Genomic DNA, 1153433 nt, shown 5'->3' with positions numbered 1-1153433 from the left:
ACCAAAGACTCTGGAATAGATGAAAAGTGCTATTTGAGGCTGTCAGGACATGCTTTATGTATTTTCCTATACCTTGCTCCCATATAATCCTTGCCTACCATTCACTCATGCCTGTTTTCACTGAAGTGAAACATTTCCTTGTTAATTTCTTTTCCCAGCAGTCCTCCTTCCTGCAAGAAGTTGCACTCTTTAGAATGCAAGCAGATAGAGGATGGGTCAGACATTTTTGCCATTGTCAGGGAGAGAAGACTCAATATCATACCTGCACCCATTAAAATATACCCCTCGAGTGGATGGACCTAGAGTCTGTCATACAGAGTGAAGTAAGTCAGAAAGAGAAAAACAAATATGGTATGCTAACACATATATATGGAATCTAAAAAAAAAAAGGTTCTGATGAACCTAGGGGCAGGACAGAATAAAGACGCAGACGTAGAGAATGGACTTGAGGACATGAGGAGGGGGAAGGGCAAGCTGAGACGAACTGAGAAAGTAGCATGGACATATATACACTACCAAATGTAAAATAGATAGCTAGTGGGAAGCAGCTGCATCGCACGGGGAGATCAGCTCAGTGCTCTGTGACCACCTAGAGGGGTGGGATAGGGAGGGTGGGAGGGAGACGCAAGAGGGAGGAGATATGGGGATATATATATACATATAGCTGATTCACTTTGTTATACAGCAGAAACTAACACACCATTGTAAAGCAATTATACTCCAATAAAGATGTTAAAATAAATAAATAAATAAAATAAAAGGGCATGTATTATGAAAATGTTAGAATGACAAGAGGAATCTAATAAAAACCATTTTTGTTTGCTTGTTTAAAATATATATATATATATATATATATATATATATATATATATACACACACACACATCACACACATACCCCTCGAAAATTATCTGAGAAAAATAATTTGCCAGTAACAATAATCATGTGCATTTGTGTAATAATTAATAGTTTAAAAAATGCCTTCACATGTATTTCCTCAATTCAACTTCACAATAGTTGCAGTAGCAACAACAGGTTCAGCCTTTATGTGATGTCTTTCCTAGGAGCGTTCATTCAACTGATGAGCCCTCTGTGTGCAGCATTGTGGAATGCACTGGGGAACAGAGCTGTCAATACGTGGTTCCTTCTAGGAGGAGCTGAGTCTTTGGGGCAAATAGGAAATAGACAATTAAAATCAATATAAACCATCTGACACAGGTATACAGCATGCTGTGGGAACACATAAGAAGGGTCCGTGGACTTCCCTGGTGGCGCAGTGGTTAAGAATCCGCCTGCCAATGCAGGAGACAGGGGTTCGATCCCTGGTCCGGGAAGATCCCACATGCTGCGGAGCAACTAAGCCTGTGGGCCACAACTACTGAGTCTGCGAGCCACAACTACTGAAGCTCGTGTGCCTAGAGCCTGTGCTCCGCAACAAGAGAAGCCACTGCAATGAGCAGCCCGCGCACTGCAACGAAGAGTAGCCCCCTCTCACCGCCAACTAGAGAAAGCCCGTGCGCAGCAACGAAGACCCAACGCAGCCAAAATTAAAATTAATTAATTAATTTTTTTTAAAAAAGAAGGGTCCTTAGTGCAGAATATTTTTTTAAAATAAATTTATTTATTTATTTATTTATTTATTTATTTATGGCTGTGTTGGGTCTTCGTTTCTGTGTGAGGGCTTTCTCCAGTTGCGGCAAGCGGGGGCCACTCTTCATCGCGGTGCGTGGGCCTCTCACTGTCACGGCCTCTCTTGTTGTGGAGCACAGGCTCCAGACACGCAGGCTCAGGGCCTAGTTGCTCTGCGGCATGTGGGATCTTCCCAGACCAGGGCTCGAACCCGTGTCCCCTGCATTGGCAGGCGGACTCCCAACCACTGTGCCACTGGGGAAGCCCCCTTAGTGCAGAATTTTAATATTAGATAATCACTTAATCTGAAGAAATTAAACCACTTAATAATGGAATTTCTGGCATCCAAACAAGACAGTAAGGGAAGTATTGGCAGAGAGGCCTACCCAAGGACCCCCGAATCGCACAGCACTGGCTGTCTTACCTAGAAGGTATAACTATAGTACACATGTAATATGTATGTATGTATTGTATATGTAGTGATAGTATGAAACTAGAGTAGTGTAGTAGTCATAACATTAGGTATGGCTTGATATGGGCAGGCTTGATTCTTTCACAATATACCAGGGTCCATATGCTCTCCAAATGAACATAAGACTCCCAAAGCCAAGCAGTAACTTCTGAATGTAGCCATTGCTTAAAATATTTTATAATTCCCTTTTACTGGCCTTTTCTTCAGAATCTGGAGGTAATATCCCCCTCACCCCTCTTTTTCTCTTGTTTTCTAACTACAAAAGTAATACCTGTACATACTCATGGTAAACAATTCAATATTACACAAATATGCAATTAAAAAATGAAAGTCTCCCACAACCACCAACCCCCAAATACTGCTACTTTGAGGCATATCCTTCCAAGGTTTTTTAAATGTATGTGCTTACATACATATTTTAACAGGAATGGCACCATATTATACACAGTATTCAACAACTTGCTTGAGAAATAGCTCTCTTAGATATCTTTCCATGTTGGCATAGACTTAGCATTAGCCATTCACTGTATAGATGCACCATAATTTATTTAAGCTACCTTCTCTTCTACTGACAAACACTGGGCTGTTTTTATAATTTTTCAGTCTTATGAGCAATGCTATAATTGATATCTTTATAAATATTCATTTGTACACTGTTTATTTCTAGAAAGTGGAATTGATAGCATATTCTTTACAGAGCCTCAAAAAGGCAAAGATTGAACATTTAAGAATGATAAATAAGTTGTCTGAAAATACTTTTGGTCAGAATAAAACCTTACAATAAGTGAGGAGGAGAAGGAAGACTTACTGAGCAGCTGCTAACTATGTGCCAATCACAGTGATAAAAACTTGCATTATCTCATTACTCCTAGAAATTCTGAATATTTTGACACTATTATTCCCATTTCAGAGATGAGAAAGGTGCAATAGAGAGGATAAACTCTTCCAAGGTTACACAGTTAGCAAATGGCAGAGCCAGGATTGGAACTTGGGTCTCTCTGATTCTTTCTACTATACCACTGCCTCTAAGTAGTGTAAAATCACATTGCTGGTTTCTTGGTTTAAACTCCAACTGACTCTAAAGCAAATCTCAAAAACATTTTGAGCAGTTTCAGAAATGCTAAAATAAATATATACCTTCTCAAACTTATATATCAAAGACACTACTCATCTGAAATATACAAATTTTACTATGTTAATTATAAAATGTCTCATTAATTTAGTCTCCTCCCTTTTCTTACTGAATAACAGAGCTCTATATAAAAATAATGCATCCAAAATACATACATTTCTTTGTTCATAAATACTTCTGCTCTGGGTTTATGCAAATTCTATTATTTAAAATAATAGTAAGGAAGCAAGCTCGTTATGAAGTCAATTTGGCTACATGCTTCATTGTACTCTAAAGAGTCTATTCCTAGCTTATCAATTAACCACCTCTTTCCGTTTAACCTGCTTTTGAAAACCCACCAATTCTATACTATTTTAAAGGGTTTTTTTTGCTGGGACAGTTTCCTCTGGAAACAAAATACAGAAACCATGAGACAAGATGTGTGGGGAAAAAAGTGAAACCAGGAGGCCAAAAGAATAATATTCAGATACTTCTACCTCTTCTCTGAATGGTTGTGTCTCAATTGCTTCTTTTTGGAGGGTCAGCTCACCATAAGGTAATACTTATGTTTTCCAACATAATGTTTTACTCATAAATGATTTGCTCATCAGCAAATGAGTTTGACCTTTGTTCTAGAGTCTTTTCTGGCACCATTCTTCTGTACTCCCATAGCACATTCTGCATACTCCCATCACGTCACTTGTCACTGTTTCTTATCCTTCTTCCTGATTAGACTGAGAGTTTTTTGATAACAAAGACCACATTTCTGTTAACACTGTGCATAGCACCCAGCACATGTAAGTGCTCAGTAAATATCTGTTGCTTGAATGAATAGCCTCAAGGGCATTGCTTCCCCTAAACCTTCTACCTGATGCACCTTCAGTCAAAGAAGCAGACTCTCAAGGTGGCCTGAGTTAAGGATGTACAGTCACAACAGAGAATCTCAGGAAACTCAATGGCAGCTTCCCCAGATGCAGTCTCTGTTTTCACCTTTCACCAATATTAACAAAGAGCTCAGCACTTTACATTCCCCCTAAAGAGATTCATTCACAACACAGGCATTAGTGGGCAATGTTGATTTCCACAAAGATTTTGTAGCAATATTAGGGAAGGGCGGACTACTTAGCATTCCTGATCAGACACATTTATTCCCTGAGGTTCTTTCCTCCCCAGTGTGCTTCAAGCTCACAAGCTTCCTCCCTGTATCACACAGAACAATTTAGCCATTCCCCGCCTTATTTCTCCAAACTTCCATGCTCACACCTATCAGGGCCCATAGTAGACACAAGCCTTTCAAAGATGGTGGGTGAGTGTGTGTGTTAAAAATAACATTTTCCTCTTACATCAGCGTTTGCAGTTGTTAGTATTCAAATTCAATTTTCAAACAGTTTTAAGCAATCTAACATAAGCAAAAATCATGCCTCTTCCAAACAAAGCATTTTTAAAGTTGTCCTCTACCTCGCCATCCCAAGGAAGAACTAGTCGTTTCTTGTTGGTGACTTCCATCTCATGGTTCAAGTAAGGTCCTTCCTGCTTGGCCCTCAGGCTGTACTCACCCCATCACCTCTTGGTGCTTCACGGTTCCCAGTCCTTGGAGAAGGGGCTTCCTCACCCAAGGCCCTGAGGTCACCACTCCAGCTGAGGCAGAAACTTTTCTCACCTGACAGCTGGTGTCTCCCCACCCTGTGGTCTCTAGGAAATCTTCTTCTCCCTTACTAACCTTGATAATTATAATGCAACTGCAAATTTATTGATCCACTACTATGTGCCAGGAGCTGTAAGAAGCACTTTTTTGCATGTTACCTCATTTAATCTCTAGGACCACCCTATAAGTGGTTATTATAGTATTTTCATTTCACAGATAAGAAAACTTAGGTTAAGGGAAATTAAGTCATTTGTCTAAAGGTGCCGAACTCACATGGGGTTTGAATGCAACTCTGATTCTAAAGCCTATACGTCAGCTTTGTTCCCACACTCTCTAATTATGGATTCAGCGTTACCTCCTTGTGATTGGGGCAATCCAAACATCCCCTTCTCCCTTGCTCTCTTGTGTTGACCTCAGGCTACTCAGAGGCCTTAACCTTACTCTTGCCCTACAGGCCACCTATGCCGCGGTCGACTGTCTTGCTCTTAATTCAGGCTGTCCACATTCCTAACGCTAGTCTTGGAGAACAGATAATCTGCCCCAACCCAGCCCCACAGAGCTCCCAACACAAGTGACTTGAGGAAGCTAGGACCAGTTCTCAGGGAATCTGAGAACTTTGCTAGCTTTGTCACCTTAAGCACATCCTGGGGTAGAATAAATCCCCAAGGGCATCCCTAGAAGTGGCCGGCCTTCTCAGTTTTCTTTGGCTTGGAGATGACCAAGGGTTGACACCCCCTGTCCCCCACCCTGAGATCAGAATGGATTGGACATGACTTCAGGCCTTCTAGACATTCAGATCCATTTCCTTGGCATCCTGGGAGCTGGGTAAATGGCAGCTCTTGTAGCAGATGGGATGTCATCTAGATAATATTTTAAGCCTGATTTTAGAAATCTTAAAGTGACTAAAAACGATAGGAGCAATGTAAAACTAACTTTCAGCTTTCGGCAATTCTAAGAGTTGTAGACAAAGTCCAGTGGATTCGCTGAGTCCCAAGTTATTCCAGACTAGGATCATGGCAGCTGTCAATGGATAGCTAGGCCCTTTCATTCCAGGAGCCTAAATCTGAGCTAGTCACTATAAAGTCTGTTCAGTAATCTGAATTTTTATGTTTTTCTTTTAAGACAGACTTTAAACATTAAAATAAAAAATCTTCTAAATCCACCTTAGGTTGCATGCAGGTAGTTTATTTGGAGAATGTGATCAGTAACAAAACCTGTAAGGGAGTAAGGGAGGCTGGATAGGGCAGAAGGAGAGCTTGAACTTAATTCAGTCACAACAGATTTCAGCTGATCCCCTGGGGAGCTTTGAACCTGGAGTGGCTATTCCAAGCATTCCAGAACTGAGATAGAGGGTGGGCCTTCTATCCCTGCACAGACCAATCACTGGATAAGGACTACCAGAACGAAGGGCTGTGACCTGAGGTACCTCCCTTAGGCTGAAGGCAACTCCTGGGGAGGGACTCAGCTACACATCTTCAGCAGGGAACAGTCCTGGCAGCTGAGAGAATAACTACCTCGGACCTCAAGGGGGACCTGGGCAGTGCACAGTAGCACCTACTACATAATCAAACACCAAAATTAATACCAAACAAATACATCACAGCTCTGAAAGTAGCATGCAGTGAGTCCAGGGAATAGGGTACTATGAAATTTGATGGAGCCGTGCCCTGGCTGAATTCGTTAGGAAAGTTCTTGAAGCCATAACTGTCTGTGTATGATTACCTTCTGACTCTGAAATTGCCAGTTCAGTAAGCAAAAGGAGGCTGATTAAAAGTCATATGTTTTCTAAAACCCTCAGAGGCAGGGCCTCTCAGGGCCAATTCAAACGGAGAATTCTTACTACAGATTCTTCCACATTTTTTCCATTTCTGTGTATTCCCTGAGCAGGTGGCCACTACCTGCAGCTGATAATTACAGGCTTTATGTATGCTGCACTATGAAAGGAACTTGTCTGCGGTGCCAGGGCTGACGGGGAAGTATGCAGCATAGGTTTGACCCTGTAAAAGGGGGAAAATATCCTTTTATTATGGGCTACAGGGTTTTCAAGGCTGCTATCCATGGCAAATGTTCACCATGCTTAAAGGCTAAGGGCCAAGCATACAACCTTTTAAGAGCTTGTTAGCAGAAAGTCCATTCATTGAAAGCCTTGGCTGTCCCACGCAGTTGGTGGGGAATCAGAGTCATATTATGTTCCTCCCTTTGTAAAAAGGTAAAAGTTCTATCGCTTCCACCGCTGAAAACATTTAATATTGCACCTTTAATTTTCAATGATAATAATAATATTAATAATAATAATAGAGAAAATGTTGCCGTGGACTTTGTAGATAAAAATTGATATTTTGATCTTTGGTGAAACATTTTCTCTTCTGGGATGGAGCAAGGCAGCCATTTTGGCAATACCTATGAAAATGACAGCGCAGTTCTGGGCAGGAATATTGCAAAAGCTCCACTGAAATTACAAAAACAACTGAGACAAGGGATTGGCCCCAACCTGGGTAATTATGCCCTCCCCACTCTCTCCACTCCCAATTCACATCCACTGATAGCTGCCAAACAGATGTTAATTTGATGATTATGGGTATTGAACCATATTGCATCATTATATTACTATTATTAGAATTTGTATTCACTATTAATAGTCACTTAGATAATTTATAACAAGATGCTCATAATCTAAATTAAGTCACAAAGTGATAATAAGAAAAAGTGGAGTGAATGTTTTCCATTACGATAGCAATAATTTTGACCTTTCTGATTTCAAAAATGATTACTTGAGAATATGCTAAAAAATCACATATTATTTGTTCAATCATATGAATATTTTGGTATTAGAGACAAAATTGTAGAATTAGAGGTTACCCCTGAGGTTAATGGGTACAAGTCCAACATTTACAAATGAGGAAAGAGGCCCAGAGAGATGGAATTGCCCAAGGTCTTACCTTCAGAACAAGGATCCAGGCCTCCTGAATCTCTGGCAGTCTTCTTTCCACTAGAAGAAATATATGCTCTGGTTACTATTATATGTATATGTTAGTGGCAAATTTTTATTGACTAAAATAAAAGGAAGGCCTAGATGTCTTTTGACTAGACCAGATTCAGGATTGTTTCCTATGTCCCAGAGAAAACTAGATTTGATACTGTGAACCCCAACTTGATTTCAGCTGATTACTTATCAGCTTATGAAGCTTGTTGGCATATAACCACCCAGGCTGGGAGTTTCAGCATTTTGAGCTTTAATATCACTGTGCCCAGAACACTTGCAGACCTTAGAGGGTGGTATGACAGCAGTACCCAGTGAGATTTCCAAAACCCCTAATAGATACTGATACACTTGTGGATTCCAGTGTCCCATTTTGTTCAGATTCCCACATAATGGCACACATTCACAAATCGATGGCTTGGAGATATTCTCCTACAAAGAAGAGCTGAATCATTGTGTTCTGCTAAGACTAACCCTACAGGTCTGGCCCTACATACTCCAAGGTCTTAGAAGAGTGGAAAAAGCAGCTACAGAGGTCAGAAGGCAAATCACTTGTGTGAAAAAGCTCCAATCTTTATAATGTCGCCTTGCAAGTGGTATAGAGATTTTCAAAATAAAGCACCAATCTTTCTTACTTTTATTTCACCAGGCTTTTCCATGACTGCTAATTCCTAGGGATGGAAATCTATTTCCCAATTCTCTACATGTCTTGAAAATTTCAGTTTGGGTGATGGAGGTGTGCATGAAGATCAGACATCTCCTCTAGAATGACACACAGCCCTTCCTAACTAGTCCAATGCAGGATATTGATATGTGCTGATTTGTAAGCAATGTGTTTATTTCTTTAAATGAGAGTGTTGCAGATCTGTGTTGTTGGAGACAGATGCCAGGACCTACCAGCTGATGGCTGGCACAATATCAGTTGAGTTCATGTTAAGTCTGAAAAGACTGCCTTCACGTGCACCTCCTTTCTGAAAGGCTGTAGACCCTCACAAATATCCTTTCTTTTCCCTTCCCTTCTTGCTTAGAGATATTCTTCATGATGGGTCTCCATCATGGAAAAGAGGGGCCCCTGAGAGAGTTTTATGACTTGGAAGTGTGATTCACAGCCCCAGACCTTTCAGCCATACCTAAGTTGGGGATGGAGTTGGGATCTTGGCATTAGGTTTTGTGTTAGTTATCGATGCCTATTGTAACAAAGTACCACATACTAGGTGGCTTAAACAACAGAAATTAATTGTTTCACAGTTCTTGTCGGCAGGATTGGTTCCGTCTGAGGGCTGTGAGGGAGAAACTGTTCCATGGTTCTCTCCCAGCTTCTGCTGGGTTGCTGGCCATCTTTGGCTTTCCTTGGTTTGTAGGTACATCACCCCAATCTCTGCTTCCATCTTCATGTGGAGTTCTCTTTGTATGTGTCTGTCTCTGGGTCTAAATTTCCCCTTTGTAAAGCACAAAGTCATACTGGATTGGGGCCTACTCTAATAACCTCATTCTAACTTGATTATATGCAAAGCCCCTATTTTCAAATAAGGTCACATTCACAGGTACTGAGGGCCAGGACTTTAACATCTTTGGGGAGGGATACAATTCAACTCATGATAGGGCTTCTAATGTAGATCCCAGCATTGGATTGGGCAGACATAGCACTAATCTCTCCCCCACTTTCCTACCCCACTGGGTGCTTCTTCATTCTCCAGCCCTGCCTAACCATCCCCTGGTTGGGCTTTCTTTTGGAAAGCCTAGCCCTTTTGGCCTAGGATGGAGAGGAGCTTCCCTCTGTCTACTGAGGTCTTGGGCCTGTTACTCAGATTCTAGGCCTGGATTTCAGTGCTTCTAATACCCAGAATCTGCTTGGGCTTCTGTTCCCTAGGAGCGTAGACAAATTGTCTGTGCTCCTGGTCCTTTTCATCTAAATTAGTAGATGAGGCAATATTATATAAGGGTTAAGAACATAGACTCTGAAGCCAGACTCTCAGCTCTGAAACTTAGATGTGTCTCCTGGACAAGCTGCTTAAACGGTGTGTGCCTGTTTCCTTATCTATAAACCCATCACTCAAAGAGTTGTTAAGATGATAACATGAAATCATTCATGTAAAGCACTTAGAACAGTGCATGGCACATAGTAAACGTTCACAAAAGTTAGCTGCCATTATTATTAGCATTTCCCTGGCACAATGAGCTAGTCCTGATTCTTGGAGAGGCAGGCAGGGCAAGGGTGATGGGTGAACTGACAGATTGGGAACTGGGCTCCAGGGACAAGCAATGGAGGAAACAAGCCCCTGTAGGGAAAACATCTACAGTGGGGATGGGAGGAGGCCAGGACTCATCAATAAAGGAGTAGATGAGAGGGCACCAAGGGGTCAGGAATTATCTGGGCAGCACACCCTTAGAGGCAGTCAAGCAAAGAATCTGGAGAAATATTTCAGGGCCTTTTGTCTGCATCCTCCCTGGAAGCAGAATGATTTCAGAACGTGGGCAAGCTTGAGCCTCAGCAGGCACACAGGGAGGTAGACCAGTAGTACAGGTGTAGGGGTGTGTGTGTGTGTGTGTGTGTGTGTGTGTGTGTGTGTGTGTGTGTGTGTGTGTGTGGTAAGTTCTTGTCTCCAGGAAGTTCTTGGCTCCACTGCACTATTCCCTAAACTACTGCACTATACTCTAAACATACAGTCTAAGAAGACTTTGGGGACCATCCTCGCCCTCGTCCTTCAAGCCTCCCCTCTGGTTTCTCAGTGTCAAGTCCATGCCTTTCATCCAGAACAGCGGCCACCCTGGGCTGCTGCTGCCAGCAGAGGTGCTCTGCTTGCAAAATTCTCTGTTTGGTTGTCACTGTTTGGCTATTACCCCACTGCAAAGGAACAACTCAACAAATGAGTTTAAACTATTCACTTTTCAAATATTAGGTTAAGGCTATCTGAAGTTTGATCAAGATATGGTGGATAAGAAATCACTGCCCCTCCTAAAAATTTAGGTTATGATTCAAGTGCTGCTTCAAGAAGCCTTTCAGAATGTTGACTGTATGCATTATCCCAGTGCCCAGCAACCGTGGCATAACTACATTTCGTCAGTCTTTAGTGATGAAAGATGTATATGGGTGAAGCATTTGGTCATTCAAAAAAGCACCAACCTTCTTCTGACCCTGCTATTCCTTTAAGGAACCACCCTACCTCTTGCTTTCCCTCTACTCCCCAAATTGTGAAGAAGCTAGCCCATACTTGTTTCTACTGCTTCACCACCCAAATCACATTGGATTGTATAATACTTAGCTCTTTGCATCCTCACCACTCAGCTAAAATTGCTATTTGGCGGTTGTCATTGCCTTTCACATCACCAAATCCAATGGCTGCATAACAACTTTTAACCTTCCTGGATTCTCGGTAGCATCAGATACATTTAAGAATTTTCTCCTCCCAAGGCTTCCATGACCCTGAGCCACTCTGGGCTTCCTGTCTCTGTGACGGCTACTCCTCTGGATCCTTCTTTAGTTAATCTTCCTTCTTCCCCCTAAATGCAGTCATGTCCAAAATGTGTGTCTTCTTCTCCCTCCTTTACCCTCTCTTTGGCTATGTCTAGTTCATTGGATATGGAAGGGCCTCCAGACAATGAGTTGTTGGAAACAGAATATCCAAAGCTAGGTATGTTTAGCGATGGGACTTTGCAGAATCTCCCACCAGGAAATGAGAGCAGGCATTAGCCCAAGCACCAAAACAGGAGGAACCAGCTTAGCAATGAAGCACTAAGGTGCCACATTTGTATGCAAGGTAGGATAGAGGATGGGCACCAAGGTGTTTGACCACAGGATAAAGGAAGGGTTCAAAGCAGTTTGTAGGCCAGCATGCTTGAAGAAGCTTATTTCTGATGGTTGTATGTAGTATCTTTAACAGTGTTTCTGATCTCTCCACGGGGGTTAGATATCCCTCTTATACTTCACATCAAGTCCTTATCACATTGGATATGGTGTATTGTATATTTACTAGTCTATATCCACCTGTAGACTGTAAGATCTCAAGAGCAAAGACCATAGACATCATTTTTACCATTGTATTTCTAACACCAAGACCAGTGCTTGTCCCATAAAAGGGGCTAAATAAATATTTGTGGAAAAAGTGAATGAACTGAATTTTTCAATTTGGAAATCAAATAAGTGGAAATTATGGGGAAGAAATCATATGTAAACCAAGACAAAATCTGTACAAGGTACATACCATACAGTCATGTAGCACTGTTCGAGGTGGGCTGCAAATTTCACTCTGAACTTCCTAGCAGTCAAAGCAAAGGAAAAAAACTCAGTTATAAAATTTATAGTGCCTATAGAATTTAAAAAGAAAAGTTGCTCAGATGAAGCACAACCATCCCTGTGTTGGCTTAAAGGAAATGTCTCTAAGAAGTCTCATAAAGAGTTCCTGGCTGGGCTACAGACAATGTGTTCCAGGATTTCCCTGTAATAGATATAACACTAGATTCTATAGGTCTATTTTTTATAATGTCCTTCAATATAGGCTAATCATACACAGTAAATTTAAAGTAATTCTGTGACAGGGAGACCAGAATAAGTTAGCCAAGTACCCAGAATTCTGATGAACTGGTTTGATCCAAGGATAAAATTTAGAATATCTAGAATAAGGTGTATTCTGAGGAACATGATTACTCCCTGTGATATGATCTAAAACAAAGATCTCTGTGGTCAAGTACATTTGGGAAATATTGCATACTCTTATTAGACCTATCTTTTTTGGTTATTTATATACACATTAACATATACTAAGTGCTCTAAGAAGCCCTTCAGTAAAGAAATTGTAACCCAGAATTTTACCAAAATAATAATTTGATCCTTTCATCATATAATAGCTGTTTACATTTAAGGGAAATTTAAAGATGACACTTTGGGAAACAATCATCTAGGGAAACTATGTACTGTATATCTTCAGGCAACTCTATACGAATACTGTTTTTCATTAAAAAATTTTTAAATTTATTTTATTGAAGTATAGTTGATTTACAATGTTGTGTTAATTTCTGCTGTACAGCAAAAGGATTCAGTTATACATATACATATGTATTCTTTTTCATATTCTTTTCCATTATGGTTTATCACAGGATATTAAATATAGTTCCCTGTGCTATACAGTAGGACCTTGTTGTTTATCCATTCTATATATAATAGTTTGCATCTGCTAATCCCAAACTCCCAATCCATCCCTCTCCCAACCCTCCTCGCCCTCGGCAACCATGACTTTCTCTATGTCTGTGAGTCTGTTTCATAGATAAGTTCATTTGTGTAGTATTTTAGATTCCACATGTAAGTGATATCATATGGTATTTGTCTTTCCCTTTCTGACTTATTTCACTTAGTATGAAAATCTCTGGGTTAATCCATGTTGCTGCAAATGACATTAATTCATTGTTTTATATGGCTGAGTAGTATTCCATTGTATATATATACCACATCTTCTTTATCCATTCATCTGTCGATGGACATTTAGGTTGTTTCCATGTCTTGGCTATTGTGAATAGTGCTGCTGTGAACATAGGGGTGCGTGTATCATTTTGAATTAGAGTTTTCTCTGGATATATGCCCAGGAGTGGGATTGCTGGATCATATGGTAACTCTGTTTTTAGTTTTTTAAGGAACCTCCGTACTGTTCTCCATAGTGGCTCTCCACACCCCCCATAGTGTTTCTCCACACCCCCTCCAGCATTTGTTATTTGTAGATTTTTTAATGATAGCCATTCTGACTTGTGTGAGGTGATACCTCATTGTAGTTTTGATTTGCATTTCTCTAATAATTAGTGATGTTGAGCATCTTTTCATGTCCCTGTTGGCCATTTGTATGTCTTTTTTGGAGAAATGTCTATTTAGGTCTTCTGCCCATTTTCGACTGTGTGGTTTGGTTTTTTGTTATGAATATTGTTTTTATAAACAATAAAGTTTAAGTTATTAATAAGAATCTGTCCTCGACTGTTCCAAGTTACTTCCTTTAGCAAGAACTTGGAGTAAAGATATTCCGTTCTGTCAAATACAAATACACTTTTTGCTTTGACAGTGAACTGAATGGCAGGGCAGGTCATCTCAGAAAAGTTAAAGCTCCTAATCAATCTCTGTGCCCACACCCTCCCCAGGGAGGACACAGAGGCAGGACAAATATTGTCCTCGGAAACAGTCATGACTTCAGTCTATTTGAACCCAGTGATACAATCTGAATCAACTTAGTGTAAAGCAATCTGAAAAATCAAAGTTAGTGTGAACTGTAGTAATGGGATTCTTCCCAAGAACTTCTAGGTGATTGTAGAAGTGGTGAGGAACAGAATGCTATTGTTATTGAAAATAACATCTATAGATTATCTTCCCAATGGCTCTACTCTCTATAGGTTAACATGCCAATAATTCTGGCTGTTTGATTTTCTCCACTGAAACTTAAGATTTAAATCACCAGATAATAAAAAAAATCATACAATGCACATTCTATCTGGGCAGGCATGCTTCAGCCTAACAATAGTGGGTAAATGTAATTTCTGTGCCAAGAGGGAGCATAAATGAAGTTTGTGTCCTGGTATATTCCTTCTAACCAAATGAAGACTTCCCTTTGTAGTATGTCAGAAAAATATTAACTACATGAGGGACTAGAGACACTCAGAGTCCAAATCACCCAGGCTAAATGAGAGTGAGTCCTAAGAAGGAAGAAGAAGACATAAATTTTGTTTCTTTTTCTGTTACTAAAAAAGAAATCCCTAAAATATTTCCCACCCTAACTTACCAGGTTCTGTAGAATCAAGAAAGATAAAGCATCATATAAACCTATCAGATAAGTGAGCTAATATCAATTTCACCTTTCATTCTGGAGTTCATTTTATTTTTGGCAGCAAGTTTGTCTTCCTAATTATGTTTTACTTAGGTTGAAATTAATTTTAATCGGTGTTCTCTGTGAACACACTGAATAGGAAGCAGGAAAATCTTCCTGAGATTAAAAATTGACCTTGAACAATCCAAAATTCACACTCACCAGGAATGACCTCATTCATGCCATGAATTTACCTGTCTCTGATGCTTTGAGGGCTTCCAAGTCAACATCTCTCCTCCAACCTCTCTATGCAGTGAATCCCACTGACTCCTGGGCAACACAGGCCTGTGACATGTGCAACATGAGTTCATCTTCTTTCCTACCATCTGTCACCTCTGCTCCCTCCTCCCCATCATCCCAACCTCAGTGATTGGAACTACCTCCCACTCAATTGTCCAACCCAAAATCTGGAAGCCACTCCAGACTCCTTATTCTCATCACCATCTTTCTTGGGACTAAAATCCAAATTCCTTGGCACGACTTTGAAGGGCCTTCACGGTCTAGCCTAGTGTTTCTCAATGAAGGCCCTACTGGCATTGGGACAAAACAGTTTTCTTCTTTGTGCACAATGTCCTTCTTATTCCTAGTCCCACTTACTAAATGCCAGTAACAATCCCTAATAACCATAAAAAAAAAAAAAAAAAAAAAGATTTCCTAATGCTCCTTGTGGGGTAACACTGCCTTGAGCTGAGAATCACAAATCTCACCCTCCCTAACTTTCCAGCCTCATCTCTCACTATGCTTCTCCACAGATGTGGCATTTCAGCCACACAGGACGATTTGCTCTTCCCCAGAATGCTGTGCTTTCTCAAGCCAAGTCTCTGTGCCTTTGCATGCACTGTTTCCTCTGTCTATAACACCCCCCTTTCAGCCTTCTCCTTCCTAGGCCAGCTAAAATCTATACTTCAAGACCAAATCCAGGGACTTCCCTGGTGTCGCAGTGGTTAAGAATCCTCCTGCCAATGCAGGGGACACGGGTTAGAGCCCTGTTCCCAGAAGGTCCCACATGCCGCGGAGCAACTAAGCCCGTGCACCACAACTATTGAAGCCCACAACTACTGAGCCTGTGCTCTAGAGCCTGCGAGCCACAACTACTGAGCCCATGTGCCACAACTACTGAAGCCCGCACACCTAGAGCCTGTGCTCCGCAACAAGAGAAGCCACCGCAATGAGAACAAAGAGTAGCCTCCACTTGCCACAACTAGAGAAAGCCCACGTGCAGCAACAAAGACCCAACACAGCCAAAAATAAAAAAAAAGATCCAATCCAAACTCCTTTGTCCTTGTGAAGTCTCCCAGCCCCACCTCAACCAGAATGACCCCTCATCCCTGTAAACTTAGTGGTAATTACTATAAGTCTCTCTCCTTTGGACAGGTCTAGACAGACCACATCTCAAAATACCTGCCATACCTACATCCCACTTTGAGACAAACTGCCCTCCCCATAGCCCTGCCCTAGGGAGATTGGCTCTTCATAGATCCTATGATTTATCTCACAACTGATGGACCAGCAGTGGCACCTGGTCCAAGGCAGCCCACTCATACCAGTAATCCATGATATGTTCCCGTTAAAAAAGACAAACTACATAGCAGCACTATTTACAATAGGCAAGACATGGTCCAACCTAAGTGTCCATTGACAGATGAATGAATAAAGGAGATGTATACACACACACAGACACACAGACACACAGACACACAGGAATATTACTCAGCCATAAAAAAGAATGAAGTAATGTCATTTGCAGCAACATGGATGGACCTAGAGATTATCATACTAAGTGAAGTAAGTCAGACAGAGAAAGACAAATATCATATGATATTACTTACATGTGGAATTTTTAAAAAATTATACAAATGAACTTCTTTACATAGAGAAATAGACTCACAGACATAGAAAACAAACTTATGGTTACCAAAGGGGAAAGATTTGTGGGGAGCAATAAATTAGGTGTTTGGGATTAGCAGATACATGCTACTATGTATAAAATAGATAAACTAAGTCCTACTGTACAGCACAGGGAACTATATTCGATATCTTATAATAAACTATAATAGAAAAGAATATGAAAAATATATATATGTATAACTGAATCACTTTGCTGTATAGCAGAAGTTAACACAACATTGTATTGATAAGTCAACTATACTTTAATAAAAAAAAGATGAACTATGGTCATTAGATTCTCTCTCTCTCTCAAATTTATAGTAAGAAATACAAAAGAATGAGCTGTTTTGTATTGTCAGGAGCTGATATCACTGAAAAGGCACAGGGGAGAGATGACCTGAGGAAAAGGTCAGAGTAAAGTCTGTGTGGACCAAGAGAGGGATGGTGAGAACAGCAGAGTCACAGAGGTGGCATGTGGCCTGGGCTCCTCTCCACCATCAACCCACCAGTCCTGGCAGCACAGGCAATAGCATTGGGGAACCTCAAGAAGAAGCACAGAGAGAAAGCAGGGCACCAGAAGAGCTGAGCAACAAAGTGACCCCTATGGCAGAGGCCATGCGTGTCGCTGATCTGCCTCCAAAGAGCCTCACAAACCCAAATGTGATAGGTCTTTTTTTTTTCTTTTTTTTTTTTGCACCACACTGACCAAAAGGGAAAAGCAGCCCAAAGGGAAAGGCTGTTTCTTAGATCTGCCTCCACTGATCACAACCCCCATGGCCTCGGGCAAGTGTTTCTGGAGCACTTTTTCTCATCTGTATGGTGGATATTTTAGTATCTGCCCTGCCTGAGATCCTGCTCAATGATTAATTAACTCTATGACCTTGGGCAAGTCATTCGGCCTCTCCGAGCCCAGTTTTCCCAATTTTAAAACAAAGTCAATAAAACCTATTTCACAAAGAGGATACAATAATCAAAATAGATAATAAATGTAGAAAGTATCTTGTAAACTGATAACTGTCACTTATGTATGGTTATTATTATTATTTCCTTTTTCCAAGCCTTGCAAGTATCACAGAAGACATTTTATTGGTATTTATAATTATACATATAGATATAACATATTCATTGGCATTATTCTAAAATCTTACTCAATTCTACTCACTTAAATCTTAAAACCCCTTTCACACTATTTTGTAACTGAAGCTTACTTAAGTTCAGCAATCTCAATCAAATAAGGGATTGCTGTCCTTCTAAAAACCATTTATCACTTGCCTTCTAGCACCACACCTTTCTTTCTGTTCTCTAGGAATTTATTCAGAATTTGAGTACAGCAAGCATTAGGGGAACTATAAAATCTGCTGGACACATTTTGTAAACCATTTCAGAATAAAGTGTATCACCACGCTTTGGACTTAGATTCCTTGAGACCCAACCATAAAATAATAACAAAGGTTATGGTTCTGAGCAGAAATGCCATGAAGTGATGTGAATGCAAATTAATGGTTTATTGTCAGCAAGTACCTCACACCTGACATTTTGCTGTATAGTGTATAAAGAAAAACACAAGAGCATGATACAGCAGCTGTCTTAGGTTACTCACATGATCTGAGAAGCCTGCTTGCCTTCACTACGGTAGGAAACCACTTCAACGGTAAATTCCAGAGGTGTATTGTAAGAGATAGTCCTACTGAAATGTCAGGTTTCTCACATTAGTTCTGAAGTCATCAGCAGCATGAGCCCTGTTTATTTTAAGTACACCTTACTTGTTCTAAGAAATAATTTGAGGTGATAGAAATATATGTATGCCACAAGATCAAAAGTAAAATAAATAAGGAAGCAGAAGCAAAGGGATAACAAGGGTAGAAAAATAAGATGAAACTGTGAGTGAGTGATTACGTTGTTTCCAATGTCTTCAGTTTCACTGCTGTTGGGCAGAATGCAATTTTTACATGTGTATTAGGGAGATTTTTTATTATTTCTACATTATGCATACCCTCATTTAAAAAAAATAACTCTAGAATTTATCCATATTTTTTCCCTAATTTTCTTTCTAAGGTCCTAAAAGTGGACCCTAGCTGATTCTACTGTCAGTATCTGGGTCATTAGGAGTAAATATTCTTTTAAATTCTTCTGTATTTAATAAATACAGTTAATGAATTTAACACGGATAATAGTCTCAGTCACCTGAATGACATTCCCTGGTAAGGGTAGAAAAAAATGTGACCCTGTCAGCCAAACAGTTTGATTCTCCCGACAAAACTCCACAGCTCACAAATCCTGCCATGTGGGTATGGCCCTCTGCAGAGCAAACGCCTCTGTGCTGCCCACAGTGTAGCTTCCCAGGCTAACTTTCCTAACCCACCATGGCTCAAAATTGTGGCCAGGTTTAAGGCACCATAATGGCAATATCCTAGGAAGCCACTAGGTGGAAGGGATTTTTTTTCTTATTTCACAAAACCTTTGTTTTCTCAATCAAAACTATACCCCAAGTGGACAAGCGTTTTAAATTATGTCTTCATTTTTTGTCGCTGCATCTTCCAGGTAAGTTTGTTGCTGTTTTCTCTTACAAAGGGACTTATTTTAAAGGGCACATCGTCACATTCTCCCCAGTTACCTGAAAGGGCAAACGTTATATTTGAAATGAGAAGGGGTAATTATTCAGATCTGTTTCTCATGTGTTGGAGCTGTGGTCAGGAGGGTCTGTTGGGTTAAAGATCAGCAGGCAGGTGTGTATGTGTGACCTGGAGAAGGTGGCATCCTCCTGGTCATGGAACCAGGAAGCAGTATCCTAGAAACAGTGGAAAATTGCTTCAGAGTATTTATTACCAGTGTGTTCAAGAACATTGACTGATGTGAATAGTATTAAATAGCAATATGAGGACAAAGCAAGAGCAAGTAACAAAAGTAGTTATTCTTCAGTGCAGGAAAGGAGAAAAGAAAGATGTTGCCCATCTCTCGTGCCCCCTTCCCCACCAACATTAAGAACCCTGAGGCAGCAGCTAGGTTTTAGGGTAACTGTCTTGGATTGTATGATTTGGTTCAGTGTTTAACCCCCAGTCTAAGGAAGCCTCATCTAACTGGTTCAGAATACAGGCCTTTTCCCCAAAGTCCTGCTCTACATCCTTACTTTTTACATTAATGGTGGTCAACCCACCGCTTTAAAAAAAGGGGGATGAGGACGGGGAGTTAGTGGAGAGTTTATGGAGAAAGAATGGCAAGGCTGAGAAATGTTCAGATCAAAGATTTTTGCAACCTGCTGAAAGCTGTTGACACTTTCCTTAAAAATTCACAGCTTCCCAGTTTACCTGATTGAATCAGAAATGACTGGGTAGTGGACTTCTGTTATTTTTTTTTAAATTATTTATTTATTTATTTATTAACATCTTTATTGGAGTATAATTGCTTTACAATGGTGTGTTAGTTTCTGCTTGATAACACAGTGAATCAGCTATACATATACATATATCCCTATATCTCCTCCCTCTTGCGTCTCCCTCCCATCCTCCCTATCCCACCCCTCTAGGTGGTCACAAAGCACCGAGGGGATCTCCCTGTGCTATGCGGCTGCTTCCCACTAGCTATCTATTTCACATGTGGTCGTGTATATATGCCCATGTTAAGTCACGTCATAAAAATAGAGGACATACTCTTCTTTTTAACATTTGACCAGTTGAGTGCATCTAGCAGGGTACTTGAAGATCGGTTTGAGATGATTTCATAGAATAATTTAGTTTTAAAAATTAAGACAAGGTACGAGACACAAAGGGCGTATTATTATTCCCCTCTCTGGCCCCAACAAGTGTCCTGACAACTACTCCCTGACTCCCTTCCACTTCTGTAAAATAAGGGAACCATGTGCCTACCTTACACAGTACGGTGAAGTTTTATTGACTTTGGAACACTAGTAAGTAGCAGCCTGAGCTGGTTCCTTGGAGAAAGGTGGTGTTATCATTACTAAGACCCCAAAGTCCTGCAAGACCAACATGAAGGGCTGGGGTAGGAAGAAGTCCACTTCTTTCTTCAGGGAAGGCAGTAGAGAGAATTAAAATTGTGGCTGGCGTGAACAGAGTACCCTAGCCAATCCAGACAGACTTGGGGCTGAGGTTTATCCAAAAGTCTGATACTACGTAGAAAGCTGCCCCAAAGCCCTTGCTGAGTCAGAGAATCCTGAGTCCTGTTGAATTCAGGGGTGTGACAAATCAAATGAGCTCAGACACCAAGTCTAATGAGGCTCACTTTGTATGAATGTCCTTGTGGATAGCAGAAAACCATCTCCTTTCTTCTCCTTCTCCTTCCAAGTATGGGAAGTGGATTTGGCTACCCCTGACCTCAGAGGGGTACAGGGCTCCTATGTTCTCCCAGGCCGGGGGAAGGGGGGAGGGCATCCAAAAGCTGACCAAAAGCATCCAAGAGTTCACTCTAGTCAGGGCCTGCAGGCCACTGTCCTCACAAGAACATCAGCTGTTCTGGCTTACGTTCACCAAACTTTAGAGGGATACAGAAGTAGCCTAAGGCAAAATGCTTGCTCTGTAGGAGTTACAGTCCAGCTAGTGATGCGGACTATGGCAGAGACCACAATCTAGGACCATGTAAAGTTAATGCAAACAGCGCAGGCAGGCTAGTCCATACACGCAAACATGACGTGAAGTTAATCACAGGAAAGTTTCTTTGAAGGTGTGAGTCTGAGCTATGCTTTGGAGGAGAACTCAGATGGGAGCAGGGAACTTCTTGGGGCCAAAATGGACATTGCCAGCATCAAATAGAGGAAAGGGTGGGGGGGGGTGGTTCATCCTGCCATGGCACAGAGTAACTGTTTCTGGGGTGGAGTCAAAATGGGCCCTAGAAGCAAAGCTCCAGCCCTGTTGACCACAGCCATGCAAGTTCAAGGCAGAAGTGGGAAGGGTACCGAGGTCTAGGCAGAGTGAGTATCGTCCTGCATTAAGCACAAATAAGAGTTCTTGGCCTGGTGAGGAGGGAGAGACGTCTATGTCGAGGAGCAATAAAAAACGGTGGTCACTGTGAGGGTTAGAAGGCTGGCCTGGCTAGATGAATTTAGATTTAAAATGATTGACAGCAGGAAGCCCCTGGAAGTTCCTGAGAGAGAAGTGACATGATGCAAAGGGGTTCAAAGAAGCCAATTCTGAAGACTGTGTCCGGTGAATTGAAGAGGAGAGACTATGTGCGTATGGGGCTGGGCGAGGGGGACACCAGTGGCTCACAAGTGGGCCGTGTCTGTGTGATCCTAAAGCAAGTTGGCTGATGTGGGACTAAACCGCAGGATTAATCTTCCTGGTCTATCATAGTAGGCATCAACTTTTCAAGTTTTAAAAAAAAAAAGATTGATGCAGTCTATTAAGCTCTTGTCTCAAGAAACAGTTCACGATCAAACAAACAACAACAACAAAAATCACTGAAATTGTGGCCTCTCAGTGTTACCCATTATGTCAAATGAAATGTTTTTATAGGGCCCGAGCTATCCAGAGGGGATAAATGACCTCACAAAGAGATTAAATGCGTTAATTAAGACAGAGTTCTACCTTTGCTGGTGTTAGCAGTATTTTGGTCAAAAGTAGCACTATTTTAGGAATAAACCCTGAGCAGAGAATTTACAGACCCAAGAAACTGATGACTATACTCTATATATGCAATCAACCTGTCCGACACCTTGTCACTACAGGGCAGCATGCAGCTGATTGACACTCAGCGGGGTATGAAAACCACAAAAGCCAAAGATATTATGATGAGGGCCTCCAGTGCCTGTTTTTGCTTAGACTAGTGATTCTCAGCCTTGCTGGGCATCCTAATCTCCTGGGGAGCTTTTCAAAGAGGAAGGATACAAGGCTCTCACCAGAACCTGAATCTCAAAGGATGGAGCCTACATTTATCTGTATCTATATCACTTTTTTCTTAGGTTCCCTGGATACTCCAGATACTTCTCAGATACTCTAGTTGTGAGCCACTGGTTTAGATCTTGAAGCTGAAATGGTCTCACACAAAACACACAAAACACACACACACACACACACACACACTTCTGTGATAGCCAGTCAAGCTTGCCCATTTTTTCTTACAGACAGAGGTGTAAGAATATTCACAGATATTCTGGGATTATTGGGGTCTCAGCATCTCTAAATTCTTCAATCAGTCTCCAGGGTTTTCTTAAATCTGGTACTATTGCATTATAGTACTTTCCCAACTACCATGGCATTCTTAAAAAGCAGTTTTCCTAAGTGAAGATGAGCCCTCACTCACCACCCTGTGGGACAGCTGGAAACTCTTTCCCTTGCGGTCCTCATTTTAAAGCCAACCCTTCATTTGTGTTCCGTCCTCCGCCCAGCAGTATTCGCTGAGATCCACATTCCTCGTTGATCCCTCTTCCAAGAAATAAGAAGGGGGGAAGGGAATCATTTCTGGAACCCATGGGGAAGAATTAGCCTCCCAGAAACAAAGTCACAGAAGAGCCTCTGAATTCCCTGAGGTAATCTCCATTGAATCAAAACACAAAGAGGGAGGCTAATTCAATTAGCAAGTGATGCCTTGTCCTAGAATAAACTTCTTGGACTAGAAAGGGCGGGGGACCCTTAAGGACTGGTGCCCAGACTGCCAACAGGGAAAACACTGGCAATGCTTGGAGCCTGCCACCCAAGGGACAATGGCTGTTCACTTGAGAATTACTTATTGAAAAAGTAACAAAGTGTTAGGCTCTTTAGGACACAGAGTTGTGTTCACAAGATAAAGTACACTGATAAAGCATGGAAAAGGGGAAGAGATAAAAATATTCTTCAGGGAAATGGGGATCTAAAGTACAAAAGTTAAGAGCTTTTGGGGAACATTTCACGTTCTGACTTTTAAGTGAATTGAAAACACAATTCTTGAAAGAAAGGCATCTTGAGAGTTCACTCAGCGTAGAGCAGGGAGTTCGTATAAGACAATTTTGGGGGGAAGGGGAGGTTATGTATTCAATCTCCAATGTGGTGTCTTGCATGTAATAGAACCAGAGAAATGTTTACTGGATAGAACATTATTTCAGTATAGACTGAGGTCATATTTTCACTCTCTCGAATTTAAAAAAGATACTCAGAATATTAGAGCTGATGCTTTGATCTTGATATTGTCAAACATCTTATCCAGAGTCCCAGTATTACTCTATTTAGATGGGATGGGCAGCTCATGGGGGGGTCGGGTTCTGTTGCTAGGCCCTTGTTCTGTAGTGGCCCCTGAGCAGTCTTGAAGAAACCCAAGGGCTCGGGGTGCACGGTTTGGAAGCCTCCAGCCTAGCACCTCTGTTTTTATAGGTGAGGAAACTCAAATTCAAAGAGTGTGGGAGTCAGAGCCCAGCGCGCTTTCCACCACACCGAGGTGACGTCCTACTAGGAGGCGTTCCTGTCCATTTCTTTACCGTGCCCGTGAATGTTCTGTCCCGGGCCCGTGATGTGCAGTGAAAGAGCATGGGACTGGAGGTCAGACAGACCTGGGTCTGAATGCTGGCTCTACACTTATTTGCCTTGTATTCTTGGCAGATCACTTAATTTCACTGAGCTTCTGCTTCCCTTACCAAGTGGGGATAAAATGCACATTTTAGATCTTAGCAATGTGTGGAAAGTACCTGGTATGTGTCTTGGGCTCAGTATATGTTAGTGCCCTCTTTCAAGCAAGCAATCGAATATCTGAATACAGAGACAAGAGAGGTAGAGGGCACTATCAGAATAATAATAATAATAATAATAATAATGGTCCATAGCACTTACTATTTGCCACATTCCATACTTGGCACATCACATATGTTAACTCATTTAATCCTCAGAATAACCCCACGCAGGAGGTGCTGTGTTTTATCCCCATTTTACAGGGAAGGAATCGAAGGCATAGATGGGTGAAATAAGCTGTTCAAGGTCGCAAAGCTATCAAGTAGGGAAGTCGGGGTGTAAATCCCGATGACATGATTCAGAATCATGCTCTTAATCAACATACCATTACTGCACAGGATAGGAGGCAAGGGAGGACCAGAGTGGAGGGATATGGGAGGGCTTGGTTGGTTTGGGTAAGAGGACCATGAAGATCTGGCATTAAGGGGTGTGCTTACATGGACAGAGATATCTAGGAGAAGGTCTCTCAAGGTTCTAGAGCGAGAAACTGAGGTCTCTCTCCCTCTTTATATATAAAGAGGGAAAGAGGGAGAGAGATCTCTATATATACATATATATATGTAAAGTTTGGGCTATTGCATATATATATATATATATATATATATATATATATATATATATATATAGTGTGTATATATATATATATACACACACACATAGTGTATATTCATATTGCTTCAATACACATACACACACACACACACACACACCACACTTTCATGCATTATCTTATTTAATCTCCACAATAGCATCCTATGAGACAGGGCTGTTATCCAGAAGGTAAAATAACTTGCTCACAGCCATACGCTTTTTAAATCATGGTGCTAGTAAGTGAAACAGCTGGTGGGCCTTTACTGCTGCATGGGTCCCCAAACGTTTTCTCCTACACCAATTGTAAAACTACTTTTCATAACCCTTCCCTACCTTCAAAGGATTTTTACCCACCAGCACTAAAGTCATCTACAGATGTCAACGGTTATGTAATTCTTCACTTGTGGCCTTTCAGGCCTCTTTTCTAAGTTCACAAACGACATCTTAGTATTTTCCTCTGCAGCGAGAACCTCTCCTAGGGAGCCACAGCGACAACCCTCTTTAAACCTATGACCTCTGCCCTATCGTCACTCTTTCGTATAGCACCACAGTGGTTCAAATCCTCTCGGCTGTCCGTAAACAACTGCACTTGTGAGGCAGAAATGACTACTAAAAAGAGTAGTAGAGACCCCCTGTTGAGAGCTCTAATAGGCTCAGCCAGGGACGAGGGAACATTCCTATCCCATCCATATGTGTCCTCTTACGGGGTCAGCTGCATGGTAACAGGCACAATAACAGCTTCAGACAAAAGCCGGGGATGATATTGAACTCACTTTCCCAGGAGAAGCCTTTCTCAGAAGGCCACCACATTCTTGATTACGGACAGCAAGCCTAAGGGGAGTAATGGATTTGAGATTTTTTTTCCATTTTTATAACTAGTGAAAATCATTTGTATACACTCCCCCGGGGCTCTTTTTTTGTTTGGTTAAACTGGGCTTTTAATTTGGAGACGCAAAATGAGGGGATCATCATTACGCACAAAGCCTGTTCCTTTCACTGCAAAGAATATAGCAGAAAGTGTTCTTGCTATGTATTGTCTGAACAAGGCAGGCAGGCTAAAAGCCCTGTGTGTTTTTGACTTGAGTGATCAGATCCCAGCTTTCCAAAAAGTTTTTGAAAGATAAAGCAAATTTTTTGCACCCTGGTTAAAAAAGAGTATTTGTTTTACGCTTAGGATGTTAATGGTGATGACAAATAGAAACCCTGGTGACATCTCCATTTCTACGGAACACTTGAAGCAATTCCACAAGGGCATTTTCTCTGTGGATCCAGTTTTCTTTTCTGTTGCCAATGAGTGTAATTTTAGTGGTAGCGTGTCAAAGTTTATACTCTTGCTTTAAAGCATCTCTTCAACTTGAACGGCATAAGTGAAATCACCCAAGTGTATGGCCTCACTGGTAATATGGCTTTTAAAATATAAGCCCTTCTCCTTTATACCCCTTGTCATTAACTGGTAAATTACTAATTTATTTCCTATTAGAATTTATATAGTTTTCAGCAATTAAGAAGAAAGGCATAATTGCTGACAAACCCAGGGCACTATTTAAATCACTTCCTTGTTGACAACATATTTCTCTTTCCTCAAACTGAATGTCACTGAAATCTGATTTGTGCAGAACCCTTGTGGACGAGCGCGCTGCACCTGTCACCTGGGCGCTAGCATTCTGCTGAGGATCAATTTACATAACCTCATTTAATGGTTCATAAATCATACCCATTAAGCCCAGCTAACAGGAACCGAGGGTTCTAATTTATGCTGCCTTTCATAGCAGAAAATTGGGAGGCTGGAGCCTGTGGATAAAGAACCCAGGTCTTGCCTTTGATTGTTGATTGTGATGGTAAATGTATGGATGATGAGAACAGATTTTCACTTTATTGATTTCCTGCCAAAGCACAGCATGCTTTATTGTGAAAAGGCGCCTTTTGGCAGCAATGCTAAAAGTGGCAGTTGTTTAGGAGCCCTTTGCCAAGATGAGGTCTAAGACAATACAGAGTGGTAAATACGAAAATAATATCAAGCTGAAATGTTATTCTTTGAAAGAAAAAAAGAATCTCTAACCTTTTGGAAATCAGTGACCTTTTCTCCTTAGGAGCACCTCCTCCGATCACCCCCCCCCACCCCAAAGCATGTGAAGCCAAGAATAGGGACAAGATGTTTTTAAGAAATGAAAAAAAACAATGCTTTTCCTCCCCGCTCTACGTCACTTGCTGATGGAGGCTCATGCAAAATAATGCAGATGTCTAGAATCCTTCAGATAATGACATTTCAGCCAGCGCGCTCTACTGGGCCAAGTTTGCAGCCTCTGCACTCTCTCTTCTGCCATGTACTGCTTTTTGGTTGAAAACCCGGAAATACCATTTTTCTCTCTGTTTCATTTTTCCCCCTGTAGGTCAAGATATTGTATCCAACTATATATAGTTCTCTGCAAAATGCAATATATAAAAGGTCATCTTCTCACAAGTGCTTGGGCTGGATTTCAAAATAGCAAAAGTGGTCCTAAGATCATTTTCCAGATGAAAAACATCTCTTAAGTATTGCTGAGGCATACTGATTCCCTTCTCTCATCTCAGTTCTGCCCTATAATGGCCATTGTATATTCTCATTTTACCTTGTTCTCAAAATCTTTGTTAAACATGGTGATTTTTTCCCCAATAAAATGTAGTCTCTCCCCACTCCGCAGCCCCTACCCCCGACTCTCTCCTCAAGGCAGGGCTTTCTGAAACACCACTTTTATTTCAGGTTGTGGATGTTGCTGTGGAGCCTTATTTAACATGCACTACAGACACCGTGGACCCTTCCCAGCCCCATCTTTAAATTCTAAAGCTGACATGTGGAAAATCAGTTGGAGCTAGGCAAGAGAATCAAAAAGCTTGGCAATCATTCTGTCTGCTTTTCCATCCGACATGATATGTCTTCTCCTTTGTTACCGATCCTTCTTCATAAGGGAAAAATCAATGGTATCTGTGTCTTTTCTACTACCTGAGAGGGTTTGTCCACAGTCAGATACATAGTGCTACTAACAGAACGTAATTGGACATGTCGGGTGTAAGCCTATCTGGAACACATTACCTCTGCTCTCCTGGTAACAGAACTCTCCTTTCCCAGGGGAACCCATCCCATATGATGATGGGGTTAAACCTGCTCCCAGCTCTATCCAAAGGGATAGGCCCACAATGTGGGCCTGGCCACTAGGAGGATAACCGTGTCCCTTGTCCAGCAATCGGTTCAGGAATGGTCACTGGACACAATCCCAGGAGCTGTCTGGAATTGCTGTCAGAAGAGACTATCTCTGTTTTCTGGAGATATTAACCTGGTAGTGGATAGAGTGTCCAAGAAATGGAGAGAGAGCAACAGAGCTTCAAAGATGTCATTTGAGCCCCTGGATCCAGCCATGTCTGAAATTAGATGTACCTTTGGGCTTGTACCACATAACTGTGGTGTTCCAATATTGTGATGTACCATAATATTGGCCATATTTTTCAATCTAGTATAGGTACGGTGGCCAGAGAAGGTCCCATTGAAAAGATGATATTTATGTAAAGACCTGAGGGCCTGAGGGAACAAGCCATGTGTGTATCTGGGCGAAGAACATTCCAAACAGAGGGAATAAGTGTAAAGACCCTGAGGTGGCAGAAGTAGGAAACTCAGGGAGCAGGAGGAAGGGGGCCCTTGTGGCTGAAGTGGAATGAGTGTGTGGAGAGCAGGTGAGCTCAAAGCCATCATGGGGAGCTGGGTCTTGGAGAGGGTTTTAAGGCCTCTGGCTTTTACCCCGAGTCAAAGGAGGGGCCACTGGGGGTGGGGCAGCTTGAGCAGAGGAGTGACATAATTTCACTTATGGACTAGATCCGGATCACGCTAATTGCCGAGTTTTGAAAAGACTAAAGGGTCAAGAGTAGAAGGGAGGTGAGTAAGAAATAAGCTCAGCAGGTAGTCTGTGAAAGATCTAGAATGCCAAACAGTGGGTTGGGGTAGTAGTGGGTTCCTCCAAATGGGTACCCAGGATTTCTTATCATCCACAGAGGAAGTAAAGGAGGAAAGGAAATGGGGACTAGTTTCAGCCTGTGAACTATATTCACTGTTCCAGAAAGTTTAACTAAAACATTAAGCTTCTTTGCTTTTGTTTAGAAGCACATACCCTCTTCCTTATGGAAACCTTGGTTAAACCATACTGATAAGAAACTTGGCTTGACTGTCGCTGGTATCATAGGCATTTCTGGGATGCGGTTGGGATACCTGGCTCGTTTTCAGACCTATAGGCCAGGCAGGCACTGCACAGAGACCAGTTCACAAAGACATGTGATTGTGTGGCAACCACAATTATGGGTTACCTACAAACAAACAGTACTTAACTATACTTTCTTAACTTCATTCCTTTTTCACACTGTAAATTATCGATCTTGAAATATTATTGTGCAACCCTTATAACCATTGATTACTGATGAAAACTCAATATTGAAGTGGAAATTATGCTAACACTTACAAAATGCTATTTGTTTGGTACATAGGTGCTTTCAAAACATGCTTTCCATAGGCAGGGTGTATGTTGATTGCTTTCAGTTTAAAAGTAATAATGAAAGATATAGACCCTTTATTGTAATTCTTTTTGGACATGGATTGGGCACAAGTTGTAAATAATAATGTCCTATATTTTGATTTTTTTTAGTTGATATGTAGTTTTGGTATCACAGGGGAAAAAAAGAGGGAGAAAAAAGTTTTCCTGATTTTTAATTTTGAACTTTGCTATGACCTATTTCTTAGAGTCATTAATCTGGAATTATTTTTCAAGCAACTGAAATTTTCAAAGGTCATAAATATTCAACAATCAGAGATTAGTTCATATATTATGGAACATCTGTAAATGGAATATTATATAGCCATTAAAAATGATATTATAAAACATTTATTGAGTGAACAAATTTAAATTGTAAAACTATGGACATGACATGATTACATTTTTAAAAATATGTGTGTGTATGTGTATATACACATATGTGCTAAGTAAAAAACAAGAACATAGACAAAATCTTTTAAGTTATTTCAGTGTGGTGAAACATAGAGTCTGTATTCTAAAAGTGCATCTATATTTTATATAATTAGTATGCATTGTTTGCACGACTTTTACTGCTTGACACAAGAATTAAAGGATACATAAATATGGCAAAGTTACTTTTTATACCAGACATACTAACTTTGGCTTATCAGACAAGATGGGTTTTTGCAAAAGGCAGTCTGAGACCCTTCCAAGAGTTTCCTTGAACAACTCTTTCTGTTGGGTGTTTGAGGGATATCTTTTGGTCATACTGGGTCTCACATTGAACTCTTTTTCATGGAAAACCAATTAACATCATCAAGGACTGAGGTTCCAAGAAATCCAATTTGTGAAACCTGATCTAGACATTTTCAAAATTACAAATCACGGCCATCATTAAGAACTTTCTAGAAAGTGTCTTTTTCACAATGACTAATTCAAAACATTGGAGTGGGCAGGGAAGGACTGACAAAGGTGAAGGAGATGAGTAATTGTTAATGGAAATTATAAATGAGCAACTTGAGAAATAGAAACCCTTTTCTTTTTTGTTCTGATCTTATATCTTGTAAACCAATGAAGCAACATGTCAATAAAAAGATTTGGTTGCATCTGTTAGATTGAACTCTTCAAAACTTTTATTTGGGAGGACTTTTAATAATAAGAATTCACTTATATCCCATGCTTTTGGATTGGAAGAATTAATATAGTTAAAATGGCCATACTACCCTAAGCAATCTACAGGCTTAATGCAATCTCTATTATATTACCCATGACATTTTTCACAGAACTAGAACAAATAATCCTAAAAGTTATATGGAACCACAAAAGACCCAGAATTTCCAAAACAATCCTGAGGAAAAAGAACAAAGCTGGAGGCATAACCCTCCCAGACTTCAGAAAATACTACAAAGCTACAGTAATCAAAACAGTGTGATATTGGCACAAACCCAGACATATAGATCAGTTGAACAGGATAAAGTACCAGAAATAAACCCACACACCTATGCTCAATTAATCTTTGACAAAGGAGGCAAGAATATAGAAGGGAGAAAAGACAGTCTCTTCAGCAAGTGGTGTTGGGAAAGCTGGACAGCTGCACGTAAACCAATGAAGTTAGAACACTCCTTCACACCATATACCAAAATAAACTCAAAATGGCTTAAAGACTTAAATATAAGACATGACACCATAAAACTCCTAGAAGAGATCATAGGCAAAACAGTCTCTGACATAAATTGTACCAGTATTTTCTTAAGTCAGTCTCCCAAGTCAATAGAAATAAAAGCAAAAATAAACAAATGGGACCTAATCAAACTTATAAGTTTTTGCACAGCAAAGGAAATCATCTACAAAACTAAAAAGATAACCTCTGGACTGGGAGATAATATTTGCAAACGATGTGACCAACAAGGGTGTAATTTCCAAAACACACAAATAGCTCCTACAAATCTATAACAAAAAACCAAACAACCCAATCAAAAAATGGGCAGAAGACCTAAATAGACATTTCTCCAGAGAAGACATCCAGATGGCCAATAGGCACATGAAAAGATGCTCAACATCACTTTATTAGAGAAATGTAAATCAAAACTACAATGAGGAACCACCTCACACCGGTCAGAGTGGCTATCATTAAAAAGTCTACAAATAATAAATGCTGGAGAGGGTGTGGAGAAAAGGGAACACTTCTACGCTGTTGGTGGGAATGTAAATTGGTACAGCCACCATGGAGAACAGTATGGAGATTCCTTTAAGAGCTTAAAATAAAGTTACCATATGATCCAGCAATCCCACTCCTGGGCATATATCTGGAGAAGACTCTAATTCTAAAAGATACATGCACACCAATGTTCATAGCAGCACTATTTACAATAGCCAAGACACGGAAGCAACCTAAGTGTCCAAAAGGAATTGATAAAGATGTGGTGTGTGTATATATATGTATATACACACACACACACACACACACACACACATATACATACACACACACACACACACACACAATGGAATATTACTCAGCCATAAAAAATAATGAAATAATGCTATTTGCAGCAACATGGATGGACCTAGAGATTACCATACTAAGTGAAGTAAGTCAGACAAAGAAAGACAAATATGTGATATCACTTATACGTAGAATCTAAAAAAATAGTACAAATGAACTTATTTACAAAACAGAAACAAACTCACAGACACAGAAAACAAACTTACAGTTACCAAAGGGGAAGGGTGGGAGGGATAAATTAGAAGTACGGGATTAACAGATACACACTACCTTATATACAAAAGATAAACAACAAGGATTTACTGTATAGCACAGGGAACTATAGTCAGTATCTTGTAATAACCTATAATGGAAAAGAATTTTAAAAGAATATATATATACGTATATGTATAACTGAATCACTTTGCTGTACACCTGAAACTAACACAATATTGTAAATCAACTATACGTCAATAAAAATAAAATAACAATTTACTTCTCTCTCCCTTTACAATAGAAGCACATTCTTAGATTTAGACTTACTGATGACCCTCTTTATTCATGACCCTGTTCTCTTGCTATCTGCCAAATCTGGAGAGTATAGTTATGGGTTCCTCTGAGTCAAGAGGCTGAAGAAGCTTCTGTAGGCCTGAGGAGTTGAGTCGCATTTCAGGAACAATGCAGAAATAAGTTTCATGTGCTTCATCCTTACTCTCGTGGCTTTCACTGAGAGCATTAGCACTATGTTTGATATTATCAAATAAATAACATTCTATATCAGTATAGATGTTATTTCATTAATGTCGATTTTCCTTGATCATGGAAAATGTATTCTTTCTCTTTAGGGAAGGATTTTTGGTCAGCTGATCTTGTGAGAATGTAGGGATTTGAGAACACTGAGTTGTCTGTATTTCTTCTTTTAAATAAAAGTAGCCCTGATATCATTTAGCAGTTGGATTATATGAAAAATCCCAACACAGCATAGCTCTTCTATTGAAATTGGATTGATTTCTTTAGAGACCATCTGATCTCAAAAGCAGTCTGTAAAAAATCCTCTGGACCTTGAAAGAAACTAAAATTAATGGATTTTTTAAAAATCTAAGCTCTCAGTATTTTGAGCATGAAGATTCCTTCTCCCAGTAATTTGCATCTAAAAACAAAAATGAAATTGTGCATGTCTGTACATATAAAAAAACCTAGTACTCCATTCTTGTGCTGAACTTTTTGATTTCTCTATTTACTAAAGAGAATTACCATATTTTCAAACACGCTAAAGTTTGCTTTGAAATATCTCATCAACCCATAAACCCAAAGTTCTCCAGACTGCATACACTGTTTTAAAATGTGCATAGTTTTTAAAAAAGGAATTGTAATGTGCTTCCCATGTTTATGAGCAGAAACTCATTAACTCTCTCTCCAATACTGTGTTACGGTTCTCAACTGGAATACATATGTCTTTCTCTTGAAGCAACTTGAAGCCAAAACATGAAATTTTGAGATCTTTACAGTAAAGGATAATTATATTTTGGCGATGATTCAAGTTATGAAAAGATTCATTTTAGGGTTTTTTAAATTAGTGACTTTCTCTAAAAGTTTTAAAGCAATTTATTTTGAAAACATTTTGTACTTTTTAGAAATACATATATTGCACGGAGCAACATTTCCCAAATCTTGGTCTTCTGTATACCACATTCTTTGCCTTAGCTGCACATCAACTGTTCATTATTTACTTTACGGTTCGCTTTAAAAGGACGTTAAACCAAATTACATTAGTTATTGTTTTTTATCTTAAGACTCATCCTAAGAAACAATATTCATGTTTAATATATTGATCATTAATTTTTCTGATACAAAATAAAGTTATAGCCATTGAAATAAATATCTTTATGCACATACCCTCAAAGACCAGTGGTAAACATATCCCGGTTTGGGAATGTTGGCATCAAGAAGTTATTACAATATCTCTTTGATAGTTGATTGTATATGTCAACTTGACTGGGCTAAGGGATGCCCAGATTACTAGTAAAACACTATTTCTGAGTGTATCTGTGAGAGTGTTTAGGCAAAGTAAAGAAGATCTCCCTGACCAATGCAGGTAGGCGTCATCCAATCCACTGGGGACCTAAATAGAACAAAAAGGTGGAGGAAAGGTAAATTCTCTTTCTTTTCTTGAGCCGGGACAACCGTCTTCTCCTGCTCTCAGACGTTAGACATCAGAGCTCCCGGTTCTAGGCTTTCAGACTAGGACTTATACTAGCAGCCCACTGTTTCTCAGGTTTTTGGCCTCGGACTGAGTTATACCACCAGCTTTCCTGCTTCTCCAGGGTGGACAGAGATGAAGCTATGAGCAAGTCCTCTCAAGGAATATAGTTTTATATAATTTTGATTTTTGAACTATATGACTACACTGTCTGCTCAAAATGAATAAAATCCAGCCAGAGATTAAGGGAAAAATAAGAAGATTGTCCCTTTGAGGGGGATGGGGGACAGGAGGCAGGAGAACTTGCAGCTGGCACAGTATCAGTCATTTCATCGCAAGGTGAGGGAATTACCAGACAGCTATTTTGATGGACAGGATGTGGCCACTTAGGGTCTGGAGGTCAACCTCAAAATTTGATGAGACCCTATTTGGTATCTTACCAGATGCTGACCCTTGTTCCCAGCCAGGCATTTGAGACAAGAGAAGACATTTAGCACCTAGCATACAGGCTACTGATCTGCAGCCCTGGGATGCATAGACCCTGGGGCCTGGCTAAAGCAGAGCATCTGTAGCTGGGCCCAGAGAACAGTTCTATATTAAGTGGCCATGACCTGTGGCTTTCCCTGATAATTCAACAGCCCCTGGGAGACCTACTACTACTAATGTGTCTTATGTACTAATGCATTTATAGGCATAACGGGATTGGAAAATATGACTCATATATCTGTAGGTATATGTGTTATGGATACACTCAACTCTTGATTATCCACAAGTGGAATTGTCCAGCTGGCAAGGACGGGGTCAGTCAGAAGGCTGGGGCTGGGTACAGAAGATTTGGATATGCACACACAAAGGACAAAAAGTGAGTATACAGAGAAAGGAGAGAGGAAGAGGGCCAAAAACAATAGGAAGTGTTCTGCCTCTCTTTTCACTAACCTGGATATGGAGAGGTCAATCAGAGGCCATGAAATTTTAGGACTCAGAACGACATTAGAAATAAGTTAGTGGAAGTGCTTCAATTTACAAACAAGAAAACTGAATATAAAGCCTCTGGGTGGTAGGTGGAGGGAGGTGTATATATTCACACAGACATAACATGCATGTGTTATCTACACACACAAAGATACACCTTGGAATTCTTTTGTACTTCTCGGGCTTAATTTAATACAGTTTCCTTTAAAATATTATTATTAGCTCATTCTCATTGCTAAAGTGAGTCATGAACATCAGGCGTCTATGTCCATTTATTATTTTGAAGTAACCACTGTGAAAATGATTTCATTTACCTCCAGAATTTGCCCAAAAAAAAAAAAAAAATCCAATGATGACTGAAACCAGTAATGACTATTTTCTGTTTTCTTTTCCCTAAGTAATTGACCATTAATTATAATATCAATAGGCAGTGGGTAAGGAAAGCAGACCCACGTTAGGGCTATATTTCATTTGTAACTGTTTTGTATATATCATAAATCTCTAATATTGGGCTATTGTCACCCATGATGAATTATTGTAAGCATGTCAGCACATGGTGGAAGTCAAGTACATTCAAATACTACTCAGTCAGAATTGAATTTGGCATGATAGTCTCATAAAAGGGGGCTCAATTGAGAGTTTCCACTTGCCTGCTCTAAACTTGTCACTTGTAGGTGCTAAAGAGCTTGTTGTGTTGGTTTAATTAGTCAACAAATCGGTCCTTACTTGATTGCGTGGTCGTATCACATATGTTAACACTTCAGTGTTTGATGGAGATATTAACAAGTGACAAGAGTCTCTTGGTCTGTGGACTTTAAAGAAGAGAAGCTCTTCTATATTATTTCATTTGGCCCTGCCAATATTTATTAGATCATGCAGCCCGCAGGCTGCCAGTTAAAGAAAGACAACACAAACATTTTTCAGGGTTATGCTCATCTGTATCCCAAAGAAGGGTCACTGAACAATCGATGGGAGAAGAGCATAAGTAAGATAAGTGTTTTCTTCCACCGCTTACAAATTCATTATTTGATACAGTTTGCTGCAGACCTCCTTTGAGCTTTTTTCACTTAAAGGTAATTTATGACAAGAACAGAGAGGTTCTTGAAAATGCTATAGCAACTGAAGCTGAATGATACCATGCTGGTGCAAGACGCCGAGTCACCAGAGGCGGGTAAAAAGGATGTTTGCATTTGTATGAAAAACGGTATTAGTTAACATTCACCCATGGTGGATAAAATTCTCATATTAATGGTCAATAAGACATTCAAAGAAAAAGATTCAATAACCAAAATGATTATTCCAAGGAGTGGGGGAAGGAGATAAAAAGTTGGTACCCTGAAAGTTTGCAAAAGACCCGTCTATTCACTTTTTCTATAGCAGAACAAACAAAGGGCCGTACTTGCTTTGAAGGACAGGCTTCATTTGTTCTGTCACCATTCCGTTATGGCTTTTATCTGTGCACTAGCAAGAATCAGGTCTCCATGCCATGTGCAGGAATGATGTAAAGCCTATGAACCAGAGCCATCAGATAGTTCATGTTGGTTGGACATTGCTTTGAAAAAACATTTAAATAACTGTTATCAATTCAAAAATTCCCAGCAGTGACTCAACCAGTGAATATGGCAGGATGTAAAATTATGAGTGAAGGGTTTTCTGTCAAGACTCTCTACTGGGAACTTCTATAATCTAATTGATTTTTATCTTTCTTAGGAAACTGAAAACCCCCAAAATCCTTGTCTCTTTGCCTCACAGAGGATAAAAGTTGCCATTTCTCTTCTTAGAAGAGCTCACATTGATTTATTCAGTATCTAATTATGTGGTGGTCACCATCTTGTTGGTCAGAGACCAACCCTTGTCTCTTCCTTAGCTACCACCGCCAGCTGAAGCCCTGTGGGCCCGGCCTAAGTGTTCACCTACCGGTCAGCTGACAATGGTCTTGAAGTTATGGCAAAGCAAGCGGGGGGTGGGGAGGGGGGCGGGGCGGTGCACATGAAGAGTTGCAAATTCGGAGAGCATAAATAGCCATGGGTTAAGGAAGATTTAATCTAAATAATTAAAAATACTCTTCAGATAGTTATAGCATCTTCCTTCCCGAGGCCACTCCATTTTTAGCCAAGCCCTGGGACTGGAGCAGCTGCAGTGTCCATGACAAAGCCTTTTCCACTCTAAGGTCAGCGGAGAGAGCTGAAAAGGAGGAATGTACTCTTTCTTGTTTACTTTCACCTCAGCTTTTGCTTAGCCTAAGCACCAAACGAAATCACCTTTGGATGATGACGCAACTTCATAACGTCCTCATCCCATCCCCCACCACCCTAAATGCTTTTCGTTAGAGTTACAAATCAACTCCCAGAACCAGCCAATCAGGTTTTGCTGGGAAGCAGGCCTTCCATGAATGCTCGTTGATTAATTGATTGACTGACTAGAGTAAATTATGAGTGTTAGTCTACCCAATAGAAACAAAAAATAATTTGACTGAATGACAGTGTTAATAGTGAAAGGTTAAAGGGGGCAAGATGGGGTGCCCTGTGGGGTAGCACGAATTTACCTTCAGAATGTGGAAGCTTTGACAGACTATTTTCTTTTGAGGAGTAGGAGATGGGAGATGGGTTGGTTGGCTTGCAAAAGATACGGGTGCTCTCAGGGCAAGAAGTTTCCTGCCTGGACTCTGAAGAAAAGAAAAAAGAAGAAAGGCAAAGGATGCAGAGAATGAAAAGCCATTTGATGTGAGGTGAAGAGGGAGGATTAGGAGGAGGGGAGGGGGAGTAAAAGCTGTTATAAGGGAAGCAAAGGAAGGATGAAGGGAAGCAGGAACACGTGTGACTTAATTTAAGGCTCAAACTCCCAGAGCTTCCAAGTTTTCGCTACTACAACAGTGCTATAAAGAACATCCTTTGGAAAATCGTTGGGAGGACTGGAAATACAAGGACCTTCCTTCCTACTTTTTAAATTCTGTAATGTTGGAATTTCATATAATCAAAATGGACTGATTTTATAGTCAGAAAAAACTAATTCAGAAACGTAAAATGAAAAAACAATTCTTGGAGCTGTGACTATTTTCAAAGAGAAGAAAATATCAGCCTATGAGGTTTAGTGATTTAATAACAAGTTATGACTATTAAGTTTTTTTCAGTTCATTTAAGAATATTTACCTCAGCTTCCAGAAATGGTTTGATCTCCTTAAGCCTATCCACTTTCTAAAAAGTTGTAATCTTTTTTTCAGTTCTCAGAGATTGTTACTTGCCGTCCCAGTTGTATAAAACCATTTTTTCCTGTACTGGTAGAAAAACCTTATTTCAATTATTTTTCCAGTCCCGTACTTCCACAGGATGGGGAACTGTTTTTAAAAGTGAAATGGGGGCTTCCCTGGCGGCGCAGTGGTTGAGAGTCCGCCTGCCAATGCAGGGGACACGGGTTCGAGCCCTGGTCTGGGAACATCTCACGTGCCGCGGAGCAACTGGGCCCGTGAGCCACAATTACTGAGCCTGCGCGTCTGGAGCCTGTGCTCCGCAACAAGAGAGGCCGCGATAGTGAGAGGCCCGCGCACCGCGATGAAGAGTGGCCCCCGCTTGCCACAACTAGAGAAAGCCCTCGCACAGAAACGAAGACCCAACACAGCCATAAATAAATAAAATTTAAAAAATTAAAAATAAAAACAAACCCACAATTCTTTAAAAAAAAAAAAAAAAAAAGTGAAATGGGCTGACAGAAAGCAGATCCATGTTGCCTGGGGCCAGGGATGAAGGGTGGAGACCTCCTGCAAAAGGGAACCTGCGAACTTATTGAGGTGATAGAAATGTTCTATATCTTTTTGGGGGGGGGGGGCTTCGTTGCAGCGCGCAGGCTTCTCACTGCAGTGGCTTCTCTTGCTGCGGAGCACAGGCTCTAGGTGCACACGCTTCAGTAGTTGCAGCACGTGGGCTCAGTAGTTGTGGCTCGCGGGCTCTAGAGCACAGGCTCAGTAGTTGTGGTGCACGGGCTTAGTTGCTCTGCGGCATGTGGGATGTGGGATCGAACCCGTGTCCCCTGCATTGGCAGGCGGATTCTTAACCACTGCGCCACCAGGGAAGTCCCGAAATGTTCTACATCTTGATTGAGGTGGTGGTTACGTGACTGTAAACATTTGTCAAAATTCATCAAATGTACATTTTAAATGGGTAAATTTTATTGTATGTAAAACATACCTCAATAAAGCTATTTTTAAAATAGCTTTACAAATAAATTGAACTAGTACTTTTTTATGTGATCATTTACAAGAATATTCCAAATTCTTGGAAGGTTTCAGGAGGTTTCTCTTTTCAAAAGTCCTAGAACTAGTATCAAGAGACGTTTTAAGTTGAAAAGCTAAAAAGACTTTACATATTTAAATGTCATTTTAATCTACTTTAGGCTAGCATAAAAAGAAGAAATACATTTTTTAACCACAGATTCTTATTCAGTAATTCTTGTAGTTCTTTTCTCTTTTAATTTCCCTTGGGGGGAGGTATTGTCATTTTGGTATTGATATTTTGATTAAGACAAATATCCACCCATTCATTAAAAGTTTCTGTCATATAAAGGAATTCAATTTTTTTTTTGATTGGTGCTAGACTCACAGACAGACAGAAATAAGCTGCCCTTCTTCCATTTGATAGCCAGACGCTGCCAGTTGTGGCCAGGGCAGTCATGCTGTTAAATTAGGTCTAATGAAGGAGTAATTGCTTTAGATATAGTGAACCATTTCAAAGAAAACAAGGATTCTAATTGATTTGCAATTTGTTTGGCACATTGCATTGTCTGCGGCTATTGATTAGTCTTCTGGATTTCACACTGCATGTGTTTCCCTTTATTAAGGGAATAACAGGTTGCTGATTACTTTCTTTCTGGGTTTAATGTAGCGGTTAATGTCTACTTTGTTCTTGTGTCATGTCACAGGCGAGGAAGGAATAATAGGCAAGTGGGTGGCCCTTTGCTAAGCAACTTCCCTGCTGTGCTGAGCTGTGTGCTCCGAGACAGGCTGAAAAGCAGATCAAGAGAAAGGGTTAGAATAGCAGGACTCACAAGTTAGGGCCTGAGTCAGGCTAGACCCGGCTCGAAACTTGGCTTTCCCCTTCCAGTCAAAGCATGGCATGGGACGAAGCAGCTGGTGGTAGATTTGTTCTTGTATCATTTGATTATTTGTAGACAGGATATGAATCTATGCCCATCATTTTCTTTAATAGGTATGCATACTAAATGGAAGCAGAAGAAGAATATTTGAGGTTGAGTCCTTTGGGTCCATTTAACCCTTTAGAGAGTGACATTTAGTTGGCACCTGGGAAGCACTTGTTGCCGAAGTGTCGATATGATCATTAAAATGGCTCTTATGTTTATACCAACTGCAGGGGAGGGAGAAAAAGTTCTCAGGGCTGCAGTCATTTCATTGCCCTCAAAGCACAGCGGGAATTATTAGCTTACCCTGGCGTGCCCCTTTGTTTTCCTAGGGCTTTGCTCCTCCAGCAGATACTCATTTAAGGCGAATCCACTGCTTTCTGAAATGTGTTTAGCAGTGGTGCACAGAACGGGCTCTCACTTAGCGGATCTAATCTTTTCACAGCTCAGCTTGTTAATGTAGCAAACTGCCGAAAATGGGAAATGGATTCTTTAATGAGACTGGTTCCTTCGTGGCTTTATTCTCCCAGTTCAACCCTCAGGCATTCATTCGTGTCCCCCCCCACCCCGCCCCGCTGCCCCTCCAAGCCACGATCAGGCACCCCCGCTTCCCACCCAGCAAGCCACCCACTTTCCAGCACGCAGTCCCCCATCTCTAGGCCCCTCGCCTCCTCTCAACCTTCCCAGAGCCCTCAGACGGAAGCTCACAAATAACAAAGAGGTGTGGGCAGTAAAGGCTCCCTTTTCTCTGCATCGGTTACCTCTTTCCTAAGCCAGAGCCCATCTTTTCCTGAGCTCCCAAGCTCACCAACAAGGCGGTAGAGAGGAGTTGCAGTCAAAGGAGCAAATGCCCAGGGATTGCATCTAAATGTATCAAATAAACACAATTTTGCTATCCTACCCAACACATTTCTATATTTAATATTTTTATGTACTATAGTTTTTGTGCCATATTGGCTTTTATAGTGATCCTAATTACAAAGTGTTTGAAAATGGAGCCAAGAAGTGAAGGCAAACTTGGGCTCTGGTCTTAATTCTTTTTCTTTTACCATTTATAATCCCCTGGAAGACTTTGTACTTCTCCTCCAGAAATCACTCTCCCTTGAAAAAATTCTAAGCAGGTAAAATTCAGGTTAAGGGGAATATTAAAAGCAACTTGGAATTCATAACAGGGCAGTTTTCAGTTGGTAGTATGCATTTGGAAGAGAAAATGAGGAGAGTTTGGCCCATTTTGCTTTGGAGACAATGGATTTGGGAAAGTAAATTATATCTACATGAGCTCAGATCTTCCTTTAGTCCAAATTCATAACTTTTCCTTTTGTGTGTGCCCTCTGGCAGTCTGATGAAGCCTGTGGACCTCTTCTCAGAATGTCTTTAAATGCATAAAATAAAATACCCAGAATGACAAAGAAAGCCAATTATACTGAAATAAAGTTATCAAAACATTTAAAAAGCAAATTTATATATAGGCAATTTTACGATGATTTCTTGTTAATGAATTTATTACTTTAAATAATAAGATCTATGGACAAATCTGGCAGCTCCTGCAATTTTGAAGTCTTATGGAGTAATTCAATTTTGAATATCCGTAATAACCTTAATGTGTTATTAAAGACAAAAAATCCTGTGATCTTCCTTGGCGGCACAATCCCAGGTACTGATAGTCATCGTTTTGATTGCCTGCAGCCCTGAAAGGGGTTATAAACATAAAGATGTATTTTTTCCCATCCAAATTCATGGACCCCTATAGGACCCCTGCTTCCTGCAGTAGTGGCCTCCCCCAGTGCCCCATCAGGTGCCCAGCAGCCTGGCACTGCAGCCCTAGGCAGGGGAAAGAGAGGAGGAATGGGCCCAGTTGGTGGTGCCCGGATCTGACCCCACCACACATAGGACCACACTGAATTTCATGCAGCACAGATGTCCTCCATGCCTTCCTCAATTTTGGCTCCTCCCCATGGCCCATCTACAAAACTCATGTCTGTATCGGTCAAGGCCATACACCAGGGACACATGGAAAGTGGAGAGCCTGGCAAAAGCAAAACAGAACAAGCACACAAATGGTGCCTCTTTGCATTATACGAGTCTGATTATAGACAGATACGTTTATAAGACGTATTATTCAAGAAATAAAATCTGGGGATTGGTAAGCTGTGAAAGTAACAAAGTCAAGATATTACCAAGGAGAACTTAGCTCACATGTAGTTAACTAGGGTTGCCAGACTTAGCAAATGAAAATACAAATCTTACGTAGAACATACTTAGACTAAAAACTTATTTCTTGTTTATCTGAAATTCAGATTTAGCTGGTTCTGCATTTTAGCTGGAAATCCTGAATCAAGGTCTTGTCTAAGGCAAATAAATCCAAATGTAGATTATAATTAAGTGATGGGAAAGAACTTCTGCTTTTACTGGTCAAGCAATTTGAACTAAACTCAGAAGTGGCAAGTTTTGGGTGATTTGTTTTCAAATCAAAGAGGATTTTCAGGATTGAAAGGGGAGTAAAGAGAAGAGAAGGAAGGAATTCCCTGGCGGTCCAGTGGTTAGGACTTGGCCCTTTCACTGTCGGGGCCTGGGTGGGGGAACTAAGATCCCTCGAGCTGAGTGGCATGGCCAAAAAATAATTTAAAAAAAAAGAAAGAGAAGAGAAGAAGTTAAGAGGTGAGGAGGAGGAGTGAGGTGAGTAGAAGGCAGGAGGCAGTGCTGAGTTATCCTGGCTGAGAATCCAGGGCCAGTGGGCTTCTGGCAGGACCTTACTCAGTGACTTCTTCCCCTCTCTGTTCTGACTCTTCTGAAATGGATGAAGCCAACACTACTTGGGCTTGGGCTTCATCCTCATAAGGCATAAATGAACCAAAGCTCAAGAAGGTTAAGCAGCTTGCTGATAGTTGTAGAGCTGTGGCTCAAATCCAGGGCTGACACACCAAAGACCTCATGCTTGCCACCAGAGCCCACCACCTCTAGCCATTAATACCCCAGGATTTGCTTCTCCCTGCTCCTTCCATTGCCACCTCTCCTGTTTCCTACAGAGGACTGAAACTGTCAGGGCCAGTAGGTTTGTGCTGTACGTCAAAAACCATGAAAGCCCCACTCTCTGGGGGCCTTTCCATTGTCCAAGAGAGAGCAGTTAAATGAACCGGCTAGAAAGTGCACTTCCTGAGAAGGAAAAGACAAGCTCAGTCTAGTTCCTTATTAACAACAGCAATGGCAGCAACAACAAGCAGAGCCCCAGCATGACAGCATATCCCAGCCTTTCCTTTCCTCCCTGGTCATGGGAATTTAGACTTGGAGTTTTTGAATTGAGGAGGGCACATTCAGACCCCAATAGCTGTCTGGGGACCCAAGTGCTCTGAAATGACTCATCTCTCCCAGGCTGGTCCTACATCCCAGAAATGTCTGGGGTACCACATTCTAGAGGCCTGAGATAAAGAGCCTTTACACAAGAAGGTGTTATTTTATTAATTCTTTTCATGCTGCAGAGCGCAAGGGCAAAGGCAGCCACAGGCAAACTTCAGACACTCTCTCTGGAAGTCCAGACTTGCTATAAATCACCTGAGACGGTGATGCCATGTCAGCCCAGCCAGGGCCCTGCCACCCTCGCCGGGCAGCATGCCTGTGTTTAAAGCTTCTCCACTTCCCTGAGGGAAGTCTCAGCCATCAACCCCTGGAAACCCAGGATCTCACTATCCCATGCTGATATTCAGATATTTCCCCCCTTTTGTAAAGGCGTTTTCTCGTGCTTTGTCAAAGTGGTATCAATAGATTATTTATATTTTGAACTCTGCTGAGAAGAGGATTATACCAGGACATTTAATGTTAGTTAAGAAAATATAGAAATTACTCCCATGTATGAAAAGCAATGCTTTAAAATGAAAGAAAATAGTTCACTTCTCGCTGTCACAGCAGTAGCGCTGGTAAGTACTTCTAAATTGCTCCACTTTGCTATTGTCTGAGGTCCTTGATAAGCATTCTGCATTTTAAGCTTTATCTATTTCTCATCATTAAAAAGCTCATTAGTTAGTCAGCATACTGGTATTTTCTTTACAGTTCATAAATTCAGATTATAACCTTGTGGCCTATAAATGGTGCCACTCATTAGATCATCCAAAACACTAGTGTGGAGACATTTAATGGGTAAAATTTTAAATTAGATTTCTACATTTAGAAGTCTCCATAAAATACCCAGACTGCCTAAAGTTTAACGAGAAACATAAAATTAATAGCATTTTATTGTATGACACGACTCTGCTTCTCACTGAGCTATTGCAGTGATTGGGTTAGACAGCCTGCAATCAACGCTGCCCATATAGTACTTAAACTAGGACATATGGACTTAGTGCGCCCAAGCGTCAATTTTTGATGCCAAGTTCTTCTTTTCCTGATCTAACATAAGTACCATTTCCTGTTTCCACAGTGGTAAAGTTTTGCAGTGATGTCCCTTCTGATATGGCTTTATTGTGAAGTGAATGTATCTTCATTTGAACCCGGGATCCTGAACACTATTTGGACAGTCTATATACTAGAAACAGCCCACCAGTCACAGACTGACAAGCCACGGGTCAGATAAGAAACCAATGACCTCCACGACCAGGTAACCTCAAGATGTGGAGAGCCTTCCTAAGGATATGGCACAATGCTGGATATCTTGATCTGAGAGCAGTAATTGGGAGGAGGAGAAGAAAGTGGCAAAGTGTGTCGGAAAAGTGGAATCCATACACAAGACACTGTTCTGTCATCCTGGCTTCAACAAAGGAGCAAATGCAACCTTACCAAACTATGCTCTAAACGGAAGCAGAGGGAACTAAGCGCCAGTAAAAACTGGGAATGACACCAAATGAAAAAGAACCAAGAGCAAGCATTTCTGAGGGTCCCTAGAAAACACAGACACACACCCCTACCGCCTCTTCTGTGTTATTATTCTTTCCACTTGATATTTTGCCCTGGACTGAATACCGCTGATCTGAATGGACCCATTATACGTTCATACTGCCATCTTTCCCCAAGGTGACCTACCCAACTTGCAATGCCTCTCTGGGTGTTGTAACAGTGAACTATCTCCTGGTGCAGAGGGTGAGAGAATGAGGCTGAAGGATGACAGCAGGGCAGTTTGGAGGTGGGGGGCAAAGGTGGGGTTGGTTCTGGTTGCGTATCTGTGAGGCGTGGCATTACCCAGCTAAATGCTCTAGGCTGGGTCTGAAGTCTCTTATGCTGGAGAACTTTAGGAATTATGTCTCCTGTCCTGTGCTGCACTTGACAAGTAGGCACGTTAAGTAAGTTTAGCAAAAACACACCGGACTCTTTGCTCCGCTTACAAAAACTATCTAGATTGAGGAGAGTGGTCTCTTTCCTGGCTACTCAGCCCCCTGCTCCTCCATTTTCTTTGTAGTGGCTTTTAACAGTTACCCTTTCCTCAGCCCTCCCTGACCATAACGTAGCATCTGGTTCAGTAATTTTTATTCACTGAAGCCTGTCTTTGAGAATCTTCCGTGATGCCCAAGACCTGAGGTTGCATGGGCCTTTGCCCCTGAAGAAGCACATATGACTCATAGTTTTCTCAATACCAGCCTCGCCCTCTCCCTCGCCGTTCCCGCCTGCCCACCCCCCCACCTTCCGTGTCCACACCCCCCTACCTTCCGCACTCCACTCTCTCGCCCACACTGTGCACACACAGCCCCAAAACACCAGCATCAAGAGTACGATTCCGGAATTCTAGGCTCTATTCCCAACTCTACCAGGCCTGCCTCTAGGAACTTAAACTATTTTCTAACACCATGTGTCTTGGCATCTGTAAATCAAAAAGATAATGACCTAAATACTGTTTTAAGAAGCCAGAAGTGAAGAAAAAGTGCAGGTCATAGAGAATGAAGGCGGTACTCATGCTCTAAGCCAGCATACTTCCTCCATGGAAGCTACAGCTGTTCTTACGTGAGATAAAAACAATCCTCTGGTGAGATGCCTCCTTCTTAGAACACATTTTCCCTTAAATATATTGCCATCATTCTGATGACCTTGCCCCACCACTGAAAATGTCATCCCTATATCTTGACCAGCCTCTTGAGTTGAGGCAAACACCTTGAAATTTTTAGCAAAGCATTTTTATGCTTTGGCTCCAAATTTCCCTTGGTCCACTGTTTTTCAAGAGCCTTAGCTTGTGTGCTTGGCTCCCTTTATACAACAGATATGCTGTTGGGGGTGGACAGTACATTTTTTTGTGGCTGGAATCCTGTTTTAGATACATGCGAGGAGCTCACTACATCAACAAACCAATTGGATGAATTATTTTGTAAAGCAAAAAATCCAACGCATTTCTATTTTAAAGAGTAGAGTTTCTTACGACAAGGCACACCTCAATACGCGCATCTCTTCTGCTGCCTGACCAGGAACACCTGCGACTGCGTGAGGTCTCACCTTAGTTCAACTTGGTAGCAATTTGTTCTCTGGATGTTTGACTCCTGCCTGCTCAACTCTTCTGGGCAGACTCTGCTCATTCCAGTTTCCTCCCACTTAAACAAACAATATGTTGCTACGTTTTACCACCGCAAGTCCAGCCCCGGCCTCTGCCATGGCTCACCTCCCTGACCTCTCCTTCTAAGCCAGGCCTTCCTCAGCCTCTGCAGCCCGCAGGCTGTCCGAAGGCCCAATTCCCCAGGCTTATCCTCACGTCTGCAGAAGCCTTTCTGAGCCCTGACAATCGCCTCGCACCCTACACAGGGTCTCAGCACCTCTCAGGAATCCAGCTGCTGGGCTGCACCCCTCAGGCCTACAAGGCCTGTACTTGCCCAGCTCCAAGACCAAAGAAAGGGCCCAGAGTCAGCGACAGGGACATCCGGGGTTTAACGGGCAGCGGGGGCTTACATGTCAGAAGCAGGTCCTGGAGCAACACCCCACTACGTGCAGCAGGCGGCAGGCGGCAGGCAGGACACGGCGGCTGTGCTTGCTTCCTGGGGCAGGGGGAGGTTACCAGTTAGGGGGATTGACATCAGGTTGGCTCATCGGTTACCAGGGAAACCAGCAGAGTGGCACGCCCCTCACCACCCCTTGATAAGCCTAGTGGAGAGCTCTGATCTAAAGCTAGAACAATCACCAGCTGGGGCAGGGGCAAGTAGGTAGGAAGGTCAGTCAGGTGAGTAGGGTGTAGGTGAAGCAGGCACTGGTTGAGCAGGGGGGATGTACAGAGAGCAAGAGAACAGCCATCTTGGGTGGCCTGACCATACACCAGCACTTTGCCTCTCCCATCACTGCATTTTATAATTCAGGGCTGCAGTGGGTGGTGTTTCTTCATATAATTCAGAGCTTCTGTGGACAGCAATCTGTTTCACTCATTCACACGGTAAACCAGCATGCTACAGCCCAACACCGTAATAAAGCACAGTACACATGATGATAGCTCTTAGCCAGGCCAAGCCTGCACTCTAAGAGGCAGCCCTCTTACCAAGAGGCTGAAAAGGCCCTCCAAACTCAGGAGCCTGGGAGGGAGGGACAGGACAAAGCCTGGCCTACACTGGCTCTGTGCATTAGTTAAGACACCTGGCATGGAAGGGCCATACAGAGTTACTGTCTATGGAAGCCACGGACATCCACTGCCCCCAGCCCCCAATCCTCACCACTCCTCAATAGTCCAATTCCCTGACACTAAATGTGTGATGACTCACAACTGGAGAGAAACACAAACTTATCATATGTACATATTTCATTGGTGTGTGTGATAGGCAGAATAATGGCCCTCCAAAGATGTCTGTGTCCTAAGCCCTGGAACCTGTGGATATGTTACCTTACACAGCAAAAGAGATGTTGTGATTAAGTTAAGGATTTGCGATGGGGAGAGTATCCTGGATTATCCAGGTGGGCCCAATGTAATCGCATAGGTCCTTAAAATTGGAGAATCTCTCCCAGCTGTGGTCAGAGGGAGACATGACTAAGGATGGAGAGTGAGAGGAGGAAATATTGCTGGCTCTGAAGGGCCACAAGCCAAGGAGTATGGGCAGACTCTAGAAGCTGGAAAAGGCAAGGAAAGGAACGCAGCCCTGGTGACACCTTGACTTTAGCCCAGTGAGACCCATTTCAGACTTCTGACCTCCAGAGCTGTATGAAAATAAAATTGTATCGTTTATATCCTTACGTCTGTGGTGATTTGTTGGCCAGCATAGGAGACGAATACAATCTGGAATAGCAGTTTGCTAAAGTTGTTGCCACAGTTTATCTTACTTAAATGCTGTAAAAGCTTTCATCACATCTTTCCCTCCCAGAGGTTTTCTGGAAACAAATTACTCCCTTGCCATTTAACTTTTCTTTTTCTTTTTTCTTTCACACATAGGCTGAGGCTTCACCAGGCTTATTCCACTGGAAGGCTCTAGCGATATTATCCCAGCGTACAGTCCCTGACCAGAACAATCCACACAGGATGCTGCATTTTCTCCCTCAGTAAGGGGGGGGGCGGTGTGGAGGGCATTGTGTGAGGACAGTGAATGCATTAACCGAAGACACACTCCAGGGAAGAAGAATGAAAAGAAGATGTTTTGACCGGCTTGACTATGGCACTTCAGCCCTGGAGTCGTTCCCTCGAGTCTAAATTGCCGCTGACTGGGCAGTTTTCCCTGTAAAAGCTTCAGGATGACCAAGTGTGCTGCGCTGGGGGGAAGGCCCGAGGGGAGAAGACAATAGCTGTGAAAGAATCAGAGATCTTATCCCTATAACCATCCCCTCCCCAACCATGAAAAGTTAAGATAAACCACCAAATGTGGCCTCAGAAAAATGCATAGTCAAGCAGTTGTTTCGCCCCTGCCTGTTGAACATTTGGGTCGCCCAATGCAAATGTTAAAGCTGTGTTCAAACCAGAAAAAATAAAAATAATAAGCTGTCAGAATAATTACTAAGAACATGCAGGGATTATACAAAGTAAACTGCAGCCTGCAAAAAAGAGAATTGCATGTTAGCTAATTGTTAATTTTAGCAATCGCTGTGGCTAATTACCACGGCTCACATTGACTATTAGCTTGATGCCCCAGCACCTGCTTTCTCCAATGAACAGATTTCTTCATCGCTAGCACAGGAGCAAAATGTGTAATTATTGGCCATCATTGGGGCGATTTTTCAGTGATTCTTTTGTGCGATGTGAATAAAGCATAATGACATATTTTATTAGAGGGCAAATAGCTGTTTGTTAATGGAAATGATTTGAAATCCAAAAAACTAGAAGCTAGGAGCATGTTTTCGGTATCAGCGTGAATTCAAATGTATTTTTCTTTTAACTCTTTATAAAAGGAGCATAGAAATCAAATCTAAACTGAGTATAATATATTTAATGATATGTACAAACACAGCATTGATTAATTACCTCAAATGCTTTCACTGGTACACCATTTATTTTGTTTCAGTCATGTGTTAAATTTTAGTATTTCATATTTAAATTCTTATTTCTTGGTCCGAGAGTCTTGGTGAAGCTGGCCTGCGTCACACCTCATTTCCTGCAGATCTCTCTTTTTATTGGTATACGTGGCACTTTCGGAGAGCGCTCTGAAAATCCAGGCTCATTGCTTTGAGAGCTGGGCACACCAACGTCTCACTGAAGAGACAGGCATGAATTAGGTTATCAACACCCAACTGTCAGTCACAGGGTAGATTGTACATTGTAAAGAAGGTGCCCTGAGGACAAGACTGGAACTCTTTCAGGCTTGGAAACGCCCTTCTTTTCTCTTTCATGACAAAATTAATAGTTCTACTACAGAAACCTATCAAAGAATCAAAGTATTGTCCATCTTCATCTAAGGGATAGAAATGATCATATATGCGTGTGTGTGCGTGTATGTGTGCATGTGTGTGTGTGTGTGTGTGTGTGTTTCTCTACTGGAAAACAGTACTTCCATTGGCAATGATGCAACATAGCAAATAGGGTCTTTTCTTTCAACTTTGTCCCTGACAAGGTTCTCAAACCTCCGTCTATAGCCTCCATTTTCTTCTCCCCCCCCCCCCGCCCCCCCCCCCCAGTCTTTGTATTCTTATAATGGGATAATAGTTCTAAATATGGTGCTATGCAGTTGGAGTGTAAAATCCTCTGGAACTCTCAAATACAAAAAAAAAAAATCCATTTAAGAATGGATTAATGAAGAATTAATACTAACATGATCAACATATCCCTGTTGTTTTGATCCAGCTCAGGGGTAAAAAGCTGGTTTGAAGACAGTGTTTAATTCCGCCACATATTTATACCTTATTTGTGTGTCTAACTCTGAACACTCTGTGCTGAAGTCTTCCTAAACCATGACACAAGAAAAGGTGCCTCTTGTTCTCCACAGCAAAGATTAAAGGGCTGTGCTTGAGATGTGTGTTTGCTGAGCTTTCGTCACTCCATTCCACTCAGGTTGGGTTATGAAAGTTGTGTGTTTTCAAAGGTCACTGGAAGGCAAGTCCCTTCTGTCTTCTGAGTGTGGAGAACTGGCTCCTAATTGCCAGGCTTATTGTTTTATTACCACTGTTTACAAACAGGGAGAAACTCCCTTTCTTCCCACAAGCCTCCCCACTAGTTTAAGATGTAGATAAGTTCAGTATTCAGGTTCACTGTTTGACCCATTAAACTGGTATTGAGGTATAATTTGTGTGTTTTCCCAGTACCGTTGCACATAGAATGGGGTTCATTTCCACACGTTTGAATAAATTTATCCAGTTCAGTGAACCTGTTGTGAAGCTCAGCAAAACTCAGTAGGTGGCTTTAAAGTCCTGTAATTAGCCCATTACAGAAAATCTGTACTTTGGATTTTTGCACGTTGGTTAATAAGCATAACATGTTTCATATATAAATAACATTACATTAAATGATGCAATATAAAGGAATTAAAGGCCAATGGAGTTAAACAAAATACTTGAAAGAGACCTCAAATTAGCATGTTTAATTCCAACTCACTGCACAGGAAAAGCCTCTGGCTCTTACTGTACCAGTTCCCCAAGAGCTCAGGATACCGTGGGCAGTGCGCAAGGGGCCGGGCTCTCTATTTGCATGTCCTACCTGTCATCTGTCGACTTTGTGAAGCTTGGGATGGGTTTACATTTACCTCACTTCCTTTCGTTTCTGATCATGGACAAGGAGACGAGTTGAAGGGGTAGAAGGAAAAAGAAAAGAAAAAAAGACTTCAGCCCAGCTGTGACTTCCTGGGATGGGATTTGTGTGAGCACTTCCTCCATGATGAATGGGGGGTGTGGGGGGGAGAGGGCCGGCTGGCTCTTCCTTCCTCTCTGCTTGCTTTTCTCTCTCTCTCCCTCTCTCTCTCTCTCTCTCTCTCTTGCATCTGTTTGACAATCACTTCAGAATGAAGTGTTGTGCGAATGTCACGTAGACGGAATTTACCTTTAGAGTTTCAATCATTTTATCAGAAAGTTTACTGCCAAACAGCCTGTGTAATATTGCCTCACTCTGGCCTATTTGAAAAAGTTTTCCACCTTTCTATGGAATGAAGTTCTATTTCCATTTAAATACCAAATGTAGTGTAACAGTACCGTAAACCTGCTCCTATGAATTAAGAACCAGTACAACACGAAGGTGAAGTCGCTCTACAGTTATATAGAGATTATAACCGAAAAGAGTTGAACTACCACTCAGTTGAGAATGTAAGCTTCACGAAGCCAAGAACCCTGACAGTCTTATTTGCCTTTATATTCCCCTGCCCCAGCACAGTTCATTCATTCATTTATTCATCCACTGTTTATCAATCATCTTCTGCATACCAGGCAATGCAACAGGTTTTGGAGATGGTAAATAAAAAATACTCTGAAGAAAGATACTGGCTAATTGGCCAAAAATCAACCCTGCAAAATTAATTCATCAAATGGTCGATTACTGAATAACTAATTTGTCACATTTATCAAATGTAATTATCTACCAAAAACAAGTTTAACTATACAATTTACAATTTTTATAGGATGGTCTTAGTCAGTTTTTATTTGCTTTTTATAGCAGCATTTTGAAGAACTATAATTTGTCAAAAGCTATGGATAGTTTACTCTTCTTATGGATAAATTTTATATTCATGAAATATTTCATATGTTACCCAAAATTTTAGTTATTTTTCTTAGAAATATTCAGTCTGAAACAGATTTCTTTTTTTAAGTCATTTACAGTTTTGTCAACTCTTTAGCACTTAAAGGATTATTTTTGCCATTTTTCTAAGAGGAATAATGGCCTCAGTATATGATGTTGTTGCTTCATTATTTCCTATTATTATATTTCCTTATAATAATTATTACATTTCCTTCATTTTTTATTTTACCTATCTTTTTAGCATTTTTAGAATTTTTAACTAATCTTTTAAATTCTTTTTTGCAAATTTTAGTTTTATGGTAATATGTAAGTCAAATTTAAACTTTTGTCCTTCATTTAATCATGCCAACCCCTCATGAACCTTCTTACTTCCTTTATGTATCATTGAACACATTTGCCCTTTTATTTCAAATTTTTTGGTGCACTACAATCATGTAAAAGTACCTCAATTTCTCCTTGCTAGAAAATAAAAATTGAATCTTCGGCTACTTCTAATTTCTGTAATTGTCAGATATTTTCAAATTATAACCATGATTAATTAATATTCTTTTTACAATTGCTTGGTGGCATGGTGGACTTAACTTTTGTTTCTGGCAATTAAATTTTTAAATTACAGCATTATACATGGAATGAGACCGTTTCAACTGACTTAGTTTCCCCATCTTTCTGAATGCCACTTAGGATTTCTCTTTAAGCATTTTTACATTCTTTCCCCAATGCCTCAAATGGCATATCAGCCTTGATTTTATATGACTAGCAGTTAGTGTCTAAAATCCCTGTGTTTCATGTTAATTTAGTTACTCTGAATCCCTCTTTAGCAATTTCTTACTTAAGGGAATGAATGTCAGAATTAGGGTACTAATCTTTAAGTTTTGGTTACTGGTTACTAAATACCCTTTCCTGAATATTTAATATATACTCTAAAAGGCTAAACCATTCTATGATCTTTAGCTGTTAACAATCAAACTTTCCTTAAAATGCTTTATGAAGACAAAATTAAAACCAATGAACTAAACCTTCACAGAAATCATCAAAAGCTGTTAAAACATTCTCTCTAATACAATTTGCTGTATAATTTATAACAGAAAAATAATCCACTCTGTTAAACTGGTACATTGCTAAATGCAGCAGTCACTCTGAAAACTGGATTTCAGCAAATTATTTTTGCTGAAATCCAGTGACTCAGAGCTAAAAATACTAAAAAATAAAAATAAAATAACATGGCCCCTGCCCTCATGGAGCTTACAAATGAGAGAGACAGGCATGAATCAAGGAATCCCATTTCCCAGGTTAATGATAACATGAGGGCATATCCTGGGGGAACTGGCCTCATTAGGGAGGCCAGGTCTGGAAGGAGAAATCTAGGCGAAGCTGGGGGATATCGGCCTTCCCAGAAGAGAGAAAAGCATGTGCAAGGCCCAGGCCTGCCGCGTGGATACATAAAAAGGCCCCTACAACTGTCGAATGAATGAACGATCTGTTGTTCGAGACTTCAGATTCGCTGAGCCCTCCCTCAGAAGATGATCCTCCTTGAAGCTTAAGGGTCCCTTGGCCTGCCTCCTGCAGAGTGCCTGGGAGGCCTGCCCAGCTAAGACCAGCAGGGGCACAGGTGCTTCCTCTCACCCACACAGCGACAGCTTCTCTGCCCCTCACCCTACCCTCGGTCCTGTCTCAAAGTTTTCCCAGAACAAGTTTTCCTTGTTGAAGGAGAACAGGAAACTTTCTGGCAGTAGCTGAAGGCATTGTCAGCCGTCACCAGCTCTCCAAAGACAGCATTCCTGGAGAATGTTATTAGTAAGTTTCATCCTAAATAACCCCACAGAAAGTCAGCTCTCAGAGCACTTGCCTACATTTCAGACTTGTTTTCTTAGAATTTACTTCTCTGATGAGGAACACGAGAATCTCTTTGGATGTGGTCTAAAATTCAGAGCCCAGGAACTCACCCTAAACCCACAGAATCAGAATTTTAGGGGAAAGGATCTGGGCCTATTCATTTTAACAACCCCCCCCCAGGTAATTTTACATCCTAAAATTTGAGAACCACTAGTATAAATGCTGAATAAATAAAACTTGCAGAAAATATTGTGGCAGGGTTTATCAGATGGGATTTTACCTGTTTCTTTGAGTAAATGTTTGGTTTGTGTCTCACCTTCGTGTTGGAAAATTTGTATTGGATGAAGGGCATTGCTGTTCTTTCTCTCCTAACACCAAGCGGAAGGTTTCTCCAGGAGCTCTGTTCTGGGCTCCATGTATCAGCATGGATTCGCCTTGCACACACTGGGGCTTGGGGTATCTGGACCTTGGTGTATCCCAGGCTGACAGCCACAGCTCCCAGGTGGGCTAGGGGATCATCTCTTTCACACCTAAGCCCACCTCCCTGGTGTAAACCCATTTCCATGCTCAGCTGTGTGACAGCACCTTCCCTACAAGCGAAGAGAAATGTTTGTGTCTTTACTCAGCCTCCTTTCATTTCCTAACTGCGCCCCAAACTGCCCATACCATATAGAATTAGGTAGAAATGGGATTTTCAGTAAATTATTTTCGGTTGAAGGTGGGTGTTTTTGCTGGACACACAGAGAATCATTGTCTAGAGCCCCTAGAGTTTGATTTGCTCTGGGTAAGCAGTTTCCACAAAAGTGTACAAATATCCCCTGAGTTCAACGGTTCCATGGGAAGTTCACTGAGGAGAGGGGGTGAAGGAAACGGTGAAGCTGGAAAAAAGGAAGAAGAAGGATTAAGACCTCAGATTATGGATGTAAACAGACCTGAGTCCTGCTTCTGCTCTTTCCCAGCATCGCAGTATAACTGGGAAAGACATCCAACCGCTCAGCTCAGCTCCCTCCCAGTGATGTGCGGGTAATAATAGCTTCTCCCTCATGTCTGGTTGTGAGGCTCAAATGAGACAATATTTATAAAGTCCTCAGTACATCTCCTGGCACACAACCCTCAAAAAAATGTCAGCTTTTATAATTTTTTAAAATAAACTATTTCTGCTTGATAACCTGAATGGCAAATAGGCATCCAGGAAAGAGGCCAGGGTTGATTAGAGTTTATCTTTAACCAGACAAGGGGACAAAGTGAGAAATCCCATGATGTCACCCATATTGCACACAACTTTTTTGCCATAGGAGGAGGGGGACTGTTGCAATCTGGTCATTTCTCAAGGAATGAGGCACAACAGAAGCACAATGGACTTTCTGTGTGTGTACCTGAAAGTTTTTGGACTCTATGTTTGGAACTCTTTGCCATCATAATGATGGATCGATGACCAGAATCTTCTCGGTAAAATTTATTCACTGGAGATATTTATTGAACGCTCACAATGCGTAAGGCACTCGAATTGGTTCAGACTGGATCCTACTCCCAAGATGCCTACAGTTAAGCAGGGGTGATGAAATGTGTATAAACAACTGAGAGGTAGAGAGACAAATTGCTTTCATAATTCAGAAGAGGGAGAGATTCCTTCTCAGTAGGACAGCAGAGAAAGCTTCATGGAGGAGAGAGCATTCGACTTAGGCCTTGAACGAGGACAAGGAATTGGACAACCAGATTTGGGAGTGAGGAGACCCCCAAAGAGAAGGCCCACCCCCAGTAAAAGCGGGATGTAGGAGAACAGATATGGAAAACGGGGAGTCATCTGGTTTGAGTGAACTACAATGAGGCCCTCTTCGTTGAAGTTTCCCAAGGAAACTAGTTTACTTGGGAGTTTCCTTGGGAAACAGGAAGAGAAAGTTTCTTTCTTAATGTAGACACTTAAAACAGGAAGCATCCCGTACATAGGTATTCTACTCAATTTTTGAAAGAGAAAGGTTATTTCTTGGTAAATATTCCAGGTGAAAATATTGTCATTAGATTTTTATGGCAATGATATAAAACCTCCAATGATGCAGAGACTAACAGTTCAACATACAACAGATTTTCACTATTTGTGCCACCCTTTTTTTTTCTTTCTTTTTTAAATTAACTATAAAGCCCCCTGTTTACCTCTCAGGGTGTGGTGAAGATTTGTTAGTTGATCACAATGACAGGAAATAGCTTATGAAAAGAATTATCCAGCAGTGCGCTCAGCGGTCCCCCAGATCTGTCTCTTGCTTCAACAGTGTTTGGACAGAACAGACCTAGGTACGCCCCTTGCTCCAGACTCTGACCACCCTCCAACCTTTTTTCCAGTTCCAACCTTCGGAATCAGCCATCAGCTATCCTAGGCCACCGGGACCAGCCAACACTGTTTTTTGAGCTTAGCTCCTTATTACTGATCAAGCATGAGTTCCCAGATCATCAGAATTATTCCACTGATGTGGAGGCCGAAGTCAACCACCCGGTTAACATGCATCTGTGGGGCCTCCCACACCTACCTCTCTCTCCGGGCTTCTATTTCCACCGCGACGATGTGGCTCTGGAGGGCGTGGGCCATTTTTTCCACGAATTGGCCAAGGAGAAGCGCAAGGGCGCCAAGCGTCTCTTGAAAATGCAAAACCAGGGCTGCGGAGGTGCAGAAGCCACCTCAAGAGGAGTGCGGTAAAACCCAGGACGCTGTGGAAGCCGGCATTCTCAGGGCGAGGAACCTGAACCCGCCCCTTTTGGATCTGCATGCCCTGGGTTCTGTCCACGCAGAGCCCCAACTCTATGACTTCCCGGAGAGCCACTTCCTGGAAGAGCAGGTGAAACTCATCAAGAAGATGGGCGACCACGTGATCGCAGGCTGGCTGGTCCCCAGGCTGGACTGGGCGAATATCTCTTCGAAAGGCTCACCCTCACGCACGACTAGGAGCCTCCGAAGCCCAGCCGCCTTTAAGGAGCCCCTGTGGTGTCAGGGCTTCTGCCTGAAGCCCGTCTCTGCAGCCACCAGGCAGCTCTTTAACCACCCTGAGGCCCTCTCCCAAGTCTTGGACCAAATGGAAACAATTAAGGTTTTTGCAGAAAAAAAAAGAAAAATTATCCAGGTGATCACCAAGACCAGAGCATTTTTAATAACAGTTAATATGAAAACGCAGTTGACATTTCTCTCTCTCTCTGTTCTAACATACCAATATCTTTACTTACACAGTTATTTATACAACACTTGTCTGTACCACACAAAGATAGGAATGAAATTTTACCCTTAGTCCACCACATTCTCCTTCTTTGGAAAGTCTCAGGAGGAACATCTCAGGAAGGAATAATTAGAAAAATGTTATAACTCACATTCTTGGGTTTACTATGAATCATTTCAAATGGTAAAACTCTAATTGTGACTTCTTATTTGTTCCATCGGTTAAAAAAAAAATCACGAGGAGCTAAAATAGGACAGAAATCATGTATAATTCTTTCTGGGCAGGGGCTATGCAGTCTGTTAAAGTTCTTAGGCATGAGCATTGGGCAAAGGCAGTAATACAATGACCCAGCACCCTCCCTGGGGCTTGTTGTGAGGGAGTGTAGCAAACAAGCCTTGTTTGTAGAGTGACAGAGGACTGCTATCTGCTTGCTATACGAGAACATCATTTACCCAGATTAGACTAACAGTAACGAACTGGGGCTGTTTCCAACTCTGCAGTGTCGCAGGCTGGATTTAACAGATGAGCTGTGTCATTTGCTAATGAGTTGCCTTCATTAGAGCGTTTGGCAGAGGAATTTTGGGTGTCACTCGATGGTCTGAATAAAAAGTTGCATGTGCTTAGGTCTTAGGTAAAAAAATAATTAGGATAGACTGTTCTTTCATTTCGCTAAAAAATAATCCCAAAACGTAATTTTAAAGACTAAAAAACGTTCTTGAGCTAGAAAAGTTGCCTAGGAAAAAATAAAATGCTTGAAACAAGATCTTATGTAGAATACGTATAATTAGAATATGCCAGTAAAATGTGTGAAGGACGGTAATGAGAAGAAAGGACTTAAAAGTGTGGGAAGAGAACACGTAAGAGACCTGCTAAAGTAGTCACCTCTGATCAGAGAACTTTGCATGGTGGTCAGTGGGTGAAAGGAAATTTCTTCTTTGACTGTTTGAATAGTTAGCCTTTGAATGACTATATATTACCTTAAATTTTTTTAAAAAATAACTTTCGACATGTCAGTCAAGCGTTCTTAGTATCTGCAGTGTTTGCTTTATTATTATTATTATTATTCACTCTGAGCTTACCGCAAATCAATTTTTTCAAGTTGTTGGATTACAAATAAGCGAAAAAATAAATACATAAAGCCCCATGAGAAAGCAGTTGGAGTGGGGAGGGCTGAGGGAGATTAAAACAAAGCTCTTCAGTGCTCTGACTTTTACTCATTCCTTTCTTATATTCTACATTCTAAACCTCATAGAATCTCTCTGCAGGCTTCATAATTTCAGTTTTACCCAACTCATCCACCTTATAATTATGAATATCTGGACATAATTAACTGAATCACTTTGAGAGAAGAAAAAAAATACCCTAGTTAAGGCTAATTGGATGAATCATGAATGGCTGGAAGAATGCATTTCAATAAGGTGAAAAACTTTGGATAAAAATTTAATGAAGTTTCCAATTGCATTTGACCACAGAGAACATTGATAAACATTCATTCCATGCAGATTATTAAATTGTATTGATTTAGAAACTCAAAGTCGCAACACCGCCATTGCCTCCAGAGGAGACCTGATTGCACTTATATGTCACATTCATAAAAAACATGATGCACTAATTGGGAGTCTCCCGCCATCTGCACACTGCTTCCAGGCGCACATGAAATGATCAATGGGAAAGCAGGGTCAGTCCAGGCAGACTGTGAGTGAAATTAAAATAATAAAATGTCTAAACATTTAACTGCAAATAGGAAATCTTTATACCCACCCACACCCTATTCTGTAGCATAAAGCTAAGGCACAATTATTCATATACCTCAAGTAATTTGCAGGCTCCATACAAAATCTCATTTAAAATAAGAAATTGCTATTTCTGCACATTTATTCTACCAAATGCCAGCTAATTGCTGCAATGGCCATTATAAAGAATAATTTTCGCTTAGTGGAAAAAAAAAAGGAATGAAGAGAACATTTTCTGGTTTTGTTCCACTGCGAAGGCTCTATTCAGTGAATACTGAATGCACAGCGTTTCACTGCTACATTTATTATGCTGAGAGGTCAAGTATTACACAGCATCTTGTATTACGCTTTGCATGCTAAGTATTTCACTTCACAAATTGACCCTCCGGTGTACTTACTACATAATGCTTTAAAAACCCAGCTAAAACGCAGAACAATTAGCAATACTTTCACTCCCAGTTAACAATGGGAACACCAATGTAGGTGATTGCATTTACAGTGTAGCTTTCTTCACAAAACATTTTTGACACATTAAGGTACTTTGGAATTGTGCAGTACCAGTCCTCTCTTGTGAATGGCTTTCCACCATTTGCAGAGAGAAACAGTTACTGTATGTTAGCGCTTAATTGAAAAGAATTCAGCCACGGCCTATGAAGCACCAATTAGGGTGATATTATATCATAAAAAGCTGTAATATCCATTTTCAGACCTGTGCATCAGCCAATACAAAGTAGGACACAATTAAAAAGGTATACAGTTTAAACTCTTGAAACTGTTAAATTTAATTAGGAGTTCAGTATGGGGGGGAAAAAAGTGGGGGCATGGTACAGAGAAAAGGAAGTTTGATGCAGAGCTGGAGGACCCGAACACCCTAGACACCCAGGAGGACCACAGAAGATGGTCTTTCCTGTTTAAAACACCTTTCGTTTATAAGTAGAAGGTCTTTGCTTTGCCCCAGCGTCCAGTTTCTGAGGTCCGATGAATATTCATGCTGGTCATCAGGAAGTGCTGCTTTCCAGTAATTCTGGTGTCTGCCGATGCCTGCGAGGGAGAGAGGCAAAACCTGCTCTGGGCCAGGGAAGGGGGAACACGGTATCGATGGTCTCTTGCCCGCACAGATCAAACACAATTAAAAGGGAGTTAACGGCATTGCTTTTCACGAAGAAAGTCACAGGTAATTGTGAAATAAAACGGACATGGCCAGGTCGGTATAAGTGTCTTGGCAGGCTGGGCTCCAAATGTAATGTTTAAATACAGGAACCTGCATGAAATCCCACTTTGAGGTAACAGCCGGCAGGTAATTATCAGTAAAACAACATTATCAAAGTTCTCGTGCATAGCATGTTTGACTGACTGGAGTGCTTCTCCTTACAAATCCCACTAATATCCATTTCAATCTGCTTTAATATGTTCACAAGCTGGGGCTTATTCTGAATTCCACTGGGTAAATGAGGACAGCACACTGAATTTGCATACTATACATATTTCTTTCTTTTATAGAGGGTTTCCAGAGTAATTTTTAAAGGAGACTGCTAACATCCAGAACCCAAAAAAATTCCTCCCCTGTAACTAGAATGAAAATAGAAAGCAGGTCATTTATCTATTTATTCCATTTGAAGCTATACAACAGGTCTATGAAAATGGTCTTTATTATGTCTGAAAAAGAAAAAAGTTATTTTAATAATTTATCAGTGATAATGCAATTTTCTAAGGTTTCAAGGTGTTGAAATGAAAAGTAAATTTATTATTTTTTTTTAAGTTTGTGTTTGAAAAATGCAGGTGAAAAAGTCCTCATCTCTGATTTGAGAAGGTCTCTCTTCAATCCACGAAGTTACTCCAGGCCTTTTTAAAGTTCCACCTCTTTCCCGTCAAACAAATAAGCAGACCTGAAGTGACATTTTATTGATGAGATAAGTTTGGGATGATCTAAAACCAGATATTCCATGTTCCCTTCTTTCTCAACCAACTCTTCATGACCTTTAAAAAATCAGCAAACAGAAAAGAGATGTCTCATTAGAAATCCAAGGGTGCCTCCCCCTCCCAAATCCACTGTCAGTCCCAGATAATTCAGAAGACACAGTATTGGATATTGGAGCAATATCTGATACTCACCTTGGTTTCTAATGCTTTGAATTAAATTAAGACATTAATAAAATAGTGATAGGTATTGTGGAAGTCTGCAGTAAGGTTACATTAAATTGTACAAGCTAGTTTTGTTTTATTGGTTGTACATGTAACAAGAGACATATTTTTACTAGAAGATACTGCCTTTGAAAGCTGGGTCAGTCAGCAGATTCTAAGGTAGTACTAGTATGAAGATGTTTTCTCCTTTAATGAAAATGGAACCAAAATGATGAATGTGATTAACATAAGAGGAATTTTAAGGGATATGATAATGCTCAAGCAATTGCATAGCAATTATACACTGAACAATCTAGATTCTAGACCTTTCTATCCAATCCATCTTCTGTGTTAGATCCCCCTTCCTAAGTGAACAAGATGGGGAGGTTCAGTTTGTATGTTTTACTGACAATTCAGTAGTTTGTTGTATTAAGATTCGTCTGAGATGACAAGAGAGTTTTACAAATGTTTTCCTAAGTTCATTTCTGACTAATGGTATTTCTGAAATTCTCACCCTCTGAGGGGGCTGAAAGAATTAATCATCCCATGTGGTCTGGAACTGATTTGATGATGAAAATTGCTGCTGAGGTATTGAAGATCTATTTTTATTTTTTTCTTCAGGAAGAGAAGTATCTCTTCCTCCACTAATCAGTTCTATCAAAAAGATACCAAATGGTTTAGGCATCTGTACCTCACTTTTCCTTTCATTGTAGTGTTTTATCTTCTTTGTACCCAGAGTTCACTACGCCCTACTGCTCAAGAAATAATCAAATTTTCATTCACTATAAATACCCATCGATACTACAGAAGTAGTAGAAGAAGTAGAACTATACCAGTTGACTTGGAGACATCTTCCTGAGGCATTTCCCAGTGAAAGGGGTATATAATATGATCTATTTTTCAAAAAACATGGCCCCCAAAACCCATTCATGGGAATTTATATATATTATTGTGTACATACATATGCTTACACAGGATTATATGAACATAGATTAAAAATATGCAAAGATAGAAGCTAGTTTGATAACAAGGATTGTGGTACAGGTGGGGGTAGAAGGAAGAGAGATGAGGAGGGAGGAAGTCTGCAAAAGGAGACTCAAGGAAGCTGCTGAACCTGGTTGCAGCCTAGAAATTTTAATAATAATACAGGAGTCTTGCTGTAGCTACTAAGTGACTGCTTTTCTTTAATTGCAGACTTTGTTACCACTGCAAACCATTTTCAGCCTCTTGTCAACCATATTGGAAACAGAGATACCTTAAAACAATTATTTTTAAAAATTGTTAAAAAACTATTTTCCAAAATTTGAAGCTTCCATTCTTAAGTGCAGATATTTAGGTGTCTCTCAAGGTTGCCCAACACTTCAAAGTAGTGGAGATGCCAGAAAAGGAACTCATAGATTTCTGATTTCCATCACTTAGCCCTTACTATTGGCCTAAACTTCCACAGCCAAAGTGGTGAGATGGAGGGAACACATGGCTGAGACTAGTGTCAGCTCCTCAGTGCGCAGCTTAGAGACTTGAGGCCACTTTCTCCCCCTACAGCCTGGTGTACTCATGTATTCTCTAATATACGATCTCAGAGAAGCATACTCTTGTACTTAATAGCACTTCTAAAAATTTGTAGTTATATTCTTATGTGTTTGATTATTTGTTTAATTGACTGTGTCCTCCACTAAAACATAATCTCTATACAGATAGGACAATATATATTACCCCAACACCCAGCGTAGTAGCTGACACATTTCATAAAAATTTACTGATTTAATTGATGAGTGAACACATAAAATGAGGAAAGTGATCTCAAAGTACCCCCCCGACTTTTATAGTATATGATCCTCTAAACGCAAGAGACTTTGATTTTTAAAATTAGGCCATAACTCTGTCATTCTGTCCAAACGTCACCTAGTAGATTAAGTGCCTAAGTGAGCTTGGCTCTGTCCTGCATACTTGCTCTGAAAAAAAAGAAAAAATTAGACCTATTCACCATAGCCCCAATCTCTGTCGGGGTCTGCAAGATGCCATTTTATCCACAGCTTTGCATCTTAGCAGAACTACAATTCATACAAGACAGATATTTGTTGTGTGTCCTAAAAAATCGTCAACCTCCCTTGCTATTTTGTTTCTGGATCTTAAAATCCTAACAGTAATCAAAGAATTACTAGAAGGAAGGAATTCATAGAAGGAAGAGGACTTAGAATTGTCTAGTTTGGTGATTTTCAAACTACATTTTAGCAGTGGGACCCTATTTTTCAAAAAGAAATTCTCTACAGAAACTCAGTATTTCTATGTGTTAATTTATATCTATGTAAGTAGATATAAATTTTAGAATGAAGGAAGAGAGAGAGAGAGAGAAAGAAAGAGAGAGAGAGAGAAAAGAAGGAAGGAAAAGAGGAAGGAAGGGGAAAAAATGCTCTGTCCAGGTTGAAGTGAGAAAAGGAACTGCAGAGCCCTCCCCTCCAGCTTCGCCTCCACCTTCACGTTTGGGCTCCCGCTCCACGACCCTCTCTGCCCTCTCCACCTGCCCTGCTGGTCCACAGTGACCCTTAGGTACCATTAAGACCAGACATTACAAATAGTTTGAAAGTCACCAGTTTGAACGAACATCTCCTTTTAACAAATAAGGAAACTAAGACTTGATGACCAAGTCACATTCCTCTTTAGTATTCCAAATCCTTCCTTCTAAAAGTAAACCCACATATACAGTGGAGAAAAGACAGCCTCTTCACTAAATGGTGCTGGGAAAACTGGACAGCTACATGTAAAAGTATGAAATTAGAACACTCCCTAACACCATACACAAAAGTAAACTCAAAATGGATTAAAGACCTAAATGTAAGGCCAGACACTATCAAACTCTTAGAGGAAAACATAGGCAGAACACTCTATGACATAAATCACAGCAAGATCCTTTTTGACCCACCTCCTAGAGAAATGGAAATAAAAACAAAAATAAACAAATGGGACCTAATGAAACTTAAAAGCTTTTGCACAGCAAAGGAAACCATAAACAAGACCAAAAGACAACCCTCAGAATGGGAGAAAATATTTGCAAATGAAGCAACTGACAAAGGATTAATCTCCAAGATTTACAAGCAGCTCATGCAGCTCAATAACAAAAAAACAAACAAACCAATCCAAAAATGGGCAGAAGACCTACATACACATTTCTCCAAAGAAGATATACAGATTGCCAACAAACACATGAAAGAATGCTCAACATCATTAATCATTAGAGAAATGCAAATCAAAACTACAATGAGATATCATCTCACACCGGTCAGAATGGCCATCATCAAAAAATCTAGAAACAATAAATGCTGGAGAGGGTGTGGAGAAAAGGGAACACTCTTGCACTGTTGGTGGGAATGTAAATTGATATAGCCACTATGGAGAACAGTATGGAGGTTCCTTAAAAAACTAAAAATAGAACTACCATACGACCCAGCAATCCCACTACTGGGCACATACCCTGAGAAAACCATAATTCAAAAAGAGTCATGTACCAAAATGTTCATTGCAGCTCTATTTACAATAGCCAGGACATGGAAGCAACCTAAATGTCCATCATCGGATGAATGGATAAAGAAGATGTGGCACATATATACAATGGAATATTACTCAGCCATAAAAAGAAACGAAATGGAGGTATTCGTAGTGAGGTGGATGGAGTTAGAGTCTGTCATACAGAGTGAAGTAAGTCAGAAAGAGAAAAACAAATACAGTATGCTAACACATATGTATGGAATCTAAGGAAAAAAAAAAAAAAAAAAAGGTCATGAAGAACCTAGTGGCAAGACGGGAATAAAGACACGGACCTACTAGAGAATGGACTTGAGGATACGGGGAGGGGGAAGGGTAAGATGTGACAGGGTGAGAGAGTGGCATGGACATATATACACTACCAAATGTAAAATAGATAGCTAGTGGGAAGCAGCCACATAGCACAGGGAGATCAGCTCCGTGCTTTGTGACCACCTAGAGGGGTGGGATAGGGAGGGTTGGAGGGAGGGAGACGCAAGAGGGAAGAGATATGGGAACATATGTATATGTATAACTGATTCACTTTGTTATAAAGCAGAAACTAACACACCATTGTAAAGCAATTATACTCCAATAAAGATGTTAAAAAATAAATAAATAAATAAATAAAAGTAAACCCATTTTTTTGTTTCTTGTTAGTAGATTACTCTGTACGGTTTTCTCCAAGATAATTTTATATGACTCCAGATCATCATTGCTCAGCATATTCTTCCTTTACTTAAACCACCATAATTTAATTTTACTCACATAATTTTTATTTCAATGAAACAATTTTTGAAAATATAAAAACCTCATAAGCACTGCTTTCCTGTTACAAAAATATAAAATTTGTTTTAAAATAAAAAACAATATTGACCATTATAATCACAAGTCTAAATTTTTCTCATGTTTATTATGAAGATACAGAGGAGAATTAAAAGAATTAACATTGTCAAATGAAACAAAGATCTCCTTATCCAAATGGAGAGGATGTAGATATGGTTACTTAACATAAAGCAAAAGCAATGTCTACCAAAGCACAGACGTGAAGTTATTGATCTGGAATTGGCACAATGACAAACTATTCTCAAATATTCCTCTTCCCAATTAAGGTGTCTCTCTTGAACTGATTGAAAGCTGTTTGATAAGTACACTTTTTTCAAGATGGTGTGCTCAGTTGGGGGTCTTTTTATTAAACTGAAATTCCATCATTAGCTTTGACTAGCACCAGCTGCTGTATAAATTCTGCATTGATGTGGACCTCCACTGGTATTCCAAATTTTGCAGGTGAATCTCTGACTCCAAAATCCTCAGTCGTGCAGTATGAATAATTAACATCTGATAAATGCGGAATAGAAAGAGCTCTCATTAGAAGACACAGTAGTAGGTTCATAATCCCATCTCAGCTCCTCAGAACACTGAACCAAACAGGACTTTAGGTGTGGGGGAAAAAGGGCATTTCAACATCTCTCCACTTCCTAATATTTTCCTATGCCTGAGCAGAAATTAGGACACAAGATGATATGTTTTAATTTTGCTGCAAAGTTAAAGACAGAATCCAAGATTTAGCACGGTCCAACTGATGTTTACTTGAGCATTCTAATTGCAGACAAATTCCCAAGGATTTTGGGCTCATACCAGCCATAATTGTTCACCCTTCTGAATAGTTTACAGTTCATCATTACTTTAACACAGAAGAGAAACTTTTGTATTCATGAATCTAATATTATATCTATGAGATCTATGGTAATAATGCAGCACAAAAGAGTTTTACGAAAGTTCCTTGTAATGTTGAATTTTTAAAAATATCTACTTTATATACCAGGTGTGCCTAGTAAGACTTTTCCTAAAAATAGTTGGTATGTTCAGGAGATAAGTTTTAAATCATGATAAACTTGAATCCATGAAATAATAAAATACATTAAAATGAAACATGCCATCACAGTACAGTGGTTGAGAGCAGAATGTTCTGGAGTTCAATTTCTGAGCCTCAGTTTCCTCATCAATAAAATGGGAATAATATTAGTATCAGGCTCATGGGGTTACTTCAAGCACTGAGAGAGTACATGCACGGTAGTTAGCATAGCACAGTATATTCATGATTATGTGATTCATGCACAGGAAACATAATTAGTAAAATAAAGTTGAAAAAAGTTTAGATCTAATATGGATGGACAGAAGACTTACAAACAAAATAATTTTAAGTACCAATCCATAATTTGTGGGGTTTTTTGATGTCTAATTTCTTTTTTCTTTTTACTGAAATATACTTCATTTACAATATTAGTTTCAGATGTACTGCATAGGGATTCAGTATTTTTATAGATTATACTCTATTAAAAGTTATTACAAGATAACGGCTATAATTCCCTGTGCTGTACAATATATCCTTGTTGCTATAATTTGTGTTTTACTAGCTGATCATTCTGAGAGTAAACAGTAAAATAAATTGCATTACTATTATTCACCAAACACCTGCCATAACTTGTAACTCCCCCTCGGCGGATGAATATTTGGTGATAATTACCTCTTAGTTAGTCAGTGGTAAGGATGACTGCACACCCAGATAAACAAAAAAATTATTTTCAGACCATAAGTTTGTATTAGCATGAAGTCAACATGGGTGGGGGGGGAAGCTTTTCAAAGTTCTTTCTAATTTACTTCTACTATACTTGTAGCTGAAACACAGTAAAAACAGATACAGATTAGACTCAGGAAGAACAAGAAAACTAGGTAAAGGGATCACTTGATTCACAGGAAGAGGATCTGCCCAAGAATGAAGTCAGTGCCTTTCTTTTAGTGAATATTCTTCTTAACAACACCTTGGCTTCTGATGACCTCCTTCGTTGTGACTAGTCACTGGAAGCAGCAGGCAAGTCCATTCCTGGACTTGGCACAGAAGCAGTGAGACAGGTAGGGGTTTTCTCTCCCTTGGGCCTGTTCTGGGTAGACATGCGTATTAGCTTTGATGCCAGTGATACTGTGCTAATATATTTGTCCGCATGTGTCACCAGATCTCTTCAGGAGTAACTTATAGCGTTTCTCTTGTCATGGCCAGGAATGGAAGGACCAAAACAATTAAAGGAATAATAATAAGCACTCACTAAATGTTTTTTGTTGCTATTAGTGTTATTTTTATCTTCGGTGGGAATGAGGCAGACAAGGGAGGATTTGTTCCTAGAATCTAGAACGGGCTCTCTCGTGTCAGGGAGGGCGGCACTCATAGGACACGTGCAGCAGAGGGTGGTAAGAGGAGGCCCAGACCCATGAGCACAGTACCTGAAGCTGATGATGACAGACAGGCAGCAGGTGGTGTCTGGGAGGGCTGACAGCCACGGTCAGGGCCTGTGCTTTCCAAACACAACTCCAGGCTGACAGGAGAACCGGTAAGCTCTTTAAACCAGTGCCACCCATCACCCCTGCTGATAAAAGGACCTGACGCTGAGTCCTGAGGCTGGGACCTGAGGCTGGGAGACAGAAAGGTGACATGGGAAAGGTAGGTCAAGAGGGAAAGGGGAGAGGAAGTTAAAGGCCAAGCAGGTGGTGGTTACAGTACATTTCTGAGAGCAGCCACTTGGTATTATGCACTGGAAGAGAGGAGGAAGTAGGTTACAACAGAGACTTTTAGAGGGAATGAGCAGGCTACACTGCTCATGGTCCAGGTGAGCGCTGGGTGTCCCAGCCCATCCCCACTGATCTCTTCCCCCTAAGTCTATGTAATAAATGTCCTTTGGTCCTGATCCTTTAAATGTGATTGCCCTAGACACACTTGGAGGTCCATCCATGATGTAGTTTTAACAGTTTCTGTCTGATTCTGGTGAATCTTAAGAATGCCTGCCTGCATGGGTATTTCTCGCTTAGACTGTAAACTTTTAGAATGTAGGGATCAAATCTATACAATTCCCTCTGAACAGTGTGTAACACTATAGACAAATAGATGATTAATATTTTGAAGATGAAGAAGATGATGCGACTAACAAAATATAATAGATGAATGAGATTCATAAAGCCCCCTTTTTTGGTGATAGTATCAACAGGACTTGAAAAGATAGTACTTTTCAAGTACTAAAAAGATAGTCCTGTGAGAAAACAGCAGTATCACTTCCAATCCTTAATATGAAACTAGCTTTCCATTCCCCTTAAAATGTTTACTGTTGTAATCCCACTTCTAGAAGCCTAGTGTGGAGAAATAGTCAGCAATATGAACAAAGATTTGTTTGTAAACACATGAGCACCTAGATGCTAACTATAGAAAAATGGCCAAGTGAAGCTTGGTACATCTGTAAGATGGGAATATCTAGCAGTCATCAAAAATCATAGTTAATAATAATAACAGAAAAACGCTCACATTAAAATAGCAAGTGAAAAGAGTACATACAGTACGTTTTCAACTGTGTTTTTCTAAAGCATGGAAATATTGGAGAGAAATACACCAAAATGCTAAAAAAAAAAAAAAAAAAAAGTAGAGAATTCCCTGGCAGTCCAGTGGTTAGGACATGGCACTTTCACTGCCGGGACCTGGGTTTAATCTCTGGTTGGGGAACTAAGATCCCACAAGCCACCTGGCACAGCCAAAAAAAAAAGCAGGAGACTGAGAGGAGAGGAGGTGACAGCAGAGAAATGGCTTGAGGGCAAGCAGTGAGGAAACAGATACTAGGTAAAGGGAAACTAAGTTTTTTAACACCTACTCTGTGCTGATCCAGCTTTAGAGTCACATGTCTAGCCACTCAATGGACATCCCACAGCTTCTTTGAACCTCAAATTCAATATGTTCAAAGATGTACTCATCTTCCCCCAAAACTACTCTAGTTTCATGTGCTCTATGTTGGTAAACGACACCACCACCAAAGCCAGAAACATTTGAACTTTAACCAGGTCTTTCCTCTCTCCCTCACCCCCAAAGCACTCTCCCTTGCCCCCTATAGCACTACATTCAGTTGAGATCCTACCATCGCTCACCTGTATCCCCATCCCTCTGCTGCCCCACCACCATCTCTAATCTATCCTTTGGAATGCAGTCCAAGGAATCTTTCTAATATGCAAGTCTAGTTATGTCAGTCCTCCTTAAGACTTTTCCATGGATTTCTACTGTCCCTAAAATAAAGTCTAAACTTCTTAATGTGGCTTGCAAGATCCTCTTCAAGCTTCATTTTCAACACGTCCCCTTCTGCACACCACAGCCCAGCCATACTTCCTGCTCTTCCTCTACTGTAAGTGCTCTCTTTTCTCTCTGGGTGTTTGCAGTGCTTGAAACACCATCTCCTAGCTTCCTGGTTAGATCATTCCAAAGCTTTAGATCTCAGCTTATAATCGCTTCCCCAAGTTCAGGTTAACATCCTTCTTACGGGCATCCATGTATTATAAATGCTCTCAGAACTGACCTCCACTTAACCAACTCACTTGATACACATCATTTCCCCTGTAAAACATAGTGACTATAGCCCTGGCCTCACCACTGATCAAACATGGTAAACTACTCTCTAGTACACCCATCTAACTCTGCTGCCACTAGTTGAATTGAATTGTATGCCTAACAAGAGCCAGATGTGTTTGTTCCAAACTTATACCTGTTTTATTTGTTGTTATATTATTCAACAAAATATTATGTAAATTCATAAAATATGAGTACAGAAGGAAAGTTGTTTTTCTATGAAAAATAATGTAGAAAGACACAAATGTGAGATGCTAAAAAAATGCTGTCACTTTATATGTGTATGTAAAAGCTGTAAATGAGAAAAATCATAAATCTAAACAGACTCTCAGATAGATTTTCAGGTATTTAAGTTCTTTTTTTATTTTTATTTTATATTGGAGTAGAGTTGATTAACAATGTTGTCAGTTATTTAAGTTCTTGTCCCAATTTAAAGAAACTAAAACTGGAAATCAAAATATATATGTTATGGGAGTAGTTTATGCCAGGAAGCTGACCTGGGACTTCAGTTATTGGACATATACTTAAAGAAAATCCTTAGCCCTATATCAAAAGGTTGGCAAAAATAAGGTACATTTATATGCTTTTTTTAAATTGAGGTGAAATTCACATAACATACAATTAACCATTTTAAAGTATACGATTCAGTGGCATTTAGTGCATTCACAATGTTGTACAACCACCACCTCTCTCTCGTTTCAAAACTTTCTCACCACCCCAGAAAAACCCTGTACCCTTTCAGTAATCACTCCCTGATCCCCCTCTCCTGTCCCCTGGCAACCCCTAATCTGCTTAAGTTGAAATAGAACATTTAATGCACGTAGATAATAATTTTTATAATTCTCTACTTTACTGACTTGTTGGATTAATCTATTAACTATTGATCCAACTCAAGTTGGACAAATGTGCTTTCCTTACAGTTCTGTATTATTATTTATCTAGCTGCCTGTCCCCACTCCCCAGGCACTGAGTGCTTGGCAGGCAGTATCCATGTTTGAGCTGTTCTCCATGGGTCTGCAGCACCTGGCACAATGTCTGGCACAAAACGTACTCCAGATTTGTGGGGCTAATTCACATTACCAACAAGTTAAATAATTTGTCCAAGAACATATAGCTAGTAAACGGTGAGACACAATTTAAGCCTAAGTCTCTCACGGCGCACCAAGCAGAAAATGGGGCCTGTTTGGGAGGTGAATTTAGACAGCAATCATGCTAGAGTTGATACTGAGGAGGGCTTACCATGTGCCCAGTGCTGTTCTAAGCCCTTTCCAAGTATTGCATTGTCTAATCCTCCAACAACCCTACAAGATAAATAGTACCATTAGCCCAGAAATTCTGGAGTGGGAGACAGAGAGGCCTAAGCCCAATCCAAGAATCACAGAAAACTAGAGGAAGGTTGTGAGTCCAGGAGTAGTTTAGTCAAATGCCAGGAAAGGACCATCATTTTATCACTTTAGTAACAAGTTTTAGGACTGGTTTTAGGGAAGAAGAAGTTAGGTAAGATGGCTGAGATGAAGCCTTCTCTAGAGTTTGCCCTCCTACACACATATACACTCACACACACACACATACATGCACAGGTCTTGGGTTGTGTCTCACATGTGCTTGGTTAAATAATTCTTGTGGAAGATGCCACTTTTATGCTTTTTGCTCTGTTGAGTACCACTGCATCTTGCAGGTATAATCATATCTACTGTACAGTGGAGGATAGAATTAGGGATGATTGTCTCCTTTTTGCTTATCCATATTCTCTAGTTTTCTGTAACACATATATATTGGTCATGTAGTTAAAAATGAAGTAAAATTAAGCAAGGGTAAATATTCTTCAATCAGAGTTGGTACCCAGTGCCCTGATGGCTCAGTCCTCCTGAAATGTTCACCCTTCTTGAGCACAGGATGGAAGTGCTAAAAGGGAACCAGGGGACCTCTGGTCCCATCTGTTCTTTTGCTCTCTCTGCTTTATCTCTGAACAGATGGATACACTCAACACCTCATGAAAGATTCCTCTGTGCATCAAAGACTCCAACCTGTAATGTTAAATAGTAATAACAATAACAACAGCAACAACAACAATAATAATGTGCCTGAGGCTTGTACAAAATAAATAGGTTGGTTGTTGAATGAGTATTGACACAAAATAGAAGGCTTTAAACAAAATGTTTCTTAGACTGTCGCTCCGTTATCCATTTTTCAATGTGACCCCACATAAATAAATTATACTCTAAAAATCCCACTTTTCACCATATACGAAAATAAACTAAAAATGGATTAAATACATAAATGTAAGACCTGCAACCATAAAACTCCTAGAAGAGAACATAAGTGGAACACTCTTTGACATAAATCGTAGCAATATTTTTTTGGCTGTGTCTCCTCAGTCAAGGGACAGAAAAGCAAAAATAAACAAATGGGACCTAATTAAACCTAAAAGCTTTTGCACAGCAAAGGGAACCATTGACAGAACAAAAAGACAGCCTACAGAATGGGAGAAAACATTTGCAAATGATATGACTAACAAGGGGTTAATATCCAAAATACATAAACAGCTCATACAACTCAGTATTAAAAAACAAAACCCAATTAAAAAATGGGCAGAAGACCTGAATAGACATTTTTCCAAAGAAGACATACAGATGGCCAATAGGCACATGAAAAGATGCTCAACATTGCTAACTATTAGAGAAATGCAAATCAGAACAAAAATATCACCTCACACCTGTAAGAATGGCTATCATCAAAAAATCTACAGATAACAAATGTTAGAGAGGATGTGAAGAAAAGGGAACCCTCCTACACTGTTGGTGGGGATATAACTTGGTGCAGCCACTATGGAAAACAGTATGGAGGTTCCTCTAAAAACTGAAAATAGAGTTACCATATGATCCAGCAATTCTACTCCTGGATATATATCTGGAAAAAATGAAAACTCTAATTTGAAAAGATACATGCACCCCAATATTCATAGCAGCACTATTTACAATAGCCAAGATATAGAAGCAACCCAAATTCCCATCAACAGATGAATGGATAAAGAAGATGTGGTATATGTACTTGCAATAGACTATTACTCTGCCATAAAAAAAAAAAAAAATGAAATTCTGCCATTTACAACAACATGGATGGACCTAGAGAATATTATGCTTAGTGAAATAAGTTAGAGAAAAACAAATACTGTTTGATATCACATATATGTGGAATCTAAAAAATAATACAAATGAATGTATATGCAAAACAGAAACAGACTCACAGATATAGAAAACAAGCAAATGTTTACCAAAGAGAAGAGGGAAGGGGGAGGGACAGGTTAGAGGTATGGGATTAAGATATGCAAACTAGTATGTATAAAATAGATAAGCAACGAGGATATATTGTATAGCACAGGGGATTACACCTATTATCTTGTAATAACTTTTAATGGAGTATAATTTTAAGAATACTGAATCACTATGCTATACACCTGAAACTAATATATATTTTAAATCAACTATACTTCATTTTTTTAAATCCCGTTTTTTGACATGAAAGATTTTAGTAAGCTTTCTTCTAAAAGCATATGGAATTGGGTTGTTTTTTTTTTCTTTCCCAAACCATATAAGAACAATACTCTCGTGCATATAAATCCTGTGAACCGAGTAGGTATTAAAATTTGTAGGGTCTGAATTAAAATATCTCTTTAATAAATGACTTCCTGTAATGTCTCTTTATGTCTTGGCCGTCATCTTCATCATCATCATCACTACAAACATCTAGATTGGACTTGAAGTTTACAAATCATTTCTATACACAGTATCTCTCTCCATAGTTCACCATCTCTCCTTCCATTCATCCGTTTATTTAATTGCTCCCCTGCCCCCCACCCCGACCCATATCATTTAGTCTCTCAGTTGGTCTCAAATCGGTCCTGTGGCAAAGGATCTGAAAAATCCTGGTGACCTGGGAACAACGATTATGGTCACTTCATCTCTCCACTATCCCCATTTTTATTGAGAAGGAAACTGAGGTTCATGGAGGCTGAAGGACTTGCTTAGGATCTCACAGCTGGTTCAGGTACAGAGCCAGGCCCCAATCTCAAATCTGACAGCTCTGCATCTGTTGTTCTTTATTCTACCACACTGCTGTTCATTTCCTTAGTTGCTGGATTTTAATAGTGGTGGCATTTGGCTTGACCTAGAAATTTTAAAATTAAGCCTTTGAGTAGCTACCTTTACCACAAGCCCTAGAAACCAACCCAGGTGTACAAACTTAGTCTGAAAGGAACCCTCCTATCTTATTCCATATCTGCTCACCCTTTTAAATCTAGCATTAAACCTTAAGGACATGCTTTTGAAAAATCAAAATTGGCAGAGAGAGAGAGAAAGGAAAGTAGGTTTTAGTGTTTTCTCTGTATTACAACTGGTGGGAAGGCAACTATGTCTCTCTCCAATCACTAATGTTTAAAAAATTCTTTGAAAATATGCAGTATGAACAAAATGCTCTATTAGGAAGAGGCAAGGTTAGGCAATAGAGGGTGAGGGCAGTACACAGTAAGAGAACCAAGACTATGGTGCTAGACTGAAGTTCTGGATTTGGGGGTTTCAAACCTGTGAGGCATCTTGCCTCAGAGAGTAAGCACATCAGAGCTACAGTATATGTCTGTCTAAGTATGTCGCATGCAATGTTTGGGACATATTTATACTAAAAATTATTCATTGTTTACCTGAAATTAAATGTAACTGGGCATCTTGTATTTATCTAGCCACCCTACCCAGGCGCTGATCCCTAGGGCAGCCTTGGGCCAGGTGCAGAGAATGCTTGTTTGGAGACGTTCCTGAAAAGCCAAGAGCTAGAGCTGAGCTGATATGAGATGTCTGAATTAAGTCCTTGGTTGTATATATACATCTATTTTGTGTGTTTCGTCATCCTCTTGGGTCTTTTGTCTTTGATTGAAAGTCTCTATAAACTGTGCCTGAATACCGTGGCGTTAATCACAACCTCCTGAAGTATTTTCATATTGTGTGTAATAAATGCCCATATACTTAGGATTTCAAGTAAGAAATACTCACCACAATATTTAGTTAAAATTACAAAGGGAGTATAAATTAAGCATCGTTTTGTTAAAGTGTATATTGTAAGTCTTATTTAATTTCCCCATGTTCTTACATGTGTGTTTGTATAACTGTCGTGTCAAGACTTTCACTGATAAAGTATTTCAATTAGCTGCTAAAAGAAATACGTTTACGGAGTTACAACTGATGTACATTTGGGCTAAATACCTATAATCAGAGTTGTTTCTCACCTGAGTCCCTCTTACTGGTGCTATGTAACAAGTAGCCCTGATTGCTGGCAATAGCTGCTTAACGTGTTCACATTTGTGTGGTAATCGCATAAAAATGGTGAGTCACTAGTACTTTGAAAAAGAACCTGATACTAGGTTTAGGTTGAATAAGTTATATGGTCACTTTATCATATCTGGAAGCCTTGTTCCCAAGTCACCAGGATTTTTCAGATCCTTTACCACAGGACTGATTTGAGACCAGCTGAGAGACTAAATGATATGGGTCGGGGCAGAGGGCGGGGGAGCAATTAAAAAAACTGGTGAATGGAAGGTGCTGTCACCTACCTTCATGCTCACCCATCTCCATGTTTCCAGCCTTGCCACTAGCTCCCTGGGTAACCAGGGGTTATCACTTGGGTGTAGTCTTATGGACAAAAATGGCTAAAATGAGCTGAAAAGGTAGGAGCAGCAGCTGTTAGTAGTAGCAGTAGCAGTAGTAGCAGTAGCAGTAGTAGCAGTAGTAGCAGTAGTAGTAGTAGTAGTGGTAGTAGTAGCAGCAGCAGTAGTAGTGAGGAGATTCAGTGCAGAAACGTACAAGGAAGTAAAATCCCCCTCATCATCCAGCAGTCTTTTCTGTCCCTGTGTGGTTTGTGTGATGCTTATATCACTCTTCAACAATCTCCTAACACTGTCTTTTATTATTATGAAATTATCATCAACATTTTTTTTCTCACAAGCTATTTATTCTCTACCTCCTTTTTTCATAACCTCATAATCTCAGTTCATGGACGTGACCAAAGAATTCTCAAGATCTAATTCTATCCTACTATTTTTCCCCAAATCACCATAATGTGGTGTTCTGGGAAATTTAGGGAACACATCCTTGTCAAAGAAAAGTAGCATTTCTGCATAAGACCTTTATTTAAAAGTTAAAGAAGAAAATTTCCACATTGCTCAACTTCATGACTTAAGCAGGTCAACTCAAGATATGGGCAAATCATGCCTTTCCTACAAAGCCATCACGGGAAACCTGAGGTGGCCACTCTGAACCGCCTGCCCTATAGGACGTTTAAAGAATGAAATCTACTCCACATCTTACATATGTCCTGTTTATAAGAAATTTCATCTCTGAGAGCTTTGCAGAGAACCTTCCTCCTAGCTCTGCTGAAAATAATTTCAGTTAGATAGTGGGTCTAAGAATATGGTATGAAAAACTCAGTGGTCTCTATAAAGGTTTCTTTCTCTTGTTCAGTCTCCTTGTCCAGTCCCATGTAATGATCTTTATCCCAAATCAATGCAGCTAAGCACTCCCAAATACCTCAGAGAATACAGAGCTTTGAGAGGGGGGAGTTTTATCTTACAGTGTAAATTTACTTAATATAATTTTTGAATAGACAATACATTCACATCGTTCAAAAATTAAAATGACATAAAAAGGCATGCACTGAGGGACTTCCCTGGTGGCGCAGTGGTTAAGAATCCGCCTGCGAATGCGGGGCACACGGGTTCGGGCGCTGGTCCAGGAGGATCCCACATGCTGCGGAGCGGCTGGGCCCATGCGCCGCAACTGCTGAGCCTGCGCTCTGGAGCCCGCGAGCCACAACTACTGAGCCCGAGAGACGCAGTACTGAAGCCCACACGCCTAGAGCCTGTGCTCTGCAACGGGAGAGGCCACTGCAGTGAGGAGCATGCGCACCGCGGCAGAGAGTGGCCCCCGCTCGCCGCAACTGTAGAGGGCCCACGCGTGGCACCGAAGACCCAACGCAGCCAAAAATAAGTAAATAAATAAATATATTTAAAAAAAAAAAAAAAAGGCATGCATTGAGAAGCTGTGCTTCACCCTCTTTTCCCATCCACCCCACTAATCCCTGATGCCCCCTAGAGGTGAGCACTTCCATTAGTTTCTTTTGGGGTCTTACAATGTTTTTATGCATATACAAGCAAACATTAATTTTCCTATATTTCCTATCTCATTTTCCTATATTTCATATACAAAAGGCAACATATGCTATACATGTTCTGCAGCTTGCTTCTTTCATAGAGAAATATATCCTGAAGATCACTTCCTATCAATACATAGAGAGTGTTTATTAAAACCACATAAAGTGTCCTTGTCGACAGACACTCAAAATGTTCCTTAACATCACAAACAACACTGCAGTGAACAATCGGTCTATGTGTCCTTTTGTACATATACAGCTATATCTGTAGGATACATTTCCAGAAGTGGGACTTCATAGAACTTTTAGTAAATACCTCAGTCTTAACACTTATCAAAGAGTAGCCTGTACTTTAGTTTGTGCTGTCTCTTCACTATTTTATGAGCTTCTGGAAGGCATGAACTCTTTTTCATTCGTCTCTGCATCCACAGCCCCTACATAGCACCTAGCATGTTAATGCTGAATACAAACTAAACTTCCTTGTGTGACTATAACCTTGAGAAGATTAAAGTAACCCTCAACTTAAAAGGCCGAAATCTAGGGTGGAAATTAAGAGGCACTTCCAAGTTTCTATTTAAGGATAAAAATGGGACTCATAAGATACCAGGCCAAATGAAAATATTGAATAAGGAGTAGAAGTTTCAAGGATGAGGACGCCTCTTCAAATCCAGTGACTGGGACATGTCATGTAAAAGTTCTGGGTTTTTTGAACACGGAGAAGCTGAATAGTAAAATGCAGAGGAAGCCTGGAGGACTCCTACCTGATGAGGATTAGCCACGAGTGACTGAGAACAGCACTTCCTTGAAGCCTGCCCCAAGTTGGGAAAAAATGGTTAACCACACACCTGGATAAGAATCTGAGCAGATAAAGAAACTATACTCCAATAAAAATTAATTAAAAAAAAAAAAGAATCTGAGAAGAAAGAGAGCTTGTGCGAGAATGTGTGTGTGTGTGTGCGTGTCTCACATGGTCCTAATTCTCCCCCATCTCCGTTCTCATAATAGCCTGTGGGAATGACTCCTGATTCTGTTTTGCAGCCCTCACATTTGCCAGGAAGACTGCTAGCAAGTCGTGGGGAAAACTCAGACCCGGTCCTAAACTGAGGGCAGCTGTACTTCCCAGCTCGTTCCCTCACTGTCCCAGGGCTGCCCCCATCCAGCCATCGCTGCTACCCTAGCACATAGGCCACAGAAGGGTTCTCTTTCTCCACTAAGCCATCAGAAATCACCTCAGCTGCCACTGAACTATGTTAAGCCAAGCCTGAAGAGATAGAACGGCAGGCGGACGTGTCACACACAGAACTCACCTCAGCGCCTGTTGAAATACCTGCCTCTCAATAGTAAAGTAAATTGATACAACCTCTTTGATTGTATCAATAATACGACAGTATCATTCAAAAATTGTAAATGTGTTTTTACCTAGCAATTTCACTTCAAGCAATTAATTCTACAAATACATTTATAAAAGTACACAAAATACATGTTTGTTGAAGTATTATTTGAAAAAGCAAAAAGTCTTAAAAAACTCTAAATATACATCAATATGGGGATCATTATATCCATAATATCTTATTACCTGATACCCTGTGCAGCTGCTAGAAGAATGAAATAGACCCATGTATAAGGCAATATATAGCCAAAATATATTGCTAAGTGAATAAAAATAAGTTCAGAATAGTAAATATATTGTGTGATGTTATTTGAGATTTAAAAGAGGATGCACTTGCTTATGAATAAAAATGTCTGTTAAAATATATGAGAGGGAGTTCCCTAGTGGTCCAGTGGTTAGGAATCAGCGTTTTCACTCCTGGGGACGGGTTCAATCCCTGGTCGCGGAACTAAGATCCCACAAGACGCCAGTGTGGCCAAAAAAAAATTTATATATATATATATATATGGGATTGAGGGGGCTAGGGGAAAAGAAAGGAAGGTTTTTTAACTTTATATCCTGTTTGTATTGCTTTTATAATTAAAAAGTTCACTCACAGCCAATCTATTATTTCTTAGGTTTCTATGGTGTATAGATTATATGGGGTTTAGTGATTATTTTTGACACTTTGGTTATAGTGAATAACCACCACTTTAAAGATCCTCCAAAAGAGTTCGTTATGGCTGAGGGAAGAGCTATGGTTGATCTTGTGGATCACAAACTCTACTGCAACTTTATGGACATACACTCAAAACCCAACTCATGCAGAGAGGTTAATAAAATTTCCTGTGATTACAAAAATCAGTGTGTTGAGCCTTCAGACTGTTGGTGAGGTTATTGATAATTTTAATATCACTCTTGATCACCCCCAAACTTAACACTTGACACTTACCTGCACACATCTTTCAAGGAATGAATTTTAGTTTTTATATTGTATTTGCAGCAAGATTTCCCATGAAGTAGACTTTAAAAATTATGAAAAAAATTGTATCGCATTTTACAAGATCAGGGAGAAGTGAAGAAGAAAAGATGCTCCCATATTACGCAAGTGTCCTGTTGCTAAAGAATAGATTGCTCAGGGCAGACTTAAACCAAGTGGTAGATTCTGATTTTAGGTTTTCAAATCCTGATGGGCAGAGCCACTCAATCAGTTACTGTGTCTGATCCTGAAGAAAGAAAACCTGAGACAAGAAGCAAGAAAAAGAGAAAATGTCAAAGCAAGAAAAAAACATTGGCAATATAATTGGCAGTAGACCCAAATATAGGTTCCCTTGAGGCAAGGCTTTAATCAAGAAGTTTGAAAGTAGCAAAATTTCATTTGGAACATCAATTTCTGAGTCACCTACCTTTTCCAAGATTTCCTGTTGCTAAGATGATGATATCTTTGGTTACTAATCTAACCAAGTTTTCCAGTGTCAAAAGTTTTAGCAATTAGCCTTTCTCTCTGCAACACAGAAAAAAAAAAGTTGTGGGGTGTACAACATTAATTTTAATGCCTTACATGATTCCTCTTCTCTCTGGAATAGTATTTTGTGTTTGCAAATGTAAAGAAACCTACATTCTCTTGGTACTAAGATGGTAGGTCTATACTAGAAGCTAATAGACAAACATACCAAGCAAATAGACAATTCATCTTGCTGTAATTATAACCGGGTCTTGTTTATGGAAGTAATCCAAGCCTGAAATTCATAAACAATCTTAAGAGATCTTCAGAACCAAAGCATACTTTTGAGGTTAGCCCCAAAACTTTTGAGAACTTCCATTTTACGACTGAATGCTAAAGCACAATAACCACTGAGATAAGGAAAAGAGAGGTTAAAAGATCAGCAATTGAGGAAGAAATAACAGAAATTAAGAGAAAAATAAAGAAAGCAGTAAATGTATGAATAATTGTACCTTTATTTGCCTAATTTACTTATTACCAAGCAATTAGTCCTCAATTACAGAAATGAGTGTAACTGTTTAAGAAATGTTTGCTTCCACAAAGTAAATAGGTTCTAAGCATGTTTGGTAATTTTAAATATATGTTGTTGTATTTTGTGGTTTTAAGGCACTGGCCTCCAATATTTAGATCCAGGAATCTAGAAATGAATTATCTTGTCAACTGATATTAAGTCCAAATGCACATTGCCCCAATTTTTGGAATGATATGGGTGAAAGCATATTTTGGAACTCAATTAGCCAGATAACTTGCACATAAATATCCAACCAAAGTCCACAGAGTTGGGAATACCTCTCCAAATTCGTTTTGGTATACAGTGTTTTCTCCTTTGAACCACTAATCACGTTTATTATGTGCAGTTTCTATAATACAAGTCTATTTGCCCCAAAGCCTTAGCATCATAGAACCCTCTCATCAGAATATTGGTTGGGTTCCCTAGTGTGAATCACTTATCCAGTTGCTTGCCTGATTATTCATATGTTTTTGAGATTTGTGAAATGTGGCAGATAAACAGGTTTATGCTGTGTGCAGCTTGGAGGGCAGCCAATGTCTGTCTGACTATACAGTGTATTGACTCTCCTGCCTCAAATCTCTCTCCCATACAGAGAAGCTGTATTTTAAGACTCAAATCAGTGTAAAATGCAATCCAGTAATGTCACTGCGGAAAACAGCAGGTGCTCATCCACTCATTTGTGGTGATTCTTGCAGCGAAGAAAGTTAATCAATGATTCACCCAATGGACAAAGAAACGTCACAGCGAATATTTGAAAAAGTCAAATGTGGGAAAGGAACAATCTCATCTCAAAATGTGCTGTTATTTTCGAAAGGAGAACCTTCCACAAGAAAATCAGGAATTTTGTTGAAGTGCTCTGATTGTACCTGCAGTAAGCAATAGCATGTTCCCTTCTCCCTGCTTTTCCTGTTTTATTGCTTTTGTGTTGTACTTCTAAAATAAATATCAATAAATCATTGCAGTTAGATACTCTAATATAGAGAGAAATGTACTTGACTCCCTACAGTCATTACAATTGGAGGGGACTCTGATTAGGATGCTTTACTTAATTAAGTGATATCGTCTAAAGAGAGTTCTTCCCTCCATTTTCTGTTTAACAGTCTTATAAAACACCAACACAGGAAATTCATTCTGTTGTTTGCTTTCCTTATTGTAAATGGTTTCTTCTCATTCATAGTTTACAGAAGATGTTGTGTTAATGAAATGGCTAATAAGCCAAAGACTGTGGTTCAGCTACACACAGAGCCTTGTTCAAATCAGCCCAAACCACACTCGACTTGAGAACGTTTTCTCTCTCAGCCCTAGAAATGTATTTTTAAATTTATTTTTACAACATCTGTAACCTAAAATTAAGACGATCCAAAAGGAATTTTTTTTTTCTGAGAAATCGTGCTTCATCTAGTTTATGTATGGTTCAGCAGAGACCTTAAAAATCTGTTTCTTTGGGAAAATAGAGAAAAATGGGCAAAGAATAAGCAATCCTTATGCATAAGATGCTATTTGTGAGGCACTTTAATTTTACTGAAAGAAGTCATTAAATTTGGATTGCCAATACAAATATGATTATATATGTTTTCTAAATAAAATGTTATTATGTTGCAACTGAACTCATCCATTTATTGTTTGTTTACCTAATGCTCAAACACATGTTTTATTCATAGATGTCTGGGAGAAAAAAATTTTGCTTGATAATCACACCAAGCATATTTAACAAAAGCGATTCTCCTTTTATTAGTGAACAAGTTTAAGCAGAATGATTTCATTTTTTTTTCCATTTGGTTAATTCAGACTTGCAGAATCCTCGGTATACAGCTTTTGTTTCTCCCCCTGCTGCCTTTTATGCCTTTAATGTATGCATGCCTATCCACTGATGGGAAAATATCATTTCCTGCAAGTCTTCCTTTTTCCTTCTTGACTATCCTCTCAGCTGATTTCTGGTTTTGGTTAGTTAGTTTTCACTAGTTAGTTCTGTCAAATCATGTACATGACAGACAAACTGAAGCCAAGTAAATAGTTCACTATCCTGTTGGAGATTTTAAACTCTCTTTCATTAAAGTGAATTTGAATTCTAAATATATTTACTCATTCCTTTGAAGATAAATATTTTTATTTTAAAATAAATTAAAAATTGATAGAAAGTCAAGAAAGGGAAGAGTTATTAATATCTATGGAATTGTTTTCATTAACAAATAAAACATTTTAACAAATGTTTTTACATTTAGCAACTTTCCATTAAAAAGCAACATAAATGTAAACACTCTCTTAAATGAACTCAATCAGTTTACAATAGATTTTTTTTGCCTTAACACAACATGCAGCTAAAATCATTTAATGATCTTAAATTTTTAAATTCATTTGAGTCTCAAAATATAAATATGAATACTAATGAGTCACATGTAAGGGGCTTTTAATTAACTGCTAACCTATCAAAAGAACTTTAAACCATTGCTAGGAACGTGAAATTCCTGGCTTGTATAGCTTGGTCGTTTTTCAAGCAAAATAATAATAGCAGTAATAATAATCCATAATTGATAAATGAGTTAATTAATGTTATATGATTCTAAGGTTCTTGTTTCTGTTTTTAATTGCATAAAACTAGTCCTTCATAAAACCAGTCCAGCATAAAATCACTACCTGAAAACATTCTGAAGTTACATAGGTTTTCTTAACTCCCAAATTAAATCAGCTCTACCATAGAAAACCATAGAAAAACAGTAAATGTGCCCCCTGGACGTTACCCAAAATGAACTCCAGAAGTTGCTTGTAATTGCTTTTATTTTTTTTAAGGATGTTCTTTATTAAAGATTAACTTTATATTAGTTTTAAAAATCATTAGATATTAGTTATTTTCTAATCTGTAATGTAGATAATTTTTATAACCAAAAGCTTAGTTAGCCTACTTCTTATTAAACGAACTTCTTTATAGATTTCCTTTAAGCGCTTCATTTAAAAAGGTGTCTTTGTCCTGAAACTAAACATATAACATTCCTGTCCCCTAGGAAAATGTTTAAAGAATTGAATAACGGCAAGTAAAGAGATTTTATTCCATTCTCCTGCATTTGTTTACTTCTTTAAAAATAATTTTTAAAAATAAAGAACGTGGCTTTTTTCTTAAGACTTCAAGATGAATGAGAATTGCATCTAATGAAGTACCACTGAAGTTAGAGTAGCTGCTGAATCATTATCTGGCAGAAGAATGTGAGTCCCATTTTGCGCGAACCAATTATTTTTATCAAATGACTTTTCTATTTAAATTGTTTGCTTTAAAAAATAGTGATGTTAGAGATACGCAGAGTTATTTTAATATGAATTTTAGAGCATTATTACTCTAATTCCTACAAACCAAACTAACTGCAACACAGCCCATTTCAGGCTGTTATTTATTGAAACTGCTTTTCATGGAGCAGTGAACATTTGTAGCAACTGCTCCAATCCTGACAGGCAAATGGATCAGATTTTTAAAATGTTACAAATATTACTATGCATTTAATAGGCTCTATAGTCAGAAAAAAAACTTACATCCTAACATAGTCTTTTCTGTACTTGTAAGATGAGCGTTCTAAAGTATTTGCCATAAAAGCTATTTGTCTCCGTAAAGCAGTAGAAAGAGTAAATTTCCTAGAGAGAACCCAGCTAAGAGACACCCTCCTGCAATGAAGTAGATCAAATCTGTGACAAGAAGAGTACAAAGAAAAAAGTTTGGTTCTAAAGAGAAGATAGTTCTTTGAAACTATTATTTTTTTCTTTCTACAGAAATACACAATGAGTGCTCAAGAAATAAACTATTCAGCAGAAAGCTTTTTTGGGGAGCGGAGAGAGAAGAAAACATCTTGTGTGATGTGATAGGAGAAAACATAGAGATTAAAACAAAACAAACAAACAAAACCCAAAAATGGTCAAAAGCGGGCTGTATTTGTTTTCTTCTAAAGCACGTCTCCTTTCCGCAAGAGATGATTGCAGTCTGAAGGGTAAATTACTGCCGTCAGCGAGTTGTACTTTATAAATATAGGAGACCGGATCATCTACTCGTTTGGAAGACAATTCTCTTATTAATAGCACCAGTTTCAGAGCTATTTTTGCCTCTAAAAAAGGCACCTGCTAGACATTCACAAATTAACTTTTATAAGGGAGAAAAACTTATAAGCTATTGTCAAGATGTATATATTTCTGATTCAAGTTAACCATTTTTAACAAGCCGTCTTATGAATCTGTTTTGAAGCACCTCAGTGGCCCAGAGGGAGCTCTACCTTTAATGTGAGAAGACAACAAAGAATCTGTCTCACTCACACACACCCACACACACACACAATAAAATTATAAAATCAAATATAGGATGCAGGGGGCAAAGAAAAGGAAAACAAATGTTGTTCATAATGAACAAACTATGAACTTCATGGAAATATGGCAAAAGCCATATTTTTGCCCTCATAGAACAATTCCTGATGTATAAATAAATGAAACTAAAGTAAAACTTCTGAGTAGAACCAAGCATTGAATAAACTGTAGAAATATAATAGTGTTAAGTATTGTGTATTCTTTTAAGACATATATGATATAAATGTTAATGCAATTAACTTAGTTCAGTATCCTGTTAATGATGTAGTACTTCATTATTTGTAATTAATCACTCAGAATATAATGGCTCAACAGTCCAGGAAAAGCCCGGTTATCTTTCAAAAGTACAGTAATCATACCTAAATAATATAAAAACTCAAATTCATGCTTTAAGTTTTATTTTCAAAATTTGATATTTTTTTCTCATGTTCAAACACATATAAAATTACAACCAAAAAATTGTAACTAAGATTATCCCCCTAAAACACATACAGAAAAACATGTGGGGATTTTCAAAATCTTATTTTCATAACAATGACCTAAAAATAATTATTGAAAAAAGCAATTGAAATACATCATATATTTTAATGACTCAAATATTTATTTCCAGTCCTTTTTGCATCAAGGCTGTGGGAAATTTGTATTATGAAGATCAGATGGTGCACTGATGTGAGAAATGTTGCAAAGCATCCTGTTGATTGGTTCTAATTAACTGCAATGCTCTTGTATTCTCAGTTTTAGCCAGCACACACTACACAATGCCTTTTATTTTGCTTTGAATGGATTTTTACTTTCAAACAGCTGATCTCAATATCAAAAGCATTTTGGCTTTTTTTATCTCTTAAAATTTTCTTGCAATATTTTCTTTTCAATTTTAAAAGATAAGTTTGAAAATATTTCTAAAGCATAAAGTATAATCAGTTAAATTAACAGCACTCGTGTGGTCTTTCACATGTATTCTGCATGTTCTATAGTACGTGATTACATTCTCAAACCACATTTCAATTCCTCTTTAAAAGTTATACATCTGAGTGATGGTTTAAGCAGGAAATTCTGAAAAGCAATGTAGAGCATGCTGCTAATTTTTTATTTTTTTTTTGTTTTCGTAATCAGTCTACTAAATAGAACAGAACTAAAACGTGGGAGCACAAGGAATGGGAAGGATTCCAGAATTAGAAGTATTAAATAAAATTCTTTATACTCACCTTTCTCTGATGACTTAAGCTCAAGCAGCCCTGGCAGAGAGAATTCATGAATTTTCATCAACTTCACACATGTCATACATTTAAAAACATTTTGATTTGCCCTGGGACCCCTGCACGTCTCTGAAGCACAGAAACAGTGCTGTGCTGTTCTGTAGGTACAAACCCTATGAACTCCCAGAGCTCTGGAAGATATATTACTAATGTAAACAGGCCCTTAAGTGAAAAAAAAAAAGAGCATTAAATAACAGAAAGTTTCCAAAGAAATGAGGAATTTAAAATAAGGAAAGTATTATTAGAAGCAGTACATTTTCTATAATTTTAAGGGCCACGATTTTATCCATACATTAGCTTTCTGAGAATATACAATTATCTGACCTGAGAAACAAATCATTTTGAAAAGGAAAATCCACAACCTAAAAATTAGAGCTAAATTATCAACTTAACCTAGTAGACTTTGAAAGTGATTAAATAGTCATCTTTTTGTTCATATGAGGATAAAAAGTGACTCATTTGAGCAGAAAGGCCACAGTTTCAAAACGGCTACCAATATCCTGCTACTTCCAGGAGGAAGGCTAATTGTGTTAAAAGTACTGCAGTAAAAACAGAATTTTGCCCTAAATAACACATCTGGGATTATCTTCCAAACATTTCTGTCCCTCTTAAAATTGTGAAAAATCATTCAGATGAAGTAAGAAATAAACATTAGGAGAGGTTAGTAAGTGCAAACAAAGTCACAAGTCATAGAACAATACAAATAAAGTGGCATTACAAATAACTTATGCTGTGCCCCTCACTTTATGACTAAGAAAACTGAGGCCCAAAGAGGTCAAGTGACACCCCCAAGGTCTTACAAAGACTAGGAGGTAAAGCTAAACTAGAGACACAATTGGTAGCACAATTTCTACAACCCCACCCAGTCTTCCAACACAGTAACAGAAATGGCAGCTCAGGGGGATGTCAATCATACAACTAAGTAAAACAATGAGCAACGCATCCTTGACCCTAAAAGGTATACGCAGGGCATACAAAATTAACCAACGACCTTTACCCAGTGTCAATAGTCATTTTTCTTTAAAAGATGCCTCTTTGGAAGCTCTCTTTATGCCTTTATTCTTGCCAGGGTTTGAGAGTTTGTATCTATTTAGTGAAAGGTAGTTCTCTTTAGCATTCTTATACCAAGCAGGCAGGTAAAAACAACCACCATATAGTCTCACTGTTGCCAATTTGTCCCCACTTCCAATCCATTGTCCAGTCTGCTGACAACATGGTCTTTCTAAAATGCACATCTGATTATGTTTGAATTTTTTCTGTGGCTTTCCATGTGCTGCAAGATAATTCTACAGTTCTTAGTCTGGCCTTCAAGGGTCTTCAAAACATTTAGCCAGTACCACCCCTTCAGTTTTACTCCTAACCCTCTCTTTACACTTTCTGCTTCGAGAATACAAACTGGGTATGACTCCCTAAACACAGTATGCTCCTCATTGCCTCCAGACCTTTGCACATGCTGTTTCCTCCACCTGGAATGCCTGACAAACTCTGCTCTTCCTTCAAAAGTCAACACATTACTTTTTCTCCTCCTGCCAAATACACATGCTTCTTCCCATGGGATTCCGCTGCATTTTGCACAGAGCTCACATTACTCCACTCATTGCATTGAACTCTGCCTATATACATGACTGTTTCCCCAAACACATTGTTTCTGAGGTCAGAGGCACTGCTTTTTCTCCATGCCTAGTACTTTGCCTGGTGTAAGCGCTCAGTGACTGTTTACTGACTGAATGAAAAAAATCAATAAATAGACCACCATATTTTTTTCTTATCACAAAATCTTTTAAGTCTTAGGGTGATATCCCCTAGTTCTTCTATATAATGTCTAAACTGGATGCACACTGACAACAGGATATTTGTGTCAACCTCTGTTTTTGGTTTCTCTCAACTGTTTGCTCTAAGCAAATTTATAATCACCCTCTCACCGTAGAAAGTTGACTTTGGCATGAAGGTGGTGACGAAATTCCAACTCCTATCTAACTGGGAATCAAGAGGAGAATTCTTGGGTAAAGAGTGGGTCACCATTATTCCAGACATGGTATAGAACAGTTGGTAAAGAACGGTTCCTTTTGTGACTCCATTTCTTATTAGAAACACAAGTTGAAGGATAACCTGTAACCCACTAAAAATGTAAATGCTTGTTTGCATATAAACTGGAAGTAATATCAGTATCTCCGTGCCAAGTGAGTGCTTTAAAAGAGGATTTTTAGTCTGAAACAAATGGAATTTAGATTTAAGGCTCAGCTTATTTGGGGTTCTATTATGGTTTAACTCCTTCCAGTTTTCCTCATCTTGCTGAGAAAATACTGCCCACACGCAAATGTCTTCTAGGACAGCTCAGCTGAAGCGGGGGATGTCCTTGGTACATAAACACACATTTTCCTCTTGAAATAATACCCTCACAGTCATTGATGAAAGGCTCCATATTCAAAATAGGGAAGAATTTGCCAGTACAGTCTTCCCTTAACATGTATATCATCTTGAGCAGGCCCCAAATCAATGAAGAGAAGCTCTAGTAGCTGTTCGGGCCAATAAAAGGCACAGGGCATCCCAACTCTGAAGCTACTTCCAATCTTTTGATTATCTCTCCTCCAATGACATCACTCCAAGGTTCCATTTTGCCCCAAAGCTACAGTCCCTACACAAACGTGAGGGGTGCTCACTAAAGAAAGAAGTGGGGAATACAGCAATAGTAGCCATTGCACCTGCATCATGGATTCCTCTTGGCCATCAACCACCTTCCATAGAGCAGCCCTCTGCGGCATTATTATTAACAATCAACATGATTTCTAGTAGGTGAGACCACACTGGCCATTTCCGATCCCCACCCTTTAACGAATGATGGGATTTGTGACCTTCTGGTCCCCTCACCACTTCAGAAGATGGCTACCCTTTAGAATTTTAAAGGTCTTGAATGGTGGGTGTGCCATAGAAAGTTTAAATCTGGAATGTAAAAAAGAGATTAACTCTGTGGATTTTCCAAGTCATTAATTTTTAGGGTTCATTTTGTGTTACATCTAAGCTTTGGGGGTTTTTGTTTGTTTTAAACATTACAGCATTACCTAAAACAGTTTTCATGTGAATAGGCAGAGACATGTGAGTCAGATTCCCCTCTTGCTAACTGACATAGAATGGGGACACTTTTCTGTCATTCTGAGTCAAACCCACATAGAATTTTAACAATTTTTTGTTCACATTTTTTAAAAGAAAAGAAAAAGGTTAATAATACTCCTTTATCTTTACATTTGCATATATCAGAAAAAAATTACAGTCAGGGAAATAGTGAGTTTCATAAATTTATTCATTCAGCAAACTTACTAAACAACTGTTATGTGCCAGTCACTACACAGGTATTGACTAACAGCAGATATACAAAAGGAAAAAGAAATATGTTTGTTTACAGCTCTAAATTTAAGAATGGGAAATGTGACTACTGTCAAATCACAGAGGCTAGAAATCTCCTTTTGTCCACTTGCTATCTGTTTTCTTGAGAGAAAACTTCTCTGGCAGGAAGTGTTAGTCAAGATGGAAAATGTTCATCAGCATAAATTCCAACTTTTAACTTAAAAAGCAAGAAAAAAATATATCTACGTCTCCAACTTGGGTGGGACCAGTTGAAGGTTCCTCATAAACCTATAAAAAGACATAGTCTTTGGTTTTCTTGAGGGTCTGAAATGAATCCATTACATTAAAATGGCTCTTAGTAGCAAGAGCAAGTAATGATTTGCATTATAAGCGAATAAAATGGGGGATTAGGCATATCGGTACAATAAGATCTTTTTTATTCACTTTTATAGAGATTCTCTCCCTATTCCTGCTTAAATGAACTTGGAAGATTGTTCACCATTCAGTATTGTTTAAATTATAAGGCTGGTCTGTCATCTGGTTTTTAAATATTTTTCCCCTTTGGTAATGTAGATGAGTAATGTCTATCTCCGTTCTTTAAGAATACGCTAACGTAATGATAGTCTAATTTTGAAAAAAATTAGTTTTTTTAATGTCTTACATCTACAGACCACCTGACATATTAGAAATATAATATTCTTCCAAAAATACACTTTTCTAGCCATCCTGAACACTCATACTTCAGTGAAGTGTACTTTTCTTTCCTGTTCAAAAAGTGCTATAAGTCCTCTCACACAAACAAATCCCCTGGAGAAGACTTCATTAATGAAGTCAGTTTACTTCTCATGGTACCCACTAGTAAAAGTGATGGCTTTATCGTCAGTCATGATAGTTCATTCTAGATCCCAGAGCCACTTCCAATGTAAGAGCATGAGAAAAGGGCCTATCCTGCCGACAAAGGGAGCTTAGAAAGTCTTGTTTCACACTTATGATTCTTTCATGTTATATACTCCTAGATTTTACATCTTCAAGGAAAGAATGCTAATACTAGCGAGAGACGTATTTTGCTTTTGCAATGTTCTTGTATGCCAAATACCTGCTTGTTTCAGTTTAAGATAGGAAAAACTTATTTTTATGTATTTCAATTCCACATTTCCCTGAAAGTTGAGCACCTGAATCTTATCAAATTAGCACCTATTTCTCTATTAAAGCAAATGTGAAAAGCCAGAGGTTTGCTCTATGGACAGGAAGTGATAATCCTCCAAATTTCATTAAAAGCTCTTGATTTTTCCCTACTCCTATCTGATAAGGGACACTTTTCCTGATTGTTGCTCCCTGTTAGCAATGAAAATCGTATTTCTGTTTGTGGCAGTTTTCAAAACTGGAGCTGTCAGGTAATGCACTTACAGCTTACTTTCCAAAGAAACTGCTTGAGAGTTCCCGTACCTAAGTCACTTCTTATCATTCCCCTCCCTGACCTTCCTATGAGTGAAGTCCCCAGAGTAATTTATTACATATATGAAGTGAAGAATTTAGAAACAGGGCTGATTGGTGGATCTGCCTGCTGCCACTAAAGTTTTCCTGGTACCTTCTAGCTACTGCAGGCTTACAGGACTGATTCAACCCTCTCCTTGTCTCCTGGCAGCTAAATGGGAATATTGGAGAGCTGCCAGAAGGGTAGGTAGCCAACCTGCTTGCCCTTGATTGCGCCTGCCAGCTTTTTAATAACAGAAGTAGGGTCAAGTAAGTGAAATCACAAACTGAGGAGAGTATTCTGAGAGTGCAAAGGCAGTTAATGTCCTTCCTAAGCCTCAGATGGCGGGCAACCCTTGGCAGAGTAGTCTATGATTTGTGGCACCTGACCCTTCCACTGTGACTGTTATCTGTGTATTCACTAGAAACATATTTACAGAATCTCTCCATTAGCAAAGATGCCTTGTGTGTGATTACCCAATTGTCATGGTTGCACTAGGATTTTGATACAGTTCCTATTCACAAATGAAAAACTGCACTAAACTGCACACAGGACTCATTTAGAGCAGCGATCCTCAATCAATAGATCAAGACTTCTCCTGGTAGATCTCAAAGAGATTATCACAGTCTTGCTCTCCCCCTTCCTCCCCACCCCCAAGACCACATTCCCACCTCCCCTCATCCAACGGCAAGACAGAATCTCCTTTATTCCTTTGAACCCTTAAGAATTCTTAATAAAGTTAAGAACAATTAGCTATAAGAATTATCCAAAGAGATGAGCCTCTTTAAAATAGAGTCCACTGCAGAAAATGCTGGAAGAGAACACCCTTGCTTAAAGCAGCTAGCACTGCTCACATTTATATAAGTAGTGTCAGCAAAGTACTTTCTCCTCATTTAAAATGTTTTCGTTACAAAGGCAGAATTAGGTTGTAGGCTGGCTTTCCTTCCTTCCTGTGGAATCAAGTACAAAGAACATTTTAATTTTTTTTTTTTTCTGCCTGAGACAAGTGACAATGAGAGCACTTGCTATTAAAAAGTTTATTGGGAAGTTTTAAAAGTGGTATCTCCCTCTTCCCCCCGCAAATATATGGCATTGAGGTCCTCCATGCTAGAAAATTTTTGTTTACATCGTTGGCTCGCTCGCTAGTGCTAAGCAAGGTGAAGCAGTCAGTTAGGGAACCGAATCAAACTCACTGGGAGCAAATAAGTGGTTGTGAATCAAAGTAGAAAAATCCCGATAACCCGGAGTCATTGTCATGTGTCTCCCAAATGAGATGTTCTGAGGAAATAAAGTGACAAAGTCGCATTGGATAAATAAACGAAGGCGAAAAAGTCGCCACAGATCCAGATAATGCTACGAAGGTGACCTGATTTAACAGTTAGCAACCGTAGGTGACCCTTTGGGAACCGCGGCGGGGTGAAATGCCCTGAGAATCGCTGAGAGCCTGACGGCCCGGCGCGGGGACGCCCGGAGCCCCGCGCTCTGGGCCGGGGCCCGGCGAGGAGAGGCTGGAGGCCGCCCCGGGCGCTTCGGGCCTAGACGTTGGCCGCAGCCAGGCCGCGAGGCCCCACGCCCGCTGGGCCGGTAGAGGCGCGGAGGAGACCACCCTCCCTCCCCCCACGTCCTGGCGCCGAGGGGCCGCCGTGGGTCCCGGGGGCAGCTCCGGACCCACGCGGCGCTCGCAGTAACCGCGCCGCCTCGCAGTCGCCGTGCGGCCGAGCGGGCGCCTTGGAAGCGTCTGCTCCGCCGCGGGAAGCCGGACCCCCGACCCGACCAGCGCCCGCTGCACGGAGCTCACGCGGAGACCAGCCCGCCAGCCAGCGAGGGTGGGCAAGCTCCGCGCTCCAGCGGGACGGAGGAGCCCAGTCGGGGACTTGGGGACGCCGGAGTTTGGGCGCCCCTGGAAGCAGGGAGTCATCTCCAAGCGGTTCTTCGCAGGCGACCTGAATTCAGCGCCTGAGAAGATCCTCCGGGCGTTAGCGTGGCCACAGGGGAAGAAGGAAGAGTTATTTCAATGGCGGAGGGGCGGGCGGGAGGACGCGGAGGAAACCGTACCGACAAGAAATCCCCATCACCACCAAAACCGTTTCTAAGAAGTCCTGAGGTTTTACGCCTGGAGATTTCACTTTAAAAGCTGGAGAAAAAAAAAAAATATATATATATATATATATATATTCCACTGCTTTTAACTGAAGTAAACAATGTGCAACAAATCCTAACTCAAATATGATTGCAGTGAGATTAGGGTCTAATTGCTTAGAGTTCAGGTGGAATCTGCGGGCTAAATCCTACAGGGCCAATCTGAATTTCACAATCATTCTGTCATAAAGGAGAGCGATGAGAGCCCACACGCTTCCTAACAAGTCATTTTTAACAGTTACAAGCTTCGCACAAAGACCACACAGGGCGTCTAAGAGATGCAAATCTAATCCCTGGTCATTCTACAGGCCTTCAACAAAGATGTGCTAAACCCTAATAGAAAAGAAATCAGTTCTCTGTCACCAGCCCCTGGTAAAAATCTATTAGAGAATGGATAGAGCCGCATCTACAGCAGTTGCTGCAAAGGTTAAGGACAAGTACAAATAAGAGGGACCCAGTTTTGTTTTCCGTGTGAAATATCGGGAGAAGCTAACCCCAAATGAGTGACGGGATTCGATCCGTGGCTTCGCATTCATTTGAACGCTAGATAAAAACTAAACACATCCATTAAGACTTTCGAAGACTCCGTTTCTGAATGTAGGAGAGATGAAACAAATTCCCCCCAAAGTTGGACATCTTTGCCTCCGAAATTAATGAAGAATATTAACGGGGGAGGGAGGCCGAGCGCGCGGGTCCAGGAGGGAGGACCTGGGAGTCTGGAGCCGGCCTGCCTGCCTTTGCTCTGCGGTGCCTCATCCTTCCCGGAAAAAGCCCCGACGGCGGAGTCGCCGAGGGGCCGGGGACCGAGATGCGGGACGCCTCTGGCCGCTGGGGCCGAGCGGTGGGCGCCGACGGCGGGAAGGCTGGGCGGCCGCCCTCCGCCCCGACGGGCCGCCTTTCGGCCCGGGTCCCTCTCCTCGGCCTCACGGGTGGGGAGGGGAGCCCATGCCTCAATGGCGGGGAAGAGTCTCAAATGTGCCCTTCCGCGGTCACCAGCCACATGAGGTCCTCACTAACAGTGTCATGCTAGGGTATTAAAAGGGTTAATATGTTGCAGCTAAAACATATCACAGCGTGCGCGAGACCCTTAAAAAAGGAAGGGCCCCGGGGATTCAGACCCCTGGGAGAAGGCTGCAGGCAGGCTGGGCGAGGGTAGGAGGGGATGACTGGTCGGTCGTTGAAAGTTGGGGGGTGGGGATTTCCTCCCCCTCCTCCCAGGGGTAGAGACCCCGGCGGCGGGGCAAGCCCTGGCCCCCTCGCGGGCCGCGGCTCAGAGGCTGCGAGCGCCCCACAGAGCCGGGCGGGCCCGGGGAGGGCGTGGGGAGCGCGCCCGGCTCTGGGGAGGGATCTCCAGCACCGACGCGGTTCTGCCCGCAGCGCGCCCTCCAGGGTCGCGGGGAACCGGTCGCCCCCTGGGGACCCGCCTTCCACCGGAGGAAGCGGCTCAGGACCCGAAGGTGAGGGCTGCGGGGCGGGCTCGGCTCCGAGTCCCAGCGGAATCGCCCTGCCTTTTTCGCAGGCGGCTGGGACTCCCTCCACGTGGCGCCTCCTTCGAGGCCGCGCCGACCGGGACGAAAGGGGGCGCTGTCCAACAGTCAGGGTCGGCAAAGACCAATTTTTCTAAAGTCCCTTCTCCAATTGCAGAGAGGAGGGTTGGGGCACTTGTGTGAAGGAAAGGGTTTTTGTATGTTTCCACGGACGTTTCCAGAAGCCACTATTTCCTCACCGGGTGGTTCCGCCCTCTACCACCATCCTCTTCCCCCGCCCCCACCCGCCGCCATCAGGTTCCCAGGAATTCGCTCCTCCCCGGGGTAAACAGCCCGGAGCTGGCCAGGCTGGAATTTGGGAGGCGAACTCCAGTCCCTAGTCCTTCAGCTCCATAGCCCTTTAATTGGCTATGGCATAAAGTCCCTATTCTTAAGGTCTGGCAGGAGGGAAGGAAGGGGTTGCTAGATTCGCCCCTCAGCTCAAAGACGGACCACCATACACAGACATGTTTCCTCTTCAGCCGGTTCTCGGCCTGCCCAGGCCAGGCGTACGCCTTAGGTCGGGGCTGTATTCCTTCCGTCCCATCTACTGACATTAATTGAATTTCTCTGCACTGCTGCTTCTCTTTGCTTTCCTCATTTTTCTCGCTAGTCCTCTGATAGGCTGACCTTGGCGGTTCTCTGGTCTTCTTACCCCCCAACTGGCCTCCCATATGGGCCTTGCTGTCTTTCATTCTCTATGGCTTAGCGCATCCACTTTATCTCCTTTTCCTTTTAGTTCTGACATTAGGAAAATGATACCGAATTGCCTACGAAGTAATACTGCAGCTATGAGGCTGGAATTGGACAAGTAAGCAAGTAAAATGTAGGCATTGAAATGAAAAAATAGAAAACGAGGAGGATGAGGAAACAAACGAAAAGTAGATAATGAAGTCACTTCGGGCTATAAATACAAGAATATGATGCTTCTGCAGGTGATCTTTGGGTCCTAATGAGGGTCTCCCACATCAGCCTTGGGAGTCAGGGACAGAACTTCCTGAGTAAGGCAGGTTGAAGTTTCTTCCCCCAGACTAGGATTGCTGCTGAAGACGGGCCAGCAATCCTAAACCTGTGTATGCTTGGTCCCCAGGGAGGTCCACGAGGGTGGGAAGGAATCAGCACAATTCAACCCGTACTCCCAGAAATGGTTATGTAGTCACCATATCGCTATGGGGCTGTCAGGTGGCTGAAACTTCCTGCCTGGGAGCCTGCTCTGGCTCTCTGATTCTTTGCGGGACACATTCCTGTGCACCCCCTCTGACTACCCAGACGAGCCTAGGCTGGGCCCCTGCCCTCAGGTGGACGAGCTAGCTCCCCTACACCCTAGCAGATTGGGTCCTACTGGTCCAGCCTCACCCTCACCTCCTGTCAGCTGTTGGAGTTCTGTCCTCCCGCTTTGCAGAAATAGGGAGTGTGGAGGCTCCCCGTTGTAGGAGGCCTGACCTGCTCCCACCCCTTGGCTCAGGGTGGACCTGTGCCTCAGGACCACTCTTGCTTATCCACAAAATGGGTCCTAGAGAGGAAAACAAACAAACAAACTAGAGAGTTTACAGCTGGTGTGTGTATGTGTGAAGGATGTCTTTAGATCTTTGTGGTCCCTGTAATTTGACATCTGTTAAAAAGAACACCAGGGCTTTTAGGATGAGTTTTGCAGGAAACTGAGTAAGCCAGCAGGAGCTGTGCAGAATCTCCCCCACTTGCCCCCGCTCCGTCTATTGGTTCTCCTGAGATCTTCCCAGAGGCGAAAATGCTTTGCAAGGACGTCTAAAAACACAACACCTGCCTAAGAGGCACCAACTTGAGGAGGTTAATAAATTATCTCCTTTCGAAATAAAAATGGAATCGACATTAAGCACATGCTATTATTAGATTTTCAGCCTACTAGAAAGTTCGTTAGATGTTGGTATCTGGGCAGAGACGGAATCTCTCTTTTCCTTAGGAACACTCATCAGGGAAAACAGCAGCAGTTCGCTGGCTTTGTTTGATTTTATTTGTTCAAAGAAAGGTTGTGTTTTAAGATCGTTTTTAAAATCCCTTCAGATTAGAGTTTGGATCATCGTGGTGACCCAGTGAACTAATATATTCACTATATAATCTGAGGTCAAACTTCACGGGAAATTTCTACTCAGCCGCACACCAGACTTCTTGGGGAGGTTTCCAGAAGGGGCTGGGGGCCGGGTGGGCAGGCAGCGCGGAGCGGAGTTGCTCCTGTCCCCAGCTAGGAACCGGCTGGAGAGTCACCGCTGGTTTGGGGGTGGGGGGGCGAGGCTGGGTGGGAGGAGAAACTGAGGCCTCGGGCTGGGCGCCGGGGGGGGGGGGGGGTGGGGAGGCCGCAGGTGGGCGGGGGGAGGCCTCGGACCCGGGTTGGAGGGGAGGCCGAGGGGGTGGGGAGAGCTGAGGCCGCCGGCGGGAATGGGGAGGTCGCGGACAGTTGCTTCTCTTGATCCTGGAAACCAAAACTTTCTACGAGAGACCTTAAAATAGATCGAGATTTGAAGTGCCCACACTTCTAGCTGAGACCCCTGGCAACCAATATGAAACCGCGAGGCCGGGAGGGGGTCTCAGGCCTCTGGCGGTGAGGCTGGAGGCCGCGGAGCAGCCCCCTGGGCTTCGGTGGCAGCTCACCGCCCCCGCCCCGCAGACGCCCTGTGGCCCCCGCCGCACCCGCGCAGGGCTTCGCGGCTCTAACCCTCGAATTTTAGCCCCAGACAACCTCTTCTGGCGACCCTTCCTTTCAAAACAAGCTTGAATTTTTCATCAAATCTTTTATCCGTGTACTCTTCACTAAATAACTAACCAGCACCTGGGAAAAGAACTAACGTGGTTTCTCTCACCTTTCTTGCCGGCTTTTTCCCCCTCCAATCATTGAGTCTCGATTTTCTAAGCAATTAAGTTATATATTCAACAGGAATATTCGATTTAAAATACATCGGGACCGAAGGCTGATGCATAAGGTCTGAGGCTAGAAGAAAATATTTAGTGCTTGCCTGCAGATTCTGTCACCCATCATCTGCTCGGAAAGCGCTCTGAATCTTTCAGCGTGTCCAGCTTTTATGATTGCAAATGGCCCTGTTTTCAAATGGAAATAAGACTTGCAAACTGATTATGTGTATTGAATCGGAATCACTTGCTAGATCCTCTTGTTTAAAATGTATTGAAAAAAGGATGATGGCTGCAGACCTCTGTAACCAGCTCCCTCTGTTCTCAGGGAGGTCATCTATTTTGCAACTTTTTGCCATTTGAGCATGTCTAAGCGGGATAATTACGTTGCCACTGTGTTACTGGCCCAACGCAAAGACATGGTACACACGCTTCCTCCCATTCTGCCCCCCAGCCCTCCTTACTAGCGTCACCCCTAAACACCAGACACCATACACTCACTCATCCACCCTGCCCCAACGCTCTAACCCGGGAGACTCAGCTGTCACAAACAACAACAGAACCTCACACACTTTCACTGGGCACAGTTGTTCCTCTCCCCTCCCCTCTCCTCCTTTCCACTCTCCTCTCTTTCCCTCTCTCGTCTTACCAGTGAACAGAACCACAAACACACAAACCCCCAGCTTCCCCAGACACCCAACCAACAGAATCTTAGTATTTAGCCATGTCGAGAATTTTCAACAACTAATTTTGGGTTGGCGTGGCATTGTAGTTGTTAGAAAACAGTTCACACCGGAAGGTTAATGTCAACTGTTACGGATGCATGATGGTCCTTGTATGGCACCATCTTTGTCAAAGATTTTCTCTTTACCCCCCATCCTGTGCTAGATTATGGCTGTGGGTAAGCTGGCTTTTGTTAAATATTTCCAACAGCTCTCCCATTTGATTTCAACATGAAGCCAAAGTGACATGCAGACAGCTATCTGAGTTTTACCAGCTGTGTGAGTTGTAGGTATGATACACTGCAGCACTTCCAAAATTTACTACACTCTGGCGCCAGCCTCAGCAGTCCTGCCAGGGAGCAGTAACCAACATTTCGGTGACTATTGCAGGTTGGTGAGTAGTAATGTACTGGCTACAACTTCTGTTTGCCCTGGCCAGAGGCAGGGATGTATGCTCTGTGCACACCCGTGGTGCAAGAGTTGCAAGTCTATCTGAAGCACACCCACAAGGGAAGGAAGACGCCATCACTGGCCAGAACCACCGATTCCCTTAGACTCCACCCAGAAAACAGTGCCTTGCAGACCTCAAGGCACCATTGAGTGGCCAGGAGGGGAGAGAGAGGTTTAATCCTCTAGGCTTCAGAGTCTCCTCTGAAAAAGCCTGTCTGAAAAAGTCTGTTTAGAAACCTGGTGCTCTGCGGGCACCTGAAGGGACCCTAACTTGCGGTGTTCCCTCTATACACATAGCCAGATTTGTTAAACAGTTGACCTGGCCTCCTAGGTTAGAGGAGCCAGCTTAGTTCTCCTCGCGTCATTAAGGTAATTCCCAGGTTTACATCTGCGAGGCCCGCACTCAGCCTTGTGTGTGCCTGGGAGATCAGGTAAATCGGTCACGCTCAGACCAAATAAACCCTTGTTTTCCTAGAGCTTTGGACACCTTCACACAGCAACCTTGGGAGGGAGAATGCTAGGTACGGTGGAGGCCAGGCCGTTCTGGGTGATTTTCCACAGAATTGCTCCAGGACGTAGCAACTGGAAAAGGGTATCCAAGTACACTTTTCAGGCCCCGACATCTTTTGTAGAAATGACATTGTCAACAATCACCAGAAACCCTAGAAATGCAATGTTTAACACTCCACCAACAGCTTGGTGTTACTGACAGTTTCATGTAGCAATCAAAGAGAGGATTCCGGGAAATGTACAAAATGGGGGGAAAGAAGAAGGAAAGTTTGTCTTTTTCTTGTTGTCAGACTACACTCAGACCTGCCCTTTTATTTCCACTACTCTGTGAAGGCCAGAATAGGGGGACACTTGCTACAAACAAGGGGCGGCAACACTTCCATTTGTTTTTGTTAGCTGGAAACAGTGTTCATACTAACGATTACTACTAGTGGGTAATGTAGGTGCAGCACATGACAACAATTTTTGTTGTAGATTGCTTCAAGAAGTCTCATCTACAGCTGTGTGTCTCAGGCAACAAGTTCATTTTCTTTAAGGACAAATTTTAATATTTTCCCCAAACATAATTAGTTCTCTAGAGTTTCATATGAAAATAAATTAATATTCCAATTTAATGTGGGAAAAACTAAAGAAGGTTTTCATTCACTTGATTTTCTTAAGGAAAACTCAGTTTCATGTGACATCTTACTTGAGGTAGTAAATGCATTCAACTTTCTTGCATCTAACAGGTTCTGTAAGATCCCCTACTAAGAGAATCCTATATTAATTTTTTCTTTTTGAATATCTTAATAAAATAGATATATTAGATACATACGTGTATATATTTCTACAATATATACACACAGACAGGTGTCTGTATGCAACCACTTACACCTACATACAGAGTGGGCAGAATCAGATGTGAATATTGTATTGGAAAAAAGAGCCCTCTTTAACAAAGCCTGTTATTGCCTGTGATTTTTTTTTATGTTTGTTCTCATTTCAAGCAGAACATTAACGGTGATCAATTTACATTGCAGTGTCCTGCAAATAACTAAAAAAGAAAGAAAACAGGAAAGTCAATTTAAATCTCACCCTTTCCAAAACTTCGTTACAACTCAACTAATAACAAACACAATACGTGTTTAGGAAGCAGAGACAAAATGGGAAACATTATCAAATGAGGATCCTGGGGCTGTGCCTAGATTCCCTCCAAGTAGGGCATTAGGTCACTATCAGAGAGAAGTACAGCCAGCCACTTCAGCTGTGGCTTCAGATGAGGCAGAAGCTGTGCTCTCGAGATGATGAACCTGTCCCTCCTCCGTTTCTTTGAGGACCATCAAGGAAAGTTTAGAAATACAACTACATGGAGGGGAGATGGCATTCAGACCTTGGCTCTCCCCTTCAATAAAAACATTCTTTCCTCTACTCCCGTCAACACCCAATTCCTTCCGCCACTTGGATGGACAAGCTTGCCACAGAGGGTGATTGGGGGATAGGATGCTTTTTCCTGAAGCTACTGGCCGAAGAGGCACCAGGAAACTTTCTGTGCTCCCAGTTGAGGCAGAAGCCCAAACTGGGCCCCACAGAGGGTGGCCTGAAGTCACAGAACACAATTGCACAACCACAAGCACACCAGTCAGGAAGGCAGGGAGGGCCAGAGGAAGGTGGTACCCAGCATCTCCTAATAGGGAACCGATCAAGGAACCCATTCAGGCTCATCCCTCCCAATACTCAAGTCTGTTGCTTTCCATCCCTTCTAAAAGACAGCAGCATTTGAAACAAACAAACCAGCAAACCATGCCTAAGAGCCATATCATCTTAGATTCACATTTCCCAACAGGCTTTCTAGTTCTCCGCAAACAATATCCTCGATCACTTGGCTCCCCACTCCACATACACACCAATAATTGGGGGGAGGGGAGAGCGATGCCTAGAGAGACTGGGGACATTAGATCAGAATTCAAGGCAGCTTCTCACAGCTCTCTTGTTTAAAGAAAATGAATGTCTGCCTGGCTTGCTTTTAGTTCAGGAAAGGGGTCAGTCTTTATCAGCACGGTTCACACAGATCCTGGATTCCGCCCCCCCTCCCCCTTATCTTAAATTGACCCGCTTTTAAGATAAAGCCATAATAGAGAAAGCATTGACCTTACCTGGTCCCTAATGAGTTGGAAGTCAGAAAACCCCGCTCTCCTGTCCTCTTATCCCGGGTCGCCTGAGAAGAGACTCGCGCTACCTTTTGTGCGCTCGCGCCCGGAGAAAACCCCTCACCGGCGCCCAAACGCCAGCAAGCGCGCTCGGAGAGTGTGCGGCCTCTAAAGTACGAGAATTCTTCCCTGAGGTCTGAAAATCGGGGACCTCAAGGCCAGACCTAGGCCTACCCCTGCCCCAGGACGATTAAAATCCCCTGGAAGCCTCCCGAGCCAGTCTTGCCCTTAGAAAGGCCAAGCCCTAAGCAGTGGGAAGAAGAGCTGCCTCCTGCGAGGCCCTTGGACTGGAGCGCGCGGGGCCGCCCCCGCCTCCAGGAGTCAGTGCCCTGAGCGTTTCTGGCCGAGCCGGCTCCGGCCTGCCTCTGATTTCACTCGTGGGCCCCGAGCTACTTCCCACCGTGCCGGCCCGGTCCCAGATGCGGTGCCCTGGCTGGTGACGCATCCCCTGCCCCCACCCACCTCCTGGGCTTGAGGACTCCAGCTGTACCCGCTTCTGTTCCTGTTGGGGGCGGCGGCAGCCCGGGCTCCCTTCTTTCCGGCTCGGAGCATCTCTTTCCCGATCTTGTCGCCTCCCCTAAGCCCGGCCCAGTCCCTGGCCCGGCCAGCTGAGAGGGCAGCTTTCCTGCCTCTCCGACCCACAGCTCCGGGTTCCCAGGCTGGGGCGGGGGTGGAGAGCCGCTTTGGGATGCTAAACATCAAACAAGCCAAGCCTGGGGTTTCAGGCCCTGAAGCCACTAGAGCCGCTCTCCAAGGCTCTCGAGAAAGTCCTCGTGTTTACATGGCGGGGGTGGGGGTGGGGAAGAGGAGGAAGGGGGGGGGGGAATGCTGTCTGCAAAATCTCCCCCACTTCCTGAAGCCATCGGGGCCTAGGGATGAATGGGGTGCTTAGGTGGCGGCGTTCAGCTTCTCCTGGACCTCGGGGCGAACTGTGCTGCCCCCACGCGTGGAGAAGCTTCTGGCTCTTCCAGGCACTTCAGCGTCAGGGACATCACCAGAAGTCTTTCTCCACCAGAGGAGACCAGAACCTCCCCGGGCCAGAGATGCTGGAGACTTAGGGGAGGTCCACTGCTGGAGAAGGCAAAGATCACAGAGGCTGACTGGGATGTGGGGATGAAGTGTGTCTCCGTCTTTGGTCTTTCGCTGCACCCAGCGCTCACCCTTTTCCCTACCAGGACGCTTCAGATTGCCTTCCAGGGCCGCTTCCTGCAGCTACAGCGATGCGCGGCCAGGGACCGGAGCTGGTGGACCCCGTGTGATGGATGGAGAGAAGGGGCCAAGGCCCTGTTTGTCTCGGCCCCATCTGCAGACCTGGCTGAATTCACCTTTTCTCGGGACCAGTAAACAGACCTCAAAATTAAGCCAACTCTAGACGGCGGGGAGAAGAATGTATTTGGTAGAAACTCCAACCAGTGCAAGGGTGATAAGACTGAGGGTACCACAGCTCACTAAAATTGTTACTCTCCGGGGCCGGGGCTGCTCCGGGCAAGAAGGGTTGGGGGAACAGCCCCCCTGGCCATTGTCGGGCACCGCCCGCCCAGCCCCTCCCTTGAGTTGGGCACGGAGGCAGGTGGAGCGGAAGCTCCCACCCCACAGAATTCAGACCTTAACGTTAACATCTCCCCTGCCAAGCCGGGCCTGAGCTGGGTGACTTAACTACCTACACACACTGTCCCAGGACCACTGCTGCCCACTCCAATACAAGTGTTCAGACTTCCCGGGTTTTTCCTTGTTTTCCAAAACGTGAGGCCTGCTGAGACTTCCCCCAACGAGCACACTCTCTAGATCCAACCAACCGCCCTCTCGAAATCTCCGAGTCTCTTCTAGATACTGAAAACAGTATCTCAGCAGCCAGACCCGAGGGAGGAAGTCCGTCCTAGTCCCCAGTCAGGGCGCCACGGAGAAGAGCCCCAAGGAAGTCAACAGAGAGGACTGCTGGTGCCAGCATACCCCCCCTCTGCCCCCCCCTCATTTTCCTTACACATTTCTGGGGGGTGAGGGTGGAGGTCTGGGAAGAGAGAGATGGAGTCAGAATGAGCTGCAAAGAAGAGGAAGAAAAGGTGGTGACAGGCAAGAACGGAAAAAAGAAAGTTGAAATTCCAGGCGATAAATGAGTACATGCCAAATGTGAATCAATCCTCCACAATCAAACACTTTCAGGCCTAGAGAAAAGTTCTGGGAGGGGCATCTGTCCACAGCCCACCCGGCCACTTTTCCTGTAGGTTTGTCAGAAGTGACACGGAAGGGGCAAAAGCCCATCTAGGGACTACGTATTTCTCTCTGTCCACGACCACTCCTTCTTCCTCGCCTCCCCGGGGCAATTAAGACTTCCCCAACAGCTATACCTGGGTACCAAAGAGACCAAGAAATTAGAGGTAGCGAGAGAGGTCAGTTTTTTGTTTGTTTGTTTGTTTTGTTTTGTTTTTGCTGGGATGGGGGCGGGGGAGCGCGGGGAGAGGTGGAGAGTTGGAGACAGGAGAAAGATTCCTTACTACAAAGATTTAGGAGACCAGGAGCCCAGAGACGGAAACCTTGGAACAAAGCAGAAAGGCCAGCTCCCAAAGTCCTGCCAGGGGTGTCCCCAAGGCCAGCAGCCCAGTCGGACACCGCGCAAGGCCGGAGAAGCCATGAGAAGCCGTCGGCCAGCCTGTGCGGGGATAACTGTTTTAGAGCAGAAACGAAACCCCTAACAACTTCCTCGCTTTCGAAAACAGCCTCACACCGAATTCTAGTCCCAAGGAGGCTCCGCCGAGGATTCGAAATAAAGAATTAATGTTGAAATCTACAGGCATGATCCGTCTAGTAAAAATAATCGTTCATTCAGGGTTATTTAAAACGAATGTCCGAGGCCGGCTGCTTTAAAACACTGGCTCAGCTGTACAAGATCACGGTAGATACTTCTGAGGTTTAAAGAAACAGAAGCCTGGCTTTGAAAACTAGTCCTTTGGTCTCTTTTTCTTCGTTTCTCCCTTTTCCTCCTGGTGGAAGGAGTTTAGCTTTTCTACTCTCTATTGCCAAGTCCCAGGACTGCTCAAGGTTTGGTTCTACTTAATTCAGAGGCAGAACAAAACTCCCTCTTCCCGTGGGGCAAAGACTCTGGGCCCGGCCTCCTTAGCTGGTTCAGGATCCTTTGAGCCCCCAAACAATTCGAATCTCATCAGGCCAATGTTGAGCCACACCCACTACCACCAAAAAAGCCAAATCAAAACCAAACAAAAGATGGGTTTTTTTAATCAGAAAAAGAATCTTTTTAATCTGTATAATTTATTAGAAGCTTCTTAGGAACTATACTTAAGCCAGATATCTACATAAGTTACAACAGAAAAAGACTGACGCTGCAAATACCAAACTGCCAAATAATATACACAGATTTGTCAAGGCCCATAAAAAATATGATGGGCTGGGGACGGGGACTGGTTTTTTGTTTTTGTTTTTTACAACAAAATGTACAGATTACTAAAACTAAGCATTTAGTCCAACTTTTGACAGCGTTTTACAGCTACAAGTTCACATCAAACATAAAACAATTTTAACCAGGGCCGGTCTCAGCTGAGCCTGGGTGGCCAGAGGGGGCCAGGAGGGGGCATTTCCTTTGTGTCAGTGGCAAGCGGGATCTGTCGAGGAGTCTTTCCCTCTCCCCAGCCCCCGTCGCCCCTTCAAAGAAATCCTGGTATTTACAGGCAAGTCCACTTTGCTGGCACGGTGTACCCAGAGTGAAGTTTTCGATCTCTAGAGTCCAGAGGCATGTCAGCGTAGAGCCCTCTCCAAACTGCGCCCCACCCGAGCGTGGGAAACCCATCGGAATCACCCAAAAGACACCCCCAAAGCGGTTCTTGTTATGTCCTTCTCTGTTTAAGACTCCTTAAAGAATTGGATCACTTGGTTGTTTTATTTTCTTTTTTTAAAAAAAAAATCCTGCACGTTTTAGAAAAAGAAAAGAAAAGAAAAAAGAAATACGTCCAGCAGTTTGGTCGTTGTGTTTTCTCCCTCGGTCTTACCGGGACAGGTTCTTTAGAAAAGTCGAAGCGCACGGTGTAGTGGGTGGTTGGTGGTGTGTGGCGGGCAGTGGGGGAAGCGATGAGGCAGAGCGCTGGGCTAGGCCCGGCCCGGCGTCCTCTCACCAGGTCCGACCATATAGCAAGGTGGAGCAGGACATGGTGCCGTAGTCCGAGCCCGAGGAGTTCAGGTGGGACAGGCTGGAGACCTGGCCCTGCAGCGCCGCGGGGCTGGTGGCGTGGTGCGCCAGGTCCGGAGACTGGCCCGCGCTGCCCGGCTGGTGGCCCGGGTGCGCGCCGAGGCCGGGGCCGCCGCTGCCCACTGAGATAGCTGCTGCCGCCGCCTGAGCGGCCTGCGCCTGCTGCTGCGCCTGCTGCTGCGCGTGGCCTTGCAGGCTGGCGGCGCCCGGCGCAGGGGCGCCCGCCTGGCAGGGTTTGCCGTCTTTCACCAGGACCGGCACAGCCACGCGGCGCGGTGACTGCTGCTGCGCTTGCTGCTGCTGGCACCCGGCGCCCCCGCCGCCGCTATCCTGCTGCAGTTGCTGCTGTGCTGCCTTGTCCTTGGCTTGGCGCTTCATCTTGTAGCGGTGGTTCTGGAACCAGATCTTGACCTGCGTGGGTGTCAGGTGGATCATGCTGGCGAGGTGCTCGCGCTCGGGCGCGGACAGGTACTTCTGCTGTTTGAAGCGTCGCTCCAGCTCGTACACCTGCGCCTGGGAGAAGAGCACCCGGCGCTTCCGGCGCGGTGCGCTTGGTAGTGGGGCCATGTTCTTGCTCACGTCCCCCAGAGAGCCCAGGCCGCCCATGCCGCTCATGTTCATGCCGCTCGCCGGGCCCATGAAGCGGGAGACTGTAAGCGACAAACGCACAGCGTCGGCAGGGGCCGGGCCGGGCCAGACCACCTCTGCCTTCTGCGCGCTTGGCCGGCCCGGCCCCTGCCCCGACGGCGCACTCCTCACCTAGGCCGCCTCCACCCTGAGAGGCCCAGCCGCGGGGATCGCCAGCGCCTGCCCCAGGCCGTGCCGTCGAGGGGTTTACTGCAGAGCTCCCCGCCTCAACCCCGGCTACCTCCCTCAGTCTCGGTGCTTCACCCAAAAAGCAGAGTGGAGAAAGACTGCTCCTCCTGTTCCTTTCGTGCCCAGCCCACCGGATTCGTGCGGTTAGTGGGCCACGGGCAGCAAACTGGGCCCAGGCCAGGAACTGGGGTCTAGCTGTAGGCTCCAGCTTTGGGAGCTTAGGAGAGGGAGGTGTGCGCTTTCGAAAAGCTAGAGACCCCGAGACCCCAGACTCTTTGCCTCTTGGCCGCTCTCTCCTGTCAGCCCCAATGAGGGCACTTGTTCGGCCCATTTAGAACCCCCTCTGGAGCCACAAGGCCTCCCACCAGCCTAAACTGGAGAGCGGGCCAGGCCAGGGGCCTGAGCGCATCATCCCAGCAGGGCAACCTCCCTCCCGGCCAGGCCGCGCCTCTCCGCGCCCTGCTCGTCCCGGCTCTCTTAGTTAGGGGGCCACCTCCCTCCGCATTCCGAGGTCTCCCGCGCGGAGCAGAGCGGCCACTTGGCCGCATCTGGCAGACGCCAAATACCAGCTCCTGCCCTCAGGACCCCAGAGCTACCAAGTGCCTCTTCTTGGACCCCTCAGCTCAACAAGGGAAGACTCCCCAGCTCCTGCGCCCGACTCGTTGGCGCCACTGCCCGGCCGCCCACCCTGATGCCCAGCGCGCAGCCGGCAGGCGCCGCGCCTTCCCGGCGGCTCTCCCCGCGCCTCCTGCGCTCAACCCGCGGCCCTGCAGTGGGGCGGCCTCACTTACTGGCGGGGAAGCGCGGGTCCGGGTTGGCGCCGTACCATCCGGGGCCCGAGGTGCTGTTCCGCATGGTGTCCTGGTACGGCGGCAGCTCGCTCATGTTGCCCAGGTTGCCGTTGCAGTAGCCCCCCACGGCGGAGTGCGAGAGCTGGGGCACCCCCGCAGCCGTCATGTGGTAGGCGGCGGTGACGGCGCCGTGGTGCCCCACGGCGTGCTGCTGCATGGCGGCGGCCGGCGGTGCCGCCTGGCCCTGCCTGTAAGCCGCCAGCGGAGCCCCGAGGCCGCCGCCCTCCATGCCCACTTTCTTGTAGCTTTCCTCCAGGGGACTCAAGATGTCAGACACTGAGAACGGAGTCGTGTGCTTTGGACTCATCGACATGATTCGGCGGCGGCTGGAGGAGGAAGGAAGAGGAGGAAAAAAAAGGGAGAGGGGGAAGGCGAAGCCTCGCTGCTTTTTTTTTTCTCCCTTTGCCAAATATTCTGGTGTTACCTTAACGCCGATCTTGTTGGATGTACACGTAACCGAGTGGACCGAGTCCGCCTTAATTGGCTTGAGTGGAGGCTCGGGGGCTGCCTCGCGTTTGTTTTAGCCCGGCGCCAGGTTTTAGGCAGCCACCAGAGGCGGGGCGTAAGCGCTAAAGCAACAAGACAATAGAAGCCTACATCTTGCCCGAGATAATTAGCTTACATGCTGATGACAAGGTAAACACCTTTAAGTTTCACTTGTCAGGATTTTTAGGTCTCAAAGAGGGAGAGAGAGAGAGAGAGACAGAGAGAGAGACAGAGAGAGAGAGGCAGAGACGCGACCCAAAGCATTTCTTTCCCCCTCCCCCGGAACCCCTACCCCCATTTTTGTGGGGTGCGGTGGCGCGCGGGGCGGGGGAGGCGGGGGGGAGGGAAAGGAGGAGGGAACCGAGAGAGGGGAGGGCAAGAGGTGGGATGGGGAGTAGCCGAGGAGGAGGGCTGTTGGGGAGGAAGGAAGGTGAACGCCGCTTTGCAACCAACTTGCGGAGTTACAAAGTGAACCACTTTCCAGTTCGGTCGGGGTTCCCCGGGCGGGGACGGGGAGTGGGCCGAGGGGCGGGTGGGTTTTCACCTGAGCCTGCCGGGGCTGCTCCTCCCTCCCGCCGAGGCCTCCCAGCCCCGCGCCTTCCCACCGCCTCCGGACCACATCTGGCTTCGCAGCGCCGAGCCCCCGTCGCCACCAAAGGAGCTCGGGAGTCAGGGGACGAACCCTGGGGCTCCACTGTTGGTCTGCGTGTCTGTCAGTCTGTCTGCCTCTTCTGCCGCCGTCAGAAGGACACCTCTGCTCCCCGCCCCCTTTCCCCCTACCCGAGAGAGAATCCCAGCGGGCGGAGGAGGCGCTGAGCAGGGGATCGGCTGCCGCCGAGAGGCTGTCCCAGATCCCCGCGCCGCCCTCCCCCCAGCTCAGGGTCTTCCCAGAGGGCTAGGGCCCCCTGCTTCACGCCGCCCCCCCCCCCAACCCACACTCGGCTACCCTTCCCCACCCCCATCCCCTGCTAAGGCAAGGACACCACTGGCCGCCCGAGCTGACAAGCTGGGGGGATTAACGCGAAGGGCCATCGCTGAAGTTGCTACACCTCGAACAAACCTGGTGTCCCCGACCCTCGCCCAACGCCCGGACACGCGGGGTTCTGGGACTGGAGCTGACTTTCCGAGGACATCACAGCCCCAGCACCCGAGCCCAGGGTCATGCTGTTTTCCCCCCTGATGCTTCAGGGAGGGCTCGGGCAGGGAGCGTCGTGAGTGCCCGCCCGCCTGTTGCCGGGTGGAACTGAGCCTGAACCCCGGCGGGACGAGCTGGCCGGGAGGGGGCGAATCCCCGGGCGTGAGCAGCCGAGCGGGCGGGAGGCTGGGTTGAGGCCTGCCTTCTCCACCCGGAGCTCAGTCATGCAAAAGTGCACTTGCTTCCCCGGCAGTAACCAAATATCTTTGTTTAAAGTGCCGGCATAAATGGCCAGTCGCTTTGTGGCCACTCTGGATATTAGTAGATGAGGACCATTCTGCTTCAATTGGGCGCCTCTCATCCGGCTAGCAAGAAACTGCTTAGGAGGAAGTGGGTTTCCTGTCTGCGCGTTCCCAGGCTTCAAGTGTGAGCCCCGCGCCTTGAGGGTCCTTGGGCGCCTGGAGAGGAGAAACTGTGGGCTGCTCTCCCCAGCCCGGCCGGAGGCATCCGCCGCGCCGCTCCGGCCAGGCCCGGGCCTCCAGCAGAGCGGACTACGGAGCCGAGCCCTGTGCGGTGCAGATCCGGAGACCCACTCCGACTTTTCCCCTTGGATATTAAACGTTTTGTTGTTCTGTTTTCTCTTTGGCTGTTTTAGCCTCCTCTCCGCGCCGGGGGCTGGGAGGGCGGAGGGCTCTTAGGTCGGGCAGGGGCCTCCAAGACACTGCGGGGGCCGGTTAAGGAGGCTTCTCGATTTTGGTTTTGTTTTCACATTTTCCTTCCCCTCCTTGTAGAGGAGCTCCCGATGATGAACAGACTCTTTTGAACGATTTAATTCAGCAGGTTAGACGCCTTTTCCATTAATAGCAATCGTTGTAGGGAAAGTTGTTTAGTTTATTGGCTTTTTATTTCAAGATTTCAGTCCTCCCCTTGAGGAGTGCTCTGCACTCCCTCAATACAAAGCCAACTTACATACTACATTCAGTTTCCTCACCACCTATGCCCCTTAAGAGGGGAGAGAAAGCTCAGGGCACGCCCATCTCCTGCCTACCGCAAGGGCCCGTGTTTCTGGGCCCGCTTGTTGGCTTTGGGGCAGGCAAACCTGTGTATGGGCGCCGAGACGCACGCGTCGGTTGTGCTTCGAAAGACGGGCGCCAGGTCGCTCATTGCCCTTCCTTCCAAGGGACTTCTCTTGGGGGCGCTCTCAGGAAGGACTCAGACCCCCATCAACTGCGCCTTGGTCAATGCGATGCCTAAGTCCTGGAGCGAGAAGGGAAGAGGACGACGCTGGGCTCAAGTGAACGGACAAAGGACAAAAGTGAGGAGAGCGGACAAAACTGAATACAGGTCTTGTTTGCAGTTGGGCCCCCAGCCCTGGGCCTGCGTCTCATCTGGGGTCTTAATGCCGAGGCGGGATGGGTCTCCCAGTCTCCCGTCTTCTTTCTCTCTCTCCCTCTCCATTATTTTATATTATCAGTAAACGGAAGAAACACGCAGTGTAGAACGTTGTATGTCTCTCCCAGTCTCGGTGCCATTTAGAAATAGAGGTAATTCTTCACGAGGTTTTTGTAAGGTTCAAATAAAATCGGGCACATGAAAGTGCTCTGAAAGCTTTGGAAATACTTAAAGTTCGGTGCCAGCGCCCGAGATTTCTGTATTGTTATTATTAGCATACCCCTCTTCCTCGCGTTAAAGCCCTGAATCTGAGTGAAAGGAAGAGTTGGGTGAATCTTCCGCAGTCCTTGAGCCATGCCTCCTCGGCCTTGGTCCCTCGGAAGCTTTCAGCTCCGAAGCAGGCACGTGGCTGGCAGCTCCCCGCCCCCAGCCCAGGCTTGCGAACGGGACCAGGACCCGGAGCCACGCAGGCAGCTGGCAGGCGTCGGGCTGGGGCCCTGAGCAGGAGCGGGAGCTCCAAGTAGGGGGGTGGAGGGCAAGGGCTTCTGCTCCACGGCCCCTGGCCTCCGCAACCAAGACTGTGCTCCATGCTCCCCCAGCACGGCACGCGCCAGCACCTGCTCTCCTCTGGACCTCGTCTGGGCCACTGTTGCACCTTGAGGCACCTGCCTCTGCGCCTCTTCTGCTTCTGTCCCTTCACACACGCACCGCTCCGCACCTTTTCGCAGATGCGCTGCACGGCCAAGAATAAGCCCGAGGACCGAGGCGCCTTGTGGGGAAAAGGTGGCTACCCATATCTCCGGGCTGGTCCAAGCAAGGGCCTTGAGAGTCCCTCTCCTGGCCCCAACACCTCTTCCTGACCAGAGCGTCCTTTCTTCTAGCCCCCCCTCCCCACCCACCGACTCATCTTAAATGGGGCGGACCCCAGTTAAACCAGTAGCTTCTCCACGATTGCAGGGGATACTTGGGAAGCCCGAGTTCACCTTATAGAGCCCGCACATCTTCCCTTAGCCTTCAGCCAGCTCGCTCCCGGGCGAGGTGGCCCGGTGGGGCGGACGCAGAGCGAGGCCCAGCTCAGGCCTCTCAAGGAGTTTTCCCGGGCGCGGTCTCCCACACCCTCCTCAATCTCGGCCACGCTCCGCTTCGCTGGCTGCGGCTTGGCACGGAATCTAGGAGCCCGGGAGGTGCAGGCCCAGGCCGAGTCCGAGACACGCGGAGCTGCCATCAGCCTTTGCTCACCACCCTCCTGGCCAAAGGGAAATGCCCTTCCTTCCCTTCTGGACCACTTCTTTGAGAACTTAGAAGGCTCATACAGAAGGCTAATTCGGGGCTATAGCTCGGACCAGGTGGGGGATGATGAGATGGGAAAGCCTATCTTCTCCCCTCCCCCATTCTTCTAATTCCCTTTATGGTCCTTCACACTCCCTAGGGAAGGGAGCGACCTGTTTCCTGGTGGTGTTATTTTGCTCTGAGTTATTGCAATTTGTGATTCATTCAACAAATATTTATTAAGTGTGGGATCTGTGCCAGGCTCCGAGCTAGGTTTGAAAATTCAGCCTTAAATAAGATAGATGAGGCTCCTACCTACATGGAGCTTACAAGTCAACAACAAATCCCTCAAATAATATGTAGCTTGTGACAAATGTTAACTTCAGGCTTCAACCGAGATAGAGAGGGTCGTAATGAAGGTTTGTGTGTGTGTGTGTGTGTGTGTGTTTATGCACCATTTCCTGATCTTCACGCGGTCAGGGGCTGTGGGCAAGGCTCTTGAATATAAGTCAGAAGTCCCGGTTCCAGCCCCAGCTTTGCCACTTTTCAGCCATGTGGTATAGCTCTTGTGGACGCCTGAAGTCCCGGTTCCAGCCCCAGCTTTGCCACTTTTCAGCCATGTGGTATAGCTCTTGTGGACGCCTGTCACAGTCTGGAGCCACTACCCTTACGGCCAGAGTAAACTAGGGTGTTATTTTCAGCCCCCCCACCCCTTGCTCCAAGAGCTAGTCCTTGCTTTATTTATCCTCGAATCCTCCATTGCCTCAAGAAATGTTGAATTAAGGAAACAAAGTCTCTTAGCGCCTGTTTCCTGAGCTGCAAAAATGATCCTAACCTGTCCGGTGTACCTCCCAGGTTGTGCTAGGGATGTACATGAGTTTGTAAATCATAAAATTTGCTAGCACATGGAAGGGGTTATTACTTCTGGTTCTGTATCTTGGGTTTATAGAAACTGTGAATCCAGGCCTCTTACTCTGCGTGAAGCTCTCTGCCCCCTCGGCTGCTCCCGCGCCCAGGCCAGAGGCAGGCGAGTCTTCCTCAGCCAGGCGCAGACTCCAGAGCCAGGCTGAGCTGGGTTTCCGGGTGCCTTCGAGGCAACCCCGCCCAGGGAGCAGAAAGCAGGAACGCAGCTGGGCGCTGGGGGTCGCTGGTCTCCAATCCCGAGATGCAAGGAACTGAGAGAGTATCCGGAGCCCCCTCTGGAGGGCGTCTTCCTCTCCCTGAAGGATCTCACAGGAACCCCCTGTGCCCTTTTCCCAGGCACCAAAATTGAGAACCTCTCGAGAAGCGAAGCCCCAGGGAGTACAGTCTGGCAGCTTTCCGGAGGAGGATTTCGCAGACGCGGGGCGAAGAAGAGATTTGGAGATTCCTCTAACTGCTCTCCATCTCACCTTGACCATCTAGGGTCTTTGAGGGTGGCCTTTCTTTGGGGGATGCTCTCCTCAAACCGTGGCCTCTGGGCATGTCCTGAGAGCAGGACCGAGGAGGGCGATGACACTAGGACGTCCCAGCGCGGCTCCCGTGCAGCCCTCTCCCTGCACTCCACTCGGGACTCTGGGGGTTGGAATGAGAGGCGAGATTGCGCATGTGAAGGCCAGCATCCTCCAGGAAAAGAGGAGACTCCCACCCTCAGCTCTTTGGTGTCAAAGAAACGTGTCTTGTCAGGTCAAGCCCTCCAGAAGTCGATACCTGTGGTCTTGAAACCCTCCTATTTTCATGTCACACAGTTCAAGCCTAGATTCAACTCATCCCAAGTTATAGTCAGAGCCCTTACCCTCTCCACTAACTCCAGAGGCGCCCCCTGGCAGGAAGGGGTTTGGGGTACGGGGAGAATTTGGGGACTGGGTTACAGAGCAGAGAGAAGCGGCACTCAGCGCTAGCAGCAGCCTTTGAAATGGGGAAAACCGAGATTTGGTGGGTGGGAAGCGGGAGACGCGGGCCTGCAGCTGCTCGGAGACTCAGCAAGGCCGATGTGGGGCGACGCAGGAGACAGATGCGGGATCTGGAGCCTGAGCTTCACAGCGAATCGGCTTCTGTTTCTTCCCAGTTCTTGCATTACTGTTAAAATTAAGAGCCTCTAAACAGGCGAGAGAGTGGATAGTGGTGATTCCACCATACTCAGGACAGATATGGGAAGCCCCCATGCTAAGGAGCAGGGGCACCCGCGGAGGCGCTCTGGGGCGCGGGCAGCTCGAAGGAAAGTTTTGTAGCTGCTGCGGAGACCTGAGGCCTAAAAGACAGATTCGGGAAGGATCCTTGTGGCAGCACCGCTATTTCGCCCCAGGGGCCGTATGCGGCCGCATTCAGCTTTAGACCGCCGAAACCCGCTGCTCTTTCTACCTTCTGTCTCTCATCAAACCACAGCCCCAGCGGTGTGCTCCCATGGGTTTTCAGCGTTCGCGTTTCCCGCGGAGTCAGCAACAGCGCTGGGCTTTCTTCCTCTGCTCGTTTCTCCTCTCCAACCTCCCACCATTCCCCCTCCCCCAACACTTGGCCCGGGCAGTTTCAGGTAGCCGCAGCACCAACCCCAGCAGCTCTCTGGGAGATGTCTGCAGCTCTGGGTTTTCCGGGACGTGACCACGGCTAGCTTCCCCTTCGCGGCCCAGGACTCTGTCGCTGACAGCCGCAGATCGAGACTATCCGCAGCGCCCTCTTCCGGCCATCAGGAGAACTGCATCCTCAGGGCGGTCCTGGAGAAGCTTTGTTAATTAGTTCCCTGGTAGTGGTTCGTCCGCCACGAATTTGTCCATCTAACTATTCACCGTATTATCCATCCGGCCACATATCTACTTGCCAAACCCATTGCAATATAGGTTACAATGGACTCTTGGGATCACCCAGCCTCACGCACCCACTATTTGAAAGAGCCACGGAAGGTGCTGTGATACCTAAAGACCTAATTAGGCTTTGCCTTGGAATCTCGCTATGAAAGTTCTCCCTCCATGCATGACGGCAATTGTACACGTATTTGGTAGCCAGTGAAGCAGCTTGTACTTTCTGCATATCCGAAACCTGCAGAAAGCAGTGGCCCTACTTGCTCGACATGAGAAGGCTCTACTCGCTGTTGCAGCTGTAGGTGCTTAGTGCCTAGAAAATACTGGAGCAAGAATACTTCTGAGACTAGCTATACTAGGGTGGGCACCCCACAGTCTTCTAATCTCTGGCACCAACTCACCCATCCAGGCTTTCTCCCCAATTATTCTCCCCTCCTTGGACTCCTGTCAAGACTGGATCCTCTCCATCTCGTCCCATATACCTAAATTACTCTGCTTTTGTTCTTTTCCACTTCACCAGAATATCATTATTCGCATCCCCGTAATTCAGTCATACCCTTCTTTTTAAAAAGCCCAAGTGCCTCATCCAACAGCTAAACATCAGACACACAGTAGGAGCTCAACACATTTGTAGAACAAATGGACAAATCTTTACTGCACTTCTCTGTCACACTAATAAGACAATTTACCCTACTTGAATGATTTCGTAATTGTTTCATATGCATATGTATTCTCTTTTCAGCTAGATTGTAGGGTCCCTGATGCCAAACACTTAACATGTCCCTAGAAACATGTCCCCGTGTGCTGCAGCATTTGATACTGTTAATCAACTCTTTTCAAAATTCTCTCATTGGCTTCAGAATCACCACTCAGTAATGGTTCTTCTCCTCTGTCTCTGGCCATTTCTTCTCCATTGCTGGACTTTCCTCCCCAACTGTATACCCATCTCCATGGTTTCAACTGCCACTGATTGCTGATGGTTCCCAAATATGTGCCTCCAGCCAATCTCTCTCCAGAGCTTCAGACCTATGTTTCCAATTGTTTACATCCTCATGTGAATGTCCACCAAACATATCACAGTCTGAACTCATAACACTGCTGCAACTTGCTTCACCTTCTGTGTTCTTGATCTAGGTGAGCGGCATGAACATATCTGCAACCCCCCCAACCCAACTACCCCCCAAAAGCTTGTGTTAGTCTTCTTAGGCTGCCATAACAAATACCGTAGACTGAGTGGCTTAAACAACAGAAATTAATTTTCTCACAGTTCTGGAAGCTGGAAAGTCCAAGATCAAGGTCCTACAGGGTTCAGTTTCAGGGGAAGATGCTTTCTGGCTTGCACACAGTTCCTTCTCACCATGTCTTCACATGATAAAGAGAGATTTCTATTTCTTCCTCATCTCATAAGGCTACAGTCCTATTGGGTTACGGCCCACCTGTACAATCTCATTAACATATTTAACATTAATTATCTCCTAAATACCCTATCTCCAGATACAGTCACATTGAAGGTTAGGGGTTCAACATATGAATTTGGGGGAGCAAAATTCAGTCTAAAGCAGCTTCCAAGCCAGATATCTGAGTATCAGATATCTGATAAGACCAACTGGTCATAAAGCTATATCAATTCCACATCTTAGACATCTCCCAGATCCAGCCCCACTTCTTCATAACCAGTTCTTCTCTCCTTTCACTGCCTTCGTCAATGCGGTGTATCATCTATTGCCTAATCACTTAGTTCTTGTTTCTACCATTAGGCTTTCTCTAGTCTAGTCCATGATCCTGTCCACAGGACAGACTCCCACCTATCTCTTCAAACTAATTTCTCCCTGCCTTCCTACCTACCCCTTCACACTCTAGTCTCCCTAAACTTCTCACAATTTTATTCATTTTACATAGATTTATTGAAGTATAACTGACATACAATAAACTGCACATGTATTCAGCGTTAAATTAGATGTTCTGATGTATGTATACACCCATGAAACCACAATCACAATCAAGATAATAAACATGTATAACACCCCAAAAGTTTCTCATGACGCTTAGAGTAAGCCCTCTCTCTTATTCCTCTCTGTACTCATCCTGATTACTAGGTAATCAGACTAGTGGCTTTCAGTCCCTATAGATTAGTTATCATTCTCTAGAATTACACATAAATGGAATCAAACAGTATGCACTCTATTTTATCTAGCTTTTTGTACTTAGCATAATTATTTTGAGATTCATCAATGTTGTCACATGCATGTATAGGTTGGTTTATTATTATTGTTGTTGTTATCATTGCTGAATAGTACTCAATCATATGGATATACCAAATGTGCTTTATCCATTCAGCTGTGGATGAACATTTGGGTTATTTCCAGTTTGGGGCTATTACAAATAAAGATGCTATAAACATTTATGTTATACATAATGCTCTCATTTGTCTTGGGTAAATACCTCGGAGCAGAATAGCTGGGTGAGATGTTACGTGTATGGCTATCAAAGCATTCAGTCTTTTGTCTTAAGCATGACGTTAGCCATAGGCTTTATGTAGATGGCCATTTAACAGTCTGAAGGAGTTCCCTTCTATTCCTGTTTACTGGAGAGCTTATGTCAGGAATGGATGTTGGATTTTGTCCAGTGCTTTTACTGCATCTCTTGAGATATGACCACTTGATTTTTCAGTTTTGGTCTGTTAATTTGTTGAATTACATTAATTGATTTTTGAATGTTAAACCAATCTGGCCTTTCTGAGATAAACCCTACTTGGTCATCATTTGTTACCCATTTTATACATTGTTGTATTTAATTGGTTAAAGGTTACTTAAGAACTTTTGCATCTATGTTCATGAGCATGTTAATCTGTAATTTTCTTTGCTTGTAATGGCTTTGTCTATCTCTGGTATCAGAGGCTGGCTATACAGAATGAGTTGAGAAATATTCCTACCTCTTCAGTTTTCTGGAAGAGTTTGTGAAAAATTTGTATGTCTTAGGCAAATGCTTGAATGTCTGGTAGACTTTGCCAGTGAAGCCATCTGGCCTGTAGTTCCTTTGTGGAAAGATTATATATGTATATTATGAAAATAGATATTCAGATTATCTATTTCTTCCTGAGTGAGCTTTGGTAGTTTGTGTCTTTCAATGAATTTGTCCATTTCATCTAAGTTGTTGAAATAAAATTATTCATATAAGCTATTTCCTTATTATCATTTTAATACCTGTAGGGTCTAGAGTTATGTCATCACCTCTTCTGTTGTTGATATCAGCAACTTGTGTCTTCCCTCTGTCTCTCATTTTTGAGAAGTCTAGCTAGAGATTTATCAATTTTATTGATCTCTTCAAAGACTCCACTTTTGGTTTCATTGATTTTCTTGTATTGATTTTATGTTTTCCACTTCAGTGATTTCTGTTCCCATCTTTATTATTTCTTTTATTCTGCTAACAGCGTGCTTAATGTGCACTTCGTTTTCTAGTTTCTTAACATGGAAAATGAGGTCACTGATTTGAGACTATATGAGTTTCCTGTGGTTGCTGTAACAAATCACCACAAACTTGGAGGCTTAACACAGAAATCTACACTCTCACAGTTCTGGAGGCCTGAAGTCGGAAATCAAGGTGTCAGCAGGTTTGCATTCTTTCCGGGTCTCTAGGGGAGATTACGTTCCTTGCCTTTTCCAGCTTCTGACAGCTGTTGGCATTCCTTGGCTTGTGAATACATTACTCCAATCTCTGTCTCCGTTTCACATGGTCTTTCCTTCTGTGTGTGTTTCTCTTTGCCACTCTCTTATAAAGATGCTTGTGATGGCATGTACAGCCTACCTGGATAATGACAATCTCCTCATCTCAAGATCCTTAATTATATCTGCAAAGACTCTTTTTCCAAATAAGGTAACATTCACAGGTTCTCGGGACTAGGATGTGGACATATCTTTTTGAAAGTCACAATTCAGCCCACTATAGAGAACTTCTTTTCTAAATAGGCATTTAGTGCTACAAATTTTCCTTATAAGCACTGCTTTAGCTGTATCCTGTACATTTTGATAGGTTGTGTTTTCACTTTCATTTGCAAATCAGTTAAAATATTCTCTAATTTGTTTTGAATTCTTCTTTGACTCTTGGGTTACATAGATTTATGTTTTTTAATTTCTAAAAGTTTGGGGATTTCCCAGACATCTTGCTGTTATTGATTTCTCTTGTGATCTATTGTGATTCTGTTGTACTCTTGATTCTACTGTGATCAGAGTACTTACTGTACTTACTTTGTGCGACTCAAATATTTTTATTGAAACTTGTTTAATAGCTCAGAATATGGTTTCTCTTGGTAAATCTATGAGTACATTTGAAAAGAATTTTTACTCTGCTAAAGCTGAGTGGAGTGTTCTGTAAATGTCAATTAGGGCTTTCTTCATAGTGTTATTCAAGTCTTCTGTGCTCTTATTGTTATTCTGTCTACTTGTTCTATCAATTGTTAAGAGAGAGATATTGAAATCTTCAACTATAATTGTAGGTTTCTCTATTTCTTCTTACAGGTCTATCAGCTTTTGCTTCATGTATTTTGAAGCTCTGTTACTAGGTTCATAAACATTTTGGATTGTTATGTCCTCTTGAATTCAACACTTTACCCTTATGAAATGACTCCTTTTATTTCTGGTATTATTCCATGTTCTGATCTCTTCTTTTTCTGATATTAATATGGCTTTACTTTGATTAGTATTAGCATCATATGTCTATTTTCTTTCTTTTACTTTTAGCCTATTTGTGTCTTTATAGTTAATGTGGTTTCTTGTAAGCAGCATATAGTTGGGTCTTGCTTTTAGTCCAACTCTACAATTTTTGCCTTTAATTGGGATATTTAGAGCAGTTTGCATTTAATGTGATTATTGCTATTGTTAGGGCTAAATTGACCATCTTACTATTTGTATTCTATTTGAGACTGTTCCTTTGTTCCCCTTTCCCTCTTTTTTGGTCCTCTTTTGTATTAAATGAGTATTCTCTATGATTCCATTTTATCTCCTTCTTTTGGCTTATTAGCTATATTGTTTTGTTGTGTTATTTCAGTAGCTGCTTTAAGATTTAATTTAACTTATTGCAGTTTACCTTCAAATGATGTACCACTTTATGTGTAGTATAAGAACCTCACAAATGCATACTTCCAACTCTTTGCCTTCTGTCCTTTGTGCTATTGTTATCATACATTTTATTTCTAAATATATTATAACCTCCACAGTAAATGTTTATTACCTTTGTTTTACACAGTCAGTTATCTTTAAATGAGATTTAAATACTAAGGGAAAAAGACTTTTCTATTTCACACATAGTTACTATTTCCAGTGCTCTTCAGTAGATCCATATTTCCACCAGGTATTACTTTCCTTCTGCCTAAAGAATTTATTTTAAATATTTTTTTGTAGTGCAGATCTGATGGTGATAAATTCTTTCAGCTTTTGCATATCTGAAAGTGTCTTTATTTTAATCTCCATTTTCCAAAGATAGTTTCATTGGGTACAGAATTATAAGTGTTCAGTATTTTTTTTTCTTGCAATATTTTAAAGATGTTGTTCCACTGTCTTCTGGCTTACATCGTTTCCAGGGACAGCACAAAGTGAGAAGCATTGGGAGGACTTCACCTCTTCCCCAACAAACTCTAAAAATTCCCTCCAGCCCCGATATGGAAAATTTATTTTTATTACCTTGTGTAAGTACAGTTTCATGGCCCTGCCTACTATCTGCCTGAAGGCACACAAGATTGTCACCTCTCACTGTATCCTATATGAAAATTATAGAACTACCACTGATTGCTCCCAGAACAGCAGGCAGTATGTTTATAAATGGAGATATCAGAGTTAGACATTCTATAATCATTAGTTTAAGCCCTTTCTGGGATGTAATCGTCATTATCATGGTTATTCTTCTCTTGACTAAGCCTCTTATAAATTATCCATCAAGTTGCATTCATTTGGGAAAATGAGCAGGAAACTATAAGTTTTCAAAAGGTTCCCTTGTGTTTAAGTTGAAGTTGTTCATTGAAACCTTGCCCCCTTTAAAAACAAGGTATTGGGAGAATATAGATTGAATCCAACCAATCATCAGAAATGAATCTGCCTGGGTCTTTTGAGAACAAAGCTCGGGGAATACTCTTAGATAAAGGGAAAGTCCGGGACCCTCCCTTCTGACATGTCCTAGGAAATGTTCCAGGCATTTTGGCATTCATATTACAAAAGAAGGGTTCCCAATTTTTATAGATGAGGAAACCAAGATTCAGAAAGGTTAAGCAGATTGCTGAAGATTACATAGCTAGTAAGTAGTAGAGCTAAGTTTTGATTGTCAGCATGTCATATTCCAAAACACAAGAGAAGTCATAGCCTAGACAAACAGGGAGGTTTTTTTTTTTTTTTAACACCTTTATTGGAGTATAATTGCTTTACAATGGTGTGTTAGTTTCTGCTTTATAATAAAGTGAATCAGCTATACAAATATATATATATATCCCCATATCTCCTCCCTCTTGCGTCTCCCTCCCACCCTCGCTATCCCACCCCTCTGGTCACAAAGCACTGAGCTGATCTCCCTGTGTTACGTGGCTGCTTCCCACTAGCTATCTATTTTACATTTGGTAGTGTATATATGTTCATGCCACTCTCTCACTTCGTCCCAGCTTACCCTTACCCCTCCCCATGTCCTCAAGTCCATTCTCTATGTTTGCGTCTTTATTCCTGTCCTGCCCCCAAGTTCATCAGAACCTTTTTTTTTTTTTAGGTTCCATATATATGCGTTAGCATATGGTATTTGTTTTTCTCTTTCTGACTTACTTCACTCTGTATGACAGACTCTAGGTCCATCCACCTCACTACAAATACCTCCATTTCGTTTCTTTTTATGGCTGAGTAATATTCCATTGTATATATGTGCCACATCTTCTTTATCCATTCATCTGTCGATGGACATTTAGGTTGCTTCCATGTCCTGGCTATTGTAAATAGAGCTGCAATGAACATTGTGGTACATGACTCTTTTTGAATTATGGTTTTCTCAGGGTATACGCCCAGTAGTGGGATTGCTGGGTTGTATGGTAGTTCTATCTTTAGTTTTTTAAGGAACCTCCGTACTGTTCTCCATAGTGGCTGTATCAACTTACATTCCCACCAACAGTGCAAGAGGGTTCCCTTTTCTCCACACCCTCTCCAGCATTTATTGTTTGTAGACCTTTTGATGATGGCCATTCTGACCGGTGTGAGGTGATATCTCACTGTAGTGTTGATTTGCATTTCTCTAATGATTAGTGATGTTGAGCATCCTTTCATGTGTTTGTTGGCAATCTGTATATCTTCTTTGGAGAAAGGTCTATTTAGGTCTTCTGCCCATTTTTGGATTGGGTTGACAAACAAGGAGTTTTAAGAATTCTCTACGTGCTCCCCATTCACATCTTCTAATTTTGTAGTTATTTTGACAGCAGGATAGTTTGAATGTCCACTCACTGCTTAGAGAGTTTCTTTGTATTACCATTTTTGTCTAGTTCAGTAGTTCTCAAATTTTAACGCACATAAAAATTACTGTATCAAATTATATACGCAAATTTTTGTCACCATTTTATAAGATTTTCTAGGGTAATTTTGATATTATTGGATCTTTACTTTAGGCATTATCACATTTAAAACCTAACAACCGAGTACCACACTGTATTCTTTCCACTCTACTACAATGTTCTCTGATTTTTAACAAAGAGGTTCCAGTCCCTTTAGGAAACTGTAGTAACAAGGAACACATTGTGGGGAAGAGTATAGTTATCATGTTTTGCAGGACTTTACTTTCACGGTTAAAAGGAGTGTGACTAATGTACCTAAAGAGTTTAAATTCTTTTTTGCAGTGAAGATGACTTTTAAAGGATAAAGTTAAGAGCAACAGTTTATCTAAGACAGCAGCTCCCAAACTTTAGAGTATAAAAGAATCACCTTAAAAGCTTGTTTAAGTGTGTATTCTTGAATGGGAGTTCTGATTCTGGTAATGGAAAGTAGCTTATATCAGACTAAGTCTTTCTCAGACAACAGTAAACTCTGGACAGTGCACACACACACAGACACACACACACACACACAATTATTTGAAGGCTTTGGAAAATGATCAAAAACAGGCAGAAACTGAAGGGGGTTCTAGTCTTTAATGGAACCATTCACCGAGTGAGAAGCAAGTTTACCAGGCTATTTCACTGAGGGCACTACTCAGACCACACAAAGGTCAGATGGAAGATGAACAGAAAAGACTAGTGTTTTCAGCTGGAGGTATCAGAGCATGAAGTTAGAGGCTGCAAAAATATCTGAAAAATTACGTTAGGGAAATCCCAGAACAGAGGAACCCTGTAGAGGGTTTGGGGTGGAGAGAGGGAAGACCCCAAATTTGCATTTAAATGCTATTCAAATCACAATCCAACTCTCAAAATGCTTATGCACAGGAGAGATTCCAAGGAGCTCAGCAGAAAACAGTACCTGGAAGAATGTAAAAGCAGGAGAGTGTGGAGTTTGATTCTCACCAAGTTAAATGGATTCACCTCTGGCTTTCCATCAAAAGAAAGTTTGCCTTGGAAAAACAGGCAATGTCACAGGACTAAAAGATTGGCCTCCAAGGTAAGGGGCAAATATTTCAATAAATATGCCTAGTAATGTGTAAAACCAATGCTCTGCAAGTTCAAGGGGGATCAGCTAGTAATTTAACTTCCTGGTAGAACAAAAACGAGTACTCTTCAAAGAAGATTAGCAGAAGATAAAGGAATCCAGAATCCCAAGACCCTAAAATATATTATTCATAATGGCCAGATTATAATAAAAAATTGCTAGGCATGTGAAGACATAGGAGATAGTTCCCAAGGTCAAAAGAGAAAGCAGTTAATAGAAACAGAATTCTACATGACCAAAATGTTGGAATTAGCAGAAAAGTACATTTAAAGAGGTAAATATATATAATAATATATATGTATATATTCAAAGACAAATTAAAATATTATATTGATAATAGCTAAACAAAATGGGGAACTTTAAGGAAATAAATGCTATTTTATAAATCAAATGGAAATTCTGAAACTAAAGAGCTACAACATGTGAAATGGGAAAAACAGTCACTGGATGAGCTGAAGAGAAGATTGGAGACAGAAGAAGAAAGGGACAAAGAACTTGAACACAGATTGATAGAAATTATCCTATCTGAAAAGCAGAGGAAAAAAGATTTTTTAAAAAAGCAGAGCTTCAGTGACCTGTGAGACAATATCAAGTGATCAAAAAACATAAAGCACAGATTCATTTTCATGCTCTATTAGATCATTAAACAAGCAGAGGTCAATTTTCCATTTTAAAAGTATTCTATCATTCAGTGAAGATTATTATTGCTATTGGCATGATCATCAAATTTTTTACTCTTGAATAAAGATATTTCTTACCATTAGATTGGTTATAGCATTCAAGAGGTCCAATAACTCTGCCAACAGTGTGGCAAGTACCTCACCAGCATAATCAGTCCATTAATTTATGGATGCCTTGATTAAGCTTCAAAAAAAAACACACTTCTGAACAAAGTGTCTCAACAGAGTTTCTTCTACCTGCCTCACCAGCTAACCAAACACAGGTCATTATTGCTTGGCTTGACTTCTCCCTCCAGCAGAATATTTATCAGAGCTTTTGTTAAATAGCTGTATGTTCCTCTTTTTTCCAGGGGATTGGAGAGAGTGTTGTAAAAGAAAACCATATCATCTTTTTTTTCAACTTCCTTTAGTTCAATCTCATGTTTTTGAAATTTATGAAATGCTTCTTTTACTAGTTTGTCTAGATCTACTTTTTGTCTTGAAAGTCTGGCTGAAGATTTCTTTTGAGTACGATGGGTACAGCCATTAATAACTCCACAATGATCTCTCTGTTCTTCGGCTAGTTGCTCTTTTCCAATATGTCTTCAAGAAGGAAAAAGAAATTCCTCTCATACATGATCATGTCTGACAGATTGGTTGCTATGGTAAATGCCTCTTAGGTGCAATGATACCATTCAGTGTTTTTTGCAGGGTCTGCAATGCTTGGTCAGAGAACCCAGTTGAAGTTCTATTCAAAGACTCATTGATCTGATGCCTGCTTAGTCAATGTCTTCCATGCTGTTGAGGCTGCAAAACATCCAACAGAAGTCGCTTAACTTCACTAGGCATGGGTTGAGTCTTGTTTAAACTGCTGAACTTTAACATCATGGTGCATGTAGCAGTAGAAAATACCTCTCATACATTTTATAGCCAAGCTCATAGATCTTTCTTTTGTCACAGTCAGTGTGACTACATGTAAGGGTTAAAGGCCCAAGCTTTAGAAGCACAGTGTAGGCTATACCAGATCTTGGTATTCTAGTCATCATTACACCTTTTAGTGAAAAAGAGACCCATTGTTGGACCTTGAAACAGCAGCAAAGTTAACTTGACAATTCTGTAATAACGATTTGATTTATCCCACAGGGTTTAATTATCAGATCTTAGAATAGTAATACTTTTAAGAGGTTCATAAACTGAGAGGAACCTTAAGAAATTGGATGAAGAGGACAGGACTGCATCAGGTGAACTTGCAATTGCAAATTATTGATTCTAATTATAAGCATCACAAGCCAAACTTAATACTTGGCCTGGACTCGCTCTGCTCCAGTGCTTTCCAGCTCACTTTGTCCATAAGCCCGCAACCTTACCATGTGCTCAAGCTGCTGCCTTGTCATTTGGCTCTTATTTATAGTTTCTATTTGTTCATTTATTATAAGCATATTCATTTATTACAAGCATGTGTCCTTGAGTATAGCTATAATAGTTGCTTTAAAATCCTTGCCTGCTAATTTCAACATTTGGGTCATCCTAGGGCTGGTATCCACTGATTATCTTTTGTGTATGAGTCTCATTTTCTTTTTTCTTCCTAGTAATGTTGGATTTCATCCACTGTGAATGATTCATTGTAGAGGCTCTGTGGGCTTCTAACTGAGTTTTATTTTCCACTGTGGCCTCTCTCTAAGAAAAAAGCCATAAAAGTCTGAAACTCCTCCGACGATGTCCTCTTCATCCAAATGTTGACTCCCTTCTAGATTCTGCCTGCTTTTGTTACTCTCTGGGACTTTTAGGTAGTTGTTTTTATATTTTGTCTAGAATTTATACTAAGCTGTTGAACATTCGGTTAAATAGAAGCTACGTTGCCATTACAAGAAGCAGAGCCCCATTTTTTTTACTTTTGATCTATTTGTGACTTTATATAATTCTTTTTCTTGTAGACAGCATGTAGTTGGATCTTGCTTTTTTATCCAGACTGATGACTTCTGCCTTTTTATTGGGATGTTTAGACCATATCTAGCTGAAGTAATTTTTAATATGTTTGGTTTAATTTTACCATACTGCTATTAGTCTAATACCTGTTCTCTCTATTCTTTGTTCTTTTTCCCCCCTCTTTTTTCAGCCTTCTTTTGGTAGTTGAGTATGTTTTAGTATTTCATTTTAAAATCACAATTGTTTTATCTATTTTAATTCTTTAAAAAATGGTTTCCCTAGAGTTCATAACTTATAAATAAGTTATAATGCATCTTTAATTTACCATAGTTTACTTTCAAATATTACAACACGTCATACATAGTGTAAAGAACTTACAGCAACATAATTCAATTTTTTCTTTATGTTATTTCTGCTATTGTCATACATTTTACTTCCATATATTGTAAACAGTCTATTATTTAAAATATAAAATTTAAAACCAGGGAAATTATCTTTTATATATACTCATATGATTACCATTTCTGGAACTCTCTATTCTTTTGTGTAGCTCCTATTTTCCAGCTAGTATTATTTTCCTTCAATGTGAAGAACTTCCTTTAACATTTTTTTGTAGTGTAAGTCTGCTGGCAATGAGTCTGTCATTTTTTTATTGGTCTGAAAATGTTTTATTTTGCTTTCTTTTTTGAAGAATTTTTTGATATGGAATTATAGGTTGATAATCTCTTTTTAAACCATTTTATTGAGTTATAATTGTCATTACAAAAAAACTATACACATTTAATGTATATCATTTAATGAGACAATTTCTTTCCTTTCAGCATTTAAAAGATGTTATTCCATTGTCTTTTGCCTTGCATTAATTTTAATGAGAAGTCTCCTACTTGAGTGAGTTTATCTGATACATACTCTTTTTTTTCCTTTGTTTAAAAAAGGTGACCACAATTCCATCATCACACCTAATAAGACTAATACCTCCTTAGTACATCTAATACCCAGACCATATTCAGATTTCCTCAATTGTCTCAATAATTATTTCTTCAAGTACTTGTCTTATCTAATCAGAAACCAAACCAGATCCACACATTGCCTTTAAGTAATATGTCCATAATGAACTGAACCAACCCCAAAGGAAACCAAATTAGCAATATGGAGAAAATATTTGCGAAGCTTGCTAAAATTACAAAGAAAAGGATTTAGAGATGAAAATGACAAGCAAGAAGCTAGTAATATTGGAAGACAGAGCAGAGAGAGCCTACATATGGATGGTGCACTTGGAATGGAGGCAATAAAGCTATAACAATGAAAAATAATTTTAATAAGCTAAATAAAGAACTGTATCTGCAGATGGAGAGGGTAAACTGAAAATTAATGAAAATATACCAATACTCAAGCCAGGGATTCTTAACTTGACATTCTCCATGGATGAGTTTCTGATTGTTAATGAAATTTTTAAATTAGAGCAAAAAAATGTGTGATCATATTTAATCTACCACATCTTAACACTAAAAATTTTATTGGGATATATTAAGATCAGGGGTTCTTAATCTTTTTTGTAGGCCTTATATCCTTATAAGGATTTAATTAAAATTATTCATTCTCTCCCCAGGAAACTGTACATATATTTACTATTTACCAAATGCCATATGATTTTGTTACAACAGCACCCCACTTCCAGGTATCAATTTTTCTTTTAGTTAAATATTACTGTATAAGAACTGAACAAAATTTTTTAAGATTTATATGGAAACACAAAAGACCCTGAATAGCCAAAACAATCTTGAGAAAGAAGAATGGAGCTGGAGGAATCACGCTCCCTGATCTCAGACTATACTACAAACCTACAGTAATTAAAACAGAATGGTACTGGCACAAAAACAGACACATAGATCAATGGAACGGGATAGAAAGTCCAGAAATAAACCCATGCACTTATGGTCAATTAAACTACAACAAAGGAGGCAAGAATATACAATGGAGAAAAGACAGTCTCTCCAATAAGTGGTACTGGGAAAACTGGACAGCTACATGTAAACAAATGAAATTAGAACATTCTCTAACACCATATACAAAACTAAATTCAAAATGGATTAAAGATCTAAATAGTAAGACTGGATACTATAAAACTCCTAGAGGAAAACTTAGGCAAAACACTCTTTGACATAAATCACAGCAATATTTTCTTGGATCCGTCTCCTAAAGTAATGCAAACAAAAGCAAAAAGGAACAAATGGGACCTAATTAAACTTAAAAGCTTTTGCACAGCAAAGGAAACCATAAACAAAACAAAAAGACAACCTACAGAATGGGAAAAATATTTGCAAACGATGTGACCTACCAGGGATTAATTTCCCAAAATATACAAACAGCTTATACAGCTCAATATCAAAAAACCAAACAACCCAATCAAAAAATGGGCAGAAGACCTAAATAGACATTTCTCCAAGGAAGACATCCAGATGGCCAACAGGCACATGAAAAGATGCTCAACATCGTGAATTATTAGAGAAATGCAAACCAAAACTACAAGGAGGTATCACTTCATACCAACCAGAATGGCCATCATCAAAAAGTCTAGTCTACAAATAACAAATGCTGGAGAGGAGGTGGAGAAAAAGGAACCCTCTTACCCTGTTGGTGGGAATGTAAATTGGTGCAGCCACTATGGAGACAGTACGGAGGTTACTTACAAAACTAAAAATAGAACTACCATATGACCCAGCAATCCCACTCCTGGGCATATAACCAGAAAAGACAAAAACTGTAATTCAAAAGGATACATGCACCCCAATATTCATAGCAGCACTATTTACAATAGCCAAGATATGGAAGCAAATGCCCATCAACATATGAATAAATAAAGAAGATGTGATATATATATATATATATGAATATTACTCAGCCATAAAAAAGAATGAAATAATGCCATTTGCAGCAACACGAATGGACCTAGAGATTATCATACTACATGAAGTAAAGTCAGACAGAGAAAGAAAAATATCATATGATATCATTTATATGTGGAATCTAAAAAAATGATACAAAGGAACTTATTTACAAAACAGAAGTAGACTCACAGACGTAGAAAACAAACTTATAGTTACCAAAGGGTAAAGGAGGGGGAGGGATAAATTAGGGATTTGGAATTAACACATACACACTATTATATATAAAATAGATAAACAACAAGGACCTACTGTAGATCACAGGGCACTATATTCAATACCTTGTAATAACCTATAATAGAAAAGAATCTGAAAAAAAAAAAAAAATATATATATATATATATTCCAGCTTTATTGGAATGTAAAAAAAAATACTGCTGTGTAATGAAATGCCCAAAACTTAGTGGATTAAAAAAACAGCAATTAATTATTTATCATGATTTTGTGGGTTGGCTGGGAAGTTCCTTGCTGGTTTCACATGGGCTAAGTCAGTAAGAGGGCTGGCTGGACTGAAAGGGCACAAATCATCTCACTCTTATGTCACAGTTGGTTTAGATTGTTGGCTGGGGTACCTCAGTTTTCCTCTGTGGGGCCTCTCATCCTCTATTCAGGGGTGGGCAAACTGTGACCCATGGGCTAAAGCCATTCCATAGCCTGTTTCTGTAAATACCACACTTATTGGAACACAGCCACACTCATCGTATACATGTTATCTATGGCTGCTTTCACACTACAACGACAGAATTGAATAGTTACAACAGAGGCTAAATGGCCCACAAAGCCAAAAATATTTACTAAGGGGATCTTTACAGAAATCGTTTTTGGATTTCTGTTTTAGTTCACTAATCTTTAGATCATGGGTCGCCATATGGGAGGAACCTTATCCATATCTGAACTAGATGCAGATAATGAAATATTGCATCTGATGATATAGTTCTATCAAATTTTTGGAGGTCTTAGGAGGAGATAAGTGTCTTATGCATGGGGGAGGAATGTAAATAATTATGTGGCTAGAGGGTAAATATAGCCACAAATTCTTGGAAGCATCTTCCATCAAGAAGTGTAGTCTATTTCCCTACCCCTTCAATCTGGGTGTGTCTTATAATGACCAAGAGAACATGATGGAAGTGATGTTCTGTGAGTTCTGGAGCCTAGGCCTTAAGAGGGAACCCAGCCATGAAAAGAACCCAGTCTAATCTAATGGGGGAATGAGAGGCCACATGGAGGAAAACTGAGACTCCACAACTGACAGCCAAGACCAACTGCCAGACACAGGAGTAATGTCACTGTGCATCTTTCAGTCCAGCTGACCATCCAGATGAATGCAGTTGTACAACAGTGCCACATGAAACCAGCAGAGAAACTGCCTAGCTCCCCTTATAGAATCATGACAAATAATAATTGGTTGCATCTTTAAGCTACTATATTTTGGGGTGTTTTGCTAAATATAAAGTATTTGCTAAATATAAAACATAAGCAAAAATTCTAGAAGTATCTAGATAGAAGAATTAAGTTGTCTTTAAAGAAATAAAAATCATGTTATTCCCAGATATAAAATATCAGAGTGACAGCTCCACAATTTAGTGGAAAATAGTAAATGTTAAAATATAAAATGTAAAAAATTTTAAGAATGTATCTTAGAATCAATGAAATACAGCAAGTCTGTGGAAAGCAGGATCCACTCAGCTCTGAGAATATAAGAAGTAAATGTTTAAGGACTTTCTCTCTGAGGTCTTGTAATTTGAATATCAGGATATTCTTGTTGTCTAAGAGAAACATACATGCCCTTGTTAACTTAGGGACATATAAGATAAAAAATAAAAATGTATTCTTTAAGGATGATGAACAGCTTCAAAGCAGTATTGTGCATGCTGGCAAGATTTGAAGTTAAAGAAAATAAAAAAGGAAGTTTCATTGTGAATATATTCTTCCTACATGCTCTATACAGTATATAATATTCTAAAAGCTAGTGATACTTTTAAAAGATGGCAACGAAATCTAACAGTTCTAATGGTTTTAATATTTTGCTTTTCTTTTTTGGACATTTAAGAATGTTTCTGTTTTCATTTTTTAAATGCCTCCAACACATCAAACAGATTATAAGTGATAAAGTAATAGTTAATATCAAGATTAATAAAGTTAAGAAAACTTGTTTTAGTCAATATGAAAGGTTTATTTGTACACCCACTGAGTTTTTCTTAAAGGAACATTGTATTAGAGACATATAATAAAAGCTTAAGGGCTTCCCTGGTGGCGCAGTGGTTGAGAGTCTGCCTGCTAATGCAGGGGACACGGGTTCGCGCCCTGGTCTGGGAAGATCCCACATGCCGCGGAGCAACTAGACCCGTGAGCCACAACTGCTGAGCCTGCGCGTCTGGAGCCTGTGCTCCGCAACAAGAGAGGCCACGATGGTGAGAGGCCCGCGCACCGCGATGAAGAGTGGCCCCTGCTTGCCGCAACTAGAGAAAGCCCTAGCACAGAAACGAAGACCCAACATAGCAATCAATCAATAAAAATAAATCTTAAAATAAATAAATAAATAAATAAATAAATAAATAAAAGCTTAATTAACCTGATGGTTTTGAGATAAACAATTAATTTTATTATCTTCCTACTTTAATAGTATTTTATTAAGGTAATTCTTGACAGTTTATTTTTAGACAGTCTCAAACACGGTGCCATATTTTTGTTTTGAGAAATTTTGTATCATACTGGTACATAGCTCTGTGAGAACATTCCTTGTTTGAACCAGAAATATAGCCCATCAGTTATTAATAGCCTGCAAAAGTATCAAAAACTGAAAACATTATACAAAACCATAAAGGCATTGTATCAGTCAAAATAGATTATGCAGTGGTAACTAGCAACCCCCATATCTCAGGGGCTTAAAACAGCATGCCCCCCATGATCAGCAGGGGGCTCTGCTCATTGTAGTCTCTCAGGGATCCAGGCTATGAGCAGGCATGTCCCTGACATAGCCCATCTCCATGCCAGAGGACAATTAAGTACTGGGCTGAGAAGTATCACAATTCATTTCAGCTCACATTTCACAGGCCAGAACTAGACACATGACCACACCAAACCAGAAAGGGGCCAGGATGGACATTCCTAACATATTTCAAGAAGTGTGGAAATATTTGATGAACAGCATTAACGACTACAACAGACATTCTTTCCTGTAGGCTTGGGATAGAACTTCAACTGAAACACAGCTCTTATTTCATTCAGTCCCAGTTCTACTCCATCAGGGGCAGATGAATAGTAGAGACTGCGGAACCCCAACAGAGTTGCCTGGAAGACTGTAGCAAAAAGCAATTCAGATCTGTACATGGCAGACAAAACATTCAGTCACAAAGCTTACTCATCACTTTGACTCCTACTTTTCTCCTGGAATAAAAATGAGGATAAAACTTAAGGCTATAGAGGATGAGCTTTAAAGACTTTGGCCTGGATGTTAATTCACCAGATTGATTAACCAGAGACCTAGCTTTTCGATGGTAAGCAGACTCTGAAAGCTTAACACAATGAATGCATAAGACAAAGCAATGAGAGTTTCCTGGTGGTTCACTGTTTTATTTCATTGCCCTTATCCTTCTCACTTCCTTAAATTTTTTATCCTTTGCTTCTGCCATCCTGCCTCCCCAGACTCCAGAGAATTTCTCCCTCTCCCAGATATACCAGCTAAAACTCTCATTCGTGAAGCCAGAAGGAAAGTAGGTTACAGGGGATGAGGGTGGTCTGTAGAGAGAGGCACCATGACTGCTTACATGGGAGGGCAGTCAGGGCCAATAAAAGACTCCAGGTCCACTATCTGCCTGTATAGCACTTTTGTACAAATTGGAAAAAGACACTTACTTCCTCCTTCTTCCAGAATAGATGTAGCTTCATATTCAAGGTATAGAAAATTCTTGTGACTCTGCAATGGGAAAGAAAGGGTTAATAAGTCTATGAGTCAACTCTCTGTGTTCAAATAAGGTGGAATACAGTTAAGCACAGAGTTGTCTGAGTTCATTCTCAGTGGATTACTTAATCACTTTGAGCCTCAGTTTCCGTATGTGTAAAACGGGAATAATAATATCTTGGTTTGGAAAGCTGCTGTGATGATAAAATGAGATAATATGTGTGAAACTTCTTATCTTCATATCCTTCAGGCACCATGGTAAGAATTCAATAAAATGTTAGTTTTTCCTTTCTTCCTTTCCCAGAGGAGAAGCCTTAATGCTAATGCTGCAGCAGCTGGGCCCATTGTCTTTAGGAATGCAAGAGATCCTTAAGAGGGAGGAGACACCACTTAAATGACCTCCAAACCCATTCCTCCAGGCACTCTAAACCCGTTAAAGTGGTTGTTTTTCAGGGTCATCCTTGTGGGAACCATGACTCAACAAAATGTATCCAGTTGGTTTGCTATTGCCTGAAATATCTTTAACAAGAGATATTTGTTTTATGAATAGCAGGGTGAAGGTAGAAAGATGTAGAGATAGAACTACTCAATATTGGAAACAATGCCAGACTAGTCTAATGACCTTGAGCAAGTCACTTATTCTTTTCTTTTATGTAGAGTAAAAGCCACTCTTTTTGGCACACAGTTCTACAAGTTTTGACAAAGTATGTATAGTCATGTAACCACCACTACAACCAAGATGTGGTACAGTTTTGTTGTCTCAAAGACTCCCTTGTGCTGCTCTTTTGCAGTCAACCCTTGTCACCCCTGGCCTCTGGCAACAAAGGATCTGTTTTCTGTCCCTATAACTTTACCTTTTCCAGAATTCCATATAAGTGGAATCATATAATATATAGCCTTTTGAGTGTGGCTTCATTTACTTAGCATAGTGTGTTTGAAATTTATCAATTTTGTTGCATGTATCAATAGTTCCTTCTATTGTTGAGGAGCAGTCCATTGTATGGATGTATCATGATTTGTTTATTCATTCACCAGTTGAAGAGCATGTTGTTCCACGTCTGGGGGCTTTTGTTTTTGTTTTTGCAATTAGGAATAAAGCTACTAAATGCATGCAAATAGATTTTTTTGTGTATGAACATGTGTTTATTTCTCTTAGGTAAATCTCTAGGTGTGGGATTGCATGCTGAATCATATGATAGGTTTATGTTTAACCCCATAAGAAATTGCCAAGTTGTTTTCCAGAACGCCTGTACCATCTTGGATTCCCACCATCAGCATGTGAGAGTTCCATTTGCTCTGTAACCTTGCCAGCAACTCTTCAAACCTCAGTTTCTAATCTTTGCAATGGGAAGAATAAATAAAAGAATATAGTGACAATAAAAGTGAAGAGTAGTGGGACTTCCCTGGTGGCACAGCGGTTAAGAATCCACCTGCCGATGCAGGGGACAAGGGTTCGAGCCCTAGTCCAGGAAGATTCCACATGCCACAGAGCAACTAGGCCTGTGCCCCACAACTACTGAGCTTGCGCTCTAGAGCCTGCGAGCCACAACTACTGAGCCCGTGTGTCACTACTGAAGCCCGCGTGCCTACAGCCTGTGATCTGCAACAAGAGAAGCCACCACAGTGAGAAGCCCTCACACCACAACAAACAGTAGCCCCTGCTCGCCACAACTAGAGAAAGCCCACGTGCAGCAATGAAGACCCAACGCAGCCAAAAATAAATAAATAAAATAAATAAATTTATTTTAAAAAGGTGAAGAGTAGTGGTAAAATGTTTTGAAACTTATAAAAGCACTATATATGTGGAATCTAGAAAAATGGTACAGATGAACTGGTTTGCAAGGCAGAAATAGAGACACAGATGTAGAGAACAAACGTATGGACACCAAAGGGAGAAGGGGGGCGAGTGTGGGATGAATTGAGAGATTGGGATTGACATATATACAGTAATATTTATAAAATAGATAACTAATAAGAACCTGCTGTATAACACAGAGAACTCTACTTCGCTGTACAGTAGAAACTAACACAACGTTGTAAAACAACTATACCCCAATCAAAAAATAAAGCACTATACAAATATGTATAGATGTATGGTGATATTTTTAAGGTAAGTAATTGGATGAATATATACATATATGAATCAATTCCTACATAATTTTTTAATTTTAATAATTACAATCCAAAAAAAGGTTAAAAGTAGTCAGTAGAAGATAAAAATCATCTATAATTCCATCACTCAAATTCAATTATTGATAGCACCTGAGAGTAAATTTTTTAGTCTTTTATTCTTATAAATATTTTTACTTGATAGTAACTATAATTGACAAAGAATTTTATACCTTTATCTTTCCAATTTACATTAAATCATAAGCATTTCACAATGTTATTTCATGATATTAAAAACAATGACTGGGACTTCCCTGGTGGCACAGTGGTTAAGAATCTGCCTGTCAATGCAGGGGACACGGGTTCGAGTCCTGGTCCAGGAAGATCCCACATGCCGTGGAGCAACTAAGCCCGTGCGCCACAACTACTGAGCCTGTGCTCTAGAGCCCACGCGCCACAACTACTGAACCCCTTGCACCTAGAGCCCGTGCTCCGCAACAAGAGAAGCCGCCGCAATGAGAAGCCCTCACACAACAATGAAGAGTAGCCCCCGCTCGCCACAACTAGAGAAAGCCTGAGCGCAGCAACGAAGACCCGACGCAGCAAGAAATTAATTAATTAAAAAAATAAAAAATAAAAGCAATGACTGTATAATATTCTGTAAAGTAAATAAACCTCTATTTAACCACTCCTTTCTGGATATTATTTTCCCATTCCCCTCAATTTTTTACTATTATAAAAAGTGTTGTAATAATCACATCCATGCCTACAGATTTTGGGTTTTGTTTTTTATAATTTTTTTCCTTAGGATAGATTCTTAGAGGCAGGATTACTGGCTTTAAAGGATTTTTAATATTTTAGTGGATTCTAATGCATATTTATAGATTGCTTTCCAAAACGTATCAATTTACGTTTGCTCCCAATAAAGCATATTTCATCATACCTTGGCAATTGCTGGATGTTATAATTTTAAAACTTTAATAATATAAACAATTTAAATGATAGTTTTTTATTTTAATTTGTGTTTCTTTGATTATTAGTGAGGTTGGATATTGTGGTAGGCAGCCTGTAAGGTGGTCCCCAATGATCTCCACCTTCTGATAGTACTCATTCCCTTGTATAAGCTCCTCCTCACGAGAGTTGGCTGGACTTACTGACTTACTTAGTCTAATGAGAGAATATGGCAGATATGATGCGGTAGATATCTACCATAGAACAGGCTTCTTTCAGTTCAGGAAAATTAGAATCAGCCCTTTTGTAACAAAAAATATATAAATTAAAATTTTTACCAAATTTTCTTAGATAAAACTGTAAGTTTTTTAAAAGTCTGACTGCAGGGACTTCCCTGGTGGGAGAGTGGTTGAGAATCCGCCTGCCAATGCAGGGGACATGGGTTCGAGCCCTGGTCCGGGAAGATCCCACATGTCATGGAGCAACTAAGCCTGCGAGCCACAACTACTGAGCCCAAGAGCCACAACTACTGAAGCCTGAGCGCCTAGAGCCTGTGCTCTGCAACGAAGAGTGGCCCCCCGCTCAAGACCCAAAGCAGCCAAATAAATAAATAAATAAAAAGAAAATTAAAAACAAAAAAGTCTGACTGCAGAAGCTGCCTACCTTTGGTGGATTGCTCCCTTGACAAGCTGGAGAATTATTTGCTTGTGTTCTAAGTAAAAATTTAAAATAGACTGACTAACTCATAATTCAAATTATTGGAGGCCTGGTTTTAGCCATGGAAGCCTGACTACACGGTATTCATCAGACCACGAAGTTTGGTTCAGGTTCAAGGATGGGCAAGAACAGTAACTTAGACTTGGTTCAGGTTTGCTTCTACTTTAATTTACTCCTAAAGCAGTCGATAAGCATACGAAGTTTACACACGTGATAGAGACGCAAGTAGATAGATGTGACTTCCCACTGTCCCCCTCACATCTTGGTGGGGGGACGCTAAAGCGTAATGCCTCTTGTCAGCCTGCCCCCCACCCCCGCTGGAGAAACGAGGACCTTTACACCTCCAGCCACACCAGCACACTGTTTTCCACCACATAGAGTGATAGCTCAGCTACATCCTCCGTGCCTAATGTCTAGGTTCCAGGCCTTGAAGTTCTTTTTACGAGGACACTGGGAGAAATCCCCTTATTAATCCTTGTTCTTCTGTCCATCAAGTCTGTTGGGCAAATCTAGCCCTAGGCTACCCCATTCACCCTGTCCCACCCTGTCTGTCTCCCCCAGCTGACAGTGAGCAGCTTAAAGTGACCACAGATCAAGTCTTTTTCTGGACTCTCTTGGGATACTTGTACCTATTTAATGTATATGAGAGTGCTTTTTAATTAAAAAAAAAAATTCAGCAAGCACGTAGTGCTGTTGTTGTTGTTATACACAGTTATTTTAATTTATCCTACTTCTGATACCGATTTGGATAAATCTCTTCTTTGTACCTCAGCCTCTTCTGAAGGACTGGGAAAATCCGACTAGATTTTAATATTATGTGTAATTCTTAATCATTTGGAAAATAAATTGAAACCAGTCTATGAACATTACTTGTTTTGAATTTCCTGTACATGAAGGTTTATTGCAGTCGTTTCCTTTATAATCCAGTCCAATGGCACAGATTTTAATGGCCTCATCACATCCTAGATTCAGCAGAGTTAAATGTTACTGAGTTTATTTTTGCAGCCAAAAACCCTGTTAGTTTGAATGACAGCCTTTCCTCAAATCATATCCCTAAGTTCAGAAGCTCATTTCATTCACTGATCTTTTTATTTTTCTGTAACATTATTTAAATTTAACAAATTGCTGCATGTGATTTATTTTGAATTTAATTACAGAGCCAAACTGCCACATATAATTATGGATATAAGTAGCAGTCAATTCTTTACCCTGATGGCTTGAGAAAGGCTGAAAAGTGTAGCATAGTCTTTCTACATAATCTCCTATGAGGCTTCTCTCCCTGCCATTGAATCAGTGCTGACAAATAAAGTATCAGAATAGCAACTAATAAGAGGTCATGCTTTTGTGCTGAGCCCACCCCTCACTCCTCATTCATGATGATGCTAATGGGATGCTATTTAACACAGCTCAGGAAAATTCATAAAATCAGACTGCTTGGGAAGAACCTTTGATCCAACATGGACACATCGCAGCACTCCAGGGGTTAGTTTAAACTAAGTTGTAATATGACACACTTCCCTTTGTTATGGGTTAAACCTCTAATGTGCATTTTTATACTTTGGGGAAGAGACTCAGCAATTTGGAACAGAACAGGCAAATATGAAGAAAACAACTACCTCATTGATGATAAAACCAGTCTCAATTCTATACCATACAACTAGTGGCTTCCAAAATGGACAAGTAATTTTCTGGGGTTCTTTACTCCATGAAAGGTCTGATATCTTCTTAACATTAAGTATACGGAGATTTAGTTTATAGCTCTGAGACCTTGGGCAGGTTATTTAACTTCTCTGAGTCTCAGTTTCTCTTTTTGTATTTTAGAAATAGGATTATTGTGTGGATTAATTGAATGTGTGTAAAGCATTTAGCACAGTGCCTGGTGCTTAGTGATGGCCAATAACGGCAGTTGTTTATTATTAATTTACATTTAGCTTTTCTCTACTGCTTCTGCTTCACTTCAGATCCTGCAGCCAGAAAAATAATATATGTTTAGGGATTGCTTATGTAGCCAAAATTTTGATATTGGCAGCAACTTTGTCCCAGTGGCTGTGAACCCTGGGGGACTCTGGCTCTGCTGACCCTAGTACTCCCACTCAGCAGCTGTCCGAGTTCAGGCTGCTATAACCAATACACCATAGGCTAGGTGGCTTAAACAACAAGTATTCATTTCTCAGCCTCAGTTCTGGAGGCTGCAGTGTCCAACATCAAAGTGCTGACAGATCTGGTGTCCAGTGAGGTCTGCTTCCTGGTCTGCAGATAGCCATCTTAGCATCATATCCTCACATGGCAGAGAGAGAGGAAGCAAGCTCTCTTGTGACTCATCTTATAAGGGCACTAATCCCATTCATGAATGCTCCACCCTCATGACCTAATTACCTCCCAAAGGCCCCACCTCCTAGTACTATCACGTTAGGGATTAGGGTTCAACATATGAATTTAGGGAGGACACATTCAGTCCACAACAGCAGCCCTATTTTGGGACAGCTCCTTCTCTAACCCTGCCTGGGTATTTTTCATAAAACAAGTAAACTTTCATAAGAGCTTAAATAAACATTTCATACATATAGGCATATTTAAAATTTATTAGGCAAATTTGCCAATTTAAAGAAACTAGGGAAGATCTCATAAAACAAATCAAAATTTTATACTTTAATAATTGTCTCTGCTCAGATTTTTTATGTATTTACTGCATTTCTTTTAAAAGAAAATTTGAGATGTTCTTGGTTCTAAAGTAACAGGATATGTTTTAGAAGCCTACTCTAGAATGAATAAAAATAGAAAGTGAGTAATAAAAAATTAAAATTAAAATTAAAAAAAATAGAAAGTGACAAAAAGAGATGTGAAAAAGACAGGAAACTGGAATTAGATGTATATGTTCAACAGAGGATCATATCCATTGATTTTATTTTGTAAAACCACTTGAGATATAATTTTCATACCATAAATTTCTCATTGTAAATTATAACTCAATAATTTTAGAATATTTACAGAGTTGTACAGCCATCACAACAATGCAATTTAGAACATTTTCATCAGCTCAGAAAGAAACCTCCTGCCCATTAGTAGTAACACCCCGTTCCTCATCCTCATCAATCATTAATCTACTTTCTGTCCCTATAGACTTGTCTATTCTGGACATTTCATATGAATCAAACCATACAATATGTGATTGTTTGTATCTAGCTTATTTCACTTATCATAATGTTTTTGACCCTTGCCTATGTTGGAACATGTATCATTGAGTTTTTAAAAGAACAGTTTATAATTTTATTTCATTTTCAGGTGAAACTTCTGATTTTAGTCTCTGCTGAGAAATGTAAGACACAAGATACAGTTACTTATAAAAGAATAACTTATAAAATCTGCACACTAGTGCATTTCAATCAAGCCCTAGTGACTTGTATAAAAAGGAGAAATAGTTTCAAACAGACAGTAGAATTGACCATTAAAGGGTAAATAGGGTTGTTTGGCACTAACATTAGTTGAGAAAAAATACCCTGGAGAGAGGAATCAGAAAAGGTAGAGGACAGAGAATCTTTCATTGGACAGTTAAAACAGACCTTAGGGAAACAAAGTCCTCCTTGTGGGTGCTACATAGTGAAATCAATGCTGAGAGTTTCCAAGGACTCTTGAAAGAAATATGATGAATCAACAACTAATATAAGATGTAGCTACAATCTACCCAAGGAAGAATGATGGCCAAATTTGTCAAGGGGACAACCCCATGTTCCTTTAAAAAAAATAAACTTTACCTTTTAGAGCAGTTTTAGATTCACAGCAAAATTGAGGGGAAGATCCAGAGATTTCCCATATATACTCTGCCTCTACACTTAGTGCTTAGCCTTCCCCATTATCAACATCCCCCATATGAGTGGTACATTTGTTGCAAGTGATAAACCTACACTGACACATCATTAGCACCCAGAGTCCATAGCTTATATTAGGGTTCACAGTTGGTGCCCACACATTCTATGTGTTTGAACAAATTTATTATGACATATATCTACCACTATTCTATCATACACAGTAGTTTCATTGCCTCCAAATTCATCTGTACTCTGCCTATTCATCCTTACCTCCCCCCAACATCTGGCAACCACTAATCTTTTTAGTATCTCCATAGTTTTACCTTTTCCAGAAGGTCATAGAGTTGGAACCATACAGTAGGTAGCCTTTTCATATCGGCTTCTTTCACTTTGTAATATGCACTTAAGTTTTCTCCATATCTTTTCATGGCTTGATAGCTCATTTCTTTTTAACACTGAATTTTATTCCATTGTCTGGGTATACCACAGTTTATCCACTGACCTACTGAAGGACAGACATCTTGATTGCTTCCAAGTTTTGGCAATTATGAATAAAGCTGCTATCAACATCTACATGCAGGTTTTGTGTGAACATAAGTTTTCAACTCCTTTGGGTAAACTCCAAGAAGCTTGATTGCTGAATCATACGGTAAAACGATTTAATTTTGTCATGTTTTACATTTAGTACCTTTAGTTGTGCTGTTTTCCTGCTTTTGGAATGAAGTGTCCAGCATTTTTGCACTGGGCCCTGCAAATTACGTAGCTGCCCTGCCAGGAACTCACTTAAGGGGCAAGGAACTGGGCTGGTGGCTAGGAGCCACACCTTGGTTGGAAGGGAACAAAAAGCTAAATAAAGGCCAAGCTTGGAGGTCATGATGCCTAAATGATGGATGTAGGAAGCAAAACTTGTGGGAGGTGAGCTGATGTGTGGACATGAACTTACAGGAGGGTTAATATTCCTGGGAACCCAGCATCACATGGGTGGGGAGTCCTTTCTTTACTTTGAGGGTGTATTTTATTTCACTTTACTTTTTGCAACTAAAAGATAAAAAAGTTAACAAAGGTACACAAGGATAAATTATTCCCATTTTACAGATGAGGAAACTGAAAGTCACAGTTATTAAGTATGTATTTCAAGGTCAAGGTTAGAAAGTGATAAGTTTGGTCTTAATCCAAATACTGATGCCTGATTCAGTGGTATTTCTAACTGCCTCTTAGCACCATCCATTTTGTTTGCCACTGTTAATCATGATGTGTAACATTATTAGTTCCTGATAATCTTCCACTTGCCAGGTGGTTTGTCTATGATGTCATTTGATTCTCAGGCAATTTGTTCAGATGGTTGGTTTTATACACATTTTATAAAGGAAGAAACTAGAATCAGAAAAGCTAAGTAATTTACCCAAGATCACACAACCAGTAAATCTGTCTGACTCCAAAGTGCAAACTCTTTTTACTCCACACAGCTGGGCTTCAATACTGAGCTGGCTTAAAATTTGATGATTCAAAGGGAGAAGGAATCTGTTTTAAAGTCTATGATAATGTATATGAATTTTTCAGATTTTTAAGAACAAACCTCATAATTTTTTACTTACATGAATACTATTTAATATACGTTATCAAAAATTAAGTAGATAAAAACAGTAGAGACAGAAAATGGAATTTTTTTTTTTAACTCAAGGTAAAGATTTGGCATAGATCTATCACTCAACTAGCTAGTTAGCTAGTTAGCTTCTAGCTAGTTGACAGCTAATGTGCACAGAGATGGGAAAATCAATGAACAAATATACTAAACTTGGTTATTGATCAGATAATTATCATTTGTTTTATATCTTCGCCTGTCACATATCCCTGTCAGTTAAGATGGCAATTTCATGCATATACTTTACTGATTTTTCTCTACAGGGACCCAGGCTCAATATTTCACACAGTGCTGCCTATAATTAAAAGTATTAGAAATTCCTCAAGATGATAATGCTTCTTCACATTAAAGGCCTCTTCAAAGTTATGGCTCAATAATTTCACCTTTTTTTTACTATTACTGCTATAGTTTGTCATAGCTTATAAAAGAGAAGATCTTTTGTAGGACGACCAACTGTCCAGTTGCCCAGGACTAAGGGTTTCCCTGACATTCAGGACTTCCCAGTGCTAAAATCAGACAGGAGGAAATTTTAAAACAGTAAAGCGTTGCATAATTGAATATTGAATTTTTAAAATCTGGGTCTCTAAACTCATTTTTGTCCCCAATTATCCATGTTATTTAGAATAAGATAATTTAACATTTCACCTAAAAAGTGAGAATATTAGTGTCTATCTTTTATATCTTTTTTTATAAGATATAAATATATATTTTTTAAGAGAAAGAGAGGTTTCAACTAGCAACCTTATACCGAGGATTCTCCTAGCCCTGACCTCTCTCGATAAAATCTATACATTAAAAAGTGAAACACTGAAATTGGGGATTCCCAGTGATTATTGAGAATTAATAAAAATAACCCTAGACAAATTTGAAAAATTTTTGCAGGGTGTGTGATAAAGACCTAACTTCATTTTCTTCTACATGGGAGATGATTTTTGCTGGGACCATATATTAAACTACTCTTTTCTCACTGAATTGAAATGACACATTTATCATATGAACTTGGATCCATGGTTAACTTTCTAATGAGTTCTTTGCCTGTTCTAGCTATGCGCCATTATCATACTGTTTTCATTCAAGAAAGCAGGAGTCTTAGGATTGAAGCCAAGCAAAGATGGAATGTGGGAAGAGGTAAGAATGGCCAGAAAAAGGAAAGGGAGCCCTCAATTCCCTGCAGAGTGAACAGATAAGGACTGTGGTTTGGGTAATTACGGCTTTTGATGGCTAAAGACAAAAACAAGCAGTATAAGGGCAGTGGGATCAGAAAGGAACCAAATATATCAGGAAACTCCATTTTAGGGAGCACGATTTAAGAGAGGTTAAAAAGGTCAGCAACTCTCCTTTTTAATCTAATATAAGGATGCCAGGTTACCTAAACTTTATGGAGGCAGCTGTGTGTGGTTGTGTGTCAGCAAAGGGGCGGAGGGAGAATCAGCATTTCTCTCCTAGTCAAGAAAAGACTTGTCTTGACTTTAGTGCAGATTTCGGCCAAGCTGTATCATCTCTTAATTGATATAATACAACTTGAGACCATCATCCTTCCTGAAGAATGCCTCCTGGCCTGCCTAGGGACCTAGGATATTCCATTACTCATGTCAGACAACAAAAGTGTAGTGTTTTAAACCACTTTCACCGTCCTGTCAGTGTCCTGCTAAATAACATAACACTTGATATCGGTGAACTGTGAACATCAATCACTATAATAATTAGCCCCTGAATTCTACATTATTCCATCCTGTAACACCTAGAGAATCTTCATGTTACTTTAAGTGGTCGTGTTAGCATCAAAATATGTGTAGAATCCTGAAATAGCTACACCTTAGGGAAAAAAAGAAAAAGCACCCACCTTACTAATAAGTTGTGCTCTGTGTCCTGCAGATAACAGTCCCGTCCACCAGGGGTCTCTAGCTCACTGACATTATCTGAATCTAACTCTTCTTTGGGATGTACAATACTACAATACTAAACCCGTGCTGTCCAATACTATAGCCAAGAATAAATAATGAATAAATAAAATATAAAATTTAAAATTCAGCTCCTCAGTTGCACTAACAACATTTTTAGTGCTCAATATCCACACGTGGCTAGTGATTTCCATATGGGACAATACAGATAGCTAACACTGCAGAAAGTTCTAGTGGACATTACTGTACGAAATCCTGTACGTGTAATTCATCAATGTAGAAATAAAAGTTCAGGATCACACTGTTAAAAGGACAAAGAGGCAGCACCTCTCCTGACCGCCCCAACTAAGTCTTCGGTATGGTGTTTGAATCGTCCCTTTATCCAAGTGGGGTCCTGGGTGGATGATGAAACCATTCTTCATGATCACATTCAACTTACTCTCCCCACACAGCCAGCATATTCTATCTCTTTAATAATTCATAGATATCACTCCATTTTTTTCTCTTATGGAGAATATCAGGGTCAGCAAATTGTAAGAAAATCCCCACCTCTGCCCTTAACAGCTGAGGAAACAGAGTTGCTGAACTTCTCTGGGCCTGCATATGCTCCTGCATAAAATGAGTGGGGCGACCAGATGTTCTCTAAGACCTAAGACACTCAAGTGCAGCAGCATTATAATGTGTAAAACTAATCTCTGGCCCATGCAAGAGATTCCAATATGCTTAGACTGTGTGAGCAGCTTCTGCCACATGTCACAGATGAGTTTTAAAGTCACAGAATGGTGTTGCTTCAGAACCGTTTTGGTAAATAACATTAGCTAAATGCTTAGACCATTGAAAGATAACTGTTACTTTTAGTACAAATTCATTTTTCCTTTTATTTAAGATGAGACTGTGACTTTAGGATAACTGTGACCTCAAGAGATAATGCTTATTCCATTCTTTATTGTGAAAGTATCACGAGTACATCGCTAGTCAGTGAGAATACAGTATTTCAAAATAATGATGTACTTTATTCCAAGGGTCTCAATGATAGACTTAATCTAATGTTGTGGTCATTAAAGAAATAATCCTTCCTAGGTGGCTCCCTGAATTATTCCTCTCTGTAAGATGCCACTCTTTTAATAGATAAAGAGATATCACTCTTTTAATAGAAACATATACACGGGCTCTATTCTTTGTTCTATACACTCACATTTTGAACAAGTGGTTTAAAAATTTTTTTATTTTAAGGAAAAACATGAGCTTCTTTTCAGGTTTAATGCTGCCACTTCTCTCAAACTCGAGATGAAAATATGTTTGTACCTGGAGTTTCTCTTGCAGGTAGCATTCATCCTTCAGTGCGTGGGCCAAACCCTCACCCATTTGTATGTAGTTCATTGCTTATCATGTCTATAATTCACAGTGGGTTGAATATGGGGAAAATCAGTGATAAAATGGAGTTTAAGGAGAGAAAATTGTGGGCAGGAGGGAGCAGTGATTAAAATGGAAATGGTGGCCAGGAGCTTCAGTTGTTTTCTCCAGGTGCTTTGTTGCCAGAAATTAAAAAAAAAAAAAACAACAAAACTTTTCTATCAAACTCCACCTGAATTCTTTCAACTACAATGATGCAAAGAAAATACACGCTAATTATGAGCAGAAACATTATCTATTAATATGTTAATGAAGCAGGTTTGCTAACGGTGAAAGACCTGAATTTTAATAAAATTTTAAGAGCTTCTTGATTACGTGTTTGTTAGTCGATATGATCATTTAAAATTATCTCTAGGTGGCTTTACATGGAATAAAACCTACATTAGAACTGTATTCTAAACAGGCCTTAATGAAGCAGGTGAGGATACCATCTGTGACATAAACACTGTCAGCCAGAAACTCACTTCAAAAGAAATGTAAACTAGTTAACAAGAAACATGTTATCATACCTGCCAGTAACAGCTTTCAATGTAGGTAATTTATTTATGCATTTACTTGCTAATTTTTTCAAACATATTTGCTTATGAAAATAATGGTCGATTGAATTAATGCGTACTGTCTTTTAATACTGGAAGGGTTACTTTTAATTTAAAAAAAAAAAAACAATTCTAGTGTCCTGTTTTGACAACATCCCATACATAGATGAAAACTGTTTTATCCACCCAAAAACAGACATTGAGGAAAAAACGGAGTCACCCAAAATCCAAAATCAAACCAGAATCAGTACAGAAACCTCACTGATGTGTCTTTATGAATAGGAGAAATTGCGTTACCTGTTATCCAAGATGATTTTGGCATCAAAATGGCTGGTAATCCCCATCTGCCTCTCCAGAATGCAGGTGAAGGTGCTTGGCATCAATCACCACTCTGCACATTGGAAGCCTGAGGACCCTGATTAGAGGTTGGGCCTGGATTACAAGCCAGGTTTTCTGAAGAAGGCGCGCCCGAGGAGGCCGCGTGCAGCCCAAGATGCAGAGCCCCAGTTCCATTAGCCGTGGCGGAGCCGCCGAGGGCGTCTGAAGGGTGTGGGCCGTGGGCACGGTTGTATCACTGGGGGGGCTGTGGTCCGGGTGGCGGAGCCGCCGGGAGCGTCTGAAGGGTGTGGGCCGCGGGCCTGGTTGTATTGCTGGGGGACTGTGGTCTGGGGGTGGGCGGGGCCTGCGTCTTCCCACTGTGTCTGAGGCAGTGATGAAGCCATCAGTGAGGCAAGGCGAAAGTTAACCCTAGAATCCTCGGAAGGGCGGCTAAGAACCGCGTCTCAAGTGCTTGAAGCGCCCTTAACGCTGCATGCGCCAAGAATGAAGGAAAGTAAAGAGAGTAGGTGGGTGGGATGAGGAAGAGCAGAGACCTCTTACTCTCCCCTTGTCCCTCTGAGACACTCTGAAGAGAGAATGCAGCGGAGAGGTTATTACAGGAAATCACTTCCGAAGAAGCAACCCCATCTTGGAAACCGGAGGTGCTTCCTCCTGAGCAGAGTTCCTTCAATAAATGTGGCGGGGATTCAAGCACATTTCTTAATTTCCCAGGGTCTGTATTGTGATGGTGTCAATGGAACATATTTCTATGGTAGTTATTGGAAATTGATAATACTCTCCTAAGTTCTTGATAGGGTTTCTAATGAGATTTTCAAGGGTCTCTTTAAAGGTTGATAAGAAACAATTCAAGAAGGCAACTGGCCATTTCCAGGGCTTCTAATTGGGCCCTGGGTGAGTTTCTTTGAGTGCATGCTGCCCTCTAGGGGTTGAAGCACTTGGCATAGAGGAGGATTTCAGAGTTTTAAGAGCCTTATTTGTTTGAGGGAATGAAGTGCTTTCCTAGAATTTTGATAAAAAATGATTCACCCTTTTCATCCAATTGTATTTAACCTCTAGAAATATTTTATTTCACAGAAAGTATCACCTATCCTAAAGGCTATTCTAAATAAAGCAGTATTAGATTCAATATAGTACTTTCTCTTTTTTCAAGAGTCGGTATTTGCCATGATGTGGGGTACGTGGGGACAAATAGGCATTTTGAAACTATAATACTCCAATTCCTGATTAGTCAGTGCAAAAGTCTCTTAGCTTTTATAGGTGGCTCCTCTCAGTAGGGCCTTCCACATGCAGCCACATTAAACTCAGACTTCAATTTTACTGAGTTGTTAATGGCCAGAAGTCAAGAAACAGCAGAACCTCTATTTGAACCCAAGTTTTCTTATTCCAAAATCAGTGCATTTCTCATTTTGCCACCAGAAAAAATACACCTGGCTATTGCTTAACTTTTAAACAACTTGTAATTTGACACTTTTCTCTTTATGCTTCTCTGATCTTGTACAATAATCATGGCTTTCGTTTTCAATGAAAGGATTTACAGATAGGTGAGTAAATATGTGACAACCATACATTTTATCATTTGGCAATACACTCATCCAAAACCTCAGTGTTGCTAACATAGCCTAGAAAGAAAACCAAATATGAAAATTAGTATTGTGGTATAGGCCAGGGGCCAGAGAGAAAGGCAGGTCCTAGAGACTTAGGGAGTGGGCCAGAAAAACTTAAAATAACAATACAAAACAAAACTAGAGGCACAGGGTAAATGATAAGAAAAATGGTATAAAATAGTTAAACAGTAGAATTCTGACCTCCTACAGCTGGGGTGCTTCATACATCACAGGAGGACCACTCAGAGAATCACAGGCCTTTCCTGGTGGGATATGCGCTCCCTCCCTGGGGGTTGCTCCCAACTGGACACTTCTCTCCCTTTCCCCTGCCTCACCACCCCTCCCACACTAAACACCACCAACAACAAAAAGGTCAGGGTAGGCTGTAAAACCGTTCTTGCTGCTACAGATTCTGTGTTAGCGGAGGGGGAGTTTGTGGAGTGGAAAGCCACAGCACAGAGAAGGGTAATTCTCAGAGTTATAAACAGCTGCAGATGGCACTTTACACACAGTATGCCCTGTATACACACACACACACACACACACACACACGAATAAATAATAGCATCACATCATAAATTTGAAAAGGACTTTACCAATTGGTTTTCTAACCCAATTACCTAAAATGCACAAATCCTCATCTGAGCTTCCCTGCTAATCCTCTAAGTTTTAGCAGGTCCTTTTAAATTACATTCATTTAAATCTGCCTTTATCTTGAAATCCACTAGTCCTAGCTCTGGTGGTGCTGGTGGAATTCATAGCAAATATTTACTATTTTTGGAAAGATGTCAGTTACATCTTTCCAAAGTTCTGGCTCAATATACATAATAGCAAGGAAGAACCCCACCCCAGTCCCACTCTTGGTGACCACACCCTGCCCCATTCCCACCATCTATTCCTAATATATTGTACAGAGTGCATACATACCAGCGTGGTTGCTTTTCTAATGATGGTGTTGATGTTATCAGTGAATTTCACTCTTTTTTCATAACTTCTGAAAATGACTCCTTGAAGTGGAAAAAATCAACGCTGACAAGGCTCTAAACAAAAGAAATCAAACTGTGTACGGTCCTCTTCTTTCACAAAAGGAACTACTACAGAGGGAGGGGAAAAAATCTGTTAATTAATGCTTGAAGTTGCCTTAGAAAGCAGTCTGGCATAACCTTTTCTTTTTTAAAAGGAGCTTCTTTTAAACAAACTAGGTATAAATTGATCTGCTAGTGTGTGTGTGTGTGTGTGTGTGTGTGTGTGTGTGTGTGTATGTAGAGAAAGAGAGAGACTCAATTGCTCACTTTCCCTGCTGTCTAACTTAATGCTTCCTGCTACAATTGCAGCCAGCTCCTGTGGTCCAGACCTCAATCAAATGGACCACAGCTACTCAACACCTCCCCACCCCACCCTCCTCCTCATCTCTTTTTCCTTTGTAGGCATTTGAGTAACTTCTTTTTCTATAGAAAGATTTCTTTAGCCTTTGGGGATTTCTTTCTCAAATCTTTCATGAGCTTAATTATCTTTCTCTGGAAAATGTGGCTTAAGTTACAGGTTCAGAAAAATGGAGATGTAATATTCATCACCTCTCTCTAATGCTGAAATTAAAGAGGACTATCACTAAGTTTAACATTTTTATTGTTTCTTAACAATAGTGGGTTGCTTACGACTCACCTTCTTCTGTCAAGTATGGTCACCCCTGTCCTCATTTTAAACCAGCTTAAGATCACAGCACTCACTGTTACTGATGGATGGATTAACTTGTTTGGGCAAAAAGAACTAAATGACCCAGAGTGAACTTACTGAGAAGAAATTTCCCAAGAAAATGCTGTACTTCCTCTTCCCTCTTCCCCTGGAGACCAGTTTGGTTCCAATTCAGGGTAAGGAATGAAGGTTTCCGATCTCCCCAACCAGTCATCTCAGCAGAAAAAGTGTTAGAAGCCTGGGGCACTTCTCAAACCAATGTCTCAGCTCAGACCCCTCAACTGAGGAGGAGCTCAATACTTAGAGCTCCTCCTTGCCCCACCCAGGCCTGGTCCTAGAGTGCTGCTGATTCATTCATCCATATACATTTACATGGATTTTCTGAAAGACTATCATGTACCAAGCACCATACTAAGTGCTGGTACTACAGAGGTGAACACAATTTATATGGTCCCCGTCTTCATGCCAAGTGAAGAAGTAAGTAGGCAGTTATAGAAGTGTGGTCAGGGCTGTGATGGGGAAGTAGAGAGTGCCATGTGAAGACGGAGCAGGTCCCTGAAGCTGACCTATATTGGAGGACAGACAGGAAAAACCTCTCTGAGGAGGATATGCTTGAATCAAAGTTGGAAGGGTCCTCCGATGACAGAACAAGAAGGAATAAGTGTGAAGAACAAGAAAGAAGAGCTTGATGTCTTTAAAGAACTGGATGAATTAAGTATAATTGCCTATACTGTGTGTGGGGTGAGGTGAGGTGGGAGGATTTGGTGAGCGAGTATAGGGCATTAGAAGGCTGGAGTGGTTCACAGCAAGAAGTGAGACTTAATAACAGCTTATATCCCATGTTAAGAAGTTCAGGCTTGATTCCACAAGTAGTGCGTAGCCACTGCAGGGTGTTAAGCAGATGAGCAAACATGATCACACATGCAGCACATAAACATCCCTGTGAATACAGTGTGGAGAAAAAAATGTAAAGCAAGATGCAAGGAGGAGACTGCAGGAACTCAGGTGAGAGAAGACGGTGGTCCATACATTGCAATGGCTCTGCTGCCTGGCCCCTGGACCCAGGACTGGATCAGAGTCTCCGTGAATCACTATATCTCCCCTTTCTCTTTCCCTGATGAAGAAAAATCACTGTGAGGCGGGTTGGTTTGTTATTGTTGTGTATTAATAACGTTAATATTAATAACCTTTGTATTTTATGATGCTTTGATATCTTGGGGCCTTGTGGACAGAGGAAGGACAGTCCCTCCCAGGGTTAGTGAATTCCTAGAGATAGCAAGCAACTTGCCTATGAGCATGCTTTCCATATGCAAACTAACCAATCCAGTGCCCATACTCCAAGCCACCTTCCCTATCTGACTTTTACACTCTAGGAGGCAATATTCCTCTGCTCTAATCACCCCACAGCCAGGTATGGATGACTAGGGACCACCCCTATAGCCCAGAGCCCACTGAAATTATTCAAACTATGCAGCCCTATGATCAGCTGCCTACCCTGCCTTGCTCATTTCTTCCCACAAAAAAAAAAAGTAAAAAATAAAGGCCTTTTCTCATGCTTTCCCCTCACTCCTTCTGCCTCCTGACTAACCCTGGTGCTTCCCCATGTGGCCCTGTGTGGTGTGGCATGCCCCGCCTCCTTGGAAACAGTAATTAACAAACTATATTTTCAATAGCAATTGTCTCCTGTTCTGTTGTCCTCACCAAACCTGAATAAAAACAAAATCCCAGGTACATTTTAAAACAAGTTGCATTTCACCTAGGTGAGCCCATTGCTAAGAAAGTCTTAAGAATCTATGACTAATTTTCTTTAGACCTAAAGTGCTATACTTAGTTTTACTTAGTGTTCTTACATGTCACCCTACTTATGTCATCTACAGTAGTTTTGTAAGTTCTGGAGGAGAGTTAACAGTCTTTTGTGAATCTTAAATACAAGTAATATTAGATGTAGCAACCTGGAAATCATTGGAAGCCTTAATGCAAAGAGTTTCAGCAGAATGGTGCAGCAAAAGCTTATTAGATTAAGTTTACAGGAGACTGGAGGATTTCTCCTTTGGCCATGAAGAATTAGCGGCAATAGGAATTACCTTTCAACTGTAAACAACTATAAATTTGATAAAATAGATGAAACAATAGTTTTCAGACATTGGACAGTAGGCAGCATAGGACTGTGTTCACTGAGAGAAGGGAAACAAATGAGATGAGCTTCAGGATTTCCTAGCTTACCGTTTAGAGCCAGTGTCCAGCCACACTGCAGGGGAGGGGAGCCCAAAGAACCTAACACTCCTACTGAGTTGAAGAGAATAAAATCAAAGCTTGAGGATACCAAGATGGCTAGAATTTATAAGGCAAAGTACTGAAAAGAAGAGTGCTTCACAGAGAAAAAGCTCTGAAGATCATTAGAGGAGTCCTCTTGAGTCTTTGGCTGAGTACTGATTTGCACATAAATGAGAGAAAATTCCCCAAGGCTGGGAAGAGTAGCCAGAACAATTCCCAGAGATCACACAATGCTAGAAGGAGTTCTTGTCCTGAACCAAAATGGAGAGATCCCATAACACATTGGTTAGAGTTCTCAGAAGGATCATGCCTTAGTGATGGAACTAAATTAGTTCCCTCCACCAAAAAAAGGCTGTTCTGGACTCAACCTAACAAAGCTTAAAATCAAGCCTCAAAAGGATCAAAACGATCCACAAATACCTTAACCGGATGGCAGGAAAAAAATCAATAATCTTTAAAGGAATACAACAAAATCCAGTAGCAAATAAAACAAATTCACAATTCTGAATCCAATTAAAAATTACCAGGACTTCAAAGAAGCAAATAAATATGACCCATAAGCAGAATAAAAAGCAATTAATAGGGATGGAACCAAAAATGACAGAGATCATGGAATTCATAAACAAGGATTATAAATCTTACAAATATGCTCAAGGATTTCAAGAGAAATATAAACTTGATGAGGAAAGAAGGAAGATATATATATGTTTTAAAGACCCAAATAAAACTTCTAGAGATTAAAAAATATAATACTAGGAAAGATAAGTGAATTTGAAGACACTGCAAAAGAAACAAACCAACATGAAGCACAGAGAGAAAAAAAAAAAGGATATTGGAAAAAAGAGAAACACAATCTTAATGAGCTGTGGGACTAATCAAAGGATCTAATATATCTGTAACTGAAGTCCCAGGAGAGGAGACTTAGGGAAGAGAAGGGGACATAAAATATAATTGAAGAAATAAGAACCAAAAAAATCCAAATTTGTTGAAAATTATAAACCCATATAACCAAAAAAGATCAAGAAACCCCAAAAGAATAAACATATTTAAACCACTGTAGGCACATCATAATCAAATTGTTGAAATCCAGTAATAAGGAGAAAAATATTTAAAGCAGCCAAGGGAAAGAGACATTACATAAAGAGGAATAAAGATAAAGAATGACAGCAGACTTAATATCAGAAACCACACAGGCCAGAAGACAACATAACAACATCTTTAAAGTGCTGAAAGAAAAAAACCTTGAACCCAGAACCCTAGATCCAGTGAAAATATCTTCCAAACAAAAAGGTGATCTATAAGTTCAAAGTAATCCCAAACAAAATCCTAGCAGGCTTTTAAAAAAAAATACAGGTTGATAAGCTGATTCTAAAATGTACTTGAAAATGCAAATTACCTAGAATAGCCAAAACAATTTTGAGCAAACAAAAACAAAAGCAAAGTTTTAGGATTCACACTACCAGACTTCATGACTTACTATAAAACTACAGTAATCAAAAGAGTGTGGTATTGATCTAAGTATAGATATAAATCAATTGATGTTTAACAAAGGTATCAAAGTAATTCAAAAGGAAAGGATAGTCTTTAACAATGGTGCTGGGACCATTCATCTATGTAACAGTTGGGAATACAGAGTATAAGGAAACATACTGATAAAGCAACTAAACATCTAGATGGAAAAAAATGAACCTTGACGCTTACCTCTCAACAAAAACTAACTTTAAATGAATCACAGACTTAAACTTAAGGCTAAAAGTATGAAGCTTCTAGAAGAAAAGCTTCTAGAAAAAAAATCTTCATGACCTTGGGTTAATAAAGATTTCTTAGAGCAAATAAGCTTGAATCAAAAAAAAGAATCAATAGATTGGACTTCATCAAGTCTAAACTTTCATTCTTCAAAAAATATCATTAAAAAATAAAAGTGCAAGTCACTGACCGAAAGAAAACATTTGCAAAACCCACATCTGATAGAATAGAGACCTCTGTCCAGAATACATAAAGAACTCTTATAACACAACAAAAAGACAAACAACCTGGTTTATTTTTTTAAGTGGGTAAAGAATTTGAAGAGGCACTTCCCCAAAGAAGATATTTATGATGGCAAATAAGCACATGAAAAGATGTTCAACACCACGAGTCCTTAAGTGAATGCAAATAAAAGCATCATGAGATACCTCCACAACTCACTAGAATGACTAAAATGTAAAAAGACTGACAAACCTGGTGCTGTTGAACATGTGGAAAATTAGAACCCTCATTCTAGTTGTTACTGAGAATGCAAAGTGCTACAGCCCATTTGGAAAATAGTTTGGCAGTTTCTTTTACGGTTCAATATATACTTTTATATGACTCAACAATTGAATTTGTAAGTATTTTCCCAAGGGAAATGAAGACTTGTAAATGTAAAATCAAAGACTTGTTCCTGAACTACAAGGTCCTACTGTGTAGCACAGGGAACTATAGTCAATATCCTGTGATAAACCATAATGGAAAAGAATATGAAAGAGAATACATATGTGTATAACTGAATCACTTCGCTGTACAGCAGAAATTAACATAACATTGTAAATCAACTATACTTCAATAAAATATATAAAAAAAGAAGCCATTTTAAAAATGAATAGAGCCTTAAAAGGACTTGTTGATGAATGGTCATAACAGTTTTATTCATAATAGTAAAAACTTGGTAGCAAATCATATGCCCATCAACTGGTAAATTGGTAAACAAATAGTGTGATATATCAATATAGTGGACTAATACTAAGCAATTAAAAGAAAAAAAATACATAGATCAATCACAAAGTATTATGCTAATTGAATGAAGTCTTACAAAAAGGCTGCATACTTTAGGATTACATTTATATAAAATTATAGAAAAGCAAAATAATCATTACAGAAAGCTGATCAGTGGTTCCCAGAGGTTGGAGGTGAGGGTGGGGAACTGACTACAGAGAGGCAGTGAGAACACTTTTGGAGTGATGGAAATGTTCTCTATCTCAATTGTGGTGGTTGTTACATGACTGTTTACATTTGTCAAAACTTGATGTCAAATAGATAAATGTTATTGTATGCAAATTCTACCTCAATGATGATTATAACAAGAGAGAACGGAAGGAGAGAAACTGAAGATTGTGAGTCTAGGCAAGTATCCTAAGAGTTTTGCTAAAACGGATAATAGTTGGCAAGGGAAGGAGGGTCAAGAGAAAATACTTTCATTGTTAACATGGGGGAGATAGCAGTATGTTTGTATGCTGATGGGAATGATGCAGGAGAGAGAAAAAAATTGATAATGTAGAAGCAAGAGAGCAAAATCACTGGCATGATATTCTTGAGAAGATCAAAGCAGGGGCCGCTCATCTATGGTAACAGTAGGGAAGACAAGGCATAAGAGAGCACTTGCTTTCAAGGCAATGATGCCGTGGCAGACGTCTATGGATGATCTCTCTTCTGGATACTTCAATTTTCACAGTGAAGCAGGAACCTGAGCGTAAGGACGAGGGAGGAGGTGGGAAGTTGAAGAGAAACAAAATGGTATGAAACAGTCAAGGAGGATAATGGGAGGATGAATGGTCTAGAGACATCTAGCATGATGGCCTGGCAACATTAAGGGCTCATTTGAGGTTAATGGTCATAAATTCAAAGTCAGACCAGTCAATGTGGTTGTGTGTTTTTCTACAGCCATACTGTGCTGCCTGGGTACAGGTGCAGACTAGAAGGAGAGTTAGATTTAACAAGAGTTATAGTTTTGCCTCGTGTACAATGAAATGAGAGAAGGTCAAGGGGTTGAGGGTATGTTCAAAGGAATGATTATAATGATTGTTCATGGTAGGGTAAGGAGGGAAGTGAGGGCATCAAGGAACTGGGCGATAGTGAAGGGTGGTAGGACCAATGGCTTGGAATAAAAAGCCTTAAAGATGTGCATACCACTCGGTAAATGATCCATATTAGGAATTTACCCTTGAGAAATACTGAGGTAGATGCACAATGCCTGAAAGAATGTTCATTTCAGTATTATACATAACAGTAAAAATTATACTATGTGTAATACAATTATATAAATATTGAGAATTGGTTAAATAAATTATGGTCCTAAGTTAAAAACAGGTTTTGTGTGATTGTGTGTTTACCTGTCAGGTATTATGTGAGGCTATGCTGTGGATTTATCTGGAAGTTGGACTGAGAAACTTAAAATCTGACACTTCAAAGAACTGTTGTTTGTCCTTCCATTATTCTGATATCCACATAAGTGGACTTCCTGGAATAATCAGTAATAAAGTAAATGAGAATGCAATTGGTCCTTGAAGAGGTTTTTTATCACCTACAGATGAGTCATGGCAGAAGAGCCTCCACAGGAATAACCTCACACTAAGCAGTTAAACACCCTGGCCTGATGATCGTTGCTCATGGTGTCTTCAGACGCCCTCCTACCTGCCTGTAAATTTGGAAGTTGACTATTCTCCCAAATGTCACCAAGAGCATGTGGCACAGGTACTGTTCAAAGTAATGGGAACAGGCATAGTTCCTACTCTTCTGAAGACTATGGTATAAAATATACTTTATGGTATCAAATATCACATTGTGATATTTCTTCGTAAAGTTTAAAGGAATAATTAACATTGTAAGCATGTATAATATGTGGTCATAAATTAAACATTTAAGAAGAACACAAACGTAGTAGATTGTATTATTATTCAAAATATCCACCTTCCCTCCTGCCCAGTTGGTATTAAGCTTGATCATGTGACTTTGCTTTAGCCAATTAAATGCAAGAAGTGATATAGATCCTTTTCAATCAGAAGCTTTAACAGCCATGGTATGTTCTCTTTCTCCTCTGAAATGTCCTATATAGGGGATTGTTCCTTCTGCCTAGGTCTCAGGATGAAAATGAAATAGTGCAGGCTGCAGGGACATGGCACATCAATAAGAAACAAACCTTTGTAGCTTAGACACTGAGATGTTGGGCTTGTGTGTTTTGTAAACAAAACTTAGTCCTAGCTGACTGCTACGATAAACTAAAACAAATTGAACATTGGATGTATGTCTGTAGAATGGAGTAGGGACTACGTTTATGCACTGCCAACTAGCAGATGTTATTCATGCATTTAACACTCACATTAATCAAGTGCGGTAGGTGGTATTAGCTCTAGATGATGGTCTAAGGGACTGAGGTGAAAAATAATCTTACACAATTAATGTGACAACCAACATTCAGTTCTCTCTTTCCACATCAAGGATTGCTCAATTCTCAAGTCCATGTTCTTTCCACTCTATCCTACTGCACTCAGAATGAAGGAGTCCTGAGTTTGTTGCAGCTGTACATAGGATGGACCCAGGTGACTTATATTCCAATCAGTTAGGGAAAGCTTTACAGACAAGGAAGGAGTTCTGCAACTGTAACCATGTGCAGAAAGAAAAAGAGGTAGTGACTTGTAGACTAGGGCATTTCTGAGCAAAACATTAGTCTAAAAAAAGTTCTAAGGCAGGAGGACGACGGCTGGATGATGCAGCACAGCGGACTTCCCTGAGACAATAAGAGGGCTCAAAGCCTTACTGTGCAAAGAGACGTGGGATGCGAGGAGGTCTTGGTGAAGACCTCCTAGAAAAAGGATGAAGGGAAGTCTTCAATAAGTCATGAGGTTATGGGAAAGAAGAGCGCTGTTAAAGCAGCCATAGATAGCTATGTTCATAGGGGTAAGGGTCAATTTAAAGAGAATTAATTTGGATTTTTGGTAGATATTTTGGCTTTTGTCTTCTTTATATGCAATGATGTGCTGTTACCACATCTGTGCAGAATTGGGCCCCAGAGTCCCCATGGAGTCCTTAGTTGGTAAGAAGTTAGAGTTCTCACCATCCTGGGAATCCCCACACCTAGATGCCTAAGATTAGACAAGTTTCGCAGCCTCCCTCTGTTGTCTGAAAATTAGCTGGCTGAGGCATCATATAGTGGCAATGAAGGAAGAAAGTTAATGTTAAACTGCAAAAGTGCCTTTTCAGAGGGATTGGAGGCAACTAAAAATTCTAAAATCAATTGATAATTCCTCTACCTTCTAAGGCTTCACAGACATGGGTTTTGGGTAGTGGAGTTTTCAGAAGTCCATGATTTACCAGAAGCTGGTGAATTACATCTCCCCTGGAAACTGTATTGCCCTGTTTGAACTCATATCAAGTAAGAAACTAACAGCCAGCTCCTCCTGTCTATGTCCTTTTGAACCACTTCACAGTCTGGTTTTTCCCTTGTTAAAGGCAGAAATGGTATGATTCCCAGTGCATGACTCTTGGTACAGGAAACAATCTGAGGCTGCAAAGAAGAGGAAACTAAAGGATAGAGGACAATTGTTCTTTCCAAGCCAATATGATCCGGGTTCTCTTTGTGGTTGTAATTTACAGTGATACAAATGAGATGTATCCCTGCACTTTCAATAGCTCACCTCAATCTCCTATTCATCATATCAGTATTATAATCATGAGAGACCAAATGTCATATGAAAATAAGTATCCTTAAGACCATAGCTTATTTATATATTCCTGTATTTTCCATATTATTTTACAAAGAAAATATTTTTAGATTGAGAATAACGAACTATCCATCCTACCTGGGTCTGACAAGTGAGACTATAAATTAGAGGTTTTCTTTCTCATTAAAAGAACTGAACATTTCCAAACTCTGCTTCTATCCCATTTATATGTGTATTATATGCATGTATAGAATATTTACATATTTAAAGTTAAAGGGACTGTTGTGGAATCAGGTTGCTCAACTGTTAGGCATACCTGAAGAAATCTGAGCACATGTTCACTTTCCTCTCAATCAGTGACAAGTTAGGTGAAGAAGATTCTTGTAATGTTGTCTGGAAAACAAAATTCTGGGAGCTCCATTACATTCTGTTGGTTGCCTCTGCTCCCACACACCCCCAAACTGATAAAATGATTAACCTTATCTAAGATAATATTTCATCCCCAAATATGGAAAATAAGAAAATCCTACTCTATCTCTACATTTTTGACTTGAGTTAAATACAAAACGTTCCCTACAGTGAATTAGGAGCACCGTTGAACACGTGGCCAGATAAATGACTGAATCAGTCAGTGTGATTAGGCAGGAAAAACAGTTTCTCAGAAAAGCAGTCACTTTCTCAGAAAAGCAGAAACTAAACCAGGTTTCTTTTGTCTTTTCCTGGTGTTTTGTGCCTCTTGCTCTGAATTTCAATTTTGTTGTTAAAAAAAACAATGTTTCCTGTCATTTCACTGATACTTGTTTGACTGTCAGACCCTGATATGTTACAATGACTCAGGGTTTCCTCTGGTTGAGAATTTACCTCCCAAGAGGTAATTTAAACCTAAACAGATAACTTCTTTAGGAGGAAGCACTGCTTAAAACACTAGCCTTGAGCAAAGCTGGAGAAGAAGGGTATAACAGACATCTCAGGTGAGAGATTCAAGGGCCCTTTTAATGGATTGTTGGGCACTTTAGTCTCTGGTTTAATTTGCAAGCAGCCTCCACTCCTCTTCCTAGTGAATTCTGCCAAGTGTGCTGTCCAGCCCCTAGGAAAGGAGAAGGAGGGGGTAGATGGTACTGCAAGAAGAGAAAAGGGACAGTCCAAATCAGAGCTTGTAGCTGGGGAAATGCATTTGAAAACCTGCTGACTCATAAAGGACCACCCAGTCAGAATGCGAGGGGAAATTAAGCATGACCAAGGTCCCCTTACATGTTCTTTCCATAACACCCTACTCACAGAAACTATACTGAAACTATGGCAGCTTTTGAAATTACATGACCTAAATAAAGACCCAGGGATTTTTATTGGTCCATAGGTCAGAGTATTGAAGAGAATATGATCTTCTGCCTCTAAAATCTGATGTTACTTTTCTGGATAAACAACAGGAACTCTCTGCTGGACATACTTGGGAAAAATGAGAACCCCTATGCTTAAAACTGGGGGGAGGATGTGTGACTGTTTAATAGCCTAACTGATTCTTCCTGGTTAAAACACCACTCTATAGATCAGCATTGAAGGGAATACTGTTTACATCTTCAGTGAGCTTATAGACTGAGTAACACGAATGGTGGGAACACAGGAGAAAGGGGAATGTCACATACCTTTGGTTATTAGTCTGGGCAGGGGCATTGGAGGGGAGTTAGGTGCAGAATTGGACTTCTGAAAATAAATCCACTCCCACATGATGGCCTGGAGAAATGATGATGAGTGACCTGGAGGGATACAATTTCTCATGCAAATTTTGAATACTAAGTGATAGAATCATATCCATAGAAATGAGCATGCCCTGTGGTTGGGACAGTACTTCCTTAGCCTTCCAAAAGCTCTTTTGACTGTCTGTTATTCATTGTACAGATAACCTGCCTAGACTGGTTAACTGAAACACCCAGAACAGGTAAACATGGTTAACAAACAATTTAACCATGCCGAGTCCATAGTTATCCTGCCTGGGCATTCTATTCCTAAGTCCAAAACGTTTTAAAGGTAGTGAAGTGCGTATGGGTTGAAGAGGCAACAATTAATTGTGTTAATGCAAGAGAATAATAAACAACTAAACACCATTGTTAGAAGGGAAGGTATAGGTTAAGCTGAGCTCAAATAACTTCCTTCTAACCCATCAGTAGCACATTATCTAAGATTCTAAAGTGCTAAATTGGTCAGACAAGAGATGTGCTAAGATGTAAGGTCCTCTGAACAATGAGGAAAGAAAATTGAAGTGAAGATTGCTATCTCCACCCACAAGAGACTTATGTGAGATGAAGTAAAAATGTTTACAATAGAAGAAAAGAGAGAAAATATGAAGAGGATGATATTTAATAATAAAGATAACACTAGAGACATAGGAAGGAAAAAGATGACTGGGGAAAGGGCTAGGGAAACCAAAGTCATAACGTTCCCCAGGGATCTGGGCCTGGGGGTTGGGAAAGCTTAGAGGAGCTTATCAGAGTCAGCAGCAACCAAACGCTGAGTGGACAATTGGTGTCAACGAAGCGGCAGCAGATGTTTTTCTGGAAGAAGAATGGTGGAATGATAGTCACAGGAAAATATTGTGACCTGCAGACAAGAGCTGTGTTTCACTGAGAGCTGAACAAGAACGCAAACAAACAGACATAGGGGAAACACAGAGGCTGTGTCCAAAAGCTGGAGGTTTGGTAGATGGAGAGGGAGGGAGGGAGGAGAGAAGGGCAGAGAGAGACCAAGAGACACAAAGATGCTAAAAACATGTCTCTTTGCCAACAAACACATGAAAAGATGCTCAACATCACTAATCATTAGAGAAATGCAAATCAAAACTACAATGAGGTATCACCTCACACCGGTCAGAATGGCCATCATCAAAAAATCTAGAAACAATAAATGCTGGAGAGGGTGTGGAGAAAAGGGAACCCTCCCTCACTGTTGGTGGGAATGTAAATTGATACAGCCACTATGGAGAACAGTATGGAGGTTCCTTAAAAAACTAAAAATAGAACTACCGTATGACCCAGCAATCCCACTACTGGGCATATACCCTGAGAAAACCATAATTCAAAAAGAGTCATGTGCCACAATGTTCATCGCAGCTCTATTTACAGTCTCCAGTCATGCACCACAATGCTCATTGCAGCACTATTTACAGTAGCCAGGACATGGAAGCAACCTAAATGTCCATCGACAGGTGAATGGATAAAGATGTGGCACATATATACAATGGAATATTAGCCATAAAAAGGAACGAAATTGAGTTATTTGTAATGAGGTGGATGGACCTAGACTCTGCCATACAGAGTGAAGTAAGTCAGAGAAAGAAAAACAAATACCATATGCTAACACACATATATGGAATCTAAAAAAACAATACTGATGAACCTAGTGGCAGGACAGGAATAAAGACACATGTAGACAACGGACTTGAGGACACAGCGGGGGAAGGGGAAGCTGGGACAAAGTGAGAGAGTAGCATTGACATACATACACTACCAAATGTAAAATGGATGGCTAGTGGAAAGCTGTTGCATAGCACAGGGAGACCAGCTCGATGCTTTGTGAAGACCTAGAGGGGTGGGATAGGGAGGGTGGCTCAAGAGGGAGGAGATATGGGGATATATGTATACATATAGCTGATTCACTTTGCTTGTTGTACAGCAGAAACTAACACAACATTGTAAAGCAATTCTACTCCAATAAAGATATATAAAAAAAGGAAAGCTGGAGTATCTATCTATAACACTATGAACATAAAGTTAGGAAGGATTCCTAGAAATAAAGGGAAATATTTCATAAGAATAAAGGGTCAGTTTATCCAGAAGATACTTTTTTAAGATGTTTTTTTTGATGTGGACCATTTTTAAAGTTTTTATTGAATTTGTTACAATATTGCTTCTGTTTTATGTTTTGGTTTTTTGGCCCCGAGGCATGTGGGATCTTAGCTCCCCAACCAGGGATTGAACCTGCAACCCCTGCATTGGAAGGTGAAGTCTTAACCACTGGACCGCCAGGGACGTCCCCAAAAGATATTTTTAAAAAACTAATTTATATAATCCTTTAATAACATTGCTCAAAAAAAAAAACAAACATGTCTCTTACAGAAGTGTCTATAAGGTAACCAGGACTGTCAACTGGGAGAAATAAAACAAAGAATGGGAAATAATTCCCACCATGTGGTTAAAGGCATGAGATCTAGAGCTAGACTGCTTGGGTTCAGATCTTCTCTGTCACTTACTAGCTGTGTGATCCTGGACAAGTTACTTATAACCTCTCTGGCCTTCAGTTTCCTCATCTGTAAAGTGGTAACAGTAGTACCATCTTATGGGGTTGTTGTGAAGATCGAATGAGTTAATATAATTTAAAAAATTAGAATATTGCCTCATACACAGGAACATCAATAATGTTAGCAACTACTGTGATATCCCGTTATCAGTTTCTGTGAGTGGCCTTAAGCCACGTACGGTACTTTTAGCATGCTTTCCCATCCTTCCAGGCCATCCATAAGACAAGTTTATGATGGCTGGGTAGTATACGTGCTGTCGCCACATCAAGATTCCAATTGTCCACTTTAATGGCAGTTTACAGGGTGGCTTAAATGTGGGCAGCCAAGGACAATGATAACATTCTGTGAGGTTTACAACTGCTTTGCACAAGTCACTCCTACACATTGAGCCTCAGTTTCTTATCTGCAAAATGGGTGCATTATATATGCCATGCATAAGGTTTCTGCGAGATCAGCTGTGAAAGTGCCTAGGACAATGCCTGGAACACAGTAAGTTTCAATAAAAGTTTGCTGAGTGTGAATCTGCCTTGTGATATTGGTGATGGGTGACAGGTATGAAATACTCTCATCTGGGGAGGGAGATTCTAACAGTTCTCACAGCTGCTGGGAGAGGCCTTGGGTTTAGCTTCCCTCAGCAGAGCCCTGGAGGAATTGATCTTTTAGATCAGAAAGGAAATTGACATTTATTATTTCCAGCTTATCACAGGTGTGAACAGAAGATAAATGACAGCCTGATTCTCTAAAATGGATGGGTGGTGATGGCAGTACATTCATAACTCTCCCCTATGGCTTCTCCTCTCTAAAGGAAGGGGCCTAAAGGAAAAGGAGCAAAAGGAGGTGGGTAACAGTGTAGACATGAGGGATCCTGATGCTAATGCCATAAGAAATGTCTGCCCTTCTCCTGCCCAGGACACAGGCTGGATTGCTATGGCTGTGACCACCTCTCTGGGAAGCAAATAAATGGTCTTTCATATTGGTTAGACCTCTGGGTGAATCTGGTTGAGGACATGCTCTCCCAAAGAGCCTCCGGGGAAGAGTCTCTCCATAGTCCAGATCCCTTAGTCCCATGGGCCTCATATTTAATAGACTCTCCCTGCTTTGCATACCCCAAGTCCTACTTTCTCTGGAGCTCCAGGAAAGAAAAGGCCAGAAACTGACCAGGTGGTGATTTTGCACTTTCTCTCCAATAATATTCAGGTCTTTGTCACCACCAAGAGCAGAGAACGAGCTACAAATCTTTACCTTCATTCTTGGAGAAACACCCCTTCAGGAGGAAAAGAGCCAAGCACCCAGCCAGCTGACAGCAGGGACACATTCTGAGCCCGGCCTTCTTCAGAAATCTTTCCGTCCTTTTCTTTCCCATCTGCTCTGCCAGGGCTAACTGGGAAGTCCCCAGGGCAGTTTCCAATATATGTCTTACAACATCCAGGCTCCCACACCAGCAATCATTTATTAGAAAGAGGTTTTATGATACAAATTTGATAATCTCCCAGGCACACTGGCACTGTTCTAATTGAAGTTGTAAGCCCATGAAATTCAAGCCCTTTGTCTTCCTGAAGGCCACAAGGTTTAAAAAGATACTATTGTCCACCCTAACACCCACTACATTGTCACCAGGGACTGATTAAACAAGAGTCCTGAATCGGAACAGTGCGGATTTTGTCTAGGTCCTTTTCAGGCCTGACAATGCCCTTTTCAGTTCCCAAGACAAAAGGAGGTTTAAGGATCGAGATTCTTCTAAGATAACCGCATCCATATGGAAGGCAAGGTGGCCAGCAGCTGAGACCCAAACACCCCTCTCCCTTCCCCCTCTGCCCTCCTTTCTCTCTCCACCCCCCAAAATCCCAGGTGATAACACTGCCTCAGCTACCCACCCCCTACCTCCTCCTTCATTTCCTCCTGGGACCAGAAAGCTAAAGCCCAAAAAAAGACCCAATGCCTACTCCTCATAGACCTCATCGAGCCCTTACTCCCTCCCCTGGATCTGATACCCAAGACTGATCTTTTCACTCGAATCTCCCTTCAGTGGCTGGCAGAGAGGAAGGTCCTCACTTCTCTGAGAGAGTGACCACTGCACTGCATGGGAGGCCCTGCGGCTACTGATACCGAGGGGATACCCAAGCGAAGAGCAGTTACAAACCCGAAGAGTAGAACACTAGGTCCCCCACCCGGGTGTACATTGGGACCCTGGGTGAAATGAGACCGACCAGCGGATCCCACACCTATGTCAGGCCCCCAGGGCTTTCCTCCCTCCGCTGGCAGCCCTGAACTGGGTCATTCCCCGCCACCTTTTAATTTCTTCACCACGTCATCCACTCCCCATCCCACCCTGGCCGGGTGTTACACCAAGAAGAGGCAGAAAATCACAGCTGCCAAGTGAGGCACTCGCAGGCTCAGCTGGGGGTTACAAGATCCCCGCATACTCCTCGGGTCCCTGAGACCTCGCTGCCGCACTCCGGAAACGAGTGGCCAGCAGTCAGGCCTGGGCTGCTCCCCGGCGCAGCATGCTCAGCCCAGGCCCCGCTGGCGCTTCTCCGGAGAATCCTAAGGGAGAAGCTCATCACGCCCTCTCGTTATGCCCTGTCGTGGCCGACTCGGTTGACCTCTGGTGTTAGAAGCTCCAGCAGCTCCGGAAGCCTAGAGGGGGGCTCCGTCTCGCTTCGGGGGTAGAGCCACCTCCCGCTAATAGATACCCCAGAGGTGCCTCTGCTTTCCCTTCCCCCCTTCCCCCAGTATCTTCCTAAAGCCGTGTGGGGACTGCGATCTGCCCTTCGGCCCAGCTCGGGGTGGGCCTTAACTTGGCCGGTTAAGGAGTGGGCCGGCGCCCCGAACTCCGGTCGGGAAAGCACAGCTCCCACCTACGTTCCCGGCAGGCACGCAGGGGGACCCAACCCTACACATTTTATTCTCGCACCGCAAAGAGGAAAAATACTCTATTTCTTTTAAAATACGTCGCTCCCCATACAAATCGCTATTTTAAAATGTACAAATAAGGTTCAAGCAATAAAATCTAGCTCTGGGGCTGGCGGTCGAGGGAAGAGGAGAGGGGATATCTTGGCGAGAGTTCCGGGTGCGCCGGCTGACGAGGGCGGGGCAGGGAACCCCGCGTCGAAGGAGGAGGGGCCCGGGACGCGCTCCAGGTCTCCGGCTCTAGCCCTGCTCCGGCCGCAGAGCGCACCCCAAGTCCGGCGTAGCCCCAGGTGCCCGCGCCCCGCGGCTGCCTCACCAGTTCCAGGAGACCAGGGCGGGGGGCGCTAAGTGCTGGTAGGCGGGGAAGAGGCCGAACGCCGAGCCGGGACCGAAGGCGGTATAGCCTGGCAGAGGGCAGGCGGCTGCCGGGGGCGCGCCGCTCTTGTCCCGGGCGGCGGCCGTGCCCACCTCGCCGCTGCCGCCGCACGGTTGCCCGTCGCGCACCAGCACGGGCACCACCACGCGGCGCAGCAAGCCGGGCGCGGAGCGCACCTCGGCCGCCGCTGCCAAGTCGGGCGCCTCCGCGGCTCCCGGCGCGCGCGCGCGCTTCAGCTTGTAGCGATGGTTCTGGAACCAGATTTTGACCTGCGTGGGCGTGAGGCGCAGCAGGCGCGCCAGCTGCTCGCGCTCTGGCGCTGACAGGTAGCGCTGCTGCCGGAAGCGCCGCTCCAACTCCAGCGTCTGCGCCTTGGAGAACAGCACCCGCCGCTTCTTCCTCTTCTCGGCGTCCGAGCCCGGAGACGCAGGCCGAGCGGACGGCCGCTGCGACGAGTCCCGCGGGCTGGCCTCTGGGCTGCTCTCGTCCGAGGCTAGGGACGCAAAGAAGACACGGCCTGGTGAGACGCCGGCCCCTCCGCGGGCCGGCCGCCTCTCGCGTGTGGGCGCCGACCCACCCGCCCGCGGCTTTTGGGATGAGGCCATTTCCTTCCCTGGGCCCATATCTGAACACCACCTCTCCGAATTCGATAACCTTTTACACCACAACCTGGGACCGCGCCCCCCAAAAAACCCGCCCCGGGTTAAAACAAGTCGGCCCTGGTCGCTGCGCTGGCAGACGAATTCACTGCAAGCTGCCTCACCAAAACGGGCCACTTCCAGGTCGACTGCACTGCGGTTTGCCGAGGTTTGCAAAGCCCTGAATCCAGGCTCGCCAGTGCTGCCCATCCCAAACCGAGGCCGGGAGAACGTGGCCACTGTTTCAGGCACTTAAGGGCGGTGTCTTAAATATTTAAATATTCTGACCCCTAGAAACAGAATCTCAAATCCCGGGCGTTAGTGCCGGGCGCAGGGATCTGATCTCAAGATGTGCCAACTGGCATAGGGGTTTGAGGAGGACAGAGCCTCTGGGACAGACCGACGCTGAGGAAACCCAGACCCTGGGCTGGGGTTTCCTCTTCCCAGCCCCGCGAGGGCCGGAGGCTTGGCTCTGCGCTCCCCACTTCCCTCGCCTCCACCCCTGCCGCCGTCCACCGCTCACTCACAGGGGTAGTGGCCGCGCTCCGATTCCAGCCAGGTGGCGTAGGGGCCGGGGCCGGGGGCGCGTAGCTCGGGCTCCCGCCTCCGCAGGTGCTGCGCGTCCTGCTCCGGTAAGTCCAGGAGCCTGCGCACGGTGAAGCCGAGGCGTCCAGAGGTAGCCATGGCCGAGGAGGGGAAGGAGACGGGGGCAGGGCAGGCTGGGAACCGAGGGGCGGCCGGGGACGCCGCCCTTATGGGTGGGCGTGAGAGGCGCACGCCATGCACTGGCTGCCGAGATATTAGGGCATCTACCGTGGAATCCCTGTTTATATAAACAGCTCTTCCCACCCGGGCGAGGTCCGGGACTCCCGAGTGTCAAGTACCTGAATGCGTGCGGGACCAAAGCCCCGGCGAGCCCGGAAGGTGGCACCTCCGCCCCCCGCCCCGCCCCGCCCCGCCCCGTCCCCCGCCCCTCGGGCGCCCCGTTACCTCCCAGAGGCGGCAGGAAGCAGCCCTTCGCATTAGCGATTCTGTCTGATTAGCCCAAAGTGGGGACAGATAATGGGGATTGTTGCCAAAGAATAACATCTTGGGTGGCGAGCGGTGGCCACCGACCGCCGGTCCCAGCTTCCTCCTCCTCCAGGGCTGACATCGGGCCTGGCCCCGCGGGAGCGCTGGGAAGGGTGGGGGCGGCATGGGTGGGTTTATGAGCACCCAGGAATTTATTCCCTGTTTGCTTTATTCCTCGAGCTTGTTTGCTGGAGTGTTCGTTTCCCGCAATTATCCGTAAAGTGATTTACAAGACGGCGTTAAACTCTGGCGGGCTCTCTTTTTCTTTTTGGTTGGGCCCCTCCGAGGATTCAGAGGCGAGAAGTCTCAGGCGGGCACGGAGGAGTGGCTTCGCCCCGTCGGCGTCTGTGCCGAGGGTTTTGAAGGCCGCTAGGAACCTCCCACACCCCAAACGTCTCCCACAACTTCAGGGGTGCTGGGGAAGGGCTGGCAGCATCCGGGGGGCCCCAGCTCGGCGCCGGTTGCTCCAGACCAGCAAAATGGAGGCGGAATTAGGCCAGACTGTTCTCCTCCCAAGTGCTAGCCTCGTTTTCCTTCTCCCGCCAGGTGGCTGGCCTTTGCGGGGCCAGGCCCCCCTCTAGGCCCCATGGGCGGCGGCGTTTCCAAGGGCGGCCTACGAGGGAGTTGCTGCCTCCTTGGCGTCGCCAGGTCCCCTGGCGCCACTTGTGCACCTGGGTTCCGTAGCCTCAGCCTTAGGCTGGGGGCTGGACATGCAGGCCTCGGGTGACTTGGGCTCTCCGCTCCGCCAAAGCTGCCCGGCCTGGTCTGGTAAGGGACCGACTGCGGGAATTAGGACTGCGCCCGCCGGGCAGAAAAGACGGCCTGCCCGGGGTTTCCCGACATCTTCTAGTTCCCCACCCGAAGAAATGATCCGGGTAGAAGGTGCCAGGAGCCGGTCAGGGCATGGATACGTTTTGTTGGCCCGTGGCTTCGTGGTGGCCACGCCTCAGACTAGGGCTGAGAGAGCGCGCTTCCAGAGGCCTCTCCTCCTGCAGCCAGTGGTTCGGGTAGTAGGTTGTTGGATTTCGGTGAGGGCCGCGGCACTTGGGTGGCCGCCCCTGAAATCCTGGCTCCATCTGAGCTGAACTCAGACCTGCCTCCCGTGCAGTTGCTGCTGCCCCGCCCGACCCGGCGCACCCTCCCCAGCAGCCTCCCTGTCAAGCGTGCCCGAGGCGCCCGGGGCTGTGCTGCGCGCTGGGTGGTCGGGCGGAGGCAACCCCAATACAGGCCAACTGCTAGGCCGTGGACAAAGGGGAAATGGAGCTCGACGTCCCGGACCTGTTGGAAGCATTTGTTCCAGTCAAGATTTTGCATTTGTTCAGTGCGAAATAATGCGTGATTGACGCCTGCTCACAATGCGCTTTAGCGCTCCGGAATAAATCGGAGCTTGTCCTGTGTTGTCATGGTTTTCAATGGGGTTCAATGGGATTGGGAGCACGATCGACTCTGCTGGCCGTCTCTCCGCGGTCTCGGGAATAGATTTATTAGTTATGTCTTTTTAAAGAAGATTAAATTGAAACGACTTGGTTGTCCTCTCTGAGATGGGGCGGAGGAGGGAGCAGGGGGTAGATGGGGGACGGCAGAAGCCAGAAACCCGATGCCCACAGTGCCCAGCACCCAAGCTCCAGCGTCCTAGAGGTTGGGCAGGTCACAGACCGGCGCAGGGCCTCGTGGACTTCTCTCTGGATGGTGCCCGATGCCTGGCAACCTCTGCCAGCCCGTCTCCTGAGAGAGGTGGAAGGAAGGCACCGACAGAGACTGTCCTAGGCAAGTATTAGGACAGACTCCCAAATTCGAGTCTGAACTTCGAGGCTGTCTCAGGTTAGAAGGAGCTCTGGCCTGGGAGTCACTTGGCATCCCCGCTCGGTCCCTAACTAGCTCTAATCACCTCATCACTCTGAGGCTCTTTTTTTCATCTGAAACAGAAGAGAATACATTTACTAACTTCTAAGGACCCTACCAGTTTTATGATTACATCTCTCTGGAATTTTTCTAAAACCATCTTCATTGTATTAACCAGCAGAGTTTGGTCTCCCTCTTCCCTCCCCTTCTAGACCTCTCATCCCCAGGACTCTGGCTCCACACTCTCCAGAATGTTCTAGAAGAGGATGTGACTGACATCTTTAGAGTTTCCGAAGGACCCTCCACAAGAGTGGTGAGGGGTAGATAATTTTGGAAAGAGAAACAAGTCAGGAGAAGCAAAAGAAGCGTCTTTCCTGGAATGACTGACCTCTCTTAGCCTTTTAATCTATTTAACATCCTAAGCCCACACTAATGTGTAGAAATAAGTAAATGGCACTCTTCAGTTCTTCAGCATCAAATATTTGCAGAGCTCTTCAGCATCAAATATTTGCTTTTACTCTTAGTATTTGGCTACCAAAGAGGAGATACATCCCCCATCTAGCAGTTGTGCTCTAGGAAGGACCTGTGTCTGGGATTAGCTCCAAGTATTACTTCTAGCCTCACCTTCCCCAATCTGGGAACAGTGTTCCTGGGCCCCAGTCTGTGTTTTGAATGTCCCAGGGAAACTGTACCTGCTGGTTCTGGAAAGCACTGCAACTTCCCTGCTTCATCGTGGACTCTGCACTTGTCCAGTCTTCCTCTCAACTCTGCTCTGGGACTGTACCTAAATCATCTCCAAGAGCCAGAGCCTGGGGACTCCAGGAGCTATTGCATTCAAACCATGCCTTCTGAAGAAATGCAGGAAAGAAGGGGGAGAGCCAGGATTATTAGACAAAGGTGCTTTTTTTTTTTAATTGCTTCTTCACATTGAATAAGCTCAAAGACATAGGAGGAGAAAATTATTTTGATATTGAGTCAATAGAAAAAAAGGTAGTCAAGATATTAATTTTTATACACATTAGAAATATGCCTATGAATTGCCTCCAAATCACAGGTAAACCTCTGACTGGATATTCTTTCCAGGTTTTAAAATATTGTTTGGTGCTCTGGACACTTGAACTTATTTTGAAACATAGCTTGTGAATATTATTATTTAATTAGATAAGTATTTGTTTCCCTGTAATTGGATGTAGTGCATCTCAATCCCAGTAAGAGTTTTTAATCTTAAGGCATCTGTGCCATAGTGAATATATTTAAGCAGTCTGCACTAATCACCCTTTCAAAAGTAGTATCCAAGATGATCATCACTGCTGCGTGCTTGAGAATTTAAGACTAGAAAATTCTGAAATAAAACTAAAGTATCTGGATTTTTAAAACATGATTGCATCTATATCTTGCATTCCGCTTTTAAATCCTTCCATTTTGGTTAAGTGTTTCACAAAATCCTGCAAATCTATACAGTCTTGAAGAGAGGCAACATTGCAAATTCCCCTTGATAGGTGGAGGGCCCTCAACTGCCAGGACATTTTTCTTTGCCTCACAGCAACTGCTCTCCCCTTTTTATCAGTATTCTGGTTAAAATAGCAAAAGGAAAATAAAAATGCGCTTTTGACATTTCCAAGAAGAAGTGAATGATCTTCATTGGCCTTAGGATGGAAAGAAAAGGCAGCATTTAAAATCAGACCTCTTTGCCTTTCCTTCTGAAAACTACTTGCCATGAATAAGTAAACATTTCCCTTTTAATGGTTAATAATCAATTGCTTGGCGGTGGTCCAGGCCTGGCTGCAATTCTTTCTTAGTTGTACTGATGATATATATACATGGGACAGGGAACAGCAATTACTTTCAGACCGGGAATTTAGTACATCTTTGAAATGGGCTTTAGATTTTATTGTTTAATGTCAAATGACAAGATTTGAAAGATCCCACCTTAAATTCCTTAAAATATTGACTTTACATGGACTTTTTTGTTGTGCTTGATCTCTAGGAGAAAAGTTTTTCTGTCCAAATGTTTATCTAGTTGTTTAGTTATATACATGAAAAAAAAATGTAGGGGGTAAAATGGTTCAATGAATTAAAAAATAAATGTATTTAATTAAATATAGTCTCCATTTCTTAAAGAGCTAGCAAATAACTTTTTTATTTTTCTGCTAGTTTATTAGGTTATTAAATATGTCTGGTCTTTCCCATGACTTTGCATGGCATAAGAGTAGCTGTGATAGCATGGAGTGTAAATTGTCAGAATAAAAAATAATAATACACTTTGGGGAGGGTGCCAAGTCTTATTTGTCCAGAGCTGAACTTCTCATTTTTATCTAGTCTTTTCTTTTTAAAAAGGTAACAACTTATACTCCTTTGCTTGACTGATATAGTTATAATTTATATAATACAGAACCCTTACTGTGTTTAAGGGTCCAGGCCCTAAGTCACATTTAATGTCACACCCAGACACTGACAAAGTAGACTGACCCCAGGAACATATTTTCTGATACTTGCCCCAGTACCTCACAGAGGCCTGCCTGCAGGGCATGCTTATAACCAGCAGCACTTCAGTTCAAGCCAGTTGTTATTATTTTTCCTTAAATTATCCAAGCATTATAATGAGGTCTCTTTTTTAATATACCTTTACTTTGTCCGCGATTAGCTTTGGGATTTTAAAAGGGTTGCATTATTAAGATGAGATACTATTTGTCTTATTTGACAGCAATTTGAACACTAAACCAATTATTATTCTGGAGGAGTATCTGTTAATATTTGCTGAAAACAAGGACCACAGTTTCTCAGAGAGCTAAAGAATCAAATACTCCATTTTCTTATCAGTGATAATGATACATTAGTAATAAAATATCACTTTATGTTTTATACATTTGAGAATGTTTACAGTGTGCACTCACCCTTGTTATCACATCCTGAGTCAGGACAGATTACCTAGAAGAAGCAAAGCTTAAGGAGAAACTTGAAGGCAGACAGACTGTGATATCCCTAGAATTGAAGAAATTAGAGAGGAGAATGAAGAGGGCCTAAAGAGGAGAAGGAGAGTCTATTGTAATAGAAGGTGTTAGAAAAGAATGATTAAAAGGTGAAAGAGAAAGAGAGCCTGTGCTAGCTTAGAGCTATGGGTTCAATTTGATCTCATCAGCTCAAAGAGAAAAAAATGCCTGAACCAGAAAGTTCCAATCAGTAGTGGCTTATATATTCTTCCCCAAAGTCTTTATATTTCTAAAAATTAATGACAATAGCTTCCAGTGTAAGATGAATGAATCCTGAGGATGTAATGTACAACATGGAGACTATAGTTAACGGTACTGTTTTGTATATTTGAGAGTTGCTAAGAGAATAGCTCTTAAAAGTTCTTACCTCAAGAAAAAAAATCTGTAAGTGGTGATGGTTGTTAACTAAACTTATTCTGGTAGTCATTTTGCAATATATACATATACCAAATCATTATGTTATACACCTAAAACTAATACAATGTTATATGTCAATTATATATTTTTTTAAACGACAATAGATAAATGTCAGCTTTTAAAGCATTTCAAGTTTTTCCAGATTCGATTTAGTTCACTCTGAAATGTTCCTTTGGAAAAAATCTTTTTCCCTCTTCCAAGAGGAGGCAAAAGTACACAACAGGAGCATGAAATGACAACCTCACAGGAATTTCCTCATGAAAAAAGGAAAAGAGCTATATATGTTTACTGCAGTCTCTGGAAATCCCTTAGCTAGCAAAGGTGGCTGTCTTTGTATTCTTGATTAAATGGGTATTTGCACTGAAGTCACATACCACACAAAGGAAACAAAACAAAATAAAAATGTCCTTCGTGTTCTGTTTTTCAATCATTTGTGTGAAGGAGGTTCTTGGCCTTTATCACTGTCAGTGAAAAGTTCTTCACTGGAAGGAGACATTCCACTCACCCTGCTTCTTGTACACAGGGAGCTTACCATGGAAACTACCTCTGGAGCCATCAGACAAATATACAAATGACAAAGCTCAACACTGGGCATTTTAGGTTTGGCTTTATCTCAACAACAGGATATGAGGACGGGTGCTTAGAATTTCTTGAGAAATTTATTGTTCTATTTGTCTTTCTCTGAATCTTAAAACCCATAAACTGGACTTATTCAAGTTAGGAAACAACTAAGAAATGACTTTATCTAAGGGATTCTGATACTAAAATATGTATGCTGTATATTTAACATAACTATGTATAGTAAAGCTGCACTTTTTTAGATGATTACTTAATGACAGCTTGAGTATCCCCAAGATAGGAACGGCATCTTTAATATATGTTTATATTTTTTAATGGCTTATGACCTTTAATTACCTGAAAGGAAAAAATTTCTTCTCCTGAACAAGTTTTTTGTTTGGTTGTTTAACAAGATCTATCCTGAACTGTTGCTGATTTATCCCTAAAATATTACATTTTGCTTTGTAACGTGGACCTGAAGAAAGTTTTTAAAACAGTGCTTCACAAAAATTATATTGTATTTTTTTAAATTCCATCTGCTTGTCAAGTTCTCATTTAATTTAGAACCAATCCCAGGTCATTCCCTTACAGTTTTCATCAAGTCTGTTTCCAGCTTCCCTCAGTCCATGGTCCACGTGAAGCAACTGTAAAGACCATCTGTGGCTGACGGTGTGTTTCCATTGCTTGTTTTCTTTACCAGCTCTTCACATCAAACCAGGGCAGTTCACAAAAACTAGCTTGATATATATTCCTGGATGGCTAGGGCATCAGGAGCTGCACACTTTTTTTGGATATGTAATTGGAACTCAGTTCTTGCCTTAGGCAATGGAGCAGGTGTGTGTTTGGGTGGTTTGTGTTGTGAGAAAGAAATGGATGTAGAGCACAGGGAACTCTGCTCAATACTCTGTAACAACCAAATTGGGAAAAGAATTTGAAAAAGAATAGATACGTGTATATGTATAACTGAAATAACTGAACCACTTTGTCGTACAACTGAAACTAACACAACACTGTTAATCAACTGTACTCCAATATAAAATAAAAAGTTTAAAAAAATAAAGTTAACTTCGAGAAAAAAAAGACTGGATAGGACCACCGGAGGGGAAAAATAAGAAATGGATGGCTACACATTGGATTTTAGTTGCTTCTTTGGCTTTGGCTACTTTTAAAAAAAGAAAGAAGGAAAAAAAAAAAAAAAAAAACAAGCCTTTTTTCCTTAAGCAAAAGGATTGGGCTGTAAAACAAATTTAGAGGGGGGAAAATCAAAGAAATAATATGTATGCCTAAAGTTAGAATTCTATTTCTTACATATTATTAAAATGACTATTAAAAGTGATGAACTTTGTGAAACCTCAGATGCCAGAATGCAGGGGGTTATACAATACAATTGACAGGTCACCTCTGCTGAATTTAGTCCTCTGGTTTCTTCTATAGTAAAAATAAAATAGAAGCCACCCAGGTTTCAGGAATTATCATCTTAATCATTTCTTTTATAGAACCACTAGGAAAAGTACATGAATATCTCTTTTTATCATGTACACTCATTTTTCCATTATTGAGATTTTCTATTATGCAAATCCTAGAGAAGCCAAATCCTAGAGATTTTCTATTATTCCAGTCCTAGTAGGTTCCTGATTCCCCCCATCAGCTGATTGGTCACAAGAACATTCCCAAAGGGCAGGCAGCATAGAGGAGAAACTGCTAGCGTCTAAAAGTGAATCCAGATGTTTGCTGTGAATGGAGGTTGCAGTTGGGCAAAGGGAGGAGAAAGTGAGAGTGAGTGCCTGTGTCAGCTTGGTGATCACCCATCTCCAACCAGCCCTGGCTTCTACCAGCTGGAGGTTGGTAAAGGGCAGGCCAGTGGCAGGGAGTGGGTTTTATCACCTCTGGAGCAGCACACGGGGACCTGTAGAGGAGAAAGGGTGGTTTTGTTCAGATGCCAATTAAGGGACCCAAAGGCCTGCAGCATTTCAAAAGTCCTTGTAGGGAACAGAGACTGATTTCTAGGAATCCTCTGTGATTTGTTTTTTAGCAGCATCTCAGTGACTAGCAGAGTGTGATTTCATCTTGTCTAAGTTGTATTTGTTTCCAAACCGCTTAACCATGCTAATTGGGGGCACTGGACACTCTTTGCAAGTTGCATTTTTTGAAAAAGATAACTCACCCTAGCAATGAACATAGATTGAAAACCAGTTAAAAGCCAGTGAGAACAAATGGGTCTTAAATCGAGGATGGAACAAAGGGAAGGTGGGGACACATCCCCTAATGTCAACAGGGAGAAAGCCGCACGTGCATAATGGCCATGGGGGCGACCACCCAAGGGGATCCGAGTCACTTCCGGAGACAGACAGAGACCTGGAGCCAGAGGCCAGGCCAGCCACCCCGAGTCCTGCTCAGGAGGGAGCTGAGGTGGCCGGAATTGTCTTATTCCTGTTCCATGCCCCACGTTTACCCACAGCCAGTTTTCTTCCTCCAAATATAACCCAAAGGCAGGAGGTAGGCACTCCGGCAGCTGTGGTCAGCAGCCACGCTCCTGGTGATCCAGAGGCCGTTAATGAGAGCGCTAACTAGAGTCAGTTGAATCACACAAATATATAACCCCTCCCACTCCCCACCGAAAGGCTGCCCACCCAGTCAGCTTTATTATCATGCAAGGCCCTCAGGAGGCAGAAATTTTGTGAAAGCTGTAATCCACAAATATACAGTGGTCTATGTCATGAGCACCAGGCACTGAGCTAGTGCTGAGGCTGATCTGGTCAAGCAGAAGGCCTAGTGCAGGAGAAGCAACCTGATTTTTCTTTCCAACATGCACCACGTTTGGGGGTCAGAGAGACAGAACCAGACCTGGGTTTGAAGTCTGGCTCTCCCAGTAAGACCTGAGTGACCCAGGTCAAGTTTTATAATTTCTTGGAACTTCCGTTTCCTCATCGGTAAAATGGAAGTGACAATTTCTTTTGTGTGTTGTGATGACATACTTTGTGTGACGCGCCCGGCACAGTGCTTACCCACAGTTAGTAGGTGCTCAATTAATAGTGGCAGTTGTTGCTATGATGATAATATATCTTGGGGAGGTGGGATACACGTGGAGAGGCTGGGTTTTAACCTCATATAGCCAATGGGAGCAGTCCTATAAGTTTAGGATCATCAGTCACAGAACTGAAGTGAACTTTATCTAGTTCACAGAAGGAGAAACTGAGGCACAGAGAGAGACTGGGTGACTTGCCCAGTGTCTCACAGAGTCTGGCTTGGAGCCCAGATTTTCCTCATCTAGGGTTCTTTCTACTTCAGCACATCCTGCATTACTAGTCCCTGAAGTAGCTTTTCTTCTCCTAACAGTTAGGAAAAAACTGCCTATAGAAGAGATTTCCTTAAACTCAGCAGTATTACCCAGACCCTCCAGTTTCAGATTTTTGGCCTCAGGCCTACTTGCTGCTATGGCTTTCACATCTCCGCTGGAGATGCAAAGGCTCTCATTGCACTTAATGGAAGGATAGAGGCTCAGCCTCCATTGTCCTAATGTTTTCATTGCTGGATGCTTCTATAGCTGCCTCAGGTGTTTTTCCGCCAGTCTCTATGCTTCATTCTTCCCAGTGTGTGAATCCCTGAAGTAGCATTTGAGTCCTCTCAATTCAGCCAGAGCATCTTGTAGTAAAAATTCACTCTCTTCAGCACATGTGAAACACCATGTAAGAGAATCAGATGAATCAGAAACAAATGCATTTGCCGGGAGAGGACCAGAAACAGGGCAAATGTTGACTGCTTTAAGAAAGCAAAGGGAAATGCATTAAGATTTTTTAAAAGGGGATGGGCGTAGAATTCTTCTCCTACTGGGAAAATCAGAGGAGAGAATGGTGCTTCACAACAAGGCTAGGTCTCTCACGTCAGGCCCTTGGATTTCCCTGTGGGTCTGCGAGCGAACATGGTGGGAAGAAAGTTGTGCGTTGGACTCTGCAGGTCCTGCCTTCCTCATCTCTGGCTGCCTTACAGAGGTGGGACAGTCCGCACTCTACAGAGAGGAGTGAGCTAGCCCCCAGAGTCCTCAAAACCCAGGCCACCCCACCCCAAGCTGTTATGTCCTCCTGCCTTCTTTTCTTTTCTAAACTCCTTTAGCTCTTACAGTCAACACCATCTGCTTTTCCTCTTACTTGCTTTCTGAACATTTCAAATGTGCACATTTCATCTTCTTAATTTGATTGTCAGCCTCTTCAGGACAGGCACTGTACTCTGTAGTTCTTCTGTATTTTCAAAAGAAATACTTGATTTTTTTGATCGACATAAGAATACATTGCTAACTATAAGACAACTGGACTTTTTAGGTTTAAAAACATTTCATTAGAAGGAACGTGTTTCTTCTTTGCCAAAGGTGTATCTAATCAGATAATAATGTGAGTCAGGATTAACTTCCCACCCAACCAAAGTGATATAAAATCATTTCCTGCTTGAGGTATTGTGGAATGCCACAGGCCAGGGGTATGTTGAGAGAGGTCACCCTTATTTGAGAGAACTGGTAATGCTTCTGATCTCAGAACAGATTAAAAGGGATTTTACTGTTTGTATGCAAAGTTCTCTTTCCTTGGTCTGTATAAGACACAATAGATAACAGCTGATTCAAAACAGTTATACTGTAGTGTATAAATATGTAAACATGGGTAAGTATGTATTTAGACAATTTAAAAGTGTGTCTCATTTACCCAGTTATAAACAGCTGTCTGAGAGCAATTACGATTTATCATGTAAATGCTTATTTGCATAATTCAAAATATGAATATTATTTGCTCCATAAAGACTGTAAATAAAAGGCAACCTGAACTTTCTCATGCTTAGAGTTTTATGCAAAGTTTTTACCTTACAGGAGACAAAAGCATTTTGTTCAAAATGGTACTTAAGTTTATTAATTCTAGCAGGTCCAGATAATAGCTAATTTAATAAGAAAAGAGCAAGAGTTTTAAAGTAAAGGTGAGTGGCTGAGAAATAATGAGAGAAGTCACACTACTCTATTTTTACTCCTGAAAATTTGCTATTTAGGGATGATGAATTGCCTTACAACTGTTTTCACTGAACATGAATGTTTAATGGTGAATTCTTTCATGATATTTAGCATATTATTTTATGTACTACAATTTGATATACACATAATTTTTCAGTAATATATCATTATTTTTTTTAGTGTAGGATTATTTAATGAGTATGCTTCCAAGTGGACTAAAGTTCATTTCTCCTTAAAATATAACTTCTACTTTTATGAGTACAAGTAATAAAATGTGGACATCAAAACTTCTGCTCAGGTATTGCCTGATGTATTAGTTTTCTAGGGCTTCCATAACCAATAACCACAAACTCAGAGGTTTATAACAACAAAATTTTTTGTCTCCCCACTACAGTCAGAGAAAACTAATATGCAAAGTAATGTCTCTCAGCACTAAAGGATCCTAATATTATCTGAATTATCCTTCCTTTAAGAGTGATTTGTATGTTGCATGGTTTTGACATTATAGACAGTATACTATTTGAAAAACTGGGAATTCATATGTGACATATACTTTATTATTATATAGTACATTCAAGGAATATTTACTGAGTTTCCATTATGTGAAGAACAATGTGATGAGAACTCTCTTTTAACCAGATTACTCAGTTAACCAGAACATCGCATTCTTCCACTATTTTTGACAAGGAAAAGCTCATGATCTTTCCTTGATATTAAGCTTCTTTTCAAGGACCTTATTGCTATTATTGTACCACTAATTGTGGACAAATCTCCCCAGATGGATTAAATCTCTCTCTGAAACTCTCCTTCAAGTTGAGGGGTCAATCCCTGCCTCCTTTATGCACTTCTTTTCATGCTTCCAGAAAGGAAGTGTGCCAAGCACAGTGCTAAACATTTTATAAAAGGCAGCTCATTCCGATCTCATAGTCCTGGGAGTTATGTTTCATGATATTCCCATATTACAGATATCAATACTGATACTCTGATGGGGTCCAAGATCAAACAGCCGTTAAGTGACAGAACCAGGATACAAATCTGAACGTTACTGTCTCTAATGCTTGTACCTTTGCCATAGATCTTTGGAGGACGTCACAGTGTGCCTGGCTGCATGCTGTCACTTCTTTGGCTCTCTCATACTCCCAGACCTGTCCAGGAATGCTTTTTGTGCTGCTTCAGCTCTGCTGGTGTTGCCATGTTTCTACAACTCTAATAAGTGACTTCTCATTCCTAGGAGGATGCATTGCCCAAGTGGCTGGGTTAAGAACTTGGAAACTGGGGACTTCCCTGGTAATGCAGTGGTTAAGAATCCGCCTGCCAATGCAGGGGACACGGGTTCGATCCCTGGTCCGGGAAGATCCCACATGCCATGAGGCAACTAAGCCTGTGTGCCACAACTACTGCGCCTGCACTCTAGAGCCCACAAGCCACAACTACTGAGCCCGGGCACCACAACTACTGAAGCCTGCGCACCCTAGAGCCCATGCTCTGCAACAAGAGAAGCCACCGCAATGAGAAGGCCATGCACTGCAACGAAGAGTAGCCCCCGCTCGCTGCAATTAGAGAAAGCCCGTGTGCAGCAACGAAGACCCAACGCAGCCAAAAATAAATAAATAAATAAATAAAGTGGACAATAAGGTTTTTTATTTTTTTAAAAAAAGAACTTGGGGGCTTCCCTGGTGGCACAGTGGTTGAGAATCTGCCTGCTAATACAGGGGCCATGGGTTCGAGCCCTGGTCTGGGAAGATCCCACATGCCACGGAGCAACTAGGCCCATGAGCCACAACTACTGAGCCTGCGCGTCTGGAGCCTGTGCTCCGCAACAAGAGAGGCCGCGATAGTGAGAGGCCCGTGCACCGCGATGAAGAGTGGCCCCCGCTTGCCACAACTAGAGAAAGCCCTAGCACAGAAACGAAGACCCAACATAGCAATCAATCAATCAATAAATAAATCTTTAAAAAAAAAAAAAAGAACTTGGAAACTTACATTGATCAGGAGAGGGAAGAATAGATCGTCTCTTGAAAGACCCTTATCAATGGGCCCCTTGAGAAAATCAAAGCAAGAGAAATCAGGGCACCACAGCAGTTCAGGTGTGAGAAAACAAGCCCTAGAATCCAAGTACAGGCACAGAAGTTGGTTATAGACTTCCTTGAACAAGACCAAAAATTTGAATGAGATAATCAGAGCTGAGATGAAGTGGCAGGCAAGGGGCCTGTCCCACCCCAGGGGGTGTCTAATGATACTCATCCAGTAGGAAAGGACTACTGAAAATATCTCATGCTTAAATTTGCAACTATCATGGCCCCAAAGCATTACATCTTCTCTCTCTTGTTTGGGTAAGAGCAATGGAATGGTTGTCATCTCCACCTTATGTCACTACCTCTCTTCTTACGCCTGTGTCCTATCAGCCCAATTAGACAGCAAGCTTACTGAGGAAAGAGTCTTCCTCTCTTGCCATCCTTGTATTACCAACAGTAACCTCATCCAATCTCCAGTTCTTGACATTCAGAGAGGAACATGTCTGATAAACATAAATAAATGGGAAATCCAGTCATTGACAAGCTGGGTGAGTTTTAATTCTTCCAAGTTAAAAATTTTGCTTCTAAAAGGAAAGGCATGCTTTTGCTCATGCCGAATATCCCATCACTCAGTGAAAGATCCCATAGCCTTTATAATTTATGTGGTGGCTCAGCTGCCACAAAATGCTAGACGACTTGTTCAGGACTAATTACAGTGTTAGGAGAAATATGCAGAATCATTATTTAGTGCTATTTATTTGAGATTCCTGCCTTTTTGTCAGCATCTACTTTTTTTTTTTCTTTTTAGTTCTGGTTACTGAAAATCAAACCTGATAACGGAAGTCGGACCTCTCTGCTTCCAAAATCATACATACACACACAGGCTGAAAACAAATTCACTTCAATGCTTTGTTTTCTAATTGTACTTTCTATTTCCAGTCAGAAAAAATGATCAATTCACATTTCATGGTGCCTATTAGTGGTGAAAAAGTTAGGTCATAAAAGTGCACCCAGGCAGAGGAATTTCCACACTGGCATAAGCAATCAACTTCCTTGGGTCCTAAACTGCTCCTAAGTTAAACAAGAATCAAGAAATCCAGTTTGAATCACCAGCCTAGCTCAGTACTGTGTAAAAGTTATGACTTTTACCAGAAAACCAGGTATAGTAGGTCCTGCCTCTCTCTAATCACCGGTCAGTCCTGAAGTTACAGAAAGGGCCAGCTTGTACGGACCTGCTTCCTTGTGTCACCTTCAGCCATGCTTCAGTCTCATTTACCACTCGCCCTAATATGTTTCAATTATTTATTTCCTTGCTAGTTCTCATAGCAAGCCTATGGGAGACATTCGTTTTGCTATCTTATCTATAGATCACCTTCAAGGTAGGATTGTAAAACAGTTTTGATTGCTAAGTGTAGCATTCCAATTTTTTTTTAACATCTTTATTGGAGTATAATTGCTTTACAATGGTGTGTTAGTTTCTGCTATATAACAAAGTGAATCAGCTATACCTATACGTATATCCCCATATCTCCTCCCTCTTGCGTCTCCCTCCCACCCTCCCTATCCCACCCCTCTAGTTGGTGTAGCATTCCAATTTAAGGAGAATTGATCCTTTCCCACTGAGGTTTGCTAACGTATTACCACAGGCTTATTCATTCTGTTCCCTTCAACTAACAAGCACTTAGAAATGCTTACTATGTGACAAAAGCTGTGTTAATTTCTAGAAAATGACATTTGCATGTTTTACAATTTCCAGAATGTAAAATCACTATTTCCTTTTATTTGTTTGCAGTTCTAGAAGTTAAGTAGTGTTATCTCCACTTTACAGATCATTAAAAAACTGAGGTTCAGATTCTAGGGCCTTTGCAAGGGCAGGACAGTCATCCAAGGTTAAACTATGGAGAGTGCAGAAGACTACCAGATGCCTCTCCTTGGCACTGTGCTGGAGATTTAATAATAAAAAATGACCCAGTCCCTGGCTTTGAGAAGCTAAATGTTTAATATGCATGTGAGCATAGAATTTGCATATAATTTATTATCCAAACAGGACATTTTTGAGAGGAAAAAGAGGCACTGTGATAATTATGCCAGGACAACCGGTGCAAACTGGGAGTGATGGTATTCCCTTTCTCCCAGCCTGTCTGTCCAAGGAGAAAACAGTGCATCTCTGGAGACATATTTGCCCTCACAGAAGCTGGCATAGCCGAGGAGTGTGAAGGAGGGACAGACAAGAGTGAGGTGGGCAGGGAACAGTACCTAGGCTGACTTCATGTTCCAACCAGGTAGTCAGAGATGAACCCAACTTGGGAGGCAGGGCTGCCGATGGGGCAGGCAGCTGGACCGTGGCTATCTCACTGCTGCTTTATTTTAAGCTGCAAGAGAAAAGAGGGAAAGTGAGCAGAGAGTCTCTATTCTCTGGACAAAATTAGTCCATCTTGTTTCACATTCCCTTCCGGTAAAACCAAGCCACATAGTGGGTGAAAATTCGCGAAATCTTTTTCAGAAAAAAAAATTTGTCTGGGTTTTCTTTTAATACACTCCCACTCCCAGGAATTTATTCTCTAACTAAATAGTTCGATGTTATTAAAAGAATTGTTCCCACTGGGTGGATGTTAATCATTAAAAGCCCCAAAAGGCAGGAAAGATACCTTCCTTTGGTTATTGACACGAAGTTAAGTGGAAGGGGTTGTGTTATTTGAGACTGTGTGCCTAGGACTGAGACTGAATTTGTTGGTTCTCAGGTGGGAATCATGTCTCAGAGCTGGAAGGAACCCGAGGAGATTATCCATTCAGCCTCCTGCTTCCGGACAGTTAACTCCGAACACCTCCAAGGGAATTATGGCTGTCAGGGTAAAGTATGTCCTATTCAGAACGTTATAAAGGGCTTTCGTGCACTGACCCTTCTGCCAGTCCGACGTTTCCCACCACTTCCTCATCTGGACTCGGTGCTTCTGCTGTGCTGATGATGGTGGTGATGATATCTGACATCTCTGGAGCTCTAACAATGCACTGAGCAGTTTTCTTAGCACTTTACCTGCGTTATCTCAGTTGTTCTTCACAGCCCTTTGAAGCAGTTCATATTAGTAATATTTTTATAGATGAGGAATCTGAGGTACAGAGCAGTTAAGTAACTGTCCCAAGGTCACAAGTCTCCAAAGGTGACTCTACCATGTGCAGTTCGCTTCAGGACGTTCCCTCTGTGTAGACTGTTGACATCTCAGGTCTTCCGTCTGGCACCCTCTTCGCCCTTGAAGATACAGTTTAAGTGCCATGTCTTCTTAAAAGCTGCCTGTGTCTGCAGAGGCTGAGTTCCATGTGCCCGGGCTGGGCTGCACACAGCCTGTGCGGACACCTACTGCAACAGCATCCATCACTCTGTCCCCGCTGCTGGCTTCCGTGACTGTCTCCCCCTCTACACGGAGAACAAATCGAGGCTAGAAACTCGGTCTTTTACCTCTGCTCTCGAGCACATGGCCCACTGTCTGTCACTCAGTAGGCTTTCAAATACATTTAACACAGAAAAATACACAGTCAGAAAGCGGCTGACTTCCCTTTGCAGTGCCAGGGTGGGCACGTGGCTGACCCATATGGAGCGCCAACAATCTAAAGAAACAAAGTCACAGAGGGGGCTGGGAGTCCAGTTGGCAATTTTAATTTAGAACTGGCGTTTGGCAGCAGCTACTTTAGACCATGGACTAGTCAAGACTGAATTGATGAAAAAAATGAGATACATTTTTGGAAAAACACTCTAAAAAGTACTGTGAAGCCTGTTGGTAGGTGTGTCAGTTGGCATAACCTACCTGAAAAGCAATTGGATAAAATGTGTCAAGGGCCTTCAAAATGTAAATAGGTTTTGATCCACTTTTAGGAATTTTTTTCAAGGAAAGATCAGAAATATATATAGAAATATGTACGCATAGGTATTATTGCAACATTGCCTTAAAAAGTAGAAAGTTGGGATGGAACCTAGATGCCCAGGGTTAGGGGCATGGTTAAGAGCACGGTGTTACCATCAAAGGTGGACTATAGGGCTTCCCTGGTGGCGCAGTGGCTGAGAATCTGCCTGCCGATGCAGGGGACACGGGTTCGAGCCCTGGTCTGGGAAGATCCCACATGCCGCGGAGCAACTAGGCCCGTGAGCCACAATTACTGAGCCTGCGCGTCTGGAGCCTGTGCTCCGCAACAAGAGAGGCCGCGATAATGAGAGGCCCGCGCACCGCGATGAAGAGTGGCCCCCGCTTGCCACACTAGAGAAAGCCCTCGCACAGAAACGAAGACCCAACACAGCCAAAAATAAATAAATAAATAAATAAATTAAAAAAAAAAAGTAACAAATGTTCAAGTACAATTGGTGTCTTTAAAAAAAAAAAAAAAAAGGTGGACTACAAGGAGCTGCTCATATCGTGTGCAGAGAATTTGTAATGACAAGGTACAGGCTTACGATATGTTAAACAAGCAAACAAGAAATCTTAGAATACAAAACTCTGTGAACAGCATGATTTCAACAATGTAAGAAGTATATGAAAACTAGAAGGAAATATACTAAAACATTAGCAATGATTTATCTCCAATTGGTGAAATTGGGTAATTTATTTTTTCTTTATAGGTTCCTTTACTTCCCAAGTTTTACACTTCGAGCATGTATTACTTTAATATTTAGCGGGGGGGGGGGGGAAATTAGGGTTTTTTTTAAAACACTGTGTGAGACATAACATGTTTTATAAATAAAGTTGAGAGATAATATGTAATTTCTTAATTAAATGACAAATATGCCTTTATCTCTAAAATTTAAAAAATGATTGGAACTAGACAAATATCATTAAAATGGAGTTGTAATAAGTAGAAGCTGAATGGTTTCATGGGGAAAAAAAGCACTTTGGATGTCAGAAGATCTGGTTAATAGTATTTGTGTCAGAAATTGTATAACCCAGGAGAGTCATTTAACCTCTTTTTAAGTTTCTTCATTTGTAAAAATGAATTGTTTGAATCAGATGATTTCCACGTTCCCTCCTGGCTCTAAAAGGCCTATGGCCTTTATCCATTGATAGATCCACTGTTTATCTCATATGTACAAAAATCCACATTTATGGGTGATTTGACTGCACTAGATGAGGTGCTGAGTGCAAATCCATGGAAACCTCCTCTTGTCAGCAGAAAGTTGGTGACTAATTCCTGAGATTAGAGTCAGTGTGGCTGTAAGGACCAGGGAGTAAAAAGGAGGAAAACACGATAGAGAAAGAATGGTGGGAAAGGCATGGAGGTGCTGGGAGAGGCCAGATGGGTTGAGGAGGAAGATTCCTGTTTTGACAGAGTCAGCGAGGGCTGCATGGTAGGCAGTCTGCCGTCTGGGTTGATTGATCAATGGTTGAGAGGCTGCCTGACAACTCACCAAAGGAAGAACAGGGGCTGGAGAAGGGGATGACCTTTCACCCTCAGTTTCCCAGCACAAATTCCCCGGGAGACCCAGTGTCTTATCACCCTGTGGAGTTAGAAGTGAATGACTGAAAACAAAGTTCCACCCAGGAGATGGCCAGAGGGTAGGTTTTTGACTTGTGGTTAAAAACTAGTGAAAGACATGCTTTTAACCAGAAAGAAAGCAAGCATTGGCCCAAAATGTAAAAGAGGGGTAAAGAGAAAGGAGGACTACTGTGGAATTCAAAAGGCCTGTGTCCTAATCCTGGCTTTGCTGTGGTCTTGCTGGGTGGCCAGTGAGCCATTCACCCTTTCCTGCCTCACTTTCTCTCAGAAAATGGAGCCGGCAAGCCCTGTTCCCAGCATCATGGAGGGTGTTAGGAGAATCACAGATGCCAAGAGTGATGGTGCTGTGTAAATACAGTGTCCAAAGTCCTGTTTTTCTTTCTCCTTGGACCAAGTGAATCTGTCAGGGAGTAGAGAGGAAGAGACAGAGACAAAGAAACAGAGAAGAGAGGATCAGTCTCCTCTCAGCCGAAGGGACCATCGCTCTAATTGCTGCTTAAAAAACAGCAGATGTTATATAATGGAAATCCTACAACTAAATTGTGCCCCAAATTATCTAAGTTCTTCCGAGTCAAAGAGCATTGAAATTCTAGGAGAAACACTGAATACTTGGAATATTCACATGACTTGTACGTGTGGCAAATAGTAATGCTATTTATTTCCTTCTAATGTTATTTTTATCTGCAACTGTTATTAGTCACTGTTGCATTTTGTTTTGCCTATAAAGCCTTCTAGTTTAGTGCTTTAAACGTTGTTGTAGCACAGTCATATTTGATTAACACGGCCTCAAGGGTAGAGACTATGTCTTCGGCTCCCCTTGTATTTTTAGAAGGGCAAAACAGATATTCAAGTTCATGTTTCACCTGAAACCCAGTGCTTCCCTTCCCATGACCGTTACTCCCAGCATCTGCATTTAGCTGTGCCCCTTCCAGTGCAGCAAGCCTGTCTGTCACTCCTGCATGACCCAGGAGTGGGCCAAGTGAAGGTGTTGGGGTATCATTTTAGGATTAATAATGGCAGCTCATTTCTATTTATGTATTTGATTGATTCTAATCCAGAAGCTCTGAAATCACATCGATGCTGTGCCAAGTACCTCCCATGAAAGAAGACCTCTGTCAGTCACCCAGCAGAGGAGATGAGTGCCCAAGTGTTTCTGATTTTAAGGAGCCCTCTAATCCAATCACTTTCAGAGAGCCTTACTTCCTCTGAGCCCTGCATGGATTAATTCTACAAGAGCATCTTTTCCATTAAAGAAACTGATTGCAAACTTCCCTCCTAATTGTGAAAATGCTCACCTGCTCCAAGTAAACAGTTCTGGAAAGATACCTTCATTTTGCTTCAGTTAGTGGGCTGAGGAGAGTGGAGTTTCAACAGAAATTTAAGAAGTTAAAATTCAACAGCCATCCTCACTCACCGAGCAATTTGCGCCTAAGGTGAGTGCAGAAACTACAAAATGACCTTGATCCCATCAGGCACTTTTCAAGGACCTCAATTATTTGGTTTTGACAACAACAAGAACAAAAATCCCTAAGTAAGGGAGCAGTGGGAATGATGAGTGTAAGCAGCCATTGAGATGATCATTAAAAAGGAACAATTATCAAAAATTGAAAACAACCTAAATAGCCGACAATTGGAGAATTATTAATTTTAGTATATTTAATGCTGCAATGCTATGAAATGATTAAAATCATGTTTTCTGAAGAACGTCTAATGAGACGGAAAAATATTTACCACCTATGTGAGATGGAAAAAGCAGTATGCAAAATTGTATGTACAATTTTTTGAGAATCCCTAGTCCTAGAGAAAAGACTATGCCCTGCAGCAGTTCAAAAGGACAAAATGGATCTAAATTTACTAATATGGAAAGATTCCTAAAATCTGACATCACATCGTGAAAGCACATTTCAAAACAATGTAGAGCACAATCCTACTTGGGAGGGATTTTGGATTAGGAAGTTTAAAGGGGACTTTAATCTCATCCGTATCATTTGAATATCTGTAACGAGAGTACATTATTATGAAATTTAAAATCATATTTTTAAAATTTTAAATGGGGGAAGAAAATGAGAAAAAGTACTGGAAGAAAATATTCCTTAAATATTAATAGGTGGCTATCTCCAAATGGTGTGATTGTAGTTAATTGATGAAACTGAAGCCCTTGCAGGATAAATCACTCAACAACTGATCCAAGATTCAATCTTGGTTCTCTGTGACTCCAAAGTTCATGTTCTTTTCATCCCACATCACCTTTCCAGTTATGTGTCCTTAGGTGCTACTGAGTCAGGTTACTGTTAGGGGAAAAGAAGGGACGAGTAGGCCCTGGGAAATGGGGGGCTACCTTTATTCTTGAACTTTAAGGTTCCAAGTTCAGCAGTGAAAATCAGGCACCAGGCCAGTAAACCAGAGACAGCAAAAGAGATGGAAATGGCGCCACCAGCTGCTCAAAAAACCCCACAAAACCCAAAAAAACTACAGCTTCCTTGCAGCTGTGGTTCACAGCACAGTCTACTTAGGAGCTAACAGACAAGTTCCAGGATCCATCCCCAGAGATTGTGACCTAGCAGGTCCCGAGTGTGGCCCAGGAATTCTGCATTTTCCCAAGTATCCCATATGGTTCTTAGACCATTTCTTGAGAAACCCTACTGTAGAGATGTTATAGATCCAGAAAACAAATGCATGAAGTGCCACTCTCTCCATTCCCAACTTAGACCATCCTCTGAATCCTTTTTTCTTTCAGAACAGTCCCTTATGCCCATTTAAAGCTGATTCCACTGAGTTAAAATATTGGGTAGGGCACCAGGGTGAGGGGAGAGGGCAGGTGTGGCTGGGCTGAGGAGAATGGGGAGGGGGCAGTGGTTGCTCAGCGAAGAGGAGGGGCAGCAGCCACATGAATGCTATGAAGTTTACAAATCAATAAAATGCTCTAATCTCTAGATATGACCCTGTCAAACAGATGACATAATAGAGTATGACCTGTTAAATAACTCATTGTCAGAGGATTATAACGAAAATAATTACAGCAACGAAGAAGTGAGCATCCGAGCCCTGATCATCAGCTTAGCCAAGAGAAAATGCCATTAGTCCACCAGGGTCAAGAAAGGCCGCGATAATAAGGTTTCTTCCTCAAAGATTTGTCCAGATTGCTGCCGCTCCTGGAAAGCAAAACAAAAGTCCTATGTTGCCACCTAGAGTCCAAAGCCTAGAAGTATGGGCTGAGGAAATTTGAATTGATCTGGTTCTTCGGAGAAATCTCTCTGTCCATGTTTAATTACCACCAGCTTCAGACTTAGGAATGCCCATCAGTCCTTTTTTTAACAGAACTTGAATATGTGTTTGAACTCAAGCCTCCAAATGACCAAAAGATTTCAGAATGGATTTCTAGAACCTTGATTAAATGTTAGAGAGAGCATGCCTGTGAGTGTGCGAGGGTCGGGGAACAGGCTTAACTGCCACTGTCTAACTAGATGGCCTGGGAAAATCACTTTACCCCTCAGGGCCAAGTTCCTCTTAGGTAAAATAAGAGGACTGAACACACTTCACAATACTGCAAGCCTTTTAAGGCCTGAATTTCCATATTTCTTTAATAGTCTAGACTCTATTTAAACCCAGACTTCAGTCAAACCAAAAATTAGATCCTGCCACCCCCATCTCCTTTAGTAGCACTTCCGTACGCTTCAGAGACAAAGACTCCAGGAATCTGTCTGGGGATAGGCAGAGCTTTGCTCATTTTGATCTGGATTTAGCCAGCATTCTGCTCGAGAGATCAAAGAGAGCTTGGAGGTGTCTCTTAGTGTCCTGCATTGGAAGGGTCCATTGTTCTACCTGCCAGACTCATTCTCTCAGGATGAGTCCACCCTTCTACCCATCCTAAACTTCATCCAGCCAGCCATCCCTGAGCTGGGTTGTTGTGTTGTGGATAAAGAGCCGTGGGGCTGGCAGGGTCTTGGTGCTCCGGCCGGGTGTCAGACCTGAGCCTCGGAAGTGGCAGAGCTGAGTTCACAACACTGGACCACCAGAGACCTCCCGGCTCCACATAATATCAATCGGCGAGAGCTCCCCCAGAGATCTCCATCTCAACGCTAAGACCGAGCTCCACTCAACAACCAGCAAGTTTCAGTGCTGGACACTCCATGCTAAACAACTAGCAAGAAAGGAACACAACCGCACCCATTAGCAGAGAGGCTGCCTAAAATCATACTAAGTTCACAGACACCCCAAAACACACCACCGGACATGGTCCTGCCCACCAGAAAGACAAGATCCAACCTCATCCACCAGAACACAGGCACCAGTCCCCTCCACCAGGAAGCCTACACAACCAACTGAACCAACTTTACCCAATAGGGGCAGACACCAAAAACAACAAAAACTATGAACCTGCAGCCTGCGAAAAGGAGACCTCAAACACAGTAAAGTTAAGCAAAATGAGAAGACAGAGAAATAGCAGCAGATGAAGGAGCAAGGTAAAAACCCACCAGACCAAACAAATGAAGATGAAATACACAGTCTACCTGAAAAAGAATTCAGAGTAATGATAGTAAAGATGATCCAAAACCTTGGAAAAAGAATAGAGAAAATACAAGAAACGTTTAACAAGGACCTAGAAGAACTAAAGAGCAAACAAACAATGATGAACAACACAATAAATGAAATTTAAAATTCTCTAGAAGGAAACAATAGCAGAATAATGAAGGCAGAAGAATGGAAAAGTGACCTGGAAGATAAAATAGTGGAAATAATTACCACAGAGCAGAATAAAGAAAAAAGAATGAAAATAATTGAGGACAGTCTCAGAGACCTCTGGGACAACATTAAATGCACCAACATTCAAATTATAGGGGTCCCACAAGAAGAAGAGAAAAAGAAAGGGACTGAGAAAATATTTGAAGAGATTATAGTTGAAAGCTCCCCTAATATGGGAAAGGAAATAATCAAGTCCAGGAAGCACAGAGAGTCCCATAAAGGATAAATCCAAGGAAAGAAACCCACCAAGACACATATTAATCAAACTATCAAAAATTAAATACAAAGAAAAAATATTAAAAGCACCAAGGGAAAAGCAACAAATAACATACAAGGGAATCCCTATAAGGTTAACAGCTGATCTTTCAGCAGAAACTCTGCAAGGCAGAAGGGAGTTGCAGGACAAATTTAAAGTGATGAAAGGGAAAAGCCTACAACCAAGATTACTCTACCCAGCAAGGATCTCATTCAGATGCGACGGAGAAATTAAAACCTTTACAGACAAGCAAACGCTAAGAGAATTCAGCACCACCAAACCAGCTTTACAACAAATGCTAAAGTAACTTCTCTATGCAGGAAACACAAGAGAAGGAAAAGACCTACAATAGCAAACCCAAAACAGTTAAGAAAATGGTAATAGGAACATACATATTGATAATTACCTTAAATGTAAATGGATTAAATGCTCCAACCAAAAGACATAGACTGGCTGAATGGATACAAAAACAAGACCCATATATATGCGGTCTACAAGAGACCCACTTCAGACCTAGGGACACATACAGACTGAAAGTGAGGGGATGGAAATAGATATTCCATGCAAATGGAAATCAAAAGAAAGCTGGGATAGCAATTCTCATATCAGGCAAAATAGACTTTAAAATAAAGACTATTACAAGAGACAAAGAAGGACACTACATAATGATCAAGGGATGAATTCAAGAAGAAGATATAACAATTGCAAATATTTATGCACCCAACATAGGAGCACCTCAATACATAAGGCAAATGCTAACAGCCATAAAAGGGGAAATCAACAGTAACAATAATAGTAGGGGACTTTAACACCCCACTCTCACCAATGGACAGATCAACCAAAATGAAAATAAATAAGAAAACACAAGCTTTAAATGACACATTAAACAAGATGGACTTAATTGATATTTATAGGACATTCCATCCAAAAACAACAGAATACACTTTCTTCTCAAGTGCTCATGGAACATTCTCCAGGATAGATCATATCTTGGGTCACAAATCAAGCCTTGGTAAATTTAAGAAAATTGAAATTGTATCAAGTATCTTTTCTGACCACAATGCTATGAGACTAGATATCAATTACAGGAAAAAAACTGTAAAAAATACAAACACATGGAGGCTAAACAATATGGTACTAAATAACCAACAGATCACTGAAGAAATCGAAGAGGAAATCAAAAAATACCTAGAAACAAATGACAATGAAAACACGATGGCCCAAAACCTATGGGATGCAGCAAAAGCATTTCTAAGAGGGAAGTTTATAGCAATACAATCCTACCTCAAGAAACAAGAAAAACCTCAAATAAACAACCTAACCTTGCACCTAAAGCAACTGGAGAAAGAAGAACAAAAAAAACCCAAAGTTAGCAGAAGGAAAGAAATCATAAAGATCAGATCAGAAATAAAGGAAAAAGAAATGAAGGAAACAATAGCAAAGATCAATAAAACCAAAAGCTGGTTTTTTGAGAAGATAAACAAAATTGATAAACCATTAGCCAGATTCATCAAGAAAAAAAGAGAGAAGACTCAAATCAACAGAATTAGAAATGAAAAAGGAGAAGTAACAACTGACACTGCAGAAATACAAAGGATCATGAGAGAGTACTACAAGCAACTATATGCCAATAAAATGGACAACCTGGAAGAAATGGACAAATTCTCAGAAAAGAACAACCTTCCGATACTGAAGAAGGAAGAAATAGAAAATATAAACAGACCAATCACAAGCACTGAAATTGAAACTGTGATTTAAAAATCTTCCAACAAACAAAAGCCCAGGACGAGATGGATTCACAGGTGAATTCTATCAAATATTTAGAGAAGAGCTAACACCTATCCTTCTCAAACTCTTCTAAAACATAGCAGAGGGAGGAACACTTCCTCATTCTACAAGGCCATCATCACTCTGATAGCAAAACCAGACAAAGATGTCACAAAAAAAGAAAACTACAGGCCAATATCACTGATGAACATAGATGTGATAATCCTCAACAAAATACTAGCAAACAGAATCCAGCAGCACATTAAAAGGATCATACACCATGATCAAGTGGGGTTTATCCCAGGAATGCAAGGATTCATCAATGTATGCAAATCAATCAATGTGATACACCATATTAACAAATTGAAGAATAAAAACCATATGATCGTCTCAATAGATGCAGAAAAAGCTTTCAACAAAATTCAACAACGATTTATGATAAAAACCCTCCAGAAAGTAGGCATAGAGGGAACTTACCTCAACATAATAAAGGCCATATATGACAAACCCACAGCCAACATCGTTCTCAATGGTGAAAAACAAACCACTTCCACTAAGATCAGGAACAAGACAAGGTTGCCCACTCTCACCACTATTATTCAACATAGTTTTGGAAGTTTTAGCCACAGCAATCAGAGAAGAAAAAGAAATAAAAGGAATCCAAATCAGAAAAGAAGAAGTAAAACTGTCACTGTTTGCAGATGACATGACACTATACATAGAGAATCCTAAAGATGCCGCCAGAAAACTACTAGAGCTAATCAATGAATTTGGTAAAGTAGCAGGATACAAAATTAATGCACAGAAATCTCTTGTATTCCTATACACTAATGATAAAAAATCTGAAAGAGAAATTAAGGAAACACTACCATTTACCATTGCAAGAAAAAGAATAAAATATATAGGAATAAACCTACCTAACGAGACAAAAGACCTGCATGCAGAAAACTATGACACTGATGAAAGAAATTAAAGATGATACAAACAGATGGAGAGATATAGCATGTTCTTGGATTGGAAGAATCAACTTTGTGAAAATGACTATACTACCCAAAGCAATCTACAGATTCAATGCAACCCCTGTCAAACTACCAGTAGCATTTTTCACAGAACTAGAACAAAAACTTTCACAATTTGTATGGAAACACAAAAGACCCCGAATAGCCAAAGCAATCTTGAGAAAGAAAAACGGAGCCAGAGGAATCAGGCTTCCTGACTTCAGACTATACTGCAAAGCTACAGTGATCAAGACAGTATGGTACTGGCACAAAAACAGAAATATAGATCAATGGAACAGGATAGAAAGCCCAGAGATAAGCCCACGCACAAATGGTCACCTTATCTTTGATAAAAGAGGCAAGAATATACAATGGAGAAAAGAAATCCTCTTCAATAAGTGGTGTTGGGAAAACTGGACAGCTACATGTAAAAGAATGAAATTAGAACACTCCCTAACACCATACACAAAAATAAACTCAAAATGGATTAAAGACCTAAATGTAAGGCCATACTCTATAAAACTCTTAGAGGAAAACATAGGCAGAACACTCTATGACATAAATCACAGCAAGATCCTTTTTGACCTAGAGAAATGGAAATAAAAACAAAAATAAACAAATGGGAACTAATGAAACTTAAAAGCTTTTGCACAGCAAAGGGAACCATAAACAAGACAAAAAGACAACCCTCAGAATGGGAGAAAATATTTGCAAACAAAGCAACTGACCAAGGATTAATCTCCAAAATATACAAGCAGCTCATGCAGCTCAATATCAAAAAACAAACAACCCAATCCAAAAATGGGCAGAAGACCTAAATAGACATTTCCCCAAAGAAGATATACAGATTGCCAACAAACACATGAGAGGATGCTCAACATCACTAATCATTAGAGAAATGCAAATCAAAACTACAATGAGGTATCACCTCACACCAGTCAGAATGGCCATCATCAAAAGTTCTACAAACAATAAATGCTGGAGAGGGTGTGGAGAAAAGGGAACCCTTTTGCACTGCTAGTGGGAATGTAAATTGATACAGCTGCTATGGAGAACAGTATGGAGCTTTCTTAAAAAACTAAAAATAGAACTACCATATGACCCAGCAATCCCACTACTGGGCATATACCCTGAGAAAACCGTAATTCAAAGAGTCATGTACCCCAATGTTCACTGCAGCACTATTTACAATAGTTAGGACATGGAAGCAACCTAAGTGTCCATCAACAGATGAATGGATAAAGAAGATGTGGCACATATATACAATGGAATATTACTCAGCCATAAAAAGAAACAAAATTGAGTTGTTTGTAGTGAGGTGGATGGACCTAGAGCCTGGTGGATGGACCTAGAGCCTGTCATACAGAGTGAAGTAAGTCAGAAAGAGAAAACAAATACTGTATGCTAACACATATATATGGAATCTTAAAAAAGAAAATGGTTCTGAAGAACCTAGGGGCAGGACAAGAATAAAGACACAGACGTAGAGAATGGACCTGAGGACACGGGGAGAGGGAAGGATAAGCTGGCAAGAAGCGAGAGAGTGGCATTGACATATATACACTACCAAATGTAAAATACATAGCTAGTGGGAAGCAGCCTCATAGCACAGGGAGATCAGCTCCGTGCTTTGTGACCACCTAGAGGGGTAGGATAGGGAGGGTGGGAGGGAGATGCAAGAGGGAGGGGATATGGGGATATATGTATATGTATAGCTGATTTACTTTGTTATACAGCAGAAACTAATACAGCAATGTAAAGCAATTATACTCCAATAAAGATGTTAAAAAAAAATTGGCATCATATGCAAAAAATGTCAGTACCCTCCATTTTTGAATGTGACCTTCTTCATCAAGGAAACCATACCTCTACTGTCCTCTACAGCTCTGCCTGAAATCTCCATGAATTTAAGGCAAAATTCCCACCAAATGGGGGCGGGGCCTGCTTGAGATTTAGAACCTGGCAGGTCCCTACAGTCCCAAGCACTTTTTTTTCTTTTTTTTGCAACATATTATTCATTCTTTCCATTCTTGTTTCATACATCTTCTGACACAATTCAGTTCCATCCAACCGTTTATTCCAGAATTCTTTCCCAACTCTTCCTATTTATGGCTTTTGGCTGTTGGAAGTGAAACCCACATTATTTATTTGGAAGAAGGGGCCAATTTTTCAAAAGGGTTCTCCGCTCCGTTAAGTGTGTCTCCTCTGAGTAGGTTGTACCGTGGCACCAGGGAGGATTATCTGTTCTAATTTCTGGAGTCAATGCTTCTAAAAATAATCTCAGGCTCTTTTCTTGTGTCACTTCCAAGAAACCTGTGCACCAAGACCTCCACTGTGCTGACAACATGAGAATCCTGCTACCAAACTGCCAAGGAAACACAGGGCCGCTGAGTGGACAGTCTGCAGCCAAGTCAGCAGAGGACCCCCATTTTCAGTCTTGTTTGGAAGTATAATTCAGCTCTGAATCTTTCCAGAACTACAGCCAATCTTTGATCCTTGCAATCTGCTAGTTGGTGGGCTGTGCATAAAGGACAGCTTAGAGAAAAGTGGAAACAATGCCTCTTACCAGCTGTATCTTAACACCAGCAAAATCTCCATTAAAGGCAAGAACATTCCAGTTCAGTTGAGATTTTTACCCTGAGTGGGACTCCCGCTGTTGATAGAACAGGAAAGATATATTTCAAAATTTATGCCAGAAGTTGAAGTGTTGATAGTGACCTATTATAAACTCAAATACTCCATGAAGCCAGTTCTAGGAACCTAGAGGTTATTCAATGGCTCTTTCAGGGTTACTGCTGCAGAGGAGACCCAAGACTCCTCCTCACTTGATCTACAGCCTTGTTCAAAGTCTAATCCACTCCAGAGTCCAGACCTCTGCAGGGTGTGAAGTGAGGCACAGTAGGGACTCCACAAAGCTTTTTAGGCACTACTGTATCAGGAAGTGGATGAAGCATTGGAGAGAGATTTGCAGAGCTGCAAATGTTCTTCACTGTTCATAGTCGTAAAGGAATTCCCAGTGGTTAATCTTAAGGGATTATTAGTACTTGTTATAACTCTAAAGGGACTGCCCATAAATTTGGCTTTTCTAGTTACCCGTAAAGCAGCTACTGGGACAACCTAGCAACATAGCAGTTTCCATTGTTTAGCCAAGGCGCAGCATTCTTAAATCCCCCGGGAGCAGAGAATAGTAAATAACCTAGTCTGTTCAAAAGAACCTGCTCTCTGTTGCTGGCCATGTGTTCTGCTTTTAAGCTCCTGGAGTCCCACCCCGCCCCCACCAAAGACCTGCTCCCTTTGCCCTGGCATGCCCATGGGGCAGCCTTCATTATACCCACATAGACCATGATGACCGGGGAGGACCGAGTGGAGGAGTAATCAAACCACAGAGGCTCCAGAAGAGTTTCCATACACTCAGAAATAAAGGGTCAAATGAGAACCCTCTGTTTACTATATCTTCTCATTGTACATGAACTAAAAACTTGTCCCAAGTGTCAGGAAATGTAGGTTTGTAGCAGAATTGAGAAAGGAGGTAGAGATACCTTATGATGGGCATTAATGCTGCTCCCTCATTTTTCTAAGCCCCTCTTCTTCCGCATGCTCAGGAGGACTGCCCCCTTCTGACTCCCTCAAAGTAAGGGACCCTGTGACTTGCTTTGGCCAGTGAAATGTGAGAGGAAGTGAAGACTAGCATCACTTCCATGTGGAAACATTTGAGTCATGTGAAAATCCCCATGCCCCCCATCCCCTGCATGGAAGCACATGTCAATGTCACAGTGCCACAAGACCAAAGTCACCTGGCATGTTGAACCAACATACAGAGAGCAGCTGCCTAGGGAACTGACTGAACCTACAAAGGACTTTACGTGAGTGAGAATTAAACCTTTGTTGTTTCAGCCACTGATTTTTTTGGCGTTGTTTGTTACTGCAGCATATCCAGGCTCTCCTGCTGGTACATGCCTCTGTGCTACTGTAAATTCAGTCTTTTCAGTCTGCATGTCATTCTCCTTAACGAGGGAGACAGACGCAGTCAGAAGTTCATATTTCTCTCTGATCCCCATAAACATGACAACAACAAGCTATATATTTGGCCTACCCCGCCTTACTCTTTCTTGCTCTAAAACTAATTTCCTTACTCTAAACATTAATTTCCCTTTTAGCTATCTTTAGTACTTTTTGCAAGACTTGCCTCACTTGGGACATCAACTTTTCTAGCCCTGTCATTGCACATCTGTGCCACTCTCCTAAGTTGTTTGTACTTAATATTATGCCTCCCCCCTTACCGCGCCCACACACATACTTTCCATCATTGGTGCATGTTGTTTTTCAGTCTGGACTTAGTAGGGTTTCTTTGTGAACTTCCCTTTATCCTTCCACACCAGGATCATGTAAAATTGCATTTTTGAGAGTTCTCAGCAGTCTTAAGTGGCCTTCCCCTCTAGAACTTCTTGTGATGGAACTGTGTCTGTTTTGCCTTGTGCTTTAAAATCAGTTTTCCACAAGTCTAAGACCATGGTTCCCCAACTGTGTGCTGGGGTGCCCTGGACACTACAGCAAACTCACAGGCTTGCTGCAAAATATTTTCAACTTCTGAGGAAAACACAAGGATACCCAACATCTATCAGACATCGTATGAACTACTAGCTCAAGATTGTTTATAATTTCACCATTATAACGCATCAGATTCCTTTGTGGACATCATATTTTTGCAAAGTTGGATTTTCAGTGGATACTGTAATAAAAAGCAAGTACCATGAAAAAAAATAATCAATATAGAACAGGAAAGGAAGGTGGCAGTGTCCTATCTGATTCCAGAGTTTGAAAAGTTGTGCAGTGCCAAACAGGTATATGCATTTAGTATTTGTCGGTTATTTAAGAATGAAATAAAAATATTGTCTTTTCTTTCAATTAACGTGTAATATGTTTGCAAGCAGCTACTAAGTTGTTAGAACAGAAATACTTCTGAAGGTTTTGGCCCTAACCATTTCTAATGCATTAAACTGTTACGTATTTCTTTTGGCCTAAGAGCACCGTGAAAAAATTACTGAGACATCGAGGGCATCATGAACTCAGAAAATGTGGGAACCTCTGGCCTAGGAACACACATAACCATACTCAACATCTTGTTACAGCCTCGAAAAGACATGGTCCATTTTCTTCAACAAATGGTGCTGGGATAACTGGATATTCACATGAAAAAGAATGATGCTGGACCCTTACGTCACAAACATTAACTCAAAATGGATCAAAGACCTAAAATTAAGAGCTAAAACTATAAAACTCTCTGAAGAAAATGTAATGGTAAATCTTCATGACCTTAGATTTAGGAATGGTTTGTTAGATATGACACCAAAAGCACAAGCAAAAAAAAAAATAAAAGATAAGTTAGACTTTGTCAAAAATTTGTGCATTAGAGGACACTATCAAGATAGTGAAAAGACAACCCACAGAATGAGAGAGAATATTTGCAAACCATATATCTGATAAGGGTCTGGTATCCGGAATATATAAAGAGTTCCTACTACTCAGCAACAAAAAGACAAACAACCTAATTTAAAAATGGTCAGAGGACTTAATCAGACATTTCCCCCAAAATATACAAGTAGCCCACAAGCACGTGAAAAGATGCTCAATATCATTAGTCATTAGGAAAATTCAAATCAAAACCCAGTGAAATACCACTTCACACCCACAGGTTGACAATAATGAAAAACAGAAAATAACAAGTTTTGGCAAAGATATGGAGAAATTGGAACCCTCGTTCATTGCCGGTAGGCATTTAAAATATGCAGCCAGGGCTTCCCTGGTGGCGCAGTGGTTGAGAATCTGCCTGCCAATGCAGGGGACACGGGTTCGAGCCCTGGTCTGGGAAGATCCCACGTGACGCGGAGCAACTAGGCCCGTGAGCCACAACTACTGAGCCTGCGCGTCTGGAGCCTGTGCTCCACAACAAGAGAGGCCGCGATAGTGAGAGGCCCGCGCACCGCGATGAAGAGTGGCCCCCGCTTGCCACAACTAGAGAAAGCCCTCGCACAGAAACGAAGACCCAACACAGCCATAAATAAATAAAAATAAATAAATTTAAAATATGCAGCCATGGTGAAAAACAGTTAAGCAGTCCCTCAACAAGTTAAACATAGAGTTACCAAGTGATCCAATAATTGTACTCCTAGATATATATCCAAAAGAAAACAAGTATTCAAACAAATACTTGTACACAAATACTCATAGTAGTACTATTCACATAATATTCACAAAAGCCATAAACAATGCAAATGTCCATCAACTGATGAATGGATAAACAAATGTGGTATATCCATACAGGGGCATATTATTCAGACGTAGAAAGGAATGAAGTACTGATACATGATACGATGTATATGAATCTTGAAAACATCATGTTATATGAAATAAGCCAGACACAAAAGGTCACATATTGTATGATTCCATTTATAGGAAATATCCAGAATAGCTATATCTATAAAGACACAAAGCAGTCCAGTGGTTGCCAGGGGCTGAGGAAGAAGGATTAGGGAGTGACTGCTTTATGGATACAGGGTTTACTTCTGGGGTAATAAAAATTTCTTGTAACTAGATAGAGGTGATGGTTATACAATATATGAGCTTATTAATTGCCACTGAATTGTACACTTTGAAATGGCTTATGGTTAATTTTATGTTACATGAATTTTATCTTATATGGCTCAATTACATACATATATGTATATGTGTATACATATATTTAAAAGCATGGTCTTATGCCAAGGTTTCTGTAACTTCTGCTCTGTTGGTGATTCCCACTTGCTGGTAGAATTAGTTAGGGTCATTTTATCTCAGTCACTCTTCTACCTTGTAGGACAGCAGTTCTTAACCTTTAGTTCACCTTCAGGGGGTCAAAGGACGCCTCAAAACTCTATATGAAATTTGGTGTCCATGTGTGAAGGGAGAAGGTGAATGGCAATGCAGTTGCCACAGAGGTCTCAGCCAGTCCCACTGGGAGTTGTGAAGCTGGGATGGTCTTCAGGTATACCACAGGGTCCAGCAGTGCTTATAAAGGAAGTTGGGCCCAGGCTGCTTCCAGGGAGAGGACAAAATCTTCTGCCAAGAGCAATTTCGGGGGAAGGACTCAAATGTGAGCTGGGGAATGAGTGCCTTGGTCCTGAAAGAGGGATCTGAGAGCACACACCCACATCCACAACAATTGTTACAGTTGCAATAGGACATTAGCACCATCTGGGTGTGGGAGATTCCAAATGCTATTTGCTTCTCTTGCCTGGGGCTTCTTGATTCTTGATCATCACTGGGAATCTTGACTTGGATGATACTTCCTCCAGCTAAAGTTGCCTGACAACTTTCCTTTCAGCTCCCAGTTTGAGGTGCGTGTCTCTGTTGGGGTCTCCTCACCCCTCCAGGTAGCCTTCTTGGGCTGAGGCCCTCTCAAGTGACCCAGTCCAGCTCCCTTGCAGAGACTTTCCTAGCATATTCTAGAAGTGGTCTCAAAAAAATTTTTTTTTGATCTTGCTATCTAAATGTTACCAGAAGGAAAGATCAACTTTTCCAAACCAAATTCATTATCCTTGGCAGATGTGCTCTGTGTTTCGTGTGGCTTGTATCCAACAGTTCCCTACAACTGGTCAAATCATTTCACTATCTAAGAATATGATTTGCAACTAATTCATCTTGAAGTCTTTGACCAGAACCTACACTGCTTAAAATTAGCAATGCTACGTGTATTTTATTGAGATTTTTTTCAGTGCCCGTGGTGGGTGATTGCTAACATCTGCTTTGAAATTTTTGCAGACTAAAATCATTATGGCCTTACACTATAGCTTAGAACTTTGGATCTCGATTGCCTGTTCCTCAGTGCGTCAGAGCAGGCTCCGGGACTGTTTCTTAGGAGTATTTTTTACCCTGCCCATAGTTTGTCCCTCATCCCACTGCCATGCAGAGGTGGATTTCGGTTAGACTCTTTAATTTTCAAAGGATCATAACTCTACTCTTAGCCAGTGACTGTCTTTTCCTTTAATTAACAATTCAAAATATTCACCCTTCAAATTCTTGCCAGAAATTACAGTTTTGAACTCTCTGCTCTCCAACACTTATCAAAAATTTCAAAAACGATTTATGGGGGCTGGCTTGAAAAGACACACACACATTCCTTTAGATAGTTAAAATTTTTACCTTAGGATTATACCAAACCATGTGAGTCTCATGCTTTTTGTAGAGGTGTAGATCTGTGCTTTGGCCTACACTGAGGGATTTTATAAGAAACTCACTTCTGAATTTATGGGGGCTGTGGTTGAGAAACCATCCACTTCATGACTGTGCTTCCTCTGTATGAGGTCTCTTGGGTGTAAGAAAAATATGTATTTCTCCTCATGACCTAGCTCGTTGGTAGCTAGTGGAAAGTCTGAATCTTGAAGCTAAGCATATCTTCCTTTTTACATTGAATTATCAAAAATTTCAAAGCCAAATTTGTGACTCATCCCTAGCAACTACCAGCACCTTAGGATATGCATTTTCCTCACAACCTAGCTTGTTTGTAGCTGGTGGAAAGTATGAATCTTGAAACTCAGCATATCTTCCTCTTTACATTGAATTATCATAAAATTTCAAAGCCAAATTGTGTGACTCACCCATAGCAACTATCAAGATCTTCAGATATGCATTTCTTGGTATTGATATTACTATTTTTCTGCCATTTCCTTGTCATAGGCTCCTTCAATTATTTATTTTTATCCTTTTATTTGTATATAATTGCCTTAAATCCTTCATAGAACAAGGCCTGGTTATAAATAAAATGAAACAGCCATCTCAACTTCAGTTTGACCTCTTCCTTGCCCAACCACATATTTCATTTGATTTTTTTACAGCACTCTTTACCAAGCCTAATTAAATAATTAATAATAATGATAACAACTGTTGGTTGAGAAATTCTATATGCTAGATTCTTGACATGTTAATATAATAAAGGTCTCATTTAATGTTTACAGCCACCTCCCAAGGCGGGTATTATGTCCCTATTTTACAGAAAAGGAAACCAAGACTCGGGAGGTTTAAAGGATTTGCTCAAAGCTAAGATCAGTCAGTGACAGATCTAGGACTGGAATACTCCGAAGCCCCTATTCTTTTCTCTGTGCTAGTCTGCCCACTCTGTGGGATGATGCTTTACTTTTTTATGAGTCATTATTCTCTGGGTTTGAGCTGATACAATGACAGGTACCAAAAAAACAAACAAACAAAAAAACCAATGGTTCATTTCTCCAATGGGGATGGGGAAGCGAGGGTGGGTGTGATCTCTTAGCCATTTAACATTATTGTCCTGCCTAGCTAAGTCAGTGAGCAGAGCTCCACCATCATTTTCTCCACCCTTTGAAGGAGGTGGAGGCTAGAGCTTAGACCAGAGGTGGAGATGGAAGCGGAAGAAGGAAGAGACAAGAGCTAAAGAGAAATGTTTTACTGGATTTCCAACATGGGACTAAAGAAGGAAAAAGGAACTGGGGGTTGTGTTTTCATTAGCTTGTGAGACTAGCCAATTTGGCTAGATTTTAGTTGAGTAACAAGCAGAAACCTGTATTTTATTATTTTTATAAAGTTAGGTTTACTGAGAAATAGTTTATATACAATAAAGTGTACGCTTTTAAGTGTACAGTTGGATGAGCTTTGATAAATGCGTCGTCATGCAGCCACCATCATGATCAAGATGCAGAATATTTCCATCACCCCAAAAAATTTTCCTCCTGCGCCTTTGCAGTCAGTCTCTTCCTTCTGACCCCTTAACTGCTGGCAACTACATAGTACTGCCTTTTCTAGAATATCATATAAATGGAATTTTTCAGTATGTAGTCTTTTGTATCGTCTTCTTTTACTTAGCACAACGCTTCTGGAATTCATCCATGTTGCTGCATGTATCAATAGCTCATTCCTTCTTTCTGTTGAGTAGTATTCCATTGTGAATGGAAGTCACGTAAGTGGATGAGGTACCAAAACTCATTTACCCACTCACCAGTTTATGAACATTTGGTTTGTGGCTTTTATGAATAAAGCTGCTATGAACATTCGCCTGCAAGTGTTTGTGGGAAAATACCCAGGAATGGGATTGGTGGATGGTATGGTAAGTAGAAGTTTGACTGTAATAACAAACTACCAAACTGTTTTTCAAAGTGGTTATACCATTTTGCATTTACACCAGCAATGGATGAGATTTTTAATTGTACCACATTCTGTGTACACTTGCTACTGTCAATCTTTTAAATTTTAGGCATTCTAGTGGGTGTGAAGTAGTATCTTATTGTGATTTTAATTTGTTTCCCTAAACACTAGTGATGTTGAGCACCTCTTCATGTACTTATTTGCTATTCATATCTCTTCCTTTGGTAAAGTGTGTGTTAAAATCTTTTGCATTTTTTATGGGTAGTTCATCTTTTAATTATTGACTTGTAAGTGCTCTATATTTTTGGGATACAAGTCCTTCAAAAGATAAGTTTTTGAAAATACTTCCTCCTGGTTTGTAGTTTTCCTTTTCTTTAGTGGTGTCTTTTAAAAGGGGGTTTCTAATTTTAATGAAGTCATAATTTTTGCACTTAAATTTAGGGCTATCATCCATTTCAAGTTGGTTTTTGTATATGCTACAAGGTAAGGGTTGAGATTCGTTTGTGTTTTTTGCACGTGGATGCCCAGTTGTCCAGCATCATTTTCTAAAATGTCAGTCCTTTTTTCATTCAATTACCTTAGCACCTTTGTCAAAATTCAACTCACTACATACGTGTGGATCTATTTCTAACTCTCTATTGATATGTGTAACCCTTCTTACACCAATACCATCCTGTCTTTATTACCATAACTTTATATAAAGTCTTGAACTCAAATATTATGAACCCCCCATCTTTGTTCCTCTTTTTCAAAATTATTCTGGCTATTCTAGATCTTTTGCATTTCCATACAAATTTTAGAATCTGCTTTTCAATTTCTAAAAAAAGAGCAGCTTCCTGGGATTTTCACTGGGATTTGTTCAATCTGTTGATCAATTTGGGGAAGAACTGATAGCTCAACAATATTGAGAATTCCAATCCAAAAGCACAGTGTATAGGTCTATTTATATAGATCTCTGATTTTTCTCAGCAAGGTACAGGTATTGTACATAGCTTTTAAATTTATCTCTGAACATTTCATTTTCATGCTACCATAAATTGTATTTTTTACTTCAGCTTCCAATAACTCATTGATAATACAGAGAAATATAATTCATCTTTTATATTGACTTTGTGTTGTCTCAACTCACTAAACTCACATAGCAGTTCAGTAATTGTTATGATTCCTTGAGATTTTTTATGTAGATAATCATATTACTTGCTAATAAAGATAGTTTTACTTTTTCCTTTCCAAGATATATGACTCATTTACTTTTCTTGCCTTATTACTGGCTAGGACCGCCAGGATGACCTTGACTAGAAGTGGTGAGAGTAGACATCCCCACTGTGTTCCCAACCTTCAGGGTAAAGCGTTCAGTCTTTCACCATTAAGTATCATGTTAACTGCAGGCTTTTGCCGATTCCCTTTTTCAGGTTTGGATCTTTCCTTCTATTGCTAGTTTATATAAAGTTTCTATTATGCATGGATTTTGGACTTTATAAAATGCTTTTTTCCCCTGCATTGTTTCAGGTGATAATATGATTTTTCTTTTGAGCTTATTGATATGGTGAATTACGTTGAATGATTTTCAAATGTTGAAGCAATCTTGTACTTCTGTGATAAATCTCCCTTTATTGATGGTCCTGATTATTATTTTTATATATGACTGAATTTGATTTACTAGTTTTGTTAAGGATTTTACATATACGTTGATGAGGATTACTGTTCAGTAGTTTTCTTGTAATGTTCTTGTCTAGTTTAGGAATCAGGGTAATACTGGCTTAATAAAATGAGTTGGAAAGTATTTGTTCCTCTTCTATTTTCTGGAAGAGTTCGTGAAACCTGCATTTTTAAACTCGTCTGTTTCTATTCATTTTACCCCTGACCCTTTATCCTCACCTCAGGGTCTTTGTACATGATTATTTGAAGTACTTTAAAGCTGTCTTTATTGAACTAAGAAGGCAAGGATTTTCTACACACAGGAGAGGTTCAAAGGCCCTGAAAAGGCCAAGTGTGTATGTGTTCCTGTGCTTCTTCCCAAGAATTATTGTGTAACATGAGAGAAAAATAGGGAAGAGTGTTTTAAACCTCGAGGAAACTAACATAAGGCCCATGCGTCACAGCCTCACATGGACAACGGCTACTAATCAGAGGGGAAGGACATTATATCAAAATCCACTCCTTCAAGCAAGCGAGGGTGAACAATGCCAAAGCAAAAACCTTCTCTCTAAGTGTGGTTCCGTCCACTCATATTACCCTCCAGGGCCTTCTGCCTTGAAATCCAAAACCTTCCAGTGAGCCCAAACCCTTCAGGCCTAGAACAAACCTACATTTGAACATGGGTTAAACACACAGGCCAGTTCTTTGAGAATCCATGTTTTTGCTAATGTCTCATAATCTGCCAGAAGCTAGACAAGTGACAGAAAGCCATCGAAGAGGACGGAAGAAGAAAGGGCCTCGTGCAAGCCTGTGATTTTACCCTCTTTCATCTTCCAGCCTTTCTCTCCTGGTGGAGAGGGGACTCCTGGCGGGTCTGGGCCCACCCCTTCCCTCTGGCATGGTGAGTGTGGCTCCTCTCTGCACAGCAGTCTAGGTCCCAATCCTGGCCGATTTCCTCACTGCTCCCCAGGAAAGGCAGCCCTGTTCTTGGAGCTCTGGTTAGGGAAGGATAGTTGTATCAGTCAAGGTTCTTGCAGGAAACAGCTGGCACCCTCAAATGAGGATAATTGAGGGTTTAATAAGCACACTCTTGGCAAAGGTGTGGGCAGTAATGGACTAGTAATGGCAGGGCTCCGTTATTGCTCCATGTCTGAAGGGAAGAGAGGAGGACCTGTTTTCCAGAATCTGAATGGAGCAAGCTGTATGAAGAGGGTCTCCTGACAAGAGCTGCAACCCCAAGGGATGCGGGCCAGAGAATGATACCCTCACCTCAGTCTCCTACTGGTGTTCCACCAAACCCCAAGGGAAAGCAGAGAACCAGGGAGCAGGTTGCTGTGGTCCACACAGATGAGCCTCATCGGGTCCAGAGCAGGGAGGAAGAGGGTAAAGAGTGAATCCAGGGGCTTCCCTGGTGGCGCAGTGGTTGAGAATCTGCCTGCCAATGCAGGGGACACGGGTTCGAGCCCTGGTCTGGGAAGATCCCACACGCCGCAGAGCAACTAAGCCCGTGCGCCACAACTACTGAGCCTGCGCGTCTGGAGCCTGCGCCACAACTACCGAGCCTGCGCGTCTGGAGCCTGCGCTCCGCAACAAGAGAGGCCGCGATAGTGAGAGGCCCGCGCACCGCGATGAAGAGTGGTCCCCGCTTGCCGCAACTAGAGAAAGTCCTCGCACAGAAACGAAGACCCAACACAGCCAAAAGTAAATAAGTAAATAAATAAAAATTTGTTGAAAAGAGTGAATCCGGATGGACAATGAGGAGACATCCAGGGAGTATCTGTGTACCTCAGAGCCTTTCCTGTATTCTCAGCCCCTCATCACGGGGCCAACGTCCTTCTCCACGCCCTACTTGACGTCTCAGCCCTGGGAGGAAAAGCTTCCCCATCTTTGGAGCGGGAACCAGGGGCCTAGCACTGGGATCCGGCTCTTGCCACTGGGCCACCGGGTGGGGCAGACCGGAAGGGGCGAGAGCCGTGCTCGTTCCCTCCCCCAAAGAGAAGAATCAGGCCCCCGGAAAAGGCTAACTGGCTGTGAGCAAAGTTCAACCCTACTCATTCCTGTTACCGTCCTCTGGCAGCCGGGGGCACTGAAAGGAGGCAGAAGTCAGGAAAGTTCCAAGAAGCTTTTACTAAAAATAAATAGCCGCTTCTTACAAGATGCCCAGCCACTAATTAGCCACAGTACTTCTGTATGAGGAGAGGCCCTTTGGTTACAGAATATGAATTTTAAAACTACGCTTCGTCCAAAGTGGCAATTAAGGGCTTTACCCAATCCTAATAAACCTTGGTCTTCCTTTCCTAAGCGAGCTCTGCATCTTGCTGCCAGAGCAAACCCATAAGCTCATTCCTGGTTTCCTTCTTAAAACAGAGCAGAGCCATGACCGCCACAGAGCAAATGCTCTTGCACTGTTCCCTCCAGGCTCCCCGTGTCACCGGAGCAGCTACCAGGGCCCCTTCACAGTGTTGACATGGGTGCAGCCGACCCCAAGTGTCCTTCAGCCCCTGGCCTCAGCCCAGACCCGCAGGACACCTTGCGTGAAGGCCGTGCTGCCTGGTGGTGAAGGACACAGGCTTTGCAATCACTGTCATGGTGTTGGCAGGAACTGAGCAAGAACCTAGACTTTTCCTTCACGGCACTTATCAAAGTTTGTGATTTTACATATAACGGTGACAAACATTTTTATCCTGTGTGTATTCTCTGCCTCTTTCCCTCCCTCCACTCTGCCTCCTAAAGAAGATCATGGCCTTGTCCACTTGGCATACTCCTTTCTCTTCCATCTTGGGACCAGTGCAGGGAGCTGGACGTGAAGCTAGAACAGGAGACACAAGAGTGAAACGCTGGCAGGGCAGGGATGCAGTGGGTGAGAGGGGCGGTGTAGAAGCAGCAGAATTGGGGCCTGTGAAGCAAAAGCAGGTGAGGCGCTGCCAGGTGCTGGCCAGCTGCTGCCAGGCCAGAAGGGAGCCCCCTTGTGGTCAGATCTAACCCTTTCTCAAGTCAAACCAAATTTGGATTTTTGTATAAAATTTCTTGATTGTTGTAGAAGCCAAACAAGACAACCCACGGGCGGTGTGGCCCTACATGCCTGCCAGTGTGTGACTCCTGGACAAGAAGATGTCCATCAGAAAGGAGCAGGAATGAGGCGGAGGGGGTGGGGTAAAAAGCTGGTTTTAAAGGGTCCTAAATCAGGACTTGAGAGGGAATTAGGAGGAGCAGCTGCCAGTAGTGAGGAGGAATTTGAGAGTGGCTGAAATTGAGAGAGGTGATTTCAAAGATGTTTTGCTAGGCATTAAGAATGGACTCCCGCAGCCACTATGTAAAACAGCATGGAGGTTCCTCAAAAAAACTAAAAACTGAATTGACATATGATCCAACAGTCCCACTACTGGGCATATATCTGGAAAAAACTATAACTCGAAAAGATACATGCACCCTTATGTTCACAGAAGGACTATTTACAATAGCTAAGACATGCAAACAACCATGTCATGTCCATTGACAGATGAATGGATAAAGAAGATGTGGTACATAAATACGATGGAATATTACTCAGCCATGAAAAGAATGAAATAATGCCATTTGCAGCAATATGGATGGACCTAGGGATTATCATACTAAGTAAGCCAGAGAGAGAAAGACAAATACCATATGATATCACTTATATGTGGAATTTAAAATATGGCACAAATGAACTTATCTACGAAACAGAAACAGACTCACGGATATAGAGAACAGACTTGTGGTTGTCAAGGGAGAGGGATGGATTGGGAGTTTGGGATTAGCAGATGCAAACTATTATATATATGTGTAATGGAATCACTTTGCTGCATGCCAGAAACTAAGACACATTGTAAATCAACTATACTTCAGTAAAGTAAATTTAAAATAAAACTGAAACCTTGGGCTAGTCATCTAGATGAGCGTAAGTTGCCTATAAAATGGGACTCCTAATAATATCTGCTTTAAATACCTTGGAGTTGTGAATTTCAAATATGATAAAATTATTTGAATCCTTAAAAAAAAAAAGACTGGACTCCCCACTTGGATGTTACTTCGAGAGACTGAATAAAGATTTTAATTCTTTGGGGTTATTCTTTGGTTGGCAGACTGTGTTGTGTTGCGCTGACTCTACATCATGCAGGGTCACATGGCTGTAGGCCTTCCCTAAGGATAAGTCACAGCTGCATATTTGGGGCTGTGACCACCATCACACTGTGAGCCACCTGAGGGCAGGATGAGGGTCTGTTAAGCTTCTCACAGTTTGCTGAGTGAACTCCTCTCCAGGCCTTAGACGTGGTTCTTTTTTCAAGAGGTACAAATTTAGTTCAAACTCACTTTCACTTTCCCCTGGGCCAATCAGCATAATCAAATCCTGATATAATAAGCAGGCTGGGAGAAAGCTGAGCCATTCACCCATTAGCAAAGATAGAGTGGACCGCTCCTGAAGCTGCATCCTGGTTCCAGCTGGGCTGGTGTTCCAGCGACAGGAAATGGCCTGAAGGAAATATTTTGTGCCCCACTCCTTGGACCAGTGTTCTCTGTCAGCTCTCCCAGAGGTTACTCACAGAGGGTAGGCTTTACTCTCCTCCCTTTACCCTTAGGAATTGTATTAGTTATCTGTGCTGTGTAAAAAAACTACTCCAGAACTTAGTGATCTAAAGCTACAAACAGTTATCTGAGTTTCTAATTGTCAGGAATCCAGGAGCAGCTTAGCTGGGTACCTCCGACTTAAGTTCTCTCACAAGGCTGTAGTCAAGGTGTCAGCTGGGGCTGCAGCCTTCTCAATGCTCAACTTGGGGAGGATCCAATTCCAAGCTGGCTTTCCTGGCTGTTGGCCAGAAACATCACTTCCTGGCCAAGTGGGTCTCTCCATAGGGCAGCTCACAGCATGGCAGCAGGCTTCCTTCACAGCCAACCAGTGAGAGAACAAGTCTTGTGTGACCTAATCTCAGTAGTGACAGCCCATCAATTTTGCTCTATTCTATTTATTAGAAGAAATCACTAAGTTCATCCCACACTCAAGGGGAAGGGAGTCCACAGGGCTTGAATGCCAGAAAGTAGGGATCCTTTGAAGTTTTAATCCAGCCTTGTTATTCAGGGTCCACAACGGGTACAAGCAGTGATGTATTGGTCATATCCCTCAGATGTAACTCTGCTCATCTCTTTGAATAAGCTGGGAAATACGCATAATTGTCTACATCAACCAATCGTCCTAAGAAAGTCAAGCACTGATGTAGTTATGCACATGCACCATGGACATAAACCATATACAGATCCTGGGGAGAGTTGTTATACTGTAGTTTGTCGAGGAGAGTGAGCCTGAAACATAAATACAGTATATTTTTTCCACATTCTCCTGTGACCCCTGGGTTTGAGTTCTGGTTCTACCTTTTACTAGCTGTGTGACTCTGGGCAAGAAACTTCCCTGAAGCTCCATTTCTTGATCCCTAAACTGAGGGGTAATAATAGAATTCATGCCACTGGGTTTGGGGTGGGATTAAATAAAAACAATTACATATATAAAGACCTAGCACTGAGGGCTTCCCTGGTGGTGCAGTGGTTGAGAATCTGCCTGCCAATGCAGGGGACACGGGTTCGAGCCCTGGTCTGGGAAGATCCCACACGCCGCGGAGCAACTAGGCCTGTGAGCCACAACTACTGAGCCTGCGCGTCTGGAGCCTGTGCTCCGCAACAAGAGAGGCCGCGATAGTGAGAGGCCCGCGCACCGCGATGAAGGGTGGCCCCCGCTTGCCGCAACTGGAGAAAGCCCTCGCACAGAAACGAAGACCCAACACAGCCATAAATAAATAAATAAACAAATTTTTTAAAAAAAATTAAAAAGACCTAGCATTGTGCCTGGCACATTATAGTCACCAAAGAAATCATGAGGCTTATGATCATCATTATTATTCCATTACTATTCTTTAATCTAATGTATTTTGTTTCAAACTTTCTGCTCTTAAAGCCTGGCTTGACTCCTCTTAGGATTAATAAAACTAGTCAATGCTAAAAACTCATGGACAGTTTTTTACGACACCAGTATGTGTAAGTTATAATCACAGTCTTTGGATATCTGATGCTGGTAGTCAGCATCAAAATAAAGCATCTCAAAATCAGAACACGTTATTGCAGAAGTTTGCAGGAAACCAAACATTATAGATTGGGAGAAGCGGAGCTGAATCTTCACATTTCACCTCTTTGATCTCGCCCATATTTTGAATGGGTGATTTCTGGGTGAACCTCCACAGAGAAGGGAACTATGGTCTCATATCTTGTGGCTGGGGTCGAAGGCCCCAAGTGTTTCAGAAGGAAGATGGCCCACAGGCGCCCTGCTTACCGAAGTTATATTCTGGAGTTGAACAGAGTAGACTGTCTTTTACTGCTTGCCTGAGGCAATGTCAGTTGCATTCCAAAAGTTTAGAAATACATGGGTAGACACATGATCTATGAAATAACTGTTGACTTTTCCACGTACTTTGGGCAGGGGCTAAGGAAGACAAAGGCACTTTTTTCCCTTTCTCTCTCAACTTTTTTTTTTTTTTTCCTCTGAGAAGCTGCAGAATTTTGACCCACTTCACATCTGCCTCCTGCCTCTGGTTTTGAAATCTGCAGCCTGATGGCTTGTTTGCTTGTTAGCATGAAAGGCTTGCTCTGGGCCTGTGCTTGCTTGTTAGTAAAGAACCAACAAGCGTTGCAGTCCAAAGGTAATCACAGCCTGAAATCACTTCCAGATGCCAAACCCCACTCCTGATGGTGAAAGCAGACTTTACAATTGCATGGACCAGGTACTCAGTGGCTCTCACCCAATCCTGTTAGGGTTTTGAACATGCACATGTGTTCTCCTCCTCCTTTTCTTTCCCTCCCCTCGCTCCCTCTTTTCTCCTTCTCTACCATTCCTTGCTTTCCTCAGCGTGGATCAATTTTAATCTGAAGAGCAAAATCAAAGCCAGATATAACCCAGTCTCAACTCTGCCACGAGCATCTGAACTGCTGTTACCCTGGGATCTGTTAGGTGATGATAGCTCCCTGTTAGTGCTGTAGCCACCAGAGAGATGAGTGGCTCTTTCCTCCAGCCCCATCCTCGCAGGATTCTAGAAAGCCTATCCCAGGCAGAGTGCAAATATGGAGAACACTGTTCCTTGGGCAGTTGGTAAAGTTGGTACCAGAGGGATTATCCTACCTCCAGAAAAAAGATTACTGCCCATACTCAACTCAGAATTGGCACAGAAATGAGACTGGCTGACAGAGCTGGAACTCACACTGGTAGAATACGCAAGATTCAGCAGTGACTTGGGAGACTGTGATTTCGATCCTGACATGCTGAGATATATGAGAGCTTCCCACAGAGAGTTTGAGAAAAGAAAGAAGGTAGAGAAGGAGAGAGGGAGAAAGCAAGGCTAAAGGAAGAAAAGGACTTAGTACTAACAGAACATTTTTAGAGTTACGTAATTAAAGTACTGAAGTCTGAGAAAACAGAATCAAGAAGACTTTCAAAAGAGGAACTCATCATAGACATACAGTTAAGTCCCCTACATATGAACGAGTTTCATTCTGAGAGCATGTTCATAAGTCCAATTTGTTCCTAAGTCCAACAAAGTTCGCCTAGGTACCCAACTAACACAATCAGCTACCGTTCTACATTCAGGTCCTGTGCCTCAAAAACTCACAGTGCCTCCTCAAATAAAGAAAATCCCCTTGCCATTTCCTGCGTCGTGAATCTCTTCAGTTCTTCAGTTACTTCTTCTTCCTCTTGTCTCTCTTCGTCCTTTCTCTGGGCCTCCAATTCCGTCAGGTCTTTATTAGTAAGCTCCATGTTCTCATCTTTGAAAGTTCACAACTTGAAGGTTTGTATGTAGGGGACTCACTGTATTGACTTTCTCCCCTCAAAAAGTGAGTATCATTGAATCCAATTTCAAGTTCCATCTCAGTCTACCCACTGAAAGGACTTAAGAGGCAGAGTCTTACTTTCATTCACTAATTACTCTCATGCTCCAGGTAGACCTGGCCATTTATGAAAACAAGAATCTGTATGATTTGATTATATGCATGTAAATAAAACATTTGTATACAGCCAGTAGAAGAGCTTTTTTTTTTTTTTCAATCTCTTATTTTGGCTTATGTGTAGTTAGTATACTTAAGTTATTACTTCCCTTATGAATAATTCATTAAATTTTAAATGTAACACAAATGTATTTCTTCCCAGGCAAAATAGCATATAGCTCGCACTCAACCACTTATTCCCAGATGTTTATACCAACAGGGTCCAAGAACTCCATAAAACTAGGAAAATAGCACATTGAAAATATCTGGCCACAACTCATAAAAGAACGTGCATAATAAAACTGCTCCCACCGCCCCCATCCTCCCTCCAATGCAAATTTTCCAAATGTTTCAAAGTAATTTTCCAAAGGTGTAGTGGAAGTGGACCCCCCAAATCCAATATTCTCATATTACTGAGACCTGAGTTCAAGATCAAATTGAATAAGTACATGTATTCAACCCCTTTAAAAAGAATCTCTTAAAAGTGAACCCTGAAAAAATAATTTTAAATGGCTGGTGAGCAGTTTGTTTCATTGTAAGGAAAAATAAAAGGGGTGTGTGTATATAAGTGTATGCCCAAAGTGATGAATGTATTCTCCAAATGGCCAGGTTTTCACCATCTTGTTAACATCTATGCAACTGAAAGGTTAATTATATAACAAAAGAAAACCATTTGCTAATGCTATCTTTTCCTTTATTTTGTTTTGGAAATCTTAATTACTTTATATCAGTCTCTCAAGCATAATTTATGCCAGACAAATAGCAAAATACCCTAGTTCATTCATTTCTGGATTTTTGTTAGAAATAAGGGGCCTTCAACTCTTCCCTCTTGCGTCTCCCTCCCTCTCACCCTCCCTACCCCACCCCTCTAGGTGGTCACAAAGCACCGAGCTGATCTCCCCGTGCTATGAGGCTGCTTCCCACTAGCTATCTATTTTACATTTGGTAGTGTATATATGTCCATGCCACTCTTTCACTTCATCCCAGCTTACCCTCCCCCCTCCCCGTGTCCTCAAGTCCATTCTCTATGTCTGCATCTTTATTCCTGTCCTGCCCCTAGGTTCTTCAGAACCTTTTTTTTTTTTTTTTTTAGATTCCATATATATGTGTTAGCATACGGTATTTGTTTTTCTGACTTACTTCACTCTGTATGACAGACTCTAGGTCCATCCACCTCACTACAAATAACTCAATTTTGTTCCTTTTTATGGCTGAGTAATATTCCATTGTATATATGTGCCACATCTTCTTTATCCATTCATCTGTTGATGGACACATAGGTTGCTTCCATGTCCTGGCTATTGTAAATAGAGCTGCAGTGAACATTGTGGTACATGACTCTTCTTGAATTATGGTTTTCTCAGGATATATGCCCAGTAGTGGGACTGCTGGGTCATATGGTAGTTCTATTTTTAGTTTTTTAAGGAACCTCCATACTGTCCTCCATAGTGGCTGTATCAATTTACATTCCCACCAACAGTGCAAGAGGGTTCCCTTTTCTCCACACCCTCTCCAGCATCTATTGTTTGTAGATTTTTTGATGATGGCCATTCTGACTGGTGTGAGGTGATACCTCATTGTAGTTTTGATTTGCATTTCTCTAATGATTAGTGACGTTAAGCATCCTTTCATGTGTTTGTTGGCAATCTTCAACAGACATTCTTGAGCGTTAGACTACACCAGATTCTGCCACATTCTACGAATACTGTGGTGTATAAGACAGACCTGACCTTGTGCTCATAAGACTTATAGTCAAGTTTGTTAAGCAAATGACCTGCAAAATGAAATACGTAAGCCCACTTTTTGAAACCACAAATATTTACAATATTCCACCACACATACCCTTAAACACAAAAACACAGAGTCAAGAATGTTTAGTAGAAAAATAAATAGATAAGAAATTAGGAGATGAGGATTTGGTTTCAGATCTTCAAAGGTACATCACTCAAAGTCTTTGCACCCCCGTTTTTCCATCAATAGTATGGGGCTAGTACAAGTTCTATGTGCTTCAAAGGCATTCTCTTAAGTGGGTAGGTGCCCTTATTCCAAATCTGATAGATTAAAAAACTATTGCAAGATAGACTACTGGACAATTTATCTGATTTCTTTACCAAGTCAGTGGCATGAAGAAAAAAGAGAAAGGGTATCAAAAGATACTTGAGCAATACAACAACCAACTAATGTGTAAATTTTAAACAGCCACCTGTAACAGATATTTTTGAAATCATTGTGAAAATCTGAACATTGTCTGAGTTTTGGATGATACAACAGAAATATCAGTAATTTTTGTTAGGTATGATAACAGCAGTATGCGTTTATAAGAAATGTCCTACGATTTTTGGCATGTGTAAGAATGAAATGGCTTAACGCCTGGACTGCTATAAAATACTAAATACTCGAAAGGTTAATTATACAGCAAAAGAAAAGAAATTGAAGTCCTCCACAAACGTGTGTATATAGGCACATCTTACAGCCATATCTTAAAGCCAGCATTACTCATTTTTTTCCCCTCTCATCTGATACACAAAGTATATTATAAAACTCACTGAGGTGGAAACATTTTCCTAATTATTTGAGTTAATTTTGGAGTGGGGAAAGAACATAGGAAGGAACGTTTCCAAACTTATTTCTTTGCAATAAGATTTCATTAAATTCATGGATGCTAGACTCGAACTCGGTAACTGAGAAACTTGGGTGCTTCTAGCACTGCACCTGGCTTTGATATGGTTGCAAAGCTGTGCGAGGGGAGAACAAGTGGGTGGAGAGGGATAAAGGTAGTCAAATTCTTCCACAAATGTTCTTCTGACTCAGTAGATCTAAATCAGTAAGGCAATTTTTTTTAGTTTGTATATTTAAGCCAGGCGTTTGTATGTCTTTGCTTATCTAGGGCCAACTGGCTGCTGAAATAGAGTAATTTGCAATGTCTTAGACCCTCACTACTCAAAGTGTAGTCCTCTCACCAGCAATATTGGCATCACCTGGGAGCTTGTTAGAACTGCAGTACGTCTGACTCCACCTCAGACTTATTGAATCAGAATCTACATTTTACATAAAAAAAAACTCAATTAAAAAATGGGCAGAAGACCTGAATAGACTGTTTTCCAAAGAAGACATACAGATGGACAACAGGCACATGAAAAGATGCTCAACATCACTAATCATAGAGAAACGCAAATCAAAACCACAAGGAGCTATCACCTCACACCTGTCAGAATGACTATCATCAAAAGACTACAAATAACAAACGTTGACAAGGATGTGGAGAAAAGGGAACCCTCCTACGCTGTTGGTGGGAATGTAAATTGGTGTAGCCACTGTGGAAAACAGTATGGAGGTTCCTCAAAAAACAAAAAATTGGGGACTTCACTGGTGGCACAGTGGTTGAGAATCCACCTGCCAATGCAGGAGACACAGGTTCGGATCCCTGGTCTGGGAGGATCCCACATGCTGTGGAGCAACTAAGCCCGCAAGCCACAACTACTGAGCCTGCATGCCACAGCTACTGAAGCCCGCGTACCTAGAGCCTGTGCTCCACAACGAGAAGCCACTGCAAGGAGAAGCCCACGCACCCCAATGAAGAGCAGCCCCCTGCTCTCCGCAACTAGAGAAAGCCTGCGCACAGCACCAAAGACCCAACACAGACAAAAAATAAATAAAATTTTTAAAAAAAATTGAATTGACATATGATCCAGCAATCCCACTCCTGGGCATATATCTCAAGAAAGCAAAAACACTAATTTGAAAAGATACGTGCACCCCAACGTTCATAGCAGCATTATTTACAGTAGTCAAGATATGGAAGCAACCTAAATGTCCACCAACAGATGAATGGGTAAAGAAGATGTGGTACATGTACAATGGAATATTACTCAGCCATAAAAAAGAATGAAATTTTGCCATTTGCAACAACATGGATGGATCTAGAGGGTACTATGCTTAGTGGAATAAGTCAGAGAAAGACAAATAGTGTACATTATCAGTTATATGTGGAATCTAAAAAATAAAACAAATGAATGAATATAACAATACAGAAGCAGACTCACAGATATAGGGAACAAACTAGTGGTTACCAGTGGGGAGAGGGAAGTGGGAGGGGCAAGATAGGGGTAGAGGATTAAAAGGTACAAACGACTATGCATAAAATAAATAAGTCACAAGGATATAGTATACAGCACAGGGAATATAGCCAATATTTTATAACTTTAAATGGAGGATAGTCTTTAAAATTCTTGAATCACTATGTTGTATACCTGAAACTAATATAATGTTATAAATCAACAATACCTCAATTTTTTAAAAAAAGAATCTACATTTCAACAAGATCTCCAGTTGACTTATATGGTAATTAAAGTTTGAGAAGCTTTGTCTTAGAATCTAAGGCTTAGAAAGTTATCAGAAAGAAGACAAAGAACCATGTCGTTATTGTTGTGTGAAAGTAAGGAGAAATGAAACAGCTTTCAACAGAATCATTTCAAAATAGCTTTTGGTTTTGAAACAGTGACATAGCGAAAGAGTTTACCTTACATGCACAGTTTCATAAAATCATCCACCCATATTTATGGACGTAGCTGCTGTCTGTGGCCTCCCTGCGCGACGACGAACACCAAACCACTTCAGCATTCATTACTTCCACCCCAGGTGTCTTTCTTTCTTTTTAATGTCTGAAATCACGGACTCCTCTGAGAATTTAAAGGCACAAGCACCCACAGTCTCTCAAAGCCTCATCTCTTTGTAAACTTAGAATTTCCCCCAGAAGTGTTCTTAAAATATCCTGATCTTGATTTATTCAACCTTTCCAGTGATTGAAGTTGTGTTCCTTATGGATTTTTTTCTGCACTAGTGCAGCCTGAGAGCCTGTGAGTGAGAAGGGGCTGCTGTTGCCATGCACTCAGCAATGATGTCTCCACCTCAACACTGTCGCCACCTTCTCCTTCACCCACCACCTCTGGGCATTCTGTATATTGCTCCCCTCCGCCTACAGCCCCTCCCTGACCTTCCAAAGGGTGTAGCTGTGACAATCCCCAGACTTGATGCCCTGAAGGGAGGGTCCTCTCTGCACCACACCAGCTTATCAGATCTCACGTAGCCTGCTACGCTCCATTGTGCAAGCTCTACATGTTATTCTTTGTCTGGTGACATTTATTAAGTGAACCATATAGCTACCAGCTCCCTACTCTGCTTAAGGCCTTCTCCAGTTTTGTCTCTCCATATTAAAATGGGTGACGCATACTATAAGTAGGCCTAATGCCAAGAGTTCAAAACTGACTGACAACAATGCAAACCCGATCATTTGTGTTATAGGGAAAAGCACACACCCCCCTTTTAAAATACCACAAGTCTTTTGTTTTCTGTGGTCCTGGAAATCTGGAGGTTCGAATGGTAAGTATAACAGGAACATCCTAGGCGCCATAACAGCCCCATAAATATCTCCTCAGCAGAGCCGTGCATCTCCCCCTGGACTCCAAGAGCTTTCTTTGAAGTCACAGGGCAGAAGTTGTGCACGTGGAAGAGGTATGCAACTTATTATTATCATTATTCGCCATTGCTTTAGAAGCTTTTAAGTAATACTAGATTTATCACATTTTTCTTACAGCAAATTTTAGTTTCATCTAGTGTTTCTTCTGAAGCCTGAACCAATAAACTGGTTTGTCTTTGTAATTGATCTGCCACAGTAGTTCCCATATTCTTCTGCCAAGAAGCCCTTTTGGAATCCTATTAAATGGGTAACATGACATTTATGGTCTCAGAAATTAGAACACCTGGAAGGAGGCCCAGAATTTACCCGGTCTCTTGGGGGATCCTCTAGTACAAAGCAGACTGGACCTTGTTGGATGGATCTAACTCGGAGCCGGCCTTTTGCTACTGTCTTCTGAGGTCCACCCTCATCTGAAGCAGTCCCGTTAGGTTGCATTGCCTAGCATTGGACAAAGTGCGCAGTAAATAGCTCATATTCTTGATTTGATTTTGCTGAGGGCTGACATAAAGTTAGTGTGCATGTAAATAGCTTGGACCGCATTGTAGGGGAGGAGAAGGACACTTACTCAGCAGCTGAAAACCTCCATTCCTGTGTAGGTTTATACCCTTGCGCTCTATCTGTATATGACAAAGCCATCATTTCCTTCTTCTCACACACACACACACACACACACACACACCTTGTTTTCTTTATCATTACAAAAGTAAATCATGCTCATTGTTACAAAACTTAATAAAAATAAATAAGCGTTTTCCTACGACCGAATAACCACCGTTAAGTTTTAACCACACTATTGTTCCAATATTTCTCTGTATGTGTGTGCATATATGTACACACTCTTCTGTACTTTTTGGTCTACAATGTGTCTCGCATTTCTGCGCACATCTACCCATTCTATCCCCAAAGAACCCATTGAAATGATAAAAAGGTTATTTTTTAAATTTAAACCATTACAGCAATGAAAAACAAGACCAAGAGTCTTCAATTAGCCAGAAAGTTTGAAGGATTCTAATCAATAGAAAAGAAAAGGCAAATGGTAAGTGGAGGAGTTACAGTAGAGGCAATAAAAGCCCAAACTCCAGAGACAAAAGCTGACTTTTTCACGGCAGTCCCTCAGGTGATTCTAGCTCCGAATTGACAGGTTAGTCTGGGATGTTAAAGAACTGCATTTGAGACAGCTGGGATGCATGGGGCTTGCTCTCTCTCCCTCTCTAAATAGAACGGCTAATGAGACTGCTTTTTGTCTTCCAGAGGACTAGGGAATATGTCTGGAAGGGCTACTGGTGAACGAGTTGGGGGCTAAGAAAAGCAACATGATGTTGGAGATAAATCTGTACTCCCATAACAGCTCAGTAAAAGAGGCAGAGCCACCAAGGAGTAGATAACACTGAAGCCCTTCACCCTGGAGAAAAGCCCAGCTGCCCTTTGGCAATTCTCAAGGAACCGCAGCCCAACGGCAGACTCACACTCGCCTCATGGAGCTCCAGTGCCTTCAAAGTTCTCAGGGGAAACTATTTTGAACCTACTTTTCTACACTCAGCCAAGTTTCAAACGTGAAGGCTAAAGAAAGACACTTGCAGGTACGTAAGAATTCAGTACATTTAGTAATCACACAGCCAGGAAGAAAAAAATTACTTCTGAAGCAACCCAGCAAAATCTAAAACTAATTCAAGAAAGAAGAAAACATGAGATATAAGAAGCCGCAGCTACCTGATATGATCCAAGAAGGTTTACAGACGTGAAAAAGAAAATTAAAGGCAATCCTTTAGACAAGGGTGTGTAGAAGATGCTTGTTTGAGTGACAAAAATGTTCAAAACTGAGGATTACATTTTATTCTCTAGAGAGATTTGTATTCGTGTACTCATTTTACAAACGTTTCACATTGGTTTTTTTTATATCTTTATTGGAATATAATTGCTTTACAATGTTGTGTTAGTTTCTGCTGTACAACAAAGTGAATCAGCTATATGTATACATATATCCCCATATCCCCTCCATCTTGAGCCTCCCTCCCACCCTCCCTATCCCACCCCTTTGTGATAAGATCATCATAAAGCATCGAGCTGATCTCCCTGTGCTATGCGGCTGCTTCCCACTAGCTATCTATTTTACGTTTGGTGGTGTATATATGTCAATGCTACTCTCTCACTTCATCCCGGCTTCCCCTTCCTGCCCTGTGTCCTCAAGTCCATTCTCTGTGTCTGCATCTTTATTCCCGCCCTGCCACTAGGTTCATCAGTACCATTTTTTTAGATTCCAAATATCTGCATTAGCATACGGTGTTTGTTTTCCTCTTTCTTACTTCACTCTGTATGGCAGACTCTAGGTCCATCCACCTCACTACAAATAACTCAATTTCGTTCCTTTTTATGGCTGAGTAATATTCCATTGTATATATGTGCCACATCTTTATCCATTCACCTGTCGATGGACATTTAGGTTGCTTCCATGTCCTGGCTATTGTAAATAGAGCTGCAATAAACATTGTGGTACATGACTCTTTTTGAGTTATGGTTTCCTCAGGGTATCTGTCCAGTAGTGGGATTGCTGTGTCGTATGGTAGTTCTATTTTTAGTTTTTTAAGGACCCTCCATACTGTTCTCCATAGTGGCTGTATCAATTTACATTCCCACCAACAGTGCAAGAGGGTTCCCTTTTCTCCACACCCTCTCCAGCATTTATTGTTTGTAGATTTTTTGATGATGGCCATTCTGACTGGTGTGAGGTGATACCTCATTGTAGTTTTGATTTGCTTTTCTCTAATGATTAGTGATGTTGAGCATCTTTTCATGTGTTTGTTGGCAATCTGTACGTCTTCTTTGGAGAAATGTCTATTTAGGTCTTCCACCCCTTTTTGGATTGGGTTGTTTGTTTTTTCTGATATTGAGCTGCATGAGCTGCTTGTATATCTTGGAGATTAATCCTCTGTCAGTTGCTTTGTTTGCAAATATTTTCTCCCATTCTGAGGGTTGTCTTTTCATCTTGTTTATGGTTTCCTTTGCTATGCAAAAGCTTTTAAGTTTCATTAGGTTCCATTTGTTTATTTTTGTTTTTATTTCCATTACTCTAGGAGGTGGGTCAAAAAGGATGTTGCTGTGGTTTATGTCATAGAGTGTTCTGCCTATGTTTTTCATCTAAAGAGTTTTATAGTGTCTGGCCTTATACTTAGGTCTTTAATCCATTTTAAGTTTATTTTTTCACATTGGTTTTTAATTATTATAATCAACCTTTAGACAAAGGATAGAAGACTAAGTTATGGTTTAAGAATCTTGTAATCACTATAAATACTAATGCAATTTAAAAATAAGAGTTAAACAGAAGGAGAGATGAGAAGACATTCAAGTTCCAAATTCCTCACACTTTGTACCTAGAGGCCAGTGTATAATGCCTGAATCTGATAAAAATAAGAAGTATAAGAATAATTATATATTTTAAAATTACAGTGATAACTGTTTGAAGCAGAAACAGACATTGTTAGCAGGATGGAAGGACACCGGGGATTAAGGAAAGGGAGATTTTACTTTTTATTTTAAATATGCCTATACGGTGTCATTTTTTTAAAAACCAAGTGGGGCTTCCCTGGTGGCACAGTGGTTAGGAATCCGCCTAAAGCCACAGATGGGAAGGAGATCAGCCAGGGAGGATGTGTAACATTAAAAGAGGAACCTGGGGACTTCCCTGGTGGCACAATGATTAAGAATCTGCCTGCCAATGCAGGGGACACGGGTTTGAGCCCTGGTCTGGGAAGATCCCACATGCCACGGAGCAATTAAGCCTGTGCGCCACAACTACTGAGCCTGTGCTCCAGAGCCCGTGAGCCACAGCTACTGAAGCCCGCACACCTAGAGCCCGTGCTCCGCAACAAGAGAAGCCACCACAATGAGAAGCCCGCGCACCGCAACAAAGAGTAGCCCCTGCTCTCAGCAACTAGAGAAAACCCACAAAGACAGCAAAGACCCAATGCAGCCAAAAATTAAATAAATGAATAAATAAATAAATTTTTTAAAAATAAAAATAAATAAAAAACCATGTGCATGCATTACCTTTATGGTTATATATCTTGAAATCTTTCCAGGTGTAACCCAAATGTTACCAGCCTGTGGATATAACTGAGATCACATTTATATTTATGCTCAAATTGTAATGGTCCTAAGTCTCCATTTGCCCGTTTGGGAATTTAGCTCCTACTTAGTATCTCCCTATTATTTCTGGGAACTTCCAAAAGGATCCCTCTCACATGACCAGAATAAAATCTTTCAGCTCCAGTCACCACAATCCCTTTATTGTGTGCTTTCTCTCCTGTTTCTTGGCACTTGATATATTCTTGAATATCATTCTTAATGACAGTGTTTTCTTGATCTTCACAAAATCTCAGGTATTTGTCGTCTCCTATTCCAAACCTTCAAATCAAAATCAAACTTCCAACTTAGAGGAGACGTAGAGGTAAAGGAACAGGCTAAACAACTTCATGAGGAAACAGCCAAACACAACCAGCAAGTCCAACAGTTTGCAGGACCACTGGCTTAGTCTCTGTAATCAGTCTGTATTGTAGCTCTGCTGCATTCAAATTGAGGCTTAAGGGACACAGCCAGATGCTAGAGGGGTAACTGGGGATACCTCCTGTAAAGAACATTTGGAGTCACTGGGAAATTTGAATTGGATCTAGTTATTTTATGAGAGGAAAACTGAAAACACCCTAACGTGGAAAAGCAGAGATTATTGACTAAAAAAGGAAGTACACTGTGATCTCATTTAGCAAACACACACACATACACACACTCACATACATAGACAGAAAGAGATCTGGAAGAATATACACTGAAAATTAACAGTGGTTGTCTCTGGTTGGTAGGAATATGTTTTAATATTTGTTAATTGAAATATAGTTGATTTACAATATTGTGTTACTTTCAAGTGTACAGCAAAGTGATTCAGTTATATATATATATATATATATTTCAGATTATTTTCATTATAGGTTATTATTAGATATTGAATATAGTTCTCTGTGCTATACAGTAAATCGTCGTTGCTTACCTATTTTGTGTATAGTGTTTTAATTTTTTAAATGTATGTTTGTTTTCATTTTCTAATTTGCTACCATATGTACCGCTTTGTGTTGTAATAATGAGACTTGATTTTAGAAACTCTAGTCTCTATTTCCTTTGCCTAGATCTTGGATCCCTTCCTTCTCTATCAACATCTAACCCTTGAACAACAGAATGGCTCCTCCCCTCCATCAATATTTTCCCTTCTCTCCATTGACAATTTACTCTTGGAAATACAGAGGCGGTATAAATAAGTAACCTGGGTAATTAAGGCTGGTGAGTCACACCACTGGGAGTCCCGAAATTCACCCTGGTCTGGGTAGACTCAGGTGTGCACACCTTGTGTTTTTAATTTCTCAACCTCACCATGGGAGATGGACGAATATCTGAGGGTCAAGACACAGCACATTCATCCCTTGGATTATAACAACGCACCCAAGTTAAGATGGACTTTAACATCTCTGTGCTATTGCTGACAAATAGCTGATCCAAACCCTAAGGCTTCCTCTTTTGGAGAAAGTAACACTAGTTCTGAATGGCACGTGACACTTAGCAAGAGGCCCTTCTCATCTCACAATGTGAGCTGCACATGTGCACCCACACTTGAATCTGACCCCTAAGCAATTCCAACACCATGGATCTTAAGGGTATGCTTTTCTGAAACAGCTCTTTCCCAGGTATTCACAAAAGACAGAAAGAACAATGGTGTATTTATAACTCTTTGAAACCAATGAGAGTTCCACATGGGGAGAAAAAGGGGGGAAATCACAGAATTAATCAGAAACCTTTTATATTATGCACACAAATGTTTGGTCTTCTGGGAATATGTGTAAGTGAAGTCCCATAGCTGAAAGCAGCAACACATAATAAATCCTGGAAGATGTGTGCTGGGTGGTGGTGAGGCTGGGAGGGACAGAAAGGGTAAGAACGATTAAATAATTTTAAGAAAATTTAGGTCTAAGTGAAAATAGGCATTCCATACGAGAAAAATAATAGTAAGAGAAAAACACTTAATAGACAGGTTTTCCAAATCCTCACATTTAAAGAACTCCTACAGCATAGCCCTCCTCTGCAAAGGGAATGTACAATTCCAAAGAATTAAGACCGACTTGAAATACAGTTAACCATGGGATTCTTTTATAGCATCCCTTGTCTTACCATGATTCAGGTACATCCTGATTCAGGCTATTACAACTAGAACCAAAAAAGGTCTTTGATAGAACAGCTAAGCAATAGCATGGAGAGCATGATCTCCAACATCTCCATATTTTCCTCCATTCTCAACATGAGTAGTCAAATCTAGGGAACTTACAGGATAAAAAATGTCTCTCAATTCAAACCTTCCTTTTCCCACCTCTTTCTCTCAAGATAGTCTCACAGCACTGGAGCTTAGAGGATGCTTATGGGTCATTTATTTAAGCCTCAGATTTTATAGATGATCCAGAGAGGGAAAATGGCTTCCCAAAGTAACTGGTGACAAAACCCAGACCTGTATCCAGATCTCTTAAATCCCAAGTCCAGAGCTATTTACAATGAACCCCACACACTTCATGACCACTTACAGATAGGACATCTTACACTGTGCTTAATTCAGTCCTCTTTTCAGTAAAGCAATGCAAAACAAAACAAAAATGAACAAAAAAATCCCAAGAACCTCCCCCCCAAACCCTTAAGAACAGCCCGAAGACTCTGCCACAATTATCTGTAACCAACAAATACTTAAACCTGAGAATATCCTTAGATTTATGTACAGATTCCTTTTATTTTAGCCTGTCAGAATTAATCATGTCCTATACCCTCTCACATAAACATTTAGCATATTGTTTGTCTCTTCAAGATAATCAGTGCATTCTATATTATCCTAAAGGTTTGCACTCATCATTGCATTATTTCTAATTCGTTGTTTGCATGGCTATTCTTTCCATGTGTTGTAAGACCTCGAAGAACAGGCATCTGTCAAATTCATCTCTTTGCCCTCTTACACCCTGCACATAGGAGAAAGAATGAACGAATTAGATCAATGAGTAAACTCTCATCTTTTGGGTGGCTCTTCTTTCCCTTTCAAGAAGACAATCTACTGTAGTCATCAAGAAATTATGTTATACACAACTCTAATTTAGAACCTTAAGTTTTTGCCACTAAATATTTATAAAATAGGTGAGATTTAGTAGAGATTTTGCTACTACTGGCATTAAAAAATAGAGGATGTAATTACTTGTCACCTGCAAGTCTTTTCTATCTTGTGGATTGTAAAATGTTTTTTAAACCACCTGAATTTAACTTTTACTCTGCCTGGTTTCTAGCAAAGAGTAGGAGTTCAAAATGCGGAGGTAACACATTAGCTTTTTTTTATAGCCAATAAGTGATCAAACCATGATTCAAATCAGGTTGTCTGTTGCCAGAAACCACACTTCTAAAATATTTTTTCACTTCATCTTTCCTTAGGTTCCTCAGGTTCTGTGCTTATAGCATTGGGCCTAGAAGTCTACGCAGTGGTGTACCGGTCAATGTTAACAACTGGCTGTCTGTGGGGGAAAGGCCCTGTTTAGAGCAACTGCTGGTTTCTGCAGTGTCAATATTCCACCGTAGCAAATTTAAAGCTACCAATGTGATGTCACTGAACACAGAATTGGAGAGAGATAAATAGTAGTACGCCATTACATTAATGTAAGCTATGTTTACGGTATTTCTACCATATGTGCGTAGGAGACACAGATAACTGCCCAAACAGTGAGAACAGTAAAATGTAGAAATATAATTAGGAAGTAATGAATTTTAAATATTCATTACCTTGTTTTAAAATAATTTACTTAATTTTAAATTTATATAATTTGGTGGTAAATAATGGCTGAGTTTAACAACTGCCTCATTAGATTCCTACAAATGTAATAACTGTCTCTCCTAAGCCTATAGCACACAATTAGGTCTACGCCCAAAGTGCCAAAATCTGTTGTGTGTGACCTCAAACAAGTTACTTAGCTTTCCTGCATCTGAGTTTCCTCATCTATAGAATGAGGATCATAATAGCCTGTCCCTCATGGCTTTGTTCTGAGGATTTAATAATAAATGTTATGTGCTTAGCACAATGCCTGGCACAGAGGACACCCTCATTATATTCGCTTTTATGACAATCATCACCTGTGTGTCTTCTCACTGAGATAGTTACACGGCATTTAAGCAACTGTTCTGATAACTAATTCTGCACATTGGGGGAGACGGGAAAGAGGGAACAACAAACTATTTCACTCTCAGCAAAGTGAGCTAATGACGTCTTTTCCTGCTCTCCCTCAAGTCTAACGTTAATCCTCAAACATTTTAAGATGCTCCATAAAAAGCAAATGTTACTGCTTTTGGGGGCAGACAATGGAGGCGCTCATGTCTGACACATTTCTTGACCTTGGTAGGATGGAGAAGTTAAGCGAGTGTTCTAAAGTCTGGGATTTGGCATCCCTTGACAAATGAGGAACATTCCTCATCACCTCTCCTCCAGCTTCATGAGCATAAGAACTAGCAAGCCTCTAAGACCTGCTGGCCAACTGCAACACATCTAGTTTAAGGGAGATGCTGTTTGCTAAAAGTCTGAATAAAGACCAGTAGAGAGAAAGCAGCAACATGTAGCTGATGAGTAAAAAATCAGCATTTGGGGTTTGATAAGAGCTACAAGTTCATTCCACCCACACTGAACTTCCTGTCCAAACAAGTGAGTGCTGGTTGAAATTAAAAATCTGAATCATGCATCTGTACTTACACTGATGATCCCAATTAATAGCCAAATTAGTTGACTTCATTTGTCACCCAACTTTACACTTTGGCCCTTGAGTCTCAGGTGTGTCCTTTGGAGCCACATGGAATAATTCATTTATTTGTTCCTATAACAAAATTTCTTTGGCTGCCCTCTAGAGCAAGGGATTGGAGTTATCAAGTGAACAAGACAGGCATGGTCCCAATTCATGGAGTATCTACCAGGAAAGGTCTGTCAAGCTCATAGAGGATGGCTTGCTCAATCAACTTCTGGATTACCAACTGAGAAAACCTTGACTGCATTCTTTTGACAGAATAAATTCAACATCTTTTCTGTATGAGAGTCTTTCAGGTATTTGAGGACAGCTATGCCGTCCTTCCTGAGTCTTCTGGTCTCTATCAACAATCCCAGTTCCATAAGCCATTGCTAGACTTGGCTTAGGGCCTTTCCCCATTCCAGTGGCATCCCCTACACATACACTCCCGTTGTCAACCTCCCTCTTAAATATGTGGAGCCCAGAACTGAGACATGTTCCAACCCCACTGGAGCTGAACGATCACCCTTATGCTGGATACTCTATTTCTTTAGCACAAACCAAGAACATTAACATTCTAGGCTCATGTCAAGCTTGCAACTAACAATTAATATAGGCCTTGAGTTTAACTATGCTGCCATCCATGACCGTCCCTTCATACATTCATGCAATTATTTTGTATCTGAACGTAGAATTTTATACTTACCCTACATTTATTAGTCTTAGTTATGGTCAATTATTCCTATCTACATAAGGTATTTTTGTATACTGACTGTGTCTCCTTTCAAATTTCTTATCCTTTATAAGCGTCATGATTTTCCACAAATATGAGAGCAGGCCAACAGGCCTGGAGATCAGCTTTGGTGCCTTCTTGCATTCCCACAGCATTTTATGTCTAACTCCATTACAACATTATATTATTGCCTATTATATTTTGACATGTCTCTTTCCTCACTTAACTGTGAGCTCCCCAAGGACAGTGTCTTCTCTGTCTTTATATTTCCCGTACTGAGTCCAGCTCCTGACATATAGATTCAGATCCTGACATATAGAATATGCTTAAAAGAAAAACTCTTTGTTTTGAAGAATGAATGAGTGAATGATACATTCAACCAATTATATCACCAAGGTCACATTTCTCTATCTTAGCCCCAGGGCTGCCAAAAAGAACTTTGTCAAGTGCCTTATTGAAATACAAATCTATAGCTGTACCAATTCTGCTACCTTCCATTTTGGATAAAAGTCACTGTGTTTCTCTGAGCCTCAGATTCCCCACGTGTAGATTATCAAAGTTTATCAAGATTAATAAATGAAATATTATGTGTAAAAGTGCTTTACAAAACTGCAAAATGTGCAAATGTCATATGTAAGCATTCCCTCATTCTAGCAGCCTTATCAAAAAAGGAAATTATGTTTATTGACCTTGCAAGAGCTTGTGGCTTGTGGCTTCCATTTAGGGGCAGGAAGTGAGGCCTCTTAAAAGACTGGCAGGGAAAGGTTCAAAGGATGAAGCCTGGAGTCAAATTCACCACAACCCTCTGGTTCCCTGTGGAGGAGGGCTCTGAGAGAAAGCTGATGCCGCTTGTCCAAAGCCTTCCCTCTTGGCTGGTCTTAGGAGGTTGTCCAAATTCCATGTTGAAGGGTCCAGAGAAGGTCTCCTGCAGATCTTTGCTTGGGTGGGCCTGTGAAAAATCTTTAGTAAGCTATCAAAGTTTACACCATATGAATGGGGGAATGGTCCTTTGCCCTAGCAAGTAAGGAAGGGAGAAAAGCTGGGAGATGAGCAGGGAGGTGCTTCTGCCCTGCTGAGTGGACACCAGCATGTGCAGGTTTTTCTCTGTTACAAAAGGATATCGTGAGGAAACAGCTGTGTGCCACTGTTTTGGGGTATCTCTTTTTCTGTCTGGGCATTTCACTGCCTTTGATATTATTGTCTTACCTAAGCTATAAAAAAAGACCACATCGTGTTGGGTGAATCATCCAAACAAGGGGTAAGTCCTCAGCCACCTGGGTTCTGGAATTTGGAAGCTAGGTTTCAGCTTGGCTGGAGAATCCACTTGTCTTGTGGCCTCCCTCTCCTTGACTTACAAAGAGGAAAATTGTATTTGAGGACACTTGAAGATGGAAAAAAAAATTGCCTTTGCCAGGAGAAAAGAGCCAGCCCTATAGAGAATCCCAAACTGAGAGCAGCCTTTTATCAGCCAAGTGGTCCAGCTATGAGGCCTAGTCTTTCTTCTTTGTCTTTATACCCCTGGCACCTAGCACAGTGCCTGGCATATAGCAGCTGCTCAATAAATACATGTTGAATATATGTGTGCCATTCTCCATTAATGAGGACAGGTACCTGTGGCCCCTTGGCCAGAGCTTTAAAAGGGCAGCAACACCTCCCCAGGCCAATGTTAAGATGGCAAGATCATTACAGCAAGAACATGACCCACAGCAGTTCACCAGAGAGATTCAGCTCCTGGATTCCACCTTGAGATTCTCCCTTCACAGCCATCTTTGGTTGATTTTAATAAGGTGGGCTTATAGTAGCTAATTGCTAATGTGTAAAGAGAAATGACCACTGCTCTGCTGTAGTTCTGCTCAAGTGACCGGTGCTCACGAACAGAGAAGCCCACGTTTTTAAAATGAGGCAAGGATGAAGCCAGAGAAAGGAACTCAGGAATAGTGTGCCCCTGAATGGAGAGGCGAGGCGAGGCGAGGCGAGGCGAGGCGGGGCGGGGCGGGGCGGGGCGGGGCGGGAGGTAGGGAGGGGGGAATGTAATTGACGTCAGAAACCTAACTCTGAAAAATGTTCTTTCTGTATTTCTCAATGTTCTGTTCCCACCTTCTGACTTAATCTCTTTTTTAAAACGTTACTTTCAAAAATTTCTAACCGAGTTGGTAGAAATGGAAAGGAAACGCTTTCTTCCCGTGGTGGTGCAGGAGAGGCTGGGTACGTCTCCGGGGAGGGTGTGGAAGTGACCGCAGACAGGCTGGCTCTGCTCAAGTCCGCTGAGCAGAACTGGATCCCTTCCAGATGGCTGGACCCCACTGCAACCTGGAGACTGCCTTGCGGGGCCACAAACACCCCCACCTCCGGTCATCTCCTCCTACTTCTTCTTGCTGGAGTCTTGAGGACCTGGCTCTCATGCACGTGAGGAGGGTCCTATATCCCGTAGTAGCTGATACAAGGCCGTCGCGTCCCGGGAAGGCTGCAGGCTTCTGTGCCTTCCCCAGGCAGGGGCATAGGAGCCGGGGCGCCTGCGTGGGAGTGTGCAGATCATCCCCGGGAGCTAGGACCTTCCTTTCACCACTTGCGGAGGACATCCACCGACGGCTTAGTAATTGTTACCGCAGGCGTTTCTGGAGGCCTTTCGGGCCGTTATTAGGCGAAATCTCGCGGACTGGGGGCCGGGGACACTCGCGCTACCGCCAGCAGCAGCGGCGCGGGCCACCCGGGGAGCCGCACTTCCTGCGACGTTTCCTCGGGAGGTGGCGCCACAGCCCGTCGCTGCGCCGCAGCAGCAAGCCTTTCCCCAGCGGAACTCTGGCAGCGCAAACTCCAGCTGGAGCGAGTCGGTGGCCCCAGCCTGAGCCGCGGCCGGACCCCAGCAGCGCGGCTTCTCCGGCTCTCTGAGCTTTGGCGCGTGGCGATCGGAACCCCACCCCGCGGCTCTCCAAGGCACAGAGGGCGCGCAGGGGCGCGCCGCCGTGATGACCCAGGAGCCATTTGTTAGGCCACGGCTGCTCTTGGTGCCTTAGTGGGAGCGCCCAGGGGAGGACCTCGGCTGGTGACTAGGAACCAATTCCCCCACGACATACCTCTGCCGTGGGGAGCCCCAAGTCCGCTCGCGGTGGCCACCGAACAGCATAAAGAAACCCTTGTCTTTAGAGATTCGGAGCGGGCAGTTCTTAAGTCCTAAAATTTCTACGAAGTTTCCCGCTTGCGGCGCACTCAGCCGTCTGGCCCGGCCGCGACAGCCGTGCTCGAAGAGCAGAGCAGGGTTCGGGGCGCATTGCACAGGAAGGAAAGTCGCGTGTGGCCGCGATCTTTCCGCGGCCAAACTATGGGTTCCAGCAGGAGCTCGGGCCCTCTTAGCCTCGCAGATCTGGCTCAGGGCCCGGGTCCGGGATCCGAAGCTCTGGAGTCCTCGGCCCGCGGGAAGAGGACTCGCAGCCCGCGCGGTCGCATTGGGCTGGAGGTCCCCCGCCGCTGCGCCTGCGGGGCGCCGAGCCTAAGTAGGAGCGGATTCAGCGCGCTGGAGACAGTTTCCCGAGAGCCGGGAGAGGGCGATATTCACCAACCCCTTCCCCCCAGATCAACCGTGCAAAACGGGGATGGCTCGGGGTGGAGGATCTGCACGTGTCGGTAACGAAAAAGTCAGGAGCCGAGGGCCTTCCCACCCGGGGGCCTGCTAGACACAGGTCCGGGAATGGGACAAGTGCGTGCGGCCACTTTTTTCCAGGTTTCGTCTTGCCTCTCCTTCTCCTGTCACCATTCTGACAAAACTCCTGCCACTCTCTCCCAGGGTCACAATCCTCACCCTCGTCTAAAGGAGTATAGCTGTCTGAAGAGCGCATTACAGCAGAGGCTTCGTTTTGCTCAACTTTTCGTTACAGCTCTCTTTATCCAAATCGCAGACCATTATTCCTGGCTTCATTTCCACATAATAGTTGACAGCAGACAAGGAAGCACTGGTGTAGGTGAACTTGAACCTGCACCTGAGAGGTGACGCTGTTAATTAGACATTTGGAGTTCTTGGTTCGACCCTCAGGAGCGTTTCTGGGAATGTGTTTGGGGACAGTCCCGCAAGCAAGAGTCCCGGTTCAATCCTCTCCCTCCTTTGGCACAATTCAGGGTGGGACGAAATGTGAGGTCTCTTAAATCGTTAAGATTCTCTGGTCTGCTAGAGGAGTCTTAAGTCAGTTGTTACTTTGTCTTTGAGAACCATTATCCATCCCTAATCACCTATTTAATGTCTGCTCTCTGGGGTATGCAGATGTCCATAGCCTAGCATTCAAAGACATGTTTCTGGAGTAAACTATTGTCAGACACCCACCCCCCACACACACACACCCCACTGTCATTTATTTTATCGAGTCTAGTTTAAAATCTAATTTTTAGAAGTCTTATTATATATTCTTGCAAGTTTAGTCCCATACATCATTTAATCATGAATAAATAATTTCCATGTAGTCCTTGAATTGCCAACTGATGGGGGAGAACAGACTTGAGGACTTTTCAACCTTCAATAAAAGGAGGACTTTACATCTGGGGTGAGAAGGGGCTGGGGAGCTGAGCCAATGGGGCAGCCGGCCTTTACAGTGTGCAAAAGCATTCAGACACATGGAGACCCTTTCGCAATAAAACTTTATTGATGATCGTTTGAAAGTTATGGCAACTCCAAGGTTATAAAACTTGTCATAAAATACCAAGCAGTCATTAGTTTACCTGACCTCATTTCAATATAAACTTCCACAAAACATTTTATTTTGTTCTTTCCTATATGTGGGGAAAAGAAGTTGAGGCTAGATACAGTGGCCCATTACGGAGGACCCAAGATCTGCATTTTGACACTCTCTGACCTTCATCCGTGCAAATAGAGCAGTGAAATTCACATTCTGTTCTTTCCTGTAAATATTATTGTAGAAAAGATGATAATAGCAATGTTTTTGTTCAATCATCCATTTTTAGCACATATCCAGGTTCAAGTTAGAATGGAGTGTTGTTCCTCTTTGGAAGATCTTGTGAGATACCTTTAACAGTTGTTAAAGTGTATTTGCTCCCTAACCTATGCATAAGAAGCCTAAGAAGGGCAGCCCCTATGGAAAACAATATGGAGGGTCCTCGAAAAAATTAAAAATGGAACTACCATACCTCCCAGCTATTCTATGTCTGGCTATTTTCCCCCAAAAAACCCAAAAACACTATTCGAAAAGATATATGGGCCACTGTGTTCACTGCAGCATTATTCACAATAGCCAAGATATGGAAGCAACATAAATGTCCATTGATAGATTAAACAAGATGTGAGATATACATATCTCACATCTTGTTTAATCTAAAATATTCCATTATATATATATATATATATATATGCATATATATAATGGCATATTACTCAGCCATAAAAAAGAAGGAAATCTTGCCATTTGTAACAACATGGACAGACCTAGAGGGTATTATGCTAAGTCAGACAGAGAAAGACAAATACTGTATGCTTTGACTCATATGTGGAACCAAAAAAACAAAAAACCCAAATGAACAAACAAAACACAGAAACAGTCTCTTTGATACAGAGAACAAATTGGTGGTTGCCAGAGGGTGGCCAGGCGGGGGGTGGGGCAGTAGATAGGCAAAACTGGTGAAGGAGATTAAGACATGCAAAATTCCAGTCATAAAATAAATGTCACAGGGATGTAATGTACAGCATGGGGAACATAGTCAATAAAATTGTAATAACTTTCTATGGTGACAGAAGGTAACTTTACTCATCATGGTGATGAATTGGTAATGTACAAAATATTGAATCACTATGTTGTATTCCTAAAACTAATATAACATTGTAAGTTAATTAAAATTCAATTAAAAAAACAATTTGTGTCTTCTCCCAAATAGTTCTACATTGAGGGCACAGATTAGGCTGCTGTTGCTGTTTTACAAATAGCATTCTAGAGACACAAGGAGGAGTAGCTGGAGAAGAAGAAGGAAGAGGAGGATGGGGGGGTGGGGAGCGGGAGGGAAGAGAAGCAGCAAAGAGCCACACTTTATTTGGCATGTGACCTGAGGAGTGCATTGTGTGAAATAATCAATTTGTATTTAGAGTTATTGAGAGGCCAGATGAGTAATTAATCCCCCACCACAAAATCATGAGCTTAAAAAAGCGCAGCTGCCTTAATTGAGATCAGCACTTAGAATTGTGCTGCAGAAAAGAACCCAAACTGGTGTTGCAAGAAAGCTCCAGGAGATAACTAGCCCGAGCTCTGTCATCATTGTTTCTGGTACAACTGTATATGTGAACTTATACCACTGATCAGAGAAAGAACCAGCCACAAAACAGGGGGACTTCTCCTAATGCTGTATAACTAAGGTCAATCTACCAGCTTTTAGGGCAAAGAGATTTGTGAGCAAGTACAGATGGCAAAGGTTGGCCTTGTGTTAGCTGTGTGCTAATTTTCCCCAAACATGTAAAAGTCTGGATATACTTTCCACGGATTGTTTAAAATATAAGCTTCAAGATAGATCCAGGCATACGTGCATTTATGGTGGTTTAGGAATCTAATATGTAAAACGCTAACTGCTTTATGACCTCACTGAAACTCATCTTGGTAATGTTATGCTTAGTTTCCTGGTGTGCCTTAAAATATTTCAGGGATTTCATGGAATTTTAACTAGAAAAGAACATTTTAAAAATCAAAATCTTATGTAAAATGCTTTCTTCTAGAGAGTGTATCGGTAAGTGTGTGTGTGTGTGTGTGTGTGTGTTTGAGAGAGAGAAAAGTAGTATATCACAGAAAGGGAAAGAGATTGAGCTCAAGGGAAAGAGAAGTACAGGATACAATACTAATTAAAGGGCAAACTCTCCTGGTGTCCATAGCTTTCCTTAGTTGGTGAGTACGAGTTCCAGTAATTTGAGTTACCATTTCATACTCCCAGGCACAGTGATGCCATGCACCAAAAGAAAGATTCTGTTTCCCCAGTTTAGCACTGACTTCCAGGAAGGATAGGATAAAATGGGCTGTGGATCTACAAAGCGGCCGATAGGCTGAACACAATGTCTTTACTGGACTTTAGAAGCAAATAAGAGATCTAAATTCAGATCTTTGAGGTTAGGACATTTTCAAGAAGCTCATGCAGTTATAAGAGATAACTTATTCGGAGATAAGTTGGCAAATTGTTCTTATAATTGAGTTCATTAAATTTATTTGTTGAGATACACACACATACACAAATGTATTATCAATATGTGTTGTAGCAACAACAATAGCAATGACTTTAATCAATAATGTTTGTATCTCTCTGCTATTTGTATTAATCCCATTATTCATTGTGCTTTTCCTAGATACCTTAAAAGGGTGGTATAAAGGAGAAACGTATCTATCTTAACCAGCTATAAAAATATTTCACTCTTATTCTGTCTTCCTTCTCAAAATAACTATTCTTCACCCAAAAATAGGTCATTTAGACTTTCTATAGTGATGTTCACTATCTTCACATTCACACAAACGATCTCCACTCAGCTCTATTTAAGCATATTTACCAGGGAGGCTTGGTTACCAAAGAAGCATCCATTTGGACTCACCCTCCTGAGCTCTCCCTTATACCATATTCTGGGAAAGGCATGGGAATTACCCAAGTGGATTTTTAAATAGTTTTCACATCAAAAAAACTGTAAAAGGACAGCACATCATGGACACACTTCTCTTTCTTATATTCTCCTCTGTTTAGAAATGTGCAGGCCATTAGAAAACGTTCCCAAGACACTATGTGCTCCTTCAAATTTCACCCACACTTGTTTTGCTAGGTGATCTGGTTCATTAAGGCTTAGCTACATAATGAGAAGTATGTCTTCAATGGTGTGGGGGGTTTATAAATATATTTGTTTGAAGTTTTTTTTGGACAGCTGGGTGGTAGGATTGTGAAATCCCAAATTATGCCTTGAGTTCTGTACAGATGACATGTACAGACTGCATAGCTTTGTCCTCATCATTTCTGTTGACACAAGAAACTTTCCTTCGTGAGGAAAAAAAAAATGCAGCTTTTACGTAGCATCATCCAAATGTATGTTACTCATTCCTCTTATATAATTCAATGTATACCTTACCCCAAGGGTATATTTTCCCCAATGAGACTAATTTGCTCTAATAGGAATAATAATGCCTGCAAGTACCTAATACCTTTATCCCAAAAAACCCTCATGTGACTTAGCAGTTCCACGATGAAACACATAGATCATGTGCACGTGTGGCCAGAAGCTGTGGTTCATCTTACACACAACTGTACAAAGTTAACCCTCTAGTTTCTGTTTGCCTTTTTTTGTCCTCTTTGACATAGGGAGCCTTCGAGAAACAGAAAGTCTTTTTTGTTTCACGGCTAAAATAGAAAAAAGTCTGATTCCAAAGGAAAACTCATGCACACTTTTTGTTTACCCTTCACTGAAAGAGGACAATTTGGAGGAGACTCTGGAAGTCATAATTCATACATAACTTAGCAATGTCTGAAATTCCAGCACAGAACTTAAATAACACATCTTTCTACTGTATATTCTCTTGGGGAAAAATGTAGATGGATACACACATTTAGTTCTAAAATAAAAATTGAGGAAATGATGAGGAAGATACAACGTACTCACATCGGTTCCCATTTGAGGACTTCATTTTATGTCAGAGTTGGAGAAATGCAGGCCGGTTTTGAATGATAAAACTCTCTGGATTTAGTATCTGGGAGATCTGGGAGGTATGTAAACATTTAAAGCCTGTCTCTCTCTTGTTTTGAGTTGGCTTTTTGTTACCTACAAGTTGATTTGCTTTCTTTAATCTTTAAACCCATTTACCAATACATGCAGTGCAGTACTTCCACCTACCAAGCAGCCACTGAAATCTACTGGCATGAAACATTAAAACTGCAAATGGAAAATCTACCCCAGTCAAGTACAGCACTCTCCCTTTAAACACAGCAGTGGCAGTGCCTGGTTGACCTCGCTGGGGAGGCTTGTAAAAGTACCCTGTATTATACAGCCTGCGCAGCGAGGGCGATTTAATCTAACTAAAAGAATTTAAACTTTTCTATTTCCTGACTTTCAGGGGTTTACATTTTTAGCCTTATACTGTCATTTTTGAAGGTTTTTACATTGAGTAATGGGATCATTATTTCTCCCCCCACTGAAAGGGATGTATCCAAGAACAGAACTATGCATCTAGGCAGAATGCAATCCCAAAGGGAACTGTACAGGAATTGCTCAGGCAATAAAAACTGCTAAGGGAATTTGTGCTGTCAGCTCACCAGAACATCAGATTCACACCTCTGGTCCTGCAAGAAGGTGCTAGGGGGCTTTTTAAAGGTCCCCTCTTGCCGTGACCTTGGCTTTCTATCCTTCTAAGAAGTGGCTTCCAGGCCAGCCACTGTCATAGGCTCCCATCTTGATCCTGCAGAAAATGGAACCAGCCGGTTCTCTCAATCCTCTACACCCTGGGAGTCCATCAAGAATGGCAGCTGCACTGTTGTAACCTCCACATCATACATGAGACCCTGGTCCAGCATTTCTGGTGCTAATCTCCGGTTGGTGCAATCCTCTCCCCTGCCCCCTAGCCCCTGCAGACATTAAACCTAGACGCTGGATGTGATTTAGCAACAGAACCAAAATTGTAATGCCTTTATATGTAAGAACAGAAATAACACAAAATCATAGGAAGTGTGATAAAATACAATGGGTTGGTATTGTCTAAAAACGTTTTTTTATTTTCCTAAATTCTCCCCTTAAGAAGTTTCTTTCTCCTTTGTTTTTCCTATGCCCATCCTTACTAATTATAATGATTTTCGTTAAAAGCTCTACCAAAAACATTGATTTTTTATTAAGTGCACTAGCAAAATAAATCTACATAATTAAGATATGCACTTAAACATCTTTGCACACATTTAAAATGTGTGAGTAGCTTTTAAATGTGCAAATTCCTTACAGCATAAAAAAACCTTAAATTTTTTTCACATTTGCACAAAGGATATACGTGTACAATAGCACTTACTTGGGTTTTCCTGAAAAAAGAATTGGACTAATTTATATGAATTTTAAAACGTTTCATTTGAATGAAAAAGAAAGTCAACCATATAAAGGCAGTGATTTCCCCCCCCCCCTTGTCTTCTTAGAAAAAAAGAAATTGAAATTCGTTTACTCTGCAAAGATGTACCATGTTTTATCTCTCTTGGCTTAGAAAAGAGATGCTTTTGAGAGGTTAGGTTTATTTCTTTTTTACATTTCTCTTCCTTAGTCTCTATGCACTCACTGAAAACCACATTGTTACATCCCTCCTCAATTTCCCCAGAACTATTTTCCAGTCGTGTCTGCGAAGTGGTTACCCTCTGTGTTCCCACTGGCTCGGCACAAACCTTGTCTCAAATGCCACTGCGGAGGAGGTGGGAGGCCAGCTCTTTCGCTTGTCGCGGGGAGGGTAGAGTTTTTAGACTGACGGGACGCTATGCTGGCAGACGGAGGAAGAGAGAGCCGAGGAGCCTACCTGAGCCTATCCAGTGGGGAGGACAGGCACAGCCAGGAAGATTTGTGGCGTAGGACCTTGGCGCCCCACGCTGAAGATTGCTGGAATACCGGCTCTTGCTGCAATAGAGTCAGGCTCCTTCTGGCCTGCAGAGCTCTGGTAACCCTAGCAAAGACAGATCCTGGTGTGGATTGCAGTTTCTTTCCAAAACCTGAAAGCACCAGCTTGGGATTTCAAAGTCCAGGTCCTTGACTGGGAGGCGTCCCCCTAGCACACCGCCCCCCAACCTCCGCTCCGCCGTGCCCAATCCCCACTCAGTGGACAAAGACAGAGCGAATTCTGTGTGGGCCACGGCTAGAGAGCATTTCCCCAAGCTAGTAAAAATGACCCCTGCCCATAACAACCTGGCGGCTTTCTCTTCTGGTTACCACCTCTCCCAGGGTGCGCTGAAATCCCTTTATCACTATGGTTTTTTAAATGAAATGATTGATTTCTCCGCTGTACCTAAGATGTCGAAAACAGTTGAGCCGGACTCCAAGATGCACTCCAGAGCAAGGGAAACCTAACTGTAACCCAGCCTCCGGCGGGAAAGCCAGTCTAGCTACCACCTGTATTTCCGACGCACTTGGGCCCAACTAGCTGCGATCATAACGAGTTCTAATTTTATTGCATCTCGGCTCCTCCCGGTTTGTCCCCACTAGAGTGGTCTTCAAAAGAAACACCCACAGGCACACACCCGAATGAATTCCCAAGAGAGGCAATCGTGGATTTCTCTGCCTGTAGACTGATTTGAAAGCGCACGGGGAGCCAGAGGGGCACGTCCTGGCAGCCGGGGAACAAATCTCAGCGAAGAGCAGCTTCCCATTCTTCCTGGTCCTCGCGGTGCCCCTCTCCCTGCCGTTCAGCCGCGGCGTTCCAGGGGGACGCTGCGGATCCCCGCGGTCGCGGCAGCTGCCGCTTCCATACCCTGGGGTAGCCTGGGCCGGTGTGGGGTGGGGAACAGTGCACGCAGCGGAGCCTGCTTCAGGTCTCCCGCCCTCGCCCCGTCAGTCCCGGCCTCCTCGGCGGGCGCGGAGTCTGTACCCACAGTGAGGAGACATCGCGTGCGGGTCCTCTTTGCCGCAGGCTCTCAGTGCGGCCTTAGGCGGGTTTGTCTCCTCTACGCAGTGGAGGGAGGAAGGGGAATGTCCACTATACGTGCAGACACCTACGGTAAAGGGGCTTCTCTTGGGGCTTCAACGTGAGCTGTCCCTGCAGAATAGGGAAATTCGGAGAGCGACGACAATGGGGACACAGTTGGGTTCATACACAGTATGATCTCACTTAATCTAAGTGTCTGGTGTGCTCTTATTTAATCTAAGTCTCTGATTTATCTGTTGTTTGAAACGGGAAAGACAATACCTCCTTTGAATGTTTGTTGTGAACGTTTGGACGTTGGGAGCCCTCAGCGAATGGTAGGATGAGCTGGTGAAGGGTGGGCCCATCACTCCCCTTCCAGGCGCGGAGCCTTTTGCAGTTTCAGGCTTTCCTCCCAGCGCAGGAACCGTTCATAGCCCAGGGCTCTGAGTACTTCCTGGGGACCGCAAGAGGATCCAGCCCGGCATCCCGTGGAAGACGGGCTTTTGGTGAATCATGAAAAGACTGATGCTCAGGCTCGCCTTGGAGCATGGTGGGAAAAGGTACGGAGGTTTGTAACCCAGTGGAGAGTTGAGGCTGGAGGAGGAATTGGAAGGGAGAACTAAAAATTTCGGGCTATAGAAGTTCTGTGGATTTTCAATCTTTCCCAACCTCGGCAAAAATTACTATGGGAGCGCGATCAAACCTGCACCTGTAGGTGGCGCTATGACGAGGTGACTGCCGGGAGAGAGGTAGCCAGGGACTCAAAGACCGCGGGAATATTTCCGTGAATCCGACCCTAAGTATCTGCTCCCAAACCCGGGTTCCTGTTTTCGGAGAGACAGCGGAGGACAGTGCATCACGAGTCTCCGTCCTTGGGGTCAGCGTGGGGCTGGTTGGTGGAAATAGGCCGGAGAAGGCGGCAGGTTGGAAATCCTGCACCACGACGGCAGCGCGCCAGGCGGTCCCACCACCATGTCCGTTGCCCGGGTGCGAGGACTCACGGAGCTGCGCAGTACCCGAGGTGATTCGTGGGGACACTGTGCCAGCTGCAATCCGAGGGGACTGCGAAGTGAGCGAATCCCGGTTCTCGGCCTCACTGAAAACGAGGGGAACGCCGATGCTTAGCACCAAGACTCCGGCCCGCACGTTGATTCCAGCCCCTTGAAGCCTGCAGGCAACCCCAATCACGCTGCGTTCAACAGAACCTGGACCATGATGGGGGACCCGAAGGGTTTGTGTTTGCTTGAGACCCGAAACCTAGTCTTACAGGCAAGGCCTGGCTCGGCTCTCGTTTCTCTTTTCTCGGAGCCTTTAGGCCAATTGGGTCTTCAGTAGGAAGCAGCCCCACTGCCCGCACATGGACCCTGAGGGCAGGATCTTTAAGAACCCCAAAGCCTGCTTTTCCCACATGCAGCAGCAATTCTCTTGAGCCACCGCAGCTCAGGGCTGTAGAGTGACCGCGGACAGTGTCCTCCTCTCGTCACCGAGCTATGTGCCTTCCAAAAATACTTCGAACTAGGCAGGTCGAAGTCCCCCCTCCCTTTGGCTGGACGCTCGGCCTGGCGTCCCTGCAGGGCTCCTCCCTGCCCGGGTCCTCCCTGCCCCTGCCGCCAGCCGGGATCCGATCCTTGATCGCACTTGCCGTTCTGCAGCCTAGAGTTTTGCCCCTTGCCCCAAAAATGTGTTCTCTTTCATTTGTGGATTTAATAAACAAATATAACCATATCACATGGGGCACCACGCCGTCCTTCTGAAAGCAATTCCGCTGTTGAAAACTGAAAAATGGGTGTAATTTGCGTTCAGAAAGTGATGTTAGGGTCACAGCAATTTCCCGGGCCGTTATTTATTTTTACTTTAAAGTCTTTAGGGAAGATTTGCTTATATACTCGGGAACCTTCCACTGCGAGGGTACCAGTAATCCCGCATGCCTTCAAAGCGGGGGGGAGGGGGAGGGGGTGGAGAACAATTACTGAGTGACGCTAATATGGGGAAACTGAAAAGAAATGTCGATTGTTTTTATTGTAACAGAAGGAGTGTGCAAACAGCAAAACCAACCCTGGGTGATCCGAAACAGGCAGGCGGAGAATTAAAAGCGGGTTTCAGGCGGCAACAAGCCCCTCCCCTGCCCTCGGAAGGAGAAAGAGGGTGAGGAGCGCTCGCACCCCCAGGGCGGATCCCACGGCCAGCAGCGAGATTTCCGCGCTCTGGCAGGACCCCGCGAGCTGCTGCCCTCTGGGGAAAGGGTCTTGAATCGTGAGCACCACCCGCCGGAAGGCAGAGAGGACGCGGAGAGGCCTTAGAGGCTTTCGGAGAATTTTCCAGGCTCCTCTTGGGGGCCCCAGCGGCCTCTACTTGGGCTGGTGGGTCCCGCTGCGTCCGCAGCCCAGAGAAGTACAGGCTGGCAGGTCAGTGTCTGGACACTCCCTCCCTCCCCCATCACCCCCCGCCCCCCGGCCTGGCTGAGGCTGAGGGCCCGTGCGGGCTGTTTCTCCCACGCCGCCTGGCTTTTCCCTGTAGCCGCCGCCTCCGACCTCGCCCGCGGCTCCACGCGCAGAGTCCAGCCCGCAGCTCAGGGTGGACCTTCCCTCTCTTTAGGCACCGGGTGCGCCTCCGGCTGCCACGTGCGGCAGCAGACGCTGGGAGGTCCAGTGGGCAGAGGGCGGCCGCTGACCCTACCGGGCCGGGACTTAACATTGGGCCGATCCGGGTTGGAACCCGCGGCCCGGGCGTTGGCAGCGCGGTTTGGCGAGGATTGGAGAAGTCTGGCCTCTTTTTCCTCTCTACGCGGCGCGCAATCCTTCACTTACCCTGGAAGAGGCACTCCCGTGGGGGAACAGGATCGGAGGTCTTGCCTCTACCATATTCTCCCTCAGACGACTGGAAGAAGGAACTGTGCTCTGAAAACCCGTCCGGGAGCTCAGACTCTGGCTGCTTTCGATCCCCGGAACTCCCCGGGCAGGGCGAGAGGCGGCCGCCGTCGCCTGGGCCTCACCCTCGGTCCTGTCTTTTCCCGACAGAGGGGGCAAGCTGGAGGAATCTGCTCCTTAATATTCTCCTCGGCCAACCCTAAGTCTTCCTAAAAGCGACTGGAAACAGCAGGACCCCTCTCCCGCGCATACACACGCCCCTCTCTCGCTATACCAGCCCCCCGCCCCCCGTCCCGTCTGCAGTCATAGCTGACCTGCAGGACGCGGGAAGCAGGCGCCCGGCGGAGCAGCCCAGGACATCGCTCCGCGTTGGAGGGCGGAGGGCTCCCCACTCCCTGCACAGCCTGTTGCTCCCGGGTCCGACCTCGGCAGCCCCCGGGCGCCGTCTGCCGGGTGGCGCTGGGGCGGCCTCGGAAGGAGCTAGACTCCTGTTCCTTCTCCGCACCTCTGCTCAGACCCCGCTGGTGCCGGGAGGGGAGGGGGGGCGCAGGTGATCGCCCGCAGCACTGGGACCGCTGACAGATTTATGAAGACTTTACAGCATCTGGGCCCGCAGGGGCAGGGAAGGAGTCCAGCCAAAGAGGCGCAAGGCAGGCTAAAGTTCCCCAGCCGAGACCCCGAACCCGGCCGCCTCTGGGGTCCCGGGCCCCGACTCCCCTCGGGCCGGTGTACACGTCTGTCCCCGCCAGTGTCGAGCGTACGGATTCTCTCCACCTCGTGTAGCCCCCTCCTTCACACCCTCCCGCCCTGCCAGCTTCCAGTCTCCCACTGAGTAAATATTTACCCGGAGAACGGGTCGCTCCTCAGAGGAGGCCTAGACAGCGCCCTGGGAAGGGCTTTTGGCTTCTCCCCGGCCTGTGTCAGCTGCAGACCTTACTGGTTGTGTTTTGGTTTTGGTCTTAAATTTCTTTAGTCGAAATTCTTCCGATCTCTGTGTGATCTCCCGGGTTCAGAGCAGGCAGTAACCAGGGGGCGCTGACCTCAACTGACCCTTGCCTTTTCTCGGCATCCCTACGCCCATCGTCGGTCGAGGCTTACTGGCCCTTACTGTTTCTCTCTCTCTCCCTCCCCCATCCCTCTTTTCCCCCCCACCAATCCCTCTTACCCCCCTACCAATCCCTCTTCCTCCCCCTTCAGGTCACTTGTCTCTCATCGGGTCGCCAGCTCATCGGGTGTCGGGCTACCTGGCCACAGCACTCAGTGTGCGTCCTGGGAGGGTTCTGCATCAGCCCCTTCCTCTAGGGTTGGGCGCCTCTGTCTGTCCCCTGAAGCTTCGACTCCTTTTGCCCCCGGAGCCCGGGTCTCAGGTTGCTGCGGATACTCAGTGTCCCCAAACAAGATCCTTCGCCTGCTCTCGGGAATGCGCTGAGCTGAGAGTGCCAAACATCGGCCCTCGCCGGCGTAAAGAGGGCCTGCTGGGCCCTGAGGGGCGCGGAGCAGGGGATCCACTGCAGACAAGACCGCCTGCTACCACAGGTGGAAATGGAGAGGCATCAGCAAACCTGTGCGGGAAATATGAGGCAACTGAGGGAGCTGGGGGCGAACGAGAGGGAGTTGTGTGTTAGGTCCTCCTAGCCAGGGCTCCAAACAATACGAGCCTCTGGATCACTCCAGGCTGGTGCTGGTGCTAAAGCCCTCACAGAGCACATAGAAACACATCACGGCACTGGGTCTTGCCAGTCAGAAGGCAAACAGCCTTTTATCAACTTCTGCAGCCCTGCAGAGTCCGAGAAGTGATCACTGGGCACCCAACAGCTGGGCACAGAGTCCGCGCAGGGGTCACTACTCAGTGTGTGTCAGCGAGGGGGAAGGGGGGTCAGGGAGACTCTCGATCAAGATGCCCAGCACGTTCATTCCATCGCACAAGGCTCAGGCAAAATCGTATACTCCCCTCAGATACCACAGACTCAAATAAATTGCCCCAAGAAGGAGCTGCTGCTTTTAAAATCTGGGATCCACAAAGGACCTCCGAGTTGGAGAGAACCAGAGGGTGCCACACAACAGGTACTGCGGGTCAGACCGGGGTGAAATCGCTGTCAAGTCAAACTTCGAGATTTTAAACAATTGAAACAGTAACAACAACCAAAAAGGCAGATAAGTTCAAGTATTTCTAGTTGTGGGACTTTCCACAAGAACCTGATTGTAAAGAATTAAGGATGTTTGACTTCATAGTTCCTTTATCTTTCAAATCTTTCCTACCTGTAAATTTCAACTTAGAGGGCACCCCTGCCATAGAAACCTGAGGATCTGGAGATTACTGTTCGTTTCAAAAAGCGCAGCTGATCATGAGTTTTTCCTGGGCTCTTGTCACTTACTGGCCCGGATCGGGGCCCAGTCAGCTTTCCTATGTGTAAACCAGAGCCCATCCCTCGGGATTGTGGGACAATCAGCCCGAAACCTGTGTGCACAAGAAAGAGCTAAGGTATGACTGTCAAGTAGCAGTAGCAGTATCCTCGACCAGAAGCAGTACAAACTCCCAAGTTCATTAAAAATGTTCCCCATCTTGCTTTTGATTTGGATTAGCATTCTCCATAACCGGTACTCAAAATGTGAATAACTTTGACTGCCAAAAAGAATACTGTACACTTTGGATTAGACTTAGCGTGAATGAAAGTGAAAATTCAGAAGGTAGGCTGAACTGCAGGGCCTCTGGCAGCTAGTCAGAAGACGTGGGAATCACATACATGTGCAGGCTCAGTGTTCACCTTCTTGGAACCAAGTCTTTCTCATATTTAAACAAAAGCCCTTTGCAGTGGTTCACTGGTGGGAGAAAACCGGAGAACCTCGGCCGGTACCAAGGGCCCGCGGACCAGCAACACGGTTGAGCCCTGCGGCGCGCTGGCTTCCGCAGAGAGTGCCCCATGCGCTGGCAATTGGTCGACGTTGGCTGTGCGCTTGCTTTAGCCGCGTGTGGCTACGTTCCTGCTTGGAGCCTAGGCTAGGGTTTTACCCCGCGCTCCTGGATGAACTCCCTAGAGACTGGTGTGGGGCGTTAGTCACGAGGCCGGGGGAGAGGTCTCCACCTGGTGGAAACAAAGGCCTCCATCTCTGGCTTGGTCTCCCCTAATTCTCCTCGTCTCTCCGACGGGCCTACCTTCTCACACCTGGGCTCTGGCCACCTGGCGTAGGCTGGAGTGCGGTAGGACCCGCCGGTAGCAGCCATCCTCTCCTGATATCCCCTCGAGGCTTACAGGACAGGCTATTCTAAGAAGGCTCACCATCACCACCACCAAAGACGGTGGCGCTCACCTCCCACCTAGAGTTTGAAGTTAAATTCTGAGATGTCCATCCTTCCCCCAAAGAAGTATTCTCAGCCCCTTCTCCCTTCGAGTCTCTCATACTCAGAACAAACGCTTTCATTTGCTTATTCAGCATTTTTAACAGCCTGATTTTGCTGTCTGTTTGCGCTGCCCCTGGGAAGGTGTCAAACACCTCTTTTCATTGTATTTAGTCACCCAGGTGCAGAGCAAGATTGAAAGAGACAGCGGAAGGACTTTCCCGGACTGTGCTGTCGCTCAACGGACCAAACCAATCATCATGCAGCTTGCCTTCGGGCCCTCCTCTTTGAGGGCGTGTCCCTAGTGAGTGATAGACGGAGCCGCCCGGCCCCGCTCAGCCCAGCCCACGTTGCTGCTTAGATTGAAATGCAGAACTCAAGCCTCTTTCATCGGGGCACAGACTTCCTTTTACTCCTTCCTTTTGCACTCTCGCCGCCTCCTCCCGGGGAGAAGCGGAGGCACCAGCGGCCCGGGGGAGCGATACACCGGGCCACTGAGGCCACGCGAAAAGTTTCTTTCTGGGAGTGCGGAACTGGGGCCCGGTTGGTGTACTGCTCGGAGCAATGGGTGAGTGGCGGCGGGGGACGCTGTCAGAACCGGGAAGGGAGGGAGGGAACGGGCGAGGGAGGGAGGGAGGGCGCGCGAGGGCGCGCACCACTGAGCGCTCACACTCTCCTTATTGACTTTGCTCGTGTTCCTACAACTTGTAGGAACACGCTAAGGGTCAGCGACGCACAGCAGCTCAGTCTGAACGCGGGCTACTGGGTTGCTGCTGTTGATGCCATTTTCTGATTTCAAGAGTAGGGAGCGGTGGCATCAGCAAGCCCCGCGGTCCCAGTTGCGGACCAAATTTTGTTTCACATACACGCAGACACGGTGGGGAAGAAGAAGCCAACCAGAAAAAAAGACTAGACTTTGTCTAATTGCGCAGGTCCCAAGGCGGGGCGCTGGGGATCAAGGGGGAGCGGCACAAGGACTTTAGCGCCGAGCAGGCGAGAAGCAGCCGCTTGCAGGCGTCAAGACCGATTTCCCCGCCTGCTTCGGAGACTTTTGAGCACTCGGAGAGGCCCTGCGTCTCACCACTGCATTTGCCTGTAGCGGCCGCAGGCACTACCGGAATGAGGGAGGAGGGTCTGACTCGACCGCGGTGATTTGCGGCCGTCCCTCAAGGCTCAGGGACCTTACGGTTTGGTGAAAGCCCGGGTCCTTAGTCCGAGGCGGGTGTATCCGCCTTGTCCCATGACGCGCGCGGAGGCCGAGTGGCAAGCACTTGTCCCAAACTGCGGATGCGCGTCCCCGCGCGCCATGTGTTCGTTTTGCAGAGCCAGCCTTCGGGGAGGTGAACCAGCTGGGAGGAGTATTCGTGAACGGGAGGCCGCTGCCCAACGCCATCCGGCTTCGCATAGTGGAGCTGGCCCAACTGGGCATCCGACCGTGTGACATCAGCCGCCAGCTACGGGTCTCGCACGGCTGCGTCAGCAAGATCCTGGCGCGCTACAATGAGACAGGCTCGATCTTGCCAGGAGCCATTGGGGGCAGCAAGCCTCGGGTCACCACCCCCACTGTGGTGAAGCACATCCGGACCTACAAGCAGAGGGACCCCGGCATCTTCGCCTGGGAGATACGGGACCGCCTACTGGCGGACGGCGTGTGTGACAAGTACAACGTGCCCTCGGTGAGCTCTATCAGCCGCATCCTGCGCAACAAGATCGGCAACTTGGCCCAACAGGGCCATTACGACTCATACAAGCAGCACCAGCCGGCGCCGCAGCCGGCGCTGCCCTATAACCACATCTACTCGTACCCCAGCCCCATCACGGCGGCCGCGGCTAAGGTGCCCACGCCGCCCGGCGTGCCCGCCATCCCCGGCTCAGTGGCCATGCCGCGCACCTGGCCCTCCTCCCACTCCGTCACCGACATCCTGGGCATTCGTTCCATCACCGACCAAGGTAAGGGCTCGGGGACCGGATGTGTGGATGTGCAGAGCTTCCCTCCGCACCCTCTCTGGGGTCTCTGTATCTGCGGCCTCCGGGGGGGACCGCGTCTATCCCACTGCCTGAGGCTTCTTCCTTTGGGAACGTAAGGGGCCCTCGCAGGGGGTGTCCTGATCTCATTAACGTGAAATTCATGCCCTTCGTTTCCTTGCCACACGCAGTCTACTGCCTCATCTCAAACGACCAGACCCACAGCATCCCCCCATCCCCGACACATGGTTCGCATTTTCCACCCTCCCCCGCCTCGCGCGCCGCCGCAGCCTCAGACCAGCTCGCTCACTTGGAGAGCGCCGCCGGGGCCGGACTTGGGGCGCAGCCGGAGAGGCCTGAGCAGGCGTGGGGCTGCCGGCTGCAGACACTGTTGTGGGTAGTTTGTTTGGGGATCAGATGCGGCCGCGAGGAGTCGGGCACCCTGTGGAAACTGCAGTGTTCTTCTTGCATTCTGGCAATCAGACCAAATTTGCTCAGGCAGGAAGTTCAAATGTCACCTAATTGGTTTCATTCTTATGCTTCACTTCATTTTCCTCGGAAACGGAGGTCCTGAAGTTACTACTAGTAACTTGCGTGTTACAGCATTGCTCATTCTGGGACTAATTTTCTGTTTTATTTCTCTCTTTGTCCTCCCCCTCCTCCCCCCTCCTCCCCCTCCTCCCCCCTCCTCCCCCCACCCCCGACACTTTTTACCGTAACAGATTTCACTACATATATATCTTAGGAAGTGGCACCAACCACCGCTGTGATGAAGAGAAAATTCACGGCGATTCCATGCTGTCCTCTTTTCTGTTCTTTCCCGTTTTTCCCGTGCCTGCCGCTTCCCTTTAGGGTCCCCCAGTCCCCGGGAATGTGAGTGTACATCTAGTCCCTGCACGTTTTCAGTGGTGCCTTTCCTTTCTCACCCTTGACCTTGCGTGTGGTGAGTGTCTTTTCTGCTTGCTAAGAACGATTCCTCGAGCCCTTGTGTTTAATCGGGCTTCCGCAGGAGACCCGAGGTTGTTTTCTTTTACTGCGTTGTTAAAACAGGACAAAACAAAACAAAAACAGCGTTAACTTCTTCCTCGGTAGGGAGAAAAGAAAGTAAAAAATGCCCTAGACGCAAAATTTAAATAATGCATAGATAAAGAGCCTACCTTCTTAATTTCTCAGACAGAAGTTTAAAAAGAGCAGAGGAAAAATTAAATAGGAAAAGGGGAAATAGTTCCTTTAATTGTTTCCTGCCTTTCTCGGTTGCCACCACATTGGCACAATTATCTTTTTAAATAATTAAAGCATAGCCCTGATTTTTCCTCTTCTTGTTTTCTGACTGTGACTTTACAAGATCCTTCTAAGAGCCCGGTTTTGTCTTGTTCAGAGCTGGTTGGAGCTTTAGTTGAAGAGAGTTTGCCCTTGATTTATAGGATAAACTGACCTCACTGACACTTAAAGGAAGCCCCGGTTCATGGGAAAGTGTGAGATCAGCAGAAATGGGGGCGCGCAGGGGGATCTCAATTTCTTAAGATAACTTCAGGCTTGTGCCCACCGATTGCCTTTTGTCTGGGAAGGCAAGAAGAGACTGGCAGTTCTGGGCCAAAATACAGTTTCCTGGTGCAAACTGGAACACAATCTAATTCTCTGGAGAGGGGGAGGCATAGTGAAAAAAGACTGACAGAGTTGAAAAGAAAACTCTTCTTCCCTAGGGAGACTACAATCAGACCAAATGTCAGTTGAAAAAGTATTAGATTATGGAGAGGAGCAACTCTTCATTCTACGTGTTGTTGATTCTGGATGCCAGCTTTAAACAACCTGTTTTCTGACAAATCTGTGAATATAAAATGATTAGTTCTACCAATGATCCTTTCTACAAAATGATTGCCGCTTTGAAGCACTGTATCAGATGGAAGTATTTAAAATCAAGTTGTAGTAGCTTTGTCAAACTTCAGTCCTCCACCCATGGGTCCCAAAGACCAACTGCTCATAGTTTTCAAGTATCTTCTCTTTAAAATTCTACTTGCTCACTTAAAGATGCCAGTGATTCAATATGCACACCTCTAGGTATTGTGGTAATCAGTTTACGCCCGTATAATTTTCTTTGCATCTCTATTAAAAACATAAAGGATAGCTGATGGCTTTACTTCTTTTCCAAAATACTTAATTATACTTTAATTATACTAACCTTTTGATTCATTGAAAAAGAAAACCTATAACCTTACCTCTGACACTGGTGGCATTTACAGTGGTAACTGTAGTATTTATTTTTTAAGTCATATGCACATAACCTCATGTATTTAATGTGTAGAGATAGAGCATCAAGGGTAGTCTCACACAAGGTAGGCACATACGGAAGGCAGAAACCTGTGCACCTATGTTTTGCATGTATATTGTGGGCATCCTTTAGTTATTTGTTTGCAAAGGACTGTGCAGGTTTTTTGTTCCATCTGTTGACATAAGTACTAGATCTCCACAGCACAGTGAGCACTTTTCTGGATGTTTCTGAGCGCCAGCATAGGCGCGGTTAGGCCTGGGAGACCCTCTCTCCCTTTTCGGAAGGCACCGGTCTCAGAGTTTTGTCGAACCCCAGTCGACCCTGGGTCAGGATTGGGACCCTGACTTAGGAATGGGGAGAACGGCGCATCCAGTTTCACGGGTTCTTTCCCTGATTTGGGAAAACTGGGGGAAAATTCTCAGATTCCTTCCACTCTTTTCCCCGGGGGAGCGAGGACGGGAGGAGGTAATCAAAGGCCGGATGAAAAGGAAAAACGTATCTTCCCGCGGGCGTGGGGGAGAGGGCGGGGAGAGGCCTACTTCGAGGCGAGTCACCTTGGCCGGGCCCTGGGCTCCCTGCCGGAGGGGCCGTTCCCGCACCCCTGGGAGGCGGAGGGCAGGGGGCCGGCAGAGGTCGCAGCCCTCGCGCTCGCGGGTCGCGGGTTCGCAGCCGGTCTCAGGAGGGGGCGCGCGGTTAGCCCTCCAGCCTGACGCCCTCTCTCCTCCTCCCCAGGAGTGAGCGACAGCTCGCCCTACCACAGCCCCAAGGTGGAGGAGTGGAGCAGCCTGGGCCGCAGCAACTTCCCCACCGCCGCCCCGCACGCGGTGAACGGGCTGGAGAAGGGGGCCTTGGAGCAGGAAGCCAAGTACGCGCAGGTGAGGAGGCGAGGGCCCCGCCGGGTGGGCCGCGGGGGTTCGGGCGACGGAGGCCCCGGGCCCCTCTCGGAGCCTCTACCGAGGTGAGGCCCAGGTCGACTCCCCGTGGCGGCCACGAGCCCCAGGCCGGGGCGATGGGGGCGGGACGGAGGCCCGGACCCGCGAGGGCGTAGTGAGGCCTCGACCCCCGCGGCCCGGGAAGCGCCTCCGGGCCTGCTCGGCCCCTGGAGGCGCGGGGAGGTCGCGCCTGAAGCCCTTTCCGCGGCTCGCGTCGGGGTACACTTACCCGGGAAGGCGCTTCCGAGGGGCCGGGAGAGCGGCCGTGGGTTCCCAGGGGCGCGCGGGACGAGCGGTCCGCACGCCCGAGGGCGCGCCGCTGCGTCTCCTCCCGCGCGGACGGTCCGCGGCTCCCAGAGAATGGGCGCGCGTGGCTGGTCCAGCGACGGCGAGGAGAGGGCAAGCAGATAAACTGCGTAAAGTTACCATTTCCCGATTAAAGGTCACGTCGTAATCTCCCCAGGGAGGTTAGTGAGAAAACCTCAAATTATACGGACTAGCTGTGGACCGTTTAATTTTTCTTTCCCTCTCTCCCTCCCCCAACTCACCAAAAGAAAAATTAAAACACCCGTGTTTTTTGTTTTTTTTTTTTTTACTTTGAGAAAAACTAAGCAACCACCACAACAAAAGCCCAAGAGTTTTGAGTCTAAATTCATCACCACTGTGGAATCAGGAGTTCAAAGCTCTCAAAAAAGCAAACAACAACAGCAAAAACAAACCTGGACCTTAAAGCAGCGTAAGGTTTCTTTGAGCAGACCTGTGTAGGTTTGCAAATGTATTCATACCAAACTCCAATTCCAAAGCCTCAAAATACCCAGTTTTCATTTTATTATTTTGAAATCTTAAAACTTTTAATGTTTTCTTATCTGTTCAAATAAACTTTTTAAGCGCAATGGAACTTGCAACGTTTATTCAATTGGGAAAAAAAATCCTAGTCTTTATTTTCCCTAACAAACCCCATTTCCAGTTCCTCTTCCCTCCCTTATTTTGTTAAAACAGAATCCCATATAGATTAGTAGCTCTCCCATGACAAATATCACAGAAAATAGCAGCAAGGAAGGAGGGTCCCTTTCCTGAATCTCCTTCTACTGTAAAGAATGCCAAAGAGAAATTGTAAGAAAGTTTGTCACTACCTTCCACAGAAGAGCAGGTAATTCGTAAAGAAGAGGCATTATGTACAATGGCACCATTGCCACTTACTCAACTTATTAACCTTTTAGAGCCTCCATTTTTTTCATCTATAAAATAGGGAAATAATAGGGCCAACCTCAAGAGATGTGAAATTTCAATGAGATAATGCAACCATCGGGCACATAGTAGGCATTCATTAAATATTACCATGATAGAAATGGCGTTAGAGATTGACTCAAAAACAAGAAATTTTTTCTTTTGTCAGAATATACTTTGGTCAGCCAGCTCATAGTCAAAAAGTGTCAAGGTATTTTTTTACAAACAATAGAGCATCTATAAAGCACCTAGCATACAGAGTAGTAAGCATTTAATTGGTGCTCAGTAATGTTTATTAGGTCATCATTTCCTGGAATAACATTGTGAAGTACAGAGTTGAAAAAAAAGGTCTCTAATTCCCACATGTAGTTGATGAACCCAGTTGATATATAAAGCAGCGGCATAATCCAAAAATCTTTATGATTACTTTTATTTTTACTCCCTTGAATTATAGACCTAGTGTATTATCTTGTTTAGAAATGGTTAGTTAATACATACACTTCAAAATGAAACTAATCAATTTAAAATAAAAATAGAACACTGTGTCAAGTAATCTATCCTGCATATTCTGAACATTAAAAATCCATTACATTTTATACAGTGAATATCAAGTCACTTAATTATCAGATTTATAAGAGTATAACTTAAATAAGTGGCCAAATAAGTATTGTTCTAAGTGCTTGAGGACAAGTTAAAATTTTTTTGCAGAAGAAAAAGACATTTGTATCAAACTTTCATTTGGAAAGTTCTTATTGGCAATATGCTAATCTTCTGCATTGCCATGTAGCAAGATAATACAAATGATGTAAAATATCAAAACTTGAAAAATTTCTGTGCATAATCAAATCAGTAGCTACTCTATTATAATTATCAAAATAGTGCTTAATGCTGAAGGTGTGCTAAGTAGACACATACACTTAGACTGTGTCATTTTGTGAGCAGTTTTGGAATTTAGATGTTGAGTTCCTTGAGGGTAAAATTATACATTAAAACTTGCTCATAAACAAACATGCAAATGTAAGGTGTGTTGTGTGTGTATTCCATATATATATGCATTTCTCCTACAAATATTCAGAGGGTAGTTTTATTTTTTAAAGTTATTTTTCAAAATGTTATCAGCATATGTACATTTCCACAACCCTAGTGTAAACTTAGGTAAAACTTTTCTCTATTTGTATTATAAACAAAAATTGAAAGTCTTTGGCAAAAAAAAAATTCTCAAAATTTTTGCACATAATACTTTTAGTGCATTTATGGTTGTTATTAAATAGTATAGTATTATATAATCTCAATTTCATTTTAGTGTATAAAGGAGGAAATCAAGGGTTCAGGATTATAGGATTTAGAGCATAATCCTTTGTCAGAATATACCTGTAAAATTACCAGAGGGGCTGAATTGACAACTGATCATAGGTTCTATTGATTACTGTAATCTAGAGTTTCTATTTTCAGCTTAAACTGCAAAGAAAGATGCCCGATTGCTAGTAATTAGAACCTTATGCACACATCTATCTTGTTTTTAAAACATTAGTTTAGAATATTCAAACTGTACACTTTAATATTACACTGCAATTGATATTTTATAGTGCCATTCAGAAGTCCTTATTGTCTATCTTTGAGGATAGAGGAAAAAGGATATTTATTTTGGCTTTTTTTCACCCACATTTAATATTGGGCTAGAACTCTTTAATCTCATCTAACTCTGAATGACAATAATGTTCTCTGGTTCCTAATCGCTGGTCCTTTTCTGTGGAAAGTGTAAAACCTCTCTTGAATGCAACTGCATGGCAAAAAAACAAAAACAAGAACAAATACATACAGAGAAACATGAGGTTGGAATAGATCTACCCTTATACATGGTACTTAGTGAATTAATGCCTCATTCTAACAGTTTATAAACAGTTGTATAGTTCTTGAAATTTTCTTTGTATAATTGTGCATGCTTTGTCAGAAAAAAATGAATATCTGGTACTCTAATTAAAGTAATCTGAATGGTAGATTTATAATCTTTGAGTATCTTCCTTTTGGGGTAGTATACATCAACTCAGACAGCAAGTTTAATATAAAATTAGCTACAGATTGAGATCTCAGGAATGGAAACTAGTCTATAAATACTTGAATTTATGAAAAAGTTCAGAGTTAAATGAGATGCGAAAAGAGTTTAATTTGGAGACGTAAGTTAATCTGAAATTCTTATGAAACATGCATTTATACATTGTATTTGAAATAAAGATAGTATTTCAGCATCCTGAATATAATTTTCTAGTGCATTATTTAACAGATTGGCTGTCCTCGAAGACACACTGTTCTTGTGAAAATATAAATGAAGTTGCCATGGATTCTTCTTCATATCAAACAAAGTTAACTTTGTGTTAAATAATTTATAATTTTGTAGAGAATGCAATTTTAGGCAAATGCCAATAGTCTTTGAAATTCATGTTATTTATTATGAAAAGTATTCTTTGACCTGATTAACTTTTAACTATGTTTTAAAACAAAATTATTGATTATGTATTGCTAAAATGTGTCATATAATATACAAAAAAAAGCGATTTAAATTTTTTTCAAGGCTACATCAATTTTAATAACATTTTGGAAACATAAAGTTTAGAAAAACATTTTAAATAGCAGCTTTCCATTACCTAGAGACATTTAGATCTGCAATTATCCATAATTAAGATCCTTTTGGATGAATGTTGAAACCATATTTACAATCGTCATTTCATTTTGTCAGATTTATTTTACTAAGTTATTGCATAACGAATTAAGAAGGGTAGAACAGCAGTCAGAAAAATGATTTCATCAAAAAAGAGAGAGAATCTTGTTTATTTTCAGATCTGAAGCTTTTCCTTGCTTATGATATCGAGGTTGAAATTCTAGGTGAAGCACATCTCTATTTGTAGCTGAACCTACTTTATTATAAGGCCAAGGTAAACTGATTTTGTCATAAGGGAAGAACCAGGTAGAACTGATGAGTGGATGAAAGACTGTGGATAGAAGACTTGGCAGTGCTATTTGCATTTTCTTCAGGAGAAAAAATGTTGAGTAGACAACTACCAGCATCTGAAGAATAGTCTATAACATCTAATTGCCAGACAGTTGTCATACCAGTTTTTCATGGTCACAAGTGTTTGGATACTAATGCATTTCCATTTTCTCTGGGGGTGGGGGTGGGGAATAAATGGAATGACCATAAATCAAATAATGAAATAGCTAGGTTACAACTTTTATTTACCTTTTCAACAGCTTTACTCATTTTGCTTACTTAAAGTGTTATGCTTGTTCTGTGATAAAGGGTGCCCAGTTTTGTTTTTTTTTCTTGTTGTTGTTTTTTAAAAGCAAGAGCAACACATCTTTTGCTTTCAAAAGGCTGCACTAACTTAAGTATACAAATGATTATGAAACGCCTATAATGTATCGCATTTTGTGGGGATATGAGATGATTAAAGACAAGTCCCTGTCCTCAAATTGTTTACAGTCTAGCTCTCTGCCACTATAGCTTCTTGACATATTCACTTAGGAATATTTTTGAAAACTGGCAAATCTGTATTTCTAACATTTTAGAACAAATGCAATGAAAACTCATACCTTCATTCTCTCTTGGATGACCTTAACTAGACTACATTGCATCTTATGTATTTTTTCTGGACTCTTTTGTTTAATGTCAGTGGGATAAAAATCCATCTTTTTCTAAAAACATTCAGCAGAGCAAGGAACTTACTTTTTCCAGGGTATACAATTTGGTCTATTTTATTTTGTATCAGTAAATCTCGTTCTCAACATTAGGTAGAAGATAGTTTGCCTTAGGGAGGACCCTTGTACAGTTCTTTAGAGGAAAGGATTCTCAGGGCTTTCATGGAAGAGCCACATGAAAAAGGGGTTGATGGATTGAGGTTTTATTTATGGAATCTTTAGGTAAAGTCATTTTCAAAAATGAGATTTCCATTACATGCCCATTGCTGGGGTTTCATTTGGAAAATTTGTTTACTCTTCCCTGGGGATTCCATATGTTGGTCGATTTATAAATCATATTTACAATCCAATTAAATAGAGCAATTTAGCATGTTTGCTCCCACTATATTTATGGTGTACATTTGGTAGTCTCTACTCAGCCTAACTAGCTTTTCAGATTAATTACATGCCCTTCACTGAAAACATTAAACAGATTTGGGAAGTTTAAGTCATGTACTCTTTTATTGGAAAGAATAAACAAACATCAATGCTACCTGTAGTTGTTTTCCTTTGTGGTGGAAAATTTTACTCTTTCAGTGATTGCATCATAAATAACAATTACTTTACCTGGTAGAGATTTATACCTTTTACTAATGTCATGTTTCAAAATTAATAGTGAGAAAATTGATGTGTTTATTGAGTTACTAGAACGAATGAATAGTGAAGGTGGCAGGTACGCTTTAGTTAAAGCACGTTTGTTCTCTTATCTTGCTCATGCCATTTTTTAAAATTTCTAAATCTGAACTTTAAAAGTAAAAAGGGAAATTAAGACAAAACTTTTCCACCCCAAATCTAGGTCATAATTTAACCTGAGGGAAAGCTAAGAGCTATTTTTAAACTGTTTAAGTTTAAAGATTTCTTTTTTTTTTTTTTTTTAAGCAAACACTTTATTAGCCTCCCCTTGCCTTTTTCTACAAGAGGATGTCAAACCTCTCTGAGCTTCCCTTCCCAACTTTCCTTTCTGCAGTACAGAGGGGCCCACATCACTAAAATGACTCTAAATATATTGCAGATTTTAGAGAACTTTGAAATATTTCATACTAATAGGACTAATAGCATAAAAAACAAGTTTGCCTTAATAGAAAATGGACAAATCTGGAAAGAACTCTTAGTGTTTTTTACACCTGACAAACAAATGTAGTTATGGAGTAAGTAAGGCACCTGAAGGTAACAGGGGCCTAAATCCAACATTTTCCCTCCCCCCAAATCCTAGAAGCATTATCTAAAATGAGAGTCCAGTCCAGCCTGGCTTCTCAGGGAGAACATCTCTGGGCAAAAAGAAGTGGACCCATGTAAGGGATTGTGGACATTACATCAGAATGGCTGAAGAGCCCCAAATAAAGGGGTCACATCAGGGAGCAGTGGTTCCAAGGGCAAGGGTGTAAGGAAGGGAAAGGGACTACAACAAAGCAAGTATTTCAGAGAGAAATGTAATGTTGAATGATAGAAAAAATATAAAGAAAACAGAATGAGTAGGAAAAACTTAGCTGTGATGAAAAATAGAACTCACCAATACGTTTTTTTCTGCTAACTGTATTGCTAAACAATACGCTGTTTCTGTATTACACTAAATAATCTAACCTGTGTACTTGGAAACTGTTGAGCAAAGGTTTTCATTATTTTAAAAGTAATTTCAGCCTTAACATTCTTATTTTATGATTCTTGGTGCACATTGGCACAAACAGTATAAAATATTAATTAATGCTAGAATGGAAGAGGCCAAATATAGATGCAAACACCTTTCCATAACTGAATTGGAACAATCCCTTTCCAAACTAATTTCTCTTAGGTTACTGGGAAAATTCTAGATAATAATGATCAGAAATAAAATCTCTATGCAATGCTAAATTTCTTCTGCAATTTGACAGTTGTCTATCTTCATACTCATCTGTTGAGAGTCTTAAAGTGTATCTTTTTTGAGCCATTTTCTAATGAGCCATTTTCAGAAAGCAGGAAAAAGAGTTTCTTTTAGAAGTTAAGAAACAGAATTAGGATCTAAGAATGAGAATCAGGTTCTAGAAGAGGAAAGAATCTTTTACCAGAAAAGATGCTCTAGTTTGAAATTAAATTGTATCTATCTTTTAATTGTCTGGGAGAGTAGCATGATTTGCTACAGAGGATCCTGCATCAGACAGGGATGATAATTTCTTTTAACACATGGCCATGGACTTGCTGATTGGCCTAGGGTAAATGGCTAAACTCCTTAATCTATATTCTTTTGTATAAAAAGAGGATAATATTTCATTTGTATTCAACAGTGATATGCAATGGCTTCTTTGTTCAAAAACAGAGCGTCATCCTTTGTAACACATTTTAATTTCAATTGAACATCACATTGTACTCATTATAAATTATCTTGTAATTATTATAAACTCAATAGGTTAAAATGAGATACAATTTGTCAGTTCCAATTATTCGATAAAATATGTTGGATATTTCTTCGTGCTTGGGACATAGGACAGATTCAGGAAACCTCAGTTTCCTTTCCTCTTCCCCATTTCTCAAAGAACAAGCACTCTGACAAAAAGAACATGAGATGTGTCTTCTTAGAGAACCAACTACGCAAAGTTAACTCCTCTACTTTTATTCTTATCTTGTCAGAAATCCACAAGTAGTGTTAAATCACATTCATGTATATATTCTACTCCATGCATTACTCTAAATTGAGAAAATCATTTTTGAGACCCCACTGTTGCATTCTCATAGATGTGGAAGTGAAAATAATAACCAAATGAATTAAATTAGAAAACAATTTCTGTGTTGCAGTTGAATTGGAAGACGTATCCAACATATGTCTGCTTTTCTTACCTCTAAGGCTTAAATTGGTTTTATGAATAATATTTCTATTATTTACATTATAGTTTCATTAGGAAATATGGTGATATATGTTTATTTATTCACATCACTACCAGGAAACAGGATTTTCTTTATTTCTAAACAATGTAGAAATTTTTTAAAAAATTAAATTAATTAATTACTTTTTGGCTGCGTTGGGCCTTCGCTGCTGCGCGGGCTTTCTCTACTTGCGGCGAGCGGGGACTACTCTTCCTTGTGGTGCGCGGGCTTCTCCTTGCGGTGGCTTCTTTTGTTGCAGAGCACCGGCTCTAGGCTCGCAGGCTTCAGTAGTTGTGGCTCGTGGGATCTATAGCGCAGGCTCAGTAGTTGTGGCTTGTGGGCTCTAGAGCGCAGGCTCAGTAGTTGTGGCTTGTGGGCTCTAGAGCGCAGGCGCAGTAGTTGTGGCGCACGGGCTTAGTTGCTTCGCGGCATGTGGGATCTTCCCGGACCAGGGCTCGAACCTGTGTCCCCTGCGTTGGCAGGCAGATTCTTAACCACTGCGCCACCAGGGAAGCCCCAACAATGTAGAAATTCAGGGGGGAAAATGAAGTTAGTTGAAGAAGGATGCCGAGTATTCATGCCAGAATGAGGGTTAGAAATCAGGGTGTTTTTGGTGTTGTTAACAGTAACGATACCAACAATAATTTATTGGTTGCCAAGGGAACACTGGCTTCTAGGCAGACTTGCCTGCCAGCGTTGCTGCATTTTGTTTGCAAACTAACATTTTACATTTAAATTCATTTCAAGAGATTTATCCATGTGGCTTCTAAAAATTCAGATCACAGGGCCCTAAAACTTAGCAAGCAGATTTTCCAATTTCAAAACCATGCATATGCGATTCTTTTATATTCTGACAGTTTCCTTTTTGATAAAATAGCTCTGGAAAATATACCTCCAATTGTCATTAAAAAACCCTTATAGACAAACTGCCTGATTTTGCATGTCCTTTGTCCAACAAGCATTTTCAACATGATGTTTTAAAATATGGCCCACGTTTTATTTATCAAAGGTCATGCTCATTTTGAGTTTCTAAAGTGACAGCCCATACTCTGCCCTTCTTTACTGGAAATGAAAGCTATACCAACCAGGCCCTTCACAAATGCCTCAACAAAAGAGTCAAACAAAACTGAAGTATGGGGAAGGTTGACAAAGGCAGATAGAGAGCTGAATGGATTCTAAGAGTACTTAATCACAATTAATTCTTTTCTCACCCTGCATTTCCTTCCTATAATTCCAAGTAGCAAAAGCAAATACTGTGAATATTCTGGTTGTTGCCTCCTCAAAATCTTTGTGGAAAGAATATGTTTACGTAGCAAGACGGTGAATGCATTTAGAATATAAAAAGAGTCAAGTCTAAACAACAACAACAAAAAATCAGAAAGTAGGGTCAGAATATTGTTAATTACTACTCAGAACTGACATTCTGCTTCTTTCTAAGAACTCGTGAAATGTCAACCGCTCTAATGTGATTATTTTCACCTCTTCTCTTTTCCTACTCCTCTTAGGCACCAAATGGTCTCCCAGCTGTAAGCAGTTTTGTGTCAGCATCCAGCATGGCTCCTTATCCTACCCCAGCCCAAGTGTCGCCTTACATGACCTACAGCGCTGCTCCTTCTGGTTATGTTGCTGGACACGGGTGGCAACATGCCAGTGGCACCCCACTTTCCCCCCACAACTGTGACATTCCCGCGTCGCTGGCGTTCAAGGGAATGCAGGCAGCCCGAGAAGGTAGCCACTCTGTCACGGCTTCCGCACTCTGATGGGAGATTCCGTCTGCCGCAGCTTCACCCGAGTCCCCCCCCTCTCGGCACACCCTCCCCTTCTTCCCTGGTCTCGGATCCCACCCCTCTGCCCTCCAACCCTCCTGCCTCGAAAGCTGGCTTTACGGACTCACATCCTCTGTGCTGATGACACTTAAATATCTCTTACCATAACTTCTCTCTCACAGAACACCTGACATGACTGTAGGAGTTAAAAACAAAAGCAATGTTAAGGACTGAATGAGACGTTTGTGTTGGCCACACACTGTTTTAACGTAGTGAAGAAACCTGCACCCCTCAAAGGGCTTAAGGAACTTTTAAAACTAGTCTTTGGTAAAACCACACGTGTATATTTATTCTAAATCAACCTGAACTTCTGAAACGTGCAATTGTTGAGATTTTGCAAAATCAATAAAAGAAAATAGATATAGAAAAAGTTATGCTACACCCTCTAATCAAATAAGGTGACAAAATAATCCTTAATTCATCATTAGGAAACCAATCAACAATTGACTTGAGTGATCCGTTGTTTATTTTTAACAGATGGCATATTTTGTTGGAAACTATATGTATAACTTAAGCAATATCTGAATTTAGCTCCTCCTGGTGTTTTGACTTGGTTCCAAATACAATAATGTTTATACTTTCTATTAGTTTGTAAATATGGACTCTGGTGCATTTGTGTTTTCATTCCATGGGATAGGCCCCTCCCCTGCCCCCACCCCTCTCTATTTTTTTCCTTTCTTTTTGCAAAGGTGACTTTCCGGCAATGTCTTTGTCTCTGTTTGGTGGTGGGCCGCTCAGGCTCCTGGACCTGGACTTGCCCCAGATTTTGTGTGTGCAGTGAAGGCTTCGACATCTCATGAAGGACATTTTCTTCCTACAACAGAGGACTCAAAACACAGATAAAACAAGCCAGTCTCCCATTTTGTATCCCAATCAAACAACACACATGCCAAGCATATAAAGACAAGAGGGTGGAAAATATCTGAACAAGGCTCTAAAGGAAGTCACTTAGAAACTTAAGTTTAATGTGAAATGCTTTGCAAAGACACTTAAAACGAACTTTATGTTAAGAAAACCACTGTGAAACTAAATTGTACTGTTGTTATTGTTGGCTTACCTGTGTGTTCAGCAATCTCAGCCCAAAATTACGTTGTAATTTAAAGACAATGGAAAATTCTGCTCTAATGAATGTAAAAATGGCTTGCTGTGAAGTTTACATTGTTGTACAGAAGCATGTTTCACGTGTAGGTAAACTGGTGGTGGTATTAGAAATACAAATGCTATTTAATTTTTAAAAATTCCCTTTATTCATTTCTGGAGTTACAGGGCACAGTTTAACTGATGGATCTTTCTAAACCAATTTGTTTTTCACTTTAGTGTTAATCATAGAGCTGAGGGGTATGTGTGTGTGTGTGTGTGTGTGAGCATGTGATTATGTGTTGTATTTTAAAACAGTTGATTTTCTTGGGCAAAATTCTACAGTTTTAATTGCTTCTGTTTAGAAAGTTCTTCCTGCTTGGCAATATAGGCTTGAAAATACGTTTTTAAAACATTGGTACAATTCATCTATTGGAAAGTTAAGTTAATATATTGCGGGTTTTTTGGTATTAATTCTGTGCAATAACTAACAGGGCACATCACTAGATATGGATGTTGTTAAAGATGCGTTCGTTAGGTGATTTTGATTTCTTCCTGTCTGTGCTGTGCACAGCCCACATGGCAATCCCGTTCTGTCACATCGGTTTCATGGCCTCATCTAAAACTCAGATGGCTAGATTAGCTAGGTTTTCAAATCACCAGGATATAAACAGTAAGCAGATTTCTGACGCACAAGCTATGTTCGAGGAACTGCTTTTTTCAAGCAGCAGATATCTCATAGAGAGCTTTGAACTGCATTTATTTCTAAAGCAACCGAAATTCAGTGCTGCAAACAGAGGATTATAACTTCAGGAGAAGAATAAGCAGAAGCAGCAGATCAACTCTCAGGGCCGTAGTCTTCCTTTGATCTTGTAAAACTCCTATTGACATCTGGAGTTCCCAGTCTGGTGAGAAAATAATAGACTATAAACCGAATGGAACAAAATACCAGTCCAATATTTTGGTGGAGACTTTAAAACCACACTGTACAGGGACTCTCCTGCCATGCAGAAAAACTGACATAAGGTACAGAATTATTCCTTATCAGATGTTTTTAGGCGGCTATTAGGAGTCTTTAAAAAATATCAATTGTTTGTATGGAAACATAACTAAATGTTATTTTCTTTATCTAAATTAAGAAATCTCTTGTTATTATGCTATTTATATATTTTTTCCGGTTCTTGTATCTTTAAAAATCTAATATTAATAGTATCAAAGTTTTCCTTTTCTTTTTTTCCCTAGGTTTTTTCTTAGCAACAGTGAATTCACATGGAGTAAATTTAAAAAGAGAAAGCCCAAATACAATTGGCTATTTAAAGCACATTATGATTTAAAGCTGCTCTTAAAAATGAGAGAAGGAAAGTGGGATGGGATATGGGGTTGTTTGATTTTCAAAACATTATTGTTATTGGTTACTGTTGACATATTTCCTCTGATTCTTAGGGGGTAAAAGTGTTGTTTTTAACCTGGCAAATGCACTCTTCAGAGATCCTTTTCCATCCCATCCACATGGAGAGGTTAAAGGTTCAATTTCATGGCCTCTATGCAGGCAGTGCTCTCTTTCACAGAAGGCACGAGTATTACCTGAAGGATAGAATGCAGTTGGACAGCAGACACATTCTTATTTCTCTTGTTTTGTCCTACTTTTAACGACCCTCATTAAATACTGGGCTGAAATATAAATTAAAAACACGTTGGAAAGGATGTACAACCGAAGGCTGTGTATGTATATACAGTATGTCAAAAAGCCTTTATTTTTATACTTTAAATGCTCTAAATTAATAAAAAGTAATAATTACCATGTTATCTTTCATTTTTTATTTTCAAAATGTTTTAGTGACACAGCTTTATGGTAGAAATACCTTGTAGTAGTTAAGAACAGGTGCCATCTCGAACATGCAGATATTTTTGTTGCCTCTAGCTACTGAAGTAGTATCATTTCAGGATGCGGATATAAAATTAAGTTTGGTTATATCAACGCCAAGGAGATAATTTTTGGAGTGCATGTTAGTACAGGAATCTTTGGAAATGCTAAGAATGTACTTCTCCTTTGAAACATTTTCCCCTTCATAATACAGATTTTAACACTGCAGTTAGTTGACTTCACACCTGAAACTGTCACTTAAAACTAATAACCTAGAAATGTAGTTTTATTCTAAACATCATTTTTAAGAATGGCATAGGTAAGAGTTCTGAACAAAGGTATTTGATGCAAATACAGATAGCACAAACGGGCCCAAGGAGTGGTTTGAATTTGTGATTTAGCATGAAAATATTTCAGCATTAAAACTTGTTTTCAAAGGGAAAGTAGTTTAATATAATTTCATGTCTTATATTTGTCATAAAAGACTTCAAATATCATGATTTTAAAATATTAACCAACAGTGCAAATAATATAAAGTAGATTTAGGAAAATATAGCTGAGATGAGTATTATTACTAAAAGAAACCAACAAAGTCACATTTTAACATAAAATTTTAAAAGGTCATTTTAATACACTTTAGAAATATTTTCCTTGTATATGATTAAACACTATTTATGGAAGAATTTAATTCCTTATAAAAACTGTTTAAATTTTGGCTTAATTTCTTTTCACTTTTTAGCACTTCTTGACCTTTTGGGAGAAAATAATCATCAACACAATGAATTTTCCTTGTGAAGCCGTGTAAGAGGAACATAGGTCATAAAATTTATATTGCTTTTATGAAATAGATCTGATTACATGCTATTTTTCTATATTCAGTTTATATACCTCATTGCTTCATAGTAGTATTTTTCTTCTCACAGTTTTATGGATATGACCAAAACGACAGTTTCAAATTGTCTAGAGATAATTTTTGAAGTATCAAAATAGGTTTTGTTCTTCAACAAACTGTTTTACCCTCTATAATTGTATATAATTGTATAATTATAATTTTTCATTGTATCGGCTCAGCTGATCGATATTCTCTTCTTCTCATGGTGCTGTATAATGAATATCTATTATCACAAGGGGGAAAAATACTCTGTAGGCAATCACCAGTTCTCCTGAAGCCATGAATAGGTGTGTTCGTAAACCAGCAGCATCACTGCACCACCTACAAAAGAAAAGAGCTGGTTTTTATCCCAAGTCCTGTGAAATTGTGCTGTCTTTCCCACTGGGTTTCTGAATCCCTGGAGTCCCATGCAGCCTATCAGGCAGAAGCCGTTCAGAATCATCAGTTCTCAAGCTCCAATACACAGAAAACTGTGGAAAATTCTCCGAGCGAAATCAAGACCATCTTGAGTCTCTAAATACATTTTTTCCCCATGAGTTTCTGTAACTTTCATCATTTCTCATCAGATTCTTTTTCAGGCACTTTTAATTTTTAAAAGTAAGTAAATACAGACACATTTAGTCATGTAAGGGCATGTGGCTTTCCCGCGAACAGAAACCTTCAGATTTGTCATATGTAGGCAAAGGATTTATCTTTTTCAGTTTATTATTGGCATTGTTGTAGTTGCATTCAAGAAGGAAATCTCTAAGATGGTGCTTGATGGATGAGCCTGGTTTTCTCTTACAGCTTTCAAACTGGATTACAATGTGAAAAGTAGCTTCTGAGTACTTTTAAAATCTGTATTTCAAAACTTAGCTAGCTTTCAACCTCTTTTTGTTGCCTCAAATTTTTGTTGCCTTCATTCCTTTCATCTGCCTCAGATATATACGGATTGCACTTGAACATTTGGTAGTCGGGGTTGAGTGTCATAAGACCATCATTTATCTTGGAAGAGAAGAGTTATATAACTGGCTGCAAAAGGGCTTGCTATGTAATATGTCAACAGGACTATGATATGGAAAACAAGCACTGAGGCTGCTGAATACCTAGACATCGGGAGAAGCACTTGCATGTGGATGATTTTGTGTTCTGTCTGATGCAGTAAATAGCACATATCCTGTGCCCTTTAAGATATTCTCTATCCTTTCAGGTCTATGTGAACAATATTACAAAATCAAAGTGTGGACAAACAGCAGAAACTAACACAACATTGTAAAGCCCAATTTAAAAAAATGTGGACAAATATCCAGAGTACAACTTAGAGAAGACTTGGCTGCATGAACAGAAGACTGACTTCTGATGGAAAGAAACAGAACTTGATTTTGATCTTATTTTGTACACACTACCATATGCTTTTTTTTTTTTTTTAATCTACAGGCCGCACATGTTTGTGTAACCTTATACCAAAGATAATTATCTACCTGTAATTTTCATTTTTAACCCCTGAAAATACTCTAATAGCCCCCTCTCAGCTGCTGTAGCCCTCTTGGCTCTGGCAAACAAAAAGGGATGCACTACAGAGGGTTGTTAATATGTATGTAATTGCTCTGTTTACTCGTATTAACTGTTCACCATATAAGACAAGAACACGCAGAATCGGGTTAGTTTGCAGCCTAGTGATATTTGGAGTCTAAACCACAGACTTCAAGATTCTCCTTTCATGGGAGGTCCGGATCATTAGCCACATAGAGCTGCTAAGGCTGTTATAAAAATACGATGGGATGCTTCTCTAGAACGAAGGATGAAAATGCCAGGTTCACCCTTCTTTTCTTTTTTACTGTCTCTCACTCTCCCTCTTTCTCTCTCTCGAAAAAGTCTTATCCTTAACTCAAAAGTCTTACCTTTCTCTCTACACCTTTCTTTCCTTTGAGGTTGCTAGGACCGGTATGTTTGGGATGAGAGTGGAGGCCAGGTCCTTGAATGAGATTTCCAGGTATTCACAATTTTGTTTAGCCTGGACAGTCTGTTCACAAGAACCCTTTTCATTGGATTTAACACCACAGCAACTCAGGAGACCTCATGCAAAAAACACTTAAAAAGCCAACCAAACATTTGCAAGCCTCTAACAAAACTTGGGGTCAGATTATTTAAGAGTTTTGGATTAAGGTTCCAGTCAATTACCGTTTTAGCTAAACTCTCCCTGATCGCTCTCCCTTTTCAGGCCCATCCCGTCCTGAGAAAGCTGGATTAGGGCCAGTCCTATGATTTTCTCTAATACTAGGTCTACTAGCAGGTTTTTACCGTGTGGTGAAGGAAAAACACCACATTCGTGAAGAGAGAGTGGCACAAAATCACCAATATTCTTTATCATTGGGTTCGTGTTGACACACGGGCCAATGACAAAGAGAAGGCAGGTCTGAATCTCAAATGTGAAGCAAAAATCCACGCTTAAATGCCTAGAAAGGCTGGGATAGATGGATTGGGAATTGTGGAAGTGTTTTCAAAATATACGAAAGTATGAACTGTTCACCAGCTTCAATTTACAGACTGCTGTTCTATATCTCAGGTTGGCAGAAATGCTGGTTCACTGGGCTGAGATTTAAAGGTAAATGTGCATATGTGTGAGTGTGGCAGGGGAAGGGGACATCAGTGTTCAAAGGGAGGACTGGGAAAGGGAGAAAGGGGAGGAGTAGGGGACAGTTCTGGGGAGGATTTCCAGGATGTCTAAGAAGGTGAGTGTAGCCTGGTAAAATAATATGTGTGGTCTAGTGCATACTTCTGTACTTATTCACAAGCTTGCTTATAATCCAAGACTATTTGCCCAGGTGGTTGAGTCTGCAGCAGTTGCTTTCTTATCTATTTACACAGAGGCAGCTGACTCTCCCTGTGGGAATGGCAGCCGGCTTTTTGTGGGCTGGCATCCTGAGGTGAGGCCCCGAGCCAGAAGCCTCCACTATCATGCTGAGAGGAGCTGGGAAGGTGAGCGCCAGGCTGCAGCTCCTCCATTCTTGCTCCCCAGAGGCGACTGTGAGGAGAGTTGCTCTGGCTCTTCATGGACACGAGCTGTCCTCCTTTTCTCTTTCTGAAGCGAAGTTGAGGCAGGAGCAAGAATGAACTAGAAGCACCAGGGAAAGTTTTATTGGGCTGGTCCCTCACTCCGTGAAAAATCCTCCCTTTCAGCCAGAAGCGACTCAAACTCCGACTGGCTGTGCATCCTTTCCTATTGACTTAAGGTGGGCTTTGGCTTCTATCAGCCTCCAGTAAGGCCACAAATAGTACCTGATAAACAAAGGTAGGACATTTCTAATGGACGCCTTTAGTGTCTTGAATACTCCTGGACAACTTTTTATCCTTAAGGTTTCCATGTTTCACAGTGTGACAAACTTTAGTTGTGTTACAGATAGACACAAATAAGAAAAAAGAGATACAGAGAAAGAAGGAAGGAAGGATATAAGTAATGAAAACATTATTACCTGGTCCAAGCCTCATAATCTTGGGAAGCAGGCCTTTATACAAAGCTAACATGCTAGAACCGGAAGGGAAAGAGCAACATTCTTATTCTGAAAACAAAATGGAGTTGTCCCTCAGCTTTACTGAGATGCTGACCCAGCATTTACCCAAAAAAAGTCATTTGAAAAAAATTTTCAAATCCCAAAACAGACAGTATCGGGCTAAGTATTCTCTGCAGCAAATTGGATGAGAGGAAAGAATTAATTCTTTAATACCCAAGCCATGCTGATCTTGTCCCATCGCAAATAGGACTTTCATCAGCGAGATGGCTTTTGCTATCCAGACAGGCCTTACTTTCAAGACAGCTGTGTATATGGACAAAAGGACTCTTGTAATTGAGTTTAAAAGACCATAAACTCAGTCCTCACGGAAGGAAATACGATGCAGTTTAGATCAAAATAATAAAATATTACTTGCTTACTTGAGAATAAGACCTGCTGAGGAGGGATGAAGAGACAAAAATAAGACTTAAAAAAACAAAGAACCGTAGAAAAAGGCACATACTTTAAATTCTTAAAAGAGAACCACCTTCACAGAACTCTCATGTTTAATTCTCCCAGGAGAATATAATTAGGTGACATTTTGATTAGATGTATAGTCAGAAGACAATTACTCTCCTGCCCATGTGGGAACAGGGCATATTATATGCAATAGCATATTGTGCAAACTGACAAGCAAAAAGTTCACCTTGGCATTCTAGGACAAACATACAGTGTATTGAATGATCGTGGCTCATGTTTCTTGATGGCGTAAGAAGGTTTTGCCAACATCTCATTACTGTGTTATCTCACAAAGTTTCTCATCTATTCCCTAGAGCTTCTCAGACACACACCCAATTCAGGAGGGCTTAATGGCTCTCATCAAAATGGAAGTACAATATGGTTTTAGCAATGCTTTAGCCTTGCACATTTATTAAAATAAGAATGCGTTACCCTTCTTCCTGATAGACCGTGGCCATTGTTTTAAAACAGGTTCTGTACTTGATCTCTCCAGGAACTGGCTGAGGCCCTTGAATCCTACTTTTGGCAACATCAAAAGGGATGTTAATGACTGAGGCTATTGTGCCCGAGAGAAGACCAACCCCAAATTTTCTCAGAAACTCCAAGGTTGGATCCTAAAAGAAAAGAAGAATAAAATAACAGAAAGGGAAGCGGAAGCCCCTGAGTCGGTTAAACACTATAAAGCAATATGTATTTAAGCAGAGCATTGCACTCCCCGGCACCCTCCTGTTATTCCAGAGGAACACATTAGGATTTCCTAGGCTGGAACTTGTTTTCTTGACAATCCCATTGGCTATGTTTTTACACATGGTCTAAATTGCTGAAGTACACATTTCCTCACACAGGATTTATAAACACAGTTCATAAAGAAAGACTGGTATGGCATATGGGGATGATTTGTATAATTGGGCTTCACAATGTACTTAGTATTACTGTATCAAAACAGGAGAAATCCAAGCACACTATTAGCTAATTGGCCAGAATATTTTACAAATGACAGCAACTTCCACCATGAAGCCTACTAAAATGCTCATTTGTGTGTGGACCCCCAAATGTTAAATTAAATCAAGGCTACTCTCCGTCTGCTGCTATTCCCCTCCAGGTTTTTTGCATTTATTTTCACGTGTAGCTGATCCACTGTACTGAGAAGTGCTAGCTTCCTGTTATTAACAAACCAACTTGGGGAGGCTGCAAAACAGCCTGGGACATTCTGCGCATTATAAACAGTAGTAAGTCACTGGACTAATTGGCTGAAGAATTTTCAACCCATTGTTCCTGAATCTTATTTCTTCCTTCAGTGGCAAAGGAATAAAAGGGGAGAGAGATTCAGAGACAGAAGAGAGACAGGGAGAGAGACACGCACACAGAAAGGGAGGGAGAAAAAGAGAGAAAAATATTTCTTCTTTCCATTTGAATTTGGGTCCTTCACTTTGGTCTGATTTGATTTTCCACCCCTCCCTGCTCTGCTTCTGACATCAAAGTATTTAATTAGGTCTTATGTGGAAGTCACTTTCCTTTTGCCTATTTTTGTGCCTAGTGTGCTCACATTATGCTTTGTTATAATGAATTTGCTGGAAAGTTCTCATTTTGCTGTCAGCCTCAGTTCTTGCCCTGAAGAGAGGTCATCTCACAAACCGTAAGTTGCTGACGGAGACCTCCCCCATCCTTCCCCTGCCCTCTCTTTTGGTCAATACTTCAGAAGGATCTTCACAGAGGAACAATACAGGGTAGTGCCATGATGCTATTTTTATCCAGCAGGAGAAGTAAAAGGGGGAACCATTCTCTGCTTAATTAAAAAAAAAAATCAGGTCTGAGCATTGCATGCTTATAGGTTTGATGGAAGAAGAAAAATTCTGGAAGCTCTGAAATTTTCAACTGAACCAAGAGCCAGATACCATCACAGAAACTCCTATGTGGTTAAATATAAAAAGTGAGGGGTTCGGTAATAATTCTTGGATCTGGGCCATACAGGTGTCGGGTGGGTTTAAAGGGATTTAAAAACCAACAGGGTGTTTCAACAGGAGAAACAATGCAGTGATTGCAGTATGAGTGAGGTGTGTTTAAATAATCTCCCCTCCCCCCATTTTTTTCTCTTTTACAAGGAGAGAAAAATGCCTTTATGTTACCCTTCTCCATTCTGGCACAGAAGCAGAACTGGAGCTCGGGAGGATGGCAGATTCAGGGCCAGCTCTGGTTGTCTGACCTTGCACGAGTCACTGAATCCCATGGAGCCCAGTGTGTAGAAGGGATGTTTTTAACACCCACCTTAACTTTGTACTGCATGGTTTTTCTGAGAAATAAAAACAATAATAGTAGTAAAAGTGCTATGAATATTGTACAAGCCTGGCAGAAAATGGATAGTATTTTTATGTAACCTGTTTTCTAAAGTCTCAAAACACCTGTGATGAGACCCTCTCATGGTACTCCTGCGACACAGCCAAGGACAAGGGTGAAAGTGATGACTTGTATGCACAATGACCTTTTGGGAAGTTCACGGGACCCTGTCAATCACACAGCTTCTCCCACCTCCTGATGTGTTTGCTGAGGATTGGAGTTGGGGAGGGAGGAGCGGCTAAGACACTCAATGAAGGTCATTATGTTTGAGATGCTGTTGGGGACCAAATCCTAAGGTTTTCAAGCCATCATAGTGTTCACTAACACAAGCATACACTGAACCCGTGTTTTCTATACATTTCCCAGCTCAACAGTAAGATCCCACAGTAGTTCCCAAATCCAGTTGTGCATCAGAGTCACCTGGGAGCTTTACAACATATGGATGCCCAGCCCCACCTCAGACCCACCTTAGGTTCCCAGATCAGAATCACCTGGGAAAGTGCCTAAAAGTTGTTTTAAAATAAGCCCACGTACATATGGTCACCTTATCTTTGATAAAGGAGGCAAGAATATACAGTGGAGAAAAGACAGCCTCTTCAATAAGTGGTGCTGGGAAAACTGGACAGGTACATATAAAAGTATGAAATTAGAACACTCCCTAACACCATACACAAAAATAAACTCAAAATGGATTAAAAGGGCTTCCCTGGTGGCGCAGTGGTTGAGAATCTGCCTGCCAATGCAGGGGACACGGGTTCGAGCCCTGGTCTGGGAAGATCCCACATGCCGCGGAGCAAATGGGCCCGTGAGCCACAATTACTGAGCCTGCGCATCTGGAGCCTGTGCTCCACAACAAGAGAGGCCACGATAGTGAGAGGCCCGCGCACCGCGATGAAGAGTGGCCCCCACTTGCCACAACTAGAGGAAGCCCTCGCACAGAAATGAAGATCCAACACAGCCATAACTAACTAACTAACTAAATAAATAAATAAAATTAAAAAAAAAAAAGACTATTCTTAAAAAAAAAAAAAAATGGATTAAAAACCTAAATGTAAGGCCAGACACTATCAAACTCTTAGAGGAAAACATAGGCAGAACACTCTATGACATAAATCACAGCAAGATCCTTTTTGACCCAGCTCCTAGAGAAATGGAAATAAAAACAAAAATAAATGGGACCTAATGAAACTTAAAAGCTTTTGCACAGCAAAGGAAATCATAAACAAGACGAAAAGACAACCCTCAGAATGGGAGAAGATGTTTGCAAATGAAGCAACTGACAAAGGATTAATCTCCAAAATTTACAAGCAGCTCATGCAGCTCAATACCAAAAAAACAAACAACCCAATCCAAAAAGGGGTGGAAGACCTAAATAGACATTTCTCCAAAGAAGACATACAGTTTGCCAACAAACACATGAAAAGATGCTCAACATCACTAATCATTAGAGAAAAGCAAATCAAAACTACAATGAGGTATCACCTCACACCGGTCAGAATGGCCATCATCAAAAAATCTACAAATAATAAATGCTGGAGAGGGTGTGGAGAAAAGGGAACGCTCCTGCACTGTTGGTGGGAATGTAAATTGATACAGCCACTATGGGGAACAGTATGGAGGGTCCTTAAAAAACTAAAAATAGAACTACCATACGACCCAGCAATCCCACTACTGGGCGTATACCCTGAGAAAACCATAATTCAAAAAGAGTCATGTACCAAAATGTTCATTGCAGCTCTTTTTACAATAGCCAGGACATGGAAGCATCCTAAGTGTCCATCAACAGATGAATGGATAAAGAAGATGTGGCATATATATACAATGGAATATTACTCAGCTATAAAAAGAAACAAAATTGAGTTATTTGTAGTGAGGTGGATGGACTTAGAGTCTGTCATACAGAGTGAAGTAAGTCAGAAAGAGAAAAACAAATACCGTATGCTAACACATATATATGGAATCTAAGAAAAAATATAAAAAGGTCATGAACAAACTCGGGGCAGGACGGGAATAAAGACACAGACCTACTAGAGAATGGACTTGAGGATATGGGGAGGGGGAAGGGTAAGCTGTGACAAAGTGAGAGAGTGGCATGGACATATATACACTACCAAATGTAAAATAGATTGCTAGTGGGAAGCAGCCGCATAGCACAGGGAGATCAGCTCGGTGCTTTGTGACCACCTAGTGGGGTGGGATAGGGAGGGTGGGAGGGAGGGAGACGCAAGAGAGAAGAGATATGGGAACATATATGTATGTATAACTGATTCACTTTGTTATAAAGCAGAAACTAACACACCATTGTAAAGCAATTATACTCCAATAAAGATGTTAAAAAAAAAAAAAAAAAAAAAGAACTTCAGGACTTCTGACATTGCCAGGCTGAGGGCCCATGTCTGGGAATCACTGATTTTGATATTCCAGGCAGGCAAAGCAGATGGTCAATTGCTACCCCTCTGGGCATTCTAGGGAGGAGAAAAGTCTTTTGGGGATGGCCAAGAGCTACCCCTCACCACCTGGCCTCTGGGCCCCTTTCCAGCCACTTCCTCTGAGTCCATGGTCTGCTCTAGGCAGCAACCCAGACTGGGATCGGATGCGCCAAGGAGAGCCCTGCCAGCTCACCTCTGCTTTCTTTGCTGCATGTCATCAACCATCCTCGGATGAACGCAGCCCCTCAAATGCCCCTCCCCTTCGTCCCCCTCCGGCTGCTCTTTCTACTTCTCTGGCTTTAGCTCAGGTTCCCATTACTTTCACCAAGTCTTGCTTTCTTCTTGCTTCTATCATCTGTTCTTCACAGTGGCGCCAGGGATTTTTTTTTTTTTTTTTTGTAGAAACATATCTGCTTCTGGTGCCTCCCTACTCAAAGACCCTCAACCCTTTCCCACGGCACGGAGAGTGAAGCCAAAGCTCCTCATTGGCCTTTGGTTTGTTTCCCATGATATGCTTCCAACCTACCTTTCTAGCCTCAAATTCTACACCTCTACCCCCAAGCCAAACTACACTCATGCTGGTTAAATCGTAATCAGGCACATTTCTACTGAACACTTTTCTTAAGTCCACGTTTTTTTTCAAACAACTCCCACAACCTAGAATGTCATTCTCCATCATATTCACAGATAGCAGCCCCACTCTTTACGGTCCAGCTTAAATCCCACCTTGCCCAAGAGACTTCCGTGGACCCCCATCAAAATTGATTTCTCCCTCTTGGGCACTCCTGAAACACTGTCTGATCCGCGCTCATTGTCCTTGCTCTGGCTCTCTTTGTGTCTGGTTTATTTTTGTGTGTATCCATCTTCCCTGCTGGAATGTGAGCTGGCACAGAACAGGAGCATGTGTTATTCCTCTTTGTGTCACCTACTACACAGTGTGCACAGTAAGTGCTAAATAAATGTCTGCGGATTAGCCTATCACGGTAGTTTATCTTTGTAGAAACAATGAGAATCAGGCTTTGACCTTAAACACTATTTCTCAAAACTCAGTATCTTCTACCCTGTAAATGAACCCCTATTAGAACTTTACGTTTCTGTCTTTCTGCTAGGAGGTGTTAACATGGGGACATGACAAGGCATAGGACATTTGCAAAGTGGAGTATTTCCAGGCAAATGAATTGAGACTCTCAGGTCATAGAGCCAGGCCTGGGCTTGCCAGACCCCATTACTCAGGGACTCACAGAAAAAAACATGATATGGCATCCTGTGACCAGATTTTAGCAAAAGAATGCAGTGGGCACAGAGTAAAGTCTTGAAATATTACTCTTTGGGCTGGCTCTTCTTTCTTACACTTCCTGATCTTTCCCCTAGTAGGGAGAGGCATCCACTTGCCTCAGGAATGAGGATTGTTGTAGCAGGACTATAAAGAGAGAGCAAAAGGTAATATTTAGTGTTTCTGGCTTTCAAATTAGGCTCTTCAGTGTATTATATCAGTTAATCTTCACAGTCTTTGAGGTAAGAACTATTATTTTTATTCCTATTTTACAAATGAGTGAACTGAAAGCTTAGGTTTAAGAAGGGAATTTTTGTTACATCCAAGTGAACCCAAGACTTTGCCTTAGGGGACAGTTTTTCTACTGATACTCCTAAGGGTTGGTGGGTGGGCTGTTGCGGGAGGTGCCTGAGAACCTCCTGAAATTATAAGCAATGGTTCTGGGTATGTGCAGATGGGCTTTTCAAGAGAAAATATCTATAGATTTTATCAGGCTCATAGAAGCTTCAAAACAACTTCATCAAATCATTTCCCCTACCAATAAATTTATAAAGTAAAAAAAAAGGACAGTGCAGTGTTGAAAACATTGGGGCTGAAAACAGAAAGCCCTCATTTTCATGGGCGTTATCAGGCAATTCACCTTAGTGAAAAGATTTTTGCAAATATTTCCACTCTGGACTCAGGTTACTCATACCTCAACCATATCTATGAACTCAGTGGTTCTCAAAGTGTGGTCCCTGAACCACCATCATCAGTATCATGTGAGAACTTAGTAGAAATGAAGATTGGGGTTTTACCCCAGGCCTATGGAACCCAAAACTCGGGATGGAGCACAACAATCTGTCTAAACAAGTCTTCCAAATTATCCTGATGGATGCTTGTCTGAGAACCACTGCTTAACTGAAGCTTATGGTTCATCTTTTTGGATCCTTGGACTGGATAACTGATGCTCTAAAAGGATCTGGATGTGCTGGGAAGCATTTTAAAGCCTTCTTTGGTGGAAGCAGGGCTTTGTTTTTTAAGGCTGCAGAACTGAACACAATGCTATTAACTCTGTTCACCTTTTCCTACCCCAGGTCCATCCAAAGCAAGAATGCACATCTGTGAGGTTGTTGGGTCTGAGTGAAACCTATCACATAGTTTGAATGGGTCATTCTGTACTGGCAATCAGTGAATCATTCCAGCATTTCTGTCAATAACCATAATAACAAATAACAATAAAACTAATAGTAAAAGTAAAGAGAAGTAATAAAATAATGTACATGGTATGATATTTGTGCTATTTTTCATAACTTTCATTAAGAAAATTAATGGTACTGTTAATAATAGTTACTTATTGATAGACAATTTTATATGCAAAAAACATGTACAAAACCTATATATCATATAAGAACCCTATGAATTAAGTACATACAACATTTTACAGATAAGGACATGAAACTTAAAGAGTTAAGTCACTTGATCAAGATCACACTGCTTATAGGAGGTGGAGCTTGGATTTGAACTCAAGTTCTTCAGACTTCCAACCATTGTTATATTATATCCCATTCATTATGTTATATTCCTTCTCATTCACCATTCATTTGTCGTATATTCATCCAACATACATTTATTGTATGTCTACAAATGCCTGGTCCTACACTGGGTGCTAGAATTGAGTGTGAAGGTAAATGGTCCAGAGAGGGGATGGGGTGGCTTTATAATGAAGTATCATAGTACAATGTGATGAGTACTGAAATGGGGGTGTGAACAAAGTGCAGGGGTAAACATGCAGTAAAGAGAAGGGAGTTACTTCTGGACTTTCACTATCAAAGTTCAATGAGATAGTACCTAACTTCTGCCTCTTAAAAACTTAGTCACTTGTTGGGTTTTATGAACTCAACGGAAGACATCTCATTATTACAAGTCACCATGCATTAGCTGAATGGTTAGCCTTCTGGCTTGATTATCATATTACTTGGAATGTCATTTTGCCCTTTCCATTAGTTTATTTTAAAAACTGGAAAAAGATGATGATGATAATGATAAGACACGATGTGCTAGGCACTGTGCTAAGCACTTTCTGTATATTTAAGCCTCACAACATTGCTGAGGAGATGAGGTATCGGAAGCTTACAGAAACTGTCTACCTTACAAAGGAATATAATTTTATTTATTTATTTATTTATTTATTTATTTATTTATTTATAGTCTTATAAGTATAAAAGGGTTTTTTCGAATTTTATTTTATTATTTTATACAGCAGTTTCTTATTAGTTATCTATTTTATACATATTAGTGCATATATGTCAACCCCAATCTCTCACTTCATCCCACCACCACCACCACCCAACCCCATGCTTTCCCCCCTTGGTGTCCATACGTTTGTTCTCTACAACTGTGTCTCTATTTCTGCCTTGCAAACTGGTTCATCTGTGCCATTTTTCTAGATTCCACGCACATGCGTCAATATACGATATTTGTTGTTCTCTTTCTGACTTACTTCACTCTGTATGACAGTCTCTAGATCCATCCACGTCTCTACAAATGACCCAATTTAATTCCTTTTTATGGCTGAATAATATTCCATTGTATATATGTACCACATCTTCTTTATCCATTCGTCTGTCGATGGGCATTTAGGTTGCTTCCATGAACTGGCAATTGTAAACAGTGCTGCAATGAACATTGGGGTGCATGTGTCTTTTTGAATTATGGTTTTCCCTGGGTATATGCCCAGTAGTGGGGTTGCTGGGTCATATGGTAGTTCTATTTTTAGTTTTTTAAGGAACCTCCATACTGTTCTCCATAGTGGCTGTATCAATTTACATTCAGAACAACACTGCAAGAGGGTTCCCTTTTCTCCACACCCTCTCCAGAATTTGTTGTTTGTAGATTTTCTGATGATGCCCATTCTAACCAGGACAAGGTAATACCTCACTGTAGTTGTGATTTGCATTTCACTAATAATTAGTGATGTTGAGCAGCTTTTCATATGCCTCTTGGCCATCTGTGTGTCTTCTTTGGAGAAATGTCTATTTAGGTCTTCTGCCCATTTTTTGATTGGGTTGTTTTCTTAATATTGAGCTGCATGAGCTGTTTGTATATTTTGGAGATTAATCCTTTGTCCATTGATTAAATTGCAAATATTTTCTCACATTCTGAGGGTTGTCTTATTGTTTTGTTTATAGTTTCCTTTGCTGTGCAAAAGTTTTTAAGTTTCATTAGGTCCCATTTGTTCATTTTTGTTTTTATTCCCATTACTCTAGGAGGTGGGTCAAAAAAGATCTTGGTGTGATTTATGTGAAAGAGTGTTCTTCCTATGTTTTCCTCTAAGAGTTTTATAATGTCCGGTCTTACATTTAGGTCTTTAATCCATTTTGAGTTTATTTTTGTGTATGGTGTTAGGGAGTGTTCTGATTTCATTCTTTTACATGTAGCTGTCCAGTTTTCCCAGCACCACGTATTGAAGAGGCTGTCTTTTCTCCATTGTATATCCTTGCCTCCTTTGTCATAGATTAGTTGACTATAGGTGCGTGGGTTTATCTCTGGGCTTTCTATCCTGTTCCATTGATCTATATTTCTGTTTTTGTGCCAGTACCATATTGTCTTGATTACTGTAGCTTTGTAGTATAGTCTGAAGTCAGGGAGTCTGATTCCTCCAGCTCCATTTTCTCCCCTCAAGATTGCTTTGGCTATTTGGGGTCTTTTGTGTCTCCCTACAAATTTTAAGATTTTTTGTTCTAGTTCTGTAAAAAATGCCATTGGTAATTTGATAGGGGTTGCATTGAATCTGTAGATTGCTTTGGGTAGTACAGTCATTTTCACAATATTGATTCTTCCAATCCAAGAACATGGTATATCTCTCCAACTGTTTGTGTCATCTTTGATTTCTTTCGTCAGTGTCTTATAGTTTTCTGAGTACAGGTCTTTAACCTCCTTAGGTAGGTTTATTCCTAGGCATTTTATTCTTTTTGTTGCAGTGGTGAATGGGATTGTTTCCTTAATTTCTCTTTCTGATTTTTCATTGTTAGTGTATAGGAATGCAAGAGATTTCTGTGCATTAATTTTGTATCCTGCAACTTTACCAAATTCATTGATTAGTTCTAGTAGTTTTCTGGTGGCATCTTTAGGATTATTTATGTATAGTATCATGTCATCTGCAAACAGTGAGAGTTTAACTTCTTCTTTTCCAATTTGGATTCCTTTTATTTCTTTTTCTTTGACTGCAGTGGCTAGGAGTTCCAAAACTATGTTGAATAACAGTGGCGAGAGTAGACATCCTTGTCTTGTTCCTGATCTTAGAGGAAATGCTTTGATTTTCACCACTGAGAATGATGTTTGCTGTGGTTTTGTTGTACATGGCCTTTATTGTGTTGAGGTAAATTCCCTCTATGCCCACCTTCTGGAGAGTTATTTTATCATAAATTGGTATTGAATTTTGCCAAAAGCTTTTTCTGCATCTATTGAGATGATCATATGGTTTTTGTTCTTCAATTTGTTAATATGGTGTATCACATTGATTGATTTGTGTGCACTGAAGAATCCTGGCATCCCTGGGATAACTCCCACTTGATCATGGTGTATGATCCTTTTAATGTGTTGTTGGATTCTGTTTGCTAGTATTTTGTTGAGGACTTTTGCATCTATATTCATCAGTGATATTGGTCTGTAATTTTCTTTTTTTGTAGTATCTTTGTCTGGTTTTGGTATCAGGGTGATGGTGGCCTCATAGAATGAGTTTGGGAGTGTTCCTTCCTCTGCAATTTTTTGGAAGAGTTTGAGAGGATGGATGTTAGTTCTTCTCTAAATGTTTCATAGAATTCACCTGTGAAGCCATGTGGTCCTGGACTTTTGTTTGTCGGAAGATTTTTTAATCACAATTTCAATTTCATTACTTGTGATTGGTCTGTTCATATTTTTTCATGGTTCAGTCTTGGAAGGTTATACCTTTCTAAGAATTTGTCCAGTTCTTCCAGGTTGTCCATTTTGTTGGCATAGCGCTGCTTGTAGTAGTCTCTTATGATGCTTTGTATTTTTGTGGTGTCCGTTGTAGCTTCTCCTTTTTCATTTCTAATTTTGTTGATTTGAGTCCTCTTCCTCTTTTTCTTAATGAGTCTGGCTAAAGGTTTATCAATTTTGTTTATCCTCTCAAAGAACCAGCTTTTAGTTTTTTTGATCTTTGCTATTGTTTTCTTTGTTTCTATTTCATTTATTTCTGCTCTGATCTTTATGATTTCTTTCCTTCTACTAACATTGGGTTTTGTTTGTTCTTCCTTCTCTAGTTCTTTTACGTGTAAGGTTAGATTGTTCATTTGAGATTTTTCTTGTTTCTTGAGGTCGGATTTTATTGCTATAAACTTCCCTCTTAGAACTGCTTTTGCTTCATCCCATAGGTTTTGGATCATCGTGTTTTCATTGTCACTTGTTCCCTAGGTATTTTTTGATTTCCTCTTTGATTTCTTCAGTGATCTTTTGGTTATTTAGTAACGTATTGTTTAGCCTCCATGTGTTGCTGTTTTTTATGTTTTTTTCCCTGTAATGGATTTCTAATCTCATAGCATTGTGGTCGGAAAAGATGATTGATGTGATTTCAATTTTCTTAAATTTACTGAAGCTTGATTTGTGACCCAAGATATGATCTATCCTGGAGAATGTTCCATGTGCACTTGAGAAGAAAGTGTAATCTGCTCTTTTTGGATGGAATGTCCTATAAATATCAATGAAATCTATCTGGTCTATTGTGTCATGTAAAGCTTGTGTTTCCTTATTAATTTTCTGTCTGGATGATCTGTCCACTGGTGTTAGTGAGGTGTTAAACTCCCCCACTATTATTGTGTTACTGTCAATTTCCTCTTTTATAGCTGTTAGCAGTTGCCTTATGTATTGCTCCTGTGTTGGGTGCATATATATTTATAATGTTAAATCTTCTTCTTGGATTGATCCCTTGATCATTATGTAGTGTCCTTCATTGTCTCTTGTAATATTCTTTATTTTAAAGTCCATTTTATCTGTTATAAGTATTGCTACTCCAGCTTTCTTTTGATTTCCATTAGCATGGAATTTCTTTTTCCATCCTCTCACTGTCAGTCTGTTTGTGTCCCTAGGTCTGAAGTGGGTCTCTTGTAGACAGCATATGTATGGGCCTTGTTTTTGTATCCATTCAGCGAACCTGTGTCTTTTGGTTGGAGCATTTAATTCATTCACTTTTAAGGTAATTATTAGTATGTATGTTCCTATTACAATTTTCGTAATTGTTTTGGGTTTGTTTTTGTAGGTCCTTTTCTCTTCTTGTTTCCCACTTAGAGGAGTTTCTTTAGCATTTGTTGTAGAGCTGGTTTGGTGGTGCTGAATTCCCTTAGCTTTTACTTGTCTGTAAAGCTTTTGATTTCTCCATAGAATCTGAATGAGATCCTTGCTGGGTAGAGTAATCTTGGTTGTAGGTTCTTCCCTTTCATCACTTTAAATATATTGTGCTACTCCCTCCTGGCTTGTAGAGTTTCTGCTGAGAAATCAGCTGTTAACCTTATGGGAGTTCCCTTGTATGTTATTTGTCATTTTTCCCTTGTTTGTTTTAATAATTTTTCTTTGTCTTTAATTTTTGTCAATTTGATTACTATGTGTCTTGGTGTGTTTCTCTTGGGTTTATCCTGCCTGGGACTCTCTGCACTTCCTGGACTTGGGTGGCTATTTCCTTTCCCATGTTAGGGAAGTTTTCGACTATAATCTCTTCAAATATTTTCTTGGGTCTTCTCTCTCTCTTCTCCTTCTGGGACCTCTATAATGCGAATGTTCGTGTGTTTAATGTTGTCCCAGAGGTCTCTTAGGCTGTCTTCGTTTTTTTTCATTCTTTTTTCTTTATTCTGTTCTGCAGCAGTGAATTCCACCATTCTGTCTTCCAGGTCACTTATCCGTTCTCCTGCTTCAGTTATTCTGCTATTGATTCCTTCTAGTGTATTTTTCATTTCAGTTATTGTATTGTTCATCTCTGTTTGTTTGTTCTTTAATTCCTCTAGGTCTTTGTTAAACATTTCTTGCATCTTCTCGATCTTTGCCTCCATTCTTTTCCCGAGGTCCTGGCTCATCTTCACTATCATTATTCTGAATTCCTTTTCTGGAAGGTTGCCTATCTCCATTTCATTTAATTGTTTTTCTGGGGTTTTATCTTGTTCCTTCGTCTGGTATATAGCCCTCTGCCTTTTCATCTTGTCTATCTTTCTGTGAATGTGGTTTTCGTTCCACAAGCTGCAGGGCTGTAGTTCTTCTTGCTTCTGCTGTCTGCCCTCTGATGGATGAAGCTATCTAAGAGGCTTATGCAAGTTTCCTGATGGGAGACACTGGTGGTGGGTAGAGCTGGGTGTTGCTCTGGTGGGCAGAGCTCAGTAAAACTTTAATCCGCTTGTCTGCTGATAGGTGGGGCTGAGTTCCCTCCCTGTTGGTTGATTGGCCTGAGGTGACCCAGCACTGGAGGCTACAGGCTCTTTGGTGGGGCTAATGGCGGACTCCAGGAGAACTCATGCCAAGGAATACTACCCAGAACTTCTGCTGCCAGTGTCCTTGTCCCCATGGCGAGCCACAGCCACTCCCTACCTCTGCAGGAGACCCTCCAACACTAGCAGGTAGGTCTGGTTCAGTCTCCTGTGGGGTCACTGCTCCTTCCCCCAGGTCCTGATGTGCACACTACTTTGTGTGTGCCCTCTACGTGTGGAGTCTCTGTTTCCCCCAGTCCTGTTGAAGTCCTACAATCAAATCCTGCTTGGCTTCAAAGTCTGATTCTCTGGGAATCCCTCCTCCCATTGCTGGACCCCCAGGTTGGGAAGCCTGACATGGGGCTCAGAACCTTCACTCCAGTGGGTGGACGTCTGTGGTATAATTGTTCTCCAGTTTGTGAGTCACCCACCCAGTGGTTACAGGATTTGATTTTATGTGATTGCGCCCCTCCTACCGTCTTATCGCGGCTTCTCGTTTGTCTTTGGATGTGGAGTATCTTTTTTGTTGTGTTCCAGTGTCTCCCTGTCGATGACCGTTCAGCAGTTCGTTGTGATTCTGGTGCTCTCGCAAGAGGGAGTGAGCACACGACCTTCTACTCTGCCATCTTCAACCAATCTCCCCATCTTGAATCAATCTCCTATAATTTTAAATTAGCCAAAAGAGAGCCAAGATTCTATTATTTGGAAGTGAAGACACCAAAATACTGAGAAGCTCTGAGACTGTCAGATGTCACCCAGCAGAATTAGAGATATACACTTGCCTCTCAGGACTGTACTCCAATTCAACATTCAAGGAGATCACCTCTCAGTCCAAGCAAAGACTTAAATGGTAGAGAATAAAATCTTAGAATCACAAGACTGGAAGTGAACTCAGAATGTCCCCTAACCTAAAGAGTGACATCAGCAAGGTGGCAGAGTAGGAAGCCTTGGATCCTCCTTTCTCCCACAAATACAACAATTCATGGACAAATTTTCTGCATGAGAAATCTAGAAATTGGTTGAAAGTCTTCTGCACCCTGGGTGAACATTAAGAGACTTACAGAATTCTGTAGGGAGATTCAGCACAACCTCCCACCAGAGTCCCTGCCCCGAGTGTTTCACCATATAATCAGGAAGACTCCCTAGCTTCCAGCTTCTCCCAGGGTTGGGTGGGGGGAAGGAATTGGTTTGCATGTCCAACTTCTCTGGGGCTGCCCAAGGAACTGGTATCTTACTTGCCAGTCTTGGAGTTCCGATGGGTCCTGCAGAGTCTAGCCACCTGGGGGAGAACTGAGATGGAGGTATGGACTGGTAGAAGCCATATCTCTCCTCTTGCTCAGTATAGAGTGAGCAGAAAAAAATGACAGCTGCCTACTTTTCCCTGAGGAGGGAAAGAGTTGGTACAGGTCCCCAGAATCTCTAGTCAGACTGAATCATGGGTGTCTTCTCCTGCATAAGGCCAGTCCATGAAGAGTGCCTTGTCTAATGTACAGACACCAACACAGAGAGTCAAGGAAAATGAAGAATCAGGCAAAGATGTTCCAAACAAAGGAACAAGATGCAGCTCCAGAAACTGACTATAATGAAAGAGAATTACATGATTTACCTGATACAGAATTCAAAATAACTCTCGTAAAGATGCTCACTGAGGTCAAGGGAACAATGCATGAACAAAGTGAGAATTTCAATGAAGAGAATTTTAATGAAGAGATAGAAAATGTAAAAAATTACCAGACAGAAATCATGGAGCTGAAGAAATAATTGAACCAAAAAATTCACTAGAGGAATTAAGCAGCAGATTAGATCAAACAGAAGAAGGGGTCAGCATACCCAAAGACAGAGCACTGGAAATAATTCAGTCAGAGGAGCAAAAAGAAAAAGGAAGGAAAAAGAGTGAAGCTAGCCTAAGAGATTATTGGATACTACAAAGCTCCAAATAAGCATTATGGGAGTCCCATAAGGAGAAGAGAGAGAGAAATGACCAGAAAGCTTATTCAAAGAAATAATGGCTAATAACTTCCTAGATCTCAGGAAGAAAATGGACATCCAGATCCAAGAAGCCCAAGAGAAACCATGTAAGATGAACTCAAAGAAATCCACACTGAGACACATTACAATCAAATTGCCTAAAGTTAAAGAGAGGATTTTGAAAGCATCAAGAGAAAAGTGACTTGTCATACACATGGGAAACTCCAAAAATTATCAGCAAATTTTTCAGCAGAAACTTTGCAGGTTGGAAGTAAATGGGATAATATATTTAAAGTGCTGAAAGAAAAAAAAAGCTAACCAATAATACTATCCCCAGCAAAATGTTCCTTCAAAAATGAAGGCGAGATAAAGCCTTCCGAGATAAACAAAAGCTGAGGGAGTTCATTACCACTGGACCTGTGTTACAAGAAATGCTGAAAGGAGTTCTTCAACTTAAAAGGATGTTTGTTGACAGCAACATGATAGCATAAGAAAGTATGAAATTTACTGGTAAAGATAAACATATAGACAAATCAGAATACTGTATTACTGCAATGTGGTGGGTAAATCACTTTTAAATCTAGGATAAAAGTTAAAAAACAAAAATATTGAAACTATAACTAAAAAAGAGGTTAAAAGAGATACAATATGAATATATGTAAACTGTAACAACAATAACATAAAGTATGGGGGGAGAGAAGTTAATGTGTATACTTTTTGTATGCAATTAAACTTAAGTTTTTATCAGCTTAAGATAGACTGTTATAATTATAAGATATTTTATGTAAGCCCCCCTCCAACAAAAATACCTATAGAAGTTATACAAAAGAAAAAAATACAGGAATCAAAGTATATCAGTACAAAAAAAAAATCAACAAAATACAAAGGAAGACAGCAAGAGAGAAAAAAACAGAAAAAAAGATCTTCAAGCCTAACAAAGAACAATTAACAAAATGGCAAGAGTAAATTCTACCCTAATTACTTTAAGTATAAACTGACTCAATTTGCCAATCAAAAGACATACAGTGGCTGAACGAAAAAAAAGAAAAAGAAAGACCCAACTATACATTGTCTACAAGAAACTCACTTTAGATTTAAGGACATACATAGGTTGAAAGTGAAGGGATGGAAAAAGATATTCCATGCAAGTGGTAACTAAAAGAGAGCAGAGGCAGCTATACCTATTTCAGACAAAACAGACTTTAAGTCAAAAACTGTCACAAGGGACAAAGAAGGACATTATATAATGATAAAAGGGTCAATCAACCAAGGTAACAATTATATATGCTTTCAACATCAGAGCACCTAAATATACAATGCAAAGATTGACAGAACTAAAGGGAGCAATACAATCATAGGAGAATTTAATACCCTACTTTCAGTAATGAATAGAACAGCCAGACAGAACCAACAGGGATAGAGAGGACCTGAACAACACTATAGACCAAATGAACCTAAAAGACATATACAGAACAGTCCACCCCAAAGCATCAGATTACATATTCTTCTCAAGCATACATTGATTTTTCTCCGGGATAGATCACATGTTAGGTCACAAAACAAGTCTTAAGTTTAAGGTGACTGAAATCATTCCAAGTATCTTTCTAAACCACAATCGACTTAAACTAGAAATTAACAGCAGAAGGAAAATGGAAAACTTCACAAATATGTGGAAATTAAACAACACACTCTTGAATTACCATTGAGTCAACGAAGAAATAAAAAAGGAAATTAGAAAATACCTCAACATATATACACTAATATGTATAAAATGGATAACTCATAAGGACCTGCTGTATAAAAAATAAATAAGTAAATAAAAAGTAAAAAAAAAAAAGAAAATACCTCAAGTGAAAGGAAAAGAAAACACAACATACCCAAACTTATGGGATGCAGCACAAGGAGTACTAAGAGGGAGGTTCATAGTGATAAACACCTATACTAAAAAAGAAGAAAGATCTCAAATAAACAATTTAACTTTACAGCTCAAGGAGCTAGAAAAAGGAGAGCAAACTAAGCCCAAAGTTAGCAGGAGGAAGGAAATACTAAGATTAGAGCAGAAATAAATAAAATAGAGATGAGAAAAACAATGGAAAAAAAATGAAACTGAGTTGGGTTTTTAAAAAGATAAAACTGACAAACCCTTAGCAAGACTAATTAAGAAAAAAAAGAGAGAAGACTCAAATAAAATCAGAAATGAAAGAAGAGACATTATAACTGACATTATAACTGATGCCATAAAACTAAAAAGGATCATAAGGGGCTATTATGAACAATTATGTACAAACACACTGGATAATCTAGAAGAAATGGATAAATTCCTAGAAATAAACAACCTACCAAGACTAAATCACAAAGAAATAGAAAGTCTCAACAGACCTATAACTAGTATGGAGATTAAATCAACAATCAAAAACCTCCCAACAAAGGAAAGCCCAGGACCAGATAGTTTCACTGGTGAATTCTACCAAACATTTAAAGAAGAATTAACACCAATGCTTCTTAAATTCTTACAAAAAATTGAAGAGGAGAGAACACATCCAACTCGTTTTATGAGGCCAGCATTACCTTGATACCAAAGCCTGACAAAGACACCACAAGAAAAGAAAACTACAGGAAAAGATCCCTGATGAATATGGATGTAAAATTTCTCAAAAAACACTAGCATATCAAATCCAACAGCACTTTAAAAGGATCATACATTATGACGAAGTGGGATTTATCCCTGGGATAAAAGGATGGTTCGACATATGACAATCAATTAATGTGTTAGAGCACATTAAGAGAATGAAGGATAAAAAGAAAAATCACATGATTATCTCAATATTTGTAGAAAATGCATTTGACAAAATTCAACATGTTTTCATGATAAACACTCAGAAAGAAAGTACCTCAACATAATAAGGTCCATATAAGAAAAGCCCACAGCTAACATCATACTCACTGGTGAAAAACTGAAAGCTTTTTCTCGAAGATCTAACTAGCAAGTAACAAATAACTTGTCAAAGATGCCTACTCTCACCATAGTAACATAGTAACAGGAGTCCTAGTCAGAGCAATTATGCAAGAAAAAAAGAAAAGGCAACAAAGTCAGAAGAAATAGCACCTCAATACATAAGGCAAATGCTAACAGCCATAAAAGGGGAAAGCGACAGTAACACAATCATACTAGGGGACTTTAACACCCCACTTTCACCAAAGGAAAGATCTTCCAAAATGAAAATAAATAAGGAAACACAAGCTTTAAATGACACATTAAGCAAGATGGACTTAATTGATATTTATAGGACATTCCATCCAAAAACAACAGAATACACTTTCTTCTCAAGTGCTCATGGAACATTCCCCAGGATAGATCATATCTTGGGTCACAAATCAAGCCTTGGTAAATTTAAGAAAATTGAAATCATATCAAGTTTCTTTTCCGACCACAACGCTATGAGAGTAGATGTCAATTACAGGAAAAAATCTGTAAAACATGCTAACACATGGAGGCTAAACAATACATTACTTAATAACCAAGAGTTCACTGAAGAAATCAAAGAAATAAAAAAATAACTAGAAACAAATGACAATGAAAACATGATGACCCAAAACCTATGGGATGCAGCAAAGGCATTTCTAAGAGGGAAGTTTATAACAATACGATGCTACCTCACAAAACAAGAAACATCTCAAATAAACAACCTAACCTTACACCTAAAGCAATTAGAGAAAGAAGAACAAAAAAAAACCCCGAAGTTAGCAGAAGGAAAGAAATCAAAAAGGTCAGATCGGAAATAAATGAAAAAGAAATGAAGGAAACGATAGCAAAGATGAATAAAACTAAAAGCTGGTTCTTTGAGAAGATAAACAAAATTGATAAACCATTAGCCAGACTCATCAAGAAAAAAACGGAGAAGACTCAAATCAATAGAATTAGAAATGAAAAATGAGAAGTAACAACTGACACTGCAGAAATACAAAGGATCATGAGAGATTACTACAAGCAACTATATGCCAATAAAATGGACAACCTGGAAGAAATGGACACATTTTTAGAAAAGCACAACCTTCCGAGACTGAACCAGGAAGAAAGAGAAAATATAAACAGACCAATCACAAGCACTGAAGTTGAGACTCTGATTAAAAATCTTCCAACAAACAAAAGCCCAGGACCAGATGGCTTCACAGGCGAATTCTATCAAACATCTAGAGAAGAGCTAACACCTATCCTTCCCATCACCCTGATACCAAAACCAGACAAAGAGGTCACAAAGAAAGAAAACTACAGGCTAATATCACTGATGAACATAGATGCCAAAATCCTCAACAAAATACTAGCAAACAGAATCCAGCAGCACATTAAAAGGATCATACACCATGATCAAGTGGGGTTTATCCCAGGAATGCAAGGATTCTTCAATATACACAAATCAATCAATGTGATAAACCATATTAACAGATTGAAGGAGAAAAACCATATGATCATCTCAATAGATGCAGAGAAAGCTTTTGACAAAATTCAGCACCCATTTATGATAAAAACCCTTCATAAAGTAGGCATAGAGGGAACTTACCTCAACATAATAAAGGCCATATATGACAAACCCACAGCCAACATCATTCTCAATGGTGAAAAAATGCAACCATTTCCACTAAGATCAGGAACAAGACAAGGTTGTCCACTCTCACCACTATTATTCAACATAGTATTGGAAGTTTTAGCCACAGCAATCAGAGAAGAAAAAGAAATAAAAGGAATCCAAATCAGAAAAGAAGATGTAAAGGTGTCACTGTTTGCAGATGACATGATACTATACATAGAGAATCCTAAAGATGCTACCAGAAAACTACTAGAGCTAGTCAATGAATTTGGTAAAGTAGCAGGATACAAAATTAATGCACAGAGATCTCTTGCATTCCTATACACTAATGATGAAAAATCTGAAAGAGAAATTAAGGAAACACACCCATTTACCACTGCAACAAAAAGAATAAAATACCTAGGAATAAACCTACCTAAGGAGACAAAACACCTGTATGCAGAAAACTGTAAGACACTGATGAAAGAAATTAAAGATGATACAAACAGATGGAGAGATATAGCATGTTCTTGGATTGGAAGAATCAACATTGTGAAAATGACTATACTACCCAAAGCAAGCTACAGATTCAATGCAATGCCTATCAAACTACCAATGGCATTTTTCACAGAACTAGAACAAAAAAATTCACAATTTGTATAGAAACACAAAAGACCCCAAATAGCCAAAGCAATCTTAAGAAAGAAAGACAGAGCTGGAGGAATCAGGCTCCTGGACTTCAGACTATACTACAAAGCTACAGTAATCAAGACAGTATGGTAGTGGTACAAAAACAGAAATATAGATCAATGGAACAGGATAGAAAGCCCAGAGATAAACCCACGCTCATATGGTCACCTTATTTTTGATACAGGAGGCAAGAATATACAATGGAGAAAAGACAGTCTCTTCAATAAGTGGTGCTGGGAAAACTGGACAGCTACATGTAAAAGAATGAAATTAGAACACTCCCTAACACCATACACAAAAATAAACTCAAAATGGATTAAAGACCTAAACGTAAGGCTAGACACCATAAAACTCTTAGAGGAAAACAAGGCAGAACTCTCTATGACATAAATCACAGCAAGATCCTTTTTGACCCACCTCCTAGAGAAATGGAAATAAAAGCCAAAATAAACAAATGGGACCTAATGAAACTTAAAAGCTTTTGCACAGCAAAGGAAACCATAAACAAGATGAAAAGACAACCCTCAGAATGGGAGAAGATATTTGCAAATGAAGCAACTGACAAAGGATTAATCTCCAAAATATACAAGCAGCTCATGTAGCTCAGTATCAAAAAAACAAACCACCCAATCCAAAAATGGGCAGAAGACCTAAACAGACATTTCTCCAAAGAAGATATACAGATTGCCAACAAACACATGAAAGGATGCTCAACATCACTAATCATTAGAGAAATACAAATCAAAACTACAATGAGGTATCACCTCACACCGGTCAGAATGGCCATCATCAAAAAATCTACAAACAGTAAATGCTGGGGAGGGTGTGGAGAAAAGGGAACCCTTTTGCACTGTTGGTGGGAATGTAAATTGATACAGCCACTATGAAGAACAGTATGGAAGTTCCTTAAAAAACTAAAAATAGAACTATCATACGACCCAGCAATCCCACTACTGGGCATATACCCTGAGAAAAGCATAATTCAAAAAGAGTCATGTACCACAATGTTCACTGCAGCTCTATTTACAATACCTAGGACGTGGAAGCAACCTAAGTGTCCATCAACAGATGAATGGATAAAGAAGATGTGGCACATATATATAATGGAATATTACTCATCCATAAAAAGAAATGAAATTGAGTTATTTGTAGTGATTGGATGGACCTAGCGACTGTCATACAGAGTGAAGTAAGTCAGAAAGAGAAAAACAAATACCGTATGCTAACACAATATATGGAATCTAAAAAAGAAAAAAAAATGGTTCTGAAGAACCTAGGGGCAGGAGAAGAATAAAGACGCAGACGTAGAGAATGGACTTGAGGACACGGGGAGGGGGAAGGGTAAGCTGGGACGAAGTGAGAGAGTGGCATGGACTTATATATACTACCAAATGTAAAATAGATAGCTAGTGGGAAGCAGCCTCATAGCACAGGGACATCAGCTCGGTGCTTTGTGACCACCTAGAGGGGTGGGATAGGGAGGGTGGGAGGGAGATGCAAGAGGGAGGATATATGGGGATGTATGTATATGTATAGCTGATTCACTTTGTTATACAGCAGATACTAACACACCAATGTAAAGCAATTATACTTCAATAAAGATGTGAAAAAAAAACGTCAGAAGAAATAAAATTGTCCCTGTTATGTATGACATGGTCTTATATGTAGAAAAACCTAAAGACTCCATAACAAACCATTTAGAACTAATAAATTACTTTAGTAAAGCTGCAGGATACAAAATCGTCATATGAAAATCACTCGTGTTTCTACACAGTAACAGTGAACTATCTGAAAAGGAAATTAGGCAACGATCCCATTTACAATAGCACCAACAAAAATAAAAATACTTAGTAATAAACTGAACTAAGGAGGTGAAAGACTTGTATACTGAAAACCCCAAAACATTGGTGAAAAACTTTAAAAAGAGAAACAAACACAAAGACATTCCATGTTTATGTATTGGAAGACTTAGTATTGTTGAAATTTCCATACTACCCCAAATGATCTTCAGATTCAATGCAATCCTTGTAAAAATTTCAATAACATTTTTCATAGAAATTAAAAATATATATAATTCATATGGAATCACAAAAGACCACAAGTAGCCAAATCAACCCTGAGAAAGATGAATAAAGTTGGAGGCATCACACTTCTTGATTTCAAAATATATTACAAAATATATTACAAGGCTACAGTAAATAAAACAGTATGGTACTGACATCAAGCCAGACATACAGACCAATGGAACAGAACAGTAAGCCAAGAAATAAATCCAAGCATATATGGTCAATCAATCTTCAACAAAGGTACCAAAAACACACAATAGGGAAAGGACAGTCTTCAACAAATTGTGCTGGGAAAACTAGGTATCCACTTCCAAAGGAATGAAAATGAACCCTTATACCATACACAAAAATCAACTCAAAATGGATTAAAGACTTAAAATAAGACCTAAAACCATAAACCTCCTAGAAGAAAACATATGGGAAAAGTTTTATGTTATTGGTCTTAGCAGTGATTTCGTGGATATGACACCAAAAGCACAGGCAATAAAAACGAAAGTAAACATGTGGGACTATGTCAAACTAAAAAACTTCTGAACAGCAAAGGAAACAAAAGTGTAAAAAGGAAACTTATGGAGCGGGAGAAAATATTTGCAAACCATATATCGGATGTGGGGTTAATATTAAAATATATAAGGATCTCCTACAATTCAATACCAAGAAAACTAATAACTTGATTTTAAAATGGGCAAAGGACTTGAATAGACATTCTCCAAAGAAGACTTACAAACGGCCAACAGGTATATGAAAAAATGCTCAATGTCACTAATAACCTGGGAAATGTAAATCAAAACCACACAGAAATATCACTTCATATCTGTGAGGATGACTATTATTAAAAAAACCAAAAGACAAGTGTTGGCAAGGATGTGGAGAAATTGGAACCCTTGTACACTGTTGATAGGAATGCAAAATGGCGTAGGCTTTATGGGAAATAGTATAGAGGTTTCTTAAAGATTAAAAATAGAACTATTATATAGTCCAGCAATCTCACTTCTTAGTAGTTCTCCAAAAGACATGAAATCAGAATCTCAAAGTGATATTAGCACTCCTATATTCATCACACACTATTCACAACAGCCAAGATATGGAAACAACCTAAATGTACATTGACAGATGAATGGATAAGAAACGTGGTATATACATACAATGGAATACCATTCATCTTTACAAAGAAGGAAATTCTGCAATATGTAACAACATGGATGAACCTTGAGGACACATGTAAAGTGAAATAAGCCAGTCACAGAAGGATAAATACTGCATGATTGCACTTATATTGAGGTATATAAAACACTCAAATTCATAGAATCAAAGAGTGGAACAGTGGTTGCCAAGGGTTGGGGGAGGGGGAAATGAGTTACTAATCAACAGGCGTAACGTTTCAGCTAAGCAAGATGAATAAGCTCTAGAGATCTGATGTACAACACTGTACCTACGGACAACAATGATGTATTGTGCACTTAAAAATTTGTTGTGTGTAGATCTCATGTTATATGTTTTTACCACAATAAAATAAAAATTTTTTAAATTGATTGGTAAAAAAAGGTCACCCAGCCTAAGTAAAATACCTTTGATGGATCACACCTTAATTATGTAAATAGATATTAATGTTGATAAAAAATGTATTCTGTTATTAAACATTTCCAACTAACTTCCATAATTTGCTCCAACTGTCATCAATCAGGGAACTTCCTTTGTTCCTGACCCACATTCCTCATGCATATGCCTGAACTATTTTACTCCAGTTTTTTGCTCACTTGCAAGGGTAATCAACTGTCACCATTCATCATGATTTAAAAACCATTATTGCAATAATCTTTTCTTCCTCGTGCTTAAAAACCACAGTTCCTTTTAAATATTTATTTTGAGTAGTAGTGTGTATTAACTCCCTATCTACAGATGAGTTTTCTTCTTGTCCCCTAAATATTTTCTAATTTTTCTCATAAAATATGGGATTTTAAACTGGAGCTGAGTAGCTTTTAAGTGTTAGAGGCTATTACATGAATTGACCTTACTTTGCAATAGCAATACAAAGTCCAACATTCATAATTTTTAAAATTATTCAATTTTCCTGAAAACATTTTAAGGATGATGTTAGCATTTTCATTTCACAAATGAGAAAACTGAGACAGAGAGACAGGTATAATTTGTCAAAGAGGCATGGCTAACTAGTAAGTATCAGAATTGAGAATTAACATCAGATCTCTTATTAGAACTCTCCGGCTGTTTCTATCACACTGCAATCTTTGTGTGAGTGCAGAGGTAAAGAGGTGTGTTTACCAGCCCTTCTTTGGGAAGATCAATGAATTTCCCTGACAGGACATATTGTTTATAGACTCTACAACTTAACAAGAGACACTAATAAGTGATCCTAAAACACTGGTGGCAGTGATGTTCCACAACCTCTAAAAATTCAACAAAAGGCACCAAGTCCTCAGAAGCGGGAACATATGACTTAAAGTAGTTAACAATCAACACACTACATATTTGTAACTAATTTAAGCATCTAATCCAAACATTATATACAGCAGCTAAAGACTGCACCAATAATTTAAAGCGATGGCACTTAAGGAGTTAATATGCAGAGAGGCAAAATATCTTCATCAAAAGAAGCATGTGCCTCCCTTTTTACCTTCCCTGGCATGGACTCTGATGTCTTGGTTAGTGACTGGCCAGCTGGCTGCTAGCTTGATAAACAGAGAACCTTCGCCCATCTCACAGGCCTTTGTGATTAGGGTCTGGCATCTTTAAGAAGACATGCCACACAGAGGTATGCCAGAAGGAGGGGGTGAAGGAAGATGGGGAAAGCAGGATTTGTTAGCTAGTGAGAGGTAGGGGTGGTGAGGGAGACTGGCCAGGAAGCCTGCTGCTCCTCACAAGGTTAGGCTGAGCAAATTGCAGTGATGGGCTTCTCATTTAAGGGAGCTCAGCATGAATGTATACATTAAAGTCTACTCTTAGAATCTTCCTACCTCATGTCAACCCAAATCACATTTCTTTTGCTGCAATTCACTCATCCTTTAATTCCTCGTGGTACCACACCAAATCTGAGATCCTCTCTGATTTTAGCTTTGAGTCATTTTAACAGAGTTCTTAATGACCCAACTTGAAGTCAGTATATCCTGCTTCCTCAGACAACATTAAAATGAGCACACTGAGAGGACTGTTCAGGATTGTTCAGTCTCTGTTCGGGACTGGCCTTGGATGATTCTAGAGTGGATTTCATGTTCCTTGTCAAAAATTGCTAAAATGGGTTTGCCATTTGAAGAACTAAAATTATTGTTTAGAAGTGACTAAAAGAGACTGCCATAAAATGCTGCGGATAAGAAAATTAAAGACAATATGGTGGTCGTACAAGGAGTCACAAGATTTTCAGGGTATTGCAAAGTATTTCTTTGCAGAACTCTTCTTTTCAGCTCCCTCCCCCGCCCAGCGGGTAAGTAAATTGTTTGATAATGAGAATGTTATGTCCATAACAAGGGCGACTAAAAAAGAATCGAACATTTTAACAAATCAATTAATTAGTAATTAGATGATACATAAACATGTGGTCAAAACCTGTTTTAATAGGATCTATCACAGTTATTTCCATAATTTTACAAATGGTCAGTTTGGGCTATGAGCACACATCAATTCTATACTTAATCCATTCCATCCCTTTTGTAGCACGTCATCATCAATAGTTGAAGGGGTGGTCATGATGCAGTCCTTCATTTCTCAAGGCTGCAAGTAAGAGGTGATACAAGCATAAAGTTCATGATTATCCCCACGTGATGAAATTGCAGAAAACCCAGTCTAGTAATAAATGTCACCCCAAAGCCCAGAGCCTTTTAAAGGAAGGGGCTGTGCCATGTCACATTCATCTTTGTAGGTATACCGGTCCTGACATATCACAGGTGTTTAATAAATGCTGTATCTCTCCTTTATAAAGACATAATACACAAAGAACCAAGGTCTAAGAAGCAAATTGCAAAGGAGGTAAATACACACATTGGTTAAGCACCTGGTGGCAACCGCAAGGCAAATAATGCAGCTTAGCATTGCCTTCCCCACAGCTGACCATGCTTGTCATGAAAATGATGTGGTGTGCTGAAATTATAGTTGCCTCCCAGTAACTGAACAAAGAGGCAGCTTGAGGTGAGAGTGAACTGCCTTTTTGTTTTTTAAAGAAGAAATTTGCATTTTAGATATTGTTAGTTTTAGTGGATCCAAGTCAACTAGGAGTAAATTCAGCTCTCAGTGTGCACCTTTCATTTTCTCTAATCTTGGCTCTCTTTTGTTGTTTTGATCATAAACTTTGACAAAAACATTTTTTCCCCTAACGTTATGGTATCATGCTGTCTTGTTCCCCAATGATAATACCTTCTATTGGAGCTTAATTAAAAGTTAAATTGTTTCCACTTCAGAGCTATCAGAAGAATCTATTACAGTGTTTGTTTTTTCTTCATGTGAGATAATTTGGGGAAATGCTAGCTCCTCACTCCACAGAAGGTCACTAACTAAAATGAGCCGGTTTAGTTGATAAGCATTCCTTCAGGAATGTGGAGTATTCCCAAGATCCTATCCTTGTAGGGCTCTGGGCTCTGGAATGAAATCAAAGTCTTGTTAAAAGCTCAGCATCTAAATGTAGCCATTCAGAAAATAGGCATGAGAATTCCTTTCCCCTTCTAAGATATCTGTTCTTTAAAGGGTTGTGAAATATAAAATAATTTTAAAGGTCTTACCCACTTAGCTCAAATTATAAAATACATACAATGTCAAAATGGGCTAGGATTTAAGCATAACAGTTATCACTTGATTATTTCATATATGTATATATATATATACACACACCCCTCTCTATATCTATTATTTGTAAGCATCTCTCTACAAGTAAATAAATAAATATAGATAGATAGGTAGATAATATCTTCTGAGAGTCACTTATATCACTGAGTATTATCAGACAAAATGCAGGAAAGTATTAATATATTTTCTTGGGAACCCAGTAGGATTTTTCTGTTTTTGTGTACTCTATTCCTTGCCTTAATAAAGGCACTGACCCCAAGGAAAACTAACAAACCAGGATCCCAGAACAAAATCCTAAATGTTGAGAAGTCAGGACAAGGACACACTGAGATGCTTTGATGTGGGGGTCGGCAGATGATCAAGAAGAAGTCTTTGAAGCATGTTTATTTCATGAGATTCCACCTCTGGACTTCTATAAATGAACCTTTCCCATGCCCGTTTAGTTCCACTTATGTGATACGTTTGTTGGACATGCCCCTCAGTTAAATCATTTAAGGGGAATCAACTGCCTTAAACATGCCTAAAACCTTCTGGCCCAGCTACCCCCTGCAGCCTCCACTGCCTCCTGTCTCCCCCGGTTCACCGTACACCAGCTACCCTCGTTCTTTATCTTCTCCGAGGTTCCCCAAGCCTCCTTCTGCTTCTGTGCCCTCACACATCCTGTTCTCTCTGGTGTCTGCTCATCCTCTTCATCTTGGCCTGGCTAAGCCTCACCCTTGAGCTCCAGCCTAAACATCTTTTTTAAAGGAAAGCCTTTCCTATATCCCCATCATGCCCTGCTGTGGGTCTAATTAGGGCCTTTGGTTAAAACTTCCCACAGCTTCACAGTTTTCTTTCATGGCACTTATCACAATTGCCATGATTCAGTTCCCTGTGTAATGACTTGTTTATTGTCTGTCTCCTCGACTAGACTGTAAACCCCATTAAGGCAGGAGCGGTGCTGACACTTAGCGAGATGGTGCCCGACCTATGATAGATGTGCCATGAACACTTCTGGAATGAATAAATAGAAGGCACCCACTAAGAATCTAAAGCCACTTGCACTTCATTTCCATCCACTTGGGTGGTACCTGACTGGAAAGTTTTGGCCTGAAGTTTATTTAAGAAAGTGCCTGAACCCCTGTCCTGCTTCCCTCTGCCCTCCCCCATGCCCTCCTCTCCTGAAACACACACACACACACACCCCAGGGAGTCTGTGAAAACTGCCAGTGAAAGATACCACTTTTTACCACAGAATCTTGTCACATGTCCCGGAATTTTATAGATAATATATACTTGTTGTTTTACCCCAGTGGTTACCAGAAAGGAGACTTGTTCTTAATGAAACTTTAATGCTCTCGCCCTTCCTATTACCGGATGATTGGTAAGACTAATGATCAAGTAAGAGAGAATCAGAAAAATAAATGGTCATAAATTAAATCCTACTATGATCTAATTCTACTGAGATTCTTCTTTTCAAAATATAAACAGCTCTGTCTAAGTTCTCCACTGGAACCCAAAGGTGCATTTTTCATTCAGCCCAGTGCACACCTTAGGGAAGGATAGAGCTCTAAATCATGAAACTAACATATTTCCACATTTCTTCTGATAAACTGAAGTGCATCTGGCACCACCCTCAGACTTTCTACAGAATTTACAAAACAAAGATAATATTAAAAGTCAAAAGTAAAAGAAAAACATTTGCGTTTCTAAAAGGCAATCTTTTATGGATATTACCTTAGGAGAAAATAAAATGTTTGACTTAATCCTGTCTGTAGTAAAATGACCACAGGGACAGGTCTAAATGGTTTATTAAGTAAGAAGGATTGAACCTATGAAAAATTGTTCTCTCCTAGAATATTTCTAACCCACACATGTGATTTATATCATGGCAGAATTCAACACAAAAGGGCTATTGTTTTTGGCAAAATAACCTGCAAACATGCTTAATTAGGATGCAAAGTGAAAGCACAGTTTAATACTGTTGACAGCCATGAACTTTAGACATCAATTTCTACTATTATTATTTTACTTATGGAAATATAGGAAAAGCAGTAAATATGGAACTAGAAGACAAAGTTATCAAAGAGATGTAACATTTAAATCTTACCATTCTCATTTGTGTGTCAACATCACAAATAAAATGCTCTGAACACCCTACCTTGGAATGGAAATGAAAGAAATCAGTTTTGCAATCGAAGCTTACCTTCATCAATATTTGAAAAAGATGTCAGCATTTAAGTTAATCAATACCTATTTCTAGAAGGCTTTACTTTAAGAAGTGATGGCCTCTTTCTGGGGAGAAGGGATAATTCTTTATACTGACATTCCATTCCATTTACTGCAAGATGAAAATGAATGCCACCATTAAATGAATTCCATGGTCAGTTAATATTCAAAGCAAACTTTTCTATTGTAACCACTTATTCACCATTCTATAGGAATATTTAGATTCTAAAAATAAGTCTGCAAGAATATAACACAGCACCATTTTCAAACTGGTAATGCCCAGCTCTTCCAGGGTCATGTTTCATAACTGTTTGTGTCTATGGATCAGAGACTAAGGATGTGAAAAGGGAAGACCAGTTTCCAGGTCTGAATGAGGCAAAAGCAGAATCTGGCTACACTGTCTGGATATTGTAGCCAGTTCACTTATTTAAACTTTAGTAATCATTTTAAAGTGACAATTTATGTGTGACAAAAGACAAGGTAAGATATAGAGTTAAAGCATTACATGGTATAGCAGAAACAGTTCTGGCCTCTGGTTCTTTCCTTCCCCCTGCTGTATACCTTCAGATAAATTATGTCAGTAACTTTCAGCTCTGGGCCTTTACTTCTTGTTTTTCTTTCCTTATCTGAAAATGACAGTTATTGTGACAAGGATCAGGCAAAATCATGAAGTCTACAAAAATGGTTTTAATAGTACAAAATGGCACAGAAGGTCAGGATATTTCTGTGAAGCTTGAAAAATGTATCTACCAGAGATCACCAATCTGAAGAGTTAAAGTTAAAAACTTCAGGGTGGGTATCTGACCTGAGTTATCTGAACTTACTGTTTCAAGTTCTTATTTTACCTCTGTAGACATAGTCTTAGAGTTAAGTGTTAAAAAGTTAACTAGGTACTCTATTTTATAAGATTCTATTAAAATTTTCACAGATTTATTTCCTATTATAAAATTAATACATGCTTCTTGTAGAAGCTTCCAATAGCTCAGAATGCTGTAAAGAAAAAGTACTTTCCCTCCACTGCTCCTTGCTTTTTCCTGCTCTCCCCACTGCTCCACACAAACACACATGCATGGGACTCTCTATTTCCACTCCTCAGACATGATCATTATGGACAGTTTCTTGTAAAATTAAATACTTTGAAAATGGAAAACACTGGTAGACAATTTATCAATTTAAAAAATGTTAAATTAAAGAAAAATCTAGAATTATCCCATGCCAGTCAGAGTTGGTGAAATCTCAAATTCCCTTGGGACAACAGAATGACCAATTGCTGGGTGAGGGAATTGAAACAATAACCCTGTAAACAAACTGTCTGGAGTGTATGGCTAGAGCCAGCCTAGAGCAAAGATGGAAAAAAGCCTTCAAGGAACACCACCTCCTCCTCGTGGTTAACAACTTGATGACGTTCTTCAACATGTTTTAATGATTATCATATCTTCCTCTTCACAAAGGACTGATTTATTATGGTTTAAATTTAAAGAATACTGGTTTCCCAGTTTTGAATCAGGCTTAGATTACAGAACACATAAGATCAATGACTTTGTTCTAGGCAAAAAACCCCTGAAAGCAAAACCCACAACTAACCCCACAGCGTTCATTTAAGTGCAGAAGGAACCGTCCTGGGGAAAAGTTCTTCACACAGCTCTAGACGCTAACCGCTTCCACCACCCTCCTTGCCATCTCCACTCCTCCTCCCATCCCTGTCATCAGCACCTCCACACTTAACACTTCCACAGCACCTTAAATGCACAAACAACTTCACGTATTATTTACCTTAATCCTCAAAACCATTTTGTCAGGTAGAAAGGACAATCTTAGCTTTTCAATTTACAGATTAAAAAAACTGAAGCTCAGAGCAGTAAAATGATTGGCCCATGATCATTCCCCAGTTAAAGTAAGTTCGCCCGGGTATACTACTGCTGTCTAGATGTCTATCTGCATTTCGGAGCTCTCCTCTCAAGATCCCACGTGCAATCACTGATTCAACATCTGCACTTCAGAGTCCAAATGTGGTTAAACTCAGTTTTCCAGGCTCAGCCCATAATATTCTCCCCAAAACTTGTTCATTCTCAACGAATGGTACCATTATCCTTTCAGTTGTTCAAGCCCCAAACCTAGGCACCATCCCTCCCCACTACCCCTTTTATCAACATGCACGTAGACTCGATCACCACATACTATAGATTTTGCCTTCTAAACATTTCTCAAATCTGTCCACTTCCCCTTGTCTTCACCACGAACACTGCAGTCCAAGACTCCAGCATTGCACATAACAATCATTTCCATGTTACACTCTGTCTTTTGCGCACCACCCCCATTCCACCCATTCTCCACGCTGCAGCCAGAGTGATCAGGTAATTCCTCGGCTTAAAATCTTTTGTTGGCTTCCCAGGGCTCTTCAGATAAACAGAAGAATCCTTAGTGTGGCCTATAAGGGCCAATATAATTTGACCCTTGTAAGCTGGCAAGATAAAGCTCTTTCCATAATTTCAGAATACTATGATGTCTTTTAAGTAATAAATAAATATTTAAGCTTCTGTTTTTTTCATAATGCATAACATTTAAAACTTAAGTGTATTGACTAATTGTAGAATGAAGTTTGCATTCGTGGATTTTTTTAAGCATTAGTAACACGATCATATATAAATCTTATTGATCTTTCTGAAATTCTTCTTTAAATATGACCAAGTTCATATTATTGTAATAACATATGCATTAAAATACATACACAAATATATATAATAAAATATATATTATTTATATAATACTTGTAAATTATATCATTCATTTCATTGTGTGTAATTTCTATCTGCTGCAAGCCTTTGGATAGCTGGAGAAATAGAGGCATGGACATTTCTCCCATGTTGTATGAATCACTCATCTCAGAGTTTAAAAAACATCAGCTTCATGGGTGTGTGACTTGTGCAGTTGCCCAGAGCCTGCACTTAGAGGAGCCCCATGCTTGGTTTATTGCTCTACAGTTGCTGTCTTGAAATTCTTCATTTTTGAACATTTTCATTTCGCCCAGGGCTCCAAAGATTATTAATCTGTTCCTGCTAAAAACATTTTTTTAATGTATGTAGAGTTGAACTCTCTCATGTCATCCACGACCAAAGTGTTTATTTGCACTCTACTTCTGTATTTCAAGAACTCAACAGGAGAAGATCTCTGAGGACCACCAGAGTCAGAATTGTCAGTCAGTGGGGGGATCTATATATTCTGTGGTCATTCACAGATCTCAGACCAACAAAACATGAGGTTATACTCAAAAAGTAAGGTTTCTAAATAGAGTGAAGCCTGGTTAACAATTTTGGCAAGTGAGGCAATGTCAACAGATGGTTAACGGGGAACATGCCTTGGATTTAGCTGTTACCTGAGATAAGTACTGGCCTAGATTACAGGGGATAGCTGGAAAAAGGCAACTGTAACCAACATTACCTTATAGAATCAGGTGATAGCCATATTAGAAATATTTTTATTCTTTATAAAAAGTTCTTCAATACTTTTGTACTAAGCAAAATGAAGAACTGAACCCCTGTGGGAAACTGCCTGCATGTGAAAAATGTTTCCCCAGCTGGTGCTTTCAGAATTGCAATTTTGATTGCAGGCAAGCAGTATGACGGTGGGAGAAAATTCTGTGATGCTCTAGTAAAAGATGCTCATTTTAAAACACATCATGTGTTACTTTTATCTTGTCAAAGTTGAAAGGCTGCTGACATCTGTAAGTTACCATTAAAAATTATTATTATTATTTTATATCAAAAGTGAATGATCCTAGACGAGTTGATTTACTACTTATCCTAATTAACTTACGTGAATTTAAAAATTACTATCTAGGTAAAATTTAAATTTTAGGCTGATAATTTTCCCTCATTAACTCAACATTTATTTACACTATGAAAATTTCAACTTTCTTGAGAAAGTTATGCTTCTGAGATAAAAATTAAGTAATAACAGTTTCTACAAATTCCTATTAGTGATAAATGTGAAGCATTCAGGTGTAATGGTGCATTCTTCAAGAAGATGAGTTTTGGTGTCAGACTTGGGTTCAAGGCTCTGCTTTGCTCTTTATTATGTGACTCTGAGCAATTTACTTGATCTTCCTAAGCCTTTGTTTCTGAATTCAAAATAGGGATCACAACACTCAATGAACAAGGCTGATGTGGGCATCAACTTAGATAACAGACATAAGAGTTCAGCACAGTGACTTGGAAGGATAAATACTCTACAAATGCAGCTATCATCATTGATAGGATTTTTCCTCCAGTATTTTAATCTATTAAACAGTTACCTTATTGACAGGAATAATGTTTTTGACATTGTAGTAGAAGCCGAAATAAACCATGTTGAAAACTCCGTGACGTCCCAAAGTTGCTGTAAATCCTTTGTTGAGGCCCTGGAGTCCCAAGCCTTCCTTCTTAATGATGTGTCTTGCATAACTCACGGTGGATGGTTGCTGCACGAGAGAGGAGAAAGGTCATCTTCGGGGCCGTGAAACAGAATAAATTACTGTTTTAACTTCCCTTCAAGCCCAAAATTATTAGGGACTTATTTTTCCCCAAAGATGAATAATCATGAATAATCATGCCTAGATTCATGCTTTTTAAAATTAGGAAACCCCAAAAGTAAACAAAATTGCATGCATAACAACAGGCCTTAAAGGGAAGATTGTTGGCAAAGAAAAAATATCTTTGATGGAATTAGTGAAACTAATGTCATATAATAACTAACATCATTTTCAACATGTCAATAGTTGCATCCAGTTCTGGATCATCCACACTAATAGAGGGGATTAACCATATAGATAAACTAGTAATCCATACTGGTAATCCATAACTGTGCATAATCCAAAAGGAATGTATATTTGGCTCCTGAATCCAGCATATTTACCTTTCTAATTACGTTTTTCTAAAGCGAATGTTACAATTAGTCCTGATTCCATTGCCTCAATAGTTTAAACTGGCGTTAGGTTAGAAATCGGCTGTGGATAAATAGCAGTTGATTGTAGACTTCCTCAAGAAAGTGGGCAATCAGTGTGTGTAACACTTGCTGTGATAAATGATAAATCAATGGTGTTGAGAGTACTGGGTTACCTTTAATTTACTTCTTTCCAGCCCTTTGATTGATTACCCAAGGTTGAAATACCTTGACTGCTGGAATCCAGTCAGTGCTACTTTTGGAACTTGCTAAAGAAATCACTGTAGTTTGCCCTGAGTTTTATAATTCATTACAATACAATTACAAGTCACGTGGGTTTTTAAATAAGGTTGAGTGACTGTTTCCTTTTTGGAGGTACAGCACAAAGGCTCTCTCACCCTCTTAAATTTTGAATACTGAATAGTAAATAAGGGGAAACGTTCAGCATTTAATTTTTTTCCCATAAGGCAAGCACTGACATGACACTCGTTTGAAATTTCACTGGAGCAGGTTGCTGGAGTGGTCATGGCAGTCTGATGCACTTACTGACTAAAAGTGTTTTCTTATCATGTGCAGTTAAGGCTGTTTCAGCAGAACAGAACAGAACAAATCCAATCAAGGCTTTTCATCCAACTTTGTAGCTATGTAATTAACCTGATACATTTAAATAAGCTTGTTTAGAGAGTAAACCCTATAGCTTTTACTGATAAGTGTTTTAAAAACTCTAGCTACAATTCTACACTCAAATTCATCTTTTCATTTAAGAGGATTAATTACAATAAATTACATTAATCCCAAGAAAACCCTTTTTTTGTGACATGAAAAAAACACATGAGAACGTACCTTAAAACAATAAAAGACATTTCATATAGGAAAACCAAAAATTCTCAGAAGGTTAAAGTTCACTCTCTCTGCTACAAAATGGGATTTTTTTGTTTGTGTTATGGCACATTGACTATCAACCCCAGTTATTTATTTTGGTTTTCAAAAGAGACTTGAGGACAAGTTGAGCAGAAGTTCATTTCTGTTGGAAAGACTCTGAAAGTGCTGAGCAAACTCCTAGGCACTGCTCTCTTGCTGTGAGAAAGGCAGTCTAGAGGGCAGAGGCAAGGAAAGGAGGCAGCTCTCCCGGGGATGAAAGAAACTAGGCAGAAGTAAGGCTGCCTGGGTCCAGACTGACCAACACCAGTCCTCCCTGCTTCTAGCCCAAGCTTTCTCTCCATCCTCACCCACTCTGAAGCCCCGAGGGCAGGAGAGATGGGGAGGTCAGAGGCCATCTAGATTCTTCAGCAACAGAGGAACCAATGGCTTTGAATGAAAGTGCAGATTAACATGGCTTTCCCTAAATAAAACAGGTATAAAGATGTGTCTATCATTTAAAAATCTAGGGTGCTAAGTCATCAAAATTTAAAGAGAGGACTTCTATTAGATCTTTTTTTAAATTAATTTTTATTGGAGTACAGTTGATTTACAATGTCGTGTTAGTTTCCGCTGTACAGCGAAGTGCATCAGTTATACATATACATATATCCCCTCTTTTTTAGATTCTTTTCCCATATAGGTCATTACAGAGTATTGAGTAGAGTTCCCTGTGCTAACAGTAGGTTCTTATTAGTTATCTGTTTTATATATAGTAGTGTGTATACGTCAATCCAAATAACATTTACTGATGGCCTATTGCCTGATTTCTACCAGCTTGGATGTTAGGTAGGTACGAAGAAATGTAACACATGGATTTTGACTCAAGTGCCTTGTTGAGTTTGAACTCAGCTGTGAATAATTAAGCAAATCAGGGGGTAGTACAGTAGTTAGAAATAGGGGGTCAGAGCCAGACAGTCCCAAGCTTTGAATCCCAGCAATATCACTTGCTAGCTTAAGCGGGTATTTTATCCTCTGATTTATCCTCACTTTACTCATCTGTAGAATAAGGATAATAATAGAATCTTCCTCATAGGATTGTTGTTGTGATGATAAATAAGTCAATGAACTTTGCCCTATGTAAGCATTTACTATACATTAGCTGTTAGTAATAATGGCAATTATGACGATAATAAAACTAGTTATAATAGTAAAATAACAGGTAATTTCTTTGGTAGTTGAAGGCAATGACAATCAAAAGGTGGAGGCTGATTTGAGGGGGAGGAAGGACATGCATAACTAGCCTCTTCCTGCTCATTCCTTTTGGCTGTGGTTTCCTTTTCCCAGAGCCCTGGACCCTTGTGACATGATCCTTCCTACAGAAATGCATCCAGAGTGCAAGATCATAGGTCTGCTTTTTCTGGGAGCCAACCATATCCAACTCCTGGGCTAGAGATCTCCTAGGTCATCACCCCAGGGCTTTCCTCTCGGGAGCAGGAGATCCTGTAAAATGGTCTCTTCGCTACCGCTTGGTAAACATCCTCGGTAAGAACTCTTCACTTGACAGGTCTATGGACTATAGAAGCAAGGCCACCATGCGGGAGCAAAGGTTGGGAAAGGAAAAGCATGCTAACCAGGCCTCCACCTGACACAGTTTATTTATACCCTAGAGAGCATATACATGCATGTTACCAGGTACCTGGAACACAGGAAGTGCTCATCGATGTTAGTCATGATCATAGATACTATGATACTATGTACTATACTACAAGCTATTTTGTATAAAGTAAATAAGCTACAAGGATATATTGTACAACACAGGGAATATAGTCAACATTTTATACTTTACATATATCATCTTACTTAATCCTCTGAACAAGTGTGTGGGATGAGTATTATCTTTATCCCCATTTGACAGATGAGGAAACTAAAGTTAAGTTACTTGCTCAATATCACAGAGTTAGTGGAAGGTCCAGAGCTCAAACTGAGGCCCCTCAGACTCCAAGTTCATACTTTTATACTCTGCATTGTTCTGCCATCCTATCATATCTGATTGCCTCTCTCAACAACCTGTAATGTGGACAGCAGGTGCATTATCCTCATTTTACAGGTGAGGAAACCAAGGATTAAGTAATATTCCTAAGGGAAAAGTACTGGAAAATGGCTTAAGCAGAATTCTACATCTCATCCAGTGGTGCTCTCATGCTTGTTGACTCATTCTTGTTATACACATGCTGTAAGATTTTCAGAGTTTGATAATTCAACTGATACAGGTAACAGATAAATACAAATGTAGTTTTCTGGCAACTTGGGGCCTTGAGACAAAGAAAAACCTAAACTCTAATTCCTGTAAGAATTAGAAGTGACCTTTTTGCTTCATTCAGAGACATTGTATCACACACATGTAAGCAAATATGTAATTAGAAAGGCAAAACATGACTTCCACTAGGAAAATATAGAATCATTTTGACTAGATCTTTGTAAACACAAGTTTTACTAAACTTATTTGATTACTGGGCTTCCATTTCAAAACGAAATGGTGACTGATTAGCATCATCAGCCAAATGATTCCAATACTACCCAACCCAGCAGGTCACCCACAAATTCAGTTTCCTTTCAATATTTAGATCCACTCCAATTTTCATATTTAGTTACCAGCTGTGGGCCAAATTGCATTCTAACTTTCCTAGATATACCTTTCATTGATTGCACCAGAGCTGCAAGCATGGAAGAATAAGTGGGTCGGAACGTAGCTAATATTGCGATATCACACTGCTCTCCACGTTGATTTAGAAAAATCTTCAGTTCACTGGTACCTGCCGGAAGTATTTCCATTGGAAGGAACTCAAAGTCTACTTTAACTCTGATGTCAGCTATTGCCAATTGTTAATTCTGGGAACTCCATGTTCTTTTATGCATTCATTTATTCAACAAACACCTATTGAGCCCTACTAGGTGCCATGCACTGTGTTAACTATCTAGTACGGTACTTTGTTCATATTTGAGAAGCATAAAAATATTTTTGCTTTGCTTTTTATTTGGAGAGATATACTGAAAAATTTTATATCTACCCATGAGAATATTCTATAATGATTATGAAACATGAAATCGAATTTCTGTAATTGATGAAGCCACTATGGAAAACAGTATGGATGTTTCTCAAAAAACTAAAAATAGAACTACCATATGACCCAGCAATTCCACTCCTGGGCATATATCCAAAAAAAATTTAAAAGATACATGCACTCTAATGTTCATAGCAGCACTATTTATAATAGCCAAGATATGGAAGCAATCCGTGTCCATCAACAGACTAATGGATAAAGAAGATGTGGTATACAATGAGAAATCACCTCACGCCTGTCAGAATGGCTAACATCAAAAAACACCACAAATAACAAATGTTGGAGAGGATGTGGAGAAAAAGGAACACTCATAAACTGTTGGTGGGAATATAAATTGGTGCAGCCACTATGGAAAACAATATGGATGTTTCTCAAAAAACTAAAAATTGAACTACCATATGACCTAGCAATTCCACAGCTGGGTATATATCTGAGAAAAACAAAAACACTAATTCGAACAGATACATGCACCCCATGTACATAGCAGCATTACTTAGAATTGCCAAGATATGGAAGCAACCTAAGTGTCCATCAACAGATGAATGCATAAAGAAGATGTGGTGTTTATACACAATGGAATAATACTCATCCATAAAAAAGAATGAAAACTGATATCACTTATATGTGAAATCTAAAAAATAAAGCAAAATAGTGAATATAGCAAAAAAGAAACAGACTTGTACAGAGAACAATCTAGTGGTTACCAGTGGGGAGAGGGAAGGGGGGAGGGGCAAGATAGAGGTAGGGGATTAAGAAGTACAAGCTATTTTGTATAAAGTAAATAAGCTACAAGGATATATTGTACAACACAGGGAATATAGTCAACATTTTATAATAATTATAAATGGAGTATAACCTTTAAAAATTGTGAATCATTATGTTGTATACCTGTAATTTATATTGTATATCAACTATACCTCAATTAAAAAAAAAATGATGTGCTATATATACACAATGGAATATTACTCAGCCATAAAAAAGAATGACATTTTGCCATTTGCAGCAACGTGGATGGACCTAGAAATTATCATGCTTAGTGAAATAAGTCAGACAGAGAAAGACAAATACTGTATGATATGACTTGTATGTGGAATTTAAAAGATAATACAAATGCATGTGTATAACAAAACAGAAACAGATTCACAGATATAGGAAACAAACAAGTGGGTACCAGTGGGGAGAGGGAAGAGGGAGGGGTGCGTTAGGGGTATGGGATTAAGAGATACAAACTACTGTGTATAAAATACATAAGCAGCAAGGATATATTGTACAGTACAGGGAATTATAGCCATTATCTTGTAATAACTTTTAATGGAATATAAACTGTAAAAATACTAAATCTCTATGCTGCCTACCTAAAATATAATATTATAAATCAACACACTTCAATAAAAAATTCTTTTAAAAATTAAAATCCTTAAGGGGCTTAAATAAAAGCAAAGATCCATTGCCTACACAATGCTCCCAGGAACCACTCTGGGACACTGATTCCTTACTCTCTGAGAGCCCAGAATTACCAACAAATCACCGAGATGACTTATGGCAGCCTCAGCTATTTTTTCTGGAGTTCTTCCATCCAACCACTGACCATAGCTGGCTCTGATTACCTTGTGAGATCATGGACAGAGGTTTTAGGCATTGTTCCTTGGGTAAATAGCTATCAGAGCATGGCCAGTAGGCACAAGCGTGGGGTGTGTGTCAGTGGATTTCCTCCCTCTCTAAAGCGAGAGAAAAGCTCTAGGCACACCGTGTCCAAAGACAACACGCTCCACATGCATCCCTTTACTTGCTTCCCATGGCAAGGGGAACTCGGGTGCGTTTTAGAGCCAATGGAATAAGGTGTTGCACTGGATTTCATCACATAGCTGGAAAGTAAACCAATGAGACCTTTATACAGTGAAGTGAGTGTCCATATCTGGGCCTTAAGAAAAATACTGCTTTGTTAAGAGGATATCCAGTTGCTACACTTAGGTAGGAAAATACCCTTGCTCATTAGGAGATAGATCACTTAAGCTCTTCATTCCTCGAAGTCTTGAAGCATTTTCATAAATCTGAAAAGAGAAGAAAACTCTTCCTTTTATTTGAGAACAAAATGTAAGTGAAAGAAGAGGAATCGGGCTCAAAATTCCACAGTTACACATCTCTTTTAGCTTAGGTATTTCACTAATTTGTTGTTGCAGTTTATTTTACTAGGGCATGATTAGGGAGAAAAAGACATCCAAAATATAATTATATTCTTTCTAGAATTTACATTTGATGAGCAGGCCTATTTTTAAACAATCTGTGAGTGGAAGATAATTTGCTTTAAACAAACTCTTCCAGATGCTGAGCCACAAAGCTATGTCAACACCAAGCTGCTGTCCAATAACCGCCTGGAGGAACACGGGGCCTCGGGGTGACGGGACGAGACGCTGACCCTGTGCTTTGCCCCGGCACTGCTGGCAGAGCAGGAGGGAAGGTGACTCCGCTGCGGACACAGGGGTGACTACTCAGGGGGGACTGGCAACATGGAAGGAGCCTTTGCTTCTTCATGGTTCCAGAAACACTTAACGATTTTCCCTTAAACGTCTTCATTACCCACTTTTCTTTATCCCAGTGAAAACAGTGTGGTTTCTAGAAAGAGACCTCTATGTTAATGCTCAGTTCCTTAGAGCTAATAACTGCGTTAGGTTTTATTTCCCCTATCCATAACATAGAGATAGAGCCACTGACCTTATAGGGATAATGGGAGGATTAGGTATCAGGTGCGTGTGAGCACTGTAAAAGGTGGAAGGAGACAGAGCAGTTAGTTACCAGAGCGATGCGATTGCAGGGCGGTAGTGGCAGCAATCACCAATTATTTGTTCTTTACATAGCCTTGTATTACCTGATTTGTGAAAACAATTACTTTTGTAATTTACAAAAATTATATAACTTTAAAAAATCAAATAAAGGAAAAAACATGTAAGGCATCTTGCACAGTATCTGGCCTATAGTGGATGTTCTGTAAATGGTAGCTATTATCATTACTTCAAAGTCTCAATTCTGAAAGCAAAAATCTAGGGTTTCTGGCACAGCTGAGTGGAAGACTGAAGTCTATTTTCTGTAAATGATAATAGAGAGGCAACTTGGCTGCGGCCTTAGGTACTGTTGAAAGTTAACTATAGGAATGGATTCATACACATAATTCACTTTTCTGCCTACAAGAATCATAGACTGGAAAGAAATAATTTATGTACTGAACAGCTTCCAGGCAGGATTTCACATGGTAATGCAGGAAAAATTTGAACTTAACTCAATACGTCATCATGAATGTTGACATGCCCTTGAAGCTAGCTTCTCACACGTTCTGAAAACAGAGCCACACATTCACTCTCTATATAACTCAACTTCTCTCTTTCTGGAAAGAGAGGATCGCAAAGTACAGTCCTATTCACTTTGTGTTGTCTCTACATAATATGACTAAGTTTAAGCATTTGTTAATTGCCTATGGAGAAAATAATCACTAAGCTTTGTGATACTGTACATGATCTACCTGGTCTCTATTAGATTATTAAGCTCCCAGGATAGAGTGTGTAGAGCTATATTTAGTGGTGTTATCCAAAACAAGAATCAAACCCTGAAGTAATTTTTTAAAAATCCCTATCTTTAAAGATTCTACCATCGATGATACACTTGCTATCAGTTCATTGATCCTTAAGTTTTAATCATAGAGCATAGGTGGAAGACTATTCCCTTCTTGGGCTGAACATCTTTAAAGACTAAATAGAGGTGAAACAGGCTTTTGCAATTTCCTAAAGGTTTAGTTTCATATTTGGGGGTGAGAATGATTATGTTCATACGTAACATAGATAAAAATGACAGAGTAGAAGGATAACCTGTGCCCCATCCACACATCAGAGGCAAATCCTATAGACCTCAAGGGAAGGAAAACATAACCCGTTAGCCAAATAATAACTCTGAAGTAGATTTCAAAGTGGAGAGAAAAACTGGGAAACAATTCATACAAGATTTTGCTCCTGGGGAGAAATTCACTTTTCCAGGCTAGCAGAGATCATGCCAGCAAAACATCACTTGGTTTAGCATGATTGATAGGGGACTTCTCATTCTTATAAGTGTACAGAAAAAAACGATGCACCTAGTTAGAAGGGAGCAGGGTCTTACAAGGACAACAAGCTACAAAGTCACACTTTTGGCAGGACTGGGTATACACACCATCTCCAATGGAGAAATCCCTGGGCAAGCCTAGTCCTAAGCCAAAAAGACTACAAACCAGAGCAACACTTTGCTTGGGTTTAGTTTGAAGGATGGGGGGAAATTTGGATCTATCCTGATTTTATCTGAACATGTTTTTATACCCACTGAACCAAACCAGAGCATGACAAAGCTGTGATTACTTTGCTCCCCACAGAAGGTCAAGCGTATTTAAATTAGAGACCGGTTTTCTTTATTCACTGTGAATTTTAAGATGCTGGCCAAGATTCTGGTATTGGAATTGAAGGAAGTGTGGCAGGGATTATAGTCTTTGACTGATATGGTGGTAATTTTAAAAGTGGAGGCAAGACAAGTACACCTATTGAAATACTTTATACAGAAGCTGGAAGGATATAAGGGAAGTATCAATAACCAAATTAACCACAATTTCCTTTACATTTCTAGCATAGTTTAGGGCTAACTGGGAGGGAAGGCATATTTTATGGATAACATACCTCTGATTGGCTAGAAAATCAGTCGTAGACCACAGAGGGGAGAACACAGGCAGCTGGAGCCAGCCGCGTACCTGCCATTCCTGGGAAATCCTGTCAGGAATTTCAGAGGGCCCCAAGAATATAGCACACAGAGCCTCTGCTCTCAGCCAGTACTGCCCTTGGACCCCCAGCTAGAGGGGCGCCTTTCCTGGACCCCATGCTTCAGAGGGCCCCATTCTGGCCCGTTGCCAGCCATTCCCTCCCCACAGGGCCAAATGGACATCTACCTCCATTCCACAACCTCCTTCTAGACCATGCTCTGTGCACCTGGGACCATGGCAGTCCTTTTGTTCCATCTTTATCACTCTACCATCGCCTCCAAGACTTTAAGTGTGATATTAAGAGTCATATTGACTACTGTTACCCTAGGCTGTCTTCCACTACAGATAACTTCCTGGGAAATTTTCATGTTTAAAGGACCAGCAGACTCATCTCCTCAGGCTGACGAAATAGGAAAACCCACAATTACTGTGTACGAATCCATGGTGGTTCAGATCTAAGGCAGGAAGGTAGAAAGGCTGAGCCACAGACCTGTGGCCTGAGAAACTCCTACTATTGGCGGAGCAGCAAGAGTTATCTCCCTGCAAAATAAGCCTCCGGGGAAACTGCTCTGCTTTTCGTAAAGGTGTTGTCAAGCCATCTGGCCATTCTGCATGCAGCCCATCTAGTTAGTGTTTCACCACAGCTGGCAGCTGTAATTGACTGAAAAGGCTGAAAATGAGCTTCGTTCACAGCCTCCAGGTGAAGTGGCCGCGAAGACTTGATCAAGAATCCACGTTCAATTTATATGACTATTCTGGAGGAAGAATATCTTGATTGTGGTAGAACTCTTTCCAAAGCGGCTTCAAATGTTTTTAGTTTCCTCTTGAACTTCTGCTGCTATATGCAAGTTATTTATAGCAAACAGGTGCCCAACTACTATTGTTTATGATAACAGACCTGCATCTAAGTTTAAAGATCTTGTCAATAGGCACCGTAACTAGGCTGCCAGCCCTTAAGCCCTGATAAAGAATTCAGGCTGAATGGATTGCATTGGCAGTTGGGAATGACCTAAGGCGAACCATTGTTCAGTAAGCTGTTTTTGAGCCCACAACTGGGAGTCGGGTGTGACTGTTCATTGCAGCAATATCTCAAGATAGATCTGTCTCTAGTTAACCTTAAGGATGTATAAGATCAATTTGCATCTAGAAATAGTTACCATTGGTTGAGTGCCTATCATGTACCAGGCTCTGTGTTAAGACGTTTGGGTATACTATCACATTTAAATTCTCATAAAAAGCAGGTCGTAATAATAACTACTAACACTTATTAAACCACCACTACATGACAGACTGTATTGACAGCTTTATATGCATGTCTCAACTAACCCTATTACACCATTTGATGTGGCCATTACTATTATTTTTCCCTAACAAAAGAGGAAACTGGGCTATGGTCAGACTAGGAAGCAGGGGGCTGTCACAAAGTCAGTAACTTAGATGGCCCTGCGGGGCTTGTGTTTCTATCTCCTTATAGAAATACCTTGTTGTAACGTAGTTGGACTGATCACCATCATTTTACCACAGAGGGAACTGCAAGTAACTTGTTCAAGGCCATACTGTTAGGAAATGGTAAAGAGCTTGATGGGTACATCTCTCCGCAAACCCTTATGGGTTTTTGCTCCCCAAACCAATTACCTTTCTGTTCTAGACAGCTTTGTTTATATATGTTCTTCGATAATTTGCACATAAGGTTTAAACTCTTTAAGAAATTATAGAGCAGGAAAAAACGGGCGTTCCTGCTACTATAAATGAAGTACTAGAACCGGAATTACGCAAGGTTGAGTCCTAAGATGGGTCAGCAAGTCATTCCCACCTGAATTAGCTGAAAAGATTCTCCCTGAAGTGGGTTTGACCCGGCAGAGCCATTAGAACATTTCTTTTGGATTACTTACTTTTCTTTATACGGTTCTGTATTTTCTAAATGTTCTACAGTGAGCGAGTGTTACCTTCTAATGTAAATGTTCACAGATAATACTGGATACATTCTCATGTTAAACATTCAAATGCACCAAGCTCTTCCCTTAAACTCTTATCTTCCTCTCCTCCTTCCTGTCTCCTTTCCAGAGGCAGCCACAGTGAGAAGTTTGTATGAATTCCTACAGACCTGCACTGTCTTCTAAGGACATCACCATCCACATGAGGCTACCGAGCGCTTGAAATGTCCTAGTTTAAACTGGAACGTGCTTGTAAGCGTAAAATACACACTAGATTTGAATATCCAGTATGAAAAAAGAGTGTAAAATATCTCATATAATTTGTATATTGATTACATTTTGAAATGATAATATTTTGGATATACTGGGTTAAATAATATATAATTTAATTTCATGTATCTTTTTACCTTTTTACATATAGGTGGCACATGTTATATTTCTATTTTTGGACAGCACTGCTTGAGAGTCTAGACCATTTTTAGTACATCTGTACACTTATATGTACATACAGAAATATATAGTTTTTTTGGTGTCTCCTAACATAAATATGCATTATCTATACATAATTAAAACTTTATACCAGAATTAAAACTTTTTTTCTTAAAAAAGGAAGCATAATCTTTGCATGCTTTAGGCATTAAATTAATTCCTAAAACAAAAAAAATAAATAAATTCCTTTCTTCCTCCCTTTCTCTTCCTCTTCCTCTCCCCGCCACCCCCCCCCCCATAGTTCTTGACAACCTACAAAGCCTCAGAGTGAAGAAAGTAATAATTATTCTTTGCCACACAAATGCTGAAGTGAGCACACCTAACATTTTTTTAGATTAATTCAACACAGGTACAGATTAACAAAAGGGTATCCCTTGTTGGATAAAAGGACGTGCTAGTCAATAGATGAAGGCTTTGGAGTTAATGAGTCCTTGACAAAAGACAGAGGAAACAGCTGCTCTTGCCCAAAATGACTGGTAGGTATTTTTAAATGTCTAGATCTGAAATTTGCTATTCTTTTTTTTTTAAAACATCTTTATTGGAGTATAATTGCTTTACAGTGGTGTGTTAGTTTCTGCTTTATAACAAAGTGAATCAGCTATACATATACATATATCCCCATATTGCCTCCCTCTTGCATCTCCCTCCCACCCTCCCTATCCCACCCCTCTAGGTGGTCACAAACCTGATCTCCCTGTGCTACGCAGCTGCTTCCTACTAGCTAGCTATTTTACGTTTGGTAGTGTATATATGTCCATGCCACTCTCTCACTTCGTCCCAGCTTACCCTTACCCCTCCCTGTGTCCTCAAGTCCATTCTCTATGTCTGCGTCTTTATTCCTGTCCTGCCCCTAGGTTCTTCAGAACCTTTTTTTTTTTTTTTAGATTCCATATATATGTGTTAGCATACGGTATGTGTTTTTCTCTTTTTGACTTACTTCACTCTGTACGACAGTCTCTAGGTCCATCCACCTCACTAAAAATAACTCAATTTCATTTCTTTTTATGGCTGAGTAATACTCCATTGTATATATGTGCCACATCTTCTTTATCCATTCATCTGCTGATGGACACTTAGGTTGCTTCCATGTCCTGGCTACTGTAAATAGAGCTGCAATGAATATTGTGGCACATGACTCTTTTTGAATTATTTTTCAGGGTATTTTCAGGGTATACGCCCAGTAGTGGGATTGCTGGGTCATATGGTAGTTCTAATTTTAGTTTTTTGAGGAACCTCCATACTGTTCTCCATAGTGGCTTCATCAATTTACATTCCCACCAACAGCGCAAGAGGGTTCCCTTTTCTCCACACCCTCTCCAGCATTTATTGTTTGTAGATTTTTTGATGATGGCCATTCTGACTGGTGTGAGGTGATACCTCATTGTAGTTTTGATTTGCATTTCTCTAATGATTAGTGATGTTGAGCATCCTTTCATGTGTTTGTTGGCAATCTGTATGGCTTTGGAGAAATGTGTATTTAGGTCTTCTGCCCATTTTTGGATTGGGTTGTTTGTTTTTTTGATATTGAGCTGCATGAGCTGCTTGTATATTTTGGAGATTAATCCTTTGTCAGTTTGAAATTTGCTATTCTTATCAATCATGTCATTCCTTTCACTCAGATTTTTTTGTAATAGGCATAGTCCCATGACCTTATGTTGGGTGACTGACTATGCACTAACTTCTTTTCAATTTGATCAATATCGGCACCTTTGACCAATAAAGTGTCACCTCTGATCAGCTACTGAATCCTGATAGTTGCTGGAAACAAAATGCTGACGTGTGTGACCTATGTGATCCCTGTTTTATCAAGTTCTGACTAGTTGAAGTAATATGACAAATATTTTATAGGGTGCCTAATAGATTTTATTTTGTCTAAGTAAATATCTGACAACGAATCCAGTTCAGTGGACTCTGCAAAAGAAACGACCTCAAACAAGTTCCCCATCCTCCCCCACTTAAAAAAATGGCCGTATATACATAAACAATTTACACAGACCACACTCGTGTCAATGAACTAGGAGCACGTGCACATGTAGCATTCTTGTGTTGGGCTGGAAGGGTGTTTACCATGTTCTAGCAAGGCCTCAGCATGTGCAAAACATTAGCAGCTCTTACATGGCCTCAGTGTAGAACCTCCCTGAGGGCAGAGGAGAGAAAAAGCACATTAGGCATGAGCAGGGGTGCTGTGATACTTCGTTATTTTCATTCCTGTGAGTGCTTCTTGGTGCTCTGTCCCATGTGTGTTCCTCTGCTCACATGCTGTCTTGATAAAGGACTGCAGTTTGAAGGCCTGTGTATTCTTTTGCTAACACCTTGCTGCCCCGAGACAAGCTTCCCAATGGGTAAAAATGGGACACTGAATGGGGAGCCCCAAGTTTTCTTCTAGCTGGTAATTCTCCCAGCCAAATTTTCCTTGAGCAGATTCCATGGGGGCTGTCTTTAATGCTCCATATTGATAGGACATTTGAAAAGTGTTTCTTTTTATTTCTTCCTGGTCCTTGCCATCTTTTCCCATCATTCAAGGAAGAATAGAGAAAAAGCAAAACAGAAACAGAGGCTAGGGCAATACAGGAATTTTCAACCTTTTCTGAAGTGCTATATATCTCTGTAATTAAGACAATCTTTTGAAACTTAAAACAAAAAAATCTACCTTAATTAAGATTGACATCCTCTGAGTAGATACCATCTGCTGTAGCAGCCCAACCCTGTCCTCCGCAGCTCTTGGCAGGTACAGGTGAGTAGGGGCCCCCTCTCCGTTCCCACACCCCTGCTCAAGAAGCTGCCAGGGAGCTCTCAGGCAGTAGCAGCAGGCAGGAAGTGGGGTGGGAGTGAGGGGGGTCTCCACCCATTAGCAGATGCTTAAGTAGTAGGCAGGGGAACTTTTCTATGGAGAAATTCAGGTTAGCAGATACTCCAAACCAATTTATACCATGTGCTACCCAGTTGTGGAAGTAAATTCAAATGCTAAGAAAGGACCTGGACTGCCAATCCCCTTATCTTTTCCCTACCTTGGGCTTGGTACCCAAAAGAATAAAACAAGAACGGTTGGACTTGGTGGTTTAAAGGGAATTATTCGGCAACTTCAAGGAAGTGAAGGCAGCACAAACCAAGGCAAGCTGTCTTCATGGAACATCATGTACCAGTGACTAAATGTCAAGACCCATCATTGTCCAAGTGGTGACGTCTACACAGGTTTAGTAATATGCTCATTCAGATTTAACCAAAAGACAAGCTTGACAGATTATCAGAATCTTTGGGGGAGGGCAGTGTGTGGAGTCGGGAAAAGCGTGAGGTAATTTTACAAATGACTTCATAATTTTTTTTTTAAAAGCACAGCCATATTATCACCCTAGTGGTTTTTGCTATAGTCTATTCTAGTAAAATGTGAAATAGAAGTTCTGCCAAAAGTACAGAACACATTTCCAAACAAGTCATTATAGATTATATTACAACTCTAAAATAAAAATGTCTAAACATGTGTTTGTCCATTAGACTTTTTTAAAATTAATTTTTATTGGAGTATGGTTGCTTTACGGTGTCCATCAGACTTTAGTGCATTTTTGTTAACGCTTTCCTTGTGGAAGAAATTTTACTTTTTCTTATGCTACTTCCTTAACAATAAGTTACTATGGCTTTAACAAGTGGCTATGGGCTGGGTTCATAATTTGACGTTATATTCTGAAAAATAATTTTTACATTCCATCAACAACAGGAAAACATTAAATGATTACCTCTGTAAATTTGTTCCGATTGGCTTGCAAGCCAACTTTTACTACCTCAAAAGGGTTGACCACAATGGCTTCTGTTAGTCCAGATCCCAATCCAGCAATGGCAAAGGTCTAGAAAAATTAAGTCAATCAATATTTTAAAACAAGTCATCATGTGTATGGGGTTAAACATCCTATTCATTACACTATGCAGCTGAATGTTATAATGAAAATGGAGAAACTCACATAAATGCACCATATACCATTACTAAACAGCTTTAGATCTTGATTAGATGCTGACAATTCATGAAGAAGAAATTACAGAAGCCACAAACCACATCCTAACAATTCAAAATAAAATGTCAAAGCCCCATCAACAATGACTTTGTCCTTTAATGAAAAGAAAGGTTGTTTTACTTATTTAAGGTGGATACTAAAACATCTGCACATGTAACAACTAAAAGAGAGTTTGACTCATAAAAGGAGAGCTTCATTTTTGAACATGTACTTAAATACATTTATTGAGCATATAAGAAATTCAAGGAGGAGAACCACAAATAAAATGCTTATAAAAAGCTAAATTTCAGGTAACCAAGCAGTATAGCCAAAAACATTTAAATGTCTAGCCATATTCTTAGAGTCATTATTCTAGGAAATTAAGAAACAAAAAAAAAACAGTTTAAAATTAATCCTTTATCTGTCTTTTTAAACTGATAATTGCCCTATTCTTCTAGACCTAGAAGCTGAGGAATAAAAGTTGAGGTCAGAGATAAATAGGTTGTCTTGAAGGGCTCAGATAAAATCTAGAACATTTATCAAAAGGTGGCTGTGTATCAGGTTCTTATCTGTTATCTGTTAAGAACTTCTGCAGTAGGAAAGAACAACTTTCTAGAATTTTCCACTGAGTAGAATGCTTAAAGGATTTTCAGAAACTTTGTATCAAAAATAACCACAACTATTAAAACACACACACACACACACACAAATACACACAGCAGGAAAACAAAATGAAACAAAGCCTCAAACCTTCAAAACAGATGCTGGAAAAAATAATTCTTGGGTGCTGAAGCTCTAATTCCAGGGGAAGAGGTAATACTGTATACAACTAGGAGAAGAAAAAAAGTCAATGAAGAGTAAAGAAGAGAAGCTCTTATCCGGAGTCTCTAATTTCTTCAAAGTAGGAGACTAAAAGAGAAAAGGGAGAAAGGAATGTTCTATAACCTTAGAAGGGGAGGCAAGGTGGAACCAGGGCAGGATCCAGAGCCAGGAGGTCTGGGTTTAGGTTCTGGTTTTGCCACTTTATTGGCTGTGTGACCAGAGACGCCATGTACAGTAGTCTGGGCACAAAGGTGCGTGTGGAGGCTGAAATCAGCCTGCACCCTACTTGCCAAGCCAGAAAGGCATCAGTCAGGAGAAAGGGGCACCTTTTCATAATTCACACAAAAACGCCGTGTGTGTTAGCTGCAGCTCTGTGTTTAAATCACTGAGTCTTTTTAAAGAAGATGTGGTACATATATTCAATGGAATATTACTCAGACATTAAAAAGAATGAAATAATGTCATTTGCAGCAACATGGATGGACATGGAGATGATCATACTAAGTGAAGTAAGTCGGACAGAGAAAGACAAAAATCATTTGATATCACTTACACACGGAATCTTAAATAAATGATACAAATGACCTTATTTACAAAACAGAAACAGACTCACAGACTTAGAGAACGAATTTATGGTTATGCGGGGGGAAGGTTAGGGGCGGGGGATAGATTGGGAGTTTGGGATTGACATGTACACACTGCTATATTTAAAATAAAATGCCTTTCCATGAAAAAGAAAATCACTGAATCTTTTATAAGCCACTGTTTTCGCATCTGTAAAATGGAGACAACAATATCTAATCTTTGATTTAATAAGGTTATTATGAGGGTCAAAATAATGTGTGAAAGCCTTTTGTAAAGTGCTGTACAAAACCATTGTTACAGTTGCACCACGAGGAAGAATGGGAATGGATACAGATTCTAGGAGAGAGGGAATAACTAATGATGTTTTCCTTTCATGCCCCTTTATTACAATTTTAAACATATTTGTATAGGGTAACAGACAAAATATTTTATTGATTTACCTCAGACTTCCATCATGGAATCCAAAGGCAGAAAAAAAAAAAAAAAAGTGCTAGTCCCAAACTCTTCTGACTGAAAAAGCTAAAATCCAGATGTCCAGGTTTTTATTACTATATGCAATCTTCCAAGTAATTCACTTTTTTGTTCCTCTATAAAACTCAGCTACATTTGCTGTCAGAACTAGTGTTCAGCAGTCCCTTGTCAAAAGAATTGATCAGCTATCAGCAGGTCATGTTACTCAGATTGTTCTAGAGACCAGTGGTAACTGTTGGGTTCCCAGCCTCCCAGGCTTTTCATGTGAGAGCACCAGGGGACATTTAATGGCTGTTTAAGTGTCTAGCTGTATCAAAAAGAAACGGTAATAAATGAGTTCAAGAAAAGAGAAAAACTGTATACAGTTTGCATGAATTCGGTGAGAGGAGCTGAAGTAGCCAAATGCTTTTCTGCTTGAATTCTCAAGACAGAAGTGCAGTCTCTCACATGGTACCAATGCTCGACACAGGATCAGCCACGGCCCTCTGGAAACGGTATTTTACTGTCCTTTGCTAGGAAGTTTTTAATCCTCTCTTTAACAAGATGTTTTCAAAGTAAAGGGAGACAGTCAGGGAAGACACTGAGGAATTAAAAAACAATCTCAGCTAATTTCAGGACTCATGCTACCACTTCCCCTTCCATGAGAGGCTGATTCACAGCCCCCTTGTTTAAGCAGGAGGCTGGACCAGAGGTTTCTTTGTCACAAAACAAAGCGACACTATTAGGTTTCTTAATTGGATCCTTCCTAGAAAGGGAGTATGTATGATTTTTTAAATAGCAGCTACTTCTCCTTAATGAATCTTTAGAAATAAAGTAATGAAGGAGTTGAAGCTCAGAACTCTGCCCCTCTGGCTGAGTTCTAAGGTGCATTCCAGCAGGTAAACTGGTGGATTTTCCTGGAGGTTGGAAGGCACATTGCCAATTGGAGGGCCACTGCAGATTTAGTTTAGTTTTGTTTTGTTTTGCTTTGCAGGTTCGGGGGAGAAATTAGTGCATTGGCTCTCTCTGGGGCTCTCGCTGCACGCATATTGATAGAACCTATTTGGTCAATATAATTTAACTTGTTTTGTGAAAAGCAGCGGAATCACGAAGAAGGAAAGGAGTGGCATCGGCCAATGTTCAAATCACCAAAATGTCTTTCATGTAATAGTTGAGATGTGTCATTGTAAGATCACTATTCTCCCCAACTATAAAAGGCCCCTCAGCCTGCATCTGACCACAGAGTGACCTGAAGTCCTATACTTAATACAGCTTGAGCAAAAGCTGGAAAAGTGACCTGTTAGGAGATAATTTTAGGTACAGTGACTTTCACATAAATGGATATGTGCAGTATGTATGTAAACATATGCATGTTTTGGCTTCAAAAGAGTCTTTGACAAATGTACTCTTTATATTCTTGACCATATCTCATATGGGCCTTTCCACACATATCATTATTATCATAAATTCATCACTGGGAGCTATAAAATAGCCAAATTGTGAGTTATTAGGAAGATGGCTTTCAACAAGTAGCTGAACATTGAATAACTCGAATTCATATTTTAGTAGCTGAGCTTGGGGAATCAAAAGGGTTTTTGTTTCCAGATTTTGCTGTATGAAATAACACACACGCTTAAGTATAATAAATACTCTCACTTACCAATGCTGGTGACAGTGACACACAGCCTAGCAATTTCTTGTACTGCTCAAAGGTGAAAAACTGTGAAACAAAACCAAACCCAGAGATTTATAACAATTTCCTGCAACAAACCTCTTAATTGACTCAGATTTCTTTAGTAAGTCATTATATTCACCAGCATTCTAAAAAATGATAAACCATCAAACACAGTTTTTAATCCAGTCTTGGGTAGTTGCTATTGAATCTTACTTGAACATTCACATTTTCAAATGCAGCTATAATAACCTACAGAAGAGCTGATGGAATCCTTTATAGCAGTAAATGAACCATACAGCTTCCATTTACCATGACCATTTTCAGTTTCCCCAGACATCAATAGACTCCTTTTTTATGGCAGTGATTCAAAATTATAGGCATGGAGACCTGAAATCTCTGGTCTCCTATGTTTTCTCTATGGCCTGCTTGCCCAGTGAATGCCCAATTTTTTAACCCTTGTAAAAGACATCCACTTCTCAGCTTTAACTCGCATTTCTACTGCTGTGTATCTCTACTGTTCCATGGGATTTCTAAACACTCAATGATGATGGAGATGCCATGATAAACTAGGGAAGGACCCAACAAGGACATCTAGTCCATCCCCTGCCTGAAAGTAAGACTGTCTTCAACCTCAGTGAAGAAAGAGAGCTGCTTATTCCTCCCTTAAAAATCTGATGATGATGAAGATTTTGTTGGTTCCTTCAGTAGATGATGTTTAATATAATTTTCTCTGTAAATGGATTTTTAAGGAGGCAAATCTAATCAATCACTTTGTATAATATGTTCCAAATAAAGTTTTCTCCTCTCTTTCTATATTATACATTTTGGACAACGATCTGCTTGAACATGATGGTTTGCTCCTGGGGTACTCTTGTTAGGAAGCTACCAACATCACTGATAAAACACACTCTTAGGTCCTGCTGGGGTCTGATTCTCAAGACCTCAGAAATGGCCTGGGTATTTTATGGTCTTATATGTCTTCAACTCTATTACTTTATAACCCAGTACTATGGGGCAAGAAATAAATATAGACTTGAGAGCCAAATAATATTCTGTTGTTAGAAAGAGGTAGTTCCATGTAAACATGGCTCTCATGAGTCTTTGGGCAGTTCCAGAGTCATTGCATCACCAGATAGATTGATTCTCTTAAAGACTCAGGAACTATTTTTGTGCTATGTTCCTTTAGATCAACTATGGATGTAGATTTCTGTAGAACAGGAATTCATTCATTCACTCATTCAACAAATATTCCTTGGTTCTACGCACTGGGGATGCAGCAGTAAACAAAGAGAAACCCCTGCCTTCGTGGTCTAACATTCCAGTGGATGGTGATAACCCTGAAACTATCCTAGTGTTCAAATAATACCACCAGGAGCCACAACAGGTTTGATGAGAGATGCACTAGAAACGATTAAAAGGAAAAGGGTTGCGATCTTGGGTTTAAAAAAATAATTTATTTTTTCCTCCTTTTCATGGTCATCATGGTAACTATTCTTTGATAATCACCCTGCGTGGAATTTGACACAAGCAGTCCTAGGTTTGAATCCTGACTTAGCTATGGAAGCATAGCTTGACCTTTCTAACACTCAAGAACACAAAACTTCTAGAGTAGTCCTTAAATAAGAGAACTTGAGTAAGATTTCTTGACATGCCTGGCACATAGGAGACTTTCAGAAAATCTCAGTTTCCATTTCCTTTCTTCACTTTGGATACTAAAGGAACCATAGATCCCTTATTTACATCTATCATTCATGAGAGCCCGCTGTGGTCTAGGAAACATGCTAAGGCCTTTGGATGTGCTACTGCATTTAATCCATACAACATCACCAGGTAACAGGTTAGAGTACAACCATGATTCCCACTTGTAGATACTTGTCCTGCAGCTAGTGAATGGAAGGAGTGAGATTTCTCCCTAAGTCTAACTCCAAAACCGGGGTATGCTCTTAACCACTACACTGTACTGCTCACTGCTGAGCCATGATTTTTAGTGGTTTGGGAAGAGGTTCTCTGTGCTACAGTTTTCTTTCTGCTGAGGTCTTCTTGCCTTCCCTGACCCTGGAAGCTGAGTCCCTTAAGGCAGAAGATTTCAAACTTTTCTGACCACATTCTATTATTTACCATATTTACCATAATCTATTTACCCAGCACAGGTGCACATGCACATGTAGTACACACTCATATTTATAACTGAAACAAAACATTGCTGTAAAACAATGTTTAGCTCTTCACTATGCGTATTGCATTCTGTTTCTACTCTATTTCATCAAAAAATTTTCTGGTGAACCACTACATCTAGTGACCCATAAAATTGATTTCAGGACTCACAGGTCATGACCCATACTTTGGAAACACTGCTCTAAGGGGTCTATGTGGGTTCGGGAAAGTTCTGGGAGATGATGGACCTCACAGAATGCCTCACTACCTTGTTCCCTTCCAGTGTGAGGATGCATTTATTTTTCCTTCTGACTTTCTGTCATGACAAAGAATTAAGGAACAAACTGAGATCTCAGAGGAGAAGTGTGGGGACATAGACTTGACCTGTCACTCCAAGCAATTCTCACAGGCAATTCCAAGTCTACACTTTGGGGCAATTCTAGGCTTTTCATTTCCCCATCTCTAAAACTGTTTAAAAAAAACTACCACCAGCTGGTTGGTACTCATCAGCAGTCTGGCTGGAAGATTCTGGTGAATGGCTAGGATGAAGTGATTCAGGTTCCTGGGAATAAAGAAGCCTCACAGATCAGAGATAAGTTGTTAATGTATTAAATTCAAAAGTAATGAACAGGGACTCCCCTGGTGGCGCAGTGGATAAGACTCCGCGGTCCCAGTGCAGGGGGCCTGGGTTCGATCCCTGGTCCGGGAGCTAGATCCCACACGCATGCCACAACTAGGAGTTCGCATGCCACAACTGAGGAGCCCGTGAGGTGCAACTAAGGAGCCCGCCTGCTGCAACTAACACCCAGCGCAACCAAATAAATAAACAAATATTAAAGAAAAGTAGTGAATAATATATATTACATATTCTAATAAGCAAATAGTGCTTCAAACTAAAAATAAAAAATCTTGTTTTAATTTCTACCTTTGCAACCAAAGTCTAATTTACTGAATATAAAATAAAATAGTATCTCAAGAAAGGAAATATTAAAATCTTTTAAAATGGATTTGCAATAATAGTAAATAACATAATGTCATTATAGTTTGAAACCAATATTAAATAAAAATATTCATTCATTCAACAAATATTTACTGGATGCCTCCCATGTGCAAAGCTTAGAAGACATTATACTACAACTATATTCTTAAGAACTAGTAGATTAGTTGTTACTTTAATTCCTTTCTATACAGCACTACTCTTTCACTGCCTTCATGATATTTCTTAATATTTCTCATCCACAACATTAGTTAGTGCAGAGATGTGATAAAGGTACCCTATCACATAAGACATGAGGTTACACTCTAAGGATGAAATTAGGAGGGTCAACGTGTAATAATGTTACCTACCCAGAGTCATGCAAATGTGTGACTAAAGAGTTTTGAAAACATTCGTAGTCAGTCAAGGCTTTGGGAACCTTGAATATAAAATCTTGAATCCAAATTAATATGTTATATATAACCTATAAAGTGGAACCTTGAAATTGGTAGTCTGGTTGGATTTATCCCAGGAAGAGGGGCTGGACCTCAGGGACAGGCCATGTGGTCCCTGGAGAAGTGTCAAGTTGTGCTTCGGAAGGAGAGATGGGTACAGTTTGCCTGGGCGACCCAACCCTCCGGACGGCACTTTCCCCTTTGCTTTCATCCACGCTCACTAAGCAGTCTGATCACTAAGCTGACCTCCCAGATCGTCTATTCTGGGAGGCAGTTAAATTACGTGGAAAAAGTTTGATCCAGTTGGGTCTACTTTTATCAAGTGGGACCTGAGCATTGCTCAGACTAGGGCTAACTACTCTCCAATACAGAGGCAAACCCCTTCTAGGTACCCCTCTCAATACCCTGTGCATTTTTTTTTTTTTTTTGCATTACAATTTTTTTTTTAAACATCTTTATTGGAGTATAATTGCTTTACAATGGTGTGTTAGTTTCTGCTTTATAACAAAGTGAATCAGTTATACGTATACATATATCCCCATATCCCCTCCCTCTTGCGTCTCCTTCCCACCCGTCCTATCCCACACCTATAGGTGGTCACAAAGCACTGAGCTGATCTCCCTGTGCTATGTGGCTGCTTCCCACTAGCTATCTAGTTTACATTTGGTAGTATATATAAGTCCATGCCACTCTCTCACTTCATCCCAGCTTCCCCTTCCCCTTCCCTGTGTCCTCAAGTCCATTCTCTACGTCTGCATCTTTATCCCTGTCCTGCCCCTAGGTTCTTCATAACCTTTTTTTTTTTTTTTGAGATTCCATATATATGTATTAGCATACGGTATTTGTTTTTCTCTTTCTGACTTACTTCACTCTGTATGACAGACTCTAGGTCCATCTATCTCACTACAAATAACTCAATTTCGTTTCTTTTTATGGCTGAGTAATATTCCATTGTATATATGTGCCACATCTTCTTTAGCCATTCATCTGTTGATGGACACTTAGGTTGCTTCCATGTCCTGGCTATTGTAAATAGTGCTGCAGTGAACATTGTGGTACATGACTCTTTTTGAATTATGGTTTTCTCAGGGTATATGCCCAGTAGTGGGATTGTTGGGTCATATGGTAGTTCTATTTTTAGTTTTTTAAGGACCCTCCATACTGTTCCCCATAGTGGCTGTATCAATTTACATTCCCACCAACAGTGCAAGAGGGTTCCCTTTTCTCCACACCCTCTCCAGTATTTATTGTTTGTAGATTTTTTGATGATGGCCATTCTGACCGGTGTGAGGTGATACCTCACTGTAGTTTTGATTTGCATTTCTCTAATGATTAATGATGTTGAGCATTCTTTCATGTGTTTGTTGGCAATCTGTATATCTTCTTTGGAGAAATGTGTATTTAGGTCTTCTGCCCATTTTTGGATTGGGTTGTTTGTTTTTTTGATATTGAGCTGCATGAGCTGCTTGTATATTTTGGAGATTAATCCTTTGTCAGTTGCTTCATTTGCAAATATCTTCTCCGATTCTGAGGGTTGTCTTTTCATCTTGTTCATGGTTTCCTTTGCTGTGCAAAAGCTTTTAAGTTTCATTAGGTCCCATTTATTTATTTTTGTTTTTATTTCCATTTCTATAGGAGGTGGGTCAAAAAGGATCTTCCTGTGATGTATGTCATAGAGAGTTCTGCCTATGTTTTCCTCTAAGAGTTTTATACTGTCTAGCCTTACATTTAGGTCTTTAATCCATTTTGAGTTTATTTTTGTGTATGGTGTTAGGGAGTGTTCTAATTTCATTCTTTTACATGTAGCTGTCCAGTTTTCCCAGCATCACTTATTGAAGAGGCTGTCTTTTCTCCATTGTATAGTCTTGCCTCCTTTATCAAAAATAAGGTGACCATATGTGTGTGGGTTTATCTCTGGGCTTTCTATCCTGTTCCATTGATCTATATTTCTGTTTTTGTGCCAGTACCATACTGTCTTGATTACTGAAGCTTTGTAGTATAGTCTGAAGTCAGGGAGCCTGATTCCTCTAGCTCAGTTTTTCTTTCTCAAGATTGCTTTGGCTATTCGGGATCTTTTGTGTTTCCATAGAAATTGTGAAATTTTTTGTTCTAGTTCTGTGAAAAATGCCATTGGTAGTTTGATAGGGATTGCATTGAATCTGTAGATTGCTTTGGGTAGTACAGTCATTTGCACAATGTTGACTCTTCCAATCCAAGAACATGGTCTATTTCTCCATCTGCTTGTATCATCTTTAATATCTTTCATCAGTGTTATAGTTTTCTGCATGCAGGTCTTTTGTCTCCTTAGGTAGGTTTATTCCTAGATATTTTATTCTTTTTCTTGCAATGGTGAATGGGAGTGTTTCCTTAATTTCTTCTTCAGATTTTTCATCATTAGTGTATAGGAATGCAAGAGATCTCTGTGCATTAATTTTGTATCCTGCTGCTTTACCAAATTTATTGATTAGCTCTGGTAGTTTTCTGGTGGCATCTTTAGGATTATTTATGTATAGTATCATGTCATCTGCAAACAGTGACAGCTTTACTTATTCTTTTCTGATTTGGATTCCTTTTATTTCTTTTTCTTCTCTGATTGCTGTGGCTAAAACTTCCAAAACTAGGTTGAATAATAGCAGTGAGAGTGGGCAACCTTGTCTTCTTCCTGACCGTAGTGGAAATGGTTTCAGTTTTTCACCACTGAGAATGATGTTGGCTGTGGCTTTTTCATATATGGCCTTTATTATGTTGAGGTAAGTTCCCTCTATGCCTACTGTCTGGGTTTTTTTTTTATCATAAATGGGTGTTGAATTTTGTCGAAAGCTTTTTCTGCATCTATTGAGACGATCATATGGTTTTTCTCCTTCAATTTGTTAATATGGTTTATCACATTGCTTGATTTGCATATATTGAAGAATCCTTGCATTCCTGGGATAAACCCCGCTTGATCATGGTGTGTGATCCTTTTAATGTGCTGTTGGATTCTGTTTGCTAGTATTTTGTAGAGGATTTTCGCACCTATGTTCATCAGTGATATTGGCCTGTAGTTTTTTCTTTGTGACATCTTTGTCTGGTTTTGGTATCAGGGTGATGGTGGCCTCGTAGAATGAGTTTGGGAGTGTTCCCTCCTCTGCTATATTTTGGAAGAGTTTGAGAAGGATAGGTGTTAGCTCTTCTCTAAATGTTTGATAGAATTCGCCTGTGAAGCCATCTGGTCCTGGGCTTTTGTTTGTTGGAAGATTTTTAATCAGAGTCTCAATTTCAGTGCTTGGGATTGGTCTGTTTATATTTTCTATTTCTTCCTGGTTCAGTCTCGGAAGGTTGTGCTTTTCTGAGAATTTGTCCATTTCTTCCAGGTTGTCCATTTTATTGGCATATAGTTGCTTGTAGTAACCTCTCATGATCCTTTGTATTTCTGCAGTGTCAGTTGTTACTTCTCCTTTCTCGTTTCTAATTCTACTGATCTGAGTCTTCTCCATTTTTTTCTTGATGAGTCTGGCTAACGGTTTATCAATTGTGATTATCTTCTCAAAGAACCAGCTTTTAGTTTTACTGATCTTTGCTATCGTTTCCTTCATTTCTTTTTCATTTATTTCTGATCTGATATTTATGATTTCTTTCCTTCTGCTAACTTTGGGGTCTTTGTTCTTCTTTCTTTAATTGCTTTAGGTGTAATGTTAGGTTGTTTATCTGAGATGTTTCTTGTTTCTTGAGGTAGGATTGTATTGCTATAAACTTCCCTCTTAAAACTGCTTTTGCTACATCCCATAGGTTTTGGGTTGTTGTGTTTTCATTGTCATTTGTTTCTAGGTATTTTTTGATTTGCTCTTTGATTTCTTCAGTGATCTCTTGGTTATAAAGTAGTGTATTGTTTAGCCTCCATGTGTTTGTATTTTTTACACATTTTTTCCTGTAATTGAAATCTAGTTTCATAGCGTTGTGGTCAGAAAAGATACTTGATACAATTTCAATTTTTCTGAAATTTACCAAGGCTTAATTTATGACCCAAGATATGATCTATCCTGGAGAATGTTCCATGAGCACTTGAGAAGAAAGTGTATTCTGTGGTTTTTGGATGGAATGTCCTATAAATATCAATTAAGTCCATCTTGTTTAATGTATCATTTAAAGCTTGTGTTTCCGTATTTATTTTCATTTTGGATGATCTGTCCATTGGTGAAAGTGGGGTGTTAAAGTCCCCTACTATGATTGTGTTATTGTCGATTTCCCCTTTTATGGCTGTTAGCATTTGCCTTATATATTGAGGTGTTCCTATGTTGGGTGTATAAATATTTACAATTGTTATATCTTCTTCTTGAATTGATCCCTTGATCATTATGTAGTGTCCTTCTTTGTCTCTTGTAATAGTCTTTATTTTAAGGTCTATTTTGCCTGATATGAGAATTGCTATTCCAGCTTTCTTTTGATTTCCATTTGCATGGAATATCTTTTTCCATCCCCTCACTTTCAGTCTGTATGTGTCCCTAGGTCTGAAGTGGGTCTCTTGCAGACAGCATATGTATGGGTCTTGTTTCTGTATCCATTCAGCCACTCTATGTCTTTTGGTTGGAGCATTTAATCCATTTACATTTAAGGTAAATATCAATATGTATGTTTCTATTACCATTTTCTTAATTTTTGGGTTTGCTTTTGGGTTTTGGGTTTGCTATTTTGGGTTTTGGGTTTGCTATTGTAGGTCTTTTCCTTCTCTTGTGTTTCCGGCATAGAGAAGTTACTTTAGCATTTGTTGTAAAGCTGGTTTGGTGGTGCTGAATTTCTTAGCTTCTGCTTGTCTGTAAAGGTTTTAATTTCTCCATCGAATCTGAATGAGATCCTTGCTGGGTAGAGTAATCTTGGTTGTAGGTTTTTCCCTTTCATCACTTTAAACATGTCCTGCCACTCCCTTCTGCCTTGCAGAGTTTCTGCTGAAAGATCAGCTGTTAACCTTATGGGGATTCCCTTGTATGTTATTTGTTGTTTTTCCCTCGCTGCTTTTAATATTTTTCCTTTGTATTTAATTTTTGATAGTTTGATTAATATGTGTCTTGGCATGTTTCTCCTTGGATTTATCCTGTATGGGACTCTCTGCGTTTCCTGGACCTGATTAACTATTTCCTTTCCCATATTAGGGAAGTTTTCAACTGTAATCTCTTCAAATATTTTCTCAGTCCCTTTCTTTTTCTCTTCTTCTTCTGGGGCCCCTATAATTCGAATGTTGGTGCATTTAATGTTGTCCCAGAGGTCTCTGAGACTGTCCTCAATTCTTTTCATTCTTTTTTCTTTATTCTGCTCTGTGGTAATTATTTCCACTATTTTATCTTCCAGGTCACTGACCCTTTCTTCTGCCTCAGTTATTCTGCTATTGATTCCTTCTAGAGAATTTTTAATTTCATTTATTGTGTTGTTCATCATTGTTTGTTTGCTCTTTAGTTCTTCTAGGTCCTTGGTAAACGTTTCTCGTACTTTCTCCATTCTATTTCCAAGATTTTGGATCATCTTTACTATCATTACTCTGAATTCTTTTTCAGGTAGACTGCCTATTTCCTCTTCGTTTGTTTGGTCTGGTGGGTTTTTACCTTGCTCCTTCATCTGCTGTGTGTCTCTCTGTCTTCTCATTTTGCTTATCTTACTGTGTTTGGGGTCTCCTTTTCACAGGCTGCACGCTTGTAGTTCCCATTGTTTTTGGTGTCTGCCCCCAGTGGCTAAGGTTGGTTCAGTGGGTTGTGTAGGCTTTCTGGTGGTGGGGACTAGTGCCTGTGTTCTGGTGGATGAGGCTGGATCTTGTCTTTTTGGTGGGCAGGACTGTGTCCAGTGGTGTGTTTTGGGATGTCTGTGACCTTATTATTATTTTAGGCCACCTCTCTGCTAATGGGTGGGGTTGTGTTCCTGTGTTGCTAGTTGTTTGGCATAGGGTGTCCTGCACTGTAGCTTGCTGGTCGTTGAGTGGAGCTGGGTCTTAGCGTTGAGATGGAGATCTCTGGGAGAGCTTTTGCTGTTTGATATTACGTGGAGCCAGGTGGTCTCTGGTGAACCAATGTCCTGAACTCGGCTCCCCCACCTCAGAGGCACAGGCCTGACACCCGGCTGGAGCACCAAGACCCTGTCAGCCACATAGCTCAGAAGAAAAAAAGAAAGAAAGAAAGAAAAAATAAAATAAAGTCATTAAAATAAAAAATAATTATTAAAAATAAAAAAGTTAAAAAGCAATAAGAAAAGAAAGAAAGAAGAGAGCAACCAAACCAAAAAACAAATCCACCAATGATAACAAGCACTAAAAACTATACCAAAAAAAAAAAAAAAAAACACGTACAGACAGAACCCTAGGACAAATGGCAAAAGCAAAGCTATAAAGACAAAACCACACAACGAAGCATACACATACACACTCACAAAAAGACAAAAAGGAAGAAAACATATATATTGTTGCTCCCAAAGTCCACTGCCTCAGTTTTGGGATGATTCGTTGTCTATTCAGGTATTCCAGATATGCAGCGTACATCAAGTTGATTGTGGAGATTTAATCCGCTGCTCCTGAGGCTGCATGGAGAGATTTCCCTTTCTCTTCTTTATTTGCAAAGCTCCTGGGGTTCAGCTTTGGATTGGCTCCGCCTATGCGTGTAGGTCGCCTGAGGGCGTCTGTTCCTGCCCAGACAGGATGGGGTTAAGTAGCAGCTGCTTCGGGGGATCGGCTCATTCAGGCCAGGGGGAGGCAGGGGTACGGAATGCGCAGCGAGCCTGCGGTGGCAGAGGCCGGCATGACGTTGCACCAGCCTGAGGCACGCCATGCGTTCTCCCGGGGAAGTTGTCCCTGGATCACGGGACCCTGGCAGTGGCGGTCTGCACAGGCTCCCGGGAGGGGAGATGTGGATAGTGACCTGTGCTTGCACACAGGCTTCTTGGTGGCTGCAGCAGCAGCCTTAGCGTCTCATGCCCGTCTCTGGTGTCCGTGCTGATAGCCACAGCCTGCGCCCATCTCTGGAGCTCGTTTAGGCCCTGTTCTGAATCCCCTCTCCTTGCGCACCCTAAAACAATGATCTCTTGCCTCTTAGGCAAGTCTAGATTTTTCCCAGACTCCCTCCCAGCTAGCCATGGCGCACTAGCCCCCTTCAGGACGTGTTCATGCAGCCAACCCCAGTCCTCTCCCTGGGATCTGACCTCCGAAGCCTGAGCCTCAGCTCCCAGCCCCCGCCCGCCCCGGCGGGTGAGCAGACAAGCCTCTCGGGCTGGCGAGTGCTGGTCGGCACTGATCCTCTGTGCGGGAATCTCTCCGCTTTGCCCTCTGCACCCCTGTTGCTGCGCTCTCCTCTGTGGCTCCGAAGCTTTCCCCCTTGCCACTCCCCGTCTCCGCCAGTGAAGGGGCTTCCTGGTGTGTGGAAACCTTTCCTCCTTCACAGCTCCCTCCCCGAGGTGCAGGTCCCATCTCTCATCTTTTGTCTGTGTTTTTTCTTTTTTCTTTTGCCCTACCCAGGTACGTGCAGAGTTTCTTGCCTTTTGGGAAGTCTGAGGTCTTCTGCCAGCGTTCAGTAGGTGTTCTACAGGAGTTGTTCCACATGTAGATGTATTTCTGATGTATTTGCGGGGAGGAAGGTGATCTCCGCATCTTACTCTTCCGCCATCTTGAAGGTCTCTTCCACCCTGTGCGTTTTGAGGCCTCCCAGTTTGGCTGGTGGGAGCAGACACTGTTCCCAGCCCCGCATGACTGCCCAGCGCTGATCCCTCGAATCCTTCGGACGGCTGTTTCCAGGCCTTGCTAGTTTCCTCATATGTGCTCAGGTCAGCTGAATACTTGAGGCGTCCCTCTGCAGATCTTCGGTGTCTCTCTCTGTGCAGCTCTCTCCTTCTCTGGTGCTACGACCTGTGAACTCTAGGTGCCTTGCCCTCCCTGGCCTCTCAGCTCCTTCTCAACCCAGGGAGCCCACTGGTTGAGGGAGTCCACTGGATTTCTCCTGTGTGTCCCTGGAAACTCTCTCAAGCCAGTGAGCTGGGGCAATCCATAGGGCTCATCTCATTTGCTTTCCATCTCAGGTATGACTCTCCCTCCTTGTCTTATGTCCAGTGTCTTAAAAATTGTGGTTTCAAATATGTTGTTCATTTTCTGTTCTTGCTGTTTCAGGCAGGAGAGTAAATCTGGTCCCTGTGACTTCATCTTGGCTGGAAATACAGTGGTGAACAAATAGACTTCACAGTATATCAATATAATCTTTCATGAGTTTGGTTAGCATTAAGCAGTCCTTGAGAATCTGTCCATGGAATAATGGTGTTTCTGAACCTGTGACGCTCAAGACTAGATCCTGGAACCTGGCACGTTGTTCCTGCCATCCCTGAGTGAACAGCTGATCTCTTTCTGAGGTCTTCATTTCCTTTTGCTAACTACAATACTAATTCTGTCTTCATTTGTGAAAGGGGAAGTTTCATTTATTTAGCATCAGTGACTCTTATTATTTTAATGATGAATCTCATTTCAAAGAATAAAGTACAGAAAAAACAACATTATCTGTTTCTAGACATTGTCTGTTTCTATACACACACACACATAATATTCAGAGAGCATATATATGTATGTATGTGTGTGTATATATCTATGGTCTCTGAATATTTTTTCAAAGTAAACTTTGATGACATACAATGAAGCAGTTTATGATGTATGAAACTGTTGCAATCAGATGATCATTTTCCTCACAAATCCTAAGATAAAGTATCTATAAAATGAGTGTTTTCATAAATTGTGTTGAAAAACTAGTGCTATCCATCTGGCAAAGATACACTAAACTCGAAGTTATACTTAAAAAGCCAACGTACTTACCATATGTCTCAATAATTTTAAGGTAAAATCTACTTGAAACAAGATGTCTGGGACACATACACCATATCCAGTTGCCCAAAAGTTCATCTGTTAACCATTGTTCTGGCAGGGAGCATTGCTTTTTTTAAGTAGAGACTAATTCAGTTTTGTAAAGCTCAAGTTTTTTTTTCTTCCGTAAAAGACTGTTCAACATTGATAAACCTTAATCCGCTTAACGTTTAAATTGTCTCCAACACACAGTATTAAGCAAAAATATTCCATGAAAAACTAATTATAGTTTACTTTATTTATACACGTAAAACTCTGAACAAATGAATATATTATTCCATGGAGACAAAGTGACTTTCCTTTTGAACAGGAACTATGCTCTGTTTGTTTACTTGGGCAATCTTTTATCAAGTGAAGCCATTTCATAATTCAATTCAGCCCTCTTGTGTACTTTGGTGAACTTTTTCCAGATTCTCTATTGCGATTCAGATCCTCTGCTTTTTTTTTTTTTTTTTTTTTTGATTCATATCCTTATAATGAAATTTGTATTGAAGTAATCATATAAAATCACAAAAACTATGGCAATGAAGAGGATGAATTTACAGAGGAAGCATGTTTTAAAGCTTTGCTTTCTGAATTCTAGACCTGAATTAAATCCTATTAAATCACCATTTTCACAGGATGTAAAAGTTTGGTGTCTGTGTAAATATGTTGGGGTTTTTTTAATCATAATTTTTAACTCAGTCACCCTCTTAATTAACTGATATAAGTATATAAGCTGTTTTTCTTACCTTTCAGGAATGTTGGGAATACAAATTGAGTAATGTATGTGAAAAAAGCTTTATGTCATTAGCTGGAAAGGAAGTCTTTCAGTCTAAGTTTATGTTATCCCTATTATGGAAAGACAAAGCCATATTTGGTGATGTCAGTGGTGTGGGGGGAGGGGCAATGCCCGTCAGAGCCACTGGGATCAGGACTTTTGTCCGAAAGAACTTATAAAAGCGCGATCAGATTTAGTTCTTTCTCCCCGGAGGTCCTGCTAGATCTCCATGTTCTTATCCAGATACTGAACCAGCAGGTAGTACGTAAACGTCCATAGTTATATGATTAGGCAGAAGCCGCATAGCACAGGGAGATCAGCTCGGTGACCACCTAGAGGGGTGGGATAGGGAGGGTGGGAGGGAGACGCAAGAGGGAGGAGATATGGGGATATATGTGTACGTATTGCTGATTCACTTTGTTATACAGCAGAAACTAACACACCATTGTAAAGCAATTATACTCCAATAAAGATGTTTAAAAAAAAAAAAAAAGAATGGAAATCAGTGTAGTGGAAGTAATGATTTTGTGCAAACCAGAATACAGAATTTTAACAGAGGAGACCAGGGGGGGAAATGAAGTTAGCACACCTAATAAATGCGCTATATGAGAATCATACACAAAGAAATATAATGTCTTAGTGTGCTCTGTTCATAAAATGAGACTGATTTAAGGAGAAAGGCTTTTCTACCTCGCCTCTCCTCTCCTCTCCCTCTCTCTTTCTTTAATAATTATTGCTCCAAAGGCAAAGTTATGAACTGCCTTGAGAAAAAGTCCAAGCTCTTTTGTGGCTGCTGTGGTTTGATTACATGAATTTCATTCACCACTGTGCTTTTTGTATAATTTCCCCATTAGAAGGGAATGCCTTTACCTGGAAAAAAAAAAATCCACAAATCAATATAGCAATATTTGAGAGACTGACTAAGTCTAATTATGATAAAAATTGTTACAATTTAAAAAATTTAAGATTTTTAAAAATTTAAAAATTTTTAAAGTTTTAGTGTTTTATGTTTAATTTCCATTAATGTCCCATAGTTTATGGTGGGATGTGTTGATGCTGAAGCTCTTACTACAGTCTATTTTCAGTTGGTGGGAAGGCGTACAATGTTTACCTTCACTGCTCTTTTTGGTGTTTCAGCCAAGATGGGTGGCAGAATTCCCTTGTAAAAACCGAACAACCTATTGGAGAAATAAAAAGATTTATATAAGTAAGGGAATTAGGAAACAGGTGATTTTGCCATTGTTTACGGATAAAGCAACTAATCTTAAAGTATTCCCAATTATTCAATGTAGCACATCAGTCATGAAATCTTCCTTTGTTTTAATTCTAAAGTGAAGAGATTATGAATTCTACATCTATGTCTACTATGACATTCAGAAGAGGAATAAATGATACTGAGACTGGAACCCCTTAGGTAAGTTGCTAAACATAATCATGAGTTGTACCTTAAAGATAAAGTCAACCCTCCTTAATCTAAGGAATCTTGAACTTATTTTCCCAGTTGTGTGGTTGGTAGTAACCTCAAGCTGTCTACTGTCTTGCATCTCCTCCCTGTGGTCACCAAATGAGGTTAGTGCTATACCTAAGCCCCCTAGACTGAAACTTCTGAGGCTAACCAGGTGATGAGAACCTCAATTTTAGGTTTACTAACACAGGGGAACTAACAAACTCTATGGCTGTGGAACTAGGGCTCCCAGCTCTGTCCTGAATTAGTCATAATTTTTTTAACTTCCTTGATGGAGATGGAAGGAGGTCAGGGAGGGCTAATTACAGGGACATACGTTGCTGACAGAAGAAATGTCAAACTTCCCTGCTGATATGCAATCTCACAGGGCATGGGAGAGCTATTGTTGCCAATATTGAGGGACTCATGGTTACATATTCAGACATTTTTAGGAAAAAAAAAGAATGAGTGTCATATGCTTAATGATAAGTTTTATAAAAAGTCACCACTTATTTCTCATTAAAATTTAAGATTCAAAATTTTAAATTTGTCTGTCCTGGAATCTTTACATATATATATGCTATACCCTCATTTAAACCTGAAAATATTTCAACAGAAGAGAATATTCTGCATCATTTTCTGAGATAATCAGTTTCCCTGGTGAACCCGTAAGTGGCTACAGATAAAGGCAGGACTCAATGTGTTCCTATTTTAGGATATACATTTAATATCCTAGAGAAAGCTGGAGCTTCTCTGATTGACCCATCAAACATCACTCCAGCTCCCTTATTTGGGTTCTGCTTCTAGCTGAACTTCTGGAACAATAACGTTAAGAATTTATTCAGATTAACCCACTGTGCCACCCAATCCAACATGGTGATCTCTTGCTCTTCCTCGATTCACTGGCTTACACAGCACCCTTCAGTGTGGGGAGCAAAAGGCTTTTCTTACAGCTTCTAATTGTTAGTTCCTTGAGGGCTAGGTGTGCACTACAGTGCTTATCCCAGAGTGTTTGTGTGTGTGTGTGTGCGTGCATGTGTTTGTAACCAGGACCCAAATATTTGTTAAGATTATGGATTTTATGAAGAGGAAGAAAGGGATCAAATGATCCCCTGATGTGGGCTTATTTTGCCCACTATTTTCAACCTAATGAATAGTACTAGCATTTGTATATAGGAAGTAAAGCAGAATCTGCTTTGAAGAACTATGGGAATTCATGAATTCCCCCCACCTCCTTTCCATTCCAACTACTGATGCCTGAAATTCACTTGTAAAACTGAAATACTCTTGTCATTTAAATTTCATTATAAATTAATTATTATATAATTTTCAGCATGAGAGTGACTAAGCATAGGTTTGGTCTTCCTAAAAGATAAATGTGATTTTCCTGAATAGAAGTTCTATATATATAATAAAAGACATTATTAGTTCTGTTCTTCTTGGGCTGATTTTTTCACATCTGGAAGATTATGTCTGGTTATAGGGGGGAAACAAAGAAGAACATTTAAGTAAGTAAAGCTTTTAGGACAGAGTGTCCTGGTTAACAGAGGTACTTGAAATCCCATACAACGGAGAACAGATATAGGACGAACAGTTGCTCAGCCTGGAGAAGAAACAGCTTAGGGACAAACATGATGAACATGATGGATCTTTTGAAAAATGAGCATGTAGGAAAGAGATTAGACTTTTCTGTTTGTTTCCAGGTGGTAGAACTAGGACCAACAGGTTCAAGCAGCAAGGAAAGACACATTTTTGGCTCAGTGGGAGCTTAATACAAGGAAGTACTTCTAATAATCAGAACTATCTGAAGATAGAATGGACTCTCTTGAAAAGTATGAGTTCCTTTTGGTGTGTGGTCAAGCAGTCCGGATGGCCACTCATCATGGATGCCTGAAATGGACATACACAGCAATGGAAGGATTTGAGGGACCTCAAGGTTGGTTTACTCCAATCCTCAGATTTTGGTATTCTAAGAAAAAGAACAAGAAGACATGGGAAAGCACTTTTCTGAAGAGGCAGACTCTGCATTACTTTAAACTTTCGCCTAACATGGAGCACTGCTTCTCTGGAGGACAGAAGTCTTATAAGCAACACAGAAGGTCTTCATTTTAAAAATGATGAGAGAAAATATTAAAAAGAGGTGTAAGGCAGGAGGGAAGAAAGGCAGCTGGGAGAACCATAAGGATTTAATCTGAAAAGAGCTGGGAGGTCCAGAGCCCTCTGCTTCATGTTGGCGATGCTTCCTTGATGCGTCCTCTTTCTCCTCTCTCTGCTCTGCTCCTTTCATGTGCAATCATCTTCCCCTCCCCCACCAGCTCCAGCCATCCCACCATCCTGAACTCTCTAATGAGGAATGAAGAGCTTTAAAGGGAGATTCTCAAGGACCATGGGCAGCGTTTGCTGGCAAATGGGAAGCTAGAACTATGTACTTCCTTGCATTATTTTTAAAGTATATCCATGCAGTAGTGGGCAACTATGGAATAGCCAGGCTGGCACCTCTTCTGCTGAGAATTGCCCCACCCAATTTTTTTTAAACCACTGGAACCAACGTATTAGTACAATATGATACTGCTTGTAGGCAGTGGTTGACTGGGCATCTCGTCAAATGGATCCAAGTGGTATTCTGCCTCTGTGCCCCAGTTAATCTGACCCAAGCAGTGCTTTTCTCCAGGATTTTGGAATTGGAATTGAAAAGGTCAGCCTCACTCTGTGTGGTTGAAGCTCTAAGATATAAAGCTAGAATATCAACAGCTGTCATGTTTTCTGTCAATCTGTAGTGATAAGAAAGAAGGAAACCATCGTTCAGGGAAACAAAGAAGCAAGATAGAGAAGTTCTGGTACTGTGAGTGTGATCCTGCTGCCAGGATTTCTTTAAGCCTAGTTACACCTTGACCCTTCTTAAATACTGACATTTCCCTTTGCTTTTGATCCTTTGAGACACCCAGTAACATTTATAATAAATTCCTTTATTTACTTACAACCCAAAGTCCCGGATCGGGAAATTGGCCCCTACAGCCAAAGTGGCTGCTGCTGTACCTCTGTACCACGCCCTCTCCCATGAAAAGCCTTTGGTCAGGTAAGAGTGCACTTGGGCCAATCCAAAGAGTCACACCCAAAATGTGAGCAAGAATGCAAATCAAAACTACAATGAGGTACCACCTCACACCAGTCAGAATGGACATAATTTAAAAGTCTACAAATAATAAATGTTGGAGAGGGTGTGAAGAAAAGGGAACCCTCTTACACTGTTGGTGGGAATGTAAATTGGTGCAGTTATTATGGAAAACGGTATGGAGGTTCCTCAAAAAACTAAAAATAGAGTTGCCATATGATCCAGCAATCCCACTCCTGGGCGTATACCCAGACAAAGCTATAATTCGAAAAGATACATGCACCCCCTATGTTCGTAGCATCACTATTTATAATAGCCAAGGCAAGGAAACAACCTAAATGTCCATCGGCAGATGAATGGATAAAGAAGATGTGGTATATATGTACAATGGAGTACTACTCAGCTATAAAAAAGAATGAAATAATGCTATTTTCAGCTACATGTATGGACCTAGAGATTATCATACTAAGCGAAGTAAGTCAGAAAGAGAAAGACAAATACCATATATCACTCATATGTGGAATCTAAAATATGACATGAACATATCTATGAAACAGAAACAGACTCATAGGCAGAGAACGGACTTGTGGTTGCCAAGGGGGAGAGGGGGTGAGGGAGGGAAGAATTGGGAGCTTGCGATTAGCAAACTACTATATATAGGATGGATAAAAAACAAGGTGCTACTGTATAGCAAAGGGAACTATATTCAATATCCTGTGATAAACCAGAATGGAAAAGAATATGAAAACAAGTATATATTGATATATGCATAACTGAATCACTATGCTGTATGGCAGAAATTAATACAACATTGTAAATGTAAATCAACTATACTTCAAAAAAATTTTTTTTAAAATGTGAGCAAGAGAATGTGGGTAAGGCCTCAAGCTGATGACATATTTTTCTGACTTGATTAGATAATTACTGGAAGTTTTCCTAATGTAAAGTATGATATACAGATTCTAAAAAACCAAAAGGACTTGTAATGTTTTATGAAGAAGATACTTTTTTTTTTGGCTAAAGAACTGATGTTTTTACTCACATGCACTGTTCATTCTGCCAATTTTTTCTGTGTTCATGTATTTTGGCTTGAAATACAGAGCATATAGCTTACCAGGACAATAAGCAGGGAAGTTAAGAGATTTGTGACACCCATATCAACATGCTTTATCCTGCTTACTTCCCAGGACATTCAGTCGACTCCCTGAATGAATGGAAACTGAGATTCTAATGTCGACTGGAAAGACAGTAAAACCACCACAGTGGTCTTAAGTTTTGACCCACATCAAGCCAACTGGAGAACTCTTTGGAAGAGACACAAGAACCAATGCAAGACCTCCCATAAAACTGTTGTATGAACTGTATGGAAGCCCTCACATATCGTTTCTCAGATTTGTTTCTTCTAAAAGTTGTGAGTTCGATTTTAACTATCCTGTGTAGGAAAATGTTAACTTGGATGTGTATAGACTTTTGTTGACATTGTTATGAGTAAAAATAGTCACATTTGTTGAATGCTTAATATGGACTAGCCACTCTGTTAAGAATAAATATATGAAGGCATATGGACATATTTAATCTCATCTAACTCTCACAACAATCCTTTGAAGTAGCAATAATTATTTTCTTCATTTTGCAGGTGAAGCCTGTGAGCCTATCACTACCGAACAGGGGACGGCGACTCAAATCAAGTTCCACTGTCCTCACAGTCTCTTTCCTTGACCACTGAGCTGTAAGGGTATTGTAGTTTTTCTTAAAATAAAATCATTTTTACAAACACCTTTGAAAAGTCAAGTTATTTCTGTTGCAAAAATATTTTGTCATTTCTTATTTTAGGAGGAAGCAGAAGAAGCAATTAAAAATCAGGTTTCTAGTCCATTTCCCTTCAATTCTCTTTTAAAGTAATATACCACACTACCTGCATAACTGATAGATCTGGGCTGAGATGAACAGGATCATTTTCTGGGAAAACTTTTGGGCTGTTTATTAAATATTTTCTATTGGATCAGATGAGAAAAAAAAAAAAGTAGGTCCTAGGATCAAATTTTTTTCCCCATAGGATAAAGTTTTGCCCTTAAGAGAGACACCAGGATAATTCTGTCAGTGTGGGAAAAAGTCAATGCATAGTTCAGTAATATAATAAAACACAGAAATATTAATACTAAATATTAAAATAAAAACAGTTGTTATCCAAAAAGTCAGTGGGGAGCACCTTTGGCTGTTGACTTAACAGATACCCTCCTCACCCCTCCTTGTTCCTTGAGGTGCAGGTATTCAATGTCCCCTTCTCCAGTCCAGGGGGTGAAGCAGAGTTCTTCAAACCTATCATGGTGGTCCCATTCCCTTACTAGTGAGTGGGTTGAGTATGGATATACGACCCAAGCCTAGCCCACTGTACCAGCAAAGAGGGAGGGATGCATGCTGCAAGTCTTGGATTTCTAGCCTAAGGAAAAGAGCACATAGGAAGAAAAGCCCCTCTTTTACACTAGATGTTGTCCTCACTGCATGAGATCCCTGTGTACCGCGGCCAAGTGAGACATCATTGCCCACAAGCTGAGCATGGCCATCAAAGGCAAATAGGACCTGGACCTTGATGACATCACTGGGCTGCTCAATGAACCAATCCTGGCATCCTACCTCCAGATTTCTGGTTATGTGAAATTAAAAATAAACCTTTACTATTTGAGCTGCTTTCAGTTACATCTTCTGTTAACCTACAGCTAAAAGCATTCTGATACAAACAGCTTTAACACCACCATTTCTGAAAAAGTCTTAAATTGTAATTCTTAAATCATAATCATAGTGTAGATAGTTGTTAAATGTTAAGCAAAGCACTTAGAAGGAGACTGTGAAAACCATTTTGAAAATGTTTTTACATTATTTCTTTCAGGAGCCTGTCACACGTTAAAACGCTACCCCATTAGGATGATTACTTGTGAAAGAGCCCCTACCCTGCAGACGGAATGTGGAGAAGTTCACAGGCAAAAATGAGGACGGAGCTCCAGGTCTCCAAAGCCATTCGATCATGATGGTTCCCATACTGATTGAGAGTTGTTATTCAGGAATATCGGTGACAAAGTATTACAATACTGGATCACATTTGTTTTTAATTATATGATCAAAACAGGCCTTGTATTACTTATGTACATCTATAAAATGAAGATCAAAACTGCATTGCACGTGTTCTTCTCAAAGACTCAGCTCACACATAGCTTATTTGAAATACAGATTTATGCCAAACCCTGCAAAATAATTTTACCCCTCATTTCCCCCCCAACCCCCTTTTTAAAGTGTGAAGCTATTTAACATATTGGGTGGCTCCAAGGTCATACACCAACTAGTAAAAAGATGTTGATTGTACAAAGCAAGGAGATGTGGAATTTTCTTTGAGTTCCAGTTGGTGGTTCATTTACAAAGCAAGAAGAAGCCTTCCTGCTGTCTCTCATTAGTAGGGACCAATTTTAGGTTACCTTGTTTAAGGCCCAAACTTTAGACCCTCACAAGAAACCAGACAGATCCTTAACGAAATATCTTGTACCTGACAACATCTTTAGTGCATTTGGAAGGCTGAAAAAAAGTTACCTGCTTTAAGTCAACTACTGAAATCTGAAGACTTTGTGGTAAATAGTGGGTAGACAGGAGAGGGCTTAACATTCTCAAAATTTGACTCAGGTAAAGAAATCAAAAAGGAGTAGATAAATCACATGTCCCATCTGCCCCTCATTTTTTCCCTCTGAGTCACCTCCTTGTTGGTTTTGCTGTTATTTTTCTAATTTAGTATGTAGAAAATGTTCATTTGGAAGTCATTTGTACTGTAGAGCTGGACTGCTCCTACAGGCGGGCTGGGAAATTTCCGAAGTTGCTAGGCTGGTAAGCAGGGTTTTGGCCTTAGGAGTCACAACATGGAATCTTTTCTTCTTTGCAGCTCCCAAGGAGAAAGGGAAACAGTGCAGCTGCTTCACACGTGACCTTTAGAGGGAGTCATACCTGTTGTCCATCAGAAAGGTTATCATAAAACTCAACTGATAGATTCCTGAGAAATGAGTGTGAGGAAACTGTGAATAAATTATTTCCCTCTTAAGGGAGGAGAAGATCAATGGACACATCTGCTGCCTGTGGAAACCAAAGCTTTCCCTGGTTGTTGGAGATGAAGGGTTCTGGGGCCCAAACTGCTGAGATTCATAACCTGGGTCCAGCAACCATCACACACCAGGATGGAGGTGCACATCATCCAAGCCTGAAAAGGCCAATTAAAGAAATGATTTCCAAGTTGAAAAGCCATTTTCAAAGCCACCTGCAGCACACTCACATGCAGCATGAGATGGATGTTTTCACCTGGATCCCACTTCTTTGCCAAAAACCTGGCATTCAGTAAAAGTCCAGAGCAGCAATAACTCTCACCGCTGAAGCATGAAATAGGAGCGACAGGGAAAGTGACACCAGATCCCCAGTTGGGGAAACTGGAAAACATTAACATGTCTGTGTACCTAACAGAGCACAATTACTACATTTTATTTTGTTTCAACAGTCAGGACCTAAATGAACATCACCATTCAGTTCTGTTCTGGGCAATGATCCAAGCTCATCTTTGGTACAGTTGATTTTGAAGCCTTATAGTCAATCATATCTTCACAACTTGTTCTTCTTTCAGGCTTCAGGCATCCTCCTGATTTCCATTTCTTGTTTGGAAGCCTTGAGTCATCTGTTCTGGCAACATGACCAACCCAAATCAGTCATTTTCTCCAAATTACATTGAAATAGGGATCTTGCTAGTTTGTTTTCTTCCTCCTTCTTTCTTTCACATAATTTTCCCTTTAAGGATCTCCTAATACAAAGCTGATTGAAGGCATAGAATATCCTCTTTCTTCTGCTGTTGTCAAATCCAAGTTTCTTACCCACATGCTGTAGCTCTGTAATTAAAACAATGAGGGTGGCGCTCAGCCCTGGGTTATGAGTGTATGGCTCCCATTGCTCGATGGGTCCTGTATCCCAGGGCAGAATTCTGGCCTTGACACTACACCTTTAGGGCATAATTCTGATATCATTTACACTCCACAAGTCTTAGCGGCTCACAGAATCCAAATGAAAGAGTGCAGTTCCATGGCTCTATTATTTGAATTATGTAGAATCTGCAATCTGAAGTTCTCAAAATTGCATGCATCTTGGGGCCATTTTCATTTAGGCAAAGGAGAGAGGGAAAACTAGATATCCTTCAAAGGAGAGGAAAAACAGCTTACAGAGAGTGAGTGACACAGGTTCTTCTTTTAAAAGCAGTGACTGAACTTCAAGAAAGGGCAACTTAAGGAAAATTTCAGCTAAGATTCTAACATAAAACTAACAAAACTTCTCCCTGCTTCAACTCATATCAGGTCTCCAGGCACAAACGATACAGTTATTATTTTTCATTACAGAGAATTCATTGAATTGAGTTTCTGCATATGGACCTTGGATATATTTGTTACCCCAAACCCTACCACTTTCATTACATGCCGTACGGAGGAATTCTTTAAAGTTTTCCTCAACGCACTTTTTAACTGAACTTTCAGTATGCTTTTACCACCACAATTAAACTTTGTTGATGTGTCTAAAATAGACTACAACTTTGATTTTCTAAGATACAAAAAATTAGTTTAGCTGTCAGTATCATTTAGGAGGTAGGTCCATGGCTCCATTCCCTGGAAAGTTGGCAGGATGTTCAATGCACCAAACATGTTGCACAGCTCAGCCCAGGGAAGGCATTAGCGTGATATAAGAACCAGAACCCTGATGGAAAACGCTAAGGAAAGAAAAAGCAAAAGGGATATTTGAGAAGCAACTCACATGGTAAATAATATGGGTAGAATGTGGTGCTAATTGCTCCATGAATCTATAAGTGAAGAGACACATTTAGAACTGACCATGCAGAAAGTGTAGTCATTTTCAGTTACAGCAGATTACCTTGCCTATGAAGATGAACATGTTTCCATTAGGGAATAAGAATCAAGTAAGGGAAGTCTTTCACTCATGTGGATGGTAACTCTGAGGAAAAAGACTCAAAAAAAAAAAAAAAAAAGCAACCAAAACAACTCTATTTCTTGGACTGGGACTGAAAACCAGGAAAAAAGGACCTGACTGTGGAGTCAAAAAGTCCTTTGCCAGCCAGCTCCCAGCTCTCTGCTAAATAAGTCCTGCTGAAGAAATTCCTTGCTCCATTCTAGTCACCCCCATCCTTTCACCCAATCCCCTTTTTTGTACTTCCTCTGTTTCCAATTTCTGTCCTCCCCATTTGTGAAGTCATCATTCATTTATTCACTCACTTATACTTTCAGTATATTTTGTTCCAAGCACTAAGCTAAACACCTTTTTCTAGGGTCAAATGTTGATAGAGTAGTTCTGTTGTCCCCAAATCAACTAAGACCTTAATTTTCTCCAGGAAGCTTTCTCTGGGATGTAGACAAATATCTTGATACTGCACCTGCTTGCAATATTTGACCAAGATGTTGCCTTTCATGTTACACTATGTGCTTGGCACTTGGTAACACTCAGATATTATATTGACTACACTGATATTCAAATAAGAAATGTATATACTTATGCATATATGTCTATACATATGCATACATATTTATATAGTCCATATACATAGATATGACTTGGTATCCATATTAACAGTCTGAATGACTTGTATATTTTTAACTGAATAGAGTATTATTCACGTGATTACCATATTTAATCCAGATTATAAATTGCTTTTTTTTTTTTTTTTTAATACGTATTTATTTGGCTGTGCTGGGTCTTAGTTGCAGCATGCAGGATGCGGGATCTAGTTCCCTGACCAGGGATCGAACCCGGGCCCCCTGTATTGGGAGCATGGAGTCTTAACCATTGGAGTCTTAACCACTGGACCACCAGGGAAGTCCCTATAAATTGCTTGACAATGGCCACTCCTGTTCTTTATCACCACCCTCTAGCATTTAATATTCATTTGATTCTACCTGTCAGTAAAGGCAATATGATGTAGTGGAATGTGCGCTCTGGAGCAACCCTCCTTGGGTTGGAATTCTTTTTTTTTTTTTTTTTTTTTAATTTATTTATTTATGGCTGTGTTGGGTCTTCGTTTCTGTGCGAGGACTTTCTCCAGTTGTGGCGAGCGGGGGCCACTCTTCATCGCGGTGCGCGGGCCTCTCACTATCGCGGCCTCTCTTGTTGCGGAGCACAGGCTCCAGACGCGCAGGCTCAGCAATTGTGGCTCACAGGCCTAGTTGCTCCGTGGCATGTGGGATCTTCCCAGACCAGGGCTCGAACCCGTGTCCCCTGCATTGGCAGGCAGATTCTCAACCACTGCGCCACCAGGGAAGCCCCTTGGGTTGGAATTCTAGCTCAACCATGTGTTAGGTGTTTACCTAGCATGAAAAACTGTTGGCACAAAAGGTGAGCAAATTAATTCTAAAAGATTACTGCCAGAATAGAGATTTTTTTTATGCCAGCTCTCTCTACAAGTGCTTATGGAAATGAGTTAGTGCATTGTTGTAAGTTGCCTGATTTTATAGCTTGACCTAGCTGCAGGGCTGTATATGACCACTGCTGGGGCAGAAAGCCTCAGTATTCAGAGATGTCCTTTACAAATGGAACCTTACCTAAGTGTGTGACCCAGTGCCTTAGGAATTCACACCCCGTTGTGGAATTCTGCTACAACCAAGTCATACATGTTTGAGACCAAAGATGCTGTGCATTAAGTAGGCTACTCCTAAAGTATAAGTCACATTTGGAAATGTATTAACTCTTTATGACCACCAGTTGTTACAGTAGGCTCCAAATTAATTTCTTGTAGTGCCCCCTAGTGGTACCAGAGTTAAATGCAACTCAACAACTGTCCCAACCCTGCCAAAGAACAAAGCTTTGGACCAGGGCATTTTGTAGGTTACAGATTACAGTCTGATTTAGCAGACTTTCAATTCACTAAATTAGGCTCCAAATGAACAGTATTATAACAGCTTGGACTTCTACCGGAATTGAGATTACTGAGAGAAACTTGAGAAAGAAAACCATCAATCATTGTGCTTAATGCTTTACAACTATTATCTCATTCAACTTTTACATGAAATAGATTCTACTCTTTCCATTTCATAGACAAGGACAAGAGACTCCATGAAGTTAAGCAACTTTCCTACTGGTCAAACAGCTTGTAAGTGGTGTAGTTGTGATAAGAACGAAAGTCTACTTGACTCTAAAACTTCTACCCTTGAACGCCGTGCTTGACTCCTGCGTCCTCAGGGAGAGAGTCAGAGTCAGGTCACTGAGAAATGTCATTCCACCTCCTGGCTCTAGTGCTCCTTCTGTGCCTGTGTCTCCAGTACTTGGGCCCCAGGTTCTGCTTGGTTTCTGGGAGGGGCTAAAATGCTAGGTTTTGAACGGAAGAACAGCTGAGCCAGGGTTTGTAGCCCCTCTTGTCATCCAAGTCCTCTGCACCAGTTTTTTAAGCACCTGAGTTCTTAGTTAATTGATTTAAACACAAGATAAACGGGTAGTCACCGAGCTTTCTGGATTTAATAAATCAAAGTCTATCTGTACTTTATGGATTTCTGGATGTGCACAGGCTTCCAGATCACTCTGAAAAATTGTTTCCTTCATACCACATTATTATCAATGAATAATTAAGGGTTAACTGTTTTCCTAACAAACTCTTTCTTTGTAGTGTTCTAGAAAACTACAAGTTGGATAAACTACATAGAATTCAAGACATCTGAAAAACAATGCAGAAGCCAACCCTAGGGCTCAGTTTCTGGACCTCATCTATCTCTCCCTGGTGATTTCATCCAGTCATATGACTTTAATTATCGTCCTTATGCTGTTAACTGTCATCCATCTCCAGTTCACCCATCTACTCAACACCTCCACTTGGATACTTAGGAGGCATCTCATAATTAGCCTGTTCAAAAGAAACTCCTGATTCTTCCACCACAAACTTGCTCCACCCACAATATTCTCCAGATCTCTTAACGGTAAGTCCATCTTTCCAGGCACACAGGCCAGAAACTTTGAAAGCATACTTGAGTTCTGCCTTTCTAGTATTCATCTCTATTACCCTGGCCCAAGCCCTAATCGTATTGCACTTGAACCTCTGTGCTAGTCTCCTAACTAGTTTCTCTACGCTCAATTCTCAAAGCAGTGACAGAATAGTCCCGTTAAGATGAGAGGCAGATCATATCGGTCCTTTGCTCCCAACCTGCCAGTGTCCTCCCATCTCCCTCAGAACAAAACCAAAATCCCTGCAAAGGCCCCAGGCAATCTGCTTCCACACACTGCATCATACCTCCCCCCTCATCTCCTATTATGCCTTCCTTGGCTCACAGCCCTCCAGTCTACTGACCTTGTTCTCATTCTTTGGAGCAGGCACGCTCCCACCCCAGGGCCTTGACACTGAGGGCATCTTGTCTGGGATCCTCTCCGCCACTTATCCCCATTGTCTCACTCCTCACCTCCTTAAACTGCACAAACGTTACCTTCTCCGTGAGGCCTGACCTCACCTCTCTTCTACTTAAAATTGCAACGCCCTCACCTGAGTACTACCTATCCTTTCTGCCTGCTTTATTTTTCTTTATAGAACTTATCCCCTTCAAACATGTTTGTAGTTTACCTGCTTGCTTTGGTTATTGCCTGTTGCCCCCAGTAGAATGCCAGATTCATGAGGACAGGGCAGGAGTTTTTGTCCATTTTATTTACTGATGTATTCCCCTGGCTAAATATGGGAACTGACACATAAGAGGTGTTTGGTAAATACTTGTTGAATGAAAGAATAGATGCATTATATTCCCACTGATCCAGTGTGATGGTGTTGTGAATAGAAAATTGTACCTAGCATTTTGAACTATTCCAAGATCAATCTCTTACACTTTCCTACCAAATGTCAATTCTTCTTGGTTTCTTTGGAATCACCTAGACGTCACCAAAATGGCTATCAAAGAGGAAAGTTTTGGGCATTTGATCTAGTGCACATGAGTGGAATTCAAGAAACAGCAACTGAGAAAGCCTAGACTTTGTATGAGTTACTATCCCCCATCAGCTGGCAAGCCATGATAGCAAACGGCATTTTTACCCACCAAACCCACCCATCCCTTCTCCCTGCTGGCAGAACCTAATTCTAGTGTTCACACCTTTGATGCCATGTGCTCTGGAAAGGGAACTCTCTCCAGCCCTGGCGTGATGGAGTAAATCACATGGTCTTATTCTCTTGGCTCGTAATAGAATGAGACATGAGCATGCAACTTAATTCTAGCCAATAAAACTTGAGGGGGCTTTTGAGAGAGGATTTTTCCTCCTCCTAAAAAAATAGGATTCTTGTGCCTCACCTCTAGAAATTTGGATTTGGTAGGTCTGAGTGGACGTTCAGGAATTTGCATTTTTAATACCACCCCCAATTCTGATGCGGAAAGTCCAGGAACTGCATATCGAAAAATAGAAACAAAAACAAAAACAAAAAACTTCCCTATAAGGTTAATGACCTGGGGCTGCTCTTACCCAGATGTCTATCTGTTAGGAAGCAGGCCAAATACTCAGTGCCATTATCAGGTAATTCCTCCAGGAAGGTCATGAAATCATCCTCACTTTCCTCCACTTTCTAGTCTAGAATGTACTCACTTTTTGAGCCAAAGACTGCTAATTGAAGGTGTACTCCATCCTGGCCTCCAAGACCAGGAAGGTACAGGTATTCTTACCATCAGTCACTGCTAAATAGCAGGTTGCGTCCCCCCAAGACATGCTGGTTAGGGGTACTTTGTTCCTACCTCTTGGTTTCCTCTTTGGTTTATTTAGGAACAACACTGAGACGTGCAAAAATCAGATTATTATCTTACCCACATCTTTTCAGAAGAGGTTAATATTTCATTCCACCTCCCACAAGAGTAGCAGAAATCTTGGTTGGCATGAAGCATGTTTTCACTGTTTGAATATGAGAACAAAATTCAAATGAGGGTACTTTTCTTTCATTCCTAAATAGTCGTGCATTTTGCAGAACAGGTACAACAGGAAGTAGCCCCTGGTGTAAAGCAAGCAGGACCACACCTATGGCTGTTTGAGCTGAAGAATAGGAAAATGCTTTCCTTATGCTTTAGGGAGTGAACCAACAAAGAAGTCAGGCTTCTCTAGGGTTCTGCAGGGGACTGATTTTTAGAGAGGCGGTCTTGCATGGGGAGTGTGGCTACAGATTTAGCTTCTAAGATAATTACTTATTTGAAGAAAAAAGACCTCTGAATTACCCACTAATCTTGACGCTTAGACTTCCCACCAAAGCCACTAAGTGTCTGGGGCTCTTTTGTTCCAAGGAGTTCCACATCTCTTACATACAGTCTGTATTTTTAGTTACCATTTGGTTACCATTTTCAAGAACATTTACTTATTTATCAGCAAGTATTTCTTGAGCACCTACTATATACCTAGTACTAATTATCAACAGTACATTTAATTTGGTCATTGAAATAGCAAACATGCTATAATTTTGTCAAGTATCAAGTCCATAAGCTAGAGAGATCCAGCCACAGTATTCTATTAACCTGTGTAGTTTGTCCACGAGGCAGGAAAGGCACAAGTATATTTTTCTCCCATTTTTCAAGGAACACTGAGTCATGGAAAGGTTATATTTACTTATCATCTCGGGCAAAAAGTTGAGTGCTTGAAGATTAATCTGGATTCCATGTATGGAGTTTGAATATTTCTCTCTAGTAAATCTATCTATTCATTCATTCAACAAATAATTGAGTGTCTGTTACGTTCCAGTCACGGCTCTCTGGGTTAGAGATAAGGCGGTGAACAGGTCAGACACAATTCTCAGACTCACAGAGCCTGTGTCCTGTTGAGGGAGCCAGACAATGAACAGGCAAAAAACAAAAGAATAAAATGATGTCAGATCAACACCACTAATCATTAGAGAAATGCAAATCAAAACCACAGTGAGATACCACTTCACACCCATTAGGATGGCTATTATGAAAAAGGCCGGAAAATGACAAGTGTTAGGGAGGATGTGGAGTAATTGGAACTTTTATGCATTGCTGATGGGAATGTAAAATGGTGAAGCTGCAGAGAACAGTATGGTGGTTCTTCATAAAAGCTAACCATAGATTTGTCTTATGATCCAGCAATTCCACTTCTAGATATATACCCAAATGAACTGCAAGCAGAGGCGCAGCTATCTGTATACCAATGTTCACAGCGGCGTTATTTACAGTGGCCCAAATATCCATCAACAAATGAATGGATAAACGACATGTAGTATATACACACAATGGAATATAATTCAACCTTATAAAGGAAGGAAATTCTGATACATGAGACAACATGGATGAATCTTGAAGACATTATTATGCTAAGCGAAGTAAGCCAGATGCAAAAGGACAAGCATTGCTATGATTCCACTCAAATGAAGTACGTAGAATAGAAAAATTCATAAAGACAGAAAAACAAATTCACAGAGACAGAAAGTAGAGGGGAAGTTGCCCGGGGCTGGGGGAAGGGGGGAATGGGGAGTTAGTATTTAATGGGCACAGAGTTTTAGTTTTGCAAGATAAAAAGAGTTCTGGAGATGGACGGTGGTGATGGTTGCCCAACAATGTGAATGTACTTAATGTCACTGAAATGTACACTTAAATATGGTTAAAATGGTAAACTTTATATTGTGGATACTTTACCACAATAAAAAAATGATGCCAGAGAGTAAAAAGTTATAAAGAAAATAAAACAGGATAACTGGTTGCTATATGGAAAGGAAGGAGGCTACAGATTCTGATCGGTTCTCCAGGGAGGGCCTCATTGAGAAGATACCTGCTGAGCTAAGAGGGTTTGTATTTAGAAGAGGTACAATCTACTGGAAGGGGAGAGAAATTCTTAGAAATGGAGAGCTTTAGGTAAAAAATCACTACATCCTGGGAGAATCTAAGGCAGCAGTTTATAAGCTTTTGCTTTACTCTTCATGTAATCATGGAAGAAACCATGATTTCCAAGGTAGTCACTTGGGATGTTCTAAAAACTAATTTTTAAAATAGTTCCTGCGCTTTAGATTCATTCTTATCCCTATGGGGAACTTAACTCATTAGTCCTCTCTTCTGAAGTTTGAGTTCTCTCTACAATGTCCCTGCCAAGTTAGCACCCAGCTTCTGATTAGGCAATTCTAGATGCCAGGATCCTATATCCTTTCAGAGTGTCCATCTGATCCTGGGATGATTTTGCAGTTGGAAAGAGAGACCCTCCTGCTTTAAGCCCAGTTCTATTTTCGGGTGACCTTCAGCTGATTCTACTCAGGAGGTGAGATGGTTAATTTTATGTGTAACTTGACTGGGCCAGGAATAGATGGAGTAAAGTGGATTGCCCTCCATTATGTGGGCGGGCCTCATTCAATCAGTTGAAGGACTAAAGAGAACAAAAGGCTGACCCCTTCCCAAGTAAGAGAGAATTCTTCTGCTTGATGGCCTTTAAACTGAGACATCAGCTCTTCCTGGTTCCAGCCTTTGGACTCAAAGTGGGACATCAGCTCTGCAGTTTTGGACTTGCCAGCCTCTATAATCTTGTGAGCCAATTCCTTATAATAAATCTATCTATCTATCTATCTATCTATCTATCTATCTATCTATCTATCCATCTATCTATCCATCCATCCATCCATCCTATTGATTCTGTTTCTCTGGAGAACCCTGACTAACATACCAGGCCACACAAAATAAGTTTAACGCCAGTCCTCTTGAGGAACCGCAAAATATTTGAACGTGGTTATTGAGCACCCCGATATCTCTCTTCCATAAGTAAAACACTTCAGCTCTTTAGATAACAGGGTCCCTGACCTCTCATCAATCCGCCTCGGATTCCCTGGACCAAAATCCACATTTAGTGTGGGCTGATCTGGGCACAGGAGAGCAAGACTGTTACCTCCTTGTTCTACATGTTATATTCATGTGACCAAAGACCAATTGAGCTTGATTTCATCCATGCCATTCTGTTGTGTATATGTGTAACACACACACACACACATGTACAACCTGCTGCTGTAAACTTACCCCTCTTCCACTTCCTTAAGGCCATGACAGAAGGAAAGGGGGATGAGTAAGGATAAATATGTTCCAAGTACATTAAAGGGGAGGGAAATAAGATTTAACAAGAGTTGCTTGACATACATAATCTTATTTTATCTTTATTTACAGATGCAGGAAAAAAAAGACTCTTGGAGCCTAAGTAACTTATCCACATCCTCACAGTTAGGAAGTAATTAAGATGGGGTTGAAGTCCAGGGCTTTCTGATCCTGAAACCCATGGTCTGTCCACTACCCCACACCGTACAGCATGCACACTGTGGGCACTTAAAATAATCTCCAGAGTAACTTAAGGTGATGGTATGAAAATATGAGAGAAAGACAGTGCCCAAAAGAGGAAAAAGGAAGATAAGAATAATGCAAGGAAGAATTAAACTTAATAGCAAAGGTATTATTAATCCATCTCTTAGTTCTTTGTATACCTCCCTACAGAATTCAAGAATTTTCATAGAAAAATTCTTATCACCAGTAGCAGAATATGTGGCAAAGGAGGAATAATTATATGTTTTTCAGGTGAGCCAAGGGGTGAGGAAATGGAATTAAAAAATACACACTCAATAATCATGACTGTTAACTAAAACTGATATTTATGATGGAAACTATAAGTGCTGACGGAACAACAGTGTAGGAAAATAAAAGTTTTAGATTAAAATAATACAAACTCCTATCTACATTTCTAAAATAAAGAGACAAAAAGGAAATAAAATAGAGAATGTCATTTAGTCTTGACCCTTGAAAATCATAGTCCAAAACATACTCCATTTATATTAAGTAATAATGAATGGGGACAAATCTGCTATCTGACTACCTTTTAGAAAAATCTGACACTGAACAGTTTTCATCCAGCCATAGGTATGGAAGTTCCCAATTCGCTGAAGGAAGCAACAGTGTGATACCTGAGAAGAATTCAGTTACCACCCATCATGAAAAACCAAAACCGTATTCAGAAAGTGGGCATTTTGCACATAGAACAATACCATGAATCACACGTGTGCACACATAGGCACACCCACATACGTGGAGGGCTTTTCTCTCCATCTCTATCAGTGCCCTGTTGTGATGATCACTGAACGCTACGTGTCCCACTCCCACGTAGGTTGGCAACACATCTATGCTACAGAGCTACCAGTTGATGTTCCTGGTAACAGCCTCAGAGCTGTCCCTCTCTCCCTGGAGACCAAGTGGATTCCGTCTAGAGGCCTGGCTTCTCTACCAGGACAGCAAATGAGAGCCTGGGACTCAGGGCTGAAAGTGGATTTCCTGCACAGCTGAGCCAAGAGCTTCCAACCATCCAGCCAGATGTTTCTCTATATGGTCCTGGCAGCCATGGCTTGGGCCAGAGCCAGAATTCGGCCTGATTTCTACACTGAAAAGCTTTTTGGAATGCTGGGGTGGTGCCATCCCATAATAAAAGGGGTGGTCCTTCAGATTGGCACACCATTCCCATTCGCTTTGGGAGTCTCTCCAAAAGGAAGAGGTGCTGGAATAAAAGTGGGTGTGTCCACCCAATCCATGCCAGGGCCTGGGCAGAGGAGGGGAGGGCGGGGGCTGGGAAGGTGGATGAAGAAAAGTTCTGAGTGATTGGAAGTCGGTGCCAGATGGAGCTGGAAGATGGCTCTTTGCCGCCTTCCTCTGCACATGTGTGGCCACCAGGGGATTGCCTGGCTATGCACGCTGCTTCACATCTGTCAGCTAAATCAAAGATGCATAATTGAAGATGCAAATCGAGAAACATTACGTGGTTCACAAGGCTCCCCGGAGGATTTTGGATCTGTAATCCAGTGAGGAGATTTTAATGAGACATGAGCCTAGTGCTTTCATCTGTGAGAGAGGATCTCACTCCAGCTGTGCTCATGGATGTGGAAAACTTCTTTTGCAAAATACAGGCAGTCTGTCTTGATTGGTTACTGCCTGCCCATTTCTCCTGGAACCCTTTGGCCTTTCTGCCAAAGAAATGCTTCTTTTGAAGCTTGGGCAATTTCTGAACATAAGGAAGGCTCGAGAGATGCTATGTTTGAGGTTTTAGGACAAATATGTCAAGGAAGGCTCTGCTAGATAAGACCACGGACCTGGTGTAATTTCTTACACCCAAATTTAAACATTTCCAAATGTTTAATCATAAAAGTAATTCAAGGTTTGAATTTTTTACTCAAACAATACATAACTATGGAAAGTGTGAAGCAAAAGTGTAAGTAGGATTTCTTGCTCACATTCCTAGAACAGTGCTTCCCAGATGTTCTGAGGTAAAGGAATAAATTTTCCTTATCTCCAATCCTCATGGACCAGTACTTTTGTAAAATACAATAAAAATGAATTACTAGAACAATTACAAAAAAGCACCCAAAGGCATACAAAATACAAACCCATCCAAAAAAAGTTTAAGTTCAACAGATCACACACTTGGACGTAGTGAAAATATCAAATTGCTATAACATTTCTAAACACTCTCAATTTCTGTACTTATTGTGGGCCACACATTGACTACTCGTTTCCACTGGAGATTTTTAAAAAATTGCTACACATATCAAACATATGTACATACAGATACATTTTTTTAAACATAAGAGGAATCATAGTATACGTATTGGTCTATAACTTGCCTTCTGTACTTAATATATTCTTACATCTTTCACATTCGTTCTTAAAACTCCACCTCATTCTTTTCTTGTGGCTGCCAGGTATTCAACATTATGAATATACTACAGTTATTTTTAGCTAGCCTCAATATTTATGGACATGCAGATGGTATCTAGATTTTGTTTATAGTCCAAATTTGATGGCATGACCTCTAGAAATGGAGTGGTATTAATTCCATACGCCTTGTGATGCCAAAGTCACCATCAGCACTTGTTAGAACTTAGACTTTGTGAGCAAAAGCAAAATGTCTTGCAGTCCAAAGGTTCTTTTCCTTCAAACCAGCTTGTTGAGCTCTCAGAGTCACAATGGTGGTGAAATGATTGGAATAAGCATTTGTCACCACGCATGGCATAAGGCACCTCCTCCTTCAGAGGCTGCAAGACTGAAGGAGGCGGGGACGAATACTTTAGCGGACAGGCTTTGCCTTTTCCATTGAGTAGCAGAAAAGTGAATACGCAACCAGAATGCAGGCTGCCTCGGGGGTCCCGCACGCCACCGCCACTCAGCCAACGCTCAGCTCTTAACTTGGTGGCTCAGACTTTAGCAGACAGCTTGCAGGAAGGGGAGGTCTGCCTGGTGACTAATCTCAGGCTAGTGCCCAGTTCCTCTCTGGCAGTCTTTTTGCTGAATTTGGGGCTCTACATGATTACCTGCGTGAGTTTTCACATTACTGCTCAGGCTTCAAGTGGCCCGTTGAGGGAGCAGTCAGCTTTGTGTGGGTAAACCACACTCCCAGGCAGGCAGGTCTAGTCAAGATGAACCTGAGCATTTGGCTCCAGTACTCTCACTCCAGGCACAGGGCACGACCCAGGGAGGGGTGTAGTGTTTCTGATGTTTATATTCTGGATGGCTCCAACACAGCCAATTAGGTTAGGTCTCCAGGCACGTATGGAGATCCTGGAAAGGATTTTGTGTTGAAGGCAAAACTGCTCAGGCAGAAAGACGAGTTTTCCTTTCTCCTGGGTTAGCCAGGTCAAAAGGAAAAGGAGGTTCTAGGTTTGTACCATGAAGTTCATCAACTTGGGTTTGGTTAACCCAGATGGGGGAAATCCAGCAATAACTTCCCTCTGCATTTACAATCGAGAAGAAAAATAATTTTGGATACCCCGAAGGCTCACAAGACCTGAAATTCTCTTGCATGAGAACTAAACGCATACTGAGAGGCAGTGAGGGGAACTAATTCTTCGGTCTTGCTAAAACCTCAAGTGGTCCTGACGAGAGCAGCCCTGAGTGAAAGCATCCAGGCTAACAACCAAGTTTAAGTTACATGGAGAATGGATGCGTTTCACCAAAGGCTGATTCAGCTTCACTTCTGGAGCGAGCATTACCCACGTCAAAGGAGGCTGAAGAGAGGTTTGCTAACAACCCAGCGATGAGGGAGTGTTTTCATTATGAATCTCCTGCTCAGTCTGGGCTCTGACATGGCACCCTGAGTCCCAGGCATTGCCTGCACTGGGAGAGGACTCAGGGCTTGGCATTTCATCAGTGACCTGCCAGCCCCTAACACGCAGCTCCTGTAGGATTTTTTTAAAACCCTGCAAAGATCCCTTTGAATGGAAACCTGCCCCAGCAGGCCTGCTTTACACATCCCTTCAGAAATGTTTTCTTTTTCCTCTGAATATGCTCTTTTGAGTGGGCAGCCTTCCTGCTCTCAGCCTCTTTTGTATGAAAGTGAGGTTGCCATCTAAATCCAGGGAAAGTATTTTTTAAATGTGTATCTAGTTTTCTTCTCAGAAAGCCAGGAGACACTTTCTCTGTAAACATCATCTCCATTTCAAAGTTCTAAGGGGGACATTTTGCTGTGCTGACATGGAAATGCTTATTCTTGTCTTCAAACTCCCTGATTTTCCAAAACTCTCCGCAGATAGGCTCTAAATGTTTTGCGTTGCTGACATAATCCCTTGGCTACAAGTGAGCCCTCATAGCCCTCATGTTCTCTCACTGCTGTTTGCCCTAAGATGACCTCGTTTATGTCTTACAGAGGAGAAAACCACGTCCCAAAGGGGGAAAGGCCAGGATCAAAGAGTAACTCGGTTAATATGGGTAGAAAAAGATCGCCCATCTCTCCCTCACAGCATATAGATCTCACCTCCAGATAATAATGACCAAAGCAGTTACAAAAGTAAACTGCTAAGTCCCTGGGCAATTTTTTCCTTACGTTATTTCAGTAAACAATTCAGCTGACATCTTCCCGGGCATGTGTTCAATCTGGATGAGTGAGGAGAGAACCTAGCTGTTCACTGGCAGCTTACTGAGGACTTGTGCTCCTGGGATGCACCCAAGAGATGTGGACACTACAATCCAGGGGCAGCAAGGTCCGCCTCCCCTGTGATGGACACTTCGCAGTGCTCTGTCCTGCATCATCACAAGCCATGGCAGAGTCAGCCCAAGTCACATTTTACTAGGTGTGACTAAATAATTACTGTGACATTATTACCATGTTAGGGGGAAGAAAAAGACCTTGTAGATGATAATATCTGGAGAAGAAACTCTACAATTTTTTTTCTTGCATTGTCTTATGAAGGCAAGGAGAAGCTTGGTCCCAATGAAATCCTCTCAGATTTGCTGGGAGTGAAAAATTAAAATTAAACACAAAACCAAGCACATTCCCTGCCTGTTACAGGGAAGGAACTGTCAGCTCCACACCGGCACACCCACAGTTTGTCTAAGCACTCACGACTTTTCTGTGCTAAAGGGAATGGTTTAGCCAGAGATGTCTGAGAGCAAAAAGCTACTTCATTGATTTTTTTTTTAAATTTTTATTTATTTATTTTTGGCTGTGTTGGGTCTTCGTTTCTGCGCGAGGGCTTTCTCTAGTTGTGGCAAGCGGGGGCCACTCTTCATCGCGGTGCGCGGGCCTCTCACTATCGCGGCCTCTCTTGTTGCGGAGCACAGGCTCCAGACGCGCAGGCTCAGTAGTTGTGGCGCACAGCCTTAGCTGCTCCGCGGCATGTGGGATCTTCCCAGACCACGGCTCGAACCCGTGTCCCCTGCATTGGCAGGTGGACCCTCAACCACTGCGCCACCAGGGAAGCCCCTACCTCATTGATTTTTTTAACCATCTGGGAAGTTTATTGAATTTATAGATTAATTTTGGTAGAGTTGATATCTTCCCAGAATTGAGTCTTTATTTATCTAAGTCATTTTTAATTTCTCTTACTATCTTGTAGTTTTCAGTGTAGAAATCTTGCACATCTTTATTTAGTTAGTTTTTTTACTAGAAATGTAATGTTTTCTTTGATGTTATTATAAATGCCATAATTTTTAAAGCTTAATTTTCCGATTATTGCTGCTACATAGAGATACAATTGAATTTTTTAAAATAAATTTATTTATTTTATTTTTGGCTGCGTTGGGTCTTCGTTGCTGCGCACCGGCTTTCTCTAGTTGCGGCGAGCGGGGGCTGCTCTTCACTGCGGTGCGCGGGCTTCTCATGGCGGTGGCTTCTCTTGTGGAGCACGGACCCTAGAGTGCAGGCTCAGTAGTTGTGGAGCACGGACTTAGTTGCTCCGCGGCATGTGGGATCTTCCCAGACCAGGGCTCAAACCCGTGCCCCCTGTATTGGCAGGCAGATTCTCAACCACTGCACTACCAGGGAAGCCCTGAATTTTTAATATATTGATTTTATATCCAGCACTGATTTATTTCATGCTAAATTAACCTTTCATTAGGTTCATGATGTGTGATCTTATTTATAAGCCACTGGTTCAGTTGGCTAATATTTTATCTAAACCTTTTGCGTCTAATTACACCAGTTATTTAGAATAGTGTTTTAAAATTGTTAAAATATCTCTGTTTGTGGATTCATCTATTTCTCCTTTAAGGTCTGTCAATTTACGCTTTATGTATTTTGAAGCTATGTTACCAACCCATTTAAACCTTATTAATTTTTGAAAATGGTTTCACCTCCTGTCTAACTCCCTCACTGATTTCCACATCTACTAATGACATGGACTGCCAGAGTGTGTGTTGAGGAGAATACCCTTCAGGAGAATACTTGGCTCCTTCCCAAAGAGAGAGGGAAAGAGGAAGGGAGGAAAGATGATCACAAGATAAGAGAAAGAAGGGATTAAGAAAAAAAAAGAAGGAAAGAAGAGAATGGAAAGAAAGGAAAAGAAAGAAAAGGGTATCAAATGGTTTCTGCCTCATTACTTCTCATTGCTGCCAAAGTTGCTGGCAGATTCTTAGAGACTGCAAAGCCTGTTCCTTGAAAACCAACTGGATGTCTAGACCAGGCTTAAAGGCATCTCTTTAATTACAGCCACAGAGATGTTCCTCTTCCCTTTCATCTCAGGCCTTTCTGGGGCTCGGCTCTGGCCCTCGCCATTATCTCCTGAAAGGTTATACGTGCCATGTCACCATTCAGTTTGTGCATCCAAACGGAAGCCTTGAAGCATTTTTCTCTTGCTTAGGTTGGCACGGCCAGGCCGCGGGGTGTGACTTTGCTACTCTCCCTCGCCCTTTTTTTGTTCTCCTCTTGAGCACACATCACATTAGTGTCCTGCCCTGTGCCAGACATGTCCTCACGACAGCATTCACTTCAGACAGCTTCCTTGAAGGGGCAGCAACCACACGCCTCTCTCTTAAAAGATGCAGATCAGGAAAATATCTGCTACTCTCTTTATAGAGTTGGCTCATTTTAAAGCTGACCCAATCAAGTTGCAGAGCCTGCTAATGAGCATTTTAAAATGATTTGCAACAATTACTGAAAGTCAGTTAATCTGCACAAATTTTCATGGAGGATCATAAGCTGTATTTTGTAAATAAAGTAACAAACCAATAATCTTAACTGACTTCTCAGAGGTCACACAGCCAGTTGGAAAAGAGCCGGCTTAAAAGCTCAGTTTGTGAATCACTCTTCTGGTCTACTGACATTAGGATATATCTGCATAGAAGCAACTTAAGAATTAGAATGGGGTTGATCTATAGCAACAAAAAATGATACATGAAAATGCGGACTATTATATAGCATTTAGTAGTTTGATCAGATTATCAAGTCAACCACAAAGATATGCAAATTGATACATAATAATAGATCGGGATTCAAGGACATGGTGAATTCTGGTTATTAGGTGCTAATTATTCATCTTGTATAGATAATATCTGGGGTCCATTTTTAGTTTTTCTTCTTTGTATCTTTCCTGCTGCCAGATTTCTGTTTAAACTCTCACTTAAAAATGGGGTATAGACAAGAGAGGAGAAATTGTATAGCTCAAATCTGCTCACTTTTATTGTCAAAATCTTTCAAAATGTAGGTACCATAAGGGCTTATAGGTAGATTTGAATAACACGAGCTATATTTGCATGTGTAAGATGGTATCATGAGTGACCTTTAGCAAAGGCAACACCACCAATGCTAGTTAGGCCTCACAGAACGGAGGTGCTCTCTCCGCCAGTGATTGTTCGGAAGAAATCTGTTATGTATTCAGAAAACTTTGATCTCAACAGTAAAAATGATCATATCAATACCAATTCATGTTGGGGGGCTGATTACCTATCAGGCACTGAGTTAGTTATTTTATACATATTATGTCATCTAATTCTCATGATAAGAGATTAGATTTTCTTAATTCCATTTTTTCCAGCTGAGGAAACTGAGCTAACAGTGCCAGCAGCAGGGGGTGTGGGTGGGCGCAGGGTAGCCTGGGTCAGCGTGCTGCCTTTCACTGCTCCCCTGGCCCCGCCCTCAATGGAAACTGTGTTTTCATTCTGGGAAGGGCAGCTCTGAGGCTTGTCCAGAGTCACATAGATAGCAAAAATGTGAAACTACGTGTGTCACACCAGAATCACGGGGTATTTAGGAAGCTCAGACTTCCCTGAATGTTGCAAACTCATCTGAGTTTGAAAATCTAAACCATAATCAATTCTAGTGTAACATGTGGTTATCAAGCATTTAAAATCTGGAACTGGATCCTAGTTCAAATCCTAGCTCTGACACTTCGCAGCTGTGTAACCTTGACACGGATCTCTCTAAGCTTTAGTTTCTTCATCTGTAAAATGAGACATTATGCAGGTCTCTTTGAGTTGGTATGGTGATTGAGATAATGTCTGTAAAGAGCTTACACCTTTGCCTGGTGCATAGTAAGCCCTTAATAAATGTTAGTATCATTGTATCTCTGTAGCATAAAGTAGAGTTTAAGAATATGTCATTGAATTAATCCAACGTACTTAGACAATTTAGCCAAAATAAACCCATTACCTAAATTACATAGACCCTGGTAGTTATGTGAACGCCCGAGCTTATAACTTACTGTAAGGTGAACATCATGTGATAATTATCTTCGTCTAAGTTTAAAGAGCCTGCATTAAACCATGCAAAGCAAAGAGATTAGATCTTGAAATTTCAAAAAGTAACACTGTAATTTTACAAAACAAGTGAGACATGCTAATTAAATTATATTCCATGTAGGCTTCCAAACACCAAATAAAAAAATGGACATACTGATTCTAGGATGGGATTGAATTAGTACTGCAGAGGCCCAGACCTGGGTTTTTCTCTGGAAGGATTTAGGACAGAAGAGAACATTTATTTGTTTTTTCGCTCATTCATTCAGTCATTCTTTTGTTCACGTGACAAATATTTATTGAGTGTTACTAAGCTGGGCTCGGGTGGTGCTGGAAATACTGGGGTGAATCACAGGAGCTTTTCCCTTGTCCTTGTAGGGTTTATAGTCCATTGGGAGGGAGAGGATATTCTCTTATTAACAAATAACTGATTTATTAGAAAGGTGATGAATGCTTTCAATGAGAACTATACATCTCTTAGTCATTTCCCACTGGATGTGAGACCAGGAAGAAATGTGAGCTGCTTGTGCTGGATAAGAAATGCTTGCTAGACTACCTCAGGTATTTGGGTAGGAGTGGTGAGCTTGAAATAGCATATGTTCACTGTTGGGGTGTGGTCCCTGCTTGATCCAGAGTGGTACTTACATAGGAGTCAGACAGTGGAGCACATTGAGAAGATCAGAAGAAGAAGCCCCATCAGGTTCACTACAATAGACACTGAGTAGCCTCTCAGGACTAAATGCATCCCAAGGGAGGAGCCATCTAGGAACCTTCACTTGATCCAATAACAATGCCCCAGCCCTGGGTCAGTGCTGTTTTTCACTGAGATTGCTCCCCAGGTCCAGCCCCCAGTAGGAACTAGGGCTGAGTCCTGGGGACTCCTATTAAAAATGGAAACAATGGAGAAAAAAGTTAGTCCAAGAAGAGTGTTTTTCATATAAAATGTCCTTGAGACTTTAAAGCACAAGCTGCATTGCTTGGAGACCAAGGTAATAGTACCAAAAGTGGTTTTACATGCGGGCGTGTGTGCACACGCACACACACTCTTCTGGCACAGGACCCAGCATGGCTTTGATGTATCTGGAGCTCCAATAGTTGATGCAGTGGCCCAACATGAAGCACTCCACCAGCAGGGGAAGCAGTGACCAGAGCTTTCTCAGTAATTGGAGACAACACTGCTAAAGTGTTGTTTTGATGGCAGGCCCCCTAGCAGGGTCCGTGGCAAGCCATCCCACATGGCTTCACATGTTGCAGGAGCCCTTCTACACAGGGGACCTGAACCCAGAGGAAGAACACAGTGGACCACAAGATAACTGGCCAGCTTGCTCTTGAGCACATTTGAGACCCTTTGTACAGACTTCGGGAACTAGTTGAGTAGGAGAATCTGTGTCCCTTCTATTTAAATCTGGGTGGGCTCTGTGACTACTTTGACGGATAGAACATGGTAGAAGTGATGTTGGACCAATTTTGGAGCTCAGGCCTTATGCAACCAGAAGCTTCCACTTCTTGTGTTTTGAAATGGTTGCTCTTGGTGCCCTGAGCTGTCGCATCATAAGTCTGACTACCTTGAGGCTGCCACGCTCTAAGAAGAGGCCCTGGAGGATGAGACCCCACATGGAGAGAGCTAAATGCCAAGGAGCCTGAGGCACCAGACCTGTCAGTGAAGAAACCACCTTGGAAGGGATCATTTTGCTCCCACTGCCCCAGCTGACCAAGTGGACCCTTCCCAAATTCCTGACCCACAAAAGGTTGAAGTAAATACTGTGGTTGTTTTAAGCCCCAATGTTTTGGGGGTAGTTTGTTACACAGCAGAAGATGACTAGAACCTGAGGGCTGAAGGAAAAGTACAAATACCAATGATTTTGCTGTCGGATGTGAGAGAGTAGAAGCCAACTTTGTTCATCATTTTTTACTGTTTGGGGCCAGTCTGCTGTGGCCTGTCAAAACTCAAATTGTACTAGAAGAGATGAAAAATTAAAACAGGAAGAAGTTACACACTGCAGTGCCTGGGTTTTCTTCCTGCGTTTTGGTTTTTCTGGCTCCTCCTGTGTATCCTTTTCCTCTACTACACCCCAAACATACGTGTTCAAAAGGATCTGTCCTTGGACTTCTCCCTTCTCTCACTTGGATATTATTTACTCTCTTCAACTTCAACTACTTCTCTGTACAGATGGCCATACACAATACTCAATACACACTACTCAATACAGAACACTCAGCACAGAACACTCTAGTCCCAAAATCTCTTCTGGCCTACAGGTTCTTACTCGACTGCCTGCTTGATACCTCTTGGAACCTGAAACCATCTTCTTGGAACCCGAAACTCAGCCCATCCCACACAAAGCCAGTTTCTCCATCCATCTTTCCAACTTCTGTTAAAGGCCGTCAGCCTGGAGACTCTTGAATTGCCAAGTCATTCCCTTCTGAAATATCTTTTTTATGTGCCCCTCCCATTTCCCTGGACCTAGCCTCCACTCCTGCCAGAATCTAGAATTGGTTTCCCCACCTCGTTCCATCTCTCCCAACTATGATCTAAACCACTGTTTTTCTTACTGTGTGTTGAAACCCGTGGCTGAGTTATGAAAATCAATTACAACTAGTACTATTAAAAAAAATGAAACAGAAATAGAATATAATACAACAGAATAGAAAGTATCGGTATTTTGCATACAGTAGAAGTATCTCACACCATTTTTGTTTCAATTAAAAACATGTTTTAGGGGCTTCCCTGGTGGCACAGTGGTTGAGAATCTGCCTGCTAATGCAGGGGACACGGGTTTGAGCCCTGGTCTGGGAGGATCCCACGTGCCACGGAGCAACTAGGCCTGTGAGCCACAACTACTGAGCCTGCGCATCTGGAGCCTGTGCTCCGCAACAAGAGAGGCCACGATAGTGAAGAGGCCCGTGCACCGCGATGAAGAGTGGCCCCCGCTTGCCGCAACTAGAAGAAGCCCTCGCATAGAAACGAAGACCCAACGCAGCCAAAAATAAATAAATAAATAAAAGAGCCTTCCCTAAATTAAAAAAAAAAAAACAAAAAACCATGTTTTAAATATGCACGCACTAGGTTGCAATGCAAAATGTCTTTCTTATCGTGGGTTGTGATCAAAGAAAAGTGAGAAAACACTGGTCTGAACTGTATATTCCTTTCAGACTAATGTTCCTAAAGTACAGCTCTGGTCATATTGCTCTACTGCTCAAACGCCTTTGATGGCTAACTATTGCTGACCAAAGGAAGTGCCACTCTCACTCTGGGTTCCGCAACCTTCCCAACTTGGCCTAAGCCCCTTTGTAGCTTATCTCCTACTACTTGTCTTTATAAGCTCCATCCCAGAGTGGGCTGTGATCTGTTCCCTTTCTGTCCTCTGAGTCTTTGCTTCTGCTGCTCCCTTTGCCTGCCCTGGTCTCTCCGACATCTCCACATGTTGACTACATTTCAGTGGGTCCACATTTCAGTGGTGTCTGGTGGAAAGGGACAGGCCTTGGAGTCACACCAACCAGAAATTGATTCCAGGCTCTGTCACTTACTCTGTGGACAAGTTACATAATCTTGAGACCAGATTTCCTCGTCTCTAAGAGGGACCTTGTAGGATTGGCGTGAGGATTACATGAGATAAAGCACATAACGCATTCAGCACAGTGTGTAGCAGCTGGTAGGTATCTATGAATGTCTCCAACATGCCAATACTGTGTGATGATATTTATGTTTCTAATGAAATATAGCTACCACTTATATTGTTATACGTGTAAACAAATATAACAAAATATCAGGCATACTGGAGACACTCAAATATTAGTTCTTTTTTTGTTTGTTTGTTTCACTGCAAGCGTTCTTCCTAATTTTATTCTGTTTTAAATTCAGTGATTCTTGTGCTTGTTAATCTTTCAGTGGACTTAATACTCCCAGATCAGGGATTTTAAAATAAACTATCTGCTGTATCTCACAGTGCTTAGTAAAATGGCTTTTATATAAGTAGTGTTAAAAAAAAATCGAATGGAATTAGAAACAGAAATGCTACCACGCTGTATTCTAGCCAGAGAAAAGTTCTACATCTGTGGGCCCTGTATAAACGAACTGAGAGTGAATCCTGACTCCTTATTCTTATTTTGTTCTGAACTCACAGGATGGTTGCATACATATAAAACTTAAAGTCTATATCCATGAGGACCTCTTCTTAGAGTAAAAAATAGATTGTGGTATTACGTTTTGCCTTAGAGAAGGCTATGACGATCAAGTCTATAAATTCCGTGTGGTACTTTGGGAAAGTCCGTATAAAAGTAAAAACTGTGAGAATCCGAAACTAGTTTTTTAAGGAGAAAAAGGAGCCATCAAATCTTGAAAAGTTGGAGTGAGTCAAACACACCAAAGATCAAATGTGTAAATCCCAGGACTGCACTTACTCACTTCTTGTAGTGAATGCTCTTTTCCTCCTAATCCATTATGCTAATACATATGCCACATTTTATGAGGCCAAGGTGAAAACTAATCAGGCTCTATTGTAACTAAGCCTGTTTAGCTGACACATGACACCCAAAAGGATTTCTAGCCCAGCAAATCAAGCCCACTGGTATCTGCTGGGAGGTGATGAATAATGAGGTAATCACAAAGGATTGTCTCACCAGGGCACTTTGTGAGGAGGTGGCAAAACAGGCCTCAGATCTGAAGTTTTAACCCTTTTTTACTGGACATCTGGTGCTGCAAATACTGCTGTGACGAGGCTGCTGTAATCCTGACACACATCTGGGCCCACTCCGGCGGCACTGTTTCACTGAAATTTGCAGTGTGGAAAAACGTGTAGCGGCCCACAGAGCTGCACTCTAAGAATTTCCAGGATTCCAACTGACTCTTCACATTTCTGTGGCCCTGGAATCACTCACTAGCAATAGCCTTTGTTTAATGGTTTCAGTGCATTTGGGATGGGCTTGGTATTGTAAGTATCAGAGAAGGAGGGGCCCAGTAAGTTACTGACCTAGAGAGGGTGGTGGAAGTGAGCCAGCTACAGTTTGAGAACCAGCAAGAGAGATGCACCTAACATCAGTGCCAGGGGCAAAATGATCAAGGAGAGAAGCAACTGTGTCACTTTCTATTAGTGCTGACGGCCTTAAAACACGGAGAGAAAACCCAAATCAGGAAACTGACAATGACTGGGGCTTAACTCCCAATTAATTTATTTTTAATAAATTAATGGTTAAAATTATTTTAGTGTCCATCCTTTTTTTTAAGAGTAGCACTGCATGTCTCTCTTATTCTGACACTGCTTCTGACTTACCCAGGCTTTCTAGTTGTGGCTACAGCATCCTTACCACATCCCTAATCCCTCTGGCTGAGGCAATAAGACACAAATTGCTTTCAGATGACCAAAAGTTGCTTTCAGACAGACCTGGGTTTAAATCTCTCCAGATTCTATGACAATGGGAAGGTTACTTAACTGCTCTAAATCTTAGCTTCCATGTCTGTAAAACGGGATAGTAGTAGAAGCCATATTTTAGGGTTGTTTAGAAGATAAAATGGGTAATGCATGTTCAAGCCTAGCACCATGCCTGGGGACATACCCAAGAAATAGTAGCTACTATTATAATTGCTCAAGGTGATAAAAATCCATGTGCTAGATATTCTTTATACTCCTTCACACAGCAATATGATATCACTTAATGCAATGTCACCTGGTATTGTTGCAGCCAAAGATAAGGGGAACATGATGATGGGGCATTACTAAATGTCTGTGGATAAAACAGATTTATCTGGAAGTGTAATAATAGGGCTCTTCTCAAGTTTCCTTTGTCTTTGTTTTCTACCTTGGTTCTAGTTAACATTTCTATCACACTTCCAACAATTTCAAATTTTTCCTCTCTCTGGGAATTGTCAGGCAGGCATACATTCTCCCTCTCTCTTCAATATCCTCATGAATGGAAGAGCTTGTTTTTGAAGGAGTTTTCTTTTCTCATTTCTTTTTTTAAACCACTTTATTGAGGTATGATTGACATACAGAAAGCTGTACATATTTGATGAGTTTGGAGATAAGTACACACCCATGAAACCATCTCTACTATCTATGCCATAAACATATCCATCACCTCCAAAAGTTTCCTCCTGCTCTTTTTGTTTGTTATTATTATTTTTAAAGGAGTTCTCCATAGCCCTTCAAGTATTACTGTTCTTAGAAACTATATACATTTTGAAGGTCATTCATAATTTGGAAAGTTTTCATCTATCAACATTGGAAGAGTATTTTGAAATAAAATACCAGTGATTACAAAACAGAGCTAAATTTCTAAAAATCCCAAGGAGAACTACTCTCATCACATTTCCATATTATCTAAATGCTTAACAAGGATGGCAATTTACCTTTGGATGATCCATGTTTACATATTTCTTCTCCCAAAGGGTATATTAAGATTTTTAAACTTTCCTTAGTTGCTTAAAATTCTTTTTAAAATATGTAGACCCATGTTTTTCCTACAAAAATATTAATCCATAACAAAGAAACCGAACACATCTCTCAATAGGAAACCTCAAGTGGCACAGAACTACTTAAACTGCTGTGTCATCTCCATGAAGAAATGTTTACATTTCTTTAATGGAGACTTCTTACTCTTAGACTTCTTCTGGGGCCACCATTGTCTTCTACCTTACTTAGTATTGCATCCTCACAGGGCGTGGCACGGTGCCTTGTTAGAAGAATGAAAAAATCCACATTTCCTGGCAGGTCAGAGACTGGCATCTTTGAACACAGCAGCTACATGTGTTCAGAGAGCCGTCTAGGATTCATCCTCATCCAAGTTAAGGGGCTCCAGTCTAGACAGAGCTTGTCTCTAAGACTGGAACCTGAAGGATTGCCCAGCTTGGTTTATATCTGTTTCAGAAAGCATTACACTATGTATACATAGCATTTGTTGTTGATTATTTATGATTTCTGGTGATTTCTAGAAAACTTTAGACATCATGCTCTTGGTGAGGCATATAATCCCCTATTATAACAGTTTCTATGAGGAAATCAGATTTGACTTATGTCTTTTTTTACTTACGTTCCCTTTACTGGGAGTGTACGTAGATTTGGAGACTGCCTGTACTTCATTTTGCCATATGTAATTACGTTATATATATAATCAGTCTTAAAAATTTGTCGGCTATATTCTATTTCTCTTGTAACCCTCTTGACTTTCTGCATATCTGTTTTACTTAGATGTTGTTTAACTTATGCTCTGCTGTCCACCTTACACTCAAGTCTAAATTTAAAGGCCCTTCCTGGGGATCAGGTCTAAGGTGCAGGATTCTGACGCCACAGAGCAGTAACTGATATGTCAACATTCCACTATGATAAACAACAGGTGAAGATGCAGGTCTTCAAGAATAATCTCTTGTTAGCTCGAGTTTTGTTATCTGACAGCCCATCTGGTCTTCAGTCTGCTGCTAAATTTAAATCTTTAATATGCTTTTTAAAAAATTACTGCCTAAAATTTTGCTTAATTTGTAAATCTCACCATTCCTCAAGTACTGTATGAGTCCTACAAAAACAGAAAGACTATAACCAAAAGAAAAAAAAAAAAAAAAGGAAACAAAAGATACAAAAATAAATCATTGATTCAATCTTATCTTTTGCAATTGTCATTTTTGGATGATAGCCAAGGATGGATTTTTTTTTTTTGATGCAGCTTATGAATTCAAACTCCTTCCATTGTTATCAGAACAAAGATCACTTACTTTGAATGGCTCAAGATATGTAAACACAGCTGGTCTAATAGCTTGAGTGGCAATGAAACACACTGCCACAGAAGAGCTGGGTTCAGGTGTGACCCGAGAACTCAGATGCTCTTGTGCAAAAAGCCCAGAGGCCATACATACTGTGTCTTTTCCTGACTGAGAGGAAAAACCTGTGCTCTCTACAGAAGTTTCCTCCTTGCTAAACCTTAGAACCTTAGAACTAGATAGAGCCTTTTGGATTTCCCAGATAAGTAAAGTTTCAAAAAATGTTGGGGGACTTCCATAAAATTGCCAACTTCTAATCATGCTGAGTAAGAAACAAACAAAAAACCCTACCATCTACCATCTCTATCATTTTATTAAAAAGGACATTTTAACATAAAAATGTTAATAAAGAGTGGCCTTTTAAAACTGAATACATTTAAGCTTTACCAAAAAACCCTGTCTTCTTATTCTGCAGGGTGCGAGAGAACAGTTTGTTACACAGCATGGTATTTGGGCCCAGTGGCCTCGCCCCTGTCTGGTAAGTGCTGATCACTGATGCTCAGATGTCTGACTCCACAAGCACCATCAGGTGGGGCAGCACTTTCCTTAGGGCCAGGCGATGGGAGAGCTTGTCAACCCTAAGATGTCACATTCCCAGCATGTGCCACTTCAAGGCCACACTTTGGCCACAAAGCACTGCTCTCATGCTGCCTGGGCTCCTTCAGGAGCAAGTCATGCCACGGAGAGCCTTTGTGGGCAGTGAAAAGAGAACTCTTGTAGCCTGGCACTAGGCACTCATATTTCAGCTTTACCAGAAGCAAAGCAAGGGAAATTTTTTATTATTTTAAAATCTCATCTAGATCCTCCAAGCTACATGTTTGGAAATCCTTGATATTTGCAAGGGATAAATCCCGAGACACACAAAAAATCTCCAAATCTGTGAATAACGGAGATATTTGCACAGGCTCCTCATGCTTTTAAAGAATTAGTTCGGGTTTTTTTTTTTTTTGGAGACATATGTATTCCCAAAGCATATCATCTTCTGAAACCAGGCAAATGTTTTTGAAAGATTTACTCACCTTATCTTTCATAAGATGACTATTTCTCTTTTTCACTGAAACCAAGTTTTTAATCACCCCAAGAGTTACTGCCTAGGCCAGGAGTGGAGAAGAAAAACGTCTGATTGGAGAGGACTGCTGAGTGGCTGGGACGAGGCTTACTTACTAGCTCCTCAATCACCCCCAACACTAGCTTCAAAGTACATGTGATTCGAATTTGAACCTCAGCAAAACTGCCAATTAACACATCACAAACCTTCATGGTCCATTGCAAATATTCAAAACCTAGAGTGTTAAATCTGTGGATTCCAAGGGTCTCCCGCATAGTTCTCTGGCAGTTCAGTGTTATATAATTTGGGGTGAGAAACCCAGGCTGCTGTTGGAATGGTAACGATCACTAACGACATCATCTTTTGTTGCAGTTCAAAGCACAATAGAATACAAGCAAAATATATTTTGAAAAACTAACACACCAATTGCCGACATGAACTTCTCTTGTTTTCACTATGCACTGGCATGGCGGTAAATGTGTATTATGAATTAAGAAGCTGGGAGATAGCTGAACATTGTTCAGGAGGAAAAGCTGGTTAAAGGTTTCTTTAGTGCCGAGGTACTATGTTAAAGAAAAAATAGCTCACATTTACCAGCATTCTTGAGGATTTCATGTTCTTTCAAAATAAACTTAAAATACTTTGCCTGGTTGCATGCACGATGACAGATTTTGAGAAGAAAAAAAGTCACCTACCAGCCACTGGATGGCTAAACAACAGTGTGGTATGTTTATGTCTTTTCAGCTGTGAGTGATGAGTTAGCCCTCCCAGACACTCCTGTGATATAGGGCTCACCATCTAAGGTGCCCATGTCACCAAAGGCCATATCAATTCACGTTCACCTGGAAAGGCCCCTAATCGGCATATAAGTGATAAGTCAGAAATAGAATATGTGATGGAAAAAGACTCCCTGCTTGGCTCGTCCTCAGATTTCATCAGTCTCAGAGGGATTATGTTCAAAAGTTTAAAAGTCCAAGCAACATACATCTATTAAGTATTTATTCAAAATCTAGAGCTGTTTTGAATAACTTATAAAAGAAGAAAAATTAACAGTCCCTGTCCTAAAGGAGCTCCAAATCTCATTGTGTTGATAAGAAGCAGCATACTAAGAGCAAATATAATAGTGCCATTTACTGAACGCTTACCAGATGGCTGCTGCTGTGCAATTTCATTTAATTGTCATGATAATCCTATGTGGAAAGTTCTAAGTTTGTCAACAGGGTGTAGATGAGAAAACTGAGGCTTAGAGACGTTAAATGATTTACCTAATCATGTCTCTCTGACTCCAAAACACATGCTTTTAACCATTACATGATTTACACATACATACATACTTACACACACACACACACACACACACACACACACACACACACACACACACACCAGTGGGGAAAAACAGAATTGTTACAAGGTGAAGAGTCAGTGGTGTTCATCGATGGTTTATGTAATGAATAAACATGAACTATATTAAATGTCCATCTGATGGACATTGGTAGATGTCTTGGATTAATATGCCTACCTCTGCTGAGCAGGTGAGGGGAACGCCTAGATACCAGCTCAAATTCCTCCTTTCCTCTGTGGGAGACCTTCTAGGAGTCTTTCTTCATCCTCCCTTAATAACGCATGTCACTCTTTTGCCATTTATTGTAGTGATTTATGTATTTATTATAATTCTGTACTAGACTGTAAGCTCTTGAATAAAAAGGATTTGGTTGCCTTCTTAACAGGTAGCAAGTGTTTTATATATGGTAGGAACTTGACATTTGTAAATTCTAACAGTTTCATCAATTACTCAGCAGGTATAGGGAGTAGTCACCTCTATATGCTCTCGATTGCTTATATTGTTAGTTTCTACAAAGTGCTTTACCTTGCACGTTAGCAGATATTATTCCAAGTGACGTTGGAAAAATACTTTAAAAGCAAACAAAAATAAAATGTTTTTTCAGTATTCTTCTTTTCTTGAGATTACTTCAGGTAAAGCCGGTAAAAGGAAAAGAACTGATAGCTTGCTAGATAGATTTTGATAACAATATGTTCTGGATTCCAAGTTCTAAGATGAACAGAAGGATCTATATCCATCTTATTAACAAAAGTTGAGTTTTTTAAAAGCCTAGTTTTAAATGGAAAATAAAAAGGTACAGTAAGAACTCACATTATCTGTTGGTCTTTGAGGACGTTGACTAACTCTAGAAACCTTTCTTTCCTTAATAGTATAAATTTCCTCAACTATCCTGTCATCTTATTTCAACAAATTGTTGCAAATTAAAGGGAAAAGCTGATGTTTCTATTTCAGAAATCACCACCACTTAAAATATTTTCATAAAAATTTAAATAATTTAAAATTGATCCCAATGGTACTGACGTGCACTATTATTTTAATCATCTTTGCTATACTAATAAATATAACCACAGTAATCACACACTTCATTCTTATCATTCATAAGATTTTACTCCCCTCACTCAAGAGCTGCCTATGGGACATTCTGTAATTGCTCATTTCCAACTAACTGTTTGAGTAGAAATTAATTCCCATGGGACTTGTAAGAAGACGTATGTCAGCTTTAGTGAAAGGTAAACGATTGCCATTCAGGAAATCAACAGCAGAAGAGGGGAAGAGTAGCAACTCAGTGCCACATTTCAGTTTGGTTCCCAGAATACTTAGATAGATTTACTCTTAGAAGCTACACATAAGAATGATTGAAAGGAACCAGGGATGTGAAGTTTGTACAGAGCTCTGGAAAAGATCTATTCCCAGCTAATTTGTATAATTTTACAAATTGTCAAATATTTAAGGGCTTTGCAAGTCAAAAACAGTCAACTCTGGTTGTGGAAAAAGAAATATTGGTTTCAGCGTTGGGTTGCAGGGAGGGCAGAATATTTAGCTAAGCAAGGGGTTCTGCACTGCTGAAGTCGCAGCATAGACACTGAAAGCAAGGTTTGGAAGACTGGATGTGCATAAAACCCACTGAAAGAGAAAGAACTGTCTATACTCCATAATCAAGCAACCAATAAATAACTGTTTCTTGACTGTCCCCAGGCAGAGGGGTGCTCATTCTGCTTTCTCCCATTGTTTAGGGCTGGGAGTGACCTTTGTTCCAGGGGCCCACATTTAGTGAGGATTGAAGTTCTTTTACTTTGCACTCATTAATACTAGTCATCGCATTGAACAGTTCCCTCACCCCCACCCAAACGCCCTAGCCTAACATTTCCTTGACTTCCTCATTTCAAAAATTTTTTTTTACCACCACCTCATTTTAGCAACCTGTTCCCAAGGCCTGGGCATTACATCACCTGGAACTGAGATATTCTGAGACACCAAGTGCCACCAGCCCATTTTTCTATCCTTGCCCCGCCCCTCTCACTGCCTTGGTTCAGTATACCTGCCTTTCAACCTCATCCGGACTTGCTCCTTTCATCTCTCCCACTCATCCCAGTCTAATGGAACTTCTCTCGTGTTCTCCTCTTTCCTTCTTCTTGGTAGGTTCTTTTCCTTTTTGCAATCACACTCAATCTATCACTTCTTAAAAACTTCCACCAAGTGCTTTCTTTGCCCCTATCCTCAGGTTCTAGCATCACTGGAGAATATCACATGATCTGAAAATTGGTGCCACACCAAATGTATGGTGCCCCATGTCAACTGGGAACTCAATGACTCAGGAACTCTGCTATGAGTTCCTGGTCTTTTCTCTTTTCTATTCTCACAGGTGCTATTTCTAACCTTCACACCATTTTTCTCAAGTTCCCTCTTCACTATCAGCAGATAATCTTGCCTTCCATTTCACAGAGTAAATAGTGGTTATCAGGTAGGATATCTGTCAACATCCAGCTCCCCACCTTTAACTCTATTTACCTTCACACATCCTGTCTCGGAGAATTGGAGACAGCGCATCCTGTTAGAGTGTATTTCTCTACCAGCATCATCAACTCCTGCCTCCTTAGAGGTTTACATCTGGAAATTACCTCATTCTTGCATAAAACCTAGAATAAATCCCTCTCATCTTAAAAAAATGACCTCTGTAGTGGATTGAATAGTGGTCCCAAGAGGTATGTCCAAATCTTAACTCCTAGTACCTGTGAATGTGACCTTATTTGGAAATAGGGTCTTTGCAGATACACCTAACTTAAGGATCTTGAGAGGACATCATCCTGGGTTAGACTGGGTCCTAAATCCAATGATGGATGTTCTTAGAAAAGACAGAAGAGGAGAAGATGCACAGAGGAGAAAGCCATGTGAAGAGGAAGCAGAGAGTAGAGTTATGCAGCCACCAGCCAAGGACTGCCAGCAGCTGCCAGGAGCCAGGGGAGCGGCACGGAATGGATTCTCCCTCAGAGCCTCCAGAAGGAACCGACTCTGCAGATACCTTGATTTCTCTGGGGCCTTCTGGCTCCCGGAGTGTGAGAGAATAAATGTCTGTTGTTTTAAGCCATGCAGGCAGCTTATGGTAATTTTTACAGCAGCCCTAGGAAACAAATATATACTTCATTCTATAAGCCCTGCTACTTATCAACGATTTCATTACCTTTATTCCCTTCTAAGAGAAGAGTCTCTACTTATTATACTCTGTCTCTTACCCTGCCTGTGACACAGGAAGTGTGCTCCCCAAAGGCATTATCTTCCACCACCCGCATCTAATGGGAACTCCCAGTCCTTCCCTCACTGAGCTCTCTGGTGCAACCCATGCTGTTTGTGGTCCCCTCCTTCATTCTTCATAACTCACTTCTCCCAAGCCTTCCATGATACCTCCTACCCGTGGAGTACTTCCTACTTTTTGGTTGTTCCTTCAAGGTCCCTTCAGTGCACTTGCTTTTTGTCTTATATTTCAGCTTCTTCCTTGGCCCTCTTCTCACTCTCCAGAGCATTCTGACTCCATCTCCTACACATACTTCACATTTAATCTTTCTAATACGGTCAGAAGAGGATGGTGTGCAGAAAGATTCATATGCACATATCTCTCTGAGCTTCAGTTTCCTCCTTTATATTATGATGAGGCCACCAACTTGTAGGGCTGCACCCAAGACATGAAAAGTATGTAGTACAAGTGATTACTCAACATAGATTAGCTCCTTCCCCTGTCCATCTCCTTAGCTCAAGTTCATTCACTAATTCATTCACTCCAGAAATACTTACTGAGCACTACCATGAACAGGCCTGTTCTGGTACTAGACAGACAGGGTAACTTACATACTAGTGGAAGAAAAAGAAAATGAACAAATAAATACAAAGGAACATTTCAGATAGTAATGACCTCTATAAAGGATAAAAAAATATAGACTGATATATTAGAGAATGACCAGGAAGGGGGGTATTTTAGCTAGGGTGGTCAGCGAGTATCTCTGTGAAATGCTACATTTGAGCTGAATGCTGAGTGATGAGAAGCCAGCCTTGCAAAGAGCTGGGAGAAGGAACATTCTGGGTAGAAGAAACTTCAAGTACAAAGGAATAAGGTATGAATGAGCTTGGTGGGGTTGAGAAGAGGAAGGAGGCCACAGCATCTGGAGAATAGTGAGCAGGGAAAGGTCACAATCTCTCATCTGGATGATTGCAATTGCTTCTGAGAGGAGCTGTCCCTGTGAGTCTCTTCCCACTCTGAATCCTTCCTATTGTTGCCAGAGTGATCTTTTTAAAATAGTAATAATAGATAACCTTATGGAACATATCAAATGTATCAGACACTGAGTGCTTTACACATAGCGAACAATTTTTTTTTTTTTAATAAATTTATTTATTTTTTTTTTTGGTTGTGTTGGGTCTTCGTTTCTGTGCGAGGGCTTTCTCTAGTTGCGGCGAGCAGGGGCCACTCTTCATCGCGGTGCGTGGGCCTCTCACTATCGCGGCCTCTCTTATTGCGGAGCACAGGCTCCAGACGCGCAGGCTCAGTAGTTGTGGCTCACGGGCCCAGTTGCTCCGTGGCATGTGGGATCTTCCCAGACCAGGGCTCGAACCCGTGTCCCCTGCATTGGCAGGTGGATTCTCAACCACTGCACCACTAGGGAAGCCCCATAGCGAACAATTTAATCACATCACAGCAACCCTCTGAAGGTAGGTATTATTATTATCTATTTTCTCCATTTAACAGATGGGAAAATGAGACACAAAGAGATTAAGTAACTTTCATGAGTCCCATAGATAGTGAGTGATGAAGCCAGGATTTGAATCCAAGAAGTAGGGTTTGAACATAAATCTGAATGTGTCACTCTCCTGCCTTAAATCCCTCAGCGGCTCCCCAGGACTTTCAGGATTAGAGTGTGAGCTATTTCATCAACTGCCCCTGCCTCCCTCCCCAGCTTTGGTTTCCTCTGCATACACCCTGTACTCTGGATACACCAGATCACTTACTGTCCCAGAACATGCCATGTATTCTCATATGTCATGCCTTTGCATGTGGTCTTCTCTCTGCCTAGAACACTCTTTCTCCTCTTCTCACCTGGCTATTTCAACCATTTGGTCAAGACTCAGCTCAGGTGTAATCTACTCCTTCATAGTTCACCCAACTTTCCTGTGGACACAGCTATCATAACACGCATCATTAAGTTATATATCATTTCCCTGATTAGACTGGGAATGACTTAGAGGTGAACACTGTCAGATTTACATTGTTATCTCAGCACTTAACATAGTAGCAGACACACAGATGACTCTCATTAAAACACAGTTGAATGGATGAATGGGGGCAGTGAGGGATGTACCATATTTTGAGCACTTTGTGCCAGGAACTGAGCTAAGCTTTTTACGTACGTTATGGACTGAATGTTTATGTTCCCCCCCTCCACCCCATATCCATATGTTGAAGCTCTAGTCCCCAATGTGATGATATTTGAAGACAGGGCCTTTAGGTAAGTAATTAAGGCTAATGAAATCATAAGGGTGGGACCAAATCTGATGGGATTAGTGTCCTTTTAAGAGGAGGAAAGACCAGGGAGCTCTCTGTCTGCCTGTGCACAGAGGAAAGGCCATGTGAGCACACAGAGAGATGGTGGCCATCCGCAAACCAGGAAGAGAGCTCTCACAAGAAACCAACCATACTGGCACCTCGATCTTGGACTTCCAGATTCCAGAAATGTGAGAAAATTAACTTCAGTGGTTTTGTAATAGGGAAGAACCTTTTGTATTCTATTACAAGTTAATCACTAAAGGGATGTTGCCTATAAGCTTAAATTATACATAATGGCCCATCTCTGGGAGCCCTGCTTCCCAGGTAATGAGCACTAAGCTAAAATATCTTTGTTTAGCTCACAGGAAACATCCTGACCAGGCCCACCTGTGAATGACTGCAGGGAGGAAGAAATTAACACATCCCCTCTGGAGGCTGATGGGAGCCAGGAAGTGTTTGACTTTACTCCCTCCCCTTTTAGTATAAAAGGAGCCTGAATTCTAACTCAGGCAAGATGGTTCTTTAGGGCATGAGCCCACCATTTTCCTGGTTAACTGGCTTTCTGAATAAAGTCACTATTCCTGGCCCCAACAATTTGTCTCTCGATTATTGGCCTGTCGTGCAGCAAGCAGTATGAGCTTAGACTCGGTAACAATTTAAGCCACCCAATCTGTGTATTTTGTTATGGCATCCCAGGCAGACAAACACACACATACTGTTCCATTTGATGTTCACAGTCACCTGATAACATAGGTACCCCACCCTTCAGAGAGAGAAACGGAGCCTTAGAGAGAATAACATACTTTTGATCGCACACAGTCGTACAGCCACGATTTGGATTCCCTGAGCCCAACGCTAAGGAACAAGAAAAGTACAAGAGCCTTTTCATCAAGACCTTAAAAAATTAGCTTTAGGGCATACCTAAACCACCTGAGCAAGACGATGTGGGCAATGCCCAAATCTCTCCCTTAATTTCCTGTTCTGTGCTTCTCATGACCCAGAGGACATGTCCACTTTTAATGTCTCCGTTCCCCCCAGCTCAATCTGACACCCGCTCTCTCCCAAAAGTTTTCTTTGCTCTTTAATGACACCATATCTCTCTTTATCGCCCCAGTAGAAGCCCTTGGGATCACAAAGCTGATTCATTTCTGTCTTTTATCACTTCACCCCTGTTAATTGTCCCCCTACAAGTCCCATAATTTCTTCCTTCCTGATGTTCCTTCATCAGGTCCCTCCCCTCTATTCTCCCAGCACCCACATCCACTGTGGCCCACATGACCTCTCTCCTGAGTTACTGCAAAAGCCTCCAAAATGTAGCTCTGCCTTTAGCCCCACCCAGTCAAGCACTAAATTATAACTCTATTCAACTGTTCCATGTGGGGTTATGTTTAGCTTTCATTAAGACTCCAACAGCACCGAGGGCAGTGGCTGCACCCGACCATTTCCTTCATACCTCCTAACAGCAGCAGTGCTTCTAACCTTATTTTTTTTCCCCATCCTATAAGGACTATTTTGAGATTCGTCCTTGAGAAATGAAGACAATGGACTCTCCCCAGAAAAACACGTGTACACACAAAACTTGGCTGACAGCATCACACCTGTTGAGGTCTATGAACCCTAAGTTAAAAAATCCCTGCTCAATGAACATTGATCGCCAGGCTGGTCAGTCAGCACGTGTGCACTCCACTTCCTGCTCTCAACGCCGGTGAATGTAACTGAAAAGCTACTTTGTGTATGAAGGTTAGTGAGGGAAGAAGTCATTTGGCAAGGCTCAGTTAAGGTGGGGCTTGATCTGGATTTTCAGGTATGGTTAGGATTGAGTAAGCAGAGGGAAAAGGGTGTTCAAGGCAGGAGGAAAGGCATGAATAAAGGCATGATGTGGAGGACATCAAGGTGACCCACTTGAGGAGATGTTAGAGCAAGCTTGAGCAGAGCAAAGGATGTAAGAGGATAAGGTAGCGTCAAATCTGACTTGGCGCAGGGAAGGCAATGAGGAGCCTGTAGAAATTTCTGAGCAGAGGAAACGTGATGCTAGTGATGTTCAGAAAGTGGACACAGAAGAGAAGAGCGAGGGGGACAGGACGCAGAAAGGCTGGCACAAGCGGCTACGATGGTAACAGCGGGAATGGAGAGGCAGAGAAGAATCATCTCAGAAGCACAGCCAGGATTTGGCAAGGGATGGATTAAGGAATCTAGAGTTGGAAAGAGACTGGAGGATGGGAGGACCAGGGGAGCAGTGGGCAAAACCATCGGTGATATCTTCCTCACAGGATAGTGTCGGTGCACCAAACTAAAACCAGCACAGTTGTTCCCTTTACCAACTTACAGTCTAAACCAGAAACCAATGCATGGATCCAACAGGCTTCCCAGAAAACTTGCAGTCAGTTCTACCAAATTTTACTAAGTGAAATAAATACATGGGTAATGTTTCCAGGCTGTACAGCAAAATGCCCACATTGAAAACTTCTCAGAGAACCATCTCTTTTTAGCACATGGTCCTGCACGGAATGTGCTTTTAATGCAACAGCATCTCATCATTAGTCATGTTTTCATTCTCCTCCCTAAAGCATGCTCAACAACAGCAGCATTAATAATGCCCACTGGGGGCTTCCCTGGTGGCGCAGTGGTTGAGAATCTGCCTGCCAATGCAGGGGACACGGGTTCGAGCCCCGGTCTGGGAAGATCCCACATGCCGCGGAGCAACTAGGCCCGTGAGCCACAACTATTGAGCCTGCGCATCTGGAGCCTGTGCTCCGCAACGAGAGAGGCCGCGACAGTGAGAGGGCCGCGCACCGCGATGAAGAGTGGCCCCCGCTTGCCGCAACTAGAGAAAGCCCTCGCGCAGAAACGAAGACCCAACACAGTCAAAAATAAATAAATAATAATTAAGAAGTGATTCTGACTAATACATGATTCTCACAAGCCATAAAGTCATAAAAAAAAAAAAAAATGCCCACTGGCATTTCTATTGGCCTTGCAGAGCTCAGAGGGTTTCTGATCTTGGCATCATCTAAAGATGCTCTCACAGGAGACAGTCGCTTGTCACAAGCCTTTGCACAGGCACAAAAGTGTGTTTAAGCAGCAGCACTGCTCATCTGGTTTCCCCACACACATCAAAATTGCCCTCCAGCATGGGACTGAGTGAACTGATGAGGATGATTATAATTTTTGTGACTTTCTGTTTGAATTAAAAAAAAAAAATCCAAAAAAAAAAAAATTGCCCTCCAGGGCCAAGTTCTGTGTGTGTGTGTGTGTGTGTGTGTGTGTGTGTGTGTGTGTGTGTGTGATTGATAACAGTTAAAAGTAGAAATTAAGTGATTAGTTAACTTTATTGACTCTAGGATGATGCAAACGATTTCAGTGTCTAAATCATTCTCCATTGTACTCAATCATTTTAAGTAAATTGAGCATGAACTTAAATTGGGGGCAGGAGGTGGGTGGGGAGATCAATTCACCATGGCTGTGAAATAATGAGTTCTAATTGTTCAGAGAAGACCAGATTCAATAAAGACACATACAAAGCATGGTTGGAGGGGCGGGTGCAGCCTTACCATTAGAATGGAGGCTCAAGGGAGCACAGAACTAGTCCCAGACTGAGGGAGGAATTAACACAAAGCAGTAACTACCTCCTGGGTTCTGCTCTCCACCTCCCACCCCGAGAGCATTCACCAGTCAGTGAGGCACACTGCCCAAACCTGTATTGTGCTCCTGGGATGAGTAAATTAAAAAAAACTTTTTTAACTCAAAATATGAAAGAAAGTTTAAGGGCTTAGACCTTCTTTTCACCTTTTTTGGTGGAAAGTCTCCCTGCACCACCCAAAATGATTACTCAGGTTGCCAGATACTTTGTTGATGAAAGTTACTAGTCCTTAGCAGAGGAGCCCAGGCACCACAGATACGCTCTTAATGACAGATTTGAAGAATGTTTAAGTCAAGCTGTGGGGCATTTTCCAGCACAGAATTCAGGAGACAGATTTGATCTCCACGACTATTAGCACAAGAGATAGTGTTTTAAATTAGGCTTGTTATGCAAGGAAGTCAATAGTTCCCAATAGAAACGTATTACTTTCATGCAGTCTGGATGATCCACGTGCCCCCAGAACATTGGCCCTGGTTGTTCCTATTGTCTGGGTTGGAGAGTTCGTAAGAGTTAGCTCATCGGTGGCAATAGTTCTATGTGAGAGAGGTCTGGGACCTCCCCTAAGAAGAAAGCTGTCTTTTCTAGAACTGACCTCACCCTCCCCAGTCAGTTTTAGGGCCAACCATAATCTCTTTCAGGGTTTGAGCGAGCTAGACTGGGTTAGTAACCTCAGGTGTCCCCAGATAGGAGCACATCCCTTCCTTTTGGAAACAGACCTATAAGCTAAGGCCAGCCAGACAACATCTGGAGACAAGAGCAAGAGTAGCAGAATAAGGGGCTGAACTGGATGAGTTCAGCTCTGTGTCTCTCTCCTGCACAAGAACAGAAGAGAGGTGGGGATGGAAAAATCACTGAGTACTTACAGGTGTCACTTGCTATCTTACCCCAGAGCTGGCTATCTCCATTCCCATTTTATAGATAAGAAAACAGAGTTCCAGTATGTAGAATACGCTTACTATGCTATCTACGTTTGGCAGTTTGCTTTTAAAAGATGTTTTATATCGGAAGCAAAGGGGTGTGACATTGGAAAAGAAAGCTAAAATGAACTCTTGGATGTTTTGGAAGTGACCTCTATCGTTACTATTCCTTGGCCTGAGCGGCTCTCAGAAAGGGTGGTAGCCAAGGAAAGACGGTCCAACACAGTGTCTCAATGAGTTTCTGTTCCCTCATGGGATGCAAAATTGACTCAAGAATATGTGGTCAGTCCTCTTCAAGAATGGATCAGGGGAAGTCATTTAAGACCTGACCATTCCTCTCTGGCATAAAGGTGGGTGCTCAGGAATGGAGCAGAGCCAAACACATGCTCTTGGGCTGCATTGTTCTTTCCCGTGAAGTTTATTCCATTTGACAACCAAACCAAACCAAACCAAATCAACTTGCAAACAAACAAACAAAAACATGTTTGTTGGATTCATCAACACGCAGTTAATAGTCCGACATGTTCCTCTGCCTGTCATCTAGAGAGTAACCTCGCTGTGCTAGACTTTCTCCATGTGGAAAGTGGAGATGTATACATTTTCCCTCATCTACCCCAGGGATGGTGAGAGGTTTACTGAGACAATAACCATAAAGCCATTTGAGCTTCTTACCAAAAGGTGCTACTGGGAAACAATTATTATTAGCATTACCATTGTTATGTGGTTTAAAACTACAATATGAAAAGCAAGGTCTTTAGATCAGTGTGTCAGCATCCTGCATAATTTAAGTTCAATTTGAAGTTGGTTGTCTTTGCACGCTCAGGTCGCATATTAAAGCATTCTTTTGATGAAAGTACATTTAAGGGGCCAGATGTAGTCACCCTGCAAGAAGAATAATGAAGATGCAAGAACAGACATGTACAGGTAACACCTGTGCAAAATGGATGTTTGAACTCTCATTTCTTTAATGCATGTTTATATTACAAAGTCCCACCGCAGTGAAGTTGGGAGACTCTTACAAGTCTTTATTAAGTGCTTAATGTACAGATTATGTGACCTGAGAACAGCTGGAAACAGATACTGAAATTTTGCTTTGCTAAGTGAAGAATTTTGACAGAAACTAAAGATGTGGTATCACAGAACATTCATCTTGGGGACAAATGTGAGATTTCTAGTCATTTAAGACCCTGCCCATTGGTTTGATCCTCGGGAGGCACCCTGGTGTACAGGCAAGAGCATGGGCTCTGGAATCAGACGTGCCTGGATTTATTTATTAGCTGTGGGACCTCAGGCACCTTGGTTTCCACCTATAAAATGGGGACAATAAATCTACCTCAAAGATCACATATTGTAATGTGTATAAAGAACCCAGCACCACAGTAGGCACTCATTAAAGATTATTCCTGTTCCCTGCTGTTTGGCACGTTTCAAGCATCTATATTGTTCTTCAAATATAATCGATATACTGGCATGTAAAAAATACCTAGTTTTGAATACCTGAATCTAAATGCTGAGCAACCCAGAGGTGCCTTTCTTTTCTATAGATAACTCACTAAAAGAGATGTTCTGCAGTATTTCTGCAATTAGGACAGGCCCATTCAGAACAGGCTGACTAGAACAGACCCATCTGAAAAATAATCATGAGAATCGCCACTAAATGAATTCCAGGAGATTCCTAATCTGTGTCTAAATTGCCAGAGACCTCATTCTGCAGGCAGAACCTAAATTCTTAGACAGTTTAATTCCTCCAACAACGTCTGTGCAAAGTTCTTCCTCTGAGTCCTGAGATGACTCCAATTCTATTCTCTTGGAGCACAGAGGTCCTGTACAATTTTTGCTCCCTTCATCCTACTGGATGGCCCTGCACTTTAAAATGCCTTTTAAGGGCCATCTAGAAAAGGAGGAAAAAAATGTCATGAAAATGAGGGTGGGGTGGGGAAACCTTGAAAGAGTATGGCATATCGCCCTGGGCCATGCCATGGGCGTCGGTAGAGGCCCCCAGGCTTTCACAGCGATTACAGCTGTCGGAGGTGAGGCCCCTCACCTCTCTGACAATTATGAGCCCGTGGTAATAAAATAAACACACACAGCCACTGTCCTCTATAAGTTTTCTTGCTCGAGGGTTGCAGAATCAACACGGAGAGTCTTGATAATGAACGATGTCAGGGCTGGGGCTGGGGCGGTGTTCTTTAACATTTACTCAGTGGCCCTGATGAGAGGGATTCACACATAACTCCAGGCACCTTCTCTCGGTGAGGCGAAGGAGTTTTGCGTAAGTTGGCAAAAGCAGTGGGGAGGAGAGTGGCCATCAAAACAGAGTCAAGGAAATAGCCCTCCAAATACACTCTGCTGAGAATAGCCTGAGATGCCATGAATACCATGGTGGGGTGGGAGACAGTCATGGATTCTAATCCTGCCTGGGTCCTCATTTATTATAGTATTACCTCAGGACTGTCACCAATAACTTTCCTTTTCTTTACAAAGTTGCCAATGGCATTTTCCAAAAACTTTACAGAAACGATAGATAAAAACACACAGGTTTTTAAAGCATACTTAGCATGCCAGTTCTAGAATTTAATTTCTGGATATTTTCAAAAAGGACAAACTTTCTTGAAGAATCTCAAAAATTAATGGTGAAATTGACGCTAATTTAGAAAAGATGAAAAGAGCGAAAACACAGCCCACTTCATACTAAACAGAAGTCACATCATTCCAAATAACTGTATACATATAATAACAAGAAGATGCAAATGTTGTATACAAAATAATATTAAATACAAATATCATTTTCTAGAAAGTTTTTCTTCTTGAAATATATCAAGAAGTTTTAAAAAATTATTCTTTCTGTGATGCAGAAACATGTCTGCCTAACAGAGGAATAACTAAGACGGAGATCTGCTTTGGCCTCATGCTCTTTTTAACACCTAAGTTCCCTGTTTGGGTTTTTTCATGCAGGAACAAATGGTTTCTTTGACTAGTTCTTTGCAAGCATGCCTGTTTTAATCAGAATGCTTGGACAACGCATAAACTTAGCTGTATCAAATCAAGGTGAAACACCGTGCAGACACTCTGAGAGTAATTTGTTTGATGTGGACCCTAGGCAACTACAAACACTAACTTAAAGTGCATTGCTCTCTGTACTTTGAAAGGAAAAGACTAGCAGTTCTGGGGTACTCAGCCTTTATTTCTCAAGAAATGGAAGAAATAGAGCAGCCATCTTTATAGGTTTGGACGTATTTACAACATTGCTTTATTTTCTTAAAGCATAACAGCATCCATTCATCACTTGAGAGTAACAAAGCAGAAACCTGATATATGACAAATATTACGAGCTTAATGGCTGATGTCCATTACTGATGGGTCCCGCTCACTCTTTGCAGGAGATTGGCACTGAAGGATTACTGAGCAAACAGAGCGCCTGAAAAAACTTGCACTCCACAGTCTGTCATCAGGGGCCCAGATCGAGGGCATTACCTGAGAATAGCGGCTCTTATCTGGAGCTGCAAACTGCTGCCATTGCCAACAATTCTCAACAAAGAGTGGCGGTCATGGAAGGCTGAGCCACCGAGGCAGGGGCCCAGGGACACTGCCTCCCCATAGTCCACCCCCTTTATGGATCACTTGAGCCCAAGCACGGCACCACGCTTTAATTGTGGATGACCACAGCACTTGCGGACAGGCATCCCACATCTGTAGGTGTTGAAAAACAAAAAGGCTCCAAACATTCTCTTGTAACACTATAAAATATTTAGTATTTTAACTGCATCTTTAATTTCACAACCAACTAAGGAATGAGTCTGTGCATATGTTTAAAATTCTGATGGAAATCTTTGGATTCTATCAATATTGAAAGTATGTGCTTTGCTGTCATCTATCATTCTTCTCCTTTCCTAAGAGGACCTCATATTCCTGAGAACTAAACTTGTCTTACTGGTTTGGCCCTCAAGAAAAGTAAGTCACTGCTTTCTCTCCAGTTATTTTACTTACCTAGGAAAGATCAATTTTCCAACCATAAGGGTTTATGGTTTAATGGACTTGTCAAATTTATAAATTTCAGGTGAAAATAGGATTTTTGTAGATTTGATTTTACTCATTTTACTGCTCCTGCAACCAAACAAAATATCTACAGATTTCCCAGAAAAAGGTATTTACCTAATGTTTCTTTGTTGCTTTTGTATGTGTATTTTATTTCAATCATGTATTAACATTTGACTTCTTTGTTTATTTTCAATAAACTTCATTTATGAGCTGATAAGTATAATACAGGCAAACATTAACTTTATGACAGAAATAAAAAGCACTAACTTTATAAGAGAAGTTTTAAAAACTCTATAGGAAGTTGAATTATTTGGAGTTAATACTGACATTGCATTACTATGATAATCTCTCATAAATAATTAAATTCAGTGAAATGAGTAGAAGTCCTTTGAATTTCTGCTACCGGCAATCTGTTTTCCTTAAAGTATTTTATATTTTTTGGGGGGGATGGTGGTGGGGGGAGAAGGAAGCAAGTATCTTCAGGGAAGAAAGGACGAGTATTAGAGTGAAGAAAGAACATGCCATTTTGTTTTGAGAAAACCATTGGGAGTTTGATATACCTATGCTGTGCTTTTGTTTTACTAACACCTTTCCTTCCTGAAAAAATTTAATTCTTTCGATCTTCATCAAGGAAACCAGAAAACACTCACTATACCCTGCGTCTGTCATTTGGCACAAACAAATATGAGGCAGGGTCAGATAAAAATACAACATTTAAGAAAATATATAGAAAACTAAAATGCAAGCAGGAAAAAAATGTTCATCTTGTTCATATAAGAATTCATCTTCTTACCAGAGTTAGGTTTATACACATATTTTTTCTAGTAGAGAAAAGCAGTCCACCTAAATTAAAACTTGATAAAAAGAGAAAGGTAGGTACAAAGTACTGTTTAGGAGCGTTCAAGGTGAGATCCACGGCTTCATGGGGTGGCATTTAACATCTGTTGGCCCCAGGATCTAGGAGTGTTTTTGTTAAGGTTAATTTTTCTTTCTAAAGTGTGGCGGCATCTTAGGATAGAAATATATTTACAGTGATAATTCAAAGGTAATAAGTAGAATAATAATTATTAACTATCTCAAAGGAAATGTCTAATCCAAAATAAATCATCATCATCAAAGTTTCTATCTGCACAAAAATTTCAATTATTTCTAAACCTAATTTTTGAGGGTTGGTGCCATATTCTGTTTAAATCTATAAATTGTCTATATCTCTCCTCCTGCCTTTGAAGTTTTACCACATCTGCTCTTGCCAAGTAAAGTGCTGAATTTATTCTACTTTAGCTCATTAAAAAAAAAAGAACTATGGATTTAGTGTTGTGAATTCATAAAATTCTTTTGTTGATGAACCTATATTGTATACTCAAGATGGTCTCTGCTCGGCTCATATTTAAACAGATCACTAAATTATGGATTATTGAGAAACGCTGTTCTCTAAAAAAGCCTGCAACACTTTTGAGGGTGTAAAAATAAGTCCTGTGTTAGAAAAGCCACAAAATAATGGGATTTGGGAAATCTGGTTTAAGATGAAAGGTTAGTGAGCACACACAATTGCATGGTGATGACTGCCCTACATTTTGAAAAATAAACTGTTGAAAGCAGGAATTTGGGAAGGTTGGGCTATTATAAAATTACACATATAATGGCATCACAGTACTGGAAACAAGGGGATGTGTATAACCAAAATCTATATCACATCTTCCAAAGAAAGTGTTTCAGCAATAAAAGGAACATGCTATATATCAATTTTCATTTAATAATAGAGTTCAAAATTAAATGCAGCAAAAAAAAAAAAATACCACCAAAAGATGTGTCCTTCCTTTTTTAAAATTTCAAAATAAATAGCAAGAAGTTAGTGAAAATAAGCAAATGACTACAGGCTTCAAAACTACTGTTTATGCTTATAGTAGAATGGTTAATGTAATTAAACTATAGTATATTTCTAAAAGGATCCTCTCAGAATTATTTATATCTAAAACATTTTAAAGAGAAAATTATGCTAGAAGTTGCTAATTAATAAGTAAGCATCTTTTTTCAAACTGAAGTATTCCTGTGAGGCAACATTTTATAAATGCATGTATTATTTTGAATTTAACTTAAAACTACACCACTGAACCACCTTTCACGGGGAAACGTTCTGCCCTTTACAATAATATTCTTATTCATTAATTATTACTTCCTCCTTCTAAACAAAAACACTTTGCCTGCCTTTTAAAGTCTAGAAATTTCTTTGACAAATCTCAGTGAAAACCTCCAGGTTTTAGCAACTAATGCCTACGGAGAAAAACATGGCTTAATTATAGTTAGCTCCACGAGCAGCCATTTTAAGCAGAAACTGGTTTAGTTGTGTTGACAATCACATTTTAAACTGATTCTTTCCAGATGAAAAGATACTTTTTCAAACAATGTAATAAAAATGTAAACTCAGCTGTTTCACAGACATAAAAGTGATTTATATCACATGTACTGTGCTCATGGAGTTTTTCTCCTTACACAATGGGAGTTTTATTTTAAGGAAAAGTTAATAATTAACAGCTAGGAAAATCCCACAATGCAAAGAAGTCAGCTATAGGGGATTAACCACCCCCCTTTGCTCTCCCACAAAAATCAGCCAATAAACCTGGTGAGAAAACGATGTGATATTTGAAAATTGAAAAGAGTCAACATCGGGATGGTCCTTACCTTTTGGGGGTGGGGTGCAACAGTGAACAGAGGGAGACACCCAGGAGGCTTCTGGGAGCTGAAAATATTCTGTTTTTTGATCTGAGCGCTGGATATGTGGGTATCTAGCTTGTGAGAATTCACTGAAACTAGACACTTACATATACTTTCTGTATTATACTATACTTCAATGAAAAGTTTTAAAAAGAGATTGCATACTTTCTGTTTTAATGATAGTATGAAAAAAATTTAGTGTAACTAGATAAGTACTCTTTTTTTGTACTCTGAGGTATAGTTGGACCATCAACTCTTCCGCCACAAAACTGTGCTACTAGAACTAAAAATTATGCCAGTGGCTTATGTGATGCGTCCCATGCTAGCCCTAAAGAAGCAGAGAATAGGGTAATATTTTACATTTTAGGAGAGAAAAGTACGTGTGAGAGAGAAAGAGCGTGTATCGGAGGTCTCATATATGAAATCTCCACAAACACATGATCTTTTTGAAAAAACTTTAACAGAGGCTTATAAAATTCATATTTCTAGCAGAATTTTTCTATGGCTGTGAATCTGTATTCTGTACATCCAGTTTCCAATTATTCTTGTTAATGGGAGGCAGGCCACATGGGTAATTGAAAACCCACAGTCAAGAGCTGGAATATCCCCCTCCCCCATCCAACTAGGGGCCCAAGTATTACATAAATAGAAAAATTGGTCTGTGTTTGAGTTGCTAATAAACTGTGAAATGTCCAAAGTTTAGGCAACTGCAGGGCAAGTAAAGAACACCATCCAGCTGATGATCCCCTGAAAAACTCTAGAACTGGACACATTAAGTAGATACGTTTATGTAGCAAAAGCTTAATTTGCACATTTGCTCTATTGTGAATTTTGGTATTTAAGACTCTAAGGTTTAGTCCATCAGCATAAAAATATTTACTACTTCCATTTTTTTCAACGTAATATTTCTTCTCTGATTAAAAAATTAAAAACAACGTGTAGGATTGAGTTTTGGTATTGTGCATGCTGAAATAGTGCCCAGTTGCCCAACACAGCCAGGACTTCTCCGAAGGAGAAATATTCTTACCCCTATCACAGAGCCTCCTCCATCTTACACCCCACATCCTAAAGGCAGTCCTCTCTGGTTCTCTCTTCCTAAAACTCCTCTTTCATGTTCTTATTTGCTAATCCTTGTCTTCCTGTAGTGCTCTTACCCTCTGAAATGGGGTCTTATACTGGCTTGACTTTTGCGTTTTTTTTCAAATCTGAGTAAAATACAAATATCATCTTTAAACATACATGTATGTACACAAGATGTGGACGCAAATAGGCAACGTATAGGCAAAGATACTGTGGTCTGATTGCCTCTCTACACTGTGTGGGGAATGCAAAAAGAGAAGTCCCTCATAATTTAAAACCTCCTAACAGCTATTTACTGGGAGAAAATAGAGGTAGGGTGGAGGAGGGGGTGGAATGGGGATAGAAGAGGTAGGTAGGCAAATTGTTTTTGATTCTGGCAAAGTTACTAATTGGAAAATTTGAACAAATAGAACAAGTGGGGAACCTCCGGTTCTTACTTCTAAGCAACAAGGAAGCTAATACATTATTCTGTACCTCTCAGTCATCCTGAAGGAGAAGAAGCCTCTTCCCACATTGCTTTACCCTCTGCTGCCTCCTCTGCCCCGAAAGACACACACAAAAATCCCCCAGCATGATTACCTTGATGGTCTCATCCATATCATGCTAGGAGTTAAGGAGAAGGACAAGCATACGTATGTGACAAACCCAAAGTTCAGGGACCAATTGTTTTCAGAGTTACTCATGTACCCCAGGGTCAAATTCAACCCTCAAAAGGCCACGTGCAGTTTCCATAGAAATAAGTATAAACATCAAGCAGGGGAAAAGAGCCGCAGTCAGTCTCTTTCTCTGTATTGACATGTGGCCTTTATTCTCTTCTGGCTTTATCTCGTGAGTGGCAAGTTTTGGCTTGGTTTTATTTATACAATGGGGCTTCATCAACTCACACACACCTTCAAGAGAACCAGAGTAAAATACTCATGTGAAGTTCAGTAAAGAAGTAGAAAAAACTTGGCAAGAAGAGGCAAATCAAAGAAGTTCATGAAACACATTTATCTTATTGGGCTATGAAAAAAATACAGACTTGGAAAGTGAATATGATATAACCTCAAAGGCAAATAAATAGTTAATAGAGATGAAGGTGTCAATCAGCAAGCATCAAGCATCGAGGCAAATGCGTAAAGATAAAGGTCTTCAGCTAAGGATAGTGGGGATAAAATACCACGCGGCAATGATCACGTACAACCAGGGGCAGGTGCGTGGAGTGTTAACAGGGGTGTAGGACAGAGTAAGAAGTGTTTCCTAGTTAGTGATGTTCACTTTTTAATTTCTCCACAAGAATGGTTTTATTTCCTCTAAAGAAGAAAAAAATTAACCCTCACCTTTAATAAAATAATAAAATAAATTGTAATGAGTCTTTTAACAGACACACAACACCAGTATCTAATATGCTTGCTTCAGACTGAAACAGGGTTAGAAAATATGATTATGGAATGAATCAAAAATCTAACTGTAGACCTGCTTATTGATGATGTATTATAAACATACTAGTAAAATAAGAGTCTTGACCAAGTAATAAAAACTAAAGGTATGTTTATGTCAGTAGCTCAGTGCATAAAATTGACTCAGAAATCAGCAATATAAAAATCTCATAAATTTCAAATAATCTAAGTTTTACTTGCCGCATGAATTTATGCATTCACTATATTTGTTTTTACCATACACCATGCTTATATTATTGGAGGCCACTAGACCATTATGGTGAAGACTTTATTTATTACAACTTTGTGAATCAAAGGGAAAAGAGGGAATTCCCAGGTCACCCTATATGACTATAACTTATTATAATAACCTTAAAGATACAATAACAAAATAATCTATTTAAATTGCCCTTTTTGTTACGGGGGCTTTCAGGGAAACTGCTTTTTAAAAAAACAAAACTAGAACATGATTTAAAAATGCTGCTGAGTGATATACAGCTTGGAAATGATTTTAACTTTGTTATTAAGTCCTAAGGATCATAAATAAAGTGGTCAGTTTGGTCAATTTGTTACAGGCAAACCGATCCATTCTGAGCACAACTTTGCCCAGAGCAGGATTTTGTTGTGTTCCATGGTTCCTTAGGTTGATTTCTGAAGTCCAGCTTCTTGTAGTGAGAGCACAGCACACCTGCACCACAACTCTGTTTGCCTGGCAGATTCTAACAAGGGTCCAGATGTCTTCAAGAAAGTGTAAAATAAAACGCAAATCACTTAGACTTAGCATGTTGCTAGAGGTTTTTGGTTTGGGTTTTAAAGGAAGAATGGATTTACAAGTGGTTATGGTAACCTCTAGGTTTCTAATCACAGAAGCCCAAGACTGAGGAAGAATTTATTTCTAAAACTGGGGCTAGTGTGGATATAAGACTGAGTGTGGGTGTGAGAAGCATCTGTGCAGCGTGACTCACATGCCCTAATGAAGCCCATCAGTCCTTCTTGGGACGACACGTAGTAGCTGACTGTTTGCCAAGCTAAGATTCCTGTCACCAACCCAGAGGAGGAACCAAACTCACAGAATGAGTTAGAGAACCATGGCGGTACCATAAGCAGAGGCTGAAAAGTAATAGGCAGTTCATGCAGACTGACCCGGAGGGTGTGGGGAAGAGGAACAGAATTCAATACATGCAACATAGCATGTACATAACCTCCTCAGATCAAGCACAAGCTAAATGCCAAGGAGTTGTTGCAGTGCATCAGAGTCATGGGAAGTGTGACAAAGGACAACAGTGTGTCTGATCAAGGGAGGAGATGCCCTCCCTCATTTATTAAGAAAGCGAAATGTTGCACAGTGTAAATCAAAAGAAAGGCCCACAAGCCTCTAAGCCTCATGTAGATGCTCTGGAAATGAAATGAAAATTCCATAGACACCATAACTAGCAACTTACAACTTCTGCATGACAAGACATTATAACCCTTTAAAATGTAGGCAATCATCACCACCATGGAGATGAGGCAGAAAGGAATTAAGAATAAATTAAACCTATTGAGGAATAAATTATGTGTTCCACTTAGTAAATTTTACTTTTATTTATTTTTTTAAAAGATTTTTTCCCCTTTTGTTTTTAATTTATTTATTTAATTTCTGGCTGCACTGGGTGTTCGTTGCTGCGTGTGGGCTTTTCTCTACTTGCGGCAAAGGGGGGCTACACTTTGTTGCAGTGGGCGGGCTTCTCACTGTGGTGTCTTCTCTTGCTGCGGAGCATGGGCTCTAGGCACGTGGGCTTCAGTAGTTGTGGCACGCGGGCTCAGTAATTGTGGCTCACGGGCTTAGCTGCTCCGCGGCATCTGGGATCTTCCCGGACCAGAGATGGAATCCATGTCCCCTGCATTGGCAGGCAGATTCTTAACCACTGCGCCACCAGGGAAGTCCACCACTTAGTAAATTTTTAAAAATAGTAGGTTATTTTCTTTTTTTTTTAAAAAAAGGGCCAAATCTATCTTTAAACAGAGCTAAAAATTTAATACGGTTTAGTTGAGCTAAACAAACATTGGTTGAATTCCATCTCTGATTCGGGTCCCAGGGACATCAAGATAGTTCGTTAGGATCCTGACCCTTGAACACCTCATACTGCCTAGAGGTGATGTGCTAATTAGCTTTAGATGCATACTTGGTATAAGATTCCTTGAAAAAACTACGTCTCAGCTGCTGGAAGATTCTGACATTCCCAGAATCTCTTTGGTCTATTCGCATGTATGATACACAGCACACTTGCCCAAAAACCTACCCATATCTGTGGGGACATTTAGTTCCGGTGATGAAGTTGAAAACTGAGCTATTTGAATGTTCACATATCGGCCTTGTCAGGAGATAAGTAGATTTTTCAAAGGGAAAAAGCTGAAGCACTTTAATTACCCTGGGGCTCTGGACTCGCCTAGTAAACCTGGCTTCCATTTCTAGCTCTGCAGCCGCTCCTTAGCAAGCGACCTTTAACAGGCTGCCTAATTTTTCTCTCCCTTTTATTTTCCTCAATGTAAAATGGGATCAGGTGAGGGTCGGGGAGCATAGTGAAGAGAGGAGTAGTAATAGCCGACCTGAACACTGCTAGGGGAATTAGGTGAGTATAAAATCCTTCTTAATTTTCGAAGGAAAGATGTTAGGAAAAGAGATATTAATGGTAATTATAATTAACGTCAAATTAAAAAACTAAAGTCAAGCATTGTTAATCTAATAATAGTTTGATGAACTACTTTAAATAAATTATTTCCAAATGGGTAATATTTCCACTAACAGAAAGAATAAATTATTTTTAAAACATTTCAAAAAGCTCCTTTAAAATAAAGATAACACTCTAATGCTGCTGATACTCGGCTAAAGGCAAAACTGAAAACTCCTTAACAGTTTAAAACCAGTTTTGCAACAGTTTAAAAGCTATTTCTGTTCCCCTGCCCCACCTACAAGTATTAAAAATAACAAAAACAAAAAACAAAAACAAAAAAATGTAAGAGCTCTTACTATATGTAAGCTATAGGAAACAGTAGGAAAAGACAGTTTATATTATGAGCAATGTGGTTTAGATTTTGCTTTACTGTTATCTAGCAAGTTTGCATGCCTCATGTAAATTCTACAGCAAAGAATCTATGACGGTAGCTTCTTCCCTTTCAAAGTTTTACTCAATTCAAAACCCCTGTCGTAAAACATCATTTGAGGTAGCGAAGTGGAGGGGAGTGAGTAGTGGGACAAATTAAGGGAAGAGCATTAAAGAAATCAACAAAAAAGTTTTTATGTATTTGATCCCAAACCTTATTTGCAAAGTCTGAATAGGATGAAAAGGTTTTCTCTATTCAGTAGTTTCACTTAATCCTCCGTCCAAACATTTGCCCCAATAAACATTAGATTATTTTTATGTTACCTATAAAGCTGTCAGTCCTCAATAAACAGATACACTCCTGGTGGTTTTACCTTTGCTGTCAAAGAATTGTCAATATGCATACTAGCTCTTAAATTAAAACAAACACACAGGAAGAGAAATGTAAAATAGAATCACGCAGCAGAGTTTAACGGGAGGCTGTTGAAATCCTAAATAGTTGGTGGTGACTAGAAGTTCAATATACTGTGATATAAAGTAGTCAATGCGTTGTTAGCGCCTTGCTGTCTCCTTAATGGAATGCTGTGACCTCTCCTATTCAGGTAAGCCAGGTCTTACTTTAGTGTGTCTCAATTAAATTTTATGTCTGATGTGTCCATTTGTTGTAGGAAAAGAAACAAGTCCAATGAAAGGGACACTTTGAAGATTTTTATTTCCTATTGGGACAGTTTACTTCTGTCTGGAAAGTCCCTATGCAGTTTTCGTGCGTCTTTTCCCTGTGATTGAGAATGGTTTTGTAAGAGTGTTAAGAGATACGGAGGTATTGAAAATGCAAATCTATTTTCCAACTGGTCAAATCTCTACCTGTTGCTTTTGTAATACTTTTATCACAAAGGTTAATAGAGTCATGTGACTGAAATAAGAATTTTTGCTCATTACAGTCATTGCATTGCAGAATTAAGCTTTTAGAAGGCCAAAGCTGTGTCTCTTTTACATACTCTGTGTGCTGCCTAACAGAGGGCTGTGTATACATGGGCAGCCACTAAATACTATTTGCTTGGTGGGTTACAAGTGTTCCTCTAAGCTGGCAAAGAAACAGCATAAATATAGAAAAGATATAGATATCTGTTCTTAGCTTGCATAATGTTCATTGCCTATATAAAAAAACTTTGTAAACTTTAGGGAATTGGCCCTCACACCAGACAGGAATAAGGGATACTTAATAATACAATTGTCTAATATCACAAAAAAGAGTTGTTTTTAAAATTTTATTTACTTTAATTCTGTCTGAAATGAGTAGCTCTTTTTCCAAGAAAGAAAGGAAAGAAAGAAAGAAAGAAGAAAGAAAGAAAAGAAAGAAAGAAAGAAAGAAGGAGAAAGAAAGAAAGAAAGAAGAAGAAGAAAGAAAGAAGAAAGAAAGGAAGGAAGGAAGAAGGAAGGAAGGGAAGGAAGGAAGGAAGGAAGGAAGGAAGGAAGGAAGAGAAGGAAGGAAGGAAGAAAGAAGAAAGAAAGAAAGGAAAGGAAAGAAAGAAAGAAAGAAGAAAGAAGAAAGAAAGAAAGAAAGAAAGAAAGAAAGAAGAAAGAAAGAAAGAAGGGAGGAGGAGGAGGGAGGGAGGAAAGAAAGAAAGAAAGAAAGAAAGAAAGAAAGAAAGAAAGAAAGAAAGAAAGAAAGAAAGAAAGAAAGAAGGAAGGAAGGAAAGGAAGGAAGGAAGGAAGGAAGGAAAGAAAAGAAAGAAGAAAGAAAGAAAGAAAGGAAGGAAGGAAGGAAGAAGGAAAGGAAGGAAGGAAGAGAGGAAGAAAGAAAGGGAGGAAGAAAGAGGAGAGAGATAAGAAAAGATCTTTTATATTGGAGGGTCCAAAAGAAGAGATCAAAATAGGATGCAGGACACTTAGAACTGTAACCTGGATGAACAAAGAGTTTGAGGAAAAGAGAGCTGAAGGCAAATATATCGGGAGTCTTAAGGTCCTGTGAATACTCCCTTTGTTCTGTGTACTAAGTGTATGATCTTCCCTGCCAAGGCTGAAAGAAAATGGATTTTCCCAAGGAATGTCCCATCATTGGAGAAGACACCTGCCATCAAAAGCCAACATGCTCTGAGGTGGTACAGCAAAAAAGATTAAACACTTAAGACAGATGATGGGTAGAGAGAGGAGTGAAGACAGGGATGTAGAAAAGGTAAAATGTCAGCATCCTGCAAATGAGATCCACAAACATGAAAGGAGGAAATTCAGTGTCAACTTTAAACCCACAGTTTGTATCTTATGGCCCTGAGCAATTTGGAGTTTCAGGAGAAAGAAGGGACATTCTGTTCATTATCATGGTGTTTCTTATATGTCAAACATGCATAACAGAGCCCATGCCAAAATACATTAAGTAGTGCCCTGTTGTCCAGAAGGAACATCTGAAAAAATGTAAAGGTCATATTACAAAAAGAGTTTAGTGCCCTAGCAGATGTCACTATGCAATTTGGTGTCTCAATTTTCCATTTATTTTCTAAAATTTGTACCTAGCTAGTCAGCCAAGCAGAACAATCTATGTTTCTTTAAAAAAAATTATTTTTAAATAATGTAGAGGTAAAGATCTGGATCCAGATCACGTGGGTTCAAATGTCTTCAACCTATGAAACATTAGACAAGTTACACAAGCTTTTGGGCCTTGGCTGACTCATCGATAAAATGGGAAGAATGATAGTTCCTCCCTATAGGTTGTGAGAACTAACCGAGTTAGTGCATGCTAAGTTAGTCACTTAGCAAAGTGACTGGCCTCTGGTAAATTTTAATTTTTTTTTGGTTGCTTAAAATGAGTTTTTAAAAAATTTTGTGACTTCCCTCATCAAAAATATATGTATAATTATTATTATTATCATTATTATTACTCCTGTACTTATTCAATCAAGTAATTGTAATAATGAGTACCTACCACTGCACACTGGTAGGATAAAACACAGTCCCTAATATTTAAGAACTTATAAAACAGTTAACAAGTTACATGCTGACAATATAACATGTGGGTTGAAAACCCACCTACTGAATTCTTATTTTCTGTTATAGTATTTTTCAAGATTTCCATTTGTCTTTTTTTAAAAACAGATTTCAAATCTCTGGTGAAATTCTCCATCTTTTCTTTTACTTTTCTGAACATATTTATTACATCTTTAAAAGTCTCTGTCTATTAAACATAGAACTACCATATGATCCAGCAATTTCACTTCTGCATATATACCCAAAAGAATTGAAAGCAAGGATGTGGCTATGAACTTGGGTATACAAATATTTCTTCAAATCCTTGACAATAGTCAAAAGGTGAAAACAACCCAGTGTCCATTGACATATGAATGGATAAACAAAATGGGATCTGTACATACAATGGGATATTATTCAGACTTAGAAAGGAAGGAAATTCTGACACATGCTCCCATGGTCGAATCTTAAAGACTTCATGCTAAGTGAAATAAGCCAATCACACAAAAGACAAATGTGATATGAATCAAATGTATGATTCCACTTATATGAAGTACCTAGAGTAGTCACATTCATAGACACAGAGTAGAATGGTGCTTGCCAGGGCCTGGGGGGAGGGAAAAAGGAGGAGTTACTTTTTAATGGTTACAGAGTTCGATTTGGGAAAATGAAAAAATTCTAGAGATGGATAGTGGCAATGGTTTCAACACCAACGTGAATGTACTTAATGCCACTGAACTGTACACTTAAATATGGTTAAAATGGCAAATTTTATGTTATGTATATTTTACCACAGTAAAAATTAGATTAAATTTAAAAATTCCTGTCTGATAATTACAAAATTTGAGTCACTTACTGTCTCTGTTTCTCTTGCTATTTGGTTATTTGGTCTTTTTCCCCCTAAGATCCTGTAATTTTTTTATTGAATACAGGACATTGTGCATAAAAAAAAATCAAAGAGTCTCTGGATGGTGCTATCTCCCCCCAAAGAGGAATAATTTTCTCTTAGTAAACAGATGGAGTCTAGTAGATCACCTTCATCTTGCTGAGGGCTGGATTTAGGCTTTATAGGGACAATGAGTTTGTGTTTTATTCCTAAGGCATAGCCCTTATCTGAGGAGTGGACATTCTGGGTCTCAGCTGAAAACTCAGAGTGTTTACCAGAACTCTTCCACCTGGTTGGGCTTGAACGCCAAACCTTGTCTCCCCAGCATCATGGGGCTGCTGAAATCTCTGCTCATCTCTATGCTTCTCAACTTCTGGGTTTTTTTTTTTTTTTTTTTTTTTTTTTAACTAGGAAGATCATGGCACTTTTAATTTTATTTATTTATTTATTTATTTATTTATTTATTTATGGCTGTGTTGGGTCTTCGTTTCTGTGCGAGGGCTTTCTCTAGTTGCGGCAAGCGGGGGCCACTCTTCATCGCGGTGCGCGGGCCTCTCACTATCGCCGCGGCCTCTCTTATTGCGGAGCACAGGCTCCAGACGCGCAGGCTCAGTAGTTGTGGCTCACGGGCCTAGTTGCTCCGCGGCATGTGGGATCTTTCCAGACCAGGGCTCGAACCCGTGTCCCTTGCATTGGCAGGCAGATTCTCAACCACTGCGCCACCAGGGAAGCCCCTCTGGGGTTTTTTTGTTGTTGTTGTTTTCGGGGTTTTTTTTGGTTAGTCTGTTGTTTGTTTGTTTGTTATTGCTGGGTTTCTTGGAGTTTCTTCCTGCTCACAGGCAGCTTAGGAGTTGGCAAATGCCTCAAGGGGAAATTGCTTATAGATCTTTGGGTTCACTCCTCTGCAGTTTCCCTCTTCTCTGCGATTTTTGCTTCTTAGGTCCCAGCCATTTGCCAGCCCTGAACGCCAGCCTCCAACTCATCTCTCTCCTCAACTAAGACTTGATCTCATCTTCCTCTCCCAACCTTTCCTGTAAGACTTAGCAAAGCCTTTACAGAAAAAGCCAGAGTGAATGTAGAGCTCACTGAGATGGGCTTCTTTCCCTCAGGTCTTGTAGCCCCTCACAAGTTCTGCCTGGTTTGGTGGCTCTCTATTGCCTTAAAAAAGTAGTTTGTATATTTTGTCCAATGTTTATAATTGTTCTTAGCAGGAGAGCTGCTCTGATACAAGCTACTATGGTTGTTGTAACCGAAAGTCTGTTAATAATTGTCTTTTAAAATTCTAACTCTTGATTTGCCTCTCATTCTGTTTTAAACACTCTTTTGCTTTCATTTTAATTCATCTTTTTATTGACCTGAGTATTTGGTTTTTATTTGTACTGTTTTAGCTTCCTGGGCTTATTAAACCCCAGTCAGGCAGTGTCATAAGTTCAGTGGTGAAGACGGAACACATTCTAAGCAATGGGAGTAAATTGTTTGTCCTTGACTTGGGTCATCAGCCCTTCCAATTTCCCTAACTAAATCCCCCAATACCACCCAGCAACACTTGTGAATGGTGAGTCCCCTGAATCTAAAACCCACATGCCAAAATCCAACCCCCTACCTTCAGCCGCCACATGGCCATTAAAAATATTCTACTGTCTTCCCAAGGCTGTTAAAAGAGGTTACTCTGGAGATAGAGACAAATTATAATCTTTAGAATCTTGGTCTTAATGATATTACCAGAGCCATAAATTTTCCTTGGTATTTGCTTTGATTTGACCATATTTATTTTCTATATTAATGTGGCCAGAAGAGCTGAGTATAAGGAAATAGCAATCATTCAATTAAATTCAGCAAACATAAGCTGGATGATGATTATATACAAAGAACTGTGTGATATATTTTAGAAGCCCCAAAGATGATTTCATCAGAGTTCCACACATTTAAATAATTGTGAACAGTTACAAATAATTAGCTATAATATAAGGAACTAATAATGGAACTAGCTAACAATGATTGTGTGCATATTTATAGACCTACACTTAGTGCTGGCAACATAGTAAAGTAGATATTACTATCTCCATGTTACAAATAAAGAAACTGGAGTATAATGAGATTAAGTAATCTGCCTGAGGTCCCAAAACTTATATATAGGATTCGAATCCAGGTTTCTCTGACTCTGAAGGGAAATGTTACGGTAGAAGAAAAGTGCCATAAGAGAACAGATGGAGAAAACTGTTTCCATTTTGGATGATGAGAAAAAGCATCAAAGAGAAAGTAGCATATGAGCTGAGCATTTATGGATGACCAGAATATCCATAGCTGGACAAAAGGCGAAATGCCATTCTGGCTGATAAATGTGCATGAGAAAAACACAGAAAATTGTTTCAGCAGTTATAATTGGTCCACAGGGCTTGAACATAAGATGCATGTGATGACACCAGGTAAGATAAAGTGTGAAAGGAGGGCCCCAAATAAAAATCATATCAAGTGTTTCGGATTTGCTTTTGTGTATTGTGTTAGCTTTTTCCGTGTAACAAATTTCCCCAGAACTTCGTGGTAAGATTTATTATCACACACTTCCTGGGCATAGTTTAGCATGTGCCTCTGACTCAAGGTCTCTTAAGGGGTTGCAGACACACTGTCAGCTGGGCTAGAGGTCTTATCTGAAGACTTCACTGGTGAAAAATTCATTTCCAAGCTCACTCATGTTCTTGGTAGGATTCAGTCCCTTCCAGGTTGTTGTTGAACTGAGGGCCTCAGTTCCTCACTGGCTATTGGCCAGAGATACCTTTAATTTCTTGACACATGGGCTCCTCCATAGGGCAGTGACCTCAAGGCAATAGAAAAGCAAGAAACCAAAAGAGCAGGAAGAATAAGAAAGGGCTACCACGATGGAAGCCAGTTTTTTTATATGCTAGTCTCAAAGGTGACATCTCATCACTTCTGCCATATTCACTTCATTGAAAGAGAGTCAATAAGCCTAGACCATGCTCAAAAGGAGGGTATTATACAAGGACATAAATACAAGGAGGCAGGGTCATTGGGGCCATCTTAGTGATGGCCTACCACATGGATCAATGGGAAATCATCAAAGATTTCTGAATGTGCAAATGACATAACTTGGCTATCACCAGTCATCCATGCTCAAAACTAGGAAGTCATTCAAAATTTCTCCTTCTCATTCAACACCCATATCCCTTGTCACATCACTCCAAGGAGTTTAATGGTCAGCATTTTTTCTTTCTAATGGTACATAAAATAATAGCACATCTAACAATCATTAGTGTCTCAGATTCTATGGAAGAGGATAGGGGTCCCATGGTGGCTTCTGAGAGAGCAGTTTGTAAACATGGGTGTAGACAGAAGCCAGATCATGAGGATTAAGGAGTGAACAAGTGGTTAAGAAACATTCTGTAATCTAACACATATTCTATTCTACACATGAAGCCAGATCTTTAGTAACTGATATGTCTTATTGCTTAGTGGATTACATTGCAATACACTTTTAATTTAGGTTCCTTTATAAATAGTGCCAACTTCTGGGAACTTTATTTGAATTTTGAAATTCATGTTGACCTGTTCACTGAAAACTTAAAGGATACAAAATGGTAATGACAGCAGAGCATGGCCTTTTCTCTTATTGTGGTTCTTGATTCTTCTAATTTAGGAAAAGCTTTATGTAAGGAAATCAAAGAACTCATTCACTTAACACAAACTTACAAACTCTCTTTAACAGCTTCCAAAACTCATCCCACACTTTGTCTCATTTTTTGTTACTACTGAGACTGTGTCTACATTAGAATTCCTGGTACCTCCGGCTTTGTTTTCCCATGAGTTCTCTGTGGCCAGAGAAGGAGAATTATGAACATAGTGTTTATCAGCAGGAGAACTAGGCCACTGCATATGGCTGTCATCTGCTCTAGGCTTTGGTGACCGCATATTTCAACATATATTGCAATCATATGATGATTTCCACCCCATCTGACAAGTCATCCAAGGAACTTTGGTTACATGCCTTATCTCATGTTTCATGAGGTTTTCCTGGTTATTATCCAATGTTCAAGTTGAGTTAGGCAAAGGCATCGACAGGTCAAATAACTGAGTTAGTTCATGCAGTGAGCCTTAACCTTAAACTGCATCCTGTAACTTCCTTTTGGAGAGGGCTCTGTCCTAAGGATCAAGAGCCTCTACCTTGGTTTCATGAGATGATGGTGTCACACTTTAGAATATTTTTTTTTCTAATTTCATTTGCCTAAGATGCCATTAAAAAAATTAAACCTTTGTATTTGCGTGCTGATCTTAGGATCCAATCTCTTTTTTTTTTTTAATTTTTTTTTAAAATTTATTTATTTATTTATGGCTGTGTTGGGTCTTCGTTTCTGTGCGAGGGCTTTCTCTAGTTGTGGCAAGCGGGGGCCACTCTTCATCGCGGTGCACGGGCCTCTCACTATCGCGGCCTCTCTTGTTGCAGAGCACAGGCTCCAGACGTGCAGGCTCAGTAATTGTGGCTCACAGGCCTAGTTGCTCCGCGGCATGTGGGATCTTCCCAGACCAGGGCTCGAACCCGTGTCCCCTGCATTGGCAGGCAGACTCTCAACCACTGTGCCACCAGGGAAGCCCGGATCCAATCTCTTATTCTGGGAATCTCAATAGATTACTTTCTGCTGAAATTTTCTGATTTGTAGAATGTAACCAACCATACCATCTCTTCTCTACCTCTCCCAGATGCTGTTCAGCCAAGTGAGATGAGATCTGTGGCAATGCTTTGAACCCCCAATGGGAACGGTGTAAATCTGAGATGTCGCTTCTATTATTACCAATACTACTATTAAGTTATTGACAGAATGGGGAGCATGATATAGGATGCAGAAGACCCTGGATGAATGCCTGCCCCAACAAACACCAGCTATGAGGTGCTGGGCAAGGCCTTTAACATCTCTTATCAGTTTCCTGACCAGAAAACTAAAGATCATACTCCCCACCTTTCTACCTGCCAGGGTTCTTGTGAGTATCAAGTGAAGTAAGATATGTGGACACATTTCACAAAAGGGCCAAAATCGCAAACATTGATTGGAATATAATCACTATTATAAAAACAGCATCTGAACCTTCTCCTTTCTTCCAGTTTCAAACCACTTGAAAGAGCTGGAGGAGAGGTAAAGCTAGAGTCATGAGACTAGACAAAAAATTCACGGGCTGCTGATGAGAGCATTGTAACTGGGTAACTAAACAGATTCCTAAGCAGGAACTGAGTAGAAGCTTATCATAATTCACACTCATGGATGCTCCAATGGCACTTGACTCATGGGATTTACAGAGAAAACGTAGCAATCTAAACCATAAGCAATTAAATTTAGTTTAAATGCATGTATGTGTGCATATGTATGTATGTATCTTGCCAATGCTTTCAACTTCTTAACAGTGTTCTAGAATATTAAAAATCCACGTGACATTTTTCTTTCTGAGGAAAATAAAACGAGATCAAATATGCATATGGCCAGGAATAGAAGACTTCCTACCAAAAAAGATAGTATATTGGAAGATGTAATTCTACAAAGTCAGAGACACTAGCTGAAATCAATGATGAAGATAAAATATTAACTCCTTTAACCTTGTCTATGTCAAATCATCCCTAAGTTATTTTCTACAATAAGAGAATCAGACAAAGGTAGAAGAGTTTCTGGAGATTTTCTCTCTCATTCTCATCTGAAAATGTTCAGTTCAACAACCTAGAAAAAGGATTCTGGTTTTTGTAAACACATTTTTCCTCCCAAGATGACTATGCATCCAGCCCATCAGAAATCCAGAATAAGTTAAAATAAAGGCCTGGAAATATTTTCAAATGGACATCTCCCACTGAGATGTGAAATCCCCTCGCCCCCCATTAGCAGTCTATAAAAACATGAAGAATATCTGCTCAGGCTCTGAATCGAGACACCAACCTTCCCAAAAGACAACTACTTCCACCCAAACAACTGGTCCTCCCTTCCTTCTTGTCAGCACTGCTTGCTGAGAGAGGCCGTGTTTGGTCTCTTAATCAGACCTTGCTGACGGGCTGACATCACTGCAAACGTTTTCACTTACTCTCTGGCAACACTTAAATCCTTGCCAAAGGCCAGTCAGTGAAGTCAGAAAGCACTGTTAGTGCGAGGCTGGGGGAGTGGGAGTGTGACTGTCAGCTAGCAATCTGTGGTGATGACAGGAGGCAAATCTAGGAGCTGAAACCATTTTAAAGGTCACTCTGTGGGCAGAACCGAAGACCTCTAATTTAGAAAAGGAAACAGAACTCTGGGACATGGAAGCACCAGGACACTGCGATTTGAGCACTCTGAAAATTCATTATCCACCCCCTGATTGTAAAGACTACTTTACAACCCAATACAGCTTAAACCAACAACTATTTGCTTTAGCAGCAGTGTGAAATAATTTGGTAAAATAGAAATGCTAAATAATGTACTAGTGGGTTCAACTGCCTATTTTTTTAATTTATTTTTTATTGAGGTAACATTGACGTTAATGATAATTATGTAAGTGTCCTGGGTACAACATTATATTTCACTTCTGTATACACGATAGCATGCCCACCACCAAAAATTTAGTTCCCATCCGTCACCATACAGTTGATCCCCTCTACCCATTTCATCTTCCCCCCATCCCTTCCCTTCTGGTAACCACTATTCTGTTGTCTGTGTCTACATGTTTGTTTTTGTTTGGATTGGTTTGTTCATTTATTTTGTTTGTTTTTAATAGCTACTTTATTTATTTATTTATTTTTGGCTGTGTTGGGTCTTCGTTTCTGTGCGAGGGCTTTCTCCAGTTGCGGCAAGCAGGGGCCACTCTTCATCGCGGTGCGCGGGCCTTTCACTATCGCGGCCCCTCCCGTTGCGGGGCACAGGCTCCAGACGCGCAGGCTCAGTGGTTGTGGCTCACGGGCCCAGTTGCTCCTCGGCATGTGGGATCTTCCCAGACCAGGGCTCGAACCCGTGTGCCCTGCGTTAGCAGGCAGACTCTCAACCACTGCGCCACCAGGGAAGCCCTGTTTGTTTTTTATATTCCACATATGAGTGAGATCATACAGTATTTGTCTTTCTCTGTCTGACTTACTTCACTTAGCGTAATACCTTCAAGGTCCATCTGTGTTGTTGCAAATGGCAATAATTCATCTTTTTAAATGACTGAGTAGTATCCCATTGAATATATATATATATATATATATATATATATATATATATATCTCATATCTTCTTTATTTTAAAAAAATGTTCTTCTTTAGTATTTTTTTTCTCCTTACCGTTCATTTTTAAAAAATTTTCAACCTTGAATTGCTAAATAGAGTTTAAAATTCTTAGCTTTCCGTGAAAAGCTATTACATATACTTTAGGACTAAAATTTTAAGAGTACAATATACTAAAGTATTGATAAATGATTTTTAAAAGGAACACAGATCATCAGAGAATAGTAATAGTAGGCCCATGCCTAGACTGAGGTCATCTCTTTTCTGTCTTTCTAAAACTGGAGAAAGCTTGGGAGAAGACAATGGCTTCAGTCTATTGAACACCGTATTCTGGACCTGGGTCCATCACTTATAAGATTTGCCAGATGGATTTGCTATGGTTTCATTCTCCAAACTCTCACCTGCTATGTTTTTTTTTTTTTTTTTCTTGTTTTCCTTTTTTCCTAACTAAAGAGGACGTTTGTTCTGCCATTCTTAAGAAGACCAGGCAGGCCAGGGCTGAACTCCGCAGTGTGGGAGCAAGAGCAGCGGGGACTGTCTGCTTTCCTTCTCATCACCACTTAAAAACAAGGGAGCAGGGATGCAATGCACAGCATGGCGACTACAGCTAACAAGACTGTACTGTACCCTTGAAAGTTGCTAGGAGAGTAGACCTTAACGTTCTCACCGCACACAAAAGTGGTAATTACGTGAGGTGATAGGTGTGTTAACTAGCCCTACTGTGGTGATTATTTTGCAATAGATGCATGTATCACACCATTATGTTGTGTACTTTAAACTTACATAAAGTTATATGCCAATTATACCTCAATAAAGCTGGACACAGAAGAAAACAAAGCAAGGGAGCACTCCAGGGAGGTCCAGTAGGTACCAGGAAGGGCCTCTTTGGAAAAGTAAAAAGGAGAGGAGAGAAGGTACTCAAGGCACCAGGAAACTCATCACAGAAGGCACACTGCACATCTGGCACCCACCAAAGATCAAATTCATTTGGGTAAACCAAGCTTGCAAACCCAGTCAATACCCAGTGATCTATACATAATTGATTTATACTGTGGGTTATCTGCTTAGGGCTCTGGGGTACGGTCTGTAATTATTCATCTGAGTAAAAATTCTGCATTCGTTAAGTGGCAGTGAGTCCTCCACTGGATCTGTTGTCAGATAAGAGGGACAAGCCCGAGGATCCAGGGACCGGTGATGCCAAGAATCACCTGCTCCACTCCAGCTTGGCAATACTGGGTAGATGAGTGGGTTTCTGTTGGATGAGAAGTCGGGTCGAAAGGAGAGAGAAAAGGTAGCAGCAACTACTGGGCCTTGTGAAGTTGGAACTTGATTTAGGTGGTGAGGCTGCTGATTGCTCAAATAACAATTCCTGGTAGTGGGAAGAGTTATCTCCTCCACTGTCTCTTCAAATCCAATGCTTGCCCTCACTTCCATGTGAGAGTGAGAGACAGTTTCCAGACACTACTTTACTTAGGGGGGTTTTCTATAAGGGCAGGTCTCTCTATTTACAGAGGTTGCTTTAAAATCACCTGGCCCTGTTAGACTAGGTAAACCACTTTTTAAAAGGCAGACCCACCTAGACACCAAATTAAGCTAAAGATCTTGGAGTGAGTCCACCTGTAAAAAGAAAAATGTTCAAATCTTACCAAGTTGTCGATTTTTGAGTCGTAGACGCCCGCTTCATTTGTCTGTGTCACAAGCCACTCATTCCCCTTCTTAATGAAAACAAGAGGGAGTGATTATACCTCCTGGGGCTGTGCCATTTATGCCGTCTGAAAGGCACTTAAACGAGTGGCACATTATCTCACACATCTGGAGTTGACCAAATTAGCCAATTACGCTGGAGCTCATAAAACGAGGCCTTAAATGTCATTTAACTAGAAAATATTATAATCACCAAGTGGTCTGATTGTAAGATGATACTTGGGGCAGCATCAGTGGTTACAGAAAACAAATCGTGAAACAAAACACAGTTCGAATGCCCCCCAAATGCAACCACATATTTTCTACAGTAATACTTTCTGAAGAATACCATATTTCTGAAGGCACCAGCAATCAACATGTTTCTCATTTGAAACTAAGTTTAATCTGACCTCCTGTGTCCTAGTTATTTGCCTTGGGCAAACCAATGCCCAAGAATTTTCCTCATAAGAAAACTAAGGAACAAGCAGGGTGAGAGCAGACTGATGGAAAACCATGAATTCATCAGAGATATGGAGCTCTCTGCAAGAGATGGAACAATGGTTGGATTAAGCGTCTGGAGTTGTCAGAGGTTTGTGGTGCTGCCTCAGAATCGACAGGATTTGGTTGACTGACCATATACTGGTCTCGCATACTTTACTTGAAGGAAGAGATAAAAGCTGCTTCAAATTGGTATGTGATTTGAGGGTAGGAATACCAAAAGTTTTAGAACAGCTATTTAAAAATTAGAGGTTTACAGCCACTACTTCCACATTGTCTTCTTTTCATTTAATAAACAACAGAATTTGGTGTTTAATGAAAGGTGATACAGTGTAATGGAAAAACCATGGTATGTCACTAATACCTGTTTGACTTTGGGGAAGTTGCTTAACTTCTCTGATCATCCGTTACCTCACACAAAATACAGACGTACATAATGATGCTGAGCTGTGTTGAGACTAGTGCTGTGCTGAAATGATAAAGTCCCTAGCACAGTGCCTGGTACACTGAAGAAAATAAATATGAGTTTCATATCTTTCTTTACCTATGTCACCAGAATATCTTAGGTTCTGTTTAACTCTTTTTTTCCCTTCATTTCAGAAAGAATGGCCACTAGATGTTTTCAGAGAAGGAAGAGTGAGGAGGTGGGCAGTCCTGGTTTTATTTTAGCATAATTTATAATCCCCTCACCCATCTGTGAACATCTCAATCACTCTCTTTAAAGGAATGATAAGTACAAAAGAGACTAGAAGAACTCTCATGAGATACTCTGAAGCAAAAGGAAATTAGGTGTGATGCATGAACGCATGGTAAATAGAGATACCAGCTGCTATTTGCCAGGGGAGTTTACAAAATGAAGCTTACTGGTTTTGAAGGCACCTAATCACCTAGGCTAAATCTTCATGTCTTCTGGGCTCATGATTATGGTAGATGGACCTGTTAGTGTATTTTGTCAAACCAGAGAAAGATGAAGAATCATGGTGACGATGGAGGTACTCTCAACAGTGACAAATTCCTTCCCTATCAGTTTTCTGCAATGATGACCTTTTTGGTAAAAGCTAAGTAAATATGACAATTCCACATAACAGAAATCCTTACTCAGAATTTGGAAGGCCTAGTTTTAAAAACTTAAGTTAATTTCACCTCTGTAAAGCTGGGTTGAAAAACTATGTCCTTAATAACAGCACAATGTATCTATGCTTTTAAGAAGAAAAAAAACCTGAGAAGCAGTAAAGGGATTCAGACCCATGTGAATGAGCTCTTGTCTCTTAGAAATGTGAATTCTGGGCTGAGAGGTGGGGAATTGCATCTCTAAGAATGGTGAAAATACCACTTCACTTTCTTACAGTGGGGAAATGGGAGCTCTGTGCAGATTCTAAGTGTATTAACAGACTTTAATGTTTTTAAACAACAGAAAAGGACTAGCTTTCAAAACCTTTAACTTGCGGAGCTGGGGGAGTTAGATAAGAAGAACCAGGAAAGACGAGCTCTCTTAATTGTTAACTAGTCAAACTTACTAGCACTATCCTCCTTGCAGGCCACAGAGCAAACTGGCCTCTACGTACCTGAGTGAAAAACCATCTTTGAAAGCAGAGTATACTCTAAAAGCTAACTAAGAAAATCAAAAGGAACTGTTTTGCTAGGAAAAAAATTCAACACAGCATGTGTTAAAAGGTTTTTTTTTTCTTCCTTTTTTTTTTAAACTTAAGGCTATGAAATGCTCTTGCTCTGTATCAAAAATAACAGGCAGCTTTTTCTTTTGTATTTTTACAAATATTTCCATCTTTAAGACTGGAGCTTTCTGGCTTTTGCTAACAACATGTCCAGATCTAAAGGCATTACGGAAAGAATGTCAATTTGCTTTAGAAGCAATTAAACATACAGTCGAGGAAAAGGCCAATTTTACTATGCAGGGACCACACATACTGTATGTTTGTTACATTACTTGATATCAAAGCAGAAACATCAAATTCTTCCTAAAACACACTTGAAATGAAGAGTCTGGCTAAGGAACTCCCACATCCAAGTCAGAGATATCTGTTACAGTTTACAGAACTTGGCAATGCTGACACTATTGTTTTACTGGAAAGAGATAATTTATTGACTATATAATACACTATGGTTTCTTCAATTTTATATACATGTACTGGGTAAAATGAACATGATTTTGATCCCAACTGCCATAAATGCGGGCACATTATCAATGACACTTAGGTACCACATCACCAGAGGAATAGCAAGAATTTGCTCATTCTGTGTCACTAGATGACCTCAAAATATTTAATCAGCCTTCAGGATCATTATCATAGCTTCAGAGGGAGTGGTCTATAGCAAGAATTATCATCTTTCTTTTTCATTTCGCATCATCATGATGTTGGTGTGATGACTTTCATTCATTTGTTCAACATGCATTTACTAAGTATCTCTACTCAGTGCCAAACACAGGGATAGGGAAAACAGAGGGGAATGAGACGTGGCCCTCAGGGAAATGTATTCTTGAGGCGGGAGAGGGGAGACAGACAGAAAACAAGCTCAATAAATCAGGGTGGTGCACGCTATATAACAGATCTGTGCACGGGGAATGAGCCTGGAGAAGAAGCAAGGGCTGTCCTAGGAAGGGCTCTGTACACCTGATAAGGAATTTAGACTTTATACTGCAGGCCATATTTTTACATATTCCTGAAACACTCTAAAGATAAAATAATTAAAACAGTATGATACTGGCACAGAGATAGATAAATTAATGAAACAGAAAAGGAAATAGAGAAACAGAATAGAAAATTTAGCTGATATATATGTGGAAGTTTAATATACAAAAAAGCTAGCATTTCCAATTAGTGAGCAAGGAATGGATTTTTCGACCAGTGGTGTTTGGACAACTGAATAGCCATTTGAAAATAAAATTTAATTCCTATATGCCATACTGCACATTAAAAAAAGAAATCACAGATGGATTAAAGATTCAAATGTAAATGTTTATAATCTTGGGGTTAGAGGATGTCCTTCTTTTCTAATGTGCCATCAAGGTCAGATATCACAAAGGAAAAGATAGATATAATCACAAAATCACAATCTTCAAAAATCACCAACTTCTGAAAGGTGTAAGACACTATAGGTGTAAGACAACTGACAAGTTGGGGAAAATATTTGTAATTTATGTAATAGTTAAAGGATTAGTACCTATAATATATACAGAACTCCTACAAATTAATAAAAAAATCTAACCTAAGAGAAATGGGCGAGAGACACAAATAAGCAATTCATGAAAGAAACAATACCTAATGATATAAAAGTATGCTCAACCCCAGTTACAATCAAAGGAATACTATTAAGACACTTTTATTTTTCACCTATTAGATTATAAACAGGAGATGCACGTGAGTGACAGACATAACAAATAATGATTGATAATGTCCAGTGTTTGAGAGGGTGTGGAGAAGTGAGAACTCTCAAATACTAAGGATATAAAAGTCAGTACATACTTTTTGGAAGATAATTTGGCAACATCTATGACATAAAGTGTGCATATCATTTGATCTTATAAGTCCATTGCTAGCAACTTTAAAAAATAGAAATATATATATATATATACATACACACATAAATGTGAAAAAATAGTATGAGAATACATACTGTACTATTGTTTATAATAGTGAAAATATGGAAGCAACCTAATGGGCCACCAAAGGGATTAATTTAATAAACTGCAGTATGTAGATAAATAAATTACTATGCTGTTGTTAAAAAGAATCTATTGGCATGGAACGACATTAATGACATATGTTTAATTAGCAAAATAGTAGCCCCAGTATAATCTGTTAAGAGAGGTAGTGAACTACAGAGGTTAGGAGCATGGGCTTTGGGGTCAAGCTCACTGGATTTGAGTCCCAGCTTCAAGATTTACCAGATATGTGAAAATTACTAAATTTTCTGAGTCTTGGTTTCTTCATCTGTCCAACTGGAACAGATCCTAACAGAACCTACCTCAAAGAGTTATATGGAGAATTCCTAGTACATAGTAGAGGCTAAACATGTACCAGTTGTTATTATTACTGTTATCTTTTTGGTATAATTATTCTTTTCAACCAATTCTCTTATGAAAACAACTTCAAAAAGCACATCTAATATCCTCTGGAAAATTATGCTCGACAGAGGCTTTAACTGAATCTATACATCAAAGACAATTTTAGTTTATGTAACAAAAATATTCTGTTTATCTGATCACCTAATAGATAGGATGATGAACTTGACACATCAATTTTTGATAAAGATATGTTTTGACTGAATATTCATAAACCAGAATGCAAACAAGGAACACATTTGGGCGCTATATTTAAGAATCAAAATAAAGAACTATCACATTTAGATATCCCCAGTTATAAGAACTTTAAAAAGCCTCAATAGCACAAAATAAAAATTCTCCTCTAGTCATCGAACTATTATTAATAAAGGATATTATTAACATCCTTTTTGTGGTAGTTTCTATCATATACATGTTTAATTTTCAACCGTATTATCAGGGAAAACACACAGAAAAATAGGAAGACACCCTTTTAAATATTTTTCCCTACTAAGACTAGGAAAAGAAATCATTCAAAATGAGAAAACATGTTATGTAGTAATATATTAAAATGCCCACATCAACATATAAAGAACCATACATACCCTTCTGTGCGGAAAATCATTCGAAAGCTGTCTCCTAAGCTTTTGTAACTGTTTGGATCAGTTGCACATCTCTGAATCTGGAACCTAGAAACAAAATCAAACAAACAAAAAAAATCCAAGTTAAGGATTTTGCCAAATGGCTTTTCTCATTTTTCAAAGTCTTAGGAGACTCAGCCTTTTCAGATTAATCTAAAATATTCTGGGTTTTGCTACAGATTTTACTGATTTATTTGTCTTGTATAATCTTTACCTTATTTTTGTAGCCTTTAAAATTATGATATTTCTCTGTACTTTAATAGAACTGCAGAAAGAGTTTTTTTCATCTGTTTCTTAGCTAGGCAGATGCACCCTGAGGCATTTATGCTTTTTTCTTTTGCGAAAAGCACACACAGATGTCATAGATTGTTTTAATGCATAATTCAGAAATCTGAAGATGCATATGAAACAAATAAGTAGCTCTATTTCTTATCTTAATTAGTGCTCTTTGATGGTAATTTAATACAAAGTTTAAAAATACAGAGCAGCTAATATGGCCTAACTTTGATCCTGATTATGAATTTGGAATTCATTCTGGCAGACAGGAGCTTGCGTTTAGAGCAAGAATTCGGGTCGTACCGTGATACAGTTTATTATCAGTACTTCATGATGGAGCAGAGTTGGTCACTAGGGGTAGTTCAGGTTACCTGGACCTTCACAGAAGCACAGTGCTCTGCACGTAGTTTGCGCGCAATAAAAATGTATCCCATTTTGGAAAGCCAAATTCTTTTTTTTTCCTCTTCTTTTTTGGTATGATCATGCATCTCAGAACTCTAACCTTCAAAATGTGGAAGTTCCCAGTATGAGGGTCTTATGTATTTTGCATCTTACCCTGGGGTTTGTTTCTAATGAGATCTATGGCAAGTACTGTCATTTCCCTACACCCCAGTTCTCCATTTTCGGTTTTCTTTAGGCTGCCTACTCCTTGGGTTTAACCTTCTCGTCCCAATTCTAAGTTAAGCCCCTTCTTCCTTCTGTACTTCCCTCCACAGTTTTAGCAAGCCTTTTAAAATAGAAATTCTCGGAAACACCTCTAATATTGTCTACTCTAAGATGCTTTTCTCAGATTGTTAGATTTATGACATGAACATAACTTCTAATTCTGAGAATGATTTATTTTATAGTTCTAGGCCCCAGGGAATTATGCTGAAAACTAACACATATATCACAGAGAAGTGTGAATATTTTGCTTTGATTGAAGTGATTGGGCACATGAACAGAATAAGTAGACTATAAGACTGGAAAGTGAGGCTGGATTACATTTGACTTTGTAAAGTGGAGAGTTGCTGAACGTGATTGTGCAGGAGAGTAGCCGTCCTGAGATGAAGGAGTTGATTCTTCCAGTAGAGTACTTGAAACGTACAAATTCCTAATAAAATATGTATTGTCTGATTGGGTGGATTAGAATGGGAGTATGGGGGGCAGAATAATGATGAAGGCAATTATGATAGTCTGGGTGAAGATAATGATGCCAGAATATGAATGGAGGAAACAGAAATGTAGTAAAAGAGGTGAGCTTGCTGGGTGATCACTTTTCTCTTTAAATCAATGGGTTTTTTTAATGATACATTCAACATGATCCTCTCTTGATCCTCATCAACCCAGCAAGTAATATTCCACTGCCCTAGACTTACTATTGCCAGTGTTTAAAATGTCATAAATATTCATAATGTTTTTGCTTGTCAAACTTACATCTCTATTGGCATGATCATTTTTAGGAGGTTAGTGGCAAGAACTATATCCCTAAAATTTAAATTGCATGGAGCTTATCAGAAGATCATGAAGCTTTACAACTAACTCATTTAAACTGTTCTGGATCCAGAGGTGCATTTGGTGTGTGTATAACCACTGGCCTAGAAGACTCAGTAAGCAGTTCTGTCTAGAATCGAGAACATGATTTGATGGTCAGGTAGGTGGACCACGTTTGGTATTTCTGGACTACTGTATGTAGATGAGATAATCTGGGACTTGGGATACAAATGAATTAATAATGCTAAACACAAAACAGTACAATGGAATAACTACATGTAAGTTTGTACAACAAATAATTTTGGAACATAGAGAGCGATTTCCAAAATACGACTTTAATTTTAATTCAAAAAAGAATCTCCATCTCTGCATTTGCATATTTGTAACCTACATTCATTGTTGAGTATGAAAAATTTCTTATGTCTAACGTTCAAGAGAATAACTTAAAATAGTTTTATATATTATAAAAACATTACATGCTTATAGATTTTTCTCATAATAACTGTAATAATTTTCATTAAGTTCATTACCCTCTGTCAAATTCCTTTCTGGATACTTTTCTCCCAAATTACCAAGTATTTTTAAAATATTTGCCATATGAAATAAGATGCTATAGGTTTTACAAAAACCCAGGGCATTATCCCCACACTCAAGAAACACAGTAAATAAATGAGAAAAAAATTTTTACAATAAAAGGGAAAATATCCAAAATGTCAAGTAGCATCAGCACAAGTTGCCCAGGTGTTCATCAGAGGGAGCAATTACTGTTTTCTGCAGAGGATCAGGAAGGATCTCAGGAAGGAGAAGGGATTTAAGCTGGTCCTATAGGATTCAGAGAGGCAAAAAGAGTAAGCCAGGAGAAAGCATTTCAGGTGGGGAATTGAGAGAGGGAAAGATGTCCTTTTAATAGAAGTGAGAGAAAAGATCTCCCACCATGACAACCTCCCGTGTTTCGTTCAGGATGGATGTTACAGCACCCTGCTGGTGGCATTCAGCTGCTCAGGGTGGATGGAGACCTGAGCGGGTTAGAGGAGGGTGTTTATGAGATAAAGTCAATGACCAATATAGAGCGTTTGGCCTTTTCCTCAGCGGAGCATTTCAACTAACTCTGTGGCCATCTCACAGTCATGTGACCCGGTCCTAGAAGGAACTGTGAGTCATGAGAGGGACCAAAGCAAGTGAATCCTAATGGCAAGAAAATTGACCTTAGCTCCTCTTTTATTGATGGGGTTAGAGACATCAGCTTTGTCTATGATGTCTGCATGTTTCAGTAATACCAAGGTGGGTCCTCTGTCAGCTTACACAAAAATGAATACAGAGTACAATTACTTCTTTTTTTTTTTTAAAGATTTATTGATTGATTGATTGCTATGTTGGGTCTTCGTTTCTGTGCTAGGGCCTTCTCTAGCTGCGGCAAGTGGGGGCCACTCTTCATCGTGGTGCGCAGGCCTCTCACCATCGCGGCCTCTCTTGTTGCGGAGCACAGGCTCCAGACGCGCAGGCTCAGCAGCTGTGGTTCACGGGCCCAGTTGCTCCACGGCATGTGGGATCCTCCCAGACCAGGGCTCGAACCCGTGTCCCCTGCATTAGCAGGCAGACTCTCAACCACTGCGCCACCAGGGAAGCCCCCCAGTTACTTCTTAATTAACTAGTTATCTAACTTGGCTATTGGAAGTCTAGGCACTTCACTCATTAGTTGCAATTTCTTTCTTTTTTCAGAATCCAACAGATAATATTTCCAATCCACTATTCTCAGTTAATGAGTTCTTGAATAATACTTACTATGTAGTAGGTACTCCACTATTTGGGGCATTATGAAGAAATAAGATATAATCCTGCCCTTTAGAAACTTATAGTTATGTGAAGGAGATGTACAAATAGATGATTACCATATGCAAGGAATAATGTTTAGGAATAGTATTTCAGAGTATCACATGTCAGCCAATGAGTTTTACTGGCACTGAATAAACACTAGTATTACTTTTACTGGAGATGATCTTATCTATGGCTGACAGAAAATAATATCAATACTATGCAGTGACATTAGAGGGAGGAGGGAAAACGGGAAGGAGATATTTGGGCTAAATATCTGTGATTAAACTTTACCCTCCCACTTTAAAACAGGCAGCAAGGGCTTCCCTGGTGGTGCAGTGGTTGAGAGTCTGCCTGCTAGTGCAGGGGACACGGGTTCGAGCCCTGGTCTGGGAGGATCCCACATGCCGCGGAGCAGCTGGGCCCGTGAGCCACAATTGCTGAGCCTGCGCGTCTGGAGCCTGTGCTCCGCAACAAGAGAGGCCGCGATAGTGAGAGGCCCGCGCACCGCGATGAAGAGTAGCCTCCGCTTGCCACAACTAGAGAAAGCCCTCGCACAGAAACGAAGACCCAACACAGCCATAAATAAATAAATTAATTAAAAAAAAAAAAAAAGTGGGACTCCTGATATTCATCCCACTTTAAAAAAAAAAAAAAAAAACAGGCAGCAAGGACAGTCAGTGGAATCTTTGAGGAGTGTTCCATTTAGAAGCTGACTGTCTGATGAGTGATGCCGTGTTCATTACAAACAGGAGCGGCAACATCAAATAGCATCACACGAGGAGAGTCCACAAGCTGTGTTGCAGAGCAATGCAAAAGGATGGGCAGGCATGGTACATACTAATTCCTCTGTAAAGCCTCCCACCATTCCTCACTATCCTAAAGCAGCTAGAGGTCCCATTAAACAGGCTAAGGCAAGCACAGCTGTCTCTTCTACTGCACATCTCACTTACGGCATGTCTGCACTCTGCAGAGAAAGTCCATGCTGTATTTAGTTCCACTACACATGACTTATTCTGATCACAGAGTTATCAGTTCTTCTAAGGGATCTGTTTCAAGTTGATATAATTACAGTGCATTTTGGTCAGTCATGTAAAACAGCAATTTCCTTCTTCGTCTCCATTACATTTCAGCAACTTAAAAGGTTTCTCTCGAATTGAGGCTTTACATCAGCATTTTCCAAGCTGCGTTCTGTGCTAACAAATTCTCTCTATGCTCGAGGAGACAATTTTCCAGTTACGTAATAGAACTCTTTGTAAAATTACAAAGGCAAAGCCACACTACTCTAAATACAATCAAGATATCTAGAAGAAAAGATTGGACTTTCCCATTGTCCTAATAAAAGCAGTTTAGCCACATCTGGAATCTCCATCTGAGGAACTTCTTTTATTAGAATGAAAACTTGCTGCCAAATGGGCAAATTGGACAATGGAGTAATACTTAAGAAATATTCAGTGCCTAATATCAGGTCAGAAAGAAACACAGGGAAAGGAGTGTGGCTCAAACCCTACGCTCCATTGCCCAGCAGCCAGCGGTCCCATCTGCCATGGAGCCAGGGAGCCTGGTACTGCACACTCTTAAAATTGGGAGGGAACAGCCCTACCATCCACCACCCCATAAATATGAAGCAAGTTACTGCAGTTACGACAGGGCAAGGAAGAGCTGCTCAATGTTCGTGAGCAAATGTACAAGTATATTTTTAAAAGCAAAAGAATGTTCTCACTCACTAAAATATTTTTCTTTAAACTGGTCAAGAACCATTACTGCACTATTTCCTCCGACTTAATTGTGTGCTTAGTCAGTGATACCAAAGTCTGTTGTTGATTCTTAGCACTGTTAGAAATGTCACTTTAGGCATTCAGCTTGTCTGCGCACTTCCTAAGATATCATAAGAATGATACGTGTTGAGAAATACAATGACTTTATTACTGCCTTAAAAGCTGTAGAATGAGGCTGTTTGAAAATTCCTAAGTCTCACATTTATGCAATGCCTTTATTTTCCAAAGTAAATTTTACATCTATCATCTTCATCTACTGTTGGCTGATGGAGTCTATATTGGGAAGTGGAGGCTTTAGGGCACACAAACACACACACACACACACACACATGCACATATATATATGTATATATACATGTATATGTATATGTAATCTATATATTTATATGAAGGGCAGCAATTGAGTTGCAAAGAGTCAGATTGGGGTAGGGGATAAGATTTGTCCTGACGCTATATTTGCATAGCACATGCTCTGCTTTTTAGTTAGATCATATGATTATTTGCGGTGCTTTAGGGCTGAGAACTGATGGGGATTTGGGAATGGGGGCAAAAGCCATCCTAACCCATCCCTTTGGCATTGCCACCAATCTCAAGCAAAGCAGTGAGATAGGTGGGTTTTATTTCTAGCATCATCTCCAGATCATTTTCCAGTCCAAGAGTATTCTCATGCTCTCTCTTACCTTCCCCTATTCAACCCTGCTCTCAGAAAAGCATTCACACCAATCATTTATCCTTATCGTGGCTTTTAATTTGATATGCTGTCTTCCGGAACTTGTCCCCTGTTAAAGGGATTTCAGCTCTCAAGGAGGTGGCACGAAGGTCTGGTTTTGTTTAGGGTGAGGATGCAGGGGTACCTTTCCCACCAGAGACAGCCCTGAGTGGTTCTTTTTTTCCTGAGTGGAATTTTATGCCACCACAATGCACTGCTACATAAAAATTACACCTTTGTGTCAAAGGAGGTGAGGCTCTTGGGAGACTGAGACATTGACTAGGAGCCACCAGTTTCAGCTCCAGTGCTGTCACCGATAAACAGTGTAAACTGGTGAGAACTGTAATTTAACCCCTCTTTGCCTTTCTCCTCAGTGGTAAAATGGCACCACAGACATTAGAGGACACTTTGATTTTGAAGGGACGGTGACACACTGACTTAATATTTGAGTTTGTTAGCCATAACAAATGTCTCTTCTCTCGAAGAGACATTTCATTGTGTTTTGTAAAGTAAAGCTCCAAATTCCATACTTTATAAGGGTGGGAGACCATTAATAAAAATTGTACACTGTCCATAAGTGGTGATGAGCCTAACGAAACTCCCTGTAGAGATCTTTGTAAATGTGCTATGAACAAAGATTATTAGTAATTACCAGAATGTTACATGTGCTCCTTAATAAACACTTAAGAAACCCACCAATGAATCAGAGATTAATAGACTAAAGGTTTGCAATTACAGAACACATTAAAAGGATAACTGTAGGAAGATTAAATAAAGATTTTAATTCATTGTAATTAGCCTATCTTACTGAAATAAGATGTTGCTCCTACAGAGTATTTTTGCTTGCTTACTGGTTCGTTGAGCATGGGCAAAGTCACTGAACATGCAAAGACACGTTTGAGCCTTTGAAATTTAGGTGTACACGCCTATGTTACAAACTTTGGAAAAAGGCCCTAGAAAGCACATCTTTAGAAAAATTCCCATCATGTATATCTGTTTCTTTTTTTTTTTTTTTCTTGGCTGTGTTTTGGGTCTTCGTTTCTGTGCGAGGGCTTTCTCCCGTTGCGGCAAGCGGAGGCCACTCTTCATCGCGGTGCGCGGGCCTCTCCCTATCGCGGCCTCTCTTGTTGCGGAGCACGGGCTCCAGACGCGCAGGCTCAGTAGCAGTTGTGGCTCACGGGCCCAGTTGCTCCGCGGCATGTGGGATCTTCCCAGACCAGGGCTCGAACCCGTGTCCCGTGCATTGGCAGGCAGACTCTCAACCACTGAGCCACCAGGGAAGCCCTATTTGTTTCTTGTACTCTGAAAAATCACCTTATACTGAGGCTGCCTCAAGAGAAGAAATACCCCCTTCCCATGAAAGGCTAACCACTGAACTGAAGGGGGAAGGAGACTTTGCATTTGTCATCCTCGTAGAAAGACAGCATCGGATGGGGAGTTGACACTGCTGATTTGGGAGATGATTCTATCAGTTTTCTTTAGCAAGTGCTGGGGAGAAAGGTTTTCTCCTAACATTTCTCTATATCCATAGCTTTCTTGTTCTAATTTTAAGTCCCTGGTGATTGTGAATGGTAATTAAAAAAAAAAAAAAAAATCTCAGCTATGGGTATTTTGTTTTACTCCAGATTAAATATAACAAAAATCCACATAACGTTGCCTTAGCCATGATAAGCACAAGAGTCCTTTAATCATGTTGGAAGGGTGCGGTTTACAGTTCTAGATGCAGGTTTCTGTCTCAACATTTCCTGAGATACCCATCTGCGCAAGGGGCAAGGTTAAGAGTTCTGGAGACCCAACAATGAATAGACCACGAATGGAACAAACAGATGGGGGGCAGGGAAATGTTAGTAATCAATTATAAAATAAGGCAGAACACAAGTATTAAATAGAGATTCTAGGAATTTAGTTTATCTGCAATTTAAGCATTGCCTTTGCTTGTTGGGTTCACAGTCTAGGCCTGGCATCAATTAACACCCTAAAATAATGTTAACAAATCCACAAGGGTCGTGAGTTTGGCTCTGCCTCAGCAGTGATCACTGACTGAAGTTCAAAAGCTGTACTCACATATTTGGCTACTCATCAAATTATTCTGAAAATTCATGGAAAAGAAATATACTTTTCCTGATTGCTGCTCAGTCATTTCCCTAGGAGAGAGTCTCTTTGTAAAAGAAATAGGTACCTTTACCTGGCAAAAATTAAGATGCCCTTTGTCTGTTTAAAAGTCTGAATGTCTTTACTAGGAGTAGGTGGGCTGGGCTATGCTTTGGCTTAGCGTTTATGATGTTGTAAAGAAGACCAATAAATTTCTCTATGTTATGATAGAACAGTTTATAATTTGAAGAAATATGTAACCTGGAGTGCTCAGTCAGCCTAGATAATTACTACAGATAAGGTAATAACATCTTGGCAAGGCCACAAAAGCAAGGGAAATCTCCTGTGCCATGTAATTTCGAACACATTTTTGAACAGAGCCTCAAAAATATTATCTCTCTGAACTATCAGATCAACCCAGATAGCCTGATTATACTTTTGGTAATTTCCTGTGATCCTAGACACATCTAATTGCAGTCTCCTTTCACAAGCCAAGAAGATTTAAAACCTGATAGTCTGTGACTGTACGTTTTACAGTTCACACTTTTAACAGTACACTTAAATATCCTGTAAATGGTTCATCATTTTGCTAACCACAAATTTTGTTACAATAAACATTTACCTACTTGTCCCGAATAGTGTGATGAAATAGATCTAGTTTTGTACATCTTAACACAATTATAAGACATATAGTATTCCTAGTATTTAGAACCTGGGTAAAATTTGACATTGTAAAATGAATCATGATAAGAGAGTTTATGCTACCATCTGGCACAAGTTCTTCCAGTTGTTTATATTACTTAAGGGATAATAACTAAGTACACTGACAATATAATTCTACGATTTATTTTAATGACGATATGCTAGTTAACAAGTCAGAGACAAATGACCATTAGAGATAACAACCTAAATCTAATAATGTTAAACCACAAGCAATAAAACAGGTTAATTGACAGAGCTGTATGATTAAAATGTTCCAAGCATAAACTGGTCTCAATTAAACAAAAGCTTGACTAGCATGTGTTTCAGTCATTTTGCTTTGTAAAATACCAGTCACATTATAAAACTAAGCTTAATATCAGATTATAGTTCTGCCACTCTTTGAAAATACATATGTGTGTATGTATGCCTACATTTAATTAAAATTCACATTTAATGCCAACAAATGACCTTACACCCCGATACACCCATCTGCATTTTCCCAAGTACACTAACCTAGGCTGGCCATTAGAGTGGTAGATTAGCATGAATCCAACTCATACTTGGGAAATGAGGGAAGGATGGATCGCAGATTGGAAATAAAACCCATTACCAAGGTGATGAAAATAGAGAGGGCTAAATCAACTTCAGCAATCAAATATTAAAATAACCACAGTCATGACAAGTATCATAGTTTTCCCATATCCCCAAAATAATGATAGTTTTTCAAAATTTAACCCCCCTAAAAAAAAAGTTAGCTATGTTCTTTCTCTCTCTGATCCTCCCTTTCCTGCCCCCACCAACTTGGGTTCACAACTTTCCCTAACGTTCACCAATAACACCTACTATCTCATGACAGAGGACCATATGGCATCATTCTTACCTGTTGAACCTCAGCTCATTGCTCTGGATGAGACTCAAATTCTTGGTTTCTTGTCTCCGTAAAAGATTTCCAGAACAGGGGATTCAAAAGCAGTCAAATCTACCCGAATCTTACTTGCCCTGGGAACTGAGCCACTTGACAGAAATTAATTATGCACTAGAGACCATAAGCCTGGGTCCCAGTGAGGGGGAATGTCAGGCAAGATAGAGTCTCTGGAGACCTAATATATACAATCCATCTTATTTTAACTGATCAAATGTGCCTATTTTATTTAGTACTGATAAGAAAGGACGCTTTTCAATAATGTCAAAGAAAGAAAGATGAAAAGAGTGGGTGGTTTCTTTGTATTCATAAGCATAAATGCTTATTCTAGAAAGAAATTTGAAGAATGGAGATAATAAACTTGGCTATTAAGGAAGTAAACATGCTTATGCTTATCAGAGTTGAGGAAAATTTCAAGGGAAGTTTATTTTTTTATACCAAGATTGGCCTCATATGTTACCAAGATTTGGGAGAGTTATCGGATCCAAATGAGAACACAGTTTTTAAAAGCATTTCATAGGTGGACAGGACCTGAAAATGACCCCAAAATGGTAATAATCCTGCTTATTTGTAAATCACTTTTAACTTAGATTGCATATTTACATTTTTCATCTCATCTCAGGGTACCCCTTAGTTTAACAGCTCCTTCTATTTGTAGGGTTAAAATCACTTTAAAAAGAAAAAGTAGCAGCTTGGAGCTAGAAAGGCAGCAGACTGGAGGGAGTAGGTTTCCCTGAAGTCTCCCAGTTGTACTAGAAATTTGTCTCTCGAGTTCAGTGAAGGACCAGTAAAATCACTATTCTGAAGCCAAGCTTTTTCATTTGTTAAAAAGGGAATAATGTTACTTGCACATCGCCCAAAGGAACGGCAATTGTGTTCATTTAATTTGATCTCTCCCTGTCGGGGTATACGCTATGGATGGAGAGAGATCTCTGCATGGGGAAGGTGGGCAGGACATCTTTGGTAAAAGAATTTAGATGCAATGTTTTTTTGAAGAGCAAAAGACATCATGTGATTCCTTTCAGCCCTCTCATTGTAGACAGTTGGATTGATACATTCTGGACCAAAAAACCACATTTCTGTATTTACCTAGCATCTATTCTGTGGGATTTATTTCCAAGGGGTTTTTTTTTTTTTTTTCACATCTTTATTGGAGTATAAATGCTTTACAATGTTGTGTTAGTGTCTGCTGTACAACAAAGTGAATCAGCTATATGCATACATATATTCCCATATCCCCTCCCTCTTGAGCCTCCCTCCCACCCTCCCTATCCCATCCCTTTAGGTCGTCACAAAGCACCCTGTGCCATTTTACATTTGGTAGTGCATATATGTCCATGCCACTCTCTCACTTCATCCCAGCTTCCCCTCCCACCCGGCCCCCACCCCGTGCCCTCAAGCCGTTCTCTACATCTGCGTTAGTTATTCCATATTCCAAGTGTTTTAAGTGCCTACTGTGTGCCTGGGGAATATTGTCAAGGCCACCGTCTAATAACTCTGTAAATTCTTTCGCTCGCTCTCTCTTTCTCTCAACTAAATACTTTTAATGATGACTATACCATTATGTCATGAACCCACACTCAAGACAGCCCCAGTGGAAGGGTATGGTTTCATTATTATCATCAAATAACATGCTAAAAATAATTAAAAATCACTTAGAACACTGGCAACAGAAAAGATGTGTGAATTATCCCCACCCAGGAGCAGGCCTAACTTGTCCACAGAACTTGTATAGGACTCTATACTTCACTAATTAACCAAATGTTTAATAAAAGACAACTAATGTTTTTGGCTGAATTATACATGGGTACTTTGGCAGGTAACAAAGCACTTCAAGTTCAAGTCATTTAATTTTATAAAGTGCTCATCTAATTCTAACTAGCAGCTTTCACATAAATGTAACTTTGCATTTTAAAACAATTAGTTTTTTAAATAATAGCTCCCTGTTCTACAATTTAAGATAATCGGATATCTTGGTTAACCTAGGCTCCCTAAAATCTTAAAGACTAAACATGACATTTATATAAAATGACACCCAAGCGAGAAACCTATAGTAAATACATGAGTTTAAAACCCCTCCTTCAAACTTTTGCTAGGGTGAGTTCTGGTGGTCTCCAACGAAACTCCAATCACTCTCATTCATTTAATCATCATGAATTCTAAGCGTGAAGATTAGACTTAAACATTTGGAGTTTTAGTCCCTCCCTTCACAAGTAATATGTTACCATTGAGTATAAAAGAGCAAAAGTGTTCTGAAACAGTGAAATTCACAGAGAATTCAAGCCAACTAGCATTTATGGAATGCCTACTCTGTATGGGGTACTTGGGTGTGAGACTCTGCTTAACTTAGACACTGACCCTCTTACAGAAGTTTGCATTCTAATAGGAGACAAACACGTAGCATTAAAACATTAATGACAGGCAAGTCTTCCCAAATTTGTGGTATTCTTGCTTGCTTCCTTGAACAGTACACAGGGAACACGACACAGCATTTTTGAAGTGCCCGGGGGTTGGTGGGGACCTTCTGACTAGGAACTACCCTCCTGTGCTGTTACACAGTGATCTCATCAGGCCTTGCAAGGCATGGGCAGGCCAGTCCCTGCACTGATGGCCCCATAGTGCTTTTCTAGTTCTTGGTTTTCCCAACATGGTTTTGTCCGATCTTTTCGTGCTAGGCAATGAGCTATCATTTCTCGCCCATCAGTGTGTCTGCCCCTAAGCACTCTCCCTGCTTTTCTCTCCTTCTCCCATTTTTCTCTCCTGCCTTCCTCCCATGACCTTTCATTCATCACTTACACCCAGCAGTGAACTAAGGACCAGATAACCCAGCTTGGTCATGACCCTTAGTAGGGACTGGAGGGGCCAGACTATGAGTCAGGTCCATGAACATCAGAGCCTTCCCAGCACACCATGCAATTTGGCTGTCCAGAGACCGTTTCTGCATGTGTTTCGTTTCTCAGCTCTGCACTAGAGCTGAGCTTCTGAGATAAGTGGCCTCTGGCTGAGTTTGAACTTTCCTTGAAAATGGGTCGTCCTGAGAGGAGGAAGGGGCAGGCAGCCTCCAATGTCCTTTGGTATTCTCTCCCCTGGTACCGTGGTCACAGTGAGGTAGAGCACCTCAGTCAGGTACAGTCTCTCCTCCTGGTGGGAGGATGGCCCTGCTGCCATGTGCCTATCTCTCTGGGATTTCTTCACTTTGAGGGCTTAATAAGGAGTCCTATTGCTCCTGGAAGCCAAACAAGAACTAATATAACATGATGAGGATGATGAGGACACACAGCACAGCTGACCGCAGCCATAACGATCCCTTCTTCATTCTGTTCCCCTATGTATTTTGGGGATTTAGTTTCTGTTTGTTTCTTGAAATAAAATGCCCTTCTTGTTTTTTTGTGTTTGATTTCCACTTCTGCATTATGGACTAGTGGTAAGTGTCTGTTATTTAGATTCTCATAGATGCATGTTTAGTTTGAAAACTCTGAGAAAATATGGAAATTTCTTTTGAAAGATGTATGTATTTTCAGAAATCTGGCCAAATCACTGTGGCTTTCTGTTGGCTCTGGTGGTACTACATTAGCCCTTTTGGAGGAGGAAAGAAAGAAAGGAAGGAAGGGAGGCAGGGAGGGAGGGAGGGGGGGAGGAAAGAAAGAAGGAAAGGGAAGAACCACTGTAAAACACTCTACTTCCCAGTACAAATACTTTTGGAACTGCTAGGCCCACTTTTACTCATGTGTGTTAGGTCAAATTCTGGCAGAAATCGCAGGACAGCTGCAATTCCATACTTTGAAATGTCTATTAAAAGAAATCTTGATATAATTTATAGAAGAGTTGGAAGGTATTCCCTGTTTTATTCATTCCCTTGAATATAGACAACTTTTGAAATAAAGGAAGGAGAGAAATGAGTATTTTCAATGATGAAGTGAGTATACTCACAACTTTAAATATATGATGCCAAGAGAACTTTCTGCAATGAAGATTTGTTCAAATATATATATATATATATATATATATATATACACATACATATATACATATATATATATATGTATGTATATATTAATATTACTTGTGTCAGGTTGAGTTTCAGCTAACTATCATGAGAATTAAAAAGCTGTACAATTTCTGAAAGTTTTCATGTATACAGATAAACAAGTACACAATTCAAGATACCACACTTTTATATACAAATAAGATAAACAAAATTTTCTTTAAAATCCCCAGTTTAAACATTCTAGAAATTTGAAGGCATAATCAGATGCCTTTTTTTATGTTGGCTTCACTGAGGGCTTTGGTTGCTAGCACTGCCATGTGACATGTGTCATATCGGGGGGGGGTGGGGTGGTTATTACAGAGACCATGTGTGACAAGTAGGTGTAATAAGGTCTCCTGGTCTCCTGGGAACTGGGACTGGGACATGGGAATCCACCAGGGACTGTTGCGGAAGTGATTCCTTGTGAAAAGTTGATGCTGGGAGATACCTACACAGCCAGATAGTAAGTGCATCCCCAGCCCCCTGTACATCCAGGTGTAGGTCATGTGACTAGTTCTCTTCCGTGGAATCTAAGCAAAGTAATGTATGTTACTTCCAGACTGAGGTTGTTTTTCTTTGCTCTGTTTTTGCTTGTTTTTTATACATCTTTATTGGAGTACAGTTGCTTTACAATGGTGTGTTAGTTTCTGCTGCCTAACAAAGTGAATCAGCTATACGTATACATATATCCCCATATCCCCTCCCTCTAGGTGGTCACAAAGCACCGAGCTGACCTCCCTGTGCGATGCGGCTGCTTCCCACCAGCCATCTATTTTACATTTGGTAGTGTGTATCAGACTGAGGTTTTAAAGAAGTGAGTGGGGCTCCTCCATTCTCTCTCCTGTTGCTCCTGCGAGAGGTACTTTGCAAGATACCTTTATAGCAGAGACTAGCTGCATCTTACCTCAAATCTGTTATCACCTGCAAGAAGAAAGCAGAGGACTCCAAAGCTCTAGTGCGTGCAGAGCCACTAGATGGAAGGAGCCCGGATCACTAAATCACACACTGAGGAGAACCTCCTACCACCTGGTAATACTCACATTGTACTATTATATGAGTATATTTGATTGGGGGTAAACCACTGAAATTCAGGGGTTTATCTGTTACTGCAGCTAGATTTGCCTTAACTGTCCAAGGATCAACACTGTACTGTGTCTCTGTCTCTCTCCATGTCCTCTCTGTACACCAGCTCATGCTTCCTGCTCCTCCACAGCACTGAACTGGACAGAGCAACCCCAGCCCTGGTGTAATATGACACAAAACCAATGCTCACCACTTACACCTTTCTGCCACTACATGTGCCAAATACCTTTCATTTGCTCCTCCAGATCCACTCTCTACTCTTCTCCACCCTGTTTGCTGCCCCGAGAGGCGATCTGAACTGATTACATCAAAAGACTACTATGTTCTCTGCCTTCCAGTTGGATTTGGTCAATAAGAAGCCATGGCAGGTGACAAGAAGAATGGAGGAAAATGCACTGGGGATATTTATCTGTCTGGTTCCTTCCCGTGAGGCTTCCTCAGGCTTGTCTCTATCAACAGAAGTTCACTGCTCCTCTAAGGAGCCCTTTCTTTGTGACTTTCGTCTTTCAAGTTTGCTAACCTTGCCCTTCACACACACCTTTGAGGTTAGGCATAGGAGCAGCTTTACTTCCTTTTGCTGGTGGCCCCAGGATCCTGAGTTCTTCCTTGTAATTTCCTTACACCCTGCCCATACTCTTATAATGAATCCATTTATAAACCCTCCTCAAATTATCCTAATTTGAGAGTGCTTTCTGTCTCCTGTTGGTTTTCTCACTGCAAAATCACATCACAATTAAAATTCTCTAGGGAGTCAGCTATCTATCCCTGGCTCACTTAGTCACATCCAGGGAATGGAGTTATCGTGCAAACATGGATGTCAAGCCCACCCTTTCAGCAAAGCCTTTGAGTGATGGCAACTTGCAGAGCAGGAACTTGCAGGTACCTCAAAACATGTCTACCAAATAGTACACCTTCATTTCTTCCAGTAACAGCTTGCCTTCTTCTTTTCACTCCTCCTCAGCTATACGATTGCCATCACATGTTGTTGCATCACATGTTGTTGCCATCACATGTTGTTGCATGTTGTTGTTTTTCCCCTGTGGATTGCTTCACTGCTGAGATAACACATTATTGCTTTCTATAGGATAGTACACTGTGAATAGTGCATATTCCTAGTACACCATTTAGAATCTAAGTCTTTACATTTAAAAATGCACATGTTCATAAAAACTAAAAGGGAGAGACAAGTAGAAATCACCACAGAATCATGCATTGCCATGTTATTTCTTAGGGCAAAAAAAAAAAAAAAAAAAAAATCTTCATTAACAACCTGGATATGCTATGAGTATGTCATACAGAATTTGCATCCAAGGAACGAATCACAATTTTCTCTTTCACATTTTTCTGGTATCATTCACGTTCTTTTACTGCCATTAGTTCCCAGCAGAAGATGCTACACAAGCACCAAATCGAATGGGAAATTATTAATACTATTAAACCAAACATTTCATCGCTTCCATGCAGTGTGAAAAGTGCCTCACATGTGGGGCGGGGGGACAGGTAGTTTCGGTAAAGTATGTAACCTGAGGCATTATGAAAATTGTGTGAATATCCAGGTACAGAATCCATACATTCCCTTTTAAGGGCTTATTCTTCTCTAAATATTTTATCCTAGGCTACTAGTAAGGCTTTGGTGATAACGGTTGTATCCTTTTTCTTATTTCAGGAAATAGGGAACTAGAAAGCAGTCACATTCCTCCTCTGGGAGAAGACAAAATGGGAGAAAAGATGTATTTTCACTCTACTTAGTTTTAAAGTTGCATGTCTTATACAAGGCGGAAAAAGGTTAATATTGCAAGATAGTTATTTTTCCAAGTTAATATATTCTTAAGGAATATTACACCACTGCCCTTCACCGTACATATGAAAACCCACAGCATTCCCTCCTCAGTATCCTACGTCATCAATTTCACGACTTGGGATGTAAGTGAAAGCTTAGATTTACTAGAATTTCATGATGGGTTTCGAAGTGGGAGATGGTTATCTGGTTTTAAAAGTCATAGATCGATAACATGGTCGTCGGATGCCATAAGATATACTGTAGTAAGAATGCACTTTTCACTTTTTAAAATGTGGCTAATAGCAGAGTTTGAATTATACGTATGGCTCACGTTATATTTCTATTAGAAAGCTTTGGCTGAAAAGCTAAGATTTAAGGCTAAAATGCTAGTTTATCTTTTGCACACAGCGGCACCCAAATATACGTAGCAGTATCAGAGTTCGTGGGGGAACATCTCTAGTACGTACAGTAGGTATAAAATCAGGAACAAATCCTGAAGTTTAAATTCAACTCTCCTCTTACAAGCTTAGTATTACTTGTTGTACATAGCCCCTCCTTACCTCCGTTGTTTATCTAGGTTTAAAGTAAAATGAGTTTCCACCACAAGATAATTTTATCATGCCAGTTTTGAACTGATTAAAGATGCCTCTTTGGTATTTCTCGAACAATCTTTCAGGAGATGCATCAACCCTTAGAACGAAGCCACGGTGCCCATAAGGCTGGCAAAAACGTTTTCTGAGAAATCCAACCTGGAATCTACTGAATTAAATTCCAAACCAAATTAGAAACATTGAAAAGACTCTTAAATACACAATGTACTTTTCCTTCAAGCTATTTGAGCCCCAGCTGAAGATACCAGTGTAGTCTTTTCCAAGTATAAAATGTGAGAAAGACCAATACATAGATATGCTCAAGTAATTTTCATGCTGTGTCTTTGCTAGTTTGATAAAAAATTAAACAGAATCTTTTAAATTTAAGGGATTGTCAGTATAGTCTTAAAGAAAACCAAATCCCTCACTCAAAAACAGAAATAGCCAGTTTCTCAGGACAGTGTTGGAGAGAAGTTGGAGCTATTTATGGAGAGACAGTGACTTGAAAATCACCAGAGTATAGTGAAAATTAGAAGTGCTTTCTTCTTCCAAATCAACCGACTGACTCTATAAAATAATGCACTTGTCTTCATTACGAGTCATAACAATGATTTGAGATCTTCCAATTTAAATTTTATGCCTCTTTGTTTTCCCTCAGGCAGGACAAGAGACGAAAACTGGAAAGTTTGGGTCATATGGATCATGGCAGCACTGCTATGTCTGGAATTTTCTTATAAATATCCTATTGCTTTGAGGCTCACGGGCCTGGCTAAAACAGCAGGGACAATCTCATTTGCACTTTTATAGTTGTAGAGGGATTTTCAAGAGTTAAAACAATTTTCCATAATATTCTGTATTAACTTAACGGATATGAAGTTGTGATTATTACAACTTTTCATGCTTTTCTGCAGGCTGACAGTTCGGAAGTAATTTTAGAAAAACAAAGTTATACACAAATGCCAACAGGAAGGCATTCTTGGGTATTCAAAAGAATCTATCTACAACAAATTTTTACTGCCTATTTTCAGCTTTATGCCTTTTTAAGTTTTTTTTTTAATACTATAAATGACTGTTTCTACCCTTAAGAAAATCATCACTTCAAAGGAACATCTTGTGGCACTCTACAATGATGAAACAGATTTCGGAAAACAAAGCAGATGCCACCCCTTTTTGCGTGATTAAACAACAAAGAACATTTTATCAGAATCTATAAACTTTACTAAATACTCATTTACCAGAGTTTGAATAATTTTGCTTTGCCTAAAATTAGAAAAAAAATACTAATTTCACCAAAATGTAAAACTTCCATATAAGTCCATCAAAGTTAATTTTTCAGTCCATCTATAAAGTGCATAGCAAACTATACCAGCCATAAGAACACAAAGGTGAGATGCAAGGAAGTTTGAAAATCAGAGTCAGTGAGAAGGGAATTCAAAGTAAATATACAGCACTATTAAAATAAATTTTATACACACACACAGAATATAAATAAACACTTAAAGGAGATAGGTTATACAAATTGAGTTGATGGATTGGAGAAAATATGGGGTTAAATGGAGAAAACTTATTTGAAGCAGTTAACTTGTGAAGCCAGGAAGGACAGTTCTGGGGCAGTGAGCACGTGTTTTCCTGGGTAAGTGGGAAGTTAAACCAGCACAGAAAAGAGCCTGGCAGAGAGTTTTAAAAGGAGTTATGGGTACATCGGAAAGGGCTCGTAACTTTTTCCTAAGAACTAAGTTTTTGATTTTTGAAAGCTTAGGAGGAATGTTCTAGAAGTTTATGAAAAGGTACATTTAGAGTCAGAAAGAAGTAAGTACCTAAACAATAAGCTGAAATGGGAGTAAATTAGTAAATCAAAGAGCTGATTTGTGTCTACTCAGGAAAGGGCATTGGCTTCCACTGAACTTGGCTCTATGAAGGGAAAATTGTGCCAGACCAATTTAATTTCCTTCCACAGCAGAGTGATAGGCAATGTCAACCAACAGGAAGCAACAGCAAAAAAGGATGTTAAAATAGGCCAGGCACGAGAGAACCAATATCTGGAACACTAATTTGATAAGGGTTTGGCAAAGTAAGGATACACACGGGGACAGCTGTAATTCTTTTAAAAGTCCACCTTCCCTATGTAAAAATTATTTAAAATTGTGGAGGTAGATAATGAAGCAACAGTAGACTTCTAATAAATGTGCATTTCCTGGATTAAAATAGCATGTCAGATGTAGTTTCTAATTTCAGGAGACCCTCGATTTCTTTGAAATATCTAGGAATAGAGAATTCTGTGATTTCTAGGGTACACTTATCCCACGCCCTTGAGCCTTCTGGGCATTTATCTCACAACCACCTTTTAAAGTGTTAGGAGTGAAGGTATGAACTAATTTTGTAATAATGCAGTATATGGAACTATGAGCAACCTATAAATATGGTAAAAATAAGTAATCGTGTTGCATTAAAAGAAAACACAAATTAGCACAGAGGAACATTAATATTCTACACTGCAACTAGGTAAATTTCAAGGATCTCTTACATTTTGGGGGGAAAAAGATTGAATTTCAATCAGGCAAGGTTTCATTGGTTTTCCAAATCTTTGATCTTTTCATTGATTTTCCAAATCTTTGATCTTTTCATTGATTTTCCAAATCTTTGATCTTTTCATTGATTTTCCAAATCTTTGATCTTTTCTTAGGTTCTGTGATACAGTAGAAATAGAAAAGGCTTTGGAGTTATACAGACCTGTATTCAAATCCTGACTATGTCACTTACCCACTGTACAAACCTCAGCAGGGAACTTAAAACTTTCTGTTTCTTTATCTGAAAAAGTGATACCTACCTTGCCATTTGCAGTGAGGATTAAGTAAGACAATGTGTGTAAAATGCTTGGTATGTATATTTCTCAGTAAATATTGGCTCCCTTCCACCACTCCTCAGTCTTAATCTTTCCTTCCTCTCTCTCCCTAACGGTACATACACCTTGGAAAGAAAGATTCACGAAAAGGCTAAGAATAAAGCCCTGTCTTGTGAAACAGGAAAAGGGACACAGCCTTACTTCCTTTTACTCTTAAACACTTGTTAAAGGTTTCCTGACCCCACAAGGAACCATTCACACTTATTTGGCATTCTCCCGGTGTTTCCCAGTTTTTCCATGTCAAATGTCAATAAGCTGAACGAAAGTCTCCTTGTCAAGTGATTTTTATTTTTTTAATTCTTTATTCCTGTACATATTAGGGAAAACACAGAGCAAACATGAGTATGATCACCAACAAATGGTAGCTCTATTAGTGCTTAAAATATAGCCATCCCACCATGTCAGGTTTACAACTGCAACTTTGAACTGGGAAATCAGTCTCCTTGTTCTTATAGATTTGTCCAGTTTTCTCAAGTAAACAAAAAATCAACTTCCTAGCGTGCTCTATAACATCTTGATAACAATTTAGCACCTACGCAATAGAGAGTCAGGGATTATAAAATCACTTAGAATGTATTAGTTTTAGACTGAGCAGGCGTAAGCCTTTGAGGATTAATTTCATGCTGAGGGTTAAATTTCACTTTCACCATAGGCTAACCATTGCCCGGGGCTGCACAGATAATGAACCTGCCAAGGGATTAGTAAGGAAACACTTGTGTTATTATAAAGCGGGTACACTTCCCTTTCCAACCAAGTTCATCCTACATGACATTAACAAATTACTCCCTCTCTCTGTCCACATTTCAATATAATGTGAGCCAGCAAGTGACCCTGAACCAATAGGACACAAGATAAGATCTTCTCAGTGCATGAATGGCTATTACACTTGCCTGAGAGAGCTAGACCTCCTGCAGGGAAACATAAGGCATTTTATCTCCATAGGGCCCCTGACTCCCTGCAGAAGCCTTTCTTTGGTCATAAAGCCTCTAAATGGACACAATGTCATGAGGTAGGAGCCCACAAGAAAGGCACTCTCCAGAAAACACAAATGACACAATTCAATTTTGACAAACTCACAAGGACCTATTATCTTCTAAATACAAATTTAATAGGTTAGCATTTGTGAAAATACATGTTCAGAGAGATTTCTGATTTTTCAGATAAAAGCATCCTTTTCTCAACAGAGCCTTTCTTAAATAACAGGCATGGTTTGTTCATAGACATCAAATCTGTTGGCTTTTTCTTAGTCTTCATTCGCAGAGGACCATCGTCTCCTGCTGGGGGTTAGAGTGGGGCCCCCCTCCTTTGGAGTGGTCCCTGCCTCCTCTGAATAGCACTCACTATTGCCTCTCTTCAGTTGTGGTCTCCAGGTACTTGTCCTGTTTCTACTACTTGACTGTAATCTCCCTGAGGGTGGGGAGTTCATCTTAATTTACCTTTGCATCCTCTCCCTCCAGAGTCTGACCAAATATCTTCACAGAGTAGACACTCAGCTTCTTTTGGCGAAATCGAATCTAACCAGTCTCTCTACATTTGACCATATCCCGATTCCATTGTACAATGTTTGGAGAAAAGAAAATATAATGGATCTGCAGAACATGTGGTTCCTGTTATCTATGAAGTTAAAATTTAGGAGCGTTTAGCATAAATTAAGAGTGCTTTTGTTAAGAAGCTGTTCTGTTATTTAATGGACCAACTTCTGCCAAAGTGAGACTGGCTACTTCTGTAACTTGCTAATAAGCAGCAGGAGGAGAAAATGTGGAATGCTTAGGACATCCATTGGTATTTGCTACAACCCAACTTGGTTCAAACCATGAATCTTATGGGAAAGCACAATATAGTTTTCTTATGATGTATCAGTATGCCTCTGTTCACAATATTGTCTTGTGAACAGTAGATAATGTTTCTATACATTCACATTCTTATTTGCCAGCTTGAAGGCTTTAGAATTGGGCCCATAATGATCTTGTTGCATTTCATGTGTATTCTCAGACCAGTAGGGTAGGTACTTCTTAAACACAGGTGTGTTGAGGGCCAACATGGAAGCATTATATAATGGAGACGGAGGGATCTAAGCCTTGACCCTTGAGCTCTGCTGGAGTGAAACGCGGCAAGAGCCACGTTTGAGAAGGCAGCTTCTGTAGAATAGTGGAGGTGGGCGTCAGAGTAACTGCGTAAGGAAATGAGCAGGTGGCAGAGAAAAACAGATATAGACAATATTCTTCGTCAAAAAGTTTGGTAACTTAGAAAAAGAGAGAGAGGACAACAGCAAGAGGAATCAATAGGATTTTTTTTTTTAGAAGGATGGGGGAGATGAGCATATTTGTAGTTAGAGGGGAAAACCGAAGAAGCAAAAGAAAGAGGGATAAAGTAAATTCTAGAGGAGGAGTAGAATCCGGAGGAACCAATCTTAGAAAAGAGACCAGATACTTCCTCTTTAGAAATAAGAATAAAGAGAAACAACCCAGGTGAAAGGCCAAGTAGAGGAATTTAGAAGGAAATCATGTCAGATGTTCCCAGTTTCCTCTGGAGAGAGGAAGGCAAGTTCACCTGCAGAGAGTGATGGGGAATGACCGGAGGCTTATGCAGTGGGAGGGGGCCTGGAGAGGCTGCTGTGGGAATGAGATGGGGACTTAGAAAGAAACTAGTCAGAAGTGACTAGTGACTCCCCCATATAGCTAAAGCTTGCCAAGTTGCAGTAGGACCAGAAAACATGGAGCTGGGGTTACATTTGGCTGAAAAGGCCAACTATGGGCATCCAGACTGACAGCCAAGTGAAGTCAGAAGGGAATGGAAGATTAGGGGAAGAAGAAGGAGTTGAAGGGCATCCTGAACAGGATGAAGAGGAGGTGCAGCACACACAAGAGAGGAGAGCAGTGGAAGAGCAAGAAGAGGGCATATTTCAAATTTGACATTAGGGAGGTGCGTTTCCTGTCACCACCTTGCATGGAGAGCAAGGCGAGGGTTGGTGCACGAATTGTGAGGACTGAGGTTCAATGCTTGGTAGCACTGAGGTTGAGCTCTGGAGTCCTGGAAGGTGGTGGCGTCATGTCCAGGCATTTGGTAAATGACCAAAGAATGAAAGAGATGTTGAATGAGGGTCAAGAACAATGGCAGGTGAGGAACATGCCAGCCCCTTGTGTGAACTGAGAAGAGAAGCAGCGGCAGCCTCTTCTGGAGAGCTGGGAGGAGTATTAGAGAGAGTCAGGCCAAGAGGTAGAAAGAGGGGGCAAGGAGCAGCAGCCAGAGGTGGGGCAAGTTCAGGGTGACCTCGGGCTGGCCCAGCCTGGGGTCCAAGAGCATGAGGACACCCTGGCTTTGTAGTTCCTTGGTTTTCTCAGCTCCAGTGCCCTCTGTCTCCTCATGTCACTCCCGTGACCCCCCCCCCCCCATATAGCTAAAGCTTGACCTCATCACACTGGGAGACTTTCCACTACCGTGATCTCAGACATCGACTTGTTGCTGTCTTGTCCTTCTGATTTTTCCGGGGAATGAGCTCTTCAGTCCCGGGACCCAGTGCCTGTTACTATCTCCCCCACCCCATCCCTGGGCAGCAGGGCCTGCACATGGGCTCCAGGTTTGCACTAGCAACGAGCACCAGGAACCAAGTCATCACCCCAGAGTCAATGAAGGGATCAGAGGCCCAGGTGTGCCTCAGCTTTCCCCATGGAAGGTTGACAGAGGCAAGCGGTTTTATGATCATGGTCCTCAAACTAAACTGGTACCACAAACACCAAGGTTACTCATGCAGGGAATTAAGTCAGAGTCAAGAGGCGGGACTGTGGAGAAACTGAGGTGGCCAGAGATGGGCAAAGTGCTCATGGCTGCCAGGGCTCTCAATCAGCTTTCTCCTATGGGTGAGGATTTGGGCTTGCTGATGTGGAGTTCGGAAGGAAAACAGAGGGGCCCAGATGACTGTAAAGACGTCCTACCTGCTTCAGGAAGAGTGAAATAAGTGCAAATTATAAGAGAGCTGTAGTACAGCATACTGGTACCTTCTCAAACACTGGTACTGGCAGCTGCACAGCCCTATTGAGGTCTTTGGGCAGCTACGCTGGGACACGTTGCACCTGCTCTGGCTGGCCACCTAGCTTCTACCAGATCATGTAGCTTTTTCTCAATAAATCAGGACTGTAATACAGACTCACAGAGCATGACTGCATGTCTCTTCCTGACAAGCTTCAGCCTACCTGAGGTAATGCAGATGGGGTGTAAAGGACAGGACGTGACATCATAAACCTGACATCCCAGAAAGATGGCCTGGTCTTCAGAAAATCAATTTTAGAGACGGGAAAAAGTAAATTTCAGGAGGGCTGGAAGATGGGGAAAGATCATCGTCAGAAGCAATTTACATTACTTGGACTGATATTCTAGGCTACAGTGTTAGGGAGATATTATTTGACACATTAGCCAGCGTTTTTGTTCATGGTAGCGTGAAACAGTGATGCTTACCTCTAGACTTGAGTGGGAAGACTTATTCATTTGTGAGTAGTCAGTAGTTGCCAGAAGAAACACACCTTTCCCTTTTAATAAGCATTTTAATTGGCTAAGTACATTATACCCAGTACATCTACTAGTCTCTGAATGGAAACTTCAAGTTGTTACAAGGCTGGTACCTTTTTCAACATCTCACTTGCTAGGGAGTGTGCATTCTACAATCTGCCAAAAAGCATGAAGTTGAATGAGGTTCTTTAATCTACATAATTGCTACATAAAATATATTTGCTATATTTTTATTTGATGTTCCCTTTAAAGGAGTCACTGGAGTTTATCCAAGATCACTTACTTATAGTAATTTTCCATTTTCTGAAGGTTATTAAACGTTAATTAAAATGCATTTACAGTCAACCGTGAGACTCTCAGGTTTGTCTTTTCCCCTCATTCAAATTATATTGACAAATTTTACTATAAATCCCCACGGTCTTAACACATTAACTCATTTCTCAAACCAAATTCTAGAAACAGATAGCATTTGCATTTGTATGTACTAGGGGAAATTTAATAAACATTCATTGGGTATTTACTATGATGTGGGTGTTTTTCCCAGGGAACACAAAACTGGGAATGAAAACAACCAGCTTCGTTTAAATAGCAACTGGCAGGTAAATCATCCCCATCACTTAACTGGAACTGACTAAAGGGAACTAAATTAACTTTCCTATAGCTCAGTTTAGTAAAAGGCCACACTGTAAGTCTAAATTGCTCTGAAACATTAATGTGACATATCTGAAACAAATTTCCCTATCTGCTCAAATCCAGTCAAACGTTGACAATTATAACTGGGACACAAAGCTCCTAAGCAAAAGAGATTTAGAGGATCTAGCTCACTTCTGGGAGATGGTCAAAGCGGGTGAGAAATGGGCTGTGACTTGAGGGGAAAGAGATGACTCATGCCCTAACTGTCCCGCAGCACCACAGAGGTGAGCTTCCAGGAGGGAAACGGGTTCACAGAGCTAACTCCACAAGAGCATTCTTTGATAGGCTTCACTGCCACACGTCAGAGTAAAACTGAATTTACAGAGTCAAAACAAGAGTTTTTAAAGAAAAATTATTATCCAAGAAGTCACTGGGGAAAACTCAGGAGAGTCAATCCTCAGTGATTAGAGGTAAGAAACTTTTCTAATGCACAATGAAAGGAAGAGTTTATTTCAACCACAAATATATTTGTTTGTCTTTACCTTTTGAATTTCTCAAGCAAAAGAACTGTTATGCTATCCCTACTTAAAATTATCTTTTATCTACCAAATATTTCCGTGTTCTCAGCAACATTAAAAAAATAAGGTCTCCAAATGAGTAGCTTGAGCAAATTCCTTACTAGCCTCACTAACAACAACAAAAGAATCCATTTGTTTTGGACAGACTTTACCCAGATAAACTTTCTTGAAATGTATTGTCTTTCAAATGGCTTGATAGCTTTGATCTCCTTAGCTTAGGCTCTGAACAACCAAATGTTGCTATTTGAAAGTTCTTCCACTGAATATTATAAAATGAATTGTGTAACACACAAGGTATTCACAATCTTTCTAAATTTTAATAAGCTGTGACTTCCAGAAATCGTAGATGAGTAATTTTTCAATAGATCTGCAATCTGATGCACCAGAAAGAAGGAAGGAGTAACTAAGAAGACAAGCAGGACAGTATGGAAAAGAGTGAGTGGCAGCTTCGACATTAGTATTTTGGGGTTTGAATGCTAGTTCCACCACTTAGCTGTGTAACCGGGGACAGCACTTACCTGCTCTGAGTCTAAAAATAAGCGTGTTGGAGGTTGAAATGAAATTATGTCTGGCAAAGTGTTAAATGTTAATTTATATTTTAGTTTATTATTATTATAGCACAAATTAATGAGATTTCCTTTTTGTGAAGAATTAACATAGTAAGCCTTGCATTTTTTGAAGCAGATCCAAAGTATCAACACAACCTTAGTTTGCCTACTATATGGAGTACATAAGGATTTCAAAAATGGTAGTGGTCTCTCTCATGAAGACTTTACCCTTAAAAAAAAAACCACACAAAATACTGGATATATTCTAACTAGAAATACACATAGGTAAACACAAGAGCATAGTTCAGGTCTCAATTAACTCAACAGAAATACATTTGGGACTTTCAACTGTATAAGAATTACTTAATGACCTTTGTTATATCTCTTCTATCCACCCTTTACAGTTCTTCCTCAAATGTACAAAGTCTTCCAGAGTTCACAACTATCCTCTTTGGCCAAAGGCTCCACTAATCTCCCAGGCTAGGAATCTCAGAATCATCTTGTATTTTTTTCCTTTCCTCCATTCCTTGATCATCATTCTACCTCAATTTTTCTTTCAAACATCTTGCAGGTTTGTCTTTTCCTCTCCATTTTCATTGATTTCTTCACACAAGGTCTATATTAAATCACAACTGTACTCATTTATTAACTCCAGCCTCTACCTACTTTTATTTGCAGCTAGCAGTCTTCCTAAAAATACCACTTTCACTTCAATAATATCCTGCTCAAGAATCTACAATGGCTCCCTAGTGCCTAGTCCATCAGGGCCAAACACATGTCTTGGGTTCAATCACCTCCATAATCCATCCCCATTCCACCTGTCATTTTAGTTTCTGCTTTTCTCCAAACCATCCCCTCTGTCCAGTAATGAGGCCAAGGCACTGAACTCCGACTAGTCTGACCATTTCTTCTTCTGTGCTTTGCTTCTGTGTTCTTGCTTTCCCTTGAAAATTCTCTTACCAAATCTCTCATGTAAATCTTATGCGAATTCAGAAACTTTGCCTGAAGACTTTGGCTCTCTTTTCTCTGAGTTCCATTTAGATTAGCACCAAATTTTCTTCTAAGTTTTCCACACCTTTTGCCTCCTCTAATAACTGTAAGTTTCCAAGGGATTAGGTGGTATGGGAGACGTCTCCTATTTTTTACGCATACCCCCTCAGCCCAATGTCTATACTCAAACGTCTGACTCAATGAATGATACCCTAACAGATGCTGGAACACCAGGTTGCTAGCTGCCTAGCCAGTGTTCTTTCTCCTCTTCTTTCTACTAGATCTTCTGATTTTATTTGGGGCAGCAATGTGCCCAGGGGAAAGACTACATTTCTCAACCTTCTGTGCTACTTGGCAAAGTGCTGGCAGAAGTTATTAGGTAAGACTCCCAGGAAACTACTTTGAACGGGGCTGACTCAGCTGGGAAGCATGTTCTTTTTGCCTGGAAGCTGGACATATAGGTGGAGTTCTGGCAGCTATTTTGTACTATGAAGTGACTTTGCAAAAATGATGGAAGGTACAAAAAAGAGAGGAGCCATAGACAGAAGGAGCTTGGGTCCCAGATGATACTGTAGGACTACAGTCCTGATTCATTTGGGAAAGAGGGCTTCCTATTACTTACAGCTAAGTACAATTCCTAACTTATTTGGGGACAATAAAGGAGAAAGAGGCTTGGGTGTAAGGTATTCTAAAGAGAGGAGAAAATCACAATCCTTGGTATTAACAGGAAAAGAATAAAGCAGAAAAGGTTTAAAAACTGGGTAGAAAGACATGGCGTATCAAGAGGTCCACCCACATGGCACTCTGTCCCGATGCTACAGAAGTGGAAACCTGGGCTGAGGAAGGCAGCCAAAGGGGGCTAAGGGACCAATGTACCAGGGTCCATTATTCTAAGAGGGCTGACCCCGCGGTATTAAAAGGTAAGAAATTGCCAGGGGATATGTTTGGTACCATAAGGGTTGGAGCCTGGCTAATATTATACAGAACCTCGGTTAAAAATTCATATATCAAGTAAGACATTCACAATAGCTGTCAATCAGTCTGAGAATTCTAATCAGGTAGGATATTGCATGATGGAAACTCGACGGCTGACATAAGGAAGGTGAGGCTATCAAGACTTTACTGTTAACACCACTAGAAATAGTAGCAGAGACCACTCATGTTGCTAATCAGTGTGCTAATCACCTTGCTTACATAATTTTTATTTAATTATTAAAACAGTCCTATGAGGTAAATATTACATACCTCATTTATAAAACTCATCTAGATTTATCCGTTTTCAACATTTTGCCACACATTTTTTTCTCTCCCTCTCTCTCTCCATATGTGTGTGTATCAATAGATATAGACTTATGAATATTTTGCTGAATCACTTGATATTAAGCTGAAGACATCATGACACTTCACCCCTAAATACTTCACAACATATCTCCTAAGAACAAGGACATTCTCCAACGTAACCAAATGCTATCATTTCATTCACAAAATTTAGCATTTGGTACAATAATATTATCTAATAGTCAATCAACATTCAAATTTCCAAATTGTCCCAATAACATCATTTGTAGTTTGTTTGCTTGTTGCATCCAGTATCACAAATTATATTCAATTGTCATGTCTCTTTAATATTCCTTAATCTAAGAAAGTTCCCTTACCTTTTATTTGGTCTTTCAAGACATAGACCTTTTAGAATATAGACCAGCTATTTGTAAAATGTCCCATAATTTGAATTTGACCGACTGGTTCCTTACAGTTTTTTAGGTTAAACAGAATCAGTTTTGATAAAAATACAAATTAGGTGATGTTCTGTCCTTTTCATATGTCACATAAGGAGGCACACAGTGCCAGTTTGTTCCATTAGAAGTGGGCAAAGCTACAGATTTTAATGCTGTACAATACTAAAGAAGTCAGCTATTTCAAAGGCATCAAACTTATTAGGATGCTAATCCAGCATTACCCAGGTTACTAACAATTTACTCAGCATTCATTTTCTCGTCACACCTTAAGAACACATCCTTCCTAATTTACAACTCCCCTTTCATTAGAGACAGGAGTGTTTTCCTATTTCTGACAAGCGTTCTGTCAAGGAGAATTGCTCCTGCTCCAGACAACATGTGGACACAGCGTCACTCACTGTTTCCCTTCCATGTACCCTTGCTAGTAGCTGGCGACAGACGGGTACCAGCAATGTCAGCAGCACACAGGGGGAGAGCCCAGCAAACCAGATCACGTAAAACTGTGTTGCCCAGAGAAGGTGTGAGGAAGAGGCGAGCCAAATCTGAAATACGATCCCTGAGTACTCATTTTCACTTTATTTTACCTAATGAGGCAGGAGTTTAAATGCTGGCCTGATCAGAGTCAGATGGAAGCCTTAGAGGAGTGGGACCCCCACTGCCCTCCTGTCCCGACACTCTTTGTTACCTCCAAGTGAGCTGAGACCAGGCTGCGAACCATGTAAATAGAAGGTTTCCAGGTTAATGAAAAGCTTCAGCACCATTCAGAAATCTGGACAGAGGGTCATGCCGTCTCCCAATCCAGAGAAACTTCATGCAGCTCAGCAATAAAGTTTAATGAACGCTGGTCATTTTGAATCATGAGCCTGAGAGACTGGCCAAAGGCTAATAGTTTCCTTATAGAATCTCTGCTTTAGCTGGGATGCAGCAAGTACTCCAAAAACGCATGGGAAGACAGAGTCGTACATGAAAGGTAATATTCCGTATGCCCAAGTCCAAGGGGAAGTTTCTGAAAAGGGCAGCAAACATTTCTCACAAGCTGATGTTTTTATTAGGTGATGGCATGCTTTGTGCTGCATTTCATTAATTATCTGCAAAAGGAACTTTCTTTCAACGCCATGTCAGATTTGACCTACTGCAATCATGTAGCATTGTAGAAAGCCAGCCTCCAAATTAGCTACTCCATCTTTCTAGGGGCATAAGCACATAAGGCAAACTAACAATTTCACTAAAACTGACCCTAGAAAAATTCACATCTCCCAGAGAATCAAGCATGGATTCGTTTTACATTATTTTTAATATCTGTCTTAATTGCTTAGAATTGCAACACAGAAATGACTGGCTTTCTGAAAAAAAGCATGTATCATTTTCAGAGTGCAAGAAAAAGCCATACAGAAAAATGTAAAGATCAGATGCCACTTTCATGTGGATGGATGCAAACCTTATATCCTTTAGATTTATTTTAAAATACAGTAGAACTTATATTCCAGTTACCTAGTACAGGGACTTAGATATGCCATAAGTCAAATCATATTCTAAAAATGTTCTTGCTTACACACAGCAGAAGCCTAAAACGTGCCAAGCCATGTATGAGGCAGTGGGATTTTCAGGAATGCAGAGAACATTTACACGTTTGAGAGAGCCTCAAATTGAACTATTTCAAGTAAAACTTCCGTAGAAGTATATGATTCAATTGATGGCCAAATTATTGTATTTGCCTCAAACTCCTCTTTCAAGAAATAGGTCTTGCTATTAGTTTCCACCTATTCTTGCAAAACAGTTAGCCAGAATTTTAGGCATTCTCTTGCCAGGCAAGTCTGGGAATTCAATGTAAATAATGAATTTGAAGATTTATGGGGCGGGATATTGTGATCGCACACCGGCGCTTCTCCAGTTTTCCAGAGATCATAATTCCTGCCTCTGTTTATTATTCAGTTTATGGTTGGAGCATAACAGATGATTCATTTTTAATGTGATAAATGTTTGGGGGTTTGTTTGAGGGAAATAAAAGTTTATAGTTCAGCACTGGACATGGATAGTAAACTGGAGAGTAAGGCAATATATTTCTAAAACATGGTGATTAGGATATTTATTTGCTTCTTTATACCCAGGGCTCCAGTGAAGAGTGACTGATAGTGTTTACTTTTAAACCCCTAAACCTCATTGCTCTGCTTTGCAACTCAGTGAACTTTCTAGAAGGAATTTAAATTTTCTCAAAAAATCCAAACTACCACTTTCTAGTTGTGAAAGGAATTTATAATTCCTTATACATAGGCAACACTAACTAAATCTATACAAAGCAACAGAGAACAAGATGTGATCGAAATGAAGTACCCTGACCCATAAGAACGCACAGTCCATGAAAAAATAATGCTTAGAAATACACTATAGTTTCCATTCTTTGGATTATATCTATATTAAGCTAGGCTTTTGTCTAATTCATATATTCATCTACTCATCCATTCATTCAACAAAAATTTATTGAGCACATACTAGATGTCAGAAACAGTCCTAGAACTAGAGATACAGGAGTGAACAGGACAAAGTCTGTGGCCCCAATGAGTTTATAATCCAGGGAAGGAGATGAACAATAAACAAATAGGCAAATTCGCAAACAGGTCCTAATCCCTTCCACTGTTCCCAAATCCAAATGCTCAAAACATTAAAAAACCACGGTTTTCCCCTGAGTTTGTAGCAAACTCATCTGGTGGCAAAACCTCACCTGAAAAGAAGTGAGGCTATCTGTAGTTTTTCTGCCATTCGGTGTGAACAGTTATATGGTAAGCTGCAGAATTATTGTATTTGATTATGGAGTGCTGCCCCAGACCCTACCGGGGCATTTGTAGGACACATGATAAGTAAGTGCACCATATTACTTTTATAAAATACAAAAATTTCTGAGTTCCAAAACATATGTGTCCCCAAGAGTTTTTTTAAAGACAGTTTTATTGAGGTATAATTGATCTACAAAGAACTGCACATATTTAATGTATACAGCTTGATAAATTTGGACATATGTAAACCTGTGATATCATCAGCACAATCAAGGTAACAGATGTAGACAACACCTCTGAGAGTTCCCTTGTGTACCTTTGTTTTTGTTTTTGTGCTAAGAACACAACATGAGATCTACCCTCTTGAATTTTGAAATGCAAAATTGTTACCGTGTTGTTAACTACAGGCACCATGTTGTACAGCAGATCTCTGGAATTTATTCATCTAGCAAACTGAAGCTTTATTCTTATTGGACAACTCCCCACTGCCCCCACCCCCTAACCCCTGGCAACCACTACTGTAGTCTTTGATCCTGAACTTGACTATTTTAGATACCTCATATAGATGGAATCATGCAGTATTTGTTCTTCTGTGACTGGCTTATTTCCCTTAGCATAATACCCTTCAGGTCCATCCATGTTTTTGCAAATGGCAGGATTTCCTTCTTTTTCAATGCTGATGATAGTCCTCTGTATGTATATACCACCTTTTCTTTATCCATTCATCTGTTGGTAGACATTTGGGTTTATCCATTCATCTGTTGGTAGACATTTGGGTAGTTTCTGTATCTTAGCTATTGTGAATACTGCTGCAAAGAACATGGGAGTGCCCATATCTCATCAAGATCCTGATTTCAATTCTCTTGGATCTTTACTCAGAAATGCAATTGGTGGATCATATGGTAGTTCTATTTTTCATTTTTGAGGAGCCTCCATGCTGTTTTCCATAGTGGCTCCACCATTTTACATTTCCACCAACAGTGTGCAAGAGTTTTGGTTAAGGAATTTAGATCTGTATACCACAGTGTCTGGAAGTGAATGAATAGATGCGTGGATGAATGGATGAATAAGCAGATGTTTAGAAATATTTTTTTCAGGTGAATCTGATAATACAATTGAAATACTTAGGTATCAGCAGATTTATACATTTTGCAATGTCTACAACCTAAACCCAGGTTATTTGGTATTTACTGGCCCTAATTTTACTGGTTCAGTTATTACACCTACTTGGTTTGCTGAGGAGACTAAAATGAATGAGGCATAGTCTTTGTCTTCGTGAACTATAATCCAGTAAGGGAAACAGATATAAACACAGAAGAATGTCACACACTGTGATAAATGCCACAATCATCTTATTTTGCCTGGGAGGACTGGACAGGGGAGGTGACATCTAAGGAGCGTTGAAAGATGAGTAGCTGTTTTCCAGGCAGAGGTGAGAGAGGACCCTCCAGGAGGTGGATTTCTATGTTCAAAGGCTCACAGAATTCGAGAAGGATAAGGCATGTTTGAGGAAAAGGTGAGAAGGTCACTGTGGTGGTAGCAGAGGGTGCACAGGGTAGACAGCTCCAAGGTGGAAAAGACTGGAGGAAGGCCTGTCTGGGGCTTTGCAAAGGGGCATAGATGTTTTTTTTACAGGATATTGTACAGGCATGGAGGTAAGTAAAACGCTCAGCTTTTTGCTTTGTTTCATTTATTGTTTCAGGAAGATCACTCTGTGAGCAGTAGGAAGGTTAGGTTTGAATAGGGACCAATACTGGAAGGCAGGCCCTGGGGAAGAGGTGATAAAGGCTGAACCAAGGCAAGGGCAGTGAGGGCAGGAGGGTAGATGTAAGAGACATTTCCAAGGCAGACCCAAAAGGGTGCGGTGACCAATGGATGTGTGCAGGGAGGGAGAGGGAAGAGTCAGGGTGTTTAACCTGGAACACTAGTGAGAAAAACAGCATAAATTAAGATGCTCTTAAGGGCTTGCTATGCATTATCCATCAACACCCAGATGTTGTCCTTTTTATCAACCTACCTTGAAAGGTCAGTTATATTCTGTTTTACACCACTGTGGGTCCTATTCATAAGGCACAATAAGATTAAAATTTTTTTTCTTGTACTTGGGGACTTTCTAGTGGGACAAGCAGAAGAATGAGACATTAAGTATATTCTCCATACTGTCAAGGCCCAGATTCATTTCCAGTGTCATAAATCATCATAATTAACAACCTTTCAACCGAATGGATCCCAAAGCACTTTCCAAATTATGCAACTCTGGAGGTGAATTGCCTCAGCTGCCCAACAGCTGTCAGCAGCACTCTGCCCCGGGGACAGAACAAGAGAGAAGAGGCACAGTCTCCGTGGGGCTCCCCGCAGCATTTAGGTTTGTGCAACGCAATTCCCCAAAATGGAACTTGGTCCAAACAGGGTCTCATCTACGCTTAGTAGAAGCACAGCAGAAATGCATTCTTATCCGCAAATGGTCAACAGATTTCCTTTCTTACAAAAAAATACCTCTGAATGGAATCAATACCAGTCCTTTGCCTAAGAAAATCAGTTATATTATATATTTCAAATTACATTTCTTATTTTGGAAATGACTTCCTTAATAGTTGATCAGGACATGGTGGGTTCAGGTGGAACCTCATTTCTTTTTCACATATTAAAGAGATCAATAAACAACTGTGGAACTGAACTGAATCAGGCTGTTTGGAATCTCATGTGCTCAAATCCACTGTTTTTTCATCTAAGTTTGGATTTTTGAGGGGTCACTTGCAACCCAATCAAATCCTAACTTTTCATCTCTCTTCCTGTTAGCTCAGGCCCAGCTGATCATAGTAAACCCCCTAAAATATTCTCATAATTCTGTGCTTTTCCAACTAAGGAAGGCAGGGGATTTGCAAAGTTATAAAATCAACATAGTGAATACGCTTGGAGCTTCTAATTTATTCTAAGATTTGGGATAAATACCAAAATTGATATACTGTGAAGTGCAATGTAACATTAAAATAAGTTTTAAAGATAAAATGTGGGAATTTGAGTTTGCTGTGTACTACTCAGGTACATCCCTAGACAGGTCTCCTCTTATTCCTCCTCTCCCTGTCTGCCCATCTGTATGTGTTCCCCTTTCATTTGATATGGAGAGGAATTTGGGGAATAATTTTATGAGACACTGCCATAACAAGTACTTTTACTTTAAAGTATGGCTCTTCTGGATAACAGGAGGATAAATTACATTTTTGAAACGACTCCCCAGTTCAGCAAATCTGACGTTAAGGAAATAACGGTGATGAAAAGGGCTTATATGTTTCATAATAAGCAAAAACTATTACTACCAGTCTGAGAATAATTCAAAACAATCTAACTCCAGTTGACATAAATTATTTTACCAATACCATTCTAAGGAGAGAAGAAGGTGGTTCTTTTCATATCAATTCAATGAAATAAAAATTTCTGTATTGCCTATTGTGTACAAATAACTCTAAGTGATACAAAATGCAACAAAATGGAGATGAAATTTCTAAAGCTTTGGGCTATGCTAATATTTGGGAAAGTCTGTCTCTGGTGGATCTTGAAAATCAGTTACCCAGAGCTTATTTCCTGCTAAAATTCATGCCAGAACTGTAATGGATTCATTAGGATCTGTTATCACGCTCAGTTAATTTTTCAGAATCAAAGGCTTAAGCTTTTTTTTTTTTTAAATAAATTTATTTATTTATTTATTTTTGGTAGTGTTGGGTCTTCGTTGCTGTGCGTGGGCTTTCTCTAGTTGCAGCGAGCGGGGGCTACTCTTCGCTGTGGTGTGCGCCCTTCTCGTTGTGGTGGCTTCTCCTGTTGTGGAGCATGGGCTCTAGGCGTGCAGGCTTCAGTACTTGTGGCACGCAGGCTCAGTAGTTGTGGCTTGCGGACTCTAGAGCGCAGGCTCAGTAGTTGTGGCGCACGGGCTTAGTTGCTCCACGGTATGTGGGATCCTCCCGGACCAGGGCTGTCCGCTGCATTGGCAGGCAGATTCTTAACCACTGTGCCACCAGGGAAGTCCTAGACTTTTTATTTTATTTTTTAAATTTATTATTATTATTTTTTTAATTTATTTTTTTTGACTGCGTCGTTGCTGCGCGCGGGCCTTATCTAGTTGTGGTGAGTGGGGGGCTTCATGGCGGCGTGCGGGCTTCTCATTGTGGTGGCTTTTCTTGTTGCAGAGCATGGGCTCTAGAGCGCCGGGGCTTCAGTAGATGCGGCACGTGGGCTCAGTAGTTGTGGCTCATGGGCTCTAGAGCGCAGGCTCTGCAGTTGTGGCACACGGGCTTAGTTGCTCCGTGGCATGTGGGATCTTCCCAGCCCAGGGCTCGAACTCGTGTCCCCTGCATTGGCAGGCAGATTCTTAACCACTGTGCCACCAGGGAAGTCCCCTAGACTTTTTAAAAGTTCCACTTATTTTACTTCTAATTATTTGTTAATTGACCGGTTAATTAATTAATTCATCTACTCATTATTTCAAACCTTGTTTGATCTCCAGCTATGTGCCAATATCTGGGGATCAGTGGATGATGTACAGCTCCCACAGCCACTGAACTTTCAGTCTCAGGTGGATACAGGTAAGTGACCAGGTAATTGGCAATACTTTGCATATGAAGTGTGGTGATGGGGGCGTGGGGACAGTAGCAGGTGGGTACCTGACCCTAACATCTCAGGGGGAGAAGGCCTTCAAGTGGAAGTGATGTGTAAACAAAGACCTAAAGGATGAGGTGTTTATCCAGGGGAAGGGGAAGGAATGCAGTGGTGGGAGAAGAGTGTTCCAGACAGAGGAACCAGCATCGGCAGCGGCGGAGGGAAACAAGAGTGTGGTGCTTGGAGCAAGGAGTTCAGGATGGGAGAATGGCAGGAGAGGAGGAGGAAAAAGCCACAGGGGCTAGATTTGACAGCCCTGTAAGTAGGGCTGAGGAGTGTGGGCTTTATCTGAGGGTAAGCGGGATCAGAGCCCCAAAGATCAGAGCGGAGCCTGAACTTTACCTAAACAGAGTTATCCTGACTCCCTGCTTACAAAGCAAACAAGATATTCATGCAGGCTTCCAATCACACCAATTCGTGTTTGCAGAGAAGTAATGATTGCTACCAGTGACTGACTCTTTAGCAGAAATTGCACGGCATTTTACATATTTCATAGCATCTAATACAACTATTTCATTAGGTGGGTATCATGATCTCTATTTCGCAGATTAGAAAACTGGGGATCAGTTAAGTAATCGGTCAAGTCACGCTGTTAGTAAGCTGTAGTCAGGATTCAAACCCAGGCCTGTCTTGCTCTAAAACTCAAATTCTTTCCATACCTTAGCTTGCCAGCTACAAAAAGCAGTAGAAGAAGATGAAAAGAAAGGTCCCACCTGCAGTCTCTCTTAAGAAAAAGGCTCATGATTACAGAAAGCTATTTAATCAGAACTCAGATCTGACTACCTTTTTTTTTTTCAGTCTCTCAAAAATGATGTTCACCAGAGTACTTTGTAACCACCTTGGAAAATTGTCTGGTAGTTCATTGCTTTGTTATAACATATTACTTTCTACGTATTACCTGTAATTTCCAGGCATCTAATAGAGCCGTAGCACAGGGCACAAAAGCCTACTAAAGACTCTGAATGGATTTCAGCACCATTCAGTGAAAAAGGAGAGTGGGGATTTAGCATCTATTTAGGAAGCAATATTTTGGTCTTGATTATGCTCCATGGGACTCCTTCATTCACTACGAGAAATTCAGATTTAATGCATAATACAGGCAGTTCACAGGGCAGCCACAGCAGATGACAGAGAATCGTGTTTTCTACCTATTCCTTCCCTCTACTAAACATGTTAGTGGTAAAAATGGTGATTAGAGATTTTGACATTCTATAGTCCTCTTTAAATAAGAGATACAATTTAAGATTTTAAAGGATAACGTATGTTCGGTACAGGGAATTGCTTGATATCTCTATTTAAAGGAAAATATTCTAATTATGAACAAGCTCACAGATGCTGGAGTCATTATTAGTTTATTAAACGTACTCTTTACTATGCACAAAGTAAAGTATGCATGATAACCTGGGAGCCATATGCGTCACATGATTTGTTAGGGCCCAATCACACCTAACTTCAGCGGCTGAAGAAAAAGAGGTAAGCAATTAAGGGAGAGTTTGGTCAGCTTCTGTTCAACCAAGGACGGAAACCTGCACAGCTGGAGACAATTCTGAGCAAATTGATCAGAATTCCTTTACCTTAACTAGAGCCTGGCTAACAAGTTGATACCCATGAGTTTCTACAATCCAGCAGCAAGAATTTAAGAACCCAGAAAGGCAAGTCACCTCGGAATATTCAATAGCTCTAAGCCATGTCACTTCAAGGAGCTGGGACACCTGTTAGCTTGGGATAAGGCAGACTATTTTTCATGAATAATATCATTTTTTGGGTAACAACATGCTCACTCTGGGTGTCAGGAGAATTAATCAGTTGATCGTGGCTGATTATAAAATAAACTGGTAAACTAGACAAAAAATGGGGACTAGAAAAACAATGGAAATTATTACTCTCAATGGCATAATATCTGGGTATTCAAAATGCTGTGTCTCCTATTACAAAAAAGAGAGAGAGAGAGACTTACATTTTAATGTATGTTCTCCTGAGCAGCTAAGAGCCTTCTCTGAGTTGTTAATCCCCAGAACCTCACAAAGTGTTGCTTTATATATACTAACGTTTGCTTGCTCGCTTGTTTGCCAATATGATGACCACATCTGAAAACAAAGTCTTTTCCTGGGACAGATCAGCTACTTTAAGGAGGTTTCCCTAATTCCTAAATAATGAACATGGTATTCTGGAAGGATATCAAGGACATTAAACATTTGGAAGAGTTAGCGAAAACAGTTACATATTTTTTTAATAATAAAATAGTTTTACCTCCTCTCAACCTTATGATTATTTTTGCAGTTGCAGACTTTAACTCAAAGCCAAAAAGTACTGGAAACACACTTGTTGCTATCCAAATGAGCGTGCTATGGACCCTTTCCTCTACTGCATGGAGCAGGAAGAACCTACCAGGCCAAACCACCTACATACAGAACAACAGCAAAGATAAGGTCCAATCTGTTACCACTAGCCAGCAAAAGTGAACCTGGTTAGTTTGCTTTAGCGCTGAAATACTCTTCTTGGATTCTAATCTTTTCTTAAATATACAATTGCTATTTGGGAAAAAAACAAAACAATTAGACACACCTGCTTAAAGTATCCTGCGCTCTGTTCACACTTCACAGTGTATCTTAAAGTGACAGCATATTAAAATGTCAATGCAATTCCTGTGCATTACGTGGCTAAAACTGCTGAAAGTACAGTTAGAGTTCCTAGCATTACGTAACTGAACTTGACCCTTTTGGAGTGCCAAAAATTCATATATTATGTGAAATATGTAATTTTCACAAGATTATAAAAACCTAGAAAAACTGAAGTCTACCTTCACATAAATTTATAAATTCCTACTGGCTTTTTTGTTTGTGCACTTAGAGCATGGTCATAGCATTCTTTGGGAGTCTACCATCACGTGTTAGGCATAATACAGGAAATTCTGGATAAGAAAATTGTCATTCGAATATTTCCAAGACAAACACACAGCTAACCATATTCAGCTTTAAATACATATATTAAAAAACCATACAGGAAACACTCCTAAAATCTTACATGGAAACCAAATATACCAAATTTGAATATAACGAATATCATAAACATGAAATGGGATCAAATTGCTTCCATGCACTGAAAAAGGAAAATTGTAAATCTGTTAGAACATATATCCCTGGTAATAAATTGTGACATTCTTATTGTGAAAACCAGGAGTGCAGCAAAGTACTTATACTGTATGATTGTTTCAGTAGCCAAAATAAAATAAAATATTACAAAGGAATTTGGCACAAAACAACAGTTGTTCAGGGGGAAACAGTATAATTAAATTGTTCTTTTGAAAATGGTAATGATAAGATATGAATCACATATTCCAGATAAATGTTTTGGCAGGCCTCTGCTTCCATTAAAATCTCCCAAGGACAACCCCAAAACTGCAAAATCTGAGATCCAACCAAGTGAATGTTGTACTCAAGTAAAGCATTTCACAGCAGACTGTCTGAACACTTCTCAGCGTAACACTCCATACTTCAATTGATTAATCTCTTATAAACAAACAGCCCTCTCTGAAGTGCGGTGTGGCTAGGGCACACTGTTTTTTATATCTAAGCATTCATTTCTAACTTCTAGAAATCATTTCCTAATATGCCAAGCAGTGCCAGGACCAGCTTAATTCCTCACCTCCCACGACTCCTGCTCGCAGCCCAAGTCATCAGCACCCAGTTCCTAGGCAGGGCCTGCCTGCTATCTCACTCCTCCGAAGCCCTTCCTCTGCCCATGTGGACATGCAAACTAGCACTTACTCCAATAAATAACTGGTTATAACGGGGAGACGTGCTTTGACGGCTGCAGTTGCTCCAGCTTGGCTACTCCTGGTTCTGCTGGACCAGTGACAAATGCCACAGCTTTTTAATGGTCTGATCCCTGGGACTTTCATCAGCCAACACCCTATTTTTCAGAGGTCTTAGGTGTCCTCTGAGACCCTCCAACAAACACTGCTGCATTATGCATCCGGTGCTTTTGTTCCACGTGGATTAGAGAGCACAGTTCATATACTGTCTTATTTTTTCCCTCTCTTATACAAGACTGCGTAGGGTGAAATCTTTTAAACTATAGAAACGAGAAGTATATGTTTCAGTCTTCGCTTCAACTCATGTTTGACAACGGGTAGATTGATGTGGACGGTGTACATTGAAAGCAGTATTTAAAGTTGGGATGTATCATTCCTTTACTTACTCACTCACTCCCTCAGTTAGCACATATATCATATCTATATGGTACCACGCACAATGTTAGATGCTAAAAGTACAAATATAAATGTGACATGATCTCATATTTTAACAGAGGGGACTACAAAAATCTATTAATGCTATGATATGAAACATGCATATTATATATAGACACACATGCACATGGCACATGTGCCCTCATACATACACATACACACATACAGAGCTTTATTCAGTGTCAGAGAAAGGAATGGTTCATTCCAGTTGAAGATGTAGAAGAGGATTCATGGAAGTAGTTATATTTGAGTTGAGTTTTGAAAGATGACAGAATTTGCCCAAGGAGAAGCTGGGTGAGAGTAATCATTGCAAATATAAATAGTGCGTACTGTGCTTAACACAGAAAATTAAAGATGATTAACACAGAAAATTAAAGATGAGAGAAAGAAGGCTTAAGACAATATACTGTCCTCATCTGTAGCTACCTCACCATTGGTAGGTAAAGTACCAATCCAGAAAGGTCCAATGTATAGAGTCAGATTGCCTGGGTTCAAATCCTGACTCCCTTCTTTACTCATTTCTTGACCTAAGTTCCAGGTTCCTATCGGTAAAATGGGTATAATAATTCACAGGATTGTTGGAAGGATTAAAATAGACAACGTGGTAAAGAACGGTACATAGCACATAGGAAATGTTCAATAAGGTAGTTGCTAATTATTTTTATTACTATTATCACTATTATGTGTAGTTACAGGCCATGTCTGGGGAATAATAAATGATAGTCTGGTGCAGATAGTAGGTATATGGATCAGAGTCAGTAAACACAGTGGATTCTGAAAAAGGTAAGTTGGGGTCTTCCACAAAAGGCCTCATATGTCATGCTACGGAGTCTGGATTTGATCTCATCAACAAAGGGGAACGATGAATGGTCACAGAGTTCAGTAAAGCACCTGCTAAGAAACCTATAACGTACAGAAACCTGTAGTGCAGGAAGAGTAATTGGTGTCTTTTATACTTTTCTAGGGCATGAGGCTGGGGAGGTATTTTGCTGTCCTTGGAAACTACCAAGGGCAAGTGATGACAGCAGTCTGCCTGAGGTGCAGACGATAAGGAGGTGCACTGTCTGTACAGAATTTTGAAAAAATAATAAATTTTGGCTTGCTTTTTATTATCACCATGCCCTGGCAATTATGAACAATGTCAGTGATAAAATACGTTCTTCCCTGCTGGGCAAGCCACCTTCTTGGTATGCCACGGCTTGGTAGTTTGTTTTGTGAAATCTGAGGAGGATTAACAAGCACCCAGAAGTGTCCATCAGTACTTCCTGACACGTTAAGTATGGGTTAATTCAAGAGCAGGAAGTAGACCTGAGGAACAAACAGCCAAACTGAAAGTTCTAGCTAGCCAAGTAGTTGGGAAAAATTGGGGGCATCTTCCAAGGAAAAACGGTCAAAGGGGGAGGCACCATCAAGTAGACCCTGGGAGAAAGAAGTCATGTGATACCGGACGGTGGGCGACGAAGAGGAAGATACAGACACAGAGAAGGCTTCAAACAATGCGGCTTCCTCATCTGTAGCTACCGCACTGTTGATAGGTCAAGTGCCAATCCAGAAAGGTCCAGCCCTGTGGTTTTCAGGAGCACCAACATCAGCATCCTTGTCAGGAAGGCAAATTACTGGCTCCCACCCAGACCGGCTGAATCAGTAACGCTGGGGTGGGGTTAAGGCGTCTGTGTTTTAACCAGCCCTCCAGGTGACTCTGACACATACTGAAGTTTGAGAATCACTGCTCTTCCCGCCTGCCGAGCAACTCCTGAAGTGCAGTACTGCATGTTCTGGGTTATAACATTGTACGTGTTCTGATGCCTCACTGGTATTTGTCACATTTGTCACATATCGACATTTAAGCCTATCACGCATGAGACCAATGGACTCGATCCTTTGTTTAACCCAATGGCTCTCAAAGGGGGTAGAGGGTGATTTTTTTGTCCCCCAAGCGGTATTTGGCAATGTCTGAAGACATTTTTGGTTGTCAGACTGGGAGGAAGGTGCTTCCTGCATCTAGTGAGTAGAGGCTGTGGATGGTACTAAAACATTCTACTAATGCCCAGGGCACAGCCCCCTACTACAAAGAATTAACCAGCCCACAGTGTCAGAAGAGCTGAGACTGAGAAACCCAGGTTAACCTTACAAAGAAAGAAGTTTCTTTAGGATCCCTGTTACGTTGGGGGAAGGGAAAAGCAAGGTGGGGAAGTCGGCGTCCAATCTGGTGTCTTTGAACACAAATCCCCACTCGTGTGTGAGGAATGTTTACTGATTGGTGACTGACTCTGTTTATTGTTGGTCTGTAAAGGAAGTAGGAGCTTTATGACCCTAACCAGGAACTGCCGGCTTTGTTTGCTCTCCCTCTCTTGAGCTTGTCCTTCTGTATATTGTTTCTACCCTGACTTCATTCTTTGATTCCAAAGCCGTCAGGCCAGTCCTGATCTGGATCTCAGCCTTGAGTCCTGGCTGCTCAGACGTGGCTTGTAAAAAGAGAGGGGGGGATTCTGGAGACTGGCAGTTCCAGTAGTGGGTGCTGGGGGGACAACCTCACTGAATTGCTGACGCCAAGACTCCCTCCCTTCTTAAGTCAGGAGAAGCCAGTGGAAAGGGGGCCACTAGCACCATTTTGGAGAGATCTGGAGCTGGCTAGGGCTGTGCCAGACACAGGGGGTGATCCATATGTGGAAGAAGCCCTGGGTTCCCCACACCTTGGCGCACGGCTGGTACAGTAGAGGAGGGCACACAGGGCCACTTACTGAGTGAATTTGGCTAGAACCTGAACGAGGCAGGAATTGCACCTAATTGTGGGACAGAGGGGCTGGAAGGAGACAGATCTGTGGAGACTGAAAGCTGGACACTGGAAGCATGTCCCACACAAAAAATGTGGAATCAGAACAAGCATCACAAATACTTGGCTTGTTTTTTCATGTAATCTGGGGGAGGCTTGTCTGCTGTGCGGTCCAAGGAAGCTTGCCCCTGGTGCAAACAGCCATTAAATTCCTGTGAACAACTCTTGGCTTCTTTTTTCACAATGATTTTTACAGCCCTCACATTGCCACGGGGTCTTTTCACGTTTACTACTGTGTGACGACTCTATAATGCACTCCAGTAGCAAATGGGATACAGTTCTATTTTAATTTTAAAGGTAATTCTTTGTATTTAGAGTCTAAAGCGTGCTTTATCTTAGACCTGGGGTCTGAGTCTGCCTGGGTTGGGTCTCCAGATCTCTTATCATCAACTGCAGTGCAGACGGGCAGTACGAAGACTCATCGGGAGGCAGGACCCACACTGGAAGGCTCACTTCCTAAAAGACAGCTAGCGAGGCAGCGAGAGGCCCGAGGATGGAAACACCTTTCAGGCAGCTCTCTGGGAGTCTATTTAAACAGGTGACCTTGCGGAGAGAGGCTCCAGATCCCATTACCGACTTGCCGGCTGAGAGGCAGATTTGTTTTTATGAGCTCTCAAGGCACGCACTGGGGGCCAGGAGTAAATATGGAGGAAACTTGCTGAGACCTTGCTCCTTTTACACACAATGTAAAGAAAAGAAAATTATGCAAAGGCTTTTTTTGAGCACGACAGCCTACCAGTAAACAGCCAGTGAGCAAATTGGTCATCGTTCAATTAAAGTTTTAAGTTTACGTTATGCAAGGGGGATTAAAAAAAAAAAAAAAGAGTATCAGTTATTTCAGCCCTCCTGCTTCCTTCAGGGAATGGTGAAAAGAGGAAAACAGCTGCTTGTATATGAAGGAGTTTAAGGGTCAAATATCGTGCCCAGCGGTGCTGACATCTCTTAACTCTCCCCAGGAGAAGGGCAATGGCATCGCTTGCTGAGCTGGCCGGCTGCAGGCCTGAAGATGGGCCGCTGCAGCTCCCATTTTGTTTCTCATTGAGCACCTGCAGGGTCAACAACTGCAAATGAATATTGCAACTAGATTCTAAAACTTTGTTTTTATTGGCTTTTGGGGACAAAAAAATTTGTTTTCACTATTTATGAAAACACAATGTAGCCAGTAAGTTACAATGTAAATTTGTGAGTTTCAAACTTTGCATAGTCATTAGGCTAATCATTAGTCATTTGTGGTTGACAAGGAGGGTTATAATTTGACACCTGGCAAAAATCAAGCAGATTTCAGAGAATTTGGAGCTGGGAAATGAGATGGAAAAAACACCCTCTTTTTCCCTAGGAGGTCCCATGAAGTAACGTTTGCAAACCTCTTTTCTCTCCATAGAAGTGAATTGCCCATGATTCAGGGCTGTGATGTCTCTCCGTCTCTGATTGTTGGACCCCCGCCCCGCCAAGAGCCTTGTAAGCACTGGCCAAAGAATCCGCCTCAGAAGGTTCCCAGAAGTGAACCTCTGGGAATTACGAGAAAGAGATAAATAATTCCTCAACCTGATGCTTAAGCAACAAGAGACCACCAGAAAGTTTCAGTGTCAATTCTGAAAATATTTTTTGAAACATCATAGAGTCATGGGAGAAAGGAGTTTTAGAACAGCGGAGTCCTTAGTTCCTAACTTCTCCATAAAATTCCAGATTTTCTTCTGTCCACTATCTATGACCATTTTCTTTTGTGTAATGTGATCAAAATAGCGAACACTGAGTTTGTCTTTTCTGACCCCCGACCTCTCACAGGTGTTCTGGCTCATTTCCTGAGAGTTATGTTTGATTTGGGAATGCTTCCCTCTTTTCTCCTGTTCCCTTGTTACAGTTTGAAACCTGGAACACCCGCATACAAGACCCTATCTCCCTGTGCTCCCCAAAAACACTCTTAAGTGTTCTCTGAGAACTTGGCAAGCATCTGGACAGGGACAGTTTTCTCACACTCCGGGAAATCAAAATGTAAAGCAATAGTTCTTTTCCAATTCTTCAACCTGAGGATAAATTTCGAGGTCATTTCTTTTTCTTTTTTTCCTATTTAACCTAAAAGTTTCTCTGTTTTTGTACTAAAAGGAAACCAAATAAATAATCTACTTAAGTTTTCAGTATGTAACAAGGAAACAGAAATGCTAATTTGAGATTCTTTAGGACCAAGCATAGCAAAAAGCCAAAAATTATTCCAAGATTATTACTTCATAAGCAACGATTAACATTTTCTTAATAAATCTCTCCCTCTCCCTCTCCCTCTCCCTCTTCCTCCACGCCCCCTCCCCCGCCTCTGCCTCTCTCAGATTCCAGGAGAAGAGCCTAGAAAATATTACTTTTGGAAGTCATGCATTATTTTTGTTTTGAAATGGAGCTAGAGCCCTGCTTGACACTACTACTCTATTAATCCTGGTTGCTTTGAAAAAGAAAAAGCTTAAGATCCCTAGCAAATCCTGATCAAAAAGAGATTTCTATACTTTTTAATTCAATAAGAGGCAAGGCCAATCTACTGAGCAGTGCAATAGTCTCTCCCTACTCCATCTGGCATTATTCATTAGAAACAAGCAAACAAGCAAACAAAAAAACTAGCCTGATAAGTTGTGCAAGTAAAAATAACTGTGTGCACTAAAAACACTTCCTTAAGGAGTGTCCAGGCTGGCCTCAGGAAGCCCACCAGTCCTCGCATCACCCACGAGAGTGAGTCCTTCTCTTTCCACTGTAGTGGGTAGGGGTCGTCCCTGCACTGCATCGGAAAAAAGAGCCTTGAACCTTGGCAGAGAAGAATGGACAGGACTGAGAGAGACACAACTATCCTGCGTCTAGATGAAAATTTCACAGTGTCAGGAGTAGTAAAGGAGCGTCGGGTGCAGAGGTCCTGGAAAATTCACTGACACAGAGTGAATATATGAGTATCATTTCTAATTCTCTGTGGTATAAAGCTATAAACCACAAGTTGAGCACTGAAGAAAATACAACATGTGCTGTATAAAATGCCCAGGTTACGTGGCCAAAAGAAATATGTGAATTGCATAAAGTATGTGAATTGCCCTTGTGTGAAGCTTGGCTCATGACTGGAGCAAAAGACAACCTTAGTGTTTTTGTTTGTTTTATTTTTCCAAATATATAATTTTAAAACATACATGCATCAATTTTTAAACTACCTTCATTCAATAAGTACTTATCGAGCACCTACTTTGTGCCAACACTCTTCTAGACACTGCATACATACATCAGTGAACAAGAGAAAGAAGGTCCCAGCCTACATTCCAGGGGAGGTGGACAAACAGTTAATGAGTACACAAAGAAATCAACGTGACGAGATCAGAAGACTAGAGCAAAAGGATCAACAGGGTAATGAGAAAGAGAGAAGCACAAGAGGCCACTTTGGATGAGGCGGCCAGGGAAGACTCTCAGAGGAGATGACAAGTGAGCCGAGGTCTGAAGGTTGAGAAGGAGCCAGTCCTTCCAGAAGAAGGGATACCAAGCACACAGGTTCTGAGACAGGAGAAAGCTTGTTATGTTCAACAGAGAAATCCCACTGCTGGACATGTACTAAGATCACGTTATTTTTGAGCAATGAAAACGTGGCTTTGGAAACATAGAATATCAAACTGGAAGAAGACTCTGAGATCACTTAGGAGACTAGCCTTCATTTCCAGGTGAAGAATCAAGTCCCCGAGCGTTCCGTTGACTCCCATCGCTGGAGCCGACAGCATTGAACCAGAATGCTGGGCTCCTGCATTCATCTCCCTGCTTGATTAGATGTCTCTCGGAGTTAATGTGTTAATCACATTCTCGCTTGACACTTAAAGCCTGTCTACAAAGGGATCATTTCTGCTAACCTGTTCTTTTGGAAGGAAAATGGGTCAGAATTCTAACCAGTTCCCACTTCAGAACATCTGAAAAAAAATTTTTTTTTAAGTATGCTGGTTACTGGTTACTTTTCAGAATTTAAAAGGACACAAATACAGAGATAGTTTAAATTCTAAAGGCTTTTTTTTCTTGAGAATTTAACAGTACTGAATTAGATCTGATAGACATTTGCCATATGTTGTGTTTCTTCATAAAAAAGAGAAATGCATATCCCAGATAGAGTTTGATTACCAAAAATTGAGGATAGTCAGTTTAATTTTGGATTGTTTTTGCTATGAAAGTATGTAACCTATTCAGTACTTGCAAAAGTTTCACTGGAGAAAATATTATTCAATAAGCCCCAAATGGGAAAATTTTATTCTGTAGGAATTTGGCCCAGAGCACGTAGAGTTGCATCCAGAGAATATACAGCTCTATTTATCATCTTGCAAACTTCTTCATTATGTCAAAACTAAATCTCAGCTGTGCCCTGACTGCAAAGCAAAAGCAATACAGGCAATTTAAGCCATCTCAACAAGAATATTTTGAGAATTAATCGATTTTCCAGGAATGTTCAAACAACTTTTATCAATTTTGGTCAAGGTTCACAGTTATGGTATTACATTATCAGTCTTGGATTTATGTTTGTCTAAAGAAATTTATGATTTTTATTCTTGCTTCACAAAAAGGAAAAACAATCTTCTAGCATGCCCATGATAACCATAGTTTTCAGCTGTGCTACAATCCCAGCAATTCCGATTTCATTCAGCATCATTCCCACTATATGCTCAACTCAAAAGCAGCTATCCCATGGGCAGGGCCCGAGGTTCCAAGGGTCAGCTCACAGTTGTGCTTTCTCTTCTCAAGCAGCTCCTTTCTCAACACTTTTGGTTCTCTGGTGATACAGGAAGCACCCAAGTAAGTAACCTAAAGCGTTTCCTGCATGGCACATGACTTTTAAGGAATATTCCAGCTCTTTGAGACAGGCTCTTTATAAATGCAGATGAGGAACAAACACCTCTGATAAGACAATTTTATTTTCACTGGTGAAACTGCTTAGAGTTTAACTAGAAATCATTTAAAATAAAATAAGCACTATAGCCAAATAAACAGCAAACATTTTGAACTTTTACTTTACTTCTTGAATTTAGAGCTAGAGCTTATCTCAAAATAGACATGGTTATTAGTTTCAGATTCTCTCTTTCCCCCAAAACCTGTACTTAAAATAGATGATTATCTGAGAAAAGTTTATGACTGCATTAAAAAACACTTAAAAATTTCCCATTTGTTTTTTAATTCAAAATAATCCCAAATCAGTTTATTTTATTCCTATATTTTATAGGCATATTGTATTCTAATAATCCAAAATTGGAATCTAAGCCATGGTTAAGGCAAAATATCTCATTATAGGGGAACCTGTGATGGGCATTGGCTAAATGAAGTTGCTGAAATTTTTAAAGCAATTGGGATAAAACCCTGGATGGGGACGGGGTGGGGCGGGGGGAACAGAGGAAGTAGTCTTCATGCTGACACTCACTTTAGAAGTAATTCACTTTCCCATGACAAAGATAAGAAAGCCATTTAAGAATTATTTACCTTTCAGCTTAAAAAAAAAAAAGGATGTCTGGAGAAGCCCATTGGCAGGCATGAAGAGTGGACAGATGCTTCTCCTCATCCTCCAGGCTGGGCTCCCCATAGAAGGAAAAGCCTTTGCAGTTAAGCAGAAGGAAGACAGAAGTGTCAAAATAGAACATGCCTTACTTATTAGCTAAAGGAGAATCTTCTAAGCCCACTTCATTAATTGAGGAACAATAGCTACTGTACTTTAAACAAACACCAAATCTGTATTTTAAAAATTTAGACAAAAACACAAATTAAGGAGAGATGAAACATTTTACAAAGGTTCCACAATGTGAGTCATAAAAATAGTATGCTCCTCTAGGAAGTAATTTTAAAAAGAATTCCATTTACAAAAAAGAGAAAAGAAAAGAAAGGAAGAAAGAAAGAAGGAAGGAAGGGAGGAAAGAAAAAGGAAGGAAGGAAGGAAGGAAGGAAGGAAGGAAGGAAGGAAGAAAGACAAAGAAAGACAAAGAAAGACAAAGAAAGAAAGATTAGAAATATTTGAAGATTATAAAGTGAATTACAGTTGATTTAACCTAATAGAACTATGTTATTTTATGTAGGGAGAACTGGCTGGATTTTTTTTAAAAGAAAAGTTTTTTTCCTTATTAAGAAATTTGAAAAATAATTTCAGCCTATGGTAGCAAGATTATTCTGCATAAGATCTTTGGGACCAATTTTTTCTCCAGTGCCTCAGAGCAACAGGTCCTTAGATGTCCTCTCTTTCTATCTCCTCCTCATTATTATTGGCCACTGGAGAAATGATTAAAACTGTTCGGTAGCAGCAAAGGCCCACGTACATGGAGTGCTTCCTATGGATCAGGAAGATTTTGCAACCAGCCCCGCCAATGGCCTGGGTTTATGTTCAGTGGGCTGTCTACTGTGGGCCCCTCTGAGTTTTCCACAGTGTAGATACAACCCTTGTTTCCCAAAGAGGCAGAACATTGTCAAAGTAAGAATCCCAGGAGAAATATTAATGAAATCTCTTCATGGGGTTATGGTCTCTCATCCCCAAACCTTCTGTCTTTCCCCAGAAAGTCACAGGTATCTAGAATGTCATGCAGCATTCTTAACAATGCACAAAATAGGATTATTTTCTCTTGTTTTAGGGTCAAGCTTAGATTATATTAGTCTTTTTAATTAAATCACTATACAAATGTGGGACCTTTTAAAGTTTGCATGAACTCATTGGCAATGACGAATTTAATTTGTAATAAAGAACTTAGGTGGGAGCAAATGGCATTTTAAAGCACACATTTATTCACTTAACACATATTCACTGCAGCCCTACAATATGCCAAGGAGAGCATAGTTATTTGTCACCTCTGGGGCTTCTCTGGTGGCGCAGTGGTTGAGAATCTGCCTGCCAGTGCAGGGGACACGGGTCCGTGCCCTGGTCTGGGAAGATCCCACATGCCGTGGAGCAACTTGGCCCATGAGCCACAATTACTGATCCTGCGCATCTGGAGCCTGTGCTCCGCAACAAGAGAGGCCGCGATAGTGAGAGGCCCGCGCACCGCGATGAGGAGTGGCCCCCGCTTGCCACAACTAGAGAAAGCCCTTGCACAGAAACGAAGACTCAACACAGCCATAAATGGATAAGTGGATAAATTAAAAAAAAAAAAAACTATTAAAAATTGTCACCTCTACCTCTTCCAAATATATTATCCATCTTGTGTGCATTTTTATTTGATTATGTTAATAAATAAAATCTTTAATGATGACTACATGGAAAGAATGACATAATCAATGCAGAGCTGCAGTGTGCCCACCACCCAGGACTTCCTTGCTTTGGCTCAGTAAGTACAGAAAGACATTTCAATTAAATAAAACAAATCCCAGAGAAACCTGGATATGGTCATGCAACTTCAAACGCAAAGTTGAAGTTACACCAATGTTTTTTGGGATTCTGTAACCATTTTATACTATTATGAGTTGCCACTGATTGATTTAGCTAAATGACAAAGACTCAACAAAAATATAGTTTATAAAAATGTGGTTCTACTCCTTGCTTGCTTTACTTCAGTCACATTCTCTCCATGGTTAGAAACAAGCCATGACAGTGGTCTAGCCCTGGATTTCTATGACGGTGAGAAATCAGGCATAACCATGGTCTATCCCTGAATGTGATCTCAATGTTTTATACCACGGACAAATCGTTAACATATGGAAATAACCCTCTCAGCTGCTCTGTAATTTTTTCAATCCTATAGACTCTACTGCCTTGACTTTATACTCCATCCTGAACTTTTTCCACTGTTCTCTCCCCATTATAAAAGGATTTTTTTCCTTTTCTTTTCTTTTTAGAGGATCTACTGGGGAAAAAAAAAAAGTTTCGTTCCTTGTTTCCACCCTGCTGTTCTGTTGGCCCCAATGGCTGCTCCATGTCCCCTCTCCAACCTCTAAATTAAGTGTTCATTTTCAAGTTCACTGCTGTGCTCCCCTCCCCCTGTAAAGGGAGGTGTGGATGCTCCCCAGCCCCAGCTCCTCGCTCTCTGCTGGGCTCCCCACAAAGCAGCCTCTCACCATAGCCTGTCCTCAGATTTCTCTTTTTAATAAACTTTGTGGTGGGCTTATGCCTCTAAATCATTTTTACCCATCAGAGCCATTTACGTTCCCTCTGTAACAACCAACGCTCACTCCTCTCCCATCGCCTGGCACTGATTTTTTGCCCCTGTGACCTCACTCAGTATGACAGAATGTGTTTTCTCTGGCTGTAGATAATATATTCCCATATCACTCTCACAAACCACAGAATGAGCTCCGCAGGGAAACCTCTGCCCTACCACTTCCCGTCACTGCTAACAAAGCGGTTTACAGAAAAAAACCCAATGAGAACCACAGGTTAATGAGATGTTTAACACACACACAAAAAGAATTCTTTACATGAAGACCTTTTACAGAACTGCCTATGGGGTATTCAGCCATGGTTCCCAAAGGCTGACCCAGTGACCAGTCAGCCTTAAGATTCACCCAGGAGGTTGTTACACGTAAATATCCATAGGCCCCACCCCCAGAGTTTCAGATTCAGCAGGTCTGGGGTTTGGGAGCCACCGAGAGAGAGTGTGTAAATCAATCTCAACAGCTTCAGTAAAAGCCCCATAAGCACTTATATAATGACACGTGGATGCCAAATTTTCAAACCATGTGAGTCTTTAGAATTCGCACAGTGATTGACATGTTTGGAGAGAAGTATGATAAGGCTTCTCAGGGCAAGTTAAGTCCTAATGTGAGGAAGGATGAAAGCCAAGGTATGTATTGGCCTGTCCACTCACCAGCAGCCTATAACTGTGCATCTGTAAGGAGCTGTGAGGACGCTCCTCACCCCCACCTCTCCCCGCCTTCCCCAGCATCCACCAAAAAGACATGCCTCACAGCTCTTTGACAGGACAGGCTTTTAAAAGATCAGTCTTTACAGGATGGGTAATTTAGTTCATTTGCACCTGATTTATGCCCCATTCAAAAATGAAACAAAACAAAAATGATGAAAAATGACTCTGGGCCAAAGGGAATGAACACCTCAGTAATTCCGTCTTCCTGAAGCACAATGAGCCATTTCCCTTCCTGGGAATAACAGTGTGAAGGGGTTGTAAGCTAAAACCCCCTTGGACTGTGACTTTGATAAATCTGTGGGGTTTTGAATACCACTCTCTACACACCAGTACAGACCATCAAATGCATATGTAGTAGAATTCCCTCCCACCTAGGACCTTGCTTATTTGCAACTGTCAACCCATTTTAAGCAAGAGTATTTTTCTTCCTAAGGAACCACTGGACCACCTCTCTTTCCCCTTAAAGAAGTCCTTTCCCCATTGCACTCTAGGCTTGTGTTGTCTAATCCCATAACCACTAACCACATGTGGCTATTGAGCGTTTGAAATGTGACTATCAATATGTAGATGTGCTCTAAGTGTAAAATAGGCACCAGATTTCAAGGACTGAGTATGAAAAAAAAGAATGCAAAATATCTCAATAATTTTTATATTGATTAACATGTTGCTATGACAATGCTTTAGATAAATGAGCTCAAATAAGATATAGTCAAATGAGATATATTGTTAAAAGTAATTGTATAAAAAGTTTCTTTTTACTTTAAAAATTGTGGCTATTAGAAAACCTAAATTTATGTATGTGTCATGCATTGTATTTCAATTAGCCAGTGCTGTCCTAGATGAAGTCCAGCATTTTGCTTTTCATCTCAAAGCTTGTCACTCGTGCTCCCTCGGTACCTTCGATGCCGTGTGCAGGTTCATTCCACACAACTTTCATCTTGACGCGCCTACTGGAAACCCTCTCATCTCACTCTTCCCCAGTCCAGTCTCCAAAACTCCACCAAAAGCTTGAAATGTTTTTGCCCACCATCCTATCAAGTCATTTCACCCTTTTTACTTCAACAGATTCTCACTTCCCATCTCTTTCATGAAATCTTAAGTTTTTCAGTGAAGACAACACAGCTGCATATTACTCATTTTCTAGACATTCCAATTTGGCCATAGAACTCATAGGGCTATTATTTCTGATTGTTTCCCAATACTCATTTATTCATTTGTTCAACAGCATTCACTGGGCACCTCCTGGAGGCCAGGCACTGTGCTTGCCACGGGGGTTACCTAAAAACGTCAGCACACAGCCCTAAAATGATGTGTGGAATGATGTCAACAGGAACACGTAGATGAAACTGATGCTCTCCTGCCCTCAGAGCCAGAAGGACTCTCTAGTTGCAAACACCCTTCTGAGGAAGGATTTAAATGCAGTGCTCACATAACACAAGTCTTCCGGCTTGGAAAGTTGAAACCTTCTGACTCCATATTAAACACTTCCCCTGTCTCACGCTTTGTATTCTCCCTCATGTTTCCCTGACTACCTTATAAACTCCATTTGTCTTTGTAGTTCCCATTTCCTTTGCTGACACAGTATTAAACACCATGCTTTCATATAAGTATATGTACATATATAGGTATATATGTGTGTGTGTATATATAACTATATATATAACTATATATATAACTATATATATATGTAACTATATATATATATAACTATATATATATATATATATATATATATATATATATATATATATATATATATATATATATATATATAGTCATTTATTTCCTACAATAATGTAGGTACCACATTATTCCTATTTGAAGATGAGAAAAACTGAGGCACAGGGAAGTTAAGTAACTTCCCTGTAACTGATGTTACATGGATGATAAAGAAGTAGAATTTGAACCCAGGCAGCCTAACTCTAGAGCCAGGGTTCTTAAATACTAGGTAATCCTGTCTCAGAGAGAATACAAACAAACACCAAGGACCATGTAAGCTTGAAGCTGCTAAGGCCACCTGCTGCCAAGTGAGAGAAGCCATGCCAAAAATGAAGCCCATGTAGGGAAAGGAAAGCTGAAGGGAAAGGGGGAGAGACAGAGAGACAGGGAAAGAGACAGAGAGACAATATGAGAGATGTATGAGATATTACTGATTATTTAATATGAATCTCTGGAGGATATAAAGTGAGAAACTAAACTACCTTTGGTCTTCGTAGTTATACAAGTGAATAGTCTTTTGTCATTTGTAGGTATGGGTTCTTAACTGGGGGTCCAACCGTAACTGTACACAAAGTTCTTGGTGTATAAACAGAACTATAAAACAGTGTATATGCATGTCTCTGAGGAGAATCTCAAAGGAGACCTTGATTCTACCTAACTACCATGTTTACGGCATCTTAGCCAAATCTCCTCTGCAAAATCAGGTGGGGACATTTAGAACAAGGCTGTTGTCATGTGGTTAGCCTATGCTCACATTAGGTCTATCCCTGGAGCCACACTTACATGGAGGAGAATAAGCTATTTCTTATCAGTTACAACTTCTAATCATCTTTTAAAATGCAAAGTGAGTTCCTGTTGAACATGCTGAATTGAAAATGCATGCTTGTAACCTAAGTGTCCATCAATGGATGATGAATAAATAGAGAAAATGTGATATATCATATATATACAGTAGAATGCTATTCAGCCATAAAAAGAAGGAAATTTGCAACAACATGGATGGAATCTGAGGGCATTAGGCTAAGTTAAATAAATCAGGCAGAGATAGACAAATACCCGTATGATCTCGCTTATATGTGGAATCTAAAAAAAAATCAAACTCATAGATGCTGAGTACAAATTGGTAGATGCCAGGGTATGGGGATGGGGAAAATGGATGAAGATGGTCAAAAGGTACAAACTTCCAGTTATAAAATAAGTAAGTCCTGGGGATGTAATGTATGGTTAATAATACTATATTGTATATTTGAAAGATGCTAAGAGAGTAGATCTTAAAAGCTTTCATCACAAGAAAAAGAAAATTGTGGCTATGTGCTGTGATGGATGCTAACTAGACTTATTGTGGTGATCATTTTGCAATATATACAAACATTGCATCATTATGTTGTATACCTGAAACTAATATAATGTTATATGTCAATTATATCTCAATTTAAAAAAAGAAAATGCATGTTTATGTCGGCTCTTTCTCCAAATCCCACTAAAATAACAGTGTGTCAGTTCTGTTTGTTTGTCTTCAGACCATTTCTCACTCTTCCCTTGTCCTGCTCTGTTCTGTTATGCAGAGGGACAGCCCTCTGCCAGGCTGGGCCTCCCAGTCTTCCTTGGGTTCAGCATATAGGAGCACTGATCAGAGACTAATGGGTAGAGAGAAGAGAGAAACCAGAGGATTTCCCCTCTCCCTGTCTGCCTCAGGCAGGAAATCTGGCAGTGGCTGGGGTTCCTCTGAGACCAGCTACCACTTGACAGATCTACTGTGGTTCTAGCTTTCATCAGGTAGTCCTGGTGCCTGGGCTTAGGTAACACCACCACCTCCCCTCTCCCTCGAGCCGGGTGTAACAGAATCGGTAATTTAAAGAGTGCAAAAAAAATGATCAAAGAAAAATTCCTGTGAAGAAAGAATCTGGAAGTACACTTTTAGAATCTATTTTCTTTCCTTTCGCAGAGAAAAGGATTAGGCACAAATAGAACCCCAAAAGACTAGACTTATTGATTTTGTCATACTCCAGCACATGACATGTTGTGGGAAATAAGCCATTTCCATGCTCAGATTAATTCATTGTCCCATTCTTCAAGGAAAATATCCAAGGAGAGGCAAAAACAGCCCACAGAAAACTGAAGCAAGTGAGGTTTGGCCTGGTGTATCCCATGCCCCACTCTGACAATGCCTGCTACAACTTAGAATCCAATGCCCTTGGATGTCATTAAGGAAAGTAACCTGCTAAAATCACTAATGCTACATGGTTTCATGAATTATCCTTCATGGTTTACAGTTTGTCTTATTTAGAAACATGGTCATCTCCGGTACTATAATAGTGAAGATTTCAGCAATAATTTAGTCTGTCCTGTCCACTCCCTACCACCTGTGTGTTAGTGCCCAGTGATGAATGCTACCAATCTTGCATATTCTACTTCTGATTTAGCCAACTGCAAAAGTTTGGGGCTTTCAGTTTATTCTATGATTGTGAGTCTTTATTCAATACAGTTTTTATTGTTATGCAGGTCAAATACCATCTACCATCCAGTTCCCTTCTCCTTCAGGGTCCCTGGCAGGATTGTACTTTTCCCTCTCCCTTGAAGTTAGGTAAGGGTGTGTGACTAATTCTAATCAATGAATGCCCTTTTCATAAAAATATCTATATAACAAAGAAGACATAAAGCCCCAATAACCTGGCACATCCATTTTAAGAAATATCCGATTCATATCCAGTACCATGAAATGATACCGTTTTTGAAATTCATTGTGATGAGATTCCTATTAACTTGTCAGATTGTGAGCTCTCTGAGGGCAGAGCTAACCTAGAACCCACACGCACTAGATGCTCAATACATGTTGCTAAGTGAATGAATGAAGGATTGAGGGAATGAATGAGTAACCGTAATGTCAATATTGTCTTGTTTAAATCATTCTTATTTCTCCTTGCTCATTTGAACACTGCACTAATTTAGGAAATTACCATTAAATGAAAAAGACAATTTATTCCTCAGAGAGATTAACAATAATCTGGCTTTTCAAAGAAGGTTAATATGGAAACTAAGAAGGAAAGGCCAGTGAGTTTTGCTTTCTGTTTCTGAACTCTATATAAAAGATGCTCCAGGAAGTACACTCACCCTACATTTGAATATAATTTTGGATTTCCTTCTTTCTCTGTTTGGGCTTGGCGACTTGAGGCTGCTATGGACTGAATGTTTGCGGCCCCCCAAGTTCATATATTGAAGTCCTAACCCCCAATATGATGGCCTTTGTTGGTGGTGGGGTGATTAGGTTTAGGTGAGGTCATGAGGGTAGAGCCCCATGACGGGATTAGTGTTCTTTATAAGAAGAAAGAGAGACATCAGAGCTTCCTCTCTCCATCACCACATGAGGGTATAGCAAGAAGGTGACTGTCTACAAGTCAGGAAGAGGGCTCTCAACAAGAACCGAATTGACTGGCACTTGATCTTGGACTTCCCAGCCTCCAGAACTGTAATAAATGTCTGTTGCTTAAGCCACCCAGTCTATGAAATTTTGTTATAGCTTCCCAAGCTGACTAAGAAAGAAGCCAAATTCTTATCTTCTCTATCTCTATCAGAAATGTAATGTTATTTGCATGTCACAGACACCTTCCCTTGCTTTCAGCAACCAGCCTAACTAAGATTCTGTTGCCTCTGTAGGTAAATTAAGCAACATGTCCCTTCAATGACCAGCCTGACTCATCAAGTATTTCCTAATTGTGGCAGTAAGGGTTTGTTTGACCATCACTGTTGCATGGCACTTTTTGCTGTTAAGCTCCAACCTAGGTATGGTGTTGTTGCGTTTTACACAATGCAAATAAATGGAAACTTTCACTATACTTTCAGAGCTTTTAATATGAAAAAATAGAGTTCAGTAATTTAGCCATGGATTTAACTTTTAAAAAACTGCTCTAGATCATATTAAAACCCACAAGATTTTTTTTTTCTCTTGGTAAACAGATTTAATACATTGCCCTGATTTTAAGGTATTTAAGAGCAAAGGCATTTTCTAGGAAATATGGCACTTTGTATTGGCAAACAGTTGTAGGAATAAATTCTTTAAGCACCATTTAAGAAGTTTACTTGAAATTTTGGAGTTTCACATCAAAATGCTCACTATTAAATAGCAATCTGTTATATGCTATATAACATATATGTTATATGCAATGCCAAATGAAAGTCTGCTGTCATAATTCACTAGATAGAGTTTAGTTTTTACATCATTTTGATAAATTTCCCTCACTTACCAGTTTAGTCCCAAATTATACCTTGTGATTGTCATGTGAAGGCAGTAAAATATTATATACTTTCGGATGACCTCTATCCAGAAATGCTTTTCACTGCTTACATTTTATCTGTCAAATAGTATTTTATTTAAGAAGTAAATATAAATGCCATTATTGGGAGAAGCTACCAGCCTAGGACAAGTTCTAGCATTTAGTGTTCTGACAGATCTTAATTTGGATATCAGCCAAAGTCAATAAAACTTGTTCATGCAGAACCTTACCTGGTTTTCACCACATCGAGAGGGTGCATCAGGCAAATTTCTACAAGACCTGAAAGATGATAAAGAAAAGTCCAATAAACACTTATGTAAACACTGGTTCTTATTTCCTTGACCCTATTGGTTTCTCAAGTATGAATCTTCAAATTAAAAACTTGGGACTTTGGACATGACAGGTAATAGAGGCTAATAGCAAAAGACTAATGAATAACATGACTTTATTTCTATGGGAGCAAGATACATGAGTGATTACTTCTTTATAAGTGCTCTGGCACAGACGGAGATTTTAAACAGAGGAGTGATATTAACTTCTATTAATATATTCTCCCAACAATCTAATCATCTGTCCATTAACCCTCCCACTGCTCCCAATCACATTTATTAACATGCAAACACCTGAGCAGTGATGCTCCAACCCTCTCCCCTTTGGTAGATGCACCATCTCTCTCATCACAGCATGGATGTACTGGTGTCACAAGCACCTCTAAGACTGAAAGAGTCAATGCCCAACTAGAAGAAGAGCACAAATACTATCATCCAAGGAGAACAGTTTCTTTTCAGTGTTCAATTCCCTGAGCTTTTCCTTCTCTTTGGAATGTTGTCCTCCTGTGAGGATACACACACATACACTTCTTCTGAGAATCCTACTTAACCTCCAGATCTCAATTTGGGCAACTATTTTCCCAGAAATCCTGGGGAAGAGACTGTTAGTTGTCCCCTAGTATTCATCCCCTTTTCTTCCTGGTTGCTCAGAATAAATACTACATTTCCCAGCCTTCCTTGCTGCTAGGTCACATGTGACCAAGTTCTGGCCAATGGGAGGTAAGTGCAAGTGGTTTGAGCAATTTCTAGGAAGTCTTTTAAAGTTAAGGAGGCTGCTCCTCTCTTTCCTTTTCCTACTTCCTTCTGGTGGAATGTGGACCTAGGGCAGGAGAAGCCATTTTGCACAATGAAGTGATTTTGGGCATGGAGGTCACATGTAGCACAGCAACAAGACAGAAGTAGTCCCTGACATCATGGAGTTATGGTCTACCTCCAGACATTCATGTTGAAGAAAATTTTCATTTCCTTTAAACTACTGCTATTTGGGTTTTCTGCCACTTGTACCTGAACCTAATTCTGATACAGGTACCCTTTGATGTGCTCCCACAGTACCCTGGACTTGTGTTATTACACGGCACTGTAACTGTTTTCTTGTCTAAAAGCTCCACAAGGACAGAGATTCCACCTGTCTTATTCACCTTTATATCCCCATCACTTTGCACAATAGTTGGCAGTCAGCTCAATAAAAATTTGTTGAATAAATAAATTGATGCTGATTAGGGTTACTGCACATGCCACTATGTCAGCTAATTCTCTAGATGAACTGAACTGGCAGCAGTTTATTCTACATTTATTTCATTAGTTTGAACATAACACAAATAAGCAAGCAAGGACAGAGAAATACTGGCAAATATGATATGAAATAAAGCACAGGAAGTATTTGAATGCAGAACTGCAATATTGTTGATCACATATCCAGATGTTCAGCAGCTATGTAAATGTGAGAAAGTGACCAATGATTCAACACCTAATAGACTGACAAATGATTCTTGAGAGGGGTGTGCATGCAGGGTATTGTGCTCAGTGCTGGGACATAGCCTGATGCAGTATCAAGGGTGCCTGAAAGAATGAAGAATTTCAAAAGTGGGCACAGAAGTGACACACTGAGAACAACCTTACATGTAAAGGGAAAACAATGAACAGAGAACAGCAATATGCATAAAACTAAGTTTTAGGCCCAGTGATTTAGTGTTGCTATTTACAGTGTGAAATGTTGCTATTTATGTTCTGTACCAATTCTAGTCTTGCATAACAGTTTACTTTTATTGTCAAATTGTCAACTGTCTTCAAGGAACTATGCCATGGTTCTCATAAAATGAATGACAGAAAATACAAATATTTACAATTTTTAAGTAAAATTTTAATTCAGCTGTGGCCTGGGTGTGCTTTATATTTGAGATTATTCATCCTAGGACACAAGGCTGATTTCTGTAAGGTAAAGACCTTACAAAAAATTTTTAAACATATATATATATATATATATATATATATATATAGAGAGAGAGAGAGAGAGAGAGAGAGAGAGCGAGAGAGAGAGAGAGAGAGAGAGAGAGAGAGAGAGAGAGAGAGAGAGAGAGAGGGAGAGGGAGAGGGAGAGGGAGAGGGAGAGAGAATATATATATTTCACCAAGAAGCATTTTCTACAATTTTCACCTACTTTGCCAATAACCACTGGTGGAGGACTCAAGGGTATCCTTAAAGCTGGGAATAGAAAGTCACATTAAAGGCATCACACTTCACAGAATGGATGGTGGATGGGATGGTTCTTTTTTTATTTTGGAGATTTAGAATGCTTACAACATAAAGCAGAAGACCCTTTTTTTCCAAACTATCCCTTTACAACCTAAGCCACAGAAAAGAGACAATGGAAGGTACAGGACCACATTGATGGACTGACCATGGGACACACCACCCCTGCTAACTCCTAACAGAATCCTCAAGTATAGAAACCAAGAATGCTGTTGTCATTCCTGTGCCTTCCTTCCTGGTCCACCTCTGCCTTCACCCATGAACAGTGCTGCAATGGCTTCAGTAACCTTTTTAGCAATAAAATGGGGGAATGCAGAAGACAAACTAGGTGCCCAAAGGTAGACTTGAATATAGATTATTAAAGGACAATGCCAAGTGATCCTTCAGTTCAGGTCTTAATTTTGATTTTAACTATACACAATGCTATTATACATTAATCTGTTCTAAGATAAATTACTTGAGAACAGAGTCTTCTAAATTTACTCTGACTTCTTATCACTGAGTCAATTCACATTTCCTTTCTCTACAATTCCATGACATATACCAGTTATATTACATTTTACATTACCAATATTATGTTACAATTCCATTACATATATCAAGAATAGCATTTATCACACCATACTATGGCCAGTAATATACAGAAATATATAACTGTCTCTCCACACCGCTCCCCCCATCCCCATACTGGCCATTGCAATATTCATCTCCAGACACTGTAGTCTACGTGAATGGCATCTCCTGCACTTGTGAAAATGTGTAGTCAAATACAAACTATGAGTTCTTAGAGAAGAGGGAGTATTTAACTTTATCGGCCCACTGAGTAAATAATGCTAAATACATGAAATTCACTCAGGAAGGTCTCTATCTACACTCACTGTCTCTATCTACACTCACTCCCTTGGTGATCTCATTCCAACCCATGGTTTTAATTACCATCTATATGCTAACAACTTGCCAATTTACATTTCCAGCCCAGACTTCTCTTTCAAAGTCTAGACAAATATCTGATTGCCTATTTGACATCTCTGCTTGGGTATCTGACAGCCATCTCAAAATTCACATGTTTAAAACAGGACTCCTGAGTGTCTTCACCAACACCCCTACTCAAAAAACAAAACAAAACAAAATAAAACAAAAAACAAAACAAAACAAAAGCCAACCTGTTCAACCTTAGAGTCACCCTGGACTCCTCTTTCTCTCAAAATCCTCTTCCAATCTATTGGCTCTACTTCAAAATATAACCAGACTTCTACCATCTCTCACTTCCTTTACTGCCTGTGCCCTCGCCCCCTTTCTGGTTAAGTCATGGTCACCGTTTCTCAGCTGATTAACTGCAGCACCTCATTAATATGTCTCCCTTCATCCACCTTTGACTCCTTCCATCTATTCTCACCCAACAGCCCAAGTGATCCTTTATAAGATGTAAGTCATTTCATGTCATTCCTCTGGTCAGCAATGACTCCCCATCTCACTCAGAGAAAAGCCATACATAATCCGGGCCTGCATTACTTCTCTCACCAACTAACTCTCTTACTATTCTCCCCCTCACTGATTCTACTCTGGCCACAGTGGCCTCTGCTGTCTCCCAAACATGCCAGGACTATCTCAGCTTTTGGCCTTAGTGCTAGCCATTTCCTCTGCCTGGAATGTCCCTCCCCCAGCTTCTACTTGGCCAACTTCCTTCACACGGTCAACGAGTAATCTGACCAGTCTAACACAGAGGTCTGCTCCTCCCCACCCCAGCACCAAAAAAAATCCTCATGCTGCTCTGCTTTTTCCTTTTTCCATGGTACTTATCAGCTTCTAACATACTACATTATTTACTTCTTTTTTATGTTTCTTGTTTCCTGTCTCTCCCAGTAGAATATAAGCTTCACCAGGGCAGAGATCTTTGTCTGTATTGTCCACTGATATGCACTAAGTACCCAGAATATTCCTGACACCTAATAGTTGCTCAATAAATATTTGTTGAAAAAAGAAATGGAATGATATAAAATAATAAACCTGACACAATAATGGGATTCCTTTACAGTGGTATGTAGAAGATGAAGTTTTAAGAATTTAGTGTACACAAAGAGAATTCACCCAGTCATTCAAGGAATCCATGATAATGTCTAATATAGGGAGTAAGTCTACTGATGTGTTATGAGTTTGTTTGTAGAACGAATGGATTATTCCAAAGATAATTTTGTTAAGTAACATTTTACGAATCAGAGAACATCTCAACATCTCCATGAAGACACAAAGGAATAGCAGTGCAGACAGAGAATTGAGGCATTCAAGCATCCCCAAGATATCAGTTACAAGTAAGACCTATGTTTTCCTTTCATCAAACCAAAAATTTTTGCATTGTACTATAGCCCCTTCCTTGGCATTTTCAAATTAAATCTAAGACTTCCCATTTGTTCTCTGAAATTCACACTATCCTATTACCTTAACTGATTTTGTGTGACATGTTTAACTCTTTAAAACTATAACTCTTTAAAATATAAAAGAATCTTTTTATTTTTTAAAGAGAACCACAGAGGGAATAAATGGTTTCAAACCGTGTAAATCTGAAATTCAAAAATAGAACAGCTAGAGACAGAACTGATAGTTTTTCATCTACTCTACTAGTCAAGCAAATCATTACAACATCCTATTTGATAGCCTGCCCAGAAAATGTGGTAGCCCTACTGAATTACAAGCAATGTGAGACTCATAAAGGGAAATCAAATATATTATACTTTCCCCTAATAATATTTAAAGTGCACTACCTTTGCGGCACAGTAAATTAATATTATGCACACTGAATTGGCTAAATAGGCAATGTGATTTGGCAGGCTTGAAAGATGTTGTTAAATGTTATGCTTTTGGGCAAGCCACAGCCTTCCTTGAAAATTCTGAAGCAAATATTTTCATGGAAGTTTACTGTTAGCATGTATTTTTCTAAAGAAACTAACCCTAAGCAATGGCCGCTAGCATGAATGTAAAGGGAGTGCAGTAATTTTCCTGGTGCATACTTCTTGCTCTCATAGAGTTTATTATCTCATTGATTTAAGAATTTAGGAAAATACATTTCAGTTATAAACATATGCATACATTATGGTCTAGAAATCATGGTAGATAGAGCATGTACAAGGGAGGAAGAAAAGTTTAGGCAGAGTTTAAAAATAAGTGAGTTTTTAAAATCACACTTTGAATGCAGAGACAGAAAGTTTGAAAATTATTAAACTAATGAAAATCTCACTCGTAAGCAAAGTTTGTATATATTTTTTAAACTCAATTTCAGCTCAGTGTAATACACACACACACACACACACACACACACACACACACACATTTTTTTGGCCATGCCATGTGGCATGCAGGATCTTAGCTCCCCGACCAGGGATCGAACCCGTGCCCCCTGCATTGGGAGCACAGAATCTTAACCACTGGACTGCCAGGTAAGTCCCAATGTAATGTATTTTAAAATTGTTGTTTGCTATTTTAATTCAATGGACGTTATCCTTTTATTTTCCTTTTTTGTTATTAAACTTTATATTAGACCCCAAGTAAGCTCCAAGTGCACTTAGGTAAGTGGTCCAATTTTCAGATATGTTGGTCTTTTATGGAAAGTTAACTGCTATATATGGGCCTTAACACAATCAGTAATGCAATGAGAAACACCAGGGGAAAAATAAGCTGTGGATTAGGTTGGCAGATGGTAAAATACCTTTAGAAATGTATAAAATGCTTTAAAGAGAAGGAAATGTGAAGAGAGAGAAAGAGACTTATCACTTGTTTTACAGATTATATGTGTGTATAATATATATACATTCACAAAAAGTTTGCATTGCATTTTGTTTATCTAGAGTGAAGAAAATGTTCAAGCTGACCAGCATTTCAGCATTGGAAGTTTATCAAAATGCAGAAGGGCAGCTGAAGAAGGGATTAGGAATCTATGGTATGTCTGCCAAGTACCAGGACCTCTCGTTCCAACTCAACAGAAGACTTGCCCAATTCTGGGGACTTCTCTATCAACCAGAAAGAAAAAGACATTTGCTCTGCCTCAGGATTTCTTCTTTTTTTTTTTTAATTGAAATATATTTGACATATAACATTATGTAAACTTAAGGTGTCAACATGATTTAATACATTTATGTATTGTAATATGATCGCCACTGTAGCAATAATTAGCACTTCTATCACATCACATAATTATCTTTTCTTTTTAGTGGTTGGAATAATTAAATTCCAGTCTCTTCAAAAGTTTGATAACTTTTTACAGGATTGGTCTTGCTTTCTTCTTTTATTGAATTGCCTGGAAAGAAGGATCCCTCTATTTGTCACAAGACTCAGGAACAGAACTCAGCCCCTCCCTGCCCACCCCTCCAGTCCTGCGCAGAAGCTGGCTCTCACAGGCCAGACACTATGCGTCTCTTCCCAACGATGCATTCAGCGGCATCACGTTCGTAGCTTGAAATTGGCCACGCTGGGAGTATTTACACTAAGGAAAATGGCAAAGGCTACAAATCAGAGATTTTGTTTATTTGTTTGTTTTCCAGAGATCCAAATTAAACATTTACCAGCACAACGCTGCCCAAATCTAACCACAAATTCTGTTGCCTATCCTATTAGGTTCAAATAATTTTAAAAGTATAGTACATGGAGAGTTTTAAATTTCCAGTAGTTCTTTAATTCTGCTTGTCGCAAATTTCCAAAGGTGCTGTAAATTAATCTTTAGCTTATATTCTCTGTTCACGACAATTTAACAATAAGAATTATGATCCTACCCCAGAATTTTAAAGAAATCCTTAGGAACTGATACCCAAGAAAACCAACCAACCCACCAAACTACCGACCACACCTATGATTTGCTATGCTGTTGTGCAGATGCTTCTATTCTCTAGACCACGTAGAGATTTGGTAATGAGCGCAACAGTCTTCCACTTCTCAGGAAAACAGCTTCTTGCCCCTGCCCTCCTCCAAGAGCGTGAGCACCTTAAAAGAGAGGAGAGGAAATGTGGCTACGAAGCCAGCTTCGCCTTAGTCACCGGACGGAAGTCCAGAAACAGGAAGAAGGCCTTGGGCAAATAACACAGCATCTTGCTAAATGAAGAATTCAGGTTTTTAGGTCACAAGTAGCCAGTTCTTCCTTAGAAAATAAAGTCACTAGTACCAATTACCATCAAAGAAAAAGAAGGATGGAATTATAATGTTTTTCTCCCTATTCTAAATAGTACTACTTCCTGCAATCATATTGTTCATCTTGAAAGAGTTAAAAATTTAGAACTTTTAAAATATTTGCCACCATTGCCTTAATTAATATATAGCCAAGTTTTCTGCACTTAATCACACTGCTTTGCTACTTGCCGTTAGGTGATAGCTCTTAATTTTTTATTTGCCATGACCTAGAGCCATAGTTACACACATTCTTATTTCTGAACTGTTATTCCACACCAGCCTCCGTACCATGCTCCCAGGAAATCCAGCTTACTGAGTCAAGTATTCTAGGTAAATCCCAATACACCAAATGCTTTATCAAGGTCTGGCTTATGGGGAAAAAAAAGAAGAAATCCAATTCATTTTCAGCCATACAGTTTAATCACAAAGAATTACTACTAAGTATGGATTAAGCTAATCTTTATTTCCACATGAAAAACTTGCAAAAATGAAACTGCGCTTCAAGTAAAATAAGTACCAGCTGAAAAACAATATTTGGATACTAAAGTGTGAGACATTACATAAACACAACGGCAGGTAGATTTCATAACGCAAATATTTAGCTGTAATAGCATTGAATATATTACCACTCACAGAAACATTATCTAAATAATAATCAATGTTTGATTTCAGTTAATATTCTTAAATTACTAACTCACTAGAAACAATATTTGCCTCCATGGCTTCCATCCCAACGAGCACCGTGGTATGTGTCTTTGCTACTGTATAACATTAAATGTACTTAATCTCAGTTTTCTAGGTGTTGGACAAGTACATGTCCAGAAGGGTTTTCATTCACCAAATTTTTTTGAGTGCCTACTGTGTACCTAGTTATCCCAGCATATTTCTAGATGTTGGTTCTCTTCTGCTTGCTTCCGTTTTCCATTTTCTCAGAAAGCAAGGTCATCAATTGAGAGTGATGATGAGGAAGAGATGTTAGATGAGATGTTAGAGAGAGCAGAGAGAAGGTGTGAAACAGTTGTCAGTAGGACTGAGGGAGGCGATGGATCAGGGAACGTAGTATGATTAGTAGGTAGCACTGGGTCCACTTGAGGCCAGCAGTCATGAATATAGCGTCATTTTCTGTAGCCACATTCAGCTGTGTGCATGCAGGAAGAGTAGGCAGGGTAATATTTAACCAGGATGAGGTTTTGCCAAATGAATATGAGGAAGTGACAGAGGGCAACGAAAAGAATGTGTGCCAGAAAGTGATTATAATGGTTGACTACGGAAGCTAGGAAGGAGGGAAGTGAGGACAAATGGGGATGAGGACATGGTGGTAAGAGCAGAGGCTTGCTGGTCCTGTTGGAGACAGGATACTAGAGGAGAGAGCTGGAGAGAGGTGGAGGTAACATTGAGATGACTACTAAGTTCCATTTTTATTAATACATAGTAACTAAAGCTTGTTGTTTTTTTTCTCTCTTTATCTCCAGTGTCTAGCACAAGGTATGGTACATCATCTACATACTGAATGAAAGTGTTGAATGAACAAAATGTTGATCCTATTATTGAGTAATACCAGGTATGTGAAGAACAAATACACTGATGGACATTCACCATTCCCTGAACTAGATTCAGCAGATATTCTCTTTGTTTTGTTTTGATCTTCAAGGTTTCTTTGAGTTTATGGTTTGACAAATATTTAACTAAGATCCTATAATGACCAGAATGTGTACACCTTAAGCAGTTAATACACTTAATAGCCAATGTACATCATATAGAAATGTAGAAAATTTGAAACATCAACTAAAATAATTATACAAATAAATACAGGCCTCTAAAGATGGGTCAAGAACCCAAACAAAACTACTTTAAGAGATTTTGAATCTACAATATTAAGTCCTCAAAAGTAAAGGGACACATTCATATTTATATTCTGAAGCAAGTTTAGATAGTAATAAATGAAACATTGTAAATGAATTAATCATCTTTTCTAGGGAAGGCAGCCCTAACTTTTTGTCAAGCAACTTAAAACGCATCCTCACTAGAAGAATCTCTTGATGGATGAATTTTAAAACTATGACAGTCTACCCTGGAAATCTACAGGGTGCCTACAAAGTCTGAAAATACAGACAAATAAAATTTCTTCATGTGCTACTTTGATGCTCCAAGGATCAACGTCTTCATTTTTTTCCTATGCACTAAAGTAATCTAGAGGACATGTGAAACAATGGCAGAAACTAAAAGGGTACTATAATTCTGGGAACAACACCAGAGCTCCACCAAAATCCATTTTCTCTTTCTTCCATGATCCATGATATCTCAGAAAGATGGCATTTCCCAGCATCTCTTGTGTGTGACCATGTGACTAAGTTCTCACCCACGGAATGTGAGTGGCATAGAGCTTAAGACCATGAGTATGCCTCTTTACTACCCACTTTCCCCTTCCCACTAACTGGAACTTCAGCGTGGTAGTAACTCAAGTTATGCCTTACAGATGACAAAACAGTGCCCTAGGGGATGGTGGAGCAACAATTGGAAGGGACCCATGTCCCAGAGTGACTATGAGGAGCAGAGATTTCGTGATGAACTGAACTACTACCATCAGAACTGTCACATGGGGGCTTCCCTGGTGGTGCAGTGGTTAAGAATCTGCCTGCCAATGTAGGGGACACAGGTTCGAGCCCTAGTCCAGGAAGATCCCACACGCCACAGAGCAAAAAAGCCCGTGCGCCACAACTACTGAGCCTGCTCTCTAGAGCCCGCGAACCACAACTACTGAAGCCCGCACGCCTAGAGCCCGTTCTCCACAACAAGAGAAGCCACCGCAATGAGAAGCCCGCGCACTGCAACTAACAGTAGCCCCTGCTCCCCACAACTAGAGAAAGCCCACGCACAGCAACAAAGACCCAATGCAGCCAAAAATAAATAAAATAAATAAAATTATATAAAAAAATTTTTAAAAAGTACTGTCACATGAAAGAAAAATAAACTTTTTTTCTTTAAGCCACTGTATGGTTGGGTCTCTTTGATACAGCAGTTACAAATGCCAAATCAATTAGCACCATCATACAGTTGCTAGCTGTATTATGAATTCATAAATGGCACCTTTTCTGAACTAAATTCAACTTACAACCATGGAGGAGAGAGGATTCCCTTGTCTCCCAAGAAGAAGAAGAGTGACATTATGAAGTGTGCTGAGACCAGGGCTGTGAAATTACAGTGGGTTCACTCAAGCTGCACCTATGGCTTTCTCTTGCCTTGGAATGGGTTTTGGAGCACCGGTAATTGAAACTGAATTTAAGAACGTGAGATTTAAAGTTGATATGAAAGATATGGCTCAAGTTGGACCATAATACAATTATTAAAATGAGCAAAGAGTCTAAAATGTCATTGTCTAAAAAATGAAACAATACTGTTTTTTCCATTGCAGAGTTTAATTTATTCAGTATTCGTTTCACACAGCTTGAAAGATACTCCTACAAGGAGCTGTTTGTGTTTTAAAAGGGTGTTTTCCAGAATGAACACATATTCCACGCTTTCTGTTTTACCTTACCAATGAAAAGCTGGAGGAGTTGGTGTGAGAGAAACAGTGCTTTCTTATTCATGCAGGTAGTCAATTCCAACAAAAATCATTTGTCAGGGCTCTTTTGGTTGTTTCAGTCAAAATTCAACACAAATCAGCTTAAACACAAAAAGGGAATTTGTTGGCTCATAATTGAAATGATGGAATTGGCAGCGATGCTTGGCTCCAAGACCTTCTCTCCCCTTCCCTCATCTGCTTGTCTCTGCTTGTCTTTATTCACTCCTGCTACAGAGGTTTCCTAACACAGAGAGGTAAACTGCCTCTGAGAACCCCTGATTCCCATCCTGTCATCTTTCAGGTGCAAGAGGCAAGCAGGACTCTTCTCTGAGGGCTCCAACAGAAAAATCCTGGGAGGGCTTTGATAGATCTCACTTTGGTCACATGTGACTCCTTGGGCCAATCACTGTGGGAAGGAGGTTGTGGACATCTGATTGGTGGGGATTTGGGTCACATGTGTACCCCTGGATGGAAGGCTATAGAAAATAAAATTTCAGAGTTTTAAAATCTCTTTGTAACATCTTTTTCTTTGTACTTTGGAAAATAAGTCTGGATTTGGAATATTTAAACAACACTCTAGCTGCTTCCTTATCTAAATAATTAAGTTTTCATCCTAATTAACTGACTTCTTTTCCACACTGCTAACCATCCAGTGACAATGGTACTGGATTAATTAATTGCACTTCATTTCAAAAAACACTTTTCTACTAGGAGCTCTAGTTTATGGTTTGGTTATTCTATATTCCTGTGTGATGAGCAAACTTGGAAAGAAAATGAAATGTCTCAGGTTTGAAATATACATATATTGCATAAGATGTTATGTTCACTTATGGATAAGGCCCGGCTCACCTAAACTTGTCATGTATAAAGTATTTATTGTATCAGGAAAGGTGTGCAGAAACAGCATAGACATAATCGCTGCTTGAAAGGTGGCAATCCCTGCTTGCAATGGCTTCCATAATAACTCTGGAAGCCATTGCAATAGGGCATCATGGTTATTAAAACTGTACACTGCTTCCTGGGGGGGCAACAGAGGTAACTCTGCCTGCATGTTACAGTCCACAATTCAGTTTGGCATAGCATCTTGCACGAAAGTGTATCCCAAACCACTTTACAGAAGTGAAATTTCCATTCTCAAGCCAATATATGCTATACATTACAGAGCAGCTGTGTGCAAACATTGCCTCATGGAAAAAAAGAAAAAACCTAAGGCATTAGGTCATGAGATAGAAATCCAAAGAAAAACTTAGGAGGCATGGACCACTAGGGCAGGAAGGAGGGAGAAGAGGAAAGAATGATGAGGAAGGAAACAGGTTAATTTGCAAGTTTTAGAAATGGATCTGTAATAAGCTAAAGACACATCACACAATATTTTCCCCAGAAAAAGTTGAGAGTGAGACAATATTTTATATGATCCAAAGGAGTAGTAGCAGAAGTTAAATAAACATAAAAAGTAAGAAGTGAGGGCTGACAAACTTTCAAAGTAGTGGTATAATTATACAAGATTAGTAATCTCAACTAATAGGGGATAAAGGCAATACAATGACGTATTTTGAGCTAACCTGAATTATGGTAAACTATTATCTAGAAAGGTTAGGGGATGAGATGTACTGTGAAAACTAATTTCATAAGCATAAGCATTATACATAATTGTGCATTTAAAAATAAATACAGTTTTATAAAATATTACTAATACAATAATACTAAGACAAACCAAATAGAACACACACTTTTAGAATCTCACCTGGTTTTAAGAAACCATAAAATATCCATTTTTATTTTATTTTTGAGTCCTAGAGTACCAGTTAATGCGGAATTGTATTTAACAACTGACAACAAAGAGTTTGCTTTACTTAAACTGGATTCCCAATATAAAATCTTGTTTTTAAACCTAAATAACTTTTTAAGTGGAAATTATTCCCAAGAATATAGAGCGACAAAAAAATTTGACTCTTTATTTACATTTCCCATCATATAAATAACAGTAAAATATTTTTTAAAATTCAAATTCTCCACTTTAGATGTTCACTTGAAGCTTAAGTTTCTATTTTGAGTATTATCCACATAGCAAATTAATCTTCTATACACTGTGTGCATAACAAATATTATTCTAGTTCCGTAAACTCCAAGATTATCCATTTATCAAGGGGTTTATAGAACTCATTAAAAGTTATGCACTTCTTTTAAGGGGATATACTCTTGGGTACTGAAGTTTTCCACATAAAAATATGATTAATTCTGTATCTTGTGTAAGTTATTCATGTTTGGCATCTGCTCATTTTAATTTGGCAAGTATCCCATTTTACATGACTCATATAACACTATACATGAAAAGTGAAGAAATTAAATCCATAATGTATTATTTCCCCAAATGTTTAGAAATACTGGATACTCAATTGGGTTGTAAATGAATTTGGTATCACTGGCCTTTAAGGGACACTGAAGATTACATAGATTATTACTGATTTTGTCAGCTTAACAAGGGTTTTAGCAATGCCGGATATATATACATGAAAATTCCCACCAGACTAGGTACAATTAAAGTTTTTCTTTTACCTTCTTAAATGCGCAGTATTTTTTTTTTAAACCCATGCTATCTGAAAAAAAAAAAAATTACTGTGTCTTAAAAGGAGAAACAACTGTTCAGGAATTTTTGTACTATCATATATCTTAAGAATGATGACAGAATAAAGGATCCTCCCCTGCACCTTCCTCTCCCTCATATGCTCACTCTACAATGAAAAACAGTATAGCAGAGTGGTTATTGGTGTCAGATCGAGTCAGGATGATAATCTTGGTTTAGCAGTTTCCTCTCTGTGCGATGGAGGTAAAAACTGTACTGACTTTAGCACTCAGCACAATGCCTGGCATATTAAAAGCATGGGATAAATAGTGGCTACTTTTACTGTTGCTACTACTATTTGTAACTCTGAGACTTCTTAGACAACCCTAAGAAGCTTTCCAGAGTCTATAGTGATGAGGGTTCCAGCTGCACTGCTGATGTCATCCTCCCCAGTCCCAGCCTCATCTCAGAGTCCAGACATTCCAGCGGTGGTGACACTGGTGGGACTGCAAATGATTCTTCAGCCTGGGAAGGCTCTACTCTGGTGGCTGCTGTCTCAACTATACCCTTCTCTAAGGAGGGAAGAATCAGGTAGTAGAAAAAGACACACACACACACACACACAAACACACACACACACAGGGCTCTGAAAACCTCAGTTTGAGTTCTGTATGAAGTTTCACAGATCACTTATTCCAAGGATCTTAGCCTGTAGTTGGACTTTGGAACAAGGAAGGTGTCCACGAACTCCCAGAAATTATATGTCAAGTTTTGATTTTAATGTCCAATTTTATGGCAAGAGTAGTCTGTGACTTTCAACAATTTCTCCACAGATTCTGCATCCTTAAAATGATCAAGAACCGCTCATTGAGCTTCAATTTCCCCCTCTGTAAAACAGGAATAAAAATAATAGTCCTACTGGTCCCACAGAGTTGTCCTGAGGACTCCTTTAAACAGAATATGAAATCACACTGTAAGTCACCACCGTACAAGCGTTTGTTATTCCTAACTTTGCTGTCAGTATTTCTTTTATCAGTTTCTATGAACATTTCCGATTACTCAGTGTCACCCACAAGGACCTGAAAATCTTCCATCTACTTTTTGCAAGCCTGTCATAGCTTGCCCAAGCAGTAAGCATTGAAAAGAAGATTGAGGCACTACCTCCAGAAAATAGTCTATAGATGTGTTTTGTTCAGTTCTCATAGCGTTCTTTTTAAAATGAATTGGTTGTCAACATTTAGCAATCAGAAGTTTTCATATTAAAAAAATCAGATTTCCAGGCTATTTGAAAACTGAAGTATCTGGCAGCCCTGAGTCATCTTCCTGCAGCCAGCACTGAGTACAGGGACGTGTGCCACCACCCCTCTCACCCCCCACAGTTGAATCTAGTTCTCCTGTTCCTCTCCTTTGACTAACTAGACACATAAGGGTCCCTATCCTATAGATGTCAATTCTAAATCTTAACTGAGTATAATCATTCTGCTTTAAAAATATATAAGGTGCCACGTCCCCCTTTTTTGTTCTTAGAAAGTTTCAAACTGCAAATATAGAATAGTCAGCATAGACATTCAGGCAATTGAGGACAAAGTGTCTATATTTTCCATATACATTGCTTTTTCTATTAGTGAATTTTTGTCCTTTGAAAGAACGTCCTTTAACAGGAATATTGAAGGGCAAGACCCATGATGTGATTAAAAGATCCAAAAAAGAGGCATGTGACGAGATTGAGGAAAAGCCATTTTAGCCTAGGCGAAGTTCTGACCATGACTCATAATTTGACCGTGGACAAGTCAATAGGTACAGAGAAATAGGCAGACTGCTGACATATCATTTGGGAGAACTCGAAGTGAATCAGCAACTCAAAGGGCCTCCTAGTTTTATCTTCAGCAAAAATGTTACTTTCAAGGGTAAGAAAATTTTGAAATACAGGATGGTGTTTCTTTCTCTTAAATTTCATAGGTTACAAGAGATTGCATAAGACTGACTTTTCTCTGGAACTTATGAGGAGGAAGGGCCACTATAAAAACTGAACATGCACAGTGAAAAATGAAGGGTTAGGAAGTACCCAATCTTCCTTTTCAAATCAAATGTTCTCTCATGTTATTAAGGGTCCCCAAATAATGATGATATGGGTTATAATAAAGAAGAACAAATGACAACAGGAAACCCACTTAGATATGGTTAGAATGGACTCCTTTCCAAAACAGTTCTTAAGCTCTAGTTCAAGATTATTTGCTCTAAGAAACACTCTATGTTTTAAAAATTGGTGATATTGGCATTGGAATTTTAATTCAAAAGATTATATCAGTTAGCTTGACTTGTGAAAGATTTCAAGATTTATACAGTCATTACCAAAGTAAAATTTATGTTGGATCATGTACTACATAGTAGATGCTTCAGCAAAAGCAATATGGGGTAAAAGAGGCCATCCATTCCAGCAGTATAGACCACAGGAAGTTTTTTTAAACCTAATAGCAGGGGCCATTTGGGTTAGAGCAAGGTTGCACTGTAAATCTGCCATTCTTACAGGGCCAACTTTCTCAATGCATATTGAACCAATATTCCTGCTATGAAACTGTGTAAGCTAGATTCTGTGCCACTGTAGTAAAATGCTCCTCAATAAACTTGTTTTCACAAGAAGTTTGCCCACTCATGCGTCCCAAAGCTGTTGTAATCTTCATTGTTGAGGCTGATCTAACAGCAGGAACATTATTCTATTTCTTGACATGTTTAAAATTCTCTAATGAATAAAGCTAACAGCTTATGGCTGCTTCAACTGTCACTTGATTACCCCAGAGGGATCTTCTGTTCTTTTTCTTGTTCTTCCTTTTTTTTTGTCTTTAAAACGGCCTCCTAGTTTGTTTTTAACTACCTTGTGCGCAGAGGTCTGAAGGGGAAAGCAGATCAAAGATCAGCTTGCAACATAAAAAGCAGCTGTAGTTAATTAAGGGCAAATGAAGGACATCTGACCAGATTCTTTATGAGCCGCCTTGTCACACATTCAACAGTCTATAATCTCTGTGACCTTGTCCCTTGGTCCTGAACTGTCGCCAAACCTGAGAAATGGATATGTCTCAAATTATATACAAATGGAAAAAAGGGAGGAATGTTCAGGGTGTGGCTTAAGAAAGAGGAAGTGCTGTGGAAGAAGAATGCAAATGACTGAAGTTAACTGGAATATGTAGAAGTCACCTGGAGTTTCCATTGGAAAGCAGTGAGTCTTTCGCCACATTAAAAATACAACGGTTTGTTATAAAGAGGTAGTGGTAGATAATCAGATTATAAAAGGTAACATTTGAGAGGTGATAGTTATTCTGCTGATTTGAAAGAAAATGAACTAAGAATACTCTTGTGTAGTATTTATATATATATATATATATTTTTTTTTTTTAAAGGAGAGATGTGAGGTTTATACTCCAAATGGGCAATGAATATTCTCCTTTTATTATTTATTTATTTATTTTTAATTAATTAATTATTTATTTTTAAAAATTTATTTATTTATTTATTTATGGCTGTGTTGGGTCTTCATTTCTGTGCGAGGGCTTTCTCTAGTTGCGGCAAGTGGGGATCACTCTTCATCGCGGTGCGCGGGCCGCTCACTATCGCGGCCTCTCTTGTTGCAGAGCACAGGCTCCAGACGCGCAGGCTCAGTAGCTGTGGCTCACGGGCCCAGTTGCTCCGCGGCATGTGGGATCTTCCCAGACCAGGGCTCGAACCCGTGTTCCCTGCATTGGCAGGCGGATTCTCAACCACCGCGCCACAAGGGAAGCCCCAGTATTTATATTTTTAAAAAATTTACAATTGTTCTGATTTTTTTAATGTTATTAAATCTAAATCTCTCAAGTGAAACAATAACTTCTTATAATTTTAAAAGCAATGCATACTCATTCTAAATACTTGAAAAATCCCAGAGACATGGAAGAAAGAAAATGAAATTCTCCCAAAACACAGCCTCTGGGAGAATCTCGTTAAGGTTTATATTTAAATCAAGAGAAAAAATTTGAGTACTACTAACAAAAAACCCCAGTGAAGTTGCACAGTACCTGTTTGTAGATGGCCAAGATGGCTACAAAGCATGGATGATGGAGCAAAAAGTCTGGTTTTTGGCAAGTCATTAACCTCTATCAACACCAGAAAAATGGCTGTCAGGGTCTGCACTGATCTCTTAAAAGTACATCTCCAGCATGGATAAAAGAAAAGCCACTGTATAATCCCCAAAGTGATTGGATAGCTCTTAGATCTGCCTGTTAGCTTACTTGTTATAGGCCTAGAATGGCAAGCTCCATACCCTGACTTCCGCTTACTCTTGACTGAAGATTAAAGATCATAGGGAAAAAGTCTACTTCACAGGACTTTCGAAAGAAATAGGAGATCGTATCTCTGGGAATGCTTTGGAAACTGCAAAGTATTAATTAATTAATTAATTAACTATTATTAGCAGTAATTGAGGTGCTGTGGAAGACACTAAAAATGAATAAGAACTTACCTTCAAGAAGTTTTTATCAGGTACTTACAGGTACAATATATAAACAAATAAAATATTAATTAAAATTTGAAAATAGGTTCAAATTACAATGCAAGCAGTGTGCCAGATAACCATCAAATGAAATGTAAAAATTTGAGAAGGGATGATAAAGTATAGGTTTTTATTTGTTCCTAAACACACATATCAGAACTAACCAACAAAAATGAGTGTTACCCTTTTCGAAGTCATCACCTTCGCCATCCACAAGCATACTAAAAAGGTATTGCTGGGGCTTCCCTGGTGGCGCAGTGGCTAAGAATCCGCCTGCCAATGCAGGCGACCCGGGTTCGAGCCCTGGTCCAGGAAGATCCCACATGCCGCGGAGCAACTAAGCCCGTGTGCCACAACTGCTGAGCCTGCGCCCTAGAGCCTGTGCTCTGCAGCAAGAGAAGCCACTGCAATGAGAAGCCTGTGCACCGCAACGATGAGTAGCCCCTGCTCGCTGCAACTAGAGAAAGCCCTCGCGCTGCAATGAAGACCCAATGCAGCCAAAAATAAATAAATAAAATAAATAAATTTATAAAGAAAAAAAAAGGTATTGCCATTTTCGAAACATTTTTGAGATTTATGGGATTCCTTGAGCCTATGGTATATAGTTTTTAAAAACCTAAAGTGATAATTTTGAAGATAGATTCAGTTTCTGGAAAGAACCAAGCATCAGATGGAACCAAGAGTGGTGAATGCAGAGGCTAATCAGACTGGATCATACTACCTTAGATAGGAAAACAATGTGGCCACAGAATAATGAAATTAATCATTGTACATAAGACATATTATTTCTGAAGAGTATTCTCCAACAGTGGGTATCCCAAAAATATTTTGATTAAGGCAGTGCCTTAAAATAAGCTATTGGTTACAAGGGCAGTATTAAATGGAGTGAATAAATTCTGATTTCTTCTTCATTTAAAAAAGAACTGGTTACTTTATATTCATACTCTGTAATTACACAGGATTTTAGAGGAGGGAGATATGGGAAAGTTTTACAGTCTAATTTGGGTTTGATGTTACTGAAGGATAGACAAGATAGGGTTGGGAGAGCAGACAAAGAGTGGATTTCAGGGAGGTGGAATGGTGTGTAAAAATCAATGGTGGACTTTGTGTCCACCTAGAGGGGTGGGATAGGGAGGGTGGGAGGGAGACGCAAGAGGGAGGAGAAATGAGAATATATGTATATGTATAGCTGATTCACTATGTTATACAGCAGAAACTAACACACCATTGTAAAGCAATTATATTCCAATAAAGGTGTTAAAAAAAAATCAATGGTGGAGCACAGAGGATTTTTGTGGCAGTGAAACTATTCCTTACGATACTTCAATGATGGCTACATGTCCTTATACATTTGTCAAAACCCATAGATGTACACCACCTAATATAAATATGGACTTTGGATGATGATAATGTATCAGTATAGGTTCACCAATCATAACAAATACACCACCCTGGTGGGGGATGTTGATAAGTGGGAGGTGTTGTGTGTGTGCAGGGGCAGAAGGCCTATGGGAATCCTATGTATTTTCTCCTCATTTATACTCTAAAAAATAAAGTCTACTTAAGAAAATGATGGTGGGAAAGCACAAGGCATTAATGGGGAATGTGAGGAAAGAAGAATTAGAAAGCATTCCAGGAAAAGGATAAAAGACTATAAATGAGAAAAGAAGGCAAAGTTCCAGGAAACAAAAGGATTTCAGTATGCATAGTACTGTCCAACAGAACTTTCTGCAATGTTGGAAATATTTTATAATCTGGGCTGTCGAATATGGTAGCCACTAGCCTCATGTAGCTACTGAGCACATGAAATGTGGCTAGTATGACTGAAGAAATGATATTTTGTTTTTATTTGTTTTTAATTAATTTAAATCTAAATAGCCATATGTGGGTAACAGATACCATATTGAATAGTGTAGGATAGAGCATGGAGTGGTGGTCCTGTGACACAGGGATGGAGAATTATATGGAAGATATAGAGTTATATAGGAGATATACAGGAATTATATAGGAGATTGCTAGATACCAGAGTATCTTCCAGCTATGTTAAGGAGGATTAAATTTATCCTAAGGAACACGAGAAGCCAATGCAAAGATTTAAGATGGGTGGCAACTAACATGATCAATTTATTTGCTTTTTGACCTCAAGCTACACTGAAAAGAATGGATTAGGGTTGGGATGATGGTTTACCTAGGAGGCAGGGGCACCAGGGAAAAGGCTATTGGATAATCTAAGTGAGAGATGTCATGACCCAAAAGGGTAGAAATAGAGGGACTTGAGGGACCTTTGGGAGGTGGAAGAAAGGATGGATTGGAGGTTAGGAATGAGGGAGGTAGAGGAATAGATATACGAGGCTTAAGAATGGTAGATGGTGGTGCCATGGTTTGCAGACAAGTCCAGTTAGAGACACGTTGAGTGTAAGGGGCCTGCTAGGCATCCAAATGGGATGATACACATTTGGGAGGCATGTACATGCAGATGGAAGCCATGGGAGGGAATATGACCATCCAAAGTGAGTCTGAAAGTGAGAAGAAGAGGGCCTAGGACCAAACCCCAAGAATACCAATACCCTGACATGATTCTTTTGCTTTTAAGTCAGTTGCATATTCATTCCTACATATTGTAGTGAACCATATTAATCTGCACTCGTGAATCTTTTAAATAAAAACCCCAAGCTCACAGTCTCACCACCCCACAGCTCTCTCTCAACAGATGAGTAGTTGAGATTCTCTCTCCCCACAACCCCCATGTTAGGACACCTTGACATGTGAAAAGTATTATTCTAAATTCATTTTTTTTTCATTCAGGACACAATTTCAGATAAAAAAGTAAACGTTAATACAAAAAGAAAAAAATAACTGGTAACAGAGACTATATTCTTAATAGTTAAGTGTGTTTTAAAAGAAGTTAATAACACAGTCATCAAAAATAAAATCCACAAAAAACTAGTGAAATATGAATAAAATCTGGAATTTAGTTAATAGTGATGCACCAGTGTTGATTTCTTAGTTGTACTCTGGTAAAGTAAGATGTTAACTTTATGGGCAATAGGTGAGGGGTATATGGGAACTCTCTGTACTATCTTTGAAAGTTTTCTGTAAACCTAAAATTATTCCAAACTTAAAATTTTATTTAAAAAACAAAAATAAGGAACTTCCCTCGTGGCACAGTTGTTAAGACTCCACGCTTCCAATGCAGGGGGCCGGGGTTCAACCCCTGGTCAGGGAACTAGATCCCACATGCATGCCACAACTAAGAGTTCGCATGCCACAACTAAGGTGCCCACATGCCACAACTAAGAAGCCGGTGAGCCACAACTAAGAAGCCGGCGAGGCGCAACTAAGGAGCCCACCTGCTCAACTAAGACCGGGCACAACCAAGTAAATAAATAAATAATTAATTAATTATAAAAAATAAATTTAAAAAATTAAAATAAAACAAAAAAATATCCACAAGTGTTTCTCTCCCCTGTAAATTTATTATCAAACAAATGTCCAGTGCCCTTCCTACATCTGGCAAGCCATCAAATAAACCACCAACAACTAACTGCAAAACGAGGGAATATACTGATTTTTAAAAGTGGAAGCATACCAAGTTGCAACTGGGGGTGTACGCAGGAGGAGACATGCACATGCAAAGGGACGGGTGGGACCCCACCATAGCAGCCTCATTCCCGGTGTGTTCACAGCGGGCAGGGCTCTGCCTGTATGAACTCTGGGAGTGCACAAGCGCTGACAGGGTTGCCCACATGCTGAGGTGGGGCTGAAATCTGAGCCGATGAGCCATCTTCCAGCAGCTGTGCTAGCCCCAGATTTACGTGCCTCCTGTGGCTTTGTAAGCTCAGTGCCTGCCTGTGGGACATCTGAGCGGATTACTGGTGCTCCTGTGGCTGGGATGGGTCTGGCGTTAGTGGCTTTGGGCTTTGCCACACTCAGAGGCGGGGTCGGGGTCCAGGCTGATTCCGCAGTTCCAACAGCAGGTCCAGGTGCCAGGTATGGCTGTCCCAGTGCCTGACTTCAGCAGATCTGTACCAAGGAATCTGTGCTGGTGGCGCTGCGAGCACAGCACCTGAGGGACACCCAGGCTGATTGCTTGCATTCCCACGGTTGAAGAGGGGCTGGGGGCAGTGCCAACGACAGTGAGCCCACACAACGGGAGGCAGGCGACACCACAGAGTGCAACTCTGGATGGACAGCGCCTGTGGAGGAACACTCAGTGGCTCCTCTCCCAGCGGGAGCACTGCAGTCCTGCCTCCCTTACGCCGCAACTCAAGAGATAGATCTGGGGGCTTCTACTCCAACAACCGGGGAGCAGACCCTGCCCCCAACAGGGCTGTGACAGCCACAGAGCAAAGAGGAGGCCCTGCTCAACCTCTAGTGCAGGCTCTGGTCACCACAACGCCAGTAACACCCCCTATCAAGGGGATGATGGCCAGCGCACACTGAGGAAAGACATGGCAGGCATCCATACTAAAGACAGCCCTCACACCAAAAATATTAGACTCACACATGCTACACAGGGATGGTCCCACATAAAAACAGCGCTTCACGACCACAGTAGATAACTGTTTCTCCTAAATTCATAGAGTCAGAGAAATCTAAGTAAAATGAAGAAGCAGAGGAACCACTCCAAACTAAAAGATCAAGAGAATTCCCTTGAAAGAATAAGCAATGAAACAGACCTCTCCAGTCTACCAGATCCTGAGTTCAAAAAGGAGGTAATGAAAATACTGATGGAATTAAGAAAGGCTATTGAGGGCCTCCCTGATGGCACAGTGGTTAAGAATCCGCCTGCCAATGCAGGGGACACAGGTTCGAGCCCTGGTCAGGGAAGATCCCACATGCCACGGAACAACTAAGCCCATGCGCCACAACTACTGAGCCTGCGCTTTAGAGCCCACGAGCCACAACTACTGAGCGCAGGTGCCATAACTACTGAAGCCCGTGCACCTAGAGCCCAAGCTCCACAACAAGAGAGGCCACCACAATGAGAAGGCCACGCACCACAACAAAGAACAGCCCTGCTCATCGCAACTAGAGAAAGCCTGCACACAGCAATGACAACCCAACGTAGCCAAAAATAAATAAATAAATAAATTTATGGAAAAAAAAGAAAGGCTATTGATAGAAATGCAGATTACTGTAAAAAGGAACTAGAAACTACAAAGAGAAGCCAATAAAAATTAGAAAACTCATTTGCCAAGATGAAAACTGAGCTAAAGGCAATAGTTAGCGAACTGAATAATGCAGAAGAACGAATAAGTGATCTGGAAGATAGAATAATGGAAATCACCCAATCAGAACAGCAGACAGAAAGACAAATGAAAAAAATGAAAACAATATATGAGACCAAGGGGTAATATAAAGCACGCCAATCTACACATAATAGGGATCCCAGAAGGAGAAGAAAGAGAAAAGGGTATCAAAAATGTATTTAAAGAAATTATGGCTGAATACTTCCCAAACCTAAAGAAAGAAACAGATATCCAGGTACAGGAAGCACAGAGGGTTCCAAACAAGATGAACCCAAACAGACTTATACCAAGACATATTATAATTAAAATGGCAAAAGTTAAAGAGAGGATTCTAAAGGCAGCAAGAGAAAAACAAAGAATTAGTTACCAGGGAACCCCCATAAGGTTATCAGCTAATTGCTCTACAGAAACGTTGCAGGCCCGAAGTGAGTGGCAAGATATATTCAAAGCCCTAAAAGGTAAAAACCTGCAACCTAGGATACTCTACCCAGCAAGATTATCATTTAGAATAGAAAGAGACATAAAGAACTTCTCAGACAAGGAAAAACCAAAAGAACACAACAATACTAAACCTATCCTAAAAGAAATATTGAAAGGTCTTCTCTAAATAGAAAAGAAGCAAGAATCTATAGGAAAGAGAAAAACCACAACTGGAAAGTAAATCACTTAAATAAGCCAGTACACAGATAATAGTAATATAAAAATTTCTTGTGAAAGTGATAACTGCAATGAACAGCAAAAGGATAAACATGAAGATGTAAAAGAGGACATCAAAATCATAAAATGTGGGGGAGGAGAGTAAGAAAATGTAGATTTTTTTTTTTAGAATGTGTTTATGCCTATGTGACTACCAGTCTAAAGCAAGTAGATATAGTAATGGGTTAACATACTTGAAAAATAGGGTAACCACAAATCAAAAACATACAATAGATTCACAAAAACCAAAAAGAAGGGAACACAAGCACAAGACAAAAGAAAACCATCAAACCACAAAAGAAAAAACAATAAGAAAAAGTAAGGAACAAGGAAGAAATACAAAATCAACTGGAAAACAAGGTTTAAAATGGCAATAAATATCTATCAATAATTACCTTAAATGTTAATGGATTAAATGCTCTAATCAAAAGACAGAGAGTGGTAGTTAGATAATAAAACAAGAGCCTACAATATGCTAGCTAGTTAGATAATAAAACAAGAGCCTACAATATGCTACCTACAAGAGACCCACTTCAGGGTGAAGGACACAGATTAAAAGTGAGGGGATGGAAAGATATTTCATGCAAATGGAAATGACAAAAAAGCGAGGGTAGCAATACTCATATCAGACAAAATATACTTTAAAACAAAACCCATAAAGAAAGATAAGAAGGCCACTATAAAAATGAAAAAAGGATCAATACGAGATGAAGATATTATACCCGTTAACATATATGCACCCAATATAGGCGCACCTAAATACATAAAACAAATACTAACAGACATAAAGGGAGAAATTGACAGGAATACAATATTAGTAGGAGACTTTAACACCCCACTGACACCAATGAACAGATCTTCCAGACAGAAAATCAATAAGGCAACAGAGATCCTAGATGACACAATAGAACAATTAGACTTAATTGATATTTTCAGGACAGTACATCCAAAAAAACCAGAGTACACATTCTTTTCAAGTGGTTGCACAGCACTGTGAATATACTTAATGCCACTGAATTGTACACTTAAAAATAGTTAAAATGATAAATTTTATGCTATGTATATTTTACCACAATTTAAAAATAGCCCCCAAAATGTTTGATAGCTATAATGAGTATGTTAAAGCAGAAAGAAAATGGACATGGCTAAAAATAAGTAAATAAAATTAAAAAAAAGTAAAAGTGGAAGCATAATACAAACTCTCCTAGATAAATACAAACAACAATGATACCATTCCAGACAACTGTACTTTACTTTGCTTTATCAACAGTTTTTATTATGCAAATAAGAGCCTTAACAGAGGGTGCCACTTCTCCTACATAAAACTTGTAATCATGCAGGTTAGGGGACTTCCCTGGTGGTCCAGTGGTTGGGACTTTGCTTTCCAATGCTGGGGGTGCTGGTTCGATCCCTGGTCGGGGAGCTAGGATCCCACATGCCTCGAGGCCAAAAAACCAAAACATAAAACAGAAGCAATATTGTAACAAATTCAATAAAGACTTTAAAAATGGTCCACATCAAAAAAAAAAAAATCTTAAAAAAAAAATCATGCAGGGTAAAGGTATGTAAGTACTACTTTCAATTATGTAGGTGGATCAGACTGTGAAATGCTCTTATTTGGGCAAGCACAGCTAATGCCTTAACTGAGACGTTATTTATTGCACCTCAAATATTCATAAAAACTATCAAGCAATGCAAATATAAATCTAGGGACTATTAACGGGTCATTCTTATTTCAAGAACCCAACTGACACATAAATAGATCATGATAGACCCTATGTTGGGCTATTTCATTTAACAACCTCTTATTAAGCATTTACTAAGTATCAAATTACAGAGGATTTGAGCATTATGTTGAGCAGTTTGGACTACATAGGTATGAGAAAAGAAGGCATCAGAGTGTTGGGAGATGAGACATAGTGTGGTAGTGACAGGATCTCATCTATGTTTTCAAAGAGAGAACACTGGGAGCAGAATTAGTGCAGAGAGACTGGCCTCATGAGCCTCCTAAATGGAGGCTTTTACATTAACTTGGATGAGAAAAGATTAGTGCCTGAAACTGGGAAGCGGTAGTGGGGATGGAGAGAAAGGGATTAATCGGAAAGATATTTAGAAGTCAATTTGGAAATTGAGAAATAATTCCGAGGTTATTATCTGGGAGGATTGGGTAGACATTTTTGATCTCAGGAGGTGTCTCTAAAGATATTAATTATTTCTCAGCCTCTATTTGTGGTACTCCCCTAAAAAAAACCATGGAAGTGCTAAGCACTCATTAGTGGCTTATTTTGGAATTTTAGCTATTTCTTCATTGAACAGCTCTGTCAAGAAGTTAATGATCTGTAAAACTCTTAACTGAACCGAGAAGAGGTCTTTAAATTAATTTTTTAAATCTAAGATCCTTTTATTGGATTTTCTATATTCTGATTTGCTTCTCTAAATGAATTGTACCTATCTTTCAGTGTGTGTTTTCTATTCCCTGAACTGTGAGGAAAATTTCATTAGTCTTTAATATTATCAAATGGAAACTCAACCTGTTAGTTTTCTAAGTATCAACATACAATAGACATTTAAAGCTCTAGTAAAACTAAATCAGCAGCTGTCATGAAGACTCTATTCCTAAGATGATATTTCTTCGATACTACTATTCCTGCTACTACTAATAATAATGCTACTATTACTCTTACCATAACTACTACTATCATCACCATCACTACTAAAACTGGCTTACTTTAAGTGCTTTTATGTACCAGAAACTGTTCCATGTCTTTTCCGTGTATTAATTCATTAGTAAGTCAGCTTAATTAGTAAGCTGACTTACTAATATTCACAACAGCATTCTGAGGAGAGTACCGCTATTTCCCCTATTTGATTAATAAGAAGACTGAGGCACAGGGTAGAGAAATACCTTGCCCAAGGTCACATAGTTATTAAGGGGCAACCCTGTTGGAGACTATTACTTAGGTGGTCACCAATAAACTACACCTCCGGGGATCCCTGCCCTGGTGGAATGCCCTCTAGCACTGAGGCCAAGCTTGGTCACATGACTTGCTTTCAACAATGAGGCATTAGCATGTGTTAGCAAGCAAAGTCTTATAAGTTGCTTGCACATTGGTGTTTGCTCAGCTGGTACACTTCTTTTGGGGACCCAGCTGCCATGTGCTGAAAAACCCAGCCACTTGGAGGACGCTAGAGGCCCTCCAGTCCCAGCCAACAGCCTGAACCAACTGCCAGCCCTGTGAGGGAGTCATCCCAGCCGCCACAGTCCCAGCCACCATCTGACTGTAACTACATGAAAGACCCCAGTCAAGACCAGCAGAACTGCCCATGTGAATCCAACCAACCCACGGAATCGTGCGAGATAATAAAAATGGTTGTTGTTTTAAGCTACTAAAGTTTAGGGTGACTTATTATACAGAAATAGAAAAACAAAACCCAATCAAGTTTGGCTCCAAATCTGTGCTCTTAACCACTTTGCTGTCCTGAGCTGAAGTTACCTTCCTAAATAATCATTTAAAATATATAAATATATATAAATAATCACTTAAAATATATAAATATATATTTAAATATATAAAATATATATATATTATATGTAAATAACTTAATGAGTATTTATTTACTGTATACTTATCATAATTACTTATTTTAAATTTATATTTATACAATTTGTCTTTTCTGTGTGGTATACTATATTACTTATTATAAATTTCTACTGTAAATCCAAAATGTAACCTGGGAATTAAAACTAACAAACTTCCTATCCATTGCCAAGCACGTTCAGTTTAACCACAAGAACCAATCTGCAGAAAGGATTACATCTCTTTCACTAACTCTGCTAAGAATTCATAACAATAGTATTCATTCACTTACTCAATCATTCAACAAATAGTTAACATTTATTGCACAAATATTATGTGCTGGTAACCACGCTAAGCAGTCTACATACATTTGCTCCTCACAACCACAAGGCTGTCCAAGAACTGGGGATGTACCAGGAACTACGCCTGAGGTCACAGCTGGTAAGCGGCAGAGCCTGGGTCAAGGCTCAAGTCCATCTAACTTTAGAGTCCAAGCTTTTCCCTCACATGCTGCTGCACTTGATGCTGCCATACAGGCACTGTAAATTATGACAGCTAAGAATCTGACTGAAAGCATCACTGAATACCTAGTCTCATTAAAAAGCATTCAGGACTTCTCTGGCAGTCCAATGGTTAAGACTCTGTGCTTCCACTGCAGGGGGCTCACAGGTTCCATCCCTGGTTGGGGAAGATCCTGCGTGCCACGCAGCATGGCCAAGGGAAAAAAAAAAAAAGCATTCAAAGCGCCTATTCCTAGTTTTCACTTAAACTGATATAGTCTACAATTTAAGATGTCTATAGATTATCTTCAAATTAATATACAAACACAAATTAGTGTTTGATGCATAAAACTCTTTTTCATGGATAACAGTTTACCCACAGGTTAATTTGCAAAGATTTTAAGACTTTGCCTAGCTAAAGTCAGTGCTTAGATTATTAGCTCAATCTTCTACTCTTTAGGTAACTGACCAACCTGGACTACCCCAGTCTAGTTAGATGCAATCTTAACTGTCATGTAATGTATCACAGTGAATTCTAATGTTCTAGTCACCAATCTACTTCCTAATTCTCTCCCACTCATACTGGACTGAGAAGACTTTGAGAACAAGAAATATATATTTTTTAATCTATGTTGTTGCAGCATCTTTGGCAAAAGAATAAATCCTAGGGTAGAAGAAGGCCTCCCTCCAACTTTTCTCCTTCCTCTCCCAGCAGCCACCCACTTGGGCTGCCCTTCCACTGGCCAGTGGCTGAGAAAATCTGTTCATCCTACGGAGAAATAACAGTAATAACATAACTTTCAGTTATAATGAACAAAGTTATCATTATTTTAAGTCATTTTTTTTCTTTCCATTTCGAACGACTTTTAACTTACACGGTATGGGTTTAAAAATCAGAAAATGATATGAAAAGAAAGGAAAATTCCTAACACAAGGGCTACTGTATGATCCTCTGTATTATTTAGATAATTAAAATCCAAAACATATCCTGGGAAGGAAAACACTTTAAGCTAGAGGTAGAAATAGTGATGTCTGAACTGAATTTTGAAGGACAAGAATGAGTTAGTTGTATGAGTAGATGTTTACAATCCCTTCCACCATTAATGGTAGAAGAACAAGGGTTAAGAAGTCTAAGTGAAGAGATTTCTTAGTCTATGGTAAATCATATATTGTCAAAAGACCCTTTTATGGATCATTTCATTGTCATCAGAGTAAACTAATCACAGCAAATGTTAAACATTAATTTTCTTAAATACCAAGTTAAATATTTAAACATAAATGGAAAGTGCCACATGAGCATGTCTTTGATAAACATGGAAATTTGGAATCAGATAAATCAGAGTATTCTGAATTATCACAATAAAGCAAGGCTTGAGGAGTCTTCTAAGAAGGATCAAAAGACTCCAAGAAATATTAGGCTTTTACAACGTGATTATGCAGAATGTTACTAAGTTGTGTAATAACAAGTCATAATAATATGGTACAATTGCAATTATATAAGGATTCCCCTTAACAAGCAACTTTTCCAAGGCAGATCTTCTACCTATAAGCTAAATACATTAATATCGGTGGAAGGTGAACAAGAACAAATGAACATAAACATAAAAATCAGGAAGAGTTTAAGGAAATCTTCCAACTTACAATAAATATGCATTTAATTTGCTTCCAGATTCCCTTGTACCTGAGTGGTTTTAATCACCACAATGAAAATTAATAAATGATTTGTCAGTGCTTTAGGAGACAGTATAGTCTCCATCTGGTATACCCAAGGCTTGTGAAAACATTTTCCAGCACTACCCAGTGACAGAAAACATTGGTAAGGTAAGCTCTTACAGCTGAAATGCAGCAGTTGATTGCCAATGGAAGCTACAGGAAAGGATGATTAATATAAACAGGTTTTTGCCCGTGCTTCACAGCAACATTACATAAAGCAGTGCTATTTCAGGAGACTTTTATATTTTAATTTCCAAGAGTCCATAGGGTAATGGATTTTTTTTTCTTCATCTTGTTTGATCTTTGATATTTAAGACCAACTTCTGTGTTTTGTTTATTTTTTCTTTGCATTGGAAAAAGAACATAAAGTGAGTGACAACACATAATCAGGGCTAATTGGTATTTTTCAGAGAAAAAAAGAAGACACCTTTTATGATGAGCCAAATGCAAACATTTTACAAATAGGGTATCTTGCACCAAATAATCATGTCAGTTAAAAAAAGTGGTTATGTTGCATGCATGGAAGTATTTGTTAGTTTCAGATTTAATCACAGCAAGTGGTTTTAATTTATATTTCCCTAAAATTTGGCTATTACACAAAGCAAGAACTTTAAAGGACTAAATGATTGTCTTTTCCCTGAAGGAAAGAAACTGAAAGTTGATTTCAAACTGCAAGGAGTAATAGAGACAAAGCATTTTAAATAAAAATAAATAAAGGGGGGTAAGTAAACCATCCGATGGCCAGCTTGTTTCATACAAGATAATTTCGTTTCCTTTTTAAAAAAAAACTTACTATTTTTTCACTTGATAAAAAGATCAGGATGATGCAAGCTAACTATTCCTCCTTAAAATATTATCAAATATGTAGGGGTCTTCTTGTTGCACTTTTGGTAAGATCTGTGTTGTCGAAACAGGTGATGACAGCAGTACTATTTTGTGTTATTTTAGCCGTCACTAGCCTTCCTAGTATTTTTCACCACTCCCACTCGCTGGCAGTATATCATGGCACAGTTTCAACAGAATTCTACTCTGAGCTGTAAGCTAACTGGGAAATGTCAACATGTAAAGCCATGTCTAGAATTAACCTGTCTTTAACAGGGGCAAACTCCCACATACTTTCTTCTCTCTCAAAACTTAATTACAGCAGAAGTACAGCAAAAAGGAGTGGAGAGAGTTGGATGAGGAGAGGCTAGAGACAACTCTACAACCAAAAGGTAAAATAATCATGCAAAATCCACCATGAACATTTAACTATGGAACTGGAAAACAATATTGTTTGTCTTGTCAGGGAACAAACTCTTCTAATTAAGAACCACATGGCCATCTGAGTGAGAGTCGCGATCCCTCCAAAGTGAAAGGATCATGCCCTTCAGCTTATTGTGATGCATGCCACATCCCTTCCTCTGTGGAACATCTGACTCTAATTGAACAGCTATTGAGGTTCCTGCTGTGACATCCTAGAGGCATCATCACACTTTGAGGCATCAGCCTTGGCCGTGATCTGCCCCATGTCCCCTTTAATGACAAGAGGTCAACATTCTATCCCCAGCCAAGTTACGCACTATCTGATGGCTTCTCTTAGCACTGCCCCATGCCTGCTGACCTTGAAAAATGACCAGCAGCCACAGGACAAATCGGCCTAGCCCCTGAAGGTCATGGCCCCCATGTAATCTAATCAGCATCTCTAAATAATTTGTCAGAGTCAAGTTGAGAGGCATACACTGGAGGGACATTGCTGCCCACATACCTGAAACCTTTCTCAGATAAGTGGATCCATAAGGATTTATGTGGAAAGACCATGGAAACAAAAAAGAAATGTTCAAAACTTTTGGTAAGATTTGAGAAAACAAAGAAGAAAGGTGATTTTCAGATTTAAAAAAATTGATTAAAGCATTTCCTGGATTCTCAACAATATGAGAAAATTTCACTGAGAAAAGAACAGAGATCTAAAGATCTGGACTGTCTTCAATACAAGTGGCCTCTGACCATGCTAATAGCATCCTGGGGATCATAAAATGACATGAAAAAGAGCTCAGATGTTGTCTGTTGAGGAGCTCACTTCTCATTTGGGCTATTTATCCTGTGTTCCCTCAAAAATTAATTTGTTTTATACCCCACTGTCAAGGAGAATAAATATAAATATTTCTCATTCTCTCTTGTGCATATATAGTCCAGAGCTACTCATACTGTTCCAGCACAAAACAAAACAAAACACAATGTATTTCCAACCTAGTTTTGATTGAGGTTTCATTTAAATCCACTTTTTAACAACTGTGGGTAATGTGAATATGCTGGTGGGGTCTACTGAAACATCAAAAAAGATGCTATCTAATTGTAGGCCACATGGTGTAAATTGTTGATTTTGTTTCAATAGTACAGATTTAAAGTTAAATTAATTTAGAAAAAATGGACGCAGACCCTGACAGAATTATAGGAATTATTAAAGTAATTAGCTTATAACTACTGCCTTCGAACTGTTGACTTTCAGATCTGTATTATATAGATTGGATCTCTCTAAGGCCCAGACCGGCTTTTGAATTGTCTCCTGGAAGCTCCACCTAGATGTCTCAGGAGCCCCCGAATCTCCATGTGACCAGAACACATCTCTCAGCTCTCTTCCCAGCCCACCATCAACCTGCTCCTCCTTTGGCTTTTTCCACACACTCTACATGCAATAATTCAAATCAGAAACTGGACTTCATCCTAGATGCCTTTACCCCTCACTTCCAAGCAGTCTCTAAATGCTGGTATTTCTAACGCCTTGACTTCTCTCAAATCTCTTCCCCTCTCTCCGTTTCTACTATCCTTATCAAATGTCAGGCCTTCATTATTTCTTGACTGGACTTTTTTGTTTTTGTTTTTTTGGCTGCATTGGGTCTTTGTTGCTGCACGTGGGCTTTCTCTAGTTGCGGCAAGTGGGGGCTACTCTTCGTTGAGGTGCGTGGGCTTCTCATTATGGTGGCTTCTCTTGTTGCGGTGCTCAGGCTGTAGGGCATGCGGGCTTCAGCAGTTGTGGCGCGCGGGCTCAGTAGTCGTGGCTCATGGGCTCTAGAGTGCCGGCTCAGTAGTTGTGGTGCACAGGCCTAGTTGCTCTGCGGCATGTGGGATCTTCCTGGACCAGGGCTCGAACCCGTGTCCCCTGCATTGGCAGGCGGATTCTTAACCACTGTGCCACCAAGGAAGTCCCTTGACTGGACTTCAACAATATCCTCTACTATGGCTTTTTCTGCTTCAAGTTTCTCTTCACTCTTATGCATCTCTAATATTACTACTCCATTACCTCAGTGGTTACCCACGACTCACAGGACAAAGACTCACCCAAACGCCATCTCTTCGTCCAGGACTTCACCTATAACCTTCAACTCTCTTTCCTCGGTGGGCCTCCTGTTTTCTGGCCCTAGAAAAGTAACTGCAGGTCCTGTTTGACCCTGGCCCTCTGGACACCAGGGGTTGGAATGCCCTGAGTTCCTTGTCTGCCTTCTGAATGCCACTTGGGCACCTCCAAACAGAGTGAAGTCCCTTTTCCACAGTTCCATGTTTATACCTTGTTTCTTATAATTTTACACATATCTATTCCCTTTCCCACCAAACTGTGAGCTCCTCAAAAAACAGAATCCATGTGCTGTCCATATTTCTGTCTTAGCATCTATCACAATGCATGGTGCACAGGAAGAAACTTAATAATGTTGAGTAGATAAATAAATGAACCAATCAAGCACTGAAAGATGCTTCAACTCTTAGATTCAAAGCTACATAAATAAGGCAGAAAATATAGAGGCAAACTGATGGCATCTACAGTTTGAATAGTTCCTAATCAAACATTAGTGAAATATTATTTATAAGGAAGAAAATTAAGTCCCTGAGAAACATAGTGCTAATTATATAAAAATCCAGGAGGTGCCTTGCATTTGCATTATAACATTAGTAGAAAAGAGTAAAAACACTTACAGATAAAGGTAAAATTTCAGGAAATCTGAATTTTATTTTCAGTCAAATACAACCTAAGGGCAAATTAAATGTTCTCATCTGAAAAACTAAAAATGACATCATAATCCTATTACTTTTTACCATTTCATGGTTATACAGTGTTATCTGAGTCTGAGGTGTGTAGTTTAGCATCACTTTTTTTGTATGAATATCTACAGTGATCAAGGCACTAGACCTCGGGGAAGAGACAAAGACTTCTTAAGTGACTGTGATGCAGAGGTACATTCTCTAAAAAGGAATATAAAATGGAAAGCCCCATAAGTTCCTTAGCTCAGGCCAGCTTTCTTATTGCATAAGATTTACTATAAAGATTGAGCTGAAAAGTTGCAAAAAATCTTAACATCAGTATAGCAGATGTTAGACATACTTTGAGCTCCAGATGTCCACAAATAGCCTTGCTACACTGAGTCAGACCCATGGGTCACCCATCCCAGAATCACATGTCTTTATAGAGATCAAGGGATGACTGTGGGATGCCATGATTTTCCACCAAAATGCCAAACTCAACATGATAAGCAAGTTATTTCTCAAACATCCTCAGTTTCCTAAATAACTTATTGAAAAGCTATCATCCTCAAGTTGATTTAAATCCTTCCTGAAAAACAAAATTTACTACAGACTCCCGATCTGGACCTAGGGAATTGGCTGGACTTGAATCAGAACTGTTCTCAGAATTGCAGGATGAGAAAGTCCAACACAGAGGGCTTTAAAGGGATTTCACCAAGGGCAGGGAAATACTGTCCACAATAACTGTGTAAATTTAGAGCCATTTTTAGAAGTTGCCTTCAATTTAATATAAATTTCATGTTTTCTCATTGTAAATGATCAGAAACCAACACAACTGTAAATGTAGAAAAAAATGCAGAAGCTATAACTTTGTCACACATCTTTATTACCTTTAAAAATAACTAATGAAAAACATTCACACACACACACACACACAAAAATCAAATGGGGGGGGGAAAAAGAGAGAAGCTGTAAAAGGAAAAGCCCAAAAGATCCTTTTAAGTGTAAGGCACATAAATTTTTCTTTCTCTCTTTTTTTTAACAGCCCTCCTCTGTGGGAACAAAAAAAAAGGTTTTATGTGATCAGTCAGAACTTCTAGATAGTAACTAAAACAGAGAGAAACAGACACTAAAAAGAGTTAGGTCCAACCTTGGAGACCAAAACAGAGTTCATGTTCTTCCCATCGCTCCTAGAAATATTCACCTCAAAAAGATAAATAAGATAAATTTATTCTTATAACCTCAGACGCTAAAGTCCTCTCTGAATCTTCTGAAACCAAAATTCTTTACCAAATCCACTTTAGCATCAGATATAATACTTTATTTTAAACTGCTTCACAATGAGATTTAAACAGCTATTTCCATGCTGGGAATTAGGAAATTACTTATTAGGTTATATCTTCATTAGGTTTGTCCATCCATGTTTGAACATGATTTGTTTATGGAGTCATCTTTTTGGGTAAAAATTCCTAATCCATCTTTAAAAGCACTGAATTATTTCTAAGTACAGTTTAATCTTTGTATGAATACTTGCTAAGAGGTACAGCAAATTGACGTTGGTATAATATATGACTCTAGAATTAGGACCTCATAATGGCACTTCCTATGTCCAAAGCAATTTCTCTATCTCCTGAAATGAAAAAGTTTCTCCTTGATAGTCCCTTCATGGAATGGGAGAAATATATGTGTGTGTATGTGTATGTATATGTACGTATATGTATATATATCAGCCCAAAGACTTGAAATGTCCAAGGGCTGAATTTTTGGTAATTATTCAGAAGAACAGATAGTAGGAATTTTGATTGAATCAGAGATATACACTCACTTGATTTGCAATCAAAATGTTTCCTTAATAAAGACCGCAGACCACATTATTATATCACATACTTAAACACGAAGACAAATGATGGTGATGAATGACAGTAAAGATCTTGCCAATGAATTTCATTCTCTGTAAGTGAAATTACACCACCATAAAAAGCTCTTATTCTGTATAGATGTCCTGAAGATATTTTGTTTTGTCAGTTCTCCAACCTTTTCTTTTCTGATTACTCATTTCAACTCTGGAACTCAGTCAAATAAATAAAAACAAACACACAAAATGTAGCTGAAGAGGCAAGTTTTGAAGTTTTTCTGCATTGGGCAAGTAAACCAGTTAACCTTTCTTCTAGATACTGTTTTAATTTTAAGAACTTTTTCTCCTACTTACATTTATGGAAGGGCAAAATGTTCTTTAAACAATATATCTATCCTCTTACAGAGACACATGTGTGGAAAAACTATTGATTAAGGTAAAATAATTCAAGGTATCAATTACAGTCTTATTTCCATAGAAAATTTAGAATTATAAAACAGGCTCCCGTTAAAATTTTATGTTCACACACAGGTGGTAGGAATGTGATATAATTTTTTAAAATATGGATTTAAGTCAGTTTAACTATGTTTATATTTACATAATTTAAAAATCACGGCAGGTTATATATTCTTTATAATCAGGACAGCTACCCTAACAGAATCTCTAAACAAACTAATGTAAATATTATTTGAGAGGCTCCACATGCTGAGAAGGTATCATGTGTCTTAAAAAAAATTGGGCCATTCCCGAGTAGAGACTTTCCATCATACCTCCTTTAAGTGTCCCTCGAAGAAGCGTCACGAGAGAGAGAAGACAAACATGTTTTATGTAGTAATGCTACACTGAATGAAAATTTGAACATTTTTACTTCCATTTTTGCAGTCTGGGTTTCACAGATAATTATAGTAGATTAAAGTTACAAAAACAGAAAAGGAAAAGCCCTAGCAATTCCATAGATCTTATGGGAAATGTTATGGCACTTAACCAAACAGGAATTCTAAAATTAATCAAGGTTAATTCACTCATTTTTGTTCAATAAATATTGGTCACATACTACCTGTGTATTAGGAAAACAAATTACATTGATAATTACTGATTCATGATTTACAATCAATCATATGGGAAAGTGGATCTGTTTGCTTTCAACTGTTGCATAAAACAACTTATAGATTTTTAGGTCTAATGTATTCTTAAAAATTGAGTCATCCTTTAAGATTGTTTAGATACTAACAAACAAGCTAGAAATTGTAGCCCAGTAAACTTTGCCCTAGACTGACAGTGAATTGTCCTTGTTTCTATGTGAAATTCACCGAGTCATAACTGGTGAATTTGTACCATATCTGTACCATACTCAAAGGAGATAACAGTGGTACCAATGATTTTTCCATTAAAGAGGATAATATTTGATTTGTTCATTCAATGAACATACATTGAGCACTTTTTACATGCAAGGCACATACTGGGTTCTAAAGATACAAAAATGGAGTCCTTTACCCCCAGTGAAATGACAATATAATAGAAAAAATTACAGTATGTTTATGGAAATTGACAAGCTAATTCTTCTCATTAAAATGCAAAATTTACATGGAAATGCAAAAGCTAAGATTAGTTAAGTCTATCATGATAAGGCACAAAGTGAGAGGGCTTACACTACCACATATCAAGATGTATGATAAAGCTATAGTAAGATAATGTGATATTGGCATACGAATAAACAAATATATCAATGGAATAGAATTTTAAAATCCACAAGTAAATCTATGCATATAGGATCACAGGATTTATAGCTAATGCACCACTGAAGAACTATAAGGAAAGGAAGGTCTTTTCAATAAATGGTACTAGGACAACTGGATATCCATATAGGAAAAAAAAGAAATCTTGACTCATACCACATTATATACAAAAATCAAGACCAGATGGATTGTACATCTAAACATCAAAAGTAAAACAATAAAACTTTAAAGAAAAAACATAGAATATAATTTTCAGATATTTGGGATGGACAAAGATTTATTAAACAGGTTACAGAAAGTGCAATATACAAGAAAAAATAAATTAGGTTACATTAATTTTTAAAAAAGTTTCACCAAGAGAATAATTACAAGAGTGAAAAGAAAAGCCACAGGGTGGGGGAAGATATTTGCAATATGTATATCGACAAGTGACTTTTATCCTGAACATGTAAATGACTCTCACAAATCAATATGAAAAAAAGGGGTACAAGTTTTAAAGTCATTTCATATAAGTAAATATAAGAAAAAGTTCTCCAATGAATTAGCCATCATGAAAATGCAAATTAGACCCACAATGCAATATCACAATACACCCATCAGAATGGCTGAAATGAACAAACACACACACACACACATTATCAAGTGTCATTGAGAATGTGGAACAACTGAAACTCCCATACATTGCTAGACTATAAATTGGTAAAATTAGTTTGGAAAACTTACAGGATCTGCTACAGTCCACTCTTGCCACTATTATTCAACATAGTTTTGGAAGTCCTAGCCACAGCAATCAAGGAAGAAAAATAAATAAAAGGAATCCAAATTGGAAAAGAAGTAAAACTGCCAGTTTGCAGATGACATGATACTATACATAGAAAATCCTAACGATGCCACCAGAAAACGAGAGCTCATCAATGAATTTGGTAAAGTTGCAGGATATAAAATTAATACACAGAAATCTCTTGCATTCCTATACACTAACACGGAAAGATCAGAAAGAGAAAATAAGGAAACAATCCCATTTACCACTGCAACAAAAAGACTAAAATACCTAGGAATAAACCTACCTAAGGAGGCAAAAGACCCGTACTCAGAAAACTATAAGACACTGATGAAAGAAATCAAAGACGACAAACACAGATGGAGAGATATACCATGTCCTTGGACTAGAAGAATCAATATTGTGAAAATGACTATACTACCCAAAGCAATCTACAGATTGAATGCAAACCCTATCAAACTACCAATGGCATGTTTCACAGAATTAGAACAAAAAATTTTACAATTTGTATGGAAACACAAAAGACCATAAATAGCCACAGCAATGTTAAGAAAGAAAAACAGAGCTGGAGGAATCAGGCTCCTGACTTCAGACTATACTACAAAGCTACAGTAATCAAGACAGTATGGTACTGGCACAAAAACAGGAATATAGATCAGTGGAACAGGATAGAAAGCCAGAGATAAACCCACACTCATAAGGTCACCTAATCTATGACAAAGGAGGCAGGACTATACAATGGAGAAAAGACAGTTTATTCAATGTGTGGTGCTGGGAAAAGTGGACAGCTACATGTAAAAGAATGAAATTAGAATACTCCCTAACACCATACACAAGAATAAATTCAAAATGGATTGAAGATTTAAATTTAGGCCAGACACTATAAAACTCTTAGAGGAAAACATAGGCAGAACACTCTGACATAAATCACAGCAAGATCTTTTTTGACCCACCTCCTAGAATAATGAAAATAAAAACAAAAATAAATAAATGGGACCTAATTAAACTTAAAAGTTTTCGCACAACAAAGGAAACCAGAAACAAGATGAAAAGACAACCCTCAGAATGGGAGAAAATATTTGCAAATGAAGCAACTGATGAGGGATTAATTTCCAAAATATACAAACAGCTCATGGAGCTCAATATTAAAAAATCAAACAACCCAATAAAAAAAATGGGTGGAAGACCTAAATAGACATTTCTCTAAAGAAGACATACAGATGGCCAAAAAACATAGGAAAAGATGGTCAACATCACTAATTATTAGAGAAACGCAAATCAAAACTACAATGAGGTATCACCTCCTACCAGTCAGGATGCCCATCATCAAAAAAAATCTACAACCAATAAATGCTGGAGAGGGTGTGGAGAAAAGGGAACCCTACTGCACTGTTGGTGGGAATGTAAATTGTACACCCATACTGAAGAATGGTACGGAGTTTCCTTAAAAAACTAAAAATAGAACTACCATATGACCCAGCAATCCCACTACTGGGAATATACCCTGAGAAAACCATAATTCAAAAAGATACATGCACCCCAATGTTCATTGCAGCACTATTTACAATAGCCAGGACACGGAAGCAAACTAAATGTCCATCAAAAGAGGAATGGATAAAAAAGATGTGGTACATACATACAATGGAATATTACTCATCCATAAAAAGGAACAAAATAGTGCCATTTGCAGAGATGTGGATGGACCTAGAGACTGTCATACAGAGTGAAGTAAGTCAGAAAGAGAGAAACAAATGTCATATAATATTGCTTATATGTGGACTCTAGAAAAATGGTATAGATGAACTTATTCACAAAGCAGAAATAGAGACACAGATGTAGAGAACAAATGTCTGGATACCAAGGGGGGAAGGGGGGGTGGGATGAATCGGGATATTGGGATTGACATACATACACTACTATATATAAAATAGATAACTAATAAGGACCTACTGTATAGCACAGGGAACTGTACTCAGTGCTCTGTGGTGACCTAAATGGGAAGGAAATCCAAAAAAGAGGGGATATATGTATATGTATAGCTGATTTACTTTGCTGTACAGCAGAAACTAACACAATATTGTAAAGCAACTATACTCCAATAAAAATGAATAATAAAAAAAATGGCTAAAATGAATGAACACACACACACACACACACACATATACACACACACACAAACATTACCAAGTGTCATTGAGGATGTGGAACAACTGAAACTCCCATATATTACTGGACTATAAATTGGTAAAATTAGTTTGGAAAACTGACAGTTTCTGCTATAGCCAAATATGCACAAACCTTATGACACAACAGTTCCATTCTAGGAATATTTCCAACAGAAAGATATATATTCACCACAAGATATGTATAAGAATGTTCATAAATGTATCAATAGTATCTTCAAATTAGATCATTAGGAGTAAAACAAATAAATTATTTTACTGTAATACTATACTGCAGTTAAAATGAATGAACTATAGCTACATAAAACAAAATGGATAAATCTTATAAATATATTCAATTAAAGAATACAGACCCATACATACTGTATGATTCCACTTCAGTAAAGTTCAAAAGAAGGCAAAACTAATCTAGGGTGGTATTTTTCGGGAATAGTGGTTACCCTTCCTTGGGAGAAAGTAATATCTTGAAGGGGAAAAAAGGGGACTTCTTGGGTGCTGATTATGTTCTGTGATGTTAGTTTAGATAGGTGTGTTCACTTTGTGAAAATTTTGTTAGGCTGAACATTTATTGATTTGTGCACTTTTTGTATGTATGCTATACTTTAAAAGTCACTTTAAAAATTACAGTATGAAAACTTTCAATTCTGGCCATGATTTTGTCTCCCACTGTAAACATATGAACTTGCCCTCCCACCAAAAAACAACAAGAAAACTGGACAAAATACAAAGCAGCTATTTTCAGAAAATGGATAAGCAGCAGTGCAGGGCTGTTTTCCCTAAAAGAAGGGAAACAAATGAAATTATCTCTATGATCGCCTCTGCATTCTTCCTGGAAATAATTTCTAGACTGAAGTGCAGGAAGGGGCAGTCCAACAGAAGTACAGTGGTCTGTTCAATTAGGAGACATATTAGAACTCAGGAAGGCCAAGGCAGCTCTAATTTGGAAGACAAAATACCAGAGAGGAATCAGCTATGCAGAGAAGGAGCTCCAGAAATCTTCACGAGGGTGTCTTGTTTTTTTGCTAAATATAGGATGCACATGTGTATAATAAAATTCTACAAGACCAAGTGAACAACTATGAGGGAATTGGAGTTAAAATATTCTCAGAGCTCACATAGGGCTGGAAGACATTCACATGTTTTAAACAGCCAGAGTAGAGAGATACCACTGAAAAAATGGAACATTCAGTAGAGACTCCAGAAGGGTCACAACTTTGTAGCAGGGCTAGGTAAAATAAGAGATACTCTAGATCCATCCTAAACAACTTAAAAACAAGCTTTGAAAGAATCACCATGATCCAAAAGTAACTTAACTACTTGAAAGACAAACTAAAAACACTTTAAAGTGGAACAGTGAAATCCAGACATTCAACAATGTAACATTTACAATGTCCAAAGTCCCATCAAAAATAACAAAGATGCTGGAAGACATGACCCATATCCAGGAGAAAAATCAATCCACAGAAACAGACCCAGAAATGACAGAAATAATGAAATTAGCAAAGATTTTAAAGCAGCTACAACAAATATATCAAGGGTTTAAAGGAAAACTATAAATTGTGTATTTAATAAGCACAAAAAAATCTCAAGTAGAATAAAGAAGAAGAAGACCATTCAAAGCCAAACTATAATCAAATTGCTGTAAAGCAATGATAAAGAGAAAATCTTAATTTCGGCCACCAAAAAAAGATATTATGTACAGAAGAACAAAGATAAAAAATGACTGTGGAATTATTATCAGAAATTTATTAGACAAACATTTTTAAAGTAATGATAGAAAAAAGTGGACTCGGGCAGGGAATCCTGCTAGGCTCCCACATCAGGTCCCCCACCTGCAAAAGCCCCCTCCAGCCTGTGGATCCTGGGGGTGTAGGAGGGAGGCCTGGGGAGAGCAACAGAGGCAGGTGGGAGGGGTCCTCCAGGACCAGGGGAGTGGGAGAGGAGCAGAGGGTGTTTGCCCCGCCCACTTGGGCTCAGGAAGCCTGCTGGTCTCCCAGGTGGGGTCCCCCACCCTGTGAGACCAGAGGCACAAGGCACAGCTGGGCCCCTTCTGTTCCTGTTGAGCCTAAGCCCAACCCTCCACCGCCCCCCCACCAGGGCCTTTTCCAGCCTTGTGGGTCCTAAGCATAGGCCCCGCCCACTGCCCAAACCCCACCCCTGTTTAGGCCCCGCCCTCCACAGCCAAGGCCTTTGCCATCTTTTTTTTTTTTTTTTTCTTCTTCTTCTCTTTTTTACTACTGTGGTTCTGTTTTACCTTCCGGTTCTTGTTTCATCTATATTTTTATTTTTATATTTTTTCTAACATATCTGTTAGTTTCCTAATGTAATTTTATTTTTTACTCTTTGCTATTATTCTCCTTTTATTTTTTTTGGCTGCCCCACGTGGCTTGCAGGATCTTGATTCATGAGCCAGGGGGCGGGTGGAAGCTCCTGCAATGGGAGCTCTAAGTCCGAACCACTGGACTAACAGAGAACCTCACACCCCAAGGAATATTCATCAGAGTGAGGTCTCCCAGAGTTCTTCATCTTGGCACCAAGACCCAGCTCTACCCAAGAGCCTACAAACTCCAGTGTTGGAAGCCTCAGGCCAAACAACCAGTAAGACAGGACCTCAATCCCACCCATCCAAAAAAAAAAAAAAAATGAGATGGTTAAAAAAATATGTCACAGATGAAGAAGCAAGGTAAAAACCTACAAGACCAAATAAATGAAGAGGAAATAGGCAATCTACCTGAAAAAGAATTCAGAGTAATGATAGTAAAGATGATCCAGAATCTCGGAAATAGAATGGAGGCACAAATTGAGAAAATACAACAAATGTTTAACAAAGATCTGGAAGAACTAAAGAAGAAACAAACAGAGATGAAGAACAGAATAACTGAAATGAAAAATACACTAGAAGGAATCAATAACAGAATAACTGAGGCAGACGAACGAATAAGTGAGCTGGAAGACAAACTGGTGGAAATAACTGCCAAGGAGCAGAATAAAGAAAAAAGAATGAAAAATTTGAAGACAATATAAGAGGCCTCTGGGACAACACTAAACGCACCAACATTCAAATTATAGGGGTCCCAGAGGAAGAAGAGAAAAAGAAAGGGTCTGATAAAATATTTGAAGAGATTATAGTGGAAAACTTTCTAACATGGGAAAGGAAATAGTCACCCAAGTCAAGGAAATGCAGAGAGTGCCATACAGGATAAACCCTAGGAGAAACACACCAAGGTACATATAAATCAAACTAACAAACACTAAATTCAAAGAAAAAACATTAAAAGCAGCAAGGGAAAAACAAAAAATAGCATACAAAGGAATTCCCATAAGGTTATCAGCTGATTTTTCAGCAGAAACTTCAGGCCAGAAGGGAGTGGCAGGATATACTTAAAGTGATGAAAGAGAAAAACCTACAACCAAGATTACTCTACCCAGCATGGATCTCATTCAGATTCAATGGAGAAATCAAAAGCTTTATAGACAAGCAAAAGCTAAGAGAATTCAGCAGCACCAAGCCAGCTTTAAAACAAATGTTAAAGAAACTTCTCTAGGTGGGAAACACAAGAGAAGGAAAAGACCTACAAAAACAAACCCAAAACAATTAAGAAAATGGTATTAGGAACATGCATGTTGATAATAACCTTGAATGTAAATGGATTAAATGCCCCAACCAAAAGACACAGACTGGCTGAATGGATACAAAAACAAGACCCATATATATTCTGTCTACAAGAGACCCACTTCAGACCCAGGGACATATACAGACTGAAAGTTAAGGGATGGAAAAATATATTCCATGCAGATGGAAATCAAAAGAAACCTGGAGTAGCAACACTCGTATCAGATAAAATAGACTTTAATATAAAGAAAGTTACAAGAGACAAGGAAGGACACTACATAATGATCAAGGGATCAATCCAAGAAGAAGATATAACAATTATAAATGTTTATGCAACCAACATAGGAGCACCTCAATACATAAGGCAAATGCTATCAGCCATGAGAGGGGAAATTGACAGTAACACAATAAGAGTAGGGGACTTTAACACCCCACTTATACCAATGGACAGATCATCCAAACAGAAAATAAATAAGGAAACACAAGCTTTAAATGACACAATAGACCAGATAGATTTAACTGATATTTATAGAACATTCCACCTGAAAGTGTCAGCATACACTTTCTTCTAAAGTGTACATGGAACATTCTCCAGGATAGATCACATCTTGGTCCACAAATCAAGCCTCGGCAAATTTAAGAAAATTGAAATCATATCAAACATCTTTTCTGACCAAAACGCTATGAGATTGGAAATCAATTACAGGAAAAAGACTGTAAAAAACACAAATATATGGAGGCTAAACAGTGCGCTACTAAATAACCAAGAGATCACTGAAGAAATCAAAGAAGAAATTAAAAAATACATAGAAACAAATGATAACGAAAACACAATGACCCAAAACCTATGGGATGCAGCAAAAGCAGTTCTGAGAGGGAAGTTTATAGCAACTCAATCTCATCTCAAGAAACAAGAAAAATCTCAAATAAACAATCTAACCCTACACCTAATGCAACTAGAGAAAGAAGAACAAAGAAAACCCAAAGCCAGTAGAAGGAAAGAAATCATAAAGATCAGAGCGGAAATAAATGAAATAGAAATGAAGAAAACAATAGCAAAGACCAATAAAACTAAAAGCTGGTTCTTTGAGAAGATAAAAAAAATTGATAAACCCTGAGGCAGACTCATCAGAAATAAAGGGAGAGGATGCAAATCAATAAAATTAGAAATGAAAAAGGAGAAATCACAACTGACACTGCAGAAATACAAAGGATTATAAGAGACTACTACAAACAACTATATGTCAATAAAATGGACAACCACAAAGGAATGGACAAATTCTTAGAATGGTACAATTTTCCAAGACTGAACCAGGAAGAATTAGAAAATATAACCAGACCTATCACAAGTAATGAAATTGAAACTGTAATTAAAAATCTTCCAACAAACAAAAGTCCAGGACCAGATGGCTTCACAGGTGAATTCTATCAAACATTTAGAGAAGAGCTAACACCCATCCTTCTCAAACTCTTCCAAAAAATTGCATAGGGAGGAAAACTCCCAAATCCATTCTACGAAGCCACCATCACCCTGATACCAAAACCAGAAAAAGGTACCACAAAAAAAGAAAATTATAGACCAATATCACTGATGAACATAGATGCAAAAATCCTGAACAAAATACTAGCAAACAGAATCCAACAACATATTAAAAGGGTCATACACGATGATCAAGTGGGATTTACCCCAGGGATGCAAGGATTCTTCAATATACGCAAATCAATCAATGTGATACACCACATTAACAAATTAAGGAATAAAAACCATATGATCATCTCAATAGATGCAGAAAAGCTTTTGGCAAAATTCAACACCCATTTATGACAAAAGCTCTCCAGAAAATGGGCATAGAGGGAAACTACCTCAAAAAAATAAAGGCCATATATGACAAACCCACAGCAAACATCATACTCAATGGTGAAAAACTGAAAGCATTTCCTCTAAGACCAGGAACAAGACAAGGATGTCCACTCTCGCCACTCTTATTCAACATAGTGTTGGAAGTCCTAGCCACGGCAATCAGAGAAGAAAAAGAAATAAAAGGAGTACAAATTGGAAAAGAAGAAGTAAAACTGCCACTGTTTGCAGATGACATGATACTATACATAGAAAATCCTAAAGATGCCAGCAGAAAACTACTAGAACTAATCAATGAATTTGGTAAGGTTGCGGGATAAAAAATTAATGCACAGAAATCTCTTGCATTCCTGTACACTAACGATGAAAAATCAGAAAGAGAAATTAAGGAAACAATCCCATTTACCATCACAACAAAAAGAATAAAATACCTAGGAATAAACCTACCTAAGGAGATGAAAGACTTGTACTCAGAAAACTATAAGACACTGATGAAAGAAATCAAAGATGACATAAACAGATGGAGATATACACCATGTTCTTGGAGTGGAAGAATCAATATTGTGAAAATGACTATATTACCCAAAGCAATCTACAGATTCAATGCAATCCCTATCAAACTACCAATGGCATTCTTCACAGAATTAGAACAAAAAGTTTTACAATTCGTATGGAAACACAAAAGACCCCAAACAGCCAAAGCAATCTTGAGAAAGAAAAACGGAGCTGGAGGAATCAGGTCCCCGACCTCAAACTATACTACAAAGCTACAGTAATCAAGACAGTATGGTACTGGCAGAAAAACAGAAATATACATCAATGGTACAGAGTCGAAAGCCCAGAGATAAACCCACGCACGTATAGTCATCTAATTTATGACAAAGGAGGTAAGAACACACAATGGAGAAAAGACAGCCTCTTCAATAAGTGGTGCTGGGAAAACTGGACAGTTACATATAAAAGACTGAAATTACAACACTCCCTAACACCATACACAAAAATAAACTCCAAATGGATTAAAGACCTAAATGTAAGACCAGACACTATAAAACTCTTCGAGGAAAACATAGGAAAAACACTCTTTGACATAAACCACAGCAAGATCTTTTTTGACCCACCTCCTACAATAATGAAAATAAAAACAAAAATAAACAAATGGGACCTAGTGAAACTTAAAAGCTTTTGCACAGCAAAGGAAACCATAAACAAGATGAAAAGACAACCCTCAGAATGGGAGAAAATATTTGCAAATCAAACAATGGACAAAGGATTAATCTCCAAAATATGCAAACAGCTCATGGAGCTCAATATCAAAAAAACAAATAACCCAATTAAAAAATGGGCAGAAGACTTAAATAGACATTTCACCAAGGAAGACATACAGATGGCCAAGAGGCACATGAAAAGATGGTCAACATCACTAATTATTAGAGAAATGCAAATCAAAACTACAATGAGCTATTACCTCACAGTGGTCAGAATGGCCATTATCAAAAAATGTAAAAAAAATAAATGCTGGAAAGGGTATGGAGAAACGGGAACCTTTCTGCACAGCTGGTGGGAATGTAAATTGATACAACCACTATGGAGAATGGTATGGAGGTTCCTTAAAAAACTAAAAATAGAACTACCATATAACCCAGCAATCCCACTACTGGGCATATACCCTGAGAAAACCATAATTCAAAAAGAGTCATGTACCACAATGTTCATTGTAGCAGTATTTACAATAGCCAGGACATGGAAGCAACCTAAATGTCCATCAACAGATGAATGGATAAAGAAGATGTGGCACATATATACAATGGAATATTACTCAGCCATAAAAAGAAATGAAATTGATTTATTTGTAGTGAGGTGGATGGACCTAGAGTCTGTCATACGTAGGGAAGTAAGTCAAAAAGAGAAAAGCAAATACTGTACGCTAACACATATATATGGAATCTAAAAAAAAAGGTCATGAAGATCCTAGGGGCAAGACGGGAATAAAGACACAGACCTAGTAGAGAATGGACTTGAGGATATGGGGAGGGGGAAGGGTAAGCTGTGACAAAGTGAGAGAGTGGCATGGACATATATACACTACCAAACGTAAAACAGATAGCTAGTGGGAAGCAGCCACATAGCTCAGGGAGGTCAGCTCGGTGCTTTGCGATGACCTAGCAGGGTGGGATAGGGAGGGTGGGAGGGAGTCTCAAGAGGGAGGGTATATCGGGATATATGTATGCATATGGCTGATTCATTTTGTTGTACAACAGAAACTAACATAGCATTCTGAAGCAATTATACTCCGATTAAAAGTATTAAAAAAAAGAAAAAAAAGAAAAAAATGACAACCTAGCTTTCTATATCCAGAGAAAAATATCTTTAAAAAGCAAAAGTAAAATAAATATTTTTTTCCACACGAAATTTGACAGCATTCGTTGCCTGCAACTCCTTTTACTATAAGAAATATTAAAGGAAGCCCTATAGGCAGAAGGAAAATGATACCAGATGGAAATTTGGATCGCCACAAGGAAATGAAGAACATCAGAAATGATAAATGTGTGAGTAAATGTAAAATAATTTTTCTTATTTTTAAATTTATTTAAACAACAGTAGATTGCTTAAAGCAAGAAAATAATAACAATGTATTGTGGGGTTTATAACATATGCAGAAGTAAGATGCATGACAGCAATAGCACAAAGAACAGGATGCAAAAACTGGAAACATTCTGTGGTGAAGTTATTACATAATATGGAATGTGGTACAATATTAGTTTAAGGTAGACTAAATTAAAGTAAGAATACATATTGTAAACCCTTAAGCAAGCACTTAAAAATAAAGCAAATTCATAAACACAGGATATCTTTTTATTTATCTGTGTCTTGTTAATTTCTTTCATCAATGTATCGTAGTTTTCAGTGTGCAAGTCTTTCACCTTTTTTGTTAAGTTTATTCCTAAGTATTTTATTCTTTTTGATGTTATTGTAAATGGTATTGTTTTCTCAATTTCCTTTTCATATAGTTCATTGTTAATGTATAGATATGCAACTGATGTTTATATGTTGATTTTGTTTCCTGAAGCTTTGTGAATTTGTTTATTAGTTCTAACAGTTTTTTGGTGGAGTCTTTACAGTTTGCTTGTAAAAGATCATGTCAACTGCAAACAGATAGTTTACTTCTATCTTTCAGATCTGGACGGCTTTTCTGTTTCTTGACTAATTGCTCTGGCTATTACTTCCAGTACTATGTGTAATAAAAGTGACAAAGGTGAGCATCCTTTCTTGTTCCTGATTTAGAGAAAAATCCTTCAGTTTTTCACCATTTTGGCTGTGGGCTTGTCATATATTACCTTTACTATGTTGAGGGACATTCCTTCTATAGCTAATTTGTTCATCATTTTTATCAAGAAAGGTATTAAATTTTGTCAGATGCATTTTCTGCATCTATTGAAATAATTCTATGATTTTTATCCTTCATTCTGTTAATGTGATGTATCACATTTATTGATTTGTGTATCTTAAACCATTCCAGCATCCCAGGACTAAAGCCTTCTTCATCATGATGTATGATGCTTTTAATGTATTGTTGAATTTGGTTTGCTAATATTTTGGAGAGGATTTTTGCATCTATGTTCATCAGGAATATTGGCTTGTAATTTTCTTTTTTTGTACTGTCCTTATCTAGCTTTGGAATTGATGACAGAAATTAAAGAAGACACAAATAAATGGAAAGACACCCCACGTTCATGAATTGGAAGACTTAATACTGTTAAAATGTCCATACTGCTTGAAGCAATCTACAAATTCAATGCTATTCCCATCAAAATCCCAATGACATTTTTTACAGAAATAGCAAAAAAAAAATCCTGAAATTCATACGGAACAACAAAAGATCCAGTGGTCTTTAGAAAGAAGACCAAAACTGGAAGCACCACACATCATAATTTCAAAATATATTACAAAGTTATAGTCGTTAATAATTATGGTATTGGCATAAAGACAGACATACTGACCAATGGAACTGAACAGAGAGCTGAGAAATAAATTCATTCATACATGGTCAACTAAACTTCAACAAAGATGTCAAGAATACACAATGAGGAAAAGACAGTTTCTTCAACAAATAGTGTGGAAAAACTGGATATCCAAATGCAAAAGGATGAAATGGAACAATTATCTTACACCATACACAAAAATCAACTAAAAATGGATTAAAGACTTAAATAAAAGACTTGAAATTGTAAAACTCCTAAAGGAAAACAGAGTGGAAAATCTTTGTCACATTGGTGTTGGCAATGATTTCATGTATATGACACCAAAAGCACAGCAACAAAAGGCAAAAATAGTCAAGTGGGTCTATATCAAATTGAAAAGATTCTGCACAACCAAGAACCATCAACATAGTGCAAGACAACTTATAGAATGGGAGAAAATATTTGTAAACCATGTATCTGATAAGGGGTTAATTTCCAAAATATATAAGGAACTCCTACAATTCATGAGCCAAAAAAACAAATAACCCAATTTAAAAATGAGCAAAGGAGGGGACTTCCCTGGTGGTCCAGTGGTAAAGAATCTGCCTTCCAATGCAGGGGATGTGGGTGCAATCCCTGGTCGGGGAACTAAGATCCACATGCCGTGGGGCAACTAAGCCCGCACGCCACAACTAGAGAGAGAAAACCCATACACCACAACTAGAGAGAAGCCCACGTACCACAACTAGAGAGAAGCCATGTGCCACAACTAGAGAGAAGCCCACGTGCTGGAACAAAGAGCCAGTGCACTGCAACTAAGACCCGACGCAGGGAAAAATAATAAAATAAAAATGAGCAAAGGACTTTGAATAGACATTTCTCCAAAGAAGACGTGCAAATGGCCAATAGGTATATGAAAAGGTGCTCAAAATCACTAATCATGAGGGAATGCAAATCAAAACCATAATGAGATATCACTTCCCACCTGTTAGAATGGCTATTATCAAAAAAACAAAAGATAACAAGTGTTGCCGAGGTTGTAGAGAAATTGGATCCTTTATACACTGTTTGTGGGAATGTAAAATGGTGCAGCAGCTATGGAAAATGGTATGGAGTTTCCTCAAAAAATTAAAAATAGCACTACCATATGATCCAGCAATCCCACTTCTGAGTATATATCCACAAGAATTGAAATCAGGACCTCAAAGAGATTACCTGCACTTGCATATTCATTCTACCATTATTCACAATAGCCAAGATACGCAAACAACACAAATGTCCATCAACAGACAAATGAATAAAGAAAATGCAGTATATACATACAATGGGATATTATTCTGCCTTCAAAAAGAAGAAAACCTACCATTTGTGAGAACATGCATGGAACTGGAAGACATTATGCTAAGTGAAACAAGTCAGTCACAGAAGGACAAATAATGCATGATCCACTAAAATAGTCAAAGTATCTAAAATATCTAAAAAGTCTCTTTTCCTTATAGAAACAGAAAATAGATTGGTGGTTGCCAGGGAATGGGGGGAGGGGGAAGTGGGGAGTTGTTCAATGGGTATAAAGTTTCAGTTATGGTAGACATAAGTTCTAGATATGTGCTGTATAACCTAGTGCCTATAGTTAACAATGTAGTATTGTGCACTTAGAAATTTGTTCATAGTGTAGATCTCATGTTAAGTGTTCTTACTACACACACACAAGGAAACTTTTGGAGGTGTTGGATATGTTTATTACCTTGACTGTGGTGACGCTACCATGGGTGTATGTATATGTCCAAACCCATCAAATTGTATACATTAAATATGTGGTTTTGGTATATCAATTAAAACCAAATAAAGCTATAAAAAGTAAAAATGTAAAGCTAATGAGGCGATAAAGACGGTAAAATACAACAGTAAAAAATAATCCTGGGACTTCCCTGGTGGCACAGTGGTTAAGAATCCGCCTACCAATGCAAGGGACATGGGTTCGATCCCTGGTCCCAGAAGATCCCACATGCCAAGGAGCGACTAAGCCCATGTGCCACAACTACTGAGCCTGTGCTCTAGAGCCTGTGAGCCACAACTACTGAAGCCCACGTGCCTAGAGCCCGTGCTCCTCAACAATTGAGAAGCCACTGCAATGAGAAAGCCCGTGCACCCCAACGAAGAGTAGTCCCTGCTTGCCACAACTAGAGAAAACCCATATGCAGCAACGAAGACCCAATGCAGCCAAAAATAAATAAACAAATTAATTAATTAAAAAAATAATGATCTTAATGAAAGCAAGGATAGAGAGATAAGGGAACAAATTAAAGTGGAACAAAAAGAAAACAATGAGCAGAATAGTAATCTTCAACCCAACTATATCAATAATTATATTAAATGTGAAAGGTTTAAACCATTACATGGCAGATTTTATCCAGTTAGATTAAATTAAAACATAAGCCCCAATTATATGCTGTCTAGTAGATATCCACTTTAAATATAACAACACTGATAGGCTAAAAAAAACAAAAAAGATATATTGTGCAAACACTAATTATTAAAAAAAACAGAAGTGACTACGTTAATATTAGACAATGTAGACTTAAGAATAAGAATATTATCAGAATAAAGAAAGACATTTTATGATGATAAAAGGGTAAAGTCATCAAAAAACCCCACAATAATCCTAAATATGCATTCACCTAATAACAGAGCTTCAAAATACATAAAGCAATGACAGACAAAAGTGAAAAAAGAAATAGACAAATTCGCAAACGTAGTTATTAGCTGAAGACAGAAAATCAGTTAGGATAAAGAAGAGATGAATATCATCAACCAATTTGACCATACCGACATTTATAAACCCCTCCATTCAACAACTGCAGGATATAAAGTCTTTCAAGTGTATGAGAAACATTACCAAAACAGACTATTTACTGGGCCATAAAACTAGTTTCAATAAATTGGATGAAATTGAAATCAAAAAGAGTATATTTTCTGACTATGACTGAATTAAATTAAAAATCAATAATTGACAAATATCCAGAAAATCCCTAATTATTTGGAATTAACACAATTCAAAATAACTCATGTCACAAAGAAGAAATTATAACAGAAATTAGAAATATTTTTAGCTGAATGATAACAAAAACACAGTGTATCAAAACTTGCTCTTGGGGTAGGCAACAATTTTTTAGCAGGGCACAAAAAGCATTAATCATAAAAGAAAACGGAAGTAATAAATTTAAACAAAGACATTTGAGGGAGAACAGAAGAAGAAGACCCTTGGAAGAGAGAGAAGAAAGATAAGTCAGTTGCGGTAGGGAACTTCTCAGAACTATCTAAGGATACGGGTGGAATGACATTTATCTTAAGATGCCAAATAACAAAACCAAGAAGTCAGGTAAAAGAGAAAGCAGAGAGGGCAACATAGGTAATGAAACACATTAGGATTAGTACATGAAAGAGCACCTGGGTGAGGATCAGCTCGGTGGATTTAGAAGAGATCATGGCTTAGAACACTGGCTCCTACAGTAGTTTGGATATTTAACTACACTGGCACTCATATATTAAATATTTTGGAATACATTCATAATGTTTGTATGGTGCCCCATCCACAAAAAAAAAGAATTGTAAAGACTATCTGCTGTTTCCAACTAAATCTAAAGAGGGCATCGTGTATTAATTCTGTACCGCTGAAAAGTTATAATAACCAGGCCCTTGTAGAATATGTCTCATTTCTTCATTTTGGCACATTAGAGAAATTTCTAGGTTGTACTGATGCCACTAATGACTTTTTTTTTAAAGCATGAAAAATTATTGAATTCATAAAATGATATTTTAGACATTTGAATAAATCAGAATGTTTTCAATACATCTTTAGGTAACTCAATCTAGAAATAGCCTGAACCTATTCTTTATCACTTATTCTCTCTTCCAAGAGTCATCTCTATGTTTGGAGTTCTAAAGATTGAAAGGTGAAGCGACAGAGGGGCTTCTTTCTGTTTCATTTTCCTGGACAACGCTAAGGAAATTGACAGCTCTGCAGCAGGGCTAGGAAATTCCCATGGGAGTCTGTACCAACAACATGCATTTGAAATGTTTGACTGTGTCCCTATTTTATTCCATACAGATTCTGATGCTACCTCTAGCTAGATGACCAGGAAATAAGCAACTCTAGTAGTATGGAGAACCAGCCCAGTATATAGTTTGTGTGGGGAAAAACTTTACCTTTTATAGCAAATTCATTATATCCACAGTGCCCTTGCCTTATCCAAGCATGGAAATAGCAACCAAAACTGACTTGAATCCAGCTTTGTACATGTCCCCAAAAATATGAATAATGAACTCTGTGGTGTCTGAAATCACAGATGCAACAGCTAATAGCCTCAGCAGTAGACTATAAACAACTATTTGGGGGGAAAAAAAATCTTCCTATTCCCTTCACTGTGTAGAAACCAGCCTTCATTAGGAATTCTTGGGACCTAGCATACAACCTGAGGCAATGGAAGCTAGGGCCCTAAAACACTGACTCTTTAATGATACCTCAGAGGCCCAGAAGCATTAATGCTGACTTCCTAAAGCATCTAATCTTTCCCAGGGAGCGGTTTTGCCTCCTGGTATAGTTTGCCTCATTATGACAACATCGAGTTGATACCCTTATCTTTAAAACAACTCAGAATAATTCATAAGTCCTGGCAATAGTCACAGCATAAGAATTTATAATAGTCACATGTGAAAAATAAACAGGTACTCCAAAGAGGACTAATTTACTTAAGGAATAATGCCAGAAACATTAAATGTGATAGTTTTGCTTTTAAATAAAATGTGGTTAATTTGATTATTTATTTTATTTTTTGCCGGATTTCAATCAATGTTTATGGTAGGATTAAGCTTCTAAGTAGAGTGTTGTGTTTTTAAAAAAATAATGGAAGCACTTTTCCAAACTTTACCATGGTTAACTAATGGGAGGTTAATGTTGTACACTATGGATCCATGTTTATCCTCCGATGTATTTATCCACAATGCATGCATATTTAGGTCTGGGTTAGAATGAGTAGGTATGTGTATTGCAGGCTCTCATTAATCCATAACAGCTTAAATTGTGATTTTTATTTGGCATCCTACTGTGGAACCCAGTTGAGAATGCCGAACTACTCAGCTAAACATTTTCAAATCCGTGACTCTCCATCTGGTTATTCAATCAGAACAAAATCCTTGCAAAGAAAATCCTCTTCCTAAAATGTACCCCATTTTCCATTTTCCTGGCTAAGAATCATTCTGGAGAAATGTGAACAGTTTGCCCAGTTGTTCAAGGAGTTTATTTGCAGGAAAAACTAACACTATAAATATCAACAGCACTTAAATGGAAGTGAAGAAAGAACTCCCTCATCCTGCATAATGGCGGGCTTGTTAGAAATAACTACACAGAGAAAATGGAAAAGGAATTTATTATTTTGGAGCATTTTTTGAAAACTTGAAGTCACTATAAAACAATCTCATATGACTCCATTGACATATAAGGAATAGCTACATTAACATCATGATATTTTATAAAAAGTTCAAAGTAATGGTAATTTAGTACCTAACACCATGTAAGGCCTCCATAAAAAATAAAATCTGCTCTAAACAAGCAAGCATATTCTTGTAAAAGTAAACAACTCTAGCACGCAAGATGCTTGGACACAGTCGTCTATAATAAATATGTGTCAAATGAATACTGAAATATCTCACTCACAGTTCATGGGACTTTTGTTCCTATCAAAACGGTAGAGAATTAGATTCCCATCTTAAGTAGTTTTTAACAAGGGCTTTTATAGAGATACTGTATTATGTTTTAAACGTGTTTTTCATTGCTTTAGTTCATTGACTATCCCTGTCTTGGAGAAGAATGGGAAAAGTAGACATTGCAATTATTTTTTTCTTCTTAAAAGATAAGTCTGTTTCCAATTAGAGACTGTTAGATAAGAGAAGATTTGGGGGGTGTGACCAAGGAAAAATGATAGGAATTGTATGGGTTAGAATTAGAAGGCTTAGCTATAATGTTAAATAGAATAAACATCTTGTAAACACTGGATGTTGGAAAACATCTTGAGTTTCTAAATAAAAAGTGGTTCTGTAATTCTTTTACCATTAGGATAGAGAAAAAAGTATTTAAGGGGAAAGGATGAAAGTCACCTTGATTGACTTAAAAAGAATTATGACAGGAGGTTATAATACAGCTTTTCTCCAAGATGCCTACCATTAATTCTTTCCTTCCATGTATGTGCAATCATTCCTCCTTTGAAAGCTAGAATCTGTTCTACGCTCATGAATCTAGGCTGGTCTAGAACTACCATGATCAATAGAATATGACACCGTATAACTTCCCAGATTAGGTTATAAGAAGACTTGTAGCTTCCACCTGGCTTCTTGGAACACTCACTTCTGGGGGAAGCAACCACTATGTAAGAAGTCCAACTACTCTTAGAGTACCATGTCGTGAGAAAACCCAAGACAGCCACATGCAGAGGCCTCTTGAGAGAGAAATGTCCAACCAGTCCTTATAGCCTGGAATGTGAGTTAAGACGCCTTCAGATGACTATGCCCTCCCTGCATCTAGCTGCACCCCAAGTGAGAACTACCTTGCTGAGTTTATCAACCCCCCAAAACAAGAGACATATTAATACATTGCTGTCTTAAGCCATTAAGTTTTGGCAAGCTAAAGAACACCACACAAAACCACCATCAGTCAGGTTTTTCAGAATAACATTTAACATTATTCTATTGCTGAACATTAAAAAAAATACAGTGAGATTTTAGAATAATATAAAGTAGAAACCAAACTAATGTTCACCATTCTACAACTTGCTAAAATCAGAAGACTGAGAGTCATGATAAACTCTTCCCTTTCATTCAGTCCCCTCCTCTAATCACCAAGTTCTCCAGTTAACCTTGTTAATATCACTTGATTTTATGTACTCTTCCTCATCCACATTGCCATTGCCTTATATAACATTTGAACTTCTCGTTTAAATTACACAAGTAATATTCCTTCCTTCAGACCATCTAAACCCTCTTCAAACCCCTGCTCTACCATTCATAACACAACCCCATATCTATCTATCCTTCACATTACTACCCTAATAATCTTTTCACAGCAAATTCCTCTCACCTTTCTACCTAAAATCCTTCAATGGCTCTCAATAACGGTTGCAATGAATTTTAAATTCCTCAATCTAACACACGAGGGCCTTCATGATCGGGCATCCTCCTGCCTCTCAAGTCTTGTCCCCTACCATCTCGTCCCCATACGCACATCCTACCATACCAAACTTCTTGTAGCCATCTGAGGGAGTTAGGTACCTCTGCAATGATTTACCCAAATGCTCTGCATTCTGCTTATGACACCCATCCCTCTGCTTTTTAATCTAACTCCTACTTGTTCTTCAAAATTCAGCTCAAAAATCACCTCTTTTAGGAAGGTTTCCCTGAATTGATCTATCTAATTTTGACACCTCTCCTTCAGACTCCCATGGACTCATTTGCTTTTCCGCTTGTAAGTTCAGTGCACCCTGAGATAGTTTCCTGAGTCCCTTATTTAAAGTATGGGAGACTGCGATCATACCTGACACATATCAGGCCTCAATAAACATTCCTTGAGGGAATAAATGGACTATTGAAAGCCATGATATTTTCATTTACACAGTGAAAATCATAAATATTACTTCCAACTGTGAGTATAAAATCGTTTCTCTGAGGAGGGGCACGCAATTCAAACTAGAGGTAAATGAGAAGCTTCTCGGAGGTCACTGTAACAAGGATGAGGATAACTTGCCAGATAGAGTGGAGAGCAAAAGTGTCCTAGCAGAAGGAGAAGCCTTCACAAAGATGTAGAAGTAGATTAACAGAGTTCAGGAAGCATAAATAGATCAGTGTGGTGAATGCTTGTGAGGCTGGTGTGATGGGCAGAAGCCAGAAGACGGGGGTGGGGGGTGGGGGTGGGGGGTGGGGAGGTGCTCTGAGAAGGACATTATACGTTATTGTGTTGGCAAGGGGGAGCAAGTACAAGATTTAAACCAGAAGACAAACATTGGGGTTATGTGTTAGAAAGCTTAGTTGTGGAAAATTGATTCAAGGAGGGATATAGAGAGCAGAGAGGTGTGGTTAAAAGTCTAATTCAGTAATTCAGGTAAATTTAAAAGACATGGAATTAGAATTCACAAGATTTGTTAACTGTATATAAGGGAGGGGCAACTAGAAGGCTTCTCAGAATTTTGCTCTGTGTCATTTTGTGGTTGGTGATGTCAAATTAAAATAAAGTTAATTTTCAAGGATTTTTGAGAATTTAATCATGTATTTTGAACTAATTAGAGATGTTCTGTAATATGAAGCATGATGTTTTGAAAGGGAAGTTTCTGACACTAGTGTCCATTTGCTATGAAATAGTCATGAAATATAATTCTTTTGGATTATGCCATGGATTCTCTGTGTGATCCCAAAGAGTCATTAAACTTTCTGCACCTCAATCTTGCAAATTTTTCCATATAAGTAAGAAAAAAATATATGCCTCCCAGATAATTCAGTGAAACAATTTAAAAGTAAATTTGCCTGTGTGGTAATTTCTGTTTGCAAAAGGCAAAATGAAATACAATCTCAATTTCCTCCGCTATTAAAAAACTTTTTTTGAAGAGAAGGCTTAAATGATTTCAAATGGCCCTTTCAGCTCTAAGATCAATAACTCCATAAGTCAAAACACTTGGTTGGAGCTACATTCTACCCAGATCAGCGGCTGATCCTCAACAAGAACCAAGGGATTTATGGTGGAGGTAGGTTGTCCTATTTAAGCACTTCCTGCTGAGTGAAGTAGTACTTCCTTTTATTTGTCTTAATAGTCTAGCTCTTTATCGTGCTACTTTTCAATGAGGTGTTTTCATTTGTTTAACAAATATTTATTGAGTGCCTACTATGTGCCAGGCACCACATTAGTTGCTAGAGAAACAAAACTAAATGAGACATGCTCCCTTTTGTTACATTTTTAAACTGTAAACCATGTTCAAGCCAAAATCCATCATCTTATAAAGTAATATTTATCATGTACATGATCCTGCTCTAGGAACCATGCCAGGCTACCCCATTAAACTTGATGGGCCTGAGAATAGTAAAACTATACACTGTATAATGTATTTATAGTATATAGCAAGGCAACAAGGTCCCCTGAGAAGGGAAGGCAGGAAAACTGAAAAATCATCATGAGTGCACTAGGAACTCATAGAACATTCGCAAACTCCCTTACTACTTTGTGACTCCATTTCTTTACCTATAAAATGGAGATAATAAGGCCTACTTCTAATATTCCTCACAGGATATTATAAGGATTAAATAAGTAAAAGCACATTAACTACTTCAAGCCTTAAGAAAAAGCACTAAATAAATATTAGGTATTGTTGTTTGGTAGCATTACATAAAATTACATTAAAGTTAAAAGCCTACTGTAGTTATTCTAATGGAAGTTTATATCCCAAGATGAAAGCATGGTTAGTTGAATAACTAAAATCAGGACACACCCCAATCAGATCTAGTTAAAAACTAAAATTAAAACTGGAATTCGCTGCACGACTAAAAGATGGTTCCTCACATAGGACAGAACTTACAAGATGTCTAGTTTATGTCTATAAAGTTGGGAAGGTGAGCATGAGCCCCACCTGGGTTGACCACTCTTGGATTTTAAAAATGAATCTTCACCTGGTTGCAGCTTTCATAGAGAAACTCAGTTGGTGGGGATCATGCCTCCATTGAAGATTATGCTACCAGCTCTCCAGTGCCAAAACAGAGACACCTCCAAACCAGGGTATTTGATGTATGTCAACTTCAACAGCAGAATCATTTGTTAACCTTGAGAGGTTGACTGTAATGGAAATCAGTGGTCTTTGCTCAAAAACTTTACTTAGGTTTTGTTCAAAAGTTCTATTATAAAATATCCAGGCTCCAGAAGAAGACAATTTCTCATGAAATTTTTCTGGCTAATATACCCAGAGCTAAAGCAGACACTAACACCAAACAGAGAAGCTAAACTAATAAAACCTCCACCCACCTCCACATTAGACCTATCTCTAAGCTCAGTAAGAGTAATCATAAAGCTATTCAGTGCCCTCCTCAAGTCCATCCTGGGATGGAAAGCTTACTGATTAGGGAAACAACGGACTTAGCAATATCATGGTATCTCTTTCTCTTTTTGCTTCTGTGCTGTAAATAGGAGGATAAAAAAAGAGCAGAGTGGGTTTCTTTATTTTTTTTTTTTAATCTTACTCACAATTCCTCTTTTAGTTACCGAAAGAGGAAATGAATAGAAGAGATGGGTGAGGAGACATTTGGATCCTAAGATTTTAGCAGCATAAAGTTCTCTGATGCTAAGCATGGCTAAAAGATTAAAGCAAATCTTCAGATATGGCTTTTGACTACAAGCTAGCATTCAGGGAAAGTAAATAAAGGGAAAAGATTCGCTAGAAAAACATAAAACTTTAACTAGATTCTTTAAACTTCAAAATAGTGTTTTAAAATTCATATTTGTTTAAACCCAAATTGTTTTAAAAAGAGGCTTATTTGGACAACAAGTGGAAATTACATTATTATTAAGCTTTTAGGACATGAGTTAAGAACTACTGTCTAAATCTCAGGCAAAACTATGCCTTTTCTATTCATTATAATCCAGGGAACCTCACACACTTTATTTGAAAGGTGAATAAATCCCTTACAAAAGGTGAATCTCTAATAATTAAAGTATCTAAGCAAAAGCAAGCCAACAAATTCTTGAGTTCCGCAACTTTCTGAGCAACACATTCCAGAGACTTAAAATTCTTAGACTCAAATTCTCCCTTACACCAAATCTGTATCTGTTTTATCTTGGGATATAAAAAAATTAAAAATATAAAATCCCTTGGGAATTAACTCTTCATTTATATTAAAGCTATAAATCACCAGCCACCAACCACTGACTGAAATTAATGATACTAGTTCTTATGCCATTTCCACTTAACATCTAATTCTCCAGGACTTACAGGGTGAAAAGAAGGTAATAGAACTCTCTGTTTTTAGTTTACAAAATACAATTGTGAAAATTCTCACTCTTGGTCTCTAATTAGATTTTACACACACACATAGTAGAGGAGCTGAGATTTTGAAACTTTTTATATGCTTAGTGTCTTTTATTCCCAAAACTTTAAGATTTATTTATTAGTATTTATTAAGCACCTACTATGTTTTCTAGGCGCTATCTCCATCTTAGTAGCCTCGCTTTTTCACTTTTATGAGTTTCACTCCACAAGATACTTCAAACAACCTACCCAGCACTACCCCTGACAAATGAATGAATTATTTAATGAATCAATATCCAGCAGCTAAAACCTCACGGTTCCTCCCCTTTCTCCTGAGGTTCATCACCAGGACTCTCAGTAATCTGTGAGCATATTTTAAATAGGGAAATCCAGTCTAAATTCCCTATTTTGCCACTGACAGCTACAAAGAACTCTTCAGGATCCTAAAGCCTTGAGCTACTGTAGACTTTCTAGCTGTCTACACAGTATGCAGAATGCTGTTCTAGCTAAGTCCCTTAATGTTCCACAGGGATCTCCTAACAGGATAATTTAGAATCATAGTCAAATTTCTTCATTCCACATCTTTCCATTTCAACTTATCCTGGCATGGACCAAGCTGTTGACAAACAGGGGGTTGACCCAGAGCTTGACTTGAGAGGTCCCCCTATTCCCCAGCCCCAACTCTAATATGGTAACTGTTTTCAAGGGATTCTCTCACCTGGACTATGTGAAAGATGATGCCACTGTGCACACTATGATTCCTTTCTGAGAACTAAATTATTTTGTAGAAGCAAACAGGATCATACGGGAGCCACCTAGCATCTACATTCATCACGACATTTTAGTGGAATAGATGCACATTATTTCATTATCGTCATTCTTTAACAGTGATTAGATGATTTAACTCCAAGTTTTCCTCACTGCCATCTCCTTGAATATATCAGACTATAGTATATTTGATACAGAATAAAACACTGTTGGCAAAGCTAGCAAAGAAACCTGGAAGTGGGGGTGGGCACCCTTCAAGTACCATCAGGATAAATGTTGTTTGTATCTATTTTGAGATTCTGCCCCCCACCTCCCCAAAAAAGGTGATAGATTTTTCATCTCCTCCATTTTAAATTTCAGTGTCTGTAAAATAACATTTTTAAGCTTTTCTTTTAAAAGACAAATATATCTGGATCCTCTATTTTCAAAAAGGCCACCTTAGAGAGTCCTAAGAGTTTAGTGAGTCGAATTCTGCACGGTGTGGATGTCAAGAAAGAAACAGTTTGTCTCTAAATGATGTGATAGTTACTCTGGGGTAAGTTATTCCACATTTCCTTCAGCTACTGGTACTGGGTTTTTATCTGTCAGTACCATCAGTTTTGCAAACTTCAGGCCAACAATCAACAGAAGTTGAGAGAACCCCATCAGGGGAAATCAATCCTAGTCAGGCTAAAGAAATCTTTAGCACCTACATTTCTTCCAAGCTGAATCACAAACAGTCCACACCCAACATGATCCCTCTTCAAATAATTTCTTCATTTACCTGTGTGGCACTTCCTGAAAGTAAGGAATGGGCTTGACTGGATGAGCTATTATCTCATTAGGATTTGTGAAGGACCCAAACAGACTGGAATGCTTTTCAGGAGTCCCCCTCCCACATCCCGTCTCCATTTCCCATACCCTGGCCACCGTTTGTCCTGTTTGCCTTTTCTCAGTTTCTGTGTTGCTCAAGGCAGAGAGATAAGCCCTTTAAATGATTACTACCACCCTGCATTAGCTTTCAAAGCCTCTGACAATATTTCCATGTTTGGTAACTGATTTGTGATAGAAGTGTTGCCAATGTAAAGCGATAACTCAATCACACACCAGAACTTCTTAGAATAAATGGAAATCACCCAAAGGTTCTCTGGAAATCTTTTCCTAAGGATTTCACCCACAGATCTGTTCAAAGCACATGTGGAAGGCAAGATCTATTTTCATTCTTGTTTAATCGGCAGGAATACCAGGAATAGTAATAAAGGTATACATACTGGGGTTTTTTTTGGCGGGGGTCATAGTTTTAAAATTGCTTTTATTTTTTCCACTTTCTCCTTTTAGATTATCCAGAAGAAAATCATACAATTTCTCAATCTGATACCCTAGAAGAATTACAAACTTTGATTTTCATTTAGAAACATAATAAATGCTTAAATGAAGGGAGATCAAAGCATAACCCTTCCCCTCCGTCCGAGGTTCAATAATAGTGTAATTCAGGGGTCCCTAACCCCCAGGTCGCGGACTGGTACTGGTCCACAGCCTGTTAGGAACCCGGCCACACAGCAGGAGGTGAGCAGCGGGCAAGCAAACACAGCTTCATCTGCCCTCGCCATCACTCGCATTACCGCCTGAACCTCCCCCTGCCGCCCGTGGAAAATTTTCCTTCCACAAAACCGGTCCCTGATGCCAGAAAGGTTGGGGACCAATGGTGTAACTGGAGGTACAAGGACACAGCCAGAACTCTTTCTATGGTACGATGAGGACAGATAGACAGTACATTTCAGCTTGAGAGACCAAAAAAAAGGCCGGAGAGTTTACTAAATATTTGCTTCCTTCTCAGAGCACTGCTAAGTTTTTTTTGCTAGTTGATTGAATGCCTGTCGCTGAACAAAAACCTGAAGTTGCATTGTAGAAACTGCTGTGTCTGACTAAACTGGAGCGATGCTGAAGGCATGTTGTCCCACATTGCCCCACATCGTCCCACAGTGTCTGGGGGCCCTAGGAAGAACAGGGCCACCGAACACCCCCCAGAAGTGGGATTCCCACTTGGGCTAATTTGGAGTGGACAGGTGTGGAGAGTAGGAAAAAATAAAGGAAACCATGTCAACGTAATTTTGGATCATGAAGGAAACAAACAAAAAAATGACAGGATAGAGTAATGGGGCAACGAGAGGACTGACTATTATCGATAAAATACTCTATCAAATGGAAAAAGAGTTAGCCATGCCAGGAGCCAGAAGAGCAAACCAGGCAGAGAATAAAGCAAATACAAAGTCCATGAGGTAAGAAAGAATAGAAAATGCTCAAAAACTCATGGTACAGAGGTAAAAAGGTTTTTTTGTTGTTGTTTTGATGATTGAGCTTCTAATGGATAGCTAAGAAATAAACAAAAGTATATAATAAACAAGCATGGATTAACTAAATATGTTTACTTTTAAAATTAATCTATTATTTCAGACATTTTCTGGAGAGAACACTTTATTATTATTGTTGTTGTTGTTATTATTATTTTACTTATTTTTTTTCCAGGGACTAAATATGTTTGGCTTGTTTTTTCCTTTGAGAGCCCAGGAAAATACTGTGATAAGGCCTGAGCAATCTATATTTCTACTCTTGATTTAGATTATTTTCTCAAACACCCCTGTAAACATGTTGTTAAGCTATAAATACAGGGCCCACTGTTGATTTTTTTTTTTTTTTTTTTTTTTTTTTTTTTTTTTTACTTTATCTTTCTTAGAGAAGCCTTCTCCTGGCAACACCTAGAAGTTTATTTAAACTGAATGATGGATGGCAACAAATCTGGTCCCCATGGCACAGAGTGGATGGTGCCCTGGGCTTTGACCAAGACTCCACAGGAGTCTACTGATGTAGGACTCTCATTAGTCAAGTTTACTTGATGCCAGATGACACAGCTCTTCACAAGGGCAAGGCCACCTTGTTTGTACGTTGGGGCAAAGTACTGTTGGAGACTATCAGGCTCTGGACAGTGTTAGAGGAGCAGGAAGGTTGGGATCCTTGGCACCTCTGTGTCAGCCCCTTCTATTATGCATCCCACTCGGCTTTTGTCTAAATGCAGGATCAAAAAGGCTTTCTTCTGCTTGATGGATTTTTATTTTTCAAAACATAACAATAAAGGATTGCCAAACAATCAATGGGATCATTGCACAGCCAATCCAATTTAATCACCAAGATCACATCTGGTTATTTTATTCATTTTAATGACCAAACAGGATCAACCATGAAGAAATTGTGGCTCTTTAAGCAATCAGTTAATCTCATAAACTTCTAAACAAGAACCTGATGAAAAACAGTCAAGTTGGGTTGTGTGTGTGTGTGTGTGTGTGTGTGTATATGTATGGCTTATGTGATGAGTAAAACATAAATTTATTTAAATAATAAATCTATTTCTTTCATTGCATCATGGAAATAGATTAACCTGTATTACATTCAGATTTAATGCTCTTGTGCTTAGATAATAACAGATTTGTTCACTTCTTTCAGCTTGCGTTTCTGAAAAGTTTTATGTAAACCAAATTTTTGCAAATCTAATCATGCTTTAAATACATTAACAGAATTTACTACTTAAATTATGAATCTGTGTATAATCAATGAAGTTCCCTCAAACACGTCTCTTGTGTAGAGCTGGAATTTCATAGGATAGATTTTGCTTAATAGTGAATTTTGTTGCAAAATTCTGTGTTTCCCAGATAACTTGTAACAATTTTTTAGTAAATCTAAATTTGTGGTCAGACTCATTTATGGAAAAATACAAGAAAGTCATGTTTCTCTGTTTCAAAGAAGGGAGGGTGGGGATAGCTTTTTTTTTTCCTAATCCAGTAATTTGGAACCAGAGGGGGGAAATGTAAATATGAATTCTCTATCATGCATATTTCCTTCTGTGAGGGGTTTCACTGCAATATGATTGAAAAGAATATATTCACATGCATTGCTTGTTAAGACAGCATTTTTGTTAAATGATTCTGTCAAGTAAACATAACTTGTGCCCCTCTTTCTCATACCTATAATCTTCTTGTTGTCCACCTAAACCTTCCTGACATACCATCTCCAGGTTACCTGAGTTTTCTCAAATCTCCCACAACCCAGTCCCTCTCCTTTCTCTCACTTTCACAATAATCTGCCTCCTGTTGTCTTATGCGAAGAAGCCTTTTTAAGAAAATGTATTTTATATCAAATAGATCAATGGGTTCTTTGAGGGGAAAGTATTCAATATTTACATACACATGTAAATAAGTTGTATACGTACAGTTTTACTTACATTTTATTAATCTCACAAAAGGGAAAAAAACGGATTCAGAAGACATGGGGAAATTGAAAGGGTCAGCACCATTAGCAACACTTAGCTAGAATCGTAAATGAATGAACAGGAAACATGGACACTTTTAGTGACTAAGAATGTGAACTGTAAGAAATAAGGAAACCTAGTTTCTGATTATTGTGCTTCTCTTTTTTATGCTCAGCGTTCTTTTTCACTTCAGACTTTCCTAAAGAGATCTGGGTCACCCATAGCTATCCGCAGGGTACAGAAGTAGACTTTAAAAATCACCTTAGCTCTCTCTGTACATACCTACTTTCCCCCATGGTTTTATAGAAAGGGAATCTAAGAAGAAATTTTAAAATGTATACTCTAAAATGCTTATTGCAAAAGTTTCATAATTATACTTAAATTCAGCCAACTTTAAAAAACTACTATCGACAGTCTCTTTGATTGAATATGTTAAAACGTATTTTCCCACACAACTAAGCTAGTCTGGAGTTGAAAAAGAACAAAAATGCATTCAAAACCACTGACAGTTTTTTTCATTTGGTTTCTTCCAAATTTAAAATGATGAAACTGCATAGATTTCAAGTTTTTAGTAAAATTTTCTCTCAGATTAAAAAAAGAAATATACTAATCTGAGTGTAGGTTTTTTGTTTGTTTTTTTAACGGTTGAGTTATAAACCAAAACTCCTAAAAACAGGAGTTTATGGTGGAAATGACAGCATTTTAACTATAAAGGCATGAGTGGTGTCCTTTTACAGACACCTAAATCAAACACAGAAAAAAAGTGATGTGTTGTCAGGACATTCAGTGCACTTTCCTTTAATTGCCATATATAGTTAATAGCCTGACCTTTTTTTTTTTTTTTTAAGAAAATAAATTGCAAAGATGGAAGCAACGCATAATATCTTCCCATGCAACATATCAAAAACAATGAATTTAATCATTCTGTGGTCTGGGTTGAATTCAACACTGAAATCTTTTATTGAACTTCACAGCAACAAAGAATTTCAAACTTACAGATGACCATTTTGAAGTTGGAGAGAATGCTGATCATACTATGATGGTCTGATACTAAAAATGGACAAAGTACAGCATACAGTATTCCAACCAGGATTTGGGCTGATCCGAGAAACTCAAGAAAAGTACTGTGAAAGAATTACAGATATAGAATGACTGGATAGGTTATTTGATCTTGCTTCTGAGACTGAACTTAAAAACCTCTGTTTCAGATTAAACAGTCCTTCATTGCTTTCCTTTTTCTTTTCTTCTTAACACAAAATTACTTCTACAGATTAAAAGAAACAACCAGAATGGAGTAACAGAATTATGCAGGATGTAGTATACCTACATAGGTCCAGAAGGTTCCTGAAATTTTAATAAGCCAAGCTTTACTCAAAGTATTGACACTAAGTAGTATCAAACCAAACTCTGGGAGCACACAGTGGTCTTTTCTACAATGTGTGTGATCAGTAACAGCAGCGACCCTATCCCATAATATACCATAAAACAGGGGAAAGAAATCGTCTCACATTTTTAGAAATGAAACTGCCCTATTAGCCTAAATATACAGTGTAGGCAGTCAACATTTTATGGCTTTCATCATTTTCAAACATTATGTTGCACAAAATTGTACAGAGAATGTTTTGACTATATATTTGACATTTAAAAAGAATAGGAATGATGGCAACACTAGTACTGACTATAGCTTTAGCTTACATTAAGATAACTACATCAAATAAATTTGAAATTCATATAATTTTGATATATACCTTGAATTTTACAGTTCCCACCATTTAAGTAAATATGTTTACCACATTAATTTGCATTTTGTAGATAACCAACAAGGACCTACTGTATAGCACAAGGAACTATACTCAATATTTTGTAATAACCTATAAGGGAAAAGAATCTGAAAAAGAATACACATATTATGATATACATATATTTATCTACATATATAACTGAATCATTTTGCTGTACACCTGAAACTAACACAACATTGTAAGTCAACTATACTTCAATTTAAAAAAAAAGATAAAATTTTTTAAAATTTGCATTTTTGATCATATTTTCTAGGTAGAAGATCTGCAGTATATATTTAGTTATGGCATGGACTTTTTTTTGTGCTTTCTTATATAGCTTAGGATATACAAAATTAAATATACCTATGCTTTTGTTCAGAGAATAATTTTACATGCTATTATTCATCTGTAGTCAAAATATTAACTTCTAATTATTGAAAAATTCAAGGTTTTTATTTTTAAAAAATTAGTTTAAAAATAATGAAACCTGTGAGAGTAGGTGAACAATGAAGTGCTTAAATACATAATTTTAGAGCTTATTACGTACATAGAATACTATAACAAGTAAAAGACTGAGTGCAAATATGGTAGTGTTATCTTCATTTTGAAATGTATAAGAATTCTTTCAAATAAATTTAAAACATGTAATTGAATGAAGCAAAACAAATGATACATCAAATTACATATACAACACTGAAAGAGGAATAATTATATCAAGTTGAAAAACTAATTCTTGAATGACAAAACTGGTAAACATCTAATATTGTTCTTATTACTTTAGAAATACACCACCCTGCTTCAGAATTATTTATATTACACAATTGTTTAGTTTTCAATTATTTTGACGATTAGTTGTTCTTTCACAATTAATACTGAGCTTGAAGGCAAGAGTTCAGACTAAAAATAAAAGATCTTGCTGCTTGTATCGACCTACATTCATCATACTTTGAATAGTTTTTGAAAATGAAATTCTTAGCGATTAGAAGACCAATCTAATGGAACTCTTTTCGGTTAAACTTAGTCAAAATTACCAAACCAAACCAACCAAACAAAAATACACCATACATGCAAAGTCCATGTTTTTAAGGAGTCTGAAATAACCATCTGCAGAAATGAACAAAAGCAGGGAGCAGTGCTGTGCTGGCACCTAGTGGACAAGGCAGTAGAAGAGTCATTACCTTGGGTCTCAGAGTCATGCTGGGAAAAGGACACATTTTAATTATGAAAAATCTATGCTTTCTATCACACACATCTGAAAAGAAGACAAATGAAAAGTATCTTGGGTAATTCACCTTTAGTATGCAACCAAATGTTATGATTTTAATTTTCTGTAAAGACAAAAAGAAAATTTGGAGGGGTGAGGGTGGTAGAGAGGAACATGACTAGCTATGGAGAAAAATAAAACATAGTAGAGACTGTCAGACAGAGTGAAGTGAGTCAGAAAGAGAAAAACAAATATTGTATATTAACGCATATATGTGGAATCTAGAAAAATGGTACCTTTGAACAGGTTTCCAAGGCAGAAATAGAGACACAGATGTAGAGAACAAACGTATGGACACCAAGGGGAGAAAGCGGTGGGGCGGGGGGAGTGTGGTGGTGGGATGAATTGGGAGATTGGGATTGATATATATACACTAATACATATAAAATAGATAATTAATAAGGACCTGCTATATTAAAAAAAATAATAAAATTCAAAAAAATAAATTATCTAATGTAAAAAAAAAAAAGAAAAAGAAAACATAGTAAAAGCAAAACTTGTGCAATTTTCTTTTCCCTTGATAAATTCTGCCAAACCTGGTCACACTAGTCTATTCTCCGTCAAGCAAAGAATTTTTATGAAATCAACTGACGAGCTGTTTGTGAAGATCTGTCTGTACTGGGGACATACGTCACCAAACACTACTTAACACACACCTCTTAACATTAAATTTGGAATTTTCAAATGTCAGTATTACATGCAGAGGTATAGTTATTTTTCCTTCACAGCATTTTTAGGAGAAGGACAAGTTGAGCCCTGCCTCCTCTATCTTTTGGGACTGGGGACAGGTATGTTTCTGGTGGAGAGCTTCTGCCTCAGAAAGCAATGTAGTCCCCAATCCAACGAGAGCAAGTAAAGGCAGAATTACTACAACTTGCCGGGGGGAATCATACAACTAAACTTGAGTTTAGTTCCTCAAGTGCCTCTACAATCTCTTCCAATTGGGAGATTCTATGATTTCCAAAAGAAAACGTTTACTTACATTTTTCTACACTAGGAAATGGATTTTAGTTCACTGTCCCTATTAGTGTTCCAAGGACTGCATCTATCTTCTTATTTCTTGTTATTCTTGGAATGGTTGGTAATTATTTTATGATGGAGACACAGAAGGATCAAATCATACTAAAGTCAAACCAAGACTGTCTTATGGTAGGTTAGGAGTCAAGTTTTCCATAACTGCATAACTTAGGTTACTAAAATACAAGTACCCCATTATTTACTCCAAGTCTGCTTTGCTGTATCAAGCAGTTACATTGTTTTAGGAAGCTAGTTTAATTTTTAACTAATATATACATGATGAGAGAAGTTTACATACACAGTCTTTCCTATTAATAACCTTTTCCTCATTTTTAATCATGGAGAGCAACCTGTTTTCATCCTGTTGTATTAACCTGATATCTCACACCTAATCATGTGCCTAAGGCTTATCCTATCTACGTTACTGATGCTTGACTTTAAAAACTGATATTTTAGCTAATATAATTGGTTTGTTTCATGTAATGTTTTAGACATCTAGAAGTTCATTTCAGAGCACAAGGGTCACGGGTCCCCAACCCCCGGGCCGCGGACCAGTAGCGGTCCGCAGCCTGTTAGGAACCGGGCCACACAGCAGGAGGTGAGTGGCGGGCGAGCGAGCGAAGCTTCATGTGCCGCTCCCCATCACTCGCGTTACCACCTGACCCTCCCCCTGCCACCCACTGTTCGTGGAAAAACTGTCTTCCACGAAACCGGCCCCTGGTGCCAAAAAGGTTGGGGACCGCTGACGTGGAGGAACTACTCCGAGTACCACACCATTCCCAGGGCTGGTTCTGCCCTGGTGGCCACTGCTTTGCTGCAACATGAGAGAACGAGATCAACTGTCCCTTGTGACTTCGGTTCTCCTGAAATTGCAGGGAACTGTCGGACAGCCCACATTCACAGCAGCATAACTCCTTTGGCTCCATACAGCTGATATCGTACCTAACCTCAAAGCTCTGCCAGGTCAGGTCAGAATTATTTCTCAAAACTTAGAACAGGACTCGTGTCCTAGGGCACCTGACTATGCCTTCCAGTTGGCAAGTATCCTTTGGATGGCTAGGAAACCTCCTCGTGACAAGTATGATTAACTGACTGAGAAAATATACAGCAACTGACTTTTTATATGAAGTTTGATATTATCACACTAGATTTATGAGAAAAAATAAGAAATTTATGAGAGAAAAGAATTTTTTTTGCAGGTAGACAAAAGTTTATCGGCAGAGCTGCAGCGGAGTCCTCCCTCTCTCTGGGATAGCCGAGGACACAGTGCCAACAGAGTGACAGACAGACAGACCCCAAATGGACACATGGATGGTCCTAGCTCACTGGCAAGAGAAAACTCCCTGCAAAGGACACCCCAATTCCCTCTGAAATCCCAAATTCACACAAATATAACCTCTTCCTTAACCCCACTCCAATCACATCACAGAACCATGGTCTTCTGGCCATGTCTCTACTTTTTCAGGTGACCTTGCCTAAGAGTGACCAGAGGTAAAGGATTCTGCCTCCAAAAGGCCAGTTGTCAGGATCATGTCCTGAAGCCTGTCTGCATCTGGGACCTTGACCCAGCTGTGGGACAAGGACAAGATGAAAGAGCTAGAGCCTGCCATGAGTGGGAGGGAAGGACATGTGGACAAGTGGCAGAAAAAAGCGATAGCCACAGTGGGCTCAGATAGACTGTTATGGGAATTCAGAGGAAGGGACCTGCCTGCAGCTCAAGGAGGGGATCTGGGGATGATGGGATCAAAGAAGATTTCCCAAAGGAGGTGGCTAAGACATGAGACATGGTTAGGACTTGGGAAACCATCACACTGTGTACGAGGATACACCACAGATGGTGACAGGATCTCCTCTCCCCCAGAGCCAGACAACCCGAGGAGAAGGCCATCTGCTCCAGCATCAGAAGGGTGGAGGTCCCAGCAGCCAGCTTGGGCATAGGCATGAACAAGTGACTACGACTGCCCTAGTTAGTCCACAAGAAAACCACTGCACATTTGTGAAGTATTTCTAAGCCCACTGAGTTTACCCATGGCCTCAACAGCAATGATAAATTCCACCTTTCTCTCTTTCTCCCAGCCCATTCCATCTCCTGTCATTTTTTAAGTATAATGAGCATTACTTCAGAAACCAAACCAACAAAACAGAGAACCAAGACTGAGTGCCCAAAATTAGGTCCACAGCCTGCAGCTGATTATCCCATCGTAGTTCATTTTTGTTGTGTGAATCAATTCTAATTTTTGAATTGAAATATATCATGCTTTGTCATCATTTTGTCCTTTTCATAAAAGCCCTGGAATAGTTGCTAAGGACATGTCAAATCATGTTTCTTTCTCCAGGAGTGCCCTTACCAGCCAAAGTTCTCAGGACAACCAAAATCAAACCAAACAATAAACCTTCTTTCCTCTGATCCAGATTATTATTTTTAATTATTAAGGACTGACTACCTGTGAGTGTAAGAGGAGGTAATTATTCATTCTGCCTCTAAAATGTTCCCATAATCATCTCAAAACTATCGGGCAATGAGCAAAGTTATTATCTTCATTTAATGAAGAAAGTGAGACATTGAAGTTAAGAACATTGCTACAAACGGAAGTAGAAACCATGCACCCAAATGATATATCTCATTTTTAGCCTATTTAAAACAAATTTCAACCATATGACCCAGTTAATACACCTCTGGGCATTGGCCCAGAAAAACTGAAAGAAGGGAGTAGAAGAAATATTTGTACACCCATGTTCATAGCAGCACTATCCACAATAGCCAAAAGGTGGAAGCAACCCAGGTGTTCATCAAAAGATGAATGGATAAACGAAATGTAGTATATACCTACAATGGCATGTTATTCAGCCTTAAAGAGGAAGGAAATTTTGACACATGTTACAACATAGACGCACCTTGAGGACACTGTGCTAAATGAAACAAGCCAGGCACAAAAGGACAAATAATATATGATTCCACTTATATGAGGTACCTAGAGTAGTCACAGAGATAGAAAGCAGAATGGTGGTTGCCCAGGGCTGGGAGGAGGGGAAATGAAGAATAATTGTTTAATGGGTACAGAGTTTCAGTTTTGTAAGATGAGAAGAATTCTAGAGATGAATGGTGGTGATGATTGCACAACAATGCAAATATGCTTAATGCTGCTGAACTGTACACTTAAACATGGTTAAGAGGGTAAATTTTATGATATATGTATTTTATCACAATAAAGAACATACCTAATATTATTCAATAAAGAAAAAAGCTGGAAAAATCATATCTCACCGTTCAAACTCTAGGAGTTTGAACATATGAATGTAAGCAAGCTAGCAACATACTCTCTAATCCTATGATGCATCTGTGATGTGAATGATGCTCATGCTTCTGTTAGTACAAGATAAAGGCATCCGATAAATTAGTGAATACCTCAAGAATGTTGTGAATATAAAAATAATATTAGATTCAGAACAAGAAACAAGCAGAATGATGATATCAATTATGAATAATACATGAAACAAGTTTGCAAGTGCCAATTTACTTCCTTGTTTTGCATTGTACTAATATAGTAAAATGTTATTATTAAAATACAATGTTAAAAGCTTTAAACAGGGTTTGGGATCTCACAAACTATAGGTGCATTCAAGGATTAAATCCTCTTGCTTCTAAATAATTTCTGTATTTACTAGCCACTAGCCATTATCAAAGCAGGAGAAAGAAGTGTGTGTGGTTACTTTAAATGTAATTCACTGAGTTTAACCAAGCATATCATAAATAAACTCCTATTTTGTCAGCTATTAATGCCAATAAATATATAACCCCATCGGTAAATAATAGCAATAGTAATTCCAACAAAAGCTTAGTGTCTGTGTTTTTAAATCTTTCAATAACATGAACATGTGCCCCCTTAAACTTCTATTTTATACATGCATCTGCCTGCCTGATATAATCAGCATTAAGAAAAAGACCTGCTAAATACTGAGTAGGTGAAATTTTTCTTCCATAAATCATTACTACAAAAGTGTTGTCACAATTCTCAAAAGTCCAGTTAATTAAAATCCAAGTAACAGTTGGTTTTGCTCAACAACTGTCCAGCCTAGCAGTCCTATGAAAGATGGCCACCCCTATAATCTTACTAATACCTCCAGGCTGTCAGCGTGTCATGGCCTGAGCATGAAATCTAACTTGACAGATAATGGAAATGAGCTATTAACACAAACCAACCTGTGCTCAGACCACGTTTTAGTATTTTATATGTGTTTATTTGGCATAACATTACAACTTTTCTTCAGTCTGTCTTATAGGAACCCCATTCTGGAAACGATTTCTCTTTTGTAACAATTTTTTTTTTTTAATGCTGAGAAATTTCTTAAATCCGTATCCTCCGACCCCTCTTGCCCCACCCCATACGCTCAGCAAAAGTTAAAAGTTATTTAGTTTTTTACTCTTAGGCTGTTTCAACGCTGGCCTTTTGAAACAGCCCATAAGTGATAATGAAATGCATAAAGGAATGAGAGAGAGAATCCAATTACATCTACCTGCATAGCTCAGCTGCACACCAAGTAACAATAAACAGGCATTCTTAAGTCACAGCATTTCACTGGAAATGGGGCAGAACTTGTGTATTTTAACAACTTTTTACAACTAGTAACCACTACAGCATTTATTTTACTTTCTCAAAGAAAACCAGAGAAGGTTCATAGTTTAAACTAAAGGGTCTTTTCAGCCTCGAAGACAAAAAGCACTTCTGCTTAGCACCTGAGTAATAATGTGGGATGTGTACAGGTGAATTAAGAAGACTGGACTCAAAGATAGTTTGTCTTTGGCCAGTCTGAAACATATGACTCTTTTCCAGCCCTGCAATCATTTATTATCCAGCAAAGAAAGGCTGGGTTTTTGCTCCACAAACACAGTGGTGGTCCTCAGCTTATGATGATTTACCATGTCTGCTCTGAAATCCATGACACAGACTGTTCCAAAAAGGTCTCTCTCATATACAGACACACACATCTGATGATATTTCAGGTCTGATTTACTTTTATGCCACTAAAACCAGAGAGTTTTGGTCACCTGCACACATTTTCCCTCTCAAACGTGACACTCAAAACAAATTTTAGGGTGTACTTTATTTTAAACGATATATATCTGAACATATATAGCAAAAGCATCTCAGGTTTTATTGGGTTAGTAACCTGAGATTCATTTTTCCTCTTAGAAGGGACTATTTTTAAGACTTAGAAGTACTGCACCCAAAACACATTTTAGGCATTACTCTATTTTAAATGATGTGTATGTGGAAATAAATAGCAAAAGCTTCTCAGGGAATGTTGGATTAGTAACTAGATATTTATTTTTCTTCTAAGAAGGGACCATCATTACTCCAAAGTATGAATATTTTATAAGAGCACAGAAAAATATATAGTATTAATAAGAAGGAACTTTAGTGCTGATGGAAGTTTGGACACATCAGTTTAGAAATGGGTTCCTAAGTGTGCAATTGTGACTTTACATCTACATCATGCATACATTCAACTATAGACACGGCTATAAGTACTGCCTTATGTATGACATACATAGGTGTGCAGAATATGTAAGTCAAAGGCTCCAGTTTTTAAAAATTGCCACCCTAGTTAGCTGGTATAATAACACAAGTCAGAAAACAATAAATTTTTAAAGTTAGCTGGTATATAGATTTATATACTTTCCTTAGATATACATGGAAGCATGAGTTCAGATGCTAAATTAGAATATGAATGGATTCAGTTAAGCTTGTTATCCTCAGCAGGGAAGAGTTACAAATCCATCACAGATAGTTTGGCATAAGTGACAAGTCTGCACTCAAAGAAAACTGTTCCATCGTGAAAAACGAAAAAGAGGCAGGAAAAAACTAATAAGGAATCATTTAATGAAAATCTGCTGGAAGATAATGGAAGTAACTAGACATCTAGTAGTATATAATAAAATAACCAACATTGAAAAGCAGAATAAAGTTACTTTCTTTACCAAATACTGATGAAAATTTGTCTTTCTAATGCTCTGAGTCTAAAGCTGCACAACCAAATACGAGAGCCACGAGGCCTAAGTGGCAACTGAGCACGTGAAATATGGCTAGTCTGAACGGAGATGTGCTGTAGGTGTAAAATACACATCGACTTCAAAGACTCAGTATTAAAAACAGAATGTAAAATCTCATTAACATAGTTAATGGATTCCATGTTGATAGGTTAATATTTGAATTAATTATATTAAAATAATATAATCAATTTCACCAGTTTCTTTCTACTTTTTTAAAATGTGGCTACGCAAAAATTTGAACTTACATGGGTGGTTTGCAACCCTTGATCTATAGGATAAAGTTACAGAATGTGAAAACCGGCTGAGAACTTACAAATCATAGTGTTCAAACCCCCCCATTTTACAAACAAGAAAACCAAGGCTTAGATAAAGTGATGGGTTCTGGTTAAGCCCAGAATGAGCTGTAGATTCTTTCAGAGGCCAGTGTCTATCAATCCACCTTTCTTTCTATGAGAGTATCGTGAAGGAGAGATAACGATTCATCTCTCAATCAAAGGTACTCTACTTTCAGGCAGTTTCAAAACTCTTCTCTCATCTTTTGAGCTGTAATGTAAGAAACTTTGATCTTGACTTACAGTCATCTATGCAATTGTCTTCATTCTCTGCTTGACTCTGGTGGTGGACACTTACCCCAAGATGTGTCTTTTACGTACCATTAGCATTATTTGTATGTATTTCACTGAAGATTTTTAATTCATGTCATAAACTAAGATAAATTAATTAGAAGGTGAACAAGTTTGTAAACCAAACCAATTTAATATATGCTTTCAACTTGTCTTTAAAGCACAAGAAAGGCTAAGTCACCGTTCACATGAGCTCCATTTTCTATCTAAGGAATTTTCCACCCTCTCCCCCTCCCGCTCTACCATCCCTCGCTCCCTCCATGCCCCACGCCCATACAAAGCGTTTCTCCTTTCCACAATTATTTCCATATCTAAGAGATTTTTTTTAATTTATTTATTTTTGGCTGCATCGGGTCTTAGTTGCAGCATGCGGGATCTTTCCTTGTGGCGCGTGGGCTCTTCACTGTGGCGCGCAGGCTCCAGAGCATGTGGGCTCTGTAGTTGCAGCGCCCGGGTTTAGTCACCCTGCGGCATGTGGGAATCTTAGTTCCCCAACCAGGGATCGAACCCACGTCCCCTGCATTGGAAGGCGGATTCTCAACCACTGGACCAGTGGGGAAGTCCCGAGATAATTTTTTTTTTTAATCTCAGTAAAACAACTTTTATTTTTATTGTTCTTGCCATGATGCCAAGTTTAAGTTTATATATTAATGTCCATTTCTAGATTACAGTTTCCTGAGAGTCTGGGGTTGAGGTGAAATGGTAAATAGAAAACAGGATGGACTAGAGATCTCCATTTGCCTCTCCCCTCCCAACTCTGAGCCTAAGGATATTACCCTTCAGCACGGTTTGAAGCATTTTTCAAAGTGGGCAATAAACAGCAACAGGTTTCAAAAAAAAAATGGAGGGAAGGTTCTGTATCCAATATGTGGGAGGAAACCTTGGGCTAAATACAGTTAAACGGTTTCTTTTCTGAAGTACGCATCACACACTTTACTATGCTAATGTGTAATCTGACTCTCCAAGAGAGGGATATAGCTACAGAGTTCTCCAAACCTACTTAAACCATGTAAATCCTATTTTCAGAGAGCATCTTGAGAGACTAGTATCCCATATAACACATTTGGGGAAACCCTGGACCATGGAATTTACTGCAAGATACTAAAATTACATATCACCCTTAACCTTTGTATTATTGCTGAATAACTACCATTTATTTTATCAATTCATTTATCCAATAAACTTTTATTAGCTTGTTATGGATTGAATTACACACACACACACACACACACACACACACACACACACACCTGCCCCCGCCCAAATTCATATGTTGAAGCCTAACCCCCAGTGTGATTGTATTTGGAGAGAGGGCCTTTAAGGAGTAGTTAATGTTAAATGAGGTCATAGGGTGGGTCCCTAATCTGATGCAACTAATGTCCTTATAAAAAGAAGAAGAGATACCAGAGATCTTTCTCTTTCCAAAGGCCATGTGAGGACACAGCGAGGAGACAGCTGTCTACAAGGGGGGAAGAGACGTCCCACCAGAAACCAACTCTGCTGCACCTTGTTCAGGAACTTCTGGCCTCTAGAACTGTAGAAAATAAATTTCTATTGTTCAAGCCACCCAGTCTGTGGTATTTTGTTACTGCCACCTTAGCAGACTAATCATAGCTCCTATCATGTTTTAGAGGATGCACATGGTGAATAAACAGAAATAGTCCCTGGCCACTAGGAGTCTGCATTCTATTTCAAGGGCAGTGTGGGAAACATCAAGTAACCTTCTGGTGTTAGACTAGTCAATTACTTGACTTGGGGTCAGCAACAACTTGCCCCACAGCTCAACCTCCAACTTACATTCTCATTTCAAGGGATAATCAAATGATTTGTTTTGTAAATTCTTACTTGAAGGAGAAATGGGCCAATTGGACCTCTTGCCTCCCTCTCATTTTCAGGAAAAACCTGGAATCCCAAGAATCAAAGCCTGAGTCCCTTCACCCTTGTCTTAGAGTGTGGAAGGATATTCCAACCAGCCAGGAATATACATTCCATGTTCCCCACCCCACCCCCCAACAGCTCTACAGGAGCCCAAACGCTAGGCTCCATATCTTAACCCCAAGATTTCCTCTGCTATGGTGCTGAAACCACACTGTGGACACCCTCTGCCCTGAATCTACAAAAGAAAAAAGGCGGCAATCTGAAGCCAACCCCATCCACGGCAACTTACAGATGCAGCCTCCTCTATGTGTCTCAGGGACAAGGTTTTGGTAACCAAGCCACACACCATGAACTATATGCCTCTCCTTTAAAATTACACAAAAAGAGCAATAATTTGACTTCTCTCTTGCCATTATATAAAAAAACAAACAAACAAAAAACAAACCTAGTTATTACCAAGACAAATACCCTATTTTTTAAGCAATCAATAATTGTGTTCAGAAACATGGTGTAAACAATATAATAACTTAAAATAGTAATAACGTTTAAAAATATATAACTTAAGGAGTTTGGGGACTGCTGATTAGTTACATTATTTCTACTACTTTTTCCACTGCACTGTCTCTGAATCATTGCAACTCTCTGTATCTCAAATGCCAAACTCCCTACTAAGCACTGCACAGACCTTGTCAATTCCTCTAGCTGTGTCACTGGAGCAAATAAATGGGGCTTTCCTTAGCCACAGACCTGTCCATTAGACAGAGTTAATTATTTTGTCTAAATATTTGTACAAGAAATAGATATTTTTTCAAAGAATTGTTTTGCAAAAGTATGAACAAACAATTAAAATGTAGTAACATTCAAACAATTCCAGTGGTATTAAGACGATCTAGTTTAGATCTGGCTATCGCATCTTGAAAAAGTCACTTACCCTCTCTGAACCTGCTTCCTCAAACTCAAAATGAAGGGAAAAGTTTATTTGATCTCTAAAATATCCCTAAATGCCGTTATTAAATAAAAAATGATTTCTTGAAAAAAATTAACTGCAGAGCTATCTTTAAAACTCCATTCCTTTTATATTTTGCAATTCTAAATTTTAGTCAACTCATGATCCACTAAGAAAATAGGCTAGTTCTATTTAACTTTCGCCATTGCAAAACTACAGTTGAGATGTGGTTTTTATTTAAATAGCAAGAAAAAGCAAAACAATGCCAACTGTGTGCTACTATTTTTTGTCTAGAAATAGAGACAAGGCCAATCTCTTGGAAGGAATGAGTATGAGATTTGTACAAATTAATTACGTGTGTGCTTGTATAAAAACAGTTAATATATTTTTGTATATCATTGTACACACTCACATTGTTTTAAATACTCTGCCTTGTGATCGAGTAACAATTGGCAATTTAGTATCAATGCAGACAGAGTAAAATCATTCCCTTCAGTACACATTTATTGCTCTTAATCCCTGTTCTTTACTGGACATGCCCAGGACCCAGAGGAAGCGGGGCTCTGGGGCCTGGCCCTTCTGTTCGGGCATTTACTATCTGCACAAACCAGGGCTGTGGAAGTGAGACTCGTAAGCATTTGGTTGTGTCTCCAGAGTTCTGCCAGGGGTGCAGATCACAGTGAGGAAAACTCTTGACTTTTCAGATAAGTGGTAGATGTTAGGAAATCTCATTCAATTCAGTGGTTCCTTATCAATGAAGCAGATGAATTTGGAGTTTTTTATAATCATAGTGGAAGCACAAACATATCCACTTATTACAGGACTATATCTCACTGAAGCAGACACTGGTCCATGCTACAGAATTTTCTGTCTCTGATGTTGAACCAGGGTCAATTTTGTGGTAACGCATAGCTGACCACCATGAGTTCACAAAGAGGACGAGAAAAGGAACGCTTGCCAAAAAGCTTATTCACTGAGGACTTTGCCTTTTAAGAATTGTCCGTGAGGACACTTTATGCTCTTTAAAACTAATTATCTTTTCAGATTGTCTTACCCTTCAAAAAAATAATATTCCTGGATTTACTAGTTACTAACTATTGTCAGGATTTGGAAAATAGGTAAACCTAAGCAAAAGCTGACTTCAAATACTGTCTACATGGTTCTTAATTTACCAGATTTCACAGACCAGTAAATTTTTTTTTTAAATCTTGAGTAATAACAGAGTTGCCAATTTTTATTTTGCCAAGCAAGAAAATTTTTTAGATTACTATCATCTACTCTCACCATTGTTTCACAAAAGAAAGGACATTTTAATAGCACAGAAGTAGAAAGAACAGAGTCTTTAAAATGACAGTTCCTTAAATTGATTAAAATTAATTTTATGAAGATGTATTCTTTACTTTTCTTATTTCACAAACCAGCGAAGACTCTATTATGAATAGGCATGAATTAGGGAACAATATTTGGGAATCACTGATTTATACTGTAAAGCCTTTCCTTAATCCTACCCTATCAGGGTATTTTCTCTCTCCATTTCCCTTAAGAATTTGCTCATATTAGTTCTATTATAGAAGTAATCACATTGTATCATATAGTTGTTCATTTGTGTGTGTCCCACTAGATGAGGTTAAGGATTATTTTATTCATCTTCTGACTTCAATGCCTAATCTAATAAATTCTGAATATCTTTTTATGAATGAATGAATGAATAAGAGAATAAATCAGTGAAAGAATAACCAAATGAATGAATGAAATCCAGGCACACCAAAAACACTTACTCAATTCCACTGGTTAGCCTGTTTTTCCCTACTGGGAAAATAGATGGCTGAGGGATCCTGATATTTCCTACAAAGAAAGTACATCGCTAAGAGATCAGTCTTGATCTGCCATCGTGGATGTACAGTACAGTTCTATCCACGTACATAAAATCAATTCAGAGCTTCGGATTACAAAGTTTTGGGTGTTATCTAGAGATTTCACCAGCTAAGACTTTGCATTCTGGAACCCCAAAGAATGATTCACTGGTTACCCACACCCTAGGCAGGGGAGTCCTGAAATGGCTTCATTTTTGCTCATGCTTCAGGTAGTCTTGCTTCAGGTACAATGAATGCAGGGTAAACCTGAACTAAAAAAATGGGATCACAGTGGAATGAACAATTGTCTTCTTCCTTTCAGTTCTTGGCAGTCCTCCTATTGAAGCAGGAAATAGAGTGTCAGTTTTTTTTGGTGGGGGGTGGTCTATTATTTGATGTTCTTAAAGATTCCTATATTTACATATCTCTATGACTATTACTGTCTCTGTGGATACGTTTCTTAAAAAGTGGAATTCTTTTCTTAACTTTATTACTGTATTATCACATGCCAACGTTCACTAAATAAATGGTTCACTAAATAAATGTTCACTAAATAAATACTCAGTACCAGAAGTGACATCAGGATTAGAAGCAAATCATAGACCAAAGAAGTCTAGACTCAAAAGGTCCCACCATTTTCCTGATATTTGGAGTTCAAACGGACAATTCTTGGGAATTCTGTGCTATAATAATTAAGGGTAAAAACAAAACAAAACAAAAAAACAGTGATGCCTTAACATTATAACAATAAATCCTAAGAAGACAAATCCCCAAAGTATAATACAAATAAATCCCATTTTTATCCAGTCCACAAGACTATGGTCTTGGGCAAAAAAACTACACCTTCTAGAATTTGGGCTCAGTCTCCAAGTTGTCATGTTTCAGGTATTAAGAATGGGATATTCAAGAAGACTTCTCTCAAATGACTGGGTATTTACAGAACATTTAGATCTGGTTACTCATCTATCATCAAGCTGTGGCCACCCAGTGTTCTCTGAATCCTTCAGCGGTGTTGTGGAATTTGATTTTTATCATTTTGCTATTCTATCTCCACCTCTACTTATTTAGTTTTGAAGTATCAATTGCCTGCATTATGGTCCATGTCTAAACACTGCTTTTGGTTATAAGGGGTTGAATGTCAGAAAATATTTGGTTAATGATAACATGACATACTACGTATAAACTATTACTAATCAGCAATGTGCTTGAACTTTAAGATGTTTCTTAATCATCAGCTTTTGAATTTAATATAAATACAGTGGGATACTTTTGGGCTACTTTGTGTAAATGGCAGGCTGGGCTAAATAACAAAGATTGCATTAATATTTCTATTTTGTAACCCATAAGATTTACACTGTTCATAACATGAAAATAGCATAAACAGCTGGCAAAATGAAATCAGAAATCTTAAAGCATATATAAAGTCAGGGATATGGAATACCAAGGAAAAATCAAAACAGAACAAAATAGGATATAAAAATTTATAACTGGTTAGCTCCAAACTGAAAAATGTAAATCCATGCCTGCTAAAATTAATATTCAATAGATGACAAAACTAATAGAGGTAAAAACTTTTGGATAATTTTCTTTATTTGTATTGCAAGCAAATGGCTGGGAGTGTCTTTTACTGGAAGAAACTAATATTGGCACCAAGTTTTTTGGCATAAAATTTTTCTCAGCATAAGACCGCATATTTCAAATATTGTGATTTGTATTAGCTGGGAAAAGAAGGCATAAATCTATCATTTTGCAAATTATCACAATAAGAAAGAAATTTATTCAAAAATATTTATTTACTATTTATGCATTTTAACCACTCTTATGGCTAAGAAATAAAACTTATTAGATATTTAACACATGCTTAAGTGTATTCTACATACCAGGCACTGTGAAGAGAGAAAATAAATTGTGACTTGCCTGATTTTCCAGCTGTCTACTGGACATCTTCGTATGAGGTAATTTGTTTGTCAAGTAACATTCCAACTTTATTCAGCATCCACACTTTGTTAGAAATTGGGAAATCAAAGATATATATGCATATAATATGATTCTGTAGAACCAGGTTATCATACTGGTGTCCAGAAATGAACTTGGCATTCCATCCCTTCTAAACCTGCCCCATTTTTACTGACTTTACCAGTCACTCAGTTGAAACCTTGAGGCATCAGCCCCCCAAACATGTCTCTGACCCTCTGATGTGACCTCTGCCTCATGTTTCCACTCCACTGCCCCCCTGTCTCTCTCCATATTCTTTTACAGGAATTCTCTCCCTCTCATCAAACTTGCCTCCTCACCTTTGGTCTCCTTATCCTCCACCGCATTCTAGAGAACACTTTCCTAAGCACAGTGCTAATCAAGTCTGTTTCTGCTAGACTTTCAATTCTCCCTCCTGACTAGGGAAGAAGGCCTGAAATCCTTAGGTTCGCCTCTCAAGGTCCCTGGTGATCTGGCCCCATCTTCTGTTTCCATTATTCTTTGGTTAATCCACTTCTCCCTTCCTTCCCTTCCTCTGTGCCTTTATTCATTTTCCTTGTGCCTTCAATGGCTTTCCTCTACTTCATCCTGTTCTCTGGAGGTGCAAATTCTAGGCATCCTTTAAAGGCCACCTCAAATACTGTCACTTCTAGGAAGTCTTTCCAGAGCCCTCCAGCAAGAACTAATGGTCATGCTGTGGAACAACAAAGCCCGTGCACCACAACCACTGAGTCTGTGCTCTAGAGCCCACGAGCCACAACTACTAGCCCGTGGGCCACAACTACTGAGCCCACACACCGTAACTACTGAAGCCCATGACCTCTAGGGCCCGCATGCCACAACTACTGAGCCCGCATGCTGCAACTACTGAAGCCCACGTGCCTAGAGCCCGCGCTCCGCAACAAGAGAAGCTACTGCAGTGAGAAGCCTGCGCACCGCAACGGAGAGTAGCCCCCACTCGCCTCAACTAGAGAAAGCCCGTGTGCAGCAATGAAGACCCAAGGCAGCCAAAAATAAAAATAAATAAATAAATTTAATTGAAAAATCTAAAAACTTAAAGGAAAAGAACTAATGGCCATCCCTGCATCTTCACCTCCCAATGCTATCTGTAACTTTCTAAGGACATGTATCACATTCTACCTCATATTCAGGGCATTTTTGCACCTGTTTTATTTACTCTACTACTTTTTTTTTAATATAAATTTATTTATTTTCTTTTATTTATTTTTGGCTGAGTTGTGTCTTTGTTACTGTGTGTGGGCTTTCTCTAGTTGCAGCAAGCGGGGGCTACTCTTCGTTGTGGTGTGTGGGCTTCTCATTGCGGTGGCTTCCCTTGTTGCGGAGCCCTGGCTCTGAGCGGGCAGGCTTCATTAGTTGTGGCTCGCGGGCTCTAGAGCGCATCCTCAGTAGTTGTGGCGCACGGGCTTAGCTGCTCCGCCGCATGTGGGATCTTCCCAGACCAGGGCTCGAACCCGGTCCCCTGCAATGGCGGGTGGATTCTTAACCATTGCGCCACCAGGGAAGCCCTACTCTACTACTTTTTAAACCATTGAAAGTTCCTTGTCTGAGGCATTTTTGCCTCCTCCTAAAAACCTGGCACAGTGTAGCCTTTAGAAATATTTATTGAACAAAATGAATAAGTTAAAGAATGAACAAATGAGCAAACAAACTAAAAGTGACTAAAGACGGTCATGGTAAACTTAACTTGAAAGGTGTAACCATCGAGAAAAAAGAATGTACAGCATTGCTCAAGAGGTTATAATAACTAGGTATAATGGCTGACATTTATGAAAGAAATAATTTATGCTAAGTACTTGGAAAATTTTCCCAAAGGAATTATTTTTGTATAGTGATAATTTCCTACTTAGTGGTGAAAGGAGATTATCACTTGGACTGATACTAAAAGTTTTTCCTATTTTTTGTTCTAACTTTGTGTCCATCCACATGGGAAAAGGCACCATGGGGACAAGTCTATGCTGTTATTGAAATGGCTTGGTTGACTTGTTGGTCTCTTATATTTGTAGACTTCGTGATTTTATCTACAGGCATTCTCAGTAGCAATTCGCCATTAACCATGAGAATTTTAACCACAGACACATTAGAGATGACAAACCAAGATTCAAGATTTATGATAAATGTGTTAAAAACCTTCTGTGATTAATTTTTCATATTTACCCATCAAAAATTGCACCTTTGGTAATGAATACTTAGGCCTAAGATATTTTTTTAAAAAGAGTAATCCATCTTGTGGAATGATATCTGTGAAACAACTTAAGAACTGTTGCCTGTGAGGGGGTGGGACACAGAAAACAGTTTCCACAAAAAGAAAATAGTAGACACTGTTCAAATCCCAGCTTGGTCCTACCCTTTGGTGCTGGTCAATAAACCCGGTACCAGATATAAACAAAACATTCCATTCAACATTATGTCAACCTTCAGCAAAAAGGTCATCCATCACTGTACATTAATGTTCTGAGCACCTGTAAAATCCGATGTGCATTCTTTCAGGCCATTTTTTTTCAACTTTGTGTCTGTCAGAGATACCCCCCACCATATACATATTATTTATGTTGGGAGTAGCTTTCTAAATGTCACCCAAATGAATTAGTATCACGCTGAGCCTTGGAGTTAAGAGAGTTGCCATGTGCATTTATGTGTTTTCTCTCCCTGAATACTGACACATTTATATCCTTTCCCCGTCTGCTCTGGCTTTGGCAGGGATGCATAGTACAAGCAGTTTATTTTACTATGACATGGTGACAAAATAGAACTTTATTTATGTGAAGCTGGTTAAAAATGCCCTGGCCAAAAAATATGACACCAGTTAAGGAAATCTAATAAAACCTCTTGTAGAAATGGTATAAAGTATAGAGTTTTATTTGGAACTTAATGAGGTTAGTAATGCATACTGTACCTTACTGTGTCTACTAAATAACATCAGTCGCCAAACGTTTTTTTAAAGCAGCCCAATCTGTGTTAATTTAGCCAGCCACTTTTAGCTCCCTAGCATTCCCTCATTCATTCATTCATTCTTGCAACAAAGAGAATATTTATCACATACCTACTTTATGTAGCTGGAGGGGAATTATGTTATTTTTTATATACATGGAAACGCAAACCATTTTTATCAATATTTATGTGTTCCCCTAAGAGTCTCAGCAGAAGTAACTCACTAATCACAGGGATAGCCATCAAAGCTGAAAGGAAAAGCCCTGAAATTTATAAAATTTCTGTGCTAAATGCCTTATCATCTAACAATTATTTTTAGAGTGACAAAAATAGACACCTTCATTTACATATGATGTCACATGGTTTGGTCATGGACGTAAGGAGAATGTACAAATAATGCAAAAAAGTTCTTAGGTACCCCTAAGTTCATGTCTCTGTATGCATACAAACAGAAATGGAATCAGAGTTTTTCATCCAAATTTCTATTGTTTTTGAAAGGCACCACACTGAAAGGCTGGATGCATATTCAAATGATGCTATCGGGGGCTCAAAGCATTTTTGGCCCTTGTCTTGAATTTGGCCATCAGAGACGCTTTGCGGTCACCAGAGAAAGTCCATCTTATTATTTTAGAAGCCAGAACACTCTTCCATGGTCATCACCCTCTTTCTTCTTTTCTCCTCTTCTTGCTTCCTCCTCATTCCTGGGCCTGGTGCTGCTGGTGGCAGAGATCCAGAGACTCAAAGAAGGGCAGAAACCTGCTGAGGGTAGGGAGTAAGAGGTGCCTTCCTCAGTGTTCACCAGGATGCCTATGGGAAGTATTCAAAGCTGATGCAGGGCTGAACCAGGCTTACCGTGGCTGGAACCCTGAGTTCCCGTCCTGGTCCACTCACTAACATGCTACTTTAATAAGGGAACCCAACTCAATGGATTTTAATTTCCTCACTTACAAGATAAGGTGGTTGGGTGTGGGGATGGGGGTACCACAGGTAATCTCTATAGATCCTTCCTGCTTCACAGTCTTATGACCCCCTCCCAGACAACCACCAAAGATCAGAAAGCATCTTGCATCAGCCACAACTAAAATGGCATAAAACCCCCAAATCTGAGAAACCAATCACATTGCCTGAACAAAATTTAACTTTGATTAGGATTCCAAATGCAGCTGCCAGTATAAATACCAACTGAAACAGCAATATTTCTGTTGAGAAAAATGTGCCTGCTAAATTATTTCTCTTTCAATGTAATGCATTATGTCTACCTTAACAATCAGCATTAGTAGAGACTTCTGGCCAGGTCAGGAAAATGGTTTTATTATACAGAACTTGTTCTTTAATGATATTCATTTATATTCAATTTTGCTTATGTTTCATTGTTAATATATCTCTCTTTTCTGGGTAAGAGCCTAATCTTTCCACTGGAAGTGATAAAATATAATGTTGACTAACTTGAACATATATAATAACAGAGGGCATGACTGGGTTACATGTTAGCAGAGAATAAACGAAGAATGTCTTCAGAAATTACTCTTTAAAGCTCATTTTTTCACTCAGCCATTAGACCATTATCATACACATAAACAGCTACTGAGGATAATGCAACTAGGCCATTTCCAGATGTGTTTGCCCAGAACAGCCTAACTGTCAAAACACCTCCACTGTCCTACTTTGCCTAACTGCCTGTGTGCCATAGGTACAAGCAAGTAACCACACCCACCTCCCTGGGCCCTGCTGCTTAAGACAGACAACTCTCAGAAGCACAGACAACTACAGCTCTGGCAACGTTCAATTTTATATTTTGTCTCATTTAATCAGCACACACATTTATTCCACATAATGAAATATAAAATGAGTCTGAACAAAGTTTCATAATTAAGAAACCATTCAACCTTTTAGGAATCTCCAAGATTAAACTCCTTTGAAGTCTTCCTGTAGGTATGTTTCATTATGGTCCTTTATGCAATGAACACCCAGCACTAGTTCAGAAGCAAGGTTCCTGACATCAGAGATATTAAGAGTTTTTAACTGTGCCCTGTGGAAATTGGCCTTGTCACCAGGTATTAAGGCCTTACCCAGATATGGGAGACTGGCAATCTCCGCCCACATAACACTGTCAAGCTCACACATGCATGTGCATGGACACACATGCACATGCGCGTGTGCAAAGGAGCCAGAGGGAGGGGGACACTGAGTGAAGCCACTTGGTTTTCAAGAGTTTACACGGGGCTGCCACACAAATGAATCAGAACGGAGTGGAAAGAGCCAAACTCACCAAAGGATGCCTCTAGAAACAAGACTGTCTTCTGCAACCAGCTTCTTGGTAGATTTGACAACATACTGCTTCAGCCTTCTTTGTTTAAGCTTTATTGCTAGACTGTGCATATTGACTCCACAAACTCTTAGCCCTTTAGCTGCCCAGTAAATAAATGAATCTGCCATACACAAACGTGGAGTGGGGAAAACATTGTCATGTACTTTTTTTTTTTTTCATATCAACTCTTTTTTAGATTCTTTTCCCATATACGTCATTACAGAGTATCGTGTAGAGTTCCCTGTGCTATACAGTAGGTCCTTATTAGTTATCTATTTTATATATAGTAGTGTATATATGTCAATCCCAATCTCCCAATTCATCCCACCCCACCCCTTCCCTCCATGGTATCCACAAGTTTGTTCTCTACATCTGTGTCTCTATTTCTTTTTTTTTTTTTTAATTTTTATTTATTTATTTATGGCTGTGTTGGGTCTTCGTTTCTGTGCGAGGGCTTTCTCTAGTTGCGGCAAGCGGAGGCCACTCTTCATTGCGGTGTGCGGGCCTCTCACTATCGCGGCCTCTCTTGTTGGGAGCACAGGCTCCAGACGCGCAGGCTCAGTAGTTGTGGCTCACGGGCCTAGTTGCTCCGCGGCATGTGGGATCTTCCCAGACCAGGGCTCGAACCCGTGTCCCCTGCATTGGCAGGCAGATTCTCAACCACTGCGCCACCAGGGAAGCCCCTGTGTCTCTATTTCTGCTTTGCAAATAAGTTCATCTGTACCATTTTTCTAGATTCCACGTATAAGCGATATTATACGATATTTGTTTTTCTCTTTCTGACTTCACTCAGTATGACAGTCTCTAGGTCCGTCCACATCTCTGCAAATGGCACTGTTTCATTCCTTTTTATGGCTGAGTAATATTCCATTGCATGAATGTACCACATCTTCTTTATCCATTCCTCTGTTGATGGACATTTAGGTTGCTTCCATGTCCTGGCTATTGTAAATAGTTCAGCGCTGCAATGAACATTGGGGTGCATGACTCTTTTTGAATTATGGTTTTCTCAGGAGATATGCCCAGGAGTGGGATTGCTGGGTCATAAGGTAGTTCTATTTTTAGTTTTTTAAGGAACCTCCATACTGTTCTCCATAGTGGCTGTATCAATTTACATTCCCACCAACAGCGTAGGAGGGTTCTCTTTTCTCCACACCCTCTCTTTTTGGCCGTGCTATGTGGCATGTGGGATCTTAGTTCCCTGACCAGGGATCAAACCTGCACCCCCTTCAGTGGAAGCGAGAAGTCTTAACCACTGGACTGCCAGGGAAGTCCTGTCATGTGCTTCTTGTGGTTGCTTTGACTATAAGTTGAAAATGTCTTATGAGGGTGTTCAGAGTGTGTGGCATGAATTCAAGGCTCAGTTCTGCTTTCAGTGGGTGTTACTGCCACAACAAATGTGCCCCACTCTTCCAGGGCACACAGCCTGAGGGCAGCTGACTCACTGCTTCCTCCTCCAACTGCCCCACTCTCCTCCCTTTCTCCCCTCCATCAGGAATCCTATGATGGAGTGAGGGCAAGTGGAGCTGACTGGGTTTGATTGCTAGATCCCAAGCCCTTTGTATCTGATCCTACTCACTCAAACTAGGACATTCTTCTCTCTACTGTCTCTAAAAACAAATCCCAAGAAATGTCTTTAAATATTCTAATCCCCTATAATCCCCCACTGACTGCAGGTGGAGGAGGTGATGCTTCACCTGCTTTTACAACCTGACAAATAAGGTCTCCAAACCCAAGCATGCCCAGTTTTGCCCATGTTTCTAAGGGCCCTTAGAAAGGGAGGCTCTCCACAAAGCCAAAGAGATGGAGAGGAAAGGGCTCAGGCCACCAACTGACCAGAGACACCTATAGAAAAAAATGAAAGGAAGGAAGGGCAACCCAAGTTTTGGCTCATTTCCACCGTCACATCTTTGTTTGAATTTCCTAAACCTAGATTGCACAATTTAGACCACAATTCCTCTGTCTGAACCCAGTAAACAGACCAACACATGATGGATGTTCCAGTACCTATTTAGTAATAATTTAATCAGTGATCAATAAGCAATCTGAACATCTATCTTTCCCTGGAATATTAAGAGAAAAGGCAGCACACTGGAAAGATCATTGAACTCGGAGCCAAAAGAAATGGACTTGAGTCCTCCTTATGTTACTTGCTGATCATAAAATGTCCAACAGGTCACATAAGCTCTCTAGCTGTTAGGTTCTCCATCTGTCCAATTAGGGCAAGAATTCACTTCCTGTTTCTCCGCAGACTGTTCAGAGCATCAAATGAGATGAGGTGGGTGTGAAACCCATAAAAGCCTAAAGTGGAGAGCTCCACAAGTGTCTTTGTTTGTTTTTTTAATTTAGAAGGGAAAATGGGAATCTAATCATTTAATCCAAAATACATCAAGGTGTTTATACAACCATAATCTATTTTCATTGGCCAGTTTATGTCATCCCTATTTCTAGTCTTGTGAATCCTATTCCTATCTAATTCCACCTTTTTCATTTCAGTAGTTTGACCACTTAACCACACACAGACATATGTTTGTGACTGAGAAAGCTATGTGGAATTTCTAGGATACCAATAGTGAATAAGCCAGGGTTGAGAAAATTTGCTTTCACAAAACAGAACTAGATTTTCATGTTCGGGGTTTCATGTGATGAGGAGTAGAGAGAGAAGAGGATAGGTAGAGATAATATTAAACTGCTATGTTTTTCAAATCATAAACATATCAATAATTATTTCTATTCTCAAGAACGCCTTTTCCATGTAAATTTCCTACCTTACAATGCAGACTCTGTGCTGGTGTCATGCTCTTGCCATCTCTTTTCTTTTGTTCTTTTTCCTCCTTGCCCCAACCTGCCACCTCAGTCCTTTCCTTCCCTCCCTTCTCTGATCCACTCTCCCTGAATATGGCCTCACCATTATTCTCTGGTTTCTTTGCAGGCCTGTATCTTTCCAGCAAATCCCTCCTGAGTGAGAAATGTAAAGCTATGGCCTGTAGTTGTATGCACAGCCCTGCTCAGCAGCACCAAACACAGTTACAGCCAAAACAAGCAAGAAAGTTCGTGGGAACACCTATCTAAACAGCAGTGGTGATTCCGCTCTCCAAGCCACCCCAAGTATGGAGCCACTCTCATTATATGTAACTCTTGCTTTTTGCCAATAATCAGAAAAAGGAAGGTTCACACAATAGAGAACACAACAGCCTAACTGCTCAAATGGAATTCTGACAGCAATAACGCTGTCATCACTGTACTAGTTTTTAAACTAATCACAATCTGTTAAGGTGAGGAGGTTTAAGACAATGGTTCTCAAACTTTCATGTGTGGAACTGAGTGAGCTTGTAAAAACCCACCCCCTCAGAGTCTGATTCCGAAGGTTTGGGGTAAGACCTGGGAATCTATAGCTTTAGCAAGCCTTCCCCAGGCGTTCTGATAAACAACATCCAAGGGCCACACTTTGAAAAACATTGCTCTAAGGTTTTGCTGAGAAAGTGGCCACTATTATATAAGGCCTGAAAATCTTCTAAGAGGTCATGGTCCCAAGAGGGTCACTTTGGCACCAGGCCTGGTGTTTACCTCTTACTATCCTTAGCCTCAGTCTTGACCCACAAGCTCAGGGGCCATTCCTCTTCCTGCCATCCCTGCTCCATTGCTGGTGAGAAGCAGAGGGCAGCTGGTCTCTCCAGTTGACTCCCAAAGCTATAGGCTATGCAGGGGAAGAACAAAGGAAATACAGGCCCTTCCAGAGTGATGAAAAAGTGCCTTACAAATGCCCTTAGCACACAAATGCTGCATCAGAAGTGGAGAGGCACATCCCCTCTCTGGAGTTGGGGAGGTAAGAAGTAGTCCCTGAACCCCTACTCTAAACTCCTTGAGTCCACTAGATGCTGAAGCAGTTGTGAGAGCTCCCTCCAGGACAGACATGTTCCCTCCTTCCTGTATGTCTTAAGACATAATTTCCCATACAAACAAGAAAGAAGGAGAATTAGAACCCCAGACCAGCCTATGAACAATGCCACCTCTTGCAAGTATTTCAACTGCAGCTCCACAGTCCCGGTGTGAGATCTCCTCATCTTTGTCTGGATAAATGCAGCTACTTTCAAGGTGGCTCACTGCCTCCACTCTCTTCTACCACTTGTCCTTTCTCTATTCTTCTACCAAAGTTACTTTTCTCACATATAAATCGTTATTAGTGTTAATATTCTGGCTTCTATTAGGCTCCATGTTATTCCTTGGTGTAATGTTTTTAAAACACAATCAAATAGCATCAAATTTAAGTAAGTAGCTGCAATATCTGGAAAACAACTGCAAAGGGTATTAATAGTGTATGTTTCATCCAGAAAGGAATCAAGAAATTTTTCAAAAGTTGAATTAAAGGTCATAGAATGCCATGTAACCATCCAGCCTTTCTTGCCTCTAAGGATAACAGTCTCATTTAGGGGTTAGACATACAAACACAATGAAATTCACTTCTAAAAATTTATAATTTTACTGCTTTCCTTGATTCTAGAATTTGAGGTGGAGGTAGTAGATATGTAGTTTTGGTCGAGCCAGAAATTTTCTTTTTGGTAGTGTGGTAGAACTATTAATATGAATAGCAGTAATTTTAGTTTTTGGCAGAAAAGTTATTGTGAGACCTGAGTTGGCAGCCTTCAAGCTTTTATTTTATTATTCCATATTTCTTTTGAGTCATTTAAGAGGTTGAAAGAAAGTCAAAATGTTCCAGAAATATTTTCCACTTTCTTTTGGTTACAAAATAGGCCCCCCTTTTTACCAAAGGTTAGTACATATCCCCCCATAGTATATTAAAGTGGTTAAAGAAAAGATAAGTGAAAAAGCCATTAAGCTTATTCTATTTTTAAAATTTCCCCCTTTTTCCTGTTTTATTCCCCAAAGCCATGCAAAAATGCTGCTTAGATCATGTGAACAGAGGATATAAAATGGCCCTTCCCCAGATTATGGTGATCCTGAACAGCATGTTAGCAAAGAAGGTATTTATGGCTGACAGAGTAAAGGGAAAATTTATATTTGAAAATAATAGATTATTCATGCAGGGACCATAATAATAATAGCTCTATCCGCCTTCAGCACAGAGAGATACAAGACTATGCATGGGGTTGTGATCAAAATAAACAGTTGAATCAATGTGCATGACCAAGCAGGCTATTCTTGCTGGTATTCTGCACCCGCTTGGTAGAAGCCATGTTTTGACTCTTCACCAATGGAAAATGGAGCTTCTACAACCTTTAACCCTGCCTGCAAAATGAGCTGCCAAAGGTACATGCACACAAGTGCATCTACCCTCATTCCAAGCCAGGCCAGTCTTGCTCCAACTTTGCAAGCCTGCTCAAAGAGTGCCAGGAGCACCTGGTGACCTCTCATTACATGGCGAAATCCAAAAGAATCACAGATAGGACATCACTGTTTTTTGTTTGTGAAGAAAGTTGTTAACTGAAGCGGAGGGACACTCAAAAGTCTCAGTGAAAAATGGCTTTTCCTGTCTACCAGGATTGCTGCATTCACAATTCCACAATACTCTTCTCCATCTCTCCCTTGAAACCTCTTTTAGAAATTGCACTTTTGCTATATTTGCAAAGGCTACTTAGTGCTTTCATTTTCCAAGACTTCTTATGTACATATATAATTTCCTAGTCTAAATCCATGAAAAACCAAAATGAGTAAATACATTTTTAACTTAATATAGTTTTACTACCTTCTCATAAATACTAATTATCATGGACTCAAACCAAATACCAATAAAATGTTTTGAAGTATATGCATCTTAATTTATGAATCAATAGCTTGTTTATAATCAGCATATTGAGTCTAAGCCAGTACAGATGAAATGCTTGGCAATCTTTCGATGCAGCAAGTTAACCATTTTTCTCTGTATTTCTATTACTTTGTTTGCTCAGCAACCCTTTTCTGTATGGACTCTACAAAGTGGATCCCTCATGCATGTTCACAAATTCTTAATTTAATGGGGTCCACATGACCATTCTCTGGGTGACAGCCATCACAGAATGCCTCCTTCAAGTGTTAATCTCGAGGGTGGAACAGTCAAGCCCTGGAATCAGGAGCGGCTTTGTAGCCACATTAGAGACTTGGTTTGCTGCCTTTGAACAAGTTACTTATATCCATGGGAAGCAGTTTCCTCAGTTATAAAACAGGAAGAATAATCCTGGGAATAACACACTAATGTGAGTAAAGCTCTTAAAGATCCTCTCATGAGAGGTGCAGTAAAAGGACAAAGTAACATTTTTGGTACCTTGTCAACACTCAAACAATACACTTAGGTATTAAGCAAAAGTGAATATAAATATAAGTAGAATCAGTGCCTGCAGTATAATCACACAATCCCACCCAGTGTGCTCACCCAGAACTATAATTTGGTTATGCATTCCAAGAAGATAAACTATTTAACATGGACATATCTATTCTAATATCGGAATTACAGACTTGCTTGTGATGGGGAGGGTAACAATTTCCTTATATCTGTCTTATCAGTTTAGTTCTGATTTGTGTGGTTAGATGAGTTTGTTTTTTCTACCCATGTGGATGTTTCTAAGATTGAGAAAAGGCTTTTCTAAGTTAAAGGAATGGTTGTGGTTGGGATCTGACTTTGTCTTCCAGTTACCTACTTCATGTTCAGTCGGTTTTAAATGTTTGTGGTTCCTTTCAAAGGATAGGGATCAATTGGCTAGCAGATGTGCTAATTTGATTTTTTTTTTTTAAATATTTGCTAGCATTGTTTCTCTTTTGGAATCCTCAGAATTGATCAAATTGAAGGTGAAAATGCTGCCTTTTGATCCTGACCTATGGAATAGATTTATGCTTTAATCAAAGGACATCATTATTTCATATCACAATCATCATGACTTTCCACGTAAACATAATAAATTCACAATTCTACAGTTATTATCCATCTTTTCCACTCTACTAAATTTAAAATCTTAGGCTATATTCTTTTAAAAATGAATCTCCCCTCAACCAGATCAGTGAATCTTGGTTATGATTTTTGATAATTTAAGATTCAAATGTTTATTATATTTGAGGATTGTCAACAGACCTTTAAATTTCTTAATTTTTAACAAAGAACAAAGACCCCATGAGACAGTGAAATTTACAGAGAATTTTATAATCTCTAACATTCCAATGTTTGAATAATCTCACTTGGTTTTTGTATATAAATACACACACACTATATATAGACATACTTTCCAAGTAAGAACTATAGCATTCCTATTTATTCCTATCAAAAATAAAAGTAAAATATTCTGGAGCAAGTCCAATATTTTTTAGAGTACACTAGACCAGAAATATTTTCCTTCTGAGTTTATTCCCCACTCTCTTACTCTAACAGATTCTCATTAAATTATGACAAATAATTTACATATTCTTATGAAATATTGTGTTTTCATTTAATATAATATTTTCATTTAGTTTAATATAATTTATTTTAGTTAATATGATATTTTAATATGATACTTAAACATAAAAATAAATCATAGCCTCTAAGAGAGCCCTAACTGTCTGACAACAATTTGTAAACATACTTTTGGTTTGCGATAGGAACTACGTAGAACATAAGAAAGTGGATGGCTCAGAGGTATCACAGTCATGAGAAACAGCTGAATCTCCATTTTCAAGGTGACTTCTCTCTTTCCTCTGCTCTTCTGCCTCATTTGTTATCTCTAAAGAAACATTACAAGAAAGTATCCAAAAAAGGGAAGAGGGGGAGTTTCCCATCAGCACAGCGATCTATGACTTCCCAGACATTCCAACAACTCCCATTTCCACCATAGAGAATGAACCTCTAAGCAACGCGAAGGCATGTTAGAGGAAATTCCCGAGTTGATCAAAGGAACTGCTCAAGAGTCTCTTTCTACTCAACTCAGATACCTCAAAGAAGAGCCCTTGTGTGTGCTGGAGTAGATTTAGCACAGCCTGACCTAAAGTCCTCACTGATCAGTGGATCAGTGTTACAATCTTATCAATTCCTTGCTTTTCTTATAGGCATGTGACTACGTATCTGTCTACATATTATACTCACACCTTCCAGCTTACTAACATTCTTGGCCTCCAACATTCAAATTCACTGACTACTGTCATTTGCCCTGCGCAAGAATTCTTGAATTCTGCCGTTTAAACAAAAGTTAGCGAATCATGGCAGCAGAACTCTTTCTTCTAATGAGATTCTAAAATTCTAAAATGAAGGTTTCAACACAGAGCCCTTCTGGTTGGAGGACTGGGGGGACCAGACCTTTATCCCTTGCGCTCCTCCTTTCCTGACCTCTCCTTTAGAAGCTCCTGCAGGGATTTCACAGGGAGTGCAAAGCCTCTAAATCATACAGCAAGAGGAAACCTCTGTGTGAATTTTTATTTCCCTAAATACTTAACTCCTTAGCTCTGGCTAAATACAAATGTCAACAAAATGCACCTGCTGCCACCCCCAAAATCTTGTAAGGAATCTTGACTTTTTTTCCTTTTGAATATTGGGTTAATTTTTGACTGAAATCACAAGATTTATGGGTTGTAGGTCTGTATAAATCACCACTAACCAAGGGTCAGTTACATTTTTATCTTTCTTGAGTCCACAGATCTGACCCTGTAGAAGGAGGGAGAATTAAACTTTCCTCTCCTTCATGTTTGTGATTCTCTCACATTCCCACAAGTGAACACTTTCTTCTCTGGTCTTTATCTGATGTTTCCTATTTAGATGATAAGCCTCAGGAGGGCAGGGATTTTATCTATGTCAGTCATCTCCATACAACAGCAAAGGACTGTACTAAACAATAACCAGCACTTGGTAACCGTTATTTGATAGAGTCAGTAAGAGAGAATTTATTTGAAATATGTATATTCATTTGATCTGAAAATACTGGATTTCTTTAATCCATTAGTTATGAACCACCTCTCCCCATCCACAAAAAGAGGGGTTGCTATGCTTTTTACTAAGCAAGCAACTTGGCTGTGCTCTTAAAAGGTACCTCATACCATGAATGTTGTGTATCTGTTTATGCCTGTGGAAAGGATATAATGACAAGTTTCTGCTTTCCTAATGACAGAGAAATTAAATGTCACTGTATCCAGCCACAAGAAACATGCATTGAGTAGTGGGCAATGGAAGTAAAAATGATGGAGACTGGGAGCCACCATCCCTGTCCTTGAGGAACCTGAAGTTGGGGCAGGGAGGACAGGCATTGTGCAATGGTGTGTGGGGGGGGGAGGGGAGGGAGAGACAGACAGACAGACAGACCCATAGTACTTAATAACATAGAGAGTGAGAAAGACATCCATTGAATGGTCACTGAAACTCTGCGGCCAAGGAAGGGACATTGTCCTATGGACATCTTGAGCTGGGAGCTCTGACCTAAGCAAGAAGTGGGCGGCGGGGGGGGGGGGGTGGGATTCTCTCATAATCTGAGAATGGAAAGATGAGTAGCAGTTAAGAAAGCAAAGCAAGGAGGGAAAAGCATGCATAGTCGAGGGAACAGCCTGTACAATTGTGGTAGGAGTGAGCTTGGCAATTACCAGGGCCTGAGAGAAGGCCAGGGAGGAATAATTTCTTTACATGAGGTAAAGTGAAAATGCTTCTGAAGGCAAAGGAGGTCAAGCAAACGCTGAAGCCACTTCTTCTTCTGTTATTCGACCACATGCAACCTGATTCTTTTCCCTCACAGAGCTTCTCCCCTCCACGGGCAGCACAGCTAAGCCCCTTGTCTGAGAGTGGGAGGTCCTGCTGATTGACAAGCAGTCACTGGTGAGTCACAGTCAGTCATTCCTGACAAATCCAGGTTATTATTAAATGTAGTGGAGCAGTGAATTCAATGGTTAGAAACGGAACGGAGAGAGCCTGAGAAACACAGTGAGGCAGGCTTAGAGGAAAGCCACCTCTGTGGAACAGGAAGTCTTTTCTCTTTTCAGAGCATCATCCATCATGCTGGGGGAAACGGCAGGAACGTAACCTACTACTTCTTAATAGGCTTCTGCACAGAGAGTGGCTTTGAAGCAGCAGCTGCCCACAGTAAATTTCACTGACCCTTAGAGCCTTTCCCCAAGTTTTCCAACTGTTTTGTCTCCTGAGCTGCAGCTCAGTGTTGGGTCCAAGTTACAGCACCTGACAAAACTAAGGAGGCTCCGCTGAATGAGAATGGATAGCGTTCAGTGATGTTGTCCTTTCTGTGCTACCCCAGCAGTGAGACATGATGCCATTCCATCTGGCCATAAAGTGTATTCTTTCCCAGGGTGAAGAGGCCCAGCAAGGGATTTTATTTTAGGGTCTGGTACTTTACTGTACATATATCAAAGAAAATATAGGGAAATATATCCTGATCCCAAGATAATGCAACCACGGGGTCAAGTCTTCTCAATAAAGCAGGATTAATAAATCTAATAAGAACAAAGGCCTTTAGAGTTCATTCAGCCTTGATTTTTTTAAATTACGAAGTTGCAGAGACATAAAAATCAAAGGATGGCGTCAGAAAAAGTATAAAAATTAAGAAAGTATACTGGAAAATTTAGCTTTTTCCTCTTCTGAATAATTGCATAACAATCACAATTAAATTTTGGGAAACATGACATATACAAAGCAGAAACTAACTAACTAACTAAATAAATAAATATGTGGTCTTTCATGCCCAAGGTTGGTGTTCCAGGGTCCTGCTCTAGAGCTTGCGGGCTAAGCTGCTTTTCCAGGAGCCGCAATAGGTTTGTTTAGCTTTTGCTATCTTGTCTCACAATCTGGTTTCCCCTGTGGGCTATGGAAGACCTTTGTGAAATGAGGGGCTGGACCACAGTGAATCTACTCGATACTTGGGGGCCTGAAATCACACTCTAGTTTTTATTACCACCAACCAAGCTCAGTATTAGAGCCCAAAGAAGCCCTAGACACTCACTTCTGTACTTCAAATCTTCTATCCCAAGCAGGCGACAGAGGCAGATGCAAGCAGGACCGTTTTGGTGGTACAGGTTTTGAGCCGTGCTCTCACAGGGGAAATACTTCTCATGTGCTTTAGTGCCCAGCAGGGGAAGAGCAGAAAGAGGGAAGAGGCTCCAGATCCCATTGTCTCTGCACACCTTGAGCAGAGATCCAAATGAATTCCTCTAAAGTTGTCACAATTGAGCATTTACTTAATGACGCCCCCTCTAGATTCTTCTCACTCTCCTTAGTCATGAAAATGTCAGAAGGAAAAAAAAAAAAGTATAACAATAATTTTTTTATTATGAAGAGCAATTCTTAAAATATAGCTAACTATCAGTTGGGTTTGTGACCACCATCACAATAACGATTATCACAGCGACTGTCAGTTGAGCAAAGATCGTAGGCCAGGCACTTTTCATACCATCTCTCCTTGAGGCCAGGAGCCCTATGTTGTTTGAGGTCGTATGCCCAGAGTAGGTGCTCAAGAAACACTTGCTGATGGAATCGTCAATGAATGGATGAGCTTCAGAGCATAATTCACCAACATGCATGAAAGTTACTGAGTCAGAGTCATGGCATGGCATGTATATACCTTTAGGCCAACATCAAAGAAAAGGAAATAATTAATTTTCTATTTTAATTACTGGTATAATAAAACCAACTAATTATGAACTAATATGAACCTATAACTGCAGGGAATTAAGCCAATAATTACCAGTAATGACTAACAAGTAGCATTACTAATTAGCATTTTGTCTCTATAGGCTGAATCGAAAGTAAAATAACAAACCAGTTTAGGGAGAAGAAAGAACCAGATGTACACAGATCCAAAGTACAAACATTAAGTTCTAGTGATTCAAGACTGATCCCACTCCATGCCTCCATAGGTCGAGCCATGTAAAATTGCTGTTTTTGTTAAAATGCTCAAATATCAGTTTCATGTAGTTTAACCTAATATTTTCATGCAGGTATCCTTGTGCTGAACTAAAAGTAAAGGTAACAAATTACTACAGATTAGTCACATGACTAATCTTTTACTCTTCAAAGAGCTCTTAAAAGAAGTTACGTTAAAATGTCCAGCTTCTTTTACATTTATACAGTCTATATTTATACATTCATTTGTATATTCAACACTTACACATTGAATATACTCAATCAGTCCCTGCCTGTAGGGATTCAAAGACTTTTTGGCAGAGGAGATAAATATATAAGCAAATAAAGCTCTTCCAGATTTTTAAAGTTCAGGTAAATATGTAAGCTCGCCAGGCAAGGCAAACTGAAATGAACTTTCTGGGTTCCTTCAGCATTTCCTCATTAATCCAAGTGTGATAATAACAGGCTTTTGAGGGATTCTTTCCCACTTTCTTGTGCAAAGTATAAGAACTGGTTGGGAAGGGGAGGTCCTGAGTCTTGGAGTGTTGCAAAAGTAAAGAAACACTAGGTGTGAGTATTATGTTAAAAAAAAGTAACAAATAAGTGAAGATATTGGAGATTAAAATTTAATTATATACATATTATATATGTAAATATATATATATATATATATATATATATATATATATATATATATATATATATATTTCAACATATACATATTTTTCAAGTACCAAGCATGTATTAGGCTTTATGCTGGGCACCATGAAGAATACAGGAATATTTAAGGCAATGGTTGTCACCTTCATGGATCTTAAATTCTAGCCAAAAAGAAAGAAAGAAAGCAATACAATAAGCTATAACAGGAGATAGAGGCTGACAGACTAGGCAAGAGGAACAAGTAAAGTGAGATGGTCAGCAGGCTTGGGAAGCAATATGGCAGAGCCAAGGATGGCTTCCTGGAGCAGGTCTTGAAGAGTGACCAGTGTCCTTGCAGGTAGTGATTGGGGAGGGAGGTAGTAGGCAGCAGAGAGGCACTGAAGGATTTGGGGCAGAAATAAAAAACTATTAGAGCCACATTTTAGGAAGAAAAATCTGGTGGCTGTGTGTATCTTGGATTGGCAGTGGCAGGAGGCAGGGCAGCTGAGGGTGGGACATGTGTGGGGTGGTGGTAACAGCAGGGGGATGAGTTGTAAGTCGGGAACAATGGAGGAGGAGAAAAGTGGTGAGGGGTTGAATTAATTCAGTGACATAAGCGTGGAACTGAGCACATCAACGAGAGAAACACACCGGAAGCTGACTTACAGGATGTGGTGACCAGTTGAATGTGGAACAAGAAGAGGAAGCATAAGCGGGAGAAAACACCAAATCTGCTGGCTAGGATAACTGAGTGGTTCCATTACCAAACACGGGGACATGATGAGTTTATAGCATTGGAGGGACACCAATGTAACTGATGTTCAGCAGCAGATGAGAAAGGCAGATTCGAGTTCAGGAGAGAGGCAGGGCCAATTTTGGAGTTAACCTCGAGTGGAAAACTGACCAATTTCCTGATTCAGGAAAGACTACATAACTAGTAAGAGGAACGGTTTTTACCATGAGAATTAAACTGAAAGTACAACAAGTTATAACGCGTTAATATTAATCAGTTAAATTGATCCCACTGGATTGCAAAATAGTTGTAAAGATCGAAGGAAACAAAGTAAATGGAGAAATAAACTGAAAGCTCTCAGGGGAAAGGGGAAAGGAAACAGTGCAAGAGCATTCATTTAAAGGATAAAGATCAGGCCTAACTGGGGCAGGAGAAGGAAGTGTGGCAAATCGAATTTTCAAATCAAAATTTTCAAGGACAAAGTCAAATGTGGTACTAAATTAAGAAAGACGTTAGCTAAGAATGGGTAAACCTCTTTCGGAGACAGCCTTATTCCTAAGGCTACACATGAGGGGAAAAAAACAGCAACATTTGAATAAGAAGATTTGACAAATTCCAAAAGAGTTGAGTGGAAGTGAAATAAAAGAACACTGGGATGGGCTCACCAGAAATATTTGTTTGAAAGATAGAAGGAGATTTGTTTTTCCAGTGTTACGTAAACTAATCACCAGTATTTAAAGTTTACTGACTCTTGGTACTCCCAACTTCTAGAATGACTTAGACGTTAACAGACGTGCTCCTACATTGTTTCCACACAAAGTTGGTGACTGCCTTTTCTTGTTAGAATTATGACTCATACTTTCTCTTAAATATCCCCTCTACTCCTCCCTTTTTATTTGCTAATATAATTCTGAAAGAGTGGCATGTACCAAGACCTTCATTTTGACAACTCTTCTACATTTGAGAACTTGTCTTAAAAAACAGTAGGCACACATATTATTTCTTTTTTCTAATCACTTCAGGCGGCTGCCAAATACTCTAAAAGTTTATATTTCCTAAGCCTCCAAATACTTTGCTATGAAAAATTACATACCCTAAAAACTGGGCCATTTTGAAGTCTGATTTGCAAGAATATAGCAGACATTAGTAGCTGCATAAAACTTAAATTGAATGGAGCTACCATAGCCGGGCCACCTGATACACAAGAAGCAATCAACGTGCGTACATGCCTGCCATTTTTAAAAGAAATATGTATTTATTTATTTGTTTTGGCTGTGCCTGGTCTTAGTTGCGGCACATGGGCTTCTTAGTTGCAGCATGCAGACTCTTAGTTGCGGCATGCATGTGGGATCTAGTTCCCCGACCAGGGTTCAAACCCGGGACCTCTGCATTAGGAGCGCAGAGTCTTACCCACTGGACGACCAGGGAAGTCCTATGCCTGCCATTTTGAGGGGCTGGAACTCTGAGGAGAGAGTAGCAAACTGAGAATACATGGAAAGGCATGGACTCTCTCTGCAGCATGTTTCAATGTATTTCAATCTCTCTGTGAGGGTTTAATTGTATGGCTGTAGTTTTTTTCTTTTGCTAAAAACCAAAGGCAAAGATTAGAATAAATCTTTAAATGTGATAATTACTATATTATGTTAAAGTCATAAGTATGAACCTGGGGATTCTTGAGCCAGAAAGCTATAATATTTATATCAAGTAAGACCAAAAACATTTCAAGAACTATATCTGAGTATAGTTCTCCAGGGATATAAAAAAATTAATGCAGAGCTGGAATACATAAAACAAGAAATCAAGTAGTATACTAAAAGGCAATCAAACTTGGACCTACGGTGAGAAAGAAGAGATAATAATAGTGCCCAACATTTCAGCAGGGAAATGATTAAGCTGCATCTTCTGACTCCTTGACCTACTAATGATGGAACGATGATGAAGAATAAGATGATGATGACTGCCACTTTGAAAGCACTCCCTAGGCACACACTATCTCATTTAATCCTCACAACAATTCTATAAGGAAAATAATTATCTCCATTTTACAGATGAGGAAATTGAAGCTTTCTAGAACTCTTGGCAGGATATATAGACTAGGAAGAAGAAGTAAAGACATACATAAAGGTCTTGACTGATGACATCAAAGAAGAAACACCCCTACCAAAGAAAGATGCTAGAGAATGAAGAAGCACAACAGATGACTAAAGGTTATATTACAATGAAATATCCATTGAAAATCCAATATAACTAGGAAAAAATGTAAGATTTTTTTTCTTCCAACACATTAACACTCCAACTAGAAAACAAAGTTGAAGAAATTTCTTTGTATATTTGCAACGTTTGTAAAGATAATAGTTGTTCAATGGGTATAGACTTAAAGGAACACAAACATTAAAGCTTTACAAATCCAACTGTTAAAAAGGTAATTTTAAGATGGTCTTGTGAACTACCATATGACCCAGCAATCCCGCTACTGGGCATATACTCTGAGAAAACCATAATTCAAAAAGATGCATGTACCACAATGTTCATTGCAGCACTATTTACAATAGCCAGGAAACGGAAGCAACCTAAGTGTCCATCAACAGATGAATGGATAAAGAAGATGTGGCACATATATACAATGGAATATTACTCAGCCATAAAAAGGAAGAAAATTGAGTTATTTGTAATGAGGTGGTTGGACCTAGAGTCTGTCATACAGAGGGAAGTAAGTCAGAAAGAGAAAAATAAATACCATATGCTAACACACATATATGGAATCTAAAAAACCAGTACTGATGAAACTAGTGGCAGGGCAGGAATAAAGATGCAGACGTAGAGAATGGACTTGAGGACACAGCGGGGGAAGGGGAAGCTGGGACGAAGTGAGAGAGTGGCATGGACATATATACACTACCAAATGTAAAATAGATAGCTAGTGGGAAGCAGCCATATAGCACAGGGAGATCAGCTTGGTGCTTTGTGACCACCTAGAGGGGTGGGATAGGGAGGGTGGGAGGGAGACGCAAGAAGCAGGGGATATGGAGATATATGTATACATATAGCTGATTCACTTTGTTATAGAGCAGAAACTAACACGCCATTGTAAAGCAATTATACTCCAATAAAGATGTTAAAAAAAAAAAAAAAGATGGTCTTGTTTGGCTTAACAAGCACCTAGAAAAAGCTTGGTGGTTCAGCTACTTCCCAGATAACCTTGTTTAGTCCATGGCACATACATATCCAGTGTTCAAATCCTGAGGTGACCCAGACTGACAGTTCCGTCTCCTCTTTGGCAACAGGAGTAGAACCCCAACAGGTGACAAATGGGAAGAAACCTGGGAACTATGACTGATATCAGTGAGGTGATCAGGCAACAAGCACAGAAAGAAGAGTCAAAGTTCAAGACACCCTGCAGAAGTAGAGTCCCAGGAAGAAACAAACTAAAAATGAGAGTTCCAGAGAAAACATCTGTGAGCAGTGCTACTGTTGGGGGAAGCAGACCCTCAGGCAGTCCCTTACCAGGCAGCGTCAATGTAAACCAACACCTTAGCCATGGGAATTTTTGCTCCAGATCAAAAGGACAGCAGCAATGCCATCTGCTGTTTGCTTAGAAAAATGGTAAGAGCAGATGTTTCCATGTGCTGACCTGCCATCCCTTGACTAAGAGGCCACTTGAAAAATAATCATGAAATAGCACAGGAGAACATCTGCACAGTGTACAGCAGACCACCAATCATGCAGCATAGGAGAGAAGGAACGTGCAAGGAGCCCAAGAAATGATTGTAGGCAGGTCCCCAACAAGTGGTGGGGGCCCCCTTGTGTAAATGTCACACGAGAACATATAAACGTGAGATCAGTATTGGGCAAGGAGTGGTTGGAATGTCCCCAAGGGACCTGAGAAACTTCAGTGGGCAAACCCTAACCTATTTCAAGTATCTTCACGAGGCTCAAACTACACAGTTACCTCTCAGACTTCTCTCTGTTGTTGCCTATAATATCATTTGATTTTGTTTAGCCCACATTTTAGGCATCACTGAAATTAAATGACTAGCGGTTCCTTAAGAACAAGCCACGGTCTGTAGATGAAAAAAACTCAAATGCGAAGTACCTGTGAAAAGTGGGGTCAGGATATGGTGAGAGAATTTGCATCTCACCTCTCCTGCTATCCCAAGCTCCAGAAGGACCTCACCCTCAGGCTGAGGCTGATTCAAACCGGGGTTCTTGGAAATTGCCGAGTCGCTCACCAGGCACCAGGTGGGACAGCAGAGGCTCGGCTTCAGAAGGAACCAAGTTTCAATTAGGATTTGCACCTCAGGTGTGCTCCCCTTGCTTTGTTGCCACACCTGCTGCCTATGCGAGTTAATCCTCTTTTTTGAGAGCCTTGTGTGAAAAGCACTAGTCATCTCTTCCAGCCTCCCTGCTGGATACAAGGCCTTGGGCCCCATTTCCCACCAGCTAATCATCACCACAGCCTCTCACATCTTTTTCTCAGCCAGATCACATGTACTCGGGAGTAAATGTTATTCAGAATTTTTCAAAATCCTTAAGTTTTCCCTTTGTGCACATGGAGGACAAAATGTTTACATGACCTGTATTTCCTCTTAAACATGTTACACTTCTCTATTTAGGACTTTGCTTTCAAGGCACTAATTTTTTTCTACCTTCATTTAATTCTTTGTTCCATCCTCTTTCCTTAGTTTACTTTTCTGACCTACTGATCAATTGCCTAATCTGTCCTCAACAGTTTAGATTTGGGTTTTGTAATTTGGGGAGGAGGAGATTTAGCTCATTTTTAAATGAACACTTTCTCTCTTTTTCTTGATATAAATAAGGTATTTTGATTGATCAGAGAGGGAGGACTGTCTTATTTTCTTTACTTTGCAGACCCACTGGCACATAGTAAATGCTGAGTGTTTTAATAAATAAAAAATTCTCCCAAATTCTTGAGAAAACAGAATGTTTGTTGATACTTCTCCTCTCTTACAGCAAGACGGCCTTTGGAGGAAAATGTTACCACACAATAATTTTCTATATGTTCTAATGCAAGTGGGATCTTTTAATAAAGTTTGTTTTCTTAGATACTATCAATTATATAGTATAATCTATGGCAGTATTATTTATACCACACACCATTCCCAAAGAGGGAAAGAAGATATTACTTAAAAGATAAAGATATTACTTAATTTTCAAAACTGAAACAGGTTTTATCTCCTTCAAAGTCGTGGTCTTGTTAAGGCAAATGCGTATCAGGAACATTCTCTTTGCACAAGACACTTTAGGAATTCTTTTGCAAATGTCCTCAGAGCTTTTCTCTCCTTCTCCTTTTTTAATTTGCATATTCCCCTGGGTGGTCATGAAGTTTTTCTTTTGGGAATTAATTTGAATTTTGTAAATATCCAAATTTGGAGGCAACCATCAGCAATAACATGATCAAGCTGGATACTATTTGGTTAAAATCAAGGTGTGATTGTAAAGTACTATATGAGTGATTAGTTGTTTTTTTCTGCAATTCAACCCAGCTCTAAGACAAAAACTTTTCAGCAGTGGCAGAACTGCAGCAACAATTCTAAGATGACAATTGTGATGGATAATACTTATCTACATATAAATAACGGTATATACATGTATATGAATAAATACATGTAAATGTATTTATGCACAACCTAAAAGTTGAGAATTATGTTTTATTCGGCGGACAAAACTGAGGACTTAAGCCTGGAAGAGAGCTTCTCAGATCGCTCTGATGGGCTGCTCTGAAGAGGTAAGGGAGGAGCCTAGGATATGCAGGAGCTTTGCAACAAAAGCCAGGTAGTCAGAACATCAAAAGATTACTATTAATTTAAGAAAACAAGACATCTCAAGTTCATGAATTTAGTGCTTTTCTAAGTATGGGAAGCTGCAAGAGTCTGGGCTCATTGAAATCATTCCTTTGATATGCACCTTAACTATCTAGGGCCAGTATCCTGCTTTTCTCCCTCCTGAATCCCCTCCGGGTGCACAGCTGGGGGTGGCTACAGTGGCTGATGGCTTGAAGGCCACAACATCCTTTGTTTACTGATATGGCAGGAGGCTTTTTTCATCCACATAAATAAATAAATAAGTAAATTCTATTTCATGATGATAACTCATGCCTCAAAGTAGAGTATAAAATCTAATGTAATATAAAAGTATAAAATATAATACCCACATACTTTCAGTATGCTCTAGAATACTACAATTATTTGGCTTGGAAGATTGAGTTTTGCGTATTGTACATCATTTTCTATTTAGACTTAGTTATTCTCTACTAGATTGGAAGTAAATGTCCTTTCCCCAGAGAGTTAGATGATGTCAGTGCCTAAGCCATTCATCAACGTTGCTAGGATCATTGCTTTGTTAGCTAACTGATTGATCACTGCTATTAAGCAGCTATTCTTAGTCTTTAAAAGACAGTTTCCAATAAGAGGACAATATGCTGTAACCGGTTAGAAACCATGATGCTGGTACTTTCGAAACCCAAGTATTTGCCAAGTACCTGGTCCTTTGAGGTATTCAAACTAAGTAGAATATGGAGTCTTTTACCTTAGAGTTTATATTACTATTTTGGAAAACAAGTCAGCCAAAGATTTCAGTGAAAATTAATATAGAAGATTGTGAGGTAATCTAAACAACCAGCTGAGGTAGTATGTTTTAAAACTTGCTTATGTTGTCTAAAAATAATCTTTTCATTGGTTAAGTAAATAACAGATCATGGAGAAAAGGCCAAGCTCTCAAAACCCAATTGAAAAGTTTTTGTGTGTAAATTAGATACAGTGCTAACATCTTCATTTTTGATTCTCTGTACAGAGAGAGGAGAATCTTGCGCGGGACAAAGGATCTGCAGACCCATAATCCAGCAAGCTCTAAGGCCACAGAGATTCAAATAGAGAGAACAAAAATTCCTAACCTGTTGTCTGGAAGCTCTTTCTCCATTAAACAATGAGATTTCCTTTTCAAAAATAGCCCCTATAAAATCCTGGAGAGCAGAGACAGTGTATCCTCTGATTATATTCCCCCCGGACCTAGTCCAATGCTTTAACTCAACAGCATTATCTACAGGGCAACCTTAAGGTCACTGACATTTTTTTCTGGCTTGCAGGATGAGACCATCACAGAAGAAGGGGTCGTTCCTTACCTTTTATTTATTTCCTGAAGTGTAGGCTGGGCATATACGGTGACAACTACTTAAAAAAAAAACAAAAAACAAAAAACTGTTTGCTTCACTTGATACCCAATAGGCTTGTTTATTAATTGAATTCACTCTTTGCACTTTTACTTAACTGAATGATTGTTTTGGTGTCATGCAAGCAATACTCTGAGTTTTCTATTGGCCATCCCTTATAATTTTATGTCTTTTGGAGTAATATAGTCAAATATTCTGGAAAGTGCCTGTAAAACATGGAGAATGTCTGTTGCTGTCAACATTATGTGATCCTAATGCTTATAGGCAGCAGTAAAAGTTCAGCACCAACTGAATGTAGAACTGATTTTGGAATCTTCTAAACTCATCTTTAAAGAATGTATGTCATATAGGAAGATCTTTTAAAATACACCATTACAGGGACTTCCTCGGTGGTCCAGTGTTTTAGACTCCATGCTTCCACGTGTTCGATCCCTGGTCGGAAACTAAGATCCCACGTGCCACGTGACATGGCCAAAAAAAAAGAAAAAAGAAAGAAAAGAAAAAAGAAAATGTACCATCACAGAAAGTGTGACTCATTTAAGAATTTAAATTATTCATTGTGTATTATTCATAGTATCATTCTTAGTGTGAACACTCCTTAATGAATAACTTTGTAGTGTCCCAAAATAGTAAAATATTATTCAAAAATCACAACACAGTAACCTTATTTTCATTCTGTTGGGCTTGCACACATGAAACAAAGAGCAATAAATAAATAAATAAATAAATAAATAAATAAATAAATAAATAAATAAATAAATAAAATCAGCACAGAGGGAAAAAAACTAACCACACACACACAAAAAAAAGCACAGGAATACATGAATAATAGCATTCTTAACCATCAAAGATTCTAGTACGTGTTTTAGTAGATTGATATTTTTAATTGGCTAATGTAGATATACTTTACTAAATAACATCCCCCTTATTTAAGGAAACATACCCGTTTCCTTTTCTAAGCCTACATTAAAGACACTAATTTCTTTTGAATTCTTCAAAATAGGCCAAATAGGCCATTTTGGGGTGCCTACTATATACCAGGCATTGGCATAGGTGCTAATATATAGCAGTAAACAAGACAGACAAAAAAAACCCTATCCTCATAGGTTTATATTACCTCTGCCTTTCTTACCCCATGTATTTAAGGGTAATCCATTCCAAGTAACCTCAGAATAGTGAGTGGCAAAATTAATTGGATTCTGTATAATGTATTGTCTCTTCTTCATTTGCCCCATCAAGGCTATTTAAGGGACAATGTTGTAAACAAAGAACTGCAATTACTCTGGTATTATGTGAAACTGCTTATGATATTGTTTGAAAGAGACTAACGGAAAGAGTATGAAATAATGTACCCCAAAAAGGAGGGTATTGTTACATTTTAGAATTTCCTTTCCTTTCTGGGTTCTCATTGGGGCTACCCAGACATTTTAACACCTACACCAACAAGTGATGAATATGGAGTTAAAACATGGATGAATGTCCTTATATACTCAAAGAAGCCATGCTTGCCTGTACCCAATTGCAATTTGTCCAGTGGAAATGATCCCATTTACTTCCTCTACATTTCATAGTCAGCATTCTATTATAAAAAAGAACTTTCTCTTATCTCCATGTATTTATTCATTCATTTATTTATACCAGTGAGGACTCTGGCTTCCTATTCTATTCAATGTGATAGAATTCATTAGTATCATTATTTTAATGCTCATATTGTCCCAGATTTGGCCAGTGAGAGCCCCTTCAAACTGTTTTATATGTCCTTTTCACATCCCCATCATTCTTTGAGCATGTCCTTACTTTCTGATATAAGACATTCTAATCTTATCTTATACTATCCCTGCCCCAGCCCTGAAATCCACCATTTCTCCAAAGAGCCCTCTCCTTTTAGTGGAGAGTGGTGTTTAGAAACCAAGATTTAGGTATTAGGTGTGCTCTTTACTACTGAGATATCTCAGACACTCTCAAGTGGACAGAGCAACAAAATACATGCATGCACACACATATCTATATACACACTTTTTTAGATTTGTATTTATTTCTATGTCTATCAACATATATTGAAAGTCATGAGTTCACACCAATACTTGCAATTCCAATTCAATACCACAAGGTTTTACTCTGTATTCTCCCTTTTCATATTAGTAACATCCATCTTCAAAAGTAAGAAATTTTATTCCCATTATCCTCAATCCATCCACTTGTGTGCTCATTCCCTCTTATGTAGCCAATGTCCTGACCCTGCTGGGCCTCCACCCCCACTTATCTGCTTGGTTGATCCTTATAATCTCATATCTAACTGGACTTAGTCTGTGGGAATCCTAAAGGCCTACAGTGAGGTTGCTTTCCTATAAAGAGGATTTGGGTTTGCTTCTACCAGGAGCCTAAGGCACAATCAGTGTGAGATCAGGTAAACTCCCCTACAGAGAATCCTGGCTAATTCAGAAGTTTTGGGTTAGCAATCTCATATTACAGCAAGCCTCAAAGTCTCCTTATCCCACCATTTACTGCTCTCCTTTCCAATTTCAGTTCTCTGAGTGTTTGGGGGAAGAATTTTTTTGGAGGGTAGGGTACTCTTTGTTGTTTTGTTTTGTTATTGTGTTATTTGTTTTTTGTTTGCTTGGGTATTCTCTGTTTCTATTTTTTGCTTTTGCCCTTAAAGACTTCCACTGGCTTCTTGCAATACCAGGAATGCTTTGAAAGTTAGCCTTCTAATTTATCCAGATCCAGTTGTACTAAGTAGTGGAGCCCTTCAGAGTTTCTAACCAGCCATAATTTGTCTTTATGTGTCTATATGCTTATCTGGATTGATCTTTCCTATGTCACAAAACTTGGTGCCCTTGAAACACCATGGGAATCTCTGCTACAGCCTGATTACTGTTTCAAGGCAGAAAAAAAAGTGAGACCAGAGAAATTATTGGGTAACACTTCTATTTTGTTCTTATCAGAAAATAGAGATTATTTATAACAAGGTTGTGATAAGGTAAAGTCTTTTTTAAATATTAAAGATCATTAACATTACTTTGATCCATTCCCCTAATTTGACACAAGGAGAAAATGTAGCCCAAATAGAGAGGAAGGATTTCTACCAAAATAAATGGCATTTTGGTGAGTTTGCTTAGATTTGTTTGGAACTCAGGTCTCTGGTCTACTATTCTTAATTTATTTCTGTCCAATCTTTTTTTAACCAAACTCTATGATTATTTTTATAAGTATATTTTAATGTGTTTCCCAGTTATTAAAATAATACATGATCATTTTAGAAAATAATTAAATGCATACAAAGTATTTAAAAATAAACCTTATTTATAATCCTACTACCTGGAGATAACTACTGTTAACATTTTGGGGTTTTAATGCTTACATCCTTTATTTTCATAGCTGAGATCATACCATACAGTTTTGCATCTTTTTTTCACATAATAGCATTAAAATTTCCTCACCTCATTAAAATCTCTTCATAAGCATTATTTTTGATGCTACATAATATTTCATCATATGGATGTACTTAAGTATAGTGAACTATTCGCCTTCACTAAATATTTAGATTGTCCACTTTTTTCCTATTATACATAATGTTCTAAAGAACATTATTTTTATTCAATATTAGTTCACACCAATAATTATTCCCTAAAAACATATTCCTAGAAGCAGACGTTCTAGGTCAAAGGATGTGAATGTAATTAAGATTCCTGATATATACTGCCAAATTACTTTCCAAAAAGATAGTAACAATTTGTGATACAAATTATGGGTTTATGAAAGCTGGTCTTACCATGTCCTTACCATGGTTCTTCCATATGGGCTGGACCATTCTCAAGTATTCCTTTTCATTATTCTTCTAAAGTTCCAAGTTAAAGGACTCTTGAATTATGGACTAGAGCCTGGGGGATACCATGGATGGATCCATGGATCTATGTCTAGATCTCCAACTAGACATACCTGTGTAAGAATGATCATAGGAACACCTGAAAAGCCCTGTTTATGCAGAATGGACTTCTTCCCTTCTTAGTAGCAACATGGCCTTGTGGGAAGATCACAGCCTCTGGAGTTAGACATACCTGTCCCATTCTTACCACCTATTACCTGTGTAATCTTGAGTAAGAGAGGTAAAACCTCACTGAGACTTATTTTCCTTATCTGTAGAATGAACTACGGATGCCTATCTGATTACGAGGATTAACTGTAAAATTGCCTGATACGTCTTTATCCCCTAATTATGCCTCCCCATCAGATTTGAATATCTACCCTTAAGACAATTTCATGAGCCAGATAAAACAGGACATGCTTCTTACACAGGTCACAGTTAGTATCCACACATCAGTTAGTATATACACCATTCTACCATACACCTGACAGGTGAGTTCATATATTGGATGCTTATATTTTGTAATGTGGCAGCAGGAAAGCATGTGACTTTCAAAGGACTGGCCTAGGGGAAAGGGCATCTAGGATATAGAAGCCAAAATGGAACAGATGCATAAGATATTTCATCATGTTTCAATTGATCAGATCGGGTTGCTCTATCTAGGAACACAGAAGGACCTGGCGAGGAGTTAACTATTTATTGCAATCTCACCCCTAGTTGTACATCTACTTTTCTGATGCTTTTAAAAGCTTCACCCAGTCGTACTAAATTGGAACTTCTGTGAGATGGGGCCCAGGTATCTCTATTTTTTAAAGCTCCCTAGCTGATTCTGATTCACTGCCAAATTTGCGGTTTAATGAATAATGTGGTTCATAGATTCTGGAATGAAAGAACTGGAAATGGTCATCTAAACCTTTAATTAAACACCCTTTATTTATAGATTAGGAAATAAGGCCTACAGAGGTTCAATTACTTGCTAAATATCACATAGTTTGGTAATAACAGGACGAAAACCTAGAATTCTAGCACACTGCCAGAATGTCTTAAAGAAGCTTATTAGACAGAAGACAAACATCTCATAAAATGCAAAAATCAATCTTTTGAAAGCAATTACTGCCATTTGGCAAGGGGTCATTACTGCCCTCATTTTAAAATTATCATATTTCATATTGTACGTATGTGCAGGATGAAGAAATTAGATCTCAGTTCTCACCTGGATGAAGAGCCCAAAAATGCTTGCTTTGCCATTTGCTCTCCCCCGAGAAGTGAGCAACTGTTGCTGCAATGCAGAATCTTTGCTAGTTCTCCTCAGTACATTAAGTTCTCTTAACTCTTGGTTTTCAAAACTGTTTAAAAGTGCAATGGTTGAGGTGTAGATGTTGTCAGAAAGGTTCTCCATGGGCTGCCATTTCCAAAACTCTTTTAAATTTCTAAAATGTAATTATTATTATTGCCATGAACATTTGTGAAGACCCCCTCTCTTAACATATACTGTTTCTTCTTTAGATATTGGGGAAGGGGTGAATGTTGAATGTTGCTTAGGTCAGCAATAGCAGAGGTATGATGATCTTAAAGACCTTCGGTGGTAAAAGGCCTTAAACAAACCAGTTTTTAACAGTTTAATTTTGACTCTGGACAGCCTGCTAATGAACTTTTAATCACGTCTTTTATGAAGTCTTAACTACAGCTTTGTTTTAACTTTAAACAGTTTCCAGAAAAAAATATCTAACCATACAAAAATGCCTTGCTAATTTTTATTCATCTGGGGCCATGTTGGGAAGAGCTGTGTCCTAAAATATCGCTTAAAGGCCCTGAGTTCACAGCTGACACGTTCTTAACATTTACAGTGATTCTAGAGACCCTTGGTATCTAGTGCTACAGTTCCTTCTCTCAGTGTTTTTCTTGGATTGGATTTACAGCCAACTGGTTGTAATTGACCCCCTACTGGGACAAGTTAGGGTATGAGCATATGACTCTCCTTTAAAAAAAAAAAAAAAGAGCAAGAGAGAGTGACCAAGAAAAAAAATCACCATTGATATTTATCTTAAACTTCCTTCATTTCCAGCTTCTCTGGCAGCAAGTCAAGCTGCTGTCATAAAATAGAACTCTCAGTGAAAGGGGTTCTTAAAGGACACAGTACTGAACACAGAACCACATAGGAGAAAGTATAATAGAAAAGACAAGCAGTTTCTGTCCGTTAGGGCACACACAGCCCCTGAGTCTTACCACAGAAGTGGGATCTGCTACCTGAGATTCCAGGTTGGCACTTCCCCACAGGAAAATTGTTCATAAACAGTCTAAGGACACTGAAAATCTCTATCAGCTCTTCAAGAGAAGCAAAGGCCTATCAACCTACACAAGCCGTCCCCAGCCCCAAATGCACTGTTCCCAGCTCTCTGCATGGAACTGCCCCCAGCTCCCTCCATGGGACTGCCCCCAGCTCCCTCCATGGGACTGCCCCCAGCTCCCTCCATGGGACTGATCCCAGCTCCCTCCATGGAACTGATCCCAGCTCCCTCCATGGAACTAATCTGTGGATCCTCTTCCACTTACTCATTTAGTAGGCCACCTTCCCAAAGAAAGAAAAACAAATTAAGGTTTTACACACTAAATGAGAGCCAGAAATTTTTGTTCTGTTTAACCTATCACGGTTGGTTTTGAGGAAAGAGAAAAAAAGAAATAGAAAGAATTCTGTATGTGGTGCATGATATACTTACAAATTCATCCCCCAAAGAAATCTTCCCTACCATGGCCAGTATACAAACTGCAAAGTACAGATTTGCAAGAATCTAATTCTAAGACTCTAAAATCAGCCATGTCCCAGGCAGTAGGATTGGAGTTCCTATCCCCATGTGCTGGGAAACAAATCAGTGCAAATTACTCTATTCAACAGCATACAGTTTTCCCTTCAAATGGACTCTTTTAAAAAGTTAACTCCATCTGAAGCCTGTTTTATGTAAAAGTCCTAATAATGTAAATAGTCAAATGGAGCATTTTTAGTCATTAGCACTGAAAGAACATCACACACCCGCCAGCTTTACCTGGGTATGAGCAAGGAGGGCTGCTTTCTGTACAGAGCAGTTGATCACAGTGGGAGATGGGTCATCTGTCAGACAGCTGAAAAACACTGACCAGAAGTGGGAGGACTGTTAATGGGGACCACTTGACGCAATGCTTCAGCTCATCTCGCTCTGTCTCCTCAGCTTCACACCAGTTTTACACTCTGCCAGACTGAAGCAGGCAAGAGGTGGCCCTGATACAAGGCAGTAAAACTTATGAACTTGGCTGCTGGTTTAGAGAAGGGTACGTGGAAGCAACCCCTTGGCGACAGTGACTTCAAAAAGCATTTAAGCACTTTGCTCCATTATGAGAATTTTCACCCTCTAGTAATAAGAAGAAGAACCAAGAATTTTTGAGTACTTAATTGTGCCAAGGCCTTACCAGCATTACTTCATTAATTCCTCACAACACCCTAGGAGAGAGGTAATACTATTATTCCCATTTTACAGAGGAAGAAACTAAGGTTTGAAAACGTTAAGTAACATGCCCAAGATCACCCAGCCAGAAGGCCCAAATTTAAAACTGGGCCTACCTTATTCCAAAGTCCGTGCTCCTCACCACCACACAATACAAGGAAATTAATGATCTCTTCAAGCTGCTGTCTCCTAACCTGGGCTCTTCCCTCATACAGCAAAAACACTGAAGGAGAAGGATGCCCACTCAGGAGAGACAGAAAGGATCAACTGCTTTGGGGGTTGTTTCAGGTAACATCAGTGCCTAGGACTCAGCATACCTTAAGTGGGACCTATGCTTGACTTGACAAGATCCTTAAGATTTGGGCAACATATCACGTTTCTACAGAGGTAGCATAGTAGCTGGGTGTTCTATCAGTGGCTTCTCCATTTCTCATTTAGCAAGAGCTCAAGTGATTCTCTTTTTCACATAAAGCAATATGAAAACAACATTGATGATTTATTAAGTGTCTATATGTGTGAGGCCTTAGGCTGGGGGCCATGAAATGGCATCAGTAATTACATGATCCCCACAAACTTAACCACGTGTGGGTGGAACCATTTGCCCTTCCCATGGATAAAACCCCTATGTTGATGGGCTGGAGAGGTCATATCACTGCCTCAACTCCCAGGATATTAAGAATAGCTCTGTTCCTTGGTCACTTACTCTGGTAAAGGAGCCTTTTTACATCTGGTTCAAGTCCTGAGTCAGCAACCAGCTACATAAGCTCAAGGTATGCTAAGGAGAAACAATTAACCATGCAAACTAGCCCCAAATGGCTTTTCTGATTATTTGCTAGCATGCAGGTGGCTTGGAGAAGAGGACTGCAATTCTAGAATGTTAGTTTTTGTGGTATGAGAAAATCATAACTTTTTTTTCCAGGAACTTGTTTTGCCACAGATTTAAGGCAGTAATTTGTTACAGGCAAGACATTTCTAGGGGCTGCGTTATCGAAGCTAGAATCATCAAGAAATTCTATCAGAAGACACAATGTTTAAGTATAGGTCTAATTACCGCAATCATTTCTTTTTTGTTTCCTTTGCAGAGATCCACTTAATCCCATCTCTTAGTGTGGGCACAAGCTGACAGTTGCATGACAAGGAATGTTTCCCTTTGTAAAAAACCCACTTCCTTTCTATGTAGTTTTAGCCTAATTGAAATGTTTCCTATTAAGCTCAATCAAGGCAGCAATTATCTAATTACTCACTTATGCTTTTCCAGCCAAAAATTTGCCTATGCTGGTATATCAGAATGAGGGAGAACATAGTTATTATTGCTTTTACATTTTCCTGTTTGGCTTTAGACAACAATCAGAAACATTTACTTCTAGCTCACCAGAATATATCTAATTAATACTGCTATTTTCTATAAAATTGTATCACTGAAAGCTACAGCCCAGTGCCAAATGTGGCCCTGGCTACGAAATGCGCTTTAAAAGACTTGTGGTTATGCTACATGAATGGTGTCATTGGAGAAGGGTAATAAGGAAAGAGGCTAGTGAAAACAAATCACAAACATATATTCAATCATTTCAAAGTCACGAGTTTTATGGCTTTACAAAATAAAAAGTGAATCACAGATTCAATTGAGAAAATAATTTTTATAGCATCACTTTAAAGAAACATGTATCCTTCATGTCTGGATTTTCTCTTGATACAAATCCCTTAGGTCTCAAGATGATCACAACCAGTCAACAACACAGGTGGTCCACACTTTTTAGGTATAAATTAGAGATATATATCATTAAAACCAGAATTAATTTTAGAGTTAGTGACCCTCTGAGGTCATTCCTGATTAACTCCATTTTGATTGAGGTTATACCAAAGCACAACGGACAAACTGGGTATGAGAGATTGACATTTTCATTTCCAGACAATAAATTTTATCATTTTCATCATAAATATTAACTAATATGGGGCTAATACAGCTCTCTGCATGGAAAAAAATCCCTAGAAAACTTGTGTACCTTGGGGTGAATTTGTAAGGAAGGAATGGAACACTTCATCAATCCCCCAAATGTGGCCACTTGACAATCTTTCACCTAAGTTTACCGTAAACCCAGAAAATGACTACGTTCCATGAGAATAACAACAACAAAATAAGTCTACAAGGAAAGCGTTCCATTTACTGGAAGGAGATGAGAGTTTTTACATTGCACTGGGTAAAGAGAAGAGCTTCTTTTCACTTACACATAATGATGAATGAGGCATACACAATATTAGTAACCTCAGAGATAACAAGCTCTGTACAAAGAAGACAATTAACTTTCTAATAACTGATTTCTCTCAGGTATAACCTGAGTGATGACTGATTAATAAATTAAACCTGAGTGGTCAGACATTGGGGGTGGGGGAGATGTTGTTGTCCAAACCGTGGTATGTTACCTGCTTCTCATGTTGGAAAGAAGTCTAGGAAATGAAAATGCATAATATCTTAAAGGTGGTCCCAAAGATTCTTATATCCTGTTCTGTTTATTTCCTTCAGGAGAGGAGGGAAGCACAAAAGGTACAGAACAGGGGAGGAATCAATTTCTTTGGAGAAGAAGGAAAATAAAGTAATCAGATATTTCCCTTTCACTAATCCTTATTTAGGAACTTGGAAGTTTGTGAAGTATTCAATAAAATGGCTGGAAAATGGATTTTGTTCCTTCATGTGAATGTTCTCTGAAGAGGACAAGTTTCCACATTCTGTCTGCAGTTGATTCATCCCCACTGTTCTCTGTCCAACCAGCTTTACACACTCTACACAGGGGTGTAAATCCATTTTACAACAGGCAGAATGTGAGTCTGGGGTATAAGGTGAACCTAGCATCATCTGAGAACAAACACATAGACCAGCACTATCGCCCATCTGTCTAGATCTGCCTGCAGCTGACCCTGAGCAGCACCAGGTCAGTGAAGGCAGGTACACTGAACCTACCAGCACCTCTTCCATAAACCGGCCCATGGACCTCCTGCTTAGTGCCCAGTGATAAACAAAAGGAAACAAGTCATTAAACCAAGTGGTCCTTGTGTTCAACATTATTTAGCTCTTGAAATTTTCAAGTTGAGTCACCATTGCCTTTATTTCCCCTCTTACTTTGTACCAGTTCTCATATTTCTATCCTTCCTCCACTGCAATAATTCAATAGAACTAATTATGTCTTTAAAAATAGTTAAATAAGCAAATGACTGAAGTTCTCTTTCCGTTTTTCCTGATGCTGGGTCAAATGGCTACTCAAGTTTGTCTGAAATGATCCCCTCGAAGGTCTGTCCTGAGTCTTCTATTGGGTTTTTTTTTTTTTTTTTGATGTCTCATTATACTTCCCAAAGTGTGTTGAAGTGGTGCTGTTTTAGTCAACTTAAAGTCATACTGGCTAGCAAATCTTAAGATCATAGAAATTTAACACCAACTTTTACTAAAAATTAAATATCCCACAATTTCTTAATTGCAATTGTGGATTATGAATATGTTAATTCTAAGTTTTCCATTTGTCAATTATTTTTTCTATTTGTGCAATTTAAATATCTAATTGTTCTGTTATTTATTGTGCTTTTAAGGCCTATAATGTTAAGCTTTTCAGGGTTTTATAATACTAAAGGCTTTGGCAGAGAGAATATGAACAAAATCATTATTGACCCGCTATTTTTCTAAAAATGCAAATTAATCATTGGTGCCTTTAAGTCTTTGACTATAGGTCATGGGTTGCTGCTGATAAAAGAAACTATAATGCTTTTCATCAGTTTATTAGGATCTTACAAATCAAAGTTGTTAAAGACAAAGAGCACCTACTACAGAAAAGTCTAATATTAAAACCTTTTCACTTGTCATTGCCCAAGTTAAAATTAAGCCACACAGTTTAAGGCTTATAAAACATCACAACCCTGGCTACATGTTGGAATCACCTGGAAGCTTTTTAAAACCACTGATGGGTCCCAGCCCCAGTGATTCTGATTTAATTGGTATGTGCTGTGCCTGGGTATCAGGACTTGGAAACACGCCCCAGGTGATTCTAACGTTAAGTCCAAAGTTGAGAACTACTGCTTTAGAATGAAAGTGTACAAACACACACATGCACAGTTAATGAAGTTGTAATTTTTCCTTTAAGTGTCCTACCACTAGTTTGAAGTGAAAGAGCGCGTCCTCGTCATTGATTCACTCGTTTGACATCAATATCATTTACAGTGAACACTGTATAGGCCACAAAATGCCACCTCTTTCATTACCTACCTGGTCACAAAAACAAACAAAACATCCTCTTGCAAAAAAAAAAAAGAGAGAGAGAGAGAAATTTAGGAAGAAAAGCTAGTTTGGAGGGAAAAGTAGTACAGTAGGCAAAATAATGGCCCCCAAAGATGTGCCATCCTAACCCCTGAAGCCTAATATATTTCTTTACATGGCAAAAGGAATTAAATTAAGGACCTTGAGATGGAGACAGTAGCCTGGATTATCCAGGTGGGCCCAATCTAATCACAAGGATCCTTAAAATCAGAGAGAACATTTCCCGGCTGTGGTCCGAGGAAGTCCTGACTACTGAATAAAGACACAGAGAGATGCAACATTGGTGCCTTTGAAGATGGGAGAATGAGGCTAAGAGCCAGGGAAGGCAGGAGGCTTATGAAAAAGGCAGGGAAACATATTCTTCCCCAGAGCTACCAGAAAGGGATACAGCCCTGCTGACACCTTTAGTTTGGCCCAGTGCCACCCATGCTGGACTTCTGATCTACAGAACTGTAAGGTAAACATTTGTGTTGTTTTAAACCACCAAGTTGGTTGCAGTTTCGTACAAGAGCAATAGGAGACTAGCACAGATACCGATGTTGATTTTGAATCTTCAGTCATCAGGCAGAGGAAGGGGGATGAGGAATATTATGCAGAGTCAGGAGATGCACCTCGCAGACCCTGCAACTCCCGGAAGCATAAACGACCTCGGGCCCCAGCTGCTGCTCTGCACTCCACCTTGGTGTCTGTGCAGAGACCGTGTGTCCCACAGCTGCTCCCAGCTCAGTACTGAGCCAGCGGCCATGCTGAGGCAGGCGGGTTCCAGGAGACACCAAGCTCTTCTGACTGCCTATCTCGAGGCCTCATTTCATGATAGCCTTGCGGAACATTCCTTAGACTGCACTGCAGGCTAGGACACTTCCAACCACCTTCCCTTCCTCCCACCTCCACTCAGGGTCAGATCTGCAAAGAGGCCAGACAAAACTGCTCTGCCTCTCCTGCCTTCCCATTTCCTTTCACGGGAGTTTCCTCCAGGACCAAACACATAATCTGAGTACAAAACTAAAATGTGGGGCCCTCTGTTCAAAAATCATTAAGAATTTTAAGACCGGGAGAGCAGAGCGTTAAACCAATTGTTCTAAATGCAGGGCCTTGTGCAACTGCACAGGTAGCTCACCCCTAAGGCTGGCCCTGGTATCTTCCAGTAAAATCCTTGCATATATAATCCCAGTTTGGTGTCTGCTCAGAAGACGCTAAGAGGACATTCTAGTGCAATTCCCCTAAAATTAGTTCCTTTGGGCATCAAACCTGGCTACGATCAAGTGAGTGGAAGTCACAGAGTTTCACCCTGCCCTTCTAAGCCTCTGATATGGTTTTTAAATTAATTGTACGGGTTCAAGCTAGTTTTTTTTCTTAGTGTTGAGGTTTCCCTTTTCTCCAAAAAATAACATATAATGTTTAAGAAGTAGTGTGGGGTTTTGAGCCAAGCTCATTGGGGAAAAAATACGTAGTGAGAATTATAGTTGTGATTGCAACATTTTACTTGAAATAAACACCACGGCAAAATGCAGGCAGTAAAAGTCAGAAACACATTCTTTCATTTCATATTTAAAGAAAAGGAGCTGGAAACAACTAAAGGGCTACTTAGGGGAAAGGAATAAAACTCTCTCCTTCTCCCATTTGCAATTCCAAGTGTATTTTTTTTTTTTTTTTTTGAGAAAGTGTTTTCCAAACATTCAGCAATTTTAAATATCAGGGCAAAGCTCTGTGGCCTTTAGCAACTTCTCTAGGCCTCAGTGTACTAAGCAAATTGAACTCAGATATTCTTTTCAGCAATAAAATTCTTTGAATTTGTGAAAAACATCTGCTTTAGTTAAGTCTGTGAGTTTTTGTAACATTATAATATATTTTTCCTCAGTATATATTCTACCTGGAAGTGTATGCCCTTTCAGGGTTTTTTCAAAGTAATTGATTTGCTTAGTACTCCTGTCATTAGGATTTAAGGCGTTATAAGTAAGATAAACTGAAATGAAAAAATGCAGTTGATGAAATGTTTAGATGATTAGCCCAAATGCCCAGTGTTGGTTAGGGATACGCTCTGGACTGGAACCTGAGTCTCTTGACTATTCATCATATTTTCTTGTCTTTGTGAGGCTTCCTTCTCATAATTTGTCATAATGAAGAGCCAAGCTGTTAGATTTTACGTTTTTGCAATATCAATAGATGAACATTTTTCTGTTTAATATATTCCCTTAGATAGTGCACAGCTCTGACCAAGACACTGGATTCCCAAGGCAGGCTAATAATTTGGCTTCTTCAAGCTGATGTTATTTATTCACCTAACACTGTTGTGAACTAACTGTGGGGGGTTGAGGGGAGAGGAAGTGGGGGGCAGGGAGGAGGACCACCATATCCCTATTTGTACACCAAGGCCTAGATAACAGGACCCACTGAACTTGGAAGCCATATGGCAACCGTCTGTCACTATTGTTGTATACCTTTTGTGGTCCCTCACCTAAGCAACTCATTCATAGAGGTGACCACATTACTACATACAGTAATGTGTTGGTGCCCTGAATAACTAACTGCCCCTGCTCTTAATCCAGCTTTGATATTTTAAACAATTTTTCCTTCAAGTCCAGTTCATTTTTATAATTTGAGTCAACAAGTAGGGATGAAATGATGGCTCCTACGTCATAAGCCCACTGTGGAATTTGAAAACCTCTATTTCAGGTTTTACTCTTTATCCATGTCATTTGTTATCTCAGAGGTTTAGATATGGAGAGAACTCATACATCTCTTTGAGCAAAAAAATCTCAGGTAAAAGGCAAACCAGAGCCATATACAGTATTGAAAGACTTGTATTTATTGAGTTGAAGCCTACAGAAAGAATATGTCTTAAATATCAGATTTTGAGACTATTTGGTATTGCCTGGAACAAGAATACTAACAGGAACACAGGACACTTCATTTTATGTAGGGTCCATGCCAGCCACTACAAACTGTGCCAAACCTCTTTCTTCCTCATCGGGAACTAAGATGCTTTATTTGCTTATGATCCTGTCCCAAACTTGCCAAGTATATCAGAAAATTGTATAGAGACTCTAAGCACTTGGAAGAATCTTTAAGAAAGCAATATACGATATAGAGTCAACATGTTGTTCAGATCTTGGAACAGTCAACCACTGCATTTTGAGCATTATGGTAGGTAGGCCACCTACAAAGTCAGCTAAAACTGGCAAAGCCTGGTTTCCAACTTATGCCTCAAAAGTTCTTAACCTTTCTGCTGTACCAACTCGCCAACTACTCGTTGTTTCTGTCATTGCCATAGCTGGCTTCCACTCTCCCTGCCCTCATGGTCTATCACGTCCCTTGTGTCATCTCTTGGTTAATGTCTTCCTTAACATCAGAAGTTTTTGTACCTAGCATTCTTGTTCAGCTAACTTCCACTTCCTGGTCCACCAAATCTTCATCATCTTAGTTCTCTGTGCTTCACTTGATCATAATATCGAAGCCACACTAGCCAGCCTCTACCAGGTCCTCACAGATGCTCAGCATCAGATATTAATGACTTCCTACTGTATATGGTTAATAGTATAATACAGTGGTTAAAAGAAGGGCCTCTGGAGCCAGATGTCCAGGTTTCAAAGCCTGGATTCTCTACTTTCTGGCTTGGGCAAGTTACTTAACCTTTTTGTGACTCCATTTCCTCATCATCCAAATGGGGATAATAATACATTGTTGTGAGCAGGGAATAGAAGTTGTTGATTAATCACATTGGCTATGTACATCCTATTCATTCTCCTTTATACTGTTTGAATGTTTGCTCTCCTCTCCTTAATTTCCCACAGCCTGCTGCCTGTATGAGGAAATGGCATAATAGAAAACTTAAAAGCAATAAAACCAAAACAATTAGGTGAAGAAATAAAGGAGAAAACAGTGGGATAAAGAGGGAGAATGGTGTCAGGAATTACCCAGGAAGTCAACATTTTCTTAAGACTCACAGGTGAAATGACAAAGCCATGGGCTCTGTCTCTTCCAAGTGTCTTCAAACAGAAATGTGGTGACCAATACAGAGTATATGAAATGCAGACAAAATAAAGAGGTTCAAAATGAAGAGCTATTAATTCAAAAGAAGAAGGAAGCCTTGGAGTTGTTCCTACTTCTACTGATTAGTGTTTGACTTCACTAAGGGAAAAGAAGGAATGAGAGAGAAGAAACAGCCCAAATCCCGGTAGGAAAGCAGGGAGTGCCCTGAACCACAGGACAATTTGTTCTCAGAACTAGAACCAAAGCAAAGTCAGTGAAGGATTATGTTGTGGGAATCCTGATGATAAACACACTCAAGATGAAGGAAAGAGAGCACCCCTCCTCCCAATTTTGTGGGTACCATAATTGAAAACAGGATGATATAATTCTTAAAAATGGAACAATCTAGGATTCAGCTCAATATTAATTGAACCCCTGCTCTGGGCCAGGTACTGAAGATATGGTCTGTGGCCCTGCAGAGATACATACCAGAAGAGAGGCAGACTTTCTCAATGAATGACCAAAGGAGTAAAGGGGAGAAATGAGAGGAGGCTGAATTGAGGATGACTTCGTGTAGGGGGAGATAGTTTACACTTAGCTGTGGATCACAAGTACAAATTAGACCGTTGGTAAAAGAAACTTAACTTGGCAATAAAATTACTATGTAAGTTAAGAATAAATATTACTTCAGAATATGCATGAGATGGAAATTAAATGCTTGAAGACACACAAAAAGTAAGATTTAAAACTATTTTATTTAAACTTGTAGAAGGTGCTTTCATTCATGTTTTATACACTTAGAGCTACTGAGTGAAACCTAAAGCAAGCCTAGGAGAGCCTGTTATTATCACCATTTTACAAATGGGAAATCTAGGGAACAGAGAGGTTAACTGCCTGTCTAAGGTTACACAAACAAAGCCAGCCTCAACACTGGAACACATGTCTCTGGATTTCTTGCCTATGATGCTGTCGACCACTCAGCATTTTCCCAAAGTCGAGCTCTGAAACACTAGTTCTATAGAATGTGAGCAAGTTTCTATTTTATAGTAAAGTAAGTGTCGGACATGCTGAGAGAACAGTTAAATAATTTCTTACTGTGAGACTTCTCAGAGCCTTAAAAATGATCATGTACAATGTGAGCTTCCAAATAGGTGATGTAGAATGTGGCTTTTATTAAACTTATCTGATCACAGAACACTTTTCTCATGGTCTATCTCTTGGACTTAGAGTAATATGGAACACACTGAAAAATGCTGCACCAATGTGGACTGACATGAGCAAGAAGCTAGACAGGTTTTGAGTGTGAGCAGAGAAATATAAATTTGATGTAGAAGAATTATGACAAGATGATTCTGGAATAAATTATCTACTTGGAACAACTTACCATTAAGCAGAAAGGAGCTGGTGTCCCTAAACTAGACCACCACACATCCATAAATATCTAGGCAATGCTAAGTCTGGATAAGTGTGCATGTGTGTATTTCATTATGGAGAATTCAGATATAAATAATGTTAGAGACAGCAATTGGTATGAATTGTGTGACCAAAAAAAGAACCTATTTATTGCATCTGAACAGGGATGAGGAGAAAAATCCAACTGGAAGAAAGCATCATCAGACACAACAGAAAAGGTTGTGGTCCAACACCCTTTAGAAGCAGACTGAGAGCTCACCAGGGGACTGAGGCAGTAATGGCAAATTCACTTATGTATTATTTATAATACTTACATATTTATTATTATCTTCCCCTACTTGAATGAAAACTTCTAAAGAGCAGAGGTTTTTTTTTCACTTTTTTCCCACTGATCTACCCCAAGTGTCTAGAACAGTGCCTGGCAATGGCACCCAGTCAGAGATCAATAACAGTGAATAAATAAATGAATAAAAGAAACACAGTCAAATCAGACTCTCTGATCTCTCCTCCACCCACTCCCAGCACCCAGAAGAAATCTTCCTCATCTTTTCCATCTTAGTTAATGACAACTCCAGTTGACCTAGTTCCTTGGGCCAAAAATCTTGGAATTTACTTTCATTCCTCTTTCCCTCTCACCCTCCTACAATCAAATAGCAAACCAAATCAAGTCTACATTTATCTGTATCCCAATTCTGATCTCTTCTTCCCATTTCCACTACTATCACCCTAGTCTAAGCCATCATCAACTCTTGTCTGGCCTATTTTGATAGCCTCCTAATTGTTCTCCCTGTTTCCTCTAATACCCTGCTAGCATCGCTTCTCCACATAGCAGCCAGAATTGTCCTTTACAATTATAAATCAGGTTCCATTGCTCCCATGCCCAAGACCTTCCAAGGCCATGATCTAGCCCCATCTCCATCTCACTCATTGCTGTTCGAGGCTCACTGGACCCCTTGCTGTCCCTGGTTACCTCCAGCACACTCCACACTGCAAGGCCTTACACTCACTGCTTCTCCACCTGGGGATCTTCCCTCGTTTCATCCACACTCCATTCCTGCTTCCTTCAGGTCTCTCTTGGAGGCTACCTCACCCGAGAAACCTAAAAGAGCAGCCTTACCACCATGATTCCCTCCATGCTTTTATCCTTATTTTTTTCATAGCTTGCCACTCTCTGACTTTGTATGGCTATTTGTTCTCTGTCTCTGTACCCTACTAAAATGCAAGCTCCATAAAACTAGAGACTTTGTTTTGCTAAATTCTGTAGCTTCAGCACACAGAATAGTACCTGGCATATTGTAGCCCTGACAAAAATGTGCTAAATAAATTAATTGCTGATGTTTGTCAAATGCTTATTATACACTAAGACCTTTAAATGCACTATTTCATGATCCTTAAGAGTCAGTTAGGGACTTCCCTGGTGGTCCAGTGGGTAAGACTCCGTGCTCCCAATGCAGGGGGCCTGGGTTCAATTTCTGGTCAGGGAACTAGATCCCACATGCATGCCGCAACTAACAGTTCACATGCCACAACTATGAGCCCGAATGCCTCAACTAAAAGATCCCACATGCCGCAACGAAGATCTTGCGTGCCGCAACTAAGACCCGGCGCAGCCTAAATAAATAAATAAATAAAAAGAGTCAGTTAATATTATTAATTCACTTTACAGATGAAGCAATTGATGCCCAGAGAAGTTAAGTAACTTGCTCAAGGGCATACATCGAGCCAGTAAAGAAGTCAAGATTTAAACCCAAGGAGGCCAGCTCTGGCTCTGAACCTCTGTGCTCTATATTCTGCTTACATTGCTATGGTGAACATGTATCAGTCATTCCAATATTCTTATTTTCATGACAGTTCCCAGATATGTATTTTCTCTCTGCCTTTCTTCCTCTTTTTCCTCCTTTTTTCCTATTGTTCTTTCATTCTTTCTTTCATGTGCCCACATGTTAAGCACTGTGATTGGCTCTGGGGATACAAATTTAAATAAGACATGTTCCCCATTCACAAAGAGCTGCCCTATCTAGAGGGAAGGCAGACATATAAACAAATAATTCCAAGATGTGTATTTATTTTCCCTCAGAAAATAGGAATCATTTTACGCAACATATTGTTCGCTTTGCATTAAACTGCAAGAAATTTTAGTCAGTCATTGCCTAAATGTTGTAATCTGCTTATCTCAATTGCCATAAAATATGTAAAGGCCATGTTTTGTATTTTTTTCCCTTGCAAGTTGTTTCTGGTTCTTTGGAAAGTAGATTCAGTATAAATAGTAAATGACATAAAATGTTAAGTATTTCATTGTTCCTTAAACAATTACTTATTGATACTTATCATCAAGGCACAGCATTAGGCACCCTGCAGGATTAAAAATGACTATGACATGGCACCTGCTCCTCAGTGAGGTCACGGTCAGGCAGAGGGACACAGAAGAAATAACTGCAGTGCAAGACTCCAGCAGAAAGCATCACAAGGGAAGTGCAGGGTCCCATGTGTTTTCTGCAGAGAACTAGATTCTCTGGGAGGGCTGTTGAGGATTTAAATGCAGAGAGCTCAGTTCCAGGGCCTGTATTCTTAACCATGGCTCTCTACTGTGCTCACTGAGGTTGATATGGGTTTAGCACTGGTAAACATTATAAGGTAGACAATTTTCATCTCAGATATTTTAACATAAATTATCCAAACGCTTTGTCTTCTGCAGAATTCTTAAGGGCTCTGCTGACCCTATAAGCTTTCTCTGCATATAGGTCTGGTCTTCAGAATTCTACCTGGTCAGACTTTTAAAGATCTTGTTTTAAAGATCTTACATGTAAAGAAGGAGCACACATTCTTCCCTACTTCCTACTATGTAACGTTGAGAAAGCTGCTTGTCTGTACCTCATCTGTAAAGTGAGGTTAATAGAAGTATCTACAGCACAGTGATGGTACAAACATGGTAAAAAGCAAGACGAAAACTGAGAGCAGTTAGTTAGATAAAATGCAGTAATATTCAGGTAGAACTATTACAAACTGTACATAATAGCACTAGTAAATATAGTGCATATAGTGAATATAGTATATGTCTATGTACAAACATGTGTATGCATTAGAGATAAGGCTAGTCCATAATCTGCTGGTGCAGTCCTTCCATTAAGTCTACAATTCAGAAACCATGGTGTAGCAAGAAAGCTTCAGTGATTATTTGCATTTTAAAATGGTAATAAATATGATGAAAAGCTGGGAGTACCTACTAAACATTTCTATGGTTCTTAGTAATACCCCCTCATCATTATATACCCAACAGAAATGCTCATATGTTCACCAAAAGACATTTATAAGCATATTTACAATGGCACTATTTATAATCAGTAAAAACTGGAAACTACCCATATACTCATCAACATAAACTGTAGTATATTCATTCAACACTAGACAGCAGTTATAATGAACAAATCACAATGGAAGGCAACAACACGGATGAATTTCACAGATACAATGTTGAACAAAACAGCCAGATACAAAAGTAAACATGCTCTTTGAATCAAAATCAAGTTCAAAAACAGCAAAACTAATCTATGATATTAGAAGTTAGGACAATGGTTTCTTAGGGGTATAGTAACCGGAAGGCGTTACAAGGGGGTTTTTAATGTTCTCGTAACATCTGTTTCTTGCTCCTAGTCAGGTGGTCATAGGGAGTTGGTAAGAATTCATCAAATGTACTTTTCTTAAAGTATGTTATTTTTCAATAAAACACCCCCACAAAACGTTATCTTCCCCTCACTGTCCCAACACCCAGGCCACATGTTTCTTAGTTTTGTGTGTCACTCTACCAAAGACCAGACACTCTGAGAACCCACCCAATCTAAGCGTTAATAATCTTTCCCTCTGTAAGCATAATGGGAGTAGAGAGTATTCCTGCAAACCACTCTTAGAATCAATGTTTTCTTTGACTATGATTAGCTCACTGGTGCCACATGTTCTATGGGGCATTAAAACATTTTTTAAATGGCAAAATAATGCAAGAGTCATTTGATGGTAAAGTAAGTAAATAGCTTGTCTTTATTTCCCCAAAACAACCTGCAGCCGCCCACCAAATTCTATTTCGAAATGTCATCAATGCCTGGAGAAAAAACTATCGACTGACAACTATTATTTACACAAGACCCTATAAAGGGTATTAAAGATGTCAAGAGTGTTTTATCTACTAACCTGAAACCTGACCGCAGAGTCAACACATGCATTTCATGTTAGTGCTGCATTTGAGGGCACCTGGGCCAAGGTTACGTGTTAAGTCAGTGAAAATGTGTAATTCACGGGGTAACTGAAAAAGCCACTAGACAGGAAGATGGATGGACTGAACATTTTCTGTGCCACCAAATGGCTAATGATCAGGTAAACACCTCTGAGAAAAACAAGATCCAGAATTGTTCCAGCCGTTCTCTGACCACCTCTTGCCTCTGGCGTGAGCAGCCATCAGCCGGCTGAGGGCTCCTTCAGAAGAGGGACCAGCTGCTGAGCCCTGGGAGGTCACATCCTCCCTCCCTCCCTTCAGAGCCCAGTAAATAGCTCATTAGTCAGAGGCACCTGCTACGCAAAACTGGTGTCGGGCAGAGCCAGGGCTCACACCAAATCTGCTGCTTCCAAGGCCCAATTTCATAACTATTATGCTATACTGCTTCCTCATTTTAAATCACCTCCTTTTGCCCTCATTCTAGCAAGTGGAATAAGAACAGAGGCCAGGCCAAGGAATAATTATGATCCATCCCTACCCCTTCAGATCCCTGCTCTGGGTTTCAACCAGCCATTTTTTGGGAGGCAGTGCTCCATGTGACACATACTTATGTGGAATCACCAAATCCCCTAAGGATACTGCTCTCTGGAATACTACCCTCCAAGTTATTCCATCTAAGTAGCCATCCTTTATACATCTGCACCTCACGCACATGCGTGCGCACGCGCACAAACACGTCATGACAAAAAGAATTCTGGACACAGCAGAGGTCAGAGAAGCAAGTCTTCATGTTCAATCTCATTTTGACTGACTTCCACAGGAAGCTCAGGCAGCTCTTCAAAATTAACCTCTTGTTTTTGGTTCTCAGTTCCCATCTGTAGCCAACATGGTATCTTGCTTGGTTTCTCTTATTTGTACTCTAAGAACTATGTCAATATCCATCCATTATATTTTATTAAAGAGCCATGATTGGATAGTAGAATGATACACAAAAGTTTAAAAGTTTGTTACAAACTATGAAACATAATACAGCATCTGTTAAGAATTGAGTTCACTTACCTAGTGATCATACATTTTAGTTTTTAAATACGGCACTTACGGATTAGATTTGTTTTATGTATATTTTGTAATTTACTTTCCCCTATAAATCAATATACTGTATACCTTTCATATATATATATACATATATATATATCTGCATGTGATTCAAAAGTTAAGACTTTTCAAAGCTATACATACAAAATCAGTACATGTGGAATTAAAGCACATTACACACAAAATGAAAAGAACTATAGCATAAAACACGGATAGCATGTTCCTTGCCTATATAAAATAAAGTATATGGCCATTGTTTCCCTAGAGTATTTTTTCCTTTTTTTTTTTCTTAAAAAATAAAGCCCATTATCTACTTGTTGAGTAAATAACAATGCAGTTTTCTTTAAAAAAAAAAAATACTGTTAGGTAATGGTAAATGTACTGTGATCTTGGCTTTCGCCCACCAATTATTCCAAAGATATTTAATTTTTAAAAATACCATTATATGAAATACAATGTAAACTGTTTGGATTAACATGTTTATGTTTAAATAACTGAATAACATACATAGTATCGCATTTGCAAAGTGTGAGCTTTTCCCATTGTTGTCTCACTAATGATAAAGAACAGTCATTGGCCTCCTTTTCTAAATTTTTTGTAGTATTTTCAAATGTTCATGCAAACTTTCCTGTATTAGTTTTAGCATTTTATTTTGAAGTATAATATCCCTATTTTTCTCTCCTTACCGCAAATCATACCCCAATCTTAAAATATTATATATATGTAAAACAGCATGCATATTCATATATTTATTAAACAACTTGCTAAAATAAGATCCCTGTGAAAAGATTTACCAAAATTGTGCAAAAGCAGGATTGACAAGAAGGGAATCTCTAGCACAGCCTTTCAACAATTTGTTATACTGGCTGGAAAAAGAGAGCCTGCAAAATTCCATACTGTCCAAGTTTATCAACAGTTAATTTCCTAAAACACTGTGCCAGAATCTCAGAGAAATCTTAGCCAACATTATTTCCTTAATTTCCTTAATTCCTATTTTTCCCTATATTTTAATGTTTCTAAAATTGGGATTATCTTACAAAGAACATATACATTTTATGTTAGTTCTCCTTTTAAAAAAGAAAGAACTATACTAACTTGATGTCAGACATGATAAGAGATAGAGATTCAGAATCATAGAAATATAGTAAATACAGTATTACTCACCAAGGGTAACTCTAAGTTAAGTACTTTTTAATTTGCCATTTCTTCCAGTAATACTTGCTAAAGTTACAACTCACCCTACCCAAAGTGGAGCTCTCACAATCCCCTAAAACAAAGAAACAGCATAATCCTGGAACCAATCAATTTTTTTTAACATATTTTTTTTCTACAATGGCAACTAATGCCAAGTCATTTTATCACTTACCAAAGTGAAGACACCAGAGAATGATTTAGAGATTAGAAAAATAGATAATAGAGACCAAAACTTACTGAAAAATAATAAGGTTAGTTGCCAAATTGCCAGTATGAATTATCTGTTGTAGAGGGACTCTCTTATGAGATGACACGTTGTTATTCCAAGAACTGGCCATTACACTAGCTTGGCCAGACTACATGCAGTACTTCCAAGAACTACTCATGCAAAAGCCTTGGCTAAAAATTACCTCTGATGGTCTGGAACTTATTTTGGTATTAAAAGGCCAGAATTTTCAGACCACTCGCTATAACTTGCCCAAGAAATCTATTTCTCTTGGTAAGAAAGAAAAAAAAAAAAAAAAGCTCGTTCATCTATCTTGATTTTACTGGCACACTTTAAGGGAAAGATTAGCAATAGTTAATTCATTTGTATATTCATTCATCTTTTCAACCAAAGTATGATAGGCACATTTTAAAATATACCAAATTCCATTTAAAACCTCTACCATCTCAAAATTTCTGCATTTACTTCTGATTATTTTAAAGAACGTGTCTATATGATTGCTACTCAAACTCCCAACATCATTTCTCACTCAGCACGTGCAAGTAAACCATCAGGCTGAAAGGATTGTACAGATTTTCAGACTGCCCAAAGCTGATTGCTGGAAGAGACTATCAAACCAATTGCCAGGCTACTCATTGCTCCAAATAGCATTGCGTGTATTCTTTGCTCCAAAACAAGAGCTTATTCTGCTTAATTACTGAACAGAATTCTAGACACTTGCATCAACTATCTTTATCCATATTTGTGTGAAAATGTTACAGGTTAGATATATAGTCATGATGCTGCTCTGTCCTTATAGAACCTGACAAAGGAGGTTGGGATGGGGGGCAGTGGGGGAGTTTCAGCCATTGCAGTACATGTGGTGCCCCAAAGCTCACCCAGTCTCCTGCAGCAGCTGGAACCACATCAATTTAAAGACACCTCCTCTGCCATTGGTTTTTTTTTTTTTTTCATTTTGTATAATCCAAAGATATTTGTATAGAAAGGTAGCATTTGAAAAGGAGCAATCTGCTATAGTTTTACCCAAATTGGTGTTTCTAGTTTGTATAAATTAAAAATAGAAGAGTTGAAAGCAAAGCAATGGAAATCAAGCTTGAACCTTTTACATATAAACCTGATTTTTCTGTTCTGCCATTGAGTTTTAAACTATATTTTATGATGACTCACCACATCCACCCACTCTACCTGCTAGAGCAGCACCCCATAATTTTAACGAGCTGGTGTAATGTAGAGATGGCCTGACAAAGAGGTGCAGCTCAACCCCAATTAGGAGATGATGCTGGAGAAGGAAGAGAGGCTTTCATTAAATGCTAATGTTTTTATTCCCATCTTACCACTAGGTTCTTCATGACCTTTTTTTTTTTTTTTCCTTAGATTCCATATATATGTGTTATCATACTGTATTTGTTTTTCTCTTTCTGACTTACTTCACTCTGTATGACAGACTCTAACTCCATCCACCTCACTACAAATAACTCAGTTTCGTTTCTTTTTATGGCTGAGTAATATTCCATTGTATATATGTGCTACATCTTCTTTATCCATTCATCCGATGATGGACATTTAGGTTGCTTCCATGTCCTGGCTATTGTAAATAGAGCTGCAATGGTAAGACGGGAATAAAGACACAGACCTACTAGAGAATGGACCTGAGGATATGGGGAGGGGGAAGGGTAAGCTGCGACAAAGTGAGAGAGTGGCATGGACATATATACACTACCAAACGTAAAATAGATAGCTAGTGGGAAGCAGCCGCATAGCACAGGGAGATCAGCTTGGTGCTTTGTGACCACCTAGAGGGGTGGGATAGGGAGGGTGGGAGGGAGGGAGATGCAAGAGGGAAGAGATATGGGAACACATATATATGTATAACTGATTCACTTTGTTATAAAGCAGAAATTAGCACACCATTGTAAAGCAATTATACGCCAATAAAGATGTTAAAAAAATGCTAATGTTTTGTCCCTTCTTTAAAGTTTTTCCCTCAGAGTTTTATGTCTCAATTATTTTATGGTCAAGTTAAAGGACTGTTTACAACAAAAAACAATTTTATATCAAGAGGCTGCAAATATATTTTCCTCCTTCTAATACAACATCCGTGTAACCAAAGGAATCCAGCAAACAAGTTGAAATGGAAGACAATCTTAGTCCGGGAGAATAATTCTTTATAGACAGAGGTGCATGGAGATAAAATGTGTGGGAGGAACCCAGGGCCCAGGTGAAGGCATGAGTGCAGCAAGGCAAACATAAGCCTTCTCTTAGTTCTTGTCTCCCCTCCCATACCTGTTCTTGCTTCTCTCTTTCCTTTCTTAATCTCACTCCATCAGAGTCAATATATATTGATTTACCTCAATGACAGGCTTAGTGCTTTTCCTTGGAACCAACGAATAAAGAACTTAGTTTAGTTTTGTAAGGAAAATCTTAATTCAGAAAAACCTGGAGAAGAGAAGAAACAAAAGGAGGCTTCCATTTGTCCCTAAATGTTATCTTAGCATCACTGGTGACATCTCTGAATTAGTGTTGGTGTCTAAACATAATGAAAATCCTGACTCATTTGTCACCCTCTAAGCAACTTTTTCCCCCAGTAAGAGCAACAACCTAGCTATGGAATGCTCAATGAAAGTTATGGATAGATTGATGTCTTGACATTATCCTCTCAGTGGTCCTACTAGTTTAGGTGTTAATGCTTACAAGACAGGATAGGACAGGCAAAATCAAGGATAAATTCACATCATAGATAGCAGGGAGAGGCAGGGCTCAGGAAATATATCATAACTTTGTAAGCTTTAACAACTTAAGACATTTTGACATAGTGTGAAGAATATCTCTAGAGCTCAAATAATTGCCTAGTCTAGGTGAATAAGAATTAAAACTTGGTTTGAACAGAATGGTGGGGAGAAAACTCCACTTAGAGTCAGAACATCTGGTTCAAATTTTACTCTACCTGTGACTTTGGAGACACTGCTTCTCTTAGTCTTAATTTCCTTATCTGAAAATTGGGAAAACACAACTACATACAGGATAGGATTGTCGGGAGGATTTAATAAGATGAAACATGAGAAACAACAGCATAGTATTTGAAATGCAGTAGATACTCAATAAACATTTTACAAAAACAACTTTCCTTCACTGCAGCTGTGTGCTATCAATTCATAACTTAAAACCTTTTTCTGGGGGATAGGGAGAAACTTATATTCTTCCTGATATGGTCACTGCCTGGCATCTGCATTGCTTGAAATATTAGGTCTCTCTTATCTCCTTTTGTCATATGTGAAATGATTTGAGGTTCATTCATATATTTAGTGAGGACCTATTTTCTTCCTCAACAAGCTTGCAGTAAGAGAGAAATGCAAATTATTACAACCCAGGGAGTAACTGCCACAACAAGGCAGATGGTGGTCCACTGGCAGCATCGGGGAAAAGAGGAGTCCAGGAGCCTGAGGGGAGCCTGGGAGGCTTCAGCAGGAAGCAGGACTTGGACTCAGGCTTAGGTATCAGGAAAGGAATCTGCCAAGCATCCGAGAGAGTGGGGAAGTCTTCCAGACAGAACCTAAAGAAAGATATCCAAACTCTAAAATATTTTTAAATGTTTAAAATGCTCCTCTTGAAGGTGCCTGAATTCTAAATTTTCATGGGTTATGTGTCCATATTAAACCATTCATAATTGTACCCATTTTTCCCCAGTGACTCTAATTGAGATAATTTTAAAAGTAATATAGATAGTTATGTTTTTGAGATTCATGAGAACTTCTAAAGGAATAAACAGTGATGGGAATAAACTGATAAAACCACATCAAACATTCTACTTTTACATGCTTGTTATTAACTGGGAGACAACACAGCAGACCCTTGATATCTGATGTATGGAAATGCCTATAGAGGTCCTTGGTTTTCTCTCAAATCACAGTCTCATCCAGAATTACATCACCATCATCATAGCAGCTAATACTTGCATGGTTTTTATGTGCTAAATACTGCCTCAAGTACTTGACAGATAGGAACCCATTTATTCCCCCAAATGGTGAGCATCTTATACCAAAAGTCAACGGCCTTTTCAATTTTGCTAAAAAAATTCTTATTTGATGAGCAATTCTTACACTGGCTACAGCATTCCCAGAACAGATTTATAAATCATTTCTTATTTCTCTGTGGAGCATATAATAGGCTCATTTCATACACCTAAATCATGGTGAAATAAATAAACCTCATTTTTCATAGGTTTTTACCTTCTCACTTCATATCATACTCACCACTTAGCTCTTAGCTTTTTTCCTCTGGACTACTTTTCACAAATAAACCAAATCATTACTTTTCACAAGAACTACAATATAGCAATGACCAAATCGGAACAACTAAGTTGCCCTGAGAAGTTCTTGCAGAGTAGTCGGCTGGGCTTACTCTGTAACCACAGTGATTTGCTCCTACCCAGTACAAGCATTCAAGCCATGCTTCAGCAAGGTGACAAGTTAGTACCCTGTCAGGACTTTGGGACCATGCATGAAGAGTGAAATCAAGGATATTAAATCCAAAGGCCTATTATTGTGTATGATCGCTGAAGTTAGGAGATAGCATGATGTATAGACTACATAATGAGTCTACATAATGAGAACACAGCTGTAATATTTAGGAATAAAGTTTAAAAGCCGCTGCCATCACATGTCTTTTTTATGTTATCTTGCTGTGTACTTTTTACACGTAATTCACATATTTCATCGCACTTGCAATTAACCTACTAAAAGAAAACTTCAGTACTGTGACTTCTGCCTCTACCACCCTTTAAATGAGATTAGGAAATTAGAAGCTAAGTTATATGTCTGAGTAATATCATGCCCACAAATAGTATAAACTGTACATGCAGAAAGTAGTAAATAACTCTCAATTGTCACTGAAAAGTTAACCTCAGTTTCAAGGCGTTAACAGAAGTTTAATATTAATTCCTTTAGTTTTGATAAATATTAGTCAAATTCTGACTCTTATTTATTTCATGATTCCATCATTTAATACACTGTTTTTAGAACAGTGTCTGCATGTGTATGGTAGCCAAATTTCCCAATTTTAATAATAGTTATTGGGCTTAAAGGACTCAATTTTCATAATAGACCAACCACTTAGGACATTCAGTGTAAAATAACTGCTCTTGAAGTTAGGGGTCACCACAAAAAATCCACAGTGCTGGACTATGTTTAACTTGTCATTCCTACTGTTGAAATGACAAAACTGATTTGATCATAAATAGTCTCCAAAGGAGGCCAGTGTACTCTGGGGACATGCCAACTTGGTCCAACCACCATGAAACCTGCAACTCTTGAGAGCACAGTATCAGACTTCTTGGGGAGATAGTGGTAGAATGTAGGGCTTAGAGTCTAGTTAAACAACAGTTAAATTGCTTTGTAATTAAAAATATATACTCCAAGAACCCTAATAATTGGAGTAGTATTTGAAAATAATAGTTTAACAAATATGATTTTTAAAGACTTCTTGCCATTCAGAGCTGCTGTTCTATGGGTGTGAAATAAAACACCAGGCTTTATCCCACTGAAATCTGAGAGGCAAGGAGCTCATTTTAACTATTTGTATGTCTGTGTTGGCTTTACAGATAAAGATCAATTCAATGGCATTTTAGAAAATTAGTTGTGTCTAATCCCCAGTGTCCTAGTCGACATTTCCTTTATTAATAGAACAGGATACACATGGCTGTGGGCGACCTCTTGCTGGGTTTGCTATGACTGTTGTGGCAGCCTGCAAAGAACAGCTACTTTATGAAGTACACTTGGGCTACTCCAAGGGAAAAAATACTTCACCAGGCTCCTTGTTAACTTTCTCTATTCTAACCATCAAAGTTTCTTGAGCATTTGCAGATTTGTTTTCAAGTCTCTTAATATATAGGTAACTAAAACAGACATTAAAACATTGATTTCTAAAATGCCTTCCAAAACCTACCTTTAATATTTTGTTAATGTACAACTTATATACACAAAAGCATAACTGGTGATTTTTGTAAAGTATTTAACCCTCCCCCCACCAACCACTCTTCAAAATTCTCATAAGTCATCCAATGACAAACAAATAAGCAAATAGTAATTAGGTCTCCACTTCTCTCCTTTATGTTTTCCTATTACCTTCCTTCCTTCTTTTCTTCCTTCATTTTTTAACTTCTCATTTTCTTTCTCTTAAATATCTGAATTTTATTTTGCTTTTTCATTTCTAGAATCATTTCATATCTTTTTTACATAAAACCAAAAAATGGAATAGCTAATAAACATATCAAAAGATGCTCAGCAACATGGATCACAAGAAGGTAAAGTAAAATAACACTGAGATTGCATTTTCCCCTTTCAGATTGTAAAGCATAATATAAATTGACAGAGTCCAAAGTTAGGGAAGTTGGCACTCTAATACATGGTTAATGGTGCCGTTCCTTTCAAGGGTGGCAGTTTCTATCTGGATTCAAAATGTGCACACCTTTTGATCCAGAAATTCTACTTTTTGAAATCTATCCTATAGAAATACTTGTAAAATTATGTAATGATATATATAATAACGACCATATATGTAAATTTTGATGATAGTATAGCTATACTATCATGCAACTTTAAAAAATAGTAACGTAATTCTATATTAGATATGGAAAAATTCCCATAATTTGGTTTTAATAAAAAAAACCAAACAGAATATTTATAGTACAATATCTCTTTAATTTAGAAATACTTACATGTATATTACTTTCAGATCCATATATTTAGCTGTCTACTTTAAAAATCTCTATTTAGGCACACATGTCTCAAATTTAATGTCTCCAAAATTGAACTACTGATCTTTCGCCCAACACTGTCCCCTATCTTACTAAATGATACCTCTATCCACTTGTTCATTCAAGAAACCAGGGACATCTTCCTCTTTCGTATTTCCCATCTCCAATCCAGTCCTAAACACTTCAAATCTGTCTACTCCCTGCTATCTCTGTTGCCATTACCCTATACCTCCATCATACTTCCCCTGATTTTTACAATAGCCTGTATCTTATTTGTTGTCTTCTACTTTGGCAATTTTCTAATCCACTTTTTATACCCTTTTAAAAATTTTGGAGCATGTCACTCCATGCCTAAAACATTCCATGCAGTCATTCTGCACTTAGAGAAAATCTACTCTCTTTTCCTTAGCCTACACCAACTGCAATATCTCAACACTGACTACTTCTCCAGCAAATGGCACTATTATTGCAAGAGCAATAATGATATTGTCAAATAATTCCTCACTTAGGTTTCAAAAGAACTTTTAAGAAATATATAGTTGACACCTGAACAGTCAAAAATCCAAGTATCTTTACATTCAGCCCTCCATATCCATGGTTCTGCGTCCGCAAATTCAACCAACAGCAGATCACGTAGTACTGCAGTACATAATAACTGAAAATAATCCGAGTGTAAGTGGACCCACGTAGCTGAAACCCATGTTGTTCAAGGGTCAACTGTAACTATCAGTAACTACTCTGAAGATAGCAGTGGGTTCATCTCAGGATCAACCTTTTGAAAGTTATCTCTTGCCCAGACCTGTGCAATAGTCTCCTTACTGGTTTCCCTGAGATGCTTGCTCCCCTCCAATCTATTCTACATACAGCATCAAGAGAGGTAATATATTCATGACATTCTTTGCTTAAAAGCCTCCAATGCTGTAGACCGACCTGATCTAGCCCCCATTTAGCTCTCCAACCTTATCTCATGCCATCATCCCCTTGATTACTACACTTGAGGTAAGTGGCCTCTTCTCAGTTGCTCAAATACACCAATCTCTTCATCTTGGAGTTTTGTATGTGCCTCTCTGCCTGAAATATTTTTCCTTCCACATTTTATATAGCTGGCTCCTTCTTATATTTTCAGTCTCAGCTTAAATATCACTTTTTCAGAGAGTCTTTCCTTGACCAGTAAGTAGCCTACTCCTACTTTTATTTCTCATATCACCATATTCACTTCCTTTATATCACTGGGCAGAAACTGAAATTGTTTGTTTACTTGTCTGTCAGCTGTCTTCCCAACATTCTGGACATTCTGTGCAACACAGCCATGATAGAGGCATTGGTAGGGGGAGCTATGAGTCATGGAAGACCTCTTAGAATATGACATTAAGTCCTGAACTTAAGGGAATGTGCTAAGAAAGGAAATGAGGAAGGTTATTCCAGGTCAAGGGGACAATTGGTGAAGCTGGGCAAAAGCATGTAAATTCCTGAAGACTATATTTGGGGCCTAAGGAGGAAAGTGAGGAATATGGCATTGAGGCTGAAAAGATAGGTACAACCAGATGCTGAAGGACTAAGGAGCCTCTTCTTGTCCTATACACACTGGGGAGTCACAGGAAACTTAAAAGAAAGAGAGTGAAATATTAGATTTATGATTTAGATGCAGTAAAAGGAGAAAAGACTAGAGACTATCCTCTAAAAAACAAATCTATAGCCCCAACTCTCCTCATTAACAAAATTAAGATCTGTAATACAAATCTAAAACATGAGAGATGAAATAAGTATAGTTTTTAATTAAAGTTGAATATATAAGAAAAATTACATGTAAATATTTGGTATAAATTCAAATATATTTTAAAAAGTTAACTTTTTAAAAGTAATGCAGTTTGGGGAAGGTCAGCTAATTTTCCAAAGGAGCCAGTGCCAAAACTGTGCTGGATAAAAGTCAGTCAATGTAGCTAGTTTATAAGAACAGGAGCAGAGTAATTTGCCCTAATTTAAAAAGAAAAAAATTTTTGAGGATTATAATCCATGTATCACTTTGGTAAACCTTATATGGTAAGGTTGCTGGACTTACAGAAAAACAAACAATGTCAAATATTTGTACATAAATGAAAAGTCATTAAATTAAAAACAATTTAATTGGAAAGTACATGAAACATTAGTTTCCATTTAGAGATTCATCCAGTAATCTAGGGGAAAAAAACCTAGTAAATATGAAAAAAGTCAAATCACAGAGTTTAGATATGACCTGATTTGACCCCAAATTCCACTGGACATTCTGCTACAAAGTAATTAGAAATATAAAATGTACTTGTTCGATTTGTTTGTACTATGTAAAATTGATTTTTTTCTTTAATACTAAAATTTGGTCCATCTGTTGGGAGGACAGAAAATGTTCTAAATATATACAAAGAGTGGAAACGCTTCATTCCACTGGCTGTATCCTGTGGTATATGCATTTTCATCAGTATGTTTGTTTTGCAGACAAAATGAATATCAGATGGTGGTTTTGAAAAAGGGCAGACCTAACATGAGGTGATTAGTTTCAAAAACAGATTTTTATTCTTGATAAATTATTACCAAATACAATCATCTGTTGATTGAGGATATAAAACAGATTGGTCATACTACAGCCCACAGGTTAAATGAAAAACGGAAATAATAAGTTTATTTAACATGGTCTTGCATTAGGTTCCCAGCAGTGCAAATCTAAGGCAAATAATTAGATTTCCAATTTAAAGATATACATTTGTTAAGCCAGACATTTCCTGAGGTCATCTATTTCTCTGTTGGTTAGTCTCACTGCACTGGCAATGTGTTTAGGACATTTTCACTTAGAACTTTATATCGCTACACCTTCTACATTACCCTGATCAAACCCGTATTATGGTTTGATTCAGGGATAATGCAGAGAGGGTAAAGGGCTGATTGTGATGACTTCTGGCTGTAAATCAGATTCAAATACACAGTCACATAGACTTAAAGAAAATGAATGCCTTAAAAATAAATTCCAGGAGGAAAAAAAGAGAATTTACTAAGAGACCACTGGTAAACCAAACAAATCAAAACATCTTATACTAAGTAAACGGGACAACAAATACAGCACACTCAATTTCTTAAATATCCACTCTTCCTTTTCTCAGGACAACCACTTAATTTTATGGTGAAAAATAAAAAGTTAAAGACAACTGCTCTGATCAATAGTATAACCTATTTTTGCTGAGCATACTCTTCCTCCCTCCCCTTCCTCCTCCTCTATTTCTTCAGTAATTTACAGCTCTGCTGTGTAATGTCTCTCCAGGGAGCAAAGAATCCCATTACGGATGATTCCTCTGTGCAGACTTCAGCTCTGTAAATCAAAGGCTGAGCTCTCCAACAGATTTTAAATCCCTGCTTGAGTTAGGCTGGGACAACTTGCAAATTGGTGGGGCCGGAAGTAGGGGGAGGAAGGAGAGTTTGGTACCAGAATAAGAGCTTATAACACAACTTGTACTTTTGTTAATTTCTCCAGTAACTATTGTGCCTTGATATAGAACACAGGCGGTCCAGAAATACTCGGGATTGAAAAAGAATATCCAAAGGAGAATCTCTCCCCAGAACACTCTCAGGGGATTCTTACAAGCCCAACAGAGTGTATCAGAAGCATAACGTTAAGCTGGACTAATGCCTCCTTGGAGTTAAGATTTCTAAATGGAATAGAGCACCTTAAAAAGAGTGAAGTTGTATGACAAAGGTGGTGGTGGAGGATTATTTCTAAAATAAACCTCTGAGAATTAGATGGCTCACAGGGAATTTATTTTCCTATAAGCCTTCAGATGCCTTTATTACTCAAATGAAAAATCCTCTAGAAATCCATTGATGAGGTGGAAGACACTCGAGAGACTGCCATTATTTTTTGTATAGTGTAGGTCTCACTTAAAATAATGGTTAATAACTATAACAACTAGGGTGTAAAGCATAGCTAATTATATAAAAACTTACTTCATAATAAGAATACTTTACACATATTATACCAACACTGCTCACATTAGGAAACAGACTCTCGGATATTTTCATTAAAAATCCAACATGATGTGGTTTTAAACGTTCCTATTAAAAAAAATAACACTACATTCAAGTTGAACCAAGTGTCTATTGAAATAGAACAACAGTGAGAATAGGGACAAGGAAGGCAGTTCAATATTCCAAACCAAATTGTTTCTGAAGGTCAATGCCATACAAGACCCCATCACTTCAGTTTAGCAGACTCTTTTATTGTTATCAATACATAAGATAGATCTCTCCCTCTCTGCCCCACTCTCTCTCTCTCTCTCTCTCTCTGACTCTCTCATTTAATCTCTCAGCAAATGTTTTCCCAACTGGCCCTAACCAACACTTCTCCCCTTTTCTCCTCAAATTGTTTTCACTTTTTACCTTTTCCACTTGGCCGTTTCTGCGACCAGCATTCCAGCTCTACACCTTATTCCACTTACATTCCATTGTTACTTAATCTTGTCCGTCCTTCCTTTTGTATTTCTCTTATTTTGTTTTTTACTGTTTTTTCTACCACCATCATCCTAGTACCAGATCTCATCACCTCTACCCTAGATTACTACTATTTCATTCTGTCCAAACTTTTTTGCTTTGAGTTTTTATCAGATCTTCAGCTTCTGCACACATTTCCAATTAATCCTCCTAAAACGTTACTCTAATCATGAGTTAATAAAATCTGGAACCTGAGATACTTGCCTAACTTAGTTTTGTGGTGGCAGGCAACAACCTTTGATTATGCCCAATTATGCTGAAATTTAATGTCATCTGTAAAGGAATAAGAAAATAATTGGATTGGGACAAATCACTTCTAGACAAACTACTCCAAGCAAATGCTTTTGTTAGTCAACATTTCCCTCCTAGCATAAAAACAATAGCATACAATTATTAAAGCGGAAGAGGTTTTTTTTTAAGTTATTTTATTTTTATTTTTTATTTTTTGGCTGCACCACACGGTTTGTGGGATCTTAGTTCCCTGACCAGGGATTGAACCTGCACCCTCGGCAGTGAAAGTACAGAGTCCTAACCACTGGACCACCAGGGAATTCCCTGGAAGAGGTTTTAAAAGATAATGTAATGGAACCCTTGGTGTAGGCATGATTATCAACTTAAGGTAATTTCCTACAGGGTCCTTTTCCTTTTCCAGTATCACTTCTCCAGGTGACCATCCCAGCTCTCAAACCCTGCCTCTGATTGCTGTGATCACCAACAGGCTGAACACACCTCCAGCACGGTTTTGCTCCTCCGGTGAAAACCTGAGTGACATTCTATAACAATCTTTGCTTCTGTTGGCTTTCTGGAAGGGATCTCTCTGTCAATCTTTATTCCAGAAGTGTTCCAAAAGTCAACCTTTCCCTTAACATGGATTATTATCTAGGGACTTTTCTGTGCTGCCAGGAAACTTCAGACTGAACTTTTAAATGGAAGTAAAAGCCTTAGGGCACACAGTTGGGCACCCATGTGCTGCTTTAAGAATGGTGTGTTTGTTTTAAATTGGTGCTCCATCTCTAAAGTTCAAGAGGGACCTTAAAAAATCTGTTTAAAACGATCCAATTTCCCTGCACCTTTGGTCAAGAGTTCATAACTACTTCCTCTGTTAGAAGGAGCACTAACTTACCTTAACAATAGCAAAGAAATGGAAAACCAATGGATTCCCTTTTCTCCATCTATTGATTGATCAGTAAATTAACTTTCTTCTAAAACTATCTTTGCCTTTGTGCGCAAGAGCTTTAATTCTCTGCTTATTTGGCATTTACAATCTCAAATGTAAATAATGAGAATGTTCTTCCAAATACTCTGTACTCCTGCTTACACTTACTCCAAACAGTACTTCCTTGACTTGTGATCAACGATTCTCCTATGTGTGCTCTCACAGAACAGTCTCTCCCCACCTGCATCACTAACACAGCACTTACCACATCGTGGTACAATGGTGATGTGCGTTTGCTTCCTCCCTGCCAGCATAGTCTGTGAACTCCTGAGAGACAGGACCACGTTTTAGCCACCTTTGAATTTCAAAACACAGCATAGTAATTAACATATACTAGGTGCTCCGTAAATTTATTTGCTGAATTGAACTGGATTGACAAATTGTAATTCAGGCCATGTTAATTACTGGTTAAGGCCAGGCTTCCACAAACAGAGGACAGCAGTGAAATGAAGTAATTATCCAGATCACTGAGGGCAAAAAATGTGCTAATTTGGGCAAAGTAAGTAAGCAAGATTTTGCCTAACTGATCTAATCCATCATTTCATTCCAATGCTTAGCTTTGCTAAGGGAAATCTGACCTCTGTGGGGCAGTCCTGTTCTCTCCTGTGCTTTGTGTTATAACTGAGTCACCTGTTTTATATTGATGCTGAACATACCCTACACTTCTTGTGCACAGGACAAAAATAACATCCTAATCCCTGTCAATGTCTCATGGGAGTGTCATTGGTTCCAAGCAGGGTCAGTTGAGGGCAGAGTGTAGAGAGTTCCGTGAAACCCACGACTGAACCCACACTTTAAAGACCACATCCCACTAATATAGTGAGTCACTGGTACCTACCTTATATATCAAAGTTAGCAAGTTATATTAACTAATTCTACTTTTAGCACATGGATTCTCCAAATGAAGTCTGCATAATCCTCTAGACAAAAAGTAAGGTGGGTCTCTCAACACATTTAACTTTGGGGATGAAGATAAATCTTTACTGGATTTGAAGGATTGTTAGAGGAAGAAAATAATGTAGCTTTTTAAACAGACCAACAGCTTTGTTACTTATACTGTATATATTTGTTGGCATCTTTCCTTTCCCAGATAGTTTGTATTTGATCTAAGCAGGAAAAGCAAAGTTACTCAAACAACTAAGCAACAGATTGAAATTGAAACACTTTTCATCTTTTGTCATTCTGTGCCTGTAATTAATTTCCTTATGTACACATGTCTAGCTTCAGAAATGGGGAAAAAGCTTTTATGTGTTTCATGAGGAAGCATAATTTTCAGAAAACACTTTGTTTGCATTGGTAAATTTAAATCTTTCAATTTATAAGCAGTTATTTACTTTGCAAATAGCTGAAAAAAACTACACTGAAAACATAACTATATTTGACATCAACACTGTCAAACTTACAGGATTTTTTTTTTATACCCTAAAGATTTAAAAGCAGGATGAGTACTCTTTTAAATTAGTGGCAAACAAAATATTTAATGAAAACTACAATAAGACAGAACTACACTACTTTAGGCAGTATAGAGAAGTAGAAAGAACTGGATGTCAGAAAAATCCTAGTTTGAATCTCATTTTGCCAGTCGTAAACTTCACGACATTGGGCAAGTCACTGAAACTTTCTACACCTCACTTTGCTCATTTCTAAAATAGAAATAATAGTTCCACCCTTATCTAATTCTTCAGGTTGTTTTGAGAACATAAGATAACATAAATGGAAGTAATTTTAAAACTATGGAAAGCTATACAATACAAAGACATCATTTTTATTATTTTGGCATGTGGATATTGATGGTGGTGATGGTAGTAATGGCCTGACATTTGCCATCAGATGTATCGCTAGTGCTCTGGTGTTAGTTACGTAATTATCATGACAGCAAATTAATTTCGTTCAGATTCAGCCATCTGCAAGGCTGAAATATTTGTTTCAACATCGAGTGAAAACAACTTATAATAGTTTAAATAGAGAGTAATAAACAAACACACATACTATATAGCTCTGTTAGAAAAAGACTATAGTTCATGTTTCTTCAAACTGGAGTCCTTTTCTTATCTGGCTTCCTCCTCACTCTTGTAGAACAAACTTGTTAGCACATATCAGTCATATTTTATTAAATTGACTGTGAAAAGAGTAAACTTCAGATGGAGATTTGTAGCCTTCAGCTTCCTTGATTTGCTTGTTGCAAATGCAATTTCAGCAACTCCTGTACAACCTTCTTTAAAAAAATAAGAAAGAAAAGAAAAAGGAGAAAGAAAGAAAAAGAGGGAAAAAAGAAGTGAGATAAAGAGACTAGTGCATAAATTCAAACTGGTGTGGACAAAACTGGGTGGTAAATATCAGAACCTGCAGTGAAGGAAAGAAGCCCTAGATCGAGCATGCAGTCGTTGACACTTCACCATGGGAGTCAGGAGTTACCCCAGACATAATCCTCTATGTCTTAGATAACAGGAAAGCAACAGAGGATGCCAGCCCTCTTCCTAAAGACTAGACTTCCTAAATAAAGAAGCAATCTTCAACTAGCTTTTCCTCTTTGTGAAGTACTAACATCTAAGATGCAATCCATGGCTCTTTGTAAAGATTCTGTTGCACCACAGGAAATAATCTTTGTTTTTCTACATATCATCAGTTCTCAATTATTTTCAATAAGACTCTTCCCCAACACTAACTATTATGACTTGGCTAGAAAAAGGTTGAGGCATCACTGTAGTTCTCTGGGTTTTGTCAAAATGATTACCCTTTAATAAAGGTACTTATGAAGAGCCTTGACCAAGCTAGTAATCTCCCAAGGGTCTTTCTTAGCTAGCAGCAGCAAGACCTCCAAATTATTTTTTTATTAAAAAAATAAGCACCAAAAAGAGTTCCTTGTCTCCACCAACTTTAAATTCCACATATTTTTGCATTTGAAGGAATAATTGTATTAGATAATATCTATATAGCATATGCCCCTTGGCAAACTAGTGTCCAAAGTAAAACTATTTTGTGGGATATTATGGTGTCATGTGAAAAAAAAGTCTTTCATACTCAAGTAAGTTTGGGAAACACTGAATTAAACTAGGTTTAAAAGATTTTTTTCTCTGCTGGATTTCTCAGAGCTACAATATGCTATCATGTATTGTGATATTCTAAGAAGTGTTTACAAAATTTATTTGACCATGAAAGTCTTTTTCAGGGAACTCTAAAACTCTGGAATAGACATGGTTAAGAAATGCAGGTCTGTAATATGGCAGAAATATGTCAAAGAGTTCATCACAACCATCAGATAGTTGTCTTTGTGTGGTTGACTCTATTTATGCCAATCTGTGTAGCCACAGAGAACCTATTGTCTTGCCAGGTTCTGTTTATTTAAGAAGTAGATACAGATTTGCTTTGAGGGAAGGGAAAAACAGATTTAATCAGCACCAACAATTCCAAGGATTTTTTTTTTCCCCCCCAAGTGACAGCAATCTTAAGAAATAGTTTAAGCTACCTTTTCCATGAAGTCACAAGGTCCCAATACTGTTTCACCTTATTTTCACTGGGGAGCGTGGGGACAACACGTTTATGGAATTACAAACACCAAGATACAAACCACAAGATACTGGCGCATCCTCGTGTTTAGAAATTATAGGAAAACTGGTTTCACAATTTAAAAGAGGACATACTACAGCATATAAGAGATCAATTTTTAGGGGTAATGACTTAATACCTAATACATCTGAATCTAGCTCTAAGTAACTCATTTGAATTCAAATATCTTATCTCTGTGTCTCTGGAACATTCCTTTCCCTAGTTTCCAAGACAGATGAGCTATGACACAGTTACTACAGGAACTCAAATCAGATATTCATTCCTAAAGGTTTCTCTTATAGTCAGAATAATGATGACCAGTTTTGTTTTGTTTCATTTTTTTTAAAGGGCAGCGGGAAGCACCTAGATGTTATCTCTTTTCGTGAAGCTCTTCTTTCCCCCCCGAGCTGAAGTGCAGCCTCCCCACAGCACTACAGTAGCTCCGGAGCGTGTTCAGCGGCTGTGGCAGCTCAACCATGCAATTTTACAGCAGGCAGCAAACAAGGCAGAGAATTCAGGGTTAAAAACTCAAGGGAAGTTTTGTCTTCTACAGTAATGAAAGCTGACTAAAAGAGTAAATCAAATGGATCTCCTAACAAAATGAAAACAGCTGTTTGGCCTGGCTTGGTCTCTGATTTAGGTTAAGTAATTATTGCTCTAGTGTGGTTCAAGGTTGTTCTGTATTAGTGAAATAGGATATCACATGAAAATCATCCAACTTTTTAATTTACTGTAGCATCAGAAATTCCACTGTATAAAAAATTCCAGAAACGTAATCTTCTAAAAACTTTACCTATAAACCTTTTCAAATACCGATTGATTAAATCTTCCAAGACATAATTACACAATACATAATTACATTACAGTAATAACTTTCAGTATCTATGCTGAGAAAATATTTTAATATTTTAACTTTAAAACACTAAGTTTTTCAAGTTTTACTGAAGTGATATATCCCCATTCTCAAATAACTGTAAAGATCATTTTTGTATAGAGATTTTATGAAGAGTAACCAATGAATAGCTACCTCTTGAGCCCCCAAACAAGTCTATTTTAATAGTGTAAATCTTTTTAATTTTTTAATTCAACATTGGCATACCAACAGTGGTTGGGAAGAAAAACAATTATAATGAAGAATCACAGCAAAGGAAGATTCTTGAAGAGGCTTTTGGGTTTAACACTATTCAGAGTAAGACAAATTACTCAAGTCATTTCAAATTCCGTTTCTTGTTTGTGGACTTTTGCTTTTCCTTCATCTATCACCATCATCAATGCTATTCCTCTCTTATTTAAACGCTTTATTTCTGCTTCAGCTTGTCTGTGATAACAAAGGACAAATCACTGGTAGGTTGTTGGTAGTTTTTTAAATGATGCCCCAGTAATTATTTTTAAATGGTTAAAAAAATTTTAAATAGTGTCTAACACAAGACGTTAAGTTCTTGAAGAAAACAAGGACTGAAGTCTTGGCCACTATTAATTTTTAAGCCAATCTCCATTATATCACTGAATGGATACTTAAATGTATGAATAAACAATAACATAAAAATATTTTCTAATACTAACAACTATTTAAATTATTTCTTCAATAAAGTGACATCTTTAGAGCACTGAAATTCATTTAGATACATTTAATTTGGTTGCCAACAAAAAAGAGAGAGGGAAAGAGAAAAGATTGCATCAGAAAATTAATATTTTGAAGAAAATTACTTAAGTGGTGTAAAGCCCAGGCAAAAGTCTCAGATGTTCTTGTTGTAATTATTATTGCTGGACTCAAAACATGACATATTTACCTTTCCAGTGGACTAGTTTCATAACTTTCCTAAGGCTAAACAGTATTTCTTGCTAGCCCTTGCCAATTTTTCTAACTAGTGCTTGCCAGCACATCAGAACAACAGAAACAACAGAGTTACATGTGTTATTTCTCTAAAATGTTTCCACATTCTGAGCCTTCTTTGGGGTCAATATTCCTTAAATAGGAGAATATATCATGTTTGGAGTTTCCATTCAGAAAATGTGCTGTGGAACTAGATCAACAGTGTACAATTTACCTAAGGATTAGAGAGGAACTCAGTGAAAAGCAATATTTAAAAGGAAGGTTTAATTTTTCCCTTTCAGACAGTTAATGTAAATTCTACTAACTGAGATCTTCAAAAATGATAGGGCACAAGAAGCCAGTCTACATTCTTAGCTGTCTGCAATCCGAGGAGGGTAACATGGAGGAATGGTCCCACCACTTTTCATAGTCAGTGTTTTCTTTTCAAGAAACACAAACCCTGCTCTTGTTACTGCGTAAATCCTAGTGAATAGGCAAATGTCATTAACTCAAATTTATAAAGAAAATGGGGCATAGTCAGAGCTACTTAAACAGTACATCTTTAACTGCTAAGTCAAGTATAAGGTCAAACTCTATTCAGTTTTCCTTAGGCAGGTTTCCACAAGCAGTGTCAGAGCAGTACCTCCAGATAGAATCCCTATGCTGAAAAGAGAATGTCCCTCCCTGAAAATCCCTTATGTTATGCTCAAATACTTCTTTTGAGTCCCTGATCTTTCCCTAGCTCTTAGTTACTCCTGATATTCTTTTCTACTTCCTTTGCTTCTTTGATCATTCACATTTACTCTGAAGATGAGCAGGACACCACTATTCAAAGGAAATGGATTTTGCAAAGATTGGCATTCTCTAAGCTCCTCCCTTTGCCTTCTTCTTCCTTTTCCTCAGGACTCTAACAAGAGCCACTTCACAACAACCCAGAGCCTTCCAAGGCCGCAAGCCTTTCTGGGCATGCTTGTTAAAAAACTACCCTAAAGAACATGTGAGGGCTTCCCTGGTGGCGCAGTGGTTGAAAATCTGCCTGCCAATGCAGGGGACACGGGTTCGAGCCCTGGTCTGGGAAGATCCCACATGCCGCGGAGCAACTAGGCCCGTGAGCCACAACTACTGAGCCTGCGCGTCTGGAGCCTGTGCTCCCAACAAGAGAGGCCGCGATAGTGAGAGGCCCGCACACCGCGATGAAGAGTGGCCTCCGCTTGCCGCAACTAGAGAAAGCCCTCACACAGAAACGAAGACTCAACACAGCCAAAAATAAATAAATTAATTAATTAATTAAAAAAAAAAAAAGAACATATGCACTTGAATGGTGAGCAGTATTTCTTACAATCACACAGCTTACACCCTTCCAGCCAACCATTTCAAAGCATGTTTCCCACAGAGTCTTCCTTTTCCTCTTAGATTCCCTAATGAAAAAATTCCTCTTTTAAAAAATTCCTTGGTTCAAAGTAACCAAGTAGCCCCTTAGTTCAAATTATTTCATTATAGATTATTTTCATTTTAAGTTTTAAAAATTTAGAATATAAAATGGGTATAGAATATAAAATACTATTTATCACATCAACTTCGATAAAACTTTCATAGATCTTACAAAGATGTTTTGGCAACTATTCCACACTAACTTACAGGTTACCTTGAATCACAGGTATTTTTTCACTTGATTTTTGGCTGAGCTATGAGAAGATACCCCAACTTACATAGCCTGTGAATAGTGGCTACCACATCAAAAGCTAGGGCCTTTACTAGAGTAAATTCAGCCATGAATTTAATCAACTGAAATATTCTGTAGTAAAATATTCACTCCTAGTCTCAAATCATAGGATTGTTAAATTAGAAAAGACCTTAGCAGCTATTCTTTCCAAAGCCATCATTTTACATATGAAGGTATTAAGGTCCCTGAAAGATGAAGCAAATCACCCAAGGTCACATGGCTGGTGGGTGGATGAACCCAGACTAGCTCTTTCTTCTTCTCTGGGCAGGAATAGTAAAACAACACATTTTTTTTTAAAAAAAAGATTTTATCTCATACTATATTCAGAAGAAACAAAGATGGTCTCTTTAAAGAATTCCCAATTCCTAAAATTAAACATTTTAGTCCTCTACTCTTTAGCACTTCCAAAGCAGGACCAAATTCAGTCATGAGGGTTTGATCATTCCCATTCAACATTCTTATTCCTGTAATCACAGACGTTCCCCACAGTCTTGCCCTATACAGCTATCTGAATTTTATATTTGAGAAATTAAGGTACAATAGAAAATATTACATCTAAATCACAAATATTATTTTTATGTGACAAAATCTTAAACAATACACTCTGAGTTCTGAAATAAGTGCCAAGTCTGTAAGTAAAAATTAATCGATTCATTGTTTCAAAATATTCCAGGGGAAAAAAAGGTGGAAAAATAGATGAAACAAGATCGGCAAAATCACAGTTGTAATTATAATTTAATTATAATTATAACTGTTGTAAAATTACCATTGGTAATAGATATATGTGGTTGATTATACTATTCTATTCAGTGAATATTTGAAATTTTTCATAATATATTGTTTATTTAAAAAATTAATCCACATACTGCCCTTTGGGAGAACTTAAACAATTACCAAGTCCCAATGTATACCAGTGGACTGTTGTAATCAGTAAAAACGGGGGCTTCCCTGGTGGCGCAGTGGTTAAGAATCTGCCTGCCAATGCAAGGGACATGGGCTCGAGCCCTGGCCTGGGAAGATCCCACATGCCGCGGAGCAACTAAGCCCGTGCGCCACAACTACTGAGCCTGAGCTCTAGAGCCCACGAGCCACAACTACTGAGCCCACGTGCCGCAACTACTGAAGCATGTGCGCCTAGAGCCCATGCTCCGCAACAAGAGTAGCCACAACAATGAGAAGCCCTCGCACCGTAACAAAGAGTAGCCCCCACTCACTGCAACTAGAGAAAGCCTGCGCACAGCAACGAAGACCCAACACAGCCATAAATAAATAAATAAATAAAATTTTTAAGAAACAGTAAAAAGGTAAAGGAGAATAAAACCAGTGTCTTCCTCTTTTCTTTTAATTGTGTTAAAAAAAAATAACATGAAGTTAAACATCTTAACCATTTTTAAGTGACCTTTAATAGTGTTAAGTATATTGACATTGTTGAACAATGGCTGTCCAGAACTTTTTCATCTTGCAAAACTGGAACTCTATACCCACTAAACAGCAGCTCCCCATTTCCCCTTCCCTCAGCCCTTGAAAACCACTACTTTCTATTTCTATGAATTTGACTACTTTAGATATCTAGAGTAAGTGGAATCATATAGTATTTGTCTCTTTGTGACTGGCTTATTTCACTTAGCATAATGTCCTCAAGGTTCATCCATGTTATAGCATGTGACAGGATTTTCTTCCTCTTTAAAGCTGAATAATATTCCATTGTATGTATACGCTACATTTTATTTCTTGTCCATTCACCTGTTGATGGACATTTGGGTTACTTCCACCTCAAAGTCTTCATCTTAATATATTTTCTGAGGAAACTGAAATAGAATATGCTGTGAGAAAAACTCAACTAAGCAACAAGGAGAAAGAATGAATATTCAATTACTGGAACAAAGTCTAGCCACTTGATATTCATCACTCCAGGGACTATAAGAAACTGGGCACACCTGATGGAAATTACTCAGTGGGTCTATAAGAAACTAAATTTATTATTTATCTACTTTTGTTTTCTACTCCCCTCTTCTTTTGGTATTCTTTTTTGATGGAACTATTCAGGGGATGCTGATGGATAGAAATATATTTTTAGTCCCTTAGTCTAGGGATATAGCTGTTAAGAGATGTAGCTCAACTGAGAAAAAAGTACCACAAATGGATGGATGAAGACTAGGAGAGTGCCAAATTTTTCAGATTAAAACTTCTTCTGATTAATAAAAATTACATTTAAGTCCTGAATTTTTCAAAGAAAATTTGTGTTACAGGTATTCCATGGTTTATTTTGATGATGAATTTGATAAACCATTTGACGTCTAAAAGGCTGTGTTCCATTTCGCAACTTAGAAAAGTTTCCGGAATGACACTGTGATACCATGGGGGGGATAATTATTTTACTATCTATTAGAGAAAATGAACCTACCATACAGGATGTAGCTCTTCAGATGACTGTACTCCATCTGATTCCACATGGATAAAGTCCATCCAAAATCACTTGAATTTCTTGGGCACTGAAAACCCACTGCCATCTTATCTGGCGCCACTTTTGTATTTTATATGTTGCCTCTAGTTCACTTTCTCAGCTCCCACTCCAAGGGGTCATGGATCCCCTGGGCTCAATAAATTTCTGGCTTGGATTATGTGGAGTGATTAATGGTGGTGGGCCTGATACATGTTGAGGTCAGCGTGCTGAGCATCCTGTATGTCAGCGACAAATACAGCAGTGTGCATCCACTAAGTCACTTTTCCCCTTTGCAGCCGTAATTTATTCATCCCAGAGTACACTCGACCATCTGCTATTTATTTTGTTTTCTTTAAGCATTATTCCCCTCGATTGGCTAAGCCAGGGCACAGGTGAAAAGTGGTAAGAAGCAAAGGGAAGTTGCTGTTGTTGGACACAGGAGGGGTGAACTGAGCTCCCCTGGAGGAAGAGCATTCAGCACCACAGAAAAGGCCTAACTGTATTGTTGAATACTGAAATCCCTCTCTAATAAGAGCATCTGGGCCAGGCCCAATCATAACTAGCTAAGGCTAGACCCTTGGAGTGAGGAGTGTAAAGCTGGGGAATTTTAAGCATCCTTAATAGTAGCCTTGTAATAAACTGATGCACTGAATCTTTGCTAGAGTATATACAAGACTGGGCTATAAATTTTACATTTGGCTAAGTCACTCATAAAGAAACACCCACCTGATTTCAGACATGCATTTTTGGCAGTCAGGGCGCTGCCTAACTTAGCTATGGTTCTATTTTTAGCTGCTTTCTTTCTCTGCCTAAAATACAATGATTCTATCTGTACAGTTTTACAGCTATGCCCTCCTCTACTGCTTATTAAGACTGTCTCTTGGCCTGGGAGATTGCTTCTTTTTTTAAATGCCCAAAACATGGGAATAAATTTTATTTTTTATTTTATCTATAAGCTTCTGGCCCTGTGAGCTGTCTTTTATGAGAGTAACTATAATAAATAATTTATCGAAATGCATTTCAGCTTACTTGCACTCTAACAATCTCTGTTATTACAGAGTGATAAAAACATAAAAACATTTTTTCTTCAGGAAGAGTTGAAGTGTCTCTTGTCTGGGGAGGTCCAGTGTTGACTTGAGGAACTTTGGTCAAGCTGGTATTTGACCTTTGGCAGGAGGCTGCCCTGGGTCTTATATTCTCAACAAACTGGGCCCAAGACAATAGTGTGCTTTATAGCCCAGAGCCTGATCAGTGTGTTTCTCCAAGGAAGACCTCAAGCTGAAAAGCCAACATGCCTGACAAGCACCGTCAAGGTACCAAGGGCATAAGCACTAGACATTGGAAAACAAATGGAAAAGCACACACAGCTACATCTGGAATCCTAATGGGCCGCCAATGGTTCCCAGCTAAAGGAAGAATTACCCGTGTTATTTTATCATCCCTTGCGCTAACTTCGCTGTTTATGTACAGCAATAAATGATTTTTTAAAAACATATTTGGGTCATTATGTCATATACCACCAGCAAGTAAGGTTGTTTTATTGTACTTGGAGTCAAAATACACTGCTGTACCCAGATGTACGGGAAGTTTAAAATCTCTTGTCTTTCTGTATTCATTCCTCCTGGACAAATGAGTTAAGTTTTTAAAAGGGAAATTGAGAATTTTTATGGCTTCTATTCCCACATCGCCAGTAAAATTTGCACCAGTATTTTCCTACCCAGCAAAGGTGCTTGGCCAATGATAACACTAAATAGTAATGCAGAAAGCCAAACAGCTTCCAACCAACAGGAAATGCCAGAGATTTTCTTTTCTTGGAACACTTTTAGCAAGTCGAATTCTTATGCCAAGGCTGTGCTATAATCAAAAAGTAACTGCAGATCAGGAACATGGAGTGAAATCCAGAGGCTTAAGCTGACTCTTCCCATGCAATATGTGGATTTCTACCTGTCTTTCTGTTTGCTGCAGGCAGTTTTAAAATACACCTGCTCTGTTATCATACATACCCAACATTTACCAACAAGATGAAATCTTTTCTTAGTTAAAAAAAAAAAAATCCAAAATGCCTATGCTCTTTAATCAATGGATCTGGTTGGTTTCTTTTTCTACCCCTTCCCCAGACTTTCCAAAATTTTAAAGCTCAAGTCATCTAAACCTGCTCCCATTGCATTATTAATAAAGCGAACGTTTTTTTCACATGAGTAGAGAAAGTCAAAGACTTTCTACATCAAGGGAGGCAAAAGGAGAGGAAGGCTAAGAAAAGCAGATGTTCAGATATGACTAACCCACCTATCCAGATAATCAGTCCTTGTGTGTGTTTGGTTTCTGAAGCAGAGGATGCTGGCTTTCCTGTTTACTTAGCTAGTCCTGTCACTGGTTTACAGGTGGCCTGGAAAGAAGATTTAGGAAATGTTTTCTCTTTCCATAAATGAACATCAAATTATTTTACAATGTGCCCTGGTACATGCATCATGACAGGTTAGAAGCCAAAGATAATCTCAAAAGGGGAGAAAGAAGGGGGGAAGCGGGACGGGGAGCTGAGTGTTGGTTGGGGGAAGACTGTGAAGAACTTGGCTTCGGAGTTCTTGGTGAAACAAAATTATTTTAAAATTTTCAAATGTTTTGCTAACGGATAAGTCATTTTGCTCTTTAACCTGGCACACCTTCCTTTCCTAGTCCCCTTCTTTGGCAGGATTTCTAAGTTCTAACCATTCTTGCCATGTAACAGACTTGGATTTTTCAGAAGATCCCCTTCTCAGTACGCAGTACTGAGTTCCCTGAACCGTCACACCATGATCTTACTTTTGCTACTAATGATCAGTCTTTTTTTAAAAAAAGCAGTTAACTTGATTTTGAATTTTATCTGAATCCTCTACACAAGGGAAGCCTAAAATCGCCAGCATTGTTTCCATATGGAAGAAGCCATTACCTGACAATTTATCAAGCAAGGCTAGAGTTCCATCTCTTTTTTTCTCCCTTTTCATGCTACTTCATCTTTTTCTTTTGCCCCATTAGTTAACAATTTTTTTCACCAAACTTCAGAGGTGATTTTGGTGATTCCTTCCCTTCTTTCTTGCTTATGTTCAACCCTGTCCCCCTGACACATTTCTAGCTTACATTTTAGCAGTATCTGATTCTTGTCATTTTTCACATTTCAAGAGAATTTTAGCCTCTTGCTCCTACCTCTACATTCCCCCAGCCCAGAAGTCTTCACAGATCATCTTTGTCAATGCATGTCCCTCCTCCTTCAGAACGCTGCCAGGAATCATCTCTTAAACTAACCCGGTAGGGCTCTGCTCAACCAAATCACTTCAACAATCCTGTTTGCACAATGACAGAAGTCGCTTAGAAAGATGTTTCTATATTCTGCAGATGTTTATATTTTTCCTATGATTCTTCTGCTTCTGTTCTTTCATTTGCATATATCTTCTTGTCCTTATTGAAACGTAAAGCTCCTTGTAAGTACGGAATGATCTTATAACCAAATACTTCTTGTGTGTTTCTAAAGTTCTCCGCTCAGTGCTCACTGTATTATAATGGAGGAAAATCAAGAAATATGGTTACCCGACTGAACTGAAGACTGAAATTGCTTTTCTGGAGGTCGTGCTTTTTGGTCTGTGATAGCGAAGCATATCTTAAATGACCATTCACTCACTGTCCTTTGTTATCATGTAGGCTTATTAGTAACATCTTTTGGACTCAAGATTTCTGAGGTTACACAGCATATAGCCACCTTCTATTGTCGGTACAAAATTGAAGAATAATAGAGCTGGCAAAGTAATAACACCTGAAAAATGTGTCTTTTGCCTCTAGTCTCCCCTTCAGTATCTGTGAGAGTCCTCTCTCCTTTACCAACCTCAGGTATTAAGTGGCTTCTTAATTTCTAACTTCTCCAAATAAAACCAGCAAGATGTAATACTTTTTATACTTTACCTAAAATTGATTATCACAAATATGTTCACTCTTTTAAGAATTTTCAATTTTCAGCCTCATTTCCTGTTATGCAATAAAAGTATCTCCTGAGAGAGGAGTCTAGAGAACATTCAGGAAGTGAGAATGTTATAGGGGGAGAAGGGTGTAGAGCAGTCTTCTCCTTGGCCCTAAAATCTGTGCTGCATTTAATTCTGGGCTTAGTGAGAGACTAGCAGAGTATCTGCCTTTCCATTTTCCTTAATACACAGATTCCTGTGCCTCAAGACGTACAAATGCCAGCGGTCTTATGCCCTCAACCTGGCCTGGGTTTTCCAGCATCACTGCCATTCATACACCTCCCGCACCCCACCACCACAGGGACAAGGGATATGCCTTTCCCCAGCCCCCACTGTGCTTCTTCTAGAATATAATCAATAATCCCATGATCCAAAGTTTTAGTTACTTCCAATACCCCCAAACAATTGAGTATGACACTGCCTTAGAAGTAGGGAACAGTTACTAAGTAGTCATCAGGTGAGGTACCATGACAGTAAGGTGGGGGTGGGACCCATCCGCCCAAGCGCACTGTGGGGTGCCACCACCAGAGCACCATGGTTATCAGCAGACATGATCCTGCCTCTTTGTCAAGTCCCTGACTGCATATCCCAATAAAGTTTAAAGGCATGCATTAACACGTTCATTCCTCTGTCTTACTGGTGTTGCTTTTAACTAAGGTATAATTGACATGCCATAAATTGTATACATTGAAAATGTACAACTAGATAATTTTTGACACTTGTATACACCTGTGAAACTATTACCATAATTCAAGATATTAATGAATATATTCATCACCCCCAAGAGTGTCCTCATCCCCCTTTGTAATCCCTCCCTCCCATTTCTGCCTCTCTAACCACTGATCTGTTTTTTGTCACTATAGATTAATTTGCATTTTCTAGAATTTTACTTAAGTGGAACCGTATAGTATGTGCTCCTTTTTGTCTGGCTTCTTTCACTCAGCATGATTATTTGGAGATTCATCCATGTTGTCATATGTATCATTAGTATGTTTATTTTAATTGCTGAGTAGCCTTTCACTGTAAGGATATGCTTATCTGAAAGGCATTTATTGAGCCTCTTCTTTGTGGCAGGTAGTGTGCTAGACACTGGAATATACAGTCACTAAAGGCTAGGTCTCAGCCTTTAAGGATCTAATTTGGTGTCTAATATAGAGACAGACAAAAAACTTTTGATCTATGCTGCAAGGGAGGTAAATACAGGGCTTTTGAAGCCTCAGCAAAGACCCTGTAAATTAGACTTGGGGAGGAGAGGTTCAGCAAAGCCTCCTGGAGGAAGTAGTGCTTGAGGTGGGTTTTGGTGGATATGCAGAAATTTGTTACAGAGTGAGGTCAAAGAGTTACAAGTAGTTCTATATGCCTAGCATGATGGGGGCAGAGGAAGCTAGTTAGAAGGACCTTTTTATGCTGGGTAAGAAGCTTAAATTAATATCGAGATTTATTAAAGACATTTAAATAGCAATTGAATGACATAATTAAATATACTTCTTACTGTGTAGAATGAACTGGAAGAAAACAAGACCAGAGATAGGAAGACCAATTCAAGAGGGTATCAAAGTGCCCCCAGATGAGAGGGGCTAGAGGTGTAGGCTCATATGGTGGATGCAGAGACTGGAGGAAGTGGAAAGACCACAAAGAAACTGAAAGAGACAAAGGAAATAGAATTCTAAGTACTTGTTGATTGATTAAATGCATAGGGAAGAGTTAAGTAGATTCCCATATTTAAGACTTGAGCAACTAGGTAAATAGACAAGGGATTAAGAAGTGAAAGTAGGGTTTGGGAGGATGATAAAATTCAAAGGGAGAAGTCCAAAACTTAGATGGATATAAATATGGGTTTAGACTGTGCAGGAGTCTGGAGATGAAGATACATTTCCTCATATTTACAGGCTTGAAGGAGGAAGGGGATAAAGAATGAAAGAGCAAAAGGCTTAAAATGCAGCTCTTGGAAACACTGTCTTTGTGGGGAAAAAGTAGCTCATGTATCTCATATATTTATTTTTGCTCCTTAATTAGTATGGAAATTCCTAAAGGAACAGGCTTTGCCTTAAACTTTTCAGTAACTCAGTGCCTGTGACCAAGAAGGGGTTCAAAACTCACTCATTATTTGCATATTTGTAAATTGGAAATATGGTCAGTCTGGGTCTATAACTAGCTGTCTCTGAGAAATCAATCCATGTGGCATACTAAAATGCTAAAACAACTGTTTAATGGTGCCAGGGCATGAGCTATCACCACCACATAGATGTAATCTATTTCTGTTGAGTAGGAACAGAAATTGTAGTTACAGAATTTTCTGATATTTAACGAAATATGTAAAAGGATAAAGTGCTTCCAGGTTCCAATCTAGTAATGTGACTTTAGCCAAACCATGACAGTCAGGTCCAGCAGTGGGCTTACATATACAGCTAAAAAAAAATTCTGACAACACAATGAACATCGCTTTTGACATTTTTTTCACATCATGCAGTACTTAGCAGGTGACAAGTTGGATATATTTTCGCATAAATGATTAAGAATTCCAATTCTCTCAACAACACCCTCACCAAAACTGGGAAAGCCTTCCTAATCCAAATTAAATCTAAAGATTGTAAATATTATTGTATCTTTAAACTAGATCAACTCAAGGTAAATGAGTGTAAGGAGGTCAGGAAAACTTCAGTGAATCAGTCCTCATTTTTCTCACCACATCAAGTGGAGAAGCTGTGATTTAGGCAATTTCTGCTAAGGAAAGTGCTTCCCCTGTAACTTTTTTCCTCCATGATCTTTTCCCCATAATACAATAAGGAGTAACCTTTACTTGCCATAGAAAAACAGACATGTGAATTTGATACTCTGAGTTTGTTGACATGTTTTTAAAGCTGGCGAGCAAACAGAGTGCAGAATGTGAAATTTTTTTGCTTCAACTGCCACATGGCTAGCTGGAAGCCGAGCTCAGGACATAGCAAAGTGTCTATTCTGATTTCCAAGAACAGCAAAAATATTATGTTATGTTGAGGGAGAAAAATTCTTATTCTTGATATTATCAAACTTATTTCCAAAATACCCTCCAATTTCTTCTAGGTGGAAAACCTTACAAATGAAATAAAAACAACAAACTTAATTTTACCATCTCCAAAAGATGTCTAACAATTTTTAAAGGAATTTCTCAGACTCTCATTTTTCTGAAGTTTCTTTTTTGAAAGTAGAAAACAACATTGGTTTGAGTTCTAGGTACATTTCCTAACTCTTTACAGAATGATTGTTTAGATATAACTTGATTTAAGAAAAGTTATGAAGAAGATAAATCAGGAGGATATTAATTGTATTAAAAAGCATTCTTCACATTTCAAGATTTGTTAATATATTAATCTTTTCAGAGAACTTAAAAATTAATTTATAAAAGTTTTGTTCACACAGCCTTTGGGGAAACACATTTATTGTGTAATCCAAGGCATGTGTGAATTTTTTTTATAACAATGGGTCTATGATACTCAGGCTATCATTCTCTTGTTTCCCTTTACATATTCAACTTCCTCCTAACATGCCAGAACTTACCAACTCTGTACCACCAGGTTAAATACTTTTCCTGCATTCCAGACGCATAGATTAAACTCCTTATGAGACATCTCCACTTGTTTAACCCATGGAAATCCAAATCCAATGCATTTAGGACTGACAGCATCACTCCATCTTCCTGATTCCCTTCTAATTCTTTATTTCAGGTAACTGCTGAACCAGCCACCTGCAGGCCTAGCCAGGACCCCGGGGACATTCTCAAATCTTCCCCACATTTAATGACAGATTCAACTCAAGTCCATTGGTTTCCACCTTCTTAATATCACCTATATGCATTCATTTCTCTCCCTCTCCACTTCTCACCTTGGTTCAGAACAACTCCACTCCCCTTACACAAATGCACAGACAGCCATCTAGTGGGACCCTACTCTAATCCATTCCTCATATCACAGTCAATTATCTTTTAAAACTACATATCTAAGTAAATCATTCCTGCTTAAATACTTAAAGAATTTCCCAGGATAAGGCCTAACTCCTTAGCATGGCATAAACGACCATTCAAGATATACCTCTTTCCATTCCTCCCCACGTTCTAGTCTGAACTCCAAACCTACACAGCTACCTGCAGTCCCCTGTGTGCCCCCTCACTAGCACTTCATTTGTTCTGGCTAACATGAGTTTGCAACCTTCTTAAACTCTTTCCGAATTACCTTTGTTTACTTGCCTTTGACATCTCATTTCAGGATATTATCTTCCCAGGAACCTTCCCCTGACCAGTCTCCACCCCTTAACATATAGAAGACAGTGCCCCTCCTATATGTTCTGGAAGTTCCCTGTACTTACCCAGACTTAAGCACTTATCACTCTTTATTGTAACTGCTTGTTCACTTGCCTGTCTTCTCTTCTAGACTGTAAGCGTCTTGAGGGCAGGGACTATGCCTTACTTTCCACCCCTGGTGCTAAAAACAAAGTCTAGCACATAGTAGACACTGAGCAGAGAGAGGAATGAATAAAAGTATGTAAAGAAACATAAGCCGAGGACTAAAATCATCTTTCCCATTTTGTAATTAATAATATTTTAACTCTTAATGTGTTTAGGTTTCCTTTTTTTAAACCATATGCTCTTAGTTTCACAATATATAAAAAATGAAAACAAAAATACAAAATTTTACTTTGTCTTATTTATTTAAATGCAAAATTGAGCATGCTTCTTCTGAAAACGACAATTATGAAGGAAAGCTCTCTGGAAATCATTATCATAGAATTAATGAATTCTATAATGTTTCTGTAATTATTTTTTTAATCTAATACTTTCCATCATTTAAAGGAGTCTGTGAGGGCATGTACACTTGAATGAAAAGACAAACTGCTGGAGAAAAAAAACTTCACTAATATTTCAAAATTGGAAAGTGAAAAGAGTGGGTTTCATCATCGGGAACCACAAAATAATGACAGGAACTCAGTGTGAAGAAACCCCAAGACATCCAGAGGCTCAAAGTAATGAGTTTAATTCCCCAAAGTCGAAAGCAGTTTCACCCCAGGGTAACAAAAACAAGACCTCATGTTTGTTTGTTTTGGAGTCTCCATTTGGACCTGGAAGGTCAGGCTCTGAACAGAGGAGCCATTGTTCAATATCATTCATCCTGATCGTGGTCCAGCACCTGACGAGGAATTAGGAAACCTGGGTTCTCTATTTGATTCTGTGATTGACTCACCCCCAGGGTTTTTGAAGAGTCACAATTTCTCCCCTCCAGAGTATATGTGAAATAATCTTTCCCCTCTGGATGAAGGAGGAATTATAGAGATTATATTGTCTCCTAGCCCTTGGAAATATGCTAAACAAGGTTATGCTGATACTTTATTACCAATGTTTTTCATTTCAATACCTAAAAACACCAGTTAGCACCTTTCTGAGGGATTATTCTGTGCCAGGACCTGTTCTAAATTCTTTACATAAATTAATTCACTTAATTCTCACAACAACCCTATTAGTTAGGTGTACCATCATCCTCATTTTGCAAATGAGACAGCAAAATTATAAAGAAGTTGAGTAACTTACCTAAAGTCACACAGCTAGTAAGTGGCGGGGCCAGAGCTCTAATACAGGCAGCCTGGCTCTAGGGTCCTTGCTCTTCACGCCGCACCACCTCTTCTCCAAAGAAGCTGCTGGGTTTTCCCAGACCTGTTGCTATGAACAGGAAGGCTAGAGCATATCTCATCTCTTAATTGCCTGTCTAATCAGATTAACTAGGTTTTCTCTCACACAATCATAGTCTATGACATACATTGGTCTTATACTCTTTTCTCCCTACAGAAGGATTTTATTGCTTTGCAGGATGCAGGCAGCTGGGGGAGGGGGAGGGTTAAATAACTTCAAAATGGCATTTTAACTGAATTGGACTATCTCTCAATATGTATGTATTTAGAACAAAAAAGGATTTGAAAATTCTGTTAAATATTACTCCCTACAGTCATTTTAATAATAATGGCAAATCCTGAACTTTCTGTTAGAGACACTTTGCAATTAATATCAAAGTACAAACAAGATAACAGCTTGTAAAGTGAAAACTGTTGCAGATCAAGTTTCCATGAAGCAGATATTAGATGGACTTTGTAAAGTCTGTATACATTCATGATTGTGTTCTGCCTTTACTGCCCCCCACCATTAGAACTTCTACCATCAGATTGTACAGGATAGGGGATTCTTAGGTCCCAGCAGAAATGAGAAAACAACTGAAAGTGTATTGGGCTGATGAACACAGCTGCAAATGTTGAACTATTTCTGCCCCATGGAACGCCCCTGGTTCCTACTCCCCCAAGATTCCTTGGGTCTGTCTTCAGTAGGAGCCAAACAGGACAATGGTATCCGGAACATTTGGCCTTACTGTAGTTTGTTTTAAGACATTACAGTTCAAAAGCCTCTAAGTAACTACAGAGTTGCACTAATCACAAAGAAGTCTCTCATACAGGAACTATGAAATAATTTAACTAGAGTCTTCCTTCCAAGACTTCAATAACTTCTAAAAGTCACAATGAGTCAAAGGATTTGGAAAGGCATTGAGGCTAAGGAAACGCATACTGGTGGGGTTGTATTAACCTTAAACCAATCTGGAAATCGATTCATGTGAGATTAAGAAGAGCACACTGCAGGCTAAAGGAAATGAAGCCTGGGTGTCAAGTCCAGACCCTTGGAACATGTAAGACACTTTGTCTAGGTAACTGAGACATATTTTGAAGTGTACATTTTGTGCACTAACACAAGGATAACCAATACTAATCAACTGCTGTGAAACCAGAACAAAGTCAGAAGTATGGGACCAATAAGCAAAACATGACCTTAAGTGGCAATGTAGCAAAGAGCAGACCATGGTCCATTGCTGGAACTTTGCTAAGAGGCAAAAGTAGGAGGCTCTGGATCTCACCAAACCCAGATGGCAATGCAAAAATAAATGAATGAATGCTGAATAATTATTTATCAAACAGCACGATCATTCCAGAAACACAGAAAATATGTAACATAACAAGAACAATTAAATCAGTCCCAGCAGAGTTTTGAAATGGGGCAGTAAAGAAGTTCACATTGATTAAAAACCAAAATACAATCTTGTGCTTTTGACTTGCTTTGCTCTTAGAAAATAAAAGTGTTTTATTGATATCCATATGTGGTGACAGAAAGCAAAACCATTCTTGAATTTCATGCAAAGTAGATGTGGTTTTCAATGTTTCACCCACTCCATGTCAGGCTTTCAATTACCTTTATCAGGCTTATAAGGAAAAACAATAAGCATATATTAATAGCACAGAATTGTAGCTGCTGGATTTCATACCACTCCTAAAAGAAATGTATATATATATGTTTGTCCTTTCTTTGGGTAAAAAAAAAAAAGCAAATTTTAGAATTAATGTGGAACTGACCACAATCACCCAAAGAATGAAGACTTTTTTAGACAGAAAATTATTCTTTAAAAACTTCTTTCCAGGTCCATTCACAAAGTTCTTCCATTGTTTACAATGTTTGCATACCTATTCAGGCTGTTTTGAAAAATGACCACTACTTCCATTCCTTCCTCAACATAATATCTCAAAGGAAGCCAAGGAAAACCTGCAGGAAAAAATGCTGTCTCCTAAGAACTCATGAGAACAGTAACACATTCTGATTTTGCAAGATTAAGGTAGACCATAGGGAGGAGCTTCAAGATGGTGGAAGAGTAAGACGTGGAGATCACCTTCCTCCCCACAAATACATCAGAAATACATCTACATGTGGAACAACTCCTAGAGAACACCTTTTGAACCCTGGCAGAAGACCTCAGACCTTCCAAAAGGCAAAAAACTCCCCACGTACCTGGGTAGGGCAAAAGAAAAAAGAAAAAAACAGAGACAAAAGAATAGGGACGGGACCTGCACCAGTGGGAAGGAGCTGTGAAGGAGGAAAGGTTTCCACACACTAGGAAGCCCCTTCGTGGGCAGAGACCGCGGGTGGCGGAAGGGGAAGCTTCGGAGCCACGGAGGAGAGCGCAGCAACAGGGCTGCGGAGGGCAAAGTGGAGAGATTCCCGCACAGAGGATCGGTGCCGACCTGCACTCACCAGCCAGAGAGGCTTGTCTGCTCACCCGCCGGGGCGGGCGGGGGCTGGGAGCTGAGGCTCAGGCTTCGGAGGTCAGATCCCAGGGAGAGGACTGGGGTTGGTGGTGTGAACACAGCCTGAAGGGAGCTAGTGCGCCACGGCTAACAGGGAGGGAGTCCGGGAAAAGGCCTGGAACTGCCGAAGAGGCAAGAGACTTTTTCTTGCCTCTTTGTTTCCTGGTGCACGAGGAGAGGGGATTAAGAGCGCTGCTTAAAGGAGCTCCAGGGACGGGCGCAAGCTGCGACTATCAGCGCGGACCCCAGAGACGGGCGTGAGACGCTAAGGCTGCTGCTGCCGCCACCAAGAAGCCTGTGAGTGAGCACAGGTCACTATCCACACCTCCCCTCCCGGGAGCCTGTGCAGCCCGCCACTGCCAGGGTCCCGTGACCCAGAGACAACTTCCCCGGGAGAACGCATGGCGCGCCTCGGGCTGGTGCAATGTCATGCTGGACTCTGCCACCGCGGGCTCGCCCCGCCTCCTCCGTACCCCTCCCTCCCCATGGCCTGAGTGAGCCAGGGCCCCCGAAGCAGCTGCTCCTTTAACCCCGTCCTGCCTGAACGAAGAACAGACGCCCTCAGGCAACCTACACGCAGAGGCGGGTCCAAATCCAAAGCTGAACCCCAGGAGCTGTGCGAACAAAGAAGAGAAAGGGAAATCTCTCCCAGCAGCCTCAGGAGCAGCGGATTAAATCTCCACAATCAACTTGATGTACCTACATCTGTGTAATACCTGAATAGACAATGAATCATCCCAAATTCAGGAGACGGACTTTGGGAGCAACGATACATATATATTTTTTTTCCCTTTTTCTCTTTTTGAGTGGGTACGCGTATGCTTCTGTGTGTTATTTTGTATATATAGCTTTGCTTTTACCATTTGTCCTAGGGTTCTGTCAGTTTGCTTTTTTTGTTTTTTCTGGTTTCTTTTCTTTTTTTTCTTCTTTTAGTATGGTTTTCAGCGCTTGTTATCATTGGTGAATTTGTTTTTTGGTTTGGTTGTTCTGTTCTTTCTTTCTTTGTTAAATACTTAAAAATTTTTTTTAATAATTATTTTTTTTAATTTAATAACTTTTTATTTTATTTTATTTTATTTTAATTTATTTTATTTTATCTTCCTTCCTTCCTTCCTTCCTTTCTTCTTTCCTTCCTTCCTTCCTTTCTTTCTTTCTTTCCTTCTTTCCTTCTTTCTTTCTTTCTCCCTTTTATTCTGAGTGACGTGGATGACAGGCTCTTGGTGCTCCAGCCAGGCATCAGGGCTGTGCCTCTGAGGTGGGAGAGCCAAGTTCAGGACATTGGTCCACCAGAGACCTCCCAGCTCCACAAAATATCAAATGGCGAAAATCTGCCAGAGATCTCCATCTCAATGCCAAGACCCAGCTCCACTCAATGAGCAGCAAGCTACAGTGCTGGACACCCTATGCCAAACAACTAGCAAGACAGGAACACAACCGCACCCATTAGCAGAGAGGCTGCCTAAAATCATAATAAGGTCACAGACACCCCAAAACACACCACCAGACGTGGACCTGCCCAACAGAAAGAATTTCCAGCCTCATCGACCAGAACACAGGCACTAGTCCCCTCCACCAGGAAGCCTACACAACCCACTGAACCAACCTTAGCCACTGGGGGCAGACACCAAAAACAATGGGAACTACGAACCTGCAGCCTGCAAAAAGGGGACCCCAAACACAGTAAGTTAAGCAAAATAAGAAGACACTGAAACACACAGCACATTAAGGAGCAAGGTAAAAACCCACCAGACCTAACAAATGAAGAGGAAATAGGCAGTCTACCTGAAAACGAATTCAGAATAATGATAGTAAAGATGATCCAAAATCTTGGAAATAGAGTGGAGAAAATACAAGAAACGTTTAACAAGGACCTAGAAGAAATAAAGAGCAAACAATCATGAACAACACAATAAATAAAATTAAAAATTCTCTAGAAGGGATCAATAGCAGAATAACTGAGGCAGAAGAACAGAAAAGTGACCTGGAAGATAAAATAGTGGAAATAACTACTGCAGAGCAGAATAAAGAAAACACAATGAGAAGAATTGAGAACAGTCTCAGAGACCTCTGGGACAATATTAAATGCACCAAAAAAAAAAAAAAAAAAGCACCAACATTCGAATTATAGACTCCCAGAAGAAGAAGAGAAAAAGAAAGAGACTGAGAAAATATTTGAAGAGATTATATCTGAAAACTTCCCTAATATGGTAAAGTAAATAGTTAATCAAGTCCAGGAAGCACAGAGAGTCCCATGCAGGATAAATCCGAGGAGAAACATGCCAAGACACATATTAATCAAACTATCAAAAATTAAATACAAAGAAAAAATATTAAAAGCAGCAAGGGAAAAACAACAAACAACACACAAGGGAATCCCCATAAGGTTAACAGCTGATCTTTCAGCAGAAATTCTGCAAGCCAGAAGGGAGTGGCAGAACATATTTAAAGTGATGAAAGGGAAAAACCTACAACCAAGATTACTCAATCTAGCAAGGATCTCGTTCAGATTTAATGGAGAAATTAAAACCTTTACAGACAAGCAAAAGCTAAGAGAATTCAGCACAACCAAACCAGCTTTACAACAAATGCTAAAGGAACTTCTCTAGGCAGGAAACACAAGAGAAGGAAAAGATCTCCAATAACAAACCCAAAACAATTAAGAAAATGGTAATAGGAACATATATATCGATAATTACCTTAAATGTAAATGGATTAAATGCTCCAACCAAAAGACACAGACTGGCTGAATGCATACAAAAACAAGACCCATATATATGCTGTCTACAAGAGACCCACTTCAGACCTAGGGACACATACAGACTGAAATTGAGGGGATGGAAAAAGATCCCCTCCCCATGCAAATGGAAATCAAAAGAAAGCTGGAGTAGCAATTCTCATATCAGACAAAATAGACTTTAAAACAAAGACTATTACAAGAGACAAAGAAGGATACTACATAATGATCAAGGGATCAATCCAAGAAGAAGATATAACAATTGTAAATATTTATGCACCCAACATAAAAGCACCTCAATACATAAGGCAGATACTAACAGCCATAAAAGGCGAAATCAACAGTAACACAATCATACTAGGGGACGTTAACACCTCACTTTCACCAATGGACTGATCAACCAAAATGAAAATAAATAAGGAAACACAAGCTTTAAATGACACTACAGACTAGGTAGATTTAATTGATATTTACAGGACATTCCATCCGAAAGCAACAGAATACACTTTCTTCTCAAGTGCTCATGGAGCATTCTCCAGGATAGATCATATCTTGGGTCACAAATCAAGCCTTGGTAAATTTAAGAAAATTGAAATCGTATCTAGTATCTTTTCTGACCACAACGCTATGAGACTAGATATCAATTACAGTAAAAAATACAAACACATGGAGGCTAAACAATACACTACTTAATAACCAAGAGATCACTGAAGAAACCAAAGAGGAAATCAAAAAATACTTAGAGATAAATGACAATGAAAACACGACAACCCAAAACCTATGGGATGCAGCAAAAGCAGTTCTAAGAGGGAAGTTTATAACAATACATTCTTAACTTAAGAAACAAGAAACATCTCAAGTAAAGAACCTAACCTTACACCTAAAGCAATTAGAGAAAGAAGAACAAAAAAAGAAGAACAAAGAAAAGAACAAAAGAAGAACAAAAAAAAAGTTAGCAGAACTTTTAAAAAGTTAGCAAAAGAAGAACAAAAAAAAAAGTTAGCGGAAGGCAAGAAATCATAAAGATCAGATCAGAAATAAATGAAAAAGAAATGGAGGAAACAATACCAAAGATCAGTAAAACTAAAAGCTGGTTCTTTGAGAAGATAAACAAAATTGATAAACTGTTAGCCAGACTCATCAAGAAAAAAAGGGAGAAGACTGAAATCAAGAGAATTAGAAATGAAAAAGGGGAACTAACAACTGACACTGTAGAAATACAAAGGATCATGACAGATTACTACAAGCAACTATATGCCAATAAAATGGACAACCTGGAAGAAATGGACAAATTCTTAGAAAAGCACAACCTTAGGAGACTGAACCAGGAAGAAATAGAAAATATAAACAGACCAATCACAAGCACTGAAATTGAAACTGTGATTAAAAATCTTCCAAGTGGGCTTCCCTGGTGGTGCAATGGTTGAGAATCCGCCTGCCAATGCAGGGGACACAGGTTCGAGCCCTGGTCTGGGAAGATCCCACATGCCTCGGAGCAACTGGGCCCGCCACAAATATTGAGCCTACGCGTCTGGAGCCTGTGCTCGGCAACAAGAGAGGCCGCAATAGTGAGAGGCCCGCACACCGCGATGAGGAGTGGCCCCCGCTCACCACAACTAGAGAAAGCCCTCGTGCAGAAACGAAGATCCAACTCAGCCAAAAATAAATAAATTAATTAATTAATTAAAAAAAATATCTTCCAAGAAACAAAAGCCCAGGACCACATGGCTTCACAGGCAAATTCTATCAAACATTTAGAGAAGAGCTAAGACCCATCCTTCTCAAACTCTTCCAAAATATAGCAGAGGGAGGAACACTCCCAAACTCATTCTACGAGGCCACCATCACCCTGATACCAAAACCAGACAAAGATGTCACAAGAAAAGAAAACTACAGACCAATATCACTGATGAACATAGATGCAAAAATCCTCAACAAAACACTAGCAAACAGAATCCAACAGCACATTAAAAGGATCCCACACCATGATCAAGTGGGGTTTATCACAGGAATGCAAGGATTCTTCAATATATGCAAATCAATCAACCTGATACACCGTATTAACAAATTGAAGGAGAAAAACCATATGATCATCTCAATAGATACAGAGAAAGTTTTTGACAAAATTCAACACCATTTATGATAAAAACTCTCCAGAAAGTAGGCATAGAGGGAATTTACCTCAACATAATAAAGGCCATATATGACAAACCCACAGTCAACATCGTCCTCAATGGTGAAAAACTGAAACGATTTCCACTAAGATCAGGAACAAGACAAGGTTGCCCACTCTCACCACTATATTCAACATAGTTTTGGAAGTTTTAGCCACGGCAATCAGAGAAGAAAAGGAAATAAAAGGAATCCAAATTGGAAAAGAATAAGTAAAGCTGTTACTGTTTGCAGATGACATGATACTATACATAGAGAATCCTAAAGATGCCACCAGAAAACTACTAGAGCTAATCAATGAATTTCATAAAGTAGCAGGATACAAAATTAATGCACAGAAATCCCTTGTATTCCTATACACTAATGATGAAAAATCTGAAAGTGAAATTAAGAAAACACTCCCATTTACCACTGCAACAAAAACAATAAAATACCTAGGAATAAACCTACCTAAGGAGACAAAATACCTGTATGCAGAAAATTATAAGACACTGATGAAAAAAATTAAAGATGATACAAATAGATGGAGAGAAATACCACGTTCTTGGATTGGAAGAATCAACATCGTGAAAATGACTATACTACCCAAAGCAATCTACAGATTCAATGCAATCCCTATCAAGCTACCACTGACATTTTTCGCAGAACTAGAACAAAAAATTTCACAATTTGTATGGAAACACAAAAGACCCTGAATAGCCAAAGCAATCTTGAGACGAAAAACGGAGCTGGAGGAATCAGGCTCCCTGACTTCAGACTGTATTACAAAGCTACATTAATCAAGACAGTATGGTACTGGCACAAAAACAGAAACATAGATTAATGGAAGAAGATAGAAAGCCCAGAAATAAACCCACACACATATGGTCACCTTATCTTTGATAAAGAAGGCAAGAATATACAATGGAGAAAAGACAGCCTCTTCAATAAGTGGTGCTGGGAAAACTGGACAGCTACATGTAAAAGAATGAAATTAGAATACTCCCTAACACCATACACAAGAATAAACGCAAAATGGATTAAAGACCTAAATGTAAGGCCAGACACTATCAAACTCTTAGAGGAAAACATAGGCAGAACACTCTATGACATAAATCACAGCAAGATCCTTTTTGACCCACCTCCTAGAGAAATGGAAATACAAACACAAATAAACAAATGGGACCTAATGAAACTTAAAAGCTTTTGCACAGCAAAGGAAACCATAAACAAGACGAAAAGACAGCCCTCAGAATGGGAAAAAATATTTGCAAATGAAGCAACTGACAAAGGATTAATCTCCAAAATTTATAAGCAGCTCATGCAGCTCAATATCAAAAAGACAAACAACCTAATCCAAAAATGGGCAGAGGACCTAAATAGACATTTCTCCAAAGAAGATATACAGATTGCCAACAAACACATGAACGAATGCTCAACATCATTAATCATTAGAGAAATGCAAATCAAAACTACAATGCAATATCATCTCACACTGGTCAGAACGGCCATCATCAAAAAATCTACAAACTATAAATGCTGGAGAGGGTGTGGAGAAAAGGGAACCCTCATACACTGTTGGTGGGAATGTAAATTGATACAGCCACTATGGAGAACAGTATGGAGGTTCCTTTAAAAACTAAAAATAGAACTACCATATGACCCAGCAATCCCACTACTGGGCATATACCCAGAGAAAACCATATTTCAAAAAGACACATGCACCCCAATGTTCACTGCAGCACTATTTACAATAGTCAGGTCATGGAAGCAATCAGGAACTTGAATGAGAAAGTACTTGTCTAACCTCTCTGAGTCTCAGCTTCACATCTGTGAAACACAGGTTGGGCATATGTGCCTCACACTCAGAGTCCTTCAGAGGATCAAGGGAGCTAATGTATGGTGAGCACTCAAACCTTTACAGGCTTGAATCTCGGTGGGAACCTTGGGCTTAGCCACTCAGACATGCAAGCAGCGCAGCTACACCTTCTAGTTTTACCCTGGCAGCCTTGACTTCAAATACTGTATCTTGTCATAGCCTTATAAACTAGCTATTCTCAACTCTCACTCTAGGGGGGTTTGTTTTAATTTTTGTTTTTTAAAACATATGCCGCACCACTCCTCCTCCCACCCCCCAAAAAACCTTCTGAATCAGAAACTGCAGGGGTAGGGTTAAGGTAAGCTTTATTTATTTGTTTTTAATCTCCATACAGGTTATAAAGCAAGCAGAGTTAAAAACCACTAACAACTGCCAAATGTTCTTGAATTTCCAAAGTTTCGACAATAGTAACCGAATAAATCGGTCACTAAGTCTTGCAAAAAAAATAATAAATCATGAATGTAAAAAAGATCGAGAGGCATCACATCTTTCAAAGAATCCAAGAATTATTAAAATAAGAATTAAAAGGTACACACTTTAGACCAATGTTGTGCAATAGATAGGTAATGAGCCACGATTGTGAGTCATATGTGTACTTTCTAATTTTCTAGTAGCCACATTGAAAATAAATGAAATTAATTCTAATATCATATTTTATTTAACACCATATACCCCAAATACTATCATTTCAGCAAGTAATCAACATAAAAATTATTAATAAAATATTTCATTTTTTTGGTACAAAGTATTTTTTTAAATTTTTTATACAGCAGGTTCTTATTTGTTATCTATTTTATACATATTAGTGTATATATGTCAATCCCAATCTCCCAATTCACCCCACCACCATCACACCCCACCCCCATAAAGTCTTTCGAACCTGGTGTTTGCTTTACACTTAGAGCACAGCCTATTCAGATAAGCAACATTTCCAGTGCTCAAGAGCCACATGTGGCTAGTGGCTGCTGTACTGGACGACACAGCTCTAGACTGTGAAACATACGTCTGTGACTGTAAACTGATATAATTCCTTTCACAACGCATAAAAACACTACACTAGTTTTCACACCTGTATGACAGCAATGCGGACCGGCTGTCATAGGAAGTAATAAAGTCGATGACTATTTCCAGTAGCTACTGGGCAGGATTACTTTACCTATGGTGAGAAGTGTGTTCAAAATAATTTATAATATTAGTGAAAAAATATATAATAAGAAGGGTAGAAAAATAAAGTGTACCTCGAATGAAGTTTTTCAAAAATAATGTCCTTTAGAAGCATTGCTCCTCCTAGGAAATCAGACATCTTTCATGTTTACTCATGGATATATGAAGTAACTCCATGTAATTATCCGGGGATGCAGCACATAGAGTTGAGCAGTATCTACACTGCACAAAGATTCACAACAAGGAGGGCAAGTAGAAATTGAAAGCCAGCTGTCCCTCTGTTTACCAATGGCAGAGGTGCCTTGGATTCTTCTTCAATTCATCAGCCTAGAGGGGTACACTTTTTTTCTAACACAGCGAAACAGAACCATATATTCTAGTGGTTGTCCTAAGTCTTGGAAGCACTAGGAGCTTTATTAGAATTAATTCATTTGGGTAGACGTAGATGACAAATCTGGCCCATCTTCTACACCTTCCAAGCCAAAGTCATCTCTTCCTTGCTAAAACTCAATAATGCAAAGCTGAAGTGGCAACCAAGTAGTTCTGAGATCCAAGGTAGCTTCCTGTGAAAATATTAACCTGCAGCCTCTACTAGTAAGAGGCTTGAATGGCCCACTCTCTGGGCATAAAGCAAATCAGAATTTTAGTTTCCTAGCAAAAAATCAGGTTAGCCACCTACATGCCTGGTTTTCAAGTATTTTGACCTTATTTCAGACAATAACACAGAATATCTACTCTTCAGGCTTCTCCATCTAAAATAACTGCTTCCTACACCCCACTTACTATATATCAATTTAGCCTATTCCATCTTTTTCCACTGGATTTAGAACTATCTTAATTACCTTGTTCATGTATTTGTTTACCTTTTAATATTAGGGACCTCCAGTAGTATACAAGCTCTATGAGGAAAGGAACTTTTTCGTTCACTACTTCATTCCCACTCCATGAGTCTAGGCAGTCCGTAAATATTCTTTAAAATACCTTTTGAAGAAATATTCTAGGGTTCTTAATCTCAAAATGCCGGCTATCAAAGACCACCTAAGGAAAATGGGGCAGCAAAAATACTGTGTATGATGACTTGGGGGCTTGGAATAGCATGGCTGGTTCCAGAACTACAAATAGGAAATATTATTGATGAATGCAAGACAATACTAGAAATGGCCTAACATTTACAAAAGGCTTTTCCTTCAAGTTAATTCACCTACCCTGAATTCCTGGACCATGATGACCTGTGATTCAGTCAGGATAGGTATGAAACAGATGGCAAGTGAAAACTGGATAATTTAAGAAGAATTTAATAAAGGGACTATTTACAAATAGGTAGGCAGGGTTTAAGGAAACGAACAATAGGTAGTTCAGAACCCTGGGATAAGTGAAACCATTCCCACCCCGGAACCTAAAAGGACTAGGGGGGCCAGACCCTGAGAAGATAGCTGCATGGAAAGGGCTATCCACAGCTGATAGGAGCTGCAGTCTCTGTCCTGGGGACACAGCCCAACCAGGTAGCGAAGGAGATAGTGGATAAATACTCTAACCTCATTCTCGCTCTATCCTGCCTGATCTCCCACCAGGGCCTCCCATTAGCTAAATTCAACAGGAAGCCAGAGGACAAGGGAGCCCACTGAGCGGTCCAGAGGCCAGCCCTCCAGTTTCAGAGCATGTTGGAGAAGAGTGAAGAGTGGATGTGAAGGGTACCCAGGAGACCCTGTGAAATGCAACCTGAAAGGGAGATTTGTTTTATGTCACTTCATGTTTCACTATTAAGTTAAAACCATTATTTGAATTATTTAAATATAAAATTGTTGTCACTGCATCTAAAAAGTCAAGTTATATACTTAACATGTTTCCCTTAATATGATAAAAGTCTAATTCACACCATTAAAGTATAGTTCTGTTAAAGCATTTAACTGAACCAAAGAGATGTTCTTTTTTAATTTTTGAATTTTATTTTATTTATTTTTTTTACACAGCAGGTTCTTATTAGTCACCCATTTTATACACATCAGTGTATACATGTCAATCCCCATCTCCCAATTCATCACACCACCACCACCAACCCCTGCTGCTTTCCCCCCTTGGTATCCAAACATTTGTTCTCTACATCTGTGTCTCAATTTCTGTCCTGCAGACTGGTTCATCTGTACCATTTTTCTAGGTTCCACATATATGGGTTAATAAACGATATTTGTTTTTATCTTTCTGAGTTACTCCACTCTGTATGACAGTCTCTAGATCCATCCACATCTCTACAAATGACCCAATTTCGTTCCTTTTTATGGCTGAGTAATATTCCATTGTATATATGTACCACAACTTTTTATCCAGTCGTCTGTTGATGGGCATTTAGGTTGCTTCCATGACCTGACTATTGTAAATAGTGCTGCGATGAACTTTGGGGTGCATGTGTCTTTTTGAATTATGATTTTCTCTGGGTATGTGCCCAGTAGTGGGATTGCTGGGTCGTATGGTAGTTCTATTTTTAGTTTTTTAAGGAAACTCCATACTGTTCTCCATAGTGGCTGTATCAATTTACATTCCCACCAACAGTGCAAGAGGGTTCCATTTTCTCCACACCCTATCCAGCATCTGTTGTTTGTAGATTTTCTGATGATGCCCATTCTAACTAGTGTGAGGTGATACCTCATTGTAGTTTTGATTTGCATTTCTCTAATAATTAGTGATGTTGAGCAGCTTTTCATGTGCTTCTTGGTCATCTGCATGTCTTCTTTGGAGAAATGTCTATGTAGGTCTTCTGCCCATTTTTGGATTGGGTTGTTTGTTTCTTTAATATTGAGCTGCATGAGCTGTTTATATATTTTGGAGATTAATCCTTTGTCCGTTGATTCGTTTGCAAATATTTTCTCCCATTCTGAGGGTTGTCTTTTCGTCTTGTTTATGGTTTCCTTTGCTGTGCAAAAGCATTTAAGTTTCATTAGGTTCCATTTGTTTATTTTTGTTTTTATTTCCATTACTCTAGGAGGTGGATCAAAAAAGATCTTGCTGTGATTTATGTCAAAGAGTGTTCTTCCTATGTTTTCCTCTAAGAGTTTTATAATGTCCGGTCTTACATTTAGGTCTCTAATACATTTTGAGCTTATTTTTGTGTATAGTGTTAGGGAGTGTTCTAATTTCATTCTTTTACGTGTAGCTGTCCAGTTTTCCCAGCACCACTTATTGAAGAGACTGCCTTTTCTCCATTGTATATCCTTGCCTCCTTTGTCATAGATTAGTTGACTATACGTGCATGGGTTTATCTCTGGGCTTTCTATCGTGTTCCATTGATCTATATTTCTGTTTTTGTGCCAGTACCGTATTGTCTTGATGACTATAGCTTTGTAGTATAGTCTGAAGTCAGGGAGTCTGATTCTTCCAGCTCCGCTTTTTTCCCTCAAGACTACTTTGGCTATTCGGAGTCTTTTCTGTCTCCATACAAATTTTAAGGTTTTTTGTTCTAGTTCTGTAAAAAATGCCATTGGTAATTTGATAGGGATTGCATTGAATCTGTAGATTGCTTTGGGTAGTATAGTCATTTTCACAATACTGATTCTTCCAATCCAAGAACATGGTATATCTCTCCATCTGTTGGCATCATCGTTAATTTCTTTCATCAGTGTCTTATAGTTTTCTGCATACAGGTCTTTTGTATCCCTAGGTAGGTTTATTCTTGGGTATTTTATTCTTTTTGTTGCTATGGTAAATGGGCGTGTTTCCTTAATTTCTCTTTCAGATTTTTCATCATTAGTATATAGGAATGCAAGAGATTTCTGTGCATTAATTTTGTATCCTGCAACTTTACCAGATTCATTGATTAGCTCTAGTAGTTTTCTGGTGGCATCTTTAGGATTCTCTATGTATAGTATCACGTCATCTGCAAAGAGTGACACTTTTACTTCTTCTTTTCCAATTTGTATTCCTTTTATTTCATTTTCTTCTCTGATTGCCATGGCTAGGACTTCCAAAACTATGTTGAATAATGGTGGCGACAGTGGACATCCTCGTCTTGTTCCTGATCTTAGACAAAATGCTTTCAGTTTTTCACCATTGAGAATGATGTTTGCTGTGGGTTTGTTGTATTCGGTATTTATTATGTTGAAGTAGGTTCCCTCTATGCCCACTTTCTGGAGAATTTTTATCATAAATGGGTGTTGAATTTTGTCAAAAGCTTTCTCTGCATCTATTGAGATGATCATATGGTTGTTCTTCTTCAATTTGTTAATACGGTGTATCACATTGATTGATTTGCGTATATAGAAGAATCCTTGCATCCCTGGGATAAATCCCACTTGATCGTGGTGTATGATCCTTTTAATATGTTGTTGGATTCTGTATGCTAGTATTTTGTTGAGGATTTTTGCATCTATATTCATCAGAGATATTAGTCTGTAATTTTCTTTTTTTGTAGTATCTTTATCTGGTTTTGGTATCAGGGTGATGGTGGCCTCATAGAATGAGTTTGGGAGCGTTCCCTCTTCTGCAATTTTTTGGAAGAGTTTGAGAAGGATGGGTGTTAACTCTTCTCTAAATGTTTGATAGAATTCACCTGTGAAGCCATCTGGTCTTAGACTTTTGTTTGTTCGGAGATTTTTAATCACAGTTTCACTTTCATTACTTGTGATTGGTCTGTTCATATTTTCTATTTCTTCCTGGTTCAGTCTGGGAAGGTTATACCTTTCTAAGAATTTGTCCATTTCTTCCAAGTTGTCCATGTTTTTGTCATAGAGTTGTTTGTAGTAGTCTCTTAGGATGCTTTGTATTTCTGCAGTGTCTGTTGTAACTTCTCCTTTTTCATTTCTAATTTTATTGATTTGAGTCCTCTCCCTCTTGATGAATCTGGCTAATGGTTTATCAATTTTATTTATCTCCACAAAGAACCAGCTTTTAGTTTTATTGATCTTTGCTATTGTTTTGTTTCTATTTCATTTATTTCTGCTCTGATCTTTATGATTTCTTCCCTTCTGCTAACTTTGGGTTTTGTTTGTTCTTCTTTCTCTAGTTCCTTTAGGTGTAAGGTTAGATTGTTTATTTGAGATTTTTCTTGTTTCTTGAGGTAGGCTTGTATAGCTGTAAACTTCCCTCTTAGAAATGCTTTTGCTGCATCCCATAGGTTTTTGATCGTCGTGTTTTCATTGTCATTTGTCTCTAAGTATTTTTTGATTTCCTCTTTGATTTCTTCAGTGATCTCTTGGTTATTTAGTAACGTATTGTTTAGCCTCCATGTGTTTGTGTTTTTTACGTTTTTTTCCCTGTAATTCATTTCTTTTCTCATAGCGTTGTGGTCAGAAAAGATGCTTGATATGATTTCAATTTTTCTTAAATTTACTGAGGCTTGATTTGTGACCCAAGATGTGGTCTATCCTGGAGAATGCTCCGTGCGCACTTGAGAAGAAAGTGTAATCTGCTGTTTTTGGATGGAATGTCCTATAAATATCAATTAAATCTATCTGGTCTATTGGGTCATTTAAAGCTTCTGTTTCCTTATTTATTTTCTGTTTGGATGATCTGTCCATTGGTGTAAGTGAGGTGTTAAAGTCCCCCACTATGATTGTGTTACTGTCGATTTCCTCTTTTATAGCTGTTAGCAGTTGCCTTATGTATTGAGGTGCTCCTATGTTGGGTGCATATATATTTATAATTGTTATATCTTCTTCTTGGATTGATCCCTGGATCATTATGTAGTGTCCTTCCTTGTCTCTTGTAACATTCTTTATTTTAAAGTCTATCTTATCTGATATGAGTATTGCTACTCCAGCTTTCTTTTGATTTGCATTTGCATGGAATATCTTTTTCCACCCCCTCACTTTCAGTCTGTATGTGTCCCTAGGTCTGAAGTGGGTCTCTTGTAGACAGCATGTATATGGGTCTTGTTTTTGTATCCATTCAGCAAGCCTGTGTCTTTTGGTTGGAGCAGTTAATCCATTCACGTTTAAGGTAATTATCGATATGTATGTTCCTATGACCATTTTCTTAGTTGTTTTGGGTTTGTTTTTGTAGGTCCTTTTCTTCTATTGTGTTCCCCACTTAGCGAAGTTCCTTTAGCATTTGTTGTAGAGCTGGCTTGGTGGTGCTGAATTCTCTCAGCTTTTGCTTGTCTATAAAGCTTTTGATTTCTCCATCGAATCTGAATGAAATCTTTGTGCGGTACAGTAATCTTGGTGGTAGGTTCTTCCCTTTCATCACTTTAAGTGTATCATGCCACTCCCTTCTGGCTTGTAGAGTTTCTGCTGAGAAATCAGCTGTTAACCTTATGGGAGTTCCCTTGTATGTTATTTGTTGTTTTTCCCTTGCTGCTTTCAATAATTTTTCATTGTCTTTAATTTTTGCCAATTTGATTACTATGTGTCTCGGCATGTTTCTCCTTGGGTTTACCCTGTATGGGACTCTGCGCTTCCTGGACTTGGGTGGCTATTTCCTTTCCCATATTAGGGAAGTTTTCAAATATAATCTCTTCAAATATTTTCTCTGGTCCTTTCTCTCTCTCTTCTCCTTCTGGGACCCCCTATAATGCGAATGTTGTTGCGTTTAATGTTGGCCCTGGGTCTCTTAGGCTGTCTTCATTTCTTTTCAATCTTTTTTCTTTATTCTGTTCCATCGCAGTGAATTCCACCATTCTGTCTTCCAGGTCACTTATCCGTTCTTCTGCTTCACTTATTCTGCTATTGATTCCTTCCAGTGTATTTTTCATTTCAGTTATTGTATTGTTCATCTCTATTTGTTTGTTCTTTAATTCTTCTAGGTCTTTTTTAATCAGTTCTTGCAGCTTCTCGATCTTTGCCTCCATTCTTTTTCCGAGGTCCTGTATCATCTTCACCATCATTATTCTAAATTCTTTTTCTGGAAGGTTGCCGATCTCCACTTCATTTAGTTGTTTTTCTGGGGTTTTATCTTGTTCCTTCATCTGATACATAGCCCTCTGCCTTTTCATCTTGTCTATCTTTCTGTGAATGTGTTTTTTGTTCTATGGGCTACAGGATTGTAGTTCTTCTTGCTTCTGCTGTCTCCCCTCTGGTGGATGAGGCTATCTAAGAGGCTTGTTCAAGTTTCCTGATGGGGGGGGACTGGTGGTGGGTAGAGCTGGCTGTTGCTCTGGTGGGCAGAGCTCAGTAAAACTTTAATCCACTTGACTGCTGATGGGTGGGGCTGGGTTCCCTCCCTGTTGGTTGTTTGGCCTGAGGCGACCCAACACTGGAGCCTACCCAGGCTCTTTGGTGGGGCTAAAGGTGGACTCTGGGAGGGCTCACGCAGATGAGTACTTCCCAGAACTTCTGCTGCCAGTGTCCTTGTCCTCACGGTGGGACAGAGCCACCCCCCCACCTCTGCAAGAGACCCTCCAACACTAGCAGGTAGGTCTGGTTCAGTCTCCTATGGGGTCACTGCTCCTTCCCCTGGGTCCCGATGCGCACACTACTTTGTGTGTGCCCTCCAAGAGTGGAGTCTCTGTTTCCCCCAGTCCTGTCGAAGTCCTGCAATCAAATCCCACTAGCCTTCAAAGTCTGATTCTCTAGGAATTCCTCCTCCCGTTGTCGGAACCCCAGGTTGGGAAGCCTGACGTGGGGCTCAGAACCTTCACTCCAGTGGGTGGACTTCTGTGGTATAAATGTTCTCCAGTTTGTGAGTCACCCACCCAACAGTTATGGGATATGATTTTATTGTGATTGCGCCCCTGCTACCGTCCCATTGCAGCTTCTCCTTTGTCTCTGGATGTGGGGTATCTTTTTTGGTGAATTCCAGTGTCTTCCTGTCAATGACTGTTCAGCAGTTAGTTGTGATTCCGGTGTTCTCCTAAAGAGATGTGTTTTTGATCATATAACTTGATACAGAGACGGGGCTATAGAACACTGAAGAATGATACTGTGAACTTTAGGCCAATGGTTCCAAACATGACAATGCATCAGAATCACCTGAAGAGGGAGTTCCCTGGTGATCTAGTGGTTAGGATTCTGGGCTTTCACTGCTGGGGTCCGGGTGCAATCCCTGGTCCAGGAAGATTCCACATGCCACGGAGCAACTAAGCCCGTGTGCCACAACTACTGAGCCTGTGCTCTAGAGCCCACGAGCCGCAACTACTGGGCTCACACGCCTAGAGCCCGTGCTCCGCAACAAGAGAAGCCACTGCAATGAGAAGCCTGTGCACCACAACGAAGAGTAGCCCCAGCTCGCCGCAACTAGAGAAAGCCCACACGCAGCGACAGAGACCCAATGCAGCCAAAAATAAATAAATAAATAACTTCATTTTTACAAAAAAGTATGCAATGGCCACATACTCTGGCAATGTAAATACAGTACAACTATTTTTATAAATGAAGGAAATGGGGTAAAGCATGCACAAAAATAATTTTCTTAACTGTTTTCATAATCCTTTTGGTGGGACCATCCAATTTGTGGTCTTAAAATACTATTGATATTTCCCACTACAAGATACCAGGACTTCTTGGATAAATGGCTGACTCTAGGCTTAGGGAAGAAATGTAAAGCCTGAAACGTTTTGTCATACCAGATAATGAAGAAGTATCACATGCTATTAGGACCAGGTCAAAAGAATCCAGAAGTCAAATTGAGGAGGCTCATATTAGTCAAAAATAAGACAATTTGATCATCAATAAAAAAATAATAGCTTCAATGGATTGAAGCACATCAAATATATTTATCCATGAATTGATAATGATCCTTTTTTTTTTAACATCTTTATTGGAGTTCAATTGCTTTACAGTGTTGTGTTAGTTTCTGCTGTATAACAAAGTGAATCAGCTATATGCATACGTATATCCCCATATACCCTCCTTCTTGTGCCTCCCTCCCACCCTCCTTATCCCACCCCTCTAGGTGGTCACTATAGCCACTATGGAGAACAGTATGGAGGGTCCTTAAAAAACTAAAAATAGAACTACCATATGACCCAGCAATCCCACTGCTGGGCATATACCCTGAGAAAACCATAATTCAAAAAGGGTCATGTACCACAATGTTCATTGCAGCACTATTTACAACAGCCAGGACATGGAAGCAACCTAAGTATCCATCGACAGATGAATGGATAAAGAAGATGTGGCACTTATATACAATGGAATATGACTCAGTCATAAAAGAAACGAAATTGAGTTATTTGTAGTGAGGTGGATGGACCTAGAGTCTGTCATACAGAGTGAATGATCCATTTTTTAAAAAGTTAATCTTAGAATAATAAGTGTGGTAGATTAAGATGACCACAAATTCTTTGTTATTCTTCCCAGTTAGAAGTGAAATCTAATTCTCTTCCCTTGGTATGGGCTGGCTTTAGCAACTTGCCTGTGAGATAGAATGCTGTGGAAATTACATTCTGGGGCTTCAAAGTCTAGGTCAAAATAAGATTTGCATCTTTCATCTTGTCCTCTTAGAACATTCTCTGGGAGCCCTGAGTTGTCACTAATAAGACAGTTCTAGTTGACAGTCCTAGCTGAGCCTAGCCTCCCAGCCATCCTGACTATCATCAGACATGTACTCACATACACAGCACCTTGGATCTCTCAAACCCGCTCATCTACAGCTGAATACCACCAAGTGACCTTAGTTGATGCCACATGGAGCAAAAGAATCACACAGCCAAAACCTGCTCAAATTCCTGACCTACAAAATCATGTGATATAATAAAATAGCTTGTTATGCATAACTGGAACGTATTTTTACACCTGGAATGTAGAGTTCAGCAGTAGCAAAAACCTAAAATATGTAAAAACATTGGTTTTGGGATTAGGTGGTGGGAAGAAGCCAGAAGAGCTTCAAGGAGACTAGCAGTGACAGCTAAAGGGTCTGGGGAGACTGTTGGTGAGGACTTAAAGGACAGTGAGAAAAACGCTAATGGAGTTTGGAAAAGGGGGGACCCTTATATGATGGCAGAAAGTTTGACAATATTACAGCCTTCAGTAATTTGGAATACAGAAGAAAAAGGAACTAAAAGAAGAATTGTTTGGTTTTTAAGAAGAATTTAGAGGGGAAAAAAAGATCTAGGACTTTCTAAGTTTAAATAAAACTGTTTCTCATCTCTAATCTCTCCCAGCAAAATATTCTCAAGTTAGAAATGGCTTCAGGGCAAAAATCAGATCTGGAGCCTTATAAGTAAAGCATGGCCTCAGAATAAAGATGTCAGTTGTGGCTCCAAAATTCTTTGGTGAGACCTCCAAAACATTTAAGGGTATGCCTAGTACAGTCTCTAGGAATCATACAGGTATGCCTCTTAGACCCTCTCTGCTAGACAATCTGGCCTCCAGGAATCTTAAGGGTGTGCCTCATAGCACTTTTCAGCTAAATAATAGTCTTCTATTTTAAAGTCACTGTCCCACAGCACCCAGACATTCAGCTCAACATTGAGAAGGGCAAATTTTTGGAATAAAATGGGGACATTTCTTTTGTCTAATTAAGTGGATTGTAATTTGATACACAGGAAGCCCATAAATTGCTTTAAGAAAGTGTATCAGCTTCAAATAAAAGGCGCAAAGAAAATCCAAAAGAAAAAGAGGAATTTGATTCCCAAACTTCTACTAGCAGGAATCAGACTGGGAAGGTTGTTACTTTGCAAATCAAAAGGAAAAGAAAGAATGACTCAGTGTGAAAACAAAAGCCCAGAGGTCCATGCCAAGAGCCACAGAGAATCATTTCTAGGGAAAAGGATTGGGCCCTGGTCACTGAACTGGTGACATCTGCCCAGCTGGAATTCAGAATTGCCATAGACCTTCTTGGCTATGCACCTCCTGTTTTACCCCTTTGTGAATGGAAATGTATATTGTAGGTATCTTATACCTTTGCCACCATCATATGTTAGGTATATGGGGAGGGGTTAAGGGTGGGGGAAGGTTAGATAAACTTGTCTCTAATTCACAGAATGTCAGATCGAAAGGAACTATGCTACACCTGAGAAATCACACGCAAGTAACTTCATTAGCATCTGGATCTGATTTAGATAATGTCTTAGTTCAGGCTGTTATAGCAAATTACCATAGACTGGGTGGCTTAAACAACAAACATTTATTTCGTACAGTTCTGGAGGCTACGAAGTCTAAGATCAAGATGCTGGCAGATTTGGTTCTCATAAGAACCCACTTTCTGGTTTGTAGATGGCCGTCTTCTAGCTGTTTCATAACATGGCAGAGAGCAGAGAGAGAAGAAGCAAGCTCTCTAGTGCCTCTTCTTATAAGGGCACGAATCCCATTCATGAGGGCTCCACCCTCATGACCTAATTACCCCCCAAAGGCCCACATCCTAATACCATCACATTGGGGGATAGGATTTCAACCTAAGAATTTCAGAGGGAACACAAACATTCAGTCCATAACAGACAATGAGTATTAGGATTCAAAGAGACCATAATGAGATGAGAGTTTGGGGGAATTGGGAAGAAGATAACTCTCTTTTGCGCCTAGTAGAAATGTAGGAATGTAGCCTGAAGTAAATTATGTGTACCACAAACTCTTTTTTTTTTTTTTTAAGAGAGTTTTGATTGTTTATTTAGCTTTTCCATAGTACTGATTATCATGATATGACTCACTATATCTCTAATTCAATGGTATTTTCTCAAAAAAAATTATTACAAATAGATACTGAGCTTTTCATAGTTTCACCTTTCAAATAATACTTTATTACTTGACATTTATATTCTATTTTTTTTTTTCTTTTTTTTTTTTTTTTAAACATCTTTATTGAAGTATAATTGCCTTACAATGGTGTGTTAGCTTCTGCTTTATAACAAAGTGAATCAGTTATACACATACAATATGTTCCCATATCTCTTCCCTCTTGCATCTCCCTCCCTCCCACCCTCCCCATCCCACCCCTCTAGGTGGTCACAAAGCACCGAGCTGATCTCCCTGTGCTATGTGGCTGCTTCCCACTAGCTATCTATTTTACATTTGGTAGTGTATATATGATGTGACAGGGTAAGAGAGTGTCACAAACTCTTCACTGCCTCTCGCATTGAAAGGTGGCATCTCATGTCCTTCCTCTTGAATCTGGGCTCGCTTTAGTAGCTTGCTTGGTCAAAGAATGCAGTAAAGGTGACTTCTTAGGATTTCTTGACTTAGAAGCCTTAAGGCTTCCACCTTGCCCTTTTGAAACGTTTTGCTGGTAGACCTGACCTGTCATACATGGAAATCCAACTACTCTGAGATCTTTCTGCTAGAGAGGCAAAAGGTAGGCTCTCCAGATGACAGTCCTAGCTGAGCCTAGTCTTGCAAGCATCGCCATCAATGCATCAGACACAGGAATGACTGTCCAGAGCTGTAGACTGGAGACAAAGATTCCTATCTCACTCTGTTCTTTAAAAGATTAGGTAACAGGCTAAGTGAAGACACTATGAAACTTCACAAGTACTATAAATTCTATAAAGTAGAATATCCAATCTGTACATCCATAAAGTGACAAACACACATCTCCATAATCTACACATTCTCCAAGTCTATGAATGACTTGCACCCTTTTCCACCAAGTCCACACACGATGGACCTGCCACAGTTTTCTTCCTTACATTCTGGCCACCCTGCTGTGCACTGACCTCCAACTACAGACTTGGAGTCTGTAGCCAAGTCAACACTGAAAGGTAATTTATTTTTACATACAAGGGGCAAGCATTCATCCACATCCATCACACCTTTGCAAACCATCAGGCTTTTCTTTCTCACATACGAACTTCCAAAAATCTTTACCTAGACATGGTATTGATTTTAACCTCAATCCATAAAGACTAGAAACACTTCAAAATCTTCTCATTCCCCTCCGTGGAGGCATTTAAATAAATTTCCACACACTAAGAGTTGGATTTTTTAACCATATCGCAAGAGAAAGTAAAAGATCATTTAAGACAGATTTCACAAATTCATTATTTTTTTAATTGAGATTTAATGTAAATACTCCTCTAAATTGTTACCATTATATCTAAAGTAACACAGTACCATTTTCTTCCCTTTGGATTTAGAACTTTCAAATATGTATACGTGGCTACAATAACTTCTCTTTAGTCATGGGCTCCCTAACTATTTTTAGCTGTTTCAGTCTTGACATTCTTCATCCCAGCTCATTTTTTAAAAAACAATTTTGTTTCGCTTTCATCTGTGATACAATGACAGTTGGAACCTAAAGCAGTATTCCAGGTGTGTCCTGAGTTAGTTGTCCTTTATAAAGTATTTTTTTCTTCTGGCCAGTCAAGTTTATGATAAATTTAAGTTAGGAAAGTTTCAGCAAGTTCAGCTAGAAGAAGGACAAATTGTTATAAATGGAGGATATTCATACAAACTGTGCAGTTTCCTTTGATTTTTCTAGCTCCCTTTTCATATCCTCAGCCAAAAAGTTACTGGATCTGAAAATCTTGTTAAATTCTCCCAGTTAAATCAACAGACATTAGCAACAATAAGATAAAATATAATAATCCTTTAAAAATAAAAGGCTTAAGCATTGACTGATTCTAGTGAATACTTATGGACAATTAGAAGTAAACCCTATCTTACTCTCCTTTTTTCTTTCTAATGATGAATTACATTGTTGTCACTTTTTATGTAAACTTGAGTTTTCATACAAGTAAAAGCTTTCTTTTGGTAAAATATTTTATTCCTGGATTTTTAGTTCTATCTTGTTGGTGGATGCTTCCTTCAGTATTTTGAGTGCATTTTCCATTTTAACAACATATGCATATTAAGATCCAGAACATTGATATCTTAACAAATTAACATTGAAGACCCAGATACCCACACAGATTGCACAGATGAACCTTCAGCCTAACCCTCATAGTGCCTGGAATGGTTTGTATTTTTATGTTTGGCATATGGACAGCTTTCTACCCACGCAGCAATGATCATATCCATGCAATTTTGAATTTGGAATGCGTTCATGAGATCCTATAGCCAGAACTTTCCCATATTCAAAGCACAGTAGAACTACAGTCTATTCATACAAAACTTTCAAAATGTTATTAAATAATTTGAAAAATGATTAAAGCATATAAATGGCAAATTATTCTCCATACTTACTGTTCAATTAAATCTGTTGAAATCAATTCAGCAAATAAGTATTAAATGCCAGAAATTTAATGATGAAAAACACAATCCTTAGTACCTAACAAAGCCCTTATATCTTTACTACCATTAAGGTGACCCCCACTCTTTCGGTAGACTTTAAATTGGTAAAGATATAACTCATTTGACCAACTTGTGTATGCAACTGTTAAAGCAGACCTTCAGTGGCAATCTTTGTTTTATATCACTTCTGTGAAATAATATGAAATAATAAAGGCATCTCAATATTTACTTTGGGTCCAGGCATGTCAGATATGGTAATCAATCATTTTATAAAAGTTACTTTTCCTTCATGAGTTTTAATATGCTCAGCTGTAAGATGAAGGGATTGGACCAGCCAGTTTTAGGGTACTTGGATTCTGTTTGTCCGGTAAGAAGGAGCGTTACCTGGACTAGACAGATGCTCTGTGCATTGTAACAATATCTGAAATACCGATTGGATTGGGGGGACATTAGAGTTTAAAGGCCATAGCAAGATCTTTTGAGGGTCTGTCACATTTGTGGTCAAGTTTTGCTAAAGCTGATAGTTGATCTGGGAGACTGATCCTTTTCCACTCAGAGGAATGTACAGACTGGCACCAGTTGCCAGTCTGCTCCTGAGAGCCTTGCTTGGCCTTGCACTCTTGGATCAGACGAATGTACATGGTATCTGAACTGGTGGCAACTCCTTCCCTGTCCCTAAAATTCTTCCCTCAAGAAAGGTTAAATATCTCCATGAAGCCTTCCGTGACCTCTCCAGATAGGTGTCCCTCCCTCCCTGATCACTATTCTAACTTCAATGTATCTGTGGTTACGCTCATACTGTATTACCATTATTAATTATCTTCTCATATATTAAACCATCAGCTTCTTCAGGGTAAGGATCATGTCTTATTTATCTTTGTATCTGACACAAGAGCCTATCACACAGGAGATGTTCAAATAACAGTAAGAGCCAACATTTATAGAGTATTTATTAAGTGGAAGACATTTTATAAATAACAGCTTTTAACCCTAGGACAGCAACCCTATGAAGTATATACCGTTACTATCATCACTACATTACAGATGAAGAAACTGAGTCAAAAGGTTAAGTAACTTGTCCACAGCTACACACAGCTAGACAGTGACAGATATGAATATGAATCCAAAGAGTCTGGCTCCAAAGTCTGTGCTATTAACTATTATGTAGTGGTTAATTATTACATGATAGTATCTTTCTGTATGTTACTGTGATATACATTATCACTCAAATTATTCTTCCCCTCCTTCTAAGACAAGGCTTATTGTTTCTAGGCTGGGCCTCCAGATGACATATGGAAGTTACATATAGAATTATATGAAGTAGAATCACATTTTTTTTTTTTTCGGCTGCACTGCACAGCTTGTGGGATCTTAGTTCCCTGACCAGGGATTGAACCCGGGCCCTAGGCCCCTAGGCAGTGAAAGCAAAGAGTCCTAACCCCTGAACCGCCAGGGAATTCCCAGAACTGTATTTTTAAAAATAGCTACAACTCCATTTGGGATAGGTTAACTGAAACAAACGAAAAAGCAAAAAAGCAAAAAAACAAAGCACGAGGAATAGATTTTTTGGTGTTTGCCACTGGGAGAAAATGACCACAAAGGCAGAACCTGCAAGCATCATCTTCTATAATGGAAGTCTTCACAGAGTTGACAAACATAAACAGGGTCCTGTATGGATGGAACCTGACATCTTCCAATACTGCCACCCCAAGGTATAGCCATTAACTAGTCTGGGATGTCCAGGTAAGGGCACTGGCAGAGTCCCAGTCAAAACTAGAGGAGCACCAAGCAACAGTTCTGGATCCAAACTTGGGGCCAACACCTAGCAAGCTCCACTCCAGCAAGGCCTAAGGAGTGGTCACAAAGTCAGTGCTTTTAAGGGGATCGAGAAGCTAACAAGATTGAAGGATATCTTGTTAGGAAAACATTTAAAAACACTGGGATAAAAGAAAATATTTCATTTCTCTCTTAACTCCACTACATTAAAAAAATAATAATAATAACCATGAGAAAAAGAGGAAACGGTGGGAACTATGGAGAACTAATGGGAGAAACATACACCGTTCCAGGCATTAGTTGCCAAATCTTTCAATTTTTCATGGGACATCAGAAATCCAGATTTTAACGTGAAAGTTTTCAATTTTGAAAATATTAGCAACTGATTCAAATAAAACACACACACGATGCCAATAAACTCTAGATGTGGCAAAAAAAAACATAAATGCAGGTCAGACTTGGCCCTTGGCCCACCAGTTTGCAACCTTGGAATAGAGGCTCTGAGTTCCCCGACATTTAGAAAACAGGAAACATCTACATGGGCAAATATGGTTATTTGTGGTCAGAAATAAAAACAGAGAATAGAATTCAGCAAGTTAGACAAGGTGAGGAGAAGCAAAGAAATCCTGGACATGAAAGAGGGACAGAGCCCAGAAGCTAGGAAGTTCAGTGGGTTAAGACAATGGTACCAGAAATCCAAACCACAAAGAGCAACCTGAGCCAGGGGATGTTTTGCCTAATAGAGCCCCTACTTCTTGCTGTAAGCTGAAGCTGGGAGAGGGTGGTAACCATCTCTGGAACCACAGTTCACACAAGGAAGTGAATGCAGGTGGTTGGAAGAGAAGCCCTCTCCCTGCAGGTGTGCTCTGATGCTTCTGGAACAGGGACAGTCGGTTGGGATTCCAGGGAGATTCTTAGGGTAAGGGTCCCTGAACTTCCCATTCTAAACAGGAAGCACACCTCCTCAGAGACAAGAAGGTTAAGCCCTCCTGTATTTCAGAGCCTCCCTTGTCTGCCAGGGCTCCTCGAGTATTCTACAAATAAAGCACATTTCGCTATTACACCAATGAACAGCGCTGGTCCCAAGCAACAACATTCAGGCTGATTCCTCAAATGTCAGTTTGCACAATCTGCCCTCTTTCTTGTAGACCACCCAGTCTTCTTATAATGATTCTACATTGTCTCATTTATTTTCTTCATGGCAGCAGAGATCCCAATTTCCTTAGTTAAATTTCATTCCTTCCCTTATGCAACTGCTGATTTATTTGGAATTCCCTGCTCTCTATTAGTTCAGGATGATTTTTTAAATCTCTAATCAGTTGAGAAATATAGTAGAATTGATAAACTCTTACTTTTCTATTCAGAGAAAAGTGAGAAGCAAAAAAAAAAGGGGGGGGGAGAAAAAATTAAGTACAAAGAGATTAGAAGGGAAAAGAAACAAAGAAGGGAGATGCTACATATAGGTAGTTCATAGTTCGTAGTGTCCTTTTTGCTGAGTGTTTTGAAAGAAATGGACAAGAAAACAGTCTTAATGAATTTACCCTATCATTTGGTGCAGCCCATGTTATTGCATTATTGTAATGAAAAACACATCAGAATATGTCTAGACACATGACATACTCCTGGTAGAGAGTTCCCTGAACTTCAAAAAAATTGTGGTTCAATTTCCTTCTGGGAAACGCTCCAATGGCAACATTTCAGGTTCTTGAAAGGCTCTTCAGAATGACCGCCTAAGGGGAGGCCACCTCCACAAGAAGACTTAAAGCACCAGGGCACAGTAAGGGCTGGCAGAGCCTTCCATGGGAAAATGGTCCAAACACCATGGCCCCCCTGTAGAAACCCCATGTACAATAATCCACTGATAGCTCTTGCCATGTACAGAGTAGCTGTGACAGTCTAAATAAAACACTAAAAAGAACCTGTAAACAGAACAGAAGTAATGAAATACTTTGTTTTGGTGATTCTTTAATTTTAACTACATATGGATTAAACAAATCCAATTGGTATAACTTTCACCAATGTGTTGATTTAAAGCAAATTCTATAGACACTGAAAGTCAGGAAAGGAAAACAATACCACATCCCCATGGTACACTACCTATTATAGGGTAAATGATGCTACGCCTGTGTTCTCACAGAAAAGTCAGGAGAATAGGTCCTAAACGGCAGTCATCATGCTTAGACTATAATTCTGGCTGTGCCACTCCCAGACTTAAATCTCTAAATGCCTGAAGCTGAGCAAACCACATAATCTCTTCTCATATATTTGTAAAACAAAGATTATAAAACAAAACAAAAAGGACTGTCTATTCAATCCAACTCCTAGAATCTTCTGGGATGTTATCACATACAGGACAGGGAATTTGAGAGGTATGGGGATGCTCCCTGTCTATACTCAACAGGTCAAAAAGTATTTCTTGAGCAATGAATGGCCCACCAGGGTGAATACAATAGTCTTTAAGGAGTCAACAATCAAGATTGGGAAAGAGGAGTAACCCTTGTGAAATAATTAAGAAGCATGACAAAACTGAATATAATTACATGCAAAATGTTGAGAGTTCAGGTAAGTTCATAGAAGTCTGGTCAATGGGCTGGATAACAGAGAGGGTATCTAAGCAGAGGTGGAATTTCAGTTGGGCCTTGAACCCTGAGTAGATACAAAGAAAGGCATACTGGAATGGGAAAATATTTGTGCAAAGGCACAAATTGGTGAATTTGTTATGGAGGGAGGGCTAGGAGCAGCAATTACTCCTAGGATTTTGGGACACTTTGGCTCTACTGGCACTTATGGAAAGGTGACAGATGAATCAGGCTAGAAGGAGCCAAATTTTGAAGTCTTAAAAGCAGGCCTGGTGAAAGTAAAATCTTTCTCCAGAGAATTTAGTCCTCGATGCAATAGCTAACCCAAAAGAAGTTTGCCTTACCCTAAAGAGCAGCCCGTGTGTTGCTCAATACACACAACAGTCGCATACAACAATCAAGTCTCAAGACCAGAATGCAAGCCAAAGAAGACCCTTCCTGAAACCACCTCCACTTGTGCCATTAAGAGTCGCCACCTAACTTTCTAGTTCTGGAGTTGTTTGAACTATGACTTCTATCTGGATCCTCTTCCCTAGCCTGTATCTCTGAACAATTGTGAATTATAAATCCCCAAACATTCCAAATTTGCTTCTGTTCGGCTAGATAAACCAGATTGTATCCTTTCAGGACTCACAGTATTTCTACCACCATTGCTACCACCATCACCAACAACCCATTCTATGAATTAACCTGCTTGGGTCCCCTGGCCTAGTATACTAGTATACTGCACTGGTCATTCTGTCCCATAGCCTATCTCAATCCCAGGGTGACAAAAAAGTTCTTTCAACAAATAGTTATTAGACACCTACTATGTGACAGACACTATACTAAGCACTGGGAACACAAAGACAAATAAGACACACCAGTTCTCAAAGAGTACGGTCCAGAGGAAAGTTGGATCTGCTTTCATTCACTCATTTGACAAACATCTATTATGGGCCTATTATCTGCCAGCCACAATACTAGGTCCTGGGGATACAAAAATGAACAAGATATGGCACCTGCTCCCAAAGAACTCATAGTCTCTTTGGGAAAGACAGACAGGAAGGCAAACTGGAGTAAGAGAATAATCTATTGTACCTTGGGAGAGGGATTTGTTCAGGGAAGTCTTTATGAAGGAGGTGACACTTGAACTGATGAAGAAAAACACTCAATGTAGAGATTATAGCATGGGGGAATATTGCAGCTTAGGTTATTCAAACCAGTCTTCCCACTGAAAACAATATAAGATAATGCAGAAAAATACCTTAAACCCATTAAAAAGCTGACGAGTACAGAATAACCAGGTTAAAATCTAAGTGAAGCAGGAACTCAGAGAGGTGAGCAGAGCTCTGGAGTTGCTTTTGCGTCAGGACATTTGCCAATTAGGTAACTCTGAGTTTTTATTTGTAGACCTCTTGGGGTGAGGAGAAATGAAATCAAAGCTCAGGTCCTTTAAGGTGGGGAGACAAATCAAAGAAATCCCTACATTCTGCTGTTTCCCCAAATGGCTATATCCTCAAAGGAAAGGGTGAACTAGAAGTAAATGTACCCTATCCCACCCCCAACCCCAGAGGACTATAAAGAAACATGTCTTTGCTGAGCAGATTGGGGGGAAAGTCCCTGAGAAGTTGCAACCATAAGATGACCCTTGAGTAAATGTGAAGACCAAATTCACATCACTTAAAGAAAGGTACCATGAGCAAGAACCAGCAGAAACAGTAAAGTGCAGAAATAGATTTTCAAAGGCTTTAGACAGCAAATCATTGGACATATATTATAAAACAGTTATTCCTACTAGTATATTGAAAGAAATAAGGAAAATGTAGAATAAAATTTAAAAGGGAAAGGAAAATATCAAAATGCACCCTTAGAAAATTTGAAAAGAATAGATCTTTTACAATTGAAAAATAAAATTAATTTAAAATGTTTTTGTAACAATTGCAGTAAAGATTAGATCAGGCAAGAATCATCAGTGATTGCTAAATCTAGGGGGAGATTTTGATAAAAAGCAATCTATTTGGGTTTGTTGTTTTTGTCTGTTTGTTTTTGCATGCACAGCTAACTTATTTACTTGATTTTATTACCTTCTCCAGACACAGGGTTTATTTTTTAATTGACGTTAGAACACTTAACATGAGATTTACCCTCTTCATTTTTAAGTCTACAATATGATATAATTAGCTGTAGGCACAATGTTGTACAGCAGATCTCTAGAACTTATTCATCCTGCATAACTTAAATCTTATACCCACTGAACAGCAACTCCCCATTTCCCCCTCCCAGAGGGAGGATATTTGTATGATCTTAAAGTGTTACCCCACAAACTACTTATTAGTTGCAAGAGAGAGGAAAAAGTAATTATACAGTAGAGAAATCAGATAAATTAACTGATTGATCAAAATTACTATCACCACCTACAGATATGATACCCTGAGAAAGACACAGCATCACAGATGTAGTATTCTTGCCAAGAATGCATAACCTGACTCTAATCATGAGGGAACATCAGACAAACCCCAAGTTAGGAATACTCTATTTATAAAAGGTGGGCATAGGGGCTATAGTCTTCCAAAATATAAATATCATAAAAGACAAAGAAAGGCTAAGGAAATGTTCCAGGTTAAAGGAGGCTTAACAGACATGACAAGTGAATATAATACCTGACTCTAGACTGAACACTAAAGTGGAGGGGAAAAAAAGGCTATAAAAAACACTCTAGAGTCAACTGGAAAATGGAATGCAGCAGATTAGACAAAAGCCCTGTACCAATACTTTCTAATTGTTGAATTTAAATTTACCATGTAAAAATTTATTGAAATTGATAACTTTACTATAGTTACATGAAAATACCCTTATTCTTCATAAATAAACAGTGAAGTAATTGGGGTAAAGGCCCATGACGAATGTAACTTACCCACAAATGCTTCAGAAAAAAATGATTTACATATATATACATACATATATGTATAACTATATAAAAATTATTACCTATAATTTATATAATATATAAAATTATACATAAACAGAACACAAATGAATAAACAAATGGAGTAAAATCTTGATAGTAAGCATATCTGGGCAAAGAGTTTACAGATGTTCTTTGCACTGTTTTTATTCTTTCAACTTATCCATATGTTTTAAATGTTTGAAGGTTATTTCTAAATAAAAAGGTTAAAAACGAATCTCAATGAATGGATACAACTGCAATCTAGACATAGATAAGGGGAAAATTAGTACACTAGAAAGTAGGGAAAAGGAAATTTTTCAGAATGCATCATAGTGGAAAAAAATGGAACTATAAGAGAGGTTAGGATACATGGGCTAAGGAATAAGGGCAAACATATGTTTAACTGGAGTTCCAGAAAGAGAGGAGAAAAATAATGAGGCAGGAACAGGGACAAAATTGAAGAAGTAATGACTAACATTTTTTTTAGAAGTGATAAAAGCCACCAATACAAATTCATGAATCACAATGAATAAAATGAAATGCACCTAAAGGAACATCATAGTAAAACTGCATTACACCAAAAAAGTGAAAGTAGAGGAAAAAAGAACAGATTACTTCCAAAAGAGCAGCAATTTGACAGCTGACTTCACAAAAACAAAACTGAAATCCAAAAGACAGTGGAATTACAATACAACTTCAATGTGCTGAGAGAAAACCCCCAACCTAGAATTCTATATACAGCAAAAGTATCTTTATTATAAAGATGTTTTCAGGCAAATAAAGAGATTTTTTCCTCCAGCAGACCGAAGATAAAGGAATTTTAAAAGAATATACTTCAAGGAAAGTAATCTTAGAGGGCATTTGTTTGCATATAACCTATGAGTGATTTCATGCTACAACAGTTGTATAGCCCATGAGGTCTAAAACATTTGCTACCTGGTGCCTTACAGAAAAAGTTTCCAACCCTTTGGCTTGAACATGGGCAGGCACAGGAGAGGCATAGGCTCATAAGTCACTATGCTGTGGACAGAAACATACAGACAATGCAAAGTCTTCAAAGGATTTTAAGCAGGAGAAAGGTCACTCTAGCTGCCATGTGGTAAAAGGAATAAAGGAGATCAGACACTAGGAGATTTTTTTTGTGATGTTGATTAAAGTGCTTTCTCTGAGACCAGTTTCCTTGTCTATAAAGTGGGAGTGATAATTCACACAGAGTTCTTTGTGGGCCAAACAAAATAATGTATAATAAAGTGTGTCTTAAACTGTAAAAGCACTATAACAAATTAAGATATGATGATTTTACCTACAGTAGATTTTCATTAAATGAATGTGTCAGAAAGAGTTATATATGTTTTGCTCTCTCAGTTCTGGTTGCATTCTTTGATATTAATACATCTTGTATATTTGTATCACATAGCTATACTGAAATCATTTAGTACTATCAAATTTTAGATGTGATTTAACTGTGTTAATTGATTTAAACTCATTAGTCACTTGCCTGGAAAAATGCTTCCAGATGCTAATATTCAGTGTAATGTACTTGCCTCTTCAGTTACAAATGATGGTCCTCAGTTGAAAAATATATTGTATAGGCATTGACTTCTTCTTGACACCTAATAGGTATACCCCATGTAAAAGACATAAAAAGGCCATAACGAAATAGTACAGCAGAAAAAGAGCTATAAACACAGTCTTAATTTTCCCATAATCTTTGAGACTACCAAAACATTAGGAGCTAAATCAAGCAATTCAAGTCTTTAAAAAAAAACTTAAGGTACTTCTCTTATAACTTTTTATAATACTTAACTGTATGATCATATTAGTTGATCATTTTTGAGACTCAAGGATATGGTTTTCAAGAGCAACTATATTTATCCATCATCTCATAAGATAAAGTGCTGAGAGCATAACTTGGTTGTGAGTATCGGTGGCAATAATAGATTATGCCTTCATAATTTTTATATGCCTCTGTCCCTCATGCGTGTACAAATATGTGCTTATGAACACATGTGGAGATGTCCTTTTAAAACATGCCAGCAAATTGGTGAAAGAAAAAATACATTATTATCATCACTGAAGATAGAAGGTGAGAAACAGTACCACATGCATCCTAACAGAACTGCAGGCTGTTTTAATTTAAATTAGTTTCAGCCTTCTTTGTTGAAAACAGAAGTAAATCATGTAAGGAACTAATTCATACTGGGAGAGACAACAAAGAAGGCTAATAAAATTTATTTGCAAAAAAATTACTACAAAAATATTTCTACCACATTTCCAGTTTTGTTTTAAATAAAAGAATAGAGGCCCCCTTCCAGGAACATTTTAAAAGGATATAGCTTAAAGGAAATTTTCATTTCTTTTTTTATATATATGGCTGGGTCTCATTTATTATGCATTAATTGCAGACAAAACCTTGGTTCTCTGCAGAAAGAGGCCTGACACAAGCAACATGGTGGTCTATGAAACAGAAGGTTACATGATCCCTAATTCTGCCTGTATCCAACATATGCACATTATTGTTCGCTCCTCTGATAACAAAGATCAGATGCTCCTAGTGTACAAAGTACACTCTTTCACAGAGGCTTTCCACCACTAATGCCCTAGAATTCACATGCGGTTATTTTATTTACATGTCTTTGGAACCTGGATAATTTAATGTGTCCAGTTTTTCCCACATTTTTGCAGTTGTCTTACCTGCCTAATCCAACTGTAATATATATCTTCCCCATGGCCCATTCAGCATGATATTCCTTCTCTGATGGGCATACCAAGGGACATAGAAGAGTATGTCTGATCTCCTTCAAGAGTTGTGGACATACCCCAAAGTGTCATTGTTTCCCCAATCTGTTATTCATGAGCTTATCTAAACTTTTAATAAATCTGTTTATATTTTCAATCTGCACCACATCCTCGGATAATGCTTTCCACAAGTTTCTACTCATTGCAGACCTCTTTTAAGTTTCTGAGAGTGCTCTGAGTTCTAGTATACCAGAATTCAATAAATGAGAAAGCATAGCTTTCATAATTTTATAGATTTTAATCATATCCTCTATCTCAACCTTCTTCCTTTGTAAATAGAGCCCTCCTCCTTTTATGCTACACGCAGAAAAATATTTAGTGAATGAATTCACCAATTTAAGCTAATTAATCAATATAGAAGCCTACTCCTTCGCCCATGTTAGTTAACTTTCTCTGGACCCGCTCACTTTAATCATGTCTTCGTTGAGGGTTGCTGACCAGAACTGCACACCATGTTCCTGGTACAGTGCATAATGAGGTACAAAGAAAGATTGTTTATTCTAAAACAATTTATAAGCACGCCTGGAAATGATTAAGACACTTGTGGAATCACCACATACCACCACACTGGAATCAAGAAGGGCTTTGGGTGAAATGGTGTTTGTCAGTGAAGATAGGGTGCAGGGGTGAGAAGCAAGTTGCCCTTGTCAGGTTCACCTCCTCTTAATTCTGGGCTGCCTTCCTCACTGGACAAGCTGTCACATCAATTTTTCCAGGATAAGACCTCTTCACACAAGGCTCTGAAACAGCAAGAGTTTCCTTGAAAGCACAATTTTCAAATAATTTTATAAGACAAGCTAAAGTACAGTGACCATACGAAAGAGAAAGAAGAAAGATACTAGGATATTTGCCCATTTGTGCTCATATTAAGCCACATTCCAAAGTGATTACCCATTTATAAAACATCCAATAGATCTTCAAGGGCATAAATCCCCTGGAAAGCTAATTCAGAAGGTTTCTTGGCAAGCATAGAATAAAAGCAAAGATGTTTACATGGTATTGATGAAAATGAAAAAGTATGCTAAATTAATCCTACTGCAGAATATATCACTATCATTACAGTGATACAGACAACTTGTGCCCATCAGATACTATTTTTCAGAGACCTGGACAATGCCAGACAAACAGTTATAAGTTAGCAATTTCCAATTCCCTTTTTAATATAAACTCCAGGTAGACAATTCTTTTCCAATTACTTTATACGAAAGAAGATAAATGCCTGGCTCACATGCAGCCATCTTTCTATCCCCTACCCATTAAAGTCCTTATAAATGGAACAGACTCTGAGTCAGAATGCAGCTTCAGAATGTTTCTTAAGTCAGTATTTTTGGTAATCATTACAAAATTATTAATAGGTTACTAGTAATTAACTAGGTTTCTGCCTTTTTGGGTTATATTCTAGTGCCAGAGATACATTCCGGTCACTCAAGATAGAGAAATACCCAAATTATTTTTACAAACATCCTTTCAAGGTTCAGTTTTTCAAAGACTCTAAGAGTCCATCAATCATCGAATGCACCATTGTTTTATGCGGCAGCAGGAATATGCAATTATAAAATACACCTGGGTTTCAGAGATGTTAAAGTGTGGGGGGGAATGTATGTTGAAATCTGTGAAATATAGTATTTTCATTTTCATATTTTTCTCAGACCAGTCCCAAATTCTGAGAACACTCTTCATCCAGGCCCCATGCTCTGATTTCCACAGGCTGTCCTAAAGGCAGCTTCAAATTAGTGAATTTTGGGAAATTGCATCACTGTCAGCAGCCTCCCACACTCAGTCAGAAGTAGGGGACAAGCAGGGTTTTATTTGAGGTAAGGCTTCTGGTTGACTGCAAACCAAAGAGCAAGAGTCATAAGGAGAACAGTTTCTGGAAATATCACTTAAAATAAGAAGTCAGGAAACTGTCTAGCAGGCTTAAAAGAACCACTGCTTACGAAGCAGTCCTTTCAGTCACACGTGCACGTGTAGAAAGCACAGTCACCATCAGATATATTGTCTTTCAATACCAAAAATAGTAACAATAATAATAAAAAACATATACACTTATGTGACAACTTAGTCCTGGGACAAGGCATTACCCTTGAGCTTGGTTCCCAGGTTGATTCTGTACAGCCTGCCCCTGCTACCCAGGTTCTCTCCTGGCATTGCTCCTGAAGCCAACAGGATCTCTTAGTGTCCAGGTTAAATGCTCTGTTACTGTGCACTCTGGCATCAGTTCAAGATAAAGTGCTGACCTGTCTAATTTGAGCATAACCCAGGGTGGCCTCCCGGGAATACATCAATCATTGGTTGACCATGGAACTTAATCATTTCTCTAGACTTATATACTCTTGAAACACATCTGTAGTGTCCAAATCACCTCCTGCCTTTCTTCTACATAAAAAAAAAAAAAAAAAATCCCTTTGCACATCTGAGATACAAAATCCCCATAAAGCTCTAGAAAGAGGCTCAGAAATCTACTCTTCAATTCTCTTGAGAACCAGTCTCCTTATCTCCCCAGTTCACCTCTGTCCAAATCAGTCAGGCAGCATCTTACTTTAGAAAATAAGGAAAGAAGAAAGAAATATTACTCCAAATACAACTTAATACTTAATGGATCAATCTTTAATATTTTCTGTAGCATTGCCAACAATAGAACATCTCAAACGCATCAAAAAGATAAAGTGTTCTCTACAACAAAGATGGTTGTTTCTAATGACTTGGTACTCTTTTCTAGGGTTGAAATCAATGTTTTCTATATTTCCTAACATATACTTTATATCCATTATTGAATGAAATTGGACAGCTCTCCATTGTGGAATTAGAAATCAGGATCCTCAGTTACGCTAGATATTCTTCATTTGCCCCTCTACATCCTCTCTTCTCCACCTTTTACCCAGGAGGCTAATTTCTAAGGACTGCATCAACGGTACTCCCTTTTTGCCTTCTGGCATCCAGTTAGGTTCGACCAAAGGGAGGTACCTACAAGAATTCAAAGGCAAGAGGGGAGAGAGGGCTGAATATTTCTTTCCCCAGCTCTCTCCTCTCCAAACCTGGCTTAGAATTGTTTCTGTTGGTTAAGGCCACAGATCCTCTAAGGCAGCCTTCTCCTCCTGCTTCAGCTATGGCCAGGGCTGGTAATGGTTTCCCACTGTTGCCAGGCCCTGGTGCTGCACTCTCCCCTGTTGGTTCCTTAAATGTACCCAACTTTTTCAATAGTTCTTCTATTAATCTCTCTTCAGTTATGCCTTTTAAGTGTGCCATTTCCTGCTGAGACCTAATGGAGACATCAGAGTTTACAACAATACATGTTACCTAATGCTTCATGTGGCTCTGTCCTTCAGTCTAAAGTGAAGGATATCTCTTCCTCAGATACTTGCTAATAATCTCAATTTTGAAAAATTAAGAGAACTTTAACCATTCTGTTACTGTCAAATCCTGCCTGAAACATCTGATAGTCAAGAGGATGGTATATGTTAACCACTCAAGCACCCAAGTGTTATCCTTATTTTAGGCCAGATCACAAGGAAGCTATACCTCAACCATGTCTCTCTGTACACATTCTGCAGCACTGTTTTGCCTGTAAAGGATTTTGACTCTCCCATTTCCTTGGTCTGCATTAGCAATTCTTCCTATGGGCTCTCACAGCATCCTGAACTTATCTATTTGATTATCTACATTGTAGCTGTTTTTTTAATTTTACTTATCTATCTGCCCCACTTGATTACAAGCTCTGTGCGAGCACAAACTGTCTTAAACAGTTCAGTATTTACAGCTCCCAAAACTGTGCCACTAGGCACTCAATAATACTTGTTTAAAAAAAAAAAGAATGCACTGAACATTATGCTTTTGAATTTAATGGGTGATGAGACAATAACAAAGAACAATCATAGGTGGAACACATATGCATTATAAATAAACTGCTAACAAGTACTGTGGTCACTCTCTCATTGTTTTATTCACTGCTTCATTCATTTATTGTTGTATAAAATGTGTTTAGGGTCTGCTATTGGACAGCATGGTGCTAGGTCCTAGAAACACAAAGTTCTGTGAGGCACCGTCCCTACCTGACAGCAGCATTGTTAATCACATAGACCCTGTGAGGATCATGTTTTGACCATAGATGGATGCCTATGCAAATTCTTCTCAAAGGAACTGGTTTCCTTTTGCATTCCAGTAAGAACTGGGAAGACCACTCTGAAACCTTGTGCAATGTTTTTTATCAAACAGTACAGCTTTCTACCACTCCAACTTCTTGACTTAACATTCCCCTCTTCTCTGAATATTTCTCCTTTCTTTCTCTAATTTACACTTCATGAATGGTTCTTGGTTGTATTTTCCTTTGCCCTAGTTTGTATTGTAAGCTGTTTCAAACGCTTCTTGAAAAAAGTTGAAGCATAAATAACAAAACAAAACAAAAATCGCTTTATTTTTCCCCCTTAAATTTTATCTACCTTTGAAGTTTTTTTATTGATTGATCCAGCTAATTTTCCACTTAAATTAATTTTAAAAGGCCAAAATTGCATTAGTAAAGTATTAACAATAGAAAGTTCCATTAATGATTAAGTGGTTGATACATACCAAACTGTTAATAATACATGTCAAGTGAGGGGGAGGAGGTGAGGCCACCACTGGAGATTTTAGCTTTTTATATTATATAATTTTCAAAATTTTACAGGCATTTTACTTATATATACAGAGAAAACACATTGAAAAGAAACAAAATAAAGAGAACAGCCTAAATTATTTTTGTTTTCCCATGTCCATATGGTGGTCAAATGAACGTACAGATTTAAGATATATAGGGTGGTAATTTGATTATTGAGTCATATGTGACCCAGCTGAATGGGTAATAACAGACAGATGATGGTTCATGTCGTTGATAGAAACTGATTTCCCTCGTTCCATATTTTAGCAGCCAGTCAGTTCCAGAATTGGCTTAGACCCTGAAAATATCCTCAGCAGGGATGCTGTTTTGAGCCTAGGACATTCTCTAACAGCTGGAAGACATTCAGTGACTCCAAATGATGAGGGCCAGCAGGAGCGTGTGAAGATGGGCACCTGTCCTGGAACTTCCCTGATCTGGCAAACACCTTGCTCTGGCAATGAACTCTCCCCTGGGCTCTTTTAGGTATTAAGTTTTAGAAGCAAATCTGAAAAATGACAGTTCCTTTGAAATGGACTTCATATCTAGAGACCACATTGTAAGACTTTTAAAAGTTGAATAAGAGTCTGCCTTAGAGAATAGTAGAAGGGAGGAGAGTGGCATAAATAGCCTTATTTTCAAATTCCTAGCCCACCTTCTTCAGAATAATTCCAAAGATTCATAGAGTAGGTTCTCTCTATTACAGAGTAAAATAAAGTCTCCATAAAATATAAAATTAAATGTAAATTGTATGAATAATGAAATATTGGGGTTCCATGTTTGTACTCTGATAGCAGCATATCTGAGCTGTTTAACATTAAACCTCAAAGATCTAATCAACAATATATCTAAGTGACTCAGACATTGTAAGTAATTTCAGCATTGCAGCATTGTATTTGCCAGGAGATACAGTCAGTTCTTTCACCAACTGAGATATCATTTAGTCTATAACTTAAACAAGCATCGATAAAGTTTTTTACAAAAGATGCTATCAGCAAAACAAACAGAGGACTTTGTATTACTTCAAAGCTTATTTATAATGTGTTTAGAAAAAATTCAATGGAAACAGGAAAATAATGTCTTGATTTTCTAAACTTTACAACATCTGCTTTTACTTACTTTTCAGCATTCTAAAGGTCTGTGGATTTCAAGTGAATTACTTTGCTTTCCCTTCGTCTATTCCTTTACTTGACTATCTTCACACTATGTTACACACCCAGGCACAATCTATGAACCCGTGGAAATTTCTGTGGAATGAATAACAAAGGAATTTTAGAACATGTAACACAGTACATGGAAATATGCCTCAGAAGAAAGACCAGGTGTACAAGGAGCAGATCCCTCTATAAAAATACTCAAAACCTGGTATTATTCTTTCTCATACCATCCAACACTGGTTATTTACATGCCATTCATAATCTTTGCTGGATAGTATTAAAAATATTTCCTAAAGGAAAAGAAAGTACTTTTACATATGTGTGTATATTTGAGTATGTTTGTGTGTTTTGCCCAAATCTAAATGAAAGTATTAATGTAATATTCAGTTAAATATACAGGTTTTGACCAAAAAAAAAAAAGCCACTAAAATCTGCCGGGAACAACACTCTCAATGTTAATCTACTCCATCAGGCTTTGCTTTCCTTCTTCCCAAACTAAAAGAACTTAAATCCAAAGACATTTTAGAAATGTTTTCTAAATTTTTTAAAGAAAGATATTTCTCTGTACTCAGTGAGAGTTGCCCATAAAACACACTAATATCCAATTATTTTGGAGGGCGTGTAAGTCTCTCATTCCTTGACCTTTCCCTGTCCAACTAAGCATTCATTTATTTCATTTAAAAGTAGTTACTTCAGAGAAATACAACCATTCCTTCTGCTACATTTCCTGATTTCTTAAAATTTGACATTTCAGTAAATTTTGCATCAACAGGAGACCGTGGGTAAAAAAAAAAGAAAGCTGATACATTGCTCATCATACAAACACAATTTCATTCAAGACTTTCTTGGAAACCTTGTTGAGATGCCTTAAACATTTATTGGTGGCTTCTTGTGAAGCTGATTTAAAGGCTATGGGTTATTTGTGGTTAATATACAAAAGGGAAAAAAAGAAAAACAGGGAGAAATGGGCTTTATGAAGCACACTCCTGAGGTTTCACTGCTGGGTTAGCTGACATTCTTTCCTTCACTTCCCCAGTTGGGCTGACCTCAACATTCTTGGTGTCCAAGACTTCTGAAAGAATGTAAACCACATTATCTTCCCCAGGGGGGGAAAACAGAAACAAAGTTGGATGATATGTCAGGATAAGGAATAGGTCCACCATGTGTTTAAGAAGGAGGAAGAGTTCCACTACAATCTTACCAAAAATCAAATTTTTGTGGACACGGGTTTGTCCACATAAAAAAGAGAGTGGCTTTGCCAATTACTCAAAGGTCCTTTACAAGCAGTTAAAGAGCAAGTTGGGAGCCATTATTCTTGGTTTCTGCCACACACCTGTGAGATCAAGATGGGAGAGAATACAAAGAGATCCAAATCTCTAAAGGATTTTAAAAATGGAAAGATACTGCAAGTCAGCAGTGAAAAGAGGGAAAGGAAGCAAGGTCTTTCTTTGGCCATCACTGAATATTGGCAACACTGTTTTTTATGGTTGCTTTGATTATGCGCTAAATTCAAAAGTTTTAGCCATGGATAATTTGATGCTTTGGTTTTCCTTTATTCCCCATTTTTTTCATCGCATGTTTGAAAATGGTTTGTGTTCAAGAATCAATTTAACCACAACAGAAGAGACTCTGATTTGGAATTTGTATGACTTCACTTGAGGTGCAAGTAAACGGGAAATCAGTTCTGAAAAAGGAAGAAAACTCTCAGGCTTGCAAGCCTTCCTCTTTTCTTTAAAAACATTTTTAAGATGTTTTCATCTAATATTATCTTTAAATCATCACTTTGAAAAAGATCCTTTCAATGTCAGTGTTTCTCTGAGGGCTCAGTCACAGGCCCTCTGTTGTTCTCATTCCAGGCACTTTGAGTAACTGCATTGACTTGCAGAGCCTCAGTTAGCATCCATGTACTGGTCACCCTCATATTTTATCTCAGTCCAGATCTGCTGCTCTTTGGACCCGCTTATCTAACTGCCTAATGAACAACAGCCTACTTGGTATCTCATAAGCCCTCCAGCGCATCACGTTCAGAAGTGAACTGACTGCCTTTCTTTCTTCTCTAAGTTTTCCTCTGCATTCCTTGTCTTTAGTGTCTACCCAGGTAGCCCAAATAATTAATCCAAGGATCTCTTTGACTCTTCTATCTCATCCAACTAATGACCACATCCCATCAATCTGCCTCCCCAATATCACTTTAGTATCCTTTATCTCCATCTCCACCGTCATCCTAAGTCATTGTTATCTCTGACGAATTTTCCTGAAACAGCATCCTAACGGGTCTCCTTACCACTAATCTTACTCCTATCCGATTCATTTACCCTCCACACAGCCCTCGGAGTAATCCTTCTTGAAATGATCCTCATCAAACACAAATCTGATCATGACAGCCAGATGTAAAGTCCATCAATAATTTCTCATTATCCTTCCAGTCAAGTCTAAACATCTTAACTTGAAAGACTCTTACTGTCTAGCCTACGCCTACTTCTCCACTGATGAGGTTTCAGTTCCCCTTCCAGTCACACTGAGCATCTTTTACTCCGTAGAACCTGCCATGCTTTCAGTTGGAACATGCAGCTCTCACTGCCTATCCTTAACCCAAATGTCAATTTCTTAGGGACACACTTCTTTGATCTAAAATAGATTAAGGTCCCAACTGTGCTTGTAAAACACCCAAACTTCTAGTGCAATACTCATCACATACTATTTAATTGTGTGCGTGTCTCCTCCACATTACTGTACTCTCCATGAGGACAGGGACCACGTTTGTCTTATTAATTACTACTCAGCACCTGGTACTTGGGAGGTATTTAATAAATACTCTTTGAACAAATGAATGTACTTATGTATATATTTCTTTCTTTACTGGCACAACAGGCCACATGACCTGCTATATACTTATCAGTGACTGGTTCATTCACCACAGAGGAAGTGTGAGCCATCCCAGATAGAAATTAAGATTCAGGATGCGCCATAATCAAGACATCTCATAGAATTTATAGGCATCACTTGCCCCACATTTTGCCTACTTAACAGGATAGTAGCAGGGTCATCTAAGCTTAGCCAGACCCAAAGACATGCTTGCCTTTGGCTAATCCAAAAGTTGTGAGTAAAATAAACAAAGTTGTTAAATGGTTATTTACTACCTCCATTTATTCTCCTTCATCCTGTCACCTAGTTTAGAGAAAGGTGGGGGGTTATTCAAGATGCTATTAAGCTGGAGGAATATTTTACCCATCCCCAGAGTCTAATTGATAGTAACTACCAATGACACACTGAGACCCTGACCATGTTGCCAGTAAGGTGCTTTTGTGAACTTTTTCAACCTTGAGAACATGAGAAAAATCATGGGTTTATACAGGCATTACAATGATACCTAAATTAGAAGAGTTTTTTTAAGGGCCATTTTAACTCTCTCTAACCCTTGGGTATGTTTCCTCCTGATGTTAGATAAAACATCAGATATAATCTCTTACAATAGTTTAACTGACAGAAGATGCAATGTTAGTGATACAGCATGGAAAATGACACAATTGTGCCAAAGTTGGGTCAGAAGACATGATCCAAACAAAAGGCATGCCACCTGCAGTGGTCTTGCCTCACGACTAGCACTCAGTCCACTTATAATGTTCTGCTCCTTGCTGCTATCAATATGACCATCTCCAAATAAACGGTCCCTGTCTCCCAAGTGTTACATCAAACAGGAATTTCTTATTGTCTTATTTATTCTTAAGACTTACTGATAGAAGACTACATTATGAAGCCAAAATCATTACTGGCTTAACAGTTTTGTAACTCTATATTGCTTACGTGATGAAATATAGTAACAATTAAAAATTAAAACATTTTCAGTGGTCTCCTTAATTCTGCACTTCAACTACAGATGCTTCAAATTCCAGCATTGTAAATTATATAAAGTAAGATACTGTATAGAAAACTATGGAATGAATTAGATCAACTCTGGCTAAACATAAAGGCTTAGGAAGAATAATCCTATTCAATTACCATACTAGAATCTCTTCAGTATCTAAGGTTCTTAGTAATGAGCCAGGAAACTACGACAATGCAGCAACTTTTCTGGAAAGCCACATAGCAACTTTCTATATAAGTGCCCTTTCCAAAGGTAGTAGTAAAAAAGAGAATGGGTTTTATAGGGACACCTGGAGAAGAAATTTGGCCCACTTATTTCTCTTTTTTGTCTTTTTAAAGCTTCAGTCCTCAGAAATGAAAAGAGAGTGATGATACCTACCTCGCATGATGGTTCTGAGCCACGAATTAGTACATGCATATCTCCTAGCACATAAGTACCTAGCCCATAATAGGTATTCAGAAATTTTAGTTCTCTTCCTTCTTCCTTTCCCCACCCACACTCAAGTACCTATTTCGTGCTGTGGCAATCACACAGCCACTGGACAAAACAGAAACCATTCATATCTGATATGAGTAGGTCCCATTCTGTAGGCCTCTCTTTACAGTAATTTGGTCTATTATTTTTCCTATAGAAATTAGGGTTGTCATTTTTTGAAGTATTTCTTCCATGGTAGTGAATAAAGTGCATTTTGTAACTCTGTGTTTAACTCAGCAATAATTCGGCACAACAACCTAAATAAAACTAATTTTAAAGTATATAATTCTACAACTACCTCTATTTGAAGATAGTATAATAAGTTTAAAGTTCATTGTATACCCAAACACCAGGGAACTCCCAATGTAACAGTCTCATCAATTTCAAGTTTAAATCTATCCTAACTGGCTTAATACATCAAATTGTTTGCAGCTGTGAGGCAGGATTTTTCTTATGCTTATGTTTTCTTATTTTCTTATGCTTATGTTTCTTATTCTTACACTTATCAGCAGGTAAGGTAGGCTCTAAGAGTAAAAGAGGTGTAATAGGATGGAAATCATTCTTTCAGTCCACACAGTACTATTAAGTGGATTCAAAATTCATTTACTCAGTCAACAAGTATTAAAAGCCTGCTACATGCCAGGCACTGATACACTGTTCTAGGGTATACAGTTGTAGGTATATACTCCTAGAGCTGATTCACAATGCAGCACCTAAAACACGTTCATAGTTTTATCTAATGAGAATTATCTTCTTCCTAACTATAATAATAACATATGCTAAGTGCTTATCATACTGCTAGACACAACGCAAGTGCTTTATCCCATTAACTCTTCACAACACTCATATGAAGCAGGGATTATTATAATCCTTATTTTACCAGATGAAGAAAAGGGCTATGGAAAGAATATTTAACTTGCCAAGCTCACCCTGTTGGTAGCCAAGAAATCTGAAATTCAAACCAAGTCGAAAATCCCATTAACTAACAGTAGTCATGATATAATTAACAGTGGCCTCTTTCACTCTCAGCAGTGCTACGGGGCGGACCACAAGTCACATGGTAGTCCCAGCAGTAAGATACTACTTTCCCTGGCTGCCAGTCTCTCCAACCTCACATGCCCTACCACTCACCCCCCACTTCTATTCTTTAGCTACAATAATGGCCTTCTTTCAGTTCCGTAAAGATCTCACACTCATTCAAGGCCTTAACATTTCTGTTCCCCCTTCCAGGGCAGCTCTTCCTCTAGATCTCAGAATGATCTGCTCCTCCTCAGTAGCATCCCAAGTGTGGGCCGGTGGAGCACAGCACACAGGCAATTTTGAGAATTTTAAAACAATAGTAAAGCCAACTAAAAGTCAGTCTACTTTTTATTTATCACCATGCACCAGCAATTTTAAACAGTGTTAGTGATAAAATACTGCTCCCACCCAAAATATTTCGTTACTTGTCCTTTAATAAACATTGTATTCTACAGAGAAGTTAATATGGAGAACTCTCAGGTATATAGGTGGCCCCCAACAGACACAAACACAGATATTCAGCTTGCATTCATCTGAAGAGTAAATTCCCAACAGTTTCAGAATAGTCATAGTTTATTTGGGATAAACTATGTGTTACTACACAACCCCTTTGTTACTACATATTTCTTAATTTAAGCAGTAGATTTGAAATAAATTGTGGAAGTGACTGTAAAGATGAAGACATAGAACTTGACTTACTTCAATTCTGTCATCTTATTTGACTTCTTGGAATTCTGATTTGTAGTTAAGATTTTAAACATAGGGAAATTCAAGGGGGCCAGAGCAGCCAAAACAGTCTTCAAAAAGAAGAACAGTTGGAAGATCACATTTCTCAACTTAAAAACTCACTGCAAAGATACAGTAATCAAGGCAGTGTGGTACTGGCATGAAGACAGTCACATATGTCAGTGGAATACAATTGAGAGTCCAGAAATAAAGGCTCATGTTTACAATCAATTAATTTTCAACAAAATTGCCAAAACAATTCAATGGGGGAAAAAGTCTTTTCAACACATGGTGTTAGGACAACTGGATATCCACATGCAAAAGAATAAAATTGGACCCCCATCTCATATCAACTCAAAATGTACCAAAGACCCAAATGCAAGACCTGAAACTATAAGACTTTTAGAAAAAGAAATAGGTGTAAATCTTTGTGATCTTGGATTAGGCCATAGTTTTTAGATAATACCAACAGCACAAACAACAAAAGAAAAATAGAAATTGGACTGTATCAAAATTAAAAACTTTTGTACTTCAAAGGAAACCATCAAGAAAATGAAAAGATGGGACTTCCCTGATGGTCCAGTAGTTAAGAATCCGCCTTCCAATGCAGGGGACGCGGATTCCATCCCTGGTCAGTGAACTAAAATACCACACGCTAGGGGGGCAACTAAGCCTGCGTGCCACAACTACTGAGCCTGCATGCCACAACTAGAGAGTCCATGCGCCACAACTACTGAGCCCGCACACTCTGGAGCCCGTGCGCCACAACTAGAGAGCCCACACCCCACAACTACTGAGTCCGTGCGCTCTGGAGCCCACGCACCACAACTAGAGAGAAGCCCACGTGCCACAACAAAAGATCCCACGTGCCGCAACTAAGACCTGAAACAGCCAAAAAGAAAAAAGAAAATGAAAAGACAACCCATAGCACGTGAGAAAATATTCGCAAATCATAAATCTAATAAATGACATATCTAGAATATATAAAGAATTCTTACAACTAAATAATAAAAAGACAAAGCAACTAAAAATGGGCAAAGAACTGTGGAAAACAGTTCTTCTTCTACGGAGGTTTCTCAAAAAACTAAAAATATAACTACCATATGACCCAGCAATTCCACTCCTGGGTATATATCCGAAAAAAGCAAAAACACCAATTCAAAAAGATACATGCATCCCAAATGTTCACAGCAGCATTATTTACAATTGCCAAGATATGGAAGCAACCTAAGTGTCCATCAACAGATGAATGGATAAAGAAGATGTGGTACATATATACAATGGAATATTACTCAGCCATAAAAAGGAATGAAACAGTGCCATTTGTAGAGATGTGGATGGGCCTAGAGATTATCATACTAAGTGAAGTAAGTCAGAGAAAGACAAATACTATATGATATCACTTATGTGTGGAATCTAAAAAATACAACAAACTAGTGAATATAATAAAAAAGAAGCAGACTCACAGATATAGAAAACAAACTAGTGGCTACCAGTGTAGGGAGGGGGCAATATAGGAATGGGAAGTAAAAGGTACAAACTATTGGGTGTAAGATAGGCTCTAGGATGTGTTGTACAACATGAGGAATATAGTTAATATTCTGTAATAACTATAAATACAAAGTAACCTTTAAAATTATATCAAATTTTTTTTTAATAAATTTTAAAAAAATTTTAATGGGCAAAGAAAACATACACATAGCCAATAAGAAAATGAAAAGATGTTTAGCATCATTAGCCATCAGGGAAATGCAAATCAAAATCACCATAAACTACCACCTCACACCCACAAAGATGGACAGAATCAAAATTTTAGATAATAACATGCATTGGCAAGGAGTGTTGGAGAAGTTAGACCCTTCATACATTACTGCTGGGGATGTAAAATGATGCAACCACTTTGGAAAACAGACTGACGGTTCTTCAAAAGATTTAACATAGAATTGCCATATGACCTGGTAATTGCACTGCTAGGAATATACCCCCCAAAATATAAACATATGTTCAAATAAAATCTTGCACATAAATGTTCATAACAACATTATTCATAATAGAAAAACTGTAGAAACAACCCAAATGTCCACCAACTGATGAATAGATAAATAAAATATGGTATATCCATGCAACGGAATATTATTCAGCAGTAAAGAAATGAAGTACTGATAAATGCTATGACACAAATGAACATTAAAAACATGATGCAAAATAAAAGAAACAGGGCACAAATGAGAACATATTTATGATTCCATCTATATGAAATGTCCAAAACAAGCAAATCTATAGACCCAGAAAGTGGATTCGTCATTTCCTAGCACTGGGGGGAAGGATTGGTGGTATGGGGAAACAAGAGGTGATTGATAAAGAGTATGAGGTTTTTCTTTTGGGGTGATGAAAATGTTCTAAAATTGATTGTGATGATAACTGCACAACTCTATGTGTTTACTAAAAACCACTGAATTATACAATTTTAATAGGCGAATTTTACAGCCTGTGTATCTCAATAAAGCTGTTCAAAAAATAAAAGATTTAAAACAGTGAAACAGTGCAAACCGCATATGATGTATGTTATTTTTTCCCTTTTTATAAAAAAAAGACGTGATAAAAAGTACTAATCCATTACTTCCATCCCCTTTTTTGTACAGTATGTTTATTCTATTTTTAAAAATAATTTTGTTACTAGCATGATAATACATGAAGTTCAGCAACTTTTTTTCATTGCTGTATTTTTCTGGCCATTATTATCATTCTTTCACTGCATGAATATTACTAAAAACAATTTTGTCTAAAGAGGAGAGAAATGTTAAATTATTTATCCCAGGTGACAAATATACTAGAAATGCCACTGTTGCTCTGTATTATTTGTTTAGATTTTTGTTCAAAAGGAATCTCAGGGAAGCCTTCCCTAACCACTCTATTTAAAATAGAAACCACTCCATGTCCCCAAATGACATCACTTTCTATCCCCTTACTCAGCTTTACATTCTTTACAACTCTTACGATTATCTGACATTATATTACTTGTTTATTCCTGTCTCCTTTGCTAGAACGTTAGTGCCCCTCTGTCTTGCTCACTCCTGTATACTCAATCCACAGAACACATTCAATCAGTTTTGGTGAATAAATAAACACTAAAAATTTTATCTACTGCTTAAATTTCTTCAAATAAGTTTTATCTTTGTGCACACTTTCTGTTTTTTTACTTTGAGATGAAAACGCTGATTCTCACCCGTCTCCTCATCAGAGTATTTCCTATATGGACATTGTATTCTGCTAGATAATTCAGAGGTGTCAGGACAATCAAAATCTCTTTGTCTAGGAGTCTGAATGCCAAAAAAAAATTACGTACTGCATTTTATACCTTTGAATTCTCTTCAACGAGGTTTATGAGCTGTAATTCACTCAACTTTGCAATGTCGCTTTCTTAAAGTTACAAAAAAACCCATAATTTTTTAACACTTAATCACTTAGATTATCCCAGAATTCATTACTCCACTCTACTGATAAAAACCAGCCTCCTTTATTGAACCTAAATATTGCTGGACTTTGTTAAACAGACTTCAAAACACTTACTTCTGAAAACTTGACAAATTTTTATAGAAACTACTTCTTGGAGCCTAGATTTTTTTTTTTTTTTTTTTTTTTTACTGTTGTTTCTTTATCTCCTTTTCAAAATAATGGTTGGGTTTTAAAACAATGCAGAACGCTGTTATGATATGGCTCAATATTACAACTGCTTGGGTAGGCCATAGGTCAAATCCTGTCCCTCCCAAAATGCGACAACCACACGTGGTATAAACTTGACCACACTGTTAAGCCTATAACCCTTTTGTTAGTCATGTGCCAGGATACAAAAGTTAAGAAAAAAGGATATTACTATGTGCATAGGTATATTAACATTAACCTTCTAGAAAAGGTTTCTAAACATAATGAAATATTCTTTGGAATACCATTCCAAAAGTCTTTTGAATAATAAATTTGGGGAATTTAGATGTTTATGTATAGATCTTCAACTACTTAAACAAACTAAGGACTGCATTGCAGAGTGGTTAAGAGCCTTGAATCTGGAGTCAGGATGCCTATGTTCAAATCCCCAACCTACCGTTTACTAGCTGTGTGACATTGTCCAAGTTACTTATCCTCTCTATACCTCAGTTTAATAACCTTTAAAGTGAAGATAATAATAGCACCCAACTCAAGGGGCTGTGATGACTAAATGTTAACCATGTGGAGTACTTAGAACTGTGCTTGTTACATAGGAACCATCAATAAGTGCTAGCTATTGTTTTTAGGTTGAAAGGAAAAAGCACTTAAAATTAAAGTCTTAGTTACCACTTATATATCAAGTAAAAGTTTAAAACATAATTTCACACATTTTAATATAAAATTAGCAGGAAGACTTGACTTTAGCTTCAGGCTTTCCATGTAAAATTATATTTTATTTGTGCAGCTAAAGTAATGACTTTCTGAAGTGAAAACTTATGCAGAAGCCTAAAAGATGCAAGACTATTTTCTTATACTGTTGCAGCCTCCTAGGAAAAGGATCCATGGCCCTCCTGCTAAGTTTAGACTAGACGCTTTTCTTAAACAGTCACATATTTCCTCATTAAACTGTTTTTAATGGTTCTTTTGATGACTGCCAGTTTCCTTCACAATAAAAGAAGTTTTGACCTGTGAATTCATTTTTTTAATCTAGTAATAACTGTGAATACATTAACTGAACATCGTGGACCAAAAAGGCAGCCAGTTACTTGTATCTTCCATCATCTGAATGAAATACAAATGAATCAACTTCATCACTAAACTTAAAAGGCTGTCTTCATTGGCAAAGAAGTCTATTTTCTGCTAACTCAAGTTCCTTTTAGAGAATAAGGAAAGTTGAATTATCTGTGACCTGAAAACAACCAAGTTTCATTTTCCCTCTCCTTCTGTGAACACCCGTCAAGTGACCTAGTACAGTTTTACAGTAGCACTCCCCATAAAATTACTTTAAGAGCCCATTACTTAGAGAGCTGCCTGTAAATTATGACCCAGCATGGTCTTCATTTTCATAAATAGATGCTGTTTATTTTTCCTTCCTCATTCATTCTTTATTTTCCTTTCTCACTCATCTAGATATTGGGACAACGTGATGAATGCACCTACTCATCAAGCCTCCATCTTTGGCAAACAGACCTCACAGATAATCACCTCATCAACTGGTTATAACAAGTCGGAAAAAAGACAACCATGAGTGAGTCTGAAATCCTAGTGCAAACGCTCTCCAACCATGTCTGCTTTTTGTAAAAGCACATCCTTTCTCCTCAAGTGTTTAGTTTTTATAGTTATCAACCGAAAATATTTCAAACTGCACACACCAAACACCACATCACCGTTCTGTGCCTCTCCAGATAGTGTGTGAGAGGGACATCAAGCCTAGAGGAAATACAGTTCGTCTCACCAACGCATGGAAAAGATCCCCGTTTTCAGCATTTTCATGTGTACTTTCTTTGGAGTTTAAAAAGAGAAAGTGAAATACCAGTTTTAACTTTAAACGTGTCATCACAGCTTTGGGGATTTTCATATTGTAAAAGTAAAAACACAATTGGATGTATTGGTTATTCACAATCAAATGTTTAAATGTATGTATAATGCATTTTTTCTCTTGAAAATGTATCTTTAAATTCAGATGGCCTTTTGTTTTCCTAATTATTTCCTAATTATTTGCTTACATTGTTGCTAAAATATCATAATACATACAAGTTCTAATTTTAAATACCCTGGTTTGAAAATATTTCTACAGCTGTTGCTTTTGTAGGACTCACTTTTTTTTTTAAGTAGAGGAATAATGCAGTTAACGAAATAAAGATAATTAATAAACCATTTTATGTTTAAGAGCAATTCATTAACTGGGCAGCTAACTAAAGAGAGTACAAAAACCTTACTTTTAATAGTCACAGGTTCTTATTTTGAATATTTGTTCTCTCGCATACTTTTCTGTCAGGCAAAGTCTCCGAGTTGGGAATGGGCCCCTGCCAAGTCTCTGAAAATCAATTGTTCAAAAAGCTTAATTATAAGAAAGTAAACAAAGAGCGGGTTGAAGCAGTGCAGAGTTCTAATGAGTTAATGTAACAAAACTCGGCAAAGTCAACTCTCTTCAAAGCCAGCAGGGTCGGCTCTGACAGTCATCCATCAAACTGAAGGTCTCCTTAATAAATGCCAATTATAGGGCATATATGCACAAACATGGCTAGCATAGCCCTAGGATCATTTCCTTCCGAGAAAACTAGCGACCAAGAAAACACCCAAGCAGTACAAGCAACTAGCCCACCGACAGTAAGGTTTGCTCCTGATCAGAATAATAACCAGCATTATTTCTCTCTCTTTTATCAACTTTGTAAAGTTCAGAACCACACAGAATTTTGTTTGGGGTTATACAAATTCCTTCACAATTTGTATAGAAGTCTAACATAACTTTTTAAAAGCCATGACATGCCCATAATGTATACAGAGTCTCCGACTTCCGCCGAAAGCGAGGCTTTTTCCTAACTTAATCATACTCAAATTTCACCCCTTTTAAAGATCCTGATTCAAAAATGTTCACTCATTCTCCACAGTCCACAAATTTATACCATCTCTTCCTGTGGTATTTTATGTGCATAAATTAAAAAAGAATGGCCTCCAATGAGGATTAAAAGGTTGAAAAAAATCATAGGCTTTTCTAAATTTAGTTTCATTTTTTCTTATTTTAACTCTCAAAATGTGTGTTAACAAAACATATATATTTTCCTACACTCTTACAAAATAATCCATTTATGTTAACCTTATTACCCAGAGGAAATGCTGGATCGACTCAGATAGGAAGTTACATCATAGGCTTAGCATCATATCACTATGTAACCCAGCATACATGAGAAATAAATATATGAGAACTCTTGAGAAATAATGAAAATATTCCCCCACTGGTACATTAGCTCTTACTGGGAAATTCATACCATTATATGAATCCCAAGTTTCAAAAATGTTTCTCTGCTGCCTTTTTCACTATCTACCTGGCCAGGCACTGAGTCCACCATCAAACAGGTTTCTTAGAGGCATTTGATGACATCGGGGGTGGGGGGTGGGGGTACTTTCTTAGCGAGATGGCCACAGATCTTTTGTCCAGAAGCCTGAGCCCAAATTTTATACCACAGCACTACTTCTTTAATGGACATAGATGGATTTTCAAAAAGAAGGACTATATCCTCCTATGATGACAGAGATAATTAATGGAGTAAATGAAAACGTTCATGTTTGATATTTTTATGCAAATGGATTAGACTAGTCTGCATTAGCCCCAAGTTGATGTCTTATCTAATTGCCCTTTAAAGTGACATCTTCCATTACACATGCAGACCCGTGCTAAATTCATTTATTTCCATCTTGCCTGAAATTATGATGAATGGTCTGAGCTCCATTCAATTATTTAAAATGTGCAAAGAAACAGAAACAATGAAACTGGCAAAGCCCTCTACATTCTTAGGAACAATTTAGGCTAATTAGCATCAACTTCTCCCCCATTCATCATACCCCTTTAGAAATATAAACAAACTGTCAGCTCTAACCTAACAAACAGATCACTGAGCTACTTAACACAAATTATTCTTACATGAAAAGCTCCTTCTCAGGCAATATTCTCCTTTAGGGCATCTGGGAAGCTGAGCTATTAAAATTGAAGACATATGTTCTAGTCAAACTCAACTCCCAGATTGTAATGATCGCTGTTGTGACAGTTTTCAGTCAGCATACTTGCTGCTGGCAACACAGCCCCAAGCTTGAGCGAAACAAAAGTCAAATGGAATGATGCAAGCAGAGCCCTAGATGCAGAAGACACCTCCTTACCCTACCCATCACGATTTACTTAGTGGGTCTCAACTCATGATCTCCTGGGGCAGCTCAAAGTTTTGTGACATTTGGTTTGGGGGCATTAGGGAGAGGAAGATAACAAATGTGGTCTTTGACAAGACAGCAGATTTCATCATGTGTTATTGTTTATTACATCCTGTGAATGAGGCTGAAGCTGTAAGTCACGGCCTATCATTTCAGAGAAGGTGGAGAGGAGGTAGGTGGAAGAGTCCAGGTGGAGAGAAATGTAACTTGCAGATAGATTGGATATGTCTCCTCAAATGGACTACTTAGAAACTCTGAACTCTTTCCCTTTAACTAACAGGAATTAAAAATAAAGCATTTATCCCTTTACATCCTAGAATTCCGTGGTTGAATCCTTGCCTGGATATAGCACCAAGATATTTTCTTCATTTGTTTGAATGCAGTCACACATATACAGTCGATTCTCATTACTTGCAGAAGTTATATTCTATGAAGTCACTGTGAACACTGAATTAGTGAATACGAAACCCATTGCTCCTAGGGAAATAACAAGGCTGAGTTCCTGAGAGCCTCTGGTCACATCCTTTTCATCAACCAATCAGTACATAACTTTATTTTATGTGTGTCTCAGTTTAAAGACACCTTATTTTAATACACAGTTGATGTATTAATATTGAACTCACAACCAACAGCATTATAACTCAGTCCTGAACACAGCTTACCTAACAGATGTATTTTCTCATAAGGCACATCACAGCCTTCTTGCATTTAGATACACTGGACAGCACTTCAGCACTATGCTTGGGGGCCATTTTAAACAGTGAGATCACCAACAAAAGGCACGAAAATGTGAAGAACGTGGCACTAAATAGACTGTGAAAGGGACACGTGTTTACAGCACGAGAGCTGAAACAGGAAGGCAGAGCATCGTCTAATTCGACCCCAGCTGGGAACGTGGGCTTCAGATGACTCAAATTTTTCACCACTCTGCACATGTCTGCAAATGACCGTGAAAGCACCACGAGTACTGATTTTGAGGTTCCAAATAAATTTTAGCAAGTAGACAAATTCACAAATACTAAATCTGCAAATAATGAGGATCAACTGTGTATACATTCATACATTTTTTTCTCCCTTCAGATTTCTCACTGAAGGTCTCAGAGTTTTTTCTCTCCGTAAACTAGGGTCATAGCCTAAAAGTCAAGCAAAGCCTTCATGAGCTAACTGATAAAGTAGGTGGCCACAGAATTCCTAATAACATGGTAAGCTACAAAGTCCTTCAAATATGCTCTGTTCTTTAGCATCCTAGGAACATGAACATTGATGACACCTATAACTACTGCAGTAATAGTGCCAACCCACACCCAGCTCACCTTACACAGTACTCTGTACTGTGCCCCTACCTTATTGTAGCACTTGAATTATTGTTATTTGCTGTAGTGGACAGTTTTTGTTACTAGCATCCATCTCTCTCCTCCCCCTACCTACCTAGGTCTCAGATTTTCCACTCATGCTGTTTAAATGGAGTTGTCTCTAGGACTAGGCTACTGGCCTTTAAGTCAATTAGGGCATCCATCCCCTTGGCCACACCGATTCATTTAGGAACAAGTACATGACTCAGTCTGGGTTAATGACACACAAGGAGATATTGGCTGAGTTCATCTGGGAAAAACAGTTCCTCTCTGTAAGGGCCATGGTGGGAACCGGCCTCAGGATGAAGCAGGCACTATGGAAAGCAGAGCAGAGAAATGCAAAGAATCTGGGTCCTTGGTGATAGTGCTGTGCTTCTGGAAAAAAGTCTCACATTTATCCCAATCTATTTTGTAATATTTCAATTCAATAACTAATAAATACTAATAAATATCCTTCATGGTTTAAGGCAACTTGGGTGAGATTCTGTTTTTCCTGTACCCAAGAGAATCCTGATATATTTACATGCTAGTTTTTACTCTCCTGCTCCTAACATACACACACACACACACACACAGAAACATTAATTACCTGATTTATCTTTTATTCATCTTTTTATATACGCTTTACTTCCTGGCATCATGACTGACAATAGCAGCAATTGATAAATATGTAAAATTTAATTAGTAGAATGGAGAATACCTTCTGTGATGTAATCATAACAGTAAGCCAAGTTAACCACACAATGGTTAACCAAAATGGCTGCTATCACATTGCTGCCCACCCGTGAGAACAAAGTTCTTCTTATGCTTACTTTAAACATAAAGTGATTCATTTTACATTACATACATCTGTCCGACAGAAGGCTAAAATCTTAATATAACTGATCAAGAATCATTTTTTTACTTTCAAGTAAAATTACAAAGAAAACATGATCATATCTCCAGCACACCCCTCCAAGTAGGACAACTTCGGAATACATTTTCTTCAGTATCACTAATGTCAGATTCTGTGCATTGGGATAAAATGAATAGGGCTGAGTGTTACCCAAGTCTCGTTCATGAATGTAAAGCAATATGCTAACTTTTTTAAAGTTTCTGTCCACCTTTTCTTTCTCCATGGGTGGTTTAAAAAGCCACGGTTATTTGTGGATGCAAAACTGTGCGTATAATAAATTGCAACTGCAATTGACTAACTTCAGAACGACTGACAAGTGACTAATTACTCCCACAGGTAGCCAACTGCTTTGGCAATTAGCCCATTGTGGGCAAAACTCATTGCATGTAAGAAAGAGGCTTCCTTTTCAAAATATCCACACCTCCTTTTTGGAGGATGAATGGAGGGGAGCGGACTTGCAGGAAAAAAAGGGGGGCGGAGGATGAAGTGATAAGGGATAAATGGAAAAATTAATGGTTTCTTCAACAACAACAAAAACCCATTTAATCTGAATTTTTCTCCCAAGATGTTGAAATTCTACCCAACCACCCCCCACCAAAATAAACTCAGTAATAATCTTAAAGAGAAATCAGGACATCTAGCTAAACATTTAAAATAATTCTAAGGCCATCTGCCGTGAACAAGTATTTCTTCTTCAGTTTACTATATGTCTCAAAAATGTTTGAGTGATACTCTAGCAATTTTGGAGACTGTTACAGCCCATTCTTCATAGAATATATCAGATAGCATAAAAAAATTTGGGTCTAAATGTACATTTTTCTCAGTTATATATCTATGATTATACTATTTCATTAGCTTCCTACTAAAATGTCTCTAAGTCCTAGATAGCATTCCTACATCACAGCAATGTAGTCGAGAATGGAATTTAGATTTTAAAGATTTCTTTCCTAAAAGATTTCAATCAAGAATTAGCTATTTAAAATGTTCATACTACCCAAAGCAATCTACAGATTCAATGCAATCCCTATTAAAATTCCAATATCATTCTTTACAAAACTAGAAAAATCAATCTTAAAATTCATATGTTACCACAAAAGACCCTGACTAGCTAAAGTAATCTTGAGCAAGAAAAAGCTGGAGGCACTGTTCTTCTGCCTGATTTCAAAGTATACTACAAAAGGTATAGTAATCAAAACAGTATGCTACCAGCATAAAAACAGATATGTACATCAATGGAACAGAATAGAGAGCCTAGAAATAAATCTACACATTTATAATTACGTGATATTTGACAAAGGTGCCAAGAACAGGCAAAAAGGAAAGGACAGTCTCTTCCATAAATGGTGTTAAGAAAACAGGATACCCATATGCAAAAGAATGAAATTGGACCCTGATCTCATACCATGTACAAAAATCAATTCAAAATGGATTAAAGATTTAAATGTAAGACCTGAAACTGTAAAACTACTAGAAGAAAATATAGGAAAAAGCTTCTTGACATTGGTCTGGGCAATGATTTTTTGGATATGAAAACCTAAGCACAGGCAACAAAAGCAAAAATAAAAAATGGTACTGCATCAAACTAAAAGGCTTTGCATAGCAAAGGAAACAATCAACAGAGTGAAAAAACAACTTCCAGAATGGAAGAAAATATCTGCAAACTATCTGATAAGGGATTAATATCCAAAATATACTAGGAACTCAAGTAACTCAATAACAAGAAAACAACCCAATTTTAAAAATGGGCAGAGCAGAAGCAAGAAGAACTACAATGCTGCAGCCTGTGGAACAAAAACCACATTCACAGAAAGATAGACAAGATGAAAAGGCAGAGGGCTATGTACCAGATGGAGGAACAAGATAAAACCCCAGAAAAACAACTAAATGAAGTGGAGATCGGCAACCTTCCAGAAAAAGAATTCAGAATAATGATAGTGAAGATGATCCAGGACCTCAAAAAAGAATGGAGCCAAAGATCGAAAAGATGCAAGAAATGTTTAACAAAGACCCATAAGAATTAAAGAACAAACAAACAGAGATAAACAATACAATAACTGACATGAAAACTACACTACAAGGAATCAATAGCAGAATAACTGAGGCAGAAGAACGGATACATGACCTGGAACACAGAATGGTGGAATTCACTGCTCCAGAACAGAATAAAGAAAAAAGAATGAAAAGAAACGAAGACAGCCTAAGAGACCGGTGGGACAACATTAAACGCAACAACATTCGCATTATAGGGGTCCCAGAAGGAGAAGAGAGAGAGAAAGGACCAGAGAAAATATTTGAAGAGATTATATTTGAAAACTTCCCTAATATGGGAAAGGAAATAGCCACCCAAGTCCAGGAAGTGCAGCAAGTCCCATACAGGGTAAATCCAAGGAGGAACACGCCGAGACACATAGTAATCAAATTGGCAAAAAATAAAGACAATGAAAAATTTCTGAAAGCAGCAAGGGAAAAACAACAAATAACATACAAGGGAACTCCCATAAGATTAATAGCTGATTTCTCAGCAGAAACTCTACAAGCCAGAAGGGAGTGGCATGATACACTTAAAGTGATGAAAGGGAAGAAACTACAACCAAGATTACTCTACCCCGCAAAGATCTCATTCAGATTCGATGGAGAAATCAAAAGCTTTACAGACAAGCAAAAGCTAAGAGAATTCAGCACCACCAAACCAGCTCTACAACAAATGCTAAAGGAACTTCGCTAAGTGGGGAACACAAGAGAAGAAAAGGACCTACAAAAACAAACCCAAAACAACTAAGAAAATGGTCATAGGAACATACATATCGATAATTACCTTAAACGTGAATGGATTAACTGCTCCAACCAAAAGACACAGGCTTGCTGAATGGATACAAAAACAAGACCCATATACATGCTGTCTACAAGAGACCCACTTCAGACCTAGGGACACATACAGACTGAAAGTGAGCAGATGGAAAAAGATATTCCATGCAAATGCAAATCAAAAGAAAGCTGGAGTAGCAATACTCATATCAGATAAGATAGACTTTAAAATAAAGAATGTTACAAGAGACAAGGAAGGACACTACATAATGATCAAGGGATCAATCCAAGAAGAAGATATAACAATTGTAAATATATACGCACCCAACATAGGAGCACCTCAATACATAAGGCAACTGCTAACAGCTATAAAAGAGGAAATCGACAGTAACACAATAATAGTGGGGGATTTTAACACCTCACTTACACCAATGGACAGATCACTCAAAAAGAAAATTAAAAAGGAAACCCAAGCTTTAAATGACCCAATAGACCAGATAGATTTAATTGATATTTATAGGACATTCCATCCAAAAACAGCAGATTACACTTTCTTCTCAAGTGCGCACGGAACATTCTCCAGGATAGATCACATCTTGGGTCACAAATCAAGCCTCAGTAAATTTAAGAAAATTGAAATCATATCAAGCATCTTTTCTGACCACAACGCTATGAGATTAGAAATGAATTACAGGGAAAAAAATGTAAAAAACACAAACACATGGAGGCTAAACAATACGTTACTAAATAACCAAGAGATCACTGAAGAAATCAAAAAGGAAATCAAAAAATACTTAGAGACAAATGACAATGAAAACACGATGATCTAAAATCTATGGGATGCAGCAAAAGCAGTTCTAAGAGGGAAGTTTATAGCTATACAAGCCTACCTCAAGAAACAAGAAAAATCTCAAATAAACAATCTAACCTTACACTTAAAGGAACTAGAGAAAGAAGAACAAGCAAGACCCAAAGTTAGCAGAAGGGAAGAAATCATAAAGATCAGAGCAGAAATAAATGAAATAGAAACAAAGAAAACAATAGCAAAAATCAGTAAAACTAAAAGCTGGTTATTTGAGAAGATAAACAAAATTGATAAACCATTAGCCAGACTCATCAAGAAAAAGAGGGAGAGGACTCAAATCAATAAAATCAGAAATGAAAAAGGAGAAGTTACAACAGACAATGCAGAAATACAAAGCATCCTAAGAGACTACTACAAGCAACTCTATGCCAATAAAATGGACAACCTGGAAGAAATGGACAAATTCTTAGAAAGGTATAACCTTCCAAGACTGAACCAGGAAGAAATAGAAAATATGAACAGACCAATCACACGTAATGAAATTGAAACTGTGATTAAAAATCTTCCAACAAACAAAAGTCCAGGACCAGATGGCTTCACAGGTGAATTCTATCAAACATTTAGAGAAGAGCTAACATCCATCCTTCTCAAACTCTTCCAAAAAATTGCAGAGGACGAAACACTCCCAAACTCATTCTATGAGGCCACCATCACCCTGATACCAAAACCAGACAAAGATACTACAAAAAAATAAGATTACAGACCAATATCACTGATGAATATAGATGCAAAAATCCTCAACAAAATACTAGCAAACAGAATCCAACAACACATTAAAAGGATCATACACCATGATCAAGTGGGATTTATCCCAGGGATGCAAGGATTCTTCAATATATGCAAATCAATCAATGTGATACACCATATTAACAAATTGAAGAATAAAAACCATATGATCATCTCAATAGATGCAGAAAAAGCTTTTGACAAAATTCAACACCTATTTATGATAAAAACACTCCAGAAAGTGGGCATAGAGGGAACCTACCTCAGCATAATAAATGCCATATACGACAAAACCCCAGCAAACATCATTCTCAATGGTAAAAAACTGAAAGCATTTCCTCTAAGATCAGGAACAAGACAAGGATGTCCACTCTCACCACTATTATTCAACTTAGTTTTGGAAGTCCTAGCCACGGCAATCAGAGAAGAAAAAGAAATAAAAGGAATACAAATTGGAAAAGAAGAAGTAAAAGTGTCACTCTTTGCAGATGACATGATACTATACATAGAGAATCCTAAAAATGCCACCAGAAAACTACTAGAGCTAATCAATGAATTTGGTAAAGTTGCAGGATACAAAATTAATGCACAGAGATCTCCTGCATTCCTATACACTAATGATGAAAAATCTGAAAGAGAAGTTAAGTAACACTCCCATTTACCATTGCAACAAAAAGAATAAAATACCTAGGAATAAACCTACCTAGGGAGACAAAAGACCTGTATGCAGAAAACTGTAAGATACTGATGAAAGAAATTAAAGATGATACCAACAGATGGAGAGATATACCATGTTCTTGGATTGGAAGCATCAATATTGTGAAAATGACTATACTACCCAAAGCAATATACAGATTCAATGCAATCCCTATCAAATTACCAATGGCATTTTTCATGGAACTAGAACAAAAAAATCTTAAAATTTGTATGGAGACACAAAAGACCCCAAATAGCCAAAGCAGTCTTGAGGGGAAAAAACAGAGCTGGAGCAATCAGACTCCCTGATTTCAGACTATACTACAAAGCTACAGTAATCAAGAGAATATGGTACTGGCACAAAAACAGCAACATAGATCAATGGAACAAGATAGAAAGCCCAGAGATAAACCCACACACCTATGGTCAACTAATCTATGACAAAGGAGGCAAGGATATACAATGGAGAAAAGACAGTCTCTTCAATAAGTGGTGCTGGGAAAACTGGACAGCTACATGTAAAAGAATGAAATTAGAATACTCCCTAACACCATACACAAAAATAAACTCAAAATGGATTAGAGACCTAAATGTAAGACCAGACATTATAAAACTCTTAGAGGAAAACATAGGAAGGACACTCTTTGACATAAATCACAGCAAGATCTTTTTTGATCCACCTCCTAGAGTAATGGAAATAAAAACAAAAGTAAACAAATGGGACCTAATGAAACTTCAAAGCTTTTGCACAGCAAAGGAAACCATAAATAAGATGAAAAGACAACCCTCAGAATGGGAGAAAATATTTGCAAACGAATCAATGGACAAAGGATTAATCTCCAAAATATATAAACAGCTCATGCAGCTCAATATTAAGGAAACAAACAACCCAATCCAAAAACGGGCAGAAGACCTAAATAGACATTTCTCCAAAAAAGACATACAGATGGCCAAGAAGCACATGAAAAGATGCTCAACATCACTAATTATTAGAGAAATGCAAATCAAAACTACAATGAGGTATCACCTCACACCAGTTAGAATGGGCATCATCAGAAAATCTACAAACAGCAAATGCTGGAGAGCATGTGGAGAAAAGGGAACCCTCTTGCACTGTTGGTGGGAATGTAATTTGATACAGCCACTATGGAGAACAGTATGGAGGTTCCTTAAAAAACTAAAAATAGAATTACCATATGACCCAGCAATCCCACTACTGGGCATATACCCAGAGAAAACCATAATTCAAAAAGACACATGCACCCCAATGTTCATTGCAGCACTATTTACAATAGCCAGGTCATGGAAGCAACCTAAATGCCCATCGACAGACGAACGGATAAAGAAGATGTGGTACATATATACAATGGAATATTACTCAGCCATAAAAACGAACGAAATTGGGTCATTTGTTGAGACGTGGATGGATCTAGAGACTGTCATACAGAGTGAAGTAAGTCAGAAAGAGAAAAACCAATATCGTATATTAACACATGTATGTGCAACCTATAAAAATGGTACAGATGAACCGGTTTGCAGGGCAGAAGTTGAGACACAGATGTAGAGAACAAACGTATGGACACCAAGGGGGGAAAGCCGTGGGGGGGTGGGGGGGTGATGAATCGGGCGATTGGGATTGACATGTATACACTGATGTGTATAAAATTGATGACTAATAAGAACCTACTGTATAAAAAGTAAATAAAGTAAAATTCAAAAATTAAAAAAAAAAAAATGGGCAAAGAACCTGAATAGACATTTCTCAAAAGAAGATATACAGGTATATGAAAAGATGCTCAACATCATGAGTCATCAGAGGAGTGCAAATCAAAACCACAAAGAGATATCACTTCACACCTGTTAGAATGGCTATTATGAAAAAAACAAAAGATAACAAGTGTTGGTGAGGTTGTAGAGAAGCTATAACCCTTGTACACTGTTGGTGGGAATGCAAAATGATGCTGCTATGGAAAACAGTATGGTGGTTCCTCAAAAAATTAAAAACAGAACTACCATATGGTCCAGCAATCCCACTACTGGGTATATATCCAAAGGAAAGGTAATCAGCATCTTGAAGAGATATTTGCACACCCATGTTCACTGCAGCATTATTCAAATAGCCAAGAAAAGGAAACAATCTAAGCATCCATCAATGGATGACTGGATAAAGAAAATGTTATATATATATATATATATATATGTATATATATACATATATACATATATATATATATATACATATATATATATATATATGTATATATATATATATATATATATGGTTGGCCAAAAAGTTCCTTTGGTTTTTAAGTAAAAATAAAATACACATTTTTCTTGTTCACCAAGAACTTTATTGAACAACATATTCATCCTTTTGTTCCATTATCTTCTGCCATTTTTCAGGCAACTTCATAATTCCATCTTCCCAAAACTTTTTATCTTTTTGAGCAAAGAACTGTTCCAGGTGCCTTTTACAGTCTTCCAGGGAATGGAAATTTTTTCCATTAAGAGAATTTTGTAAGGACTGAAATAAATGGAAATACGAAGGTGCAATGTCTGGTGAATACGGCAAATGAATCAGAACTTCCCAGCCAAGCTGTAACAGTTTTTTTGCCTGGTCATCAAAGAAACATGTGATCTTGCTTTATCCTGATGGAAGATTATGTGTTTTCTGTTGACTAATTCCGGATGCTTTTCGTCAAGTGCTGCTTTCAGTTGGTCTAACTGGGAGCAGTATTTGTTGGAATTAACCGTTTGGTTTTCCAGAAGTAGCTCATAATAGACGACTCCCTTCCAATCCCACCATATACACAACATCACCTTCTTTTGATGAAGACCGGCCTTTGGTGTGGTTGGTGGTGGTTCATTTCGCTTGCCCCACAATCTCTTCTGTTCCACATTATTGTACAGTATCCACTTTTCATCGCCTATCACAATTTGTTTTAAAAACGGAACGTTTTCGTTATGTTTAAGTAGAGAATCGCATGCGGAAATATGGTCAAGAAGGTTTTTTTTTGCTTAACTTAGGTGGAACCCAAATATCAAAGCAATTAACATAACCAAGCTGGTGCAAATGATTTTCAATGCTTGATTTGGATATTTTGTGTATGTCGGCTATCTCCCACGTGGTATAACGTTGATTGTTCTCATCTAATGTCTCGATTTGATCACTATCAACTTCAACTGGTCTACCCGACTGTGGAGCAACGTCCAGCGAGAAATCTCCAGCACGAAACTTTGCAAACCACTTTTGACACGTTCGATCAGTCACAGCACCTTCTCCATACACTGCACAAATCTTTTTTTGCGTTTCAGTTGTGTTTTTACCTTTCTTGAAATAATAAAGCACAGTATGCTGAAAATGTTGCTTTTTTTTCCATCTTCAATATTAAAATGGCTACACAAAAATTCACCAATTTTGATAAGTTTTTTTTTTTTAATGCACGCTGATATATGACAGCTGTCACAATACAATCTAACAAAATTGTTTCGAATGAAGTTAAAGACAACTAAGTGCTACCAGAGCCATCTTATAGAAAAAAACCAAACGAACCTTTTGGCCAACCCTATGTGTGTGTGTGTATATATATATATATGTATATATATATATACATATATATATATGTATATATATATACACACACACATATATATATATATATATGCAATGGGATAATATTCAGCCTTAAAAAAAGAAGAAATCTTGTCATTTGTGACAACATGTATGAACCTGGAGGACATTATACTAAGTGAAATAAGCCAGATTCAGAAAGACAAATACTGCATATTCTCACTTATAGGTGGAATCTAAAAAAGTCCAACTCTTAGAAGTAGAGTAGAATGGTGGTTTCCAGGGACTGCAGGGTGGGGGAAATGGGGAAATGTTGTTCAAAAAGTACAAAGCTTCAGATATACAAGATAAAGAAGTTTGGGAGTTCCAATGTACAACATGGTGACTACAGTTAACAATATTGTACTGTATACTTGAAATGTGCTAACAGAGTAGATCTCAATCGTTCTCACCCACAAAAAAGGAAACTATGTGAGGTGATGGATGTGGTCATTAGCTTGACTGCAGTAACCATTCACATATACCAAAACATTACATCGTATATCTTAAATACATACGATTTTTGTCTATTATACTTCAGTAAAGCTGGAAGAAGAAAATAATTAGGCATTTTTTTCTAAAGATATAAGTAGCCACCCTGTGATCAGTCTCTCCGTTCACCAGAGGTGGGTCTTGGGGAGGACAAGATGAGTAGCACTGCAACAATCAAACAAAACCAGGCACTTTACATGCCAGACCTGGAAAAAGCTGGACTATCCAGCTAAAATGATCCCAGTTAGTATGGAAAAGATGAAAACCTTTGACAATGCCCAGTGAGGATTGGGAGAAATAAGCACTGTACTGAGGACAAAATACACTGTACTGAAAACAAAAACTAGAAGGAAATGGTAGCATCTATCAGAATGTAAAAACCCAATTTGTTTGATTCATAAATTCTTTTTTTAGGGAATTATTCCACAGATAAACAAGTTTATACACACACATACATACTTGCTGAAACATTCACACATACCCACAAATACACACAAACATTCATACATACACACAGATATACATACCTACACACATGCATCTAGATGAATATACCACATTGCAGGATGCTTATGGTAGCATGGCTGGTAATAGCAAAAAAAAAAAAAAAAAAAGGTGGAAACAAGTTAAATGTCATTAGTGGTGACTGGTTGAGTAAACTATGGACTATGGTACATAAATACAATAAAGTAGAAAACTAGTATCCAGTTTTTTAAAAACGGAAATAGCTCTACATATGGTAATACAAAATATATGTCCAAAATAACATGTAAGCTCTGTAAGAGCAGGAATTTTGCCTGTTTTGACCTCTGCTATATCACCAAGGTCTAGAACAGTGTTTGGCACATATGCACTCCATAAATATTGTTGAATTGAAATAACTATGTTATTCAGTAAAAACATATGGAAGAAAGGGCATGAATAAAAAAGATATCTATAAACAACACCTTAATTGGCATCACAAATGAGGCGCATATGAATGTTTGCCTCTGATACCCTAAAAGAACACCGTATCTCTTATATAGTATTCCACCCAAGAATGTATAGCCAGTAGCTAACCATGAAGAAACATCAGACAAACCCAAAACGAAAATCTATTAAATTCTTCAAAAATGTCAATGTTATAGATAAAAAAGAACAGCTGAAGAATTATTCCAGATTGACAGGGACTCATGAGATATAACAACTAAGTGCAATGCAAGATCCTAAACTAGACCTGATGCTGATGGGGGAAAAACACTATAATATATATTGTTGGATCAATCTGATAGAAGTATTGTATCAATGACAAATTTATTGAAGTTGATGACTGTATTATGCTTATGACTATCCTAATTCTTAGGAAATACACACTGAAATATTTAGGGGTTACTACAGACTGAACGATTATGTCCCCCCAAAATTCACATGTTGAATCCTAATGCCTGATATGATGGTATTTAGAGGTGGGCCTCTGGGAGATGATTAGGTCATGAGGATGGAGCTCTCATGAATGGGATTAGTGCCCTTACAAAAGAGACCAGAGGACTCCCTCACCCCTTCTGCTCTGTGAGGACAGAGCGAGAAGACAGACAGCCATTTGAGAACCAGGAATCAGGCCCTCACCAGACATTGAATCAGCAGATGCCTTGATTTTGTACTTCCCAGCTCCAGAGTTGTGAGAAATAAATTTCTGTTATTTATAAGCCATCCAGTGTACAGTATTCTTTTATAACAGCCCAATGGACTAAGACAGAAATTAAAGGGCCACAGTGTTAACTATCTACTCTCAACTGGTTCAGACAAAAATAATATCAATGGATGGATGGATGGATGGATGGATAGATAGGTAGATAGATATATAGACAGACAGAGAGGCAGCTATAAAGAATAAATGATAAAGCAACTGGGCCAAAATGTCAACAGCACTGAATCTGGATAAAAGTTTCTTTCTATCATTCTTGCAACTTTTTTGCAAGTTTGAGCTTTTCTCCAAATAAAAACTTTTTAAAAAGACACACACAGTTTCTGAAGGTAAATACTAAAAAATGTTTACAGTATTTACCTCTAGGAAATGAAAATATAGGGCTTGGTGGGGGGCAGAGGGGATAGGATCATTGAGAGGGAGGAGGACTCAGTTTTCATTTAATATCCTTCTCTACTGTCATAATGTAATATGAACATATGCTACCTTTGTCAAAAGGATGCCTCATTAATTTAAAGCAGCAGTGTGGAGTCGTAGAAAGTGTGTGGCCTCTGGAGCTAGACAGATCTTGGCTGAAATTTCCTCAGTGCCCACTTTACCTAGGGTGTGGCCTTGATGAAGTCAAGTAATTTTCTTGAGTGTGAAATTCCTTAGATGACCTTGTTTCTTGTTGCAGCTCTGTCACGAACTCATTGGGGAGTGTTAGGCAGGTCATTTCACCTACTTGGGCCTCAAGTCTCTTGTCTATAAAAGGAGAGAACAACCATATTTCTTTTCAAGTCCATTTCTGCTACAAAGGAGGTTTGGTTTTCCAGGATATTACAGTTAACCCCCGCTTTTCAAAAGTTCTCTATACTCGTCTTCACTGTCATCAAAGACCTACGTTAGTACCTGTTTTCGGTAACTGATAGAAATCCGAAGATTTTTGCTTTTAGGCAAAAAAGGTGAAAAGCGAAAATAGTGTTCATCATTTGTTTTTCAGGGAGTGTAACAGCACTCCCAGGCGGCGAGAATGGCGGCAAGAATGTCACCGCCAAGCTCCTTCCCGGGAAACTACACTCAGCATCTCAGCATCAAGCCACCACAGCTTTGAACTGTTGTGTCTGTGAGCATCTGAGCCTTATCTCAATTTTTTGTGTGCATCCGTTAGCAAGATGTGTCCTAAGATAACTGCTTCTTTCACTTCACACCACTTATGAAAGGTTTCATAGGAACTCTCTGCTTTTGGGTGCCTGGGGAATCCTCTCTCTTCTTTTACAGGAAGAGCTCTGAATTTTACCATTCACAAGAAGAAAAAATGATCTACCACTTTCTGGGCCGATGGCTATTACCTAAACTCCTAATAGGACTTAGAATGTTTTTCAAGCCTTTGGAGTTGAGGCCACACAGATTTGTAATCATTTGGACTTCACCAAAGTTGGGGCCGAGGGTCCTTCTCCTCTTGACCTTCCCCAGGGAGCATCTCTCAGCCTTTGCTCTGTGAGTCCACCTAAAACCCTCCTGAGGCAAACAACAGAGTTCCTAACCCAGGAGGGGCTCTGTTCTTGCATCTCTTTCTCGTTAACGTTGAAACCCATGCATTGCTGAAAGGAAATTTAATCAATATGCTTCTGAGTAATTTACACTTAACACATCAAAATATTCTGATGTAACAGTCATTTGTTGTCCCAAGAATCCTCTCGAGTCTTTTTAAGGCCTTTTATTCTTAGCAGTCTCCATTTAGCAGTCATAAATGGAATCTGAACTCCAGAAGGACAGTGTTTTATCTTTACTATTCTGCACTTATTTGGTAGACCTTGCCAGGCTTCATTTTCCTCCCCTTAGGTAAGAAAGTCTTTGTTCTAAGATGCTTTTCACATTCTTTTAGTTACATAATTGGGGTGTTAATAATTAGTATTTGCTGGGCATCAACAATGACAGGCTCTATACTAGGAACTCTATATCTTCTTTAACCTTCGTGTTGAGGTAAGCATATTTTTTCTTACTTTTCCAGATTCAGAATTCTAAACTCTGAAAGACTAATTTGCGTAAAGCCATATAGTTGGTAAGAACCTAGGTGTGACTAACTCCAAATGCTGCATTGCACTCCTTCTTAATTAATTTAAAAAACGAACAACAGGTGGTGCTCCAACTTCCATAGCTGGAGGCTCTGCTGGCAGGCCCTCTCACCCCTGTCTCCCTGGCGATCTTTATTCCTCCCAGTTCAAATGTCACTTCCTCCCTGAAGGTTTCATTCTTCTTCGCTGTCTTATACATCCCTCTTTGTCATCCCACACCGTAATCTAATCATATTTTTCATGTCCATTTTCCTTTCAGACTATGAGCTTCTTGAGTTCAGGATCATGTGTTATTCATCTTTGTCTTCCCAGGGCCCAACCCAGAGCAGATACTTCATAGATGTCCGTCAAATTCGATGTATCTCTTACTTAAGACTGAGGTGGAAATGGCATCCGTTGAGTCATTATTCATTCTAGGCACTGGAGATATGGCCAGTTAAGACAAGCAGATGACCTCCTCCGCCCGACACCACTCAGGTTGGGAGCTTACTTCTCCACCCCCTATTGACTGTATCCAGATATACCCTGTGGAGCACCATCAGTAGAGTAGAGCTGTACAATGGAGACAGTATAATACAGTGGTCAAGCGAATGGACTCCGGAGTCAGCACACCTGACTTTGGGCAGTTTACGTAACTTCAGTTTCCACATTAATGAAATGAGGAAAATAACCTACCAGGTTGGGTGGCTGCAGAACACAATTTATATTGTAGACATTATATGTAAGCTTAGAATACTGCCTAAAACATAGAGTTCAATAAATATTAGCTATTACTATCCTTCCCTGGGTCATCCAGCTCATTTCTTCCTCTTTCACTGTTAGCCAACTTAATGAGCCATTACAAATTAAGAAATTAAATAAAAAGATCTAACATGATTATTTCACAAAGAACCCTCGCGGAAGGCCTTTATCATGTACTGCGAAGTAATGTATTAATCTTATCTAAAAATGCCTACACCAAACAGGTGTGAGGATTTTTATACAAAGCACAATTATTAACTGACCAGACATTCTCTCACTTGTACAATTTCTCCCAACACAGATATACCTCCTGTTTTCCACCTCTAAAACTTCCACTACTTAAACTCTACATTTCTCTGTTTATTTTTCTTCATTCTTACTTCCTCTAACTCTGCTTGTCTGACCCTGTGTGAACACACAAACGCTGATGTGGTCAAGGTCATAAACTCATTCCTTTTGTAAATCAGATTGTTCCCTTTTTGATGGCTATAGAATCTACCCTGAATATTAGCCAATGTTACTGATGAAAATCATTTATCACAAGAGACGCCAGTGGGTAAAGATACCACCCTATGCTTTAAAAACCTCAACTATCTATTAAAATGTAATAACTAGGTACATGAAAACTACTCACATGCAAAGACATTCATTACAATGTTATCATATTTTTAATTGTTAAAAATTTGAAAAAAGTAAATGTTCAATAATAGAAGAATGGTCTAACAAACTTTATAGTCATGCAATGGATTTTAAATTATGATTTGCCAAGGGGATTCCCTGGCGGTCCAGTGGTTAGGACTTGGAGCTTTCACTGCTGTGGCCTGGGTTCAATTCCTGGTGGGGGAACTAAGATCCTTCAAGCTGTGCGGCGTGGCAAAAAAAAAAAAAAAAAAAAAAAAAAAAGGTTTGCCAAGATTTTTAAGTGACATTACAATATAAGAATAACTTTAAAAAGCAGAATACAGAAATTCAGTTAATTATGTTAAATTACACATTTAAATATGTTTATACAAATACCCATATATGTATAGAAAAAACAAAAGAAAGACAATGCACTAAAATGTTAACAGTGGTTTTATTTGGGTAATGAGATGAACTATGGGTGATTTTATTTTCTTCTTTATCATTAATAGTTCCAGTTTTGACTTTTATAGACTGTGTTAAATGTCTTATGTGAGTTCCCTCACATTTCAGTCTCTTCATCGGTAAGAAGAGGACAACGAGAATATGTTTCACAAATATTATAATGCAGCAGATGAGATAACAGACATAAAAATAATTGACAAATTTTAAAAGTAATGATTAAATATTAAATTATTGGACAACAATATAACTTTATTATATGTATGAATTACAGCAGTTAGGACTGGAAATTTTACTTTCTTTAAAAAATGTTTTAAAAAATGTAATGTATGGGACTTCCCTAGCGGTCCAGTGGTTAAGACTCCACGTTTCCACTTCAGTGGGCACGGGTTCGATCCCTGGTCGGGAAACTAAGATCTTGCATGCCGTGCCGTGCAGTCAAAAAAAAAAAAAAAAAAAAAAAAGTAATGTATGTGCAGCTCTTTTTTCTGGGACTTTGTCCAGCTACCTAGGATTTCCTGTTCCTTTACCTCCCCTAGCTATGGCATTGTTATCACTGGGAAGGCAGAGAAAATATTAAGAAGGGTGGTAGTTTAAGGGAGGAGATAGAAAAGGGATCAAATAAAAAATTCAGAACTGGATGCCACCATTTTTCCCAAATAATGGAGAATAAAGCCAAATTTTGAAGCACAGGAAAGAGTTAGATTTGGACTCACTCATGCACCAAATAAAACAGATAGTGAATATCTCAGTGTTGTGGACATCAAATCAGTGATGGCTTTAGTCAGAGGTGGTCTGACTGAAAAGGTGCAAGCCTAAAGGGTTAAAGGAAAATGAGGTGTCCAATCCTGAATCCAAAACAGAAGCCCACCAGGTCCTGGGGGGCTGGAGGTGTGGGTCTTTCTCCTCAGGGCCAAATCACCACAATGCAAAACTGCAGGGGAAATGCCTTTCTGTGCATTTCCTATCTTAAACTGTGCTTTTTAATTTTATTTTCAATTTTAAGAAAGAAAGAGGAGAGTCAGTGTGGGGATAAATCAAGGCTATCCATTCCAAAAGGGAAAAAAAAACAGATATCCTGAGTTAGTAAAACGAAGAAACCAAGTGATCTCAACTATAACAGATTACTTAGCTTAAAGAAAGACATAAAGGTCTATTAGTAGAATAGAATAGAATTAATAGAATTCTATTAGCAAAATTCAAGAAATGGTAGATTATTATTAAATCTCATTTCATTACAAATCCAAAATGCTCCAAGATGAGAATTAGCTTGCTAATGCTGTCTTACCATGTACATGTTAATAGTGCTACATACTAACACAATAGTAAGATCGTGTCCCTTGAAAACCTTAGTATAGACATTAGTAATTTCAGGTATAGATATTCAAAGTACACGAAAAGTAGACAATATTCCAAGAATTTATTCAGAAAATGTGCTCTGGGCTAAAAAGAATGTTCTTAGCTAAAGAGCTTCTAACTTTTCCTTTAAAAAGTAGTTATCAGGGTCAATATTCAAATTTTTATTTATCAAGTACATAGTGCTTACTAAGTGCTAGTCACTATGCCAAGAATTTTACTCATTCAAGCCATATAACATCCCTATAATGTGAGTATTATTATTATTATCACCCCCATTTCATTGAGAAACTGAAGTACAGAAAGGTTAAGGTGCTCGAGGTTGCCCAGAGCCCACAGCTAATAAGTGAAGTTCAAACCCAGCCATTCCCTCTCATAATATATTATATTTATTTGTACATACTTAGCAAGAACAGAGGGGAAGTCTGAGAACCATTGAGAAATGGAAATATGTAAGAATCAGTTGTGGATCCTAGTAAAAGTGACAATAGGTCTCAGTTTCCCTGAGACAGTCCAAGATCATAACTATTGTCCCAATAATTATTAATAGTATCCCTTTCACTCTCAATACTGTCCAAGTTTGGGCAATAAATTACAGGGTCAACCTTTTAGAAAAGCCCTATTCTGCTACCATGGGCAAGGCTCTTAAGCTTTGTTACCCATAATTTCCCTATCTGTAAAATGGGAATGCTAATGTTTGCTCTCTTTCTACCTCCCAAGATGATATTATTGTGGCATTATAAAGAAGAGTATAAATGTAAGATATTTTGCAATGTTACAAATGTCAGAGAGCTGCATAGGAAGCTTCTGTAACTGCTGATCTCCCATCATGCACAACGCATGAAGGTGGATGCTTTACGTTTGTTAGCGGACTCATTGCCCTTGAGTATATAATCCTATCTATCTATCTATCTATCTATCTATCTATTTATTTATTTATTTATGGCTGTGTTGGGTCTCCGTTTCTGTGCGAGGGCTTTCTCTAGTTGCGGCAAACGGGGGCCACTCTTCATCGCGGTGCGCGGGCCTCTCACTATCGCGGCCTCTCTTGTTGCAGAGCACAGGCTCCAGACGCGCAGGCTCAGTAATTGTGGCTCACAGGCCTAGTTGCTCCACGGCATGTGGGATCTTCCCAGACCAGGGCTCGAACCCGTGTCCCCTAGCATTGGCAGGCAGATTCTCAACCACTGCGCCACCCGGGAAGCCCCTATAATGCCTTTTTTATTCTTACAAAACAAACATTTGTGATAGAAACCTTAGTGTCAGGATAGAGTACAAACAAACAAATCATTAAGTCACTCTTAACCATTATTACTGAACCAGAAACTATGTCAAGAAACTTGAAAAGGAAGCTTTGCTAATTTCATTATATAATATCCACTTTATGGTTGGCTTATTATTTCCATATAGGCAAGAAAAATGAGCAGAATGAAAAGAATAAACTGTTTTGTTATTTAAAAATACAGTTTAAAAGGCTAGTACTGCTAAGTAATTCATCAGAAAGAAAAGCTATAGTTTTTTAAAAAAGAAAAAGTATAATGAGACCTTGCTGCTATAGAAATGAGTTGAAATTCAGGAAAATAACGTACATATTAGGAATTAAAAGGTGTGAGTTCTATCATGGGGTGTAACTGTGTGTGTGTGTATGTGTGTGAGTGAGAGAGAAGAGAGAGAGAGAGAGGGACTATTCCTTTGTGTTCTGGCTTTTTGGTATGGAAATTCACAAATACAGGGAGAAGAAGATCATCTAAAATGGATAAAGGTATTATATCCTTTTTATCTTTTTGTATCTCTCCTCAGCTTTCAAGTTTTTGTTCCCTGATTTCTATCCATTCACTTCGCCACACTCTACTTTCTGACATATTGGCCATTATATCACAGTCTATCACTTCCTTTGCTCCTCTTTGATTTACTATCTCACCAAATGCACTCATCTCTTTGAAAATAAGGGAAGAAATCTAAGTATATTCCTTGCATTTTTTTCTTACATTTTGTCCTACTTTGCAAAAGCAGAGCTTAGGTTAAAGTTTCCTTACCTATAAATTAAGAAGTTTCATTCAGTTGATCACCATGAAATTCACAGCTTTGTAGATCACATTATATTGTGTGAGTTGGGGGGGGGCTTTTAATAAATGCTTCAAACTGAGACAAGGATACAATAATTCACACCATCATAATTTCTATCTTCCTTTGGGAAGAAAAATTGCCCTAACAACTGACTCTGCTTCAATTAAGCGATAAATCTCTGGTCAAATAAAAGAAGAAAGGATCAAGGAAGGAAAGGTAGGAAAGAAGGAAAGGAGGAAGGAAGAGAGGATAAGAAAGAGGGAAGGAGGGAAGGAAAAAACCTTTTGGTACATAAAAACGTGTCAGATTTGTGGCATTCCCTTAATTTTTTGCTCCAGTGAAATCTGATCTGTTAGTCATTAGAATGTGAAATACGAAGCCAAGATACATAAATGCAATTTCGGCTTTTTGAAAAATCGTTTTGTTTTTACCTGTCATAAAGAGTGGTTGTGAAAGTAAACGATGTCATGCAGTCAGGAGACTCATATGCTAGCCTTAGCTCTACTTCTAACTAACTGCCCAAGAGCAAGCAAGTCACTTGGTTTTCATAGGCCTGGATTCTGTCATGGTTCCTGAGGCATTTCTCAGAATGGGAAATAACGGTAGGGATTATACCTTCAGTGCTTCACAACTTTTTTCACATTGCAAAACTGCCATATAGTTGACTAATTCTTTTTTACAGATAATCTGAGGTCTTTATGAAAGAAAATAAAAACAGAAATTTAATAAATAATATTTTGCCAGTTAGATTTCTCACAGAGATGTGAAAATTATTAACATTGCATGTCTAAAACCAGAACAGCTTAAACATATATAATGAAACTAATACAATATTATTAAAATGTTTTGAGTATTCTTTATAACATCATAGTATTCCAAGAACCAGCGCTTCTGACTTTAAGTTGACCCATGCTTTCCATGAAGAACATTTTCATACTTGTGAAAAACAATGTATAATTGCTATAAAACAATGGTTTATGAACACTACTTCAGACTTTCTAACGATGCTCTAGGGTAACCATAAGCTCATTTCCTCTGAACTTCTATTACTTCTGTTTTACGTTAAGAGTTTGTATTGGTTTGCAAAGGCATTTGTTAGCCAGAAAACTAGTCCCTAGAGAACTTGCTTCATTATTAAATGCAAAATAAGATAGTAAATAGCAGGATGAAGGCAACTTTCACATTTACCAAAATCACCTAATAGGCTTACAGAGGACAGGTGAGTATCATTCAATTCTGAAGTATTAAATAAGCACATCCATTTGAAATATGGCATACACAGGCCCTTCTAAGCATGAAGGAATCTTCAACTTTTATTTCTCAGAACCGAAAACACAGGATATACAGACTTAATTTTTTATGATAAAGATACAAGGAAGGTACCTGATGCAAACACAGGATGTACAGACTTAATTTTTTATGATAAAGATACAAGGAAGGTACCTGATGCTTCGGTTGAAGAATGCAGAAGAGAAGGTGATGGGGTCACTTGTTTCTCTTTAGGCCAGTCCCTGGGCTGGGCCTGGGTCATCCCCACCCACAAAACCTCCCCAGCACCATGATTCAGTTATGTAAGGGACCCCACCATACTGCACTCAATAATTGTCAGTTAAAGCCATGGCAATGAAAATATTTCATTCCCAAACTATTTATCAATAATAACAATGGATAATATAATACTCACAATGGAGGAACAACCTGTTTGAATCAATACTTATCATACATGTTATTTGGTTTTTAAGAGACTATAAACTATTGGAAGAACTTGGTTTCCTATTTTATGCCAAACCTCACTAGATAATCCCAAAAAAGATAACTACTCATTTTTTGAACAACAATGCTAAATCACTGATATAAGGATGCTTGGGAACCAGTGCATGCACAGTGTAGCGGGAAGATATCCAGCCCAGGGGTAAGGAGATACAAATTCTGGACCAGGCTCTGCCTTTGAAATCTTTGAAAAATTACTTCTCTCTAGATCTCAGTGTTTTCAACTATAAATTAAGGAAGTTGAGTTCAATGGAAGGATTCTAAACTTTTGTTAAAATAAGAACCCCTTTTTTTTTCAACAAAATTTACTAATGAACCCAACCTGTTAAAATGATAAGAGTGAACCTGCTCTGGTTGAAAAGAGGGCAGGAAACCAGAGTTTCACCAATCACGCTCCTGTCAAAGGAGAGTCAAATTATGTTTAAGGTATAGGTTGCCTCCTGTGCATTTGCTCTTTTACATAATAATTCTATGTCAACCATCCCTTACAGAAACAACTAATTATAATGTTATTCAAAGATGAAATCCAAACTAAAAACAAAGTTAAGTCTGTTGGGGCTTCCCTGGTGGCGCAGTGGTTAAGAATCCACCTGCCAATGCAGGGGACACAGGTTCGTGCCCTGGTCCGGGAAGATCCCACATGCCGCGGAGCAACTAAGCCCGTGCACCATGACTACAGAGCCTGCGCTCTAGAGCCCACGAGCCACAACTACTAAGCCCTCGTGCCACAACTACTGAGGCCCGTGTGCCTACAGCCCATGCTCTGCAACAAGAGAAGCTACTGCAGTGAGAAGCCCACGCACCTCAACGAAGATCCAATGTAGCCAAAAATAAATAAATAAAACAAATAAAAACAAAACAAAGCAAAAAAAGTTAAGTCTGTTATTATGAGGCAGTTTGAGAATTTGCAGATAGCAAATTCCTACTACTTTGCACTCAGGGAAGATTTTTCTAATGGAGAACTAGTACATATGTTGGATGAGCTGAAAGTTTGAAACAAACTTGAAAACAAATAGTGAGATGGAAAAATAAATCCATTCATTCATTCATTTAACAAATATTATTTGGGTACCAACAATGAGCTGGGCAATATTCTAATAGTGGAGATACAGCTGTGAACAAAACAGACAAAAATTCCTGCCTTCCTAAGGCTTATAGTCTTATTTCATTTCCTTCATTTTCTTTCTTTCTCTTTCCCTTTCTTTCTTTCTTTTTCTCTCGTTCTTTCTTTCCTTCCTTCTTTCTTTCTTTCTTTCTTCCTCTTTTCCTCCTTTCTCTCTCTCACTTTCGCTCTTTCATTTCTTTCTTTTTCTACCTACTTCCTACAGGGCACAGGCCACTGATGAACACTAGCTATTTATGCTGAATATTAGCATTGTCATTACTACAGTATAAAATAAGGGAAAGGAAGCAATAAGCAAAGAAGAATAAGAATAAAGAGGGAGAAAGAAGAGTAAAGGGAAGAGAAATAAAGAAAATCAGGAATTTGAATTAGAGAAGATCACAACTGTTAGAGACCATTCTGGCAGAGACCACTTCAATACTCATTCTACTCTTCTTTCCTTTTGGTAATAGAAAACCCCACCATTACCACTTACTTTTAGCTGAACACATAATTGCCTATTCCCAACTACACTTCCCAGAGTCCTTTGCAGCTAGGAGTGGCCATATGACTAAGTTCCAGCCAATGGGATGTTAAAGAAAGTGATGTAAGCAATTTCAGGTCATATCTTTATTAAGGAAGTTGCTTCTCCTCCTTACTTATGACCACACCACCACCAGTTCAGGCTGGGATGAGGACATAGTGCTGGTAACCCAGCTTTTACTATGCAGAAGGGGATCATACTCTAGGGAAATCAGGGAAAAATTGAAGTAACCTATATTCCTTGACCTTACGGAACAGAAACTCCTGTATGCCTTCTTCCTTTTTTGAGTCTCTGTATTTTAAGATCTCTTTATTACGGCATCTTAGATTATATTCTAATTAACATAAGTTCCTTCTACCTTATTATGATTAACAAATGGAAACAAAAATATAGGGATAGATGCAAAGAGACAACACCCAACAAGCGGCTCTGCCTCGACGTTATGAGGGCTAAAATCACCAGGGAGTCTTAACTTAGCTCAGTTCCTACAGTGTCAAGTCACACTAAGAAAGCTTCATAAAGTGACTCTGAGGGTTTCCATAGACACTTCAGCTAGGTTCAGATTTCAACAGACCAAAAGAAATTTCAGCAGGAGGCTGAAATCATTCACCATGCTCCTATGTTCACTATGGCTGTCTACTAGTTTCCTATTACATGGAGCTTAAAAATACACCTTTTTTTCCCTATCACACAAACATCTCTACCTTTCCATTTTGTTTTGAGGGATGGATTTGGGGTGGAACTGACTAAATATTTCTAGTCTCTTAATTCTTTAATTTCATTCCTCGTGACAATAAAATAGAGAATGATAGTGTACACAAACTGGGCAAATACAGACACAGCACCAAGAATATATGCAGGCACAAAACCAATTATACGTTATTTTATCACTGACATTGACTTCTTTCCTCAGAGCCTTTTCTTTAGTTACTTGGAGAATACCATATATAATTATTGAAACTTTTGCTTTGAAATAATAATGCTAAACTTCTCTCTTCCAGTCAATATATTTTATACCTGCTTGAATATTTGCTACTAAGATATATGAAAGCTATTTTTGAGTCCAACATGAGAAGGTATTTATGTATTTTTTAATAATCCAGGTAATTAAGCATTAAAAGTGGTAGAGAAAAATAGGTTGAGCATGGTGATGTAATAAAAATGTTTAGCATGTCTTGACATTCCATTTTTCCTCAGACTCTTTATTGTTTGCTTTTCCTCCTATGTACGATAATAAAACATAGAGTTACAATCAACGTGTGATGACAAATGGTCTCAGGGTTGGGTTTGCATTCCTCTAAATATATTGGCATTTGTAAGCGGGAAAAGATAGATGTAATCAACCACCCTCAGACAAAAGTAGGATGACTGTTCTGGCAAAATGCTCAAACCACATTAAGCCCTAATTTGAAATGATGTTTAAAAGAAAGCAATGCAACTAGGACCAATTTATTTGTACAGCAACTAAAAACTGAACTCACTAGACATATTTAAGAGATGGAAACAATTAAATGTATTTGTTTTCTAAACAGACCAAGTATATTAGAAGGTTAAAAAAATCCAATTTTACTTGACACTATTATTTGTTGCTGCGCAATACTTAAATCATTTTCTTTAATGGCCCTCTGAGGTTCTTCTAATAAAACGTGCTATTTTTAAGAGTGAGTAAACAATCTGTTTAATTTCACATTATCAATATATCGCAGAGCTTCATTCTAATTAGCAGCACATGGAAGGAAGCAGATGTGAGGAAGTGTGGGACAACTTAAACAGAATGTCATTTTATTGGGGGGGGGGTTATTGCTGGTTTTCACTTTTGTTTTTCAGAAAAGCTGAATCTTGATGCTTTCTCCTTTATATTCAAATCAAGTTTCTATGGTATTCTGGTAAAATTATGTCAAGTGAGTTCTTTTGGGTACATATCTAGACACAATAGGCACTTCAGCTGAAGATAACAATTGTTCTGGCTCCAAAGCGATTGAAAGAATGACGTTTCTATCCAGAATAATATCCTGCTCCAAATGCGGGATGGCCAGATACCAGCATATCATCAAGCCTTTGGCTAATATATGTGCCCTGACCACTCAATCAAGGAGTTTCTTTAAGAACAAATATCCTAGACTCTCTGGCGTCTTCTCCCTTGGGCTATATCCTGACAAGCCTGGCTAAGAGAGGTGGCTCTTTACACACCATAATGAAGCACACGTCGGGGAGGGCAGCACTGCCAAGGCCCCACTGAAGTTTGGCAGGAACTGATGCTACAGAGTATTGAAAACAGGACAGGGCCATTTTTAGTTCTCCTCCTCTGCATCACTAGTTTATAGAAGAGTCTGATGAACATTTGAATGAATAAACATCAAGAGGATTTTTTTAATAAGGATCACACATCACTAGCAAAAGAATATAAGGCCTGCCCCTGCGTGGAAGACACAGGAAGGACTGATGGGAAAGGGAGAACACGCACCAATTTCTTCACCGCATTACTACATAACTCCAAAGTACTGAAAGGCTCTCCTCAGGGCTTCTTCACTTTATGTAGAAACACTAACAATTCTAGCGCACAGCATTTTCCTAGCACTTGTTCCTCCTAGAAGTCCATCTAGGATTAGGAGAGTGTATTTAACTTTGACATTGTACCTATTCAGGTTGCTGAGAAAAGTTAAGGGGATTCTGCTGATAACAGCATTCAGCCTCAAATATATTTAAAAGGTTAAAATGCTGGTGAGACAACTAAAGCATGACTGAAACATCATGTCCAGTGAGTTGCTTCATTCTATACCAGCGTAAGATATCATATCTAGCAAGTGTAAAGCACATTCTAATTAAGCTAAAAACCAATGAATGCTTCAGATACAGTGATTGTAACTATTCAGCACTTCAACTAAAATATTTAACTATTTCAAGTGTTTCTTCTACTTAACAACTACATTAAGAATTAAAATATAAAGGGAATTCCCTGGTGGTCCAGTAGTTAGGACTCCGTGCTCTCACTGCTGAGGGCCCGGGTTCAATCCCTGGTCACGGAACTAAGATCCCACAAGCCATGCAGCGTGGCCAAAAAAATAAAATAAAATACAAAAACACATGTAGCATAAATACATTTTAAAGAAATTCACATCATAGACTTATTTATTTAAAATAGAACTTGTCCAGAAAAACAATCCTACTCTAACACGAAGGCTAAGAAAGTTCAAAATGATTTTTTAAAGGATGAGCTGTGCTTTTAAAAACAAAGTTGAAATTACTGAGCAAGGATAGTCATAAAATTTAAATCAGCCAGAATATAGTAAGTGAACACATGTTATGCATAAGACACTGTGTTTCAAGCATCATGGCACACAATATACAATCTCTCACTTCTATCCACCTCACAGGATGGGCTTGGTACTGAATGTATATACCTTTGTCCCACCCAAAGTAACGAATATGTAAGTAGGCTACTCTTAATTGGAGTTCTGAGAGTAGTATAAATTTTCTTACCAGGCCTGTGCATTCGCCGTGTGTGCATCTTACAACACACAAGACACACTGGTACCAAAGGCATATGTTACATCCTCTAACTTCAGCATTACATTTTAAGTCCTTAGACACGCTATTGGAAGCCTTTACTAAGCAGACCTTTCCAAACTAACCAGAACATATCCTTTTAATAAAAAATAATAGCTATGTTCTCATTTTCAAAGTTTGCGATTAAAACCTACAGTGAAAGAATCCAGCTGAGAAGAAATTTCCTTTTGGTTCAAAAAAATAATAATGTCATTAAATTTATCGGAACAATATGAAATGAAGATGTTGTTGTTGGGTCCTTCACTTATAATGGAAACCAAATAGGCTTGCTGTCTTAGTTAAATCCATAAATTATTCGTCACGTAACATTTCAACAATAATTTTAAACATATAAAAATTAAGGCACAAAAGAAAATCCCACTATCAATGATAATCAAACTAAACAATTACACATCTTTTTGCATGTGGTTTAATTGCCCAGATTTCAAAGAAACCCACATAATCTCACGTGTTAAAATATTGCTTTTACATATTTTAAGCATGGTAGGACAGCTTTTCAAAATATAACTTGTAGTATTGGGTGCCATTCCAACTGCTGTTTCATATCGTTTGACATGGCAGCTTAGTTTGCTAATCTTGGCTTACACTTTTAAAAACAACTTATTACAACTGTACATGGTAGCATTCTATCTTTCTCAAAGTTTATAACCTAAAAATGCACTGTTAAATTGCTTTTGGTATTGACAAAGGGCACTGTTACGCATTTTATTTTTCAACATAGAGCTAAAAGGTATATGAATCATCCTTTTGAAACTTGGAATGCAGGCAAAACAGTGGATGTGAATGGAGAATAAGTAAATAATTCCTCTCATCATCTAAACTTTTTTTCAGGGCCTCAGCCCTGGAAAGAAGTCATTTTCTTAGCAGCAGCCTACTGCCCTAAAGAAAAGAAAAATTTATTCGCAGAGAGCAGCTTATTTACTATAAGATGTGGCTCAGCAAAGGTTTTGTGTTTTGGAAATGTAAAGTTAATTCTTCCTGTCAAAGCCTTAGGAAAACAGGCACATTGTCAACATATTTTTGCACTTAAGAGCTGGCCCTCATTGTATTTCGGAAGAGGGTTATTTCTATGTGTCCCATAAATCGGCGTTCTTAGATGTGCAGAAATGAGAATAAGTAATTTGATAGTATCTTTGTATGACAGATCTAATATAACATATATTAGAGTACTCTTTCATTCTCCATATGGAATTACAAAGCGGAGTGAGGGTAGAAAATGAAATCCCAAGAGATGAAACTGAATTTAGCTAAAGTGATACTTCTTATGAAGAATTTTAAACTCCTTCAGATAGTGTCAAGTGAGAGCCAAGGCTCAATACTGCCATCTCCTTCTTAAATGCTGAAATACAAGGAGCAATCTTAGGATAAAAATACAGGATAACAAAGCAAAAGGAAGTAGCTACTGGACACATAAAATTCACCAAACACATAATTTTTATGTTTGTCATTTTGGAGGAAAGGTTCAATTACTAAATATAGTATATATGCTTTACTAAATTAACAAATATTTTTAACTACAAAATGACTAATTTTTTTGTGGATTCCCCCCTCCCAAAAAGGCAATATATACAGTTAATTTATTCATCCTATTATTGATGACAATACAACTTATTTTTCTTATTTTGAAGATAAGGATCGAGACAACTACTAATGAGTCAATGAAGCCAGCCTCAAATTTAGGCAGAGTAATTCACTGAACTATATTTTAGGGCTTTTCTACTTATTCTTTGACTCTAATAGTCTCCTTTCCTAGAAAATGATATCTGAAAATCCATCATTAGGATGCTTTTTTTTAACTTAAAGATTTGAGCTCTATTAAAATGCAAAGAGCTCACTGAGAGGTACATTTGTAATGTATTATCAAGTACGTAGCTCTTATTGTGCATGATCCCACAGGGTGACAGTAAGTTCCTGGACAGTGCCAGTTGATACCTCTTGTCCTAGAATAATTATTAAAAACTCTGCTTTATCAATCTTGATAAATTATATGATTTTCCTAGTCTTAGGTCCTTCTTGAGGGCAGGATTTATCAGAAGAGAGGAGGCCACTGTGGCAAATGGGGGGCCACTACCAAAGTGAGTGGGTGGAGAGTAAGTAGAATGGGAAGGTTCAGGGTAAGAGGGCTTCTCGGGGAATTATTTAGGTATTACACTTATAGGACTTAAGAGGCAAAATCCACGTACTATGAAACGCAACACATTCTTAATTAACAATAGCAAAGAATTATTTAGCTAAAATAAATGTTAAAGCACCTGTTTGTTTTATCACTAACTTCTTGAGCAATTTATCTTTTCCAAAAGAATAAAAATGCTAATTTAGAATCTCTCACTCCTAAACTGAATAGATTACTTATGACTGCAGCCATGTCTCAGATCCAAAGCAAAGAGGAATACAACAGAATCAGCCTGAGAGAATCAGCGGCTCGGAGGAGGCACAGTTCCATCACATGTACTCCTACCCTGTTTAGCGAAACACCTTTTCTCCCCCTGGTATATTAGATCTATGAAAGACGTCTAGAAGGAACAAGGTAAATTTACCGTCTTGTTAGCTGTTAGACAGGCTACTCATTGACAAAACACCTCTGCTGCCCTGGCTGACACACCAAAAGCCCACATCCTTAAAGGTGGGGTTCAAGCTCAAGAAGGGCCATTGACCCAAGGAGGAAAAAGATGTGCTCATTCTTACAGAAGTAGTCATAAAGGACCAGTGCTCTAATAACATGAGTGGTAGAAGGAGATTCAGTGTTCAGACTTTAGAAATAGAAAGTAGAAAATAAGGGGAATTCCCTGGCGGTCCAGTGGTTAGGACCCTGCACTTTCACTGCTGAGGGCGTGGGTCCAGTCCCTGGTTGGGGAACTAAGATCCCGCAAGCTGCACGGTGTGGCCAAAAAAAAGAAAAAATTAGAAAGTAGAAAATAAGATAGAAACATTTTTGTGAACCTACCCAATGAAGAACACACTTCATATAAGCTATAAGAACTATATTAAAATTTAACTACAAAAATATAATAGACGTTTTTACACCTTGTAAATTTAATCACTCAAAACTTCAAGAAAGTTGTTCTTTAAGTAAACTGACTATGAAATGAATCAGAATTAAGAGACTTTTCCCCTTCCTCTAATAACTTCTAAGTTTTATATAAAAGTTAGTGGAGCAAACTATCTCCTCATCCACCACCTCCAAGTTCAATCGATCTGTGTTTTAAACAATTGGGCTTTAGACTTTTTTTTGGTTGCACTGGGTCTTAGTTGCAGCAGGCATGCTCCTTAGTTGCGGCTCGCAGGCTCCTTAGTTGTGGCATGCAAACTCTTAGTTGCGGCATGCATGTGGGATCTAGTTCCCTGACCAGGGATCGAACCCGGGCCCCCTGCATTGGGAGCACGGAGTCTTTAACCACTGTGCCACCAGAGAAGTCCCAGGCTTTAGACCTTTTGATAAGAGGCATATATTTTACATGCATTTAATGAAAGAAAATGTCTTGAAAAGTTATTATAAAATGTGTTACAGAAAGTAAAAATGACAAATGTTTTTAAATGACCAAAAAGGATTTCATGTTCATCAATACTGCCTTCAGTTCTCTGAGAATGCAATGCCAATTTTAAGTCCTCTCTGACTTTCATCCAGAGTCAGAAACAAAGGCCACCAAGCATAGCTGCCAACTCTGTACTGCAGAGGACGTAGGTGAGGCCACTGATGCAGCACAAGGAAAACCATCACTGACCACTTCACCTTGGTCCGTTGAATAAAAAGATGCTGCACACTACAGTAGGTCTGCCATCCTTCAAGTTTCATTACCAGGCATGTTGGCTCAATTTGGGGGATAAAAAAAAATTGTCAAGGAAAAGACCTGGGATGTTTTTTCTAAGGTCCTCTTCTTGGCGTTAATAAGTGGCAGCATTTCCAGCAGGCCCAGCAACGAGAGAACACTATGCAGAAGTTTTCCATGTATTTTATATAAGTAGAAAAAATATATTCGACACCTTGAAGAGTGAAAATGTCCTAATTGGTATAAGCACTACCAGTCTCATCCTTTTATTATTTCCTCTTATAAGGGGAAAATTGAGAGAGCTGTCGTGGGTGTTACAGAGCTGAGGTCACTCGTTAAAGGAGGTCAGGACAGTCTGAAGCTAATAAAAGGGGCAAATAAACATTTTTTTGCAAAAAGTATCGTGGCCAAGGTCTTTTAACCTTGGTGACTTCAGTAAACACCCCAAGGGAATAGCAGGTGGCCACGCACCCTTTAAAAGTAATTTTCAAACTTTTTCAGAACTCCAGACCACTTGTGCTGAGCAAAAAGTTTAATAACCCCGCTTGCTCTTAGATAAAGCTCAAGAAAATTATTGAAGACTGACCTCGATTTTCATGATATCCTTACTGGAGTGATCATGTCTTCAGTTATTGGTCCTTTCTTTTGGCTGATTACATGATGGGGCATGACTCTGACCTTGAGGTAAGTTGTGTGAATGTGAGCTCAATTAATTCAATGTTCTTAATCTCACTGACATTTTGGGTGGGAATAAAATGGCATATAAATGCAAATGAGGGGAGGGAAGTGTAAAAAAGAGTGAGAGGCACATAATAATTTAGCAGTATATGGATACAAGCACGCAATCTGTTTTAACTAAAAAAGTGCTGACTTCATTAAACATCATGAGTGGGGAATTCATGCTGGAGAAGCTGACACCCTTCCTTATACCCCATCTCCTCGCATGCTCCAATCTTTCTCTCTTTCAAAAACTAGCTCGAAAGTCATGTCCTTTATCATGTTCCCTAATGCCCAGAGACAGCAGTAAACTCTTCTGATCTCTACTGACAATAGTCTCTCTATCCCCCTTGTCATGCTCTATTATGTTAACATTTTTCTGTCTTTTTTTCTCCCATTTTATTGAGATACAGTTGACAGGTAACACTGTATTAGTTTAAGGTGTACAACATAATGACTTGATATATGTATATATCATGAAATGATTGCCACAATAAGTTTAGTTAACAACCATCACCTCATAGTAAGCATTTTTTTTTCTCATGATGAGAACTTTTTTTTCCTTGTGAGAACATTTTTCTTTCTTGAGGAACTTAACCATCTTGGTTATCTCCAGGACAACTAGGATGATGCCTTGCCGTAACAGGTCTTCAAACTCCTTCCTAGCATTTCTGAGAATGTCTCTTGTGACAAGGAATAATTATTTTTTTCTTGTTGAATTCCTCTAATTGTTTACAAGCCCTTCCTTATGTTAAACCACTTTGTAACTCTTACCCATAAATCCAAATTATACATTCTAGAGTCATGCAGAAGCCTAATCTAACTTTCATAGTATAATCCTTCATTATGTTTTATTTTCTGGACTAAACACCCCCTCCCCCAAAAGAAATGACTTCTAGACCCTTCATCATCTTCGTCATCCATTTAAATATATCTTCCATTTCATCAATATCCTTAAAATCTTCCCATCAGAAATAAGCCAAAAGGATATATACGAGAAAATTAATATGAGGACAAATGTATGAAATAAAATACTATAGAAGCACAACGGAAGAAACAATCATCTGAGAAGTCATCAATTAATAATCAGTAAAACAATTGAATAAGACTAAACCAAGGTCAGAGAATCCTATAGCACCCCCTCAAACACCTATCTGTGAGTCACTGTTTTCCAAAGTGTATAGCAAATAGTAAACAAATAACAGTTAACATTACTTGAGCATATAGCATGTAGATGGCATTGTCCATGCACTTTTTATGTATTAGGTCATTTCATCCTCACAATAATCCTCTAAGGTAGATAAATGCACCCAGGCTGAGTGAGCCAGCTTTGGACAAATTGCCCTTCCAATTCCTCACTTTCAATCATCAACAACTAAGTGAAAACAAGCACATATAACAAACAAGATAAGAGTGTTCAGGTGTACAGAAAGTAAAGAATGTGATTTTCCTTGTTATGGAGCAATTTTTAAAAACTAAAAGAAAAACAAAACAAAACAAACTCTGCGAATCAACATGCCACTTAATTCTGTTGCCCCACCAGACACTCCCTCTGACTAGGCTTTCAAATTTTCCTATTTAATACAATGATGTGTTTTTAAAATAGTGAAAAACTGGAAAGAACACGTAGTCAACAACAGGGAATTGATTAAATACATCGTGGAATACCTACATTAAAAAGTAGTGTTTACACTCACAAAATGACAGAAATATTCTTATAATGTAATTAAAAATATGAAACTTTATAAAATGAATCATGAGGATCCTATATATACGTTTATAAACACATAAAGACCAGAAAGAAATATATCAAAATAACCATGATTATCACTGGGTGGGAGAGTTATTAGTGATTTTCACTTTCTTCATTATGCTTTTCTATATTTTCCAAATTCCCCAAATTAAGTTGTGTTGGTTTTAAAAGAGAGAAAATAATAATATCCTCTTAAAGGTACTTCCTTCTCATTTTATTTTTCCTTCAGGGGCACTGATTTAGGACCTTGAATAATAACAGAATTTTCAATTTCTTATCACCTTTGCCCAAGGACATCTGTCAACAACCCTGTAAATAAAGTATCCAGTTTAAAGACAGCAGACCTGCGATTAATACCTAGGGTTACATCATAGGGCATATACAACACTAAGCAGATTTTCCCAATATATTATTGTTACCTGTAGCAAAGATAAAAATCGATTCCTGAGCATATGGCCATGTTATAATGATTCTTTTCTTAAGCTGGAGGGTTTGAATTCCAAGGCTACAATTATCAGTAAGACCTCTTTTGGTTATAGATGTCACTTATATGCAAATATAGGGTAAACTGTGAATGGGACCTGGATAGATGGCCACCCAACAGAAAGAGCTCTGCACTAGGTAAAAGTCAGGACACCAAGCCTCTTGTCCTGGTTATGCTACTAAAAAGCTGTGTGACCTTGGACAAATCACAACTTCTTTAAGTGTCAGTTTCCACATGTGTAAAATTGGGGAATTAGACAATTTACTTGCTCAAGGAAGGACCCTGCTAAAAAGAGGGCTGCAAATGCCTAAACACTGGAGAGTCACATACGGAATGGGGTGATACTTAGGTCAATGTAAACAGCTATGAGAAGATTCTCCAGGGGTCCAGAATCTATAATCTACAAGCCCCTGGTCTGCCACTCGTTAGCTGTATGATTTTCTGAAAATCATATGATCTCTTTTGGCCACTATAAAACAAAGGTGAGTGGACTAGATGATCTCTAAGTTCCATTCTACCTCTGAAAGCTATCATTTGGATTTCAAATATGCACCTAGAGAGGACAAAGGGAAACAAGGTAAGAAAGGATTGAAAGTCTCTAACTTCCTTGTTTCTACACTGGGTTAGATTTTCTTTAATTCTGTTATTTGGTGAAAGAATAAGTGGGAGTAACATACATTCTAGTTGATGGTAAGAGAGCAATTATTTTAAAAAACAAAACATAACAATTATGATTAGATTAAGAGGCAGAAAATCAGTTACCCAAATGCTAACTTATTACTTCACATATAATAATTAGCTTCAGAAGGCAGGACGATCTAGCACTTTTTCACGACTAGAAAGTACTTTATAAATATCTACCTTATGAGTTACAATTACTATTGTTCTATTTGAGTGAAGATAGACTAGAAACAGGCAGTCTTCAATGGAGGATTTAGTGTTTAGAAATCCCTTTCCTTTCTGTTTCAAAAGACTCCAAAGTCTTTGGACCCATTAAATATCCATTATGTGCTTATGGCCTAGCACAGTGAGAAGAAGTCAACTGGGATATACAGTATTTCAGTTACTTTGAAGGCTGTCCAAATATTGCAGCAAGATCTCATTGTATCGAGTAAGTGTCAAAAGGAACGCAAGGTACCTAACAATTCAAAAGAAATATTCTTTCTTCATATAAATAAGGAGCAATTACATTTTCCAACCTATAATCTGACAAATGATATCATAATTTTCAACAAAATGGATAATATATAAAGATGTGGTCCTAAGTCTTTCATCGCATCTCTTTTTATCCAACACACAACTTAGGTTAAAAATACTATCTATATTTTTATTTTAATCATAAGTCAGGGCATTGCTCCACTATGGACTGGCTGATGGCTTTCTTCCCTACACACCTGCTATGTGTATACTACAATCAGGAGTTATACAGCTTTGTCATCAATAAGGACTGAACTGAGCACTAGCTGTGCTGACTGTCACAGAACTGTTAGTTCACTAACACTGGCTCAACAAGACACCATTACAAAAGCATCAGCCAAAGTTTGGCAGCACTGGTGCTTTACTGGAACCACTGAAATGGAATTTGACCAGTATCAATGCCCTTATCATTGTATACCTAAATTAAGGAAGGAAAACTCATTTGTAGAATTTATTTAATACTACATATAGTATTTATCCTTCACTTCCTATTTGTGATGCCAGATTACTACTGTAAATGTACATTTCACATACAAGTTATTGAGACTACAAAAAAGAATGTTTAGCAAGGAAGAATGTACATGTGTATAATTTTATGTTTTTGGCAAAATTATTCGACACATGTAATGAAACATAAAAAATAAGAGGCTATTTGTCACCACGCTGATTTCCATAAACTCAACATGATAGTTCAATTACAGCAAAAAGTTTACAGGAACATGTACGTCTGATTCAATTTAACAAGCATGTACAAAGTGGCTGCTAGATTCAGGGCACAAAGGGACATTCAAGATGTGTTCATCACCTCCCTACCTTCAAGGAGCTTACAAGGACATTTTAGTCTCCCTTATAAAGAAAGTCCTAGAAAACCAATGGTTCTTTTTTTTCTTTAATAGAGTCCCCAGGAAGAGGTTTTTCTGGAAGTTAATGAATTATATTTTTGCTACAGGCCTGTGCTTGGGAAGATGCAACTGATATGACTTGAAAGAAAATAGCAGGGTCTACTGGAAATTCCTGAAACACATGTTTCTACAATACTAATATTAAAGAGATACTGCTTGCCCACCCTTGTTCTGAAAACACCAGGTTCCACTAAGGTAAAACTGAAAAGGAAAACAAGAGAGTGAGGACTTCCCTGGTGGTCCAGTGGTTAAGACTCTGGGCTTCCACTGCAGGGGTTGTGGGTTCGATCCCTAGTCAGGGAACTAAGATCCCAAATGTTGTGCAGCAGAGCCAAAAAATAATAATAATAATAAATTTAAAAATTAAAAAAAAGAAAACAAGAGAGTGATGGGGTAGCACTTTTATAATAATACAGCCCTGGGTTAGGCAGGATTAATAATAACTACCATTTATTAAGTGCCAACCAAGTCCCAAGCACATTGCAAACATTATCCTATTAACCTTGCAAAGTGGGCATTTTTACCTTTGTTTTACAAATGGGGAAACTGAGGCTCAAAGGGCTTAGGAAATTTGCCTGAGGTCACACAGCTAGGAGTAGCAGAACCAGGATTCTAAGCCAGGAATGTCTCACTCCAAACACCAGGAATTTCCACTCATCAGCTGCCTCTACAGAGAGATACCTGTATAGATACCTACATGGATACCTACCATTTGGCCAAAACAAATTTCTTTGACTTGAACTTTAATTAAATGATGCACATGAGGTATCACCTCACACCAGTCAGAATGGCCATCATCAAAAAAATCTACAAACAATAAATGCTGGAGAGGGTGTGGAGAAAAGGGAACCCTCTTGCACTGTTCGTGGGAATGTAAATTGATACAGCCACTATGGAGAACAGTATGCGGGTTCCTTAAAAATCTAAAAATAGAACTACCATACAACCCAGCAATCCCACTACAGGGCATATACCCTGAGAAAACCATAATTCAAAAAGAGTCATGTACCACAATGTTCATTGCAGCTCTGTTTACAATAGCCAGGACATGGAAGCAACCTAAGTGTCCATTGACAGATGAATGGATAAAGAAGATGGGGCACATATATACAATGGAATATTAGTCAGCCATAAAAGGAAACGAAATTGAGTTATTTGTAGTGAGGTGGATGGACCTAGAGTCTGTCATACAGAGTGAAGTCAGAAAGAGAAAAAAAAATACTGTATGCTAACACATATATATGGAATCTAAAAAATGAAAATGGTTCTGATGAACCTAGAGGCAGGACAGGAATAAAGACGCAGATGTAGAGAATGGACTTGAGGACATGGGGAGGGGGAAGGGTAAGCTGGGATGAAGTGAGAGAGTGGCATGGACATATATACACTACCAAATGTAAAACCGATAGCTAGTGGGAAGCAGCCACATACCACAGGGAGATCAGCTTTGTGACCACCTAGAGGGGTGGGATAGGGAGGGTGGGAGGGAGACGCAAGAGGGAGGGGATATGGGGATATATGTATACGTATAGCTGATTCACTTCGTTATAAAGCAGAAACTAACACACCATTGTATAGCAATTATACCCCAATAAAGATGTTAAAAAAAAAATACTACACAATGCATTTCCAGCACCCTCTCAGTTTTGACCCCCTCTGCAGCTAGATCTTTAAATTCTAGTGCTTTTCTGCCTTTTTTTCTCTCAATGAAGAAAGCCTGAAAGAGGGTGTGGCAATTACTAACTTGGCACGGAGTCAGAATGGGTCACAAATTGTTCTTTTTTACTTGTATAAACCTAAAATCCAGTATCTTCATTGATCAAATGCAAAGTAAAGTTTCAAGAGCAAAAAGGCCAGTTCTCTAGCTGCTACACTCAATCGTCTTGTCTGAAATAATACACACTGGCATATGGAAAACTCAAAACTAGAGACCTGGTTAGGAAGTGGACTAAAACCAACATAATTTCTTATTCCAGTTTTAAATGGTGGTGGAATTATTCTGGTAAAGATGGGACAGATTGACACTTGGTAAAGGCAATGACAAGCTGTCAAAAAAGAGACTGTTAAAATTTTTAAGGACTAGGAGAAACCAAATATTTTGCTATCAATCAAAAAGCTATGAGAATATGACTCTAAGATAAGGGACCTATGAATTCAAAAAGCAAACTTACCAAGAAAAAATTATGTTACAATCTATACTTAACAGTCGGAAGCTAGTTTTCTTGTCTGTTGCGTGCTAAACACAGCCATTCCTGTAAAAACAGAAATGCCCATTCCACATCTCCTTATTTTCATGTGAACAGGCATTCATCTTTAAGAAATGCCCACACTACAATGGTTCAAAAACATTATGTTATTTGAGCCAAGGAATGCCTAGCGCTATCAGCAACCACGAGAAGCTAGGAGAGAGAGGCTAGATTCTCCCTCACTGCCTGCAGAGGAACCAACCCTGCTGACACATTGATTTTGGACTTCTAGCCTCCAGAACTATAAGACAGTTAAGTATCTGTTATTTTAAGCCCAATAACATTATATTGTTTAGGAAGAATTTTATCTCTTAAAGTGAAGCATAAATTAGATTGAATTATGTTATTCTGATGTATTAACACAAAAGAATCTCCCCACTTCAATGTAAATACACAGGTCAATACGGTCCATTCTTTTACATTTTAAACATTATTTCTTGGTTTGCACAAACCCATAATCTAAATGGTGCTGTCCAATACAGTAGCTACTAGCCATATATAACCATTTAAACATAAATTAATTATAATTAAATAAAATTAAAAATTAATTTCTTCAATCCCACTGGCCACATTTCAAGTGCTCAACAGTCACCTGTGGCTAGTAGCTACTGTATTGGACAGCACAGATATAGAACATTTCCTCAATGCAGAAAGATCTACTTGAACGTGCCGGTCAAGAAGGACGCGATAGAGAGCAGAGAACCCACTGCTACAGCCACTGCTTCTATTTCAAGAAACTTCCGGCTTCTGATCCAACACTGATTTCACAGCACTCATACAACGACAGCTATACCCCACAGTCCCATAAATATCACCTTCTTGGATTTACATCCTAGAGAAACCCAACAACTGGCACTTTATTATGCACAGTGGCAGGTCAACATCTAGTTTGCAGATGCTATTGTCCTGATCTTTCTGTTGGCAAGAGTTATCTGTGCAGTTCCACTTGTCTGGATTAGAACACAGTTGGGTGAGAAAATGGAAAACATGATGCTCCCCCTTCAGCAATGACCCAGACCCTCCCAGTGTTCCTTTCAGGATTGTTCCTAAGTGACTATCACGTACATTTACACCAGCAACAATCCTGTACTTTTCAAAAACCATAATAAGCCCTCAAGATAATAAAAGGATTGATCTTGGATAGAGGAAAGCTGTGCATTTCCCCAGGTCCCATATTCTATCATTGAGATAGGAACACTGTACTAAATACATTTTACAGGGCTTCCCTGGTGGCGCAGTGGTTGAGAGTCTGCCTGCTAATGCAGGGGATACGGGTTCGAGCCCTGGTCTGGGAAGATCCCACATGCCGCGGAGCAGCTGGGCCCGTGAGCCACAATTACTGAGCCTGCGCGTCTGGAGCCTGTGCTCCGCAACAAGAGAGGCCGCGATAGTGAGAGGCCCGCGCACCGCGATGAAGAGTGGCCCCCGCTTGCCACAACTAGAGAAAGCCCTCGCACAGAAACGAAGACCCAACACAACCATAAATAAATAAATAAACAAATACTTTAAAAAAAAATTTAAAAAAAAAATACATTTTACATAAGAGTGCTCAAAACAGTCCACTCAGAAGGCAGACAATCAATATTCCATAGTGTACTCACATGTAGCTTTCAAAATAAGTTTACAGTCTTTTCTAATTATATTATACAGTTTCAAAGTTCTTATAAATATAATTAAGGAATCTATATTTATTTCTTGCCTGAATTAAAGTCTCCAAATACAGTTGAAAATTATCTCAATAATTTTTCTCAAGACCAGTGTCTTTGGCATTATCCAAAACTTTTAAAAGTCTTTTTTTAAAACAAGGACTCAATAACCACAGTGTCCTATTAGAATGACAAAGAATAAAAATAAAGCTGAGTCCTGCTATTAAAGCAGCCTAGATCCATTTTGTAACAGATTGTCCCCACTAAGAGAAAGCCATGGCTGGTGTGAGTCCGCAGAGATATCATGATATAGATCCTGAGATAGCAGCAAGACGTTTGCTCTGCATTAACGTGTAAACTGGATCTATCTTCCGATTATTTTTAACTTTTCTACTTACAACAAGCATATGCAGTATGTTATGTTGCTTAAAGCACACATCTAGAGAAAAATAATAAAGTGCATTACTACAACTACAAATATGATAGGAACTATGACCTAAGCAAAAATTTAAGAAAAACCTTTTTTTTAAATTCACAGCAGCTCATGTGCACGGCACGGCTCTTTTGAAAAGCACGGGTCCTGAAAGAGACTTATAGCCAAAGAAGATTTGGTGGTTTCTCATTAAGCCCCTGGCAGTGAGTATTTCAGAAAATTAAGTAGTTTATGGAGCACATACTCTTGAGACATTCCCTCACTTGATTAGATGAGGCAACAATACAATGTGGATGTGAATTCTAAACAGATGGGGAAAATAATCATAGAAAAAAAGCTGCTGGCTTTGGCCAGACTGTAAAAAGGTTCTCCTAGTGGGCAAGCAAAATACACCTCATTGAGAAAGAAGTCTGAGGGGATCTAGCCACTAAAAAGGAAAAGCCAAAGTTAAATGCCCTACCATTGCTGGGGAGGAAGAAGGTAATAATTGGAGGGAGGAGTAAAGGGAGCTTCTAGGTTGCTGGTAATATTCTATTTCTTGACTAGGGTGGTGGCTACACAAGTTTGTACACTTTGAATGATTCATCAAGCTCTATAGTTAAAATTTGTATATTTTTATGTGTGTTACACAAAATTTTTTTTAAATATAAAGAAGTTAAAACATGCCCCCTCCTCAACAGAGAGTCATTACAGACTAACCTCAGAATCTTTGTGGGTTTCTAAGAAAGCAGTAACAAAAGGAATTTGTTTAATGTAACACTAGGGCATGTCATTGAGTCAGACACATGTTGTGATGACATTTCATCTTATGAGGTCCCTTTGTGAACATTCCGGTGTGGCATCAGTCCAAGCTCATTGGTGCATACTCAACAAGATGTTTCATGTTTGACTGTTTGGTACTAACCAATGCAGTTGTCAGCCAGCAGATATATGCAGAAGACCTCATAATAGATGCATAGCACTGCCTACACTGGTAAGAGAAGTATTATGCCCACAGTGAAATAAAAATGACTGACCTTTTTTTCCCGTAAGTAACATATCAGCAAGTTGCTGATTCACACTAAGATTTTAAGTATTAAAGGGAGAATGACTAATCATTTAGATTAATCAAAGATCTCCAAGAATATTTAACTAGTTTAGAGCAATGATCTTAACCTTGGCTGCTTAATGGAATCACCTGGGGAATTTTTAAGAGCACTGACGCTTCAGTTCCACCTCCAGAGATTCTGATTTAATTAGTCTTGGGAGTGACCTGGCCATGGGTTTGGTTTTGTTTTATTTTAACTCTCCAGATGATTCTAATGTGAAGCCAAGGATGAAAACTACTGCTTAGGCTGGGACTTAGGTTGACAGCCTACTGCAAAGCCATTTCAGGTAAGAGTAACATCACCTAGAGAAACATGAGAATGAGTAGGAAGGTCCTATGATTAGGAACAGCTAGCACGCTTAACCAGAGGCAAAGGTTCATATTGAAAGATCAGGTTAGATCAGTGGTTCACAAAGTCTCAGGCAGTTTCCACCCTAGGGTAACAAAAAACAAGAATTCATTTTTGTTTCTTTTGGTCTCCATTTAGGCTTAGGAAGACCAGCATCATTCATCCTGGTCATAGCTATCTGTATCTATGATCTGTGATTTCTGAGGAGGAAAATCACAATTTTAGTCCAGAATAGCCCTTATATTCTCTTCCCCACCTTGAATGATGGAGATATTATATTGCTAGTGAAGTACTTTGAAACATGCTAAGGGTACTTAGGACAATACTGTACTACCAATGTTTTTAGGTTCAACACATAAATATAATTGAGTCAGGCACATTACTTGCATTAACTCATGTAACCTTCACAGCAACCCTATGAGACTGATAAGTTTTATTAATCCCAAAATGCAAAAACTGAACCATGGTGAAGTAGAACTTGACAAGGTCACCTGTTAATAAATGGAGAAGCTGGGATTCAAAGCCAGACAATCTGATTGTCTTCCATTCCACTATACTCACAGGTAAGTTGGGAGAGAACAGCATGGGTAGGAGGTACAAATTTAAAGGTGGAAATTTTAAACACCAGGGCACAGAATTTTAACTTGCTGGTGACAGATGCACATGGGGCGAAATGTAGAAGAAAGGTTTTTCAGGCAACTATTTTTGGACGGATTGGAAGAGCATTTGACACTACTTTTTTTTTTTTTTTTTTTTTTTGGCTGCGTTGGGTCTTTGTAGCTGTGCGTGGGCTTTCTCTAGTTGCAGTGAGCGGGGGCTACTCTTTGTTGCAGTGAGCAGGCTTCTCATTGCGGTGGCTTCTCTTGTTGCAGAGCACCGGCTCTAGGCACGCGGGCTCAGTAGTGTGGCTCGCGGGCTCTAGAGTGCAGGCTCAGTACTTGTGGCGCACGGGCTTACTTGCTCCGCGGCACGTGGGATCTTTCCGGACCAGGGCTCGAACCCGTGTCCCCTGCATTGGCAGGCGGATTCTTAACCACTGCACCACCAGGGAAGTCCCTTGACACTATTGACTTCCTTGAAAAGGTCTTTAGCTTTCAGGGCACTCTTTTCTGGTTCTCTATCCATCTCTCAGGTGATTCATTTTTTAGACTCGTTTAATGCAGCTGCTGCCTCTTCTCCTCTCCTCGTCTACTTTGATTTCTGAATGTACTGCTCTTCTGCCCTTCTGGCTTCTCTAGTAACTGTGATTCTTAATAGGGCTGCAGAGGGTGTGGAGAGGGGAATGTTTAAGTATCTCAGGTACAGATGTACTTTTTAATCACCTCGGGTGGTCCTGATACACATACCCTTTCCCAACATACACACAATGTAAGAATCACTAATAAATATGCTGATGACTCTCAAAACTTCATAGACAGCCCATCTATTTTCCAACCACCTACTGAATAATTCAAACCTCACATACATAAAACATAGCTCACTATTGCTGAGTTCCTCTTCTGATACTCCCTATCATGCTCAACGGCATCAGACATCAGCTTCACCCAGTCTATAACCGTGAGGCTTTTTCTCACTCGACTTCCCATTCCAATCCACCACTAAGTCCATTTGATTCTTCAAGCTTCCATGCCACTGCAACTGATACATCCTCTGCCTAGAACGTCCTTGTTCACTCAGAAAACTCCTACTCACCTTTCAATACCCAACACAATTATTTACTTCGTCAGTAAAGTTGTTCCTGGCTCCCTCTTTTGGGTCTCACAGTACAGGTGGATTCCTCCAGGCCCAGGACCCACCTTATTCCGTGTTGTCTTCTCATGTCCAAGCTTAGCACCTGGCACCAGGCAGATACTCAATACACTCAATGTTTATTAAACTAAGACCCGAGAAATTTGACCCAGGAAGCTAAATAATTATTGAGGTCATCTAGCCAAGAAACTATAAGAAACCAAAACAATGGTGGTCAAAATAGAGAGAAGGAGGTAGGCCAGAGAGATGAGCGACAGTTTTGATGAGGGGTACACAAAGCAGAATAAAGATCAAAATAATGCGCAATGTTTTTGCGCTTAGGAGATTTGAAGATTGATGTTTCATAGGTAGTACTAGAAAAATTAAAAGATGAAATAAACTTTATTCCCTGTGATGGGTTTCACACCAAATCCAACTTTAATTTATGTGAAAAGTATGTGAAAAAATGTTCAAGTTTTAAAATTTTCAAATTTCAGTCCTAGAATTAAGAGGGCCCTTAGGTAAAATAATTTTCCTGAGGTCCTCTATGGCAGAATTATTACTATAAATCAAGCATCCTGACATTCAGAACTTCTTCCACTGTAGTACACTGACTCTTTAGATTAGTCTTTATGTTCTGAGCTTGAAAACTGAATAGTCAAGAAAAAATATCTAAGTACAGGGAGTTACCAAATAATTCCCTTGAAAGGGAGATTCATAATCAAGTTTTATATTATGGAAGAGACATATTTCTCTTCCATAATTCCTGCCCTTTTGTCCCTTGGCAAATTTACTCAACATCATTTTTATTGGATCTCCTCTATCCCAGTTGAAAGTCTTCTCCAAGTTTGAATCTTATAGCACCCTCTTCACTGATCCAAAAAGTATACTTAACTCTTTCTGCACATAATTTAATAATTTAGTTTAATAGGTAAAATAGTAATGTTTTATGCTTTTCAGTGAGAGCTCTGGAACCAGACCATCTGGGTTTGCATTCCAGTGCTGCCACTTACAACATGAGCAAGTGTTACTTAACTTTCTCTCTTCCTGTTTCCTTATTTGTAAAATGAAGTTTTTGACAGATCCCACAAAACCTGGTTCTGCTCTAGTCTCAGAACAGTACCTGGCACGTAGTAAGTGCTCACTAAATGTTAGGCACTATGATAATAACCATTGTTATATCATTTATATAGTTGTGATAGTTCAATGACTAGTCCATCTTGAATAGCTGTATTGATATTATCTGCCGTAGCTTAAAAAGTCCTTGGTTGTTCAGGGGAAGTAGAAGGATGTATATCTAACCAAAGGTTTTGAATGATACCTAGCACAGAACCAAATTCTAGTACAACTAACTTAGAAACAGACCTTCAAACAAACCTAGGGAGACACTGCAATCTCCTGACTATATTCTAGTAGTCATCTTTTACATGCTATGTTTTCCACTGTCTTTGAGATGACCCATCCTCAAGTATTAACTGTAATGGTCTTATCAAATTATGAGTTTATCTCACCTTGAAATCTCATCAAAAATAAACAAACATGGATTTGAATACCTTTTCATGCCTATGTATACTATATAGGAAGAAACAGAAAGTGAATATTTATTTATCTAGAATTCAAATGTATGAATCCAGGAAACATATTTTTGCCTCTCCTACTATTATCTAAAGATACATATATCCTTCCTCAATGTTCATAGCAGCATATTTACAATAGCCAAGACATGGAAGCAACCCAAGTGCCCATCAACAGATGAATGGATAAAGATGTATATATATATATATATATATATATATATATATATATATATGTACCAAAATGGAATATTACTCAACCATAAAAAAGAATGAAATAATGCTATTTGCAGCAACATGGATGCACCTAGAGATTATCATACTAAGTGAAGACAGGGAAAGACAAATATCATATGATATCACTTATATGTAGAATCTAAAAAAAAATGATACAAAGGAACTTATTTACAAAACAGAAATACACTCACAGACATAGAAAACAAACTTATGATTACCAAGGGTAGGGGATAAATTGGGAATTTGGGATTAACAGATACACACTACTACATATAAAATAGACAAACAACAAGGACCTACTGTATAGCACAGGAGACTATATTCAATATCTTGTAATAACCTATAATGGAAAAGAATTTTTTAAAAAGCATCTATATATGTATAACTGAATCACTTTGCTATACACCTGAAACATTGTAAATCAACTATATTTCAATAAAAAATAATTTTAAAAAAATTAATTACTTAATTTAATTAAAAAATAAAGATATGGATATTCTTATATACCAGAGACATTGTTACAGTTAAGTTCATTTAAAAATATTTCAGTGATTCAGAAATCACACTCCTAGGTATTTAACCCAAATGAGTTGAAAACTTATATCCACAGAAATCTGCACACAAATATTTACAGCAGCTTTGGGACTTCCCTGGTGGTCTAGTGGTTAAGACTCCACGCTCCCAATGCAGGGGGCATGGGTTCCATCCCTGGTTGGGGAACTAAGATCCCGCATGCCACACAGCAGAGCCAAAAAATAAATAAATAAATAAAACAATGGCTATGTACATCAACCATATTTTAATAAAAAATAAAAATAAAAATATTTACAGCAGCTTTATTCATAATTGTTAAAACTTGAAAGCAACCAAGATGTCCTTCAATAGGTAAAGTGACAAATTGTAGTACTGAATACATCCCATACGATGGAATGGTATCCAGCCATGAAAAGACATGGGAAACCTTAAATGTATATTGCTTAGTGAAAGAAGTCAGTCTGAAAAGTCTACATACTGTATGATTCCAACTACATGACATTCTGGAAAAGGAAAAACTATAGAGACAGTAAAAAGGTCATGGTTGTCAGGTGCTGCGGTGGAACACAAGGGATTTTAGGGCAGTGAAACTATCTGTATAATTCTGTAATGGTGGATACATGACATTATGCATTTGGCAAAAATCAGTAGGGCATGAATTTTTAAATACCAGTATTAAAATGTTACATTTATGTTTAAGTATTACTATACATTCATCTGTATCATTTACATTTCTTTCCAAAATTAAACTTTGCCCATAGACAAAAAAAATCCCAATTTTAGTTTCTTGTTACAAGCATAGATATCAGCTGATTTTCTTTAAAACGTTCTTACTATTTACGTCAAGTGTGTGAAGAAATTAGGCTGAAATATAAGTAAATAAGAAAACCTCTTTTTTTTTTTTTAAATGACCCAATTTTTTAAATTTTTTTATTTATTTTTTTAAAGGAACTCCTTTATTTTATTTATTTATTTATTTATTTATGGCTGTGTTGGGTCTTCGTTTCTGTGCAAGGGCTTTCTCTAGTTGTGGCAAGCGGGGGCCACTCTTCATCGTGGTGCGCGGGCCTCTCACTATCGCGGCCTCTCTTGTTGCGGAGCACAGGCTCCAGACGCGCAGGCTCAGTAGTTGTGGCTCACGGGCCCAGTTGCTCCGCAGCACGTGGGATCTTCCCAGACCAGGGCTCGAACCCGTGTCCCCTGCATTGGCAGGCAGATTCTCAACCACTGCGCCACCAGGGAAGCCCAGAAAACCTCTTTTAATGGCTCTCAAATGCATCTTCATCTGAGATGCCAGCTGCCTGATTCTTATACATCACTACATTACAGAATCACAAATAAAGCCAAAAAGAATGGGATGATGTGATATAAGCCAACACTACCATGTAGTCTGCCTTATCTAGGAAGTGGCAATTATATCTGCTCTTCTCAAAAGCAAAGGATACATCATTAAAGGGTCCACAGGCATTGACCCTTCTTTAAAACTTATAGTCTACTACCATTTAGCATGTCTGTATGCAAATGAATTCGTTGTACAAGTATTCATTAACTACTGACACTCAATAGAATATGTAGAAAACAATTCAAGTACGATAAAGATGGATCCTCCATTATTTTTCCATTGACATGATTCATCAATGTCAATATAATAGTCTTTTATTTTTAAGTGCTTTTACTTATGTTGCTTGCATTCCTAGATTCTTCTTGCTTTCATTTTGCCCAAAAACTTGTTTCTTAAAATAGTTTGCACAGGGACTTCCCTGGTGGTCCAGTGGTTAAGAATCTGCCTGCCAATGCAGGGGACACGGGTTCAAGCCCTGGTCAGGGAAGATCCCACATGCCATGGAGCAACTAAGCCCGTGCGCCACAACTACTGAGCTGGCATGCCACAACTACTGAAGCCCTCATGCCTGGAGCCCGTGCTCCGCAACAAGAGAAGCCACCTCAATGAGAAGCCCGCGCACCACAACGAAGAGTAGCCCCCACTCACCACAACTAGAGAAAGCCCGTGCACAGCAACAAAGACTCAACACAGCCATAAATAAATAAGTAAATAAATAAATAAATAAATAAGTGTATAAAATAGTTTGCACATATTCCACTTGCTCTCTCTCGAGTGATTGTCAACCATTTAGGGAATTAACAGCCACTCTGTTATAGTGACAACAGAACCAGATGTAATATCCGCCCCCCCCAAAAAAGCATTTATTCCCCATGTGATTTTTAAAAAGCTACTGAAGAAACATGATCTCAATGACAGAAAACTGAGACAAGCATAAAAACAATAGAAGAGATAAAGAAAAAGAAAAAGAAACAAACAATAGTTCTCCTAGAAGTTTCAACTCATGAACTACCTCAAGTAAATTATGTACTTTGGCATTCAAAGGAGTCATATTCAAAATTCATATGATTAGACCTTTAAATCTTATTTAACTGTATGTAAAATAATTTCCAAAATAAATAATTCTTAATGACTGTTTAAAATTTGAGGGGAAATGTAAAGGTTTTCACTGCAGACCATGTTTTTTAAATCATAATTTCCACAGCAATGTGATTTCCAGGATAACATGCTAGCTGCTGATGAAAATGACAATATGCTTATACCTAAACAGCTCTGCCTTAAACATATTTGTCACATACATTAATTTATTGTCTTTCAACAATATCTCTTATCTTTTACCTATTTCACTCTACTCAATAGTCTATACGTTTCTAATAGCTCCCTCTGCTAATTTCTCTTCATTGAAATGTTAAATATTGTTTATGAGTTCCTTCAAAACCTTCCCAAAATACTAGCTACATATTATAGGTATATTGATTTTCATAAGTATTCAATATAATTTTGATTTTGAAAGAGGAAAAACTATTTTAAATGTTTATATAATATTCTACAAAACAGTCTTCAACTGAATTTTTTTGGTAAACTATTGTTGCAGTCTTTTACCAATGTTCCTTGGTTCAGTATAAATGATATGGTAAATTTGCATTCAAATTCATGGAACTTTTCAAATCTGTTTCCCATTTAGCTGACCAGCCAAAAACAGTATTTTCATTTGTAAACAGCTGTTTCATAATCAGCTCTTTTGTACTATGTGGAATTCCATAAAAGATAGAAAATTTTATTTAAAATACAGGAACTGCATTAATCCATTGCAAATCATTGATTAGTTTTTGTATACTACCACACAGTTTAACTTATAAGGAAAGATTTTAAGGAAAATTTAATCTTGTGTCCAAATATAACATTACTTTAAACATGAGGTCATCTAAACATCTGTCTCCAATATATCACTGGGGATTTAAATCAAAAGTCTGCTAAACATGTACAATCATTTTGAAAATAAATAACAGGACAAATTTTGTCTTGATTATGATTATCATGCATTTTAAAAGGAAACATTTATTCTAATAAGAAAAGTCTGAACTAATTTAAACTTTATTGACATTAAGTTAAAATAGTTTCTTACAAGAGTAAGAGGTGTATTTCATTTATTTGCTGTTTAACAATACTTATATTTTAGCTTTTCAACATTATACACTATTCCTTTATCTCTTCATGTATTTTCAACTGCAAAATATTCAAGGAAAATTTTCAAGACAAAATGTTTCCACTCAGTAACTGAAAAACTAACAATATTCTTCTGAACTTTTCTTCCTTTAGGGCAACTATGAATCCTCCACAAGGACTAAAATAGTTCTATCCATTTAATTGACTCATGCTTTATGCCTTAAAATAAAATGAACATGGCTAATTACAAAAGACAGTTAAGGCAATAATTTCCCTTCAAGACTTTATAATTAGCAAAAAATTGATGTATTTTAAAGAAAGTTTAATTAAAACAAACTCTATACCTTACTGCAGAATTTGTTTCTAGTAAGTAAGAGTATTTTAATTCAGCAACAGGATTACTTCAAAAACCAGCTAAATACTTGAGATAAATTAGCATTAAAAATAAACCAAAATGCTTCATCTTCAAAACAGTTTCTGCCAAAACTAAAATGAACGTTAGGAGTCGAAAAGCTGGAGAAGGCAAATTAAAGCATCACTGAATAATACATTCTTAGAAAAACACTGTAACATTCCCTAATGTAGCAGAAATCACCAGAAAATTCAGGCACAAGGGATATAAGGGATATTAATGTCCAGGCTGATCTTGCATCTAATAGGCTGTGACAAAATCTAACTGTAGAAGGTGGTAGTTATGGATTTTAGAACTCCCACAATTCTTTTCTTCTTCCTGCCTACGGCTCAGAAGAACTGATAGCTTTGGCCATGGTAATTTCAGGTCATGTATTCTGCCTTGATAGCTACAGGCTAAGAACTTTAAAATGCATTTGTGACACTGTGTATGGAACTCCTTAAAAGCAAGAAGTGTGTCTTACTCATCTTGGATGCCCACTGCCTAGAGCTGCATAAGACACATACCTACAGCTTGATAATGCTTGGTCAATGCATGAATTAGTTAATGAAAGGAACATCTAAAAAACCAAGAATTTGTACCCTGGTTCAATTGAAACAGCCTACTAATAAACTGCCTTAGTTTTCCCACCTATAAAATGAGGATGATTCTTAACCTGCACCCTCACTGAAGTATTGTGAAAACTGAACGAGAACATACATAAAAAAGTATCCCAGAAACTAACAGTAGTAAACAAGTGTAATTATTATGATGATTCTCAACAATATATGTAGGTTAAAACTGTATACACAGAGAAACAGATACTGAATGTGAGACAAAGCATTTATTAAAAGACATTCTTTTGAAGAAGGTTAAAATTAAGATAATTTGTTTACCAAAATAACGTGATATGTCAAAATAAAGAGAAATTCACTTTGGAAGTACAGTTTAAAAACTGGGGGCTAAGAAATCCCTTGGGAAAATTTGTCTTGTATCATTTTGTTTAACTTTATAAGATGTTGAAAACTTATTAATGTCTTTTGAATTACCAGGAAAAAATTCAGCCTTCTTATATAGTTAATACAAATGAGTTTATCCTGGATATCAGCCTTCCCATTCCAAAAGGTTTGATACTATAATAGATGCCTAAAGATGTTGATTCAGCATAAGCAATGATGAAAGTATGATTCTTCTATTGCCAGTGGTTTTCCCCCAAATTTAAACACAGATATGACCTAAGTGGGAATTTATACTGATCTTTGTGTTAAAATAGCACAGATTTATCTTTATGATCATTGCTGTCAGTTAATTCCATTTTTAAAAAAACACTGAAATATAAAAATAATTTTGCTTTACTATAGTCTCCATTTGTATAACTTTCTCACATTCAAACTTTGGGTTCCTACATATTTTATAAGTTTCCATTTCTTTCTTTGTAGATTTGCTCTACTATGATGTTGATAATAAGTGGCTCCTTGAAAAATCACTTAATTTGGCTTTTCCCTATTCAGTTACAAAATATGCAAAGCACTATGTGTCACTTTTTTTTTCTAGATCATACTGATTTTTATTTTTCAAAATATCCACATAAGCAAGATTTTCATACATATTCGTCTGAGTGCTTTAATATGACACAGTCTCCACCTTCAGGGACAGTATTTCTCAATTTTGGCTGCACACTAGAATCAGCTGAAGCAATTTTTAAAATGCTAAGTCCTGGACCCAACCCCCAAAGATGCTAATTTAGTCGATCTTGGGTGTGGCCCTGGCATCAGAGATTTTAAAGTTACGCAGGTGACTCTAATGTGCACTCAAGGCTGAGAATCACTGCTTTGGAATTTTATAGTCTTGTAGGGGAGATTACTAATAACAGCAACAAACACCAAATTATGGGGTGCTTCCTTGTGCCAAGTAGCAGGCGAAGGCTTTATGTGCATTATCTCATTTAACTCACAACAACCTTATGGGGAAAGATTCTGTTATTAATTCCTACTTTATGAATAAGGACATGAAGATTAAAAAGATTAAGAAGCTCTCCCAAGGTTCTACCACTGTTAATTGGCTGAGAGAGGACTCAGAGACAGGTCTCTCCAACTCCAAGTCCAGAGAGGGAACTACCCTCATGGTAGAAACCACACCATAAACCAGATCTTTTAAAGGGGCAAGTCAGAGTGCTAGTGAATAGAAATAATCCAAGAATTACCTGCAGGGATATAAAAACACTAAACTTAACAAGATATTGAAAATGTCCATTTTTCTCCTTAGCCTGATGGTCAGAATAAATTACAAACTTTCTCAAAATTGTAGTATTTGAGGCAAAAACAAACAAACAAACAAACAAACAAACAAAAACACTCCCAGCCAGTGTCCTGATCTAGCTGCATATCTCTCAGTTGTCATGGACACAGGAAGGAACAATGAAATCATTATTTGACTATTATTTTTCAGTTGCTAGTCAGCATATGATTCCGTCTGTAAACTGCATCTCTGCATTCCCTACAGATCAGGGGAGCTGTCCCTCCTGGTAGTGACAGAATAACCACAAACAAAACAATCCTTCTCAGGGGAAAGCCATCTTTATCTGTCAGTATTAGTCAGTTGAGAAACAGAGCTGAAGGCAGCTGAAAAAACAGTTTGACTATTTTAAGTTTACAGGTGGCCTTATAATGGAAAGTTTTACACATTGAAATTCCTTTTTCAAGTTAAAAAAGTTTGGATAAAAAGGGACAAAATTTGGCAGTACTTTTATGCAATTCTTCTAACCAGCTTGCGAAAGCAAAATATCAAATTTTAGTGAGGCTTGGTGAACTAAGCACCGGCCTTTTGGCAAATGGACTCAGTTAACTGTTACCACCCTTTCTATGCTGCACATTCCTCATAGTTAAAATCGGATCAGCCACATGTACCTGTTATCACAGGGCCTGGTATATATAAGAAATATTTTCTGAATGAATTCATGAACATTGGGGAGAACTAATTCAAAAAATATTTTTGAAAAGCAGACTGTATACACAGTAAATAATAATAATGTCAGTGTGTAAATAATAGAACAACTGCTTAAAGCCCAGCTAGAAAGTATTTTGATGTGCATGTTCATTTGCGTGTGTGTGCGTGTGTGTGTGTGTGTGTGTGTGTGTGTGTGTGTTGTTTTTTGGAAGAAACCAGGTTGAAAAGAGAAGGCATTTGACTGATAATTTCATAACCATTAGTATCAAGGATCAGATACTTGGGGTTCCATGAAAGGCACCTTCTATGCTTTCTCCAACATTGGGGTGACAAAGCAGATGGGGTGGGTTTATTTTATAGGTGGTTCAAAACCTTTTTCCTGCTTGGCCTACCGTTAAGTTAAATGTTTTCAGGGTGAAAGGCGCAGTTTGGAGACTATCCCATGGAACAAAATACAATTAATTAAATATATCAATTTAGCTACTAGAATAAAATTTTCCTAAAATAAAATCAGGGTTTTAAAAAAGTCAGATTAAGCCACTATTGATGAGAGTCAAAAAACATGGGGGGCTTTGGTGGGAAGCCCTGGACAGGCCCTGAATGAGAGCACTGAACCTTGGAGTTGAGTGATTGGAAAAAGATACAGAAACTAATGAGAAGAGGACAGACAGTTAATTACAAACTTGGGTAATAATTTTGCCTGGGAAAAAGACTAACAGAACCTAGTTAACCTATAAATCAGTAGCTCTTGATCAGGTGGTCTCTTTATCTCTGGGTGGGATATGGAAATAACTACATTAAAGACAAGGTCTTTATTACTTGTCTTGATTAATGATGCTTGATAAAATTTACTCCAAACGTTACTATACAATTTTAAGATACTAAAAGTTATTACGAATGATAAATATAATAGAATAACTACAAAAATATAAATTCCCTTCTCCTTTAAAAAAGTAAGCCTTGGGATAAGGGCATACCCCGAGTTATTTGACAGGGTGACCACTGGGCTGTGAATTGAGAATCACTCCTCTAGGCTCACTGTGGAATACTGGAAAGAAGATTTCCAGAAGCAACCTAATGACTCCATTTGGGGAATAAAAAGACCACTTCATCTGATGAAAAATAGGATTATATTAATGATATCCAGGTTTGAGAACAAAAACAAGACTCTACCACCCCAAATCAGTCGAGTAAAGCAAAAATAAGATTAGGTTTCAAAAAGGTAAACAGAAAATAGAGTTTACATTATAAATTGTACAACAGAATTACAGTTACCTTATATTCATATAATGTGTCACTCATCTATGAAGATTTTCTAAAATGCTTGGAATATGCCTAAATACTTCTATGTGTTCCCTCTCCATCAGTAACAACTACACTTACTAGGCACATTTATAAGCACTTTATACATATCAACCCATCTGACCCTTCCAACAGCCTTATGAAGCAGATTGCAATGTCTCCATATTTTATGGAGGAAGCACAGACATGTTAAACTGCCTGCCCATGGTAACACATCTAGCGAGTATCTGAGTTGGGATCTAATGCCAGGTGGTAAAGCATCAGAATCCCCACAGGACACCACCTCCTGGTACTACCTCTACTCTCTTTGTAAGGTAAAGTTCACTATCAAAACATGGATGCCTCTTGACGGTATGTCCTATTTTCTTCTTTGTTGATCTCAGTTGTACCTGTTTCACTGCTTAGCTCCCAAGGTGTACTCAAAAGTTTGCCATCTGTGTAACTATCTTTGGAAAACTATGTAATTCCAAAACAAAGATCCAATAACAAAAGTGAGGTAGATCAATGTTTCCATATATATATATATATATATATATATATATATATATATATATATTTCATACACAGACACACACACACATACACACACACACACACACACACACACAATGAATGTGTTAAATAACTCTTTGGGATACCAGAGTAGAAACTTAATAGACCAGAAGAGAAAATAAAGATTAGGTTGCTCTGACCCCACTAAAGAAGTCCCCTGTCATGTAACTACATGCATCTCTCTGTGTCTGCAATGATGGTGGGGGTGACTTGGCAGTTCTTGAGGGAACATGGGACAAGCAGAAAGACTGACCGGAAGAAAACACAACTAAAACACAGGGCTTTGAGTTTGAGAAAATAAACCAACCTCCAAATAGTAAACAACTCAACAATCAGTCTATACTTGTTATAATCATTCCTGAGAAACCAGGTATTGGGAAGAAACAGGTCTACACCCACGCACAGTCAAGATCCAGACACACATCCATTCGCAGAATCAATGGGACTTAACGGTACTTAGGATTAAAACCCCTCCAAGATTGACTCCTACTTAGAACAATCATGGCAGGAAAACTAAGCCTCTTTGGATTTTCTTTTTCTTCCTTTGCAGCTGTTAGGAATAAAAATGGAATAGTGCAACTTAAGCAGTGCGTGGTTCCTGGGGTAATGTCTCACTTTGGTGGCAGGAGAGCAGCAATGATTCTCCTCAGCATCAATGACATGTACTGGGCCTGGCGGGAACTGAACCAACTCCTTCAGGTCATTTAGGAAGCAATATATGCTCTAGTGTCTTGATGAAAGGTTTAGAATTTTTCAAATTAATTAACATTCAAAATTGAAAACCAAAATAAATGTGACATTCATTCATTCAGTCATCTATTCATTCAACAAATGTTTATTGAGTACCTATCCTGTACCAGATTTTGTTTTAGGCCCTGGGGATATAGCAGGATACCAAACAGTCCAAGATTCTTATCCTCAGGGAGCTTATTGTCTACTGAGAGAAATAAGAACATGTTTTAGCATCTGTCATTGTTCTACATCAAGCTTATTTAACGATTAGTATTATGAATTCTTACATTTAAATAAACATGTCAATGTTACAGATCAATAAAATATAAAAACTAGGATTTTTCTTTTAATTTAATATATGGCTATTTTTCCAGCTATGCAATGTTAATAAAATATATATTAAAAGTATGACTTCCCTCACGTTCATTCAAATGCAAGAATACATAAGTTCATATAGACTGCACAAATCATAACAAAGAATGCAGACATTTTCCAATGCAGAAATAATTAATTTCCTAACAACGTATACATACTAATGACCACCACAACCCTCATTTTCTCCAACCTTGATGCTTCCTATGTTACAGTTCTTTGGTTTGTACTTCCCCTTTGGTCCTCCTCTGCTGTCTGACTATTCAAAATCCATCCATCCATCCACTTATTCATTGCACAAATATATCCAGAAACAACTGAAGTGAGAACTTCTAGAACCCATTTGCCCTTGTTCCTTAAGACCAGAGTTTCTCAGAGGTTGAAAGAGACCTAAGATCTTCCGGGTTTTTTTTTGAGACTCTCAATTTCCTCTATTAAAAAGTAAAGAAATGCAACTAACAGAGTTATTAACATGTAGCTTATTTTAAACGCCTAAATTTCACATAGTAATGCTTTTAAAACACACAGTTGCAATGACAAAAGCAATGACTTTATGTCTAGCTTTATTTGAAACAAATGCCAAAAGTTTAAATTTACAAGGTCCTCTGTGAATGTGAAGCCGCATTCAAAGGGCCCTCCTTATCCTGCTGGCACCCTTTCCCTCTTGGTTGCTGGCACATTTCCGTCTCATTGCTAAGGAGATGCCACCAGGCTATCTCCACATATAAATGTCTCACTCTCACTCCCCATTGCTTACAGCCCTTGAACCCTCCAGGGAAGCTAACCTCAGAAGGGCACAGGATCCTATACTTGGTCTTAAGAGTCCTAAATGTCCTGGGAGTTCAGGGCTCCTATTAGTTATATTTCACACTCACTACAGGTTAAAAAAAAGATTTTTGCGTCTCACCTACAAATTTCATAACATTGTTCTAGAAGGAAATGCACCCTGATTGCAAAAAACTTAACCTAAAACAACAAATTTTTGGAACATGACCTACAAATTTAAGGTATTACATGAAACTCTATATTTTCTCAAACATGATAACTGCATTCCTCTTTTTTTCTTATATATTTGTCTTATATGTTCTTCCATACATGGTAACTGTCTTTTTTTTAAATTTTAACTTGCCCACAAAAAAACTTGCCATCCATTTATAACTTATGTAAATAATGGAAAGTAACAGACTTCCTTTTTGAGTTTACAATATAAAATATTTCTGTGTATAGCTGCACATAAGCAGCAACTGTACATCTTACATTGAGTAGATGTCAAATATCCCATTATAGAAAGCAAATCATACTGTTTAGCATAGGACCATTTTCATTTAGACACCTTTGATCAAAAAATAAAAGTCTTATTTTCAGTGCTATTCTGAGAAACTATCACTCCTACAAGGAACATTGCCTCACCACTGGCAAAACAAGGTGCTATGAAAAAATTCAAAGTACTTGGCTTCTAAACTAAAAGGTCTTTTCTCTACCTCTGCCACACTGAGGGCTGGTTAGGCAGGGGCACAAAAGCAAAATAGGTCTCAGCAGAACTGTATTACTTTGCAGCAAATGCAATTTAAATAAAAATAGATTTACTGAGTGGCTACTACATTCTAAGCACTGTGCTGGGCCTAGAGATACAAAATAAATAAGACTTGGTCTCCACCTAAAAGGGGCTCACTCTTCGCAAGATTTAAAAAACAAGAGATAGATCCAGTGTAATCTTTTAAATTAATCACAAAAATTTTTTTTAAAAACTAAAGTAATTGTGAAAAGCATCCATGTAGAGTGAAATATAATACTACGTAATATATAAACATACCAATAAAAACATTAAAAATACAGATACTACTGGATAATGGCTATTTAAATACCCAATGCTGAATGGAAGGATGATACATTTTTAAACCACAGAATATATAAATCCAGCAAGGGTCACTAGACTTCATCACCGCTGCCTCTTTTTTTTTTTTTTTTTTTTTTTTTAAATAATTTAGGTACCAGTATCTCTACTTTTCTTTCTTTTCTTTCCTTTCTTTGCTTCTCTGTTGGCCTTCTAATCTCCAGCATATGTGTTCTTGAAAGAATAGAAGGTACAGGCCAAGGCAGATCTTCATGAAAACATGAAGGATACAAAAAAGTCTTATCATTTCTTGATGCATTATCAGGCAAACACGAGACTATGTTGCACTGTAAAGGAAAGTTGCTGATATGCCTTACAATTTTGATATCATCACATTTCTTTTTTTTTTTTTTTAATTATTTATTTATTTATTTATTTTATTTTTGGCTGTGTTGGGTCTTCATTTCTGTGTGAGGGCTCTCTCCAGTTGCAGCAAGCGGGGGCCACTCTTCATCGCGGTGCGCGGGCCTCTCACTATCATGGCCTCTCTTGTTGCGGAGCACAGGCTCCAGATGCGCAGGCTCAGCAGTTGTGGCTCACGGGCCCAGTTGCTCCGCGGCATGTGGGATCCTCCCAGACCAGGGCTCGAACGTGTCCCCTGCATCGGCAGGCAGACTCCCAACCACTGCGCCACCAGGGAGGCCCCCACATTTCTACTTTCAACTTAAAAGAATATAAAATAAACATGTTTAGTGCAATGAAAACTGCTCGATCAAAAAAAATCGCTAGAGTCTTTGGTACTTCTTATATTAAGTACTTTAAATATTCATCTTCTTTATGTTTTTCCTAAAATTTCATAACTGTATACATTTCTCATTAAAAAATAATTTGTTTAATTTAGTAATCATTTTAGAAATAGCTTAAAAGACATGGGAAAGTTATACTGCCATCTCGTGGTTAAAGTTTCATTTACAGCAAAAAGGACTTACTGGTATTTCCCATTAACTCCACAACACACTGTATACTACTAACCTAAAGAAAGATAATTTCCTGTTTGGAATTTATGTTTAAGAAAAATATAGGGGCTTCCCTGGTGGCGCAGTGGTTAAGAATCCGCCTGCCAATGCAGGGGACACGGGTTAGAGCCCTGGTCCAGGAAGATCCCACATGCTGCAGAGCAGCTAAACCCATGTGCCGTAACTACTGAGCCTGTGCTCTAGAGTCTGCAAGCCGTGCCTAGAGCCTGTGCTTCGCAACAAGAGAAGTCACCGCAATGAGAAGCCCGTGCACCGCAACAAAGAGTAACCCCCGCTCACAACTAGAGAAAGCCCGCACACAGCAACGAAGAACCAGTGCAGCCAAAAATAAATAAATAAAAATTTTAAATAAAAAAAAAGAAAACTATATTCTTCATACATCTCTCCCTTTCTTATGTTAAATCCCACTAGATTAAAACAAGAAACGGCATTTTGAGTGGCAGCCTCAGATAGATAAATAAAAAGAACTATGCATTTGGCACTCTAGATCCTGCTCACAGAAGCTTATCATTTACTTTTAGTGTAACACACACTCTAACCCTGAGAATTTAGAGAAACAAAATTATGGAATCTAGGAGTTCTGTTTTCACAAGGTAATCTCCAAGACCTGCAAGCAACTAATATGACATTTATGTTAAGCTTATCAACAATTGTTATTTGATCTAGGACCCTAAATTCAAAAGCACCACATTATGGCAATAGATGGAAGCACTACTTTCTTCCACCCCTCTTATATATAGCAACCTACTTTTCCATATATAGCTAAGAACTATAATTAAATGGAAAAATTAATTCTGAAAGTACAGTCCTCTACATTTTTCAAGTGTGTAATCCTCTATAATCTATGTAAGGCACCTGTTCCAAATGTTTTACAATGGTGGAATCTAATTAAAAGTCAAGACACTTCTACATCTGTCATCAGAAAGCTTTTCCCTTTTTTTTTTTTTTTTTGAGCAAATCACCAAAATTAGGAAGACAGCACCATCTATAGGTCTGCCCAAGTACAGAATGAAGTTCTTAGCTGTTACTGCCCACTGTGATACAGTAGCTAACCAAATGTACTACCCTAGAAGAAAGTTCCAGAATAACCCTGTTCATTATTAAATCTCTCCAAAGCATTTTACTCTATCTCTACAACCTTTCTCCAAAATAATGATTGTAATAATAACAACAACAGCCACAGGAACGAGAACTAAAACCAAAGTTTCACATAATTGCATTATTCTGATTTGGGTAGACTTGATGATTCATAAATATAGGTCACTTTTCAAGAAATATTAGGACATTGGCGTGTCTTCTCTCTCACATACACACACAATGTAAAACTTTTTGGTCACAATTCTATTTTAGGTGTCATTCAATCCTATTGAAATATATATTTCATTATTCTTTCTCCAAAGTTATATCTTCTCCCTACAATAGTCCATTCTAGTTTTTACAGACATTCAACTAAATTCACCCTTGCATCTAACCTAAAGCTACCAGACTCATACAAGTTAAAAGGCTCAAGACAAATCAATTTTTTATGCAACTTAAATGTCCTCCTTTGTCACAGATTAGCTTGTCCAGTCAGCTCAGTGAGTCATTCCAGTGCCTTACCTAATTGTATAAGGGTTCGATGAACAATCACCTGAGGACTGAGGCTCAGCTTGTTCATAATCAATTGCCTGTAGGGGCTGGCAGAAAAGATGTAGCCCTGTAGATGCTGACAGAGCCCCCTGCTGGGTAATATGGAGAATTTCATACCAGTGCTGTGGCTGGCACTTAAAAGATCTGGCAAAAACAAGAAATGGCCAGTTGCACCAAGGGTAGACCCTGTTTGTTCATCAGTACTCAAGTTCCCAGAGCAGCTACAATATTTAACCCAACCAGAAAAAAAAGAGGTCTTACAAAGGCAGTATTCTGTATGGGGGCTGCTAACCTGATATATCATTCTGCATACTATTATACAAGGCAAGGTGGGGTAGTGGGTAAGAGTAAAGCTTTGAAAGTAAAGAAAACAGAGTTTGAGCCCATGCTGTCACTGACCTTGAGCAAGTTACTTAATTTCTCTAAGCTTCACTTTCCTCATCCTCAAGAAATTACAAATTAATATTGACGATTTAAGCAAAGTAAGGTGTTTACACATAGTAGTCATTCAATAAGTGTTAGCACTTAAGATTTATCTTATCATTTCCTGTTGTCTTATTGTAATTATTGACTAAATAATTAGGTAGGATCCACCCAACCCAAACAAACACCCAGAGAAGTTCATTTGCAACTTCTTAAGATAACAAAAAGAATGAATGAGAAAAACTGAACTCAAAATAAGGATGAGCACAGCTATGTAACAAAGAGAAAATGGTATCTGAGGATCTAATATCAGTTTCAAAATTTACCTCCGAAATATTTTTTAAAATCATTAGAACCCACATGACTCTTGATTTCCACATAATTTTTACTGTATAATTTAGAAATTCAAGTCTTCGGGGCACAGAAAAGTTGGAAATATAGATCGGGGAGTTACCTGCACGTGGATAATACTGATGCCAGAGATCACAGAGATAGCAGAGTGGGTATGGGTAGAGAACTTGGAACCCTGCAGAACATCAATTTTTAAGGAAAGGGAAAGAAGAAGAACCAGCAAACAAGACAGTAAAAGAGTGATCACACATGGAGAAGGGGGTGAAAATCAACAGCAGAGACAACTTTAAAAATTGGTTACAGATGTGAAATTCCACCAAGATTAGGTAAAATTAGGAATGAAAACCAGCAGTTAACAGTTTCAGCAAAAAGGTAAAGGCAGATATGCTAATTAGAGTAGGTTGAAAACTGAGTGAGGAACTTTTCACAAAGGTTGACAATGAAAGGAAGAGAAACACAGGACCATAGCTTGAGATACAGACTGTGAATCTGAGAAACACAATATGAAGAGAAAAATAAAATGAAGTGCCTGTTGTGGGTTGAATTGTATCCCCCACAGAATATATGTACAAGTCCTAATCCCTGGTACCTGAGAATGTGACCTTATTTGGAAATAGGGTCTTTGCAAACATAATCAAGTTAAGATGAGGTCATACCAGACTGGAGTGGGCCCTAATCCAATGAGCAGTGTTCTTATAAGAAGAGGGAAATTTGGATACAGACACAGAGGCAAATACGGAGAGAAAGCCATGTGATAACAGCCAAAGAACACAAGGATTGTGGGCAACTGCCAGAAGCTAGGTGAGAGGCATACAACAGATTCGGAAGGAACCAGCCCTGCCCACACTTTGATTTCAGACTTCTAACCTCCAGAACTGTGAGACAATGAATTCCTGTTGTTTTATGCCACCCAGTTTGTGGTACATTGTTCAGACAGCCCTAACAAACTAATAAACAGGGACTGCCAATAACATTCAAAAGATACAGACCTACTAGAATATTTACAAGGTGACAGAACTACCATATGACCCAGCAATCCCACTCCTGGGCATATACCCAGAGAAAGCCATCATTCAAAAAGATACACACACCACAATGTTCATTGTAGCACTATTTATAACAGCCAGGACATGGAAGCAACCTAAATGTCCATCAACAGAGGAATGGATAAAGAAGATGTGGTACATATATACAATGGAATATTACTCAGCCATAAAAAGGAGCAAAACTGGGTCATTTGTAGAGACGTGGATGGACCTAGAGACTGTAATACAGACTGAGGTAAGTCAGAAAGAGAAAAACAAATTATCATACATTAATGCATATATGTGGAATCTAGAAAAATAGTATAGATGATCTTATATGCAAAGCAGAAATAGACACACAGATGTAGAGAACAAACATCTGGATACCAAGGGGGAAAGGTGGGGGTGGGATGAATTGGGAGACTGGGATTGATATATATATACACTATTGATACTATATATAAAATAGATCACTAAAAAAAAAAAAAATAGATCACTAATGAGAACTTACTGTATAGCACAGGGAACTCTACTCAGTGCTCTGTGGTGACTAAATGGGAAGGAAATCCAAAAAAGAGGGGATATATGTATACGTATAGCTGATTCACTTTGCTGTACAGTAGAAACTAACACAACATTGTAAAGGAACTGTACTCCAATAAAAATTTTTTTTAAAAAATAATATTTACAAGGTGTATAAACCATGATCGCATCAAAGTATGGAAATAAATGACACAAACATAATAATTTAAAAGGAAAAGAAAATTGGTAAGAAAAATGAGTTAAAATCTGGAACAATTATAAAGAATCCTGTAGAAGTCCCTTAACCTGGTTTCATTCATTGTCATTTTAAGATACCACATAAGTAAATCATGAAGATGTTTAAAAATAATTGGTGCATCTCTTTTCAGTTTGGGGTCCTGGAACGAAAGATGATACATAAATTTTAAAAGTGATCATGGGCCTCTCACTCAGAAGGTGGCAGAGATTACAGACTTGAATGTTTTCACGTCATTTCTTAAATGATTACAATAGAATAAAATATTGTTGAAGGAAAATATTGTTGCAAGTATCAGTTGTCTGATGACTAGAACCCCAGAGTACTTTTCTTTCTTCAGAGTAGGACCCTAAGAATAATATTCTGTGGGTTGGGCTTCTGATATTTGTTCATGAATACAGTCAACAAACATTTCTGAGCACCTATTGTGCTATACCTAAAACACCAGATTCTCAATGGTCTGAGATGTTGTAGTCAAGACCGTGGTGGGGCACAGGGCCAGAGAGTAGGGAAGTAAGGAAGGGCTGGTTTAACAAGGTGTTCCTAAAATGTGTAAACATTGTTTTATGTTCTTATATCAGTTGACTCATGTGCCCACATACTATACTTACACTTTTAAAACATGTTTCAGTGAAGGACAGTAAAATAAATCCTTTGACATGTCCTTATGTAATTCATATTTTATTTGTTCTTAAATTCATATTTTTGAGAACTAGATTTTCTTTGAGAGAGACAAGACTATATTTCAATTAAAACAGATCCTTTAAAAGTATTTCATAATTAATTTGATCAATAGAGTTGCTTCCTCCTATGGGGGTTGAAATAAGGGGAATTTTTCCTCCCTAATTACCCAGATGATGGGTTCCAGCCTCCCTTTGATGTGTCATAAAGGCTCACCCGTTTCACTACAACCTGCTATTTATTATCAAACAAATGCAGTTTGCCAAATCCTGAATTTCCAAAGGTGCCATTTATCCAAATCACGTGTGTGTCCCCTTTGCAGGCATTCTGAAAAAGAATTTTCCTTGATCAAAATTTTAACCTTGATTACCCCCTGGTGCATCAGCCTTTTATTACCAAGTCCAAATTAAAATCCAGAGAACTACTAGCATACATTCTGCCTATTAATGCATTTCTTTTAACTGTATTTTAACTATTTTGGGTTAGAGTAAGAAAAGGTAGAAATCTTGTGAAAATGAAGTGACATAAGATATATAAGATCAGGAGTTTAGAAAATAAGATTTAAAATTATCCTATACCTTTTTAGTGACCTTTTTAGGTTGAAAGCCTTGGACTCTCTCCCATCAATATAATGTACATTTTACATATACTCTCAATAGTTAATCTCCCAGGAGCCTATCCATTAATCCCAGGTTTTCCTCCTCCAGAAAGTCTTTCATTTCACTTTCTCATTTGATCCCTTGAAGATGATTAATGAGATAAACTATACAAAGTAATTGAACTGCGTTGAGTGCAAAACTAGAAAACTTATTTTCAGGATACTTTGACTAAACAATTTGACTAAGACATCTCCAGCCAGATGGACAAAATAAAAACAGTGATTGAAGATGTGGTAGTGTGTTTGCCTACAAGATACGGGGGATTAGGATGGGGCTGGAGAGGAAGAAACAACGGCCTGGAAATTTTGGGAAATAAATCAGTGTCCTGCCAGCATGGTGATCATGTATAAGACAGATGGAGAAGAAATGCCCTAAGAAGAACTCTGAGTGGGACTTGCAGACGTCAAGGAATATGAGTGTAAGATTTTGGGAGGCAGGAGGAGGAGGGTCCTAGCAATGCCACTGTGGAGAAAATTCAGCGTGGACAGGGCCTAGGTGTGCCCTCGGGAGGGAGCCTGACAGGCCTGGGCAAAAGCAGGGTCTCTCAGGGGGTCAAGGGGACTTCATCAGAGACCCAGGGAGATTTCTGAAGTTGAGTGCCAGAGCCCTATGAGAACTTGGGGAGAATACCCATTTGTGCGGGCCTAAGAGGCTCCTACATGACATGGGAAATAAGAACCCCATGAGCTTTGGAAACACATGGAAGAGCCCAAATTGGTCATTAGGGAGAATGGGAGGGTCTGAGGTGGAGCTATGCTCCTGGCTAAAGGAAGAGATGTGCATAAAAGGGAAACCTCCCAGAGCCGGAGCCCCACTGAGAGCAGACAACAGAATGATGTGGGACCTGGGGGATGCTGAGGCCCAGGGATCTTGGGAGCTCTAGCAAGCTTGGGGGAATTCTGTCAGTGTTGCTGTCAGGTTTGCTGCCAATCCATTTAGTGTCTTTTCAAGAAGTAGAAAAAGGTTTCCCTTCTCCCCAAGGTGGACTCATCTCTGCTCTAGGATACATAGATTATGAATCAGTGCATGGACTAGATTTCAGGTCCCACTTGCTCAAGCGGCCAGAGCCCTTTTTCAGTCCACAATCTACCCAACTGTGCATAGAGGCCCTAAATGGATTGAGAATTTCCTTTTCACTAAATGCAAATCTTGTGCCCACACATGGAATTATTTGGAGAGAGCAAGATACTATTATGCAAAAAGACCGTAAGGATTGTATTTGTAGATAAAAGTTATTTTAAGGGATGTAAACTAATAAAAGATAGAGAGATGATAAAGGATAGTAGACTTGATCTCTCCAACTTCTAAAACTATCTGCTAATGGGAATCATATTTTCCTAGTCCCTTTTGTAGCCTGTTCCTACAGAAATGATTGCATGCTTGTGCAACCACAGGCAAGTTAATTAGGCCCTCTGGGTATCAGTTTCTTCATCCTGGAGGTGTGGTTAGGATTTAAAATGTTGATACATGTAAAGCTTAGAACTGGGTATGGCACTTAGTATTTACTCCATAAATGTTAGTTATTTTTATTACTTGTATCATTCAATGTTAATGAGAATGTTAAAGCTGGTATGTCTGTAGAGGCGATCTGGGAGCATTTATGCAGAAAATGGTTTTCAAGTCAGGCCTTGAAAATGGGCATGGTTTCAAAAGGTAGAGAAAATTACGGGAAGACAGTCTAGGCATTGGGAATAAAGGTGGAAAGGCACAGGCAACATTCGAGTATAGTGAGCAGATCTATTGAGCAGAAACCGAATGGAATGTATGGCAGAGAACAGGAAAATAAGCCTGAAAGCTAAATTGAGGGCACGCAGTTAAGGAGTACAGAATTCATTCTTCTCTCTCTGGTCAGCAATGAAAGCCAAGAAAGATTTAACTTGCAACCTTCTGCAATCTGGCTCCCACTCTATGGAATCTCTTTTCTCAAAGGTCTTCTAATTCAGTGCTTCTAAAACTTTAAAGTACAAACCAGTGACTTGGGGACCTTCCTAAAATGCAGGTTCTGATATGGTAGGTCTGGAGTAAGCTTAGCCTGAGATCCTATATTCTTAACAAGCTTCCAGGCGCTACCATGCCCCTCCCTGCTGCTCATCCATGGACCAATTTTGAGTACTAATCCAATGGCCTCTTCTCCATCTCATCCTTACCCCCTCTGCAGTATTAGGCCTTGTTGATCTTCTTGATGCTCTCATCATTGGCTTCTACTCACTCACCTGAATTTTATGCTATTACTTGAAGCTGAGAATGCAGACTAGGAGCCTGCTCTATAAAACTCCAGTACATATTGTCTTGTCTTGAGCACAGCTTTCATCATATAAAACAAAGTTGCCATTGATAACAGTATCTATATATAATAGCTGTAGCTACAAACTCAAGGTCAGTCTTTAGATGTGTATTGTCCAAGCAACTATCAGTGCATCATTTGGTCTCTTAAATGCAAATATTACAAACCATCTTTTAACAAAAGACACATATATCGTTATAAAAGACACCAACTGCCCATCTCATGAAGTGTTTAAGCTTCTTTGGAAAATAATCTCCCCTGAGATCCTCACCCCTCCCTGTGGGCACTGGCTACAACTGATTGGTGCAGAGGTGGGCCCCTGACCAATACTGGGTTATTTTGAGTCCTTCCCCAGCATTTTACACTGGGACTGAAAAAAAAAAGCAAGTCAGTCTCTTGCTTTCTTTACAGAAGTCAAGAGCATGTAAGCTCAGGAGCTATTAGGGACAACATTCTGACACATGGACTGAAGAGAAGAAAACAGCAGTCATCTGTGAGAAATAAAACTGATGAAGATACCAGGAAGGAACAGGGAAACAGCTCTAAAGTTTGGCACCCTGACATCCTTGCTCATCTCCACATAGACCATGTAGGCAAGGCTTGACCACAGTCTGACCTGAGTCTTAGCAGAATGCCCTGTGATTTCTTCTAACATAAGGGAAGATGAACAGCCTGGTGAGGAGCTGTTGGGAGGCGTTTCTCCCGTTACCTTGTGGAAGACTGACACAAGGCCATTTCTCATCCATCTCCCTAGTTTCAGTTCAGCACAAGACTTTCCACCTCATTCCCACTTAGGGTAAAGCTGCAGACTTCAGCGTAAGTCTATAAAACTGCTCGGCTGTGGTTCTGAGGCGGCTCCTCAACGACAGGGTGACCCATCACTCATACCATCTGTTATCTGGCCTCTTCAGTTCAGTGTTGTCTATAGACCAAGGGGCACAGGGAACTGACACCACGATGACTTGCTTTTGCTGTCTGTGTAAGCAATTAACCGTCTGAATCCATTTGGTCATGTTTACTCCTCAGTGGGCAAATCTACGGAGGTATGAAAAGCCATCCTAATGGCTACAGAAGTATTACTTGGGACCCAATCATTAGCCACCACCTTGCTGCCTTGGAAATGCTTAACCATTTGGCCAAGGGAAGAAGTAAGAAATGGCAAGAGTTCACTTCCCAAGATCCCCTCAGTGCTCCAGCTCCTGATTATAGTCAGTTCTCAGGAATGCATTTCAGACTTTGAATTCCATGAGATACCCTAGTATTTCTCCAGTAAACCTCTCCAGCTTCTTTTTTTTTTACCCTTAAGAAAGCTAGAATGTATTTTTTTTATTACTTTTTATTGGAGTATAGTTGCTTTACAATGTTGTGTTAGCTTCTACTGTACAGTCATAGAAAGTATTTCTAACCTTTACCATCAAAAGATCATATAATACATACACACACTGGTGTTGCATTTGATGACAATATCAGTAATCAGAACTTCAGTGTTAGCAAGCAAATGTATTTTCTGTTTTTATTAAAATTCTGCCTCTCATATATTAATTTCTTTTTGGCCCTTGACGTAGTATATATAACATGATTAGCCTGCCTTATAAAAGTCCAATAAATATAAAGTTTTATGAAAATGTTATTGGCCAAGTGGGAAAAAAAATGACTCTTTTTCACTATGATGAAAGTATAAATTACTCTCATCATTTATCAATTGTAATTTCATAGTACTAAATACGTAAGTCAACTATGCTATGTTTAATTTATCTTATAAATGTACTAATTTTCATTCATATTAGTTATACAATTGTAAGAACATGATGGAATAACACATTATATTTATGCCAAATATGTATCATCCAACAAAACAGCGTAAGTAGGATTAGAGTTTGATCTACTTTTAACATCCCTTGAGTTTAGCTGTGTCTAATACCCAGAATAATCATCCAAGCCAATATACAGATACTTATGAATCACTAGTCATAGGTTAGGATGTTCACCAATTAGCTTCATTTCCCTACTGGGCCAGCTGAGTTTTATTTGATCAGGGTCATGGACTCTGAATCAAGCCAAGTCAGGGACAGCTGGCAGAGTCTTGGACATTGTGGAAATTTGACCAAAATGGTGTATAAATTGTTGCAAATTCATCATCACTACTGGGAAACAACTAAAAAAGTAGAAAGTGGGGTCACTGACATCATAACAACAAATAGACATAGCACAATTACATATAAGAAATGAACGCCTTGATTGCCGTATTCATGAGATGTCATCTTTAGGAAAGTGTAGAGATTGTTAAGTGATATATCTGGCTGCTTGTGGTACTCCTAGATGCAAGGAGTTTGTGACATGATGATAACTAGTCATAATTTGTCCAAATTTGTTTGAAAATAAAATTTACTAGTCAAAGTTAAACATTAGACATCTAGTCATCTTAATATGATTTACTAGTGTTACCATAATAATTTATTAAGAGAATAGTTACATTTATAAAAATGTTTTATGCTGATGAGTGAACTATATTATTTTATATATTCGTAATAAAAAATGCATCACAGTATGTAAGACTAAATTTTCAATCAACTCATAATTTATATTTTAAAACATCTTTAAAATACGTTCACATAACATGATCCCGCGGGTAACTTTCTCTAGCCACTTAGTCATTATTTCCATGATTAGTTATAACAGGTTTCTTCCTAAAGGTTTTTTCCCCCACAGCGTAACTCTCCATAAATTAATGTGAACCTATCATATCAAAGGTGTTTACATGTGTTAATATATTCATTTAATTTTAATATGCTTATTAAGGCACGAATAGCTGCAAGCAAGCTAGCATAGCATGCAATAAGAAAACCTGTGGAGTCCTGAGGTACATACTTTAACGAGGGAGGTAGGAATTACATAAGATCTGAGTTAGCCCGGGAAAAAAGAGGCTACAACTGATAGCACAACTAAGTCTGACGCCAACTGGATCATTTCAAATAAAATAGCCAGCCAGGCAAAAAGGCCTCCTCCAAGTCGCAGGCCTTGGGGCTGCTTGCCTTGCTCTACAAGCTAGGAACACAGAAGGTGGGGAACCCGAGAGCGGCCAGCGCGGGCGCCGCGGCGACTTGACCTGGGACACACGCCGCCCGCCGCCCGCTCCCGGCCTCCTTTGCTCGCGCGCTCCGCGGGCTCGGGCTCGGCAGGTTCTGCCCCGGGAGCGCGAAAGGCAGAGGAAAAAGGCAAAACTTCGGTGGGGAGACTTGTCTGAGAAACGTTTTCGGAACACGAGAAGGGAAAAACGACTAGCCCCCGGCGGGGCGGCCTTACCAGCGGAACCACCGGCCAGGATCTGCCGAGAAGCCTCGTTCACGAAGCCGACAGCGGGCTTGGCCGACATCTTCGCAAGCCAGACGACCACTGCTTGGGCTGAGATGCGTGGGCGAGCTCGCCAGCCTGAATGCCGGCCTGCAGAGCCCCTCCTGAGCTAGAGTGCCGGGGCTGGGTTAGTCCTTGGGCCGAGTGGCTCCCTGTGGGGCGGCAATCCGGCGACTGCTCGGAGGCGGCGGGCGGTTTGGGCCACAGACTCGCCGCGTGATCTCCGGCGGGTCGGGACCTGCCTGTTGCGCTGCTTCAGGTGCTCCCTCTCGACCCCGCTTTGCTCCCTGGGCTCCGGGAGGGACCCTGAAGGAGAAAAGACACGCAGATGCGATTGGGTTGGTCGACCGCCGCAGATCGGTTTGGTCTCCTAGATTGGCGCCCACGGGTTTCCCTATCAGGAGCCTTCTGCAGAGTTTGTCCAGCTGGCCGCTCTGCCTCTGATAACGCAAGTAAAAAAGTGATCCTGGCCTAGAACTCCAGCGGCAGGGCCCAGGCGACCCTTGCCCTCTGGAAAGCCAGAGCACAGTGCAGTTCTAAAGAAGGGTCAGGTGAATAAATTCCTTGCAGTTAGTTGTCCCGAAATTGTGGGCTATAGCAACTAAGTCAAAATAAATCCAATTTACAGGTATCTTACAATTGAGCTACTGTATATAGTACTTTTCTAAGAAATGGTTTTGGCTTAAGGGAATATATCTCGTACCTCATCAACTTGAGTTTTATTTACTGAAAGACCAAAAAAAAGAAGGCCTTATTACAAATAAGTCTCTTCTATCTATACCCCATGTCCGTGGGCATCAGCGTAATGTGTGCATTTGTAAGAAAAGTAAATTCATGTTCCAGTCCTGACCTACTGAATCAGAATCTCCGGATATAGGGCTCAGAAACCTGTGTTTTAATAAGTTCTCCAGTGATTGTTATGAATGTTAGAGTTTGCGAACCACTGACCCAAATAATCAAGGAACATTAAGTAACTACCAATATATTCTTCTCTGTAAAACGTTTAATTATTCATACTAGCCCTTTAGGATAGTTAGCAAAACAAAAATACTAGTTTATACTATTTTTAAACCACAAGTTGCAAAAACTCTGTAGGAGAGACACAAGATTCTCAAATTTTAGAAAAATACCTGCCACACCCCTAACAGGCAGGAAATGATAGGAGTAAAACGGAGAATGAGACGCTTTGGAACCCTTATTGTCACATTATTTCTTAAACACGGTACTTAATACTAAACATATTCAGTTTGAACTATATAAACTTGCCATTTTTGAAGGCCATTGAATATCAGCAATATGTAATAAGGTTCAACTTAATATATATGATTTCCAATTAAATGTACAAAATACAGTAATTGGTTTTATACTTTGTTTTAATTTCTTAGGCTGAGCTATTAAAAGCTGGTAATGATAATCTGACTGGCCAAATTATTTAAAGTGAGGAATTCGAGAGACTTGCTACTTATGTGATCAGATACGCAAAAACAAATTTTCTCATATTTGATTAAAATTACTAAGTTTGAAATGTTTACCAAGAAATAGTTTTAAGAAACTTTTGCTATTTAGATATAGTAAAAGCTTTTGAGCTATGTTTCAGTCTTTTACTAATTAAATATGAGGTCTTGAGTACAATATAAAATCACTTATTCATTCAAAAAATACTGAGAACCTATTATATACTAAGCATTAAAATCAGAATTTCAGAGCTCATAGAAAATGTTTCCCTAATTTTCCATTGAAGAATCTAAGTTTCCCAAGATCACACCATAAGTTAATGGTATAGCCAGGATTCCCTCTTCTAATAGCCGTGGGATTATAGATTTAAATATTAACCACAGGCCAAACTACATTCAGTCACACTGAAACCTAAAATAATTAAATGCTACCAAAATTAATTTCATTTACTCATATGTAAGTAGAGAATTTTTTAAAGTTAAAGAAATTTGTTGGATTATTAAATACTATTAAACCCCAAGGCACACACTGAACCAAATTCTACATTCATTCATTGAGAGTTTACTGAGTGTCAGCATTATGAGCTGGCAATGTAACAGTTAAAATCCTCCCTTGGAGCATATAATCTAATGGAAGAGATCATACTATGTTGCAATGTAAGTAAATTTTTGCCTTCCCTAGATTATTTCAGGAAATACAATAATACTCCCAGGTCAAGATTTAAAGACAGACTTTTGACATCATCCATTATTTCCATGAATATCTTTTTTTTTCATAAATATCTTAATCTCTGAATATTTTATCCTGAGGAGGTAGGTGCAAGTTTGTGGTCTCACTAAGACCTCAATCTCTCAGGATCCCTACAGATTCAGTCAGAAGACTCTCCCAGACATCTTTCCAAATACCCTGTTAGAAAATTGCTACCTCTTTTTAACCTCTCTGCACTAGAACAGATATCTTTGAGTAAAAAAAGCAAGGCCTGATATTACAGGTAGTCTAGTCCTACACCTCCAGATTAGCTGAGGAGATAGGGCCTAGGTATAAGAACATTCTGGAGCTTGGGAGTCAGCCAGTGTCGATCCACAGTCAACAAGTACACACTGCGCTAAGAGCTCTGATTATGGGGCATAGCTCTTATCTGCAGCCAAATTTGCCCATGGCCAGTATTGGAATGCTGGGAGGTTTAGCACTGGGAAAAGTAAAATTTACTTGACCTACTAGTTCAGATTCCTTAGACACAATCCATCACATTACTCTTTCTATTATTATTTTACGTAATGCTTTAATATTTGCTGTAATATTAGAGCAAAACTGCTAAAGTATCAAGCTTATATTTTTTAATTATTGATTTACTGTATTTAGCTGATCTTGGTTGAGAACTACATAATTAAATTATTGATTTATCAGTTTGCAAAGTGACTAGAAACTAAACCTTTGGGAACCTTAAAATACTTACTGAACTTACGTATCTGACAATTTCTTTAATATCTTTTTGGAATAAAGTTTTTGTATTGGGCCATTGGATCAGCTACTGTTCAAGACCAAAATATTAGTGACTTAAACAAGATAGAACTTTATTTCCCCCTCATGTAATGACACAATTGTAAGCCACAAATAAAGCTCCGGCCAGCAGAGAGGAAGGAAGGTAAGAAGGGCAAAGAAAGCCCTGGAAATTACATAAATCTCATTGGTTAGAACTTGGCCACTAGGGCTAAACCTAGGTACAAGGGAGGTTGAGAAAGGTAGTATTTTGCCGGGTGACAATGTGTCCATAAAAAATATATATACCATTATGGAAAAAGGGAAAAACATATTGGGAAACAACTAGCAGTGTCAACCACAGTTTGGGAAAAGGTTTCCGAACAAAGAACTATACTTTAAAATTATAGTATTTGCTCATTTTGAAAGATTTTGTTTTCCTCAAGTCTAAAGTTTATCTTCATCAGTTTCTAACTGGAAAATGCTGTATAATCCCATGGTACTCAATGTACTATAACTGCGAGTCACATTTTAAAGTACCATTCCCTGAAAGATACATAGCCATTGTAGGCTAGAGACTCTCTTCTTTAGATGTCAAAACACACTCTCTAGGGTTTCCCTGGTGGCGCAGTGGTTAAGAATCTGCCTGCCAATTCAGGGGACATGGGTTTGAGCCCTGGTCCAGGAAGATTCCACATGCCACGGAGCAACTAATCCCGTGCGCCACAACTACTGAGCCTGTGCTCTAGAGCCTGCGAGCCACAACTACTGAGCCCACGTGCCACAACTACTGAAGCCCGCGTGCCTAGAGCCCATGCTTCGCAACAAGAGAAGCCACCGCAATGAGAAGGCCATGCACCGCATCGAAGAGGGGCCCCCACTCACCACAACTAGAGAAAGCCCGCGCACAGCAATGAAGACCCAACACAGCCAAAAATAAATAAATACAATTTTTTTAAAAAGATTATTCACTAAAACATTAAAAAAAAAAACACTCTCTATATACACACGGACACACAAATGCAGAATTTAGCATACATGGAGCCCATCCATGGAATACGGTGGGAAGTTGGGAAGAGTAGTCTGTGGATACCAGATTAAGAAATCTTGACCAATAGAAGAGATTATAACTCTTGAACTATTCAAAAGACCTATTATTCTAGAATATTCTTATGCAGAAGTATTAGAAGTATTAAAGAAATGCTGTTTGCAAATGAAAGACTCTTATGTGCTTTAAAATCTGCGGGTCTGAGTATCACTGCTCTAAACTCTCAATGATTTATAACTTACAGATACCAAGGCATCATATTATTTAGGACAGATCTTAGGTTCTGATGCATTAGATTATTCTATCACCTAACAGAGCACTTCTAAGTTCCAAGGGACTTTAACTGGGCAGTATGGACAAAATAATTACTTGAGAAGCTTTTTTCAATATATTATTGTGATATAAGAACAACACTTAGAGGCCATTTATATTACAGAGTTCTGTTATTTGAGATGTAACTGTGAATCTAGGAGTTAAGGCCTCTGAGCTGTCAACATGCAGAAATCCATGCACTTTCCTCCTAGGAGCTTCCCAGGTTCACTCAGAACTAATTTTAGACCCAATTCTAAAAAGGTTGATAGGGTGGATATCTAATATCTTGGTTCACAGCAGATTAGAAAAAACAAACTAAGAGAATAGGGCAGGGACCTTCCTGGCAGCAAAGTGGTTAAGACTCCGTGCTCCCAATGCAAGGGGCCCGGGTTCGATCCCCAGTCAGGGAGTTAGATCCCACATGCATGCCACAACTAAGAGTTTGCATGCCACAACTAAGGAGCCCACCTGCCACAACTAAGGAGCATACCTGCCACAACTAAGAAGCACACCTGCCACAACCAAGACCCGGTGCAACCAAATAAATAAAGTAAATAAATATTTTTAAAAAGAGAGAATAGGGCAGAGGGAAATCGAGAGATTATAGAAAAGTGAAGAGCAATCTGCAACCTTCAGGCCATATTCAGCCTGCCTTGCAAATGTAATAATTACAATATTCATGTAATGCTTACTTATGCAAGGCACTGGGCTAAGAATTTCATTACCCATTATCTCATTCATAATATCATAGAGATATTCTTATCTTACAAATGAGGAAATTCTGGCACAGAGGTGAAGTAACTTTTGCCTGAAGTCACACTGAATATTTGAGATATTATTTGAACCTAAGTATATATAATTTAGGAGGCCTATTTCTGAATCACTAGCTATATTGTTTTTATGGTCTAATTTTTATTTCAGCTTTTCTAGCCATACAGAAAAGATGTACAATTATTCAGAGTAAATAGCTTGTGGTAAAGTCAAAGGACTTTCATAAACAGTGACTTGATAATATGTATCAGGAACTTTATACATCTGAAGTTAGAAAAGCACTAACTTCAGTGCCATAAATTTTATTATGTGTAAATAGTGTGAATTTTCTATTTATCAAGTCAGGGTTTCTTGACAACAGCACCATTGACATTGTGGGCCAGATAATTCTTTGTTATAGGAGGGTGTCCTGTGCAATGCCAGATATTTAGCAGCATCCCTAGTCTCTACCCACTAGCTGCCAGTAGCAACTCCTTCCCCATTTGTGACAACCAAAAATGTCTCCAGACATAGCCAGATGTCCCCTGCAGGGGAAAAATGCCCTTAGTTGAGAAGCACTGGTTTAAGTAAAAGAGCTAATATAATAGTGAAGCCTATTTTAACTTTCGACAATCATGGAATGACAGATCTGGAAGAGACTTTAATCGATTTCTTATTTGACAGTTCAGGAGATTGAGATGTGAAGAGATTGAGGAGCTTGGCTAAATTACCAAACTATTTAGGGGAAGAGTTGGGTGGGAAAGCCTGACATTTCCTGACTTCAGAACTGATAATCCAGGCATTGATGTCTGGGATATTTCCCATAAATTGAATTGAAAATTGTGGTTACAGTAGCCAGAGTGATCCTTTTAAAGCATGTTTCAGATATTACTCACCTGTTCTAAGCCATCCAGTGGTTTCCTGTCATCCTTAGAATAGAATCCAATGTCTTAGCCATAGCCCAAAAGATCCTATGTAATTTGGCTTAGGGCTACCTCCTCAGACTCTTTTCCTAATCCTTTTCTCTTTCACCCTGCTCTTGTCACACTGATTTTGGGGGGCATTCCTTTGAACATTCCCAAGCACGCTCCCCCTCTTTGCATTTTGCTTTTCCTTATGCCAGGAAGGTCCTTTTCCTAGACATTCCCATGACTTGCTTCTTCACATCTTTCAGGCCATCGACACAAATATTACTTTGACAGGCAGGCTTTACCTGTGTAAAATTGTACTTCTCCTTAATCTTTTCACACTTTATCTAGACTGATTTATTTTTCTTCATTACAATTTTCAACACCTAGATATATTCTGTATTTTTTTGTTTATTCTTAGTCTTTTCCTCCTTCTGAATGTAAAGTCCATGAAAAAGTGACTGTAATACTGCCTGGCACATAGTAGGCATGTAATAAATATTAATTCAGTGTATGAATCATAGTCATGCCAGAAGAACACCTCATACCCTTTAAGTCATCACTCCTCATTTACCCCTTCCCCAGCTTCTGGCAACCACTGATATACTTTCTGTCTCTATGGATTGGCCTATTCTGAATGTTTCATATAAAAGGAATCATACAATATGTAACCATTCATGTCTGACTTCTTTCACTTAGCACCATATTTTAGAAATGCATCCAAGTTGTAGGATGTATCAGTACTCCATTCCTTTTTATGACCGAATAATATTCCATTGTATGTTGCATATTTTGTTTATCCATTCATTTGTTGATAGACATTTGGATTGTTTCCACCTTTAGGCTATTATGAATAATGCTGCTATAAACATTTGTGTACAAGTCTCATTTCTCTTAGGTATATACATAGGAGTGGAATTACTGGAACTACCAACTGTTTTCCACAGTGGCTTTACCATTATACACTTCCACAGCAATTTACAAAGCTTCCTGTGCCTCTGCATTCCTCCCCAAACTTGTTATTTTCCATTTAAAAAAAAATTATAGCCATCATTGTTGGTTTGAGGATGTGAAGTGGTATCACATTGTGGCTTTGATTTGCATTTCCTCAATGACCAATGAAGTTAGCCATCTTTTTCATGTGCTTGTTGGCCATTTGTATATCTTCTTTAGAAAAATGTCTACTAAAGCCCATTCATTGCTCATTTTTTAATTGGGTTGTTTTTTCTTTTTGCTATTGAGCTGTAAGAGTTCTTTGTACATTCTGGATATTAAACTTTATCAGATATCTGATTTGCAAATGTTTCTTCCATTCTTTATTTTCTTGATAATGTCCTTTGATGCACAAGTTTTTAATTTTCATGAAATCCAAAAGCTGAATAGTCTATTCTTTCCCCACTGAATGGCCCTGGGACCCTTGTCGAAAATCAGTTGGCCATAGATACTTGGGTTTCTTTCTGGGCTCTCTATTCTTTCCATTGGTCAATATGTCTATCCTTATGCCTGTACCTATTTTGATTAATATAGTTTTGAAAACTTTGAAATCAGAACACGTAAGTTCTCCAGCTTTTTCTTTTTCAATATTGTCTTGACTATTTGGGGGCCCTTGCAATTCCATATGAACTTGAGCATCAGCTTGTTGATTTATGTAAGAAAGGCCATTGGAATTTTGATAGGGATTGGACTGAAGCTGCAGGTCACTTTGGACAGTAGTACCATCTTAACAATATTAAGTCTTCTAATCTATGAATTTGGACTGCCTTTCCATTTAATTATCTTTAATTTCTTTCAACACTGCTTTGTAGTTTTTAGTATACAAACCTTTCACTTCCTTGGTTAAATTTATTACTAGGTATTTTATTATTTTGGATGCTGTAGTAAGTGAATTTTTAAAAATTTCCTTTTGGATAATTCATTGCTGGTATATGGAAACACAACTGATTTTTGTATATTGATATTGTAACCTGCAACTCTGCTGAATTCATGTATTAATTTTTTGGTGGATTCTTCATGATTTTTTCTACATAGAATCATTTCCTTTGCAAATAGGGATAGTTTTACTTCTCTTCCAGTTTGGAGGCCTTTTATTTCTTTCTTGAATAATTGCTCTCTCTAGGACTTCCAGTACGATACTGAATAGCAGTGATGAAATTAGGTGTTCTTGTCTTGTTCCTGACATTAAATATGATGTTACCTGTGGATTTTTCATAAATGCTTTTTATCATGTCAAGGAAGTTTCCTTCTATTCCTATTTTGCTGAGTGTTTTAACATGAAAGGAGGTTGAATTTTGTCAAATGATTTTTCTACATCTATTGAGATAATCATGTAGGTATTTTTCTTTTGTTACATTAATATGATGCACTACATGGATTGATTCTATTATGTCAAAACACCTTTTTATTCCTCAAAAGTGGGATAAATCTCACTTGTTCATGGAGTGTAATCATTTTAATGTGCTTTTGAATTTGGTTTGCTAGTATATTTGCATTGTAAGGGGTATTGGTCTGTAGTTTTCTTGTGATATCTTTTTCTAGCTTTGGTAGCAGGGAAATGCTTGTCTCATAGAATGTATTAGGAAGTATTTCCTCCTCTCTATTTTTTGAAAAAGTTTGAGTAGAATCAGTGTTAATTCTTTAAATGTTTGGTAGAATTCATCTGTGAAGCCATCTGGTCTTGAACTTGTTTTTATTGGAATGGTTTTAATTACTGATTCAATCTCTTTACTTGTAGGTCTGTTGAGATTTTCTATTCTAGAGTAAGTTTTGGTAATGTGTGTATTTTGAGGAATGTGTCCATTTCATCTAAATTATTTAATTTGTTGGCATACAACTGTACATAATATTCTCTTATAATTCTTTTAACTTCTGTAAGGCCAGTAGTAATGTCCCCACTTTCATTTCTCATTCTAATAACATCTTCTTTTTTCTTAGTCAATGTTGCTAAAGTTTTGAAAATTTTAAAACATTTTTGAAGAACAAACTTTTGGTTTAGCTAATTTTATTTTTTCCCCTATTCTCTATTTCATTCATCTCAGCTGTAATCTTATTTCTTTCCTTCTGCTGTTTTCTCCATTTTCTAATTCCTTAAAGTGTAAAGTTAAACTATTGATTTGAGATGTCTTCTTTTTTAACATAGTCATCTACAGCTATGAATTTCCCTCTGAGCACTGCTTTTGTTGCATCCCATAACCTTGGTATGTTGTGTTTTCATTTTCGTGTTTCTCAAGTTATTGATATGGGTTGAATTGTGTCCTCTAAAAAAGATGAATTGAAGTCCTAATCCCCAGTACCTCAGCATATGACCTATTTGGAAATAGGGTATTTACAGAGTAATCAAATTAAAATGAGGTCATTAGGGTGACCCTAGTCCAATATGATGTATCCTTATAAAAAGAGGAAATTTAGACACAGGTAGACATGCACAGAGGGAAGACTATGTGAAGAGACGTGGAAAATGCCACTTAATTACAGCTGTCTGTAGTATGTTTTGAATTCAGGAAGTGTGAGGCCTCCACTTTGTTCTTCTTTCTCAAGATTGCTTCAGCTATTCAGAGGGTTTTGTGGCTCCATATGAATTTTAGGATTTTTTTCTACTTTTGTACAAAATGCCATTGGGATTTTGATAGGGATTGCACTGAATCTGTAGATCACTTTGGGTAGTATGGACATTTTAAAAATATTGTCTTCCAATTTACAAGCATGAATGTCTTTCCATTTATTTGTACCTTCTTTGATTTCTTTTAGAAATATTTTATAGTTCTCAGTGTACAAGTCTTTCACTTCCTTAGTTAAGTTTATTGCTAATTATTTTATCCTTTTTCATGCTATAGTGAGTGCAAGCATTTTCTTAATTTCCTTTTCAGGTTGGTCATTGTTAGTGTATAGAAACATAACTGATTTCTGTGCATTGATTTTTATATCCTAAAACCTTGCTGAAATTGTTTATTAGCTGTAGTAGCTTCATTGTGGAACCTTTAGGATTTTCAAAGTATAAAATAATATCATCTGCAAAGAGAGCTAATTTTACTTCTTTATTTCCAATTTGGATGTCTTTTATTAGTTTTTCTTGCCTGATTGATCTGACTAGGAATCCCTGTTTTATGTTGAATAGTAATGGTGAGAGTTGGCATCCTTGCCTTGTTCCTGATCTTAGGGGAAAAGCTTTCAGACTTTCACCACTGAGCATGTTTGCTATAGGCTTTTTATTATGTTGAGATAGTTTCCTTCTATTCTTAGTTTTGTTGAGTATTTTTTTTTTAATTTTTAAAAAGTACTAATTAATTAAATAATTAATTTTGGCTGCGCTGGGTCTTAGTTGTGGCATGTGGGATCTTTGTTACAGCATGTGGGATCTTTAGTTGCGGCATGCGGACTTCTTAGCGGCAGCACGTGGGCTTCTTTGTTGGGGCATGCAGGCTTCTTAGTTGCAACATGCGGAATTCTTAGTTGCGGCATGTGGACTCTTAGTTGTGGCGTGCATGTGGGATCTAGTTCCCTGACCAGGGATCAAACCTGGGCCCCCTGCATTGGGAGCATGGAGTCTTACCCCCTGGAACACGGGGAAAGTCCGTTTCATGTAATCATGAAAGAGTGTTGAGTTTTGTCAAATTCTTTCTGTTTCAATTGAGATGGTTATGTGGTTTTTGTCCTTTGTTTTGTTAATGTAGTATATTATATTGATTGATTTCTGTATGTTGAAAAATCCTTGCATTCCAGGTAAAAATCCCACTTGGTGATGGTAGATAATCATTTTAATGTGCTGTTGGATTCAATTTGGGAGTATTCTGTTGAGGATTTTTTCATCATTGTTCATCAGGGATGTTGGTCTGTAGTTTTCTCTTTTTGTGTCTTTGTCTGGTTTTGGTATCAAAGTATGCTGGCCTCGTAGGATGAGTTTGAAAGTGTGCTTTCCTCTTCAATTCTTTGGAAGTCTGAGCAGGATTGGTGTTAATTCTTAAATGTTTAGTAGAATTCTCCAGTGAAGCCATCTGGTCCAGAACTTTTCTTTGTTGGGAGGTTTTTGATTACTGCTTCAATCTTCTTACTAGTTATAGGTCTGTTCAGATTTTTTATTTCTTATTAATTCAATCTTGGTAGGTTGTGTGTTTCTAGGAATTTATCAACTTCTTCTAGGTTATACATTTTGTTGGCATATAATTGTTTATAGTTGTTGCTTGTGGTCCTTTTTAATTCTGTGACATCAATGATAATGTCTCCTATTTCATTTCTAATTTAATTATGAGTCTTTTTTTTTTTCTTAGTCTATGTAAGGGCTGATCAATTTTGTTGATCTTTAAAAAAATCAACTTTGGCTTCGCTGATTTTTTAAATTGTTTTTCTATTCTATTTCATTTATCTCTGCTCTAATCTTTATTATTTCTGCCCTTCTTTTAATTTTGGGCTGCCTTTGGTCTCCTTTTCCTAGCTCCTTGAGGTCTAAAGTTAGGTTGTTGACTTGAGATCTTTTTTTTTTAATGTAAGCATTTACTACTATAAACTTCCCAATTAGTATTCCTTTTGCTTCATCCCCTAGTTTTGGTATATTGTAGTTTTATTTTGTCTCCAGATAGTTGCTAAATTCTCTTGTGATTTCTTCTTTGACCTACTGGTTATTTAATAGTGAGTTATTTAATTCCCATATATTTGTGGATTTTCCTGTTTTCCTTGTTGTTGATTTCTAGTTTCATTTCACTGTGATTGGAGAAGGTACTTTATATTATTTCAAACTTCTTAAATTTGTTAAGACTTGTTTTCTGGCCTAATGTATGTTGGAAATGTTCCATGTGTGCTTAAGAATGTGTATTCTGCTACTGTTGGGTGTAGTGTTGTTTATGTCTGTTAGGTTGAACTGGTCTATAGTGTGGTTCAAGTTTTCTGTTTTGCTGTTCTACCTCTAATTGAAAGTTGGGTATTAAAGTCTCCTATTATTATATTGTAATCTATTTCTCCCTTCAGTTCTGTCAATGTTTGCTTCATATATTTAGGAGTTCTAATATTAGGTGCACGTATATTTATAAATTGTTACATCTTGCTGGTGAATTGACACTTTCATCATTATATAATGTCCATCTTTGTCTCTTGTGACAGTTTCTATCTTAAAGTCTATTTTATCTGGGACTTCCCTGGTGGCACAGTGGTTAAGAATTTGCCTGCCAATGCAGGGGACATGGGTTTGAGCCCTGGTCCCAGAAGATCCCACATGCTGTGGAGCAACTAAGCCCATGTGCAACAACTACTGAGCCTGTGCTCTAGAGCCCGCGAGCCACAACTACTGAAGCCTGTGTGCCTAGAGCCTGTGCTCCACAACAAGAGAAGCCACCACAATGAGAAGCCTGCACACCGAAATGAAGAGTAGCCCCCACTTGCCGCAACTAGAGAAAGCCCACATGCAGCAATGAAGACCCAACACAGCCAAAAATTTTAAAAATAAAAATAAATTAAAAGTCTATTTTATCTGATTCAAGTATGGCCATTCCTGCTCTCTGCAAGTTCTGATTGTATGGAATATCTTTTTTCTTCCTTTCACTTTTAACCTGTGTTTCCTTAGATCTAAAGGGAGTCTCTTGTAGGCAACACATAGTTGATCTTGTTTCCTCATCCATTTAGCCAATGTACGTATTTGAATTGGGGTGTTTAATACATTTACATTTAAAGTAATTACTAATAGGGAAGGACTTCCTATTGTCGTTTTTTTTTTTAAAGATTTAATTTTATTTTTATTTTTTTGTCTGTGTTGAGTCTTTGTTGCTTTGCGCGGGCTTTCTCTAGTTGTGGTGAGTGGGGGCTACTCTTCCTTGTGGTGCACAGGCTTCTCATTGCAGTGGCTTCTCTTGTTGCGGAGCATGGGCTCTAGGCATGTGGGCTTCAGTAGTTGCGGCACACAGGCTCAGTAGTTGTGGCTCACGGGCTCTAGAGCGCAGGCTCCGTAGTTGTGACTCATTGGCTTAGTTGCTCCACAGCATGGGGGATCTTCCTGGACCCATGTCCCTTGCATTGGCAGGTGGATTCTTATCCACTGCACCACCAGGGAAGTCCCACCATTTTCTTAATTGCTTTTTGTATGCCTTGTAGTTTTTTTCCTATCCCTTCATTTATTCTTATCATTTTTAAATCTCATTGATTTTTTTTTATAGTGACATGTTTTGATTCCCTTCTCCTACCCCATTATGCATATTCTATGTATTTTCCTTGTGGTTACCATTGCAATTACCTAAAACATCTTAAAGTTGTAACAATCTACTTTAACCTGATAAAAAATTAATTTCAATTGCATATAAAAACTCTATTCCTTTACATCTCTGTCCCACCCTGTATGTTGACACACACAAAAGAAGATGACTTCTTTTTATGTTGCATATCCATTAACACAGATCTGTAATTACTTCTCATGCTTTCATGTTTTAAATTCTATACCACATTTAAAAGTGATTGATGTGGAGAAAAGGGAACACTCTTGCACTGTTGGTGGGAATGTAAATTGATACAGCCACTATGGAGAACAGTATGGAGGTTCCTTAAAAAACTACAAATAGAACTACCATACAACCCAGCAATCCCACTACTGGGCATATACCCTGAGAAAACCATAATTCAAAAAGAGTCATGTACCAAAATGTTCATTGCAGCTCTATTTACAATAGCCAGGACATGGAAGCAACCTAAGTGTCCATCATCGGATGAATGGATAAAGAAGATGCGGCACATATATACAATGGAATATTACTCAGCCATAAAAAGAAATGAAATGGAGTTATTTGTAGTGAGGTGGATGGAGTTAGAGTCTGTCATACAGAGTGAAGTAAGTCAGAAAGAGAAAAACAAATACCGTATGCTAACACATATATATGGAATCTATGGGAAAAAAAAAGGTCATGAAGAACCTAGTAGCAAGATGGGAATAAAGACACAGACCTACTAGAGAATGGACTTGAGGATATGGGGAGGGGGAGGGGTAAGATGTGACAGGGTGAGAGAGTGGCATGGACATATATACACTACCAAATGTAAAACAGATAGCTAGTGGGAAGCAGCCACATAGCACAGAGAGATCAGCTCTGTGCTCTGTGACCACCTAGAGGGGTGGGATAGGGAGGGTGGGAGGGAGGGAGACTCAAGAGGGAAGAGATATGGGAACATATGTATATGTATAACTGATTCACTTTGTTATAAAGCAGAAACTAACACACCATTGTAAAGCAATTATACTCCAATAAAGATGTTTAAAAAAAAAAAAGTGATTGATGCCTCTACATTACAATACTGTAGGATTCTATATTTGTCTATAAATTTACCTTTACCAGGGAGTTTTATATTTTCATACGGTTTTGTGTTGCTGTTTATCATTCTTTCACTTCAACTTGAATGGTTTCCTTCAGCATTTCTTGTAGGGCAGGACTAGTGGTGATGAACTCCTTCAGATTTTATTTATCTGGCAAAGTCTTTTTCTCCTCTGTTATTCAAAGACATTTTTGCAGAATATAGTATTCTTGATTGGCAGTTTTTTCTTTTTCCTTCAGTACTTTGAATTCGTCATTCCACTCCCTTCTAGCCTGAAAAGTTTCAGCTTAGAAATCTGCTTATATTCTAATAGAAGCTCCTTTGTACAGGACAAGTTGTTTTTCTCTTGCCATTTTCAAGATTCACTCTTTGTCTCTGATTTTTGATAGTTTGATTATAATGTATGTCAGTGCAGGTCTTTACATTTATCTAGTTGGAGTTTTTGAGCCTCCTGAACTTGTATGTCCATTTCTCTCAGATTTGGTGAGTCTGCAGTCATTATTTCTTCAAATAGGCTCTCTGTCCTCTCTTTTTCTTCTCCTTCTGGGACTCCCATTATGCTTATGTTATTCTACATGTTGGTGTCCCACAAGTCCCTTAGCCTCTCTTCATTTCTCTTCATTCTTTTTTCTTCTTGTTCCTCTGCCTAAGTGATTTTGAAAGCCCTGTGTTCGATTTCACTGATTCTTCTCTCTCTGGTGAAGAATTCAGTTTCAGAATTTGTTTGTGTCTTCTCCATAGTTTCTACCTCTTTGTTAATGTTCTCATTTGTTAATGTATTGTTTTCCTGACTTCATCAATTATTGATCTGTGCTCTCTTTTAATTCACTGAGCATCCATATGGTGGTTATTTTGAATTCTTTGGTAACTCATATATCTCCATTTCTTTAGGGTAGGTATCAAATTTAATTTTTCTTTCAATGGGTCACGTTTCCCTGTTTCTTTGTATGGCTTGTCATCCTCTGTTGGGACTTCAGCATTTGAAAAATCAGCCACCTCTCCCAGTTTTTGTGGTCTGGTTTCATACAGGGAGGACTTTCTACAATCAATCCAGCTAGAGATCCTGGAGACCTCTTAAAGCCTTATCTGGAGATGTGACCACTTTGGGCTTGTGCGTGTAATCTAATAATTGAAGAGGTTTGCCAGTTTCTACTCAGGATCTCCCTCTGGCACCTGTCTGCAATACTGTGGCCTCTGTGGTGCAGTAGTAAGCTGTAGTACTGGACTTCCACCTAGCTTCTGTCTGTAGTATGGTGGACTCTGGGGCATATTGATTGCTTTTGTTCTCAGCAGCCCCAAACTGGCCACCCATTCTTGTCAATACTTAGATTCAGGCAAGATAGAAACCAGTCACTCAGGCACTTTCTTGAAAATTCAGATCACTGGACATGTGTTCTACTCCTTTCTCTCCTCAGGGAGAAGATGGGAGTTGAGGGCTTCCTCCCAATCATGTTATATTGGGGGTGGATCACTTGCAAGTGAGTGCCACAAAATTTCCCACTAGGCATTGGTGCAGTTGGTTTCACATTAACCTTGGGTGCAGGACCCACTTAACTGGTCTCTGGATTTCTCACAAAGACAATTGGCCCATGTATTATTGTTAAGTTTGTGTCTCCATGGGAGAAGGAGGGTATGGGGTTGCATATTCTGCCATTTTCTTAATGTCACTCCTGATTTTAATCCTTTTAAATGAATTTGTATTTATGATATAGATTATGGTTTGTCTTGGAATATTTTATGCAGACCTGAAAAGAAAGTGTATCCTGCTGTTTTTTTTTTTTTAATTATTTTATTTATTTATCTATTTTTGGCTGTGTTGGGTCTTCGTTTCTGTGCGAGGGCTTTCTCCAGTTGCGGCGAGCAGGGGCCACTCTTCATCGCGGTGCGCGGGCCTCTAACTATCGCGGCCTCTCTTGTTGCGGACGGAGCACAGGCTCCAGACGCGCAGGCTCAGTAGTTGTGACTCACGGGCTCAGCTGCTCCGCGGCATGTGGGATCCTCCCAGACCAGGGCTCGAACCCGTGTCCCCTGCATTGGCAGGCAGACTCTCAACCACCGCGCCACCAGGGAAGCCCCGTATCCTGCTGTTAATCGGTGTTCTATAAACGTCAATTAGGTAAGTTGGTTAATAGAGTTGTGGTTGATAGTGTTGTTCAAGTCTTATATACACTTACTGATTTTCTGTCCGCTTGTTCTATCAATTTTTGAGAGATGAGTGTGAAATCTCTGACTATAATTTTATATTAATTGTGAATTTCTCTCTGCGGTGCTAGCACATTTTGCTTTATTTATTTTGAAGTTCTGTTATTAGGTACATAAGAAAGGGAATGGTGGAAGATAAATAGATGCTGATATCAGGAGAGGATTAAGCTCAGAATTGCAAATTAAAACAAGATACCCTTTACAATAAAAATCTATCTATCTATCTAACTAATCTTATAGTTTCTGTTTCTCTAGAGAACCCTGACTAATACACATGACATTCTCAGCTACTTGTGTGCATAGTTTTTATTCATTATTTCATTTCCACAACTGATTGGTGTGGCTGGCACATTGTGGGAGGCTGATGATATTTGTGAACTTGACAGTATTCATGATCTGACATTCTTTTGCTCTCTGTAATGAAAAAGAGGTTCATGTTCTTTACCCTCTCATACTTATCCAACTTATAGGAGGGATAAGGACATAGACAACATCTTTGATAATTAGCTTGAGAAGAGAAGAAAAGCTCTAACTGGTGCCTTTCATTCCTTGTAGACTGGCAACTGTTAGCAGGATAGAGAATGAAAAATGTACATATGAGTGATGGTGGTGGTGGAAGGCGGTTGAGAAAAAATTAGCTCTTGTGGTATGAAAAGTTCAGGAAAAGGACATTAAGGAGTAACCTCAGGTAAGTTGGAGTAAGGACTAAGGAGAAAAGGCATAATGTTTGAACTCACTGAATAAAAACAACGGAAGAAAAAACATGTTACTAAAAGGAAAGAAAATATGGATTTTCTCCTTACCCTGGAGACTTCTGGCATCCAGATAATGAGTTTTAAAAAACCAGGGTTAATGTACCTTTACCCCCCCCAAAAATAGTATATGCATGTACTCTAAATTTAACCTATAAATTCATTATTTGACTTTTCTCAGTGTTGTGCTCACTATCCCCCCCTTATTTGTTATTCCTTAGCTAGAAAAAGCAACTTTCCCTCCTTTCTCTTACATAAATTTGAGTTGGCCTTAAACACTTTCACAAATCATTTTTCCTGATTAGGGTACCCTTGCCATCTACTCTGACAAACTATATCACTCCTCTTTTGCCTCATATATTTTTATGGTACTTTTTGTCCATAAATATCTGATTCAGACCTTGACTGAAGTAAAGAAAAATGCATTTCAAAGCTGAATCTATAAACAAAAAACCTCTTCAGAGCACTGTGCATTCATTACAATAACCAAGAGTTTGTGAATATTATAACCTATTTTCTTCCAACTAATTTACATCCAGTGTTTTCATGTTTTCTTTTTTTTTCACTCCTCTTTTTTACTAAAGTGTAGGTTCCTTTCATTAACTTTAACCACTAACTTGGGAAACTGTCAACACTTCATATTATGCCTGTTCTTTGGGAATGTGTAAGAAATCATCATTATTGCTTATTATGCAAACCCAGAGAGTCCCTGGCACACAGTATGTGCTCAATAACTATGTGGTGTCTTAAGGAGTTAACGTGACATTCGTAAAAGAAATACTGATCTGTAGTGCAAGAAAACCACATGTGAATTACTGTCAGCTGTAGTCCTTTCTTGTTTCAACAGGGAGGTACACGAATTGAGGACTTAATTTTTTAATTCTGGAAGGCTCAACATTTTGTCTTAAAGAATCCATATACTGAACGTTAAGTATCCATATCTCTTAAGTACTTAAATCAAAAGTTAACCATCTCCAAGTTTTAGTCTGAAGCATTCTTTGTCTAGGAGCTAGGTATTGCTTTTTGCTTATCCAACTGGAGCCCAACTGCGGCCTTTTTCATTCAACCATCCCTTCCCAGCACGGCCCTCTTCTCTCCCTGGGGTCCCATCCCCACTGTCCCTCTCACCCCAAAACACACACAAACAAAACCGGAAACCACAATTCCGCCTGCTCCTGTGGAGACTCGACAACGCTCAAGTTGAGGCCACAAGACACGTTTTTAAGCACGCAGTTTCCCTCCTCTAACCACATTAGGTTTTGTCCGGGGAATATTTTACTCTCACAGAATGCGTCCGTCGTCTCAGACCTGACAACCGTAGCGCCCTGCGGAGCAGCCGAGGGGAGACTACTAACACCGCCGTCTTACTTCCCGAAACTCCAGCGAAGACTTCCCAAGCTCGCTCCGTTGCCCGGAGGCCCCGCCCCCGCCCCCGCCCCCGCCCCCGCCCCACGTCCCTAGTGGTGCGGCACGCGCATGCCCGGTGTGCGCCGCCTGCCCCCGCCCGGCGCCCGCTCAGCCTCTCCTCCCCTTGGGCCCCCCTCGCGCGGCTGGCGGCTGGCTCGCTCCCCGGTCGCGGCCCGTGGGGACGTTCGCAGGCGAGCGCACCTCCCCGCGCGGAAGAGCCCCGGTCTGGGAGGCCCCGAGTGAGCGTCGATTGGTTGACGTGGTGCCTGCGCGTCGGGCCTGAGAAAGTCTGGGCGAGCGCGCAGAGTTGGCTCCTGGGGCGGTGCGGGGCGCATCTCAGGTAAACGGGTAGGGTGGGAGGTTTGGGCGACCGGAGAAAAGGAGGAGTGGGTTGAGGCCAGACGTGGAATTTCCGGCCGTAGCCTCCTTGGAGAAGGGGCCGCGCAGAAACTGCACCCGGTGAAGGTTGGCCCCGTGCGGCCGGGAGTGATGGGGCTCCCTCGATGGTCAGCGTCGTGGGGTCCTCCGGTCTTCTTTCTGGGCATGATTTCGGCATCTTCCCCTGTTTCCTATTACAAGAGTTCTGCAGCTGAGCATATATTCAAGAGTGTAGGTTTTTGTTTGTTTGCTTTTCCCTTAAGAGGCAGTGAATTGGAGGGTTCAGGTCCTGGCTCAACCTATGATTGACTCTGTGCCCTTGAGAGTCACTCATTCGTTTTGTATTTCAGGTCTCACACTTGAAAGTTTCGGCAAAGAATGTGTGCTTCTTTAGGCACGCTGAGCCATGCTGTACAAAGGTACTGTTAGAATTTTGGGGGGTTCACAATGTCTCTGGGCCCACATTTCGCTGACTGGAAGGTGACACCACCCGACAGTTATTTGTGAAGTACTTTAAGCTGCATGGATGAAAGGAACTGGATACACACAAGATAACAGCATTATTAGACAGGATGTTGTAGAAAGAAAAAACTTTCCACAAGAACAGGCTTTTTGAAAAGCTCCTTTGAACATTTTATGCAGATTAAATCACAGTGGTAGTAGACAAAGGTGAGCCAAAACAAAGGGCCAAACAAAACAACATTTTAAGGAGGTTTTTTTTTTTTTTCTTCCTTCCCCAGATAACTTTCACAATAACAAGTTACTGGCTTTTCAAAGTTTCTCCTTGGGATCTAGTGTGGAACTAACCTAAAATGACGGTTACATAAACGTGGGTATCCGTGCAATAGTATACCAAGAGAATTAATTAAAACAAAGCTGCTTTCTATATAAGGTAACAGGAATTAAGATATCTCACTGGGGAGAGGTAATGATGGCAAATCTGAAAAGTGAACGAGAGATGTACACAATTTTCCTTCAAAGGCATAGAGTTTGTAGATATGATATGTTTCTAGTGTGTTAATTATTAAAGCGTAATAGACACACAGAAAAGTGCATGAATCATAAGTGTACACAGCTCATTGAATTTTCACAAAGTGTGCATATCCAAGAAAAAACATTACTTGCATCCTAAAAGCCCCACTTTGTGTCCCCTTTCCAAAGATAACCGTTATCTCAATTTCTGACATCAATGAATTTACTTATTATTGACTTTATATAACTAGAATCATACAGTTTATAGTCCTTTGTGTCTCACTTTTGCTCAATATTATATTCATGAGATTTATACAAGTTATGTAGCAGTATTCCATCCATTTTTGGGGTATTACCAGTAGGGCTGCTCTGAACATTTTTTGTAAGTACTTTGGTGGACATATGTATACATTTCTGTTGGATGTATACCTACTGGTGAAATGGCTATATTATAGGATATGCAAATATGTATTTCTGGTATACACTACCAAAAAGTTGTTCAAATTAGTTGTCAGTTAACACTCCTGTTATCAGTGTTTGAGAATTTTGGCTCCTGCACATGTTTGCAACATTTAGCATTGTCCTTTTCATTTTACCCATTCTGGTGGGTAGTGATATCACATTGGGGTTTTTCCCTAATTCCCGTAAGGACTAATGATATTTAACACCTCTTCATATGTCTACGTATTGGCCATTTGGATATCTCCATTGGCAGGGGTTATCAAATTTTCTGTAAAGGGCTGGATACTTAATATAGGCAGTCTTGCTTTGAAGAGTTTCAGTTAAAGCAGTCCTAGCTAGGACTGCCTGTATTTTGGGCTTTGCAGGCCATATACAGTCTCTGTTGTATTTTCTTTCTTCCTTCTTTCCTTTTTTTTTTTTTTTTTTGCCTGCCTGTTTGCTTGCTTCCCTGCTTACCTTCCCTCCTTTCCTCCCTCCCTCCCTTTCTGTTTTCTTTAACTTCCTTCCTTCCTTCCTTCATTTCATCCTTTGCTAACCACTATTATGTTGAAAAATGACTGTTCATGAATGACCATTTGATCTTCTGCTCATTGTTGGTGACATCATTAGATGGGGCTATATTGGAAAAGTATAAATACATAATAGTACTAAGTAATGTGTGCTGTAGTGTTTTGGTGTTAAATTTCAAATCTCTAAACATACTTCCTTTGCTTTTTACCAGTTTTACCTTGAGACTAATTAGAGACCTCTTTGAGACTTCTCTAAATTGTTCTTATTGCTCCTGCTATCTCCCATCCCTTTAAAGCTGACAAACAAAAAAGAGGTTAAGAAGCAAGAAAAGAAAGGAAATACAACCCTTTGTTGATTTGCATAAAAGGCTAAGAAAGAGATGAATATGCAGGCAGTTGTCGACACTGAGTAAAAGTATAAAAAAGCATACCTACTTTTTGCAATACTTTGAGATGGATATTGTCTTTTGAGCAGTTCCATCATGGGATGGCTTGGTTGAAATTTATATCTACCCAATTGAGTATGCTCATAATATAGGAGTAACAGTTAATGGCTTGGGCCATGAAACTGAACTGCGGTACCCCTGCCCAAGTTGGAGGTGCTCTCTTCCTTAAATGCCCCATTGGGCTGTCCAGTTCATCTTCTCTTACTTTTGGTCCCTGCCTTTCACTCAGCACCAAAAGTATCAAAAAAACTTTTGAAAATATGTTAACATTTTTAGCTAACACTTTCTTTTTTTTTAGATGGCTTATAGAAGTGAATTTAGGTATATACTTAGATATATGCTAATACTAATGAGAGGCTTGGGGCAGTCTCCATCAATGTGATGTTTTCTTTGATATGGATGATCTTGCTTGATTGTTACGCAGACACAGATTTAAGATAACCACTGGGCCCCAGTTTCCACCACCAACCCACTAGTGTCCTTTCTTATATAGAAATTTTGGATCCAGTTATGCATTGATTTATGTGTGTGTTTATATACACACACATATTTTGACTAATACAAATACCTTTCTGCTTTATGATTGCCACACACAACAGTTGTACTTATATGCAATGTTTTCACTGCACTTCTTGCACCAGAGTTGGAGTCATTACAAATTATTATGGCTGGTAAAGGGTTTATACTGGTGGAGGGGATTCTCTGACAAGTGAAAACCGCCTCCCACCCCTACCTGATATAGGAGCAAATAGGGTATTTATGTAGTAGAAATGTGTAATGATACTAGATCCCAACTGATGCTTCTGTGTTCATAAGGATATATCTGTCAGTTCAGTTGTTGTCATTAGCTTCCTCGAGTACCTGCTCCCATGGACGTTGCCTTCATTGCGTGCATTGCCATTGTTGACTTCTGGGACTGTCCACTTTCCAGGATTCCAGTGGGGACAAACCTTGCCCTTTTTGGTTGCAGTTTCTATTTTTAGATACTTCATTTAGGTTATACTTAATCTTGTTTACTTTGTTTAAGGTGACTATATTTCTCTGCTATGATCTATTATCTGTTGCTTTCATACTTGCCTTCCAGCAAATACCCTTATTACTAATATGTCCAGATACCTGGGACTGGGGATGGGCAAAGTATAGTTCAGTTTCATCTCACATGCCACCTACAGAGATAGCTTTAGGGTTTGATGAGAGAAAAAGAGATCTTGCACAACATTATCCAATTCTGGCTGCTCTTGTTAGTACTATTATTCTCTCTTCCTTTGAATTTATTGGATTTTGAGACTGTTATAAAGAAAGGATAGTGTTGTTTTAGGGTATTAATTGCGAAAGGAATACATTACAGTGCAAAGCGCACTGAGCATAAGAGCAGAATGAGTGCGGTTTACTACCTGTCTGTGTTAACCCTTCCTGCAACTCAGCTCTGTTTTGTAAAATGAGGCATTTTGACCAAGTAACTCTAATCCTTGGTAATCCTTTCCAAAAGACACAGTAGAGAAATACAGGATTTAGAATTTAAGTAACCCTTGAGGTCATTTAGGCTGCCCTCTCAGTTTTTTTCAGTGAAAATATTAAGATCTTGAGAGATTGTGTATAGTCCCATAGTTACTAGGATCCAGTTCTCCTAACTTTTTATTCCAGTTGCTTTTTCCATTATGCTGCTTATGATAGGCGGCCTTCTAAGATAACCCTGTATCTGTGTAGTCACAGTCTTGTGTAATCCCTTTCCCTTGACTGTAGACTAGACCTTGTAATAGAATATGGCGAAAGTGGTGGGATGTCACTTACGAGATTAGATTATAAAATACTATAATTTCCTTTTTTCTGGCGCACTCTTGCTTGCTCACTTTGATGAAGCCAACTGCCATATCATGAGTTGACCTATAGATAGCCTCACCCATCAAGGAATTGAGGGGAGCCTTTGGCCAGTAGCCTGTGCAGACTAACAACGCCCTAGGAACTGAATCCTGCCAACAACCACTGACGGAAGTTGGGAGATAGTGTCTGAGTTAAGCTTTGAGATGACTGTCGCCCTGGCTGACACTGTGGCCGCAACCTTGTGAGAGACTCTGAACTGAGAACCTAACTGAGCAACACCCAATTCCTCAGAAAGTGTGAGAAAACAAATGTGCATTGTTTTAAGCTGCTAAGTTTTGGGGTGGTTTATTAGGTAGCAATAGCTAACCAATAAAGTGCTCTTACTAATTTCAGAAAACTTTTAGTAAAAGGAAAAATTCTCCTTGAAGTTTTTTATAAACATAGCTTCATTGTATTTTTAACATCTTAAGCATATTTGAGGATATTATTTTTACCTTTGTGCAAAGAAAAATATTAACCATTTAACTATTCTATGTTTGTTTTAACTTAATTGCTAGGTATTTGTTTTTCTCAAAAATGGCAACATAAAGAGATGATTACTTTGAAGGTTGGTTTCGTTTGGCGTTTCATTAAATTGGGTAATCATGGGACAAACTTACCATAGAACTGCTTTTGGCAATTGGTACAAGCACCTCTGATTCAGATATTGTCTGTATTGAAGGTCTTTTTAATTTAGATTTTATACTGCTTGGGATGTAGATAGCCAGGTAGCCTGCTCTTATTTATCTGCAGTTTTGCATTAGGGTGATTTGAGTATGTATAAATATTATTTTGAGAATTGCCTTTAGTGTCCCTTGATTTATAAGTTTTGAAAGCTACTAGAGTACAACAGGGATGATTTTACTGGAACCCTTAATCCTGAATCTTGTTTTATTTTTCTGTTGGAGCTTACCAGCTTCTCATCTTCATAGTTTTATCTTGAGGTTTTTGCTACTGTGGAACAAGTTTTGAAAAACTGAAAAAATAAATAAATGAGTATATAAATAAATAATATAGATCAGTTAACTTTTAAATATCTTTATTGTGAAATTCAATACATGTAAAAAAGAAGTATATAAATATATGTGGACAGTTCAATGAATAAATAAAAATTTAATACCCATGTAACTACCATCAGGTATTTTCAATTGAATAATCATTGAAATGAGTTTTGTATCTGGCTTTTTAAAAAATGTTGTATGAGTATGACTCTGTGTGTGTGTGTATGTGTGATGTAACTTCTGCAATTGATGGGTACAGTGCTTTATATGTGACTAGTAGGTGAAGTTTGTTAATGCTGTTGTTAAAATCTTCTCTTTCCTTACTGGTTGTGTGTGTGTGTGTGTGTGTGTGTGTGTGTGTGTCTGTGTACGTGTGCACACCTGTGCTTGATTGTCAGTTACTGACAATTTACTATGTGTTAAATCTCGCTGTGTAATTTTGGATTCTATTTCTCCCTAGGAGTTTTCTGTCAATTTTTGATTTATTTATTTTGAAGTCATGTTATTGGAAGCGTAGTCAACTTTCTAATTAGTCTATCTTCCTATGAATTGAACCTTTGTTCCATGAAGAAGTGTTCCTTTTTATCTCTAGTAATGCTGTTTGTTTTAATGTCTAATCTGATTTTTTAAAAACTATTTTGAAATAATTTTAGACTTCCTGAAAAGTTGCAAAAATAGTACAGAGAGTTCCTGTAAACCTTTCACCCTGCTTCTAATGTTAACACAATGTATAATCATAGTACAATTATCAAAACCAAGAAATTAATATTGGTACAATACTAGTCACTATATATTTTATCACTAGTTTTCCCGTTGCAGTAGTGTTCTTTTTCTGTTCTAGGACTCAATCCAGATCCCACATTGTATTTAGTTGTCATGTTTCCTGAGTCTTCTCCAATCTGTGACCTCTTTCTGATTTTGGTATAGCTGTATCAGCCTTCTTTTGATTAATGTGTACATAGAATTGGATTTTTAAAAATCCAGTGGGACATCCTTATCTTAAAATTGGAGCATTTGGTAGTTGGATCATTTCATCCATTCATATTTTATATTATTCCATTTTTTACCCTCTGTTATTTCAGAAATTATACATGCTTTGTAATTCTTTTAGTGGCTATTGTAGAAACTGTAGAATCCTGGAATGAATGCTTTCAGACCTTTCTTTATGCATTTCCTTATGTGTATATATGTATCCAAACACACGGTTTTGGTTTGCTTGCTTTTTTATTTTCTTAATGTAACAGTGGTCATACTGTATTATTTTACAACTATCTCTTTTCTTTTATTAAGAAAATAATAAATGCATAACCATTATACACTCTTTCAAGCAACATAAATAAATAAAAAGTTGACAGCAAAACATTGCCCCAAATTCTATCACCCCAACAAAAATAACCTTCATTAAAAACCAGGTGTACAGCATTCTATATTTCTTTTCCTAAGAGTACTCAATTTAAAAAAATAAAAAAGCCTAGCCATAGGCACATGTTTGTGAAATTTCACAGCACCAAGAATAAAAAAAAAAAAGAAAGAAATCGGAAGGTTTCCAGAGAGAAAACCTAAAAAGAAAAAAGAATTGAATATATCAGCGTCAGTCTTCTTGACCAGAAGTATGGCTAGTTAACAATCAGTGAAGTATGGGAGTTAGAACAAAGATGTTTTCACACCTGAAAAGCCTCAGAAGTTGTGCTCTAGCAAAATAAAGAAGTGAAAGAAAGACCTGGATTGTAGGAAATAGTAAATTCAACCCAGGAAAACAGTGAAATGGTGTCCCAGGAAGGACAGCTATATAGCAGGCCTAGAGAGCAGATGGTCCAGATTTGAGAGAAGCCTCCTCAGGAAGGAGGTTTCCAAGAAAGAAAGGATTAAGAGATCTTATATCCTCTGGGGCTGGAGTTTTCTCTGTGGAAGGTTTTTAAAACTATGAATTCAATTTCTTTAATAGATGTAGGGCTATTCTGGTTATCTATTCTTACTGAGTTAGCTTTGGTAGATTGTATCTTTCAAGGAATTTGTCAAATTTATAGGTGTGAAGTTATTTGTAATATTCCCTTTTTATCTTTTTAATGTCTATGGGATTGTTTTAATATCCTCCTCTTCTTCCTGATATTGGCAATATATGTCATCTTTATTTTTATCTTGATCAGTCTGGCCAAGAGGGTATCAATTTCATTGCTCTTTTCAAAGAACCAGCTTTTGGTTTCACTGATTTTTCTATGTTGATTTCACATTTTGAGTTTCATTGATATTTGCTCATTACCATTTCCATCCTTCTGTTTACTCTGAGTTTAATTTTCTCTTAATTTTGCATTTTTTTAAAGGCGGAAGCTTAAGTACTAATGAGAGGCTGTCCTCCCCCCCCCTTTTTAAAAATTTTTATGGGAGTACAGTTGATTTACAATGTTGTATTAGTTTTAGGCTTACAGCAAAGTAAATCAGTTATACATATACATATATTCACTCTTTTTTTTTAGATTCTTTTCCCATATAGTCCATTACAGAGTATTGAGTAGAGTTCCCTGTGCTATACAGCAGGTTCTTATTAGTTATCAATTTTATATATAGTAGTGTGTATATGTCAGTTCCAATCTCCCAGTTTATCCCTACCCCCACTTATCCCCCCATAACCATAAGTTTGTTTTCTACATCCATGACTCTGCTTCTGTTTTGTAAGTAAGTTCATTTGTACTTTTTTTTAAAAAAATATTCATTTATTTATTTATTTGGCTGCACCAGGTCTTAGTTGCAGCACGTGGGATCTTCGTCGCTGCATGCAGTTTCTTCAGTTGCGGCACGTGGGATCTTTAGTTGCATGGCATGCGAGATCTTTTTAGTTGTGGCATGGGAACTCTTAGTTGTGGCACGTGGGATCTAGTTCCCTGCCCAGGGATCAAACCTGGGCCCCCTGCCTTGGAAGCGTGGAGTCTTAGCCACTGGACCACCAGGGAAGTCCCTGTACCCTTTTTTTTTTGGATTCCACATGTAAGCGATATCATATGATACTTGTCTTTCTGTGTCTGACTTACTTCACTCAGTATGATAATCTCTAGGTCCATCCATGTTGCTGCAAATGGCATTATTTTGTTCTTTTTTTATGGCTGAGTAATATTCCATTGTATATACGCACTACATCTTCTTTATCCATTCCTCTGTTAATGGACATTTAGGTTGCTTCCATGTCCTGGATGTTGTAAATAGTGCTGCAGTGAACAGTGGGGTACATGCATCTTTTTGAATTACGGTTTTCTCCGCGTATACGCCTAGGAGTGGGATTGCTGGGTCATATGATGGTTCTATTTTTAGTTTTTTAAGGAACCTACATACTGTTCTCCATAGTGGCTGCACCAATTTACATTCCCACCAACATTTGCAAATGAAGCAACTGACAAGGGATTAATCTCCAAAATATACAAACAACTCATGCAGCTCAATATCAAAAAAAACAAATAACCCAATCAGAAAATGGGCAGAAGATCTAAATAGACATTTCTTCACAGAAGACATATATATGGGCAAAAAGCACATGAAAAGATGCTCAACATCACTAAGTATTAGAGAAATGCAAATGAAAACTACAGTGAGGTATCACGTCACACTGGTCAGAATGGCCATCATCAAAAAATCTATAAACAATAAATGCTGAAGAGGATGTGGAGAGAAGGGAACCCTCCTCTCTTTTTCAATACATGTGTTTAATACTATAAATTCCTTCTAAGCACTGATCTAGCCATATCCCACAAATTTTCGTTATGTTGTGTTTCCATTTTTATACAGTTTGAAATATTTAAAAATTTCCCTTTACTCTTCCTTTTGAACCATGTGTTATTTAGAAGTGTTTGGGGATTCTTGAGATACCTTTTTGTTAATGATTTCTAGTTTATTTTGTGGTAAGATAACATCATTTGTATGATTTCAATTCTTATCCGTGTGTTGAGGTCTTTTTTTATGGACCAGAATAGGGTCTTTTTTGGTAAATGTGCCATGTGTACTTGAAAAGATTGTGTATTCTCCTATGCTGGGTAGAGCTGTCTATAAATATCAAATAGGTCAAGTTGGTTGATAAGGCTGAGTCCTCTCTATCTTTGCTGATTTTCTGAGTACTTATTCTCTTAATTACTAAGAGAGGTATGGTGAAGTTTCCAGCTGTAATCACAGATTTGTCTGTTGTTCCTTTCATCAATTTTCGCCTCTTGTATTTTGACATTTTGTTGTGAAGTGCTTACATATTTAGGATTATTTATGTCTTGTAAGTGACTTAAACCCTTCAATGTCCTTAGTCTTGGTAATGTTTCGTGTTTCACTTTGTCTAGTATTAATATAGCCACTTCGCTTTCTTTTGATTAGTATTTGCTTGTTTTTTTCACTGTGCTCTATGATCCTAAATAATATATAGTTAGGAAAGGGTAATTTGTAGGATATTTTCATTTTGTGTTGACAGGATTCAGAACATGCTACCCCAAAATATAATACCTTGGCATATTGAATATTTTAAAGCTGAAGGATTTTGAGAAATGGCAGGTGCAGGAAGGACTCTCAGACCTCCCCTTTCCTCACTGAAGCAGGTCATAAGACCCTCATGTGAGAGGTGCCCTCCCTCTATCTGGAGGAAAGGAACATCCTTATCTTCAAAGATGGAGGATACCAAAAGGAATCTGAACGAACAGGCCTTGCTAAGTTTTCCCCAGTTTACTACCCTTGCCTGATATCCTTTTGTCTTATAACATTTTTCCATGACTTTCCACTCTTCATCATAAATCTAGTGTAAAAATGCTCCGGCCTGCTTTCTTCACATCTTCATTTCCTTTTGAAGGCTCCCATGTCATGTAAAACTTGTATTAAATAAACTTGTCTGCTTTTCTCTTGTTAATCTGTCTTTGTCAGTTTACTATTCAGGCCCAGCCAGGGATCCCAAGAGGATCAAGGAAAAGTTTCTCACCCCTACAGTGTGCATTTTGTTATTTATGTATTTATTTTAAATAATGTTTTGATTTTAGGAAGTAATGTCTTACCAAGTATGACCTAAAAGCATGTCATTTTATGTTAAGGTACAAGGATATAAGTGTTCATAACATAATTAGAAAAAAATTTTGCATTATTGCTCTACTTCTTGGGTGGAATTTGAATGGTAATTTCTTACAGATACTATTTGTATTTGGGTGTTGAAATGCTCTTTTGCATTGTCTCATATACATAAAACCTAAAGTTTTTTAAAATATTTAAATTCATTTTTTTAAATGACATTTTCTGAAGTGTGGCAGACCTCTTCTTTAAGCAGCATGTCTTGAAACTAATTAGTAGTTTAATACTCTTATTGTCTTTTAAATTTAATGTAAATTGAAGCTATTTCCTTAATTTATGTCAAACAGCTTGTTACCAGCATGGAAGCTGCAGATATTGTGTGATACAGCTTAAGATCTCCCAAAGTAGAACATTTTATTCAGTGGCATGAGCTGGCACAGTGGGCAAGATTATTCTAATTCATTTGGGTAGGTGAACTGTAACTTAGGAAGTTCATATACAAAAACTCATTGTCTGAGTTTCCTTGTGATTCTTCACTGGTTAAGAAACTCAGCTTAGGATTTCAGTGGCTTAGTTTCTATTGCCTTTATTTCTTGCAGGTGATTAATTTTCATTTTAGTTTAAATTAAAAACTTCATACCCATCTTTAAAATGCCTATATTTTTGTTTGTTAGCCATTTTAGAAGTAAAATCTCATTTAAAATATTTTGTCACATGATTAATAGCTGGTTCTGGAAGCTTTTGGTCTACATGTAAATATACCTTAAAAATTAGAGAAATTAATTATTTTCTTCACTGAAGTTTTTTGGAATCATTTTTCTTCTAAAACATGCTCTTAATTTTAGGAATTACTTTATGAAAAACAGAAGACTGTATTATTTGCCTGTCAGTGGATAAAAATTAAGACTACTCTTTAACATTGCCACATTTAATATTAATGAGATTTTTAAGAGCTGCCAAAATGATGTTCCTTCTAGTGATATTCATAACAGGAAGCAATGATATTGCCATCCAATGGAATATTAAACAACCATTGAAGTGGTCTGAAGAAAAATGCTTATGATATAATACTGTGAAAAAAGTCAAGTATGTGTAGACATTGGTTGCACATATATAAATATGTAAAACAAAAGTGGCAAAGAAAACACACTAAGATTTTAAGAGTATGTCATATTTTGGTGGTGAATGTAAGCAATGATCTTTTTTTCTTTCTCCCTACTTTTGTTTTAGTGTATTCTGGATTATTTTCTATGGGATATGGTCATTTGGGCACTGCCTAGAATTTCTGTCTCTAATTTTTTTTTCTATCAGTGATTTCTACCAAATCAAGAATCCAGCATCATGTGACATTACTATTGGATTTGCTCTGAGTTCTAATGATTATAGTTGATTGTAACGAGTGTATTTGTTTTAAGAATATAATGATTTTTAAGCCCTTTGAAATTTTCTAAATGAGTTGTGAAAATTTTTAAAAGTAAGTAATTATTTTAGAAAAGTAAGTAATTATTTAATTATTTTTAAAAGTAAGTAAGTATTTAGAAGTAAGTAATTATTTAGTAATTATTTAGAAGTAATTATTTATTCCCTTCTCTAGCTTTTGTCCGGACTTTTTTTTTTTTTTAGCTGATTTTTGTGTGTTGTCGATATTCTCTTTATTTTATTTTACTTTATTTTTTTAATTAAAAAAAATTTTTTTTTGGCCATGCGGTGTGTCTTGTGGGCTTTTAGTTCCCTGATGGGGGATGGAACCTGGGCCCTTGGAAGTGAGAGTGCAGAGTCCTAACCACTGGACCGCCAGGGAATTTCCTGGACTTTTTTTTTATTTTGTCCATATTGTGTCTTCTGTGCTGAATTTCGACTGTTTTCAGTTTCTCCTCAATTTACAAGAAACATTGTCCGAATGTTTTGAGAGTTCATAAGGCTTTGACTGCTCCAGCCCCTTCGCTTCAGGCCTTGTTGAGGACCTTGGCTTGCTGTGAACATACCTGCTGCTTATAGAGATTCTTGTGGCTCTCAGATACCGCTTTGCTCCCTGTTGTTCCCCTCTCCTCTTTCCTGCACAGATGTTGGATATCATGCAGGTCTTATAGTTGTTGGTGTTGTATTTTTGTGTTTACCTAGTTTTGTGGTTGATATTTTGTTTATGGGTTTGTTTTTGCTATCCTGGTCTCTCTGTCTGTTTTTATGGAGATATTTGGGGAGATTCAAAAATTATGCAGCTTCTACCATGGTCTTCCCAGAATGTTCTTGGCTTTTGCACAAAGTTAAATTTATTCAATTTAAACAGTTGTCTTTTTTGAAGATATATTCTGCTAAAATGTTCTTTATTTTATAAAATAATAGCCTAGCAACAATTTTTGTTTTGGAAATTTTACTAGTTTGTGAAATCTAAAATTTTTAGTGACCACTTATTTCCTCAGTTCCCTAGAACAGAAAAAATAAATGACTTGCCAAAGGCTACAACATTACTAAGTGGTAGCATCAGTGTCTAAATATTCATTTTATGACTCCGCAATAATCAGCCCTAAACTAGTTACAGGAAGTGACTGAGTGAAAGTGAACTCTGTTTAGAAAGTGTTTTATCCTTCAGCTAATATGTGGCTATGCTGAGTTAGGATTCTCTTCTGAATAGTATGAGAAATAAGTCCTCTAGGGAGAGTGGAGATACGCCTTTTGGCAGGCTCCTGATCATCAAGAACACAATATCCAGTTGATTCATGACTGTGATCCCTCTTTTATTTTAAATTTGTTCTGTAAGAGAGGCTAAAAATATCTCTGAACATAGGTGCTATGAGAGCTGGAAAACTCACAAGACATATGTATTAGTTTCCTATTGCTGCTGCAACAGCTGTAACAAATCACCACAAATCTCGTGGCTTAAAACAACACAAATTTATTATCTTACAGTTCTGGAGGTTAGAAATCTGAAATGATTCCCACTGTGCTAAAATGATGTTAGTAGTACTGTGCTCCTTTGTAGACTCTATAAGGGAGGTTCTCTTTTCTTGTCTTTTCCTGCTTTAGAGGCAGTCTGCTTTTCAACTTTATGGTACATTTCCCCAAGGAGGTGATCAGTTAACATTTTATAGTCTGTTCATGTTTTTGGTTCTTTGAACTTATTTAGTACAGTTGATTTCATTTAACCATCACAGAGCCACTGTCTACTATGTCTCCCCATATCTGGGGTTTGGAAATGGAGCTGAACAGGTATATCCAAGGTCTAAAAAAATGAAATGTGTGTGAGAGGGAGAGTGAGTGAGTGAGTGTGTTTTCAGAAGAGGGGATGGGGTGAGCTTGCAGTTAAAGAGTTTCAGGTACCATAGAATCACTGTTGACATTTGTTGGTACCTAATACAACACAAGTTTATTTCTCACCCATACAGAGTTTGGCTTAGAGATCGAGGTTCCTTCTGTATTGTGAGGCCACCATCTCAAATGTGGTTTTTAAGGTTGTTGCAGGAGGGGAAGAGAAGGCTAGAGGATCTCATAGAATATCTTTAAGGATGATTTCTGAAATTGGCTTATATCTCTTCTGCCTACACTGCTTTGGCTACAACTCAGTTACACGACCCAAATGTAAAGAAGGCTAGGAAGGGACTTCCCTGGTGGCACAGTGGTTAAGAATCTGCCTGCCAATGCAGGGGACACGGGTTCAATCCCTGGTCCAGGAACATCCCACATGCTGCGGAGGAACTAAGTCCGTGCGCCGCAACTACTGAGTCCGCGCATCCTGGAGCCCGTGATCCACCACAAGAGAAGCCACTGCAATGAGAAGCCCGTGCACCACAACGAAGAGTAGCCCCCGCTCGCTGCGATTAGAGAAAGCCCACGCGCGGCAATGAAGACCCAACGGAGCGAAGAATAAATAAATAAATTTAAAAAAAAAGAAGGCTAAGAAATGCAGTTTTCCTGTACATTCAGGAACAGGAATTGCTATGGTTTATAATCCAATCAGTCTGGGGTTTGCAAGGGGAGAAGATAAAAAATTAAATGATGGTTAGATCTTGTTATGAATTGAATGTTTATGTCTCCTCCAGATTCATATGTTGAAACCTTTGGTGTGCCAGGTGGGGACTTAGGAGGTAATTAGGATTCAATAGGTCATGAGGGCAGAACCCTCATGAATGGGATTAGTGCCCTTACAAGAGTCACTAGAGAGACTTCCGTGGTGGTCCAGTGGTTAGGAATTTGCCTTCCAGCACAGGCGACATGGGTTTGATCCCTGGTTGGGGGACTAAGATTCCACATTCTGCAGGGCAGCCAAGCCCACCTGCCACAACTACTGAGCCCACGTGCTCTAGAGCCCCTATGCCACAGCTAGAGAGCCTGTGTGCCACAACTACTGAGTCTGAACGCTCTGGAGCCCACGCGCCGCAATGAAGACCCCGCACACGTACTGCAACTAAGACGCAACACAGCCAAATGAATAATTAATTAATTAAAAAAAATGTTTCAGCTTATATCTTCCAAATGAGCTGACATTAAGAAAAAAATTTTTTTTCATTAAAAAAAAAAGAGTCACTAGAGAGTTTGCTTCCCAGCTCTGCTCTCTGCCATGTGAGAGTACAATGAGAAATTGGTAGTCTGCAACCCAAAAGAGGACTCTCACCATAACCTGACCATGCTGGCACTCTTATCTCAGACTTCCAGCCTCTAGAACTGTGAGAAGTAAATTTCTGTTGTTTGTGAGCCATCCAGTCTGTGGTATTTTTGTTAGAGCAGCCCAAATGGACTAAGACAGATCTCATCTCTTTTCCTGACCCAGTAGGATTTTTGCACTGCCTTATTACCCCATGGCACTTGCAGCTTGGGTTATTGCTCCTGATTTCTGTGTTGGTGGGACAGACAAGAATTGTTCTAATGCAACATGGGGGAGGTTAGAGCCAGGCAAATTTTTCTCTCACGTCTTCTTTCTGCATCATCAGTGTCTGCTATTCACCCAAGGCTATAGTCCTCCTCTTCCCCAGTCCTCTTTCAAAGCAGCTGACACATGGATTTCTTGAAGTTGTTGGTTGGTTCCTCAGGTCCATGATTCCCTCTCACTTTTCAAGTTTTTCAAGGTTGATTTTGGGGGAGAGCCAGCAATCTTTATAGTTTGCTGTCTTGACCCTTCCTAGTTTCTGAATAACTGGAAGCCTTCCTAATTTCTGAATAAAACATCCTTAGGAGGGACTTCCCTCGTGGCGCAGTGGTTAAGAATCCACCTGCCAATGCAGGGGACACGGGTTCGAGCCCTGGTCCAGGAAGATCCCACATGCCACGGAGCAACTAAGCCCGTGCGCCACAACTACTGAGCCTGTGCGCCACAACTACTGAGCCTGCACACTAGAGCCCACGAGCCACAACTACTGAAGCCCACGCACCTAGAGCCTGTGTTCCACAACAAGAGAAGACACCGCAATGAGAAGCCTGCACATCGCAACGAAGAGTAGCCCCTGCTCGCCGCAACTAGAGAAAGCCCATGCACAGCAACGCAGCCAAAAATAAATAAATTTATAAAAAATCATCCTTAGGAAAAAACTCCAACCTTGTCTTAACTGGAAACAGTTTCATTTTTTGTCCTTATAAATAGAGTAAACAATTTATTCCTTGCATCTAGGCAAGAGGGTAATTTTGATAAACCAGTAACTTTTCCTATGGAAAAGTTTGTCAGATGATAGTGACCAAGGATAGCAGAAAACTTTGTGTTGGGTTATTTGTGGATATGATTCTTGTTTTAGCAAGTGGATTTTCCTTCTTCCAACTGTTGATACTATCCTTGCCCACCGCCTCAGGTCAGGTTGAAGATCTGAAATAATAATTTAAAAGCGCGTTTATCAAAGCAAGTACATTGCTTCAAATTTTTAGTCTCTTTTGATAGCCAAAAGGTAGAAAAATTTAAAACAATTTGATTTGATAAAATAAGCACCCTGACCAATAAAGAAAAGTTATAAGGTTGAAAATGTTAAAGTTCCCCAAAATAAGCCAACAGTCTCATAAAAAGTCTTTATGTTGGATTGTTCATTTAAAATATATGTACTCGGGCTTCCCTGGTGGCGCGGTGGTTGAGAGTCTGCCTGCCAATGCAGGGGACATGGGTTCGAGCCCTGGTCTGGGAGGATCCCACGTGCCGTGGAGCAGCTAGGCCCGTGAGCCACCATTACTGAGCCTGCGCGTCTGGAGCTTGTGCTCCGCAACAAGAGAGGCTGCGATGGTGAGAGGCCCGTGCACCGCGATGAAGAGAGTGGCCCCCGCTTGCCGCAGCTGGAGAAAGCCCTCGCACAGGGATGAGGACCCAACACAGCCATAAATAAATAAATAAATAAATAAATAAATAAATAAATAAAATTAAAATATATGTACTCTTCTGCTAGGTGCTGTGCTCAATAGGCACCAGAGATATGAATTAGTGTAGTATTAAATCCTTAGACATTATTAAAAGATTAAGGTTTGCTAACCCTATTATTCATATGAATTAACATCACAGAGTAGTGGACTAAGCAACAATTTTAATTAAATTGACAACATAAAGAGAAATACACTTAAATTTTATAATGAGTTTATACAGAGATGTGGAAATGAGTATTAGATTTGTAATTACTACTGGTTGTATACCTCTTCATGCCTGGTGCCTGATTTTAATCAGCTTTTATATTAAGTTAAATTTATATACATTGCATCATGATTCAGAAATAATTGAGTTTGATTTGAGTTTAGTTACATTAATGATTAGAATGTTTTTATAGTTTTAAAATATGTGTATTTAAAGTAGTTATTAAAGGGGGAATTTTTCATAGTCTTTAAAGGCTGCTATAACATTTAAGTTTTGCATCAAAATTTTAAAAATATAAAAATTTTTTATTATGTTATTTAATAGTGGCGAAAGGTCAAAAAAGTGTTTAGAAACCTTGCTTGTGTTTTGTCCATATCTCCCTAGCTGTTTGTTATTATGACCTTAGGAACTTTGAAGAACATTTTACATTAGTATTTGCCTACAGAATATTACTCCATACTTGTATGCTTGTATAGTGACTTTTGTCACAATACACTTTTTTTTTTTTTTACAAGAGATAAATAGACTGACACCAACAATACACTTTTGTGTATCTTATTCTCTTCTTTAAAGGAACAGTGAGTTCTAAGTTTTTCCTTTGCAAAATCAATTGTTACTGTTCTTTTTTCCTACAGAAAAGTTCATTTGAAGATATTGAGGAAATCCCAAATATTCATAAATATCACTGATCAAATGCAAAATGTTGGCTAGAATATTGATTAGGAAAAAACTTGTAATTACTTGTTATGAGTGAAAGATGGGCTTTTTAAAAGTCAGTTTTGTTAGGTTTGCTGTGAAAGTAGTTAAAAGGACTGAAACAGAGGTGCTGGAAATGTTTGTCTATTTTTCCACTAGGTGGCGACGTATACTTGTTATTTCTCTAGCAAACAAGGCCATTTATCTGATGAGGTAATACTAAGGTTAAACTTCAGTAACCCGTATATTAATAGAAGTAAATAATAAATAATAAATAACTAAAGGTAAAATATAACTTTATTCCTTATATATAAAAATGTTATTTGCCAGTCGTCTGTGGGGAATGGGTAATTTTGATTTTTTTGGTAGGATTGCTAATTCCGATGGTCTCTTAACAGCCAAAAATATTTTAAAAATTCAGTATACAGTTGAAATTATCTTAAATGGCTTCCACTTAATGATCTTCCAGAATAACTAAAGTTCTGCATTTCCTTTGGTATAAACATACCGACTGATGCCTGTGGTATGCTTAATGTTCAGGCTAGTATTGATCTCTTGTAGATGTTTCTGCTCCTACTAGTTCAGTTGATTTATTTACATACCAAGAAGGACTCGAGTTTGTCCCCAAACCTGTTTATACCAGTTGTATCTGTCATATAATTTAAATCAATCTAGATGAGCTAATGGAAATATCTTTATAAAAAGTGTTCTTCCTGTGAAAGCTAAGGTGATGTTTAGCAACAGTCAGGTGAATGGCTAAAAAAATTTACTATCAAAGTAGGTGTGAGAAAGCTGTGGAAAAAACCTAGATTATGCACTTGTTTATGAGGCAGAAAAATGCTTGGAATTCTGTAAATTCTGTACAAAAGGTGCTTTTATTTAACAGAGTGATTACACATGTACAAGTTTCACATTTTGATGCTTATAACTGAGAGATAACTCTCCACAAAATTTTTCTTGAAGATGCTGAATGTCCTGGATGAAAGTTATTTAAAGTTAAAGCATTTACTTAAGTGCTTAGTAATTTAAAGTTTGTTTCTCTCTTAATATTACTTTCTTTCTATAGTTCATATGCTTGTTTTAACTGATTATTATTTAGAGGAAATCTAAATAAAAATTATTAGTAGAAAACAAAATGTATTTAGATAGAAGAAAATTAATACTTTATCAAAGGCTCCAGAAAGATAGTTTAGCAAATAACATAGCCTTTTTCAGTCTTCTTGCTGAGTAAATGTAATGATTTTTATCTTTTTATGATTCCAGATTTTATGATTTGTTGCTGAATTGTTTTTTTAGCCAAAAGTTTGAATTTTGGTCCTTAGGTTCTCTGGCCTCTTCATGTTTAACTAGCAAGGACTTGTCTTCCTCCACATATACAAGGCGGGCAATTTCTGTTCAGTAGTGAGTTAGTTCCTCTCTAATAGGAGTTTCTCTTTCCCACTATAATCCTCTGAGAGCAATTTCATTACTAAGAAAAGGTAGAAGATTTTTTGACTAGGAGTCAGAAGGCCTAGGTTTTAGTCCTAGAATTTAGGCCCTAGAACAATAAATATTTGCTCAGTACAGAAATGAATGAGTAGCTTTGCTCCATATTAGTTGTGAGACTCTAACCTGGTCAATTAACTTCTCTTAGAACCTTATCTATAAAATGTGATTTTATTAATTCAACACACACTTCTTCAGTGTTATGAGTGAGGCACAACAATGAGAAATATAAGCCTCCTTTCAATCAGATTGCTTAATTGAGAGGAACACGTAAGTAAGTAATATGCACTTTGACAAGTGCTTTGATGAAGTTAAGTATAGATAGAACTGGACAGAGGCAAGTGGATAGCCCCTTTAAACCTGTAGATATTGTTTGGACATTTACTTAGTGGGGGTAAGGAAAACTGATTTTATTATCTTGAAATCATTATACAGAACAGTAAAACATTAACTTTCACTAGTTGAAGAAAACATTTCTGAAAAAGATTTTGCAAAATAATTTTCAGTGTTCTGTAGCTCTTCTTTTCACTTCTGAACCAACAGTTTCTTGGGAAGCATATTTATGAGTTTCAAAATTGGATAAGGTAGGCCACCAGAAAAAGTGCCATTTGAATTTTAACTCAGTACAACTGCATATATAGTAGGTATTGTCAAGGAATGTTGTAAAATTTCCAGATAAGAGTGACATACAGAAACCTTAGTTAACTGCCATCATACTTCTAATTCATTCCAATGAGGTTTTAGTGGCCTTCATAGCCATTCACTCTGCCCTTGAATCCTAACTGGCTTGCCTGCATTCAGTTTGAACAGAATTGGCACTTCATAATTTTAAGTTTTCCCGTCCATGACTATAGTAAATATCTCCATTTATTTAGGTTTCCTTTATATCTCTCAATAAAGTTGTATTATTTTCTCCCTTGGGGTTTTGCATTGTTGTAATGGCAAGGACCTTAAGTAGACGTTGAAAGAAGTGTGAATAGCCAAGATTCTTGATTTGTTCCATAATCAAGGGAACAATTTTTAATGTTTCACCATTCTTAGAGGATTTTTTTCTTGCTTGTTGTTTAAGACACCTGTTATCAGATTATTATATTTTTAGAATGCAAAGAGTTTTTTTTAAAGAAATGCGTGTTGAATTTTACCAGATGCTTCATCTATAGATGTTTATCTATCCTTTGATGTTAGTAATGAATGCATTAATTTCTTTTCAAATATTGAATAAATCTATAATGAGATAAACACAACTTAGTCACAGTACATGATTGCTTTTCCTATATTGTTGGTTTCTGCTTACTAATATTTTGTTTATAATTTTTACATCTGTGTTCATTAATGAGGTTTGCCTCTTTCTTATACTATTCTTATATGGGTTTGGTATCAAGATTTCTGCTGTCCTTGTAAGATTTTGCTGTCTTTTACTTGCTGATAATTTTAAAGTAAGATTGGAATAATTCCACATAAGATTGGAATAATAATAATTTCTGAAATATGTTACTTCCCAGGAATATTTTCCACTTCTGATTAATTTCTTTGAAAATTATAGGATTAGTCAGGTGTTTTATATCTACTGAGTCAGTTTTGGAAATTATTTTTTTCTAGGTATTTGCTGCGTCTAAATTTTCAAATATGTTGCCATAAAGATGTTAATAATATTCTTCTTTTTTTTGAAGCATAGTTGATTTACAATGTTGTGTTATACATATATATTATTAATCCTGATATTGATTATTTTTGTATTTTCTCCTTTCTTCTTGATCAGTTTTACAAGAGTTGTCAAGTTTTTTACTCTCTTCAAAGAACCAACTTTTGGCTTTGTTAATTCTCTCAGTGATATGTTTATTTCCTATTTAATTTCTGCTCTTAATTCTTTCCTTCTAATGTCTTTGAGCTTATTTTGCTTTAGTGCTAATTCCTTTTGATAGATTCTTAGCTCAAACTCATTAATTTTCAGTCTCCTTTCCTAATATATGTATTTTAAGATATAAAGTTGCCTCCAAGTAGTACTTAAGTTGTATCTCACAAGTTTTGCTTTGTGGAATTTGTTATTGTAGGGTTCAAAATATTTTATAAATGTAATCATGATTTTTTCATTGACTTATTTATTAATTTCTGAACATATGGGAACTTTATTGATTTCTGAATATGTGAGAATTTAAATTTCTAAACGTAGGATTTTCTTTTTGTTATCTGTATCTAACCTTATATTGTGATTAGAGAAGATGCTCTATCAAGTTTTTTTTCTTGTACTTTTTTTTTTTAATATTTATTTTTATCTATTTATTTATTTAGGCTGCACCAGGTCTTAGTTGCGGCACGTGGGATTTTTAGTTGTGGCATGTGGACTTCTTAGCTGTGGCTTGTGAACTCTTAGTTGTGGCATGCATGTGGGATCTAGTTCCCCGACCAGGGTTAGAACCCGGGCCCCTTGTGTTGGGAGCATGGAGTCTTACCCACTGGACCACCAGGGAAGTCCCTCTATCAAGCTTTAGTTCTTTGAAATTTGATTCTCCTTGCTCCCAGAATATGGTCAGTATTATATGTACTTAACAAGAGTGTGTATTATGGATGTTGGATAGAGCATTAATTTATGTTCAGATTTGTTAGGTCAAGTTCGTTAGTGACATTTGTAAATCTTCCATATTCTTACTGAGTTTTTGGTCTTGTTCCATCATTGTGGATTTATCCACTTTCTCCTGAAAGTTCTGTTAGTTTCTGTGTTACATATGTAGAGGCTATGTTATTAGGCTTGTATACATTTAGAATTTTTATTTCCTTGCAAATTGAAACTTACTATGAAGGGACCCTCTTTCTGCCTTAAAGTCTATTTTGCCTCATAGCAGCTTAAGGTCTTTTGCTTAATATTCATATGGTGTATCTTTTTACATCATTTTGTTGTTGTTGTTGTTGAACTTTTCTGATCCCTTTCATTTTGGGTGAGTCTGTTGTGAACATGAAGATAGATTATAAAAAATCAAGTTTGACAATTTCTATTTAACTTTACATTTTAAATTATTATGTAATGACTTCTTTTTCATTCGGTGTCTGTTCCTATGAATTTTTTTTATTGTGATAAAGTGTAGGGATTCCCTGGCGGTCCAGTGGTTAGGATTCGGCGCTTTCACTGCCGAGGCCCCGGGTTCAATCCCTGGTCAGGGAACTAAGATCCCACAAGACGTGCGACCAAAAAAAAAGTGTGCATAACATAAAGTTTTATCATTTTAACCATTTTTAAGTGGACAGTATAGTGGCATGGACTGCATTCACAGTGTGCCCCATTACCACTATCCATCTCTATAACTTTTTCCTTGTTCCAAACAGGACCTTTATACTCACTAAACAGTAACTCGTTATTTTTCCATCCCCCAGCCCCCGGTAATCACTGTTCTACTTTCTTTCTCTATGAATTTGAATATTCTAGGTATCTTGTATAAGTGGAACCATACAGTATTTGTCCTTTTGTGTCTGGCTTATTTCACTTAGCATAATATTTTCAAGATTCAACCGTGTTATAGCCTGTATCAGGATTTCATTCCTTTTTAAGACTGAATAATATTCTCTTGTATCTATGTTATAGTCTAGGAGTTTTGATCTTATTGTGTTTTACATTTAAGTCTGTGATCTGTTTTGAGTTAATTTTTGTGAAAGATATACAGTCTAGACTCATTTTTTGCATGTGGATGTCCAGTTGTTCCAGTACCACTTGTTGAAAAGACTGTTCTCTCTCCATTGAATTGTCTTTACTCCTTTGTCAGAGATCAGTTGACTCTGTTTATGTGGGTCTATTTCTGGGCCCATTTCCATTGATTTGTTTGTCTCTGCTTTCATTAATACCACACTGTCTTGATTACAGTAGCTTTTATTGAGTCTTGAAATTGTGTAGTGTCAATATTCTGACTTTGTTCTTCTCCTTCAGTATTGTGTTGGCTCTTCTGGATCTTTTGTCTCTAAATTTTAGAATTAGTTTATTAGTATCAACAACAAAACTTGCTCAGGTTTTGATTGGAATCACATTGAATCTATAGATCAAGTTGGGAAGAACTGATATCTTGACAATATTGAGTCTTCCTTTCCACGTACATGTAATATCTATCCATTTATTTAGATCTGTGATTTTTTTTTAACCACAGTTTTGTAGTTTTCCTCATATAGATCTTATCCATATTTTGTTAGATTTATGCCTAATTTCAAATACAGTTGTTCATTGCTGGTGTATTTGGTCTTATGTTTCTTCTAAAAATTTTATAGATTTACTGCTTTTTTTTTTTTTTGGCCATGCCGTGAGGCATGTGGGATCTTAGCTCCCTGACCAGGGATCGAACCCTCTCCCCCTGTGTTGGGAGCACAGAGTCTTAACCACCGGATCACCAGGGAAATCCCTACTGCTTTCATTTAGATCTATGACCCATTTTAATTAATCTCTGCAAATGATGTAAAGTTTAGTTTATTTTTTTTTTTTTCTTTTAAACATCTGGGCATTCCAACATTGCTTGTTGAAAATTAGCCTTTCTTGAATTGTTTCTGCACCTTTGGTAGGTAGAGATCAAGTGGTCATGTTTATTTAGGTTTATCTCTGGACTCCCTAGTTTGTTCCTTTGATTTAGGCACCTTTCTCTTTGCTGGTACCATGCTATCATCATTATTTTAGCTTTATAGTAAATCTTAAAGTTGGGTAGTGTGCTTTTTCTAGCTTTGTTCTTTCTCTTAAAAATTGTTTTAGCAATTCTCATTCCTTTGAGTTTTCATTTAATTTTTAGAATCACTTGGTATCTATAAAATATCCTACTGTGATTTTGATTGGTATTGCATGAAATGTATTGATTACTTTGGGGAAGAATTGGTATCTTTACTATGTTGAATCTTCTTTCATGATCGTGATATGCCTCACCATTTATTTAGACCTTGATTTCTTTCATTAGTGTTTGTTTTCAGCACATAGATTCTGTATTACCTAAATTTCTTTTAGCTATTATATATGGTATTATTTCTTTAATTTCATTTTCAAATTGTTCCTTGCTTGTGTACAAAAATATGATTGACTCTTGTGTGTTGACCTTGTATCCTGCAATCTTGTAAAACTCATGTATTCTAAGAGTGTGTGTGTATGTGTGTGTGTAGATTTCCTGGGATTTTCTTCGTGGATAATCATGTTGTCTACAACTCTGGTTAAGACTTCTAGTACTCTGATGAATAAGAGAGGTGAGAGTGAACATCCTTGCTTTGTTTCTGAGCTTGGGGGGAAAGTTCCAGTCTCTCACCATTAAGTATGATGTTAGCTTTAGGATTTTTGTAGATGCCATTTGTTAAGTGGAGAAAGTTTCTTTTATTCATAGTTTGCTGAGCGTTTTCCTATATTTTAGGATGTACTTTTTCTGCATCTTTTCATATGACCATGTTTTTTATTGTTTAGACTATTACTGTGGTGGATTACATTGATTGATTTTTCAATATTGGACTAACTTGAAAAGTCCTTATTTCGCTTTTGTTTTTGAAACATGTTTTTCCAACTGTAGAATTCTAGATCCACAGTTTTTTCCTTCAGTATTTTAAAGACGTTGCTCCACTGTCTTCTGCTTTGCATTGTTTTTGGCAAGAAATCTGATGTCATCTTTATCTTTGTTTCTCAGTATGTAACATGTCCTTTTTTCTCTGGCTGCTTTTTAATGTTTTGTCCCTCACACTGGTTTTGAACAGTTTAATTATCATGTGCTATCATGTAGTTTTCTTCTGGTTTTTGCTGCTTGGAGTTTCTTGAACTTCCTGGATCTGTGGGTTTATAGTTTTCGTATACCTTGGGTACTGTTTCTTTGCATGTCAGAAAATTCTGTTTTATTCTTTTAAAGGTTGGTATTCTTGTTGGTTTTCCCTTGGAGGCAGTTATGTTGTTTAAACACAAATTACAAACTCTGAATTTCAACATTGCATTAGCTGCTATTTGTGTTTAGTTCTCAATCTTTCACATGCTGCTTTTTTTCTTTTAGCCTCATTCTCTGGTGTGCCACTATAGTTTGGTGGTCCGCCAAGGATTTAGGTAGCACTTATCAGATTTGGAGGCTTACAATTTTTGTATTTTCCTTGTTTCTGAGGATCGTTCCCTTAATTTTCCACTGTTCTCCTTATCTTGGGCTTTGTTCCCTAATACCTCAGGCCTCAGCTCTCTGTTGCCCTTGCTGCCTGTTGTTTGGGGAATACACTCAGCAAAAGTTTAAGGAATAAAACAACAGAGTCTTTCAAGGGTAGACTTCTTCTGTCATGTTTTTGTTTTTGTTTTTTTGGTGGACATGCTGCGTTTTTCCCTGAGCATGCCCCGTTTTGTGGTCCATCAGAGATCTGAGCAGAGTTTATACTGAGATTTTGGTTTTTACTGTCTGATTCTCTTGTAACCAGACTTACCCTTAGATTTCCAGGTGGTCTTCTAGTCCTGATCTCTGTCCTCTGCCATCTTAAGCCAGCTGTGGTCATTGTTCTGTTGAGGTAGTTGTGAGGATTGGGGAATTTTCTTTCTTTCTTCCTTTCTTTTAATTTATTTATTTTTGGCTGCGTTGGGTCTTCGTTGCTGTGCACGGGCTTTCTCTAGTTGCAGCGAGCAGGGGCTACTCTTTGTTGCGGTGCGTGGGCTTCTCATTGCAGTGGCTTCTCTTGTTGCGGAGCACGGGCTCTAGGCGTTCAGGCTTCAGTAGTTGTGGCACATGGGCTCAGTAGTTGGGTCATGGGCTCCAGAGCATAGACTCAGTAGTTGTGGCACACGGGCTTAGTTGCTGTGCGGCACGTGAGATTTTCCCGGACCAGGGCTTGAACCCCTGTCCGCTGCATGGACAGGCAGATTCTTAACCACTACACCACCAGGGAAGCCCCTGGGGAATTTTCTTGGACAAATAAGCCATAAACTCATAAATCTTACTTCTTGAAGTTCCAGTTTTTCAAGAAGAAATTCTTGTCAGTCTTTTTTCTGCTTTGGGATGCTTTCCATTGGCTTAATTTTGTCTAAATTTTGTAATTATTCTGTAAGAAGGTTCATTCAACCACTTTACCCTGTCGCCATTACTGGAAGTTACCACACGTTAAATTTTACATTCCAGTTGTTACATTGTATTTATAGAAGTTTCATTTATTTCCTTTTAATATATGTTAGTTCAGTTTTTATCACTTCATGTTCTCTGCAGATATTTTAAGTCTGTTCTTATTTCCTTAAACACAGTATGAATGGTTTTATTATTTATATCTGATAACAGCCCCAAAGGCTGAATTACTTGTGACTTGCACAACTTCTTTTTTTTTTTTTCTTTTGGTTCTTTATTTTAGTGCATTATTTCTTTGTGTGCTTGGATACTTTTGACTGTGTGATACTCATTATATTTTAAAAGTTCTGTTTTTTTTGTTTTTGTTTTTCTGTGGTACTTCTTGGATGACTGGTATAAAGATTTATTTTCTTGAGAGAAACTTTGCTTTTTTGTGCCAGGTGCCAAAGGGCCCTACCACTCTGCATCCATTGGAAACTAAATTCAAGTTTGACATTTTTTGGATCACCCAGTTGATGTGAATTTGAGTTGCAGACCTTTGAGAGAACTGGCTTGTGGTGAAAATTTCTTGAAGACCTCTTTTTCCTGCTCTGGACAATACCATGGAAGATTTCGCTGCAGTCCTATAAGTGTGGGTGTGATGGGTGGAGTTTATTTCTTTGGTGTCTGTACACTCTCCTTCTTTGGTACCTTCATAACCTTTGGGGCCACATCTGTATAAGAGGAATGTTCTAGTAGACTGTACCTTGGGACACGTTCTGGGATTTATCTTCCTTTATAGATCCTCAGAAGACCAGGAAATCCAGCAGCTCAATTAGTTATGTTTGGCTAATAGTCTTAGGCTAAATCAGATTCTGTGTTTAGCTTCTTTCATAGATTAGATTTCCTCTGAAACAAACTTCGAGATTTTTTTGGAGGAATACTGTCAGGAACAACATCTGTGAGGAATGAGAGAAGCAGGAGTGGGCAGAGGGAGAAAGTTGAACTACAGTCAATTGCAAGAAAGACTTTAGTTGATCCTTCAGATGGCCCTTTAGAGATATCTCATCTTGAGGCAAGAGGCTCGCTTTTGTACCCCCAGATAGACCCCCAGACTGCACACAGGCTACTCTGATGGAGGAGGCATGGTGCTGGGCGAGGTGGCTCTCTCTGTCTGAGGGCTGTTCCTGGTAAGTCTTAGCTGAAAGCTATCAGTAGCTACACTCTTAGCAGCTGCGGGAGTTGTATCCTTGGTACTGAAAGAGATCTGGGTTTTGTACCACAGCATCTACTGTAGTTTGCCCTCTGAGTTCTTGCTTTAGCTATTTGTTGGCCTAATAATTTCTTACTATATTTTTCAGATCGTAGGTCACTTTATTTATTACAGTTTATCCAATATTTTTGTTGTTTTCAGGAAGGTTGGTCCAAATAACCTGGTTTGTTGTATTGAGAATAACTCAAATTAACTTTTTACTTAAGGTAGAACTTTTGGGACTTCCCTGGCAGTGCAGTGGTTAAGACTTCACCTTCCAATGCAGGGGCTGTGGGTTCGATCCCTAGTCAGGGAGCTAAGATCCCACATGCCTCGTGGCCAAAAAACCAAAACATAAAACAGAAGTAATATTGTAACAAATTCAATAAAGACTTAAAAAAAATGGTCCACATCAAAAAAATCTTTAAAAAAAAATTCAAAAAATAAAAGGCATGAAAAAAAAAATAGAACTCTTTTTTTCCTCAGTTTTGCTCTATTATATTGTAAACCACATTTTCCAGCTTTATTGATATATAGTTAACTAATAAGAATTGTATATATTTATGTTGTACAATGTGGTGATTTAATATACATATATATTGTGAAATAAGGTAGAACTTCTTAATAGATACCACTTTACCACTGACCATTAATTCTTCGACTTAAACTTTTTGTTCTGTGTTTCTCCTAACGGTCAACCATTAACTTGTGAAATTATTCTGAAAAATATTAATTAATTTAGAAAGAAACCCAGTAATGTAGTTTTTGTAAAAGGATAAGTTATTAAGAAATTCTCAAAGAAGTACATTTTTTAAATAGAAAATTAGCAATATTTTACTTTAGATTATCTCTCTTCATATGAAAATGATATAAACTAGATCATTGTCATAAGGAATTGGAAGGAATTTAGCATGTTTAAAGTAAGGGAAAACTCACAATCAGAGCATTGTAGATAAGTTCTTGTTTATAATAACTGATAGTCTGTCAGATATAGCCACTGTCAGTCATTAAATTCTCTAAGCTGTGTATTTTCATTCAAGATTGTACCTTTTCTTGTTAAGCAACCAAGAACCCAATAGCTTGTCTCTCTAACATGTAGTTATACCACCAGTTACAGTGTGTAATTTTTTAAACCTTTCCTCTCTTTAGCAATATTGCTCTCAATTCAATTTCCCCCCACTTGGGCCTCTGAGATTTCATGTGGGATAGGATGGAGGCAAAGGTATCAGCAGATATTTTTCTTTTCCATAGAACTTCAAGCACCTGAGAAAATTTCACTTCATCTTTTGCAATTAATAATTGTAATATTTTGATTATGCATTAACATTTATGTACCACTGTACATAGCATCTTGTTTTGTGTTATGAAGTGTATCAAGTATTCAGAAAAGCATAGAGAATAATAGATGTGTATTGAGCTACCCAGATTTGTCACATTTTCAATGTTTTGCATTTTACCTTACTGTCAATCTCATTTTTCTATGTTAACCACTGTTAAAAGTAGCTGGGTATTTTACCAGACTAATTTCTATGTTTTCATTTGTACAAACACACATACAGATGTCAGTATATGTATATAGTTTTTAGTTTAAAAAAAAATAAATGCAGTCACGTTATGCATATTTTTCTGATATTTCTTTCATTTTTCATTATATTGTAGATATCTTTTTGTGTCAGTACATGTTGATCTACATCATTTAGTGAATGACTTTTAAAATCTGTTTTACATTAGTACATTACCTTTTATATAGTAAGCACTCAGAAAATATGAGCCATGATTGTGCTGTTATTATTATAATGATATGCTCTGGTTGTTCCAAACTTTATTTAGCCACTTACTTATAGAGTGACCTTTAGATAGTTTCTAGCATTCTGGTCTAATCTTTGCCTTTTCTTTTAGGATATTTCTTATAGGGTAACTTTTTTTCAGTCACAGGTCTCTTGATTTTTAGATTATTAGTAGATGAAGGACCCTTTGAAATAATAATTTGATAAATAAAGTCATTTAATTAATGTCTCTGTCTTCAGAGTCAACAGATTTATTTTCTCTGGGATCTTTTAACTTTTCTAGGAGGATTACAGTATGGACAACCTTCCTTATTTCCGTATTTACTGGGAGCCACATTTTTTTTAGTAACTGAGTCAAGTCTTTAATCAGGAGTTGGCAAATTATGGCCCATCGGAAAAACTTGCCTGCTGTCTGTTTTTGTAAATAAAATTTTGCTGGAACACAGCCATGCACATTTATTATGCGTTGTTTGTGGCTACTTTATTGCTATAGTGGCATAGTTGCAACAGAGACCACGTAGCCCATAAAGCCTACAACATTCACTCTCTCAGTCTTTTATTTTTTTTTGAATTTTATTTATTTTTTTATACAGCAGGTTCTTATTAGTTATCCATTTTATACATATTAGTGTATATATGTCAATCCCAATCTCTCTCACTCTTTGTAGAAAAAGTTTGCTGACCACTGCTTTAGATCAGTATTAGACGTTGGCCAATAGCTGATACAGTACTCAGAATACTGAACTTAAGAGTTCTAATGTACCTTTGACTTTGTTTCTTTGACTGTGGAGGAAATTGCTTTATCTTCCTAAACCCTAAGTTTCTTCCTCTGTGAGATGGAATATCACTAAATGATTTTTTGAGGTCCTTTCCAGCTCTGAGGTTCTGAGAAACTTCGTAACATAAAGTTTTTAAAAGGCATTTGGAATAAATATAGATAAATATAGATCAATCAATCTATCAATCTATCTCTATATAATATAGACATAGAATAGGTATGAAATAAATGTGCAAATGGACCAGAAAATGGAGGAGATACATAGATTTTTTTTCCTAGGGTTTAATAAATATAGCAATCTTTATTGTGCAAATATAATCCCATCGTGAAAATGTATTAAATAGTGAATTTTCTGATACTGGGAGGACCTGTGTTCCATTGTGTTAAATGGAAAGAGTAATAAAGTGTTATGAGCCCATCCCCAAACCCTAACCAGAAAATTTCTATGTATCACTGAAACACTCTTCCACATCTATATAATCATATATAGATGTTATCATGGTATGACATTTAAAATACTTATACCTAATTATATAATTCATAATGAACTCATTAGTGGATATGTAATAATTGGTATATAATTACGCTTTCCTTGTACAATGTACCTAACGTGTAGCTTTTGTAATACATCATGAATGCAGTTAATACTGAGAAAATAAGTAAAACAGTTAAAAGAAAAAGTTACTTACTGATTAGAGATTTATATTTCAGCTAATAAATTCCATCCATCATGGTTTATAAGAAGTTTTGGTTAAGGTCATAACCACCTCAGGCATTTCTTAGGAGGGAGGAACCCAGTCATGTATCAGCTTAGCTCCTTCATTCCGTCTACTACCTGTCCCTTATCAGTATCTCCTTGCCACGTATTTCTCAGTCATCTTTTCAAAATTTGCTTTGAAAATATGCAATCTTTTATATAAAAGGGGAAACATACTAATATCCTGTTATTGCCAGGAGAGCCATCCAATGGAAAATGAGAATTTCTTCTGCAAGATGTATTAATCGCAGCTGTATCCCTTCACAAGTCTTTTAAATATACTCTTGCCATTTTGACTGTTCTTTTTCCTCCTCCATCAACAGATACTTGTACCTTTTTATATTTGTTGATGGAGGCATTTACTTGCATGTGTAATTTTTCTGAAGTCAAATTCCCTTTTTTTTTTCTTTAGTCCATTTTCCATAAGTATCATATCAAATGAGGACCTTAAATCAGTCTCCTCAATTTTTTTTTTATCCTGGAGCTCAAATAAGTTTGATTTTCATTTAATTCTGTTAATGAACCTATAATCTCATTGTTACATCATACTGCCATGGCAGAAAGATTAAAATCTCATGGCCGATATAAAACTGCCAGATTCCATGGTGATTAAAATATTCAATAGTTCTTCCTGGGTAAGCGTATAAGCCTCCTCTAGTGTAGCTGAGTTGTATACTGTTTCACTGGCTTAATGAGGCATCAGATTCACTCATGTATAGCTTCATCTTTCTAAACTGACTGCTAGTCTTGACCAGTCTTCTGGAATAAAGCACCCTCTAGTGTCCCTATTTGAGGTAACAAGTATATTTTATCCTGATGAAGTGCTTCTCGGAACACCTTTTTGGGCTTGGTTCAGTAATCCAAGTTTATCCCTAAGGCTCCCCAGTGGCCTCTTGATTGTTGGGGCCAGTGTTGATAGAGCCACCATAAAACCTGTTGGCGTTGAGTACTTGCGGCCTGAGGGTGATTTAAATATAATGTACACACCCAAATATATTTTGTGCCCCAAGAAATTGTCAATTAGGGGTATTTCACTTTCACGTAAAGTTTAGTCTTTGTAAACCACAAGGTTTAATACAGTAGCCCTTTACTGAATTCCAGGGGTAAATCTATGAGTGATAAGTAGCCATCATGTTGTATCAGATTCATTCTTTTAGAGACCACTTTAATCCTGTGAATGCTATTTCATTTGTATTCATGCCTTTTATAACCAAAGGGACAAAGCAGCAGGCTTTTCACACAGTGACTAAGCTGCAGCAGTACTTTTGCCCTCATATACCCCAGTAATTTTCTTAAGAGGGAGTGATCTTGATTGGTGGCAATACAATACACCAATTGTCTGCTACCTATTATGATTCATCCCACCTGATTGAAAGGTAGAATTTTTATTAAGCACTGCAAAGGAACCAATGTGATAAATATAACCAACAAAAATGACTTAAATGATGATTCTAATTTATTCCCATTTAAGTGAGTCATTAAGGGGATTTTCTTTGGTATCCTTTCTCCAAATCACTTGAGGTAGTTGTCGTAAGTCAGCATTAGTTTAGTTCTTCTAGAGATAATGGGTTAACTGCTTTTTCCCAGCCTCAGTCATTCTTATTTTCTTGCTCTGAAAAGTTCTTGTGGAAAAAGAATAATAACATTCTTCCTTGTGTCATAGCCCATTTCTCTGCTCCCTTACTATTAGCCACTATTTATTTTGGTTTCCATTTATTATTCATTTTAACCTCTACTTTTCCTCCTCTGGTGCAATGCTCTGATTTGGCCACACTGCCTGTCCACATGGTAGGCAGTTACAGCAGCCTTGCCAGAACCTCTGCTTTTGTTTCTTCCTAAGAAAATTTTGTACAATTTGACAAGTAAAGAATTAAAGGACTGTCTCCTGCTTAGTAATGAAGCAGCACTTACAGTTAATCTTAATTTAGCTACATGGAGTGAAGTCAAAAGTTCCTTTAGGAATATGTGCGGCCAGATTGTATGTTATGGATAATGTGTCCTGTGCAGCAGTATCTTCCTCTGCTGGCACTGCTATCCTGATCTTGGCGCAGCTGGGTCTACAAGATGAAAGAAAAATTTGTGAGGTGGGAAAGATAGAAAATTGTGAATTGCATTACCACCATCCCCTTAACTGCCACTTTAGTTGCTAGAAACCTTTCTGGTGGGGTCCCCTCTTACTTCTTCTCATATTTAATTTTTTAACTCAGTGGCCCAGTTGAGTTAGCCAGCCCTCAATGCCCTATCTCCTATCGTTTTAAGTAACAAATGTTTTAATTGCCCGTTCCAATTTTGAGATCATTACTTTGAGAGTGGTAAGGAATGTGTTATGTCCATGTACTATTTTGTTTCTTTGCCTAATTTTGTACATAGGTAACAATCAGAGGAAACATATTCAGGTGGTTCAAATTAATAAGCAGTTTTCTGTTCCAGACCTTTAATTGAATCTTGGTGGTTTAATACTTTTAGTAAAGTGTAAGCAAATTCTAGAATAAAATAAGTGTCAATTCCAGTCACTACTCGTTTATAGGTCTCTGCAGTACTGGTAGAGCTCTAGTATGGTCCACTTACTGCATTCTTAAAGCACAAGTTCCTCAACATTTTTTTATGATGCCCCTAGTGTCTTAGTGATATTTTCATGGTGCTTTTAAGCTGCCTTCTTCTTGTTCCACATTGATTTGTGCACGATACTTGCTTTTTATCCCAGCAATGCAAAGATATGAAATCATTGAAAGAATGTAGTGAGATTTAATGTTCTAACAATGAACCTCCTTGAACTAGTAGTTCATGTGGTGTTCAGAAGATGTTGCTCTTTCCTTTGAAAATTTAAAATATACATGGAACCCCACTATGTTTGCTACAGTGTTTTGGGATACCTTGGCACAGTTTGGGAATAATAGGTCTTAGACCATTTTTTCTTTTTTCTTAGACCATTTTTAACCCATTAACATTGACTTTGTGTATGGGCATATTATAATTAGAGGACTGTTTATTAATCATAGATAGCATCCATTCTACTTTGTATGTGTATATGTTAAAATATACATAACATAAAATTTAACATTTTAACCATTTTTGAGTAGACATTTCAGTGGCACTAAGTATATTCACAATGTTGTGTAACCATTGCCATTACCCATTTCCAGAGCTTTCATCATCCCAAATAGAAAGAAACTCTGTACCCATTAAACAATAACTCCCCATTCTCTCCTCCTCCAACCCCTGATAACCTCTATTCTACTTTTTGTCTCTATGAATTTGCCTATTTCAGGTACTTTATATAAGTGGAATCATAAAGTATTTGTTCTTTGGTGTTTGGCTTATTTTACATAGCATAATGCCTTCCAGGTTCATCCATATTGTAGCATGTGTCAGAATTTTCTTCTTTTTAAGGTTGAAAATTACTCCATTGTATGTATATGCCACATTTTGTTTATTCATTCATCTGTTAATAGGCACTTGGGTTGTTTCCATCTTTTGGCTATTATAAATAATGCTGCTATGAACATTCACTTACAAGTATTTGAGTCCCTGATGTCAATTCTTTGGGGTATATACCTAGCAGTGGGGTTGCTGAACCATGGGTAATTCTATGTTTAACTTTTTGAGGAGCCGCCAAACTGTTTTCTGTAGCAGCTGCATCATTTCTACATTTCTACCAACAGTGCACAAGGGTTCCATTTCCCCCACATCCTTGCCAACTTTGGTATTTTCAGTTGTTTGATACCAGCCATCCTATTGGGTGCGAAGTGGTTTTGATTTGGATTTTCCTAATGGCTAGTGATGTCGAGCATCTTCTCATGTATTTGTTGGCCATTTGTTTATCTTCTTTGAAGAAATACCTGTTCGAATTCTTTGTCCTATTTTTTTTTAACTATTGAAGGCTGTAGTAGTTTGTTCTGAGACTTTTCCAAATTATTTTTGCAGACTCTTCCTCATTGTGTGTGATCACTGAAGTCTCTGTTCCTTTAGTTCATGCTACCTAATATATTTACAGAGACTTCCTTGAATGCCAACTCTTCCAGTATTTGCAGATTACCCCTGTGGTTAAGCACTCCTTCAACCCTTAACTAGGCTTGCTCTGAGCCTAGGGATCAGCCTGAGGTAAAAGCTTAAGGTCTTCTCAGGTCTTTTCTGAGCATGCAGTTGACTCTTTTAATTCTCCCATATGCTTAGCTACTTTTATGTGTGTTAATTTTCCAGATTCTCACCCTAGCTTCTCTTCCAGGCCTTAGATGGTCTAGTGTCTGTCTCCATTTTTCTTGCCCTGGGTATCTGTGGGTCTGTAGTTTTCTTGCAGCTTTTCCAAGCACTGACTGCCTTTTTACCCACCTAATTTCCAAATTAGGTGGCAGTCCTTCAGATACCCCCCAGACAGGTTAGAAAAGACTTGCACAATAATTTCCATATCAAGTCTTCTCTATTCCCTCTGGTAGAAGGAGGAAACTGGGAACTGGGCTGCTGTTGCTTCAGGAACAAGACCATCATTGTATTGCATTGCATCATTGCATTGGTGGGGGAACAGTGAGGGGAAACACCGCAAAACTCTCCTACCACTTTAAAGGTGGCTTTTTCTTGATTTGGTGTTTGCTTGGCTGCTATTAACTTTGACTGTTTTCCAGAGCTCCAACAAAATTGGCTTCGGCTGTTTCTGCTTCTTTTTTTTTTTTTTAATTGCTCTGCAGTAATGAGAGCTTGGCGCTTTCTAGCCTGCCATTTTGCTGACATTCCTCTTATGGACTTTTTTTTTTTTTGGCCGCGTGGTACGGCCTTCAGGATCCTAGTTCCCTGACCAGGGATTGAACCTGCACCCTCTGTTTTGGGAGCTTGGAGTCCCAACCTCTGGACCGCTAGGGAAGTCCCCTCCTATTGACTTATAATACAGTTTTATTCAGTGCAGAGGAAATATCTTGTCATTTGTTCTCTCTTTGTATTGCTGTGTGACCCAATGCTTGCTCATTTCATGAACTTGGGAGTCTAGTTCTAGAGTCTAACTAGGGCATTTGCCTCAGCATTCCAACCCCACCCCCCAGAACCAGCATTTTAATTTTTTTAAATAAATGTTCACAGGGACTTCTATAGCTGGACACTTCTTAAGGGATTGTTTTTTTATTTCCCAATCATCCAAGGCCTTTTTGCCAGACAGCACTGGAGTGACCCAAGATTTTGTGAATATCTAGGTCTTTCCCCAAAGGTCCATTGTGGAGATTTACCTTTCCTGCCTTCCACCATGGTTTTACTGCCTGTAAGCCATATATGACTGATTTTCAAAAATATCACAACTCTTAAATAGGCAGTGGTATGCTGGTAAATGATAAAGTATAAGCTCTCTGGCAAAAAAAAAAACAAAACAAAGAAAGAAAGAAAAGAAAAAAAGCTCTTATTTGTCACATTTGTTGTTTTTTGTGGTGTGCATACTCACACTGTGGCCGATTTCAAGCTTAAAACATGGCACCACTGATCTTGAAGTTGGCAAAAGATACAAATGCCTCTTGGCAGGCTGGCTTTAGCACTCCATTACAATTAGGGAACTCCCATTGCTATAACAAATGAAATGTTTTGCTTTGGCTGAGAATCATAGGGTTCACATCGTACAGCAATTCACACTGGGAGGTCCTGAGAGGGTATTTCTATTAGTGGCTTCAAAGGTGGTGAATGGGCCTGTGTGTGTATGCAATGAACTCCTCCTGAACTTACCCCTGCAGAACACCTCTTGCATGTGACATTTCTGTGTTATCAGTGAGCTCTCCCGAGCAGCCTTCTCCTTATTTGAGTGATTCTTTGTCATCATCCAGCACATGATGGGTGTTTTTTACCTCAGGATTATTTGATGACCTTCAATGATAGGTGCTGTCTCTACTAATACCCAATAACAAGTTAGCTGTAGTCTAAAGGGCTATATTGAACACATGAGGAAGCTTTCAAAACTCTACTCATCTCCTGAAATCTACTGAGGTGTAATAATCGATTTCTGCCCAAGGCTCTTGCCTTCCTTCTTGTGTCAGCATTGAAGATATTCTAAAATAATTTGAGCATTGAGATCATAATGTCCTAGACTAAAGGACCTAGAGGCACTGCCTGGGAGACAATGCTTTGTAAATCTTTTATTGGTTATTTTGGCTTAGGGCCCTATTCAAATTCAGATTTCTTTGTCTTGATTTTATTAATAGGCTTAGCAGCATCCTTAGGTGGAAGACGTGGCTTTGCCAAAACTCAAATAGTCCCACTAGTCTGGGCTGTCTGTCTAGGGAGAGGTCATAAGGGATACTAAATTATTTTTCAAAGATTAAGGATGTCTTTGATGTTTCTGGCACACATCATTCTCCAGAGTTTCCTAGATTGGACCAGGGCTTGAGTTTTAGTTAGGTTTTTTCAGCCAGAATTTATATCATATGAATAAGAATGCAAGAATTTTTGTTGTTTCACATCTTTTCCACCAGTTTGCCTTGTCAGAACTTTTAGTTGTAGCCACACTGGTATATGTGTAATGTGTCTTTAATTATACTTCTCTGATGACCAATGATTCTGGGGATCCTCTTACATGTTTATTAGCCTTTTTTTTTAACTCTTTTGTCAAATGGAAATTTATTTTCCAATTTAAAAAAAGTTGTGTTGTCTTTCTTATATAGATTTGTAGGAGCTTTTTAAAATATTTTTGAATATGAGTCTTTTATCAGTTAAACATGTTGCAAATATCTTCTTCCAGCCTCTTGCTTGCCTTTTCATTCTCATAATGGCATTTTTTTTATAAACATAAAATCTTAATTTTAATAAAGTCCAATTTGTCAATCTTTTATAGTTAGTGTTTAATGTATCCCTTTTAAGAAATCTTTGTCCATCCCAAGGTCAATAAGATATTCTTCCTTAGTTTTCTTCTAGAAGCTTGATGGCTTTAGGTTCTACTTTTAGATCTATCATCTAGCTCAGATTAAGTTTTCAGTATGCTATGAAGTAGGAATGGAGAGTAATTTTTTTTTTATGGATATCCAGTTGATGCTGCATCATTTATTGAAAAGACCAACTTTTCCTCACTGCAGTGGATCATTCACCATAAATCAAGTGTGTATGCATGTGTGTGTGAGGGTCTGTTTGTGAACTCTTTATTCCATTGGTCTATTTCTATATCCTTGCATGAGTACCACACTGTCTTAATTACTTGGCTTTGTAGAAATTAAGGCATATGGACTGTGAACAAAGAAGTAAAAATGTCTTTCTTAGCAAAGGACATGATTCTATATGTAGAAAATCCTAAAGCCTCTAAAATAAAATGAGCAGAACTTATAAGTGAATTTAGTGAGGTTTTAAGATTCAAAGTTCATATAAAAAAATCAATTGTATTTCTATGTTTAGCTGAGAACGTTGAAAAAAACAAAACAATTACATTTACAGTAGCATTATAAAACATTAAATACTTGGAATAACCTGTATAAAGTATGTGCAAGACCTTTACACTGAAAACTATGAAACATTGAGAGAAATTAAAGAAGACAAGATAAGAGGTGTACCATGTTCATAGATTGGATGGTTAAGCTTTTAATTCTTTCTTAATTCATCTATCGCCATCAAAATTCCAGCATGCTTTTTAAAAAGAAATTTACTAATACAAGCTCATGCCAGTATTTATGTGGAAGTGCTCAGGGCCTAGAATGTAATATTTTAAAAGTATAATAAAGTTGTAGGACTTATACTACCTAATTTCAAGACTTACTGCAAAGCTCATGTAATGAAGACAGATTGGTATTATTGAAAGGGTAGACCTGGAACACAATAAGAGCCCAAACATGAGACCCACACATATATAGTCAACTCATCTTCAGTATGGGTGCCAAGGTAACTCAATGGAGAAAAGATAATCTTTTCACCAAATGGTGCTGGAATAACTGTATATCTGTTTGGGGGGAAAGAAATGAACATTGACCCTTGCCTCATAACCATATACAAAATTTGAAATGAAACATTGATCTAAATGTGAAGCCTAAAACTGCAAAACCTGTGGGAGAAAACATAAAAGAAAATTGCTGTGACCTTGGGATTGGTAAATATTTCTTAGAACACAAAAAAATATTAAGCTCAAAAGAAAAAAGTAGTGGTAAATTGCACTTCATTAAAATAAAAATATTTCCTCAAATGACACCATTGAGTAATTGAACAGGCAGACCACAGACTGGGAGAAAATATTTACAATACATATATCTGACAGAGGACTTGTTTTCAGAACATATAAAGAACTCTAACCACTTACTAATAGGACAAGCAACTCAAAAAAAAAAAAAAAAAGGCAAAAGAGTTGAGCAGACACTTCACACGAGAAAATCTGTGAATGGCCAATAAGCATTTGAAAATGCATATTATCATTAAGCAGGTTATGCAAATTAAAATCATGAGATACAACTGCATACACAAGAAAATGACTAAAATTAAAAAGAATGAAATAAATCATGGAGATGTAATGTACAGCATGGTCACGAGTTAGTGATACTGTGTTGCATAATTGAAAGTTGCTTAAGAGAATAGATCTTAGAAGTTCCCATCACAAGAAAAAAATTTTTTGTTAACTATGTATGGTGACGGTTGTTAACTAGACTTATTATGGTGATGATTTTGCAATATATACAAATACTGAATCATATTGTACACCTGAAACTAATGTCATATGTCAATTATATAAATATAAAAAACCTGATAAAGCAAAATATATTGTGTTTTGTCTGTTCTAGGTTGTAATATTACAATCTGTAATATTGTAATATTAGCTACAGTGATTAATAAAAGCTACAATGAATAATAAAAATATATATGTATATATATGTGTGTATATGTATCTATCTATCTATTTTGTGGAGCATCTGGAACTCACACATGGCTGGTAGATGTGTAAAATGGTGCAACTACTTGAAGCAATTTGGCAGTTTCTTATAAAGTTAATATGACCCAGCAATTCCACTCTGGATATTTATCCAAGAGAATCGAAAACATATGTCTGCAAAAAGGCTTGTATCAGCACATTCATTACTGTTTTATTCATAATAGCAAACAACTAGGAACAAACAAATATTCATTAACAGGTGAATGGATAAACAAACTGCAGTATCTTTAAACAATACAACAGAATATTACTGAGCAATAAAAAGGAACAGTCTACTGTTTTATACAACAACATACATGAATCTCATAAACTTTATTCTCAATGAAAAAATTCAGATACAGGAGAGTATTGTCAGGGCTCAGCTGAGCTGGAGAGAGCTGATGAGCCAGGTGTCAGTTGCAGATTAAAACAATAAGCCAAAATGAAATTAATAGTCAAAGCTTTAATCACTTACTGTGATAGCATAAGCAAGAGGCTAAACCAGAGAAAGCACTACCTCCCTGCTGTTCCATTTTTCCCCAGTGGATGTGTGGATGCACCCAGTTGAGGGTCAGGTGTTAGTACTTCTTTTTTGGCCAAGCCGTGCAGCATGTGGGATCTTAGTTCCTGACCAGGTATCGAACCCTCACCCCCTGCGGTGGAAGCTTGGAGTCTTAACCACTAGACCACCAGGGAAGCCTGAGGGGCAGGTGAATCAGCACAAACATGGGGGTCATCTCACTACTTGGGGAACCCCTAACAAAAAGTTGCTGCATTATTATGGACCTAGGTTGGGGGAAGTGCAGGGAGGAGGGAGAGAGAAAAGGACTAGGAATGGGAAAGTGCTGTTTACTGACTCAAAGTTTAGATAAGTGTCCTTCCCCCCCCCACCCCCCCTTAAGGAGGTCTGCTTCTGAGGGAGGCTCTTATCTAGAGAGACCTCTGAATGGCTAGGAATGCAGATACACGTAAGAGTTGGCCAGCGGGGGTGGGGGGCCTGAGTCTTTGACTGCAACTCACTTTAGAGACTGCAAATACATTGGTTGTGCAAAGTCTGATGTGGGAAGGGCAGCTTCTTCCTGTGACACCTGCCAGGTAAAGCTTTTGTAATTGCTTAAGGTTGAGTTTGAAAAATCACACACAGGAAGGAGCTGGACTACTCAAGTGTTCATTGTTTGAGCCCATTTATACAGAACTCTAGAAGTAGCATAAAATTTATATAGTAAAGGAACACATATTAATGGTTGTCTAAGATTGGGAAGTGGGTTAGATTCATTGCAAAGGGGCATGAGCAACATTTTTAAAAAATTTATTTAATTTATTTATTTTTGGCTGCATTGGGTCTTCGTTGCCGTGCACAGGCTTTCTCTAGTTGCAGTGAGCTGGGGCTACTCTTCGTTGCAGTGCGCAGGCTTCTCATTGAGGTGGCTTCTCTTGTTGCGTGCAGAGCATGGGCTCTAGTCGCGCGGGCTTCAGTAGTTGTGGCTCGCGGGCTCTAGAACACAGGCTCAGTGGTTGTGGTGCACGGGCTTAGTTGCTCTGCGGCATGTGGGATCTTCCCGGACCAGGGCTCGTACCCATGTCCCCTGCATTGGCAGGCGGATTCTTAACCACTGCGTCACCAGGGAAGCCCAATGAGCAACTTTTTAATGGTTTTTTTTTTTTATATTAAACCATTGTAGACAATTGTCAAAACTTATCAAGTGTACACTTGAAATGGATGCATTTTTACATGATGTAAATTTTATCTTGAAGTTGATTTTTAAAGTAAAGAAAATAAAGTTTTAGTTGAATCCTAAGTGTAGTGGTGAAAATACTAATGTGCTTACTGCCACTCAAAATTTTCAACTATATATTATGAACAGGACTGTAGTGTAAATATAAAAAGTGAAACTGTATGGGTTCGGTCAGGTTAGGTGGATTTTATGTATGATTTTATCCAAGCAGCTGAAAAGAAAGTGATAGTTGAAAGAGTCATGATTACTATCTAAATTACTATCTAAAATAAGTAGAATAGCTGGGTCATACGGTAGTTCTATTTGTAATTTTTTGAGGAATCTCCGTACTGTTTTCCATAGTGGCTGCACCAATTTACAGTCCCACCAGCAGTATTATGAGGGTTCCCTTTTCTCCACATCTTCTCCAACATTTTGTTATTTCTTGTCTTTTCAATAATAACCCTTCTAACAGGTGTGAGATAATATCTCGTTTTGGTTTTAATTTGCATTTCCCTCATGAATATTGATTTCTAACATCTTTTCTCTTTATTTTCCCATCTGTATGTCTTCTCTGGAAAATGTCTACTCAGATCCTCTGCCCACTTTTTAAATCAGGTTGTTTGTTTTGTTGTTGTTGTATTTATATATTTTGGATACTAACCCTTTACTGTATATATAATTTACAAATATCTTCTTCCATTCAGTAGGTTGCCTTTTCATTTTGATTATGGTTTTCTTTGCTGTGCAGAAGCTTTTTAGTTTGATGTAGTCCCATTTATTTATTTTTGCTTTTGTTTCCCTTTGCCTTTGGGGTTAGATCCACCAAAACATTGCCGCAGGCCAATGTCAGTAAGATTACTGCCTATGTTTTCTATTAAGAATTTTATGATTTCAGGTCTTACATTCAAGTCTAATTCCTTTTGAGTTAATATTTGTATATGGTGTAAGGTAGTGCTCTAGTCTTATTCTTTTACATGTGGCTGTCCAGTTTCCCCAAACTACTGATTTAGGAGACTGTCCTTTCTCCATTGTATGTTCTTTGCTCCTTTGTTGTAGATTAATTTTCCATATATGTATGGCTTTATTTCTGGGCTCTCAGTTGCTTTCCATTCATCTGTGTACTGTTTTTGCACCCAAACCATACTGTTGGTTACTTTGTAGTATACAGATGATCCTTGGACAACATGGGTTTGAACTGAGTGTGTCCATTATACACAGAGTTTTTTCAATAAAAATATACTACAGTACTACAGTATCCACAGTTGGTTGAATCTGAAGATGCAGACCCTTGGATATGGAGGACCGACTGTAAGGTTATATGTTATTTTTAGCTACATGGGGGGTCAGTACTCCTAACCCCTGAGTTGTTCAAGGATTAACTGTAGTTTGAAGTCAGAGAGTGTGATACCTACAGTTTTGTTCTTCTTCCTCAAGATTGTTTTGGCTATTCAGGATCTTTTGTGGTTCCATACAAATTTTAGAATTATATGTTCAAGTTCTGTTAAATATGTCATTGGAATTTTGATAGGGATTGCTTGAATCTGTAGATTGCTTTGGGAAGTATGGACATTTAAGCAATATTAATTCTTCCAGTCCATCAGTACAGAATATCTTTCCATTTTTTTGTGTCTTCTTCAATTTCTTTCATCAATATCTTATAGTTTTTAGTGTACAGGTTTTCATCTCCTTGGTTAAATTTATTTCTAGGTATTTTAGGCTTTTTGATGCAGTTGTAAATGAGATTTTTTTTTTTAATTTGCCTTCTCTGATAGTTTATTATTAGTGTATAGAAATTCCACAGATTTCTGTATATTGATTTTGTATCCTGCAGCTTTACTGTATTCATTTATTAGTTCTAATCATTTTGGGTTTGTTTTTTTTTTTTGGTGGAATCTTTATGAATTTCTCTATATAGTATCACGTCATCTGCAAATAGTGACAGTTTTACTTCTTTCTTTCTGATTTGGATGCGCTTTATTTCTTTTTCTTGCCTGTTTGCTGTGGGTAGGTATGTTCAATACTCTGTTGAATGAAAGTGGTGAGAGTGAGCATCCTTGTCTTGTTCCTGATCTTAGAGGAAAAGCTTTCAGTTTTTAACCATTCAGCTGTGGGTTTGTCATATATAGCCTTTATTATGTTAAGGTATGTTCCCTCTATACCCACTTTGTTGAGAATTTTTATCATAAATAGATGTTGAATTTTGTCAAATACATTTTCTGCATCCATTGAGATAATCATGATTTTTATTTTTCATTTTTTAAAATGTGATGTATCATGTAGATTGATTTGCAGATGTAGAATCATCCTTGATTCCCTGGAATAAATCCCACTTGATTGTAGTGTATGATCATTTTAATGTATTGTTGGATTCAGTTTGGTAGTATTTTGTTGAGAATTTTTGCACTGATGATCATCAAGGAAGTTAGCCTCTTATTTTTTCTTTTTGTGGTGTCCTTGTCTGGTTTTGGTATCAGGGTAATGCTGGTTTCATAAAATGTGTTTGGAAGATTTCCCTCTTCAGATGGAAGAGCTTGAAAAGGTTAAGTATTAAATCTTCTTTGAATGTTTTGTAGAATTTGCCAGTGAAGCCATCTGGTTTTGGGCTTTTGTTTTTTGGGAGATTTTTGATTATGGTTTCAATCTCCTTACTAGTAATTGGTCTATTCAGATTTTCTGTTTCTTCATGATTCAGTCTTGGAAGATTATATGTTTCTAAGAATTTATCCATTTCTTCTAAGCTGTCCAATTTATTGGTGTATAATTGTTCACAGTAGTCTCTTATGATTCTTTGTATTTCTGCATTCTTTTATGTTGGGGCTGTGACTGCTGGTATGGAGTGTTGGTGGTTGGAGCTGGCTTCAGGGCCTCATGGTGGCTGCTGCAGTGAGCTGATGGGTGCAGTTGTCACCCTTCTGGCTGTGAGTCCCAGCAGAGACAGGGGTGGGCAAGGCTCTCAACAGGGTGTGCTCTCTGGTGCTAACAAGCTAGAGGGAGAATTTCAAAATGGCACCCACCAGCCCCAGCATCTGCAAGGTAGCCTGAGATCACAAAAATGATTCTCATCAGTATCTCAGACTCCAGGGAGTGTCCCAACTGTTCCTGCCTCACCAGCAGACGTTTCAAGATTAGTGGGTGGAACCCCTTTACCTTCATTCCATGTGCTTTTCAACCAGGTGTTTTCATGTTGGTTTTTGGGTGGTATGAGTCTGTGCTCAAGCCCTTTAGAGCAGGTTTTCCTTTTCCTGCAGTTCTATAGTTTTCCTGGGCATATTCTGCATTGGTTTTCAAAGCCAGCTGTTGGGGGCTTCTCTCTCTTGTGCAGGATCTAGTGGTTGGGGTGCCTGATGTGGAGCTTGAATCCTCCCCTCCCAGGGGAAATAACCATACCTTTGTAGTCTTCCCTGTCCGTGGATTGCTGAAGCTGGGGTGTGTTTTTTCGCTTGGGGAGACCACCTCTGCCTCTCCTACCTGCCTCAAGGTTGTCCTTTTACCCTTTGTCGTGGAGACTCTGTTCATCCAGTTTTTAGCTGCCTTTCAGGGAGAGTTATTCCGCATGTATTTGTAGCTTTGTTGTGGTCATAGGAGGAAGTGAGTTTAGGATTTTCCTATGTCACCATCTTGAATCAGATCTCCTGAAATATTTCTGTATAGCATGCTTATATGCCAGCTTCTTGATCCTCCTTACCCTAGTTTTATCGTAATTAATGGACTTACTGCTTTCAAAGGTGGGGAGGATATCAGTCACATTATAGCAGGGGTCCCCAACCCCCAGGCCCCAGACCGGTACCAGTCCTTGGCCTGTTAGGAACTGGGCCGCACAGCAGGAGGTGAGTGGCAGGCAAGCGAGTGAGCGAAGCTTCATCTGTCACTCCCCATCGCTCGCATTACTGCCTGAACCATACACCTCCCCCAGTCCATGGAAAAATCATCTTTCACGAAACCAGTCACTGGTGCCAAAAAGGTTGGGGACCGCTGCATTATAGGACAGAAGAAATAAAAAACAAAAAAAAGCAAAAAAGAACCCCCAAAAACAACAACTCTAAGTATTTCGAGCAAAAGGTCCTTTATATAGGGAATTAACAGCTTACAAAATTATTCCAAGTGCTGGAACAGAAGTCAGGGACTATCTCTAGACCATGGTTCAGGGTTGTGATATTGTTGCAATCTAGAGGTCAGAAAGCTGTTGTTGCTGCTGACACCACAGGTGGCTGTCTTATCTAGGAGGCTCATGCTGGACATTAGACTGCAGAGTCTCTGCCACCAGAAACAATCATAGCTGCCTGACCTTACATGCTGAAAGCAGACAGATGACCTTTGCTTTACTTTCTCCTTCCATATCTTGCTAGAGAACATCTGCTTGGTAGAACTTTTTTTTTTTATGTTCAGACCATGAGCTACAAAGAGACTGGGAAGTATAATTTTTAGCTGTTAACCTCTTCCAAATAGAAAGGAAGAGTGAAAGTTGGGAGAGCTGATCCTGGTATCTAAGACAAGGATATAGGTCTCTTCGATACCTCTGCCCCAGTACACATGTTCACTTTCTGTTATAATATAGTTATATTATAATTTTGTATAGAAAAATATATAGCATTTACATTATTATGGTCATGTAGATGCTATTCACAACTAATACATGTAGTATATTTTGATTATTTTCCCTTCCCCCTCCCCTGCATAGTTTTTTGCTATTTTATTTACTTGTTGCTTGGTTTTCTGTGTATTTATTATTGATTCAACCCCAAACTCTCTTATCATTTATTTGAATCTCTTCTCAAACACCTATTTCTTGAACAAATTGCTCCTGGAGTTTTCTTAATGCTGTCAACTTTGAATGGTTTTTCTGTATGTCTGGTGTATAGCTATTATCCTGTGATTTTTCTCACCATGACCTTGGGTGTTATTTTCACCTCTTTCATACTTTACTCCCACGTTTTGGTGGAGCACATTCTCTACTAGCTTCCTGAGAAAGAATGTAGATGTGGGTCCAGGTGATTTTTTTTTTTTTGAGTCCTATTTTTATTTCTGCGTATATAAAGAAAAACTTTGTAGAACATTGCTAATACATATTTTTCCTATGCTCCAAGAGCTGTAATATGATCTTAGCTTGTGAGAACTAAGACCGCAGACTGTACTATATGCTCTCAGCCTTTAAGTATGGCTTTGCATTCTGCCATTTATTTTGATTTTTGGCAAACAGTTTTGACCAAATTGGTGACAAGAGATGTGCAAGTGATAATGCTGGACTATAAAAAATGAGGAAATAGTATCACACTGGCTATTAACATGCAGTTATATTGGTGACTGCTTGTGCCTTGATGGAAAGGTTGAGGAAACAGAGGATAAAGATCAACAGGGTTAGCATTTTCAAACATCTCTTGGTATTATGAAGGGTATTATATGCCTCACTGTGGTTTGTAGCTAACAAAACAATGTAGATGTGCAGTAGCTTCAGGAAATTTGAAGAAAATGAAAGATCATTGCCAGAATGTGTTGCTGGGACTGCATCTCCATGAGAATTATGTGATGTTAATACTGTATAACTCTGATTCAGTTACTCTTTTCCAGGGACGCATTTTCTGTCCTAATTAGGGTACATATAATTATTTTGCTTTTCCTTTCTTTTTATGGTTCTCCCCTTCTCTAACCCTTATTAGGCATATGTTGGAGCATCTTATTTTATCTTCCATGTTGCTTAACTACTTTTTCATATTTTTAAACTCTATTATTCTGTGCATGATTCTGAGGAATTTCTTCCCTTCTGCCTCCAAATCATTAATTCTGTGCTCTACTGTTTTCTAGTTTTTACTTCATCTATAGAGTTTCAACCTCGGTTAACATTTCTTATTTCTAAACGATTTCTACTTGGTTCATTTTTATATCGATCTATGCTTCTGTAAAAACTGCCTGCTCTTATTTAATGGGTTGTGTTGATTTATCAATCTGGCAATTTAAAATTATACCTATTTTGAAGATTGATTTCAGGTTGCCTAGTTTTCTCTAGTTATTCAAGTATGAGTCTCCACCTCTCTCTTTTGTATGCCTGTACTACTTTTCCTTATGTTAAATTCTTTCATATATGTTATAGTTTTTTGTGGCTATGAGTTTATTTTCAAAAGAAATTATCTTATAAACGAATCTAGCTCATGACCTACTTCTCCCTCTCTTTTTTTTTCCTTCCCCCCCACTTTTAAATTTCTGGCTGTACTATATGATCTCAGGTTGCTAACCAGTTTTACATTAATTGATTGGCTTAAGTACAAGTTTGGATTCCTTGCCCCACCATGGCAAAGGCTTTTGGTTTTGATCTTAGGTAGTTAACTTTTCCACCTAATTTGGTGGGTGCCTTGTGTCTGGCTCACATATTGAGCAGGTGGTTGGAAAAAGGGGAAAGTCTGCATAGTTGAACCCTAACCTTTAAGCCTATTTGGTCTCAATCTTCTCGTGGACTACTTGGCTTCAAGTCCTACTCTCTGTTATGGTTTGATTTTGACATGTGGATGTTTCTTGTTCTTCCTTTTGAGCTTATCTATGTTTTTAAAAATATTTTAGTCAGTATTTCAAAGTTTGCAGTGGTAGTTCTTAGGAGGCATTTCAGCAAATGCTTAATTATTTCAACTGGAATGGGATTTGAATTTGCAGTTCCTCAAAATGAAGAGATAAAAATGAAAATGAATGTGGGACCTGACCTATGACAAACTATCATTTCACCTTAGTGAAAGATTACAGACATACTTATTTCTTTCACTGATACGAAGAGTTATTTATTAAAATAATTTTTTTTTTAAAGGTTAGGCTTTTTTTTTTTTTTTAAATGGGAATTATTTATTTATTTATGGCCGTGTTGGGTCTTCGTTTCTGTGCGAGGGCTTTCTCTAGTTGCGGCAAGTGGGGGCCACTCTTCATCGCGGTGCGCGGGCCTCTCACTATCGCGGCCTCTCTTGTTGCGGAGCACAGGCTCCAGACACGCAGGCTCAGTAGTTGTGGCTCACGGGCCTAGTTGCTCCGCGGCATGTGGGATCTTCCCAGACCAGGGCTCGAACCCTTGTCCCCTGCATTGGCAGGCAGACTCTCAACCACTGCGCCACCAGGGAAGCCCTTAAAATAATTTTTAAACGTTGTGAAGAAGTATAAAATTTACCTAAATTTGTTGGTCCAAGCAAGTATAGACTTACCTATTAAATGGTGAAAGGTGTTGAAATTTTGAGACATGGTAGTATAGTCATTGTCACTATTTCTGCTTATGATTCTTCTAAATCACCATCTTTGTTAGCTAAAAGGTAATTATTGTGCATATACAAAGAACTATGACTGTTCTACAAATGAAAAACATATCTAGCAATGGAAATACATGTCTTTTAAGATGAAATTAGGGAATATTTCAGATTCATATAGTTATGGCTCCAACAAATGATAAATTTGGTTACTTACATTGCAAGTCTAGCAGTAACTAACTAGGATGTTGCTTCAGGGTTCAGCAGATGGCCTCTAAGTGGCTTGGTGAAGAGAATGTTTGCTAAAGGTGACAGAGTATACCTATTCAGTTTCCCATATGCACTAGGTCATTGGTAACATAAGGTCTTACTTTCAGGAAATTGTTAAATTTAAGGTCAGGGAGTAATTCCAAAGCATTTTAATAAATAAAGTACATATCCCTCAGCGGATAATATTCTCTTTTCGGTTCCTACATACTAAGATGAAATTTTTAGGTTTTTCTCTAAATGACATGCAGTATAGAATCCGTGTGAGGTGTGTGTGTATATATTCGTGGAAGATGTGCAATATTTGTTGCGTGATATGTTGTGCGTATATATGTATCAGACATGAGACTGATGAGATTTTGATAACATTCTATTATAAAATGGTATACTCATTGCTAGTTCTGTGAAAGTAAATGATAGTGTATATACTCTTTTATTTTATAATATGTATTTTAAACTATTTATTATGGAAAATTGCAAACAGAGAAGAGTAGAGAAACAGAATAATGAACCCCTGTGTACTCATAACCCAGCTTCAACAATTATCCTTCATAGTTCATGATAGTTAATCTTGTTTCATTTACACACCATATTCTGCCTGCCCTGTGAATCCTGCTCTCCTCCCTCCCCCAATCTCTACCCACAACTCCTACCCCAGGATAATATCTTTTATTAGTTATTATTAGTTAGTGTTACTTCCACCAGAAGCCTTATAATGCTTTACTGCTCTTTTATAATAGTTTTAATATTTATGACTAGCTAAGTTTCAGTTTTTGGTTTCTCTTTATTTTCTACGCAGTTTATGAAAGGTTTTCTTATACAGTTAGTAGTGTAAAATGTCAGGTTATTCATACAGCCATTTTGCAGTAATCATGAATATAGTATAAATCAACACATCGTAGAGATGGAATTTCTTAAATAAAATTCTTATTTTTTAAAATGAAAGAGCATTATCTTTTGGAAAATGTCTTAAAAAATTAACAGCACACATTGCTTAATTTAGTACTTTGGAACACTGTACAGTTGTATTGCTATTAATTTTGTAAGTAATATTTTTAACTCAGTTGATTTGCCATCTTGAGACTTTTTAAAAAATAACTTTCCTGAAACAGAGTTTTAGTGAACATATACTTCTAGATCCTAAGAAACTCTTTATGGTGTGGTGAACAAAAGAGCTAGTATAATACTTATAATTTATAGTTGACATTATCTTATAATTTTAAATGCAGAAAGAATAAAATTGTTTATTGAAGGAAATTTCTCTATCTGGTTGGCTTCTTACATTTTTCCTTTTCATATTGTATTTTATTCTGCATTAACTATGGATTACCTACTTTAGGATCATATTCGTATTACATACTTTTCACTAACAAAAACATTTATTAAGAATGACTTAAGAAGTTACATGAGCTTTAGTAGGTCGTCAGATAAATGAAGCTGATGGCTGTGACTTTCTTGATATTGAACAAGAAATTAGAGCTGCAAGCATAACATTTGTTGTACTTTCTTTAAAGATTTTGTTTCTAGTAATTGTATTTTGCAACCTAGAAGTTGCCTTTAACATTACAATTTAAAAAGTGAAATGCATAGTTTGCATACAGCACACTGTCCATTGGGAATGATTAGGTACTGTAATTTTAGCAAATTGCATAGGTAAACATTATATTTATTATACAATGTATGAATTGCTATTAAGTATTCAAAATGCAAACTAACACAACATTGTAAATCAACTATACTTCAATAAAAAAGGAAAAGAATTAATACAAAAAAAGTATTCAAAATGCAAACTAACACAACATTGTAAATCAACTATACTTCAATAAAAAGAGAAAAGAATTAATACTAAAAAAAGTATTCAAAATGCAAAAGTATAACTTGTTATTAGAGTATGTTGATGTTATTTGTTAATGTCCATGTTACTACTTATTATTTAACTATATAAACTATAGAGAATTATTAAACAGTTTTTTGATAAAGTCTGTTAGTAAGCATTATGAAATATGATGAATTAATTAAGAACTTATATGATTATCTTTAGTTTAGAAAGACGTTTTTCTGACAACTGTTCTTTTATTTGATTTCAAGTGGCTGCTCATACCAGTTGTCATTACAGATCGATTTAAGTTACTCTTAATACTTTTTTACCGTTGATTTGCCAAGAACTTCAGTTGGTTGTGTGGAAATGTAAGCCTTTGTGTGAAGGAGTGTGTCCTTGCATCAGAACTTGGCAATCACATGAATCTTAAGCAAACAGGCTGTTTGTTCCGTAGAGAAACTATTCTATAAGATGACTTTGTTTTTATATTCTGTTCTGTGCTAGATTAAGTGATTTAGTTTAGTTTGGCCTAGGGCAAAACGTTTCAGGATATTTTAGAAAATCCTGTATCCCATTAACCCTCTGAAAATAACGCTAGTTTTAAAGTTTTGCTTTCTAAAATCTTATCAGTAGGCCATGCAATACCAGATTCATTCTCAAAGTGTCATTTGTAACTGGCACTGAAAGCTATTGCAGTGTTCCGTCTGGTATATGCAGTGTTCCAGGTTTTGAAAATCTGAAAGCCATATATTTTAAACACTAAATATTTATTTCCTCTTAATTTGATGCCCTTCCATGATTTTAAATGAGGGGAAGTAGTTCGTTTCTTTTGATAGTAATTCTATTATAAACTTTTAAACGTTAGAATCCCGAACACTAAGGCTATTATAATAGTCCCTAATTGAACAAAGCAGTGTGATTGTTTTAAGAAATATATGCTAATGCTCAGGAAACTCATTCATTTTAAACTTTTCTGTTCTAAAAAATTTCTGCCATATATTAGTTAAATTAGAACTTTTCACTCTACATAAACCAAGCAAGCAAGCAAACAGCCATAACAAAGTATAATTATAAAAGTTAATTAGGCAATAATTATTTTTTCAAAGTTTCAAGGGAGTCATAAAGATTACTTTCTTTCTATTCATTTTGAATCTCTTAGATGTAATGTGGCTTCCTTCAGAGTTTCTTGTTAAATTCCAAGGTTATTAATAAATATTTGATCATTAAGTTAAAAATAATACATGTACTTGGTAAAAAAAATCAAATTATACAGATAGATAGATATAAAATGAAACAGAAATACTTCTTTCCCTCAGTCTCTCAGTTACCCTACCTCAACTCTTAGGCCCTTTCTTCAGAGTAACCACTGGTAATAGTTTTCTATGTATATCCTATTCAAGCATGTATATTTACATATGTAAGTGTAATTTTACATTTTTTTCTGTCTTTAATTTATCCATGTTCTGTACCTGTATTGTTTTAGCTAAAGATTATTTTGGGTAGGAAATTTATTTGTCTTACCTATTTATTTTATATTTAACTCCTAGAACAGTTGACTGACACATAATATATAGGTGCTTAACAAATACTTGTTGAGAGAATCTTCCACATCTGTCTATCCACCTGTGTGCCCATCAAATACATACTGAGTACTTACTGTATGCCAAACACCCTTCTAAGGACACAGATGAAAGAGAAAAGCAAGGGCTGTGTCTGAATGTAATTTCCTTATACATAGTTGGCTGATACATATCAAAAACAATGAAATAAAACCTAAACAAATGGGTTTCATGAAGGTAGTAGCACAGGTAATGTGATGAGAGTGAGAGAGGAGTTTCTACTTCAGATAGGATGGCCAGGCAATACCTTTTTGAAGAGGTGAATTTTGAGCAAGGCCTAAATGATAAGAAAAAATGGTTTCGAGATCTAGAGAAGAGAATTCTAGGCAGAGGGAATAGTTAAGTATAAAGGTTCTGAGGCAAGAATAAGCCTGGTGAGTTCAAGAACAGAAAAGTTCAGTATGACTAAAGCATGAGTATTTTCTCATACAAATAAATACTGCTTCAGTGTGTATCTTTGTACATACAAATATGTTCTACATATTTTTAAAAGACTTTTAGTAGTGGAGGGGTCAAATAGTATATGCATTTAAAATTTTGATAGCTATTGCATGGGGCTACTTTTATCCTTTCTCCCTAAACCTTTTCTTGCTTTTCCAGGCTGTGGGGAACTTGGGTTGTCTGGAGCTTGGTAGGGAGTGGGCTGTGATGTGAAAGGAATTCTTTTTGGGAGAGAATGTGCCAGGAACTGTGGCTATTTGAGAGACTTTTGTCTCATAAGATGAAAATCCAGCAGTAGAAAATATGCATATGTTGTATATGTTGAGTTATATGTTAAAATATCTGGCTCTCAGAAATACAGTGCTCTCCTTTGGCCATTTAATGAAACCATTCCAGTGCAGAAATTATCAACATTTCTCAATCTAGAAAATCCAAAATTTGGCATGGTTATAGTTTGATATAATTGGAGTTACATATAGTTGGATATGAGGCAGTATTATAAATGATGCCTAGTTTGACACTTTGGATTCACATTACACAAATTTGTGATTAACTAAGGAGGCATTATGAAAAAAAACACCATTAAACAAAGTCAGCCGATCACCTTGCCCATGTGTGGCTTTTGTGGAGGAAGGTAGAAGGGTATCTCCTATTTAAAATAAGTTTTAAAAAATCCTGGGTGTTGTTACATTGGGGAATGAAATTCCTTCTTTAAATGCCTTTCTATCAAAGAAGCATTGTTTAATTTTGAAGGATAAATGTCAGAATTACTTATAATTTTTTAGGCAGATTAGAAATTTTAGACTAGTCAAAGAACAAATTTTGTTTCATCAAGTATTTTACTGCTGAGTAAACAAGGAGAGTCAAGTCCCGTTTGAGAGCATAGAGATGTTTGTTTAATCTTTTTCAATCGCTGTTTTTCGATAGGGTGAAAGTAGGAAATTTAGGTAGATATATTCAGTTTCCAGTATATTTAGAGAGAGAAGGGGGTATGTGGTTTCCCTGGCTATTCATTTCTCCTGTTTTCACTTCTTCTGAGAACTAAAAACAACTTGGAGGAGTGAGGTCAGGAATCTGTGATGGAGAAGATTTTAGTTTAACAGATGCTGATATGGTATGTTCTGTCTGTTATAGTAAAGATTTTATTTTTCTTTTTTAACATGGGTAATTTTTTCTAACTTAAAAACGAAGTTTAGTTAGATTTTATTTTGCTGCTTGAACCTGGTGACATTAATAATGATAAAGCAATTAACATATTTTGTCTGTGATATAATGATTTAGCACTTTAAGAAGCCTAGTTTATCTGATGTCTACTATAAAAATCATCCCACTGGTTTTAATGTGAATATATAATTTTTGATTGAAAAGTTCTTGATATCAAATCTTTAAGGTGAGTGTAAAGAAAGGAATCCGTATTTTAATAGTCTTAATCCTTTGTCCTATAATGAGTAGATGTGTAAAATATGTTGATGTTTACAAAAATCTTCTAGTCCTATTACAATATATAGATGTGTAAGTTGTAATTATTTGAATCATTAGAACATCTAATTTTTGCTTGACAATATGCAAATGTGCCATTAAATCTGTTTTTTAAGATTTTTCCAGTTTAATGTCTGAATCCAAATTCATAAAGAGTTGGAAAAATGAGATGTCTGAGCTATAGGATTCACAGGGATTTCATATGAAGCCTATTTAATCAGGATAACACTGTTATTAATATTCATAATGTCAGCTGGAACACAAATGACAGACTTCGGGGCCTAAAAATTTTACTTGGTGAATTTATTAAAAGTAGCTTAAAAAATTAATGGAATTTAAGTAAAGTTGGTGAATATGAAAATCTTGTGTTAGCAGAAAAAAATCTCTATTAGAACTTTCTTTAAGACCATTTTGCATTGATGTCTTTTGACAGATTTCATTGGTACTTAAAGAAGAAAGATGCATGAATGGTCATTTAAGAGGATTTAAACACATTGGCACATTAATTTTTACATGAATAATAAGTACTTTCCAAAAGCAATTAACTTACAGTGTACAAGATATGAATTGAAAAATAAGACTATGACATCAAGGGCAAAGCAAATGTGCTGTACATTTTAAACTTAGTGGCAAGACTGTTTAATATTTTGGTTTATTTTATTTTTATAGCTTGCATAGGCCGTGACTTAGAATATGGTTATTTTAATGAATTTAAAAGCATAATAGAAAGGAGTAATGTTCCTTCCCCCCACCAAAAAATATTGGTATGTTAAACATTATCCTCTGCAAGTATCTTTTGTATTTATTGGAGAATTAAACATTTGTTGTGCTACTGGTAATATTTGAGAATATGTTCAATTCTGCAGAAAGTTAAAGGGATGATTCTGAATAGGTTTAGTGCTACAAATACATAAGTGTTAATACAGACTTACTGATTATAGCATAACTCAAATGTATAATAAATACGTTTCTGAAAGTTTGTATAAGTTTAGTTAATAAGCATCGAGTAGTGTTGAAGTAAATTTGTTTTGAATGTTAGCCTAAGAAAGTAAAAAGTGGGGAATGGCTTAAGTGAAACTGTGGTGTGTTTTATTTTGTGTACTACCTGCTCCTCTTTATGTTTTAGAATGTGCTTGTAATGATATTATACCTGTGCTCTAGTTTTTATTTTTGTTATAGGAGTTCCTTAAAAACAATTCGTTTTAGACCATTTTGTATAGTTACAATAATACCGAGTATTTTGTTTTACATTCATCAGAGATTATTTTTCTTACAAATTTTAGTACTTACAAAAGCATAGCTTAGTTATTATCTCTAACATGCCAGTTCGGGTTTACCAGTGAAAGAATATAGGTATTGGTCTTGCAGTATAAGAGGGTACTAGAAGTTTCACTTGCAGTCAGTGTTATATATGAATGATTTAGTTTCATTAGATTTATAAGAATTGCCTGGTATGTTTTGGGACTCATATTCAGAACTTGAATGGAAAAAGCATTAATTACTAGGGTGTGTAGAAATTATCACAGTAAGCCATAAATTAACATTTTTTGTATAAGGAATGAAATCAAATTGATAAATTGATTTATTGTTTTGTTTGTTTGTTTTTTTAGTGTCTTTTTAAAAGTTAGGTTTTCGGTTGGGGGGACGTGTTTTGTTTTTGGCTCTGAAATATTCACTTATATGCCCAGGAGAGGGCAGCATTTTACTATATCAGTCTCATAAAAGAATTAGCCCTGCTTAGACTGTCAATGTTTCTTGTAATTACTCCCAGTATATTTGTTGCTTGCTTATGAATTAACTTGCATTTATGGAACTAAATCATTCCAATCATTTAATTACACCTGAGGAGATGAACTATAATTGCTTGCTTCCAACTAGGATCTGATATGGCTTGAGCAGTATTAATTTGGTGTTTACTTTTCTGAGTGCTAAAAGCATTAAAATGATTGTGCAATGGGATTACATTTTACTAATTGCTGGCATTCATTAGCTGGGTAAATGATGAGGAAGAGTGACTATATATTGAAGAGGGATAAAATTATGGTTTTAAGTAGTATATTACTAAGCACATTAAGACCTGTAAGACATGTTTTAAAATACTCCAGAGGTTATTAAAGGCTGTATTTTCTACATGTCTTGCTATATGAATCTCTTATTAAAAGACCGCAATTATTATTAACCTTTTTGGGCAATATGGAGGGAAGTGGCTTCATTGACTGGAACATATTTCTTTGATATTAATAACTTCCTATATTTTCAACTAATCCAAAAGTAAATGAGGAACTTAGAAAAAGATTGCCAACTCCAGATCAACATATTTAGAGAAAATTGGAAAGGAGAAGCTTACTACAGCTTTATTTGAGGACTTTTTAAAGAACGCAGAGTTCTAGCTGTGAGGTAAATCTAATTTTATTCTCCTTAAAAGCATGCAAAAAAAAAAACCCAAAACAAACTTGCATAGCTTTTATCATTTTTATTATGAAAACAAATGCAAGAGAGAAATACCAGTAATTCCACAAGTTAATGATAATCTTTTAAAAAATTAGAATAGCATTTAAAATTACTTTTACAAGTATGAAACGTTTTATATGAAAATATACATTCAAATCAAATTTGAAATTTGACAAATAGAGTAAATTTTTAATTTTTTTTTAATTGTTGAAATTGTAGTTGGAAAGACTTAAGTTAAATAAATTAAATGGTTCCCTAACCAAAGGAGCAAGAATGTCTAGAAGCTTAACCTGAACTGTATTTACTAAAATATAGGTGTGAATGAAAGAACTTTTTTCTGAGAAAAAAGATTTAATTTCATGTGTTGAAATACACAGTTAATTGTCCTATTATAAATGTTTTAGAAAACCATTTATCCTGTAAATTCTCTGTTAAACAAAGGTAAGGTTTAGGTGTTCTGATATATTGTTTTAAGTTTATTTATCTAGAATTGGCTTTATTTTAGCTTCAAATCTTGGCGCAGAAACCAGAGACATTGCCAGAGCAAACAGGAACGGGAGTACAGATGGACGACTGGTCAAAAGGTAAAGACTTTTAAGGTATTAATACCAAACCCCAGGTGTTGTGCTAGTTTAAGGCACTGAATGAAGTGTGTTTGTTCTAACCAATACATTAGACAGAGGCAGACAAGCGCAAGTGCACACGCATGCACACACACATGCAAGGAAGGAGGCACACACAAAGAGACCCACATTCTGCAAAAGGGACACAAAGACACATGGAGAAAGAGACATGCACACACAGAGAAAGGGACACACACAGAGCAAGAGATATTGAGAGAAAAAAGGAAAGCAGACACACAGGGAGAGAGAAACACACACAAAGTGATGGAGGAGATTGAGAGAACGAATGGTAGAGAAATGAATACAGAGAGGTATACTCAGAGAAAGAAACACAAACAGAGAAAGGAGACACAGACACAGGAGGGAGATACTAAACTCATTGAGAAAGACACAGACACATATACAGAGGCACACACACAGAGAAAGACACACATGCATAGATACACACAAAAAGAGACACACATACTGAGACTCACAGAGAGGGAGAGATACCAGAGTGAGAGAAACATGGTGAGAAGGAGACAGAGACATACAGTGAGTGAGAGAGAGAGAGGGAGGGAGAGGGAGAGGGAGTTGGGGAAGAGACACACTGAGATAGAGGGGCACAGGTGTACATGCAGACACACTCAGAAAGAGACACAAAGTTAAAGAGACATGGAAGATACACACATATACAGAGAGAGACAAACATATATGGAGAGGGAGACACATATACACAGAGAAACAGACCAAGACACATACAGGCACAGAGACACATGTAGAGACACATGCACACCAAAAGACACACCCACAAAGAAACGGAGTCAGAGGAGGACTCACCCTGGAGAGTCAGGGCCACAGAGACTTACAGAGATGTGCAGAGGGAGGCAGAAAAAGGTACTTTGAAACAGAGACAGAGACATGAAAACAGAGTCAGAGACAACGAGAGAAACAGAGAAAAGGATGCACACAGATATGCACAGGCAGAGGGAGAGAACAGTCAGACAGAAATACAGTTTGAAAGACAGGCAGACTGAGAGATGGCCTGAAAAAGGGAGAAATGGTGGATGGGTGGATGGAGGGATGGATGCATGTATGGGTACATAGGTAGGTAAGTAGAGCACATCTATCTATGTATAGAGCAAGGTAGAGAGAGGGCCATAAAGACAGAGGTTTAAAAAATGTTAGGTTTTTAATTGAAGTCTTTTACACTAAATCTAGATACAGTTGCAAATCTGAAATCCTTGGAAAACAAATCATTCTGAATATAGTATTACATATAACTGAAGACTTCGGCCTTTATGTTCATCGTTTTTATTTCCTCTAAATTAAAAAAAAAATAGAATTATTACCAAAACATTGCACACATCTCTTTTGATTCCCCCTCCTTCAACAGGGCTCTTTCTTTACCATTTATCAACCACACTGTTACCTTTTTCAGAAGGTTAAAGGCCATTTTGGGGAACTGTTCTATCATCATTAAACTAAATCAGTTAATAGCTACACAGTCTTTTGAGGAATAGAAAGATGCTGTACTGAGTATACCTTTTTTGATTTCTGCGTTTGTTTTTGATTTCTACGCTGTTATAAATTTTCTTGTCGTTTATGCCGACCATTAGCAACATTTCTCCTCTTATTTGTGATTCTAGGCTACTTGTTATGAGTTTAGAATCCAGGTAACTGATTGCATTGTGTATAAAGGAATAGCAAGTAATACCTGAGTAACGTAGTTAAAGGTTTTTAATGCAAAGTTAATAGCTTTAGTGAATGGATTTTGGGGCCCTTAATTTTAGTCTACTCTTTATATTCAAGTTTGTGATAAGGATGTATTGGTGTGAAGCCGAAAACTGATTTGTTGTAGTTGTTTTTACTCATTTATGCAAATAAGCAAGCAAACACTCTTCTTTTGAAGAACTCAGAGCAGTTCTTACTCAATATATGTACAAAATAAGAAAAGAGGAAGTAAATAATGATGCCCCTGTTGCTTATGTTTCCTATTCAGAGGCCGCATTGCTATGAAAGCCATGTCGTTCACATTATAGACAAAAGGATCTTTAAGGAGCCAAAGGAATTATTTTTAATATATCTAAAGAATAGGGGCTATAGAGGAAATACTTCTCATAAATGTAAAATAACCAGGAAAGATGTTAAGGAACGGAGCTGCTGAGGCTGCTCTAAGCTGTCCTAGCTGCTGTAGGACACTTATGGAAAGGAAGATTTTAGGGCTAAAGACAGATGCATAAATAGTTTGCAGGAGGCACAGACGTGACTGAAACATCATTAAGAAAATTTGCATTTTTACAGACATTTTTTGGACATTGGAAATAGGAATAAGACATTCCTTTATATAAAGGGCCTATTAATGAAACATTATTAACGAATAAAGTTAAACAGGTAAATGTAGTATCTTTTAGTTTTGTGGTAAGTGATATGTTTAAACAGTAAAATCTCACATGGTTATTTCTTTGATATCAGGGTTCATGGGATTTTTCATAAAGCACAGATTACTTCAAAGCTCTATCTTACAAATATTCATAGGCTGTTCTTGTAAATAGTTATTTTTATTTAAAGTTATCTTATTTTTTTAAGGAAATGGAGCTAATTAAAAACTTTTATTACACTTTGCATCATCTTAGAAGTTTTATTATAAGGAGTGCTGAAATGGTTATTCTTTTCCTAGCTTTATTTTAGAAACATTGCTGAAATATTTGATGTCAAAGAGTATGAGGTAAATAATGTTAACAGGTAAAACGATTACATTTTTCTCAGTTTTTGTCATTATTCTCAGTTTAGAAAATGTAAAGCTGAGGTTGGTAGGTAGGATGAGTGAAGACATCTACAAACTGTCTAGGTTTCTTTAGGTAGTTAAAAAAAAATCCTGAATGAATGAAATTTTAGGTTGATGAAAGCAATAGGTGAGTGAGTAAACACGTGTTGTCAAGCAAGCATTGGTAACATCTGGCTTCTTAAGAAGTAAATGATGTTTTGTCCTTTCATGAGAGCTTTCTGTTTTTCAGCATTCTTTTTTTTCCCCTGCTTTTTAAGAAAAAAAATGAAATGGCACAAAGGACATATGCAAAGTTAACCCTCAGAAAGAGTCAGTTATTATATGATTGTTTAGCCTTTTTTAGCATTTACTTATTATTTACTTAACTATGTAAGAAAAAACTCATGGGGGTCAGAAACCTCTTACGAGTAATTATTTGGAATAGTATGATAAATTTCTGGATAGCTCTTAAATTTTGGTGATTTTTATTAAATTAGCAGAAACATGGTTTAATTGTTTTATAGTACACAACAGTCCATTGGAAATAGTTTAAGTATTATTTATGAATAAACATGTCTGCCATAAGTATACATACCTACAATAATATAGGTAAAAATGAGGTCTGAATGCCAGTTAAATTTAGAATATTGTGAAACTTATTTAAATTTAAAACCTTTAGGGGTCAGTGTTCCCTAAGAAAGGTTAAAGAAGGTTACTGTGCCTACCCAAATTAAACATTGTTTGCTATGTTTTAAATATTTCTTACCAATTGAGGGTAAGAAATGGTAGGAATCATACAGCTTGAAGAAGCTTTAGACAAAAACCTTTCAATTTTATGAGTTTCTTTAATATTATTGTTAGGTTTATTATTTTAGGAAATTATATTTAATGTGTGTTTTATACACAGAGTAGTTATTTTCACTTATGTATTATCTCAATTTAGATATGAATCATATGTTTTTAAACTATTTTAAGCTTAAAAAGTGAGCATGATTCTAAATCATCAACTCATTTGAAACTTGAGAGATGAAAAACCTTCTAGAACTGCTTATGTCAATAGATTTCTTACATGTTGCAGTTTATTGGAGGCTAGCAAATATTTTTAAAAATCTTGCTGATTTAAGTAAAAAGCAACTGTTTTTATTTCTAAAGAGGATATGATTTTGTTTCCATGATTTTTATGGTTTTTCTATCAAACAAAATAAGTAACTAGAACTAAAACGTAGCAAAAGGTAACTTACAAGTGGTTTGTTAGTTTCTTCTTGAGTCAGAATACTATTTATTTTTGCTTGGCATTTGGAACCTGTGTGCCACCATCAACCTCTTTTATTATTGGTTCATTTATCTTTCTCTCTTTTCACAAAGTATGTGTTCTTTTTACTTTTTGCCCATATATTGTTCTGTAATTGAATTACATCTAAAACTATTGCATGATTTGCAAGCATTTTATAAGAGTAGACATACATAGAAACACCATGGGAAAACAACTAGAATGCTTTTAAATGTCTTTGATCATTATGACAAAAATTATGGAATCTCATATCATCTTCATAAACTATTTTATTTTAAAGCAGACAGGAAGGAAATGGCAACTTGCATAGAATGGACATCCATTTCTATCAGCGAGATAGCTGGTAGAAAAAAAATGATTCCCTAGACATTATGATTAGACCCTCCTTGAAATTCAAGGTTTTGAAAATATCTACATAATTAGTCATTCTGTATTGAATTATAGGATTTGAATTGTATTTAATAATTGGCTTGCTAGTAAGTAATGGTATATTTTCCCTGAATGAGTAACACAATTTTATTTTGTTTGTTAATTTTATTTTTATTTGTTTAAATTTAAAGGAAAATTGCACTGGAGAACTAATGCATTTAATAATTCCAGTGAAATGTTATAGTAGAAAGAATATAGGTTTTGGAACTAGATAGACCTGGGTTTTAATTTTTCAATCTTCTATTTACTACCTACCTGGACTTGGGTGGAAGTTTTGTAGTTATTTTTAAGCCATGGTTTTCTTGTGTGTGGAATAGGGAGATACTTCCTTTAGGAGCATTTTGAAGATTAGAGATTGTGTATGTAGAAGCCCTACTACAATACCTGAAACAGGAAACGAGTTTATTTAATATGGGTTTCACATACCAGAGTAGTTATTTTCAATAGTGTGGTGGTGATAATGGTTTTTATAGATGTTTATAAAAAAATAGATTGTTGAAGTATTTTACATGGCCTAGATAAGTGGTGGTTGTTGTCATTGTTATTCCATCCAGCTGTGAAAGGTAGATCTACAAAAAAGTTTCAAAATTATTAAGAAACATAAATACTAGTATTTGAAACGGTTATTATTAGTTTTATAGGAAGTTTATTTTCTTCAGATATAATGTCCTCAATATCAGAAACTTGATTTCTTTTAAGTAGCATAGTTTGTATTTACTATATTTATATTTTGTAGAATAGAATGTAAAATCAGTTAATATTCATTTAGTGTAAAATCTAATTTTGTCTGTATTGAAATCCCAATTGCAATAAAAATCTTCAGACTAGTGATATCACACAATGTGCCTTTTCCTTTTGGCAAGTGTGAATTTAAGAATACATTTTTAATTTTCATTTTGCCATAGAAGGGTTAAAAAAAGAGCATATCGAGGTCTGCTTAAATTTACTATTTCTCTCCATAGGACCTAACTTAATAGAGTACTGGTAGTTTCTTACACATGACCATCCAGAATATTTGAGAGAGTAGTTTTAGGACTACTGGCAGTGAGCCAACAAGGATTGATTCATTTCCAGAGGAAATGCTAAGGCTATCCTTAAAAGCATGATGGAGGTTATACTGTTTTAGAAAAAATTAATTTCTTTTTTTAAAAATAAGTTTACAAAATAAATGAGATTCTGGGTGTCTGTTTTTTAAGCTTGATATGAATGATTCTGTCCTGACTCTTGGCCTCATTAAGAAAATGTAATGGAAAACCAAAAAATTTTTATAAGGGCAACTTAGTTTTCTAGCTGGTTATGAAGTTTGTTAAAAACTGTGTTTTGAGACTCGTCATTTCTGATATGAGTAATTCACATTTATGAATTTATGCCATAAATATTTTTTACTTTTATATTTTGGCAGTTTTTTAAAAAGACTTTATTTTGTAGAGCAGTTTTAGGTTCACGGCAAAATTGAACATGAAGTACACAGTTCCCATTATACCCCTACTTCATAACCCCACACAAGCACAGCTTCCCCCACTGTCAGCATCCCTCACTGGAGTGGTACCTTTGCTACAGTCGATGAACCTGCCCATAAATTCTTAATAAGGGAGAAGTTTGGGAGATAATAGGAGTCTTTCTTTATTTCTTTTTTTGTTTGTTTTTACTAAATTTAGCGTGTTTTAGGTAGGTCAGTTCAGGCTACTCTTCACATGGAATTCTTACTACACCTTTGGTCCTTCATTTTATAAAAATGACAATTACTAAGAAGAATAAGCATGAAAAATGGTAAATTTCTTTTTTTAATAGGACTGCTTCTCCATTGCTATGCTATATGATCCTCTCTTTGTACAGCTTGTGACTATTTCTTTGGTTTAAGGAAACTGAATTCTACTTTTAATAAGCTCTTTTAAATTTGTTTGTGGCCATGAAAATATAAATATATTTTTTTGAAATAGAAAAGTTACTTGAATTTTTCAAAAGTTTTTTGCTTTGTTGTAAGTTCTCCATTCTTAAGTTTCTGAGCTCTTTGATAAAAGTCCTCATCCATTTCTGGTTATGGCCCTTTCATGCCAGAGCACTTCCTGGACCACATAGTTACGACACAAATCTCAATATAATATTATTGAATCTTAAATTTTCTAGAAATTCAAATTTCAGTGTATCATATTTAAGATGATTATTATGGTCTCCATAGTAGCTGCATTTGTCACCTTTAGCGTAATTACTGTAAAGTCCTGAGTGTGCATTGGCATTTTGTTGATTTTGTAGATCTGAATCAGTATACAGTGGTGTATAGACTGAATTTATGACCATTTACACAGTTGATTCAGGCTGTCTGGCTGTTTGTAGAATAGGACTGATGTGACTACATTTACTCACTATTTTTGGTTATAAATAAATCTGGTAGTTAAAAATTTGGGGTTTTAGTACATGTATGTAAGTGTGTTTTAATCAAAACAACCTATCGTGTAAGACATTATTATATTTTGGGAAGAAGTTTCGGATACAGATTTTCTTTGTGTTTTGCCTTTTCTGTTTTTTGTTTTTTCTTGGGGAATGAAAAACAAATTTAGAACAAATCAGGCTATAAAATTTTGAAATTGGTTACATAGATTATTTCATAGTCTGAATGAATGATTGAATTAAAAATATTCTAATCTGTAGCTTTTGGGTAAAAGTGATAATTTTTGTCAAATGGAATAATTGTGCTGACAAGATGTAAGGTAAAAGTAATTGTTTTAGAAAATTCTATTTGGACTTTATTTTTTGGGTGATTTTTGTCTTCACATATTGAAACTTTTTGGTACTTTAAAATCAGGGTGCTAGTGTATGAAAAGTTAAAAGTGATCAGTTCACAATGATAAAATTATACTTGTATAGTTACTGAATATGTTAGTTTTTGCTAATTAAATATTTTTTAAATTAAAAATCATATCCTTTTTAATAGTTTCACTGGCTGTACTTAAGGTAATTTGATGTACTCTAAAACATAGTAACATTCTTTGATTTTGAGCATTTTAATATAGAAATATAATCAAAGTTAAGCACAAAATACCTTATTTCCTTCCTTAATTAATATCCTGTTTTTTAAAGTTTTACCCCTTCTGTTCAGAATTTTCAGGTTAATGTTGATCCCTAACAGATTAGGATGGGTAGGGTTTATTTAGCCTTAGTTTCCTTGAACCAGCAACACACATTGGAGGAAATATGATAGGAAAAGCAGGACAAATACATTGTCCTGAAGGATTCAGGCTTGTATATAAATTCTAACATTTGGAATATGGAATGTATAATATTCTGTATCCTTTCCACAGATTAAAATAAGTGTAGAGAATTTACAATTTGAAAAAATTCCCATTTTAAGTAGATTAGATGAATTCTGAATCTTCATCAAGAAACCAAATGTTGCAGAATTTGGAGTCACTGAAACCTTTTATTCAATTGCTTTTAAGAGTTCAAAGTTAAAAAAAAATAATGATTTCAGTTCAGCAAATCTGATTTTTTCCTTTCAGAAACCTTGATTGCCTATATTTTATAATCAACCAGTATATTTTAACACCAGGATAGTGCTGCATTAGCCCAGGTAAGAAGAGCAAAGACAAAACAAAAATTTTCATTAAAAAGGAAGTCCTTGATCTCCTGAGAATGCAGTAGAGACTAGCATCAGAGGCTTCCTCTGCATTTTTAATAGGCCATTGGTCTGTAATAGGTTCTATATTGGTCTTTCATTACCTTTTTCTTTTTTAAAGATCTCTGCCTCTCCCCAGAGTCACTTGAAACGAAAACATTATAATTTTTTCTTTTTTTTTTTACTTAGGCTTTTTTTGTCTCAGGTTTTCAATGCTGCTTTTAAAAGTTAAAAAATGCTACTAACAAGGAGCTGATGATGCTATGGTGCAACTAACAAGGCACTAGTATAATAGTCACAGCTGATTAATAAAATGAGAGTCCCTTCCTTTTCCTTTTGTTCCCTCCCCCCAAAACAAATGGTGAATTTGAATAAAACATACATCATTTACATAGAAAGTTATGTAATGATGCCATGTAGACTATAATGATTTCCTAAAACCTTGTATTTAAAGTAACCTGAATTACAATGAGAGATAAACAGAATATTTACCCATCCCTTATGAGCTGCTGCTGATATGTAAATTTATTCTTCTACTTTGCACAAATATACTTTTGAGCTACTGCTTAAACACTTTGAGGTCCTTAGTCAAACAGTTTTAATGATGCCTCCAATATTATGAAAGTGTGACATTTGATGAATGTCTCATATAGTTTTGATATCTAGGCACATGTCAACAAAAAAAAATTGAACATTGGTTTGTCATGCAACACCTAGATAATTTATAATTTTACTGTTTATATCCATCTTGACATTTTTTATCTGCCAAAGGCAGGTTTCATTTGGAATCTTAATCTGAGATTTATTTGGTGGATCTGGAAATCATAGCTAGGGTTCCCACAGGAAATGGTCCATCTACCAACAGATTAAATGGCAGTCCTGCAGTTGTTAGGGGAGCTCTGCATTTAACACACATGCATACTCATTCAGTCAGCACTGGGGAGAAAAATTAAAGTAGTAACCCAGGTTTAGGAACAATGTAGCTAAAAAGTCCCATATTTGCTGAATGACAAAGGGTTATATAGCAGCATTTCATTTTATTATTCGTGCTTGAATTTCTTGTTTGCTCTGTTGAGTCTGCTGACGAATACTAATAAACGCCTGCAACAATCCAGACGAGAGATGCCTGGCAACAAAGCTATGCGGTGGACCTCCCTGATCTTCTCCAGTTCACAACCTGACCTTTTGAAAAATTGGCTGGGCTAAGCTGCAGAATTTGGGTGTAATGGTTATTGTTAACTCCAGCTTTAGGATTTATTAATTTGTGTGATCAAGACTTACCTATACTTCAAAGTTTCAAAAGACCAAATACAATCATCCATCCATTAGAACTAACATTGTGTTTCAGTGATTTCCACTTGGTATCTGACTGGTGATTCTTCTGTTTTGTTTTCCAAATCTAAAAATGTTCTTAAATAAAATGAAAGGCACATATAAAGAAATAGGTTTTTTTCTCTCTTTACAATTGTTATTGGAAAAGTTACCTTCCATAAATGGTTTATGGAATTGTTGAATTCATAGATAATTAGTATGTGTTCATACTTAGTAAACAAAAAATATATAATTATGAAACCTGTTTTACTTGCAGTGGTAGAAATTTAAGACTTGCCTAGTTGATTCATATTTTTAATTACTTTATATAAATTATTCTTATAACAGGAAAATTGAAAAGGTTAGAAATATATAGTAAGTAGCCAAATAGTTCATATCACTGGGGAAAAAAGAGAATAAAGAGTACTGTTGTGCTAGTTAATCTAATTTTAGGATAGTTTTCACAATCATTTTAGCTTAAATGATATTTGCAATGGTTTAAATAGGGTGAAAGAATTTTTACAAAGCTTTAATTTATGCAATATGTTCATAAGTTAGGCAGTGTAAGGTTTAGGCAATTACACTATTATACTGTGTTCATGGCCTTCATTTGATGAAAGACGTTAAAATTTAGAAGCTGAAACGTTACAATAGAACAGTTCTTGCACAGAAGTGTGTTGAATGAATATTGATGTGTTCATGACTATTTCAGACTTGAAACAAACAAAAACTTATAAAAATTTGGTGTAGTACCACCACTTTAGTTTTTTAATAATAAAACAAATAACAAAATTTCAGTAAAGTGATTTCTATGACTAGTCAGTGGATAATTTGTAACATGGTACACTAAGCCTTTGAATTGTCTTAATCACAGATGAAATAACCTTACCAGTTCTTTTTGACATGTTTATTTAGAGATACAACCATGTATGGGAATGTAAAGGGTATAGTTTATTTTGAATTCATGTCCAAATGAATAAATTATTGACATTCACAGGTTTCATGATTTTCCAGGTTAACAAACCTTTATCAAGCCTTATTTCAAAATCTTATAGCTATATCCAGGCTCTCCCCCATCACATGTTTTTGACTTTCCTTCAGTATATATAATACACCTTATCAGAATCACATAAAACTCTGTATCTGTGCTTTTCAACGTAACAGCCAATGGCTATATGTAGTTTTGGATGCTTGAAATGTGAGCAATGAGAATACAGAACAATGAAAATGAAAGTTATAGTACTTTGTTTCTTCTTCTTATGGCTGGTCAAGCCGAAAAATAAATTGAAAACCCCCTGAGAGAGTATACAGTATCCAGGTAACAAGTTTGCATATTTTAAGCCAAGGATCCAAAAGTTACCTAATTTCTTGTGACTCCTAAATTAGAATCTCTGTAGGATAAGTATCTGTGGTCTACTAGCTATGATACTGATCATATCTAATATCATGTGCCAATATGGGTAGTGTTCAAATTATGTTACAGAAACACGTTATTTAAATTTCTTATTTTCCTGCCATGGGATTGAGTTTACAGAAATATACTCTTAATTTTCTTTCTGTGAGATTGAATTTTCTTTCAGGATCTTTCTTTAGATTAGTGTCAGGATTTCTGAATTTTGAAGTTCTGTTACTTTTGTAATATATTAGTTTTATAATCTTATACAAACTTTATTAAACCATTATGTACTAACTACAAGTTTTAACCTTAAGTATTTTCTCTTTTTTGTATGTTTTTCATTGAACGAAGTAACATTTTATTTATTTTCCATGTTCATGTCTTCTGCTATTTTAATAAGAAAACTTTTTCTTACTATATTTTATTTATTCTTATTACATTTTAGTAAGAAAATCTTTTACTTTTAGCTAAGTAGATTCTTGCAAATAATAATAGCTAACATTTATTGAGTGTGCATTCTGTACTGACACTTTTCCAAGAGATTATACAATTTAAATAATTTAATGCTCATAATAACCTTTTGAGGTAGGTGCTTTTATTATGTGCTTTTTACTGATACGGAAATTGATGAGAGGTTTAGTAATTTGGTAAAGGTCATACAGCTGTGTGGTAGAGCCAGAATTCAAACTCTGCAGTCAGTCTTCAGAGCCCATGCACTGTGGTTCTGCTTGGAAACTCTAAATACACCAGTATTCTACTTGGAAGGTCTAAACTTTGCTCTTGTACTCACTCATATTAAGTGGAACCACTATGATATGGCAAAAGTTTCTGATGTCCTTCTTTTATGTTTGGGGATAGAAAAACCCATATATGCATCTATGTGGAAAACTAACCGCCACACACACATAAAGGAAGCAAATAGTCGGAAATATTTAGTAAAGGGAATAAAGAATATTTATACACACATACAGATAGATAATCTACGTGTAACTCAGTTAAGGAATTGGTTAGGAGCAACTAGCTGATACTGTGTTGAAACTAATGTTTGCTTAGAAAAATTCTTAACCATTGAAAAAAAGACATTTGTTTAAAATATGGGACTACTATAGTACTTCCATCATGAAATCAAATTTACACTTATTTAATAGCAAAAAGTATCATATCATTTTGGTGTTTTTACATAATGTAGTGATAGACAATATACAAAAGAAGCAATAAACGTGAGGTTTTTGTTCTTTTTCTATTTATAAAATCAGATGCTACGATATAAGTAATAACCTTTCCAAAAAAAGAAAAGATAGAGTGTAAAGAAGTGGTGACCAATTATGTTAGCAAGTGTCAGAGAGCACATTAACAAATTGCTTCCTTTATGGTTCGTTTTAAATACAAGTACCCCTGAGTAGCACCTGCATCTGAAGGAGAGAGATCCATTTATTCGAATGTACCTGCCTATAGCACCTCCATTCCTCTTTCTCTTTTCTGCCACTGAGCTCTCAGGTACCGGAGATGTTGCTATTCTGAGTAACCCCTGTAGGATCCCTAGAGACAATTCTAGCTCAACCACTCTGAAGAAACAGCTCTGTAAACAGTATTGACCCCCCAGGGGACCATCAAATCCATTTACACAGATACCAGTTGTCACAAACTATTTACAAAGCCAGACAGAACAAAATTCCCCAGCCTCTAAGAATCCCTATTTGATTCTAGCCACCTCCTCACTTCTATATAGTAGTTGTGAAGTAACAGTTATTTTTGGCCATGATTTATGATTTCTTGGGTAGCATCAATTTAACTGAGTATATTCAATTAATTCAATTCAATCAATTTAACTGACATTAATGTATAATTGTCTGGAGAATTGAACTCAAAAGGGATCCTAAAGTTTTCTTTACTAGGTTAGGAAATAGTATAATGCTGTTAATTTTCTAGACTAAGGAACTGAGAATTTAGTAGCAACGCTAACATTGGGATAGTTGACAATAGTAATACCTCCAGGAGTAAAGGGAGAATTTGTTAGATCATGAAAATGATCCATTGGAAACAGTATGAAAGTCACTAGGGAGATACAGGGTCTTCAAAGCATATAATACAGCTGGCCTAGGCACATGTATTAAGTATTAGGATTCTAAAAAGTCTTTACTAAATTTACCCACTTTGCCCAGATGAATAAACTGTCTCTAACAATAGCAGTAGGTGGCATTTGAGGAATAGTGAGTAATAATCTTCCATAACATCATTTTCAAATGGTCACAGGATAGGTTTACATGGCAGTGATAGCATTAAATAATAATAGCAAAAATCGGGGAATATATTTGGTTTGAAGTGGTTAAAATTCTTATGTCCAAATAGTGCAGTGTGCCTGCAGAAGAGCAAATAAATAAAGGGATTGATAGTTGTCATAAAAAATTTCCTGTTATTTGAGAAAAGAAAGTTTGATTTCATAGACTTATGAATTATGAAGAAGAGATTAATAACTTATTCTATAAGTTCCTATGGAGAAATGAATTTAAATAGTATTAATTCTGTTAGTCATAATGATGGAACAATTAACAATGACATTGATTCAACACTGAAGCAAATTACTAAAGAAAGTTATAGAGTTTCCATTTCAAACCATATGAGAGAGATAGAGAGCAATCAATAGAATAGTTTTAGTTTAAACTTTCATCTGCCTAGAGATGAATTTGAATCAGAAGTGAATTGTTCTTTAAAACATCTATCTTATCTTTCTATTCGAATAGTGTATGAAACAGACCTATAACTTCACTTTTTGTTGCATTTTATTGGTATATTTCTAATGCAATTTTCTTTCAAGTGATGGGGTAATACAGCATCTCAACTAAAGCTTTTAGTGGCATCATCCTGTTATCACTTGATAGAAGTCCTTCTTCTGGGGCTGGAGAGTTTAGGAAAAATAATTGAAGACTGAGTTAGAGTAACTAAATACTATCGTATTCTCTGAATTTAAATTGAGCTGTGAATAAGATAAAGAAAATTTGGTAAAATGAAGTATGATACAGCAGTATCTTAAAATTTGACTTGAAAAGTCGAAGTGTATCATGCCAGCAACTTACTCTCAAATGTTTCAGAAAAAATTATGTATGTGTAGGTAGACAGACATAGAATAAATAATAAAGCAAGCGTGGTAAAATGTTAACATTGAGGAATCTGGATGAAGGGTGTATAGTAATTCATTGTACTATTTTTGCAACTTTTTTATAAGACTGGAATTATTTCAAAGTAAACAGGTAGAAAGAAATGACTGTTAACTAACATCAGTTAGCTTTCTCATCTGGCTCTGTCTTCTTTAGCATGTTTATGCAGTCAGTGAAGTCTTTTGCATTTGTCTTTCATTTCTCCTCTCCATTTCTTGCCATTTTTCTGAATGACTTCAGTTTCTTGAAAGATGGCACTCCCTGTACCCTGATACCTTGACTTCCTCCTCTCCAAGTACCTTCATCATCAGTCTATTTAATCAACACATTCCCAGATCTACCACATCTTGGAATTTGTCTTTACAGTGTTACTCATTTTACAAGTTTTCACTCAACTATAGCACCTTGTCCTTTCAGAACAACAAATGTCTTTGTGTTTTTCCTAAAGCTATTTCTTCTCTTCCGTACTCATTCTTCCTGTTCTCTTATTCTTATAGTCTGTCAACTTTCTCTTTACTTCACCAAGCTCAAACTCTTTGACAGTCCATTACTTTGCATATTTCTGCTTGTCCTGTTTTGGAACAAATGCCTTTGTGAAATCTTCTCCGAGTCTTCCAGTAGAGCATCAGGATGTCTAGCATGTTTTTTTTTGTGGTCTCTGTAGCCCTAGCATACTCCTTAGTACATTGTATTCAAATTACTAGATCAGTTTGTCTTCCTTCTCTTACTGTAGAGTCCTTGAGGGAAGAATCTGTTTCTTACCCATCTTTGTTTTCCCAGTACTTATCACATGATATATCACACTGCAGCATTTCCATGGATTATTATTAAATTAATGAATAAATAAATAAATTGAGGGCATCAAACTTTCTATACAAATGATCAAATTCTGATATCGGGTAATGCAATATGGCAGAGTAGAAAAGTATTGAGAGCATTCAGAGGATTTAAGCAATATTTGCTAAAACAGTTGGTCCAAAAAAAAAAAAAGACCGGAAGGAAAATTTTATAAATCAGCTCTGTTTACTCTAAAGTAAAATTAAATTCTCAGTGGAAGAGTATGGATAGTTGTAGAGCAGGTTCCAAATATCTGGTGAACAGTTTCAGTTAGGAATCTAAAAGCTTTTGCTACAGAGCAAGGATAGAAACATCCAGAACAGAGCCAAATCATACAGTATGAATTCTTCAAAAATATTAAACATTTAAAATTAAAATCCAGAAGTGTGTTAGAGCTTGATGAGTTTATTTTGATAATACTTCAGGGGGTTATAATTAGTAGGATCCAGGAGGGATCAGTAAAGAGCCCTGTTATTGAGAAGGTTCCATGTCTGCTCTCAGTTTGGAGAATATAGTACAGTCACAGGTTAAAAGGCAGTGATTTACCAGGAGTTCAGGGATCATGAAATTTGACATTAGGTAAGCTGAAGTGAGAAAGAGAGCTATAAATCTAGTAACCAAATAGCAATATAGATATCAGGGATGGGGTAAAGTAAGCACTCACAGGTTAGAAATAAAAAACTGAAAGAAGAGAGATGCTGCACTAGACCCAGAAATACAGAGGTGAAAACATGGGACAAGTTGCAGATAATGGTAAGTTTGGTCTCAAAAACAGGTCACAGAGTCAAGACTTAAGATTCTGAAGCAATTGATAAGGTGTTGTCATGGGGAACTAGGGGCTTTTTCTAGCTGGCAATGCTCCTTGGCTTATCCTTTTACCTTCTGAAGAATCTTTGTACCTCATAAACTGGAGAATAGCATAGAGCCTAATAGTTACCTTCTGATATGCCCCTGGAGACAATTTTTGTTATTTTGATACTGTTTTCCATAACTATTTATAATTTTCTTTCTTTGAATTGCCTATAAAGTTATATGTTAGTGTTAAAAAAGCATGGCCTGTTAATGATAGTGGTATTCCTTAGTGTCCATTTATAAAATTTTATAATACCTCATTCAGATTTGGGGGTACTAATACCAGCCTATTCTAGAAAAGTAGCATGATGAACATCTAAAGCAAATTAAGTGTTTTGAAATGTCAAGAACCAACAAATAATCTTCAGATACCATACTTGTTAAAGTTTAAAACAAAATATAATGAAATTTCATAGATATATCACAGTATGTAATTATGATAGCACTTTCTCCCAGTTTATTCCCACAAACACGGGGAAATAGAGAGTAATTGACCGAAAACGAATGGTTTCTGATCTAGCATTCAGCCACCAATAAGATAATATCCAGGACTTGGAGTTTATGACTGGCTCTACCTAATTTCAGCATATATGTAAGCAAAGAATTTCTTCTTAAAGAATGAGTACCTTATTTATGTTTCCCATTTGTTTTTATTCTAAAACTACTCTTCTTCTGCCTCAAAGGGATTTTAAGTTCGGCAAGTTAAAGAAGGCATCATCAACAAGTAGGTGAGATTCACCTGCTTTTAAAAGTTGAAGAATTATTTCTGTTGGAAATAATAAAGTCCTAGTTACAATCAGTATTTGTGCCTGTTGATCTGATTTACTGGTTAAAAGAGTTTGTTTGTGCACTTGCTTGTGTGTCATTTTCTCCCCAGAATTTCACTATAACATCAGATATACACTCTTCCTTTGAAATAGCTATTATTTACTAGTTACAGCTTAAAATAACTAATATTTATGAGATAGCCAGGCATTACAAAATATTCTCTAATGTATAATACATATCTGATAAAATGGAAGTTAAAAATAATTCTCCTTGTATTATTTCCATTTTTATATGATGATGATTACAAAAATAATAGCTAACATTGATTGATGTGCCAAACACTAGGCCAGGCACTTTGCATTCATTAATTCTTAATTCAGTTAATCCTTAGAACAACTCAAGTAAGTACTATTATGTGTCCATTTTGCAAACCAGAATCTGAGGTATGGAAGGGTAAAGTAATTTCCCCAAAGTTATGTGCTTGGCAAAGCCAGAATTTTAACTCAGGCCAATACCCAAATTCCATGCACATTATCATTTCACTGTAATCAGTTAACTTATTGCATCCTATTTTTCAAAATCTAGGAAAGAAAAGTTAATGTAGAAAATAATAACCTCTAAGTCAGTGGTTCCCACCCTTGATTGTATACTGGAATCATGTGATCACTCCCAGAGATTTTTGATTTAATTAGTAGAAGATGTGGCCTGAGCTTGAGGATTTTTAAAAAATCCTCAGCTGATGTGCACTTAAGGTTGTAAACCACTGTCCTAAATGCCCACTGACTGTGGAAATGGAAATATTTGTGGCAAAATCACTCTGTACATGTTTATCTGATAACAATAGGAGTAAGGTTAGTAAGTGCATGTTTAAAGCTGTGAGAGCTCTTATTTCCACAAAAATATTCATTTGATTGATTTAACATGTAATGATGGTGTTTCATATCTCATGTTTTTGTTTTGTTTTAAATGCAGACGTAACCCATGGTTATCTTGAACAAGAGACCACGGGGAGAAATAAAACTACACAGCTAGATGAGCAACTGCCTGTGAATTCTAAGGGAAGCATGCATCAGAAATCCAATGAATTAGTTAATGAAGCTACTTATGAGGGCATAGAATTGCCAGAGCAGAGATCAAGGAATTTTCAAGTCATCAGTCCTCATCTAGGTGATGAGACAGCTTACTGCACTACAGAAAAGTCCAAGTGAGTGCTAGCAGCCTTAGATTTAGAAAGTAAGAATTGGGAGAACTCTTCCTTCCTTCCTCCCTCTCTCTGTCCCTCCCTTTCTTCTTTTTGATGTGGCCTAAATTTGACATATCATTAACTTATTAGAATTTGAGGAATCTAATACTAGAGTTTTCTACTATTTTCATTACATTGATATAATGTATCTAAATCACTGAGTGAAAAAGCACAAGGTGAGTTTGAATGAAGGTCATGAGGTTTTATATTTTTTTGTTGAATATTATTTTAAGTGACCTTTCATTAAGGATCTGGAAATAGCTATTAAGTTGATATTAAATGGGATATTATTCATCAGAGCCATAACCTGGCAGCTCCAAGACAAAATAAGCCCAAAGATATGATTTGATTTTGGTCAGCACTCTTCTTCATTTAAATGAATTTGAATGCTTTTAGAAGGGTTGTCTACTCTCCCATTTACCTTCCTTATTATTTTGCATTCTGTAGTTTCTACCCATTCACTTTATGTAGCTACCTATTTCATGAAGGGATTTGAATTTTGACACCTGTGACTTTTACCTATGGGAGAAAAGCACTTTGATAATTAGTCATATACTATGAAAATACTGCTAAATTTAAAGATTCTCAAACTAATATAATTTATAATTATATTGAAATATAAATATTATGTTTTCAGTCCAGACAAAAATCATTATTTTATGGAATGCTTTTTAACGGAGTTTTACATAGGAATAGCTATTTCTATTTACTTAAAAATTATGAAATAGCTATATTAATGAATATTAATATATAATGAAGTAGATATATTAATATGTTCCACTTTCTTCGCAATCAGTTATATTCTTATCAAAGTGCAGTTTGGAGTACATTTTTGGGGAGTAGGGATGAATGAAGAGGTGATAAACTTTATAACCACATGGGAAAAGTAAATAATAGAGATTAGGCTAAAGTCATCTCTTTTCCCTTCCCTTCCTTTATAGTACTTGCTAACAAGTTAATATTGTTCTCAAATAGCATACACATTGTACAAATTTTTTTTTGCTTAAATGTTACAGGAATAGGTTTTCATTTTTAATGTTACGAATTTAATAATGAAAATATGATATTCTGTCAATTATAATGAAAGAATATTTATTGTTCCCATTTTCAGAAAAGTAAGAAATGTATCTAGAGTCCTGACAAGAAGTACAAATTGAATTAATATTCGCAAGCCCTTAAAAACTGCGATCTTTAAGTATACTGAACCATGAATCTCTAGACATTACTAAATGCTTTTCACAGATTTAGCTCTCCCTGTGAAATTGATATATTAGCACTGCTGTGATATATTGTATATTAGCACCTCTGTGAAATTGCAGTGTTTAGTCTTTTTCATCCATAGTATTTTCTTAACAGTGCATAACAAGAAAAAATTTAAACTAAGTAACTTTACATACTTACTGTTAAAATTAAATGTTTCCCCCATTTGAAGTGTAAAATGTATAGATCCTATATAGTTGAAATTATATGTATATTGTTTTAATAGTTTTCTTTATTACAGCATTATGGAACATAGAAATAATGATTTACATTACAAATGTATGATTCCTTGTCAAGTTACTTCAGACTTAAATGAAGAGGAGACAATAGCATTGCTTCTCAAAGAACTGGACATTCTCAAAGCAAGCAATAAAAAGGTACAATATAGAAAGTCTGATGATTGTACAGTATACTTTTAGCTGTTGACCTTCTAAGTTTGCTTTGTCACTCATCATAATTCAGTTTTATTGTGTACTTTAATCCTTTAACAGTAGCTTTATGCTGTTGCCATACCATGCCATTCACAGTGTGATTGAGTTGAGACATGAGCTGTGAAAAGCAATTTCTTTGGTTTCCTGCCTCGGTGGCTTGCAATATCACTTCCTTTTTCATAGATGTGTGGTACCTAAAAAATTCAAATTTTACTTCATTGATTTCATGTTACTTTCTTAACTTTTTTTTCTTTTTTTTAGTAGTATCTGTGCCCTGTATTTCACCTCAATAATATATGTAAACTTTAAATTAGCAAGGCTTGGAAATCTTGTCATTTACCTTGTGTTATCTTATACTGCTACATTTTGTCCAATCCAATTTGTCATGTCATGTTTTATCTTTTCTGACTCTTTTTCTAGTTACATTCCTTTGAGCTTTAAATAATATTATTAAATAATGTTCACTTTCTATGCTTGCCTTCTTTTTCTTTTTTTTAACCTCTACATACTTTTCTGATTCTAATATTCTAGTTGTTTGACCTAATCAAACTGAAGCATGATGTTAAGAATGTTGATCATGTCTGACGGAAAACAGCACAAATGACATAAACGGAGGGAGAAATTAAAAAGAAAACATTTGGAGGGGTCCTGTATGAAAGCCTGAGATATTTTCTGTATTTTCATTTACCAGCTGTTTATTACATGCCAATTATGAGCCAGGTGCCAATGCCAATTTAAATGGAATATGATGGCATAGCATTCTCAAAGGGAGATTTGTATCAAATATTAAGATTATTATCTTAATTAATTTTGTTTCAAAATATTAGAATTACTAAGAAGCTATAATTTGTGCTACCCATTATTTTATTATGATAGTCCCTTCCAAGTCTTTTGCTTTAAGACAAAAGAATGGATCAGATTGCTTTTTGCTGCAGTAGTTATTTTTAATAATAATGTTGTTCCTTCTTTAATTTCATTTGCCTATACACACACATAAATTAAGTGTATATTAAAATGTTTTTATAATTTCTATGTCATTTCAGGTAATTATTATTTTATAAAATATCTCAAAACCTTAAATTTTTTTTTCCCCTGGAGCTATGTATTCAGTAAGTTAATACAGTTATTCTATAAGGGTCTAGAGAAAAGCAAAAATTATCTTCGGGATTAAGTATATTTGTGCAAGAAATTTATTAGTAAGAATCTATGTTTTTTTCAATGTGTTTTAGCTTCAAGAAAAACTGACTAAAGAAGATAAAGAACAGAGAAAACTAAAGCTTAAACTGGAACTCCAAGAAAAAGCAACAGAAGCTCAAATTGCTGAAAAAACAGCAGGTATAGTAGATCAGTATTAACATATGGCATTCAAAGTCATACATAAGGTTATTATCTGATGTGCTTGGTGAATAGTAGCATACTAGCTTATTTGTCAAAGGAGGGAAAGCTCTGTCTTCCTTCTTTTTTTTTTTTGGCTGCTTAGAAAATAGGTGGCTTTAACATCCTGGTACTGGTATTAGTGAGAGCTTTACCTGTATTCATACTGATTTGGGCATTAAATGCATTGTTAACACCATGTCAATCCAATCACAAAAAGGTTGTTTGTTTTGTTGGAAGGGCCTGAACAAACAAGGGGAAATAATGATTACCAGTGCCTCTACCTTTCAACCAGCAGTTCACATACCACTTATTGTTTTAGCTTGTTGAGAGGAAATACTTCCCCTTTGTATGAAGATAGTCATATATTCATTGCCAGTGAAAACCTACATTTGATTCAAAAATCTGTTTTGTGCTGTTAATTAATTTTCATCTGATGACGTGGGTGATGATGAAGATAATGTTTGCCCTGAAAAGATCTTTCCCTGAAGATAATGTTTTCTGGTAAAAGGTTGCCAGAGTTTAAGATTATAAATGAATGCCTGAAATATGTTTTGGAGTCTATCTTCATTCACAGGTCATGGCAAGGAGAAAATTTTTAAAATGTATCTGTGATGTGTTATAGATATGATCAGGTGATTCTCAGTTGTCTCTGATGGACTCTGTCTCTCTCTCTCTCTCTACATTTTATATATTATCCCTGTGACTCTCTTCCTCACACTGTTTTAGTGTGTTAAGAAAAGAGACATTTCATAGAATAGTAGAAATTAGCACTCAGAGGCATTTTATAGATCCCTTATTTTAACATTTTTATATCAATTGGAATGCTTTTAAAAAGTAATTATATTTTGTGATTAGTTTGAAGTTATAATCATACTTTATAAATCACTTAACCTGGGACTTCGCTGGTGGCACAGTGGTTAAAAATCCGTCTGCCAACGCAGAGGACACTGGTTCAAGCCCTGGTCCAGGAGGATCCCACATGCCTCGGAGCAACTAAGCCCGTGCACCACAACTACTGAGCCTGCGCTCTAGAGCCTGCGAGCCACAACTACTGAGCCCGCGAGCCACAACTACTGAAGCCCGCGTGTCACAACCACTGAAGCCTGTGCTCCTCAACAAGAGAAGCCACTGCAATGAGAAGCCCATGCACACCAATGAAGAGTAGCCCCCACTCGCCACAACCAGAGAAAGCCCACATGCAGCAAGGAAGACCCAAAGCAGCCATACATACATAAAAAATTAAAAAAAAAAATAAACCACTTAACCTGGTTGCATATGAAAGAATTCTGGTGTTTTAGGTCAGAGACATGATTAACAGATACTGTCTGTCTTCAAAATATTACCGTGCAAAGTAGAACATCACCATGAAAATATAACTAAGATGATCATAAATAAATACTCCAGCCAAATACCAGATGGTTGTTTTTCTATTATGTTAAACAACTATGAAATTTTTGTTTCTTTTTTAGTGGGGAAATATGAGAGTAATATATTTTAAGGAAAATTAACAGTATGTTAAAAATGAATAATTCAAATATAAATTTAGAACAATTTAGAAGTTTCTTGGCTTTTTATAATCAAATATGTATACTAATTGCTGGAATGGTATTACAAGAAATACATTTGTTTTAAGGTGTTTGCATTATAATTTAACTTTGTATGTGTCTTAACAGATGTAATTTAATAAGATTTAGGCCATTGTGATTTATTGTAAATCATGAATTCATATATCTGGGTAGCTCATTTATCTCTTGGAGGAGAAAATTCATTAAGCATTAATATTTACTCTTTAAACTTTTGTGTAATATAGCTAATCATATACTTTACATATTTATTTATTAGTATGTATTTAAGGGTTCCCTATTACTAAACGGTATGAATCACACATGCATAAAATGGAAAGAATTTGATTGCTTTATAATTCTTGTTAACATCAAATTCTTCTCATTAATGACAAAATACTATTTTAATAAATGTTGAATGTTTGAAAGATGCTGAGGATATTTTTATAGCTTCCTAAGTTGATGAAAATAGCAGTGCTATATAGTTTCTCTGGAGCTAAGCAATCCTAAAGAAACATGTCCAACCATTTAGTTATAAAAATGACTCAAGGACTTCCCTGGTGGTGCAGTGGTTAAGAATCCACCTGCCAATGCAGGGGACACGGGTTCGAGTCCTGGTCCGGGAAGATCCTACATGCCGCGGAGCAACTAGGCCCATGAGCCACAACTACTGAGCCTGCGCTCTAGAGCTCGTGAGCCACAACTACTGAGCCCATGTGCCACAGCTACTGAAGCCCGCATGCCTAGAGCCTGTGCTTCACAACAAGAGAAGCCACCACAGTGAGAAGCCTGCACACCGCAATGAAGAGTAGCCCCCACTTGCCGCAGCTAGAGAAAGCGTGTGCACAGCAACAAAGACTCAATGCAGCCAAAAATAAATAAATTTTAAAAAAAGAAAAAAATGACTCAAAATTTAAATCCCCTAAGGTTTTTAAAGTATAAATTTTCAAAATGTATCTTTACTTTTTAATGTTTTAGTTCTATCTTATTAAAAACTTTAAGATAATTTAATTTTAACCTTAGAGAGAATTATTATTATAATATGTCAAAAGAAAAAAACTGAATTGTTTAAGAAATCCATTGGTTTGAAACTACAGGAAATTTATCAACTGACTCTTGGTAACTCTTGAACTTTTTCATATTTTCTCATTATACATGAATTTTTTAAAAGTTTATCTTAAAAAAGAAAGCTAATCTTGAAAAAGCTTATCTCCTACGTGATCAATAGTAAGTGTAATCAAAAAGCTAAACACAATAACAAAAAAAAGTATGTTACTACCCTCATAGAAAGAGGAACATTATGGTACTATGAGTACATGTGATAAATGTTTTATTTAGTCATATGAAAGAACAGAGAATCCACACAAGCGTGGATATTTGTTTCTATCACTGCTCATTTTTATATTCAAAATAAAAATGTATTTGCTAAAGTATATTACAAATGTGCATACACGTAAAAATAGTATAGTATACTTAAGCAGAATATAAAATGTTTTAAAAGCCAAAATATTCCACATTAAAAGAAATACATGCTAAAATATCTCAGCATTGGAAATTGCAAATAGGATACAAAAATGTATGTCTATAGGTTTTTCAAATGTTAATTAAAATATGAGGTATTCTAAGGAAATAACCATTTTCTTTGAGTATATTAAATGTAAAGATTTATATATATATTTATAAGAATATTCATATCAGTATTAGTTATGATAGCAATAGAATTAGAATCAATCGAATAATAAGGCAATGGTTAAATAAATTCAGGTACCTTTATGGTATGAGACATTGTGCAGTAATTAAAAAGCGTTTTTAAAGAATATTTAATGATATGAAAAAAATTTTATGAATTAAAGTTAAGTGAAAGAAGTAGGGGGAAGCTGTATTTATAATTTCTGTTAAAACTATATACACATGTATATAATATAAAATGAGAGTCAAATTTTGATAGTGTTAATGGATGTATAAATGCTTCAATTAACAGGATTTTTTCTGCCTTTTCAGGTTTTCTGCAGTGATTTAGTATTAGAAAAAGTAATGTTACTTTTAAAAGATGTGATTTTTTAAAGTTACTTGCTCTCTAATCTTAAAATAATTCCTGTGATAGGTTCAACACGTAAAGATTACATAAACCAACGTCATGTGAAATCCATGTGATGGCTTTGATCAGATCTTGCCATTTTACCTGTGCCATTTTTCTTGTCCTTCAGATTTCTCCCTTTTTTACTTTTATGTCTTTGTTACGTAACTTATGTATATGTTAGTCCAACTTGTCTCCCCAGCTGATTGTATAATTTATAAGAATAAGAATCTTGTATAATCAAAACCACATAAAACAAAATGTTCCCAGTACTTTGTGAGACAGGTTGAAGCAATGGGAAGACTATAAGCCTTCGAATCAGATGGACTAAGGTTCAAGTCACAGTCTTGACACTTAATACCGACCATGTGCCTTTGGGTAAGTTATTTATTAGCCTCTCCAGGTTTACTTCCTCCCATGAAAGATGTAAATATTAACTAATTTACCAGATTATTTTAAGGATTAGAGACAATGTATAGAAGCACCTAGGATATAACTGGTACTCAGTGAATTATAGCTAATATTAATATTTGATTATTTTTATCTTTATGAAATTCTTAAATCTTTGATAATGTCAGAAGTCATGAAAACATTTTTGTTCTGTTTAGCTTTTAATTTAAATTCATAGTTCACTGTGAATAGATTTTAAAAGGGAAATAAACAGAAAAGTGAAACAAAAAAGTTTGAAACGAAGGATTGGATGATGAGAAAAATTACCATTGAGATATATATATTTATTAGCATTTATTACATTTTACTTAAATGTGAATCTGAAATAAAAGAAATGGGATGCACAGAATTTGGGTTTTAATCTAATATATACCTATGATAAACCTTCATGTACACTGTTACAATAGCATTTCCTTTGCTTCCCTGTTAGTTTTACATAATGTGAATACTATCATTATAATGTGATCTCATGAGAGTTGGAAACTCCGTTGTGACCTACATCATGATAAAATCTCAAATGGTTGACCTTTTTACCTTCCCCTACTTTTTTGACATCACCGTCATCATCATCACCACCATTGATACTGTTTTTATTAGGTGCTTAATAGGGACTATGCTAACTTCTTTAAAAATTAAAGAAATATTTATTGAGGGGTTTTTATGTACTAGGCACTGTGCTAGGCACTGAATATGCATCAGCAAATAAAACAGATTTGGTATTTCGAACATGTCTTTTTGTTTGCAGTCACTTCTCATTCATAATACACCATTGTAGTAGATAGTGGTTAAATGCTTAGACTTTGGATTCAGAACTTTGTTCTAATCTTTCTAGTGCTTATCATGTGTAAGTGACAGGCTCACTAAGATTTGGTTAAAACCTACCTTATAGTTTGGTGACGTTTAAGTGAGATAATGTTTGTGAAGTGCTTAACCCATTAGAAAGCACTCAATAAATGGTAATTATGATTATAAGGTGATGATGTCACCATCGTGTTTTCTCAAGACTTCTTGATCTAATAGGGGGCATATCAAAGTGTAACTAAAATAACTATCTCATAGCTACTTATATATGGTTTTGTTTCACAAAGAATTGATATGTATTCCTTGTTAAAAATATATTTTATTTACTTCATCTTATCCACACAGGTTTTAGTTTTCCTTGGCTTTCAGAATTAACCTTATTTAGAAAGTTTGAAAATATGAAAAAAAATTTTACATCTCTACAAAAAAGAAAATAAAGGAATTTGATAAGTAGGTCTTATTATGTTTTAACTCATTAAATTATATATGTGGATAATATGATTTGTAAATTGACATGTATGACCTTCAAATACTAGGGGATGTTTTAGAGAAGCACAACTGAAACATTGTCTCTGTCCTTTAGGTAAATGTCTTTTCTCATCTAAATAAAGTGATTAAACCATAAATACTTCAAAAATTCTTTTATTTAAATTAAGTTTGACAGTGAGAGATAGTATTGTATGACCTGATCGGAATCCATTTAATTTAATCACTCTTACGTGAGTGACGTGGTTATAACTTTTAAAAATAATTTGTTTAATTAAGCCTTTCATTTTTCTGAAACAGTCTCAGTGGGCATTGTCTAGTGTTTAATGTCTCTTAATTTTTATTAATCTATTGCATTTACAGTATACAGATGTGTAAATTTTTACACGAGTATTTATTTAAATAGTTTTTATGTTATTTTGTGATATTTAAAATATTTATATTTCTTCAAAAGCCTTATATTTCTATTTCTTAAATGCTCACTTTAGAGTCTCTGCTCTATATGTTAGTTATTTTTCTTTCTTGCATGTCATCCATTAAAGATTAGCTGTGGAAGCTTGGAGCATGGAGAGATTATGAATGACAGAACAACTCCTGTAGAATAATAATCAGATTTTGGTATTTAATGCTGTTTGACTTTTGCAGACACATTTCTTATTAACCTTTGGTACAAAGAGAAATCCACGTTCCTGATATCTCATGGAGAAGATGAATTTGAGATCCTCTTCCAATTAAACTGAAATAAGGCCAATATTGGGTTTTAGTCAGAAGAACTCCTTAGTTCTTTAAGTCTTATATTTATATAAATCAATCAATCAATCAATCTATCTATCTATTTATCTTAGTTACATTTTACATATAATTCAGTGGTTACATAATTTGCTTAGTTAGCATACTGTACTGACTCTGCAAGCGTTTAATCTGCTTTTTCTCTTTAAACATAGATTCTTCCCTGGGCACCCATATTTAGACTGACTTGTAAATAAAAGAAAATATTGTTAAGCCCTTCTTATTACAGATAATGTTCTTTTATGTTTGGTAGAGACGAGATGAGTTTAATGTTATTATCCAAAGCATCAGAACGTAGAATCCCTGAAACGTATAACTTAAGTTTTTCTATTCAGGTTAACATGTAAATGTTAAAAGTATAGGTATGTAATCTACCGTTATAGCAAATATATTAAGACATCCCAACTAATTAACATGGAAAAATAAAAATTGTTTGTAATAGAAAATGTTTACATTGTTCTCTTGTAAAAAAAAATTACCTGTTACCATATATCATATCTCAAATGATGCTGACCATATAATGATTAAAAAGAACAAGAGTCAGTTAGTTCTATATATCAGAAGAACAGAAAATAGCATAATACTTGCTTTCAAGAAATAATGCACAGTGGAATCCCATTTTTCTGTATATAAATGGGCATTAATAAAATATGTTAGTCTTTAACACTTAAATGGTGTAACAGTATTAATATAATGGAGTATTACATGTATCTATCTATATATATATTTTTTTAGTTTGGAAGGAAAAAGGACTTCAAGAATATAGCTAGTCATTTCAGATAAAAACAAAAAGTCCCATCTCTGTGAAATACAGCAGTTAGAAATATTGATAGGTAGAATGCTGATTATATTATTATCTTTGGCTGTAGAATCCTATGAGTATGAAAATTATAATGAGTGCCAGGTCAAATAATGCTTACAGGTAGAGTATGGCCAATTTTGTAACATGAGATCACATTATAATGATAGTATTCACATTATGTAAAAACTAACAGGGAAGCAAAGGAAATGCTGTTGTAACAGTCTACATGAAGGTTTATCATAGATATATATTAGATTAAAACCCAAATTCTGTGCATCCCATTTCTTTTATTTCAGATTCACATTTAAGTAAAATGTAATAAATGCTAATAAATATATATATCTCAATGGTAATTTTTCTCATCATCCAATCCTTCGTTTCAAACTTTTTTGTTTCACTTTTCTGTTTATTTCCCTTTTAAAATCTATTCACAGTGAACTATGAATTTAAATTAAAAGCTAAACAGAACAAAAATGTTTTCATGACTTCTGACATTATCAAAAATTTAAGAATTTCATAAAAATAATCAAATATTAATATTAGCTACAATTCACTGAGTACCAGTTATATCCTAGGTGCTTCTATACATTGTCTCTAATCCTTAAAATAATCTGGTAAATTAGTTAATATTTACATCTTACATGGGAGGAAGTAAACCTGGAGAGGCTAATAAGTAACTTGCCCAAAGGCACATGGTCGGTATTAAGTGTCAAGACTGTGACTTGAACCTTAGTCCATCTGATTCCAAGGCTTATAGTCTTCCCATTGCTTCAGTCTGTCTCACAGAGGAAAAGAGAGAAACCATCATACATAACAATAACCAATTCTAAAGAGGAAATGATCTTGGAAAAAGGTTAGGTAGCAGTTATATTTCACAGAATTTTCATGTTGGTATCTGTTAAAATTTAAAGTAGAAACTCTGTGCAGAAAATAAGTTAAATACCCCTTAATAGTATATTTCAAAAGTGCCTAAAATTATTGATATTGATTTTAATACTTCAGGGATGAGCTTATATCTTTTATATTAAAAATTATAGCTCTAAATCAATGAATTTGGTAAAGTAGCAGGATACAAAATAAATGCACAGAAATCTCTTGCATTCCTATACACTAATGATGAAAAATTTGAAAGAGAAATTAAGGAAACACTCCCATTTACTACTGCAACAAAAAGAATAGAATACCTAGAAATAAATCTACCTAAGGAGACAAAAGACCTGTATGCAGAAAACTATAAGACATGATGAAAGGAATTAAAGATTATACAAACAGGTAGAGAGATATACCATGTTCTTGGATGGGAAGAATCAACATTGTGAAAATGACTCTACTACCCAAAGCAATCTGCAGATTCAGTGCAATCCCCATCAAACTACCAATGGCATTTTTCACAGAACTAGAACAAAAAATTTCACAATTTGTATGGAAACACAAAAGACCCCGAATAGCCAAAGCAGTGTTGAGAAAGAAAAATGGAGCTGGAGGAATCAGGCTCCCGGACTTCAGACTATACTACAAAGCTACAGTAATCAAGACTGCATGGTACTGGCACAAAAACAGAAATATAGATCAATAGAACAGGATAGAAAGCCAGAGATAAACCCACGCACATATGGTCACCTTATCTTTGATAAAGGAGGCAAGAATATACAGTGGAGAAAAGACAGCCTCTTCAATAAGTGGTGCTGGGAAAACTGGACAGCTACATGTAAAAGAATGAAATTAGAACACTCCCTAACACCATACACAAAAATAAATGCAAAATGAATTAAAGACCTCAATGTAAGGCCAGACACTATAAAACTCTTAGAGGAAAACATAGGCAGAACACTCTATGACATAAATCACAGCACCTTTTTGACCCACCTTCTAGAGAAATGGAAATAAAAACAAAAATAAATGGGACCTAATGAAACTTAAAGCTTTTGCACAGCAAAGGAAAACATAAGACGAAAAGAAAGACAGCCCTCAGAATGGGAAAAAATATTTGCAAATGAAGCAACTGACAAAGGATTAATCTCCAAAATTTACAAGCAACTCATGCAGCTCAATATCAAAAAAACAAACAACCCAATCCAAAAATGGGCAGAAGACCTAAATAGACATTTCTCCAAAGAAGATATACAGATTGCCAACAAACACATGAAAGGATGCTCAACATCACTAATCATTAGAGAAATGCAAATCAAAACTACAATGAGGTATCACCTCACACCGGTCAGAATGGCCATCATCAAAAAATCTACAAACAGTAAATGCTGGAGAGGTTGTGGAGAAAAGGGAACCCATGGGAATGTAATGGGAATGTAAATTGATACAGCCACTATGGAGAACAGTGTGGAGGTTCCTTAAAAAACTAAAAATAGAACTACCATACGACCCAACAATCCCACTATGGGGCATATACCCTGAGAAAACCATGATTCTAAAAGAGTCATGTACTACAGTGTTCATTGCAGCACTATTTACAATAGCCAGGACATGGAAGCAACCTAAGTGTCCATCAACAGATGAATGGATAAGGAAGATGTGGCACATATATACAATAGAATATTACTCAGCCATGAAAGGAAAGGAAATTGAGTTATTTGTAGTGAGGTGGATGGACCTAGAGTCTGTCATACGGAGTGAAGTAAGTCAGAAAGAGAAAAACAAATACCGTATGCTAACACGTATATATGGAATCTAAAAAAAAAAAGAATGGTTCTGAAGAACCTAGGGGAAGGAGAGGAATAAAGACGGAGATGTAGAGAATGGACCTGAGGACACAGGGAGGGGGAAGGGTAAGCTGGGACGAAGTGAGAGAGTGGCATGGACTTATATATACTACCAAATGTAAAATAGATAGCTAGTGGGAAGCAGCTACATAGCACAGGGAGATCAGCTCGGTGCTTTGTGACCACCTAGAGGGGTGGGATAGGGAGGGTGGAAGGGAGACACAAGAGGGAGGGGTATGGGGATATATGTGTACATATACCTGATTCACTTTGTTATACAGCAGAAAGTAACACAACGTTGTAAAGCAATTATATACTCCAATAAACATGTAAAAAAATTATAGCTCTAATATCATATAATTAAAGGTATGAATGTAAAAAGAACATTTTTAGAAAGTGTTCTTATATAGTCTTTTGAGTTATCTGTACTCAATACATATATATAATGATTGCGAGTTTTGCCAAAAAGAGTTACTGTTTTATATTTTTGCTACTTAAAGTCACAATTTTGTATAATTTTCTAATCAAGCTTTAGCAGTTTATATACTCTTGGTAAGTATAAATTTATAGCAGCTTTACAGAGGAAAATTTTAAAACATATGTAAAGAGCTTAAAAAACTTTTTTAATGTAATAATCATACTTCTAGGAATTTTCCTTAGTAATTACCTGTGTATATACATAAAGATTTGTGTACAGAGATGTTCGTTACAGTGTTGTTTATATAGTGAAAAATTGGAAACAGTGTAAAATCTGATTTTAGGAGCATCTTAGTTCAATCAAATATGTCATGTCCAAATGATTAAATTCTATTCTATTTTATGATTTTGAATAATACTGAAGAATATGAGAACATATCCTGTTTATTTTAATTATACACAGAAAGTTACAAAACTATGCAAAACATTTCTGTCCCCACATTTTTACGAGCCTGTATTTTTAATCAGAAAAGGTTATTTACAGAATAGTCATGTAAAATGGTGAACATTCAAATCCAGTTTTAGAAATACAATATTCTGGCTTGTAAAAGAAGTTCTGACGAAATAAGTTGAATCCAGCAATGTAATGCCAAGAGTAGAACCATCAAACTACTTGGAATAGGTTGGTTAATTCTCTACTGGTGTGTGGCATTTATGATCTGTGTTTAAATTTATAATAAGCAATTTATGCCAACAAAGAGAAATTAGAAATTTTAAGGAAATTAAGACATAGCATAATGTTTGTGGTTCTGGAATATATATGGGTGGTTTTGTAAAACACTAAATGTTATGTTTGCAAGGAATTCATTTCACATCATGTAAAGCAATAATAGTAAATGCTCAGACAATCTGAAATTCTTTTATATATAATAAAGTCTTTTACCGAACTATTATCTATATTTGTTGCTTAGAATTTTGGAAGCTGAATTGTAATCAGTGATTATTTTACATGTTTCAAATTCAAATCCTAATGATTTCTTCTTCCCTCTCCTTAGTTCAGCCTTTTCTGTTTACATAACTACCTTGAAGATGTTAAATGGATTCTTTTTCCTGGGAAATGTCTGTCCTCCAAATTATGTTATTTAGAGAATCATGATTCAGTGTTTAAACTAGAATGTTTTCCAATATACTGTCTCACTGCTACTGTATTTTAAAAGTAGTTTGAGAAGTGTAGAATATGGGCTTGTCAATAGACTTGGGTTCTACTAAGGAAATATGTACTCTGTCTTGATTCAATAAACTCATACTTAGTATGGTTCAGCTTCTTCATATTTACTTTTGCCTATATTAGAAAACAATTAGCTTACTAAACAAATTTGAGTATTTGTGGGTGGGGGGTGGGGGTGATCCTCTCTGAATCTTTCTCATTTGACTAAGAATTATAGGATATTTGATAACCGTGTTTAAAAATGGAGATATCCAAATATTATTGTAAACACCCAATGATTTGTTCTACCTACAATACAAGTATTTTACTGGGTTGGCTTACATAGTAGCTAATAATATTTGTTAATGTAATTTAACTGCTGTGAACCTTTACTGAACAAATATTGAAATTTATTCAAGTCAAAGAAAGAGAATCTCTAATGACTTTTGTTAAAGCTTCTATTTAATAGTTAAGGAGAAAAGTTTGTATGACATACGAGATGCAATTAACAGTAGATTTTACATTTAATAAAAAGAAAGAAGCATATGTATTTGCTTTATTCATTCCATCATAATTTGCATTAGAGCTGTGGGTGTTTAATGAGCAAATTCCAACTAAAATGCTATATTGATTTTCTAGTGAACTTTGTAATAGTCATCTACCTTGGAAAAGCTCAGTGTTTACAATTAAGTTTTCTTTACTAAAAATATTTGAGAGTTGCACATTGATTCTTTAGAAGTACTGAATTCTAGAAAAGGAATCAGGTTTTTCGTAATCAACAAATTTCACATATAACCTAATAGGTGTTAAAAATTATCATTTTGTAATACCTTACTTTTGGAAAACTTTTCTTAGCATTTATAAAATATATAATCAGATTTTTTTGTGTGTGTGTTTTATGGCATTTTAAAATTTAACCTTAGAATACTCCTTTAAATACACACATTGTTTATATATTTAAAGTTGATACAGCATTATAGAGGGAAAAATGTTTTCTCTTCATCACACAGGACCAAATATACCCTTGATGTAAAGCATTTGTCTTTAAGCATAGAGTTAACAAGACTTATTAAAGCCCTTGATATTAACAGCTTTACCTTTTCAATCAAGTGTTATTGTATATAAAGTAGAACACAGCTTACATTAAATGTCACTTTATAAAGATCTCATCACACTATACAGAAGTGATAGGAAGCCTGTCGGCATTTAAAGTTTAGTAAATAGTGTTTTAACCTTTCAATATGCCAGAATATTACAGGGCAATGTAACATACGTGTTAATCTGTACCTAGGTGACTGTTTAGCATCATTTTGTGCATCCTATCTGACCCACAAATTAGAAGTATTTTATAATGTAAAAATATCTTAGAATATCATATTTTGTACAGACCTGTATCATTATACTGTAGCGTTCTGAATGTGTTCTGAATAATATCTCCTTCAGTTCCCATTTGTAGTTTTTGCATGCCAATGAAAAAGGTAAAAATGAAAAAAGCAAGAAATGTTGAAATGGCTATAGATATAAATGGTCCAAATTAATCAAAATCACATTTTTAATATGTCTGGAAATGAAGCCAAATTGTGAGTCTGTGGATTGAGGGTGATGATGGTATTGGTGGCATGGAATTGACGTTTGTTGAGAATCTACTTTATTTGACTAAGAGCTTTTATATATCATCTCATTTAATTTCCCCTAATAACCGTAACTGATGGTATTCTGTGCATTTTATACACCTGAACGGTGACTAACATAATTTAAGTATAAAAAAAACAAGTTGCCTAACTTTACTGTGACAACACCTTGGATCTGAATTAAAGCCCATATTCTTCATAATACATCATGTTGTTTTCTCTAAGCTGTTATGAATATCCTTCCTAGGAGATTGTATACAACTAGAAGGGGAAAATAAAATTCATTACTGTGTACTACATTATGGGCAGAAATTTCTTTCAAAACAGCATGATGAATTGATACATAGAAGCAGAATAATGTGGCACAGACAACCACATAGGAGTAATGATACAGCCTTAAAAAATATATGAAAATTGTACTGGAAACTACTGGATCTTCCAAAAGCTGTGTTCATAGCAAGAATTCCTTAACTTTATCTAAACTGTTGATTAAAAGCATTTGGTTTTATACATGAGGATATCCAGTTGTTCTAGCACAATTTGTTATATAGTTTGTTTAACCATTCATCTGTTACTAAAAATTTGGGGTGTTTTCTGGGTTTTGGCTATTATAAATAAAGATGCTATGAATATTTGTATTGAAGTCTTTGTATTTAGACATATGCTTTAATTTCTATGCTTTAATTTCTCTTGGATAAATACTTATGAGTGGAATAGCTGAATCTTGTGGTGGGTGTATGTTTACTTTTTTAAGAAACTGACATAATGTGATTATACTATCTTATATTCCACCAGCAGTGTATGAAAGTTCCAGGTTGTTTTACATCCTTGCCAACATCTTTAATCAGCTTTTCATATAAGTCATTGTAATAGGTTTGTATAGTTAACCCTTGAACAAAACTGATTTAAACTCCGCAAGTCCACTTATATGCACATTTTTTTTTCAATAAATACATACTACTGTACTACATGATCCACGGTTCTGCATCTGTGGATACAGAGGACCAACTGTAAAGTTATACACGGATTTTTGACTGCAGGAGGTGGGGGGTGGGGTCCACCTCTAACCCCGGTGTTGTTCAAGGGTCAGCTGTGTGTGGTGGCTATCTCATAGTTTTAATTTGCATTTCTGTAATGAGTAAAGCTGTTGAACACCTTTTCTTGTGCTTATTACCATCAATATATCTACTTTGAAAAAAGTGTTCAAGTTTTTTGCCCAATTTTTAATTGGGTTTTTTGTTTCCTTGTTATTGAGCTTTGAGAGTTTTTAAAATTATGTTCTAGATACAAGTCTTTTTGTCAGATATATGCTTTGCAATTATTTTCTTCCAGTCTGTGGCTTGTCTTTTCATTTTCTTAGCATCTTTTGAAGAGTGGAAATTTTTAATTGAATTAAATTGAAGTCCTACTTACCAATTTTTAAAAATTGGTTTATGCTTTGCTATTATTATAGTTAGGAAACTTTGCCTACCTAAAGTCAAAGAGGTTTTCCTCCAGAACTTTCATAATTTTAGGTTTTGCATTTGGGACTGTGATTTATTTTGTGGAATGCAAGGTTGGTTTACCATTTAAAAATCTATCAATATTACCAAAATAACACACCAAGAAAAGAAAAACAATCTGATCATCTTAAGGCCACACTCTGCTTTTATGTTTCAGCTCTTATACTGTAAATAAGTGTCCTTTTTGTAGCTTATTTAGTGCTACATTTATTGCATTTTTGTACCTTCTATTGGTGATTTCACTGTTTAAAACAGCTCCATGCTGAAATGCAATCTAATGTTCCTGAAACACGGAAGGCTGTGTTGTGTGTTATGGATAAACTTTGTTCAAGCATGAGTTATTGTACTGTTGGCCAGGAGTTCAGTGCTAATAAATCAACAATATATATTAACTAAGGTGTTTTTAAAAAGTAACATACATGAAACAAGGTTATGTATTAGTTGACAAAATGTTGATCAATTTTAGCTGATTAAATTTTCTCTTTATGGGTCCTAATTTTGCTGCTTGATTGCATGCCTCGTAATTGGATACCAGACATGATGAACTTTACCATTTTGGGAGCTGGTATTTTTGTATTCTTATAAAATATTTTTGAGCTTTGTTCTGAGATATAGTTAGGTTTCTTGGAAACAGGTCACTACTTCTGGGTCATGCTTTAAAGATAGGTAGGTTATTACCAGAGCAGTGTTTAGCCTAGGGTTAATTAATCCCCACTACTGAAGCAAGACCCTTCTGTGTATTCTATGTAGTAGTTCATGAATCAGGAGTTTTTCCAATCTGGCTAGTGGGAACACGTACTGTTTTTGGTTTTGTGGAGCTCAGGGCACTGATGCCTCTAAAGCTTTCAGGTGGCTCTTTCCCCTGCATGGGTAGTTTACTCACATGTGTGTGCTCAGTCCTCAGCTGATTTCTTGAGGAATACCCTCTGCGTGTCTCCAAAGCTTTCTCTCTTTGCGGCTGTTTTTTCCTCTGATAGTCTGTCTTGTGAATTCTAGCTGCTTTGGTTTCCCTAGGCTCTTCTCTCTTCAAATTGTGGAGTCTGCTGGCCTCCTCCTGGATTCTTCCTTTCCTGTGCCATATCCAGAAAACTCTTTCAATGTATTAAGCTGGGCCAGTCGTAGGGCTCAACTCTTGTTTTCCTCTCTCAGGTCACTGTCTTTGTTTCCTTATCATCTTGAAAGCTGTCATCCCATGCACGTTTTGCCATTAAAAAAAATTGTTTTAAGTGGGAATACAAATTTGGATCCTGTTAACCTGTCTTGACCAGAAGGACAAGGCTGTGTTGCTTAAAATTTAATCCTAACATATACTCTCAAAGATTTTATCATATATGCTAACTTTTTTCCTATTATTCACTTAATGTTTTTCTTTTAAAATCTCATCTTTTTAACTAGATAAATATATATTTTAATGGAATTTTTTTTAGTTTTAACGTCTGTACCCAAAAAGTGCACAAATAACTGCAGTTTTATGAATCTCAGAAAGCGAACACACGTATAACCAGCACCCAGATGTAAAAAAACCAAATATTTCCAATAGAATATCACCAGATATCACGAAAAGTTCCTCATCCTCCCTTCTAGTACTGCCTCCAAAAGTTAGTAACCATTATCCTAAGTTTAATAGCCAGGCCATTCTTTTTTGTTTTTGAACTTTAAATAAATGAAATAATGGAGAATTACCCTTTTTTGGCATCTACCTCAACAATATGGGTAATTTAAAGAAATTTGAATTTTAACTGGACATTAAATTAAATGCCACTCAGAGAAATTATAAGTCTGATGTGCTAGTTATGGTTTTCTAATATACATTAAAGTGACATAACTATTAAAAAATGTGTTTCACATCCTATATTTTGTGAAATACTGTCCTAAAGGGAATATGGTGGTAGATGATGCTGGAAGGTAGGCTAGAGCTAGACTCCAGTTTTCCTTGAATGCTGGGCTAAGACTTTTTTTTTTTGCCTTGGAATCTATGTGGCAGCAGTAAGGAGAAGAGTAGCCTGTTTACCCCAGAGTTTCATGGAGATTACCTTTTGGTAGGTTGAGGGATGCCTTAGTGAAGTCACCTGTCCTGTTTTTCTCTCCTCTGAAATTTGGTACATACATAACTTTTTGTTACGAATTGAATCTATTTTCTTTCTCTTTTGTGCTGCCGTTGTCTTACTTCAGGGTTTCATTGTTTTTTATGTGGACTTTTATAATAATCTAATATTGGGTTAAGGGGCATGTACAGTCCAACCTGCAACTTTTGGAAGTTGATGCAGGTGATCCCTGCATCTTCCACACACTGAATGCTCATCTCTAGGAGTTTCCTTCTGAAACACAGATCTGTTCAAATTGTTTCTATTCTAGAAGTTGATATTTATTTCTAGGTAGCTTAAAGTTTCAGGGAGAGGGTTATTCTTGTGGGTTATTGATGTGAACTCTTGCTTGAACTACTCCTATAGTCTCCCTACTGGAATTTGCTTCCATGTTTGCCCCACCTATGAACGACTTCTCACCTGGAAGCCAGAATTCCTTTTTAAACGTAAATGTGATGCTGTCATTTCCTTGCTCAGAAACCGCCATTGGCTACCATCATATTTAGATGAGATCTTAATTCCTTGCTGTGACTTACAGTGTGATCTCCCAAAACTCTCACCCTCTCTACCTGTGCTCCAGCCGTATTGCTGTTATATCTCTAATGCTTCTAGGACCTTTGTCCCGGTTTTTCTTCAGCTTAGTCTACTTTCAAATATGAATATGGTTACTCTTCCTATATTTGAATGTGCTGAAATGTCACTTATTTAAAAAGGTCTTTTCTGATCACCCTTTCTAAAATAGTCTGCCCCATTCCCCATCTACCAAATCACTCTCTTTTCTCTGATACAGCTGTATTTTCCTTCAAACTATCTACATACCTACCTACCTACCTAATTTTTGGCCTGTTTTTCTCTCTACTGTCTGTTTCCCTGTAGTAGAATGTATACTCTAGGATGACAAGGACTTCTTAGACTGCTATATTCATATTCCTTAAAACTGGATTGATGACTGCCACAGGAGCTTGATAAATATTTGATGAATTAATTAATTTATTCATCTTCCCTCAGGCTTAGCTTCTTAGAAGTAGTTTTGACTTTTGCTTTGCCATTGCATGTTCCATTTTATACTGTATTATGGAAGAGATACAGTTACTTTTTTCTCAGGGTTTTTTTTCTTTTCCACTACTTATAACTTAAGTAGTATAAAAGTAACTATCTTGATTAACAGTATATTAATCTATGACAAATCTTAGCAGAAACCCAGTGTTTTATGACCTAAAAGAACATTTCAAATGTCTTTCCTAAGTTTATTTTGTGGTTTGACAGTATAAATAAATTTGGTTCAGTGATCCAAGTATTTGAGCCCCTTTCTGTCTAAAATTGCAGTGATATTTTAAAAGTTATATAAGATTCCAAGTAGAAATTAAGTTTGAGAAATGACAATTTCAGATAACATAAAAGCTCCCTATATAGTGCTGCAGAAGTTTACATGATGTCATTTGTATTATAATCGATATAAATGGTGCCCCCGGAGATGTTCAGTACTAAACCAACACAACTCTGCCCCCATTTACTCTCCCCTTCCTCTCCTTCCGTCATCTTACTGAGGTAACTACTGTCCTGAATTTGGTGTTTATCATTTCCATGTTTATTTTAATATTTTTTACTAATTGTGTCTATCCGCGAATAATAGATTTGCTTTATTTTGCAACTTGCTATTTTTGTCAAATTTTCATTTTTGAGATTTGTCCATTTGTCCATAGTTAATGCATTTAAATGCTGCATAGTATTCCATTTTTAATGTATAGTAATTTATTTATTCCTGCTCCAGTTATTGGACAATTGGGTTATTTGTAAGTTTTTGCTATTATATAATGCTGAAATAAACATTTTTATACATTTTTCCTAAGCATTTTTATACATGTTTCCTTGTGCACATGTGCCAGAATTTCTCTAGGCTTCATGCCAAAGAGGAGATTTGCCAGGTTATGGACTAGGCACAACTTCAGCATTGCCAAATTACTCATCAGATGGTTGTCGAAACATATACACCTATCTGCAGTATATTTGAGTGTTTCCTTTATTTCACAAGCTCAATATTTTTTACTATTTGACCTTTTAATTTTTGCTTTTATGGGTATGAAATAGTATCTCAATTTTGCAGTAGCTTAAAAAGATAATGTTTTCTCAAGTAAACTAATTGCTGCTAACTCAGTTGAATAAAATAATTTTTTTTGCTTTTTATTTTTGCTAAAAGTATGCACTTTTCCTTTATTTTCGCTAATTAATTATGAATTATATATTTTGGTAGCTCTGGTTGAAGAGGTGTATTTTGCACAGAGAGAACGTGATGAAGCTATTATGTCTCGACTGCAGTTAGCCAATGAGGAGAGAGATGAAGCAATTGCACGAGCCAAGCACATGGAAATGTCTCTAAAACTGTATGTACACATTTAAAACTACATATGACATTAGGAGCATTTATAAAGTACATGAATTATGTGGTGGTTACATGTTTAAAAATGTTACTGATGCTTATATGTTACAGTGGTAAATTCCATATCCCCACAGTCTTTTTCTAAAACTTTTGGCACGCTAGTAGTTTTCAGCCCCCCCCCCAAAAAAAAGAAAGAAAAAAGAAAAGAAAGAAAGAAATGCACAACACTCTTAGTACAGTTACTTTCTTTATTTCTTCATAGTTCTGTTGTTGATATCCTTACTCTACCTTCCTATGTGACTCCTCTTTTCTTCCCTCTCCTTATTATCACCTCCTTGATTTATTTCAGCTCTCTGGGTTCTTTTACTGCTCTCTGCTTACTATGCTCATTCCTATTCTCCACTACTTTTTACATCTTTTAGCTGTGGGTCCTAAACTGAGACCTGACGCCTGAAATAAGGTAGAGCCTGAGAATCTACATTTTTAGCAAGCGAACCAGGTGATTCTGGTTCTGGTATGTATTAAGATATATTAATTCCCTAAAGAACTGTCTAAATTTAAGAGACGGAAAAACATTAAGGTGTTGGAATCTCATCAATATTTTTTGTGCAGTGTTTTAGTTAAGCAATATTATTTGACTGTCAGCTATGAAATAAATAACAGTTTTAAACTCCTTTTTTTCTTTTTCTTTATGAATTCTACTTCTAAAAAATTTGTAAAAGCTGTATTGGATTCTATAGCCAAAGTGCCCCCCTTGTTTAACCTCTATTTTATATTTAGAAGAGTTGAGTAATCATTACTCGAACTTTTATCATACATGGCATTTTTACACCTGAGTTCTTTATTGTGGGGAGTTCCTGGGTAACCAAATTGCGTTTTCAAATAGTTTTTTAAGGAAGGGTTTATAAATACTTTATTCTCTACTTTAACATACTCCAGACTGGCTGTTTGTTATCCTTATATTCAAATTGGTTATGAATAAAATTCTTGGCTCAAGTATTTTTTCATTCTAAACACTGTAAAAATGTTAATGACTTTTCTGACATTGAGTTTGGCTGAAAAGAAGTCTGAGGTCAATCATATTGCTTTTTTCCTCACTTATAGGTAGTTTAATTTTTTCTGCCTGGGTACTTGAATGATTCTTTCTTTATTCTTGAAGTAGAACAACTTAATCAGGATGTTCATGTTGATCTGTAATAATATTTTTAGAATCACAGCATGCCTCTCTAAAGACTATTTGATTCTTCCTTTATTTCAGGGAAATTTTACATTTGTTTTTTAGGTTTTCCATTTTAGAGACTTCAGTTGTTTTTATAGGGAACTTTTATCCTTATCTATTATCTCTTCAATAATTATTTTAATTGCTGTCTTTGTCTCTGCATTCACTGTGATTCTCTTAAGCCTTTCCTTTAGTTAGTAATTCCAATTGTTACTGTCCCATTCCCAGTTCTTTCTAGTTCATTTATTAAATATTTTGTTTGTTTATTTATTCTCAATGTTCCCTTAAGTTTTCTTTTCTTTCTTTTTTTAATTATATAAGTTTCAGGTCTGTCCTTAAGTTTTCAATTTTCCTATTCATCTACTCTTTTGTTTTGGCATCTTCTCTTTGAACTTCTTTTATTGAATTCATATTCTTCTTATGTTTTTCTAGAATGCCAACCACAATAGGACAATTTTTTTCTTTCTCTTGGTTTATGTTTTATATTATGATCTTTATCTCATTTGCATGATATTTTGTCATGTGTTTGTGGTGAATTCATAGTTGACATGTCATTTCTCTTCATCTTGCTCATGCTTAAATTGTCAAGAAATTTTCTTTGTTCTGATACAGTGCAAGTGAATTTTCCTTGATAAACATTTCATATTATTTGAAACCTATTTGCCTTCTCCTCTGATTCTTGGCTAGGTAGTGCTTCTGGGCCACTTTTCTTCATTGCTGTAAGACAGTGGGGTAGGAGTAGTGGTTGGGAAGACCTCCTTGGGGCTAGATACCGATTTTGTTTGAAGTTCTGTCCTCTGCTTGTAGGACTTTGTTTGGTGTCTTGCACTGCTCTGACGGCTCACTCTGTCTCGTCTTGTGGATATCCTGATTCCATGGAGTATTTCTTTTGGGCTTTTATTTGTTCCACCAGTGTAGTAAAAAAAAAAACGGCCAGCCCTGATGATTCTTGCTTCCTCTGTAAAGATTCTTCAGTAATGCAGGAAGATTTTCTTTACTTTTCTCTGGTCTGTCTACTCAACTCATTGGTCTCTCAGGTTATTTCCAAGCTGTGTGGTATTAGTGAAAAATTTCCAGGATTTGGTGAGGTCACTGTCTTTTCTCAATACCTATTTTCATGTGTAAAAAGAGAAGTTAGTTGAACCTGTTCAAAATCATTTTTCCACTCTTCACCTTATCCCTACTTTTAAAAATTACTACATGATGTCCTGCTTCCTTTGCTGTTTGATTAATTTTTATCTTCCATTCAAGTGGTGTGTGATGGGATACATAGATTTCTGTTTTCAGATTTCACTCCACCATCTTTACTTGGCCTTTTTTTTTCAATAAACTTTTTATTTTAGAATACTTTCAGATTTACAGAAAAGTTGTGAAGACAGTACAGAGTTCCTATAACCCTCACCCAGTTTCCCTTATTGCTAACATCTTACATTACTATGGTACATATGTCACCATATGGAGAAATCAACATTGTTATACAACTATTTACTAAAGGCCACACTTTATTCAGATTTCACTACTTTTCCCTGATGTCCTTTTTATTTTCCAAGATCCTATCCAGGATTCCATAGACATTTAGTTACTATGTCTCCGTTGCCTACTCTGCTCTGTGACATTTTCTCAGACTTTCCTTGTTTTTGATGAGAGTTCTGGAATATTGGTCAGGTATTTTATAGAATGTTTCTCAATTTCAGTTTTTCTGAAGTTTTTCTCATGATTAGACTGGTTTTATGGGACAGAGAGTACAGGGGTGAAATGCCATTTTCATCACATCATTTCAAGGTTGTCCTCTATCAATATGACTTTACAGCCAGTGATGTTAATCTTGGTCACCTGGAAAAGGTAGTACTTGCCATGTTTCTCTTCTGTAAAGTTACCCACATTCCTCTTTCATACTCTACTCTTTGAAGCAAATCACTAAAGTGCAGCCCATACTCAGTGATGGGGCTGGGGAGTATGGGCTAGGAGGTTAATTGAGTTCTAGCTTCCTCAGCAGAGAATATCTATATAAATTATTTGTAATTCTTAAGTACAGGACATTTGTATCCCTCATTTTTTTATTTAGTTATATCTGTATGGACTCATTGATATTCATTTAATACTTTGAATTATAATCTAATACTATGTTATTTTGTTGCTTGGAGTATTCCAGCTTTTTTTTTTTTGAAAACATCTTTGTTGGAGTATAATTGCTTTACAATGGTGTGTTAGTTTCTCCTTTACAACAAAGCGAATCAGCTGTATATATACATATATCCCCATATCTCCTCCCTCTTGCGTCTCTCTCCCACCCTCCCTATCCCACCCCTCTAGGTCGTCACAAAGCACTGAGCTGATCTCCCTGTGCTATGTGGCTGCTTCCCACTAGCTATCTATTTTACATTTGGTAGTGTATATATGTCCATGCCACTCTCTCATTTCGTCCCAGCTTACCCTTCCCCCTCCCTGTGTCCTCGAGTCCATTCTCTACATCTGCATCTTTATTCCTGTTCTGCCCCTAGGTTCTTCAGAACCATTTTTTTTTTTAAGATTCCATATATGTGTTAGCATACGGTATTTGTTTTTCTCTTTCTGACTTACTTCACTCTGTATGACAGACTCTAGGTCCATCCACCTCACTACAAATAACTCAATTTCGTTTCTTTTTATGGCTGAGTAATATTCCATTGTATATATGTGCCGCATCTTCTTTATCCATTCATCTGTTGATGGACACTTAGGTTGCTTCCATGTCCTGGCTATTGTAAATAGAGCTGCAATGAACATTTTGGTACATGACTCTTTTTGAATTATGGTTTTCTCAGGGTATATGCCCAGTAGTGGGATTGCTGGGTCGTATGGTAGTTCTATTTTTAGTTTTTTAAGGAACCTCCATACTGTTCTCCATAGTGGCTGTATCAATTTACATTCCCACCAATAGTGCAAGAGGGTTCCCTTTTCTCCAAACCCTCTCCAGCATTTATTGTTTGTAGATTTTTGGATGATGGCCATCCTGACCGGTGTGAGATGATATCTCATTGTAGTTTTGATTTGCATTTCTCTAATGATTAATGATGTTGAGCATTCTTTCATGTGTTTGTTGCCAATCTGTATATCTTCTTTGGAGAAATGTCAAGTTAGGTCTTTTTCCCATTTTTGGATTGGGTGGTTTGTTTTTTTGATATTGAGCTGCATGAGTTGCTTGTATGTTTTGGAGATTACTCCTTTGTCAGTTGCTTCATTTGCAAATATTTTCTCCCATTCTGAGGGTTGTCTTTTCATCTTGTTTATGGTTTCCTTTGCTGTGCAAAAGCTTTTAAGTTTCATTAGGTCCCATTTGTTTATTTTTGTTTTTATTTCCATTTCCCTAGGAGGTGGATCAAAAAGGATCTTGCTGTGATTTATGTCATAGAGTGTTCTGCCTATGTTTTCCTCTAAGAGTTTGATGGTGTCTGGCCTTACATTTAGGTCTTTAATCCATGTAAATTGATACAACCACTATGGAGAACAGTATGGAGGTTCATTTTGAGTTTATTTTTGTGTATGGTGTTAGGGAGTGTTCTAATTTCATTCTTTTACATGTAGCTGTCCAGTTTTCCCAGCACCACTTATTGAAGAGGCTGTCTTTTCTCCACTGTATATTCTTGCCTCCTTTATCAAAGATAAGGTGACCATATGTGCGTGGGTTTATCTCTGGCTTTCTATCCTGTTCCATTGATCTGTATTTCTGTTTTTGTGCCAGTACCATACTGTCTTGATTACTGTAGCTTTGTAGTATAGTCTGAAGTCAGGGGGCCTGATTCCTCCAGCTCTGTTTTTCTTTCTCAAGATTGCTTTGGCTATTTGGGGTCTTTTGTGTTTCCATACAAATTGTGAAATTTTTTGTTCTAGTTCTGTGAAAAATGCCATTGATAGTTTGATAGGGATTGCATTGAATCTGTAGGTTGCTTTGGGTAGTATAGTCATTTTCACCTTGTTGATTCTTCCAATCCAAGAACATGGTATATCTCTCCATCTGTTCGTATCATCTTTAATTCCTTTCATCATGTCTTATAGTTTTCTGCATACAGGTCTTTTGTCTCCTTAGGTGGGTTTATTCCTAGGTATTTTATTCTTTTTGTTGCAGTGATAAATGGGAGTGTTTCCTTAATTTCTCTTTCAGATTTTTCATCATTAGTGTATAGCAATGCAAGAGATTTCTGTGCATTAATTTTGTATCCTGCTACTTTACCAAATTCATTGATTAGCTCTAGTAGTTTTCTGGTAGCATCTTTAGGATTCTCTATGTATAGTATCATCTCATCTGCAAACAGTGACAGCTTTACTTCTTCTTTTCTGATTTGGATTCCATTTATTTCTTTTTCTTCTCTGATTGCTGTGGTTAAAACTTCCAAAACTATGTTGAATAATAGTCACGAGAGTGGACAACCTTGTCTTGTTCCTGATCTTAGAAGAAATGGTTTCAGTTTTTCACCATTGAGAACGATGTTGGCTGTGGGTTTGTCATACATGGCCTTTATTATGTTGAGGTAAGTTCCCTCTATGCCTACTGTCTGGGGTTTTTTTTTATCATAAATGGGTGTTGAATTTTGTCGAAAGCTTTCTCTGAATCTATTGAGATGATCATATGGTTTTTCTCCTTCAGTTTGTTAATATGGTGTATCACATTGATTGATTTGCATATATTGAAGAATCCTTGCATTTATGGGATAAACCCCACTTGATCATGGTGTATGATCCTTTTAATGTGCTGTTGGATTCTGTTTGCTAGTATTTTGTTGAATATTTTTGCATCTGTGTTTATCAGTGATATTGGCCTATAGTTTTCTTTCTTTGTGACATCTTTGTCTGGTTTTGGTATCAGGGTGATGGTGGCCTCATAGAATGTGTTTGGGAGTGTTCCTTTCTCTGCTATATTTTGGAAGAGTTTGAGAAGGCAAGGTGTTAACTCTTCTCTAAATGATTGATAGAATTTGCCTGTGAAGCCATCTGGTCCTGAGATTTTGTTGGTTGGAAGATTTTAATCACAGTCTCAATTTCAGTGCTTGTGATTGGTCTGTTTATATTTTCTCTTTCTTCCTGGTTCAGTCTTGGAAGGTTGTGCTTTTCTAAGAATATGTCCATTTCTTCCAGGTTGTCCATTTTATTGGCATATAGTTACTTGTAATAATCTCTCATGATCGTTTGTATTTCTGCAGTGTCAGTTGTTACTTCTCCTTTTTCATTTCTAATTCTGATTTGAGTCTTTTCCCTTTTTTTCTTGATGAGTCTGGCTAATGGTTTATCAGTTTTGTTTATCTTCTCAAAGTACCAGCTTTTAGTTTTATTGATCTTTGCTATTGTTTAGTATTCCAACTTTGACCATTGGAAACTCTTTCAGGTGGCTCCTACATCCCTTTGACATGTTCCCATCCTTTTGATTTTTTTTAACACTTTCTTACTTACTGGCACTGCAACCTGCTCCAGGATCATGTTTTGTAGGGATATGCCCACCCCACCAGCAATGAATCAAGAGTTCTTGTTGCTTACCATCCTTGCCAGCATTTGGAATTGTTATTCTTTTTTTGCTTTTTTTCTTATTTTGAACATTAGCCATTCTCTAATGACAGATGATATTGAGCGCCTTTTTATATGTTTATTTACCATCTGTATATCTTCTTCGGTAAAACGTCTGTTCAGATATTTGACGAGTTTTTTAAGTTGGGTTGTTTGTTTCCTTTTTGTTAATTTTAAGTGTTCGTTATACATTCTGGATGTAAGTCATTTTTCAGGTATGTGGTTTTCAAGTATTTTCTTCCTGTCCATGTTTTGTATTTTTCTTCTCTTAACAGTGTGCTTAGCAGGATATAAGTTTTAAATTTTGATAAAATCCAGTTTATTGATTGTTTTTTCTTTCATGTTTTGTACTTTTGGTATTGAATCTAAAACTCATTGTCATTTGTAAGGTTGCACCAATTTTTCTCCTATGTTTTCTTGTATAAGTTATAAATTTCGTGTTTTACATTTAGGTCTACAATCTATCTTGAGTTGATTTTTGTGTAAAGTGATACATGGTACCAGTAAATGGTCTTTTTTTTTTTTTTGCATGTGGACATTTATTTATTCCAGTACCATTTGTTGAAAATGGTATCATTTCTCCACTAATTTCCTTTGCACCTTTGCCAAAAGTCATTTGACTATTCATGTGTGTTAATTTCAGGACTTTATTGTCTGTCCATTGATCTGTGTGTCTATCCCTTTGTCAATACCACACATTCTTGATTACTAAATCTTTATGTTACGTCTTGAAATCGGATAATGTCATCCCTCTAAACTTTGCTCTTTTATTGTAGAATTATTTTGACTATTCTAATTATTTTGACTATTCTATTTGCCTTTCCATATACCTTTCAGAATCAGTTTGTTTTTATCTACAAAAACAGTTGCTGGGACCAAATGTTTTAAAACATACTCTTCAAAATAGATACCTTTTTTTCAGTAATGCAGCTATTAATAACTTTAGAACTTTTCTTTAGGGATTTGCAAGTACTATTACCTTCAATTTGTCAACTGCTGCACAGTACTATACTTAACATGTAATTTATGACCATAATTCTTTTATGTAGATTGATCACCAATTGTATTCATAAAATTTGCTTCTAAATAGTTTTTACTGTTTTTAGAAATAAAATTCACCCCCAAAAGATAACAAATCAGTTTTTTATACAATGTCACAACTCATTGAGTGATATTCAGGCTTTATAGGTGAAAAAACTTAGAGTGGTTGACTCCCTGCCCAAAGAGTCATAGTCAGTCACTTACACATTGTAGGACTTACCTACCTCAGAGCTATACAGGCATCTCAACCTTAGCATATCCAAAATGGAATTATTAATTTTATTTTTAAAACCTGATCCTCCTTAATTCCCTGTACCTATCAGTAGCACAACCACCTGCCCATGTATCCAAACAAAAACTTCTTCCTCAGAACTCCTATTAAATTGGTCTCTTAGTTGTGTTCATTCTATCTCTTTAAGTGATGGATCTAAATTGAGCCTATCCTTCTTCCCTAAACTTTTAAAACTTCCATTGTCTGTTTACTTTAATCTGTACATATGTTTTGTTATAGTTTTTATTACAGTACATGAAAATTAGGGTTCCTTGAGGCAGAGCCTTTTTCATTTTGTTCTTGGTAGCATTCCTATTGAGGGAGGAATGGGGAATGGAGAAAAGGAAAACAGTCCCATCCCAAGACTTATCTTTTAGTTAATTAGTCCATTCAATAAATATTTATTGAATATTTATTATGTGTCAAGTACAGTGCTAGTTGCTGGGAACACAGCATTATGGTCTCAATTTAGTTAAGAAGATCAGCATTAAGTAAATATGAATAATTACATAAATACTTAAAATAGTATCAAGTGATATGAAGAATTATTGGTTCCTAAGAAAAGTTTATAGACAATTGTATTACAGTCTAGGAGTTCAGGTGAGGGGATCAGGAAAAATCATGCATAAGAAACAAGAACAACAACAACAACAAATAGCATGTCAGTACAGTTTTAAATGGCACTGTGGAGGTTCTTTTCTACTCAGTTGAAGTCTATAGGCTCTGAACTTCAATAGTGCATTTTAGACTAAATCTTTGTTAAGATAGAACCAATTTATAACTGAGCTTTGCTCGACTGAAAGGCATATTTAGAGGCATTGAGCATAAGATGAAATTGTATAAATTATTTCACATCTTTTTGTTTTAATTCCTTACTTCTTGCTTCCTATAATCTGGAAATTCCTTCCTTCTTTTTTCTCTCATCATCTTTTCCACTTCCGATCTACTTTGCATCTTTCTGTATAATGTTTGTCTTGCCTTATTATTCTCCCGCTTCTCTGCTTTCCCTTACCTCTTGAATTTTTAATGCTTTTTTCTTTGTCTCTTTTGCTTTTATCCAAAACTAGGAAAAAGTAAAAAGGATTCAGGTTAAAATGACTTACATATGCATGCCAATATAGACATGTTTGCATATGTACATTCCAACTTTTGAGACCATGGTATCTATTTTTCAATCCATTATTGTTGGTGTATTTTTTATATTAAAGGTGGCACTGTGTAAGAAAGGAGACTTAGAGAAAAAAAAAACAATTTAGAATTTTTTGATAAGCTGATCACTAGTTCTTTTTATCATTTGGGGGGTCAAAGTTTTGCTTCTTCCCATTGAACAAGGTAAAGGACTATAGGTTCAGAAAGAAAAGATGTGATATTGACTGATTTAGGAATAAATCAAGAAATGTGACATTTCATGCATGAGTCTTTTCACTTAGAGTGCAAGGTTGTCAGTCAGAATTTGCATGGTATAGGAAATCAATTGAAACTTGAACCTATGATCATTTACTTCAGCAATATTCTTACTGATTATCATGACTGTCTAGTTAGACTGTTGTAGGCATAATTTAAAGATTACGAAAGGTTGAAATTCTTTTGTTTAATTGTAAACTTCATATTAATGATACATAATGTGTAGTTTGTTGGCTGTATGTCATATAATACCAACTATTACTTTGTCTTTATTAAGCTGGTAAAACTTTATGTGTTGTACATGCTGCTTGTAAACCTTAAACCTAAAAAGTCATTTTACATAGAAAATTATGTGTCTTATATAACTGTTTCAAATTGCTTCCTTTTTCTTACAGGTAAGTTGTTTGTCTAATTTTTGTTTTCTTAAGTGATACAGTAAGTAATGTCCTTATTGTAGGACTGAATTTAATTTTCTGGAAGCCACTATTGTTGGTTTTTTATCTTTAACTAGATATTGAATGACCCACCTCAGAAAAATGTGTCAAATATACTGAATTGGCATTACATTGTATTAACATCAAAGATCTGATCTCATTTTTCAATACTCTGTATCAGGGATCAGCAAAGTAAGGACCTATGGTACAAATCCTGCCTTCCACTTGTTTTGTAAATAAAGTTTTATTTGAATACAGCCATACCTGTTCATTTACATATTGCCTATGAATGATTTTCTTCTTCAAAGGCAGAATTTAGTAGCTGCAACAGAGAACATATGGTAAAGCCTAAAATATTATCTGACCCTTTACAAAAAATGTTTGCTCGTCCCTACTCTATATAATCTAGTTGAGACTAAATTACTATGTAGTTGATCTTTGATATCTGTGACAAATACTTCCTGAAACTTTTAAAGAAATGCAAATTTGAACACAACCATAACTGTTCATTTACATATTGTCTATGAATGAGTTTGCACTACAAAGGCAGACTTTAGTAGGTACAAGAGTTTTTCTTTTTAATTATTTTATTTATCTTATTTTTGGCTGCATTGGGTCCTCGTTGCTGCACGCAGGCTTTCTCTAGTTGTGGCGAGCAAGCAGGGGCTACTCTTTGTTGCGGTGCGCGGGCTTCTCATTGCGGTGGCTTCTCTTGTTGCAGAGCACAGGCTCTAGGCACGTGGGCTTCAGTAGTTGTGGCACGCAGGCTCAGTAGTTGTGGCTCATGGGCTCTAGAGCACAGGCTCAGTAGTTGTGGCACACGGGCTTAGTTGCTCTGCGGCATGTGGGATCTTCCTGGACCAGGGCTTGAACCCGTGTCCCTTGCATGGATTCTTAACCACTGTGCCACCAGGGAAGTCCCTCATTTTTTTTAAAGAGGCATTTTTATTATTTTTATAAAATTTTTATTGGAGTATAGTTGATTTACAATGCTGTGTTAGTTGCAGGTGTACAGCAAATAAGAACCTGCTGTATAATAAAAGGTTTTAAGTTTTATTTTCCTCTTAGTGACCATTTATCACTATATTTATATCAATTATAAAGGCTAATAATAAAGCAAAATAGAGATTCACATGCCAAGTGGTTGACTTGGCTCACTCATGCCCTGCATGTCATACCTGAACACACTCACTCACCAAAACATGATTCGGATTCATTTATCAGAAAATGATAAATCACTATATATCATGTACTTTTAAGGGCAATCACATAAGTTATTTATAGTCAGAATGCTAAATTTATGTGCCGAGGATCTAGTATATAACATCTGATAAGAAAATTTGATTTTAATTTTTTTTAAATTTTGGTTGTTAGCAGGGAATTTAATATTAGACTAAATACAGTTATCTTAACCATTTCCTATTGAAAGCTGTTAATTTAAAACATTTAAACTCTTCATTTGCTTTTCCTTAAAGTAACAGTTCTTCATTTTGCATTGCCTGAAAAAAACATATAAATATTGCATAGGAATTTCATGTACTTTTTGTTATGTTGATTATTTGGAATATATGAATTACTTAACCTACCTACACTGTTATTTTCTTTTTGATCATATGTAACTCTTTGAAACAAAAAAAGGGAGTTGCATAATATTGAAAACTAATTTTTTTTTAAGTTCCCAGTAATCTGTGAATCTAAATGCTTAATTTCCGTGTCTTTGTACATTTTAAATGATCAAGTTTAATAAATTGTGAAGTTTATAAAAATTGAGACTTCTTTGGAAACTGCCATTAATTGACTCTTAGTTTGATTTCATCTAAAAAGAACAACATTAAGGTAAATATTCCTTACCACATATGGCTTCCCTAAAAATCATATTTAGCCAACCAATAACTGATGGTTAAATGCCGCTCATGTTCTTCACATACTTTTACATGATCATAAATAAGTGTAAGAATTTTATCTTATACTTTTCCACTTTGTTTTTTAATTGAATAAAAAGGAAGTGATTATCCTCATAGTTTTTGTAGACTAAGCTTTTATGAAACAGGATATTTGAAAACTGTTGATTTATTTTGGGAGAAAAAGATAAGAGTACATATTTGCCCTTATTGGAATGTGAATCCAAGGGGACATTAGTAGTTTGAGATAAACATTAAATATATATAATTCAAAATTACTACACCTACCTGTTGACTTACACCATTTAAATATGGGTAGAAATAGTTTTTTTGATATGTGTTCATATTTTTTCCTGTGCAAATGCAATGTTCTGAAATCTATACTTTCTCTCCATGATTATAGCAGTTTGATTGAACTGTGGAGTTTGGAGCAATTTTGTAACAAATTTATTAAGTGTCTTTTGTAATCTTTTCCTAGTGTTCTTTTTTTGTGGTAAATGTTAAATCACAGGAGCACAGAAATGGAGGGGGAAAACTTGAAACACGAATTTGGATATCTAAGCTTTTAAGTACAATTTTTAAATAATTGAAATCATTTCTAAAATCTCCATCATTTCACTGGTACCCATTACAGGTTTTCATTTAATCTACCCAATTTAATGACTGCCTTAATTATATTATATACATTTTCTAAATATGTCATTTAGAACTTCTTTCTTTACTTTAACTGCATTTCTTCAATTTACCAACATCAACAAACATTTCAGTAAACGCTATGACTCTTAAAAGACAAAAAGTCCATTTATGAAGGGAACGAGTTTACTTTTTTTGCCTTTAAATTGAATAATTCTATGTTATGCAAAAAAGAAAATAACAGTCATTTAAAAATGTGGCCAATTTTGGTCAGCCTTTCTATATAGCGTATTTGTTTCAACAAATAGGTAGCACCAGGAGATTTTCAGGTCAAATTTAGTGGTAGTTATTTGTCATTGCTTTTGAGGGAACATAGTTAAACTTTGTAATAAAAATACTTGCCTTGTTTTATTTGTGATAATGCCCAAAAAGGAGAGGAAATACAGTTTCTGGTAAGAATTGAAAGTCTAGAAATAAATATAATGATGAGAATGAGTACTTCTATCACTGGGGAACTTTCTTCATCTAAGCACATATGAACAATTGATCCTTGTAGTCATATATAGCAGTAAACATTAATAACTTAACAGTCTGAAGTCAGTGCAGAAGATATGGAGCATTATTGAAAGATGGAGTCGAGCAGGTGGCACTTTAATATGTTCAATGTCATGGTTGACTCTAAAGACTAGTCGAATGAAATTACTTGAGGTTCTAAAGATTTAAAAAGCGAACTCATTTTGCTGCACTAAGGAAATGCTACTGATCAGGCTTTCTGTGTCCCTTTTTTCTAGGCTAGAAAATATTAACCCTGAAGAAAATGACATGGTAAGCCATTCTCTGAGGAGATTTCTTGATGTCAGTCTTATATCTTAGAGGCTTAAGTTCAATTGAGTGGGTTTCAAGAACTAAGATGTGGGAAAAAGAAGAATTGACACACTAATAATGTACATCTTTGCTGCAATATGAAAATTCAATAACTTCACTCAGTCAATTTACAATTCACATGTGCCTATTAATTAAAACCCTATATTAAATAAAATATATTAAAACTTCATGTCTGACTAACATATAATGGTGTTGGTAGACATTACAGGAATTACTGAACAGAATAAACAATGCAGACACAGGGATAGCTATTCAGAAGAATGGAGCTATAATTGTGGATAGAATCTACAAGACCAAGGAATGTAAAAAGAGAATAACTGCAGAAGAAATGAATGCAGTGATTGAAGAACGGGATGCTGCTTTGTCTCAGGTAACTGCATATACAATATCTGTGAAAAGCATACACTTACCATTTTCCCCTCTTTCTTTACATTAAAAAATGACTTCTCCCCACATATTCTTAATTCGAATTAGTTTTTAGCTTATAATTAATACCACAGTGATTAGCTATATTAAAATAATCACATATTTTGTTATATCATTCTTCAAGTATATGCATTCTAATAAAGCTGTTAGCTTCTTATAAAATTTTAGTTATATTCTTTAAAGTAATCACTTTTATATGAGACTTCATACTTGAGTCACAGTTTTGTGAGGGCTGACATTGTCTTTATTACTGTTTTATTCCCAGTGCCTAATTCAGTACCTTTTAGTAAACATTGATAAAGGAATCAAATTATTAGGGTATTCCTTTCTGAACATTACTTACACCTTCCTGCTCTAACTGCAACCTGATTACCGCCCTGAGGATACCGCTTCCACTGCAGTCCTCTCAAATCTGAATATATTCCCTCGCCCAGCAGTTGGACCACTGGGCTTGGAGGCTTGTTCCTCATTAGTGTTTTTAGATCATTGTTCCTTTTTTCTCTCTAAACACCTCCAGCTTTGAGGCCCATGCATCAGATTGTATCACCCATTACACACTCCTGTTGCAGTCGTGTACACACTCCCATGTTGCTTCCCTCATTTCTTAAAGATTTTAGGATCTACTTCACTGTCTCGTTCTTCAGCCTACTCCTGTCACAGTTCTTGGTGATTTAAATATCTATGTAGGTGATACTTTCAATATCCCTCTCATCTCTTTGAATCTCTCTCCTCCAATAATCCACGTACGCTATACTCTTTCTGCCATCCACCCTATGGTCATACCCTGTTCTTGGTCATTATCAGTCTCAATTTCAAGCATCCTGCTTGATGACCACCATTTGTTATCTTTCCAGCTCACTCTAGAACTCTAACTCTAGCAAATTGTCAACTCTCCTGGCACCTGATTATATTGATCTTACCACCTCTTTTCCTATCCCTTAATCCCCTCATGTCCTCACTTCCCTCTTTATCTAGTTTGGATTCCATGGCTCACCATAATTATCACCAACTTGCATGTAATATAACCTCAGTTGTTTTGGCCCTCTCTTCCTTTATCCTGCTCACCTAGCAAAACCTAAGTTTTATAAATTTAACTTTCTGCCTGTTCTACACCTTTACAGCTTTATATGGCAGGAGACTATCACACAAATTTGCTGACTGAACTTACCTCGAGTTCATGACCACCATCTTCAGGTAGACCCTTGGTGTTGCCTGGCAGCCTTCCACTCACTCTCCGCCTCTGGAAGACTATTTTATCTTTCTCCTTTCTCCTCAAGCATCCAACGTCTGCTTCCCAATAGAAAAAAGAATTTCTGCTTGTCCCCACCATTTCATTCACCAGCCTACCTGCATTTGCACCCATATACTCTGCCTTTTCTACTTTCTTTTTTACATGCTTCTGTTTAAGGACAACTTCTCTGTTTCACCATAGTTTACATCTTTTCTTGCCTGCTTAAGGTTATCACTTAACCAATTGTCCCTTTTCTCTCCTACTTCATAAAATGTTTCCTTATTAGTTCATTTCTATCACTGTGTGAAATTCTTTACTATATCCCATGGAGGCTGGGTGAAAGTTTTGGTAAGTCTTGGTCTGCTTGTGGTTCAGCCCTGTACTTTTGCTTCCCACACTGAGAGCAGAGTATTCACTAGGGATCTACTCCTGGAGCATCCTCTATTCTAGTGTTTTGTCTCTTTAGCATTGTAAGACTATGGGAAACTCCATTATTCTTTTCACAGGGCTTAAGGCTTAGCTTTTTAACTTTAAGCCCTATACAGTTTTGAGAGTTAGCAAATGATTTGAGATGGAACCAAGTCTCAAATCTCCAATTTTGTCACTTCAGCCCTGCATAACTGCCAGAAGCTTAGATGATTTCTCTGTTCTCCAGCAGGAGCCCTCTGTATAGTCAAAGCCGGATTTCTCAGCCTCTTGCCCATTCTCCAAAGCTTTAAAATTCAGGGGGAAAACAGTGACTTCAGATCTTCAAATCACCTGTCTCCAGTTAACCCCTCTTCAGAATCCTAGCTGCTCAAGTTATTGTTGCAGCAGCAACCTTCTGATGTCTTAAACAGATATTTTTAAAAAATTTAATCTGGCTTTCCTTGTTCTTGGCTGGAGAATTGTTATGCCACAAATGATTCTATTCTATCTCAATGTGGAAATCTGACATTTATCTTCAGATTAAAATTGGGAAAAGTTCAATTTAAACTTTTAAAGTGAGCAGCTGTTTTTAGCATTTTGTGCCCTACCAAGTGTATTCAATCTTGGATCATTCAATATATTGTTGAAGAGATAGCCAAAACTATTTTTATGTGCTTGAAACAATTATAAACTCAAACATTTGATTTTTTAGAAATCATCTATTTTGTTAAGTTAACTAAAACACCCATGTACATAGAGAACTTACCACTTTCTTCCTTTATCCCTGCTATATTCCAAGTATTTATTACAAGGCCTTTGCTTTCGTGTTTTGGATATATTTTGTATACCAACCCCCCTGGCCCTTTTGGCAAAAGTCCACATCCCAACCTCCATTCCCATGCCTAACTTATTCAGTGCTCAGAGGCTAGGCCCTTCACCTACTGCATCAGGTACCAGCTGAGTTCCAATAACTGAAAATCTCTATAATATTATCCTACCGACTACAAGTATCAGTGAGGCCCAAAGCCTCCTGTTACCAGGCTCTGACCATCTATGCATGTACTTGGAAATCGAAGCTAGCCTAGAACTAGCCTAATTTAGCCAGAACCCCAAGGAATAGTATGATAATTATGTGAAAACTTGACTGGACCACAGGGTGTCCAGATATTTGGTAAAACGTTATTTCGGGGTGTTTCTGTATGAGATTAACATCTGAATCTTACATCATTGGCTCTCCTGGTTCTCAGGCCTTCGGACTCAAGCCGGAACTATACCATTTTCTTATGATTAGAGTGAGATTTTGAGTTTTTGGAAAGAATACCACAGAAGTTTCACCTTAATTAGCACTATTTTCTCTTTCCTCAGGCTAAGCATCTCAGCATCCTTCAACCCCTTCCCTGAGTTTCCTTTTTTTTGTTGTCTTCTAGTTGTTAATTTTCCCTTCTTGGTCTATCAAGGCTGAATGATTGATCATAAATTTCTATTACCTGAACACCATGCAGAGAATCTTAACTCACCACTATTTTCTGGAAATAAGTCACTCCAAATATCTAAATTCAATATTAACCCTTTTAATTTGTACACTTTTCTTAATTGTGTTTGTTGCTGAAAATACTTTTAAAACATTTATGTGCCTCTTTTAACCAGAATATAATTAGCACATCTTTTTTTGATAGTTAATTCATTTTTGTCAAATGCTATAATGAAAACTATAGATCCTGAGCTCTTTCAGGTCCAGAGTTGACAAATACAAAAAGCAGGGAGGACCAAGGGGTAATCATTAGGTTAATTAAAGAAATTCAGCTAAACATTTCACTAGTCAGGTTTCTCCTTCTCTATAGCCCCAAGCTATACCATGCACTAAGCCCCAACAAAATGAAAGATAAACCAAATAAGAGGAAGACATGAATCCAGTCCAATAATACAATGAAGAAAATTCTAGGAAGACAGCTGAACAATGTACAAAACGTACAGTTTTTTAAAGCTAATTTAAGTATCATCTCTCAATAAAGTCTCTCACATGAAGCAATATTTATAGATATCTTCTTTGTGCCCACATTTTACTTTACATCTTATTATAGTACTTGTCACACTGCAGTACAGTTAATTGACTTTATGCCTGTCTTCCCACCTAGCATGAAGGTAGGAACTGTTCTTTATCTGTGTCTATTAGTCCTTAGGACAGTGTAGGCACAAAATATAGGCTTGTTGAATTAATGAACTGATGAGCTTAGCTGTTTTAGATCTATTTCAAGATACATTGAACTAAAAGAAGTTAGTGAAATATTATTCATTCATCCACATTTTATTGAGGACCTGTTATATGTCTGTGTTGGGGAATTCAGCAATGATCCAAATATAGAAGGCTCTTACTCTTATGGAACTTACATTTTAGTATGGAAATATAGATAGTGAACAAATAAATGAATAAAGTATTTTCAGTTAAGGATGTAATGAAAATAAAAGGGTAATGGAGAGTGACTGCAATTGGTAGGAGGATTGTCACTTTAAATAGGGTGATCAAGGCAGTCCTTTTGTTTAATTGTTGAATTTTGGTGAATAGTTGAATTGAGACTTGAAAGAGGAGAAGGATCCAGCCATGCAAAATCTGTGAAGAGAATCAGAAAAGAATACATCAGCAATGCTCTGTGAGAGGGAACAAGCTTAGTGTGTTTAAGGCACTGATGTAAATACTCCAAGCTTAAATATGGTTGAAGTGCAGTGAGCAAGGAAGATAGCAGCAAGTGATGAGGTAGAAGAGATAGGCAGCAGACAAATTTGTAAGGTCTTGTATGCCATGGTAAGGGCTAAAAATTATGTATAAATGCAGAAGATATTGAGGGAGAAAGGCTGTTGAAATAGTCCAAGTCAAAGATGAAACTGATGGTAGCTCAGTGGGGCAATTGTAGATTTAGAGAAGTAGACAGATTTGGGAAATATTTCAATAGTATAGTGAGTAGACCTTGAAGACAGATTGGTTTGGGGCATAAGGGAGCTGGAAGAATTAGGCTGAGTCTATTTTGGGCTTGAACAGTGTATAGATATTCACTTCCATTTTTGTGATGGGCAAGTTTTGGGGGGAAGATCAACATATTTTGGAAGGGAATTTACATTTTGTCTGGATGTAGTATATTTGAGATGATTCTTAAAAATCCATATGGAAGTATTGAGCAGGCACTTGGCTATTGCAGTCATCAGCATATAGATAGTTAAAGCTGTGGGTCTAGATCAAACCAGGGAAAGATAATTGAGAAAGAAAGGGCTTAGGATCAAGCCCTGTGGTCTGTCAATAATTTAGCAGTTGGCCAAAGTAGAAGGAGCACACAGGGGAGACTAGAAATGATAGCAAATGAGGTAGAAGGAAACTGAAGAGAGTATGGTGTCAGAAAAGGCAAGAAAAGGAAGTGTTTGCAAAAGATGAGAATGATTAGTTCCCTTGACTGGTGTTGAGAGGTCAAGCAAGGTGAAGATGGAATGGTTACTTTTAGATTTGATCACATGGGAGATGTTGAGAGCCTTGACAAGAGTTTTGTCCAGGACAGAGGCCACATTGGAGTAGTTAGAGGACAGAATGGAAGGTGAGGAACTGAACCGAGTGAATGTATACAACTTTTATCCCCCTGTAATGGAGATAGAGAAATTGGCAATAGATGGAGAGGGGACTTATGGTTAGGGTTAGGGTGAGTCGTTGGTGAGTTTTTCTTTCTTTTTTAATGGGAGATTCTAAGACATGATGTTGTTGTGTTGATGGAAGTGAACCAGAAAAGAAGGAAAGGTGATTTTAAGGGAGAGAAGAGAGTATTGCAGTAGCAAAGTCCTGGAGTACATAAGTAAATTGAGAGGGGATGTGATCTAGAACATAAGTGGAAGAGTTGTCTTTTGCTAGGGACAGTGAAACTATGTTCGTTGTTAACAGAGGAATACCAAGAACTTGGATGGATACATATGTTGGCAAGTTGATAAATTTAGGAAGTGGGGTGGCCATCCTTTTCTTAATGAAAATGTTAGGTTTATTTAGTTTCCCAGTGTGATAGGTCAGTGGATGGTGGTGGAGATTTATAAAGAGGCAATGGTTTTAAATATAGTCAGCCCTCCGTATCTGTAGGTTTTGAATCCATAGATGCGGAAATCCCGAATATGGAGGGCCAACTGTATACCAATTGAAAAAAATCCACGTGGACCTGTGTAATTCAAACTGGTGTTTTTCAAGGGTCAACTGTATTCATTGTACTATGTCATTTTATATAAGGGACTTGAGCATTTGTGGGGTTTGGTATACACAGGAACTCCTGGAACCAATCCCCCCTGAATAACCCCAGGATGCCTGTAGTTGTCTTGGTTTGTGTGTAAATGAACATAAAAATAACAAATCTCTTCAAGTAAACACGGAGTCTTGGCCAGTGATGTAACCATCAAAGGTAACCTTAGCAGAGGAAAACATAACCAAGTTTCTAAATCTCTCCATTGTTAGTGTTGCCTTCACTTTGTATCCTTTGTAGTTCACATAGTAGCTAGCACCTAATAGATGCAAAATAATGATTTGTTAAGTTATTAGAAGTTTGACAAAAAACTCATACTTGAAAAGAAAATAAATCATAACATTTAGAGTTTCATTTTTCAAGAAAAGTAGGAAACGTGTTCAACATTCTTTATTATAGTGACTCTAAATTTTATTAATTTTTTCCCCTGTCAGTTTGTTAATTTGCTTTCCTGTCTATCATACAGTTATTTGCCTGTGCATTTTTTTCCAGTCCGTCTTGCTGAATTATATTGTTGCTATTTGATCTATTCTGGTAACTTTTCTTTCTTCTTATTATAAAATTTTTACAACTTTTTGCAACTATAGATAACTTTGGAAAAGTACAGATAAGAAGGGAAAACAATCATATACAGATCCTTTGTCTTTTTTTCAATGCATATTATATCATATATACTACTTGATAACCTGATTTTTCACTTTGATTTTATATTTTGTCAGATATTCTTGTATATTTATAAATGGATATATTGAGATTTAGTGAACTTATGTGCTATTTGGGAGGGTGTTTATGTTTTTTTCTTTTCTTTTGGTAGTGGGAACGTTTTTGTAGCTAAATTTTTATGTACATCCATGTTTATTTCCTTAGGGAGAATTCCTAGAAGTGGAAATACTAGATCAAAGAATATAAACATTTTAAATAAGTATATATTTTTGAATTGCTTCCTAGAAAAATTGTACATAGAAATGTTATTTGAGATTTCATTCAAGGGGACTTTAGAGGAATAAAATGCTAAGGAATTTAGACTTTATTTTATAGGCAGTGGGGTCCCCTGAGATTTTTTAGTTTTCTGGTAATATAGAAAGTATATTCTTGAAGAAGATTTCTGGGCGGCACTGCATAAAGTGAATTGAGCAATACACGTCCAAGGCTGAAGAAATAGTTGAGATCCTATTGTAATAATGCAGGCAAGAGGAAATGCGGGTCTAAACAGGAAAAATGATAGAGGAATAGATATGAATAGCTAAACTTGTACTTAAAAAAAACAATTTAATGGATGTATAACTTACAGTAAGGAATGCATACCTTAAGTGAAAAATTTGATGAACTTTGACCAATGTATATAGTCTTGTAAGCAGCACCCAGAAGCAGCACTCCAGAGGAACTCCTTCATGTCTCTTCCTAGTCAGGATTCCTTTCCAAGGGTAGTCACTACTCTTACTTACTTACCATAGGTCATTTTGCTTGTTTCTAAACTTCATATAAAAGGAATTGTGCTATGTACTCTTTTCGTGTCTGATTTCATTCATCCAGTGTTATTTATGCCAGTATGTTGATGTGTACTGTTACAGTTATCAGTGGTTTATCTTTTTCACTGTGGTGTTATGTTCTATTGTATGAAAATAACAGGTGTTAGAAATGTAGGTTGTTTCTATTTTTGATTTATTATGAATGAAGTACTATGGGTGTTCTTTACATGTCTTTTGGTGGGCATAAGCATTCACTACTTTTGCTGCATATACAGGTATACACACAGGAGAAGAATAGCTGTCACAGATTTATTAGCTTTAGTAGGTAGTGCCAAACATTTTCCTGAAGTTGTTATACCAGTTTACACCAGCAATGTAAGAGCGTCTCTAGTTGTGAGAGTTAACACTTGGTATCATTATTTATTTTAATTTCCGTCATTTTGATGGAGATATAGTTGTATTTCATTAGGCTTTAATTTGCATTTCCTTAATCACTAATGATGTTGAGCACCTCTTCATATATTTCTTGGCCATTTTGATATCCTTTGTGAAATGTCTGTTAGGCTTTTGCCTAATATTAAATTTGTTTTTTTCTTATTGATTTATATAATTTGGATACAAATGCTTATATAGCTTGGGACTTGCATTTGTATTCTCTTAGTTACAACGCTGGTGAAGACTAATTTTGTCATCAAAAGTTCTTAATTTTAATGAGGTAAATTTTATAATTTTTTTTCTCCTTATAGTTAATGCGTTTTGTGTTCTGTTTTAGAAACCCTTGCTTTCCCAGAGTGATGAACACATTCTGCTGTGCTTTCTTCTAGAAGCTTAATTATTTTAGCTTTCACATTTAGGTCTTCATCAGTTCCAAATTAATTTTTATATGGTCAAGGTACATCATTTTCTTCCTATGGATATCCAGTTGACTGGACCCACTATCATGTATTAAAAAGATCATCTCCTTTCCTCCTGCCTCCAGTGAATTGTAATATATCAGGTGGCTGTATATGTATGGGTCTGTTTCTGGATTCTTGGTCCTTTGTTCAGCTTATCATTTTCCCTTAAAAAAAAAATCTGCTAGTATTTTTATGGGAATTGCACGCACTCTAAAGATCAGTTAGAGGAAGATTGGCCTTTTAGGAATATTGAGTCCAAACCATTGATATTTTCATGAAAACTATTAATTTTTCTTTGTATACTGCTTTAGCTGCATGCCACAAGTTTTTGATATGTTGTATTTCATTATTATATACCTTAAAATATTTGTTATTTTCTGCATGTGATTTCTTCTTTAATCCATGAAGCATTTAGAAGTGTGTTGCTTAATACTTAAACATTAGGAGATTTGACGTTACCTTTCTGTCATTGAGTTAGAATTTAATTCCATGGTGGCGAGAAAACAAACTATATTATTTCAGTCCTTAGAAATTTGTTGATACTTTTCTATGACCCCAAGACAGGCTTTATTTGTTAGATGAGCTGTGTGCTCTAAAATATTGTGTATTCTTCAGTTGCCGAATATCGTGTTCTTCTCTATATGTCATTTACGCCAAGTAGATTAATCATTTTTTTCAGTTCTGTATTCATAGATTTATTCTTGCTTGATGTATCTGTTTCTGAGAGAGGTGTTTAAAGTATCAAATGATTATGATGAATTTTTCTCCCTTTAATTCTGTTAACTTTTGTCTTAATTTATTTTGAAGCCATGTTCTTAGGTTCTTAAATCTTTAGGATTACTGTATCTTCCTATTCAGTAGACTGATTTATCATTATGAAATGTCCATTTTTATCTTTTTTATAATACTTCTTGCCTTAAAGTCTACTTAAGTATCTGAATGTCATATCCTTTTCCTTACTTTCAACCTTTTACCTCCAACATTTTCTTTTTTTTTTTTTTTTTTTTTTGTCGAATGAATGAAAGCATGAGCCCATCCGTAGGTTTTCTTTCTTTTTTTTTTTTAACATCTTTATTGGAGTATAATTGCTTTACAATGGTGTGTTAGTTTCTGCTTTATAACAGACTGAATCAGTTATACATATACATATGTTCCCATATCTCTTCCCTCTTGCATCTCCCTCCCTCGCACCCTCCCTATCCCACCCCTCTAGGTGGTCCCAAAGCACCGAGCTGATCTCCCTGTGCTATGCGGTTGCTTCCCACTAGCTATCTATTTTACGTTTGGTAGTGTATATATGTCCATGCCACTCTCTCACTTTGTCACAGCTTACCCTTCCCCCTCCCCATATCCTCAAGTCCATTCTCTAGTAGGTCTGTGTCTTTATTCCCGTCTTGCCACTAGGTTCTTCATGACCTTTTTTGTTTTTTTTTCCTTAGATTCCATATATATGTGTTAGCATACTGTATTTGTTTTTCTCTTTCTGACTTACTTCACTCTGTATGACAGATTCTGACTCTAACCACCTCACTACAAATAACTCAATTTCGTTTCTTTTTATGGCTGAGTAATATTCCATTGTATATATGTGCCACATCATCGTTATCCGTTCATCTCTCGATGGACACTTAGGTTGCTTCCATGTCCTGGCTATTGTAAATAGAGCTGCAATGAACATTTTGGTACATGACTCTTTTTGAAGTATGGTTTTCTCAGGGTATATGCCCAGTAGTGGGATTGCTGGGTCGTATGGTAGTTCTATTTTTAGTTTTTTAAGGAACCTCCATACTGTTCTCCATAGTGGCTGTATCAATTTACATTCCCACCAACACTGCAAGAGGGTTCCGTTTTCTCCACACCCTCTCCAGCATTTATTGTTTGTAGATTTTTTGATGATGGCCATTCTGACTGGTGTGAGGTGATATCTCATTGTAGTTTTAATTTGCATTTCTCTAATGATTAATGATGTTGAGCATTCTTTCATGTGTTTGTTGGCAATCTGTATATCTTCTTTGAAGAAATGTCTATTTAGGTCTTCTGCCCATTTTTGGATTGGGTTGTTTGTTTTTTTGTTATTGAGCTGCATGAGCTGCTTGTAAATTTTGGAGATTAACCCTTTGTCAGTTGCTTCGTTTGCAAATATTTTCTCCCATTCTGAGGGTTGTCTTTTGGTCTTGTTTATGGTTTCCTTTGCTGTGCAAAAGCTTTTAAGTTTCATTAGGTCCCATTTGTTTATCCATTTCTCTAGGAGATGGGTCAAAAAGAATCTTGCTGTTATTTATGTCATAGAGTGTTCTGCCTATGTTTCCCTCTAAGAGTTTGATAGTGTCTGGCCTTACATTTAGGTCTTTAATCCATTTTGAGTTTATTTTTGTGTATGGTGTTAGGGAGTGTTCTAATTTCATTCTTTTATATGTAGCTGTCCAATTTTCCCAGCACCACTTATTGAAGAGGCTGTGTTTTCTCCACTGTATATGCTTGCCTCCTTTATCAAAGATAAGGTGACCATATGTGCGTGAGTTTATCTCTGGGCTTTCTATCCTGTTCCATTGATCTATATTTCTGTTTTTGTGCCAGTACCATACTGTCTTGATTACTGTAGCTTTGTAGTATAGTCTGAAGTCAGGGAGCCTGATTCCTCCAGCTCCATTTTTCGTTCTCAAGATTGCTTTGGCTATTCGGGGTCTTTTGTGTTTCCATACAAATTCTGAAATTTTTTGTTCTAGTTATGTGAAAAATGCCAGTGGTGGTTTGATAGGGATTGCACTGAATCTGTAGATTGCTTTGGGTAGTATAGTCATTTTCACAATGTTGATTCTTCCAATCCAAGAACATGGTATATCTCTCCATCTATTTGTATCATCTTTAATTTCTTTCATCAGTGTCTGATAATTTTCTGCATACAGGTCTTTTGTCTCCTTAGGTAGGTTAATTCCTAGATATTTTATTCTTTTTCTTGCAATGGTGAATGGGAGTGTTTTCTTAATTTCACTTTCAGATTTTTCATCATTAGTGTATAGGAATGCAAGAGATCTCTGTGCGTTAATTTTGTATCCTGCTACTTTACCAAATTCATTGAGTAGCTCTAGTAGTTTTCTGGTAGCATCTTTAGGATTCTCTATGTATAGTATGTCATCTGCAAACAGTGACAGCTTTACTTCTTCTTTTCCAATTTGGATTACTTTTATTTATTTTTCTTCTCTGATTGCTGTGGCTAAAACTTCCAAAACTATGTTGAATAATAGTGGTGAGAGTGGGCAACCTTGTCTTGTTCCTGATCTTAGTGGAAATGGTTTCAGTTTTTCTCCATTGAGGATGATGTTGGCTGTGGGTTTGTCATATATGGCCTTTATTATGTTGAGGAAAGTTCCGTCTATGCCTACTTTCTGCAGGGCTTTTATCATAAATGGGTGTTGAATTTTTTCGAAAGTTTTCTCTGCATCTATTGAGATGATCATATGGTTTTTCTCCTTCAGTTTGTTAATATGGTGTATCACGTTGATTCATTTGTGTATATTGAAGAATCCTTGCATTCCTGGAGTAAACCCCACTTGATCATGGTGTATGATCCTTTTAATGTGCTGTTGGATTCTGTTTGCTAGTATTTTGTTGAGGATTTTTGCATCTATGTTCATCAGTGATATTGGCCTATAGTTTTCTTTCTTTGTGACATCTTTGTCTGGTTTTGGTATCAGGGTGATGGTGGCCTCGTAGAATGAGTTGGGGAGTGTTCCTCCCTCTGCAATATTTTGGAAGAGTTTGAGAAGGATAGGTGTTAGCTCTTCTCTAAATGTTTGATAGAATTCGCCTGTGAAGCCATCTGGTCCTGGGCTTTTGTTTGTTGGAAGATTTTTAATCACAGTCTCAATTTCAGTTCTTGTGATTGGTCTGTCTAAATATTCTATTTCTTCCTGGTTCAGCCTCAGAAGGTTGTGCATTTCTAAGAATTTGTTCATTTCTTCCAGGTTGTTCATTTTATTGGCATAGAGTTGCTTGTAGTAATCTCTCATGATCCTTTGTATTTCTGCAGTGTCAGTTGTTACTTCTCCTTTTTCATTTCTAATTCTATTGATTTGAGTCTTCTCCCTTTTTTTCTTGGTGAGTCTGGCTAATGGTTTATCAATTTTGTTTATCTTCTCAAAGAACCAGCTTTTAGTTTTATTGATCTTTGCTATCGTTTCCTTCATTTCTTTTTGATTTATTTCTGATCTGATCTTTATGATTTCTTTCCTCCTGCTAACTTTGGGGGTTTTTTGTTCTTCTTTCTCTAATTGCTTTAGGTGCAAGGTTAGGTTGTTTATTTGAGATGTTTCCTGTTTCTTAAGGTAGGATTGTGTTGCTATAAACTTCCCTCTTAGAACTGCTTTTGCTGCATCCCATAGGTTTTGGGTTGTCGTGTCTCCATTGTCATTTGTTTCTAGGTATTTTTTGATTTCCCCTTTGATCTCTTCAGTGATCACTTTGTTATTAATTAGTGTATTGTTTAGCCTCCATGTGTTTGTATTTTTAACAAATCTTTTCCTGTAACTGATATCTAGTCTCATAGCGTTGTGGTCGGAAAAGATACTTGATATGATTTCAATTTTCTTAAATTTACCAAGGCTTGATTTGTGACCCAAGATATGATCTATCCTGGAGAGTGTTCCATGAGCACTTGAGAAAAATGTGTATTCTGTTGTTTTTGGGTGGAATGTCCTATAAATATCAATTAAGTCCATCTTGTTTAATGTACCATTTAAAGCTTGTGTTTCCTTATTTATTTTCATTTTGGATGATCTGTCCATTGGTGAAAGTGGGGTGTTAAAGTCCCCTACTATGATTGTGTTACTGTCGTTTTCTCCTTTTATGGCTGTTAGTATTTGCCTTATGTATTGAGGTGCTCCTATGTTGGGTTCATAAATATTTACAGTTGTTATATCTTCTTCTTGGATCGATCCCTTGATCATTATGTAGTGTCCTTCTTTGTCTCTTGTAATAGTCTTTATTTTAAAGTCTGTTTTGTCTGATATGAGAATTGCTACTCCAGCTTTCTTTTGATTTCCATTTGCATGGAATATCTTTTTCCATCCCCTCACTTTCAGTCTGTATGTGTCTCTAGGTCTGAAGTGGGTCTCTTGTAGACAGCATATATATGGGTCTTGTTTTTGTATCCATTCAGCCAGTCTGTGTCTTTTGGTGGGAGCATTTAATCCATTTACATTTAAGGTAATTATCGATATGTATGTTCCTATTCCCATTTTCTTAAATGTTTTGGGTTTGTTATTGTAGGTGTTTTCCTTCTCTTGTGTTTCTTGCCTAGAGAAGTTCCTTTAGCATTTGTTGTAAAGCTGGTTTTGTGGTGCTGAACTCTCTCAGCTTTTGCTTGTCTGTAAAGGTTTTAATTTCTCCATCAAATCTGAATGAGATCCTTGCTGGGTAGAGTAATCTTGGTTGTAGGTTTTTCTCCTTCATCACTTTCAATATGTCCTGCCACTCCCTTCTGGCTTGCAGAGTTTCTGCTGAAAGATCAGCTGTTAACCTTATGGGGATTCCCTTGTGTGTTATTTGTTGGTTTTCCCTTGCTGTTTTTTATATGTTTTCTTTATATTTAATTTTTGATAGTTTGATTAATATGTGTCTTGGCGTGTTTCTCCTTCGATTTATCCTGTATGGGACTCTCTGTGCTTCCAGGACTTGATTAACTATTTCCTTTCCCATATTAGGGAAGTTTTCAACTATAATCTCTTCAAATATTTTCTCAGTCCCTTTCTTTTTCTCTTGTTCTTCCTGGACCCCTATAATTCGAATGTTGGTGCATTTAATGTTGTCCCAGAGGTCTCTGAGACTGTCCTCAGTTCTTTTCATTCTTTTTTCTTTATTCTGCTCTGCAGTAGTCATTTCCACTATTTTATCTTCCAGGTCACTTATCAGTTCTTCTGCCTCAGTTATTCTGCTATTGATCCCTTCTAGAGTATTTTTAATTTCATTTATTGTGTTGTTCATCGTTGCTTGGTTCCTCTTTAGTTCTTGTAGGTTCTTGTTAAATGTTTCTTGCATTTTGTCTATTTCCAAGATTTTGGATCATCTTTACTATCATTATTCTGAATTCTTTTTCAGGTAGACTGCCTATTTCCTCTTCATTTGTTAGGTCTGGTGTGTTTTAACCTTGCTCTTTCATTTTCTGTGTGTTTTTCTGTCTTCTCATTTTGCTTATCTTACTGTGTTTGGGGTCTCCTTTTCACACCTGCAGGTTCGTAGTTCCCGTTGTTTTTGGTGTCTGTCTCCAGTGACTAAGGTTGGTTCAGTGGGTTGTGTAGGCTTCCTGGTGGAGGGGGCTAGTGCCTGTTTTCTGGTGGATGATTCTGGATCTTGTCTTTCTGTTGGGCAGGTCCACGTCTGGTGGTATGTTTTGGGGTGTCTGTGGCCTTATTATGGTTTTAGGCAGCCTCTCTGCTAATGTATGGGGCTGTGTTCCTGTCTTGCTAGTTGTTTGGCATAGGGTGTCCAGCACTGTAGCTTGCTGGTCGTTGAGAGAAGCTGGGTCTTGGTGTTGAGATGGAGATCTCTGGGAGATTTTCGCCGTTTGGTGTTACATGGAGCTGGGAGGTCTCTTGTGGACCAGTGTCCTGAAGTTGGCTCTGCCACCTCAGAGGCACAGCCCTGATGCCTGGCTGGAGCACCAAGAGCCTTTCATCCATACGGCTCAGAATAAAAGGGAGAAAAAATAGAAAGAAAGAAAGAGGATAAAATAAAATAAAGTTATTAAAAAAAATAATTATTAAGAAAAAAAAATTTTTTAAGTAAAAAAAAAAAAACAAAAAAAATCGGATGGACATAACCCTAGGACAAATGGTGAAAGCAAAGCTATACAGACAAAATCTCACACAGAAGCATACACATACACACTCACAAAAAGAGAAAAAGAGGAAAAAATAATATATCTTGCTCCCAAAGTCCACCTCCTTAATTTGGGATGATTTGTTGTTTATTCAGGTATTCCACAGATGCAGGGTACATCAGGTTGATTGTGGAGCTTTAATCTGCTGCTTCTGAGGCTGCTGGGAGAGATTTCCCTTTCTCTTCTTTGTTCGCACAGCTCCCGGGGTTCAGCTTTGGATTTGGCCCTGCCTCTGCTTGTAGGTCGCCTGAGGGCGTCTGTTCTTCGCTCAGACAGGACGTCCCCCGACATTTTCTTATGAAATATTTTCGACATATGGCAGAGTTGTAAGAATTTTACAGTGAATATCTATGTACTTACCACCCGGAATCTATTGTTAATACTTTGCTAAGCCTGATTTATTGCATTATCTCTGTGTTATCCATCCTTTCCTCTATCCGTCAGTTTATCTCACTCACTAAATGCATTTCAGTTAATGCAGGCATCAGTACTTTGGCCTCTGAATTCTTCAGCATAGCATGTAATTAGTTATCACCCCAGAATTTTCCCTCATGATCTTTCCAGTTAATCCATGCCCCTACCATTCCCCAATAGCAATCACTAATCTGATATTTTTACATCATTTATTAGTTTTACTTTTTCTGAAAAGTTATATGCTTGAGATCTCAATATACCTAAGATGATCACATTCATTTGTGTCTTATATTCTTGTGCAGGTAAGAAATATGTATTTTTCTAATCTTGCATCTTGCTGTTAAGGACTGATTTTTTTTTCCTTAAGATTTTCTTCATCTTTTTGAAGTAGGTGTAGGATTTCTGTTATTCTTTTTCTGTGCTAATTCCTGTGGGTCATTCTGTTAGAATGATGACTATGCATTTCAGCATATCAATCCTAAAGATCTACGTATAGTTTTGCCATCTTAAGATATCAAAATCTGAAATTATTTCTGTAAAAATTAGTCTTCACCAGCACTGTAACTAATACTTTAAAAAATATAATAGACTGTATTAAGTACACAATACCATTTTCTTTGATATATTGTTATTCGGTGTAATAGTAAACCCATCCTTATTTTCCAGAAGAAGCAGTGTTGGGTAAGATTGCAAGGAGTGTGAATTTAAACCATGAACTGTTTGATAATTAGTAGAAGTCTCTAAGTATTGAGGAGCCTGTATTATAAACTTTTTGGTGTGAAAGCCATCTTTATTCTAAAGACTGTGAAGTTTTTTGTATAAGTTATAAATTTATCATTTTTAAATTCCCAAATTTTGTAGTAGTATTCTTGGAAAACTACTTGATAGTTTCATAAACTGCCATTTGGACACAAAAATTCAAATTGCTGTGGTTTTGTTTCGTCAGTACTTCTCTGATTTCATAAGGAAAGATTTCAGTTAATATCTTGGTGGATTGTATTTCTGCTAAATTTTATCTTCAAAAACACAATTACATGCAACCAAATATCTAGTAAAATTATTTGACTTGCTTACACAAGTATTGCAGGAGGAACATAAAGATATCTGAATATATCATTCACCACAAAATATATGTCTTTAGTGCAAAGTATCAGGACACTTTAAAATAAAACTTGTATTCTCAACATCAAGGCCTCCACTCTTTTGAAAATGACTCTGTGGCTGTGCTTGTACATTTGCCTAAAGGTTTGTTTGATTAATTGCTACTTGACTCATCTATCATAGTACTAAGCTCTGGGATCACAAAAGATCAGATTCCCAAACCACCTCCTAGAATTAATTTAAATATCTAATGTCGATACTTTGCAATGATTCAGGGGGTAATGGTTTTCATTGTTACTAATAGCCTGTTTCAGTATTAGAAACCCTTGAAATAAATTCCAAATTTATATATTAACTCATTGTTAATATTATTTAACCTTTGTGGTAAAAAAATTATAATAATGTTATTAGTAGGTGAAAATATATAATAAAATATACTTTTAAATTATAATTTATCTGGAAACTTTTTCAATAAATATATCTATAAATCATAAATACATTTCTAGATCTTCATGAGTGTTATTTTGCTTTACTGATCATTGGAAATTGAGAGTTTTTCGCTATTAGTATGTTTACTTTTTATTTACAGTTTTTATTTCAGATAAAATTTACACACAAATGAAATACATAAATATTAAATCACCAATTTGACAAGTTTTGACAAATACACCCACACAACCACATCCCTATAAAGATATAGAACATTTCCGTATCCCAAGAACGTCCCCTCATTTATTTCCCTTCCCTACCAATCACGCCTGCCCCACCCAAACAGCTTTTCTGTTTTTAACCACAGATTTATTTTGCTTATTCTAGAACTTCATTCAAGTGGATTATACAGTGACAGCAAAATATTTATGATTTTCATCCATGTTGCTCTTTGTATCAGTAGTTCTTTCCTTTTTGTTGATAAGTAGTATTCCATTGTGTATAAACTTACATTTCTTATTCATTTTCCTGTTGATGGAACAGGAAACTTGAATTTGTCCAGTTTTCGTCCCTTATGACTAAGGCTACTATGAGAATTCTTGTACAAGTCTTTTTGTGGACGTAAGTTTTCATTCTCTTGGTTAAAAACCTGAAAGTGGAATTGCTGGGTCGCAAATTGTTCACTGAAGTTGTTGTATCATTTTACAGTCTCAGCAGCAATTTATGGAAGTTCTGATTGATCCATATACTCACCAACAATTGTCAGTATTTTTAATTATAATTATTTTATTCGGTGTCTAGTAATATATATATCATTGTGGTTCTAATTCACATCTCCCAATGACTAATAATGTTGAACACTTTTTTATGTGCTTATCGATCATTTATATATCTTCCTTTTTGAACATCCGTTCAAGTCTTTTGCCTATCTTTTAATAGAGTGATTTGACTTTTTATTGATTTGTAGGTGTTCTTTGTATATTCTAGATAGAGTCAGTTGTCAGATATATGTAGTAAAAATATTTTCTCCTAGTCTTTTCTTGTTTATTCATTTTCTTAATTTTATATTCTGATGGACAGAGGTTTTCAATTTTGATGAAGTCTGATATATCAGTATTTTAATGTACCTTGTCTAAGAAGTGTTTCCTCACCCCAAGATCACAAAGGTATTGTCTGTGTTTTCCTCTACAAGCTTTATTGTTTTAGTTTTTACTTTTAATCAGTGATTTACTTAGAGTTAACTGTTGTGTATAGTATAAGATTCAGGATCATTTTCTGAACAAGTTAATATTCAGTTGTTCCAGCACTACTTGTTGAAAAGGTGGTTTTTTACCCCATTGAATGGCTTTGGTGTCATTTTTTTGAAAATTAAGTGACCATATATATCTATTTATGGACCTACTATTCTATCTTAATGATCTATTTTTCTATGCTTATGCCAATGCCACACTGCATTGATTGCTGTAAATTTTGATGTTAGGCATTGAAAGTCCTCCAACTTTGTTCTTTTTTAAGGTTGTTTTTGTTATTATAGATTCTTTGTATTTTCCTACAGATATTAAAATCATATTTTCAATTTCTATAAAAAGCCTGGTGGGATTATGATTAGATTGTGTTGAATCAGTAGATCATTGGAGTGGAGGGGGATTGACATCTTAACAGTTTTCAGTTTGTTTTTTTTTAAATCCATGGTATTTCTCACAATCTTCTTGATATTAATAATGCACCACATGGTTTAAATTTAAGAATCTTAAAACAGTAAAATTTCACTTGCCTTCATCCTTTTGATATATTGACATTTATTTTTATATTTATTTTGATTCAAATAATAAATTGTCTTTAAAGAAATTATGAGAATTAAAAATATACTCTTCTATGTTTATCCATCATTGATTTTAGATACTCTCTGTTTCTTCATGTTGGAATGAATTTTCCTTTTTTGTTATTTTCCCTAACTTGAATAACATCTTTTAGCCCTTCCTTCTCTCTCCCTCCCTCCCTCCCTCCTTCCTTCGTTCCTTCCTTCCTTTTTCCTTTCTCTCTCTCTCTCTTTCTCTTCTCTAATATACATGTGCTCTTGTTTAGTTCAGTTCTCATTTATCTGCATGTATCTTTATTTAACCCTCATTTTTTAAGGACATAGTCACTAGATATAGATGGATATAATACATAAGATGGCTATGAGATGCCCCAAGGGGTCTCCTGTATTCTAGATATATTCCTTCTTACCTCCATTGTATAGTAGCAACTCTGTTTCCCCTGGGTAGTCAGGATTAGTTACCCCAGCCAGTACATTAACCTTCTTCCTTACATATTGATTCAGAGGCATGAGGAGCCCTAAGTGACCAGGTAACAGTTTCAACTTCCAGTTTAATGGAATTTTTGTTATGTCACTAGGTGGAAGTTTTTCTCCCTTTGGAACTAAGACCTCTGGATTAACAGAATCTCAGTTTGCAGAGATGGGAAGCAAAAATCTTGCTATTGGATCACTATGGGTAATAATGAATGAAGCCACTCCCATTTCAACCCCTTGATTCCTGGACCTGTGAATATTGGCTGTGGGTGAAAAAGTACTATATATTGGATTCTGGTTTAGAGCATATACAGTGTCATGGAGAACCTTGTCCTAGCCCCACCAGGTGTTGCCACATATCTGGCACTATAATCAAGTCTTCAAAAATCCATTCCACTGTTTTATCAAGCTAGGTGCATCAGGATGATGTGGAACTTGGTAAGATCAGTGTTCATGAGCATGAGCATATTGCGACACTTCATGTGCTATGAAGTGAGTTCCTTGATCAGAACAATGCTGTGTGGAATCTCATGGTGATATGTAAGGCATTCTGTAAGTCCATGGATGGCTGTTTTTGCATAAGGATTGCATTCAGGGAAGCAAATCCATATCCGGACAAAGTGTTTATTCCAGTAAGAACAGTAAAGAGCAGTTTTGGTAAGAAGGTAGGAGAATGAAAGTTTGTGATCCAAGAGAAGAGTTTCAGAGTTAAGGATTAAAGAGGACTAAGGAGAGGATATGGCTGGGGTTATTGTTTGAAGGTAATTTTATTGGAATAAATGAGTCAAGAAATTGTGAGGCTAGAGTGTTGTATGGGTGATTCTTGCTTTTTTGTCTAGAATATTGACAAGAAAACAAATGTTTTAATGTGGGAAAGTAACCTTTGTTGTCAAATCACAGTGGTACAGATGAGAAGCAAGTCATCCAAATCAGTGCTTCTCAAACTGTCTGTGGTGAAAACCAGCTTAAAAAAAACGTTTTTCCAATGCGTTATGGACCACTACTTTTATAACAAAATAAAAATGACTTATCAAAAAATGAAATGAAGAAATATATAGACATGCAAGATTCAAGCAAACATTCTTTTAATGAGTTCAAAGCCATAAAGTTTGCTCTGTGAAATTCCTATAAAATGTTTAATTGCTTCTTCTGAATTTTAGCACTAGCTTCATGGCAGTATCAGTTTCGGACCACTACTAGCCCGTGGGCCACACATTATGAATGGATAACAGAAATTTCAAAAGTGAAAAGGTTGTTTAATGAAGGATTAGTGGACTGGAAATGACAGTTGAGAACCAGGAAAAAATACATGTCCTTTTTTTCTGCCTCTGAAGTAACAGTATATGAAAGAAGAGTACGCTGTACTAGAGAGGGTGTAGATGAAAGTGTCACTGGAAGTGAGGTGGTTTTTTATTGAGCTGAGGAAATAAAGGGATTAAGCTTAAGAATGTATGGAAGTATCTTGGCAATGAAAAAGTACTTCCAAAGTCCATAATGCCAAAAGTACAAGGAGGGTAGGTAAGAGAAAGAGCTAAGCCAGAAGCGAATTCAAGTTTTAGTTGACTTTAGGGAGCTGAATATAATGTAGACTTATTTTTCACTGAGATTGCTCTTAAGTTAGTCACTGCTAAATAGTTTGGATGATGTTCCTGGCTTTGCATATGCATATTAATAAAACAGTTTCAAGAACATTTAAACATTTTTTTTAAATAGGTGAAATGGGGTATTCCCTGGTGGTCCAGTGGTTAGGACCCTGTGCTTCCACTGCACGGGGCATGGGTTTGATCCCTGGTTGGGGAACTAATATCCTGCAAGCCACATGGCGTGGCCAAATAAATAAATAAAAATAGGTGAAATGATTGACTCCATTGAAAAACTAGGAAGTGTCCTGAGAATTGTCCCAAGTTTCCAAAGCATTTCTTATAGTAGTCACTAAATCAGTCCACAAGTATTTACTGGTTTCCTATGTAGAACACTAGTTATATTTACATATTCAAAGATAATTAGTCTTATCTCTCAAAGAGAGTAACTTTTATATAATTTTCAACTTGTTGATACTTTTCTTTATCACACAATTTTTTAGTTTTTATCCTGTTGTAATCTTAGAAGTTGGAGTGGCTTCTGTTAGGATTTAACAACGTTTGGACAACACACATTATAAAAGAAGAAAATTAAGAATGAGCACTTAAGTAATTGACAGCTCTATTGAGATTACAACATTTATAATAGCAAACAAACAAAGTTTTCAAACCAAGAGGAGGAGGCATCTGTGATTCCACGAATACAATAACTGAAAAAAGAGCTTAATAAACTATTAAACTGTGGCTATCATCCGGTGCATACTAATACTATTTCCTGAACTCTGCCTTGTGTTTTACAATAGTATAAGAAGCATCTCTATTATTTTGTGCAATAACTGCCAACTTAGCATTTAGGTTATACTGTTGTTTGTTTGTGGATTTGGAGAAAATCCATTGAAGTTAACTTAAGAACCAATTCATTACAATGGTATTATTTACTGAATTTTGTTTTCCTGACCATTAGCTACCTACAAGGTTCAGTATTACAAGGTTATAACTGTACAAAAAGGATCACAGTACCATATCCTAGTCGTGGCATTAGCCAGAGAAGTAAAGTCATCATGTTAGAAATAAATGCCTTTGCAGCACTGAAGAGATTATAGAAATTGAATAAGCTAGATTAGATCTTTTATGTAGTAATTTTATAGTTATCTTTATTTTAATTATTTCAGTTATAAAATATTGTTATACTATTCATTACTTCTGGTTATTCCTATTAAACTAGAAATGCAGTACTTTTCTGATATAATTCATAACAAAACAAAAATTCAAAGCAGTTCTAGAGTTTTTATTATTGAAATTGAAGTGTTATTAACTTTGAATTGTAACTTTTTTAAATTAATTAAATTATTTATTTATTGGCTGCGTTGGGTCTTCGTTGCTGTGTGTGGGCTTTCTCTAGTTGCAGCGAGCGGGGGCTACTCTTTGTTGCAGTGAGCAGGCTTCTAATTATGGTGGCTTCTCTTGTTGCGGAGCACGGGCTCTAGGCACGCGGGCTTCAGTAGTTGTGGCTGGTGAGCTCTGTAGTTGTGGCTCATGGGCTCCAGAACGCAGGCTCAGTAGTTGTGGCGCAGGGGCTGAGCTGCTCCACGGCATGTGGGATCTTCCTGGACCAGGGCTCGAACCCGTGTCCCCTGCATTGGCAGGTGGATTCTTAACCACTGCGCCACCAGGGAAGTCCCTGTAACTTTTAATTTAATGACTAGAATTCTAATCTCAAATCTATTTAAGATTTTAGGTGATCATCCTAAAACATTTGGAAAGTACAAACCAACTTTTCTTAAATTTTATATAAACACATTTCTAATTCAATTTTAATGTATTAAGTAATTATGGATCCATATAATTAATAATTATTGACATAATTAACAATTCATACATTAGATGTGAGATATAATAGCCTCGGTGTTAGATTGCCATTTTCTTTTTATTAGACCTGAAGGCTACCCCAGCAGATTGAGATCCTGAGAAGCTGTGGGTATGGTGGGAGGGGTGCCTCTTCCCAGCACAGCAGATACTACTGAAATCAAGGGACTCTGTGGCTTTTATTTTTCTCCCTTCTTCATTTTTTGGGCAACATGTTTAGATTACTCCCTTGGATTTATCAGCCTACTCTTCCCTTTTTTAACTTCCAGAACAATGTGCCATAATACACAGCCAGTTAGAATACACAGCCAGAGAATTAGGATGCTGGGCAAGAGAGCTCAGAGAGGGGTAGGTTGAATGGACAAATGATAAGTTAGTTTTGGCTTACTTTTTTATTCAGGGAAGTATTACTTGCATTTTTAATCTCTTAGTTTCTTATGTTATTAACAGCTCAAATGTTGGTAATCATTTCTAGATATGTTCTAATTAAAATCCAGAAAAGGTAATTTCATAACTCTCCACTTCAGTAATCACATTTGGTAGGTCAGCAGTGTCTAGTTATTAGAAGCTAAGTAAATACTATTACTAATTTACTTTTAGTTTACTCATAATTCAGTAATTATTATCATTTACATATTATTGCAAAACCTGGGGGGAAATTTCTACTAAGGAAATGTTTAGGAATTTATGTACATAATTTCATTTTCTGTTGACTATTATAGAAAATAACCAGTTTTACAGATATTAGGAAAAGATATATTGAAAGTTATAGGAAATTGGAAGGGAAGAGTTTCATTGGGTGTTAAGTCAGTTTGAAATAAATGAAAACTTATCATTCCAGTCTATACTGCAGGAACCTTTTCCTTATTAGGGAAAAATTGCTTTTGGTCCCTTGAAAAGCAATAGAGACTTCTTGTCATGTCAGAGTAATTATTACCAATCTTGTGTTCCCTCAAAAAACAATTATAATATTGGAAAAAAATGTGTGAACAACAGGCTGCTCGGGAATGCACAGAGACGAGCTCAATGATTTCCCTGTATTGTGCCTGGGAGTTACTCTTGCTGACTCAGGAAGGTAGAACTCAGGCAGAGCAGTGGTCTTGCTGCACTAAAAAAGAAGAAATTTAAGTCCAGGTATTTGAAATAGCTGAAACTTGCAGGAGATGTTATTAGATCAGAGGAAACTACGCCCATATGTTTGGAGGGAGGCTAGAGTGGAAACACCAGGTATCTGTGTGTTTATTCACCTTCAGTCCTGGTCCAAGACTTCTGCAGTGCATGCACAGGGCTTGCACACAAGTGGTTTAAAAGCACTGCCAGAGTACTGTGAGTTAAAAGAAGTAAGTCCATTGCTGAGAACCTTGGTCATTCAATTGATTCTTCCTTGAGTTAAGGACCAAGCCTGAATGCAATGCTGTTTAATAGAACATTCTACAATAATGGAAATGTCTCTGCATTGTTCAGTTTGGTAGCCATGGACTACATTTGGTTCTTGAGCACTTTAAATGTGGCTAGTGCAAAAGAATAATTTATTTTAAATTTTATTTAGTTTTAATTCATGTATACTTAAATCTTATTAGCCACATGTGCCTTCTAGCTACCATATCAGACAGAGCAGCTCTAGGTTAAGAGTCACGCCCTAGGATTAAGTTCAAAACTGGAATAGACCTCAAATAAATTATAAAAATAAATTTGATGGGTGCAAAGGAATCCAGCAATAACTTAACTCTTTGCTAGAGGAAAAATCCACATTCTTCAAATAAAGACAATATAATCTAGGTACCTTACAATGAACCACCTGCAATGACCAGCATATAATTAAAAATACTAGAAGCAGATAAATGTGACCCACAGTCCAGAGAAAATATAGTCAACAGAAACAAGTCTTGACATACCTCAATATGTCAGAAATTGCAGAAACGTACTTTGAAGAAGTTATTCTAAGTTCCTTGAAAGATTTAAAGGAAAGGTGATCCCAATGAGTGAACTGATGGTAATATCAGCAAGGAAATGAGACTCTAGAAAGAGCTTAATTGTAAAGCTAAAATTGTAACACCTGATATGAAAACTTCAGTGGACAAGCTTAATAACAGTTTAGAGACCATACAATGAAAGATTAGTGAACTTGAAGACAGATCTCTAGAATTTATCCAACCTGAAGAAAAGAGGAAAAAATGAAAATAAAAGAATACAACCTCAGTGATCTATGGAACAATATCAAGCAGTCTAACAATGTTTAACCTCCAAATATTTAGGGATATTCTAGATATCTTATTCTTGTTAATTTCTCATTTAGTTCCCTTGTGAGCAGAAATATACTCTGTGATTTCAGTCTTTTCAAATTTATTGTGATATATTTTAAGGTCCAGCATATAGTCTTTTTTTACTATTCCTTTGAGAAGAATGTGTATTCTGCATTTGTTGATTGTTTTATAAATTTCACTTAGGTCAAAGTGAATGAAAAGTCAAGCCTTCTGCAGTGTTAATGATTTTGTCTAGATTGTTTAGCAGTTACAGAGAGAACCAATTATGATTGCTGAATAGTATAAAAGAATGAAATTAGAGCACTCATGCTATCTGATTTCAAGACTTGCTCTAAAACTACAATAGTCAAGACTGTGCTTTGTGCATACACAAATCAGTGGAACAGTGTAGAGAGCCCAGAAACAGATCTCGTATATAGTCCCTTAATTTTTTTTTACATTTTAATAGCTTTATTGAGATTTACTTGCTATTCACACATTTAAAGTCACAATTCAGCATTTTTACTGTATTCACAGAGTTGTACATTCTCACAATTTTAGGATATTTTTATCAGCCCAAAAGAAACTCTATACCCATTATTAGTCATTCCCATTCATTCCACCAAAACAGCCCTCCACCAGCCCTAGGCAACCGTAATCTAGTGTCTGTCTACATAGATTTACCTATTCTAGACATTTTATGTAATGGAATCATACAGTATGTGGTCTTTTGTGACTAACTTCTTTCACTTTGTATAATGCACTTAAAGTTCATCCATGTGGTAGCATGTATTAGTACTTTTATTGCTAAATTAATCCTTTTTAAATTGCCAAGTAATAATATGGATATACCACATTTTGTTATTCATTTGTCAGTTGATGGGCATTCATTTCTGCTTTGTGTTTATTACAAGTAATTCTACTCCGAACATACATTTAAGGTTTTTGTGTGGACCTATATTTTCATTTCTCTTGGGTGTATATCTGAAAGTGGAATTTCTGGGTCATATGGCAACTCTATATTTAACATTTTGATGATTGTATTTGTCTTTTTGTGACTGGCTTATTTCACTTACTTAGCATGGTGTCCTCCATATTGTAGAATGTGTCAGAATTCCTTTATTTTGAAGGCTGAATAATATTCTGTTTTATGTATATACCACATTATATTTATCTGTTCATCCATCAATGGATACTTGGGTTGCCTCTGCCTTTTGGCTATTGTGAATAATGCTGCTGTGAACATGGTGTACAAATATATCTTGAGGCCCTGCTTTCAATTCTTCTGAGTATACACCCAGAAGTGGAACTGCTAGATCATACGGTAATTCTATTTTTACTTTTTTAAGAAACTGTCATACTGTTATCCATAGTGGCTGCATCATTTTACATTCCCGTCAACAGTGCACAAGGCTTCCAATTTCCATATACTTACTGACACTTGTTGTTTTCTGGGGTTTTTTGTTTTATAATAGCCATCCTAATAGGTGTAGGGTAGTATATTATGTGGTTTTGATTTGTATTTCCATAATGATTAGCAAGGGTGAACATCTTTTCATATGTTTTTTGGCCATTTTTGTATCTTCTTTGGAGAAATGTCTATTCAAGTTCTTTGCCCACTTTTTAATCAGGTTTGGTGTTTTTGTTTTTGAGTTATAGGAGTTATTTATATATTCTAGATAGTAAACCTTTATCAGGTATGTGATTTACAGATATTTTCACCTGTTCCATGGGAGGCATTTTTCAGTCTGTTGATTGTGTTCTTTGATGCACAAAAGTTCTTAATTTTGATGTCCAATTTATCTGTTTTGTCTTTTGTTGCCTGTGCTTTTGGTGTCATATCCAGGAAGTCATTGACAAACCCAGTATCCTGAACTTTTTCCCTTATGTTTTCTTCTAGGAGTTGTATAGCTTTACCTCTTACATTTATTTAGGTCTTTGATCCATTTTGAGTTAATTTTGTATATGGTGTAAAGTAGAGGTCCAGCTTCATTATTCTACATGTGTATATCCCGTTTTCTCAGCACCATTTCTTGAAAAGACTGTCTTTTCCTCCATTGGATGGTCTTGGTAACCTTGGGAAAAAAGTTTTCACCATATATACAAGGGTTTATTTCAAGGCTTTCTATTCTAATCCATTGGCCTACATGTCTGTCTTTATGCCAATGCCACACTCTTTTGATTACTGTGGCTTTGTAATAAGTTTTGAAATCAGGAAGTGTGAAGCCTCCATGTTATTGTTATGTTTTCTTGGTGGAGTAACCATTTTATCATATATTGTCCTTATTTGTCTTTTGTATCAGGTTTTGACAAAGTCTGTTCTGCTCGATGTTAATAAAGCCACCCCTGCTCTCTATTGGCTACTATTTGCATGGAATATCTTTTTCAACCCATGCATGTCTTTAGATCTAAAGTTAGTCTCTTGTAGACAGCATATAGTTGGATTCTGGCTTTTTAATCCATTCTGTCAATCTTTGTCTTTTGGTTGAGGAATTTAGTCTAGTTACATTTCAAGTAATAACTGATAGAAAAGGACTTACTATTGCCATTTTATTCATTGTTTTTGGTACATCTTATAGCTTCTTTGTCTCTCATTTCAGCCCTTACTGCCTTCCTTTGTTTTCAGTTGATTTTTTATAGTGATGTGCTTTGATTCCCTTCTGATTTCCTTTTGTGTATATTCTGTAAATATTTTCTTTGTGGTTACACATAAAATATCCTAAAAGTTATAACAATATGTTTTAAACTGATAACTTTAATCACATAAAAAACTAAACTCCTTTAGAGCTCTATTCCCCCACTTTATGTTATTGTTGTCACAGATTACATCTTTATATATTATGTACTCATTAACATAGATTTCTAAGTATCCTATGTTTTTGTCTTTAAATCCTATAAAAGAATAAAAAGTGGGGTGACAAACCAAAATTACAGTAATAAAGATTTTTTATATTTGTGTACTTACCTTTACTGGATAACTTTTATATTTTCATATGGCTTTTAGCTATTCTGTACTGTCCTTTCATTTGAACTCTAAGGACTCTCTTTAGCATTTTTTGTTAGAGCAGATTTAATGTTAATGAACTTTCTCAGGTTTTGTTTATCTGAGAATGTCTTAATTTTGCCCTCATTTTTGAAGGATGTTTTTGCCAGATATGAAATCCTCATTTGACAGGGTTGTTTGTTTGTTTGTTTCATTCAGCAATTTAAATATATCATCCCACTACCTTCTAGCCTGCAAAGTGTCTCCTGAGAAATCAATTGATATTTTATTGAGGATTCCTTGTATATGAACAGTTGCATTTCTCTTGCTGCTTCCAAGATTATCTGTCTTTGACTTTCAACAGTTTGATTATAATGTATCTTGGTACAAGTCTCTATATTTATCCTACTTGGAGTTAGTTGAGTTTTGTGTATTTTTATATCCTGTGTTTCCTCAAGTTTGGGAAGTTTTCAGCCACTATTTCTTTAAATAAGCTCTCTATCCCCTTTCTCTCTCTCTTCACTTTCTTTGAATTTCATAATGTGTATATTAGTCCACTTGATAGAACCATAAGTCCCTCAGGCTCTGTTTACTTTTCTTTATTATTTTTTCTTTTTTCCTCAGACACTATAATTTCAAATTATCTTTGTTCAGGTTTACTGATTCTTTTTGCTTGTTTGAGTCTGCTGTTGAACCACCCTAGTGAATTTTTCAATTCAGGTATTGTGTTTTCCAGCCCCAAATATCTGTTAGGTTCTTTTTAAAAATAATTCTTTTATTTTGTTTATATCCTCATTTTGTTCATGTGTTGTTTTCCTGATACTGTTTAGTTTTCTGTTCATGTTCTCCTTTAGCTCATTGATCATACTTAAGACAGTGGTTTAAACTCTTTGTCCAGTAAGTTTGAGACCTGTGTTTCTTTAAGATTGGTTTCTGTGGATTTATTTTGTTCTTTCAGATAGTCTGTGATTCCCTGTTTCTTTGTATACCTTCTGATTTTTTTGTTGAAAATTGGGCATTTGAAATAATACCCACATCTCGCATTCTCTGTAGACTGGCTCTGTGCAGAAGACTTTCACTAATCAGCCTGCTCTGATGACTGAAGGTCCTCTTGAGCCTTTTCTGGAGATGTATCTTCCCTGGGCCCATGTATGCACTTTTATTCCAATTCTTCTGTATACTTGTCTGCTTTTAAATGTTTTATTTCTCTTAGAGTCTCACACTTGCTTCTTCACAAAGCCTTTGGTATGTATTGTAGTCCTCTGCTAATAATCTCTTGACTCCAGACAGCACGGCTCTACAGTTCCCCCATAGCTCTCAATCACTGCGGCATTCACTACAGCTTTTGGCAACCTCCAACCTAATATGCAAACCATGCCATCGTTCCCATAAGTACTTCAGTTCAGGAAAGACAGAAACAAGTGCCTGGGGCAGCCCCTAGACAGACCAGTATGTTGGAAACAAGTGCCTCTCTTTTGTTCCATCCAAAGGAGGAACTGAAAATTGGGCAGCCTCCTCCCAGCTGACATCACTATGGTGTGCCATGGAGACAGTCCAGGAGGAGCAAGTAAGAATGCTGCATATTTTCCTACCAATTTGAAGAGTGTCAAATTGGTTGGGGGTTTATTTGGTTGCTGCTGATCCTTAATTGTTTTCTAGAATTCCCACAAAGCTTTAGTCCATATGCTATTTACTTTTTTTTCCATTGGGGAGCTAGGGCCTGGAGCTTGTTTGTCCACCATCTTGCAGGTGTCATTCTCCTCATTGTGGTTTTGATTTACATTTCCCTAATGGCTAATGATGCTGACTGCCTTTTGTGCTTATTGGCCATTTGTTTATGTACTTTAGAGAAATGTCTGTTCTGGTCCTTTGCCCATTGTTTGGTTATGTTGTTCTTTTTATTATTGAGTAGTAAGAGTCCTTTATATGTTGTAGATACAAGGTTGTTTTTTTTAAATCAGATGTATCATTTATGAAATATTTTTCCCTTTCTGTGGGTAATCTTTTCACTTCTTAATGATGTCATATGCAACACAAAAGTTTTTCAGTGTGATGAAGTCCCATTTATCTTTTTTCTTTTGTCACTTGAAGGCTTAGAAAGTTATGCTGAAGCCAACGTCACTAAGATTTACTCCTGTGTTTTCCTAAGATTTTTATGGTTTTATTTCTTACATTTAGATCTGTTATCAAATTTAAGTTAATTTTTCTGTATGTCCTAAGAAAGTTGTCTAACTTCATTCTTTTGCTTGTGATACTCTTGATTTTTGACCAAGACATCAGGTCAGTCCATTGGAGAAAGGTATGTATTTACAACAAATACTGGTGGAACAGCTGGGTGTCAGTATAGAATTAAAAGGAAACTTGACTCTTCCCTCACACCATACTCAAAAATAAAGTCAAGGTGGATTATAGACCTAAACAAGAAAGCTTAAACCAAACCTTAAAGATGTTGTAAGAAACCATGGGTAAATATCTTTATTACCTTGAGGTAGGCAAGGATTTCAGAAAGGACGGAAATAGCTCCAACCATAACAAAAAATTTGACTTTAACAAAATTAAAACTAATGCTTGTCAAAAGCCAACTTTAAGAACATGAAAAGGTAAGCCATAACCTAGGAGAAAATATTTGCAATTCATGTATCTGACACAGGACTTGCATTAAGTATATTTAAATAATTCCCACAAATTGATAATAAAAAGAAACAACCCAAGAAAAAAATTGGCCAAAGACTGGAAAAAAAACTTCACAAATGTCCAATGAACACATGAAAAGATTACTATAACTTGTGAACAGGGAAACACAAATTTAAATGTGATACCATATCACATGCACTGTGGCATCTGAAATTAAAAAGACCAACAACAGCAAATGTTGGCGAGGATGTGCAGCAACTGAAACTCTGATCCATTGCTAATGGGAATGTAAAATGGTACAACCGGATTTGAAAACTGCTTGACAGTTTCTTATACACTTGAGCAATATCTACTTCATGACCTAGCAATTCCATTTTTAGGTATTTACCCAAGGAAAATGAAAACATATACATGCTGTAGGAATTTTAGAACAATGTTTATAGGAGCTCTTTCATAATATCCAAATACCAAAAACAACTCAACTGTCATTTCTTTAGTGGGAATATGGACAAATCATGGTATATTCATACAGTAGAATATTATTTTGCCTGAAAAGAATGAACCACTCATGCACAGAAAAACATAGATGAATCTCAAATACATATGTTGATTGAAAGAAGTCAAAGGATTACAACTTAAAGGTTTCATTGTTTTTTTTTGAAGTTAAAGAACAAGTGAAATAATTCACGAAATTACAAATCAGAACAATGGTAGCCTATGGCTATGAGGGCAGATTGGAAGCACCAAGTCCTTTCTGATGTGATGGAAATATTATATATCATCATCAAAACATTTTGCATATTTCTGTATTTAAAAATTAGTTATTTTTATTTAAGTATAATGTTTTCAGATTTCTATATTCTTATGCTGCATTTATGCTTATTAATACAGTATATGATAGCCTAAATATTGTCTAGTGGCACATGCCTATAATTTTACAAGGAAATTAATATGAAAAAATAAGATTTCTTTAAACAAAATTCACATCATTTATTTATTAAGCATGCATTATATAGCTTCAGTGAACTATGTGCTGGATTTGTCCCTGGGTTTGTAGGTGGATGTGACCAAGAATGCTAAGCAGGTGGTTGCAGATGGGAACATAAAGGAAGGGCAGTGAGTCCATAGAGGCAAGGAGGGAATGGTATTCCTCAGGAGGGCTTCCCAGTGGAAAGATGGGGTCTGGTGCTGTGTGGGTAAATCATATATATATAAAAACTTGTGCAAAGGCATGAAAGTTGAAAGGAATGTTCATATTTTGGGGACTGGATAATTTATCATGTCTGAACTAGACCAAGTGTGTAATTAAGGAGGAATGAGAAAATATGAAATGGGTGTGGCTCATGAAACGCCACTGTCATTCTCCAAAACTTAATTTTAATTCTGTAAGCAGTGGGAGAACCAATAAAGGATATCAAGATAGGGTAGGTAGAAGTTAGTGTGATCAGAGTTGTATTTTAGAAATAGCTTTCTAGAGTATTTATTAGCTCTGAGATGCAACCTGAAAACACGTGCACATACACATACACATACACATTCTTTTTTAAAATTCCCCTGATGATATTGTTTTGCAGCCAGCTTTGAGAACTACCAAAATAGAGGGTAGTTTGGAAGGGCTTCAGACTGAAGCCATGACACTTGCCAGTTAATGAGAAACTTAGAGGCTGAATGAAAGGTATGACATAGGGGATAGAGAATAAAGCATGTTGAAGGAATAGGACTTACTCCAACTTTAGGATAAAGATAGGAGGAAGCTTAAAATGATTTTCAAGTTTAGCAAGGATGATTGGGTAAATGCCATTTATAAGCAGGGAATACAGTAATGCAGTAAATACATATTTAATATCACCTGTGTTTTAGGTACCTTGCTATGGGCTCTACCTTCTTGGAGTTTGCAGTTTATATGAAGGAAAAATAGATATTTTGGACATTTTCATGTGAAGACCTGATGATATCAGGTCTATTTGTATATGCATACATAAATATACATATAAATATATGTATGTATAATTATGTATAAATGTATGTGTGTTTTTGTATATGCATATATATTTGTTAACATACTAATATAGGGGTGAAAATGTGTGTGTGTATATATATGTATGCATATATATGTATGTAGCTTTTATAAAGGCCTTCATTTCAAAGAAAATACTTCCATTAATAAAATAATAGCAATTTTTTGTTTTATATTCCTAAAAAGAACATTATGATTTCAGATACTATGTTAGCCATAGAATGTGCAATTAAAAGGTGCGAAATAATTGCCAAGGTGGTTTTTATTAATTTAGCTTAGACTTGGTTAGGTCTGAATGAACTGACTTAAATGTAGTAATCCTGTATACTGGCTAGTTCATATTCCACTCTGATCTATGTTATGTACTTCCTTATATCAGATTTATGTACTACTTTAAAAATTAACTATCTCTGAATGCTCAAAGTTCAAATTTTAAAATGTCATCATCAACTTTTTCTGTAGCTCTAGCTATTTCCATTGCTTTTACTATTTTCCTATGTGTGTTCATTATAAATGTTGTTGATAAACAATTATTCTGCCTGAATTTGAATCCTACTTATTAGTTGCATGACTTTAAAGAAGGTATGTATTACTCTCTGCTTCTGCTTCCTTCTCTGCCAAACAGGATAATATCTAATTCATAGGGTCCACATGAAGATTGACTGATTTAATACATGTAAAGTTCTTAGAACAGGGCCTGGCACATACTAATTTCTCACTAAGAGTCGATTGACTATCATTAATCACATGTGTTAACCTTTATTTTGAAACAGAGATGTAAACCATGATTTTTTAAATGAACAGCTTTTTTATGAATACTAATGTAATAATCTTAAACAGTATTACAAAAATGGTATTTTAATAGCATAGCATACTAAACAAATACCTGCATACATGTTGACACCTTTTTAAATAATTGTCATGTTTACTAATAATACTTTTACTATGTGATTTAAAATGTTTCTTTAATCTTTTTTGAACAATTTAATTGTTTAAAATGAATATTAATTACTGTCTTTGTTATTAAATCCTTAGTTATTTACTTTCATATGGTGTTTTCAAAATGGTATATGTAAACATAATTAAGATATCATATATATAAATATGTAGAAGCGTTTTATTTTCTGGCATGTTGCCTGGTAAGTGGTGGTATAATATTGCCTAGTGCATGCTCGATGAGTGTTTACTAAATAATTTATGTTTTGTCTGTGTGTACATGTGCATGCACACTCACACGTGTATCAGCTGTAGCATATGTGTTTTCAGAGACTCATTCACATAATTATTGTTTTTCTTTTTTAATCTTTGGTTTTTTTAAACCTCAGTATTGTATAAATTATTCATTTAACCAAGTTGTTGATACTTTGCCAGGGCTTTGAAGAAACAAGTTACCATTTTGAATTTGGAAGCTCTTTATTCCAAGTTATTGTAATGTGAGAAAAACATTCTATTTATTTTTTTAAAATCTAAAATCAAGTGATTTTTTAAAATTCTTCTAAACGAAAGGGAAAAAAACTTACTTATATAATCCTAAGTGCTTCCAACCGTCTGCAGTTCAAAGTACATAATTTACATTGACACCAAAGTTTAGTTTCTGTTTTGACTGGAAGAGTCTGGTGTTATTTTTTGTCTGCAAAGGAAAGAGTTGTATAGCATCCAAGTGGGAAGATGTTTGATTGTAACGCAGTCAACATGATTTGTGACTGAAAGGAGATTGTACAGGAGGAGAAACAACAGCTGTTAAAAACCTAGACAATATTAGAGAGAACTTTTTGTTAAAACTTTTTTTTTTTTTGGCCACCCTGTGTGGCTTGTGGGATCTTAATTCCCCAACCAGGGTTTGAACCCAGGCCCTCAGCACTGAAAGTGCAGAGTCCTAACTACTGGACCACCAGGGAATTCCCTCTTTTTGTTAAAAACTTAAGGCATGTTAATCTTTCAGGAAGTAAACATAAAGTAAAACAGAATCATAACAATATATTTTCTGCTTGATAAAATTCTTCAGAATTCACAATAATGAGTAAAAGGAAATTACTGATGAAAACAGATCTTATAGCAAATATGGGTCAAATCCTTTAATAAAAATTTGCCATTAAATTTTGATATATTTTATGTGTTTAGCTCACTCGTACTGTAGAATTAGTTTTGTTTGTTTGCAGAGGCAAATTTAATTCTTTTCTTCTTATTAGTGATCTTACAGAGCACAGAATCATGAACCTATGTGATGTTTTCACCCTGCTACAACAACTATCCATTTTTTTTATCTATATGCCCCACTCATTTACTCCTCATTATTATCTTGCAGGGAATCCCAGACATAATGTCCTTTTTATCTATAACTTTTATTGTGTATCTCTTAAAGATGTGGACAGTTGTTTAAAACATAACTACAGTACCATTATCATACCAAAAATATTAACAGTTCTTTAATACTGTGAAATATCCAATGAGTTTTCAAATTCCAATGATCTCATAAACATCCTAACGTTTTCTCTTTGTTTTGAACCTGTATCTAAATAAGAATCACACATTGCAAATGATTGAATTGATTCTTAAGCCTTTTTAAAATTTATAGATTCCCTTCTGTCTCTTTTTTCCCTTGGAATTTATTTTTTTAAACAAAGTATGTCAATTGTAGCACTTCCCAGTTTATTCATTGCATCTCTGTAGTATCATTTAACATGTTCCTCTCTTCTGTCTTTTGTAAGTATGGTGATTTGATCTAGAGGCTTGATCAGATGTAGATTAGTTTTTATTAGCAAGACTATTTTACATGTGGTTTGTGTTGTTTCATCTGGAAACATATGTCAGTTTGTGAAAAAACTATATTGTTAACAGATCTCAGTGCCTAGATCTCTTAGTATATTAATCTAATGTTCAGATTGTCTTGTCTTTAGCTAGTGGGGGAGTTTTTCAGTTTAGTTCATGAGTTCTTTCTGAGTTTCTTTGGTATTTCCTTAGTTTTGATAGTTAATACAAAACTTCCGCCAAGAACATATGTTCTTGGATCACATTGTACATTTCTTGTCCTAGACTTGTAGTCAACAATATATCCACGAAGTTCTTTATTTTTAGTAAGAAATGGTACTTGGAACCCACAGTGTGGGTGCTAAGGGTACTCATTGCTCCTGGGTCTCCTATTGTTTCTAGGCTTTTTCAATGGACAAACTAAACACACACACACACATTTTTTAAAGGTAAAACTTTGTATCTTCATATTTATACTTCCAACTCAAGTTCTGAACTAAAGTGTTCTTAGTTAACTTGTTTTTTATCTGTATGTTTTGTCTTTTATGGTGGGAATCCTAGTTCTCAAGGACACTGACACTATACAGGTAGAATTTACTTAAATTCAATTTGAGTATTAAAAATTTTTAAGTATAAAAAATATGAAAAATAAAACCTCCTAGGTCTTAATTCACACATTAGAACTTTTAAGAACATTAATGTTTGGCAGAATATGAACACAGAAGATATTGTGTTATTATTAATTGTGTCAGTTTAAAACGAAGCCATCTGAAACTATAGAATAAATTATATATTACTTAATTTAGGGACATTCTTCTTCCATAGCATTTGTCTTGTTTCTTTTCATTCATTAAATTATGGAAAATCATTTAACATCTGAAAGTGTGGCACTTTGGGACACTTTGCCACGTTGAGTGGTCCCTGGGCCTTATCTTCTGTCCCTCTTGTACTGCATGGCCATGGAAATTGAGCCCAACTATGCAATGTAGATAAATGTCCTCATCACAAAAATAGCTTTATTAAGCTATATTTATCTCTTGGTTACAGTATTTCATATAAAAATTGGCCCGCGAGTACCCTCCCCCCCATATTTTCAGAAGGAATGAAAGAGAAATCTGTGAAGATTAAGAATTAAGAGGAAACCAAAAAAAAAAAAAGGAAACCTAAAGAGTTACAAACATATCAGTTAACTAGGAATATAAGACCAGAAATAGATCCCAAGGGCTAGGAACTTGGATTTTATTGCCCTTAAAAGGAATGATGATGGGACCACTTGAGGTGGGAACTGAATGGAGACCCTTGCATGTATATCCAGAACCATAGAAAGAACAACTCTTTAGTATAAGGGAATCTAGGAAAAATAGACAACTTACTGGTTTAGGAAAGGGACAAGGAAATTTGTCTTTGGTCATGACTGAGCAAAGGGGGACAATTATACTGAGAAATCAAAGGGCTGGACACTAAATATAATAACCATCATGGTGAGGATTCACAAACTAAGACATTAGCATAAAAACCTGTCCTAGGGACTTCCCTGGTGGTTAAGAACCCACCTGCCAATGCAGGGGACATGGGTTCAAGCCCCAGTTTGGGAAAATCCCACATGCTGCAAAGCAACTAAGCCCGTGCGCCACAACTACTGAGCTTGCACTCTAGAGCCCATGAGCCACAACTACTGAGCCTGTGAGCCACAACTACTGAAGCCCACACACCTAGAGCCCGTGCTCCACAACAAGAGAAGTCACTGCAGTGAGAAGCCTGTGCACCGCAATGAAGAGTAGCCCCCACTCGCTGCAACTAGAGTGTGTGCCCGCGCACAGCAACGAAGACCCAATGCAGCCAAAAATAAATAAATAAATAAATAAAATTTTTTACAAAAAAACCCCAAAACCTGTCTTAGATGAATGAAAACTTTGGATCACCCCCACAAGAAGCAAATGCAAAACCAGTCTGGGCAATTCTTCCACACACAGGTTAATATAAAACTTCTACCAAAACAGGATTCTCCACATAAGAAAACAGTCCACTGTGAGACACAATTAAAAGAGACCATCAACAATTTGAGATAATAGGAAAATATGAAAGAGTATAAAATATGTGTATTTAAACAGAGAAATCATTAAGTAATACATATAAAAAAGAGCCCTGTGAAAAAAAGATGGACAGAATTGAAAAAGAATACAAGGAAATATCTAGAAGTGAAAACACTAGTCATTGAAATTAAAAGGTAAGTGAACAGAGGAAGAGATAGACACGGCTGAAGATAGAATCAGGAATCTCAGTTGATTAATGATAGATACTCAGAATTCACACACATACTGAGAGATTTAAAATATGAAATAGAGATTAAAAGATACAAAAGGAGGGACTTCCCTGGTGGCGCAGTGGTTAAGAATCCGCCTGCCAATGCAGGGGACGTGGGTTCAAGCCCTGGTCTGGGAAGATCCCACATGCCACGGAGCAACTAAGCCCGTGCGCCAGAACTACTGAGCCTGCACTCTAGAGCCTGAGCCATAACTACTGAAGTCCGCGCACCCAGAGCCCTGCTCTGCAACAAGAGAAGCCACTGCAATGAGAAGCCTGCATACTACAACAAAGGGTAGCCCCCGCTCACCGCAACTAGAGAAAGCCCGTGCACAGCAACAAAGACCCAACACAGCCAAAAATAAATATAAAAAAAAATAAAAAAGAGATGAAAGGAAGATGAGTAAATCTAATACATGACCTATAAGAGTTTCAAAATGTGAACTAGGTAACATATCGAAATATAATAGCTGTGAGTTTTCCAGGTTTGGAAGCATAGAAAGTATCCAGAAGATTAAAATAAATCCACCTCTTGACATATTGTAGAATTGAAGAACTCCAAAGTTAAACTACAGAAGATTTTAAAGCAACCATTGAGAAAAGACAAACCTATAGAAGAATGGTTATCAGACTAATAGTGACTTCACATTAGCAGCAATAGATGCCAGACTGCAATGGAACAGTATCTTCAAAGTGCTGAAGATGCAACTTTTGTCATAACTGTTATATCCAGTAAAGAGTGTCACGAGAACAAAATAATCACATTTTTAGGCAGAATGTCTCACTGAGAGATCTTTTAAAAGCTGTGCCTCTGAAAAGAGGAACTTGAACCCAGAAGGAAAGCTAAGATGGTTTGATAGGGGACTTCTACCAATTCTTATAAGAATAGATAATTTTATATAAACTGTTTCCAAAAATAAAACACTTTTTGTGAGACTAATCCAACCTTGATAACAAAACTGGAAAGGATAGCACAAAAAAGGAAAAATACAGGTCAGTCTTACTTAGGAACATACCAGCAATCTGATATGTAAAATACTTGTAAACCAAATTAAGGTATCTATTTTTCCTACACATATACACATATTCAAATGGATGTAACCAGTGATATCTAACAAAATTCATCTAAATGATTATATGATAGAAGCATTCCTTTTAAAGTCAGGAACAAGAAGAGAAGAATGACCACCACTTAAAGGGAATTTGGGGAGCTACATCTTCTAAAATACATCCAAAGTCTGACTGCTGCTGTCTACCTCCACTGCTCCCTACCATCCTAGTCTGAGCCATCTCATCTCTCTTCTGGACTCAGTAACCTCTCAGCTAGATTTCCTGCTTCTGCCCTGGTCTTCCTGTAGTCTATTCCTAACATAGCAGGAAGAGTGAACCTATATTAATATGAGGCAAATCATGGTGCTTCTTTATTCCAAACCCTCCAGCAACTTTCCCACTCAGAGTAAAAGCCGTGGTCTGTAAGATCTCAAGGCTCTTCTCACCTCTTCTCCCAGTATTCTTCCCTTGCTTACTTCATTCCTGCTATTCTTCCCCCTGTTAATACTCAAGCATACCAGACAAGCTTCCACTTCAGAGCCTTTCACTTATTGTTCCTTTTGCTTGAACCACTGCTTCCAAAGAGCTGAAGACTTACTGCTTTGTCTTCGCAGTGTCTTTATTCAAATATTGTTTACTCAACTTAAAATTTCTCGTATTTAAAGTTACAAAAGATTTCCGTACCTACTCTTTTGGTACTCCATATGTTTCTAATCTGTTTTTCTCCATAACATTTTCACCTTCTATCATATTATGTATTTCATTTATTTATTTTATTGTCTCTTTTCCCATCTAGAATATGAGTTCCATGGGGACAGAGATTTTTATCTATTTTGTTAAATGCTGTATCCACCACCACTTATAATTATGCCTAGCACAGAGTAAGTGCTTACCAAATATTGGTTGAATGAAAATGCACTTCAAAATAGGGGTTCCTTGAGGGAGAAAACGATGGCAATGAGATTGGGTGAAGGAAAAATTTGTGATGAAGTTCTAATATTTTATATTTTAGAAATCTGAAAGAATTACAGCAAATTTATTTTCATTTAGTAAATACCTAGTGATCAGTACAACAGTTTCTGTTGTATTATTCCCTGTCTTTTTTTAATATTTAAATGACAATTAAATTTTAAAATTTTAAATATAAAGATGTATAGAGACTAAATTGGTGACAATGTCAAGAAAATTTGAGATGTAAATTAAAGGATAGGATCTTTATCTACTTTACAAATATTATGTAAAATCATAAAGTGACAATAATTAATAGATTGTAGCACTTGGTAATGAAAAAACAGTTCTATCTCTTTGCTTCAGAATAAATTTCAGGGACTTCCCTGGTTGTCCAGCACATGCATGCTGCAACTAAGAGCCTGCAGGCTGCAACTAAAGATCCCACGTGCTGCAACTAAGACACAGCACAGCCAAATAAATATTCAAAATAAATTTCAAGGTTAAAGAGTTTGGTTAAAAAAACAAACTAGGAAAAATTATACAGAATATGCAATTTCGGGAATATGTATAAGTCACAAACATGTATTTGACAAGAGCATTTGTGTATGGTTTTATTCAGTTCAAAGTTATTGTTGGCTTGCCACAGCTTGATTCCCAGGTCAGTGTTAAATTTAAACTTCATGAAGAAATGAAAATAAATTCAACATTTATTTCTTGAGCAAGAGTGAGTGAATTTTTCTGTGTGTATCATGTAGAAAGAAAGAAGTTTCTATCTTTGGATCATTTCTGATTTACTTGGAAACACAAAAAAATAGGTGGTCAGACAACTCGTGACCATGCTTTCTCACTTGACCCCTGATATTTCTATCTTCAGTCTTTCTCTCCTATATTCTTCCTCTTTCTCCTCTTTCAGCTTATAAAATTATGTATGCAAAATAAGCCCAACTTAGATGTCATCTGCTCCATGAAACATTTTTTTACTCCCACAGCCAAAATTATCTACCCCACCTTTGTAACCTTATAGGTCATATTTAGTCATTCTAGATACTTAGTATGTAATCGTTTGTATTAAAATTAATTGAAAATGTAGATGATGATTCTAATTGAGAATATGTCTAGTAGATTGTAATGCTTCTATGTCTTATTCATTTTCATGCCTCATGATTTGTGTCTTCACTAAACACATTTGTATTTTGATTGCATTTGTGACCAGGTACTTTAATTGTTACAAACTAAAATGGGACAAATACAAATATGTAAATCATGTGTCCCCTCCAAATAAAGTCCAAATGATGTCATCGCACAAAGGTTTTAGGCACATAATTTTAAAAAATGTCATTGGTATGTAAACATCACTACGTATATAATTTAAGTGAATATCGGGAGTTTGATAAGACTTTTTCTTTTAAAAGAATTTGTGTATTACTCAAGGTTGGGAAATACTGATACAGATTGCAGAGTAATATTGAGGTCAGAGGCAGAAATCATCATTAGAGTACTAAAAAATGCCAGTTTGGATTATGACTGCATCTTGATTTTGTATCATAATAATGATTTTTAATTCATTATGACAGTTAACCATTTGTCAGGTAATGTAGAAGTAACTTTGTCTAGATCTTGAATCAGTATGTGTACTTACTTATCGGTTGTTAAATATCCTAATTTAAAAATAGATAAATTAAGGAGTGATTTTTTAATATTTTACTGAACAATAGATATAGTACTTTATTCCTTTGCCAATAACCCTTGTATCTTCATATGGTCCTGATATGCAGCATATCAGTTTATATTCTGTACAATTATTGTGTAAAATGTTTGCTATATTTATATTAAGATTTTGTTTTCAAATGGCATGACATTTCAATGATTTTTTTGAACATAGATGCTTCTATTAGCCCATTTATGCTTTTGTTAATAATTTCTTTTTTACTTACATTTTTATATATTACCAGTAGGTCAAAATGTCATATCACGTCTTTGTTATCCCTTGTTTTACTTAAAAGTAAGGTTTAGTCAAAATAGGAATTAAAAACACTTGTTTCCTTAGTTGTTTCCTAGTCATGTAGCACTCTGGCTGTTATTTTTTTCTCTACTCAACTGTTTCTTTAGATATTTCTAAAAATCTGAAAAATCTCATATATATTTTTATTTTTAAAAATTAATAAGTCATCACAAATATCATATTGTAGTTTATTTAGAACCTATTGTGATTTTTAGAAGTATACTTTTATTCAGCCAGCAGATACATAGTGAAAGCCATTTGGCTAATGAAGAAAATAATTTTAAATATAGTTTGATCTTAATTTTATAAGAAATAAGTATTTTTCTAATTTATATGGTAGTATTTAGATTAATAAAAGTCAAACTGAAAATTACAATTGAATTTGCCAGAGTACTATAAACTATATTATTTTGTTCATATTCAGCATTACTTTTAACTTACTATTCTTATTGCAAAGGATACTCTGTCTTTTAGAGAATACAATGGTATTATTTACATTAATTCATGTGGGTTGTTGAAAAAAATGCTATAACTCCTTTACTTAATGGGATTCTTCCCCTGTGGCAGTGCAAACGGCTAGAGCAGGAGGTTCATCATCTGAAAGAGCAGAACCAGACTTCAGCAAACAACGTGAGACATCTGACTGCTGAAAACAATCAAGAACGTGCTCTGAAGGTAAATCTCCATTCCTTCTTGCAGGCAAATTAAGGTTGTAAGCCCTTGGTGCCAGCTTTCTGTGCTGCATATATCAGTTGTGTACATTTCAGCAGAAGTGAGCTGTGGTGTTTGCCAACAACCCGTTCTTTAAACACAGATACAGCACCCTTCTGTTATGGTATTATTTTATTTCGTGTATGTGTACATGAAAACAACATATTTTCTGAGTTTCAAGTGGTGGTATAATAATAACTTCAGGTATATGTTCATTCTGTTTCTGATTTCAAAATATGTTGTTACCTTTTGTAGTTAATAAAAAGTGGCCACCCTGAAAGAAAAAAAATTAAATAATGGGCTTTTTCTTTGCATCCATATTTATTACAATAATTTTCTAAATGACTTGTAATATTAGTAACGCACAGAACTGACACTCCTTGAAAGGTATGTGAATATGTTTGGGAATTGAAAGAGTACTTAAAATGTTACTTACATCAAAAAAAGAGGAAGAAAATATATTCTACTAGAACTTGTAACAAGTAAAGAGTACGTATCATGACAAAAGTTCTGTTTCATTTTAATATAGATCCTGTAATCATGAAAAAGGACATTATTTCAATTCTACTAATTATCTTTTTTTCTTAAGATACTTTTCATTCTCTTCTTTTGTCTTTGCCCCAGTTCCTAGCATAGTGCCTGTGACATAGTAGGGGTCCCTGCCCTCAAGGTGCTTACGTTCTCATTAAGGGGTTAAAAATAAAACATAACATATCCACAGGAAACATAAAAGATTCGTCATTGTTGTTATTGTACAGTTAAAAAAAGATGTGCTATCAAGAGGATTGTATTGTACTTTGTTGTCTTAAATTCGTTTTTTGCTGCAGATTATGAAAAAATATGTCATTAGCAGGGTAAATCATTAAGCCAGAATCATCTACCGATATTGAGAAAAATGGTGACATTTTGATGTGGAAATAATTTTAACCTGTTTATAAAGTGTGAGATATGGTTTAAGTCAGATTTTTCTACAAAATGTATTTAGCTTCATTTTGAAATTCTCAGTGGTGGGTGTGTAATAACTTTGCTATTATTCTTTAATGCACTTTCTCTTTATTTCTCTTGAATTTATATATAGACCAGAACAATAAATGGGAAAGAAAAGAATTGCTGTGATTATTTTTCAGTTACCCTGAGGAATTTACTGTTATATGAGTAAAATTAAGTATATAATTATTTAGATGTATATTTGAAAATCAAAAGTAATGTAATCTTTTAAAGACAGCTTCCATTATGAGTGCTAATTTATTACCAGCATTAGGGGACAGATATTATGTGCTCTATATGTTATGGCTATTACTATTTAAAATAGAACCTAAAATAAAAATTCTAGGTTAAGTTACATAATAATTGCATAGTCTTTATTCTGGCATTTTTGGTTGTGTATTTATGTTAAATTGAATTAAGTGGCAGCTGCTATTTATGAAGAGAAAAAGATGCATATTTCTAAGAGATTATTAAAATTAGAAGGCAAACTGTAGACCAAAAGAAACCTGGAAGTTCAAAACAAAATAAAAATAAACCTCCGTAAAATAGAAATCTCTATAAACTGTAGACTATATAATTTAATATATAAACAAAGCTACATTTTTATTCCTGACAAATACACTACGTTAAAATATTTCTAGTTGCTCATCTTTTTGTGCAAAAGTCTCAGATTTTTCTGTTCTTTTAATCCTTCATAACTTCATTGATCAACTAAACCAACTTAAATTTTTTGTAGAATAAGAAGTCATTTTTAAAAACTCTCATCAATTCAGTCTTTTTAAAGCTCCTGTGTTGGATCATTTTTTAGTTATTTTGTGCCATAATTCCTCATGGAGAAACCTTAAGTTTATTATAAAAATTAGGTCATTTATAATATATCTGCTTTATTCTGAATCATTTTCTAAAAATTATTCTTACCTTTCAGGGACTTTATTCTTTTTTTTTGGGGGGGGGGGACTTTATTCTTTATTTAGTTCTTTTATTATTGCACTTCTTGCCTTTAAGTTGCCGTATAAGATATGGATAATAATAAGTTTACTACCAAGCTATTTGGTGAACAAACTGTCTCCTTTCTGAGCAGTATGCTTATCTCTTACAATGCATTTATTAGTGTCATTTTTTAATTTGTTAACTGATTTAATATTTATTTAGTATTAGATGAGTTTTAGAAAGAATACTTAAAGAGAGTCACTGTCTCTAGGAGCTTTCAGTCTGCCAATAATATTTCTAGTATTTTAACATAAGTAGTACTATTATTAGTATCAGTAATAAAAGTAATATAAATAAATAAATAAATTTGAATAGAATGAGAGCTGAAAATTTTATATTTTATTTCATTGTATTATGCCATAATTCCTAAAGGAAACAGTCCTAGATATAGGTTTGGAAAAAAATCTAAGCTAATGATCATACATTGCATAGAACTTTCCAAAGTGATGACTATTGCAAATACATGATTATCATACGTGGATATACTTTTAAGTAATCTAGTGCTATTTGAATAATAATGTCTTTGTTTATTCTAATAACCAAGAAATTCTTTCTAAATTAATTTTTATGATAGAGCATAAAATTAGACTTTTGGTGATCACTTATATGCATTATTTTTGAAGTAGCATGGAATATATACTAGATAAATTTGCTAGCATGACACTTTCCCTACTTTTATAATATTTGCAATTTTCTCTAATAATAAATAGAACACAGTGGTACATATAGGATGAGGGGCTGAATTTATACTGATACTAATCTATACCCTGAGAGTTATTTAAATTAAAAAGACAGACTATTTTCTCTTTTAAAATAAATTTTATCCACTTATATTAAGAAATTTGTTTCTTGGTGAACACAATTTTGAACATTTAATGATTTTAAAGTAAATGTAGAATAGCCATAAATATGCAGGCATTAGATTTAATAAGAAATGTCATATCAAGTGCCTTTCTTTCCTCTTTTATTTTATTTATTTACCTTCCTTATCACACATCTTTAACCTCCTACAATTGGCCTTCAACACTGTAATTCCATTGAAAGACATACTTTCTTAAATTATAGGTGACCTCTGGTGGTTAAACCTTTAAGACTTAATATTTCATATCCTCCTCAATAACCCAGTCAGCCTAAGAGGAACACATTTCAATCTTGTTGGCCCCTGCCTTTATGAAATTCTTTCTTGTAGTTCTTTATTTCTATATCCTCATCATTTTTCTTTTCTTTGGTCGTTATTCTTTAGCTGGTGCCTCTTTTTCTACCAATTCCTAAGGTATAAATGTTCCCCTGGGTTATGTGATTATTCCCTTAATTTTTCTTTCTGAAAAAACCCTCAAACTTTATTATTTTAGAGCAGTTTTAGCTTCACGGCAAAATCGAGCAAACTACAGAGCTCCCTCATATTCCGTGCCCCATACATCCACATGCCTTTAGCATCCAGTGCAAGAGTTGTACATTTGTTACAATACGTGAATCTACATCAGTGTAACCCAAAGTCCATAGTTTACATTAGGGCTCACTCTTAGTGTTGTACATTCTGTGGGTTTTGAGAAATATAAATGACAAGTATGTACCATTATAGTATCATACAGAAGAGTTTCACCTAAAAATCCTTTGTGTTCCACCTATTTATCCCTCCTTCCCCCCAACATGTACCAGCCATTGATCTTTTTACTGTGTCCATAGTTTTGCCTTTTCCAGAATGTCATGTAGTAGTTCTTTTCAGATTGGTTTCTTTCACTTAGTAATATGCATTTAAAGTTCATCCATATCTTCTGATGGCTTTATACTTCATTCTTTTTAGCATTGAATAATATTCCATTGTCTGAATGTACCACAGTTTATTTATTCACCCCCCTAATGAAGGACCTCTTGGTTGCTTCCAAATTTTGGCAATTATGAATAAAGCTGCTGTAAGCATCCACATGCAGGTTTTTCTGTGGACATAAGTTTTTCAACTCATTGGGGTAAATACCAAGAACTATGATTGCTGAATCGTATGGTAAGAGTATGTTTAGTTTGGTGAGGAATCACCAAACTGTCTTCCAAAATGGCTATGCCATTTTGCCTTCCCACCAGTAATGAATGACAGTTTCTGTTACTCCGTATTCTTGCCAGCATTTGGTGTTTTCTTTATTGTAGGGTTGTCTCTTCTAATTTCATCCGTTCCTATGACATCATCTATCATTTATATCCTAACAGATGCTTTGTCTGCCTTTCCACTTGGATATCTTAGTGACTCCTTAACCTCAATAAACTTAAAACCAAATCCCTAATTCGACTTCCTAAGCCCTCTCTTCAACCTAGGAAGAAGTCAGGACCTGAGCCAAACACTATTGACTGTATAACTTAACATTTATTCTTAGTTATAGTCTCCTTTGTTTACCTTGACAGCTTTATTGAAGCTGGAAAAGTTAAACACTTTCTGAGCCTTTCTTTTTGCCAATGAGACATAAGAGGAATTCTGCAGCAGGGGTGGGAGAAGAAGGAGGGGTGTCTCTGGATAAGTTTTTGTTTTCCTGACATGACAGATGCAGCCCGCACTGTTTCTTCCCTTCTTATTACCTTGAACACTTACTTGCTGCCTGGAACAGCAGCAGCAATTTTATAGCTATGAAGCAAACATCAAGATAAGCTGGCCTTTAACACCATTGAGCCCTTTAGCCAGTGAGCCACTTTGAGAACTTTAAGCAACTATACCCTGACTTATTTTTCTGGTGACATAATGCCCTATATTTTAAATTATTCTCAACAGTTTTCTATTTACTTCCAAATTGATCAGTTAACATCTATTAATTAATGGCACTACCATACTCCTAGACATGTAGGCTAATATAATTGACATAATCTTCATATCCTTTCAAGCTTTCACCTACTACAAAGTGATAGAGCATCCAGTCCTGTCAATTCTGCAACAGTGATTTGTCTCCTTTGTATTATCATACCTCTACCCTACGTCAAGTTCATGATCTAGATGGTAATAGTACCCTCCTAACTAACTTTTTTGTCCTCAGTTTCTCACCTTTGTAATCAGTTGTCACACTTCCATTAGCTGTCATTCTAAAACACAGGTGACACTTTTCTACCCCAAAACCTTTACTAAGTCTAACATTTTCATCAGTGTAAGAAAACAGAGCTATCGTAAATAACTTTCCTGATAAGAACAATAAAAAGGAAGGCTATTATTTTAAGAATACTTTACATTATTGAGACGATAAGGAATCTGAAAAGGCCACTAAAATAAAGTAGAAATAGAAAAAAAAATAAAAACATGGGAAATAAGTGACTGCATGAAGCCATCTTGCATCTTATATTTGTTGTCTCTTTTCCTGATGGGAATAAATGCTCCATGAGGTCAGGGATTTTTGTTTACTTCATATACCTCTGTATCTACTGATGGTATTAAAAATACTTGACAGGCAATAAGTCACAAATATGACCAATCATAACAGATGCCAAATGTTAACAATTTGTATAGCTATATCTTTGTGTACCGGCTGAAACTAGCTATAGATGTATCTCCTGCAAATACCTATAGCAGCCATTGAATAAATATCTGTTGAGTGAATTAATACCACATGTACAATTTAGTATCCTGCTTTCCCTGCTTAGCACTTCATAAGTATTATCCAGTACATTTATTCTATAAATATCACCTTAATATATTACATAATTGCAATCCACAAATGTACCATGATTTTCTTAAATCTTCCCTTAATGTTAAATATTTAGGTTGCTCGCAATTTTGCACTCTTATAAACACTGCTGTGAAAAATATTTTCGTGTAAATATTTAATCACATTTAGCAAACAAAAATTTTATTATTTTTCAAATTTTTATTTTTGATAAAGCACATGTTTTTGAAAATGAATGATTACATAAGGGTTTTAATAAAAACATTGTAATCAGCATCCTCATCTTACCTCTCCTGGTTTCTGCTCCAGAAAAGAAATCACTTTCAACTCTTAGCAGTTTATTCTGTATCTATACTATATTTCTAAATGAAAAGCTTATACTATTTCTTGATATTTCCTTTTTAGTTATTATTAATTGACTTTCTACTATGAAGATAAGGATTTACCTTTCTCATCTTTTTGTTAGATCAGTGTTTAGTATTTACATTATTATTATAATATTCATAGATGACTATATAGTGAAGTACCAGTGTATGTTGGTTTATTGTGCTTTGCTTAATTGCACTTTGCAGATATTATATTTTTTTTACAAATTGAAGATTGTGGCAACCCTGTGTTGTCAGATGATGGTAGCATTTTTTAGCAATAAAGTATTTTTAAATTAAAATCTGTACATTTTTTAGACATAATGCTATTGCACACCTAGTAGACTAGTAGACAGTATAGTATAAACATAAACTAGTAGACAGTATAGTATAAACATAACTTTTATATGCCCTGGGAAACCAAAAAATTCATGTGACTCGCTTTATTGCGATATTCATTTTATTGCAGTGGTCTGGAACCGAACCCACATTATCTCTGATGTATGCTTATATTACTCAGCAATAAAAAGGAACAGTTTATTGATACATACAACGACTTGGATGGGTCTCAAGGGCATTATGCTAAATGAGAAAAGCCAATCTCTAACGGTTCTGTTCATATGATTCTACTTATATAACAGTCTCAAAGTAACAAAATCATTGTGATAGAGAACAGATTAGTGGTTTCTAGGAGTTAGGTTGCGGAGCATGCTATGATTCTTAAAGGGTAACAGGGAGTTTCTTTGTAGTGATAACAGTTATAATTTTATAATATTAAAGCGTCATAGAATTATACCAGAAAGTAATGGAGGGAGGATGTAAAGACAGATGAAATCCATATAAGGTTTATATCCGAGTTAAGAGAATTGTTCCAGTGTCAATTTCCTGGCTTTGATAATATGCTGTGGTACATATATGATATCATTGGGAGAAGTTAGATGACGTCTACACAGGAACTCTTCTTACTCTGCAAGTTTTCGTGGGTCTTGAATTATTTCAAAATAATACATTGCTTAAAAATTTACATATTCATCATAGCCAGTGAAAACAGTGCTAAGATATATAAAGGAGTTTTTAATAATATTCCCTCTCCCCTCTCATAGTTTCTAGACCTGCCAAATTAATCTTGACTAGGAATTATAACAGATACTCTATTTTACCTGACTTTTACCTAATTTTAGTGAGAATGGATTCTACGTTACACCCATTAGTTTTGACACTTACCATGGGATTTTATATTTTCCTTCATAATTTAGAGTCTCAGTTGGATAGTTCCAGTATATGGATCATCTCTGAGTCTGGTTTTGTGATTGCTTTGTTTTTTGACTGTTTGTTGTTTGTTTGTTTTGCTTTTGCTTTTCACGTGTCTCATAATTTTTTTTTTGAATGCTGGACCCTGTGGATAGAACAATACTTCTTCCATCAGGCCAGTAGTATGAGTATTGAGTTGATCCACTCAGGAGTTGATATGGATTTGGGTTTTGTTATTGCTGTGGTCACTGTTAGTGCATCCTAAGTTTCAAGCTGCTCTTGGAATGGGTTGCTGTTGCCTTATGCTCAGGATGGAAGCTCAGGTACTGGAGGATTTTTTTCAATGTTCATACTCCACCATTTTGTTTTTAGTTGATCCTGTATACTTACACCTGGAGGGTATCTCACTGTACACTCTTGCCCTTCTCCCAGCATTGGAATGCTGATTTGTATCATCTGGTGTTGGGGGACTGAGGGTTTTCTGCTTCAATCTTATGCAGTCCCTTTGTGCTTGGACTTTGGGGTGGGGCTTCCTCAGGATTCCTTTCCATGGCAGACAAACTCTGACCTGTATCTGAGGCAGGTATTGTATGAGAGACTTTCATTCCCCTCTCTCAGTGTAGAAGCTATCTAATGGTATTGGTATAGGATCCTGTGACCAGGTCTATTTCCTGCCACTCACCCAGGGATAGAAAGTGTTCTTTCTTCTACCATTCCCAAGCAGGATTTTTTTTTTTTCTGTGTCCTGAGGGTTACTGCCCCTCTATTAGCTGTATAGGGCTTTTGTTCTGTTCACAGAAGGAACTGGGACTGGGGTGGGGGGGGTGGTTTGCTCCTTTCTATAGCAGCAGCCAGTTCCCTCCCCCATATCCCCTCCAAGTGTCTATCACTGTAGGAAGGTATCTCTGGTTTTCTACCCTATCTTTGATATTTCTCATGAGCACCTGGTGGAGATCTGTGGGGAAAATCTACCAGTAGGTGCAAATCCCCTTTTGTCAGGAATTTCTGAAGGTTCTGTGTGTTGGCTGACCCTTCTTCTCATGTTCTCTTCTAGGTGAACTAGTCTGTGTACCCCATTTGCCTTGGATGCTTGTCCCTCCTTGAAATTAAGACTGGTTGTCTTCTGAGCTTAGCTGTCTAATGAGCTCAAGAAAAGTTATGACTTTGTGCCTTATTCAGCTTTTCTTATTGTCAATGTGGAATGACAGCTTGTTCCAGCTTTCTGAGACCTAGGCATAAACATTACATCTACTGTTGGATTTTGATACTGTTTCGTCATATTTAAGTAGTTTCTTTCTAGAATTTTTAAAAAGTTTTTATTAGTAGATGTAACACATTTTATTGAGTTCTTGATGTTGAACAATTCCTTGAATAAATTTTGGATTTGTTTTGTCACTGTTTTCCTGAGAATTTTAAAACTTGTAATAGTCTGCCTTCATACAGTACTTACTGAGTGCCAGGAACTGTTACTAATGCTTTACATATAGTATTTAAGTAGTATTTAGACCTCAAAGTGACTCTTTGAGATAGTTGGTACAACTATTTATAATTTTGTAGGGTAAGAAACTGAGCAACATGTGTTCACTAATGTGACCAATGTTATGAGTAATAGTTACTGGTGGACCTCAGATCTGAACCAAGGCAACTGATCTCCAAAGTTCACAATCTCAAATATAAATGAAAATTACCTAGAGAGGTTTTTTTTCTACTGTATCAGGTTTGGTTTTGTTTTACCAAAGTATTTCTCTAATTGTTAGTAAGTTTGAATTTTTTTCATGTGTTCAAGGGATTGTGTGTGTGAATATAAATAGATGTATTTGTTCATGTTTTTTCCCCATTTTTTCTGTTGGTTTTTGTTTGCTTTCTCTTGGTCTTTTGTCCATCAGTGGTTTTGTTTTTTGCATTTTACAGCTTTGTTGATAAATGTTTCATATACCATAAAATTCACTTATCTACTGTTTACAATTCAGTGTTTTTTGGTATATTCACATATTTGTTCAGCCATCACCGCAGTCTAATTTTAGAACATTTTCAACACTCACCTAAAACATCCTGTACACATTAGCTCTCATTCCCCATTCCTGCTAACATCCTTCCCCTAGTCCCAGGCAACCGCTAAACTACTTTCTGTCTCTGTAGATTTGCCTTTCTGGATATTTTGTGTAAATGAAATCATGGAATATGTGATCCTTTGTGACAGGCTTCTTTCACTGAGCATAATATTTTCAAGGTTTATTCATGTTATAGCATGTATCAGTACCTCATTCCTTTTTGGTTAATACATAATATTCATTGTATAGATATACTGTATTCTGTTTATCAGTTCATTAGCTGATGGACGTTTAGGTTGAACATTTAGATGTTTGACAAATTTTTAGTGAATTTTTAGATACTGTGTAAGGTAGGAGTCCAAATACTTTCTTTACATGTGGATATCCAGTTTTCTCTGCACCATTTGTTGAAAGACTATTTTCCCCCCACGGAATTGTCTTGATACCTTCTCAAAAGTCAGTTGGTCATAAATATGAGGGTTTAGCTCTGCTCTCAGTTCTGTTCCATTGATCTAGTATATCTTTCTGTATGCTGGTACCACACTATTGATCACTGTAGCTTTGTAGTAGGCATGTCATCATGACCCGAGTCCTCCAACTTTGTTCTGGCTTGTTTTGGCTGTGTCCGTCTTTTTTTTTTTTTTTTTAATGAAAGCTTATTTATTTATTTATTTATTTATTTTTGGCTGTGTTGGGTCTTCGTTTCTGTGCGAGGGCTTTCTCTAGTTGCGGCGAGCGGGGGCCACTCTTCATCGCGGTGCACGGGCCTCTCACTGTTGCGGCCTCTCTTGTTGCGGAGCACAAGCTCCAGACGCGCAGGCTCAGTAGTTGTGGCTCACGGGCCTAGTTGCTCCGCGGCATTTGGGATCTTCCCAGACCAGGGCTCGAACCTGTGTCCCCTGCATTGGCAGACAGATTCTCAACCATTGTGCCACCAGGGAAGCCCGGCTGTATCCATTTTGATGTTAATGTTACTAGCTTAGTGAATGACCAAAATTTCTGCCTTCAGCTGTGGTCTTGACAAGTTTAAAATTGCATTAGAATGGGGACTCTCTGGCTGTCCAGTGGTTAAGACTCTGCGCTTCCAATGCAGGGGGTGCGGGTTCAGTCCCTCGTTGGGGAACTAAGATCCCACATGCCGAGGGGAGTGGCCAAAAAAAAAAGTTAAAAAAAATTGCATTAGAATGATCTTGCCTTAAGTATTAAATAGAATCAATTTTTAAAACCATGTATTCTTGGTGTCTTTTTATAACAGAGAATATTTAATTGCCTTTTCAATTGTTTCAATATATTTATCTAGTTTTTCTGTTTCTTAAGTCAGTTTTGTTGGTCTGTATGTTTTGCTAGGAAACACCCTATTCCCTTTAACTTACCAGATTTGGTATGATAGAATTATAGATAATTTTCTTAATTTTTGAATCTCTTCTATTTCTCTGTATTCACTGTCTCGTCTGTATTGTGGCATATATTTGCTTTCTCTTTCTCTTCTTCTCTCTCTCTTTTTTCTTATAAAGTCTTTCCTGGGCTTTATGCATTTTATTTTCTTTTAATTAGTTCTTGGTTTTATTTACCCTTTCAACTTGTTAAATTTTCCATTTCTGTTTACCTTTTCAATCTTTTTATTCTCTTTTTTGTTCTAATTTTTACAAGTTAATTAGCTTACCTCAGTCTTTTTTTTTTTTTTTTTAAGTAAAATTATAAGGCTACACATTTTACTCTTGACTATAATTCCAACTTTGTCTTATAGTTTTGGGAGGGATCAAATGTTCACTTTTTTTCACTAGTTTGTTCTGTTTTGATTTTTTTGGTTGATCCAGGGTAATTTAGAGAATATAATTTAAATTCCTATGTTTTAAAACATATTAATGTTTTATTTCTCACCATGTAAATAGTCCACTTTGAAAGGTATCATCGACTTAATAAATAAAATACAGTCTCTGTTCACAGAGCATGAGGTTCAATATATATTCAGTTGAACTCAATTTAAGCTTCCACTGTAATTGCATTTTTATAATTTTCTCATATTGCTAGGAATTTCTTGCTTTATACATCTGTCTGCTCTATTCTTTGTTATCTAGTGTTTATGACTACTATATCTTCTTAGGCTATACATGTACATTCCGTCATTATATAATATTCCTCTTCAGACTGCTTACAGCTTCATACCTTTAAGTCTTCTATTTCTGATATATGTATTAGCACTACTCTCTTGGTTCATTCAGACTGCTATAACAAAATATCACAGGCTAAGTACCTTGTAAGTAGCAGAAATTTATTTCTTACAATTTTGGAGGCTGGGACGTCCAAGATCGAGGCAGCAGTATGATAATGATCTGGCTAGGGCCCTCTCCCTTTTTAATAGCCGGCACCTTCTTGCTGTGTCCTCATGTGGCAGAAGGGGCAAGGGATCACTGTGGGGTGTCTTTTAAAAGAACATCAGTACCATGAAGCCTCCATGCTCATGACCTAAGCACCTCCCAAACCAAAGCTCGTACTTCCTAATACCATCATCTTTGGGGGTTAGGATTTCAACATAGAAATTTTGGAGTGATGAAAAAATTCAGACGATAGCAACTGCTTTTTCTTTCTTTTTTTTTCTTTGTTTTGTTTTGTTTTTACATTTACCTAGTATAATGGTGCTGTTCAGCAGTAATTTTGCTACTCAGAGTTTATTCATCCTTCACCCGATTTTTATAACCCTTGTTCTCCTGTAAGACACAGACTTTCCCTCATTCTCAGATGTGGTTTTGTTGGAGGTGATATACCTCTGTGGCCTCAGGTCTGACAAATCAGAATGTCAGATTCCCTTGGCCACAGCAGTGGCTCCAGAAACAGGCACCTGTACCACTTGAAGCCAATGATTCCAGGCCTTTTTTCTCTATATTGTTATGGATTTAATTTAAACAAAAATGGAGTAACTTACCAAATATGTCATAAAGATCTTTCTCTGTATGTAAATACAAATCTGCATCATCCATTTGTTGGCTCTGTAGATCCCTGTGCTTGATACATAGCATGTAATTTTCTGTCTTCTATTTAGAATATTTTGATTCCAACTGTTCAATATCATAAGCAAAACTTTGAAAAATAGTCTTGCATGTACATCTTTGTCTTAGAGCATAAGTGACCATACAGTGAGAAGTATAGGGGCAGGAAATTACTTGAGAAGGGAGAGGATGATACCAGATCTTGTGCAGGTTGCAGTTCAAATCACTGAAGTGTTTGAGAGTATTCAGAGGTCAGATTTACAAGAAAAGAAATAAATGAAACAATAGTGAATTCCAACATTTCTCTATTGGTGCACAAAAATAAGTGGTTCACAAAGGAGACTAAGAAGGAATAGTCAGAACGATAAAAGGAATACAAAGAGATTGTGTTATCATAGATTCAGAATAGAATAAAGTTCTGTGACAGGGGTAGTTCACAGTGTCAAATGCTACAGAGAAGTCAAATAAAATCACAAGTGTCCCATTTGATCTGACAGTTAGGAAGGCAGTGGTAGCTTTGTAGTTGCAGTTTCAGTTCAGTGGTTCCGGTGGTAGCCTTGAATCTAGTAAATTGTATAGTTAATGAAAAGTTTAAAAGTGGGAGAAAGGTAGATTATTTTTTAGGAGCTTTTCTGTGAAGTAAAAGTGTAAGGGTTAGAGTGTAATGTGAATGGGACCTGGAGGAAGATTTTAAGATGGAGAGAATAATAGCTAACATATCCTTAACCATTCTCCTTTTATAAGAAAGCTGATGTGTGCCTCTCTAGCCCAAAGCTAGCTAGTTATGACCTGTTTAGCCTGGTTCAAAAAGATTGGTAGGTCAGATGATAATTTAATAATTTGGAATTGGGAAACTGAGAGAGAACAGGACAGTGAGCTTTGAATGCTGAACCAAACGATCCCAAGGTAGGCTTAGGGCCAGGTAGACTGCTGTAGGCCGTGGGTACTCTGAAGTTATGAATCAGCCAATTGGAAAAGTTGGGGCCAATATATTAAAAAACACAAAATTCTGAACAAGGGAGATGGAGAGAAATTATATCCTGGTTCCTAATAGCATTCTGTTCCCATGGCAGGCTTTGTTTTCCACATGATAATTTTTTCCTTTCTTTATAAAAAGCAAGACTCTCAGCTAGACCAGGTTTATAGTCTTTGCATACCAAATGGGGAATTGCTGTGACAGCATTCATTATAGGCTCTCTGAAATGAACAATTGCATGAAAGGGTGGCTCTGTGGATTACTGCACCAGGTATAGCCAAATCATCGAAGCCTGTGTAAGTTCATCAAGTACACCAAGATACAATAAAAATGATGAGGTTCAGATGAAACAACTGTGAACTATTACCTCTTACATAAAAGGAATACTGAATTACATGTGGGAAACTTCTGTGGAGATTATCAGTGGCAAACCCCAAACGTAATACTTGTGAATACTTACATTTAATTGCTCCTAACATTGGTTACTAATGTTTTTTTAATTTCGACTTTCATAGTACTATTTTAGGAATTTAGATATTATTTTGATAAATAATGATAGAAATATAACATTACATTGCATGCTTCCCTCCTGTTTTATATGTTTTGTAATATGCTAAAAAATTAATCAAAATGACTACTTGAATGAAGACATACACCTTCAGTAGGAGACAGTTTTAGGCACACCAGGCAGATTCACCATTATGTGAGCTGACTTTAGATAGATCCTGAAATTTTTCTCCCGTCTTTGTATCATCTGGTCTTTGGACCTAGTATTTCCTCTGACTGAAATGCCCTGCATCATCTATTGCCTTACTTCCTTTGTCCAGATAATATCTACTCATCCTGTCTTCAGTTTGGCCAGAGTCCTCTTGTCTCTGGCCAAACTGGAGAGGGATTTGTGTTAGAATGAAATTGTTTTAATAACAAAATAAGTACTGATCTGAAAAGAAATGTAATACGTGAGAAACTCTCAGTGCTCCCAGGACTTCTTCCCAAGTCTTTCCTAAGTCTGCCCACATCAGCAGTCCTACCTTCCCCTTGTCTTCTGCTCTCACCTCATTATCTCCTCTCTTTTCTTCCTGACCTATTGGTCTTTGGTATTATGGTGGCCAAGAAGGTGTAAAAGAGCAGAGTCCATGATGCATTGTTGGAAATAGTACCCTGGGAACCTTTAAAGACAATAAAGGTCCACTCTATTGGTTGTTAGGTAATGAGTATAGGTTAATGGTTCTTAACAGAGGCATATATCAGAATCATGAAAAGAATGTTTACAAAATAATAAATCTGGGCCTGACCTAAAGCATACTGAATTGGAATATATTGCACTGAATTTGGAAACTTACTGGCGTAGACTTGGTGTTTGGACATAAAATAGGGACAAAATATTTCCCCAGCCTTCTTTAGGCCGATGGAATTTTTGTTTCTGAAAATAATAACATTTGTTTTCTACCAATTGTGCTTTTTAATTTTAGTTTTGTTTAATTTTCTAATTGATTTCTGGATTGGGCTGATATCAGTATTTTTGTGGCATCATCAGTTTTATGTCTTTTATAAAGTTCTTTGTTGGTATTTTAGGGATAAGCTGGATGAGGCTACACAGAGATTGCTGGCCAAATGAAAATTTTCTCTTTCATTTTTAGCATTTCCAGCAACCAAATTCTACACAAGGTTGTACCTCATAGTGATTTGGAATAAATGACATATTAAATTCTCTTATGAATTCCAGTGTAGTAATACTGAAAAGTGTAGTGCGAAGTCCAGATGGTTTTTTAAAATACTATGAAATTTAATTTGATGGATTTTTTAATATTACATGTTCTTTCTAAAGTAAAATATATATTTTTTAAAAACTTTAGATTATCGAATACAATTAATTTACTTTGGCTACTAAGTAAAAATATTTCTGATTTCAGACATGATGATAGAAAGCAGTTAAGTCCTTCATTAGAGATTACATAAAATTCTCAATAAAAGTAACTATATTTAACAGTGTAGTTTTCTGTACCAAGCAAATCCTTATTATAGTAGCATTTTTGACTTGAGTGGTTTTTAGACACATAGTTTTTAGTAATGCATCTACAGAGCTTTGGCATATTTAATTTATTTAGAAAACTAACATTTGACATTAATTGACATAGCTATAGTATGTCTTCTGTATCAAAATGACTCCATTCTGTTGTTCAGTGTTGGTTAGTTTTTCTGTTATGTTGATGCATTAAAGCAGATATTAAATTTTATCATTAATTCAGTGCCTGGTCTCTCATCAAATCCCCTTAATTACAAATTGACTCCAAGGATTAGACAGCATGGATTTTAATTTTAACTGAAACAAAAAAGGCATCTTGAAAAATCACTCTTGCCTAGTGACTCGTAGACACATTTTAAAAGATCCTATAATTTATTGCTTAGTATTTAAAGTTCAATACAATACAAAATATACCACCAACATTTTTATTATCTTATATTCATATTAAATACGTGTTTTAAAATATATTTTATAGTCTTGAAAAAACTCTTGAGTATTTTCAGATAAATAGCAGCCTCAGGAGTTTTGATAACTTGTAACCCTTTCTTTAGAAAACGTTAACTTTGAATCTTGCACAACCATAATTGTATCTGAATGACATTTATATTTTCTTGTATTTCTGCTTCCTTAATAATTTCACAAAATCATACAGTGTGATTTTATATAGCCCATAGAAGTCTTCCCAGTATAATCCAATATTCTATTTCCAGTACTGTATTATTTGCAGTTTATGACTATTTCATTAAATCTTCATTTCCTTTTGATACTTGCTATATTAAGTCCAGAATCATTTTTGTGCGTTTTACTCTGAAGATATATGAACTTTTCTGTCATTTCTAAAAGTGCCAGTTTTTAAAATTAAATTTTTTTACATAATTATTCATTTTAAATAGTAGAACGACTATTCATTTTTTACTAGAATAAGAGGATGATGAACTTAAGTCATGATCACTGATCAAAAAGTGTATATGTCCCCTGTATTTTTGTTGCATTATATGGTGATCAGCTATTAACTCTGAGTTGCCTCTTAAAAAATTCACTTATTCTTCTTAAAAGTTTCTGGAATCTAACTTGTGTTAGTAGTCACTTATGTTGACTTTTATCTAGATCCATAAGTTTTCAAGTAATCACTTTACTTTAGAAAGACCAAGAAATAATTACTAATAAACTCTAAGTATTCTAAGGTAAATCATTTGTTTTTTTTAATAAATTCTGTTGTCAATTACCTTTACCTTTTGAGAGGTTGTAAAATATAAGTAATAATGTTCTTTCCAGTTAAGTGGATATTGTATATCTTATATTTTTGTAAATTGATTTTTAAATAGTATTCCATTGTGGGTTTTTGTGCTGTTGCTGTTAAGCTGGATTTTTATATGCTAAAAGGTAGCATCCAAATGAGCTCAGCTCATCATGGAAAAAATAAATTGCCTAGAAACAGATTGTTTACGTAATATTAGATGGTAATATAAACCAACAAAAGCAGGAAATTAACTTCTAAGGCTGACACACTGCCCTTTCCTTGCTCCTTTGTGCTTGTAGGTATCATGTATGTGTAGTGATACCAAAGTACACTGGACTTAGTTCAGAACTGTCAAACATAATTCTAAATTTCTTTACTTTGTTGGTTTATGTCACAACTTAATATTATTATTTTGTCCCTTAATGCTGTATAATGTCCTTCACATGTGAGATGAAGCAATGCATGCGTGAATCGGAACAAGATGGAAAAGTTTGCTTTCTCTCACTTACAGTTGATTGCCTCTGATTAGCCAATATCGTGCAGCTCTGATGTAGTTCTTTAAATTTTGAAAAAGGTAATACAAGAAAAAATTATAACATATCTGAGGAAATTTTTGAAAAATCTAGGTACTGATTAAAAACGTTATTCACTCTTAATTTTTATTCCTGTTGATTACTTTTTATTTTATCATTTTCTTGTCATCTTGAAAGGCAAGTATCTCTCTTTACAAAAAAACTTCGGGCAATGAGAAACTACTAGTGTTTTATTATGAATACTCAAATACACAAGTATGATTTCACAGAGCAGTTATAATATGAATTGCAGAAAGGAATTATATGTGGAATTCTGAGGGTAGGGCTAAACCTCTCAAAATATCCCCCAAGATTTATTTGGACTGATAGAAACTTGGCCATTCTTTTAACAGCACCTGTTTCTTGATGATTACGGTAAAATGTGAATAATTGATTCACTTGGTTTTTATATTCAGTAGTTACGTAAGAGCTCATCAACTGTTAATGAGTGTTATCTTTGCTTTGGGGGGCTCTTTTATAGTATTATGGGGGGACTTTGTATACTAAATGATATTTCAGTATTAGAAAATTGATTCCTTTTATGAATATGAGTTCCATGTCTGTAGCAGTTTGGAAATTATTTTGCTTTCTCTTTTTCTCTGTAAACAATTTCTACCCCTATTTAGGTATTCATTAGAACAGTTTTCTAAAAGAGAATTACATATTTTCAAGCTTTGAATTTTTCTTAATCTAAATCTTTCCTTGCATTGTAACCAAAGGTACTTGACTGCTTTTTTTAAAAAAAATTCTTATTTATTTCTCATTTGTATGTTAAACCTTATAGAAGATCAGATACTTTCTGTAAAAATTATACAACAGAGCAAACTATCTAAGTGGGGTCAAACAAAAGATTTTGCTCTCAGAAACTAAAGTGCTATAAAATATGGTGGTAGAGGGGTGTGTAAAGTTGGGGGTGGTAGTAATTCTTTACAAAATTCTGCTTTTGTTTTATGCAAGTAGTGTTTAATTGGCTAGATTTAAAAGTAGTGAAAAAATGATCTATTTGCTAGAGGTTTGCAAAACAGTACTTTAAGCTCTTACTTGTTTTGAGGTGTTGAAAGGTGAAACATTTGACATTTTCTTTTCGGGCATTGCTTTAAAAAACAGAGGGCGGGAAAGAGGCGTTGCCACATCAGAGTTAAGGGTGTTTGTGGTTGTCCGTGACAGCAGCTCTAGTTTTAAAACACCTGTGTTTACTTTCCAGCTTTTCAGAGTCTGCCTGAAAGTGGCCTAAGAATGGCACAGGCCTTCATGATGGCTGGGGTTTTTTATAATACAGAGAAAGAATTAAACTTTATACTTCAGTTTTCTGTTGCAAGCATTTAATTAGTTTATACATTTTATCTCTTCATATACTTACATGTGTACATCAGATAATGCATTATTTACATAATCTATAGATTATAATATATAATTATTTTTATAGATATGTTTTGCTTTTTGTTCACTGATTGGAAAAAGGCTGGTGAAAAACTCTTCAGTATATTGTACAGATGTATTTTCATTCACAATATAAAGATGTTACTGAAAAAAATGAAAATGAAAATTCAATACCTTTTCAGAGAGAAATGAATGTAGTCTAACATGTATTACATTATTTTGTTAATTTATTATCTTTAGTGGTTTGGATATAGGTTGATGTTTCAACTTGCCTATCATTGCTTCACTGGTCATTGTTTCCAATTTAGGGACATGCGCTTTTTAAATAATTATTTTGGACATTTCTTATTATTTTATAATATTCAAATGATACCTACATATTGTATAAACTTTATTATTCTCAAAGTTGAGGTATTCTTACCTATGACAGTTTAGTTTAACGAAGTTTAGTTTTTACTGATTTATTTGTTTCAGTATTTTTTTGTTTTCAGACCTCGTAATTATAGACTGAAGCCAGATGTCATATACTCTGTGATGCATTCCTGTAATATTCAAATTCTTGATTATAATAACAAGACATTTCCATGAGATTACAGTTAATGTCAAGCCTCCTTGGTGTATAAAAGAAATAATTCTATCTTTTGGTAAGAGATAGGTGTTCTTTATTTCTCCATATAACTAGTTTTTAACATTTTATGTATTTAAACCCTTTTGAGAAGCAAATGCCGGTTTTGAAGCTTTTCCCTTAAAAAACACACATGCACAGAAATTTGTTTATAGTTTCAAGGAGTTTATTACCCTCCCAACCCCATCCATGTGCCCCAGGATAAGAACCCTATTCTAGGTCTTATTTTCTTTAGATAGTTGTTAATTCTTTAGATAGTTGTATAGACAGTTGTTAACCTAGTATATCAGAGAATCACCAAGTCAAATAAAGTATTAAGTGCTTAGTACAAATCACCATGTTAGGAATTGAAAAACATAAAGCAGACACTGATTTTACCAGCTTTAAATATAAATAGTATTTTAACAATATACTTCAAATCCTATGATGGCTACACATTGTCAGTGTCCTAATCTCAGCACCTCAGGGGATTTGAAATAAAAATGATAATTACCTCATTTTTCTAGACAGAAGCAATTGACAATATACCTATTATATTATTGAAAGATAAAGGCAATTAATATTATTACATAAAAGCTGCAAAAAAGATGATATTCTACTTCAAAAATGGAATCATTTTGGTGTAGGCATCCATCTAGGTGGATAATGCTCAGCTACAGACAGTATCTTAAAGGAATTATGTGTAATAATAATGTGTATCACCTGAAAGATAATGAAAACTTGAGGAAAATAACTGATAATTAAGTTGTTAAAATATGAAAGAATTCAGAAAAAGACAATTTAAAATGTTTGAAACAGAGGAAAAGCAGCAAAATTAAGTGGCATAAGTTATATGACAAATAACTAAAATATTTTAATAAGGATTTATAATAATACTTTATTGTATATGATTTAACTTGAATCAGAAAAACTATCTTGGGCAAATGAAACTGCTGAGAAAAAGAATAATTTTATTTAAAATCTTCCATTTTTTTCTTTTCTGTGACTACTAATGAGGAAGTAAAAGGGAGAAAAGATTCTCTTAGTGCAGTGAGTACATTTGTTCCAGAAACTGTCAAATTGCTTAACTTAACTCTTGAAACTTGATACAGGATTTCCATTGGGTGTGCCAATTTTGTCCTGGTGGCAGCTCTTGTTAGATAGTAGTACATATCTCTGACGTAAGTTTCAGCATAATTCATGTGTAGTCACTTTTTGTGTTCTATAAGATTTATAATTCTTTAATAAAAATTTAATGTGTGTATCTGTCTCAAGCACACTTTCAACTTCCCTAGTTGTAAGACCATAATTCTCTATACATACACAGCATTTTCCTGAGTCTTGAGCCATTAGTCCTATGTTTGGAATGTATTTATTATAAAGCATTGGGTGTTTTAAAATTCATATTTCTCTAAAACTAATATTTTCCCATATAACTTTAAGGGGAAATAGGAAAATGTTAAGATCCAAAAAATATTCTAAAAATTAAATGAGACAAGATAAAATAATTGAAACAAGAGAGAAAGCCAAAGATATGGCTTGTAACTATGCAAATGTATGATAATGTAACTTGCAGAATTACATATTATTTCATGTCCAATTTTGAAGTAAGCATGAACGGAAAAAATACTAAATCAGTGATCAGGAAAATCATTAAGTAACAACTCTGAAACAATGTAACACCTTAAGAAACTTTGTTGGACTCTCTTCTTAGGATTAAAAATAAAACGAGTTAATCAGCATTATTGGAGAACCATGTTTTTTATTTAAAAGAAAGCTGAGTCATTAAGCACCTTAGGTCCTTTAATTCAACCAATACTGACTATCTTTCAAAAATATATTAATATATTTGCTTACCATAGTAAATTTTGTAAACCTAATATAATTGCATCAGATATGGTTTGCTTGTTTCAAGGATCAGAAAATCACACCCAAAATTTCTTTTAAAAAAAAAATGCTTATTTTTCACATAACCGAAAGACCAAGGATAAGGCTAACTTCCAGAGATTACTTTTTGTTCAGTTGTTAACTGTAATTTTAGTCAACTTTATTGAGGTATCATTTAAATACAATAAATTGCATCCATCGTAGGGGTATACAGTTCAGTAATTTTGACAGATATGTGTCCGTCATAATAAAGATACAGAGCATTTCAGTCAACCATCCCTCCACCCCTGGCCCCAGTAATCCCTGATCTGCTTTTTGTCACTATAAATTCATTTGCATTTTCTAGAAGGTTATATTAATAGAATCATATAATATGTACTCTTTTGTATCTGGCTTCTTTCAGCATGGTGATTTTGAGATTCATCCATGTTGCGTGTATCAGTAGTTCATTCCTTTTTTCAGCTTCAGGAAAGTCTTGCTCTCTGAAGTTTTATTCCATCTCTGGATTTTGTTTGTTTTCCTCTGTATACTAGCTTAATTTTCAGGTTATATGGAGCTAGAAACTTCAGCCTTTATGCTTCCCAGTTGAAGTCTAAAAGGAAAAAGCAAATTATCAAAAACAGAAATCCTAGAATTGGGGCTAGTTAACTTGGCTTGGACTAATAGGGATCATGTGCTTATTTACTTATCTCTGAAATGATTGTTGTGGCCAAAGGAATGAAATATACTGACTGCCTTAGGACAGTACAGGTCTATCCCTAAAGCTAGATTGTGAGTGGGGAAGGAGGGTGTGATGGTTAATTTTATGTGTCAGTTTGCCCAGGTATTTAGCTAAGCATTATTTCTGGATATGTCTCCAGATAAGATTAACATATGAATTGTTGAACTCAGTAAAGCAGATTGCCCTCCCCAATGTGGGCGAGCATGATCCAATCCATTGAGGGCCTGAATAGAACAAAAGGCAGAAGAAGGGAGAATTTGTTCCTTCTCTGCCTGACTGTTTGAGCTGGGACATCAGTCTTCTCCTACACTTGAACTAGGATTTGCATTATCAGCTACCATAGTTCTTAGGCCTTCAGACTCAGGCTGGGACTTACAACATTGACTCCCCTGTTCCTCAGGCCTTCAGACCCAGACTGAACTACACCATAAGTTTTCCTGGGTGTCCAACTTGCAGATGGCAGATCATGGGACTTCTTAGAACCCTATTAGTTCAGTTTTTCTGGAGAATCCTGACTAATACAGATGGGTTTCCAAAAGAAATTTGAAATATTATTTTGCCAGAAGAACTAAGAAAGAATGAAGCATAATAAAACAAACCAAAGACAGATTTCTACTTTAATAACATGACTAAAAATTTATGCAGGCATGTAGTAAAACTGCATTTAGTTTCTATTCCTTACCTTTTCAACTCTTAAAGAAAAGACGATAAGCACAAATTTAACATGCATATGTGTATATACATTCATATATTTATGCATACTCATTCATACATATTGTGGCTAATCACATGGTCTACATGGAATAGATCTGTGTTTTTTAAGTTGGATTCCTTGACAGTCTGGAAATCTACGTCTTTATTCTTTTTTCCATCAATTTTTATGGTATATATTCTATGTTGTGTCTTCTGGCCCTTGATTTTTTATTCTTGAGAATCATTTATTCATGAAAATTCAGTGTGTTTTCAAATAAAAGGCTTTAGCTTCTGCTTCTGGGTGGGATCAAGTGGTTTACAACATTCCAGCACTCCTTTCAAGAACAACTGAGAAAAGTAATTTATTTAAAGGGATCAGAGAGCTGTTGGGGGCAATGAGAACAAAATTGCCCCAGACAGTGGTAGCAAAAAATCTGAAAGGAGAACTGATTTCTTTAGTCACTTTTACCCTGTAGGCATTTGCTGATTATCTGTACGTAGAAATCTGAAAATTCCAGCCTTATACTCATGGAGCGTCACTGCTAGGACACAGAAAAACCAGCAGATTTTTGGTGGTGATGTTGAGGGAAGGGGAATTCAAGTGCACATTTAGTAGTGCCTTCAGGACATCTGAGGCTGTACAGGTTAGGAGATTAAAAACATAAACAGAAAGTCTCTGAGAATCAGGATGGACTTCACAGCTGTTTTATGAGAACCAGAGGCTACAGACTGGCATTTACAACTGCACAGTTCTTGTTTGAATTAATGTGATCACCTCCTACTCCATCTGCCTGGCATAAGTAAGGCTGAACCTCCAGAATAAATAATGTCTGAAATCTCTACCATTATTTTACAAGCAATGACAGGCATTCAGTTGAAAATTACTAGGCACAAAAAAAGATAAGACTACATGACCAAAACTAGGAGAAATGCACATTATATAAAACACCTCAAAGTTGACCCAGATATTAGATGGAGTTAGATGGACAAGGACTTAATAATAACAATGCAATCCCTATGAAATTACCAATGGCATTTTTCACAGAATTAGAACAAAACATTTTACAGTATATATGGAAACACTAAAGCCCACAGATAGCCAAAGCAATCTTGAGAAAGAAAAATGGAGCTGGAGGAATCTGACTCCCTGACCTTAGACTATACTACAAAGCTACAGTCATCAAAACAGTATGGTACTGGCACAAAAACAGAAATATAGATCAATGGAACAGATAGAAAGTCTGGTGATAAACCCACGCCCCTATGGTCACCGAATCTATGACAAAGGAGACAAAAATATACAATGGAGAGTGCTCGCTTTGGCAGCACATATACTAAAATTGGAATGATACAGAGAAGATTAGCATGGGCCCTGCGCAAGGATGACACACAAATTCATGAAACGTTCCATATTTTTTTGTGTTGTCCCACATATTTTGATTACTCACTTACATGTTTCAGGTGGGCCAGGAGATAGCAGTCAGACCTGGTATTGTTTCCAAAGATAGTGAAGGAAAACTCATGTGTAAACCAATCTTTTCCAAAATTGTATCACTTTTTGTGGAACACAGTGATCTTCAGTATGCTGCTCCAGGGGGTCTTATTGGAGTTGGAACAAAAATTGACCCCACTTTGTGCCGGGCTGACAGAATGATGGGGCAGGTGCTTGGTGCAGTTGGAGCTTTACCTGAGATCTTCACAGAATTGGAAATTTCCTATTTCCTACTTAGACGACTTCTTGGTGCATGCACAGAAGGAGACAAAAAAGCAGCAAAGGTGCAAAAGCTGTCTAAGAATGAAGTGCTTATGGTGAACATAGGATCCCTTTCAACAAGAGGAAGAACTAGTGCAGTCAAGGCTGATTTGGGTAAAATAGTTCTTACTAATCCTGTGTGCACAGAAGTAGGAGAAAAAATAGCCCTTAGCTGAAGAGTTGAGAAACACTGGCATTTAATTGTTGGGGTCAGATAAGAAGAGGAGTAACATCAAGCCAACAGTAGATGATGACTGAAGATTATCAGTTAAATAATACATTTGGATGAAGTTAGAATTTCTCTTAACAACCTAGGGGTATAATTTCAGAGCAATACTGGGGATACAGTTCATTACATTAGTAGAAATGTAAAGTTGTTTTCATTTTCTTCTGATGAAAATTACCCTCTACTACTAAAGTAAATAATAGGGTCTATAATAAATGTCAGAATTGGCAGACTGATGGATTTAATCCACATTTTAGCAGTAATTGATCATTAAACAGTGTTACATTTGTGCATCAATTCAGGCTTGAAATGAAACTACTGTTACAACCAGCCTTTGCTATAGCATACATACCACTGACCCTGTTTGAAATAAAAATTTTCTCTTATTAAAAAATAAATAATATATATATATATATATATATATAATATATATACACACACACAATGGAGAAAAGACAGTCTCTTCGACAACTGGTACTGGGAAAACTGGACAGCTACATGTAAAAGAATGAAATTAGAACATTCCCTAACACCATACACAAAAATAAACTCAAAATGGATTAAAGACCTAAGTGTAAGGCTGGATATTATAAAACTCTTAGAGGAAAACATAGACAGAACACTCTGACATAAATCACAGCAAAATCTTTTTCAGTCCGTCTCCCAGAGTAAAGGAAATAAAAACAAAAGTAAACAAATAGAACCTAAGTAAACTTAAAACCTTTTGCACAGCAAAGGAAGCCATAAACAAAATGAAAAGAAAACCCTCGAATGGGAGAAAATATTTGCAAATGAAGCAACTGACGAGGGATTAATCTCCAAAATGTACAAACAGCTCATGCAGCTCAGTATCAAAAAACAACCCAATTAAAAAAATGGGCAGAAGATCTAAATAGACAGTTTTCCAAAGAAGACATACAGATGGCTAAAAAGCACATGAAAAGATGCTCAACATCCCTAATTATTAGAGAAATGCACATCAAAACTACAATTAGGTATCACTTCACACCAGTCAGAATGGTCATCATCAAAAAAACCTACAAACAATAACTGCTGGAGAGGGTGTGGAGAAAAGGAACCCTTCTGCACTATTGGTGGGAATGTAAATTGGTGCGGCCACTATGGAGAACAGTATGGAGTTTCCTTAAAAAACTAAAAATAGAGCTACCATATGATCCAGCAATCCCACTCCTGGGCATATATCTGGAGAAAACCATAATTCGAAAAGATACATGCACCCCAATGTTCATTGCAGCACTAGTTACAATAGCCAGGACATGGGAGCATCCTAAATGTCCATCAACAGAAGAATGGATAAAGAAGATGTGGTACATATATACAATGGAATATTACTCAGCCATAACAAAGAATGAAATAATGGCACATGCAGCAACATGGATGGACCTTAGAGATTGTCATACTGAGTGAAGTTAAGTCAGACAGAGAAAGACAAATGTCATATGATATTGCTTATATGTGGAATCTAAAAAAGGTATAAATGAACTTACCTACAAAACAGAAATAGAGTTACAGGTGTAGAAAACAAACTTATGGTTACCAGGGGATAAGGGGGGGAGGGATAAATTGGAAAAAGAAATAATAGCTATGATTAAAATATTCAAAAAGATAGAGAAAATGAAAGAGAAAGCAGATAAACAGATTATTTCACCAGAAAATTGGAACCTCTATAAAAGGATCAATTGGAAATTCTAGAACTGAAGAATACAATATCTGAAATTGCAAACTTATTAGATTGGTTTAGGGGCAGAAGCCAAGATTAGTAAACTAAATAACAGAGTCACAGTAAATTTTTTAATTGAAGCACAGAGATACAAAGAAATTTGGGTGAGAAAAAAATGTATCTGAGAAGACAGGTGAAATTTAAATAGCCCAGTATATGTGTAATTGGAGTCAGTGAAGGAGATGAGGAAAACAGTGGCACAGAAGCAATAGTTGAAGAGATAACAACCAAGATTTTCCCAAAACTGATGGAATACTTTCAAACCACAAATTCATGAAGTTCTAAGAATTTCCAGCAGGATAAATAAATGAAAACCACACATAGACACAGCATAGTAAAAGTTATGAACTTCAGAGAGAAGGAGGAAAATCTTAAAAGCAGACTAAGGAAAATGGTTTGTTCAAAGAACAATAATAAGACTGACTGCTGCCTTCTCAGTAGAAATAATAGAAACCAGAAGAGAGTAGAATGACATAATTAAAGCTCTGGGAAAAGTTCCCAATGTAGAATTCTATGCCCAGTTTAATATCCTTCAAAGTGAAAGGACAAAAACTTAGAGAATTAGTCACTTGCTTGTCTGCATTGAAAGAAATAGTAAATGGAGTTCTTCAGGCAAATGGAAAACAATTCCAAACATAAACAGAGAAATGTAGGAAGGAATGAAGAGCAACCAAAAGGATAAGTGTACTGAGAAACATTAAAATATTGACTTAATGTAGCCTATTCAAAAACAACAACAATAATGCCTTCTGAGGTTTAAAATGTATTTATAACTAAAATGCATGGCAAAAGTAACCCTAACGCCAGCAAGCATGTAATGTACTCAAAATGTCTAAGCATCACTGATAAAAGTAACTGTTCATATTAGTTAAAATTCAGGAAAACAAGTTACAAAAGTTAGAATCTCTAAGATAACCATGAAAAAGGATGTTAAACAATGCATGCTTAGGAACAACAATGAAATCAAAGCAGAAATTTAAAAATACCTTGAGACAAATGAAAATGAAAACACAACCATACAAAATCTATGTGATGCAACAAAAGCAGTTCTTAGAGGGAAGTTCACAGCAATACAGGCCTTCCTTAAAAAGAAGAAAAATCTCAAATAAACAACCTAAGCTACCACTTAAAAGAATTAGAAAAAGAAGAACAAACAAAACCTAAAGTCAGCTGAAGGAAGGAAATAATAAAGATCAGAGAGGAAACAATGTATACTTAGGAACTACTAAAGGAGGTTGGTGGTATAATAGAATATATTGAATGATCCAAAAGATGATGATAAAGGAGAGAAAAGGAATGCAAAAAATGGATCAGATGGAAACCAAGATTAAAATTGTAAACATAATTGTAATAAGGGTAGTTTGCTAAATGAAAAGGACAAATATTCTAATTAAAAAGCAGAGATTGTCAGACTATGTAATAAAACAAAACCCAGCTGTGTACTGCTTATAAGAAATACACCTTAAATTATAATGGTACAAAAAGCTGAAAGTCAAGAGTGACAAAAGAAACATTATGCAGGTATTAAAATAAAGCTGAGGTATTTATATTCATAGCAAACAAAGTGGACTTTAAGAAGCATTATATTAGAAATAAAGGATATCTAACATTGATAAATATAAAGAAAATATAACAATTCTAAATCTATATACACCCAGTAGTAGTTTCAGAATATATAAAGTGAAAATTGATGGAACTGAAAGGAGAAATAGACAGATTTACAATCATGTGGTAGATTTTAACACATCTTTCTCAGTAATTGATAGAACAAACAAATCAAAATCAGAAAGGATATAGAAGATTTCAACAATGTAGTTAACCACCTGATACACACACACACACACACACACACACACACACACACACACACACACACACACACACACACACACACACAGTGGGGGCAGGGGGAGTTAGAGAGAGAGAGAACTTTGCAACTCAAACAGACCATAGAGGGAAAGTGATATACTTAAAATGTATTTATTAGAAAAGCAAAAAGGCCGAAAGCAAATATTCTAAGATTCTACCTCAGGAAGCTAGAATAAGAACAGCTGAATGGCAATGAACCTGGCAGACAAGAACTTATGGGAAGAGCATTTGGGGGTGGGGGAGTTGATAAAATAAACATTCTGAGACAGGAATATACATGATATAGTGAGTAAATAGGAAGAAATTCAAAATGACTGGAACACAGTGAGTGAGGGGGGAATAGATATATAAAATTAGATCTGAAAGTTAAGCTGGATCTCTTTTTTGCAGATGATCATGATCTTATACATAGAAAACCCTAAGGAGTCCACCAGAACACCATTAGAGCTAATAAGTCAACAGAGTAACAAAATTCCAAGTCAACATACAAATATCAGTTCCATTTTTATATACTAACCATGAGCAATCTCAAAAGGAAATTATGAAAATAATTCCATTTATAATAGCATCAAAAAGAATAAAATACCTAGCATTTAACTTAACCAAGGAGAGGAAAGACTTGTACAATGAAAGCTACAAAAGAAATTTGATGAAAGACATTAAAGAAGACATATATAAATGGAAACACATCCCATGTTCATGGATTAGAAAACTTAATATTGTTAAAGAATACTACCCAGAACAATCTACAGAGTCGATGAAAAATCCCTATCAAAATCCCAATAACATTTGTTGCAGAAATAGAAAAACCCATCCTAAAATTCATATGGAATCTCAAGGGAACCAAATAGTCAAAACAATCTTGAAAAAGAACAAAGTACTCAAAATTCCTGATTTCAAAACTTACTACAGAGCTGTAGTAATCAAAACACTGTGTTACTGGCACAAAGACAGACATATAGACCAATAGAGTAGAATAAAAGAGCCCAGAAATAAACCTTCATGTATATATATAACCAAATGAATTTGGACACCGGTGCCAAGACCATTCAGTGGGGAAAGGACAGTATTTTCAATAAATGATTCTGGGAAAACTGGATATCCACACCCAAAAGAATGAAGTTGGACCCTTACCTAACATCACATATAAAAATTAACTCAAAGTGGACCAAAGACCTAAATATAACAGCTAAAATCATAAAATTTTTAGAAGAAAACATAGGGCAAAGGCTTCATGTCATTGAATTTGGCAGTGATTTCTTGGATATGAATCTAAAAAACATAGGTACCAAAGAAAAAATTGATAAGTTGGATTTCATTAAAATTTTATTTAATTGTTCATCAAAAGACAATACCAACAGAGTAAAAAGACTGCATAGAATGGGAGAAAATATTTGCAAATCATATATCGATGATTAATAAGGAATTAATATCCAGAATATATAGAGAACTTCTAAAACTCAACAGCAAAAAACCAAAACAACCCAATTAAAAAAAGGGCAAGGACTTGAATAGCCATTTCTCCAAAGAAGGTATACAAATAACCAATAAGCACATGAAAAGATACTCAGCATCACTAATCATTAGGTAAATGCAAGTCAAAACTACAATGATACACTCCCTCACACTCATTAGGATGGCTACTATCAAAAAAAAAAAAAGACAAAATAATAAGCATTGGTGAGGATGTGGAGAAAGTGGAACCCTTGTGCACTGTTAGTGAGAATGTAAAATGGTTCAATCGCTGTGGAAAACAGTATGGTATTCCTCAAAAAATCAGAAGTAAAACTACCATATGATCCAGCAATTCCACTTCAGGGTATGTAGCCAAAATAATTGAAAGCAGGGTCTCAAGAGATATTTTTATACCCATGTTCATAGAAGCATTATTCAAAATAGGTAAAATGTGGAAGCAGCCCAAGTGTCCATGGATAAGCAAAATGTGGTGAATACATGCAATTGAATATTATTCACCCCTAAAAAGGAAGGAAATTCTGACACATGCTACAACATGAATGAACCTTGAGGACATTATGGTAAATGAAATAAGCCAGTCACAAAAAGACAAATACTTTATGATTCCACTTAGATGAGATACTTAGAGTAGTCAAAATCATAACAAAGTAGAATGGTGGTTGCCAGGGGCTTGGGGGTGGAGGGAAATAGAGAGTTATTATTTAACGGGCATAGAGTTTCAGTTTTACATAATGTAAAAAATTATGGCTATGGATGGTGGTGATGATTGCAGAACATTATGAATATGTTTAATACCACTGAACTGGACACTTAAAAATAGTTAAGACGATAAATTTTGTTATGTGTATTTTACCACATTTTTAAAATTTGGGGGAATAAAAGGTAAGCTGGAACTTTATTATGTTTTTAAAGTGACTTTTACATTGATAAGACTTTGGATTTTATGATAAGTATGTATCAGTGGTGTTTAATAGCAAATGAGAGACATAATTTAAGGTTTAAGAAGATCATGCTGGCTACTGCTATGTGTAATAGAGTTTGTAAAGGGTAGGAATAGAAGCAGGGAGAACCATTAGGAGACTATTATATTAGCTTAGATGAAAGATGATAGTGGCTTAGATTAGGGTGTTAGGAAGTAGAAAGAGTAGATGGGTTCAAGACAACGGCTGAAAGTACTTTTATGTTTGCATTCTGTGTTTGGATATCATAGTGATGGTGATTGTGTTCATTGGTGGGGGGTGCTTGGGGGAGTAACTTAAAGGAAAGAGAAGATTCAAGGATCAGTGTTCTGATTTTAGGCTGGGCGAACGGTAGTATTGCAATTGAGGTAGGAAAGATGAGAAGAGATAGGGTAGAACTCAAAGTTTTCGACGGGCTATGTTAGTTTTCACTTTAGTCACTTTGAATATACCATGGTAGCAGTTAGGTACAGACATTTGGGGTTCTCAGAGAGGAAGCCAGGACGGGGGATGTAAATTTTTAGAATCGTCTATATACATGGTTAATAGGCCATGGGTCTAGATTAGAGTATTAAGGGAAGAATACAGATAGAGAAGAGGAACAAGATGAAGCCCTGTGTCATTCTAACATATTTGAGGTGAAGGAGAGGAGAGAAAAGGAACAGCAAAGGAGAGTAGGAAGACACAGGAGAGTGGAGTAGCTAGGAAATCAAGGAAATTTTCAAGTCAGAGAGGGATATGGTCAACTCTTTCAATTGCTGTATAGTCCATCTAGTGAAATGAAGAAAAATACTTTTTGCTGGATTTGACTGTGTGGAGACTTATATGGTGACCTCAGTAGGAGCATTTTCAGTGGAACAATGGGTATAAATGCTCTGGGGGAGTAAGCTGAAGAGAAAATGTGTAATGAGAAAGTAAAGATAATGTAAACAAGTATCAGTTTGCTGTATAACTACAGAGATGGAGTGGTAGTTAAAGGGAGACCTGTGTCAAAGGAGGATACATCTGAAATATAGAAAAAAAAAATACAGTGTAGGAAGGATATGTATTCATACACGTAAACAGTTTGAATATTGTTTTCACCTTAACTTTTCATATTTTGATGGAAGCAAACCTCAGTTTGTGAGGTTGAATGAATGAATGAATGAAAAGTGAGAAAGTAGAGATAATATCTTGGGCTATTTTTCATCCTCTCACTTTAACACATAAGGTACATATCCTTAGCTCTGCCCACAGTAAGCTTATGTCAGATCATAAGAAATTCTTTCTTAACTCTTTAGGCCTCAGAGGACTAAGGTCTCACCCCCATTTCTCCAGTAAAATAGAGCTGCGGATTACTAACCTCATTCACCTTTATTTCCCCCAGAGATGCATTGCCAAAAGAAAAATGTACAATCTCATTTTCTTCACCTTTTTCCTTTCTTTAATTGTTTATTATCTATAACAACTTAATAGTAAAAATCATTGGAAGTGGATTAAGATGGACCTGCCTCATGCCAAAATCTGCAGTAATGGTTGGACCTTGACTATAATTCTTTGTGATAAGTTAAGGAGTTTGATGTTGGTTGTGTTCCATTAATTTGTGATTTAAGAAAGGACTTTTTAGGTATCCAGGATGTCCTAGTGCTTTGTCCAACATTATTGTTAGAAATACATTTAAAATCTACATGAAGGGGACTTCCCTGGAGGTCCAGTGGTTAAGACTTCGGCTTCCAATTCAGGGGGTGCGGGTTTGATCCCTGGTCGGGGAGCTAATATCCCTCATGCCTCGGGCCAAAAAACCAAAAATATAAAACAGAAGCAATATTGTAACAAAATCAATAAAGACTTTAAAAAAAACATAAAACAGAAGCTGTACTGTATCAAATTCAATAAAGACTTTAAAAATGGTCCACATCAAAAAAAATCTTTAAAAAATATAATAAAATCTACATAAAAATATGTTTAGTTAATTATAGAATTTTGCGAATGTTTGGAAACTTGGAATCTTAGAATTTTTTACCTGAATATCTTGCATCAAATAGATCAAATACAATGTGATAAATCGATATTTTGTTCCCAGTTTCCAAAACTGCAAGTAACGTAGTGAGGGAATGTTAATAAGTGTGTTGAAAAGCAGTCTTCCCCAGAAAATAAGTTTGCATACTTGTTAAACAAGATTAAACACATTTCTTTGTGAGATTTCTCAAAGTCTTTAATATTCTAATGTTCTTTGTGCATTTCTAAAAGAGATTTAAAGTACAGCAGGGACACTTATAAGACCAAGGGACCCTTTGTTCCCTTAGCACAAGTTAACATCGGTTGCGAGTTTCCTGTCACTCAGTTTGGGAAATTGTGGCATAAGCGAGGTTCAAATGTGGTCTGAATTATAGATACATCACAAATTTGTCACCATTATGTTATTGCGGTGACATCAAAGTATATACAGTACAATTTCTTCATTCTTAATCCTAAACTGCTATAAAAAATAATTACCCAGTTGAGCCAGTTGCTGTGATTGTGGCTTTATCTTCAACCTTAATTTTGTCCTAAGTGCCCCTTAGCGATTCTTTTAGCATGATCTCTGCAACAACCGTTTCTAACTTCCACTATTCTTTTAGAGGTCTTAATTCCGGTGCTCTTCCTCTTTCTCCCTGAGAGGATAAACTTGTATCTTACTTCACAGAGAAAATGGGTCTAGTAAGTATGATCTCTCAACCTCATCCTTATTTGCTTTCCTAATGTCTCAGAGGAGGTGACATCCCTCCTTCTATTCAGAGCTATTCCATCTGCTGTGCTCTCAATCCTGTGTTCTCTTGTTATAACAGTTGTTTCCAAATGATAGTCTGTGGATCAGCTGTGTATCAAAATTACCTGTAGAGTTTTTAAAAAATACAGATTCTAAAGCCCTCCCTCAGAGGATCTGATTCAGTAGGTCTGTGATAGGCCCTGAAAATCTGTTTTTAAAAAGTTCTCCAGGTGATTCTCATATGTAACCGGTTGCGGGGACCATTGATGGATGGAATTTTGATCTATTAGCTATATTTTTAGTACTTTTGGTGGGACAAATGTTTTTCATTTTTATGAATTCCAGTTAATCAATTATTTTATCTATGGACTGTGTTTTTGGCATCATCCTAAGAACTCTTTGCCTAATCCTAGGTCATAAAGATATTCTTCTACATTTTCTTCTAGAAGTTACATAGTTTTACATTTTACACTTAGACTTATCCATTTTGAGTTAACTTTTGTGTAACATGTGGCAGGTTGAAGTCTTTTTTTTTTCTTTTTTTCTTTTTTTTTGCATATGGATGTTTAATTGTTCCAACACCATTTGTTAAAGGACTCGACTCTCTCTGTTGAATTGCTTTGCACCTTTATCAAAAAAACAATTAACCGTATTTGTGTGGCTTCACTTCCAGACTAGCCAATCTGTTCTGTTGATCTGTCTGTCTGTCCCTTCACCAATACCAGACTGTCTTGATTTCTGTGGCTTTATAGGAGGTCTTAAAATTAAATAGTGTGATTACTCCAACTTTATTCTTCTTTTCAAAATTATTTTAGCTATTCTACTTTCCTTACCTTGTGTAAATTTTTAAATCAGCTTGTCTACATCTACAAGGAATCCTGCTGAGATTTTGCTAGGAATTGACCTATAGATTGATTCAAGTAGAATTGACATCTTTACTATTTTGAATCTTACAGTCCATGAACACGATATGTGTCTCCATTTATGTCTTCTTTGATTTCTTTAATAGCAGTTGTCTTTTTGAGCATACAGACCTTGTACAAGCTTTGTTAGATTTACACTTAAGTATTTATTATCAATATTGTAAATAATATTGTTTTTAATTTTGTGTTTCCAGTTGTATATTGCCAGTATACAGAAATACAAATGATTTTCGTTTGTTTATCTTGTTTCCTGCAGCCTTGATGAACTCACTTATTAGTTCTAGGTTTTTTGGGTTTTGGGGTGTTTTTTAAGATTCCTTGGGATTTTCAACACTGGCCATCATTTGTCTATAAATAGGGACTTTTTAATTTCTTCCTTTCACATGTGTATGTCTCTTCTTTCCTCTTCTTTCCTCTTCTTTCCTTGTTGCACTGACTGGAACTCCCAGCACTGTGTTGAATAAGAGTGGTTAGAGTGGACTTCATTGCCTTGTTCCCAATCTTGGGGAAAAGCATTCAGTCTTTCATCTTTAAGTACGTTGTTAGCTATAATTTTTTGTAGATACTCTTTATCACAACAAAGACGTTCTATAGAGTTTTTATCATGAATGGATGTTGAATTTTCTCAAAGGCTTTCTCAGCATCAGTTGAACACAGAAGTAGTTTGAACTCATGAATTCAAAATTGGACTCCAAATAAGTTACAGTTTACTACAGAAATTGAGAAAGCCCTGTTTAACTTGTCTGCCTGTAGTGGGTAGAATTGTGTCCTCCTAAAAAATCCTTAAGTTCTAATCCCTAGTACCTATTAATGTGACCTTATTTGGAAATCAAATCTTTGCAAATGTAATCAAGTTAAAATGAGGTTATACTGCATGAAGGTGGACCCTAATCTAATGACTGATGTCCTTATAAGAGGAAAATTTGGACACAGACTCAGAAGACACTGGAAAGAAAACCATATGATGACAGAGGCAGAGATTGGAGTGATGTGTACACAAGCCAAGGGATGCTAAGGATTGCTGGCCACCACCAGAAGCCAGGAAAAAGGCAGAAAACAGATTCTCTCTCATAGTGTCTGGAAGAAAGCAATCCTACTGACACCTTGCTGGCCTCAGAACTGTGAGAGAATAATTCTTGTGGTTTTAACCCACCCAATCTCTGGTAATTTGTTCCAGTAGTCCTAGGAAACTAATATAATGCTGCTTCCTGGTGACTTTGAGTTCCAAAACGGTTTTATTCCAAAAACTGGTCTTCTTTGTTTGTTTTTTGGTCGTATAAGTATTTTTCACAACCTACACATAACATTAAACAACTCAGGTGGTCCACTCTTCCTTCTTTAGGCTCCTTATAGCTTTTTCAGTGATCACCAAACAGTTTTAGAGAAAAGCATATAAATATCCTCATTGTGTTTCCAAATCATAGAAGGACATTCTTTTTGTCCTGTACTTTGAAAATATGATTTTATTACAGGCCAGCCTTTTAATATCTTTTCTATGGCCAGCAACAATGATAGCCATCATAGGCACATATCTAAGGAGGCTGTCTACCTCCATTTCTATAAAGTAAAGAATCTCATTAAATAATTTTGCGTGTTTTGAGAGAATCAAAAGTGAACAAAAACTTTCGTTATAAAAGCCTCAGTATCACGGGTAAACAGATCATACCCCTGTGTTAGAAGTATTGCATACAAGGTGTGCGGGACATTTGACAGGTAAGATCTTTTCATTTTATTTGGGAAGAAGTTTATAGACTGAAAAGAAACTGCCGAAATTTGCATTTACACTGTCTGCCTAATATCCAGATAAATGAGAAAAGTCTAGTTTATATTTGGACAAGATATCAACAATCTTTTGTTTTATGTTTTCTACGGTTTAAAACCCTCATAGAAATCAAGAAGACAATTTGAAACTCGATTTGTCAAATGAAAATACCTAATAAGTAGGGGGGATGATTTTTGTTGCTCTGACTTGGCACATCACTTGACATGGTATAGAAAGCGTGATTGCCATTAAGTGCTGGCAAAGTCAGCACTACACTGTAAGGGGCCAGCACAACTCATCAAAATCCCTTTTTGTTTATCCGTAGTTGCAGCCTCTGAGCCAAAATAGGTAATTTTACTCAGTTTCATAGAACAGTCAAGGAAACAAAACAATAATTTGTGTCTGTTTTGTGTAGTATGCCCAGGCTAATGCAGCCTGATGTAATTTATTATTATTGGTGTGATTTGGAGAGACCAAAAAAACCAAAAAAACCCTTTTGATTGATTTAGAAACACTTGCCTGTCTCACCCCAGACTTGGGAGATTGTTTCCATATGTTCTTTCACATCTCGCTCTCCAGCGTGTCCAACCCCAAATTCTCTCTGCATATCTTACAGTATGTTCTGTTTTGATTGTTTATCTGCCTAATCTACGTGTACATGTGTCCTCTCGTTTAGCCTTCATTTTTGGTGATGTCTTGGTCATGCCGGCATTGGGATTGTCATTCTCATTTTCATTATCTGAACTCTTAGAAAGCATGTTCATAATATTCACTGTGTTAAGCATTAAACTAGCACTATCTTGATACAAAGCACAACAATTACTGCACAGAGGAAGTCAGAGATGAACTGTTAACATTGACAGTGTACTTTTGTTGAACTTAAGTTGCATCACTAGGAGTGATGCAATGATGAATGATCCATGATTGTGAACCACAAATCATGGTTGCTAAATTAGTGGCCAGAGGAAAAAGCAGCAACTGCAGAGGAAAAGGCAGATAATTTTGCTGTGTCCGTCAGATACTAAAACCAGTATTGCTTTCAGCCCTATTTTTTGGACTACCATATGAGTTTGTACTCCCCGCTGCCAGACTTCTGCACCCATTGCCAAAGATCAGAACTTTTTACATCCCATGGAGGGGTTTCCCAAAATGGTTGGTCAGCCTATGGAGAACTCTGATGTCAGAGAGTAGACTCTTGAAAGTGAAGCAAAGGAGGTTGTACTTGGTATGATAGAAATAAGGCAGTTCTGATGATTTTTTTCCTGGAGGAATGATAAAATGTGTGACTTGATAATACCAGAGTTGGAGGAAAGTAATCTCACAGGTTTTAATAGAGTTAACTAGGGCAGGTGTAGGAAGGTAGGAAAGACTGGCTTGGAGGCTGTTGGAGTATTTAATGAATGAAGTGCATAAGTTCAAATTACTGGGACTGGAGGTCATTGATAAGGATAGGACAAAGTTCAATGAACCCTGCAGGATCAATACTAACTCCCTATGGAGTCAATATTATGATCCAAAAGGAGGACTATTTGCCATTTGTACAAAAGGAAAACAAATACAACTTTTAAAAGTTTGAATGAATGATAGGAAAAGAAGTGGTGGAATAAAAGTTGTTTTTGCCCTGAATACCAGAGCTCCAGTAGGCCCTCTTGTCTTGGAAAGAAGCTATCTCTGTCCAGTTAATGATCATGCCCTAAGAGAAACTTGCCAATCTGCCTAATGAAGAAACTACTTACTAAATCTTGCTCATCACCACTCTTCCAAATACACTGCTGTAGTTTTCAAATGTGCTGAGGGAACCCATTTGGGCTGATATGAATAGGCTTGAGAGTCCACATGTAGTTCAGAGAATTTGATTGCTGCATGGAGAAAGACCATATTCTACCACACAGTTGGCTCCAATTGAAGCCGTTTTAGTACAAGAAGAAAACTTAAAAATTAAAACAAGACTTCTTATGAAGGGTCAGATATTTTGAGGGAGTGATCAAAATAGACCAGCATTAAAAAAAAGATATCATAGGAGATTTGAACAACAGAATGATCAGGGACAAAAATCTAGTGATCTGGAAGAACAAAGGTAAAAAACAAAGAATTAGAGTGAAATGCTAGACAAAGAAAACTTAGTGTGTGGAAAACAGGAGTAACTCTAGAAGTGAAAGGAGTAGATGTAAGGGAAACCATATTCAAAGAAATAATAGATGAAAATTCACTTGAACCAAAGAAAAACTCAAGTTATCAAAATGAAAGTACATCGCAAGGACTGGGTAGAATAAATTTTTTACTCATATGTAAATTTATTTACATATGTTAAATGTATAGATATATCTGGCTAAAATATCTGTACTCTGTTGGTGAAGAGAAAATGTTTCCTTTCCAGCATAGGAATAATGGTTTGTAAAGGAAAGAGCATCATACTTGTATTAAATTTCTCACCTGCAAAACTGATAGTAGTACAGTGCAACTATATTAATAAATCTTACAGGGAAATACTGCAATCTAAGAATCCTATATCTATCCAAAATATCATTTATACAAGTGGGCAAAGCAAAGACTTTTGTTTTTTAACAAGTAAGTCTAAGAAAGTTCCTATTTATCCTTACTTGAAGAAGTATTATAGCCTAAAGAAAAGTAAAACAGATCTCAAAAGAAGGAAAGATAATGTATAAGAACCAGTGGTAGCCAATATGCCTTAAAATTTATAGATAAATTTAAGCAGTGATAAGATGATTTTAATTGTGATATGCGTTGAGAAAGGATTCTCAAAATATGTTATATACAACAGGAAAAATCCAAAATATGGCATGGACTACAGTTTTAAACTATTTCAAGTAAACTGTAGGAGTGGTAAGTGAGGATAGAAGAGGTTTTAAAAAACCTTATTTTTACTTTTAAGGTTTTACCTTTATTTATGAGGTGTATCAATTATGAGGTGATGTAAAACTGGAATTAGTATGTGGAATATGAAATTCAGTAAAGCCAAATTGATTATTTCAGTTAAGAGGATAAAGTTTTCTATTCATGGGGATATACATGGTAGGTCAACCTAAATTAAATAAACCGTATCTTTATATGATATGATTTACATTTATAAAAATTTACTTTTTGAACAATAAGTAGACAAGGATATCTTTGTTTTTTTTCAACATTTATATTCACTGAAAATATAATAAGATCTTATATACTACATGCTGGAAATGCTAAAAGGAAAAGAAATTTGCCATCTATTGGGTAGATAAATGTACAAAAAATGCAAATGTAATTAGATGAATGCTATAATAGATATATACACAAGGTGAAGTGAAGCATAGGAAAAAGAACAGGGTTTTTTTTGTTTTTTTGGTTTTTTTTTAATTTTATTTATTTATTTTTGGCTGTGTTGGGTCTTCGTTTCTGTGCGAGGGCTTTCTCTAGTTGCAGCAAGCGGGGACCACTCTTCATCGCGGTGCACGGGCCTCTCACTATCGTGGCCTCTCTTGTTGCGGAGCACAGGCTCCAGACACGCAGGCTCAGTAGTTGTGGCTCACGGGCCTAGTTGCTCCGTGGCATATGGGATCTTCCCAGACCAGGACTTGAACCCTTGTCCCCTGCATTGGCAGGCAGATTCTCAACCACTGCACCACCAGGGAAGCCCCAAAGAACAGTTTTTGTGGGGAGATTTGAAAGAATGCAGAGCAAGTTAATGAGTGTGCCAGTGAGCAAGGTGGGAAAGGCATGCTGAACAGTGGAAATGTATGTTATGGATGAGAAAATGCAGATGTGTATCCCAGGTTATTAAATCATACAGTAAAATTCTTAAATTGAAATGCATTGAAATTGGCATGAAAATAAGATATCTGAAGCACCCCCTGTTGAAATTAGCTGTGAATACTTGAGTACTGTTCTGAGTTATCCCTAGGTATTTTTAAATTTCAAAAAAAGCAGCATTTAGAGGAATTGTGTGCAGCAATCAGATATTCACTACATATCGCCATTCTTTTTTTTTGTGGAAGAGAGCGGATATATTATTTCCTGGCTTATTTTTAAACAGCAGTGAGTTTAGGAGTAGGTTTCACTTCTGCCTTCCCTGTGTTTAGGTCACCTAGGATATAATGAGAGGACGGCCCTCTTGCTTCAGTAGTAGCTATGGCTGCCTTGGATGGTAACTACAACCTGTACCTTCACAGAGAAGAGAAAGCATGATCAGCTGCTGTGTCACGTGTGTACTTTTCCAGTATTCCTGCATAGTGCAGAGGGAAAGGAGGACTGCTCCAGTGTCAGGGTAGATGTTTGCTCTTAACAGTACTATGTGAGAAATTAGGTCTTGTATTAGAACTGAGAAATCACAGAATAAATTCTACAGCCTAATAAAGGTGTCCAGACATTAAAACCAACAGTTTGCTCCTCTATTTGCACATTTTGCTAGCTTCTATATATCAGGAGCTTCCTTATGAATTATATAGTTTTAAATATTACAAATTTTCATGGGAAATTGGTTTCATAGAAATGGGCCATCTTTCTCTTTTTTTGTAATGTCCTTATCTCTCTTGTTTGTAATTATATAATTATATAAATATTGAAAGTCCTGTAATTACATGGAATGTGGCAAGCTTCTGATTTTTCATATTGGAAAGCCAGAGTGCCCAAGTGGCAACCTAAATAATATTTCTATAGAAAGTTTGCCTTTGTTCATTATTTTTTTTATTACAGCCTCTTTTGGTGAAATGATTTATTTACATGTTTTTTAAAGTTTCTGTCCCTATTAATTGTCCTGATGCCTAACTGAGGGCGTTCAGAACTGATAATCAGTAGCTTTTGTATTTAACTCTGGAAGAACAAGCTGCTTATGATGACCCAACAGAGACATGAGGAAGGTTTGTGAAAGGGGTGTATTCATCCAGCTCTAATCCTTGTTTTCAGAAAGACAGTGTCTTTAAGTGTTCTCTAATTAGTGAATAGATATGGTTGTAAATTCTTGTAGATACCTTTTTTGTAGGATAGAGATGGATGCCTGGCTTGTTTAAAATCTTTGTTTTACATTTCTGTTAAGTGAAATTTTAATATGAACATTTGACAATAGAAAATAGGAAAAGTAATTTTTATACATATAATTATTCCTATTTTATTAGTCTGCTCCATTGTGATGTTTCTTTTTTAACATCATCATAATTAGAAACTTGAATATTGTATAAGATGATGTCTACAAAATAAAAATAAGGTTTTATGTTTTGTTTTCCTGCTTGCTTGTTTGCTTTGCTGATCTCTTTGTGTACATAAAATAATGTTTACTTCTATGAAGTAAATTCTTTTTGGGTTTGGTAAAATTGCTTCTACCAGTCACTGAGGAAATGTAAACTAGGGAACAAGACACTGATATTTAGTCCTACCAAGAGGAAATATATTGCTTCAGTGAACTGAATATAAAACATGATCAGTGAAAACACCTGGAAATCAAAAAGAACAGATTTTAGTTATGCTTCTCTTTTTCAAAGAACTTAATGCTTAGCTATTATTGTTAGTACTAGAGAAGTAAGTTGGCAGTGACATTTGAAATATGATAAATAAAAGCCTACCGAATGTCTGCTTCTACTCTTAGCACTTGTCTGATTTCCTTCTCCAGAAATTGCATAATGGAAACTACCATAGGGTTAATGCGAGTCAAATACACAACCTTACTTGTTGTAATAAATGTATTCTCTATTACTGTGTAATGATAAAGCCATAGTTATTGAAACTACCAAAGTTATTGAAACAGTGGGATAGGAGCTTTTTGCCTTTATCACCTGTATTATTAATTGGAGATAATTACTGCAGAGCAGCTGGCTGTTGGTTTTAGGGAGCATCAATTGTTCTTCCCACCCAACTGTTGGCTAATAAGGATAGTCAACACATCTGTTTCAACAGCTGGTAATTAACAAAAGCCTAATTGCTGCAACTCTTTTAACATCCAATCTGTGAAAAAGAAGGGATGTAGAAGAATATTATTTACTTTGTGCTTTGCGCTCTCTGAAACCAGTTTCTCTTTTTTCTCTCTCCCTCCACTTTCTTTCCCTTACTTTGAACACCACTGCCTTTGTATGAAGCATTGAATGGCAAGAGAACACAATATGGTAATCCAGAGCTTAACTTTTTCAGATCTTTGTTGGTGTTTCTTATTGCAACATTTCTTTGCTAACTTGCAAGATAAAATGGATCAAAAGCATTTTGAGTAGTTCCATACAACAGTTAAAATCCGCAGCAGTGTGCCCTAGGCTGTGTTGCTGTTGTCTGCAGCATCCAAAAGGAAACAGGGAATTCTCTTTTTTTATGCTTTTCACATGCTTAAACACAACTCCCAAATAATTCCACATTCATATACAGAATTTTCGTTTAAATTAATGTTTATATTGATTAACACAAATGAAGTCAGGTTTAGCAGTTTCTCTTCCTTTGTTTTGTCATCTCTTAAAAACTTCAGTTGCTTTGTTTAATGCCTCTATGTCAACTTAAAGTATTCAAGAAAACTTTTAATTTGTATGTGAAATCTTGCTTCCTCTGTTTTTCTTTAAAATGTGTCTTGGTCTTTTTTAAAACTTCGTCTTTAATTCAGATAACTTCAGTTATTTCTAGTTGATTTTTAAGATGACTAGGAAATTTACTGGCTTAGTGTTAGAAACCAGAGTAAAATGGTTTCACAAATGAGAGACTTATAAATTAACATTTCTTTCCTTTGAAATTTCTTAGTACTCTTATTTAATTATGAACTATTTCAGTAAAAATATCTTTCATATAACCTTGGTTATAAAGCTTTATATTTATGTTTTATATAATTGTAATTTTTGCTAGTTACATATTAATGTTTACCTATTTAAAAATTTCCATGTAGAATGTAACTTATTAAGATGTTGTTTTCCTTTGTATAAGAATATGTTTTTCCAGTTATCATGGCTGATTTTTCAGTAGCCTTTTCCATAGTCTTACATTTTCTTTATAGCCTATATATATAAAAACTTTACAGTGAATGATATTTTTATTAATTAGAGATTACATGATCATACTGATTTTCCTTTTAATGCATTCATAAAATTTTAGATTAATGTTAAGGTTAATCTGATAGACAGTGATTACGGTACTCATTTAATATGAGTATTAGAAAATTCCTTAGCAAAAATGTTACTCAAGTTCACTTGATTAAACTCGCTTCACTAACTTTTCAGTTGGCAATATTTCTACGCAGGCAGTTCTTTAATTGTTGTTAGGTATGTTGAAAGGTATGGAAGAAATTCTACCCAAGTGCTTGCCATGGACTGAATTGCAGATTGCATAATTTCAAAATTTCTTGCTGGCAGGACAAGTTTAAGTTTAGTTCAGCAGGTGTTCAGGTGGTGAAGTGTATTATAGATGTAGTGAAAAACATACACGATCCTGAACAAATAAACAAAATACTGCTGACTAAAATTCTAACTAAATAGAAGAGCACCGGCCTATAGAGAAATGTTTACAACTCCTGTAAAGGAGGGGAATATTGTCATTTTGGGAAATGTTTGCATCTTGAGTTTAAATAAGAATTTAATTTTCTCTGTGTGCTCATGTTCTTAGGTAGTACCAGAGAGAGCAAGCTTGGTGAAAGGAATGTATCATGCCATGAGAAAGGAGAATGGACTTTTGGGGGGAACTCACATTCCAGCTGATGCTTTAAGTGTTTTCTTGCATATAATTTTTTTTTCCAGAGGAAATAACCTCAAGAACAAGTGGTGTGATAGACAGAAAATCAATAATTTTATGGATATTCTCTGAAGACTATGAATACTGCATGATTAACTTGTTTTCTAGACATTAAAAGAAACAAATCTCATTAAATGATGGATAGATTATTAGTGAAGCCAGTGAGATGGTCAGTGGTTTTGTACATATCGGTATAAATGACTTTCAAAGGTATAGTCAAGAAGTCCTGGGAGCCAGACATCTAATGGGATCTAACTAGCAACAAATTTAAGATCAAGGTAGTATCTTCTGAGATAGAGTTCATTCAGTGGAAAAGATAGAGCCTCCACAGTCTGAATTAATGGACAAAGAAATGGTTCAAATTAAATATGTTAAATTACTTATGGCTTAAAAATTGAATGATATCATACACTAAAAATAAAAGCACAAAAATAAGACTTTAAAATAAATGACAGTGAACAGAAAAAGAGCTACAAATTGGAGTAAACTATGTTACCTTTAGAGTCATCACAATAGGATATAACAGCTTGTTAAAAGTTGGAGAAGAGGTCGGCAAAGTAGTTAATGCACAGACTCAGGATTGTTTATTTAATGGATAGTTAAGAGTTCTGTACTCAAATTCTGGTTCTGACACTAACTGTTATTTATAACCTTAAAACCTGAGAGGTTTAAGTAAATAATTTCCGAAGAAGTGGTTCTCCCACCACAAGGAATTTTTTTTCCTGAAGGATTCACGTTGTTAAAGGTAGTTAATGGGGAATGTTTCAATTTCTACTTTTCAACATTTTATCAATTAAATAATTACTTATATATACTTTTCCCCTTTAAAATAAGCAAGACTATGATAACTCCTAAGTATTTGTTAAATTAGAATATGTGGCAGTTATTGGAAATCAGACATCTAACAAGCTTATGATACAGTTTATCACTAAACTGAACCATGCTAGCTGCTGTAGTGATTCTGACCATTAAACTGTTTTAAATAGTTTTCATTCTTATATTATATTGTATTTATTGTAGAACAAAGAGGCTATTGTTTAAAGACAGGAAGCAAAAGAAATACTAATCATGTCACACTAGTTAATACAGAGCTTAAAAGTTATGATATTGAAAATATTGTTAGGGTGACTGTGTTCAAAATTTTACTTTACATTTCATATATTTGGATTTTAGACTGGATAGCCACACAGTGGGTTGTTCTCAGAGAAGGGCTTGCAAGTGGCAATCTGAAACCTTCTCTTGTATCTTTTCTATTGAAAAGCAATTCAGGAAAATTATTAAACTATTAAAATAATTAAATCCAGTTAATGTACCAAATGTGAGAATTCCAAACATTAAATTATAAAAACAGTTTGGTCTACTTTTGATTGCATAATATGTGTTAAATTTCAATATAGGCTTTTCCTTCCTGAAGTGTGGCAAAAACATACTGTGGCGACTGTTCTGCTGCTGACCTGCCAGGTCCTGGGCAAAATCTAATTCATGCATTGCTAGACTCACAAAAACTAGACGAAAGCTTCCAAAGATTTTACTTCACCAAAAAATTGGGAGTTGAACCAGAAACATCCCCCTCTCCAATGGTAAGCAAACAAGTGTACCCCAGCTACACCAGGGGCAAACATCTATAGAAGTACTTTGATCTTCACTTGGGATCCCAATCTGAGCCAGAAACTGCAGCATTAATCCAGACTCCTTGAACTTTATCTAGGAATTGTCCCTACTGACTCCCTGATGAAACAGACACAAGTTCTCCTGAGAGAAAGGCATCGCCAATTTAGTCCAGCACAATTCCCATAAATTATTATCTGGAAAATGTGAATGCACAACAAAGGTCAATCAAGCACATGAGAAAGAAAACCATTATAAATGGTAGTCAACAGACACAACAAACCCAAAAAGAGAACACACTAACACAATAAAGTCATCTGTAGAATATAGAATAGCTATGTACGAAATGCTTCAATGAATATTTAAATAAATAGATTATGAATCACAACTATGTGAATAAGCCACAGTGTATTCTAGGAAACACCAGGCAAATCTGAAAAAGAATCACATACAATTTCCAAAAAAAGAAAAAAACATGAAAATAACACATTTTCAGACAACTAAAAATTGAGTTAGTCATTTTCAGCTTTGTATTAAAGAAACTTTCTTTAAATAGAAGGAGCATGATTCCATAAGGCAGGGGTCCCCAACCCCTGGGCCATGGACTGGTACCAGTCCACAGCCTGTTAGGAACCAGGCCTCACAGCAGGAGGTGAGCAGTGGGCGAGCAAGCAAAGCTTCATCTGCTGCTCCCCATCACTCGCATTACCGCTTGAACCATTCCCCCCACCCCCCAGTCCTTGGAAAAATTGTCTTCCACGAAACCAATCCCTGGTGCCAAAAAGGTTGAGGACGGCTGCCATAAGGAACCTTCCAACCAGGAAGGAATGAAACACAAAAAAAGTGACAAGTATAAATGCACATTGACTCAAGAAAATAATATTAATAATGTCCTTTGGGGTTCAAACCTAAATAAGATGAATTATAATACATTTAAAGAACAGTAACAAATAAATTGGGAGGAAAGTAAATAGAGTTAAAGGATTTTAGGTCCTCTCATTGTCCAGGAGTATTAATATTAGATTTATGATAAGTCAACTTGAGTCTTGTAATTTCTGGGATAACCGTTAAAAGAATGTGAAGGAAGTATTAGGTTCAAATAAAGAAGAGAAATGTGATAATAAAAGAACCCAAAATATAACAAGAAAAGGTAATTTTAAAACAAAAAAGTAGCAGAACTGGCAGGGCAAATAGAAAGCACAAAATAAGAATGTATACTTAAGCCCAAATCTAGAGGTAATTACATTAAATGTAAAATGATCAAATGTCCCAGTTAAAAGACAAAGATTTTTAGACTGGAAAAAAATACAGGCAAACCTCATTTTATTGCACCTTGCTTTATTGCGCTTCACAGATACTGAGTTTTTTACAAATTGGAGGTTTGTGGCAACACTTTGTCAAGCAAGTCTATCAGCGCCATTTTTCCAACAGCATTTGTTCACTGTGTGTCACATTTTAATAATTCTCACTATTTCAGACTTTTTCATTATATTTGTTATGGTTATCTGTGATCAGGGATCTCTGATGTTACTATTGCAAAAGGATTACGACTCACTGAAGGCTCAGATGATGGTTAGCATTTTTTAGCAATAAAGTATTTTCTAATTAAGGTATGCACATTTTTTTAGACATAATGCTGTTGCATACTTAATGGACTACAGTATAGTATAAACATAACATTTATATGCACTGGGAAACCAGAAAATTAATGTCACTTTGTTTATTGCAATATTCACTTTATTGTGGTGGTCTGGAACCGAACTCGCAATATCTCTGAGGTCTGCCTTTATGCTGTTTACAGTAGTCACGTCTAAACCTAGGCATGTAAAGAAGATTGACGTTAACAGGATATAAAAAAGATATGCCATGCAAACACAAATAAAAAGAATGCTGTTGAAACTTTATTAGTATCAGGGAAAATAGAATTTAAAGCTGCAAGGTTTTTAAATTCATTTATTTTGCTTTATATACAATAGGTGAAATCATGGCTCACTGACAAGATGGTTTCCTGTCACAATGCAGTGTTACCATGCAAGCTCGTGGTTGCCATACAACCACTATTAACTCCTTTTTTTCCTTCCTATCATTATGTGCCCTGGCAAACCTGTTCTAGAACAGTGTGAATTACAGGTATTTTGTTTCATCGCCCCGAGAAACATGTTCACCTAGACAAATCAAACATTTCCTTTCTTCATTTCCCCATGTATCTGACATCATTAACCAAAAGCTTATAAAGACCAACAGATATTCAGCAGGCTCTGTGTAAACCTGTAGTCTCTGGTACTCTAGATACATAGTCGGCAGACTATGGCCTCTGGACCGGCTGCCTGTTTTTATAAATAAAGTTTTTTTGGAATACAGCCATGCTTGTTCATTTACATATTGTCTATGGCTGCTTTCACTTTACAACAATAATTGAGTAGTTACAACAGAATCTTTATGGCTCACAAGTCTAAAATATTTACTATCATCATAGTCCTTAACAACCATGCTTTAGACGACCACATGGCTTGAACTTACACTTTAAACCCAATTCCTTCTCACCTTATTGACCTGTTACTTGATACAATGCTCTTCCTTACTGACATAAGTTATTTCCACAATAATTTCACATCAAAGTTTCAATTGTGTCTATTGTACAGCTTATATATTTGTTCACTTTGATCTGGCTATATAGTATGGTAAGTTATCTCATTTTATCATTGTATAATCATCCTGAGACATGATGATTATCACCCCCATTTTATCAAAGAGAAAATTGAGGTTCAGTGGCCCTAACCTGTTCAGTTATTCATAGAATAATTCAAAGAACTAATTGCTGGAAGTCAAACCCAAGTTTGTTCTTAATCACTGTGCTGTGCTCTCTTTCTTGCATACTTCTCTCTACCCTCCTTTTCTCTTGTTTCATGGTTTCTGCTCACTGCTCATAGGCCAATGTCTGCCTATGAATGTTTTTATTTCTGTTTCCATTTCTTTCCTCTCTCATGTCAGATGATAGATCACTAGACAGTGCATATATGACTGCTTTTAAGTCTAGAACCTGATCATCCTTGGTCTGAGAGACATGACATGAGGACAAAACATAACAACCTCTGAGGAATAACCTTTGAAGAGCAATACACTGTAGTGATATACTGTGGTGGACAATCCCAGTCTTCCTATGAAGGGGAAATGTAATTGAAATCAGTAATTTGTATCTTTCTGATATAGTAGCTTCTAATTTTTTTAGATATTCTTTTGTAGTGTTTCTTTACTAGGTTCTTAACATGCTTCTGAGGTTCAAAAGTCAAATACTAGAATGGCTATAGTCATATTGTTTGAGCAATTGTGTAATTAGACAAATTGTTTGAAAACATCTAATAAGGTATCTTACAGATGTGTTTAATAATGGAGCACAGTCTATATATACTTGTGGTTACTCTGTAAAACACTTCTATTAAAACAATTAACACACATGTTAATTACATGTCAATAATAAGCAATATTTTCCAGATAGTTGTATTCTAGTTCCAACTTTCCTTCTAACCAGCTATGAAACCTTGAACAATTTCCAAATGTTTCCCTAAACGTGTTGTATTAGCAAAAGTTTCCTCACCTAAAAAAAGTAGGGGACTGTATTACCTCTGAGATCCTTTTCAGGTCTAACATTATTTGATTCCATGATTTAATTTGTGCTATATGTTTCTTTATTTAGCAGATATCACACATAAGATCAGATGCCTATGGACTTATATATACTACCAAATGTAAAATACATAGCTAGTGGGAAGCAGTTGCGTAGCACTGAGAGATCAGCTGGGTGCTTTGTGACCACCTAGAGGGGTGGGTTAGGGAGGGGTGGGAGGGAGACGCAAGAGGGATGGGATATGGGGATATATGTATATGTATAGCTGATTCACTTTGTTATAAAGCAGAAACTAACACACCATTGTAAAGCAATTATACTCCAGTAAAGATGTTAAAAAAAAAAAAGATCAAATGCCTCTGTTCTCTGATAAAAACAGATTTCTGTTAATGGTCTTGCAGGTTCCAAAGGAAGGCTTAACTGTATCAGACTATTACTATTAAAAACACATTCAAAAACAAACATAACAAGATTTTAAAGTAAGATAAAAGTGGTTTCTCCACAATATCCATAACAAATAGTGTTCAGTGATGTGAATAGTGTAGTCTTTTCTTTGTCATTCCACATTACTAGGTAAAATTCTAAGGAAACGATGTAGTTCATTTCCAATCCAGTAGTAAACGATGTAGTTCATTTCTAATCCAGTAGTAGTATGAATGGTTGTCCTATTTAGATGGCATTGCTGAAGATAGATATAGTTTAGGAATAATGAGATACTTAATTAAAAGGTTAACCTAACATTAGTTAACCAACATTTTTTTTCAGTCATTTAAGGTAAATAAGTTCTGGAGAAGTGATAATGTACAGCATAGTAACAATACTGAATCATATATTTGAAAGTTACTACTTGAGTAAATCATAAAACTTTTCATCAGAAGAAAAAAAATTTGTAATCATGTGAGGTGGCGGATGTTAACTAAACTTATTGTGGTATTTATTTTGCAATATGTATATACACCAAATCATTATGTTGTACACCTAAAATTAATACAATGTTGTATGTCAATTATATCTTAATAAAACTGGAAATAAAAAAAGAGAAAAGGTACAACACACACACATACACACACACATCCCAGAATGCTGTATATTGAAGTATAAGGGAGAAATATGTATTTTGGACCAAATAAGCTTGAATATGTATTTGAGTTCTGTCAGTCACTAGCTCTGTTATATTTACAAGTTGCTTAATGTTCATGAACCTCAGTTTTATCACCTGTAAAATAGGGATACTAGGAGCTATCTCATAGATTGATTGTGAGGATAGACTATAGTAATGGATTTCAAGTACTTGGTACAATGTCCAACCCATAGAAGGCATTCAACAAATGGCATTGCTATTGTATTGATAGTTAACCACAAATGCTTTTTGTTTTGTTTTGTTTTTTATAAATTTATTTATTTATTTTTGGCTGTGTTGGGTCTTCGTTGCTGCACGCGGGCTTTCTCTAGTTGTGGCAAGCGGGGGCTTCTCTTATTGTGGAGCACAGGCTTTAGGCACACGGGGTTCAGTAGTTGTGGCACGCGGCAGGCTCAGTAGTTGTGGCTCATGGGCTCTAGAGCGCAGACTCAGTAGTTGTGGCGCACGGGCTTAGTTGCTCCACGGCATGTGGGATCTTCCCGGACCAGGGCTCAAACCCGTGTCCCCTGCATTGGCAGGCAGATTCTTAACCACTGCACCACCACGGAAGCCCTTGTTTTGTTTTTTATTGAAGTATAGTTGATTTACAGTGTTGTGTTAATTTCTGCTGTACAGCAAAATGATTCAGTTATACATATGTATATATACATTCTTTTTTATATTCTTTTCCATTATGATTTATCACAGGACTTTGAAAATAGTTCCCTGTGCTATACAGTAAGACCTTGTTATTTATCTATTGCATATATAATAGTTTGCATCTGCTCACCCCAAACTCCCACTCCATCCCTCCGCCACCCACCTCCCCCTTGGTAACCACAAGTCTGTTTTCTATGTCTATGAGTCTGTTTCTGTTTCACAGATAAGTTCATTTGTGGCATATTTTAGATTCCACATGTAAATGATATCATATGGTATTTGTCTTTCTCTTTCTGAGTTACTTCACTTAGTATGATAAGCTCTAGTTCCATCCATGATGCTAAAATGGCATTATTTCATTCTTTTTTATGACTGAGTAGTATTCCATTGTGTATATGTATCTTCTTTACCCATTCATCTGTCAGTGGACATTTAGGTTGTTTCCATGTCTTGGCTATTGTGAATAGTGCTACTATGAACATAGGGGTGCGTGTATCTTTTTGAATTATAGTTTTGTCTGGGTATATGCCCAGGAGTGTAATTAGTGGATCATATGGCAACTCTATTTTTAGTTTTTAGAGGAACCTCATATTATTGTCCATAGTGGCTGCACCAGCGTACATTCCCACCAACAGTCTAGAAGGATTCCCTTTTTTCCACACCCTCTCCAGCATTTGTTATTTGTAGACTTTTTAATGATGGACATTCTGACTGTTGTGAGGTGGTATCTCATTGTAGTTTTGATTTGCATTTCTCTAATAATTAGCAATGTTGAGCATCTTTTCATGTGCCTGTTGGCCATCTGTATGTCTTCTTTGGAGAAATGCATATTTAGTTTTTCTGCCCATTTTTCGACTGGATTGTTCTTTTTTGTTCCTGAGTTGTATGAACTGTTTGTATATTTTGGAAATTAATCCCTTGTCGGCTGCATCATTTGCAAATATTTTCTCCCATTCCGTAGGTTGTCTTTTCATTTTGTTTATGGTTTCCCTTGCTGAAGCACAGATGTTTTTAAGTTTTATCAATTTAGGCAGCACATTTGGCAGTTTCTTTATAATGTATATAACTTAATAGAATACATAACTTTTAAAGTATATAAACACACACACTTATCATGGGACCCAGCAATTCCAGTCCTTGGTGTTTATGTAAGTAAGAGAAATGAAAGCGTATTTCCACAAAATGATCAATATGCAGATGTTTATTGCAGATTTATTAAAACTGCCAAAAGGTGGAAACAATCCAAATATTCATCAACTGGTGAATGAATATGCACATTGTTGTACATCCATGCCATGGAATATTGCTCAGTGATATAAAGGAATGAACTACGGATACATGTAATAATATGAATGAATGTTAAAAGCGTTAAGTAAAAGAAGCCAAATTCAAAAGGCTGCCTACTATATGATATTTATATGGCGTTCTAGAAAACGGAAACCTATAAGGGTGAAAATCACATCAGTGGTTGCCAGGGGCTGCATGTAAAGGAAGGACATTGACTGCAGTGTTGCATGAAGGAACATTTTGGGGTAGTGAAAATATTCTGTACCTTGACTGTGATTGTTATTATATGACTCTATACATTTTTCAAAATTTACACAACTGTACATCAAAAATGGGTGAATTTTTACTTTGTCTAAGTTATAACTGAATAAGCCTGCCTAAAAAATTCATCCATGTGTATACTTACATATGTGATGCATGTTTTGATTCAATAAAATTTTTGCCTAAAAATTCAAGTTTAAAAAGTGCTATACTTGTGTAAAATGTTTAGCATACAGTTGTCCATACAGTCGCCCCTCGTTATCTGGAGGGCATTGGTTCTAGGACCCCCACAGATACCAAAATCTGTGGATGTTTAGGTCCCTTAGTCGGCCATCAAGTAACTGTGGATGTGGAACCCACAGATACTGAGGGCTAACAGTATATAGAAATTCTGACTCACTGTAGGCTTTGCTCAAAAATATATTTTTAAGTATGTTTATCCAAAATTTCAAGGTAGAATATAAATATAAAGATTCCAAATAGTAAGTAAAAAGGGGAATATAGATATTTTAATCCAGTATAAGTAGAGGAAAAAAGAAACAAAGGAAAAGGATGCCAAATATGAAAAACATGTAAAAATAAGTCCAAATATATCTATAATCCCAATGTACTGCACATGTTCACAACGTGTGACGGTACTATAATCAGAATAGATAAACATATTAATACAAATAAGAGTCAAAAGCATAATACTATCCAAAAAAGCAATTGTCTGCGAATGTGTAGAGTATCATTTATATAAAGTTTAGAAATGTGTAAACAATCACATATATTTTCTGTAAGTACATAACTACATAGTAAACGTATAAAATATTCTTGAAAATGATGAACCCAAAATCATGGAAGTGTTTCACTTTGGGGGTTGGAGGGAAGGAAGGGAATGCAGCTAGCGAGTGCAACATATGGGTTGGGGTGGAGGATTTCTTTTTTAATAGGAAGCAAAATAACAAAAATTCTTTTAAATTTAAAACAAGGTTTTTAACAGTGTGTAAAGAGTACCATCAATATTGTAAATAGATGTATTTAGTTGCAAATATACATATATGCTTGTATGTGTATAGGCTATTTCTGGAAGGATATACAACAAACAGGTAACTGGAAATCTCGGAAGGAGATTTGTAGTACTGAAGATTGGGGGTGGGAGATTTACAAGTAATTACCAGAAATATGGGAAATATGATGACAGAGAAACAGGAAAAGTATGTTGTTTGCTAATTTTTTGTTTTTGAGATGAAATATATTTTTGACTTGTAATGTGATGGAATTATATGATATTAGTAATGGAAGTAGGAAATGCAGTAGACGTAAGTGGCACATTTAAGTTAGTTAAATTTTCTTACATTGCATATACCATAAATCCAACTCAAACTAGCCTAAGCCAAAAAAAAAAAAAAAAAATTTATGTACCCAGGAAGTCCAAGAAATGGATCTAGATCTGTCTGGTGTACCGGGATCCAGGATACAAATGACCTCATCAAGATTCAGTTTTCTTCTGGGCCTAGTGGGATAGACTACTCTGTTTGAACGATCTAGATCAGATATACCTGAGGTAGTGGGGAAGGAAGTTCATCCTAGCCACCAAGACTGAACAGGATCACTGTGGCAAAGTTGACCAGGTAAGCGTATATCTGATAAAGTAGCGGAAGGAGCTTGTAACGCCAGAAAGTTTATAATAACTTTGAACATAGTCACCAGGGCCTAGATACAAGATTAGGCATTTGGAATTAATAAATTAAGTGGATTGCTATGAAGCAACACCAAATCTTCGTAGCCAACTAAATATAGGAAGAGAAGTGAAATATTCATTATTACCAAAGCACGGGAATTTAAGTACAGTTCTCACGATCTCATTTTCATTGCAGAAATTTCTTAGGCAGAATCTTTGTTATGACTTTTTCCTGCTAGAACACTGTTGGTTTTGTTTCTTGGTTTGGGTTTTTGGGGGGGTTTTGGTTTGCTTTTTGCAGAAGCACCAGGTACAAAATCTTCAAAATAATCATCTAAGGTATTTAACATTGTCACATATTTATTTAGCAAATTCTCAGTTACCTGTCAAATATTTGATATTTCTTAAATTGCATGCAACAGGATGTCTGATGTTTTGTAAGTTGAATGTGATATATCCTTTTTTGGGCAATTCTTTTTGGTTTGTTATTAGTCACATTGAGTATCTGGTCTTCCAAGTTACCATTTCAATCACATATTATAGTATACTCAAAACTGGCAAAGCTGTTAATTATTGGCGTCAAGAACCAGCTTTACATGCTTTTTTAATAATTTTTGAGAATGTTTCATCTATAATTCTAGAATGTGACATGTTGAAGCAAGCACTCAAACATCTTAAATTTAATTAAAAAGTAACTCTTTGTTAGAATTTGCTAGCCCAGATAGAGAACTAATTAATTAATTTAGTGCCTAATTTTATATACAAAGATCTAAACTGCTACATGCTTTTATAATTCTGCATTATTAAAATAGAAAAGTGGCATTGTCTAATGTTCATTTATATTACACTCATTAATTTTCCTATGATCAGATTTCATAATTTGTCTTGTGACTTCATTCTTATGCAAGAAAATAATTTCAGTGAAGTCATATGATTTCAGCAAAGTTAGTGAATTTCTACCTCCAACTTTTGATTACTTTTTAATTATTACAGTTAGTGTAGTTTGTGAGGTATGTGATACCAGTTTGCTTTGTGTTATCTATCAAACACCATTTAAAGTGAAAGATAGCCTTTTCATGGAAATTAAACTTTGAATAAACAAAACTGAAATCTGACTTACCAGTACCATACTTTAAAAGTTGGGTTGATAACTCTTTTTGACTATGCCTGAAATTCAGTGGGAATGATGGTTGGAAGGTAGCAATTCTTTTAAAATTACTAGTTTGAACCCTATTGAAAAACTGATTAAGACTCTTTAAAATTTGAGTATTATAGGCAGAGATGAACAATAACATCCCTTGAATAAAATATTTCTAACATTCAAGATTGCTGCCATTCTCCCTTTAGAGATTTTCTTTTTTTCTGCAGAAAAGGAATTGAAGAGGTTAAATCATATCTCTAAGAATCAGGTTGTAGTCTTGTGTATTTTTTTTCATGTTAAATATCAAAGATGGCTTAACATATTTAGAATTTTCTGAGTTTCTATTAATAAAGTTAAAAGAAAATCTAGCAATCAGGCAGTGGAGCCACATAAAATTTATATGTGAAACACCCACTGTGCTTATCTCTAGATAATGCTCTGAACCCACGTTCCACTTTCTGAATTCTGTGTATAAAGTTAAACATTGCAGAAAGGCATATATCTGATGATACAGATGAATAAGGTTGAAGTTTAGTAATGAGCAAAGTTGGTAAATTTAATATGTTCATGTCTTTAGTATTTCTGTTATTAATATAATTGGATTATTTTGTGGGAAATTATGAACCACCACTAAAAATATGATAGGTTTTAAACTCCCAGAAATTAAAGACTTCTATTCATACTATAGTACTGTATTTTAATGTACCAAACCAATATTAAATTTCTTAAAATATTAATTAATTGCAGGCAAAGTTGTTAGCTATGCAACAAGCCAGAGAAACTGCAGTTCAACAATACAAAAAACTGGAAGAAGAAATCCAGACACTTCGAGTTTACTACAGGTAAAATTCTTTTTATCCTAGGCATAAATAAATGTTAGTTTGGGAAATGTTTCTACCTAATTTTATAGTGGTGAATGAGGAAATACCTCAATGAAATTAAACATTATTCACTTAAGACATTTGTGTAGTTTCAAAATGATTCAGGCATAAAATATTAATTATTGTACCTTTTTTCCTTCCTGCGTTTGGTAAAGTATAAGTTTAGACTCCCATTATAAAATGGGAATTATAAAATTTACATAACTCTTAACTAGTTGTCTAAATGGCACCTGCTTAGCTCTTGAATAATGTGCTCATCTAAATGGCACCTCTAAAATGATGGTGTACATTTTTTAAATAGTACATGAAAAGCAGTAATAATAGCCTTTCACCTATCATAGTGTGAGAAGTTTCTAAAGGAAGGCCACTAAAGGATTTTTAAGACTTATTTAATTTATGCTCCAAGAGTAGTTGTGAAATTAATTCAGTAGATCACACTGGCATTTTTTAATGAAAAGAAATAGAATAGAAAATGTCAGAGTGCAGAAAGGGTGAATATTGTTTTGTGATATTTTTGTTTCAGTTTTGTGTTGTGTGAGAGAGAAATAAGATTGTGTCCTGGGCTATATTTAAAATATATATTCTCACAGTGGATCATAGTTTAAAAAAAAAAAAAAGGTTTGAAAAGTGAGGTACAATGCCCTGCATATTTTTTAATACTCACAAAGATTTTAAAAACCTCGTCTGAAATGTAAGAATTCACTAACTGGAGCTGTAGGTTATTGAAAGATTTTTTTAAAATTTGATCCCCCTCTTAAAATATAAGTGCATAAAATGTAATTAAATCAAAATCAGTTTTACTAAAATAAAATACATGTGCCATTGTTAATACATTATTAATATATTAATAAGTAAATAACTAGATCTAACAGCAAGTCTATTAAAAACTGTAATTTCAAAGTAGTGATGACTGTAAATGGTATTTTGAGGATAACTGCAAACACTGAAATGGGACATGAAAATACCAGTGGTTTCTATGGCGCAAACTCTCAAGAGCCACTAATAATACTACTACAGTTTGTTGCCTGTGTTCATAATTGTAGGAAGTACTGTATTTACATGAGAGTGAAAAATAAAGATGAAAATTTTTCCCCACCCTCATGTGAAGAACCCATGTTTTGGAGCAATGTTATTGACATATACAGTAATTGGTTATTGTCATGGGTTAAATTGGGTCCCTCAAAAAAATATATTGAAGTCTTAACCCCTAGTACCTCAGAATGTGATCTTATTTGGAAATAGGGTCTTTACAAAGCTAATCAGGTTAAAATGAGGTCATTAGCATGGGCTTTAACCCAGTATGACTGAAGTTTTTATAGAAAGTAGAAATTTGGACACAGAGCCACAAGCATGAGGGAAGACTATATGAAGACCCAGGGTAAAGACAGCCTTGTGCCTGGAGTGATGCATCTACAAGCACATGAATACCAAGGATTGGCAGCAAACACCAAAAGCTAGAAGAGGCATGGAAGGATTCTCCCTTACAGCTGTCAAAGAGGACACAACCCAGCAGAAACCTTTATTTTGGACTTGTAGCCTCCGAAACTGTGAGACAATAAATTTCTGTTGTTTTAAGCCCCATAGTTTTGGGTACTTTGTCACAGCAGCCCTAGGAAACTAATATGGTTATCGAATACCAAGTATGTTTGTTTGATGACTGCCTGTGGGGAATCATTTGCTTGCAGCTAGAATCAGTAGGCACATAGGTAAGCAGAACCCTGATAGCCGTTGAAGACATCCCATCCATTTTTTTTTTTAAGAGAGTAAATGTAACAGTCTTTCCTCTGTGTTTTACACCAGTGAATTCTCAACTGTAACTGTGCATTAGAATCACTTGAGGAGCCTCTAAAAAATCCTGATCCCCATCCCACCCCAGGCCAATTACTTCAGAATCTCTTGGGGTAAGACTCAGCTATCAGTGTGTTTCAGGCTCCTTAGAAATTCCCATGTGCAGCCAAGTTTGAAGGCTGCCATTTTACATTCACACTTCAGTTAGCTGCATTAAATTAGGGTTGCTTCTTGGTAGTATAATAGAAGCATTTATTAAACCCTTTATTAAGACTTATGAATAATGTGTGATTTGTGCCCAGACCTTGGATATTGCACTGTGGTATGTAGTAGTTTCACCCCATTGATAGGGAGAGTTTTTATGGAAACCTCTCCTGCCGTCCTTGTGAGATAGGACAGCAGGTACTCCGTTGTTAAAGTGACAGTGTCTGAGAATGCTGAGAGCAATGCGATAACCTTGCAAGAATTGACATTACTTACTGAAAAACAAACCTTGATAACAATTCTTGATGCTCCTCTTTGCTGAATTGCGGAAGATTATTGAAAGATTTTTGAAAATTATGAAGCTTAAACAGTTATCTTTCAAAGACTTTTTTTAAAACTACATGAATCTAACAGAGCTAAATAACCTCTTCTAAATAAAGAGTTAACAATTATTGGCTCAAAGATAAGCTTCACAAGGACCCCTCTCACTGCTACTTTTTAAAAAAAAATCTGCTAATGATGTCGTTAAGCTACAGGGATTTGCAGTTGACAGCCCTGCCTTGCGTGACCTTATATAAATGAACCTCTCCAAGACCATTTCTTTTTTGTAAAATGAGAATTATAGTACCTATCTTACAGAGTTATTTTAAGTATATACAGCTCTTAGCACAGTATTTGGCTTGTTGTTAGTGCTCAACTAATGTTAAGATAAACTTATTTTTACAACAAGAAGTCAGTGAGGTAAGAGTAGAATCAAAAACTATGATATCACTGAAGCCAAGGATGGAGATTTTTTTTTTTTTTAAAGTCAGATGTTTCTGAATGGTTAAGTAAGATGAGGGCAAAAAGTATCCTTTTTTGTTTGAAATTAGGTGGTCATTAGTGACCTCTACAAGAGTAGTTTTAATAGAATATTAGGTATAGAAGCCAGTTTTTTGTAAGTTCAAGAGTGATTTGAGGGAAAGAAGCATAGCAATTTGGACTATAAAGTGATCCTTGAATAAACTTGAATAAGGAAGATGTTAATGATAGTTGAGAAGAAAGGAATGTGGGTTAAGGATTTTGTTTTTTGATTTTGAAAAATGGCAGACACTTGAGCATGTTCATGGCTCATAGGAAGGAGCCAACAGAGAGAACAGAATTCCCCCAAATTTAGAAAGAGATGCAGTTGAGAATCTGCAGAAGGGTTTGCCTTGAACAGGAAGATGGTCACCTTGTGCTTATAGACAGGAGCGAAGGAGATAAGAATAGCTGTGGATGTTAATAAATTTTAGCTCACAGTTAATAGTTCCTTTTTTTTTTAAGGTATAGAGAGCATTCTGTGAGGATATACAGAAATTTATTTTAAATGGAACAGGAGTAAGATCCCTGGGATGTAGAATCCTAGGAAGGGAGAGACAATTACCCAAAACAACAAAGCTTAAATTTCCTGGAATCTCAGATTCTGCTTTAAGTGAAAGTAAACAATATTTCTTACACACCTGAATAGATGGTGGTTACAAATCCATACGTGAAACACAACAAATTCATAGAGATATTACCTTTGTTTCTTCAAAGTTTCCTCTGTTATAGAGGACAAGGGAAAAGTTCCATATTTATTGTGAAGAAAAGCAAGACTAATTCTGTAATTTTCATGTGCGTTTGCATGTTTGTATGTATGTCATCATAGATAACGGATTTTTTAAATAAAGTTTAAGAAAAAATACACTTTCAGTTATTCAAATCAGTTTTACATGCAAATATATATGTACATATACATACATACGTGTATTTTGTCATGTCAAAGAAAGTTGTTCATCAATGATTAAGAAAAAATACACTGAGAAAAATCTAGGAATAGGACAGTAAGCTAGAGCCAGGAGTAAGTCAGCTTGCATGTATACCATGAAACAGGGAAAGAATAAGCCTTAAGAATAAGTCTGGCTTTCAGACTTTCCAGCAGCCAAAGCAGAAGAGGATATGTGATCAGTTATTAGTGTTAGGAGCAGATTAAAATATGCTGATGACTTTTATTCTATTTTATTTTATTTGCCTTTACTTCTATCAATTAGTGATACTGACCTTATTCTTTTTAAATTTTTTTCCAAAAATCATTTTCTTTTGCTGGGTTATGCTAAGAGCTACTGTTATTATAAGCATTCCATTTCCCTGAATGGAAATAAGGAATATGGAAGTATATATTGATATTACGAGGTTTCTCTATTCTGTTTGTTTCCTTTGAGTTTTAGAAGACTTTGAATACTAAGAAAAGGAAATGTTGGCCTTTTGTGTCCTTTGGCACACTTAGAGACAGAGGCAAGTGAGGTGAATGGGTAGGGATACTAAACTTACCATTATAACTGATGGCTCTTTCACATTAAAGCAGAAAGGATAGCAGGAGAGGAATAGCAATGTGAAGCTTTAAAATAAATTTTACGTATTACTAAAATCTTAGTACCTCCTTTGTGCCGAATGCTGAATTCATTTGCAACAGCTTCATTAGTCTAAACAGTTTCATCAGGGAAGAATCTTAAACTTTTAAGAGTTAGATTTGTATTTAGTAATGATCTTTTCCTGTTCTTTAAACCTGTAGTGCTGCATTCCTAAGCTCAGGAGGCATAATAATAACAAACTCTTTTCTAATCGAGAGAAAGCCTAAGTTTCAATGTTTGCTGATTTTATAGTGCTTCCTTATATTTCCTTTTGCTTACAGAAAGTATAAATTCAACTGTGTAGATAAGAATTAGATCCTGTTGTTTGGTGCCAGTAGACTAGGATTTAATATATTTGTAATAGTAGCAGATTATGTTTTAAATTTTTTTTATGTTTTGTGTAATTCCAAGTGAGAAGTTGTGATGCCTTTCAGAACATGGTAAATTTCGCATTCTAGACCAAAAATATTGAATAGTGTGCTTCATATTTTAAGGTGATACGTTTCCTATAATTGTAATAGTATTTTTTAAAATAATTAAATAGAATAGTTAAGTGTTTGGCATAGTGAATACAGGACTAAAAATAAATCCTACTTACTGGGTTCATGATATACTACATTTCAGAGTCACAGAAGCCATAAAGATAGAAGCCATGTAAAATATACTCAAAAAGAGGATGAAGTGCTTATTTTCTACATTCTTTTTATAAATTTTATTTAGTGTGGGTCTTTTTTACTTCTTATGTCCATTTTTTTGTCTGTATATATGTTATCCTTAGCAATCAGAAATATTACTGACTGTCACTAGGAACTGGTTGGGTTTGTTTTTGTGTGTGTGACGGTGATAGTTTTTCATTCAACTATGTGTTCTTTTAGTCAGAACTACGCATCAATAAGACAATCAGCAGTGATGATAGCATGCAACTCTAGCCATGAAGCAACATTTTTCTCAATGCAAATCCCTCATCAAGAGGGGTTGAACACTCGATCCTGACCTCTTAGTTCTATGTTCTAATCAGTTGTGCTAACTGGACTGCCCAAAGACATAAACATTTTGTCATATATATATTTTCTATAGGGACTATCGTGGAGCTGTGTCAAGGTACCATGCTGTCAAAGCAGTAATAAAAAGAACAAAAGAGTACCTGAATTCTTCCATCTTTCCCATTGATCAGATTTTTTTTTAATGTAGGCAAGCTGCAAGCTTTCTAGGTTTCAATTTCTTTAACTTGGACTTGAGGCTTTCTCTGGTTCTAACATTCTGTGAAATTTATAACCCTTTTATATGAGGCAGATTAAGTTTTTTGTTTAGTGATGTTTAGAATCAAGAACTATCTTCTTATACCAATGAGTTGCACCTGTATGTCAGTTACTTCACCTGTGAACAAATAATATCTGAGCTGCTTATTATGAAAATCAGGGATATGATTTAGTTGAATGTTTTTTGAAAACTGTAAAGTACTGTGCAAAGGAAATATATTAATAGTATCATTGATCAAAATACTCTAAAAGTTTTTGCTTTATTGACATATAAGACAACAATTAAATTACTACAGAGGCTATTTCTAACAAAATATTTTATGTCTTCTATGACTTTGTATCCAGAAGGACATTTTTTTTTGCATTACTGAGTTTCACTATTTTCTATGCCTTATTTTAACAGTAAGTTATAAGAATAAGACTAAAATTCAACATGTATAGCTCTCAAGTGCTCTTTTTTATTGTATAAAATGACCCAGCTTTCTCTTTTAAAAACATTTAACAAAATATTTTGCCATTTAATCATTGTGGTTAGCAAAAGGTCCAAAGTTAGAATGGGCTTGCCAATTATAGATCCTGGAGTTTGCCATCTATTGACATTATTTTTATCAGCTTGAGAAAAATTTAGTTTTATATTTTGTTAAACAAAAAAGTAAAGTGTTTCCCTTGTTCTTGGCACTATTATTATAGTTCCACAGATGCCTGTTGCCTTCTACATAGGTAATCTTTGATTTGTTCCTTTTTACAAATTTAATTAGTAACCAAATTTTGCTAGATTTTTCCTTGCAATGTCTCCTTCTTTTGCAAAGTTCCTGCCTTAGACCAGACTTGTATATTTTCATGCCCAGGCTTTTCTAGCTACTTCATCTACTTGTCTCCATTCCTTACTCCTCTTAAGATGCCTGAAACGTTATTTTCAACCTCTCAATCGGCCATCAACAGTATTTAGTAATACCACATTACCTATACAATAAATTCCAAACTCTTTAACCTAACACTCATGAACCCTAGATATTGCCGCTACCTCTTTTTTTTTTTTTTTTTTTTTGTGCCACCTCTTTTTCTGATTTAGTATTCCACTAATCATCTTTTTACCTTCTGGTTTCATTCATATCTGTGTCACTGATGCTAGTACACTGCCTTACACATAGTAGGCACTCAACAAATATTCGTTATACTAAATCAACTATTACTTGCACTCTCAAAATGAGTTGTTCGCTCTTTCATAGACACACACCGCCCCCCCCCCCCCAAATTTCCCACTTCAGTGCTTTCTTTTATGTCACCTTATTCCCCCTGGAATACTCCATCTCTAACCTATCAGATTCTTATTGAGCCTTTAGAACACAATAAGTACTAACTATTCTGGTAATCTTTTTCTGATCTTCTCAACCAGAAGTGATCTCATTCTACCTAAAATTAACTACCATAATTATTCACAGTGCTCTCTCACAATACATACCTCATGCTTACCTATGTAATAGTTGTTTGAGTATTTCTCTTCATTTCCCTGCTAGGGCTTCTATTCTTTATATATAATAGGCCTTCAGTAAATATTTGCCAAACAAGTGAATAAATAATCAAATTTAACACTAGATTGAAAGTTTCTTCAGATTAAAAGTTTCTTCTGCAGAGTGGTAGTCTATAATACACATAATAAGAACAATGATGAGTAAATGATTGGAGATAACATGGACTTACTTCGCCATTTCAGTTAGTCAGTTGCAGGGGTGTGGGGCAAGATGAGGTCTCCATATGATAAAGAAAGTATCATCTGCCAACAAAGTTTTTTTTTTTCAGGCCAACAGTGTTCAGATTTGAAAATCATTATCAGAAGCATTTGTTTGGATTTTACCTTTCTTGAAATTTAGGATTAAAAAAAAAGCTTAGGAAACAGTATCATTATCCCATGTTCATTTGCAATATTGTTTCTTATAGTGGAAAAAAAAAACACTGGAAGATCTGCCCACTGTGGGGACCCTTAGCATGGCATGTGTATTAGGGTTCTCCAGAGAAACAGAACCAATAGACTGTGTATATACAGGGAGAGAGATTTAGTTTAAGGAATTGGCTCATACATTTGTGAGGGCTGGTAAGTCTAAAATCTGCAGGACAAGCCAGCAGGCTGGAGAACCAGGAAAGAGCTGATGTTGCAGTTGGGAGTTCCAAGATGCAGAATTCCTTCTTCCTCGGGAGATCTCAGTCTTTCTCTTAAAGCCTTCAACTGATTGGATGAGGCCCATCCATATTATGGACAGTAATCTGCTTTCCTCAAAGCCTACTGATCTAAATATTAATCATATCTAAAAAATACATTTGCAGCCACATCTAGACTGGTGTTTGAACAAACATGTAGACACCATAGCCTAGCCATGTTGACACATAAAATTAACCATCACACCTGTGTATTTCAGCAATTAGCTGAGGCTTCGTAGAAGCTACCTTCTCTAAAAGGGGCATGCATTTACCATTTTACCACATTTTCCATCCTGCCTACTCCATGCATTTAACATCAACTGCCTTAATCATATAAGCATTTACATTTGTGACCCCCTGATGTATGTTGTGTTCTTATTTAATTATAAAAGAAGTATTTGTACACATATAACTATGCACTGGCCCCTGGCTACCTCTCTAACCTCATTTCTTAACATGTGTCTACTCTTGCTTCACTCCAGCCACACCAGCTCCCTTATTATCTCAAACATTCTAAGAATGCTCCCATCACAGGGCCTTGACTTTTTTTTCTCTGCTTGGAGTGATCTACCTCCCACCCACCTCCCCAGTGTCACAAGTCATCTTCTCACTTTGCTCCACTTTCTGCTTAAATGTCCCTGACCACACTGTCTAAAATAACCTACCTCCTCACTGCATCACTCTATTTGTTACTCTCCTTTATTTTTCTTAATAATGGAAATTAATAATTCATTAATAATGGAAATAAGCCTACACGACACTATACTGTATTTGTGGATTGTCCTCAAGAAATTAAATTCTGCAAGGACCAGGATTTTGTTTATTTACCTTTGCATCTTATACCTGAATCCGTGCTTGGTGCATCCTTAATGGTCAATAAAATTTTTTCTGATATATCAGAAACTCAACAGCAGGTGTTCTGGGAAGTGGAACTATGTCTAGAAGTTAGGTTTATTATATGTGTGGTGAATGAGAGGAGAGGAAATTTTAACTTGCGTTCATAAACCTAATCAAGTGTTTGAATTTTTTATGTGTATACATTACTTTTATATAAAAATGAGTTTGCAAGTTTTAATGCCTTTATTCATAATAACCTGCACAAATTAAATTTGATGCCTAGAAGAAAATAAGCTTCTATGAAAAATAGGTCTGTAATGTCTACATATGTGTGTGTATAATATATTTATATCAGTGAAGTCCATCTCTTTAATATACTTTATTAGTGTTGTGCTTTACAACACAATCAGATATATAAGGGAATGATAATCCAAAGTAGATTCACTTACCTTATGAAATAGATGCCTATAAGTGATAACCTCATTTATGTTTTAAGTTTGACGAATATTTTAAACTACTTTTCAAAGTACTTTACATTTCAGAAATTCAAGCACTTTAAAAAATAAAATGTTAAGAAAAATATTAGAAACTTTAAAAGAAGTGTTAATCATAACATTCTTCTGCCACTTGGTAGAAGTGGGGGCCCATGACAGGTTAGTGAGGAAAAGGGTGCCTTTTTAAAAACTTCAATCCCTACTGGACTGAATGTCAATATTATGACATAGTATGAAAACAAAACAAAACAAAACAAAACTTCAATCCTATGAACATTAGTTATGGCCAGAAGTGACAATGAAAGGAGAAAATTCCTTCATATTTCAAGAGACTTCACTCAGTACAATTAGATTTATTTAGCATGTTTGCATTATAAATGTTTTCTCTTTCTGCATATGATGTATATACATTATTAAATGTATTAAAGTTTTATTGAATCTAAACTAGTTTAAAATATTTAAAATAAATGGAAATAATAGCTAATAATAAAGACCTTTGTTCAGAAACATTGATTCATTAATTGCAAAAAAAAAATAAATATCAAAGTTAACTTACAGACCAAGATACAATAAACTGAAATCTTTGAGCTACTCTTGATTTTTATAAACTTTCTAATGCCACTGCTGTCATAAAGAGCTTAGTAAATATTGACTGAGGATGATAATGATGATCCAGCAATATTTTTAAGACTGGGTGGCACTGGCAGTACGGTCAGATATCCGGGACTTAACATTGTCTTTTTGCCGTGGGGCCCTTCCACCTGGGCCTCTCCCAAAAGGACAAATGTTTACCTGCAGTTGAGCATTTAAATGTGTAAATATTCCAGTCTCAATTATCTGTGAAGTAGTTAGAGTCTTCACTCTTTAAATCATGAAGTAGTTGTTCTCTGAAGTTTAAGGTGATGTTCCAAAAGTTTGCAAAGGTCAAAAAAGACTTAATTGAATGTTTTTCGTGTATTTCCAAACAAAAATGTGTTTTATGAACTCAGGTCAATATTAAAATATTTTTTCCCCGTGCTATTTCAGACCTCAGGTATTTATGAAACTTCAGAATTTATTAGGGTTTAATTTACTGTTTTCTTTAGTTAAGTTTTAAATGTTGTTATGCAGTATATCTTGTTCCCGTTGGGTTTTTTAAGGGTTTTGTGATTGTCAGTATTCTACTATTGTAGTTCCAGTATTTCCCCAAATAACTGGTTCAGATTAGATCAGAAATAAACAATATTCTGTTATTTCATGAAACAATGAAGAAATTCAAAAGCCTAGGTATTTTTTTAGTTTAGTTTTATTAGACTTTACTGAGCTGATAAATATTTTAATTTGCTTTAATCCGTAGAAAGTTTAGTTGTCTTGTCAAGCTTGGTTAACTGATCTGAACTGTAAAACATAAAAATTTTCTAAAACATCAATTATATGAAAAGATGTGAGAATTGAGATTTTGATCTGGAAAGTTGGACACACTGTTGGCTCATAACTGAGATGTATACGTTTTCTAACTCTAGTTTGGTTTCATTTGTTCTTTGTTTATTTGTTTCGTTTTGTTGTATATGATTCAAAATTGAAATAATCACTCATCCACTTATTGTACTCTGTCACCTGAAAACTTCTATCACCTGAAAACTAAGTGAAACCAAGAAGTCAAGTGTTATTCTCTGACTTGATTTTTAATAGATATTTGTTTTTGGTTTATAATTAGTAACATGATTAAAAGGTGACATAAACAGACTTAAGTTATAATTTATATAAAGAAAACTTCACTTATTTCTAAATCTGACTTAATTGGGTCTTTATCTTTTTATTAGTAAAAATTTTTGTTTTGCAGTCATTCTGTTGGTACAACATAGTGTTTTAATTCCTAGCTAACGCTGTAGTAAGACAGATGGTGTAGATTCTGACTTCCTAGCTGAGGTGACCTTTGATAGGTAATTAACCTCTCTAAGCCTCAATTTCCTGACCTGTAAAGTTGGAATTGTACTAATATCTGCATCATATTATTTTTGAGAAAAATCAAATGAAATAATGTGTGTCAAATGATTTGTACCGTACTGGAGTACAGATTTAGGTATTTAATAAGTGTGAACCATTGTTGTTATAATACCTATGCTGAGTTTATACTGATCTATCATTCGCTTTTCTTTGAGATTCTATTAATGCATTTCAAATGTTTTTAGTGTTTTTGGCTCAAAATACAATATTGTGACTGCAATACAGAATTGTTTGATTTTTCTTTGGGAACAAGTTCTCACTGGAATTAGAGGGTTAATATTTTTCTTGTTACGGGACACTTAGAAAAATATTTAGGCAAAGTGATGTGCTTCAACTTAGATTTGGCCCTTTTTGATTAACAGTTTATTTTCAGGTGTTGTTTTTCACACAGGAAAATTTTAATGTTCAGAAATCTATTGAGAATTAGAAATTTAATAATTCTTCAATTTTTTCTACTCTATGAAAAATATATTTTTCATAGAGTACACATTCAAAATATACCATGTTTTTTGTTTTAAAGTCTACCCCAGAAAATAATAAGGATGTAATTTTAAAGTTATGTTCCTTATTCTTTCTATCTTGTATCTTGTAGTTCAGTACAAACATTATCTTCTTCAACATCCTTGTGAGGTATTATCCCTTTTCACAGATGAGGAAACTGAAACACAGAGCTATAAACTAACATGCTCTAGGTCACATCAGGGCCAGTAACAGAAGTATAAATATTACCGAACCTGTCTTATACTTGGGCCTTTTACTCTATCTGCTAGACAGCTTCCCCGACCCCTGCCTCTCTCATAAATAATGCTAAGGCAAAACTGGTACTTCAGCATTATTTTCCTGATTTGGATATGCTTGATATGTTTATCACATAAAACACACCTCTGAGACCATGTTAAAGACATATTAAAATGATAAAAGAAACTGACCTGCTTTGGAGTTCAACAGTCTTTGTCTGTGTTCAGCCAAACTATATGAATTACAACCGCAGTCAGTGTCTGAATTTATAGACTACCTCTGAATTTTTTTTTAAGAACCTTTAAGCTCTAGCATTGTATCATATGTCAGACAACAAAGGTAAATACTATGCTTGAAAGTAATTTTATCCCCACAATCATTTATTTTTATTTGTATGTTGTGGTATTGTTATTTTATCAGTGCCCTAGCACAATCACTAACATAACATTAACTATGTTTAGAACTAATCATTAACCAAATAGCCATTTTCAGTACTATACGAATTTATTAAGAGCCTACTCTATGCAAAGAATTGTATAGTCTTTTATAGAAAATAGAGTAACAAAGGGTAAGGTGCAATTATTACCCTCAAATAAATTATAATTAAGTAGAAAGAAAGAAAAAGTATGCTCAAAATGAGCATATAAGATTATATGCTGTTAAATAAAATAATTTGGCATTGCCATAGAAAGTTACAGAAGGGAGAAATTATTGCAGACTGAAATAAACAGAGTTTTATGGAATGCTTGGGAATTGAGGTATGAACAAACAGGATTCTGAAAGAAAGAGAGGAGGAGGAAGAAGGGCATTCTAGCCTAGAACAATAAAAGCAAAAATGAAGAAGTTGTAATGAACATACTGTGTTACACTATGGAATTGAGAGAAAGTTGCAGAAATTTGAATGCTAACGTGCATCCAGTTGTTGGTTTGTTTGTTTGTTTGTTTTTTAGCATTTTAAAATTTATTCTTCTACCTTTTCCTAGGCATGTATATACACATAAAATACATAAATTTGGTATTTCACATACATGGGATTTTACTATATACTTTTCCCTGCAACTTGCTTGCATTCAGTTTTGATTCTGTATTCCCTAGGGAAACAGAGCCTTGGGAATCTGGAACTTTTTCTTAAAAACATTAAAAATAAAATTTATACTCAAAAGAAATATACTTTCTAATTTACATAAAGTTTAAAGCATTTTGAAAGCTTAAATGAATTTTTAAATTTTGAATATATATAAAGAAGAAAGAATGAATTTCACATGTTCCCATCACTTGCCTCCAGAACTATCAACTCCTGGTCAGCCTGGTTCCATCCACACCTTCGTGCACATGCGCACACTCTCTGGCATTATTTTAAAGTAAATCTCATATACCATTTAATTTCATCTATAAATATTACAGTATGTATCTCTAGAAAATAACTATAATCCATCAAAACACTTAGAAACAATTTAACAGTAATTTCTTAATATCCTCAAATATCCACAGTTCAAACTTTCAGTTGTCTCATTATGTTGTAATGTCTTATTAATTTATTTGTTTTAATGATTTAAATAAGGTCTACACATTGCAGTTGGTTGATACATGTTTTTTAATCTGTATGTTTCCACTACACCTTTATTTTTTTTGTTACAATTTATATGTTGAAAAACTGGTTTCTTTGTTCTGTAGAGTTTCCACAGTGAGAATTTTGCTAATTGCATCTTCATCTCATGAGTTAGTTAGCATTGAATGAACTTTTCAAGTTACCATTTTTTATACTTATAATATGTGTGTATGTATGTGTGTGTGTGTATACATATATATAGAGAGAGAGAATGTCTAATTTTTTAGAACATACATCATTCACTTCAGTCTTCACCTGTTCCTTTTTATAGGCTATTATATGATATTCATCAATAATTTTGTGAAATTAGAAACAGATTGTAAGTCAACCTATGAAAGAAAAAAGCAATAAGTGCATGCTATCTATTTTGTGCAAAGAAAGTATTTTATAACGTTTTAGTCATCCAAGCAAAGTTTATTTATAATATTTATAGTAGAAAATGCAAAATTACAAAAATAGAAGTGAGCTTTAGTTCCACTACTATTTTCATGATATTTTGGAATGTATAATTCTAAACTTTTTTCCTGTGACTAGCTATACAGTACTTTTTTTTCAAAAGTATTTTACTTAATAATTCTATGCCAGTTTCTTATACTATGTATTATACTATTAACTCCTGCATTATCTACTACTTCTCTCATTGTTCTTGATCTGTATATTAACACTAATTCTTAGCTTCTTTCATATTCCTCACAGCTGGTAAAAGGTAAAAACTAAAATAAATATACTATGCCTATTTAAAATTTGACCCACTATGAACTGAAACTAGAGTTTGGTATCACATAAAAGAGGTGTATTGGCACCCATTCAGAAGACTATCATATGAATTTTTGTATAATATGGAATCATGGAACTGTCATAAAATAGTCTCTGAGATGAACCTTAAATAGAAATACAGTGAATTCATTTCAAGCATGGGACTATACTGATAGAAAGAAGATCCTCCAGGTTTACCCAGTCACAGAGCTATGTCTCATAATAAACTAACTCAAAATACAGCAGAGTTTTCTTTTAATATTTATTTATTTATTTTCCTTATTTTTTTTGGCTGCATCGGGTCTTAGTTGCAGCTCACGGGATCTTTGTTGAGGCATGCGGCATCTTTTCATTACGGTGCACGGTCTGCTCGGGTTTCTCTCCAGTTCCGGCACACGGGCTTCTCTCTAGTTGTGGCGTGCGGGTTTTCTCTCTCTCGTTGTGGCCTGCGGGCTCCAGGGCGTGTGGGCTATGTAGTTTGCGGCACGCGGGCTCTCTCTTTGAGGCGCGTGAGCTCAGTAGTTGTGGCACGCGGACTTGGTTGCCCCGAGGCATGTGGGATCTTAGTTCCCCAACCAGGGATCCAACCCGCGTCTCCTGCATTGGAAGGCGGATTCTTTAGCACTGGACCACCAGGGAAGTCCCCCAGCAAAGTTCTAATTATCATTAAAGTTAACATTTATAGCCATCAGAATGGCTATAATTTTTTTTAATGGAAAATAACAAATATTGGCAAGGATGCAGAAAAACCAGAACTCTCATACTTTGCTGGTAGGAATGTAAAATGGTGCATCCATTGTAGAAAACAGTTTGGTGGTTGCTTAAGAAGTTAAACATAGAATTAGCATACTGCCCAGCATTCCTGGGTATATACCCAAAAGAATTGAAAACAGATACTCAAACAAAAGCTTGTGCATGAATGTTCATAACAGATTTGTTCACAATAGCCAAAAGGTGGAAAAAACTGCAATGTCCATCAACTAATGAATAGATAAACAGTGTGTGGTATATACATACAATGGAATATTGTTCAGCCATAAAAAGGAATGGCATGCAGATACATGCTACAAGGTGAATGAACATGCTAAGTGAAAAAAGCCACATACAAAGGTACATACTGCATGACTTTTTAGACATGGATTATCCAGAATCAGCAAATTCATGGAGACAGAAAGCAGATTAGTGGTTTCTAGGGCCTGGAGATAGTGAGGAATGGAAAGTAACTGCTTAATGAATACAGGATTTCCTTTGGGGATGATGAAGGTGTTCTGGAACTAAATAGTGATAGTGATTGTACAACATCGTGAATATACTAAATGTCACTAATAGTATATTTCATATGTGTTTATTCTAAGAAAAACCCAAACACTAGCAGACTGAACCCAGCAACATATAAAAAGAATTATTTACCATGGACCAAGCAAAGTTGGTTTAACACCTGAAAATCAATAAGTGGAATACACTTTATTATTTTGCTAGGGCTGCCATAACAAAATACCTTAGGCTAGGTAGCTTAAACAATGAAAATTTGTTTTCACACAGTTTTGGAGACTAGAAGTTTAAGATCAAGGTGTCAGAGGTCTGATTCCTCCTGCGGTCTCTCTCCTTGACTTGCAGGTGGCCACCTCGCTGCGCTCTCACATGACCCTTCCTCTGTGTGCACACATCCCTGATGTCTATCTCTGTATGCCCTGATCCCTTTTTATAAGGTCGCCAGTCAGGTTGTATTAGAGCCCACCCGAACGCCCTCATCTTAACTACCTCATTAAAAGCCCTGTATCCCCAAACAGGCACATGCGGAGGCACCCGGAGTTACGTGGGAGTTAGGGCTTAAGCCTATGAATCTGGAGGGGATACAGTTCAGTCATAACACTCCAAAATATACATCCTTCTCACGTTCAAAACACATTCATCCCCATTCCAACAGCCCAAAAGTCTTAACCCATTACAACATCACTCTAAGTCCCAAATCTCATCTAAATTAGTTGTGGGCAAAACTTGAGGTATGATTCATCCTGAGGCAAAATTCCTTTCCAGCTGTGAAACCAGACAAGTTATCTGCTTCCAAAATCCAGTGGCGGGACAAACATAGGGTTAGACATTTCCATTCCAAAGGGAGAAATCAGGAAGAAGAAAGGGGGTCACAGTTCCCAGTCAAGTCCAAAACCTATCGGGGCGGAATCCATTAGACTTTAAGGCTCTAGAATAATCTTTGACTCAGTGCTCTATTCTCCAGGCCCAGTGAGGTAGCAGCCCCACCTCCAGGCCCACTAGGTTGGCAGTGTCACCACTTCACCCTTGGTGGGAGCCTGGCCCCGTAAAACTAAGGAGGAGACAGCCTCTCCCCCTGGACCTGTAGTGGGAGTGGCAGCCCTATTTTTTTTTAAATTTAATTTAATTTATTTATTTAATACAACAGGTTCTTATTAGTTATCTGTTTTATACATATTAGTGTATATATGTCAATCCCAATCTCCCAATTCATCACACCACCACCACCACCCCACCACTTTTCCCCACTTGGTGTCCATACGTTTGTTCTCTACATCTGTGTCTCTATTTCTGCCCTGCAAACTGGTTCATCTGTACCATTTTTCTAGATTCCACACATATGCGTTAATATACGATATTTGTTTTTCTCTTTCTGACTTACTTCACTCTGTATGACAGTCTCTAGGTCCATCCACGTCTCTACAAATGACCCAAGTTCGTTACTTTTTAAGGCTGAGTAATATTCCATTGTATATATGTACCACATCTTCTTTATCCATTCGTCTGTCGATGGGCATTTAGGTTGCTTTCATGACCTGGCTATTGTAAATAGTGCTGCAGTGAACACTGGGGTGCATGTGTCTTCTTGAATTATGGTTTTCTCTGGGTATATGCCCAGTAGTGGGATTGCTGGGTCATATGGTAATTCTGTTTTTAGAGTGGCAGCCCTCCTGATATCTGAACCACCTCTAGGGTTGTTCTTCTCTTTCTTGAAGGATGACACATGTTGTGCAGCAAGATGGATATCTCTATTGTCTCATCTTACAGAATCTCAGAAGTCCAACAGCCTTCCTTCATTTTGTCCTGTCTCTGTCCCCTTTAGTCCAGACTGGCAGTGTTTCTCCTGATATAATCCCATGTCTATTCCTAGCTTCTGCTGAGATGGCTGATTAGATCCATGAGTCACACCTGCAATCACTTTATGTCCTGTCTTAGTGTTCTCTCCAGGACACACTTTCTCAGTTTTAGCAGTATGGATAGGCTGAGAGTTTTCCAAATCTTCAAGTTCTGGTTCCTCTTTACTTAACAATTACTTCAACTGATCTTTCTCCTCTTACATTTTATCCTAAGCAGTGAGGGGAAACCAGGCCACACCTTCAGTATTAGAAATCTCTTCAATTAAATATGCAAGTTCATCACTTACAATTTCTACTTTCCACAACACTAGAACACAATTCGACCAAGTTGTTTGCCACTTTAAAACAAGGATCAACTTTCTTCCAGTTTCTAAAGACATGTTCTTCGAATCCATCTGAGACCTCACCAGAATCACCTTTTAACATCCGTATTTTCTCCAACAGTCTCTTCAAGGCAATATAGGCTTTTTCTAACATGCATCTCAAAACTCTTTCAGCCTCCACCTTTTATCCAGTTCCAAAACCATGTCCACATTTTTAGGTATTTGTTATATATATAACTCCACTCCTGGTACCAAGATCTATATTAGTTAGAGTTCTCCAGAGAAAAATAACCAATAGGGTGTGTACATATATAGAGAGATTTAGTTTAAGGAATCAGCTCATGTGATTATGTGATTATGGAGGCTGACAAATCCAAAATCTTAAGGGTAGCCCGGCAGTCTGGAGACCGAGGGAAGAACTGATATTGCAGTTCAAGTACAAAGACCATCAGGCTGAAGAACCAGGGAAGGGCCATGGTAGCAGTTTGGTTCCAAGGGTAATCGACTGCTAGAATTCCTTATTGCTTATGGGAGGTCAGTCTTTGTTCTAGTAAGACCTTCAACTGATTGTGTGAGGCCCACCCACATTATTGAGGGCAATCTGCTTTCCTCAAAGTTCACCAATTTAAATGTTAATCTCATTCAAAAACCACCCTTACAGAAACATCTAGGATGTCCAGTCAACTATTTGAGCACTGTGGCCCAGCCAAGTTGACATATAAAGTTAACCATCATATCCGCATACATATCGCATATGCATTAATATAAAAGTAAACATAAACAAAATAAAATAAAGAACAAACCCACGGGCTTCCCTGGTGGCGCAGTGGTTGAGAATCTGCCTGCCAATGCAGGGGACACGGGTTCGAGCCCTGGTCTGGGAAGATCCCACGTGCCACGGAGCAACTGGGCCCGTGAGCCACAATTACTGAGCCTGCGCGTCTGGAGCCTGTGCTCCGCAACAAGAGAGGTCGCGATAGTGAGAGGCCCGCGCACCGCGATGAAGAGTGGTCCCCACTTGCCACAACTAGAGAAAGCCCTCGCACAGAGACGAAGACCCAACAGAAAGAAAGAAAGAAAGAAAGAAAGAAAGAAAGAAAGAAAGAAAGAAAGAACAAACCCACATGATCACCAGTAGATGCAGAAAAAGCATTTGACAATATCCAACAACCTTTCATGATTAAAAAAACAAACAAAAATAACCAACAGAATAGGAATAGAAAGGAATATTCTCAATCTGAAAAAGGGCATCTCTGAAAAACCCACAGGTAACATCATACTTGATGATGAAAGGGTGGGTGTTTTCTCCCTAAGATCACAAATGAGACAAAGATGTCCACCCTCACCACTGCTACTTAACATTGTGCTGTATGTTGTAGCAAGGGCAGTTAGGCAAGAAAATGTAATAAAAGGCTTCCAGATTGGAAAAGAAGAAGTAAAACTATCTCTCTTCACAGATTACATGATCATATTTTTGGAAATCCTATGAAATTCATTAAAAACTAAGTTTTGTAAGGTTGCAGAATACAAAATCAATATGCAGAAATGAGTTGTATTTCTATACATTTGCAATGAGCAATCCAAAAATGAAATCAAGTAAACAACATTTATAATAACATCAAAAAGAGTAAAATACTTAGGAATACATTTCATACACTTTGAAAACTATAAAACATTGTTAAAAGAAATTAAAGAATATAAATGGAAAACATCCCATGTGCATGGATTAGAAGACTATATTGTTAAGATGGCAACACTCCCCAAATTGATTTACAGATTCAACATAATTCCTGTCAGAATCCCGTCTTATTTGTAGAGATTGCATATGGGATGGCAAGGGACCCAGGACAGCAAAAACTGTCTTGAAAAATAAAAAAATAAGCAGACTCACACTTCCTGTTTTTAAAACTTACCACAAAGCAATGGTAATTAAAACAGTGTGGTGCTAGCATAAGGATAGATATCTAGATAAATTCAATAGAGTTGAGAGTCTAGAAGTAAACCCATACTTGACATAGGAAGAAATGAAAACTGAACAGCCCTATGTCTATTAAAGACATTGCATTCATAGTTTAAAACATTTTACAAAAAAATACTACGGCGAAGTGTTTTAGTGGTGAATTTTGTCAACCATTTAAGGAAAACAATAAGCAATCTTAACATAAAGTCTCAGAAAATAGAAGAGATGGGAATACATCCCAACTTAGTTGATTATGCCAATTTTACGTTAGTGTAAAAACCAGGTGAAAGCATTGCAAAAAACCAAAACCACAGGCCAAATCCTCAACAAAAATTAGGAACTCAAATCCAACAGTATATAAAAAGGACACTACATTGTGACCAGGTGGCAATGCAAGTTTGATTTAACATTTAAAAATGAATGTAATTCACCATGTTAACGACATAAAGAAAAAACAGTTATCTCAATGGATATAGGAAAAGCATGTGATAAAATTCAAAACCCATTCAGTTGCTCAATCTGACTGATAAAGAACATCTAGGGGAAAACTTACAGCTAACGTATTTAATGATATAAGACTCAGTGCTTTCTATGTAAGATCAGGAACAAGACAGGGAAGTTCACTCACCACTTCAATATAACTTCCCATAGGAAGTCATAATCATTGGAAACTTTTTCTTTTTAATTTTTATTTATTTATTTATTTATTTAGTTTTGGCTGCGTTGTTATCTTCATTGCTGCACCTGGGCTTTCTCCAGTTGTGGTGAGCGGGGGCTACTCTTCGTTGCGGTGCGCGGGCTTCTCATTGTGGTGGCTTCTCTTGTTGCGGAGCACGGGCTCTAGGCATGCGGGCTTCAGTAGTTGCACCACGCAGACTCAGTAGTTGTGGCTCACGGGCTCTAGAGTGCAAGCTCAGTAGTTGTGGCTCACGGGCTTAGTTGCTCCATGGCACGTGGGATCTTCCTGGACCAGGGCTTGAACCCGTGTCCCCTGCATTGGCAGGTGGATTCTTAACCACTGTGCCACCGGGGAAGCCCATAATCATTGGAAATTGAAAAGAAATAAAGCTGCCTTTATTCATAGACAATATGATTGTATACATAGAAAATCCTAAGGAATCTTCAAAAAAGCTACTGGAATAAGTGAAGTCAGGTCAGTATAACCAAGAATCAATCGTATTTTCATCTATTAGCAATGGACTGTTAGAAAATGAAGTTAAATTTGTAGTTTCTTTTACGATCACATTCAAAATTATGAAAAATTTAAGGATGAATCTAACACTGTGCCCTGAAAACTGCAGAATGCAGAAAGTAATTATGGAAGACCTAAGTACAATAAATGGAGAAATACACAGTGTTCATAAATGGGAAGACTTTTCTAAGTCTTCAGGATTGCTAAGATATTCATTCTCTCCAAATTCATCTGCAGATTTAACACTATCCTAATAAAAAGTATACCACTATTATAGGTATTGACAAACTAATTCCAAAATATATATGAAAATGCAATTGATTTAGAATTGCCAAAGCAATTTTATGTAACAAACCATTGAAGGAATTATACTACCTGATTGAAAGATATATTCTGTAAAGTCACAGATATGAAGACACTGGTACTGGTGAAAGGATAGAAGTACCATGTAGATCATTGGAATAGAATAGAGTCCCACACATATATGGTCTATTTATTTTCAGTGGTGAAGACAAGACAGTTTACAGGAAAAGGAAAGTCTATTCAACAAATAGTGATAGTGCAACTGGATAACTATATGTAAAAAATTAACATTAACCCTCACATCATTCACAAAAATTACCTTGATGGGGACTTTGTCTTGTTTGAATTTTTATTCCAGCATCTAATATACTGTCTGTCTGATAGTAGGTGCTAAATAATTATTTGTGTAATAAATAAATGATTAGACTAGTTCTCTTGGTGTCTAGCTCTACTCTCAGAGATGATTATCACACTTTTAGAAAGATACACAAACTTTATGTTTTAGCTTCAATAAGATATAACCTAATTAGACAGATTCTAGTTCCCTCATTTCACTGAGTCAATCTGGGTAACTTTACAATCATAGCTTCCAGATACACGCACCTGGCTCTGAAGTGCTTAATAGTTTTACAGATATTTCTTTGTGTCATTGCATGTGTATTTTATTAGAAGTGGCAAGCATAAGAACATGTTAAACTTAGATAGAGTAACAAGAAGCAGAACAATGATATGTGCCTGTGGATAATTCAGTACAGTTTGTTGATGCTGCTGATTTGCATTTTACTCCCGCTGGCAGCTAGAGTCAACATGACATATTCATTTACCCTAATATTTCATCCCAGCGAGCTCCCTTTTAAAAAAAAAATATAGATACAATGTGACATTATTTTGCTCAAAGAAGTTAAAGGATATTGGTACCTATCTTTTCAATGTATGGGTAGATAGTCAGTGATTAATGTTGACAGATGAACCAGAGAGGTAAGATGACTTGACCATTGACACGGAAGAGCAAGATCGCAGGTAAAGTTCAGGACTCCTGATGGCTGATTTGATAAAACAATCCTTAAAGGAGTAGGCTGTATTAAAGAATACCTCCCTCATCACTTGGCTGCGAACTGGGTATGCTCTTAAATTAAAAAGAAAACAAAAAAATAGTCTGAGCCACAGAAAATTAAATACTTCAAAGCTGTGTTTCAGGATACTGGTTCAATCACTCACCAGAGAGAAAACCCCAGTTAGGTTCTAATAGTCCTTTATAATTCTTCAAGACTGGCAAATCTTCCTTTTAAAGGGGACAGCCTCTCTACTATAGCAAGAGCAGCAATAACCAGTGTGAGCTGATGTAGGACAGAAGTATCATTGCAGAAGGCAGCTCATATTCTGAAACAAGGATGTGAATCAAGGTGTCCTATATATGCTGCTTTGTTTGAAACTAGTCTAAGTTCTAGCGTTGAAGTAGTTTATTTATAAACTGCCCACAGTGTTGCTAGCAGGAAGTTATTTTTGTTTGGTATTATTGATGTTGATATTATTATAAATGAGTTCTAATACATAGCAAAATTCTTTTTGATTAAACTATATTGACCATTTTTTCCTAAAAGATTGTTTGATTTGCCAATAAATAATAACCAGAAAAATCATTAGCAGTTTTCAGTCTTATTAGTTCATTTTATTCCTTACATGTTAAATAGTCTTAAAATCTTTACAAGGAAATTAATTTTGTTTGCTATGCTGTTGCCTTTTAAAATCAGTGGGGTGGGGTTAATCAGGAGTTCAAGGGGTGGAAAACTTCTTAAAGGGATCTTAGAGAACTGAAAGTCTTCTTTTACACTGTTAATTATACTAAAAGAACCAAAAGATCTCAGATTTCAAAATCAGTATGCTGCTGACTCTTTCATGTGTATGAAGATCACTTGTAGTTTTTGCATTTGTCAATATTTATTAATTAATATATACTATGTTCAAATTCCATGACAGACATGTTCCTTTAGGTATTCCTCAAGGTATTTATTTTTACATATTTATTTTCTAACTCATATATGACTCCACAGACATTCTCAAAGACTACCTTAAAATAAATCTGGTTTATGCCAGCAAAGAAGGGAATAGCAGTGAGATCACATTCTTTTTTTTGTCACCTGAGGAGTATTTTTCTCATTTCATATATTGGTACTTGATCAGACACGCTGAAATTTTTGCCATGTCAAAGTCATTTCTAAGAATCAATAGCTCTATTTCATTTTCTTTTAATCTCCCTGTTAATGGGTTCTGTCACTGATATTATCAGTTTTAAAAATGGAAGAAATCTTTGTCAGAGATGATCCACAAACAATTGTTAAAATATTAAAATAAGGCAAACATTCACTCAGATTGTATTTTAAATAATTATGTTTATCAGTATAATCACTGACAAAATGTAGACTTCTAGAAAACATTGAAATAGATCTGTAAAGAACTCTTATTGTCCCAGTTGTCCTAAAAAAGTGTTCAACAAGTTGAATGAAGGTGAAGAATTTGAATTTTATTTTCTTTTCTCCACCTGTCCTTCAGTGGAATTAGTAATGAAATTCTTTATTGCTTTATATACAGATGATGTTAAGATTTAAAATTTTTTCCTATTTGAAAAACAGAAAGCAATGTTATTAACTATGCTGGCCATGTGGTGTTCAAGAATTATAGTTCCTTTCCTTTGGGTTGAATTTGTCAGTCCCTGTGCCAAAGAAGAATGTTCTTTGGATCAAGACAAAAGGATTCTTTAAACTCCATCATGTACTTAAAATCATACCATATTTTGTGTCTTTTTCTTCCTTGAGCCATGACTTTCTCTTTACAGTTGTTTCATCTTGTCTGAAATTTCTAATTACCTTTCTTTTTCTTGGATCTTGTGCTTTATTATTTCAGCTTTTTTCCATCTTGTCACTCTTACTTTCTGTTTTCTGTAGTTCCCTTTTTCAGCAGAGCCCTCCATCCTCCTGCTGTAATTGGACCTGTTGGTTGCTCTCTAGGCTGCTTCACAGCTGTCATCCTAGGAATTCTCTTCACTTCTCTAATGGGTTGGTTTCTCTGTTTCTAGGATTCCATGTCTGCTTTCTTGCTTTATTTCCTGTTCAAGTAACTTTCGAACAAAGGGTAGATGGTTAAGTTCTCTGAATATAGAAGTTAAATTTGAAAATTACATCCCTTCAAAACTTTCAAGATATTACTCTTCTCTTTTTCTATTTCCAGTAACTGATTCCATAATGATTCAAATCAGTCTCCCTTTGTAGACTTTTTTTCATGAAAGATATTAATTTTTTTTTCACCTTGATGTTATGAAATCTCATAGGGAGGGTCTGAGAGTGGATCGTCTTTCATTTATCGTGCTCCGTACTTATAGATGTTTTCAATTGGAAGAGTCTTGTCTTTCATCCCTGAGAAATGCTCCTGAAGATTATTTGAGAGTTTCCTCTCCTCTTTTTGCTTCTTTCTTTCTTAGGTCTCTTTCTGGTTTCCTAATTACCAGATGTTGTACTTTCTGGACTGATTCATATTTTTCTTTTTTTTTTTTCTGATACATGGTTTAGAAATTTCCTCAACTTTTTTTCAACTTTTTTTTTTTTTTGTCAATGGGTTGAAAACATTTATTTGTATAAATAATGCAGTCTACTTCCTCATTGTTGCTTTTAAGTAGCTTTCCATTTCCAAGAATAAAAATAAGTTGTTTGTAGATACAAAATTTCTACCACAGCTATTGGTTAAAAGGAGTTTTTCTGGGAAATATTCTCCCATTTAGCAAATTGCATAAAAGTTCACACATTCATTTTTTTTAAGTGTGGTAAAATATATATAACAAAGTATACCATTTTAACCATTTTTAACTGTGCAGTTCATTGGCATTATGCATTCACATTGTGCAGTCACGTCCTTCTACTTGCTTTTAATTTAGTCAATGAAATTTTTATTCTCTAAAAATGCCTTCTTATGTCTTTCATAGCATCCTGATCTTTTTTTTTTTTATCAGATGCGTATGTTTGATTTATTTATTTATTTTTATTTTTGACTGTGTTGGGTCTTCGTTTCTGTGCAAGGGCTTTCTCTAGTTGTGGCAAGCGGGGGCCACTCTTCATCGCGATGCGCGGGCCTCTCACTGTCGCGGCCTCTCTTGTTGCGGAGCACAGGCTCCAGACGCGCAGGCTCAGTAGTTGTGGCTCACGGGCCTAGTTGCTCCGCGGCATGTGGGATCTTCCCAGACCAGGGCTCGAACCCGTGTCCCCGGCATTGGCAGGCAGATTCTCAACCACTGCGCCACCAGGGAAGCCCCGCATCCTGATCTTTTATACTCAACATATTGTCTTCTCATATCTCTCCTGTCTATATTAATTTTTTTCCTATTTTTGTCATCTAAACTGTTTTTTGAGGGATCAGGTTTTCTGTTTATTTACATTGTTTTATTCTTCTTCATCCGGTGGCTCTCATCATATGTCTTTTCATAGGTAAAAAAAGGCTTAGTATCTGATGTGGACTTCATTAGCTATTGTGTAAGTAGAGATTTTTTAAAATAATTTTAATTCCTAAATTAAAGATAAATTAAATATGGTAAGGCTTCTTTGGTTTAGAAAAGATTGTATGTCATAAGTTTTCCATATCCTCATCATGGGCAACACAACACATCACCTGCCTTTTTGTACAAGTCTGTCATTCTTGTACAGTGAACTTTGTTGTGTAGACTCTGACTTTTGTATATGGAAATGTAGTTAATTATCTCCCTGATAGTCATAAATTGTTTAATGAAAGAAAAATACATATATATGTTAGAAAAAGCGTTAACGCCCAATAGATTTTAAACACAAAGCATGACTTAGTTCAGGCAAAAGATTATTTTTAAGGGGGAAACTGTATGAAATAAGTGTTCTGCTGAGTTTTATTTGTCAAAGCATATCAAACAAATCATTTTAATCTTAAAGTTCTTTTGTCTGTTCTCTTTGCCTAGCACTTGACCACTAAGGACTTGAGATGAAAAGAAAGAGATATGGCTACTCAGTAATCTATCTTTTCAGTGCAGTTGAAATAACAAAGTATGAAATCTGGAATTCAGCCAAGTGTTAGTTATGAATATCTTAAAATGATGTTTAAAATGTAGATTTGCATTCATTATAATTTAATATAGTAGAAAAGCATTAATTAGAGAAATAGTCTCGTGAATATGAACGACAAATGAAAACTTGATTAAAGGTGGCCATATCAAACATTCTTCTCTTGAATTATCTTGCCAGATTCTGAGTAATGCTTTGATTTGGTGTGTGAACCTTTTGTATGTAACAATTTTTAGAGCAAGTTACTACAGTTCTTTCTGGATAATATAGGTCATGAGAAGTTCATTTGTAGGTGGGGCAGCTGTACTACTTTGGGGGACTGTCCTAATAGATCCATTTCATTAATTGTCATGAATTTTTTATTAACAAAACCAGTACATCAGGTTTAGCCAGCTAAAAACTGCTCTCGTAGTTGTTATCTTTATTGTCAGAAAGAATATTATGAAAATAGGGAATTACTGCACATGCTTTAACTCTTGATTAAACAGAGGAATGGCACTCTCCATGAACAATAATTTAGGGGCATATTATCAAGTTGACATACAGTGTTTCAGTTGTGCAACTCCCATTAATTTTAAAGTCCTGTGCTTTAATTTCAATGTCTTCCAGTTAGGAGTAATGCCATATCTGTCTGTTAGGATCTCTGAGTTAATGGGATTAATGTCAAGTAGCAGGATGTTCATTCTTTCTTCCTTAAGCTTTATTCCTTAGGTATTTTTGGTGAAATGGACTTCTAAGGAATTGCATTTCAGAAACCAGGCAGTGGTATTAAAAAGCTGCAGTAATGGATTGGAAAATGAAAGATGTTAGCATGTACATTTTGCTTACCAATGGAAGAAATTTCCTTCAATTCCCATCTGATAATCTTTATTATTAGGTCATACATAGAACATTAAAACTGATTTTTTTAATTTAAAAAAATTTCAGAAAATTTCTTAGATGTATGATAGGCAATTATATATTATTATTCTTTGTGTCTTCCACATCAAGGTCATAAGCACTTTTTATTTCCTACCTCTTGTGAGATAATTAATATCATGAATTACTATCTTTATAAAAATGGTTTAAAAAGTGAAACAAGGAGAGGCTCGGTAGTTTTCTTTGGATCCCATAACTAATCTTTGATATCCTACATAAAAGAACTTAGAATGTGTACTTGCACTCGTTTTACTTGATTAAACATTGGTCTTATAAAATACTAAGGCTGAAAGAGTCCTGAGAAAATCATATTTTAAAAAACAAAAATGACATAATTTTTGGAAGAATATATATTGTGATTGGAACCCTACTCAGCCATTTACTAGCTTGGGTAAATTACTTAGCCTCTTTAGCCTCCAGTTTCTCATTTTAAATGGAAATAATAACTACCTTTCAGCATTATTGTACAAATTAGGTATAACGTACGTAAAATGCCCAAATGAGTGCCTAAAACACTGAAAGCACTCAGTAAAACAATAGGCATCATTTTCATTTTTATCTGCAGATTTGGAATCAGTCCTAGAAAAGTTAAACAGGATCAGCCAAGGTATCGTGGCTTGTTAGTGACAAGGATAAAGTTTAGAACCAAGGTATTCTAACTAAATCCAGTGTTCTTTGCATATGCAGTGTTACCTCTTAATTATTGAAATTGTCTAGGGTCTTTAGTCAGAATTATTCCACTGGTGAATACTGATGTTACTCAATAGTATCATCACTTTCTTTTCCTTTCCCCAAAATTCAAGGTTTGAATGTCTGTCATTTAGGCCAGAATCCCAGATTTTTTTTCATGTATGTGTGATTTGAAGAATTCTGTTATTTTTAAAGAGATGCTTTCAAACACTGTTATAATCAAGAGAGTTTTTTCAACAGCCAGTTATCAGAATCTGGAAAATGTTTCTAGTTAGCTATGACCTAGAATAAATAACATAAGATATTTCCACACTAGGTCATACAGTTGCCCCAGTATAAATACCTGCTGATCCAAGGCACCTTGTGTTTTGTCTGCTGGCTCTTCATGACTCCATGCTCTCTGACCAGAACAATGGTCATAGCCCCAGGTCTCACTCCTACTGGATTATAGGCTTCAGGGTGCTTCCCAGGTTTGGCCTTCTACAGGGCCAGTTTTCTTTGCCAACCTTGATGTGGATCTTCCACTCCTCACTTCCCATGCCGTCTAGGTAGTCTACCACAGAGGTGTAGTGATGGTGTTAGCTAATACTTACATAGAGATTTACTTTTGGCAGAGTTCTTTCATAATCATAATCTAAGTTGATCCTCATAATAACTGTGTGAAGTAAGCAAATTGTCTGTCTTAAAATTGAGGAATCTAAAATTCAGTTAAGTAATTTGCCCAAAAGCATACATTGTAAATGGAAGAGCCCAGGGCCTTTGACCACAAACCCCATGCTCTTTTCACCTCTTAATCACTGCTTTTGATCCTGTTGCTGGCAAAGGATAACAAAAGTGTCGCAAGATAATAACAGAATGAAAATGTAAAGTACTCTGTTGTGATACGAAAGCTAGCGGAAGAAGCATCTATATATGAATCTGTGAGAAATAAAGTATTGGCAGTGTTAACTAGGGAATAAGTCTTAAATTTCTCTTATTTCTCTCAATACTGAGCACGTAGGAGGTAGCTGATAAATATTTTTTATTATTATTTCACTTAGAATATCAGAAAAAAAGACACTGTCTCTCCTGGAAAAAAAAGTCTATTATTTTTATTATAACTGTCTCTCAGCAATTTTTTTCATTGTTTGTGATAATAATTATTTTAGAAATCTTTTCCCTGGACTGCCTCTACTTATTCCTCTGATTTTAACCCCCACCTGTATGCTAATGATTCCCAAATGCAGATACACAGCCCAGACTTTTCTCTTTAGCTTCAGTCTATGTATGAAAACTATCTGCTGGACATTTCCAGATGATACTTCATGGGCATCCCAACTCAGAATGTCTGAAACTGAAGGCAGCAACTTTATTTAAAAAACTGCTCTTCCTTCTAAATGCCTGAGTCAACAAATTCATCTATTTCCCTTCTTAAATACTTCTTGAATCTGTTTTCTCTCTTCAATCATGGTTACCAATACCCTATTCAGACCCTCATTATACCTCACTTGAACTACTGGCATAGCCCCCTAAATAATTTCTCTGCAGCCAGTTTTGCTGTCTTCGGGTCCATTCCCCACTCGTGGCTGCCATTTCCCTCCTTAAAGCCTTTCAGTAATAGTCCTCCATTCCCACAGGATAATGTCATAGTTTTCAGGGCTCCTCAGGATCTCCCCCATGACTGCCTCTTCAGGGTCATCTTTGCCCTCTTGCTGCCGTCTAGTTGAGACCCCACCCACAACAGACTGCTTACAGTTGCCCACATGCTGTTCTTTTTCTCACCAGTGTGCTTTGTTCTTTTTTAAGTTTTTATTGGAGTATAGTTGATTCACCAGTAGGCTTTTGCTTACTTTTTTTTTTGTTTAAGAATTGTTCTCTTCTAAATAACCTACTAACATCCTCACCTCCCATTCACCAGCCAAATTAGGTCTGCTTCTGCTCTGTTTGTAGTATAATTATCTGTCTTCTCAACTGCACTTTTAATTTCTTAAGGGCAGACATACTCTTATTCAGTTTGTAACACTTGGGCTAGTAGTGTATTTGGTATGTTATAGACACTCAGATATTTTTGAAACGGGTACACTTTTAGAAATGTCTTATTCTTGAAAACTACATGTTTTTAAGTTTTAAAATTTATTTCATTGTGTTGTGAGTGATCCCTTTAATAGCTCAAATTTGGTAAATTCATGTTTACCAAATCAGATTTAATCCATATATATGTAATTTTCTCGTTAAAATAATCATTTGTTATTGTATTCTGTTTTGCAATATGTTTCAATAAGTTACAAAAAAAAGTAATATATGCTGACAATATTATTGCAGAAGCCCTGTCTCATGTAGATGAAAATATAGGTTTCTTCTATATTATATTAATATTGGTAGCTCTTTATTTATGAATTTACCATACCCATAGCAGGAACAAACTGAATAAAATAAATAAACTAAAGTCTAGCTTTCAGTCCTTTACCCATCCAAATCAGTCTTTTTTATATTTTTTCCTAGTTGAATCTACCTTTCAATTAGCAGATATTTTCTTGAGTAGTGAACAAGGTCAGATACATATTCCCCAAGTGAAGAACAAATTATAGTTGGGCCCATGTTTATATTTGTATTACAGATAAGTTCTATACATACCCACAATAGGAACTTATTAAATGAAAAACAAGCATGTTGCAGCTACGAATTTTTCAGATAAAGGAAATACAACCTTGCTTATTGAAAGGAGCCTAACATTCTTTGTTACAATAAGCTCAGCAGCAGTACATCTTGTCCTAATCCACTATTTCAATCCAAAGCTAGCTAAATATTGGACTGTAAGGACAGTAGAAATTTCCCTGCTATATCATTTAACTGTCAGTTTGTTGGATTGGTTGGTTTGTTTGTTTTGATGATTTACTTCTAAGAGACCTAGAAGTTATATTTGTCTCTCCTCAAAGTAAACCTCTTATGGGCAGTGATTACCAGAATATAGATGGATGTTGAATACTACAAAATCTAGTATTAATGATTTCAGACCTTTTCTTATTATCAAAATATTTCCGTTCATTCTAATGTTTTTTCTTATAAGAATATCAAATCTTTTGGAAAATAAGCATGGATATATGAAAACTCACTTTACAGGCTACCTTCAAGGAACTGTTTTTACAATTGAATTGTTCTTTAAAATTGTAACTAATATTCTTTTTGGTGTTTGCATAATATTCAAATATACCTTTACTATTAAAAAGGACATATTATAGCAAGATATACTTTGTTGACAGAAAATCTATTCCAGAGATACATATAATATAAAAAGAGGACTTACCATGAAAATATATACAAGATTTGAAATAAAGCATTAGTTTTAAAAACCAAAGAACTGGTATCTGGGAGTCTTGATGTAGAGGATAGAGTGGAAAACAGGTGAGAGATGAGAGCCTCTCAGACTAGGGCTGTATGTTAGGTCTCCAGGGAGGGACCTCACCTGCCAGGTGGGTCTTTGCTAAATAAAGCCAAGTAAACTTCATTCTCAAAAATTTCAGAAGAGTAGGGATCTTGGTCTGTTTCATTCATTACTCTATCCATAATGCCTAGAGCTATGTCTAGCACAAAGTAGATGTTCTGTAAATATTTGTTGAATGAATGAGCGATGACAGTAAATGAGCATATCCTCAACCAGACCAAAGAGTTGCCACACATTGACCTTACAGCAATCAGAGCATCAGTTATCCTGTCTCTTAGTTTCAGAAGATACTTGGAAGTAAGAGAACACTCTCTTTCCCTCTTAAAGTAATCTCCTCTCCCTCCCCTACTTTACAAAGATCTGAAAGTTTCTATTTAGGACTAGACATATTTGCAAGTCTATAATGAGTTAAGTATTTTCAGCAAAGCTTTTCTCGTACCACCATGCTGATACGCATGACCTTCTTTAGCTACAACATCCTTTATATACCTTTGTTTGATTGAGCAACTCCTATTCCTTTTTCAAACCTCAGATTAGACATCATGTCGTCTAAGAAGCTCCTGCCTACCTCTCAGTCAATCTGGGCTAGGTGGCCCTACTATGTACTGCCATAGCTTCTTCTATTTGTCTTTTGCAACTTCCCAAACCAGACAGTTTCTGAAGAAACATATTAGAACTAAACCACCTATGGCATCACACCCCATATTATGTGGTTTCAGAAGTTAGCTGGCTGGTAAAGTGTAGTTGATGTGATTTGTCATACATTATAATATGTAATTGTATATCAGAGACAGCAAAAAAAATTGTTTTAAATTTCCAGTTGAGGTACCCATCTATTTAGCAGCAGTACCCCAATTTACATTTTTTCATTTACATGAGTAATTGGTTACCTGTGCAACATGAGTTAATGACCCCCATATTTTAAATTTATTCCGGTGAGGTTTTTGTGACCATTTAAAATTGAGGCCCCAGACATGTACCTGCTGGCCTGCCCCTAGTTCTGGTCTGACCTGGGTCCCTGGCCAAATTTTGAGAAGTAGGGAAATACCATTATATCACATAAAATATCAGATATCAAAATGAATATAGACATGTCTTCAAGAGACATAAACCAGAAATACTTATTTAAAAACATACATATTCTATGCCATCTTTCTAAACTTTAATATACAGAGGTCAGCAATGTACAAAATGAAACTCCTTTTAAAGTTGGAGTATGGTACCTTGCTCTCTCAAAGCACCATATTATTAAATAACTCTTAGAAAGAATTTTAGGAAAAATTGAGAAACCTTGCCTTCATAGCAATTGGCCCATCAGTAATATCTTAAAAATTCATATGTCACTGATAGTAGACGGCTATTTCTCTTCTATACACTAGCCATGTCAGGCAAAAAAATGTATAAACATTCCTTTCAGACCACCACAAAGTAAATAAACAGATCATGCAAGGATTGTGAAATCCAGTGTTTCCACCTCAGATCTGGCACATTTGTAATATTTTTCCATTCTGAGAACTTAAACTTTTTACTTTCACACTTTTTTCTTTATTTTCAATAAAGAAAACCCTTTTGATGTAGGATGCATCATAAAGGGCCATTAATTCAGTACAATGCTTTGAGTCACCCATTCTTATTTGATATTTAGGAGAATAATTTTGTGACCTTCTAGATTTAGGCTATTAAAATTCATACTTCATAAGGCAGTATTGAGTAGTCAATTTAGTGTTAAATTTTTAGACTGATGGGCATGCCAGAATAAAAAATGTGTTAACTTCCTTTAAAATCTATAAGAATTAAGTAAGTGAAAAAAATTTTAAATCAGCCTAATTTCTAGAAAGGTTCTAAACAGTTATCAAGTATTCTAATAAAACTTAAGTCTGAAGAGATTTCTTCCATATTTAAAAAATAAAACTGCCATTTTTTCCTGCCCAGCCAGGAGTTAGAGTAAGTGAAACAAGAGGGCCTAAAATTCAGTAATTAAAAAGGTAAAGATGTAAAACCCAACATTTACTGTTTTGAATAAAAAGCAAAAATCCAGACGTCTTCTGATCTTTACAGAGCACGTAGCAACTCTGTAGCAACAGAAACTTTATAACATTTCCTGATGACAGCGGCTGTACAATGGATTTTGAATAAGTCTGGTGTAGTGTTTAGTACAGTGAAAGGGGCTGGGTTGTTTTATGCTTTGAGTTGGCATTTTACCAAGGAGAGAAGTTTGTTGGTGGTTTGTTTTCCCCTCTTATGTTTAAGTGACAGAGTACTGATTAAAATGAGCATTTTTTCATGTTTATTCTTACTTGGTCTTTTTCTGAGCAAGATACTCAGTAAAATGAAAGCCAGATGCTTTTACACCTACACACTATATTGCTGAGCAAATCATTTATGGAAGGGAAAGCAAGATAAAGTTGCTTTTAAGAGTCCTTTAACATATCAGTTGATAACTAGCAAAACACCTCTACTGCCATTAAATATTTACCAAGACTCGGCTTTGGGCAGGGGGGCAGTTTGGCGTAACAAATTTGACTCTGTGCAATGCCATTGATTAGCTATCAGAAGGACATAGTTAATAAATAACTTTAGGTATTACAGAGCACTCTACATTCTTGTCAAATATTTTCTCTGAAGATGACCTAAAAAAAGTCAGTTACAACCAGCGTTCACCCCAGCAATGATTGCACAAGCACAACTATGAAAGAAATAAAGGCCAAGCAGATCAGTTGAGCAGTAAGTACTTAGGCAATCTTTCCTAGCGACTGTTGTCATTGCTGCTGGACTTTAGAACTGAACATGTTTACATTTAATTAGAAAGGACACACAGTTTACAGCACAGTAGCTATCAATATCAGATCAGAATTGATTTCCGCTTTCTCCCCAGTGATTGCTTCCTTCAACCTAATTTAAAAAGGCATATAACCAAAATGACTCACATAAATTTTAAAGCAAAGTAAACAATATTTCCTGGAGACCAAAACAAAAGTAAATGACATTCATCCTGATTATTAGCTGCATTTTTTTGAAAGAATTCTGATGCCTGTAAATGTGATATAAGGCATGTTTTAGTGTTATCAGACTGCTGATAAACCAAGTATTCCCTTCTGAAGAAACCTGAATGAATGCTTCACTGAGTTCTTTAGCTCTCAAAGAAACAATAACCTTACTTTTATCTTCATAATCCCTAAAACATGTAGATAAAGTAGTCTGATAGAAGTTTGGACTGATTTTATTCATGTCTTCAATTTTCACATATTATACAGAGCAACTGCTAAAAAATATAGCAAAATAATTAACAGATTGATTTCCTTTTAAATAAGATGTATATAGCACATGTGTAATTTCCTAAAAAGTAAGGAATCATTCTGGTGTGTGTGAGTAACATTTCTCTACAATTACCATAGCCAAAATCATCAACAAAATTCTGATAAAAGATAATTTCTTATAACTCTATTCACTATAAAGAGACCTGCTTTAAATTTCACAAGCTAGCATTTGTTGATTACACTAAATTATGGTAAAAATGATTTTTTTAAAAATTAATTAATTATTTATTTATTTGGCTGTGTCGGGTCTTAGTTGCGGCATGCTGGATCTTCATTGCCGCATGCAGGATCTTCTTGTGGCTTGCGGGATCTTTAGTTGATCCATGTGGGATCTTTAGTTGCAGCATACAGGATCTTTCAGTTGCGGCATGTGGGATCTAGTTCCCTGACCAGGGAGCAAACCCGGGCCCCCTGCCTTGGGAGCACGGAGTCTTAGCCACTGGACCATCAGGGAAGTCCCTACAAATGATTTTTAAATCAGAGATATAAAGGAAAATAGGAGAGGTGTAGAGGTTACCCCCAGGAGGATTGTGTTACAGCTCTCCTTCTTCCTTCTCTATGCATCTGCCATGCAATCCCATATCTAGAATGGAAGGCTATCAAGATGTAAGGAAGTACAGAATGATTCAGATTAGAAGCAGGCCTTAAGTAACATTAATTAATCAATTTACAAATATTAAGCAGTTCTTCCAGGCACTAAAGATAGAGTAGTGAGCAAAACCTCTATAAGATCAGACATTTTTATCTGCTTTGGTTACTGTTGTATCCTCAAGCATTTAATTTGTACTTGGTGCTATATATGTCTAGTTGCTCAGTAAATATTTATTGAATGAATGACTCCTTTCAAGTATTATTTCACTACAAGCAAATGTTCATTCATCCACCAGGGGGGAGTCCAGTAGCACTTGTTTCTAGTATTCCAGGAAAACTGCTGAAATCCACAATGGTGCCATAGTAATGAGAGTCAATGTAAAATCTCCTTCCAGAAGAGAATAATTCATCGGAGTTATTTTTGCTTACTTTTCTTTCTTTCATTTTCTCTTTAAATCTTAGGCTTTTTATTACTCTTAGTGTTCACAAAGCAATCAACCTGGAAGCCACATCAGTTAACTACAGACCAGTACTACATATCCATAGTTTATATTCTGCAGGGCACATAACCAATCACAGAGATTCTAGTCAACCATTAAAACATTAAAAAAATTAAGAACCACATGAAGCAAGCCTATGGAACCAGTAATTAATTAATCAGTTCCACAAATATTTATTAAATCCTTTTCTGGGCACTAGAGATAAAATGGTGAAAAAAAAAATCGCTTAACATCTATCCAGTTGGAAGGTCAGAGTACTATAGGAACACATGAGAGGATCACCTAATCTGGACAACAGGTCAGATTTCTTAGAGAAACTCATATCCATGCTGAGATCTAAAGGATGAGTAGGGGCTAGTTAAGTAAAAGAGGATAAGGTCAGTGTTCTAGGGGACATGAAATTTGTTCATCCTGGCTTGAGTATAGAGGTAAATAGGTGAATAAAGAGAAATGAGCTGGATAGAGAGGCATGAAGAGCTTTGTAAAGGATGCTTAAGGAATTTGGACTTTATCCTCAGAGCAGTGGGGAGTCATTGAAGAGTTTTAATCCAGGTAGTCGTACATTCATATTTGTGCTTTAGAAAACTCACTCAAGGCAAAGAGCAATTGAAGACTATTGAAGAAATCCACTTAAGAAAATAGTAGCAGGCACTCTAAATTATGATAATGGTAATGGAGCTGAAAAGAATACTAGAAAGATGCAAGGGATTGATTAGATTGATCAATCAAAAGGATTGATTAGATTTTTAGGTGAGAAATGGATGTCAAGGATGATGCATAGGTTTTGAGCGTGAACACTGAGTAGAAAGTGATGCCCAGTGAGAAGGGAGGGAAAGAAAGGGCTGATTAGTAGAAGGATATAAAATGAGATCATGAGTTTCGTTTTAGACATACTGAGTTGTAGATATTTGCAGGATGGTCAAGTGAAGATGTCTACTAGGTAGTTGTGTAGATCTGGTGCTCAGGATAGAAATCTGATCTGGAGAGAAAGACTTCCAAGTTAGGAGTCATTAGTGAAATAAATGATAGAGTGAAGCCATGGGACTGGGTTGAAATCAAGGGAGAGTGGCCAGAATGAGAAGACACCAACAGTTAAGGGATGGGTAAAGGAAAACAAGCCTCCAAAGGAGATTAAGAAGCATCAAGAAATACTTTTGATGAAGCAGAAAACCAGAAGTGTATTTTCATAGAAAACAGGGAAAGAGGCATTTCCAGAAGGATTTGGCTTCTGATAGGTCCTATAACATAAAGATTGAAAAATGTCTTTTATGCTGAGCAACAAGATCTTTTTTGGAGCCGTTGTGGACAGAGCAGATGGCAGAGGCTTGAATAGAATTTGAGGTGAAGACAACAAGCACAGACAGTTTGATTCTAAATGAGATGATCCCAAACTAGGTCCAAGAGAAATCCCATCTTTTAGACCAGACTAGCATACCTTTGAACTTAGTCAGAATCCCTGGCAGAAAACAAAACAAAACAAAACAAAAAATCTTCATAAGTGGAATATCTGACCCAAGAAAATAAATAAAAGGTGAGTTCTAGAATTTTATTTCCTAGATTTAAGCCTCAGTATATAGTTCCATGCTCTCTTGAAATTCCACTCAGAGAAGGAGCAAGGTACATCTTAGTGGTTAGAGGCTGTTTGTCGTATAAGATGATGAAGAGACACAAAACACCCCCTGGCCAGAGCAGAGCAATTGTTTTAAAAGGCAAATCTTGTTCCCCTCTCTTTAAAATCCTTTAGCAGCTTCTCATTTGCCTTAAGAAAAAGACCAAATTCCTGTTTGGTCCTCATGTTCCAAAAAGGCCCTCTATGATCTAGACCCAACCACTTGTTCACTGATACGAACACTGGTTGTAACTGGGCTTCGTTGAGCTCATCAGCCATCCTTTCTCTTATTATAAGGCCTTGGCACATGTTCTTCCCTGTGCCTGAAATGCTTCCTTCACCTCTCTTCTAGTTAATACCTACTCTTACCTTTAAATTTCAACTCAAATGTCACATCCCTTCCTTTATAGCACTTAAAACAATTTGAAATGTGTGTTTAGTCACTACTCTAGCTCTAGCTCTAGCAAAGTGCCCAGAACACAGTAGTCATTCATTTACATGAGGAAGGGAAGCAGGGCCTGACGTGTCACCATGCCGCCACCCAATTCCAAGTAAAACAAAGCACATGCTTCCAGTATGCATACCGACTGAACCCTCTTCAACAATTCAATTAACGAAATAACTGTACAGCAACAGCTGTGTATCAAGCACTGTGCGTTTGTAATGGTCTCATAAAATGAATTTATTTAAACCTCATAGCTGAGATCAGCATCAGTGCTTATCCTAAGCTTTATATAATGTGAAATAAAACTATATATCTAATAGTACTTTATTTACTTTTCCTAAGTGAGTCACTTAGGATCACTAATAAAATTGAAAAATATTTACCCTATGTAAGAACAGTTGGTTAGGGCTTCTCTGGTGGCGCAGTGGTTAAGAATCCACCTGCCAATGCAGGGGACACGGGTTTGAGCCCTGGTCCGGGAAGATCCCACGTGTCACGGAGCAACTAAGCCTGTGCGGCACAACTACTGAGCCCGCGGGCCTAGAGCCCGTGCTCCGCAACAAGAGAAGCCTGCGCACCGCAATGAAGAGTAGCCCCTGCTCGCTGCAACTAGAGAAAGCCCACACACAGCAACAAAGACCCAATGCAGCCAAAAATAAAATAAATAAATAAAAAATAAATTTAAAAAAACAAACAGTTGGTTATTTGAGGTTTTTACATTTTTAGTAAAATCATTTATTCATGCAGATGGTATGGGACATAGTTTTCAGTAGTTGAGCAAACTTCTCAGCCATCTGCTAAGAAATTGGCTAATGAGAGTGTGTGCCAAGCTCCTCAAAAATCTTTTTGTCTAGAACTGACCCTTATGCGGGTGACACTCTTCCTTTGTGTGACTGTTCTTAGATGGAGTACCCATTTCAGTAGAATTAGGATGACAAATTATGATATCTGGCATTTAACTAGGCCTCAGCATTGTGAGCTCACTTATACCTAGAGGTGACTGAGTCCAGTCTTCTACATTGTGCAGGGATTTCTTCTACACTATTTCCAACAGCTTGTTATCTAGTGTCTACATAAATATGACACCTGATCACACGTAGGGTTTACCCTACCTGATAAGCCCTCCTGTGGAGATGCTTCAATTTATAACTTATAACAGACATAGCTAAATTCAGGTGTGATTAGGTCTGATTTGGCTATTATGCCATGGCTGGCTATGCTTGCCCTCTTTTCTATCTGATGTCACTTTTGATTCCTACTGGACTTATGGTTAGTCAGCCTTCATTACTACTGTGTGTGTGTGTGTGTGTGTGTGTGTATGTGTGTGTGTCTTGGGAGGGTGAGATTTAATAGACTTTATTTATTAGAACAGTTTAGATTTACAGTAAAATTGAGATAATACAGAGTTCTCATATACCTCCTCCCACACGTAGTTTCCCCATTATTAATATCTTGTGTTGGCGTGGCACATTTGTTACAGTTAGTGAAACCATATTGATACATTATCATTACCTAAAGTCCATAGTTTACATTAAGGCTCACTCCTTGTGTTGTACCATTCTGTGGGTTTTGAAAAATGCAAAACATCATGTACTCACTGTTACAGTTTCATATAGAATAGTGTCACAGCACTTAAAAAACAACCATGTGCTTTTGCCTTTTTATCCGCCTCTGCCTCCCCCTGAACCTTTGGCAACTACTGACCTTTCTACTGTGTCTGTAGTTTCGCCTTTTCCACAGTGTCATATAGTTGGAATCATGCAGTATATAGCCTTCCAGACTGGCTTCTTTCAGTAAGTAATATGCGTTTAAGTTTTCTCCATGTGTTTTCACAGCTTGATAGCTCATTTTTTTATCAGTAAATGATATCCCATTGTATGGATGTACCACGGTTTGTTTATATATTTGCCTATTGAAAGGTATCTTGGTTGCTTCGAGTTTGGGGAAATTATGAATAAAGCTGCTATAAACACTCACGTTCAAGTTGTTGCGTAGACATAGGTTTTCATTACTATTGGGTAAACACTTAGGAGCACGATCAGTGTATCATATGGTAAGATTATGTGTAGCTTTGTAAGAAACTGCCAAACTGTCTTTCAAAGTACTTGTACTGTTTTGCATTCCCACTACCAATAAACAAGAGTTCCTGTTGCTCCACATCCTCACCAGAATTTCGTGTTACTACTTTTCTGGATTTAGCTATTCCAATAGGTATAGTGGTATCTCATTGTTTTAATTTGCAATTCCCTGGTAGCATATGATGTTGAGCCTCTTTTTGTATGTTTATATGCCATCTGTATTTCTTCTTTGGTGATATATCTGCTTCTTTTGTCTATTTTTTAATTGAGGTTTATTTTCTTATTGTTGCATTTTAAGAGTTCTTTGTATATTTTGCATACTAGTCCTTTATCAGATATGTATTTTTCAAAGATTTTCTTCAGTCTGTGGATTGTCTTTTCATTCTTTTAACAGTGTGTCTTGCAGCATATGTTTTTAATTTTAATAAGGTCTAACATCTGTTTTTTTCATGGGTTATGAAAAATCCATGGTGTTGGTGTTGTATCTAAAAACTCATTATTAAACCCAAGATCACCTCAGTTTTCTCTGATGTTATCTTCTAGATGTTATATAGTTTTTCATTTTACTCCTTACGCCTATAACACATTTTTAGTTACTTTTTGTGAAAGGTGTAAATTTTCGGTCTAGATTATTTTCTTTTCTTGTATGGATGTCCATTTGTTCCAGCACAGTTTGTTAAAGAAAAGGCTATTCCTTGTCCATTGAATTGCCTATGCTCTTTTGTCGAGATCAGTTGACCATTGTTGTATGGATCTATTTCAAGGCTCTCTATTCTCTTCCATTGATCTGTTTGTCTCTTCTTTTGCCAGTGTAATGCTGTCTTGATTGCTATAGCTTTAAGTCCTGAAATTGGATGGTGTCAGTCTTCTGTTTGTTCTCCCTCAATATTTGTTGTCCCTCAATATTGAGTTGGCTGTCCTGGATCTTTTGCCTAGCCATATGAACTTTAGAATCAGTTTGTCAATATGTACAAAATAATTTTCTGGGCTTTTGATTGGAATTGCATTGAATCTATAGAACAAGTTAGGAAGAATTGACATCTTAACAATATTGAGTCTTTTTATTCATGCACATGGAATATCTCTCCATTTATTTAGTCCTTTGATATCTTTCATCTGAGTTTTCCTCATATAGATCCTATACATATTTTGTTAGATTTATATCTAAATATTTCGTTTGGGAGAGTGGTAATATAAGTGGTATTATGTTTTAATTTTAAATTGGAATTGTTCACTGCTGCAACATAAGAAAGCAATTGACTTTATATTAACCTTACATCCTGCAGCCTTGTTATACTGACTAATTAGTTCCAGGAGTTTTGTTGTTTTGTTTTCGTTGAGTCTTTGAGATTTTCTACATAGACAATCATGTTATCTGTGAATGAAGACAGTTTTATTTTTTCCTTCTTAATCTGTATACATTTTATTTCATTTTCTTGTCTTATTACATTAGCTAGGACATCCAGTACTGTGTTGAACAGAAGTGGTGTGAGGAGATATCCTTGTCTTGGCCCTGATTTTTGGGAGAAAGCATCTAATTTCTCACCATTAAGTATGATGTTAGGTGTAGGGTTTTTTTTGTAGATGTTCTATATCAAGTTAAGAAATTTCTTCTCTCTTCCTAGTTAGCTGAGAGTTTTTATCATGAATGGATATTAGATTTGCCAGTGCTTCTTCTGCATTTATTGGTATGATCAGATGATTTGTCTTCTTTAGATTGTTTTGTAATGGACTACATTAATTGATTTTCTAATGTTTTATACCGAGAAGAAATCCTACTGGATAGGAGTGCATAATTCTTTATGTACTTTTTTGGGTTTGATTTGCTAATGTTTTGTTGAGGATTTTTACGTCTATATACATGAGAGATAATATTCTATAGGTTTTCTTTTCTAATAATTTCTTTATCTGGTTTTGGTATTAGGGTAATGCTGGACTCATAGATTGAATTAGGAAATATTTCCTCTGTTTCTACTTTCTGGAAGAGATTTTAAAGAATTGGTATCAAAAAAAAAAAAGAATTGGTATCATTTCTTCCTTAAATGTTTGATTAACTCCTGTGGGCCTCATGCTTTCTTTTTTGGAATGCATTGACTATTGATTCAATTTATTTAATAGATAAAGGCTTATTCAGATTGTCTGTTTCTCCTGTGTGAATTTTGGTAGTTTGTATCTTGCAAGGAATTTGGTCCATTTTATCTATCTAAGTTATTAAATTTGTGGACATAGAGTTGTTAATAACATTACTTTATTATCCTGTTAATGTCCCTGGGATCAGTAGTGATGACCTCTCTTTCATTTCTGATATTAGTAATTTTTATCTTCTTTCTTTTTTCTTGGTTAGCCTGGCTATAGGTTTATTGATTTTATTAATTGTAATAGGCCAAAAATGGTCCCCCCAAAAGACACCCACATTAAATCACTGGAACCTTTGTTACCTTATGTGGTAAGGAGATGTAACAAATCTCCTAACACTTGGGAACTAAACAGCACATTTCTAAATAATCCACGAGTCAACGAAGAATTCCCAAGGGAAATTAAAAAATATATATGGACGTGAATGAAAATAAAAGTACAGCATAGCAAAATTTCTGGGACATAGCTAAGGCAGTGCTGAGAAGGAAATTTTTAGCACTAAATACATACATTAGGAAAATTGGAAGTGTATCAAATCAACAATCTAAGGTCCTACCTCAAGAATCTGGAAAAAGAACAAAAAAATAAATGCAAAGCAAGCAGAAGGAAGAAAATATTAAAAATAAGAACAGAAAGAAGCACATAAGAGCAGAGAGAAAACACATTATGAATATCAGGAATGATAGGATATCACTATAGACTTTGTAGCGATAAAAACAATAAGAGATTACTATGAACAACTCTACATGCATAAAAATGGCAATTTAGAAGTAATAGACCATTTCCTCAAAAAAACTCTTATTCCATTATTGATACATGCAATAACCTGAATGAATCCCCAGAGAACTATGCTGAGAGACAACAGAAAATCCCCAAACCTTTCCATTTGTATAACCCTCTTGAAATCACATTATAGAAATAGGAAACAGATTAGTGGTTCTTAGGGTTTAAGGAGGGGATGGAGTGGTAAGGAAGTAGGGAAATATGAGGCATCTTCGTGGTGATATAACTGTTTTGTATGTTGACTGTATCAATGTCAATATCTTGGCGGTGCTATTATACTATAACTTTACAAAATGTTACTTTTGGGAGAAAGTGGTAAAGGACATGAGGGATCTTTCTGTATTATTTCTTACAACTGCATGTGAATTTGTAATGATCTCAAAACAAAAATGTTAATTTTTAAATATTCCTCAAAAATGGAATGGAATGGAGTGTGGATGAGGGAAGCAGTGGAGAATATGAGGCTGCACATAAAGATAAGGAGAAAAGGAAGGGAAATAAAACTGATGTGACTCTTCTATAATACTAGAGCCCACTTGTTTGAATGGAGCATTTAAGCAATAATGTTCAGTAAATACTTTTTGTCTGCCTCTTATAGAGAAGCCACTGTGCTAGGCCCTAGAAGGAAATAAAGAAGAGTAAAAAATGGCCCCTTCCTTCAATAGCATTAGACTAAAGTAGGGAAGATAAAATGAGTATAAAGTAGCTATAAAGGATAGTAGAAAGTGATGAATATAATACAAGGGGTATGGAAAGGGTATGGAGCTTAGAGGAAGTAGTGTCTCCTTGGGCAGGATATGGGAGTGTGACTTCATGACGGTTTGGCAGTTCATCTGGATCTTGAAGTGTAGTGATCGGGCGCTTAGAGGGATAGGGAAAGAGCATTCCAAGTGGAGGCAACAGTGTGAGCAATAATCCCAGAGTGAAAAGTGTGAGGGCATTTTTAAAGAACAGTTTATATTTCCATTTGGCTAGAATAAAAGTTTTTGATAGAATAGTTAAGAAAAAGTCTGAAAAGAAAACTAGAACAGAATTCTGGAGCACCTTGAATGTCAGACTAAAACTTGGGACATAAACCTAGAATTCTATATCCAGTGAAATTGTCCTCCAGAAGTGAAGGAGAAATAAAGACTTTCTTAGACAAACAAAGACTGAGGGAATTTGTCACCAGTACACCTGCCTTGAAAGAAATGTTAAAAAAAGTTCTTCTGAGAAAAGGCAATCACAGTAAGGCGGAAACTCAGATCAAATTAATTCATGCAATAAACCAGGAAATAAAAACAGACACTGTCCTTTCAGGAAATGTATACTGAGGACAACATAGCACATACTTCTGCTTTCCATACTCGCTTTGTCTTTATTTATTTTTATTCAGTGAAACAAGCCAAACCTGCCTCTTTTTTTTTTTTTTCGGAATGATTTAATAATATTATCAGTAAGTGATAAAGGTTAGGAAAACTAGTTTAGTTCTCCCAATTCATGAAAAACCTGTAGCAACAGGCAGTTGTTTTTCATCAAACTACTTATAAAATATCTAAATAGTGTATGAGATCTTACACAGAATTAATTAGAAATAAATTATTTCTTAAAAGATTATACAATGTATGAATGCCTTTTTTTTTTAAATTTATTTATTTATTTTATTTATGGCTGTGTTGGGTCTTCGTTTCTGTGCGAGGGCTTTCTCTAGTTGTGGCAAGCGGGGGCCGCTCTTCATCGCGGTGCACGGGCCTCTCACTTTCGTGGCCTCTCCCGCTATGGAGCACAGGCTCAAGACGTGCAGGCTCAGTAATTGTGGCTCACGGGCCCAGCTGCTCTGCGGCACGTGGGATCCTCCCAGACCAGGGCTCGAACCCGTGTCCCCTGCATTAGCAGGCATACTCTCAACCACTGCACCACCAGGGAAGCCCTGAATGCCTGTTTTTTGCCAGATATTGTGCTAGATATTTTCACATAGGTAGATCACCTTATTTTGTTCTCATGTGAACTCAGTGAGATTTTTCTCATTGTTTTAGAGTTGAGGAAATTAACACTTAAAGGTATAAAGTATTTTTCCCAAGGTCAGACAGAGTGAACAGCAAGGCTGAAATTTGAATCTACTTCTTCAAGGTCCAAATCTGACATCTTTTCATTTACCAGATTTAGCATTCTTGACGTATTAGACTAGATAATTCTTTGTTGTGAGGGTCTGTCCTCTGCAGTGTAGGATGTTTAGCAACATCTCTGGCCTCTATTCACTAAATGCTAGTAGCATCCCCCCCCCTCCAGTTGTAACAGTGAAAAATGTCTCCAGATGTTACAAGATGTCCCTGAGGGACAAAATTACTCCTAGTTAAGAACTGTTGGCCTGGGACTTCCCTGGTGACACAGTGGTTAAGAATCCGCCTGCCAATGCAGGGGACATGGGTTCAAGCCCTGGTCTGGGAAGATCCCACATGCAACTAAGCCCGTGCACCACAACTACTGATCCTGCACTGTAGAGCCCGCAAGCCACAACTGCTGAGCCCGCGCGCCACAGCTACTGAAGCCCACGTGCCTAAAGCCCGTGCTCTGCAACAAGAGAAGCCACCACAATGAGAAGCCCGCGCACCACAACGAAGAGTAGCCCCCGCTCACCACAACTAAAGAAAGCCCACACACAGCAACGAAAACCCAACGCAGCCAAAAATTAATTAATTAATTAATTAATTATTTTTTAAAAAGAACTATTTGCCTATACTGTGATATCTCATCTCTAAATTTTTAATCCAAGAATACTTATTCAATTAAAATAAACAGTATATATAGATCACATGAATGCTTGAGCAATTACTGTAAATAAATGAAGCATAAACAGAAGTGTAAGTGCATATTGTGGGATGGTGAATAAAGTGATCTCATAAAAGGACTTAAACAGTTGATCACAGAAACAAGAAGCCAACAAAAGTAGCATCAAAACTTGGTATAGATGGAAAAGTAGTAGTTTGCAAGAATAAGATGCATCCATGTGTGATGTTACAGTTGAGAGAGAGTTCAACAAGCAGGTAAACACAAGTTGAGGGGACCATAAATATCTACAAGCAAAATGTAAAAGTGGGTCATAAACCTGAAAATTCCAAGATACTTTCGGCTGAGGCAGTACAGAGAGTTAGAGATCAGGAAAATAGTCAGGATCACAGTCATGAGGGAACAGACCAGGAGACACTGAAATGAAGACAGAAACCACTACAGAAAGGAATCTATTACATGCTACTTAATGGTCTAATACCCATTGAATGGCATCTCCTACCTTGGCCTGCTGTTGGACTCAATGTGGTGAGCAGCCGAAGAGATAATGTATAGTCACAGTTGATGTGGATTCGAATTATGATTATATGAAAGATTACTAAGTAAAAATATTTTTAAAGTCTCACTTTCTATACTAAATTAGAAAAATTAATTCACTAAGAATTATATAATTTCAAAACTGGAAGAGTTAATTGAATTTTTTATATTACTTCATTATCTTCATGATAAATAGGGATGATTACCATCCAATGTTAATATTGTGTGAGCCACACTATTTCTGAGAGTGATTGAATAGCTTATCTGTTGTTTTATAATTTATTCTTACTATAACTTAAAATATTTTCCCATACAATGTCATTTAAGTGCCATTAAATTGTAATGCCACTGCTATACAAAAAATTGCATCTGAAAATCAATGCATCTCAATCAACTTTGCACAGAGGTTAAATGTGATATGACTCTGAAGAAAGCTGAACAATGTGGCCCTCTTGTCAATTTAGGGAAGAGCTTTCTGAGGGAAAATGCAGCACTAAAACAAAAATACACTTCAGTTGTTATAGATTTATACATGCTGGGAATATATCCTCTCTACTTCACTTTTATTCCTATAAGAAGATTTCCCTAAATTATATACATTTTGATTTATTAAATTTATGAATGCATTCTTCCCATAAATAAAATTGCCCTATGTAATTTAATATGTTGGAATTGGGAAGTAAATCACATGATGAAACTGAAAAAAACTACAAAGTATTGTAAGTTCTAAGAAGGAAAAGAGGTTCTATGAGACAGAATAACAAGGAGGGAACATCAAAGTTTAGACTGAAGAGACATAAAAGGTTTATCTGAGAAAGTAGTATTTATGCTGAGACCTAGTGAATGAGTAGGAGTTGGTCACATAGAAGCATGGAGGGAAAGGCATTTCAAAGAAATGCTTCAAGTAGGAAAAGCTTACTGTACCTGAGAAATGGAATGTCTGCTAAAAGGTGGTAGGTAGAGAGGCCAGATGATAGAGGGCTTTGTAGCCCATGGCAAGTAGGGGAGGATTCCAGCCCAGGAAGGAGTCTATGATGTGTGTCCAGGTTCTGGCTCTGCTAGGGTAGGGGTATGAGATTAATTAAATTACTTACCTCTTTGTTTCAGTTTCTTCATTAGTAAAAAAGTAATATTAATAGGACTCCCTTCCTAAGTTGTTGTGAGGTTTAGTGAGTTAAAATATGTAATTTATTATCTTCAGAGATTTATTCTGAGTTTGATGAGGTGCTATTGCAGGATTTTGAGTGACATTATCTGGTTTATCTTTTTAAGAGATCACTCCAGCTACTGCTTCAGTTTGAGAAAGACTTGATGGGGATTTAAAGGTTTCCAAAGTATTTTGAATGAGTAGTAGCTTTTTGAGCTTGAGAATAAAGGGTCCCAGTTACAGGTCCATCTGAGAGAAAAATTAAAATCAGGTAGTATAAATTTGCCCAAAAAAGGAAAAGACTAAATGGTAGAAAACTAGTAAATGATGAATGATTAGGGGATTAAATGGGGATAATATTGATTTTAATAATGGTGTGATTTTAAAAATTGAGTCATTGATTCTTAATATTTAATTGGTTAAAATATACTAGATAGTGCTTTAGGTATCATAAACAAATGCAGAATTCCCAAGCTATGCTGATCTACTTCAAGTTTTAAATGAAGAGCATAGGACTTCCCTGGTGGCACAGTGGTTAAGAATCCGCCTGCCAACACAGGGGACACGGGTTCAAGCCCTGGTCCAGAAGATCCCACCTGCCACAGAGCAACTAAGCCCATGCACCACAACCGCTGAGCCTGCGCTCTGGAGCCCACGAGCCACAACTACTGAGCCCATGTGCCACAACTACTGAAGCTCACACGCTGCAATGAAGAGTAGCCCCTGCTCACCGCAGCTAGAGAAAGCCCACGTGCAGCAACAAAGACCCAACGCAGCCAAAAATAAATAAATAAAAATCCCTTTTTAAATAAATAAATAATAAATGAGGAGCATATATGTAAGATTAAAATATAAAGAATAGGGCAAGCTATGATTTTTTTTAACTGGACACAAAAAAGCACTGCCGTTAATGGAATAATAATAAATTAGATTTCATTAAAGTTAAGAGCTTACATTCATCAAAAGACAACATTAAGAGAATGAAATGTCACTGCACCCCCATTAAAATGGCTGAAGTTAAGAGGACTCGCAATCCCACTCTACGGGTGCATATAGAGCAACTGGAACTCCGTTGCTGATGGGAGTATAAATTGGTATGACCACTTTGGGAAACTTTGCAGTATCTACTAAATCTGAACATATATACACCCTATGGAGGAATTCTGCTCCAGAAATGAGTACTTATGTCAGTTATATCTCAATAAAGCTGGGGAAAAAAACCAAAAACAAGCCAAAAAGAAATGGGTACTTAGGTCCATCAAAAGACATATACAGGAAGTATTCATAGCAGCAACAGTGGAATGGTTAAATAAGGTGCTATGTATTTATGTAATGGAATACTTCATAGAATAAAAAACAATGAACTACATACAACAACAGGATGAATCTCAGAAACGTTATGTTAAGCAAAATATTAAGTCAGACAAGTTCAAAAACAGGCAGTGTTAATCTAGATAGAGGTTGGACTAGTGATTACCTTTGGAAAGGGGATCAACTGGGAGGACCGGAGTGTTCTGCGTTTGTTCTGTATTTTATTCTTTACATTTTGTCAAGCTGAATACTTTGGATTTGTGCAAATTATGTAATTTAAAATGTAATTGGGGACTTCCCTGGCGGTCCAGTGGTTAAGACTCTGGGCTTCCAATGTGGCGGGGCACAGGTTCAATCCCTGGTTGGGGAGCTAAGTTCCCACATGCTGTGTGGCACAGCCAAAAAACTAAAGAAAAAAAAAATGAAATTGATATTTAAAGGTAAAGAGCATAGACTTTTTAAAGGTTTTTTTGTTTTGTTTGTTTTTAGTTTCTTTCTTTCTTGGGTGTTTCGAGTAAACAAAGAGAGTAGATTGAAAGAAATTGGAAGTTGGAAGAATGCAGAAAGTATGAGAGAACAGAGAAAGAATTAGGAAAATGAGCAAGAGACAGGAGTCTTTAAGCATATAGATTGGTAGAAAGAACCAAGAAGAATGAAATAAGGGTTAGATACATAACAAGGTGAAAACCATGAAGGAAGATACTTCCTCTGCACTCTGCAAAGCTGGCACTATACACCATTCTTATTTCGTATACAGTAATCACTTGACCACAGTTTTGCAGCATCTCTCTTCTTAGGGACTAAATTGAATTCTGACATGATTTCTTTTGGTATGCTAACTATCCCTGTCTCAAGTCCATCTTATTTCTGTGTGACACCTTCTCCAAAGTGAGCACCCCACAGAGGCTTATAGGCTATTTAAGCAAAAAGAAGAAATTTATAATTAGTTTGAAAAGTTTTAGGTAAAGTACCAGACTAGATATTCAGCCAGAGTTAAAGTTCCCTGACTAGCTTTCTGCAGCTTTAAGAATTATATTACTTTCTTTCAACATTATCAATCTGTATTATATAGTTAGGGTGTTTTACTTCAAGTCTCCCATCGACATTTCTTTTGTATGCATATACTGAAATGATCTTATTTAATAAAAAAAGAACATCTCCTGTGTGGATTTTAAATTTCCCGTTATTAAATATTTATATTTTCAAAATGTCTTTATTTAATTGAGTGAGGTGCTTGGTGCCATTTCAAAATAACCTCAGGTGGTAGGTGTAATGACATATCAAAGATCTGACCTTTAGCATTTTAAGATTCTATTTGTCTGCATTTTCTTCTGCATTAATTTAGTCTTAATTTATATGCTGTTTCTCTGTATGACTTAATGAGTGGATGTATTTGGCATAAGATTCATTAACAAAAAGAAAATATATCTGAATACGTATTATTTCTGTGCAGGTTGACTTGTGATTTTAACTTCATTTATATCTCAATTGTGACAAGTAGAAAATGCTGTGTATAAGGCTGATCAGTATTTGTACAAATCTCATTCATTCTCATTACGTGTTAGCCGAATAGACCCTGGATCTCCTAAACTGATGCCCACTCTCTTACTTCTCACTTCTTTGCAGTCAGCTTATTATATTCTTTTATTTACCTAGAGATACTTTATTCTCCAATTCTTTGCTATTCCTTTTAAAGAGAATTGAATGTAATATTTACACTGATATAATTAAATTAACATCCTGCAGCATCTTTTTGTATGCTTTGGTAGCAAAGATAATCATTTGTCTGGGTAGCTTTCAGCCTAGAAGCAGAGAAATGGATAATTATCAAGTATAATATTGTGATATAAAAATTATTTTTATTTACCCATTTAAGTTGTCTTTATTGATTTTTAGAAATGGGTATTTCTAACTGGAGATTTTTGTTAAATAGATTATTGGTCAGTCAGCCTACATATTTATGTTTAAATTATTTATTTTTATATTTTCTCAGTTTACACAAATCTTTATCCCAAGAAGAAAATCTGAAGGATCAGTTTAACCATACCCTTAGTACCTATGAAGAAGCTTTAAAAAATAGAGAGAACATTGTTTCCATCACTCAACAACAAAATGACGAACTAGCTACCCAACTGCAGCAAGCTCTGACAGATCGAGCAAACATGGAATTAGAGCTTCAGCACACCATAGAAGCCTCCCGAGCAGCCAATGACAAAGTTCAGAAGTAAGTAAAATGATCTTCCATTATTTCAAAAGCATGAAACAAAACAGAACAAAAGCACATTCTTTTGGCAACTAAATAATATATTATTATTTATGCTGTTAATAGTTTAAGACAAAAGTGGATTGAGCCAAATGAACTTTTTTAGATGGCCTGTCATATCTATATTTGGGGTCAAAAAGTCATTTACTTGGGAATCATGGTTACTATTTAGGGCAAACCATTTTTATTGAATAATTGATCTTCAGGAGTTCATGGAGGCCATACGATTAAAATCAGTTCATAGGGCTTCCCTGGTGGCGCAGTGGTTGAGAATCTGCCTGCCAATGCAGGGGACACGGGTTCGAGCTCTGGTCTGGGAAGATACCCCATGCCGCGGAGCGACTGGGCCCGTGAGCCACAATTACTGAGCCTGCGCGTCTGGAGCCCGTGCTCCGCAACAAGAGAGGCCGCGATAGTGAGAGGCCCGCGCACCGCGATGAAGAATGGCCCCCACTTGCCGCAACTGGAGAAAGCCCTCGCACAGAAACGAAGACCTAACACAGCCATAAATAAATATATAAATAAATAAAATATTTTTTAAAATACTTTAAAAAAAAAAATCAGTTCATAGGTAATAGGTAATTAGCAAGGGGAAGAGATGGTCAAGTTACCAACTGTACTCATTTAGCTTCACAATAATCCTACTTGAGCTGAAATCATCTATGACCTTGCAATCTGAGACCTCTAGGCACATAGAATCCAGTACAGTGAAATTAATTTTCTGTTTTGTTCTTCTGAAGTATTCAATACAGCTTTTCACAGTACATGATTATATTTATTTTCAGTAATCTTTGCATTTTTATTATAATTTAAATAAAGCTGCATAATCAGTCAGTCCTTAATGATAGATAGCAAAATATTAACAAATAACTTATCAGACAAGGAAGTCACTTGTTAATTTATGGGACTTGAACACTGTAGCAGAATTTTCTAAAGCAGCTTTAATGTAATAGAACTTGTCATTTTAACTGAGCCCTTTTTTATGCATTAACAGCATTACATCATTCACACACCTAATTGAATTCAATTTCTAAGACATACCTTCTTCCTTAACAATTTTTTTTTTCAGTTTTACAGTATGAAAAAGTAGTGCTAACTTCAAGGTTTCTTACTTCTCACTACTTTTTGTTTGAAAATAAGTCATCTCAAACATTTCCTCAACGTCCCTGAAATTATATCTTGATTACTAGCCCAAGATCAGGTAAATATGTAGTCAAGACTGTTTTAAAACAGATTAGGAATTAATCTTTACAGTATATGTACCTTGAAACTTATGAGTTATGGTGTTATATTTTTATAGGTTTAAAGATTAAGTTTATATTCAGTCAGAAACTGTATCTGATTATTCACAAAGTATATTAACATTCTAAGAACCCCAAGATAGATATTTAGGTGGATCTCATTTCATTGTAAATTACAAATCAGTAACTTTTGACAGTCAAGATCGGATTTAGCTCTATTTGCTTAAAGGATACAAATACTTAAAAATTTCAAAGTTTTCTTTACCTATAATCCTTTAAATTTCTATACATAAGTAAAATTCCCTAAAACAGTGTTTCCCAGAGAGCAATTAGATTTCTAAAAAAATTTGGAAATGTTGTCAACTTTTATTTTTTAGATCTCATCAGCTATTGTTATTATTTTTAAAAGAAATAACTTTGTACCCCAAGAAGTAGAAATAACATTTCTCAGATAACGCTTTAAATTAAATAAGTTTAACCTTTTGAAAAACTAACTATATTGTCCTTATTCTTCACGTTTAACAACAGACAAATCAAGACTTTTTAATGGAAATGGCACCAATCCATGGACAGAGTTTAAGTGCAACAATTATGTCATTTACAAGAGTTAAATGTTAAATTTTAATTTAAATGTTAAATCTTTTATTCTGATTTCTAGCAATCAGACCTAGATGAAATATTATCAGGCTTTCCGTTTCATATTTAATCCACTATATATCATCTTTAATTGCCCTCAAGTGTGCAGTGTATCTTCATTACCGTTAATGTGGGCATCAGCCTATTTTGTTGGATATAAGATGATAACCTTTCAGGAAGCCAACGTATAAGACTTTGTTAGATATTAGCAGGTATTAGTATTCTGTTAGGTATTAGTATTCTCCATATAATCTGAAATCACTATTACTAGCAATTATTTTTGAAGGTCCTTTGAAAATATGTCAGTATTCCAGGCAATAATTAAAATTTAAATTAAAAAGGTCCACATTTCCCCTTTTCCCTTCACAACCAAATTCCTTAAATAACTGATCTGTATTCACTACCTCTAGTTTTTCAATTCCCATTTGCTCTTCTACTACTCAATACACTATGGCTAGCTCTTATACTAAATTGTTCTTCTTAAGATTACCAGTAATTTCCTAATTATTGAATACAATGGCCCATTCCTAATTATACTTTATCATAAAATTTATATATGAGCATGGTAAAATAAGTAAAGATGCTCATATATCTTCAACATGGTAATTTAAAAGCTCAGGCTCTGGATTCAGAATGCATAGGTATGTGAACTAGGACATTTTAAAACACTGCGTTGATGTGGGCAATAGTATGTGGACAATAATACACCTACTTCATAATGTTGTAAGAATTAGATGAGATAATACGTGTGATGCTTTTAGAACAATGCGTGTTGCATAGTCCCTCCTTCTCTTGTCATTTCACTCATACTGCACTATCTCATTCTTCAGAAGGGCACTACCTTTTCAGGACTAATGCATTTATATACGTTGGCCTCTCTCCTTGGAGCCTTTTGCCCTTTTCCCTCATGAGAAACATATTCGTCCTATGAGATTCAGTGCAGCATAAAAGATAGAGACAAGCTTTGTGGTCAAGTCAGACAGACCTGTGTTTGAGTCCCTGTTTTCCCACCTATTACCTGTGAGATTTAGGGCAAACTGCTTAACTCCTGGAAGCAAAAGTTTTTCAGTTAAAAAATTTGGACAGTTATATTGGCTTCACAGGGAGAGTTGATGTGACTTTCCTAGTCCTCAGCAGTTTCAGAACTGTCCTTGTTCCCTCACTGTTTCTTATCATTCACGTTCACTTTGCCGTCAGTCCCTGTTGTTTGCTACCTAAGTATCTCCTGATTCCCTCCACCTCTTCCCTTGTTAATTGCATTAATTCAGGCCTTAATCATTCCTCATGACTATTGAAATAATCATTCCTCTAGACTATTGAAATAATCATAAAATTAGTTTACCTGCCTCTAGCTCTCTCAAGTTTATCTTCCTCACCACCACCAGAGTTAATTTTTCTAAAACAGAAATCAGGTTATATTATTTCCCCATTTGAAATCTTTCAGGAGCCCTTCAACCCCTACAAGTTAAAGTTTAAACAACTTAGCATGATATAGGAGGCCTATCACTGGCCTTCTGCCATTGTTCTAGTGGCATCTCCTCACATGCCCCCTACCACAGTATCTCTGCACATGCTATTTCTTCTTCTTAAAACGTATTTCCTCCCTTTTAGTACCTGGCCAGATTTTTGTTATTCCTTAAATTCTAGTCTAAATGTTACCCCTATGATGCTTCTTTATTTTTTCATTCTTTAATTCTTTTGTAATACTTAGTCCATACCTTTATTAGAGGTCTCAGTCATCTAGATGTTATAATTGCTTTGTATATCTACTCTAATCCCTGTAAAATCACTGATCATCGAGCTTTTCCAAGCCATAGAGAGTGTTCTATTCCTCTTTGTACCCCCGTTGCCTCCAAATACTTGCACAGATGCCTGCTGTAAAGTGGGTGCTCTATAAATGCTTATGAACATATGAACTAGAACAATTTAGTAGTTTAATAGAATGACAGAATAAAATAAAAGCAGATCAGGTCAGGAATACACAGGAAAACTTCAGGTGTGCTCTAGGCCCTAGATAAAGTTTTTTATCCCAGCCAAGTACCTAGAGCCCACAAGTTTCATAGAAGAGTATGGCACTGGCATCACCACTCCTTCCACTCTCCTCAGAGTTGGGATCTCTTACTTGCTAGTGATCAGCTTTTAACCCTTGTTCTAACCACCAACTTCCATCAAGTTTAATTACATTTAAAAGACCTGAAATCTTCAGTAATAGGACAGAGAGATCATATACTATTTCTAATAATTGTAGAATTTTAAATTTATATTTTATTTCTTTGAGAGTCTAACATTTTTCTTGAATTTTTTAACCTATAGGAGTATACTTAGAAAGGAAAGTTGTACAGAATTACCATCCATAAACAAGCCAGTGTTTATAGCAGATAGTCACTTATAAAGTAAAATGTGGTAAATGCCAGACCTCACTGCCCCAAAATAGCTTCTTGGCCCAGGTATCATAAAGCCTAAAATTTCACCAATGGAAATCCATTCCTTCATATTAAGCATTACTCTCCTTATGTACATCTCTTTAAAAAATGTGTATGTTTGTGGAAGAAGAGCACATAGTGATGTAGCTTTTTACATGACTCTTTTGCCAATCCTGGATGCACTTGGTTTCAGAGAGTTATGTGGAGGCTAGAGAGCAGGTTAAGAGCACGAGAACTTTGTGAGAAAAACTTCTTTTAATAGTTTTGCCCAGACCATCCATAATCCTCATTTATTAAAGAGAAAGCTGACACACCAATCCACTAAATGATGTTTTTTATCATAAGAGGTTATGAAATCTGATTCTTTGTACTATACTTTTCCATCTGTCTTTCCATCTACAGATACACTTCTTCTGGCCTAGAGCAAGTTTCCCAAAGGAATTTTTAAATGTATTTTACTAAATTTAACATGTTTAAGCTATACATAGTTACTTAAAATGAAAGTGTTTACAACCAGACATATATGGTTAGAAGACCTCTCAAAGATCTAGGTTTTACAATGAAATAACTTTTATCACATATCATCTTAACTGTGGGCCAGATTTACACTGATACTATTCAAGTTTCCTCATAAAATATAACTATATAATAAATAGATTGGACTTTACAAAAAATTGTAAACTTTTAACAAATTTTCAAGAAAAAAAATTCATCAACTATTTAGAATTTTCTTTCTATGCTTTAAAAAAAAATCAGTTACTTAACATTTGCACGTATTCTAATTTTTAATTGCATAATTAAAATTTCAAAGATCAGCATAAAACACTTCCTTTTGAAATATAGGGCATCCTGTGTCTTTTGAGTGGTATTGACAGAAAGAAAAGAAAAGAAAAGAACATGTAAAGCTAATAAAAAGTCTTTCCTGCCTGTTGGCCAAATACTGATTTCTATGAAGAAGTTGAGGTTACAAAGAAATCGTGAATTCTCAGCCTGGTTTCCCTGCTGATGAGTGAAAACTGTCTGTAGTTCTCTTCGAGGTGTCAGGGGAGTCGCCATAGTGTCACACAAGGGTTCTTAGTGTAGAGCAAACATACTTTCCACAAACTCAGCTGCTTAATCTGTTTGCAGGTTGAATTATAAAACAGGGTAGACGACTCTGGGTGCTGGGAAGGGGAACAGAGCATTTCCACAGTTTCTTGACTTAAAAAAAAAAAAGCCTGCTATTCTTTTTTTTTTTTTTTTAAAGCCTACATTTTTCATCAAAAGACTTTACTAAACTTTGTAGTTTTGTTGCTATTTCCAGAATCTGATATTAACCATAATGGTTAATAATTAGTAAAATAATTGTGCTAAAATAGTTTTACATAGTTTAATATGAAAAGCATCAGTGAATTTTGTATATAATTACATTATGTTTTCATTAAAATTGTTCTGCTTCTTGCCAACTTTATCTTGATATTTTTCCTCTAAATTCTTGGTTGGACTACAAGTTGCAGAGCAGTGCTAGATGTATCTGAACACTTTGTAAATACTTGTTGATTGAATCAAGGAATGCATTTCATAAATTCTCAGCGCAAGGTTTAAATCAATATTTAATACAATGTTGAAAGTTGACTTGGATTTATTAGTATTATTAGTAAATGAGAGGATTTAAAATTTTTCTGGACATTTCTTCAATCTTTTTTATGTTTGAGATTCAAAAAGCTCTGTGAAATATGATACATACCTCAGCAAATAATAAATCAAATAGTTAATTTATTTGTGCTAGTTTATGTACAGTTGAACACCCTAGTCAGCTTTGGAAGGCACCTTCTAAGTCTAGATCTAATTAGATACAGCTTTATTGTCATTTATATATGGAAGATGGACTCAGATTCCTCCTAAACAATTGTCGTAAAACATAAAGCATCTAGCATGCTTAATTTTTATTCTTGAACACGATATGTTTTTTAAGAATTTAATGTTCTGGGTGTTTAATCATAACACATGTTTTTAAATTAAATACATATTTAACTTATGAAATACAAGTCTTGTTGTACTCTATCAAACAAGTATGTATTTTATAAAAAATTTAATTCCATTATATATTTGTATAGTGGATCACCTTTCTTATCCATTGAGTACATAAAGTAGGTTTTCTTAGAGCTGCTTTTATTATATACAGAGATACCTACCATGTTTGATAGGTGATATAATTATATTCATTTCTTTATAAAAACTAAAGAATTGAGGCTTATACCTTGATCTTCAAGGAATGTCTCACTTTGACATGAAAAAGAAACATAGTTTTAATTGTCTAGCTCATTTCTTTCTACCAGGGAAGAATTAATGTGGGATTATTAAAATTGAGAAGTTCCAATGAAGTGGAAAGTGAAGGATCCAGGCCAAAGAAGAAAAGGGATTCTTTAAACCTAAGTATCTGCACTGTCCCTGATTAGTTCCCTTTTATAGTTAATTTTATGGAGTGAATCATAAAAAGCATGAAAGTAGGGACTAAAAAGTTAAATTACAACATGGCTTCTTACATTTGATTTGCTTCTTCATTTCAGAATCTTTCTTCCAATAGGTGATCTAGAGTTGGGCTAGTACACATTTCAGCCTACTAAGATAGATAAAACATGTTTCAGATGATCACTATGGAGAGGAATGAGGGAAAAAGAACAAAAGGGTTAAATAAGAGAGAGAGTCATACAGTTTTCGTTTAAGACTAAATAAAATGCAGGAATTTTTGTTGTTTTTCATTAATCCCAGTGTTACAGTAATTGAAAGTCAGAGATAAGAATTCCTATTATTTTAGGGAAATTATAGGACCCACTTAACAATGATCAAGTACACTTTAACTGAAACTTGACAGGCTGAAAAAAATACGACAGGAGTTCTTATACTGCAGAGGCATTCTAATGTGATTTTCACACATGTATATGAAATGTAAGTTCCTTAGAGTGGTCATATGCTCTAACCAGTACCCTTTTCCTTGCTTCTGTTCTTAGCTCCAGTTAAAAGCCTTCTTAACTGTTTAAACCTTGCTTCCAGGGTACTTCTGTGAAGATAGGAGAACCATCTTACCTGAGAATAGTTTTAGAATTGATAAAAATAAGATATATAAAGTGATTTGAACTTCCTAGGAAAGGTAACAATAACACTAACCACTAGTGTACTTTAGAATACTTCTGTTGTAGTAAAGGAAAAAAGGAAGCTATTGTAGAAATTAGATTTTTAGACGTTTTCATCATCCCTGCCTGGATGTTGCTCAACCTCATCGATAACTCACTGGGAACATCCTCTTCTGCTTTCTCTATTCTTAAACACACAGATGAGTGGATATAATGTATCTATCTGTTGATATAGAAAATGTCTGCATATTTATATAAATCAGGGTCTGAGTTTTTTTTAATAAATTGTCAGTATTCTCATCTAAAATCTGATGTACACTTCCTTACTAGGTATAGGTTTTATTCCCAAAATATAATTGAAAAATCTAAATTGAACCCAAGAGCAAGTAGAAATATAAATTTTACTTGGATTCTAAGACTCCATGTTTGATTATTTCTCCCCATTATTCCATGTTTGACTGTATCCCCCCACTAAGGGATTTTTCCCAAGTGCACATTTGGCCCTCTAAGTATAGAATGAAAGAATCTTGTTTATTTCAGGGTAACTCTGTCTGATAGTGAAATCATAAACAATGTCCACACATAAACTTCATTCTTGATCATTTACATTTAAAGAGAAAAAAATCATTCTGTAGCAATATGATTGATTAAATCCATTCATATATAGCTTAAATCCATCTTCTTTCTTTCTTATATTGTTATATATTCCTGAACAACTCAACAGAAACAGTTTTTTTCCTTCAGTTCTTAACCTAAGTATAAAGAAAAGAATAGTTTTGCTACTACAGATTATTACTTCATCAGGTGTTTCTATAGAAAGACTAACTAAAAGTGAAAACTAAAAATAGTAAATAGTATTTTGGAACTCTCTGAACTTAAGTAATTTTAATTTTTTAAATTGCTCTGGCATTTATAGCATACAAACGAATAGTTCTTGGGACATCATGATCATTTGACTTTTTCCTTCACATACAACAGTATCCTAAAAGCATAATGAAAGCATATGTTCTTTCTCTTTATGTTACCACTTGACAAGCTACATAATGGTAAAAATAACATATAAACATATTTAAAATCTTGAAACATCTTCTTCCTTAATTTAAACTAATCTGCCTTCTGAACTATGTGTATTTCACATCAGTCTTCCAAGAAGTTCTCTACTACTGACTATAGGGCCTAATCTTTCCCAGAATGATGGGAGTAGCACAGTTCAAGAACAAGAATGAATCTCTGTATAATCACACCACAATGTGAGGTGACCCTAAGACAGAGAACTGACCAGATACACATATGGGTTTTAAGAAGACTTTCTGATGCTCTTTTTAACACAGCTGTGAGAAGAATGTGGCTAAGGCCCAATAGTCATTCTTGAGTAGAGCTGGCAAAGGAAACCATGAGGAGAAGAGAATTTAACACATGGGTGTAAGAGAGTACGGCTTCATTGATGCGATCTGAGGGGAATGCCTAATGACTGAAAGAATCAAACTTGGCAATGAAAACACAAAGCTCTTTTCATCAATTCAAACGCAGACTCTAAAGCTGCAGATGGTCACCTCCAGCCTTGTCTATTCAGTGTGAGGTTTTATAAAATGGCACTTTGGTGAATACTAATAGATCAAAACAATGATTTAATAACGTAAAGATGTGGTGTTCATTTTTAAATGAGTATACAGGTCAGTGTCTCAGAAAAGGATAAAAAGAGTACCTTTTATATGTGGGTCTAAAGTCTTTTCGTTATTTTTCAACTTCAAAAATAAATGACAAGCCTACAGATTGTGTTTTATGGAAAGCAGTTTACATTATGAAAAAGAGACCAAAATCAGAGTTTATATTTACACTCATTGATTTCACAGCTTTTGTTTGAGGACTCTCAATTTATAACATCTGTTAATGTTTTCGTGAAGCTCACTTGATAGGACAAATATATGTTGCCATTCTCAAAGATGAATCAATCTAATTAAAAATTTAGGCCAAAATATTTTATACTTGGAATAGAATTTTTGTCTTGCCTTTTTAGAAAATGCAAAGACACATTGTTTAGTACAAAGGAAGCCTTTGAGCTTCAATGCAGTCTTGAAATTACATTTTTGGTACTTTGCATTTGATTTTCTAAGATTTTATAAATTCATACTAATTGTATATATATTCAAAAGTAATTCATTATATTCAACTTGTTATTTATGCTTACATAACTGAATCTTACTTTAAATTAAAATATGGGGCATTTTTCCAGAATAAATTTTATTATTAGACTTGGATAGCACTTTATAGTTTGTAAAATTCTTGAGCTAAACCCAAATAAATTAAACTTTATTTTCCAAAATAAGCTTAAAATATGAACATGACTTATTAATAGCTTTCATATTTCTACTATATGTGAAGTAAGTATAATGAATGTCTGTATTCCTAATACTTTAATAAGTGACACAAACATATAATAAAATACTAGAATTGATAGTTAAAAAGGAGGCAACTTAGTATCTAATAGAAATACCAGTAAACTAACAGACCCTTGCCTGTCATTAACTGGGTGTGTACAAGTTATTAAATTGTGTTTCTTCTCAGTTTCCTCATCTAGAAGATGGAGCTGATAGACTTGCCCTATCTACTTCAAAGCATGGCTGTGCAGATCAAACAAGATGCAAGTGCATAAAAGTGCTTTGAAAAATATAATACACTCTATAAATGCAAGCCATTGACTGAAGAATATCTTCTACTTGTAATATACACTTTAGAGAAAAAGTTATAATTACCTCTTTGGAACCAGAAATAGTAAGTTAGAAAAATAATATTTTAGCCTCAGAGACATAATGTAAATGTCATGTAACTTTGGAAAAAGTGATTCTCCACATAGATCTTGGAAACTGGAAGTAAAGAGGATTCTGTGCATTCTCACACATTACTAGTGAGAATGCAAAATGGTAGAAACCCCTATGGAGGAGAATTTGATGGTATCTAACAAAATTACATTTATCCTTTGACTAAAGAAAATCACTTTTAGGAATCCCTCCTGAATATATACCTCCTGAATATGAAACAATGTAAGAATTACAGTATTACTTTTCATAGCAAACAGGAACAACCCAAATAGCAGAGTAGCTGAATAAACTATGGCAAATATTCACGTAGCGTGATATGATGCAACTGTAAAAAAAAAAAAAAAACAGTAAGGAAGATGTCTGTAAACTAATACTGATTGACATATTGCTAACTGAAAAAAAATCCAGGACATATCGCTAACTGAAAAAAATCAAGTATTTATAATATGCTATCTTTTATGTGAGAAATAAGAATAAAAGGAACAGGAAGGATAAACCAGAAACTAATGAAAATAGTTACCTTTGGAGATAGATGGGAAAGAGATGCAGGCATAGGATGGGAATGCAACTTTTCTAACTGCCTTTTTGTATAGTTTTGACTTTTGAACCATGTATATGTTTTAAATATTCAGAAATTAAAATCAAATGAAAAAGATAAAAAAAGCAAACTCTGAAAGTGAATACAAATAGAAGTCAATGTACCTAACTATATGAGATTGGTTAGATTCTTATAGAGAGAAAATAATTAACTCAAATATCTTTTGACTGTCAGACTGAATATACATCACTAGTGGCATATATTCTAAGAACAAAAAGAAATGCAAAGTAATCTTAAACTTTGCTAAGTATATTCATACTTAGTTGTACTACTGATTATTAAAATTTTGAAACTATTTTCTATATATTGTTGGATTGAGGAAATATGTAAATAAATATTATTAGGAGCCAAGATTTTCACTGTAAAATAGATGGCATTAGAAAAAAGTAACTGTAATATTCAATTTGAATTGAAACTATCAATATGAATTCATGCTTTTAAAAATGTATATTTTTCCTTAGCTCTATTCATTGAAAAGGCCTTAGAAGGAAGGGATACACCTAACACCCAGATTTTAGTTTCTGAATACATTTCCTATTAAAGGGTACCAAAGCTCCTAGGTTTGGAGCATGGAAACTACAGTGAGTCTAGATTATCATTTTGTGCCAGAAAGCAAGAAAGTACTCAGAGACTAATAGAGTCATGTAGAAAGGGCACAGGAGCAGCTTGACAACGTTCCCATAGACCAAATTTGGGATAATGTATGCTTCAAAAGAAGAACTGTATTTGACTATAGAATCCTTAATTGTTACATCTAGGGTTTATAAAGATCCTTTAAAAAAAAAAAGATGGAAGATGGAAAGGAAGAATCTCTTTTGTAAAGGAGAACGGCAGTTAACAAGTACAGATAGAATAATAGAATTAGAAAATCACCACCTTGTAACCCCCACTGTAATTAATTCAAGCAAAGACCATTCATCAGCCATGTAATGAGTTAAAAGAAGCTACTTTGGCACTAAAGTCAGTCAGTCTAGTTTGGGGAAACTTGCTTAGCATATACCAGAGAGTTCAGAGCTTAAAAATCAGAGAGGGCTTAGACATGGGGATTTAAGATGTCAGGTGCCTTCAAACAATATTTAGGGATTTATTATTAAAATTTACTTTAGAAATTTTTCTTACTCAAATATTCTGTGCTTATGTAAATGATAGAAGATAGACCTAAATCATTCAACCTTTTATCAAAATTCATCTTTTAAAGAAACTCACTATAATGTAAAGAAGTTTTGCCTTAGAGATTTTATCAATATTAGACTAGGGTACTGATCCTTTATTTAAATTTTGATATTTTGTTTATCATGGAGTTTTTGTGTTAATTTTGATTTTTTTTTGAATATTGCATTTAAATATTTATCCTGATAATGAGATTTTTTACACCTCTTTAAATTGTTCGTCTGAATTGAGCGCCCCATTCACCTACCCTAGATGTAGCGCTGAATACTCTATAGAATATGAAAAAGACACTCTAAGAGGGCACTTCTAGTTTACCCTCATTCAAAAGTAAGAACAACTTACTGAGTTACCCTAGTGTGTATGATTTATACTGAATGGTGTTTCATGTTCAGAAATGTTAGTCATATAATGGAGCTGAACAACTGTGGTTCTTCCCATCCTATGGAAATTGACCAGGTTTTTAATTATATACTGTCCAGAAAATCTACCACTGTCTGAATTTCTGTTTCTTACTTTATGGTCATTACCTGCACCAGTTTTATCAATTGTTGCTTTGTCTTTATTTCAATCATCTGAGTAGCTGGGTTATTGTATTTATCTACAGTAGGATCGTGATTGTATTCTAGACCCTAAGTGTTGATTTCAGTTTGAAAATATATGATATTTATGAATCAAAGATAAATCAGATAGAGAAAATTACTGTGATGATTCCAGCTTAATAAGTTGAATATTACTTTTACTTTGTAGGCCCCTGGCTTAGTCTCAAGTTTGAAGGTTCATTGATATATTATCTCTACTAGTCTCCCAAAGGATGTTGCCAGTCTTTTGAATTAAACTTGAATAAGGTTGATTTGTATTCCCTGTTAATCAAAATTTGAAATGTTGACATTAGAAAATTTCATTCAGTGCTAATTATATATGACTTTTATGAAAGTTAGGAAGAAAAGAATCCTACATTTTAAAGTTTAGTATCAGCCTAAAGCCCTATGAAAACAATAGTGAGTAGCTTAATAAGCCATCTTAATAAGATACCTTAATAAAACTAACCAGTTATTCTAGCTTGCTGCATTTCACTTGGCAGTATAAAAATCAGTGACTTACTTCCTCCATCATTAATTGAAACTTTTCTGGGTTTAAAATGATCAAAAACCTCAGCAATGTTATAGCAACGTTTCCTAACCTTTCTTGACTCTTAATTCCCTTTAATAGTAATACATATTCTCTAGGCAGAGTTTTAAGTATCCTTCTTGCATTGTTGTAAGATAAAGAAGTTAATTTGCATTGATTGTTTTATAAGTTTTATTTTAAGTACAGTCTTTAGTATTCATATGTAACATCATATGATGTTTGAAATACATATAAGGTAGTATTAATAGATTAAAATTTAGTAATGTATTATGGCATTAAATAACTGCTTATGAGATGATATTGGGAATTCTTAACACTTTACTTTTAAAATGAAATAGTAGTGGTTTTTTAGCCTACATTTGCTAGAATATTTCCACGAATAGCACATTATGAGTGTTTTTGGTGCTTACTCCAATGTATGTAAAACTAAATTTAATATTATTATTATTCCAGTGTTTTCTCTCTCTAACTTTGTTTTTTAAGTAACGGCTACTAAATAAGTAATATGAGTAGTCTGATAGAATGAACACAACATAGAGATCTGGTGAAGAGAATCTTGAGGTGAATTTATGGATTTATTTTGATGCTCCTCATTTGTAATTGAAATTCAGTCTACTTTCTGCTTCCTCTGAGTATTTCAGTGGTCCATTAGAGGTAGAAATTAAACAATTTACAGCTAAAAAGAAAAAAAAGATGCTCAAAACAACGTGTTGACCAGCTATGTTCAGCTATATGATAAATCAACTGAGGGATTGAGTCATGAACGTTCTATGCTGATCTTTGCTGAACCTTCATTTTGCTCATTCATGTGCACTCAGAAGACCTCAAACTAGTCCATTTTAAAAGGCTATATAAATTAATTTAATTAAAGGCAAAAATGTTTAATAATAATTTTTGCTTTGGCTTCAAAAATAGAACTCAGAACACTACTCATTAGCAACATTATCACCTTCAGCTACATGATCTGTGAATTTTTAAAGTGCAAAATTTTTTTAAATGATCCTTTAGAGAATTTCATTACAAGTTTTACACACCCACTTTACTCTTTCATCAATTTAAACACATTTTTATATTGTTTAAAAAAATTTATTTCCTCAAAAGCATATTTTAAAATAATTTCATCATTTATTAAGCAGCCCCCCCAACAAGTACATATTAAAGTTGAATAAGTTATCTGAATTAGTTAAATTAGGATATAAGTTATTGAAAGGAATCATTTGCTGGAAAACGTATGTATTACAGCATATTAGATAAATGTTAATGGTTTTTAGAAGCAACCTAAGTGTCCATCGACAGATGAATGGATAAAGAGGTGGATAGATAAAGAGGTGGATGGACCTAGAGTCTGTCATACAGAGTGAAGTAAGTCAGAAAGAGAAAAACAAATACCATATGCTAACACATATATATGGAATCTAAAAAAAACAATGTTTCTCATGAACCTAGGGGCAGGACAGGAATAAAGACGCAGGCGTAGAGAATGGACATGAAGACACAGGGAGGGGGAAGGGTAAGCTGGGACGAAGTGAGAGAGTAGCATTGGCATATACACACAACCAAATGTAAAATAGATAGCTAGTGGGAAGCAGCTGCATCGCACGGGGACATCAGCTCGGTACTTTGTGACCACCTAGAGGAGTAGGATAAGGAGGGTGGGAGGGAGACGCAAGATGGAGGGTATATGGGTATATACGTATGCATATAGCTGATTCACTTCGTTATACAGCAGAAACTAACACAACGTTGTAAAGCAATTATACTCCAATAAAGACGTTAAATAAATAAACAAATAAATGTTAATGGTTTCTTTACATATCTTCAAATAAAAAAACATTTTTTAAAAAAGGAAATTTAATAGTTCATTATAGAATAATTGACTATAGGCTTTAAGATGCTTATTAAATATTCCTTTCATTATGAGCAAAGTGTACAACTCTAAGGCCTGATTTTCTTTGTTAGGGGACTTACTAAATATTAGTCTTTACTAGTCCAGTTTTATGTATTTATCATTTATGCCAACACTCTGATTTTGCTCTAAAGTATTCTACAACTTGCTATTATATGATACTAGCCCCAGAGCTAACTTTTTCGGTCTACTGAGTATGCTTAGTATATTCTATAACTAATAAATCAATAAAATCTTGTAATGTACAAAATCCTATCTCTATGAAGCAATAATAAGCAAACTATAAGTGAATGCATGAGTCCAAAAAAGGTATGTTTTGATTATATTGACTCTGAGAACATTTGACTTTAACGGTATGCATCATGTATTGTGTGGTATAAATTGGTTGTAGTACTGTTCATAACTTTTGAATAGTAGATCCAATGAATACTAAAACAATAAAAATATTTATATCATGGGAATACATTTTAAGTAATTATTCTGAAGAGCTACATGTTAGTGGTATCTTTGAGCAAATTAATAAATCATATTTCTTGCTTAGGGAGTGAAACTGGAACCTGCTAATAAAATTTTTATCTTTAGTCATTGAATTTTATATTGGTTTCATACATTTTCTATATCATATTATAATAGCAGTAAAAATGCATTAAAAACTTTCAAATACATTTAAGTAACAATTTAACACAATAAACTCTACATTGATTAAGTAAATGTGTTTAGAAGGTAATAAAATGAGTGCATCAAAGAAGTTCCTTTACAATCATGTTGTCTTGCTCATTTTAAAATAATTCCTGCTTAATGTAACGTTTCATTACTTGTTAAAATTTTGCCAAGTCTTAACTAGCTAACCTATCTGGCTGCCTAATTCTTTAATGAAACTGTACTTTCATGATAAAACATAGCTTTGATACTCTTTTCCTGATAGATTTTGTCACTTTCAGAAATAGCCGTTTTGACAACTAGAAAGTGGTTGTTTGTATTTATAATTGGTTGATGTATATATCCTAATTAGTTATTGTAAAGTGAAAAAGTAAGTATAAATCATTACAGTTGGGTTGATTGAGGAAGTAAATAGCCATGCCAATATAAATATTAGAATTTTTTCAGATCTCAAAAATGAATGTATTTCATTCTAAATAAAAAAGGTGAAAGAGAAAGTTTCTTAATGGATGACAGTCCATAATTTAAATATTTTACCAATTATAATAAGCAGGATCTTGAACAATTGTATTCATGACTTTATCCAACAAATATTTTTAAAACATGTGCAGTGTCAGGCACAGGTGAACAAAATCAAACTCTACCTTGATTTCATGAAGCAAACCTTCGTTCAGGAGAGATAAGTATTAAATATTCATACAAATAAGTATGTAACTACAATTTGTCCTTAACATAATGAGGGAAAATTCTCTACAAACTGTAAGAGAATATAACAGATCGAATTCAGATTTGTGTTAAAGGGATGAGGTTTTTACTAAGCTGTGGCCAGAAGTATAAATAGGAATCAGCCAGGGGAAAAACACCTTTCATGTGGAAACCACAGCAAAGAACTTGGCACATGGGAGAAACTGAAGGAAGATCTTTGTGGCCAGAGGGCAGCTTGGAACAGAAAAGGAGGATGGAGTAGTATGCAGAGTCAGATCTTGAAGAACATTGTAACCCTTGTCAAGGTTTTTGTCTGTTAGTTTCCTTTTTTTAGCTTAAGCAGTGGAAGTCGTTGATAGATTTTAATGAGGGTACATGTTCTGATTTGCATTTTTAAAAGATTAACCCTGAATGCTCTGTGGAGGATAGATTGGAATGAGATAAGAATAGAAGTAGAGAGACTCACCAGGAAGGAATAGCAGTCGTGAGAAATTGTGATGACTTGGACCAGGGGAGTATCATTGGAGATAGAGAGGAGTGGGACTTGAGATGTACATGGATGGCATCCAAGCAGTAAACTGCCTGGATAAGATGCGGGGTGTTAAGGGAAGCTCCCAAATTTTTGTCTTGAGCAACCTGATAGATGGAAATACCATTTATTGAGACTGAGAAAACTAGAGGAAGAACAGATGTGAAATGGAAGGACATTTTTAACGAGTTTAATTTGAGTAGTACGCAAGACTTCCAAATAGCTATCCTTCTTGGTGTCTTAGTTTCTCAAGAAAGGGGCTTACATTTATAACAGATAAACATTCAGAATTGTTAACAGGTCCTTTAAGAAAATACTTGAGATTTATGTCACATATTTAAAGTGATCACTTATATTTAGAGCTTAAAATTCTAATGAAAAGAGGATAACCTGCAGTTCTCTTGCATGGTAACTTTACCATTAGGCTATATGAGGAGGCCAGATAACATACTGTGATATGATTGATGTCTACAATGCCAGGCGTAACCTATGAACACTATTTAGTTAGTATATTTTTCCATCTAATAGAACAGAACATTTTTATACAAAAGTTTTCATTGAACCATCTTGCCAAGAATCAGCTTAGGTTTTAAAACTATGTCATTCATACATATGTGTCAATATTTTGTGACAGAATTCATCCTTGTTGTATATATTTCCTGCTAATATTGAACTTGTATCATATTAAAAGATATAATGAATACATATCATACAAAAGATATAATGAATGCATCTTAACCATCTAAGTATATAATTTGAAACCATAATTTAGTTATATTTTGTTTCAGGACAAAAAATATACTTTTGAGGTTTATATTAGCCTACTTATCTTCTGCTCTATAACAAATTACTCCAAAACTTCATAGCTTAGAACTCTTACTATTTCACAGTTTCTTTGGATAAGGGATCTCAGCTTAGCTGGGTCCTCTGGCTCCACGTGTCTCACAAGCCTGCAGTAATCTCAAGACCTGACTAGGAAGGATCTATTTTCTAGATGTCTCACATGGTTGTTGTCAGGATTCAGTTCTCACAAGCTGTTAGAGCAAAGCTACTCAGTTCTTCTCACACTCAAGGCCTCAGGCCTTCTTTGGTTCCGTGCTATGTGGGTCTCTCCATGTAGCATCTCACAACATGGCAGGTGGCTTTACTGGAATGCAGGCAAGAAGGAGAGAGAGAGAGAAAGCTAGCAGAATGGAAGTCACAGCCTTTTGTTGCCTAATCACAGAAGTGACATTCCATCATTTATGCCACGTTCTGTTCATTAGAAGCAAGTCCCTGGGTCCAGTCCACACCGATGGGGAGAGGATTACACAATGGTGTGAATACCAGAAGGCAGGCATCATTGAGAGCTATGTCAGAAGCTGCCTCCCACAAAGTTTTCAGAAGGTTAAGTTACCTTTATTGGGCCTTGGGTAGCTAAAAATTGGTGGTCTGTAAGACATTCAGTTGATCATATTGCTTCAAGAGCAGTGATAGTTGTAAAATGCACAACCGCAATCTGACCTTAGGAAACCATCGCAATCCTCTGAAAATCTACAAGATCCTATCTAGAAACCAAAGGTCATGGCAAGGTCAAAACTTCTACAGAAACCAACACCTGAGCCAAAATTTAAGTATTGGGTTAGCCAAAATATTCGTTCGGTTTTTCCCATAAGATGGCTTAGTTGTCTTTAACGTATTTCAAAACAGTTTTGTTAGATTGTATTGTGACAGCCGTCATATCAGCGTGCATTTAAAAAAAAATTTATCAAAATTGGTGGATTTTTGTGTAGCCACTTTAATATTGAAGACTCAAGAAAAAAAGCAACATTTTCAGCATATTATGCTTTATTATTTCCAGAAAGGTAAAAACACAAATGAAATGCAAAAAAAGATTTGTGCAGTATATGGAGAAGGTGCTGTGACTGATAGAATGTGTCAAAACTGGTTTGTGAAGTTTTGTGCTGGAGATTTCTCGCTGGACGATGCTCCACGGTTGGGTAGACCAGTTGAAGTTGACAGCGATCAAATCGAGACATTGAGAAAAATCAATATATCACGCAGGAGATAGCCAACATACTCAAAATATCCAAATCAAGCATTGAAAATCATTTGCACCGGCTTGGTTATGTTCATCACTTTGACGTTTGGGTTCCACATAAGTTAAGCGAAAAACACATTGATCATATTTCCGCGTGCGATTCTCTATTTAAACGTAACAAAAATGTTCCGTCAGAAAGAGAAAAACAAATATCGTATATTAACGCATATATATGCAATCTAGAAAACTGGTACTGATGATCCTATTTGCAGGGCAGGAAAAGAGACGCAGACGTAGAGAACGGATTTGTGGACACAGTGGTGGGGGGGACGGGGAGGGTGGGACGAACTGAGAGAGTAGCATTGACATATATACACTACCATGTGTAAAATAGCTAGCTAGTGGGAAGCTGCTATATAGCATAAGGAGCTCAGCTCGGTGCTCTATGATGACCTAGAGGGGTGGGATGGGGGGAGGCTTAAGAGGGAGGGGATATATGTATACATAGAGCTGATTCACTTTGTTCTACAGCAGAAACTAACAAAACATTGTAAAGCAATTATACTCCAATAAAAAATTTTAAAAATAGAAAAAATAAAACAAATTGTGTCGGGTGATGAGAAGTGGATACTGTACAATAATGTGGAACGGAAGAGATCGTGGGGCAAGCGAAATGAACCACCACCAAACACACCAAAGGCCGGTCTTCATCCAAAGAAGGTGATGTTGTGTCTGTGGTGGGATTGGAAGGGAGTCCTCTATTATGAGCTCCTTCCAGAAAACCAAACAGTTAATTCCAGCAAGTACTGCTCCCAATTAGACCAACTTAAAGCAGCCCTCGACAAAAAGCGTCCGGAAGTAGTCAACAGAAAACGCATAATCTTCCATCACATTACCGCAAGACTGCATGTTTCTTTAATGACCAGGCAAAAACTGTTACAGCTTGGCTGGGAAGTTCTGATTCATCCGCTGTATTCACCGGACATTGCACCTTTGGATTTCCATTAATTTCTGTCTTTACAAAATTCTCTTAATGGAAAAAATTTCAGTTCCCTGGAAGACTGTGAAATGCACCTGGAACAGTTCTTTTCTCCAAAAGATAAAAAGTTTTGGGAAGATGGAATTATGAAGTTGCCTGAAAAATGACTGAAGGTAGTGGAACAAAAGGGTGAATATGTTGTTCAATAATGTTCTTGGTGAACATGAAAAATGTGTCTTTTATTTTTACTTTAAAACCGAAGGAACTTTTTGGCCAACCCAATACCAGGAATCATGCATATTCAGAAACTAATAGATCACGAACAGGGTAGCCAGCAGCATCTGTCTCTGGTGCTGTCAGTTCCTACTTATAAATTTCAATTTTAAAATTCAAAGTGCCACTAGCTAGTGTAAGAAACAAGGAGGGGGAGGGGTCAGATTTTTGCCTCTTTCAAATAACGATGAATGCAGAGAATCTGAGTCAAGATTTAGGCCAGTCCTACTAGTAAAAATGAGAAAAATAAAATAACGGGGGTGGGGGAGTGCTCATCTGTGGTGAAGGTAGGAAACCAGTCCGTATTATTTGAATATATGCTGAAGTGTAGCAGGGTTATTGGTATTTCAGATCTGTTCATTGTTGATATTGATGCTATTAATGATTATACGCAGTTTTTAAAAAATCAGTAGCAATGGAAATTCAGCAAAAATTTGTTACCAAATATAAGTTTTTAAACACTGAAGCGTATTTTAAAAGGGCAAATAATTATAATCATTAACATGAAAGATTACCAAAAAATAAGTTGAAATAATAATAAACATGATTATTGTTACAATAGAAATGTCAGTGAATGGACAGCTGCTAAAATATTTTTGTAAAATAAGATGAAAAAGAGCTTTAAATAATGATAAGATAAAAGTTGAATGAGAGTAGTGCCTGCCCATTTCCAAATACCTTGAACTATGTGAAGGTACTTAGAAAATTCTTTGAAACTTATTTCTTCTGCTCTTCAATTCAATTATTATTTTAACCAAGTATGTATTATTCACCAAGCATTGAAGTAGGCACGGGGGATCACTGGTAGATAAAATTAAAGATAGCAGCATTTGCCATCACTGAGCTTACAGTCTAGCAAATGATACTGACAAGTAAACAGCAATTATAAAGAGGAAGTGTGTGTTACTATGGGAACACTTAAAGAGGATACCTGCATCAGACTTGGATCAGTCAGGGGAGGTTTCATAGTTGTGAAAAGCATATATGTTTCATTAATTCTGTGGGTTATGTTGCCAGTAGTCTTGGTTACCTGTTACAGCATGCCATAGAAAAAAGGTCTAAGATTCAAGCCCTCCCAAATTTTGATTTTTAAAATATTGCATATGCTATTAGCATATGTACAATATTCACCTACTAAAGAAATAACAACACAGAATCTAATCAGATCTACATCCTTCATTTAAAGCCCTAAGGACTGTGTTTCAGAATTTAGAATTTTTCAGATTTTGTAAAGGTAATATGATGTATATTCTCTTTATTAGTTAACATCTTCATTTGTTGTGGAGAAGCACAGTGACATATATGAATTACCACCCTAGATCAGGTTTTGCTGTTACATGAGTTTGCAACAAACTTATAAAAATACTTTTGGTTTTTCAGAACTTTTTCAGTTTTGAAATTGTACATTAAAGGATTATGAATAGAGCCTCCTTTTCCATAAAAAGGTAATTGGAACCTGATAAATTAACAAAAGGATATCCAATGAAGACTTTGCATTATTTTTGTGCCTATAATATCAATCATTGAAATTTAAAGGAAAGATCTCACTCATTCCTCTGTGATGGTATATTGACTATCTCTCGATGATTGGGAGAATCAGTGGGAAAAAGTAGAGAATATTCCTAATGGCTTCTTTACCACTAGTATTTCTAAGAGATTATGGAATAGCAAAAGTTGTTTAAGTTTTAGGGATATAAGAATCACAAAAGTGTGATAAATATTTTTAAATAGAAATTTTAATAACTTTATTAAATGTTAGCTTCTCCAGGCTAATATTTATGTCAGGCCTCTGGTCAGGGTAGTTGTATATATGCTGCTTTATAGTATCAGATAATGTAGTAACTTAATGGACTAGGCTGAATTTATTGAGAGAGATTTGTCACAGTGGAAGCTTTTTTTATTTCAACATTTTCCCAAAACTTTATTCCATTGTTGTTAAATTTTTTTTTTCTGGAATCTTACAAGTCAATTAAGTTTTATGTTTACTGAGATGCATAACCACCTATTAGTTGCATTAAATAAAAAGAAAAAGTCAAGCGCCACACCTAAAGGATTTTTTTTGAAAGAGGGATCTGTGGTTTTCTCTGGAAATGATGTCCTTTTATTACAGGCTCCAGCTAGCTTTTGAGGGATGGGCCACTGAAAGAGAGGAGAAACTAGAAATAATTCATATTACTTTAGAGCATCAAGTTCTCATTAGAGCCCATATGTAAGTTGTTTTGACCTTCTCCCTAAAAACCTCTCCTCACAGTTCTGTGAATATGATCCCTGTTTTAAGCAAAGCATTTTGCCTACTCATGAATAAGAATGTATACTGATGTGTCCAAGAAAGATAAAGGCGAGTGTGTGTATCTTAATAGTGCTAAAAAAATTAACTTTGAAATTTCAGTCTCTAAAATATTATCAACTTCCTTACAGATTTTCAAAAATATAAGCATTAATTGCTAATTCCCAGCCAATACAAAACATTGTGAAATAATACTTTGAATCTTAAAACATATTACCGTATACCTATATCTTTTGTAGACTAGAGTGCACGTTCTGTGCGAAAAGAATTTGGGTTTGTTTATTTGGGTTTTTTAAATTTGCTGTTACAAACTATGCTACAAGTGAACAGCCTTCCTTAAGCATAGTTTTGTGTAGTCCTTTCACTAGATCTATAGGATAAATTTCTAGAAATGAAAAATTTAAGGTTAAAAAAAGTATGTGTCTAATTCTAAGTATTGCCAAATTGTTCTGTTAAAAAGTTGTATCAACCAACAATAATCTGCGAGAATGCTTATTCCCTAAGCTTCATCACTATTTAGTATTATCAAAGTTTTTAACCTTCCAATCTGAAAGATGAAAAATTATATCTCGTTTTAATATGTATTCCCTTAATTATGAATAAAGTTAAGCAATTTTTAATATTTATTGCAGTATATTTTTCTTTTTATGTGAACTGCCTGTTCATGACCTTTTCCCATTTTTGTATTGGACTGTTAATCAATTTTTGTTGATTTGAAAGAACTCTTTGGATAGTAAATAAATTAGCTTTTTATTATATGTACAGTGAACATTTTTTTTGTTTAAAACTTTTTTTTTTCAACAGAGACTTTTTCTGTTACAGTGTCAGGTTTATTTGTTAAGTTGCTTATTTGAGGGTTTTTTTTATTGTTACTTATGATTATCTGTATAGAAAAAGCATTAGAACTATTTATAAACTTGATTTTTGTGTACCTTTTTTCTTTTAAAGAAAGGGTTGTTTTCATCAGTAGTCCAGTAGGTAATAGTTTTTTTTACCTTAATACTAATGCAGGTTGGTTTATCTTAGCAAATAAGCTATTTAGTCATAGTTCTTCAGCTATAAATCTCCTCTTCCAAAGCAAATATCCTGCAAGGATAAAACAAACAGGATCAAAACACAATGAGAGGTTTGAGCTCTTAGTTGCTGGATTGGCCTCATTTGGGTGTGGGAGATTAAAGGAAAGTACCTGAGGTAGCCTTCACTATATAAGAAGTCTCTTTCAGTTCAAATAATGTTTTTAAATATTGTAAAAACTTAACTGGAAAATCATACGGCCTTGATTTATGATGTTAAAAAAACAATGAAATAAATAGTTCTGCCATCTTTGTGTACCTTATGACCCCTTCATTTATTTTTCTGGGAAATTTCTAGCTAGCAAGAAGTAAAATTTTTAAACCTGCAAAATATACATACTGAATAAAAATACTTTATAGCCTCGGGTAACTTTTAAGCCTCATGCTCTCTGGCAACCTTATTGGATCCCCAAACCTGTGGAGAGTTCAACAAAAAATAAGTGAGAATGGGAATAGAAAGAGGTTGCATTTTTTTTTCTTTTAAATGACCTCTTGTTCACTTTAGTAGTTAAGTACATGTGTTCATCTTTATCAAGAGAAATATTAAATAATATTGTTTTGATAGGCCAAACATTTTTAAAATGCTTTTTAACCACTATATATATATATATATGCAAATTACTAAAGCAATATACACTAATTTTAGAAAATTTTTAAAATATTGCTAAGCAACTTGACATTTAAAAAAAATGTTTTCATATAGTACATACAGTTTTATAACCTGATTCACTTGATATGTTATGAATAACTTTCTATATCATTATACATAATGTTTTACTAAATAAATGGCTTTAAATCTATTGTATGATATACCATAATTTATTTAATTCATTTATTGTTACTAGTTGTTTTAAAGTACTGCTGCAATGAACATTCTTGCATCTAAATATTTGCACATATCTGCAATTACTGCAGGGGACACAAATTCCTAGAAGTGGAATCGTTGAGTTAAAAAGTATTTAGAATTGTTAGAAAAGGTTTCTATTAATTAGGAATACAGTTAGGCCATTTGTAGAGATGCCATTGAAGAACAGCAGATTTAAATCTCTTCAGCCATATGGAAAGGAGAAATATGGTGCTGGGTTTTTTAATAGTAGATAGATAATACTTCATCTTGCCCTGTAATTATAAAACACATTATCATAAATACTTTCTATTATAATAATGACCTAAATTGTTAAAAAGTTGTATCACTATATAAGGATATATAGTGACAGCTAGAATTTTAGATGTACTTCTTATGGTACAAGGACTGAGACTCTTTTTATTCAAAATGTCTATACTTTGTTAATATGGCTTCTTTGCAGCCTTCAAAGACACTGGCATGTAATAGAGCAGAATGATGTGAAGCTGAAAAAGGCAGAGTGTGATTCCCATCAAAGAGCCGTCCTACAGTAGTTCAGATTGAGAGAGAAAGTTTAGACAGGAGTTAATAGCTTGCTTTGACAATAGTAAGTTATCCTTTGTTCTCAGTAAGCATGTCAAAATAGTGGACCAGCACTTCTGACAGGTTCATATGAATGATTTAAGTCGTTGAGTGTATGTACATAGCATTAGAAGCACGCTGCCTGTGGAAACTTTTTGGCAAAAAGGTAACGATTATGAGTAAGATTAATTCTTGCAACTTGTTCCTTTACAGCTGGCAATACCTTTTCTCCTGGCCATTTCATTGTAGGCATTAATGCAAAAAGTTTCTTGTGTTTCTTGTTAGTCTGACTACTATATGGAATTTAAAATATTTTATCTCTTGGAAAGATATGGGATTTTAGTGAGCAATATGGAACAGTAATGGGGAGGAATCAATGAATTTGGATTTTATTTTCATCTGTGTTACCGTTATTACAAGATACAGAGAAAGACACCTCACCAAAAAATTGTTTTACGTATGTAGCACTCAAATTGGTGGACTAAGTGAAAAGTATGCTATAGAGCTCTTGCTCACAAGACATTTAGATCATTGGTACTTAGTTGTTTCCAAATACTGCTGCAGTGAACATACTTGTAGCTAGATGTTTAGGGAGGGCACAGATTCCTAGAAGTGGGATTGTTAGAGTGTCTGCCATCTTGCATCTGTATGTAATGCTGGTAACATATTTATATATGTATTGCCCTTTTTAATTATTTAACAAAATGGTACTGAATAGCTTGTTAATTGTTCAGTGCAGGTAATACAGAGAAAAGGAAGGCCTCAAGGAAACTGACCTTGGCCCTGTAGAGTGGGTGGGATACAAATTAGCACAGAGGAAAGAAGAAAGGATAAGAGAGGAGAGAAAGAGCATAAATGAAGCAGAGGTACACGTGTGAGTATAATATATGAGAGGAGACTGTACAGAGGTCAGCCTGGCAGGAGCAGAGGTTCCTGTGGGATGACATCAGGTAGGCGAGGCTAGGCTGAATTACTGAGAGCCTTCAAAAGTATGCAGAGGCATTTAGATTTCATGTGATAGGAAATAAGAAGCCATTGTAGAGTTTTGAAAGTAGCAAAGGTTACATGATGGAAATAGCATTTTAGGAACATCAGTCCCACTTAGTATTGTGGAAGATTAATTGAAGCAGGTTGGTGTTAGAGATAAGAATACCAGCTAAGAAGAAATCAATAATATAGTCTAATAATATAGAGAACTGGTGTGCTGGTATAGGCTGGTAGCAGTGAGAATGGGAGGAAGGAATTCATAGCAGAAACACTATAGAGAAAAACAATATAATTTGGTGACTAAAGAGATGTGAAGGGTAAAGAAGTAGTCGGTATTTTAAGATTTTCTGCCTAAGAGATAGGAACAACACAGTGCCATTAATAGAATGTCTTTAGTTCAGTGCTAAGAACTAATTTCATTTTCTTTTTGTGTAACTCTAACTTATAAACTTATGAGAAAAAATATTAAGTTGAGTTTGAGAACAGTACTCTCAGATGGCAGATATAAAACTCATCAAAATTGGCTTCCGGAAACTGAAGAGCAAAAGAAGGGAAGGGCTTCTAAGGATTCTTCTCTGGGAATAATAGAAATACCCATGAGAATGTCTTTAGAATGATAGCAGTTTAGATTATATAACCCCTTTTTCCACATAATTAAACTCTTTCTGTGGAGTTCAGTGCTAAAAGTCAGAATGTCCAAAGTTATTCTGGATCATAAAGATTGTTCTTAAGAGCTGTATCTGAAGCCATTCAAAGATAGGCCAAATGTCAAGGCTGTGGTTTGAGGTGTCATTCTTCAAAAGGCAATATGTAACTCCTCTAGTGGGCAAGCAGCAGATCAGTTCCTGAGGCGAGAGCATTGGGAAGAATTGTCTGAACGAGGCTGGTGGGTGAATATTTAAAAGTCCAGATATATGCTGCTTTCTGCTGCATATATTTTTATAATTATTTTAATAATTATAAAATTATTAAATTTTTAAAATTTTAAAATTATAAAATTTTTATAATTATTTTGTTTAAAAAGACACATGATGATGACAGGCTACTAGCAAAGATTTATAGCAATTATTCATTAATACCACCTAGATTATTTACTCAAAAGAAGGAGTTCTACCAAATTTAGGTAGCAAAACACATACCAGAAGATGTAAACACTACCATATTACCCAAACCTAGTCTAAGGAAAAGTAACAAATTATAATTTTCATGCATGATGCCTTATAGAATATGAGAAAAACCTTTAGGATTTTATCAATTTTATCAGAAGGCAGGTTTGAGGCCCAGCTCTTCACATCCAGATGGAAATAGCTATACCAATTAAGATAAGAGAATAGGTTTTATTGGCCTTACAGATTTCCCTCTAATACTCTGTAAATCATAATCATTATAAATATATGAGGCCTTATTTATTATTACTTGTGGCAAATTTAAGGTAGTTTCTAGAATATAAAAACCTATATGTATTGTTAACACTACAAATACTGTAAGTCTAAAGGAAATCATGTAAAAAATCCATCTCAGTGAATAAGTTACTCACTGTAAGTAAATTTGAACATAAGTACAATTCACATTTCAGATCTTTGTAGCTCAGTCCCTGTTGCAATTTACTACTGTCCTGTCAGCTCAAAAAAGTTAGTGTCCCTACGTCACTAACTTACCACCAGTGAATAATCTAGACACCGAGAATAAAGCCCATTTCATCCTTAATACTAACACTTAAAGAAAGATACATGTGATTTAATTTCAAGTCTTCTGTGGTGCTTGAAAAGTATTAACTGTGAAGTGAATTGATATTAAAGAATGCAAATTACATTTACAAGGACATATAAAAATAAGAAATCAGGAGGAAATGAAACAGTCGGAAATGCTCTCCTTGAAGGCATCCAGAATCCTGTATCAATAAATTACCCAAAAAATGTGTGTATGTTTGGAATAGATGCTCTTTTGAGATAGATGAAAATATAAACCTCTTTCATTCTTTTACATGTATAGTATAGATCTTTATAAATATTTTCCTTTAATATGTTCTGATGGCAATTCTAATTAAATAATGTATGTTTTATGACCAGTATGCATCATAAACTTTTCAGAGAAATCTGCCTTTTCATGGTTATCTTACTTAGCTAAATTTTGATATTTTAGAATGATTGATTTCTCTTGTTCGTATTAAAAATTTGACTATATATAAAGTATCTAAGATCGATAACATATAATTTTAAACTGACAGAAAGAAGCAGTGACTGCCTAGCCATCTAATGATATCATGAATGAGATTAAACTTCAAACTTTTGTTTACTGTATCCTTATCTTGAAACCATGGATCAGTTTCTTCATAGGAAAAAGGAACTTTTAGGAGAATGTAATTGAACAGTTCTTGAAACAATATTTAAGAAGAAAATGACTTATTACCCTTAATTTTTAACAAAATACACTCTAAAAATAGTGAAACTGTGATATTTTAAATAGAAGAGTGATATAATCAATAGTCTTTCAGTCTAAAAGAAATAAAGGTCTTCTATGTGCCTTAAGATATAATTTATGCAAATTGTAGTTCATAGGACTATCCTAGAAGCTGCAGAGCAGGGGCAAAACACAAAAACCAGAATAAGAAAAAGAGAACTTGGGACTTCCCTGGTGGTCCAGTGGCTAAGACTCCACACTCCCAATGCAGGGGGCCAGGGTTCGATCCCTAGTGAGGGAACTAGATCCCACATGCCACAACTAAAGATGCGCATGCCACAACAAGGATCCTGTGAGCTGCAACTAAGAACCCGTGCAGCCAAATAAATAAATATTTTTTTCAAAAAAAGGAAAAAGGAACTTTCCCAAATCTGTGTCCTTTTTAAAAAATACCACTAACATACCACTGTTTCAATTCTTAGAAATCAAGAGTTTTTAATGGAATAGTTAAAAATGGTATACCTTATTTTCAATTTGTTTTTCCTACATTGCCATGTGACTGCTTGTTTTTGACTCTGAGGCTTCTCCCATAGAAGATGCATAAGATGCATAGAAGGTGCATCCATGGCAATTTTATTCCTTTGTATGCTTCATTTTTTTCTCCTGATAAGATACAAAATCAAAAAGAAGGGCTGAAAATGCTGGTTTTCAGAATTAGTAATTTATTGTTATCACATTGACAAAATTCCTCCTGATACGAAAAGGATAACCTTAACTTAGTTCTCACTAAGAATGAAATTTCATTTAACATCTTTCCCACCAAGCCTCCAAACTCCCTGCATTTAAAGTGGGAGAAATCTATTCTTTTCAAATAACTGTTTTATCATTTAATGTGCTTCTGCAGAGACCCTTGACATGTGCATGTGTGTGTAATATTTGTTCACAAACAAATAAACAATGTCCTATTGATTTTTGAGAGCCTATTCTGCTAGTTACAAGAATACAGTTATGAAGAAAATATATATTGTCCCTGCCCTCATGGAGCTTCATGAGCTTGTTACTCGTGTTGAGTTTTCTTGGGAATCTTACATACGGCTTAAATATCCTCAGACAGACAAAGTTAAAGAGCCCAATAAAATTGTCACTTGATCTTAATTCATCCTATTATCTCAATCACTTTATGATGTTAAGTTAGGGACTTAAGCAAAATAACTCCATTATCTTCTGTAAGTACTTTCCTAATAGTATCACCCACTGCACTAGTACTGCCATAGACAATTGGAATCCAGCAGACTATCTGGACATCTAATTTACTAACAAAGTCTTAAGTAAGCCCTGGATAAAATTATACCAAAGTTATTAAATTAAAGTCCAAAACTTGAAGTAGAATTACTCTAGAGATCCTATAAAGAAGGAAATACAGCTTTAATTCTTCTCCATGTTCTAATTTTTAAGCAGGGTGAAATAAAAGTAAAGAATGCCAAGTTTTACATGTTTTGATTGTTCTATTTCTAACTTTTATGTTTACTAGTCATCTAAATTGACACTAATTGGTACTATGACTGATTGGTGAGACTAATTTTTCAAGGTTACTTAGAAGATAGCAAATGTTAGTCTATGTTTACAATATAGGTAACTTTTCATTGCCTTGTCTGCCTTAGATATTAGTGACATTGAATAAGGAATGTCATATATCTAATCTAAGCACTATTGAATATACATGTATTAAGTTTTTTCTATATTCTATTTAATCTCAAAGATAAATCCAAGTTTATTGCTTAATTTCAAGGTGGGAAGCAATTTCCTAGTGTTAATATAAATCTAAAAGTGAAGCTAAACAAAGTATAGTAAATTAAATGACCCAAAATTGTGATGTGTGAGGACAACTTATTCCCACTTTCTCATTATCTTCCTGTGATACACCCTCTTGTCCACAATATGTAAAACCTTAGGACTATTTGCAAAAGGTATAACCTGAGCTCACTATATCATAACTTGCTATAGCTGAAAATTCCTTTCATGGCACATCTTTACAGAGGATTTTGTATTTATAAAAAGACTTCATATAACATACACCTACAGTAGACACATTAAAAACGTTTTAGAACACAACTGTTTAAAAGGTGCCATTCACAAAATAAATACTCAAGAAATATTTCTGAATGAATGAATGATAGTACTTGGTATAATAGCATATCTGAAGAGCTAAATTAATCTATATGATTTCCTTGTATTTTTTATTCTAATAACAAAATATGTTTTATATAGCAAAAAGATTTTGGGGAAAGGATCGAATTAGGTTTGATTAAATTGAAAATTATGGTAGAAATCAACAAACTAATTAGTAAATGTTTAGTAACAATGCTTTAAAACTAAATATTGATTGCAAGTACCAAATTTTTTGTTTTTCTTTCTTTTTTCAAAATAAATGGAGATCCAGCAAAAAGCACCCAGTTGACAACAAATAGGGACAATCTTACATGTTGACGGAGATGAGAGTCACATCCTAGGTGTTGTTTAAGAGATAATGCAAATTCCAAAATGTATCCTTTTTAACACTTATCAATTGATACCTGAAATTCCTCCATTAGAGATTCACAGATTTGGGTTAAAGCTTTGTTTTATAGTAAAATGTAGGTATACTTGGTAGCCTTTTTTTTTCAGTTACATAACATTTAGGATCAATATAGCCACAATTTTTTTGTGGCTGTTCCTGTCAAATGGTAGAATCTATTCCCCCACCCTTTGAATCTGGGGTGGCCTGTGACTCCCTTTGACCAATAAAATAAACTAAGTGATGTTGACTTCTGAACAAGGCCTCAAGGGTATTGCCCGTGTTCCCCTCTTGCTAACTCATGCTCACCATGTAAATAAGTCTGGACTAGTCTACTTGGGAATGAGATCCATAAGAAGAGAGAGTCCTAGCCAGAAGTCAGCACCAACTGTCAGGCATATGAACACCCAGCTCCAGTTGCCTGTAGCTGCATGAGTGCTTCAAGGCAAGGCCAGCAGAACTGCCCAGCTGCACCAAGCCCAAACTAACATGATTAAATAAAATAGCTGTTGCTTTAAGCCACCAAGTTTTGGGTGGTTTATTACACAGCAATAAATAACTGATACAGAAATATTAATTGTATATGTCCAAAATAGGAGAGACTTGGCTTGGCTTGGTAGGCAAAGCAGGCCAGTGGGTAGATTCATTTGCACCAAAGCTCAGTGTAAGCCAGTAGTGAAACATGGCAGCATCAAAATAGAAGTAAAAGTCCAGATCAAGAGAGATATCAGTCCCACTTTCCTTTCTAATGATTAGACTGGATTATTATTAGATCAGGCTTAATATTTTTAAAAACACTAGACATGCTGGAGAACCTGCACAAAGAATAATCAATATGGTTAGCAGTCTATTAACTTTAATGTGAAAAACGATTGACAGCTCTGGAAGTATTAACCTTGAAAAAAATAACACAGTAAGGACATGGCAATTCTCTTAACATTTTGACAACACCTCATACAGGGAATCAAATAAGGTAATGATTTAAAGGGTAGGTCTAGGTAGTAAGTAGAAGATCCAAGGAGGCCAATTTCCTATTAATATAAGAAAAATGTTGACCGCGTTATTATTATTCAGTTCACCATTCTAACCACTTTCTACCAATTATTGTTTCCACTTTCTTCACCATGACTTTTCAACCCACTCTCCCATCTACTTCTACATTCAACTTTTCACTTACAAATTCTTTCTCCATTCTCTTTCAAATGTGAATAATCTTTCTTCCTTTTCTTCTCCATTTTATTCTGTCTTCTATTGATATTCCCTTATTTCTTACCCATACTTTTGTGCACGTGTGTTCATAGTTATGTGGTCGTGTCTTTACATATGTATAAATATGTGTATATATGTACATTTTTTGTGCATCTCTGTGTATCTTAGTCTGTATCTTTCAGTTACATAGTGTACCTAAAACTGAAAAGGAACTTTTTATTTCATTGGTTACAAGTTATGCATGGAAGAGTGGGTACACTCTATCGATTATTTATCCTCATTCTTGCAGCTGTGTGCTTCCTTCTTCCCCATCTTTTCTTTCTTTTTTTTTAAAGATTTTTGCGTCGGGTCTTAGTTGCGGCATGCGGGATCTTCGTTGAGGCATGCAGGATCTTTCATTGCGGCGTGCGGGCTCCTCTGTAGTTGTGGTGTGCAGGCTCCAGGGTGCGTGGGCTCTGTAGTTGTGGTGCACGGGTTCCAGAGTGCATGGGCTCTGTAGTTTGCGGCACGCTGACTCTAATTGAGGCGCACAGCTCAGTAGTTGTGGCATGCGGGCTTAGTTGCCCCGTGGCATGTGGGATCTTAGTTCCCTGACCAGGGATCGAACCCACGTCCCCTGCATTATAAGGCAGATTCTTTACCACTGGACCACAAGGGAAGTCCCCTTCCCCATCTTTTCTTCCTTCTCTATAATCCTCTGATCTCGGCTCTTTTCATTTTGCCTCTGGAACCTTCTTTCCATTGTTACTACCTTGCATCTTTCCACAACTTCTGCACTGAATATTTCACACATACATTCTACCTGAAATTTGCATTTACCAAGGGCATTTCTTTCCTAGCAGCCCACTGGACACTGGTCTTTCCCCCATACCCTATGTACTAGGAAGGAGAGTTCTGTGGTTCCCCTTTGCTACTTTCATACCTTCTGCATCCACGTAAAAATCCTCCCTTCTTTGAGGTTTATACCACCCAGCTTTATTATCACTCTCTCTCTCTCCTCTTCAGTGATATCTACTGATCTCCTGATTAGTGCCATTCCTTTAATGTGGGTTTCAGGCACCTGATTCAGTGTCTTCCTCTCTATCCCAACTTCTGTGTTCATGCTAAGAAACTTCAATGTCAATGGCCCATCAATCCCACTAACATTCCTTTTACATGTCCCAGATCATCTCCCTTTCTTGTCCCATTAAACCTTCACCATTCTCCTCCAGCCTTTTTCTTTACCCTGTGCTTTCAGCGGAGAACTCTGCCTCTTAACTCCTTGGGGAAAATTGAATCTAGCAATGGTGAGTTCTGTCAGTTAAATTCCTCCACACCTACAAAGTTATCCACAGCTGTATTCCTTCCACCTCTTTCCCTTTAATCTCCAAGGAAAAGTTGTCCAGTCATATTTTGAATGATATTGCTGCAAGTTCTGCTTATGATTCCATCCTCTGAGATCCTGCTTAAAAGGTATCGTCTTCCTCCCTTTTACTTTAGTGTCTTCCTGCAGTCTTCTCTTCCATCCTCTGAGATCCTGCTTAAAAGGTATCGTCTTCCTCCCTTTTACTTTAGTGTCTTCCTGCAGTCTTCTCTTCCATCCTCTGAGATCCTGCTTAAAAGGTATCGTCTTCCTCCCTTTTACTTTAGCGTCTTCCTGCAGTCTTCTCTTCCATAGTCCATAAACATATTCACATGCCATCCATTTCTTTAAAAACTTCCTCAGCCATATATTCCCCTGTAACTATAATCCTCTTTACTTTCTAGCCAAGCTTTTATACTTTCTAACCAAGCTGATACTTAGTCTTCACTTTTTCACATTCCATTCAGGCTTCATCCCACTTCTATTGTGCCATTAAAGCTGCACGGAAAAGGTTGTCATTTCCTAATTGCCAAATCTTATGGTCATTTTTCACCTTGATCTTGTTTAAGTATTTAACCCTGTTGATCACTCCTTTCTTGAAATTCTCTACTCTGAATTCTGTGACAGCACCTACTCTTGATTTACCTTTTGCTTCCCTGACTGTTTTCTCAGATTCTTTTGTCAGTCTCTTTACTTTAAGTATTTGTTTTCATTTTGGTTCTATCCTCTTCTCACCTCCCTTCTCCTTTCCTGTGTCTCTCTCTAGGCATTTCCATCTACTCCCATGCCTTCAGTTACAACCTAGAGCAAGACCTAGTCATGACCAACCTCTCCAGCCTTATTTCCCATCATCCTCCACCCCCTACTTCATGATCCTGAGAAACCATACAACTGGTAGGACTTGACACACATCATGCTTTTCATACCTCAGTGCCTGTACATATATTATTTCCTTTATCTGAAATGCCCATCCTGCCCCGTCTCTGTTCCCACCCTTCTTGAGGTGACTGTTTCCTTCTTATCCTTCAAAACTTAACTCAGGCATCATCAGAAAGCCTTTACAGGCCCTTCTTCTTTTTCCCTGCCCAAGCTAGGTTCTGTATAGTACCCATGCTTATCCTTTTAGTACAGCATTTACCAGTAACTTATTGCAGTTACCATATAAAGATCTGCTTCCCCACCTTACTGCTCCTTATCAAGAATCATGTTCTAGTCTTTGAATAATCAATGCCTAGAACAGTACCTCATTTATAAGAATTACTGAACAAATGCTTATTGACTGAACTTAAATCTATATCATAAACTTTTTTAAGTATGCAGTTTTGTGACCTTAAGTACATGCACATTTTTGTGCTCACTAGAAGCTATCTGGATTCCATACCTATAGGCCAACTTGCCTCCATTCCCATCCCTACATTCTTGCCAGTGTGATCTTTCTAAAAGGTAAATGATGTTACTAGATGAGTTAAAACCCTTTTATTGCTTCCCACTGTCTACATTAGTGGTTTCATCACAAAGTTTTCACAGGTCCAAGCTGCAGTGAGAGAAAAAAAATCAATGGACCAAGGTTTTCTAAATTTTTTCAACTTAAAGTTTGGGTAGTTAATGAATGGCAACATTAATCAAAATAAGAAATACTGAAATATGCATGGAAGGTAAAATAAGCTTTGTTTTAGATATGCTCATTATCATATGCCTGTGGAATAAGCAAAAGGAGATATCTTGAAGGCAGTTGGATATTTGAGTCTGAAACTCAGAGGAGAGTTTTGGGTTAATGGTCTGTATTTGGGAGCCATAAGCATTTAAGTGGAATCAAGGGAACAAATAACAACTTTTGAGGAAAGTATGAAAAGTGTTATGAAAAGGTGATAAAACAACATCTAAGAGACCAGCAGAGGAAGAACAGCCATAATAGTAAAAGAAGAAACTACATTTAAATGTTTTTTGCGCCCTGCTGCCATGATTAAAAGAGGGCAAGATCTTTGATACTAATGACCAACCCAAAGGGCAGCGTTTCTAGTGGCTTTTCTGTCTCCTCTATTGGAAGGATGATTTTTATCCATGTCTCTTGGATTTCCCTGGTTCTTTCTCCTAGAAAAATGAAATTCAGAAGCCAAATATGTTTGATCAGGCAATCTCATTGTCTAAATAGTAGAAATGGAATGTTTTTTTCTAGGGAGGAAATTGTCCAGCCAACAAGAATTCTCCTCTCACATTGACAGATACAAAAATTGCTCTCAAAAATGGAATCTATAGTGAGATTTTTCAATTGAGGATAAGGAATTTGTCCTGTTTTCACTTCTTTCTCTCACTTTGGAAAAAATATTATCTAGTCCGTAAGAGTAGTCCAACCCCATAAAAAAATCAGAAATAAACCTTAAAAGTCACAGTACTTTTGGAAGCAATGTAACACATCAGAGAGATCAGGGATGTGGTAATTACACCTTGCAATGTATTCCAACTCCAAAACTCAATAGCAGTATGGCTGTGACCAAATTACCTTCTATATGCTTTGGTTTGTCATCTGATGATAACATCTACTCCATGGAGTTGTAATGAAAATTAAATATGTGCATAAATTACTTCTTATAGTTCCTGGCACATAGTCAGTATTCATTATGTATTACTTGCCTTTTAAAATGTATCACAATATTCATTAAGATTGAAAAATGAAAGTAAACCAATTCAGAAAATTGGTAAATAACTTATGGTTCATCTACTTGATGGAAAACTATGTATTTCGTTGTAGTACATACATCTTACATAGACACAAAGAAAATATAAAAGTGATGTTAACTGAAAAAACTAGGATTTCTCTCTAAAATGTAGCTGCAAATGTATTTTTAAGTTTACAAAAAGATTTGTTATAGAAAATAATAGATTGTAACTATTATTTCCTACTTACGTACAGTGTCATCAATTTACTTTCTTATAATGTGTTACTAAACTAGCAGATGAAATACACCAGTAAATACTTACCCAGTTTGGGTTGGCTTCGTGAACACAGCCTGAAGGGGGCTACTATGCCACAGCTAGCCGGGAGAGAGTCCGGGAAAAAGTCTGGAACTACCTAAGAGGCAAGAGACCATTGTTTCGGGGTGTGCGAGGAGAGTGGATTCAGAGCACTGCCTAAACAAGCTTGAGAGACAGGCAGGAGCCGCAGCTATCAGTGCGTACCCCAGAGACAGGCATGAGACGCTAAGGCAGCTGCTGCAGCCACCAAGAAGCCTGTGTGCAAGCACAGGTCACTATCCACACCTCCCCTCCCGGGATACTGTGCGGCCCGCCACTGCCAGGGTCCCGTGATCCAGGGACAACTTCCCCGGGAGAACGCATGGCACGCCTCAGGCTGCTGCAACGTCACGCTGGCCTCTGCCACCGCAGGCTCGCCCCGCATTCTGTACCCCTCCCTCCCCCCGGCCTGAGTGAGCCAGAGCCCCCGAAGCAGCTGCTTCTTTAACCCCATCCTGTCTGAGGGACGAACAGACACCTTCAGGCGACCTACACGTAGAGACGGGGCCAAATCCAAAGCTGAACCCCAGGAGCTGTGCAAACACAGACGAGAAAGGGAAATCTCTCCCAGCAGCCTCAGGAGCAGCGGATTAAATCTCCACAATCAACCTGATGTACCCTGCGTCTCTGGAATACCTGAAAGGACAACAAATCATCCCAAAATTGACACAGTGGACTTTGTGTGATTTTGTCTGTATAGTTAGGCTTTTACCATTTATCCTAGGGTTCTGTCTGTACGTTTTTGGTTTTTTTGTGGGGTTTTTTTTGTATAGTTTTTTAGCAGTTGTTATCATTGGTGGATTTGTTTTTTGGTTTAGTTGCTCTCTTCTTTCTTTCTTTTTTATTTATTGCTTTTCATTTTTTTAAAATTCTTAATAATTTTTTATTTTTTATTTTAATAACTGTTTTACTTTATTGTTTTCTTTCCTTCTTTCTTTTTTTCTCCCTTTTCTTCTAAGCTGTGTGGCTGACAGGGTCTTGTTGCTCCGGCCAGGTGTCAGGCCTGTCCCTCTGATATAGGAGAGCCAAGGTGAGGACAATGGTCCACCAGAGACCTCTCAGCTCCACATAATATCAAACGACAAAAGCTCTCCCAGAGATCTCCATCTCAACGCTAAGACCCAGCTCCACTCAACTACCAGCAAGCTACAGTGCTGGACACCCTAGGCCAAACAACTAGCAAGACAGGAACACAACCCCACCCATTAGCAGAGAGGCTGCCTAATATCATAATAAGCTCACAGACACCCCAAAACACACCACCAGACATGGTCCTGCCCACCAGAAAGACAAGATCCAGCCTGATCCACCAGAACACAGGCACCAGTCCCCTCCACCAGGAAGCCTACACAACCCACTGAACCAACCTTAGCCACTGGGGGCAGACACCAAAAACAAAGGGGACTACGAACCTGCAGCCTGTGAAAAGGAGACCCCAAACAACAGTAAGTTAAGCAAAATGAGAAAACAGAGAAACACACAGCAGATGAAGGAGCAAGGTAAAAACCCACCAGACCAAACAAATGAGGAAATAGGCAATCTACCTGAAAAATAATTCAGAGTAATGATAGTAAAGATGATCCAAAATCTTGGAAACAGAATGGAGAAAATACAAGAAACGTTTAACAAGGACCTAGAAGAACTAAAGAGCAAACAAACAATGATGAACAACACAATAAATGAAATGAAAGATTCTCTAGAAGGAATCATTAGCAGAATAGCTGAGGCAGAGGAACAGATAAGTGACCTGGAAAATAAAATACTGGGTATAACTACCGCAGAGCAGAATAAAGAAAAAAAGAATGAAAAGAATTGAGGACAGTCTGAGAGACCTCTGAGACAACATTAAATGTGCCAACATTCGAATTATAGGGGTCCCAGAAGAAGAAGAGAAAAAGAAAGGGACTGAGAAAATATTTGAAAAGATTGTAGTTGAAAACTTCCCTAATATGGGAAAGGAAATAGTTAATCAAGTCCAGGAAGTGCAGACAGTCCCATACAAGATAAATCCAAGCAAAAACATGCCAAGACACATATTAACCAAGCTATCAAAAATTATATGCAAAGAAAAGATATTCAAAGCAACAAGGGAAAATCAACAAATACCATACAAGGGAATCCCCATAAGGTTAACAGTTGATCTTTCAGAAGAAACTCTGCAAGCCAGAAGGGAGTGGCAGGACATATTTAAAGTGATGAAAGGGGAAAACCTACAACCAAGATTGCTCTACCCAGCAAGGATCTCATTCAGATTCGACAGAGAAATCAAAACCTTTACAGACAAGCAAAAGCTAAGAGAATTCAGCACCACCAAACCAGTTTTACAACAAATGCTAAAGGAACTTCTCTAGGCAGGAAACACCAGAGAAGGAAAAGACCTACAATAACAAACCCAAAACAATTAAGAAAATAGTAATACGAACATACATATCGATAACTACCTTAAATGTAAATGGATTAAATGCTCCAACCAAAAGACATAGACTGGCTGAATGGATACAAAAACAAGACCCGTATATATACTGTCTACAAGAGACCCACTTCAGACCTAGGGACACATACAGACTGAAAGTGAGGGGATGGAAAACGATATTCCATGCAAGTGGAAATCAAAAGAAAGCTGGAGTAGCAATTCTCATATCAGACAAAATAGACTTTAAAATAAAGACTATTACAAGAGACAAAGAAGGACACTACATATTGATCAAGGGATCAATCCAAGAAGAAGATATAACAATTGTAAATATTTATGCACCCAACATAGGAGCACCTCAATACATAAGGCAAATGGTAACAACCACAAAAGAAAAATCGACAGTAGCACAATCATAGTAGGGGACTTTAACACCCCACTTTCACCAATGGACAGATCATCCAAAATGAAAATAAATAAGGAAACACAAACTTTAAATGATACATTAAACAAGATGGACTTAATTGATATTTATTGGACATTCCATCCAAAAACAACAGAATACAGTTTCTTCTCAAGTGCTCATGAAACATTCTCCAGGATAGATCATATCTTGGGTCAGAAATCAAGCCTTGGTAAATTTAAGAAAATTGAAATCATATCAAGTATCTTTTCTGACCACAACGCTATGAGACTAGATATCAATTACAGGAAAAAATCTGTAGAAAATACAAACACATGGAGGCTAAACAATACACTACTAAATAACCAAGAGATCACTGAAGAAATCCAAGAGATAATCAAAAAATACCTAGAAACAATGACAATGAAAACACGACGACCCAAAACCTATGAGATGCAGCAAAAGCAGTTCTAAGAGGGAAGTTTATAGCAATACAATCCTACCTCAAGAAACAAGAAACATCTCAAATAAACAACTTAACCTTACACCTAAAGCAATTAGAGAAAGAAGAACAAAAAAACTCCAAAGTTAGCAGAAGGAAAGAAATCATAAAGATCAGATCAGAAATAAATGAAAAAGAAATTATGGAAACAGTAGCAAAGATCAATAAAACTAAAAGCTGGTTCTTTGAGAAGATAAACAAAATTGATAAACCATTAGCCAGACTCAACAAGAACAAAAAGGGAGAAGACTCAAATCAATAGAATTAGAAATGAAAAAGGAGAAGTAACAACTGATACTGCAGAAATACAAAGGATCATGAGAGATTACTACAATCAACTATATGCCAATAAAATGGACAACCTGGAAGAAATGAACAAATTCTTAGAAAAACACAACCTTCCAAGGCTGAACCAGGAAGAAATAGAAAATTTAGACAGACCAATCACAAGAACTGAAATTGAGACTGTGATTAAAAATCTTCCAACAAACAAAAGCCCAGGACCAGATGGCTTCACAGGCGAATTCTATCAAACATTTAGAGAAGAGCTAACACCTATCCTTCTCAAACTCTTCCAAAATATAGCAGAGGGTGGAACACTCCCAAATTCATTCTACGAAGCCACCATCACCCTGATTCCAAAACCAGACAAAGATGTCACAAAGAAAGAAAACTTCAGGCCAATATCAATGGTGAACATAGATGCAAAAATCTTCAACAAAATACCAGCAAACAGAATCCAGCAGCACATTAAAAGGATCATACACCATGATCAAGTGGGGTTTATCCCAGGAATGCAAGGATTCTTCAGTATACGCAAATCAATCAATGTGATACACCATATTAACAAACTGAAGGATAAAAACCATATGATAATCTCAATAGACACAGAAAAAGCTTTTGACAATATTCAACACCCATTTATGATAAAAATCCACCAGAAAGTGGGCATAGAGGGAACTTACCTCAACACATAATAAAGGCCATATATGACAAACCCACAGCCAACATCGTTCTTAATGGTGAAAAATCGAAACCATTTCCTCTAAGATCAAGAACAAGACAAGGTTGTCCACTCTCACCACTATTATTCAACATAGTTTTGGAAGTTTTAACCACAGCAATCAGAGAAGAAAAAGAAATAAAAGGAATCCAAATTGGAACAGAAGCAGTAAAACTGTCACTGTTTGCAGATGACATGATACTCTTCATGGAGAATTCTAAAGATGCTACCAGAAAACTACTAGAGCTAATCAATGAATTTGGTAAAGTAGCAGGATACAAAATTAATGCACAGAAATCTCTTGCATTCCCATACACCAATGATGAAAAATCTGAAAGAGAAATTAAGGAAACAGTCCCATCTACCATTGCAACAAAAAGAATAAAATACCTAGGAATAAACCTACGTAAGGAGACAGAAGACCTGTATGCAGAAAACTATAAGACACTGATGAAAAAAATGAAAGATGATACAAACAGATGGAGAGATATAGCATGTTCTTGGATTGGAAGAATCAACATTGTAAAAATGACTCTACTACCCAAAGCAATCTACAGATTCAATGCAATCCCTATCAAACTACCAGTGGCATTTTTCACAGAACTAGAACAAAAAATTTCACAATTTGTATGGAAACACAAAAGACCCCGAATAGCCAAAGCAATCTTGAGAAAGAAAAATGGAGCTGGAGCAATCAGGCTCCCAGACTTCAGACTATACTACAAAGCTACAGTAATCAAGACAGTATGGCACTGGCACAAAAACAGAAATATAGATCGATGGAACAGGATAGAAAGCCCAGAGAGAAACCCATGCACATATGGTCACCTTATCTTTGATAAAAGAGTGAAGAATATACAGTGGAGAAAAGACAGCCTCTTCAATAAGTGGTGCTGGGAAAACTGGACAGCTACATGTAAAAGAATGAAATTAGAACACTCCCTAACACCATACACAAAAATAAACTCAAAATGGATTAAAGACCTAAATGGAAGGCCAGACACTATAAAACTCTTAAAGGAAAACATAGGCAGAACACTCTGTGACATAAATCACAGCAAGATCCTTTTTGACCCACCTCCTAGAGAAATGGAAATAAAAACAAAAATAAACAAATGGGACCTAATGAAGCTTAAAAGCTTTTGCACAGCAAAGGAAAACATAAACAAGACGAAAAGACAACCCTCAGAATGGGAGAAAATATTTGCAAATGAAGCAACTGACAAAGGATTAATCTCCAAGATTTACAAGCAGCTCATGCAGCTCAATATCAAAAAAACAAACAACCCAATCCAAAAACGGGCAGAAGACCTAAATAGACATTTCTCCAAAGAAGATATACAGATTGCCAACAAACACATGAAAGTGTGCTCAACATCACTAATCATTTAGGAAATGCAAATCAAAACTACAATGAGGTATCACCTCACACGAGTCAGAATGGCCATCATCAAAAAATCTACAAACAATAAATGCTGGAGGGGATGTGGAGAAAAGGGAACCCTCTTGTACTGTTGGTGGGAATGTAAATTGATACAGCCACTACAGAGAACAGTGTGGAGGTTCCTTAAAAAACTAAAAATAGACCTACCATATGACCCAGCAATCCCACTACTGGGCATATACCCTGAGAAAACCATAATTCAAAAAGAGTCATTTACCACAGTGTTCATTGCAGCTCTATTTACAGTAGCCAAGACATGGAAGCAACCTAAGTGTCCATCGACAGAGGAATGGATAAAGAAGATGTGGCCAGTGTATACAATGGAATATTACTCAGCTATAAAAAGAAATGAAATTGAGTTATTTGTAGTGAGGTGGATGGACCTAGAGTCTTTCATACAGAGTGAAGTAAGTTAGAAAGAGAAAAACAAATACCATATGCTAACACATATATATGGAATCTAAAGGAAAAAAATGGTTCTGAAGAACCTAGGGGCAGGACAGGAATAAAGACTCAGACGTAGAGAATGGACTTGAGGACATGGGGAGGGGGAAGGGTAAGCTGGGACGAAGTGAGAGAGTGGCATGGACATATATACACTACCAAACGTAAAATAGATAGCAAGTGGGTAGCAGCCACATAGCACAGGGAGATCAGCTCGGTGCTTTGTGACCACCTAGAGGGATGGGATAGAGAGGGTGGGAGGGAGACGTAACAGGGAGGGGATATGGAGATATATGTTTATGTATAACTCATTCACTTTGTTCTAAAGCAGAAAGTAACACACCATTTTAAAGCAATTATACTGTAATAAAGGTGTTAAATAAAAACCCAATTTGACTTAAGTAGTAACTTGAGGAAACAGTTTAATGAAGCTATTAAGACAAATAATACATTAACCTATAAACTGAAATCTGTAGCTTTCTAGTAGCCAAAACTCTAGTGGAAGTAGCTTTGCAATAGGAACAAGGAAACCAGGCCATATTTGTTAACTGTCTTATCTTACGACGTTGTATGAGGGTTTCCTTGTCTGTGCTTCAGTTTCGTCATTTAAAATAGAGAAATTCTAATCTTAGATCTAACCCTTTTCCTATTCATGACGTTTGTGGGAAGCTATTGCTGAGTAACATGTAAAGCCATTGGGGCCTATTTTATTAAACTACGTAATTTTTTAAAGGATGTTATTGATTTGGACAGTAAAGAATAGCCTGCAGGCAAATCCTGCAAGGTGGTTCGACAGACAGACACACCTACCTTCCTGTCAGCACAGTCCATGTTTGGCAGGTGTAGTCCATTCCTTACAGGAAAGAATAGGTGCTTCATTGTGTTTCCAAAGTCAGTAAGCTTTTACAAAACTAAGCAATTGACATTTTTCTCATTTCTGAGATCAAATTTTCATAAATCATTCAACCTGAATAAACTGAGAATGTGGTTGATCTAGTAATTGTTGAAATATAGTAAATACATTGCAAAATGTGATATTTAAGTATTTCCTCCTAACCTCTTACCTTAGCAAGATGTATTAAGAGTTCTAAATGGAGAGATATCCTACTGTATGGAAAAGAAACTAAAGTAAAATGAGTCCATCTGTAAAGGAGAAGGCAAAAGAAGCACAAAACACGTTCATCTCAGTAATTTGGCATTCTGTTGAATCAGAATTCATAGTGATAATAACTGTGCAGAGTAGAGCTTACTTTTACATTATGAGGAAGTTTTTTTAATAGTAGTGCAAATGATATTTTGGGGAGGGATATATTTAACCAACTTGAAAGTAATATTTTCTAACTTTTTACAGCACATCCTGAGAAATTCTATTAGTGGCATAACAAGGTTTCTACTGGGAGTCATTTGTTAACAGTTAATTCAAGTTATTATCATATTTTACAGTACAGTTAGAATTTCATAGTGACATTTTTCTTCCCCCTCCTCCACAATTCAACTTAGTGAAACTTTGTCCTAAAGGATTTATGTAATCCTATGAATCATAGTATTCAGTGTATAAAATAGCACTAGTTTTTATCACTAGGGAAAGTCCAACTAATACTTATCTGTGAATACAGTGAATTGTCCAGTAAATCTTCTAGTTCGTATTTGCATCACTAGCTTAAAGCTGGTTTAATGGTTGTATGTTACTTGTGTAAAATTTACATTTGAGAAATTTGTAGTAATAAATTTAAGCAAGATTTGCCTTTTTACTCTAAGATCATTACTACGTTTCTCAAAGCAAAGATATTTTTATGCACTGAATTATTTGTTTCATATTCCTGTTTTCTATTAACGGAAGTCTTGATATATGCAGAATCATCCAATAAACTTGAGCTGTTTTCAGTGTTGCATGCATCCAATTAGTCCATCTAAAACAGTGTGTATGACGCTAAGAATACCCTCATTCCTTTAGTGTCTAGCTCTGTGCTGTGTTTATTTGCAAAGGACCCTCATGCATGGGTCCATATAAATGAGGCAAGCTGGAGCAGACTAGACTGTGTCACTCACCAGTCTTTGAGGAGGGAGCTTTGTGTATATGAAAACTGCTGGGTGTGATTTTCACTTATAAAGAAGATTTCTGTGTGTGTGACACCAAGCAGGATTTTTGGTTGAGGTTTTATGCTTACGGTAAAGAAAATAATAAGGAAAAAAAAAATTAATGATCTGATTCCATCATCTTTTGTCAAGCAAAACTCTCACTCATTCAATGAATGGGATTTCCCTCCCATAGAGTAGTCTAAGAACCTACCGAATGACTTCTGAATTTTTGACTCTATTTTCAGTATAATTGGTGAGTTTTTAATCAACTGAAAAATCACTTATCTTTGACTCAGAAGCATATGTAGTCATTGCTAGCCTATTTATATTACTCAGGAATAGAAACTTTTAAAATGTAGTACAGAAAGTCTGGTTTTGTTAGCATCAAATCATTTTTATACATTTAAGTTATATTCATACCATTGAGATATCAAGTTTTTCCAACCTAGCCACCTAATACCTGGCTTTAAACAGAAGAAATTTAATGCATAACAGTTGTACAGTATACCAATATGTTACTTAGTTAGCTAGGTAACAGATCTAAGGCTGATAGTATTTATGTATTGAAATATGTACTCTTGGTGAAAATCAGTTTGAAACTGCTCTACGTTTAATATGCCATCTTGTCATTGCATAGTAATGACTTCATTCATAACCGTAATGCAAGTAGGTAAATGTATTAAAATGAGTATCTTAGATTTTTCATGTAGCATCTAATGCTGACATAATCTGAAGATCTGGGTTAAAGTTTGTGTTTTTGCTGTTTTTTTAACCTCAAATGCTTGGCACTCTGCACCCGTGCCTCTCACTTACAGTAATGCTTTGTTTCTTAACATGACTACCAAGAGTGCTTGGTCACAGGCAAATACTGTTCTTTTTCAGCCAAAACATTCCTGACAATAATTGCACTTTTTATAATCATTTTTTTCCCTCCTGCCCCCCCTGCCCCCAACTTAGGTTGGAAAGGCTGGTGGACGTCCTGAGGAAGAAGGTTGGAACAGGGACCATGAGGACAGTGATCTGACTGAGAAAAAAACGACAGTCTGGGGAAGCAATCACATCTGGTGACCAGGCTGCTTCATTCAACACTGTGTAAACACTAAAGCCTTAACTTAGCAAACAGTTGTTAGAAGTGGGACACTCCAACCACATTCCAAGCTGAGATAAAATCAAATCACAAATGTTTAACCACTTTGCTGCTGACTTGAGTTATTTATCCAAATGTATTAACTACAGACTTTTACCAATGGGTAGCTATAAAGTTGCAGCTTATTTTGTAACTATTTTATATCTCACTGTATTTAATATAAAGATTTTTGCTGAAAGACCATTATAGAAACATGGTAAAGTTGGTCAGGATCATATCTTCACATATGGCCCTTTCTGAATCAAAATACGGCAAAGTAAATATTGCCTAAACCTTAATCCACTGTGTTAGGTCAAAACTTCAAATACATACATTTTTCAATGTAGAGTTTATTTCTTAACCAATGAGAGAAGCACATACATAAGAGTATATAGTCCTCCTTCAATGCATGCATGTAATCTTTGTTAGTTTTAAAGAATATTAAGTATAGATACCAAGAATCAAATGTGTAATTTGCCTTAATAAGAGTTTGGTATATTAAAATTACATTAATCAAAGGCATGATTTTTCTTTCACTACAAATAATGCACACTGTTTTCAATAAAAAGAGGGTATTGTTAATGTGTACTTAGAAATTCATGGTGTCAATATTTTTTTAATGTTGGGTCTGAATAATGATCTAAACTCTATTTAAGCTGTAGAAATTGCCAAGTCTGTCTAATAGGCTGGGATACTTTTGGCTTGAAAATTAGCATGTGCCAGCATGATGCTAAAAGGCAAGAGCCCATCAAACATATTAAGTATTCTTTTTTATTATCTTTATTTAGATTATCATTTGAATTTTTATAATGGAGGAGGGGAATCTAATATATAATATAGAATAAAATTATAATTAAAAATATAAAGACTTGGGGAAAAAAGTAAACCTGCGATTTGGTTCAGGATACCTACTTTTTTTTAATTTAAGAGATAATTTAAAATAATTACATCATGGCAGTCACTTCTAATCATATGAAATTTTGAATAAAACTAAGATTCATGTATTTGGCTATAGGAAAAAAAATTTATTTTTAGATTGAATAGATGAGAAGCTGATAGAAAATAAATATGAACGCAGCAGGATGAAATTGACAAGTAGAGATGGAATTAGTGAAAATTTTGTAGGCAAGTGAAAAATTTTCTAAGTCCATACAATTTTTTAATTTATCTTTGAGATTGAACTAAATCTACCATTGCCTGTTTTCAGGACAAGTACAGAATAATTTATTAACACCATTGGAGATTATGCCTTTGAACTTTTTTTACTCTATGATAAAGGTGCTTTACCATAGGGTAACAAAAGAATCATGATGCAAACAAGCTCTATTTCTTTCATATTAAATCCATTGAATTAACTGATAGACTCATCCCACTGAGTTCAAATTTAGAATTTACTCATGTTGCCTACTTAAAAAATTTTTTTTAACTATGAGAATTAGAAAATAAGGAACGATAGGGGTTAAAAATAAACTAACTGGATTTACTCTACAGTCCTAAAGAGAATTATAGCCTCTCACAAACCAGTGACTATATAACTATACAAATTTGGAATAATTTGGTCATGCATGTAGTCTTCTCTCTGAGCTCTAACTGAAACATGTAACAGCTCCCTATGTGAAGGAAGAGCACCTTTCAAGTCATGCGGGTAAGTAAAGAGAAACAGTTCTTGTCACAAAATAGTCCATTCCTGAATCCTCTTCAAATAAATCACAAGTAAACTTGAATTTTCAGTTTATTCCTGAAGAACAGACAAACCTTTATTGAGTTATTTCGCTTGAGGTTTTATAAAACACAAAGTGTAGAATAAAGACATTTTACAATTTCCAAACATCTCTTTTTGTAACTATACAATCAGATTAGCACAACTAGTTCCTATAATCAATATCCAGAACTGTTATAGAATTTGATATTATAACGTTAAATTTACAAAACAATTCTAACATCTACTATTGCTCAGTGTAGGTAAACTCCCCCAATTACCACATCCCCTTGAAAATGAGTTGTCTACAAAATTACAAATGCTTCAAGTAGTCTTTTTTTGGGGGGGCGGGGAGGGTTGTATGAAGGAATAAGCTTACCCACTGAAGATCAGTTCTTTACATATTCAATTATAATGCAACATCTGAAGTATTCCACCACTGCCCAGAGAGGTTGTTTGAGTTTACTTTAAACATCAAGTCTAATTCCTATAGTAACATGAGAATTTACTTTCCCTTGTAAAAAATAAGTAGTTCAGAGGAAAAGCAGAAAAGATCATATAAACGTGTAGCACTTGATGATTTACAAAGTCCTTTCCCAGCTGTATTTTTATTTGATCCTATCAACAATCATATAATAATAACAATATATTATATATGTCAACCACGTAATAATGATAATGATGATAGTAATTTTAGTAGTAGTAGTAGTACATTTTGCAAGCAAGGAAACACTCTCAGCGGGGCTAGGAATTTGCCAAGGACTGGCTAGGACTTAAAGCTGAGGTCTTAAGACTAAACTCCATGCAACCGTAGGTCTCCAGACCTTTCATAAAAAAAAAATTAAAAATCAAAGATTTTAACTCCTGCAATTTATTTTATTATTGTACCATTTCTTTTATACATATATGTGTGAATTTTCTACACATTTCTTTCAATGAAGTACTATAATATGAGCTGCATATGCAAATAGCATCACATTGTTACTACCTCCCTATAGTGTTATAGTGGCAGCCTTAGCCTTAGCCTTCACTAATTAGGATATTGTGACAATTCATTGTTGATAAAAAATAGCCTGAGTTGCTTATAAGCAAAGCCTAAGCAGTTATAGCGAAGTTATTAGTTGATTATTAATATGTGAGAAAGTTTCATTCTACGTTTATAAATAAGCCATTATGTTAAAATTATTTAAAATATTTTTCTTTTTTCAGTGAGAAAGTTGATCCTTTGTATATTTCCGTATTCAAATAAACTGATGAATCTTCTTATCAGGTCACTTACCAATAGAATTAGTTTATTGCACAAAAAGAGTTAGAATATTAAAAATTTATAGTTTTAATATTGAATAAAGTTGCATCAAAAACCATTTTGTAGATAGTGTATTTTTAAAGATAATTATTGAAGTGTCTGTCTTTAAATACTCATGACTAGTGAGGCATTATAATGATAAAATAGCCATGGCCTATACATTTGTCTTCTGGCATAAGGTTTGTATAGAACCCCAATTTTTCACAAGACATTATTGTGTTGTTGATAACTACTATTTTCAGCTAACCTGTCTATCTATTCGTATTGAGTTATATATAGATATATAAATACACAGACACCTACACACACAAATACATTTGTCTTTCTAAAAAATTGATTTATAAGTCAATTGTTAGGCTTCAGTGATTTCAGCATTTTGTTCATCTTTTATTACAAATGCATGTGGTTTCTGAGGCTTTTAAATAAATACATGAAATGGCTGAAAGATTGATATTGCTCGTGCTTAGCTAAATATGTCATCTCTAGAAACGATGTGGTTTATTTTGGCACTGTTTTAAAAACTCAAATATTTTAAACATTTGTTAAGTTGGAGCTTGCACATTTGAACTAGTAGCATACGTTCCAGAATAGCATCTCAAGTTACCAAATTTTTTGTAATCCTTGTACTAGAATAACTTTTTTTTGGAAAGGTTTTCTTTTCTTTTTTATTATGTACTTTAAGTTAAATTTATAAAGGTTGAAGTTATTTTTAATGTAGGATTTCATAAATAGAATTGGACAATGATAAATGTATATTTTTAAGAATCATTAAAATATTGTGTCCTATTGATATTTCTTTGCAGAAATCTTAATATACTTAATACACTTATTTTTAATGTTTATTGTATATTGTTTTCTAATGTATATTGTTTTCTAAATATAGTTTTGGAGAATGCTTGTACTTTGGAAGCCACCAGTTTCTTGACTATCAGATTTATTAACAAAGGTGCATTTTAATGCACAAACTCAGATATCTGAAATATATATTTACTTTTTAGTCATATAAACTCTCTACTGCAAATCCTACACATTTCAATGCAGTTATTATACATTTAATCAAACTTATAAGTGTTCAGTCCTGAAGACACTGTACTAAATATGCCTATAAAATATACTGCAGTAAGGAAACAGATTAAGTTCACTGTCAAACTGTGTCTGACTTTCCTGACAAGTTTAATGAAGATAAAATTCATTATGAACAAATATATTAGGTACCTTACTACTTGCAGGAGTAAAATATTAAAGAGAAATAGTATTTTTGGTAAACATGGTTAAAAAGAACCTAAGAAGGGAAATCAAATTCTCTTAATTAAAAAATAGTAGACTGATTCAAATCTACTACAAGGCACCTCTACTAATTTTGGAATTTGTATGTGGAATTTTGCTGTAACCAATAGCTGAAATCTAAAAACATTGCTACTGTTGTGTTTGATTATTCAATCAAGATAAGGTAAATATAAACAGACTATGTAACACTCTATCACCTGTAGTGAACTTAGAATTTAAAGCTTAAGGTACATGGCTAAAAGAGGACCAGGGTGGGGTGGACAGTAGGAATTGTTGGGGTAAAGTTTCTATAAACTGTCATATTACTGTGTAAAAAAATTGTCTCACCATGTATGGCCTTTGGGATATTGTCATACATTTTACTTCTACATAGGTATACAATAATAATTTTGTTATTGTGTTTGCTTTAAACAATCAACTATTTTTCAAGGTGATTTAAAAAGTGAGAACAACCTTATTTTATATTTACCCACGTATTTACCATTTCTGGTGCTCTTCTTTATGTAGATCCAAGTTTCCACCTGTTACCATTTTCTTTCTTCCTGAAGTATTTATCTTTTATACAATGCAGGGCTGTAAGTAATGAATTCTTTCAGCTTTTGTATGTTTGAAAATCTCTCTCTCTCTCTTTTTTTTTTTTTTTTTTTTTTTGGTGCCTTCATTTTGTGAAAAAGAAAAGTTTTTTGCTGGCTATAGAATTCTAGGTTAACTTTTTGAAAAATATTTTCAGATGTTGCTCTACTGTTTCTGGCTTGCTTTGTTCCTGCTGTCGTTTTTATTTTTGTTCTCTATACATATATCCTTTGGCTGCTTTAAGGGTTTTCCCTTTATCACTTGTTTTAGCCAATTTGATTGTGATGTGTTATAAATTTCTGCATGCTTCTGTGCTTAGGTTTTGTTGAACTTCCTGAACTGTGGGTTTATAATCTTTATCAATTTTTTTAAATTTTGGCTATTATTTTTTTCAATATTTTTTGTCCTCAGACTCTTTCCTCTTTCCTCTTTAATGGAACTGCTATTTAATATATATTAGGCCACTTGAGATTGTGCTACAGCTCATTCATTCTTTGTTCATTTTGGGGAAGGTCTCTTTTTCCTCTGGGTGTTTTATTTTGGATAGTTTCTATTGTTTCGTCTTTAAATTTACCAGACTTTTCTTTTGCAGTGTCTAATGTGCTCTTGTTAATCCCATCCAGAGCCTTTTTCTTCACAGACATATTTTTCGCCTCTAAAAGTGAAAATTGGGGCCTTTTAATGTCTTTCATCTCTCTCCTTAATTTGTTCGTGCTTTACCTTATCTCCTGGAATATAAAAAATACAGTCATAAGAACAGTTTTAATGTCCTTGTCTGTTAATTCTGTTATCTGTTCTATTTCTAAGTCTGTTTCTATTGATTTCTTTATCATGAATTACATTTTTTTAGTTGAAGTATAGTTGATTTATAATATTATATTAGTTTCAGGTGTACAACATAGTGGTTCAATATTTTATAGATCATACTCCATTTAAAGTTATTACAAAATAATGACTGTTTCCCTGTGCTGTGCAATCATGACTTGTACTTTTCTGCTTTGTATGCCTGATAACTGTTTTTGGATGCCAGTCATTGTGAATTTTAATTCGTTGGGTGTTAGATATTTTTGCTTCTCATTGAAAACTTTCAGACTTTCTTCAGGGATGCAGTTACATTATTTGGAAACAGTTTTGAGACACAGAGAAAGAAAGAGAGAGACAGAGACGCAGAGAGAGGGAGAGACACACACACACACACAGAGAAAGACACAGAGAGAGACAGACGAGAGAGAGAGGTTCAGTAGGTGGGACCAGAGCGCCTTTAGTCTAGGGCTGATTCCCCCCCACAGCTCAGGCAGTCGCCCTCTGAATACCTGATGCCCTGTGCAGTAGGAGTTTTCTCTGCTCTGACTGGTCATAACCATGTGTGAGTTTTGGTCATTGTTCTGCCTGCGCCTTTCTGGCGGTTCTTACCTTAGCCTTGGCAGTTTACTTACACACGTATGCTTGTCCATACTCAGAGGAAGACTCAAGGAATGCTCTGTAGCTCTCCAGAGCCCACTCGCTCTCTCACTCTCTCTCTGTGCAGCAATTTTTGTTCCAGAATTCCCCCCTCCGATACTCTTGATTGCAAATTCTAACCACCTTGGCCTCCCCAAGTTCTCAACTCTTACGTTCTCGACTCAGGGAAGCTGCCGGGCTCTGTTTTGTTCCCCCTCCTATACTCTGCTCTGTAAACTTGCCGTATGATAAACTGGGGTAATCTTAGGACTCCATTTCTTTCCTTTCTCTCTGGGATCACTGTCCTGTGCTGCCTGTTGTCCAAAGTACAAAAACATTGATTCAGGTATTCCCACTGTTGTTTTTGTTGTTGTTGTTGCTTTGGTTTTGGTGGGTCTTTTTCTTTTTTTGTTTTGTTTTGGGGTTTTGGTTTTGGTTTTGGTTTTTGTTTGTTCGGTTGCTTGGTTGGTTTTTTAAGGTGGGGAGGGTAAATGTGGTCCGTGTTATTCCATCATGGCCAAAAGTGTAACTTCTCCTATAACTCTTTTAAAATGTCATCTTCTTAATGTCTAGCTTCCCTCTCCCCTGTTGAGAAGTCAGCTGTCAGTCTTAATGTTCTTCTCCTGAAAGTAAAATCTCTGTTTTCTCTGATTGCTTTTTAGATCTTTTTCGTGGTTGGGTTTTGGGGGTTGTTTTGTTTTGTTTCGTTTTGTTTGGCAGTTTTATTTTGTGCCTAGATGTGATGTTCTTTGCTTGAGTTCATAGACCTATTAAATCTCTGACTTCATATTGTTTGTCAGTTTTAGAAAAGCTTTGCTCAGTATCTTTTTCCCCCTCCTTCTATGACTCCAATTATATATATTTTATATTTTTTTTCACTGTGTTCCCGCATATCTCTTCTGTATTTTCCATTTTTTTCTCTATGTGCATTAGTTTTGAATTTTCAAAATTACCTGTCTTTTATTTCACTAATCCTGTCTTCTGCTGTTAAAGCCATCTATTCAATTCTTAATTGCAGATTTTGTATTTTTTAATTCTACAGTCTCCTCTTGATGTTTTTGGTACATTTCAATTCTCTGGTGAAATACTCATCTTTCTAAATATATTGTCTCCCCTTTGCTTATAACTATAAGAAACTATAGTAACTTAGTTACTGTAAAATAGTACTTAAAAATCCATGTCTGCCAACTCCAACATCTGAATCACCCATGGGTCTTTCTCTATTGTCTGTTTTGTTTCTAGGTGTCTAGATGCGTGGTCCTGTCTCTTGGCATGCCTCTCAATTGTTGATTTAATGTAAGACATCCTGATCCTCCAGGTGATTTTGTTTTCCACCAGAGAGGGCTTAGCCTTTCCTCTATTGGAAAGATTGAGTGGAAGCTAATCACCTTAATCCAGTCAGGTATGCTGAGTTGAAGCGGGGTTGCAGTTTGAGGCTGTTTTCTTTGGTTTGCCTCTTTTGCTATGGGGTAGCTCACTAGGCTTTCAACAGTGAAGGTAATATCTTCACTCCAGTCCTTTTAGATATTCTCATCTGAGCTTTTTTAACCTCCCACTTACGACAGCCCAGAACTTGCCAAATACTTTGAAGGGGAAACTAGGCATGTGTTTCAGGCCCCTTTGGTTCTCCCGGTCTGTCGCTCCAGCCCTGAAAGATTGCCAAAAGCTCTGCTGGTTTCCCTGTCCCTAGCAGCAGTCTTCTGCCAGGACGAACCCAGAGCCAGCAAATGCCTTCAGGGGAAGAGCGGCTGCAGACCATCAGTTTACCTCTCAGTTCTCTCTTCTCTGGAATCTTAGTTCCTCTAGTTTTCTTTGTTTCAGCCCCTCTCTGATACTTTTAAACAAATATGTTATGTATTTTGTCCAGCTTTACTAGTTGTTCCTTGGCAGGAGAGTTGGTCTGCCATGAACGACTCTGTTCTGTCTGGAAGCAGAATTCCAGTGAGTTTTTAATTTCTGTTATTGTATTTTTCATTTCAGGAAGTTATATTTTGTTCATTCCCAAATCCATTTGATCATTTTTGTTGTCTCGTTTCTATCTCATATTTTCAACCCCTTTTTAATTTTCCTATATGTTTTAAATGTGCTTATTCTATACTTCTGATTATTTTAAAATCTCAAGTATTTACTGCTCCAGTTTTGAGATTATTTCTGCTAGCTACATTTATCTTGCCTTGTTTCTTTAGATGTTTACTGATTCATGAATGTGAGCTTATATGTCTTAGGATTAGTCTCTGTGGGTCTTTTCAGTCCTGAGTTGAAGGTGGGTTCCTTCATAGAGGCTTTGCATTTGCTTCTGCCTGGGAACATGTACAGGCCTTAGCACACTTTAAAATCTTAATTTGAATTTTATTGGGCCACTTAAATAATAATCTGGGATGAAAATCCACATGAGGGCTAGCTTGTGTTTATAAAATTCATAAGGGGAGTATTTTTTTCTATCCTCCATTCATAGTCTAAGATTTCTCTTCGTGGGTGGGCCCTGGACTTTATCCCCTATCCCCTACTCTATTAGGAGGCCATGAACACCAAAGCTCAACTTCACCTCTATCATAAGTCAAATGCCCTCAAGGTAAAAACTGCCCTTCATGCTTCACATACCATTAAGGGTTCCCAGTTTAACTTAGGTTTTGGCCTCTGAGTATTCCTTAGCAACTTGCCAACATCATGATGCATTTGAGGAGATGTTTGTAATTTTCTGTCCAACATTTTTAGTTGCTCACTGTGGGAGGTTCCAGGTCCATCATAGTAGGAAACTCCAGTCAGGGCTGAATGTTACTAAATTTACACACACACACAGAGGTATAATTATACTACTAATAAAATGTTCTGAATTTAGTATCACTTGTATACATGATTAAAATGAGTAGGTAATAAATTTACCTTCCAAGATCCGTAATTGCAGCTGTTTGTCCCCAACAGTAACTACAAGCAGTTTTTCATTAGAGAAAAGAAAATGATTGAATAATCCAAATTAGCCTGGGCAAGAAAACTAACAGCTGCCTAAAATGAAATGTTTGAGTTATGAGCCATGTGCCACTTTGGTTTATCTGCAGCCAAAAAGGTTCAGAATCCTTATTCAATTAACCATGTTGCTTGGGAGGGCCTGGTTGCCCTGAATAAGAGCTGCCTGGTGATGAGTAAGAGGTATCCGTGACACACAAGTTCAGACCTTGCAACTCTGTTTTTGTTGTTTGAACTTTCTTCTCTGTTGTAGCTAGGGATCCAGCATGGAATTTAAACACTTGTGTGGTAACTCCATTCCTTCAGCCATTGTGTTGTTAAGCTCTAGCTAACGAACTTTTAACACTGGTTCCGTGTAAGGTAAGGCTTAGAAAACAGCAGCAATCAACATTTCTGGCTTTATAAATAAAACCATATGTCTTTCGGAAAGTAAGATGCTCCTGCCTGTCTATTCCAACTGATCCCCTCAATAGTAGCGTTCATAACATGTATGAAAAATAAAGAAACAAACCAAGGTAGCACCTAAGAAAGCTTAAATTAAGAAGTGGCTTTTATTTCAAAAACTCACACCTACTGTAACAGAAACTTCAAAATGTATACTTGTTTTAAAACTTAGGAGCTTTGCATAAAATAGAGAAACCAAAATTACGTAATATTTGAAAAGGTAAGAGCTGCCAAATGCACCAGTCAAATATACTTTGTCTCATGTGGACTTTTCTTCCATGCCAACAGTTTTTGTTGCTTAGGGAGATCCTCCTGATAATGTCACAAAGAATGTTTCTCAAACCCATATAGATTATGTACACACTGGCTTTTTAAAGACAAGTTAGATTTTAAATCTCTAAGCTTCGTTTTGCTTCTGAACATACTGTTTTGAAACAAAAACCAGGTGACTAAAAGAGAGGAGACTGAATTTTTTTCCCCAACTTATAAACAAGTCCTGAAGATAATTCTGGAGGAGAAAATTCAAATATAGTTTGAACAGCGATATAATAATTTGACATAAAATGTCTCAGTGTTATTGCTTTGAAGAATTACTCTTTACTTGAATGTGTACACTGATTACTAATGTCTTACATCATAGTCTTACCACTTTACAAAATTAGATTTGCTTTTTGCATCTTATTTTCTTAAATTATGGTCATACTATGAAGAGTAATTATATACTTTTATTTAGGTGACATAGAGGAACGTGAACATGTAATCTCGTTTGTCAAATAAGAAAAACTTGAAATCAGTTTCCTTTCAATTAAGACCTCAATCATGTCATATAATCACTTTATTTCTTCTTTTATAAAAATTGCAACAACTTTTTCAAGAATTATAGCTACCTTGTGGACTGTAAGTTTAAATATTGCAGATATTATTGTCTTCAAGTTGCAATAAGACAAACAGTGACTTTATCATTTCTAGAATCAAAGAATGAAGAGTGCCTGTGTGCAAGTTTTCTGGGCCCATTTTGGAATTTTCTAAAAGAACCAATTGCCCGAATCATACATCGAGGTTCTGATATGTTAGTTTGTTTTTCTGTGGATGGCAAGAATATTAATAAAAGTGACTCATTCGTACTAATACCTTAGACCCTACGCTACTCCCCATTTCAGTTCCTACTCTATACTTTTATTATTTAATTCATTTGCCATTTTTAATCCTCTACTCTGTCATATTCACTTCATGAGTTTAAATCCAATTCATCCTTCAAGAACACTTTTATACCACCTCCTAACATGAAGCTTTCCCTAATTCCCCACCTCCACCCCACCACCAAGTAGAAGTTAATCTCTGCTCTGTATGATTTATAGCCCTTCCTTCATCTCTGTTAGGGCAGTTATTAAGTTCCCTGTTGTTTCATTATTCCTGTACTATCTCCCATTAGCATGCAGCTTCTGGAGGTCAGAAATTCAGTCTTGTTCATATTTCTTTGCATAGGTAAATAATGAATAATCATTCTTGTTAATGATGAAACCTAAATTTTCAAACTATATTTTTGTTTTATAAACATCTGTGTAATCTGTCTTTCTAAAAAATATATGACACTGAAAGATTAAGATTTGAGTATCCTTTTTTAAAATAATGGTATTAAAATATACTATTAGGTCAAATTATCTAGCACCTGGCACATTACCAGGTGAAACACTGAGTTTACCTGAAGACTTTAACTTTTAATTGTAATCAATTTAAAGTGAAGAGTTTTGGGGTTGGGGGGAGGGGGTAATATGTTTGATTTGATTAGGTTTGGTTATTTTTTGTTTTTCTTTTTTTAGGTTTGTTTTTTTTTAATCAGAATTTCTTGTGTTTCTGTTAAATTTTGGTCCCATACAGTCCATAGTTTGAAATTTCACTCCATGATGAAGTGAAGATGTGGTTTTGTTGTCTTGGAAAGTTTACACAAAATTTCCAGACCACAAGAGAGGTCATTTAAATCTTTATTGAACAACAGTAATAACTAAATTGCTTTCTGGAACCAAGTATGTCAAAATTCAAAGAAAGGGAGAAGGCAAGCAATGTATAAACCAGTGGGCATGTTTGGATGCTTTCTGATAATGCTACAATCCACTTTAAATCATGATTTCAAATTCAGTAATTCCTTATTTCCTAAAAGTAACTAAAGTCTTCTGAATTCCGATTATTTTGATGAACTTTCTTGAGATTTTATTTTCTGGTTCTTTATTATTCTTTCAATACCTAAGCCCTATTCTAAGATATTTGAGAGCCAAAATAAATTGTTCATGAACATTACCCACCAAGCTACAGCTCCAAAAATTAATATTTAGTTACTAATTTTATTTTATCTGTATTTTAGTCTCCACCAATTTTCATCATGCACCTTGTTGAAGGAAGATTCTAAAGCTTAAAAATGACTACCATTCTTCAATAAATAGGTCAGTAATATCAAAGGCTTTTTGAAACACTTAAGCATAGAATAGTCACTGCACTTTACTTGTGTGACCATGACATTAACACACTGAAAACCTTTAAGTTCCCTAAAGAAGACTTTCTTCTTATACATCATTCCTAGCTGTGTCTAATCAAATTATGTTTTTCAAGATAGTATGTCCTTCTCTGAAATTATTTCTAGTATGTGCCTCACACACAAAGTTAACTATCTTGGTTATAATTGACTGCCAGCAGAAAGACTCACTTTTGATAACAGTATTTTGTTAGCAATTTTCTGGGACATACATCTTCTTTCCTCATCAAGAAATAGTAAACCCAAACTACCAACATTGTTTCCCATGTCGAAAGATTAAAATCATCTTAATGAACAGTGCTCAAATGCTGGCACATGGCCAAATGAATAATCTTTGTCTTAAAGTAGCAAAAAGTGTAAGACACTACCTACGTTAAGACTTGATTTTCTTGAAATTCATCAGACAATAAGTGAAAATGCTATAGATTTTTAGCTTTCGTCTTGAACATCTGAAGTTCTCTTAGCTAGTAATTTTTTACTTAGATTTATATCTTTAATCCTAGGATCTCCCATCTCTTTGAAACCAGTTAATTAAAACAGATAATCACCTTATAGAACTTTCACATTAGGGTAAAATGAGAAAAAAAGGAATTGAGTAACTTTCATATACGACATAAGCAGGCATTTTCAGAGCTAGAAGTACAAATGTGCGTCCATTCCTAAGCTCCTGCTTCCCCGTTTCTGTTAAGAGCTGAAACTTGTGCCACCATGGTTAATGTTTTGACAGATTTTATCATAAACCTTGCTGTTGTAAATTTGCCTTGAGCCAAAATTTAACATGTTGTAAGCTCAGAAACAGTTTTTGCTGTTAGTCACGAGAAACGGAAATAAATCAATTATGCTCTTTTGAATGACAGGAGTAGAGAGTTTAACTCTTTAAAAGTTACACATGACTTGAAATTTGAGAGAAATTCTCATTTTTTATGTTCACGACCTCTCAATTGTCAATAAAACATACATAAACACTTTTTGTGACTCTCACAAGGGAGAATATGCCAAAGGAAATAATGTGGTTTTAATATGCTCACTAAATTTCATCACCAAAATATAATCCCTAATTTTTTCAAATGAAAACGTCCTTTGCCTTATTATATGGAGTCAAAAATTTAAGCCCTCAACATGTGATTGATTCAAAACCTATGAAGTAGCTACTTTGTTTCCAAATAATTTATCAGAATGCACTTCAGTTAGACCCTGTCTTATGGTGTCTGTCATCTATAACTACTTAGAGTATTTTATTAAACTTTAACTCCCAATCATTGCTATTCCTAACAGCCTGCAGATCTAGATATTTTTTCTCTCTAAAACATCTTCAATGACCATGACCATTAATAGTTACTCATAAATGCATTTGTACACAGGCTAAATCATAGCACATCGGTGAAGAAAAAAAAAGAGTTGTAACCCAGTCTTTACCCTAGAATAAATCAAATCAACAAATATTTATTGAATGTCTACTATGTGCAAATAGCCCTGGACTGGTCAGCTTTTAAAAAGCCATCCAACTTTTCACATTGACAAATCAAAGCATTATTATTTTCAAGTATTGCAGAAGCTGCTTCCATGTCCTTTAGGTGACAAAGCCTCTGAGGACCCTGCAATTACTTAGGATAAAGAAAGACAAGGAAGAGAAAGCTAATTCACAGACTGAAAAGAGAAGAACGAATAACCTAAAATATCACCAGCAGATTGCGTCATATGTGTGTGTGTATATGTGTGTGTGTGTGAGCTTATGTGTATAAGCATATATTATATATGTGTGTATATTTATATACACATATACACACAAAGAGAAGAATGAGTGAATTTGAAAAGAATAGTCTTTGTTAAGGTGACATAAGAATTGACATTTATATTTGAGTCCAGAGCTTTGCTTTAAAAATAGGCTTAATGTCTTAAAAAGGAACGAAATTGGGTCACTTGTAGAGACGTGGATGGACCTGGTGACTGTCATACAGAGTGAAGTAAGTCAGAAAGAGAAAAACAAGTATCGTATATTAACGCATATATGTGAAATCTAGAAAAATGGTACAGATGAACCGGTTTGCAAGGCAGAAATAGAGACACAGATGTAGAGAACAAACGTATGGATACCAAAGGAGGGGGATGGGGTGGGATGAATTGGGAGATTGGGATTGACATTTATACACTAATATGTATAAAATGGATAACTAATAAGGACCTGTATAAAAAAATAAAATAAATTTTTTAAAAAATAGGCTTAATGATATTTTGGCCAGTGTTAAGTTCTGTGGTACTAAGAAACCAAGTATATCATAGTATAACAGAAAGATTACTCAACTTGGCCCCCAGATTCTAAAAACTAGCTTTCCCTAAAGTCTGTTAGGAGATGTCTTCATCAATCAACAGATTTATAATAGAAGAAGTGACTTCTACAATGTTACTATAAAAAATTATGATAGAAGCCTAAATAAGTTAATTTTATCATAAATAAGAGAAGCTACTTAAAAGCGCATTTTAAAGATTCTAATTTTTATTAGGAACTAAATAAATCCACCAGTAAGAGACAAAACTTGTACACTTTATTATACTACATTATATATTATACTCTTTTATACTATATATTATACTATATTTTATGCTACAATGGTCTATGTATTTCATTTTACTAATCTGTAAAAGATAAAATAATACACTATCTACCCACATCAAATAATTAAATGTGTTTCCTTAGTGAAGTATAAAAGGGAGGCTGTCAATAGTTTGCAGTTTTACCAAATAGAATTAATCCTGGTTACTTTGCATAGAAGGTATATATATATATGACTGATGATATTGTCATTGACAGTCTCACGGGTGATGTCTAGTGTCAATTTTAAGTATTTGTTTAGGAGAAGTAATTTTTTATCAATTTTTGCCTCCTATTGGTAGGCTAAGTTTAATTTCTAATGAAAATCAAAGCAGATTCTTTTAAGCAGCAGCTTTTATCTTTCCTAAAATGTCTGAAATTAATTTCTCAATTTTTCTGTGGGAAAAAAACTGGTATAGCTCTATTATTCAAAGTTTATGCTTCTATTATGAAATTGTTGCTTATTAAGATCACTTTGAAGCAAAGATATCTTTTCATATATCTTTTTAATTATTTGATACTTTTTCATCTGGTTGTAATTTATTTTCAAAGTATACCCTAATTGCTCTGTAGTAAATTTTGGATTTCTTCTCAGTTTGTGTATAGCCTTTCTCTTCTTGATAAAACTATACTATTGGCCTTCGTAAATATAGCAGGCACTTTCACTGTGTGACTACATTGGTTTGGTTTCTTTTATTCATTTTCTTGGTATATTGTAAAAAATGTCTTTAGATATATTTTAAATAAAATTTCACTTGGACAATCCAGACATAATGCGTAAGTTCATGGAGAAATATTCTCTTTAGAGTTGTTTCTGATTTTCATTTCACCTTTCCCCCTCCTTTGGCCAGAATTCCCAACACTAAGACCCTCTTACCTAGGACCTAGCCTGGATTCACCTGCCCCCTTGTGGTATTCCTCTCTGAATAGTTCATTGATTTCTGAAATTTGGATTTGGTATTACACCGCCTGAGAAGATAGACCTCTTTACTCTTGTCTAGCAGTCTAAGACCAGAAAATTTTTCTTCTGTTAGTCACTGGCTAACATAAAAAGATGAAAGGAGTTTATATTTTTAGTTTAATTTAGAGTACAAGAAGGAAATTGAGCACTATAAAGAAATTAGTAGCTTGGAATAAATGATAAGAATTTTGTCTAGAATCGATATTAGTGACCTGCAGATTAATAAACTAAAGAGATGTTTCCAAGATTCTCATAAAGCAATTTAAAATCAAAATTTTTCTATGTCAGTGTCTCCGTTTTTAGTGAGTGGGAGAGGAAAATGTTACTCTATTTTATTTAAATTTTAAATAGATTTCCTAAACCTCTCATCAAGGATGAATTCACAAATATACAAAATAAATTAAATGTTGTATACTATATGATCAGATATTTTGGTACGTTTGACACAAATAGATTTTTTGTCTCTCTCTGACAAAAGGAATTTTTTTCACATGCCGCAGGACTAATTTTTACATCTTCAATCTTCAACTGAAGTCAATATTGAAGTCACATGGAAAAAGGATGATACAGTCAATGAGTGAATTACCTAGACACAAATTTGGAGACATTTTGCAAGAATAAGGACATAAGAATTAGGCATCTAGTTAATAAAGAATAATGTGCAGATAAAAGAAAGGGGAAGAGGAAAGAAAAGCACTATTTACAAAAGTAATTTGTCTTTCTTAGAAGGAAGAAATAGATTAATAAATTATTGTTAATAAGACCCCAAGTAATTTTTAAAGACATTTTTCTATCTGTTAACTGTAAATATTTCTAGTAGAAAGAGTTGTCTCTATGCTGTTCCGCCTCCTACACCTATTCTTCACCAAAGGCTGGTTTGATTGAATAATAGTGGTCCTCTAGGCATTTTTAACATTATGTCACCTCACTTGAGATCTAGAAGAAGAAAAAGTATGCAGGCTTTAATAAAGTTGTAGTCCAACTTCCAAATTTCTAGTATTTAACGCTCCTTTGCAGCTTCTCTTACATTTGTAACAGTTGACCTACTAACAGGTTCCCAGAAACCCAGGTTCAAATTTTGGCAGGCTTACCTCACCTCTTTGTCCTTCCAAAGTACATAAATGCTAAACTGTGTTCACAGTGAGGAAGGGAGAGTCATTCTAATGAGACTTTTAAAATCAAGACCCTTTCTGCTCCCTACCAAGTTACTGCCATTCTCTCGAAAGGAATAAAGTTCTCAGTGTGCTCTTGGCATAATTTCTTCAGCCTGGATTAAACACAGGTGACTGAGAGTCTACCTTATCTCCACGGGGCATTAGTCACTCTATAAAAGTTAAATTTATTATGAAATGCTTTGTTTGTGTTAACATATATCTTCTCTGGGAAGTTGGAAACAAAGGCATGTCCTTTAAGACTCCATATGGGGAAAACACATCCTCCTGTGGAATTTAACCTTAATTTGAACCAAGATCTGTGAAAGAAAAGCACTTTAGTGTATTGTTCCCTTGCTCCACCCCTCTATTCCCTTATCTAAATGGGGTTACTGTTGCTTCGTGTTTTTTAACTCTTCCCATTCCAAATCTTGCTTTCCTGAGTTTAAAATAATCTCAGAAGAGAAATATATCAAAATAATTGTGGCAAACAACTATGCCTTGCTTTTAAGTATGAGTGGTTTAATTCTGATATCTTTAAAATTAAATAAATATATAGCCAGTTTATACTTACATATCTTATTGTTCATTACCTTGTTTTAACAAATGGTACATTGTAAAGAATATATTATTTCCTGAAAATCTTTTCTAAGATTCATTTACTAGCAAACATTGTCATGTATGCATAGTTTATGCCTTATTAGAAGTAAAGAATCATTAGAAGAAAAGTTTACATTAGGAATGATGAGATGTATTTGAAAGACTAATTTTGACCTCTGTTTTCCTTCAGTCTGTTTGCATAATCTTGCAGTGCTTTCAATGTATCTAAATCCATAGACGCTCCAAGGCTTCTTTTTAAAAGTAAAAGCAAAATTTCCATGGCTGCTTCCCGCCCTCATAACAGACCGGTTGTTTATAAGCAGCAGAGAGTATTTCCCAAAATCTTTTAAGTTTACATTTTTTAAAATTCTGCTTTTATGAATACTTGAAGTTTCTTTTTTTTTAATTTTTATTTTTTAACATCTTTATTGGAGTATAATTGCTTTACAATGGTGTGTTAGTTTCTGCTTTATGACAAAGTGAATCAGCTATACATATACATATATCCCCATATCTCCTCCTTCTTGCGTCTCCCTCCCACCTTCCCTATCCCACCCCTCTAGGTGGTCACAAAGCACTGAGCTGATCTCTCCGTGCTATGTGGCTGCTTCCCACTAGCTATCTATTTTACATTTGTTAGTATATATAGTACTTGAAGTTTCTTTAATAGCATCTACCAACAAACGTAATTATTCAAATGATTTTCCTTCATTATCTTTTATAACATTAAGAAAAAAATAAATTTGAGTATAAGCTTAGATATTAATTTTAAAAATATGAACATGATATTTAACTTGACTAGTACTCAATTCTTCTACTCAAAATAACTATCTTCAGCATTATTAAATTGAAAATTTCGTAGCAAAATAAAAAATTCACAGCAAAATATTTATAGATTCCTACAGTCACATATTTCCTTATTACATAGTATATTTTATTTAAACTATTATATTAAAATTAGTTTGATAAAGATGTTTTTTAAAAAACTATGGAGTACATGCGTAGTACATTTAGGACGTTAGGACATTTATCACAAGAAATATCAAATCAGGGCATCATTGTTCCCCACTTCAGCCCTGCCTACATTTATTGGTTCCACCCGAATCAACCCTCGTATCACATTTATTGAAGCTTAGTTTCTACCACATGTTAGCACTTGATTATATACTATGTTGTTATTTAAATTCATAATATGTATTGTTTTTCATGGAAATTATAAGCTCACAATAATAATGAGTTGACAAATGGAACATTTTAATTTACTTCTTAGACTCAAATCCTTGTTTCTCTTGGAATTTGCACTGCATTAGACACTGGTTTGATACAAACTTTCTTAAAAGATAACAGCCCTATACATCTGTTGCCCCCAGATTTTTCCAAGAATGGCTTTGGGTGACTGTATCCATGGCTTGTATAGATGTCTGTATAGCATATCATTTATTCATGGTCCTACCATAAGATATCTGTAAGAAGATCTTTCACAGGAGTAAAATTGTCAAAATGATAGATGAACAAGATAATGGGAGAAGTGGTAATAATTAAGTATAAGACTGAAAAGGCAGATGTTAACCAGAAACAAGGAAAAGAATGAAAAGTGTGGACTTCGTAGATGATGGTGAGAAGCACTTTGGCAAAAACAAAATAAAGGAGCAGGACTTCCCTGGTGGCTCAGTGGTTAAGAATCCGCCTGCCAGTGCAGGGGACATGGATTCGACCCCTGCTCCGGGAAGATCCCACATGCCCCGAAGCAACTAAGCCCGTGCGCCACAACTACTGAGCCTGTGCTCTAGAGCCCGCAAGCCGCACCTACTGAGCCCACGTGCCACAACTACTGAAGCCCACACACCTAGAGCCCATGCTCCACAACAAGAGAAGCCACCGCAATGAGAAGCCCGCGCACTGAAACGCCCCCACTCACCGCAACTAGAGAAAGCCCGCACGCAGCAACAAAGACCCAATGCAGCCAAAAATAAATAAATTAAATAAATAAATAAAGGAGCAAAAGGGAGAGAAAGAACCAAAGATAATTCCAAACCGCCACATGAATGAATTTGGTGAATCCCAAAGTATTTGCAAAACTGGATAAAAGAGGTTGTGTGTGTGTGTGTGTGTGTGTGTGTGTGTGTGTGTGTTTATAACAATGTAGACAAGAGTGGTCTTCACCTATTAAATTTTAAAGATGTCAGGATGTGGCAAAACAAAATAATAAAATACTGAGCATCTTTACTGACCATGAGCTCTATTACTAGACAAATTCGTGTCAGATGAAATTAGAAATAATAAATAATGAGTTTGTTCATGAAATGTATTATTGTATTAATTCTTATTTTATCTGTGAATCTCCAGCACCAACTAGAACATACTGACCATAGGAGACACTTAAAAACATTTAGCGTAAATTAAAATTGTCCTTACCAATGAAATCACAATAGAGTCACAAGAATTACAGATGATGTACTGTGGCAATGGGTAAGGGCTAGGGGACAAGAGAATCAATTGTAAAGCATCTAAGCCCTATTAATATATTAGTCATTTAAGGTCATACAAATAATTTACAGTACAAGTGAAGGTGAAAGTAGTGTTCTCAGGGGATATTTTTCTATTCTGGTTATATTTGGAAGTCCTCAGGACAGTTTCCATTCTGATTATATTTTGGAAATCTTCAGTATTTCTCTAAAAGTATATCTTGATGAGAGGATTGAAAGAGATAACAGAGGGGGTATTTGTTTCTATCAGTAATTCAGACAACACCATCCCAAGTGCTGGGGATACAAAGTTGAATAAGACACAATTTCTATCCTCATGGAAATCACAGTCCAGAGGGAATGACAGAACTGTAAATAATGTAATGTAGTATCATAGGTACCATAATAGAGGTAGGCTCAGAGTGCTTTAGCAGAACAGAAGAAAGTGTATCTTGCCCTGTCTATGAGATTAAGGAAGGCTTCCCAGAGGAGATGGTGTTGGAGCTAAGTGCCATTGGGATTGGCAATTAAGGAGGCCATGATGACTTTAATGAGAGCAATTTCTACTGTAATGAGAGACAAAATCCAAATTGCAGTGAACGAAGGTGAATGAAAACTGTAGAAATAGACACAGTGAATATAGACTACTTTTGCCTGGAAATTACCTTCTAACTCTTCTTGCTTGCTGCCTCTGAAAAGATTTAATAAGGAATTTCACATTGCATAGCACAATTAAGTGCAATGATAGTAATGGATTTCTTTTTCTGTGTTAGTAAATAAATTGCATTCCACTTGTACAAGCTCAAGAGCATAAGTCCTTCCAGCAAGAGCCTTAGCACTGAAGGAGGGTCATATCTACACCCTTGTATTATGAATGTCTTTGATCCCTAATTCTATTCCTTTTTCTATTCAGGAATTCCACAGTCTCAATTGCAAAGTGTAACCTGATGAAACTTTCTATTTCTTTCCTCTCTTCCAACTTTCTTATAATTTCTCTTCGTACCTCTAACCACATATCCTCAAGTGATTCAAATATTTTATTGTCCATACATTATCTTTCTAATGCTAAATATTACCTACTGAATAAACTCCAAAGTTTTTAGAGAATTCAAAGCCCTGCAGACTTTTGTTCCAGCCTACTTTCTCAGCTTTATCTTCCTGTAGCTTCCTCTTTCAGGCTTCAACTTCACCTTCCCCTCTATGCACTCTGATCTTTCTGCCTTCCATTTCCTGAGACTGTTACTTCCTCCTGGAACTACCATCTCCCTGAAATCTTATATCTAAATCCTATCTGACACTTAGGTCTTAGTTGTCATATTCCCTATAAAAGCCTTTCTTAATTTTCCCACATACAGATTTTCTTCTCAACTCTTAGTATTTATATGTGCCTCTCTGTGCCTTTCATTCATTCATTTATTCTTTCATTCAACAAAACTTTACTGAGCACCTACTATGTGCCAGGAACTGAAACTGCCATTTTCTACATTTTTTCCCATGGTTGAATAACCATGAGTTTTATCTCATCACTCCTATCAGACTGTACATTCTTTGAGGTCAAGAAATATCTGATATAGCTCTATAACTATCTATTACAGTGTTTTACACATAGTAATTGTTCTACAAAAATATATTGACCATATTAATGAATAAATTAATCTCAAATGGAGATTCATCCCCTGAAATTCAATTAGACAAAGATAGCACCCAAATCTTTTATCCTCCCTGCCATGAAATTCCATCCTACTCTCTGGAAGAACACAATTTGTCACTTCCTCAGCTTAACCACCTTAAAATAGCATTTTTTAAAAATGGTATTTGATTTCCTTGTACTTATTCTCTTACACTCTTCCTTGTCTTCAGCTCCATCCATTCCACTGAAAGAGTCCACAAGTTATAGTATTAATCAAATCCTTCCACTTACCTCCATCACTACCTCATTTAGCTGGTGACCATACTACAGCTTCCTTCTTAAAAGGATCACTCAACATCAGTCACTTCCTTCTTTCAATCCACCCTACATGACTTAGCTTTGAATGTAAACTCAGATTATATGCCTTTTCATATCTTTCCTTTTTTCTTTCTGTAGACATTATAAAACTATTTAATACTAACACACTTCCATTTCTTCCCTAATCTTCCATCTTCTTGCTATTTGCCAACAATCTTTGGCTTAAAATGTCCTTCACCTCTGGAACATTCTAACTCTTTGCTTCCATCAGCAAAGTTTACTATCACTCCAGCTATCTGAAACCCAGCTTAAAATTCGTTTTCAAGGGAATTTTTGGATTAACCTAGATTCATGTATCACTGTACTTATTTTCTATATATTGTTCAACTACTATATTACTTTGAATCAGTTATGTATTTATCTAATTCAAACAGTGTAAATTCCAATATGAACCCTGTACACTGATCTGAATTTTACGTGTGAAAGTTTGCTCTTCATGATGATGTTAATCTGTGGTTTTCTGCCCTTTAGGTAAAACAAACATACTAGATTAAATAGTACCAAGATATTCAACTCTTCTAGAATTACAATATATAACGACATGATCTTTATTGACTAATCAACCAAAATTTACAGAAAAATAAATGCTACCATAATATGACCTCAAATATACATCAATCCATTAATTATGAGTAAGAGAATGAATCTGAGGCTTGAACACAAGGTAATTAAGAGGATCTCATAAGAATCACCAACTCTTGATTGTTCGTTAAGTACCAGGGTTTAGAATAAGGAAACGTGTTCTGCTTCTGGCTGTAACAGAGTTGATAGAATGAGATTAATTCACTCACTGAGAATAACTATAAAACTTGGACAAAATGCAAAGTAAAACAAAACAAAATCTGAAGGCACTGGAGAACAACCAGTGCGGCCAGGACCTGAGGGGCCAGGATCCTGGAGAGAAGGAAAATACACTGAGGTGAGTCCTGCATTCCCAGCTGTGTTTTTCCCTTGAAGCCTTTGCCTATGCAAGGTTTGGGGCATAGAAGTATAACAAAAGCAGCATTCTTGAGTTTGTGGCAGTTTGGCTGGGCTGGAGAATCAAAAATGGAGTTTAGAACTAAATTAAGCAGCTATGCTATGAGGGGCCAAGATCAGGAGACGAGAACTATAGACAGTTGAGACCAACATACTATGTACAATTTTTCCCTTAAGGCATTTTCTGATTTTTAAGAGGCTAAATTCAGGACAAGACACAGAGAAACCAAGTAAAAAACACTTACTAAGAAGATAAAAAGCTAAGAAGAGAATTAGTCAGTCCCATGATGCTGAGGAGACAATAAATGGAGTGCAAGCCTCACCAAAGAGGAGAGACTCAGCTTTTGACTTAGATCCTGGGAAAGCTATGCCATAGGAGTAAGGATAGATTGTAAATAGACCAGCTTCAACTATATCAAGGTGATCTTCCCAAACTAACTCACACCTAAGCTGTCCCCGCCAACACAAGGTGGAATTTGGAGGAAGAGGAACTTGCCTGTGCTCTAGGCCACGAATCCCCAACTCCCAGGCCGCAGACCACTACCAGTCCGTGGCCTGTTAGGAACTGGGCCACACAGCAGGGGGTGAGCAGTGGGCGAGCGAGCAAAGCTTCATCTGCCGCCCCCCATCGCTTGCATTTACCGCCTGAACCATGCCCCCTCCCCGTCCGTAGAAAAATTGTCTTCCACGAAACCGGCCCCTGGTGCAATAAAGGTTAGGGACCGCTGCTCTAGACCCTGCACTGAATAGGCAGAGACTGTCTGCTACTGGAAGAGGTGCATAGGCCCTGCCTGAGAAACCCCTCCCCTACCCAACCATGAGCCTTGCATCTAGTAACTGGCAACAGCCGTGTACTGGTGGGGGGAACAGAAACATGGAAGTAGACTCCCTCTATGTTGCAGGCATAGATAACCTGCTGTAGTCTGAAGGCGGAGCAGGGAAACAGAAAACAAACAAAACCCTCCAGTTCTCCAGGCCTCACACCAAACACAACATAGTGGAAGTCCAGCTCACCACTGGACGAATTTCAAATCTGTGGTATGTTAAAGGTAACTATAGCAGCCACAAGACCCAACTCACCTCAAATGCTAACTAAAGTCACTCAAATCCCCATTAGTGAATGGGGTATTCCCATCTGGGGCATTTACCTCAGTTTCTACTGTTCTTTTATATACAATATCTGGCATTTAATTTTTAAAAAATACAAGACACACTAAAAAGAAAGAAGAGCCATGTGAAAAAATAAAATAGTCAATAGAACCAGACCCAGTGATGACCCAGCTGTTGAAATTATCAGACTTAAAAAAGAGGAAAAATAAGAATAAAAACACATATTAATTTCAAAATGGTAATAATAAGAATGAGGACTTCTCAGATAAACAGAATCCAAAATAAAATGAAGTAGTATCTTTAAAGTGCTGAAAGTAAAAAAACAAACAAACAAAAAACCCTATAACCTAGAATTAAAAACTTGGCAATAAAATCAGAGACTATCACAAGCAGAACTCCAATAAAAGAAATCCTAAAGGGAGTTGATTAGGCAAATGGAAAGGGATCACAGATGGAATCACAGTAATATTGGAAAGAATGAGAGCACCTGGAAAGGTAAATGTGTGAGAAAATAAATGAATGCTAACTATTTAAGAAAAAATAGAACACATGTAATAAAAGCTTATTTTGTTCAAAAGAAACAAATCTATTGTAATTGAAAGTCTAATGATCATAGCTAAATAAATAAAGCACAGATTGAGAGACGTGTTTACCCAAGTGGTCATCTAGTCTACCCTTGAATGTTCAATATTGAGATGCTCACTGTTTCCTGAGGTTGCCTACTCTGTAGCCGTGCTACAGATGTCTTTATATTGAGTTATAATCTGTAATTCTCTCAAATTTCTACCTCTGGCCCTAATTTTGCCCTCTAGAATCATATGCAATAAATATTTTAATTTCTTTCACATATGCTTGAAATAACTAAATTATCCTCCAATGTAACAGAAATGTTTTATTCTGTGGCCAAACAGCCTCAATCTAAACCATCCTTCACAAGGCTGGTCCAGTTCTCATCTAATCCAGAATCTTTTAAATGCACCTCACTTTTTAAATATTTCTCAAAGAATAGATCTGGAATAGATCTAGAATGATCCTGCGGTGACCAGGGCATTCTTGCCCTCCCTATTCCATGTGTGCACCAATGGCATTTATCTTTTGTAAGTTGTGTGTCGGGGGGAATCATGCTATTTATTCATATGTAATTCCTGATTCTACCTCTGAAAACTCTAGCCTCAAGAGGTAGGACTTATTTGTGTTCACTGAAGGCTATTGCTCAGGAATATTAAGCTAGAAATGGTATACAGTCAAAAATTGGCCAAGAGATTCTGAAGGCTATTTCAGCAGGTAGTGGACAGTAGTAGGAAATAAAATTGTGACCTTTAGGATGTTAAGGAATAAAAGGTTGGCGGAATGGGGGGTATCGATAGAGCATATTAATTAATTACAGATGTATAGGCCATAAGAGGGATGCGTCAAAGACTATGACTTCTCAAGCCTGAGTGACAAAGAGAATGAGAGAAATAAGGACATCAGGAGGCATGCCTTGTTACTGAGAGAAATGTGTTGCTGTCATTTAAACTTATTAAATATTCATGGAAATATCTTGTAGACAGGTGTAGAAATAAGATGGGAGCTTTCGTTGGGGACAGAGATGGACTTTTAGAATGGTACAGGGATATACTTATAGTTGAACAAGTTGGGTTTATTGCTTGTTGCAAATAAGGGAGACCACACATCATAAGGGACTGTGTGGCATTTCAGTAAGAGGGTGTTAGGACTTATTATAGTATGGGGGCTTGTGCTATTTGGTTTGAGGGAGGGCTCAAGAAAGTGGGACTTCTAATAGGATGCTGTCAGGATGTGGGGATAATACTATGCTTGAGTATCTTAAGAAATCTTATCTAGAAGGAGTTAAGAGTAAAACAAAGCCAAAGCTGTACTTTATAAAGAAGCAACAGTTACTAATCCTAGCTCAGATGGGGGGAGTGTTTGCTATTTTTGTGGTTTGCAGTGCCTTTTTTATATCTGTGCTTAGAAAAAATTACAAAGTAGTCTTCTTTTTGTCTCACTTTTCTATAGTTATAAAGTGGCTTTGTCTCCTATTGGTGTTCAATAAAGTTGTTTATGTTTTTTAATTAAATAATCTATTTATTTGTTTATTTTTGGCTGCGTTGCTTCCCCGTTGCTGCGCAGGCTTTCTCTAGTCGCGGCGAGCGGCGGCCACTCTTCGCTGCCGTGCGCGGGCCTCTCATCCTAGTGGCTTCTCATGTTGCGGAGCATGGGCTCTAGGGGCGGGGGCTTCAGTAGTTGTGGTGCACGGGCTTAGTTGCTCCGCGGCATGTGGGATCCTCCTGAGCCAGGGCTCGAACCTGTGTTTCCCTCACTGGCAGGCGGATTCTTAACCACTGCACCACCAGGAAAGCCCCTAAAGTTGTCTATGTTTGACAGAACACCTGGGCCTAACTGTGAATGCTGGACCAAATTGTAAGGATAGCCTAGCCTAGCTGGAAGTGTCAAGCCAGTTTCCAAATGTGAGGGGCTGTTTTTCTTTCTCAGGCTAACATACTAGCCTTGGGGAACTATAGTGAAGGTTGGAGTTTTCTTCTTTTTCAGTGAACTTAGAAATAAGATCATCTGCCAGGCTTTAGGAGAAAGGGAGATGAAAAAGCTTGGAGAAGGTTTGAGTCATCTGCTAAGACATTGTTTAGTGAATCAACAAAAGATGCTGTTTTCAATTGTCATCCACTTTACTAAAGAAAATGCAACTGTTGCTGTGTATCGTGAACTTATGGAGGATTTAGAAGTGAAAGCCCTTTTATTACCTAAAAAAGAAAACAGGATGGGTTGGCATCTTTTTATACAAGAGTGGTGCAGCAAACCTCTTTCTCGGGATACCCATACAAGATTAAGTATTATTTGATACGAATAATTTGTAACTTTTATTTTTGGCTTTTGGACTGTATCTCCCAAGGCGGGAAAAAATGTTGCTGTTTTCAAAAGCTAAAGAGAACATCAACCAGAGACAATAGTCATCCAGAAGGATGAATTCCATAGTATCTAGAGCAAAGAAAATCAACATTTTCACTTACACTCATAAAAATGGACCCCCCCCCCCACCAGCACTCCCACTTGAATTCTCTGTTTATGTGTGTCTAAATAACTAGATGCTTTGCTCATCCCCAGTACTAGGTGTGATTGAGAGATGACTTACTCAGGGGCAGTGGCAGCAGCAGCATTTTCTGTGCTCACAGGAGCCCATGCTCTCGTGAGCATCAAAAGGAGATGAAGCCTGATTAACCATTTTGAAATCTATCGGATGAGGAGAAGTCCTTACAAAACAACTTTTATACGCTTTAATTAAAAACGTGTTCCGGCAGCTCAGAGCTGAATGGGCTTCAGGGGGAGCAGGGCTGAGCCCGTTGCTATGGCGACACAAAATCTTTTCATGCCTGGCCCTTCCTCATCACACTCTCTCTAGCTCTCTCCAGCCATTAATTTGCCTCCATCCCATCTCTCAGTCCCTCAGTCTCTTGCTCTGTGAGTCTACATAAGATCCAGTACATTGCTTTTTCTGCTATGGTACTTCTCCCTCCCTCCCTTTCCCTCATCTTTTCATCCTTTACGTTTCCCTGACAATCTCTATTTTCTTGTTTCTCTTGAAAACAAGTTTACCTCCTGAGTTGAAAACACTAAGAAAAAAAAAAATTTTGTTTTGGTCATAGCATGTTAATCATTGTTTATTACCCCTCATGATAAATCCATTTTCAGGAGACTTAAGTGTAGTTAAGAAAGATCTTTCACTATGTTCTACATTTTTTATTTTTCAGGTTGAACACTGGCTACTATATGGTGCTTTCTGTTGCTGAAGATAAGGCTAAAAGAAAAAGGGCTATGTTTTACTCTGTTAATTTGTGCTTATTATTAATATATCAGGTTGTTTCACAAACCACATCATCTGGCAACAACTGTAAGTGAATGTGAGACTTTAAATATGTCCTGAAAAAAAAAAAAAAAGTCCTGAAAAAATGCAGACCTCACTTTATTTAAGAAGGCTCTTTGAATATTTTTAAGGTTATACCAAATACAGAGACAAATAAAACCCAACACCGTAACTTGTTACACCACATGAAACAGGAATTGGGTAGAACTTGTGCATCTCAGAACCCAACAGCCAACTTGGGAGAAGCTGATACCTTTGCAACCTTGCATTCAATGCATTTATATAGATAATAATATTATTACACAACTTCTTACTGTTACTCTTTGAGTCATCACAGGCCTTACAACCTTTCATTTTTATTAAAATTCCAATTTTCCCTTTCACCTCTTCTATTTTATAAGATGAGATAGGTGAGTGGAATGCAGTGGAAATCACTTCTCTTTTCTCATTTTTTCTCCATACTTAACTCTCAATCTGTTCTTACTGTGATTATACTTCCAAAGTGAATTATTTGTCAAATTCAATAAACATTTCCTTTCTAATTGCCTGACTCAGTAGAGATGTTGTAACTTAAGAGACGGGTATAGCCTGGAGTGTTAATCCTTGGCAAAGCATGGCCCAGTGGTCACTGTACAAAAAGTGGGTGAATCCTTCAGAGCCTTGGAAACCCAGAGTCCAGTTTCGAGTCTGAGACTCCAAATCATAATGCAGCTTTGAAGGTTCAGGCTTCTGCATCTCTGAAAGTGAAATTTAAAGCTTTAACTTCTCTTTAGAAGTTTAATAATGAACTTCCTCAGTCTCTTATACTATATAAAACTCTGACATAATATATTCCTGGTAGGTCACATGTAAATCTGTGGGCCACAAATTAACAAATACCCTAAACCCTCTTTAGCCTGAGAAACAGTATTTCTTCTAAATGAACCAACCTCCAGATGGTTTCTTGACTCTGTTCTTATAATGTAGGAACTCAACACGTACTGATAAGCTGAAGTTCTTTGGCTTCTTACAATAGTCATACTTAAAAGGTGAAGAAGCTAAGCTGTATGATGTAGCATTTAGGTGGCATCTCACAAGTGGGCCAAGTCCCCTGTTTATAATGCTGGTATCATTCAAAGGAATTGTTGAGGTTTAACTTTATTTTTTCCCCTTTCAGTATTAAGAATAGAAAGTCAAATGCTCATACTTGTTACAGGTGTTTTCCCACCTGGGACACTTTATTTGGATCAATCTTAGGTGAGAACTAAAGAAAGTAAATGTGTATAGATTGGTTAAATAAATAGTTAGAGACACAGGCATCCAGGTATCTGAAACAGGTTTAAGACTGAATAAAAATGGATCCTCAAAGAAGCATTTTTAAAATTGTACCTAAATATCAGAGAAAATATTCTGTTGGCAAGATGTCTTGCACTGTGAATATAGTGCTTCTCCATTACATTGATAAACTCAAGAAGTGGGAGTCCTTCTATTCTTGACATTTAAATCTGTTCTGGACCTGACTTGTGAAAACTCTGAGGGGAGGAATCTCACAGGTAAGTGGAGTAGAAAACATAATAAATCGGTCTTTTCCATTACCATATTCTATAGTCCCAGGCAGTGAATCTCAAGGCTAAAATATGCTTTGGGGTTACACTTTAGATAACATTAAATTCTCATTTCTACTGAAATGCTTTACATTTCCTTCCCTCCTAATTTTGTTTCATAGTTGAAGACAGCTACATGAAAATCATGGTATCTTTTGTTTAGTAATTCATCCATCCTATGGTACCCTGCTCACCTGAAGTCACATAATCCTTTATGTGTGCTCTGACACTAGACAAATTGTTTATGTGATAAGCCACAGGACTGTCCTGTAGCTTCTGTGGTCTGACAGATATACGTCAGAATTAAAGCTTTTTTGGTGGTTGTTTTGAACATATTGTTACTCACAGAATGGTTCTTACACTGAGTCCAGAATGTGGTTACTCTGAAGTCCTCAAAATGTTGGAAAAATTAATCCCCAAATAGCTATACCTATATATAATTTATTCTGGTCGTACACGTTATGTTAAACTCTTATTCAAATTGTTAATCTGTAAAATCCAAGTCACTGACATCTTTACCCCGTATAAATGGCTTTCTCTTCCCAGTATTTCTAAACATGTGATAATGAATAAACAAAGGAAACACAGCAGTCTCCCAGGTGTGGAATAGTATGTCATATTGAGGACAAAGATTAAACCTCCACTTGATGTTACAAAAGAGATTTTATAAAAGGTGACTTAAGTAACACCACACTGTAAATGTATAGGTCACCAAGATTCAGACCTATTCTTTAATAAGTTAATAAAATGTGGGGTAAGGGTGAAGGAGAGAAGTCACTCATTCCTTGACAATCTGTAATACATATTTGGAGTTTGATAACTCATCTAAAGATTAGCATTACCCATAGACCTCTTTATTAGAGATTTAGAGTATCTGCAAGTAAATGTTTTATATACTTTTTGATGTAAATGAAAACCATAAAGTCTTCACAAAAGTAAATACATGTTTTAATGTAAGTTATATTCAGGATGCTGTTCTATAAGACAAAAAGAAGAGAAAAAAAGAAAAGAAAAGGGATGGAAAAAGAACTGAAGTCTTCTCTTCAACATTACCTATCACAATGGACTTTTCTCCTCCACCTCCACCAGGTACCTAGGCCTAGAAATTGGAGGGAGTGGTCAGAGTTCCACGGGCTAAATTTGTAAAGTTTTCACCACTTAATGCTGAAGGGGATTAAATAACTAAATTCCTGTATCTCCTGATGAGAATAATGCCTAGCTGAAAGTCTTAAATCTGAAATGCTTTTCTTGGTTTGCCCCAAGTCAAAAGATCACTTAATGTATTGCTTTCATGCTTTGGGGATAGTCATAGGGACAGAAAGATCTTAGGTATGCTCCTCTAAATCAGCGTATCTAATTGTGTGTGTGCATACACACATATGTATGCTGGCATATATAGCTATCTACCTATCTATATTATCTCCTACAGTATATGTGGGCTGGCTCTAATTCCCTGAAGAGAAAGGTGAAGAGTCAATTGCTTCAAGATTGGGATAGTCATGACTAATTGGCGAGGGACGACTAATCCTAACCCAGTTACTACCATAGAGCATCTTATGTATTCTTGCAAAAATAAACAAACATATTTTAAATTCTGTTTATTATTATACTTTATCTGACTGAAAACTGCAATACATACTGTCCTCAGTGATGAGTGAGGGGGGAAATAGGATTGTGTAGGAAGTATGCCTAGTAATGAAATGACTTAAAGTCGAATTTTAGACAGTAAACCATAGAGAAGTCTTCATGATTCTTAGGGAAGTTCGCTCACACGCACACCTGAAATCGAGGCACCTAATAGTGCCCGTTTTAGCCCCTGTTTTCACCTGCGTACACTCAGGACAGCAGGGGCTGGAGGAGGCTGAAAGGGCAAGGATGGCAGTGGAACTCGGGAGGAGGCGCTCGCGTGGATGTCGGGGTCCGGGACAGTGTCCACCAGGCCGCAAGCGAAGGAACGGCGCCTCATGCCCGGGGCTCGGACCCAGCGTCTGGGTACCGGACGTGGTGTCCCGCCGTCCGGGCTCAGGCTCCCGGCGCTGTTCCGCCATCAGTGCGGGTAGCTGGTGTGAAAGCCAGTGGGGAGAGCCTGAGCGGAGGGGGCTCCAGGGCAGGGGCGATTTAAAGCCCGGTTTATCAGTGCTGGGTTGCGAGTAAAGCTGGCTCCCAGCCGAGGGCGCCGGGGTTGGGCGGCGCGGCCAGGATGTTGGAAGCCCTTCGCGCTCAGCCAGGGGCGTCCTTTCTGGCCGAAGCGCCCGGGCGCCAGGGACTGCTTCACAGCTGGAGGCCGGGAGGGAAGCGAGTAAACACCCAGCCGGAGGGGCCGCCCTCGGGGAATGGTTGCAAGGGAGACACGAAAAATAAATCAAGCCAGAGAGCCGCCCCGCCCCCTCCCCGCGCTGCCTCCGCGGGCGGCGCCACAGGTCCTGCAGCTTCCCGGCGGGCCCGCGCCCCCGCGCGTAGGGGGTGTAGCATCTCCGCCGGGCCCGCCGCGACTGCGCCTACGAGCGGATCCCAGGAGCGCTCCTCGCCTGCCCGCCCCGCCCGACCGGGCCCCTCGGGCGGGATAGAGCTCTGCTTTGCTCTTTTCGTTGGCCAAGCACAATTGTGTTATTGGAGATAATGAATTCAATCCCCATCAAAGGGCATTAGGCTCGCCCGGGCCCTGGAGTTGCTGATGCCTTTTTTTTTTTAAACCAGGAATGAAAGGCTGAGGAGGAAAAAAAAAAATTCTCTAGGGGAGCCTTTCCCCTGATCGCCGCTTTTGAAGTGAAGGGGCCCGGGCATTGTTGTTCACCTCGCGGCCCATACGGCTGAAGAAAGCCTGGGCTTTTGATGGGCTGAGAACCGCCTTTGCAATGAGCACCACGTCGGGCCGCGCGGCCTGCGGACAGCATATGTCTCGGGGCGCCCGGGCACCGTCTGGCGGGCGGGGCCGCAGGCCTGGCGGAGAGGGGGCTCGGCCGTGCGAGCTGTGAGGCTGGGACCCGAGACCAGGCCCGCGCCAAGAGGTAGCGTCCTCTGGGGCCCCAGGCCTCCGGCCCCGGGGTCGTGGTTCCTCGTGCCCACTTTGTGGCGTAGCGCAGGAGTTCCAGCCGTGGTTAATCAGTTAAGGCTCCGAGTGGGAGACCAGACAGCCCTTTAGAGGTGAGGCCGGGGAAGGCAGGGCTCTCGCTGAGCGCAGCGGGCCGGGGAGGTTGGAAGTCTTTAGTCGCTGTGACCCAGCATCTAAGGTGGCTGGCTTATCTAGAGCTTGATGAGTCTGCGAAGGTGTACACCTCGGAGAGGGGCACCCGTGCGACACGCAGTTAGAACTTTTCACCTGTGGCTCGAGGACACCGCGCAGCGCGACCCGGCTCAGGGCAGGGGGGTGGGGCGGAGGACGGGGCGGGGAAGCGGACACTCGGCAGCCGGCGCACGGCCGCTCGGCCAGCGGGGCAGGTTCTCTGGAGTCCGTGGCGTCCGGGCCTCGCAGTTCCGAACGCAGGACAGCACATTAGCATCAGATCACCCTTTCTAAATACTTGGTGCAGGCATTTAAGTTTGCTTACAGCGCCCTCAACGTAAACTTTCCCCACCTGGATTCGCAACCCGCGCACCCCTCCCCCTCCTGCCCACCAGCCCGCCCGCCTGCCCGCCTCTGAGCACGTTGGCCCAAGGGTCAGCAGCTAGAGCCGTTCGGTTCCCTTCTCTCCCTTCCGTGTCTCCAACCCCCTCCACTCCTCCTCAAAGGATCTGGGTTATCCGCCCCATTAGTATGTTAGACAGGCATAACACAAAGGAAGCGCGTGTCAGCAGAAGGCAGTGTGATTCCAGGAAGAGGAGAGGAAACCTGGCCGGTGCCCTGCGCTGCAATACGGCTCATTGCAGTCTAAGCTTGTGAATCAGCCTCCACCTAGGAAAAAAGCGGTGGAGAACGAGGCAGGAGGTGGCCCTCGGAGCCGGAGGCGTTCGTAGCTGGGCTATGGGACTGAAGCACTAGGCTCCCAGATGGGACCCAGAACTACGGAAACGTTCCAGAAACACCCCGGTCACCGGAATCGCGCAAAGAAAATCAGTTCTGCAGGAGTGCAGCGCTAGGCGGGAGCCTCCTTCCTCCCTCGTGCATAATGGGTCCTTAAAATTAAATATATAAACGAAACAAACCCCCACGAAGCCCCTTACATTCTTCTCATTAAATTGCTTGTTTTAAAATAACTCCGTGTGTGTGTGTGTGTGTGTGAGAGTGAGAGAGAGAGAGAGAGAGAGAGAGAGAGAGAGAGAGAGAGAAAACTGACCTGAGACATGATTAGACAAGCGTAGGAGTAACCGAAATTTTATGGGAGAGGGGGGAAAGACACTAAGGTTTCCAGTTGAAAACATTGTTCCCTAATTCCAGGCAATGCTTTGGGGGAGGAGTATTTCCAGGTTGTTTTTCTTAGTTTCAGGAATTAAAAAAGAAAGAAAAGAAAAAGGCCCTGATGTGTAATCTTGAAGAGGAGTAGAGGAAAGAAGTAGAAAGTCAACCCAAGGCACCCTCACACTGAGTGGCGCTGGCCCGGGTCTGAACTTGATCTGGATGTGACTTGATTAGCATCCCACTTGAATTTTGAAGTCTTCAAGCATTTATTCCATTCAAGCCCTTTCCTTCCCGGATTTTGAGAGAGAATATTCTGCTTTTATACTCTAAGTTGACTAGGACATAGAGAACCCCAAAATATCAGGAAGTGGCATCTAGAAGGAGGGATGCTCCTCACTTTCCAGGGCTGCAGAGGGGAGCTCACGCTCATCATGAGCTCTGCTCTTACACTGCGCAGTCGCAGCTAACAATTGGAGAAATGAGGAAGTTAGAAAAAGAAAGGTAGCAAGTGAGGATTTCCCCTTTCTTAGATTAAAAAATATATGTATAAGTAGGAAAATGCATGCATTTTACAAGTTAAAGTTGAACTGAATGGGTATTTTCCAGCCCCAAATTGCTTACTAGTATGATGGCTGGAGAAGAAAAAAAAGGTGAGGGCTGCAGTCTGAGCTGTCCAAAGTTCAATGAAACGAGCTAGACTAGGAGCTAAAAAGAGAAACACCAATGGAAACATTATGGCCTCAAACTTTACTATTTGAAGAAAAAGTCAGAATATTTAATCTGTTATTAAATGTTATTTGGATACAGTAAATTGGATCATTGGTAGAAAATAAAACTTGAATAAATGGCTTCTTTTAAAAAACCTTATATCTTCCCAAATGGATTGTATTTTTAATTAGTAAGATTGTAAAACCTTCCAAGTTACTTCATTTAATTACATTTTTACTCTCATGAGTTTCTGCAGATGCCAATGAGTCTTTCAGTTCAGGAACATCTTATTTCTAAATTTCAGCATAATTTAATTTCCTATTTAGCCCAGGGTAGCTTAAAAATAATCACCTTTTTGCACGTAATTACCTTGAAGTAATTAGACATTATCTTAACTCCATTTAGTTGCAAACACATTTTGCTACAATTCAAATAAGCAATTAACATTTAATTTTTGAAAGTAAAACATTTTTACAAATTTATTAAACATCCATTACATAATTTAAGCAATTTTATCTTTTCAATGAGCTTTTCCTCTTGACATATTGAGGTATCACATTAAAATACATTATAGCTAAATGTTCTGCAATATTGCTGCTAAATCAACAGAAGACCAATTGATCTTGAGGAAAGGTTAATTAATTTGGGCTACAGGTCTCCTACATTGGCCTCCACTGAAAGGAATTTGTATCGATCACAGAAGTTTTCTGGAAAGAGATGTAATAAGCATTTTCGTGGAATTGAGATCAATTTTTTAAAGTGACAAAACAACAAAGTTTTAAAATTTTATCACTCCAGGAATTCTTTTCCGCTATGGCTTATTCAAATCTGTTAGACTCCTGAGTAAAATAATGTTTTTTATACTTTCAGTGAAATCAGTCGGGTATCTAGCTTTCAGAAAATGAAAACAGAAGTTGAGAACTTTAATAGGATTTTGTTTGTTTAATCCCTCCTCCCATAATAATTTTCACCAGTTTATTCTACAATGCGGGGATCACCAAGGGACAATGGAAATTAAATTTTATCTTTGGTTTAAACACTGTATTAGCTATCGTGTAGGAAACACTGAGCTGCTTTCTACTTGGGAACACTTCTAAGTTGTGTAGTTTCTGAGCAGAACTGGTGAGCTTTTCTTCTTCCCTAAATTTAGTTGCCTTTTTTTTTATCCATTACAAAAAATGTTTCAGGCTGGGACAAGGTGAAGGTAACATCTGAAGTTCTCCTCCCCCGCACTATACTCACTCTCAAAACATTTTTCTTGTTTTCTAAAAATGTTTGCTCGGTGGCGTAGTCAGTGGATCGGAGGGCCTCCGGAGCTTTGCACTTGGGTCTAAAAGAAGGTTTTCCCTTCTCCCTCCCTCCCTCCCCTCTGGAGACCCCTCCCCCACCTCGGGCGAAATTCCTAAATAAAGCGAGTCCGGTGGACCGCAGCTGAGGGATCAGCATCCCCTTTCCGGCCCTCTTCTGCAGGAGCCTCCGAGGTGAAGACATATAGACGCTCCAGGACGAAAAGGGAGGTGGGAGGGGGTCGCGGGAAGGCGGCGCGCTCCAGGAGGGTCCCAGCACTCCCTCGAAACCACAGATGTTTTCCTCCTGGCCCTGGGGCGCGGCGCCCTGGCCCCGGGCGTTCCGGCGTTTGTGTGTCCGGGTTTCCGAGGAAGGGATTACGCAGCGGGAGCGGCCGCGGCAGCGCGGACGTTGGAGCCGCAGGAGTGGTAACGAGGCCCCTGGCCTTCTTTGTTGACTTTTAGGTCTCGGGCTCAACAGAAGATTTATTCGCTAGGAGGGGAAAATGCCCAAACAATGAAGAACTAACTGCACTTGTCACCTCGAGATGCTTGCGGTCCTTTTCTCTGCCCTCCTTACCCGGCAACCGGCTGCCCCGACCCCAGCCCGCGCGCTCCCTAACGCACGGGGCGCAGATGGCATCGCCCAGAGGTGGCTTGAGGGAGCGGTCAGAAAATCGCGTGAGAAGCCCACGAGGCGAGCCCCGCTCCCCGCCACCCACAGGGCTAGCTCCCCAGGCAGGTCTCCAAAGTGGCCTCGGCCGTAAACCCGCGGCGCCTCGGCCGCCGCAAACCCTGAAAAAGTCTCCGCCAAGTAAGAGCAAGAGCTAATAGGCCGACTTCAGCCTGGTGGGTGAATGCAAGACACTGATACTATTAACATGTTAAAGAGAGGGAAGGGAACAAAGTTTGACGACTTAGGTTCAGTGGGGCCGGGTGAAATTCCGAGGCCCAAGCTCACGCCTTTATATTACTTTTGGAATTCGAATTTGCCAACGTTTGCCCGTTGTATAAATATAAATAACTATTGGGATTGGAAGCTTTTTCCTCTCTTTGAGACTTTAACGTCCTTCCGAGAGGCCTCTGAATTAGATTGTGAAATTACTCAAACCAGTAATTTCCATCTCCTCCTTTCATTAGCTGAAGTGAGAGCGGGGGTTGGATCTCTGGATTTTTCTCAAGTGCTACATGGCACCCCTTCTCTCATCTGGGGAGGCAATTACGCGATAATTAAGGGACTCACACAGCTCTTTTTATCTTGTCCGCGGTAAGGAGTGGGGCGATCAAAGTAAAGGCTGTCCAAGTTCAAGCCCTGGCGAGGATGGAGTTCATACACAAGGGCTCAGGCAGGCCAGCCTCTGCTTGGGCTGGTGTTGTTATTGTTGATGTCAATCCGAACGAGGCTTACAAAGAAATAGGTGGACTGGAAAGTGAGCCTACTATCAAAGGAGATTAATGATTTTGTGATCTCAACCAACTGTAGGGGTGTGAAGCTGCATTTAAAGGCTTCTTAGAAGGCAAACAAATCATCAGTTTTAAGCTCTCAGGAAAAAAATTAGAAACAATATTTAAAAAAAATATCTTCACAAAATACAAAATAGCAGCAACCCCGAAATGTCCCGGTGGCACAAAGCTTCCCCTGCAGGAATGAATTAACTCATGCCTCCCCGGGCCCCCTCTAAAGCTACCATGATGGTTAAATTTTGCTGCTCTTTTAATAAAAAGAGGGTTCCGGATCCTCTGTGGTAGACAACTTAATTTTATCAGCTACATCTGATATTTTATTCTTACTAGAATACTTTTCAGATAAAGGAAAATGATACATTGGGGAAGGGGGGAAGGTAGTTAAAATAATAATATTTGAGTTTATTGTGGAAAGGCTCAAAGGAAACACAGAAGGCTGAAGACCTTGTCAAAAATTGAAGTAAACATTACTGGGAGTAAAGAATCTTAAAAATCTCAAGTCTTAGGATATTAAATCAGTTTATCTACCTTTTTATTTATCAACTTTTATTGAATCTCCTTAATTGCTTTTTACTAGCTAGATGTTCATATAATAAATATAAACAAAACAAATTTTTTAGATTATTTTCCTTTTTGTCGTTTATATTCAGTGCCTGGACTTTGAAAAATATCATATTCAGAGTATCCATTTTGGATTTAATTAAGGAAAATAACAGAAATCCTCTTTTTGTTAACATTTGGTTTATTTAAAGTCCTTTACTGCAAATGATCAAGAACATATTCCACGGCTTAAAATTTATCATTTTCATTATTTAAATCAAAATATTGTAATTACAATCACATTGATAAAAATTAACATTTTAATTTGTAATTTTAACCATCATTTAAAGCAATTTCAGCTGTAAAGAAAAAAAGAATAAACCATGCAATAAATTAACATTGAGAAAGCGTAGAGGAATAATAATGAAACCCGTCTGGCTATACTAACACCATGTCCAACTGTGAAAAGTGCATTAACACTGAATGAAACAAGCACACGATGGCAATAATTAAAATGACCACAATCAACTGGGTTTTGGAATCTTGAACCAAATTTTGAAATACATCTCCCTATAACTTATCTCTCCTCCAACATTGTAATATTCCCTTTTTTTTTTCTGGAAAAAATATCCTTTAAATGGTATGGATACATAGAAGCTAATTTTACACGTTATGTGACCTCAGAATGATAAAACCATGGCCCTCTGCAAAGCAAGGAACAGAGTTATTGAGGAGGGCAATTCTCGAGGAATTGATTCCCAGGGCTATATATGGGTGGAGAGGAGGGGAGGAGGGTGCCTTTGTAACTTCTTGGTCAGGCAACTCTTTCAAGAGCATGTATATCTCCTACCTATCACCTCTATATGTTATGTAAATATATGGAAGATGTACATAGCTGAGCATGTGCATAAGTTCATATATGATATATATGCATTTCATTTTAAGACATCTGCTATCTGAATGTATCCGAAATGTAAGCTGAAAAACAAGTGGCTCTGATGTTTATAATCTGTTTATGTTTTGCTGCATAATGGCAGCATTGTCCTTCAATACTTTTAACAGCCCTAGTGTCTACTTGTTTTCCACCCTTTCAGTTCTTATGGTTAAGAGTATTGCCATAGACCTGTAAACTCCTGTGTGTGTGTATGTGGGGATGGGGGTTAGGTGAGGAGGGGAAAAAAAAGCACAAACAAATATTTTACAAGCTTGACCATCTTTCTTTTTTTTAAATAAATCCTGCACAGACTAGAACACGTCTGCAGGTGGAAGAGGAAAGAAAGGGAGAGGGACAAGGAAGTAGGAGGATTTTATATATATACATTTGTGGATCATTAAACTTTGCAGGAAAAATTTTTGTTGGTTTGGGGTTGGTTTTTTTTGTAGTAATATACACAAAGCGTTCGGAACAACAGTAACAAAGTAACAGTCTTTTGTACTGGGGGAAAGATTGTGCACAAAAAAATAAAATAAAAATAGTTGGGATTTTACTATGCTGCTGTCGGCTTGGTATGTGTGGTTTTGTTTGCTGTTGATTTCTCTCTTTCTCTCTCTCTCCTGCTACCAGCATGGCCATGCCAGACAAACCCCCAGTCCCAGGGAGCTAGGAAGTGTTTAGAACGGGTCTGGAATACACACCTTGGTAGTAGGCTGGCTCCAGGGCTGAGGGCTCAATGGGGCTCCTCGTGGCCACCGAGGCGCTGCCGAGGGGTAGGCTGGCGGGCAGTGCGGTGCCATAGGGCGAGTACTGTAGCGCCTGCTCGTATGACTTGAAGTCCAGCTTGTGCTGCTGCTCCGAGGAGGACATGAGGTTGTTGATAGAGAAAGGGTGGTTGAAGGAGTAGTGAGGGTCCCCTTTCAGGTGCAGCTGGGACTCGTGGGGTGCCAGGCCATGCGCCGGGTGGGAGGGGGGCACAGACACCAGGGCCCCAGGCCCGGAGCTGATCGGAGGTGCAGCCGAGGAGGCCGGAGTCTTCAACTCCGAGGCGCCCCCTGTCGCCGCCGCCCCGCTGTGGTCCAGAGTCTGGGGGCTGGCAGCGGGCCCGGGGGCCGGCGCGCCCTCTAGCTGGCCGGCCTTACTGTGCACGCCCCGATGAAGGGGCGAGTCGGCGCTGGGGTTGGCAGCGCTCGAGGGGTCCTTACGGCTCTCAGGGCCGCCCTTGGCGCCGCCGCCGCTCCCGCCCCCGGTCCCTGGCTGCTTCTCGCACTTGAAGCGCTTCTGGCGGCGCAAGTAACAGCCGTTCTCGAACATGTTGCCGGAGTCCGGGTGCAGCGTCCAGTAGGAACCCTTGCCCGGCTTGTCCGGGGAGCGGGCCACTTTGACGAAGCAGTCGTTGAAGGAGAGCGAGTGGCGGATGGAGTTCTGCCAGCGCTGCTGGTTCTGCCGGTAATAGGGGAAGAGGTCCATGATCCACTGATAGATCTCGCTCAGTGTGAGCATCTTGCTGGGCGCCTGCTGGATAGCCATGGTGATGAGGGAAATGTACGAGTAGGGCGGCTTGGCGTGTGGGTAGCTGCGCTTGAAAGTTTTGGCGTCTCCGCCGCCGCCAGCCCGGCTGCGGCCCAAATTGGACGGCGCGTACGCCATGGGGCTCATGCACGGGTTCATGGCAGCCGCGTAGGGGCCCAGGCCGTTCATGGAGGCCGCGGGCTGCCCGCCCATGGCCCCCATGCCGCCCGGGCTCAGCGTCGTCCCCATGGCCGTCACGCCCGCCGTCATGGTATTCATGGCGCCCGCAGAGCCGCCCGGCATGCCAGCCACCGCCCCGGGGCTCAGGCCGGCGCCAAGGCCCGGGTTTGCGTAGGACATGTTGAACGAAGCCGGGGTCATGTTGCCGCTCGTGGTCATGGTGTTCATGGTCATGTACGTGTTCATGGAATTCATGGTGCCCAGGCCCGAGTTCATGTTGCTGACCGGGACCGAGGAGTAGGCCTGGAGCGGAGACAGCGTGAAGAGGCCCCGAAGGGCGGAGTTAGTAGTGGGCGCAGGCGGCCTACCGGCCGGGGCAAATCCGAAAACAAGAGGAGAGCATTTCTGCAAAGCATAGGACTCCCCACCAGGGGCAAACCGTCGGGCGCCCTCCCCAGAACCCGCAAAGAATTGTCTTGCACGGCAGGGGAAAAATCCTGTCTCCGCAGGCATGAAAGACAAGAGCTCACAGAAAATATGTCCCCAGGAAGATGTGTAATCGCCTTACACGCCAGGCTCGGGGGCCGGCTTCTAGGGCCCCGACGTCGCCTCTATCCATGCCAGGCGGTATCCCAGTTTCCACCCCAGCACGGCCTCGGCAAAGCGCCCTTTTGGTTAAAAGGAGTTAAAACTCCGAAAACAGAATTAATCTCTGATCCTTTGCTTATTCACTCCACCTTAAGGGTACGGTGTGTATGGCGGTGCAGCCCCGCCCCCGCGCCCAGGAGGGCAAGAGCACCAGCTCGGCACCCATCTCACCTAAGCCTGCCAGGCCCGGCTGACCACGTAGCGGCCTGGGCTGCGCGGGGTGGCCGTTAATTAAACTCTCCCCGATAGAGCAAATCATCCCTGGCCATATGACCAAACATTTCCAAACAACTGGCTTTACCGTTTTAGCAGTTTTCACCAAATGGTGACTTTTTGTTGTTTATTATATTTAGAAGTAGTGTTTTCCATCTACTTGTAGCAATTGAAATTTTAAAAGGAAAAAAAAAAAAGGGAAAAAACCCTCAGAAGTTAAGTAACTTTTGGAAAAAAATTAAGAATAGATCTATAATAGGAGAAAGGGTAGGGAAGGGTGCATAATAATATCAATGCACTACATACATTTAACTTTAACATGACTTTACAGCCATTCATAAACTTGCACTAATTTCACTACCTATTTCCAGGCCCCTAAGGCTTGAAAATTTTGGTGACACAGTTTGTAGAAATAATCATATTTTTTCCACATTCTGATATTTTGCCGCTGATAATCTCAAAACCTGGCTTTTCAAACTATATACGAATAGTTTCAAATACTTTACAATTCCAAAATCAAAGTCTGCTTATTTTCTCTTAATGCTATTCTACTTCCTAATTCCCAGTTTTAACCTGTAAAGAAGCTCTTTTCATAGAGAATTTAATTGACTAGTGACTGGAGATGACTGTATCTGAATTAAACCTGAGGAAGAGTTCTGAGCTCTTTCTTAAATCATCAGTAGGAGAAAACCCTTATCAATAGCAATCTGAGAATGCACTAGATATGTTAAAAAATATAGAGTACAGAAATATAAAAACTACTTCTCTGTTGATTTAATAAAAATAATGATATCCTTAAATTTATTTTCATCAGAAAATATGACTTTATTTGAAAACATAAAAGGTGAAAAAACCGATTTAACCATGAAACAGATATACCATGAAAATATTTCCTGATTTTATATTTTTCTGTCCATGTCTTAAAGTAATTTTTACTTTTCTTTTCCTCTTCCCAAGATTATCCAAGACAGTTTCAGTAAACGTTTTCAATAATGGTAAACTATTGAAGGGTAATCGCCAGCTATTTCCAGACAAATACTTTTAGTAGGTGGTGGTCCTGCCTGTACCTGGTTTTCCTCGCAATCCCTTTGTGCACATTGTAAAATAAACCACATGAACGTGCCACCAAGGGGACAATGAAGAGAAACAGGTTCTCCGCCCGCCCGGAGTGCTGGAGGAAAAGTCAGCTCGCACTAGCGCCACCCAGCGGTTATAGAGAGGAAGGAGCACACTTCTCCCCAAACGGCTTTTGAAGAAGTTTTACAAAATTTCGGAATCATTTCATTATTAAGACGCTCAACTTAGCGGCTGCGCGCTTTCATCAGAAGACATCTGAGAATTCAACTGCGGAAGGAAGAGGCCGCCCTGCGGGCGAATTCTGGCTTTTTCAAAGTTGCTTCAAACTCGTGCTGGCGCCCGCCCGCCAACCCGCGCTCGGGACCCGGGTCCGGGCTCTGGCTCCCGCTCTCGGCAGGGAAGAGGCAACTGCGTCTCAGAGCGCGTGTTTTCAAAGCCAGAGTTTCCTAAAACCGTCTCGCCCTCTCTGAGCGCCGATCGCCGGGATCCAGTTCCCCGGCGGGGCTGCGGATCCGGCTCGCAGGCCCGGCCCAGGCCCGGCCTGGGCTAAACCCGGTGGGTAGGCACCGGTGGCACGGAGGAGGCGCCCCCAGTCCGCCAGCCCCCCCGCCCTGCCGGGGGCCCGCCTCGCCCGGCCTCCCCCAGTACGGGCTCCAGGAACCCCCCGCCTGCTGCCCGCCTCTCACCTCCTGTGTGTCGGCGTAGTAGCTGTTCCAGTCGCTGCTCTCGTGCCCTTCCATCTTCACAGCCCCTAACATCCTGGAGCCACCCTGCTCGATGCAACCATCCAGCCCTGTGCGAAGCGACTGGCAGCCGCGCGGGGCGGGGGGCGGGGAGCGGAGTAGCTGCAGTCAACTGAGCGCCCGCGCCGGCCCAACGCCACCCTAGCGAGGAGGAAGCCAGGCGCTGCGGGGCGCGGCGTGCGCGGCGGCGGCGGCGGCAACAGGGCGGGAGGGGGCAGGCGGCGGCCGCGGAGCGCGGCGCCCGGGAGCGCCTCCGCGGGAAGTGAGCGGGCGGCCTCTGCGAGATGAGTGCAGTTGAGCTGATGTGGATCTTACGTCGCTCGAGTGCCCACCTCCTCGTCCTCTCCCCATTTGTCCGCCGCACAAAGACGCTCGCACCTACAAAGCCCGAGGTGCACCTGCGAGGCGGCCGCCCGCCAGTCCAGCCGCCGCGCCTCCCGCCCAGCCACGCCGCCGCGGCGCGCGCCCCCTGCGCCCCCTCCCGCCGAGCCCCCTCCCCCAAACCCGACCCTCACTTTGTTTGCCAAGCGGCGTAATTGGTTTAAGCCGAGAGGCTGGGGGAAGAAGGAAATGGGGTGGTGGGTGTGTGTGTGTGTGTGACCCCCCTTTGGAAGAGGAAAAAAGAAAAATAGGCGGGGCCGGGCGGTCTAGCGAGGGTTCTGGATGAGAACGTCGCAGCCGGAGAAGGGCTGGGGGCGGTGGCGTTGGAGGCCGGGCTCGCGGGGAAGTGCGGCTACATGACCCCAGGGTCTCCCCAGGGGGACCAACGGCCCTCCGGAGGCCCTTGCGGCGGCCCCGTCCCGCGCCCCTCCTGCCTCCTACTCTTCTGCCAGCTTCCAGCCCCCGCCCTTCTGATTCCTGACCTAAAGTTCAACCGCAGGAGACTGGAAAATACAGACTCCCTCCACCACTCCCACTCCCCCGCCCCCGCCCCGGTCTACAGGCTTGATAAAGGAAAAAGCCCCACTTTTGCCCCGTCACTAGAAACTCGGCCATCTGAGCCAAGCTGAGTGACGTTAGGCCGATCCGGGCTCCTGGCTAGCAGAGTGGAGACGCTGCCACGAAACCCGTACCTGCGGCTAACAGCAGGTGAGTCACAGCACCGTTTTATATCTTTATGACATAACTTTTTTTTTTTTTTCCGCCTCGGTCCGCTGTACTCCCCCTTGTCATCTGTAGCCATCATAAAGAGGAAGAAACTGAGAACAGATGTCTGTGTGATAGGGCAGGCGGACCCGAGTCGGGCCGTCCTCCCTCTGCCCAGCTCCTCCTCCCGCCCCCCTTCCGCAGCCTCGGGGACTAAGCTGGAGGCGACAGTCTGGTTTCTGATAGGGAAAGGTCAGGGGGAGGGGACATCTCCCTAAATACGCACTGGGAGAGTCTGGGCACGGGAATGCATCTGCTGGGCTAGAGAGGTGCCAGGCCGAAGCCAGCGGTGGTGACGGCGGTGCTTGGTCCCATCGCTGATCTGGAGTGGCCAGGCTGGGACCCCCGGTGTTCTCTTGGTTTCTAATCAGTCCTGGACATCGGTGGGAAGTGCTCCTCCAAGCAAAGCCTCTTGGCTCCTATGAGGCTCTGGGTAGTGGATTGCCCACAAGTCCTGGGGAGGATCAACTAAAGTGACTGGGTGATAAGCACTGAGTTGGTGAGAGGTTGCACCATGGTGCGTGTGTGAGTTTCTGAGTGTGTGTGTGTGTGTGTGTGACCATGTATGTGTTGTACTTTCCGAGAACCACTAGGTTTCTTTAAGTAGCAATAAAGTCTTTCTAAAAGGACTAAGAATCCGCAAAATATTCTTGTTTGGCAAAGTTTTAAACTGTTATTAATCTCATTTTAAGAAATGTGTTTTAACTTGTCTTCCAAACAGATACCTTCCCCCTCCCCCAGCTTTGTTCTTTTAAATCTTTCTTCCTTGAAATCTGGCAAGAGAATCACGTTAAATCCTTGAACCAAACAAATCTCTTAAATCAGCAGGGGAGCACGAGAGGGTGAAGATGTGCAGTTAAGGAAATAAAAAAGATAAAAGCGTTGGATTCAATTCCTTTTTTTTTTTTAAACAAAAAAAGTGGGGGGGGGGGAGAAACGTCACACTGTAAGAAAAGAAATGAGGGTGAAATTAAATCCACCTGGAACTCAGTAGAGCAGGAGCCCTCCCCAACTGCAGCCTGTCCCTGTGACTGCAAGTCAGTCCTATCAGTTTGTGTAAATGTATCTGCACATGTGTGGGTCTGCACATATTTCTCAGGGCGACAGTCAGAAACTAATTCTTTTGTGCAAAGTTCCCATCAGCAGCATGACCTCAGTCTCATTTGTAAAGTACACGGATGCTGAGGCTCCTCAGCCTGATGGGGGGAGGGGGGACTTTCAGTGCTAATGAGCTTCCTTGTTCCTCCCCGCGGTGATTCTCCAACGCCCTCTTGGCTCTTCAACCATATCGAGCATGACTAGGGTATTTTCTATGGGTAATAACAACTTAGTAATAGCTTTTATGGTGCACAAAAAGCCGGTGCTTTAAGGGAAAAACAAACCAAACAAAACGCTGTAACCGTAAAGCGGGTCAATTAGAAACTCAAACATTCTTCCTTTCAGCCCACATCTCAAACCTATTAGCCCTCATCTTAAAAACAAAAACTCAGCTTAAGGGGGAACAAGCGCCCACTTTTCATAGGGGATGGCCAAAGCGAAGTTTCTCTAGGGCTTCTTCACAGCCCAAGATCGGTGGTGAAGAGTGGCCTCTGCCAGCTTTAGAGCCTTGATCCAGCTTGGGGGTTCCCGGGTCCGCGGCCCGAGGAATGCCCGCGATCACAGCGCCTCCTGTCGTGGGAAGGGAATGCTGAATCCTCCCGAAGGCGCCCCCCGGGAGCGCCCGCAGGCGAGATTGAAATCCCGCACGCCTCCCTCAGCCAGAGAGTTTTGGTTCATAGAGCTGACTGCCCGAGGCCAAGAAGAAGGAAAGGTGGCAGCTCGGTGAGCTCCTAGCCTCTCTCCATCTCAGTGGCGGTATTCCAAGACACCTAACAAGTTTAGAAGGTGAAGTTCTAGTGTACCCAGATGTCTGTCAGTCCTTTCCCCGAGGTTTAAAAAAGAAGCATCAGAGCCATGCTGGGTCTTTGATTTGGAAAATAAACAACAAATAAATAAATAAATAAATAAATAAGTAAAACAAAGCTGCTGCCTCTGGGTTGCTGACCAGTACACAGCCAGGTGACGTGCCTGGCTGCTGCAGCCATTTCCAACATTTTCTCCCAAATAGGCCCTGTCTTTACTCGTTGCAGAAGACTGCTGCGCTTTCCGGGGAACCAGACCTTCCTTCAGCATCGGGGAGGCTGGGGGTGGGGGGGACTCGAGGCAAGGGAGCCCCGAGGGCAGCCACGTGGCGGCTCCTGGGGCGTCCCGGGCCAAACTCACCTGGGCCAGGGCGAATAGCGCGAGCCTGGAGTGGCCCAGGTAGTGGGGAGGGCAGGCTCCTTAGATGAAGGGAGTCGGGGCAGTCATGACGATGAGGTGCGCGGGTACTCCAGGTGACTGAGGAAGGAGGAAGGGGCCCCGCCCTTCGCGGAAGCTGCGCCTCCTAAGCCCTTGGGGTCCGCTCCCCGCGCAGTAAGGCCAAGGGAGCCGGCGGCACGTGGACCACCCGCCAAACTCGGCCATCTCTGCTTCGCTTTCCCAGCATAACGTGGCTGGGAGCCCGTTCCGCAGATCTTCACCGGGGCAGGGAGAAGCAGAGGGTGACGACTTCGAGAGAAGGAAGCAAAGGCCGGGGGCTCGCGCCTCGGGCCCAGCTGGCTGCCTTTGGCGGCACTAGGTCCTACCTGTTCAGCGGGACCGTTTAGCCGGGTGGGCAGAGAGCAGGGCCGGGGCGGCGGGGTCGAAAAGTCTGTCCCCTTTCCCCTCCAACCCTCCCCCCGACGAGTCTCAGCCAGATCGCGGCCGCGGCCGTGGGCCCAGCCGCGCTCGCTGCAGAGTGGTTCCTGCTGCTCCGCAGGCTCCCACCCGCCACCCGGATACGAAGCTTAAATCCTCCACCCCTCGGGGAGAATCAGACGCAGAGAAACTAAGACCTGTCGTCTTTCACGCGGTTCAAAGTCGCCCGGGACCGGGACCCGGGTCGGTTTAGCACTGAGGAAGGCCTGGGACGCTGCAAGCAACTGTTTGCTCTTGCTTGTGCCTGGCCTTCGAGTACAGAGGTGTGTGCCGGAGCTGGGAAAGGGCCGGGGCGCCGCGAGAGGGCGGACCCCCGCGCCTGCGGTCAGCCTCGCGCCCACAACGGCCCGAGGCGCGGCCTTCGAGTCCGGCCGCTGCCCGGACCAGTGCGAGGTGCAGAAGGGCAGAAGAGAAGCACCGAGCTCCTGTTAGGTGGCTGCCTCTCTTTTCTTCTCCTTTACTTTTGTTTCTTTCCGTCCTTCCTCTGCCCTTCCTTCTATCATTAAGTCATTAATTAAGACATTAATTCACAATTCACAAGACGTCCGACCCTCAGTAGGTAGGGGCCACGGGACCGCCTTAACCTGTCTTGTCTGTTACGTGCGGGGAAGTCTAAGTTTTCCGGCCGCAGCCCTGGCCGGTGTTTCTGTGTGTGGATCAACACATGCACATCTAGGGCTTTCACTTTACTGGAAAAAATTTAATGTAACATTTGAATCCCAATTCTTTACCACTGGGTGTGTCCCTTCCCCTACCGCTCCTGGAACCGCTGTCGCGTTTCTGAGCGATCCGAGGCGCGGGCCTGGCTCGCCCGCAGCCGGATGCCGGAGCCGGAGCTACTTCCCACCCCGCCTCGCCCGCGGGCGACAAAACCGTCTCTCTGGCCGTGAGAGCCAGCATCTCCTTGCCAAAAGCAACTCTCATTTTCATGTATTCAAACGAGAAATGTTGGGAAGGGCGACTTGCCCTCCTGAGCAATCACTAGCCTTGGGAGGTAGAAGTGTCTCGTCGGTCCTCGCAGAGAGCGGGAGCCTCTCTCCCTGGAGGGTAGCGGACAAAGCGCCCCCCGCCCAGGCCTGGTCCCCACGGCCGTCGCGCGTCTTCAGGCAGCTGTTTCTCCGAGTTACCACCGACGACTGCTTTATTCACATCGGTCAGCGCCAGCTGGGGGAAGTGCCCCAGTCCCAACTAGTCTCCCCTCACTCCTGCACGCCCCTGGAGTGCTATCTCTGCTTAGTGGTGCCCACACTTTTCCTCTGGCTACTTGAAAACCTCTAGGGACGGGGTCTTGGGGGAGGAGCTGGAAATGCGCGCTTCAGAGTTGAAAAATTCAAGGGAAACGTGACAAACTTTTAGGTCTGAGAGCAGAAAAGGACTAGAGTGGATGAGTCCCTACTGTGTGCCACCGACGGGGCGGGTGGGTGGGGGACTTTGAGATCCCGACGTTTTCCCCGTATGCTGCTCTGGCTGTGCAAGAGCTAAGAGGCTGGAAGCCTGGGCATTGGTGTTTCAGAACCTCGACTCCGCCAAATGCGCAGAAGCTCACGCTAGTAGGGAGCAGTGATGGAAACCGAGGGTCGAGGCTGTTAGCTTAAACCTCAATCCTTCCCTAACAGTCGACGAATGTTTAACTTCTCAGTCCCTGAACCGCCCCCTTCCCCATCCACCCGTCTCCCCCGCGCCCCACCACACGTAGACCCAGGAGCTTTCCCACGGCCCTTCAGTCTGCCCTGGTGGTTTAACTTGGGCTATTCAAATGTGATTACCCTCAAATTTACATAGTTCTATTTAACACATGCTTTTGTAACAATTATATAAATCATCCTACACATGGGGGGAAAAGGGTAAAAATGCATTATAGCCAGGCTTTTCCCATTGTATTGGCTTCCTGATCTCTCTCCTAATTTTAAAATTGTGCTTTTGGATTGGCATGGCATGACTAGAGGGAGGTTACATTCATTATTTGAAATTAAAATTCGATTGGAGGACACTATTGAGTGGCTGCTTTGGGACTTCCAGCAAGCTATTCCAGAGCTAACATCAGAGGATAGTTTTGTTTTAAAAATAGGGCATCTGTTTGAAGCCGCTTGATTTTCCTTGTCCTAAGGGTCACAGAGCAAAACCGGTACTTAGCTCACATTGCAGTGAGTTTGATTCTAAAGAGAAACACTAGGAAGAGGCCTCCTTGGCAGCATTCCCTTTTGCTAGGATACTAGCAAAATTTGTAGGAACTCTCACCACTTTCTGAATGCTGCCATCCTGGTTGCCTACTGTAAATGGATCAAAGTAAGGAAACGCAGCTGCCAACACTGGGCATTACCTGTGGCAAGTCCGGTGCAGCCTCCCTGGGTCTGTGGTGAGGACTTTGCAGACCTCCCCAACCAACTGAGGTCTGCCCTCCTTAGGTCCACACCCTGCTCTAAATTCCTGCCGGGCTCTTATCACTCCTCGACAGCAAATTCCATTTGTGTCTTTTCATTCTTTTCTCTCCCCCACTGGATTAGAAGCTCTCTGAGGGTGGGGACCACAGTTGTCTGCATGGCCAGAGCAGAGCCTGGAGCATAGTAGACTTCTACGAAGATTTGTTGACTCAATCACTGAACTAACTGCCCCAATCCAGAGACTAGCCAGGTTGGTGTCAGACGGGAAAGGATGCTAGAGCCTAGAAACTGTATCCACTGACTCCAAAGTCTCCAAGTGAGAGCACCCCAGGGACGCATCTCAGTCTGGTGGGCCTGTGAAATGAATGGACTAATGGACAGTAGAATGAACAAATGGATGGACAGATATTTCTGGCAGAATGGCCAGGGTCTCAGAGCCCTGGAATCCTCGGGCTTCCAGGCCCTCTGGGCATGGCTCTTTCCCTGGCAGTAATGCTTAATTGAAACCAAAATCATCGTGGTGACATGATCAAATGGGAAATGCCCCCACCTCACCTGTACCTGTCCTTTGGCAGAATCAGTGGTCGCGCTTGCCCATCTAGGGCCGTCAACGTGTGACCCAAGGCAAATATTTTACTTTCCCTTCTGTGAAAAGGCAGCAGCGCACCTTTCAATAAAGATATCGATTAAAAGTTAAAGAACCCCATCAACTTTCCATCAGGCAAAATGTTTCACTCGGAGCTGTAAAGGAAACCTCCGTGTTTAAATAATATGTTTAAATTGTCCAAGAAATGAAGCCGATCCCACGCAGTGAGAAGAAAAAGGCTTGCAGCAGATTTGCTAGTCCGGGGATGTGCTCCCGGGCTTCCAGCGGGAGGCGCGCTGAGTTCCCGCCCTGGCTCTGGGGGGCGCCTGGGGGGCGGGGCGCGAACAGGGCTGGGCTGCGCAGGGAGAGTCACAGATGTGATCCTCCCGGGTGCCAGACGCTCAGCGCGCCACGGAGGTGGCAGCGCGCTCGAAATTATCAGGCTTTTACCTTAATTGTCTTCCTGTTTTTAGGATCTAAAGCATTTTAGTCTACACACCTTCCCAGTGGGATGTAATGATTTTCTTAAAGGACCACCAAACCTCTCAGAACCTGCCATGTTGTTACAAGGTATTAACTGGAGACCCGTCGTGTCAACTTTTCCTCCTGAAGTTTTATTTAACATGAAACCATGCGTGGGAGTCCTTGAGAGAGCATGCATGTCTGCCTCTTCCTCTGGACTGCTGTCGCTCGGGAAGCCACCTGGCAGCGCGATACCCCCCAGCCGCATCTGGTGTCCTTGATGTGCAGTTCCCCTACGCCCCACCCGCACCGGCGTTGTGAGCTCAGCCGAGGCTCGGATGCCGCCCGGGAAGCTGAGCGGCAAACTCCCTGCTTTCAGACCACGCTTTCTTCCCGGGGCAGCTACTCACGGGGACCCCGGTCCCGCGGCCCGGGAGAGGGGCTTGGCACTTGGATGGAGCGCGACCCACCTTGGAGGCTTAGGCTTCTAACAGATCTGCTGGTGGTTTGTTTTCTTTCAAATGCTTTCGATGATGCAGTCGGAGGGGTGGATCCCACTCTCCTCACCCCACTGGCCTCCTTCTGCCAAAATACCTTCCATTGTGAATGGCTACTCTCCTCTGACCTCCTCATGACCCTCCCCTCACGTCCCCGCCAAGAGAAGTGGTTTCAATAAATACAGCACAGCGCTCGGGTTGAAGGTTTACACTGGGGCGGAAGCTTCTAAAACTCCTTCAGGTGCGGGAATGGGAATAAACCAAGGCATTGTCCCAAGAGATGGGAGAGGGAGGAAGCCTGGACCAGAGAGGATAGGAGGAGATACAGACAGGATGTTGAAAGGGGTGGAGGGGCGTGGTCAGGAGTTTGGCTACCCTCCAACCGACCCTGAGTTTGCTGGGGAACCCAGACAGATACTTCGGGCCTCAGTTCCCTCCTTTTATAAATGAGGAGCCTGGACTTGATGCCTGGGTTCCAGCAGCCGTCACTTGTAGGAACAAAGCCTGGAGTGGCTGCTGCAACAGTCAGGTCTGAAGACCCTACCCAGGGGAACCAGGACCTGTGTGAACCTAGGAAGGAAACCATTCTGGTGATGGAGGGTGAGGAGGTATGACTCATCTTCCGGAGTGGTGAAGCATCTCTCTGCAAGGGGCAAAGACTCTGGGACAACAGGTAGCAGAAGATTTTCCTCCTGTTTGCTCTAGTTTTGTGGTCTATGTTTCTCCGTTAATTTTGGGCAAAACCCTTTCCCTTTTCCATTTCCCAGCATCTCCAAAGACAGCAAGCAGCAGCAGCAAAAGTAGAGGCTGTGTTTCAGTTTCTAAGACCAGGCAAAGCCTCCTCAGCTAGGAAGCAGCTGCAGCGCTCTGCACACTCCCTTGTGCAGGGCTGGCACCTCTGAGGCTTAGTCTCTCATTACACAAGCTCCAACCTGGCTTGTTCATGCCATCGACAAGGACAATAGGGTTTATGTTTAAGATCACAGATTTGGAATCAGATCTGGATTCCAATCTGTACTCTGCAGGAGACTTGCTCTCTCTGAGCCTCCGTTTTTTCAACTATAAAATGGGCACATTAGTACCTACATCGCACCAGTTGAGTGCAGAGTGTAAGTACAATAAATGGTAACAAAAGTAAAGCGCCTTCACAGAACTCTAGGAACCTGGGCGGTGCTGGATGCTGGAACACGTAGTGGCAGGTAAAGTGAACCTGCATTCTAGGCGCCTTCGGCCCTCCCTTTTTACCAGTCTTTTCCAGGTGGTCACAAGCCAGGCTCCTGGAAATCATGGTCTCTCCCGGATACAGCTGGCAGGGAGGAGGAAGAACCCGCGTGGCTATTGAGCACAGGGCCGCAAGCCCAGCCACGTCTCGGCGTCCATCGCGACCCTGCCTAGAATCTCCTCCCAAACTCCCTGAGCCGCGGGGCCGCCCTCTGGGGAGCCGGCAATGGCAGATGAAGGTCCGGAGGCTGCATCAGGCACACCTTAAGGACTTTCTGGCGGGAGGAGGTTCAAGGGGCGAAGAGATGAGGGATCTCGTGCCTCCGGACCCCTAGGACATGCAAAACCTGCCCAGGGCAGCCAGACAAATTGTCTTCCCCCCCACCCTCCCGTGAGAGGAGGGAGGTCCAGCTCCAGAAGCCCTTCTTTTCTTCTCCCCCTCCCCACCGTCGACGGGGCACAGGCACACTAGGTGGACCTAAACCATTGCCCTGGCTCCGGTGACCTCAGGCAAGACCTGGGGCCTGGATCCAGGAAGCATCCCTGTGGGAGAGGTGAAGGGAGTGAGTCTGGGCTTCTGGGAGGCTATTCCAGCTATTCCACCCTCAGCACCTGAACTTGGGGAGCACTGAGTTGAGAAAGCAGGACCCTTGATTCGCCCAAACACTTTTTTTGTTTCTCCCTGGGATCACCCTCTCCACTTCCACTGTCCCTGTCATGGACTGGGTTAGAAGAAACCACTTAGGACTCATTTGGAGAAGTATCACTTAAGACATTTTCTAAAGTCCTCAAAACCTGAGACAATACTACTGCAAGGAAACTTTAGTTCCTGTCTTTTATCATTATTTGGTATAGATTCCCTTATAAAAAAGTTTCTTTCTGGTAGTCTAAGTCCTATTGAAATGAAGCAAGCATGCTGGACTTAGGTCTGACCCTTCAAATATTGAAGACCCTAAACAGTACTTTGCATGTGCAAGAAAGCTTAGTGGGGCACTGAGGTGTAATCAAGACAAATAATTATAGTATATGAAAAGACCAAGCCACAAAAGGACTTTGCCAGATACATATAGATTCATCTGATGAGGTGAAAATTCACGAGTTGATTAACCCTTCCTACTGAGGAGGCTTGGAAGAGCTAAAGTTTTGGGGTGAATCCCTGGAGCTCATATGAATAACAGCCCACATATTTCAGACAGAGCTTGGATGGGCTAAGAAGGTCCTGTGTACAAGGTTCTAGTAAGTGTTTGAATTCTGCTTCACTTAGTAATAAGAACCAGGCAGATAAAATAAAATATTTCCTTCACTGGAGGACAGAAAAACAACACATCTTCAAAGCTTATTAATTTTCCTTGGATTGGTATTGGGGGAGGTGCATTCAGGGGAAGTGGGCTGGTACACAGAAGTCTCAGGCAGCAAGGGATCCCTAGCTAAATGCAGCTTCTGTTTTTACAGCTTACTTAGGGAGAGTTGTTAGTTTTTCTAAGCATAAACCAAGCATTGGTTCTCTAAGCTCAGTGTTTAGGCTACAAAGCATATCCAACAGTCTTATATGCTTACCTTTAGAAAAAAATGGTCTGACCCCAAACTCAGCAAAATCTCTAGTGCATTACCATACTTGGAGAACACCTAAGCAAAGCCCTTTGGAAGTGTAAAGTGTAACTGGAATGTCAAATACCATCCACTACCTCCAAGAAAAATAAATCCTTAGTTCTCAGCCAGGTACACCTGCTTTGGACCAGGCTTATTAGTGTTATTTGTATCTTTTCTTTTCAAGTGGATAGTCTTACTCACGGACCTTTCTTTCTGTTCTGTGCTTGCTATTTTTATCTTACCTTAAAAACCCTGAGATCAGGCCTGGCGCCAGACTTCTGAGACACCCCAGGGAAGGGTGATGGCTAGCTTCCCAGGGGTCCATTCCTGAACTCCGTAAGCTCAGGTGTTAGAGTCAAATCAGAGTTCAGGGTCAGGAGGGAAGCCTGGCATATGTTAATTAGGTCACCACGGGGAAAGTAGGTGAGCAGGCTGGGGTGAGCAATGCCAGGGAGGACCCTAAGGCAGGGGAAGCTGTCTCAGTTCATTAGTTTCTGTGGATTAAAGCAGTACAGGCAACTTTGGGTAGTAGACTTTGCTAGTTATTCTGTTATTCCTCTGAGCTCCCTCCTCTGTTCTGTCCTCTGCCCCAGAGGCCAATCTCTATGGGGGCACATTACCCAGTTTTCCTTGCCATGGGACTTCCAGTTGGATTTGGCCAACGTGGGGTTAATGATGCAGGCATGGAGAATGGGAGGACAGAACAGTAGGAGTACTTACTCCTCCTGCTTTCTCCCTGCATCAGTGTGGCTTTGTCCTTAACTGCCTCTGTGTCTATAGCTCCTGTCAGGCAGCTCCTCTTCCCAGTTTCAGCTCTCACCGGGCTCTGCTAACACCTCTTTTTTTAACCCCTTTTCCCCGTCAGATCAAGGGTGGTAATACCTTCCTGCTGTTGCTAGACCTTGAATGTTAGTTCCCTTTAACCCCGCCTATACCCTGTAAACAGTTCTTTCCATTCTCTGTGTGTATCCCCCCAAACCCCTGCCTTTTGAGCATGCCATCTGTCCCCTGTGGGGATCTAACTGATGAGGAGAGGAATGGAAGTCAAATATGATGTCTTTAACTCTTTCCATTGTGATCTTCATATAACTCACCAAAAGGCTCTACTCTTTCCTTGTCACCATGGTGGGGTGCAGTTGTGAAAGCTCCAGGGTTTCTGTGCTGGTTGCTTTCTGCAGGCAAGGCTGCCTTTGGGTCTAGCAGGGGGGCAAACTCTGAGTATATTTGTTTTATATTCGCCGTGTTAATTTGCTAATTTGCGTTTGATATCATTGTGAAAGTAATTGATGTTAAAACCAAATATTGATAGTATCCAACCTGTTGTTTTTTTTGAGCTCAGTTCTCCCTGCACCTGTGCTCTGGCAACAACTTGGTCTTGACTAATGCTAAGTCAGTGATATTATTTAGGTGTGTCTATCAATGAGCACTCTCCATGTCCCAGGCTCTGTGCTAGACACTAAGGAGACTCAATTTAAGACAAGAGTTTTGCCTTCTAATGATTGAAATGATTCTTCAGTGTCATTATTGTTAACTTTTGCATATCTCTATTATTTGGAAAAGTTAATAAAAGTGAACTTTCTGGATCAAAAGACATAAGTGTTTAAGACTTCTGAGACATTTTGCTACACAACACCTAGCAAAACAGCAACAGAAATCCTCACCCCTACGCATGTACCCCGTAACTTTGTAGTGTGGCAAAAATTACATATGATTGTTTTAATTTGCATTTCAGAGATTACTACTGAAGTTGAATATTTTTATATTTCTATTGGTCCTATATGTTTCTTCTTTTGGGATCTCTGTTCACACCTTCTTTAGCCAATTTAAAGTTTTGAGTGCTTATCTATTTATCATTTAAAGAATATTAATCCCATGTCTGCCATAAATACTGTGAGTTTTTCACCAGGTTTTCATTTACACTATAATTTTGCTTATTCTTAAATGCATGGATTTTGAAGAACACATCCATCGATATTTTTATTTATAGTTTCTGCCTTTTGTAGTTCAATGCTTACAAGTCTTTTCTACACCTGCCACTCTTGCATATAACAAAATCTTTTATCCAGTTGGAATTTATTATATGAAGTGAAGGTATAACCTTAATCATTTATTTTCCAAAAAGTTAGACCTTGGGGCAGGCCCTAATTGTGAGGGGCCCTGAATTCTCTTTGGAAAATTTTGTTTGGAATTTGTTCCGTGAGGATACGTTGGAGGTACAGAAGCTGAATATTACACTGGACCTTCCTTTACTTGCTATGTAGTGAACCAATAGGGGGCTCCAAAACTAGATGACAAGAGGTTGGGTAGGTGGCAGTTTGAGAGTGACAAGAACTAGATGAAATCAGTGTTCCAGTGATTGATGAGTAATTTTATGTTGCTCTTTGAGTTTAAGTTCTCTCTCTTTATGATGGCACCAGAAGTACTAACATTTTCATACGAAGGCATTACAATATCAACAATGAATCTGAAATGCTTTTAGATTAATAACTAACTGTATTCCTCCTTTCTCTCTCTTGCCCCTCTTCCCTTTCCTTCCTTCTGCGTTCCTTCCTTCCCTGCCTCCCTTCCTTTCTTTCCTCCTTTCTTTCTTTCCTCCTTTCTTTCTTCCTTCCTTCCTTCCTCCCTCCCTCCCTTCCTTCCTTTCCTCCCTCCCTCCCTTCCTTCCTTTCCTCCTTTCTTTCTTTCCTCCTTTCTTCCTTGCTTCCTTCCTCCCTCCCTCCCTCCCCCTTCTTTCCTTCCTCCCTCCCTCCATCCTTTCTCCTTCTTTCTTTCTTCCTTCCTTCCTTCCTTCCTTCCTTCCTTCCTTCCTTCCTTCCTCCCTCCCTCCCTCCCTCCCTCCCTCCCTCCCTCTCTCTCTCTCTCTCTCTCTTTCTTTCTTTCTTTCTTTCTTTCTTTCTTTCTTTCTTTCTTTCTTTCTTTCTTTCTTTCTTTCTTTCTTTCTTCCTTTCTTTTCATTTTTGGTGAAAGCAGACCTAGAATAGAGTTCCTAGTACAGGATTGATTACTAGCTAGGGGACCCAAGGTAAATCCTTAATCTCTTTGAACATTAGTACCTTATCTATAAAATGAAGCTAATAGTATCTAGCTTATGGATTGTATTATCCTATGATATGGATATCTGAATACTTAAGCACTGTGGTTGATTATTAAAAGCACTAATGAACAATATTTATTTACCATTTAAATTGTTTCCTGATCATATGCTATACATATTTCAAGGTTACATTAATTTTTGAATTTTTCCAGTTTAGGAACATGTCCTATATGTTATTTTTTTGCAGCATCCAGGATGATACCAAGAACAATCAGTCACTTCCTAAACACTTGGTTATTTGCTTATTATTTTAATTGGCACAGAAAAGTAATTTTCTTATTGTCTGAAGGGGTTACTCCCATGCTTAGAATGAAGCTGCCCTCATGGAACACCCACAGGGTGTGAGATGTGATGTGGGAGGCAGGGCCTCCTCTGTAGGATGCTTCTCATTTTGTGGGCATTCAGCAACAATTTTTGAACGCATGATGTGAGGGGGTAAAGCAACAAACCTACGAGGTAAGAGTATTATCTTCATTTTACAGACGAGGTTACAGAAACCCAGAGAGGGAAGCCACTTGCCCAAGTGGCAAAGCTGGTCATCCCTACCTAGCTTTGTATGCCTATAGAGCAGGAGCTTCCCTCAGGGAGGCCTAAGGATGCCTGAGTGCATCCACCGCCACAGCTGGGCTGCTCTGAGTGCCAGCACCAGGGAATTGTACACAGGATTCTTTTATCTTGAACTTCTGGGAAGCATATTGCCCCCTTCCAGCGTCTGGAGTCCTGTGGAGGACTTCCAGAAGGTTTTATTTGCCACTTTCTTGATCTCGTTTATTAGCTGCTTGGGTATTTGGAGAAAGACAGTTTAGTAGAGAGTAGAGGAATGTAAAATAAACATTTGAGGGCCTGCTGAGTGCCAGGCACTGAGCAAAGCACTATCATCTATATGATTTCATCTAGTGGTTTTTCTTTTTCTTTTTGCCTTTTTAAACGATGATGAGATATAACACAGGAAAATGAGCAAGACAGAGAATCCTTTATCTAAAGAAAAAACTCAAACGGCCATCACCAACGTTAAAAACTAGAACAGTGTTAGCAACTCAAGACTCCGCCTATACTGTCCACCCACTCACCATCACCTTCTCCCCTCCTGAGCTGACTACTATCTTGAGTCTTACAGTTATTACTTTCTTGCGTTTATTTGTACTCCATCAGCTGAGCATGCATCCATAAGCACTATAGTTTTTGCTGGCTTGGGTTTTAAGCTTCATTTGAATGGAATGGTACAGTAAGTACTCCTTTGGGTATGGCTTCTTAGTTCAACGTAACATTTTTTAGAGATTCATCTTTGTTGTTCCCCACGGAGAAAGTTTCTTCATCTCCTTCAAGTATAGTATTGCATTTAAGAATATACCACAATTAATTTACGCATCCTACTTTTGATGGATATTTGGGTTTTTACCAGTTTTTAGCTATTATGAATGAAACTGCTGTGAATATTGGTGTACATGTTTCTTGGTACACATGTGCATGCATTTCTATTGGGAGTGAAATTGCTGGGTCATAGAGTTTGTGGATATCCAACTTTAATAGATAATGCCAATTTTTGCTAATGCCAAGTTTTGCTCCTTATAACCTTTCTTATCTTGGACATCAAAAACTCTGAATATGGTTGAACCCCGTATTTTAATAGAAACTCTGCAGAAGTCTGAATATCATGCCTTTGATTTTAAGATTATGTTTAAGAGTTGGGCTCTAGGTGGAGAGCATGGCAACCCCTGCCCCCCAGATGTACCCTTAACTGGCATGTAGTGTAGACATACAGCTTAAAAATATTTTAAAAAATAATAAGAAAAAAGAAAAGAAAAGAATACTTCTATTCTTGTAGTCCAGTATTCATTTAAACGTAGAAAGAACCACAAGAGTGCCAAGAAAGCAGCTGGGTTAAGCTGGGCAAAAGCAGCGATCTAGGAGACTACTCCAGGAGACTCTTTGGAACCAGCGTCTACACCGCCCGGGGAGGTGAGGCCTCTCAACTGTTTGGGCTCAGACTCCAAGGCGGTCCTGGAGCTGGTTCTGCGAGGCAGAAACGCGCGAGTGGTAGCCCACAGCGCGGATGAATCCGCGAGGGCCAAGACCCGGGGCGAGGGCCGGCGCGTAGGTGCGCGCGCGGCTTGTTGCTGGGCGACGGCGCGCGTTCTTCCTTCCCCGAGAGCTGGTGCGAGCCCACCCGGCAGCTCAGCCCGGGAAAGTCCGGTTGGATACTGGGCCGGGCGGTGGTCCTGACAACCTCCCCGCCACCTGAATGGGAGCAGAGGCGCCCCGGGAGGCGGGTGAGAGGAGGACGCGCCCTGGGGCGCAGGTAACTTCGTCTGGGAGGCTGTGGGAAGGAGTGGCTGCGATATTTGGGCGGAGAAGTTGTCTCCTCTGTTCCGCCCGTCTAATCTCCACGAAAATCAGGGCGGAAAATAGGGCTGAGGTTGGAGAAGGGATTGGGGCTGGGAGCAAGGGTTGAGGAGGAGCTGAGAGGAGTGAAAATCTGGTGGGAGGGAATAATGGGTAGATTGTGATGACTGGGCTGTAGGGAAAAGAATGAGTAAGGAAGGCAAAAAAGGAGGAGGAATCGGAGGGGCGGTGGGGAGGGCGAAAGGTCACAGGGGAGGGAATTTAATTATCCAACTCCCTGACCTTTTCTGCTATCCCTTGACAGGGGGCTGGTTGTTTTGGACAAACCTTAAACACCGTTAGGTGACCTCCCCCACTGAGGTCAGCGTGTCTAATTTCGGAATAGGGAGCTGTTTCCTGAGTGTGGTCCTAAAACTCTTCGGTAGGCAGTGGGACACTCTAGGCTTAATTCAAGAATTATTTGGTATCGAAGGCCACAGATCCACAATCAATCTACTGGGGACTACCACTGCAAGGATCTAAAGAAGTTCAATAATTCTTTTTTATTGTTAACATTCAAATATAAAAGTTTAACATTTTTTTCCCTATTTACAACTTTATAGAGGTATAATTTGTATTCAATAAGCTGTAAAGAATCTATGGCTTGTATGATGTTCAGGTGTACAATTTGATGAGTTTTGACAGATGTGTACACTTTTGAAACAATTACTGCAATCAAAATAACAGAACCTTTTTCATTCTTCTATTGCTTTTGCTGTCCACCCCTGCTCTCACCGTCTCTTACTGCCCCCAACCAACTACTGATCTGTTGTGTAACACCATAGAATTGGTTGCATTTTCTGTAAGTTTATATAAATGGAAGCATCCAATATATACTCTTTTGTGTCTGGGTTTCTTTACGCAGCATAATGATTTGCCAGGACCTTTGCCTTGATTACTGAATAAACTGTGAGTTTTGAAATTGGGTAGTGTAAGTCTTCTACTTTTTCTTTTTAAAAATCACTTTAGCTGTTTTAAGACCTTTGAATTTGTGTATACAGTTTATAATCAGCTTGTAATTTCTAGAAAAAAGCCTGCTGTGCTGTGATTTTGATTGGGAATGCACGGAATCTATAGATCTGTTTGGGGAGAATTGCCATTTTAACAATATTGAGTCTTCCAGTTTATGAACATGGTTCCTAAATTTATGTAGATCTTTAATTTCTTTTAGCAATGTTTTGTAATTTTCAGTGTAGAGATTTTAGACATCTTTATTAGATTAATTCTTAAGTACTTTATTTTCAGGGGGGGCATTATTTTCCAATTGTTTGATGCTAGTATATAAAAATACAATTGGTTTTGTATGTTAACCTTGTATTGTACAACTTAGATAATTCACTCATTAGCACTAGTAATTGTTTTGTAGATTGCTTGAGATTTTTAACCTAAAAATCATGTCAGCTGCAAATAGGGACAGTTTTACTTTTTCCTTTTCAGTCTTAATTCCTTTTATTTCTTTTCCCTGTCATATTTCAATGGCTAGGACCTCTAATACAATGTTGAATAGATGTGATAAGAGTCGAAGCATTTTTGCTAGTTTTCAGTTTTAGGGGGAAAGCAAAAATAAAATGTTAGCTGCAGGTTTTTTGTAAATTCTCTTAATCAGATTGAGGATATTCCCTATGATTCATAGTTTTCCCAGAGTTACTTATTTATTTTTATCACAGAGGGTGTTGGATTTTTTCATGTGATTTTCCACTATCTATTGAAATGATCATATTTTTTTTCCTCCTACACTTTGTTAATGTTGTGAATTATATTGATTTTTAAATGTTAAATCAATTTTTTAACTCTGGGATAAACTCTATGATCAGGATATATTATTCTTTTCAAAAATACATTTTTGGATTTATTTGATATTTTATTAAAAGTTTTTGCATCTATGTTTATGAGGGATATTGGTACATAATTTTCCTTTTTTTAAAGAATGTCTTTGTCAGATTTGGTATTAGGGTTATGCAAATCTCAAAAAATGAGTTCCTTCCTCCTCTATTTTCTGAAAATATTTGTGTAAGATTGATGTTATTTGTTTCTTGAGTGTTTGAGAGAACTATCTGGTCCTGGAGATATCTTTGTGGTAAGATTTTTGGCGATGACTACATTGATTAGTATAGAACTATTAAGATTTTAAGTTTCTTTTTTTTTTTTGTTTTGTTTCTTATTTTAATTTTGGTAAGTTGCAGTTTTCAGAGATTTGCCCACTTCACCTAAATTATTGGATTTGGCATAAAGTTATCATAGTCTCTTATTATCCTTTACTATCTTTAGGATCTGTTGTGAAATCCTTTTTTCATTGCTGATATTGGTGATTTTTTTTCTCTTTTATCTTGAATTTTTGAATTAGCTAGGGGTTATAAAAATTTTATTGATTTTTTTTTTAAAGAACTAGCTCTTGGCTTTGTTAATTTTCTCAATTATTTTTTCTGTTTTCTATTTGATTGATATATGTCCTTATACTTATATCCTTCTATTTACTTTGGGTATACTTTACTCCTCTTTTTCTAGATTCTTAAGGTGGAAACTTAGGTTATTGATTTTAGACCTTTTTTTCTTTCTGATTTAAGCATTTAAGCTGTACTTTTCCTTCTAATCAGTGCTTTAGCTGTACCCCAGACATTCTGATATATTGTATTTTTACTATTATTAAGTCTAAAATATTTTCTAAGATTCAATAATTTTTTGTATTCCATTTTATTATCTATTAACTTTTTGTTACATCTTTTTGGACTACTTTAAAAAATTGTTTCTCAGGGAATTCCCTGGCAGTCCAGTGGTTAGGACCCAGTGCTTTCACTGTGGTGGCCTGGGTTCAGTCCCTGGTCAGGGAACTAAGATCCCACAAGCCACAAGAAAATTTTTTTCTCTAGGAATTACAATATATATCCTTAACATTTCATGGTCTAGAGTTAATATTGATCTAGTTCACATAAAATGCAGAAATCTTAACAACCATAGTTCCCTTACCCACCCCCATCCCAGTCTCTTTAGTTGTCATATGCATTACATCTATCTATACAAACATCACATGAGACAATGTTGTCATATGTATACCAACACCCCATGAGACAATGTTCATACAATTTTAAAAAACATGATAAAAGATGGTTTTTTAAATGTACCCAGATATTTGCCATTTCTGATCTTCTTCATTCATTCCTGAAAAATTTGATTTTCCACTCCTTTAATTTCCCTTCAGCCTGAAAAACTTTCTTTAGCATTTCTTGTAGTTTTAGTCTGCTGGTGAGTAATTCTCTTAGTTTTCCTGTATCTGAGTGTGTCTTCATTTTGCCTTCATGTTTTAAAGAATATGCTTGCTAGATATCTAATTCTGGGTTGGCAGTTTTTTTGTCTTTTAGTATGTTACAAATCTTGTTTCACTGTCCTTTTGTCTCAGGGATGTTTGGTGGGAAGTCCATGGTCATTTGAATTATTTCCCTATAATTAATGTGTTGTTTTTCTGTTTCCTTCAGTATTTTACCTTTGTTTTTGGTTTCCAGCAGCTTACATGGATTTTGTTTACCCAGTTTGGAATAAAAGCTTCTTTATTCCAAGCTTCTTGAATCTATAAATTTATGTATTTCTCCAAATTTGGGATATTCTCAGACATCATTTCTTCAAATATTCTTTCCACTCCATTCTGCCCTCTCCTTTTGGGATACCGATAATCCATATGTTAGAGCTTTTGATATTTTCTCACAAGGCTCTGAGGACTTTTTTTTTTTCTTAAAACTTTTTTTCTCTCTTTTAAATATTGGATACTTTCTGTTAATTTATCTTCCAGTTTACAGACTCTTTTCTCTGACATCTCCACTCCATTAGTAAAATTTTTATTGACAATATTATATTTTTTCAGATATAAAATTTCTATTTCTTTATTTCTCTGCTAAGATTTTCTCTTTTTTATCCTCTTTAACATGTTTTCCTTAACTTCATTGAGCATAGTTAAGCTATGAGCTGCCTTAAAGTCCTTGTTTAATAATTTCAACATCTGGGTCATCTTTGGACTGGCATCTGTTAATCTCTGCTCTTGACATTGGGTCACATTTTCCTGAATCTCTTTATACCAAGTATTTTTTGATTATATCCTGGACATTGTGAATGTTTGACTGTGTAAACTCTGGGTTCTGTTATATCCCTCTGAAGAATGTTTACTTTTTTCATTTAGCAGGCAGTTCACCAGGTTAGACTCGCTGTAAGCTCCATCTCATTCTCTGTGGTTGGAGGTTAAGTTCAGCTAAATCTCAGTCCAGCTCTTTAGGCCTTTGCTTCTATTTTCTATATCATTTTTAGCCAGCACAATATAAGTGTTAGGTACTATTATTGACCTTTGAGTTTGTCCCATATATGTAATGTTCAGAGGTCAGTCTAGACTTGTGTGGGGTTTAGGCACAGAATTGGGGGATTAACTTCTCTGACTCTCTCTCCTCTGGGATTTCTCTCTCACTCCTTAGTGGTGGTTGTTGCCTGGGCTCTTTTCTCTAATTCTTCTGGCCAGAATGAGGAAGAGCTTTCTATCAAAGTCTTTGCCGCCTGCATTATGCCATCCTTCAGTATGGAAGGCATTTAGGGAAAAGCCACAATAAGCCTGGAAACTCACTTTCAGGTCAGTGTTTCTATAAGTTTTAACTCTTCTCCACAACCTGCCTGCTTTTGTTTACTTCTAAGAATCCTCAGGTAGTTATTTTTTATATTTTGTCTGGAGTTTATAAATTATTGTTAATGTGGGATTGGTCTGTAAGATGTAGATGTGAAACTCCAACAAAGTGTTTTTGAAATTGAGAGCATGCAACATTTAACATGCCAAAAGCATGATGAAAATAATTAAGAAAAAACCTCTCCTTTCATTTTCCTATTTTGGCTATTTAAGCAATTAGATGAAGGAAGTCCAAGAAGGAAAGATAAAACATGGGGAGAAGAAAAAGGCAGGGAGAGCATTTTGCTGTTCTATTACCTATTAGATATTTATGTATGCATGTATTTTGTATGTATATATATGTATTCACAGGGTATGGACATACTCTAGTTACTGGTTATAAAGAGTTAAATAAGTTATGTTTTTATAGTCATTGAAATTTCTGTGGGCTTCTGAATAGTTAAGAAAAAAATCTTTTCTGAGCTTAAAAACAGCTTTTCTCTTTTATTTTATTTTTTTGTTTGTTTTTTAAATTTATTTATTTTATTTGTTTATTTTTATTTTTGGCTGCGTTGGGTCTTTGTTGCAGCGTGTGGGCTTTTCTCTAGTTGTGGAGAGTGGGGACTACTCTTCATTGAGCTGCACAGGCTTCTCATTGCGGTGGCTTCTCTTGTTGTGGAGCATGGGCTCTAGGCACATGGGCTTCAGTAGTTGTGGCACATGGGCTCAGTAGTTGTGGCTCACGGGCTCTAGAGCACTGGCTCAGTAGTTGTGGCTCACCAGCTTAGTTGCTCTGTGGCATGTGGGATCTTCCTGGACGAGGGCTTGAACCCGAGTCCCCTGCATTGGCAGGCGGATTCTTAACCACTGTGCCACCAGGGAAGCCCAGATTTTCTCTATTTTCTATATCATTTTTAACCAGCACAATATGTGTTAATTACTATTATTGATATTATTAGGATTAAAGACAGCAAAACACGTATTATAGAAACTGTGGGATAATAGAAGAAATTGCTATTATCCTGTGTCTTAGCAAAATCATTAAAATATTTGTATATTTCCTTTTAGACTTTTTCATAAATTATAATCAGTGTGCAAACAGATCTCATCTCTACCATTGATGTTACAAAAACAAATATGGTTTTCAGAATATTTTTATCTTCCTTGCAATGCTGAAGATTTTACTAGATGAGATAGGCTGTCTTTGGACATTTCTTCTGGAACTTTGGTGCTGTGTGTTGGGAGCTGATGTTGGTGTGAAATTTAGCAAGTGAATTGAGATATCTGGCTATGGACTCAAGAGAACCTAAATCTTGTCCTTAATGGGTCACTCTTCCCACCGAAGTGCCTGTATATAGGTGACTATATATAGGAAGAGGTCAAGGACAACTAATTTGAATAACCAGCTGGGGCTTTGGCTCAGTTCCCAATGCAGTACTCTGATGGGCTAGGCCCTGTGTGATGTGTTCATGTGGCTTGGAACCAAGTCATCTGGTAGTCTGCTTTATTTATTTCTCCTTTAGTTAGAGTCTAGAGCAGAGTTCTGTACCTTCTGTTCTAACAGGAGGAACAACCACACCTGCAAGAACCAGAGAGCAACCTGTCTCAGAGTCTAGAGAATTCACACAGGTAGCCCTCCCTGGACCTTTAGCTGTTTTGGGCCGAGAGCTTCCTTTTTCTGTCTGACCAGACTTGGTGGGCGAGGAGAGAAGGCTGGCTCTTGGCCTTTCTGACTACCTCACTGCTCAGGCATTGAACCTCCTGGTAGAGGAGGAAGGAAAAGGCAGAGAGTTCCAATAGTTGGGAAGGAAGAGGAGAGTGAAATTACTGCCCAGGTTGCAAAGATTTCAAGCACATTCTGTCCCATTTCAAAGTGCAGGGTAAACAGTCAACCTAGATTGTGAGCAGCAGGTGTGACCCTGTATGTAGATTAGTACTTCCTCCTTTTGGGACAGCTACATTATTTTTCCTTGAGTATCTCCAAACCAGAACTAGTCTCTTTCTTTTAATAAATTGCTAGCAAAAAAAAAAAAAAAAAGAGAACATGTTATTTTCCCATGAGATTGGATGTTTAAAAATCATTTTATACATTTTGTAGTGTTAAGGTGTGGCTAGGGGTGATAAAGGCACTGGCTTTGATGGATTGGCCCATTTAACAATGGGATACCACCTACCTTGAAAACACAATAGAAGTTCCATTTCCTATTGGTTCATTTTTACATATAAAGAACAACTTTCCTATGAAGAACTCAAGGGAATATACTGAGAAATGTTAAACAATGACCTACTTGTTAAACTTCAATAACAAACCAAGGGCCTGAGAGAAGTTGGAAAGGAATACAAAGCAGGAACTAAGAAACAAAAGGGAAGTGCAGTTGAGAGAGTCAAATCAGATTCCCATCAGGTACTAATGTGTTTCTGGTCTGTACTCTGTTCCAGTTACTACCTTTCAGTCTTCTGTAGGAAGAAATGCAGATGGTGTCAGTATGAGCATATTACCACCTGTGCAAACAATAAACAGCCAAAACACTATGAGGGGGATTTTACAGCATTTTTTAAATAAGGAAACTTCCTTAAGGGCTTTAGAAGTCATTTCTAATGTTCATATTCTATGGCTTGGAAAAGAGGCAACAGATTATTATTTTCAGTTTTTAATAAGAAATCTTGTTATGGATAGTATTAAATTGTCCAAGGTCTAGTCAGTGGTAGAGCTGGGTGGAGAAAGAAAGCCTACTGATTCCCAGATGAGAGCTCTGTCATATAGCAGGGTCTTGAATTGGAGAACCAAAAATGGCTATTTTAGTGATTAAAAGCAATATGACTTTATTTAGAGGCTAAATAGGATGTTTTCTTCATATTGCTCTCACTACATGATAAACGAAGAAATCTAATTGTAAAAATAACTCTCTTATGAGGTGATATAAAAGAAATTCAACCAAGAAATGTGGACAGGTGATAAGCAAAGAAATGCAAAGGAACATAAGAAAATATTTCTTTCCATATTTGTTTTAACCCATTGTATTTTGGCATAAAATGCAGTAATCCCCCTCACCACCCACCCCTACCCCCACCATAGTCAACCAATTGCCTCAGCACAATCTATTGATTAATTCTTCTTTTATCACCAATTTAATGCTGTTATTATAATATAACCCATATTATTCTTAATTCTTTTGCTCATTCAGTTTACATGTGGATTCTATCGGCAGTGTTTCAATTTTAATTCTTATATCCATATGAGTTTTAATTATCTTGCTGGACAAGTGCTCCCTCATTTCTCTTTTTCAAAATTTTGGCTAATCTACCCTGTTTATTATTTCAAATGAATCCAGAATCACTTTTCAAATTTCAAAATATCATTTTTCAGTTTTGATTATGATGGCATTAAACCAGTACAGTATTTTGGGAAGACCTGATAAAATTGAAATATTTGGTCTTCTTACCAAGGAACATTAACTGCCTATTTAGTAGAGTCTTTCTTTTATGTCTTCAGTAAAATTAAAAAATTTATTCATGCAGTTTCAGCACATTTCTTGTTATGTTTATTCCTAGATATTTACTCCTTTAAATAAATTATACATGGAATTTTACCATTATGCTTTTGGTGTAAAGGAAGTTATTGGGGGTTTTTTTGTATTAATTTAAAAAATTGAAATGCCTTGCAGACCTCTATTATAATTCTAAACAGTTCTTTAGTTCTTATGTTTTCTAGGTAGATAATCACATTTGCAAATAATGATGATATTCCAGAGGTATTTCTGCTTTATTATTTTATTTTATTTTCAAAGAACCTTGGCCTTGGGTTTTCTAAGAAATAAGTAAATTAGTTTTTCTAATTCATTACTTTCTGCTTTTATTTTCATTGTTTTACCCTTATTTCTTGACACTCTTCTCTCCTTGGGTTCTGTGGAACTCTCTTCTCATTTTCCCAGCTCTGTGATTGCTCTAGCTCCTCCTACCTCCCACCTGTGACTGTCGGAAGACTCTGTCATTAGCCATTCTCTATTTGTATTTCTTGTTATCCTGGCTTTTGGTATTGATCCCAGAGCCTTCAAGATATCAAAATTCACTTGTAATCATAGATAGCTGGCTCTGCTGAGTAGCATAAGTTTTTCTTTTATATTGTGATAATACACATAAACATAAAATTTACCATCTTAACAGTTTTTAAGCATAAAGTTCAGTGACTAGCAACAGCTTTCTTATGTACTTGGTTATGACCAAGACTCCATCAAAACGATTCAAAGTTGCTATTTTTATTTATTCCTAGTCATTGGCCAGATCCTATCAGTTTTACCTTATATAGTATTTTCACTCGGCTCTGTTACCAAACCCAGGCCTTAGGCCTTGCAGACTCATACTTGCCCTCTCTCTATTCTTTCTCCCACTTAACATTAGTATCCCCCAAGCCCCAGAACCTATCAAGCCACTTCTCTGTTAAAAGTTTTTGAATGGTTTCCAGTAGCCCACAGAAAAAGTACAAACACTTGGCACTCAAGGCCTCCTGATCTCACTACAGCCTACCTTGTGGCTGATCACCTCTCTCCCTTCATACACTGTGCTTTACTTCTTGTCAAACATTGAGGCAAGTGGGCAGGGTAAGAAATGGAGACACCTGGGACCAGCTGGAGACGTAAAGGGAAATTGCTACCCTGCCACAAGAGTAGGGATTTGGCTCTTGAATTGCCAGAGCCTTCATTTTTTTTTTCCAGAGAAACTGCAAATCTGCATTTTTATACGAAAATCTCTCAATTTAAAATTGTTAGCTATGAATTAATATTTTTGAAAAACCCTGAGCAATTGAAAAACATGTTTGCAGGTAGGATCCAGGCCACATTTGGCCTCTGTTCTCTCTTCTTGGCAGGGTTACTTTAGATTTTCTATGCCTATGTGGAGTGTGGTCTCTCTTGCCTGGAATTGGGGCACTACATTATAGTCTAAAGAAACATTGAAGTAAAGCCAGTAGGGGTTTCGGAAACTCTCACTGTGAAAATGTTACTGATTTAAA

General features: G+C 38.4%; 6 protein-coding genes, 1 non-coding gene and 1 pseudogene across 12 annotated transcripts; 4 read left to right on the top strand and 4 right to left on the bottom strand.

Moving 5' to 3' along the window:
• Window positions 1-105490: 105490 nt before the first annotated feature.
• On the bottom strand, window positions 105491-108342 carry NKX2-1 (NK2 homeobox 1). Its single transcript, XM_068533375.1, has 3 exons — window positions 108266-108342; window positions 107176-107561; window positions 105491-106218 (listed from the first exon to the last, which is right to left on the bottom strand). Exons 1-3 carry the CDS (start codon window positions 108340-108342, stop codon window positions 105491-105493), a joined length of 1191 nt encoding a protein of 396 aa, XP_068389476.1.
• Window positions 108343-165325: 56983 nt separating this feature from the next.
• Window positions 165326-166711, bottom strand: NKX2-8 (NK2 homeobox 8). The gene is made up of 2 exons (XM_068533266.1): window positions 166555-166711; window positions 165326-165882 (listed from the first exon to the last, which is right to left on the bottom strand). The coding sequence occupies exons 1-2, from the start codon at window positions 166709-166711 to the stop codon at window positions 165326-165328; spliced, it is 714 nt and encodes a 237-aa protein (XP_068389367.1).
• A 79540-nt stretch (window positions 166712-246251) lies between these two features.
• On the top strand, window positions 246252-260803 carry PAX9 (paired box 9). Its single transcript, XM_068533152.1, has 4 exons — window positions 246252-246361; window positions 247117-247743; window positions 250760-250902; window positions 260259-260803. The coding sequence occupies exons 1-4, from the start codon at window positions 246358-246360 to the stop codon at window positions 260511-260513; spliced, it is 1029 nt and encodes a 342-aa protein (XP_068389253.1). The 5' UTR covers window positions 246252-246357; the 3' UTR covers window positions 260514-260803.
• A 3673-nt stretch (window positions 260804-264476) lies between these two features.
• Window positions 264477-778851, bottom strand: SLC25A21 (solute carrier family 25 member 21). 2 transcript variants are annotated; one of them, XM_068533042.1, is made up of 11 exons: window positions 778782-778851; window positions 760183-760536; window positions 471680-471728; window positions 412969-413052; window positions 336081-336147; window positions 321762-321821; window positions 317993-318100; window positions 302462-302626; window positions 268834-269015; window positions 267865-267917; window positions 264477-264733 (listed from the first exon to the last, which is right to left on the bottom strand). In XM_068533042.1, the coding sequence occupies exons 2-11, from the start codon at window positions 760250-760252 to the stop codon at window positions 264672-264674; spliced, it is 900 nt and encodes a 299-aa protein (XP_068389143.1). In that variant the 5' UTR covers window positions 760253-760536; window positions 778782-778851; the 3' UTR covers window positions 264477-264671. The 2 variants fall into 2 exon arrangements, with proteins under 2 accessions (XP_068389143.1, XP_068389067.1); XM_068532966.1 differs by lacking the exon at window positions 778782-778851 and having other exon boundaries at window positions 760183-760667.
• Window positions 778852-778953: 102 nt separating this feature from the next.
• Window positions 778954-1096580, top strand: MIPOL1 (mirror-image polydactyly 1). Of its 5 annotated transcripts, XM_068532830.1 has the most exons (13): window positions 779133-779160; window positions 779549-779617; window positions 836102-836180; window positions 853590-853821; window positions 855362-855497; window positions 856781-856886; window positions 875705-875834; window positions 889060-889093; window positions 889353-889523; window positions 931902-932009; window positions 987643-987737; window positions 1038275-1038505; window positions 1084280-1085348. In XM_068532830.1, the coding sequence occupies exons 3-13, from the start codon at window positions 836162-836164 to the stop codon at window positions 1084344-1084346; spliced, it is 1329 nt and encodes a 442-aa protein (XP_068388931.1). In that variant the 5' UTR covers window positions 779133-779160; window positions 779549-779617; window positions 836102-836161; the 3' UTR covers window positions 1084347-1085348. The 5 variants fall into 5 exon arrangements, with proteins under 5 accessions (XP_068388748.1, XP_068388709.1, XP_068388794.1 ...); XM_068532647.1 differs by lacking the exons at window positions 779549-779617; window positions 1084280-1085348 and adding an exon at window positions 1096521-1096580 and having other exon boundaries at window positions 778954-779160; XM_068532608.1 differs by lacking the exon at window positions 779549-779617 and having other exon boundaries at window positions 778954-779160; window positions 1084280-1085347.
• On the top strand, window positions 955721-955827 carry LOC137754286 (U6 spliceosomal RNA). Its single transcript, XR_011071800.1, has one exon. It is a non-coding gene; the product is annotated as a U6 spliceosomal RNA (small nuclear RNA).
• Window positions 955863-956421, top strand: LOC137763359 (eukaryotic translation initiation factor 2 subunit 3 pseudogene; annotated as a pseudogene).
• A 27010-nt stretch (window positions 1096581-1123590) lies between the features above and the next one.
• FOXA1 (forkhead box A1) lies at window positions 1123591-1127670 on the bottom strand. Its single transcript, XM_068532559.1, has 2 exons — window positions 1127599-1127670; window positions 1123591-1125277 (listed from the first exon to the last, which is right to left on the bottom strand). The coding sequence occupies exons 1-2, from the start codon at window positions 1127668-1127670 to the stop codon at window positions 1123949-1123951; spliced, it is 1401 nt and encodes a 466-aa protein (XP_068388660.1). The 3' UTR covers window positions 1123591-1123948.
• Between the last annotated feature and the right edge of the window lie 25763 nt (window positions 1127671-1153433).

This window comes from Eschrichtius robustus, chromosome 1 (assembly GCF_028021215.1).
Source record: "Eschrichtius robustus isolate mEscRob2 chromosome 1, mEscRob2.pri, whole genome shotgun sequence".
Classification (NCBI taxonomy): domain Eukaryota; kingdom Metazoa; phylum Chordata; class Mammalia; order Artiodactyla; family Eschrichtiidae; genus Eschrichtius; species Eschrichtius robustus.
This window is presented reverse-complemented; position numbering and strand designations above follow the sequence as displayed.

Coding starts and splice junctions, on each gene's coding strand:
- NKX2-1 (XM_068533375.1), bottom strand. CDS start 108,342: ATGTGGTCCGGAGGCGGTGGGAAGGCGCGGGGCTGGGAGGCCTCGGCG. Junction 107,562..108,265: donor AGCAGCCCCGGCAGGCTCAG/GTGAAAACCCAC, acceptor TTCCTCCTCCAG/CCGCCGCCGAATCATGTCGA. Junction 106,219..107,175: donor GGACCCGCGCTTCCCCGCCA/GTAAGTGAGGCC, acceptor TGTCGCTTACAG/TCTCCCGCTTCATGGGCCCG.
- NKX2-8 (XM_068533266.1), bottom strand. CDS start 166,711: ATGGCTACCTCTGGACGCCTCGGCTTCACCGTGCGCAGGCTCCTGGAC. Junction 165,883..166,554: donor GGAGCGCGGCCACTACCCCT/GTGAGTGAGCGG, acceptor TTGCGTCCCTAG/CCTCGGACGAGAGCAGCCCA.
- PAX9 (XM_068533152.1), top strand. Junction 247,744..250,759: donor TCGTTCCATCACCGACCAAG/GTAAGGGCTCGG, acceptor CCTCCTCCCCAG/GAGTGAGCGACAGCTCGCCC. Junction 250,903..260,258: donor AGGAAGCCAAGTACGCGCAG/GTGAGGAGGCGA, acceptor TACTCCTCTTAG/GCACCAAATGGTCTCCCAGC.
- SLC25A21 (XM_068533042.1), bottom strand. CDS start 760,252: ATGTCGGCCAAGCCCGCTGTCGGCTTCGTGAACGAGGCTTCTCGGCAG. Junction 321,822..336,080: donor CACCAAAAAGAGCAGTGAAG/GTAAACATTGTA, acceptor TTTGTTTCACAG/TTTTTCACCTTTGAGCAGTA. Junction 264,734..267,864: donor GATTATGAGGCTTGGACCAG/GTAATAATGTTT, acceptor TTTCTTTTGTAG/GTGGTGCAGTGATGCTGCTG.
- MIPOL1 (XM_068532830.1), top strand. Junction 889,524..931,901: donor GGGATGCTGCTTTGTCTCAG/GTAACTGCATAT, acceptor CCCCTGTGGCAG/TGCAAACGGCTAGAGCAGGA. Junction 1,038,506..1,084,279: donor GCCAATGACAAAGTTCAGAA/GTAAGTAAAATG, acceptor CCCCCAACTTAG/GTTGGAAAGGCTGGTGGACG.
- FOXA1 (XM_068532559.1), bottom strand. CDS start 1,127,670: ATGTTAGGGGCTGTGAAGATGGAAGGGCACGAGAGCAGCGACTGGAAC. Junction 1,125,278..1,127,598: donor ACTACGCCGACACACAGGAG/GTGAGAGGCGGG, acceptor TCTCCGCTCCAG/GCCTACTCCTCGGTCCCGGT.